This window comes from Corythoichthys intestinalis, chromosome 10 (assembly GCF_030265065.1).
Source record: "Corythoichthys intestinalis isolate RoL2023-P3 chromosome 10, ASM3026506v1, whole genome shotgun sequence".
Lineage (NCBI taxonomy): Eukaryota > Metazoa > Chordata > Actinopteri > Syngnathiformes > Syngnathidae > Corythoichthys > Corythoichthys intestinalis.
This window is the reverse complement of record NC_080404.1, coordinates 16,237,348-17,372,347: the sequence shown is the minus strand read 5'-3', so window position 1 is coordinate 17,372,347 and position 1,135,000 is coordinate 16,237,348. Positions and strand designations below refer to the sequence as shown.

At 39.0% G+C, this 1,135,000-nt stretch overlaps 8 protein-coding genes and 2 long non-coding RNA genes across 26 annotated transcripts; 5 read left to right on the top strand and 5 right to left on the bottom strand.

Annotated features, from left to right (window-relative positions):
- The first annotated feature begins 46,307 nt into the window (after positions 1-46,307).
- btbd3b (BTB (POZ) domain containing 3b) lies at positions 46,308-57,302 on the top strand. The gene is made up of 4 exons (XM_057847645.1): positions 46,308-47,195; positions 50,071-50,161; positions 51,601-51,719; positions 53,019-57,302. The coding sequence occupies exons 1-4, from the start codon at positions 46,885-46,887 to the stop codon at positions 54,049-54,051; spliced, it is 1,554 nt and encodes a 517-aa protein (XP_057703628.1). The 5' UTR covers positions 46,308-46,884; the 3' UTR covers positions 54,052-57,302.
- An 82,884-nt stretch (positions 57,303-140,186) lies between these two features.
- On the bottom strand, positions 140,187-213,665 carry LOC130922705 (uncharacterized). 2 transcript variants are annotated; one of them, XR_009064565.1, is made up of 4 exons: positions 213,310-213,665; positions 213,101-213,200; positions 158,611-158,747; positions 140,187-142,393 (listed from the first exon to the last, which is right to left on the bottom strand). It is a non-coding gene; the product is annotated as an uncharacterized LOC130922705 (long non-coding RNA). The 2 variants fall into 2 exon arrangements; XR_009064564.1 differs by lacking the exon at positions 140,187-142,393 and adding an exon at positions 148,486-149,390.
- sptlc3 (serine palmitoyltransferase, long chain base subunit 3) lies at positions 213,004-256,565 on the top strand. 4 transcript variants are annotated; one of them, XM_057847642.1, is made up of 12 exons: positions 213,007-213,242; positions 217,152-217,343; positions 217,992-218,146; positions 222,472-222,620; positions 226,670-226,794; positions 230,938-231,031; positions 237,011-237,116; positions 237,535-237,754; positions 246,399-246,525; positions 251,263-251,398; positions 254,748-254,877; positions 254,949-256,565. In XM_057847642.1, exons 1-12 carry the CDS (start codon positions 213,132-213,134, stop codon positions 255,009-255,011), a joined length of 1,608 nt encoding a protein of 535 aa, XP_057703625.1. In that variant the 5' UTR covers positions 213,007-213,131; the 3' UTR covers positions 255,012-256,565. The 4 variants fall into 4 exon arrangements, 3 of the variants coding, with proteins under 3 accessions (XP_057703625.1, XP_057703626.1, XP_057703627.1); XM_057847643.1 differs by having other exon boundaries at positions 213,236-213,382; XR_009064563.1 differs by lacking the exon at positions 254,949-256,565 and having other exon boundaries at positions 213,004-213,242; positions 251,263-251,465.
- A 26,578-nt stretch (positions 256,566-283,143) lies between these two features.
- Positions 283,144-329,726, top strand: ism1 (isthmin 1). Its single transcript, XM_057849106.1, has 6 exons — positions 283,144-283,574; positions 305,749-305,973; positions 316,284-316,536; positions 320,508-320,651; positions 327,374-327,463; positions 328,502-329,726. Exons 1-6 carry the CDS (start codon positions 283,449-283,451, stop codon positions 329,017-329,019), a joined length of 1,356 nt encoding a protein of 451 aa, XP_057705089.1. The 5' UTR covers positions 283,144-283,448; the 3' UTR covers positions 329,020-329,726.
- Positions 329,727-339,364: 9,638 nt separating this feature from the next.
- tasp1 (taspase, threonine aspartase, 1) lies at positions 339,365-377,333 on the bottom strand. 8 transcript variants are annotated; one of them, XM_057849122.1, is made up of 14 exons: positions 377,227-377,333; positions 375,256-375,460; positions 374,210-374,277; positions 373,978-374,046; positions 373,414-373,534; positions 373,175-373,259; positions 373,012-373,091; positions 370,533-370,639; positions 370,144-370,263; positions 369,903-369,981; positions 363,364-363,474; positions 361,857-361,964; positions 361,232-361,305; positions 339,365-341,226 (listed from the first exon to the last, which is right to left on the bottom strand). In XM_057849122.1, the coding sequence occupies exons 2-14, from the start codon at positions 375,425-375,427 to the stop codon at positions 341,134-341,136; spliced, it is 1,287 nt and encodes a 428-aa protein (XP_057705105.1). In that variant the 5' UTR covers positions 375,428-375,460; positions 377,227-377,333; the 3' UTR covers positions 339,365-341,133. The 8 variants fall into 8 exon arrangements, 7 of the variants coding, with proteins under 7 accessions (XP_057705105.1, XP_057705102.1, XP_057705101.1 ...); XM_057849119.1 differs by lacking the exon at positions 377,227-377,333 and adding an exon at positions 375,791-375,872; XM_057849118.1 differs by lacking the exon at positions 377,227-377,333 and adding an exon at positions 375,698-375,864.
- An 80-nt stretch (positions 377,334-377,413) lies between these two features.
- macrod2 (mono-ADP ribosylhydrolase 2) lies at positions 377,414-1,101,870 on the top strand. 5 transcript variants are annotated; one of them, XM_057848772.1, is made up of 18 exons: positions 377,414-377,621; positions 386,171-386,275; positions 386,806-386,919; positions 489,689-489,718; positions 578,023-578,139; positions 784,240-784,361; positions 847,262-847,292; positions 867,967-868,040; positions 1,014,575-1,014,653; positions 1,027,482-1,027,520; positions 1,033,998-1,034,054; positions 1,049,122-1,049,160; positions 1,049,566-1,049,610; positions 1,050,238-1,050,357; positions 1,055,489-1,055,554; positions 1,090,405-1,090,440; positions 1,095,728-1,095,799; positions 1,100,009-1,101,870. In XM_057848772.1, the coding sequence occupies exons 1-18, from the start codon at positions 377,585-377,587 to the stop codon at positions 1,100,029-1,100,031; spliced, it is 1,206 nt and encodes a 401-aa protein (XP_057704755.1). In that variant the 5' UTR covers positions 377,414-377,584; the 3' UTR covers positions 1,100,032-1,101,870. The 5 variants fall into 5 exon arrangements, with proteins under 5 accessions (XP_057704755.1, XP_057704754.1, XP_057704753.1 ...); XM_057848771.1 differs by having other exon boundaries at positions 1,050,235-1,050,357; positions 1,100,009-1,101,869; XM_057848770.1 differs by having other exon boundaries at positions 1,055,486-1,055,554; positions 1,100,009-1,101,868.
- Positions 421,683-430,628, bottom strand: flrt3 (fibronectin leucine rich transmembrane 3). Of its 2 annotated transcripts, none has more exons than XM_057848766.1 (3): positions 430,356-430,628; positions 425,749-426,440; positions 421,683-425,079 (listed from the first exon to the last, which is right to left on the bottom strand). In XM_057848766.1, the coding sequence occupies exon 3, from the start codon at positions 425,035-425,037 to the stop codon at positions 423,085-423,087; it is 1,953 nt and encodes a 650-aa protein (XP_057704749.1). In that variant the 5' UTR covers positions 425,038-425,079; positions 425,749-426,440; positions 430,356-430,628; the 3' UTR covers positions 421,683-423,084. The 2 variants fall into 2 exon arrangements, with proteins under 2 accessions (XP_057704749.1, XP_057704750.1); XM_057848767.1 differs by lacking the exon at positions 430,356-430,628 and adding an exon at positions 429,645-430,305.
- LOC130923232 (uncharacterized) lies at positions 836,809-838,974 on the top strand. Its single transcript, XM_057848775.1, has 2 exons — positions 836,809-838,212; positions 838,441-838,974. Exon 1 carries the CDS (start codon positions 836,887-836,889, stop codon positions 837,862-837,864), a length of 978 nt encoding a protein of 325 aa, XP_057704758.1. The 5' UTR covers positions 836,809-836,886; the 3' UTR covers positions 837,865-838,212; positions 838,441-838,974.
- Positions 862,924-925,305, bottom strand: LOC130923233 (uncharacterized). The gene is made up of 3 exons (XR_009064677.1): positions 925,079-925,305; positions 907,645-910,272; positions 862,924-863,532 (listed from the first exon to the last, which is right to left on the bottom strand). It is a non-coding gene; the product is annotated as an uncharacterized LOC130923233 (long non-coding RNA).
- LOC130923231 (uncharacterized) lies at positions 969,867-975,763 on the bottom strand. Its single transcript, XM_057848774.1, has 2 exons — positions 975,677-975,763; positions 969,867-973,147 (listed from the first exon to the last, which is right to left on the bottom strand). The coding sequence occupies exon 2, from the start codon at positions 972,560-972,562 to the stop codon at positions 971,429-971,431; it is 1,134 nt and encodes a 377-aa protein (XP_057704757.1). The 5' UTR covers positions 972,563-973,147; positions 975,677-975,763; the 3' UTR covers positions 969,867-971,428.
- Positions 1,101,871-1,135,000: the final 33,130 nt, after the last annotated feature.

Genomic DNA, 1,135,000 nt, shown 5'->3' with positions numbered 1-1,135,000 from the left:
CACAATCAATCAATCAATCATTAGATAGTATATATCCGCAGTAGGACAATTTATTCAGTGTTTATTTTTGCTGTTAATTTATTAGGAATAATTCCAAATGAGGAGCATTAGTTAGTGTAACAAAATAAGATGTTCTTTATGGGTACATCAGTTTAATTCCATATTGATTGATAATAAATGCATGTTTCAAAAAAAAAAAAAAAAAAATCAATAATGTTAATGGTTAATGTTTTTCACTTTCTTGTAAAAAAAATACATTTAAAAAAAGCAGTTTAAGGGCAGCTTTTTGTTGTATGGGCATGTCTCCATCTTTCCTGTTGAATCATAAGGATATTTTAAATAAATAATGGACATAAATGTGTTTGGCTACTTTATTAATCAGTACTGTATGATGCATCGATAATCGTGATAATCATAATAACCGCGATGACCGTCAATACCGCGATTATTGTTCAAAACCCTGAATCGTAATCGAATCGTGGGGTGCCTAAGATGGCACACCCCTAATATATATATGAAAAAAGTCGTGTGTAAAAGGGTTAAAATTAGGGTTGTTCCGATCATGTTTTTTTTCTCCTGATCCGATCCCGATCGTTTTAGTTTGAGTATTTGCCGATCCCGATATTTCCCGGTCTGATTGCTTTTTTTTGCTCCCGATTCAATTCCAATCATTCCCGATAGTTTTTCCCGATTATATACATTTTGGCAATGCATTAAGAAAATGTCACACCGTGGTGAGGTTTGTCGTGTCATGGTTATTTCCTGCTTTATTTTGAAAGTCTTCCCCTCCTTGTTTCAGAGCACTTGCCCTTCCTCATGTGCTCCCTAATCACCAATTAGTTCCACCTGTTCCCCATTACCTTCTGTATGTATATATAGTCAGCCTCCCCTTTGTTTTGTGCCAGAGTGTCTTCATCCGCTGATGTGTCATTCCAGCCTGCTATCATCCACAGCCAAAGCTACCACGTGAACCTAGTCCTGAAGAATTTAGTAAGGCTTTTTGAGTTTGTTTGCTGCTTTGCGTTTGATAGTATTTTTGCCTTCCTTGTGAAGTGAATTTTTGTTGAAGAACCTTCCTTTTGATCGCGAATATTTTGTCAGCTTTTCTGAGTTAATTTGTTACTTTGTGTTGATGATGAGATTTTTGCCTCCCACTGTGGAGTGACCTTTTGTTGTGCCATATTGTAAAATAAATACATTTTTGTTAAACAAGAAAACTCTGCATTTGAGTCCTGCCTCGAGTCCAGTCCTGACAGTACACTCTGGCCAGTATGGACTCAGCAGAGTTTAACCAGCTGTCTGCAGCCATGCGTTCCCAAGAGACCCGTATTGCTGGACAGGAGGAGTTCCAGACTGCCATGGCGGCTCAGCTGGTTGGGTTAATATCCCAGCTTAAGGACCTCACCAGCAGCCTGCATTCGACGGGCAGACCATCAGCTGAGCCCACCCCACCTGTGGCTGTTCCAGTCCCGGCAATTCCTGCCCTAGGGACCGGGGCCAAGCTGGCCCCCCCGGAACTGTTCTCCGGTGAGCCGGGGAAATGCAAACATTTCCTGATTGACTGCTCAATTCATTTTGAGTATTCCCCCCAAGCATTTACCACAGACCGATCCAAAATTGCATGGCTGAGTGGGGCCGAAATTCCTTGCTGTGCCACTCTCTTGAGGAGTTCAAAACCGCCCTCATGACAATTTTTGACCCGGTTTCCACAGAAAGAGAAAGAGCAAGGGAGCTGAGCACAATAAAGCAAGGCAATGGCACAGTCATTGATTATTCCATCCGATTTCGCAAATTAGCGGCAGAGAGTGGGTGGTGCCCTACTGCTCTCTACGATGTATTCCTGAAAGGGCTGTCAGTCCCCATCCAAGAGCGACTGGTGCCATTGGACCTCCCGTCTGACCTGGACTCCCTCATCGCCTTGGCCATCCGGACGGACAACCGCCTTCATGAACTCCAGCAGCGGCAGAAGGGCCGAACCACAGGGGAGGTGTCACCGCAATCCCGGGAGCAACAGTGGCTGGAGCACCGCAACTCGTCGTCCAAAGCGGACCTTTTACCCCCTGTGGAAGAGACTGAGCCCATGCAACGTGGCCGGGCACGGTTGATGCCAGAGGAGCGACGGCGACGACAGCAAGAAGGCCGTTGCTTCTACTGCGGGGAATCGGGTCACCTCGTTGCTTCCTGCCCAGTCAAAAGACCAAAGACTGGTAATCAAGCCAAAACATCAGAGCTTGCTCCACGACCCTTCACGCCAGTTAAGGTAACCCACCGTGCAACCACTACTGACTTAAGGGCTCTCATTGATTCAGGGGCAGATGAGAACTTAATGGACTGGGGCTTGCTTGCAGACTTGGGGCTTCAATCCGTACGCTTAGCCAAGCCTCTTGAAGCCAGAGCCCTGAATGGCGAGAAACTGTTCACCATTACACACTCTACAGAACCAGTAGAACTTTATACTCATGGTCACAAAGAACACATAACCTTCCATCTCTTTCAGTCACCAGCCCGGATGCTAATTCTGGGCCACTCATGGCTGTGCAGGCACAGACCCCACATAGACTGGGGGTCAGGGGCAATTCTGGGTTGGGGAAAAGACTGTTCTAAACATTGTGTGCTCCACTCTGAAGCTGGGCCATCTGCCGCGTCTGTTAATAATGTTTCTCTACGTGTTGCCACAGACACTGAGGTCGACTTGAGAGCTGTGCCCTCTTGCTACCACCATCTTCAGGAAGTTTTCAGTAAATCCAAAGCCATGTCACTGCCACCACATAGACCATACGACTGCGCCATAGACCTGATACCTGGTTCCACCATTCCCAGGGGTCGCCTTTACTCAGTCTCCGGTCCAGAGAAAGCAGCCATGAAGGAATATATAGAAACTTCACTAAAGGCCGGGCTTATTCGTCCTTCTTCTTCCGCGGCTGGAGCTGGTTTCTTTTTTGTGGCCAAGAAAGACGGGTCATTAAGGCCTTGTATTGACTATAGCCCTCTAAATGCTATTACTGTCAAGAACCGATATCCATTGCCTCTCATGTCGTCTGTGTTCGATCAACTCCAACAGGCGGCAATATTCACAAAGTTAGATCTTTGTAACGCATACCACCTTATTAGAATCAGGGAGGGGGACGAATGGAAAACGGGTTTTAACACACCTAGTGGTCATTATGAGTACTTAGTTATGCCATTTGGGCTCACCAATGCCCCAGCAGTCTTTCAGGCAATGATCAATGATGTATTAAGAGACTTCTTAGATCTCTTTGTCTACGTGTACCTAGATGACATTCTCATTTACTCACCCGACCTTTGCACTCATAAGAAACATGTAGCAACAGTTTTGCAGCGACTATTGGAAAATAATCTTTACGTCAAGGCAGAGAAAAGTGAATTTCATGCCACAACCATCTCCTTCCTGGGCTTCATTGTAGCCCCTGGAAGTGTGCAGATGGACCCGGCTAAAGTGAGCGCTGTGGTCGAATGGCCCACTCCAGATAGCCGCAAGAAGTTACAGCAATTCCTTGGATTTGCAAACTTCTACAGGCGGTTTATCAGAGGCTTCAGCGCAATAGCGGCACCATTGCATGCTCTTACTTCCTCCAAGGTGCGGTTTGCCTGGACTTCAGAGGCGAAGGCCGCTTTCCAGGACCTCAAGACTTGCTTCACTACAGCACCGATCCTGACCATGCCAGACCCCAAACGACAATTCGTAGTAGAGGTGGACGCTTCCAACGAGGGCATTGGCGCCATCCTGTCTCAACGCTCCGAGCAAGATGGGAAGATGCATCCCTGCGCTTTCCTGTCGCGGCGGCTGTCCAAGGCAGAGCGCAACTATGATGTCGGCAATCGAGAGCTCCTGGCTGTCAAAGTTGCGCTGGAGGAGTGGAGGCACTGGCTGGAGGGGGCAGAGCACCCCTTCATTGTCTGGACAGATCATAAGAACCTAGAGTATCTACGCACAGCCAAACGCCTCAATTCCCGCCAGGCCAGGTGGGCGCTGTTTTTTAATCGCTTTTCTTTTTCCCTTTCTTACAGGCCAGGGTCCCAGAACACCAAGGCCGACGCGTTGTCACGGCTCTATGACCCTGCGCCTGTTGCCAAGGCTCCCGAACCTATCCTTCCACTGACCTGTGTGGTTGGAGCGGTGACCTGACAGATAGAAAATGAGGTCAAGCAAGCTAATGGTGAGGCTCCACCACCTAGGGGGTGTCCCGAGAATCGACTTTTCATTCCTGTTGCCATGCGCCCCCAGGTGATTCACTGGGCCCACACTTCGCTGCTTTCCTGTCATCCGGGAGTACGGCGAACGATGCACGCCATCTCCCGGAGGTTCTGGTGGCCTTCTATGGAACTGGAGGTCCGGGAATACGTCAGGGCATGTTCGGTCTGTGCCAGAAACAAGACTTCTGCAAGATCACGAATCGGCCTCCTGCAACCGTTGCCCATCCCCACAAGGCCATGGGCCGACATATCAATGGACTTCGTCATGGGGCTCCCAGTCTCCCAGGGGAATACCACAATCCTCACAGTGGTGGACCGTTTTTCCAAAATGGCCCGCTTCAGTGCCTTACCTGCACTCCCTACAGCCAAAGAAACTGCAGAAATCATGATCAACCATGTCTTCAAGGTCCATGGTTTCCCGAAGGACATCGTCTCTGACCGGGGGCCTCAGTTCGTTTCCCGCTTCTGGAGGGAATTTTGCCGCCTAATCGGGGCCAAGGCCAGCCTGACCTCGGGCTACCATCCAGAATCCAATGGCCAGACCGAACGCCTAAACCAGCAGCTGGAGACTGGCCTCCGGTGTCTCGTTTCCCAGAATCCTACAACATGGAGCAAACACCTGGTCTGGGTAGAGTATGCCCATAACACTTTGCCCACGTCAGCCACAGGATTTTCCCCATTCCAATGTGTTTTTGGTTATGAGCCACCTGTCTTCGCAGCCCAGGAACAGGAAGTGTCTGTGCCATCCGCTCATGCCATGATCCGCCGTTGTCGGCGTATTTGGACAGCCGCCCAGCAGGTCCTTCTTCGCCAAGGGGACAGGGTCAAGAAAGCCGCAGACCGCAGGAGGCGTCCAGCACCTCCCTACCAACAAGGTCAGAGGGTTTGGCTCAGTGCTAAGGATCTGCCCCTCAAGGTTCCGTCCAAGAAGCTTGCGCCGCGTTTTGTGGGCCCTTTTCCGATCTCTAAGCTTGTTGGTCCTGCGGCTGTCCGTCTTCGTCTGCCTCGCTCCCTCCGGGTCCATCCCACATTTCATGTCAGCCGAATCAAGCCTGCTGTGGAGAGTTCCTCCTCCTCCGCCTCCAGTGGTCATCGATGGGGGTCCCACGTACAAAGTCAAGAAGCTGCTGGCGGTGCGCTCCAGGGGTCGGGGTCGGCAGTATCTTGTGGACTGGGTGGGGTATGGTCCAGAAGAGAGGCAGTGGGTTCCGTCTCGGTTCATCTTGGACCCCAGCCTTATCACTGACTTCCACCGAGCCCATCCCAACTTGCCTGGACCGTCTGGTAGCCGGTCCTAGACGGGGGGGTTCTGTCACACCGTGGTGAGGTTTGTCGTGTCATGGTTATTTCCTGCTTTATTTTGAAAGCCTTCCCCTCCTTGTTTCAGAGCACTTGCCCTTCCTCATGTGCTCCCTAATCACCAATTAGTTCCACCTGTTCCCCATTACCTTCTGTATGTATATATAGTCAGCCTCCCCTTTGTTTTGTGCCAGAGTGTCTTCATCCGCTGATGTGTCATTCCAGCCTGCTATCGTCCACAGCCAAAGCTACCACGTGAACCTAGTCCTGAAGAATTTAGTAAGGTTTTTTGAGTTTGTTTGCTGCTTTGCGTTTGATAGTATTTTTTGCCTTCCTTGTGAAGTGAATTTTTGTTGAAGAACCTTCCTTTTGATCGCGAATATTTTGTCAGCTTTTCTGAGTTAATTTGTTACTTTGTGTTGATGATGAGATTTTTGCCTCCCACTGTGGAGTGACCTTTTGTTGTGCCATATTGTAAAATAAATACATTTTTGTTAAACAAGAAAACTCTGCATTTGAGTCCTGCCTCGAGTCCAGTCCTGACAGAAAAAAATGAATAAAACTTGGACGAATATATACATTCAACATACAGTACATAAGTACTTTATTTTTTTATTATGACAATAAATCCTCAAGATGGCATTTACATTATTAACATTCTCTCTGTGAGAGGGATCCACGGATAGAAAGACATGTGACTTTGTATATTGTGACTAAATATTGCCATCTAGTGTATTTGTTGAGCTTTCAGTAAATGGTACTGAAGGCCATGCCCAAATGCATGATGGGAAGTGGAACCATGACTGTGCATAGTGCTACCAATTCATATATCTTCTCTGCGTTGGGAAATAACATAAGGTGTTAAGAAAAAGATCAATTGCTACCTTGCTTCCCCACATTGTTTCCCATGATATTTCTAATCGTAGGGAGAGGGATTGTAAGGCTTTAGCCAATTTAAAAAAGGCTTCAAAGGCTGCCAAAATTCACTTTACTCATTATACGCTGCCTTCTATCTCTCTATATAGGTAAAACGGCGCCATTACAGATTGAGCGCGACATTGCATGAGTGGGTCGTTCAGCGCATGCATTAATTGCATTAAATATTTTAACGTGATACATTTTTTAAAAAATTAATTACCACCGTTACTGGGATAAATTTGATAACCCTACCTTAAACCTAAGCTAAAGACTCTGGATAAGTGTAACATATTATGTCTGTAACGTTAAATACAATTAGAAAACGATTTAATCAAAAAAAAATATATATATATATATTAAAAAAAGGCATGGCCGATATTTTTTTGCCGATTCCGATACTTTGAAAATGACGTGATCGGCCATCTCTAGTTAAAATATATCTGCAAATTTTGGAGGCTGCCTCAGTGAGGCAACCACAGTCAATCATGTAGCAAGAGACACCAGTGGCCTTTATTCTCACTGCCATGGTCCCTGACATTGTGTGAATGGTAGAGGGAAGAGGTAATCCAGTGAGACAATTCAGAGTGGCAGAGGAAATGAGCAAAGGCTTAGAAAAAGGTGGTGCAACAAAATGGAAGGAGAAGGACACATCACTATTAACTAGACTCAGTGTCGTGGAGACCTTGGTCAAGGGTAAACGGTGACAAAAGTGAAAATAATCATGAAAGAACCTTACTTTTGTAGGCCATTACTGCTAAAGGGAGAATGATGTAAGACGGCAGAAGTGGTCTGGGGGAATTGTTCCAATGCTAATTAAAGGTGGCATTTTCGAAAACGTTTTTCGGCATTTCAAAACTTCCAGTATGGCATGACAGTAGCAAACACTAAAGTGTGGAATGTGCCTGTATGTAGTGAAATGAGAAGGTTTTTTTTTTTTTTTTTTTTTAATACACTCAGGGATTCTGCTAGCCTGTTTGGTCATGTGACATTGAACGCTACGGCGTAAGAGTAAAGTTACGTTAATTTCAGTCTCCAGCAGAGGGTAATGTTGTCCAACAGGCCTGCCTGCTGAGATTGATGAATTATTCTGTTTATTTTTCGCAAATGCAATATTAATCAGAAACACGTTTTATATTAGTAGTGGTACGTACAATACTCCTCCCCGAATTAAAAAAAAAAAAAAATCAAGTTTTAGTTCCACTTTAAGTACTGTGTTTATCTCAGTTTCCACTGGTGGTTGCAAAACTGATTTATGCTACTGGTAATTTACCTTGCTTCGTAATTAATTATTAATTGTGAGTTGTTTTAATTTGCTCCCCTTAGATTGCCACACTTTGACTTAACATTAAGAGCTAATGATAAATAATTCAAATTTTAAATATAAATGACTATTTTTCCCCTAGATTTTGTGATACACCCTTAAAATGTCTCCTCGCTTAAGGGTAGCCACTTTTCACTTTTACTTACTTTTTTCTCCACTATTTCACATTAGAAAAAGTATATTGTGTGTGTTTTTTTTTGTTTTTTTTTAAACAAACAAACAAGATTCTTTTCATATTAAAAGTGTTGTCTTTACATTAGAGTGATTACGGAGCATAGGCTTAAACATTTGTCAAAGACGAACAATACCAACAGTTCAGTTCCTTAAACCTTTTGGGGGATGATGACATCATATTGCGTGATCGCAAATGTAGGAACTATGGACCAGGAATTCGAGTTCCGAGAACCATTTTAGTTCATACTTTGAGGTAGAGACTGTACGAATTCGATTACGTACATGTTTTGTGATTCCCTGAAATCAGCAGCTATGCGCCTTCCATACTTGCGTTCGAGGAGCTGCCATATTAAAAAAAACAAAAACAAAAAAACAACCCTTACTTAATTTGTGTGCTCTTCCAGTTTCGTCGTTAGATGCTGGATTTGCTCGCCGATGGAAACTATTCCCTTCAAACATGCAAGAATTGCCGCTGTGTCCTCGACAGTCTCCATTTCGTCGTTTAGCTTAGTTTTCACGGTTTTATTTTGCCAGAGGTGGGTGTGGTGAGTAAATAATGTATCACTGGCGCAGACTAGAACGTCACAGCCATAGACGAGATTGACCAAAAAATGTCATTACATGTATTTGAACGGAGGTGTCTACTGCTTTAAGATGGCCGCTGTTTGCTAACGCTAGCGAGTCTGTCATTTCGCATCTTGTCCTCCATACATGTGCTCAGGGCCATGGAAAGAGGGTTACGACACGCTTTGTTCTCGCCGCCGGCGGTCATGTGGTTCATGTAGGGTGTGAGTAGTTCCAAGCACAAGCAGTGCTGTGGTTTGCAATGGAAGTGAGAGCAGTAATTGCGACATTTATTGAAAAATGGATAAAATCACGTATCTAAGAACTTGTTTGATTGTGTCATTGCATTATGACAAATATGTAAGTGCTAGTTTTACATTTGGAGTGGTCAGGCGACAACTGAAAACTATGTAAACTCTAACGCAGAAGGGAACTTTCCCATGTTGTCATATTTCTGTTAGCATGAGCACGGGAAATCGACTTTTATATGGAAATGCAAGATGATTTAGGTTTTTCTTTTTTCACAACTAGAATACTGTTTTTCCAGAGAATGTCTAGATTTCCTTGATTCACCTACCTGTGGTAATATTTAAAGATAACGCCATGTATAACATATCTTGTTCCCAAGTTCTAAGTGGTAGTTCCAAGTTTGTTTTGTCGGATTGACAAATACAGTAAAAAGATTTCTGTTTCCCAAAAAGTTTGGGTTTGTGGTCACGACTTTTAAATTCTATTTTCCACTTTCTGCTGCTTATATTAATAATGCTTATATAGTGTATATGTGTTTGTACATTTTCCTTTTTATTTTATAGACTTAGTTTGACCTGGAACACAAATAAATGACATTTAACAAATATTTCCTGCATAACTTAACTAAATTTTGAACATAGCCTCTAATTTCAGCAAAGCCAAACCTGTACCTCTTTAGAGGCATTTTTCACTTTTGACCCAAGCAACACAAAACGATTAAAAGATAGGAATAGCATTTTATGATTTTCCTCAACATGGTGGGATGTATAACAATAACAACTTATTACCCTTTGATAAAGAAAATCACATTATTTATTGAACAATTGGTGAAACTGGTGTCATGGTTCATTGTTTACACCTAACATTTTATAGATCAGCGGTCTGTGATGGTTGGTTGTGCTGCATGGTTTCCCTCAAGGACCAAGAGCAGCAGAAAAAATGGATAGCAATGGTCATTCATTAAAAAATGAAATAAAAGGCTTTTTTGTGTGTGTTTGTTGCAATTTAAAAATGGGCTTAGTGCTCAGAGCCAGCAGTCACCATCAAGAGGCACCACCAGCAGCATGATGTGGATCATGAAAATGTGACCTAAAAAAAAAAAAAAAAAAAAAAAACATTAAAAATTTGTGTCTATTATTTGTTGAGATCACTATTCAATCCAAGCACATCTCTGAATATAATAATGTCAAACATTTTGGTGTAAAGAATACAAGTTGTCATGCATTGACTTGGTACTTTCATGAGGGGGATACCTTACTTCAAAGCTTACAAAACTGAGCTACTAAGCAGGTAAAAGTCGGTCGGCTACCAATACTCACAAATACAGATGAGTGTGTACGTCCCAAAGGGCCTCTGAAAGAGTTGACAATTTAAAAGAGGTAGTGACTTAATGAATTCATCCCTGGCGATACATTCCTAGTAAGCAGACTCATCTTAAAAAAAAAAGTAGGAGAAAATAGCTGCTCAACCAAGATAAAATATATGTATAATTACGCCACGCACCTACAAATAAAGCTCAACGTTTACATCATAAAGCGCCTCTGATAGAATACAGACTGTTGAAAATTCAAAAGGGACAGTTTTTTTCATCAACTTGCCTCGGAATATACTTTACAGCAAGCCATTCGTATGAATGCGTTCCGCCCTCGTCGAAGCGATGTTTGGAACTACCTGAGGCTCCATAACCCGGAAGTACCTGGTAGTAAAATCGTATAATGAATCCCTATGGGAGTGTCGTAACCCTCTTAATATATGGCCCTGCATTGGCTAACACTGCCGACTCTGTCATTTCGCATCTAGTTTTATATACATGATATCGACCATAGCCCGACATAATAATACAACTTATTCTCGTACTATTTTCCATCCGTCCGTCCGTCCGTCCGTCCGTCCGTCCGTCCGTCCGTCTGTCCGTCCGTCCGTCCGTCCGTCCATCCATCCATCCATCCATCCATCCATCCATCATCTACTGCTTAATCTGAGGTCGGATTGCGGGAACAGCAGAAGAAGACGTAATTTATTGTTTTACTTACCTTTCTGACTGGTTAGAGGACCGGAGTGGGACTCAGCTACGCTAATCGGCACTTGTATTCCATGAAGTCGTAGGTGTTTAATCATACTGGTCATACAGTCACCTTAGCATGATATAGTTGTGTTGCAAATGTCGCACTCAGCTTACTGGTCTTTTTGTTTTTTAAAGTTGAGCCAAACTTTTGGAGCGCCGCCGCACCGTGTCCACGGTTGTAATCAAGTTGCAGTGTAAAAACACGTGCTTCTTGTGACCTCTTCTTCGTGGTTTTCGGCAGCAATTTTTTTCCGCTCGGCAGTCAGGGCGTCGAAACATGGAACCGAAACTTTAAAATTCGAACGGTTCCGTGACCATCGGAGTGTTAGAACTGGGTCCCATCGATGCTCGATGCGCAACCTTAGTCATCAACATGTTTTGGACAAAATCTGCCTTTGGTCACAGCAGTTTGCATCAGGCGTAGTACTGTCTAGTCTAGTCTAGTATGTGCGAACACTACTGCCTGGCGAAGGATAGTTCCTATAACTACTGGAAAGGCCTATAGTTTTCGGAAATAATTACTCAGGTCCATACAGTCTGAAAGTGGCCTATGATGTTACTCAAATTTCTGAACCCCAAGGAACACATACATGAATCCATTCAAAAAAAATACAAGAACCAAACTTCTATAGAGAAATGAAGACGAAAACACATTCTGTTCCAGCCATAACCTTCTTGGTTCAGGTAGTGTAATAAGGACACAGAGTCCAACGTGACATTACAGCATGCAAGGGGAGTAATTTTTTGTGCTGCCCTGAGTGCAAATAGAGGTGAGTCACTATTGCTAGCAAAGTGCTATAAAAGAGGCCAATTCCAACACAGCCACGAGGGGACAATGTTGTGTGAGACAGGATGAAGAGAGGATATGAGGTGAGGTGAGGGCGAGGGAGACAGGACCGGTATGGATCTGCTGCTATTAGCTCTTCTCGTGTCCCACTTCTGAAGATTTGCATCATGCTTTATTTATTTATTTCGGTGAAAAATATAGGTCAGACCATACATTTTTAATAGTTTTGCAGCTTTAATTCAAATGTCTGCAAGCAACCCCTGCGAGGAAATCCGTCTTTGACGCTGAGAATCAAATGAGATGAAGACAACACACAATGCACAGCAGAGTGCGATGGTGCTCAGTAATGCCCCGGCGAATAAGACTGTGGCGTGATTAAATACATCTTTGCTTCAAAGTACATGCTAGGAGATTCGAGGTGAAAAGAGGACAGAAAAAGAAGAAGCTGACTAACACAAGCGTAATGGATTTGTAATTTGAGTCACTGGAGGAGGACGGCATCAGCTAAAAGCCCTTGCAATTCAAGCATATGTAGCATCGAGACAGGTTTGACATGCAGAATTTTGGCATCATAAAGGAAGCTTATCTGATTCATGGTTGGGTTGACAAGTCAAGCTCTATTTCTAAGAAGTACAATGAGCCTACAGGCTTCAATTGACCTTATCCACTTTTTTTAACACAGGAGAGAAAAAAATAAATGCCACTTCAGTACTGCCAATACTCACTGTAGGAGCCTCGCACTGATGTTCAGTTCAACTGTGGCATTGGGAGCATTACTCTCGTTCATAAACTGCAAGACAGATGGAATGGAACAAAGATAAATGAATCAGATTTATGTGGTTTGGCATAAAATTAATGTGGGGTTATTTTATTGTAGACTCTCTGCATATGAGATCGTGCTCATTCCAAATAATTCACGCTGAAATAAAAGGCAACCTGTGGAGACACATCCAGCTTTGAACTACCCATCTGTGGCATTTTGAGACATACTGCCCAACTGCTTAAGTCGTAATTGAAATGGAAATGTAATGTGTAATTGTGTAGCTTTCAATTTACTGCAATATAAAGTCATTATTTTGATATCAAATAATACTGGATAATATACTGAATGTTCAAGTACAGATATGAATATGTTAGAGGTGCTGGAGCCTATCCCAGCTGATGATAGGTGGGAGGTGGAGTACACCCTGAGCTGGTTGTCGGTCAATAGTGTTGCGCCGATACAATTGTTGGCTCCCGATACCAATTCCGATTCCCAAACTGTGCCAATACTGCGATTAAAAATGAAAAACTATTAATACTAATACCAATACCAATGCTTAATACTTTCTGAATACTCAATTGAAGGTAAATTGATTCTATCCGGGCTTGGTCAGACACTGCTCAACTCATTGGCTGCCATTGACAGCACTTGATGTCTAATGGTTCATCCGCTGACAGTTTGTTCATTCGCCGCCACCCCTCCCATTTCAAATGGATTGGACATCTACTAATGATAAACTCATTTAAATTCCTAGCTGAAGGATGAATGGGTGCCACACGATTGGAATACCATGCAATCTAGCTTGAAAATGTAATCTAGAGCCTCCTTCATATATAATATAAATGCCACCGTGGTCATATAAGATAGTATGTATTTAAGGGACATTTCAAAGTGCAGTATAACTAGGGGTACTTCATTATCAAACACTGATTGCATTAAAATATATTAAGTTGGTGTAAAACAGCACCAGATAATAACCCTTATTCCTTTACAGTGATGTTAAGGCACATTATGAGTTGTCAGAGAATTAAGATTATTCCACAAACCTGGCTTGGATTAAAATCTGCTTCGTCAAAACAATACTACCTTAACGAGAACAGAATGTTTCTTCTTAGTGTATTATTTTTCGTGCCTAAATCAAGTTACGTGATGAGAGGGGAATCCAAATTTGCCGTCCTCGCTCACATTTTCAGAATAGCAAGGAAACAGGTGTATTTTTATATTGTAAATTACTTAGGGCAGCTGGGAGAATGAAGAGAACATGCTCAAGATGTTACGCTTCCTTGAGTCACTGATTTAATGATGTACAGCATGTGCTCAGTCTGACTGAGGAACACAGTGTGATGCTTCCAGCATCTTTCAATTTTTTGGGGAGGGGAACATATTGTGGGAGCTTGTAAAGCACACTCATTGGACAAATTATTAGGTACACCTACACTTTATTAAATATCTTAAATTTATGCAACCAAACCACAAGTATGATAAAATGCACTTTCACAGCGCTACAGAAATTACATAAGTGAATGACTCTTAACTCATTAGCTACTATTGACAGCGATAGACATCCACTCAACTTGAACCGGGAAGGTGACAACGAATGAGCATTCGTTCATTCGCTACCATCACTTCCAGTTCAAATGGATCGGACGTCTACTCGTGATAAAATAATTTAAACTCAAATGCAAAAGGAAGAAAAGAGATAGTTTCAATATTACTCATTGCGCAATTCCCTAAAATGGATCTGGAGTTGGCAATTGTTTTCCACTCGGATGGACTACACCAGGGATCTCCAACCACCTGGCCGGGGACCAGTACCGGTTCGTGGGGCATTTGCTACCAGCCCGCAGAGAAATAATAAATAATTTGTTAATGACTGCAATCTGGCCAGTGCCTCTTGACTAATCCGAGTAGAGATTTCTTTACGTCACCCTCTCAGGTTGGCCTCCATTACTGAGGTGTTTGCACACCTATAGCAGCCCAGCGTCAGTCAATGTCAACAGTAACGTTAGCTACTGTTGGCTGTGTGCTGCTGGCTGCAATGTCTTTGGGCAGCTTTTTTACGGGGAAAAGGCCACCTGCTGAGCCAGAAGAGGAGCCTACAACATAATATGTGACTAAATGCTAGAAAACGAGGCAACAAAAGCAAATGTACTGAGAGCATCATACTACCTGGCGAAACGTGTTGCTAAAGCCAAGAAACCTCTCACGATTGGAGAAGAACATTATACCTGCGAATAAAGATATTTGCCGTCAAGTTTTAGGAGAGGCTGCTGTTCAAAAAGGTTGACTCAGCGTACGGTGAGTTAAATTTTCCCTGCACTTATTGTTCATTTTTAGCCCCGTCGTGTTATTTTATATTTGCAGTAATTTTCTGCCACACATCCCTGGTCCGTGATGAAAAACAGGTTGGGGACCGCTGGACTACACTACCAAGAGGTATGAATGTATTGTAAATTTCATATGTACTTGATGGATAATGAAAGATATGAGAATTAGTGCAGCCAAATTGAGACAACTGGGACAGATGGGATGCATCGATCTATAATAAATTTAATAAACTAGAGATTGTCACTTTTGATTTGTGGCTGGTCACGGGTAAATAGGAAGGGAAGCAAGGTTATTAATGGTAACAAAAAGCAATTGAAATGAATAAAAAAATACATTAAAATGCGAGAAAACGAATATATTGTGTGTTCTAACACATCAAAATTAAAGCTACTAACCCCTTTGTTATCATATTTTATCCCCAGGAGCAATATTTACACGCATAAATGACAAAATTCAAAAGGACAAAAAAAAAAATAATAATAATTTTTTTCAATGTTTTTTTTCTCCTTTATTATAATTGTTTAGTTTAGTTTTTTTTTTTTTAATCCTGCACCTGGAAAATAACCAAATTTATAAATCAAGTTTTCTCATCTTGGAAAATGTCTGTTCTGAACTTCCGGTTTAGAAAGAACATAAATTGCGGTTGAAGTAAGCAGTGTGTTGACAAAGTTAAAATTGCAAAATCAAACCAGAGGAACCCACGGACCCTCCAAAAATGGATTCAGCACGACGTAGATGAGACTCCGAGACGTTCTGTGCTGTGCGTAAACTCTTATCACTTCGTTGATCATTCGTGGACAAAATTATATCAACCTGTCAGCCTGTGTAGACGTGAGGTGCAGATTGACACGCCGGCCACTTGAGCGACCAAAATGAGGTGACATTACAAATATTACATTTGCCAAATGCATAAGGGCTGACATGGATTTTGTTGTTACAAGGAAATACTAAGGTATGTACATAAAAACAGAAATAGTATGTCACTATTTTTTTATTGCCGATATTGATCGCAAAAAACGATTTGGAGAACATGATTCCATTTCTTGTTTTTTTTAAAACGATTGGTGCATATGCAAAACAGGTCAATATCCATAATTTAAAATTATTAGAAAAATAGTATACGAGAATGTGCTATCAGACAGCATTGCACCTCACCTAACTTTCACCTGACATTACAGCCTCCAGACGGGCATTCTCCCGCTGTCTTCGGTAATTCCAGCTCCAATAGCTTATCTTAAAGTTGCTGCAGTTAAAAAGCTCGTAGTTGAATCTCTGGATCGAGCTGACGGTCCGCTGCGAGGCGAGCCACCATCTCCCAGCCGCCCCCGGGTAGAATGCACGTAGTCTCGATATATGTCCATTAATGTGCTGTAAGTGTTGTTGTGAGGCACATCGAGAGGTCTTCCCTTGCCTAACAGCGTTTTCCACCTGTAAACAAACAAAGACAAAACTTGTAACACTTGCATTTATGTGTTGACATAATTGTGCCATTCTACATGTACTGATTAGCAACAGACTAGCAGCCACAGCTGTTGTAGTAAATAATATTAAATGTCATCAATCAATCATCATCGTAATAACAATATCAAAGGCAACAAGTCGTTTCAAGATTTTAGCTTTAGTATTTTTTGAGCATCGGACACATGAAAATGTAAGGTTAGGAAGAACATACCTTCCATAACACAGCGGCAACATGGCTACAAAAACACCTGGTCTTTGTGGTGGCACGAGTTTGGTTTCACATCTGCCTTCATGAACATGTCCTCCCCTGTCGTGATAATGGCAGATGGATGCGGTATTTCCAAATTGTCTTTTTAAAGGTATTTTGATGAGTAATGTTACTCCAGCTCTACTGTTGTTTTGGATCGAGAAATTCTAAAATGGAAGTTGCGAGCAGACATGCGGAAGTAAAGCGGAAGTACCTCGGAAACCTGTCTATACAAAAACAAATAAAATCTAAACTAAAACTAATAAATTCAATGAAAATTAAAATAAAAACTAGCACAACCAATCTATAATGAAAACCAAATCGATTATAACCTTGACATAGACAAACCTCTATTCACACTCACATTGACGACAACAAGAAACAATCTGGAAAAAAAACCTACTTGAAACTGGTGGAAAAGCAAGAGGATGGGTACAAAACTGCAAAGGTAACATGTCGCACACATGAAGTAAATGTCATGGTATTATCAAAAATGTGCTGTGATTTCTGTCCACCTGCCATTTGTCATGAAATTTCTTGTGTAAATCACAATCCTAGATCTCTTCCCCCTGACTGATTTCCATATTTCATTTGCTGATTGTGCATGTGTGGGAGCATGCAACTGCACAATCAGTATGTGACACTGTGTGGGCAAGTTTTCATCCAAGTGAGAAAGCAGAGCAGAGCGGACCTGGGCGCCACATCGGGGACAGCTGGATGTTGTCATGGCCCTGTAATGCTGATGGAAATGGGCTGATTGCAGCCCACGAGCCCCTACCAATTATAAATCAGTTTCATAGCACTCAGGGGTGAAATACAGCAGTAAGAGAACACGCCTGCTCTACTGTACAAAAAACCTTGCTCAAATTATGAATGCACATAAACTAGGTGATACAGCTTAACACAAACTATTTTGGAATTAGAATTGTGTATTAAAACATGTCAATCATCCATTTTCAGCTGGGCTTTGCGACATCAACATTGAATCAAAACTGAGAGATTGACACGCATCTTATTATCTTATTTGATCAATTTAGGTGCTTCATTTAAAAGAAATTAAGGTCAAACGCTTGACTACAGGATTTAGTGAGATGACAATGATTGACAGATGTCTTTTGAAAAACAGCTATTTTTCATTGCTCTGATGCAGTCAGACAGTATGTGTCATGAAAATATAAACATGACCTTTGTTGGCATTTTCTTTTTTTTAATCTACAGTGTTCTGAAAAAGTGTCTGAACCTTTTGGAAGTTTTCAAATTTCTGCATAAAATCACCATCAAATGTTATCCGATCTTTGTCAAAATCACACAGATGTCAAAACAGTGTCTGCTTTAACGAAAACCACCCAATTATTTATAGGTTGTCATATTTTAATGAGGATAGTATGCAAACAGTGACGGAAGGGGGAAAAAAAGTATGTGTACCATCACATTTAAGATTTTGTGCCCCCCCCCTTTGGCAGCAGTAACTTCAACCAGACGCTTCCTGTAGCTTCATGTCCGTCTGGCGCATCGATCAGGACTAATCTTGGTCCATTCCTCTATATAAAACTTCTGTAATTCAGTCAGATTCCTGGGATGTCTGGCATGAATCGCTGTCTTGAGGTCATGCTACAGCATGTCAATGGAGTTCAAGTCTGGTCTTTGACTTGGCCACTCTATAACGTGTATGTTGTTTTTCTGAAACCATTCTGAAGTTGATTTACTTCTGCGTTTTGGATCATTGTCTTGTTGCAGCATCCATCCTCTTTTTAGCTTCAACTGTCTGACAGACGGCCTCAGGTTTTCCTGCAAAACATCCTGATAATCTTTTGAATTCATTCTTCCATTAATGATTGTAAGTTGTCCAGGCCCTGAGGCAGGAAACAGCCCCAAATCATGATGCTCCCTCCACCATGCTTCACGGTGGGGATGAGGTGTTGATGTTGGTGAGCTGTTCCATTTTTGATGTTGTGTCTTACTCCCAAGCAATTCAACTTTGGTTTCATCAGTTCATAAAATATTTTGCCAAAACTTCTGTGGAGTGTCAAAGTGCCTTTTTGCGAACATTAAACGAGCAACAATGATTTTTTTAGACAGCAGTGGCTTCCTCCGTGGAGTCCTCCCATGAACACAGCTCTTGGGCATAGTTTTACATATAGTTGATGTGTGCACAGAGATATTGGACTGTGCCAGTGATTTCTGTAAGTTTTTAGCAGACACTATAGGGTTTTTTTTACCTCTCAAATATCTTTAATGGACGATCACTCCTTGGGAGAGAAGCAACAGTGCCAAACTCTCTCCATTTGTAGACAACTTCTCTGACTGTCGATTGATGAACATCTACACTTTCAGAGATGGTTTTGCATCCTTTCCCAGCTTTATACAAATCAAGAATCCTCGATCGCAGGTCTTCAGACAGCTCTTTTGACCGAGCCATGAGTCACATCTGACAATGCTTCTCATCAAGACATTTCTTACCAGGTGTGTGTTTTATAGTGGGCAGGGCAGCTTTAAACCACTCATCAGTGATTGGGCACACACCTGACTTAAATTGTTTTGTAAAAATTGGTTTCAGTTGCGCTTTAAGTCTCCTTAGGCAGAGGTTTCACTTACTTATTTTTTCCCTCCTCTGTCATTATTTGCATGCTTATCCTTATAAATATGAAAACCTATAAATGTTTGGGTGGTCTTGGTTAAAGCAGACACTGTATTTTCATGTTTGTGATTTTGACAAAGATCAAATCATATTTGATGGTGATTTTATGCAGAAATGTGAGAAATTCCAAAACGTTCAGATACTTTTTCATACCACTGTAGATATCATAAAGCAGTAAATAATGACACCATTGACTACTTTATAGAGTGCAAAAAAATGCACACATGACGTAAGGTAAATATGTGATACTTGAACACTAATTTGCAAGAAACCGAGTCAACCTCATCAGTGCATGTACCCCAACAATGGATTCTGACCCCATGTGCATGGAACACTTTTACGCCTACCTGCACTCTGCCATAAATAAAACAACCTCCACCGACAAGCTCATTCTCCATCAGGGATTTCAACGCAAGAGTGGGCTCTGTTGGTGTGTTATGGAAGGATGTGCTTGGAGAGCACACTGTTGGCAAGCTAAATGAAATCAGTATGTGCCTCCCCCTTCTTTGCTCAGAGCATTGGATCGTCATTATGTTCCAGGTGAAGAATAAATTCAAGCCCTCTTGGCAACACCCCTGGTCGAAACACCTGCAGCCCGGCACTTCTTTGATTACATCATTGACTGCTAAGCTGACAGGAGAAAGGTGCGAGGCAGTTTGCCTTTCCGCTTTTCTGCGTGGCTCAGAAACCTGGGCTTCCTACCAGATGCACATACTGTACATAGAACCTTAGAGGTCTTCCACAGTAATGCATCCTGGGAAGACGTCCTATGTTGTGATCTTCAAACAGTATCACACGTGGTCCTTCACCCATCGATTTTCTGAATTGTTTAGGGGTCATTCAGGAATTAGAGCAAATTTTATGTCCCATCCTTCACATTTAAATTAATCCACAAACAAAAGAAAAATACTTAAACAGGGAGTTTGTGAGTAAATGTACAAAACTTGGCCCATGAAAGTCCGTGAAATGCTATTTTTCTCTTGTACAACTCTCCCCAATGACCAAGTTGAATCTCAAATAAAACTGTTAAGATTACATTTAGTTTTTGGGGGTTATTATTTCATATCTCATTTATCTTTGGGCACATTAGTAAACAAAATATGGAATTCCAAATGTGAATAAATATTTGTAAACTATGTCCCATAACAGCTCAAAGCCCTGTTCCTATAATATTTTTTTTAATCACTCTACAGACGTAAAAGAAGGGAGGGAATCACATGATATGCTAGACTTGACATCATTCGATAGTTTTCCAAAAGAAAAAAAATGCTTATATTATTCATATTTCCATGAAATAGATAGCCTTGATTGAATGTCTCACTCAACTTCATGCAACCTTGTGATCAGAATAAGACCCCCATCCTCGTTTCGCTGATCAGACGGAACAGCTAGCTATACAGCTATTTCTACTGCTGATAAAAAGCTAACATTAGTACAATTTTGCAACGCTGTGATTTTGCCAAATATTGTAAGTATTAAATAAGTCATATAATAAAATGTCACCACTGATCTGTAAAATGATCAAACCAAGCCACTGATAGTTTATTACCCATTAAACTAGTTTACAAGCAAAATGCTTCCTGGATGAAAGTAGTAAGACATTACTAAATATGGTTAACTAAAAAGAAAAATGAGGTTAAAAGTGTCAATTGGCTCAAATTTTTTAAAATACAATGTCTAAAATCTTACAATACAAGCAATTCAATATACTCAAGTCAAGCTTGCAATGAAATGTCATACCCCTTTCCCACTGAAACTAGTGGGTCAATGCGTGTTTTTCCAAGCCGATGCATCCCACTAGCAATTGGCATTTGGCACCTTTACCATTGACGAAAAAAAGCCGTGTCTTTTTTTTTTTTTTTCACCCGTCTAACCCCCACCCCTCCTCAGCCGTGCGTAAGGTGCGTGACGTCACCACGCTAAGATGCGCTTCGACAAGTGCGACCGAATTCATTCAGTTCAAGGAAGTTAACAATGCAAAGCAACATGGAAGCCTCCTTTCCGTTTGTGTTCTCTGTTTTCATGCGTTTTACTGCCCGCAAAATGGTCGAAATGCAGCAAAGGATCAACACTGTGCTTGTGCTGAGGCAACGTAGGCGACGTAAATTTTGGTTTGAAATTGAAAGGAGTCGTGTACGTCACAGGAGGAGGAGAAGAGCCTTTGTTTCGTCTGTTATGGCTATTGCTAACGCTGCTACACCGACTGTTCGCCGTATGTGGATCCGGGCTAGAGCACATGGTTTTTGTTTTTGTTATGACGCATCACGTACTAGCCTACGTCACCACGTAGATTAGGGTGTTGACTGTTGACCCGGGGTTTTGCTTTCACACTGCATGGCGATCAGAGCCGAGGTGATTTTAACGCGGGTTGCTAGGCGGGTTGATTGACACGGGTCGAGGCGGGTCGCTGCACCTTTCCCACTGCCACCAAAAGCCGATTTTTAGCGGGTTGACACGGTTTTTTTGGCCAGTGGGAAAGGGATATCACTGTCATTGCACTAGTAATGCCACAACATTGTCACATGCCTGTTACTAAGTAATATGTTCTCAGACATCTGTCTTAATATGAGTACTGCATAATCCGGGTAAGGCATCTGCAATATTTGCACAGTTACATTATAGCATTTATGCACTTTTACATCAATATCTATGCGCAAACTGTCATTTGCACTATCAAATCAAGCTTCCTAGTCTGAGTACTGTAAATTGTCATATACGCACTGTTATATTACCACTACATCACAACTTGCTGCTAGTCACGTGTTCACTTTATTCCCAATCGATGTACACTGTGTAAACTGCATTTTTATATTAGCATTATTGTACTTGCTTCTTTTTTTGTGTGGTGCACGTTATGGCGTTGTACTCTGTAAAACGACAATAAAGACTTTCTCTTCTCTTCTACTCCAATTTAGGCGAAAATGGGTATTAATTAAAATGAAAATGTTTTTTACAGGGTAAACACATCTACCAAAAAAAAGGCCAATCGTTTCAGAATACAATCGTGTAGTCAAGAGCTTTGACATAATAAGCTGTTTTTAGAGATGTCCCGATCGATCACGTCATTTTCAAAGTATCGGAATCGGCAAAAAAATATCAGCCATGCCTTTTTTAAATATATATATTTTAATTAAATCGTTTCCTAATTATATTTAACATTACAAACATAATATGTTACACTCATCCAGAGTCTTTAGTTTAGGCTTAGGGTAGGGTTATCGAATTCATCCCGATAACCGCGGTAATAAATTTTTTTAAAAATGTATCACATTAAAATATTTAACGCAATTAATGCATGTGCTGCACGACCCACTCACGCATTATTGCGCTCAATCTGTAATGGCGCTGTTTTACCTATATAGAGAGATAAAAGGCAGCGTATAATGAGTAGAGTGAATTTTGGCAGCCTTTGATGCCTTTTTTTAGTTGGCTAAAGCCTTACAATCCCTCTCCCTACGATTAGAAATATTATAGGACGCAATGTGGGGAAGCAAGATAGCAATTGATCTTTTTCTTAACACCTTAAGTTATTTCCCAACGCAGAGAAGATATATCAATTGGTAGAACTACGCACAGTCATGGTTCCACTTCCCATCATGCATTTGGCCATAGCTACAGTATCATTTACTGAAAGCTCAACAAATACACTAGATGGCAATATTTAGTCACAATATACAAAGTCACATGTCTTTCTATCAGTGGATCCCTCTCACAGAAAGAATGTTAATAATGTAAATGCCATCTTGAGGATTTATTGTCATAATAAACAAATACAGTACTTATGTAATGTATGTTGAATGTATATATTCATCCGAGTTTTATTCATGTTTTTCTTAATGCATTGCCAAAATGTATATGATCGAGAAAAATTATCAGGAATGATTGGAATTGAATCGGGAGCAAAAAAACATGATCGGGACAACCCTAGCTGTTTTCAATGTACAGTGGTACCTCGATATACGATCGCTTCAATATACGATCCTCTTGACATTCGATGTAAAAGTTCACTCGTCATTTGTCTTAACATATAAGAACATGTTCGAAAGACGAAGATTTATGACAGCGTCGCAATTTCATTGTTTTCCCGCAAGACGGAGGCACGGCAGAAATCACCATGGGTCCCAAGATGGTTAGTTTAGGTAGTTAAAAAAGGAAAAGGTGATGCTGATCATTGAAATTAAGAAGGGAAATGATACAAAAATATGAGCATGCTGTGCGCATAAGTGAACTAGGTCGACAATACGGCCGGAATATGTCTATGATCTCGAGGACGACTCTCATTATTATTATTATTAACAACAACAGAATATTAAAAGAGAAAGTAAAACCTTCCCACACCGCTGCACCTCTCTCACTCTCTTGTCAATCACGCCGTGCATTCAGGAACACCATGCAAAACACACCCGCCACATTAGAACCAGATTCATTACATCATTATTACTATATTATTCCAATTTGTGTTCATAATTTATTTGTTTTGAAATCTGTAATTGCTATTTTTAATTGTATCTGCAGTATTTATTCAGGATTTAGCATAGGTTTTTGGGCCGTGGAACGAATTAATCGAATTATAATATATTCTGATCGGAAAATTCTGATCGACAAACACCCATTTCAACTTACAATCCAGGTCCTGGCACAAATTAAATTCGTATGTAGAGGTACCACTTTATTGGATAAATCATGGTGTTTTGGAAGTAGACAGACTGCTTAACTGTAGACACATTTCATAAGTTGAGGCACACCCTGATATATCCATCTGCTTTCAATATATACAGTATAATGGCAATCTTCTTTCATCTTTGTAACTTTAACATGAAATATCTCAAATACTTTAGCCCTAAAATCTTTTGTTTTCCCAATCCATGTCATCACAGCAAGTACTTTTTAGCCATTTTTATGTCTGAAGCAGATATTTTGTAGACCAGTGTTATTGATGAATACGTAGTGGAAAACCAGAGAAGTAAAGATGTATTTTTTTCAAGACTTTTAAAGCCAAAATGCCATGCAATTCTGGAGCGACCCTTATTTTGTTCATGTCCATGGGTAGACTATCCCAGCTGAATTCAGGCTGTTCACCAGCCAATCACATGGCATAGACACAAATACAGATAGACGAACAATAACACTCTCATTTACAAACTGACACTATTGTTATTTATCGTGATGAAAAGAATGTCACACCGCTCATAGCAGCCAACACGTTATTGTGATTAGTGTGATTTTGTTTGGTTTAGATACTGTAATAAATTCAGAAAAGGTCATTTTCCACCCCATGGGGGTGAGGCAATCAGGAAACATTAACTGTGAGAAGGTTAAACCATCGGCTCTCATTGCAGCACGATGTAATTAGTGAAAATGAATAGAAAGAGGTGTTGGTGACATACTAGATTCAAATTGCAGTGAACATTTTCATGTTAACAGTGTCAGAGATTAGGCTGCCGGATGGAATGGGATGGGGAGGTTTTGTGGGGTAGAAATGGATTAGGAATCAGCTTTGAAGGGCTTCTCCCATGCGCTCCTCACAACCATATCTCACTTTTTTGCTTTTCCACAGCTTTCTGCCGGGACTGTTTACGCTCGGTTCAAAAAAGCCAATCTCCCCCCTGACCTTCTGTTGGTCTGCAGTTTTTGTTGATTAACACACACAAACACACGCACACACACGCACGCGTGCTATGGAATTTCATTTCATATTGTGGTCATCTGCCAGCCTCCACATTGCAACAGGCTTCAGCATCTGGCCAATGTACAGAAGTGCCCAACACCAGTGTTAAATAAATTCCAGAAACTGAATCATAACGATAATATGTTGTGCTACGAATATATATAGATATATTTTTTTAGGCCTTTCATTATTTACCTAAATTGCATTGTTGTCTGCCAAGGTGGCTTTGTGCCTCAGTTTGAAGATCATTCATAACTGATGGACAGCTGAGCCCCATCATTGCCTGTTTCCTTCCACTGCCACTTTTCTTCATCTTTATTAAGATTATAGGGTAGTGGAAATGTGTGTGGGATTGTGTGTGAGTGACCTCTCTTTATTTGTTATTGCCTAGTGGGTAGTAACGCGTTACATTTACTTGGGTAAGTTTTGAGGAGAATGAACTTCTAAGAGTAGTTTTACCACGCCATACTTTTACTTTTACCCAGGCATGAAAGTGGCGGAAATTCCTTGCCGGAAATCCTTGACATGAAGGTCGCCACGGAACCAGAATTTTATTCAGATCTCCTAAAACCACTGAAATGCAGACAAAAAAACCTTTTGGCACAGTTATACCTATAACACATAAACACACTCTCACAAAAATAGCTACTGCATTACACATACTGTCACAAGGCATACATGAGAAACTGATTTTCATTCAAAATTGAATTTTTTCAATCATTTACAAAATAACAGTTACATACAGTTTCTAACACCAAACTCCACCCCCTAATTTATATTTTCCCTCATTTCCTCAGATCTACCGGTAAATGCAAAACTTCAATTTTAACTGCATAAGAACATAGGATGTGCATTAAAATGGAAGATAATATTTACTTTGGATATAATTAACACACATTCACAAAAAAAAAAGTATAAATGACTTACAATATGCACAGTGAAATGGAAAATATTTTGAAGATCAGTCAGAAAATGATTTTTTTTTAAATAAGGAAATGAATAATTAGTCTAACATAGTAAATGAACAAAAATGAGTCCAAAGCGCTCATTGACATGGAAGATGTTCTGGCCCTCTCCATCAGAGCAAATAAAATAAAATAAAATAAAATAAAATAAAATAAAATAAAATAAAAAAGCCTCTTAACTCTTTCCTGTCTCTTAAAGATCTATCAATTTTCCCTTTTTATCGCATTATATCAACAAACTTATTCTTTTTTCTTTTTTTTTGTTATTCCAAAAAATGTGCATTTGAACCAATCAGAGCTAACTATCTATGCTGGTCACATGTCAGTATGTCAGCCAGTTGAATGGACAACTGAGTCCAGGGGTGGATTGCTGCGCAATCTCGTCGACTCATCAGACTCAGATAATTGCTTCAGCTGGGGAGAGCTCCGTGTAATAAAAATAAATAAATAAATAAAATAAATAATTAAATATCGGTGAAAACAGATTACGCTTCACAAACACTTTTTTTATACTTGTTGTTCACACGTGTGTAAATCTGATGTAGGTAGAATGTTTTCTTCTTCTGCTGTCATATTTTTGGGATCAAAGCACCATTCTGCTCCATTCCGGCCTCGAATCTTGTACCGGAATGGTATTCCAGACGGTTCCGGCCCACTTTCACCCCATATTTTACCTGAAAAGATATGCGAAGAAGAAACGCTACTCTTACTCCGCTACTTTGAACTAGCATGTTTCCACCCCCATGCTTCACAGTGGGTATGGTGCAATTCAGTATTCTTTCTCCTCCAAACACGAGAACCTGTGTTTCTACCAAAAAGTTCTATTTTGGTTTCATCTGACCATAACACATTCTCCCAGTATTCTTCTGGATCATCCAAATGCTCTCTAGTGAACCGCAGACGGGCTTGGACGTGTACGAGTGCAGGATTTGAGTCCCTGGCGGCGCATTGTGTTACTGATAGTAGCCTTTGTTACTGTGGTTCCAGCTCTCTGTAGGTCATTCACTAGGTTCCCCCGTGTGGTTCTGGGATTTTTGCTCGCCGTTCTTGTTATCATTCTGACGCCACGGGGTGAGATCTTGCATGAAGCCCCAGATCGAGGGAGTTTATCAGTGGTCTTGTATGTCTTCCATTTTCTAATAATTGCTCCCACAGTTGATTTCTTTACAGCAAGCGAAGAGTGAAGAGTTACAGAAAACGTTTGACCTCCGTTATTGCCAACAAAGGGTACATAACAAAGTATTGAGATGAACTTTTGGTATTGACCAAATACTTATTTTCCACCATGATTTGCAAATAAATTCTTTAAAAATCAAACGATTTTCTGTTTTTTTTTTACCTCCACATTCCACTCCACTCTCATGGTTGAGGTTTACCCATGTTGACAATTACAGGCCTCTCTAATATTTTCAAGTAGGAGAACTTGCACAATTGGTGGTTGATTAAATACTTGCCCCACTGTATTAGATGTGACTTGATTTTAGCCAGATATACCGGCCACAGTGTATGGAGATAGAATAGTGCCAAAAGAAGTGAAGTTGTAAAATGAAAATTATCCCTGTAAAATGACAAATTTGAACTTGTAAAAAAAAAAAAAAAAACACTTGCATTTCCAAATTTTGCGTTGTGAAATAAACATGTAAAAACACAAAGAAATAAATTGTTCTACAAGTTGTTGTTTTCCTGTTTGCAAGTATTTTTTTTTTTCTACAGGTGTTTTTTCTTCACTACGGGTTAAAAATTACCAATTACAAGTGCACAAGTTTTGTCACATCCTTATCAAGTTTTATGAGCCAAAAAGTTACTTGTAACCTAGTTTTAAAATGAAATTAAAAAAATCCCTGTAAAATGATAAATTTTAACTTGTAAAAAGAAAAAAAAAAAAAAAAACTTGTATTTTTTTTTTTCGTTCTAATCGTTTAACCACCATTTGGAGAATTTGTTGTGCTTTTGTTTTACAACACAACATTTGGATTTACAAGCAGTTTTTTTCATCTGTGGTTACAAGTGACTTTTGTCTCTGAAAACGCGACAAGGTGGAGACAAAACTCGTGCACTTGAAATTGGTCATTTTTTACCCGTAGCAAAGAAAAAACACTAGAAGATGAAAAAAAGAAATTATCACTTCCAAACAGAAAAAACAACTTGTAGAACAATTTATTACAATTTTTTTTTTTCAAGTGTTTTTCACAACGCAAAATTTGGAAATACAAGTTGTTGTTTTTTTTTGTTTTACAAGTTAAAGTTTGTCATTTTACAGGGATTTTTCTTTTAATTTTAAAAACTAAAAAAACTAATTTTAAAACTACAATCACATGACCACACACAATCTTGCAGTCGAAAGTCCTATGATTATGGCGTCTTGTTCAATCACGTGGCGTCTTTGAAGCGCCGTGAAGAATAAAACTATTTGACATAGGATCAAGGTTACTCGAAATCATGCATTTCAACTTTCCTCCAAGTTTTATTTGGCACCAATAGACCAAGGAAAACCGGAGATATGGTCGTTTTCATTTAATGGTGAGAGATTTCTCCATTAGAGGGCACTCATGCTCTTTGGCTGGGTTACTTTCCTTTTTTCAATGATTGTTTGTGTATTTCCTTGTCCTTACATGGTCATTTAATATGTGACAGTACAGTATAATAATAACAGTTCATATACAGTAGACGACGTGCAAAAAAAACAATAAAAATTGTGTTTAAAAAAAAAAAAAAAAGCAATGGATGCAAGCAGTTACTCACAATGTTACTCATTTCAGTACTTGAGTATTCTTTTAACCCAAAACTTTTTTGGACTACTCTACCCACTTTTGCTAGTCATGAGTTTCCTTTTTCGTGTTATCTTCAGAGCACACGATTCTGCAAGAAACCTTGAAATACATTATTCCAGAGGGCTTATCTCAGATTGCACTAAGTGGTTGGCAAATGTATGAAATAAAGAATTGATGAGGTCCACTTCAGGACCAAGCCTCCTCGTGTGCACCTGCATCCACAGAGCCATGTATTCACATCCCAGGAATGAGTCATATGGTCAGGCGTTACAGCATCAATGGGACTGTTGCCAAGACTCAGCAGCCTATTCATCTGTATACAGTATATCTATTGATGTAAAAGCTGGTACAATTCTGACTGCAATAATGAAAAAAGTGAGAGCCAGCATGTGAGCAGGGAGTGGGCAGTATGTTAGAAAGTAGTCTCCATACTGTGTCATTATTTAGTATGTCGACACATTCGGTACATCGACAGAAAAACATATCCAGGAAGAAATTCTGCAGGGTGAAAATGGCTCATATTAGAGTACCTACTCTCATGCATGTGATCTCATGAAGCTTGTGCACCCCATGAGGCCACCTACACTTTCTGACCGAGCACATGAAGTACAATGTTATATCTTTTCAAAATGACACCTTGATGATGTTCCTCAGAAGAAACTAATAATTAGGAGTGTTTCCTCTCATTGCTGCAAAGTTAGAAAATGTTAGTTGCGGTATTGATAGTAGACTTTGTGATGATATACGTCTATGTACATAAACACATTTCAGCTTGATGTCAGAAACTGATGGCCAAAAATTCTCCTCTGAATTTATGCTTAAAGTGCCTATGACACAAAAAAGCATGTTTTTTGTCATATTACATGCAATATTTTATGCTCCTGAATGAAATGGACCACTTGGCTGTGTGCAGAAGCAATTAACATGTTTATTCAATTTTTTAAATCCCGCGCTACGAAAATGAAGGTCTCGGATTGAGGAAGAAGGTGGATGTGACGTTAACAGGAGGCATCATCTTCACTATACAGCCACACTATTGTATGCAAAAGGACTGTGGATTTAGCTGATTTTGCGGATTACTGTATTGGCCCGAATATAAAACGGAACTGATTATAAGACGACCCCCTCTTTTTCAGGACTCATGTTTGAAAAAAGACTTTTTGAACACCAAATTATTTTTTATACAGATAATAATTACAGTACATCCGAAACATATGATTATAACAACATATTTGAGAGAAAAAACATGTTATTTTGCCTCATTCGAATTTTAATATCTGAACATTTAAATATGTAAACTAAAGTGCAATCACATTCGTAAATGAATTGCTTCTGGTTTTTGAAATGTAAATAAACCAATCTACTGTGATAAAACAACAAAATTGCAATAACTGCATTAACCATCAAAATGAAGTCTAACTGTAACTGTAGTCTTGAAACAAATCTGAATAAGGAAAAAACATTACAATAAATATGCAAAATGGTTAAACTTGAGAGTAGCTGAGATCTGTCATGACAGAACATCGCTTCAATGATATCTGGCGCCATCTAGCGTCGTGAATGGGTATAACGTCTAGACCGCGAACATAAGACGACCCCTCTTTTTCAGTCTTATTTCAATGTAAAAAACACCGTCTTACAGTCGCGCCAATATGGTAATTTGTTTATTTTTCACCCAATGTGCTGCTGGCCTTTGTTGCTACACCAGGGAGAGTGGTGTGAGCCTTTCTGGGTTTCAAAAAGATCCTGTTCACTGCGAAGAATGGGCAAAACAAGTATGAAGATGGAGCGACCATTGGACGGACGAGAAAGTGATTAAGCTCAGTGTTTTATATAATGTCAGATACTGGGATCATGGCACACGTTTTAATAAGGAGGTGGCTTGCATTTTGTAGGGGACAATGCTCCCTGTCCACCGAGAAGGTGTGAGTGGCCGCATCCCTCGGCCGATGACCTGCAGCTTGTCGCACACCGTGGTCACTTGCAGATGAAGGCGGAAGCATCCGTGCTCGGGCAGCCACCCACTCAGCCATCTTCCGGTGCCCGTCTATAGAGCGCTATCCTCAGCTTGGGCCGGGGGAGCCCCCCGCTCTTGTCTCCAGTTCTCGATTGTGTCGAGACTTCCACCCCCCTCGGCCCTCTTCATGTGCCCGCCTAGAGAGCGCTATACTTGGCTAAGGCTCGGGCAGCCACGCACTTTGACGTCGGCCGGTTTGTCTACTGAGAATGCGCCATTTTTGGTGTTCATTCCCCAGCTGCGTCCCCGGCGACGAGTACTGCCTGCCTGCCGGGGCTGCAGCAGGGGAACGATGAGCCAAAACTTGCTCGGCGCCGATGGCTGGCCGATTGGTGAAGACAATCACCCCCGCCACCGTGTTTGACAAGAGTGGGAATAGTTTTGTGTGATTATTCGTGTTCGAAAGGCGAGGAAGAGACTTTGAAGAGTCGCTCGATTTGGGTTAGCATGTAGCCTAGCTCTTAGTCTCCGAGTCCCCGCAGGGAAATTACAAGAGCCGGACTACCGGTGGCATAAAATACTGTTCAGGAGGTTTAAGAAGTCAGCAGTTTTGACCATTATGCAGTAATTTAGCCCTCCCATACAGAAAAATGCTATTTTAATATTTCACATTCCATATCGCACAAGACTGTTATTTGTCATTACCATACATTGTTTCCCAATTGGGGAAAAATACTTAAAGAAAAAGCATATCCTGTAAAGATATTGGAGTAAAGAGATAAAACGATGACATTTTGCAATCTTCTCTCTGTTGCCCTTTTCTCATTCTGAATCTTCCTCCTCCATTGAGCTGCATTCTAAATCCGCTGAAATCGCTACTCCGCTGACTTCATCGCTCAGATGGAGGTGCCAGAGTGCTTTAATGACAAGAGGAGCTAAACGGCAGATTTAAAGACTTTGTTGTATATAGCCGTATCGTCTCAAAATATAATTATAATCACAATAAAGATGCTATTTAAGATTTTTTTATGGTGTCACATACACTTTAATATAATTGATTCCATCAATCACAACAAACCATCCAGTTTCTGAAACGGCAGAGCTGCCACAGAACATCACACTACCAGTACTATGTTTAACTGTTGGTACAATGTTTTTTTTTCTGAATTGTTGTGTCGTATACCAGATGGAACGTGACGCACAAAAAGTTAAAACTATCTCGTCATTTCATTACCCTAATTTCCCGAATATAATGCGCACTTTTTTTCTCCAAAATCAACTTGTAAAATTATGGTGCGCATTATAAACGGGTACATGGATGGAGACAGAAATATATATATATTACATATATATATATATAAACCAATTTTTTTTTATTGACACGGCCACGTTGTGTTGAAGAAACGTATGCGGCGACCCGTTGCCGACCATTACGGTACGTGACGTCACCTTTTTGTTTCGGTAATACTTCACCCTAATCGGCCGAATGATTTCCACAACACGGCCACAACACGGCAGCAAATGGCTCGCAGCACAAATGCAAATTGCCACAACACAATCCCCATTTCCTAAAGCGCAATTGCAAATTGGCAAAAGCACGAACACCAATTGCCACAACACGACAGCAAATGGTTCGCAGCACGACCGCAAAAGGCTCGCAAGACAATTGCAAAGACGATGACCCAGAAGTTAAAAAATAAATAAATAAATAAAAAAGACGACACTTTGTATATTGCTATATGTGCTTTGTGACCATCTCTACGGGCCTCCGTAAAGTTGCCCCCCCCCCCCCCCCCCGCCCCCATCAGACGCAAATTTATACAAAAATAATGTTCATCGTTTGTGCTGCAACGGTTTTGTAGATACAGTATCATGCTTTTATTGAGATATTAATTACGAGTAGGGATGTCACTCGTAGCTTTTTCTTAGCTTAGCTCTGCCTCCCGCAGCTTATGGAGCGTACCAACTCTCTCAATAACAGAGGGGTGTCCTAACAAGGCTAGCACGAACGTAGCGCAAACAAATTCGGGTCCATTTTCCAGTAAATTGGGGGGCTTGAGATATTAATTTCGAGTGAGGACATCCCTCTAAATTAATTACGAGTGGGGACGTCACTCATAGTTTTTTCTTAGCTTAGCTCCCGCAGTCAATGGAGCGTACCAACTCTCTCAATAATAGAGGGGTGTCCTAGCAAGGCTAGCACGAACGTAGGACAAACAAATTCGGGTCCATTTTGCAGTAAATTAGGGGGCTTGGGATATTAATTTCGAGTGATGAAATTCCACTAAGCTCCCAATTTACTGCAAAATGGACCCGAATTTGTTTTCGCTACGTTTGTGCTACCCTTGTTAGGAAACCCCTCTTTTATTGAGAGAGTTGGTACGCTCCAATTAGCTGCGGGAGCTAAGCTAAGAAAAAGCTACGAGTGACGTCCGCACTCGTAATAAATATCTCAATAAAAGCATAATACTGATTCTACAAAACCGTTGCAGCACAAACGATTAAGATCATTTTTATATAAATTTGCGTCTGATGGGGGGGCAACTTTACAGAGGCCCGTAGAGATGGTCACAAAGCACATATAGCAATATACAAAGTGTCGTCTTTTTTATTATTTATTCGTTTTTTTTTTTTTTTAACTTCTGGGTCATCGTCTTTGCAATTGTCTTGCGAGCCTTTTGCGGTCGTGCTGTGGCAATATGCGTTTCTGCTTTTGCCAATTTGCAATCGCGCTTTAGGAATTGGGGATTGTGTTGTGGCAATTTGCATTCGTGCTACGCGCCATTTGCTGCCGTGTTGTGGCAATTGGGGTTTGTGCTTTTGCCAATTTGTGATCGCGCTTTAGGAATTGGGGAATGGTGTTGTGTCAGTTTGCATTCGTGCTTTTTACCTTTTGCAAAGCGTTTGCAATTGGGGTTCGTGCTTTTCCTATTTGTAAAGTGTTTGGAATTTGTATTTCGCCTGACACCTCTTGGCCACCGTACTCACGGATTTCCGACTTACGTTCTCACTTTCATTTTACCGTATCAATCCATGGAAGAAACATTTATTCATTATGATGAAACGACCAAGTTATACAGCAGCCTTTAAAAGAAAAGTCACATCTGTTTTGTTTTCTCCTAGATTCTGGTAAGTTGGAGAAGTTGTCAAATCATATTATTCCCGTAAATATTGTCAATTTATGGTAACGTTTTGAACTACCAATGTGCTATGCTTGCGCTGTGTTTCACCAGTCAGTGAAATGACATTTCTGTATCTGTACACGAGCTCTGTTTTCTTGTATTCTTCTATTTATTGGTGCTAAAATTAGGGTCCGCGTTATAAACGGGTAGAATAATTTCCCCTAGATTTTACAAGTAAATTTGGGGTGTGCATTATACACGGGTGCGCCTTATATTCGGGAAATTACGGTAAATATTCTGCCAAAAATCATAATATTCAGATGGGTTTAATTTATTAAAGTGGAATTAGTTATATTTGTGCAATTTTTTTCCTCAATTACATCGTTACTGATGAGTCATGAACACTGACCATAGGCAAGGGGGACCTTTTGTTTTCTTTTGTAGTCTCCTGGATTAGATGCTACTACGCTCTTGAGGAAATTTTTTATGCCAGCTATTTCTGGGAAAAGTCACAACATTTTTTTTTATCCTTTCTGGCTGGGATCTGTGAAAATTGTCTCAGTTTTCTAAAAGGTGTTTAGCCACTCTTACTGTAATGTAATTAATGATATAACTCGGCAGCAATTTTTTTTTCCAGACAACTCAGACAGGTCACTCTAAATATTTTTTTCTATAGTAAATAAAATCATCACTTACATTGTCCTAGTCCGATGTTTAGATTTGGGGGGAAAAAAAAAAAAAAAAAACACTGAACTCCAGAATAACATGTTAATATATTGAACCTTATAATTCAAAGTTTGGACAAAGTGGCACTTTGCCATGAAGTTTTAATTAATGCACTTTATGAACAACATGTACAAGGAATGTATATGGCTAATTACTGGCCTCTAAGATAATTGGACGAACAAGGTTAAAGGGCAGTAAGTAGGTGTTGACGCAGAAAAAAGTAGTAAGTCTGACTTTCCAACAGAGTAGAGTGCTTTTGAATCTCACACCGTTCTTCCTGAAAAAAGTGTAGTTTAGGATTGTAATTTTAACTCATGGTTGGCATTGGCGGTGATAGACATCCAATTCATTTTACCTCAGAGGGTCGGCAGTGATCATTCAAACACTGCCACCCTCGCGAGTCATATTGGATTGGACGTCTACTGCCGTCAATGAAACATGATTGCTCAATGCCAGCCGTCACAGTTGAAAGTCACAGTCTATAATTGTCAATGGCAGTGAATGAGTCAAAAATGTTTTTAGTTATCTAACATAAACTTAACTTTTCTTGATACTTTGGGCAATCTTTGTGACTGTTAAGTAATGCAGAATCCATGTCAATTATTCGAGTTCCTGAGACTTTCTACATTAATGGAAGCAGACGTGTCTTTAGTTAATGCATGTGTGTGTGTGTTGTTCTTCCAGAACTGCTGTCCAATTCAGCTTCATCATGGCATTTCTGTGCTAAAGCTGCCGCAAGTATTTCTATGCAGAAAAGAGCTTCCACGACACGAGTACTTATCTTAGCTCTAACTTGAGACTGGCGGGCAAAAAGTACTTCATTACTATACTTAAGTACATTTTTGTGCATCTGTACTTTACTTGAGTACAAATATGAAGTGGTATTTTTTACTTCACATATTTAACAGCATGCATCTTTACTTTTTACTCCACTGTTTTTCAAATTGTTGCCTGCGGTACATGTCACTGTTGATTGTTTTTTTTCTCATTGTGAATTGACTCATTTTCATGCCTCTGGCACAATCGATAAGCCCCGTGCAAATGTACTGTAATTCAGTACTAGAGGCAGCAACACGAGTATAAGCATGATTAGGCAGGTGAACAAAAAAAATTGACAAATAAAAAACAAAAGTGAGAGCAGTGCGCCTTCAAATGGGTGCTGCACACTCTTGTACAAAAGGTGGGGATATGCATCCGACAGTTGCTTGCAATTCGCCACTAAGTTAAGTTTTGGAGTTTTTTTGAGCTTGTGATGCTTCTGTTTACAGTGCAGTTAATTTTATTGTTTGTTTTCCATTCTGCACAACTTTAAATATATTTATTTTTACTAAACAGTTTTAAATATATTTATTTTTAAAATATACGTTGGTATATATCACAAATTTGCATCAGGAGAAATTTACTTTTTACTTGTAAATTTTAAAGCAAGTACTTTTACTTGAGTACATTTTTTTTTTTAGATACTTCTACTTTTTCTTGTGTAAGCCCCTGTATCTGTACTTTTACTGAATTTAAAAAGTGAGTACAGGTAGGGGGTGAACGCCAGTTACTATTTCAAGAAGGCAGAGAAACGGTGAACGGTGAAAAGCTCGGGCGCAGGCTCGGCGATGACCCCTGCAGTTTTCCTTCTTGACTTGCCCAAGATTTGGACCTTACTTCCCTCGGTATTATTGTGCAGCGATTGAGGTATGTTTCTGTAAGCAAATATGTCTATATTTATTTACTTTATAGCATTATTGTCTGCCCTTTGTCAATATTGTATTTTATTTTCTAATAGTGTGTTCATAGTTTGATGGTGACAAATTAATAAATGTTAGTTGTAAAAAGAATTATGGTGTGATCGGTGTTACCAGAGGGAAGTAATATCTATCTGATTGTTTTCCTTCATTTTATTAATATGACGTATAATATATATGTTTTTGGATAGTTGGGTACTTAAAGGGTTAATTCCAACATACGCGGAAATTTACGCGTTTTGGGTTACGTCATCAGCGTAGGAACAGAACTCGTTCGTAACCCGTGAACTACCTGTCCTTCATCCACCACTGATTAGGACATCATGCGAGATGAAGATGGATACTGTGACAATGCCATAATTATTCATCTTCCAACCTTAAAATGTGTAAATAGCAACACTGTGCTTTAAGCTGGTGTGCAAATTTAAGTAACTGTACAAAATGTCATCCCATGCATCATAAAAGTGTTGGTTAAACAGTGTGGTAGGCAGCCTTTCATACACGTTTAGTCTTGTTAAAGAAAAGCTTGGAGAATTAATTTGGAATGATTTTTCTACTGTCGGTCGCTCTGTGTACTAAATGTGGACCCTGCTGAAGTGTGTGGATGTGGTTTCCAAGGTAACATCTCTAGTGGCTTGGCTTTTGAGAGCACCATGCCCTGTAACGTTGGTCCCATGTTACTATAGCAAATGTGTCTGTTCAACATCATACACTATAAGGGAATTTGGTGGGCTAATGCTCCTCAGTGAAGCAAACACTGAGACAGTTAATTGGGGATTACGGGAAAATCAATATTGTGGCTCAAAGAAGTGGATTAAAAAAATACTCTTTCCACACTAGCTTTGTCAAGGTTGTTGCTCTACTTTATTTTTTGCAAATAAAATAGCAGCACAGGAAGCCAATATTAACTACAGCATCCCAGCATCTAAAAACTTTGTAAAGCAAGATCAATATTAAAGATTTCAAAAGATGTATAGTATAAATTATACAATATCATGATTATGAACTTCGTACCATCTCGCACAAACATTTAAAACATTTTAACTCTGCTGCTTTAAATAGAATCCCCACTGTGCAAAGTGCCAACTGCACAAGAGGAGCAAAAGTACATGCATTATACATTGTGCAAAAGTGCATTGCATTCAAGGCTCAGTCTACTTCTCTGCAAAGATGACTTGACAAGAACAATTTTTCTAAGTTCCACATGGACTGCATTATTTTTATTTGTTTCAAAATAGAATGTTTTTATTCCCCCCAAAGTATATTTTGCGAATACTAGTCAGAAATATGAATAATTAAAAATCTTAAGAATCAATGAAAATATGTTTAGTTACTAGACATGTACCAGTATACGTATCACTAATTGCATACTAGGGGCTGCATACTTTTGCACCCGAGTCACCTGATTTAGTTCTGATCTGATACCGAAAAGCCTTATTTTTCTTCTTTTTTTGAACAAAAGTTCCAAACATGTTACTGTACTGTACCGTTTACAGTACTTCCTCTTTCGCATTTTTCGGGAGTTGTATTTCTGGATTATTTTGTTACTTTTTAGCCCTTTAAAAGAACATAAAACATGCTTTGTTTTTTAAAATTAAAACCTCGATCCTTTTCTCTTGATTCTGATCCTCTGATAAATGGCGCGATCGGCCCAATTTCCGATCACGTGATTTCGGATCGTGGCCATTCCAATTGCATACGATATGATATCGATTCTTTGGACAACAAAACAATATTTGCCGTTATTACAAAGTCTGCTATGATAGAATTCAAGGACTGTCAAGCAATTTAATATGATATGTAAACAATTGCATTTGGCTCAACTTTTCATCTAAAGCAATAAAGTCCAAATCAATCATTTTTTTTCAATAAAATTGTATACAGTATTTAAAATATGAAATTTTTTATCGAGATGTTGAGTTTGGATCAATTACAATTTGACTGTGCTTGACCAATCGATTCATCAATCCAGTTCGATGTATCCCATACTTCATATGTATACGTGTAATATTACAGAGTACTGTTTTGGAGCTGCTAGAAATTCAATGAAACAACTTATTTCAACTGACCTTTCACATAGGCTCATATTAGCACCGCCATTCCAAATTCCAGCCAGGAATGAGATTGCTTGAGGTCAGGGGTGCTTATTACGTCGATCCCGATCTACGTCGAGTGTGGGTGATAAAAAAAAAAAAAACAATTTTAATGTACACACACTGCTGGCCAAAAGTATTGGCACCCCTGCAATTCTGTCAGATAATGCTCAATTTCTCCAAGAAAATGATTGCAATTACAAATGCTTTGGTAGTAATATCTTCATTTATTTTGCTTGCAATGAAAAAATACAAAAGAAAATGAAAAAAAAATTCAAATAAATCATTATCATTTTATACAGAACTCCAAAAATGGGCCAAAAATATTGGCACCCTCAGGCTAATACTTGGTAGCACAACCTTTAGACAAAATAACTGAATAACCGCTTGTGGTATCACTCAATGAATTTCTTACGATGCTCTGCTGGAATTTTAGACCATTGTTCTTTGGCCAAATGCTCCAGGTCTCCGAGATTTGAAAGGTGCCTTCTCCAAACTGCCACTTTCAGATCTCTCCACATGTGTTCTATAGGATTCAGGTCTGGATTCATTGCTGGCCACTTTAGAAGTCTCCAGTGCTTTCTCTCAGACCATTTTCTCGTGCTGTTTGAAGTGTGTTCTGGGTAATTGTCCTTCTGGAAGACCCATGACCTCTGAGGAAGACCCAGCTTTGTCACACTGGGCCCTACATTATGCTGCAAAATTTGTTGGTAGTCTTCAGACTTCATAATGCCATGCACACGGTCAAGCAGTCTAGTGCCAGAAGCAGCAAAGCAACCCCAAAACACTAGGGAACCTCTGCCATGTTTGATTGTGGGGACCGTGTTCTTTTCTTTGAAGGCCTCGTTTTTTTCCCCTGTAAACTCTATGTTGATCCCTTTTCCCAAAAAGCTCTACTTTTGTCTCTTCTGACCAGAGAACACTCTTCCAAAACATTTTTGACTTTCTCAGGTACGTTTTGTCAAACTCCAACCTGGCTTTATATGTCACTGGGTCAGAAGTGGGTTCCTGGGTATCCTACCATAGAGTACCTTTTCATTCAGACGGTGACGGATAGTACTGGTTGACACTGTTGTACCCCCGGACTGCGGGACATCTTGAACTTGTTTGGATGTTAGTCGAGGTTCTTTATCCACCATCCGCACAATCTTTTGTTGAAATCTCGTCAATTTTTCTTTTCCGTCCTCATCTAGGGAGATTAGCCGCAGTGCCATGGGCTTTACACTTATTTATGACACTGCGAACGGTAAACACAGGAACATTCAGGTCTTTGGAAATGGACTTGTAGCCATGAGATTGCCCATGCTTCCTCACAATTTTGCTTCTCAAGTCCTCAGACAGCTCTTTGGTCTTCTCTCTCTTCTCCATGCTCAATGTGGTACAAACAACGATACAGGACAGAGGTTGAGTCAACTTTAATCTATTTTAACTGGCTGCAAGTGTGATTTAGTTAATGCCACCACCTGTTATGTGCCACAGGTAAGTAACAGGTGCTGTTAATTACACAAATTAAAGTAGCATCACATGATTTTTCAAAGGGTGACAATTCTTTTGTACCATTCTTAGAGTTTTGTGTGAAATGCTATGTGGATGTAAAATGATGATTTAAAAAAGAAAAAAAAAAATCCATTCTCTTTTTTATTTTTTCATTGCAAGACAAATAAATGAAGATATTACCACCAAAGCATTTGTAATTGCAATCATATTCTGGGAGAAATTGAGTATTATCTGACAGAATTGCAGGGGTACCAATACTTTCGGCCAGCAGTTTAAGTAATTATGTTGTGTGAGCAACATATGTGGTGATGGAACACACAGACCCACACCCTGTTAATAAGGGGGATCGCGGGAGGTTGTCTCCTTGAAAAGTAGATCTTGGAGCAAAAACAAAAACAAAAACAAAAAAAAAACAAAAAAAAAAAAAACAAAAAAAAAAAAAAGCACCCCTGCTTTAGGTGCTCTGAACGGCAAGAAGCTCCGTGATGGAATACAGTGATCCCTTGCTACTTCGCGGCTCAACTTTTGCACTCTAAATACATTGTGGGTTTTTAAATCTTGTTATAAGTATCTTGTTATCAGAGGTTGCTCTAGACTTTTTCGTTGTCTGTCATTTTGACTGACAGTGTCATAAAAATCCGGTCATAATCTATTTTTACCCGTCACTTACATTTTGAAAATGATAATACTGACATATTCAATAGTATTTAGTTTTCATTCATTTTTAATTAATATTCTGTCCGAACAAGCTTAACAAGAGGCAAACAGACAGTGGAGTGCACCAATCAGCGACGGGCAGACGTGCCGTTAGCAAAGCGATGAGGGCAGGACGAGGGACTTGCGTGCGGAAGTAAACATACGAGGAGAACGGAGTTTATTCAACATGGCTAGCGCGAGACAGACTGTTGTCAATGTCTCGTGTCGATGTGTTTTAGCTCATTTAAAACTGAATTTACCGCGGATTGGAACATATTCTCGGCTCTCCCGCCATCCGTGTTGTTGTAGAGACGACTTTCGGCGCGCAAGCGTGACGTTGCTCATGAAGAACACGTCACGCAAATAAACAAGTCTGATTTGTCGATTGATTTTGTACCTACTCGAGAGGCTGTGTCCCAGACTTTTCTCTCAGTGTTTGAAAAATACAGGGAGAACAGTCTGTTCTCCCTGTATTTTTCAAACACTGAGAGAAATAGTCTGGGAACCATCCCATTAACGGCCTCTCGAGCAGGTACAAAATCAATCGACAAATCAGATTTGTTTATTTGCGTGACGTGTTCTTAACGAGCAACGTCACTCTTGCGCGTCGGAAGTCGTCTCCTCAACAACACAGGTGGTGAACGGGAGAGCCGAGAATATGTTCCAATCCACAGTAAAATCAGTTTTAAATTACCAAAAACACATCGACACGAGTCATTGACAACAGTCCGTCTCGCGCTAGCCATGTTGAATAAACTTCGCTCTCCTCGTATGTTTACTTCCGCGCGCAAGTCCCTCGTCCTGCCCTCATCGTTTTACTAATGTCACGTCTGCCCGTCGCTGATTGGTCCACTCCGCTGTCTGTTTGCTGTGGCTTGCTCCGCCCTGGAAATTGTATCCGCTGAATGGTAGCCAGACTCAATAGCTGGAACCGCATTGAGTCTGGTGTACCAGGCAAGTCTGGCCGTGCCAGGCAAACACTCAGTTGCCTTGACATTTTTCCGAGTAAGGCCATCGACGTCATGCATCAAGAGAGACAATAGCTAATTAATATGCTCACTCGCCACCCTGTGGTCTGGAGTGTGAATTGCAACCTGTCAAAATGACGGATGGACTTCAGTTTTTTGCGTCACCGTTTTAAAAAACCAGTCAACGACGGAAAATATTCGGTTAACGCGACCCCTGCTTGTTATAAAAATAAAAGAGTTCTAAAAACATATTCATATACACTTTATTTATATCAACGTATGTATCCACACTTATGTTGAATTTTTCTTTTATGCCAGACAATAAATATTTAAATATGATTTAAAAAAAAAAAAGTAAATATATGCCAGACAATAAATTTATAAAAGAAAAATTCAACCAATCTATAAGTATAGACAAAATATACCTACACTTACACACGCACACACAGACACACGTGTCATATGAAAGAGTGAAAGAATGAATTTATAGTACATATTTTTATTATTTATACATTATTTTTTGCATGTTACTTGTATTATTAACATTTTTATATTTATTTCAAACTATTTAATTAATGATAACATGCATTTATATGGTTTTATATACATATATTGATATTATATATACACAAAAAATATGTCAAAAATGGGGCGACTGACACTACTTTGCGGTTTTTCAGTCTTGGGTGATGTTTACTTAGTTGTTTAATTGACTAACATCTGCATTAGATTTAATCAGCTCATTAGTATGCAGTCTCAGTCCTATTCAAACTACAGTGATCTCTTGCTACTTCGCACTTCAAACTTCACGCCCTCAGTCTATCGCAGAATTTTTTTGCAATGGAAAAAAAAAAAAAAAAAAAAATACAGATGAGCTATCCCGAGCAGATCGCGTAGTCTCCCTCTCCCTGCTCGTTGTTGGTCAGGCAGTGAGTGCACCGGAGTTGCTTATTAAAATTGACAATGATTGACAGATTTTGATGTTTGATGTTGCCAGAGAACCGGGCTTGAAAGCCCACATGCGTCAATCATTGTTTAACTTGTTAAACAGTTGCTGTAGCAACTTATTGTGTGTAAGTGAGCAGCTTTGGATTTGAGTGGACTCACTCATTGAAGCATTTAATAGAGCCAAGTACTGTATTTTTCTGCTTTATTTCTGTTAAAAAATAATTCGGTGGGGCAATAACATCTTAAAATTTATCATAATTATTACATTTGAAGTGCTTAAAAACCATTTATTAGAATTATATATGGCGAAAAACACATACACGGCTATTTAAGCAGTTTCTGCTCTTGCACCCCTCTTTAGCCAAAAGAACAACTGTGTTTGATAGAAAAATATGCCTATATGCTGCCGTAGCAGTTTCATGATGCATTAAGCCCCCAAACTATTTTTAATTTGTCAGTTTTACCCTGGACACCCCAGTTTACATACACTGCGTAACCGCTTTTTATTATTCTAAATGTCTAGCATTTTTAGCCTAGAATCATTAATTGATGTCAAATATTTAGTTTAAAAAAAAACGACTTTTTGAAATTATTCACTCGCATATTTAAAAACTTTTAAACAAATTACACCACAATGGGAAAAAAAGTGTCTGTAAATAAGTCACGGCTATCTTCATCATTTCTATCGCTTAATTGCATTTTTTTTTTTGTTACTGTCGCATTTTCCCCAATATTTTAGATGATAAATAATCAATCCAAATGAAGAAGAATTGAAAAAAAATGTTTAAAAGGGTAAATATTTGTAAAATTAAATCTCAACCACTCCTTGATGTCTGCGATTTCTTCATTGCGACCCCTGTTATATTACCGTGTTTCCAGTGACGTGCGGTAAGGTTCATGGTTGGTGAGGCACTGACTCCTTTAGTGTCAGATTTCCAAATATATAAACCAAAAAGGGTAGCTTATTCAATTGGCTACTGGTTATTTCATATCTCATCAGCATTCTTCACAAAACACGCGCACACGGTACATATTATCGATACGTAAAAGTAAGAAAATAAAATGCATTTGCTCTACACCCTCAATGTGTTGGCCGTCTCAATTCTATAATTCATGCAACATAAATGAGAGTAAAGAGTGGTGTACAAAACACAGAATTCACTTCTGACCTTTAGTGAAATATTCAGTTGTTTTTAAAACTTTTAATTCTGATACTTTAATCAATTTATTACAGATTGCTAAACAAAAAGTGTGAAAAGAAAAACAAAGGATATTTTATTTAAGTCCAAAATTTAGTTTTTAAATAGTCTATTGTATTTTTCTTAGTCCAAGCTCTTCTTTTTTTATTATTTTTTATTTATTTATTTATTTTATAAGATTGAAATGAAAACTGTTTGTGGTCTTGCGCCTGTCCTTCACCACAAAAACCGCCGTTACTTTGGAAGGGCATAGGTTTGGTCTCAACATTCGTAGGGACGATATAACAGCATAACCTGCATGTAGGTACACTTTTTGCTGGGGACGGGGCATTAATAAGACCAAACAGATTGGATGAAGGGGGCAAAGGGCCACATTTCTCATGTATATGAACCTAATTAATTAATAGGCAAAAATGATCAACGCAAAATAAATCCTTATATACTGACAATAACTTTTACGTGCATTGGTTCAGATGATACACTGTTCAATTCAAACCTTTGTTTTCAAAAAATACTAAAGAAACATTTTGAAAACTTCCTGAATAAATGTCTGGTTTTTATTAGCAAACATAAACATAATGAAAATAATTCACTTAATAATGGTAGGGTCAATTCTATCCTTACAACATATGGAACTATTGAAAGATCTAAATTCTCTATATAACTGAACATTATATCAAGCAAAAAAGGTAAGGTTGCTTAAAAGTTGGTGGGGACAATTTTAGCATCCTGAAAAGTTGGTAGTGTTATGTCCCTACCGTCCCTATGCAAACCTACGCCCTTTTTGTAAAAGTCCTCCTTATTTTCCTTTACTTTAAAAAAATCTCTCTGCCTCAATGGAGAGGATTGCTTCAATTAGATCGTTCTGTGTTCTATTTGACAAGCCAGAAAACACAGTGGATGTGTCCAAATGTCTAGCTAACCTTTCATCTTTCTCAGCAAAACCATGTAATCGTTCTACATATAAGCCACGTTTAGAAGAGCTTACACGCTCATCGTAAATACGAAATGTTAACTCCTGTTTAGCTAGGATGCAGGTTGCATTAATGAGGTCTTTCAAACTCTTTCGGTTTTCCTTTACCTTGGCATTGAGGATGCTACCGTTGAGCTTCCGCTGTTCGTCAAAGCCAAATCGATCCTTGAGCTTCCAAAAGTTTTTAAAGCAATCAGGCTTTAAATGTGAGTGGTCGAGCTCTCATGTTTGATAAGGCTTCATGGTAGTTTTTTAATGTCACAATATCTCGTGTTAGTCCAAACATTGGCACAAGTTGAGAAGAAAAGGCAGGGAAAGCAGCAAAGGCGATTTTTCGAAGGATAGCCACATAGCCAGTCTTTTCGGGTGTACCAGTCCGTTTGAAAAGCGCAAGTTATCTTCTGTCCCATAGTTTGAAGCAAACCTTTTAGCTCCGGTGTTGTTAATCGCGTCCACTTTTGACGGAAAGTCCAGTTTCACGTACGCCCCCTTTCAGTGCGGCAGAGTACTATCTGCCGCATCCTGTGCCTTTTCACTGCGGTTTTATTTCCCATCAGCAAAACTAAATATGTCGCTAACAAACATCAAACTTTAAGGGTTAAAGACATTAGCCAGACTGTGGAAAATCAGGTCAAATAAACGTATCTGGAAACATTATAATGGTGACATGCAGATGTACGGCAACCAGCACGCTCCAATTCCATGTATCAACCCAGTTTGTTATGGATTGCACAATCAGAGGTGAGGCTTTACTCGTTGCTGCCGCACCTCTCGTTTCATTATTTGAACAGGAAATGGGCAAATTCAGCGATTTTGACTGTAAAAAATGTTTGAAATGAGTCATACATTAAGAGCAATGGACAAATATTAATATAAATTTGTTGCTATAATTATTTTTTTTGTCATGATGACAGGTGAGGCTCTGCCTCACCTGCCTCCCCTGACCGCATGTCACTGCGTGTTTCACACATAAAATCCCCCAAAAGACGAGCTGTGGCCATTCACAGCTGTGTCTTGACACTCCATAAGACATGCTACATTTAGCTTTTGGTTCGAAACAAGGTAAGAACGCAATAATATCTCGTTAAAATCATGGTGTCTTTAATTATGCTCTAACATGCTCTCACCTTGAGTTAGGGTTTAGGGGTTTAAATTTAATTTTTTTTTTTTTTTTTTTTAAATGTCCTCCTGCTCAAAATTTTTCTTCACCCAGAAAATAAAGATTTTAAGCTTTACAATGCTATATCACACATGGATATAGGACAACTTTGAAATTTGGCCAAATTAGGGGTCTCATAGCGGAACTTCAAGTCACCTGAGTGTTTTCCGCCACATATATCTTTCCAATGCTAAATCTAAATAAGTACATTGAACACACACACGCATTTTTAAAAAAAAATGTTGTGGTGGGTGGGGGTTTACTTCGCTGTTTTTCACTTACTGTATCACTCCTGGTTTTGGTCCCCATTAATCGCGAAAAACGAGGGATCATTGTATGTGGTCACTTATCAGAGAAATCTAGGCATTGGTGGTGCAACAAAATATAAATTTGGCATTTCCTTAATCATTCCATACTTTTTGTTTATTACCATAATAAATGTTACTGACTACCACAATTGTTTCTCTTGATTTCTTTTTGTGTTTCACAAATTTGCCATTTAAAGTGACTTATGTTTAGTGTCATGTCTATGATTTTATTTTCTTCACAATAACACAACCGAACGAATATCCACCAGAACTGGTGATTCCATCATTTTTATGCCAAGGGTCATAGCCTATCACTCCTGTGGCATAAAGCTGTCGCTTTAATTGAGACTTTGACGGTTGCATATTCAAGTATGTGCAGCACTCCACTGCATAAGCCAATCAAGAGAGCAGAGTAATGCCATTGGCTGCATTATGAGGAGTTCTGTGTTCCGCGAAGGTGGGGGGGGCGTATGTAGAGGGGCTGGAGCGCAGTCTCCTCTCCATTTAATCTCTGTAGTCAGCAGAACGAGCGGAGCGGCAGAGCAACCACAAACGCAGCATCCGGGATGACGACTGGGCTCAATGAAGGAAGCGAAGGAAGGAAGGGTTGAGGAGACCATGTAAGCGCTCCAGAGGAGAGAGTGAGCTGTAAAGAAAGATCCGGCTGGAGTAAGAGTGGGAGATGAGAGGGATTGGGGCATCGCTGCTGTCTGTCTGAGAACCACTGCAGCAGCACTAAATCTGGGGCTGTCAGACCAACCCTCAGCAGAGCGACCAAGGGGGAAAGGCTCTTTGTAGAGCGGATCTCATCAGTCTGAAGCAGCAATGGGACTGCCACCAGAAGATCTAAGTTCACAAAGAAAAAAAGTGGATCTCAAGTGCGGACTTGCCTCATCCGAGAACTAAAAAAGACAAGTTTTCAAGTCTCAGAGTGGATTAGTGAGTGGTGCACTGCGTCCGAGTCGTGCAACCTGCGCTGTCATCTTCCAGGGTCCTCCCTCGCCGCTGTCTCCTCCCAGTGAATGTCCTCTCTGCGTGCTCTTCCACTGCTCAGCAGTTGAAAACACTCATGGTCGATGCCAAGGGAAGGAACATGAAATGTCTGACTTTCTTCTTAATGCTGCCTGAGTCAGTAAAAAGCAAGTCAAGCAAAAGCTCCAAGAAGGGGAATGCCAGTGGCAGCCCCAAACTGCCCCCTGTCTGCTATGAGATTATCACTCTAAGGAACAAAAAGAAGAAGAAGATGGCAGCGGACATATTTCCTACCAAAAAGCCGGCACCTGCCACGACTGTTCAACAGTACCAGCAGCAGAACCTCAACAACAACAACACTATACATAACTGTAACTGGCAAGGACTCTACTCCACTATCAGAGAAAGGTAGGTACACATTTATGGTGCCTCAGCAATGAAAAAGAATATGAAAAATGAACAATCTCTGTATGAATGCGAGTGTTCCCTGCACCCTGACCTTAATCTGCTGGGGTTATTCTCGTTGACACCACCTTTGAGCCTGAAGACTTTGCGGCTCTAACAGAGGCTGGACAGCCAAGAGGTGCACTTTAAATCCACAAAGCCCCAGAATGTTCTTTTCTAAAGAGAAAATATTTACCTTGGCCTGATGGCAAAAGATCCCAGCTGTCCAGTGCAAAATGTTTTTTTTTTTTTTTTTGACCGGGCTTTGTTGTCTCTCCAGAACATTTTGTTTACCTACCACAGTGACATGCTCCTCTTCTCAATAATACATGAACACGGCTTCATGGGTAAGCCTTTTGTGTACAGTTTTCAATGTTTGTGTAATTTAAAAAAAGTTGCATTTTTTAATACTAAAGTTCATAGAAAAATAGGCAGCGATGTTTAACGTTGTCATTATGGTGATAGATTGCTTTAAAAATGAACACTTTTACTTTTAACACAGAGTAACTTTGGTATATTACCAGTTAAACCACTGAAATTAAGGAAATTGATCAAAAACCTTTTTACTCTTCTAACGATAGAAGTCCAATCATTTTGACCAGGGGCTAACAGTGATCACTGAGTAAATAAGTCTGTTATTCTTTTTTTTTAATAATTAAAATGTTATTTTTTTATTTTACACAAAACAGGAAAAACTGTAAATATTCTCTTTATTTTTTTTTAAGTTTATTTTTAATCATATTTTTTATACCGTAAAGCAAAATAAATAAATAAATAAATAAATAAAAAATTTTCAAATATATATACATTGATATTTACATTGGCATTTCAGTGCCAGTCATCCCAGTTGAAATGGTATTGATGTTTACTGTTGTCAGTGGCAGTGGATGAGTTAAGCAATTTGTTCCAAGATATAAAATATAATCCCAATATTCTTGTGTTTATTTTATTTATCCCTTTATAGGGCAAGTGACTATTTTTGGTAATTAAAAAAAAATTAACTCAAAAAGACCTGGCGTCCACGTAGGAGAACATCACAGTATAGGTCATGTAGTCCACAATGGGGTCAAATGGTACGTCCACATTACTATGAAACATTATTACTTTCTAAATATTATTTATATATTTTTAATGAATTAATATATATATATTTAATTAAAGTAATTAATAACTCAAGTTGATTTTTCTTAAATTCTGAGTATTTAATACATTAGCAAACAAATTATCAAATCCGTTTTAACTGGAATAACTGGCATTGACAGGTCATGTTTCAGTGCCATAGACGTCGTTAGATGTCCAATCATTTGACTGGAAGCAAATGATCGCTGCCAGCCCTCCCAGTCAAAACGGATTACTGTAATTTTTGCACTATAAGGCACACCAGACTATAAGCCGCCACCCATCAAATCTGACACGAAAATGTCGTTAATTTGTAGTACCTAAAAATGCATGAGCAATTTTGCTGTTCCTAGTGTGGTTTTGACAACCTTTCAAAAATTGCAGATATTTGAAATCTGATTAAAATTAAATAATAACATTTTTTTCATTCAAATTTGACGTAAATCGAGGTTAAAAAAAAATGTCCAAATGACCGAAAAAGATAAGACACGCTTGCCTCAGAAGTCTTTAGCAAACATGTGTATATGGACACATGGACATTGTACCGTCATTTTTGGACTATAAGGCACACCTGACTATATGCCGCCACCCACCAAATTTGACACGAAAACGTCATTTGTTCATAGATAAGCCACACTGGACAATAAGCCTGTCCTCCCTGTATTATGGGATATTTATACCAGAAGATTTTAACCGGTAAGACTTTATTTGACAGCGGCATCATAAGACTGCCATAAGACCAAATAAACCACCATGAAGCTTTGAACCAATTGGCTGCAAAGCTTCATTGCTTTAAGAAGCTTCATTTGGCCATCATTGCTCCCTTGGGGGAGACAGCCAACCTCTGCTGCCACCTGCTGCACACACTTTTGTCATCCAAAATGCCTCCTTGCATGCATTGCAGCGCTACAGATGTACTGTAAATAACAATCAAAATTCATGGTCGTTCTAATTATTTCTTCAGTTACTTTTCCAGTTGTTTATTTATTGCCAGCTCTGGTATTTAACAGTGGCACCATAAAACAGTCATAACACCATCATAATTATCACATGACACTGCCATGCGCATTAATGAATGCCTATGACCAGGGGTGCCCAAGTCCGGTCCTCGAGAGCCCCTATCCAGCTTGTTTTCCATGTCTCCCTCCATGAACACACCTGAATCAAATGATCAGCTCATCAGCAAGCTCTGCAGGAGCCTGATAATGATCCTGATTATTTGAGTCAGGTAGGTTGGAGGAGGGAGAAATGGAAAACAAGCTGGATAGGGGCTCTCGAGGACTGGACTTGAGCACCCCTGCTTATGACAGATGTGTTTGTTGTGTCATTCGGCAAATTATCTTACTTTTGAATAGATGTAAAATATCCAAGCTGGACATAAATGGAGTGTTGGTGACATAATGTGCCGAATGACACTTAATGACATTTGTCAAGAGCATTCATTAATGCCCATAATAGTGTCATAAAAACTTCATAATTATGACGATGTCACGGCAGTCTTATGTCGCCGCTGTCAAATAAAGTGTTACCTATTAACCCAAATAAATCAATAAATAAGCCGCACTGGACTATAAGCCGCAGAATCCAAAATGAGGGAAAATGGTAGCGGCTTATAGTCCGAAAATTACGGTAGATGTCTAGCGCAGTCAATGGCAAACAGTAAGTTAAATGAATGCTCTACAAAGGGTTAAACTGTCTTTTTCTCTCTTTGTGTTTTCAGAAATTCTGTGATGTACAACAATGAGCTAATGGCAGATGTTCACTTTGTGGTGGGTCAGCCTGGAAGGACCAAAAGGCTTCCAGGGCACAGAGTAAGAATTTGACCTGTCAGTCAATCAAAACAAACACATCAGCACATCCGCATTTCATAAACTTTCCTCATCACTTGACGGAAACTGAAATCCTTTGTGAACCCCTCTCACTTCCGCACCACATATGCCTGTTCGAGACAGTCCTCAATTATTTATGTAAATGAGTCTGACTGAAAAAAGGGAGAGGGTTACTTCATCCTTGTACAGCACAATAACTTCTTTATTTGCAATTGCAGTATTCAACTTTTGTTCAACACTACTACCAAAACGGAACGCTCATTACATCCGTGGAGATAATCAGAACCTATTCTACATTTTCAGCACAATGCATGCATAACAAAAAGCAATCGATATTTTAATCAAGGCCTTTTTTTCCCATCCTTTTTTCCTGCTTTTTGAGAAGTGGTGATTGACATTCAATGTGTTAGCTGGATTCTCCCTCAAACCTTTGTGTTCCAAGATTAATTACGTTTTATGCCAGGACAATAGGCATCACTTGAAAACACATGGCTATCTGAATCCATTATAAAATTCACATTAAGTTTTTTTTGTATATATGTACTTATGAAAGGGCCGAACCGACTACCCTCTATTTCCACTGTCAGATCAGTCCTGTGTGTGCAGTTTCGTCTTTTTTCTCTATTGATATGAGACCTAAATGTATAACGTATAATTGCTAGCTGCAGAGTACTTAGCGCACTTTGAGAAGGCAGTTATGGAACGACATGGTTGATGACTTGACTGCACTTAAAAACTGAAACATTATGCCAGTTTGATTTAATGACGGTCAGTGCAGCAGTTTTTATTGTCTCCATTTGGCGCTCATAGCCAAGAGCCAAGAGGTGCGACTAAGTACATCTTAAACTGGTTCACAATTGACCTCTCTTTATGGAAAATAATCTTTAATATCTGGGTAACCTTGCGTTCTAACAGACTCGGTTTATGCTAATATTACCACATATGGTAGCTGCAACCTAGTTGCAAAACCCTGTAACCCCGCCTCCAATACGAACTGACACGCACGGTACATGGTGTCATTAATGGATTTGTTCTCATTTCTAAAATGGCGTTACATTGCACTCGATTCAGTCAAGCTGCGATTAGTCATTAATTCCAGGAAATTGAATTTTCACTATTCAATGGTGTGATTAGGAATTCATTTTATTTCTATCCAATGCAATCTTGTTTGTTAGAAACACGTCTCTTCATCCTGAGGGTAAACAACGCTCTATCTGGCTGAGCACTGCTCATTGTAAGGGAAACCGAACAAATGCAACCTTCAGTAATTGCAAATGAGGAATCATTCAATAGTTGTGCCTTAAATACACAGTTGCACATTCCCAAACTCTTTAAGGCAAATTACAACTAATCAAGTTTATAAAGTGAAAACCTTTTAAAATAAATATATTAACCAAAGAATTTCTTCTATTTTCTAACAGTATGTCTTGGCTGTGGGCAGCTCAGTATTTCACGCCATGTTTTATGGTGAACTGGCCGAAAATGACGATGAGATTCATATTCCGGATGTGGAACCCGCTGCTTTTCTGGCAATGTTGAAGTAAGGAGCCTCTCTTTTATGTTTGACCTTGTATTATATCAAACATTGAATGTGTTTATAGTTATGGGGTAAGTCTGAGATATGAATTGAATTGCTCTTAATTTGTCACACTATAAGGGATTTAGTGCCTAAATAGATGAATATTTATTATGTTGGTACCAGTGTGTAGTGGGAAAAGGGCTTTGAATCATATGGAGTGTTTCACAAATTTTATGACCTCTTTTAGCAAATAAATGTGATCACATGAGTGTTACCTCTAAGTAGGATGTAGTGGAGTCCAATAAGCCACAATGTCAAATTAATAACTCCATGAAAGTTTCAATCAGAGGGCACAAGCTTGTGAAATTTGCAGTTGTACCTAACTTTGTAGCAAGTGACCGTGTGTATATATTTTCACATTCCATTCACACTGTTTAAGGTGGAGAGACACGCATTTAAATGAACCACGAGCAGTGAAAGTCTGCTAGCTTAACGTTAACATTGAATACAAAACGGCAGACAGGTTACTACACTACTATTGCTTTAGAGTAGTGGTTCTTAACCTTGCTAAAGGTGCCGATCCCCACAAGTTTGACAGGTTGAATAATAAAGCCATTTTTTGATGAATTTAAAACCAATAAAGGTAACAATAGTAAATTCTTGTTCCAAATTTTTCCAGATTTCAAATTTACTACAAATAATATTGCCTTTTGCTGTTGATTGTCACAACGGAAAATGAAATCAAACTTACTTTTTTGTTAACATGTCGACATTCTGATTTTACTATTGCATCCTTGCATAACATACTATTTTCATGGCGGAGTACTACGCAAATTTTATTTTATTTTTTTAATTATCTACACAGTTTACGCTGTCTTTAGGTCTGTTATACTTCCTTATACCACTTTCCAATCAACCTTCCACTGAGCAAACCAATCTCTCCTCCCATTAGATAAAGGAATAGCAGTTGAAAGAAATGGAATAAAGTCTGCAACGTCTAAAACGTCACTTTTCCTAGATTTAGTCAGCGTACAAAATAGGGCTCTGCGTTTCTTAAACTTCACCCAACCTCTGAGGTTTACTCACCGAACCCCTGGGGTTTGATCAAACCCCAGATAAGAACCACTGCTTGAGAGCCAGGAGTCAGTTGGGTTAGCCAGTTACAACACAGTTCAGGGTGAAGTCTTCTACATGCTCCTCAATTTTGTATTTGCATGTTTGTCCTGTTTCATAAAGCTGAAACTGCATCAGTTGATCATTATTTCAACACGCTTGCAAATTTGACAAGTTGATCACAGCAAACCTCATTTGTTTCAACAGGTACATCTACTGCGATGAGATCGACTTGAGTGCTGACACAGTTTTAGCCACTCTTTACGCCGCCAAAAAGTATATTGTCCCCCATCTAGCGCGTGCCTGCGTAAACTTCCTGGAGACCAGCCTGAGCGCCAAGAACGCCTGCGTGCTGCTCTCCCAGAGCTGCCTGTTCGAAGAGCCCGAGCTGACTCAGCGCTGCTGGGAAGTGATCGACGCTCAGGCCGATCTGGCGCTACGCTCCGAGGGTTTCTGCGACATCGACTCGCAGACCCTCCAAAGCATCCTCCAGCGAGAGACACTTAACGCTAAAGAGATAGTTGTCTTTGAGGCGGCGCTCAGCTGGGCTGAGGCTGAGTGTCAGAGACAGGAGCTCACTTTGTCCACTGACAACAAGCGGAAGGTTTTGGGTAAGGCCATGTACCTGATTCGCATCCCCACCATGGCCCTGGATGACTTTGCCAATGGAGCGGCCCAGTCGGGCGTGCTGACGCTTAATGAGACCAACGACATCTTCCTTTGGTACACAGCTGCCAAGAAGCCTGAACTTCAATTTGCCAGCCAGCCAAGGAAAGGCCTGACACCCCAGCGCTGCCACAGGTTCCAGTCATGCGCCTACCGGAGCAATCAGTGGCGTTATCGAGGTCGCTGCGACAGCATACAATTTGCCGTGGACAAGCGAGTTTTCATTGCGGGTTTCGGCCTCTATGGCTCCAGTTGTGGATCGACAGAGTACAGTGCCAAGATAGAGCTCAAACGTCAAGGAGTGCTGATGGGACAAAATCTCAACAAATACTTCTCGGATGGCTCCAGCAACACTTTCCCGGTGTGGTTTGAGTACCCGGTGCAGATCGAGCCTGATACCTTCTACACCGCCAGTGTGGTTCTTGATGGGAATGAACTGAGTTACTTTGGACAGGAAGGCATGACAGAGGTGCAGTGTGGGAAGGTGACTTTTCAATTCCAGTGCTCATCAGACAGCACTAATGGCACAGGAGTGCAAGGGGGTCAAATTCCTGAGCTTATCTTCTACGCCTAATGTTTGCACTTGATACAAAAATGACCACTTTGTGTAATGTGGCCTGTTATTTATTTTTTTCCCCACTATTGTCATTTCCTATATGTGATTTAGGTGAATGATTTCTCTGATGAGGGTCTGATGTACTGTATGTCTCGGATAATGGCGTGTAGAACTATAGAGATGGAAATATTGAAAAATTTATCTTGCACTTGATGTGCATGTACATATGAAAAAAGGGAAATTGCTAAATGTATATGAGGGCACACTCATGGCTGAGGCAGACTTCAGACATAAGTTTTATGATGAGTTGCTGCACTTAATATTATTTTTACGTTTGCATAGAATGCACATATCGCAGCAATACATCACATTCTTCTGTATTCTCTAATGCGATTATGGGTCGGGATTGTCGGCATTATAATGGAGGGGAATATAAATACATACTCATATAGTCAAAGCACTGTGTTTAACACTCATCAGGCATTTGTATTTGAGTGGTTGTGCTGCTTTTTGGTACTTTGAATCTACTAATGACGAGAGGTCTTAGATTAGAGAGCACTATGAGACACTTCTTTCTCTATGTAGCATGTTGCTCTGCACTTACAATCACCCCTCTCACTATAATTCCATCAGTGTTGTTATGCCCATAGAAAAATACAAAAATAATTAAAAAAGTGAAGTTATCCCCCTTCCCGTCTTGAAGCATCTCTCTTTCGTTTCTTTTTCTCTGACTGGCAGTTTAATGTGTACTGCTAATTGTTCTTGCACCTTAGGTTTTCTTCACAGGAACGAGATCAATGGTGGACTGTGTGCGTGTGCGCGTATGTGTGACGCTGACTCCCTTCCAGACTTTGTTGAAAAGCTCCACACTTGAATTGTGTGTACTGTGTTGCCTAATTGCACTGATGTTGTTTTGTAATCAAATGTTCTTTTTCATTTTTTTTCCCCGTTGCTCTTCAAAATGTGTTATGTTTTTAAAATAAAATCTGGTGCGAGAGCATCCAAGGACAAAAGACAAAGGATGGTAGGAAAGTCCTGTGTTAATGTGATGGGTGACTATTGAATGTGGATGGTTGTTGATGAAGCTAATAAAAACAAGAGGTGCTCATTAAATGTGATTCCATTCTATTAAGTATACTTTTAAATAATCGTCAATGCATTTAAAACACAGACAAAAGTTGATTCGTGTTAATTTAAGAGCAAAAGGGATTGACAACACTGGATTTTATCAGGAATTAAAATATTATACCGTAACCTTCAGATAATGTAGCTTTGCCCTTTAATGGAAATATTTCTAGTAAAAAAACTGAAACTCTCTAATGGCTTCCCCATTAGTATGCAAATGGCGACTCTAGGTTTTCTTTACTGACAAACTAATTATTTTTAGATGCCTAACCATGTGTTTTATTCGTTTCCCCGTGGGATTCAATTACATTTCGTTCAACCGCGTCTGAGAGGTCTCCTGTAATAATCGTCACCTCTCATTAAAAAAAGATTATTTTCCAATCTCCACCAAGAATGGCTAATCATGTAAAAAGTGTACAGTATGATTGATGAATAGACGAAGAGTGACATTCGTTTTTGCAATTGTAGTATATTAGAACTGACTGATTTTGGGGGGAGTGGTGGCACACACTAGAAGATTTTGTGCTTGAATTGTACTTTTTAAGCACTAAAACCAGTGTAATTAATGGCCTTGCTTAAAACGTGAGCAGCACAATCATAAGAATTCACACAGAAACATCATCTCGGGCCTCCAATGTATTTAGTTCAATTCATCATGGGCTTCATGCTCGCAGCTCAGTCAGACGTGCTTTTAGATTTAATGATTATCAGTTATGCCATATGAGTAATATTTTATCTATCTGAAAGGAATGCACCCTGTTATTAAATGACTCATCTAATCTTATTGTGCTGCACTTTCAAATCGTGTGCAAATAAGAAAAAGAAACACTCCATTGCATGTCAATTTATTTTTCATTGGACTCTATAATCACGGGTTTGCATGGAGATTAGCTCATGTTTAGGTTGCTTTCAGCAATTTGAATTTCTCGTATTCAGTGCCACAAAAAAAGACATGTACCCTGGTGGAGACGCATACAAATGCACAAAAATCGTCCAGCAAAGACCTATTGCGGGTTACAATTTTGTTACAAGAGTGACCACTCCCCACATGATGTCCCCTCAGTAAGAGTAGACAAGAATGCTAATTGTATCAGGCAGCATATAGAGTGGAACCTCTACTTAGGAAATTAATTGGTTCTGGAAGTACCGTAATTTCCCGAATATAACGCACACTTTTTTCCCCCAAAATCAACTGGTAAACTCATGGTGCGCATTATAAACGGGTACATGGATGGAGACAGAAATATATATGTATTACATATATATATAAACCGATTTTTTTTCATTGACACGGCCACGTTGTGTTGAAGAAACGTATGCGGCCACCCGTTGCCGACCATTACGGTATGTGACGTCACCGTTTTGTTTCGGTAATACTTCACTCTAATCGGCCGAATGATTTCGTCTGTGTTAAATTCTGCTTTTTTCACTCTTCATAAAGCACAGAATTTAGATTCTTGAACTCATTTGAGTCGACGTTTATTGCAGCTCCGCAATTCGGACCATAACAAATGTAAGGACACACACTTCCTGTGTCCGTCAACTATATCGGTCCCTCGGGAAACTCAAACCCAAATAACAATAGTTCTTTTTGTTACTGTCGTGCTGACAGCTATGAGCTCTCACGGATTTCCGACTTACGTTCTCACTTTCATTTTACCGTATCAATCCATGGAAGAAACATTTATTCATCATGAGGAAACGAGCAAGTTATACAGCAGCCTTTATAAGAAAAGTCACATCTGTTTTGTTTTCTCCTAGATTCTGGTAAGTTGGAGAAGTTGTCAAATCATATTATTACCGTAAATATTGTCAGTTCACGTTAATGTTTTGAACTACCAATGTGCTATGCTTGAGCTGTGTTTCACCAGTCAGTAAAATGACATCTCTGTATCTGTACACAAGCTCTGTTTTCTTGTATTCTTCTATTTATTGGTGCTAAAATTAGGGTGCGCGTTATAAACGGGTACAATAATTTTCCCTAGATTTTACAAGTAAATTTGGGGTGCGCATTATACACGGGTGCGCCTTATATTCGGGAAATTACGGTACTTTCGTAACTTGAAAATTCTGGAATTAGAGACGCGTTTTCCATGTTTATGCCCTAATCCGTTCCAAGCCCTACAAAATCCAATCATATATCTTTTATAATGCATAAAAAGGCATCAAAACATGTAACAAATGCATGTTACAATTAGACTGTTGCACAATAAACATCAAATCAGAGTTGAGCGTAACGTAAAAAAAATAAATAAATAATGATGAAAATATACATATATATATATATATACATATATTTTTTTATTTTTTATTTTACCAAACTATTAGTTACTGTTATGCATTAACTAATGTATTAACTAATGTATTAACTGATGCATTAACTCATGTTAATATATTAATAAATGTTAGATAAGCAATTAATTATTGTAATGTTACTTAAGCATTAGTTATTGTATGAAAATGCATTAACTAATGCATTAACTCATGTTAATTAATATATTAATAAATGTTAGATAAGGGATTAAATGAATTATTGTCATGTTACTCAAACATGAGTTAAAAAATGCATTAACTAATGTTAATTAACCCTGTAGTGGCCAGACATAGAAAAACATAAAAGAAAAAAAATTCAACCACTTATATGGTGTTGTAGGAGGCCTTTGAAGATGAAAAATGAAGTGTTTATAAAAAAAAAAATAATAATAATAATAAATAAATAAATAAAAATGTTTTTGTAAAGTTTTATGAGAACATTGTAATCTTACAACGCTGGCTAAATGGGGTAACAGGATTTCCTGACTCTAACCCTAGTGTCAAAATCAGAAAGATACAAATGTTTATATCTCAGTAATAAAAAAAAAAAAAAAAAAAAAACATTATGGGTTAATTTGCACTGGTTGATTGCTTGTTACATAGCCCCAGAACAGTACATGATATTAATAATAATTTCAACAGGTGTCATATTTTTACAAATAGCATATTTATTTAGAAACATCACATCAGCATCAGGTGCAAGCCGTGTATCTGTCTCCCAGTACATTCGCACTCCAGCCATTTGTACCAGGCCCATCTTGAGATACATGCCCATCATTCGTTCTATTTCTTCTTTGTTGGTGTTTATGGATCTTCCATATGTTTGAAGGCTATACTCATTTGTGTTTATTGTGAGTGACTCAATCATGTCTTCAGACACAAATTGTTGGAAGCATTCCAATGGTGTGTCGAGGGAATGAACATCTTTTGTGAGAGGTGGGCCAGAAATATCCAAATCAGGGCTGATGAAAACTTTTTTCTGCCAGCGATATCTGTCAAGGGGCATGGCATGTTTAGCTGGTTGGGGCCCAATGTCCTCATTGGCTGGGCAGTCAGTGGGTGGATGGTTTTCTTTGTCCACTTCTTCGTGGGTTTCGTCATCTGACTCTTCATGAGCGTCATCAAAGTCTATGTCCACATCACTCTCTTCATTTTGGACAGCATCGATGACCTCCTGCACAGTGTAGAAGGTCTTTCTCCTTGTTGAAGACATTCTGAAATGACAAAAACTAAATGGAAATAACATTGGTACATGGGTGGGGGGCAAAGTAACCTATTTACACATCTCACTAGTCAAACAATACTGTCTGGCCAACCTATTGTGCTCTGATTATCAGGTGAGAATGTTCAAGAATGTGAAACCATCATCCCAAAAGGAAGGCATGTTGCATTTCTACAAAGATGATAATGTCTGCAATGGGAATGCATTTCCGAACGCTGTCACCTTTTCTTGGAACAATGCAACAGGCAACCTTCAACCTCCCCGCAGATCTAACTGCTTAGGCGATGACACATATATACAATCAGAATGAGAAACTGAACTATTGTAGGTGACTACAATTATAAGCAGTAGAAAGAGGTATGCTATTGCAATATATTTCGGTAATACAGCTTCCTGTACAGTGGCTTCCAAATAGCACTGGTTTGGAAATTAAAAATAAATATAAAGCCTATATAATACAGTACAGTACATCTGGAAAGTGTAAAAGATGTGTGTAATTTTAAAATATATTGTGAAAAATAGAAGGTCCCTGTCAAATTGTCTATTTAGGCTACACTTAGCCAGGTAACTTGTAAACCTACACCATGGTCATTTTGACTACCGAACTGCCAGAGTTGTAAAATTACAACATATATACAAGATGCTCTAATTTACATTTGATGAATATATTTCACAATAATTGCATATGTACATGGTCTGGTAAGTGTAATGATTACCCCAAAAAAAGATTAAAGGCATTATACTTACTCAAATCTGATAAATCCAGTCCAAGGAACCAAAGTGTTGTTGCACAGCCAAAGTTCTGCCGATTCTGAAAGTCCCGGAACTGTGGGCAGGGCTTATATACAAATTTCCTATCCACACCTATTGTGAGACTAAACAGTAGGACCCAATGACTATACTAATGTAAAAAAAAAAAAAAAAAAAAAAAAGAACCCCCCCCCCCCCCAAAAAAAAAAAAACATTTCAACCCTTTTTTACAAAAAAATAAAAATGTAATTCTACAACGCTGGCCTGTGTGTTACCAATGTTTTTTTTGTTGTTCTTCCTTTCTCTTTGTCCGCCAAAATCGCTTTTCAGTCCAGCTGTTTTCTAAACAACATTCTACATATACAACCACAATGGAAGTACAGCAAACTCCTATATGGCACGTGAGAACTAATCAACCTATAAAGACAGTTAGATTCCCATTTTCCGTGTCTAAGCAGTTGAACAGGATAGGTTAAAAAAATAAAGTGACACCAAAGACTAAGTCTAACTTTCTCAGCGGCTGTCAATTACTTTTGATTAGGACTGTTAACTCTGAGAAATGTCACACTTCTACTAATACTTTTCATGCGTTTTGGTGCCAAAGATTGATGTAATGCTCCTTGACACATAGAACATGAAGTATTCATATAGTGTACCATACACACAAGAAAAAAAAAATGTATAGCAGTAAAAACGAAGAGCATGTTGAAGAAAATTAAATAAATAATTTAAACACGTCTGGACTGCAGTCAGGAAAATGGTTGGCAGGAATAAAGCTGTATTACACTATTTATATTTAACACATGGCTGTCATTGACAGTTCATTTAATTATTTGCTGCTAGCCCTCCCACTTCAAATGGATTGTACTTCTTGTGACGAAATCATTTAAAGCACTAATGTGAAGTAAGGTTGGCCAACCATGTTTTTGAATAATATCAATGGCTAAACAATTATAAGCATATTTTCTTGTTTTTTTTTTAACGCAACCCTTCCAGATTGTTTGTTTAACCCATAGCAACGCCCCTGACAACGAAAATGCTTTTCTTCGGCAATCTTCGGAAATCTTCGGCAATTACGTCACACCGGGAAGTGCGAGAAAGTCCGCCATAGAAGAGTATTGTTTGTTGCATTGCTTCTCGGTAAGATGCCACGGCGGTGTGTGGTGATGTTTTGTTCTCACTCAAACGAAAAGTTGTATGAGTGGCCAAAGGATAGCAGGGCACGTAAATGGACATCTTTCATTTGCACAAAGCAAATGAATTTCACGCCATCATCGAGTAGTGTTCTCTGCTGCAAACACGTCGAAGATGCCTGCTTCCTTAACCGGTCTGCTTATGATCAAGGATTTGCCAAAAAGTAAGTGTGACTTTTGGATAGATGACTGATGACTTTGTCAAAGCAGAGCTGCATATGTTGTGGAATGTACAGTAGAAGCTAGCGACGTTAGCCGAAAGCCAACTCGTGGCAATAGTCATGGCATAGTTGTTGTTGTGTTCGCTAGTGTTACGTCCCAAGGACGGCTCACGAAGGGCGTAACATAAAACGAGCCACACAATTTCACAAGTGGCACAAAATTTACACAACAAACTCGCAATGAATATGGTAAATGGTAAATGGTGTTATACTTATATAGCGCTTTTCCACCTTTCAAGGCAATATGTACAAAATGTAGATGAAGCGCGGCTTTAGGGTAAGCCCAGGCAAACAAAAGGAATCTACACTTGAACCCCAACCGCTAACTAAACTCTGATCATGAAAAAGAAAGAAGAAAAGACAGCCACTACCCTTCTACCCTAGCTTCTTACGCTAAAAAACACAGGAGAAAACGGGTTGAACAGAAATGGCGACTTACCCCTTCTTGCTTCAGTGCTCTTATTTACAGTGGTGAACAAAAACGATCCAATAACGAATAAACAAAATACCTCACCGAAAAAGCGGGAGTGTATCAGACTAGCGATCAAATGCAAACGAGCGTGAATGGCGAGCTAACAGCTGCACATTGCTGTCAAATGTGAACGTTGACAGCGCAAGTCCCGCAGTGAATCATGGGAAATGTAGTCTCGGGACAACACTGAAGTGGTGCTTTGTAATCTGTTCGCTTGTGTGAAAAAACTACATTTCCTCACGCCATTAGACGCCACTTCCTGCCGATAGCCCCAGGAAGTAGTAGTAGCTGGAAGTACGAGGCGAGGCGGAGATGAGCGACAAGCAAAACTTTGCGGTCGAATGTGGCGGCAGTCCGCTATTATTTTGTTTTCTTATTGTTGCCACAATAAAGTGGAAAAAGCCCTCAACGACTCATCTCCTTCTCCCCCCCAACGTTTTTATATTATTATTTTATATGCATGAGCGCTGCCGGATCTGCCAAAATGAACATGCAGTCTGATTATTATTTTTTTTAAACAATGTCATCAGATAGACAAAAACATAAAATTATGTGCAAATGCCTGCATCTTCAAATCATGAAAATAATAACAGCCTATATTTTACCAATCTTGTAATCTCGATGGGTCTTGTCTCCATTCGATGTCAGGTAGTCTGGGTACATTGTTTGCATCTTGATTAGCATCTGGCTAATACATGTACGATCCAACATAAAATTCCAACCTCCTCCTCCTCTTCCTCCAACTCTTCAAAAACTTGGGTCTCCTCACTTGCGCTTGATCTATCACTTATATCGCTGTTTGAAGCATTGTTTGAAGGGCTTTGTAGGGCGGCCGTATGGAGCGCTCCCATCGCTGTTCTTGGTGTGACGTATCACTTCCGGGTTCGTTCCCTTTCAGGCTCGAACTTCGGAAACGCGATTATTTTGTCAAATATACAACATATAAATTATTTTTTCATGCTTTATTTGTTGAATAACATTTATTTACTTTAATTCTGGACCTATTTGGCATTTTATGAAATTACTTCACATTAGTGCTTTAAATTCACAGCAGAAAGACGAAAGGGCCACATAATAGGACATTTATCAGAGTTGACAATGGTTGAAATAGAGTGTAAATGTTCAATGTTATAGCAATAACTGACTAGACTTTGGGTCATGAATTGGTCATTTTGGTCTTTGGACCATAATAAACACTGCTTTATCAAATAAAATGAGAAATCAAGAGTGATGCCTCATGTCAAAACAGAGTCTTATTGAGACAGTCAACCTGACTACCTCCATTGGGGTGAAATGTTACTGAAATGATATTAAACTCAGGATAGAAACACAGCTTTGAATTTTAAGAATTAATCAAAGAAAATATTTCAAAAACGTTATTATAATTCATAACATCAAAGAAAAACACAAAGCCTTTTCCCTTTTCATCCTTCTAAAACAGAGGTTTTGGAGGTACTGAACCCCTCAAGTTTCATAAGAGCATTTTCTGAACCTTTCTTAATTGGAAAAATATTTCTGATTTCTTTTTCAAATTCAAGAATGGAACCGTGCTCAGATAAACACGTAATCAAAACGTATAAAGCATAAAACCAAGAACGTATGAATGTTACTCCAAAAAACAAACTCAGCGGACACTTACCGCAAATCACTGCAAGTTTTGCACTATTCAATTTTTGTTTGTTTGTTCGATTTTATGTCCACCATCCTCAAAAAGTCATTTGTAAGGTAACTTGAAACAGACAGTATAACTACCTCATAAGGCTTTCTGTGATTCGGCGATGCCAAAAAGGCTGAGAACATTGTTGTTGACATGAAGACTTGTCACAGATCATACAAGTGGAAAAAAAACCTGCAGTGCCATGTGAGAACTGCAGAAATGATGTAATTTCACCTAATTTAGCTGTGCAAGAAACCTATTGTAGAAGGCGGAACAATTAAATGTTCTTATATGAGATAGTAGGAGGAAGGCTACAATGAACCAGTTTATATCTACCTGTCAACTTTCTTATAACAGAAGTCATGCATATCAGATTTCTATTCAAATAAACAATATTTCAGACTGAGGAAGTAAATTTGCAAGTAAAATGAGGTAATATAATCATTATTTCAGTATCAATACTTAAAGTGAGATTTTTGTTTGGTGGTGTGCCACGAGATATTTCTTTTGTAAAAGTAGGGTAAGTTTTGGAAACACACCTGTATACTACTCATTAGTCTTTTAAATACTATATATATATATATATATATATATATATATATTAAGCTTGAGAACGATAAACCGATACGACCGGATATCCGGTTTTCCAGGTGAGAGATACAGATGTATCGATAGTAAAGTTTGCATTCGGCAGTAATTAGCCATTAAATATTCAGTGAACCGATAGTAGAGATAGGATTCGGCTATCGTGAGCACAAGAATCGGCTTCTAATGCCTAGTTCAATGTATAGCTTAATATCAGTGTTTCCCACAGGATTTTAGGAGACTGTGGTGGGAGGGTCTCTGACCATAGGATTTTTTGAAACTGTGGTGGTGGGCTGCATCGGAGTCGGACAGCCACACGATGTCGTGCCACGGCGAATTTTTTTTTTTTTCTCATTATTTTTTCCCCCCAAGAAGAACCATAACAAAGATATATTTGAAATATTTCATTAGCTAAGCTAATGTTATAGCTCTCAGCTACGGTACATGTATGTAAAATGCGTTGCTGATTACAGCTACGTTACCCTATGTAATAATGCGACTTTTTTTCTCGTAGCAATAGTACGACTTACATCTCGTAGTCACTCAGGGTTGGCAACCCAAACTGTTGAAAGAGCCATATTTGACCCCCCCGCCCCCCCCCCCCCCCAAAAAAAACAAACTGATACAGTATGTCTGGAGCAGCAAAAAATTAAAAGCCTTGTACAAGCCTTATAATTATCAATACTAGCTATATTAGCCTACTATAAAAATGACTAAGTTGGCTAGAAATACATAATTAGCCTTCATGATTAAATGTTTATTTTCCCTGCAGTGGATCCTATAGCGCACCACGTGACTACTCTGTTGTACGATGACACGACAAGTTTAACTTCATTACAATATTAAAGAATTGAAAGAATGTTTGTATCATGTTTGTCCTCCTAGAAATCATATTAAAACAAAAAATATATTTCCCTCCCCCATCTTTTTCCATAAAAAAAAAAAACAGCTCCGAAGCAGCACTAAAGAGCCGCATGCGGCCCAAGAGCCGCGGGTTTCAGACCGCCGTCGTAGCCCTCCTTTTTCCTTTTTATTTGACCCTCATAAGTACTACATTACCAAAACAATAACAGTCCTTTTGTCAACTGACCCATTTACAGGACTGGAGGAATTCTAATGGCCATGTAAAGAGTTTTTCTTGATTCGGTGAGAAGGTGAATAGTTTTTTGCCCGTTGTTCGTGAACTAAATTTCCACACAAACGCACATCGAGGTACCATTAACTTAGCAAGGAGAGGTATGAGAGTCATTTTTCGAGTGTCCCAGAGCTCGCGAAATTGGGGGGGGGCGCATTTATCCAACTTTCGTCAGCCGTAATTGTCTGAAGTTGGCGCGTCGGTGTTGTGCCGAAAAATAGCCACTCCACGCGAAATGTCCCCCCGACGGGAGCGCCCACACGTCACTCGTACAAACAGCCTTTTCTTACCAATCGATGGACACGGAAACGACATTCTTGTACCGTGAATATGTATCATTTTACTCTGCTTGAACTAATAAATACTTTACTGTGACCAACGCTCTGAAAATAGAGCAAGGCTTTATTTTGGGCCCCGCCTCTCCGCGCAAGTTCAATCAAAGTTTGCTTTCCGTCCATGACGGCCGTCCACCGCTCACTTTCGCCGAAAAGTCCGATCCAAACTATTGTAATGCCCCGGATATGGGGAAGAAGGAGAGAAGTCTGTATTTGCTTACCCACTTGATTGTGGTAACAATAATAAAGAAAAACAATAACAAAATAACAGCGGGCTGCTACGACATGCGACCGCTATCTCTCGCTATCTCGCTCGTTCTCCCATTCTTCCTACTCGTTCCCCTGGCGGGCCGCCACAGTCTCGTTCATTGGTGGGAAACACTGTTAATATGATAATTTAGCTTTTACTTCACATGCTGCGCTTGTGTCTTTCAGTGAATGACACAAGTGCGCGTCATTCACCACACAGCGCACACTTAGATCGAGACCGCACGCATGATATAATATGGACAAGCACTACTCACAGTCGTGGTTGCCACAAGTTACTTCCCATGCATTTCGGCAGAACGGCTACTAGTCGCCGTCATTACCTGATCGTCACGGGCGTGTCATAACAACGCGAGAGCTAACGAAACCACTGTAACGTACGCAGTGTAGCGTTTTCTTCACAGCCCAAAACGAAAACGAAACTAGTAGTGGCAACGAAGCAACATGCTAAAACAATGGACAGTGTGATCACCGACGGCAGCGACGTGCTGTGATTGATTTTCAACGCACCCAGGAAAACAAAAGTCAGACTTTGAAGTGATGAAGGCAGCCAGATCTGTTCGCATGGGACAGAGCTTGTGTGAAGTGTGGAGTGGTACAGAAATCGTGAGTTTTAACCCTGAAAAATAACCCACTACAATGCTGGAAAGGGCGGCATATTGTTTCCACGAAACGCAGTCTGCTTAAAAAGATATGGACAGTGATGAGCAATAAAAAATGAGGAAGCACGGGCATAAGTGAATGACTTTGCTGTGTATTAGGTTAAAGTAATGATTATTGACCTGTCGAAAATGCTGTTTTTATTCCCCCAATTATACCAGGTGAAAAGCATAATTTATTATTTATTTATGATAACAATAGCAGGTTTAATTTTTTTTTTTCAAGAGCTGCTGCAAATAATTAATATTTTTTGTTTGTAAGATGTTTACATTGAAAGTTTGTACTTAAATTACTTACCTCTTGTGTTAAAAACACCAGGAAATACAGTAATTGAGTTACTGCACTTTATTGTTGTCTGTGACTGGAGTTTTATTGTATTATCAATCCCATCCAAGAAAATGACGGTCATATAGTAAGCCTTATTTTTTTTCTCATAAAAAATAAAAGATAACATTGGTAGGAAATTTTGTTAATTTTGCTATTAAAAAATGTGGTCTTTTTTATATTTTTAAAATACTGTACGAACACACACAACAAATGTTTACTATCGTATCGTTTTCACTCTGTATCGAACCGTATCGTTCTTAAACTATATCGAATCGTATCGAATCGCTCGGCCTTAAAAATGTATCGTTTTTTATCGAATCGTAACCTGTGTATCTAGATACATATCGAATCGGCTTCATGCCAGAGATTCCCAACCCTAATATATATATATATATATATATATATATATATATATATATATATATATATATACATATATATAATATCGGATGTGCCTTTTTTTAATATATATATATATTTTTTTAATTAAATCATTTTCTAATTGTATGTAACGTTACAGACAAAATGTCTTACACTCATCCAGAGACTGTAGTTTTGGCTTAAAGTAGGGCTATCAAATTTATCGAGTTACCCTTTAAATAATTAATGCAATGAACGCATGCACTGCACTACCCACTCACGCATTTTCGCGTTCAATCTATAATGGCCCATCTTATGTATTCATAGAGTTTAAAGGTAACGTAAAATGAGTAGAGAGAATTTTGGCAGCCTTAGAAGTCTTTTTGAATTGGCTAGAACTTATAGCTTGACACAAGTGGAAATTTAATTGAAACGTGGGAAAAACACCTAACTTTTAAGTGATGTGTGTTATCAAGCGTAATGACATTTTTAGGTAAGATATATATATATATATATATATATATATATTTTTTTTTTTTTTTTTTTTTTTTAATAAGATCTAAAAGTTTTTTTTATGTGAAAGCAGTGAATTATTCTTTTTTTTTTGTCACATTCGAGATGCAATTAGGTTGTTGGCTGTTTTCAACAATGTACATCGAAAATAAAGACATTGATTGACTGAAAATGGTTCAATATTAGATGAAATGTCTTGTTTTCTCATCTATATTTATAATTGCTCTTTACCTAAAAAAAAAAAATGTTTTATCCGATTACTCGATTATTCGATGGAATTTTCAGTCGATTACTCGATTACTAAAATATTCAATAGCTGGAGCCTTAATAGGCATGCTGTGTTGCACAAGTTCTAAAATAGATGATTAAAAACCTGAGGAAGCTGGCAATTTTTTAGCGATGTTACCACCACAAAAACTGTCACCTTAACTTATAAAGACTAGCAAACGGAGGTCAGAGGAGGACCGTCGAGATTCTAGACACTCTACTGCCATATTGTCAAGTTAGTTCACGGACGCGCCAACCATGCTCATATTTTTGTATAATTCCCAGCTTCATTTCAATCGTAAGCCTCACCTTTTTCTTTTTTTCACCACCTGCACTAACATTCTTGGAACCCATGTTGATTTCTCTCACAAGAAAATCCGCTGTGCGTCGGTATTGCCGGACCGCTGTCATAAATCTTCGTATTTCGAGCATGTCGTCAGATGTAGAAACAAATGGCGAGTCAAATTTTACATCGGATGTCGAAAAGTTCGTGTGACAAAGCAATCGTATGTTGAGGTACCACTGTATACATTTGCTAATGCAGGCATTACGGTAATTTGGAATTGGGCACATGACTGTGAAGTCCAAATCCAACCCAGTTGTTGTGATTGGTCGTAGTAATTACTCCTTTTTGGGTAACAAACTCATCATCTAAACTGGCATAAGGAAAAGTCTTAAAGGGAAACTCGGACTTAGAGACTCATATGCTCTAATAAGCCACAATTGGTCTCTTTTACTAAAATATGTTTTTAGAAACACATAAAACATTGCCATTGATTTAAAAAGCTATAATATTTAGTAGAGATGTCCCGATCGATCGGGTCCGATCACGTCATTTTCAAAGTATCAGAATCGGCAAAAAAATATCCGACATGCCTTTTTTTAATAAATATATATTTTTTAATTAAATCTTTTTCTAATTGTATTTAACGTTACAGACATAATATGTTACACTCATCCAGAGTCTTTAGTTTAGGCTTAAGGTAGGGTTATCAAATTTATCCTGTTAACGGCAGTAATTAATTTCTTTTAACATTTATCACGTTAAAATATTTAACGCAATTAATGCATGTGCTGCACAACCCACTCAAGCATTGTTGCGTTCAATCTGTAATGGCGCCGATTTACCTATATATAGAGCTAAAAGGTCGAGTTAAATGAGTAGAGTGAATTTTGGCAGCCTTTGGAGCCTTTTTTTAATTGGCTAAAGCCTTACAATCCCTCTCCCTACGATTAGAAATGTCGTGGGAAGCAATGTGGGGAAGACAGGTAGTAGTTAATCCTTTTCTTAACACCCTATGTTATTTTCCAACGCAGAGAAGATATATCAATTGGTACCACTACGCACAGTCATGGTTGCACTTCCTATCATGCATTTGGGCAGTTAAATGGCATATCATTTACTGAAAGCTCAACAAATACACTAGATGGCAATATTTAGTCACAATATACAAAGTCACATTTATCCTTTAAGAATTACAAGTCTTTCTATCGGTGGATCCCTCTCACAGAAAGAATGTTAATAATGTAAATGCCATCTTGAGGATTTATTGTCATAATAAACAAATATAGTACTTATGTACAGTATGTTGAATGTATATATTCGTCCGAGTTTTATTCATTTTTTTCTTAATGCATTGCCAAAATGTATATGATCGGGAAAAATTATTGGGAATGATTGGAATTGAATCGGGAGCAAAAAAAAAAAAGCAATCGGATCGGGAAATATCGGAATCGGCAGATACCCAAACTAAAACGATCGGGATCGGATCGGGAGCAAAAAACCATGATCGGAACAACCCTAATATTTAGTACATGATTTGAACTACGGAGGGTGCCATGTTTTATGCGCACAATGGACGCTCAGGATGATGACGTAGTTTGTGACTGTCATGAGACGAACTCATTCCTCATCAATTCCTTCCTACGCAGCGAGACGTCCAACACATGCGTACATTGGTTAAAAGCGGTGAGTACTTACTATTTGTATTTTGAGTGAGTCTTATGACCTTTTCATTGCCTTAAAATACTTTTTACATGTGTTTCCCTCTCATACTGTTAATCATTGTGCTTCCTTGTGGTAGCTTTAAAGCAGATTGTTGATCTGTTGATAAAATTAGTCACATAATGTATTTAAACCACACTTATTTGATTTGACCATATTTGAGTATTTTCTTAAGGCATCTTAAGTATGTTCTGTCTGTATGCATCGAAACAAAACAAGCTGAAAGCACACGGTAGTACTTTGGGTGTCAAATTCGCTCGTTGTGGGACATTTCGCCGGTGTAGCACATTTTGGCAGGACCATGCTTTTATCCTACTCTCGTCTCGTCTCATCCCGTCTTTCCTGTTTCTTTTGCTTTTGCTGCTCATTTTGTGAAGTATCGAAGGTGCTGTCATGCTCATTAATTATAATAATTAATTCAATTTGAAAGGGTAGATGACAATGTGAATAAAATAAGCATTTGAAAACCCAGCTATTTTACAAGTTCCCCCACTTAGAAATAATGGAGAGGTCCGAAATTTTCTTTGTACGTGCATGTCCACTGTGAGAGATAATCTAAAAAGGAAAATCCAGAAATCACAATGTATGATTTTTTTAATGATTTATTTGTGTGATAGAGCTGCAAATAACGATTTGAACACCTGAGAAAACGAATGTTAATATTTGGTACAGTAGCCTTTGTTTGCAGTTACAGTGGTCAAACCTTTCCTGTAGTTTTTCACCAGGTTTGCACACACTGCAGCGGGGATCTTGGCCCACTCCTCCACACAGATCATCTCTAGATCAGATTTCTGGGCTGTCGCTGAGAAACACGGAGTTTAGGCTCCCTCCAAAGGTTTTCTATTGGCTTTAGGTATGGAGACTGGCTAGGCTATGCTAAAACCTTGATATGCTTCTTACAGAGGCATTCTTGGTTTTCTTGGCTGTGTACTTCAGGTCAATGTCATGTCAAAAGACCCAGCCATGACCCATATTCAATGCTCTGACTGAGGGAAGGAGTTTGTTCCCCAAAATCTCACAATACAGGGCCCCAGTTATCTTCTCTTTAATACAGTGCACTCGTCCTGTCCCATGCACAGAAAAACACCCCCAAAGCATGATCCTACCATCCCCATGCTTCACAGTAGGGATGGTGTTCTTGGGATAGTACTCATCATTCTTCTTCCTCCAAGCACAGTTAGTGGAATTACGAACAAAAAGTTCTATTTTGCTCTCATCTGACTACAAAACCTGCTCCCATGACTCCTCTGCATCATTTAAATGGTCATCGGCAAACTTTTGTGATTGTGATTTCTGGATTTTTCTTTTTAGATTATCTCTCTCACAGTGGACATGCACCTACGATGAAAATTTCAGACTCCTCTGTAACCCAGTGACGTCACTGTCCTTAGACGTCAACAACAATGGCGACCGACTAGTCAAACTAATTTTACAAATTGTATAAAAACAAAAACATCAAGAGGGGTTTTAATATCAAATTATTTTAACTCATAATAACATTTATCTTTTAAGAACTACAAGTCTTTTTATATCTGTGGTTCCCTTTAAGATGCGTATATAAGGCACAAAATCAGAGTAAAACTGAAAAGCTAAGAGACGTGTAGCAAATAGTCCTCACTAGTATGTGGGTTAGTGATGGTTTCCCCACATTTTCACATAAATTTATGGTGCTCACTAATGGCAGAGGTAAAGCTGAAAAAAAAACGTGAAAAATAACAAAAGGTCACAAAGTTCAGCAAGGAGGTGCAGTCAGAGGAAGAAAATATGGGGCCACCTTTGGCTCATTTGTCGCCAAACTGCAGTGCTAAAGAGCTACAAAATACGAGGGGTATTATTTCCAGTAATCTCCTATCGTGGAGCTGCTGCCAACCACATGGGATCGGGGTGCAGTGCACAGCAGCAACCCTGTGATTGTGTGTCTTGTTTATCTATTTATTTATTCATTGCTACCACCCTGCGCTAAAACGTTTCAACTGCCTGGCTATTCAGAGACAAGCTTTTATGTAAGATTAGCCTGTTTATATCGATGTCGCTGAGCTTTGCAAGCATCAATAGCACTGCAATTTCTTCAAGCAAATGCTTTTTGTGTCTGGTGAAGTACTGTTGTTGAAAAAAGTGAAAATGCACTTTACTTGAATGATGGAAGTTGCAAAGCTTATTCAAACTGGATGGAAACCTTCACAGCAGTCTGTAGCGGTCATACAGTGGGTAGATTAAACTACCTTGCAGTGGTGCAGAAGTCAATACCCTGTTTACATAATAGCATGTTTGTCCAATAAAGTGTGACTTTCGCAGATAGACTGTAGGTACACAGAAAGCCATCCATCCATCTTTTTGTTAAACTACTTGTCGTCTGCCAATGAGATGGACCCGATCCAAACTGACTTGGCAAGTGGTAGCGTACACCTTAAAATGGCTGTTAGCCAAACTCTGGTCAAATATAGACAAACACATTCATACCTGTGGGCAATTTAGTACTGTTGTAGCTATTCTTGGTTTTGCTCTTGTCTGAGTCTCGACCAGGGGTGAAAGTGGCTAGAATTTCTTGCCGGAACTAGCTGACATAAAGGTCACCACGAAGGAATTTTTAAAATAATTTTATTTATTCATTTAACCCTTAGATGCATAAGTGGGTCAAAAATGACCTGGTGAGGTTGTTTTCTAGAAATATCTTCGGATTGAAAAATTGTTATCAATTCATATTCCAAGTATTTCTCAAAAAACATTTTTTTGATATAATCCCATTCAAATTTTTGATGAACTTTTTGAACATTTGAAGAAATTGTCATTTTTGTATTACAACCCTAGGCTTCCACAAGTGGGTCAAAAATGACCCACATGCATTTTCTATGGAATCCAATGGGAATCTTTCATTCTCATTAACTTTGGCTGTCAGGAATAAATTTACCGTGGACCACACAGACTAGGTATGTAAAAAGTGACATCCTTAAGAAGATTATTATGTGTTATGTGTACTGTAAGTATTATGTCCATATAGTATTTTGTGTGTGTGTCATTCATGACTCTTTTTATTATTATTTATCAACAAATTAACCTACTTCAGAACTAGCTAGCTAACTAAGGCTAGGTTCCTACCGCAGGTCCTAATGCACAATTCCGATTTTTTTGTCATATCTGTTTTTTTGGCATGCCCGTTCAGATTGCCTTCGTCCATTGAGCCTGTTCAAGTATCACACATGCGCTCTAATTCGCAGTCCGAGCTGCACTGAGGAAACTGGCCCGCATGCGCAGGAGCATTGGAACAGAGAGAAAACCAAGCATTCTTAGACTTATCATCAACCCATTATATTTTTTAATGACTGTTATCAAGTCCGCTCCTTCCCCAAAATCCGCGTTCAAGCTAGGCGCTAATGCACAGCTGCACCACTACCGTAGCGCCCTGTCTCTCTCGCTCTTTGCTGACGTTAATTGCTGTATGAATTCCAATTTGGGGGACTTGACAGTTCAGACCGCAGCCACATTCTGGAAAAATGTGGCTACATATTGATCTCTTGAAAACACTACTATTATGTTTCCTTATCCAATTTGTCATAGCTGCTAGATTTACAGCTGAAATGGTCCTACAGATGTTGGATGATGGAGAGGCAGTGACGGGGTTGGACTCAAATGCCCGAAATTTCTGATGATGAGGACCCAGACTATTGTCCAGGTGGCAGTGGCCGTTGTCCACCTAGAAATCCAACTGAACAGGATCAATCCTACTCATTATCAATCATCATCAATCCTACTCAAATCATGGCCAACAGAACACAGCCACAATATCCTCAGAAATCAGTCAGTGGCTCCACAAAGGCACCGCATTCTCACCAAAAAGATGCATGGGAGCTCTTCATCATTGTTGATAAAATACAAGGAAGGATAAAGTCTATTGCTGTTCTGTTTTTGCCCCCCCCCCCCAAAAAAAAATGTTAATTGAATCATAAAGATATTTCAAGCAAGAAACCATTCTTGTGTGGCCCTAAATATAATAATTAATATACAAGTGATTATTCTTCACCAAAATGGCATAAAAACACATTGGTTCGAATATGGGTCATTTTTGACCCACTTATGGAAGAGTGTAGGGTCCAGTAACTTGTGCATCTAAGGATTAATCTATTTATTTATTTATTTATTTATTTGGGGGGGGTCAAACCTCCTAAAACCACTGAAATGCAAAGAAAACTGCTTTTGGCATAGTTAGACCTATAACAAACACACACAGAAACACACAAAAACTGGTTTTACACATGCATTCAGCTACTGTATTACACATACTTTACTATCACAAGACATACATGAGAAACTGATTTTCATTCATAACTGTATTTTTTTTCCCAGTGATTTGCAAAATAACAAAAACAACAGCTCCGCCAAGCTCCATCCCCTTACTTTTATTTCCCCTCATTTCCTCGCATCTAAAAGAACATACTGCAGGAAGTACATTAAAATTGAAGATAACGTAAACATTTGCTTTTTTTCAGTTGTTAAATAATAAAGATACAGTGGTGCCTCTACATACCAAGTTAATTCGTTTCAGGACCGTGTTTGTAAGTCAAAATGGTCGAATGTAGATCAGGATTTTGCTATTAAAATACATTATAATTCCATTAATTTGTTCCACAGCCCAAAAACCTACACTAAATCCTTAATAAATACTGCTGATACTATTACAAATGGCAATTACACATAGCAAAACAAATAAATTATTTATAAAAACTGGAATAATAGAATAGTAATAATAATTCCTGTAGTAATGTTCTAATGTGGCGGATGTGTTTTTTCGCGCTGTACCTGAACACACCGCGTAGCTGACGTGAGGGTGAGATAGAGAGTGCGGTTGTATTTTACTTTCTCTTTAAATGTTTTGCTGAGAACACCATCAACTGCGGCAGACATTAGGCGTGTTGTGTTGCACAAGTTCTGTAATAAATGATAAAAACCTGGCGAAGCTGGCGATTTCTTTGGCGATGTTACCACCATAATAACTGTCACCTTAACCTATAAAGACTGGCAAACGGAGGTCGGAGGACGACTGTGGAGATCGTCGACATTCTACGGCCATATTGTTGAGCCAGTTCACGGTTGCGCATCCCACGCTCATATTTTTCTATCATTTCCATCTTCATTTCAACGGTAAGCGCCTTTTTCCCCTTTTTCCTTGTTTCACCACCTACACTAACCTTCTTGGAAGCTGTGTTGATTTCTCTAACAAGAAATCTGTCTGCGGCGCTGTCATGTCGATGTATTTCGAGCATGTTGTTGGATGTAGAACAAATGGTGAGTAAAATTTTACGTCGGATGTCGAAAAGATCGTGTGTCGAAGCAATCGTATATCGAGATACCACTGGAGAAGTGCCATACATTAAAAAAGATAAGTACAAATGACTTACATTATGCACAGTGAAATGGAATATATTTTGAATACAGTTTCACACAAACATTCCATTTTATATGGAAATCTGAGCATAAATGAACAAAAAAAAGTTCAAAGTGCTCATTAACATGGAATGTGTTCTGAACCTCCCTATTGGAGCAAATAAAATAAAATAAGCCTCTTCAACTCTTTCCTTTCTCTTAAAGATTTGATCAGTTTTCTGTTGCATTGATTTTTTATTAGATTAATTAAACAAGCTTGTTCTTTTTTTCTTTTTTTGCTTTTCCAGAAAGCATTTGCATTTGGAACAATTAGAGCTAACTCTCCATGCTCATCACATGTCAGTCTGTCAGCTAATTGAACGAACAACTGAGTCCAGTGGTTTTCTGCGCGCATGCGCACATTGACTCGTCCTGTCACTGAGTCGTCAGACTCAGATAAATTGCTGCAACTTGGAGCTCCGTGGAATAAATAAATAAAAAATACCAGTGGAAACATACAGGTATTACGCTACACCGGCACTTTATTATGCTTTTTGTTAGCATTTGTGTATGTAAATCTGATGATGGTAGATTGTTTTGTTCCTCGGAGATGAGATGCGTGTGCGCAGCCTGGCAGTTTTTTAAACATGGGTTTTTGACAGCTGCCATCATATTTTCGGGATCAAAGCACCGTTGCGGCCCACTTCCACCGCTGGTCTCGACTCCAAAAATTCTTGGTCTTGTCTTTGTCTCAGACTGGCTGGTAGGGCAGACTCAGGATTTTCTGTCAAAGCCAGCCTTTTTCATTTCACTTATGTGAAATTAAGAAGGAGTGGGATCGTAATTTAAAAAAAAAAAAAAAAAAAAACATTTAAATTTGTGTTAAAAAATATAATATTTTTTAAAATGTTTATTTTTTTTGTGGTCTGAGATAGTGTGTTGTTGAGCAAAACCCAACAAATTAACACATTCAGTTCACCCAACATGCATGTTTTCGGAATGTGAGGAAGTAGATAGAGTACATTAGAAAACCGTTTCAAAATGTTTGTGTCAGAGGCAAATGCAAGAGAAAATCCGCTTCCCCTAAAATGTCAAAAAAAGATAAGTGATCAAATGTATACTGTTGTGTGCACGTCATTGACTAAATATGCGCTACAACGTGCTGAACGTTTGTTCAGAATTAGCTTCTTATCACTGGTTATGATGCAACGTGCTTTTCGTTCATTCACGCCGCTTCACAGTCCTTTCAACAGTATGGACGCTGTGCGTCTCCGGAGTTGAGAGTACATCGTTCCAATACAGCAAAACAAGACTAGTCATTGGCTCAAGGCTGGGTTTATCCCGCCGATTGGATGCTGTGCATCTCTGGGGGTCTGTGGGCAGTTGGTGGGGCTCGGCTGGCCCGACACTCTGGTTCTCTGCATGATGACTGCATGATCTTTCTGTAGCTGAATCCCTTTTTGATTGACAACTAAATGAGTGAATCAGTGATCTTGCCATATTAACATCCACGGAAGGCATTTTTTAATTATCATTCCGTTGTCCTCAATTGAACTGGAGACTTTCATAATCATCCTAGCGACAGTTGCTTTGTTAAAAATACTAGCATAAAATTGAGCTTATTTCAGGTGATTTTTTTTTTTTTTTTCAATTATAGCTGTTTGTGTTTGGAGACGTGACTTCTGGCACACTAGTTTCTTTCCCGACAGAGCAGTGGGTGCCACAGAGCCCCTCCACAGTCATAAAGCACTCACAGGCGGACACACAGAGTTTCCCCTCATTGAAAGACCAGCATCTGCCACTGTTGTAGCGTCATATTCAAGAAAAAAAAAAACCAATTTGCAAAACTACATTTGTTGCTGTAGTGTATTCATAAAGTATTTCTTTAATTGCTGTAAACTATGGTCATGTTTACCTTTCCACCCACACACACAGCGCAAAAGGGTTTGATCAAAACTTTGAATGTTGACAGCTTCCTACTGCTAGAGGTGCTCAGGGCTGAGCATGATACTTTTTGTGTGTACTCCAGAGCCGTTCCTCATGTTGTCTAAGGCAGCTTCGTGTCTTTGATAGTATGGAGTGAAAGGGTCCTTCTCTCCCCAGGGTCTGATATAATGAGTGAGAGCTTACTAAACATGATCTGCAGCGTTCTCAAATAGGCTACTTGAAACAGCTGGAGTCTGAGAAATAACAAGCAGCAGTAATACATTTGTAGAAATGCTATCTGACTCAATTTGGGCTGTGTAATGTGTTTAAATATGATATGGCGGTGGAGCGCAGAGCGGCACGAGAGGCTGTCAGTGTGGATTCTGAGCGCAAACACTGGAACCACAGCTTTCCAGTCTGTAACATGCAGTGGCAGATTTCAAATGATTGCATTCAATGTTTCAGCCTGGGAACAAATGAGAATAGAATTGTACTGCACGGTCTAGCAAAACCACCTCCCGTGGTCAAAATTTATCTTGTAGCCAATCTTATCACGTGGCAGCATGGAGTCTGGAAACCAAAAGAGATATCATATTTAAATTAAGGGATTTCTAGGACTCAGCAGAAATAAAGACATCCTGTGTTCCTTAATAAAACATTAACAACAGAATTGAATTTGCTGAATGCTCATTTTTCATTTCATTTTCATTCATCTCCAGTGTGTCTACGGAATATTGTAATATGAAGGACACCTGACCTCTACCAGCTTGTCCTTGCAGCCCCAATTCCAAAAGTAGGGCACTCACTATCTTCAACTCCCCTGCAACGAGTGCCCTGTTTATTACTAGAAAGAGACTGTCACCATATTTTATCCATCTGCACCTTTTCAAAAGGCAAGTCCACACATATGCTAAATGTAGAAGCTGGCATCATAAAATCTTTGAAGCATCAACTCAGCGTTCAATCAAGGAGGGATTGAGCGTAATACACCTTCGCATTCATAACAGCGTCACATTTCCATATTCCGTTGTGTGTATAAACATCGGCACAGCTGCGCCATCTTGGCCTATTTGTCAAGCTGATAATGAATCTGATGTTTGCAAAGCAAAGAATCTCTTCTCATCCCACCATTAACTCAGATAATTACCGCAGCTGCCTCAATCCACTCAATAACAAAGAGTTTCTATGATATAAAATCTATAAAATCTGTTTATCTCTTTAGGTTGAAGGAGTTGACGAAAAACAGTAAAACACATTTCCGTTTAGATTAGCACTGAAAAATTCAACAGTTCTGAACTTTGCCAATTTAAAATGAGCTTGCTCATCCTCATTAGAGAGTTGTGCAGTAGCTGCTGTCAGCGTTTGTGCGACCTGACTAAAACTCTCTCAGCTCACCCTTTTTTTGAGCCGATCCCCAAACGATTTCCTCACTAGTGCCCTCAATAATGGCCTCGGTTTAATCTCCAGCGTGCCTTACCTTTGCCTTCTTTTCATTTCCCTTTAAGATAGCAAAGCTTCTCTCACTCTGAGCTGCTGGAAACAATCGCAGGACATGGAATGAATAAGAATGGTGTATTTTGTAGAGATTTTCCATGTGTGACTATTCTGTATTCTCCTGCAGCACATCCAGCTGTGACTAAACATATTATCGTGTTTTGTGCAAAAGAAAGCCATAGGACATCTCATATAAATACACACTTCCATAGCGTATGTTGGACAAAGATAACGCAATTACAAGTGAATGATAGACTGTGCACCAGCCTTTTACTCCAGGATTTCTACCAAATAGCCCTGTTCGCTATGGCACTAAATTATGTGCTCAACGGCCAGGAAATTGTAGACAGGCACGAGATAGGCAGTATGTATTCACACAGCTAGGCACTAAGACAGGCATGCTTCAGACAGTCTTTTTTTTTACTAGCAGATCAATATCAAAAGAATATAAACAGAAGCTTGGTATTGTCAAGTTATATTATCATATTTTTCTAACTATAAGTGGCAGTTTTATTCATAGTTTGGCTGGGCCTACAATTTATACTCGGGTGCAACAATTTTTTTTCTTCCGGGGTAGGCTGAGCTGTTTATACAACCCCTAGCAAAAAGTATGGAATCACCAGTCTCGGACGAGCACCAATGCAGATTCTTGACTCTTGACACCATGTCCAATGCAGATTCTTGAGTCTTGACAAGGTGATGATGCTGGAACTTTTTTTGGTGCTGTTCCAGTGAGATTTACAAAGATGGCTGCCTGAAGAAAACATCGAAATTCCCTCAGTCCTGGAGGATATCGGGCTGCATGTCAGGCAAAGGCACTGTGGACATAGCTGTGGTTAAATCTTCAATAAATGCAAAAGTTTACATTGAAATTTTAGACAGCTTTCTTATCCCTTCAATTGAAAATATGTCATTTTCCAAGATGACAATGCATCATGCCACAGAGCTAAAACTGTTAAAGCATTCCTTGGAGAAAGACTCATCGAGTCAATGTCATGGCCTGCAAATAACCCAGATCTCAACCCTATTGAAAACGTGGTGGAAATTGGAAAAAAAAAATATTCCACAGCAAGGCTCCGACCTGCAAGGACGATCTGGCAACTGTAATCAAAGAGAGTTGGCACCAAATTGATGAAGAATACTCATCAAGTCCATGCCTCAGAGACTGCAAGTTGTTATAAAAGCCAGCGGTGGTGCTACTAAAAACTAGAGACGTGTTTTGATTGTTATGTCTTTGTTTGTTTCTCATGATTTCATTTTTTTTTTCCTCAGAATGGATTGATTCCATATATATTTGCCTGCACTCGCTCTATAAAAGTAACATTTACTGATTGAGTAATTAACTTATTGAGTTAGATAGTGTAACATATTCATGTCACACTTCTGTTGCCATAGTTGTGCGCTCCCTGTGGGTGTGGTATGTGCTCCCTGTGGGCGTGGTATTACGGTAAAAAGAAACCTCTGTGATGAATTGTGTGCACGTGATGAGAAGCACACTGAATAAAGAATTGTTGTTCCACTCAAGGCTTGGCCTTAAATGTACTTAGATTGAGGAAGTACATAACAAAAAGTGTCGACAAGGACGTCTGGACCTACGTAAGCTCGGACGTGCTGTTTTTGGAGTTTGCTGCTAGTTGCGGTGCTCCAGGGGACTGCGCCGACCTCCGATTTCGCATTGTGACTTCGTGGGGAGGAGAGGATTGTGCAGACCTTCAAAAATCACATGGGTAAGGCACACCACATCAGAGACTACAGGAATTTCTCCTCAAATACCAAACGTCCATGCATGCAACTACCAAGGTATCGCCAGCGAGCCTAAAGTTTTCTTGAGAGTTACGTACTGGCACGGACCTGCTGAAACCACCAACCCTGAGAGATATTGTCAAAATGCATCAACGGAAACAAGTCAAGTACAGAGATTTGGATTCCAAGAACCGACTTTTTGCCCCTGGTGACTCTGTTATGGCCCGGAGTTATCAGAGTAAGGAAAAGTGGGCCCCTGCCACCATCATTGCTCAAACTGGGCCTGTTTCCTACACAGTTAAGACAGCTGATGGTGCTTGGCATCGCCATGTGCATCAATTGTTGGTAACACCAGGCACTACTCCAGAACTGTCTAGTGATTAGGATGATTATAGCAGTGTATTTCTACCAGAAATGTCTAGCTTACTGGATGTGTCAAAACCAAACAATCCTGCTGTAATTGTGTCTAATTCAAAGAATGCACAAATGGAACCTGCACTGGTATCAGAACCTGTTTCCACAAGTGAAAAATTTGAAGTGACTGTTGAACGTCGTTATCCTACACGTGACAGGCGACTGCCTGCTAGCTTAGATTTATAAGTAATAAGTAAGATGGGAAAAGCAGGAGGTTCTTTTGTGTTTATTTCTGGGACATGGTATGTAAGTGGGGAAGAGATGTAACATTTCATTAACATTTCAACACACTTCTGTTGCCATAGTTGTGAGCTCCCTGTAGGTTTGGTATTACGGTAAAAAGGAAGCCCTGTGATGACTCGTGTGCACATGTGAAGAGAAGCACACTGAATAAAGAAGTGTTGTTCCACTCAAGTCCCAGCCTTAAATGTATTTCGATTGAGGAAGTACATAACAGTTGGTAGTTGCTTTAGTAAGCAAATTATGTTATGGCTATAAATATCTGAATAACTAGGGGCCGTTTACATGGTAATGCTCCAAGAATACGACAAATTTCATGTTCCCATTTACATGGTTCCATCTCCATTCAAACGATGTTGCAATTCCGCGTGAAAATGACGTAGTATTCATGCCGGGCCATAGGGGGCAGTGCAGTTTTACAAGACTGCAGCCTATGATGCACTTTCTTGACGACAACCTCAGCCCGGAAGATAACATACCCGCCCACTCGAAGCAATGTCGTCCACGCGTCTTTTTTCCCTTTAGTTTCAAAAGGCACAAAAACGCAAACATAAAATATATTTGAATTAAAAATACTATAAAAACAGTAAATTAAAACCAACCTTTCACCATGTTTGCTGTTTTGAATGTTTACTAGCAGTGACTACACGTGCCCAAAGTGACATATCCGAGTGCTGACGTCATCGGCCTGAGAGCGTTCCATTCATATGGTTGCGGAGAAATCCCCATCATTGAATCATTCCGCTTTGGAGGCCAGAATCAAAAGTTTGCGCCTTTGCCTTCTGTTTTTGTGTCACCATGTAAAGGCGAAGCCATTCCGCAGCACAATCATTGCATATTGCTGCCACGGCGTCATCATGTAGACGGCCCATTATTGTTACATTAACATACACCTATCTAGCCTGTTGTTCTCAGTTTTATCGTTATTGCTTTCATGTACAGTGGTACGTCTACGTACCAATGGCGTACCGCACGCAGGCTATTTTTAGACCGTGACGTCGCATCGTAAAGCGGAAGTAAAGCCGAAGTGGGACATTATAGACCCGCCCTCGCATAGACACAACGCAATTAGTGCTACTCTTCGCCGGTAATCTTTCAAAAACGAACATGCCGATCACGCATTGCTTTTTTGGAACTTGTATAAACGACTCTAGACATTACGACCATGAAGGATGTTTTCTTCATACGTTCCCGGAAACCAAAAACTAGGGAGGAAAAAATGTGAAGACCGAATCAACTTGCGCGGACTTTAACACCAGCTCGGCGAATCCTTTCACATGTGATATGCAATAAACATTATGTTGGGCTGGCATGGTCTTTCAGAGGACAAAGAGGTAAGCCATTTTTATATTTTTACTTTATTTTTTTAGCGTAACGTCGTGCCGTACTGCTTCTGTCTGACAATGAATGACCTGAAAAAAATTACAATGGTATCTGACTGCCACTGTTACCGTTTCTGTTATATATATAAAACAACTTTAGTAAGGGGGAAGTGTAAATAAATTATAGGATTAAGATGTGTTATCAATGAAAAAATTAAAAGTGTTCGTTGGCTGTCACTGAGTAGCATTTGCGATCGCTACACAAAGCTAACTAAATTACCCCCAAGAACGGTAAGAGATGTAGGACAACCAGAGGATATATAAGAAAGACAGGGCTGATGGTAAAGGATAGCTTGTTGAAACTGGAGAATGTCATTGTCAGTCGTGTCGATAAAAAAAAAAAAGTTAAAGCTATGCTTAGGTCGGCTCGTTCTTTTTCGTCTTTTCAGCCTTCAACATTAAAGCCATCTCTTTAACGGAACATTTTTATGTTCTTCCACATCTATGCCAGTCAATTTGGCACCAGGCACATCATTTTCGGAGAGAATTGGTAGGGGGTAGCTCTGTAAACGTCTCCTTGGTACACGATTTCCATTCATTTCCTATTAGGGACAAACGGTGGCTTGTCCTTGCTTAGCAACAGCAGCTAATGTCATGAATATTATTGAGCGGAAGTGACGTGCTGCTTGCGGTACGCCATTTAATTTGCTCGAGGACCTGGTTTGTAAGTCGAAATGGTCGTATGTCGAGCAGGATTTTCCCATAAAACACATTATAATTCGATTGATTCGTTCCACAGCCCAAAGACCTACACCAAATCCTCAATAAATACTGCAGGTACAAGTACGAATAGCAATTAAACATAGCAAAACAAACAAATTATAAATAAAAATCGGAATAATAATAATAATTTAACGAATCAGGTTCAAATGTGGCAGTTGTGTTTTGCATGCTGTTCCTGAACGCGCCGTGTGAGTGATGAGAGAGAGGTGCGGTAGAGTGGGAAATTTTTACTTTTTTTCATGTTGTTGCTGGCGTGGGCTACGGCGGACAGTAGCCATGTTATGTTGCACAAGTGCTGAAATAAATTATTCAAAACCTGACGAAGCTGGCGACTTCCTTGCAGATGTTACAATAATTAATAATAATTAGGAAATAAAAAAAATGTTTTTACTGTCAGAGGTTGGAGGAGACTGGCCATTTGTCAAGCCAGTCCACTAACACACGCACCACGCTCATAATTTCTATCATTTCCTTCTTAATTTCAATAGTAAGCGTAACTTTTTTCACCGCCTGCACTACCCTTCTTGGGACCCATGTTGATTTTTCTCACAGGAAAATCTGCTGTGCGTCTGTCTTGCGGGAAAACAATGAAATTGCGATGCTGTTATAAATCGTCGTATTTTGAGCATTTCTCCATATGTCGTAACAAACAACGAGTCAAATTTTACATCGGATGTCTAAATTATTGTATATCGACGCGATCGTATGTCGAAATACCACTGTATAATGTTTGCTCCTGGTCTCTGACAAGATAAAAATAACCCCAAAAATGCGACTAATACTGTATAGCCTATAACCTTTTTTCTAAAAATGTGACTTATACTGTAAATACTTTTTTTTTCCTACTTCATTGTGCATTATTTAGCTGGTGTGACTTATAAATTGAAAATAAGGACACTTTTCCACAGTGGCAGGAGAAGAACTGCAACAACTTACTAATTGATTCAACAGTACGTTTGAGCTATATATAGTACATATTTTTTCATTTCTACCTGTGAAAGGATCATTATAATCCTATTCAGGTATGAACACGGTACGCATGTGCACTAAAATATTAAAAGCCCACCGGATTAAAATGTATTCAGGTTTATTTACCAAAGAGTTTGGTTTAGTACAGACTATGCGTATGTTTAACTAGTTTTGAGCTGGTTAAAACAAAAGAATGCATCCATTCTTTTTACCCTATTTTCCCTACAGCAAGAATGCTCGGTACTACTCTATCTTGCACCTTGCCGGCTATCTACAAACTGAGAGTAGATATGGGCAAACAATGTCTTTTTCACAGTGTAGTGACTCCACTAAGTCACTAATCCTTGCTTTCATTACAGATGAATATGTTAAACATCAGGTAAAGGAGAATTAACAGTGACAAATGGATAAGCCACAAACTGCCAATTTATCGTAAAAAGGTGGTCAGGAAATACCAAAACAAGGCGTTTAGCTGGAGTCACAACACCAATGGACCATAACAAAATGTAAACAGAAAATTGTAAATTAATATTGTCTTGTCAGAAATATTGAAACAATAGCAACACAGCAACAGCATGTCTGAAAACCAGAAATGAAAGAATCCAGCCGCAACATGTTTGGCTGTTGCATGAAGGTGCGAAGGGCAGATAACTAAACAAAATGATGATTACAAATATGTATCACATTTTATTTATTTATTTATTTATTTTTAATCAAATTTTTTAGGGTGAGGAGGCTTCATAACAGTGTTAAAAGCAATTTAAAAATGATATCAGATAACATCGACATCAGTTTTTCATTATCGGTTTCAAAGTGAATGTAGAAGCCTTCTGCCTTTGTACAAGGGCTGGTTACAGCTTAGCACAGCAGTTATGTTTTTTCACCATTAGATGACTACAAACTAAGAATCTTGGAATTTGTTATGTGATCATAATCATTATTAGAGCATCCAGTGGGGCATTAAAATACAGTTAGCCATAATTTGTTGACTCCACGAGCGCATATATCGGTATCGGTTTGATTTGGCGGAAAAATCTCAGGTGGCTTGAAGTTCCACTCTGAGACCACCAATTTGGCCAAATTTAAAATTGTGCTGTATGCATGTGATATATCATTGGAAAGCCTAAAATCTCCATGTTTTGAGAGAAGAACAATTTTGAACAGGAGGGCATTTTTTGACACCTGAAAATTAGGTCAAATCAGGTGAGTTGAAAATAGACATTTTTGAGACTTTTGGTCTGGTACATAATAAATAAACACTTCAAGTAACATTTTGCAACAGAAATTGTATCTATTTCTTAAAGATGATTTCCTCACTCGCTATCATTTCATAATCGTTGGGTGAAAGAACACGACAACTTTTGGTAACAACTTTGAGGTAACAAACTGTTACCTCAGGGCTGTGAAATGCTTCTTGGACAGATACTCGACCATGTCCTTGGCATTGCGGTTTTTCCAGAGTGCACAGCTCTTCTGAGGGCCTGGAAGAGGATGCCAATCCCTCCATCACTCTCCCCTTTGCCGTGCTCAGAGCCATTGAAGCAACATAGAGCCTACCCTGCAAATTTATAACGTCTGATAAGATTGTTTCTTAAATCTAGTGAAATAACTTTCTCCATCTGGTTTTGAGTGTTAAAGACTAGTTAACAGATTAATGTGTAAGATTATTCCACTTACTTTCAGTAAATATTACTATTTGTTATTCTTAAGCCCATACATTTAAAAGTTGAAAGCAATTTTTCACCTAAATCAAGAAAAAAATGCTTTCAAGTAATGTTTTGAATAATATCAATTCTTGAATTAAGAACATTTCTGACAAGCCTTTATTTAGATTTAAAAATACAAAATTATCACTTAAAATAATTATTGCTTATTTTCAGATAGCTATTTTAATTATTTCAAGAAATCTGAGTAAGATTTACTTGAAGCACTGGCAGATAATTTCACTTGTTTCTAGTAGATTTACACTGAAAACAAGGGAATTTAACTTGTTTTAAGGAGGTCAGTTTTGGCAGTGTAGAAATGATGATTAACAACATGAACAAAAAAAAAAAAAAAGACCCTCCATAACACACTTATAAAGTTTGATAAACAAAACCTACCATGTACTGACTTGCAGCAGCATCACTCAACATTGTCAGACTTTTCACTATCATTTTTGTGCTCATCCTTGACAGGCTCCTTGTTTTAAACTTGTTGACCACCTTGTGGTCATGTTTAATGTCATCGGTCATCAAGATGCGGGCCTCCTTGATGACACTGTCCTCCAGTCCTCTTTATCCAGATCATTCTGCCTCATTTCTCTACTCCACTGTGTAGACTATATAGAATGATGACTTCTGAAAAGTGATGCAGGCAATAATGTGAACATGAATGGAGAATTCCCAATAAAAAGATCGATCAATCCATCTATCTATTGTGCTTAGCCTCGAAGCCTGGGACCTAGGCTTTAATTTAAGCATCCAATGTATCTAATACATCGATATCATCACAAAAAATAAGCAATACAAACGGCAACACAGGTTGAAAAGATAATGGCTAGGACGCTAGTCAGTTAGCCTGCTATGTCCGTACTTCTTCTCACGCTCATATTGGACTGGAACGTTTATCTTTTATCTGGCTCGAGCAACATTCCTGGTAACTTGTTGCCTAACCAAGCGCGAGCAGAATTAAAGACACACTGACTTTAACTTGATATTATCTCGTACTTACTTTTTTGATCGAAGAACTCTGTGTAGCATGTATCACCAAATGTAAAGACACAGCTGTGAAGGGGTTCAACAGGGCTTTGTTTGGCTTCTATATCTTAAAATGATTAAAATAGGTTATTTTGGGTTATTTTGCATATTTAAGGTTATTTTGCATCTAGCGCGAGACAAAAATCATGGCCAAAACGAGTGGTTGAGATTTTCTTTTTCAAATATTTTTTCTTTTAATTTTTTTTCTTCTTTTAATTGTTTGGATCGATTATTTATCAACTAAAATATTATGAAAATGTGACAGTGACAAAAAAAAAAATCTAATAAAGTGATAGTTATGATGTAGATATCCGTGACCTATTTACAGACGGAACTTTTTAAAGCCGTTTTTCTTTTCTAAATCAAATAATAGACATTCAGAAATGATTCAAAGCTTATAAGTGAGTTAAAATTTGAATAATAAATGTAATTACTGACCTTGTTTTTATGGCCGGATTGAAACAACAGCAGTTGCGACGCGTCAGTAAACGAGGATCTCAGGGGTAAAACGACCATATTAAAAATAGTCCGGGGGCATATTGTGCAATGAAACTGCTATGATAGCATTTAGACATACAGTGGGGAGAACAAGTATTTGATACATTGCCAATGGGTTTTCCCATTCTATCAAACACAGTGATTCTTTTGTCTTAAAATACAGTAGTTTATTTAAAAGTCAGTTGCACAAACAGCAACTGCTTTTTCAGTCTTGTATGTGTTTTCCGCCATATCGGTATCGGATTTTTGGAGTTGGACAATATTGGTTATCAGTTAAAAAGTCATTATAAGACAACTCTAACACAATAATGCTGCTTAAAACTTACAAGTTTTCCTTCAGTATGCAGTAGTGGATGTTCTCATTTTAAAAAATAAATTATAACCTCTTTATAAATGAGCCAAGGCTCAAGAAGTTCGTGTCTTCCAAGAATAACTCATGGTCCAGAGAGGGCTTAGGACCGCTGCCCTTAAGAACATCGCCAAATCTTCACATCACGCAGCCCAATGCTTTAAGTCTTTAAATTCATCCTGTGAAAAGGGTTGGTCATGAAAAAAAGCAGAAAGCAACAACCATGGATGCTCCTTTGAGGTCTAGACCAAAATTGTTATGTGCACCCTGGGTATAATAAGACAAAATATATTCAAATGCAACTTACTCTGAGCAGCAGTCTTTTCTCTTACGGACCGAATGCTGAATACACAAACACATTTTCAACTGCGGGCAATATGTCTCAAACTCTTTAAATATGCAATATTATAATAAAAACCAAATTGCTCTTTGTATTGGCTGCAACTGGAATACTCATATCAGAAACACTCACTGCAATGAAAACCTAGTAGAGTGGATAAATGCCACCTCAGCCTGCAAATGGCATCCTTGCATAGGGAAAATACTGTATGTAACAATATATAGTATCTGTGTATTGACTGCAACTCTCTGATAACAAGGAAAAACAACCTACAACTTTAAGCACTTGCTAATACAGGTAAACTATGAAACACAAATAACATTTTAACTAAAATGTTAAAATCTTTGATACTTTAGGCAACAAAGCATGTGAATAATTCATATCAACACTGGCTTGACTGAAAAGGCATAGTTTCTGCTCATGTTTATACTTACTCCCCCACAGATTTCTCAATTTAGATAACCCCCTGAGCATCTCTACCAATAGCAAAGATCTATCTCTGGCAAAGAAGAGGCACGTGAAATATCAAAAGGCCAAGCACCATACATCAGCACTCAACAAGATTGAAGTGCAAGTGGGTGGGGGGTAGCTAACTCCTTTCTGCAATGCCGCACCTCCAGCAATCCTTACGAAGAGGAGGGGCAGCTGGAATCCCATCTCTCGGTGATGAAATTCTTTTCATCGTTCCCTATTTGCATAACAAAGGTGCATAAAATGCATTATATATGGCAATGTGTAACTGTAAACCTCTACAAGAAGGCTGTTGAACCAACACTGTCCTCTTTTTTTCCACAGGAATAGTCGCCATTTAGTGTGCACTTTGACTTGAAATGTTCCCCAGCTACAACCTTACACCATTCATTTCATGTCATTAGTATGTTCACGACAAAGGCATTCGGCCATGCAACTGCGAGATATTATGGATGCAAACGACCTGCTATTCCCTCATGTCACACACCCTATTTAAAGGCATCCTTTTAAACAGGGACACTGTCAGTGACTGGTGAACCAGTTACTTCTTTCTTATGACCCCAGTTCAGCCAAGCACAAAGAGACAAAGGTATAAGTCTGTAATATTTCATCACAGGTCTATTAGGCTGATAAAAAGAATGAGATGAGACGAAGGGCCATCACCGCTAGGGAGTGATGCCAAGTGTCCCTCTAATATAATCGAGCCTTGAAAGACAAGTGGGTAGTGTTGTTTTCGGCAGGTCTTTTAGTTTTAGTCTTTTGGAGTAAAATACTTATTAGTCTTAGTCATATTTTAATGAATATCTAAATGTGTTTAGTTTTAGATGATGGATATTCAAAATGTCTGTCAGTAAAATACAAATAATTCATGCTAGTTACGTCTTAAAAAAAAATAAAAAAAAAACACAAACAGCAAGGACACCCCAAAACATTGACACGGTGAGACAATTTGTTTTGAGTAGAGCCTAGTTCGGGCCTAAAAAATCCAGCCCGACCCGACACGGCCCGCTGGTATTGAGGCCCGACCCGGCCCGAGCTCGATCACTTAACTAGATTTGCAGGCCCGAGCCCGAAAAACCCGATTTTTTTTTTTTTTTTTTTTTTTTTTTTTGAGTGACGCGGAAAAAACGCAGCAGCAGCAATTTATTTTCATTTCTTCGAGTTGGCAGAAAAAAACGCAAGTTTTCTTAATGTTTAAATAATCTACATATTTTTTTTTAGAATTATCAAAGCATTCACACAACGAAATAACGCTGGGAAAGTTTGTTAAACATATTTCTGAGTGTGTGGGATATTGTTCTCACATGGACGTGCCTCTCTGACAAGGAGAGGGAACAGGAGAGGGCGGCGCCTCGGCCGTGCAGCGGGAGGACAAGAAGAAAAAGCGGCCGGCGCCACGGCGTTCGTGCACACGCACAAGCAAAAGCGCAATACAGAGAGCATGCTCTCCATTTTTTTTAAATTTATTTATTTATTTTTTTAAATAATTTATTAGTCCGGCATGGCGGCCCGACCCGACCTGACCCGAACGTGAATGCTTAAATTGTGGGCCTGACCCGACCCAAATGTCGGGTCGGGTTCGGGTTCGGGCACAAAATCGAACCTCTAGTTTTGAATCTCCCCGACGGTTTGCCCGCAAACACACACCTGCTCTTGGATTGCCTGCTCGTTCTGTGAGACGAATCCTCCAGAAGAATTGAAATTTCATCCCTACAAATAAAACAACGGACTGCCGGCCAGGAACACGACCTCGTGGGGGGAGGGGGGGGTGTCAATTTTGAAATGTCTACGGAATGCACGTTGCGTTGCGAACGCTTGAAAAAAAAAAAAAAAATCAACAGCAAAAGCACGTTAACTTTGTCCACTCCATGATGCTCACTAGGGTTCCTGAAAAATAAACACAAATTAAATAACGCATGTTAAGAACCAATCTTTAAGCCCCACCCTCTCAAATAAGTCCATCCCTACTATCCTCAGAGCAACCATCGCTTCAGAGAGCCAACTTTAAATAAGCAAGTTGCTCTGCCCCACCCTGTATTGGAGATTATCAGACAAGAAAATTAGAATAGCTGCATTGCAGATTCATGATAATGAATCCCATGTAGCATGAATGCAATGTGCTGAACAAAACGAGAACGAGCATGAACACATGGTCAAATATGCTGCAAAAACATTCTAAAAGCAAGGGCCCATACTTACATTATCATTAAGAAAAAAATCAAGAAAAACAAAACAAAAACAACACTGGACTGCGCAGCACAGATACAGTGATTTATATGTTAAAAAAAATAGACAGGTATTAAGTAGTCGTTGTAGTCTTTGTCATAGGCCACGTTTACACAACAGCGATCTTGTGCAATGAAGCAAAAGTCGGGTTTTGCCATTTTCTTAATTCCGCGTGTTCATGACCACCATCTGTAGGGAAAATGCGTACACACTTCACGGGATCGCAAAAGTGCATGAAACCTCCAATTTGCTGATGGAGTATGCATTCCCAATGTGTAGGTGGCAACACCACCAAAATGACATATCTGCATGTAACCCTTCCCTTCTGCTGTTTCCTCTTTCATCCCACCTAAGCAGTGGTTTGTCAAAGTTAAAACTGCAAAATAAAAGCAGAGGAATTCACGGAATCTCTATAAATTGATTCAGCACGACGTTGATGAAACGTAGATGACATTGTATGATTGTTCTTATCACTTCGTTGATCATTCGTGGACAAAACTATAACAACCTATCAGCCTGTGTTGACGTGAGGTATAGATTGCTATGCCGGCCACTTGAGTGACCAATATGAGATAAAATTACACATTATATTAAATTTGCCGAATGCAGAAGGGCTGACACGGATTTTGTTGTTACAAGGAAATACTACAAGCTATGTACATATAATAAAAAATAGTATCTCATTCTATTTTATTGCAGATAATGATCGCAATAAACATTTGGACAACATGATTCCATTTCTTGTTTATTTAAAACGATTGGTGCATGTTCAAAACAAGTCAATAAATCACAATTTATAAAATGATTAGAAAATTATTAACGAAGGTAAAGCATACGAGTGAATGTATTATCAGACAGCAGAGCTTAAGGAAGCCAAACTTTCACGTGACATTATGAGACCCTCGGGGGCATTCAGACGGGCTTTCTCCCGCTGTCCTCGGTAATTTCAGCTCCAGTAGCATATCTTAAAGATGTCGCAGTTAAAAAGTTCGTAGTTGGAGCTTGGCGATCTCGGAACACCACCTTCTGTCCCAGCCCCTGCCTCTTGACCGCCCCCGGGAGTCAAGCTGTCCATCATCGAAGTAGAACGCACGTAGTCTCGATATTGTCCATCAACGTACAAGTCGTCTTCCCTTGCCTAACAGCATTTTCCAGCTGTAAACAAACGAAAAAAAAACATGTAACACTTGGATTTATGTGGTGCCATCTTTCACGTACAGATTAGCAATAGGCTAGCAGCAGCAGTAGTTGTAGGAAAAATTATTAAACTTCATAATTACAATCATCATCCTAATATCAATAGCAAAGGCAACATGTCATTTCATGCGCCAGATTTTAGGTTTGGATTTTTGGATCACATACCTTCACATACCAGCGTCAGACACGAACGGCCGTGACCCGAGGGAGTCTGCAGTAGTTGCAGACTGGACGTCTCCCTCCCTCCGGTATTACGAGCACCCATGGTTTGCGGTACCGAGCATTGAGGCACTGGCTTGGTTCTATATCAGCCTTCATGAAGACAAAATTCCCATCTTTGCGAATGAGGACTTATCCAACTTTGTGTGTAAGCAACTAGTACTGGAATGCCTCGGAGCTTCCTGATGGCATTTTCATCGACTGCCGTAGAGTCAAGAAAATGCGATAATATTTTACTTGTGGGCACCCTCGGCCACTTCTTGATGTTGTCTTCCCATGTCGAGATAGTAGAAGGATGCGGTATTTCCAAATTGTGGTTTTTCAGGGTTTTTAGTGAGTGAATGGTAAAAAAAATCAGAAAACGGAAGTGGTAGGCAGACATAAGGAAGTAAAGCGGAAGTACCTCGGAAACCCGGAGTACGGAAGTCGGTTGTCAGCAGGGTTGTTTTTGGCAGTCATTTTAAAATTTTTGTCTTAGTCTTTTGGACGAGAATACTTATTAGTCTTATTAGTCACTTATTAATTATCTCAAAATGTGTTTGTCTTCATCTAGTGTTAGTCGACGCTTACTAAAAATATTTTTGTGTGTAAAATTTAAAAGATTTACTCCCAAAAATTTAGAAAATAATTAAAGGTTACCGACCATGTCAAATGAACATTAGAGACGTTGTCACATCTACAAGGACAAAGACAACTTGGTGATAATACACACTCAGCAGGAACACATATTTTCAATTGATTATACCCACCTGGACGCCACGAACTGTATGTTAAAATAGTTGTTCGAGAGTTTAAGAGGACACTCGCTGTTAGCATAATGCTAATGCGAACGCTAACACCATAAGTTATATTTAGTGTGTAATGATCATTCAGCATAGACCTTTAAAAGCTAAAGCAAAAATGGCATATTTTCCCAGGCCAAGACAAGACAAATCTAACTATGTGTGCAAGCTTTGAGACTGGAGGACACTGCATTGGTAAGTGTGTGTGTGTGTGGGGGGGGGGGGTTCGCAGCATGTCACAAGAGTGACACAAGCAGACGCTGCTATAATGCAGGTTAACTGCACATAAAATGCCACACATTGTGAACATGAGACGGAAATCATTGCGCATTTTCGTCTCGTCTCATCAGACGAAACCTGGCTTGTTATGTTTTAGTCTTCCAAAACATGTTTTTAGCTCATTATCCTCTTGTCATCGTCATTAAAAAAGTTTTCGCTGACAAAATATTTTCGTTATCGTCATCGTTGACGGAAACATCACTGGTTGTCAGTCACCCAAAACTCTGTTTTGCATTGTCAACTGTTTAGACGGCGATGACAGGGGGAGTGTTTTCAAGATTTCCACTCAGGAAGCCGTTTTCAATTTTTGCATTTTAAGCTCTACAAAACATCGTCAATGTGTAAACAATAGGGCTATCTGGAAAAGTTTTTGTCTTGTCACCCCTGTTGCTGTTGTCCTGTAAACAGCTCCTAAATCAGCAAGTGTCAGTTATGCCTGATACGTGGCAGAAATCCCACCAGAAAGTAAGAATACAAAAGCCAAAAAGAGCTCAGCACATATAAGGAGACACATTTGCTACATGAAATTCAAGATTTCATCATTACTCAGTGTAAGTGGCAAAATCAAATGTGTATACTTGTTTCAGCCTTACTGCAGATCTGCACACTTTGAAGTTAGGAAGAAGGAAAATGCTGTGAGGCACAGTACATAAATGGCCTCAATACTGCTGACTCATTAAATGCAAAGTTCTGAGCATTTTCCGGCTTGAACATCAGCACAAAACTTCTTCATGGAATAGGTTTGCATGGAACATTGCCAAGCCTTGTATAAAGTGGCAGTTGTAATGCATGACACCAATGAGCTCTGTGGAGTGACAAATTCTTCTCTATCTGTGGAGGTCTGTTGGTAGAGTTTTGGATGATTAATGGTAAGCTACTAATTGCACTGTCATTAAAATGTTTTATAGCGGAAGGTACATGGGGGTTCGGAAGGTGAAGTGAGGAGAGAAGTTAAAATATTCATGTTAATGAGACAACAATGATAAGCTTACAACATTTGTGTTGTGTTCAAGAATGGCTGTGGCCTAGAGCACAAAGCAGATTCTGGGCTGGAATTTTGTGTGGATGAACTTGAGAGCCTTGACCTTAACCCAGTAAAACCTCTGTGGAAGGACTAAAAAAAGAAGTGCTGTTTGAGCCTTTGGATAAATCCACAACGATTCCCATAGGCACTTCATAAATCTAGTACCCTTTCTCAGTCTGCTAGGGAGAGATATTATAATCCATCTATTTCAAATGAATGTCAGTTCTTGTTGGTAAAATGTGGCAGCCAAAACAGTCTAGAGCCTGAACTGAGGTTGGATTAAGTAGGTTTACCCTTGAAATGATAACAACTAAAGCAATAGAGGTCTTATGTGTACACAACAAATAGAAGAGAGTCCATGGGAAAACAAACACGAGTGGGGGTGGCAAAGCATATGTAGAGAATTTGCATGAGCTCTTGCAGAAAAGATATTTTAATTGCTGCCATCATTGATCAGTCAGAAGATGCCCCACGCTACTACGAGTAACAGATCGCATTAATGTCTAATGCTGCAGTTATTCATCGCATCAGTTAGATGAAGCCAAAGGCTAATAAGGTTTAGGATTGTTGCAGACAAAGCAGCATAGGCTCAAAGTTTCAGGAGTGTGGTGACAGTGGTCAGTGCAGCGATGTTTATCTTAATGGAAGGAAGGCTGACTTTTATTGAAAAATCAACAAGTGGAGGGAGGAATGAATCCGGACAGGAACTGATTTGTGATATAAATTATGCTTTAGCAGTACTGTGCAAGTGCCGCTAATATTCAGTACGGGTCCTAGAGAAGATTTGCAGGATTACAGGTTGTAAGCTAGGCCGGCTCGATATATTGATTGCCTCGACACTCAGAGCTGCATTCAATTTCCCAACAATTAGATGCAACTGAAGGTAATGTAGTAGTCTGTTAATCTGTGGTGTTTGTGTTAGCTAATCCAGTGATTCCCAAGCACGGTGCCGTAGCACTCCAGTGTACTGTGGGAAATGATCCAATTTGACCTAATTAATTCCCTCAATAGATGTAGTTATGGAAGTGACGTCCACTGACTAACAATAGGTACAATAAACCTGTGCATTCAACTGTTTTAATTCACACAACGGAACAAGTCATGGCTTCCTGCACGTTTTGCGCAATTAATCAGGGCCAGATTTCACACTGCGTAAATCCATTTGAGAGTCAAATGAGACGAGCTCATCATTGTTTCAGTATTCATACTTTTTAATGACCTTTTTGTCTCAATGAAGGTGGGGGAACACTGATCCAAACTAAAACTGCTTCACCTTCGCTTGTTTTCTGTTGTTATACATACTGTACATTGATGTCACTGGTGCCATCTGTTTGGCCGATAGTTTCAGATCTTGGCAGGGCATCCATACTGATATAATGAAGGTCACTGAGTAATTAATAATGCAAAGTCACTAATGCACCAGAGGGATAGGCTGCCTTTCATGATGTGGCTTGGTAAGGATCATCTCTTAGCAACATTATATGAAGTAAGTCCCCACTCTGACCTTGTTACGACACTAACCTCCCCCCTGACTGCAGTATGTTTTTAATAAGGGTGCTTTTCATGCCTATTGGCAGTTTGCTCCCAATCCAATCCTTCTGGCTGATTTTATATTCTGAGGCTGGTGTAGGTCTCTTGGCCATATGAGAATGAAATTTCTCTCCTGGGGTGTGGGAAGGTGTCTCTAGTGTGGCACATAGTGAGCTCTGAGAGGCAGGGATGACAGGAACATTACATGGTTCAGAAGAAACCTCACATTATCCTATTTATATTCGTGAGAGGCCATGATGTGCCCCTCCTTCTGTGTCTCAATGCAAAGCAGTTGCAATAAAAAAGTTATGAATCGGGGTAACTGAGAAAGACTAAGTCAACGTAATATAAAGTGGTAAAGCCTTTGGAGCACATGTTTATAAAATCCAAGCCACACCAAATCACAGACTTTATTCATTCTAATCTGTACCCACAGTGAGCGACAGGGGGAAGAGGAGCTGATACTGACCAACAAGGACGGAGATTAGCCGGAGAGTGCTTTATTTTGCTGTCGTCTGCTGTTTTACAAGGAAACTGAAAAGGGAGACAATGACTGGGATGTCCTTCGTTTGTAGCTTTCATGAGAGATAATGTCTGTACTTACAGGGACAAAGTTGCTCTAACTTTTCCATCAAGGAGCCCTTTTACATCAAAGGGGGAAGTTTTGACTGTCAGAAATAGAATGACAGTTCTTTTCAGACAAAACGTGTTTCACACTGGAATAACCAGTGTCTTTCATTGCTTGCTTCACAAGAAAAGAGATACTCATGTTTTATCAAAGTCTGTCAATTACTTGTGTATTTCTTAAATATATATACTGACTGTCAAGAAAAAATAATGGCAATTTTGTCGTCACACAGATAATCCAGATTAAAAAAAAATTCAACTGATAATGCAGTCCGATAATTATATACTTGAGTTAGCCTCTAAATGTGCGCACACGAAGCAGTTTTGTCCACTTCTCCACTGCCGCCTCCTCAACCCCTCCTCTCTCTGAAGCCCCTGAGGGGGAAGGGGTTGAGGAGTATGGAGTCATAGAGGAGGCGGAGCTACACAACAGAGTTGAGGTATTATTAATGCGGATCTCAATAACGTGGGTTTTTTTCCGTGTGGTAAACAAACGTCGCTCTCGCCATCTGTAAAACATGCACTGCAGAAGTTCCTCGAGGCGGAAAGAAAGGGTCTTCATTCAACACCACTAACCCAGCAGCCATTTAAAACTGCATTACAAAGATTTTTGGAATGAATACGAGGCTGCTGCTAGCACGAATGCTACAGCTAAACACACATAAATCAAGCTAAACTACGGGCTTGTGACGATAGAGAGATGCTGTTGCCTTCCCAGAGTTGGGTTGTTTAGGAATGCAGCCCAAAGCCAGTGGTAAACTCCATCTAAGGCTAAACACCGGCAAGGAGATCGATAGTCGACAAGTAGCCGTCTTCCGACGGAGCCCGCCGCTCTGGCCGGTCCGGCAGGCCGCCGGCAGGTCGGGCAGGCGGGCCGTGCCTGATTGCCCGGTGGCGGGACCTCCGGTGAACACCCCGGTTTCTCAAGCGTTCCCCCACGTCGTGCGGGACAAGAGGCGCGCGCCTCCGTCTGGAGCAGAGCCATGCCCCGAATACGCCGCGGCCAGATGGCCGGGGCGGGCGGATATAACACCAGTGCGAACGTAGCTTCCGCCGCCACTCATCTCCAGTTCAACTCATCGTGCGCTACGGCAGCCAGACGGACTGAAGGGCACAGGCGGGAGGGGATGCCGGACGAGAGACGTTTTTTTTTTTACCGAAGTGACTGGAGGGCCCAAGCCCCAGATAAAAACATGCCGATTACATGAGTTTCACCACGGACATTTGGACAAGTGATGTCAAGTAAGCATGCTTCGGCACAGTGGTTAGATGATAATTGTAACATGCATCAAACCACTCACAAGAAGTCAGCCAGTCAGTAATGCATTTAGTACGCTGTAAATGTATGACGTCTTAATGATATCATTCTTCTTAAATCTAGTCAAATAATCTTCCCCATCTTGTTTTGAGTGTTAAAGACTAACAAATGAATGCTCCAGATTTTTCCACTTACTTACTCATTTTTCACCAATCTGTCTTTATTTAGATGTTGGAATTTACTACTTGTTCACATTTGATATTGAAAAAAGGAGCAATAAATTATATTTTTGCAAAGTAATATTTTCTCTTGTGTATACTTTAAAATTTTACATAAACCTTTAAATAGAATTAATGGTTTGACGTTATCGGTTATCGGTTATCGGTGGGAACGAAGAGGAAATTATCGATTATCGGTATCGATTGAAAAATATATTATCGTGCCTCACTAGTAATAACACTATACCGGTAAGTAATTTTCTGTACATGCTCCGGGGTTTCCCCTACATATTATACATAACATATAAATAAGGATTATGGCTCACCGCCACACCAAAATAAAAGCCGCCACGCCTTGAAAAATGACTTTTTTTTGTTTGTTTGTTTTTAAAGTGTGAAGGGTTTAGCGGCAACCCATTCATTGTGTATTTTGGATGGGAATTTTCGGCGAAAGTGAGCGGTGGACGGCCGTCTCGGGCGGAACGGCAAGTTTGAATGAATTTGCGCCGAGAGGTGGGGCCCAAAATAGAGTCTTGCTCTATTTTCAGAGCGCTGCCGCGCTTATGTAAACAACACATCCAATAGCAGAGTGGCAGGTGTACTTACTATATCTGTGCTATCAGGCTGTTTCGGAAAACGGATATACGCAATCACGGCTGACAAAACCTTGATAAAGCTTGTGCCTGACTATGTTGGCGCAGAGTTGGAAATCGGGAGAAAAGGTATTTCGAGTTAATGAATGTAGTTCTAGTAAAGCCGGTTAAAACGACCTGAATATTGACATTAACGTAACATTTAAGTTCTGCATGTCGTGTGTTTGAATCGTCACGTCCTAGCATAGCATTTGTTCGTTGCTGATGTCGCTGTTTACAATTTCAGATGAGTATTTTGAAGTATTTAGAAAAGATTTAGGTTGTCAAAGGACAAGGGGCTTTAACAGGTGGACGATTATTGTTGTGGTAATGTAGTACGTATTAGGGCCAAATAAAAGCAAAAAGAAGGACAACGAGATGCAAGTCGTACTATTGCTACAAGAAAAAAAGTCATATTATTACGTAGAGGTAATGTAGCAGTAATCAGCTATACATTTTACGTACATGTACTGTAGCTGAGAGCTATGGCATTAGCCTGACTAATGAAATATTTCAAACAGATCTTTACTGTGGTTCTTCTTGGGAAAAAATATCTCATTTGTCATGATATGAAGCAATTTCGCCATGGCGTGACATGGTGAGGCTGTCCGACTCCAATGCAGCCTACCACCACAGCTTCAAAAAATCCAAGGGGAGACCCCATCTCTCATTCAATAAATCTCAGTGAATTAATATTTTGAACAAGTTGCATAAAACAAAGATGACATTACAACACTCTAGTAAAGTCACTAAAATACACATTACTGTCCTCCACACTAATCTCCACTTCAATCAATTTGAAAAGGTTATACTGCGGTCTTTTAAATCGCTGTCTTTGCTTGGTTTGACTTGTTTTCACCTTCACTAAGCACTGTAGTCACCTCTAATATTGCTGATGCTGCACAATTTACGGATGATATTGGTCGCCTTATTTTGTGCGTGTGTGTGTGTGTGTGTCTGAAACGCAATCAAAACCCTGTATTGCATCGGACATACAAACTGAACTGTTGCTAAATGGTCAAGAGTTAGGTCGATATTTCAACAAAATTGATCTCGAATGTCATTTAAAACGCCCTCAGAATAATGATAGAAAGTCAATGAGTCATTGGGAGGTGGCTTCTCTTGTAATTTGTTTTCCATGTATCACTTCCAATTTTTTGGAAGACAGCGAGGTCCCTAAGGGTTGATATCCAACAGAGGTTTGTCTTTTTATAATCCAGTTTGCAGTGAGGCAGTAACCGTAACATCTAATCCTATCACCAATTACAATGCTGATAACCTGGACATTCCAGTTTTACTGTCTGCAGTACAACCGTTAATTTAAACCGTTAATTTAAACTTGTGCTGTTCTTCCACTTCCATTTTCTTCTCCCCCCTGGTGGCGGATGGAGAAGCAGTTGGGGGTAGTGCCTCAGTAATTGGAGAAACCTTCTGAAACATGCAGATGAAGAAGAGTGGAAAGGATAGGAATGAAAGCGCGATATGGGCCACATTCCTAATTATCGTCCTCTTTTCTCCCGATCCCTCCTCCTTAATGCGTCAGAGTCATATAGCAGAGATGCCCTCTCGCCTGCTGGCCTCGTCATAATTAGTGTTCAACGTTGAGGGCTGAGGCTGGATTGACGCTCGCATGAGGCTCGGTGAGGGGGCTGGATGGCAAGCGGTTCAGAGGGAAGCTGAGGCTTTGATGGCAGGGTTAAGAGCACTGTCAGCACACTCACTCCTACATATGTTGCAATGAAACAAACTGTCAGCTGACACCCAAGCCTACCGATCTGTACATGAAACATGGAAAAGGACATGGAATAAAGAAGAGGAGCCATACTGGTAACCAAGGATCTTGGGAAAGTATTACAGTACTCCTTTATATTTAAAAAAGACATTTTAATGAGGTGGCTATGATTCCTGCTGAGTGGCAGGAGGATTCGGGGGAAAAGGCTAGGAAGAGCCACCGTGCAATACTAACACAATTGGATGGAAACAAGCTATTAACAATTATTCGGTGGTCAAAAATATAATAATACTTCATGAACCCTTTGATAGGGCACTTTATTTAATGATCGCTGCCAGCTCTCTCAGTCAAAATGGATTGGACATCTAGCACTGTAAGTAATGAGTATTCACAGGCAGTCCTCCCAGTTTAAGAGAATTGGATGTCTGTCAATGTCAGTGGCAGGCAAAGAGTTTAAGACAATGAAATAAAATAAATAAATAAATAAAAAAACGTAAACCTACTTAAAAGTGTTATTGCCTTATTTGGGCCTTAATCATAGTGTATTTCTGTTTTCATTCATTTTATTTATTTTACAATTTATTAACTTATAATTTGATTTATTCATCCAAATGATATAAATGATTATACAGTGGTACCTCGACATACGGTCATTTCGACATCAGACGTAAAATTTGACTCATAATTTGTCTTGACATTTGACGAAATGCTCGAAATACGACAATTTGTGACAGTGTCGCAATTTCAGTTTTCCCGCAAGACAGACATACGGCTTTTCTTGCAAGAGAAAGCAATATCAGTCCCAAGAAGGTTAGCTTAGGTGGTCAAAGAAGGAAAAAGGTGACGCATACCAATGAAATTAAGAAGGAAATGATGGAAAAATATGAGTGTGGTGTGCACGTCACTTAACTGGCTCGACAAATCGGACGGAATAAGTTTACAAACTCGAGGACGACTCTCATCATTAATATTATTATTATTGTAACATCGGCAAGGAGGTCGCCAGCTTCGTCAGGTTTTTAAACATTTATTGCAAAACTCGTGCAACACAACACGGCTATTGTCAGCCGTAGCTGACGCCAACAAAAACAGAACATGAAAAGAGAAAGTAAAAACTCTTCCACAACTCTTTCACTCTCTTGTCAGTCACAAGGTACGTTCAGGAGCAGCATGCAGTACACAACCACCACAATAGAACCCGATTTATTACGTTATTATTATTACTATAATTATTATTCCGATTTGTATTTAATTAAATTGATTTGTTTTGCTATATATAATTGCTATTTGTAATTGTATCTGCAGTATGTATTAACAATTTGACGTAGGTTTTTAGGCTGTAGAACGAATCAATGAAATTATAATGTATTCTTATGGAAAATCCTGCTTGAGATACAACCATTTTGACTTACAAACTAGGTCCTGGAACAAATTCAATTCATATGTAGAGGTGCCACTGTATATACATACGTGTATACAGTATATGTATAGATTACATTTTGGGTAATGTAGCAAAAGTTTGTTCTGTAACCTAAAAGAGTACATGCACTGTATATGAACAGTAGATCTTGATGAGGTTATGTTTTAGTTTTTTTTTTTTTTTAATCAAAAATAGCCCCATAAAGGCTTAATTTAAAAATATTACGAAAATCATCTAAACAGCACCATGTTAGACATTATACATTTTGGGTTAGTGCTCAGTATAATGATCTGTTTTACAGAACTGAAAACAAGATAGCACAATAAATAGTTTTTTTTTCTTTTTCTTTAATAGTATGTCATAATGTTAAACGAAAATGAGCATTTTTATATTTATAAAAGCAAAGCTTTTTGAGTCACATTTTGCACTAGTTCCATTTGAGCAAGTCGAGTTATTCTCTAAGCACCACATTCAGACTTGCATGTGTCTTTCAGAAACAAACATTTCAGGCAAGCTGGACTTTTAGATTACTCCAGATCAGTATTTATGCGTGATTAACCTATAATTTGGTGTATCGTTCAGCATTTCTTCAATGTTTCCAATATACTGATCAAAACCGATTAGCCCAACTCTTAAATTTTTTACAGCTGGATAAATGACAAATAACTCTTATACAAATGTTTTGGCCAATCAAAGCGGAGATTTTTTTGAACAACATAGAGATGTGATCAATCACATCATAGGTGTCAAATTGGCTGGTGGTTGGCTGTACTTAATCTACCCTAAAAGCCCCCCACACACACACACACTCTTTGGATACATACAGTGGGGCAAATAAGTATTTAGTCAACCACCAATTGTGCAAGTTCTCCTACTTGAAAAGATTTAGAGAGGCCTGTAATTGTTAACGTGGGTAAACCTCAACCATGAGAGACAGAATGTGGAAAAAAAACAGAAATCACATTGTTTGATTTTTTTAAAGAATTTATTTCCAAATTAGAGTGGAAATTAAGTATTTGGTCACCAACAAACAAGCAAGATTTCTGGCTGTCAAAGAGGTCTAACGTCTTCTAACGAGGCTCCACTCGTTACCTGTATTAATGGCACCTGTTTTAACTCGTTATCGGTATAAAAGACACCTGTCCACAACCTCACTCAGTCACACTCCAAACTCCACTATGGCCAAGACCAAAGAGCTGTCGAAGGACACCAGAGACAAAATTGTAGACCTGCACCAGGCTGGGAAGGCCAGATCTGCAATAGGTAAAATGCTTGGTGTACAGAAATCAACTGTGGGAGCAATTATAAGAAAATGGAAGACATACAAGACCACTGATAATCTCCCTCGTCATGGGGCTCCATGCAAGAGCTCACCCGGTGGCGTCAAAATGATAACAAGAACGGTGAGCAAAAATCCCAGAACCACACGGGGGGACCTAGTGAATGACCTACAGAGAGCTGGGACCACAGTAACAAAGGCTACTGTCAGTAACACAATGCACCGACAGGGACTCAAATCCTGAACTGCCAGACGTGTCCCCCTGCTGAAGAAAGTACACGTCCAGGTGCGTCTGCGGTTGATTACAGAGCATTTGGATGACCCAGAAGAGGACTGGGAGAATGTGTTATGGTCAGATGAAACCAAAATATAACTTTTTGGTAGAAACACAGGTTCTCGTGTTTGGAGGAGAAAGAATACTGAATTGCATCCGAAGAAACATACCCACTGTGAAGCATGGGGGTGGAAACATCATGCTTTGGGGCTGTTTTTCTGCAAAGGGACCAGGATGACTGATCTGTGTAAAGGAAAGAATGAATGGGGCCATGTATCGAGAAATTTTGAGTGAAAACCTCCTTCCATCAGCAAGGGCATTGAAGATGAGACGTGGCTGGGTCTTTCAGCATGACAATGATCCCAAACACACAGCCAGGGCAACAAAGGAGTGGCTTCGTAAGAAGCATTTCAAGGTCCTGGAGTGGCCTAGCCAGTCTCCAGATCTCAACCCCATAGAAAATCTGAGGAGAGAGTTGAAAGTCCTTGTTGCCCAATGACAGCCCCATAACATCACTGCTCTAGAAGAGATCTGCATGGATGAATGGGCCAAAATACCAGCAACCGACAGTGTGTGAAAAGCTTGTGAAGAGTTACAGAAAACATTTGGCCTCCGTTATTGCCAACAAAGGGTACATAACAAAATATTGAGATGAACTTTTGGTATTGACCAAATACTTATTTTCCACCATGACTTGCAAATAATTCTTTAAAAATCAAACAATGTGATTTTCTGTTTTTTTTCTCCACATTCTGTCTCTCATGGTTGAGGTTTACCCATGTTGACAATTACAGGCCTCTCTGATATTTTCAAGTGGGAGAACTTGCACAATTAGTGGTTGACTAAATACTTATTTTCCCCACTGTATATATATATTATATATATATATATATATATATATATATATATACATACATTTTTTTTTTTTTTACTGTGAAATCTGAAAATCCACATGCGCTGAGAAAACAGACACAATTTACTTCTTCTAGAGGAGCAAAGCCGTTCTATTTTTTCTATTTATAAATATTATGAACTTAATATGCACTGTTCAAATCCCCAACCGCTAAAGGCTCAAAGTCTGTCTGTGAGAGTAGGGTAGGAGGTACATGGCATTTGTGTCGCCATAATGCTTTCAGATAGCCTGCTGTGTGTCAAACCATGTTTGGGAATTGAATGCAGCACATGGAAGACGTTTGCACATGTAGCCTAACGGTACGTATGTTAAACCCTAACCCACAAGGACTGTTTCCCTTAAAAAATAAATAAATAAATAAAAAATCCAATTCTCTCCAAGATGAGTCGAGAAACAAGAAGCTGTGTAAAGAATTCTCAGCCAAGGAAAGTCACCGACCGCAGCAAATGGAGGCTCAGTACTAGCTCTTTGCAGGGTGTCGGACTGCTCTTATCAGCCCACCAAGAGGCCGTAGAGGGGTAATAGGATTGTGGCTCACAGAGAAAGTGGCATGCCCAATAAGCTGCGGAAGGCTGAGACACACGTGCAGTTGTCCAGCACAGTAAAACACACAGGAGCTAACACAAGGCTGCCGAGTTGTGCACATTCAACAAATAACCCTGTTAAATGGAAAACTTTGGAGGGTCAGTGGAACACTGTTCTACCAGTTTATGTCTGAAGACCCGGATAAATCCTGTAATCTTGAAGCCAAGAAAACAAATAGGCACCAGAAACAACGAAATTCATTTTCTGTCAAATGTGCGCTCATCCAGAGGCGGGTGAAGTAGCAAAAAATTTAACTAATTATGAGTAGTGTTACTTCAAAATTATATTACCGTACTCAAGTAAAAGTAGTCACTCAAAAAAAAATTACTCAAGTGCAAGTAAAAAATACTGAAAAGAATACTGAAGTAATGAGTCATGTCTGATTTTTTTTTTAACAATTGTTTGTTTTTTTCCTCAGCACAACATAATCCACATTAACTTATAATACTGTACTATAACCTATTACATCAGTGCTGCTCAATTATTTTCTGTTACACACCCCCAGGAAGACGTATATGTTTCGCGCCTCCCCAAACTCTCTGCCGCCACTGTACATAGTATCATTTGTCTATAAGTACACCTCTGTATAACATTGTGTAATTTTTAATATTAAAGAAAAGAAGCAATACAGATCAACTTACAATAAAGTATAACTTTATTACATTGCTTTGTTTGTAACAGAAAAGAAAGCGTATCAATTTGCCTGAATTAAAAAAAAAAAAAAAAAAAAGTCACATCCAAACTATTAAAACACACTCATGGTACATATATTGACCATTGGATACTGAAAAGTAAAATTTGATAAAATCAAGAAATAATAATGAATTCAAATTGATTAGCAACATTAACTCAGGGGGACAATATGCCAAACAATTTGACCGAAAAAACAAACAAAACAAAACAAAAAAACGACAGTGTCATTGGAAAGAGTTTTACAGTTTTTATTTTTGCTGCAGGCTGTATCAGCTCCTTTGCTATGGTGTGGGGTTATTTTGCACTGAGCATGCTAACAGTGCTCACTGGTTTACTGATGTAACACTGACAAAGCGGGACAATTGTTGGCACTATTTGGCACGTTTTTGTTGAAAAACAATCAAGCGGCTTATCAATGTGATCAGGTTCTAATCTCTTTAAGTGACGACTTAATTGATTTGGCTTCCTGCTGTCCGCTGCAAACATTTTTAGACACAGTAAAAAGACTGTGATTGCCTCATCTCCCTCTGTATTTAAAGTCAAAGCCAAGCGCTACACACACTTCGTCATATTCCCTCGTCTTAGCTCTACATATCTCCAGTGCTCTTTGCTGTGTGTACTTGTTTGGTTTAAAAGTACTGCGCACACTCTGATAATGAGAGCGCCAATGCCACCCATTGAGTGGATGTGCAGTTACAATTTTAGTACGGCAAAAAAAGTATGTAACCTGAGGTCACATGTGCCCCACTATTTAAGAAGTACTGCATTACATGTACATATATGGGGGGAAAATAACACAAAAATCATTGAATCCGACTAGAAAAATCTACAGAAATGAAACATCACCTGTTCCGTCCAAAGAGCATGAGTGCCCTCATAACACTTTGTGTAATGACAATAAAGGCATTCTATTCTATTCTATTCTATTCTATTCTAGTGGAGATAACATATACCATGAAATTAAAATGATCATATCTCTGGTTTTACGTGATCTATCGGTGCCAAATAAAAACTGGGAGAGAGGTTGTTGTATAATAGTATAATATAGGATATATACATTTCATTGTATATAGTATAATAGGTCTTTTTTTTACGGTGCTTTAAATCGTCCACATGATAAGAAAACCACAGATAGAAGGACATGTAGTTCTCAAAAGATAAATTTTAGTACGAATTATAATAATTTGATATTAAAACCCCTCTTAATGTTTTCGTTTGAATAAAATTAGTAAAATTATTTTAACTAGTTTGTCGCTATTGTTGTTGACGTCACAGGGCGGTGACGTCACATGGCCACGCTGCCGGGATTCCACGTGTCACTCTTTAAAAAAAAAAAAAAAAAAAAACTGACAATGTGCGTTCAGATTCGTAGCTCGGACCGCGCCGTTTATTGGCATAGGCTTCGGCCAGTCCTTCAAAACAAACATAACTATCATTTAGTGAAAATACAACAAAAATTATATTCATATCTCTCAAAACAATATGTTCACAAAAAGCATAGTGCTTCAATCTGTATTAATGAGGCACTATTCTCACACAGTTAAACAACAATGCAAAGAGAACTGGCATTCACAAATTCACAATCAAAAGAGATATGCAAAATACACATAAAACTTTCTCAGACTTTGGTCAAACTATTTATAACATTTTAGCAACTCGTTTAGCTCAACAAATACACTGGATGGAAATATTTAGTCACAATATACAAACTATGATGCTGGGAGCCATTATCAGGAGTCTTGTTTGTTGTGAAGACAGCACTCAAATAAACGTAAATCACAATGGACCGCACTAAACAGGAAAATACGGCGTCAGTCAAAGGACAAAACGCACTCATTGGCTTGATCTCTTATTAATTTAAAACTTGCCATTGACACCTTGTGCTGTACGTATTTAAATCCCTACCTTACATAGTTAAAGAGTGACACTGTAAAGTACGGCAACGTGGCCATACGATGCCATCGCCCTGCCACGACAGCAACAACAACGGCGAACTACTAGTTTATTTTTGGATTTAAAATTTTACATATTTTATTATAACGAAAACATTAAGAGGGGTTTTAATATCAAATTATTATAACTCCTACTAGCATTTACCTTTTAAGAACTACATGTCTTTCTATCCATGGTACACTTTACATTAAGAGGACTGCGTTATCATAGGACTTCCAACTGCAAGCTTGTGTGTAGTCATGTGACTGTATTGTTACATCTGATTGGTATAACTGAGTCATGATTATTGTTGCGACGTCTCATTGGTGAAACTGGTAGAGGCACTGTGGGCATCTCTGGCAAAAATAAAGTAAAATCTAAATATATAGAATAAATAGGAAAAATGTCACAACTCTAGTTTAGTCCAGTAAAAGTAGCGTTTCTTCTTCACAAATCTAAGTAAAAAGTATGGTGTGATAAAACTTCTCTTGAAGTACACGAAGTACGTTTATTCTCAGAAAGCTTACTCAAGTAAATGTAACGGAATAACTGTAATGAGTTACTACCGACCTCTGCTCAAGACCACATCACCCTATTACTACAAAGACCCTTAAAAAGTGGTCTTGAGAACAAGACCGGTCTTGCTCACAACAACAACAACAACAACACGAACATGGTGTTGTTAGAGATTGTAGTAAGTGTCATACAGGCTGAGTTTTTCCTTGGCTGGACAAGTCCTGGCAGCAGCACAATATCCATTTTGTGTTTGGAAAGATGAAAGCAGCACTGGGCTCATTGAGAATGGGAGGGGGTGGTGAACATGCACCTTGAGCTTTGCTGACTTAGGCAAGCACTGATGAATAATTACCGTCTGATTCTTTCATCAGCCATGATTTTAATATATCCTTGAAATTCAAGTTTAGAGCATTGTTTTAGCATATTTTTTTTCAAATGAGTGTTTATTCAAGGACGTTCCCATTAAATCAGGGAACATTCAAATATAGTGTTGAACATGCTGATCTTTCTCAAAATTTAGAAGCGAGAAACCTTTCTCCGAACGCACCCATTTTTCATGTCCACAAACTGGAACATATGACCGACCTACGAGGGTGTTTTGTAGTCCAGGGTTGTCTGATTGCCTGGTTTATTCAAACAATGTCCACACTGTCTAAATTCCGGTTCGCAAGTGAAGGCTACATCTATTAGATGTAATTGACATGAAAAACAAATAGCTGTCTTGTTTTGACAGAATATAAAGAGTCTTCAAGCATAGCCAAGGTAGCGAGTAAATATTTTGCATTATTAAGAGAGAGAAATGGCGCGTATCCTCAAGTAAAGTTCAGCCTTTCCATATTGAGCACAAAGAAAAAACACATGGAGCGAGGAATGAAGACTTTCTCCGTGTGCGACGTCACCGCTAGATGTTTGTTTACTCTGACTTTGTACAAGATAAGGATGAGAGATAGGACATATGATTGAGATATTATTGGCAATTTAGTATGCATCCAAAACCTGACACAGGTCTAGTGCGTTTTTAATTATACCGAAGTGCCCCCTCATCTGCATACTGCAAAGCCTGTCTTATTGAGTTTGATGGATGCTACTGTTTATTGGTCACACTCCCATCTCCCATCAGAACAGTTTCATTAATTTCACACATGCTGGATGATGGCACACACTAGCTGATTGCAAACAAGCTTAATTTGATGTCTGGATATTTCAATTCCCAACAACATTTGGCAATTCAGAGAAAAACAGGGGAAAAAGTTTATCACTTTAAAATTAAGAGCTCAGCAGGACGGAAGACCAGATGGAAGCTATTATAACTTATACAAGAACATTGCATTGGTAGGATATACTTTTTCCTCTTGTAGCATAGATTCTCATCTGTACATACTGTATCTTCTGAATCTAATCAATTAATGTTAGCTTCTTAAAATTTAATGACGCCTCTGGCTTATTGTCTTAAAAAATTATTTTTGGACTTTTTGTCGATTCTTTTACAAGTGCTTTCCTATTTTTAATTCTTATTTTTTCGGCTCATTCCTTGCTCTTTTTATCCATTATGCAGCACAGCACTGAGCTAGTAGCAAATTTGGCTCAGTACAGACTCCGATTAGCAGGTGGAGCTGCATGTTTTGTTAGCCTGCACTCGTGAGGATGCATCTGGAAAAATATAAAAATCTAAAAATATATAAAGAAAAAAAATGTAATGATAAAAAATTAAAACAAATGAAAAATACAGCCCACAAGGACAGCGGTAAAAGCATATAAGTAATACTGTCATGAATTAATACCACACAAAAAATTCAGGACTGTCAAATGATAACATTTTTTAATCGAGTTAATCACAGTTTAAAAAAGGATTAATCATAATTAATCGCAATTCAAACCATCTATAAAATATGCTGTTTTTCTATAAATTATTGTTGGAATGGAAAGATAAAACACAAGACGGATATATACAATCAACATACTGTACATGAGTACTGTATTTGTTTATTATGCCAATAAATCAACAAGATGGCATTAACATTATTAACATTGTTAAAGCGATCCATGGATAGAAAGACTTGTAGTTCTTAAAAGATACATGTTAGTACAACTTATAGAAATTTTATATACAAACCCCTCTTAACGTTTTCGTTTTAATCAAGTTTGTAAAATTTTCAATCAAAAAATAAAATAGTAGCTCACCATTGTTGATGTCAATAATTACACAATGCTCATGGTGCTTAAACCCATAAAATCAGTCGCACCCAACCGCCAACAGAGGGCGACAAAACAACATAAAACACAAGTAAGAAGTTGAAATGACACTGTGCTGTCATTTTAATCTGTTTGATCGGGGCATGTGCGTTAAATGCGTCAAATATTTTAACGTGATTAATTTAAAAAAAAAAAAAAATTACCGCCCGTTAACGCGATAATTTTGACAGCCCTAAAAAAATTATAATACTGTAATATTAAAAATGGGTAAAACCCGTACCGGCCCTCCTAGTTGGCCGGCCCACCGGGGTTTGTCCTGATCCTCCCGATTAGCCACTCCGGGCCTGAGGCTAGGGTAACAAAAAAATGTATGCTACTTTATCTCTCTTTTTCTTGATGGCTCAATCTATCCTTCTATGAAATATCTGTCTATCTATCTTTCTGTTTGTTTAAATTCGCAATTCAATCTATCAAACACTACCCTTAAAAAAAAAAAAATCCAAATGACCCCTACTAAATAAAAACTCCAATCACAGTACACATTGGATTCCGCCAAGTTACTCACGTGATCGAGAGCCAATTAGGTGATTCGAAGCACTCACCTCCTCTGTACATAACTAGTCAGCGATCACGTGACTGAACTCTTGCTTCAGTACAACTTCTTTATGAGGTACGACGCATACACCGGTGCTTCATGTGTCGGCAGCTCATCACTACATGCAAGTCTGTGGCGTAGCGAGCCTGGGCAAGAGTACAAGACACGAGGCGAAGGCGAGATCCTGGGGACAGGCAGGAGGTCGGAGATCAGATAAGGTCAATAGGCAAAAAACGTGAGAAGGTACTAACAAACTGTGAGAGAAGGTCCAGCGACATAGTGGAGCTCTGCCTGACTTAAATAGGCAGGTGATAGTGATTGAAGACACTTGCCGTTGCTCCACCTGTCTGGTGCTGGCCCTGGAATGGGATGACACACACGCTCAGCCCGCTACTCAAAAATTGCTCCATAAAACAAGGAGAATGAAGCTCAGAACATGTACACAACGATAAAATTGATTCACTGACCAAAACATACATGCTTTGGGACAGTGGAACGAGTCAGAAAAAGAATCACCCTGCCTTCACAAGCTGTAGGAAAGATGGTCCTTACCAACTAATATATACCTACCACTATAAGCCGCAGCGGTCCTCACATTATTATGGGATATTTACATCAAAAGATATCAACCGGTAACACCATATTTGATAGCAGCATCATAAGACTAAATGGACCACCATGAAGCTTTGAACGAAGCAATGATTGCATTGCTTCAAGAAGCTTCTTCCGGCCATCACTGTTCTCCTGGGGGAGACAGTCAACCTTTGCTGCCACCTGCTGTCAACACTGTTGTCATCCAACATGCCTCCTAGCATGCACTGCATCGCTACAAATGTAAAAAAACAAATCAAAATTCATGTTCTGTGCTAATTATTTCTTCAGTTACTGTTCTAGTTGTTTCATTAATTGCTAGTCATGAAATTTGGTAACACTTTATTTGACAGTGGCGCCATAAGACAGTCATAAAACCATCATAAGTATGACATGACACTGCCATGAGCATTAATGAATGCTTATGACAAATGTCATTTTGTGTCATCCAGCAAATTATCTCCCTTTTGAATGGATTTAAAAGATCCGAGCTGGAAGTAAATGGCATTAGTGACATATTTGCTGGATGACACTTAGAGACATCTGTCATAAGCATGCCCATGATAATGCCATGTCATCATTATGGTCTTATGGCAGTCTTACTATGCCGCTGTCAAATAAAGTATTATTAACCCAAATAAATCAACAAATAAGATGCACTGAAATATAAGCCGCAGGATTCAAAATTATGGAAAAAAGTAGCGGTTTATAGTCTAAAAATTACGGTACTTTTGTTGTTGAAGCAAAAAAAAAAACAAAAAAAAACAAACAAAAAAACCATAACAGACTTCCTTTTGGTTGTTTGGGCAAAACTGTTTTAAGATACAGAGGGGCAAATAAGTATTTAGTCAACCACTAACTGTGCAGGTTCTCCCACTTGAAAATATCAGAGAGGCCTGTAATTCTCAACATGGGTAAACCTCAGCCATGAGAGACAGAATGTGAGAAAAAAACACTGAAAATCACATTGTTTGATTTTTAAGAATTTATTTGCAAATCATGGTAGAAAATAAGTATTTGGTCAATACCAAAAGTTCATCTCAATACTTTGTTATGTACCCTTTGTTGGCAATAATGGAGGCCAAACGTTTTCTGTAACTCTTCACAAGCTTTTCAGAGACTGTTGCTGGTATTTTGGCCCATTCCTCCATGCAGATCCCCTTTAGAGCAGTGATGTTTTGGGGCTGTCATTGGGCAACACAGACTTTCAACTCCCTTCAAAGATTTTCAATGGGGTTGAGATCTGGAGACTGGCTAGGCCACTCCAGGACCTTGAAATGCTTCTTACGAAGTCAGTCCTTTGTTTCCCTGGCTGTGTGTTTGGAATCACTGTCATGCTGAAAGACCCAGCCACGTCTCAACTTCAATGCCCTTGGTGATGGAAGAAGCTTTTCACTCAAAATCTCTCGATACATGGCCCCATTCATTCTTTCCTTTACACAGATCAGTCGTTGTGGTCCCTTTGCAGAAAACAGCCCCAAAGCATGATGTTTCCATCCCCATGCTTCACAGTGGGTATGGTGTTCTTCGGATGCTATTCAGTATTCTTTCTCCTCCAAACACGAGAACCTGTATTTCTACCAAAAAGTTCTATTTTGGTTTTATCTGACTATAACACATTCTCCCAGTCCTCTTCTGGATCATCCAAATGCTCTCTAGCGAACCGCAGACGGGCTTGGACGTGTATTGGCTTCAGCAGGGGGACACGTCTGGCAGTGAAGGATTTGAGACCCTGGCGGCGCATTGTGTTACTGATACCAGCCTTTGTCACTGTGTTCCCAGCTCTCTGTAGGTCATTCACTAGATCCCCTCGTGTGCTTCTGGGATTTTTGCTCACCGTTCTTATTATCATTTTGATGCCACGGGGTGAGATCTTGAATGGAGCTCCAGATCGAGGGAGATTATCAGTGGTCCTGTATGTCTTCCATTTTCTAATAATTTCTCCCACGGTTGATTTCTTTACACCAAGCGTTTTTCCTATTGCAAATTCAGTGCAATTTTGTGGACAGGTGTCTTTTATACTGATAATAAGTTAAAACAGGTGCCATTAATACAGGTAACGAGTGGAACCTCGTGAGACCTCGTTAGACCTCATTAGACCTCATTAGAAGAAGTTAGACCTCTTTGACAGCCAGAAATCTTGCGTGTTTGTAGGTGACCAAATACTTATTTTCCACTCTAATTTGGAAATAAATTATTTAAAAATCAAACAATGTGATTTTCTGTTGTTTTTCTCCACAGTCTCTCTCATGGTTGAGGTTTACCTATTTTGACAATTACAGGCCTCTCTAATCTTTTCAAGTCTGAGAACTTGCACAATTGGTGGTTGACTAAATACTTATTTGGCCCACTGTATCTACTACAACAAGAAGAGAAAATGGTAAGTTTTTGTTTGTAACTGAACATTTTAGCAAACACTTTGTTGAAAAAATGAGAGTTTAAGATAAGGGCTGCGTTATTATGCTGGCGTAAAAAAAAAAAAACCTGCAAATTGACAATATATCCTTTTAAAAAACTTATAGTTTCTTACTATTCACAACTTCTTGTTCGCGCACCGGCATTTTGAAAAGTGAAAGGTCCACCCATCTCGTAAACTTAGGTATCATAATAAAATTCTTGTTCTCCAGTAGAAAATACGACTTTAGTGGGTATTCACTTGAAATTTTCGACTTGACAAGTGACATTTACCACAAATAGAAATCACATGAAGGTAGCTTTAACAACACACAAATTCCACGTGATATGATTTTTAACTCATTCGCTGCTTAACTACATCAGAGCATCACTGAATAAATGTTTTTCATTCTGTAGACGACGAGATATATTTTTCACACCCAACCCGCACATGTCACTGTAATCAATCTCCGAACGTACGTGTATGAAATGGTGTCACACGTTGGTAATGCCAATGTCATATATAGTATGTGTCACAAAGGACACTGTTTCTGTTTACCCTGCATATTCTGTGTTCCAATTTATATCCTGACAGACCTGATGAGATAACGAGATGAGCGCTACAAGATGGATGTCAGGATGAGACCGGGGTCTTTTTTCTGGCCGTCGCTTGGCGGATATCAGAGATTGTGATCTAGCTGAGAGCACCCCCTTCTCCGAGAGGGTCAATTTTTTGTTCTGTGAGTAATACTGGCCCACTGCGTATGCTGTATTGTAAGACTAACAAAGGCACACTCGGGGCTTCTGCATGAAAATGATCACACTGTTTCTATTCAAGAATAAAGATGTCGTTTTGATGTTGCTATTTCTGGCACATACAGTACTTCCTGACAGTACATTATGATAGAGCCTAAAATAGAAGCAAGGGAATTATTTTGTAACTGAAAATATTTTAGTTGCACTTAGTCGAATGAATGCTTGAAGCCATTTGCATGGAAAAACTGACTATATTTCAAGATGCTCTATTGATGAAAGAACAACAATTCAGTCATGATCATACAACAGAGACATTTCTTATCTATTTTATGCTTCTTAAAGTAGCACTGAATACCATGCCTGAAAGAGTTCTGATTCATTAGGTCATAGCAGACTTCAACAGTCTGTCAACAATGCATTTTTTCCTCTTTGTAGTGATGTTTCTCGCTCTCTTTGCTGTGTCTTATATTCTCCTCTGATCATCCTCTTTCTTGTTTCTTGTGTTGTTTCTCACTGTGTCTTTTCTTTCATGTGCTTGAAGTCGACATACGGCACTTAGTCACAGGGTGATCTTACACTTCAAGTAGGAACTGGCACAACTTTGCCATTTGATGCCAGTCAAAATATTACAGTCTGTTTGCGGATCTAATGAGTATTGGGCACAGAGCATCTCGTAATCAGCCTTAGTTATACGTCTTCATGATGCAGGACATATTGGAGCTATGCCACCCAAATCTGTTTGTTGTGTTTTGCATCTTTCATGCCCATGCACATTTGAGCTCTCATTTAAAGCACAGGCGCAAGACATGGATGCCATGGTGACAAAGTTATTGGCTTTCCTAATAAGAGCCAACAGCCTGATCAGGATTCAGCAGGTGCCCTACGTATCCGAGGCTGACGTCTGTTCAGGACCATCAATCAGGGCTAAATGGCAGATGGTCTGTTCCGTGGCCAGGCAGGAAGTGCTCTAACGCAATCGCTGCAGCAACACAGGGAGCAGTCTACCTGCTGATAATCCATTTATGCACAGACAAAGCTGCTTTAATCTGCGACCCCCCTCCCTGCAAACAACAAGGCTAGTTTCGATTCTAAAGAACCACTGGTCCATTGCATACATCACATAGGGAGAAAGGCCACGTTAGAGCGAATACTTAACCAGATTTACATAATGCAGAGGGCTTATGTTAATGAACTAACATACAGTGGTTGATTAAAATCCCATCGTTGCCATTGTTTCCCCGTTGGTTTTACGGCAACAAGTCATGCAGTGGATGAATTTTTAACTACTCAATTGGAATTTGACTGATTGAAAAGACTGCAATGAATGGCTGCATATTGACAATACATGGTACAGTGGTGCCTCAAGATACGAAATTTTTCTTTCGTATCATGATTTTTTTGTATAATGAATCGCATTTTACATGTAAATGGCCTAATTTATTCCAAGCTCAATTCTACAGACATTACCACATGAATACTCGAGTTCACATCAAACACGAAGTGCTAAAAGGAGAGGTAACTTCAGCAGCCATTGCTTGCAATTTCATCTCGTTTTTTGTGCCTTGTAAGTTATATTCTTTTGCTTCATATACATGAGCATTGTGTAGCAAATTGTGCTGTGTAAATTTTATTTGTTTACATTTGCAGTCAAGCGTAGTTACATGATTGCATTGCTGCGAGCGGGAATTATCTATTACAGTACGTATTTTTTATTGTACGATGAAGAATTTTTATAATATGAAGGGAAAAAAAGCTTAGAAAAACATTCGTAAAATCTTTCACGTACTGAAACTTTCGCATCTCGAGGTACAGTGGTAAGAAAAAGTATGTGAACCTTTTGGAATTATCTCACATTTCTACATAAACTCACCATCCAATGTGATCTTTGTGAAAATCACACAGATTGATGTAAAACAGTGTCTGCTTTGACTAAAACCACCCAAACATTTATAGATTTTTATATTTTAATGAGGATAGCATGAAAACAATGACAGAAGGGGAAAAATAAGTAAGTGAACCCTCTGCCTAAGGAGACTTAAAGAGCAATTGAAACCAATTTTTTAGCAAACATTTTAAGTTAGGTGTATGCCCAATCACTGATAAGTGGTTTAAAGCTGCCCTGCCCACTATAAAACACAAACCTGGTAAGAATTGTCTTGATGAGAAGCATTGTCTGATGTGAATCATGGCTTGGTCAAAAAAGCTCTCTGAAGACCTGCGATCAAGGATTGTTGATTTGTATAAAGCTGGTAAAGGATACAAAACCATTTCTAAAGGTCTGGATGTTCATCAATCGACAGTCAGTGGTTGTCTACTAATGGAGAGAGTATGGCAGTGTTGCTTCTCTCCCAAGGAGTGGCCGTCCACCAAAGATGATGAACAAAGAATTTAGCGCAGAATACTCAGAGAGGTGAAAAAGAACCCCTAGAGTGTCTCCTAAAGACTTACAGAAATCACTGGCACAGTCCAATATCTATGGCCAAAAATGGTATTCATGGGAGGCCTCCATAGAGGAAGCCACTGTTGTTTGAAAAAAAAAAAAAAAACATTGTTGTATGTTTAATATTTGCAAAAAGGCACTTAGACACTCCACAGAACTTTTGGCAAAATATTTCGTGGACTGAATACCAAAGTTGAATTGTTTGGGAGTAACACACAACGTCACGTGTGGAGGAAAAATGGAACACCTCACCAACATCATCACCTCATCCCCACTGTGAAGCATGGAGGAGGGAGCATCATGATTTGGGGCAATTTTACTGCCTCGGGGCCTGTACAATTTGCAATCATAAATGAATTCAAAAGTTTATCAGGACGTTTTGCGGGAAATCCTGAGGCCATCTGTCAGACAGTTGAAGCTAAAAAGAGGATGGATGCTGCAACAAGGCAATGATCCAAAACACAGAAGTAAATCAACTTCAGAATGGTTTCAAAAGAACAAAATTTACGTTCTGGAGTGGCCAAGTCAAAGTCCAGACTTGAACCCCATTGAGATGCTGTGGCATGACCTAAAGACAGTGATTCATGCCAGACATCATACCAGAACTTCAGCAGTTTTGTCGAGAACAATGGGCCAAGATTAGTCCTGATCAATGTGCCAGACTGATCTGCAGTTACAGGAAGCGTCTGGTTGAAGTTATTGCTGCCAAAGGGGTGGGGCACAAAATATAAAATGTGATGATTCACTTACTTATTTTCCCCCCTTCTGTCATGTTTGCATACTATCCTCATTAAAATATGAAAACCTACAAATGTTTGTGTGGTTCTAGTTAAAGCAGACACTGTTTTTTCATCTGTGTAATTTTGACAAGGATCAGATCACATTTGATGATGGTTTTATGGATAACTGTGAGAAATTCCAAAAGGTTCAGATACTTTTTCATACCACTGTACCACTGTACTATTGGTGTTGATAAATAAATGTGATAAATGCACCAATTGATCGGTTGGCCGAATGATTGAGGCCGATTTCGGCAATTGGTCGAACACTAAAAACTAGTCTGATTTGTTCCCATTTGTTCGCGGACATTTGTTGTCATCAGGGTTCACACACCTTTTTCATGTCCAAATTCAAGCACTATTTAAGGACTGTCAAGACCAATTTTTCAGTACAGTACCTTTTAAACGTGATCACAATGTTTTTTTGTTTTGTTTTTTAATTATTTATTAATCTTATAGGAATGAATATGTTGCCTTCTCACAAGTTTGCAAACGTCTTTCAAATTGTTAAGACCCTGGAGGCTCGAGAAATTTACTTTCAAAGGTGCAGATTAGGAGAGTGCGTTCCCGGCAGCAGTGAGCATTTTGTGGCAAACTGAGCACGTCCAGTAGCAAAGGTGCTGGCGTAGTGATAGCATGCAGTTCGGTGGACACATAAGTCACGGCCAAGGAAACCTTGATAAATGCGCTTCCTTGAAGTTTGGAACACTCGAAAAATGGCTCTCACTCCCCGAATTGCTAAAGTAAATGATACCTCGATGTACGTTTGTGTGGAACTGTAGTTCACAACAACAACAAAGTTCACAATAACAACAAAAAAAATTCCATTCTCGCCAAAACTATTAAAGCACTTCTCAAGGCTATCACACTCTCCTACTTCTTAAAATAAGAAAAGTGGCTGTTTTTGTGCAACAAGGGAAGTCGACTCGATCGACAGCCAGGTGAGTAGGCCGAGTCCTACTGGCGACAAAGCGTAACAGTAAACAATGGACACTAAATGCTTGGTGGGAGTCTTTAATTTAGTACAGATTTTAAAGTTCACAGTAGAAACCTTCAATTTTAATGAGGAAAAAAACTGGACTCGAAGCCAAACTGAGAGGTGTGTGAGGCCAAGACCTTGAGTTCCCACTGGGTGTCATTAGATAAGATCAAGTTTGACTGGGCTCACTTGCCAAGATGTTTCCGCTGATTAGGCTTCATCAAACAACATAGACTTAGTGGAAGAGCAGTCTGTTCCACTAACACTCTGCCTGGAGTTGCTCACGCTCATGAACACATCTGTTGAAGAGTTTGAATGAGTCATCCTCTTTTCTCAAAGTATGGACACTAGCACTCTAGCGAGAGGAGGTGTCACAGTCCAACACAAGAAGGAATACACAATTAGTGTTGACTAGTGGAGCTGTTCTACCAACCCGAGGCAGTGGCGAGGGGGGAGACAGCCATGAAAGAGGCCAGGTGCAATATCACATCCTTCCTGTCAGAGTGCTTAAAAGGGGAGCAGAGGAAGAGCGTTTAGCTCCAAGAGACGCATGTGGAATGCTGACCACAGGTTAAAGAATCGACTATTCAGTGTGCGTCTCTTCCATGTGCCCTATCGCGTCTGGGAGGTATCTGCCAAGTAAAAATGTTGCCAACATCTTCTGAGGTGCTTGGAATACTGACAAGGAAAGTCAGGTCGAGAGGAGGAGCACTGACCTTGATCACTAAAACTCTGGTAAGAAGCAACCGTGTCATGTTAAAAGATTTTCAAAAGAGAACAATAAAAAAATCGCCTTGAGCAAATTTAAATATCAGTTTTTATGTTTCAATGTGTATGGATTTTATTCAACTCCATTTAAATGAGTGGGGTTGTGTTGTCATAGATTACTTAAGAAAGGTAATTCAATTACAGATTACTTGAAATCAACTGACTCCGGACTCAACCGACTAATTAATCCCACTAACTGGAAGATTAAGCCTAATGTCAAAAATTCTGAATTTTAGGTTAGGGTTTAGAGGTAAGGGTTAACAGCATAACAGTGCCAATGTAAAACAATCCAAATTGACTGCACAATAATCAACCACACATTAATGAATTGCACAGTGCAATAAACACAAAGGTGGGGGCAGGCGCCAATGCACGCGCACAACCCGGAAGTATACACACGCGGTCAATTTGGCCACAAAACGCGGCAGCAACTACGCACAATCATAGACATCATTACTATTGACGTGTCACTTCGTCATTGACGTGACGCCTTATCAGAGGGGGCTGAGCTTCATTTAGTAATAGCCGAAGATGGCACACACTCATGTCGGATTTAAGCTTGGATTACTTACGACTGAATTTAACTACGAAAGCTGTACCGAATCGGATTGTCTCAGGAGTGATTTGTTCGAGGATTCAAGGTAAATATTATATTTTTCGTACCATGCATGCGTGATTAAAGCATTTATTCGCAGGAATTTTCTTCTTTGTTTACACATGGAGGCGGCTAATTTTCGGAACTGACTAGCCTCATAGTTTACTTTTAACCAAGAACCGAAACTGTTTTATGTCCATATCTGTAAGGAATTCAGGGATTTAAGCATTTATTCACAAGAATTTTCGCCACAAAAGCTCTGCATACGCCAGGCGGCCGCTAGCCTCGTTTGCTAACATGGTAGCATTGAACTTCACCAATATACATAAAATAAAAGCTAACTGCAAGGTTTCTTTGCTTTTAACCAAAAATCGAGACTTTTATGTCCATATCTATGAAGAATTCAGGGATTTAAGCATTTATTCCCAAGAATTTTTGCCACAAAAGCTCTGATTACGCCAGACGGCCGCTAGCCTCATTTGCTAACACAGTAGCATTGTACTTCGTCAATATATGTAAAATAAACGCTAACTGAACGGTTTCTTTGCTTTTAACCAAGAATCGACGGTTTTACATCCATATCTATTAAGAATTCGAGGATTTAAGCATTTATTCACATGAATTTTCTCCAGAAATGCTCCTGTTACGCCAGGTCGGCCGCTAGCCTCATTGGCTAACAGAAGATAGTGTATAATGATAATAAAGGGCTATTCTATTCTATAATAAATTGTGATTATAGATAGAATTTATTAATAATCTATTTACATATTATTTATAATAGATTCTGCATGTTTTCCTCAAGTATTAAGGTTCTGATGTTAAACTGAGTGATTTATTAACGGCTGAAAACTTGCAGTAAATTAAAAAAAAAAAAAGTTGCTATTTTGGTAAAAAACTTATGTTACATTTACATACATATTGCTATTGATCCTGAAAATATAGGTGATTATCTCTGCATTTAGTGATTTTTGTGCATCTAGTGTAAAATTTGAGACTTTCATAGCCATTTTAAATTGTGTTATACTTATATAAAAAATAATTAATCTGGATTTTATAAGGGAACGACTTTGAAATTTATGTTTTGGTTTTAGGTCGGTAGCAGCTTTGGTTTTGTAAAAATTTGAATTTGAAGTTTTTGAAAATAGGCTCTGTATGAATCGGCCCTGTTTCCCGTGTCATGTCAATAGGTTATGAAGTCTATGTCACAGTACACTCAATCGGACTTACAACACATCCCAAAGATGCTAGACGAACACGTCACTTCACAGTATAGACGTGCAACACGAATTTATTTTTTTTTCACATTTATTGTTTTTTATTGAAAAGCCATTTGTTCTTTCAACATACCAGATGAAACAAAAAAAAAATTTGTTTTACAGTTTTCTTCTGCTTTTCCTTTTTTTTTTTTGAACCAAACTAAGGTTTTACAAAGAAAGAAAGAAAAATAAATAATAATAATAATAATAAAATAAAAAGTAAAAATAGATAATAAAGTAAAAAAAAAAAAAAAAAAAAAAAAAAAAAAACTGAGGATCAGGGAACCTATTACTTTGCCATATTTTTTACATGAAAAAAAAATTTATAATGTTGTGTGAGCATATATTACCCAAAATCATTTCGTACAGGCTTAACATATTCTGTCCATTTTGTCCATATCAAGTAAAACATGTCCAGTTGTAATTTTAGTGCGTAGGAGATCCTCTCCATCATGAAAATCTCTCGAACTACGTCAATCCAGTCCTCTGTTGTTGGTCGTTCAGGTTTAAACCACTTTCTTGTCAATGCTTTTTTGCTTGCAGCCAATAGAATGTGGATGAGTTTCTTTTCATTACAGCTAATTTGTTGCACATTTATTTTACATAAGTACATGGTAACAAAGGACATGGGAATGTCAAAATTAAAGATCTTTTGTAGATGATAATGAATGTCCAACCAGTATTTTTGTATGACAACGCATTCCCAGAATATATGGAAATGGTTTGCTCTTCTGATGCTACATCTCCAACATGCATCTCCTGTCCCTTGATAGCTTTTCTGGACCGGTGTGACAAAAAACCTCATTGTGTTCTTCCAACAAAATTCACGCCAGCTGTTTGACCTAGTCGTAATCCACTGTGTTTTACATGTATCGGTCCATTCTTCTTCTGTAATAATAATCCTCCCTTCTTTTTCCCATTTCTCCTTCACATAATGTGTGCTCCCCCCTTTACTCACCAGTACACTGTTGTATAATTTAGAAAGTATTCTTGTTGGGTGGGGTGATTCGGTTAGAGTTATAAATGTTTGTAAAAAACCTTCAGCAACATTTTTTGGGATGTTTTGATTTATGTAATGCCTGACCTGTAAATACCTGAAAAAGTCATGAGACCCCAAACCATGTTTTTGTTTTAAAACTTCAAATGATTGAAGTGTCCCCTCGTGAGTAAATGATTTATAATCTGTTAATCCTTTTGAAATCCAAAATTTGAATCTGTTATCATATTTATTAGGAGTGAATTCTGAGTCATAGGCGCACCATCTATAAATTTTTGTTTCCCTTTCCAAATTGCATATTTTAATAATTTCATTTAATGCTACAAACATGGTACTGGAAATTTTTTGCTTAAAGCTATTTGCCTGCTGTAATTTTGCGTCAAACAATAGAGCTTTCAATGGGATACTTAGTCTTGTTTTCTCAAGATCTTTCCAACCTGATGTGTAAACTGGGGAGCACACACAAACAAGCGGTCTCAATTGGGCAGATGAAAAATATTCACGAATACAAGGAAGGTTTCTACCACCCATATCCTTCTTCAATTGTAATGCAGAGTATTTAATCCTAGGTTTTTTGCCCATCCATATAAACCTTGATATCATTTTGTCCCACTCCATAAATTGTTTTGATGGTATTAAAAACGGTAAACTTTGAAATAAATACAGCAGTTGAGGGAGGACATTCGTTCTTATTGATTCGATTCTGGAGTTGAGGTCCATAAATGGCACAACATTCCATCTTAGGAGATCTGCTTTTAATTTGGCATTCAAAGGTCCGTAATTAACCTCGTACATCTTTGAGAAGTCTCTATGTAGTGTAACACCCAAATATTTCACCGATTCTGCATCCCAATTCCATTTATATTCCTCCTTAATATGTTGGGGTGGGTTATAGTTCAGAGTTACTACCTGTGTTTTATTTACATTTATTTTATAACCAGAAAAGGTTCCATATTGTTCTAGTGCTTTTATTGTTATTGGTAATGTTTGTGTAGGTTGGGTTAATGTTAATAGTAAATCATCAGCGTATAAAGCAAGTTTTTGTTCTTCACCAGCCATCATAATTCCTTTAATATCTTTTCTTTGCCTCATCCACTGACCTAACGGTTCAATAAATAACGCAAAGAGAAGTGCCGAAAGATTACATCCTTGTCTATTTCCCCTGTGTAATATGATTGACTCTGTGAGGTCCCCATTAATTTTTATTCTAGCAGATGGTTTATTATATATTCCTGAGATTATATCAATTACAGATTTGTGAAATTTAAATTTTTTTAATACCTTGTATAAAAAGGTCCACCTAACAGAGTCAAACGCCTTCTCTGCGTCCACCCCAATAATCAACATTTCTTGTTTCTGATAAGAGACATGTTCCACAATGTTTAAAACTCTCCTAATACTATCCTGTGTTTGTCTGTATTTTATAAACCCAGTCTGGTCTTTGTGTATCAATAACGGTAAAAGTGTTTCTAATCGTTTTGAAAGAATGGATGTAAATATTTTATAATCCGTATTTAGAACACTTATTGGGCGATAACTACTACAGTTTAATACATCTTTCCCTTCTTTTGGCAGTACTGATATTATTGCTTCCCTCCACGAATTTGGGATTTCCTTTTTTTTCATCACCCAGTTAAATGTTTTAAGCAAAGTTGGTATCAGGTGGATCTCCATTATTTTGTACCATTCTGGACCAAATCCATCAGCTCCTGCCATTTTTCCATTTTTTAACTTCTTAATAGCCCATTGAATCTCTTCTTTTGTGATTGCTGCGAGGAGGTTATCATTCTGTTCATTTGTCAAAGTTGGTAGATCTAACTGTACCAAAAAGGAATCTATTTGTTCATGGTTGTCTATTTTTGGTTGAGAGTATAGATCTCTGTAGTAATTTTGAAAGCATAGTTTGATTTTGTTTTGTTCAAATTCTATTTGGTTATTTAAAGGATTTCTAATTTTGTATATCGTCCTCTCTGCTTGTTGTTTCCGTAATTTATAAGAAAGCAATTTCAAAGACCTTCCACCAGCTTCGTAATGTTGCTGTTTTGCAAAAATAATTTTCCTTTGTACGTCCGCAGTGTTAATATCATCTATTTCCTTTTTCAAATTTTGTATTTCAATCTTTGTTTCAGTTTTCAATGATCCAAAATGCTCTTGTTGGAGTTTTAACAATTTTTTCTCTAAGGCTGCTAATTTGTAGTTTTTATTTTTCTTCTGGTAAGTAGATAGTGCTATAATTTTGCCTCTTATAACTGCTTTAAGTGCATCCCATAAAGTACCAGGGGAGTGCTCATCATTATCATTAAATTCAAGGAATTCCTTAATTGATTCAATTAATTTATCTTTGCTATTTGAGCAATTCAAGATGTTATTATTCATTCTCCAGAGAGTAAATCTTTTCTCACTTTTAAGACAGACAATAACAGAAACTGGGTTATGGTCTGAAATTGTGGAGATTCCAATTTCACAACTTTTCACTACTGTTAAATCTTTTTTAAACATAAAAATATAGTCCAATCGGGAGTACACGTTATGAGGATGGGAGAAGTGGGTATATTCTATTTTTCGTGGGTTATTCTCTCTCCATACGTCTACTACACCTATCTCTTCCATGAGGAGTGCCATCTTCCTTCTAATCATTTTATGGTCACCTTTGCCGTTTGAAGTGTCAAGTAAAGTGTTTAACACAATGTTAAAATCTCCACCACATATTAATGTACCTTGACTTTTTCTCATTATTAACTCCAGTATATATTTGTAAAAAGTCCAATCACTGCGGGGAGGGATATACACATTGAATAATGTTATTAGATTACCCGCAATTTTTCCAATTATCATTACATATCTGCCTTCTCTATCTTTATACTCTGATATGTGTTCATAATTTAAAGCCCCGGATATCAGGGTCGAAACACCTCTCCTTCGTCCTGAGCTATGTGAGGAGTAAAAAACATGTTTAAAACCCATTTTGCTCAGCTTTAAATGTTCCACGTCTATCAGGTGTGTTTCTTGTATAAAAGCTATTTCCGCTTTATCTTTTTTCAGTTTAGATAGTGTTTTCCACCTTTTTACTGGACTATGTAAACCATTGATATTAATAGAGACAAGTTTCAGATGTTTGCCATACATGTTTTCACACATACAATAACGCTTATAGGTTCCCTGCTCCTCAAAATCAACAACAAACTCAGAACACACGACAAAATTAACATTCGAAAATAATGAAAAATGAAACAGACATACCAAATCAAAAGCGACTTCCAAACGTTGGGTGTGTATTGATACACCGTTAAATTGCGGGGGGAGTCCCTCTCTTTCAAGGGGGGCCCCCGCGGTCCGTACTCACTTGTCAGAGCCAGTCCGACTGCAGTAGCACGCGTAAAAGGGGAAAAAACGAGCGGAACATCCCAGGTGGGGAAATATCAAAAATTACTCAAACAACAGAAGGAAAAAACTTGTTTAGCCATTCTCGGTTCAGCACATGCTGGTGCCTCGGAAGGTGTGGGGGTGGGTTAGGTTACATCGGTGCGCCCAACTTCCTTCAGCCTCTCTCTAATGGTCCCCGGCCCCGAAGCTCCGTCGAGGCGCGTTGCACCTACTTTCTCCCACGCAAATTGTGTCATCCTTTTTGTAGAGGAGGTCGATTGTCCCGCATCGATCACTCCTCTTTTTTTCAGATCAGCGACGGCCTCTCGAGGATCTCCGTAGGTCACACGACCAGTGTCGAGGTGAACGCGAAGCCGCGCCGGGTAAAGAGTCTGGAAGCGTATGTTCTTTTCCTTCAGGGCTTTTCTGACTGGTGTGAAGGCCTTTCTCTTCGCCAGTATGTCGGCAGTAAAGTCCTGTTCAAAAAAGATGCGCCTTCCTTTGTAGCGGATATCTTTTTTGCTCCATGCAGAACGGAGCACAAGCTCTTTCGTTCTGAACTCCAGAAAGCAAAGTACCACCGATCTCGGGTTGGCCTCCTGTGGTGGTTTTGGGCCAAATGAACGGTGGCATCGCTGTAGCCCCAATGGCATGTCCGGGAGATCGAGTTCGGTCTTAATGAAACACTCAATGAATTCCATGATGTCATCGCCTTCCGAACCTTCCATCATGCCATGAATTCGGATATTATTCCTCCTCATACGTGCTTCCAAATCGTTGAATCGGTCCTGGAACCGCTCTTGTTGCTCCAGAGTGTGGGTGAGTGCTTCTCTCAACTCCCCGCCGAGGGCCTCCATTTCCGAAACTCTCTGTTCGGCGTCCTCAACTCTGTTACTCACGTCTTTCAGGTCAGTGTTAAGAGTACTGAGTTTCACGTTGATCTCTTCTCTGAAGTCGGCGAGATCTTTCGTAATTTTTCCGGTGGCTTCGTTGATTTGTTTTCTGACATCGGCGCGAATCTCTTTGATTTCGGCAATTATGCTAATCTTCATAGTAGTGATGGCCAAATGAAGCCTTATGAAGCAATGAAGCTTTGCAGCCAATTGGTTTGCACATGTAGCAAAGCTTCATTGTGCTTCATTTACTCTATGGCGCCATCAAGTGGTCTACAAGCCCAAGAGGTCAACATTGTTAAGAATTCAATGGTTATTTGATTATGAGAAAGATATGAATGTGCTTATGTTAGTAATTTAGTATGTGAACAAAATAACAAAACAAAAATAACAAAACAAGTACTAAGGATAATTTGTTATTTATTTTTGTTGAGAAATAATAGCTTTCCCACAGTGGCTGGCTTTAAACGGTTTCTTTTTTTTGGACAATATTTCACCAGCTTTAGAAAATATTCTTCTTTCACAAGGCACAGATGAAGCTGGGGTGCTGATAAATGTGAGTGTCAGTTTTTATAAATTTGGGTAGGTATTCTTTTGTGCCTCCCAGTACACTAATGGATTGTTCATTCTGTTGATGTTTGGTTCAGATAGGTACACACACTCACATTTATATTAATGTAGTTCTTCTCCCTTACCTTATTGAAAGCAATCAAATGAAAATGTTCCCATACAGGGGAGGATCGCTTTTTTTTTTGCGCAATTTCCATCGCAAGCAAAGGACAAGGCTCGAAAAAAGATTGCACTGGTTGCACTGTTGCGCACAGATCATGTAACAAGTACAGGAGCCCGAAATGCACAAAATGTGAGATAACAGGCGATCGCCATTGCGTTTTGCAACCAATTTATACCGTAGTCTGTAGCCTACTGTGTTTGCAATGCGCGCCGAACGTCGGATCACTTCCGAAGCGTACATCAGCTTCAGCCGGCCGGCGAGGCTTCTCACGTCATCATTTCCGGGTTCTGCCGAAATGACGCGCGCCTCGCTACAAGCCTCGTGGAAACACCCCTCCCATTACTCGACACAAGCTTCGGAACCTCGGCCCATTTCGTCCCATCACTACTTCATAGCCTCCATGCTTGCCGTCTGGGTTAGCTCGGTAGCTTCTGCAGCGTGTTCGTCGCCCTCACATGAGGATAAAACATCCTCCTCAGTGTTCGCATGAGGTCTTCCTCTTCTCTTCTTCATTATTCCCCCCTTAGAACTGTATTAAACACTTAAGTCGACCTTCGCGGTGTTTCTTTTTAAGGGGGGATTACACCACCTGGGAGCTGCTGTTTTATGCTGCCGCTCGCTTGTCCGCCATACCGGAAGTCAAGCGCAACACGAATTTAATGTAAACATTGCTCGCCAATGACTACCCGCCGTTGAAACGATGAAGCTACGAAACAGCCGCGCATGTAGCAGCTCCAACCTATCGCTGGAACCCTCCAGAACAAAGGAAAAATACTCACGTTCATTCATGGACGCACACAGATCAACATTCCCTCGCACATCTCAACAGGTGGCTGCACTTGGCTCGAATGTGCACCCGCGCTGGCACACGCCTTTGTCAGTCCCAAAACACTTAGCGTGTGTGACTCGAGATCAAAACAGGAAGTAACTGTGAGATGTTACTAAGGAAACAAACACGTAGTGCGAACTTTTCTAAAATTCTTTTCAAAATGCTTTTCATACAGGACTAAAATATTCTTCATTCTACATTCATAATGAGGCAATAACAAAAGGTAACGCACAGACACTAAGGAATCTATCTAAAATGAAATAAAGTATTCAGATTACAGTAACGCGTTGCTAAGTAACACTTTCGTGACAACTCTGTAGGGAGGCTGCAACATTTGCTACCATCCCCCCTGGTCGAATGGATTGGATGTTTACTAGTGACAAACTCATTTCACTTCACAGCAGAAGGATGAAAAGAGCCACATCTGTCTATCATCGTCAAGATTGATGGCATTAGGTGAAGCCATAAATAAGCTAATATTTTGTTACAATGATAGGCTTACAGAGCAAAGAACGCCTCTTCAGTATTCCGAATGGAAATTTTTCCAACTGGTTAATTGTTGACGCGACATTTTTTGAAGGGCTTTGATCTTCCTCGTGGAACAACAAAGTGTGGGGAGGACAACACTACGAGCGCTTGACGCTCCAAATTATACTCATTAAGATAATTCAAAGACCTCACACAAGTTTGATCTTTGCTTGAGAGGTCTCTCGAGGTTAGGGAACATTTCTCGCTATTGATCAGTACGCTATAAAACAACTTTTACTTGTATAACGAAACATCAAATGGTGCCCATACTTGGTTGGTTCAATAGGTCTCTGGTGAGAATTCCTTGTGTTTGTCCATCATTGATTAAATGGCCGGTTAACAGCTTGCACTAATGTCTCGATTCTCTGGTGAGCCAAGTACCGTGTTCAATAACCAGGGTCTGCTCTCAGAGACAGAGTGCCCTCTCTTTTTTCATAAAGGCAGGGTATTTTGCTTTTGTTTTTCATTGATATTTTCCTGGACAAGTCAATAGAAGCCATTTATTCATTTAACAACAGAGGAATGGTGGAGTTCTTCTCAGAGGTTTTTCCATCTTAACAGACTTTTCAGATAAACAATGCATTGCCACCACAATTTATTTTCAAAGTGATATATGGCAAAGGAAAGCGCTCGTCAATAGAAGGCGCATGGGCCCCGCCCTCATCAAGATTTGGGGTAAAAAGTAAAGACATCCCAAACATAAATTAGGTAATAAAAGTAAATTAAAACATCTGCTCTTTTCTCACTCTTACAATGGATTTTACTTTCAAATTATTGTTTGATCAAACCATTTCATATTGGGTTTATTCTGGCTTGTTTTATACGTTTCATTCGAGAGAGAGAGTCCAATGTATGTTTGTCAGGTTTTGCCAACATGTGAATTCTTGGTGGTCTTTAATTGGTTTATTAAAGCCCCCCCCCACCCGATGGCACGGAGAGCTGTGCCCATGGCCAATGAACAGATTAGGGCCATTTTTTAATCCAATCTGATTCACACACCCTGGCAACTGAGACACACCTGTTACTCAAATAGCAACAGCATCCCGGGAAAACAAGGAAGGAGCTCGCTCAGTGAGTACTGCATAGTGCTTCATTGTGCACATACAATATATTGTCATTTAAAAAGATCTTTCATCTCCTGCAGTGCTGATTTACTTGCCTGTTAGACCAGACTCACCACTGTTCCAGCTACAGAGTCTGGCAACCGTTCGACGGATCAAATTCCCAGGGCGGAGCAAGCCACAGCAAACAGACAGCAGAGTGGACCAATCAGCGACGTCCGGACGTGCCGTTGATAAAGCGACAAGAAACTAGCGCGAGGGAATAAACATACGATGAGAGCGGATATGTTTATTCAAAATAGCTAGCATGAGACAGACTGTTGGTTTTAACGACTCGATGTGTTTTTGGTCATTTAAAACTGAATTACCGCGGATTGGAACATATTCTCGGCTCTCCCATTCGCCATCTGTGTTGTTTTAGAGATGACTTCCAACGCGCAAGAGTGGCGTTGCTCGTTAATAACACGTCACGCAAATGAATCTGATTGCGCAGATGATTTCGTTTGGGCTCCAGAGGCCAATAAGGAGATGGATCCCAGACTCTTCTCACAGTGTTTGAAAAATACAGGGAGAATAGTGTGGCGGTGCCAGGCAACTGATTTACGGCATACACTGCTGGCCAAAAGTATTGGCACCCCTGAAATTCTGTCAGATAATACTTAATTTCTCGCAAAAAATGATTAAAATTACAAATACTTTGGTAGATATATCCATTTATTTTGCTTGCAATAAAAGAACACAAAAAAGAATGAAATTTTTTTTTAACTCATTTGCTTCCAAAAACGTATAAATACGTTCTATTTTTAATTGTTTCAGTGTCCCAAAGACGTACTTATACGTCCTTTACATTTTTTTTCGACAAGAGACATCTCTGGGTTCTGATTCAATACACAACGCTGAAATACCAAGCAGAATAGCCGGGAGGACGCCCGGGATGCCAGGCACTGGACGACCGAGCAGAACGACCGGGACCACCAGTGCAGCGGACGATGCCGTTGAGTCTGTGCTGCTCGCCGAGCAGAGACAGGGGGCGGTGAGGTAAAAGTTTCCCCGGCTGTCGCAGCCACAACAGCGTCATCTCTCAGTTAGTTATGAGTAAATAAATTGTTACTTTGCTATCAAAAGCTCTATTTGTGTTGTTGTTTATGTTATTTTGTAAAAGGAAAACATTATTCAGATGTTTGGGATGTAACTAAAGCAAAAAATAGCTATTTTAAAGTCAAAATTATGTTTGAAATGTATGCTTTCATAAAAAGCTCAATTTCTCTGTTTTTTTTATCAGAAGTTGGAAAATTGCTCAAACTAAGCTATTTTCTAATGCTGATTTCTAAAGAATGGAAAAATATATGAACTTACTTCTTATCCTGCTGAAAAAAGAGTGTCTAATATTTCTTTTGGTGGTTTCCATGTTTATATAGCAATAGAACAGAATTTTCTGTGGGCCTTGCAAAATCAGTCAAAATCCAGTAAAACGGCCGGGAGCAAAGGGGGTTGCACCGGTGAAAATGGCTGAGAATGAATGAGTTAATCATTATCATTTTACACAAAACTCCAAAAATGAGCCAGACAAAAGCATTGGCACCCATCGAAAAATCCTGTGATGGTTCTCTAATTTGTGTAATTAAAAGCACCTGATACTTACCTGTGGCACATAACAGATGGTGGCAATAACTAAATGACACGTGCAGCCAGTTAAAATGGATTAAAGTTTACCCAACCTCTGCACTGTGTCCTTCTGTGTACCCTAGTAAGCATGGAGAAAAGAAGACCAAAGAACTGTGTGAGGACTTGAGAAGCAAACTTGTGACGAAGCATGGGCAAGCTCAAGGTTACAAGTCCATCTCCAAAGACCAGAATGTTCCTGTGTCTACCGTGCAGTGTTATCAATAAGTGTAAAGCCCATGTCAGTGTGGCTAACCTGCCTAGATGTGGACGGAAAAGAAAAAAAAAACGAGACATTTCAACGAAAGATTGTGCGGATGGTGGATAAAGAACCTCGACTAACATCCAAATAAGTTCGAGCTGTCCTGCAGTCCGAGGGTACAACAGTGTCAACCCGTACTATCCATCGGCGTCTGAATGAAAATACACTCTATGGTAGGATGCCCAGGAAGACCCCATTTCTGACCCAGAGACATAAAAAAGCCAGGCTGGAGTTTGCCAAAACTTACCAAAAATGTTTTTGAAGATTGTTCTCTGGTCAGATGAGAAAAAAGTAGAACTTTTTGGGAAAAGGCATCAACAGAGTTTACAGGAAAAAACAAGGCCTTCAAAAAATAGAACACGGTCCCCACAGTCAGACCAATCAGAACGGCTATTGTTCAAGAGGAGGGCGGGACACACCATTGCCGACCTGCTGGCTTCTGCTTGCTCTTTCATATGACGGCAGATGATAGAAATGGCGAAACACCTTAGGTAAGGAGTTTACTTTGTTTTCTCTTGGGTGTCATGTACTAAAAGGATTTTTCAAGCTAATGTAATCCCTATTTAAATATCAGTTGATTTTGCATTTAAAATAGGGCACGAACATCGATGGCGAGCCAATTACCTACGGTTAGCAATGTTGACTTCGAGTGTTGAGTTGATACGGTGTTACACGCATAGGAAGAACTCGAAAGACATGACAGGAAAAACGGCAATTAACGACAGCGCGTACCGTCGCCCGTGTGATAGATTCCAGAAAACTAGAGATATTATCGTTTTAATTTGATAGTATATATACTTTTTTTTCTTTTTGGATGTGGGATGCTCTGCTTCAACTATCTCCACTTGCATGTCTTCCAATGGAATCTCCCAGCCAACTGAGAATTTCACCAATTGTTCCAATGTGTCTTGAGGATCTGCGAAGGTAATGGACAAATTATATAAATTGAAACTATTTCAAGGTAACTTTTCAATTGCAAGGTTACAATTAGAGATGTCTCAATCGCATATTTTTGCACCCAAGTGTGAGTTCACCTGATTTTGAATCCCGATCGCATACCTAGGCAATATCATAGACTTCACTATGAGATGGTGAAGTCTATGGCAATATATGGAAAAAAAAATATTCTTCTTTAAATAAAACTATCCCAACATGATATATACAGTGGTTGTTTTGGTAATCATCTGTATAACAAGGTATTGTAATGCAGAATATTTTATTTGCAATAGCTGATTGCCAAATGTAAAGTAAAACAAAACGGTTGCATATGTAACAAAGCATTACATTTGTAAGATCAAAGTACTAACTGAGGATTTTCTTGGAAGTTTATATTTTTGAATACTTATATACATATTACAATCTCTACCATGTAAAAATCTACCATGCCCTGCGTGTCTTGCTTGCTATACTTTCTCAGCACAACGCCATCTATATGAAATATGATTGCACAATGATATATTACCATTTTAAGCCAAAAAAATAAAACCAAATTAGCCAATCCCGACTTGCCGTATATAAAGAAATGACGCCCCGTTCCAATAGCGTTAATGCCCTGTACTGTTCACTCATGCACAAAAAAAAAAAAAGTATATATACTATCAAATTAAAACGATAATATCTCTAGTTTTCTGGAATCTATCACACGGGCGACGGTACGCGCCGTCGTTAATTGCCGTTTTTCCTGTCATGTCTTTCGAGTTCTTCCTATGCGTGTAACACCGTATCAACTCAACACTCGAAGTCAACATTGCTAACCGTAGGTAATTGGCTCGCCATCGATGTTCGTGCCCTATTTTAAATGCAAAATCAACTGATAATAGGGATTACATTAGCTTGAAAAATCCTTTTAGTACATGACACCCAAGAGAAAACAAAGTAAACTCCTTACCTAAGGTGTTTCGCCATTTCTATCATCTGCCGTCATATGGAAGAGCAAGCAGAAGCCAGCAGGTCGGCAATGGTGTGTCCCGCCCTCCTCCTGAACAATAGCCGTTCTGATTGGTCAGAATTTTGGCTCACATGCTTACCCCGAAATTTAGTTGTACATGCTCAGAAAACACTTGTAGATCATTAAAGAAAAAACACCCGAAAAACTATTCACTAGATTGTGTTCTTAACGTCTTCTTTTGACCACGACTTGGAATGATATTTTTGTGTTTGTTTTTTACAACAGATTATTTCGATGTACAAGTAGATTTTTTCATCTTTGGTTACAAGTGACTTTTGTCTCTGAAAACGCGACAAGGGGGAGACAAAACTCGCGAGGTTGTAAGCAAAGAAAAAACACCTGTAGAACAAAAAAATCACTTGTAAATGGAAAAAAAAAAACACTTGTAGAATTTTTTTTATATTGTGTTTTTTTCATGTTTATTTCACAACGCAACATTTGGAAATACAAGGTTTTTTTTTTGGTTATACAAGTTAAAATTAGTCAAATGTACAGGTATGTTTTTATTTTAAAACTAGGTTACGAGTATCTTTTTTGGCCCATAAAACTCGACAAGAATGTGATAAAACTTGTGCACTTGTAATTGGTAATTTTTAACCCGTAGTGATGAAAAAACACCTGTAGAACAAAAAAATCACTTGTAATTGAAAAAAAAAACACTTGTAGAATTTATTTTTTACATTGTGTTTTTTTTCATGTTTATTTCACAACGCAAATTTTGGAAATACAAGTTGTTGTTTTTTGTTTTACAAGTTAAAATTAGTCATTTTACAGGTATGTTTTTATTTTAAAACTGGGTTACGAGTATCTTTTTTGGCTCATAAAACTCGACAAGAATGTGACAAAACTTGTGCACTTGTAATTGCTAATTTTTAGCCCGTAGTGAAGAAAAAAAACCTGTAGAACAAAAAAAATCACTTGTAATTGGAAAAAAAACACTTGTAGAATTTATTTTTTACATCGTGCTTTTTCATGTTTATTACACAACGCAAAATTTGGAAATACAAGTGTTTTTTTAGTTAAAATTGGTCATTTTACAGGTATAATTTTCATTTTACAACCTCACTTCTTTTGGCACTATTCTATCTCCATACACAAGAAGCAACTGGCGGCGAAACCAGACGAGTTAAATTATTATTAAAATATTATTTAATATTGTTATTTATTTATTATTTATTTAGAATTTAAAATTTAGAAATTAGAATTTAAAATACTCCTTCTTACATTTAAGACCATTAATGGGTTGGGGCCATCTTATCTCACCGATGCTCTGGTTCCATACCGCCCCAACAGAACACTCCGATCTCAGAATGCAGGTCTACTGGTAGTTCCCAGGGTTTATAAAAGTACTGTCGGAGCTAGAGCCTTTAGCCACCAAGCCCCTGTTTTATGGAATCAGCTTCCAGCTAGTATTAAAGAAGCCGAGACAGTCTGCACATTTAAGATTAGATTAAAAACGTTCCTATTCGACAAAGCTTATGGTTAGGCTAGTTCAGGGGTCAGCAACCTTTTTGGTGTGGAGTGCCACTTTCAAATTTTCTTGTCAATCAGTGTGCCACCCCAAGATTAATGACGCGCATCCGAATTTTTATATCCGGCAGAGCTGTAATTTTACTCCAAATAAAAAAAACATGGACATACATTTAATTTGTATAACTACCATTCGTCTTCATCAATTAACTAAAAACTAATGCATATTGTAGAAAATATCAAAACTTGAAAATAAGTGCAACAGTAATAACAGCTGTACAGCTGTACCATTTTATGCAAACATATCACACACACACACACACACACACACACACACACCAGCACGCAAAAGGGAACAGGTGTGATTCTCAGTGCAGGTCTCTCACAGTACAGAGAGCCTTCAAAGTCAGAACAGCCGACTCTTACATTTTGTCTTGTTCACTCGCAACTTAAACAGTGAATTATATGCACAATTTTATATTTTATATTACAAATATAAAAGATGCCCACTTTAATGTGTTCCTTGGCCCTGTTTTCTATGAATTTTCATGTTTTGTCTCGTAGTGGCGTTTGACACTTGTTGTGCGACACACAACACCCTCGAGGCATAATGCACAAAAGAGCTACCGGAAGTAACCAGGCAACCAGTTGTTACCGGTATCCCCAAGGGGCCGCTGTCCCCTACAATATGATCGGCTTACTAGTTAAGCGTAGAAGAAGAATTGGGCGTCTGTGGGAGAAAAAGAGAGGGAGCAAAGGAAGGTGTTGAGAGAGAGCGGAGAGCGCCGTGAAAAGGAGAGAAGAGGCTGTGTCCCCCGCTGGTTTTTGTTTTGTTTAATAAAAGCCTCCAGTAAAACACCATCCAATGCGTCACAGTGTTTTTATACACATTGCCACCTCTCCGAAGTAAGCACCGGACGAATCGACGGCAACGAGCCATGTTAATCGACAGTCCACTCCATACTACAGTGCAAGCATCGCTTCACCCGCTGCCCTGACCTGACAGCTGGCAATCGGGGTCCAACCGGAGTGTTGCGATGCGCCGGGACAGGGGTGTACAGTCCCGTATCTTAAGCGACCGGCCTCCGCGCCGGGGCGAGTGTGTGACATCGGGATCTCAATTCAAAGTTAAAGCGACGGGGCTCCCGGCGCGGACGCTGGCGATTCGCCGGCTGTGTACTCGCTTACTGGCCCACCTGTTCTAGGTTGCAAATTTTGTCAGAACACCGGCCTCCACGCTGGGGCTTGGAGTAATAGCACCAAAAAGTGCAGATTGGTGACACTGTGTACTTCCGCCAGCTCTCTGACTGGTTGGCTTCGTGACACGTTAGTAGCGGGTGCTGAATTGAGCGCGCAGAATTGAGCGCGCAGAGGGGGAAAAAAAAACGACGAGCGCAGGAATCGAAAAATTGAAGAGCTGGAAGTGTGCTCAAAATCCATAATTGTTCGCAAATAACGCTATAGGCAGAGGGGTCGGGAGGGACGCTCCCGTAAAGCCCTAAATAACAGGGCGTGCAACTAAAAGTGTCTTAATTTCAGGTAAAAAAAATATATATATATATATACAGTATATATATATATATATTGCCATGCGCTCGCGTGTCACTGGTTAACCCTTCGCGTGCCAGTGCTGACACGCGTGTCATAGGTTGCCGACCCCTGGGCTAGTTGAAGTCCGAGTAGACTCACAGTTTAGTCTAAGCTGCACTAGAAGCTATAATGCTGGGGGCAGTACAGCCGCTGAGTTCTATCTCCTTTTCTTACTCTACCTACCACTTGTCTTACTTTATTTCTATTTTCCAATGTTAATATCTAGTTGTCTAGTGTCTTCATCACTAGTCACCCGGTGTCCCCTTTCCCCCCTCCCCTCTGGGGAGGGGCTATTTTTCAGCTGCAGCCTCCTGACTGTCAGGAACCCTGGCTGGATAGACGTCCTCGCTGCTACCCCCGTCACATCTGGCTAGATGGACCTCTTCTTGCTCCTTTACTCCACTGCATTTTTACGGACTGTAATTTCGCCTGCTAATTCCCATTAGCAGTTCTGGGGTTCCTGTCTATCCGTCCTGGGGGTGGATCTCTCCTGACTGTGGTACTCCCCGAGGTTTCTCATTTTTCTCCCAATTGGCTCTGGAGTTTTTGGAGTTTTTCCTTGCCGGCATGGAGGGTCTTAAGGATAGGGGATACCCAGGACTTGAACTGTATCTATTCATCTTTGTTGCTTCATTTCTAATTGTGTATCATATTGCCTCTGTAAAGTCCTTTGAGACATCTGTTGTGATTGAGGGCTATACAAATAAAATTGAATTGAATTGAATTGAGTTGATCTGGCAACGAGGTGGGGCGTCCACTGGCTTTTAATGGTTGCTGATGAAGATTGAATGTACCTGTGGCCGCTCCACCCGTCTGATGTCCAACCTACAATTAGATGACTATATGCACACCTGCCCACGGCGTGCCAGGTCTTAGGAGGGAGGGGCAGAGGCCCGAACAGTTTTCCTGTCTACTTTTATTATATTTGTCTATTCCATTGTCGTCGTTTTGCATTCATGTTTTTTTCCCTTTCGCAAAATGTTCGTAATATGATATTTTGCAACCGTATTGCGCCGCCTGTGCAACATTTTTTTTTTTTTTATTTCATCACCAACCACTGCTGCAGGAAAGGCTTTCCTTAGAGGATTTTCACTTATGAGGAATACAAGTGGACACTTTTTAAACAGGGGGTGATGAACTACAATCCAATTGTACTCTGGCAAGCAAACGCATTCATGGGTGAATTGACTTGAGAGTGTAAACAAAATCGAAGCTGGGCATTAGTAATTGTTCATTTCCGAGAAAAAGCCTTTAAGAGTACTAAAAGGTCTCGAAGCTTAGCACAGAGTTTGTGTAGACAGTCTAATTATCAAGCTGTAGTGACCAAGAACAAAAAGAGAGCACTCTAAGATCTCCCACAGGTAAAGAATTCATCTTCTTAGACAACAGCAGTAGGTTGACTTTTGCCTGCAGAACCTTATTTATGTTAAATAATTATGGAGATCTTATATGTATAAGTGTTGAAGCGCATAATATGAACAAAAGAGTGGAAAACCAATCGGCAACCACCGAAATATCAATATAATGCTTCTCTTGTGAATGCCATGGCAATGAGTACTGGATTTAATGGGCAGGAGAGTCAAAGGCACAATTTTTCCAGCAATGTGAATGTTTTTGTGGGCACTCTAATGGATAAATTGTTGCTCAAATGCAGCCTGGCTTGGAAACAGGCTGCTCCCTGACTCCACTGCTAAAAGCACAAAGTGAGATTAATCACTGTTGCCAAGGGAGATGATATTCTTTGTTTCATTAAATGCAATGCCTTTGTACAACAGAGACTATTGGGATACGACTAATGATAGGAGAGCACAAGAGGTGAAAATAGAAATTATTGAATATCTAATTTGAGTGTCATTGGGAGGCTATAAGCAAAGGTTCAATGTATACAGTAAACTTTCATCAACAGACTGATGGTAGTGGAATAGTTCCTTTCCCCACAAGGTTGACCAGAACTTGTGGCATTTTAGAATAATTCATGACAGTCATACCAAGTCTGACTGTAATGCTAGCCACAGTTGTTCTTTTACTGTATACCAGTCCTTTTCAAATAGTGGGGCGGGCCCCCCCAGGGGGGCGCAGAGCGATGGCAGGGGGGGGGCATGTGACCTCGGGAAACATACGTTTTTGCCGTATTAGAATAACGTGAAATTGCACATCCACTCAGTGGATGGCAGTGGCACTCCCATTTTCAGAGTGTTGTTTGAACCAAACAAGAGCACACAGCATAGAGCAATGGAGATATGAAGAGCTAAGACGAGGAACTATGACAAAGCGTATGTGGCGTTTGGCTTCACTTTTAACAGTGGGAGAGGAGGAAAGACCAATATGTTTACTGTGTCTAAAAATGGCAGCGGACAGTATGAAGCCAAATCAATTAAGACCTCACTTAAAAACATTAGACTCCATTCATATTGATAAGCCGCTGGACTTTTTCAGCAAAAACGTGCCGAATATTGCGAACAATCATCCCGCTTTGTGAGTGTTACATCAGTAAACCAGCGAGCACTGTTAGCATCATATAAGGTGGCATACCAAGCTGCTTAGTGCAAAAATAACCTCACACCATAGCAAAGCAGCTGATACCGCCTGCAGCCAAAATAAAAATTCCCTTTGTCCAATGACACTGTCGTTTTTGTTTTATTAATTTTTTTTTTTTTTGGGCATATTTCGGTCAAATTTTTTGGCATATTGTACTTTTGAGTTATTTTTGCTCATCAGCAGTGCTGCAACGATTAATCGATTGACTCGAGTATTCGATTAGAAAAAAAGATTTGAATTAAATTTAGCGTTTAATTAAAGTGGCGTTGTAATGGTTTGTTTTGAAAGAGTTGGCATGTACTTTTATTGATTTGGGGGATACACAGCTCTTTAGTCTGCCTCATTTCTGCTCCCTGTTAAGACCAACATAAGCTAAGTTTTTGTTTGAGCTAATGTTTTTTTAATGCATTCGTAATTTAGTTGATAGATATGTTTAGCCGTTTTTGTGGGAATATGTGTCTGTACCATTTGTTAAGAGCATTGTAGAAAAAAGAAAAATGTTAGCCTTTTATAGCATTTAAGCTAGCGGACGTTTGCTATGTACTCGTAAGTTAGTCAATTGTTCTTTTCTTGTAGATAGATCCTCATTTATTTATTTTTTTCATACTGTTTGAGGCTCAGCTCAGGTATTTTAATTTTTTTATGTTCCTTATCCGATTACTCGATTACTCGAACTAATTAGTTAATCAATTAATCGACAGCTGAAGTCCTACTAATCAGCGTGAATTTACTATTATTAATGGATTTCATTAAATTTGATTTTTCAGTATCAAATTGTCATAAAAATGTATCGAGTGTGTTGTTTGGGTGTGACTTTTTTTTTTTTTAAATTCAGGCAAAGATGTGCGTTGTGTTTTTCGTTACAAACAAAAATGTTAAAGTATAGCTCTATTGTAACTTAATCAATATTGCTTGTTTATGTGAAAGAACAATGCTATGCAGAGGTGTACTTATAATAATTAGGGCTGTCAAAATTATCGCGTTAACGAGCGGTAATTAATTTTTTAAATTAATGACGTTAAAACATTTGACGCAATTAACACACATGCCCCGCTCAAACAGATTAAAATGACAGTACAGTGTCATGTGCACTTGTTACTTGTGTTTTTGGAGTTTTGTCGCCCTCTGCTGGCGCTTGGGTGCGACTGATTTTATGGTTTTCAGCACCAGGAGAATTGGTGGTGCTGAACAATGGCGCGCTACTAGTTTATTTTTTTGTTTGAAAATTTTACAAATTTTATTGAAAACAAAAACATTGAGGGGTTTTAATATAAAATTTCTATAACTTGTACTAACATTTATCTTTTAAGAACTATGTCTTTCTATCCATGGATCGCTTTAACAGAATGTTAATAATGTTAGTGCCATCTTGTTGATTTATTGTTATAATAAACAAATGCAGTACTTATGTACAGTATGTTGAATGTATATATCCGTCTTGTGTCTTATCTTTCCATTCCAACAATAATTTACAGAAAAATATTCGCTATTTTATAGATGATCTGAATTGCGATTAATTACTATTAATTAATTTTTAAGCTGTGATTAGCTCGATTAAAAATTTTAACCGTTTGACAGCCCTAATAATATATATATATATTTTTTCACTTTTACTTTTTTTAAATTTTTTTTTAAATTACAAATTTATATAGCCTATTTACAGTGGCAACAGAGTGTTGGAGCCGCACGAAACGTTGGCATCTTCCTGAGGGGGGCATAACAGAAAATAATTGAGAAGCACTGCTGTATACTAATGTGTCTATGGAGGGGATGTTAGGTGGTTAGAATTCATAATGTTGAGTTTGAGCTCCAAGACATGATAGTCGTATTAACATTTTCAGTATTCTACATTCAGCCATAGAAGGTTACCAGTAGGTGCGGCTCGGTTATCCGAATTGGCACCAAATTTTGTTGACTTTTAACTCATTGGTTAGCGATGACTTCCAACCTATGGCGGAAAACACATACAAGACTGAAAAAGCAGTTTAAACTCCTGCAACTGACTTTTAAATAAACTACTGTATTTTAAGACGAAAGATTTGTTGTGTTTGATAGAACAATATGTCTAGAGGGTTTCATAGCAGTTTAATCGCGCAATATACCACCAGACTATTTCTAATTTGTTCGTTTTACCCCTGAGACCCCTGTTTACGGACACATCGCAACTGCTTTTGTTAAACCCAGCCATAAAAACAAAATAAGTAAAGGTGGAAAAGCGCTATATAAGTTTAACACCATTTACCATTTACTCAAATTTTCAATTATTTTTTAGCTTAAAGTCATAAATTGATTTCTATTTGGTTTAGGATAAAAAAAAAACCGACTTTATGAAGATATTCACTCGTGAATTTTTATCTTTTAAACAAATCACGTCACAAAATTGCGTCTGCAAATAGGTCACCGGTATCTACCTCTTTACTATCGATTTATTGGGTTTTCAATTATTATTAGCTTAAAGTCATAAATTGATTTCTATTTGGTTTGGGTAAAAAAACGACTTTATAAAGATATTCACTGGTGAATTTTTAACTTTTAAACAAATCACGTCACAAAATTGCGTCTGCAAATAGGTCACAGGTATGTACCTCTTTACTATCGATTTATTGGATTTTTTTGTTACTGACGCATTTTTCCGATATTTCAAATGATGAATAATCGATCAAAATTAAAATTAAAATCAAAAAGAGAAAATATTTGAAAAAAAATATCAACCACTCCTTTTGCCCACTATTTCGTCTCGCACTCCATGCGAAATAACCATTAAGATATAAAAGCCAAACAAAGCCTGGTTGCACACATTCATAGCTGTGTCTTTATACTTGGTGATACATGCTACAGAGTTTTTTTTTATCAAAACAAGGTAAGTGTGCCATAATATCTAGTTAAAATCAGTGTGTCTTTAATTTTGCTCATGCTTGATCACGCAACAAGTTAGAAGAAATATCGCGCCAGCCAGAAAAATGACGTACGTTGCAGTACAGACCTAGCAGGCTAACTGACCAGCATCCTCATTACCTTTTCGACCTGTGTTGCTGGTTTGTATTGCTTATTATGGGATGATATCGATGTATTCGATACATTGGATGCTTAAATTATAAATCCCAGGTCCCAGGCTTCGATCTTTTTATTGTGAATTCTCCATTGATGTTCACATTATTGCCTGCATCACTTTTCAGAAGTCATCATTCCACATACAGTAGATCTACACAATGGAGTAGAAAAATGAGGCACAATGACCTGGATAAATATGATATGCTGAAGGATGCTATTATACATGTGGGTAGGACAGTGTGGACAGGGAGGCCCACGTCTTTATGACAGATGACATCAAACACGACCACAAGACGGTCAACGAGTTTAAAACACAGAGACTGTCAAGGATGAGCACAAAAATAACAGCGAAAAGGCTGACAATATGGAGTGATGCTGCTGCAAGTCAATACATGGTAGGTTTTCTTTATCAGACTTCATAAGTGCGCTATGGAGGTATTTTTTTTCTGTCGTTATTCATCATTTCTATTGCTTCCATTCATCAGAATAAATCAACATTTCATGAAATGACAAGTCTCAACATTGCTTCTATGGCTCTGAGCACAGCAAAGGGAAGCGTGATGGAGAGCCGTGCACTCTGGAAAAAAACTTCCGCAACGCCAAGGACATGGTTGAGTATCTGTCCGAGAAGCATGGAATGGCCCTGAGGTAAAAGTTACATCTCCTTTTCATCCAAGTTGATGTGTCCTTTCAGCCAACAACTATGAAATGACAAGGAGTGAGGAAATAATCTTTAAGAAATAGAAAAAATAAAGTGTCTGTTACAAAATGTTACTTGAAGTGTTTGGTACGTATTTATTATGTACCAGAATGGGTGTCCAAAACCTTTTTTAAATGAGAAAAAAAGATATGTTCATAAGTTTAAAAAATGTATTTTTAACTCACATGATGTGGCTTACTTTTCAGGTGTCAAAAAGTTTCCTCCTGTTCAAAAAATGTCTTCCCCCAGAAAATGGAGATTTTAAGTTTTCCAATGATGTATCACACATGCATAAAGGACATTTTTTAAATGTATCCCAATTGGTGGTCTCAGAGCAGAACTTCAAGCCACCTGAGTGTTTTCCGCCCATTTTGAGTGAGAGGGATTTCGGTCCATACGGGGCAGCAAAACAAATTTTTTCCTATAGCTCCAAATGAGGTTCATTTTATTTATTTATTTTTTTTTATGTCACGAAACAACAAACATTTTAAAATGCACCAAATTATTACATTTGATACAGACTCACATCTTGAGAGACCTTTTCTTTGGCTTCTCATTGTTGTAAAAACATTAAAACTTTTGTGTAACGTTGAACTCGGGCTGGGCGATCTGGCCCAAAAAAAGGATTAATTATTTTTTTCATAAGTCCGATATTGATGGTTTTTCACAATTTTTATTAAGCTTGGTTTTTATCTTGTTGTTTTTCTTAACTATGTTTTTATTCAATCGTGCCTGTCATTGTATATACAGTGGGGCAAATAAGTATTTAGTCAACTACTATCAAAATACCAGCAACAGTGTGTGAAAAGCTTGTGAAGAGTTACAGAAAATGTTTGGCCTCCGTTATTGCTAACAAAGGGTACATAACAAAGTATTGAGATGAACTTTTGGTATTAACCAAATACTTATTTTCCACCATGATTTGCAAATAAATTCTTTAAAAATCAAACAATGTGATTTTCTGTTTTTTTTTTTCTACATTTTGTCTCTCATGGTTGAGGTTTACCCATGTTGACAATTACAGGCCTCTCTAATATTTTCAAGTGGGAGAACTTGTACAGTTAGTGGTTGACTAAATACTTATTTGCCCCACTGTATGCATTAAGCTAGCAGGCGCTCAAAAAATTAAATATACCTTGTATTTTAGTGCACATTGTTTTTTTGGTTTTTTTTTAATCTGTTATGTGTTGACCTAACCTAGTGTGTAATAAATTGCTTGAAAACCAACAATATTTGTCTGTTTGATGGACTATTTAAAATCTGCCCAACTAGTAAGTTTGCATCAGTATATACGGTATATGACATGGCTTATCACAGAGATCGATGTAAACTTGTTTCCGATCTGGGATCACGATCTTAAATTTGCACAGCCCTGCCTTGAACTTACACTTCAACAACATACCCGGTCACGGTACTAAATACATTTTTGGTCCCCCAATAATTTAACAGGGAATTATTTAAATCCTACTACATTGCTGCAGGCTCCCTGGAGACAGCAAATCACATAGACTTATTATAGAGGAGACAAATCAAGTGTACTAGATCCCTCCAACCTCCAGACCTACTTTCCCAAGGTTATTATCAAAGATGGCTCACGATTTGGTACAGTATGTGGGTTGGGTTTTAAGTAAACCTGCTGCTGGAGATGTGGCTCAACCCTATGTAAAGGAAGCAAAGGATCTTCACTGGCCATAGAGAAAAAGGGGTATAGCTAATTAAAACCCCTGGGAGGCCTTTATGGGCGCTGTTATGGTCCCTGTAGAATTATGTCGGCCTGGCAACATCATGCATCAGATCATAGACACAGAGCGCTGTATTCAAAAGATACTTCTTGTCATGTAAAATTTAGGTGTGCACCCCAAAAAGAAGTTGAAGAGACGGAATTGCAAGTTTTAGTAGAAAAGTCACAGACATAATTATGAGAAACAGAAAGTACATTTTCTCCAATAATTCAAGGGAAAAAGCAACGTTCTGTTTGATTTAACCCATCTTGAGTGCATGACTATTGGATGCATAAGACTGCATTTAAATTTTGAGAAAAATAGCTAACTATGATCCCTAAAGAACATCTGGATTCTTTGACCGAAAACAAGGAAAAACTCACATCTTTGCTACCATTGTTGCTGAGCTTCTCCCTCTGGCACTCCAGCTACAGCGAGCAGTTGGCTGTCTTTCATTCCTTTGATTGAAACATTTACCAGCCCAGGTATCAATCACATTTATGATTGTTATGCAACTCTAGGGAAACCGCTCTTGGAGAAGCCTGCACCAATTGTCACAGTTCCCAAGGAAAGGACCCATAGAAATGCAGAACTGAAAGGAATTTGGTTTAGAAAAAAAAATAAAATCCCCCCCAATGTATTCATTTTATGTGGCACAACTAGGGAACAAAAGTAGACTATTTCAGTCAAAGCATCACACTATTAACATGTAATTAAGCTAGTTATTGAAGCTATACAGAAAAGTTATGTATGTAAAGTTTGGTATGGTTGATAGTCGCAGGCGGTACTGGACAAAATGGCAAGCAGTGTTGTTTTCGTCAACGATGACGATTACAAAAATATTTTGTTGACTTGACCCTGAAAGACCTGTTAGTCCGCCTTTTAAAAGTTCACCTCCACTACATGTATTATCCTGCATCAGATGCACATGTTTGAGGTCGATGTCAGCATAAAGACACCTGTCCACCCCAAACGATCAGTAAGACTCAAACTTGTAACATGGTCAAGACCAAAGAGCTGTCCAAAGACACCAGAAACACAATTGTTCCCATTTATTTATTTTTTTTTATTTTTTTATTTTTTTTTACCTGTCCTGTTCAGCTGTCTGACACAGAGAATGGAAGTCTAAGTGCCCGGATAGTCTGAACAGTTTTAATGTTTCAGATTGAGAGTCTGACATACTCCCATTGTGATCATTCAAAATACCTTTTTATTATGACAAAGCAGCGATTATGGGGGGACAGAAGAAAAGAAACACAAGAGAAGAAAGAAAAGAAACACATACACAAACAACAACAAGAAATACATTGAACATCTAGACTAATTACTAATATGCTGGTGCCATCGTCAGCGAGATGTATTTCCGGTTTACACCATGTGGGGGCCTATTGGCCAGTGAATGAGGGGGACGGGGGTGGGGGTGTCTATAAGCTAAGTGATTAAAAGGGGTAGAGTGTACACAAATCAGTTCTGTGATCTAGAACCCAGTAATCGTGTGAATCTGAATGTAAGCCCGTTGGCGACCAACCCTACACCGCCCCATCGCCAATCCCGGCACCAGGACCCCCAACCCGAGCATGCACTACCACGTACAGCAGTACGCGAGCCCCACCAGGCGCGCGACAGCCACGCAGACGGGCGGAGAACGGGCGCCAACCCAGGGCCCCGGCCCCCACCCAGCCAGCCCGGGGAGGGAGGGCAGGCGGGGGGGGGGGGGGGATGTGTCAAGCACAGCCCATCCCTCCTCCCGCAGCCCAGCAAAGGAGCCATCGCCCCCCCCCCCCCCGGGATCCAGGGTGGTCACCTGGGCCACCTGCGCACCCATCAACCGGCCTTCAGGGATGGCAGGAGGGGACGCACCACCAACCCCATGTCTACCCCCACTCCCGCCCGCCCAGCCGGGCCACGAGCCACAGCCGCAACCCCCCAACCGGCACGGCACGCCACGGGACCCCCAGCGGCCCAACAAGCCCAAGGCAGGGCAGGGTCCCCCACCGGTGCAGGCAACACCCCGCTGATACACCGGCACCCAGCCAGCGACCCCGGTGGAGCGCAGGGTGGATGTCCAGTCAGAGAAGAGAGGGGATGGCGGAGGCAGGAGAACGCCAAGGAACTGCCACGGGACGATGCAAGGTTGGAGCCCCGACCCCCCTCCCCACTCCCGCGGCCGGCAGCCCAGGCAGAGGGGAGGCCACACCCCAGGAGCTACGCCATAGGGAAAAAGTGTGGGACCCACCTACCACCCTATTACTGTGGCTGCCAGGTTCCCGGCTGGCAGCCATCACCCAGCACCGTGATGGGATTGTGAGGGGAGGGCAGTGCGATGTATGCATTAAAATAGGAGAGCTTGGCTTGGGGCAGTGGAACCGCAGCATGGAGTTTCTGCCCAGTCGCCCATCCCATCGCCCTTTGCCGGAGCTCTCCTGTGGAGTATGACGTGTGTGGTGCGTTTAAAAAAGGTGCAGGGATGGCGAGGCCTGTCGTGAGGAGGCAACCGTGAGGTACCCCCCCCCCCCGCCCAACAGGTCCCAACTATCCCACAACCTTGGTGTGTGGTGCATTAAAAACAGGGGGGAGCCGGGCCGGGACTGTAAAGCCCCGTCTCAACTCTCCCCGGAGAAATGTATGAGCATTTAAGTGCCAGGGTGAAAGATATTTACAGTGCCGAAGTGAGAAGTGCGTGAGTTAAGAGGCAGGCTCCCGCAGGCGTGGCCCCGTCCACCAGAACCACTGGCCGCAGGGCGGGAGAAGCGTCAGGGCCCCGATCAATCCCCGCCCCAGATCACCCACGGTGCCTCCGCGTGTTCCCATTTAAGATATCACCTCGTCTCAATGATCCTAAGAAATGTGAGGAATCAGCCCAGAACTACATGACAGGAGTTGATCAATAACCTGAAAAGAGCTGGGACCACCGTTTCCAAGGTTAGTAACGGTAATAAACTAAGACGTATGGTTTGAAATCATGCATGGTACAGAAGGTTCCCCTGCTTAAACCAGCACATTTCAAAGGTCGTCTTAAGTTTGCCTTTGACCATTTGGATGCTGCAGAGGAGTCATGGGAGCAAGTTTTGTGGTCAGATGAGAGCAAAATAGATTTTTAAAAAAATTTTCTAATTCCACTAAATGTGCTTGGAGGAAAAAAAGAATAATGTACTATCTCAAGAACAACATCCCTACTGTGAAGCATGGGGGTGGTAGCATCATGCTTTGGGGGTGTTTTTCTACACATGGCACAGGACGAGTGCACTGTATTAAAGAGAGGATGACTGGGGCCCTATATTGTAATATTTTGGTTAGTGACCTACTTCCTTCAATCAGAGCATTGAAGATGGGTCGTGCCTCGGTCTTCCAACATGACAATGACCCAAAGCGCAGAGCCAGGAAAACCAAGGAGTGGCTCCTTAAGAAGCATAACAAGGTTCTAATATGACATAACCGGTCTCCAAACCTAAACCACATAGAAAACCTTTGGAGGGAGCTCAAAACTCCGTGTTTCTCAGCGACAGCCCAGAAACCTGACTGATGGGTGTGCCAAAATCCCTCCTGCAGTGTGTGCAAACCTGGTGGAAAAACTGCAGGACACGTTTGACCTCTGTAATTGCAAACAAAGGCTACTGTACCAAATATTAACATTCGTTTTCCCAGGTGTTCAAATACTTATTTGCAGCTGTATAACACAAATAAATCGTTAAAAAACTTGCATTGTGATTTCTGGATTTTTTTTTAGATCATCTCTCTCACAGTGGACATGCACCTAAATGATGAAAATTTCAGACCCCTCCATAATTTTTAAGTGGGAGAACTTGCAAAATAGAAGGTTGTTCAAATACATCTTTTCTAGACTAGATGAAAATTAAAAGGGCTGCCAAAAACAACATTGATTTAAAGGCCTTTAACTTTTAAGTTATCTTACGATCTTCCCAATTAAGTGCAATGTAAAGGAAAACACTGCATCTGAATTTATACAAATATTTGGAGTTTTGAACCAACCGTCTACAATATAATGCTACTTGAGATGCTAGTGTCCATAAAATATTAGAGTAAGAAAAAATTTTATTAGTCCTAAGTATGCATTTTTACTTTCCTTAAGGGTTTGATATTAAAATGAATTGGATGTCTATTGTTGTCAATGACAGCCATTGAGTTAAGTAAGTCATGTTAAAATGAGTGGAAATGTGAATATTTAATCGTAAGTTGACTTACATTGTGGGCACCTACTGTATATTCTTTATATAATCTAAATTTTTAGGTTATGAAGTGCTGTGCTCATAGAGGGAAAAAAATACATTAAAAAAGTTAGGCTGTAACTTTGAGTCTTGGGGAAGAATAATGTGAGGAAGAATACACACAATACACAGAAAGTGGACTTTACTTCAAAGAAGACCCAGTTATTGTAAGTCACAATACAAGTTACTTATCAGAACAGCAACAGCAAACTTAAGAAGCACGCAGTTTATTAAGTACAGTTTTTAAAATTGCATCCTGGAACCGATAATTTCCATTTACATTATTTACAATTCCCGAAAGCACAAACAAATCGGATGCCAAGCTGTCAGTATCCAAGAAAACTGTATCGTTTCTGACCTTACACAGGTCAACTGAATATTTCAACAACAGGGCAACTGAGACATTCCTTTTTCTTTTTTTTAACATGTACTCAATACAGTATACAAAACCGAGAGTGAAGCACACCTCCTTGAGGAGCAGTAAGTTGGCCGTTCGTCCCTTGCTAATGTATGCAAAGTTCATGTTTACGAGCCCCTACAGCAGAAGTACATACTGGCCTCATCACGTGTATTCACCAAACAAGAGTAAGGAATCATCATCCGGGCAGCTAATTGTCAGCTGTTTACATTGCCGTTGGCGCACCTCTCCTCCCCTGCGCCACACATCTGTAGTTTGCATTACAGCCAGGAGCTCGGTGCTACACCGTGTTAGCAAATCTGGCCTCTCAAGCTGTTCACTTTGCAAACTGCATAACCCCGATTCACATCGCTGTGCATATATTCATGCGAAACACAATCTTTTTCACACAAACTATTCGAAAAAATGACAAAAAAAACATGACATGTATTTTAATGAGCCAATTAGTTTCAATGAATTGAAGATTGAAATCTTTTGAATTCTAAACAGGAAGTTTTAACTGAATCAAAATAGAGAAATTAGAATAACTTGGAACTGGAATTGTACTACAATGCAAAGCATAGTGGTGCTGAGGGAAGGGCATTTATTGCAGAAGGCTTACTGCAGGTACTAAGACGGCAGATGGCGAATTATCTGAAAAAGGAAAAACAAAAGACGTTGGCAGCAGCCTCAAGGATCCATTTGAAAAAAATGTGATGGAAATGGGACAAAGACAAAATGGCAATTATCGAAAGCTCACAAAAGGGTAAATTAAGACTTTCATATCTGTGGTTTATGGCATTTTTATGTGACTTTTGAAAGGTTTATTAGATGAAATTATGCTCATAGTAACCTTTAAATTACTGATTTCAGGAAAAACACCTTAACTCATTGGCTGCTATTGAAAGTGCTAGACATCCAATCTGTATGAACACATTCGCCCTTCCCAGTCAAAATGGATTGGACATCTAGTATCGTCAATGGCACTGAAAGACTGAAATTAAAGGAGGAGATAACCTAACTTTTGGGGAGCATTGATAAAGTGATTTACACTAAAAACAAACATTTCAACGTGTTATCATAACTATTTCAATTTGAAATCGTGTAACGCTATTTAGCGTAATGTGTTGTAATATGTGAAACCTATTAAACAGCCAAGTGAGATTGTGTGTGAGCAGCAATCTTTTTTTATGTAGAGCTATGCAATATGCATGGTACGGGCGTGAGAAAACCACAGACAAACCCACAACCAGTTTCTGTCAAGAAAACAGAAAACAGTCAAGTAATATGATGAAACTTCAGTTTGTGAATAAAATTACTTTTGGTTAAAAATATACTTTAGCTTGAAAATCTTATCCCTTTAATTGCCTTGGCAGTTTTACATAATTTAGCCATATGCGTAGATTAAGGGGGCCCGGGGTGGGGCATAGCCCCCCTTGGCGGCCGAAAATGTCATTACATGTACTTGACTTTCAAATACAGTATATGAATTTAAAATGGACTTTGCCGGTAAAATGTTGTCTATAAAAGTTGTAAAGCAATAAAACAAACAACAAAAATGAATGAAATGGACCAAAAAAAAAAAAAATAATGGGTCAAAATAATTTTTCAAACGGACAGAGCACCTAAGAGACTGTCATTTGCTTTGCTTAGCCAAAACCACCTCAGGATAGAAGAAACATGATAAATATTTGTAATTTTTTTCAAACTTAAACTTTTAAAAGCGTCAACAACTACTGAGCAAGAACCAAGAATTCATGAGGTTGACCATGAAACGCCGGAGAGCGCCGCCAAAATGGGGAGTGGAGTTTCAGTTTGTCCCACTAAAGACGCTGGTTGTACAACAGAGCCACAACCGGGTGTACCATCCTTGTCCAAAAGCATAGCTGTCCTAAGCAACCTGATTTGGAATTCCCTTAAAAATGATGGGAAACAAAAAACGCTCATTTTCAAGTATGATTATAAATATTCCTGGCTGGATTATTCAGTCAAAAAGGATGCAGTCTCCTGTTTTGCCTGCCGCTATTTTCAAACTTACCATGGTGAGGATTCGTTTTGCAAGGGTGTGAGTGACTGGAAAAACTTGGCATTAAATTGGATATCTCCGCGGAACGCAAAATTCGGCGTCTACTTCTATACAGAAAAACACGCGTGCTCACACACGCACGCACACCCACATAGTTGGGATGCCTGTACTTACGAGCATGGGCTAAGCTACTAACCAAGCATATATCTTGTAAGTTAATTTTATTGCGGACACAGAGTTTCGGGGTCATCAACATGCTTTGCCCCCCCCAATTCAAATAAGCGGGTCCAAGTTTAGGCCGCATTTATATATACAATCATAAAATAAAACATTTTAAAAAATCAAATTTTAATTGGCAGCAAGAATAACATTCATTGTTTCATGGTCAGGCGTGATGATTCATGAAGTCACCTTGTTAAAAAAAAAAAAAATCTACCTGTGCCAGTAGATGACATGTACAGTATTGTTGTGTAATGTAATTGAATAATTATACAAATTCATCAATACAGTAGCATAATTCATCAAAATTATTTCTTCCGCTTGCATTTAGAACAATATTAAACTTTACTAAAAGATGGATTTCACCTCGCTGCTATCACAAAGTGCCCTATGCGGGATTGCCAAGTATCTGTAGAGTTAACAATACAATCTATTTGAAAAGTGGCAGAAGACTTTGGATGTGGCATACAGTTTAGAGCACTGGGGATCAATAGGAATGAAAAAGCATGGTGGATGAATTCACATATTTCAAATCCACAATTTATATCTCGAGCGAAGCATATAACAAAAAAAATTGTCCATGACTGCTTTAACCTGCTCCCATTTTTCATGTGGAGAACACAAATATCTTTTTCTACGAACAAAAAAAAAGGCCCAATCTCTCCAATATTGTTGATAAATTTTAATCTGAATTTGTGAGCACTTGGATAACTTATCCACCTCACAGGTGTGGCATTTCAAGATGCTGATTTGCTCTGGATTAGTGTATACGAAATATTTCAGGATCTGCCAATAGAGAAATTACAAAGCAACAAAAGTGAGTACACTCCTTAGAAACTACATTCATCCCTAAATGTCCAAATTGAGTACTGCTTGTCATTTTCCTTCCAAAATGAGATGTGACTCGTTACAGGAGTGTTGTCAGCATTGCTGCAGAGATTGAAGAGGTGGGGGGTCAGCCTGTTAGTGCTCAGACCATACGCCGCACTCTACATGAAATTGGTGTGCATGGCTGTCGCCCCAGGAGGAAGCCTCTTCTGAAGACGGTACACAAGAAAGCCCGCAAACAGTTTGCTGAAAACAAAGAACATGGATTACTGGAACCTGTCCTATGGTCTGATGAGACGGGCGGGCTTTCTTGTGTACCCTCTTCAGAAGAGGCTTCCTCCTGGGGTGACAGCCATGCACACCAATTTGATGTAGAGTGCGGCATATGGTCTGAGCACTAACAGCCCCCCCCCACCCCCCCCCACCACCTCTTCAATCTCTGCAGCAATGCTGACAACACTCCTGTAACGAGTCACATGACATTTTGGAGGGAAAATGACAAACAATACTGAATTTGGACATTTAGGGATGTACGTAGTTTCTAAGGGGTGTACTCATTTTTGTTGCCAGGAGTCTAGATATTAATGGCTTTATTTTTAATTATTTTTAGGGGAAAATAAATTAACTCTATAATATAAGATGCACATAGACTACTTTTTAATTGTGTCAAAGTGTCATTTTGTCAGTGTTGTCCCATGAAAAGATATACTTAAATATCTGCAGAAATACGAGGGGTGTACTCACTTTTGTGAAACACTGTACATTACAACAGTCAACACATGGAATGTAGTGTCACAGTGTTTCCATAAAGCAGTCACCTTTTTTTCTGTCCTATTTCTTTGGATGTAGTTATAATTAGAATTATATCCAGCACACAGATGGGAAGTTATTTGACTTGTGGCAGCGGCCCATCAGCATAAAAGATAACCTGCAAGGTGTGAGGTGACAGTGGAAACCTTGTCAAAGACCACTTGCCTTTATCAAATTACATATGTAGTATCAAATTACAGTACATAACTGTACATGTTTATCTGCGCTATATAAAACTAGTTTGTTTTATTGTTGTTCTGAGACTTGATGTGTTTATATTGGCTTTCAGCTTGTCTGTTTCATTTGTGCAGTTTGCGCATTGCTACCTTCAGAACAGATTACCATTTAAACACCTCTGCAGGTCGCAAATGTTACATTGTTCCTTGGGACATAGACTCACCAGTGTTTTTAATGAAAACAATAGCTTTCTATTAACGTTTTGAAATAATTCACTGCTATGATCACAACTCACTGTGGAATTGATGGGAAATTTGTTTTCACGACAGGTGTTAATCTAAAAAAAAAAAAGGACTTTTACATTACTGTAGCCGCATGTGGTTTTGAAGTGTATATGGAAACTCATGCGTCATAATCATAATGTAGTCAGAGGTGGGTAGAGTAGACAAAAATTTGACACAAGAAAAGTAGCGTTACTTCATAATAATATTACTCAAGTAAAAGTAGTAATCCAAAAAATGTACTCAAGTAAAAAAGTATTTTGTAAGAAGCATACTCATAACATTGTGAGTAACTGCTTATGTTGTTTGATTTTTTTTAATTTTTATTTAAAGAATGGTATTTTTTACCAGCACATAGTTATCTATATGAACTGTTATTATTATACGGTACTATAACCTATTCCATGACCACTTTAAGCAAAAGAATTACACAAAAAAAAATCATTGAATTCTGGCGAGAGCAAAAAAAAAATCTACAGAAATGAAGCATTATTCGTCCAAAGAGCATGAGTGCCCTTTAATGGAGAAAACATATTTCCTATGTATATAACTATGTCATACGTCCGGTTTTCCGAGGTCAATCGGTGCCAAATAAAAACTGTGAGAGAGATTAAAATCTGCGCTTTCGAGTCATGTTGACAGCGGCGCTCTGTGTCAAATGCTTCTTTTTTTACGGCGCTTTATAGACACCATATGATTGAACTGGCTGGCGTGATCATAGAACACCAAGCTTGAGTCCGATTGGTATCATTGAATCATGTGATAATTGTTGCGACGTCTCATTGTTGAAACTGGAAGAGCCACTGTTGGCATCTCTGGCAGGACAGAAAGTGAAAGCCTAATATATAGATTAAATGGAAAAATGTAACGACTAGTGTACCCCAAATGTAGTGGAGTAAGAGTAGCGTTTCTTTTTCACAAATCTACTCAAGTAAAAAGTAGGGCTTAGTAAAACTACTCTTAGAAGTATATTTTTCTCAAAAGGTTACTCAAGTAAATGTAATGGAGTAAATGGAACACGTTACAACCCACCTTTGAATGTAGTAGTACAGCGCTGGCCAAAAGTATTGGCACCCCTGAAATTCTGTCAGATAATGCTCAATTCCTCCCAGAAAATGATTGCAATTACAAACGCTTTGTTAGTAATATCTTCATGTATTTTGCTTGCAATGAAAAAATACAAAAGAGAATGGGAAAAAAATTAAACCATTAATTTGGCCGGACAAAAATTGGCCGGACAAAAGTATACCGCCCTTTTAAAAAATCATGTGATGCTTCTCTAATTTGTGTAATTAACAGCACTCACCTGTGGCACATAACAGGTGGTGGCAATAACTACCGTAATTTCCCGAATATAAGGCGCACCCGTGTATAATGCGCACACCAAATTTACTTGTAAAATCTAGGGGAAATTATTGTACCCGTTTATAACGCGCACCCTAATTTTAGCACCAATAAATAGAAGAATACAAGAAAACAGAGCTCGTGTACAGATACAGAAATTTCATTTTACTGACTGGTGAAACACAGCACAAACATAGCATATTGGTAGTTCAAAACATTACCATAAACTGACAATATTTACGGTAATAATATGATTTGACCACTTCTCCAACTTACCAGAATCTAGGAGAAAACAGATGTGACTTTTCTTTTAAAGGCTGCTGTATAACTTGCTTGTTTCATCACGATGAATAAATGTTTCTTCCATGGATTGATACAGTAAAATGAAAGTGAGAACGTAAGTCGGAAATCCAAGAGAGCTCATCGCTGTCGACACAACGGTAACAATAGGAACTATTGTTATTTGGGTTTGAGTTTCCCGAGGGACAGATATAGTTGACGGACACACATAGGAAATCTGTGTTGTTACGTTTGTTATGGTCCGAGTTGCGGCGCTGCAATAAACGTTGACTCAAATGAGTTCAAGAAACTAAATTCTGTGCTTTATGAAGAGTGAAAAAAGCTGAATTTAACACAGACGAAATCATTCGGCCAATCAGAGTGAAGTATTACCGAAACAAAATGGTGACGTCACTTACCGTAATGGTCGGCAACGGACCGCCGCATACGTTTCTTCACCACAACATGGCCGTGTCAATAAAAAAAAAACAAATTTAAAATTCTGCTTACATATATTATATATATATATTAGGGCTGTCAAAATTATCGCGTTAACGGGCGGTAATTAATTTTTTAAATTAATAACGTTAAAATATTTGACGCAATTAACGCACATGTCCCGCTCAGACAGTATTCTGCCTTTTGGTAAGTTTTACAGCAAGGCTTTTTGTGCTGTCTAACAGCGAACTCTTGTGGTCGCTTTGCAACATGGTTTATTGTTTTCTTGCTGGTTCAATATGGCTCCACGACGTCTCGGGCTGACGCCTACGTTGTAATGTTGTGCTTATATGATCCTTTGACAAGATTTGTCCGTAAGTATGGTTGTTGTAAAGAATGTACATATTATGTTAGCAAGCGAAATGTAATATTTTTTGTATGAGACGCTTTTTGTTTATGTTTAGTGAACCTGTATAGCGTGCTAAGCTAACGTTGTTGCTAATGCAATGCTTGTGTACTTTTTTTTTGTAGTTTTATGACGGTTTAAAGAGTACAATGGTTTGAGGCCATTTTATTAATAAATCAGATGAAAAAGGAAGAAGTCTGATTATTATGGCGTCGTTCACTAGCTGTCTAGCTTTGGAAAAAGTAGACGCTTCGGAGTGAGGACAGCATAGATAGATTTAAATGACAGTAGAGTGAAATGCCCACTACAGTACTTATTTACCGTATGTTGAATTTATATATCCATCTTGTGTCTTATCTTTCCATTCCAACAATTTATTTTACAGAATATATATATATATAATTTACAGAAAAATATGGCATATTTTATAGATGGTTTGAATTGCGATTAATTGCGATTAATTAATTTTTAAGCTGTAATTAACTCGATTAAAAATTTTAATCGTCTGACAGCCCTAATATACTGGACTGTCTCAGAAAATTAGAATACACAATATTCTAATTTTTTGAGACAGTCCTGTGTATATATATATATATATATATATATATATATATATATATATATATATATATATATATATATATATATATATATATATATATATACAGTGCTGCTCGAAAGTTTGTGAACCCCACAGCGATGGTCAGATTTTTTGTAAAAAAAACTAAAATAACCTTATTAAATGTTAAGTTATACCCAAATCCACAATACTGACATTCCAAATAATGGACTGAAACAAAAGAAATAGTTATATTGTCATTCTTTATTTAACAAAAGTGGTTGATTTAAGAAAAACTCAGATATCATGTGTGCAAAAGTATGTGAACCCCTTCAGTTAATAGGATATTGCGCCTCCTTTTGCAGAGATTACCTCAACCAAACGGTTTCTGTAGTGACTAATCAGCCTCTCACATCTACTTTGGGGGATTTTTGCCCATTCTTCCTTGCAGAACGCAGTCAGTTGAGAGAGGTTTGATGGGCGTCTGGCATGAACTGCTCGCTTCAGGTCCCGCCACAGCATTTCAATGGGATTTAGGTCAGGACTTTGACTGGGCCAGTCCAGAACACGAATCTTCTTCTTTTTCAGCCATTCCTTGGTTGTATTGCTGGAATGCTTTGGATCATTATCATGTTGCATGATCCACCTTCTGCCAAGCTTTAACTTCAAAACAGATGGCGTCAGGTTATGTTCTAGGATTTGACAATATTCCTCAGAATTCATGATTCCCTGGACTATGTGGAGTTGTCCAGGTCCTGAGGATGAAAAGCAAGCCCAGATCTTGACATTCCCACCTTCATGCTTCACTGTTGGGAGAAGGTTCTTTTGGTGGTATGCAGTGTTGACTTTTCGCCAGACATGGCGGTTTTGGTTGTGACCAAACAGTTCAATTTTGCACCTACATCAGTTGATGAAAACTCTTTTTAATTTAGTCTCGACAACACAACTGTTAAAAAAACAAAAAAAAAAAACTACTGAATTGATTGATTAGGAAATCAGGTTGAAATAATAGAAAATTCCAAAATGTTGAGGGGGTTCACAAACTTTTGAGCAGCACTGTATATATATATATATATATATATATATATATATATTTCTGTCGCCATCCATGTACGCGTTTATAATGCGCACCATGATTTTGTAAGTTGATTTTAGGGAAGAAAAGTGCGCGTTATATTCGGGAAAGTACGGTAAATCACACTTGCAGCCAGTTAAAATGGATTAAATTTGACTCAACCGCTGTCCTGTGTCCTTGTGTGTACCACATTGAGCATGGAGAAAAGAAAGAAGACCAAAGAACTGTCAGAGGACTTGAGAAGCAAAATTGTGAGGAAGCACGGGCAATCTCGAGGCTACAAGTCCATCTCCAAAGATCTGAATGTTCCTGTATCTACCATGTGCAGTGTCATCAATAAGTATAAAGCCCATGGTACTGTGGCTAACCTCCCTAGATGTGGATGGAATGGTGGTCTGGATGTAAAGGGATTCTATGATAGGATACCCAGGAAGACTCCACTTCTGATCCAAAGACATAAAAAAGTCAGGCTGGAGTTTGCCAAAACTTACCAGAGAAAGCCAAAAACATTTTGGAAGAATGATCACTGGACAGATGAGACAAAAGTAGAGTTTTTGGGAAAAGGCATCAACATAGAGTTTACAGGAAAAAAATTAGGCCTTCAAAGAGAAGAACACTGTCCCCACAGTCAAACATGGTGGAGGTTCCCAGATGTTTTGGGGTTGCTTTGCTGCCTCTGGCACTGGACTGCTTAACTGTGTGCATGGCATTATGATGCCTGAAGACTGTGGAGACATCTGAAAATGGCAGTTTGGTGAAGGCACCCTTCAAATCCTTGAGACCTGGAGCAGTTGGCAAAATAAGAATGGTCTAAAATTCCAGCAGAGCATTGTAAGAATCTCATTAATGGATACCGGAAGCGGTTGGTCGCAGTTATTTTTCTAAAGGTTGTGATACCAAGTATTAGGCTGAGGGTGCCAATACTTTAGTCCGGCCCATTTTTGGAGTTTTGTGGAAAATGATAATGATTAAAAAAAAAAAAAAAAAAAAAAAAAACATTCTCTTTTGTGTTTTTTTCATTGCAAGCAAAACAAATGAAGATATTACTACAAAAACAAGTAATTTCAATCATTTTCTGGGAGAGTTTGAGCATTATCTGACAGAATTGCAGGGGTGCCAATACTTCTGGCCAGCACTAAATATAAACCTAAATTTCATGCAGCCTTAGCCATTTGATGCACTGTTGTTTGGTTGTTTGATTAGTTGGTCCGTAGGTTTGTGTGGTTGATCAACTCATGTACTCTCACTGATGCACCAACTTTGAAAGTCATGTTATAACTTCAAAGGACAGCAACTCCATAATTTCACTCATTGGAAGATCAAACTACAGGTGTCCACAAATTGTAAGAACTAGTATCCCATAGAGACTACAGTATTGTTTTTATTGATGAGTAAGGTAGATTATGTGACCACCGAACTCGCCATTACTCACCTTAATCACATCCTCATCCTTCTGCAGCTTTCCAATCACAGTTGGCTCAGAGCGCCCAATTCCCAGCAAACACACTTGGAGGTCATGGTAGTATGAAACACCAGCTTGTGACAAATAGCTTCTGGAGGGTTGGCCTGCTGGGAAAAGATGAGAAGGCCTGTATGATGAAGCAGGTAGGAGACCAGCACTGGAATTGCTAAACACGGCAAGACATACGCCACTGAACTGAAATTTCAAATTTAAAAAGTACATTATTTCACTCACATGTGCAATATCTTAATTTTTGTATGATTTTAGAAGGGAGTTAGGCTTGTAATTTTATTAATTAGAAATGTGTTGAATCTTTAAGTTCTTCACTCTTTGATCATAAATGCAATGTGTGTACACTAGAGAATTAGCTAGTGTAAGCCTTTGTGATTACCATCTATGTGCATGCCTTACCTTCAGTTAACCTCAAAACCTCAACAGAAGCAGCTTGTACAGACTGAGTGCGAGATAGATGAGGAACCCAACGATGTTTAAAACATGAGGTGGATTTGTTGCCTATTTTTTGCTCTCAGCCATAATTAAATTCTTAATTAGGGAGCCCTCTGGAAGAAAATTTACTATGGAATGGAATTCAATTCAGAGCTCCAAGCAGTTTGTCCAATAGTGAAGGTGAAGAGAAAGGGGAAGTGATATCATAGAGGAAAGTAGGCAAGCCCCGAGGCAATATATGAGCACACGGTTTTCATTTTAATTTGCCGTTTAATGCTGCTCTTGCAAATATAGCTGTATTTCTACCTACTGGTAGAATTCTCATGAGAAAATCTGTGTATTGCCTCAACCCAAAAGACACTAGGTTTGGTGTAAAAATGTATTCGACCACAATCATTTTCAGTACTTGTGTCTTGGGCTTTCCATTTTTTTTGCCTGGAAAAAATAAAAGTTTTTTAAAGCTGGGGGAAAAAAACCTGCCCTTTAGTTTATCACATCTTGCCTGCCTTGCACAGTCTGTGATCCAGATCATCTCTCCCTAACCTTCAAGGTTAACCAGTCCGTGAAGAGGCAGCTCTGCCCAAAGGCTGCCCAATTTACTTTAATTCATCGAAGTGGGAAATAGAGAATCCATTTTTTAATACGTCTGCTCGAGGCTTTAGTCATGCCTGTCCTCTCCCTGTGCATGTTTGTCATGGAAGGTGCAGATTGTGGCTCTGAGGATCCAACTAGTGCTATGAAAGTGCTGCGGCCCTTTGATGTGTCAGCAGTGCGTTCGAGGCACACCTCAGTGCAAATTTTTGGATGTGATGCAATGACGATAGGTGAAGTTGAAGAGTTGCCAGGGGCTGATTGAATGTGCGCGGCCCTCCCTGCGCAACGCTCTTGCTTCAAGCTTTCATTTCCACCTTGAAATTGCAGATATTCTGTGTGGACAGCCTCGCCGTGCATGAGTGCGTGTTCAAGTGTGAGTTGTTTATGCAGGCAACTTTGATTAGACGAGAAAGACTGCAACAAGCAAAGTAAGTTGTGATTCGATATCTTAGTGATAACACTGGCATTGGTGGTTACTGTATAAAAGATATGCAGGACACTACATGGGACAACTTTTTTTTATCTTATGGATTGGTTTTACATGTTGCTGTGTGGTATTGGATAATGCCGATACTGTACAGATACGTTTTTTGAAAAATATATACTTTCTTTTTTTAATACTAAATTACTGCATACACACTTTAATGTCAAGTGCTGTGGTACCTCTACTTACGAACGTCTCTACATACAGAATATTCAGGTTAAGACATGCCGTATCAGGAAAATATTGGCTTTTGTTAAGAAAGAAATTTCAGGATACAAAGGCAAAAATACTAGGGCTGTCAAAATTATCGCGTTAACGGGCATCAATTAATTTTTCTAATTATTCATTCATTCATTCATTTTCAATGCCGCTTTTCCTCACGAGGGTCGCGGAGGTGCTGGAGCCTATCCCAGCTAACTACAGGCAGTAGGCAGGGGACACCCTGAACTGGTTGCCAGCCAATCGCAGGGCACAAGGAGACATACAACCATTCACGCACACACTCATACCTACGGACAATTTAGAGTGTTCAATCAGCCTACCATGCATGTTTTTGGGATGTGGGAGGAAACCGGGGATCCCGGAGGAAACCCACGCAGGCACGGGGAGAACATGCAAACTCCACACAGGAAGGCCGAAGCCCGGGATTGAACCCTTGATATCAGAACTGTGAGGCAGACGTGCTAACCACTCAGCCACCGTGCCGCCCAAACACTGATTTTCTAATTAATCACGTCAAATATTTGACGCATTTAACGCACATGCCCCGCTCAAACAGATTAAAATGACAGCACAGTGTCATGTCCATTTGTTCCTTGTGTTTTTTGGTGTTTTGTCGCCCTCTGCTGGCGCTCGGGTGTGACTGATTTTATGGGTTTCAGCACCATGAGCATTGTGTAATTATTGACATCAACAATGGCAAGCTACTAGTTTATTTTTTGTTTGAAAATTTTACAAATTTTATTAAAACGAAAACATTAAGAGGGGTTTTAATATAAAATTTCTGTAACTTGTACTAACATTTATCTTTTAAGAACTACAAGTCTTTCTATCCATGAATCGCTTTAACAGAATGTTAATAATGTTAATGCCATCTTGTTGATTTTTTGTTATCATAAACAAATACAGTACTTATGTACAGTACGTTGAATGTATATATCCGTCTTGTGTCTTATCTTTCCATTCCAACAATAATTTACAGAAAAATATGGCATATTTTATAGATGGTTTGAATTGCGATTAATTACGATTAATTTTTAAGCTGTGAGTAACTCGATTAAAAATTTAAAAAAAAATTAAAAACTGAACGTAACATACTTCTAGCTGCTCTGCCATTGGCTATTGCCTAGCATTCCTGGCATCCAGTTGGCTAAAAGCACAGGTGTCAAACCGATTCCAGAAACGGCCTAGTGGGTGCAGGTTTGCTTTCCAACCAATGAAAAGGACATCTTTTCACCAATTCTTCTTGTCAGATCTTTTACATGTGTAATCAGTTAAAGGGCAACTGTAGAGCTTTTCGGATTTCGCTCTTAAGTGTTTTACTCAGTTGAATTGTATTAAATGCATCATTCGCTGTCTCAAAAAGTCACATTAAAAAAAAAAAAAAATAATTGACCGCGTAGTTTTTGAGTTATGGCCATAGCAACACCATAGCAACGAGGGACGCACCGTCCTGCCGACCGCTACCTCATGACATAACTTCCAGGAAGCCTCGCCACCACTCTGAACACGGAAATATAGCACCACGCTATCCTCGCCATATATTGCAAACATTTTCTGGGTTTTACTCGCGGGATTCGTCATGCCATCTCTATGTGTAGCGATGAATTGCTCACAGGAAGACTCGAGACTCTAGGAGTGGTCCAAAAAAAACTTCTCCTGCAAAGGTTTGGACCGTTTTTGTTAGCATGCATACAGGTCCCCAATCGGCTCATTGTTTTCATCATTTCAGCCACGACAGCTTTGAAAACCTACAACAATGCAACCTTGGTTTTACAAAGAGTAAGTAGAACCTTACTGGCTTTTTTTGATAAACGAGGGGGACTCCTACTGCCTGTTTGTTTAAGTGCGACATTTTTTTGTTGTTGTTACTGTTGTCCTGTCATAAGTAGATAGGTTTGCTGACAGGTCTACTCATGTCATTATATTACTATATAAATATGGTATTATGTAAATTCAAATGTCCCCAGCACCAAATAGGTCCTTGGCTCGTTGTTTTTTAGCCTGTCACAGGGTAAATATAAAGCCTATATATAAAACTATCCACCTGCCAGGCCCTAATGTATCAAATACATCTCAATAAAACAATAACTATTATACTACAACATCAACATCAAGGTCTGCCTATTTGAAGAGGGAACAATAGCATCAAATAGATGCTGCTTTGACTGGGGCATTATTATTTGATCACCAAGAAATTATTATTAAATTAAAATAAGGATTCATCCAATATTTTCATGCTGCTGTGATTTTTTGTTTTTCTCCACCAGGAAGCCAAACATAAAAAATTAAGCGGCGGAAACCCTCAACACGAAGAAAAATGCGTTGCAAGTCAGTCGCCACCCAGTTTCCCAAACTCAAGAGAGAGTGGGTCGAGTCATATGATGACCCAAGTGATGCGGTGTCCAGCGATGACGACTGAAGAGATCCTATGAGGCCTGCCAGATGCTGAATTTCTTCCGTCTGCGACATCAGATGACGATGACTTAGGAGAAATAAATGTAGCAAATTTTGATGACATGAAATCATAAACTAGTCATATATACAGTACACATTTTTTTAAAAGAAAAATCTAGTTACCTTCATATTTTAATGATAATGATTTATCTTTGTATAGAGAACACTTAATGCTACAGGAAAGAGTAAATACATATTTCCCACTGCCATGATCATTTTTCAATGTTGCGCTAGTCCGTTGCTATCCTAACTTTGTATTGCTTATATTGCTTACTAAATTTATGTTCTTTGATGTGTGCTATTGTGTGCTTGGTATAACTTAGCTTTCTATGTTGCGTCACAATCTGACAGCGAAAGCTGATGCTAATTCAACATAAATCTGGTATCATTGAATATTTTTTCAGAATATAATATAATTGCAATATATTATATACCTATAGAATACATTAAACAGTCAACAAAATGTGTCAATGTTGTTTACAATGTATGGTTTTATTTTTTTAATGTAATTCATGCTCCTGTCAGTTTTTCAGCCTCCTCAAGTTTGGCTCTCACGTTTGGGATCTCCTGACGACAGAGGCATACTCTTGGAAGGGTAATTACTTGACGGTTTACAGCAAAACCTGGAAAATAAAATCGTTTTGTCATTTATTTTGAAAAATCAATAACGTGATTCATTCAGCCATATTTGGGCTAGCTTTACCATATTTAGATCGGTAGGAGCTGTCCCATTACATAGTATCCAGTTTTAGCTATGTGGAGAGCATGGAAAAATATACAAGCATGTAATCTCATTCTCGCAAATAAAAAAATCACGATGCTGGAGGCTTACCACTCACTCTCCCATTCGTGAAGTGTCGAGCTGTCAATTGGCGTCATGACGACATCTGCTGTGTCAAGCAAATCGTCGTCATCTGACGCCTCAGGTTCAAACATGTAGGGATTAATTGTAGTTCATCTTTCCTGGGAGCCTTTGCCATCGGTAGCGTCACGAAAGAGCAATCCTGAATGGTTACCTTTGGTGGAAATATCACTGACATCGTTGTTGCTGTTATGCTAGCTGTGGATAGTCTTCTCTGTTGCATCGGGGAATCTACGTCACACTTCCGGGTTTGCGAAGGGACCATTAACAGAATGCAAAAAAACTAAAAAAAAAAAAAAACGCAAATAATCCTTGCAATTACGTGTTGACAATGTCATGGTTGTTTTAATGAACTCGTCCAAAGTTTATATTCGTAAAATTACACCAAAATCCGGAATGGTCTTCAGTTGCCCTTTAAAGGTCTAGGTTGAGTGATCATTACACACTAAATGTAACTCGTAGCGTTAGCATAGCATTTGCGTTCAACGCTATGCTATGCTCACGTTAGCATCAGGCTAATGCTAATGGCAAGCGTCGTCTTAAACTCTCGGACATTGTTTTTTTTTTTTTTTTTGCATACAGTACGTGGCGTCCAGGTGGGTATAATGAATTGAATAATAATATGCTGTTTTCCTGCCCAGAGTGTATTATCACCAAGTTGGCGTTGTCCTTGTAAACGGCGCAACAATATGTGCTCGTAAGCCATTGTTCATTCGAAATAGTTTATTTTATTTTTGTTTTTATTTTTGTAAAGAGTATGTTTTTTTTATTTTACAGACGAAAACATTTTTTGTTAACGTCGACTAAAACTGGACGAAATTTGTCTTGACTTTTAATCAACAAAAATTAGACGAAGACAAACACATTTTGAAATAACTAAAATATCACTAAGACTAATAAGTATTATCACCCAACAGACTAAGACTAAATCGAAAATTAAAAGAGCTGCCAAAAACAACGATTCATACACTATGTAGAGACAGAATGTGATAATTTATCTGGGCATTCTCATGCAAAGTAGATACGTAGTCTGGAGTAAGACAAATTACAGAAATGTTTGCTCTCTCTGTAATGAAAATATGCTTGTTGTTCATGCATGAATCCCATAGCATGCACGATTACTTAGATTATCTGTTGCTCACTTGCTCACAATATGTTATGAAGTGGACATAACATTAGCGGGGGAAAGCTATTCAATGAAGGTATTTAATGGGGATTTTTATGATTAGAGGCGCTGCTGTAACAAGAAATTATCATCAGCGTATAATGATTCATTAAAGTTAAATTCACTGGGGTTTGAGCAGAAATCTTACAATAAGCATTTTAGTATAGTGATAATTACTTTAATAACCGAAGCATGTATTGCATCCATTTTGATGAAAATACTTTGTCAGATTTCATATGATTTGCTGAGAAAAACAACTGCCATTTTTAGCGATTATTCTGTAGTTTCTACTCTTTTGAAAAAAATACAGCAGAACTCTACAAATTGTGTTTTTCTGTATGCTAGAGAAGTGCTGATGCGTCAATTTCCGCAACCTCCCTGTGGGAGGTGTGATCTGAGGGAGGGAAAGGGTGGAGACTGGAGAAAGCAAAGGCAGAGATAACTCAGAGTAAAAAAAAAAATCACATCAGTAAATCACAGCTTTCAACTTTTGTGGAGGAAACAAGGATTCAGTAATCCAATACTGTACCAGCTTCCCAGTAGTAGGTTAAATATGTTTATTATCTGATGGGGTTATCATGTGTAATGGCCCACTCTTATTACCGTGTGATCGCTACACATTAAACCATTAAAACCTGCTGATTTAGCCTGATGAAACAATGCAAACCCTTTTTAATATAAGAACACAAGTGTACCCTCACCCTGGGGATATTTTATAATGGAGCTAAAGATAAACACCAGCTCACAGTCTTTTGGGCTTTGTTTAGCAGGCTTGTGGGTCCTAGCATGTGAAGAATTAAATGACGAAGTACGATGACAGATCTTTTTCTTGTTCTTCGTCAAAAGTCGGCACTACTGTGAATCTGACTGGCACATATTCCTACCCTGAGGCATGGAGATTACATGTGCTGCGTACACGTTAAAGCCTCTAAACCCTCGCCTCCGCAGAGCTGATCTGACTGCACAATCATCCCCCCTTACGCTCGGCTCCAGTCCACTGGCCGTGAGGCCTATGCTCTCCCAGGATGCCCGGCTTTCACTTCTTACTTCCACTTCAGCAAAGCTCTGCAGTGTCCCACGAAGGTCAGAACATGAGTAAATTTGTCAGCTTTACCCTGTGTATGCTGGATCACCTAGGATTTGACCCACTGTCTGACCATACTTTCACTATAAATAAAATAAAATAACTCTGGCATGGAATGAAGTTGGACTCATCCTAATATAACACACTACAAACCAGAAATTAAAAAACTTTATATTGAACAGGGGACTTTGTAAACCAGTGGTTCTCAACCACCAGTGTGTGATATCCAAGTGCAATAAGACAAATCGAACAAAAACGATTTAACTTTGCCCAACAGTTGGAAGTTTTATTTTTTTAAATCAGGTGCATATATGCCTGTTCCTCTGGAAACATAGCAAACTGCTTGTCTTGGGTAAGTTTGTAAGAAGGTAAAAATGAGAAAATTAAAACCAAACAGGGGGGCTTTTTAAAAAGGATACAAAAAAATGATCGCTCGTAAAACAGGTGAAACTGCCCAAAAGGAACTCAATACCTTAAATTAATGCTTGTGCTGTTTTAGCCAATCAAATGCAAGTTCCGTATTTTTCGGACTATAAGTCGCACCTGAGTATAAGTCGCACCAGCCATAAAATGCCCAACTAAGTGGAAAAAAAACATATATAAGTCGCACCGGAGTATGAGTAGCATTTGTGGGGAAATTTACTTGATAAAATCCAACACATAGAACAGGTATGTCATTTTAAAATAAAATACAATAGAGAACAACATGCTGAATAAGTGTAGAGTATGAAAATGTTACATGATGCATGAACAACGAAATGCGAACGTGGCCGGTATGTTACCGTAACATAACTATTAAGAGTTATTCAGATAGCTACAGCATAAAGAACATGCTAACAAGTTTACCACACCATCAGTGTCACTCCAGAACACCAAAATAACATGTGAAATGATATAATAATATGTTAATAATTTCACACATAAGCCTCTCCAGAGTATAAGTCACACCCCCAGCCAAACTATGAAAAAAATGCGATTTATAGTCCGAAAAATATGGTATCCCAGATTGTCAAAATACCCATTGTCCCATGCACCTGTGTTCGAGTCCAACTGAAGCTGCATTTCCATTCCATTTTTTCACAAAACAAAAGCAATATTTTTATAATTCCGGCAAAATATGTATATGTTAGGGTTTATTTCCTCCTACTTGTCCCCGTGGTTACTCATTGATTTCTCCTGTTGTGCCTGCTCCTGGTGTGTTGACCAATCCGCTTCCTCTCGTCACCCACCTGTGCCCCATTGTCTCGTTATCCCATGTCTGTATTTAAGTTCCCCATGTGCTGTCTGCTCTTGTTGAGTCATTGTCTATTTGTACACCCATGCCCTCGTGTTCGAATTCCTATTACAAGTAAGTTTTGATACCTTTTTGTTTGATTCTTTGGCCTTCTGTTTTGAACTTTGTATTTTTGTTAGCTGCTATTAAAGCATTTTCAGTTCCCACATACCCTGGCTTGCCTTGCCTTTTGTTTTCCCGGCGGCTGGATCCACCACGTCCCAAAACCCTGACAATATAATTGCGACTTAAGCGTGATCCCTTTCAAGGCTGAAGCCTCATAAAAAGTGTAGTCTCATCCCGTGAGATTTTACTGAAGGAAGATGGATGCCCAAAACCTGTATCGTGTGGAGAAGTGAGCATGTGACTGGGTATGTCACAAAAGTGTTTTCATTGTTGGGGAATATTGAGTGTTTCCATAACCAGTTCTTCAATGCGAAGTTTCAATTTTGCAAATTACAAGGGTAATTAATGTCCCTAGTGTTAATGTGTGTCACAAAATGGCTGCACTTGTAAGCAGTGCCTGTTTTTTGTGTGGTATCAATACTGCTACATTACTAAAATGACATCATCAGTATCTGAGAGCACTAAGAAATCAACGTGCCGATGCTGCACACTATGTACTTTCGACATCGTTTCCAACCCGGGGCCGGATGTATTGGGGGGCCGGGGTGGGCACGGCCCACCCAGACGTAAGTCGTGCCCACCCAATCAAAATGTCGGGAATACAATTACAGTTGTACCTCTACTTATGAAAATATTTGGTTCTGGTGGTTGTTTCGTAACCTGAAAGTTCTGTAACTATAGACGCATTTTCCATGTAAATGCCCTAATGCGTTCCAAGCCCCCCAAAATTCTGACATAAATCTTTTATAATGTATAAAAATGCATCAAAACATGTAAGTCATACATGTTAAAATTAGATTTGTGTACAATAAACATGAAATCAGAGTTGTGTATAATGTAAAAAAAACAAGAATAGAGAGAAAGAATAAAAGTTAATACACTTGTGTAAAGCTGTCAGAACATGAGGGGCGAATAAGACGCTGGGATACACACATAAACATACAGGAGAGGTCCCTTTTAGGCACAGGTGTCAAACCGTTTCCAGAAAGGGATCAGTGGGTGCTGGATTTTGTTCCAACCGATAACACGCAGAGAGTTTAACCAATGAACGTCCTGCTGAAACAAGCAGCACCTGACAAAGTTTAAAGGGCAACTGAAGACCTTTCCGGATTTTGGTGTAATTTTACGAATATAAACTTTGGACGAGTTCGTCAAAACAACCATGACATTTTTAACACGTAATTGCAAGGATAATTAGCGGTTTTTTTTAGTTTTTTTGCACTCTGTTAATGGTCCCTTCGCCAACCCGGAAGTGTGACGTAGATTCCCCGACGCAACAGAGAAGACTAACCACAGCTAGCATTGCAGCAACAACGATGTCAGTGATATTTCCACCAAAGGTAACCATTCAGGATCGCTCTTTCGTGACGCTACCGATGGCAAAGGCTCCCAGGAAAGATGAACTACAATTACATTTGACCTCATTCGACTTATTTAGTTATTTATGTATTTCATTTTATTTGATTAAAGAATTGAAATAAGTGATCAAAAATGTTTTTGTGAATTAAAAATGGTCAACCTAAAAATAATCACTAGATAAGTCAAAATATTCATCGTTAGACTAGTCGATAAGTGATAAAAAATAGTCGACAGACTAATCAGGAGAAAAATAATCGTTTAGGACAGCCGTAATTCCACTGGTCAAAAAATGTCTGTTTTGATGTGAATTAAAAAAAATTAAAAAATCTAATTCGATTAATATATAAAAAGTGTGATTTTATGCTCTAAAGAACATTTCTTCATGCAGTGGGATTTGTGCACACGCATTCAGCTGTTAAAATGACACTAATTGCACTTGCATTTTTTCTGTATAAAGACGGTTAAAAAGTACATTTCTCTGTTGCAACTTGATTTAAAAAGAAAAATGAAGGCAAGCCATGGTTAAGGGCAGTAACAGTTCTCAGTAAGTGAAACTACATTCAATAATAAGAGAGACTTGAATGTAGCCAGCTCCTGTGACTAAACCTTCTCGCCCCGAGACAAGCTTATTCTTCCCTTCACCTGTCGACTACATTTCTGTGAGTGCTTGCAGACTGTGCTGCCAGCCCGACATGCTGAAGGCAGACCGTGATATCTCTTTCTATTAGACACTTGACTTTAAAATAGGGAGCAGCTCCACACTGACATGCAGGGCGAATTGAAGGGTACTGTGGCACTTTTAAATACAATTTCATTCAGATTGGAGGGGGTTAATTATATCTAGGTCACTGTTTTTTTGATGAGATCTGAGAAGTTCTATCTAGACAAGCAAATAGACAAAACGTTTTCTCTGTGCATGTGTGAGTGTGTGTACTATCCTTTGCATGCAGCCATATGCACACTGAATACTCAATTGACAAACCTTACATTGAGATGCCTCCAGAGAACCTAATCTACTGGATGGATGTCACAAAACTGGGTCATCTTAAGACTTAAATGTAGTCTTTTTGGGGGGTTTAAACTCCAAGTAATTCTTTTAATCTTCAGCATCTTGCATTGGCATTCACATTTGTGTTGGAGGATGATGCTGAATTACAGTGAGGCTGCCCTACATTAGCCTCCGCAGTTTAATGTGCCGTTTACACCTTCAAGCCTCGACCATGAATTAAAGTCATCTTCGTAAAACTTGACATATAAAAGGTAATCATTTTAGGTTTCATTTCATAATGTTTTATTGTATTTATTTTTGAGTAAAATGTAAAATACTGACTGCTTTTTAATGTGTTATTTTACTATTGTAAAGATGCATATTGTTTTCCTCTCATCACTAGAATTGTAAATCCCCAATTTCATGATGATACAATATTCTTTGGACGATACAATACTTGCTTATTTTATAATTCTGCCAAGAATCGCTTAGCTTGAAAGGCCTTTGATAGATTTAACCCTTGTATTTTGTTTGGGTTAAAACAGACCAGTTTTTCAGTTTGGATATGCAAAAATCAATGGTACTTTTTACATATCGACACTTAAAAAACAGGTCAGGCTTGACCCGAAAACAATATGCAGGTAGTCCCGAGTTACGAACAAGTTTCGCCGTCAAGTACCCCTACAGAATAACGATCGAAAAAGTACAAAAGTATTGTATTTCTTTTAATGATGGAGGATACACTGCCCTCTGGTGGCAGCGTTGGGTTTGGCTGGACTGTCGCCTTGTATGACTGAGAAGCTGAATCAGACTTCTGGCATGGATGAAGGATAGCTGCGCTTTGGTTTGGCCCGTATAAGGCTGTAAGTTGTTTCAGCCAATATATGTTTTTGTATGCATTTGTAATAAAGTTTACAGTTTGAAGAGTTACGTGTGAGCGATTTACTATGAGAATTCTAAATATATTAGAATTCTTAGCATTTAAGCTAGCGAACTTAATCTACTAAATTTACATATTGATCAGACACCAGAACACCAATTGTTTTGTGTCAAGTGTTTTATTGTAAGAATGCATGTCATTTTGAACATGTGTGAACATATGTGTGTTACAGCTTTACAAATCATCAAAAGTGAAGGGAGTAAAAAGTTTCAAAAAGCACAACTGCCTTGTTTGCTGTCTGTAAAACTGAACAACTTCAAGTTTAGTGAGGACCGAACAAGTCACATTAATAAATTAAAGTAAAAAATAAGATACCCTGAGGTAGAATAAGGTACTGTTTATGCGCCTAAATAAATAAATAAATAAATAAAAATAAAAAAAACACTGGAGACGAAATTGTGGACAAGACTGGCGATGTAAAGTCGAAATTCTCCCAGAACATGATTGCATTTACAAATGCTTTGGTAGTAATATCTTCATTTATTTTGGTTGCAATGAAAAAACGCAAAAGGGAATGAAAAAAAAAAAAATCATTATAATTTTACACAAAACTCCAAAAATTCACCGGACAAAAGTATTGGCACCCTCGGCCTAATACACAACCTTTAGACAAAATAACTGCGAACAACCACTTCCAGAATCCATCAATGAGTTTCTTACAATGCTCTGCTGGAATTTTAGACTATTCCTCTTTGGCCATCTGCTCCAGGTCTCAGAGATTTGAAGGGTGCCTTCTCCAAACTGCCATTTTCAGATGTCTCCACGGGTGTTCTAAGGGATTCGGGTCTGGACCTATGTTGGCCACTTTTGAAGTCTTCAGTGCTTTCTCTCAAACCATTTTTTAGTACTTTTTGAAGTGTGTTTTGGGTCATTGTCCTGCTGGAAGACCAATGACCTCTGAGGGAGACCCAGGTTTCTCACACTGAGCCCCACATTATGCTGCAAAATTTGTTGGTAGTCTTTAGACTTCTTAATGCCATGCACACGATCAAGCAGTCCAGTGCCTGAGGCAGCAAAGCAAACCCAAAACATCAGGGAACCTCCGCCATGTTTGACAGTGGGGACTGTGTTCTTTTCTTTGAAGGCCTAATTTTTTCCCTATAAACTCTATGTTGATGCCTTTTCCCAGAAAGCTGTATTTTTGTCTCATCTGACCAGAGAACATTCTCCAAAACATTTTTGGTTTTCTCAGGTAAGTTTTGGCAAACTCCCGCCTGGCTTTTTTACGTCTCTGGGTCAGAAGTGGGGTCTTCCTGGGTATCCTACCATAGAGTCCCTTTTCATTCAGACGCCGACAGATAGTATCAGTTGACACTACTGTACCCTCGGACTGCGGGACGGCTTGAACTTGTTTGGATGTTAGTCAAGGTTCTTTATCCATCATCCACACAATCTTTCGTTGAAATCTCATCAATTTTTCATTTCCGTCCACATCTAGGGAGGTTAGCCACTGTGCCATGGGCTTTATACTTATTGATGACACTGCGCACGGTAGACACAGGAACATTCAGGTCTTTGGAGATCGACTTGTAGCCTTGAGATTGCCCATGCTTCCTCACAATTTTGCTTCTCAATTCGTCAGACAGTTCTTTGGTCTTGTTTATTTTCTCCATGCTCAATGTGATACACACAAGGACAAAGGACAGAGGTTGAGTCAACTTTAATCCATTTTAACTGGCTGCAAGTGTGATTTAGTTATTGCCACCACCTTGCCACCACCTGTTATGTGCCACGGGTAAGTAACAGGTGCTGTTAATTACACAAATTAGAGAAGCATCATATGATTTTTCAAAGGGTGCCAATACTTTTGTCCGGCCCATTTTTGGAGTTTTGTGTAAAATGATAATGATTTAATTTTTTTCCCATTCTCTCTTGTGCTTTTTTATTGCAAGCAAAATAAATGAAGATATTACTACCAAAACATTTGTAATTGCAATCATTTTCTGGGAGAAATTTAGCACTATTTGATAGAATTGCAAGGGTGCCAATACTTTTGGCCAGCACTGAAGTGTAATAAATTACATACTGGACTGTCTCAGAAAATTAGAATACACAATATTCTAATTTTTTGAGACAGTCCTGTGTATATATACAGGACTGTCTCAGGAAATTAGAATACACAATATTCTAATAGGAAATTAGAATGGGGTCTAATAGGAAATTAGAATGGGGTCTAATAGGAAATTAGAATATTGTGTATTCTAATTTCCTGAGACAGTCCTGTATATATACACAGGACTGTCTCAAAAAATTAGAATATTGTGTATTCTAATTTTCTGAGACAGTCCAGTATATGTTGATCATTCTGGGCAGGATGGTTGTTTGAATAGTAGTTTGCAAGGCAAACATTTGTGAGCACCCCTGATCTAGAGGATGCGGAAGCATTCATCCATCTTATAGTGCTTCTAATTTTATGGTTAATAGGGAAGCTGTAAGCCCCTCCAGCTGACTGTGGATGGACTGAAGCCTTGATTGGTCACCAGAAACACCGGAATTTAATGGCATTCCATCTCCCACTGTTAGTTAATTGGGTGTATTTCCCGTTGGAAGCCATTCTGACCTTCAAGTTTATATACGCTCGTTAGATTTCAAAATATGTTTCGTGTCATTTAGTTGGGAGGGGTGAATGATAAGACTCAAGTTCCTCTTTCACTTGTAATGAAATTACACTGCAAGACTAACCAATTCCTTAATCTTTGATCATTATTTTTAGATTCACTCTACCTATACTAGATACTACTGTATCTACACTTTGCAAACACCCCAGTCCCTGGACTGTTGCATTGGCAGGCTGCTGCTTTAATGAATTCACTGACGCCACTGATCAGTTTAAATGATGCCTTTTCATCTTATGGAATGATGCATGTTAACATGCTTTAATTGAGACATTCAGGCCCTCCCAAGTGTCCCTCAATGACATTTCTGGGGGCTCAGATGAAAAAGACTACTTGCATATCAAATACTGCGGAAAATATTCTCATGGGGACTTTGTTGTAGTATTTACTCTGCTTTGTTGTGAATGTTTGTTTAAGTTTTTTCTTTCACAGCATAATAATTCGGTGCTTCAAAATTCAATGAGTGATGTTTACGATACAGCGGTATATTGTTTTAAGTTTGCCACTGACAGATTTGCAGAACATTTCTGAAAGTATAATTCCAGAAAGAGCAAATGCCTCAAAGGAACCTTAAAAAATAGAAAGGCAAAAACACAACCATTTTAAATAAGGATGCCACACGGAAACACCCCTCCCCCAACACTCTCCTTCATAAATAATTAAAGATTTAATCTGTGATATTTTCAAAGGTCAGACAACCAACAAAGAAAGAGAAATAGCACGACTTTTTCTCCATATAAGCACACTCGGTAATCATTTCGTATTGGGTTTATACTTTTTACCTCAATGCTCTATAAGTAGCTGGAGATAAAGAGGTGAAGAGGTCACCAAACAACATGAATGATTCATCCTTTTGTCTGGATGTGGAATGGAGGAGAATGGTGATGCCGTACTTGATGACACCCCGGAGAGGACAGTCCCCACTTAGCCCAGCCACAGGTTCAGAGCAAGGAGCCACACTCACTTTTATGCATAAACGTCTACTTCATGCATTAAATGCATGTGGTCCTGATGGATTTTTCCCCGGTGATGTATTATCAATGAGATCAGCTCTCTGCATCACTGCCCTGGCGCCAGCAGAAAGGCCTCCATTTTCCTTCTCGGTGACTCTCGCAGTCGACAACCAATGGAAATTTAACGACACACCTCAAGTTAGTTTTCTAAGTGGTGTTTTTGAAATGGCTGAATTTTACACATTATACAACTTTGTACAGATGTTTATTTGGGTGTCTTATATTAACTGTTTCACTGCCATTGACGATGATAGACATCCAATCATGTGGCTGTTTTCATCCTTCTGTTGTGAATTTATGTAAAGTTTTTCACGAGCAGACCCCTCCCACTTCAAATGAATCGCTGTAAATGGTTAGCCTGGCAAGCCAGCCCGACTTTTGCCATACAAGATATGTACAAGGCAAGTCAGTCTGGTCCTCTGTGGTTTGGGCTGGATTTCAGAATCGATGCTAGAGTTGGGGCTAACAAGCACAGACTAAATCTAAAAGAACCAATCACAGAAGAACGGATGTGACGTAAACGCACCACGACTCATGCTATCTATTGTAGTCAGTTTGTATTTCACAAACGATAAACGACCCCGCCTAGAGTCATCACCTTATCGTGGTGGAGGGGTTTGCGTGTCCCAATGATCCTAGGAGCTATGTTGTCTGGGGGCTTTAAGCCCCTGACAAGGTCACCCATGGCAAACAGGTCCTAGGCGAGGGGCCAGACAAAGTATGGCTCACAAGACCCCTTATGATGAAAAATACTACAGGATTCAAGTTTCCCTAGCCCGGATGCGGGTTACCGGGACCCCCTCTGGAGCCAAGCCTGGGGGTGGGGCTCGAAGGCGAGCGTCTGATGGCCGGGCCTTTTCCTATGGGGTCCGGCTGGACACAGCTCGAAAAGACAACGTGGGTCCGCCACCCACGTGGACTCACCACCTGTGGGAAGGGCCAAAGGGGTCAGGTGCGTAGCGATTTGGGCTGCAGCCAAAGGCCTTGGCCTTGGCGGTCCGAACCCCGGCTACAGAAGCTAACTCTCTGGCGGGGAAGGACCCCGAGCTGGTGTGTGAAGCAGAGAAGATCCAACTAGATATAGTTGGACTCTCCTCCACACACAGTTTGGATTCTGGTACCAGTCCTCTCGAGAGGGGTTGGGCCCTCTTCCACTCTGGAGTTGCCCACGGTGAGAGGCGCCAAGCAGGTGTGGGGATACTTATTGCCCCCCGGCTTGGTTCCTGTACGCTGGGGTTTACCCCAGTAGACGAGAGGTCCGTTTTCATAATTTTTATGAACACAATTTCTAGGCGCAGCCGAACCATTGAGGGTGTCCGGTTTGGTGGCCTCAGCATTGCATCTCTGCTTTTTGCAGATGATGTGGTGCTGTTGGCTTCATCAAGCCGTGACCTCCAACTCTCACTGGGGCGGTTCGCGGCCAAGTGTGAAGCGGTTAGGATGAAGATCAGCACCTCCAAATCCGAGAACATGGTCCTCAGCCGGAAAAGGGTGGCATGCCCTCTCCGGGTCGGGGATGAGATCCTGCCCCAAGTGGAGGAGTTCAAGTATATTAGGGTTTTGTTCACGAGTGAGGGTAGGAGGGAGCGGGAGATTGACAGGCGGATCAGTGCAGCGTCTGCAGTGATGCGGACTCTGCACCGGTCTGTTAGGGTGAGAAGCCCGGTCATCCGGGAGGGGCTTGGTGTCGAGCCGCTACTCCTCCGCATTGAGAGGAGCCAGTTGAGGTGGCTCGGGCATCTGGTTCGGATGCCTCCTGGATGCCTCCCTGGAGAGGTGTTCCGGGCATGTCCCACCAGCGGCAGGCCCCGGGGACGACCCAGGACACGCTGGACAGACTTTGTCGCTCGGCTGGCCTGGGAATGCCTTGGAATCCCGCCTGAGGAGCTGGCTGAAGTGGCTGGGGAGAGGGAAGTCTGGGCTTCCCTGCTAAAGCTGCTGCCCCCGCGACCCGACCCCGGACTACGTGGAAGACAATTGATGTATGGATGGATGGAAACGATATACGAAAGCTGGCGTTTTGTGTTTGAATGTGTTTATTCATGAGAAAAATCTAGAGTTGTCCGATATCGTCGTAGGCTGATAAATGCATTTTAAAATGATATTGGATAATATTGGTTTTTCATTATTGGTTTCAGGCTGCCATGCCCACTCATTGCCTGCCTGTGTTTCTGGTGTTTTGACGCCCCCAGCTGCTGCTTGGGTGTAAGTAGTTTTAAAAAGTTCCAGCACCTTCTGCTGACGTCATCATATGTCGATGCGAGCTCATTGCGAATAGATATAGTTAAATGAACGAGCCAATGTATGCAGCCAATGCACAGTAGCAGTTCTTGCAATTTCACCACTTTGTTTGTGCCTTATACAAGCATCACTTGTAAGTTATATTCTTCGTTTGTTTTATATTGATGAGCGTTGGAGATGTGTATATTTCGTGTTGTTCGCATTTCTGGTAAAATGTGGTTACATTATTTCATTGTTTGCAAGCTGTACTACCACTTCCTATTCAAATGGACACATGGTGTATACTCTGCATTATTTGTGGCTTTATTTGATATGAATGACAAAATGTTTTGTTGTTTTCGGTTTTACAAAAAAAGTATCAGTGCTTTTGTCAAGAGAAAGATGACCACAGTAAAGCCAATTCAACTTCTCTTTAGAGACGGATTTGTTCCCGATCTGTCGATTTGTGTACCCACACACACAATGAGTGGCTTATTGGGACTTTGCACTTGCACTTGATCACATAAAATGATGTTTGCACTATTTTGATATAAGCAATAAATAAAGTGCAGCGATATAGGCAATCATTCCATAACTTCAGTTTAAGTTCTCTTATTTTTCACAGAATGTATATTTGGAAAACCTTGAAGTTGTTATATTTATCATTATTAAAGCATTAAATGGGGCATCACAATACAATTAGCCATAACATGTTAAGTCCACGACCGCATACTGTATATAGGTACCGGTTTGATATCAGTATGGGATTTTTGGAGTTTGACAAAATCGGGATATTGGTTCTTGGTTAAAAAGTCTCTAGAAAAATCCTCATCTTACATGATATACAGTCATGGGAAAAAATTAGGACATCCCATTAAATATTCAGTTCTTTATCAAGAAATGTTTACATATCAATGTCTGATCTTGTTTTTCTTTATATCTGAAAAAGAAAGTGATTTAATTGCACGTAAACAACGAAAATTAACATTGTTTTCCTCATTAAACCAAATGTATCAACAAAAATGTATATTCTAACTGAGGGAAATGTTAGGACACCCTACCACCTAATAGTTAATGTTACCCCCCTTTGGCTGAAAAAAACTTCAGTGAGACCCTTTTTGTAGCCATTTACCAGTCTTTGACATGGGTCTGAAGAAAGTTTGCCCCATTCCCCAACGCAGAATACTTTCAGCTGTGAGAAGTTTGGGGGGTTTCTTGCATGTACAGCCCGTTTCAAGTCCCACAGCATCTCAATGGGATTAAGATCTGGGCTTTTGACTCGACTATTCCAGGCCTCTCCATTTCTTCCTTTTCAGCCAGTCCTTAGTGGAGTTACTGGTATGTTTTGGGTCATTGTCATTTCACTGGGTCCAGTTTTGCTTCAGCTTTAATTTTTTCACAGATGATCTCACATGTTCCTCAAGCACCCTTTGATACAGGATAGAATTCACGGTGGATTCTATGATGGTGAGTTGGTCAGGTCCTGCTGTAGCAAAGCATCCTCAAACCATGACACTTCCACCTCCATGCTTCACGGGTGGCATTAGGATCTTTTCCTGGAATTCTGTTTTGGGTTTACGCCAAACCTGTCCTCTGTTCTGGTGTCCAAGTAATTCAATTTTAGATTCATCTGTCCATAGAACATTTTTCCAGAAGTCCTGGTCTTTGTCTACATTCACTCTGGCAAATTTCAGCCTGGCTTTCATGTTCTTTTTTGGAGAGCAAAGGTTTCCTCCTTGCACACCTCCCATGAAGGTTAAACTTTTGAAGGCTCTTTCTGATTGTAAAGGCATGCACTTTCACATCAACAGTAGCAAAAGCCTGCCGTAGATCTCATGATGACATTTTAGGGTTTTTGGAGACTTCTTTTAGCATCTTACGGTCTGCTCTCAGGGTGAACTTGCTTGGACGGGCATGTTGGCAGTTGTTTTGAATGTCCTCCATTTGTAGAGTATTTTCCGACAGTGGAATGGCTGATCTTTTGAGATTTTTTGAAATCCCTTACCAAACCAAAGATAATAAACATTTACAATATTCTTTCTGAAGGCCTCAGACAGCTCCTTTGGTCTCACCATGGTGTTTTCTCTCACTTCAACAGTCAGTCACTGTTGAAAGTATTCTGCGTTGAGGAGTGGGGCAAATTTTTTTCAGACCGATGTCAAAGACTGGTAGTTGGCTTCAAAAAGCGTCTCACTGAAGTAATTTAAGCCAAAGGGGGTAACACTAGTTATTAGGTGGTTGGGAGTCCTAACTTTTTCCTTAGTAACAATATAATAATAGCCTTTTCTTAGACGCCACGACATTAAAAAATCAGGCTAAACGACTGCAATGCACTTTATGTTGGTCTTCCCAAGTCCTCGATTTCTCGTCTTCAACTTGTTCAAAATGCTGCCGCTCGTTTTTTAACCGGTACACCTAGACGTGAGAATATTACCCCCGTGCTTTCATCGCTCCACTGACTTCCAGTCCATTTTAGAATTGATTTCTAACTTTTACTGTTTGTTTTTAATTGTATTAATGGCCAGGCTCCTTCCTATTTATCGGAAATTTTAACCCTCCGTAACTCTGGCTGGGCTCTTCGTTCTACCGGCCAGCTTTTTTTTTTTTTGCAAATTCCAAGGTCAAGACTTAAACAGTGGGGGAACCAATCTTTTGCTTTGAAATACTCTTAACCTTGTACGAGCAATAGCGGGATGCTGAAAAAAGTGCCAATGAGTCCCCTAGCGTAGCCTCTTCGTCGGATACACTTGAAAAAACACACCTTTCAAAACTCCCAGGAGAGTAAAAGTACAGTTAGTACTAAACTAATGAGGCAGAAGGAAGCATTTCAACCTGTTTGGATGAATGTAGAGGTTGGTTTCACATAGCCTATGTTGTCCTTTGTTTGATTGATTTTAATTTACATGAGGATGGATCGTTTGGTTTTAAAGAGGGGATTCATGAAAAAAAAATACGTTTCTGAAGTATTTTCTACTCATTTACAGTCTAGTGTCAACTTTTTCCTCAATTTATATTCACTCTCTTGCCAGCCCAGTTAACGCTGCTGACTCATCTGAACTCTTCTGCTTGTTCCTTTTTTTTTTCAGATGTTAAAACTTTTTGATGCATGAACTTTGCTTGGTGCCACTCAGTAAAATTTAGCGCATTGCTGGAGTCACAATTTCCCAGCACTTTATGTCTAGTCTAGAAGGCAGCTCTAAGCTCTATATCTCTGTCACCCTCGCACTTCATCGGTGACACACTTATTGCCTTTGTGCTGCCTCCTCATCAAGCTGGAGCTATGGAATGCTGGCAGACAAATATGAAAGTCTGATTGTTTTTACCTTTCAAACACGAGACTAAAAGACTTTGATGTGATGTTGTTTGCGACTTCAACAAGCTGACATGGAAAAGTTGATGTTTCTTTATGCGGATACACTGAGTTTGTGTCAGGTAACGGCAATTTGCATAAATGTCAGGCTGCTAAGCTAGCACAAATAGGCATTCCCAATATTGAAGGGGAGTTATAGTCCTAGTTCACCGACGTTGACAAATGAAACAGCCGTTAGTGATGTTTTGTTTTTAGACAAGTGAACAGTTAACAATGTTTTCTGCCTTCAGTTTCATTTTAATCGTCCTTTGTTCAACGCTTTACTCGATTACTCATCAGTGGTGTTATGTCCTGTGTTCTTTGTTTTTAAGCACCTTGGCTTTTTAACTTCCATTTTAAGTGTGTTTGTTTTTGTCAAGCAGCAAAATCAGCTGGATGAACCCCAAACAGCTTGCTTTAACATTAAACATTCATGAACTGCTGTGTAGTGGGACCAACGCAGAAAGGTCATTCAGGATTGAACAGTGTATTCGGGTGCAACACCTCACATAAATGCATAGTTCCTAGTGTAAATTTAGACTCTTAAAGGGACTAATGCTTTAGGGTTATCTTGGGAAGGAATGGATCAACAAATATTTGTCAAACATGACAAGCAACTGGACCAACCAAAGTGTTAAATGGAAGAAATGTAGTTCCAATAAATAGAAAACAATGACAACAAATATTTACAGTTCCAGCCTGACAGAGCAGACTTTCTAGAGCTTAATGTTGGTAAGAGTGTCCCTTCAAAAAGTGTTTGTTGGTCGTCCACGGTTGAACTCGAGTCAAGTCAAGCTGAAGTAGAGTCGAATGAGTTGAATTCTAGGTGACTTCAGTTCAACTCGAGTTCAACTTGACTCGAATTTGACTCGAGTCAGTTTGCTGAGTTGAGTTGTCTCGAGTTGAACTCACCTCAAGTTCAATTCAGCTCAAAAACTCTATTTAGCGGCCTCGTTGGAACTGGCTAATGCTGCGCTGATTAGCACGAGAGTTCAACATACCAAGTCGACTCAAATGCAACGTGCCCAAGAACAACCTAAACGGCGAAACGTCTAACAATGCCCAGTGCGCTTGCGGACCCATGCGCACATCAGTTAAAAGCAGCGAGTACATATTTTTTTCATTTTTATGGAGTCTTTTTTTTTACCTTTCCATTGCTTCAAAATAGTTTTGGCGTGTGTTTTCCTCTGATAGCATTTAAGCATTGTGTTTTCCTTGCGGTATCTTAAAAGTGCATATGACAGGAGAAAAAAAGTCTTAAATACCATTATTATGTGAATTAGAATCATATTTTGAGACAATTCGACTATATACAACAATTTGGCAAAGTGCAGATGACGAGAAATTAGTCTTTTAATCAGCCGGTTAGCCACGCCTACCATTATAGGGCTCTAGCGTCCCCAACAGGTGGATGACGTCGGCAGGAGAATGGTCTCATCTGTTTTACTATTCACCCCATTGAGGGGGAATTATAAAGAACGAGGAAAATGCGACGAAGAGAGCCGCAAAATGTCGTTGTTTCAGCCTCTCTACTCCAAAATTTTTACAGGACATTCTTTTAATTCAAATATTTTTTCTAGGGCTGTCAGACGATTAAAATTTTTAATCGAGTTAATTACAGCTTAAAAATTAATTAATCGTAATTAATCGCAATTAATCGCAATTCAAACCATCTATAAAATATGCCATATTTTTCTGTGAATTATATATATATTCTGTAAAATAAATTGTTGGAATGGAAAGATAAGACACAATATGGATATATACATTCAACATACGGTACATAAGGACTGTAGTGGGCATTTCACTCTACTGTCATTTAAATCTGTCTATGCTGCCCTCACTCCGAAGCGTCTACTTTTTCCAAAGCTAGACAGCTAGTGAACGACGCCTTAATAATCAGACTTCTTCCTTTTTCATCTGATTTATTAATAAAAGGGCCTCAAACCATTGTCCTCTTTAGACCGTCGTAAAACTATCAAAAAAAAGTAAACAAGCATTGCATTAGCAACAACGTTAGCTTAGCACGCTATACAGGTTCACTAAACATAAACAAAAAGCGTCTCATACAAAAAATATAACATTTCGCTTATTAACATAATATGTACATTCTTTACAACAACCATACTTACACACAAATCTTGTCCAAGGATCATATAAGTACAACAGAGACGTCGTGCAGCCATATTGAACTGGCAAGTAAACAATAAACCATGTCGCAAAGCGACCACAAGAGTTCGCTGTTAGACAGCACAAAAAGCCTTGCTTTAAAACTTACCAAAAGGCAGAATACTGTCTCAGCGGGACATGTGCGTTAATTGCGTCAAATATTTTAACGTGATTAATTTAAAAAATTAATTACCGCGCGTTAATGCGTTAATTTTGATAGCCCTAATTTTTTCCCAATAGCTAAATAAATGGTATGGGGTCATGATAAATAATAGTCTTGTGCTAAATGGAATATGAAATAATAAAAATGCATTTATTCAGTACGACATGGCAAAATTACTCCATAATGGTCAAAGCTGTCGATTTCACCTTTACTGTTGCACCTCCCGAACGATATTTTATGTCATAGTTAGTCGGGCTTTTGTCATTTCAGTGCCAGCTTCGGAGAATGTAAACAAACCAAGAGGCGTGACAACTAGCCGACATGCTAACCCGAACCGAGTGATGTTTCAAAGTCACACAATCACAAAATCACACATAACAGGCCCGGACCATTTCACACGACGGCGGGGTTGTCGATGGTCTGCGCCGATTGGCAACCCGCCTGGAAGCAAGCAAGTTAGAGCTCGTCGTTCCCCTGCCGAGGGCAAAGGGCTCGTTTGCGAGGAAGCAGCCGGAAAATGACTGCCGGACAAACCGGCCGACGTCAGAGAAGCGTGTAGCTGCCAAATGGTCAACACGAATATGGCAAAATAATGCTTTACTACACGGCGAAGACGTAAACAGTGAGAGAGTCATAGGAGAGCGGCTGCAGATGTTGTGCAGCTAACATGACACAATGTGTAAGAGGAGAGCTTTTTACATGCCCATCCATGATCAAACGTAAGTAGTCCTTTATTTCAAAGTTTGTAGGGTTTACTTTGTAATCGCTGTATTTGCGGCTATTTTTAACACAAAGTTGCAATTTCTGATCAGGTGGAAAATTTGACATAACACCGGGCACATGAACAGGGCAATAAACCGAGAATCGTGCTCTTCCAGCGGGGGGATGTGCGACAAGCCGCCGGTTGTCGGCTGAGTTGACAAGGAGCATGTCAGCCACAAAATGCAAGCCACCTACGTACTACAATGATCCCAGTATTTGACGTAATACAAAACACGATGTTTACTCACTCCCTCATAAGTCCAATGGTCCCACAGTAGTAGGGCTTGTTTTAGCCAATATCCACCGGTGAATGGGAACCTTTTGAAACCCCAAAAAGGCTCACACGCCTCTCCCTGGTGCAGCAACATTTTTTGCAGCCGTTTGGCTTGTGTGATGCGAAAAATAAACGAATTAATCTGCAAAATCAGCTGACTCCTTAGTCCTTCTTGGCTGGATAGTGAAGACGACTCCTTCTACTGTACACGTCACAGTGCCCTCTTTCTCAACTTGAGACTGGAGCCGGAAGTCACTCATTTTCATGGCGCGGGATTCAAAAATTGAATATATAAAACAATCAAACAAACATATTCTTTCATGTTTTGCGCTTTCCGCGTGACATTCTACGGCTGCTTTGCCCCTGCTGCTCCCGCCCACGTTATACTGGCAAAGCGTGCAGAAACCGTGGGACAAGTCTCGACTGCTTTTGGCGAGGAAATCGTGCTCTTTCGTCCATTAAATGTTAAAAGATGTCCACCATTTTGGCATGTTTCCTAGCACTGTTGTAAAATCTCGGCGAGGAAATGATGTCGTCAGATAGCCACACGTGAAGCTTTGGTTACATTTTATTGAACCAATTATACAGGATGTTTTTAACTGAAGCCACTCTTGGCCAATCACAGACCAGTAGTGAAAACCGTGGGGCTGAGTTGCGTCACATAAACTGAACCGCCGCCCATATTTTTTTAAAGCCGGACAAATAGCGTCCTGCTAATGGGTTGTGCCGGATGCCGGGTACATAACTGAAAAGGCTGAATGTCCGTCCTAAGACCGGACAGGTGGTCACCCTAACGCTAACACACCTCCCGTGCATCATATCCAACTCAGCCCACGCCAATTTGGAAGTGTTAACGAGTATTAAAAACACTAATTGGGAGATATTGACTTTAGAAATGTTGTTAAATTCACTCAGTGGCTCTCTGACACAGCTTCTTCCTGCAAAAGCAGCTTAAATGTGTTCAATAGGGGTTGGTCTCATCAGCTTTTAGGAAAAGCACCATAAAGCTGCCATAACGCAGTAAAACAAAATTCTTTCATAGCTCACGTTAAGAAATTTTAAAAGCCTGTCCTTTTGTTATTACTGTGCATGAGTCAATTCATGTAAGCACAGAAAATAAATACATTTATTTAGAGATGAAATTGCACCCTATTCCATCAGTTTTGTTTGTGGATTTTTGCTGTTCAATGCCAGCTGTCTTAAGTGCACTGTGGCATTTCTGGAGAGTCAGACAGTTTAAATGGTTATTTATGTGGTACTGTAAATTAACCTTATCATTTCATCATTTGCAGTTAAGGCAATTTAAGTCACACAGACATAAAGGCCATTTGAGAGTAATCACTGGGGATATGATTCAATGGACTAGGAGTGGATGCATAAAGGGCCTGCAAAACAAATCACATTACACCTCAATTAACAGTGGGGAAGCCTCTATGGAGTCCAGCCTGAAGTCTCAGCAATAAAGCTCAGTGTCTTGCACTTCCACACAAACACCCTGCAGGTATATGGTTGATGCTATCATTTCATCTATAGTGTATAGTGTACAATAAAAATATGAGACAACTCATACGATAAGGAAATTTGGCTCAGTGGGTAGCAAGCTCATTAGAAGAAAATGTTCCATAATATTTTAAAATTGTTCCTTATGTCTTGATATGAAATTTAGATTTAAATACAAGCATGGTTAAACCATGGATTTCAATGAGATTTCATGAGTCTTAGGAAAATCCATGTGCCGTGATTTACAGCCAGCCTTGGAATTGAATTAAGCATGCCTCTTTGGTGTTTGAACTCTCATTATATGAGCTGTGAGTGTGTCAGAAGTATGGACAGGAATATTCGCTTAGTTTTTGTTTTTGTTTTTGTGTTTTTTTTTTTTTTTTAAACAAGCAAATGAGATAATACAGCCCATATTACATATACCGGCAGAAACCATTACTGGACTGTAAAAAGAGAGCCTTGCATCCAAGCACTTATCTGCAGCAGTGTTGGTCTTAACTTTACTGAACAATAGCAACAGTTGTATGAGGAATCCAAAATTGAGGTAAAAATATAAATAACCAAAAATAATGGCCTCAACTCAAATTAGCTTTCAACTGTCTTGGTACTACTATGTTTAAAGTTGAACATAAAGCTGGTATACTTACAGAAAGCTGTAAATTATTTTGTTGTATGTATGGCAGCAGGTGGACATTGGTTCATTGTACCCTTATGCAGCAATGATGTATTTATTTTTATATTAAAGATTTTCAAGAAAAAAATAAGTGAAATCTCCCGTAGTACTCCAGGTGATCTTCAGGTTGTGAATCACTGACCAAACTATCTCAACAAACATTTGCTGGAATATTGTGTGTAATCTGAGTACCCAATATGTTTTTTCAGTGGCTACAGCGTTGAATTGCTTGTTTTGAAGCACGAGCAGGTCAGTGAAATCCGAACAGGCTGTTATTGCACTTGCGGATGGGGAGCAGAGAAATTTGTAGTTCTTAGAGTAGTTTTACTAAGCCATACTTTTTACTTTTACTTGAGTAGATTTGTAAAGAAAAATGCTGCTCTTACTCCACTATTTTGGGCTACACAGGAGTAGTTACATTTTTCCTCTTAGTTCTACATATTAGATTTATTTTTTTTCCCCCAGTGATGCCAAGAATAGCTCTATTAATTTCACCAATGAGGCAACAATAATCACATGACTACAATATACCAATCAGACGCAAGCTTGCCGTTCTATGATCATGCCAGCCTGTTCAATCATCTGTAAAGAACCGTAAAAAATGAAGTACTTGACATAGAGCGGTTCCCTCAACATGACTCGAAAGCGCAGATTTTAACCTCTCTCCCAGTCTTTATTGGCACCAATTGACCACGGAAAACAGGAGATACGATCCTTTTAATTTCATAATAGGAACCGTGAAGGAACTACAGTATTCACTATTCAAACTAGGAACTATTTTCTCCACTAGAGGGCACTCATGCTCTTTGGACGAATAAAGCTTCATTTCTGTCATTTTTTTTCCTACTGCCAGAATTCAATGATTTTTAGGGCCCGAGCACTAGGCGTGCGAAGGCCCTATTGTTTTGCAAAGGATTATTATTATTATTTATTTTTTTTTTTTTTTTTCAGGGCAAATGAAAACGGCCAATTTGGAGGCCTGAACATGCGCGAAAAGTCACCAAAATTCGCACATACGTGCGGAAAATTGTAAATTTCGATAATTTAAAAAACGTTGCAAAAAAAGGTAACAAAATGGCTCAGTGGCGCCCCCTTGAAATGTTAAAATTGGCCTATAACATTAGGGTTTGTCAGCGTAGAGCAATGAAATTTGGGGAGTCTATACCTTGTCTAAAACCGCTTAAAAAAAGCATTGGCACCCATATTCCAAACCCAACAGGAAATCGGTTATTTTGGATCGGATATGAAATTTTTAGCGATTTACAGGGTGCACATATGAGACCTTTTCACCGAGGGACTTAGTTGGATCATCTTCAAAATTGGTGAGACTGTTCAGGAGACATATGAGATCTTAAGTTTCTAAAATGGTGTGTTTTCATTCACGGGTCTGACCTGGGCGTGGTGCCAAAGTCGGCCATTTTTTCGGCAAAACACCGAATTCAGTAAATGGCTAATAATTCCTTGACACAACTTTCAATCTTTTTCATATCTGCCATGTATATGCAGTATCCCAGCCTGAACACGACTGCATTGAAATATTACCCATTAGGCCTAGCGCCCCCTAGTGAGAACAGGAAATGCCTTTTTTTACGAGACAGGTTCCTCCTCCAAGGGAAAAAAATCTGTTGACCTCAAACCTGCATCAGGGGAGCCTTAAGACCTGTGTTCAGGTGCCTGATGAAAAATATTGAGGTTTCGTTGAAGTGGAGGGGTCCAAACATGAAAGTGAAAATGATCGTCAACAATTTGTCTCGCAAAATACTTTGAACAGTCATAACTCAGCAGATATACAACATATCTGCGCCAAACTTCCCGTGTTTGTTGAGAGTCATACCCTGAAGGGTCCTGTAGGGGTCATTTGCATCAACTCTACAGTGCCAACTAGTGGCGACAGAAAGGAGCTTTAAAAAAGGCCTTTCCTATTGGGTTTTTTCAACGCAGAGCAATGAAATTTGGGGAGTAGATACCTTATGCCTAACTGCTCAAAAAAGCCTCTTGCACCCATATTCCAAATCCAACAGAAAATCGGGTATTTTGGATCGAATGTGAAATTTCTGTCCATTTCTAGTACAGTTTACATTTGGAGGCCTGGACATGCACGAAAACTCACCAAATTTTGCACATACATGCGGCTTTGTGTGGATTTCGATAATCTTGCAACGTTACAAAAAAATGTAACAAAATGGCTCAGTGGCGCCCCCTTGAATTTTTCAAAAAGGCATTTCCTATTAGGTTTTTTTAACGTAGAGCAATGAAATTTGGGGAGTCGATACCTTGTGCAAAACTGCTCCAAAAAGTCTCTTGCACCCATATTCCAAACCCAACAGGAAATCGGGTATTTTGGATCGAATGTGAAATTTTTATCAATTAACAGGGTGCACATTTGAGACCTTGTCACAGAGGGAATCAGTTGGATCATCTTCAAAATTGGTTAGACAATTCAGGAGACATATGAAATCTAAACTTTTCAAAATGGTGCGTTTTCATTCATGGGTCTGACCTGGGCGTGGTGCCAAAGTCGGCCATTTTTTCGGCAAAATGACAAATTCAGTAAAGGACTAATAGCTCCTTGAAACAACGTTCAATCTTTTTCATATCTGGCATGTATATGCGGCATCCCACCCTTAACACGAGTGCATTGAAATATTACTCATTAGGCCTAGCGCCCCCTAGTGGGAACAGGAAATGCCTTTTTTTACGAAACAGGCTCCTCCTCCAAGGAAAAAAAATCTATTCACCTCAAACCTGCATCAGGGGAGCCTTAAGACATGTGTTCAGGTGCCTGATGAAAAATACTGAGGTTTGGTTGAAGCAGAAGGGTCCAACAGGAGAAGTAAAAATGACTGAAGCCATTTCGTCTCACCACAAGTTTTGAACAGTCATAACTTCTACAACATATCTGCGCCAAACATATCGTGCTTGTTGAGTCATAGTCTGAAGGGTCCTGTAGGGGTCATTTGCATCAACCCTACAGCGCCAACTAGTGGCAATAGAAAGTCACTCATTTTTTAAAATATATGTCCAGTTCTTTTCAGGTTGGTCATTGTAGTTTCAAGACCTTTTAAAATACTTATTTTACGGCCCATGTCCACATGTCTCTGTCTGTTGCTGTGATGACCCTTTATTCGCTCCTTTTTTGTAGTCCTCTGTCCAATAGGGGTTTTTATCTCTTAGGTGTGTGAATGTAAAGAGGCAACTTTCGCGCATGTTAGGTTCTAATGAGATGATTAGAGAGGACGATCTGCCACCACCCTGACCTGCACACTGTCCGAGTTGCATGACGTCCGAGTTGCGCTAGATTGCGAGGGCCCGTTCAGTCCTGCTTGCAGGCCTAGTTTGTTGTTGTTGTTGTATTTCTTTGGCTTAATGTGGTTATACAAGGGGTTATTGTACAGTATCACTGTAACAACAGTTATATACATAACTTTGTGCTGAGAAAAAAAATACCATTCTTTAAAAAAAAACAGATAATAACACTCATTATTGTTAACACTTGCGAGAGGTGTTTTTTTTTTTAATAATAATGATTGGTATGTCCTTATTATGTCAGTTTTGTAACATCCATATTCCTGTCATCCACACTAACTGCAACGGCTAATATGAGGGTGTACGTGTGTCCAGTAATTGTGCATAAAGGTGCAGTACGGTACGAGTTACCGACGTCACCACTCATCCACTGCTCAGCTGGTTACTGAGTGCCCCTGCTGCCACAGCTCCAATACATAGTACTTACGCAGATTGCAAAGTTCAATTACACATAGGTGTGAATCTGGATGATGGAAAGTCAGTGTGGCATACATGATTGCCTGACAGGCTATTTAGAGAGTGTTTACATCAACCCTCACTACGTGTCAACTATAGGTCACAACTCATCTCAGTATTGAAATAAAGAAAGATTTTTAAAAATTCAATGAATATATTTTAAAAAATCCTAATAATTGAACAACTTCACTCAATAAAATTTTAAGTGCTGCATTAGTAAAACATACAGGTTGACACAAAAAAAATGTGTGATTGTGTGTTAAGCCCTTTCACGCACTCCGAAACAACGGAATATCGCGGTATTTAACCGTGCAACAGTTGTATGTGAGAACAATTTCCCGGAACGACATTTTACGGGTCGCGTCTTAGTATAATGTCCGGGACTTTCCCGGGAAGCGGTGTGCGTGAAAGCAGGCGTTAAATGCCTGGGTCACAGCACAATGGCTGATGACGTAAATATCATGGCGGGCCGATCGTCACTTCCTCCCTCTTCGCAATAAGACAAAAAGCGGTAAACAAACACCGCAATTATCAACATAACAAGCTGGAAATAGCTAAATTAAACTGAAAACATAACAAAATTAAATTGCTATATGATAGTAGAGCCAAGGAAGAAAGTCCATCGTCCTTCTTTGGAAATGTGTGGTTTATTTTGTTGCAGATGTTAGGGTCCACTACTGCGGAAACAAGGTTGTACTTCAAAGCACAAAACAACGAAGGGAAGCGTTCAGTGGTTTATTAAATACAAAAATAAATGCAATCGCTGAAAAGGTGGAATTACACAATGCGTCTATGACAGTAGAACTGAGGGAGAGAGTCCATCGTCCATCTTTGGAAGTGTGTGGTTTATTATTATTATTATTTTGCTGCTGTTGTTAGGGTCCGCTTCTGCGGAAACAAGGTTGTACTTCAAAGCAGAATAGTGTTTATTAAATACAAAAACAAAGGCAATCGCAGAAAAGGGGAAGAAACACAATGGGTCCAAGACAGTAGGTCAACGGGGATCAATAAAACACTAACCTAAGCGGTAGGCAGAGAACCGATAATACAACAAAACAAAGCCAGTGGGATTTTTCCTTCCACCCTTCTCTTGGATCGCCTGGGCTTAAATACAGTCTTGATGAGCTTGAATTGGCTGCAGTTACGATGTCAGGAACGCTCCCTCCGGAACAAAACACGATCTGAACAACATTGTGACAGCCGATGCCGACCAAAAATGACGTAATGTCCGGTGTTCGGCCATTCCTTACTACGCGGCGAAACGTCCTACACAATGCTAAGCGCGCTTGCGCATGCATCCACACGCATGCGCACATCGGTTAGAAGCGGCGAGTACTCACTATTTTTGTTTTTATTTAGTTATCTAGAACCTTTTCATTGCCTCAAAGATACTTTTTGCATGTATTACCCTCTCATACTTTTAACCATTGTGTTTTTTTGTGTTAGCTTTGAAGCAGTTGACCACATTAGTCACGTAGCGTATTTAAACCGTCCTTATTTGATATAACTACATTTAAATCTTTTCTGCAGGCATTTTTTATTACGTTATTCCTGTATGCATCTAAACAAAACAAGTTTAGAACGCACAGTAGTACTTTGGGTGTTAAATTCGACTAATGTAGACAGTAGGCAGATTTTGGCAGAACACCGGTTAAAAAATCGCACCAACAGCCCTCCCAGTACAGAGAGTGCCAGTGGGCAACACGGTACAAGTCTGTCAAAGTGTCCAACCCGTGCATTCTCGGGACATTTCTACATGCGTGAAAGCACTGACGCGAGTAAATCCCGCGTCACTTTACAAAGGAATTTCCCTGGATATGTGTGTGAATAGGGCTTTTGTTTCTTTACCATTTATGCACAGTCTCACAGGTTTGAACTTGTTGACCAATCTGTAGATCATTGAGTGGACAGGAAATTCCACCACATCTAAACCGTTCTTTGAATTGCAATTGAGCTGCGTGGATAGACTTTAGCCGAAAATATGCCTCAACTTTAAACGTCTTTTCCTCAGTAGTCCATGGCATCTCAAACGTCAAATTTGGTAGACTCTTTGAACATTAATTCTTCTTGGTAAATCAGAAAAACAAAAATAATTGATTAATTATTTCAAAAGTTATTCAAGTTTAGGTGATGACCGTTTTTTTTTTGTGTGTGTGTGTCACCCTGTACTACATTACTTCCACAACATTACATTACCAAACTCAGTGCTAAACTAAAAGAACTGAAATCTTCAGAAGATCTTCAACAATAACAGACACATCAGTGGCACATCATGTCGTACAATAATAATAGAGTGAAATCAACACAAATTTAATATTTAAAATGCCAACTTGCATACAGCCACTTGAGAGTCTCGTCATTATCATGGCTCCTTGCTTCAGCTTGCTTTTGTCTCCAAGCGCATTAAGTAAATATGATCATGAGTGACAGGGACTTTTGCATCTCGCCCTAATTAGCGACTCACCCATGTGTCCACCCCCTTCAACATTTGCTATGGGAAGAGCATTCACACGTGCCCATCCGTCAGCCACTCACCTTTTCTTAACCCAATGATGAACATGCCTCCACATGAGAACGCCTCAACCCCCACCCACATACACACGCACACACAGTCGCCTGAAACTCACTCAGTCGCCTGTTGCCACCATTGTCACAGCCAGCCAACATCATGTCTTGTTTTTGTTCAATCTGGACTTGCCTCATTAAGACGAGGACATTTTTGCATCATTAATTCACCATCACAGCAAACATGCACCATTGAAATGGGGGAATGGTTACAAATAGACTTATCAATTGTATGATTGTTTGCTGTTCAAAAATGCTGTTTTAGGCATTTTTCTTGCTGTGCTCAATATTGGTGATCAGCACCCTGTGCGCAGCCTTAGTTGGTGGCCATGAGCAGCTCCCCTGCAGGACTACAAAAACCCCTTAAGTCAGCACAAAATGGTACATTAAACATTGAAACGCTTTTAGCACTACAGCTTTGAAAATAACACCCAATAGTGTGAATACTTTTTTCACTTCAGCTAAAAACACACCCACGAAAATTATGTGATCAATAAATGCAGAGTGTGATGATCTTTTGGGATCTGTGAGAAATGAACACATTCAATAATTAAACACGCTCAGTAACCCTACTGCAGTTTTAATTTGAAAGAACATTCCAGACAGTAGAGAAATACCGCATTAAATTTGTTATATTGATCCTCAATCAATTCCTTGGATGGACATGAAACATTAACTTCCTTCCATGTATTTCCTGCATCGACTCTATTCCAAAACACTTGCAAAGTTGGACTGTCAAGTGCGCTGTAGGCTTAGCGGCAGAATCTTGGAAGAATTTTATTTCATGCCTCATGTTCAATGAAAAATACGTCAGACTATCTGTGCTTTGAAGGGAGACACAGAGCTTTGGTGATGGATCATTACTGAAGCCTCACAGAGCTCTTTTTGCAGATAAAGTACTTTTCAACATTTCATAATAATTACTCAGTAGTACCTAAATTCACTGTTTTTAACAACCAACTAAATATCCTTTTAATGTCTAGAAAATAAAAGCGATGATTGCCAAGTTGTCACTGTTCCACAAATCAAGATAAAACCTCCAGCACGTTGACAAAGACTCAAAGCCTTTGCATGCAAAAATAAAACTTGTTAAAATTCTGCTCCAGCAGATGTAGGGAGAATAACAAATATTGAATGTGACTTGCAAGTACAGTAACTGTGATATTACCGTTCGAGAACGAGCTATGCATGGTAAATGAGCAGAGCCTTAGTGTGGCATAATGTGAATTGATACTCTCATAATAACCGTGGTCAACAAAGACGACTTTAAAAAAATAAATAAATAAAAACAGCCCCTCCAGCTATCAGTCTATGTCGCGCTTTTTATTTCAATTTCACTTGCTGTACTAATGCAAATTTGATGGCATTGCAAACGAGCTCAAAGCATGATCAGTTACACTTTTTGAAAAGACTGACATGTTGCTTTTGGTTGTGAATGAGTGAGTATAATGACTTTCGCTATACATGAAAATTGTGCAGAAATGGCTCTCCGTTTGGCGTGACAAACAGTATGGCAGTGTGTCCAATTATTCTACACAGTGCGTTTATCCTATTTTCATTTCAAATGCGTGTTACTGAGTTTCTTCAATTCAATATTGTCAGCTGAAACAAGTGAGAAATTCCTCCCAGCAAGCAAACAAACTTTGTATAATGTGTGTTTAAAATTAATATATCAAATTGAATTGAAATAAGTTAACAAAGTCAGCGGGCCACTTCTAGGCATACACTGCTGGCCAAAAGTATTGGCACCTCTGCAATTCTGTCTGATAATGCTCAATTTCTCCCAGAAAATGATTGCAATTACAAATGCTTTGGTAGTAATATCTTCATTTATTTTGCTTGCAATAAAAAAACAAAAAAAAAAAGAATGAAAAAAAATTTAAATCATCATCGTTTTACACAAAACTTCAAAAATGGGCCGGACAAAAGTATTGGCACCCTAATTCTTGGTAGCACAACTTTTAGACAAAATAACTGCGAACAGCCGCTTCCGGTATCCATCAGTTAGTTTCTTACAATAATCTGCTGGAATTTTTGACCATTCTTCTTTGGCCATCTGCTCCAGGTCTCTGAGACTTGAAGGGTGCCTTCTCCAGACTGCCATTTTCAGATTTCTCCACAGGTGTTCTATGGGATTCAGGTCTGGACTCATTGCTGGCCACTTTAAAAGTCTCCAGTGCTTTCTCTCAAACCATTTCTAGTGCTTTTTGAAGTGTGTTTTTGGTCATTGTCCTGCTGGAAGACCCATGACCTCTGAGGGAGACCCAGCTTTCTCACATTGGGCCCTACATTATGCTGCAAAATTTGTTGGTAGTCTTCAGACTTCATAATGCCATGCACACAGTCAAGCAGTCCAGTGCCAGAGGCAGAAAAGCAACCCTAAAACATCAGGGAACCTCCGCCATGTTTGACTGTGGGCACAGTGTTCTTGTCTTTGAAGGCCTCGTTTTTTTTCCTGTAAACACTATGTTGATGCCTTTTGCCAAAAAACTCTACTTTTGCCTCATCTGACCAGAGAACATTTTCCAAAACGTTTTTGGCTTTCTAAGGTAAGTTTTGGCAAACTCCAGCCTGGCTTTTTTATGTCTCTGGGTCAGAAGTGGGGTCTTCCTGGGTATCCTACCATAGAGTCCCTTTTCATTCAAATGCCGACGGATAGTATGGGTTGACACTGTTGTGACCTCAGACTGTAGGACAGCTTGAACTTGTCTGGATGTTAGTTGAGCCGTCCAGGGAGGTTAGCCACTGTGCCATGGGCTTTACACTTACTGATGACACTGCGCGCAGTTGACAAAGGAACATTCAGGTCTTTGGAGATGGACTATTAGCCTTGAAATTGTCCGTGCTTCCTCAATTTTGCTTCTCAAGTGCTCAGACAGTTCTTTGGTCTTTTTTCCTCTTTCCATGCTCAATGTGGTACACACAAGGACACAGGACAGAGGTTGAATCAAATTTAATCAATTTTAACTGACTGCAAGTGTGATTTAGTTATTGCCACCACCTGTTATGCACCTCAGGGGAATAACAGGTGCTGTTAATTACACAAATTAGTAAAGATACACGATATTATCGGTCACCGATAACTATCGGCCGATAATGGCAATTATGACGTCACACAGATAATCCAGATAATAAAAAAAAATCAACCGATAATGCAATCCGATAATTATATACTTGATTTAGCCTCCAAATGTGCGCAACCGAAGAATTCAGCACATCGCCTCCTCAACCCCTCCCTTCTCTGAAGCCCCTGAGGGAGGAGGGGTTGAGGAGGCGGAGTTACACGACAAGAAGTAGTTGAATATTATGGCGGCTGTTACTAAAAAAAAAAAACGACGCTATCGCCATCTGCGAAAACATGTACCTCAGAAGCTCCACGAGGCGGAAAGAAAGCGTCCTCATTCAAAACCACTAACCCAGCAGCCATTTAAAACTGCATCACAAAGATTTTTGGAACGAATACGAGGCTGCTGCTAGCGGGAATGCAAAAGCTATTGTAAACACAAACTAAGTTAAACTACAGGGCTTGTGACGATACAGAGTCGGGCTGTTTGGGAATGCAGCCCAAGGCGGTTGGTAAATTCGCATCTAAGGCTAAACACCGGCACGACTGGAGACCGATAGTCGGCAAGTAGCAGTCTTCCGACGGAGCCCACCGCTCTGGCCGATCCGGCAGGCCACCGCCGCCTCGCCGGAGGTCCCGGTTTCTCGAGCGTTCCCCCACGGCGTGCGAGCAGAGCCAGGAACCAAATACGCCGCGGCGAACCGGCCGGGGCGGGCGGATTATCCGGTACGAACGTAGCTGCCGCCTCCGAGACGAGACACGATTTTTTTTTTTTTTTAAACGAAATGACCCGAGAACCAAAGCCCTGGATAAAAAAATGATGCAGTTTATACGACCACCATTCTTCATGAAAAACATGCCAATCACATCATTTTTTAACCACGGACATTTGGACAAGTGATGTCCAGTAAGCAAGCTTATCATGATGGCACAGTGGTTAGATGATAATTTAAACATGGAGAAAACGAAGTCAGCCAGTCAATAATGCGTTCAGTATGTAAAATTACGAGCAGTCAGATGACTTTGTAACGCTGCCTTTATTTTCGGCTTAACAAAACACGCACGCAGATGCGTCCAAATAGTACTGCCGTGTATCAGTTTACCTGCTGTAAAGCAAATGTCGTGAATGCCGCAAATGTAAACAAAGTGCTGCAGAAGGGGTACATGACATCTCGCTCTTTTGAGTTAATCATTTTCACAGTGTGCAACAAAGCATATAACATTAGCGATCACTTTTCAAATTATTTAACTTATTTGTCTGCTCAATTACAGTCACAGTAGATAATCAAAACTTATTGGCACTTATTACCACTTATCAATTTAAATATGCACATTCCTGTTGTAATGAAATAACAATGATATTCTGTAGCCACAAATATTATTCAAAATATTTCCTTCTTCCAAGTTTTTTTTTTTATTTTTTTTTTATTAGGAATAAGTATAATAATGTATTGCTTAAAATAAGGCTGTTAAGATTATTTTCACCTAGCTATTTTTCTTCCAAGAAATCTGAGAGAAATACACTTGAAGCACTGGCAGATAATTTCACTTATTTCCAATAGATTTACACTTAAAACTGACTAGTTTTAAGGAGGTGTGTTTTGCAGTGTGTTACTGTGTTAATGTTATATATGTTAGGAATGGCTTACTTTTAAAGGCATTATAGTGCAACTTAGGTATTTACTCTGTAAATAATTGTTGCCAAAAGTTTACCATTACCCAATGTCAGACAATCTGTCATTATTTAGATGTTGGAATTGACGACTTGTTCATATTCTATGTTGAAAAAAAGAGCAATAAATTATATTTTTGCACAGTAATATTTTCTTTTGTGTATATTTTAAAATTTTACATAAATCTTTTATTAGAATTATCGGCTTGACATTATCGGTTATCGGTTGGAATGAGGAGGAAATTATCGGTTATCGGTATCGGTTGAAAAATGTATTATCGTGCATCACTACAAATTAGAAAGAGCATCACATGATTTTTTAAAAGGGTGCCTATACTTTTGGACGTCCCATTTTTGGAGTTTTGTGTAAAATGATAATGATTTATTTTTTTTCCATTCTTTTTTTTGTTTTTTCATTGCAAGCAAAATAAATGAAGATATTACTACCAACGCATTTGTAATTGCAATCATTTTCTGGGAGAAATTGAGCATTATCTGACACAATTGCAAGGATGCCATTACTTTTGGCCAGCGGTGTAGCTTGATGGCCAAAGTATGAATAATTGCATTGAATAGTCACTCATGGTGCTTAGTCCTTAACTCATTGGCTGCCATTGATGGTGCTAGATGTCCAATCCATTTTGACTGGGATAGGCTAACAGCGAATGATCACCTGCAGCCCTCCCAGTCAAATTGAATAAATTGAAACATGCACATTCACAGCCAGTCCTCCCAATTTACATGAATTGGACATCCATATTTGTCAATGGCAGGCAAAGAGTCAAAATGCACCTAAAATTCGCCCCAAAAATCCTTCTAGTTAAGGTGAAAAACAGTTTATTGCTCTGCCTCACCAAATCAGCACCAAAATGGGCTCAGTCTGACCATGTTTTTAGCAGTTATCTTTATAAATATTTGACATATTAAAAACATATACTGTATATGTGAACAGGACTTTACAGGACCCCTTTTAATCATATTTTTTGAATAATTTTATTTTTTATTTTTTGGTCACATTAATACTCACTCAGTGACAATGCAAATGTGAGTGTGGACCAGCCTTTATCTATGTGTACTATGATTGACTGGTGACCAGTCTAGAGTGTAGTCCGCCTTTTGCCCAAAGTCTATAGGGCTCCCTACAACCTTGAACAGAATGAGCCATAAAGAAAATGTGAAATATAAGTAGAAAACATGCCTGCTGCTTCATAAACACTAAGGTGCAGCATAGATGTCACTAACACCTTTCTTCATATACAGCATCTCTTTTCCTGACAACTCAAGCCCTATAAACACACTCCATTGCAGGAAAATGGCAGCATGTGCCGCTGTGATTTCCATCAGCCTTGTATCCACGAGACAATATTTTTTCCACCCCATCCCATATACGGCAGCCTGCCATCCATCCTCCTCGACACACTTGCCTGGTGTGACAGTGACTTGAGATTAGCCCGGTGAGGGCAGGAGAGAGACCATCCATTAAAATCAGCCCGTGTTGGTCCATACATCAACCACCACGCAGGGCTTCACCTCCAGGAGGCACTGTCTCACACGAGAATGTCCAGCCACTGTCTGCACTGCTGACTTTCGATATGCCAGAGCAGAGATTTAATGTGCAGTCTCACTGGACCTGCTCAGGATTCAGAAACCGAGATGATAGGAAACTGTAATCATAGTCAGGGGGAGCCTCACTGGAAACCTACAGCCTACCCGAGGGGAGATTTCGTAAGGTCAAAAGATTTGTCGACAGGAAAAGTCCTAGGTTTGACGGAAAGTACTAAGAAAAAAAAAAAACACTTTTGAGTGTTTCCGTTCCACTGAGGATAGGTTCCATGGTAGGTTTGCGCTCTTCTTGGTTACACAGAAGAAAGTCCTAGGATTGACGGAAAGTGCCGCGACAAAAAAAAAAACAATTTTGAGTAATTCAGTTTCACTGAGGTTAACTTCCATGATAGGTTCTCCCTGGTGACATAATTCTGCCAAAAGGGAATTACTAAGACTTCTCACGCTGAGCACGACTTATGTATGAAATGCTTATTATTAATTAAACTTCAGGAAGGCAAAATCACCTTGACTGACAACGCTTATAAACTCAAGATATATAATTTATGCTTTCTAAAGAAATTTTTGACAGAACTCAGGTATTGCAGGAAAGGAATAGTTAGAAAAGCAGAACGTTCAGATGGAAGGGTTAGGCTATTCGTACCCAAAAACATGCGCCTCAGGCCTTTGTGAGTCATATTAATAACTGCGGAACTTAATTTAGGTCGGGACGAGCAGAGAGCACAAACACCATCTTTTACAGTTCTTGCTTTATCACTTATCCTCCACCAGCTTTGTTTGTTGCAAGCAGCAACTCAATCATTCTCCCACAATGCCACCAGGACACTCCCTCCTCATAACCTTTCAAGCTACCGTCTCAGTTTCTCCCACTCTCTCTATAAATACTTGTGTCTTTTTCATGGGAAATCTTCTGGATAAGAACACTCAAAATCTGAAATACTTCACCAGTTAGGCTACTTGCAGTCAATATAGGAAATTATAGCCAGGGCTGAAAGTGGCCAGGAAAGGTTCACTTTGTCGTATTGGTAAAGGAATGGAGGCCGAAACGATCCGGTACGGTACTTTGATCCTGAAAATATGACGGCGACTGTTAAAACTTCATGTTAAAAAAACCTGCCAGCCAGGCCGCCGCACACGTGTTTCCAAGAAAAAAAAACAATCTATTAATGTCAGATTTACATACATACAGTGGGGCAAATAAGTATTTAGTTAACCACCAATTGTGCAAGTTCTCCTACTTGAAAAGATAAAAGAGGCCTGTAATTGTCAACATGGGTAAACCTCAACCATGACAGACAGAACGTGGAAAAAAAAAACTGAAAATCACATTGTTTGATTTTTAAAGAATTTATTTCCAAATTAGAGTGGAAAAAAGGTATTTGCTCGCCTACAAACAAGCAAAATTTCTGGCTGTCAAAGAGGTCTAATGAGGTCTAGCGAGGCTCCACTCGTTACCTGTATTAATGGCACCTGTTTTACCTCATTATCGGTATAAATGACACCTGTCCACAACCTCAGTCAGTCACACTCCAAACTCCACTATGGCCAAAACCAAAGAGCTGTCGAAGGACACCAGAGACAAAATTGTAGACATGCACCAGGCTGGGAAGACTGAATCTGCAATAGGTAAAACGCTTGGTGTAAAGAAATCAACTGTGGGAGCAATTATTAGAAAATGGAAGACATACAAGACCACTGATAATCTCCCTCGATCTGGGGCTCCATGCAAGATCTCACCGCGTGGCGTCAAAATGATAACAAGAACGGTGAGAAAAAATCCCAGAACCACACGGGGGGACCAAGTGAATGACCTACAGAGAGCTGGCATCACAGTAACAAAGGCTTCTATCAGTAACACAATGCGCCGCCAGGGACTCAAATCCTACACTGCCAGACATGTCCCCCTGCCAAAGCCAGTACACGTCCAGGCCCGTCTGCGGTTCGCTAGAGAGCATTTGGATGATCCAGAAGAGGACTGGGAGAATATGTTATGGTCAGATGAAACCAAATTAGAACTTTTTGGTAGAGACACAGGTTCTCGTGTTTGGAGGAGAAAGAATACTGAATTGCATACGAAGAATACCATACCCACTGTGAAGCATGGGGGTGGAAACATCATGCTTTGGGGCTGCTTTTCTGCAAAGGGACAAGGACGACTGATCTGTGTAAAGGAAAGAATGAATGGGGCCATGTATCGAGAGATTTTGAGTGAAAATCACCTTCCATCAGCAAGGGCATTGAAGATGAGACGTGGCTGGGTCTTTCAGCATGACAATGATCCCAAACATACATTCAGGGCAACAAAGAAGTGGCTTCGTAAGAAGCATTTCAAGGTCCTGGAGTGGCCTAGCCAGTCTCCAGATCTCAACCCCATAGAAAATCTGTGGAGGGAGTTGAAAGTCCATGTTGCCCTACGACAGCCCCAAAACATCACTGCTCTAGAGGAGATCTGCATGGGGGAATGGGCCAAAATACCAGCAACAGTGTTTGAAAAGCTTGTGAAGAGTTACAGGAAAAGTTTGGCCTCCGTTATTGCCAACAAAGGGTATATAACAAAGTATTGAGATGAACTTTTGGTATTGACCAAATACTTATTTTCCACCATGATTTGCAAATAAATTCTTTAAAAATCAAACAATGTGATGTTCTGTTTTTTTTTTCTTCCACATTCTATCTCTCATGGTTGAGGTTTACCCATGTTGACAATTACAGGCCTAATATTTTCAAGGGGGAGAACCTGCACAATTAGTGGTTGACTAAATACTTATTTGCCCCACTGTATGTGGGCTGAATTTCGATGTCACTATTGCCACTGCACGTGTTGCCGGCTATCTGTCCCTCGTCGTTTTTAGATTGAAACGTTACATAAAATAAAACACGTAAAAGCCGAATTTTTTTTTTTTTGAGTGAATGCAAAAATGTCTAAATTTCCTTTTTTTTTTCGGCCAAAAAACGGGCAGCTGGCTGAAAATGAACTGATTATTTGAATGTAAAGTTACTCTATTGTGTATGGATACAAAACCCAACACGGCGGCCATCACAAAACAAAGAGCTTTCTTAGTTGAAAATTCTTGTTAATAAATGCATAAATCTCGGAATTTCTATAGATATCAATGTAAAAAAAAAGCCTAGATTCTTGGTTAAAAGCAAAAACCGAGCAGTTATCATTCATTTAACGTAAATATTTCAAGCTAAAGTTACGCTAATTTTTTCCATTCATTTCATTTTTTTCACAACATTTTAAAGTGCATGCATGGTGCTATTTTGTATAATAACGACCTTGAATCCTCGACAAAATCACTCTTGAGACACTGCTGCCGTCTTGTATGCACTAAAACCTTCGTCCTGTTTACACCTAAATCCGTCATTAGAACGCAGCGTGTTTGAGTTTATCGCAGTGAAAGCTTCCGTGACGCTCTGCCTGGCCAAGCCCTCTATGGGAATCCGTGGCGCAATGTTTGTAGGAGCGGTCTCGTCAAATGATAGTGAAGTCAATGGTTGAGGCTACATGTGTTTTTTGTTTTTGTTATTTTGCACATCATTGGAAAAATACAATTGTGAATGAAAATCAGTTTCTCCTGTATGCCTTGTTACAGTAAGTGTAATACAGTGGCTTATTGCATGTGTAAGATCTGTTTTGTTTTATAGGTATAACTGTGCCAAAATCTGTTTTCTTTGCCCAATCAATCTGGCTTTGTGGCAACCTTTATGTCAGGGGGTTATAGCAAAAAATTCCAGCCAATTTCACCCCTGATTATAGCCTATACAAATGCCTGAAGTACCCATAAGGCTTGGAGAAACTGTGGTTTTCTGCTCATTCTTTCATTTCATTTAATGTGATGGCCGGGAAGTGTCAGGTAATTTGCAAAATCTTTTTGCAAAAGAAAAAAAATGAATGCCAAAAGCAACAACACAAACACAAAATAACCACAGCAAAAGCAGACTTTAAAAGGGTAAACATAGTTTGGTAGATATCGCTTTGTGACCATATCTGCTTTGGGCTTTTCATTCATTCATTTTCCATGCCGCTTATTCGTTCAATGTAATCATCCAGTAGATAACATTAAAGGATAACGTCATACAATGTTATCATCCAGTAGAGATTGTTGTATGACATTAGCCGCTAATGTTAGCCAGTCAGACATGTGTGCTAACTTATTTTCTGATTTATAGCTCAAAATGGAAGTACCACCACACCCTTCCGCTGTAAGCCATAAGTCAAACTTACGACAGCACAAACTTCTGTCTGACTAGCTAACGTTAGTCGCTAATGTCTACACTGTTCTCAACTGGATGTTAACATTAGAGGCTAACATTATACAACGGTCTTTGGGTGATTATTACTGGTACTTCTCCAATGCGTAACGGGGAGACTGTAAAATTATAAAGCTACTTCTGTTGTAAATCTACTTTCGTTGTGGTATGTTGTGCCTATTGGCATTTAGGTTTGCATTTTTTTCTTTTGCAAAGTGTTTGGAATTTGCAAATTGATACTTCTCAGCCACTGTAGTCCCTTCTCCCTTAATGCACAGAAACAAAATTAGATGTTTACAATCTGCTTAGCTGAGTGAAACATTCTGGGGAAAAACTAAAAGTGAAGTCAGTTAATGCATCAGCGTTTTCCAGTTTCATCAATTCTCAAGGAAGTCTTAAAAGACTATGCATTTAGCCAAAATCATTTTATGTCTCCCTCCTTGCAGCTCACAACCGCAGCAAAACAGTCATAACACAACAAATGAAATCCCATTGCTTCTGCTTTACCATCCAAATACAAGCAACCTTGTCTTATTCTGTCTTTAGGATTACACGATCAGCATGGCTGCAAAAAGGATTAAGGATGAGATGTGTATGGAGACAAAATTTAATATTCACTTTTTTGATGTTTTTTCCTCTTAATGCTATATGGATGTCAGTATTAAAACGAGGTCAGCTGGGCCTGATGAAGAAATTACATGATTTAATGGCACCCCAGGGGAAGTTTAAATATAGCTCTGCATCACGACTGGTCTCCAACAGCCCAGCGTGACACCTATAAACATGTAGATCCAGCATAAATCAGGCTCTGACCAACGCGTGTGTGCAAATACCAAAAACGTAGACCCGAGCACGCACTTGCTAATCGGAAAATTTGGGCAGAGGTGCTGTTTCAAAAACTTTTCTAACTAGATAAATTCACTGACTAATAGAATGCTCACACTAACAACCCTCCACATTGAACATTTTTATGATATTATTAAGATGGGGAAAATGTGTTACTATTGATGGCTACAAGAACATTAAACAAGGATTTGCCAACAGCCAATTTTATATGACATTAACATTAAAGTGGTATTGACTGAGACGCCCCACTGAGCACTGTGAGCATTTCCCCACATATAGTTTCCCCATTGATTTGTATTCAAGGTGGGGAATCTCTTTCATGGTGACTTTTAATTAATTTCCCCATCTCATCTTAAAAAAGGGCATGTGCATTTAATAATCTTATGGTAAATACAGGGAAGGGAAACTGGGGCTTTGGAAATGAAACGATCAATTCTGTAAGGAAATTAAAACATCAATCAATAACAAGTAGGAGTGATTTCAAACGGGGGAATTAAACCCAATCTTCTTTTGCAATGACAGGCATGAAGTCAGATGTTTTCTGAAAGGTTCTGTCCATGCAGAGGGTGTTGTTGTCTTTCCTTAATTCACAGCAACAGATGGATGAATGTATGATTTTTGGTAAGCAATTGAGCGCAATACAGTAACACACTAAATAGAAATGTATCGCGGTTCTAACACACATTTCAATCAATTTATGATTGAGCGGAAATTCACAATTTTTCTTCACTGATGAGATAACATTCCAAAGGATAAAGTCTGCATTAGAGAATCAGACACCTTTCAGTAAAGTGCATTAAAGACTGCGGTGGTCTGTCCTCTTTTACTTATTCTTCCTCTAACAGCTGGATTCCCCCCAGCAGGAACGTTTCACAGTACTATATCTTTTCTGTTTTTCACTTTAATCGAAAATTCCCCTGATCTTCCAGCGGTCTTATACTGTCTTCATTCATGTGTCAGGCTGCGCCCTACCTCCCACGAGCAGTCTCTATAGCACGGGAGTGACAGCCGTGATCCGTGAATGACGGCAGATTTTGTGCGTCATGCCACAGAGCAGCCACAACATTGGCCAATGCAGTCTCAGAAGCAATTTAATTGGAGTGAAGAGATTTTCAAGTAAACAGGGAATTTGTAAAATGTCAATTTATGATGGATAGGATAATAACTTCAGTAATAAATGGAGCCTCTTTCAAAGGTATTGCCCCTTGCTGCAAGCTGTAGCATGGTCTAGTCAAATGTGCACAACAGTAATAAGGATAGTAGACGATACTTTCGCTCGGACTGACTTAGTAAGCATATACAGCGGGGCAAATAAGTATTTAGTCAACCACTAATCACATTGTTTGTTTTTTTTTTTTTAAAGAATTTATTTGCAAATCATGGTGGAAAATAGGTATTTGGTCAATAGCAAAAGTTCATCTATATACTTTGTCATGTACCCTTTGTTGGCAATAACGGAGGCCAAATGTTTTCTGTAACTCTTCACAAGCTTTTCACACACTGTTGCTGGTATTTTGGCCCATTCCTCCATGCAGATCTCCTCTAGAGCAGTGATGTTTTGGGGCTGTCGTTGGGCAACATGGACTTTCAACTCCCTCCACAGATTTTCTATGGGGTTGAGATCTGGAGACTGGCTAGGCCACTCCAGGACCTTGAAATGCTTCTTACGAAGCCACTCCTTTGTTGCCCTGGCTGTGTGTTTGGGATCATTGTCATGCTGAAAGACCCAGCCACGTCTCATTTTCAATGCCCTTGCTGATGGAAGGAGATTTTCACTTAAAATCTCTCGATACATAGCCCCATTCATTCTTTCCTTTACACAGATCAGTCGTCTTTGTCCCTTTGCAGAAAAACAGCCCCAAAACATGTTTCCACCCCCATGCTTCACAGTGGGTATGGTGTTCTTCAAATGCATTTCAGTATTCTTTCTTTCCTTCCCCTCTTCTTCAGCAGGGGGACGTGTCTGGCAGTGCAGGATTTGAGTCCCTGTCGGTGCACTGTGTTACTGACAGTAGCCTTTGTTACTGTGGTCCCAGCTCTCTGTAGGTCATTCACTAGATCCCCCTGTGTGGTTCTGTGATTTTTGCTCATCGTTCTTGTTATTATTTTGAGGCCACGGGGTGAGATCTTGCATGGAGCCCCAGATCGAGGGAGATTATCAGTGGTCTTATATGTCTTCCATTTTCTAATAATTGCTCCCACAGTTGATTTGTTTACACCAAGCGTTTTACCTATTGCAGATTCAGTCTTCCCAGCCTGGTGCAGGTCTACAATTTTGTCTCTGGTGTCCTTCGACAGCTCTTTGGTCTTGGCCATTTTGGAGTTTGACTGACTGAAGTTGTGGACAGGTGTCTTTTATACCGATAGAGTTAAAACAGGTGATATTAATTCAGGTAACGAGTGAAGCCTCGTTAGACCTCGTTAGATGAAGTTAGACCTCTTTGACAGCCAGAAATCTTGCTTGTTTGTAGGTGACCAAATACTTATTTTCCACTCTAATTTGGAAATAAATTCTTTAAAAATCAAACAATGTGATTTTCTGTTTTTTCCCACATTCTGTCTCTCATAGTTGAGGTTTACCCATGTTGACAATTACAGGCCTCTCTAATCTTTTCAAGTAGGAGAACTTGCACAATTGGTGGTTGACTAAATACTTATTTGCCCCATTGGACTTGTACGAGTCACCGTTTTTGTAGAATTCTAATGATCATTTACTGTGCATACGACACACAATACTTAAGGCTTTGACATGTTCTTAAAAAATCCCTTTGTCTACACTCACATATGAATAACAGAAAAGTCAGTGAGACAAACTTGGCTTTGAGTTGTGTGTGTGCGTATGCATGGGTGTGATTGTGTGTAAGACATCTTAAGAAAAGTGGAGTGCCATTGAAGACAGATTACTAAATTACTAATTACACGTCTGCCAAGTCAATGCCATGCAAGCGGTAGTGAATGAACAGGGTGTGAACGTTTTAATGACCTCTTACATGATTAGACAAAAAAGACAATAAGACAATTTAGACTATAAATTCCTGTGGCTTTATTTAATTGTGTTCGGCACAGCAGCCGATGTCCTAAGACCAGTGGCGCCTCCAGAAATTTTTCATAGGAGTGACCAGATGGGGCCACTTAAAATCTTGGGGTGGCCAAAACTAAAAGCCATAATTTCAGGTTTTCCTTATATTATTGCAGTAAAAAGGTCAGGGGAAACCTATCAGAAAGACTTAAGGACACGGCAACTGATATACTTTAGTGTATTGTGTAATATTAGATGTTACTAATGATTTAATGTGTATAGTCCATAACTGTCCAGTCAACATTTTGAGTTCCACAACATCCATCCATCCATCCATTATCTTCCGCTTAGTCCGGGGTCGGGTCGCGGGGGCAGCAGCTTTAGCAGGGAAGCCCAGACTTCCCTCTCCCCAGCCACTTCAGCCAGCTCCTCCGGCGGGATTCCAAGGCATTCCCAGGCCAGCCGAGCGACATAGTCTCTCCAGCGTGTCCTGGGTCGACCCCGGGGCCTCCTGCCGGTGGGACATGCCCGGAACACCTCTCCAGGGAGGCGTCCAGGAGGCATCCGAACCAAATGCCCGAGCCACCTCAACTGGCTCCTCTCAACGCGGAGGAGTAGCGGCTCGACACCAAGCCCCTCCCGGATGACCGAGCTTCTCACCCTATCTCTAAGGGAGAGCCCGGAGACCCTGCGGAGGAAACTCATTTCGGCCGCTTGTATCCGGGATCTTGTTCTTTCGGTCACAACCCACAGCTCGTGACCATAGAGTTCCACAACAATTCTGTTTTATCGTGTTACGTATATATTAGGCACAAGGTGTACATTTAACTAAGGCTGTCAAACGATTAAAATTTTTAATCTAGTTAATCACAGCTTAAATAAAAATTAATTAATCGTAATTAATCGCAATTCAAACCATCTCTAAAATATGCCATATTTTTCTGTAAATTATTGTTGGAATGGAAAGATAAGACAAGACCGATACTGTATATACATTCAACATACTGTACATAAGTACTGCATTTGTTTATTATAATAATAAATCCACAAGATGGCATTAATATTATTAACATTCTGTCTGTGAAAGGGATCCACGGATAGAAAGACTTAAAGGATAAATGTGGGTTTGTATATTGTGACTAAATATTGCCATCTAGTGTATTTGTTGAGCTTTCAGTAAATGATACTGTAGCGACTTAACTGTTCTGCCCAAATGCATGATGGGAAGTGGTGCAACCATGACTGTGTGTGGTGGCTGCAAATGCTATACCTTCTCTGCGCTGGGTACACTACAGGGTATTAAGAAAAAGATCAACTGCTGTCGTTCTTCGCCACATCACTTCCCACAATATTTATAGTTGCTGTGGGAGAGATGACAAAGCTTTTGCCAATTAAAAGTACGGCCCCAATGAATGCTTGTATCTACTCCACTCACTTGACACTTCTTATCTCTGTATATAAGTAAAACGGCGCCATTGTAGGCTGTTTGCGGCAATGCGTGAATGAGTCGTACCGCGAAAGTGTCAATTGCGATAAATATTTTCACGTGATTAATTTTAAAAAATGAATTACCGCCCTTTAACGCGATAAATTTGACAGCCCTACATTTAACAAAACAAAATAAATGCATTCATTTGGGATGAAATGCATAACTGATGCTACAACAATGTAACGATATACTGGCAAGCGGGGTGGCCAGTGGGGTGGCCAACCAATTCATAGGGGTGGCCGTGGCCACCCCTGCCCACCCCATGGTGGCGCTACTGCCTAAGACTTGGATTTAGGTGATGTTTTCAGGCTAATGACGAGGCAGAAGTAGCTCCACTGCAGTACTATCTAGATGACTGTTACAAAAAAACATCAAACCTATCCAAAAACAATTATGTCATGTAAGTGCGTATGACACCAAAAAGCATGTTTATTTCATATTTCACGTGGTGTTTTATGCTCCTGAATGAAATGGATCGCTTGGATGTGTGTGGAAGCGATCGTTTTATATATCGAATTTCTGAATCCTGCGCTATGAACATGAGTGACTTCCGGCTTCAGGCTCGGGTTTAGGACGAATGCGAATGACACGTCAACCGGGTCAGCATCTCACAATACAGCATTGCTTTATAGCATGCAGATGGACTGCAGATTCAGCTGATTTTGCGGATTAATTTGTCTATTTTTTTGGATTTGCATCACACCAGCCAAACGGCTGCAGAAAACTGTTACTGCACCAGGGAAAGGCATGTAAGCCTTTTTGGGTTTCAAAAGGTTCCTGTTCACCGCGGATATTGGCCAAAACAAGCCCTACTACTGTGGGACCATTGGACTTACGAGGACGTGAGTAAACATGGTATTTTGAACAATGTCAAATACTGGGATCATGGCACACGTTTTAATACGGAGGTGGCTTGCAGTTGGTGGCTGATTTTCCAGAATGCCACTTGGCCGATGACTGGCGGCTTGTTTGCACACACCCCTCTATACTCGGCTTATTGCCCTCTTCGTATGCCTGGTGTTCTGTCGAATTTTCCCATCGGAAATTGCAACATTGTGTTAAAATGGCCGCGAATACAGTGATTACAAACGAAACACTACAAACTGCCTTTAAATAAAGGACTATTTACTTACGTTTCATCATGGACTGACATGTAGAGAAGTTCTCTTCAGACATATACTGCCATGTTAACTGCAAGAAAACTGCAAGCTGCTCTCTGTTTATGTCTTCGCCGTGTAGTAAAGCATTATCTTACGCCATATTCATGTTGACCATGTGGCAGCTATGCGCTCCTCCGATGTCTGCCGGTTTGTCCGTCGGTACTCTCCAGCAGCTCCCTCGGTGAGCTCTCCTGTCCGTAGCAGGGCAATGAGCTGTAACTTGCTCGCCGCCGGGCGTTTTGCCAATTGGCAATGCCCATCGACAACCCCGCCGCCGTATGAGATGATCCGAGCTCGGTTTGTGTGATTTTTCGCTTCGAAAAGTGAAAATAAGACTTTGAGACGTCACTTGGTTTCGGATTAGCATGTCGGCTAGCTGTCACGCCTCTTGGTTTGTGTAGATTCTCCGAAGCCGGGGCAGGGAAATGACAAAAGCCTGACTAACTAAGGTGGCATAAAATATCGCTCGGGGAGGTGCGACAGTAAAGGTGAAGTCGTCAGTTTTGACCATTATGGAGTAATTTTGCCATGAAAGCATTTTTATTATTTCATATTAAATTTAGCACAAGACTGTTATTGTCATGACCATACAATTTATTTAGCAATTGGGGAAAAATGCTTCGATAAAAAGAATATCCTGTAAAAATATAGAGAGTAGAAAGACTGAAAACAATGACATTTTGCGGCTCTCTTCGTCCCATTTTCCTCGTTCTGAATAATTCCCCCTCAATGGGCTGAATTGTAAATCAGATGAACCCATTACATCGCCGATGTCATCCACCTGTTGGGCACGCTAGAGCCCTTTAATGGTAGGCGTGGCTAAACGGCGGATTAAAAAACTAATTTCTCGTCATCAGTGCTTTGCCAAATTGTTGTATATAGTCAAATTGTCTCAAAATATGATTCAAATTCACATAATAATGCTATTTAAGACTTTTTTTTATCCTGTCGTACGCGCTTTAAAGCAACAAGGTCGATAACATGAGGATTAATGACATTCAGATGTACTTAAGGTATTATGTTACAAGATATACTGAATGATGAGGAAGTGGCCTTATATATGGCTTAAGTATTACTATACACTGCTGATATTAGGAAAGTTCTGAATTGTTCTAACACAATGAAATACTGCTTGCTATATAAATTTATTGGGCTACAAATTGCAAGAAAATAATCAAGGTTATATATTTATTAATTTGCTTCTGAGCACGGTTCAGAATAAGTTGCTCATGCGCATGCTCACGGTTCCAACAACTACAGCGTCATTGGAGATGTCATTTTTAGCGCTGAAACGCCATACAGTCAGAACAGGACTGACCAAGGACATATTTCTTTCCTGGCAATGGCCTCTTTTGAGACAAAGGCTAGGTTCAGACCACAGGTCTTAATGCACGAATGAGATTTTTCGTGTTTTTCTGACTCGAGTAAGGCATTAAGTTGACAGTCTGAATGGGACAAGTTGCATATGTAATGGGTACACGCAGGTCCGTTGCAGAGCGTGGAAACCTCCCTGCCGATTCCTTCATGTGGGGACGCTGACGGCTGTGCCATTGGCTTGAGCTTTATGGCGCAGTGGTTAGCATCCCTTCACTGTTGATATTGAGTGTGTCGTGCAGCGCGGTGTGGGTTCGCATTCCAGCCTAGTCAGAGAGGTGGGAGCGGGGCGTGGCACGTGTCAAACCGGTTACACATAGAAGTCGACCATTTCAAATCCGATCTAGGTCACTTTTGTCTGTGTTTAAAATCTGATCTGGGCCACATTTTTCCAGAATGTGGCTGCGGTCTAAACTCTCAAGTCTCTCAAATCGGAATTCATGCAGCAATTACATCAGCAAAGAGCGAGAGAGGCACGGTGGATGGCAGCGATGGAGCTGTGCATTAGGGGTAGCGCCTAGCTTGAACTCGGCTTTTAGGTAGTAGGCGGGCTTGACACAGTCATAAAAAAAAAAAAATTAAATGAAAAAAAGGATAAGCCTGAGAATACTCGTTTTTCTTTCTGTGCGGCAATGTGCAATATTTCAAAATTGCTTACATGGCCAAGAGTGGGGGCAAACTAACGGTATGTGTGTGCGTCATGCACGCACTGTACGTGCATGCATTTAATCAAATAAATAAAAGACTAAACAGGGAATATTTATGTCTGTTATTTGTTTCCTGTTTTTGGATTTCATTTGTTTTGCCGGTTCTGCGCATGCGGGTCAATTTGCTCAGCGCTTGTTGGACTGCAAGTTAGTGTGCATGCGTAATACTTGAACGGGCTTAATGTAAAAACGGGCATGCCAAAAAAACATATATGAAGATAAATCAGAATTGTGCATCAAAACCTGCGGTCAGAACCTAGCCAGAGAGACTTTCAAAACTCAAGGCACAAAAGGAAGACTTATCGAGGTTATTGAAGCGTTCGTCCAAAGGTAACAGTGCATGGACTTCATTCATAACTAAAGATAAGACTGCAATGACAGTTTTTATTAATAAAATGTGCTCTTTTGTGTACAACATGTTGTATGCGTAAAGAATGCAGATATGATATTTTATACATACAGTTAACTGCTGCCATAGCAATTGTAAATACGCTGCTCTGGAGGGCTCATATGATGTTTGGAAATCTGACTGATGATGTCAGTGCCTTCCCAGCCATGAATCTTACCGCACGTCACTGGTATATTCTACCTAGCTATCGGTAGCGTTACAAGTTCATTACGATGGGACGAGGGAAGTCAAGACAGACTTGTATATGACTATTGCAGCTGTATATGCTACTTTTGAAATAAATTTATTAGTTGTAGGCATGTGCCAGTATGATATAAAAACTTTTTTCCATTGAACATTTTTATTTTTCACTACATATTAGCAAATTGGAACATAGGTATATAGTAAAAATGAATAAATAAAAGATCACAAAATATTCTTAACAAAATTAAAATAAATGCAGTCCTATAGGTGAGCCTAAATCCACAGCCACAGCTCAACATTACCATCAGAACAAAAATAAATGAATTATTTTCCATAAAAAGCACGTGTGTATGACTTGTATCATGTTTACATTATACACAATCTCTTTCTCAACACAAAAAGTTGCTAGAGAAAAAAAAACACAGCACCCTTCGGGGGGGGGGGGGGGGGGGGGGGGGGGGGTCAGGAGTTTCACCTCCTCCAGCCATCGTACAGCACAGCTGACTCACTGACACTGAGCAACATAAAACATAGCTAATACCTTAGGGACAGTAAGATGGAATTTTTTTGCGGTTTTGAAGCCTTGCCGTTTTCATACCATGGTATCCCTGGAAACTGGTAATCGGCACATGTCTATATATATATATATATATATATATATATATATATATATATATATATATATATATATATATATATATATGTACAATATATACACAAGAAAGCCCACAAACAGTTTCCGAAGACATGTCAATAAAGCACATGGATTACTGGAACCATGTCCTATGGTCTGATGAGACGGACAGGCTTTCTTGTGTACCATTTTCAGAAGAGGCTTCCCCCTGGGGTGACAGCCATGCACACCAATCTGATGTAAAGTGCGGCGTATGGTCTGAGTACTAACAGGCTGACCCCCCACCTCTTCAATCTCTGCAGCAATGCTGACAGCACGAGTCACATGACATTATGGAGGGAAAATGACAAGCAGTACTCAATTTGGACAATTAGTGATGTGCATTTTTTCGTAGGGGGTGTACTCACTTTTGTTGCCAGGGGTTTAGATATTAATGGTGATATTTTGAGTTATTTTGAAGGGAAAATAAATTAACTCTGTTATATAGGATGCACACAGACTACTTTTCATTGCGTCAAAGTGCCATTTTGTCAGTGTTGTCCCATGAAAAGATATACTTACTTACTACTATACATACTACATTATACCATTCATAATATTTGCACTTAATGACGTGTTTTACTTAGCCACAATGACATGAACATAACACATTGGCTGTCATTCAAGGTGCTAGACGTCCAATCCATTTTGACTGGGAGGGATGGCAGCGTGCCATCCCCACTCAAATAGGATTGGACGTCTGGCGCTGTCAAAGGCAGTGCAACATGATCACTCGTTGCCAGAAATCCTAGATCAAATGTGTTTGATGTCAATCACTATCAGTAGCAGTGGATGAGTTATCAAAGCTTTTTATTTGTGATTTTTTGTTGTTGTTGTTGTCCCCATTCAAAGCACATACGTAGTTACTTTATTGTATAACGGCTACTTATTTTACTGTGGAAGTCCGACGACAGCGATAACGAAATCATGAGAGGCTGAACGTGACGCGGCACAAGGAGGAAGTCAAGTCACCTTGATAGCTACCTGCTCAAAGTTGACAGCCGACACACTCACCATGGTGCAGGGGGGAGTATGGTTCGACCGGCTCCTCATGGAAACGTTAACCCGCTCGGATCAAAACGGACTGCAATGCAAAGAGACCCACAACAATCACAATACGTCACAGGTACGGAAGCCAACACGAGATCAACTCAAAAATGTTTGCAATTGATCATGACAAGATGAATACTCACTGGATGGAATGATAGTGCTTTTAACCAACACCACCCCCTTTGGGACGTAAACCTTGTGCTCATCTACACTCGGGTATGTTTTTAATAATGTTGAGTTAGAGTTTATAGTTTTATGAGGAGCGCTGTTTACTGTCGAGCGTTTCAAAGTCAATTGTTGTCAAGTAACTCTTAAATAATACGGAATCGATGGGGTTTCTTATCATTGTTGTTTCCTCCAAAGAAAGAAACAACAAATAACGTAAACAATTCATAAAGCGTCAAACTGTCCTAAAGTAGGAAGCAACCCCGCCCTTGTTAATCTACCACCAGACCATAGCAGGTTTCCTTTGCCTCCGGGGGCTGTGGAAATGAGGAAGTGGCTGTGCAACCTTAGATTGCATTGATTAAGTTCCACCTATTAGCCTTCAAATGCTATTGAGGGTTTACTTGGTTTGTAATTTCTCAAAATTTTCCTCCCTCCTCTTAGACATGAATGTAACTTATTTCGGCAGCTGTCACATTTTTCACCCTTTCATGAATATCTTCCAATCAATACAAACTGTAGTAGAATTCATCTTAAGAGTCATTTATTGGAGGTAAGTTTAAAATATTGGAATGGATCTGATGTCCTTTTTGGGTTTTTTCATTTGTTTTAACAGTGATTTATTGTGAAAGGCAGCCTGAAACTTTGTGACAACCACACTTGTTACACACAATGGGGTTGGTTATCATGGATCACAAATGGAGTTTCTTTTTAAAATTATAGAAAAATGATCATGACTATATTCGAACGTTGCAATTAAATTAGAACAGGTTTACACAAAAAAAGCAGGTTTACATTGTTGCTTTAACAAAAGAACAATAAAAATCCTTTGTATTGTTGACAGTGTGACAACCAACAACAACCAACTTCAACTCCTATTTCGGCTAAAAGTTAAGCTAGCAGCTAGTAATGAACTGGCTAGAGAATGTGAATCAAAACTGTAGCTTTGTTCTCATACTATTTAACTCATTTGCTCCCAAAAACGTAAAAATACGTTCTATTTTTAATTGTTTCAGTGTCCCAAAAACGTATTTATACGTTTTTTTGTTTTTGACAAGAGTCAGCTCTAGGTTCTGTTGCACCTAAACTGCAATGCACAATGCTCAAAACTCATTTTAACAATAAAACTGGCCACTGGAGGGCAGTAGCGCATTTTGTAAGAACTCATCTCGGGCCAAAAAAGGAAGTGAAGAAAAATAGTCAGGAAATGGAAGTTGGAGGAATCTTGTGGAGACGATTAAGAATTTGAGAAAACTGTGGAGAACGACACTGGAGGAGTGTTTTGAAAAGAAAACGAAACCATTGTTAAAGAAGGATTTTTTAAAAATCTATCTTAATGAGACAGACGGTGACGGCCACAACAGCGCCAGGTTCCACATGTGTTCTGCGGAGCTCACATTGCGTTACTCCTGAGTCCGAGGTTGAAACCAACGATGAAGATAATGAAAAAAGTGAGACCGACCTTGATCCGGTCTCATCAGATTACTGGGAGCCACCTCATTCAACCGGGAGCAGCCGAGAGCCTTCCCCGTTGTTCAGTAGTTTAGTTATGTGTAAATAAATTGTTACTTTGCGATCAAAAGCTCTATTTGTCCTATTGTTTATGTTATTTTGTAGCACGAAAACATTATTCAGATGTTTGGGATGTCTCAAAACCGAAAAATAGCTGTGTTAAAGTCAAAGTTATGTTTGAAATGTGTGCTTTTACAAAAAACTCAATTTCTGTTTTTTCATCAGAAATTGGAAAATTGTTCAAACTAACCTATTTTCTAATGCTGATTTCTAAAGAATGGAAAAAAATATGAACTTTTTTTTCTGTTGAAAGAAGAGTCTAATCTTTCTTTTGGTGGGTTCCATGTTTATATAGCAATAGAACAGAATTTTCTGTGGGCCTTGCAAAATCAGTCAAAATCCAGTAAAATGGCCGGGAGCGAAGGGCCTTGCTCCGGTGAAAATGGCTGGGAGTGAATGAGACTATTTACAAAAAAAAAAAAAAAAAAAAAAAGCCTTTAATACGCAGCTGAGTGTGAAGCGGTTGGGATGAAGATCAGCACCTCCAAATCCGAGACCATGGTCCTCAGCCGGAAAAAGGGTGGCATGCCCTCTCCGGGTCGCGGATGAGATCCTGCCCCAAGTGGAGGAGTTCAAGTATCTTGGGGTCTTGCTCACGAGTGAGGGTAGGAGGGAGCGGGAGATTGACAGGCGTCTGCAGTGATGCAGACTCTGCACCAGTTCGTTGTGGTGAAGAAGGAGCTGAGCCAAAAGGCGAAGCTCTCGATTTACCGGTCGATCTACGTTCTTACCCTCACCTATGGTCACGAGCTGTGGGTCGTGACCGAAAGAACAAGATCCCGGATACAAGCGGCCGAAATGGGTGTCCGGGCCCCTAGAGATAGGGTGAGAAGCCCAGTCATCCGGGAGGGGCTTGGTGTCGAGCCGCTACTCCTCCGCGTTGAGAGGAGCCAGTTGGGGTGGCTCGGGCATCTGGTTCGGATGCCTCCTGGAAGCCTCCCTGGAGAGGTGTTCCGAGCATGTCCCACCGGTGGGAGGCCCCGGGGACGACCCAGGACACTGTGGAGAGACTATGTCTCTCGGCTGGCCTGGGAACGCCTTGGAATCCCGCCGGAGGAGCTGGCTGAAGTGGCTGGGGAGAGGGAAGTCTGGGCTTCCCTGCTAAAGCTGCTGCGACCCGACCCCAGACTAAGCGGAAGATAATGGATGGATGGATGGAAAACCTTCAATACATATAAACCTGTTGTGTAAAATCCCATAAAAAGAATAGTGAAGACCTTAAAATTTTGAAATTGACTAGAATTGTGATATTCATAAAATTAATATTGTTTGACTTCTACAAATTATCCAATTGTAAATTCCCCAAATTATTAGTTGGCACAGACTATTTGCACATCTACCCTGGTCGTGAACTTTCTTTGTATTATTACTTAAATTTTAATGTAAAAAAAATAAATAAATAAAACTGGTAAATATATGTATAGTACTCACAGAGTATGTGTTCTAGTAGTTTGTAATTATTAATATTAACACCATTGACGGCAATAGATGTTCAATCCATTTGATTGCTGCGAGCCCTCACCAGTCCAACTGGATTGGACATCTATTGCCATTAATGGCAGCCAATGAGTTAATGAGGACATGTGTAAAAATTATGAACAAATTATGTTCATGCTCTTAAAAAACAAATTAAATGAAATGTTTAAATATGCAATTTGCTTTCAAGAGTAAAGAATAAGTTGCTAAAACAAATGGTAATTGTAAAGACTAAAAAAATGTAGTTTTAATATTAATAAAATGTCAGTACAGTCCGTTAAAATATGTCAAGTGACAGTACAGTCAGTTAAAAAATGTCTAATGTTACTCACACGTTGACATGATTGGTGGAAAACTTTCTAGCATAAGTGGAAATGCTCAAGCTCTTAAAATATTAAACAAGTTCTGTGATAAATTATTGTACATGGGCCTTTACAATCAACATCACTCTTCTCCCTAAACAAAAGGGGAAGTTTGTTTTGGCATTGTAGTTCAAACTGTTGTTTAGTCTTATTTAGCCTGTGTTAGGTAAAGCCAAACAAATGCTATTGCTGCCTCTCGTTAATGTTCTAATGTCTTGAGTCTCAGGCGATTGCTGCCTCCAGGCAGAGCAGGCTGGAGTCCTCTGAACATGTGCCCATGCTCATGGCTGTACCATTTTACCTGCGCTCATATATTGTCATTCTGTTTGGATACCTGAGATGCTTTCAAAAAACAAACTGTAGATCCCAATTCACTGTAGAATTGTTAATGTTGGTCTCTTGCTCTATAGAAACATGTCTGGGGTCCAGAAGTCACGTCTGGTCAGCACAAACAGGAAGTCTTTGAAAAGGCGCCCATGCACGTGGCTGTCATGACATACGTGGGCTTTGGCATCGTCACCCTCTTTGGCTACTTCCGAGACTTTCTCAGAGCTGTGGGCTTAGAGAAGCGCAATCTCGCACAGGAACGAGAAGAACAGAAGGTACGTTAAAGTCATTTCAGTCATCAGCATATTATCTGCACACACACAAATGCACAGTTGGCTCAGAGGCGTATGCGTGCCTTGAGACTCAACACATTGTGTTTTTGCCCCAATTATCTTAAACGTTTGCACTTTAGCTCTTTCTCCTTCATGCATGTACCTCTTCACACGAACGTTGCCAGGGGTGAGACAGACAACTTGGAGAATCTGCTTTAATACCTAATTAAATCTCAAAAGAAGTCAAGATACCACTGTGTCTGGACGTGAAGCACTGCCATACACTGTATTGCAATCGAGTTAAGTCAAACGCATGCTTGGATTTGGGAAAGTGTTATGATGTACAAATGTAAAAGCGCTAATTCCCTACAAAAGCTATCTTACTAAATCTGCTGGTTTGTTTGAGGAAAACGGAGTGTGAACAAACATAATATATAGATGTAAGAACCTTGGTAAGAAAAAGGGGGAAAAAAACTCACTCTAAGGAGGAAAAAAAAATGAACAATGTAGAAATTACATGTCTGATTGCTTTTACTGAAGATAATAGACAGAATAAAATATATTTTTTCATGGGCTATAATTCATTTGAATCACATGCTCACAAATACTGTCTTTTGCCATCACCTGCCGTCACCATCTGTCTATCTTCAGGATTTTGTACCACTTTATCAAGACTTTGAGAACTTCTACACTCGCAACTTGTACATGAGAGTACGAGACAACTGGAACCGGCCATTATGCAGCCTTCCGGGACCTGTCATTGACCTAATGGAGAGAGTTTCTGATGACTACAACTGGACGTTCAGGTACTGACAGCTTTGAAAAACTGCAGTGATGCCTCGTTTTTCGTGGTTAATGGGGACCAGTGTTGTTAATCTTACTTTAAACAAGTAATTAATTACCGTTACAAATTACTTCTTCCAAAAAGTAATTGCGTTAGTAACTCAGTTACCTGAATGTAAAAGTAATTAGTCACTTGGTAAAGTAACTGGTGATAATTTTCACTTTTTTTTTTAAAAAAAAAACAAAAACAAAAAAAAACAGGTCACACAATGTGAAGTTTAAAGAGTTTTTGGGACAACTGGCCCTAGCACAATTCTTTACCCTAAACTTAACTGGACACAGGGGTTTTGCGGATATTGCGATTACTAAATAATAACCTTTGCTATGTTTGGAAGTCATTTAATGTTGTGAATCAACCGTTAAAGTTGTTAAAATTGCTCCCGTTATTGTATTAATTCCCTTCTGTCTACTTTCGACATGTGTAAGTTTTAAAACTGTTTCATCATTTAAAGATAGATTTAAGTCAAGATTTTGCCGATTTAGGAGCATTTTAGATTAAAAGTTACTTAGTTTCGCTAGGAAGGTTCTCTACAACAGAGACTTCCTGAGAAGTCTACTGCTTTAAGATGTTGGCTGTTTACTAATGCATCTAGTTCTTTATACATGTTATATATATATATATATATATATATATATATGCATATATATGTATATGTGTGTATGTGTATATATATATATATATATATATATATATATATATATATATATATATTAGGGCTGTCAAAATTATCGCGTTAACGGGCGTTAATTAATTTTTTTAATTAATCACGTTAAAATATTTGACGCAATTAACGCACTAGGCCCGCTCAGACAGATTTAAATGTCAGTACAGTGAAAGGCCAACTTGTTAATTGTGTTTTATGGAGTTTTTCCGCCCTCTGCTGGCGCTTGGGTGTGACTTGCATATGTTATGTGGCGTAATGTCGCCCTCTGCTGGCGATTCAGTGCAGCTGATTATTCGGGTTTCGGCGCGCTTTTCTGACGTGGTTATATGTCGACGCGAACTCACACTAATAGACAGTGCTATTCAGACCAGCTAGCGTCCGCATCCAATATTCAGTGGCAGTTCTCATAGCCCCATCACACTGTTTGTGTCTAATACATGCATCGCTTGTGAGTTATATTCCTCCTTTGTTTATATTCATGAGCATTAGATAGTTATTATTGATGTGTATTTGAATTTTTTCACATATATGGTGAAATGCAGTTACATTGTTAGATGCTTGTGAGCTAATTGGCTAGTGCTACTGCTCAAATGGACACGTGTGTGTACATTTTATGTTATTTTGTGATTTATGCAAGTTATTGACACATGGCCTTGTTATTTTCAGTTTTACAAAAATACAAGAAACGTGCTCCTGTCAAAAAGATATGACTTCAGTAAAGCCCATGCAACTTTGCCACACCGTCTAATTTCTTTTTGGAACTTTTGTTCGCTATCTGTCAATTTGTGTACTCACACACATTGAGGACAGAATAGGGCTACTAGTTTATTTTTTGATTGAAAATTTTACTAATTTTATTAAAACAAAAACATTAAGAGGCGTTTTAATATAACATTTCTATAACTTGTACTAATATTCATCTTTTAAGAACTACAAGTCTTTCTATCCATGGATCATTTTAACAGAATGTTAATAATGTTAATGCCATCTTGTTGATTTATTGTTATAATAAACAAATACAGTCCTTATGTACCGTATGTTGAATGTATATATCCATTTTGTCTTATCTTTCCATTCCAACAATAATTTACAGAAAAATATGGCATATTTTATAGATGGTTTGAATTGCGATTAATTACGATTAATTAATTTTTATGCTGTAATTAACTCGATTAAAAATTTTAATCGTTTGACAGCCCTAATATATATATATATATATATATATATATATATATATATATATATGATATCTACCGTAGCATCATGTGGGCGTAGTTTGTATGCTATCGGCTACAGTCAGGTATTATTGGAGCCACCTAGCATCGCGTTTGCAACGGCGTCACAACTCCTTTGCCTCTTCACCTCTCCTTCTCTGCTCTCGTCTCCGTGAGTCCATCTCTCTTTTCTCGCGTCATTCAACCAACATAGTAACGCATTGTAACACGCCTTTCCCGCCTCAGTAACGGTAACTGCGTTGCCAAGATGAGAAAAGTAATTCATTCGATTACTCACCACTGAAAAAAAATAACGCCATTAGTAACGCCGTTATATTCTAACGCCATTATATTCTAACGCCGTTATTAACAACACTGATAGGGACCAGAACCCGCCGCAATAAGTTTTTATTTTTTGGGGGAGTGTGCGTGTGTGTTCAATGTATTTATTCAGATTTAGCATTTGAAAGAGATACATATGCGACATGTTTTTTCCCTTTTTTTCCCGAAAATATAATTTTTAAAAAACTCGTGTGTGTGTGTGTGTGTGTGTGTGTATATATATATGGCAGAAAACACTCAGGGGACTTGAAGTTCCGCTCTGAGACCCCCAATTTGGCCAACTTTCAAAATTGTCCGATATGCATGTGTGATACATCATTGGAAAGCTTAAAATCTCAATTTCTGGGGGAAGAAAAATTTTGAACAGGAGGGCATTTTGAAAAAAAAAGTTTTTTTTAAACAGCAAAGCACTATGTGGAGGCAAGAGCACGCGAGAGCAGAATTACAGACGCCACGACTTTAACGAGATATTATCGCGACTTACCATGTTTCGGTCCAAAAACTCCATGGAGCATGTATCACCGAGTGTCAAGACACAGCCGTGAATGGCCACAGCTGGATTTTTTGGGAATTTTATGGGTGAAAATTGGTAATATAACAAGGGTCGCGATGCAGAAATCGCAGACATCAAGCAGTGGTCGAGATTTTCTTTTTCATATATTTACCTTTTTAAAAGTTTTTTTTCCCAATTTTTCTTTGTTTGGATCAAATATTTATCCTCTAATATATCGGAAAAATGCGACAGAAACAAAAAAAATACAATTAAGCGATAGTTATGAGGTAAATATCCGTGACTTTTTTACAGACACAATTTTTTTCATTGTGACGTAATTTGTTTAAAAATTTAAAATATGCGAGTGAATAATTTTTTTAAAGTCGTTTTTTTTCAAACGAAATGTTAGACATCAATTGATAATTCTAAGCTAAAAATGACATTTTGAATAATAAATAAAATTAATTACCTTCGTTTTATGGCTGGGTTGAAACAAAAGCGGCTGCGCAACGTCTGTAAACGGGGATTTCAGGGTAAAACGAGCAAATTAGAAATAGTTTGGGGACTTAATGCGCCATGAATCTGCTATGCCAGCATATAGACATATTTTTCTATCAAACACAACAGTTGTTTTGGCTTAAAATACAGCAGTTTCTTTTAAAGAGGAGTGCAAGAGCAGAAACTGCTTCCTTAAGTCTTGTCTGTGTTTTCCGCCATATTCATTTTAATAAATGGTATTTAAGCACTTCAAATGTAATAATTATGATAAGTTTTAAACATGTTACAGTCCCAAATTATTTTTAAATAAGAATAAAGTAGAAAATGCTTGTCTTTATTAAATGCCAGTCCACTCAAATCCGCTCATGCTGCTCCCTTCACACAATGAGTTGCCACAGCAACTGTTTAAAGATTAAAACGAAGTTAAACGATGATTGACGCATGCAGCACTTTACAGTTTCGGCCTCTAAGCGTCTCTGGCAAGATCAAACCTTAACGTCTGTCAATCATCGTTAACTTTAATAAGCAACTCCAGTCCACTGCCTGACCAAGAAAAGCAGCAGGAGACACTACGTGCTCGGATCTGGACAGCTCTACAAAATACCACATGTAATTATTATTATTTTTTTTTTTTTTTAATTAAAAAAAAAAATCAGCGGTGGACTGAGGGTGTGAAGTTTGAAGTAGCGAGGGATCACTGCAGTCCATACTCAGCCCGAATTAGAAGTGATACAAAGAAGAGACTGGGAGGCAATGGAGGTGATCACTCTCGTCATAGCACCCTAGAAGTTAAACGATTGCCCTGTGAAGGGTTAAAGTTTGAGCTCCAGTTTTGATTATAAATTGAGTTGTAAAATGATTTGATTAATGTTCTGAACAGATAATGTTCCTTTTTTAATAAACATTAATCATTCCGCATTTCATGAATATATCACCGCTGAAGTAATAAGTTTATAAGTTAAACTTCATTGTAATTGGACATTTATTTGCTTTTAATACAGTATAATGGAAAGGCTCCACATGTAGAGGAAAGAAATGGAATACTAATGGATCCCCTAATGTTTTATTGCTTGCAGATTAACTGGCAGGACAATACACAATGTCATCAACATGGGCTCCTACAACTACCTTGGCTTTGCAGAGAACAATGCCGATCACCTTGAAACAGTGGCAGACAAAATGCGGCAGTATGGTGTTGGCGTTTGTAGCACACGGCAGGAAACAGGTAAGCATTTGGCCAGTGTTGTGTTGGGGGGACAGGGGGGTTGGCGCACTTCTTGTCCTCTTGAGCTAGTTTGAGCAAGGCCATTAATCCAGATGGTTGCGTCCCATACTGCCTCAGAAGTCATCAGCATGCATCTGCTTTACAACACTGACAGACCACGAATATGTCGAGTTGCAAACCAGAAATGAAACTCCCATTTCCCTCATCACATATGCCATCATTTATTATCTTTCTGGTGATTTATACTGTCTGCAAGTTTAATTATCTTTCACTTGCTGCAATGTTGTATGAATTATTCACCCTTTGTTAAATTATGTACCGCTAGGGCACAAGCTGAGATCATTATAAGATGGTCCAGTGCGATTGGGGAAATTACATCTTATAACGTTACGAAACACGGCGGACATGAGGTGGGATGCAAAAAGAGCACATGTAAGAAGTGTTAACCCGACTTGGATGAAAGGGAAGCATACTCAGATTGATTTTGAATAACAGTTTCTGATGGCGTGGCAGTAGCTTTTTGGGCTTTTTATCACAGTGATAGTGGGGCGAAATCTGATGCCTGACCTACCCGTTGCTCAAACGTAAACATGGCAAGTCACCAAACAGGTTGCGTTTCAGTAAAGTTTGTGAAAACTATTTAATCTTACTCATATCCTTTAGTGCTGTTTACTATGTGTAACCCCTCAGGTCACTAGGATGTTAAATTAATACTTTAGGCTGGATCAGAAGACCCTGGTACAGCTCTGGGATGTGCGTGAATCAGTATAATAAATGGGACAGGATTTTCGTTCGAAGTAACTGATGCCTTATTATTCACAGTGCAAAAGTGATTTAAAATATATTCTCCTATATTCCCCTATCTACAATAATAATTCATTCATGAATATCACAATGACATAACACAGTGTTAACTGCAGTGCAATAATCACAATCCAGTGGGGGGAGCTGAGAGGTGTGAAGGCATCACTGCATACATTATGCATAGTAGAATGTTGGCTTTTTAGCATAATTGTGAAAGTCATTCATGAATTACTTTGACCATCAGCTAAATACCACTGTCTTTGCAGGGGGAAAAAAAGTTTTCTTCTTGTTTTTAAAAATATTTTATGGGGAAGAAAAGTGCTTTTCAGCTAATGTTAGGAAAGAGAAATTTAATAAAGAGTGGTTATTATTTATGCAATGTATTTTTCCATTTTCCTTTAACATCCAACCCCAAATAGTTTATCCAGAATTCATTTGTTTTTTTTTTTTAATTATTTCCTTTCGTCAACACTAGGATTGAAAGGAATAACAAGTATTTGTCCATGAGACCTTAAAAGCGTCCATGACTGAAAATTGTCATGTCTCAGTAGACCATCATTTTCTTGACATGTCATGTCTTTCATCAGAATGCAACCAACATTCTTGACGATGTTGTCATAACTTAACTTGCTTGTGAGATAGTCACACAGTGCGGCACGGTATTGCTAAAAATGATTGCTGTTGCGTCTTACCATTTTTAAATGACCCAAAATGTGTGGAAATTAAATATAAAGCAAGGAAAAGAAAACAAATACACATGTTGAACATTTATAGAGATGTGTTGATGAATAACACATGATTGAACTTACTGTATCACGCAGATTCAGATGAATGACTAACTACAAAAGAATCTGTCAGGAAAGATACAGAGCACATTTCTTCAACATGTCTAAAGATACCGTGTAACAATATATATTTTTTTTTATAACATAGGATGAGTAAAGGTTGACGATCATGAACTCTTTTAAGGTGGGACATCTGTTTTGTCATTTAGCTGCAAAATCCTGAAAATACAGCAGTGGGGAAATGTAATGACGTAAAAGTACATCGTTACTGTACTTAAGTACATTTTTGTTATTCCGTACTTGAGTACATATATGAAGTGGTTCTCTTTACTTTTACTTCACTAAATGTTACAGCACTTATCTGTACTTTTTTTTTTTTTTTACTCCACTATTCCAATTGTCGCCTGCGTTACATGTTACTTTTGTTTGTTTGTTTTTCTCTCATTGTGAATCAATAGATTTGTTTTCATGCCTCTGGTGCAATCAATAAGCCCCGTACAACTGTACCGTAATCGAGCACTAGAGGCAGCAACACGAGTACAAGCAAGATTAGGGAGGTGAACAAGATATAGTCCAAAAAAAACAACAGAGAGCAGTGTTCCTTCAGATGGTGCTGCACACTCTTGCACAGTAGGTGGCATGATAGTTGCTTGCAATCCGCAATTAACAGCAATTTGGGAGTTTTTGAGCTTGTTAAGCTTCTGTTTACAGTGCAGTCAATTTTATTAATTGTTCATTTTAATTTTTAAATTATGAATTGTATTAGAAAATACTTTTACTTTTTACTTGTAAAGTAAGTTTTAAACCAAGGACTTTTGTACTTGAGTAATTTTTTTCTTAGACACTTGTACTTTTTCCTAAGTATTTTTTTTGCCTCTGTATCTGTACTTTTACTTAAGTTAAAAAAAAAGTGACCCACCAAATTTGACACGAAAACTGCATTTGGTCATAGATAGGCCGCACTGGAATAAAAGCCGCAGATGTCCTCACTGTATCATGGGATATTTACACCCAAAGATATTAATTGGTAACACTTTACAGTATTTGACAGCGGCATCATAAGACCAAATGAACCCCATGAAGCTTTGAACCAATTGGCTGCAAAGCTTCATGACCAAATGAACCCCATGAAGCTTTGAACCAATTGGCTGCAAAGCTTCATTGCTTGAAGAAGCTTCATTTGGCCATCACTTCTTCCTTGAGTGGGACAGTCAATCCCTGCTGCCACCTACTGTCAACACTGTTTTCGTCCAGCATGCCTCCTAGCATGCATTGCATCGCTACAGATGTAATCTACAATCAAAATTCATGTTCTGTGCTAGTTATTTCTTCAGTTACTGTTCTAGTTGTTTCATTAATTGCTAGTTATGGTGTTTGGTAACACTTTATATGACAGTGGCGCCATAAGACTGTCATAAGACGTTTATGACTTTGACATGACACTGGCATTAGCATTAATGAATGCATACGACAGATGTCATTTTGTGTCATCGGGCAAATTATCTCACTTTTGAATGGATGTAAAAGATCCAAGATGGACATAAATGGAGTTAGTGACATAATTTGCCGGATGACACTGAATGACAACCGTCATATGTATTCATTAATGCCCGTAATAGTCTCATTTCATAATCATGACAGCCTTATGCGGTCTTATGACGACACTGTCAAATAAAGGGTTACCTATTAACCCAAATAAATCAACAAATAAGCCTCACTGGACTCTAAGCCAAAGATTCAAAATGAAGGAAAAATGTAGCGGCTTATAGTCCAAAAAATACAGTACTTCATCTACCACTGCAAGATAGTAAACAACCAACAGAAAGAAATACTAATATTGTGTTTTTCTGTCAGTACTTTATTATTCTCTGAATTTAATGATTGTAATGGCTCTACATACACATCCAATGAGATCTGATTTAAGGGCTTTGCCTCTTTGCCTTTACCAAGATAGTAAGGCTCCGTTTTGCAGCGCTCTTTATCAAGATTGTGTTCACAATAAGCAGTATTAGTGCTGTTTGATGGAAAAACAGCGCATTCGGGATTTCAGCCAAGTTGATGAAACTCATAAATCAATATGACTTGGCACACAGTGCTGTATGTATTTGAACGTAATGAAAATGACTGCATTGCCATGTTGTTGTTTTTTTAGCTCGGTGTTATGTTTGCTTCCAAAATGTGCTGCTGCACTGTTTTGTAATTTTACTTATCTGGAGAAAAGTCATTGCAAATCTTGTAAAGTAAGTGCAATGAAAGTTCAACCTTAGGCCATTTCTTTTATCCATCTTTATTTTGAATCTTTTTCCAAACTTTTATGTTTGCAAAAAGCCATTGGCAGTGCACCGGTGGGATCAATTCCCATTTGCTGTTCACAGGCGCTCTGTGATTGACTGCATTGCAATATGAAAGCCTCGTATAAATGATGTCATGTTTGAATCAATTATTATTTCTGTCACTTAGGCACTCTGGACATTCATGTAGAGCTTGAGAATCTAGTGGCTGATTTCCTTGGAGTGGAATCCTCCATGGTTTTTGGAATGGGTTTTGCCACCAACTCCATGAACATTCCTGCACTTGTTGGAAAGGTATAAATGCCACACAATCATACAAAGGAAATTGTGATAGTGAATATAGCAATAATGCAGTTAATAATGCAATTAGCCAAGCTTTTGCTGCTCTCTTGCATATGCCCTAAATTAATGAAGAACAGTCAACTCAACTCGGCTCTGAACAAATCCCGACTCACCCCATTAATTAAAATAATCATAATTAAACATAACAGTAGCTAGGAGGTTGAGACTCTGGGTATACATAGTTGCCTTTAGATACATTGACAAGGAGGGGCACGTTTTTGTTAAGAGCACCTCTCAAGGGTATTATTAGCCATACAATTGCCTGTCGGCGCACCAGTCAAGCTCACGCAGACAGTCACAGGTTACCAGGGGCAACGCGCAGCATGGGGATCAGTGATTGGACTGGACAGGAGGAAGGGGACTGTTGAACTGATGAAAGTGTGGCAGCATTTATGCAGCTCAAGAGGTTGCAGCCCCCGCTGCGACCCTGCAGGGACAGGATGGGTCAACCCGCGCTGCCAACTCTGACCTACGATGCAATGCCAAGACAGGCCTTGCGTTAGAGTGACAGCTGCTCTTGGTTCATGGACCAACTCTGTGGAAATGCAGGCCCAAGGGAGAGGATCTGTCACTGAGATAGTGTCAGCACATCCCCAATAAGAATTCATTTAAACATATAGTGTGTTGTTAAATGCACACTAGAATAGGAATGTTATAAACGCTAAAATAGTAGAGATGGCTTTGCAATGTGTTGAATGAGTTTGCATGCATACACACGCAAAATTATTCTAACTTCCTATTATCCATGCTAATTATAGCTTGTAAGTAGATCTGGAATTTAAGTTAATATGGATAATTAGGCATGTGCCGGTATGAGATTCTGAAGCCAAAATATCGTGGTTTCACAGTATCACGGTATTGCAATTATGGCTGTAAAAGGTGTTATAGAGAGATATCTGGGTTAACCCTTTAACACCAAACGTGTCAGCGGCGACATTTTTACGCGTATCATCTATAAGGCCTCGTCACTTTGTAATTTCGTCACCTGGTTGGTCTCATTTGAAAGTGCGGAAGTTGAGGTCCATATTGTCATTTGAGTTTTATAGTTTTATTCATAAATAAGCATTAAAATGCTGCATGGACCATGTGTTTATGTCCATGTTTCCATCATTTGTCCTTTTTCAAAACCAAAAGCACCACAAAAGACTACATATCCCAGGAGCCATTGTGAGTTCTCAAAGGAAGAACGTCATCCGAAAACGTTTAATATAATGCCAAGCAAGGCACCATCTGAAGGAAAGGAGGTGAAGAAGCGAGCGACGGCTGGTAGGATTGAGCGAGCGACTTTAAAACGTGCGGAATGAATTGAAAACTAAATTTAGTGGAAGATAATGCATTATTTCATCAACTCAAGGAAGAGGATGAGCCGGATTAATCATCGTTTTCTTCGGATGAGTCTGTGTCTCGGCGAGTGAGAAGTGACAGCAGTGCGCAAACGGTGGAAGAGTGGGCTGTGTGACGTTGTGTGTGACGCAGCTCTTTGTCCTGTTCAAGAAGAAACTGGGTAGCATGCCTGGAAAAAAAATAACTGAACTAGTTTATTGTCAATATTTTTGAAAATACGTTTTTTTCAATGTTAAATTTGATTATTTTTCTTCACAATCTTTTCTATTTGTATTTAGATGTGTGTGTGTTCGAGAAACTTGATTGCATGTGTTAGATGGTATATATGTATTATATATTGTCACTATTTTGCACTGTGTATAACCTGCTTTGACCATAGTATGTGCAAATGCCAAAAATGCCTATGACCATACCTCCTGTTTGTGTTGAATTGTCAAACATAAAACTATTCAGTCTTATTAATTTCTGTTGAATGTTTAGCCTCTCAAGTTGAATAAATATTATCAAGCATCAAAAGGGTTGGTCGAGCATGTTTGGCTGCCAATGGGACACATCAACATTACAAATTTTGACAAAAGATTTGGGGATTTTGTTGTCTTTTTGAGTCCAAAATGTTGATTATAATTGGTCAGTGAAGAAAACAACAGTTTGGACATGAAGGTTAAATAAATTAGCAAACTGGAACATTAATATAAAAAAATAAAAAAATAAAAAAAGTAATTGAAATATTCAAAATAAATTTAAAATAAATGCAGTCCTTTGAGCCTAAGCTCATAGCCACAGCTCAACATTATTACCATCAGAACAAAAATAGTTATTTTCCATACCAAGCATGTCTGTATGACTTATATCATGTTTACATTATACACACACTTTTTCTCGACACAGACAGTTGCCAGAGAGAAAAAAAAAACGTATTACCACAGCTAGCCACACTAAACACGCTGGCGTTACCTCTCGTACCTGGTGGAAACATTAATGACAGTGTTTACTAACCTTTAATTTTGTATAAATGCAAAATCATTACCACCCTCCACAAACATGTATTAAATGTCGGTTGGCCCTCCTCCTCTAAGCCGTGGCCCTCTGTAACTTTCCTGTAGCCAAAGTATTCCCATACCAGTGATTTTGTTTTCTTCAATGGGAGAAATGGTTCAGGAGTTTCACTGGAAACCGGTAATAGGCACATGTCTATTGATAACCTGATTAAATGGATTCAAGTAACTTGCATGATAAAGTTTGTGGGCCTTACTGAAATTTCTGAATAAACTGAACTTGAAATGATAAGTTGCAATTGGCAATTGGTCGCCAGCTACTGTAGGTTGTTTAGCTCAGTTTTCTGTCCGCTTTGCTCCTGCGGTGCCCACGTTAGATCCGTTTAGAGCAATTTATATGCTAGTGTTTACATAAATTGATGTCCAGGGTACTTAAAATGTTGAGTTCAAGCTTCTTAACTGAAGTCTAGTTTAATTTTAACTGAAGTTTTATCAAAGGCTTGTAGGTTACCTTTTACGGAGAATCTGATCTTCTCAAATCGCAAGCTCGTGACACTAGAACTACCAAGGGTGGATCAGTTGATACAAATCACTTTTTCCATTTCCATTCACACTCACAAAACCACAGGGTTGGATTGCTCCAATTAGCAGTGAGTGTTTGCAGGGCAGGGCTGTCTTGGCTTTGTCGGACAGTTGACCGCTCAGGCAGGCAATCGGGCGGACAACCTTTTTGTTATGTTTTAGTGTTTGGTAATTGCTCAGTATGGTTGTCTAATGGGATCGAATTGTGCACGATTTGACAAAACGTGGAAGATATTAGAGCATTTTTTTGCTGGAGATTTGTTGCAGAGGACTGTCTGACATTCCAGCATTGAGAAATAACAGCTGTCTCAGTCTCTCTGAATATTTAGTTGCACTGTTTCTTGTATGTATGAAGCTATAATTGTCATATTTCTGATGATGGATGACTTATGATGCACAACAATGGTCATATTTTTGCACAAAAAAAGCTTTTTATTAAGCTTTTTATTCAATAAATAAATGTTTGTGAAAAAGACAACAAAAGAAATTATATACAAGGGATGGTGTAATAAAAAACAAACCAAAACATTTTTTTATGTAGTGACATATGACCCTTCGCCCTTTTCCCGGGGCTAGGTGTTGGAGGTTGTTGCCGAAGCAATTTTTCCTATTGCGTCCACAGGAGAGTGAGCCAATTCCTTTGCAAGACCCACCAAGAAGTACACCCTTCTGTCTTGCCTTCCGGTGCATGCCTGATACAACACGTATGCATTCTGTGCTGCCATGTGAATCATATTGTTGAACACGGCGACTGGCCATCTCCGTGTTCCTCCGTGTTTGACAAATCCAAGGGAGCCCTGGTTTTGCAAATATTCAAGATGCTAATTGCAGATATCCAGAGTGAATCCCCCCCTTCACACCTAGGCAGCGACTCCACAGGAGTGTGTAGGCGGGTTGTCTGCTTGATTGCTTTTTTTGAGTGGTCTATTGTTTGACAAAGCCAAGTAGTCAATTTGTTATCGGGGTCATCTGACGCCCTTCTGGTCCTTCTTATAGCAAACAGCGGGATTTCCGGTGTTAAAATTTGATCATCACTGAGTACATCTAAAATCTTTTCAAAATACGCTACATCAACCACTGCTTTGGTATGACATTTTATAAATTGTAAAGAATCTGTGGGCAAATGATTCACTTTTTGTTAATCATTGAATTTGAAACTTTTTTTTTTCCTTAGGGCTGTTTGATCCTGAGTGATGAGCTCAACCACACCTCTCTCATTTTAGGAGCTCGATTATCAAGAGCGACCATAAAGGTGTTCAAACACAACGGTAAGTCACGACTGCTTTGAACACTTGAGATGATGCCTGTGTGAATCATTTGCCATGACTAAGGACTGTGTTGAATGTATCGATCTGACCACTTAAGTTTTTTTTTTTTTTTTTGTTAGTGCATTTTTAACTGTATATAGACACACACCTACAGTATCTACTCGCATCATTAACATCTATTAATTCCAAACTATTAGCGCTGTAAGGAAAACATTACTTTTTCCGCAGCATAGGATTTGCCTCAGGAAAGACCTACTTAACATTCTATGTTTGGATCAGCAATTGTAAAGGCTCTAATGAAACGGGTTCACTTTACAGTCACGACAATGTTTATCCATCAGCGGAAAGGCTGAATGTGTATTTAAATGAAAATGTCATCTTGTTGCAATTCACCTTGCTAATGAGTTGGAAAAGCATGTGTATTTTTTTCAATTAAGGCTATAAAGATGTATTAAACATGAAAGATACATCATTGGCTCGGCTCAGATAAGAACATTGGCTGCCCTTTTCTGTAGACAGGACAAACGAGACAGTCTACTTGCACTAAATGCATACTGACAGGTACAAGCCAAGTCAGTTATAGGTATTTCCAAGTAGCTCTCACAGGGCAAAGAGCCCTCAGGCACCTTAACAAATGACCTCTCGCTTCCTCTGGATCTCCTGGGGTCCCTGCGCGTGCACTCTTTTATTAGAGAAAATCCTATATTTACAAATAGGGCTCTACGAGTCCACTGTGACACACCCCAGATTAATAATTTACATACAACGGTATTCCGCAAGATGTAAACACAAGGTCCCCATACAAAAAAAAAAAGTCGATAAACTGGTCTGTATAGTCTAGTGCCATCCCATACTGCTGCTATGCTAATATTGTCAGTCCAAGGTTCGGCAGCATATCAGCACACTGATGCTTAGACAAAGATATGATCACTCTATGATTGCATGTCTTTTCCACTATGACACAAAATTCTGTTACTTCTGTTACAAATCGACATAGTGTACCAGAAAACAACGCCTACGACTTGAAGTTTAACTGGTCATTACAGTAAAGACATTGGTAAGATCAATAGTAGTAGTCTGCACTGTCAGGTAACACAATTATCTGAAAAGCATTTATTTCCTCGTCAATAAAGCTGTTACTGGTCTCAGGATCAGGTGACGACAGCGCTCTACTTTCTGGTCTTTAAACTACAGTTGTTCAATACTGCCATCTGCTGGTAAAGTGAATGATTGAGGCATGTCACCAAAGTGAAATCAAGATAGTCATAGCTTGTCTTTTTTCAAATGTAACGTTGTTGTTTGTTTTAATTTGTTACTTTTACATTAAGCATGTTTTGATTAAAATAAATATTTTTAATTAGACTTATTATATGCATTCAGTTCCCACATTAAAGCCAACGATTATACATATCCTGGCCTGAGTTAATTTAGAATGTTTTTTAACGTATGAAGTAGTCAGCGCTCCCAATGATATTAATTATTTTCATGCTAAATAATGAAAATGCTGACTTTTGATAGGGTAAGCATTACGCAGTACTGGACTCTTCGCCAGCCAATGGCACTGTTTTGTACAGTGATCCGTCACTTCAAACTTCGCGCCCTCAGTCCATCATGGATTTTTTTCAGTTCTAAAATAAATTAATAAATAAATACAGTATTTTTATTTAAAATTTTAAGATATATGCATGTATACATGTGCAAATCATTGTTTTGTTTTATATAAAGTACAAGCCAAATGTTTGGACACACCTTCTCATTTGTGCGTTTTCTCTATTTTCATAACTATTTACAGTGTAAATTCTCACTGAAGGTACTAAACCATGAATGAACATGTGGGGAATTATGTACTTGGCAAAAAAAGTGAAATGGCTAAAAAAAATAAAAATGTATAATATTCTGGTATCTTCAAAGTAGCCACCCATTATTCTGATTACTTTTTTTGAACACTTTCCATTCGTTTGATGAGCTTCAAGTTGGAGTCACCTAAAATGCTTTTTGACTTCATATGTATGCCTTTTCAGGGTTAATTAGTGGGATTTATTGCTTTATCAATGGGGTGGGGACCTTCATTTGTGTTGCATGGAATGAGGTGTGTCCAAACCTTGGCTTGTGCTGTATATCTGGTAAATGGAGAGTACTTATATAGCGCATTTATCTACATTATTACAATGCCCAAAGCGCTTTACATTGGCACACATTTACACACCAATGGTGCTGCTGCCATGCAAGGCGCTGCCAACCCAGTGGGGGCAAATTAGAGTTCAGCACCTTGCCCAAGGGCACTTTGACAGCAGGCAGTCGTAGCCAGGAATCGAACTACTGACCATTCGGTCCCAGGACAACTCCAGCTACCAACTGCGCCATGGCCCCCCATAATTATGACATTTGCTGTGCTTAAAACCATTTATTAAAGTATACATCTACATATAAGGGATTTTTGTTTGTTTTTAATTATACTGTGGGGAAAAAAGAGGGAAAACATGTCTTATATGTATCTCTTTCGTATGCTGTTAAATCTGAATAAATACATTGAACACACCCAAAAATGTAAATAATAGTGGTGGGACTCTTGGGACACCTCACCATTCAATTAAAATTAAGATTCAGAGGCTAGGATTTAATTATAAATCGATTATTGATGCCTCCACTCCCCAGCTATTAGCTGCTTTTAATCTTTCGTACGTTAGTTACAAAATTACTAAAAAAAAAAAAAAATCCTCACAGGCTTAAATAAACTACTATATCAGTATCGAGGTAACAGTTCAAAACACTAAATAAAATATTCAAGTCCCCTTTCTGTACCAGCAGCTTTAAACTGCATTCGGTCTTCAACAGAATAAATCGTAGCATTTTGCAGAAATACAGGGTGTTCCAAAATGGTTGACCCCATTTTAAATGCCCATATCTCGGAAACTACTTGATGGATCTTAATGAAACTAAATACACTTTATGTTGAAGGTCATAAGTTTATTGGTTAAATTTACAAAGAAAAGTACAAATATTTGTTGCGTCTTTGACAGATTTTCATAAATGTTCAATATGAGCGCCTCCTGTGACTCTTCACATGTCGAGTCGGTATTCGAGCTCGTGCCAAACTCGAAACTCAAACTTGAAATTTTTGGTGCCAAGTCCTAATTTGTTTTGTAGTTGGTGTCTTCTTTGCAAAAATTGTGAAGAAGGCACGCTGCACTGTCTTCGGTTACTGAGTCCGAGCATACTCTAACACGCAAAATGCCTTTTCTTTTGAAGTGAACGGCATTTCTTAACCTGAAAAGATAGAAATGCCAAACATTACACACAAAAACTTGAAACATTTCTACACAAGCTGTGAAAATTTGAAAACGTGAACATATTAACATTAAAGGGTTTCCCTGAGGCAGCAATAATTAAAAAAAGAAAACCACAAGTCCTTTTGCATCAGAACCTCAACTATTTGCAGGAGAGGTCAAGTGTGTTTAGCTAGTGAGAAAATTCCATGTTCTTGTGTGCTGTGCAGTGACTCCTGCAGATGAAAAAACACGGTTCAGTGTGTGGGCGTAGCATGTCAGATGGTTAAAGTTACCCAGCTGGACAGCAGCAACCACAATAGCGCCGTTGTCTGTAACAACAGAAACGTCATTTTTTTTTGCGACGTTCCATTCATTTACAGCACCGCTTAGCAGCTCAACCATATTAGCAGCCTTGTTCATCGCGCTGTTTTGAAGCACGTGTGTTTTCAGCTCCCAGTCATCGTTTATGAAATGGGCAGATGATTTTCTCGTAGAATCCGAAATAATTCCACACGTCTGCTTTTGAATGGATGGGAGCAGGTCTGATCTCAAAGAGAGGTTCGTTGGTTAGATCAGCCATGCTTGTATGCATGTTTTGTATCTAGCGGCATGAGATGTGGATGCTGTGTACCGCGCTGACTATGTTTTAGTTCTGCTTTACTTGGCATATTTAAATAATCGGAATATGGATGTATGTGAATCGTTCTCAAATGTTCCACGGCCGAATCGCGAATCATCTAAGAATCAGAAACTTCACGCACCTTTAGTAAATAAGCGCCGCCTCTAATTCACGGATTTTCTGGCGGTGGCGGTCCCCATTAACTGCGAAAAACGAGGGATCCCTGTACCATATTTACTACACCACATGAAGGCAGCATCAGTTGGACAAAATACCTCAATTTACATCCGCTGAAACTGTAGGATTTTTGAGGATCTTGAATTTGCTGATAAAACCTAAAAATTATCCTTTTTTAAATCGTTTTTATTAATTTATTATTAGCTTGTTTTTTTTTGTTTTTGTTTTTTTACTTTTTTGCTCTACTTATTTTACTTTCTTTTTACCTACATTTACTGAGTGATTATAATTCCACATTATGATTCATGGTTATTCCCTTGGCTTGTCTGTTATGTTTAAATTTAGACAACAATGTAGCATGCCACTTATGTTGTATATCATGTCCTCAGTCCATTGTGGATTTTTTTCAATATAAAAAATAATAAATATATACAGTATTTTATTTAAAAATGTTAATATATATGCATGTACAACAGGTACAAATCATTGCTTTCTGTTATATATATACCGTATTGCCCCGAATATAAGACTGCCCTGATTATAAGACGACCCCCTCTTTTTCAAGACTCAAGTTTGAAAAAAGACTTTTTGAACACCAAATTATTTTTTATACAGAAAATAATTACAGTACATCCGAAACAAATGACTATAACAATATATTTGAGAGAAAGGCATGTTATTTTGCCTCATTCAAATCTTAATTTATGAACATTTAAATATGTAAACTAAAGTGCAACCACATTCGTAAATGAATGGCTTCTGGTTTTCGAAATGTAAATAAACCAATCTATTGTGATAAAACAACAAAATTGCAATAACTGCATTAACCATCAAAGTGAAGTATAACTGTAACTGTAGTCTTGAAACAAGCCTGAATAAGGAAAAACATTGCAATAAAAAATTGCAAACTGGTTAAACTAGTAGCTGAGATCTGTCATGACAGAACATCGCGTCATCTAGCGTCGTGAATGGATATAACATCTAGAACGCGAATATAAGACGACCCCCACTTTTTCAGTCTTATTTCAATGCAAAAAACACCGTCTTTTTTTGGGGCCAATACCGTATGTCATTTATATTATAGTTATGACATTTGCAGTGCTTAAAACCCATCTATTAAAACCTACATATACTATACATATGTTTTTTGTTTGTTTTTTTTAATTATGCAGTACTTTTTTAATTGTTTTATAAACATGTCTCATCAAATTTGAATAAATAAATTGAACGCACAAAAAAAATTAATAAATAAATGTAATAAGCGGTTTTATATTTGCGGAGGTTCCCATTTACCGTGAAAAATGAGGGACCACTGTATTTATTGAGCGGTTAGATGTAGGGGTGTCAAACTCATTTTTGGCACAGGTCACGCCATAATTTCAGACCATCATGACTGTGGACACACAAAATGTATAATCACGTCAAATCATTGCATGTACAGTAGGATTGCTAACCCCCCAAAATTGCAATATCACTATATTTTTTAAGTGACAACAGTCTGCAATGTTGGTATTTTTGCAAAAATACCATGTACATGATTAGCTTTCATGGGCCACAAATGACGTCGTGAGCCGGATCTGGTCCCCTTGAGGTTGACACCTGTGGTTTAGCATCTTCATTTACGCGAACAATGTTTTCAGACTGTGGGAGGAAGCCAGAGTAAGCAAGTACAGAGAAAACATGTAAATTTCACTCAAACAGCCAAGTCCGGATTTAAACCCTAACCTTAAAGCTATGAGGCAAATGTGCTAACCCAATATCATGCCAGTCATTCATCAAATCGAAAAAATAATAAATTAAAAGTCAACTCAGCTTCATATTTATAAAGGGTTTATATGTTTTTGGCCCGAACACTATAAAATCTCAAATACATAATAAGTAACCATTGTGTGTTGGTGTTTGTACATGTGGAAGACATGGCCCATTTGGAGAAAGAGTTAAGAGACTCAATCTGCTCTGGCCAGCCTCGGACACACAGGCCCTGGAAGAAAATCATGATTATGGTGGAAGGCATCTATAGGTCAGTTGCTATTTTGCCACTCAGACTTAATCACACTTCCACTGTAAAATCATCTTACACATTTATCTGGTGTCAGTTTGTATATCTTGCCAAGTAAAAGCTTCCAGGTGGTCATAACAGACTTGTGTGTCAATTTTAGAAGAGAGTCCAAAAGAACAGTCTGTCTCAATGAGTCCATCTGCTCATTAGTTCCAAATCAAGGCTAAATGGAGCCGCAAAGGCTGATTAGGCCTCGGAGGTCCTTTGATTTATAGCTCCTATTTCCTTAAGATTTTCAACTCTGGACTTCAAATATACTATTGCTGTAATTCTCATGACCGGTCACCATTTTGAGACCACATTGTATGTTACTTTCCTTATAAAAGTGTGTCATGTCATTACTAAAATATTTTTCATTAATCCCATCCTTTGTCGTTAGCATGGAGGGCTCAGTGGTACGACTCCCTGAACTGATCGCTTTGAAGAAGAAATACAAGGCTTATCTGTACCTGGATGAGGCCCACAGCATCGGGGCAGTTGGGTCACGAGGCAGGGGTGTGACAGAGCTGTTTGGAGTGAACCCAGCAGATGTGGATGTGATGATGGGCACCTTCACCAAGAGCTTTGGTGCTGCTGGAGGCTATATTGCGGGCAAAAAAGTGAGTGACCATTCCTGGATTTTTCTGTGCCAGATTATAAACATTGTAGGATGTCTATGACTAATCTGCACAGTTTCGAAACTGATTTAACCGTCCTGTTCCGTCGACGGGTCAGATTTACCCGTTTTAAATGTTAGCACATCTTTTAAAGTGAAATTCCTGTTTGTGATTTTTTTTTTTTTTAATTATTTGGATGTTTACTCCCAGAGGTCAAATTGACCCATTTTTTCCAATAGTCTAATTTTTATTTATGAAACATGGATATTTTATATTAGGGTATTTATCCATAGAAGTCAAATATAATAGTCTAGTTTTTATTTATAAAACATCATAATTATATGTTAGGATATTTATTCATAGAGCTCAAATTGACCAACTTTTTGTCAACATAAAGTGTTTTTGGGTATTAAATGTGTTCTGCTTGGTTTAATGGAGGTTCGTGGCACATGTTTACGATTCAATTAAAGTTTTAAGAATTCAGTTTCTGACACTTTTAACTCTCATTGCCATTGACAGCGATAGACATCCAAGCCGTTTTGACTGGCAGTCAAAAATGGATCTTGACCTTTATCGCCGTCAATAGCACCAATCAGTTTGAGCCTAAGTTTTAAAATACTTTTTTGACACTTGCACATTCCTTGGGTCAAACTGACCCAACAAAACCTGAATAACAGGAGGGTTAACATTAGGAGATTATAAACAACCTAGCTAATAGCTACATGCTATTTAACTTATTTACTACAAAACATGTCACTTGACATGCCTTTGTTTCAAACGCCAAACGTTATTGTGTTCTATGGGTACATGAACACAGATCTTGCAAAAAGATCATATAAAATTTGTTGTTTCTACTCTTTCGTTCTTTAGTTATGAACAGTTGAACATCATAAACAACATTTTTTATATGTCATTGGTAGCGAATTACTTAACTGTCACGTTGATATCAGTCATTAAAAGAACACGGACCATGTCAAAATGAAATGCCATTTGGGAGATTTTTTTTGATGATTTAGGGCAGGGGTCCCCAAACTTTTTCCTGTGAGGGCCACATAGCTTTTCCCTTCTCTGATGAGGGGCCGGGTCAGTTTGTGACAGAAAAAGTGTGACGATTGCAGGAGTGCCTAAATGTAAAAATTTATTGTTTTTCAGAAAGCCACAATCAAATAACCCTATCTGGATTCTTCACGGAACAAAAGTAAATAAAATAAAAATAATAATAATTATTATAATATAATATAATATAATATAATATAACAATAACACTATTAATTAAATAGATAGTAACCAAATAACCCTCTCTGGGTTGTTCACAGAAAAAAAGTCAGGAAATAAATAACACTATTGGGAAAAAAAAAATATTCAGGGGGCCGGACCAAATGTGGAGGTGGGCCATATCCGGCCCGCGGGCTGTAGTTTGGGGACCACTGATTTAGGGCTACGAATAAATTTGACTTAACAGTTGACTTGACATCAAGAAAACCTGGTGACACATCAGGCTTATGAAGCACTGGTGAAAATCCTGGTGCTTATTAACTGACACTGAAATGCTTTGTAGTAGAGTTGTCAGATATTGTCAGGTATCCGATATTATTGGCTGATAAAAGCAATTTGAAATTATATCGGATAATATCAACATCAGTTTTTCAATATCGGTTTTAGGCCAATATGTATGTTGCCTTCAAAGTCAATGTAGAAGCCTCCTGCCTCTGTACAAGGGCTGGTCACAGCTTAGCACAGGAATTAGGCTAATGGATGCTTGGGATTCGTTATGTGAGCAGACCATTTGCATTCATGGTGCAAATATTAAATGAAAAATAATGAATATGTTACGTCCACGACCGCATATGTCGGTATCTGACTGATATCGGTATCAGATTTTTGGAGTTGGACAATATCGGTTATCGTGAAAGTTCTTCCCTTCTCTTAACTTATTTTAAGTAATCCTCACTCATTTGACTTCAATTAATGTTAGTATTGTGAACTTGATTAAATAACTTGAATTGACTTGCATGATCAGGTTTGTGGGCCATAGTCAAATGTTCTAAATACACTGATACCTCCATATACGAATTTAAATCATTCCAGGACCTGGTTTGTAAATCGAAATGGTTGTGTGTCGAGCGGGATTTTCCCCTAAGAATACGTTATAATTCGATTAATTTGTTCCACAGCCCAAAAACCTACACTGAATCCTTGATAAATACTGCAGATACAATTACAAATGGCAATTACACGTAGCAAAACTAATACATATCAGAACAACAATAATAAGAATAATAATGTAACACATCGGATTCTAATGCGGCGGTTGTTTTTTTGCATGCTGTTCCTGAACGCACCATGACTAACGAGAGAGTTACAGAAGTGCAGAAGAGTGGGAATTTTTTACTTTCTTTTTCATGTTCTGTTGTTGTTGTTGTAGGCTACGGCGGAGAGTAGCCGTGTTGTGTTGCGCAAGTTTTGAAATAAATTATTAAAAACCTGGCGACTTCCTTGCCGATGTTACAATAATAACAATAATGAGTCGTCCTCGAGATCGTAGACATATTCCGGCCGTATTTTAACCAGCGCACAACACGCTCATATTTTTTTATTATTTCCTTCTCAATTTCAATGATAAGCTTCACCTTTTCCCTTTTTTCACCACCTGCACAAACTTTCTTGGGGCCCATGTTGATTTCCCTCACAAGAAAATCCGCCTTGCGGTCATCTTGTGGGGAAACAACAAAATTAATAACGCTGTCATTAATCGTTGTAGACAAATGACGAGTATAATTTTACGTAGGATTTCGAAAAGATCGTATGTCGAGGTACCACTGTAAACTGAACTTGAAATGATAAGTTGTGTGAAACGATCACAGACTCACTCCAGATGCCTTTAAAAGAGCACATTGGCAATCGGGCAGTCAGCCATGGTGTTAAGGTGGCAGGCCGTGTTCGATCCCTGATTTGAGTCCAGTTTACTAGACTGTTCTAGACTTTTACTACTTAGTTACTAGTACTTTTCTACTTATTATTACTATTTATTACTTAGACCAGTGGTCCCCAAGCTTTTTGGCACCACGGACCGGTTTGATGGCCTTTTTTTCACGAACTGGCAATGTGTGGCAGAAAAATACAGTAAATAGAAAATAACACGACGAGGCTAAAAACGAACGTTAAGTGCAGGGAAAATTTAACTTACTATATGCTGAATCAATCTTTTATAACAGCGGCCTCTCCTAAAATTTAACAGCAAATATCCTTGGTCGCAGGCATAATGAATTATTCTCCAATCGCTAAAGGTTTCTTAGCTTTAGCAATCCGGCTCACCACGAGGTATGATGCTCTCAGTGCACTTTTAGCCACTAATTATGCAGAATGGGCTTGGTTATTGGCTCTTCTTTTGGCTCAGCAGGTGGCCTTATCCCCCTGAAATGCTGTCCAAAGACCTCGCCGCCTGCAGCACACAGCCAACAGGAGCTAGCGTCACCGTTTACATTGGCTGACGTTGCCACGCTGGGGTACTATAGGTGTGCAAACACCCCAGTAATGGTGGCCAACCACTAAAGGGCGACGTACACAAATCTCTACTCAGATGTAGGGCTGGATGATATGGCCTTCAGTACATATCGCGGTAAATTGAGCAGATTTACCTCGATAACGATAAATGACGATAAATTTGCCCAAGTGGACTGTTATATAATTTGAAAATCTGAATCAATGCATGAAATACAAATTAACCGTTTCTCGTTGATTCGTTTACCAGCTTTCAATTTAACAATTGAATATGCAGTCTGAACATAAACTAACTTGCGCTAGCTTATCCACTCCAGAGCCCTGAAACTCACAAATAACTTAAGGACTAACTGAATTTGTGGAAACTACATCAACTAACTAAACCCCTGCTAACTCGAAGATTAAGCCTTATGTCAAAAATCCTGAACTTCCGCCTTAAAGCCATATTGCTCTGTTGCCAATGAAACATTTAAGATTTTATGATTGCAGTAATGACACAGAACAAAGCAAGCACACACAGAAAAATAGCTGTGGCCATTAAACGGTCATATTATAGGCTTCACTGTTGGATTGTACTTTATGCTTTACACTCATAGCTTTCATGATGGTATCAGAGAAATCACACACACACACAGATACAAAATAACACGACATACTGATTGCTAGATGCAGTCCGTGCCCTTAAGTTCAGCCATTTCGACAAGGTTAGAGCCACTATATGAGTCGTCACGTTCATTTGTAGAGTTAGCCGCTAGCGTTAGCCTGTAGCCTGGCTACCAGTAGAAAGCACCGAAAGCACCCTCTCCTGAAATTGTGAGAACCAGGGAGGACAGCGGGTGAAAGCCCGTATTGAGGCCACCAAGAGTCTTAATGTCTGGTGAAAATTTGGCGAAGCTCCCTTAAGCCTGACTCCATCACATTTGCTTGTAGCGTTAGCCTACCAGGCTTCTGTTTGTTTGAGTTCTTGTTAACCACGTGACTTCATACATATGCACACTGACTGCTTTCTTAAAGGGGAATGAACATAGCTGCACAACACAGAATCAAAGCGGGATGAAAAGATTATATTTTCTTGTTTTATTAAATTACCGAATTTACCGATATGGTCAAAATTACGTCAGTTATCATGAAGAATTTCGGTCACGGTAAATTTTCGGTATACCGCCAGACTCTACTCGGATTTGTCAATAGTGTAGACAGGCATATTGATGTGTCAAGATGCATTGGCCAGAGTGCGGTCATTAACACATGATTTATTATTGCTCTGCGGCCCGGTAGCAAATGTGCCACGGACCGGTACCGGCCCCCGGCCCGGAGTTTGGGGATAATTGACTTAGACTGTTATTAGACTTCAAAGCGTTACCTTGTTTTTGTATGATTGTTTGTTTGTTTTCATCAAAATTTGAAAATTCAAGTAAAATTGGTTGACCTGAAAATTCAAGTTCGGCCAAATTTTAACCAGGTCACGATTTTAGTTGCGGAATAGATGCTAAACCTGGAAAAACTGACTTAACTGTTGTAGTACGTTACCTTGGTTTCCATGACAAGATGTTTAGGATTAACTGTAGGTACTTTGTCACTACCCATCTTTCACAAAGCTCACATACGTCCAACAAATGTTGTTCAGGCTTTTGTAATTCCGATTTACTCCATTAAGAAGTACACTTTAGAACTTTACCACATGGGTTTTGTAGCACTTGATTAGAATGCTGCAGAGGAAGTAGGCATGTTGTTTGAATTAAGTATTGCGAACGGAACCCTTCCTGTCCTTTTCTTATGTTGGCTCAGCCATAATAAGAAGGTACAGCTGGCAGATGGCCAGCCCCTTCTTGTGGCAACCTCAAAACTGTGTTCCAGATTTAACAACGCAGGCTTTAACAGTCATGATCATGTTTGAAGTACCAAAACTGCGCCTGGCTTGGCAGCTGGCTGTAGTAAAAGTTTAGGATGAATCAGACCAGATAGAACCCTTTCGATATAAAGGTATTTGTTTGTTGGTGAGTTTCTGGGTTGACCAACAAAGAACTCTACAAATGTTTTGCAGCGTTTTTTTAGTTTAATAGTTCCGGCTCCTTTTTAGATAATTTTGTTTTTGCACCACTCCTACTTTTGTGGATGACCACTGCAACATTAGTAATTGTGTTTGTGTCTGCGGCTGAGGGAAACTCTCTTCAGCTGTCACTTCACGCCCCAGATGTGAGATGGATGTTCTTTCTCGGACATGATGGTGATCTCGGTCACACCAAAATCCTGTGGTCAAAATCTTCAGTCTCTAAAATGAAAACAGATGTAACGTCAGTTTGGGATTTGTATCCTGGGTTTGAGCATTTCCCCTTAAATCCCCTCCTCTCACATTTGCGCGTGGAAGCCGCAGCCACCGCCCAGTAGGGACAGATGGCAAGAGTGGAAACGGTGGCCTAACGGCATCTCCGACCATGTGTCATCACCCGGCATTGTATGCTAGCTTTGAGTCTGCTCCAACCTTTTTAGTACTCTCCACACTCGGAGCACACACGATCAGATAGAGTTGCTGCAATCCTCCTTCTCACATCTTCACAACCAGCAGTCATCTCCTGATGACATGTCAGAAGAATGAGCACGACGGGGCTCATTTTGGTTCATTTCAGTTTTTCACTTTAGCTCCTGGAGAGTACAGCATGGGAGCTGTTCCAGAGCTCATTGATATATAAGTCAATATGATGACAGCTAGCTGTCCTGCAGATTTTTCTTCAGGTGTAGAGTGAACTTGGGCTACCTCTAGTGTTTTTTCCTAAGAATTGCATTTCATCCATTATCTTGGCCAGATGAATTTGAGAGAAAATGTACTACTTAGGAAATTGTTTCTGGAAGTAGTTTCTTAAACTGAGAATTCCATAAGTAAAGACGTATTTTCCATGTAAATGCCCTAATCCATTCCAAGCCCCCCAAAATTCAAACATAAATCTTTTATAAAGCATAAAGCACAAAACACATACATTAAAACCTTTAACAAGTACATGTTACATTCAGATTTTTGCACAATAATCATAAAATGAGAGTTGTGAACAATGTAAAAAACAAAGATTAGCGTGCAGAATAAAAGTTAATAAACTCACATAAAGCTGTGGGAACACCTCATTGCCCGAGGGTTGAATGAAAAGGATGCTGGAACATACATATATAGTAGGCCTTCTTAGCCAATTGGATGCCAGCAAGATGCTAGGAAAGAGCCAATGGCAGAGCAGCTATATGTTACTTTCAGTAAACTCTAGGAGTTGCGAGTAACAGCCCATACTGTATTTTTGCCTTTTGTATTCTGAAATTTCTTTCGTAACAACAGGCAATAGTTTCCCGCTGCAGCATGTCGTAACCTGAAAATTCCATATGTAAAGATGTTCGTAAGTATAGGCACCACTGTACATTGTACTGGACATTTTGAGTACACACTGAACAGTGAACCCAGTATAGTCGCTCTTTGGCTTTAGAAAAATTCATAATTTTTAACTCATTCACCCACTCACCAATAGCGTAAAGAGAAAAACCCCATATGCTCGTACTTGGGCCCGCTCGTCTCATCAGACCATAGGACATGCTTCCAGTAATCCATGTGCTTTGTTGACATGTCTTTAGCAAACTGTTTGTGGGCTGTCTTGGGTACCGTCTTCAGAAGAGGCCTACTCCAGGGGTGACAGCCATGCACACCAATTTGATGTAGAGTGCGGCGTATGGTCTGAGCACTAACAGGCTGACCCCCCACCTCTTCAATCTGTGCAGCAATGCTGACAGCACTTCTGTAACGAGTCACATGACATTTTGGAGGGAAAATGACAAACAGTGTTCAATTTGGACATTTAGGGATGTGCATTTTTTCATAGGGGTGTACTCACTTTTGTTGCCAGGAGTTTAGATATTAATGGCTATGTTTTGAGTTATTTTGAGGGGAAAATAAATTAACTCTATTATATAAGCTGCACACGGACTACTTTTCATTGTGTCAGTTTCCTTTTTGTCAGTGTTGTCCCATGAAAAGACATACTTAAATATCTGCAGAAATGCGACGGGTGTACTCACTTTTGTGATACACTGTAAATAGATACATTTCTATGCATTTTAGGAGTTCTGGGGATGTCCCTTTTTTTTTCGCCACCTGTACAGCTTTGGGCGCATGTGGAGTGTCCCTTATTTATATTTCTTAAAGGTGGAAACCCCTACTTTTGAAACATGTCTCAAATTACTGCAGCATTTCTTTCAGTAAAAGACAACAAAAGTAAAGTAGACAAACTGAACTGTCCAGGGATTGTTGCTCCAGTCCAGCCCCCTTCCTCTGGCTAGCAGTCCTGCTGTTGCAGCCTCAAACTCTTTGCGTTTGTTTTGCCTTCAAATGTTTAATCAGGTTTGAGGTATTGAAACTGGCCGATTTAAATCCACCTCTCGAAACTTTCAGGCCGCAAATTTGACATGCAGCCATTGTACTTGACGGAGATTATAAGCTGAAATACTTTCAGACCGCAGACATTTTCCTCTTCTAGTTTGTTTTTCCTACTTATGAAAAAGCTGCTCCGGCATTGGTTAAGAGCAGCTATTGGCCCACTCTCATTGGTCTGGAGCAGGCCAATAGCGATAGCTGCTTGGCCTGCAAAGTGATCACGTGTGATCACACAACAGAGAGTGTCGTGAGCGTCAGGAGAAAAAAAGGCTGCGGTCAAATGTTATAATACTGGACTGGCAAATGGTATCAGCGCCCTCTTTGTTGGTACTCACCAATACCGATACCATCATTTTGGGCTGGATTGGCCCCCCTTGCCGATACTGGTATCGGTACCGGTGCATCTTTAGTCACAACCCCCTTTCCTCCTCCTTCCTCCTGCTTTGCTCTCTCCGTGTGTGATTCAACCAAAGGTGCTGAAGACTGGTTGGAGGAATTTCTATGTGTATAGAAGGTTGGGAAAACCTTGAGAACTTAAAAGCGAGTGCTGGCAGCTGAGACTAGCTTGGATTGTTGGTTCAATAGTTAGCACGCTCAATTACCACATTGATAATAAAAACTTACTTTATTCCTCATTTACCTCATTTATTTAAATATTTTTGCTAATCGCAACAGGGTTCAGCTAATCTACAGTACAGTATTTGTTTCAGTGGTTGTCATGCCATCATACTTTGTTTACAGGAGTTGATCGACTACCTGCGTAGCCGGTCCCACAGTGCCATGTACACCTCGGGCATGTCTCCTCCTATCGCTGAGCAGATCATACGGGCAATCAAGTGCATCACGGGACAAGATGGCAGTACAGAGGGTAAGATTCGTGTCAGTACCCGTTTGATAAATTCTAGCTGCCCTGCTATGTAAAACTTTACACCTGCGCATATTTTTTATAGAAACAAAAGCAATACGAACCCAGAGGGCTGTACCAATGTTAGCATTAGGAGTATGTCCAGACCCGTAGGGGAAGACAAACAGCTGCTCGGTCCGAAAATATGGTAACAATTACAAGGGTCTGCAGTGGTAGAAAGAAAGGAGGTTGGAGGGCGTGCAGTACCCCAGCACACGTGACCCTCACATAAAGGAAATCATTTTCATGTGTGTTTTAAGGAACCGTAGACCTCTGAATAGTTTCTGCTTTAATGGCATCAGACACGAGGGCAGGGAAGTAGTCATTAGTTGCAGTACCACCAAAGAACCAGCCCTCCCCGTTCCTTACCATGTTAGGACTTGCAAGAAGAAGAACTGGGCTTAAAGAGGTAGAACACAGCCTGGTTTGTGCCCCTGAATATTAACGCCAAGGGAAAAGGTCACCAGAATCCTGCAGGTCACTGGAAGTGCTTCAATAGTCCTCCGGTGCTTTAATCATCAATATGACAGACAAGACTCTGGACTATGCAATTATATTGGAGTGTCTGGCTCTAAGCCTAACTTGCTTTGCAACAAACATTGCCAAAAGAAATAGCTGTGAGACAAGCAAATGCTCATTCACAAATAATGTTTCCAACGTCCAACCAATCACCAATAACCGGAGGTTTAATTTATCTTTGTTTGTGCCAGATTACTTTCATCATTATTAGAGATGTGACTGAAAACCTTTAGCCCAAAATAGCGAAAATTCCATTTTCGATTTTCATTTAAAAGGCCGAAGGTATAGTGTGAAGAACCGTAGTCCTCTTGTAATGACGTAACCAAAACACGGCGAGAAGCAACACTACTTACTGGCTCACAGCCAACATGTCTGCAGTTTGGAAGTATTTTGAGGTATCAAAGAAATATATAAATTATTAAATGAAGGAAAATAAAATAAATTTGTTTCATCGCTGCTACACGCACGTTCTGAAGTTGCTTTCCATTGATGTCCTGTCATCACATCGAGTACAGTGCATTTGAGCCCGTGCGTGGATAGTTTAGAGTTTAAGCTAACAATATACAAATAAAGTAGTATTTAAATGCATACATGTGCATTTACTGTGGTTTAGTGCGATATGTTTATAGCACGACCACTTCCTCTTTTCGTCACATTTTTACAGCGACTTCCACACCCTCTCTGCCAGTCGCCATTTAATCCAGCCGGGAGCGACTTCGCTCTGCTTCGTCACCGCTAGAACTTGGCTCACTCGCCTAGCTATCGATCGATTCCACTTGTTCCACAAGGAAACACTGTCTTATTTTAAGGAATAGGAGAGATTGTAATTGCCTCCTAAAGGGCTTTACTAGTTTCAGCAAGAACGGGATAGTTTTTTTTTTGTTCCACACAAACGTATGTCAAGATCTTATTTAGCTTAGCAATTGGAGGCGTGAGATACATTTTTCGAGTGTCCTAAACTTTAAAGAAAGCGCATTTATTAAGGTTTCATCGGCCATGACATGTGATGCTATGACGATGCCAGCACCGTTCAGAGTTTGCCACAAACGCACCCTCTCATGGGGTTTCAGAATTGGCACCTTTGTTGTATAATGTTGTAAAATGTTGTAGAACAAATGGAAAAGCAAAGAGCATTAAGGGGTTGTTGTTGTTTTTTTTTTAATGAAATAAAAAATCAAGTACATGCTTGTGTATTTTTTGGCTTTTCGGCCAAATGATTCCAGTTTTCAGTTCATCCCTAATCATTATCCCTCACTCCATCGCTCTCGTTTTTTCTCTTGAACGTAGAATTTCACACTAGAAAGCAAACTGGTGTCAGGAGCTTGGAAACACGGCAAAACTCCAACAAAGAGAACCTTTGCACAGTCTGACCCACTCCTTAAAATTTCTGTCTGGCATCGGGTTTTTGACATCCTTGCCCCCCCCCTCCCCCTTTCCCATGTCTCTATTTCTTCAGCCTTCTGGCATGATGCTGCATCATGTTTTCCCACATTTATTTCCAATAGTCTCCCAGGTCTAAGTTTCTCATGGTATGATAACCTAGAGAAAAAATATCACAGTATCAAAATCAAAGGTTTAAACGTACAGTGGTACATCGACATACGATTGCTTCAACATACGATCTATTCCACATCCGACGTAAAATTTGACTTTCCATTTGTTTATGGCGGAAAACACTAAGTGACTTGAAGTTCTGCTCTAAGACCCCTAATTTGGCCAAATTTCAAAATTGTCCTATATGCATGAGTGATACATCATTGGAAAGCTTAAAATCTCAATTTTCTAAACTCCATGTAGCCTGTATCACCGAGTGTCAAGACACAGCTGTGAATGGCCACAGCTGGATTTTGGGGGGATTTTATGGGTGAAACATGGTAATATAACAAGGGTCGTGATGCAGAAATCGCAGACATCAAGAAATGGTCGAGATTTTCATTTTCATATATTTACCCTTTTAAACGTTTTATTCAATTTTTCTTTGTTTGGATCCATCATTTATCATCTAAAATATTGGGGAAAATGCGACGGTAACGAAAAAAATACAAGCGATAGTTATGAGATAGATATGTGACTTTTTTTACAGACGCTAATTTTTTCATTGTGACCTAATTTGTTTAAAAGTTTAAAATATGCGAGTGATTAAGTTTTTTTTTTTTTTTTACCTAGATATTAGACATCAATTAATGATTGTAAGCTAAAAATGACAGACATTTCGTATATTTAATACGATTACTTACCTTCTTTTTATGGCTAGGTTGAAACAAAAGCGGTTGCGCGACATCTGTAAACAGGGGTTTCCAGGGTAAAACAGACAAATTAAAAATAGTTCGGGGACTTAATGCGCCATGAATCTGCTATGGCAGCATATAGACATATTGTTCCATCAAACACAACAGTTCTTTCGGCTTAAAGCACAGCAGTTTATTTTAAAGTGGGGTGCAAGAGCAGAAACTGCTTTTTCAGCCTTGTCTGTGTTTTCCGCCATATACATCCGATGACATGCTCGAAATATGATGATTTATGACAGCGCCGCAGTTTCTTTGTTTTCCCGCAAGACGAACACACGGCGGATTTTCATGTGAGAGAAATCAACATGGGCTCCAAGAATGTTTGTGCACATAGTGAAAAAAGGTAAAATGTGAGGCTTACCATTGAAACGAAGATGGAAATGATTGAAAACTAGGAATGTGGTGTGCGCGTCCGTGAACTGGGTCTACAATACGGCCATAGCATATAGATCTCGACGGTCCTCCTCTGACCTCCGTTCACCAGTCTTGATAAGTTAAGGTGACATTTATTATTATTATAACATCGCCAAAGAAATCGCCAGCTTCGTCAGGTTTGTAATAATTTATTTCAGAACTTGTGCAACACCCATACGCTTACTGTCCGCTACAGCTGACGCCAGCAACAAAACATGAAAAGTGATAGTAAAAACTCTAATGCACCTCTCTTTACTCTGTCACGTCAGCCACACGGTGCGTTCATGTACACCACGCAAAACACATCTGCCACATTAGAACCCGACTCGTTACATTATTACAGGTATTATTAATTATTATTACTATTATAATACTATTATTCCGAATTTTTATTCATAATTTATTTGTTTTGCGCTGTGTAATTGCTATTTGCAATATTACCAGAGATATTTATGAAAGATTTAGTATAGGTTTTCGGGCTGGGGAACGAATTAATGCAATTATAATGTATTCTTTAAGGGAAAATCCTGTTCGACATACGACCATTTCGACTTAGAAACAAGGTCCTGGAACGAATTAACTTCATATGTAGAGGTACCACTGTATTCATTTGTGAAATTGAGGTTAAAAACCAATTTTATTCCCAAAATAACAAGCAGAACTATTAACAATTCAACTTTGAAACGGTGTCAGCAATCCATTCATTGGCTTTAAAGTAGCTTACAACCACTGTAAAACACAACACAAGAAAATGTTGATTAAAATGTTAACAACCAAAAAGGGGGAAAAAAAACGTCTTGTATTTACGTCTCTGCTCTTTTAAATAAAAAACACCAGCGCACCACTTGTTTAGTCTTGTAACCTTCACTCTTTAAAACTTTGGGATACCTTCAAAATGGTTATCGGCACTCTCAGGTAATCGAAGGTAAACAGAGCCATGCTTCAGTGCACAGCTGGGCTAGCAATAGAACACTAGCTTGTTAAGTAACAACTGTGATGGAAGTGTGGGGGATGGCACTGCTGGCACATTTGATGGGTTTGGAATACCTGAAATGCAGATGACACATTGGCATTTAATGTGTTTGTGTATTTTGTATACAAAAAGAATGTCACAATCTGCAAGGACTCAGTCTGGCAACGTGCGTGCTTGCACAGCATGCCCGCCTGTGGACAAAACTGAACCATCTGCTGCTGCAGCTGAGTTGTAATCACCATCAACTTCATAGGGGAGGCTGCACAGGCCCAGATGGAGGTGTAGGCCTCACATATTAAGATAAGAACTCACGTTGCTTTAGTTTCTGCTGACAGCTGAGGCACATTGAACATGTATTCAAACTAAGTTAAACAAAAAACACAATCTTAAAACGTGTGTTGCGTTCTTTACGCTGTACTTGCTTGAGTAAAACTGCCCAACCAACAAACATTCATCCAATCCTAACAGCATCACTCTGCACAATTCAACTCTCTCTTCTTGTTGAAGGTATCAGGCGCATCCGACAATTGGCTCAGAACACCAGATACTTCCGAACAAGGGTGAAGAAAATGGGTTTCATCATCTACGGCAACGACGATTCCCCCGTGGTCCCAATACTACTCTACATGCCGGGAAAAGTGGTGTAAGGATGCTCCAGTTGTATAGACAGACGTCTTCTTGGCTGCACTACACTTCTTGTCAGATGAACTGTGCGTGGTCCCATTTTGAAGCATTAAATGCTGAGTGTTGTTTGTTGTCACAAGCAATTTTCAGCCACATTACGATGTTAAATGTTGAAGTGATTTGAACGGCTGCCGCGGCCCACATTTAAAAGTTTCCATGAATCACTGGTGTGGACCGCTGGGGTCGACTTGTATCTGTAACTGCTGAAAAAAAAAACATCAGGTAGCTATTATGCAGAACCCACTCAGGTATAATGTGTCTTCCAGTGCGCATTGACGTGCAAGAACGTTTTAATCCCGGGGAAAGAGTTACTGCATGATCATATGACAAGACAGAATGGTTTTGTGTTTAGAGGCAAAGACCCAAATTAGAACGTATTAGCTTGAAAGGCACTTGATAGGATGCAGATCATCACCACAGTTAAGGCAATTAAATTATGAACCTTTTAAACTATAAATCCATCCCTTGGAAATCATCCTACAGTGCCTTGCAAAAGTATTCGGCCCCCTTGAACCTTGCAACCTTTCGCCACATTTCAGGCTTCAAACATAAAGATATCAAATTTTAATTTTTTGTCAAGAATCAACAAGAAGTGGGACACAATTGTGAAGTGGAACAAAATTTATTGGATAATTCAAACTTTTTTAACAAATAAAAAACTGAAAAGTGGGGCGTGCAATATTATTCGGCCCCCTTGCGTTAATACTTTGTAGCGCCACCTTTTGCTCCAATTACAGCTGCAAGTCGCTTGGGGTATGTTTCTATCAGTTTTGCACATCGAGAGACTGACATTCTTGCCCATTCTTCCTTGCAAAACAGCTCGAGCTCAGTGAGGTTGGATGGAGAGTGTTTGTGAACAGCAGTCTTCAGCTCTTTCCACAGATTCTCCATTGGATTCAGGTCTGGACTTTGACTTGGCCATTCTAACACCTGGATACGTTTATTTTTGAACCATTCCATTGTAGATTTGGCTTTATGTTTTGGATCATTGTCCTGTTGGAAGATAAATCTCCGTCCCAGTCTCAGATCTTGTGCAGATACCAACAGGTTTTCTTCCAGAATGTTCCTGTATTTGGCTGCATCCATCTTCCCGTCAATTTTAACCATCTTCCCTGTCCCTGCTGAAGAAAAGCAGGCCCAAACCATGATGCTGCCACCACCATGTTTGACAGTGGGGATGGTGTGTTCAGGGTGATGAACTGTGTTGCTTTTACGCCAAACATATCGTTTTGCATTGTGGCCAAAAAGTTCAATTTTGGTTTCATCTGACCAGAGCACCTTCTTCCACATGTTTGGTGTGTCTCCCAGGTGGCTTGTGGCAAACTTTAAACGAGATTTTTTTATGGATATCTTTGAGAAATGGCTTTCTTCTTGCCACTCTTCCATAAAGGCCAGATTTGTGCAGTGTACGACTGATTGTTGTCCTATGGACAGACTCTCCCACCTCAGCTGTAGATCTCTGCAGTTCATCCAGAGTGATCATGGGCCTCTTGGCTGCATCTCTGATCAGTTTTCTCCTTGTTTGAGAAGAAAGTTTGGAAGGACGGCCGGGTCTTGGTAGATTTGCAGTGGTCTGATGCTCCTTCCATTTCAATATGATGGCTTGCACAGTGCTCCTTGAGATGTTTAAAGCTTGGGAAATCTTTTTGTATCCAAATCCGGCTTTAAACTTCTCCACAACAGTATCTTGGACCTGCCTGGTGTGTTCCTTGGTTTTCATAATGCTCTCGGCACTTTAAACGGAACCCTGATACTATCACAGAGCAGGTGCATTTATACGGAGACTTGATTACACACAGGTGGATTCTATTTATCATCATCGGTCATTTAGGACAACATTGGATCATTCAGAGATCCTCACTGAACTTCTGGAGTGAGTTTGCTGCACTGAAAGTAAAGGGGCCGAATAATATTGCACGCCCCACTTTTCAGTTTTTTGTTAAAAAAGTTTAAATTATCCAATAAATGTTGTTCCACTTCACGATTGTGTCCCACTTGTTGTTGATTCTTGACAAAAAAATTAAATTTCATATCTTTATGTTTGAAGCTTGAAATGTGGCGAAAGGTTGCAAGATTCAAGGGGGCCGAATACTTTTGCAAGGCACTGTAAATGATTATTTTTTCCATTGTGAAATCTAGAAAATGATGGGGGGGGAGAAAATGTTAAACCACACATAACAGACAGCACTAAGATGTATTTGGATTCTGTATGACCCAAGTCTATTTCAAACAAAACTGAATGGTAACAGTCTGATTAATTAGTAGTACAGTGGTACCTGTACTTACAAACGTCTCTACATACAGAATTTTCAGGTTAAGACAAGCCTCGACAGGAAAATATCACCTTGTTGTTATGAAACAAATTTCAGGATACGAAAGGCAAAAATATAGTATAGCTGTTACTCTCAGCATCCAGAGTATACATAACATACTTATAGCTGCTCTGCCATTGGCTATTGTCTCGCATTCCTGGCATCCAATTGGCTAAGAGGGACCTCTACTGTATGTGTATGTGTGTATCTCAGCGTTCCCCGTCATTCGCCCATCATGTTCCGACAGCTTTACATGAGTATTAACTTTTATTCTTGATTTCTAAGATTATGTACAACTCTGGTTTTATGTTTATTGTGCAATAATCTAATTTTAACATGTATTTGTTACACGTTTTGATGCATTTTTATGCATTATAAAAGATTTTTGTCTGAATTTTGGCTTGCAACGGATTAGGGCATTTACATGGAAAACGTGTCTCTAGTAGACATATGCCGGTTACCTGTTTCAAGGTATACCGTGGTATGAAAACGTCATGTTTTGAAAACCGCAACGTTTTTCCGTCAAACCGTCCTTACGGTATTAGATATTTTTTATGTCCCAAAAACTTGAGCGTGAAAGCGCCACAAACTAAAAACATGCATTTCAATATAAAAAGGTCAATAATACAATTGAACACACATTGCCAAAGGCAGAACGCAAACGTGGCCATAGCTATTAAGTTATTTAGATAACTATAGCATAAAGCACATGCTAACAAGTTTACCAAACCATCAGTGTCACTCCAAAACACCAAAATAACATGTGAAATGATATCATAATGTGTTAATAATTTCACACATAAGTCGCTCCTGAGTATAAGTCGCACCCCCAGCCAAACTATGAAAAAAAACTGCGACTTATAGTCCGAAAAATACGGGTAGTTCAAAATGCCAAATCTAGTCATAGCTTTGTAAACATTACAAAAATGTAATGAATGTAGTTTTGAATCTTCTTTATGTACATATAACACATTGCTTTTCTCTGTCACTGACCAGAGCTTTCGCTCGGGAAATGCTTGAAAGGAAAATTGCTGTGGTCGTGGTCGGCTTCCCCGCCACACCAATAACCGAAGCCCGCGCTCGCTTCTGTATATCTGCTGCCCACACCCAAGACATGCTTGACGAGGTACGTCCCATACAGACTTGCTCAATCGCAAGCGCGCAGACAAAAACACTGAATCCTTGATGTGTCCGCAGGTGCTACACCACCTGGACGAGGTCGGAGACGCGCTAGGTCTGAAGTTCTCTCGACGGAAATAATCCTGCTTGTTTGACATCTGTAACGACACTCGTCACTCTTGACATCTTGACTTGACTGTCAAAACACGTCTCCACAAAGAAACAGAACACAAAGGAACCTATTTTCATGAACGGCATAAATCAGGCATACAGTGTAACTCTGCATCGGAGACTGGTCTACTAGTAGTGTTGGTCATTTCACGGCCGGTGGATCTGGAAGAGGATAACTTTTGCCGCTGCGTTAAATCTTGGCCTATCAAATAGACTCGTCTGATTCTCTTCAAATGTGGCACACTACAGTGATGGTCTTGACATGAACGGTTTGACTGGTAAATATGTAGCAGACCTTGCATTGGCACAAATAAACCACTCGCCAGGAGCACTGTCCACGAAAATAAAGCCCACACTGTTTAGACTTCAGAAGTGCCCAGTAAAAACTTGCAGGATTTTTTGATCAGCAAATTATGTTGAGTGTCTGACCATCTTGCACTTGGAATTGCCTTAAATCTCCCTGGATTCTCTCCAGTTTATGCTATGTACCAAATATACCGAATTTGATGGGCATCTTTCTTGAGCCATTGACATTACATTGTCAAAGTGAGCAAGCAGCACTCAAGCGTGAACAATAATTTAGGGGGTGGCAGTATAACCAAAATGTATACATTTTTTAACATGAAACTGACAAAAATTTCTAGATTGATGGCAGCAAAACTGGTTAAATGAATAGTAGGTGTATTCATTTGAAATCATCAGTCACAACAGACGGTACACTTGTACGGTGCCATTCAAAACAGATTGATGATGCTCACAGCTGGTTACACTAAAAGCTCATTGGTTCCAAGCAAATACTTTTAATTACCCTGTAAAGGTAAATGGGAAAAAACAACAAAAGAAATTATTTAAATGATTAAATATTGACAAATTGAAGTTACAGCACCAGCACATCAAAAAGTACTGTATAGGCAGAGGTGTTTGTCCACTTGATCACTACGACAACAAGTGAAAATGTCCTTGTTGGGTGAATAGAATTATAGTTCGCACACGACTAGCGTGCGTGGAGTGCAGACAGCTGTGTCGATTCAAATACAAGTGTATGTGTTGCGTGAGAGATGTAAGAAAGGGTCCAGACTTGTATAGTGCCACCCACGTTCTGTTGCAAGAGGGCCAAATCTTGGCAAAATGTGTTTCTGTGTGCATGAAATTTTTTTTTAATACCAAGATGTTTCAACAAACTTTCAACCAAATCTGAAGTTTGTCAAATGTTGTTTAATAAATTAAGGCCTTTATATGTTCTGGATCAATGTATGGATTATAATTTTTGGGGGGTCTTTTGTATTAAATCATGTTGCCTAATATATTCACTTTTTGTAATGTGTTATGCAGAATTTTCCGGCGACATTTTTACACAGCTGCAAGATTAGATCCTATGCACCAGATTAAAACATACTGTCCTTGTAACAAGTCATTTCATTCCAGAAATTATAGAAATGTCACTAAGAACTGTCATTCAGGGTAAATGATAACCTCTGTGTAGATAATCGGTCATTTAGCCATTACATCTTTGACGTGTGATTAAATCCCCCCAAACCCTGAGGAGGATGCAGAGTGTTTGGGCTTGTTTTGTTGGGAGACGGCTTATATTTTTCACAGCTTCACTGTTGATGTTTTAAAGACCTTCTTGTTCCCTTTGACGCACACAAACTGCAACGGTTGTGAAGGTAAGCACGCGGGGTATGCAGCACCTGAGCCAACAGAAACCTAAACCGGCAATTAACGCAATGAGCTCCAAATTCTCCTGCAATGGGGTAATCAGTTGATTAACGCAGGAAGGATTATGGATGGATGATAAATGTGTTTTCACAATGTGTCAGATGGACTCCAGTTGGCACTTGTTTGGCCTCAGGAGTATTGCAGCCTTTATGTTTTTTATCCTGTGTAAAAACAGGCTGACATTTTACGAGAACAAATGGAAAGATTTTCTCTGTGACAGTATATGATAAGGGAGAATTTGGTTGGCTGTTACAATACCCAGTATTTAATGAATATCTTCCCATAAACATCCAATCCATTTGGACTGGAAGAGGCTGCCAGCTCTGCCTCTTCTGGCTCTTCAGTGGCACTGAAAGATGAGCATTTACAGCCATTCCTTCCAGTTTAAGTGAACTGGGTGGCTGTCGTTGTCAAGTGTAGACAATGAAAGTGCCACATACAGCGGTATGAACAAGTATCTGAACCTTTTGGAAATTCTCAAATTTCTGCATTAAATCACCATCAAATGTGATCTGATCTTTGTCAAAATCCCACAGATGAAAAAAAACTGCTTTAACTAAAACCACCCAAACATTTATAGGTTTTCATATTTCAATGAGGACGGCATGCAAACAATGACGGGGGGTCTTTAAGCGAACCCTCTGCCTAAGGAAACTTGAAGAGCAATTGAAACAAATTTTTCCCAAACAATTTCAGTCAGGTGTGTGCCCATTTACTAATGTGTGGTTTGAAGCTGCCCTGCCCACTATAAAACACACACCTGGTAATAAATGTCTTGAGAAGCATTGTCTGATGTGCATCAGGGCTCAGTCAAAAGAGCTGTCTGTAGACCTACGATCAAGGATAGTTGATTTCTATAAAGCTGGGAGAGGATACAAAACCATCTCTAAAAGTCTGGATGTTAATCAACATTCAGTCAAGTTGTCTACAAATGGAGAGAGTTTGGCACTGTTGCTTCTCTCCCAAGGAGTGGCCGTCCACCAAAGATGACGCCAAGAGTTCAGCGCAGAATACTCAGAGTGGTAAAAAAGAACCCTAGAGTGTCTGCTAAAAAGTTACAGAAAACGCTGGAACAGTCCAATATCTATGTGCACACATCAACTGTGTAAAACTGGCCAGGAATGGTGTTAATGGTAGGATTCCACAGAGGAAGCCACTGCTGTCTAAAAAAACATTGTTGCTCGTAATGTACTGTTAATGTTTGCAAAAATGCAATTAGACACTCCACAGAAGTTTTGGCAAAATATTTTGTGGACTGATGAAACCAAAGTTGAATTGTTTGGGAGTAACTCACAACATCATGTTTGGAGGAAAAATTGAACAGCTCATAAACATCAATACCTCATCCCCACCGTAATAAATGTTGGAGGGATCATTATGATTTGGGGGTGATTGTCTGCCTCTGGCCCTGGACAACTTGCAATCATTAGTGGAAGACTGAATTCTAAAGATCATCAGGATGTTTTGCAGGAAAACCTGAGGCCGTCTGTCAGACGGAGCTAAAAAGAGGATGGATGCTCCAACAAGACAATGATCCAAAACACCGAAGTAAATAAACTTCAGAATGGTTTCAGAGGAACAATATACACGTTCTGGAGTGGCCAAGTCAAAGTCCAGACTTGAACCCCATTGAGATGTTGTGGCATGACCTAAAGACAGCGATTTATGTCTGACATCCCAGGAATCTGACTGAATTACAGCAGTTTTGAGAAGCATGGAAGAAGAATGGGCCAATATTAGTCCTGATCGATGTGCCAGTACAGGAAGCGTCTGGTTGACGTTATTGCTGCCGGGGGGGGGGGGGGGGGGGGCACAAAATATTAAATGTGATGGTTCACTTACTTATTTTCTCCCTTCTGTCATTGTTTGCATACTATCCTCATTAAAATATGAAAACCTATAAATGTTGTGGTGGTTTTAATTATAGCAGACACTGTTTTTTCATCCGTGCGATTTTGACAAAGATCAGACCACATTTGATGGTGGTTCTATGCAGAAATGTGAGAAATTCCAAAAGGTTCAGACACTTTTCATACCACTGCAGTTAAGTTTCCCTGCAATAAATAAATGACTTCCAAGATCTGTTAATGGAAAGATAGTCATTAAGGATTAAAAATTGTAATTGGAACTTTTAACCAAAGTTTGTTTTGTTTTTAATTATTTTTATTTTTATTACATACACTGCAAAAACACACCGTCTTAAAACTAGTTAAATTCCCTTGTTTTCAGTGTTTCAGTGTTTTTCTTGAAGAAAAATAGCTAGCTGAAAATTAAGACTTATTTAAAGCAATAAATTAGTATAATCTTTCAACAACAACAAAAAAGCTTGTCAGAAATTTTGTTATTTCAAAAATAGATTATGATCTAAACATGATTTGAAAGCAATTTTTTTCTTGATTAGGTGAAAATTGCCAACTTTTAGATTTATGAGCTTAATATAAACAAGAAGTAATATTTACTTAAAGTGGAGTAATCTGATGCAGCAATCTGTTGACTAGTCCTTAACAGTCAAAACAAGATGGAGAAAATTATTCGACTATCTTTAAGAAAAATAATCTACTTAAGACATTATAAATTTGCAGTGTATACAGTAATTATGATATGGTTTGGTTGCCTATGAATTCAGGAACATTAATAAGAATACATTTTATTTAACTATTCAATTACAACATGTTTACAATGTTGTTCCAACAGAGCAGAAAACATCAATTATTCACATCTTGTTCAATAGCTATTCACTTTATTCTATTTACAGTATATGAAGTACTTAACTGAAAGCTATTGGAAAACAATTTCACGATGCCCAGTACTGTGAAGTGTTGATGGTGTGTGTGACAAGCATTCCCATGCAGATTTTGACAACCAACCTTAACCCGTGTTTTTTGCTAAAAACTAAACAAACAACTAGAAAGCACATGGCTTGCTAGAGAAGGTCAATCAAAATTGTAGCTTTGTCCTCATATTTTTAATGTCTAATGTTTAATGTCTGTTTAATCTAATACTTTGCAAACTAGAAACCGATTATGCATACACAGACCTAGTGGAAGACATTGTTTTGCCTGTCACTATATGTTGCATAGCGAAAACGAAGATACATTATTGTAAGATAGGAATTTCAGCAGAGGTTAGGAAATGCTAACAGTGTAGCAATCTCATATCTCCAGATTGATGCCAAACTTTATCCTTTGAGATGGTAAAGCTCGCCCCGACAAGAGAATTGTTTATCCGATACAACCTACAGAGGTGTAAAAGGAATGGAATAGCCCGCCAACCATTCTGACCTCACGCTATCTTAACACTTGAGCGATCTGTTTGGGCATGTTATCTATTCGGGCAAGAGGGACCGACATAAAGCCATCATGGGACAAGGCTGGTGACCAGCTTATGGAGGTGGTGCAAGGTTGTTGTGGTTGTGTGTGACTTTGTCGCAGGCTAGTGTTAAAATGATGAAAGATTAAATTGTTCTATAAGATTCAGTTGGGTGATACATTATTTTTTACCAGTGGCATTGGCAAATTATATATTTTACAAGGTGAAATAATGAAGTGTGCTGCATATTTTACAAGACAGAACATCCATATCCTCCATTATATGAAACTGTGATATGCTTTAAAGGGATCCATGTCATAAGCGGAGTTTAAGGAAAAAATACATTTCAAATGCATCTTTTTTAGTTTCAAATGTAATTTTGCATTCAAACACATTTTTTTTATTGAATAATGAAGACACAAATGTACCTCCATATTATACAGTTTTTGACTGGGGTAACTACATTGGCACGACAAAGGGGGGGCGTACCATATTCAATGGATGACGATCTTGGCGAAACGTATAGCGGTCCTAAGCAGCCTAATTTAGAATTCCCCTCAAGAATGATGGGAAAGAAAAAAACGCTCATTTTCAACTTATTATTATAAATATTCTTGTAAGTTAATTTTATTGCTGACACTGCGTTGTGGGGTGATCAACATGTTGTGCCCCCCGGGTCCAAAAGTCAAACTCCGCCAATGAGCCAAATATAGAAAGACTTGTAGTTCTTAAAAGATCAACGTTATTATGAGTTAAAATATTTTGATATTGAAACCCCTCTTGATGTTTTCGTTTATATACAATTTGTGAATTTAATTTAACTAGTCGGTCGCCATTGTTGTTGACGTCGCAGGGCGGTGACGTCACATGGTTATGCTGCTGGGCTTCCAGAGAATGACTTTAATGACATAAACATGTCATCTTTTCAACCCTTTCAATTTGAACCCGAGAGGAACATTAATGAGCACTGTCGATATTTCACAAAACGAGCAGCAAAAGCAAAATGAACAGGAAAGACAGGATGAAACGAGACGAGAGTAGGGGGAAAAAATGGTGTTCCGCCAAAATGTGCTACAATGGTAAAATGTCCTACAACAGGCGAATTTGACACCCAAAGTACTACCTTGTGCTTTCAGCTTGTTTTGTTTTGATGCATACAGAGAGAACATAAAGATGCCTTAAAGTGCCTGTGACACAAGAAAGCATGTTTATTTCATAATACACGCGGTATCTTATGTTCCTGAATGAAATGGACCGCTTGGATGTGTGTGGAAGCGATCGCTATATTTATTTAGTTTTTTGAATCCCGCACCATGAAAATAAGTGACTTAGGCGCTGTGACGTTTACAGAGGAAGGAGTCCTCTTCACTATACAGCTGTACTGTTGTATGAGAAGGACTAAGGATTCAGCGGATTTTGCGGATTCATACGTTTATTTTTCGCATCACGCCAGCCAAACGGCTGCAAAAAAAATCTTGCTATATGAGGGAGATGCGTGTGCGCCTTTTTGGGGTTTCAAAAGGTTCCCATTCACCGGTGGATATTGGCCAAAACAAGCCCTACTACAGTGGGACCATGGGACTTACGAGAAAGTGAGTAAACATCGTGTTTTGTATTATGTCAAATACTGGGATCATTTTACTACGGAGGTGGCTTGCATTTTGTGGCTGACATGCTCCTTGTCCACTCCACCGACAACCGACGGCTTGTCGCACATCCCCCCGCCGGGCGAGCAGTATGCTTGGCTTTTACCCTCTTGTCAAATTTTCTACCCGATCAGAAATTGCAACTTTGTGTTAAAAATAGCCACGAATACAGCGATTACAAAGTAAACACTACAAACTTTCTTTAAATAAAGGACTACTTACATTTGATCATGAATGGGCATGTGAAAAGCTCTCCTCATACACATTAGCAACATTGTCCAGCTGCATCCCCGGCGAGCTCTCCTGTCCTTAGTAGCAGGGGAACGAGCTGTAAATTGCTCTCCGCCGGGCGGTTTGCCGATCAGCGAAGACAATCGACAACCCAGTCGTCCTGTGAAATTATCCGGGCTAGATTTGTGTAATTTTCCGCTTTGACTTTGAAACATCACTCGGTTCGGGTTAGCATGTCGGCTAGCTGTCACGCCTCTTGGTTTGTTTACATTCTCCGATGCCGGGGAAGGGAAATGACATAAGCCAGATTTAGGTGGCATAAAATACCGTTCGGGAGGTGCGGCAGTAAAGGTGAAGTTGACAGTTTCGACCATTATGGAGTAATTTTGCCATGTCGTCTTGAATAAATGCATTTTTATTATTTCATATTCCATTTAGCACAAGACTGCTATTTGTCATGACCATGCCATTTATTTAGCTATTGGGGAAAAATACTTGGATAAACAGAATATCCTGTAAAAATATTGGAGTCGAGAGACTGAAACAATGACATTTAGCGGCTCTCTTCGTCGCGTTTTCCTCGTTGTGAATAATTCCCCCTCAATGGGCTGCATACTAAATCAGATTAAATCGTGTCTCCGCTGATGTCATCCACCTGTTGGGGACTCTAGAGCCCTATAATAGTAGGCGTGGCTAACCGGGACAATAAAAACACTTAATTTCTCGAATCTGCGCTTTGCTAAATTGTTGTATATAGTCGAATTGTCTCAAAATATGATTCAAATTCACATAATAATCCTATTTAAGACTTTTTTTCTCCTGTCGTATGTACTTTAAAAAAATACTTAAATCTAGAAATCAAATAGGAGTGGTTTGAATATGCTATGTTACTATGTGGTCAACAGATCAACAATCTGCTTTAAAGCTACCACACGAAAAAACTGTTAAAAAGTATGGGAGGGAAACATATGCAAAAGTTACTTTGAGGCAACTAAAAGGTAACAAAAGACTTAATACAAGCACAACTAGTAAGTACTCGCCGCTTTTAACCGATGAGCGTACGTGTTGGACGTCTCGCTGCGTAGACGCAATTGCAGTAACCCGATAGTATTCGTCGAGTGACAGTGACAATCTACGTCATCACCCCCAGCGTCCATTGCACGCCTAAAACTTGCCGCCCTCCATAGGTCAAAACATGTACTAAAAGATATAGCTTTTTAAATCAATGGTGATATTTTAGAGGTTTCTAATAACATAGTTTTGTATAAGAGAACAATTGTGGCTTATTACAAGTCTTTAAGTCCGAGGTTCCCTTTAAAATCCTTAAACTACCAGTAGATGTATCCATTACCAGAAGACATCGTAGACCTAATGTTTGCACATTCATGTGAAAAACATGGAAGATATGCTGAAAACAGACATGTGAGTGAAAGAAAGCCCACTGCCCCCAAAGGATCAAACTGTTCTATAGTGGATCACTTTGTTGTGTGAGTGAATATTCACATCTGGCTCCTATATAGGCTGAAACAATACAAAACAGTCTTCTCACCCCTCCGCAATGTGACGTTATGCCAATGTACTGTTTTATAAAGATTTACGGGAGCTGAGAAGCGGGACCTCATGTTATTTTATCATTTTTTTTCATACCTGTTCTTGCTGTCGTTTGTAACTTTGACCTTTCACATGTGAATTACTATGGCGAGAATGTATTGAAGAACTGGATACAACGTTTAACAGATTTCTTCTGCAAAAATGACTCAGACTGTCATCGTAAATGTAGGGGTGTTCAAACAATAGTCCCTATTGTGATGATGCAGATAGATAAACCTTGACATGTACAGACATAGCAGCCACATTTTTGTAGCTGGAAGAGTAAGAGATTTGTATATTTGTTTATGGAGCTCCAGTATAAATCTAAAATGCCTTTTTTCCATGTACGGTCATGAAAGTACGTAACTATAAATCATATTGAATCATAGAATACGATTAAGCAAAGAATACTCTTTTTGATAAACATGTCAGTAAATTAAAATGATGCTAGTTAGACCTGAATTTCAACAATTTTACACTCACTTCTCATATCATTAGTTAAAATGCTAATCTAATGACATCCAATTCACCAGCTATTAAAAAAAAAAATCTGCCTTTATATTTCACATTACAAATTATTCTCAGATTTTATAGAGGCAGTCTGAGATGTATTGATTTAAAATCTGCTTATTGTGTACTGTGTGTGTATTGAGGTTAAATGAGCAATACGTAAGATTGATTGCCAAAAATTGTACTACAACCAGGATCAAAATACTGTACAGTATTGAAGCGCACAACATCCCCTTGACTTTCAGGCTGCCAGATAAGTGCCTCGCAATGAATACTCAGAATGCGTTATCATATCATTGTTGCAACTAGAAAATGCCATTTCTGTATGAATTGCGTGGGTACCTTTACTGTGCTAATCATTATACTTGTACAAGTACATGCAAGTACACATTATTTGTATTACCAGTGCATGTGTAGGAGAACACGCTATGGGCTAGAGCAGGGTTGTCCAAACTTTTTGCAAAGGGGGCCAGATTTGGTGTGATAAAAATGTGGGGGGCCGACCTTGGCTAATGTCTTTTACACTACATTTAAAAACAATATATTTAAGCAAATTTTAGCAAGCCATTCAGTGTGTCACATTTGCTTTGTTATTTTTTTTAATGAATAATTTCATCATTCTCGCAACTAGCCTTTGTGGCGTTCTCTTTCGACTCTCGGGCTCTTGCGAAATACTTCTACTGTGAAATTAAACTAGCTTCAAGTTACTTCAATTTCTTGCTGCGTATCTTCCCTCTAATCTTGTCGTACATGTCAGCGTGTCTTGTTTGGTAATATCGCCTCACATTGAAATCTTTAAAAACAGCGACTGTCTCTTTGCAAATGAAGCAGACACAGTTGTTGCATATTTTAGTGAAGAAATAGTCCAATTTCCACCTATCCTTGAAGCGTCGGCCGTCACAGTCAACTTTCTTTTTTTTTCTTGATTTTCGCCATTTTAGAAAATGGAATGGGTCACACGGGGTAATGTTGCTTAGCCCTTAAATACCTGCAACATGAAGCAATTATCAAAGAATCCCAAAATTTGAAAAAGAAGGTCCTAATGAAACCTTTTTTTCAAATTTGTAAAAAGAGTGTCAAAATGAATATGTGTAATAAGCGCTCTAATATCAATAACCCATGCTAAATCATGTTTTTTTCTCATGGAACCTGCAGATGAATGTGTTGACTTGCATCCATCATTTTTTTTCAAAATGTCAAAATTCTAAATTAGTCTCAAAAGCATGAAATTAAAGGTTTTTAAAATGTGATACATTTGGCAATAAAGGGTTAAAGTGCTGCTGCCGTTCAGTGGGTGAATGAGGAGCAGCATTTCGTGTGTAAGCTACTTCATATGCTGGTTGCAGTACTGCTGACCAATTTATTAAGTCTGTGTGTGGGCCAGACGTTATTGATTTTATGACAGAGGCTGGGGGCCGGATGAAATTTGACCACGGGCCGTATTTGGCCCTCGGGCCGGACTTTGGACATGTCTGGGCTAGAGCTACTAGCATGGGCTTTTGGTGTAGTGGTTAACGGGCTCTCCTGCCACGCTGGCATGGGTGCGAGTCCTGGCCCTGGAAAGGGGGGTGGGGTAGGGTGGATTGTTTCGCCAGCACATGCAAAACTGGTTACACATGTACTTATAGTACCAGTATACGTACAGTCGTACCCACAAGTACAAATTTGCAAGTACATGTATTTGTAGTAAAAGTACAAACAAGTACATATAATTGTACACTGTATCACAAAAGTGAGGACATCCCGCGCATTTCTACATATATTTAGGTATATCTTTTCATGGGACAACACTGACCAAAGGACACTTTGACACAATGAAAAGTAGTCTGTGTGCAGCTTATATAATACAGTTAATTTATTTTCCCCTCAAAATAACTTAAAATATAGCCATTAATATCAAACCCCTGGCAACAAAAGTGAGTACATCGCATGGAAACTACGTACATTCCTAAATGTCCAAATTGAGTACTGTTTGTCATTTTCCCTCCAAAATGTCATGTGACTCGTTACAGGAGTGCTGTCAGCATTGCTGCACAGATTGAAGAGGTGGGGGGTCAGCCTGTTAGTGCTAAGTCCATACACCCTACTCTACATCAAATTGGTGTGCATGGCTGTCACCCCGGGAGGAAGCCTCTTCTGAAGACGGTACACTAGAAAGCCCGCAAACAGTTTGCTGAAGACATGTCAACAAAGTACATGGTTTACTGTAACCATGTCCAATGCTCTGATTAGATGAAGATTAATTTGTTTGGTTCCGATGGTCTCAAGCATGTGTGGCGGCAACCAGGTGAGGAGTACAAAGATAAGTGTGTCATGCCTACAGTCAAGCATGGGGGTGGAAATTACCCCCCACCTCTTCAATCTCGGGCGGGCTTTTTTTGTGTACCGTCTTCAGAAGAGGCTTCCGCCTGGGGTGAAAGCCATGCGCACCAATTTCATGTAGAGTACAGCGTATGGTCTGAGCACTAACAGGCTGACCCCCCACCTCTTCAATCTCTGCAGCAATGCTGAGAGCACTCCTGTAACTAGTCACATGACATTTTGGAGGGAAAATGACAAGCAGTACTCAATTTAGACATTTAGGGATGTACGTAGTTCCCATGCGGTGTACTCACTTTTGTTGCCAGGGGTTTAGATATTAATGGCTATACTTAGAGGTATTTTGAGGGGGAAATAAATTAACTCTATTCTATAAGCTGCACACAGACTACTTTTCATTGTGTGTGTTGTCCCATGAAAAGATATACTTAAATATCTGCAGAAATGTGAGGGGTGTACTCACTTTTGTGATACAGTGTACAGTACACATACATGCAGTACAAGTACATGCAAGTACACGTACTACAAGTACATGCATTTGCTAACAAGTACACACAAAAATATGTACCTATACTACAAGTTCATGTACTTGTAGTATAGGTACATATTTTCACCAAAGTTTAGTAGAATTAAGTACACTTTTTTGTGGTATAAGTAAATGTATTTGTAGTAAACGTGCACGGCGTATATGCATATCCATGTCTTATTTCTGCAACCTTACTCTACAAAGCCTTTAGAGTTGTGCCAACCTGCAGGGTATTCCAAAAAGGAGGATCACCAAAAGCCGGGTTGATCAATCAGCCCTGACTTGATTTACGCTGAGGTGGGAAACTAGGTCATCGTAATTAGTTAAAGAGCATATGACACGAGAAAAAAAGTCTTAAATGGCATTATTATGTGAATTAGAATCATATTTTGAGACGATTCGACTATATTCAACAATTTAGCAAAGCACAGATGACGAGAAATTAGTCTTTTAATCTGCCGGTTAGCCACGCCAACCATTATAGGGCTTTAGCGCCCCCAACAGGTGGATGACGTCAGCGATAGACTGGGCTCATCGGTTTTACTATTCAGCCCATTGAGGGGGAATTATTCAGAACGAGGAAAACACGACGAAGAGAGCCGCAAAATGTCATTGTTTCAGTCTCTCTACTCCAATATTTTTACAGGATATTCTTTTTATTCAAGTATTTTTCCCCAATAGCTATATAAATGGCTTGAGAAGGACCAGTCAGCCCGTCGAGGGGGAACCAGTGGCGCTACCAGGGGGTGGCCAGGGGTGGCCGTGGCCACCCCTATAAATTTGTTGGCCACCCCACTGGCCACCCCGCTTGCCAGCATATCGTTAGATTGTTGTAGCATCAGTTATGCATTTCATCCCAAATAAATGCATTTATTTTGTATTTTTAAATGAAGGGCTGTCAAATTTATCACGTTAACTGGTGGTAATTAATTTTTAAAAATTAATCACGTGAAAATATTTATCGCAATGAACGCATTCGCGCTACGACGCTTCGAGTGGAGTAGAGACAAGCATTCATTGGGGCTGTGCGTTTAATTGGCAAAAGCTTTGTCATCTCTCCCATAGCAACTATAAATATTGTGGGAAGCGACGAGGGGAAGAATGACAGGAGTTGATCTTTTTCTTAACACCCTGTAGTGTACCCAACGCAGAGAAGATATAGCATTTGCAGCCACCACACACAGTCATGGTTGCACCGCTTCCCATCATGCATTTGGGCAGAACAGTTAAGTCGCTACAGTATCATTTACTGAAAGCTCAACAAACACACTAGATGGCAATATTTAGTCACAATATACAAACTCACATTTATCCTTTAAGAATTACAAGTCTTTCTATGTGTGGATCCCTTTCACAGAAAGAATGTTAATAAAGTTAATGCCATCTTGTGGATTTATTGTTATAATAAACAAATACAGTACCTATGTACAGTATGTTGAATTTATATATCCATCTCGTCTTATGTTTCCATTCCAACAATAATTTACAGAAAAATATGGCATATTTTAGAGATGGTTTGAATTGCGATTTATTACGATTAATTAATTTTTAAGCTGTGATTAACTCGATTAAAATTTGTAATCGTTTGACAGCCCTAGTTAAATGTACACCTTATGCCTAATATATATGTACATAACACAATAAAACAGAATTGTTGTGGAACTCAAAATGTTGACTGGACAGTTATGGACTATGCACATTAAATCATTAGTTACATCAAATATTACACAATACACCAAAGTATATCAGTAGCCGTGTCCTTAAGTCTTTCTGATAGTTTTCCCCTGACCTTTTTACTGCAATAATATAATGAAAACCTGAAATTATGGCTTTTAGTTTTGGCCACCCCAAGATTTTGAGTGGCCCCATCTGGCCACCCCTATGAAAAATTTCTGGAGGCGCCACTGGGGGGAACTATTCACAACGAGGAAAACGCGACGAAGAGAGCGGCAAAATGTCATTGTTTCTGTCTCTTTACTTCAATATTTTTTACAGGATATTCTTTTTATCCAAGTATTTTCCCCAATAGCTATATAAATGGCTTGAGAAGGACCAGTCAGCCCGTCGAGGGGGAACTATTCACAACGAGGAAAACGCGACGAAGAGAGCGGCAAAATGTCATTGTTTCTGTCTCTTTACTTCAATATTTTTACAGGATATTCTTTTTATCCAAGTATTTTCCCCAATTGCTAAATAAATGGCATAGTCATGACAAATAACAGTCTTGTGCTGAATGGAATATGAAATAATACAAATGCATTTATTCAGGACGACATGGCAAAATTACTCCATAATGGTCAAAACTGTCGACTTCACCTTTACTGTCGCACCTCCCGAACGATATTTTATGACACCTAAATCGGACATATGTCATTTCCCTTCCCCGGCTTCGGAGAATGTAAACAAACCAGAAGGCGTGACAGCTAGCCGACATGCTAACCCGAACCGAGTGATGTTTCAAAGTCTTCGAAGCGGAAAATCACACATAACTATCCTGGATTACTTGACATGACGACCCGGTTGTCGATTGTGTTCGCGGATCAGCAAACCGCCCGGCGGAGAGCAATTTACAGTTCGTTCCCTTGAGGAGGGTGGCTGGAGTTGTTGTGCAGCTAACGTGCTGCTGCTAATGAGCATTAGGAGGGCTTTTTACATGCCTATCAATGATCAAACGTAAGTAGTCCTTCATTTAAAGGAAGTTTGTAGTGTTTACTTTGTAATCGCTGTATTCGTATTACATAATACAAAACAAGATGTTTACTCACTTCCTCGTAAGTCCAATGGTCCCACAGTAAATATCCACGGTGAATGGGAACCTTTTGAAACTCCAAAAAGGCGCATACGCCTCTCCCTCATACAGAATTATTTTTCTGCAGCCGTTTGGCTGGCGTGATGCGAAAAATAAACGTATTAATCCGCAAAATCAGCTGAATCCTTCGTCCTCATACACAACAGTACACTGTAGCGTGAAGAGGACGTCTTCTACCGTACATGTCATAGCGCCCTCCACCTCAATGCAAGACCGAAGCCGGAAGTCACTCATTTTCATGGCGCGGGATTCAAAAAAACTAAATAAAAATAGCGATCGCTTCCACACACATCAAAGCGGCCCATATCATTCAGGGGCATAAAATACCGCGTGTATTATGAAATAAACATGCTTTTTCGTGTCACAGGCACTTTAAATAACCACTGAGTAGGTTCATTTGGAGTTACGGGCATGCACAGCCGCCATAAAAAAAAAAAAACAACAACAACACATCGTCAATGGAGCCAATATACCATGATTGTCACCATGGCGGTGGGGGGCACTGCAAATTTATAACGTTTTAATCAGATTATTTTTCTTAAATTTAGTCAAATTATTTTCTCCATGTTGTTTTCAGTGAAAAAGACAAGTTAACAGATTAAAGCATCATTGCATTATTGATTATTCCACTTAAGTAAATATTACTATTTTTCATTTTTTTTCCTAAATCAAGAAAAATTTGCTTTCAAATAATGTTATGAACAATATTTATTTTTGAATTAGGAACATTTCAAAGTTTTTTTAAGATTAAATATACTAATTTATTGCTTAAAATAAGTCTGTTAAGATCATTTTCAGCAAGCTAATTTTATTTCAAGAAATCTAAGAAAAATTTACTTGAAGCAATTGCAGATAATTTCACTTTTTCCTAGTAAATTTACACTGAAAACAAGGGAATTTAGCTAGTTTTAAGGAGGTGTCTGTTTTTGCAGTCGAGGCATACAGGGACCACGGACAAATATTTCCCCTAATGTCCAACACAGTTGCTATTTAATGAAACATTTAAGATTCAAGATCATTGCTTATTACAGGCCTACGTTTAAAATCTGATTTTGTATTTTGGTCCAATCCAACAGGGGAGAAAATGACATGAAAGCAGCAAAAAATTAAATATAGAAATATCATTCAAAGTTTATTCAGCAACATTATCTGTACATACATCTTTATTTTCATACTAATAGTGCGACTTTAATTTTAGTTCTATTTTTTCCCCCCCTTTCTTTGGCCTCCGTCGTACGTTTGAACAGGCATGTATGTCTAATCTGGGTTGGAAGCGTAAAGCACTTTGAATGATTTGCGTTTCGATGACGATGTGATACGGAAGGTTTGGAACAGCCATTTCACACAGCTATTTCCATATGGGAATGGCGCAGAAACTCAGGGATATTTCAAGATAACCTACCAGCAAGCAGGTAATGTTCACAGAGACCGTTACCATGGTGAATGACTCTGTGTTTCAATTACCTCTCAAAATGTAACGTTAAGCTCAGGGTTTCCCTCATCTCACAGTTAATTTACCCGATTTTTTTCATATAACCCACTTTATGGATGAAGAGAAACAGCTTATCTCGAAATCGGCTGATTGGTGGAGGGCGGTACATCTGTTGTTAACACAGAATCAAAACAATAACAACTTTTACAAGCTGACAATCGACTTTTAAAATCGATAAATCTCGGTTTAACTATTGCGAGCCTAGTTGGAAGTGCTTCCAAAAAACATGTTCCTTTAATGTCTGGGAATATTATGGTCATTGAATAAATAATTGAAGTGCAAATCTTCCCTTTAAAGTTTAACAATGTTACAATGATATAGGGCCAATTCATTTAAACTGGGAGTGCTGTGATTGCTCAATTTTAAAGTGCCTGTGACGGCATAAAAAAAAAACCTCTTAAATTGCAATAGTATGTCAATTAGAATAATATTTTGAGACAATTCAACTATATACAACAATTTGGCAAAGGGGAGATGACGAGAAATTAGTCTTTTAATCTGCCGTTTAGCCCCGCCTGTCATTATAGCGCTCTAGCGTTCCCAGCTGGAAGATGATGTCGTCAGGGTAATGATTTCATCTGATTTAGAATGGCTCATGTCACATACAGCGGCGGGGTTGAATGTCTTCACCGATCGGCCAGCCCCTGGCAGCGAGCAAGTTACTGCTTGTCGTTCTGCTGCGGCTCCGGCGTGCAGGCAGAGAGGGAGGGGAATGATTGCCGAAAAAATAGCCCATTCTCGGATGACAAACCAGCCAACGTCGGAGCAGGGGGCTGCCCGAGCCCAAGCCGAGGATAGTGGTCTACTGGCGGCCACACGAAGAGGAGCGAGGAGGTGGAAGTGACCATGGTGTGTGACAAGCCGTCGGCCGGGTGGCCTTCTCAGGGGACAGGGAGCATTGTCACCCACAAAATGCAAGCCGCCTCCTTGAGCCTCCGTGTGCCATGATCCCAGTATTTGACATACCGTAATTTCCAGAATATAAGGCGCACCTGTGTATAATGCGCACCCCATATTTACTTGTAAAATCTAGGGGAAATTATTATACCCATTTATAACGCGCACCCTAACTTTAGCACCAATAAATAGATGAATACAAGAAAACGGAGCTCGTGTACAGATACAGAAATGTCATTTTACTGAGTGGTGAAACACAGCACAAGCATAGCATATTGGTAGTTCAAAACATTACCATAAACTGACGATATTTACGGTAAAATGTTTCTTCCATGGATTGTTACGGTAAAATGAAAGTGAGTACGTAAGACGGAAATACGAGAGCTCATCGCTGTCAACACGACAGTAACAATAGGAACTATTGTTATTTGGGTTTGAGTTTCCCGAGGGACAGATATAGTTGATGGACACACACAGGAAGTCTGTGTTGTTACGTTTGTTATGGTCCGAGTTGCGGAACTGCAATAAACGTTGACTCAAATGAGTTCAAGAAACTAAATTCTGTGCTTTATGAAGAGTGAAAAAAGCAGAATTTAACACAGACGAAATCATTCGGCCGATCAGAGTGAAGTATTACCAAAACAAAATGGTGATGTCACGTACCGTAATCGTCGGCAACAGATCGCCGCATACGTTTCTTCAACACAACGTGGCCGTGTCAATTTAAAAAAATCGGTTTATATATATATATATATATATATATATATATATATATATATATATATATATATATATATATATATATATATATATATCATTCATAAGTCGCGGAGGTGCTAGAGCCTATCCCAGCTAACTACGGGCAGTACTAGGCAGGGTACACCCTGAACTGGTTGCCAGCCAATCGCAGGGCACAAGGAGACATACAACCATTCACGCACTCACTCATACCTACGGTCAATTTAGAGTGTTCAATCAGCCTACCTGTATAATATATATATATATATATATATATTTCTGTCTCCATCCATGTACCCGTTTATAATGCGCACCATGATTTTACAAACTGATTTAGGGGAAAAAAGTGTGCGTTATATTCGGGAAATTACGGTAATATAAAACACGTACCTTACTCACTTCCTCATCGGTCCAATGGTCCCACAGTTGTCGGACTTGTTTTGGCCATTATCCGCGGTAAACAGGAACTTTTTGAAACCCATAAAAGGCTCACACGCCTCTCCCTGGCGCAGCAACAAAAGCCTGCAGCACATTGGGCTGGCGTGATGCGGAAAGGAAACGAAATAATCCGAAAAATCAGCAGAATCCTGCATACTGTAGTTCAGGCTGTAAACTGATGATTAGCCCGCTGACGTCACATTCACATTTTTCGTCAATCCAGGAAGTCACTCGTTTTCATGGCGCGGGATTTAAAAAATTGAATAAATATATTGATCGCTTCCACACAGCATATAATACTGTGTGAAATGTTAAATAAACACGCTTTTTGCTGTCATTGGCACTTTAAATGCCACTGACAGTGCTAGACGTCCAATCCATTTTGACTGAGAGGACTGGCAGCGATTGTTCATGAGTTAAATGAGTGCCCTATAAAGGGTGAATAACGTTTATGAGTGCGTGTGTGTGAATGCGTGTGTAGCAAGTCTGGCCTTTAGTCACTTGTAACTGGCCTCAATTTCAACCCGAGTGGCAAATGGTCTTGAGTGGCATTCAAAACATCTGTGCAGCCAGACGTCTAGTGGCAAGGCCCCAGAGAGCAGCTTGTACCAGCTCTCGTTTGAACTGCACATCCAAATAGACTGCACAGCAAACTTATTGGAATGGCATGTAGCTGCTATTCTAAAGGGGATCCTCTGCCACGCTTTGATGTCCACCACTGTGTCCAAAGCAGCCAAAGTGTTCCTCTCTGCTCTCTGTTTTCCATTTGGAGGAAGATCTTTCAATTGGGGCGAGTGATTTTTGAAGTGAAGCAGACAAAGGAGAGATTTACATGCTTTAGACAGCTTTGCTCCGCCTGGCCCAAATAAGAATGCAAAACAAGATTGGTGCAGTGCTGCAAGCTTCAAGGCAAAGTCAAGAGTGACTTGAACTTGATGCTTGCCAATTAGTGAGCCCACCTTTGACACTGTTATTTTTTTGTTTATTTGTAAATGCTAATGGATCATTATTGACTGAACATATGATTTTCACTTAAGGCTCATTTGTGAGTGGTATGTCAAGTTGACTACAGATGACAACTTCAACTTTTGACAGGTGAATTTGACAGTGAGCCTGCAGCACTTGAGGATTTGTAATTTGTTAATGACTTAGATTAACAGTTACAACATTTATCTAAAATGGTCAAAGGAGACTATTTATCTACATGCTTACCATGCTCAAAGCACTTTGCATTAGCACACATTTACCCATTCACACACCAATGGTGCTGCCAACCCATTGGGGGCAAATTAGGGTTCAGTGCCTTGCCCACGGGCACTTAAACAGTGGACAGTCACAGACAGGAATCGAACCACTGACCATTCAGTCTCAGGACAACTGTATTTGTTTTCTAAGTTTAATAATATGTAAACATGTAATGTGGTTACAAAAGTACCATTTAGATTAACTTGTACAGTATTATTTACAATTGGTGAATAGTGTGTGTTTTACAAAAAATAAGTTAAAGGTCCCATTTCATTAAAAAAAAAAAAAAAAAATCTTTGACCTTTAATCAGGTTTGTCAGATCACTTGCATTGAAAGTGCTCATAATGTTTATAATAAGTTTTTTAGTTGGTGTTCTCTGTCCGGCTGTTGAAATGGGACACATTCCTCATCAATATGCTGCATGTAAATAGGTATTTACATGGAATGGTTCTAGATACATTGAAACATCAAAAGCAGTGTTGTCTTTGGCAGCCATTTTAATTTTCGTCTTTTGGTTGAAAATACTTATTAGTTTTAGTCATATTTTAGTCACTTTAAAATGTGTTTGTCTTCCTCTAGACAAATTTTGACTAGTTTTAGTTGACAATCCTGAAAATGTTTTTGTCTATAACCTTCAAAAGTTTTAGTCCGGAAATAAATAAATGAAAAACTGAAAGGTTTCCAACAATTTCAAATGAACATGACAGACGAGCTCATAACTGTAGAGCAGGGGTGTCCAAACGTTTTGCAAAGGGGGCCAGATTTGGTGTGATAAAATTGTAGGGGGCCGACCTTGGTTGACGTCCTTTGCGTAGAACAATATATTTAAGCAAATTTTAGCAAGCCATTCTGTGTGTCACATTTCGCAATCTCGCAACTAGCCTTTATGGCATTCTCTTTCGACTCTCGGGCTCTTAAGAAATACTGCTGCTGCAAAATTAAACTACCTTCAAGTTGCTTCAATTTCTCGTTGCGTATCTTCCCTGTAATCTTGTCGTACATGTCTGCGAGTCTTGTTTGGTAATATCGCCTCACATTGAACTCATTAAAAACAGCGATTGTCTCTTTGCAAATGAGGCAGACACAGTTGTTGCGTATTTTAGAGAAGAAATAGTCAAATTTCCACCTATCCTTGAAACGTCGGCCGTCGCAGTCAACTTTCTTTTTTTGCTGATTTTAGAAAATTGGAAGTGAAGGGTCACATGGGATAATGTTGCTTAGAGTGCTGCTGCCTTTTAGTGGGTAAATGCAGTACTGCTGACCAATTTATTAAGTCTGTGTGCGGGCCGGATGTTATTGATTTTATGAAAGAGGCTGGGGGGCCAGATGAAATTTGACCATGGGCCACATTTGGCCCCCGGGCCGGACTTTGAACATGTCTGCTGTAGAGTCTACAAGGATATCGCAATTTTAATTATGATAACACACACTCGGCAGGAAAACAGCACATTATTTGCAATTAATTAAACTCACCTGGACTCCATGAACTTGGTTTAGTGGTTTAGAGTGAGTTAAGACTCGGTGTCTTCTTAAACTAAAGAAGACACCGAGTCACCACGCTAAATGCTAATGCTAACTCGAACGCTATGCTAACGCAAACGCTATGCTAATGCCAACACTATGCGAACGCCAAAATTTAATTTAATGTCTGATGATCACTCAGCACAGACCTTCAAAGGCTAAAGCAACACGGCATATCTAGCCAAGTTAAGAAAGCAAAACTTACCAAGCAGCACTTGACACATATGCAGTGTTGTCACAGAATACTTAAAGTAGTTTAATTACTGATTACTGATTACGCCTCAAAAAAGTAATCTAGTTACCTTAGTGATTACTTTATTATCAAAGTAAATAAGTTATTTTAAAAGTAATTTATCAGTTACTTTTTACCTATTTTTGTCCCTTTGCGGCCTCAATATAAGAATGACAACAGAAAAATGTCATCGCATGTAATTGAATTTTTCACATAAGGCTTAATATTCGAGCTAGCGGGGGTTTCATTAGTTGAAGGAGTTGATTTCAACCACCATTGACTCGCGCTAGCTTAGTCACTCCAGAGCCCTGAAACTAACCAATAACTGACAAACTGCACAGAATTTGATGGGACGAAATACGTTTTTCTTCTTCCCACTCCCTTCCGAGTGCAAATGATTATTCTGAAATATACCGTATTTCTGTTTATTTTGTGTACACTCAAAATAAAAAAGCTTCATCATCGTCATCATCATCTATTTTAAATGTGGAAAAACTCTTTGCCCTGATTGGCTATTTGGGAGTTCTAGATGGGCCAGTATTTATTGTGACATGACCTCGTGATTTAATTGCGTAAAGTGCCTGTGACAGCATAAAAAAATCTTAAATAGCATTACTGTGTGAATTAGAATCATATTTTGAGACAATTCGACTATATACACCAATTTGGCAAAGCACAGATGACGAGAAATTAGTCTTTTTTTTTTTTTTTTTTTAATACATTTTTTTTTAGAAATTACTCTTTTATTCTGCTGTTTAGCCCCGCCTGTTATTATAGCGCTCTAGCGTCCCCAGCTGGAGGATGATGTCGGCAGGGTCACAATTTCATCTGATTTAGAATATAGCCCATTGAGGGAAAATTATTCAGAATGGGGAAAATACAACAAAGAGAGCAGCAAAAAGTCATAGTGTCAGTCTCTCTACCCCAATATTTTTACAGGATATTCTTTTTATCTATGTATTTTCCCCCAGTTCCTAAATAAATGGTAACAGTCTTGTGCTAAATGGAATATGAAATATTAAAAATGCATTTATTCAGTACGACATGGCAAAATGACTCCATAATGGTCAATGCTGTCGACTTCTTGCCCTTCCGGAGCGATATTTTATGCCACTGCAGTTAGTCAAGCTATTTTCATTTCCCTGCCCCGTCTTCTGAGAGCGTAAGCAAACCAGCTAGCCGACATGCTAACCAGAACCGAGCCGCGTTTCGCCTTTTGAAGCGAAAAATCACACAAAACTACCCCAGATCATGGCACACCGCGGCGGGGTTGTCAATTGCCTTTACCGATCGGCAACCCCCCCGCCGGCGGTGAGCAAGTTACAGCTTGTCGTTCCCCTGCTGCGGGCAGGAGTGCCGGGGAAGCAGCTGGAGAATGACCCCCGGACAAACCGGCTGACATCAGAGGAGCGCATAACGGCCCGAGCCTAACCCGAGGATAGTGGTCTATTGCCGGGCACATGAAGAGGGCAGAGGGGGTTGCAAGTCTGGACGATATGGAGAACCGCACGAGCATAAGACGAGTATAGCGCTCTCCCTGCAGGCACACGAAGAGGTCGTCGGCCGAGTGGCCTTCTCGGTAGACAACGAGCATTGTTAGCCACAAAATGCAAGCCACCTCCTTATTAAAACGTGTGCCATGATCCCAGTATTTGACATAATACGAAACACAATGTTTACTCACTGCTTCGTGAATCCAAGAGTGGACTTGTTTTGACCAATCTCCGCGATGAACAGGAACTTTTTGAAACCCAGAAAGGCTCACACACCTCTCCCTGGTGCAGCAACAAAAACCTGCGGCACATTTGGCTGGCGTGATGCGAAAAAGAAACCAAATAATCCGCAAAATCAGCTGAATCCGCAGTCCATCTGCATGCTATAAAGCAATGCTGTATTGTGAGATGAGACCGGGGTGACATCACATTCCTCCTCAATCTAGGAAGTCACTCATTTTCATGGCGTGGTATTCAAAAAATTGAATATTTAAATCGATTGCTTCCACACAAAGCGGTCTATTTCATTCAGGAGCATAAAATACCGCGTGAAATATGAAGTAAACTTGGTTTTTGCTGTCATACGCACTTTAATGTGTCAGGAAACAGGATTGACCAAGTGTTCTACCAATGCGCATAAACCAAGAAAGACGAACAGGGCAGAAAGGGCAGTTCACATTCAATATCTTGCTCGTGCCGTCCATTGATCGCACACATTTTGGCATTAATGAACATACTGTAAGCTTCAGTATTTAATCTATTGTATTGTAGTAACCTGATCACCTTTACAGTACAAACTGGAGAAAATATCTGTAGGCTACATGTCAACCAGCCTTTAAATATTCAGTACATTCTCATTTACATTTCTTGTAAGATATTGAAATATCTTCTCTTCTGCCCACAATGAATGCAAATGACCTGACTTCAAAGACAACCAATTCTATTAGATCTGTCAACCTTCCATGGAAGTGTCACGTGTGCCTGAGCAGAGGCACGTTGCACAAATTTGACACAGGGGTCCATCCTTTGAAGAAGACAATTAAAAAAAAGTCTGTGAAAGGCTAATCACATTACTCACCATTTGTCTTGCTGAAGTGAAGTGTCACGGTGTTCTTGGTGAAACACAGACCTTGTGCTGTGTGATTGCTCAGACCTCCTGTGAGGCACCTCAGGGTGTCTTCCTCTGCACAATAACACGGCCCAGCAGACCACCAAGGTCACTCCAGGTTGCTTTCCGGGGGATTTCATTAAGCCGGAGAAATGGATGTTATCAAAAATTTGTTTGCTGTAGGAGAACACTGCAAAAAAGGAATTGGCCACAAAAAATGGGAGTCGTTATAATATTCTAAGTACTATGTCATAATGTGTCACTTTTGTCCTCATTAGGGTTTCATGTGAGACAAGAGGTGGAGACTGGTAGCCACGGGGTACATATGGACAAACTAGCATTTACACTCACATTCACACCAACGGGCAATTAACCTAACATTCAGGCTTGTGGAATGTGGGAGGAAGCGGCAAGAAACCGTGAGCATACAAAAACACAAACAAACAACCCCCCCCCCCCACTCCCCCCCCACCCCACAGTTTGTGGTGTCCAGTTTAGTATAATTATTTGAAAATAATGTACTGTTTTCCTGCCGAGTGTGTGTTATCACCAAGTTGGCATTGTCCTTGTAGATAGACGCTACTATATGTGCTCGTCTGTCAATGCTCATTCGAAAAAGTTGGAAGCTTTTATTTATTTATCTTTGGAGTAAATTTTAAAAAATTTACTGGCTTAAACATTATTAGCAAATGTCGACTAAAACTAAACGAAGTTAGTCTTGAGTTTTTGTCAACAAAAACTAGACTAAGACAAACACATTTTGAGATGACTAAAATATGACCAAGACTAATAAGTATTATCGCCCAAAAGATTGTGACGAAAATTAAAAGGACTGCCAAAAATAACACTACTGTTGTATATTGTATTGGTACTGTATTGGCATATTGTATTGTTATTACTATTGGTAAATGAGTGGCAGAAGATCAAACTGAGTCATATTTAAGCACGGCACTCGTATGACAATGTCCTGACTTGACAAACATAAGGCTGACTTTTGAAGCACAGTTAAATGCAATTCAGGTTTCCCAAATTGGTTTGCCAATTATTTAAAAAAAAAAAAAAAAAAAGGGGTTGCTAATATTTGCTGAAAACCTCACCTACAGTGTATCACAAAAGTGAGTACACCCCTCGCATTTCTTCAGATATTTCAGTACTGTATTGGCCCGAATACAAGACGGCTCTGATTATAAGACGACACCCTCTTTTTCAAAACTCAAGTTTGAAAAAAGACTTTTTGAACACCAAATTAATTTTTAATACAGAAAATAATTACAGTACATCTGAAACAAATTATTACAACAATATATTTGAGAGAAAAAACATTATTTTGCCTCATTCAAATCTTAATATCTCAACATTTAAATATATAAACTAAAGTGCAATCACATTCGTAAATGAATGGCTCCTGGTTTTTGAAATGTAAATAAACCAATCTTTTGTAATAAAACAACAAATTTGCAATAACTGTATTAACCATCAAAGTCAAGTCTAACTGTAACTGTAGTCTTGAAACAAATCTGAATAAGGAAAAACATTGCAATAAAATAATGCAAACTGGTTAAACTTGAGAGTAGCTGAGATCTGTCATGACTAACATCACATCAATGATATCTGGCGCTATCTAGCGTCGTGAATGGGTATAACGTCTAGACCGCGAATATAAGACGACCCTCACTTTTTCAGTCTTATTTCAATGCAAAAAACACCGTCTTGGGTGTACATGGGGTAAATGTGCACTTTTTAAGGTAGACTGACAACTCATTTACTCAATTGTCTAAATTATTGCTAATTCTGAGGGGTGCAAATATTTATGAACCCTATAAGTGGAAATCAATCTATGATTGAAATTTCAGACCTCTACATATTTTCTAAGTGGGTGAACTTGCAAAATTACAAGGGGTGCAAATACTTCTGCTCCTCACCGTATGTACGTATATGATGGAAAACACTCAGATGACTTGAAGTTCCACTCTGAGACCGCCAATTTGGCCAAATTTCAGAATTGTCCTATATGCATGTGTGATACATCATTGGAAAGCTTAAAATCTCAATTTTCTGTGGGAAGAAAAAAAATCAACAGGAGGGCATTGAAAAAAAAATTCAAACAACAAAACCCTAACTGGAGGTGAGAGCATGCGAGACCATAATTTTAACAAGATATTATCACGTACTTACCTCTTTTCGATCCAAAAACTCCATGTAGCATGTATCACTGAGTGTCACAACCGGATTTTGGGGGGATTTTATGGGTGAAACATGGTAACATAACAAGGGTCGCGATGCAGAAATCGCAGACATCAAGGAGTGGTCGAGATTTTCATTTTCACATATTTACCCTTTAAACTTTTTTTTCAATTTTTCTTTGTTTTGAGCCATTATTTATGATCTAAAATATTGGTGAAAATGCGACAGTAACGGGAAAAAAATACAATTAAGCGATAGTTATGAGGTAGGTATCTGTGACTTTTTTAGAGATGCAAATTTTTTTATTGTGACGTATCGTATTGGCCTGAATATAAGACGGTGTTCTTTGCATTGAAATAACACTGAAAAAGAGGGGGTCGTCTTATATTCGCGGTCTAGACATTATACCCATTCACGACGCTAGATGGCACCAGATGTCATTGAAGCAATGTTCTGTAATGACAGATCTCAGCTAATCTCCCCATTCATGACGCTAGATGGCGCCGGATATCATTGAAGTGATGTTCTATCATGACAGATCTCCGTTTACTCTTTTTAGTTTAACCAGTTTGCATTATTTTATTGCAATGGTTTTTTCTTATTGAGATTTGTTTCAAGACTACAGTTACAGTTAGACTTCATTTTGATGATTAATGCAGTTATTGCAATTTTGTTGTTTTATCGCAATAGATTGGTTTATTTACATTCCAAAAACCAGAAGCCATTCATTTACAAATGTGATTGCACCTTAGTTTACATATTTAAATGTTCAGATATTAAGATTTGAATAAGGCAAAATAACATGCTTTTTCTCGCAAATATATTGTTATAATCATTTGTTTCGGATGTACTGTAATTATTACCTGTATAAAAATTAATTTGGTGTTCGAAAAGTCTTTTTTCAAACTTGAGTCTTGAAAAAGAGGGTGTCATCTTATAATCAGGGCCTTCTTATATTCAGGCCAATACGGTATTTACCCTTTTAAATGTTTTTTCAATTTTCTTTGTTTGGATCAATTATTTATCATCTAAAATATTGGGGAAAATGCAACAGTAACGAAAAAAATACAATTAAGCGAATGTTATGAGGTAGATATCTGTGACTTTTTTGCAGACGCTAGTTTTTTCATTGTGACGTAATTTGTTTAAAAGTTCAAAATATGTGAGTGAATCATTTTTTAAAGTGTTTTTTTTTTTTTTTTTTTTTAACTAAATATTAGACATCAATTAATGATTCTAAGCTAAAAATGACAGACATTTCGAATAATAAATATAAATACTTACCTTCTTTTCATAAGCGGTTGCACGACATCTGTAAACAGGGGTTTCCAGGGTAAAACGGACAAATCAAAAATAGTTTGGGGGCTTAATGCGCCATGAATCTGCTATGGCAGCATATAGACATATTGTTCTATCGAACACAACTGTTCTTTTGGCTTAAAATACAGCTGTTTATTTTAAAGAGGGGTGCAAGAGCAGAAACTGCTTTTTCAGCCTTGTCTGTGTTTTCCGCCATATAAATATATAATTGTTTTTTTTTTTTTGTTGTTGTTGTTTTTTAAATGCATTGTCAGGCGACACATTTTTACTCCACAATTGCACAACAACTATAGTCAGAAAGAAGCTGGAACATCTTCACAACGAGAAGAAAAAAAAAGGAAAAGTGATTCTGCTTGAAGGTTTTGTCTTGACTTTGGCCAATAGGAGGATGAAGGAGTTAAAAGGGGGAGGGCACCAGCTGCGAGGCAGTGGACGGGGGTGGGCAATAGGATATAAAAGTCACTCAAGAGACCTCAAGTCAAAACGTGCCATGCCTGACCCTCTTCCTGCTGCAGGACAAGTTGGGGTGCGAGACCCCCTCTTTTTTTAGCACCACCGCCCTCCTCTTCCTCAACACGCCACCATTATGGAGGATTTTTTGAAGGGAGCGGGGCACGCGAGCGAGGACTCAAGAGGTCGAAAACATATTTAGAAACTTGTTGGATTGCATTATTATTATTGCGTGGCTAAGCCGTCACATGGTGCACGATGCGGATAAAAGTGGAAACGTTCCCGAAGTGGCATTAAGGACGAAACAAGTGTGATTTAACGGAGTTGATGCTGGAGCAGGCGATACGAACTGGATCCGAACCAAAAGATCCACACGTGTCTTTTTCCTCAAAGTGCAAACAATTAGTTCTTTATATCTGGAAAAGCCCGCGGGAAAGTGGACTTCTGACTTTTGGGGGACTGCGTCGATCTGTTTCCCCTCACTTTTTGTATTTCTGATTCCCGAAGTGGCTCCGAAGTGGTGTTGCGGCTCCTCGTCCCCGGCGGATCCGGAGATCGGAGCCTCTGCACCGGGCGGAGGCGGAGCCGCGGCGACCTCGGAGGCTCCAAAGGGCGGCCGCGTCAGGAGGATGGTGCGGCTGGCCGCAGAGCTCTTGTTGCTTCTGGGACTTCTCCTCCTCACCTTGCACATCACCGTGCTCCGGAGCAACCCGCTGCCGCCGGCCAATGTCAGCTTGAGCCTGGATCAGAGTAAGGTGAGACCGGTGACGGGCAGGGAACTGGTGGGGGCCTTTTTCACAGATGGATTTCATCTAATAGGAACGTCTGTTGACACATGCACGGAAGCGAGGCTGTCCTCAGGGTGTCCCCTAGGGATGCCGGTCAGTCAGTGAGTTTGCAGGGTCAGGGGTCACCCCCTCCCATCCGAAGGCAGACACACCTCCTGTTGTTGTCCTGGGGGGTTAAATGCTCGCCACAGGGTCTTCACTGTCATCATGCACACATCACTGTCATTTTGAGTGATGAGAATCACCTCACACACTCTGCAGTAAATTTGTGTTGCACACAATCTTTATAGAGAATATGAGAATATTAAGACATAATTTCAACCTATTTTTGGGATGATATGACCTTGCAAAATTTCAAAAGGGGACCATTTGTCAACATGTCCCCCCAGAAGAAACAATCTAATAGCTTTACTGCCTATTTAATCATTGTGACCATTTGACCATTGTGACTGGGAGATGCTGGCAGTGACTGATTACTGCCTCCAAGTCAAAATGGATTTGATGTCTATAGCGCCGTCAATGGCACTGAAATATGAACCTTAATCGTCCTCCCAGCAGCAATTATTCTCTTTATTTATTTAAAATATTTATTGTTTTTTTTTAAAAAATTATTATTATTAAAAAGATGAAGAAAAAAATATATAAGGCTCACCTACCTATAAGCCGCCACCCACCCAATTTGGCACAAAAACGGCATTTGTTCATAGATAAGCAGCCCTGGACTATAAGCCGCGGTGTCCTCACTGTATTATAGGATATTTATACCAAGATATTCACCAGTAACACTGTAAGACCAAATGAACCATTGAACAGATTAGCTGCAAAGCTTCATTACGTCAAGAAGCTTCATTGGTCACCACTGCTCCCTTGACTGAGACAGTCAACCTCTGCTGCTACCTGCTGTCAACACTGTTGTTGTCCAATATACCTCCTAGCATGCATTGCAGCACTACACAAAATTAAAATTCATGCTCTGTGCTAATTATTTCTTCAGTTACTGTTCCAGTTGTTTCATTAATAACGAGTTATGGTATTTGGTAAAACTTTATTTGACAGCGGCGCCATAGGACTGTCATTGGACAATCATAATTATGACATGACACTATCATGAGCATTAATGAATGCTTATAACAGATGACATTTGGTGTTATCCAGCAAATTATCTCACTTTTGAATGAATATAAAACATCCAAGCTGGACATAAATGGAGTTAGTGACATAATTTTCTGGAGGACACATAATGACATCTGTCATAATCAATCAATCAATCAAATTTATTTCTATAGCCCTTTACAAAAATCCAAAAAGCCCTCAAAGTGCTTAACAACAAAGACAAACATGGTTCATGATAGATAAAAGGAAGGAAAGTACTACTAGTACAGTATACTATGACATCAAGAAAAACAAAAACAACACATCATGATAAAAGTCAAAACAGCAAATAAAACAGATAAAATCCGAAAACATTAAAACGCTTAAGAAATAAAACCAGGCTATCCTAGTAAGGGGAAAAAGCGAATCCAAAAAAGACTGTCTTTAAGCGAGATTTAAGAAGGCCTTGATTGGTAATGGTGCGGATTTCAGGGGGTACGCTATTCCATAACCTGGGGGCAGCAACTGCAAAACATCGTCCCCCCCACTGTTAAAGTCTTGACCTTGGAACTTGCAAAAGAAGCTGGCTGGTTGAAAAACAGCCCTGCTAAAGTTACGGAGGGTTAACATTTCTAATAAATAAGAAGGACCCTGGTCATTAATAGAATTAAAAACACACAATAATAGTTTGAAATCAATCTCTTTTAAATAAGGTGTTACCTATTAACCCAAATAAATCAACAAATAAGTCACACTGGATTATAAGCCGCAGGATACAAAATGAAGGAAAAAAGTAGCAGTTTATAGTCCTACAATTATGGTACATAAACACACAATTGTAATTGTGTAATGCATTTAACACTACTAATAATAATGCATTTAACAATTTTATTTTATACATTATATGATTTGATAAATATTAATAATGCATAATAATAATAACAATGCATTTGTAATGATTTTTTGTTGATTATTTATCAAACAGACTGTGTTAAAGGGGCCATAATCAGAGTGTAATTCTCATTTTACTCATTTAATTTTTTTTTTTTTTTTAGCATTTTTTTTTAAATTAAAAAAAATACATCTGAAAAATAATGTTTAAATATTCTATATATTTGACACTTTTTTTCTATCATATTGTGGGTCATGTGACCTTCACACTTGTATTAGACCAAATGTTAATATTGTGGCCCTACATGACCAAAATTATGATGTCCACATATGTGAATGCCATGTCCTTGAGTTTTTTGTTGTTGTTGTTGATAATAATTAATAAACTAGTCGCTTGCCATTTAAAGGGTTAACAACAGGAGAACGTACACAGTCTCCAGTCAAAACTCCGGTCCTCACCCAGAGGTTAAGACAGGTTTGGATCAACTGGCTTTTTAGTGAGTGTCCAGCATCCTCCAGCTGGTTGCTGATGATGTTTGGCTGAAATGTTTGGCTGTTTAGCCAGCTAAACAGCCAAACATTTTTCTCATAGAATGGCAGCCTTCACCAATAAATGCTTAATTTGCAATGTGGGGAAGGAATGAAAAGCCCCAGTACGCTAATTCATGGACTGTATTGGAAATTTGCCTTGCTGTTAGTACCATTACAGCAAGTCTATGTTCAACTAGATGAGAAGACATGCAAAGCTGGGGAAATATTTCAAGAATGTGTGGAATATTTGACACACGGCCAACTGTTTGATTGGTCAGTCAGGGCTAGGTCCAGGAGGGAGCTGCACCTCTTCCCTGACTGCCACTCAACAAAATGACAAAAATCCAAACACCTTTAAAAATATAGAACAAATACTTCTAAAATTCTTGCATGTATTTTGCTGCTTGTTTATACACAGTGACAGAACTCTGCTAAGTAGGGTATACTATATATGCTGGGTATATTTTTGGCCCTTAGTCACACCCCTCAGTGAGGACATGCTCCAGTGGTCCACCATAGAGGGCAGTGATGTAATCTTTGAGTGAGGCTCGTCACAGCCTGGTAGGTGTATTGCCATTCCAAAGTGTCAGATTTAAAATGCCATTCACAGAAACACTATTGGTAGAATGTGGATCTCTGCACTTGTAGTGCCAATACAATGATGCACTATCATAGATAAAAACTGTTGTGCAAAAGTCATTAGAAATTAAATTAACACTATATATAATGATGTTTTCTTTACAAGGTCACAGATTACTAAATTGATTTGTTAGTATGGCACATTATGAGTAAGATTACATTCTACTTATGCAATTTTTATATTATTATTATTTCTTCTGAGTGTCTATTTCCACAATTGTGATAAATCCCTGTAAAACAACTTTTCACATTTTTTACCAAAAGGCAATTATTTTTTAAAGCAACATGTTTCCAATAAATCCAATTGAAAAATTTATGTACAATATTCACATTTTTGCCATATCAACAGCACGCTGTCCTTCCGCTCCTTTATTAACGACATCACCGGATCATTTTACTTCCATCTTTGTAATATTTCTCATCTTCGCCCCTCCCACACTACTGACACCACGGTCACTCTAGTCTGCAGTCTAGTCACCTCCCGGATTGACTATTGCAATTCACTGCTCTTTGGTCTCACCAATAAATCCCTCCAGAAACTGCAGTACCTCCAAAACTTAGCAGCACACTTCATCACAAGAACCCCTACCACACCACGTCACCCTAATCCTCCACCAACTCCATTGGCTGCCGTTAAATCAAAGAATCAACGACAAGATCCTCCTAATAACTTTCAAAGCTCTTCACAGTTAGCCTGGTACACCAGACTCACCGCTGTTCCAGCTATTGAGTCTGGCCACCATTCAGTGGATAAAATTTCCAGGGCGGAGCAAGCCACAGCAAACAGACAGCGAAGTGGACCAATCAGCGACGGGCGGACGTGACGTTAGTAAGGCGACGAGGGACTTGTGCGCGGAAGTAGACATATGAGGAGAGTGGAGTTTATTCAATATGGCTAGCGCGAGACAGACTGTTGTCAATGACTTGTGTCGATGTGTTTTTGATAATTTAAAACTGATTTCACCGTGGATTGGAACATATTCTCGGCTCTCCTGTTCGCTATCTGTGTTGTTGTGGAGACAACGTCCGACGCGAAAGAGTGACGTTATTCGTTAAAAATACGTCACGCAAATAAACGAATCTGATTGGACGGTTGATTTTGTGCTTGCAGACTATTCTCACAGTGTTTGAAAAATACAGGGAGAACAGTCTGGCCGTGCCAGGCAACTTCACAGTCTGGCCCCATCCTATCTATCTCCTTATTAACACTTCTCCCCGTTCCTCCTCTACCCTCCACCTTTCTTCCCCATATGCCCACCTTGTCACGTGCGGTTCTAAAGCATTTAGCAACTCTGCCCCCCAGCTCTGGAACTCTCTACACACTGATCTTTGTAGTATGACGTCGTTCCCACTTTTAAGTCCAGACTCAAAAAGTATCTGTTCCAGTGTTGTTTTCGTCAACGATGATGATAACGAAAATATTTTGTTGATGAACTATTTTCATGAAAATGACGTGACAATGACTAGCTAAAAACGCGCCTTGAGGTACTAAAACATAACGAGACGAATGCCAGTTTTCGTCTGACGAGACAATTTTCTCATGGTATGTGTAGTTAGCATGCTTCGTAGCAGTGTTTGGCCATGTCACTCATGTGACGTGCTGTGCCCCGCCCCGCCCCACACACACATACACACACTCACCGGTGTCCTCTCCAGGCTCCAGACTCGCTTGTTTTGAAACAAAAACATTTGTCTTCTTATTTTGGCTAGAGAGCATATGAATGTTGCATTAGCCTTTAAAGGTCCATATTGTGTGATCATCACACATTAAATGTAACTTGAAGTGTTAGCATAGTGTTTGCGTTAGCATTAGCATTTAGCATGGCAAGCATCATCTTAAACCTCTGATGCATGAATTATGAAATTCTTGATCAAGATTTTTCTCTGAAGTGTTTTTATTCTTCTCAGGACATTAGAATAATGTTAAATTGCTTACTTTTCAAAAATATGATTTTTTTTTTTCATTAGGTTACAGATATGTCCAATCTAGTGGACTCCATGCACCTGCACACTCAACATAAAACAATGTTTACCATCAAAAATGAATTAACTTGTGTTCTATCGTGAATATAGAAACCTTTGATCCCTTTTATGCTTTGATAAACATTTCAACAATTTTTGAGAAATTTCAACACTTTTAAACGTATAGGCACAATGTATAGGCCTGAATAAGAAAACAAAATTAAACTGTAGTTGTGACTCCTACACCTAAGCTCCAATGTCTCTCGTGGTCTGGTAGCCACTGGTCATGACTGTTGTCACTACAGTCATCATCACTGAAGGTGGTTTTTGAGTTCTCCAAAATAAGATAAAATGCATATAGTAAAGCAAACTACAGCTAAGATAAAATAGACATAGTGTGGTATGAAAAAGTATCTGAACCTTTTGGAATTTCTCACATTTCTGCTTAAAATCATCATCAAATGTGATCTGATCTTTGTCAAAATCACAGATGGAAAAAAAACAGTGCCTGCTTTAACTAAAACCACCCAAAAATTTCTATGTTTTCATATTTTAATGAGGACAGCATGCAAACAATGACAGAATGGGGAAAATAAGTAAGTGAACCCTCTGCCTAAGGAGACATAAAGAGCATTTGAAACCAATTTTTACCAAACAATTTAAGTCAGGTGTGTACCCAATCACTGATGAGTGGTTTGAAGCTGCCCTTCCCACTATAAAACACACACCTGGTAAGAATTGTCTTGATGAGAAGCATCGTTTGATGTGGATCATGGCTCAGTCAAAAGAGCTGTCCGAAGGCCTGCGATCAAGGATTGTTGATTTGTATAATGCTGGGAAAGGATACAAAACCATCTATTAAAGTCTGGATGTTGATCAATCCACAGTCACTTGTCTACAAATGGAGAGAGTTGGGCACTGTTGCTTCTCTCCCAGGGAGTGGCCGTCCACCAAAGATGACGTCAAGAGTTCAGCGCAGAATACTCAGAGAGGGAAAAAAAAAAACCTTAGAGTGTCTGATAAAGCCTTGCAGAAATCACTCGAACAGTCCAATATCTCTTTGCACACATCAGCTACATGTAAAATTATGGCCAAGAATGGTGTTCATGGGAGGACTCCACAGAGGAAGACACTGCTGTTTAAAGAAACATTGTTGCTCATTTAATGTTTGCAAAAAAGGCACTTGGACATGCCACAGAAGTTTTGGCAAAATATTTTGTGGACTGATGAAACCAAAGATGAATAGTTTGGGAGTAACACACAACGTCATGTGTGGAGGAAAAATGGAAATGGTCACCAACAGCTCATCCCCACCGTGGAGCATGGTGGAGGGAGGGTCATGACTTGGGGCTGTTTTGCTGCCTCAGGGCCTGGTCAACTTGCAATCATTAATGGAAGAATTAATTCAAAAGTTTATCAGGAGGTTTTGCAGGAAAACCTGAGGTCGTCTGTCAGACAGTTGAAGCTAATAAGAGGATTGAGGCTGCAACAAGACAATGATCCAAAACACAGAAGTAAATCAACTTCAAATTGTTGTTTCAGCAGAACAAAATACACGTTCTGGAGTGGCCAAGACAAAGTCCAGACTTGATCCCCATTGAGATGCTGTGGCATGCCTTAAAGACAGCGATTCATGGCAGACATCCCATGAATCTGACTGGACTACAGCACTTTTGTAGGAAGGAATGGGCCATGATTAGTCCTGATCGATGTGCCAGACTGATCTGCAGCTACAGGAAGCGTCTGGTTGAAATTATTGCTGCCAAAAGGGGGGGGCACAAAATAATAAATGTGATGGTTCAATTACTTATTTTTCCCCCTTCTGTCATTGTTCGCAAACTATCCTCATTAAAATATGAAAACTTATGAATATTTGGGTGGTTTTAGTTGAAGCAGACACTGTTTTTTCATCTGTGTGATTGTGAGAAAGATCAGATCACATTTGATGATTTTATGTAGAAATGTGAGAAATTCCAAAAGGTTCAGAATTTTTTTTAATACCACTGCAGTAATGCAAACTTCAGCTAATCTGCACAAAAATGTGTGTGTTAAATTAACTGTTTATAAATATGACAATTACATACCAACCTATAACCGAAACAGCCATAAAAACTGACATAATTATGTGACATGTATTCAAAAAATATAAACTGCTGGATGCATGATGTCCACTTCATTGGACACAAGGTTAATCATAATTTACTATATATTATACACAACTATTCAATAATCCAAACAGGTATTATTTTTCCCTAGATGATACTGTATATCCTAATATTTTTCTTTCACCACTGTAGCTCTTCGGGCATAGAAGTATTGAAAGGATATGCCAGTAGTAGTCGAGACAGTTGATGAGTTGTCGGCTATCGTTGATTCAGAGGATATTTACTGGCAGTTACATCAACTGACCACTGAATTGACGTCAATGAAGTATGGCAGCAGAAAGCACTCTTGAGGTTGCTATGATGCTAAACCATAGAAACCAATGCATTGAAGAGAAAGGTACGCTTCAGTCGCTGTGCACTTCAGTCAGAGGCGTAAGGGTCCCCAGGCAACAAGCAACATGGGGCCCTTGGAGCGTGTGCAAGTAAGGGGGACAGTTGGACTTGGAGCAATAGCATATTTAATAAAAGTATAATAAAGCCTTGGTCTCGTAGAGCGCTTTTTAGGATACTGATAGTGCCCGGCTTCTACTACATTAGGACAGAAAACTACAGTAACATAGTACACTCACCGCTGTCTTGCTTCCTTTTCTCCTATTCTGCTTTTTTTCCTTTCTTTTGTTGCTTCCAGAAAGATAACTTCTCTTCATTTTGGATGTACGCCAATTTTAAAAAAGCCAAACCGCCGCTCACTCTCACTCTGAGTCACGTGGCGGGGGGGGGGTGTAGAGCGAGTGAAGGGGCCCCTTCAGGGAACTCAGACGCAAGACTTTCACTGGCAATGTCGCACTTGTCGCTGTGACAGTGCAGTAAAGCTGCGTTTGCTAAATTTGTTGGCCCTCTGGGGGCCCCTGCTGGCTGGTGCCCCAGGCAATCGCCTGGTTTGCCTAATGGAACGCGACGCCTCTGACATCAGTGACCACTATGTACCAGAGGGTTAAACTCTTTAAACTTGAATTTTACAGAGGAAAACATTTTGAGTAAGTGTCAATTAAAACTAGACGAAACTTTTCTGAGTTTTCGTCATATGCGGAGATTAACCCTTTAACACCTGGGCCTATTTTGTCCAAATTTGCATGTATTTGATGTTGTTTTTGTATTTCATAGAAAAAAATGTTCACAATGGCCTGGTTGGGTCGTTCAGGACACCACAGCCTTCATGTACAAACTGTTGTTTTCTTCACTGTCCAATTATAATCAACATTTTGGACCCAAAAAAAATTGTAATATTGATGTCCCAGTGACAGCCAAACATGCTCAACGAAATGTTTTGAAGCTTGATAATGTTTATTCAACTTGTTAGGATAAACATTCAACGGAAAAAAATTAGACTGAATAGTTTTATATTTGATAATTCAACAGAAACAGCAGGTATGGTCTTCGGCGTTTTTGTTCTTTCTATGGCCAAAAGAGGTTGTCCACAGTAGACCAACAGTGTAAAATAGTGAGGAAAAAAAATATAATCATCTAACACAAAAACAGTTTGGAGGATATCTCTATGTGAGGTTATACAAATATATATACATATTGAAAAGATTGAGAGTGGGAAAAAAATCAAATATAACATGGAAAAATAGTCTTTTGAAAAATATTGACAGTAAACTATTTCAGTTCAATTTTTTCAGGCATGCCACTCAGTTTCCCCTTGAAAAGGACACATTACATCACACAGCCCACTCTTCTGCCATTTGGGCACTGTTGTCACTTCTCACTCGCCGACTCATCCAAAGAAAACAACGACAAATCTGGCCCATTCTCTTCGTCAAGTTGATTAAATAATGCATTAGCTTGTGCTACATTTAGTTTTTGATTCATTCCGCACGTTTGAAAATCGCTCGCTCAATCCAACTGGCCGTCGCCCGCTACCTCGCGTCCCTCACCTTAGGTGGTGCCTCGCTCGGCAATTCATCAAAAATATTCACTTTCGTCTGTCCTTCGTGACCTCACAATGCTTCCTGGGATGTGTAGTTTTTCGTGGTGCTTACGGTTAGGAAAAAGGTTAAGAAATTATGGAAATATGGATATAAACACATTGTCTATGCAGTGTTTTAATTTGTATTTATGAGGGCTATAATACTATAAAACTCAAATGACATTTTCTCCCATTTTACTTGGTCTATTGACTTCAAGTAAAAACAGGCGTGGACCTCAACTTACGCACTTTCATATGAGACCATCCAGTGGCAAGTGGGTGACGTAATTACAGCGTGACGAGGCTTCAAAGATGATATGCGTAAAAATGTCGCCGCCGACACGTCCAGTGTTAAAGGGTTAAGGGGGGGCCGAAGGGTGGCATTTCCTATATATGAATTTAAAATTAAGACTTTGCCGGTAAAATGTTGTCTATATAAGTTTTAAGCAATAAAACAAACAACAAAAATGATGTAAATAAACAAAAAATATTTTTATAATGAGTCTATTATTTTTTTTCAAACACAATATGTGACTCACACCTTAGAGACTGCCATTTGTTTTGCTAAGCTAAAACCACCTGAGGACAGATTCCTGGCTGGAATATTTAGTCAAAATGGATGCAGCGTCTACTTTTATACTAGGTAAGACAGAAAAATGTGCACGCTCACACACACGCACACACACACAGCTGGAATGCCAGTTTGTACGAGCATGGGTTAAGCTACTATCCGAGCATATATCTTGTAAGTTAATTTAATTGGTAAAACTGCATTTCTGGGTCATCAACATGTTTTGCCCCCACTGCACAAATGTCAAACTCCGCCTTTGGTTTTCGTTGCCTAAAACTAGTAGAAGACAAACACATTTTGTAATGACTAAAATATGACTATGTCTAATAAGTATTTCCATCCAAAAGTCTAGGCCGAAAATTAAAAGGGCTGCGAAAAACAGCACTGATCTGTTCAAATGATCATATCCAGCTTGACCTCTGTTCTGTTTTGTGTTACAACTTCTGAACTTTCTGTTACTTTAATTCTGCTTTTGATCTGTGTGCGTGCCAATTTTAATTTGAGTTTCTTATATAGCGAGCTTGAGCGTTTTGAAAGGCGCTTTGAAATAAAATGTTTGATTATTGTTTTTCATATGTCAGTATCACTAAAACCTTTGAAAGCTTTATATGTCCCATGTGTTCATATTTTTAACAGACATTCTTATTTTATTCATTATTAGCATGAATGCATTTTCCAATTTCTGTTATAATTAAACATATCCTGTGTCAAACTGACCCAAGAACACTGTTTCTGTACTTAAGAAACATATTTAAACAGAAACGTTAAAGATCCCATTTCATTAACAATTTCAAAACATCTCCCTGCTGTTTTTGGCTAAATCTCGTCAAGACTCTCACAAGTCTTGGTCAAATCTCACGCTCTTGTGAGTCTAAACAAAGAACAGGTATCATGCTGGCGCCAGACCTCCTATCTTAAACAAGTGTTTAGTGACATTTCAAAGATGGTAATTTGGACATATCGCATTGCGCCATGATTTGTATTATACTTACATTAAGGTTTTGATTTTTTTTTTTTAGTTACTTCTATAGTAACTCATACATACGTATATAGACAAAGAATGACTCATGTGTCAGAGCAGGACCGTTTTGTTTTCCACCTACTTGAGTGCAACGTTTAGAAGCATCTGGCACACTGGGCAACTGCCTTCATTTCCTGCCAGTCTCCTGGGGGGAAAGAACCCCTGAGTTTTTCCCAATTGAAAATGGAGTCATGCCCCTTTAAGCAGCCGTCACAAAGTGAAAAAAGGGGAAGCGGGAAAAGAACAGGAGCGAGAGTAAGGGGGTGTGCAGGGAGGGTGGCTTGTGTGTGCATGTGTTCATTCATGCTTTTGAGAGTAGGGGGTGATACCCCGGGAGGCCCAGATGAATTGAGGGACTATGTGTCACTTTTGATCTCCAAATTAAAGTGCACAGCTTGTAAAGGAGAATTGTACAGGACTGTTGGCAGTGGAGTTCAAACTGAATTAAAATAACAATAATGTATTTTTCCCCAACTATAAATCACACTTTTTTTCATAATTTGGCTGGGCCTGCGACTAAGGCAACTCAGGATTTGGAGTGAAATTGAGAGTTTGTTTTGTATATCGCGATCTGAATAACTGTTAATATGTTAACAGATACCTATTTAGCAGATTGTTTTCTACTTTATTATCACTATAATTAGGGTTGTCCCGATCCGATCACGTGATTGGAAATCGGGCCTATTGCACCATTTTTCAGAGGATCTGAATCGGGTGAAAAGGATGAGGTTTTTAATTAAAATATATATATATTCATGTTTTTCTGCTTCATGCTTGTACAGCCTCTCACTCTGCCTCCTGCTGCTTTTTTTGGTCAGCAGTGCAGCTGGAGTTCGCTAGTTAAAATTAAAGATGATTGACAGGTTTGTAGCTTTGATCAGTCAAGGGAAAGCTCTGTAGCTCTATGAACAAAGCCATATATGTGCCAATCATCATTTTGTCAATCTTCGTTGTCCGGAGGCTGTTGTCGGAGCGTGAGCGTCAAAGCGTGAGTGAATTTGAATGGACTCACTCATTTGAGTTATCTGAATGTTATGGAGAGTGATTAAATTTGTGGCGTTAAAGGTGAAGCAATGAAAAATGTGGGTAGGCCTACATTTTGTGCCGGTGCACCTTAAGAAAAAAAGTTAGGCCCATCAGTGCAACCAATGCTGAAAATAAGTGTGGAGCCTTGGCGATATATATCGCAGTGTTATCTTCTTCAGGCCTGATGTATATATATACAGTACTGTATATTTTTATTATATTATGTATATACAGGATATATTGTATGTATATATTTTCCCCAAGTGGAAGCTTTCACGATCCTAATAAATTAAAAAATTAAAAATATATATATACACTACTGTGCAAAAGTTTTAGGCAGGTGTCCTGCCTAAAACTTTTGCACAGTACTGTATATATATACAGTGCCTTGCAAAAGTATTTGGCCCCCTTGAACCTTGCAACCTTTCGCCACATTTCAGGCTTCAAACATAAAGATATAAAATTTTAATTTTTTGTCAAGAATCAACAACAAGTGGGACACAATCTTGAAGTGGAACAAAATTTATTGGATAATTTAAACTTTTTTAACAAATAAAAAAACTGAAAAGTGGGGCGTGCAATATTATTCGGCCCCCTTGCATTAATACTTTGTAGCGCCACCTTTTGCTCCAATTACAGCTGCAAGTCGCTTGTGGTATGTTTCTATCAGTTTTGCACATCGAGAGACTGACATTCTTGCCCATTCTTCCTTGCATAACAGCTCGAGCTCAGTGAGGTTGGATGGAGAGTGTTTGTGAACAGCAGTCTTCAGCTCTTTCCACAGATTCTCGATTGGATTCAGGTCTGGACTTTGACTTGGCCATTCTAACACCTGGATACGTTTATTTTTGAACCATTCCATTGTAGATTTGGCTTTATGTTTTGGATCATTGTCCTGTTGGAAGATAAATCTCTGTCCCAGTCTCAGGTCTTGTCCAGATACCAACAGGTTTTCTTCCAGAATGTTCCTGTATTTGGCTGCATCCATCTTCCCGTCAATTTTAACCATCTTCCCTGTCCCTGCTGAAGAAAAGCAGGCCCAAACCATGATGCTACTACCACCATGTTTGACAGTGGGGATGGTGTGTTCAGGGTGGTGAGCTGTGTTGCTTTTATGCCAAACATATCGTTTTGCATTGTGGCCAAAAAGTTCAATTTTGGTTTCATCTGACCAGAGCACCTTCTTCCACATGTTTGGTGTGTCTCCCAGGTGGCTTGTGGCAAACTTTAAACGAGACTTTTTATGGATATCTTTGAGAAATGGCTTTCTTCTTGCCACTCTTCCATAAAGGCCAGATTTGTGCAGTGTACGACTGATTGTTGTCCTGTGGCCTTGCAAAAGTATTCGGCCCCCTTGAATCTTGCAACCTTTCGCCACATTTCAGGCTTCAAACATAAAGATATGAAATTTAATTTTTTTTGTCAAGAATCAACAACAAGTGGGACACAATCGTGAAGTGGAACAACATTTATTGGATAATTTAAACTTTTTTAACAAATAAAAAACTGAAAAGTGGGGCGTGCAATATTATTCGGCCCCTTTACTTTCAGTGCAGCAAACTCACTCCAGAAGTTCAGTGAGGATCTCTGAATGATCCAATGTTGTCCTAAATGACCGATGATGATAAATAGAATCCACCGGTGTGTAATCAAGTCTCCGTATAAATGCACCTGGTCTGTGATTGTCTCAGGGTTCTGTTTAAAGTGCAGAGAGCATTATGAAAACCAAGGAACACACCAGGCAGGTCCGAGATACTGTTGTGGAGAAATTTAAAGCCGGATTTGGATACAAAAAGATTTCCCAAGCTTTAAACATCTCAAGGAGCACTGTGCAAGCCATCATATTGAAATGGAAGGAGCATCAGACCACTGCAAATCTACCAAGACCCGGCCGCCCTTCCAAACTTTCTTCTCAAACAAGGAGAAAACTGATCAGAGATGCAGCCAAGAGGCCCATGATCACTCTGGATGAACTGCAGAGATCTACAGCTGAGGTGGGAGAGTCTGTCCACAGGACAACAATCAGTCGTACACTGCACAAATCTGGCCTTTATGGAAGAGTGGCAAGAAGAAAGCCATTTCTCAAAGATATCCATAAAAAGTCTCGTTTAAATTTTGCCACAAGCCACCTGGGAGACACACCAAACATGTGGAAGAAGGTGCTCTGGTCAGATGAAACCAAAATTGAACTTTTTGGCCACAATGCAAAACGATATGTTTGGCGTAAAAGCAACACAGCTCATCACCCTGAACACACCATCCCCACTGTCAAACATGGTGGTGGCAGCATCATGGTTTGGGCCTGCTTTTCTTCAGCAGGGACAGGGAAGATGGTTAAAATTGACGGGAAGATGGATGCAGCCAAATACAGGAACATTCTGGAAGAAAACCTGTTTGTATCTGCACAAGACCTGAGACTGGGACGGAGATTTATCTTCCAACAGGACAATGATCCAAAACATAAAGCCAAATCTACAATGGAATGGTTAAAAAATAAACGTATCCAGGTGTTAGAATGGCCAAGTCAAAGTCCAGACCTGAATCCAATCGAGAATCTGTGGAAAGAGCTGAAGACTGCTGTTCACAAACACTCTCCATCCAACCTCACTGAGCTCGAGCTGTTTTGCAAGGAAGAATGGGCAAGAATGTCAGTCTCTCGATGTGCAAAACTGATAGAAACATACCCCAAGCGACTTGCAGCTGTAATTGGAGCAAAAGGTGGCGCTACAAAGTATTAACGCAAGGGGGCCGAATAATATTGCACGCCCCACTTTTCAGTTTTTTATTTGTTAAAAAAGTTTAAACTATCCAATAAATTTTGTTCCACTTCACGATTGTGTCCCACTTGTTGTTGATTCTTGACAAAAAATTAAAATTTGATATCTTTATGTTTGAAGCCTGAAATGTGGCGAAAGGTTGCAAGGTTCAAGGGGGCCAAATACTTTTGCAAGGCACTGTATATACTCCACAAAACTCCTGGAAAAAGAGTAGTACTGTAAAAAGTACAGTACTCCTGTTCAAATAAAAACAAAGAACGTTTTTTTCCCGGTATGGGCTCGGGACTCTGTATCGGCAGATTATTTATTTATTTATTTATTTATTTTCCCTTCAGGCATGACAAATCCAAACAAACATACAGCATTTATATGTGTTTACAATTAATTCAACCCGAAAAGAAAAGGGCTGACGGGAGAAGCCGAAGCTTATTGAAACCCGTCCCCAGTATACCATATAGGACGCAGAAAATATCGAATATCAATTTTTGGCGTTCAGATTTCGTCGTGATTACATGTTTTTTTTTGTGTTTTTTTTTCATCATCAAAATCAGGTGACTCGGACTCTGACTCGGGTGCAAAAATATGTGATCGAGACATCCTGAATTATAATGTATAACACATCTTTTGTCTTGGTTTTTACGTTGTATTGATTTAAATGTGATTTTTATGATCTTCATGTGATGTAAAGCACTTTGAATTGCCTTTTGTTGAATTGTGCTATATAAATAAATTTGCCTTGCCTTGCCTTGCCTTGCCTTGTGCTTCGTCTCTGAATAAAACGACCTCCCCAAAATGCGACTTATACAGTGATCCCTTGTTTTTCGCGGTTAACGGGAATCGCCCCGTTCCTCCCCAGCAAAAATAAAAAATCCGCGAATTAGAGGCGGAGCTTATTTACAGAATTTTTTTTGTTGTTTTTTTTTTGCGGTGCGCTCAATGCTTTTATTCAGATTTAACAGCTTTAGAAAGAAATGTCTTAATTCCAAAGTATAATTTAAAAAACTTAACAAAAACAAACAAATCTTTGTATATTTTTATAAATGATTTTTTAAGCACTGCAAATGTAATAATAATATAAATGAGCTATATACAGTATAAATGAAAACACTGATTTGTACATGTATATATACATTTAACTTAACATTTATAAATAAAATACTGTATTTTTTCATTATTTTTAATTGGAAAAAAAAAAATCCACAATGGACTGAGAGCACGAAGTTTGAAGCGCAAAGTACCAAGGGATCACTGTACTCTGGTGTAAATTATGTATGATTTTTGTCTCTTTATTGTCCATTTTATAGCTGGTGCGACTTATACTCAGGTGTGACTAATAGTCTGAAAAATACAGTAACAATAACATGCTTAAGACTCTGAACTATATTAAAGACAAATGAGGAAGCAGCAGATTTCCCCCCGTCAATTTCCACCAAAGCTCTTATGGAAAAGACAGGTGCTCATTTTGATACGTCAGGAAGTGATGGAAGTTACACAACGGAGTAATTCCTTTCTCATGACTAATTCTCTCATATATTCCAACTGTGGGTTTTTGGAAATTCATTTTAGTGAAATACTCAATGTGTCTGTAATTTGTGTTAAAAAAATAATAATATGGTTGGCTCTTCACACACCTTGTGCTAGTGAATTAAAGCTACTTTAGTTCTTTGAGGCCTTATCAGTAATTTATATCACACAAAAAAAATAATTATGAATGATTTCAAGCATACGATATACAAAGGTAATCCATGACAATCTATATCCTTCCTTTAGGCATTGAAAATATTGAATACTTTTGAAGAGCACTATTAACAAATGGTCAGGAAAATAGCTCCAGTCAGAGCATGCTGACACTGCTTGGCTGGTGTAGCGTTACGTTATAGATGTACTAAATATTGGGTTTACTTCAATTTTTTACAACTGGCTTCATGGCAACAACTGGCAGCAAAAGCCGAGCAAAATAGTTGACACGAGCCACGTATGGTATTACAGTATTAAAAGCTGAACAGTGATATAACACGACCATCACAATGGGAAGTAGGGGAACACTTCAACTGAAATGAGATCATCTAAATTGGAGTGGGGATTAGATCATCCGTATGCTCAGAGTGATGACAACATAATATCCTTCTAAATTACTCAGCATAAAGGAAGATTTACAACGCAAACATATTTGTTGGCATTTAAAGATGCAATTGTTATGCACTGTATTATTTTGATTAGCCAGCAGCATTTGCAGACAAAGCAGTCTTCTCATGAGCCGATAAGTGGAGAAGAATATATAATTCAAAAAAGGTTTGAAAGAGAGAACATTTTATTATAGACACTATTAGGGGTTCACTGACATTATATTTTGCTTAAATGATTATCTCTTATGTTTGGCAAACATTTAGTAGCATTTTATTGAAATAGTAGGATTTACAAAAGATTAGAAAGATTCATTTTAGATTCATGGAGTTACTGTGAGGATGGAAATGGTGATGAAAAAAATATTCAAGGCTTTTGAATCTGGAATCATTTCTTTTAGTATTGACATTAGTAAATATTTGACAACAAAAAGTGCAGAGAAACTAGTTGTAATTTACTATGTAAAGGAGCTTTTATAGTTTTCATTGCCACCAAAACATCTAGCGCTTGAAGTAAATACACAGTGCACATAGCACAAGACAGCTGAGAGGTGCAACAATTAATCGAATAATGGACAACTAATCGATTAGCAACTTAATTGACAATTAGTTTGATAACCAATTATCCGTTTTATCCTTCTTCACCTTAAACTTGTCTAAATTCTTGAAATTATAAAATATGTACAACCTTTCAGTTGTACATATCAGATTTCTTCATTTTTGTAAAAAAAAATTCGATAACATTTGCACATTCTTGTCATCTTACAGTCTAAAATAGCTTCTTAATAAGGCTAACAACTAATCAATTAAACTGATTCATAAATTAGTTGCTAAGTAATTTGATAACCGATTTTTGCCGGCAGCTATGAGCAGTCCCGTTTGGGTCCTTGTTTATGTATAATGTGAGGGTCCGCGCGCGCCAGTGATTAGAACAAAAGAGAGAGTTTTAAGCTACACTCAGGCTGGGTCTCTGAATCAACAATATTTCGAAGTATTGAGAGTTAGATTTAGGGTTTGGCATCCTTTGAAATCGAACGATTCCGATTCCAATTCCATGTTTCGATTCCGGTTCTGAACGATTCTCAATTCCGATTCTTTTAAGAGGTAGGGTAAAAAAAAAATGTTTTAGTTTATATTAATGTCTTTACTTCTGAATGATTTTTTAAATTATAGGAATTCAAAATTAATTATTATTCATCATTATTATTATTATTTTAATTTTTTATTAATAATACAATTAATATGAAATTTATGAATTATATGAAATTCTCACAGGGCTATTTTTACCTTGTATATAAATATCAGTCCCTGAACATGAATGTGATGAAGTTTCTTTCCAGAGGAGTGCACTTTCACAAAGATTGTTTGTTTTTTTCAAAAGCTCACAGAGAAAACATTTACACATATTCTTTTGCCATACATGTACTTTAGCTGTGAGCTATGACAAAGCATTAGTACAAATTCTTCTAATGATTATGATTTGAAGATCTTTCAATACTGTTGATTTTAACGGAGGCATCTACTGCTTTAAGATGGCGGCTGCTTGCTAACACCAGCGAGTCTGTCATTTCGCATCTAGTCCTCTATGCATGTGCTAATGCTGCCGACTCTGATATTTCGCATCTAGTTCTATATACATGATATCGACCATAGCCTGATGTAATAATATGACTTCTTGTACTATTATCCATCCATCCATCCATCCATCCATCCATCCATCCATCCATCCATCCATCCATCCATCCATCCATCCATCCATCCATCCATCCATCCATCCATCCATCCATCCATCCATCCATCCATCCATCCATCCATCATCTACTGCTTAATCTGGCGTTGAATCACGGGAACAGCAGAAGACAGACGTAATTTATTGTTTTACTTACCTTTCTGACTGGTTAGGGAACCGGCGCGGCACTCGGCTATGCTACTCGGCACTTGTACTCCATGAAGCCGGAGGTGTTTAATCATACTTCGTGCAGCCACCTTTGCATGATATAGTTGTTTTGCAAATGTTGCACTGAGCTGATTGGTCTTTTTTTTCCTGTAAAGTTGAGCCAAACTTTTTAGCGCCGCCGCACCGTATCCATGGTTGTAATCAAGTTGCAGTGCACAAACAAGCGCTAGTGGCTTTTTCTTTGTGGTTTTCGACAGCAATTTTATCCCTTCGGCGGTCAGGGCATCGAAACATAGAATCAGAATTTTAAAATTTGAACGGTACCGGGACAATCGGAGTGTTAGAACCGGGTCCCATCGATGCTCGATGTTTGATGCCATGCCCTAGTTAGATTGTCTTGTGTGTTGATAGATCCAGTGTGCTTTTGTCAGAAGTGAGTAAATGAAGCCAATTGTATTGTTTGTGTTCTTTGTTGATGAGACATTACTATTAACACGGAGAGTTAAGATAGTTCACGATTATGCTAATCAGTGTTTTTAGTGTCTGTTTGTATTGTGTTTTGGAGAAGCATATTAGCACTCAAGTTATTGTTAGGTAGTAAAGTTATCTCATTTCTTTTTATTAAGAAACCACAAACAAACCCATTCTTATAACAGCTTTTAGAGTCTCCTTTCAAAACAAACTCCCATTCAAACTGTAAATTGGCATAAAAGAGAGAGTGCTTTGAAATTGGATTTGGATTGTATTTATGAACAACTGTTTCATAAAGTTGATTCATTACAGTCTGCCTCCTCCCTATTTGATTCTGCTGTTTAGTTTGTATTAAAGAAAATAAATGAGGTACTAACACAGTATATATCAGCACTTTGCCCACAGGAAAAAAAAATGTCAATCAGCAGCAGTTTTTTTTTTTGTTTGAATGAACAGGACTTTTGTCTGATTTATGTACTGAGAAATTCGTTTGATGTTTTATAATCAGAACCTTTATTAAAAACTTTAACAAATTTTATGTACAGTGCCTAGCAAAAGTATTCGGCCCCCTTGAATCTTGCAACCTTTCGCCACATTTCAGGCTTCAAACATAAAGATATGAAATTTAATTTTTTTGTCAAGAATCAACAACAAGTGGGACACAATCGTGAAGTGGAACAACATTTATTGGATAATTTAAACTTTTTTAACAAATAAAAAACTGAAAAGTGGGGCGTGCAATATTATTCGGCCCCTTTACTTTCAGTGCAGCAAACTCACTCCAGAAGTTCAGTGAGGATCTCTGAATGATCCACTGTTGTCCTAAATGACCGATGATGATAAATAGAATCCACCTGTGTGTAATCAAGTCTCCGTATAAATGAACCTGCTCTGTGATAGTCACAGGGTTCTGTTTAAAGTGCAGAGAGCATTATGAAAACCAAGGAACACACCAGGCAGGTCCGAGATACTGTTGTGGAGAAGTTTAAAGCCGGATTTGGATACAAAATGATTTCCCAAGCTTTAAACATCTCAAGGAGCACTGTGCAAGCCATCATATAGAAATGGAAGGAGCATCAGACCACTGCAAATCTACCAAGACCCGGCCGTCCTTCCAAACTTTCTTTTCAAACAAGGAGAAAACTGATCAGAGATGCAGCCAAGAGGCCCATGATCACTCTGGATGAACTGCAGAGTTCTACAGCTGAGGTGGGAGAGTCTGTCCATAGGACAACAATCAGTCATACACTGCACAAATCTGGCCTTTATGGAAGAGTGGCAAGAAGAAAGCCATTTCTCAAAGATATCCATAAAAAGTCTCGTTTAAAGTTTGCCACAAGCCACCTGGGAGACACACCAAACATGTGGAAGAAGGTGCTCTGGTCAGATGAAACCAAAATTGAACTTTTTGGCCACAATGCAAAACGATATGTTTGGCGTAAAAGCAACACAGCTCATCACCCTGAACACACCATCCCCACTGTCAAACATGGTGGTGGCAGCATCATGGTTTGGGCCTGCTTTTCTTCAGCAGGGACAGGGAAGATGGTTAAAATTGACGGGAAGATGGATTCAGCCAAATACAGGAACATTCTGGAAGAAAACCTGTTGGTATCTGCACAAGACCTGAGACTGGGACGGAGATTTATCTTCCAACAGGACAATGATCCAAAACATAAAGCCAAATCTACAATGGAATGGTTCAAAAATAAACGTATCCAGGTGTTAGAATGGCCAAGTCAAAGTCCAGACCTGAATCCAATCGAGAATCTGTGGAAAGAGCTGAAGACTGCTGTTCACAAACACTCTCCATCCAACCTTACTGAGCTCGAGCTGTTTTGCAAGGAAGAGTGGGCAAGAATGTCAGTCTCTCGATGTGCAAAACTGATAGAAACATACCCCAAGCGACTTGCAGCTGTAATTGGAGCAAAAGGTGGCGCTACAAAGTATTAAGGCAAGGGGGCCGAATAATATTGCACGCCCCACTTTTCAGTTTTTTATTTGTTAAAAAAGTTTAAATTATCCAATAAATTTTGTTCCACTTCACGATTGTGTCCCACTTGTTGTTGATTCTTGACAAAAAATTAAAAGTTTATATCTTTATGTTTGAAGCCTGAAATGTGGCGAAAGGTTGCAAGGTTCAAGGGGGCCGAATACTTTTGCAAGGCACTGTATTTAAAACAGTATAGTTGTAGACTACAATTAAGTCAGGAAGCTGTCGTAAAATATTATTTTTTAAGGATATTGTCATCCATTTTGTCTTCATTGTTTCTTATAACATACCTAAAACAACTTTAAGATAAATTGTGAAGGCAACTGAAAAAAAGTGATGTATCCGATTAATCGTTTAATTAACCATCCGATTAATCAATTATAAAAATAATCGTTTGTTGCAGCCCCATATTTGAGTTATTGGACAAAGAAATATTAACCACAAAAAGTCAGTCAGACATTAGCCCTTTTTGTTTTGGGTGATTTTTCCTCAATATATTCTACCGCCCTATAAATGCCAACTTTGTAGAGCTCTCTGGACAGTTAAGAAGTAATACTTCAGGTGCATGTATTTGTGTCAATTTCACAAAAACACCACATTTTGGCCCCATGAAACCCTAAGTAATCATTTTGCAATGTTTGCTTTGGGTTGTCTGTCCTGCAGTGGAAAACCATTAGCTTCACAGAAGCATCGGAGTGTGCTATATACAGTATGTGTGCAGTGCATATTACTAAGTTAAAATATGAGCATTCCCTGTCAGTTTAAAACAGGATGACCATTCGGTCCAACAGACACTGAAAGCAGTTGTTTGACAGATTATGTTTTGTCTAAAGACAGACTACATTTTCTGGCCCAGCTATTTGGAGCTCAAGATTTATGGCAGAGGTAATGTCCACATGAATGTCTTGTCAACATGGGAGATCATCCTAATATTGTTGGATGTGCAGCTGCCAAGTCGCATACTCTGAGGTTATTTTTCTCATTCACACCTGACATTTAATGGATAGTAAAACTGTCTTGTATCAGGGCTTCACTACCCAACAATAACATATTTCCTCTCTCCCCTTTGGCAGAACATCATCCACACAAAAAGCAGCTCATTGGGCCAACTGGCTCCCGACGGATCCTGGCGCTCTGGTGCAGAGCGTCGCTTTGCCCACTGGTCCTCAGCCTTGCCGTGGGCGCAAGGCACTGGCAGTAACATCCACCAAGATGGCCCTGGCGCGTTTCTTCTCGATCTGCAGAATTTCCCCGACCTCTCCAAAGCCGACATCAATGGGCAGAATCCCAACATACAGGTGATCATGTGTGTCTGTCAGTGGCATCCCTAGATCTAATGCAATACTGGGGCACAGCGGGGCACTGGCGAGCAAGCATTTATATTTATTATTTATTTTTTTTAAGCACTTATCTATCATTAAAAGTCAGAAATGGTTATTTGAACTGTATATAATCAAACCAAATACGTTTCTGTAAAAAAGGGATGTTTTCAATATTCTTCTATCAATTTTCAAAATCAAAATTGGGACATCCCTTGTTGATAGTCAATTTACCTCTGCTCCTCAACTTCTACTGCTCTACTTTGTCTGGACAGAAATGGCGATATATCACCGTAACTGTTATGCAAATAATCAGTGTTTCTCAACTGGCAGGTTGTGACTTAAAAGTGGTTTATGTTGCCTAGGTGGGTTACCTAGCTTACCTCTCTCATTCCTCCTCGCTGATTCATCCTTGCTGTGAGCAAATAACTTTCTAATATCCATTCGCAAGAGTAATGCTGTTTGAGTCAAATAGAAATAAAAAATAATACATCATGTTACAGATTACTATGACCGCAGTAACAAATAAAATGCTTGTAAAACAGCTGGAAATTATGATGAGCACACATACAAAATTGTTAGAATTTGCCAAAGATAGGCAATGAATTCATACAGATTGATTCTATTCATTTTCAGTAATGTAAACAAATAGCAATAAATAGCATCAGTATTGATACGGTTCAAATACAACATATCATATTAACACAATATTAGATAAGGTTCTTAAGAGCATCTCACTCAAATTGCTTTTAATTGTCATATAGCCAGTTAGCTAAAAGACCGGAGGTAATCTGCTACTTCAAATTGGGACCAGAGTAGTTTACTGCAGTTACGTACGAGTAAAGTGGAACCATTTAAATTCACAATTCATTAGAATAGGTGACCAAACAAACATCGACACAGAGTTAAAAACGAACAACTATGATGGGCAGTTTATCTGACACTAACCTGTAAGGCAGGTGGGAAGATGTAATTTTCACTGTCGGCTGTATGATTAACACACGCACCGTATTCTTGATGCTGCATCCACATGTTGTTGGCGTAATCGAAAAAAATGAATCTTTAGGGGTGTGCCATCTAAGGCGACGAACAATTCGATTAGATTATGATTGAGGGTCTTCACGATATTAACGATGATCACGATTTTCGATGCATCATTCCCCCCTACCTTTCAGGATTTCTTTTTTCTTACTTTGTGGCTGCATCATACTTTTAAGCAAGGTATATTTGCCGGTATTCATTAATTCAAGCAGTCAAACAAAATTATGTCCGTGACGTTTTACACTGCTGGCCAAAAGTATTGGCACCCCTGTCAGATAATACTCGATTTCTCCCAGAAAATGATTGCAATTACAAATGCTTTGGTAGTAATATCTTCATTCATTTTGCGTGCAACGAAAAAACACAAAAGAGAATGGGGGAAAAAAAAGAAATCATTATCATTTCACACAAAACTCCAAAAATGGGCTGGACAAAAGTATTGCACCCTCAGCCTAATACTTTGTAGCACAACCTTTAGTCAAAATAACTGCAAAACAATTCTCTGCTGGAATTTTAGACTATTCTTGTTGGCCAACTGCTCCAGGTCTCTGAGATTTAAGTGTGCCTTCTCCAAACTGCCATTTTCAGATCTTTCCACAGGTGTTTTATGGGATTCAGGTCTGGACTTATTGCTGGCCACTTTATAAGTGTCCAGTGCTTTCTCTCAAACCATTTTCTAGTGCTTTTTGAAGTGTGTTTTGGGTCATTGTCCTGCTGGAAGACCCATGACCACTGAGGGAGACCCAGCTTTCTCACACCGGGCCCTACATTATGCTGCAAAATGTGGTGGTGGTCTTCTGACTTCATACTGCCATGCACACGGTTAAGCAGTCCAATGCCAGAGGAAGCAAAGCACCCCAAAACATCAGGAAACCTCTGCCATGTTTGACTGTGGGGACCGTGTTCTTTTCTTTGAAGGCCCCGTATTTTTTCCTATAAACTCTACAGTATGTTGATGACTTTTCCGAAAAAGCTCTACTTTTGCCTCATCTGACCAGAGAACATTCTTCCAAAACGTTTTTGGCTTTCCCAGGTAAGTTTTGGCAAACTCCAGCGTGGCTTTTTTAAATGTCTCTGGGTCAGAAGTGGGGTCTTCCTGGGTGTCCTGCCATAGAGTCCCTTTTCATTCAGATGCCGACGGATAGTACGGGTTGACACTGTTGTACCCTTGGACTACAGGACAGCTTGAACTTGTTTGGATGTTAGTCGTGATTCTTTATCCACCATCCGCACAATTTTTTGTTGAAATCTCTCGGCAATTTTTCTTTTCCTTCCACATCTATTGAGGTTAGCCACAGTGCCATGGGCTTTACACTTATTGATGACACTGCACACGGTAGAAACAGGAACATTCAGGTCTTTGGAGATGGACTTGTAGCCTTGTGATTGCCCATGTTTCCTCATAATTTTGCTTCGCAAGTCCTCGGACAATTATTCTTTCTTTTCTCCATGATCAATGTGGTACACACAAAAGGACACAGGACAGAGGTTGAGTCAACTGTAATCCATTTTAACTGGATGCAAGTGTGATTTAGTTATTGCCACTACCTGTTATGTGCCTAAGGTAAGACGCACATGGGACTTAGCAACACACTCAGGACATTTTTGAATGAACATGACTTGAAACTACTGCTGGACAACTGAAAGGCAAGGAGCAGTGAATTATCTCTCTTCCCCTCTCGCTCTGAAAAATAACTTGCACACAGAAGAGTACCCCAGGCGCGACCACCCGGAGCTTGCCTGTCTAATACACAAATTTATTTTCAAGTCTTTAGTACAGGAGTAAATCTCTCACTCAATAACCTCCGATGCTGCCATCCTCACCTTGTGCGTCCCTTAAGATTTCAGGGCGGCAGACGTGTCTTGAATTTCATTCCACTAGCAGCGACTGTCATTAAGTTATTAGGGAAAATCATCGTTTTTGAACTTTATGAATCATAATCAAATCGTAAGGTGTTGAATCACGATGAATCTAATAATCGATGTATTGGCACACCACTCCTATTTCGTGCGGTTTTCATAAAAAACGCCAAACATTCACTCAACTTGTTATATATTGTTGGTAAAGATGCACTGATACCGATACTAGTATCGGCAGGGGGCGCCGATCCGGCCCGAAATTGTGGTATCGGTATCGGCGAGTACCAACAAAGACGGCGCCGATACCATTTATCGGTCCATTATTATAACATTTGACCGCAGCCTTTTTTTTCTCCTGGCGCTCACTACACTCTGTCTCTGTGTTGTGTGATGACACGTGAACACCAAGCAGCTATCGCTATTGGCCTGCTCCAGACCAATGAGAACAGGCCAATAGCCACTCCTGACCAATGACAAGGCCGCTTGGCGGCACCGACATGGCGGCGGTCGGGAAATATTTCAAAATAGAAATCCTGTCAATTAAAATCAATGGCTGCATGCAAGATTTGCGGCCTGAAAGTTTCGAGATGTGGAGTTAAATCGGCCAGTTTCAATACCTCGAACCTGATAAAACATTTGAAGACGAAACGTGAACGAACACAACGAGTTTGAGCCTGCAAGAGCAGGACTGCTATCCAGAGGAAGGGCGCTGGACCGGTGCAACAATCTCTGGTCAGTTCACTACGTCAACTTTACTTTGTCTTTTACTTAAAGAAATGCTGCAGTAATTTGGGAACTGTTTCCAAAGTAGGGTTGCCACCTTTCAGAAATAGAAAGAAGGGACCCCCCCCCCCCTCCCGAAAAAAGGAGGCTAATAGAGAGACGGGATGCTGTGGTCAATTATTATTACTTATAATTGTTTGCGTCCGCAAATGCGGAAACTAGGTTCGACCTCAAAGCGGACAACAAGCGGGGGATACGTACAAGGGTTTAATGATTGCAAACAAAAAATAACACGCGATCGCGGGATAGTAGAAATAACAAAAGGAGTCCGTGACAGCAGGTCGACGGAGCTCAATACTACAAACTCGAAGGTTAACTAACACGATAGGCAGCGAGCCAAAAAGCCAAAATAAAAACACTCAAATACCTGCACAGAGTAGAGGTTACAAACGAGTGCAGCACACTAACAGAAAAAACCCAATGCAGGGGCGTAACAAGCAAATGTAGCGAGACTATAGTGCAAGATGTCAAATGGCGATCAGCAAAGCAAATATCTCGGCAGCCTTCTCTGAACTCACCCTTGCTTAAATGCTGCGTTGATGAGCCCGCATTGGATTCAGGTGCGACGTCAGGAACGCCCCCACTAACAGCCCAGCAACAAAACACAATCTAACCAGCAGCAGAATGTGACAATAACTGAAAGTTGCACTGTTTGGCCTTTGAGAGGTTTAAAAAAAGTTTACTCAGTTCATTCAGAGTTTATTATTATGAACGTATTTTTACTTTCTTACTGTTGGGCTAGTATTATACTTTGTACTAGTCTTTTTCCTATTTTGCAAAGGTAAGCAACAGCCTGACAAAGCCTTGATAGCAATGATTTCACATCCAATTATGTAGCTCTTTGGGGTGGGGGGGCGATATATATATGTATATATATATATATAAACGGGTGTGTGGTATCGGTATCGGCCGATACTGCACAGCCAGGTATCGGTATCGGGGCCAAAAAATGGTATCGGTGCAACTCTAATTGTTGGAGCATTAAAATACTTTTACTCTTCATTGTAGCAACCATGTTTTTTTTATCCCACATCACGACTTTACAACACATCAGAACAATTTTAAAACTTGGCAACTCAGATCTCCCGATACACGCGAATGCAGCGTACCTCCCGAAGGTGCTTCGCGGAAGTGTCTCATATGTATCTCAAACTCATATGCCTGTCACAGCCAAAGTTACGTGCATAAATTACTATATTAGGGAGCCATGTGCAGATTGTCTATTAGCGGTGCAACGGTTTGCGGTTCAAAGCCGAACCGTACGGTTCGCCCTGTACGGTTTCTTTATGCCTTTATGAACCGCGCCTTTTCGGTTTTGCAGTTAATGTATTCCGAACGCTTGTGGAATGAATTGATCGAGCTCTGTGTGCCTGTGTGTGACGTGAAGCACCGCTGTGGAGAAATTCCCGCCCCGCAAGTAAATGTCGGATCACTGTCAAGCACCTGTGTAATAGAAGCCGAGTAACGCCCTCTCCCGCTTACGAGCAAAGTGAAAGTGAAATAAGAAAGAAAACAAATAGCTATGGCGAGCGGAGGAGTGGAGGGACCGAATTTTGAGGAAGCACCGGCTTCTTTCAAATCTGCTCTGTGGCAACATTTTGGTTTCCCCGTGGACTACAATGCGGAGGGAGAGAAAATATTGGGGGAAAAAAATTGCAAGCATTGCTCAGCGCTTGTTCCCAATGCTAATGGCAACACTTTTATAACATGACTCTGGCACCTCAGCCGGCATCACCCACAGATATCACTTTCTCAGGGTAGGACAACCCCGAAGATGACACCAGTGAAAACACACAGCGGGCTTCGTTAATTTATTTGCAACGCTTGACCCACGTTACATTGTTCCCTCGCGGACATATTTCTCCAACAACGTAATCCCCGACATTTATGAAATGGCACGCAAAGCCATCGAAGATAAAGCACATAGTTTCGCCCTGAGCACTGATAGTTGGAAGTTGGACGTCCCGTGCTACAGAGTGCTACTACCTAACTGTGACGGTCCAATATAATTCATACCTGTCAAGTTGTACGGTCTTGTCATAATTTGTACAAGTGAGCACTGATTTTTAAATGTGTACGCCGTACGTTACGTTCAAAATCTGCACGTTTTTCGTGCATTGTTTTTTTTTTTTTTTTTTTTCATCCATTCGGATTTGGTCACCGTTTCTGCAACGAGACAATGTTCGTTAATACGTTGGTTGAATGACGCGAGAAAAGTCAGACACGGAGAGGGAAGAGTGTTTGTTGAGACGCTGTAGCAAACGCGATGCTAGGCTAGGTGGCTCCAATATTTCCTGACTGTAGCCGACAGCATACAATCTACGCCTAGATATCTCATGCATATAGAACTACATGCGAAATGTTCAGACTCTGTAGCGTTAGTAAACAGCCGCCATTTTAGAGCAGTAAACTTCTCAGAAATGCTCTGTTGTAGTAAACCTTCCGAGCGAATCTAAGCAACTTTTTATCTAAAATACTTCTAAATCGGCAAAATCTTGACTTGAGTCTATCTTTAAAGGATGATGATGTCGAAAGTAGACAGAAGGGAACTAATGCAAAAACGGGAGCAATTTTATCAACTTTAACGGTTGATTCACAACATTAAATGACCTCCAAACATAGCAAAGGTTACTATGTTTTTGGGTGTGTTTGTTTTTTTTTTTTTAATGAAAAAAAAAACATGAAAGGTATCACCAGTTACTTTGCCAAGTAACTTTTTTACTACTGTGTGTGCATTTCAGTAGTCAGTCACTACACTAGCCAAAGAGCTAAAAGGCATTTCAACAGTCGAAAATGTATACATTTTGAGTGTTTATTTCATCTTTTTTAAAAGCTAGATAAAGGCAGTTTTTTTTTTGTTTTTTTTTTTAAATGCAAAACGCAAACCGAAACCGTGATCCCAAAACCGAGGTTCAAACTGAACCGTGGGCTAACTGAACCGTTGCACCCCTATTGTCTATATGGGATGAATAGCGTAATATGACCATGCTAAATAGGTGCATTCTGTAGATTATGCTACGTAGACTTAAAACTAGGAGTGGGAACCTCTTGGTACCTCACGATACGATACGAGACAAAGCTCACGATAACGATGATCTGACGATATGGCAATACATTGGTCAGGAAATCATTCTAGGATATTCTACAAACAACTAATAAACAGAAAAACAGGCTTCTGCTGTAAATTGGAATGAGTTTATCACTACTGGACGTCCAATGCATTTGAATACTTCAGACGAATTTAAATCTATGGCCGGTAGTGGCAGCCAATGCCAGGCAATGAGGTAATTTTGGGCCATTTAAGGTCATTTACCTGTTGAGTTTCAGTTACTTCCTGTTGATTTGGGGGTATTTTATGGGTCTCTTCCTTTTTATTTTGAGTTACAGAACTAGACGTGACCTGGGAATTACCCAAATGCCAAATGAATAGGCAGTGACTCAAACTCAACAGAAAATCACCTGTAAATGCCCTAAAATGAACAGCAAGTGGCCTGCAAATGCCCTGAAAATTGGACAGAATGACTGTGAATGCTCTGGTTTCGAATGAACGAACATTCCAAGTCTAAATGGATTGGGCGTCGAGCACCGGCAATGCAGCCTTAGAGTTAACTGAGACACTTTAACGGTGGAAGATTCTGGTAGCAACTTGTTGGTTCATTTTTATTAATTTTTTTAGACATTGACACCTTTTTAAAACGATGTCTTGATTCTTGGCAGGAGCATATCGATAAACTTTTGGGATACAAAGTATTATGATATATCACCATTTCGATATTTTGTCACACCCCTACTTAAAACTTTTTATTTTTTTATTTTTTTTAAACCGGTGAAATTTACACTGAGGCACGTGCCCCAGTGAAATATGTCTGGAGACGCCCATGGTGACTGTGCACCTGCCCCACTGCTTTCATGCTTTCAATCCTCGTAAGACATGGCTACTCAAGCAATCAGGGCAGGAAGAGCAAGCAGGAAGATGGAGAATAGCGTGGTGGACATCAATAACACCCCCCACCCCTCATTTTCTTCTATGCTCTCTTCTGCCTCCCCCCTTTATTCCACTTCTTGGGAACTTCTCATGTCCATCATGACACTTGCCAGCAATGCACCACTGCTCATTTTCATGTAGGAATGCTGCTGGCAGCTCATGTAAATTTGTGGCGAGCCCTCATCCATAAGTTCCTCCGGGTGCAGATGGCCGGCTAACCACTGCTATGTTTAAATCATTCTCCCGTTTTAATCTAGCAAGGGGGTCCCTTCGTTTCTGAAGGCATCACAGCTAAATCCGAAAACGAACAAAGTGTATTAACATCTCAAGATGTGGGAAGAGAGAGCAGCCACCAATTGAGCAAGGGCGTGAGGCTATGGGAGAAAAAGGGGAGAAGGCGGGGGTCTTTGATCCTGGGATTCATCTGGCTTTCATGGTCTGGAGGAGGCTGAGGAGCCCTTTGAACTTTGTATTTAGGTGGAGAGAGCCAGTGAGGTGGGAGGGTGGCTGAGGGGCAAGGGTGCTGGTCCCAGCTCATCTGGGAGGCACATGTGTTTGGACAGAAGGGAGGAGGCAGGTTCTAATGTCGGTGGGGGGCAAGACTTTCAGAAGGTGTCACTTCTTTGCACCCAGTTGAACCGTTTGGTCGAGAAGAACCTTAAATAAGAGGAAATTTACAAAGTAAATTTTGCCTTGGATGACATTCCATACTCCCATCATATACATTAGGGATGACCAGCATAGGTGGGCAGAGTAGCCAAAAACTTTACTCAAATAAAGAGTAGTGTTACTTCTAAATAATATTACTCAAGTAAAGGTAACAGTAGTCACCCAAAAATTTACTCAAGTACATGTAAAAAAAAATATTAGTTGAAAAGAATACTCAAGGCATGAGTAACATTGTGAGTAACTGCGTACAATGTCTTTAAATAATGTTTTTTTTTGTTTTGTTTTGTTTTTTGTAAATTATATGATTTGGTCAAAAATTGTAGGGCGGGTAGCGTTTTGAAATTTTTTGTTGTTGTTGTCATTTTTCACAAAACCCACACGGAAAATTTTGGGTGGGGGGTCATTCAAAAAAATCCTGCTTGACATACGACCATTGCGACTTACAAACAAGGTCTTGGAACAAATTAATTTTCTATGTACTGTAGAGGTACCACTGTACATAAATTATTCTAAATCAAAATGATATAAATTGTATTTTTTTTTTCACATCAGTTTTGCAGCACAAAATAATGTTGCAAACATTATTTATGTTTGGATATTCTGGTTTACATAAATTACATAAAAAACACAAAGTTGGTCATGCAATGTGATACATTTAGCTATCTTTGCCTTAATGGCTTTTCCATTGTCGCAGGACATTTTCTCTTAGTTTTGCAAAGTTTGTTTCTGTAGTGTAGTGTTTGCTGCACCACCGTATGCAGGTTTGATCCCCAGTTGGGGCAAAATTCTACACATTTACTTGAAATTTAATCCAATTGACTTAGAGTATTGAGTTTGAAGTTTCAACTTTTTTTCCATCAAAACTTCAAAAAGCCAGTGAAAATGTTTGACTTGAAATTTAAAGTTCAATTGTATTGAATTGTATATGGCGGAAAACACAGACAAGACTGAAAAAGCAGTTTCTGCTCTTGCACTCCTCTTTAAAAGAAACTGCTGTATTATAAGCCAAAACTACTGTTGTGTTTGATAGAACAATATGTCTATATGCTGCCATAGCAGATTCATTGCGCATTAAGCCCCTGAACTATTTTTAATTTGTCCGTTTTACCCTGAAAACCCCCGTTTACAGACGTCGCACAACCGCTTTTGTTTCAACCCAGCCATAAAACGAAGGTAATTAATTATATTTATAGTTCAAAATTTCTGTCGTTTTTAGCTTAGAATCATTAATTGATGTCTCATTTTGCGTTTAAATAAAAAAAGAAACGACTTAAAAAAATTATTCACTCACATATTTTAAACTTTTAAACAAATTATGTCACAATGAAATAATTAATTGAATTTTTTTTGTTACTCTCGCATTTTCTCCGATATGTTAGATGATAAATAATCGATCCAAACAAGGAAAATTTGAAAAAAAAAAAAAAACATTTAAAAGGGTAAACATATGTAAAAGAAAATCTCGACCACTCCTTGATATCTGTGATTTATGCTTCGCGACCCTCGTTATATTACCACGTTTCACCCATAAAATCCCCCCAAAAATCCAGCTGTGGCCATTCACAACTGTGTCTTGACGCTCAGTGATATATGCTACATGGAGTTTTTGGATCGAAACAACGTAAGTAAGCAATAAAATCTCGTTAAAGTCATGGCGTCTGTAATTCTGCTCTCGTGTGCTCTCACCTCCAGATAGGGTTTTGCTGTTTAAAAAACATTAAAAAAAATGCCCTCCTGTTCAAAATTTTTCTTCCCCCAGAAAACTGAGATCTTAAGCTCTCCAATGATGTGTCACACGTGCCTATCGGACAATTTCGAAATTCGGACAAATTTGGTCATCTCAGAGCGGAACTTCAAGTCACCTAAGTGTTTTCCGCCATATGCTATGTATATAAAGTATACGTATATGTTATTTAAAGTGTAATTTTGAATGTTCTTCTTTTCATGGAAGGTGACGATCGAGGTTGTGGATGGGTTGGAGGCGCATGAGCCAGAAAAAGGCCTCCGCAAGGAGAATAAACCCAAATGGGCTTCTCCAAACTGGAGAACCTGGTGGCCTCACACGTCCTCCACCACTCATCAAGGACAGGAGCATGATCGCTCTTTTGGAAGCAACGTTGAGGACAGCAACTTCCTAAGACCGCCAGTGGATTGGGACCGGAGAAGAGGCACAGCAGACAGAGGCAAACCCCAAACGGAATATGGTGAGAAGCTTAGCAACGTTAGCAACAAAGAGTATTTACAGTACAATCCATGGTCTAGCATATCCACATTTGGCCATAGTTTGATGTAAGATCTATAATTTACAGATTTGCTGATTCAGGTTGTCACTGCAACAAGTGCTGCTATCCCCAGACAGACTTTTGGCATCACTTGCTTGAAACCTTTTAACACTTCTTTATGAGGCAGATTCCTCAATGGTGTCGAGCTCACTAGGTGACACAATTTAAATGCCTCGCAACATCAAAGTGGAGCAGCAGGAATTGGGCCAAAAGCTCTGTTGGTCTGCCTCATTGCTCTCAAAACACTCTCCAAGAGTAACCCAGCACATAAATTAGCTGTGGAAGAATTTACACTCAATGTCATACAGTAAGCGTGCAGTCCGAGTTGTAGCATGCCCAAACCAATGTGGTGGAACAGGAATGTGGCTGCTGTGGAAAATGTCACTTTATCCACTCACACTTTTACTAAAGCGGTTAGGTGTGCGACTTTATTGTGTTTTTCTGTCAAACTCATGCCCAAACTCATGTTTCTATTTTATCACTGTGGTTACTTCTCATTTATGCTACAACACCTACAGGATGGAAACTGTCCAATCTTGAAACCCAGGAATCATTATTGTAGGATCAATTTCACTGAAATGCGACAAATACTGATTTGCCACTGAATTGATCGCAACTGGACTGTTCTGGTTGTTTTATCACCTTTCATCCAATTAGGCTATTACCGTAATTTTTGGACTATAAGGTGCACCTGACTATTAGCCGCCACCCAACAAATTTGACACGAAAACGGCATTTGTTCATAGATAAGCCGCACTGGACTACAAGCAGCTGTTGCTATGAGATATTTACACCAATAGATATTAACCAGTAACACTACATTTGACAGCCGCTGTCATAAGATCAAATGAACCACCATGACAGTTTGAACCAATTGGCTGCAAAGCTTCATTGCTTCAAGAAGCTTCATTTGGCCGTCACTTCTCCCTTGGGGGAAACAGTCAACCTCTGCTGCCACCTGCTGTCAACACTGTTGCCGTTCAACATGCCTTCTAACATGCATTGCAACGTTACCGATGGTAATAACAATCAAATTCATGTTCTCTGCTAATTATTTTTTTCAGGTACTGTTCAAGTTGTGTCATTAATTGCTAGTTATGGTATTTTGTAACATTTTATTTGACACTGGCACCATAACAGTGTCATTTGACCATCATAATGATGACATGGCACTGCAATGAGCATTAATTAATTTTTTATTTATTCATTTCATTCCCTTCAGGCATGACAAATCTGAACAAACATACAGCATTTATATGTGTTTACAATTAATTCAACCCGAAAAGAAAAGGGCAGACGGGAGAAGCCGAAGCTTAATGAATGCTTATGACAGATGTCATTTTGTGTCATCCGGCAAATTATCTCACTTTTGAATGGATGTAAAGATCCGAGCTGGACATAAATGGAGTTAATGACATGATTCATAATGTCATTAATACCCATGATAGTGTCATGTCATAATCATGATGGTTTCATGGCAGTCTTATGGCACCGCTGTCACAGAAAGTGTGAGGGGGAAAAAGTAGAGGTTTTTTAGTCCGAAAATTACGGTGTTTCATGCAGCAAGGATTATTCCATTTAGTTGTAAAGAGGTTGTGGAGCTACCTTATCAACCGAAGAGGTTGTGTTGCTTTTGGATTACCTAGGATAGGATTACCTCATTATCGATCTAGCAACTTGTGTTTGTTGTATACAAACACTAAATGGTACTGGCATTTTCTTCATTTCTCTATTAAAATATTTAAGATTAACCTGTGGTTCTGCCAGTTTGACATCTAAAGTAAATTGGAAACATATTGAAGGGCCCAAAATATTTGTCTGGTGCTGAAAAATGGTGAAATCTATTACTGTTTGTCATCAAAGCTTTGCGACCCTGGCAGCATAGAAAATACTGTAGTCTTGTTTAATGTTTGTTCAGTCTTAATGATGAACAGTTATATATTCCCATCAATACTGTTTTCCAGGGTTGCAACTAACTTATTTTTTATAATCGAATAATAAACAATTAATCGCACGAATGTCCCTTTTTTCAATTACCTTCACAATTTAACTTGAAGTTCTTTCAGGCTCGTTGTAAGTAACTATGAAGACAAAATGGATGACTATTTCCTTCAAACATAATCTTTTATTACAACTTCCTGGCTTAACCGTAGTCTGCAACTGTACTATTTTGAGTACATAAAACTTAAAGGTTTTTAATAAAGGGTCTGAGTGTAAAACATAAAAATAATTTCTCAGTACATAAATCAGACAAAAGTCCTGTTCATTCAAAAACAAACAAAAAAAGCCCTGCTGATTGACATTTTTATTTGTTGTGGGCAAAGCACTAATATTAATTGTGCCAATAAGTAATTCTGGTTCACAAAACAACAAAATTGAACAAGGAGGATGCAGACTGTAATTAATCAGTTTTCTTGATCAAACAGTTGCTCATAAATACAATCCAAATTTAATTTAAAGCACACTCTTGTATGACAATTTACAGTTTGAATGGGAGTTTGTGTCGAAAGGAGACGCTAAACTGTTGCATGAATGCGTTTGTGTGTGTGTTTCTTTATAAAAAGAAATGAGACAACTTTACTATCTCACAATAACTTAAAAACAAATATGCTTCACCAAAACACAATACAAAGGGACACTTAAGACACTGATTAGCATAATCGCCAACTATCTTAGTGCTCTGCGCTAAGTAGGAAAGTGTCATCAACAAAGAATACAAACAACACAATTGGCATCATTTACGCACCTCTGACAGAGGCACACTGGATCTAACAACACAAAAGACAATGAGTCTCAACACTTTGTAATATTATTGATTCAGCAACCCAACCTGAGTGTAGGAGTGAACTCCTTCTCATCCTTTAATCACTGATGCACACTCACAGCCTCATATTACATTCAAAACAAAGACACAAACGGGACTGCTCATAGGTGCTGGCAAAAATGGATTATCACATTTGTTAGCAACTGAATTATTATTTGATTTTAATCAATTTAATGGATTAGTTGTTGCAGCCTTACTGTTTACACAATGCATGTATGTCCTAAGCAAAGTGGGGTTTTGGTGCCTTGCTTTGAAGCCACTAAACAGCGCCCAATAACAAATTTGCACCTCTCAAGCAAGAAGTTACTACTTCCAAATTTAGGAGTTACTAAAGTCGTAGTTGAATGTGGTCATACATAATCTTCAGTTCCAATATCCTTAAGAAGGGAAGAAGAAAGCGCATTGACTGTCTATCTGTTCATAATTAGCGACAGATGTCAGAGTTTTTGGATGCTGGCCAGAAATGCTTCCATTGCAACATGCCCACATTAATTCTCCGTTCTGATGGAGCACTGCTTTCCAAACTGGAATGTCGGTTCTATCTCTGTTTGTATGCAGTTGTGCAGAATGCAGATGGACTCAGGCAGTCGAAGAGTTGAGTGTAACTGTTTCCATCTAAGCCCATTACCACCATGCGCTCAACGATAATTAGACTTAAAGAGGATCTCATGCCAATTCACTTCCCATTATCAAACGGATGAATCATGGACAGATCAACTGTCCAGGGAGTGCCTTTACTTTGAATGGCTGCGCTAAATGTCTTAAATCATTGGTGGAATTTGCTAAAGCCATGCCTGTTACTACACTCACTGACTAAACACACATACTCCACAGCTCGTTGTCTTGGTATTATTTATTTAACAATTCTCCATTAGTTGGTACAATCCACGTGTACACAGAAAAGCTCATCTGGGAACTGCTTTAATGGGGAAAAGTAAAAGAACATTGAGACCACACTTCACTTCCCCTCACATGTGGTCCCACTACTTATTATTAGTGAGGCATGCTAATAGAGTAAGTTCACCATGTGGCCTACATCAGCATTCTTGTGTCTTTCTCTTGGATTCAGACTACATGGATGGAGAAGGAGACTGGAGTAACTGGTCACTGTGCAGTGTCACCTGTGGAAATGGCAACCAGAAGAGAACCAGGTCTTGTGGTTATGCCTGTACTGCCACTGAATCAAGAACCTGTGATATGCCAAACTGTCCAGGTAAATAAATGATGATGGATCATTAGACTAAGTTCGTAGAATAATTTAGTGCAACTGGATCTAATGGGATGACAGGAATTTTGAAATCATGACTATTATGCGTTATTATAAGCCATTTTTATAGAACTATACAGTCTTACAAAAAGGAACAGTCTTAAAATATGGTTTTAACAAACAAAAATACAATTCAACACAGTGCAATGGTAGAATCGAGAGATTTGTTAATATATCAACCATACGATGTCGCCATTGCGGTTTCAACCGTATCACCACACGTGATTAAAAATTTCTGTTGAAATATACATACTTTTTATAGACACATTTCCTGAGCGGAACATGGGCGGCGCCATCTTTGACAATTTCTGCTCCGAACTTCCGGTTTAGACAAAAAAAACATGAAGTGCGGTTGAAGTAAGCAGTGTGTTGACACAGTGAAAGTTGTAAAATCAAAACAGAGGAACCCACAGTATCTCCAAAGATGGATTCAGCACGACATAGATGAGACTCCGAGACTTTCTGTGCTGTGCGTGAACTCTTGGAAGCACCTATATATATATATGGTTGGAAGTGAAATGTTTTGAACAGCGTCAAAGCACCAGTGTGGATCTACCTTGCCATACGCCTTAAATCGAAACCAGCTGCAGACAATAAGTTAAGGATGTGCTTTAAACCTAAAGCTCTACCTGAAAGATTGTATGTTTGTTCTTATCACTTGGTTGATCATTCGTGGACAAAATTACACAAAAACAATCTGTGCAGCCTGTCTTGATGTGAGATGTAGATTGATACGTCGGCCACTTGATCAACCAAAATGAGGTGAAATTACAAATAATATTACAGTTGGCAAATGCAGAAGGGCTGACACGGATTTTGTTGTTATAAGGAAATACTACAAGGTATGTACATACCGTGGGGCAAATAACTATTTAGTCAACCACTAATTGTGCAAGTTCTCCCACTTGAAAATATTAGGGAGGCCTGTAATTTTCAACATGTGTAAACCTCAACCATGAGAGACAGAATGTGGGAAAAAAAACAGAAAATCACATTGTTTGATTTTTAAAGAATTTATTTGCAAATCATGGTGGAAAATAAGTATTTGGTCAATACCAAAAGTTCATCTCAATACTTTGTTATTATTGATGCACGATAATACATTTTTCAACCGATACCGATAACCGATAATTTCCTCCTCATTCCAACCGATAACCGATAATGTCAAGCCGATAATTCTATTAAAAGATTTATGTAAAATTTTAAAGTATACTCAAAAGAAAATATTACTGTGCAAAAATATAATTTATTGCTCTTTTTATCAACATAAAATATGAACAAGTCGTCAATTCAAACATCTAAATAATGACAGATTGTCTGACATTGTGTAATGGTAAACCTTTGGCAAAAATTACTTACAGAGTAAATACCTAAGTTACACAAAAATCCCTTTAAAAGTAAGCCATTCCTAACATATATAACATTAATACACTGCAAAACACACCTCCTTAAAACTAGTCAGTTATAAGTGTAAATCTATTGGCAATAAGTGATTATTTTTAAGTGATAATTATCTGCCATCGCTTCAAGTGTATTTCTCTCAGATTTCTTGGAAGAAAAATAGCTAGCTGAAAATAATCTTAACAGCCTTGTTTTAAGCAATACATTATTATACTTAATCCTAAAAAAAAAAAAAAAAAAAAAAACTTGGAAGAAGGAAACATTTTGAATAATATTTGTGGCTACAGAATATTGATTTAAGAATTTGATTATCTACTGTGACTGCAATTGAGCAGAGAAATAAGTTAAATAATTTGAAAAGTGATTGCTAATGTTATATGCTTTGTTGCACACTGTGAAATTGATTAACTCAAAAGAGAGAGATGTCATGTACCCATTCTGCAGCGCTTTGTTTACATTTGCGGCTTTCACGACATTTGCTTTACAGCAGCTAAACTGCTACACGGCAGTACTATTTGGACGGAGTTGGAGCTTGCATCCGCGTGCGTGTTGTTTTGTGCCTGAGTTTTGTCGAGCCGAAAATAAAGGCAGCGTTACAAAGTCATCTGACCGCTCGTCATTTTACATACTGAATGCATTTTTGACTGGCTGACTTCGTTTTCTCCATGTTTAAATTATCATCTAACCACTGTGCCATCATAAGCTTGCTTACTGGACATCACTTTTTCATGAAGAATGGTGGTCGTATAAACTGCATTATTTCTTTTATCCAGGGCTTTGGTTCTCGGGTCATTAAGGTAAAAAAAAAAAAAAAAACGTGTCTCGTCTCGGCGGCGGCGGCAGCTACACCTTCGTACCGGATAATCCGCCCGTCCCGGCCTGTTCGCCGCGGCGTATTCGGGTCCTGGCTCTGCTCGCACGCCGTGGGGGAACGCTCGAGAAACCGGGGTGTTCGCCGGAGGTCCTGAGGCCGGGGAACCGGGCTCGGCCCGCGTCGCCCGGTCTGCTGGACCGGCCAGAGCGGCGGGCTCCGTCGGAAGACGGCTACTTGCCGACTATCGGTCTCCAGTCGTGCCGGTGTTTAGCCTTAGATGCGTATTTACCACCCGCCTTGGGCTGCATTCCCTAACAGCCCGACTCTGTATCGTCACAAGCCCTGTAGTTTAACTTAGTGTTTACAATAGCTTTAGCATTCCCGCTAGCAGCAGCCTCGTACTCGTTCCAAAATTCTTTGTGATGCAGTTTTAAATGGCTGCTGGGTTAGTGGTTTTGAATGAGGACGCTTTCTTTCTGCCTCGTGGAACTTCTACGGTACATGTTTCGCAGATGGCGAGAGCGTCGTTTTTTTAGTAACAGCCGCCATAATATTCAACTACTTCTTGTTGTGTAACTCCGCCTCCTCAACCCCTCCTCCCTCAGGGGCTTCAGAGAGGGGAGGGGTTGAGGAGGCGGCGTGCTGAATTCTTCGGTTGCGCACATTTGAAGGCTAAATCGAGTATATAATTATCGGATTGCATTATCGGTTTAATTTTTTATTATCTAGATTATCTGTGTGACGTCATAATTGCCATTATCGGCCGATAATTATCAGGGACCGATATTATCGTGTATCTTTATTTGTTATGTACCCTTTGTTGGCAATAACGCAGACGTAACGTTTTCTGTAACTCTTCCCACGCTTTTCACACACTGTTGCTGGTTTTTTGGCCCATTCCTCCATGCAGATCTCCTCTAGAGCAGTGATGTTTTGGGGCTGTCGGTATTTTGGCCCATTCCTCCATGCAGATCTCCTCTAGAGCAGTGATGTTTTGGGGCTGTCATTGGACAACACGGACTTTCAAATCCCTCCTCACCCCATGGCGTCAAAATGATAACAAGAACGGTGAGCAAAAATCCCAGAATGACACGGGGGGACCTAGTGAATGACCTACAGAGAGCTGGGACCACAGTAACAAAGGCTACTAACAGTAACACAATGCGCCGCCAGGGACTCAAATCCTGCACTGCCAGACGTGTCCCCCCGCTGAAGAAAATACACGTCCAGGCCCGTCTGCAGTTCGCTAGAGAGCATTTGGATGATCCAGAAGAGGACTGGGAGAATGTTTTATGGTCAGACGAAACCAAAATAGAACCTTTTGATAGAAACACAGGTTATCCTGTTTGGAGGAGAAATAATACTGAATTGCACCATACCCACTGTGAAGCACGGGGGTGGAAACGTCATGCTTTGGGGCTGTTTTTCTGCTAAGGGACCCGGACGACTGATCTGTGTAAAGGAAAGAATGAATTGGACCATGTACCGATAGATTTTGAGTGAAAATCTCCTTCCATCAGCAAGGGCATTGGAAGATGAGACGTGGCTGGGTCTTTCAGCATGACAATGATCCCAAACACACAGCCAGGGAAACAAAGGAGTGGCTTTGTAAGAAGCATTTCAAGGTCCTGGTGTGGCCTAGCCAGTCTCCAGATCTCAACCCCATAGAAAATCTGTGGAGGGAGTTGAAAGTCCGTGTTGCCCAATGACAGCCCCAAAACATTACTGCTCTAGAGGAGATCTGCATGGAGGAATGGGCCAAAATACCAGCAACAGTGTGTGAAAAGCTTGTGAAGAGTACCAGAAAATGTTTGGCCTCCGTTATTGCCAACAAAGGGTACATGACAAAGTATTGAGATAAACTTGGTATTGACCAAATACTTATTTTCCACCATGATTTACAAATAAATTCTTTAAAAATAAAACATTGTGATTATCTGTTTTTTTTTCCAGTCTGTCTCTCATGGTTGAGGTTTACTCATGTTGACAATTACAGACCTCTCTAATATTTTCAAGTGGGAGAACTTGCACAATTAGTGGTTGACTAAACACTCATTTGCCCCACTGTATAAACAAAAAAAAGTATGTCATTCTTTTTTAACGATTGGTACATGTGCAAAACAGGTCAATAAATGACATTTTTTGAAATTATTAGAAAAATATTAACGAAGGTGGAGCAATAGTCTAGTTTCATCATCAAAGTAGAACGTGCGTAGTCTGGATATATATCCATTGACGTACAGTAAGTGTTGTTGTGAGGCACATCGAGTGGTCTTCCCTTGCTTAAATAACGATTTCCACCTGTAAACAAACGAACAAAACACTTGCATTTATGTGTTTCCATAATTGTGCTATCGTACACGTACTGTTTAGCAACAGTCTAGAAGTAGATAGCATGTGTTGCAGCCACAGCAGTACAGTAGTTGTAATAAATAATATTTAAAATCATCATGATTACAATCATCATCGTAATAACAGTATCAAAGACAACAAGTCGTTTCAAGTGCAAGATTTTAGCTTTAGTATTTTTTGAGCACCGGAGACATGAAAATGCAGGGATAGGAAGAACATACTTGTACCTTCCCTAACACCAGCAACAACATGGCTACATAAACATCCGGCTCGTTGTGGTGGCACGAGCTTGGGACATCTGCCTTCATGAACATGTTGTCCTCCCATGTCGTGATGATGGCAGATGGAAGCGGCATTTCCAAATTGTCTTTTTTGAAGGATTTTGATGAGTGATGCCACCCCAGATCCACTGTTGTTTTGGATGGAGAAAGTGTAAAACGGAAGTCGCGAGCAGAATGTGGTAAAGCGGAAGTACCTCGGAAACTTGTCTATACTTTCTTTTGTAGCACTTTTTTAGCCTGACGACGTGGGGCCAAAGAAAAGCCTTGCGGCCCACCAGGCTTATAAGGGATGGTGGGGATCCTATTGTACACTATTACAGGGTTTAAATACATCTAGTATTACAGTTGTGGTCAAAAGTTTACATACACTTGTGAAGAACATAATGTCATGGCTCTCTTGAGTTTCCAGTTATTTCTACAACTCAGATTTTTCTCTGATAGAGTGATTGCAACAGATACTTCTTTGTCACAAAAAAAATCATGAAGTTTGGTTCTTTTATGACTTCATTATGGGTGAACAGAAAAAGTGATCAAATCTGCTGGGTCAAAAATATACATAAAGCAGCGCTAATATTTGGTAACATGTCCATTGGCCATTTTCACTTCAATTAGGCGCTTTTGGTAGCCATCCACAAGCTTCTGGCAAGCTTCTGGTTGAATCTTTGACCACTCCTCTTGACAGAATTGGTGCAGTTCAGTTAAATTTGATGGCTTTCTGACATGGACTTGTTTCTTCAGCATTGTCCACAAGTTCTCGATGGAGTTTAAGTCAGGACTTTTGGGAAGACCTTTCGAAAACCTTAATTGTAGCCTGATTTAGCCTTTCCATTACCACTTTTGATGTGTGTTTGGGGTCATTGTCCTGTTGGAACACCCAACTGTGCCCAAGACCCAATCTTCGGGCTGATGACGTTAGGTTATTTTGAATAATTTGAAGGTAATCCTCCTTCTTCATTATCCAGTTTACTCTCTGTAAAGCACCAGTTCCATTGGCAGCAAAACAGCCCCACAGCATAATACTACCACCACCGTGCTTGACGGTAGGCATGGTGTACTTGGGGTTAAAGGCCTTACCTTTTCTCCTCCAAACATATTGCTGGGCATCGTGGCCAAACAGCTCGATTTTTGTTTCGTCTGACCACAGAACTTTCCTCCAGAAGGTCTTATCTTTGTCCATGTGATCAGCAGCAAACTTCAGTCGAGCCTTAAGGTGCCGCTTTTGGAGCAAGGGCTTCCTTCTTGCACGGCAGCCTCTGTCCATGGAGATGCAAAACACGCTTGACTGTGGACACTGACACCTGTGTTCCAGCAGCTTCTAATTCTTGGCAGATCTGCTTTTTGGTGATTCTCGGTTGAATCTTCACCCTCCTGACCAATTTTCTCTCAGCAGCAGGTGATAGCTTGCGTTTTCTTCCTGATCATGGCAGTGACAAAACAGTGCCATGCACTTTATACTTACAAACAATTGTTTGCACTGTTGCTCTTGGGACCTGCAGCTGCTTTGAAATGGCTCCAAGTGACTTTCCTGACTTGTTCAAGTCATTGATTCGCTTTTTCAGATCCATGTATGTATATTTTTGACCCAGCAGATTTGATCACTTTTTCTGTTAACCCATAATAAAGTCATAAAAGAACCAAACTTCATGAATGTTTTTTGTGACAAAGAAGTATCTTTTTCTATCGGAGAAAAATCAGAGTTGTAGAAATAACAGGAAACTCAAGAGAGCCATGACATTATGTTCTTCACAAGTGTATGTAAACTTTTGACCACAACTGTATGTTCACAGCCAGAAGAATAATGTATTACACTCTTTGTACAGGTATAGAAGATGCCTTTAAGACTGCAGCAACAGAAGTGAGCCTGCTTGCAGGAACAGATAATTTTAATGCGACTGAGCTCTTTGGTGTCGGTAAGTTTCCCTCCACTTTTCGTATTCTCCAAAATATCTCATCATAGGTGGGTAGAGTAGGCAAACATTTTACACAAGTAAGAGTAGTGTTACTTAAAAAAAAGATATTACTCAAGTCATCCTAAAATGTACTCGAGTCCAAGTAAAAAACATTTGGCGAAAAGAAAAGCGGCATGGAAAATGAATGAATGAATGAATACTCAAGTAATGAGTCACGTTGTGAATAACTGCTTATGATATTTGATTTTTTTGGTTTTTCAAACAATGCTATTTTTGTATCTATATTGAACTGCTAGTTCTATACAATACAGTATATATATAAGAAAAAGTCTATAACCTATTACATAGCCAAATTAAGCCAAAGAAATACAAAAAAAAAAAAAAAAAAAAAAGTAAATTCTGGCGATAGAAAAAAAACAGATATGAAGCATCATTCGGCCAAAGAGCATGAGTGCCCTCTAGTGGAGAAAAAAAATTTCTGTTATGAAATTTAAAAGGATCATATATCCGTTTTTTCGTGGTAAGTCGGTGCCAAATAAAAACTGGGAGAGAGGTTAAAATCTGCTCTTTTGAGTCATGTTGACGGCAATGCTCTATGTCAAATACTCAATTTTTTACGGTGCTGCAGACGCCACGTGATTGAACAGACCGGCTTGATCATAGAACAGCAAGCTTGAGTCTGATTCGTATAATGGAGTCATGTAATTATTGTTGCGATGTCCTGTTGATGAAACTGGTAGCGCCACTGTTGGCGTCTCTGGCAACAAAAAAAGGAAAATCTAATATGTCAATCAATCAATCAATCAATCAAATTTATTTATAAAGCCCTTTACAAAACTCGAAAGGTCCTCAAAGTGCCGTTTCTTCTTCACAAATCGACTGAAGTAAAAAGTATGGCTTCGTAAAACTACTTTTGGAAGTAGTTTTCTCAAAAACTTACTAAAGTAAAGTAAATATCTGCTGTTGTATTTAGTTAATTAATTACCTTCTAATACTGAAGCAAATTCCAGCATTTTAAAGTTTCTTCATATCTTTTAGACACAGACAGCTGTGAACGATGGATGAATTGCAAGAGCGACTTCTTGAAGAAATACATGACTAAGGTGGCCAATGACCTTCCCAGCTGCCCTTGTTCATACCCAACTGAGGTGGCATACAGCACTGCCAATGTGCACGACGTTCCTTCACGCAGAAATTTCCGCTGGAAAGATACCAGTGGGCCAAAGGAGAAATTGGAGATCTACAAGCCCACAGCACGTTACTGCATTCGCTCAATGCTGACATTGGAGTCCACCACACTGGCCGCACAGCACTGTTGCTACGACGACAGCATGAAGCTTATCACACGAGGCAAAGGGGCCGGAACACCCAATCTCATTAGTACAGAGTTCTCTGCTGACCTGCACTACAAAGTTGACATCTTGCCCTGGATCATATGCAAAGGAGACTGGAGTCGCTACAACCAGGCCAGGCCACCAAACAACGGACAAAAGTGTCGGGAGAACCCTCAGGAAGAGGATTACTATAAGCAGTTCGAAGAAGCAAGAGAGTTCTAGCCCTGAATCCACAACTCCAAAATAGTGACAGAAATATTTTGGATTCTTTTCATACAAAGGTTGAAGCTCAAAGGAATAAGACTAAGTGGTCCTCTGAAGTAAGAGGACCAGAAATTCCAGAAGACAATTTTCAATGGATGCTAAAAACATTTTTGTCTCGAATGTTCCAGATTAACTTCATAAAAAAAAAAAAAAAAAAAAAACTGACAAAGTGATGATTATGTCAGTGTCAATTCCATTCAAAATAAAGGGACTTTCTATTCTTAAAGGGAAAAATATTAGCTAAAAATTTAACTGTTTGCAGGTTTTTTTTTTTTTTTTTTTTTTTTTTTTTTAATGATTGCTCATGTGTGGTACATATCAGTGGTTATAGAATAATAGGAATCTTACAAACTGTTTTGACTGAGTGGGGATGTAGTAAATAATTTTTACCATTGTGTCCCTGGAGATTTTCAGGTTTTCATCTCATTTAAGCTTGTGAATGTTTCTTCAGCATGCACATTGCATCCAAAATGTGTGATTGTCCAGTGTCTCTTTGAAGAAGAACGCCTTTGTAAAGAGTATGCATTGTCTCTGTAAAGTATTTATTTGAAAAATCTATTTCCTAATTGGTCCTCCGCGATCTGTCATCAGTTCACAAATGGCTGAATGCTAATTTGAGATGTTTCTCTAATCTTGCGTTTGGAAATAAACCATTATAGAGAGTCCTGAATGTGTCAATGCAATATTTTAAAATAATTTCTAGATCATAATTCTATGAATAAACCCATAAAATGTTGATGTCTGTGTATTTCCTTTTTAGTCACTCACTGCTGCAGCAGTTGAAAATAAAGCCCGTTATCTGAAAAACTGAATGAACACTCATACGGATTTTCTTTCTGCTCTCAATAATTAAGTCAAGCTTTCATTTTGCAACGCAAAGGCTGTATCATCTCAACTTTGCCAATAGGATCAAACCGTCGCATGGGTCTTTCATCTGTTTAATCCACTGCATCACAGTGGTCCCTCTTTTTGATGGGATTTCTTTCAAGGCTGACTACTGAAAGAGCCTCTTGAATTATATTTGTCTTTGGAGTATCGTCACATTCCAGTGTAATTTTTGCAGCACGCACGCACGCACACACAGTGCACCCTGTCTATAGTAGGGACCACCAGCTGCAGCCATTGTGACACAGAGGAAGCCATTCATGGCGTGTTCATTCCTCCAGTCAACTGTACGCCACAGCTGGCCAAGTGCACGGCTCGTGTTTACAATGCAGCAGGCTTGTTCGGCACTACCGTGTCACTCACTTGCTTTTTTACCTCTCCGAAACGTCATTGTGCACCACTTGACCGCAGATATTTATCAGTAACGTCCCTTCTTTAACGATAATTAAGCTTTGAATCTCAAAAGCTTCAAACTTTTGGAACATCAGACCCAAAGCCTGTAAAGTATTCTTTCTATGTGTCCTGTCCTCCTCAGTTACAGCATTGTTTGAAGCTAAGATTACAGTACACAGCCTGGATCGTTATCTATAGCAGACCATCTGCTGCACAGGCCATTAAGCGCTAACGTGTTTGTCTTTATTTAGAAATATACTCAGTGGACACAATATTAGGTGGAGGACTACAACTGTACAATCTAGTGCAAACAGTGTGTAATTGTTTTGAATAATGGAATTCAGTTTTTAATTGTGTCAAAGTTACAATTAACTCTTTATAGGTCAAATGAATTTTTGCTCATTTAAAAATAACATTAATATTAATTCATTATTATAATAATGTAATATCAGCAGAACGTGTGTGGAAATTGGGCCATTTGCAATTAAGTGACTCCTGTTAATTCGTTAAATGTTGAATGAATAGAAAGAAATAAACTGTTTTTGGTCCCAAGTAACACTCTAAAGTTCATTCATCTTTTGTACTGCCTATCCTCAAAAGGGTCACCGGGGCGCTGGAGCAACCCAGTGTTGTTTTTGGCAGCCTTTTGAATTTTTGCACTAGTCCAGGGGTCTGCAACCTGTGGCTCCAGAGCTGCATGTGGCTCTTTTATTCTTTTGCTATGGCTCTTCATGACTATGACAGTGACCTTTTTCAGTGCCATTGACAATGTTAGATGCCCAAACATTCTATTTTAATTGGGAATGGATTTTGAGCTGAGGCGTTCCCCAGGGGTCAATCTCAGCACCCCTACTGTTCATTCTGCATCAAAAAACATAGCTAAAATCAAAGAAAATTAAATTGATTGGACGTCGAACGACATCAATAGCAGGCACTGAGTAAATCGCAGGTGCTTTAACATTGATAAAATAATCGGTTGAGAAACAAGCTAGTTATAAGTTACTTCATTTTAACATCACAGCATCGACTTTGGTGGGAATGTTGTCCCTACCAACATGGCCACTCGGAGACCATGATTGACGCATCAAGTCTTGCAATCAGTTCTCCCGGACAGTCCACAAGAAATGGCAGGATGGTCTGTCCTAACACAAGGAACACAGGAGAACACCCAATATCCAACTGATAACACGACTGACAAGACTCCAAAAGCCCCTTTGACGCTGAGGTGGCAAAATTCACGACCCTCGCTGCCCGGACAACAGTAACTCCCGAATCCTCCTGTACAATCCACAAACAAACAATAATCCCAAACACAACCTTCTTCCTGCCCACGGCCCGCCCTGTCAAAGCCTTCAAAAGACAATGTTTGACTAATCGTTGTCATTTTTCTCACGTCAGATTCCTTCATCAGACAATAAGAAAATGTCAAACATTGTGAACATAAGACATACATATGGTGCTTTTTTGTCTTGTTATGTTTTAGGTGCCGTTTACATTGTGACGCTCTGACAAAAACAACCAAACATGACCGATTTCATGTTTGCATTTACATGGTTCCATCTCTGTTCGAACGATGTCGCAATTCCGCGTAAAGACGATGTAGTGTTCATGCCAGGCCCTATGAGGCAGTTCAGTTTTCCAAGGCAATGATGCTTCCTTGCCAACATACCCGCCCACTTGAAGCAATGGGATCCACGCAGTTTTTTCCTATTCTTCAAAAAGTACAAAAACGTGAACATAAAATAAAAATATTATGAAAAAACAGTGAATCAATGTAGACATTCCGCCATGTTTGCGGTTTTGAATGTTTAGTTAGTAGTAGCAACTGCACATGCCCAAACTGATGTGCGCGAAAGCATTCCATTCATGTGGTTGTTGAGCAAACCCCGCAATCGAATCGTTCCTCTTTGGAGGCCAGAATCCAAAGTTTGCGTCTTTGCCTTCCGTTTTCACCGTTACCATATAAAGGCGAGGCCATTACGCAACACAATCATTGCATCTTGGTGTCACAGCGTCACCATGTAAACTGCCCTTTTGGTCTCCCAAGATGATGTTTTTAGGGATTATCACGTCATGAAGAAATTGTTCGTCGACGAAATAGTTTTGTTGTCTTCATCGTTGATGAAAAACAATGCTCTGTAAACTACAGGCATGGGGGCTGGATTATAATATAATCAGTAACTTCCTCCATCCAAACTGTCGAAGCACAACAGGGGTGGGGCCAATTTCTAAAATGGAAGGAGGTGAGAACAGCTGAGTAAAGAAGTCAGGTCTGGCTGTGAAAGGGCACAGCGACATGATCAGTCTCTTGATTGTCCGTTTTCAAGGGTCTGCTTTTGACTAGAAATTGCTCTTTTGGATTGTGAGCTTGCACTCAATACTGCATTACTAAAACCTTCCTTATACTAAGTGTTTTATTTGAAGTTTTTCTGTTTATGTTTATTGTGCAAAGTGGTAATCATTACAATATTTGCCAGAAGGAATCTCATTATGTAGTTAGAGGAGGGAAGGCATAGTTAAACTGCCAACTTCACTCTATAGTGGTAAATAAAAGATAAAATGATGAATATGAAGGTTGCAACAATGCCGATGTGCCACTTATAGAATAAAACTGCAGAGTAGTTATGGACTGGGGGAGGGGTGACTAGGGTTGCCAACTCCCTGAAAAAAACAAAAAGGGACACCTCATTGGCCGGCCTGATAACAGTATCCTTTTTTTTGGGATGTGAAGTTTTTTTTTCCCATTATCATTATAATTCTAATGTTATAATAAATTTACTCAAAACTGAACTAATTAGGTAAACATTTGAGTGATTTAAGCACATGAAAAATACTAATTATCAGTATTATCAGTATATGTATTTTTAATTAAAAAAAAAAAAAAAAAATCCTAGAATTAACACCTGTCATGCTGAATTTAAAACCATATAGTATAACCCTTAAGGTCCTGCGCCTTTTTTGTTCGTGTGTGCTTTTGGCCATTTTTAAAATGCTTTTTTAAAATGTGCAAACATATAAACCAGGAAAAGCTTGACCCGAAGACAATATACTGCAAATGTTTAGTATTTAGTAAGATATGATATGAGCGGGGTAGTCATTGTTCTGTAAGCTCTTTGGTCAGAAAGCAGGAGTCACAACTGGACTCATTTCCTCATCACTATTCATCCTTCACACAGACGTTGGAAATTGAAATGCCGTTTAATCCATCTGCAGGCAACCAGGAGATCAGGATTTTAGGACACTGTGCGCTGGTCCTCATGGGAAACGCAGTCTTCTTTAAGGGAAAACACTAGCGCTTTTGTCCACCTGCGTGGCTAAAATAGACCAAAACTGCAAAGTTACCTAGTGTTGTTTTAATGTTGTAGCAAATAAACATTCAATTGTGGTCAATCTTTAAATGTTTTCAAACATAAATAATGAAAACAACAATAGGCCCTCGCCCATAAAACAAACAAACGGAAAAGTGGAGAAAAAAGAAGAAACTTTGAAAAGCATGATGGGATATAGGCACAGATTGGACCATTTCCATTTAGCAAGTGTGGATCTAAGTTGTCACGTATTTCATTAGCACAGCTAATGAACAAAGGTATTTTGTTGCTTTTGCACGAAATGTTTTGTCCATTTATCATAAGTTAATTCAGCTCGTGTGCTGATCTCTTACGCATTGTTACATGCCACATTGATTGAGAATTACTCCTCTAATAAATGCAACAGTCAATATAAAAAAAAAAAAAGAGGCAAAATAGGAAGAGCCCCAGAAAAGCAGCAACTTCTCCTCTGCCCCAAGACCCAATGCAGGACCACTCCAAGAACGCATTCATGAAGAAGTCCATGTGCAATCACTTCAGTGCAGAGTTCATGCCTATGTAGAGGTAACAAGGATGAAGGTTTGGTCACAACATACAGTGGGGAGAACAAGTATTTGATACACTGCCGATTTTGCTGGTTTTCCCACTTGCAAAGCATGTAGAGGTCTGTAATTTGTATCATAAGTTCTTTTCAACTGTGAGGGACGGAATCTAAAACAAAAACCAGAAAATCACGTTGTATGATTTTTAAATAATAAATTTGCATTTAATTGCATGAAATAAGTATTTGATACATCACAAAAATCTAACTTAATATTTGGTACAGAAACCTTTGTTTGCTATTACAGATACCAAACGTTTCCTGTAGTCCTTGACAAAGTTTGCACACACTGCAGCAGGGATTTTGGCCCACTCCTCCATGCAGATCTTCTCCAGAGCCTTCAGGTTTCGGGGCTGCTGCCGGGCAACACGGACTTTCAGCTCCCTCCATAGATTTTCTATCGGGTTCAGATCTGGTGACTGGCTAGGCCACTCCAGGACCTTAAGATGCTTCTTACGGAGCCACTCTTTAGTTGCCTGTGTGCTTTAGGTCATTGTCATGCTGGAAGACCCAGCCACGACCCATCTTCAGGGCTCTCACTGAAGGAAGGAGGTTGTCAGCCAAGATCTGGCGATACATAGCCCCATCCATCCTCCCCTCAATACGATGCAGTCGTCCCGTACCCTTGGCAGAGAAGCAGCCCCAAAAAATGATGTTTCCTCCTCCATGTTTCATGGTTGGGATGGTGTTCTTGGAGTTGCATTCATCCTTCTTTTTCCTCCAAACACGACAAGCCAAGTTTAGACCAAAAAGTTCAATTTTGGTCTCATCCGACCACATGACCTTCTCCCATTGTTCCTCTGGATCATCCAGATGGTCAGTGGCAAACTTCAGACGTGTCTGGACATGCACTGGCTTCAGCAGCGGGACCTTGCGTGCGCTGTAGGATTTTAATCCATAACGACGTAATGTGTTTCCGATGGTTTTCTTCAAGACTGTGGTTCCAGCTCTCTTCAGGTCATTGACCAGGTCCTGCTGTGTAGTTCTGGGCTGATCCCTCACCTTCCTCATGATCAGTGATGCCCCACAAGGCTAGATCTTGCATGGAGCCCCAGAACGAGGCAGATTGACCGTCAACTTGAACTTCTTCCATTTTCTAATAATCGCTCCAACAGTTGTTACCTTCTCACCAAGCTGCTTGCTTATTTTCCTGTAGCCCATCCAAGCCTTGTGCAAGTCTATTATTTTATCCCTGATGTCCTTACACAGCTCTTTGGTCTTGGCCATTGTGGAGAGGTTGGAGTTTGTTTGTTTGTTTGAGCATGTGAACAGGTGTCTTTTATACAGGTAACAAGTTCAAACAGGTGCCGTTCAGATTCAGACTAGTTGATAATGTATCAAATACTTATTTCATGCCGTTAAATACAAATTAATCATTTAAAAATTATACAATGTGATTTTCTGGATTTTTGTATTAGATTCCGTCCCTCACAGTTGAAGAGAACTTATGATACAAATTATAGACCTCTACATGGCTTGCAAGTGGGAAAACCAGCAAAGTCGGCAGTGTATCAAATACTTGTTCTCCCCACTGTAGGTAGGGAAGATAACCTGCATTTACACTTTTTGCCAGGGCCGGGACATTAATAAAACCATACAGATTGGGTGAATGGGGGATAGGGGTACATTTTTCACCAATATAAGCCCAATTAATTGATATCCTAAATGATCAATGCAAAATAAATCTGTATTGACCTTCACTAAATTTCACGTGTATTGATTCAGGGTATACACCGTTCGTTTCAAACCTTTGTTTTCAAAACTAATAAGGAAACTTCCAGAATGTCTGCATTTTATTAGCAAATGTAAATTGCAATTAGAGCTGTCCCGACTAGTCGATGCAGTCGACGTCATCGATGACGTAAATGCGTCGACGAGCACACCGTCCAGTCAACGGTTAATAAAGGGTTAAAGCAATATATATGCGTGGAAAGTTGAGAATTGCGGGCGTTCAGAATGCAAGCGGGGAAAGTGGCACAAAGCCAAAAAAGCGCACCAGAGTGGCCAAAGCATGGACTTATTTCAACAAAACAAGCTTGCATACAACGGCCGGCCGTCGGCCGTGAATGAACACCTTAAGCGCCGTCACCCAGTTTAATTTTAGAGGGCGACAGGAGACAATAGGCTGGCAGATCGTAAATCCATATAAACTAACTAACTAACTAACTAACTAACTAACTGTAGCATGCAAGAACAGGAGTCTGGGGTGGAGTGTTGAACCACAGAGCTAAGCCGAGTCGTTTTAATGACATCGAAAACCACACAATACAAAATAACTGACACTCGTACGTAACTCGTGGGAGAAATCGATCCGGCTTTTTCCTTACTAAAGCCTTACCCCTGGTAACTATATAACTCGCTAACATTAGTTCTGTGGGCGAAATTTCTCAAACTCACTACATAGCGACATTTTTAATTAAAATTGCCTTTATGTGCGGCATATCAATGTGCAATAATTATTAATTGTAAATGGACAGTACTTATATAGCACATTTACCTACATGTTTACCATGCCCAAAGCGCTTTACAATAGCACACATTTACGCTTTCAGTTTTCACGTGTTTCATTCCAGTGACACCGGACATTTATTGATCTACTCTGCTGCTGCTCCCGAAAGCTGTAGGTCTCACAATATCCGTAGTCCGTGCCAAGCATGTATATTGCATTTGTTAGAATGATTGATGCTCCTGCTAGGAGAAAAACATAGAAAATAAAAAAAAATAATATCAGTGCTACATTTTATTTCATTTTAATATGTAGATTTTTAAGAATTGTTTTGAATGATGTTGGAAAGGTGAAGTCACAGTGTTCTGAATCTGTTTACATTCCATTCTTTTGCACTAGTTAATGCTATCAGCATTTGACCTCATTGTTTGTGATTTATTAATACTATTTACGTGTTTATTTGTACTTTAATAAAGAATTTAAGTGTTCCAAAATGTTTTTGTGAATTACAATGCATCAACAAAAACTTAATTGCTAATTTCTAAAAAAAAAAATAAAAAAATAAAAAAGGGGGAAAAAATATTCGATTAGTCGACTAATCGTTAAAAAAGTCTGCTGACTAATTGTTTGGGACAGCCCTCATTGCAATATTTGAACATAACTTATATTAACATACACAATAAATACACACTTGTTGATAAACTCTTAACTATCTAGGCCTCCCTTCAAGTAAAACACGACTGCTTTAGTCCACAGCTAAATACAACAAAAAATGAAAACTTTTATGAATAATGAATGATAATAATAATAATAACTTTATGAATAATGTATGATTATCTGGGTAAAAAATGTCTGCATATGCTAGAAATAAAAACATTTTGAAATAAACAATGTAGAAAATAAATAACTACTTTTTAAATAAATGCAAGTCATCAGCCAATCAATCGTGCATTTGAGGGAGGAGAAACGACCGGCACATTCAGCTAGTGAAAAAGGCTCAATATAAGTTTTAACATCATGAAAACAATTCACTTAATAGTGGTAGGGTCAATTCTATCCTTACAACATATGAGAAGACAATCTAAATGACCTATATAACTTAACACATTATATAATGCAAATGAAGTTGCTTAAAAGGTGGTGGGGACAATTTGAGCATCCTGTAAAGTTGGTAGTGTTATGACCCTGTCGTCCCTATGCAAACCTACGCCCTTGAGAGGTAATGACTTGACACTCAGCCTAGTGCGATCTGCCATCAACCTGAGGATCGATTCAGACTAAAGCAAGACATTGCCAGCCTGTACACAGTGTACTGTTCACCCTGTGTGTTGATGTGAAACAGTGACAGTGACGGGGAGGTTGGCAACTCTGATGTGGTAGATTTCAGGCAGGGTGAAGCTGCATGAGTACACAGGGGGACTGGTAGTGATTCATTGTGACAGCGGCGTTTGGCATGTCAGGACAGCAGCCTGGCTCGCTGCCTTTGATCTTTATTTGCTCCACCGTCTGTTTTGCATTTAAGAGCCTCGCTGAGCACTAGGCATTGGATACACGTTGAATGGCCCAGGACTTTGTCCACTTTTCAAATATCCTGGATCCCTTTTCAAAGAGAAAGGGGCAGAGAAGGTTGATGCTTCAAGGGCAAGGTTTCTGAGATGAATTTGCTTGAGGGTCTCCCAGCAACGCAGATTAGCTCTGATGAAAAGTGGGTGCCCTGTAATAGCCCATAATCAAACTAATGGTGAGTGGTGTGAGTATGGGTGAGGGGCAAGGTTACAACCATCTCTTTTTAGACGGATTTACAGAATCTAAGGGTCAGTAGGATTTGGAGGAAACAAACACATTTCTGACACTCCTCCTGACCTGTCAGCCACATTTTGAATGTCATGATCTCATAGGAGTGCAATTTCTTACACTTTCAAACCAAACTGTAAGTGGATAAAGTCAATATGTTATCATTTTCCAACAAGTATGGTAGAGTGCAGAAAGTGAATCAAATCTGGCACGAAACGCTTGCTAATTATCAAACATTGCCAATTAAATCTTTCGAAAATTAGGGGTGTTAGTGTAGTTCTTGTATTTTTATTTCTATCGTTGATATTGCGGCAAATACCATCTGAGCAGGAGCATGTCAGCTGTGCATCTGCAAATACTCTACAGATATGGATGGCAATACTTCTGAGCGGCCAGCACGAATTCTATGAAAAGTGTCAAGAACTGAAAGAAAATAAATACTTTCCAGGTTTGGCACTATCAAACTTACATACATACAGTCAGACATCCTATAAAGTCTTAAATGTTTTGACTTTTACACCCCACAAGAAAGCCTTCAAATGTGTAACCTTGAAATTAGGACAGGTAGAAAAGCAACAGGCTACATCCATGTCATATTTTTTAAGAAAAAAAAAAAAGTGGCTCCCCAACATACTTGACTCATGAGGTTTAGCAAACTGTAGACTGTCTGCAGAGTTCTTTTTTTCCCAAGAAGTGTGCAATTAACTCCCAGACTATACATTTTTGACAGGAATAAAACGCTGTCTCACAGGGCAAAAACATTTGTTCTCCAAATAGCTGTATGTGTAAATTTTTGGGATCGAACCACTCCAATTCCAAGAAAATGTCTTATGTGCTGATTGTTACCAAGGGAGACACAATAACATAACATAAAGGTTTATTAAATTCTGAAACACTTTAGAAAGCTGTGCACATATCAGGATTTCATGGCATTGTCATGTAACAAGCGCCATATCACTAAGATTTGAAGAACAGAATTCTAACAGAAGCGTGGATTTATACTGTCAAGTAAAACCTCCTAGCACCATTTAATGCACTTTAAAATGAGTATTTTGGATTATAGGTTTACCCCTTCTCTCATAACAAATTCATGTCTTATTTCAGGTCGTTATATATATGAATATAATTTGTTAACAGTCCTTAGTAATTGTAGATTTAACAACTACCTGAGTGCTACAGTATTAGCATAGCTCTGGAAGTGCATACATGCAGTGTTTCCCTCTTGGTGATCCTGTAGATTATATGCATGCAGTGCTATGTATCGTAATTTTCGGACTATAAGGCGCACCTGACTATAAGCCACCACCCACCAAATTTGACATGAAAAGAGTATTTGTTCATCGATAAGCTGCACTGGACTATAAACTGCGACTGTCCTCACTGTATTATGGGGTATTTACAACAAAATATATTAACCAGAAACAGTTTATTTGACAAGGGCCTCATAAGACTGTCATAAGACCAAATGAACCACCATGAAGCTTTTAACCAATTGGCTGAAAAGGTTCATTGCTTCGAGAGGCTTCATTTGGCCATTAATGCTCCCTTTGGAGAGACAGTCAACCTCTGCTACCACCTGCTGTCAACCTGTTGTCGTCTAACATGCCTCCTAGCATGCATTGCTACAGATGTAGATAACAATCAAAATTCATGTTCTTTGCCAATTATTTCTTCAGTTACTGTTCCAGTTGTTTCATTAATTGCTAATTATGGTATTTGGTAACACTTTATTTGACAGTGGTGCCATAAGACTGTCATAAGACCATTATAATAGTGACATGACACTTCCAAGAAAATTAATGCTTATGCAAATTTCATTTTGTGTGATCCGGCATATAATCACACTTTTGAATGGATGTAAACGATCAGAGCTGGACATGAATGGAGTTAGTGAGATAATTTGCCCAATGACACTTCTGTCTGACATCTGTCATAAGCATTCATTAATGCCCATGACAGTGTCATGTCATAATTATGAGGGTCTTATGGTAGTCTTATGGCGCCGTTGTCAAATAAAGTGTTACCTCTTAAAAAAAAAAAAAAAAAAATCTATATAAGCCGCAATGGAGTATTAGTCGTAGGATTCAAAATGAGGGAAAAAATGTAGCGGTTTATACTTCTGAAAATTACGGTATTCACTTTAGTATACAATATGCTATGGTTTTAAAGGCTGCAAGTCTCTTATTATCCTAGAGGTGTGATTACTATAAATCAAGTGTAAATGGTGGCATGTGAGACGGTATATATTACTGTAAGTATAATTTTATATATATATTTTTTGTCTGAAACAGTATTCATTCATAACAGTTATCTGAAGTAGCAAGAATTGCCTCATGTGCATAATGCGAGCTACTGTGCTCGAAAGATTAGATTTTGTATTGAAACCTATACAAAAAGTTCCACCGGTGCATCAATACAAATGACATCCACCCTGTTTACCTCAAAAACATATCTACAATAAAAAGGAAGAGATCATAGAATAGAGTGGCACATCAAGGCAACGGTGCATCAAGTATAATCCAGGTGCATGTGCAAGTGCACAAACTACAAGTGAAACTCCAAAGATTGTTGTTTCCAGCATCACCCATTATAATGCATTGTGAGTATTGTATTGCAAGACAAACTAACAAAGACAAAAATGTGATTCAATCCACTGTGCTCATCAGGCGACAAACACCTCCTTCGATGGCCAAGGATTGACCGGGTATTGTCCCAGGTGGTAATCTTGATATGTGTGTCTGGAAGGAGAACAAAAAAAACGACAACATGAGGCTGTAAAATTGAAGATGTGACAAAACCTGAGACGGTCATGCATGACCACATAACCACTAAAACCACATCAAGATGTGTTAGAATTATGCCATTTTGGAAATCTACATCGTGACTTGCACTGGTGTCCAAAAGACAAAGAAGTAAGAATTTTCATCTATGAGGATATATTTATAAAAAAAAAAAAAAAAAAAAAAAACTTTTCAAAGAACAAGAAGCAAAATGAACAGAGTCTGAGAGAGTAGACTGCCTGAGCAGCCAAATTCAAAGCATTGCTATATTTGTAGAGTAGGCACACTGCAAAAACACACCTGCTTAGAACTAGTTATATTCCCTTGTTTTCAGTAGAAATCTACTCGTAATAAGTGAGATTATATGCCATTGCTTTAATGCCAGCAATATGAAGCAATTATCAGGGAATCACAAAATTTGAAAAATAAGGTCCTAATGAAGCCCTTTTTTCAAATTTGTAAAAAGAAAAGATAAAATGAATATGTGTAATAAGCGCTCAGATATCTATAACCCTTGCTAAATCCTGTTTGTTTTTTTCATGGAACCTGCAGATGCATGTGTTGACTTGCATCCATCATTTTTTTTTTCTCTCAAAAAGAAATGTCAAAATTCTGAATTAGTCTCAAAATCATGAAATTTTATGTGTATCAAATGTGATACATTTGGCAATATAGGGTTAAGTCAATTTTACTCAGATTTCTTAAAAATAAAATAGCGAGCCAAAAATAAGTTTAACAGCCTTATTTTAAGCAATATATGAGTATATTTAATCTTAAAAGCTTGTTTGTCTAAAATGTTCCTAATTCAATAAAACAATATTTCAACAATCAACATTTTTTTTTGGTGTTTTGTTGATTTAGGTAAAAAAAAAAACAACAACTTTAAAATGCATGGGCTTAATAGTAACAAATAGTAATATTTACTTATAGAAAGTGGGATAATCTAATGGAGAAAATTATTTGACTAGAATTATGAAAAATAATCTGATTAAGACATTAGAAATTTGCAGTGCAGTGAGGCCAGACTGAGATGGTTTGGGCATATGCAGAGGAGAGATAGTGAGTATATTGGCAAAAGAATGCTGAATTTCCATATGCCAGGCATGAGGTTTAGAGTATGACCAAAGCGGAGGTTTATGGATGTAGTTAATGAGGACATGAAGGTGGTTGGTGTGAGAGCAGAGGAGGCAGAGGACAGGGTTAGATGGAGACAACTGATTCGCTGTGTTAACCCCTGAAGGGAAAATCCAAAAGGAAAAGAAGACTTATTTTAAGCAATAAATGAGCATATTTAATTTTGAAAAAAAAGCATGTTTGTTAAAAATGTTCTTAATTCAAGAATGGTTACTGTTCAAAACATTATTTGAAAGCATTTTTTCTTGATTTAGGTGAAAAATTACCAACTTTTAGATGTACAGTTAATTCGTTTCAGGACCTTGTTTGTAAGTTGAAATGGTTGTAAGTCAAGCAGGATTTTCCCAGAAGAATACATTAGAATTCCATGAATTTGTTCCGCAGCCAGAAAACCTACACTAAATCTTTAATAAATACTGCTGGTACTCTTGATAATCACAATTACACAGAGCAAAACAAACCAATTATGAATAAAATAGGAATAATAATAGTAATAATAATAATAATACCTGTAATAATTGAACAAATTGGGTTCTAATGGGGCAAATGTGTTTCGCATTGTGTACCAGAACGCAACGTGTGGCTGACTTGAGTGAGATAGGACTTTTTACTTTCACTTTACATGTTCAGCTGAAGCGGACAGTAGGCATGTTGTGTTGCACAAGTCGATTGAATAAATGATTAGGAAACCAGACGAAGGTCGTGATTTCTTTGGCGATGTTACCACAATAATAACTGTCAACTTAACTTATAAAGACTGCGAACGGAGGTCGGAGGAGGACTGACAAGAGTAGACAGTCTACGGCCGTATTGTCGAGCCAGTTCATGGAAGCACACACCATGTTCATATTTTTCTATCATTTCCATCTTCATTTCATCGGCAAGCATCACCTTTTTCCTTTTTTCACCACCTGCACTAACATTCTTGGAACCCATGTTGATTTTTCTCACAAGAAAATCTGCCGTGCGTCCCATCTTACGGGAAAACAATGAAACTGCGGCGCTTTCGTAAATCGTCGTATTTCGAGCATGTCGTCGCATGTAGAAACAAATGGCGAGTCAAATTTTATGTCTGATGTCAAAAAGATCGTGTGTCAAAGCGATCGTATGTCGAGGTACCACTGTATTGGCTTAATAAAAACAAATAGTAATATTTACTTAAAGTGGAATAATCTGACGCATTATTGTTAACTAGTATTTTAACACTCAAAGCAAAATGGACAAAATTTGACTAGATTTAAGAAAAATAATCTTAAAACGTTACAAATTTGCAGTGCAATTCCTTCCCTCATTGCCCGAAATGTCATAATTCTTTTTCTCATCATATCACCAACTGTGCAGATTTAGGTTAAATAAGCTCATTCGTTATGAAGTTAGAAATTCATTTTCTGACCTTTGTGACCTCTGACCTAATTACCCCCAAATTTAACTCTTTTGTTTCGTATGACAAACATATCCTCCTAATTTAATAATCCCTTTATTCGTTCTTCAGTTATCTGAAACACAAACATACAGCGAGAAAGACGGACATACAGAACTGTAAAACGGGAAAAAAGGCTAGTGCATCTACTGGGTGACAGCTGGTCCACTGTGAACTGTCAAGAGTATAAATTTACGTCCAAGAACGATATGACAAGTTAAAAGTGTCAAGACTGTAGAATTAATTACTTGCAGGTCAGGTTGTTGCTCAAATGTGACCACTGTGAACATTTGAGGCAGCCGAGCATAAAACTGACAGAATGCACAACGCTTGATGTCTTGCGGTCTCCGAGCCAGTCTCCAGACAGCTGCTGCACATCGGTCCAGACTCAAATCAAGTTTAGTTTGATAAACGCAGTGTGACATTGGCTGGCTGGTGTTTTTGATCTGGACCATTAGGTTATATTTCATCTCCATTTGTTTCTTTTGACTACTAAATGACACTTGGTGGAAAGCTGTATTTGCAGGGGGTGGTGAGTAGTATCAAAGCAATAAAATATTAGAAATCACTGAAAAAGAATCAACAGGCCACTGAATTGGCCTGACATCGCATCTCTAGTTGTAGGACTATCCATCTTTATAACATTCTTTAGGTGAAGTCGTCGACTATGGCCCCTGGCACCCTGGGGGCAACTGTCATGCACTGGAACATCACTCTGACAAGGCTACACACACACACACATGGCAACACTCTCGGGGGTTATTATGCCTCCAATACAACCTTCTGTAGTCATCTTTTTCCCTTCATCTTTTGCGGATGGGTTTTGAGAACAGACATTTGAAATCTGTTTCAGGGGAAGGTTCAAAGCAGAGTCATAATCAACTTAAGGTGCTTTCATGTCGGAAGAGAGTCTTTGAAGTCCTTAACAATTCATACTAAATTGAATAGAAATCAAAATGTGTGTTTACAATGATTTGCAGCATAGGAGCTGTACATGATTAATATTGACAACATATCAACATGCACCCATTCATCAGATTTTGAGACCTATTACTGTTGTGTAGGGCTGCAACTGACGAGTATTTTTTGTAATAGATTAATGGGACGATTAATTAATATATTAATCGGATGAATGTCACTTTTTTCAAATACTTTCGCAATTAAACCTGAAGTTTTTTTAGGCATGTTGTAAGCAACAGTACAGACAGAATGGATGGCTATACCTTTACTATCAAGCAATAACTTGAGTGCTAATATCAGGGTTCCTACAGGTTTCCTCAAGTTAGCCTTTTTAAGACCATTTTTAAAAACTTAATAACTATTTCACAGCCATATCGACGAAGAAAAACAAAATCCGTAAATGTCTGTTCATTTATTTCTCGAAAGTGGAGATGTGGAATGTGTGCAGGATGTCAAAATGCAGCGTATTGAATAGGCTACTCACGCAAGAAATAATAATGAATACATTTTAAGCCCTGGATATGAAAATTATATAGTTTTTCAAGACTTTTTAGGGTATTATTTCCAAATTCATAAATTCAATGCTTTTAAGACTTTTTATGACCTCACGGGAACCCTGTAGTTTGTTTCTCCAAAACACAATACAAACGGACACTTAAGACACTGATTAGCATAATCGTAAATTAGATTAGCGCTTCGTGCTAAGTAGTAACGTCTCAACAACAAAGAATATAAACAATACAATTGGCTTCATTTACTCACCTCTGATGGAGGCACACTGGATCTAACAACACAAAAGACAAACTCTTGACCATTCGTAATACTATTGATTCAGCAACCCTACCGGAGTGTAGCAGTGAACGCTCTCTCTTGCTCTAATCACTGGCGTGCGCGCGCAGCCTCACATTACACAAAAAACAAGGACCCACACCAAGGGCGTAGGTTTGGTCTTAAAATTGGTAGGGATGATATAACAGCATAACCTGCATGTACATTTTTTGCTGGGGACGGGACATTAATCAGACCAAATACTGGACTGTCTCAGAAAATTAGAATACACAATATTCTAATTTTTTGAAAAAAATTAGAATATTGTGTATTCTAATTTTCTGAGACAGTCCAGTATATTTGGTGAATGGGGGTCAAGGCTACATTTCTCACCAATATGAACCTAATTAATTGATAGGCTAAATGATTAATGCAAAATAAATCTGTATTGACCTATACTTTTACACTGCAAATTTATAACTTCTTAATCTGATATTTTTTGTCAAATCTAGTCAAATGATTTTTCTCCATCTTTTTTTTGAGTGTTAAAGGCTAGTTAACAGATTAATGCGTCAGATTCTTCCACTTACTTTAAGTAAATATTACTATTTGTTCGTATTGAGCCCATACATCTAAAGGTTGGTCATTTTTCACCTAAATCAAGAAAAAAAATCTTTCAAATAATGTTTTGAACAATATTCTTGAATTAAGACCATTTCTGACAAACAAGTTTTTCTTTTAAAATTAAATATACAAACATTTTGCTTAAAATAGGTCTGTTAAGCTTATTTTCAGCTAGCTGTTTTTCTTATTTCAAGAAATCTCAGTGAGTAAAATTGACTTGAAGCACTGTAGCAGTAGCAAAATTAGTGAAGTGTTCTCAACCTCCACAACATTAACCTCTTTTTACATGACTTACAGTGGCTGCTGGCAAAAACAAAAACAAAAAACCTTCTAATATCCCTCGTCTTTGAAGGGGGCGGGGGAGGCGGAATGCTATATTTCTTATTTCTGTCGGGCTGTCAATGGGTGTGTGTGTTTGGGGGGGGGGGTCAAGTCATCAGCCAATCAAAATTGAGTTTGAGGGGAAAAAATGGACTGGAACATTCAGCGAGTGAAAAGGGGTCAGTGTAAGTCTGAACATAATGAAAGTACTGTAATTCACTTAATAATGGTAGGATTAATTCTATTCTTACAACATATAAAAAGACAATCTAAATGACCTATATAACTGAAGTCATTATCTAATGCAAATAAGGTTGCTTAAAAGTTGGTGGGGATAATTTGAGCATCCTGAAAAGTTGCGAGTGTTATGTCCCTACCGCCCCTATGCAAACCTACACCCTTGACCCAAACGGGACTGGTCAGAGCTGTCAGCAAAAATCGATTATCAAATTCGTTGGCAACTAATTTATTAATCAATTTTAATGGATTAGCTGTTGCAGCCTTACTGATGTGGCAACCTGACACAATGGCTGCTGCGAACAGGTAGGGGGGAAAACAGCTAGACAACTGAGCAAGCACTCTACAATGCTAACAACATGTTGCTCATTCCAAAACTCTGCCTATGTGGTTAGAAAGAATAGGTGGTTATTTATAGTCAGAAAATAACAGAGAGGATGGCTGGTTATAGTCAGAAAACAACCATGTTGAAGCCGTATTTGTAAACAGTGCGATGGATGCATGTGTCCATTACAATTTAACTTATTTATGTGCTTGTGTAAAAAGAGCACAAAAAAAGGGATCTGCTCAAGTAAAAGTACTGTTGCACTGATGAAATTTTATCGGTTTATTTTATTTGGTATTGATGTAAAAATCTACTCAAAAGTGCATTTTAAATGTACTCAAAGCAAACATAACTTAGTTCCTTCTATTGTGTGTCTGAAAAGGGTACAACAAAACTTTTTGTACAAAATGCCACTTTTTCAAACAGTTGTACAAAATAGTCATAGCAACTACTTATAATATAAGCATAACAGTAATGGTACCCTTTTAGCAAAATGAGTACTGTTCTCATTGTGATGTAAACTATGGTAGCAATGCTAATTAGCGACATTATGTCCCCCGAGAGCAGTCACTCCATCTTTTACCAAGGCAGGCTTGACACTAACTTACAGGTGGTTGCAATTACTAATTGTAGAAATTGTTTTTTTCTATGTTGTAAACTACCTTAACATTGTCAAACTGTGATGGGTGGGGGTCTCATAAATGTTAAGTTATATTAGAAACTTTGGGGGGTACTTGAAGACATCCCAGATTCCAAAATCTCATTTCAGGGAGATATTTATTGACCCTATCCAAACCGTCCACTCATCCCTCCAAGCGACCCCAGACCTACACACTTAAGGCCATATAATTTCACCAAGGTTTTATAATTAATTCATTTTTAATAACAATATATAGGAATTTATAAGAATTTATTTTTTAATAAGAATTTAATAACTTATAAATGTATTACAGCTGAAACGAATACTCGAGCTGATCCGAGTAATTTTATACACCTCGAGGAATCGTTTAATTTTGCCAGCTCTAAGCATCACGTTTTGCCCGGACTACTTTTAATGCGGCACAACGCGCTGACGTCACGTGCGTCGAGGAAGAACCAATTAAAAAAAAAAAAAAAAAAAAAACCTTACTGCAGCCGACAGCCGCTACAAACTACGCCGACGTTGCTATAAACTACACTACCTGCTACGGTGGTAACAGTTAGCATCTGATGCGTCTCATAGATATCACATGTATGTAAAACTAGATGCAAAATGACAGACTCGGCAGCATTGCTCAGCGCTAATAAATAAGATTCACATTACTGTCACTCATTCACGTAACGTTAGCCCTGCGAAGGGCTAGGTTTCTATTAATTATGACCACTGTCAATGTGTGGCTAACGTGTCTTACATACAGGATTTATTTAATCTATGAAAACATAGCACTGTAGAGTGATGAGGGTTCAAGATAAAAACTTAATAAAACTAACTGTCAATTTTAGCTCTGTAGTCGTTGCTGGATAAAACACAAAGTAGCACTGGTTCCTAATGTGCTCCAATACAGCAGGTATCATACATTTATTCGGAACACTACAAGAATTCAAAATCCTATCAGGACTTACAGTTTAGACTAACTTACAACTTAACTATAACTTAAAAATAGCTTGACACAAATGGAAATTCAATTGGTACATGTGGGAAAAGCACCTACAGTGGGGCAAATAAGTATTTAGTGAACCACCAATTGTGCAAGTTCTTCTACTTGAAAAGATTAGAGAGGCCTGTAATTGTCAACATGGGTAAACCTCAACCATGAGGACAGAATGTGGAAAAATACAGAAAATCGCATTGTTTGATTTTTAAAGAATTTATTATTTCAAAGTTAGACTGGAAAATAAGTATTTGGTCACCTACAAACAAGCAAGATTTCTGGCTGTCAAAGAGGTCTAACTTCTTCTAACGAGGTCTAACGAGGCTCCACTCGTTACCTGTATTAATGGCACCTGTTTTAACTCATTTTCGGTATAAAAGACACCTGTCTACAACCTCAGTCAGTCACAATCCAAACTCCTCTATGGCCAAGACCAAAGAGCTGTCGAAGGACACCAGAGACAAAATTGTAGATCTGCATCAGGCTGGGATGACTGAATCTGCAATAGTTAAAACGCTTGGTGTAAAGAAATCAAATGTGAGAGCAATTATTAGAAAATGGAAGACATACAAGACCACTGATAATCTCCCTCGATCTGGGGCTCCATGCAAGATCTCACCCCGTGGCGTCAAAATAATAACAAGTACGATGAGCAAAAAAATCCCAGAACCCAGTGAATGACCTACAGAGAGCTGGGACCACAGTAATAAAGGCTACTGTCAGTGACACAATGCACCGCCAGGGACTCAAATCCTGCACTGCCAGACATGTCCCCCTGCTGAAGAAAGTACACGTCCAGGCGCGTCTGCAGTTGGCTAGAGAGCATTTGAATGATCCAGAAGAGGACTGGGAGAATATGTTATGGTCAGTTGAAACCAAAATAGAACTTTTTGGTAGAAACACAGGTTCTCGTGTTTGGGGGAGAAAGAATACTGAATTGCATCCGAAGAACAGCATACCCACTGTGAAGCATGGGGGTGGAAACATCATGCTTTGGGGCTGCTTTTCTGCAAAGGGACAAGGACGACTGATCTGTGTAAAGGAAAGAATGAATGGGGCCATGTATCGAGAGATTATGAGTGAAAATCTCCTTCCATCAGCAAGGGCATTGAAGATGAGACGTGGCTGGGTCTTTCAGCATGACAATGATCCCAAACATACATTCAGGGCAACAAAGGAGTGGCTTCGTAAGAAGTATTTCAAGGTCCTGGAGTGGCCTAGCCAGTCTCCAGATCTCAACCCCATAGAAAATCTGTGGAGGGAGTTGAAAGTCCGTGTTGCCCAACAACAGCCCCAAAACATCACTGCTCTAGAGGAGATCTGCATGGAGGAATGGGCCAAAATACCAGCAACAGTGTTTGAAAAGCTTGTGAAGAGTTACAGAAAAAGTTTGGCCTCTGTTATTGTCAACAAAGGGTACATAACAAAGTATTGAGATGAACTTTTGCTATTGACCAAATACTTATTTTCCACCATGATTTGCAAATAAATTATTTAAAAATCAAACAATGTGATGTTCTGTTTTTCTTCCCACATTCTGTCTAGGCATGTGCCGGTTACCGGTTTCACGGTTTACCGCAGTGTGAAAACGTTGCGGTTTCAAAACCACTAAAATTTTCCGTCAGACCGTAGTACGGTATTCGCCATTTTTCATGTGTCAAAAATGCTGCCAGAAGTGGCGTGGCGCGGCAGCGCTCACCCCCTCCCGTTTGTTTCTGTGTGAAAGTGACGCTAAACAGCAAGCAAACCCAAAAACAAATACTCCAATCATAAGTCGTTCTTTTCTTCAATTTATTGAGCTCTCAAATCGTGGTAAGTGTAATATACAAAATAAATACATTTAAAACGTTGTACAATTGTATTTTGCCATGTGTGAGACGTGAGTAGCTTCAACAGATTAGCACCATGGAAAAGTTCGCTAAAAACAAAACACACATTTTCCTTTCAAATTCGATATACGCACTAACTAAAAGCTTACAAAGATGAATGTTAGCCTAGGCTTAGCTGGAAGAGCAATTTCGTCGAGTGTTACAGCCGCAGAGTGAGAAAACAAGCTTGATTTGCTTGAATGAAGGGGGGAAAAAGGCATAGCATCAAAGATCGTTAATTGACGAAAGATGATCTTGCCCTAAGCACAAATCCACGTTTGTTAGCTCAAAAAGAGGTCTCACTCCCAATGTTTTTTTTTTTTTTTTTAGATGAAACCTTTCCACAACAATATTTACATTTTAACTAACTTTTACATTTTTAACTAACTTATACTAACTTGTACATTTTTAACTAACTTATTAACTTATGAATTCTTTATGTTCTTTTTAACACAAAGGCATGACCAGATTTGACAGTGGCTGAAAATGGCAAAACTTCACTTGAGCTTTTCCATCCTCAAAAAAAAAAAAAAAAAAAAAAAGTCATGCAGTATACATTTTTAAAAAAAATTATTCAGAAATGTTTTTACTTTTTTACAGAAATTATTTTGTTCTTGCTCTAATCTTAAGCAACTTGAGCTGTGGCTGTGGGTATAGTCTATTAGTTATATTTTAATTTTATTTAAAATGTTGTTTTTTTATTGATAATGTATTTATTTTAACAATATATTCATGTTCCAATTTGCAACTATGTTCTGAAAAACAAAAAAAAAATCCTTTCAATGGAAAAAAGTTATTTTTTTTAACCCATACATCTCAAAATAACACATTTTGTAGCTATAATTGCAATACCGTGATACCGTGAAACCGCGGTATTTTTGCTCACGGTTATCGTACCGTCAAAATCTCATACCGGCACATGCCTAATTCTGTCTCATTGTTGAGGTTTACCCATGTTGACAATTACAGGCCTCTCTAATATTTTCAAGTGGGAGAACTTGCACAATTAGTGGTTGACTAAATACTTACTTGCCCCACTGTAACTTTTAAGTGTTGTGTGTTATCAAGCGTAATGACATTTTTAGGTAAGAAATATATATATACAGTGCCTTGCAAAAGTATTCGGCCCCCTTGAACCTTGCAACCTTTCGCCACATTTCAGGCTTCAAACATAAAGATATAAAATTTTTAATTTTTTGTCAAGAATCAACAACAAGTGGGACACAATCGTGAAGTGGAACAAAATTTATTGGATAATTTAAACTTTTTTAACAAATAAAAAACTGAAAAGTGGGGCGTGCAATATTATTCGGCCCCCTTGCGTTAATACTTTGTAGCGCCACCTTTTGCTCCAATTACAGCTGCAAGTCGCTTGGGGTATGTTTCTATCAGTTTTGCACATCGAGAGACTGACATTCTTGCCCATTCTTCCTTGCAATACAGCTCAAGCTCAGTGAGGTTGGATGGAGAGTGTGAACAGCAGACTTCAGCTCTTTCCACAGATTCTCGATTGGATTCAGGTCTGGACTTTGACTTGGCCATTCTAACACCTGGATACGTTTATTTTTTAACCATTCCATTGTAGATTTGGCTTTATGTTTTGGATCATTGTCCTGTTGGAAGATAAATCTCCGTCTCAGTCTCAGGTCTTGTGCAGATACCAACAGGTTTTCTTCCAGAATGTTCCTGTATTTGGCTGCATCCATCTTCCCGTCAATTTTAACCATCTTCCCTGTCCCTGCTGAAGAAAAGCAGGCCCAAACCATGATGCTGCCACCACCATGTTTGACAGTGGGGATGGTGTGTTCAGGGTGATGAGCTGTGTTGCTTTTACGCCAAACATATCGTTTTGCATTGTGGCCAAAAAGTTCAATTTTGGTTTCATCTGACCAGAGCACCTTCTTCCACATGTTTGGTGTGTCTCCCAGGTGGCTTGTGGCAAACTTTAAACGAGACTTTTTATGCTTATCTTTGACAAATGGCTTTCTTCTTGCCACTCTTCCATAAAGGCCAGATTTGTGCAGTATACGACTGATTGTTGTCCTATGGACAGACTCTCCCACCTCAGCTGTAGATCTCTGCAGTTCATCCAGAGTGATCATGGGCCTCTTGGCTGCATCTCTGATCAGTTTTCTCTTTGTTTGAGAAGAAAGTTTGGAAGGACGGCCGGGTCTTGGTAGATTTGCAGTGGTCTGATGCTCCTTCCATTTCTATATGATGGCTTGCACAGTGCTCCTTGAGATGTTTAAAGCTTGGGAAATCTTTTTGTATCCAAATCCGGCTTTAAACTTCTCCACAACAGTATCTCGGACCTGCCTGGTGTGTTCCTTAGTTTTCATAATGCTCTCTGCACTTTAAACAGAACCCTGAGACTATCACAGAGCAGGTGCATTTATACGGAGACTTGATTACACACAGGTGGATTCTATTTATCATCATCGGTCATTTAGGACAACATTGGATCATTCAGAGATCCTCACTGAACTTCTGGAGTGAGTTTGCTGCACTGAAAGTAAAGGGGCCGAATAATATTGCACGCCCCACTTTTCAGTTTTTTTGTTAAAAAAGTTTAAATTATCCAATAAATGTTGTTCCACTTCACGATTGTGTCCCACTTGTTGTTGATTCTTGACAAAAAAATTAAATTTCATATCTTTATGTTTGAAGCCTGAAATGTGGCGAAAGGTTGCAAGATTCAAGGGGGCCGAATACTTTTGCAAGGCACTGTATATTTTTTAGAAGATCTAGAAGTTTTTTTGAGTGAAAGCAGAGAATTAGTCTTTTTTTAAATTCTAGTCACATCTGAGATGCAATTGTTGCCCGTTTTCAACAATGTACATCGAAACTAAAGACGTTGATTGACTGAAAATGGTTCAATATTAGATGAAATGTCTTGTTTTCTCATGTTTATAATTGCTCTTTACCTAAAAAAAATGTTTTATTACTCCATTAATCGATAATTTTCAGTTGATTACTAGATTACAAAAATTTTCCAAAGCTGCAGCTCTAAAATGTATTAACAAATTTCTATAATAATTAATAAATAAAAGGTTTTCAACAATTTTGAAAGAACATTGACAGACAAGCACATAATTGTACAGTCTACAATGACATCATTTTACTCAGCAGGAAAACAGTACTTTTCAATTAATTAAACTCACCTGGACGCCACAAACTGTATGTAAAACGTTTTCCAAGTGTTTAAGACGACACTCACCACGCTAAATGCTAAAGCGAATGCTGTGCTATTGCTACAAGTTACATTTAGTGTATTATGATCACTCAGCACAGACCGGTAAAGGCTAAAGCAACATGGTATATCAAGCGAAGATAAAAAAACAAAACTTACCATTAGCACCTGACATGGGTTTCACAAAAGGCAAATCTGGAGAGGACCGGTGAGTAGCATGGTGCAGCACATTACATGAGTGGCACAACCAAACAGTGCTACGACGTTTGCCAACTACAAACTATATTACATACAATAAGAACATATCGAACATTGTGAACTTATGACGGACTGTGGAATTTTCATCTAGCTCTCGTCAGACGAAAACTGGCATCCGTCTTGTTATGTTTTAGTCTCCTAAGACATTTTTTAACTTGTCATCATCACGTTATCATCATGAAAAAAATTGTTCGTTGATGAAAACAACACTGCATTATAGCTATGCAAAGTAAACTGAAAATTGAGGACTTGCAAACCAGCAGCGTGCTTACGTTCTTACGCAGTGAAGCGACCCCGTGACAAATCAAAAACCGTGTAAAAAAAACTTGAAAAAGATCTGAATTTGTGAGCGACAAACAACTTCATTAATGCCAAAAAGAGGCAAGACCAGCCACATGCTAACTCCAGATAGTACGCCAAAAAAACACTTTTAGCACACTGACTAACTCACTGTTGTGTTGCGGCTTCCACATTCTTTGAATGTGATATTTATTACCAAGACTAAACGGATTACAAAAGCAAAACATAAAAGACTGAGACAATTGTCATTAAAAAAAAAACTACACTATTTCAAAGGGACTTGCATTGCATGCTATCTGTTTTTTTTTCTTGCCTTAGTTTGGACTGCAGAAGCTTTATAGTGGTAATGATGTTCAGGAAGAGGGAATGTCTAGTTGGAGGGAGGTGGTAACATATTTTACATTTCTCTTTCATCTTCACAATCATGCTTCGCCAAGGACGAAAAGTGTTCCAGCAATGTCACTGCCTGTCCATGCAGTGATGTCCAGTGTAAATTTGCAACCATCTCAACCAGGGATGTCCCCGATCCGATCCCGTGATCGGAAATCGGGCCATTTTTAGAGGGATCGGAATCAAGTGAAAAGGATTGGGTTTTTAATTCAATAAAAGATATATATTCTTAAGGGCTAAAAAGTAACAAAATAATTCAGTAATATAATTGCATTGCCAAAATAAAAATATATACTGTACGTAATATATAGGGTAACACTGTAATGTACTGTACATTAAAAATGATCCAGTGTAAAGGCTCTTTATAGGGTAGCAATTTGCAAAAAACAAACTGTAGTAAAATTGATCATATGTCAAGTCACCATTTTGCATTATAGGGGAACAACTGTTCAGCATCATGGGTATAACTTACACATCCACAAAAACAGTTTAAATTGTTTAAAGAGAAACCACTCTTACAACAAAAGCTTTTAATCGATGCCCTTTTCTTTGGCCTAAACTGACTGGCGAGGAAACAGATGCCCTTAACTTTGGCATTCATTCAGCAAGAGAATATGTTGGCAGCGTTTCGAGGCCCAGCAGAGATGTAAAGGCTCGAGTTTTGTTTTGCACCCACAATGTTGGCTTGAGGTACTGGACAGCCAGCTGCTTTGGCGTGTGGATGTTGAAAGAAACAGATGTACATCTCAGCTTTGTAGCCTCCGTCAACATGCTGCTTATCAGTCACTATCGTAATACCACAATATTTGCTGCAAAAGCTTTAGACACGCCTAATTAATACCACTGCTGTGAATAGAAAGAAAGTGAATTACTGCACGTCATCACGAGATACTGTGATTCTCTGGGCGAGAAAGCTTTCAGCTAACTTATCTCTTATGATACTTATGAGTAAAAGTATTGCCTGAAAGGAGGACGGTTGTGTAAATGAAGACAGATACTGTACCCAGAGTCTTGAGAAAAGTGAAGAGCGATAGGAGAGTGCTCAGCAGGACATAGTAAGACCAACGCTTTGAAATCTGAACCAACCTTGAACAACAGTGGCCTCTCATTCAGTCAGGGAATCATCAATATGATTGGTGCTTAAAGCAATAAAACCACAAAATTAACACTCTGTTGTTTTAGGAACTAAATGAAATCACACAACTGCCTTTTTTTCAACATTTGTAAATTACAGGCATGAAAATGAGTCATGGGTTAAAAGGTGAGAAGGGTGTGGAGGAAACATGTTCCGGTACACTAGGGCTGTCCCAAACGACAAATTTTCTCCTGATTAGTCAGATGACTATTTTTACGATTAGTCGACTAATCTAATTTATAATTATTTTTTTTAAAACTAATTTAGCAATGAAATTTTTGTTGATGCTTATTAATACACAAAACATGGAACACTTAAAGTACAAATAAACATGTAAATAATAATTACCGTAATTTCCCGAATATAAGGCGCACCCGTGTATAATGCGCACCCCAAATTTACTTGTAAAATCTAGGGAAAATTATTGTACCCGTTTATAACGCGCACCCTAATTTTAGAAGAAAACAGAGCTTGTGTACAGATACAGAGATGTCATTTTACTGACTGGTGAAACACAGCACAAGCATAGCACATTGGTAGTTCAAAACATTACCGTAAACTGACAATATTTACGGTAATAATATGATTTGACAACTTCTCCAACTTACCAGAATCTAGGAGAAAACAAAACAGATGTGACTTTTCTTTTAAAGGCTGCTGTATAACTTGCTCGTTTCCTCATGATGAATAAATGTTTCTTCCATGGATTGATACGGTAAAATGAAAGTGAGAACGTAAGTCGGAAATCCGTGAGAGCTCATAGCTGTCAACTCGACAGTAACAAAAGGAACTATTGTTATTTGGGTTTGAATTTCCCGAGGGACCGATATAGTTGACGGACATAGGAAGTGTGTGTCCTTACATTTGTTATAGTCCGAATTGCGGAGCTGCAATAAACGTCGACTCAAATGAGTTTAAGAAACTAAATTCTGTGCTTTATGAAGAGTGAAAAAAGCAGAATTTAACACAGACGAAATCATTCGGCCGATTAGAGTGAAGTATTACCGAAACAAAACGGTGACGTCACGTACCGTAATGGTCGGCAACGGGTCGCCGCATACGTTTCTTCAACACAACGTGGCCGTGTCAATGAAAAAAAATCGGTTTATATATATATATGTAATACATATATATTTCTGTCTCCATCCATGTACCCGTTTATAATGCGCACCATGAGTTTACAAGTTGATTTTGGGGAAAAAAAGTGCGCGTTATATTCGGGAAATTACGGTAAACACATATAAACTGAGGTCAAATGCTGATAGCATTTACTAGGGCAAAAGAATGGAATGTAAGAGATTCAGAACACTGACTTCGCCTTTCCAACATTATTCAAAACAATTCTTATAAAAAATCTAGCATTATTACTATAGTAGCTATACTAGTATGTATAATAGTATTATAATGATTATTCATTGACAATCATATTTTTCATAAAGGGTATCATTTCAAAGTTATTCTTAGTGTAGAATCTGAATTCTGTAGTATTATAGTATTTACATATTATAGTATTGGCCCTGATTATAAGACGACCCTCTCTTTTTCAAGACTCAAGTTAAAAAAAAAAAGATTTTTTTGAACACCAAATTAATTTCTATACATAAAATAATTACAGTACATCTGAAACAAATGATTATAACAATATATATGAGAGAAAAAGCATGTTATTTTGCCTCATTCAAATCTTAATACCTGAACATTTAAATATGTAAACTAAAGTGCAATCACATTCGTAAATGAATGGCTTCTGGTTTTTGAAATGTAACTAAACCAATCTATTGTGATAAACAACAAAATTGCAATAAATGCATTAACCATCAAAGTGAAGTCTAATTAACTGTAGTTTTGAAACAAATCTGAATAAGGAAAGACATTGCAATAAAATAATGCAATCTGGTTAAACAGATCTCAGAATAGCTGAGATCTCACATGACAGAACATCGCTCCAATGATATCTGGCGCCATCTAGCGTTGTTAATGGGTATATTGTCTGGACCACGAATAAAAGACAACCCCCTCTTTTTCAGTCTCATTTCAATGCAAAAAACACCGTCTTATATTCGGGCCAATACGGTAATTCAGAAGTATGTGGGGTGGTACTTATATGACGAACATGACGTGCTTTTATTTTGAAATGTTCACCAGAAGTATGTTTGCTAAACCGCTAACCGTAAACTTTACAGTCCGAACAAAAGCAGTTTTCGTCATAGCTTGTGGTGTGACTATGAGATTTTTTTCCATTTTTTCGTTTGCAAATGCTGTTAACCAGCGATTTTTCATGTTTGAAGTGTCACCTTTTAACTGTAAGTTTGCCTTTTGGAGAAGACTGCCAATGTTTTATGGCAGGCTAAATTAGGTTGTCTTCCCCCCCCCCATTAGTCTCAATGTAGCAACGCTAACGTACAGTGTTTAATATAGATGTGTTTCGTTATTTTGTATGTCTGAACTGTAATTCTGCAGTGTTTTGATGACCAATAAACATCTGCTAAAAGAACTGGTGTCTGTCATCCACACGCACGCACAAATGTATGCGGTGTACACGGTGATAAAACGCAGCCGTGAAAATTACCGCCCTCATTTTTATTTACCTTGCGATAAATGGACTCATTGCATATCGCGACAGGCTTAGCAGCTTCAATAAAACATGTCGTTAGTTCGTTAGTTAGTTAGTTAGTTAGATGGACCCCCCCACCCCTAAAAATTTTCTCCTCGGATCTGCACAATTCACGTAGGTCACCCTTTTTGACTTAAAAACTGTGAATTTCACCGAAAGGTGAGAGATTTTCATGCCTGAAATTAAATGTAAATTAAAATTTATTGAGCAGACAAAGTTAAGCAATACCGAATGTACAAATCTCCACTGCTGACTTGCAAAGATACATATTGAAGAAAGAAAAAAAAAAAACACTTTTCTTTCCTGTACTCAACCTTTATATGCCGTCTGCTCAACAGTCTACAGTCTGCTGTATTTATCGTCAAATATTTCCACACATAACTCTTCAGTCCAGAGCACCTGTTGTCATTAGACATGCACTTTTGGCAGGCCCTTAGTAGTGCACTTCTTATAAAAATACCCTAAATATGGATTTTAGGTGATCCGAAAAGCTGATGGAACTGCAAGCCATTTAATCAGTTCAAAAGAAAAAGTATCTTGAGCTGTCTTTCGTCTGCTGCCCTGTTTGATTGTTGCTCCTCCAGCCTGTATGTTTCTTTGTGGTACGACAAAGTAGCTTGGACAGCACATCTGGAAACTGGGATCAATCAGCTGCCAAATTTCTGTCTTTGATATGCTTCGTCAATGCTTGATGTTCACTTTTTGTTTTGTTTCTATGGTGACTCTTACCATGTTTATATATATTTTGTGAGTGTTCGTGTACAGACAGATCTATAAATATCAGGACATTTACACAATTCTCAAACTTTTGGCTTCGCCTTTTGAGTTTTTTGAGAGTTGTTACACAAAAATCTAGCGAACCCAATGGGCTAATATTTGTCTCATCAGAATCTGAATCTGAAATGCTGAACTCAAATAGTTGAAGTATAAAACTGACATCAGAGCCGAATCTGCAGCTCTGGACAACACTGCCCCAGAAGCTCCTACGAGACGTTACGGCAAGGGCGTAGGTTTGGTCTCAACATTGGTAGGAACGATATAACAGCATAACCTGCATGCATAACCTTTTGCTGGGGACGAGACATTAATAATACCAAACAGATTGGATAAACAGGGCAAAGGGCCACATTTCTCATGAATATGAACCTTATTAATTGATAGGCTAAATGATCAATGCAAAATAAATCTGTATCGACTGATAATAACTTTTACCTGCATTGGTTCAGGTCGATTCGATTCAAACCTTTGTTTTCCAAAACGTTTTATTAGCAAACATAATGAAAATATTTGACTTAATAATGGTAGCGTCAATTCTATCCTTACAACATATGGGAAGACAATCTAAATTCCCAACATAACTGAACTCATTTTATAATGCAAATAAGGTTGCTTAAAAGTTGGTTGGGGCAATTTTAGCATCCTGAAAAGTTGGTAGTGTTATGTCCCTACCATCCCTATGCAAACCTACGCCCTTGCGTGACGGGTTCCAAATCATTCTTCCTCAAGTTGTGATAACATATCTTCCTTATATGACGTACAAAAATATATAATCATGTAAATGTATAATCAAAAGGTTGATTTATTCACTTAATACAGTGGTACCTCTACATGCGAAGTTAATTCGTTGCAGGACCTTGTTATAAGTCGAAATGGTCGTATGTCGAGCATATGAATACATTATCATTCCATTAATTCATTCCGCAGTCCAAAAACCTACACTAAATCTTGAATAAATGCTGCTGGTATTATTACAAATAGCAATTAAACAGAGCATAACAAATAAATTATGAATAAAAATCAGAATATAAGAAAAGCAATAAAAATAATAATAATAATCATAATAATAATACCTGAAATAATGTAACAAATCGGGTTCTAATGTGGCGGATGTGTTTTGCGTGGTGTACTTGAACATACCGTGTGGCTGACTTGACAGAGTGAGAGCGGGCTTTTTACTTTCACTTTTCATGTTTAGCTGCAGCGGCAGGCATATTGTGTGCATAAGTTCTGAAATCAATCAATGATTAAAAACCTGACAAAGCTGGCATTTTTTACCCCAAGAACCTGCATGGATCTCACAAAAAAATTAAATCTGATATTTTGCAACTTCAATTTGGATTTTTCAAATGGAATTTGTGTCATTTGACCTGAATGAGAAAAATTAAAGGAGTCGAGTTTTGTGTGAAGGTGAATTACAAATTCTAAATTGAATTAGTCATACTCAGTTTTCAATGCAAATATTCAAATCAAACAATACAATTTCAAATTAGGTCATTCAAATACAGTTTTATATTTAAACTATTCAAGTTAAATACTGCATTTTTCAGAATATAAGTTGCGCCTTAGTACAAGTTGTACCAGCCAAAGAATGCAGATTCGATATATGTAGGTCACATTAACCAAAGAATGCAAAATGAAGAGGGGAGAGAAAAAATAAAATATATATATATATATATATATATATATATATATATATATATATATATATATATATATATATATATATATATATATATAAGACACACTCCAGTTAATAAGTTCAGATTTGGTTAATGATGGCACAAATATAAGCCCATAGAAACAGATATTAAAAAAAGGTAGTTGATTTATAATGCAAACTCACAATTTACACATATACACATTTTGAGAGTGCAGATTTTAGTTCAGGTAAGTTCAAGGACAAACTAAATGTCAACCACAAAGTTTCAAAGATGTAGTGTCACACCTGTGACAACTGTTTTAATGGCACAGATGTAATTAGGTGGTTTAACAATTTAAAAGCGCTCACCTTGGCTTTGCTATCTTGGGCAGACATGTAGCCTACACACATGCTCTCTGTGGTGTGGCTCCAAAGGAACTCCACTGGAAAAACACATGCAAATTAAGATTTAAAAAAAAAAAAAAAGACATAGCAGTGTGATCTTAAAACACAAAAGGGTTTTGTCAAGTTAATGACAAATAATGGTATAGAATTCAAACAATATTTAACCAAACTAAAAACAAATATATTTGCCAGGAAAGCCAGCTGTTGTGAAAGAGGGATTTAAAAAAAAAAAAAAAAAAAAAAAAAAAAGAAGTTACAGGTATGGAAACCAGATCCATCAGCACAATCAGCCAAACTGGTGCACATTCAGAAGGCCTGCTTGTTTTAAGATTAGCATTTGATTCCATAGTGGGAGGTCTTCATGAGATCTGAGAGGAAGGGTGTGAAACTAGAGCTTGATTGTGCAAGTTAAACAGACCACCCGCTAGGAAAGCCAGAGTGACTCCCCCCCCCCCACCACCACCTCTGAACTAACCCCACCACACCCTCCCTTCTATATAATTGTCCATATACATTAAATATTACCAGCCAAACCTTTGTATAACCTAAAATGAGGCATGACCAGGAATGAATATACCACATGTCTCACCTAGAGGACCCTGAACATTGGGAGACGGCTGAGGTTCCGCACATCTGCAGCACCGCAAGACAATTACTCCACCCAAAACTCGATCTTCACTGGCCAGAAAGGGTGAGCCTTATCATATAAAGAGTAATACATTTTAGTACCAAATTTTACCTCCGGTAGCAAAGATTCCTTACTACGTCACATGGAACTAGGCATGTGCCAGTTACTGGTTTCAAGGTTTACAGTGGTATGAAAACGTCATAGTTTTAAAATCACTAAAATTTTATGTCATAACGTAGTACGGTAATAGCCATTTTTTATGTCCCAAAAATGCAGCGACAAATCCGTGGCTTGGAGCGGCAGCGCTCACCCCTCACCCTCCGGTTGTTGCTCTGTCCTGTGTCTGTAGAATAGACACAACGGCTGAAGGTGTTGAAACTACACCTGAGCTTTTTTCCCTCCTCAAAAAAGTTGCTCGTATGGGAGTACTTCGGCTACCGAAAAGAAACAGATTGCCACGGCTTAGAGGAGAAAGGACAGCAGGACCTCCAACATGATTTCACATTAACGTGACCATCATCTGTCACTTTAAACAAAATTTAAGTAAACGCTATCATGAACGTTTCCCATCTAGCGATGGTAAAACAAATTCTATAACATAAGTTTGTTAACGAGGCAGATAACATGGCTAGTAAGCATGCCAAGACGGCTAACAAGTTCCCTCTCTACCATTAGCCTCTTTTGTAAAGTCTTCCGCTATTGGAAACATCTGTTCAAAATAACATTTTCATAATACAGCCTGTGGTGTTTTTTCTCGCTGGCAACTTTCTGTGTTGAGAGAGAGTGTGTGTGTGTGTGTATTATGAATAAATAATGATACAAGTCATACACACGTGCTCTGTCTTTTGCTCTCGCTCTCCATTAATATTCAACTAATTAATATTAATAGTAGAAGTGGTATGTGTTTTACAGAAAATCAATTTGATCACATATCGTTTGAGTTCGGTTCTATATTACCAAGGGTTCTTGTTCCAATGTAACTTGAGCTGTGGCTGTGGGTTTAGTCAATAGGTTCTATTTACTTCAATTTTTATTTAAAATATTTCAGTTATTTATTTTTTGTTTTATTTATTTTAAGAATATATTCATGTTGTTGTTCCAATTTGCAAATATGTTATGAAAAAAATGGAATGGAATGGAAAAAAGTATTATTTTATTAGCGTTATTATTAGCTATAACTGCAGTACCGTGATACAGCTGTATTTTTGCTTAAGGTTATCATACTGTCAAAATCTCATACCGGCACATGCCTACATGGAACAAATGTGTATTTATGAAAGAAGTGAGAATTTTTCATTTGATTCAGGTCTTCTCAATGGGGGCCATCCAACATTTGTTTGTTCCTTCTCTGTGTTCATCCTATAGGAAAATCAAGCTTTTCCCACAAATTCTCACCCTTGACTGACAGATCTGCATGCATATACAGTCACAGAGAAATGTGAATTGAATTTACATATGTGCAACTCACTGATGAACATGTTTTGCATTGCTTCCAGCAATGCCTGATGGGAATCTTCCGATTGCATAGCAGCGGAGCATTCCCGTGCCAGCATGGTGCGAATGAGATGCTCTCCACAGCCTACAGGAGACACAACGGAAGAGGTCAAAAACAATACACAAATATTTCAGCTAATGTTCAAAGCACTTGCTGTGTTCTAGCTGGAATCTCATATAAACACTTATAGATTTGGTCTCAAGACAGTTGTACAACGGAGTAAAATCCCCAATATTAAAAGCATCTTGTTTTAAAAATCAGTTTTACAAATGAGGTAGATCCTTAATATTTTGGCTCATCCAAATCAATTATCAATAGAATGATTTATACTCATAATTCGTCTTAGCTCCCAGCTATGTAGTTTTACGCAAGTGACGTAATATTGAATATTCTATCTCCTGAATCCATATTTTAGAAACTGCTTCACAAAAATGGAAATCATTCATCTTTTGACTCATCCACATAAAATTGTAATCAATAGAATGATTTATACTAATGCTTTGTCGTAGCTCTCATCTAAAGTACATGTACGTAAAGTGCATAGCAGCTTATTCAACTACATTACCCCTACCTAATAATAAGACTTTTATTCTTGGAACATTGACTTTTTTTTTTTTTTTGTAGTAATAATATGACTTCTTTTGCTTGTAGTAACAGCACGACTTTAATCTTTTAGTCCTTTTTTTTAATTTGGCTTTAATACTCATACAATTAAGACATCTCTTTAGTCAATAAAAAATATATTACAGTGTATGCCTCTGCAATGTGGAATAAAAACATGTATCGTAAACAAAAGAAATGATGATTACTTATTATTATTATTATTATGGCACCACTGGCTAACAGTGGGGGGTTAAAATGAAACAGATGTTGGTGAACATCAGTGACCGCTTGCCAAACGCAACACTAACAACTTTATCTTTTAAAGTCTGACACGTTGTATATTTTGCTATTCTTAAATTCTAGGAAAACAAATCTGTGGGAGACATAAAAGTGTATAAAACTAAGCGTGAACAAGCTATCCTTGCCAAAATCTCGGAATAATGTTAAAGCTGTTCGGTCTTGTTTCATGTGGTTACGGTATCATGTCCAAGGAGGGAAAACAGAAACAAAGAGCAAAGACTTTAAAGCAAAAGGCCGCTGGAACACGTGTCTACTACTTTAAAACTAAATTTACAGCAACCAAAATACAACAGTCATGTTTTTATATGGTAAATCTGGGATAATATGCTACTTCTAGGTAAATACCAACGTTAACCCTTTACAGGTCAAAGGACTATTTTTGGTAATTAAACTTTAAACCTTTAAGGGTCACTGCTAAGAAAAAAAAAAAAAAAAGTTTTCTTAGTTATTGGACCACCAATAACAAAAATAAAAATTACATTTAAACACCCCCTAGTTTTTATAATATGAGCCTCTACCAAATGGTTGGGATGAACATTTATGGTAACAAATTTAATAATGTGCGATAGCAATTATATCTTGTTTATAACCTTCAAAAACAAAAAGTAAAGAGGAAAATGTAAAAAAAAAAAAAACAAAAAAAAAAAAACGAACAAATAATGTCAAGTACATTTTATTTCAATAAAGAAGTATTGCTTATTTTCTGCACATAAATCCAATACTTTGAATGTTGTGTATTGTTTAACATATATGGGGCTATTTTGCATTCTCGTGTCAGTAGTCCTTTATGGCCGGGAAGTCAAAAACACCCATGAAAAGGAGCATAGCAAGGAAATCTTCAATCTCTGCAGGATTAGTCTTGATTGGATCCCCCAGCTATTGGGCAGAGTATACATTTGATTGATGAGCAATATGGTGAATCATATCATCAGTGAAGAGCATTTTGAAATACTGAAAGGGTGTCTTGACCGTGTCAGGGTGTGCAAAATTTGGATCAGAAACCTGGAATTCTTCAATATCTATGTACTGTACTTTCAAATTCTTCTGGCTTCTTTTTCTTTCTTTTCAGTCATTTTCTTCTTCATACCAGGGGGTGACATAGAGGACGGGCCATGTAGCTCTTCATTTACTGTTTTTAGTTTTTTTTTCCCTTTTCGCTTCCTCTTAGCAGGTGTGCTGGCTGAGGGCAGCTCTTCTTCATCCATTGATTCAGGGGAATCACCAAGATACTCTGCTTTTTTGGGGAAAATGACTCAGATAAGCCTGAGGATCTTCTGGTACAAGGGCCAGAAATTTCTTGGCCTTGAACCATAAAAAGATTTAGCATCCATCTTTTGTTTCTGAAAAAGAAATGATCCATCATCCAAGGGTTAGCATGTTATAATAAATTGTACAAACAAATCAATTTCAACATAAAAGTACTATAATTAAAACCTATTGACAGCAATGCATGAATAGAAGTGTTTTTACTGCGTAGAAAATTGTATTAGTATATTTCTGTGAAATTAGCACAACTTCACTGAAATGTAACCATATAGTTGAGCTGTCTTGCCATGCTTATTTTTTACCATGAAAAGCCATCTCAACCATTTGGTCAAGCATGTTCGTAGAAAAATATTTGACTCCGATAACATGTTTTTGTAATGCACCAACTGGCCAAATTTGGCTAAGTAACTTGTTAGATGATAAAACAAGCTGAAAAAAGCAACTTACCTCTCAAAGTGCAGACAAAAAGAATGGCGCTGTGAGCAATGATTTGGAAGTTTCTCACTTGGTAGTGGCAGGATGGTTGAAAAGTCTAACAGTCAAAAATGTGTGATATCTGGTGGTTATTTTGTGCATAGCATACCTCAACCAAGTGGTAGAGATGACCCAATCAGGCTAAGTTCTAGGCCTGAACTATATTGTAAAAAACTATCATTGCGATTTGGGATAGGCCTGAACGATATTAGAAAAAATTAACATTGCGATATACAGTGCGGAGAACAAGTATTTGATACACTGCCAATGGGTTTTCCAATTGTGAGTGTATCAAATACTTGTTCTGTATATTGCCAAGGCTCCACGCTTACTTTTTGTATTGGTTGCACCTAACTTTTTTCGTAAGGTGCACCAGCACAAAATGTAGGCGCACCCACATTTTTTCAATGCATCACCTTTAATGCCATACTTCAAATCTCTCCATATCATTCATATAGTTCCTTCATTCATTCTTTTGAATAACTTATCCTCACGAGGGTCGCAGGAGTGCTGGTGTCTTTACTTAATGCTTCATTGAGTGGGTCCACTCACTCATGCTTTGACAATCATGCTGCTGAAAACAGTCTCTTACTTACACGGTGAATGAGTTTGCACAACACACGTCATACTGGGCTGCAAGTTTAACGATGATGAACACATTTGTGCCTTTGATCGTAGAGTTACCGAGGCTTCTCTGGCCTGATCAAAGCTACAAAACGGTCAATCATCATTAACGTTAAGTACCAAACGGCAGCTGCCCTAGTGACCAAGAAAAACAGTTTGGTCCCACTGCTTAGCAGGAGGGGCGGTGAGGCGCTGTACGAGCATATAAAAGAAAAACACATTTTTAATTGAAAACCCGATCCTTTTCACCCGATTCCGATCCTCTGAAAAATGGCACAATCGGACTGATTTCTGATCACGTGATCTGATTGGCGATATCCCTAATTTATACAATGCTGTTTAATCCAGGCTTGCTGTACATAAAAGGGATCCAGGATCTGCACACTTGCTGCTTTTATGACGTAAAATAAAAGTTTACATGTAAAAAAAAAAAAAAAAAAAACAATCGCGCGACCTGCGATATGACTATTGCACATGCGCATATTGCGATGGCGATGTTCAAACGATATATGGTGCAGGCCTTCTAAGTTCAATTTAAAACATTTTCCAATGAAACATTGTGACTCAAAATGTGGTCGACCAAATGGTTGAGCAACCCATTAAGAGGTTAATATCATTAATATTACATAATTATTAGTGGTGCAACGATACAATGTTTTGGCTCCCGAATCCATGACTGCAACCAAGCTGTGATTTTCAGGCATTTCTGAGTCACTTCTGTAGATTTTGGGGCATTTCCATCAGAAATAACTCTGGCAATGGTCCTCAATAACAAACTAAAGTGTAATTTAAAAAACAAACAAACAAAAAATTCAATTATTTAAATAAGTACCCAATAAAATTAAGGCTTAAAAACAGCACTTCAGGATTTGTGTTTTTATAGATGACCGTTTGAAATCTGAAAACAAGACGTGAGAACGTGAACCTCATTGAAGGTACTGCTATGTTGTTTTTGTAAACACAAATGAAAGCTCCATAAAATATCAAGTAACTAAAAGCACAGCTAAATAGAATTTTGGAGCTCTGGACGGCACATGCCTGGAGCATTGCAAAGTTCTGTTTTAATGAGAGCAGAATGTTGGATTGGCTAGGTACATGGTATTTTGTACTGTAAAGCGCTCAATGAGTAATTACGGCAACAGAAACAGTTAAGGTAGATTTGAAGCACCACCAGAATAACATGCAAGAAAATCCACAATAAGTAGCACAAGCTAGGCATGAACATTGTCAAGCTTTTCTTTTTAGGGCTAAACTTCTGTATGAGCAACATATTACAAATAAAAATACAATACTAGTAGAAGAGAAGGTAGTGAAGGAACAAGTGAATGACACGGGATGATAATCAAACTCCCTCTAATGTTAGAACGAAAACTATTGTTTTTCCTAGGTCTTTTGATGCGGCTGGCTTTCATGCAGGGAAATTAAAAACAGGTGAAGTACTGGAACACATATTATACTCTCCATCCGCTTAACATCCCCATAAGGAAAGATTTTTTAGCCAACATCACAGACTGGGTCACATTAGGGAAAGAGAGGATGTGGTAGAAACACAGTAGTGTATAAAACGTACACTTCATCAACTTTGATATTGCATTAACAGTAGGACATACTGTAACAGAGGTTATTTTTTTAGGTAGAAATATCGAGAGAATCTGAATGAACTTGTACTGTGCTGCACTCCAGTGGCTATACACATTTATGTAGCAGGTGACCCTTCTTGAACGTCACCTTTAATTCAATGTGCTAGCAAGGCACCTGGCCTGCAGATGACTAACAACGAGCAGAAAAAAGATGACTCAATCATCTGAGGAAGTGACTGATGAGAATCATTCGGCAAGAATGGTTGGAGGTCATCGGAAAGAATTATCAGGCCTTTAAAGCTTGACTCACTGAGGCAAAATAACAGATTCAAATAGAATATCTGGTTCTGATTCATATCGTCACTGAAACAAAATGTGGGACTTGTAGTACACGTTAACCCTTTATAGGGCACTCGTTTAATGCATTGGCTGCCGTTGATGGCGATATACATCCAAGCCATTTTGACTGGGAGGGCTAAGAGCTTTGCTGCAAGCCTCTCCCAGTCGAAATGGGATTGGACCTCTTGCGCCGCCAATGGCACCAAAATGTGAGCATGCACACCCAGCATGGACCTCAGCGGAAAGAATTAATTTTCACAATGTGCAATACTTGAGAAAAATGTAAATACAAGCCAATATTTCCCAAAGATAGGCAAAAATAGCCGCTGTCAGAAATTTTTAAATACCAGTTCTATTTTACCCAATCAATTCCGAGTACCTCAGATTATACTGCCTACTCGTCACACATTGGCTACACATCAATGGCCTATACACACTTTAATGGACCCAGGAAATGAAGTGGGGTTTGTCTGAGTCGCAGACCGAAATAGGAGAAGGAAAACACCATATTGCACAGGTACAAATAACAAAAGGTATTGCTCATTGTCCTAGCTACAGTACTTTAAACCAGTTTTGAGTGTATCAGCGTTTATGTGCTGTATGTGGCATGACTGAGTCACGCTCGTAACAAAGTAGCTGTGCCTAGATCATTTTTTGTTTGTTTTTAAACATAATTTTCTCCATTATCACATGTATAAGAAATATGCGATTTGCACACTAAAAATATTTTGTGCTACCACCTTTAACGTGAAGGTTAATTTATACTACGTCTTGTTTATTGCTGTAATATTGGATGTCTATCATTATCAATGGCAGTGAATGAGTTCTAGTAAATATTCTCATTTATTAAAAAAAAAAACAAAAAGAAAATATAATATCTGATTTAATGTAGTTTTTCTGCTTTAATAACTCAAATAGAAAACTGCAAATATACTATTTTTTTAATTAAAAGCAAAAAAATAAAAATATTTCTGTTTATATTTTAATTTTTTCTACGAACATTTTTATTAATTTATAATATTAATTACGTACATAAAAAAAGAAAAATAGTTGGCAAAATAATGATTGAGAAATTGCATCAACATAAGTGGACATCACATTTTGGGCCAAGAAGGCAATACTTGTACCACACCAAATGTAAGCATTGTGGCCTTCATTTTCCAAAATGTGATAGCCACCTATGTGGATGCCAGGTCTTTATGAGTCTAGGTTTTTTAAATAATCAAAAATAGTCACTTGTCCTATAACGTGACATGCATAATGGGAATAAAATACCGGCTCCTGTACAAGAGTATGGAAAGTTGTGGATACAGTCAAGTGTTATACCTGAGGTACTCACTGCGGTCGAGTACGGGTTCATGTTACGTGCATTTTCAGCCCAGCAGCCACATCCATAATGAGCAGCCTGAGAAAAAAGGTAAACGTTGAAGACTGAAAAGGGAAAAATACCACTCCTGACATGTCATAGTTTTTAAACTATGTCTTCCCGTTTTGATTACGATGAGATAAAGAGAATATTTTTAAAACACTATACGAATATGAAAGTTTGTGTCGGAGCGCTGATTACCTGTCCAATCCTGCCTGGATGTTTCATGGCCAGACCTCCACTGGACACTGCAGCAGCAACATTGCCTTGCAGATCAACGACAACGGCTCCAACAGTATCAAGGCACTCCGATCCATTTTCCTGCACCATAGCAAACAATCGACATTGAATGAGGACACGACAGCCTATGAAAATATCCCATATCAAAATAAGGACAATTATAATTAGGTGCAGCTAAAAGTTGTATTTTTTTCTTAAATTTTATGAAATAAGAGTGTTGATGAGTGTGTAAACAAGAATTCATGGTAGTCATTGTCTCTACTGAGACTGCTTTGGTGTAGTCACAATTAAACAGTACTTGATCTTTTACTTATATTTTGTGTAAATAATTTATATGTTATAGTACTCACATTTCCACTTGACTGTCGTCTTCTCTTCGTTTGATTATGACCAGTGTCCATTTTCTCAGCAAGTTCCATCTTCCTTTTGTTCCGCTTGTATGCCGATAAACTGAACTCTGTGTTATTAAAATACACACACACACACATATACATACATTTTAAAGGCGGGATTTTAACACATTATGATTAATTAGCTACTAAAATAAAAATTTGGACACCCCCCGACTTGTTAATCGCAGTTTGTATTCCAAGCAATGGGGAACTTTTATAACTGTTTGCATTGTTCCTGGTACACCGATTATGTCGATGCAAATAATCAATGGCGGTTCCTGGCACGGTTGGGTAAGGGCTGGGCGGTCGCCCGGGGCAGCTAATTGCTAGCGATGAATGCACGCAGCTGTCTACTTTTATAATTGGAACCCCGTTGCAATGACGCCCCCTGCAGACCACAGTTACTGTCTGCATGCAACCCAAAAGGAGGAGGAGGTGGGGTTGGATCAGTTAACTGTCACTCATTTAGGGTTGTCTAACCCCTTCAGACACGCATTTTATCTGCTAGGCAAAAATAAATAAATGTTCACTGATTTTTAGTCTACTCAAACACCAGAACAATGTGCAATTTTTTGGTCGGGATATTTCATGCTTTTATTGTTTATTTTAACGTTAACGTGTTTTAATGAGAAAATGAGCATGCTTTTTTGAAGTTGCCTTTTGTCTCAGTCATTTACAGAGAGCCAAAAATAACAAAGAAGGCATGCTAAAACTCATTATTTGATTTCTATGCGTACAGTTTCGTCCAGTCATTTACCAGAAGTGGCAAGAGCAACTAAATTCAGTGTATTTATTGGTTTAGAGACACGAACGCGTAATGCCCTTCAACAGTAGGCTGAGGTCTGAAGGGGTTAATGTGCAAATAATCTTTTTTTTTAACTTGAATATTTGACCTAGTTGTTCAATGTATATGTATTCTTTCTGTTAAGAATTATTCAAGTCGTTTAATAGTTTAGACCAGTAATTCTTGACGTTTCTAAAGGTATCGCACCCCACGAGTTTCACAGGTGCATTCACCGACCCCTTCGGAATTTCATAAAAAAGCCATTTTCTTTACTAATTCAAAACATAGCAAGCTAACATCTAAGTGATTTCCTGTTATAACTTCTTCCAGATTTCAAATTTACTGTAATGTACTACTTCCTAATAAGTTTGCCTTTTGCTGTTGATTTTCACATGGTAAATGACATTTTTACACTGATCCTTTTCTTGTTATCAGGCCTACATTCTCATTTTATTGTCGCATCCTTGCATCACATACTATTTTCATGGTGTAAAATGACATAAAAAAAAAAAAAAAAAAATCCATATATATATATATATATATATATATATATATATATATACGCAGTTCACGCTGTCTGTTATACTTTCTCATACCAAGTAGCAGTCAACCTTCAACTGAGCAAACAGATTTCTCAGAAATTGAAAAAAAAAAAAAAAAAGGCCACTTTGCCTAGATTTAGTCAGCGTACAAAAACCTCTGAGGCTTACTTACCGAACCCATAGGGTTCGATGGAACCCCAGTTAAGAACCACTGGTTTAGACGTTTAATTTACTTTCTATTTAGAGCAGCACTTTATTTTGGAAACTGCTCGTGCTTTTATTTCCTAGTTCTGCGTTTCCCGGTTCATGCGTGTGTTCCTTCAATGATGATATGAGTATACCTTGCTGGCTGCACATACTGTAGATTGTGAACATTCCTTACAATGCTAGGTGGAGGAATAGTTGTTTTAAATGTGTTTTTCTGCCCATTCCTTTTTATCATTTACACTCGTAATTTCGTAGTTTTTAACTTGTTTTTTTATCGGCTACGACTGTTATCATCATATCAAAATAATTAATGTGAGCAGTGAATTAAGTGGTTTGAAGGGTGCTAGCGTGCAAATGTTCACTATAGATGGTTTTTAGTTAAAATCATGTGGTTTAATGTTTAATAAGACAAACACATTACGAGGTCAGTGAATATTGACTATATTTCTGTATGTTATTCACCAGATACTAAATGTCTGTACATGTATGCACACCTGCACATCAGCCCAAAAAAGTATTTGATTTCATCTCCAGTGCTCTCTAACCTGAGTCCTTGTAGTGGTCGACACATCAGAGCCAAATAGTCACAAGTAGAATCTTCCACACTTTATTATTTCTACAGTATATTATTAATGACTGTAAATTAATATTCTCTTCCACATTATTATTGTTGTGCACTTTCAAATGGTTTGATTTCATTAATAAATGTAACATTCTTAGCAAATACTGTGTTTTTGTTGTTGGGTTGTGGTATACTTCTTGAAGTATACTTGAAGTATACTTAATGCGCTGTATTTAGTGGGTCAACTGTATTTTTTTTGTGGGGGGGGGGGGGGGGGGGGGCACCATGTTGGCAAGAATGCTAACTGCACATCATCTAGTGTTAAATGGGAGCAATACTCACTGGTTGCCATTTTCTCTGAGGGACAGGGTGGGACACCATGGCTAATGGCCCAGTCGTGTGCTCCCCGTCCGACTAAAAAGCTGGTAAAGAAATAAATGATACTGAGGAAAAAGTATATTTGCAATGCTGACAAAGTACAGTAATTGACAATTATGATATCAACCATGGTGGTATTCTGCCAGCTGAAAGTTTCCCTTTCTGTGCTTCACTCAGCAGTCGATTTGCAACTAAAACAGGGTTCTTGATACCTAGACAGGAGGTATATTTTCGAGGAGAGAAAGCTGGTGATTTCATACAAAGTTAGTGATTTTATACAAACTTAACTTGCATGATGAATGTAAATTTAGCACGTGTAGTAAAGCATGTGCAAATACATTGAATTGAGAAAGTGTTAAACCTTACCGCTAATAGCACCTACAGCTCCATAATGAAGTGATTTCCCCTCCATGATACTGGCGTCACACTCGATTTCCCCTGACAAGTTAAGGTTGGAACCCATACCCGCATTGGTGAAGGGAGAGTCCTGAGAAAACATTGAACACACTAACTATATTTTACCATTTTACCTTTGACAATGCTTTACCAAAGGAATCTCAAGGATCAGGCCTGTTTTGGCTTATTGCTTAGTTTTATCTTATGGTAGTTCTTCACAATGAAAAAACTTATTTTTGTTTTTTTACTTGGCACTTGGAATTATCCTGAATTGTGCGATACAAATACATTTGCCATGCTTTGAATGACAAAACATTTTATTTTCTCCCAGCCTTTTTTATCGTATACTTAAAAATTGTTACAAAATCTTTTAATGCTTTGATCACATATTCACTTATGAACATACAACTGTTGTTATTGAATGTGAAAACAGAAAAGCTTTGGGGGGAAAATACACATGCCACTTATTTGCACTGCAGGCTATTTTTTTTAGTAGTTCCTAAAATAGTCAAAGTTGATTCAGAACAAACCAACCTCGAGTTCAACCAGTGCTGCAGCAACGGCTTCAACTGCAAGTGCCCCTGCTTTGAGCTGCTCCACAGCCTGACAGTGATACATCATTGTATGGAGACAAAAAAAGAAAAGGAAAAAAAGACCATTAATCCTTTTTAAAGTAAGCAAAGTAATTCCGTTTCAGATATTTTTACTGTATACGCCGCAGGAAATTGTAAAACAGACTAAAGCATGTTGATAGGGCTCAACTTACTTGCTGGCAAGCTCTTTTACATACATGCTTGTACTCCTTGGCCTTGGATTCTGAATGGTAACCTGCTCCTGAAACAACATGAAAACAATTGAGTAAAGGCATTGGCCAAGAATGAGAGCGCTCATACTGACAATTTTGTACACTCATATTCACACCAACGGACAATAAATGCATAAATTGAAATGAAAGTGGGAGGAAGTCAAAGTACCAACAGAATAGATGGGGAGAACATGAAAATGCCACACAGCTAGGCCAACTGAATATAACCTCAAAAATCTTCAGACAGACATGTTAAACACTTAACTCATTGGCTGCCACGAACGGCAACAGATCTCAAATTTAATTATGAGGTCTAGCAGTGAACGATCATGTTTCATCACCATTGATGGCGATTGACGTCCTGTCCATTTGGACTTGCAGGGCTTGCTGCAGATTGGACATCTAACGACATCAATGAAAGCCAATGAGTTAATTTACTACAGTGATCCCTCGCTACTTTGCGCTTCAGACTTCACTCCCTTAGTCCATTGCAGATCTTTTTTCAGTACAGATGAGCCGTCCAGAGTCGATCACGTAGTCACACTCTCTCTCCTGCTGCTAAACGTCGGTCACAGTGCACTGGAGTTGCTTATTAAATTAATAATGATTGACGCATGTTTAATGTTTGATCTTGTCACAGATGCTTGGAAGCTTGGAAGTTAAACAGTTGCTGTGGCAACTCATTGTGTGTAAGTGAGCCGCTTGAACGGATTTGAGTGGACTTGCTCAATGAAGCATTTAGCAAAGACAAACATTTTTCTACTTTATTCTTGTTTAAAAATAATTCTGTGGGACAGTAACATTTTTGAAACATAATTATTACATTTGAAGTGCTTAAAAAACATTTATCAAAAAAATATATACATCAAAGAAATTATAATATATACTTTGGGGGGAAACGGGTTTTTCACTTATTGCGGCGGGTTCTGGTCCCCATTAACTGCGAAAAACGAGGGATAACTGTATTTGTAAGTCTGCCAAACAGATGAACGGAGTCCATAATTTACCTGCATGCACTAAAACAAATCCACCGACACGTGGCTTGCAATTATTGGTTGATTCCTGGTTGTTGGGCCATGAACTGTGTTTGGAAAAACTGTATTGTTGCTCCTCAGCATGGTTTTGTAGACTTTCCATAACCCCTGCATTATTTGAAAAAAATCTATCGTGGCCTCTCATCGGCAAGTGAGGAAAAATATTTTGAAGTCACACCTGTCAAGACATAAAGCAATACAAACACTGATTTAGTTATCTCTACTAAAGTCATTTGCTTGGTCACCGTGGCTACCTTTCAAAGTCGCGAATGCATCATGCCGTCATAAAAACACGTTCAACTGGAAATATACTGGAGCATTGCAGCTCATATAACTTGTGATGGCAGTTTGTGTCTGCGACAAGAAGCTAACCATTCGGTCCATAAAAAAAAAAAAAAAAACAAGGTTGACTTACAACTTACACTCTGCCTCCACCAGCAGGAGCGAAAAACTAATATTTAGGATTTTCTTTATACGCATAAACGAATAATGAGCAACTTAAACTCACAACTGTGACTTCCAATGTCACTTGTCACTTCAGCCGGCTAGCTGACGCGTCGTAAAGTACTTCGGGTTAAGCTAGACGTTGCTAACAAAGATGTCATCTATATAAAACTAGATGTGTGATACTCTACGAAAGCCAACGAAAAGGAGCATCGTTTCTTGTCGGCCATTTTGCATCGGGGGTACTCCATAAATTTAACATCACAATACATACATCGTGTATTATGAAATCGCTCTAAATGGCTCAGTTTTCAACCGATTTTCAAACGGTTTGTTTTTTCACAAACGCCAAAGATATGCATTTTACTTAGGACAATAATTCACAAATAATAGTGGTATTTTTCCCAACCTCCGTTGTAACAAATACGTTTTGTTGTAACTCAAACCGCTTGTGAATCGGTCGAGAATTCAGCGAGTTAATAATATTTTAGAGAAGATACCTTACGTCCGCTACAGAATCCGCTTTGGAAATCCCCCGCCGCAAGAAGGCCGCCAATTACTTATTCCGCCTTTATACATCTAGCCTTAAATGTGTAATATCTATGGTTGCTAAGGAAGTGGTGGAGCCGAGGATCTGGATCACGTGCTTCAAAAGTCTACACAAACAGTCGAATGAAAGTGTGCTTTATTTTGTGTTACCGTAAGAAAATAAGGTATCGGTATCCACTTTTTCACACAATTCTCACAGATTCGCCAGATTTTTATTTTTTTTATTTTTTATTTTTAAAGCTGATCAAAGATCAGTTTAATAACCCCAGCTAATATTTTCAAATTATTGTGTTTGCAGTATACTGTATGGCTGAGAATCAATTTCCAGACACTGAATACACTGCAAGCCTGACATCTAGCGGTTCATTTTTAATAGTAGACGCAGTGAGCAATATCGTCTCAATAATTGGATCTTTCCCAATAAATCAGACTTAAAAAAAAAAACTCACTAAATAGAAAATATGATCTAAAATGCGTGTACAGAATATATATTACCATTTAACTCTTTTTTTTTTTTATTGCGACGAAAGTACAGTAGCCTAAGTAGCTTTCAAATGTGGTAGATTCTTTTTTTTTTTATTGCGACGAAAGTACAGTAGCCTAAGTAGCTTTCAAATGTGGTAGATGTTTTGAATTGATCATTTTAGATTATTCACTGTTCACAATTATTAATTTCCCATGATTCCACCGATCTTAGCAACAGATGGGCCAAATCAGTGCACCTTGTACACAGCAAATGAAAGGTTGTCTCGGGATCCAAGCTATTTGATGGCATGCTTAGTAATCATTATTGTCATTCGACCTGTACATTCTTGTCATCTGTCTGCCGATAATGATCATAATAATTGACAAAAAGTATAATTAGAGTAAAAGTGATATTACTTGTTTGTTATTTGTTGTACAGCATTGCATTAAAACGGCCTTAAAAAAACAAAACAATTTTTGCCTTACTTGCTCTGAATGACTTGAGAACCTGCAGTCTTAGCAGGACCTCGAACCATGAAACTGGACTACCATCTTTAGTGTGGGCCACTTTTGAGTGACTCAGCAATTCAACCAATCCCCTGCCTCTGTACCCTTGACACTAACCAATCATATGCTCGCAAATCGTACACATAGTTTACGCCGCAATCACGGTAGGTTGAGCAGAATCGGCACCGTAGATATTTGACAGCTTCACAGGTGAGAGGAGCGGCTAAAGGCTGTTAGACTTTACATTTCTATTTTACCCCCCGGAACACCATTCACAGTGAGTCTGGGGTTGCCACAGTCAAAAAACAGCCACTTAAAGACCAATTACTCCGGCAGCATGAGCAAAAAGAAAAAGGATTGGAAGACCGAAAAAGGTAAGGCTTGTTTTGGTGGGGAATGGGAGTATAATGCTCATCTTGGCTGACAGGCATCGTAGATTCTTATGCATAAAGATGGACAAACGCTCTTGTTGCTCCCCCGTCTGTTTTTCAACTACTTTTCATGCAGTGCATGTGCTAATCCCACACATCTTGGACACATGTTGTGAGGATGTATAGCCCCTGGTTGGCTACAGTTATTGCGTGTTTCGCATCCGAAACAACGCTGTCTGTTCTCATCAGGCTACTTCGTATTTAGCTTGCATCAACGGTTGCAGTTTCTTTGTCATTCACCTGTCGGAGTAACATCGCTGCAATATTTGTCGCGACCTGCGATGCTCCCTAACATCCACACGTGCTAACATACTTGAACCCAACAGCACGACAAATGTTTTATTAATTGCAAGACCAGATGTTACCAGTGCCTCATGCTTAATGCCAAATATACATTGTGCACCTTAATATTTATTCACTTTAAGTTGTATTTTTTTTCTTGTCAAGGACATCTGCAGGTGCAGCAGCACGTGTGCAACTAAATCACTAAATCAGTGCTGGTTTAACACCTGTGACTAGCAATGTATCAGTCTCTTGTTGTAGTATTATGCACATTTATCTAACACCTTAATGCAAATGTATAATTGTCCAGGGTGGCATTGTGTGCTTATTAGGCACTACAATTTTGAGATTGGGGGTTTGATTCTGAGCTCCGGCCTTCCTATGCCAGGGATGACCAAACTATTCCACAAAGGGCCACAGTGGGTGCAGGTTTTTATACCAATCGATCAAGATCGATGCTCGATAACTGCGCCCTATATGGCTCTGTTTGGAGTGTCAGACTATCTGATTTTGTCACAAGATCGGATATGATCCACTGTACGTTTTCGACACTATCACACTTTTTTCAGCTGCGGTAAATCAAACCACTAGGCAAACTTTTTCGCTCCTCTTTAGAAACTAAGGATAGTAACAGAGCATCATCTAATATTTGTAAACTGAGCATTTCTCAAAGTACTGTATTTTTTGGACTATGTCGCAGTTTTTTTTCATAGTTTGACTGGGGGTGTGATTTATACTCTGGAGCGACTGTGTGAAATTATTAACACATTATATAATTTCACTTGTTATTTTGGTGTTTTGGAATGACACTGATGGTTTGGTAAACTTGTTAGCATATTTTTTATGCTATAGTTATCTGAATAACTTTTAATAGCTATGTTATTTTAACATTCCGACCACGTTCGCATTTCGTTGTCCATGCATCATATAACATTATCATACTGTACACTTATTCAGCGTGTTGTTCTCTATTGTATTTTTATTTTAAATTGGCTTTCAAGATGACATATCTGCTCTATGTGTTGGATGTTATCAAGTAAATATCCCCCCAAAATGCAATTTATACTCCGGTGCAACTTCTGTGTTTTTTTTCCTCTTCATTTGGCATTTTATGGCTGTTGTGACTTATACTATGGTGCAACTTATACTCCGAAAAATACGGTACCAATTTTTAAAAAATCATTTGCTGGTTTTAACAGTGTAAAAAATATGGGTATTGAATCTGCATTCAATTGGTATCAAATCAGCATCAAATTAACATATCTTGAAAAAATCGGATCTGAAGTAAAAAAAAATAAATAAATAAAAAAATCGGTATCGGGGCATCCCTTATCAAGAGGGCCCTTTTTCACCTTTATATGCTTTTTTCCTATGCAAACTTTGCCTGTTCTTCCAATGCATGCTTGAGGTCTGTGTAGTGCAACAGACAAACCACACCAAGGAATACCTTGTCCTTCATTTGCGTTGTGAAATACTTGATGCTTCTGACCTCGGTTTGGAATGTAGTAGTAGTTTCCCCTCCAAGGACCATTGGAAAACATATTTGTAAGACAGTTGCTCAAAGTATTTAAGTATGCAAATTTCTACGACCTCTCATGACTGAGAAAAGTGTTTACAAAAAATGTACACTTATGGGCGCAGCCATTTTGTGAAGTCCGTTAAAATCACATACACATTAATAAATCTAAGCACCGGTGCATATGAAAATGAATATTAATGATATAACAAGGAAGGGAGGGAAATTTCGGATACTCAAATTTGGTTGGCTAAAATAGTACTGACATTGATATAATGTCTGCCCGCATGTTGGGTGGCCACGTCCTGGAAATACTTGCCTATGGCTATGTTCACTGTAATGGTCAATTGCTGAGGTGTGCCGCCAGCAGCAGGTACCTAGCGTTACTGTTTACATTGACAGACGCTTGGCTACTACTGATGTGTGTAAACACATCAGTAATGGCGGCCACAACTACAGGGCAACGTCCACATATCTCTACTCGGACTAGTCAATAGAGAAGGCAGGTAGATTTGTGTGTCGAGGCACAAGTAAGAATGCGGTCGTTAATAAATTATTATTTCTGTGCGGCCTGGCAGCATATTTGCCACGGACCGGTACCGGTCCCCGGCCCGGTGGTTGATGACTACTGAGAGAATTATTTTTTTCAAATACTCTTAACAAGACGTGAATGCAGCATTAATATTACAGTGCGTATTTCATCGTCCAACCTACTTTTCAGGTTAGTGCCAGATAAACTGCCTATCATTGTTGTTGGTTTTTACCTCCTGATGTTTGTGTGGTTGCCTATTCGCATGAATTGTGAATTTAAATGGCTGATCTTTATTGTTTACGTATCAGGCAGTTAATTGCGGTAAACTAATTTGGTCGCAAACTGAAGTAGCAGATTGGCTGCTGCCTTTTAGCTAACTGGCTGTGAATACAATGACATTTATAAGCTATTTGAGCGAGAGTTTCTCACTAAAGAGCTTTGTCTAATATTGTGTTAATATTATATGTAGTATTTGAACTGAATCCATGCTGATACTATTTATTGCTATTTGTTTTTGTGACCAAAATGAATAGACTCAATTTTTATGAATGCATTGCCTATCTTTCGGGTGTAACATTGAACAATTTTGTATGTGTGCTCATCATAATTTCCAGCTGTTTTACAAGCATTCTATCTTTTACTGCAGTCCCTTTAAACGGTAACAAGATGCATTATTTATTTCTATTGACTAAAACAGCATTACTCTTGCAAATGGATATTAGAAAGTTTTTTGCTCGCAGCAAGGAGGAATGAGAGAGAGGTAAGCTAAGTAACCCACCTAGGCTACATAAACCACTTCTAGGTCACATTCTGCCAGTTAAGAAGCACTGATTAATTGCATACTGTAAGTTACTGTGATGTAACCCCATTTCTTTCCAAACAAAGTAGAGTGGCAGAGTGTAGGAAGAGGTGAAGGAGAGATGGAAGTTGATGAGCGTGAGCAGAGGTGAATTGACTATCAACAAGTGGATGTCCCACTTTTCATTTTGAATACAGTACTGACGGCTGAAAAACAGAAAAATGTCACTTTTTTACAGAAACTTGTATTTTGGTTTGATTATAAAGTATATAGTTTAAAGCGCGATTCCAGACTTTTTATGATAAATAACTGCTAAAAACAGTTTTGCTCGCTCGGTAGTGCCTCGCTGTGCCCCAGTATTAGGTCCATGTCACGTCACTGCCGCATTCCGTCCAAGCTTCAAGTTGCATTTGTTTTTGAAAAATAAACGACTAAGCAAAAATCGCATCAAGTCATCGGATCAATGTCTGATACATATCTGCACATGATTGTGCCCATGTCAGATTTTGAGGAGAGAAAAAAGGAATTGGACACCCTTTAAGCGCCAAGGTCATAAAATTGTAACAGGAATGTTGCTGGCTTTGATAGGCCAAAGCTGCAAGTGTGGTGCCTCATGTTGTTGCTGCTTTGCACCAAAAGATGGCAGATGTCTGCCATTTTTTGGTGCAAACTAGTAACCATATTAGGCATATTTGCAATTCTTGTCTTAAAGGGTTATCACTGCATGGGAAGAAAAAAAATCGTATCAAAATGACCTACATTGTGATGGTAGCTAAATTTATCCACCTCTAAACTGGGATTAAGGTCTGTTAAAATGTCAAATAAGTTTGAGAAATTAAATTTAGTAGGATTTTCATTCTTTAACTATTCAATTCAATTAAATTACATTCAAACATTCATATTGACAAAGTGTACATCTCATAATGCTATTTTAATAAGTGTATACGCTTTGAGCATTTTTAATTGATCAAATGCTACTAAAATCTCTAACACTTCTATGGGATAGCAGCAGGGCCGGCCCATGCAGGCCATTTGGGGGCTTTAAGCAAAATAATGCCAAGGGGCCCATGTTTTTGTAAAAATGTATTAAATTATAACTTAATGTGTATCTTTCTTGATTCTTTATCTCATAACTATGTACACGGCATTGCAAAGCATTACCTTGAATTGTACATTTGGGGAAATCATCATTTTGTGAAGAGGACGGCACTCCACCTCCAATTCCAAGACACTTCTCAATAGCTCCTTTGAATCATCCAAAGTACAAAACATGATTACATGGAACAAAATTTAGCCCAGGAAAATATTCGTGAACAAAAACGTGTACTGTGGGGAGTGCGCAACTAATTAAGTGGATTCTCTATATAGACTGATACATGACATACTACTTCATAATAATGTCCGATATAAATGAAATGATTACACAAGGACAGTTAATTTTCTCCAGGATATTTTGCCGATTTTATTTTATACCTGTCCACACTTCGTTTAAGGTGCCCCCCCCCCCCCGCTTCTGCAAGCCACGCCTGCATTTGCACAAACTACGCATGCGTAAAAAGGAGAAGCCTCCTATGTTACGTCATCGCCCGCACGGTTTATCTCTGAAACGGAAAAAAATTCGAAATGACTACTCCTTCTAGACTGTTATTATTGTGATCACTGTTTTTTTCATGATCGCAATTAAACGCATCACACAGGAGCGACAGTGGAATGGAGAGCACGCTCTGCTTTTACGTGCAGGCGCCGTGTTGTGATTGAAATAAATCTTTCTAAAACAACGGAAGCCTGACATCATTACTTGGGATGTTACAATTGATGTTCAGTTGCGCTCTCACCTTTTGGAAAATAACAAATAGAAGCATATGTTGTGGCGCTGGGTGGCTGGAACCCGAAACCAGGCTGCATGTGCATAAAAGTGGCGATCCTGGAAGTGGCAGCAGTTTTAACAGGCAAAAATGTCTGGGGGAAAAAACTGATCGCGCGCCTCTTTGACTGGGGGTACCACGCAGGTCACTTTTCGGGGTTCAATTTTCCTCTACCTATTTTATACACAGTACTCATGTTTGGTCGACAATGAGTTGGGAGGGGCCAGCCCTGCAGCATTACTCTGATCAGAGACAACTCTGGAGACGAGCTCTAAAAAACGCTCATCTCCACCTCATCCGCGATGGGAGGACCCCAAAAGGGCACTGAATTGAAGCATATCATTGAGACGTAGTTTGAAGGTTCAGGAAAAATGTGTGGAAAAGAAAAGAGCAGGAATGCCACGTCGTGATCGTCCGCCTCCATTGTTTATGATGCTGTCATGCCGCACTAAAAACAGCGACGGCTTGACGTCCCTTGCTGAGTATCCGAATGTTGTACGGTGACAGCAGTCCATATTAGGCGGCGCGTCACCTACCTGTTGTGTTCCTAGGAAAACCTGCAAATGAAATGCTGACAACACATCCCGATTGGTCACCATATCTCTTCTTGGGTTATTCTGAGGTCAAGCGCACCACATCGGAGCGTTATGAGAGGTTGGAAAGGCGAAGAGTGCACGCTGAAACTTCTGTTTGCTGTGCTCTTACAAACACGAGCCCAAGTGTTGTTGTGAAAAGTCAATAAAATATGAATAACAAAACATGACTTGAACAACTTCTTGACAAACTGTAACTGCTTGTTGTTTACTTCAGGTCTTCATAATGAACAGGTGTAATAATTACAAAGTCAGGTGACTTAATTTTGTTATTCTATTTGGAATATGCATTGACAATTTTTGGACAATGTTGTAGACAAGAACTGGGACTGATAAGTTGCAATAGATTTATTTCAAGTAATGCAATTTTTCCAATACAATATTTGAATTGACAGTTTAAAATCTTCAAATTAGTGCAAACAAGGCCCACCCTCTGACGGGGGCAGCAAATATTATATAATAAATTATAAGTAATACACAAATACAAGATTACAATAAACGTGTCTTTGTCAAAGCAGTTTAAAACACTATTTACTGGCCTTGGGTAAATTGCCAGACAGAATAAATATGTGCTTTAAAGTTCTTGCATTTCCATTTTAAGTATTGCAAGTACTAGTCTCCAACACAGTATTTGAACTGACAGTTTAAAATCCTTTTAGTACAAAATGGCCCACACTCTGGCAGGGGGCAGCAAATATTATAATACATAATATAATACATTATAAAAAGCTATATACTATATAAATACAAGATCACAACAAAACCTGTATTTTTCAAAGCAGTTAAAAAACATCCAGTGGCCTTAGGTAAATAAAGGTGTATAAATATGTACTTTACAGTTCTTGCATTTCTATTTTAGGTATTGCAACTTTTCCAACACTATTTGAATTGACAGTCTAAAGTCTACATTAGTGCAAAGAAGAATATTATAAATTAAAAAAAAAAAAAATAGAATATATAAATTCAACATTACAATGAAACGTGTCTTTGTCAAAGTGGTTAAAAAAAAAACACTTCACTGGCCTTAGTTAAATAGCCAGGCGGAATAAAGATGTGCATTAAAGTTCTTGCATTTTCACAAGTTAAAAGCCCGCAGTTTATCGACAAGAAGGGCAGACCCGGATGGCGTCTGCTGCAGGGGCTTGTTTGAGTCCGACACAGGACAAATGGAACCACTCCATTGAACAAATTTTCTTTGTCAAATGATCCAAGAAGAGAGATGGTGACCAATCGGGATGTGTTGTCAGCAGGTTTACCTAGGAACACAACAGGTAGGTGAAGAGGAGTAGTAGGTTAGCATTGCTACCGAGGCAGATTTACACAATGGTAAAAAAACAAACAAAAAAAAAACGTATTGAAACCAAAACGGATAAATCGTTCAACTTACAAGAGTAAAGATGACGGGAACACACTCTCATTCCAGCAGAAATATGATCAAGAGAAATGCTTTTCCGACGAACCGCGGCGCCCCAGCCATCCGTTGTGCCTTCGTGATCTGATATTTGGTCCTCCATGCAGGAAAACGGTGAAAAGTGAGTCCAGTTTTCCTCGCCCTTATTTTTGTCGTAGGAGAAGCTGTTGCACCCGGTAACACAACAATACACACCCATAATTTCTTTCTAATACACCGAAGGAATTAGCTTAGCACTACCTCACGTTACAATCCCTGTTGAGTTTGGCGAACCGGAAGTAAAGCATATTATCAGCATGGAGGCGCGTCCAAACAATGACGTAGTACGTCCCATTCCCTATTCTCTTCGACATATTCGTGCATCTACTTTCCAAGCACATTTGAGCACCAATCATGGCAAAGCAGGTTCAACATCACTCCCCAGGTTGCCAGATTGTAATGACAAGATAATGGATGTTTGCATAGATAAACGGCAATGTGCGCCACATTATTCACGATGCTCTATTAACAAAGTATAAAATGAGGTTGCCAGATTGGGGGCCCCCTAGTGGTGGCCCTAAACAGCTGCATAGTCTGCGTATAGGCTGGGCCGGCCTTGGATAGCAGCTATACATTGTTACACAATAGAGAATGAAGAATTGGAAACTTTAATAGTACTAAAATAAAGTAGGCATAAAAACTTTGAGTTGACATACACAATGATAAGCAGCTTTGTGATTGTAGCTCGCTTACTGCAAAGCACCGTTCAGGTGAAAGCGTTTACTATTCAAGTGATTTGTGAAACTGTTAGAAATTGCAGTTTAACTGTTGGGAGTCTCGAAGTATTATGTTGCCCATCCGGTGTGCGATACAACAGCAAACAAATGGGGAAAAAATATGAATGTAGAAAACGACAAAAATGGCATTACTCCGAACGTAAAGACATCAGACACATTTGTTTTTGAGGCTACAAAGATGGAAGACCAGATTAAGGCCATATGTGGCTACATGCCAATACACCTACAAAATGTATAATGTATCACTCTAAAAAATGACTGAGAATGAATGTTGTGAGATATTAAAGCGATTGAATGTTACTTCAAGACCATTTTGACTTTTTTTCAAAATTTGCAGTGAAACTGAAACGTGTTTTGAGAGAAAATATCTTTGGAAAAATTGTTAAGTCAGTTCTTGCCATCTTCTACTGGCAGATATTTCCACTTCAGAGCAGACATTGTCTCGAAAATAAGTAGAAAATATTCTTCCAATGGAAATATAATGAATTGACCCAGTACGATTCTTCAAATAAGACCTTGTTGTCTTTGTTTTTTTTTTTTTTTTTTTTTTTTTTTGTTGTTTTTTTTTGTCTTTGTGAAAATAGAAATAAGATTCACTTTAACATTCATTGAATCATTTTGACATGCCTGAAGTAAAGTCACAGCACAAATTATTGACTGTGAAATTGGTTGTCATGTTAATTCAATTTTTATATACTGGTATTTACTTTTTTGACAGAGAGGCTTCTTCGCATGGATCGTGAGGAAAGACGCAGGGAGGGCTATCGTCGTCAAGATTATATAAGTCTGGATAAGATTCCAACCTGGAGGGAAGAAACCTACTGTAAGAGAAGACTATTTGTGGTGAAATTCTTGTATCAAATCATGCATGATAATATAGGTAGATATTTGCCGAAGAACGCGTAATAATAATACATTTTAATGTAAATGACAATATAAAGATCAGACGTCTTAACAAAAGACTCAGTCGTACTCTGTAAATTTCGCTGAAGTGCACCAATCTATTAAATACACAGTTAATACAGTAGCTATTACACAACCCTAAATTATCACACATTTAACGACGAGATATTTTTCTATAAGACACTTGTAACATTTGTTTGTGACAATGGACACTTATGTCAGTTAACCTTTTGACAGAAGTGGGTCCACATAGAAGAACTGCGCAGTGTGTTCTGTGAGAGTTTTGTAAGCGTTCATGTTAGCAACAGTGCTACATTATCAGTACCACACAAAACTACACCATTTTACATCTTGACCTTTATCAATATGTTCAAATAGTGTTTATTACAAGTATACTCTATAATTCATCATTAAAAATTGTGGTAATGTTTTCCCCTACTTTTCAACTAGCTGACAGCAAGGAAGATGGAAAACTTTTGAAAGGCAGAGGCGGTCTGAATGATAAAGTATCTCTTTACAAAGGAGACATTACTGTCTTGGAGTTGGATGCCATTGTCAATGCTGGTAAGTGCTCTTTGACCTATTACAAGGTTTTGGGGATGTATGCACTGCTTATCAAAATGCCATGTCTACCGTCTGCTGTTAATATATTAAAAATGTAAGTGTTGGCTGAGGCAAACCATGAATTTTGAAAAATAATTTTGCACCTCAATTTGACAACAACTTTCCAGGTTATCTTAACTGCTTCACTGCCAGCTCAGGTGTATGCGTTTTATTCACAGTGTACGTGCTGTGGTAGTTATTAAAAGAATGAAAATTATATTTAAAACAACAATTTGTGCCAATCAAAAAGGAATGGATGTCTGTTGCCGTCAATGGCAACCAATGTGTTAATTTATGAACTATCATTAAAGCCGTTAGAACAGGAGGATGGTTGTTGATCTACTTTACTTTTTTTTTTTTTTTTTTTTTTTTTTTTTGCAATGTTATTGATTGCATTTAAGGATTTAGAAATAGTCAAATTAAATTCACTTTTGTGCATGCGTTTCAGGTTAATCTTTATAGTTAATCTGAAGATCAAATACCCTAAACCTCTTGTACTTATTTGCCTGATGTTGGCAGGAATGTAAGGTTATTTTCCTGTGATATATAGAGCTGAACAGTGGGAAGTTAGGTAATGGTAGATGTTTTTTTCTGCGTTTTGTGTGCTGTACATAATGTTATGCAATGTCCCAAAATTTCTATGCTCACAACCTACATATTGTGCCAGAGTTGGCAAATGATTTTACTTTTCTCTTGTGTGTTTTGAATGTTTATTTTTTTAAACTTGTTGCTATTCAGTATTCTATGTCCACTTTTACATTTTGTAATCCAATGGTTTCAAACTCATAAGACTTTTACATGCAGCCTAATTTGATGCTCTCACAAATAAGCTTCTAAAATCATTTGGACACAAAATCCTCCACCTAGTCCTGTGCAATATACAGTATCTAATAGATTGATATGGTTTATTAAAGCTCGAAGTGGTATGGACATGGCTACAAAAGCAGGTTGTCTAATTTTGGATGTTCGTGTACCGTTTAGAGCACCTTGGATCAGTAATAAGTACAGTTTCATCATTCATGACAGTTATTTAATTCATTTTTTAATTAACTTTGTGCCATCACAGTGCTGGTTTTATTACCTTTGCATCATGACACAGAGTTGGTTGGAGATGGAGTATCGGTAATAATAAATTATTTTATCTCCTAGTCACTAGGAGAGGTTTACACTAGGACGTAGTGTAAACCTTTTCTCCAGCACTCTTGATAATCGGTTTACGTGAAATCCCCTAACAAATACTAAGTCATGTACATAAAAACATTAAGGAGGCAGCAGTGTATTCAACTTATTGGTCAAAACAACTGTGTAATATGAATTGCAAAGGTTAAAAATTTTATGAGCCCTTGTAGCACCAACACTAGTACTTGCCTACAGCTTTTAGAGTGTGTCACTTTGCTTTATTTCCTCTGTTAAAGTTTAATTATTAGAGTCATTTAGTTTTTAATGCATCCTTAATTCTTTTTGGCTAGGAGCTCTAATAAAGCAACTTGCATAGTAAAGACATTTTTTTTCTAGAACTGCTCTCAACCTGCCAATGTTACTGTGGATGGACTCTGCAGGTGAGCTCTTGTCACCGTTCAAATTAAGTTGCTTTTTGGAAGCTCAATGAAATTCTGGTTGGTGCATTTGTCTTTAGGCATGTGCCGGTATGATATTCTGGAAGTATGATAACCTTGAGCCAAAATATCACGGTATTGCAATTACAGCTTTTACTTTGAGACATCTGGGTTTAAAAAAAACAAAACAAAGAAAATCTTTTTTTTTTTTTTCCCATTGAACAGGAATTTTATTTTTCAAAACATATTGGCCAATTGGAAAATAAGTATAATGTTAAATTTTAAAAGATAACAAAATCTAAATAAATGCAGTCCTTTAGGTGAGCCTAAACCCACAGGCAAAGCTCAACATTATTGCCATCACAACAAAAATAATTGGTTTCCATAAAAAGCATGTTTGTATGACTCGTACCATTAACATTATACACACACTCTCTTTCTCAACACAGTTAGTTGCCAGAGAGAGGAAAAAAAAACCACCACCTGTTACCACCGCTCGACACGCTAGACTTAACTCTCGTAGCTGGTCGAAAACGTTCATGAGTGTTTACTAACCTTTAATTTTGTATAAATGTGAAATCATATTGGAGGTATTGCCTCCTCGGCAGCTATTCTCCGCAAACATGTTTTACATTTCGGTTGGCCAGCCTCCTCTAAGCAGCGGCCGTCTGTACCTTTTCTGGAGCTGAAGTATTCTCGTACCAGCGATTTCGCTTTCTTCGATGGAGGAAAAAGTTCAGGAGTTTCACCTCCTCCAGCCATTGTGTAGCATAGCTGACTCACTGACAATGAGCAACAACTGGTGGGGGAGGGTTGAGCCTTACAGCTGCTAGCGAGGGATTTCTCCATGCATTTTGGGGACATAAAAAATAGCTAATACCTTAGGAGACGGTATGATGGGAATTTTTTGCAGTTTTGAAAACTTGACGTTTTCATACCACGGTAGGCTATACCTTGAAACCGGTAATCGGCACATGTCTATTTGCCTCAGTCGAGACCTGATTTCTCACCCTTTCCCAAAATGCATAATATGTTAAATGAAGTGCTTAAATTGGGAGAACCATGAATGTATGCTAAATATTTATCTCTCTTAGCCCCCCCCCCCCCCCCCCCCACACACACACACACGCACGCACGCACCCCCTCGCACACACAGATTTGTGATTGTTACACTGCCACACAATGAACGAAGGTCAATGCCCCCGCCTTTTCGGAAATTGCTGCTCTGTTGAACGGTGAAATGACCCTGTTGAAGGTTTGCATTGGGTGACGTTTTAGGCCAAGTAAATCGTGTCAGTGCTGACAGATACCGAGACAGTATGGAGAGAATTCAAGGAAAGAGTGTTGAAATGAAGGGTAGCATTTCTACAACTCTATTTCACTCTGTAATACATTAGTGTTTCCTTATCAAAATTACTATAATCTGAGCCAATTTGGATATTTGTTTGGACATTTCATACACTTAATCACAGTTTACTGCCCATGACATTTAAACTGAAAATCAAATTTGCATGCCATGTATACTTTTTTAAAAGCCTTTTTTAAAGATTATTTTCCATCAAATGAACGTTGGCAACATTGCACACAAGAAAAAGCTCTGCTGGTTTGTGCATAACAAGATTGAGATGGTTTCATCCAATCCTTGCTTAGCACCTGGCCACCTACCACTGCTCCAAATAAGGGCAGTTTTTGTACAGCTAGACAATTTTCTGCTAGTCAGCTCTTGCTTAGCAGGGGGGTTGAATAGGTACTTCTAGAGTGGTTTGTGTGCTTCCTTATCTTGGACAAATGATTGCATTATTATTTTTAACCACCTAAACCCTAACCCATTCTCATTTGTTGATCGCTCAATGTTGGCCCTGGGTTAGGGCCAACATTGAGCGATCAACAAATGAACATGGCGTTCGAACAACATTTTCTGTTAAACACGTGCGTGTAATATATAAACTTTTTTTATTTTTATTTTTTTTATTTTTTTTTTTTTTTTATGAGGATACGTTGGGGAAAGTCTTGGAAAATGCTGCTGGTCATAATGAACTGGGGAAGTACTGAAATGATTAAATATGGCCACTGAATGGCAGCACTTGGTTTTGGATGACATCACTTTTAGAGTCACAGCAACAACAGTGGAACACAGTAGAAAATGGTGCAGTGCTATAAATCGGACAGTTTAAAAGCTTTTCCTGCTCAAAGAAAATGTTTGAGGTGTAAGGTCTACTACCAAGACTGTCGTAAGAGAGAGAGCTAAAATGGCGGCCATCATTTAGATTCAAAAGGAGAAACGGCAGATTAAATCACTGAAGCCTCTTCCAAGGTCCCCACACATAGTGAGAGCTGATATCTATTTTTGACGAAGACATACTAACTTCCTTTAATTGCGTTCTGTGTCAAATGTGGCAATTTGCTTTATTTTTTTAAAATTGGTATCAAAATAAAGGCACTATATGGATACTTAAAGTGCCACAAAAAAGTAATTCATGTGCATTGAATAAATCTTTTTACATAAAACATGTTTCCTCCATTCAACCGCAACCCACCAAAACGGTACTGGAAGTTTATGACCATACTTTGTAAGTTCATATTGAAGTGTATCTGGAATGGCTGTATACTAGTGTTTTTACTTGGGTCCTTTTTCTAAAGGAGGCTTGAAAAAAAGACTATTACTCCTGTATTATAAACTCTCACAACAACAAACCCCCAATCAACTTGAAGAGCGTGTGTTAGGAATGCATTGAATTTTCAAGCAGATAATTGACTTTCAAGTTTTTCCTCTTTACAACATACATTCCTTCATTCTCACACGCGTATATACCCACCAACGCAAAATTTGCAGCAGTAGAGTTAAATTAGTTCTTGCTCAACTTGCCTGTAGGGGTCACTGTGGCCCCACCTATAACTTACATGTGTCCTAGACATTGTCATAGGATGGCTGAAATGCTTCTTCCCTTCTGCTGTAATATAAATTCTTGTTACCTGCTTTTCCCTTGTTCAAGTGTTTTGGGTGGTAGGAAATTCGAAGCATAAATACGTTATTTTTATGATAAACATGTGCATAAGAAGGGACACACAGTCATGTTTCTTTATTGTATTTTTAGCCTCAGACAACCAACCAAATATAATTTGCTATACAGAAAAAATATTTTCTCAGACACAATTGGCTTTGATTAAGGCTTTCTCATTACCCTGTCAGTAAAACTAAGTTAATATCAGCATAATAATTTGCTCCCTTTCTCCTTATCTGACTTTTATATATCAGTATATATTTGCAATGTCTGAATTTATGAGCTGTAAATGATTGCATTTATGGGAGTTTTGTGATGGTGAACACAGATGCCTCCCTTAAGTTATTGTGAATGAATGTTTTTTTTTTTTTTTTTTTTAAAAGCAGTGCATTTTATGACAGCAAGAACTTCACAAATGCGGTGGTGAAATTTGCAGAAGCAAATTTATGGCTCGTTTTTAGTTGGAATTTCACTTGGACTGAAAACCGTAACTTTACAACCATGTAAATGAAAAAAGTAAACAACCAAAAGTTTCAAATTTCGCTTGGTTTAAAGTTTTGAAGTGCCACATCTACTGGAACTTGCTAGGGGTTTGTTTTTGTTTTTTATTAGGGTTGTTCCGATCATGTTTTTTTGCTCCCGACCCGATCATTTTAGTTTGAGTATCTGCCGATCCCGATATTTCCCGATCCTATTGCTTTTTTTTTGCTCCCGATTCAATTCCAATCAATCCCGATAATTTTTCCTGATCATATACATTTTGGCAATGCATTAAGAAAAAAATGAATAAAACTCGGACAAATATATACATTCAACATACAGTACATAAGTACTGTATTTGGTTATTATGACAATAAATCCTCAAGATGGCATTTACATTATTAACATTCTTTCTGTGAGAGGGATCCACTGATAGAAAGACTTGTGACTTTGTATATTGTGACTAAATATTGCCATCTAGTGTATTTGTTGAGCTTTCAGTAAATGATACTGAAGCCATGCCCAAATGCATGATGGGAAGTGGAACCATGACTGCGTAGTGCTACCAATTGATATATCTTCTCTGTGTTGGGTAATAACATAAGGTGTTAAGAAAAAGATCAATTGCTACCTTGCTTCCCCACATTGCTTCCCATGATATTTCTAATCGTAGGTAGAGGGGATTGTAAAGCTTTAGCCAATTAAAAAAAGGCTCCAAAGACTGCCAAATTCACTGTACTCATTTAACGGTGCCTTTTATCTAGCTATATAGGTAAAACGGCGCCATTAAAGATTGAGCGCGACAATGCGTGAGTGAGTCGTGCAACGCATGCATTAATTGCGTTAAATATTTTAACGTGATACATTTTTTAAAAAACTAATTACCGCTGTTATCGGGATAAATTTGATAACCCTACCTTAAGCCTAAACTAAAGACTCTGGATGAGTGTAACATATTATGTCTGTAATGTTAAATACAATTAGAAAACGATTTAATTAAAAAATATACATATATTAAAAAAAGGCATGGCTGATATTTTTTTGCCGATTCCGATACTTTGAAAATGACGTGATTGGACCCGATCTCTATTGTTTATTTTATATATTTTTATTTTTTTGCTGGTGTTTTTTTGTAATTAGACAATGATTACTGAATTGACATTACTTATTTGTCATGATGCTATGATAGGGATCTAAAAAAAAAAAAAAAAAAAAAAAAGATCCAAACCATTAATCTTAACTTTTTTGCGTCATTGTACAGTAGTTTTTTAATCCTAGAGGCAATGACGCAATATGTTTCAAATGATTAAGCGACCTTTTAATTGAACATTTCTGTCTATTAATGAAAAACTCCCCCACCAAATGCAGTGAAAGCCAATAATCACCAGCTGTTCTCCGAGTTATATTGGCTGCACAGTTGTTGTCCTCATGGATGATAAGCAGTGACTAGGCATCCTGATGAAATGGATTTTCATCTGTTGACACAAGTGATTGTGTGGTTACTGTAGGGCTTAGGGAATGTGGAGTCATTATAGATAAAGTGTATCGTTTTTTGGAATGAGAAAAATGTAAACGTCCTGCCAGCTATGATTTTTTTCTTACCTGTCATGTTCAGATACTTGGAACTGCAGAGTGGCACAATATATCTAAGTGTTTATATTGTAGTGTTTATTTAAAAAATGCTGTTAAAACATCTTAATTTATTTACTGAGGGAACACCCTATGACGGGATATGCCAACTACCCAATAGGACAGGAAAGACACTGGGAGGGCTGTAATGGCAAACATCATTAACATTAAGATTTTTTTAAAGCATGATATGATTGCAAAGGGTATCTTGTGCATCATTAAGGTTATTTTGCCTTGCATGATAAGAAAAAGCATATACAGTGGTACCTCTAGATACGATCGCTTCGACACACGAACTTTTCGACATCCGACGTAAAATTTGACTCGCCATTTGTTTCTACATCCGACGACATGCTCGAAATACGACGACAATGGCAGCACCGCAGACGAATGCACGGCGGATTTTCTTATGTGACAAATCAACACTGGTTTCAGAAAAGGTTGGTACAGGTGGTGAAACAAGGAAAAAGTTGACGCTTACCTTCTAAATGAAGATGCAAATGACAGAAAAATATGAGCGTAGGGTGGGCATCCGTGAAATGGCTCAACAATACATCTCCACGGTCCTCCTCCGACCATCGTTCGCCAGTCTTTATAAGTTAAGCTGACAATTCTTATTGTGGTAACATCTCCAGAGAAATCGCCAACTTCGCCACGTTTTTATCATTTATTTCACAACTTATTCAAAACAAAAACACCTTCTGTCTGCCGCAACTGACGGTGTTCTCAAGAAAACATTCAAAGTGAAAGTGAAACTCAAGCTCACCGGTCTGTCTCTGGCACGTCAGCCCCGCGGTGCGTTCAGGGTCAGCAAAAAACGTCCGCCACATTAGAACCCGATTCGTTACATTAATACAGGAATTATTATTATTATTATTTTTATTATTATTCCGATTTTGATTTATAATTTATTTGTTTTGCTATGTGTAATTGCCATTTGTAATAGTACCAGCAGTATTTTTTAAGGATTTAGTGAAGGTTTTTGGGCTGTGGAACGAATTAATGGAATTATAATGTATTCCTATGGAAAAATCCTGCTCGACATACGACCATTTCGACTTACAAACAAGGTCCTGGAACGGATTAACTTCGTATGTAGAGGTACCACTGTATTGGTATAATGTGTGTGCCGCAAAATTCCTCAGATGACCAAGCCAATTTTAGTTTTATAAAATGTTGTTGGCATAGCACATTGCCCACAGGAATTTTCAATATAAACACAATTAAAAGTACTGTTGTTAAGACAGCAGAGTTCAAAGGTTTGCGGACAGTAGTTTAAGACAAGCTCATGATCTGCTGTCATTTACACACAGAGTGCAGCGAGATTTGTCTTGGAGGTTGTGCAACCTCCGACAAGATGCGTTTGTTTAACCTCGCTCAGCTGTGGCACTATAATGGGATGATGGGTTATGCCATTAGCATGATGAAACGCACAAATAAGTGACTTAAGAGAAATCCATTCAACTCAGGGGTTGCAATTTTGTTGGCCTTTGATGCCTCAGCTGGCCATGGAAACAATTTAATCTCTAATAGAATCACAGTCCCCTTCCAGGGTGGCAACAAAGCAGGTTAAGATTTCCAATAAGTCGAAGACTACACAGCCTTTGCGAGGGATCAGAATTCCCAATATTCTAGGTGTCATTTGGGTATCTTTCTGGAGGAAACCCATCATCAAAAAGAGAAACACTTTTGACCCGTCTTGTAACCTCTGTCTTTGTTTTGGTGATTTTAAAGAAGTGTAAATTTGGCTGAGAGGAATGGTTGCTTATGACTACAACAGAAAAGGAGGGAGCGCTTGTTGGTCTTCACTGACACGACAACACATGAGCAAAACTTTGTGGAACTTGTGCTATCAGCAGTTTATGCGGGACAGCTCTAATACAAATTTGATATGATCTCGCAGGCCAAATAGAATTCCACTGCGGGCCATATTTTGCCTGTGGGCATGAGTTTGACATATGTGCGCTACACCCTGCATGCTGTACTGGTAAGCCTAATTAGTACTATAAAAGTCTGCAAGCAAATGTTGCTAACGAATACTTACGTTAAATGCTGATGCTAAAATGCAAATTTTCAACGCACTGATTTTAAACACGTTTTAACAACATTCCCACTCCTAAAAAAACATGTATTTAGTTTATAACTAGCAGAATATTATAGTTAGCTGTTAGGTCTCCCCAACATGAGCCTCTTGTGTCACTGCGTCACCACCAACTACTCAGCAAGCTGAGGAGTTTTTCCCTGTTCTTTGTGCAGTGGAAGTATTAAATTTACCGTTGAAACAGTACATTTAAGAAAGTAATGCCGAGTTGGAATACCATTTATTTATTAAAAAAATTGATAAAAATGTATTCACTGTAATGAAGTGGTATAAGGAATTTATGTTCTACATACATGATTTTGAAGCTAAATGTTTCAAGTGGAAAAAATTTTGTTATTGTTAATAGTAGCCACTATTTTATATGAGAAGGATATGATCCATCATAGTCTCCTGCCTGAAGCAGGTGTTTTTGTAAGAGTATAATTTGTGGAAGTTGACTAAGAAAGGTTTTGATTGCCATCTGTTTTTGTCATAGGTAGAATACAATGCAGGGACTGTTTATATTTAGGGACACTCTGAAAGCTGCCAGGTGAAGAAAGAAAAGATGGATTGTGAGTGATTGGAAGAAGTTATGATGGGCAGGCAGCTTAGATGAGTATGTTGTTTCCACCAAATGTAATTTCCATGTTTCCCACATAATCAGGCAGGACATGTTTACCCTCAAGCCAGTGTAGTTGCCTGGTGGCAAGCAGTTTGTTTGATTAAAATACACCAGTCTGCAGTTTATGTGATCTTGGTTGGTTTCTTGTTTTATTGAAGACACATCTCAGACCTATAATGCCTTATGTTATATGTATGGCGGAAAACACTCAGGTGAGTTGAAGTTCTGCTCCGAGACCCCCAATTTGGCCAAATTTCAAAATAGTCCTATATGCATGTGTGATACATCATTGGAAAGCTTAAAATCCAAATTTTCTGGGGGATGAAAAAATTTGAACAAGAGGGCATTTAGAAAAAAAAAAAAATAAATAAAGAGCAAAACCCTAACTGGAGGTGAGAGCACGCAAGAGCATAAGTAAAGACGCCATGATTTTAACGAGATATTATTGCGTACTTACCTCTTTTCGATCCAAAAACTCCATGTAGCATGTATCAACAGGTGTCAAAACACAGCTGTGAAAGGCCACAGCTGGATTTTTAGGGGATTTTACGGGTGAAACATGGTAATATAACAAAGGTCGCGAACCAGAAATCGCAGACATTAAAGAGTAATCGAGATTTTCATTTTCATATACTTACCCTTTTAGTCATTTTTTCCCCCATTTTTTCCTTTGTTTGAATTGATTATATATCATCTAAAATATTGGGGAAAATGCGACAGTAACGAAAAAAATACAATTAAGCGATAGTTATGAGGTAGATATCCGTGACTTTTTTACAGATGCCAATTTTTTCATTGTGATGTAATGTGTTTAAAAGTTTAAAATATGTGAGTGAATCATTTTTTAAAGTGTTTTTTTTTTTCATTTTTAACTAAATATTAGACATCAATTAATGATTCTAAGCTAAAAATGATACATCTCGAATAATAAATACGATTAATTAACTTTTTTTATGGCTAGGTTGACACAAAATCGGTTGCGCGACGTCTGTAAACCGGGGTTTCCAGGGTAAAACTGACAAATTAAAAATAGTTCGGGGGCTTATTGCGCCATGAATCTGCTATGGCAGCATATAGATATTGTTCTATCGACCACAACAGTTGTTTCGGCTTTAAATACAGCATTTTTTAATTTTTTTTTTTTTTTTTTTAAACAGGGGTGCAAGAGCAGAAACTACTTTCTCTACCTTGTTTGCATTTTCCATCATATATATTTTAAATGTAGTTGTAGACAAATTAGTTTTTTAAATGTATAACTCATTGCAGGGCAACTGCTTAGGTGTTTAACCCACTTACTGCCCATAGTTGGCTGGGATAGGCACTTGGACCCCCGCAGCCCTAGTGATAAGTGGCACAGAAGAAAGATGGAGGATGGAGGTGATGACGTGACTCATTGGCTGACATTGACAATAGATGTCTGATCCATTTGATCTGGGAGGGTTGGCAGTGAATGATCACATTCCAGTATCAGTTGCCACGTTTACATGGAGCCAAATATTCCAATTACAATCGGAATATTTGTTCAAACCGAATAAATGTGTTCCATATAAACACCTCATTCGGAATGAACAGGCCCAAACCGAATGGAATTTCATTCCGATTCACAGGGGTGGAATATTCCTTTTCCCAAACCGATTAGAAGTAAAATTATATCATGTAAACAGGGAAGCGGAATGGTGTCTGGTTGCGTTCTTTCTGCACATGCTCTGTACTGACGTGGTGACGTCACTTTGTGACGTAAGTAACGTCACTTGCAACATGGCTTCCAAGCACAGCGCACCTAATTGGAGTCCGGCGGAAAGATTGTATTTAATTCAAACTTTAAAAGAATTGAATATAATTGCTCGCTTAGACGAGCGTAAAACGAGGAACAGTGAACTATTTAAAAAAGTTCACGAGCGGTTACACGAAGCCGGAATAGACCGGAGCGTTGACCAGATTAGAAACCGGTGGAAAACCGGCTACTACAAGGCAAAAGAGCAAAACAGCAGAAGCGGCTACGACCCCACAAACACAACAAGTGGGTTAAAGTTAAAACAGCAGCACTCCGACGATCGATCTCCATGTTTTGCAACGTGACGCTTTGTTTTGATTAATCTGCGCATGTCAGACGGCAGTTGTCAAACGTCCTTTCGGAATAAAGACGGTCACATGTAAACGCTGGATCGGAAGAGATGAAGTGACATGTAAACAGCTGATCTGAAATTTCCATTCGGAATGATTTGAATCGGTATGAATAAAAGTCAGCATGTAAACGTGGCTAGTGACGGTGATGTCAAATCCTTTTGATCTGGGAAGAAATATTTGCCATTGCAGTTTATAGCAAAATTGACGGTATCAAAAAAAAAAAAAAAACAATTTACTGTGAAGAAAAGATTCCACCCATTACTTTACCTTGAGGTGGATGCAAGAGGCCAACCAGTGTAAAATGAACACCTTATAGTGGAACTCCCTAGATATTGCTAAATTAGAAAACTGGCAGTTTACAGCTACCTCTCGGCGTAACCTGCATGTTTTATAGATGAGAAGAGTCTCACTGTGAGAGAATGAAAGCACCTTCAGGACAGCACACTAATAGCCTCTAAGTAAAATTAGATGGATGTTTATTGATTTTTATCATAGCACATTTTGCCATCTTTTGTTCATTCACAAAAAGGGTCTGTCTACAAGAAAAATGATCAAAGAGCATGTGGAATGGGCTACGGTGTTTTACTCTTTATACAAAAAGAATCCCTACTGGTAGCACTAACATTGTTTAAACAGAACATACTACAAATTTAGCACGGTTTACAAGATAATGGGGGCAACGGTGGCGGAAGTTGAGCGGTTGGTTGGTGGTCGTCCACTGATTAAAAAATCGGGGATTCGATTCCAGTCCCAACCTGCTCCCACTTGTGTCCATTGTCGTTGTATCCTTGGGCAAGATACTTGACCCTACTTGCCTGTGTGAAAGTACTGTGAGAAGTAGTTGGTGGTGGTAGTGGTTGATGGTGGTCGAAAGGGCCAATGGTGCAGATCTGCTGCCTTGCTTCTGTTGAACTGCGCCAGGGCAGGTGTAGCTACAGTTGTGGCTTAACACCATTGAGTGCACTATGAAAGAATTATGCAATGTAAAGCGTCGTTGAGTGTCCAAAAAAAGTGCTAAATAAATCCAGTTCATCATTATTATCATTATTATATTCAGACACTAATTTTATTGACCAACTGTCCTTTGGTATATACAATATGTGAATACAATTGCTGCATTCCATGCATTTCTTGCACAGCTGTCATTGTTCAATTCTGAAACACTAATAGCATTCTTACATTGAGAAATTGTTTTTTGTAGTCATATTACATTCCTAATTATACATATTTTTCTAGTGGCTAGTTTGTTGAATTTTTTTTTCATGACTCTTACTACCGCAGTGTTGTTTCCGTCAGCAATGACAATAACGAAAATATTTCGTCAACGAACAATTTTTTCATGACGATGACATGAAGATGACGCGCTGGAAACGTGTCTTGGGAGACTAGAACATAACGAGATGGATGTCAGTTGTCGTCTGAGGACATGAGAATGACAAGATGAAAATTTGCCCATCATAATTTCACAATGTGTGATATTTTCTTACTGTATGTGTTTGTAGGTTGCACACATTTAGCAGTGTTTGGTCGTGTCAGTCATGTGACATGTTTGAAATCAGTATTTTTGTCTGTAAGAATAAGACAAAAATTAAAATGGCTGTCAAAAACGGCACTGTACTACCGGAGACAAATTATTTGTGCTTTAAACATACTGTGCTAAACATACTGTGCCAATAATAACTATTCTGATTCTGTTAATACATGCTAATAATACTTAGATCAAGAGTCTCTAAACTGGTCCTCAAGGGACCCTGTGGGTCCTGTTTTTTTTTCTTCCAACTGTAGTGAAAGGTGTTGTCTTGTTTAGTTGGAATTAAATCCTGCACCCAATGTGGCCCAATCTGGAATAGTTTGGAGACCCCTGCTTTAGATTATGGCTAATCACTATACACTACCTGTATCAATGGTAGAACTGCATGACATTTCATATCAAATATTGTCACCTAGATAGGTGTGAAGGGGGAGATGTCCTCTTACTTTGGTTTGTGGTAAGCCTCAGTTGGAGAAAGAAGAGACACCTCAAATTGCCTTCAAAAAGGCCTTGGACAGTTAAGCAAACATGTGGCCCAAACCTCCACATCATAGTAACTCTACAGCCCTTTTCACATCATCCTTCATTTTCTCAACACCTCCACACCACTTCTCCTCAGGTTTTTTGACCCAGCAGTGGAGGTCGCTACTCTGAGACAAAGAGGGAGATTCTTATCAGTGCTGTTTCCCCTCCTCAACCACCTCCAGCGCCAGTCGTTCGAATGGTGAAAAATGACTTCTCTGAAACTCAATATCAGTGATATCATCTGGGTGCTTCTTCACTGCTCTCTCAGGCTTGAGAGGGGTGTTGAGAAAATAAGCGTTCAACACTTGGCAAGCAAAGGGTTCCTCCAGGGACTGTTCATTAGTTTGGTGCCATTAAGGACAGAGAACACAGGAAGACGTATAGTTAGGCAAATATAGTGTGGGCGAAAGAGATAGAACTAATAATTATTAGGGCTGTCAAAATTATCGCGTTAACGGGCGGTAATTAATTTTTTAAATTAATCACGTTAAAATATTTGATGCATTTAACGCACATGCCCGGCTCAGATTAAAATGACAGCAGTGTAATGTCTGCTTGTTACTTGTTACCTGTTTTTTGTTATTTGGCGCCTTCTGCTGGCGCTTGGGTCCAAATGATTTTATGGGTTTGGGGAGTGAGCATGGTGTAATGACATCAACAATGGCAAGCTACTAGTTTATTTTTTGATTGAAAATTTAACAAATTTTAATCAAATGAAAACATTAAGAGGGGTTTTAATATAAAATTTCTATAACTTGTACTAACATTTATCTTTTAAGAACAAGTTTTTCCATCCATGGATCGCTTTAAGAGAATGTTAATAGTGTTAATGGCATCTTGTTGATTTGTTATAATAAACAAATACAGTACTTGTGTACCGTATGTTGAATGTATATATCTGTCTTGTGTGTTATCTTTTCATTCCAACAATAATTTACAGAAACATGGCATTGTTAGAGATGGTTTGAATTGTGATTAATTACGATTAATTAATTTTTAAGCTGTAATTAACTGGATTAAAAAATTTAATCATTTGACAGCCTTAATAATTATACAAAAAAATATATGAGTTTTTTAATGTAAAGTTTTGCCAGGGTTACTGCAACTTGGTGAGGTACTATTTGATCCCCTTTTCAAACCGGTGAGGCGGATTTTGAGACATATGGCCTATGTGAAGTAAAGACTAGTGTTTGACGTGACTGATTTGTCTCCTGGTTGAGCGCTCTTGTTTGGTTTTCTTCGTGTCAGCAAATACACCTAGACAGTGAAAGACAATCAGTGGCTAAGCTCTCTAAAACAGATGGTTGAAATCTGTTTAACTCCCGGACTTAAATTCCCTTCTTTTCTCAGGTACCATAATTGGTATTGTGTTTACAAAAGCCATGTGACATTAGGGTCAAACTGTAGATTGCTTAGGTGTTTGTAAATGCTGTGCTCATTTGAGTTAATCCGGACGTTTGTTTCCACTCACCCCTAGCCCTTTATGACCACACACGGTGGTATACAAGATAATTCCAAGCTAAATGGCGCTATGGTATTGATATACCTTTTCACTTGATTTTAAATGAATTCAATATATTAAAAGAAAATATTAGATTACCATGGAAGTTAGGAGAAATGTTTTAGTTTTAAGCTCTAAAGGGTCAGCGTGGAAACCAAAGAGGAGGTCACAGGGGGTGTAGCTAGACTTTTTGCGTTGCCTGGGCTTAAAGAAAAGAAGCTGGAAGATTTCAAAGAAACTCTTCTACAATGAGCGCTTCAGTGGCTCTCATTGCACATACTTGTCACTCACACAGACATCCAAGTCCGTGGACAGCTGGTTTTCAGCTTGCCTGTGAAAGCAGTTGTCGATATATTTCAGCACACAAGGTTGTCAGTTCAAAAATTATGTTACAGGTTTTATCTAGTGCCGTGATCTATACCATTTTCTGCTCAAAGTGCTTTAGTTGCTCACTCCCCAGTTGTCAATTCTCATGATATGCAAAGTGCTGCTCACTAAGAACAATTTAGGCTTCAGTGTCTTGCCCAAGAACACTTAAACAGTGGGCAGTCAGAACTGAGTTCAAATCGCTGAAAACAATACCACTGAAAATAATACAGTCAATCATTTGTGGTGTAATCTTAACACTGGAGAATAAGCACAAAGATTTGACCACTTATCTACATATACCATGGGTGACTCTACAAAAATCATGAATCCACTGAGATCTTGGAATAATTAGGACAAACAAAGTCCTCTGTAATGTTAAGATGATGGTGCACAAAAAAGTGCAAAATACTATATAATTGGTTTTGTATTTAAAAAGAAAGTGTAATTGCAGAATGGGAAAATGCTCAGGTTTAGAGTACAATTCAAATGTCACGCTACAACATACAATTAAATCTGTTCATTAATCATGAACCCTGTTCATATACAATATTTGGCTGTAGTTCTGCTAGGGTTATAGCAACACTGTATACAGTAGGTTTATCTAGTGCCTTTTTTCAAGGATGGACAAGTTATGATTTTGAGGGTTAAACTAATTTGAATCTGCTCAAGAAGGAATTTGATTTGAAGTTGCCTTGTAAACGAACCAAAATAACATGAGGAGTGATCCAAGTAAAATTATCAGAAGAAAAATATGAACATGTTCTTCCCAGGTTAGAAACCTGTTGTCATTGTTATACAGTTTGTGCGGTATCATTTTTGTGTACATTATCTTGAGCACACTTAAGCCTTTTCTTAACGATTGTTTGTAGGAAGGTGATGGCTTCTTAACTGTCAAAACAATTAACTCAATAGAAATCCTTTGAAACAGTGTGGCCTACAAATGCATTTTTCAAATAGGTAAGGTTGTCATGGAAATATTACAGATGGCTTCTTCTTTGCAAAGGTATTTTTCTTTACATTAATGAGCCTGTTTTAAATGGTGTTATTGTGTTATACTTATATAGCGCTTTTCCACCTTTCAAGGCGCTCAAAGCGCTTTACACTATCTCGCCATCTACCTACTGGTGACGCAGCACCAGGAGTAACGTGGGGTTCAGTATCTTGCTCAAGGACACTTAGACGAGTTCATCAGGGCGGAGAATCGAACCCACAACATCTGGGTTTTAACTTGTTTAGCTACACACAGTGGAAAAAAATAGGACCTAGAAAATCAATAGTGATATCATGAAGTGAGAATCCAACCACTAATCACTGGTGGTAAAAAGAAATTGCTTCATCACTTGAGGATTCCCCAGAAACTCTACCCTTGCAAAAGACCGGGGTGTTACTCAACGTAAACGTGCCTAAATGGACACCATACAACCTTAAAATACAATGCTACTTAATGTCCAATTACATTAGGAAGGAGTAAAGGTTTACAATTTGCAGAACACGTACACTGTTTGTATAATTCCATTTGCTTTATTCCAGTGTGTTTTGTTGTATTAGTTACAGCTTTCTTTCTACACATCTAGCAAAACTGAAAACATGTTTCATTTACCACGAACACTGAGCGTGGATTCTGCTTTATGTTAAATAAGCCCGCTTGTGAAGAAGATCCATCCATACAGCTTTGGTTTCAGCTGCTTGCTTGCTGAGAAATGTAAATTAGCAGTAATGGATAAGGACCCATAAAAGCACCTGCACATGTAATGTTAATGCTCTGCTTCGCATGAGCTTGCAACTGAAAGGGTGAGTCTAAAGGCCATGAATAAATCACATGCTTTTCAGCAAAGAAGGAAAAATCTTTTGCTTTTTACATTTGCTGGGCTTTTTGTTAAAAGAAGGGCAAAGTTGTTTTGGTTGATGCAAACTCCTTCCTCCACGTAAGCCGTAAAGTAGAGCCACAGTGTGTGGGTTGAGCTGGAATCGGCTACTCATCATTGGAGACAGACCATGAATATGTACCTGATTTGCCCTCAAGATTCTGTTAGTTTGGCTGTCCTGGCAAACGCTATTATGCTAAAAAAGGTTGTATTTTAAATGCACTACACCAGAGCTCACGGAACCGCGGACCTCAGTCCGGTTCCGGACCCCCAAGCCCTCTGGACCGGATCTCAAGCTGTCGCGACTAATACACCTTGCAACAACAAAAATCATTTTTGTCTGCGGGTTTGCAGAGCGGAGGTGGGCAACAAACAAAAACCTTAGCGGTGACGAGCGTGAGCCAGCCAATGGGAATGAAGCATTTGAAAGTTATTTTTAGAACAGCATGTCTCACACTCGCTTTCCAGACTCCGCGGAGTGACAGCGAAATACTGAGCCGAATGAAGTTGGAGGAAGAGCTGAAAAAGGTACGTCAAATGGCGTGCTCAAAACTACGCAAGATTGATGCAGAAAACAGAGTGTTTAAGGAGGAGTGGACCAACACATTTTTGTTCATTTTACCTGGCAGCAGCACAAGACCGCTATGACTCATCTGTTCAGAGACGGTAGCGCTTGTAAAGAGCAGCAATTTGAAAAGGCACTACTCTTATGTTGCTATTTAATGATTCAATTGAAGCACTTTTTTAGTTTTATGCACCTTTTATATATTATTTACATTTTTGAATGTTGTAATTATCAGCATGGCCACGTAAAGATACGTTTGTATTTTTGGGGAAAAAAAAGAAGCATTCAAAATATTTCCAGACCCAAGATTGTTGTAATTTTTAAATTTCGGACCCAGAGGATTTTTAATTCATGACCCCTGCGCTACACATTTGAGCACCAATTTCTTGTCCTCTTGGATTGTATTTGGAACAGTCTTGAGATGATGATGTATGTACACACGTCTGTCTTGTGTCATGAAAGTGGTTAAATGATCAGTTGTTCAGCATATGGTTTTCTGTACATAAAGCCTTGAACTCATTTTTTTACTCTTTCAAAACCAATGGGATGCATATGAATGCCAATCTGATGGAAAAGTCTGAGATACTGTATGTCTTTCCTGGGATTCCAAAGACCTTTTTGCTTCATCCTTACCCACAAGCCCCCCCCCCCCCCCCCCCCCCCCCGCAGGCTACATGTTAACACATCGTTTTTGTTGGACTACACTCAATTTCTTCCACCACTGCCTCTCAACTGCATCATCAGAATAGGGTGTGGTGTGAGCCCTCACATTTCTCCCATTGGGCAGGTTTGAATGTTTAAAAATCCACTATCTCCGTAGCTCACTTGGGCAGTTTGTGTCCCTGCTCCTTACGTTACACAAAGCTGCTATTTCCCTGCTTTTATTCTTGTGTTAGCCACATCTGCATTAACATTTGTAAAGCATGCGTTTGTGTTCGTGTACCTTCTTGCGTGTCTTCTTTTGTTTTAATCAGAATCCATCCAATAATTAGATTGTAATGTGCTCTGTAACAGGAAGGCGACTGGCCAAGCCAAAAGCAAAACAGGATGTTGGACAATTGAGAAAAACGCTTTTACAGGTGCCACTTTAGAACCACAATGTATCACTAGCTTGATGACTAGGAAAACCCTAATTAACAAATGATTTGTTTTCCTTCAAAAGTTTTTTTTTTTTTTTTTTTTTTTTTTAATTAAATGGAATAAGGCCATTTCATCACAGGTTGAGACAAAAAAGTTCTATTTAGATTATCTTAGTATGAATAGTTTGAATCTCATTATAAAACCATGATTTTTGTTGATTTATTTTTGCCTTTATACAAAGAAGCCTTTTCTCGGACAACATAACATTGATGGTTCATGAAGTGTAAGTTTTAAATAAGAATTTTTTTAAAGCGCTTTGAAGCCTTGGCATTCCATTTTTCTTTGCCTAAAATTACAAAAAAATGAACATATAATCACATCTTACAGGATCATGAGTGTAAAGTCGAGGATCAGTGCCCGCAAACAGTGGATGCTCAGTATCTGACAAAAGTGAATAAACCCTTCTCATTTACTGTCTGTACCATTAAACATTTTATTATATCTATATGTGAAAACACTGAAGACGTCGCAATGTGCTGCAGGATAATATAGTCAGCGCACAGTTTTTGTGTGTACATTTACTGGCCTCATGAAATCATTCAGCACACAGCCATTAATGTCTAAACCACTTACAACATGAACCGCTAAATTAAGTTTAAACTTGGGCCCAGTTTCCCTGACTGTTGTCATATCTTACCATTGAAGTTTAGGTGAGAATAGGAAGCATATCTGTTTAACTTAATAATTTAACAAAATGGTTTCCATTCAAATGTCTGAAACGTCTCGGCATCAAAATTGTCAAAAACATAAGAATTGCTTTATATTTGTTTTCATTGCTTTAGGTGAAATGTAACTGTTAGATGTGTACATTATATCGATCAAAGGCTCTTGAAACGAATTGTGGCAAACTGTATTATGAACAGATTTCGCGTTTTAGTCTCCAGAAAATTGATATCGTATCTTCATGAAGTTGGTGATTTACTCGCCATTTTTCACATTAGGTCTGAACATAAAGGAAGCATAGCGACTTGCTTATTTGCAACCCACGATCATCTTACTGAATCAAGCTCCTTACTCTGATAGCCAGTATTAGTCGTGGCCTCTTAGCCGACCCATAGACTATTATCCAATGGCATCTGGGTGCAGACAGGAGAAAATGGGAATAAGACCAGAAGAGATTAAATTTAAATAGTTTATTTGATTGTTTCTCTTTTGCAGTTGAGCTTTTACAATGGCTCTGACCAGTTTAGTTCAGTCTGAATTAGCCTTAGCAGGAGGGAAAGAAGGGGCAGTGAGAGGGGCCACAGCTAATCCCAGGATATTGAGTAGGCTTCCTAGGATGAGGCTGTGCTCCTTTGCTTTCCCAAGTGTGACTGTGGGGATGGGGAAACCCCATGTGCAGGGGGGGGATGGAGGAATAGGGTGTATTTGAACTTTTTTCTGCCTGGTCCCTATTGTAAGAAGACTTTTCACAGTTTAGGGGCACAGCATCTGGGTTTCTCTACCCACTGAAGTGAGTCTTTATAGGGGGTAGGGGGTGAAAAAAGCCAGTGTTGGCTTCTGAGGATTAGGCCCGTTGGGATAATCAGGATCAGTTCACCGTGTCCTCGAAGGGGGTAGAGAGGGAGCAGGGGCGTGACTACCCTGTAGAGAAGCTGGCCTGTCCACATTCCCCTCTCACTCTGAGCACACCTGCTTTTACCCCTTCTTCATGCTTAACACAGATGACACTCTATAGGATTATTCCTAAAACTAAATCTGAAATGGTTATTTGGAAATCACTTGAAATCCGATTCGTCTCTGTGCTAAGCTAATTAATCTAATTTATTTGTCTTTGTGATTCGGGTATCTTAAATTCAATTATAAACTGATAAAGGTTAGTCCTGTGTGAAAGACTAAAAACTTAGAGTTGGAAGGGGTGTCATTGTTGTTTCATAGTCACATCTGCTTTTCCCATTAGCCATACCCTTCTCTATATTTTCTAACTTTAGCCAAACAAAAACCCAGGAAATGGGTGTAACTAAAAAGTTGTTACCGTGCCTCTACAATGAAGGGACTTTGACGCAAACGGATACCCAAGTGGGGCAACCCTTCTCCCTTCATACAACATGCACATTTTTTGTTCAAACTGAAACCTGCAAATGCTCATTTATAAGTCTCCTAGTTCTTATAACTATAATAAACATAACTACAGTAAGGCCATGACAAATCAAGCTGTTTTTGTGCTGTTACTATGACACCACTCAAACAACTGCAAGTATGCATTTAGCTCGTGTCCAACTTCAGCACGTGCAGGGACAGAATTAGTCGTTGCACAAAGGGCTACAAATAAGGGCTTTCGTATTGTCGCTAGCATTCTTCTTTAGGACCGTTGAATGGAAAGCACTGTTTTCGAGCATTCGTTTGTGTGCTAGCCAAGTAACCAAAAAAGCAGTGTAGGGGAAGATGTTTGTGTGATGTGATGTGATGTTTTTTTTTCACAATGTTTCAAAATACGTGAAAGGTACGAAAAATATAATAATTACCTTGAATCCTCGAACAAATCACGCCTGAGACAATCTTTCCTGTTTGTATGTGGTACAGCTTTCGTAGTTTTTGAAGTCCACCGTTAGTTCGTTGCGTGCATGTGTTTGTGAATAGCTCCTTGATGTGGGCGGCCCCCTGCTTGAAGGAGTTGCGCGGTGCATGGCCGAGCTGATCTGTCAATAATGATGAGCTCTATAATAAGGGCAAAATGCAGTTGCTTATTAGACACTGGACATCATCCTGAAATTCTCTGCGCAAGGCACAAATTCTCTGTAAACGTGATGGTCACTTGTCTGCATCCTATCTGTTATCATTAATTACTTTACATTCTATTCATCCCCACGTGTCATAATGGTACGCATGCAGTCCGTATTCATATTGCTAAATAAAGCAACAAAGGCGAAAATGCAATAATTTTAATTTGTTTAACAGGAAATAGAATCTTATGCCATAACTGTAACCTGATTTTGCTCTTGAAATTCATTTGATACTACCTTCCAAACTGTACTCTGAGAAATGATTAAATTATATACTGTATTCTACTTTGTATCATATTACTTTGCTAAACAGAAAACATGCATTAAATCCCACAATGTGAAACGACATTCATTGAATATTTGAAAGTGCCCATGAGAAGGTGTTCATTAGAATTTTCACGTCATCTAAATGTTGAATGGAACGTGATTCACAGCTGCACTCCTACCCTAGTGTTGCACTGCAGCTTAATTAATTGTATTCGGGAGCTCATTGGAAAACCCTGGCAATTTACCAACAGAGGTTGCGTTTACAATGCCTCACCTTTGAGATTTTGTAATTGATCCCCAATACGATTGGTAACTGTTAAATGAATTTTCAGCCTTACCATTGTTCGTTAACCATGATGCCGATGAGATGGCAATGTGGATTAATCATGATGGGAGCTAAAATGGTTTCAGAGACGGTCTGTGAATTTGATTATCTCCAGACGGCTGTGGAGACAGAGTAGAAAGACTCTTGTGAAAGTACCTAATGAAAACCCTGCTTAAGACGTAATTGGGAAATGTTTGTCTGGGTGCATGCCTCTCTGCCTACTGTACGCATCATTTTAAACATCTCTTCACTCTTTAGCACGCCCCCCTCATTCCTTTTTCCCCCTAAAAATTGCCATTGGCTGCACTTTGTTTGGACAGAATGTGTTTTGCTCCTCTCCTCCTTCAGTTTGGATTTTTTTTTCTCCTCCTACTGTGTGATGGACCTTCTGAATTTTTTCAATTTTTTTTCCCATTGTTAATTTTCATTAAAATGGTATCGCTCAATAAAGTCAGTGAACAACACCTGTTAATTAATATTGGGGGTTTATGGTGTGTGGCGCTAGTCTCAGCATAGGTTTTAGCATTCGATAGCCCTTTGGCTATGCCATGAAAGTGCCGTTTTGGAGGATGAGACCATTGAAGCTTGCTAACTAAAATGAGGTCCAATAGTGAAATTAGAGCATCAAGTACATTATCCTAATGTAATTCAGATCTTCTCACCTTCATTTGGCCACATTTTTACAAGGTATTGAATGCCACTGAAAGTGAAGACTGTAAATTAATGGGAATATAATGAATTCCTCATAAAATGAGCATTGTCCACCACCTAATCTATTTAACACATTAAGCAATTAGTGCAGGCGTGTCCAAACTTTTTGCAAAGGGGGCCAGATTTGGCGTGGTTAAAAATGTGGGGGGCCGACCTTGGCTGATGTCCTTTACGTAGAACAATATATTTAAGCAAAATTTAGCAAGCCATTCAGTGTGTCGCATTTGCTTTATTATTTTTTTAATGAATAATTTCAACAATCTCGCAACAAGCCTTTGCGTTCTCTTTCGTCTCTTGGGCTCTTGCGAAATACTACTTCTGTGAAATTAAACTAGCTTCAAGTTGCTTCCATTTCTCGCTGCGTATCTTCCCTGTAATCTTGTCGCACATGTCAGTGTGTCTTGTTTGGTAATATCGCCTCACATTGAAATCTATAAAAACAGCGACTGTCTCTTTGCAAATGAGGCAAGACACAGTTGTTGCGTATTTTAGTGGAGAAATAGTCCAATTTCCACCTATCCTTGAAGTGTCGGCCGTCACAGTCAACTTTTTTTTGTTGATTGTCGCCATTTTAGAAAATTGGAAGTAGAGGGTCACACGGCGTAATGTTGCTTAGCCCTTAAATACCTGCAACATGCAAGTATCAGAGAATCCCAAAATTAGAAAAATAAGGTGCTAATGAAACCTTTTTTTCAAATTTGTGAAAAGAAAAGTAAAAATGAATATGTGTAATAAGCACTCTAATATCTATAACCCATGCTAGATCATGTTTTTTTTTCTCATGAACCCTGCAGATGCATGTGTTGACTTGCATCCATCTTTTTTTTTTTTTTCAAAAAGAAATGTCAAAATTCTAAATTAGTCTGAAAATCATGAACTTTTATGTGTATCAAATGTGATACATTTGGCAATAAAGGGTTAAAGTGCTGCTGCCTTTTAGTGGGTAAATGAGGAGCAGCATTTTGTGTGTAAGCTACTTCATATGCTGGTTGCAGTACTGCTGACCAATTTATTAAGTCTGTGTGTGGGCCAGATGTTATTGATTTTATGACAGAGGCTGGGGGCCGGATGAAATTTGACCATGAGCCGCATTTGGCCCCCGGGCCGGATTTTGAACATGTCTGAATTAGTGTTTTGGGGGAACAAACACTTAAATCAAGATTCTTCTCTAGTTTTGTCCATTTTCTGTTTTGTCTTTCATCCCTTATTTTGTTGACTGCCTTATTTTCTTGACCAGTGGGCGCACCATAATAAAAAGTGCAGGATCATTTTTAGGTCATATTTTTGTATTTAACACACACACAAGACGCAGCACTATTGTTGGTCGCAAGAAATACATATGCTAGCATGTGCGCTAGCAAAACTAGTTCAATTCCACTTTATTAAAGAATTTCACAAAGTACTCACATCGATCTTAATCAATCCACAAATCCATCAAAGCCCTTATCTTCTATATCCGGATTAATCAAACACGGGAGGTTCCCTCTCGTCGTTGTCAGAGTTGGTCTCTGTGCCATCCTCTTCAGAAATGATGTCGGCTTTGGCGAAAGCACAGACAAGAGTGCAAGCAGACACCTTAGCCCAAGCATTCATCAATCCGTTCCCAAATTATGGCGTAATTCACCCGGCGCTGCCTTCAGTCTTCGTAAAGCTTTCTTCGCCATTCGTCATCCATTGCTCCCACGCCACTCGCAATTTGACTTTGAATGTCTGGTTTACACCGATGTGCAGCGGTTGGAGTTCCTTCATCAAGCCTCCCAGAATGATTGCAAACTCAAGAGTTCATCAGATGCACTTGGTTTTTCACAGCGGGTGTGAGATGGGCGCGCATTGAGTCACAGATCAACAGGGATGATGATGTGTGGAAAAAAAGCCATCCGGTCGCTAGACATACTTCACTCAGCCACTCTGTAGTCTTCGCATCATCCATCCAGCCCTTTTGATTGGCCTTCACGATGACTCCGGAAACTTTTCTTTAGGCAGTGTCTTCCTCTTCAAAATCACCATTGGTGCTAGTTTCGTTTTGTTTCGCTGAGGTGATACTCTTGAGTTTTAACTGGGCTTCGTAAGTGTATCTCTTTGCAGTAAATGCCATTTTCGAGGGTCTTTCGCCAACCAAATGTTGTTTATCCTAATGTGTACACTCAAACTTTACAGCTGAAGGGGACATGCCCCCTAGCACACGCAACCATCTCCCTTTAAGGTTCTCATATGGCTCTCACTTATGTCGGCTTTTTAACAAATTGCTTGGTCAGACAGACACATTTTGGTACTCATTCAATAGGTGTACCACATTATTATGCGCACCTTCCATTTCGGAGAAAAGTTTTTATTTTTACATGCCCCTAATGGTCGTGAAAATACGATATTAATTTTGTATTACAATTGATGCTGCACTTTTGACTCCTTTATCCTCTAAATGGTCAAGAATACCACCTTGATAATATTAAATACCAGAGGCAGAATGAAAGAACCACTTTGATATACAAGTGAAAGCACATGCCTCGGATTCCTCGCTTCTCTAATTTCATAGCAGCTGACTAAAGAATATTGCTCCTTTTCACCCACTGCGATCTGCTACAGAACCTGCTAATCGCTGCTGCTTAAATGAAAGACCTTAAATGAAGCCTATTGTCTTGCTCTTAGTATCCAGCCAATACCATTTAGCCATTAGTCATACTGAATAGCAGTCGCTCTCATTACCACATTTTGTAAAATATTAATGGATTTTAGTGAGTGGAGGTGGTACCGTTCTGGATTCAAATACCAACAACCATTATGTGTGTCTAATCTGTCTGCTAATGTGTTGATTTTATTAAAACAATATTACTATATAATTTATGATTAATTTAGGTATAAGCTTGGACTACATCCAGAAGTAAGGTCAATAAAAATTAAAAAAGAAAAAAAAATGGAAAGAATGAAAAGAACAAAGTTGGAAAAAAGCATTTTAATTTAGATTGGTGATATAAATTTGAGCGTCCAGCGTTTTTTGTGCATATATTTTGTCAATAAGGCGACGAGCACCCCTCTCCCTCCCAAGACACTACGCATGTGCCGGTATGAGATTCTGACGGCATGATAACTAGAGCTGGGAATCTTTGGGCACCTAACGATTCGATTACGATTCAGAGGCTCAGATTCAATTACAAAACGATTATTGATGTACCCCCCCTCCTTTTGTGTTTTGTTTTGTTTTGTACATTAGTTCTAAAATTGTTCAAAAATCCTCTCAGGCTAAACCAAACTACTATTTCAGTATCAAGTTAACATACAACAGTAAACAAATATGCAAAAATAAGAGTAAATAATTTCCCTTCTGTCTACTTTTGTCAAAGTTTTAAAACTATTTCATCATTTAAAGATAGATTGAAGACAAGATTCTGCCGATTTAGGAGTATTTTAGATAAAAAGTTAATTAGGTTCGCTACAACAAAGCCTTCTAGAGAGGTCTCCTGCTTTAAGATGGCGGCTGTTTACTTACGCCGGAAAGTCTGTCATTTCGCATCTCTTTTCAATAATACATGTTCTAACACCGACGTCGTCTGTCATGTTGCATCTAGTTCTACATATATATATGATATCTACTGCAGCCGTATGTTTGTAGCATCTAGCAACTGGGCGTTGTTTGTAGCGGCTGTCAGCCGCAGTCAGGTATGATTGTTTTTTTTTACCTAACGGCATGAGTTGAACATGATATTTACTCTCGGTCCATTCCTCATTGCGTCCCAAAGACTGCGCTGACTGTGTTTTACTTCCGCGGCAATCTGTAACTTTTCTGTTGCCAAAGTATTCCCATACCAGCGATTTTGTTTTCTTCAATGGGGGAAAAAGTTCAGGAGTTTCACCTCCTCTAGCCATTGTGTAGCACAGCTGATTCACTGACACTGAGCAACAACCGATGGGGGCTGGTTGAGACTTGCAGTGCAAGCGAGGGATTTCTCCATGCATTTTTGGGACTTTAGAAATAGTTAATACCTTAGGGACGGAATGACAGGAATTTTTTGAAGTTTTGAAACCTTGACATTTTCATACCACGGTATATGTTGAAACCAGTAATTGGCACATTTCTACAAGACACACAAAACAAAAGCCGCCAGGTCTATTTTAAAGGTGTCTGGTTATATTTTTGAAAGCATATTGGTGACATTTTGTGGAAAAAAAAAAAAAAAAAAAAAAAAAAAAAAAAAAAAAAAAAACTTATCACAGATCTCTTCTATGGCACTGAATTTTGTTTATTTAAAATAGTATTTCAAGACTGCCTTTTTGTACGAATACTTTGAATTTACTCACATAAATTCAATTAAAATAATTGAACACATAATAGTAAATCAAAATTCCTGCCAACTTATTACCTGCCATAGACAATGATAGACGTCCAATTGATTTAAATTGGGATGACTAGCTGTAATGTAAATGCTTATGTTTCTGTTCCTTTGACAATGACATCCAATCCATTTTGACAGTTTGCTGCTAACCTCTTCTAGTCAAAATGAATTGGACGTCTAGCTCTGTCTATGGCAGCCAATGAGTTAACATTTTTTTCTTTTTCAAAAACATTGTGGCCCGCCAGTGGGCCTTTCTACCACCAGGCTTTGCAAGTTTTGTGGAGGGAAACCCTGCTTAGGGTTTTCCCATTTTGATTTTTGAAGTACAATTCCAATTCCAGTTATTGGTTGTTCATGACACCATTCACCGTCACGGTGTTTAATATTCTATCTAGCCTTGGTTAAGCACTGTTAGGCAATCCTGCAATTAATGTCACTGCCAGGGTGTGTAATTACCCACTATAGCTGACTTGGGGCATTAAACAATGGATACCACAAAGGTTTCCATTAATCATCCTCAGAGAAAATTTGCATCTGTCAAGAATTTCTTGAGATGGGTCAAAGTTATGACCCAACTTTGCATTAGAAACCTTCTCAGTATGGCTGTATATCAAAACGTCAAAATCCACTAAGCAAAGAGACCAATGGTTATAATATAACGGATCAGTGACACTCTGGTAACTCCAGATCAAAACAGATCATTTAAACTGCTGAACAAGCTATAAGACCAGAAATGTATATTGACATGACATTTTCAGGGCTCTAAAGCTCACAAAGTTATTATTTATCTTTATTTTAAACATTAAATGACCACATAGGCCTTAGCTTTATGATATAGCTTTGTGTGGTTAGGGAATTGGTGACTAAATGACCTCAGAAGGAGCACCTGTCCAAGAATGGACCTGCTGATCGCTGCATTGCACTGGCGGGTGCGTTTGACATTAACCTCACTGTCGTGTTCCTCAATCCTCACTAGCCCCTCACCCCCAGCCGTAAGACATACATAGCCTGCCAGATCCAATCTGTCATCAAGGGATTATTTAAAATGCTACACCACAAAGTACAGGATCCCATTGGGGCTGTTGTATATACATGAATGACATGCTTATGTTTAAAAGCCCTCATAGGCAGTCCTGTCTGACATAGAAGGATGTTGTCACTCCAAGGGACACACATTCACAAATGGAGAGTCAACCTTCGCTTCATTCCTTCTCTTGGTTGTAATCTACTAATCCATCGACCTTTTATATTTCAGTAGACATTTTAATTAGGGTATTTTGCCCCACCATGACCATATGGGGTATACGATTGATTTACATTTGCATAATAGTTCTTGTAGCGACAAAGCTGTCATCAAAGTTTCATATAATCACTCTCATTGTTAAATTAAATCAATCCCTGTCTCAAAAGGCATGCCTTCATTTGAAAGAACTCAAATAAATTAAGAGACAGGGTTACTCATTTAGCTAAGACCCTGTGGTGCCCTGGCAAAGGGACAATAGATGTGAGCAAGGGATGCTAAATGAATTCTCTTGTCCTGTGTGCTGTCCCTGCATATCAACATAATTTGATTAGTGACCTAGTAACATGAATGTGGAAGACCTCTCTTCATTCAAGTCCATTGGGGCTCCAGGGGTGAGAGTCCATGTGCATGCAAACCCTTTCCATTGCAACCCTGCCCTTATGTCATGTACACACCCAATGAGACGAATGCGTGATTAATGACTGAGCTTGGAGTGTCATTGACAACTTCTGGTGACTTTACACAAAAGGCACCTACCATGTCACATCAGCGCTATTTTGGGACCATGTGGCCATTTGCTGCTAGCCTACAACCTGTCGGGGAATTGGTCTATGTAGTAGTTCAGCTTCATCATTGTAAAAATGATAGATTTTGGTCATTATTTCATTTAAATCAAATTTATTGCAAACCTTTTTAGATGAGCGCTGCACAAAATGTAGCTAAATCCCTCTAATAGTTGCATGATGTGCTCACTCTGCGTTTCCTGGCATCTTCTGATTGCATTAGCACACTATGTTCACGTTTATCTTCCCTGTAATTTTGGTCTCTTTTGCTAGTGTCATCTATGAGAATGGAATGAACTGTATGAGGCATAACATTGCTAAAACATCTAATAGCATAGCTGTTTTGAAGTGGCCTTTTTTGAGTCCTGATCTAAATCCTATTGAACATCTTTGGAAGGTGCTGACACTAGAGATGTCCTAATATGGATTTTTTCCCCCTTTTTTTTAAACTTCCATTCCAATTTGTTTCACTGGTGCCAATCCGACACCTAAATTTTTAGGCAATTAAAAATAATGATGAATCATATTTTTTCAATTCATTCAATTTAGCGTGGACAAAGAAGTGGACGAGCGAGGAAAAGAGAGAGGCATGTGTTGAAAGAGTTGCGCTGGAGCGCGGTGTTTAGTGGCTGTGTCCCCCGCTGGTTTTGTTTTTGTTAATAGTCTCCATGCAAAAGCCATCCGACACGTCCTGGTGTTTTAATACACTGCCACCTTCCCGAAGGAAGAACCGGTTGTAGGAGCGACGAACGAGCCACGGAAATCGCCGGTCCACTCCCTACTACGGTTCAGAGTTGAGAGCTCTGTTTACCAAAAGTGCAGATTGGTAACAACATGAACAAGCCTTGATGAGCTGATGGTGCATTCACCCATTGATTTTGTATACTTCAAACGTATGTCGCAATAATATGCTTCAATTCATTGCCCGTTGGAGGTCCTCCCGTCGTGGATTGTATGGAGATGAGCGTCACAGACCGCGCCTTGCGCGTTATCAGCTCAGCCAGCAGTGGGACTGGGCCTTCCCAACTCGATGCCGAGTGAACAGGTGTATATAAAAAAATGCATAGGGGAAAATGAAACAACAAAAGTGAACTGCACGGCACCCCAGGTCACGTCGGTTTCGTCAAGTCTGTTTTACCCCTTTCCCACTGGCCAAAAAACCGGTGTCAACCCACTAACAATCGGCTTTTGGTGGCAGTGGGAAAGGTGCAGCGACCCGTGTCAATCAACCCGCCAAGCGACCCTCGTTAAAATCACCTCGGCTCTGATCGTCATGCAGTGTGAAAGCAAAACCCAGGGTCAACAGTCAACACCCTAATCTATGTGGTGACGTCGTCTCTTACGTGATGCGTCATAACAACATGCCAGTCACCTCCCATTTAACACGCCCCACAACTGTAGTTACGTCGATACTAACAACAAAGCTAGTCGAAGAAGAAGAATTCACGTCGCCTACGTTGCCTCAGCACAAGCGGAGTGTTGATCCTTTGCCGTATTTCGACATTTTGAGGGCAGTAAAAAGCATGAAAACGGAGAACACAAATGGAAAGGAGGCTTCCATAATGCTCTGCATTGTTTACTTCCTTGAACTGAATGAATTTGGTTGCACTTGTCGACGTTGATCTTAGCGTGGTGACGTCACGTAACCTTACGCATGGCTGAGGAGGGGTGGGGGGTTAGAGGGGTGAAAAAAAACGGCTTTTTTTTGTCAATGGGAAAGGTGCCAAATGCCAATTGCTAGTGGGTTGCATCGGCTTGGAAAAAACGTGTGTTGACCCACTAGTTTCAGTGGGAAAGGGGCATTTGACTTTTTTGACTTTTTCGCCTGTCAAATTGTCACCACTTCCAGGATAGCAGGACTCGATCGGCTGCCGTTTCTATTTATGTTCCAAGTGATGAGTGCGCAGTTGAGCAACGATTGTAACATCCCAGATAACGATGTTAAGCTTTCATTGTTGTGAAATCACAACTCTGCAAATGCTTGTAAAAGCTGAGCATGACCTCACTCGCGCTCCCATGTGAGGAGTTGAAATGCGTTCACAAAAAAAAAATGCGCTTACAAAACTGACACACGCACACTGTATGACTCTCGTGGAATCATTTTAAAATATGTTGGGTGCTTTAGCTCTCTTGGTCAAAAAGGTTCCCGACCCCTGACTTATACTGATTATCGGATAGAGAGGACACTCAAGTATGATGAGCCATAATATTGCCAAAAAAATCCAAAAGCAAAACACGCAACGTTTTTGAAGTGGCCATTTCTGAGTGTTGGTTTGAAAATCATATTGAGAACATATTTGTAATGAGCAGAAAGATGTCGTCTGACTAAAGTCTGACACAATTGTAGCCTTTAGTTTGTGAATGGTCAAGCATTACGGGAAACGATTGACCTCTGTCATAAGGTTACATTATAAATTATTGAATTCAAATTTTGCTCATGCCAAATACTTTTTGTCCATCAATATAGAAACACATTGTTTAAAATTCAGATGTGATTATAATTCAATACCCCCCACATCGTGTTTCTCACAGTTTGAGATGGACATATGATAAAATGTAGATCTTATGTAGTTTTTAGGTGCCATGACTTAATCCACAGCGACACGATACATTGTTTAAGTCTGCTGTTATATATGACCTTATAATTGCTACATTACATTATATTGTCAGGGAAATAAGGGATTACCAAGGATCCCAAGAAAAGTGGATTGTTAAATGCACGGACATTGCCAGATGTTAGTTTAAGCTGAGTGTTTTGTGCCATCGTATTTATAGACACATGATGTTTTTCTTTCAAACAGTTCAAGCCTAGGATTACAGTTGTTTAGATCATTTGTCCCCTCACCGTGCTTTCATCGTTGTTACTCTAGGGGCCAAAGTGAAGAAAACGGCTTAAAAAAAGAATTCAAATTTTTAGACCAGCCTTTTATTGCAATTCAGTTGCAGCAGACATTCGATAGGCAAAAATGCCTCCGATTAAGCCATCAACAGCTAAAATACCTTAATTTGCTCATCCTTCCCTAGCATTTAAAGATACTGAACATAAATCAAGAGAGGAGAGAATGGATTGAAGAGGTGCCTTGGCCTTCCACTGCTGACATGTAGATCTACTATAAGGAGTGGTTGAGAGGTTGGCCCGCTCAAACCTTTAGCAATGAAAAAAATGTTCCACTCCATCAGAAATGGAAGCAGAATGAGACGTAGGGTCGATTAAGTTGTGAGGAGGATGTGGTGGTGATCTCATAAAGGGCACTGGGAGATGTATGGCCTTTTACAGGATCATTTAAACCACTTAATGGGGGACAGGAATTAATGGCTTCCATTGAGTACAGTCAATTATATGGATATTTTCAGATATTGTGTGTACTGTATAGTCTAATGGAATACCACCCACCCCTTGCTTTTTATTTTGACAGTTTGCTTTAAATTTGAATGGCGGATGTTGTATTTTACAATATTTCCATCCTCATGCAGTGCTATTACTGTGCGGGGTTGTCTTCCTTTAGGAAGCCCCAGTCCTGATTGTGACAGCTCTTGTTAATTAGTATTAATGTCAAATAATTTACTGTTGCAATGGATGTATGTGCAAGCCTTGTGCTCCCAAGCATAAAATTGGATTCATTACGTTGACTGAGGTTCTGCTTAGGTTTTTTTGGCCCTGTGGTTTCAGGTCACTGGGTAAAGTGATGGAGAGCCTTCTGGCTTTCAGGAAGGGGCGGGGCAAGCTGTTCAGAGCTAGAGAAGAGGACAAGTCGTCAACACAGTAACACATCACTCATTGGCATTTCTCTCAATGGGCACACTGTTCTTTTACAGATAAATCTTGTACGTGAGAGTGACAACCCCTATTTCAATCTCTGTATGTATGAACGAGGGAAGACACATTGTCTATATCTTGTGTAATTTGAGTTTTTCTGATTGTGGATGTTTGTTAAAAAAAAAGTTGTTTTTCATTTATTTATTTTTTGCACACAAAAAGAAAATAGAGCTATGTATTCAACAGATTATTCCGTTGATGGTTTGGGGGGAGTTTATTGAGAAAATCATAAATCAAATTGTTGGTGAAAAAATCGGAGATTTTATTTTTAGGCCATATCACCCAACTTGTAGCCTCTGTGTGGCTTTCGGGCTTAAATCTTAAATACATTTTTTTCTTTTTTTCCAATGATTAGACATTTAGCATAGGAAAAGAAGCAATATGATCATTTCAAGATAACAGTTAATGTTAAACAATATTTAGTCAGCAATTCAATGCCCAATATGAAATATGATAAATATTCTGAAAATGGCAGTAATTGGGATCACATTGCTCCGTATTCATTGCCCCAATGTACAGGTACAGTAAATAATAATATATATTTTTTTAAAGAAATGTGTATAATGACATCGATTTGTATTTCATTTTCAGATCCTAACAGTTTCCTCTCTATATATATATATATATATATATTTTTTTTTTTTAAATTTATTATACTGTTGTAGAACAACGTGTGCTGTTGGTTGTGAAGGGGTCATGCAGTAATGCTTTGATACCAGCATCTATAGGAATGCAAATGTGGCCGTCTGCTTTACTAACACCTTCCAAAATGAATAGTAGCACCCTGGAGCAACATTGCAGCTGCACCATAGCTGTAATCACTCAATACATACCATAGCTGTAATCACTCAATACATAAAAAGACAAACTGTTGTCTGCACTATGTGACACAAAGAGAAAAATGCATGCGACATTTTGGTTTTTGTCCAGCCTTGTCTGACCTCAAATGAGCTCATGAGAGTGATTAAGGAATTGTTTAAAGTGACTGATCAGATCAGGTCAGGGTTCACTAATGATAAGTGAGGTCACACAGGGTCGTCATTAGTCTGGTTCATCAATTTTGCGCCATACGCCTTCATGCAATTTACACAAAGATGCTCTTTTTTTCCAAAGAAAGTCACAACAATGAATTGCCCCTTTCACTATTTGGATTATTTGTTATCACAAAGTGCCAGGCATTTGTAAATTGTTTGCTCATTTTCAGAGCATTGACTTTGTTGGATACATAAGTCAAGCAAGCCTACGTGAACTATTTACTTTATAGAAAAGACCTATTAAAAAAACAAAAACAAAAAAACAAAAGACTATTGCTCAAGCTAATGGAATTGTTTGGCTTACCTTAAGATGCTCGTTATTAAAAGGACTAATAAGCGTGAGAAACTATAGTTCTCATTATTGAGACAAAAAGCCTTTTAATATATTTTCATAACTTCAAGATTTAAGATTTTTTTTAAATAACAATAAATATCAATGTTTGACATAAGCAAAAACATTTCTGTCATTCATCTAAAACCTTTTAAAATTAAAAGTGGTGAGTCCAAGCATATCCAACTTCCATCAAGAAGGTTGTTGAACAAGCATGTTTTTCGACTTAAATACTTTTGTGTAATAGATTAATAGCAAGTCCAGTGTTTTTCGCATGAGTTTAAACTGGACTGTTATAGGATTGCAAATTGAAAACACAAGCAATGCCCGTTTTCTCCAATTATTCAAAGACCATACCATGTTCATGTCTATGAAACTTGATAATGAAACTTTTTTACTCAACAAAAAGCTACAAATACAGACAATTGATTATTTTAAATGGTTTAATATTGTTAATGCGAGACTAACCACTGGACTTTCTGATGAAAGGTGCATATTCAGTATGTGTAGTGAATATCTTATTGTATTAGAACAATGTAGGCAAGATCAGACCAAAATTAAGGTGAAACTGCATGACTTATTCTTAGATATTATTGAAATCTGTTTTTTTTTTTCAATGTGGGAGGAAATAAAGGTGATGTGAGGTAATAAAGGAATCAGTGTTCTTTTTATTCAGTTTTTATTTTGTAATATGACCAATACTTTTCATATTCAAGTGTGTATCTAAAAAAGTCACTGGTTCCTTAAAAAGCTAAATACAATAAGCATTGGATCAAGGCACATACAAGACTGGCCAAAGGGCATACAATGCACTTTGGTTGTTGTTGTATTTTTTTAAACATGAAGAACAGGTAATTTCAAATTGTGGCAACAAAAACGTGTTCACTTTGAAAATACAAAAGAGTAGTTACTTAAGAAACTGCTGACACGCTGATCATTTTAACAATCATGTATTTTTGGCCTTCTGACTTAAATGACGCAGGGTACACAGTACTTAAGAATGCCACCATTGTCATTTGGCCTTTGTTGACACGTACTAAGAGAGATCATGTGGGGTCCTGTGTCAGCCTGTCCTGTTTCTGGTTTTGAGGAGCCAAGAGTCCCTTTCGAGTTGATGTGCTTTATCTGCCCTGTGCTGTGGCCAACAAACCAATCAGAAAAAAATCTTTCTATGGCTACTCTGCTGTGTTTCAAACTTGGAAAAGGTACACATCTAAGAATGTAGAGAAATAAATCATGGCACATCATCTGGAGCGATTTGAAAACTTAACACTATTCTTGATCAGTAGTAAATGAGACACCTCACTGTTTGTTCTTTGTAATAGGGCAACATGTCTGATTCTAAATTTTAATTATCAACTTTACCTTATTTTTTGACAATTTTTGTCTTTGCTTTTCAGACAGCCACAAAGTGAAAATAATGACCTGTGCTTGTACTACAATGTTTTCTAAAGTCTGATTGTTCAACACAGCAATGAAAACCCACTTTCACAGTTGACAAGTCATAATATCTCAGAACATAGTTTCTTTATACTTGGTCGATCATTTTAAGCCAAGGAAATACAGTACAAATTACTACAAATCCCTAAAATATAATTGCAGTATTATACCCGCTGGTTCAGTGAGGGCCTGCAGATGGAACCTTCTCAGTCTTCATAAAATGTCCTTAAATATAAATTATATGTCAAATGTACATAACATTGATCCCTTAGTCCTATAGATCCAGTGTTTTGTAAAAGTCTTGCCACTCTTGTTTACAACGCACGCTCATCATGACCGTCTGTGTGCAATATCATGAATGAGAATAGTCCGAATCTGGTATTCCACTGTCTCTGTAACTTCTGTTGTTAATACTGTTCTCGTTGTGTGGGCTCTTGTACAAACTCAGGCCATTAGGTGGAAAAATTGTGTGTATCACAAACTCCTCCTTGGACACAGGAAGCTGATTGATAGGTATCATTTGAAAAGAAGTCTCTCTTATTTCTAGAATTGAGTTGTCCTTTTTAGTTCCTGCTTCGGCGTAGTCATCCTTTCTCCGACGGCCTTTGTTGTAGGTGCAGTTTCTGGAAAAAAGTGATCCATTCCTGTGGACGTACCAGCACACCAATGCCAACATGATTATTGCCAAAAGTGCAACAGCTCCTCCAATGATAGCAGCCAAAGGCAGGCTGGAATTTTTGTAAGGCTCTTTCTCCTGCTCTCTGTTTAAAGTTGTGGTCGGGTTGTAAGATTTATGAGAGCCGGTCTCAGTCTCTATGCAAACGGGAGTCTCGTCTGACAGGTAGATGTTGCTGGTCTCCATGGGAACCATACATATCCTGTAGGATGACTCTGGCTCCAGCGCAGTGAGCAGATACTCCGTCCTTTCCCCTTGTACAATCGTCTCTGTGATGGATCCAAATGCAGGGCTGTGTCCCAGCTTTAGCCAGCTGAGCCGGAGGGCAGTCATGGGTTGTGATACCCTCCATGATATGTGTACTGTATCTGCGCTACTTGACTTCACACTGATTGTGATGATCTTTCTGCCTGATGAAATGGTGGTGTCATGGTAATTTCTGCCGATATTTGGTCCCTTCACTCCAGGCCTTTTAGTCACAAATGAGGGCCACTGTGGCAGTGTGGGCCGCCAAGTGTTGGAGACTGTGCTTGTCTCATATGTTGGAATGAATTCTAAATCTGTGCAGTCAAACATGTCTGTAGTTAAGTCTTTGAGAGCCATGCCTTTTACTTTATCAGGGCCCTGGCACATGAAACCCCGTACATTTACTTTTGATGGCAATGTTCGGAGCCAGTCACGCACCCATTTCATCCTGCAATTGCATTGCCAGGGGTTGTTGCGTAGCAAAAGCTGTGTGAGATTGTCCAGATCTTCAAAGACTCCTTGTGGGAGACTGCTCAGGTTGTTGCCAGATAGGTCCAATCGATACAGTTGTCGAAGGAAGGCAAAAGCCCCGGGTGGGACCCTATTAATGTGATTCTCTTGTAGCTGCAGCTTCTCCAAACTTGTGCCTGGCAGGTTTGCTGGCGGGGATGTCAGGGAGTTCCTCACTAGCGAGAGCTCAGTAAGGTTAATCAGATTGATGAAAGCCATCTCTCCAATCCCACGGTTGTTGAGCAGGTTTCCATCCAATATCAACCGCTTCAGGTTGATTAGATCTTGCAGTGATTGTTCTGAGATTGACGAGATGCGGTTGTCTTCAAAGCGCAACTCTTCAATACTCATGGGTAGACCTGAGGGGATGGTACTTAGGTGGTTCCTGGAGAGGAAAAGCAATCTAAGGTGACTGCTGTCCCTAAAGGCCCCCTCTTCAATGCTGACCGCTGATACAGAGTTATCGTCAAGGTGAAGTTCTTCAATATAAGGAATCTGGGCTAAAGTTGCATGTGTAATCATTCGAATGTTGTTCTCCTGAAGATGGAGCTCTTTCAGACCAAGAGGAAGGTTAGTGGGGAATTCATCTAGATTGTTGCAGTAAAGGTAGATCTTCTCCACATTTGTGAGCCTGCTTAGCTCTGTGGGAATTCCTGAGCTCTTTATGCGATTGTTTTGCAGGAAGAGCACTGTTGCATCTAGGGGTAAACCAGTAGGGATGGAAGTTAGGCCACGGTCATTACAGTAGATGAAGGTCCCGTCACAACGACAGGCAGAGGGACATGAAGCAGAGGTCATCAGTGGGTTAGCTAGGCCCAGCAGCAGTCCAACCCTGACGAGGGAGAGGATAAAGGCCTTGCATTGACGTACCATCTTGAAGCAGAGTTGCCGGGCGGTCTAATCACTCAAGAGCCCCTAGGGAGAAGACACAAGAGTACATTTAATGCACAAGTCCTTTAAGAGAAGGCCAAATTCCTGTTCTTAGATTTGCTTGGTTTGAAATGAAGCCTAGAGCACATTATAGATTGATTGATAACTGATACATTAGTATTTAAAATACTGATTGTTGTACCTCATTTTAGCAGTTTAAATGCATAAAATACAGTATAAGAGTTTTATTAAAAGTAAACTTAGTTCTTAAGCTTACACTAAATTGAATTTCCCTGACATGGATCTTCTGTAATTTAATGCAAATGAGGCGTGTGGAATTTAATGGCATTGATTGTCTCACTTGATTCTGTAGCTCAAGGCTGCCTTTCATTGCGACATACCAAAACTGAAAACAAAGTCCTGCTTTGTTGGGTTACTGTCCAATTGCTGGCATACTCCTTTTAGTATTTAGTCCTATTAAGCATTGTGGATTTCTTTTTCAAATCGTAAGTCCTATTTGTTTTTCCCCCCTAGTAACAATCAATCATGGTAAACAATTGTAAAATAATGCTTACCAATCATTGTGTTGCCTTTTGTCCATGCACACTATTTTCTGTTAAAACCTACTCACACACGCACATATTACATATATTTTTAAGTTCTTGTCGAGTCAATGAATTGGAAAGGCACAAAGGCACACAAATGTTCCCATACCTGATTTATGAAAGGTGGTAAATCCTTTCTGATCGCTGAAAAATCCAATCAAGGTTTTCTTTTATTATCCTTTATGAAAAGAAATGTTTTTCTGAGGGATTTCGGATGATATCCTGACTGGTCAGTGTTTGTAGAGTTGATCCTTTTTTTGGACGTTGACCTCTTCTGTTGTCAGGGGTTCATGCCTTCGCCGCCTTTACCATGGCAGATAAGCCTGTTGAATAAGCATCCCCTCTCAGTGACAAAGCCTGCGCTCTCTCGAGTAATATTAAAAATCCTAATGGGTGTTGAATTTGTCAAGATCAGTAGCCATGACTGTAGACTATTTTTTTTTTTCTGTTAAAACAATCCTGCTGTCTTTTAGTATAGACTCCTTTCTGTAATCAGGCCCAACATGCATGATGAGTTGACACAAAGCTGGTCTGAGCCATGCCAATCCCTTGCGCCACAGGCTCAATCAAGGCCTGCTCACTTGTGTACTCCAGCTCGTAAAGGTAACCAGAATCCTCTTGTCCCTTGTCAAGCTTGTATATACATTAATCCGAGACTCCGGTTCCGGATTTGGATGAACAGCGCTTCCTCTCCTAAGGAGAAAACTGGTGAAAGGTGCTTATCGTTTTGGGCCAAGCCCACTCTCTCATGAATATGGAGCTCGATTCATGCTGGGCTGTTATCACACTTCAAATGTTGTCCTGAAAAAAAAAAAGAGAAACAAGTACTTAGTATCATGTGGTTTTTTCAGATGAAGCAAGCGACTAAACAGTGAATTTACCCTTTTATTGATTTCTTTATCAAAAATAACCAAACTCTTTTTGTACAAATTACGTTGAGAAAATACAGTCTATATTTGAGTGATTTGCTGTCAATTTTCATTTTTCACCAATAATTTCCTTTTTGGCTATTGTTGTGGCCTTTGATCCCCCCCCAGACTTTTCTGGAACAAAAAATGCAGAAATCCTCAGTCCTCTTCTACACATCATTGTCCACACTTGAAAAAACACATTTTGTGCTGATTTTGAAAAAAGAAAGTAAGTGCTGGACTGCTTTTTTCTTATTAGATAAAAGGATGATCCAGTCAGTGCTCACATTGTTAGCAAGCCCATTTGAATTTCTCATGAGGAAGAGAAAGGCTGTTGCAACCATCCCTGTCATCCCCTACTTTCTCAGTGATCCCTGGCCCCCGCCTTTCTTTACAAACTATGAATACTGTGTTTTGTGAAAATAGAATTTCTTTCACATCAGAAAATGTTGTTTTTCCTATTAGAACACAATAGGTTTGTCATTGTAAGTGACTTGTTGACTCCTACTATGTGCTATAAAACAGAAAAAAATAAATGAGGAAGAAGGCCCCCAGCCATTTCACAGTCTGCTCTCTAAACCAAGACATGGTTGTGGAATGATGAGGCATGCCACGCAATAGTGAATAAAATGCTGTATAATACAAATTTAGTTACCATTAAACATGGGTCCTTACGAGCAGTATGCCAGATGTCAAACGCACTGAATGGGATTTTTGCAAACTTGTGCATTAATGTATAACACACTTTGAGCTTTTTGAACACTGGTTTAGAAAGCTGAATAGGAGCTGTCACATAGATTTTACTTTTGATGAAGCACTTTGTAAGACATTTTCATTGTAAGTGGCAGGTTTTAACTCATTGAAAGGTATACATTAAATTCTAACAAGAGTTAAGCAAAGGCGAGCTACACTTATGTAAATAATCTCTGGATTTTTTTTTTTTTTTTTTAAACAAGCAGTATATTCTATTTTGACTGCCGGGTGACTGTTATTCCCCATTTTTTTTCAGCACTCATCGAGTTTCAGGAAAGAGCCCTTGCTCCATTGTTTGCTGCAAGGCAAGTACGCTGGAGGAGCTTTAGCTACAAAAGCAATTCGCTCAAGTAATTCAACAAACATGTAATTCAACAAACATGCTAATGTATTAATACACTTTAAATTGTTTTCAGGGCAATGGCGTCCAACATCTCTTGCAACAAGCGTCTTTACAGATTATTTTAATATAAACCCCTGGCTAGACAGGAGGTTTTGATAACAGGTTAAATGGCAATGTTGAGTATTCAGCTAAACATGTGTTTGTGATACCTTTCTTAAAAAAAAAACTTGTTCACACAAAGGTGGACATTAAAAGTTATTGTGATTTCAACAGACATAAATACAGTGTTCGGCAATAACAGCATGCTAGACTTTGTGCCCCCTGGATATATTTTACGTGACACAAAGGAGACATTTGAAAATTGTAACAGAAAAATAAATCCTCCTTTTACGAAATAAAAGACCGTAAAAGTTGTAAAGACTAGCTAAATTATTCATGAGACCACAAATTAATTTTGCTCCACAGTACCAATCCTCTGGGAAATAAGTGTTGTTTTTATCTTTTGTTGATTATTTGTTTTGAACCAATAAACTAGTTGTGCGATGGATTGGAACACCAAAACTATGTGCTAGGTTTATATAGCATACTATTGCAGATTCAGTGTAAAGTATGGTCACTATAGAATAGATATTTTGTTTCTAGTCATTTATGCTTGTATACATTTGAATCCTTAATTTCTGATAACACGATAAGCAACACCTCTGACAACACAATTTATATTCAATTGTCTGAGTCAGTTATGTAAAACGATTGTGACAACAAGGATATAAAAAGGCTCTGGCTTTCCTGGAGAGATGGGCTGGACAAATTATACTTCTGGTGGCCCAATGAGCCGAGAGAGGCCTGGGACAGGCAGGGGTCTCTTTTGTTCCATATTGAAAGGAGAGATCTGTAGCAGCTGCAATGATTTTTCCCCACATGGGGGTGGTAGGCACCACAAGATGTGTGTGAAAACATACACGAGTGTGTGTGACAAGCTAAGCTGCAAAGAGGAGCACATCTTAGCCTAGAGGCGAAGAACCCACTTACAATATAGGGATTTGTCAACCTCTCTCCTAGCCTCACAACTTTCTTCAGTCAAATTGGTTCTAAAGGTTATCTTGTTGTTTTATTGCAATCTTTAAATGCTCACTTTTGTTTGTAACTGGTCTAGGAATAGATTGTAACATAGTTTAGTGGCAGAACAAATTAGAAAATGTGCTGAAAAACAGCCATTTCTAAAAGTATGGGTTTGGTCTTGTCATTTGCAGATACATTCAATGCAGTGTGTTATGCAGACTGGTATGTTGCTCATGACCTGGTTAGCAGTTAATCTAAAATGAAAGCAATTGGCTGGGAAATGTAGCCTGAGGCAATCATCAGTGAAGACAACTCATCTGCTCTCCTGTCTATATTGAACCACATTTATTTTTGTCAAATTTGCTGATCCGTGGCTCAATTGGATAATAACTAAAATTCAACTTGTACACATTTCAGTCATTCAGAGGCAATTGTCTGATTGATGAAATTAGAATGCTGTCTCATGCAGTGTACTATATCTGTTATTGGTTTAAGACCGGATGACCTTATTGTCTCATGAAGATAAAGGCTGTGTGAAATTGGATTAACAGCTGTCTCTGCAAGGGTGTTTCCAGTAAGACGTGCATACATGAAAGGAATTGACTTTTACACCGATGCGAAATATTCACATGTTAACACATTGGCTGCCATTGACAGAGCTAGAGGTCCAATCCATCAATGCTGTCACTGGCACTGAAACATTAACATTTGTAGCCAGCCGTCACAGTTTAAATGAATTGGACGTTTATAGTCACTACCGGGTATGCAATGTTGACATTCAAATGTATATGTGCTTGACGTTTATAGTCACTACCGGGTATGCAATGTTGACATTCAAATGTATATGTGCTTTCAGGTTAGCGCAATATTCAATTGCAAATATTTGCGGGAGGTTCAAAGCAGCACAAAAACAGTAAATGGATGATGCGCATGTAACGATACCTGAGTGCGACCTCCATACATGTCAGTGTGAAGTTTAATGGGATGCCGCACAAAGCCGTCCCGACAGAGACGCATTTAGCGGAGTTTGTCCAGCTGGCGTATCGCTGCGGGATGTGCGCTGCAACTCAACATGCACATCGCGGTGTCTTGAGGAGCGTTGGCGCCGGTGGGATCTAAACTACCCTGTCTGCTCCCTCCTAATCCTTTTACGTCTGTGTATTCGTTGATCAAAGATCAAACGGCTGCATAACACATCACCACGTTAGCACCAACAGAACGACACTTGCTGTCTGTCGTAAGAGACGCAAACGTATGTGGGGGCTCTTCGTCAATGTTTGTACTTTGATGTATGAAGCAAAACGCATGTTTCATACCAATAAAGACAAAGGAAATGCAGCTGACGTTTATTTTGTCGTGTTGCTACTAAAAAGATGAGTTCACAAAGACGATTAATTATTACTAGGAAAAAAACAGCGTTTAGTAAAACTATTTATTTATTTTGTACCATATTCGAGCTCCACTGCCTGCAGCCTGCTATACAACCGAACTCAGTACCGCATAATTTCTAACAAGGCAGGGGTAGTACATTTTTAATATAGTGTACACATTTTTGTGACTCCACATTTGAATGAATTAAAAGTAAAGAACACCCTCAGGAAAAAAAAGAAAAAAATGCACTCCATCTGGACAGCAAAAGTCAGAAACACTTACCTAAAAAGACAACAAAAAACTGAAAAGTTACAGGTATCCTCTGGGGGGGGGGGTTCAAACCAGCGGTGGGAAAGTAATCCAGTCCGAGCTGTGCGGATTCAATACAAATTCCAAAACGGTTCCTCTCACTCACAGGGCCATAGCGGATTGGATTTATATGTAGCCCCACTATGGTGTTTACTGGTGCCCGCTCACGCATACACACAGTAGAAGTTGTGCTAGAACATGCGCGCACGTATTGGTCCCAATAACAAATGTGGACTTATGTTTGCCTGTAGCCTTGCTCCAATGGAGCGCTGATGTCATTTGGAGGCGGGGTCTTTTGCCTGCATGTCTTTCTCGCTCTCTTTCGCTCTCTCTCTTTCTCCACCCGCACCTCTTTTGCTTCCTGGAAAATACATAGGAGCCCTGCAGTACTTCGTGGCTACACTAGAGGGAGTGGAGGAAAGGAGAACAACAGTTGGCAGATGTGATGATGAGAAAGGAGCTGGAAGGGACTGGTCGAGTAATCATGCTCTTGAGCTGAAGAAGAGGCAGATGATTAAAAAAATGCAGAATTGCATGTTGGTGACCTTTTTATACTTGGTTTTCAGCGTTAGTAGAAACATCATAGATTATGTACTTTAATTATGTGGACGAAGGTTGACAGTGAATATTCTCAAAAGCTAGGTATTCATTGTTTATACAATTATTAGAGTTTTATGGCATACTCTGATGCCTCTTAGCCCTAATGTTTGACCCTAATAGTTCCATGTTTTCTTTCTTATAGGACAAATGACTATATTAGCGAGGAAAAAAAAAAAAAAAAGACTTGGCATCCACATACGTTGGCCTCACATTTTGACCATGTAGGGCCACCATATTAATATTTGGTATACAAAATATAATGTCCAAATATGTGGATTCTAGGTCATTATTATATACATTTTTATTGTTACTAATCATTTCTGTAGTTTTCCCCCATTTTATTATGTATTATAAACATATTTAAAGTTAACCACTGCTAGAAAGACTTGCAGTTCTTATAAGATAAACATTATTTGAGTTAAAATAATCTGATATTAAAACCCCTCTTGATGTTTTTTTTTTTGATGATAGTAGGTCGCCATTGTTGGTGACACCACTGGGTTACGCTGATGGGCTCCCAGAGTATGACTAATGATTATACATGTCATCTGTTAAGCCCTTTTAATATGAACTCCAGAGGAACATTAATGAGCATGACAGCACTGTCGATAGTTCAAAAAACGAGCAGCAAAAGCAGAATGAACAGGAAAGATGGGATGAGACGAGACGAGAGTAGGACAAATCGGTGTTCTGCCAAAATGTGCTAAACCGGCAAAACGTGCTACAAGAGGCAAATTTGACCCACAAAGTACTATCGTGCGCTTTCAGTTTTTGTTTAGATGCATACAGACAGAACATACTAAATATGCCTTAAGTGTAGTAATATCAAATAAAGGTGTTTAAAGACACTACATGACTAATGTGGTCAACAGATCAACAATCTGCTTTAAAGTTACCACAAGAAAACAATCCTTAAAAGTATGAGAGGGAAACACAAGCAGTAGTAGTAGCATAGTAAGTACTCGCCATGTGCACATGTGTTGGACGTCTCTACGCGTAGGAAGGAACTGCAGAACACCGGGAGTGTTTGTCTAGTGACAGTGAGAAACTACGTAATCACGCTGAGCGTCAATTGTGTGCATAAAACATGGCGCCTTCCGTAGTTCAATACAGGTACTAAATATTATAGATTTTTAAATCAATGGCAATATTTCTAATAATATTTTAAAAAGAGAATTATGGTGGCTTTTCAGAGCCTACAAGTCTTTAAGTCCAAGGTTCCCTTTAAGAATTAATGAAATCAAATCAAAATTAAGGTAATATAAATACCAATAACCTCTGCTTATCGTCCTCAATTTTGGCTCATTGGCTGTCATTGAAAATGATAGACATTGAAGTCATTCAAAGTGAAAGGACTGGCTGTGAATGCTCATGTTTCAGTGCCATTGCCTTCCCAAAATGTTCAATCCATTTTGACTGAGAGGGTTGACAGCGATCATCAGTTGCTGCCAATGTGTTAAATGAGTGCCCCATAAAGGGTTAAATAAGCTAATTGTGCTCACGAAGGACCGCAGCAGCAGTAAGTCACCTTTTTAGTAATAGGGTTGCCGACACGCCATAGCCGAGCATCATCTCCAGTGTCTCCCACCCTCAGGCTTCGTGACTCTGCTGACACCATAGCCCACAGTATGGCTGCCCTTGTTCAACAGTTGACCGATGATCAGCAATCAGATATGGGGAACTGAGAAACCACTTTCCTTAATGTCATTTACGCCTCACAAAACTACATTTAGCTATTGCGTCATTCATCATCAGCTTGTGGTTAAAACCACATTTGCCATCAGTGCAAATACAATGCAAAAAAGGGAAGGTACGAATCACATTGTGCACCTTTTAAACATTTTGCATTATCATGTTTGTGGCCATTTTCAAGGGTGCCGTTTCAAAAATGACGAAATAATCTGCTGAGCTAAACCATCTGATTAATCATTGCTGTTGTGTAGGGACAAACGTCTGTGTGGAGTTGGTTGAATCAGCATTTTTGGTAATTGTTACAAACTGTTGGAACTAAGGTTGGCTTAATGTATTGGCTTGCAGAACGGTTGTGTAGCTTGGATAACTTTGCTACAAAGCGAAATCACATATATTCAAGTTCGGTATGTCATGCCTCTTTGATTTTCGTGTTTCTGAAAATGCTAATATTAATGTCTCTGGTGGCTATTTTCAGCAGTTGATATATGGTTTATGCTTTTTCGACCCTGGAAGGCATTTCAATAAAGGATTAAAGTGACCTGCCTCTTTCGATCGACATGAGAGCAGTTGATGTTCCAGCTAACGTGACAAATTTGTCTCGCCATTTTTTGGTATAATAGTCTTGCCAAAATTCAAAACAATTTGTTTGTAATTATAGCCTGTTCATACACTATTATTTATTTGAAATAACCGCAAATACATCAAATGGGCAAGCTCAGTTGGTTTAGTCATATTAATTGTCTCTTCTACTTTGAAACCACTACATCTTAGTAATTAGTCTATTGAGCTTAATTAAGTCATTTTGGACCAGGTGCTTCACGCAAGAAAAATAGGTGAGAAAAGGTCAATCTGTGACATCCTGACTAGATCCTTTTCTTTTCTCTGAGGGGACAGACAAGGGAGGTAAACCTGTGACTGACCTCAGCTCAGCTTCCTCTCTAAAATCGACTGCAGACACATCTGTCAGCAACTGTTGATTGACCTGCACTCAGACATACAAAGAGCCCCATTGGAGGGCGTGGGTGTTGGATTTCAGTTATCTTCAGACGAGGGAGAATCTATTGCCCTGTTTATCTTTTGTTCAAGGGGACTGGTGCACTATTTTACCAAGGGTGCAGTTTTAATCTGTCCGTCCAATTTCTCTGAGCTTGGATATCAGACGGTATGTGACTATTTACTAATAAGCGAGCATTTAGCAGTCTCAATCTGTTTAGCTAAGTGCTTGCTACAGTCCCCCTTGACTTGCAGTAGGTGGCTGCAAAACGGCTGAAGAATTTTTGTTTTATGTAGTTTTTGGCAAATATCATATGGTTTGCTCAAGCTCTGGTCAGTAGGAAGGCATGCCCTACTTTCTGGGTAGTCTGGCTAATATGCTCAAACTGCACTGGCTCGCCAATTACAGTAATTTTTGCACTATAAGGTGCACCTGACTATAAGCCGCCACCCACCAAAGTTGACACGAAAATGGTATTTGTTCATAGATAAACTGCACTGGACTATAAGCCTCAGCTGTCCACACTGTATTATGGGATATTTACATCAAAAAATATCAAGCGGTAACACTTTATTTGAAAGGGCATCATAAGACTGCCATAAGACTAAATGAACCACCATGAAGCTTTAAACCAATTGGCTGAAAAGCTTCATTGCTTCAAGAAGCATCCAACGTGCCTCCTAGCATGCATTGCAGCGCTACAGATTTAAAATAATCAAAATTCATATTCTGTGCTAATTATTTATTCAGTTACTGTTCTAGTTGTTTCATTAATTGCTAGTTATGGAATTTGGTAACACTTTATTTGACAGTTGCGCCATCAGACTGCCTTAAAACCATCATAATTATGACATGACACTGACATGAGCATTAATGAATGCTTATGACAGATGTCATATTGTGTCATCCGCCAAATTATCTCCCTTTTGAATGGATGTAAAAGATCCGAGCGGCACATAAATGGAGTTAGTGTCATAATTTGCTGGATGACACTTAATGACATCTGTCATAAGCATTCATTAATGCCGATGATAATGTCATGTCATAATTTTGACGGTCTTATGGCAGTCTTATGATGCCGCTGTCAAATAAAGTGTTACCTACTAACCCAAATAAATTAACAAATAAGCTGCACTGGACTATAAGCCGCAGGATTCAAATGAGGGGAAAAAGTAGCGGCTTATAGTCCCAAAATTACGGTAGGTGAAAAATGTTAGTGGCCCTAAAACCAGTTTCTCTATCAACTTTTTAAGTTCTATCCTTAAACTTAAAAAGCTTTATTCAAAACCGATAAGTAATGATGAAAATGAATTCATGAGTAAACACATTTGTGGATCATTTTTACAATTGTTACAATTTCTTTTTGTGTGGTTTACGTGTCTGTACCAAAAAAAAAAAAAGAAGTAATTGAACCTAGTTTATAAGCACATTTTTTGCATTTAGATAACTTTAGTGTGATAAGCCAGTCTTGTTATGTACGATGTTAGCATTTTCTAATGCATATTCCAGATGTTGAGAGACATGCTGACCCCTTCATCTCCTGGGACTGGAAGCAACCTCAAAAAAGGAAAAAAAAAATAACAACAGGCTGAAGGGGCCGACATCCTGCTGCTTCGGCAGGCCAAGGGACCTTGGTCAGCAGTCAATTTAGGCTGTGTTTGTGGAAGAATGACAAGTCGTGCAAATAGCACAGTCTGCTGTTTTTGCTCTTGTCTTTTGTTTTCTTTGTTTGTTTTTTGTGTTGTCTGCAGAGACAGAGGAACACTGGGATGAGTGACTTCTGTAAAAAATGGTAGAAGGGATGTAGAAGCTTACTCGTCAGCCTGAGGACCTCCCATAGGTTAATGACCCCAAACACAATGCGGTGTGATCACACTGGACAAAGCACTCTCCCCCATTGCACTCATCAGCACAATAAAAGAGATAAAAGAGATGATTATCATACAGTGTTTTGAAATCCAAACATAGATCACTAATTTAGCTAATGAAGACCTTTTTCACCTGTTTAGTCTTCTGCTGCTTAAGCTGTAATTATATAAGTAACTTTAGTTTTTACTATAGTTTACTTGTATTCAACTTGGTATTTGTTTAAAACTCTCAAGACAGGCTTTACACTCTTCAGTCCAGGAAAATATAATAGTCTTCTGCTGCTTAAGCTGTAATTATATAAATAACTTTAGTTTTTACTTTAGTTTACTTATATTCAACTTGGTATTTGTTTAAAACTCTCAAGACAGGCTTTACACTCTTCAGTCCAGGAAAATATAATATGTGAATCATTTTTAGTTTTCAAGTTCTTGACAGTCTTGAGAAAAGGTCATCTAGGGTTTATGGCTTTATGAACAGGAAGCTACGGCTAATGTTATCTCATGCAACAAACCAAGTCTTTGGTGTGCTTGATAAGATAAAAAAAAGATTATATAAAAGCTCAAGGCCTGTTGATTGGGGTGAACATATTCAATAACGGTATTTTGAGTAATGAGAAGGGAGACGGGCCGTGTGAGAAGTCTTGTCACACAGGTGCAACGATTATGATCAAAGTGTTCACTTATCTTTAACAAACTGGAACTCTAAATGTTGACATAAAAGTGACTAATTTTCAATGATTTCTTGACTTGAGTACTTATTTCTCAAACTAACCAGGATAATGATATTGAAACATGATATTTTGGGGGAAAATTTAGACAAACTTGGAATAAGTAATTTTTTACTCTTGAGACAAAACATCAATCCACATTTCACTAAATGTTGCTTTGTCTTATCTGTCACAGCACTGTTGTAATTTGTTGACATTTTTTCACTGAAGTGCTAAGTAGTGTCTTTAGGTATGGTGGCAAGCTACAAAACCTGCGAGACTCAATTGGCATATCCTGTTGTCTGAAAGTGTTGTTAGACACCTTGAAACCTCCAACACCAAGGTGTTTTTACCTCAGTGTCTGGCAACAGTGATTCGACACTCTTAGAACTTGTTCACACGTTTCCACTGAGGCTCAATTAACTCAAATTTCCTCAAATTTCAGAAGACCAGAGTTAGAATTCGAGCGTTCCCTCAAATCAGAGTGAATACGATGTCATCAGCCAGTAGTTGGCTGTGCAGTTTTACAATGCAACTGTTGTGTTGGAAATTCCTGCCTTACTGAATGTCTCATCAGTTCCTTAAGCTGTATACGAATATCTCACTATACTACAGCCATTAGACAACTTTGAAGAAAAGAATGAATGCTTTTTAAAAAAGTGATGGCAGGGGATTGAATGGACAAATCGAGATGAGGTGCCATTATGACTAAATCTTATGTTGACAGCTCATTTTTGACATGTAAGGTGCTTGTGGTAGAATTTAAATGAATGACATGCTTGATGTAAAATGAGAAAGAACTTAAGTGAAGCCTTTTTTTAGCTCAACCTCTGCACAGTACTTTGAGCACTTCAATGTCTATCGAACAGCAACTCTCCTACACTGTGGTTAACTTAGCACATCCTACTATTTAAAACAGTGAAGATCTGCAGTTGAATTCCGTGTTAACCTGCAACAGCTTAGTTTACTATCTTGGCACATCGCCACTTGTCTGCCTCTTACATCGGCATATGGCTTCGTCATTTCACTTTGGGGTTTTAGGATAATGTTCATTATACATTTAAAGTGCATGTGACACGAAAAAGCATGTTTATTTCATAATACACACGCTATTTTATGCTCCTGAATGGTATGGACCGCTTGGATGTGTGTGGAAGCGATCGCTATATTTCTTTAGTTTTTTGAATCCCGCGCCATGAAAATGCGTGACTTCCGGCTTCGGTCTTGCATTGAGGAGGAGGGTGCTGTGACGTGTACGATAGAAGGCGTCCTCTTCTCTATACAGCGTGCTGTTGTGTATGAGGAATAAGGATTCAGCTGATTTTGCGGATTAATACGTTTATTTTTCGCATCACGCCAGCCAAACGGCTGCAGAAAAATCATTCTGTATGAGGGAGAGGCGTATGCGCCTTTCTGGAGTTTCAAAAGGTTCCCATTCACCGTGGATATTGGCCAAAACAAGCCCGACTACTGTGGGACCATTGGACTTACGAGGAAGTGAGTAAACATCTTGTTTAGTTTTATGTCAAATATTAATACAGCTATTACAAAGTAAACACTACAAACTTTCTTTAAATAAAGGACTACTTACGTTTGATCATTGATAAGCATGTAAAAAGCTCTCCTCATGCACATTAACAGCACGTTAGCTGCACAACAACTGCAGCCACCCTCCTCCGGCGAACGAACTGAAAATTGCTCTCCGACGGGCAGTTTGCCGATCCGTGAAGACAATCGACAACCCAGTCGTCATGTCAAATAATCCAGGCTAGTTATGTGTGATTTTCCGCTTCGAAGACTTTGAAGCATCACTCTGTTCGGGTTAGCATGTCGGCTAGCTGTCACGCCTTTTGGTTTGTTTACATTCTCCGAAGCCCGGGAAGGGAAATGACATATGTCCGATTTAGTTGTCATAAAATATCATTCGGGAGGTGCGACAGTAAAGGTGAAGTCGACAATTTTGACCATTATGGAGTAATTTTGCCATGTCGTCCTGAGTAAATGCATTTTTATTATTTTATATTCCATTTAGCACAAGACTGTTATTTGTCATGACCATGCCATTTATTTAGCAATTAGGGAAAATACTTGGATAAAAAGAATATCCTGTAAAAAATTGAAGTAAAGAGACAGAAAAAATGAAATTTTGCAGCTCTCTTTGTCGCGTTTTCCTCGTTGTGAATAGTTCCCCCTCGACGGGCTGACTGGTCCTTCTCAAGCCAATTATATAGCTATTGGGGAAAAATACTTGGATAAAAGGAATATCCTGTAAAAATATTGGAGTAGAGAGACTGAAACAATGACATTATGCGGCTCTCTTTGTCGCGGTTTCCTCGTTCTGAATAATTCCCCCTCAATGGGCTGAATAGTAAAACCGATGAGCCCAGTCTACCGCTGACATCATCCACCTGTTGAGGACGCTAAAGCCCTATAATTTTAGGCGTGGCTAACCAGCAGATTAAAAGACTAATTTCTCGTCATCTGCGCTTTGCTAAATTGTTGAATATATTCGAATCGTCTCAAAATATGATTCTAATTCACATAATGCCATTTAAGACGTTTTTTCTCCTGTCGTATGCTCTTTAATAGTAATCCTCAAAGTGTTTGAGGTTCTTGTAAATGCTATGATTATTGAAGGATATGCCAAGTCCTGCTGTTCTTACTATGTGTAATTAATGTGTTATACGTGTGCTGTATTGTCCATCAAAGGTGTCACAAGAGTTCTCTGATGCAGCTATTTTGTGCAGTCTTTGTGTACTTGGTAAAATGTGGTTGTCTGATATTGGACACCTTGAATTTGAGCAGAAACCTAGTATGGAAGCAAAACATGAAAGTGAAACTGCTTCCATGTTTCTCTTCCAAAGTTTTGGAGAGTAGAGCCAACATTCTGCCAAGTACAATCAACTTCTATGTGCACTGCAACGGCAGCCACCCCCAACTCTCTCAGGATAGAGGAAGCCCAGAAGAGGCTCTATTTAACCCCTAAGGATTAGTGCTCATGCCTGCTTTAGCACTGGTAAAAGGGAAAATGTCTCAGCACATTGAGTCAATAGGGATTCAGGCTCTACCGGGTTCCCACATAAAAACGAGCAAAGAAAAAACAGTGAAGCTTCAGGTTAGACTTGAACAGGGATGTATGTTTGCCCAGCCCAGTTTACTGTTTGACCTTCTGGGCCATTCACAGTACATTGCTAGACAAAATACTGTATTCTTGCACAGCTATACTAGTAATGTCAACACTACATTTACCGGCGGCTATAATGTAAACAGTATATTTAAGGTCAGTTCTTGAATTCTACTTTACATTAAAAAAGTCTTATTATTTTGTCTCATTGCATTGTAGGTATTGTATTTTTTTTGCCCACCAAAATGATTTCTGATTTGATCTTCACCTCCACTTTGCTTAACCCTTTAGAAGGTAGTCATTTAACTCACTGTCCCTCCAAGTCAAAATGAAATAGATGTCAATGACTGGAATGAGGTCGTTTTCTTTATCAAGCAGTTTTTTTTTTAAAATACAATCCAAATCCAATTTCAAAGCACACTCTTATATGCCAATTTGTGTTGATTCTAAGCTGTTATATGAAGTGACTAATTGTATGATTTCTTTATAAAAATTAATGATGCAACTTTACTATTTAACAATAACTCAAGTGCTAATATGCTTATTCAAAACACAATACAAATGGACACTTAAGACACTAATGAACATAATCGCTAAATAGCTTAGCGTTATGTGCTAAGTATCTAAGCTCGTTATCAACAAAGAATACTGTACAAACAATACAATTGGCTTCATATACTCACCTCTGACGGAGGCACACTGGATCTAACAACACAAAAGACAATCTAACTCTCAACACATACCGTATTTTTTGGACTATAAGTCGCACCGGAGTATAAGTCACATTTTCTGGGGGAAATTTATTTGAAAGAATCCAGCACCAAGAACAGACATGTCATCTTGAAAGTCAATTTAAAATACAATAGAGAACAACAGGCTGAATAGGTGTAAGGTATGCTAAATTACATGACACTAGAAGTTAGATCGGGCCTATAAAATCCAGCCCAACCCGACCAGCCCACGGGTATTAAAACCCGGCCCGAGCCCGATCAATTAATTAGATTTGCTTGCCCGAGCCCCACAAAACCCAAAATTTTATGTTTTATTTGTAGGCACGAGCCCGAAAAAAACAACAACAAAATTTCATGTTTTATTTGGGAGGACTCAGGAGGAGGAAATGTGGGGATGCGATGCGTGGTTGTGTTTTGTGTGATCAAGTTTGTGATGATGCCGGTGCATATATGCATAATGATAACAAATTAAAGCCTGTCTTTTGTAACAAAGTCTCCCAGTTAAACAAGACTGTAATACTCAATAAACAGTTATATCTTTTATATTTGTGTGTCCGTCCTAACAGGCGGATAGTGGATTTGACATTTATTTTAATCTCTTCGAGTTTGCAGAAAAAAAAGTTTTCTCAATGTTTAAATAGTCTAGTTTAAATAGTCTACATATTTTTATGATCATTATAAATGCATTTACACAATGAAATAACGCTGGAAAACTTTGTTAAATATATTTCTCGTATGAGACCAAAGTGACACATTTGTTTACATTCAGCGAAGCCGACGCAGGTTTCTGTATAGCATCTTCAACAATCAATTTGAATCCTTTCCATCCCCCATTCCTACCGCAGTTGTTTGCTTTTCAATTTCCCTGTCTTCAGTTTGTTTTTTACTCCTAGCGGTTCCATTTCGAAAAGGAAATACCAGGATGCTCGCGAAGGGCGCCAGGAGGGATTTAAAGAGACCGGGGCCATGGCATTCGCGTGCGCTGGCATGCACAGCACCTTCTCTGTTTTATCCAAATTATTTATTTTATTTAACATCCATACATCGTTATAGTATAAATACATGAATATATATTAATTAAAAAAAAAAAAAAAAGCAAGAGAAGTCGGCCCGACCCGACCGTAAATAATCACACATAAGTCGCTCCAGAGTATGAGACGCACCCTCTGCCAAACTATGGAGAGAGAAAAAAACAAAAAAAACTGTACTTATAGTGCGAAAAATACTGTAGTAATATTATTAATTTAGCAACCCAACATCAGCAGCAGTAGTTACAGCAGCAGTAAACTCTTTCTATGTCTTTTACTTTAATCATTGGCGTGCATGCACGCAGCCTCACATTACACACAAACAAGAACCCAAACGGGGCAAAAATCGATTATCAAATTAGTTGGCAACTAATTTATTAATTGGTTTTCAATCAATCAATTAAATTTATTTCTATAGCCCTTTACAAAAACCTGAAAGGCCCTCAAAGTGCTTTACAACAAAGACAAACATGGTTCATGACAGATAAAAGGAAGGAAAGTAATATACAATGACATTAAGAAAAACAAAACAAAGTATCACAATAAAAGTCAAAACAGCAAATAAAACAATAAAACAGAAAAAATCTGAAAAATTAAAACCCTTATAAACCAAGCTACCCTAGTCAGGGGAAAAAGCGAGTCTACTGCAAAACTGCAAAAGATCGGACCCCCACTGTTTGTTTTGACATCGGAACTTGCAAAAGAAGCTGGCCGGTAAAACAAAGAACCCTACCAGAGTTACAGAGGGTTAACATTTCCGATAAATAAGAAGGAGCCTGGGGATTAATATAATTAAAAACAAATAATAAAAGGTTGAAATCAATTCTTAAATGGACTGGAAGCCAGTGGAGCGTCTAGGTGTACCGGTTAAAAATCGAGTAGCAGTATTTTGAACAAGTTGAAGACGAGAAATAGAGGACTTGGGAAGACCAACATAAAGTGCATTGCAGTAGTCCAGCCTTGAGCTTATAAAAGCGTGAATTGCTTTTTCAAGGTCGTGGCAACTAAGAAAAGGCTTCACTTTGGCCAAGAGACGGAGCTGGAAAAAACTTGCTCTTACAACAGAACTAATTTGTTTTAAAAGTTGAGCCTCTTATGGAATATTACTCCGAGATTTTTAACGTGTATCTTAAAAAAGGAAGCCAGGGCGCCAGTGTTTGGCTGAAGGGCATTCATCATGGAAGGTGGGCCAAAAGTAATATATTCAGTTTTGCTCTCGTTAAGATGTAAGAAGTTTCATGCTAGCCACATCTTCACATCGGATATGCACTTCATCAATTTAGTGAGAGCAGTTTTTTCATTGGGTCTCAGGGTTTTTAGGGGAAGTTCAGAATTTTTGACATTAGGCGTATTCTTCGAGTTGGCGGGGGTTTAATTAGTCAGTGGAGTTGATTTTAACAAGTGCAGTTATATGTGCAGTTATTCAGTTATTTGTCAGTTTCAGGGCTCTGGAGTGGCTAAGCTTGCACGAGTCAATGGTGCTTGCTTAGCATGCTAATGAAAAAAAAAAAATTAATAGATCTGACTAGGGCTGCAGCTATCCATTATTTTAGTAGTCGATTAATCTATCAACTAGTTAGTTGGAATTATCGAATAATCTGATTAGAAGCATTTGATGCGTTGCAGAATAAATTATAGGAGATGTAAAACAAATGCTTGCCAAGATTGCACTTTCAAAAGAGCAAGCAATTTGCATATATATATTTTTTTGATGCAAAATGAGCACACAATGGAGAGAAATGCTTTGGCCACTCGTGCTCAGTCAGCCGGGGAGTCTCTCTCGTTCCCGCAACAGTTTTAAGAACTTTATCGGGAAAACATAGCCAACACTGTTGATTGCATGGCTCATCAGTGATTCTCATGTGTGCATACATTTTTTTTTTGTATGCTAAGCAGGCACCATTTAATCGCGCTAGCTTAGCCACTCCGGAGCCCAAAAACTAACACATACAGTGGGGAAAATAGGTATTTAGTCAACCACCAATTGTGCAAGCTCTCCTACTTGAAAAGATTAGAGAGGCCTGTAATTGTCAACATGGGTAAATCTCAACCATGAGAGACAGAATGTGGGGAAAAAAACTGAAAATCACATTGTTTGATTTTTAAAGAATTTATTTCCAAATTAGAGTGGAAAATACGTATTTGGTCACCTACAAACAAACAAGATTTCTGGCTGTCAAAGAGGTCTAACTTCTAACGAGGCTCCACTCGTTACCTTTATTAATGGCACCTGTTTTAACTCATTATTGGTATAAAAGACACCTGTCCACAACCCAGTCAGTCAAACTCCACTATGGCCAAGACCAAAGAGCTGTCGAAGGACACCAGAGACAAAATTGTAGACCTGCACCAGGCTGGGAAGACTGAATCTGCAGCAGGTAAAACGCTTGGTGTAAAGAAATCAACCGTGGGAGCAATTATTAGAAAATGGAAGACATACAAGACCACTGATTATCTCCCTCAATCTGGGGCTCCATGCAAGATCTCACCCCGTGGCGTCAGAATGATAACAAGAACGGTGAGCAAAAATCCCAGAACCACACGGGCGGACCTAGTGAATGATCTACAGAGAGCTGGGACCACAGTAACAAAAGCTTCTATCAGTAACACAATGCGCCGCCAGGGACTCAAATCCTGCACTGCCAGACGTGTCCCCCTGCTGAAGAAAGTACACGTCCAGGCCCGTCTGCGCTTCGCTAGAGAGCATTTGGATGATCGAGAAGAGGACTGCGAGAATGTGTTATGGTCAGATGAAACCAAAATAAAACTTTTTTGGTAGAAACACAGGTTCTCGTGTTTGGAAGCGAAAGAATACTGAATTGCATCCGAAGAACACCACACCCACTGTGAAGCATAGGGGTGGAAACATCATGCTTTGGGGCTGTTATTCTGCAAAAGGACCAGGACGACTGATCTGTGTAAAGGAAAGAATGAATGGGGCCATGTATCGAGAGATTTTGAGTGAAAATCTCCTTCCATCAGCAAGGGCATTGAAGATGAGATGTGGCTAGGTCTTTCAGCATGACAATAATGCCAAACACACAGCCAGGGCAACAAAGGAGTGGCTTCGTAAGAAGCAGTTCAGGGACCTGGAGTGGCCTAGCCAGTCTCCAGAACTCAACCCCATAGAAAATCTGTGGAGGGAGTTGAAAGTCCATGTTGCCCAACGACAGCCCCAAAACATCACTGCTCTAGAGGAGCTCTGCATGGAGGAACGGGCCAAAATACCAGCAACAGTGTGTGAAAAGCTTGTGAAGAGTTACAGAAAACGTTTGGCCTCCGTTATTGCCAACAAAGGGTACTTAACAAAGTATTGAGATGAGCTTTTGGTATTGACCAAATACTTATTTTCCACCATGATTTGCAAATAAATTCTTTAAAAATCAAACAATGTGATTTTCTTTTTTTTTTTTTCCACATTCTGTCTCTCATGGTTGAGGTTTACCCATGTTGACAATAACAGGCCTCTCTAATATTTTCAAGTGGGAGAACTTGCACAATTAGTGGTTGATTAATACTTATTTGACCAACTGTAACTAACAGACTGCACGGAATTTGTTGAAATCAACTCCACAGACTAATTAAACCCCTTCTAACTCGAAGATTAGGCTTTTGGTAAAAAATCCTGAACTTCCCCTTTAATTAATTAAATTTTGCAGCATTTTAATGTGAATACAGTTTGTCCTTATGTAAACTAACTTGACTTTGTTGCAGCCATGTAGTAAGTGAAGAAAGTGTAAATAAGTGAGGATGTTTTTAACCACGAGTGCCATTATAAACAAACCACACAAAAACACAAAATTTCAAGGAACTTTGATAAAGAGAACAATTTCTTTTGTCACAGCCTTAAAGAAGACTTTACACTTTTGCTCATGAGCAGCTTGACAACTTTAGTTCTGTGGGATTTTCGGAGGGCGTGGCCTCTGTCAGGGTTGCCTGACAGGCAACGTTCTGTCTGTTGACTTTACTCCTCCGTTTACATTCCCTTGTGTTTGTCTAGGCTTTCATCACGGCTCCGTTCAAACAATCGCGAGCAACTGATAAAACACATGCTCCAACTAAATCTCTCCCTCACACGCGCAATCATACACCCACATATTCTATGCAAGTGACATGTGGACTGACTTTGATTTTTTTTGGGGGGGAAGGGGGCTCCTGCAGCAGGTGATGTCCCAAAATGTGATCATTGGCTGTTAATTTTGTGCGGTAAATCTCACACTACAGTCTGTTGTTTCGATGAAATAACAGTTGTGTGTAACATTGAAGTGTCCACTTCCTCCATGGGAAGTTCACAACCCATGAAACACATGACCGGCCTTGTCTTTATTTCTCAATGAGGGAAAAACAGCTGTGTTTTAACATTTGGCTCAACAACTCTGCTGTTTACATTTTTTGGGTGAGTCTCTTGAGCCCCCTAACAGGAATTAATCTGCCAGTCTAGGTGGAAGAATATCCTCACCTTCTGTGGGTTGCTGTCTATCCAATGTTGGCCCTCACAGCTCGCCAAATTCCTCACCTGCTGTGGGGCCTGGGGAAGGAGTAGGAGGAGAGGAACATTACGAGGTTGTTGGGACAGTTGAATTGAAGGCTGAAAGTGATGTCACATCTGCAGTGTTGGGTGAACATAATCTCATCGGGACGGCAACAAGGCGAGACGTGAAGGTTTAGCAAACCAGGTGCAATCCACACCTGCATGCCTTTGTTCCACCCTGCTTGATTAGGGTTCGGCATCCTACTAATGAATATTGTCGCTCTTGTCTCCTCACTACTTGTGTCTGTGCGTGCGTGTGTGGGTTGGGCACAAAGGCTCAATTGGGAATTATGCAGAGTTCCCTCGAGAAAGCATCTCTCACTACTCCCTCTTTAATCACAAGTGCATACTGTACTCTAGTTCAATTAAGCTGTACAGCCTCAACAGGATGTCTTTTTATATATACCTTAAACTGGGGCTGTGTCAGGGTAGACACGTTCATTTTTAGAAGGCCTACTTTGTTTTACTTTTCAATTTGACACAAAATATTTTACAGCTGCAACCTTATATAAAATATATCAATTACTAAAACGTGTCCCCTCCAGTTTCTTCTAGAGTATGATACAAATGATCCTATTCTTTTCCAATTTAACTTTAATCCATTACTTTACAACACCTTACATTTACAAGCCAGGTGATGTGTAGCAAGCTAAAATGATTGTGTGAGCTGTACCGGAGTCGGGCAAGGATGTGATAAAGCATTTGCTGTAATTCCTGTAAATCTAAATTCCCGTCACTCTCGGCTTTACACCTTATCAACATGTGACCACATAGACTCATTGTAGTTTTTACTTTTTTGGGTTGTTTTTTTCTTAATGAGTTTACCTGTTTTGCTCTCCCTGTTCTTCAGCCTCTGATTTGTTACTGAGATTGATGATATTGTCATCTTCCAATTTATGCTGAAACGACTGAAGGGATATTTTCAGTTTTTCCTGGTTCACATTTTGGATCATGTCAAGATGTTCATCGGAGACTCCTGCAACCCACTGCCCTGCACTATATCACACGGCCAGCTGACCTTAACCCTCAATGCTTAACAAACTCTCGGTCTTTGTTCATTCAACCATGTTTCCATGGTGACAGCGCTTAGTCACCACAAACAGCATGGGCATACAGCCTCAGATGGCCCAGTTTAAAGAGCAGAAGAACACCGCTCCACTGAATTTTTGGAGATGGATTTAATACATTGAAGACAAAACCCTTCAAAACCACATACTGTTGTATCATCTAAAAATACAGAGCGCTCTTTGAGATTTTGATTTTGATTGCTGTACGGATATACTCATATGCTTTGAAGCCAGAGAGGGAAAAAAATGGGGAGCCCATTTGTGTTTATGGTTCATGCAGAGAGCAATTTCCAAGCTGTTAGCTTGTGCCTTCCAAGCCTGGCTTTCTTTGGCCATTTTGATGCTCTGTGGAATATGACACATGTTGCACTTATGAATTTCAATCCCCACAGGTGCAAGCATTTACCTTTTACCAGTGGGTTGTTTCAGTCATAATCGAACACTCAAAAGTCTCTGTTTCTCCTGCGGGGGCGCTCGCAGTCCCAAATGAGGTGTTAGCGAAGACAAGTAAGTTCTGTCTGGGGAACATGCTGTCACTGAGAGGCCCTGAATATGCACCAGAGCAAACAGGCAGTTGCTGCACATTTTCTTTACTCTGAACTGCTTAAGCAGTATGCATTGGTGGATATCTAAACACAGTCCTCCTGTATATCTTGTGTGGCCGTTTGCAAACATGACTAATATGACATAATTCATATGGCACAAAACTACAGCGCAAACACAGCTGTTGTAATGGGGGGTTTATGTCACTTTCAGTCATTTACTTTACAGAATGGAAATTAGGTAACTTTTAGAGCAAATGCATGCATCATGTTATAAAGACCTTTACTGCACTGATATGCAGTAAGAAGAGCAAAGGTGAAACAACTTTTGGATTTACAGGTCACTTGTGCTTCAACTTGTCGAAAAACTTGGTTGTTTGTGTAAGGTCAGACAAAGAGAATGCGATTGCTCAGAATAGAGTCAGAACAATTCTGATTGGAAGTTTTGTTTTTCAATGGTGTACCTCAAATTATGCTTTATTTTAATTCCACCAAATTTCACAGGAAAATTGCAAAGCAACCCCTCCCCAAACACCAAATGACCGCTTTGTTTGATGCGCTTATCCAGGTGTGTTTTTGATTTTGCGGTCGCCATCGTGAGATTAGGTGTGTGAGTATAATTGCTAATTTAACCAAAGTGTTTGGGAAAATAAACAGAAAAGTGAGAATGATTCAGGGATCACACTTTCCAGCTGCCTCCAGCTCTAATCTTCCCAGGTAATTCTCCTCAATCCCATTGATTCTATACAAGTGATTGAATTTCAATGCATCGCTGATGAGATGGCGTGTATGTGTGTGGGGGAACCCTACCTGAGCACTCAAATGGATTGGAAAGCAGATGTTCAGAGTTGACAGGTGATAAGTGCTTTTGCAAGCCTTAAGTGGAATCTTTATACATGTCTTGTTATGTGTGTATATATATATATATGTATATACAGTGGGGCAAATAAGTATTTAGTCAACCACTAATTGTGCAAGTTCTCCCACTTGAAAATATTAGAGAGGCCTGTAATTGTCAACATGGGTAAACCTCAACCATGAGATACAGAATGTGGGGGGGGGGGACAAAACAGAAAATCACTGTCTTTGATTTATAAAGAATTTATTTGCAAATAATGGTGGAAAATAAGTATTTGGTAAATACCAAAAGTTCATCTCAATACTTTGATATGTATCCTTTGTTGGCAATAACGGAGGCCAAACGTTTTCTGTAACTCTTCACAAGCTTTTCACACACTGTTGTTGGTGTTTTGGCCCATTCCTCCATGCAGATCTCCTCTAGAGCAGTGATGTTTTGGGGCTGTTGTTGGGCAACACGGATTTTCAACTCCCTCCACAGATTTTCTATGGGGTTGAGATCTGGAGACTGGCTAGGCCACTCCCGGACCTTGAACTGCTTCTGATGAAGCCACTCTTTTGTTGCTCTGGCTGTGTGTTTGGCATCATTATCATACTGCAAGACCCAGCCGCGTCTCGTCTTCAATGCCCTTGCTGCTGGAAGGCGATTTTCACTCAAAATCTCTCGATACATAGCCCCATTCATTCTTTCCTTTACACAGATCAGTCGTCCTGGTCCCTTTGCAGAAAAACAGCCCCAAAGCATGATGTTTCCACCCCTATGCTTCACAGTGGGTACGGTGTTCTTCGGATGGAATTCAGTATTCTTTCTCCTCCATACACAAGAACCTGTGCTTCTACCAAAAAGTTCTATTTTGGTTTCATCTGACAAAACACATTCTCCCAGTCCTCTTCTGGATCATCAAAATGCTCTCTAGCGAACCGCAGACGGGCCTGGACGTATTCTGGCTTCAGCAAAGGGACACGTCTGGCAGTGCAGGATTTGAGTTCCTGGCGGCGCATTGTGTTACTGATAGTAGCCTTTGTTACTGTGGTGCCAGCTCTCTGTAGCTCATTCACTAGGTCCCCCCGTGTGGTTCTGGGGTTTTTGCTCACCGTTCTTATCATTTTGACGCCACGGGGTGAGATCTTGCATGGAGCCCCAGATCAAGGGAGATTATCAGTGGTCTTGTATGTCTTCCATTTTCTAATAATTGCTCCCACAGTTGATTTCTTTACACCAAGCGTTTTACCTATTGCAGATTCAGTCGTCCCAGCCTGGTTCAGGTCTACAATTTTGTCTCTGGTCTCCTTCGACAGCTCTTTGGTCTTGGCCATAGTGGAGTTTGGAGTGTGACTGACTGAGGTTGTGGACAGGTGTCTTTTATACTCATAATGAGTTAAAACAGGTGCCATTAATACAGGTAACGAGTGGAGCCTCGTTAGACCTCGTTAGACCTCGTTAGAAGAAGTTAGACCTCTTTGACAGCCAGAAATCTTGCTTGTTTGTAGGTGACCAAATACTTATTTTCCACTTTAATTTGGAAATAAATTCTTTAAAAATCAAATAATGTAATTTTCTGTTTTTTTTTTCCCAAATTCTGTCTTTCGTGGTTGAGGTTTACCCATTTTGACAATTACAGTCCTCTCCAATCTTTTCAAGTAGGAGAGCTTGCACAATGGGTGGTTGACTAAATAATTATTTGCCCCACTATATATACACACACAATACCTTAACACCTGGCTCTGCGTATCTGTCACATGGTCGCTCTGTATTACAACGCGCTGATGTTTTTTGTCATACTTTGTAATGTCTGACTCAGACATAATTAAACATAAACGGCTGTACAGTGATACCTCAGCTCATGAACATAATTGGTTCCTAGAAAGTGTGTGTAAGGTGAAAAGTTCGTTTTCCGAACATTTATTTCCCATAAGAAACCATTAAAATGAGAATAATCCGTTCCCAGGTCCCCATAAAACATAATTTTCTACTAAATAAGCCTTAAAACTACACAAAAATATACCTTATTTTCTTTAATTTCTTCTTAGGCTTAACACTAGCCTGTGGTGGGGTCTTTTTCGGTCCCACAATAGCAAAAGTACACTCAATATGGTCCAAAATGTCTATCAAACACAAACCACGTCCGCACTCAACGAAAGGGAGGGGACGAACTGGGACGCCGTGAGCGTGCGTCAGCTTCTCGTGGCGCTGCTCGACCGCGTGGTTTGGTTCGTCCGCCGAAAACTAGTTCGTCAGCAGAGACTATATGCTCGCGAATTTAATGTTCTTGAGGCGAAAAGTTCATGAGCTTAAGCGTTCTTGAGCTGAGGTATCACTGTACTTCATTAACTCTTTCATTGTCATCGACTGGGATAGCTGTCAAATCACGTGTCTCATCATCCTGCTGTTGTGAATTTTTATGAGTTTGCCATTGGTAGTTGCCAAATCCATTAGGACAAGGAGGATTAGCAACAAATTAATTGGATTGAACGTCTATCGCCGTCATTGGTAGCCAATGAGTTAACATTGCAATTTAACTCAGTCATCATAATATTTCTGCCTCAATACTGTAAGGACAACTGCAATATAGTAATGTTTATAATATATGTAAATGTGCCAGTTGTACTTTAAAAACCAGCAGCCTATTATCTGGAACTGTTTGTAATTATGAGCATATCAGGTTGGGGGCTCTCAAAACTGGCTCTAGTTTTGAAAAGGAATTATAAACATATATTCTGATCAGTATTGACACTTTTTTTCAGTTGTGTTGGCTTTTACCCCGGTTCCAGATGTGTTGGCCCATATTAGGGCTGTTGTATTTAAAAAGAAGCCCCCTAAAATTGGAGTCTTGAGGAGAATCGTTGTCCAAGTAGTGCTCTATATTGTTTGCAGGTCAGAGGTCGGCATCAAATCTTGCATGCGAATCCATGAAATGAGAAATATATTCAGTCCAGTGTTTAATTTAAAGCGGCACAGATGCAGTTGGAATTCATCACAGTATATTTCTTTTCTCACCACTTAATGTCTTCAGCCACCTTAATTTATTTCACCCCACACTCCGTCTCGCTGCACATGTTTCTCATTTGCGTGGATCAGGAGCATTCTGTGCTTTCATCTGGAGAACTCCCACACCAATCATATCATAACAACTTTGCGAAAGATGGGCAACTCTTGGCTCAATCTCTACATCTGCAATGGATGGCAATCAGTAAATTGCCCTCTTAAGTGCAATGGAAATGCATTAGTAATGGGATGTGATCACAACCAGAACACTGTGGATCAGAGTCGCTAAGCCTATTGTCTCTTTAGACAAAGAGGGACTTGAGTAGCCGTGGTTGACTATTCCAGCTTTCTTTGCAACTACCCACAAAGTTGAGATGTCCTGATCCACGGTTTAATCCTCATTCTCCTAGTCTGGCTGTCACTCACCCGCTCAGCCACCAGGTTTTATTTCCTGTGGTCATACATGATTGTATGGCATCATTAGCTGAGGTTCAAGCCTTTCCTGTATTTAGCCACTTATACATTCTCTGTCAGCCTTTTTAGGAAGGGTCAACATTTCTAACACCCTGACAGGTCTTTGGGTGCACTGGTGTGTAAAACGCTAATGCCAAAATCCTAGCGACTTTCTAATCCTCTTGAACAAGAACTAAAACGGTGGTAATGAGACAATAAAACATATTATACCTACTGTATGCTGCCAAAATGGCAAAGTAACTGCACAAGTCAGCCACTAAAGGACAGGAACAAACTCTAGGAACCTCTTTAATTTGTTGCTTGAGTTGAATGTTTGGCTCTTTGGTCACTTGATGTCTTGTACAAAAAGGCACAAATATATGTGCATCATGTTGTGTGAAGCAGCACGGAACATTGACACTTTAGAGTGGAGTAGAGTAAGCTTGATTTTCAACATCTTAATAGGTGTTCGTTGGATTTTCTTTTTTTTTTTTTTTTTTAATTTTTATATTTTTAAAAACCTCTTTTGAGACCAATGTCTAAAACTCAAGCCATTATTTAACAAGAAGCACCACTGAGGGAAAGTATAGTTTGGCATGTTAGCCTCACTCGTCATTAGCCAAACCCAGCTGTACAATGAAATATATATATTTTCAAATGGCAATGTCTATTTTTTAACAAAATGATTCTTACTAAAATTGAAATTGGTTATATTATTTAATTATTTTCAAAAACTGAACAAATTAAAGTTGGACATGTGCCGTAGAGTAAGCCTGTCGCAATATGCAATAATTCAATTTATCGCACGATAAATAAAAATGAAGGCGGTAATTTTTCCGCTGCGATTTATCGCCTTGCGTGCACGTGTGCGCGCGTGCGGCAGACGTGCTGTTAAAAGTTCGGATTCCTTGTTACCAACTGTGCAAAATGCATCTTCGTTCCAGCTCCGGCAAAAAATAGCGCCGGAGCCAATCGTTGCTATTATATCCTATTGTTCAACGTATACCGGCCGCGTCAGTGCTCCGGATTGACTGTGGATCATCTCCGACGTGCTGGCGTTGTTGACGTGTGGGTGCTCCCGTCAGGGGTGACATTTCACGCGGGGCGGCTATTTTTCGGCACAACACCGGATATTTGAGTGGCAAATTAAGAGCGCTGTGCTTCAAACTCGTTCTGTTTATGAAAGTCGATTGTCATATGCTGGTGTTGTGCAGTAATGAGCAGATGTGACTTCTGTGGCGTTTGCTAACTTTTTTTTAATGCGCGCGCGCACACTAGATATCATGAAATAGCAAACTAGATGTGCTACGTCCCATGCCATTGGCTACGTGAGCCCAGAGTGATTATGGGACACGTAGTCCATATACTACATTGATGAATTATAAACCGTCATGACTGAAAGGAAGTTAAGAAGGCCAAATCAATCCATACCAGTGACTATAGATAATGTTGCAAATATTGTTAATTCAGTACGTGACACAGATGGATTCCGACCACAAATAGGATGTCTTGCTCATGTAGTAAACCTAGCTGCTAAGAGAGCTATAGAGCCTACCACCGACGTCATAAAACCACGTGCTCGCTGTATGGTTTCGCCCACTTGTCCGTCATTTTGTCTCTTCATTAGCATTGGTTTCAATTGATCGAGGAATTTAAAATGCATTTCATGGAAGACCCGGTGCTTTCTGATGCCGTAAACTCACTGGATGTGTCGCATAAAAGGCGTTATGTGGAAAAGCTTCGTTCTATACAGTCGCCAGATCCATATTTGATGCCTAAATTGATGATTTTTGACCGGCTGCCTTCACAGTCTCTGCCTGACCCTGATATTTACAACTATCTTGTCCACACAAAATCAGCCTATTCTCACGAAAGTTTGAAAAACTTTAAGAGCTTGGAGGCTTATAAATGCTACGTTGCTGGTTGGGTGAAACAGGTCCTCGTACACGAAAATTCGGCAGGAATCTTGTGCTCGGAAGGTGAGTTACGAAATTTTCAATTCAAAATCTTTTGTTCTTGCTAACATCCACTGTCAAGTCTAATGTATTTCATGTCATTTGTCAATGGAGCTAAGGCTTTTAATGTTTATATGGTTTAGCGATAGCACTCACTACATACATACGTGTATGTTGTCGGCGATTAGCCTAGCAATGATCTTAATTGTGGTTGTCAGCCCAAAACCCTCTAAATATATATTAAATGCATCTTACCAGATATAAAATGACTACTACATAATCTGTGGTAATCGTTTGGAGCCCAGTTTTCTCGTCGAATTGCAGCAGCCCATCTCGCTCTCTCCTCTCCGTGTCTCTCGGAATCCGGTAGAACTTCAAGTCTCTCCGTCTATCTTCTCTGTTATTGCAACCGACCGCCACACACGCCTTCACCATTTAGATTATTAATGTTAACAAGCAGAAAAACACGTCGTAAATAGGAGGAATGTACATAGCCGTAACAGGTCAACACGATGTGTTGCCGGACAAGTGGGCGGCACCAGTCAGGAGAGCGGAGTTGTGACGTCACGTGGGTAGGGTCTATAGCAATCAACAGTGTGCCCCGCCTCACTTTACAAACAGTAAAGATTGTTCTCAGCACTTTTATACCAAATTCAGATCAGTAAGAAGTAAGCACATAGATATTATGCACTAAAATTCATGTTTATATGAAAAAAAAAAAAAAAGAAACAAAAAATACAGTTATTTTTCCCCAGAGCATTAAATGTATTGAATCAGATCAAAAATCTTTCCCGCCGTATCGAAAATCGTACCGAACAGTGACTAAACTGTATCGTTGCATCCCTATGGAACACCATTGCAGAAGCTATGAGGGGAAAAGTTTTCATTTGCCTAAATGCTTAAGTTATCAACTTCAATTGTTTTTTTTTTTCTTGAAAAACACATTTTATTTATTCTGTGTTTCTGTGCGGTATTAATATTGTTGTCTTTTACTTAAGAGGCATGGTCGATTGTTTTTAGTTGTGATTTCTTATCGCGTTTAAATGGGTGTACTTGATCTATTAATATATACTGTATTTTCAGTGTTATTGTACATTGGTTTAAAAAAAATTGGGGTGGCGCAATAATATCGCATATCACAATAATTTATGAGATAAATTATCGCACACTAAAATTTGTTATCGCAACAGGCCTACCGTAGAGCAGGTTATTATAGTTATTTACAAACAAGTAACGGAAGAACAAAATATTAGTAAGAAATAAAATATTTAAAGCAAAATTTTTATATATTGTGTATCTTCACATATAAACCTACACAACTGCATTTACCATACTTGAATTTTAAACTTGTTTTTGAACACAGATTGACAGCTTTCTAGGTCGGTTAAAAAATTGTTAAACAAATTACCGGTAACATGTCTTATTGAAACACACCTTTGCTTGATATTTGTTCTTCTTTTGGATTTTGTTGTAGACACCTGTACCCCTATAGTCATCCAAGTGTTTTGGCATTGTGTAATCACACGATTTTATCACTTCCACTGAAACTTTGACAATCAAATAATTTATACATACTGTATATATAAGCTTGAATCTGAGAATCCGTGTTTCTGATCATTTTCACAGCTGTGATGAACATTCATGCAATTGTTTCCCCTGAAAATCCACTGAATTCTGCGATCACTGAAATCAACGTCCTTCCTCCTCAAAGATAAATAACAGTCATTTCTTTTCTCCCCCATCCTCTTGCTTGGCAGCTCTTTTCCTGGCTTTGTTCACTGCTGTTTACTGTTCTTAGTCAAAATGAACGCCAGTATCTAAAATGAAACCATCTCTACATTTTATTCACTTCGTTTTTTAATTATTTTTTAGTACATGCTTTTATAGCACTATACAAGTAGATGCTTGTTGTCACTTCTGATGCCACTAATAATCTTTCAAATTATAATTAATAGTTCACCAACCTTAAGTGCACTTTCACATTAGACCAAGAGGACAACGATCTAGTTGGAGAGCTACCTCACAACAATACTTGCAAATAACATGTTGAAAAAGTTCAGCATTCACACTACACCAACTGAACTATCCCAACCCCCTAACCCTGCCAGAAAAAGCCGGGGGAAAAAACCCCAAAAAATTGAGCCTCTGGTGCAGGCAGTTGTTTCAATAATACTCTAACAATGACAATTAGTTTGTGTCACGTCACAGCCTGGAGCATCACAGCTCCACACTGTGACACTGCACGTTAAGTAGCAAAACTACACCCTGCTCCGGTTGCATTCACAAGCAAAGCAGGGTGCGTTTAAAGTGGGTTGAAACCCACGATTTTTGAGTGGACCAGAGTTCATTTGTTTGGTCTGAACTAGGGTTCGGATGTGCATTCACATTTACAAAATGAAACTGATTATCTGAGAAAAAAAAAAATTGGTCTGTTTAAAATGGACCAAACAGTGCTAGTGTAAAAGCGCCCTAAGTTCGAGCATAATTATGGTTGAGTGAGTCACTTTAGCAGCAGTTTTGCAGATAGTGACTCCATGCGCTGCTATTGAAGTCTAAGAGGTCGTTTACACAGATGCTGTGACAGAAATCCGCAGTGATTGTGTTACGAGTTGGCCTCGCATTTTGATGGCCATGGTGAATCTGGAGCGCAAAGGCACAAGCTTTCGATTGCGGGCTCCAAAAGTGGAATTATTACGAATGAATACGGGACATGCGCCGCAGCCATATTAGCAATAAAACACCACGAATGATCTGGCTGAAGTGACATTAGCACATACCACTTGGGTGTCCGCAGTCTCTGGTAACGGCGGTGCTATTGTCTTGTGTGTCCTGCAACATTTAGTCATGTTTGTTTGTATTTCATAACATAACATGACTATATAGGCGGCACGGTGGCTGAGTGGTTAGCACGTCTGCCTCACAGTTCTGAGATCAAGGGTTCAATCCCGGGCTTTGGCCTTCCTGTGTGGAGTTTGCATGTTCTCCCCGTGCCTGCGTGGGTTTCCTCCGGGAACTCCGGTTTCCTCCCACATCCCAAAAACATGCATGGTAGGCTGATTGAAAACTCTAAATTGTCCGTAGGTATGAGTGTGTGCGTGAATGGTTGTATGTCTCCTTGTGCCCTGCGATTGGCTGGCAACCAGCTCAGGGTGTCCCCTGCCTACTGCCCGTAGTTAGCTGGGATAGGCTCCGGCACCTCCACGACCCTCGTGAGGAATAAGCGGCATGGAAGATGAATGAATGAATGAACATGACTATATGTCGTAAATGGAGAAATATTGCATCCAGGCGACAAATACTACAACCTTTAAGGCGGAAACACATTGCACCACCCATGAGACTTTTTGGAGACACGCTACTAAAGCCAACAGTTAATGGGCATGTCTGCTTGGCTTGCCTAGCTCGGCGCGCTCTGTCCTTGGCCAATGCTCGATGCTCTCTTTGCCGAAATGCGCTGTCGTTGCGCGTGCTAACACACTTTCATCTACCAGTTTTTTGCCTCTCTTCCTCCTCGCCCTACTTGTACTTCTCCAGTTGCACTCGCTGAATTTCCACGGGTGCCACTTTTCGGATAAAATGTCCACTGCTGAAAGCCGATGGAGAATACTTGGCGGTGCGACAATGTTGTGCTTTTGTTTCAATACATTTGTGTAAGTATATTGACAAACAACATTGTCTTACTTTTCTTTGATTCTCCTTTTACACTTATACACAAACTCTTTAAATCCCATTTTAAGACAAATATAGCAATTAATTTACAACACTTGCAAGAATGAACAACTCTTGTGTCCTTCCTGCATATTTGTGCAGGTAGAAAAGCATGGGTCCCTGTCAACTTTATGTTGATAGGCTAGGCTGCCATTCCCATTTCGCTGCTGTAAGTTTTGAAAAAAACAATGTCTGTTGTCTGCACCGACAAGCTGAGTTGAGTAGGCTTTTGTCATAGAAGTACATATGTGTATTAGCCATTGTGGGCTAAAACTGCACTGGCCCCTACTAAATGGCATGAATACAACGTCATATTCACGTGCACCTGCGTCGTCATTTGGAACAATATCTGATTCGGGCGCTGGTTGTTTGCACTGTATATCTGTAAAGGGCTGTTTTCTGCTGATTTGGTCGAAATGTCTCCGTATAAACAGCCCCTGAGACATAAGACTGTGTGTAACCAAACTAGATTCAGCTTTTAGAGAGGCCTCTGACGTGACTGCAGGTAGTGCCCTCCTGTGAGGCCATCATTTACAGCTATTCGGAGGCTATTTCATCTCTTAATTAGACTGTGAGTGATCATAGATTACTGTATTCAAGCAGGAGATACTCTGCCCCAGCTGTGGGAAACTCTGCTTTCACTTTTGCCCTGGGCAGCTGGCCTCCTGTTTAACAACCCACACATGTGGAGGTTTGGCCCTCAGACACTACAACACTGAGTATGATAGGGGAAAAAATGTTTATCCCAATGAACCTGTACAGTTATGAATTATGCACTACACATGAATGTGTTTAATGATGAGTACATATTTGTGGCTGTCTGGTAGTGCCATTGAATAACCAAAACTGCAACAAGTTGTTGTTGGGGGATGCTAATTTACGGTTGAGGTGCCTTTGAAGCCCCCTCCGTTTCAGTTCAGTTTGCACTTCCCAACATTTCCACATCTCCCGTTGCATGCCTGCATGTGTGTGGTCTCCGTGTGGTGTGGAACAAAAATATACACGAGATTCTTAACGGAATTTCCCCTTAAGGGATTAAAATTAGTTCACGGAATCCATAAACAAAACAGTCCAGTTATTTTATAGTCATGAAAAACTATGTAAAGGCCTGAAAAATATTCTGCATTCCTATTAAAAGCAAACATTTCAGTCGTCTTCTATATTCATTAGCCTACCATTCCAGTTAGGTGGTCACGGAAAATAGCTACGATTTGAATCTTGTTCTAAATTGCATTGTATCAAGTGCATTTTATTTTAGCACAGAAATGCTGGGGCTAATCTTACTCATCTCTCTGTAGTCTCTTTCTAGCTGAGAAAGTCTAGTTCTTTTTCACGCCTCTAGCATTACCTGACACGGATAACCACAAAGAAATCGTTTCATTCTGTCTTAATGGTTTGTGAATGTGCATTCACCACATTATTACAGTATCATTGTAATGCTTTGTGAAGCTTGGCAGGCCTGCGATTTGTTGGGCCAGCTATCACGGGATCCTTGTTCATCTTGCATCATTTCTCATTAAAGAACACCAAGATGAAACTCCATTCATATTTGCGGACAGTGGACATAAAGAAGTCTAAATTGAAGCTTGCTGTGGCAAGATTCATGTTTGTTGCGCTAGTTAAAAGGACTACCTAATCAGACAAGAAAACATGATGTAAAAAAAAAAAAAAAAAAAAAAAAAAAAAAAATTTAAAAAAAATGTTTTTATCATAAGTGCTCTTCAGCATGACAGTCTCAATTTTTTGCTTGTCTAATGCTGAAAGACTTGGCTTCACCCTAACCCATTCTGCCCTACTGTAAATCATGTTTATAAAGTAATAAAGTAGCTGATCGAAGAATGTGTCACGGTTTGGAAACAGTTTTGTTAGGCAGTGCAACTCTGAATGGGTCTGAAGCTGTTGATTTTTTTTATTTTATGGTTAGGGGAAAAAAAACCTAATCCAATTTAACGCTTTGCAGAGTTGAAGTTGCACTCCAGCGTCTTTAATAGTGAGCTTGAACTGGAACTTTACTGATGGGTTCCCATAATTAGAACTTCCATTAATGATTACAAAGTTCCCGTTCCTTTAAGGGGTTGCCCTAATCCGCATAGTGTCATTCTGCCAACACTTTCAGACGTGAGCCCAGTACGTGAATATAGCAATGTTATGGTTATTATGCCTTGAAAAGATGCTTCCCTCTTGGCAGCTTCAAAAAGCCTTGATGGGATTATTGGAAGCTTAGCCAAATTCTTTCAGAGTTGATTAATATTTTGTGGATATTATTGGTAAAAAGACTGTATCCACATTTTGAAATTCATGCATACCAATTCCCCCTTATTCTCTAGTAATTTTTGAGGATTTTTTTTTTTTTTTTTAATTCAGATGTTAAACAGCTGGCAACAGTTGGAGACATTTGCTAATGTATTTCAGTTTGGTGTGAGCCAGTCTACCTGTATAACTGCCAGTTTCATTTGGGACATTTCTATATCCCAGCATCCTAACTGAATGGTCTTTTAATCATCTACATTATTCATGATGGTCAAGTCACTATTTCAAAATGCATTATCAGCACAGGTTAAGCTCACCTTAGAATGCAGTTGAACTCTTCAATAGAGGTCCCAATGATCTATATCTCCATCTCACGTTTACAAAACATTACATGTTTTCTTTTTTGCAAAGTTTAACCATTAGATTGAATTTGACAAACACATGACTTACTGACCTTTTTGCTCGAGCAATTTGTCATGTTTGCCCTTTTGGTTTACAAGAAAGCAAACGATAAAAAAAGAGGTGTGGTAGATGTGCTCTGCATACAGTAAAAACAAATATTCCAATGTTCCTTTCAGACTGCAATGTGTTGTGCGAGTGGTGTTACAATGAAAGGTACTGCTCTTCATACGTGGCCAAGCTCAGGAACGTACATGTAGGGGAGAAAAAAGATCCCAAAAATTGCCTTTGAGTCCTATGTTTAGCCAAAAAAGGAATACGTTTTGATTGTACTTTGATGGACAAAAATGGACTGTCATTGTGTTTTTTTGTCACAATGTGGAATTGGTTCCCATGCCCGCAGCAAAGACTAGCACAGAAAAGACTAGGATAATTCTGGGGGTGAAAGATATATCACTGTGGTGTGGCACCCAATGCATTTCAAATTACATGTCCTTGGGATGAAAAGGTGACTGCTGGGTCTTTGTCCTCTGGCAAGGTATTGTATAATAGTGACGATAGGTATTATTGAAGGAGTCTGCCACTGAAATGTCTAATATACTTAAAATTTTATTAATAAGTTGTACTTTCTATTTAAAAAAACATTCCGTCAGAAGGGTTGTGTGATATAGCCTCAAAATTATATATTTCAAGGTAGTTTTGAATGACCATTTTTCTAAAGATATTGGAACAAAAATACTGAACAGCTGCTGCTTCGGATTAACAGCAATCTTATTGCACACAATATTTAAACCGCACTTCTTTACCGCAATGTAGTTACATTTTATGCGATAGGTAACTATCACAGCTTGAAATGGAAACAAGAATTGCCCAAATAGTGTTTAACCTCAGTAGTCAAATGTAACATAACAGTTTAATTATAACAATTTAAAACTTAAACCTTAGTAAAAGTAGTAATTGTCAAAGAAAGCTGCAGCCAGAGACACAGTAAATTTTAACTGTGACGTCATTGAACAGCATACACACTGATTCTCCGGTTCCTGGAAATTATCACAAGTGCTCAGCCTAAGATTTTTGGTGCATCACTATTAAACACCTATTTGAGGAAAAAAAAGTAGACTTTGTTGTACAGTTACATCGGCCTTGCTGCACAGCCATATCTATCTGATAGTGTCTCATTTTGTATCTTATTCTCTGTGTGTCTGCATCAGCGTTTTAAGCTTGTATTAAGCTCTCATTCATATATTGGTACCCTGGGAAAGTGTAGAAAACCCTAAATCGGGAAACGCGTCATTGTGTAACTAGTTTGGTTGTGTGATTTTTGTTTGCTTGGCATTTTGGAGCTGCCAAAGTGAAGTAGGCCTGTGTAACTGACCCACCCCCCCTAGTTAGAGCGTATGACACAGGAACACTAAACCTCGCAACCTTGTGTAAAACCGGTCTGTTTGGTCAACCAAACTCCCGGGAACTGCTTGTAGATATTGCCCACACTTACTTGCTCTTCATCTAATAGTCAATGTGAACTTTAGAGTAAGTGCTGCTTGACAAAGATACATTGGAGTCACTTAATATGCCTTCCTGGCAAAGCCCTTGTCACCCTCATTTCAACCTCCCCACACCTCTCAAGAGGATTTTTATAAATCTGCAGAAACTCAAAAGTCAGGCTCATGTAAGTTTAGTCATCTTCACGTTTCAGTCCATGCACATATTTTTTTCAGTTAATATAATTTTGAATACACACTGGTATTAGGATGGTTACAACAGTTGCATTCTATGGTGTTGCAAAAAAAAAAAAAAAAGGGCCTTGGAGGCACGTCAATTAATGTTTGCAATTATTCAGCTCTGCAAAGTTCAGCATGAGGGCGGCAATATCATAGAAAGAATCAGCCAGTGTGAATCTGTTTTTCTAGTTAAGTTCCCCCAAGGTGACTGTTTCACCTCCTAAGCCTTCAATGTCTGTCATTTATTTCATCTGATGCAGATGATTCTGTTTCATTCTCTTCTGTATGTGGGAGTATCATTCTTTTATGAAGTGTTATCTTCTAAAATAAAGCACTCTATGTAGGCCTACTTCCTCTTTTCAATACAATAGTTTTAACTGTCTATATTCAAAGTCTCACTGCAGACTCCAACACTTACTGGATATTTTCTTTAGTATGTCAATAGTTCCTCTTCTTTGAGTGCACCAAAGCTGGTTTTATTCTCGCATTTTCTGTTTTGTTTTTGCCTTTTAGGGGGAAATCGTGAAACTTCAAGTTAGCTACAGTTAGTAAATACACCTACATGTGATTGGGTGTAAACTATAAAACTTAAAATACGCAAAATAATAGTAATTATTAAAGGTGGGAATCTTGGGGCACCTAACGATTCGATTACGATTCAGAGGCTCCGATTCGATTATTAATCGATTATGTATTCCCCATCTCTACTTCAAAAATGTTCAAAATCCTCTCGTGCTAACCAAACTAATATTTCAGTATCAAGTTAAGTTAAAAACGGTAAATAAAATACTAAGTAAGTAAATAAGTCCCCATTCCGTATCAGTAGCTTTAATCTACATTCAATAATTGTGTACGGCAGGAGAAAAAAAGTCTTAAATAGCATTATTATGTGAATTACAATCATATTTTGAGATGATTCGACTATATACAACAATTTAGCAAAGCGTAGTTGACGAGAAATTAAATCTTTTAATCTGCCGGTTAGCCACGCTTACCGTTATAGGGCTCTAGCATCCCCAAGTGGAGGATGACGTCGGCAGGAGAATGGTTTCATTTGTTTTACTATTCAGCCCATTGAGGGGTAATCATTCAGAACGACGAAAATGTGACGAAGACACGCAAAATGTCATTGTTTCAGTCGCTCTACTCCAGAATTTTTACAGGATATTCTTTTTATCCAAGTATTTTTCCCCAATAGCTAAATAAATGCTATGGTCATGAGAAATAAGTCTTGTGCTAAATGGAATATGAAATAATAAAAAATTATTTATTCAGTACGACATGGCAAAATTACTCCATAATGGTCAAAACTGTCAACTTCACCTTTACTCTCGCACCTCCCGAACGATATTTTTTGCCACCGTAGTTATTCGTGCTTTTGTCATTTCCCTGCCCTGGCTTCGGAGAATGTAAACAAACCAAGAGGCGTGACAGCTAGCTGACATGCTAACACGAACCGAGTAATGTTTCAAAATCTTCGAAGCGAAAATTCACACATTATAGGCCCGGATAATTTCACACGGCAGCGGGGTTGCTGATTGTCTTCGCCGATCGGCAACCCGCCCGGCGGCAAGCAAGTTAGAGCTTGTCGTTCCCCTGCTGAGGGTAGAGGGCTCGTTTGCGGGGAAGCAGCTGGACAATGACCGCCAGACAAACCGTCCGATGTCGGAGGAGCGCGTAGCTGCCACATGGTCAACACAATATGGCAAAATAATGCTTTACTACCTGACAAAGACGTAAACAGCGAAAAAGTCATGGGAGAGCGGCTGCAGTTGTTGTGCAGCTAACATGGCAGAATGTGTCTGAGCCTAGGAGAGCTCTTCTACATGCCCATCCATGATCAAACGTAAGTAAATAGTCCTTTGTTTAAAGAAAGTTTGTAGTGTTTACTCTGTAATCGCTGAATTTGCGGCCTTTTTTAACACAAAGTTGCACTTTCTGATCGAGTGGAAAATTTGACAGAACACCGGGCACACCTAGAGGGCAATAAGCCGAGTATAGTGCTCTCCCGGCATTGAGGATGTGTGACAAGCCGCCGGTCATCGGCCGAGTGGACAAGGAGCATGTCAGCCACAAAATGCAAGCCACTTCCGTATTAAAATGATCCCAGTATTTGACATAATACAAAACACGATGTTTACTCACTTCCTCCTAAGTCCAATGGTCCCACAGTGGTAGGGCTTGTTTTGGCCAATATCCGCTGGTGAATGGGAACCTTTTGAAACCCCAAAAATGCTCACGCGTCTCTCCCTGGTGCAGCAACATTTTTCCGCAGCCGTTTGGCTGGTGTGATGCGAAAAATAAACGAATTAATCCGCAAAATCAGCTGACTCCGCAGTCCATCTGCATGCTATACAGCAAAGCTGTATTGTGAGACGCTAACCCGGGTGACGTCACATTCGCATTGATCCTGAACCTGAGACTGGAGCCGGAAGTCACTCATTTTCATGGCGCGGGATTCAAAAATTTAATGTATAAAACAATCGCTTCCACGCACATCCAAGCAGTCCATTTCATACAGGAGCATAAAACACCTCGTGAAATATGAAATGAACATGGTTTTTGGTGTCATACGCACTTTAATGCTGTGAATCAACAGTTAAAGTTGTTAACATTGCTCGCGTTATTCCATAATTTCCCTTCTGTCTCCTTTCGACATGTCAAAGTTTTTAAACTGTTTCATCATTTAAAGATATTCAAGTCAAGATTTTGCCGATTTAGGAGTATTTTAGTTAAAAGTTAATTAGGTTCGCTACAACAGAGCCTTCTAGAGAAGTCCACTGCTTTAAGATGGCGGCTGTTTACTAACACCGGGAAGTCTGTAATTTCGACAAACAAATACTTCAAGTTGTAATCATGAAAAACTTACTGGGATCTGCAACCTCAAAATACAAACGGGTATTATTGTTAAAGAAACACAAGGGAACTTTTAAACATTTATAAGATATTTTCATAACATTTGTGAGATGTCGACTGACAACTAGTTGAATCACCTCTGTTATGGCCTGAGGGGGTCTTTCGCTTTCAACGGCACTAATTAACTTTGAGGAGGGTGGCAGGAACCTTGCCACACAAAAAAAGCTACAACTGACTTCTTAACGGCATATGTCACATCCCCCTTTCCCCATTCGTTATAAAGACGGAAGTCTATGCGAAGAATTTTGCGCAAATTCTGCAAAGATGGCAGGGCAACAAAGAGATGAAAAGTTTTGTCCGAGGAGACGAAAAAAGAAACAGGGAGGCTATCAGGATAAAAAGACACTCAAGTATAAACATTGGCCCAGCTTTCACTCGCTGACACGACCCCTCCTCACCCGAGCTACTGACAAATTCGGGTCAGGGGAGTAGGGGCGGTGGGGCAATACGGTACAAAATCAAACGTTTGTTATTTTCATATTTGTCACATGATATTGTTTAACCACAAATGGATTAATTACCTCATCACTATTCATCCTTCACACAGCTGCTGGAAACAGAAATGTCGTTCAATCCAACTTCAGGCGACCGGGAGATCAGGATTTTACAATACTGTGCGCTGGTCCTCATGGGAAATGCAGTCTTCATTAAGGCAAAACACTACCACTTTTGCCCACATGCGCCGCTAAAATCGACCAAAACTGAACGTTCCCTAGTGTTGCTTTGAGCTATGAGGTTTTAATCTAATATAAAAAAGAGCTGGCATCATGCATAATATATTATGTATAATGTATATAGCATCCTTATTGGTTGTTCAAACAGTCTGTTGCATATGATCAATGAGCTGTTGTCAGTTCTTTTTCAGTTTATTTTTTTTTTTCACCAACTTTATGATTAGAAGGCAGAAGAGTGATTGCTAACAACTCCTATTGGCAGCTAAAAGCCTGTTTTGTAGAGCTGAATTGTCTGCTGTTGGGAAATGTGGCCAGTGAGATAGAAAAACAAAACATCTCACCAAAGCAGTTTTTAGATTCTTGTTCTAAACCTCAACCTGAGTATATCCTGTTAGAATAATATACAGGAGCTATAAAATCATTTAAATAAAAAATGGCCACCATTATTGTACCTTAGCCTATAAGCTGTACAAGTCATTTTGGGATGAAGACTGGAAGTTAAACAAAGGTGATAATGTTATTGCACAAGTGTTCATGCCCTCTTACAACTAAGGTATGTGCTGCGTTCAAAATAGGCTTTTAAAATTTTTTTTTTTTTTTTTTTTTTTTTAAGCAAGTTCTTCCCACTCGGTCCATCCCGGCCAAAATGATTATAGTCCCTTAGTCTCCCTGAGTAGTTGCATTCATCAAATCAATGAATGGGTCAGCCAGAATTTTCTCCTGCTAAATGTGGGGAAGACGGAGGTGATTATTTCAGGGCCAAAAAAAGGAAAGGTCAATGATCAAGCCTTGGCACAATGTCACTTACAGCTACAAATCAACTCTGAAATATTGGCATAATTATTGACCACCTATTACCACCTCAGAAAATACAGACAGAATTAAGGGGGTTCTGTCTAAACAAAACATGGCAAAACTTATCCATAGATTAATTTTTAGTAGATTGGACTATTGCAACGGTATGTTTACAAGTCTTAATAAAAAAATCAGTCAGGAAGCTGCAGCTAGAAAAGAATGCCGCTGCCAGAGTCCTTAAAAATACAGTGGTACCTCGACATACAATCGCTTCGACACACGATCTTTTCGACATCAGAGGTAAAATTTGACACGCCATTTGTTTCTACATCCGACGAAATGCTCGAAATACGACGATTCATGACAGCGTCGCAATTTCATTTTCCTGCTAGACTGACGCACGGCGGATTTTCTTGTGAGAGAAATCAACATGGGTTCCAAGAATGTTAAAGCAGGTGATGAAAAAAGAAAAAAGGTGAGGCTTACCATTGAAATGACGATGGAATGATGGAAAAATATGAGCGTAGGGTGCACGTCCATGCACTGCTTGACAATACTCCGACAACCTCTGTTCGCCAGTCTTTATACATTAAGGTGACAAGTATTATTCTGGTACCATCGCCAAAGACATCACCAGCTTCGTCAGGTTTTTAATCATTTAATTCAGGACTGGTGCAACAAAACACGCATCGCCAACTGTTAGCAACAACAGGAGGTGAAAAGAGAAAGTCAACTGCAGTCTCTCACTCTGCCGTCAGCCCCGCGGTGCGTTCAGGTACACTACTCAAAATACATAATGTATTTGTTTTGCTCTTGTAATTGCTTTTTGCAATAGTAACAGCAGTATTTAGTAAGGATTTTGTAAAAAAAAAAAAAAAAAAAAAAAGCACTGAGCTGGTGTGACTAGAAGAATGGAACCATAATGATGCCCGTCCGAAATTAATCAGACCAAAACTTTCTCTTCATCAACTCGTTGCCTTTTTATTTTATTTCTATAAGAACGTAGGTCTTAGCTTTCTTTAGGTGGCAAAAATATGCCTGAGCATAAAAAGTACAAATTGCAACATACCACCAGGGGATTTTAAAACACTACTGCTTGTTTACAAAACATTTAATGGCCTTGGACCAAAATACATGCTTGATTTGTTTGACCCCAATGAAGCATTTACACCCCTAAGGTAGTCTGGAACCGATCTTCTGTATGTCCATGGGACAAGAACCAAGCAGGGTGAGACACCATTTAGTTACGACGCTCTTCACCTTTTGAACAAGTTACCTGAAATCAGGGCTAAAAATGCGATTGTTTACCACAGCTTATTCATAACTGTCTATATATTTCAAATTTCAAGTTATTTACTTTTTATTTTATTTATTTATTATTTTTTTAATTTCCATTTCCGCTTTCAATTATTTTTTTAATTCTCTTGAAGATTTATTGTGATTTTTATGTATAATTTTATTTCAATTGTTTGAATTGTCTTTGTTTTTAACTTTCTTTTTGAATTGTGATTTTTAGCAACCATTTTATCTGTTTGTAGATCTTCATGTGATGTAAAGCACTTTGAATTGTCATCTGTTGAATTTTGCTATTCAAATAAATTTACTTTGCCTTGCCTTGCCAACAAAATACACAATCTTCCGAAGAATAACAAAAGGCATACAGCACACAGTGCAAAACCTGCCATGAGAGTACTTAAATACTAATATACAGTACACCTTTTGTTTAAGAAGGCTGCTATTAATGTTAATATTTAAGTATCTGATAGCTCTTCTGAGAATCTCAACGCACTTCAGGAGACTTGCTTTGTCTTAATTTAGACTTGCACATTTAATAGTATAAGTACACATATTACATCAGTTTCTCTATGGGGTAGTCTGCAGCAAATGCATCCACTGATAGTAATGGATACATTTGGTTTCATCCTAACTAGAATTAACCCCCCACCATCCCAAACCCCTTCAACGGATGCTTTATTTAAGATGTGTCTTTATTGCAATTTTCTGTCTAGGGAGTCTGCGACTTAAATGGGATCTGTCTGGGGCTGGATCTCACTTCACACTTAACCTCTATTGTAATACAGCTATAAACAAATTGTCCCCAGCAAGACTAAAACTTGGTGCTCCTTCTGGTTAAATGCACTTTGCTTAGGAACTTAAATTGACATTTATTGCATAGAAAGAAAGGACAGTTTGCTCCCAGCTTCTGCTCTTCCAAAATATGGAGTGTACTGTCCTGACATTACCAGCTGGCCAGCCTAAGGATAGCAAGAGCTTCCTTTTCATCTAGCTGTTTGAGGCACATGGTATTCTGTCATTCTTGCTCTTGCTCTGCCGTGTGTAAGTTCCACTGCAATGAACCATTATAGCGATTAACTGTCAAAAGAGGTAGTAACACATTTGTGTTATGTTACTTAGGATTATGTGAGTGGAGGATGTCATTTTAAACTTGTTTGTGCAGAGCTTTAATTTGTGTATGTTAAAAGGCCCGTGGAACTGCTCAGGTCTTTTTTTAAGAACCTGATGATGCTGAATACATTTAATGCATTAATTAAAAAAAAAAAAAAAAAATTCCAAATTTTTAACTGGGTAATCTAAAAAAGTGTCTCATTGAAAATGTCATCATATAGTGTTTATATTTTTTCATGTTATTAAACACTTGGTAAAATCTTCGTCTCCCTATTGTCCAATCGCTTGTTTTATTTAATCCATTCAAGCTGGACCAGGTTATCATGCAATTTTGTATAAATCTATTGATCCATTGCACGTGGGAGCGAAGCTACGATATAGCATGCTTGCCTAATGTGTAACCCATGTACCGACATATGTATAAAACTGAACACATGCTGAATACTAGCATCTACAGGCAATAGCTAGCTACATACAGTGGTACCTCGAGCTACAAAGGTTTCGGTCCATGAAAAATTCATTTTACAAAAGGCTTTTCAAAGGTTTTTTTGCTTCATGTTATGAACAATTATTCATTGTACTAAATATAATACGTACTGTAATAGATAATTCCCGCTCGCAGTGATATACAGTGCTCGCCAAAAGTATTGGCACCCTTCCAATTCTGTCAGATAATGCTAAAATTTTCCCCAAAAAGGATTGCAATTACAAATGCTTTGGTAGTAATATCTTCATTTATTTTGCTTGCGATGGAAAAACACAAAATAGAATGGAGAAAAAAAAAAAAAAAAATCATTATCATTTTCCACAAAACTCCAAAAATGGGCCGGACAAAATTATTGGCACCCTTTTAAAAAATCATATGATGGTTTGCTAATTTGTGTAATTAACAGCACCTGTTACTTACCTGTGGCACATAATAGGTGGTGGCAATAACTAAATCACACTTGCAGCCGGTTAAAATGGATTAAAGTTGACTCAACCTCTGTCCTGTGTCCTTGTGTGAACCACATTGAGCATGAAGAAAAGAAGGAAGACCAAAGAACTGTCTGAGGATTTGAGAAGCAAAATTGTGAGGAATCATGGGCAATTTCTAGGCTACAAGTTCATCTCCAAAGACCTGAATTTTCCTGTGTTTACTGTGCGCAGTGTCATCAATAAGTGTAAGCCCATGGCACTGTGGCTAACCTCCCTATATGTGGACGGAAAGAAAAATTGATGAGAGATTTCATCGAAAGATTGTGCGGATGGTGGACAAAGAACCTCGACTAACATCCAAACAAGTTCAAGCTGTCCCGCAGTCCGAGGGTACAACAGTATCAACCTGTACTATCTGTCGGCGTCTGAATGAAAAGGGATTTACAATAGGATACCAAGGAAGACCCCACTTTTGACCCAAAGACATAAAAAAGCCAGGCTAGAGTTTGCCAAAACTTACCTGAGAAAGCCAAAAATGTTTTGGGAGAATGTCCTCTGGTCACATGATACAAAAGTAGAGGATGCCAATACTTCTGGCCAGCACTGTAACTGCATTTGACTAGATTGTCTATAATGTACTACACAATGCTCATGAATATGAAACAAAAGAATATAACTTAAAACAATGCTTTATCAATGCTCAAGCAGCGAGATGAAATAGCAAGCAATCGCTGCCGAAGTTAGGTAGTCTTTTAGCACTCTGTTTGCTATGCGCTTGAATAGTCATGTGATAACGTTCGTAGAATGAGCTGCAACCCACCAAATTAGTTACACTTAAGCGCCAATAAGGGGCGACAAAGCATTACACATAAAGACAGGCAATCAGAGGACATGACAGCACATTTATTGTGTTTTAGTAGAGCTTGGAACAAATACAAAAAGATTCAACTGTATATCAATTTTCAGGTGTTATATTAAAAATGATATTTTTCAGGGGATGTGGAAAGAATGTTCATTTGGTGAAAGATGATCAAAACAAAATTGATCATTTCATCTTCTACCTCAGGAAATATTATGTCTTTTGAACTCAAACACGACTACTATTTTTCCTTATGAGTGTAAACATTACTGTTTAAATTTTTTTTTTTTTTTTTTTTTTTTTTTAAAAGTCCCTTCCAAAATTCTGCCATAAACATCTCACCCAATTGACCAGCATAGATCATTTTACTTTCTCACCGACTATCTTTTAGCATTTGAAAGTTTTGCTCTCAAATACAACTTTTACCCCCCTTAATTTAAATACAGCATTTAAAGCGAGGGTCTTAAAATAATGTATTCCCTCGTGTTGAAGTCATCACCTACATCTTCCCTTTCTTTCCACCTTCTAAGGAAATGGGGGTTGGGCGGTTGCAGGTAGATGTATATTTATGAGAAGGATGTGTATTTCTGGGGGGGAAAAAGTGTTGTGAAAGGTGACCTTGTTAGATAAAAGGAGGGCTTGGAAGCCAAATGATGAAACAGAATAGGATCATCACGGGCTCATTAATGTCGATTTTGAAGGTCAGGTAATTACAACAATAGACTCGGGCCGTTTTTTGGCATCCGGTATTGTTGGTTTGTTATGAAGGTGACAAGCGTGCAAAGGAAAGGAATTAATCACTGTGACACCACACTGTTGTCACTTTGATACATTCAGACATCATCACAGTCTTGCTGTATGCTTGTTGCTGAAAAACATCAGAGCAGCAAGTGACAAAAACAAACTCTGTGGTATTAGCAGTATTTGTTTTCAGGCACAGCCCACACATCTCTGATATTTGTGAAGGAGCCTGTAATTAAAAAAAAAAATAAAAAAAACAAGAGGAAGAAACCCATTCTCCAAACAGATGCCACAGTATTGTGACTGTTGAATTGTAAACATTGAATTTAAACATTAGTGTTCTCTCCACGCAAATATCATGTCAAGCGGATTTACATTACCTTTAATCACAGAGGAGACTCAAAGGGCGTCAAAACAATTCACAATAAGCCTCTTAAAACTTGAAAATTCTTAATGACTAAAAAATATAACAGTTTATAGGTAAAGGCAGTGCATTTTTTTGGAGGTGGGGAACCCCACCAAATTATTCCAATGTCACACACTGAGTAATGAGTGGAGGTGTCTTAAAGTAAAACTTGAAAGTTTATTGACTAGATTTATCTGGAATCAGATTTTGGCTGTTAAACCTAGAAAAGTAAGTGTGTGCATCTACTTCACCCAGGCACAGTTTGCTGTTATAAAATATGAATGCAGTCATAATCCCTCTAAATTGTCAAGCACATCAATGTGGTGTACATAGTATCATCATTTTAGCTCTGTACATAAAATATTAAGGTGATGTCCTGATAACGTTTTGAGCACCATGTACAGTTATGCCACAGTTACATCATTTTCACAGACTTGTATTTGTCTGTGTTGGAGCGTGTGCGGCTAAAATAGTGCCACCCCCAAGTTTGTCTGACTTTGTCGGGCTTCACTGGGATTACTTGAAGCTGTAAAGAACAAAAACCACTATAATCAGGCAAGGCAGTACGCGTGGCGTGGTGTAGCATGCATTTTTAATGCACCACAAATAAGAAATACCACTGCTGCCTCTTCTCCTTCATTTCACAACTGGTGCATTTTTAAGTTTCATTTGTATTTGAAATTTTAATGAGGAATAAAAGCATCACTGAGGGTTAGAAATCACACAATTCAAAAAAATGGCATGAGATGGGCTGCTCTAGAACTCAAATCCATGCTCAAATATTTCCAGTGGTGCTGCTTTAAACTCTAGTGCGTGCGCGTTAATGCGGATACCGTGCATGTGATTGCATGTGTGCATAGGCCTAGTAGCAGCGCTTGTTAGGAAGGTTGTTGAAGTGGAAACAAGTGTATGTCTGTGTATTCCACACACAAATAAAGTTGGCCAGAAGCTTGATTAACTCTTGGATCGTCAATGTTTTTGGCTGACATTTTGGACATCAAATCACAACAAGTGGAACATCTAAAACAGTCTCAAGGGTCAGTGTAGTCTACGAGTTATATGCAGTTTGGTCTACATGTCCATTATTCTACAGAATATACACTATGTTGTGTTTTTCTAGCAAGTGTCAAAACAACCCAGTGCACTTCCCTAAACATCTTAACCTTTGATAGGACAAATGAGTGGTAGTTAAACTTGACCTAAATATTATTAATACCTAATTAGGGATGTATCGATCCAATCACCTGATCAGAAATTGGGTCGATCGCCATTTTTCAGAGGACCGGGATCGGGTTTTTAATTAAAAAAATATATAGAATTGATATTTTTCTGCTTTATGCTCGCACAGTGCCACAGCCTCTCAACCTCCCTCCTACTAAGCAGTGCAACCAAACTGTCCAGCTTTCATTTGGTACTCAAAGTTGACGATGATTGACAAGTTTGTAGCTTTGATCTTGCCAGAGAAACTTGGTAGCTCTACGATCAAAGGCACAAATGTGTCGGTCATCGTTAAACTTGCATAAACGCAGGCCCGGAGTGACGAATCGGTACGAATCCCGGTGGGCCGGTCCTGGTTTTACAATTTGTATACAAATATAAATTTTTGTTTGGTATTTATTCGTGACAGTGAGTATTACTTACATGCTGTTACCGTTGTCCTGTGGGCCGTCTTTAGAAAAAGAAAAAAAAAAAAAAAAATATATATATATATATATATATATATATTATTATTATCATTTTTTTCCCCCAGGCACATTCTGACGTGTGCGGGCGAAAAATAAAACATGCAGTTCCCCCCGCTAATCGGAGTCTGTTTTGAGCCAAATTACTTTAGCTACTAGCTCGGTGCTCGGATCATGGATAAAAAGGGCAAGAGAAAAGCACTCGTAAAAGAAGCTGAAAAATGTGCACTAATAGCAATTTATATTCATGCAACGAGCTCGCGGCCTCAAACGACATAGGATTACATCAAACGCGGTAAGAATACAATTTGTACCGGGTGATACGACAACACGTAACTGTGGAAACTGGCTTGTAGCTCCTCACTGGCGCAGAGCAGACAGGTAGGATTGCCATTTTCTGTGAGTGAATGTTAGAATTAATATCAATTACGTTTACATATGCTGGGGTTGTGCAGTAATGAGCAGACACGACTTCTGCGGTGTGTCTGTTTTTAATGCGCCGAAAACACTCGCACACTTCACACTCGATATCATAAAACAGCAGCCAAGATGTACTAGGTTAGATCCCCCTCAAGTCCCGTGCCATTGGCTGTGTGAGGTCAGGGTGATCATGGGACACGTAGTCCATGTACAACATATGTCTTTAAAGTGCCATAAAATTGAAAAGAAAAAGGGTGGGGCGGGGTTCCGTTATGTTTCTGCCTTGGAAACTATATGTCTGGAAGGTATTTTACATCTATCAGTGTGTGTGTAAGGGGAAAAGCTATATGAACGAAATGTGTTAATAAGGCCTGCTGTATGGAAGCTTACCTATACTTATAGCTTGTAGCTCAAGTGAAGTGTGGCGTCGCAGTGGTATTTGTATACCGGTGTGTATTGTGCAGTTGTGTTCAATGCATGCATGTTTCTTTGTTACAGTTTCACAAACTTAAACACATTACTTCATATAAAAACTAGGGTTGTCAAACGATTAAAATTTTTAATCGAGTTAATCGCAGCTTAAAAATTAATTAATCGTAATTAATCGCAATTCAAACCATCTATAAAATATGCCATATTTTTCTGTAAATTATTGTTGGAATGGAAAGATAAGACACAAGACGGATATATACATTCAACATACTGTACACAAGTACTGTATTTGTTTATTATAACAATAAATCAACAAGATGGCATTAACATTATTAACATTCTGTTAAAGCGATCCATGGATAGAAAGACTTGTAGTTCTTAGATAAATGTTAGTACAAGTTATAGAAATTTTATTATTAAAACCCCTCTTAATTTTTTCGTTTTAATAAAGTTTGTAAAATTTTCAATCAAACAAATAAACTAGTAGCTCGCCATTGTTAATGTCAATAATAATTATGGTGCTGAAGCCTGAAACCCTTAAAATCAGTTGGACCCAAGCGCCAGCAGAGGGCGTAAAAACGCCAACAAACACAAGTAACAAGTGGAAATGACACTTTGCTGTCATTTTAATCTGTATGAGCAGGGTATGTGCGTTAAATGCGTCAAATATTTTAACGTGATTAATTAAAAAAATTAACGCCATAATAACGCGATAATTTTGACAGTCCTAATAAAACAAGACCAAAACTTGTGTTTTATTGGAGGATATTAAATGTTAGCAAGCTGTTGGGCAGTGCACAAGGAAACGCACTGTTTTGGGCAGTACACTTATTTAGTTTTGTATTTTTTAATAACTAAAAAGTAACAAAATAATCCAGAAATACAATGGCATTCTCAAAAGAAACAAAAATAAACACATTTTATCCACTGCAACACTCCCAGAAAAAGAGGACGAGAAAGTACTGTAAGAAGTTTGGAACTTTCGTTCAAATATATATATATATATATATATATATATATATATATTTTTTTTTCCCGTTATCTGATCGGGACTCTTTATCGGCAGATTTTCAAAATCGCGTGACTCGTACGCAGGTGCCATAATATGCGATCGGGACATCCCTATTTTAAATAAAATAAAGTGGGCCAGTCTAAGGAATGAAATACCCGGGCTGAAAATGAGTCGCACTGTGGCCTTGAATAAGAGTGCTGTGGCAACTCATTGTGTAAGTGAGAGAGTGTTCACAGAAGTGTGAGTGAACTTGAGTGGACTCACTCAATGAAAAATTTTTCTACATTATTCTTGTTTAAAAAATAATTCACATTATGAACGCGGCACGGTGGGACAGTAACATGTTTGGAACTTATGTTAAAAATTTATTGGATTGGGACTCAAAATCAGGTGACTCTGACACGGGTGCAAAAATATGCGATCGTGACATCCCTATACATAACTTATGCAATTTCTGAAGAAATTGTGTAAATAGTGGTTTCGTGACATCAGTTAACTTCCGTAAGCCAATCCCTGTTGATTTTATAGCATTTATGGGTCACTTCCTGTTGATAGCGGGTGAATTTTCGTGTCAATTCCTATTGATATCAGGTCACTTCTGATTGATTGTAGGGCTTTTCTGGGTCACTTCCTATTCATAACTGCTCACTTCCTGTTGATGTTGGTGCAGTTCCATGTCACTGTCGATATTTAATATGAATAATAGCCGTTTAGGGCACACAATAACACACTATTTTCAAAAGTATTTTTTCATGGTAGTTCAATGAGTGTCTTATAAAGGATAAAAGTCACCTAAAAATCTGCCCTGTGCTTATATTTTAATTCTCCACTATTCTGCTTTGGAAAACTTTAAATTCTGTGTTGCACATGATAAAGATGTGGTCCTTCCTTTTATGCAAACTCATGAGGCTGGTTAGTATGGCGACATGTGCGGATGCAATGGATTGAGTATATTCTCAAGGTTCAGCTAATGTAAGTGGAAGCAGAGGCCAGACAGTAGATCTGTTTACTACCTTGAGGTTTTGTGGTTGTGCACCACTACGTCCCATTTAGCTGCATGATCGAGAGCTGTGCCGATAACGCCAAACAAGCAACCCAGAACTATGCCTCTCTGCTTACAGACTGCAGTGCAATGCAGTGCATAGATCCTTTAGAAGGATACACACAGACTGAGGCTAGAGAATAGTGGTGGAGGGGGAGAATCTTGATGCGGTCCCACAATTCATAAGCTGGGGCTGTCATACGTTCTGGCTCTGTAATCAATATTTTCCTCACGATGGAAATACACAGCAGTTTAACTCTGTGTTTCCATTGGCTTTGGGTGTGTGAACATGTGGGGACTGGGAGTTCAAAAGACAGACAGGAAATGGGTGTTTCCACAGTGACAGGGAAGGCATGTGGTAGATGAGTTAGGCCAATGTCGTGGACAAGGAGTTACTAATGACCTGCCAACTCCAGGGAGCCCAGCTTTTGAGATTTATGGCATGCGTGATGATTACCATTGGGACAATTCACCTCTTCATACCCCCACGTCATAGTTTACGCTTTCCACTGTGGTTCACTTTGGGACATTGTTCCCTAAATGATATTTATTGTTTTTTGGAACATTTAAAGTGCAAAACTCGCTCTATGGTAGCTTTTTGTCAAATGTCTTTAAAGGAACAGAAAACCATAGACATTACTTATTGGCTGTCAGTGACTGCAATAAGCAGTGTGACTGTGCAGTTGCATGGAGAATCTGAGTTGCATGTCATTTGGGAAAAATTAAAGATTTCGTCTTATACTAACAATTGATGCAACATTTTTGCCATCACCTCATTGGCTGCCATTGTCGGCGATTGACTTCCAGTATATATCTTTTCGGAGTGGGATTGGCTGGCAGCAATCAAATTTGTTGAAACATGATGCCAAACTGTCAATTAGAGTGAATGAGTTAAGCAAATTATTTAAGAGGTTGTTTGTATTGATTTGGTTTATTACGTGGTTTTACCATTCTAGAAAGCTCATGCACTGTTAGCATACAGTATCTATGGTTGTATTTGATTTGTAAACACATAAAATCATGTTTACTGAATAATTGTTCATATACTGTATATTTTCCTCTTTTGGATGCAATTACAATAGACATCTACAGTATAATTCATGATCACAATCTCTGGTGTCTGCTCTGTATATATTTTGAACAAAATCAATTTTGTTTTTCTTTGTAGTACTTCCCCAAATGCAGTAATGTTTTGATCTGCTGCAAGTTAGACAAACTACAGCCAGGCTAGGTATAAATTGCATTGAGAGCCATTTATTATGAATAGATTCTCCATAAAATGTGCTTTATGGGGTTTGTATTGCCAAATATGGATTTCTGATTTGATTTTCACTCAGGATAATTGAAGTACCTCGGTGGTAGGTCTTAGTGAATAAGGCACCAAACCTTAAATGCACTAAACCTTAAGGGCTTGATTTAGTAAGGTCACAAAAATTGGATGCTAAATTGCATCGCCACGGTGACAGATTATCCAAACTTTTGGTAAAAGTATTGTGCGCGACCTGCTAAGATTCATATCTTTTACCAAGAATCCAAACGGCATGTGCTGAGTTATGTGTTATGCACACTAACAGGTTGTGTGTGCTATTTGCAGCAGGCGTCAGTGTGGTGGGGACCACCGTGATCAAGAGGGTTTTTGGCTTGAGATACCTTTGATTTACACCGTTGAAAATTTAGGAGTGAAATGAAGGTTGAAGTGATAGAATAGGAAGTTTTAGTAGAAGAGGTTTACCCTTATATTACTGAACTACAGAAAATATAACTGTCTCTGTGATCCTTTTGAAGATCTAGCAACAGTATAACAGCCATGTTTTGTGTGATTTAACTTGCACAGAGTGTACTTTAATATAATATTATGTTCAAAACCTGAGAGAGAACACCCCCACCCAAAAAAAAAAAGCTCTTGAAGAGCCCGGCACCAATTGTCACTGTGTGCTCAAGTACCAAGATGCAAGAAAAGGCAGAGTTGACAGGAGTTTTTTCATAGGTAATAAAGCATGACTGCTTCTTTTGACTGTCAGCCCTTGGATCATTCAAAAGCTCCAAAATGACTTTGCTGAGTAGACAATATATTTGGATCATTTTTGTTGCCCGCCTTTCAAGAATGTTTACACAAGTGAAAAAGATCTGCTCTCCCCGTCGCTTCTCATTTTGCTTGTCCAACCCCCTTACTGCGCTAACGCAGTCGTCATTACACACATCGGTGCTAGTTTGCAAAATCTTTTCAGACCTGGTATTCAAAAGTTTCAAAATTAGTCACGGCAATTTATCTCAGGTTTGATAAATCACAGTGAACGTGTAATATTAAACTATTTTCATATCCTCCTCCAGAATGTGCAAAATGAACTGCAATTTTACGAAATCCTGGCTACACCCAGTTATTAAGCTGTTTAAGTTATCAGCGTCGACATCTGTTTGCCAGAGTAACCTAGTCGGACCCCGGGTTCCTCTCACCCAGCTGTCTCCCCACTTTCTCCTATCTTCAAGGTATTTGAGAAAGTTCTTTCATACAGTGCTGGCCATAAGTATTGGCACCCCTGCAATTCTGTGAAATAATGCTCGATATCTCCCAGAAAAGGATTGCAACTACAAATGCTTTGGTAGTTATAACTTCATTTATTTTGCTTGCAATGAAAATACACAAAAGAGAATGGAAAAAAATAATAATAATTTTGCAAAAAACTCCAAAAATGGGCCGGACAAAAGTATTGGCACCCTCAGCCAAATACTTGGTAGCACAACTTTTAGACAAAATACCTGCAAACAACCTCTTCCAGTTTCTTACAATGCATTACTGGAATTTTAGACCATTCTTCTTTGACCAACTGCTCCAGGTCTGAGATTTGAAGGGTGGCTTCTCCAAACTGCCATTTTCAGATCTCTCCACAGGTTTTCTGTGGGATTCAGGTCTGGAGTCATTGCTGGCCACTTTAGAAGTCTCCAGTGCTTTCTCTCAAACCGTTTTCTAGTGCTTTTTGAAGTGTGTTTTGGGTCATTGTCCTGCTGGAAGACCCATGACCTCTGAGGGAGACCCAGCTTTCTCACACTGGGCCATATATTATGCTGCAAAATGTGTTGGTAGTCTTCAGACTTTATAATGCCATGCACACGGTCAAGCAGTCCAGTATCTGAGGCAGCAAAGCAACCACAAAACATCATGGAACCACCACCATGTTTGACTGTGGGGATCATCTTCTTATCTTTGAAGACCTCGTTTTTTTCCCTGTAAACTCTTTTGATGCCCTTTACCAAAAAGCGCTACTTTTGTCTCATCTGACCGGAGAACATTCTTCAAAAACGTTTTCGGCTTCCTCCGGTAAGTTTTGGCAAACTCCAGCCTTGCTTTTTTATGTCTCTGGGTATCCTACCATAGAGTCCCTTTTCATTCAGACGCCAACGGATAGTACGGGTTTACAGTGTTGTACCCTCGTACTGCAGGACAGCTTGAACTTGTTTGGATGTTAGTCGAGGTTCTTTATCCACCATCCGCACAATCTTTCCTGAAAATTTCTCGTCAATTTTTCTTTTTGTGTCACATCTAGGGAGGTTAGCAACAGTGCCATGGGCTTTACACTTATTGGTGACACTGCGCACAGTAGACACAGGAACATTCAGTTCTTTGGAGATGGACTTGTAGCCTTGAGATTCCCCATTCTTCCTTACAATTTTACTTCTCAAGTCCTCAGACAGTTCATTGGTCTTCTCTAGGGGTGTAACGGTACACAAACATCTTGGTTCGGTACGTACCTCGGTTTTGAGGTCACTGTTCCGTTCATTTTCGGTACAGTAAGAAAACAAAATGCAAAATATAAATGTGCTAGTTGTAGGGGTGTAACGGTACACAAAAATCTCGGTTCGGTACGTACCTCGGTTTTGAGGTCACGGTTCGGTTCATTTTCGGTACAGTAAGAAAACAAAATGCAAAATATAAATGGGCTAGTTGTTTATTAAAGACTTTTGTGCTTTCAACAATAGGAACATTAGCCTATACAAAGCTAGAATGCTGCTCAAAAAGTAGCGGGTATTTAAAGATAATCCAACATCCAAAGCTTTCTTTCCGAAAGAAAGAAGAAAAATAAGTCCTGTGCTAAAGAGAAAAGCAATCCCAGTGACAAAGATTTTAACATGTATTTTACAAATGAAATGCCTCAATGAAACATTTTTTTTTCTTATGAACGGTTTTTAAAAGCTTTATTGGTGGGTTTTCTCAAGTTAAAGCGCCACACGGCGGCACGGTGGCTGAGTGGTTAGCACATCTGCCTCACAGTTCTGAGATCAAGGGTTCAATCCCGGGCTTCGGCCTTCCTGTGTGGAGTTTGCATGTTCTCCCCGTGCCTGCGTGGGTTTCCTCCGGGAACTCCGGTTTCCTCCCACATCCCAAAAACATGCATGGTAGGCTGATTGAATACTCTAAATTGTCCGTAGGTATGAGTGTGTGCGTGAATGGTTGTGTGTCTCCTTGTGCCCTGCGATTGGCTGGCAACCAGTTCAGGGTGTCCCCTGCCTACTGCCCGTTGTTAGCTGGGATAGGCTCCAGCACCTCCGCGACCCTCGTGAGGAATAAGTGGCATGGAAAATGAATGAATGAATGAATGAAAGCGCCACACAGAAATTAATAAATTTAATTGTGTAAGCAGGATGTGTGTATTATTCTAATTATTTAATTACAGGTGTTTTAGCTCGTTTCAATGTGTTTTATTATGTGATTAATTTTACAAATGTGATGTAGTATTCATTTATATTGTATATTTTATGTTGTATAACTTTAGTTCCTATGTGAATATTAGTTCCTACTTGTTTTGTTGTGGTAGGAGGGTTTTGTATTGAACACGGGGCCGTGTGGGTTATTATTATGATGGTCAGTACTTATATAGTGCATTTATCTGCATGGTTATCATGCCCGAAGCGCTTTACATTAGCACACATTTACCCATTCACGCACACATTCACACACCAATGGGTCTGCTGCCAAGCAAGGCGCTGTCGACCCATTGGAGGCAAATCAGGGCTCAGTGCCTTGCCCAAAGGCACTTCGACAGTGGGCAGTCGTAGAATCGAACCACTGACCCTTCGGTCCAAGAACAACTCCAGCTACCAGCCAGCCGCCCCGAGAGAAGACAGCAGTAAATCAACAAGACAAGTCAACTGTGCCCCGATCTACCACTCAAGAGATCTGATGGACTCGAAAAGTAGGATACGATTGCATATTAGTTTGAAAATCGACCGGATCCACTGTATTTTTACACGAGTGACTTCTGGCCCGATCCTAGCTACCGGTAGTAGTATTGACGCAGGAGGGCCGCATCTTGTGTCAAATAATAAACTCTGCCGTTCTTTTCGCGTGCGTCGCGTTGAGCCGCTTCTGGGACGGATCTAACACGCGGCCGCACTGTGACTGGTGTGTTTGGGTCCGCATTGGCTGATTGTCCTTAACGCCCGCGTTTCACTGCGTTCTCGTGGCTGTTGACGTTTCTGGGTTATACTGTCTTACCATGTTGGTCCTCATTATAGTAGAAAAGACGGAGTAAATATAATGTACACAAAGAAACTATAACCCGATCGGCTCACAGCCTCAAAAAGTAAGGGTTGTATTACGTCAGTAACTCGTTCGGTACGCGTCCGTTCCGAATCGACTACCACGTACCGAAACGGTTCAATACTATTACATGTACCGTTACACCCTCAGTCTTCTCTCTTTTCTCCAAGCTCAATGTGGTACACACAAGGACACAGGGCAGAGGTTGAGTCAACTTTAATTCATTTTAACTGGCTGCAAGTGTGATTTAGTTATTGCCACCACCTGTTGTGTACCACAGGTAAGTAACAGTTACTGTTAATTACGGTACACATTTTAGAGAAGCATCACAATTTTTCAAAGAGTACCAATACTTTTGTCCTGCCCATTTTTGGAGTTTTGTGTAAAATGATCATGATTTAATATTTTTTCCCATTCTCTTTTGTGTTTTTTCATTGCAAGCAAAATAAATGAAGATATTACTACCAAAACATTTATAAAATAAACATAAAATCATTTTCTGGGATAAATTGAGCATTATCTGACAGAATTGCAGGGGTGCCAATTCTATTGGCCAGCACTGTACATGTGATTCTGGCTCAAGATATTTTGTATGCATATGCGGTACAGCTAGCTGACAGATAAACAGCCAAAATGCATTTCATGACATTCTGACTATTAAAGGGAAGGAAATGGGGGAGACAGGAAATGAAAATGCACATTGTATTTTTACCTCCCCACCTGGCTGCTTTCATATTTATTCTACCAATAAGAGATGAGATGGTTGCCAAACACTCTCTCCACGACAAGATCACGTCACTTGGACAGAAAACCTCCTTTTATCTCACAGCCTTCAAGCTATGGTGGAGCCTGTCTCGAACACACATTTTCAAGATTTGTCAGACTGATTAGAAATCACATCTTCATTCCTTGATTAGGTGTGGAGTAAATGAAGCACCCCCCCTCCTCTTTGGTATGCATTTCCATAATGTCAAGTAATTAAACCCCAGTGTTTTAAAAGATCAGGAATAAGAAGTCTCCCCAGGTGACAACATGATACTTTCAGAAAAATAACCTTTTATCGGCTTGTTTTTAATTGAGCATTGAAACTTTGACTTTCATTGTTTCTAATAGTTGAGTGGTAATCAAACATTACTACTTGTACTTCTCATTATTCTCATGTTTTAACACTTTACAGGGCAAGGATCTATTTTTGGTCATTAAAAAGTGTGGCCTACATGATCCAGAAAGGGATGTCCTCGTATGTGGACAGTAGGTAGAATTGAATAGAATAATCTTTCTTGTCATTGTACAATTATAACAGAATTGAAAGTGCATACCTTAAAGTGCATAGATGATGAGGGGGGAAAAACAACACAAATCACATGCACACAAGCATTCACTTCACATTTGCGGTGTTTCATGACTCATAATTGCACAGCTACTGTACGCCCAGAACCTGCTTATTAAATGTGGTAATTGCTTTTGCACTGAAACTATTTTTTAGTTGTTTGTTCGTGGTTTTAGTAACTTGAAGCGTGCGCCTGATGGTACGAGTTCAAAGTGTGAGTGTTGGAAGAGTCCTTAATTTTGGGGCGCTTGAGGCAGCAGGAACTGTACTCAATTATATTTATATTTTCTTTATGATTAATAATTTTTCACTTGATCTATTATATATTTTTAATTACCATTTTGTTGTGTTTCTGAACCTATATAAAATTACAAATGAATAAAATATTAATTTAACAATTTAAAAAACCGAAATACACTTCGGTTACGTTTTCCTAATAACATTCTAAAGATGAGGAATGATGAATAAAAAAATCATTTGTAACAAATTATATTTTTCAAAATTCCGTTTATTTTGAATAAAATAATAATGAAAAAAAAAACATTTGAAATAAAGCGAGCAATTGCAGTTAAAAAAATATATACCGGTTTTAAAAATGAGAAATTATGTACATTTTTGTTTAATATTTACCATTTACTCATCGCCTGTCAATGACGACAATAGACACCCAATTCATTTTAAATTGGTGAACTGGATATGAATGCTCATGTTTCAGTGCCACTGACAGAGCTAGACGTACAATCCACTTGAAGGGCTGGTAGTGCACTGCAAATTTATAACATCTTAATCAGATTATTTTCCTTTAATCTAGTCAAATAATTTTCCCTATCTTGTTTTGAGTGTTAAAGAGTACTTAACAGATTAATGCGTCAGATATTCCACTTACTTTTAGTAAATATTACTATTTGTTCTGATTAAGCTCATACATCGAAGTCATTTTTTACTTAAATCAAGAAGAATTTGCTTTCAAATAATGATTTTAACAATATGATTGAATTAAGAACATTTCTGACAAATAAGCTTTTTTCAAGATATACAAATGTATTAAGTCTGTTAAACTTATTTTATGCTAGTTTTCTTATTTCAAGAAATCTAAGTAAAATTTACGTGAAACACTAGTAGATCATTTCACTTATTTCTAGTAGATTTACACTGAATACGAGGGAATTCATCTAGTTTTAAGGAGGTGTGTTTTTGCAGTGTTGAGCATTTACTTTCCGCCTTTCCCAGTTGAAATGGATTGGACTTTTAGCGCCAGAAATGGCAGCCAATTTACTAATTGTCTTATAAAGGGTTGAACAGCTCTTTGATGCATGTGTAGACATTAAAAAGGTGTTAGTGAACATCTTACTCCACCGAAAAATAGAAGCCTAGTGAACATGACATCAAAGTTTGTATATCTTTCTCTAAGCCTCTGTTATGTTATGCACCTACTGTATGTGCACAAAAAAAGAACAAAAAAAAGCCCTTTGATGAACCAAATTCTGCAGTGGGAGAGCTTTCCTTTGTCCCTCTTCCCACGCACACGTGCTGCTCAGTGACAACAATGCAAAGCCATAATGGTGCCACAGAAAGTTGTGGAAGCGCCACAAGTCCCCGTGTCTGTGCTGTGATTGTGCAACTTTCCCTGACATTACATGTTCATTATCTGTTGCTCAACCTCCGATTTTTATCTTTTTTGAGAAATAATAAGCATTAACTGGACTACTTTTGACTTCTAATGATATAGCTGGAACAGAAGATCATTAGAGGAATATTTTTCAGTATGATTGTTCCATTGCCCGTTGTCTGAACTACACTTCAAACACAAACTTCCTACTTTCTGTTAGACCCAAATTAACTGATGTATTCTTAACAACCCTTCCTTCTAATCTTTCTCCTTTTCAAGTGGAACAAATCTCTTTGACAGAGTCAAACCAAAATAGGTTAATTGTCATATAATACGATCACCACTTAAATAACTAATGTGAAGCAACACACTTCAAGTATCCTCAGAAATGGACTTCAGTTGTCATGTGTCCAATTTTGTTGCGGAACATAAATTGTATCAATCCAAAGAGGCTACATTTATTCACCCTTATATTGTTAAAACATGTTTCAATAACAACACACAATTTTCGAAAAACTACTGTATGCATTACCGACATGGACATATGATTCCCGCACCACAGGGCAGTTTTAATTGCTTCATCTGCACTGTTTTCATATAGCCTTGCCTTAAAGAGTAAATCTATAAATTAGGCTAGGTTCATACTACAGGTCTTAATGCACAAATCCGATCTTTTGTCATCTTTTTTTGGTGTGCCCGTTCAGACTGCCTTTGTCCATTGAAACCATTCAATAATTACGCATGCACACTAATTCGCAGTCCGACACACGCTGAGCAAGAAGACCCGCATGAACAGAAGCATCAAAATAAATGACCACCCATGCTGGCTGTTATCAGTCATTCCAGGGATATCATATTTTGCTGTTCAAAAAGAGGACACAAATAACCAACATAAATAATCCCCGTTTAGGCTTATGTTCAAAGTATATTCAAAGTTTACATGGATCGATAACATGCACGCACTGTTCGTGCATGTCACACACACATACAGGCAGTTAGCCCCAACTCTCGGCCGTGTAAGCATTGTGCTCATATAGAGCAGAGAGAAAACCGATCAGGCTTATCCTCAACCCATTTTTTTAATGACTGTTGTCAAGCCCGGCCCTTCCCTAAAAGCTGTGTTCAATGCAAGCTAGGCGCTAATAACGCCTAATGACGAACATTTCCGAAAGTGTTCCGGAAACAGCCGAATGGGGCGGAGACGTCACGACAAGTGATTGACAGTCGTGGCGGAGCCAGGTGCCATTGTTTTTTAACGACGAGAGAGTAGCGTTGGGGTTTGTTTGACCAAAACATCACAAAAATGGTTCAAAACTGCTGTGCTATGTGGTGTACAAATAGTTATTTATCGGAATATAGTATCCATGAATTCCTGAACGCGAAAAAAAAGCTGGACTACACAGAAAATGGGTAAAGTTCGTCCGTGCAAAGAGGGCTAATTTTCTAGACACAGCCTCCGGCACGCTTTTCTGTGGTGCACATTTTCCACCTGAAAGCTTCTCGAACTATGGACAAGAGAAATCGGGTTTTGCTAAAAGATTGCTGCTCAAAGTAGATGCGGTGCCGACCATACAGGCGCACCCACCCAAATGTCCCGAGATATCAAGAAAGAGGACGATGACTGGTAAAGGAGGCTAAAGCTAAGCAAAGGAGGGGAGCAGCCAAGCTCGAAATGGCCAGAGTGAGTACTCTTTTGTAATAAAAAAATGTCACGCATTGGATACAGGACTTGACACATGTATAAATTATCGTTCGTAAAATACATAGAACAAATTCTCTGATCCCATTCATATTTGTGTCTGTTGGCAGAGCGAAAAGCTATGATAGCGCAATAAATGATAATTTTTCTATGCATTCCTTTATTTTGCAGTCACGGTGTATCAGCTTCACAAAAAGAAATGCAAAACAAATCATTGGTGTTTCCCACACGATCTGCTGCCGATGTTTCATCAGTGTCATTGCTCCCCTCAATGACCGTTTCATTACGCTGCATTGGCGTTCGTTTGGGCTCAAATTGGTAACCTAAAACACCGATTAAAGCTTCGTAACTCTCCTCGTCACCATTAGATGAACATTTGTTACGTCCTTCTACGTCGGATTCGTCGCAGAAACTAGAAACGAAATTGTCTGCCATCATCGCCGCCATTCAGTATTAAAGCACTGAGCCTTTTTCTTGTTGAAGAAACACCCCTCACTGTCAATTCTGAATTCTCTTTTATTGACAACGAGGGGTGTTTCTTCATGAGGGAACCTGGAATATGTGCAGGACGAACACAATGCATCAGCATAAACAGCTCAAAACACCCCTAATTCTCCCCTCACTAGAAGGAATTATATTGATGCAGACAGGCGCTGCTCCCCTAGTGGCCGGTGGCACTCTCTTCACTTGTCGTGACGTTACGCACACAATCTGCCAGATCTCGGGGGCCGGTCGTTTTAGCTTGACAATCGAGCCAAATTTCTCTCATTTTCCTGTGTGTAATTACACGAAGTGGCATGATATGAATACAAAAGGCATGCGTTTATGGATAAATGATGGAATATTAAAATTTTCCCAGGGCACTACATACCCTTTAATGTCTCACTCGAGTCGGAAAAACACAAAAAAATCGGATTCATGCATATGAATGTAGTATGAACGTAGTCTTAGTTTACTTTTTGTGATAGAATTACAAAATTTGACTATCAGTGTTTCCACCAGAAAACGTACCAAGCCTGGGGGTGGAGATACTTACTGGTGGCTCACCATGTCTTTTCGCCATCTTATATAACACCGTGGGGAGTAAACCCTCTATTGCTAGAAAAAAAAAAAATCTTTTGGATGTAAAATGCTATTATGGGTAACACTTTATTTGAATTCAGTGTCATAAGAATGTCAAAATTATGACATGACACTGTCATGAACATTAAATAAATTGAATAGGGATGTCAAATCGGGCCGATCGCTCCAGGACTGGAATTGGGTGAAAAGGATCTGTTTTTAATTAAAAAAAAAAAAATTTAAGGGCTGAAAAGTAACCAAATGTTCAGGAAATACAATGGGATTGCTGAAAGAAATGAAAATATATGTTTTATACTGTGCAACACTCCCGGAAAAAAGGAAGTACTGTACAGTATTGTAACATGTTTGCTTTTGTTCAGATAAAAAAAAAAAATAATAAAATTAAAAAAAAATATATATACATATATATATATATATGTGTGTGTATGTACCGGTAATTATGGCGGAAAACACTCAGGTGACTTGAAGTTCCGCTCTGAGACCCCCAATTTGGCCAAATTTCAAAATTGTCCGAAATGCATGTGTGATACATCATTGGAAAGCTTAAAATCTCAATTTTCTGGGGGAAGAAACATTTCGAACAGGAGGGCATTTAAGAAAAAAATGGGTTTTTTTAAACAGCAAAACCTGGAGGTGAGAGCACGCAAGATCAGAATTATAGACCCCACTACTTTAACGAGATATTATCGCGTACTTACCTTGTTTCTAGAGGTGCCCAATAATTATCGGTTCGATAATTATCAGTCCGATAATAGGGATTATGATGTCATCCCAACAAATCCAATAACATTATATATTATCGGGCCTATTAATAATATTTTTGGCACGGTGTCGGATTGGGATGTGAGTGTTTGTTTCCACTCCTGTTTTGCCAGTATGCAAAGTTTTGTTACTGTTCTAGAGGCCGTACGTTCTTGAGAGGCCTTTTGGTTATTGATAGGCTTGCTGTTTTATAATTGCCAGGTTAAGAAAGTTGTTTTATGGACCAAGATGACAAAAGTCTCCTCTCCTCTCTTGCACCAAATGTTTGATCTGCTGACAAAGCACAATACCTGTTGGGTTTATGTGTGTTTTAGACCAGTGCTCATTGTTCAGGGAAACACATCGTCAATGATATTGACTGATTGATTGTGATTGACTCAAATTAAATTTATTTGAAAAAATTAAGATGGGCACTTTTTGGAAGTCAAAACTGTTCTTGTCTTTGTTTTGTTCATTATAATAATGTTCATATTATCATGAAAATTCTAGTTTGGTCAAAGGCAAATCAATGCTGAATAAACCACTAGTATTTTTGACCTATATATATTATCGGTTACCGTATCGGTATCGACCTTGAGGAGCATGAAATTATCGCTTTCGGTATCGGTTTAAAAAAACTGAATATCGTGCATTCCTACTTGTTTCGATCCAAAAACTCTATGTAGCATGTATCACTGAGTGTAAAGACACAGCTGTGAATGGCCACAGCTGGATTTTTTTGGGTGATTTTATGGGTGAAACAAGGGTCGTGATGCAGAAATCGCCACATCAAGGAGTGGTCGAGATTTTCTTTTTCGTATATTTACCTTTTTAAACGTTTTTTTTTTTTTTTCAATTTTTCTTTGTTTGGATCGATTATTTATCATCTAACATATCGGACAAAATGCGAAAGAAACAAACAAAAAAAAAACAATTAAGCGATAGTTATTAGGTAAATATCCGTGGCTTTTTTACAAGCACCATTTTTTTCATTGTGACGTAATTTGTTTAAAAGTTTAAAATATGCGAGTGGATAATTTTTTTAAAGTAGTTTTTTTTAATTTTTTATTTTTTTAAACAAAATATTAGACGCCCATTAACGATTCTAAGCTGAAAATGACATTTTGAATAATATAATTAATTACCTTCGTTTTATGGCTGGGTGGAAACAAAAGCGGTTGCGCGATGTCTGTAAAGGGGGGTTTTCTGGGTAAAAATGGTTCGGGGGGCTTAATGCCCCATGAATCTGCTATGGCAGCATACAGACATATTGTTCTATCAAACACAACAGTTGTTTTGTCGTATAATACAGCAGTTTCTTTTAAAGAGGAGTGCAAGAGCAGAAACTGCTTTTTCAGTCTTGTCTGTGTTTTCTTCCATATATATATATATATGTTTTTTTCGGTAGCGGATCGGGACTCTGTATCAGCAGATTCTCAAAATAGTGTGAATCGGACTCTGGTGCAAAAATATGTGATCGGGAAATCTCTATTAATGAATGCTTATGACAGGTGTCATTAAATGTCCTCACCCTAACACAGCCCCTAAACTGTAATCCCAACACAAAGGCATTTGAAAAATGTCAATATTATATCAAAAGTGACATAATTTACAAAATGACTCTCAATGACGTCTGTCATAAGCCTTCATTCATATTCATGGCAGGTGTCATGTCATCATTATGACAGTCTTATGGCACAGTTCAAATAAAGTTTAACCCAACTATGACATTATCCATATATGTGTAAAACAAATTTCTCATCATTTCTGACATTTATTCTCTCTTTTCAGCAAATTCAAGTCTACTCGGTGGAGGGGGCGGTAAGTGAAAGCTCTTTATATTTTGCCTATTGTTTTCTGCTACTTTGTATGAGCAAGTGATTTTGGTGGAAAGGCTTTAAAGTCCTTCCAAGTCAAAATTAAAATGTCTTATAAATTTGACACACGATCTAGAAAACTGTTCTTAACTAGCATGTCAATTTTGAACAAATAAAACAAATAGCTGAGTGCCAGTATTGAAGTTAAGGCACCAAAATCATGAAAAATGGAGACTTCCTTCAGGTTGTCAAAAGCTGTGGGCGTGCGCTACATTCGCTGAAAACATGCCCTGCTCACCCTTCACCTGTCAATCAAACATGTTCATTGCGTATGTGCTAAAATGTGTGCACTGTGAGCTACAGGCTGAATTACCAAGTGCTCCGGTTTGGGTTTAGGCGCATCTGTACAACCGAACAGGGAAAAATAATTCAACACTATATCTCAGGATTTCACTACTTTTTTGTTCTCAGACTTTGCACATTTTCAGCATTTACAGTCAAACAAATCACGGAATTCACTTCCCAGGCTCTTGTCTGCTCAGTGTATGTTCATCAAGTGTCCGTGATGAATGTGACTGAATGTAACACTGAAAACATGAGCGTGAAGTGCAGCGCAACCTTGCACTGTGCCACACTGAGAGATGGTCATTACTATACTGGCCTGCCGAAGCACATTATCATCAAAGCAGTGAAGGAAATCTCGAGCAGCCAAGCGTGGTGTTGGAATAATGGGGAAGGAGCTGGAATGCTGCTGCCCAAACTTCACTTCTTTTCCTGAAATTTAACTTTGTCAGTGACATGATTGAAATAATCATTTCCCACCCACAATGCGATGAAAGCTTTTCGTTAGATATTAAAGAGTATTTTTTTTGTGTGTCTGAATAGAAACATTTATATTTTAATGATAGTCCATGTTGTTTCCACAGTTCATTTTCTGCCCCACAGCAAAGCCACAATTAATATTTTCTTGAGACGCTACTGTTTATGTTTATCTGTGTGCTTGAGATACCGGCGATAAAAATGCATCATTAAGAAGGAAGGGACAGTTACCTGTCGACCTGCACAGTGTCCGTTTGAGTACACACTGTGCTGATGAAATCTCATTGCCATCTAATCACTCTGCCTGGAGTGGCTCTTATGATATCTGGTGGGTAATACTGCATTTTTACAGCTGAGGCTTCTTAGCAGAGCACCCTCCTACTCTGTATCAACAGCAAAGTGCTCTTAGCAAAGAAGTTCAGTGATTGAGATCAGAGGTGATGTTGCATCTTCATAACCTAGCCAAGTTCTCCAAGTGTGATATGCACTCCACCAGATTGTTGTCTGTTTTTGGCCCAACTCCGTATTGATTTATTACTCACCAAATACAAAACCATATTACTATAATTTACGGACTATAAGCCGCTACTTTTTCCCCCCTCATTTTGAATCCTGCGGCTTAATTGTCGATTTATTTGGGTTAATAGGTAACACTTTATTTGACAGTGGTGTTATAAGACAGTCATAATTATAACATGACACTGACATGTGCCTTAAATTTCCTGTGACACGAAAAAGCATGTTTATTTCATAATACACGCGGTATTTTATGCCCCTGAATGATATGGGCCGCTTGGATGTGTGGTGGAAGAGATCGCTATTTTTATTTAGTTTTTTTAATCCCGCACCATGAAAATGAGTGACTTCCGGCTTCGGTCTTGCATTGATGAGGAGGGCGCTGTGACGTGTACGGTAGAAGACGTCCTCTTCACGCTACAGTGTACTGTTGTGTATGAGGACGAAGGATTCAGCTGATTTTGCGGATTAATAGTTTATTTTTCGCATCACGCCAGCCAAACGGCTGCAGAAAAATCATTCTGTATGAGGAAGAGGCGTATGCGCCTTTTTGGAGTTTCAAAAGGTTCCCATTTACCGTGAATATTTACTGTGGGACCATTGGACTTACGAGGAAGTGAGTAAACATCTTGTTTTGTATTATGTCAAATACGAATACATCGATTACAAAGTAAACACTACAAACTTCCTTTAAATGAAGGACTACTTACGTTTGATCATTGATAGGCATGTAAAAAGCTCTCCTAATGCTCATTAGCAGCAGCACGTTAGCTGCACAACAATTCCAGCCACCCTCCTCCGGGGAACGAACTGTAAATTGCTCTCCGCCGGGCGGTTTGCCGATCCGCAAAGACAATCGACAACCGGGTCGTCATGTCAAATAATCCAGGATAGTTATGTGTGATTTTCCGCTTCGAAGACTTTGAAACATCACTCGGTTCAGGTTAGCATGTCGGCTAGCTGTCACGCCTTCTGGTTTGTTTACATTCTCCGAAGCCAGGGAAGGGAAATGACATATGTCCGATTTAGGTGTCATGAAATATCGTTCGGGAGGTGCGACAGTAAAGGTGAAGTCGACAGTTTTGACCATTATGGAGTGATTTTGCCATGTCGTCCTGAATAAATGCATTTTTATTATTTCATATTCCATTCAGCACAAGACTGTTATTTGTCATGACCATGCCATTTATTTAGCAGTTAGGGAAAATTCTTGGATAAAAAGAATATCCTGTAAAAATATTGAAGTAAAGAGACAGAAACAATGGCATTTTGCCGCTCTCTTCGTCGTGTTTTCCTCGTTGCGAATAGTTCCCCCTCGACGGGCTGACTGGTCCTTCTCAAGCCATTTATATAGCTATTGAGGAAAATACTTGGATAAAAAGAATGTCCTGTAAAAATATTGAAGTAAAGAGACAAACAATGACATTTTGCCGCTCTCTTCGTCGCGTTTTCCTCGTTGTGAATAGTTCCCCCTCGACGGGCTGACTGGTCCTTCTCAAGCCATTTATATAGCTATTGGGGAAAAATACTTGGATAAAAAGAATATCCTGTAAAAATATTGGAGTAGAGAGACTGAAACAATGACATTTCGCGGCTCTCTTCGTCGCGTTTTCCTCGTTGTGAATAATTCCCCCTCAATGAGCTGAATAGTAAAACCGATGAGCCCAGTCTACCGCTAACGTCATCCACCTGTTGGGGACGCTAAAGCCCTATAATGGTAGGCGTGGCTAACCGGCAGATTAAAAGACTAATTTCTCGTCATCTGTGCTTTGCTAAATTATTGTATATAGTCGAATCGTCTCAAAATATTATTCTAATTCACATATTAATGCCATTTAAGACTTTTTTTTTTTGTGTCATATGCTCTTTAATGAATGCTTATGACAGATGTCATTAAGTGTCGTCCGGAAAATTTTGTCACCAACTCCATGTCCACCTCGGATCTTTTACTTCCATTTAAAGTGAGATATTTTGGATGACACTAAATGACAAGTAGGGCTGTCCCAAACGACTAATTTTCTCCCGATTAGTCAGCCGACTATTTTTACGATTAGTCGACTAATCTAATAATAATGTTTTTTTTTTTTTTTACTAATTTAGCAATGACATTTTTGTTGACGCTTATCAATTCACAAAAAACATATTGGAACACTCAAATTATTTATTAAAGTACAAATAAACACGTAAATAACAATAATAAATCACAAATAAACAATGAGTTCAAATGCTGATAGAATTAACTAGTGTAGCATCCCGATTGAAAAGATGGTCTCTTAAACTGATGGTTTACAACTTTTATTCCATCCTTGATGTAAACACACCGTAAGAGCTACGGTGCACACAAATAAAGCAACACAATTAGAAATTAACAAAAACTTTTCACCTTTTTCCTTTTAAACCTTATTTATATATCAATGAATTGCCTATATGAATTGCCTTTACCTTATTACCTTATCATTGACAATCTCTCCCTTGAGTGCAATGACTGTATATACTGTATATATTTATGACCTTTTAACCTTATATAATTTTCTATACATTAAAATAAACCATAACATGAAATAAACCTTTCAATAAGCATTAAGAACAATACTAATAGCACTTATAGGCCCATTGTCAATGAAACATTATTATTTAGTAAGGCGACAGCACCCTCTGGTGTACAAAAAATGAAAAAAAAAAAAAATTACAAACTGCGTGAAGGCGCTTGAGGTGTTTATTCACGGCCGACGCGCAGCCAAGCTTGGCACTGAAGAGACAGGACAGAAGAGTGTACTCTCCTTTGTTTCTTTGAAATAAGTCAATGTTTTGGACACTCTGGTGCGCTTTTTTTGGCTTTGTGCCGCTTTCCCCGCTTGCAAACAGAGCATCCGACACTCTAACTTTCCACGCATGTATTTTTTTTAACCCTTCATTAACCGTCGGCGGGATGTTGTGCTCGTCGACGGATTTATGTCATCGATGACGTCGACTATGTCGACTGGTCGGGACAGCTCTACTCATAAGCGTTCATTAAAGTGCTTATGACACAAAAAAACATGTTAATTTCATATTACACTTGGTATTTTATGCTCTTGAATGAAATGGGCTGCTTGGATGTGTGAGGAAGTAATCAATATATTTATTCAATTTTTTTTAATCCCACACAACGAAAATGAGAGACTTCCAGCCACGGTCACTGATTAAGGAAGAAGGCGAATGTGACGTCAGCGGATTAATCATCTTCACAATACAGCCGTTATTATTGTATGTAGAAGGACTGCGGATTCAGCTGATTTTGCGGATTAATTCATTTATTTTTTTGCATCACGCCAGCCCAAAGTGCTGTAGGCTTTCGTTGCTAGGCTTTTGTTGCTACACCAGGGAGAGTGGTGTGAGGCTTTTTGGATTTCCAGAAGATCCTGTTCCCGCAAAGAAAGTGCAAAACAAGTCCGACAATCAAGAGACCATTGGACGGATGACTCAGTGAGTACGCTACGTGTTATATGCCGAAACTTGCTCGCCGCCGGGGGCTGGTCAATCGGTGAAGACAATCAACCCCACCGCCATGTGTGACATGAGTTGGGGTAGTTTTGTGTGATTTTTCGTTTACGAAAGGCGAGGAAAAGACTTGGAAGAGCCGCTCAGGTTAGCATGCCGCCTAGCTCTCATGCTTCCTGTTTTGTTTGCAATCTTTCCTCCGTCTCTGAAGCCGGGGCAGGGATATGACAAAAGCCGAACTAACTCCGGTGGCATAAAATACCGTCCAGGAGGTTTAAGAAGTCAGCAGTTTTGACCATTGTGCAGTAATTTAGCCCTATCATACTGAGGAAATGTATTTTTAATAATGCATATTCAATTAAGCACAAGACTATTATTTGTCATGACCAAACAAATTAGTTAGCAATTGGGGAAAATACTCAGATAAAAAGAATATCCTGTAAAAATATTGGAGAGATAAAAACCAGTGATGACATTTTGCTGCTCTCTGTCAGATTTTCCTCGTTCTGAATCTGAATTCTAAATCGGCTAAAATCGTTACTCTGCCGACGTCATCACCCAGATGGAGGCGCTAGAGCGCTATGATAACAGGCGGGGCTAAACGGCAGATTAAAAGACTCGTTTCTCGTCATCTGAGTTTTGCCAAATTGTTTTATATAGTCAATTTGTCTCAAAATATGATTATAATTCACATAATAAACCAATAATAAACCCCTACCCTATTTAAGATTTTTTTTTTTTATGCGGTCACAGGCACTTTAATGCTCATGACTGCGTCATGTCATAATTATGATGGCCGCTGTCAAAAAAAGTCTTACCGGTTAATATCTTTTGGTGTGAATATCCATAATACAGTGAGGACAGCTGCCTCTTTTAATCCTGTGCGGTTTATCTTTGAACAAATGCCATTTTCATGTCAATATTTGGTGGGTGGCGGCTTACTCAGGAGTACCTTTAAATTACAGGGTATGCTATTACTTACATTAAGTTCAGTCTCAGAACATGGCGCAATATGGGAAATACATTTATGTATATGGTTTTTATTCTTTTCATTTTTTTAAAACAATTGCAATAATGTGTTTTCTGTTACTGTCAACTCTACATAGAAAACACTATTTGATGCACACTTAGATATGGAGAGCAAATGCGGCTATAATTTTGAAATTCCCAATGCTCTTATTTTTAGGGTACACAACCAAAAGTAACCCAGCAAAGTGTCACTTGACAAATAAGGCTAATGTTTTCTACTAATAAACCGGAATACCAGTGAATGTGTAATTACGTGGATAAGCAGTTTGACTTTTTGACGATTTTCATAGTGAACGACTCTAATTGCCAGGCTCCTTGTCATATGTAAAACGATCAGAAATAATTGCGCTCATCTTGTGTGTTTCTTAGCGGGATTTTTTTCCAAAGAAAACATTTCTGCTGCACATCTGTCAGTTTTGAAAGCTGAAATTATTCTGTTGAGCTCTTCTTTTTGGTTTCAAAAGCCGAGAAACATTGAGGCAGACTTTTTGCTGCTCAGTCGGAAACAAAATTTGACTGAGTGAACCTAAAGCTTTGTAAACAATGATGCTTTTGCCAGTGGTTGCAGTATATGTGTGTGTGTGTGGAGGGCCCCGAAACTGTCCTCCTTGGGCTGCAAAATGGCTAGCTTCAGCCCTGGGCTCAGCGGTTGCTGCTTCCAGCTGGATGACTGTCTGGCCTGAAGTAAACAAACTGTGATTGTGGCCCGAGCAATGATGGAAAAAGAACTACTGGGAACTTCAGTTCGGGCCATGCCCAAGATCTAGAGTCGCATCTCAGCCCAAGACAACGAACCCCTGGTTCCTTCTACAGAGCCTTTAGATAAATGCACCAACTTTTATCATTTTTTACATTCCTCAATATGCCAAAGAGCAATGCTTTTTGACAGAGTGCACATTCAACAACAGTGAATGCAAGACACTTACTCATCTGTGCCTATTACTTCTAATTGCTTGGAGTGCCTCTTTATTGTTTAAAACATATTTGTCCAATTATTCATGCGTTCCTGCTTAAAAAAATACAAGGTCGATAAAATATAAAAAAATATGTTTTCATCTAAGTGCGGGGTTTTACTTTTCAGAAAGCAAACAAAATGGCTGGTTCTGATCAAGGACAATTTTCCAACATTAAAAAGCATGATGACAGTGATTACGCAAACAAGCACCCATCCAAAGCCCAGAAGGCTTTTTTCCTCTCGGGTCTTTATCACTCTGAGGTGGCTGCTGAAGCTGCAAACCCTTCTCAACCCTGGCCTTCCCCATATTATCTGTGGTTTGGCGTGTGAATACCTTCTCCCTTGGTGGTGGAAAGGATCGATGTGCAGAGGGGACGTGCTCTCATACCTTTCTTATCTCCCAGCTGTCTTCTCAGGGCTCTGCAGAGGGGCAGTTTCACAACAGGATGATTCATCATGTTTGGAGCCTTATTTAGTTCCCACAGATTAGGAAGCTCACCTACCACCAACACCACTTCACTAAAACCAACAACAAATTTCATTTCGTGTGAATAAATTTAGTTAACCCTTTATAAGCCAAGTTACTATCATTGATAATATGAAAAATAACTTTAATATGATTAATATATAATTGTAAATTTGGTATTTTTTGTATTATTATTTAACATTTCTAAAATCATAAAATGCAGGGCTGTCAACAGACTTGCAGGGGCCCGGGGACAAGAGACCATTATAGGGCCCCCCCTCCCCCACCCCTGCCACCGGCTTGTGACGACAACATACGCAGTACTTTTAACACTTTGCAAGCAATGACAGTGTAAATTTTCAAATTATTTAACTTGAGGTGGACGGTTAAATTTAATAGATCGTAATGTGATGTGATACAATATAAACAATTTCCATCTATTGTCCCATGTAGGCTACAATACAATAAAACTGAGACTTCTCTGCCTGCCTGCTAAGCAACAAAACGATATAACTAAACATCCTAAGTCTGCCCCCTCCGCATCCCTGATGTTATAAAACCAAATACTTATTTTCAACCATTTTTTGCAAATAAATTCTTTAAAAATCAAACAATGTGATTTTCTGTTTATTTCCACATTCTGTCTCTCGTGGTTGAGGTTTACCCACGTTGACAATTACAGGCCTCTCTAATATTTTCAAGTGGGACAACTTGCACAATTAGTGGTTGACTAAATACTTATTTGCTCCACTGTATATTTTGCTATGTTGGACGATAAACTCCCGCAGGTCACATCCTATTAATTTTGGAGAATTAACAGGTCACTTCCTGTTTATTTTGGGGCAATTTACTACAACTTCTTGTTGATTTTGGTTGACTTCATGTTAATTTTGTGGCATTCATATATCACTTCCTGTTGATTTGGGGCTTTCTAGGGTCACTGCTTATTCATTTCGGGTCACTTCTTGTTGATTTTGGCATATTTCGGGGTGAGTTCCAGTTCATTTTGTGGCCTTTTGGGGTCACTTTTTGTTGATCTTGGGTCACTTCCTGTTAACTTTGGGGCATTTCCATGAGATAGAAACCCTGTTTTTTTGTGATTTCATAGTACAGTGGTACCTCTACATATGATGCCTTGTTTGTAAGTCGAAATAGTCGTATGTTGAGCAGGATTTTCCCATAAGAATGCATTATAATTCCATTCATTCATTCCACAGCCCGAAAACCTACACTGAATACTTAATAAATACTGCTGGTACTGTTAAAAATGGCAATTACGCATAGCAAAACAAGTAAATTATTAATAAAAAACAGAATAATAAAATGATAATAATTCCTGTAATAATTGAACAAATCTGGTTCTAATGTGGCGAACGTGTTTTGCGTGCTGTACCTGAACGCACCGCGTCACTGATGTGACAGAGAGAGGAAGATGGGGGTGAGTTTTATTTTCTCTTTTAATGTTTTGTTGACAACACTGTCAACTGCGGCGGACAGTAAGCGTGTTGTGTTGCACAAGTTCTGAAATAAATAGTAAAAACCTGACCAAGCTGGCGATTTCTTTGGCGATGTTACCACTATAATAGTCACCTTAACTTATAAAGACTGGCGAATGAAGGTCAGAGGAGGACCGTGGAGGTCATCAACATTCTACGGCCGTATTGTTGACCCAGTTCACGGATGCGCACCACACACTCATATTTTTCTGTCATTTCCAATGTCACATTTTTCTTTGTTTCACCACCTGCACTAACCTTCTTGGAACCTGTGTTGATTTCTCTCACAAGATAATCTGGCGTGCGTCCGTCTGCGTGGCTGTCATGTCGTCATATTTTGAGCATGTCGTCGGATGTAGAAAGAAATCAGTGACTTGCGGTGAGGTTCATGGTTGGTGAGGCACTGACTCGTTTAGTGTCAGATTTCCAAATATATAAACCAAAAAGGGTAGCTTATTCAATTGGCTACTGGTTATTTCATATCTCATCAGCATTCTTCACAAAACACGCACACACGGTACATATTATCGATACGTAAAAGAAAGAAAATAACATGCATTTGCGATAATTCATGCAACATAAATGAGAGTAAAGAGTGGTGTACAAAACCACAGGATTCAATTCTGACCTTTAGTGAAATATTCAGTTGTTTTTAAAACTTGTAATTCTGATACTTTAATCAATTTATTACAGATTGCTAAACAAAAAGTGTGAAAAGAAAAACAGAATATTTTATTTAAGGCCAAAATTTAGTTTTTAGATATTCTATTGTATTTTTCTTAGTCTAAGCTCTTTAAAAAAATTTTTTTTTATAAGATTGAAATGAAAACTGTTTGTGGTCTTGCACCTGTCCTTCACCACAAAAACCGCTGTTACTTTGGAAGAGCATAGGTTTGGTCTCAACATTCGTAGGGACGTTATAACAGCATAACCTGCATGTAGGTACACTTTTTGCTGGGGACGGGACATTAATAAGACCAAACAGATTGGATGAAGGGGGCAAAGGGCCACATTTCTCATGTACATGAACCTAGTTAATTAATAGGCAAAATGATCAATGCAAAATAAATCCTTATCTACTGATAATAACTTTTATGTGCATTGGTTCAGATGATACACTGTTCGATTCAAACCTTTGTTTTCAAAAAATACTAAAGAAACATTTTGAAAACTTCCTGAATAAATGTCTGGTTTTTATTAGCATAAACATAATGAAAATAATTTACTTAATAATGGTAGGGTCAATTCTATCCTTACAACATATGGAACTATTGAAAGATCTAAATTCTCTATATAACTGAACATTATATCATGCAAAAAAGGTAATGTTGCTTAAACGTTGGTGGGGACAATTTTAGCATCCTGAAAAGTTGGTAGTGTTATGTCCCTACCGTCCCTATGCAAACCTACGCCCTTTTTGTAAAAGTCCTCCTTATTTTCCTTTACCTTAAAAAAATCTCTCTGCCTCAATGGAGAGGATTGCTTCAATTAGATCGCTGTGTTCTATTTGACAAGCCAGAACACACAGTGGATGTGTCCAAATGTCTAGCTAACCTTTCATCTTTCTTAGCAAAACCATGTAATCGTTCTACATATATGCCACGTTTAGAAGAGCTTACATGCTCATCGTTACCACGAAATGTTAACTCCTGTTTAGCTAGGATGCAGGTTGCATTAATGAGGTATTTCAAACTCTTTACCTTAGCGTTCTGGATGCTACCGTTGAGCTTCCGCTGTTCGTCAAAGCCAAATCGATCCTTGAGCTTCCAAAAGTTTTTAAAGCAATCAGGCTTTGAATGTGAGTGGTCGAGCTCTCGTGTTTGCTGAGGCTTCGTGGTAGTTTTTTAATGTCACAATATCTCGTTTTAGTCCAGACATTGGCACAAGTTGAGAAAAAAAGGCAGGGAAAGCAGCAAAGCCGATTTTTTCGAAGGACAGCCACATAGCCAGTCTTTTCGGGTGTACCAGTCCGTTTGAAAAGCGCGAGTTATCTTCTGTCCCGTAGTTTGAAGCAAACCTTTTAGCTCCGGTGTTGTTAATCGCGTCCACTTTTGACGGAAAGCCAAGTTTCACGTACGCCCCCTTTCAGTGCGGCAGAGTACTATCTGCCGCAAGCTGTGCCTTTTCACTGCGGTTTTATTTCCCATCAGCAAAACTAAATATGTCGCTAACAAAAATTAAACTTTAAGGGTTAGAGACATTAGCCAGACTGTGGAAAATCAGGTCAAATAAACGTATCTGGAAACATTATAATGGCGACATGCAGATGTACGGCAACCAGTACGCTCCAATTCCATGTATCAACCCAGTTTGTTATGGATTGCGCAATCAGAGGTGAGGCTTTACTCGTTGCTGTCGCACCTCTCGTTTCATTTCGTTATTTGAACAGGAAATGGGCAAATTCAGCGATTTTGACTATAAAAAATGTTTGAAATGAGTCCTACATAAAGAGCAATGGACAAATATTAATATAAATTTGATGCTATAATTATTTTTTTGTCATGATGACAGGTGAGGCTCTGCCTCACCTGCCTCCCCTGACCACACGTCACTGAAACAAATGGCGAGTCAACTTTTACGTCTGATGTCGAAAAGATTGTGTGTCGAAGCAATCGTATGCCAAGGTACCACTTTATTTAAAGGAGTGCCCCATAAAGGGTTAGCCGTCCATTCATTTTTAACAATATCTTAACTGGCAACATTTCGAAATGAGTAATTACTAAAAATACAGAAATAATATTTTTTGACATATTGGCGCTTTCTTAAACTAATCACGCAAGTGATTTTCTCTGATTCCACCGGTAACACAAATACTGTAACAGTCTTTTTAAAATGTTGATATTTACAAAAACTTTGATTAATTTATTGTGTAAAAACATGACTAATTATAAAATATTTATTTTTAAGTTGACAATGTCATTGTAGTCAGAATTTAATTCAATTCAAACCTTTTTTTTTTTTTTTTTTTGTCCTAATAATTGTTGGTGCTGAGTGTTAAATTATAGAGACAAAATAACAAGAAATGCAGTACGGTGAGTACTGTTCTGCTTCAGTGCTTTGTTTAATCCTATGAAAACACTAATGGGAATTCTCTCTGGGCTGTATGTTTTCACTTTTATGTATACAATGGAGTTAACCAAAATAGCCCTGTTATCTGCATTAGACATATTGGTCTCGTTGGGATTTTGAGCATACATGGAGGGAAATAACAATGATCTCTGATAATAGTACACTAAATGAGGCCTTTGTGAATAGACGATAATTATGAATGCTACTAAGATGATCTTGTAATGTGTGTCATGGTGTGGCTGGATGCTGGCTGCGTTCCAAAAATAATGTAAACACCCTGTTGTCTATCACACCGCCACTCCATTTTATCAAGGGGAACATAGCTGTGTATTCGGAGCCTTGTAATGATAGCATGCGTAGCCACCGAGCGGGAGCTTTCTCCGTTTTTTGATGTCTCCATTTAGAAAATGGGGCCTGCCTCATTATCATTCTAACCACAATTGTTAATCATTTACCAATAGGCTTTGACTGGACCACCCAAACAAATTGTGTTTATCATGTTGAGCCTCCTTTCTCACCTTCAGCTGAGCAGTGGGGCACATCGGCACTTTTTCTGTAATTCCTATTTCTGGCTAATATAGTCATTGGGCTCCAATGTTCACTGAATTAACCAGCCTTATCCAATGCTTACGTAACATTGACTCTAGCGCTGCATGCCCTTAGGTCTCTTCATTGGTGTGAGTCTGCAAACATATCGCCGGATTAATTATGGTTGATGTGTCTCTGCTTGTACATGGCTATGCCGGGTTTCCTGTGGTCTTCTTCTTGAGCTACATCAAAATTTTAACAGGAACTACCTTTTGGAGCTATTTTCACAGCCTCTGGCTTGGGGGGGTGGGGGGGGGCGCTTTCCACCGTATTTTGTAAAATAATTTTAGGATTCTTTTTTTTTTGTATTTTTCAATGGACGTTTATTTCTTCAATTCAGTCAGTTAACGAAGGGGCCAAAACAATATTATTTTTATTTTTAAAAACAACTTCACTTCCGATCACTTTTTAAAAATTTTTTGCCAATACTGATCCGTATCCAATATTTTTAGGCCATTAAATAATGCAACCAGTATTGCAAAAATCCTTTTTATTTTGCTTTACAAAATGTATTGTTTTGCAACAGGTTTTGCCAACCAGGTGATGAAAATACATTAATTAATAAATATATATATATACCGTATATCCCGAATTGTTCAAAATTAAAAGCCTTAAAGTTCAACTCCAAAAAGACGATACCGATATCAAACCGATGCTGACATATGTGGTTGTAGACTTAACATATTATGGGAAACTGTATTGTGATGCCCCACTGGATGCTTTAATAGTGATAATGCTCACATAGTTAATCAGAAGCATCTTAGTTTGAAGACAGCTAATGGCCAGTAAACATAACTGCTGAGCTAAACTATGACCAGACCTTGTGCAAAGGCAGAAGGCTTCTACATTCACTTTGAAGGCAACATGCATCTTGGTCCAAAATCGATAATGAAAAACCAATGTCGATATTATCCGACTTTGAAATGCTTTTTAAAATGCGTTTATCGGCCAATATTATCGGCCACCCAATATCAGAAAACTCTAGCCATAATACAACTCAGTTTTACAATACAAAATTAAAAAAAAAAAAAAAAAAGTGTTTACAAATGTAAGCACGATGCTCTTTTACCATCGTTGGTTTTGAAAGAGAAGTACTCCAACTTATTTGCCTAGTGGTTTGATAAGCGTGACGGTGGTGACTGCAAACGTGACTACTGGATTGGCCCTGGTGACCAAATCTGATATTGTCCGATGCGCCAAAATAGTCGTGTCAGGCACCGATACTGTTACTAAGTATCGCATCCAGACAACACTAATTTAAGTTTTGATTAGAAATTTAATTTCAAACATTCATTTTCTGTGATGGGTTCTAAAAGAAAGGACTTAAACGAGTTAGACAAGTTTCCGAGGTACTTCGGCTTTACTTCCGCCATTCTGCTCGCGACTTCCGTTTTACACTTTATCTAACTAAAACAACAGTGGAGCTGGAGTAGCATCACTCATCAAAATCTCTCAAAAAAGACAATTTTGAAATACCGCATCCATCTGCCATCATCACGACAAGGGAGAACATGTTCATGAAGGCAGATGTGGATCCAATCCTGTGCCTCCACAAAGACTAGGTGTTTATGTAGCCATGTTGCCGCTGGTGTTATGGTAGGTATATTCTTTCTATCCCTGTATTTTCACGTGTCCGGTGCTCAAAAAATACTAAAGCTAAAATCTTGCGCATGAAATGTCTTGTTATCTTTGATATTTTTACTACGATGATGATTGTAATTTTGAGGATGTTTAATATTATTGACTACAACTACTGTACTGCTGTGGCTGCAACACATGCTATCTGCTGTTGCTAATCAGTACTTGGAGGATGGCACAATTATGTTCAATTTGACTACAATTCTGTGTTTTGCGTCACAGCTTAGACATCATTAGCTTTGCTAATTCTAGTTATACAACGATAAAGGAATGGAAAACAAACATTCATCTACTACAAGTCCTACAGGAGCTTCTTACCCTAAATGCATAAATGCATAAAAAGTTTTTGTTCGTTTGTTTACAGGTGAATAACACTCTTAGGCAAGGGAAGACAACTTGATGTGCCTCACAACAATACTTACTGTACGTTGATGGACATATATTGAGACTACGTGCATTCTACTTTAATGATGGATGGCTCGACTTATGCTCCGCCTTTGTTAATATTTTCTAATTTTATGAATTGTGATTGTTTTGCACATGCACCAATTGCTTGAAATAAAACAAGAAATGGAATCATGTTGTCCAAAAGTTTTATTGTGATCAATATCTGCGATAAAAAAATAAAAAATAAAAAAAAGAATGACATACTATTTGTGTTTATATGTACATGTGTGATGAGTGGTTAATACCATAACTATAATCTCAACAGATGAACAATACCTTGTATTTCCATGTAACAACAAAATCTTCGTCAACTGTAATATTATTTTTAATTTTGCTTCAGTTTGGTCACTCAATTGGCCTGCGTTTCAATCTACGCCTCATGTTAATACAGGCTGCAAAGCTTGTTAGATTTTTGTCCACAAATCAACGAAGCGATAAGAACAAACGCACAGCTCAGAAAGTCCTGGAGCTTCATCTACGTTGGGAAAAAAATCATTTAACTATGAACTTTTGGGTCCTGAACTCATGATAAAATTTCAGACTGAGTCTAGCAGTAATAATAAATCAATAATCAATAACTCAATAATAGCTGTAGGAGTTTATTTTCCTGCAACTGTATGCCATCGTGCTTAAAACAGAAAATGTTTCCAGTTTTGGCCATGTTTGGATAATCCCTTATACATGTCTCTACTTGCTTTGTTGTGCATATCTCTCTGCATTTGTTATGCAAAAAGGTCTGTTTTCTTTTGACGTCACCTCCAGGTGAACCATTATCCTCTCCCTAGCGCTGCCAGAAGCCTGTTTACTGTGGAGATTGGCAGAGACCCGGGCCATGGTGTTCTTTGTAAAGGGGGGTAGTGGGGGTTGAGATTGGAGATGGTGTTGACTACTTGGCCTAACTGGCCTGCTGCCCCAACTGCCCCACATTAGCTCTCCAGGAGCTCAGGACCTCCCTCAATGATTAATCACTCAAAGATGACATTATTCTCATCTCTCATCGATTGCACACTATGCTTGACTGATGGGACTCAGTTCACAGATGGTAGTAACAGCCATTAGCATAACTCATGACAAAGATTGTGTGTTTTCCCCACGGAGTAGTCTAAATAATGTAACATGATAAATGAAATGCAAAGATTCCTCACTCAGCGCAATACTCAAGGGACATGCTTATCTCCTCATATTTAGTAAGCACTTAGTTAGACCCCGATCGAAATACACCTTAGATCTATGCTGAAATGGTTTGTGTGCTCACATTGTGGTTTATTCGAGATTAGCACCTGTGTTCAGGAGCGTTTAATCAATGACTACGTTATGCGGTAAATGCACCACATTATGTGTTGTGAACAGTAGTGTAGCTCAGGCTTTAAGTTCAAGATTTTATTTAAGGGGCACTTGTGTCGTTTTTCCACTAACAAGCCTTCTTTATTATTTTTTTGCTGTGGAAAATTGATTTTCAATAGTACTGTATCAGTCTGTTTTTGAGCAATTTGTAAATAACTAATTGCCCCTGGAAGACCCATGTTTCATAGCAAAAATTGATAAACCAACTTTTGGTGTGACATAATAAACGGACACCATTTTCATGTATACCGTAGCTGTTGCGGACAAAACAATGTACTCTTATTTTACCTCGCTCTTAAATGCAATCATTTTGAACACTTAGGTAACAACACCCTAAAATTATGCTCAATCGCTAATTTAATTTGCAAAAACGGTACTGCTGACGCGTCTTCCATTAAATGTAGTTGTTAGCAAGGTAAGTCATCTGGACTGTATTCGGGGGGTACCCAAGTAGAGATGGAAATTACGTTTTGTGGACTTCTCCCTCCCACCCCTCTCATTCTTTGTTTCCACTGCCCCCTCCTCCAAGCTGCAGTGATGGATAGACTAATTGATGTGGAATGATTGGACCATTCATTTTAGTCAAAAAATGTGGGTTCCATATTTGGAATCATTCCATGATAATAAAAAAGAAGTCAGAGAACACTAGAATAAAAAACAAAAGTGAAAGGTTAGTGCTTGCAATTATGAGTGAAGGTAACACACGAAAAGGAACAGTTTAGTTTTGCAAAACTAAGCTTCAGAGACTGTTCAATTGGATTTATGAGAAGGTGCGTATCAGCAAACAACAGGAAAACACATCTGCCATGTGTCTTGGTAGCTCTCTCACTGCCTATGAATCATTCATCTCTGTCCCCATGTATAAATCACGCTGCTGGCCGGCGCCTCTGGCAGTCATGTCTTAAGCTGGTTGATGGCAGCGCTTGATCTCTGGCATTGTACTGCAAGTGAGGGAAAGGAACAAACTTGAATGGCACATATATCAGCATTTTACACGATGTGAAGCCTTCTTTGCTGCTGTTGTAACCAGATTTGTTCTACTTAGCAAGGGCACGCACAGGCGTTTTGATGTGCGGTCATGAGAGGCAGAGGCAGGCGGCACGTTCGACTGCCACGGTGACGATCGCAGGTTCAAATCCCGGTTTGGGGTGGGGTAACGGGAAAGGGATCTCAGTTACATCATCACCGTCAGACAAACAACAGTTAAAATGTTTTACGGTAGTTTGATGTTTAAGATGTGCTCTATGGATTTTTTCACTTTACTGAAGGGTAACCGCAGCCTGTGTTAAACTCGTGTATGGCAACAGCAAACCTGATTTTTTTACTGTTGGTAGCGAGCAGACAATTGCACACAGTCACAATGATCCGGGTTACAAAAAAAGTCCTAAGTCTTACCTGCTGTGGGCGAGTTTAGTCACGAGGTTACGTTGAGCCGAGTCGAGTCACGAGGTTACGTTGAGCCCAGCCGAGTCACGAGGTTACGTTGAGCCCAGCCGAGTCACGAGGTTACGATGAGCCCAGCCGAGTCACGAGGTTACGTCGAGCCCAGCCGAGTCACGAGGTTACGTCGAGCCCAGCCGAGTCACGAGGTTACGTCGAGCCCAGCCGAGTCACGAGGTTGTCGAGTCAAGTCGCAGGTTAGTTCAGGTCTTCACCATTGCTCGCCAGCTTATCCACAAAGCACTCAGGTTTATTTTTCTCTCCCATGCGCAGAAAAACACCCCAAAGCAGGATGCTACCACCCCCATGCTACACAGTAGGGATGGTGTTCTTGAGATAGTACTCATCATTCTTCTTCCTCCATACACGGTTAGTGGACTTATGACCAAAAAGGTCTATTTTTCTCTCATCTGATCCCATGACGACTCTGCATCATCCAAATGAATATAGGTAAATTTAAGACAGGCGTTGAAATGTGCTGGTTTAAGCAGGGGAACCTTCCGTGCCATGCAAGATTTCAAACCACAATGTCTTAGTGTATTACCAACAGTAACCTTGGAAATGGTGGTCCCAGCTCTTTTCAGGTCATTGACCAACTCCTGTCGTGTAGTTCTGGACTGATTCCTCACCTTTCTTAGGATCATTGAGACCCCACGAGGTAATATCTTACATGGGGTTCCACTCCGATTGAGATTGAGTCTTACTGATTGTACGGGGTGGACAGGTGTCTTAATGCAGCTATCGACCTCAAACAGGAGCATCTGATTCAGGGTAATACATGGAGTGGATGTGGACTTTTAATAGGCAGACTAACAGGTCTTTCAAGGTCAGAATTCTAGCTGATAGGCAGGTGTTCAAATACTTATTTGAAGGTGTATCACACTAATAAAATGTTAAAACAAAACAAAAACTGAACTTTCATTTCCACTGACGGGGTTACATATCCCATCCATTTTGAGTGGGATTTGCTGCCAGCCCCTCCCACTCAAAATGAATTGGACGCCTAGTGCTGTTAACGGCATCCAATGAGTCCTATAAAGGGTTAACTGTTGGAAGGACACAAGAACAGAGCAAACCATTGTTAGACTTTTCTCCAGCATTTAGTTGAAAATAAATGTGTGATATTACACTCCATTTCCCACTCTCCCGGAGGGTTCTACTATAAATGTATTGCAGCTGCTTGTTTTCCTTAGTGTTTGACCTCCGCAGCCTCTCGCTTCTTCTCTTTCAGTCCCCAAATGGAAACAAAGATGGCCTTTGACTTCAATCAGGGGACATAGGAGATTGATATTGTGCAATCCAACAGTGTATCTCTGTTTATTTAAATCAGTTATTCATTCTCAAGACTGCATTGCAAAGACTACAATTTAAGTGTCCTCGTTATTCTGTCACTGCACATTGTGTGCGCAGTGCGTACTGCCATAGGGCTTGCGAACAAGGCAAGAAAATATCAATTTAGTTCTTATCCTCCTTGCATTGCACTCGACTGCCCCTGGACCCTAGACCTCATCGGTGCATCACAATTTCTGGGTCAGTTGTTGAGATTTTAGACAACTCAAAGCATTACCAGCCCCAGTGTCAGAGCACATTTGTGTCCTGTGTTGAATTCATTGTGGCCTGTTTTGGGGGCTGATCCTTTGCTCGCTTTGGCCATTTTCTTATGCACGCATGTGTCTGTGTGTCTATTCTGTAATTGTCTTTTTGACTGAGTCTTCAAATGGTTGTGTGCGTGAGTGCGAACTTGATGGTCTACACATTTGCTTGCATGATGGCCTGTCAACGTCTGTCTGAATCTGCAAGTGTGTAAGTGGACTTCAGCTGTATGAGTCTTATTCCGGGATATCTGGATGCTGAGTTGGCTTGTCAGTTGACTCAGTGGTCAGTTTAGGTCCCACTGCCCCCAGCAATGCCGGATGGAGTGATGAGATCTGACAGATGGGGACAGTTCTTAGCAGGGTTCTACCCTACATCACATTATTACCAACCAGTGCAAGACTAACACAACCACATCAGATAAAGCTTTGACAATTCAGCCACATGGTCACCACTCATTCAAAAATGGTTGACGTCATGGATGAAACTCTTGATTCGGTTTGTGTTAACATCTATTTGTATGAGTTACTTACAGTCTATGATTAAGGTTGATTGAAATGTTACTCCCGAGTTCATTGTTGGGATTCCCAAAAAAATGTTTATTTTATATTTTTATTTTTGTGTTTTTGCGTTCTCTGTTGCATCAAAAATGCCTTTTTTTTTTTTTTTTTTTTTTTAACATCAAAAAGCTCAATTTCCAATGGCAAAGAAAAATGCTTCTCGTGCTAGTTTTTGTCTGACTCACATAATTGACAGATCAATGAAATTCACAAAATCGAGGCGCACCAAAGTTATCAGAGAGTTTTCCGCCAAAATTTGACAAAATTGTTGCCATACATTCTCAATGCTTCCATTTATTTCCAACGGCACATTCAACTCCCACAAAAAATTTTCTCCAAAATCATCATGATGCAACTCAGATTTGCCCCAAAATAAACAGGAAGGATAAACAGAAATGCCTCAAAATTAACGAGCTGCCCTGGAAATGTCCAAAAATCAACAGAAAGTGACCCAAAATCAACCTGTGAATGCTTCCAAATCGATTGAAAGCAATTTACTGCAGAATTCCCACTCTTGAATTATGCAAATTTCAAACTACATGGGGAAGAATATATAGTCTTTTAAGAATAGTGGTCTTAAACAAGCTTGTTGCTTGCTTTGTGATTGATCTTATTTAACACCTTTTGCAGAAAAAGATCTAAAATGGTGTTGTTGTTTTTTTTTTGCCAATGTGTGACGCACTGTTGAGCTTCTGAGTCTCATGGGGCAATCTAGTTAGGGCTGTCTGACAGGCTGCTTGCCCACAAGTGTGGTTTCGGCCAAGGGAGAGCAGAGCAGAGCAGAGGAATGCTGTCATCTTTTTGTCAGACCACGGGGAATAGCATACTCCTCTCTGTCCTTCCTGTTAATCCTTTACGGTATCAGTCGGTTCCCATGGTGAAGATCTTCACTTTCCTACGGTCTGCTCCGCTCAGCCTGACTGCAACATAAACAGGCGTGCGTAGAGCAGACGAAAAACCGAGCATCCCTCAGGAGGCAGATAAGTCACTGTACAAATGCCGTTGCTGCTTCCTTAAAAAAGGCCCAGCAGCAATCCAGGTATGCTGAAGTTGGACTGAGGCAGACTTTACCTACGTCCTTCCTGTGAGGGAGATGAGTGTTTATACGTTTGGGATGATGCCCACCGCTCCACTTCATCCACGCTTCCCAGGCACTTCATTATCACCTGCACAGTGCTCTTGCAGTGTCTGCTCTGTCGACCGATCTCTAAGGAGAGTCTCAGGATCCCACGGAAAGGAGCACTGAAAACCTGGAGGTGAATGTCAGGAAAACGACTGTGGGGAAAAAGGGTGTGGGAAAAATGCCAGAGATAAATAACTTAAAAGAGAAGAGAACAGATGTCTGCCCTAGTGGGTGACGTGAAACTAAACTGTTTGTTATGTATTCTCATTTTCCTCTGCAAATTAGCATATTGTCACAAGAGTGAAAACAGGTCATCAACATCGGCAACACCTTATCCAATATGTTTGTTGGCTGAGAGTAACAGAAAAAAAAGTTTTTTTGAATCGGTCTTCTTTCTTTCCTTTCGGCTTTTGCCTTCAGAGGTCCCCACAGCGAATCAGTTGTCTCCATTTAGCCATGTCCTCTGCATCTTCTGCTCTCACACCAACTACCTTCATGTCCACCTTAACTACATCCATAAACCTCCTCTTTGGTTGTTCTCCAGACCACAGGCCTGGCAGATGGAAATTCAGCATCCTTTTGCTAGTATACTCACTATCTCCCCTCTATATCATAAAGGTATCTGTGGGTGATGATACATTCTAATTCATTATGAGGAAATAAGAGATGTCCTGACTAGTCGACGTAGTCGACGTCATCGATGATGTAAATGCGTCGACGGGCAAAACATACCGTCTACGGGTAATGGCGGGTTAAAAAAAAAATTACATGCGGATAAAGTTTAGAATATCGGGGGCTTGCGATGCAAGCGGTTGTTACTGGCACCCCCAAGGGGGGCGCTGTTATTTCAATGTGACCAGCATTTTCAGATTGAGCAAAGAGGAAGAAAGTGGGCGAGCGAGAGAGAGGGAGCGAGATCGGTGAGTTGGGAAAGTGTGCGTGTAGCACGGAGTTCAGTGGCTGCATCCCCCACATTTTTGTTTTGGTCAATAAAAGTATCCATAAAGAGCCATCCGACGCCTCTCGGTGTTTTTATGCACGCCACCGCCTTCCTGAGGAGGAAACCGACAAACCGACGACAACGAGCCAAGTGAATCGCCGGTTTTGTGCCGAAAAATTGCGCACCGCCTGAAATGTCCCGCCGGGAACGCTTATTTATAACGCTTTATTGAGGTGAAAATATCAAATGTTTTCTTGGACGCATTACAGTAATGGATTTACGACTGTAAAATATTGAGCGTTTATTTTATTTATTTTATTTTATTTTATTTTATTTACTTATTTTATTATTGAGCGCCCACACGTCACTTGTACAAACAGCTTTTTCTTACCAATCGATGGACATTCTAACGATTTTCTTGTACTGTGAATATGTATTATTTTACTTTGCTTGAACTAATAAATGTCATACCTGTGTGATTGTCATTGGGATATGGTCGTGAAAACTTGTGGACTAATACATTTCGGTTCAAAGATGGTTATGTGGCCAAGTCCACGATTTGTTACTAAAATACAGTACTAGTATTTTGTGTATTTTTTTTTACAGTCGTAAATTCATTACTGTAATGCGTCCAAGAAAACATTTGATATTTTCACCTCAATAAAGCGTTATAAATAAGCGTTCCCGTCAGGGGGGGACATTTCACGCGGGGCGGCTATTTTTCGGCACAACACCGGTTCACTCCTCACTACGGCGAGGAGTTGAAAACACCGCCAATTACCAAAAAGGGCAGAATTGGTGGCACGTGAAAGTGGCATAAAGCCCAAAAAGCGGACCAGAAAAGCCAGAGCCTGGAATTATTTCAAGGAAAATATGGAGGGTGCCACTGTGTGTACGCTTTGCTAAGCTGAGCTCGCATACCACGGTAGCAAGTCGGCTATGAACGAACACTTGAAGCGCCGTCACCCAAGTATAATTTTCGAAGACGACAAACAACACGCTAGCGGATTGTAGGTCCATACAACTTTCTAACGATTTTTTAAAAATGGAAGTTACCTTTATGTGGGTGGTATCAACGTGCATTTTTATTTAATAAAATAATATATATATTATATAATTGTATAATTAAAAAATATATATTATTAAATTTATTAGGATCATGGAAGCTCCCACTTGGGGAAAATATATACACATATCCTGTATATACATAATAAAAATATATATGAAAACAGCACTGGCCTGCTTACTGTAATCCATGACATACATATAGTAGTATACGATGAAATTAATACTATATATTTTAATTTTTGTTACTGTCTGTATGTGTGCCTCTCATTCAAAATAGCTGTAATATTTCAGTGTGCCCTCTATCTATTTTCAGGTTAAAACAAACACAAGTTGAACAGTTTTTCCTCTCCCCCAAAAATACGGAATGCACACCAGAAAAAGCATCTGAACTCACACAAAGTATTCTGAAAATGGTTGTCCGGGACATTGCAATTGAACATTTAGAACAATATAGACAATGACATACCACAAAAAGAGTAAGACTTGTTTTGACCCCTGTTAAAGACGTGAAGTCTCAGTGTTTGTTTACATTTTTTTGCACGAGTTAATGCCAGCAGCAAATGACCTCATTGTTTGTGATTTATTATTGATATTTGTTATTTATTTATACGTTAATAAAGAATGTAGGTGTTCCAAAATGTTTTTTGTGAATTAATAAGATTCAACAAAAATGTTATTATTAAAGTAGTTAAAAAATTATTAGATTAGTCAACTAATCGTAAAAATAGTCGGCTGACGAATCGGGAGGAAATTAGTCGTTTGGGACAGCCCTAAAGGAAATGTGATGTTTACTTAGTCCATTCCTGGGCATTCATCGAAGTATTGCCTCACTAGCTATTTTTTAAATAACCAACCCAAATGTTCTATACATTTCCAATAGTGTTGTTCAAATAATTTCTAAATATCAAGGAAATGTACCACTTTGGTCTTTGTAAGCACGCCCCTATTCGCCGCAAACACCATGGTCATCCCGACCCCTGTCACCTCTGTAAATTGCGTTTCACAGCTTGAAGGTTGCAGAAAAAGGTTGTTGTTTGCCAAGAAGGCGAGATTAGCACTCATCACAAGTGATGTTTGAGATCCTCCACTGACCCTCAAGGGCAAGGAGCCAAACCGCTTTCACACTGCACTACACGGGCACCCAAAGAGCCTATTGTCACTAGTCACCCTGAAGAACAGACAACAAATTGCCGTGTCAGGAACTTCATCCGTCACACCAATACAATGCATTGCTTTTGTCCCACATCTAGTGGATGACAAAGTATGATAAACCATTTAGGAGTAAGTACTATGGTGAGCCAGCAACTACAATTGGGATAACATGTTTTGATGTGTTGTGTAACTGTTATATCTCCATAGCAAAAAAAAAATGATATATTTGAAAAGAAATTGGAAATTAATGCATTTTTAACTAGAGCATGAATTACGCACAAATAAAGAATACAAACATATGGCTCTGAGTTACAAATGGCTGGTTATAATCTTTTCCATATTTTCCGGACATTAAGTAACTATTTTTCATAGTAACTGATGCCTACCACATTTAGCCCATTTTACTATTACTGTTTATAATGTCTGATAAATTTACCCTTTTAGACATGCATTTTTTCTGCTGTGCAAAAAAAAAAAATATATATATATATATATATATATATATTATTCATATTATTTATATTTCATGCATTAATTGGTTATTTTCATGTTAATTTTAAAAGAGCCAAAAATGGCAAAGAGGGCGTGCCAGACCTCATGATTTGATTTCAATGGGTAAAGTTTTATCCAATCATCTCCCAAAGTGGCAATACAGTGGGGCAAATAAGTATTTAGTCAACCACTAATTGTTCTCCCACTTGAAAATATTAGAGAGGCCTGTAATTGTCAACATGGGTAAACCTCAACCATGAGAGACAGAATGTGGGAAAAAAAAAAAAAAAAAAAAAAATCACATTGTTTGACTTTTTAAAGAATTTATTTGCAAATCATGGTGGAAAATAAGTATTTGGTCAATACCAAAAGTTCATCTCAATACTTTGTTATGTACCCTTTGTTGGCAGTAATGGAGGCCAAATGTTTTCTGTAACTCTTCACAAGCTTTTCACACACTTGCTGGTATTTTGGCCCATTCCTCAATGCAGATCTCCTCTAGAGCAGTGATGTTTCGGGGCTGTCGTTGGGCAACACAGACTTTCAACTCCCTCCACAGATTTTCTATGGGGTTGAGATCTGGAGACTGGCTAGGCCACTCCAGGACCTTGAAATGCTTCTTACGAAGCCACTCCTTTGTTGCCCTGGCTGTGTGTTTGGGATCATTGTCATGCTGAAAGACCCAGCCACGTCTCATTTTCAATGCCCTTGCTGATGGAAGGAGATTTTTACTCAAAATCTCTTGATACATGGCCCCATTCATTCTTTCCTTTACACAGATCAGTCGTCCTGGTCCCTTTGCAGAAAAACAGCCCCAAAGCATGATGTTTCCACCCACATGCTTCACAATGGGTATGGTGTTCTTCAGATGCAATTCAGTATTCTTTCTCCTCCAAACACGAGAACCTGTGTTTCTACCAAAAAGTTCTATTTTTGTTTCATCTGACCATAACACAGTCCTCTTCTGGATCATCCAAATGCTCTCTAGCGAACCGCAGACGGGTCTGGACGTGTACTGGCTTCAGCAGGGGGACACGTCTGCCAGTGCAGGATTTGTGTCCCTGGCAGCGCATTGTGTTACTGAGAGTAGCCTTTGTTACTGTGGTCCCAGCTTTCTGTAGGTCATTCACTCGGTCCCCCGTGTGGTTCTGGGATTTTTGCCCACCAATCTTGTTATCATTTTGACGCCACGGGGTGAGATCTTGCATGGAGCCCCAGATTGAAGGAGATTATCAGTGGTCTTGTTGACAGTTGATTTCTTTACACCAAGCGTTTTACCTATTGCAGATTTGGTCTTCCCAGCCAGGTGCAGGTCTACAATTTTGTCTCTAGTGTCCTTCGACAGCTCTTTGGTCTTGGCCATAGTGGAGTTTGGAGTGTGACTGACTGAGGTTGTGGACAGGTGTCTTTTATACCAATAATGAGTTAAAACAGGTGCCATTAATACAGGTAATGAGTGGAGCCTCGTTAGACCTCGTTAGAAGAAGTTAGACCTTTTTTGTTTGTAGGTGACCAAATACGTATTTTCCACTGTAATTAGGAAATATTTAAAAATCAAACAATGTGATTTAAATTTTTTTAAATTTTTTATTCCACATTCTGTCTCTCATGGTTGAGGTTTACCCATGTTGACAATTACAGGCCTCTCTAATATTTTCAAGTGGGAGAACTTGCACAATTAGTGGTTGACTTAATACTTATTTGCCCCACTGTAGCAACTAAATTCAGTGTATTTATTGGTCTAGAGATGCGAATGTGTCATGTTCTTCAGCAGCATGCTTAGGTCTGAAGGGGTGAAAACATTGCCTCACAAAAATGCAGTGCTACTTAAATATTTTTAAGTACAGTGCTATTTTAATGTTTTTAAGTAAAATACAAAAAATACGGTAATTCAAATTTATAAGTGATTCTTGATGGTGTCTAATCAGTAGCAACAACACAGATTGTCTGATTAATGTCATGGCTGAGCTTTAGCTTATTCCAGCTGACTGAGGCAGAAAAGTCGGGCAGATCAACATCCAATTGTTTCGCAAAAATACAAAACCTATGTTTGTATCTTCGATGGCACTTGATGAATTAGAAATTAAAGTTTCATTCATAATGAAAGCCTTTTTATTACTGAGGAAGCTTTAGTAAATGAAGGTGGTTTGCAATCGTTGTATGATCAAAGTTAGCACCTCTATTCAGGCAAAGTAACAATCTAAATATAAGCACTTATTTCTTGCCTAAACGAGGAAGCTGGAGTAGCTCAGACTAAGGATTTTAAATGTCGGCCAGATGAAATGCATCATTAGGGTGCACTCCCTTTCCGGCTCAGGACCCAATCATGCAAAAATAATGAGGTATTTATGTAGCCATAACACTTGCTTACACCATGATTGGCAATTTTAAACATTGTCGATGTTGATGTTCATGTATGTGGAATGCCAGGTCTCAAAAACCCTAACCCTAAACCAGTTATATACAGTGGTACCTCTACATACGAATTTAATTTGTTGTAGGACCCAGTCTGTAAGGGATTTCTCCATAAGAATACATTATAATTTGATTAATTTGTTCCACAGCCCAAAAGCCTACGCTAAACCCTTCATGAATACTGCAGGTACAATTACAAATAGGAATTACACATAGCAAAACATTTACATTATAAATACAAATCGGAATAATAATGATATAATAATAATAATAATGTAACACATCGGGTTCTAATTTGGTGGTCGTGTTTTGCATGCTGTTCCTGATTACACCGTGTGACCGACGAGCGAGTAAGAGAGGTGCAGAAGAGTGGCAAGATTTTATTTTCTCTTTTTATGTTCTGGTGTTGTTTGCATTGGCAATGGTGGACAGTAGCTGTGTTGTCTTGCACAAGTTCTGAAATAAATGATTAAAAACCAGACAAAGTTGACGACTCTTTTGCCGATGTACAATAATAATAATTGTCACCTTAACTTGTAAAGACTGGCGAATGGAGGTTGGAGGAGGATCGTGGAGATCGTAGCCATATTCTGGCCATGTTGTCGAGCCAGTTCACTGACGCGCACCCCATGCTCGTATTTTCCTATCATTTCCATCATAATTTCAATGGTAAGTGTCACCTTTTTCCATTTTCACCACCTGCACTAACCTTCTTGGGACCCAAGAAGTTGTATTTTCTCACAAGAAAAATCCGCAGTGCGGTATAACAGTGAAACTGTGACGCCGTTTTAAATTGTCATCGGTATATGTCAAGGCAAATGTCGAGTCAAATTGTACGTTGGACGTCGAAAAGATCGTATGTCGATGCATTTGTTTGTCGAGGTACCACTGCATATTTAATATATTTTTTTAATTGTTCATGAATAAATGAAATCATAAATTAAATAACATGTTTATTAAAATTAATACAAACAGTAATGCAGTTTGCTTATGGCTTCCAAAAACTGTGAAAGCTCATCTTTTGATTATTCGCTGCCAGACTCGCCGCAAGAAAATGGATTGGTTGTCTAACACTGTCAAAAAGGTTCACTTATGTCATGCTATACAGTGGTACCTCGACATACGATCTTTTCAAAATCCGACGTAAAATTTGACTCGCCATTTGTTTCTACATCTGACGACATGCTCAAAATATGACGACTTATGACAGCGCCGCAGTTTCACGACTGACACACAGCGGATTTTCTTGTGAGAGAAATCAACATGTGTTCCAAGAATGTCAGTGCAGGTGCTGAAACAAAGAAACAGATGACACTTACCATTAGAGGAGGGAATCTTGGGCCACATAACAATTCGATTATGATTCAGAGGCTATGATTCGATTTAGAAATCGATTATTGATGCACCCCCAACCCACCATCTATTAGCTGCTTTTAATGTTTCGTACATTAGTTACAAAAAATGTACAAAAATCCTATCAGGCTTAAATAAACTATATATTTCAGTATCAAGTTAACGGTTCAAAACAGTCAATAAAATACTCAAGTCCCCATTCTGTATCAACAGCTTTTAACTACATTCAATTAATTTATTGTCGTAAATCAACCATTACAGTTGTTAAAATTGCCCCCGTGATTCCATAATTTCCCTCTGTTTACTTTCGACATGTGAAAGTTTTAAGACTGTTTCATCATTTAAGGATAGATTCAAGTCAAGATTTTGCCAAATAAGGTGTATTTCAGATAAAAAATAATTGGGTTCGCTCGGAAGGGTCGCTACAACAGCCTACCAGAGAAGTCTACTGCTTTTAGAAGGCTGTTTACGCCCACGAGTCTATCATTTCGCATCTAGTTTTCTATACATATGCTAACGCCGCCGAGTCTGTCGTTTTGCATGTAGTTCTTTATACATGTGATATCTACTATATCATTATGTGGGCGTAGTTTGTAGCGGCTGTCGGCCGCAGTCAGGTATTGTTTTTTTTTTTTTTTTTTTTAATCTAGCGGCATGAGTTGAGCCAGAGCCGTGTGTTGAGCATGATGTTTGCTCTCGGTCCGTTCCTCATTGCGTACCGAAGACCTCGCTGACCGTGTTTTAGTTCCGCTTTACTTGGCATATTTCAATAATCGGAATTTGGATGGTTGTGAATGGTTCTCGAATCTTCCAAGGACAAATAGTGAATAATTTAAGAAAAAAACAAAAATACGGGAAATTTCACTCTGTTTAGCATTGAAAATGAAAGATGGAAATGATAGAGAAAGATGAGCGTGGTGTGCACGTCAGTGAACTGGCTTGGCCGTAGAATGTTTACGATCTCGACGGTCCTCCTCCGACCTCTGTTCGCCAGTCTTTATAAGTTAAGGTGACAATTATTATTGTGGTAACATTGCCAAAAAATTACCAGCTTTGTCGGGTTTTTAATAATTTATTTCAGAACTTGTGCAACACAACAATCCTACTGTCCGCCTCAGCTGAACAAAGTGAAAGTAAAAAGTCCTCCCTCTGTCAAGTCAGCCACGTGGTGCGTTCAGGTACACCATACAAAACACAACCACCACATGAAAGCATGCTATTTGGCAGAAAAGGCCTTAACGAGAACTTAAGCATACAAATAAACAATGTAATGATACAAAGAGTACAGCAGCACAAAATCTTAGGTATTGTCCTAGATCACCGACTAACTTGGAAGGCCCATGTGGTGCAGCTGCGCAACAAGCTTGCTAGGAGCATCTCCATTCTCTTTAAAGCACAAAATATGCTAGATAAGAGGCTCTCCAAACCCTTTACAGCGCACTTGTCTTGCCGCACGTCAGCTACTGTTTGGAAATCTGGGGGCACACGTACACAACACCTTTGTCCACTTTTTATCCTTCAAAAAAAAGGCAATTAGGATTATTCATAAAGCACCGTTCAGAGCGCACACAAATGAACTTTACATCAAGTCCAAGCTATTAAAATTTATGACTTGGTTAACTTCAAAACTGCTCAAATGATGTACAAGGCCCACGCAAACAGTCTCCCGCTTAACCTACAAGCTCTATTCCAACTAAGGGAATCAAACTACGACCTAAGAGGAATCAGATTGTTTTCCTATCGGGCAACTAGGACAACATTAAAATCTTTCTCGATTACGAACATTGGGGCTCGCCTATGGAATACATGTTATGCAACGCTTACGAGTATAAAATCATTGAGTTACTTCAAAAAGATGTACAAAGAAACTATACTAAATCGCTACATGGACCAAAATGAGTCATAGCTGCACTGCACACACACATCCGCTACAAATTGTTCCCACAACAAAAAGGCAAACAAAGGATGATTAAATGTCAGGGACAGAGACTAAGACATAACATTGCTTGCTCTGAAGATATGCCCTCCAGTAAAATTCTGAGCTGCCATTGCAACGTGAGCACTGTGTTTAACCTGCTGTGAGATGGAGACTGGACACTTAGCTCATTGGACAAAATATTTTCTACAATGAGACCTACACCAACTGACATGCTTGACTGTGCGTCCTGGACGGGTATCGATAAGCATTTGCTTTTTTCCCGTCTTCCTTTGTCTGTAATCGTCTTTCTTCGGGCAAATTATTCCATATTCTGTGTCAATGTTTCTCCTTTCTGGCCAAACTATCCCACACTCTGTAACTGTCAATGATACTGATGATGATGACAATGACAATAAATTCATTCATTCATTCATTCAAACCCTATTCGTTACATTATTACATGTATTATTACATTATTATGACAATTTTTATTCATAATTTATTTGTTTTGCTCTGTATAATTGCTATTTACAATAGTACCTGGAGCAATTATTAAGTATTTGGTGTAGGTTTTCAGGCTGTGGAATGAACTAATTATAATGTATTCTTGTTGGAAAATCCTGCTCGACATACGACCATTTCGACTTGCAAACAAGGTCCTGGAATGAATTAACTTAATATGTAGAGGTACCACTATATTCCATACCCTAATGTAAAATTGCCATTTTTATAGCAAAAAATATAATGATGTATTGAATGAGGTAGTAGTATCATTAATTAGGGTTTTGGCAAAAAGGCTTATGCATGATTCTAATATGTGCAGTAGCCATCATAAATGGTAGCAATAAATGCACACAGATCTTGCAGGGCTGTAAAAGACTCCAGTAAAATAAAATGCTTGATTTAATGGCCATCTGTTTGGTGCCTATGCAGACCTGACTGCGACATGCTTTGTGAGTGATCAAAGGCAATGTCCACATCAGGAGCAATTCACCTAAGTAGGTGCACGAGGAAGTTAACAAGCCATGTTTTCAAACCCAATTGGAGGATAAACTAGGAAATGATTCAGGGTTTTTGTTGTTGTTATTTTTTTTTAAATAAAGATTTTATTCTACTTATTTATTTTGGAAATCAGCTGCCCATGCTTATGAGCTACATCCAGAGCCAATTTAAGGGTCACAAATGCATGGACACTTGGTAAACTTGTGTGCACATATATACTAAAATGTTGATATTCTCAGATATACATTTCAAACGGGGTCAGAACTTAAAAATAAGTCAAGTGCTCCATGGAGTATTGGCTACCCGAAGTAAACAACTAGGAAGATGAACAGACAGTTATCTGGGAAATTGCAAAAAGGTCAAGTGTTGTCTTCGCTATTCACCAGAATCGTACTCACTGTAACCTTTGGTCAAAACACACAAACAGTTTTCAATGGGAATCAACAGTTGTCTGTGCCTTATTTACACCTCTCCCATGCTGCATCGTATAGATTCTTGGGAAACTGTCAGTGTGTTGTTGATCACTCCATCAGTACTAGAGGCTTAAGGGAAGCGACAGTGTCTTATTTGAAATTCCACAGGAGGACCTGGTGTGTGGTGGTCTTGGCCCAGCTAGTCTTAAAGGTTGAATCTCTCTTAGCTCACAGCAGGTCCCTCCACCCACCAACCGTAAACACAATAGCTCCCCGTTGCACTGAGCTGATTGCGGTTTCATCAAGGCTAATAACAGAGTCACGAGAGACGTGCTCAGTCTCTCTCACAGTTTGATGAACTGGGTCATTTTCTCCACACATTGTAGAAGACCTGAACAAACTGATTGCCAAACAGTCTTCATCAAGGCTTGGAAAGCCTCTTCAAAATGACGTTACACTGTCAATACTACCAAAATGAAATGGCAACTAACCCCCAGCCCACCCCGAATGTCCATTATAGCTGCTAGTAATGCACAATGCACACCCAACTATATTCAATGGCAAACAGCAGGCTCATGTGAGGGATCAAATAGCTTTTCACAACTCATCGATTAAGTACTGCTTTTGCCTATATTGTATCCATCCTCTAAAAGGCTGTCTGAAAACATGGTGAGCTACTTCTTAGGGATTATTTTTTTTTTTTTTTATCAAGGAGTGCTAAACTCAATCTCACAAGTGAAATGACAACAGCCAAAACACCATATATTTACCGGCATTATATGATCGCTATGCGGGCCAGTTTCACACTATTAATCAAACTGTTCTGTGGACCAAACATAATTGTGTGCCAGGACCGATGTCACCCTTGGGCTGGGTGTTTAACACATATGTTCCAAAAAGGCCATTACGTTTTCTAAAAAGAGGAAAGATATAGAGATGTAATTTTGCAGTTGTGAACAATGACCATTGTAAAAGTGCGAGCTGAGCCAACGATTGTCCATGACCACTTTCTCATACTGTTGTTCCTCATAAGATGAGCACACACTGAACAGTTTGGGAACTGTTTGTTTTTAATTCCCCACACTTTTTGAGTGAAACTTAAAAACACTTGGGAGTAGTCACACATTTACTTGTTCTAACATGCATATATTTGTACATTTTTACGTTTGCATGTACTCAACCTCCGATCGGCGGATTTTCTTTTACACTGCTGGCCAAAAGTATTAGCACTCCTGCAATTCTGTCAGATAATGCTCAATTTCCAGAAAATGATTACAATTACAAATGCTTTGTTAGTAATATCTTCATTTATTTTTGCTTGCAGTAATAAAGCACAAAAGAGAATGATAAAAAAAAAATGTATATATATCATTTTACACAAAACTCCAAAAGTGGGACGGACAAAAGTATTGGCACCCTCAGCCTAATACTTGGTAGCACAACCTTTGGACAAAATAACTGCAAAAAGTATCCATAAATTAATTTCTTACAATGCTCCGCTTGAATTTTAGACCATTCTTCTTTGGCCAACTGCTCCAGGTCTCTGAGATCTGAAGGGTGCCCTCTCCAAACTGCCATTTTCAGATCTCCCTACAGGTGTTCTATGGGATTCAGGTCTGGACTCATTGCTGGCAACTTTAGAGGTCTCCAGCGCTTTCTCTCAAACTTTTCTACTGATTTTGAAGTGTGTTTAGGTTCATTTTCCTGACGGACGACCAATGACATCTGAGGGAGACCCAGCTTTCTCACACTTGGCCCTACATTATGCTGCAAAAGTTGTTGGTAGTCTTCAGACTTCATAATGCCTTGCACACGGTCAAGCAGTCCAGTGCCAGATGTAGCAAAGCAACTTCAAAACATCAGGGAACCTCTGCCATGTTTGGTTGTGGGGACAGTGTTCTTTTCTTTGAAGGCCTGTTTTTTTTGTCCTGTAAACTCTATGTTGTTGCCTTTTCCCGAAAAGCTCTACTTTTATCTCATCTGACCAGAGAACATTCTTCCAAAATGTTTTTGGCTTTCTCAGGTACGTTTTGACAAAGTCCAGCCTGGCTTTTTTATGTCTCCGGATCAGAAGTGGGGTCTTCCTGGGTATCCTACCATAGAGTCCTTTTTCATTCAGACCCCGACGGATAGTACGGGTTGACGCTGTTGTACCCTCGGACTTGAAATTGTTTGGATTAGGGATGTCCCGATCCAGGTTTTTGCACTTCCGATCCGATACCGATATTGTTTTGCACTTCCGATCCGATACCGATACTGGCCGATACCGATGCAGACCTATCTGAGCATGTGTTAAAGTTTAAAATTATTTAGCCTCCTTACTTAGTTGTCAGACTCATGTTGAAAAAGGTTTTAGTACCCTTGATAACAACTAGCCAGCTGAATTAGGTGAGTTTGAATAACGCACAACGGTTGGTAACAAGAAACTGACCTGTTTATTCAGTGACAAACACAAAACATTATAAATAACAAACAGAAATGGCATAGTCAGTCAGTAAAACGTGCAAATAATATTGTAAACTGTCTTAAAAAAGCAAAACACACCAACAACCTCAGTGGAAAATCCCACAAATCCCCCAAGCTATTAGATGCTTTGTAATGTTTCGTGCATTAGTTACAAAAATTGTATAAAAAGCCTCTCAGGTTTAAATAAACAACTATTTCAGTATCAAGTTAACATTTTAAAACAATAAATAAAATACTTAAGTCCCCATTCTGTATCAGCAGCTTTAAACTACATTCAATTCATTTAATTTTGCAAATCAACTGTTAAAGTTGTTAAAATTGCTCCCGTTATTCCATAATTTCCCTTCTGTCTACTTTCGACATGTGAAAGTTTTAAAACTGTTTTTCAAGATAGATTCAAGTCAAGATTTTGCCGATTTAGGAGTATTTTAGATAAAAAGTTAATTAGGTTCGCTTGGAAGGTTCACAACAGCCTACTAGGGAAGTCTTCTGCTTTAAGATGGCGGCTGTTTACCAACACATCTGGTTTTCAATACTTCAATGTTGCTAACGCAGTCGAGTCTGTTGTGTAGCATCTGGTTCTATATACATATGATATCTATTATCTCCAGTAAAACGACGTTGACATAGTTTGTTGCGGCTGTCAGCAGAAGTCAGGTATTCTTGTATTTTTTATCCAGCGGCATGAGTTGAGCTAAAGCCGTGAGTTGAGCATTGGCATTATCCGGGTCTAAGACAAGTTATGTTTACTTTCGGGACGCAATGCGGTCAGTTTCTCATTGCGTCCCGAAGACCGCACTGTGTATTAGTTCCGCTTTACTTGACATATTTCAATAATCGGAACTTGGATGTTTGTGAATCGTTCTCGAATCTTCAGCGGCCGAATCGCGTGTTGGATGGTGCGTCTTTACTCACGTGAGATAATGGCTCATCATCCAGAATGAATTCTTCGGCAATGACTCTTGTTATTCCCTGGGCTTTGGGACTGTCGAGTGCCAGTTTGTCACGCATAGCAAAAGTTTCTGCCAGTGTTAGTTGTGTAGGACCTTTCTTTTTGTCTTCGGTTTTCTTAACATACTCCTCATATTGTTTGTGGTGGTATTTCGCTAAATGCTTGATTAGGTTGGTTGCATTAAAACTTCTTACAGTTTTACCACTACGCTTGACTTTATTGTGGCATATGTTGCTCTCTGCCTCTTCGTCTTTGTCGTCCTTTAAGGTGAAATGATCCCACACAGCTGACATTTTTACTGATAAAGTCTCTCGGTAAATTGGGAGACGGTAATGTAAACGTAGTGTGTTGAAAGTGTGCCGTAAAATGCGGACCGGATTTTAAGGAAACTGAAGCAAAAACTGGAATGGATTATGTAAATCGGTGTGCTGGAAAACCCGGACCGGACTTTAAAAAAATGGATCGGAAGTCTGGATCGGAATTTTTCCCGTGTTCTGACCCGATACCGATGCTCATTTTTTTGCCCATATCGGCACATCTCTAGTTTGAATGTTAGTCGGGGTTCTTTATCCGATATCTGCACAATCTTTCATTGAAATCTCTCATCAATTTTTCTTTTCCGTCTACATCTAGGGAGGTTAGCCACAGAGCCATGGGCTTTAGACTTATTGATGACACTGCGCACGGTAGACACAGGAACATTCAGGTCTTTGGTGATGGACTTGTAGCCTTGAGATTGCCTATGCTTCTTCACAATTTTGCTTCTCAAGTCCTCAGACAGTTCTTTGGTCTTTTCTCTTTTCTCCAAGCTCAATGTGGTAGACACAAGGACACAGGACAGAGATTAGGTTAACTTTAATCCATTTTAACTAGCTGCAAGTGTGATTTAGTTATTGCCACCACCTGTCATGTGCCACGGTTAAGTAACAGGTGCTGTTAATCACACAAATTAGAGAAGCATCACCATTTTTCAAAGGGTGCCAGTCTGGCCCATTTTTGGAGTTTTGTGTGTTGATTTTTTTTTTTTTTTCTTCCATTTTGTGATTTTTCAAAACAATAACTATTCTTGGCTGACAATCAACTTTTGATTTTGAAAAATCTCAGCATAACCATTGAGATCTATGTTAGAACCACCAAAAACATGTTTCATCAATGTTTATTAAAATACTACGGCCATTCAATGAATAATTGAAGTGCAAATCTTACATATTGCTCCTTTAATTGTATCAATTTTCCCATTTTAACTATGGTTTCGAGACTTTGTCTTGATTCAACCATATTAGACTGTGTCCAACTACTAAGACATCTGAATGAATAGGACTCCACTTGTTGTGCAGCTCATACCAAAGTTGATTAAAGAATTTAAATGGTCTATTTAACCCTTAACACTGGCAAGCCCTACCTGTGTGAAAATACCATTACTTTGCAGTAATTCTTACAGCCGGCAGTTCAAATGGATCCCTTCTCAGCCATCGGGAAGTTTTAGTGCTGCTATGTGTGTGCTCAAAGCCCAGTTTAATAAAGCTAGCCAGTCACGAGCCATTAAAGTAGAAGTGAACAATAAATACACGCAGCAGCTCTTCCCACCTTACCCTCTCTTCCACCTCTGCCTTATGTAGAGCTGCATGGTGGTCAAGCCATGTAAGTGGACTTCATTAATTCCCTTGAGAAACAAAATATTACTACCATTAAATATTTTATTAATATGACATATGCATGGTTTTCTGTGTCGGAAAGTTTGGATGAATCTGTTTTGAGAGAGATTCCATAAAGGCAGCTTGATCTTAAGAGGCCTGGCCAATGGAGATACAGTTTATCTTCAGCCGGTTGGGATATGAAATCTAATCATATGAGTGCCGGCTGAGAAAGTGCAGCCACAGATGAGCCACTAAAGCACACCATCACACTTAAATTCAACAAATAGCAAGGGATCTCTCGCTGCTGGATTGAGACTGCCGATAAGAGCGCATACGACAAGGACTCTGTCATTTCGTTCAGAGAGCGCAAATCGAAATTTGAAAGGACAAAAAAAAAGCTTCAAACAGACTGAGGCCAAGAAAGGTAATATATGGAAAATGCTGAAAAAAAATTGCCATCATAGGAACACTTATGACACATAAGGCCGCCAGAACATCATGCCTGTACTCTTTTTGTCTCCTGTTTGGTTCATTGGTGATTTTTCATGCTCAAATTGCAATATTATGTATATAATATACTAGTATATACACACACACACATAGTCCTTATATAAGTGTATTGCTTTCAGCTCTACCTTTACAATTAAATCACCGCTTAACACAAAGTCCCACTGTAAGGGACACTGTCGTTTATTAGCTTACCTTGCTCGTCAATCTCACAAATACTTTCAAATATTTCTTTTTTTCTCTATTTTGTGTCACTTTTTAATTTTGGGGCATTTCATCATGGGTTCAGACCATTGCTCTTCATGCACAACCCCGATTTTTCATCATATCTGTTTTTTTGGCGAGCCCGTTTAGACAACCTTTTTCCATCGAGCCCTTTCATGTATTACGCATGCACACTAACTCGCAGTCAGTCATGCGGTGAGCAAATTGACCCGCATGCGCAGAAGCATCAAAACAAATGACTACACGTGCTTGCTCTACGATTTTTGAGGGAGTCCATATTTTGATTTTCAAAAAGAGGACAAAAATAAGACATAAATAATCCGCGTTTAATCAAATGTTATACAGTATGTATGAATAGAACGCACTGTGGTCAAGCCAGTCTAGCTCCTGCCGAAAAGCTGAGTTAGGCGCTAACAGTACCGCGCGGCTCCATCGCTGCTGTCCTCTCTGCCTCTCTCGCTCTTTGCTAACGTAATTGCTGCATGAATTCTGATTTGGGAGAGTTGAGAGTTCAGACCGCCGCCATATTTTGAAAAATGTGGCCCAAATCGGGATTTAAAACCACATACGAAATTAGATCGGACCTCAAATGATCTGCTTCTATACGACCTGTCCCCTTCAGACCGTCAAGTTAATTCCTTACTTGAGCTGAAAAAAAACACACAAAAATTGGATTTGTGCATTAAAAGAGTTATGATATGAATCTAGCCTTCGTGTTGGTTCTGGCTCATTTCTTGACATTTGGGTCATCTCCGGGTCATTTCATGTCGATGCCACTTCCTACTGATTATGGAGCATTTCCGGGCTGCTTCCTGTTTGTTTTTGTCCATTTTCAGGTCACTTCCTGCTCATTTCTGGGTACCTATTTTGTTGATTTTGTGAAATTTTCGGGTCACTTAAACCAGTGTTTTTCAACCTTTTCTGTGTCAAGGCACATTTTTACAACAACCAAAAATGTTCCAAAATAATTTTCTGTACAGTATATTTAATCATAAAATAATTTCTCAATATTTATACTTACTCCGTGTGAAACTTGAGCCTGTATGGATGAACACAAAGCCGATATCCTGGCAGGAATCTTCGTCAACAGCGCTTAGTCTCTCTCTGTTTTTATTTATTTATTTTTTTTATAGCAGTTAGGCTTGAAAAGCTCAGAATTGTCAGACAAGGGCACTTTAGAAATGTCTTTAATCGCATCAGGGCCAAGCATCTCACTGACAATGGCTTTGCAAGCGGGTAGTATTGTCTCTTTTTGGATTCAGCAACAGTTTAGCAGGAGTTTAGCAACAAGGTAACTGGCTTTGAGGACTTTCTCATTTACCCTTGTAGTGTTTCTCAAAAAAGTTGCCTTTTTTCCCTCTGTGTTTTCATGGAGGCGGACAAAATAGTCAATCGACTTGTTTTGAAATGAGAGCAAATGCAACTGCTCGCGTCACGTTCAAGAACTGCTCGGATTTTTAGCCATCAGCTACATTGCTGTCCTCAACAATGACTTGGAATAAAACACAAGGGGAGGATTGACGGTCTCACACATGGATGAAATGGAAAGGACATTTCCGTGTATATTGACACTTGACGACTCTATTTAAATGATATACAGTAGACGTGCTGGGGTCCACATTTTCGCGGACAGGAAGATAGCTGCTGGCTAAAAATCTGAGCAGTTCTTGAACGCGACACGAGCAATACCTTGCTCATTTGCAAACGACCGCAAGCTTTTACCTACTCCTCTTTTCCTACTGCAACCTGTAATGCGTGGTAAGTAGAATGCGTGCATAAAAGTAACAAAAAGGGGAGAAGCTTTCACTTATGCACATTTATTCACAAAATAATAAATCGACCTTGACCACTTGTCACTCGGGAGCTCAGCTGTTCGCACACACTCCAACATAAAAGTAAGCAGCAACAGAAGAAGCCCGTATTCAATGTAAATAAAGCAGCGCCACCGTGTGGTGGATGTCGGGAGGAACACCATTTAAGGAGGTGACTGTTACAAACTTCGCCCGACGACGTAAAAAATAAAAAATGTGGTATTGGATAACTTCTCGCGGCACACCTGACGATCTCTCATGGCACACTAGTGTGACGTGGCACACTAGTTGAAAAACACTGACTTAAACAATTAAAATGACATATTACTGTGCATGTTAAAGCTACACCTACACTAAGACAGTTCATTTTTTTGCCTTGTAATTCTGACAATATTTTATAACTGTCCACACTACGTTAAAGGTGCATTTAGAAACTACGGTCCGCCAAGGGACGCCTGCATTTGCGCAGACTACGCCTGCGCAAAAAAAGAGCAGCCTCATGTGTGACGTCATCGTCTGCGCGGGTCACTTCTGGGCCGGAAGCTTATAATTTTTCAGTGTTGTTCGTTGACTTATATATATTCAAGCGTGAAATTTACAAACTCTTTCAGTTGTAAAAATAGGAGTAGGAAAGCCACATCTGTACCATTCGCCTATGCCACACAAAAAAATGGCGATGGCACGCCCCATGACGTCACTACCGTTGGTTCAGATTTTTACACGTTTAGCCGGCGGCTACACTAGACTGGGCATCTGGCGTTTAATCCGGACAAGAGGTACATTAGTGTAGCCGACATGCCTAATAGTACATTAATTTTAATGGTTAAGTAAACGATTGGTAATTTTTCAGTTTTGGTCGATTTTAGCAACGCTGGCTGACAAAAGCGGGAGTGTTTTGCCTTAAGGAAGGCTACGTTTCCTATGAGGACCAGCACACACCTGCAAAGTGTCGTAAAATCAATCAATCAATCAATCAATCTCCCAATCGCCTGCAGATTTCCAGCGACTATGTGAAGGATGAATAGTAATAAGTTAATCAGTTGTGGCTAAGCAATAGCATATGACGGTTAGTAACTCTGTGGCTTAGTGTGGCTACCCTACACGTCCGAACTCATCAGCTCTGGTGAGTTCGGTTGACCTTAGACAAAACTTTTTGTCTCTTTTGTTGCTCTGCCATCTTTGCAGAATTATTGCGAGAGCGTTTGCATCAAATTCCGTCTTTATAATGAACGGGGAAAGGGGGAAGAGACATATCCCATAAAGCATTCAGCACATTTGTAGTTTTTTTTTTTTTTGTGTGTGGCAGGGTTCCTGCCACCCTCCTCAAAGATAATTAGTGCCAGTGAAAGTGATACAGACCCCCTTAAGATTTAAAAGAGGTGTCATTCAGCCAGTGTTCAGTCGACATATTATCACGTAGTACGTTATGAAAATATTTTATAAAGGTTGAAAAGCTACCTAGTGTTGCTTTAAGGCTATTATCCGTCCTAGTGTAGACATAGCCTAATTTGTTACTGTAAACCTTCTGCCTCCTCCTCACATGACTGTTTTGTTGTCAAACAAATGTTATCAGTGATCGAGTCAACTAGTCTGTTCAACCAACAATAAACAATGGCTCCCTGAAGAATTAATAACACAATTCAGTTAAAGTGTTAAAAAAATGCTACAACACATTGCATCCTAATTTAGAACTAACTTGGAGCCTTTTTTTGCAAACCAAATCCTACTGTCATCCAAGGTTTACTCTGGTGCATGGACACTCATTAAAATGTCACTGCAAGAAATTCCCTGCTTCAGACAAGGGTTTGACCACGTTCTTGTTTCTTTCACAAAGATGGAAGACCCACTCATGCTCAATGATTGCACAAAAAGCTTTTCTTTGTATTTCCAGACTAAATTTTGCATAGTTTCAATTATTCTGTAGCTCAAGATGAGACAGAACCACAAACCTTTCTTTTTTTGTGCATAGGGCTGAATAGTGAAAACATTTTATGGTGAATTTATTTCTTTGGGGCTATTTTTGTCCTGTGTTTTACACTGTAGTTGTAATGAGTTGTAAAATCTCAAAGTGAAGCATTTTCATAACATGCAGTGAGATCAATCATGGAGTGGCTAAGAACAGTGGTTCCCAACTTTCTACTTGTTAAAAAGTTGGTAAGTAGACTGCAGAGATGTTATATAATAAACTCTCTACTCATTCTATGAAAGGGTAATCATTCTGACAAGCCTTTCAGATGGATCAGGAAGATCATGCAGGGAAAAAAATTTGGAAGAGATATTCAATGAGAGAATAGATGAACTGAATGTGAAAGGTCAAAATACATTTGACATAAAGCCTAGTTAAAAAAACATATTCAACATCTTATTCCTTTGTGTGCATGTGTGTGTGTTTCAGCTAAAAAAAAAAAAACCCTCACCCTAACCCTATTTGTGTGTACTCAGATTGACCCACACAATACATTTAACGAATGTCTACTGACACTGCGAGTTCCCTCCCTCAAACCAGATGTCTGGGGTAGTAAAAATACTGACCTTTAGTACAAGTACAATGGTACCTCAGCATATGAGTGAACAGACACATACAAAAAGAAGTACTTGCTCAACTGATTTAATCTTTATTTTTTTCCTTAATGTGCAAACAAATATTTGCAATAAAAGAGCTAGATGGAACTTGATTCATAAAAAAAAAAAAAAAAAAGAAACAGAAATAAAAAGCCAAATTCAAGTGTCTGTTTATTAGCACTCAATTGAAGTTGGCAATCGTATTTTACATATAAGCAAGATAATTACAAACAAACAAACAAAGAAGTACATTGAAATACATATGATATAAAAAATTTCACAGGAATATTTATTCTCTGTAAAACAAAAACAAAAAAAAACCAACTAAAAAAACAAATGGAGTAAAAAAAAAAAAGCAACAGGTTATTTTTATTTAATATTAGTGGTAAACCTATATGTATCATAGGCTTCTATCTTACCGTATTGACCCGAATATAAGACGGCCCTGATAAGACCACCCCCTCTTTTTCAAGACTCAAATTTGAAAAAATACTTTTTGAACACCAAATTCATTTTTATACAGAAAATGATTACAGTACATCCGAAACAAATGATTATAACAATATATTTGAAGAGAAAAAGCATGCTATTTTGCCTCATTCAAATCTTAATATCGGAACATTTAAATATCTAAAGTGCAATCACATTCAAATGTTAATAAACCAATCTATTGTGATAAAACAACAAAATTGCAATTACTTTATTAACCATCAAAGTGAAGTCTAACTGTAACTGTAGTGTTGAAACAAATCTGAATGCAGTTACTTTATTAACCATCAAAGTGAAGTCTAACTGTAGTGTTGAAACAAATCTGAATAAGGAAAAACATTGCAATAAAGTAATGCAAACTGGTTAAACTTGAGAGTAGATGAGATCTGTCTGATTGAACATTGCTTCAATGATATCTCGCGCCATCTAGCTTCATGAATGGGGAGAATAGCTGATCTGTCGTGACAGAACATCGCTTCAATGATATCTGGCGCCATCTAGCGTCGTGAATGGGTATAATGTCTAGACTGCAAATATAAGACGACCCCCTCTTTTTCAGTCTTTTTTCAATGCAAAAAAACACCGTCTTATATTCGGGCCAATACAGTACTTTCCTTTTGTGTTAAATGGTCACACCGTATTTTCGTGACCATAGGGCGCACTGTACTAAAAGGTGCAGGCTCATTTTTGGGTGATAATTTTTGAATTAACAAACGCACAAGGCGCACCACATTACAGCGCGCATGAAGAACATACGCTAGCTTGCGTGCTAGGTAGCGTGCTAGCGGATTTTTTTTTTTTTTTTTTAAATAAAAGTCAGCGGGAGCAAAACTTGGTTCAATTGTACTTTATTAAATAATTTAACAAAGTACTCACACCAATCTTAATCAGTCCACAAATCCATCAAAGTTCTCATCTTCTGTATCCGAACTGAACAGCCTAGTGCACACACTCCAACTTTATAGCTACTGAGGGCACACCCCCTATCAAACACAACCTTCTGCCTTCAAGGTTCTCATGCTGCTCTCATTTACGTCCGCCTTTTCAAAAATTGCTCAGTCAGGCAGACACAATTTGGTACTCAATACACACAATAGGCACACCGTCCATTTTGGAGATTACTTTTTAATGTTTAGGTGCGCCTTATTGTTGTGAAAATACGGCATTTAAATTGAATTTATCATTTTATTGCTGTGTACCATTATGTCATTATAGCATGCATTGCAGTGCTACAGATGGAAAGAATAATCAAAATTCTTGTTACATGGTATTTGGTATCACTTTATTTGACAGCTGTGCCATAAGACTGTCATAAGACCATCATAATTATGACATGACACTGTAATGACCATTAACGAATGCTTATGACGGATGTCATTTTGTGTCATCGGAAAATTATCTCACTTATGAATGGATGTAAAAGATCCGAGCTGGACAAAAATGGAGTTAGTGATATAATTTGCCGGATATGACTTAACCCTTTATTGCCAAATATATCACATTTGATACACCTAAAATTTAATGATTTTGAGAGTACCGTGATTTCTCGAATATAAGGTGCACCCGTGTATAACGCGCACCTCAAATTTACTTGTAAAATCTAGGGAAAATTATTGTACCCCTGTATAACGCGCACCCTAATTTTAGCACCAATAAGTAGAAGAATACAAGAAAACAGAGCCCGTGTACAGATACAGAAATGTCATTTTACTGACTGGTGAAACGGCACAAGCATTGCACATTGGTAGTTTAAAACATTACCGTAAACTGACAATATGTACGGTAATAATATGATCTGACAACTTCTTCAACTTACCAGAATCCAGGAGAAAACAAAAAAGATGTGACTTTTCTTTTAAAGGCTGTTGTATAACTTGCTCGTTTCATCATGATGAATAAATGTTTCCTCCATGGATTGATATGGTAAAATAAAAGTGGTGATTTAGGTCGGAAATCAGAAGAGTGCATCGCTGTTGACTAGAATGTAGGAAATAGGAACTATTGTTATTTGGATTTGAGTTTCCCGAGGGACTGATATAGTTGACGGACACAGAAAGTTTGTGTTGTGTTACGTTTGTTACGGTCGGAGTTGTGGAGCTGCAATAAACGTTGACTCAAATGAGTTCAAGAAACTAAATTCTGTGCATTATGAAGAGTGAAAAAAGAATTTAACACAGATGAAATCATTCGACCAATCAGAGTGAAGTATTACTGTGTAGCGAGTGATAACAGAATTCACCGGCGGAACTTATGCTGGCACGTTGTATAGTTCATGGGGGGAGGTATATTTTGTTGCGGGAACAGCCGGAAAGTTATATTCCGTGGGTTGCATGTGAGACAGACATTGCTACCGTATTTTGTTGCAGCCTAAATGTCAATAAAGCAACGTGGATTAGCTCCGTTGTTTGATACCCCGCCTCCGACTCCTTCCCTAGCTCGCCACGACCGAAACAAAATGGTGACGTCACGTACCGTAATGGTCGGCAACGGATCGCCGCATACGTTTCTTCAACACAACATTGCCGTGTCAATTAAAAAAAAAAAATCGGTCTTTATACAATATTTTGTCTCCATCCCTGTACCTGTTTATAATGCGCACCATGATTTTACAAGTTAATTTTGGGGGAAAACAGTGCACGTTATATTCAGGAAATTACGGTAATTCAGAATTTTGACATTTCTTTTCTCTGATTATTGCTTTGTGTTGAAGGTCTTTAAGGGTTAATGACATCTGTTATAAGCATTCATTTATGCCCATGATAGTCACTTCTTTTTCTTCTTCTTTTCCTTTTGGCTTCCCATGTCATGATTATGACTGTCTCATGGCAGTCTTATGGCGCCGCTGTCAAATAAAGTATTGCCTATTAACCCAATAAATCAACAAATAAGCTACATTGGACTATAAGATGCAGGATTCAAAACGAGGGAAAAAAAGTAGTGGCTTATAGTCCATAAATTACGGTAGGTGTGTGCATGTACAAGGCTCAAGTGCGTTACTATGGAATATAGTTGAAAAACCTTTTCAAAAATGATGGATTTAAAGGACTGTCTACGATATATTGAATATATTGCTTCCCCCTACTTCTTTGTATCAAGCAAGCACTATCATTGACATGGTGTTAAGTCTTAGCACAACAATGGTTCTGCTATAATAAACTCATGAAAATGTTGTCGGAGTATGCTAAGCTGTGCTTTAGCTGTAAAATTAATCCTACTTGTATCGCATTACCGTATATAGCGTGTACACAGCAAGTGGGTGTTAGAGGTCACGAGTATGACTGTGACCTGCTTCCCAGGTCACGAGACGGAGCCCATGTCTCTAGGAAAGGTCTGATACATGTCTATCTCTTCAACATTCCTACACTTCACCACACTTCTACAAATCCTCCGGGCTTCTCGTGAACTAATGACCCAAGTGTTATGGTGCTATGCCATCCATTTGCCAACAGGGAGATTGTTTTTCAGCCCTTGAAATTTTAGCCTGGAAGATCAATGTTGCAGCTGGCCAGAGATTTCAGCTCAGGGCTTGTAGGGCCAGAAGGGGCTGAGGTCAGGGTCTTCTCCAAGCTCCCTGTGGTGTGTTTAGGAAAAGATAGAATCTCTTGGATCACTTTTTCCGCTGACAGCTGAGGGTGAGAAGAGATTTCGGATTAATTTCCCTGCTTTAATTACATGTTGAGCGTGTCTCGTGCATTACTTTGGACACACAAAAGTGCATTTCTAAAAGTTTCTTTTGACTTACACATGGTGAGAAGTTCAGCCCTGGAAAAACTTACGACTTTTAGTAACCTTTAGAGAAAAAAAAAATTATTTCTGACACTACAGGGCCTGTTCTGAAATAACTTTGGTAGGCTTTATTATGTTATCTTAAACATTAAAATATGTGACTTCATACACTCTGACGAGCCATGTTTATGAGCCCCCCCCCCCCCCCCCCCCGACAATGACAACACATTAAGACACTCAGTTAATTCCATTGACTAAACCTTGCAAAAGATGTCATGAATAGAAATAGCAGCTAATTTTGCCACATACCATAAAGTTTCCAATCTAAAGTATATGCCAATGAATCAAGTTGTTTTTTGTTGCATGTCTTTGTTGTCCACCACATTGAAGAATTACGTACACATGCTCAAGCCTCAAATGGCCCCTCTAGTCCTATCCCCCTCTACACATGTTCCCCCTTCCACAGTTGTTGCTGTTTTTACAAATCTAAAGAAGTTTGAATTTATGCTTTAAAGTGATCCTCTGACTTAAATACATGTAGGCTCTAATAAACCACGATTGTTCTCTTGTACTAAAATATGTTGTTAGAAACTGACAAAGTAAAATGCCACGATGTGCTGCTTTTGGATGCAATTTCCAGTCAAATGGAAACAAGGGGAGTGAGGTGAGTGGTCAAGGTGGAATTATTATTTATAGTGAATAAATGTGCATAAGTGGAAGCTTCTCCCCCTTTTTGGTCCCTGTATGCACGTACCCTACCCACCACGCGTTACAACTGGCGCCCGAACATTTTTCCTGGATCCTCAGTCAAGTAAGGGATCAGTCTATTTTCTGGATCCGACGGTCCCACCACGTCTGCAATATTGGTTTCAGATCTGTCCATTTTTTTATTCGTTGCTCCCACAGCGGCTTTTCGGATCAGTCTATTTTGTGGAAAGACGGCTGCGACATTGCCACGGGATCGGTCTAATTCCTGGATCTTCGAGTGAGTAAAAAACGCGGATTTGGATTACTATTGCTATCTTTTATGTTGACTATTCTTCGTGGGAGTTTTCCCCAAATCATACTAAATAATTAAAGCACTATGGCACGCTACAGTGACGACAGTGACTCTGAGGTGGACCTCACAACAATGTTGGGAGTTCGTCAGGGAACGTGTGTTTGCTTACTGCTGAGCTCCTGAGTGAAGAGTGGTCAAGGTGGAAATATTATTTTTTGTGAATAAATGTGCATAGTGGAAGCTTCTCCCCTTTTTGGTACTTTTATACACGTATCCTAGCTACCACGCGTTACAATGTGGATTGCACAAGGTGTGCTCTTTGGCCTGTACTGTATGTAAAGCACACGGCAGCTCTGGATGCTAACAATCTACATAATTATAATGGGATAAGTTTGAAAACGTAATATGCTTGCCTTGAATATCTGCTAATAAAACTGGACAGCATACGCTCTCGCTCCCAACCGGAGTTCCCAACTGGACTTTCTCGCACCACCAGTTTTGCCCAACTTTTGTCTTATCAGGTATTTGCTGCAAGCATTTTTCCCTGAAGCTCGTCTTGTGAACGACCGACAGTGCTGTCCTGCTCTTCACTTTTCAGCTCTGGTTCAAATAGGAAGGGTAGAACTGACGACATGTTGGGAAAGCTAACGAGTAACACGCTGGAATTTCGTCAGCGGGACCAGTGACGTCACGCACTGCGACGTAACAAGAATGGCGACCTATCACTTAAAATAATTTTACAAACTTTATTAAAACAAAAATTAAGAGGGGTTTTAATATCAAATTATTATAACTCATACTAACATTTATCTTTTAAGAATTACTTGTCTTAAAAATAGAGGATCCCTTTAAGGTTAGTAATGGCATTATGCAAAACGCAATTACCCTGGAAAGGACACTCCACTGAATGTGTGTTACGAGGTCAAGTGTTTTTTTTTTAAAGGAGGAACCTTTGGGCTTGTTGAATGCAACAAAAACCGTTGTGCCTTCCTTACTCTTCACTTTAACAGCCATTAAAGAAGGGTGACATTTTGAAATAATGCTGAGCAAAGGGTCCCTGGAACGAATGATAACCTTTGTTGTCACATAGAAAGTTTCTATACAATATTTTGTTTCATCTCTTTACAAGCACTTATTTAAGGTTGCTTATGAATAGTGCAAGAAATGGCATAATGGCAAGCTTTGTTGCTTACTGATGCTGTTGGTTCCACAGTTGGTTCCTTATAAAGCACTCCTCAGAAACAGATGTTTGTAATTTATTACACGACTGTCTGAGGAGCCATGGAAGCAACATGATAAACCATGGATTGCGTGATACTTCTACCATAAATGGTAAATGGTGTTATACTTTGTAAAGCGCTTTTCCACAATTCATAATTAGTCTTGATCTGTGATTTTTATTACCTGGATTAGATGCCATTTTGATTAATTATGATGTGCATTTTTAATTAATTGAATTTAAAGGAGCATAGTCCAGGCATGAAGAAATTATGAATAACTGGACTGGACAGCAAAAGACTTTTTTTTCCCGTTCCCGCCAAATGACTTTTCTGCAAATGTTTACAAGTTATGAGTCACCTTGAAGTCAGCATGGTGGACAGAAAGCAATCAATGTGTAAACGAATAAGGAAGGTAGAAATCAGGTTAAGAGGGTAATCCCTGACGGTAAAAGCAGGAAATCTATAAAATAAACATTTGCCCCCATTTTCTGGTGGAGAAGGCTGTATTTTCCAATAATTTGTTGTCACAGTTACAATTGAAATATAAAAATGGAGGCAGTATAAAAGCTTTACAGTATTTGGGAGGCATCTTGAGCTTAAGCGTTGACTGTCAGGTGGTTGTCATACGTGACAAGTATGACATTAATTTTAATTGAGCAGCAGTCACTAAGCACTGTTTTTCAGCAACATGTTAAGTATCTCATCAGTTCATCAGTTTAAGCAACAGGCTTCCTCGGTAAATAATTAACATCACCTTTCTCTTTGGCGGTGCTGGATGCATATTGATACAGGCAATTTGTCTTCTCGTCTAAGCACTTAAGCTCCTCCTGTTAGAGGAGCATGTGTGGCATCCTCAATACATAATGGCCACAGCAACAGCTTCTTACAGGAGCCTGTTCCCCTCATTATGCCATATGTTTGCACACTGTGAGCAACAAGTAGATGCTGTATATTGCACCTATCTTTTTCTCTAATCACACCACATCGGGGATCATATTTAAACAAATACTTGCTGTTAAAATGTTAAATTTTAAGCGTTTTAGAGGACTCTCAACTGTCATGAGGATGAATGGGTTTTTTCTGCCTTTTTATCTTGCCAGCACATACTAAACCAAAAATGTTCAGTTGTGAAATATGTAACTGAATTACTGCTGATCTATATAACACTATACTTGTATTTCCGTATTTACAGTGAAGAAAATAAGTACGGCATTTGAACACCCTGCTATTTTGCAAGTTCTCACACTTAGAAATCATGGAGGAGTATGAAATTTTCATCTTAGGTGCATGTCCACTGTGAGAGAGATCATCTAAAAAGAAAAATCCAGAAATCACAATGCATGATTTTTTTGAACAATTTAGTTGGGTGATACAGCTGCAAATAAGTATTTGAACACATGTCTATCAGCTAGAATTCTGACCTTGAAAGACCTGTTTGTCCGCTTTTAAAAGTCCACCTCCACTCCATTTATTATCCAGAATCGGATGCACTTGTTTGAGGTCGATGGCAACATAAAGACACCTGTCTTCAATCAGTAAGACTCAAACTTATAACATGGTCAAGACCAAAGAGCTGGCCAAAGACACAAGAGACACAATTGTACACCCCCACAAGGCTGGAAAGGGCTAAGGGGCAATTGCCAAGCAGTTTTGGTGAAAAAAGGTCCACTGTTGAAGCGATCATGAGAAAATGGAAGAAGCAAAACATGACTGTCAATCTCAATCGGAGTGGAGCCCCATGTAAGATATCACCTCGTGGCGTCCCAGTGATCCTATGAAAGGTAAGGAATCAACCCAGAACTACATGGCAGGAGTTGGTCAATGACCTGAAAAGAGCTGGGACCACCGTTTCCAAGGTGACTATTGATAATACACGAGACATCATGGTTTGAAATCATGCATGTCACAGAAGGTTCCCCTGCTTAAACCAACACATGTCAAGGCCAGTCATAGGTTTGCCTATAACTATTTGAATGATGCAGAGGAGTCATGGGAGCAGGTTTTGTGGTCAGATGAGGGTAACATAAAACTTTTTGGTTATAATTCCACAAACCAATTTTGGAGGAAGAAGAATGATGAGTACTATCTCAAGAACACAATCCATACTGTGAAGCATGGGGGTGACAGCATCATGCTTTGGGGGTGTTTTTCTGCGCATGGGACTGGACGGGTGCACTGTATTAAAGAGGGGATGACTGGGGCCCTATATTGTAATATTTTGGATAACACCCTCCTTCCCTCAGTAAGAGCACTGAAGATGGTTCGTGCCTGGGTCTTCCAACATGACAATGACTAGAAGCACACAGCCAGGGAAACCAAAGTGTGGCTCCGAAACAAGGTTCTAGCATGGCCTAGCAGGTCTCCAGACTTAAACCCAATAGAAAACATTTGGCGAGAGCTCAAACTCTTTCTCAGTGACAGCCCAAAAACCTGACTGATGGGTGGGCCAAGATCCCTCCTGCCGTGTGTGCAAACCTGGTAAAAAAACTACAGGAAACGTTTGACCTCTGTATTTGCAAACAAAGACAACTGTCCCAATTGTTAACATTCATTTTCTCAGGTGTTCAAATACTTATTCACAGCTATATCACACAAATAAATCGTTAGGAATCATAAATTGTGATTCCTGGATTTTTCTTTCGAGATTATCTCTCTCACAGTGGACATGCACCTGCAATAAAAAATTCAGACCCCTCCATGATTTCTAAGTTGGAGAACTTGCAAAACAGCAGGGTGTTCAAATACTTACTTTCTTCACTGTATGTGTCATTTTATTTATTTTATTTATTTATTTATTTTTTTTTTTAAATTTATTTTACCCTAATTTGTCCCTCTGGAAATGAATGGTGCAAAAACATCGAGTCGGAGAAGAAGAATTCTTGATACCCCAACTTTAAAGTGTTTTAAAACAACCTTAAATTACGACTTATGCTTCAAATTAATGCAATAATGATGTAAACATTGTGAAACAGTGGTTATAAATGAATAACCTTCAATGTTATCTTTGTTACAATCGGGCAAGTAAATTTGCCACAATGATGAGAAAGATAATATTACTTATAAAGTGCAAAACATTTCATCGAACAATGGGCTTGAGGCAGAAAATATATTGGAGGAAAGATTTCAGCAAAATGGAAGCTACCGCCTGCATATTGTAAACAGTAGCATGCAGCACACATATAATTAAAAGTACAGTATGTGTATTCCTCAAAATGTTTTGATTTTGGGAAAGATTGAAGAATCACGGATTCCATGAGAGACTATTTAAATGTATAATAATGATATATTAGAAGATAAATAAAAGCTGAATACCATGAACGCATTACAACCTACAAATAATTTGACAATCAATAATTCTAGATTAGCAAACCTAATATTGTTGGTGACAATTATTATTATTTATTTTTTTTATCATAAACACTATTTTTTCAGAGATTTCTTCATTTTTTATTATGATTGGGTATTGATGTTTCAAGCCTTACTTTACATGTTTATATATACCATGGCTGCATCATTCCCTTCCATGAGAAGCAGTAAAATGTTACAATGACAGACTTTTATTGTATTGGTCTCTAAGCCTTATTTGAGAACTGGTTTGAAGGCCAGTTCATACTTTGCGAAATTAAATGAATCTTTGCTCATAATTACCTTGATATAACCTTTCCGTTTTCCCCTTGCCAGTCATGATTTTGCGTGAGTTTTCATGTCTTTTTTCATCATCTTTGCTTGTACAGGTTTTTAGCCGTTTGCACAATGCCCTTGTGTGCAAGAAACCAATCTACTTGTCATGCCAGTTACTTCAGCAGTTCAAATCCAATTGATAAAATGCGAGCCATATGCTAGCAACCTTTCAACATACGATCTCAAATGATGTTAAATGGCCTTGTGGGCCGATGCGTCCTGGGGTTAAGATGGGGTTGTCCTGATCAACCTCTGACACCTAGGTCATTCCTAAGGTTGTGCTCCAGGCACGGCTTCATTGATAAGGGTCATCGAAAGGGTCATTCTCTCTCTTCTTTGGTTGTATCCAATTAACGCATCAGTAGCCGAATCGGTGTGTGCTGTTCTTTGAGACATTAATTGTTCTCAGTGATTGGCATGAAGCTCAACCAAGTGTCATCCATGCAGTATTAGCACAACATAGTTGATCAAAGTGATTAGCGTAGGTAAAGTAGTGTAGGGCTTATTAATGTGCAACTGAAAACTACTTGGCTTAAAATAGCTTTAAACGACAAAATGTGGTGGAAAGAGCCTGCCTGCGATAGATGCCTGTTGTATCTCATTGCTCATCAAGTATGGTTTTGCCTCAAACTTTTGCAGCTTATTAAAATGCACAATTACCATGTAATTTAGTCACCCAAGCTTTTAAATGAAACTTCACAAAGGCTGTTCTCATTCAGAACTGGGACAACACCCCCACCCTTTTGAAAATCTAATTAAACTAAACTAGTTTTTATCTGTTCTAAATGACTTCAGAGAACACATTCATTATGCCTGCCCTCCAGTCCTGTCACAAATATATTCCAATATTGCATTTATTTGATAAATAGGTTACACAATGCTGTTGTTCTCATGTCGTCCTAACCTGCTGTGTTCACTTTATTGTGTTGGGTATGCCTCAGCTCTTGCAAACACATCACATTCATATTTGACATATTCAGCCTTCTGATATTAAGTTATTGTTGATCTACCAAGGGGCAACCTACAGTGTGTTGTTTTGAAAACAACATTGAAGGAAATAAAAATCTCCTTTAAATTACTCTTGTTTACCGCCTTGTAAAAACTTTGATTATGGTCTGTGTGGTGACATAATTGCTTCCTGAAAACGAGTTTTTTTTTTTTTTCCATTTCTAAATAATTGTGCTCTAACTGTACACAAGGTGGATTGATTTGCATCACCAGTTGAATAGAGCAAGACTAGACCACAGACTCCTCCATCAGTTGACAAGACGGCTCACACAGACATTGTGCAACGCCTTCCCGTGTTCTAACACCGGATTTAGGTGGAAATGGGACGAAGGTTTTACTGCATAACAGCAGGAGTGTCTCGAGTGATTTGATTGAGGATTCAATGTAATTATTGTATTAAATAGCACTATGCATGCACTTTGAAACATTGTGAAAAAAAAAATCATTGAATGAAGTTTGTGTAACTTCGGTTTGAAATATTTACGAAAAATGAACGATAACTGCCAGTTTTTTGCTTTTAACCAAGAATCTAGACTTTTTTACGTTTATATCTATAGAAATCCCGCGATTTAGGCGTTTATTTATAAGAATTTTCAACTTAAAAAGCTCTGTTTTATGACGGCCGCCATGTTGGATTGTGCAGTAACTGAAATTTTGCTTGAAATGGTTACCTAAAATTAATGATAACTGCCCGTTTTTTGCTTTCAACTAATAATCTAGACAGTTTTATGTTCATATCTACAGAAATTCAGCGATTTAAGCATTTATTTACAAGAATTTTCAACTTAAAAAGCTCTTTGTTTTGTGACGGCCGCCATGTTGGTTTTGTATCTCTTCAAAATAGCAGAATTCAACCTAAATAAGCTGTGATTGTATATAGAAAAACACAAATTTTGTTTTTGTTGCGTAAAATGAAGATGACTTTGCATGCTTTCTTCAAGTATTACGTTTCTGCTGTGAAAATTGAGTGATTTATTTGCTGTTGAAAACTTACACTAAATTTAAAAAAAAAATGCAATTTGCTATTTTGGGCAAAAACTGATATGATTTGTGTTATATTATTATTATTATTTTTTTTTATACTTGTATGAAAAAAAAAAAAGGGGTTTTATTAGGGAACGACTTTGAATTTTTGGGATGTCGCTGCCCATGGGAACTTGTAGGCTAGGTTCATACCACAGGTCTTAATGCACGAATCCAATTTTTTTGTCTTGTTTTTCCGACTCAAGTGAGGCATTAAAATTTACTGTCTGAACGTGATAAGTCGCATAAAGGTGGACCATTTCAAATCCGATCTGGGTCACTTTTGTATGTGGTTTAAATCCGATCTGGGCCAAATTTTTCCATAATATAGCAGCGCTCTGAACTGTCTGGTCTCCCAAATCGGAATTCATGCAGCAATTACGTCAGCAAAGAGCGAGAGAGACAGGGCGCTACGTTAGCGATGCAGCTGTGCGTTAGCTTCTAGCTTGCCTTGAACAAGGCTTTTGGGGAAAGGTCGGGCTTGACAAGTCATAAAAAAATAAAATGGGTTGCGGATAAGGCTTATTATGATCAGCTTTCTCTAGGTGCACCAATTAAGCAATATTTCAGGATTGCTTACATGGCCAAGTCGGGGCAAACTGATGCACAAACATAAGGCTTATATGTGGATCATGCACGCGCGTGCATGTGTTCTATCAATCCACATAAACATAAACAAAAATATGATCAGCCTGGAATGACTGATGACAGCCATCATGTGTAGTCATTTGTTTTGATGCTTCTGCGCATGCGGGTCGACTTGCTGAGTGCGTGTCGGACTGCGAATTAGTGCGCATGCACAATACTTGAAAGGGCTTAATGGACAAAGACAGTCTGAACGGGCACGCCAAAAAACAGATATGACAATATTTGGAATTGTACTTTAAGACCTGTTGCCTATACTACGAACGGAGTTCAACCTCTCCAGTAATAAGTAGTATAAGTAAGAAGTAATCCTGTTTACCAGCGGGTAACCGGAGTTGACAAAACCTGGTTATCTAGTTTGTTGTCAATCGGTGCTACGACGCTGATTATGAGGTTGATAAGTCGAACCTGTGTCAACCCGGTCAGAGTTACTGCGTGTTCACATAAAAGGGGGCGGAGACCAGAGTCAAAAACTACTTCTGACGATGGCACGGGCACCTTACTTCACGGAGGAGGAATGTGCGATAATCATGCGGAGTTATGAGGAATTAAAATCCACCCTCATCGCGAAATCCAACACCGCTTCAGCAAGTAGAGCGCGACTGATCTGTTGGCAGCGAAGTGTGATTTGTGAATGGGTCAATATGCCAGTTTACTCATGTCCATGAAAAGAAATAAAACCTGCTGTCAGGACAATAAAATAAGATTTGGTACGTTAACTGTGAGAAATAATTTATCAAGCATCACCACATGAAGAAGGATGATTGTATGTTTAGTCCCATTGACTGTATGAATATCATGAATATCTTCAGAGTAGAGGTTAGATTGGGCCTAAAAAATCCAGCCCGACCCGGCCCGAGCCAATCAATTAACTTAGATTTGCAGGCCCGAGCCCGAAACCCCCCTGCAATTCAGTTCCGTTATTTCAAATGGATGTCAGACAAACCGCTTCAAAAGAAGAGAATAAGTCATGCCAGCTTAACTAGTAAATACCCTTTTTCTCTTGTATTGCTTGACTTTTTGTCTCCACAATAACCAACCTGACCTCAAAACACATTACTTGTTGTCTGAAAGTCATATTTGGCAGCTTTCAAGACGACACAATTGAGACATAACTCGTTAAAATGTTTTATTGGTAGGCCTATCTACTTGTAGTAGGATGTATGTATGTGAGGTACAGTTGGCCTTGATATGCAAAATTGTCTGATTACAATGCTTTTTCTCTTTTGTCTTCTATATGATATTACAGACAATTCCATACATTAATTTAATACATGCTGTCTTGGCGTAAAGTTGGAGTAGTTGATCACAACTTGCTTAGGGGCCTTTTCAAAAGCCATCAGAATGGATGCTTACTATTCTTTCAACATCCATCACTGCTGCAGCCGCACCTCTTCCGTGACATAATGCTGACCTGAAAGATTTCAAGTAAAATGTCTAGAAAAAATTCTCATAGGTGTAAGTTCACTATATTTGTAAGTCCACATATCATTCCAGGAAGGTCAGAGGCTTCCAACAGAGTCCCCAATGCTGATAATCAGCTCTGCCTGCAATGAGTCCTGACAAGAATTTAGTGTGGAATAATATTAAAGGTGAAAAAAATAGTCCCTCTACACTGCCTGCAAAAGATGGTACTATGCCATTTGCCTCTTTGCTGTTATGCATTGATGGCATTGACTCATATGTTGTAACACAAATTTTATGATTTCAAAGCCCTAACAAGGACCGAGGGATTTAACCCTTTACAACTCACTTTTTCCTCCGTGTTTTTGTAAAAATCAGCTTCTGTCCTATTAGTATTATGTACTTAAAATAATGTAAATCGACTCATTAAATTTGTGTGTACAAGCCTTGACTTCCACTTCACCACAGGGATTGAACACTATTTACACTTTGTTGAAGAATAATCCGACAGCGTTGATACATTTTTGTTTTCGAGATTGACACTGAGAAAATAAAATCCAAATAGAATGTATGTGTATGTGTAACATTTACTTTGTCTGTTTAAATCAACAAATGTCAAATCTGAACAAATGTAAATGCTTTGACCTATGTACCAGTATTTTGTTAGAAAACAAAATGTGCTGGATAACATGCAATTATAACTGAAAGTAATGCACAATAAGTCCCATTTATTACCAGATGCTATCGACGCGTTGACACCATCTAGGCCAGTGTTACATTCAGTTTGGGCATGGGTGCTGCTCGGGAACCTGATGACCATTTTATCACACAGAGTGTAGAAAAATTGATGAATTATTGGAAGTCTGCTTCATTGTCACATTTTATTGTCAATCAAAGATGTGAAAGACGCAACAGACCATACCATTTAAACCCCCAACTTCAGCTTTGACCAAAATGTTGGGATACCTTTTCAGTCATTCAAATGAAACATGGACAAACTTCAACAACCTTGCCATAACATATCCAGAAAAATGACGCTGCTATGACATTGAGCCCTGTTCAACGCATATCAATACCAAAAAATGACTTTGTTCAACTAAAATGGTCTTTACTGCTATTTAAAAGAACAAAAAAAGGTCTACTTTTGAAATAGCCGGTAAGTATGTTAAAGCTGGTGTCCTCTGGAGAAAAATTATCTACTTAATTAAAAGGACCAGCAGGAAATGCCTGGATTCATCTCAGTATAATTATAAAAGCCCCATTTTTGTTAGTCTCTGGTTCTGCAGCAACGGTTCTTGCATAGTAGAGTCAAACTATAGCCGAGAGAAAAGCACCTAGACCACACATGCTTCCACAAGGAAAGGCAATAGGAGGACAACAGAATATGTGGGGGCAAGGTTGGGTGAGCCAGAAGTTCTGCTTCAAGTTGCTGCTAAGGAACACAGTCACAAGGCAAACTACAGCCTTTCTTTCAAGTGAGGTCTTTGAATTATAAGGCAACCTATTCTACTCTGCGTTGGTTGATCCCGAAGAGAAAATAGCTTTCGTACTGCATTTGTGGTTGTTTCCATTAGCTGTGGCCAAGTTGTGGCACAAGAGTTGATTACCCAAAGTGACATGGGAATACGGGTGGGGAGAGCGACTGAGCAATTGGTTTCTTTATTGCACGAATTATGTCTTGGTACGGTCTAAAAAAAACAACAAAAAACTGTCCATTTGGTCAGCACTGTGACATTGAGTGTTGGTGCTGAGCAGGCTTGTCCAATACATCACCACCTCGCTTGATATTGTCTTGGTCTCTATTAAAGATTGTTTATGAAACAGCAGCACAGGTTATTCCCTATTTGGCTCGCGGTAAGAAATGAGCATGTAGGCTAAAATTTTCTGCTAGTTATGAACCTGACAACATTTAAAGGGATCCACGGATAAAAAAGGCTTGTAGTTCTTAAAAGATACATGTTATTATAAGTTAAAATACTTTGATATTGAAACCCCTCTTGATGTTTTCGTTTTTATACAATTTGTAAAATTAGTTTAACTAGTAGGTAGCCATTGTTATTTACGTTGCAGGGCGGTGACACCACATGGTTACGCTGCTGGGCTTCCAGAGTATGACTCTAGTGACATAAACATGTCATCTGTTCACCCCTTTCAATTTGAACCTGAGAGGAACATTAATAAGCATAACAGCCCTGTCGATATTTCACAAAATGAGCAGCAAAACAAAAATGAACAGGAAAGACGGGATGACATGAGACGAGAGTAGGGGAGGGGACTGTTCTGCCGAAATATGCTACACCGGCGAAACGTCCTACAAGAGGCGAATTTGACATCCAAAGTACTACCGTGCGCTTTCAGCTTTTGTTTAGATGCATACAGACAGAACATACTAAAGATGCCTTAACAAAATACTTGAATGTAGTTATATAGTAGTTTAAATATGCTACGTGATTAATGTGGTCAACAGATGAACAATCTGCTTTAAAGCGACAACAAGAAAACATATTGCTTAAAAGTATGAGAGGGAAACATGCAAAACATATTTTGAGGCAATGAAAAGTTAATAAAACACTCAATAAAAACACAAATAGTAAGTGCTCTACTTGCTGCTTTTAACCAATGTGCACGTTATGGACATCTCGACGCGTAGAAGGAATTGGAGGAACCAGGTAGTCTTTGTCTAGTGACAGTGACAATCTACGCCATCACCATTAACCTCCATTGCGCACATAAAACATTGCACCCTCTGTAGGTCAAAACGTGTACTAAATATTATAGATTTTAAATCAAAGGCAATATTTTATGTGTTTCTAATAACATATTTTAGTAAAAGAGAAAAGTTGTGGCTCATTAAAGCCTAAATCTTTAAGTGTGAGATTCCCTTTAAGTCAGAGTAATACAAAATATGAAACAGTTCAAACTTAAAATTATGAAATTGTTCTGTAAATTGTGGCGTCCTGGGAGAATTGATGTTTTCGAGATGTACGCATAGCTAGCTAGCAACGGGCTTAAGTAATATAAATGGGCAGAGTATATTTAACTTTGTAACTTACAATAACGCTGAATAGCCACTGGTGCAAACAAAGGGGCTCGGTCCTGATATTGTGAGGGAGAGGTGATTTATACTTGACTTCAGAGGTGGGTAGAGTAGCCAAACATTTTACTCAAGTAAAAGTAGTGTAACTTCAAAATAATATTACTCAAGTAAAAGTAGTCATCCAAAAGTACTCAAGTACAAGTAAAAAAGTATTTGGTGAAAAGAATAATGAGTAACTTTGTAACTGTTCATGATGGTATTTTTTTTCCCTCAGCAGTTTCCTATATATACTGTTATTATCATATTGTACCATAACCTGCTACATAGTAGGTAACCACATAAAGAAATACAAAAAAAAAAAAAAAAATTCCAGCGAGAGAAAAAAATCTGCGGAAATGAAGCATTATTCATCCAAAGAGCATGAATTGCTTCTCGTGGAGAAAGCATATTTCCTATTATATAACTAAAAGGATCATATCTCCGGTTTTCTGTGGACGATTGGTGCCAAATAAAAACTGGGAGAGAGGTTAAAATCTGCACATTTGAGTCATGTTGACGGCATCGTTCTATGTCAAATAATAATTTTTTATGGTGCTTTAAAGACGCCACAAGCTTTAACAGGCCAGTGTGATCATAGAACGGCAAGCTTCAGTCTGATTGGTATAATGAGTCATGTGATTATTGTTGCGACGTCTCATTGGTAAACTGGTAGAGCCACTGTTGGCAACTCTGGTAACAAAAAAGGAAAATCAAGTGTGTCGAATGAAGACGGAAAATGGAACAACTAGTGTAGCCTAAAGTAGCGGAGTAAGAGTAGCATTTCTTCTTAGCAAATCTACTCAAGTAAAAGTAAAAAGTATGACTTTGTAAAACTACTCTTAGAAGTACATTTTTCTCAAAAAGTTACACGAGTAAATGTTATGGAGTAAATGTAACGCGTTACTACAAACCTCTTTTTGACATCCATTGAGTCCGTGCATGTTACATGCCAAGATCTGCGATTTGTAGTGACACAAGGATAGTATTTTGCAAATACGACAACATAACTCTGCATTTACTAACAAAGACTCAAAAAAACGGTGAACAAAAAGAACCTTTTGAAGGTATGTTCGGACTGTCAACTGGTCAGCAAGCCAAATCTGCAAAGTTTTCTATATTAATTCAAGAATAAAGTGATTGAGAGCAATTTTAGCCGCACACATCCCAAAAATTAGGTGGAATTAAATGCTGGAAAATTTTTAATCCTTGAGTACTTGTTAAATAGTTTTCAGTCTATGCACTTCTTTTCAGCGATGATTTTCAAATATGTATAGTGTATTTAGAAAGGATCCTGAGGAAAAATAAACTTTACAAGATACTAAATGCTTGACCATAACAGTTTATCATTGGCCTGGAGTGTTTGTAAGAATGTGTGCTTTTTACTCAACAATTAATAGCAGGGTGTTAGTGTTTTGTTGTGTGCTTATGTAAAGGTGAGCTGTGTTGTGCTGCTTGGTTTCAGTGTCGGGAGTCTTTGATTTGTGTGTCACAGCTGGGCCCGAGGAGGACGTTTCAATGGGCAGCTGTGGATGCTTTATCTCCCACGTGCTGACACCGGCTCATTTAATAGATAGCATACTTGGGGATTTGCCTCCAAAGTTGTCAGGACGCAGTTAGATAAATCACTTGACAGGATTCCACATTGGCTATGCTCGGCTCAGGCACTTATGGCTTTGTCTGCATACCATGAGACACGTAAATGTATTGTTGTCATTGAAGCCAGCGGTTGTTGTTTTGTCTAATCAAAGCCTAACAATAGAGTATGTTATAGGACAACTGACTACCGAGAGCCCCGGTTTGAGGTTTTCAAGTTTGAGGAAGGAGCGAGTGTCTCATACACAGCCGTGTAAAATCAAAAAAACAAAATAAAGCAATTGAGGTACTGTAATATGCTCAAATGTGGGCAAGAAGATCCAGAGTAACAGTTTAGTTGGAGCTGCAATGTATTAGTTGGCATTTCAATTAAGAGAAGGGGGGGTAAATTATGTTTACGGAAATAGATTAAAATTGCAACTCAAGTCATACACTGTGTTTATATTAAAAACTGCCGTAACACTCTTAATCCTTTACTGTGTCATAATAAAATGGGTGATAAAATGTCAAAACATCTTCTTGACCGAATGCATTTCAAATTTTTAATGAAGTTTTTGCCCTTTTACAATACTAAAAATGGATTGTTCTTTTGGAACTGGGGCTATCTCCTTTTACATGAGGGAATTGACCTTGATTGCATTGTTTTTGGTGCTTAATTTTTAATCCAACCTTTTTTTCTTGATTACTTACTTGAATAAACCAGATTAAAGAAGCAAACTCATGGTGGCAACACAGTGTTATTATCATGTTTGTGAAAAAAGAAGACTGTTTTAATCAGTGTGTTTACTGATTATTTTTTGTTCCGTTATGTTGTGTGCTTATTGTATTAACTAATTAACTAGGAGTCAGCCAAGCCTAAGTTTAATTTCTGTAGTAAAGCATGTAAATGCAGGTCTCATCACAAAATACAGGAAATTTTGGGTTGTGGTTGTCCTCTGGCCGATGGCTTGTTGATGCAGTGCCCGTTTGGGGACGCGGGGTGAGTGCCTGGGGGAGTGGGGGCTCGGGGCCATGGTGCTTCTCTCGCCCTGTTCTAGCGGACGGGGCCTGACCTGCTGGAGCCTGCCTTTTAACTCACACTGTAAATGTTCTTCTCTTTGGGCACCTACACACTCATTTAAGGGTTTTGGGGACAGTCTGAATAGGGCCGTACAGTCCAAGGCTGGCTCCCCCTTGATTTTATGCATTATAGACCAAGGGTGTGAGGTGGCTGGGGTCAGTAGGGTGGCATTGTACTCCATAGGGGAGCTACGGTCCCAGTGCCATCTCAGAGGGGCTCTATTTTAATACATACTGCAATACCCTCCCCACACAACCCCATCAAAGTGCTGGATAGTGGCTGCCAGTCGGGGACCTGACAGCCACAGTAATAGGTTGGTATAGGGGTGCCAAACCGATTCCACAAAGGGCCGCAGTGGTTCCTGGTCTTTTTTCCAACAGATACAGTACATACAGTTCAACCAATGAGGTTTCTGCTAAAACAAGCAGCACCTGACTGAAAGAAAATGGAAGACACCAAATTGTTCAAAAGCTGTCCTCCTATTGGGTTTGGACAAAAACCTGCACCTACTGCGGCCCTTTGAGGACCGGATTGACATATGTGGGGTAGTAGGTGGGTCTGTATGGCAGGGGTCCCGGGACTGAGCCTCCTCTTTGTCTGGGCTGTCGGTTGGGGGGATTGGTTGGTTGGGTGGGTTAGTTTTGACTGTGGGGGGCTGTTGGGGGTTTAGGGCTCTCGCCCCACAGTGGTATCTCGGCATTCTACCGCTTCCACCTTTCTACCTGGGCCCTGACGCGAATCGTCGACTTGGCGCTGGCGGGGCAGCGGGGTGTCACCCCCGCCAGGTGAGGATCCTTTCCTGCCCTAGGAATAATGGGCCATGGAGGTTCTGCGGTGTGCGGCTGGGGAGTTTGGGTGGTGGCTGGGGTTTTTGATGGGTGTGCGGTTATAGAAGATGTGCCAAATCTCGTAGTCCTATTCCTGAGGGTTGGCTGATGGGGGGGATGGATGCTCCAGAAGAATGCCCTAGGTCCCGGGGGGATGACAGCAGTCCCTTTTGCTGGAGCTGTTGAAGGAGGTATGTGCAATGCTTGCTCCCTACCCTGGTTGGCGGGGGCAGTGCCGGGACCCCGTGACTGCCCCCATGCAGCATTTCCACTTTTCTACAGGACTATCACATGCCGGAGTGGGTTCATGCATTACTAGGTGCAACTAGGCACATTCAGGTAAATGAGATTTTCATTGCCAGGATTAGCGTTCAAGTAGCATAGAATAGGATGTCAACATGTCAACACTTACAAGTGATTTTCATAATACTGGGATCCCCACCTCACATTGCCGGAACTGAGCAGGCCCTACTCAGCCTAATCATGTTTCCTTTCGACTTACATTCCCTCCTCGTTCTCCTCGGTTGCCAGCCCCCTCACATGGTGTCCAAGGGGAAATATAAATGTATGCTGCAGTTTTTTTCTTTTCTGTCCGCTTCCTTTCTTTCTCCCCCCCACACCCCTTACTGTCCGCTGCTTTTATCCTAATAAAACATAGCAAACAACCACAATAGGAATTTATCAAACTCCCATGTGACACATTAAATCTGTTCAGACAATTAGTAGACTCTCATTCTCTGTGTCAAAGCAACAGAACAGGTTTCAAAAATAAAAATGAAAAATACATGACATGTATTTCGTTGAGAAAACAGGTCATTGCTATGACAAAATGTAAAAGGACATTATTGAAAACATGAAGTAGAGACATCACAGAGCAATGTGGATCATAAACCTACGAGTTTAAAACACATTTTCCGTTGCAGCCTGTTTGAGAAATTGCTACCAATGGAGCAATAGTTCACTGCAACTTCTCATAAATGTTTACTGCCAAAGGCCTTTCAAACATGCACAGTTCAGCAAGAACCAAAATGAATATTGCCACATCCACTCATGTCATCAATTGAGGCACGCACATCCTTCGTACCGTTTAAATTATGATTACTTGTAATAATAGGTACTAGCAGAGGTGTTATGTTAAAAACTGTGTGGTGGACAAATTTAGTGTTGTACTCATTACAGTATATTGTCACTTTTTGAAGGCAGTTGTTTATGGTAACTTATTTTTGTCTTTTGTACAGCTGTTGTTTGCAAATGATCTCATTTCAGAAATCTCCATAGCCATACGTATCACTGGTCGTATTATTTAGTTTTGTTTGTGTCACGTTTCAAACATCTGGCACAAGACAATTGGTGCGGGAATGTAAAACAACTACCTTTCCCCCCCTCTTTGTTCTTGTACCATTTTACAAATACAGTGCCTTGCAAAAGTATTCGGCCCCCTTGAACCTTGCAACCTTTCGCCACATTTCAGGCTTCAAACATAAAGATATAAAATTTTAATTTTTTTGTCAAGAATCAACAAGTGGGACACAATCGTGAAGTGGAACAAAATTTATTGGATAATTTAAACTTTTTTAACAAATAAAAAACTGAAAAGTGGGGCGTGCAATATTATTCGGCCCCCTTGCGTTAATACTTTGTATCGCCACCTTTTGCTCCAATTACAGCTGCAAGTTGCTTGGGGTATGTTTCTATCAGTTTTGCACATCGAGAGACTGACATTCTTGCCCATTCTTCCTTGCAAAACAGCTCGAGCTCAGTGAGGTTGGATGGAGAGTGTTTGTGAACAGCAGTCTTAGGCTCTTTCCACAGATTCTTGATTGGATTCAGGTCTGGACTTTGACTTGGCCATTCTAACACCTGGATATGTTTATTTTTGAACCATTCCATTGTAGATTTGGCTTTATGTTTTGGATCATTGTCCTGTTGGAAGATAAATATCCGTCCCAGTCTCAGGTCTTGTGCAGATACCAACAGGTTTTCTTCCAGAATGTTCCTGTATTTGGCTGCATCCATCTTCCCATCAATTTTAACCATCTTCCCTGTCCCTGCTGAAGAAAAGCAGGCCCAAACCATGATGCTGCCACCACCATGTTTGACAGTGGGGATGGTGTGTTCAGGGTGATGAGCTGTGTTGCTTTTACGCCAAACATATCGTTTTGCATTGTGGCCAAAAAGTTCAATTTTGGTTTCATCTGACCAGAGCACCTTCTTCCACATGTTTGGTGTGTCTCCCAGGTGGCTTGTGGCAAACTTTAAACGAGACTTTTTATGGATATCTTTGAGAAATGGCTTTCTTCTTGCCACTCTTCCATAAAGGCCAGATTTGTGCAGTGTACGACTGATTGTTGTCCTATGGACAGACTCTCCTACCTCAGCTGTAGATCTCTGCAGTTCATCCAGAGTGATCATTGGCCTCTGGGCTGCATCTCTGATCAGTTTTCTCCTTGTTTGAGAAGAAAGTTTGGAAGGATGGCCGGGTCTTGGTAGATTTACAGTGGTCTGATGCTCCTTCCATTTCAATATGATGGCTTGCACAGTGCTCCTTGAGATGTTTAAAGCTTGGGAAATCTTTTTGTATCCAAATCCGGCTTTAAACTTCTCCACAACAGTATCTCGGACCTGCCTGGTGTGTTCCTTGGTTTTCATAATGCTCTCTGCACTTTAAACAGAACCCTGAGACTATCACAGAGCAGGTGCATTTATACGGAGACTTGATTACACACAGGTGGATTCTATTTATCATCATCGGTCATTTAGGACAACATTGGATCATTCAGAGATCCTCACTGAACTTCTGGAGTGAGTTTGCTGCACTGAAAGTAAAGGGGCCGAATAATATTGCACGCCCCACTTTTCAGTTTTTTATTTGTTAAAAAAGTTTAAATTATCCAATAAATGTTGTTCCACTTAACGATTGTGTCCCACTTGTTGTTGATTCTTGACAAAAAAATTGAATTTCATATCTTTGTTTGAAGCCTGAAATGTGGCGAAAGGTTGCAAGATTCAAGGGGGCCGAATACTTCTGCAAGGCACTGTATCACAGACAGTACATCAAATCTCTAGTGCTGTTCAAGTAAAGTCTTAACCTCTGAAACATAGCATGTTTTTGCTGATGCAGGCCGCTACTTCCCAGGCTTTTTACTCCGAACGATATGGGATACAATATGTAGAAACCATTTCCTAAACCATACTTTTTTGGCCTCACATATTACGCTAATCTGCTATCCAGTTAGCTTAACACTTCCACCCAATAAAATCATGGACAACAAGAGTTGACTGATTATCATGTCTAGTAGCAGTTCCAGTAGTTTTTGTCAAGTCATAAAAACACACAATGATTGGAGTTGATGCGAGTCCAAGTCAAAAGGACTCGAGTTTCTGGCACATTTTTATATTTTACAAGGCTGTGGGCTTTTAATGAAAAATTGCCTTGCAAACGCTAGCCCAAGGAATCATGCATAATAGCAACAGCTGTTCATGCATTTTAATCAAAAGCAGTGGTCTTTCATGGAACTGCTTCATTCCTCTTCATTTCTGCAATTACAAACTGCCCACCAAGCTTTTGGCCCCAAGTTCCAAGCATGTGAGGAAGCAACCATGCTTGCCTTCTCTCAAATGCCTTAAAGCTTGCTGTTCACTTGGCTCAATAATTACTTTCATTTGTCTCATCCTGTCTGCTGCAGCTTCCGAGCACACAGTTATAGTATGTTTGGAACAAAGTGTTTTTGCCAAACTTTCACCTACATCCAGCTTTTACCCATCCTTTAAAATGGAGCAGATAGCTCTCTCGGGTGACTCAAAAGTGAACTTTGTACAGGGGAATTTTTCATGATTAATTTAGCCTGGATCCACACTTGGGGTTATGTTCTTCAGCCATGTTTTCTCAGCATTTGTGTTTCCCTTATTAGCCCAGATTCCTAGACAGTGCTGTTTCTTCATTAAGGTGACATTTAATTATCGGTGCATGAAATTGTGTTGTATTAATTGCAAATAGTCACCCATGGTCACTCAGCATTATGTTTTTTAATGAGCAAATATGAGACTGACCTAATACAGCCTATTGTGGTATAATGAAAACCCTATCTCCATGATTTTGGCACAATTATATAGCACATTTGCTAGTACTGTAACACATTATGTAATTGTTTTCATTTTAAAAGTTCGTTATTTATGTGATCACGCAAATTTACAAAAAGGATCACGCAGGCGGAGACAAAAACTTGAACACACAAGCACAGCTTGGATATGAAGAAAAGTGCCAATCCTATTGAGACTTTTTCAGTTGCAGTAATAGTAAAGCAGGGGTGCTGAAGGTAATCTATCATATGAGACGAGGTGATAATGGCTACATTGGTAGAGTTCTTGTCGGTAATAAGAGACTGGATAACAAGTTAAGGGTAAAAAAAAAATGAGTGTGATATTGAAGGAAGGTGAGAAAACTGAATGAGCGGAGGTGTGTTTATTTGTGATTATTAGGGCGCCTTACAGACTGAAATTGACAAAAATGTGGAGTAATAGAAGACAAATGGGTTTCTATCTAGCAGCTGTGATCACAGTCTGAGATAAGGTGATACCGAATTGTATTCTCAAAAAATTCTGTCACATTTTGGAACTTTATGTAGTGGGAAATGCTTTAAAGCATCCTGAATGTCAACGAACATTGATAGGTTAACACAGACTGTAGCACTGCCTAGTTTATTGCAGAAAACACAGTGAACCTATGCACTTAAAATATACCACTTTTAACGCTTATTTTGTTTAAGTTCACAGGTGAGCTATAAGCTTTACTAATTGACTAGTCACCAGCAGTGTTGTTACTTTGTAACGCGTTACTGTAATCTGATTACTTTCTTTCAGTAACGAGCAATCTAACGCGTTAGTTTTTCCAAGCCAGTAAACTGATTCAAGTTAGTTTCCTCAGTAACTGTGCGTTACTATTTTGTTTTTGCCTCATACTGTATGTAGAATGAAGAATACTGTAGTCATGTACGAAGAGCATTTGAATAGAAAATACCGCATTTGAGTTTGGGAGTGACATCACATCTCACGTTTTCTCATCGGAAAAAAACGGGTCACGTGCAGTACCATGCTGTATGCGCGCCGTCTGCCACATAGCCTGCTAGCTATCAGGATGCTAACAGTAAAGGAGCCGGAGAGATACAACAAACGGCTGCATTTGCTCACTGGAGATACAGCCATTACTTCACATATCCGTCCAGTAAAGATGACAAAAATATCTCCGTGCGTTGCAAACTCTGCGCTGGCTCAGATGGACTGTCGACCGCTATATACTCGACATCCAATTAAACAAGGAAGCACTTGGAATTACAGCACAACGCGTCGTGAAAAAACCTCAAAACAAGACGACAGGTGACGAGACAGCCAGCAACTAGCCTTTATAATATGTGTAATTATGTACATTTTATAGTTAGGGCCTGAGCACTAGGCGTGCGAATGCCCTATTGTTTTGCAAAGGATTATTATTATTTTATTTATTTATTTATTTTTTTTTCAGGGCAAATGAAAACGGCCAATTTAGAGGCCCATAACATGCACGAAAAGTCACCAAAATGTGCACATACATGCGGAAAATTATAAATTTCGATAGTTTTGCAACGTTGCAAAAAAATATAACAAAATGGCTCAGTGGCGCCCCCTTGAAATTTTAAAATTGGCCTATAACATTAGGGTCTGTCAGCGTAGAGTGATGAAATTTGGGGAGTCTATACCTTGTCCAAAACCGCTCCAAAAAAGCATTTACACCCATATTCCAAACCCAACAGGAAATCGGTTATTTTGGATCGAATATGAAATTTTTATCGATTTACAGGCTGCACATTTGAGACAAATTCAGTAAATGACTAATAGTTCCTTGACACAACGTTCAATCGTTTTCATGTCTGGCATGTATGTGCGGTATCCCACCCTTAACACGAGTGCATTGAAATATTACCCATTAGGCCTAGCGCCCCCTAGTGAGAACAGGAAATGCCTTTTTTTACGAGACAGGTTCCTCCTCCAAGGGAAAAAAATCTGTTGACCTCAAACCTGCATCAGGGGTGCCTTAAGACCTGTGTTCAGGTGTCTGATGTAGAATATTGAGGTTTCGTTGAAGCGGAGGGGTCCAAACAGGAAAGTGAAAATGACCGTCAACAATTTGCCTCGCAAAAAACTTTGAACAGTCATAACTCAGCAGATATACAACATATCTGCGCCAAACTTCCCGTGCTTGTTGAGAGTCATACCCTGAAGGGTCTTGTAGGGGTCATTTGCATCAACTCTACAGTGCCAACTAGTGGCGACAGAAAGGAGTTTTAAAAAAAGGCCTTTCCTATTGGGTTTTTTCAACGTAGAACAATGAAATTTGGGGAGTCTATACCTTATGCAAAACTGCTCCAAAAAGTCTCTTGCACCCATTTTCCAAATCCATTAGAAAATCGGGTATTTTGGATCAAATGTGAAATTTTTAGCCATTTGTAGTACAGTTTACATTTGGAGGCCTGAACATGCACGAAAACTCACCAAATTTTGCACATACATGCGGCTTTGCGTGGATTTCGATAATCTTGCGATGTTACAAAAAAATGTAACAAAAGGGCTCAATGGCGCCCCCTTGAATTTTTCAAAAAGGCTTTCCTATTAAGTTTTTTTAACGTAGAGCAATGAAATTTGGGGAGTCGATACCTTGTGCAAAACTGCTCCAAAAAGTCTCTTGAACCCATATTCCAAACCCAACAGGAAATTGGGTATTTTGATCGAATGTGAAATTTTTATCAATTAACAGGGTGCACATTTGAGACCTTGTCACAGAGGGAGTTAGTTGGATCATCTTCAAAATTGGTGAGACTATTCAGGAGACGTAAGAGATCTAAAATGTTCAAAATGGTGCGTTTTCATTTCACGAGTCTGACCTGGGCGTGGACCTAAGTCGGCCATTTTTTCGGCAAAATGACAAATTCAGTAAAAGACTAATAGCTCCTTCAAACAACGTTCAATCATTTTCATATCTGGCATGTATGTGTGGGATCCCACCCTTAACACGAGTGCATTGAAACATTACCCATTAGGCCGAGCGCCCCCTATTGGGAACAGGAAATGCCTTTTTTTTACTAAACAGGCTCCTCCTCCAAGGAAAAAAAATATATTCACCTGAAACCTGCATCAGGGGAGCCATAAGACATGTGTTCAGGTGCCTGATGAAAAATACTGAGGTTTGGTTGAAGCAGAAGAGTCCAACAGGAGAAGTGAAAATGACTTAAGCCATTTCGTCTCACCACAAGTTTTGAACAGTCATAACGTCTACAACATATCTGCGCCAAACATCTCGTGATTGTTGAGTCATACTCTGAAGGGTCCTGTAGGGGTCATTTGCATCAACCCTACAGCGCCAACTAGTGGCAATAGAAAGTCACTCATTTTTCTAATATATGTCCAGTTCTTTTCGGGTTGGTCATTGGAGTTTCAAGACCTTTTGAAATACTTATTTTACGGCCCATGTCCACATGTCTCTTTCTGTTGCAGTGACGACCCTTTATTCGCTCCTTTTTTGTAGTACTCTCTCCAATAGGGGTTTTTATCTCTTAGGTGTGTGAATGTAAAGAGGCGACTTTCAAGCATGTTAGGTTCTAATGAGATGATTAGAGAGGACGATCTGCCACCACCCTGACCTGCACACTGTCCGAGTTGCGTGAAGTCCGAGTTGCGCTAGATTGCGAGGGCCCGTTCAGTCCTGCTTGCAGGCCTAGTTAGAGTTTGTAATCGTAGGCGGAGTTTTACATTTGTGGGACTGGGGGAGAAGCATGTTGAAGACTGAAACGAAAGTCAAAAGTTTGGACACACTTCATAATTTTTGCGTTTTATATATTTTCACTGCTATTGTAAATTCTCACTGAAGACATCAACACTATGAACGAACACGTGGAATGGCAAAAAAAGTGAAATAACTGAAAACAGGTTTTGTATTCTACATTCGTCAAAGTATTCACCTTTGAGGTGTCTCCAAACTTTTGGCCAATACTGTACAGTATATATATACTGTATGTATATAAAAAATAAAGAAGAAAGAATTAAAAAATAATTAGATTATTAGAATAAAAGAAATAAAGAAATTCTAAATATCCATCTTGCCTCCTCTGGTGTAGGTTTGGCTTGGCAAAGCAAAGGATAGTCTCAAGATGCTAGTCACATGGTCTGTTCGAAAAATGATTTTGACCCATTATGAAAACTGTACGTTGTAGGATTTTTGTTCATTTCATAAATTTTTGTTGGTTTATTGCTTTACAACTTTTATAGACAACATTTTAATGGCTAGGTGTTTATTTCAAAGGGGAAGTTCTGAATTTTTTACATTGGGCTTCATCTTGGAGTTAGCGGGGATTTAATTAGTCGTTGGACTTTATTTAAACAAATTTCATGCAGTTTGTCAGTTATTTGTTAGTTTTAAGGCTCCAGGATGGCTAAGCTAGGGCGAGTCAATGGTGGTTGAAATCCACTCCATCGACTAATTAAAACCCCGCTATCTCAAAGATTAAGCCTTATGTGAGAAACTCAATTACACGTGATGAAATGTTTGTTATTTTTATGTTGAGGCAGCAAAAGGAGAAAAATTGGTAAAAAGTAACTGATAAGTTACTTTTAAAGTAACTTAGTTACTTTGATAATAAAGTAATCAGTAAAGTAACTAGATTACTTTTTTGTAGTGTAATCAGTAATTAAATTACTTATTTAAGTAATCCGTGACAACACTGGTCACCAGTCAGTCACAGGGTATAAACTATATAGACAAACAATCAAGTGGGTTCTATTTTATCCTTGCTGGTTTTATTAATGTTATGACCTCCCCACACTACACAATTTTTTTTATCTTGCGCGACGATCGCACTGTCAGATTACATGACACTGTGTCATGATTAGGACTGCAGCTATCGATTATTTAAGTAATCAATTATTCTATCAATTACTTAGTTCGAATAATCAAGTAATCTGATTAGGAACATTTTATGCTTTGCAGAATTTTTTAGAGATCTATAACAAAGGCTTGCTAAGTTTCAAAAGAGCATTAAATGTAAAAAGCAAAGTAAAATTTCTGGGGTTGTTCAAACTTTGCATAATTGTGCTTTCATTTCACAAGAGCAATAGTTAAGATACCTGAGCTTAGCCTCAAACGGTATTTAAAAAAAAATATAAGTACAACAAAAGAAACTTGGCTAACTTGCATAGCAAAAGTCCGCTAGCTGAAATGCAATAAAATGCCAACTTTATAATAATCAGACTTCTTCCTTTTTCATCTGATTTATTAATAAAATGGCCTCAAACCATTGTCCTCTTTAGACTGTCCTAAAACTACAAAAAAAAAAAAAAAAGTACACAAGCATTACATTAGCAACAACGTTAGCTTAGCACGCTATACAATTAAACATAAACAAAAAGTGTCTCATACAAAAAATATAAAATTTCGCTTACTAACATAATATGTACATTCTTTACAACAACCATACTTACGGACCAATCTTGTCCAAGGATCATATAAGCACAACAGAGACGTTGTGCAGCCATACTGAACAGCCAAGAAAAGAAAAAACCATGTCGCAAAGCGACCACAAGAGTTCGCTGTTAGACAGCAGAAAAAGCCTTGCTGTAAAACTTACCAAAAGGCAGAATACTGTCTGAGCGGGACATGTGCGTTAATTGCGTCAAATATTTTAACGTGATTAATTTAAAAAATTAATTACCACGCGTTAACACGTTAATTTTGACAGCCCTACTAAATATATAAACAAAATTATGAATGCATGAACAATCATATAAGCTCAAACAAAAACTTACGACACTATGTTGGTCTAAACAGGGAGCAGCTGGATCCAGCCACGTTAGATGGGTTATGTAATATTCACTGTTTCCACTAGAGGGCAGTGTATCCACCCAAATGAATAAATGGTGAACTAAATCCAAACACTTACGAAACAAACCATTACAACGCCACTAATTAAACAAATCCTATAAACAGCAATATTTAATTTAAATCTTTTTTTTCTAATCGTGTTACTCCAGTTAATTGATTATTTGTTGCAGCTCTAGTCATGATGATGCAGTGTGTCCTAGAAAGGACAAGTTGTCACACTAAAAGACCAAAGCCCGTGTACTACTGTGAAGAGCGCCCTTTCAACATAAACACATCGTCGGGATGCGGGGCAAGCAGCTGTCAATCACTAATGGCCACGGAGGCATTTTGTATCAGTGACGACATTCACTATAAACAAGAGAATGCACACGCCGTCACAAAGTTACACTATTGGTCACTATACAGTACATCAATAATTAGTAGGAATACATAGGACGTGTTACACTATGCGGCACAACAAGCAGAATATCTGCTACACCAAACTTCCAGCGTGGTCGTGAGGCGTCTGGGATGCCAGAACGGCAGTCTGTATATATGCCACACACTACACGAGACGACATGACCCCACATCGTCGGCCAAGACAGTCAACGATTTTCCACGACATGTCTGTCAGGGCTAGAATCTGGCTGAAATCTAGCAGTTTGAGTCAGGCGTTAGACAAACTTACAACCGTAATTTTCGAACTATAATCTGCTACTTTTTTCTTTCATTTTGAATCCTGCGGCTTATTTGTTGATTTATTTGTCAGTGTCATGTCATAATTATGATTGTCTAATGACAGTCTAATGGTGCCACTGTCAAATAAAGTGTTACCAAATACCATAAGTAGCAATTAATATAACAACTGGAACAGTAACTGAAGAAATAATCAGCACAGAACATGAATTTTGATTGTTATTTACATCTGTAGCGTTGCAATATATGCTAGGAGGCATGTTACACAACAACAGTGTTGACAGCAGGTGGTAGCAGAGGTTGACTGTCTTCCCCAAAGGAGCAGTGATGGCCAAATGAAGCTTCTTAAAGCAATGATGGTTCATTTGGTCTGATAACATTCATATTATGCTGCTCTCAAATAAATTATTACCGGTTAATATCTTTTGGAGTAAATATCCCATAATACAGTGAGGACAGCTGAGGCTTATAGTCCAGTGCGGCTTATCTATGAACAAATGCCATTTTCGTCTCAAATTTGGTGGATGGCGGCTTATAAGTTTGGAAATGGTCAGCGTTTGATGGTATCAAGCTCAATTTGATGTGGTTCACTTTTCTCTGGCTGTCTTGTCTTTGCTTGTGCCATTGCTGGTTTGCAGATTTTTATGTGGTCCTCAACTGCTAAAGTAAATCCCAGCCGAACTGCTGCAAGAACACCATACGTTAGGCAGAGCAGTTGGGTTGCAACATCATACTTTTAAGGCTGGTTATCTTCAGATGGAATTGGGGCCTCTGTAATAGTGGAGGGAATATGACCTGCAGTCATATGACCTGCAGGCTGCAGTAGCACAAAATCCTCAGGCTTAGAATAGAAAATGAAAAGCTAATAAAAAGCAAAGTAAGTAACTAAAAGAAAAAAAAAAAAAACAGGTAAGAAAAGATTAATGCAATTATGCAATTGGGCTTTATTTGCAGATTCATGCACTTTCATATCCCCAAAAGATAAGTGCCACATAGATAAGTGTGATCATTCTGTGAATTGCCGCATAACTGATGATATATATTTACCTACAAATCGGTTCCGCTGCATAAAAAGAAAAACATATTTACACAATAAGCACTCTGCAGAATAAACAGAGCACAGTTATTGGAAGCAACACTATCTTTAAATTTAAACAACCATAACTAGATGTATTTGTTGTAACTATTTACTCAATTCGCTCAACCATAACTTCAATTAATTGCTGAATTAAGTCAATAAAGTCAATGCTAAACGATATAAGTGTCCTATAAAGCATCATGCAATGTAGTTCAGAAGAAGACGCCGAGCTGACAATGTGAAAGTCTTAGACAATGTTGCAAACAACAAGACCGATCAGTTAAAGAAAAGTCAGGCCTTTGACGATTGCCACAAGGAGTGCGGCACTGTTGGGGTTCGGCACCAAGTTGTCCACAGCTGTCAGACTCCACGCTTCCAACAACAATGTCACATAAGCTGAAGTACCCAAACCGGGCTTTGTTTTACGATTCTGGGAACAGCTTGAACACAGTCTTGTGTTCTTGTCAACTGTCAGGGTCTGTTGCAATCATCAGGATGCTGCCATTGTTCCAAAAGTTTCTTGAAATGTACACAGTTGTGTGTGGTTAAATATTAATGTACTGTTGAGAATAAAAGTAGAGCATCTGCTTCATTCATAGAAATGTACGGCTAAGCCATCCATTTCTGGGGTGTAAACAAAGGTGATTAATTTTAGATTAAACTGTGATAGCTGTCCTTTATTTTTATCCCTACTTACAATACACTATCTGGGGAATAATGTCACATTCGCCTTGGCTATTTACGGAGTAGCATCTGTGACCATCTATCTTGCTGTTTCTCAAATCCCATGTATTAATGATTAAGAGACAATTATTATCCCATAGCTCGAATGTAGTTACAGTAAGGGGCAAGCTCTAGTTCAATTTGTACATGAAATTGTTGCATTTAATACTCACGATCTAGTATCACAAGGAAGTAACGACAATGGCTTGAGCGTATTCTGCCTGACATTTTGCTCAGGCGGATTCTCTGATTGCCACTTGATTAGGAACTCATCCACGTCATTATCTCCTTCGGTAAAATTAGTTGAGTAGAAAACGGTGTAGTAAATCAGAGGTGGAAGTGTGTCAGGGCTTTGATCAGCTGTCGGTGCTGAAAAATCCGATGAAGAGAGGGGGCATAAGCTGTTACCATGGTTACTAGAAAGAAAGAAAAAGGTGAACAGAAATGAAAGTACCATGAGGGTGCATCTTCCCTTAAATTATCTTAGTCCCCAATTTTAAAATAATACTCATACACTGTTAGCTGGTAGTTGTATTTTAGCAGTCATCCCTATAATATGTGGTTGAAATATTTCACATTTGATCATTACCAGGCTAGCAAATATAACTTGGTATTCTCAGTAAGTTGTATTGACTCACTCTTCACCTTTAGTGCTATTCAAATTACTTGCATGCAAAACTATTATGTCACCATTAAAGCGGAAATGTGAAGTAAGGTTGGCCAACCATGTTTTTGAATAATATCAATGGCTAAACAATTATAAGCATATTTTCGTTATTTTTTGTTAACGCAACCCTTCCAGATTCTTTGTTTAACCCATAGCAACGCCCTTGACAACGAAAATGCTTTTCTTCGGCAATCTTCGGAGATCTTTGGAAATGATGTCACATCTAGAAGTGCGAGGGAAGTCCGCCATAGAACAGTATTGTTTGTTGCATTGTTTCTCTGTAAGATGCCACGGCGGTGTGTGGCGATGTTTTGTTCTCACTCTAACGAAAAGTTGTTTGAGTGGCCAAAGGATAGCAGGGCACGTAAATGGACATCTTTCCTTCTCACGAAGCGAATGAATTTCACGCCATCATCGAGTAGTGTTCTCTGCTACAAACACTTTGAAGATGCCTGCTTCCTTAACTGTTCTGCTTATGATCAAGGATTTGCCAAAAAGTAAGTGTGATTTTTGGATAGATGACTGATGACTTTGTCAAAGCAGAGCTGCCAACTGTTGTGGAATGTACAGTAGAAGCTGGCGACGTTAGCCCAAAGCCAACTCGTGGCAATCCCCGATCATAGTTGTTGTTGTGTTCGCTAGGTTAAGCGTGTTTAAATTGTGTGTCATCTACGATCTTGTCCGAAAGGGTTAATCCACTGTCAATCGGGAAAGGGGTGTGGATGGGCATATAAGCGGGTCGGCGTCGCAGTAATTCACGGTCACGTTGCCGTAAGAGACACACACCGCCAGTGAGTTTGTGCACATATATTATTTGTATTATGTATTTCCACCTTCATGCTTCAAGCATTGCATTGCATTTGTACGGTTCAGCGTTTCTTTCACGGTGATCGCTTGATAGCCTTCTAGTTGTTGTTTTACGAGAGCCACTGACAGGTGACAACAATCGTGTTGGTTTTAATGTCTCGCAGGGAATCAGCGAGCGCGCAGGTCACACCGTGAATCATGGGAAATGTAGTCTCGGGACAACACTGAAGTGGTGCTTCGTAATCTGTTCGCTTGTGCAAAAAAACTACATTTCCTCACGCCATTAGACGCCACTTCCTGCCGAGAGCCCCAAGCTGTGTTCGTACTGTTAGCCCCATGTGTTAATAAAGAAACAAAGTTGTCAGCACGTCGTGTGTTCGATACCTTTGTCAACAAAAAGCTTATAACAAGACACTATCCGTTTAAGAGACGCTGGGACTGGAGAGCTGTGAGTAGTAGGAGGCGAGAGGAAGATGAGCGAGAAGCAAAACTTTGCGGTCGAATGTGGCGGCAGTCCGCTATTATTTTGTTTTCTTATTGTTGCCACAATAAAGTGGAGAAAGCCATCAACAACTCATCTCCTTCTTTTCCCCCAACGTTTTTATATTATTATTATATATGCACAAGAGCTGCCGGATCTGCCAAAATGAACATGAAGTCTGATTATTATTTTTTTAAACAATGTCATCAGATGGACAAAAACATAAAATTATGTGCAAATGCCTGCATCTTCAAATCATGAAAATAATAACAGCCTATATTTTACCAATCTTGTAATCTTGGTGGGTCTTGTCTCCATGCCATGTCAGGTAGTCTAAGCACATTGTTTTTATTCTGATTAGCGTCTGGCTAATACATGTTAGGTCCAACATGAAATTCCAACCTCCTCTTCTTCCTCCAACTCTTCAAAAACTTGGATCTCCTCCCTTGTGCTCGATCTATCGCTTATATCGCTGTTTGAATCATTGTTTGAAGGGCTTTGTATGGCAGCCGTATGTATGGAGCGCTGCCATCGCTGTTCTCGGTGTGACGTATCACTTCCGGGTTCGTCCCCTTTCAGGCTCGAACTTCGGAAACGCGATTATTTTGTCAAATATACAACATATAAATTGTTTTTTTCATGCTTTATTTGATGGATAATGTTTAATTACGTTAATTGTGACCCTATTTGGCATGTTATGAAATTACTTCACATTTCTGCTTTAAAGAATACACTGAGCATGACGACACTGGAGGTTTATGCAAATGTTTAAATTAGTTTTCACTACTTAAGACAACTACGCATTTCTAAATTGGCCTATTTCGAAAGCAACTATTTCCGTTTTTTTTTTTTTTTTTTTTTTTTTTTTTTTTTTTTTCCCCAACATCAATGAAAAGCGTATGCAGTCAATCATGTAACCATAAACTGTTAGACTGTCCACTTCTACCCCCTTCTTGATTTAGCTGATTACCGATTCCAATATTTGAAACTTCCTTTATTATTTTCCCCCAGTGAGAGTGCACATTTTTTTAAAAGCTGTTTTTTCCTAACCTGCTGTGTTGGACCCTTTAGTCGACCAGCAGGTAGAAACCACAAAAAATGTGGCTGCGCTGGTTGCCTTTTTATGAATGCCAATCGATTCCCTTAACTTAGATTAATAGCGTGTATTCAGACTTCTGTATTTGATGCTAAGTAAAATCGAGCTCAAAGGTACCCAAGCTCATTCCCTGCCCATCCAATGCTGCCTCTTCTGGCTCCAGTCCTGAGCCTAACCCTCAGAGGTGCGGAAAATAATTAGGAGGGAAAACTGCAGCTGACACTATTTCTGAAAGAAGGGTATTGTAATGAGAGCGGAGCAGGTATTCATTGTGTCTGATGGAGCGATTGAAAGCCCTGATTTTCAGGCAGCCTGGGAGAAGCCTAACACTGCTTTGCTGGGCCCTTAATGCTTATGGCAATCACGCTTTGGGAGCGTGAGGCTGATGTGTCTTCAACAATGGCAGGAACCAAGGGTATAGCTGAGTCACCCATTCAAACGGGTCTAAAGTTACTCAAAACTCACCACTTCTGTTTCTGCAAATATGGACGTCTCTCAATCAGTTGTATGAACATGGTTTCTCTTAAAATTTTCTGGACTAGAACTGTACATAATTAGTTGATCGAATGTCACTGCAGTGGTGTACTAAATGTTTACCTCTCTGGAGTAGCGTTAAAATCACAAGCACCACAGTGATATCTGCTGTTTAGACTTAAAAGTGCACAGTGTAATATTTACACCTCTTGAAATAGCTGTAATATTTCAGACTGAGCATGTTTTTTGGAAATACTTTTAAAACGGATCTTAATGGTTAAGCGGAGATTTTCCGTTTTAAAAGATAATTTACGCGACTCAAATTTGTTCCCGTTTAGCTTCCGTCCTCATCAACAGCCATTCACGAGACCAGTTTCCAGTCTTCGTCCGGGTTGCCACAGCTCTGTACGTCCCGGAAAGTAGAAGCAAAACACACGGGAGGCGATGAGCGATAGCGAAATGCGAAACTCATCGCCATTGAGCTGAAATCCAACACACGGGGCGCAATGTGACTGCAGCGGCAAGCATGCATTGCCCTCTGGATGTGCACCATTTTATTTATGTCACAAAAATCATGCCGAGAGGTATCATAAAGTATGTGCTGATCACACGTACACTGCTAAAATGACACGCTCCCCCATGTTTTTTTCTTTTGTTTTTTTAATGGTAAGAAATGTTAGACAGTCATTGAAACTAAGAGATACAAGATAAAAATAAAATATCAGTGTTGACAGTCCCCCCCACCCCCCCGCCCCACAAAGTGTGACAATATAAATTTCTGGGTTTGCCAGTGTCCTCGCAGATGATTTGTCGATCAATAAATCATTTGATGATTGGCTGTAGTGCCAAGCGACAGAAATAGAACCATTTTCTATTTTCTTATATCGCGTCACTGGTCCGCGTGTGCACGGCTACGAGTGTGAAATTTCACGAGCACGAACGTTGAAGGTTGCTTCCCTGGAAGAGGGTTGACAATTTCGCCTCTTCGCGCTCGTTCCATAGAAAATGTATTGAACGCGAGTGACGTCGCCTCACGTGTGTTTTGCCCTTAAGGGTGCACCAACTTTGTCACAGTCTGAATTATGTCTACCCTCTCAAACAAAAAAAAAAAAGTTACGAATCTCAAAGGATTCAAGACAACAACAGAAGCAAAGTAAAGATATGCATTCAGTTGCCGTGGTTGTACTACGTTATTTAGCATGTGGATCCATTGACTGGTGTTTTGCCGTTGCTATGTTCCTTAGCATGTGGATCCATTGGCCTGAGCAAAGATGGTCTTTAAGCGTGTATTTATTTAATAAATAATTAAATTAAAATGGAAAGAGTAATTAAATCGTCTTTGTGGATGCTGTCAATACATTACCAAATTATATATTTCTTTGTCAGTGTGTTTATACATTGAGAAAAGTAGCCGTCCCTCGCTCTTTTAATCTTTTAATTGAGTCATTTCTAAATGTTGGCCATTGACTTCATAACGTATTTACATGACACGGGAAACTGGGCCGAGTCGTAGGGGGGCCTATTTTCAAAAACTTCAAATTCAAATATTTTCAAAACCAAAGCTGCTACTGACCTAAAACCAAAACAGGCACCTAAGTTAGCCATATATGAGTCTCCATGAGCAGCGGCATCAAAAAATTCAAAGTCGTTTCCTGATAAAATCCCGATTACTGGTAAATAGTTTTATATATGTATAACACAACTTAAAATGGCTATGGAAGTCTCAGATTTTACACTAGATGCACAAAAATCACCAAATGCAGAGATAATCACCTATATTTTCAGGATCAATAGCATTATATGACATATGTTTTTGACCAAAATAGCAACTTAATTATTTTTTATTTACTGCATGTTTTCAACTGTTAATAAATCACTCAATTTAACATCAGAAACTTAATTCTTGAGGAAAACATGCAGAATCAATTATAAATAATATGTAAATAGATTATTAATAAATTCTATATACAATCACAACTTATAGAATAGAATAGCCCTTTTATTATAATTATACACTATATACTGTTAGCGAATGAGGCTAGCGGCCGCCAGCTTTTTTGGCGAAAATTCTTGTGAATAAATGCTTAAATCCCTGAATTCTACATAGATATGGACTTAAAACAGTCTCGGTTCTTGGTTAAAAGCAAATAAACCGTGCAGTTAGCGATTATTTTACGTATATATGTCGAAGTACAATGCTACTCTGTTAGCGAATGAGGCTTGTGGCCGCCTGATGTCAACAGAGCTTTTCTGGTGAAAATTCTTGTGAATAAATGCTTAAATCCCTGAATTCTTTATATATTTGGATGTAAAACAGTCTCAATTCTTGGTTAAAAGCCATAAAAAAAAACGTGCAGGTAGCATTTATCATTTATTTCGCGTAAATATTGCCAACAATGAGGCTAGTCAGTTACGAAAATTAGCCGGCTCCATGTGTAAAAAAAGAAGAAAATTCCTGCGAATAAATGCTTCAATCACTGAATTATTTGTAGATATGGACGTAACACTGTCTCGTTTCTTTGTTCAAAGAGCAAAAAATTAGGCAGTTACGCATCTATTTTATGTATACATTTTGAAGAATTACACCAATACCGTAGCGGTTCCCATTCTCCCATTGATTTTTTTTTTTACGTTTCAAAATGCATGCATGGTACAAAAAATATAATAATTACCTTGAATCCTCAAACAAATGACTCCTGACACAATCCTTCCTGTTTGTATGCGGTACAGCTTTTGTAGTTGTAGTAATAAAGCTCGGCCCCCTCTGATAAGGCATGACGCAAAAATGACGAAGTGTCACGTCAATAGGTAATGAAGTCTATCTGTTGGCATTATTCCATTGAACACATCTTACTTGAAAATTAAAAAATAAGATGGACCTTCTGCAGAGGACTTGTCACTTGTAACTTACTGGTAGTTATTTTCCTCCAGATTCTCAAATGTGAAGCAGCATTCTGACAAGCCGAAGGGGGAGGGCATTTTGTGCTCGTCTAGTTGCAGTACCATTTTTGGCCATCAATCCTACTTTGTGCACCTTTAAACTGATCACCTGACTATTTCTGAGCAACTATTTACAGTAATTAGTTTATGCAAGAAAAGAAAAATCTCAGACAAATTGTCCCTCTAGTTTTAGCCAAAAAGCAGCTTTATGTTGACACAGACCTTAAGTTGCCAACAGTAAAGTCCGTGAAACCAAACATCTCCCGGTTCACATAGCATAACAAAAAAAGGAGTATTCTCATAGATTTACTACAATCTCCTAATATCAAATCTGCTATATGCGATCTAATATTACAGTGAGAGCAGTTTTTTGTTGACACAGACCTTACCTCGTCAAAAGTCTATGCAATTGCTATAGCTCACAGCCTCCCTTCCTCCTCCATCCACTTCTCAGCAGGTAGAGTATGTTAAGTACAGCATTTTTTCCCCCCAAATTTCAGTTAAGTTAGTATTTGACGTACATTTCGGCCTAAATGGTGAAATCAGACCTGTGCAGAAATTCGGGGTATGTCGCCAGTGTAGGAGTGGAACTCGTTTGTAATTTGAGGAACCTCTATACAAGTTTTCACAAAAAAATAGCTGCATAGCCAGGATACTGTTCATATGTTCATTATTAAACATATTTACAGGGAAACAAAGGCACATAAGAGAGTAGAGGTGGCTTTGGCATCCATTTTGCTCCATTGTAGGTGAATTGGGTTCAAGCTTCCAGTAGCTAATGAACGTTATAGGTGTATGGATGAAAACAGAAAAGTGATGGAATGATCTTCATCAAGTTAGATTTTCCTGGATTATCATATAATTTATGAATTAAATGTACCCTTCTCAGGAGACTACCTCATTTTACAAAGCTTGATGGAATGGTGGAGTCTGTACAAATACATCATAAAATAACTGCATATTAAAAAAATAAAATACAATAAAAATCCGATCATGTACCCTGTTGTTTTTATACAGGGATTTGAGTTTATAGAAGCCGCGTTCGATAGCATGATATAAAGGGGGGGGGGGGGGGGGGGGGGGAGTACTTCCTCGTTCCCAAAATGAAATATCATTCTTTTATAATGAGATTCTGAGGCTGCACTTTTAATGTGTCAGGCATACACAATTTATGAATCTGCTGAGATAGCAGTGAAATTCATCTTAAATTAGGAATTAAATTCAAGTCCAAACGGCAACATCGTAATTAAACCGTTGCTGTGCAAAACCTGTGACCAAATTAACTGCTTGCAACCACACTATTTAATGTATGTGTGTATGTGTATATACTATATGTATATATATACTATATTTATAACCCCCCCCCCCCCCCCCATTACAATTTGTCTCTGTGGGTTCCTATCCCGCCTCTGTATCTTATTTGTATCACTCTTATATCCATATGGTGCACAATGCAGCTGTGGTGCTCCACTCATTCCTGGAAACAGGTAAATTCAATCTGTTCCTCCACTATGTCAATCATTTCACCATCTTTTGTTGTATTTATGGACACTGAGGGCTCATTCCCAGACTCATTAGAAGTACACAGTGCATCAGGGAGTGAAAGAGGAAAGGAGGAGCTCCGAGATGGAAATTGAAACTATCACTTTGAATCATTTTCTCTGGCTACATAGATGGAGCACACAGCCTGATGTTGTTGCTTGTTGGGTTCCCAAGGTGCTCGTAGGCTAGAGATCAGCAATGTTTGGTTGTGATGAGAAATACCTCAGGAGCATAAACTCCTGCGGGAACACTATATACTCGAACAGGCATTATTACATTTCCCTAACCTGAATCACTTGTCTTCAATAGGTGAAGAAGGAAAAATGTAGTTTTCCTTGCACCACTACTCATCAGTCTTATCTTGAGCTTGTTCCCTGCATGTGATCAGGTTGTAGCCTGTAAAAGAACTGTCATTGTTACATCAGGCGCTTCTACTAAACTTACTTTTGCCTGCACAAGCTCATGGCAAGTTGAAAAATGTAATTAAATAATACATCCTTTTGAGAATCGTTAGTTGCGTTTTCATCAGTTTGTGAAAAATAAGTGCGATACAGTGATCCTTCATTTTTTGTGGTTAATGGGGACACCCCCCCCCCCCGCCCCCAAGGGAAAATTGAAATTCCGCTGAGTAAAGGCGGAGCTTATTTACATTAAAATATATAATTATTATTATTATTATTATTTTTTTTTTTGGTGTGTTCTATTTTTGTATGTATTAACAGCATTGGAAAGTGATACATACTTTTTTCCCCAAAGTATGTTAAAAAAATAGGAATAAATAAAAGGTATTTAAGCACTTCAAATGTACTAAGTATGATATAAATGAGTTATACTGTATATATAAAAGAAAGCAATGATTTTTTCATGTATACATGCATATGTCTTTTTAAAGGGGAGCACAGATAGAAACACTTGTAGTTCTTAAAAGATAAACATTATGAGTCAAAATAATTCGAAACCCCACTTGTTGTTTTGTTTTTTATACAATTTGTAAAATTGATTTAACTAGTTGGTCGCCATTGTTGTTGATGTCGCACGGTGGTGACGTCACATGGGTACGCTGCCGGGCTATAAACACGTCATCTGTTCAACCCTTTCAATTTGAACCCGATAGGAACATTAATGAGCGTGACAGCACTCTGGATATTTCAGAAATGAGCAGCAAAAGCAAAATGAGCAAGAAAGACAGGATGAGACGAGAGTAGGGGAAAATAAACTGTGTTTTGCCAAAATGTGCTACATAGGTGAAATGTCCTTCAAGAGGTGAATTACTACCGTGCACTTTCAGCTTGTTTTGTTTAGATGCATACAGACAGAACATACTAAGAGATACCTTAAGAAAATACTTAAACGTAGTAATATCAAATAAGGGTCGTTTAAATATGCTATGTGACTAATGTTGTCAACAGATCAACAATCTGCTTTAAAGCTACCACAAGAAAAAAAAAAAAAACAACAACAACGCTTAAAAAAGAATAAAAACAGTGCTTAAAAGTATGAGAGGCAAACACACGCAAAAAGTATTTTGAGGCGATGAAAAGGTAATAAAAGACTCAATAAAAAACACAAATAGTAAGTACTTGCCACTTTTAACCGATGAGCACGTGTTGAAAGTCTCGCTAGCAGCCTAAACACCTGCTTCCCCACTTTACCAGAGGAGACTGCTTTGGATACATTTCTACCACCTCTGCCTTCACTCAAGGGCAGTCTATTGATTATTTATGGTGAAATTTGTAGCTTACAAAATGCCTCATTGGCACCAATCAAGGCACTGTGGGAACAGGAACTGGGTGGGATGATTTTAGAGGAATTATGGGAGGCTGCACAGAAAAGAGTTCATTCCTCATCAATTTGCGCACGGCATGGTCTTATTTAGTGCAAAATTATCCATAGAGCACACTGGTCTAAGGACAGGTTGTCCAAGATTTATAAAGATATTGCCCCTACATGTGCACGATGTAACCCTTCACCAGCTAATCACACCCACATGTTCTGGTCTTGCCCATCTTTACATAACTTCTGGGTGGAGGTATTTAAGACCGTTTCAGAAATATGCTGCAGACAAATAAGTCCAGACTCCACCATAGTGCTTTTTGGAACATCCTCATCTGTGTTGGAACTATCCAAAATGGATCAGGATAGAATTGCCTTTGTTACCCTTTTGGCAAGGTGACTTATACTTCTTGCATGGAAATCTCCCATCTCACCCTCTCACACGCTTTGGACAAAGTCGATTTTAAACTGTGTTCACCTAGAGAAGATCCGGTGTATGCTTGGGGGCTACAGAAACAAATTTTATGCAAAGTGGACCCCTTTCTTGACGTATGCTAGGGCCTTGAACTTTCCTCAGATTCCGGAATAACGAGTTTTGTTTTTTTGTATATTTTTTTATTCCTGTTAGTGACATACGGTATGTGGTCGCACCTCCCACAATGAAAAAGATTTAGAAAAAAAAAAAAAAAAAGTCTCGCCGTGTAGAAGGAATTGCAGTAACCCGGTAGTATATGTCGAGTGACTGACAATTTTTGTCATCACCCTGAGCGTCCATTACGTGCTCAAAACATGGCGCCCTCCGTAGGTCAAAACATGTATTAAATATAGATTTGTGGTTCATTAGAGCCTACATGTCTTAAGTCTGAGCTTCCCTTTAAATAGAATACTGTATTTATTCTTTTTTAATTTGAAAAAAATCCGCGATGAAGCACGAAGTAGCAAGGCATCACTGTACTTAATAAAAATTCACTGTTAAGTCCTAAGGCATATACATTTCAAAATGGTGTTTCATAGGGATGTCCCGATCCAGGTTTTTGCACTTCCGATCCGATACCGATATTGTTTTGCACTTCCGATCCGATACCGATACTGGCAGATACCGATACCGGCCTATCTGAGCATGTATTAAAGTTTAAAGTTATTTAGCCTCCTTACTTAGTTGTCAGACTCATGTTGAAAAGGGTTTTAGTACTCTTGATAACAACTAGCCAGCTGAATTAGTTAGTTAGAATTAGTTTGAATAACACTCAATGGTTGGTAACAAGAAACTGACCTGTTTATTCAATGACAAACACAAAACATTATAAATGACAAACAGAAATGGCATAGTCAGTCAGTAAAACGTGCAAATAATATTGTAAACTGTCAGTGGAAAATCCCACTAACCCCCCAAGCTATTAGATGGTTTTAATGTTTTGTGCATTAGTCAGAAAAATTGTATAAAAAAACCTCTCAGGTTTAAATAAACGACTATTTCAGTATCAAGTTAACATTTTAAAACAGTAAATAAAATACTCAAGTCCCCATTCTGTATCAGCAGCTTTGAACTACATTCAATTAATTTAATTTTGCGAATCAACTGTTTAAGTTGTTAAAATTGCTCCCGTTATTCCATAATTTCCCTTCTGTCTACTATTTACATGTGAAAGTTTTAAAACTGTTTTGAAGATAAATTCAAGTCAAGATTTTGCCGATTTAGGAGTATTTTAGATAAAAAGTTAATTAGGTTCGCTTTGAAGGTTCACTACAACAGCCTACAAGAGAAGTCTCCAGCTTTAAGATGGCAGCTGTTTACTAACGCACCTAGTTTTCAATGCATGTGTATGTCGCTAAATGCTTGATTAGGTTGGTTGTATTAAAACTTCTTACAGCTTTACCACCACACTTGACTTTATTGTGGCATATGTTGCACTCTGCCTCTTCGTCTTTGTCGTCCTTTAAGGTGAAATGATCCCACACAGCTGACAATTTTACAGATAAAGTCTCTCGGTAAATTGGGAGACGGTAATGTAGTGTGTTGAAGGTGTGCCGTAGAATGTGGACCGGATTTTAGGGAAACCGAATCAAAAACTGGAATGGATTATGTATATCGGTGAGCTGGAAAACCTGGACTGGATTTAAAAAAAAAAACTGGATCGGAAGTCTGGATTGGAATTTTTCCGTGTCGGCCGATCCGATACCGATCCGATTGTTTTTGCCCATATCAGCGTCCGATCCGATCCAAATATCGGATCGGGACATCTCTAGTGTTTCAGTTGCTCTCACAATATCTTTTGATATGGTAACGTATGAAAAAAAAAACTCATGTAAAACTAAAAACTAAAAACTCAATGTATCCATGACCAATTTTTCATTGCTAATTTTTGGTTTTAAAAATTACTAGGTACAGTATAATGGAAACACAGTTAATATAATCGAATACAAAACTATATGGACAATATTTAACTGAAAATCGCTGTTTTCATATATTTTGCCCAGACGACAGTAAACAACCAGATATGTTCATAAATTCAGATTTATTTTACATTGAATTTATTTATTTTAGCGTACACATGGTGAGATAGAAAGTATTTGCTCGTGGCTGCTTATATTTTTTGTGGAACAGCTTCACCTTAAGTCCTATTATTATTTTTTTTAGTGTACATTGTTTGAAACACTGTTAGCTATTATTATGCAAATCATTGGACGATTATTGTGGATTAAATTCCCAGCCTGTAGCGAACACTACATCAGTTTTGCACTGTGTTAAGCAGCTCCCACTGTCACTAGAGCAATCCTTCTCCATATCCACATCACTGTCAGAAGCTTGTTACTTTTTCGAAAAGCCATCAGCCTCCGTCTCTGTCAACCGGCTGTCCCTCACTCCATTTAAGATGATTGATAGAGCCTGAAAACCTTTCGCCCAGCTGTTGACTCATCCTTGAGAACTAAAAGGAACTCAGATAAAGGACCCCTCCCCCCCATCACCAAGTACTGTATCTTCTGTCTTATCACTGTGGACAAGCACACTTGTGAAAATACTGTATTGCTATTCTGAGATGGCTTGGAGTCGCAATGTGATTACAAGTTTTGAGTTGTTTTAGTTTTCTTCTGTTTTTCTTTTCTAACCTTAACCTTTGGATAAGGGCAGTCCTCGGTTTGGGTCAAATGGAAACAAACAAACAGAAAGAGAAATAGACACCTTTGTTTGTCCATCTGTTATTGTTCTTCCTCTTGGCATTGTTATCCTCTAATGGCTTGTGAGGATTTCTTCAGGACAACTTGAGACAGATTTTATGATGTTTCACTGTGATTGATAACATGCTCTTGGAGGGATGTCAGGCTTTCAGAGTAGGATAATGTGGATTTCTATCTCTCTGCCTTCTTGTGTAAGACGTGCCATCAATCAGCAGCAATGGCGGCCTTAACCCGGTAAAATTAAAAGCTTGCAGGGGGTGGGGTCTGAGTTTTCCGGGGAATCAGGACACACATCAAAAGGGAGCGCGACAGAATCGGAACACTGATCCACATCACACCAGGCTCACTGCTACAAAGTAGAGGACAGATATACCCTTCCCAGCATGGGGCAGAAAATACAGTTAATGATCTGATTGTAGATGGCTGTTGACAGGGGAGAGGGATTACAGGAAGAACAGTCTCATTCTCACTGTGTGTGGAGATGTTATTAGATCCTAGCTCGGCTAATTTAATTTCGAGGCCCGTCAATATTTACCAGAAACAAGGGCACTGCTCTCTTGCAGACTCTCTTGTCTTCCAGAATGCCATGCTAAGGAAATGATTTGAAATGGAGATAAAAAGATCAACATTCCCCTCGTGCCTGTCTCAACATAAAAGCTCAGTTGTCTTGGACGTGCCATATGCATGATTTTAAAATTGTCTCAAGCCTACCTCTACTTACTTTTATATGTCTGTTTTTCAGTTGATGGTTGCATACACAGAGCTGCAGGTTCCTGTCTCTATGATGAGTGTCAAACACTAAATGGCTGTGAAACTGGCAAAGCCAAGATCACCTGCGGCTATGATCTCCCTGCAAGATGTGAGTACCAGTAATTAATGCCTTCCTTTCGCTCGGCATGTGTGCTCGTGTGAGTGTCGCCAACGAAACCTGCTGCTCCCTCATACTAATTTCACACATAGATGCAATGAAATGTAGCGTAATAGTACACTCATAAGCAACAACATTAGTGCTCTCATAATAATCACATCCTACTGTTATGAACTGATCAATGTTGTGGTTTGAACTTACAATGGGGTAGAAGTATACTGCATCCTCCTAATATTTTGTCCCTCTCATTTATCTTTTTAATGCAGCGCTTCTCAATTATTTTGGTTGCGCCCCCCCCCCCCCCCCCCACGAAGATGTAAACTTGTTTCACGCCCCCCACCCCATTGCTCTGTCGCCACTGTAAATAGTATCATTTGGCTACAAAATTAGCATTATTATTAGTAGTAGTATTAGCATAACATTATGTCCTTTTTAATTTCAAATATATAAGAGTAATATAGATCAACTTTGAATAAAGTATAACTTTATTAACATTGTTTTGTTTGTAACAGACACGACTAAAAGTGCAACAATTTGCCTGAATTAAAAAAGACAGGAAAAAAAAGACACATCCAAACTGTAAAAATACACTCAAGGTTCAGTTTTTGACCATTTGATACTGACAAATAAATTTTTATTAAATAAATAAATAATAATAATAAATTAAAATTGATGAGCAACATTAACTCACAAGGACAATATGCCAAACAATTTGACTAAAAAAAAAAAAAAAAATTTATAGTACAAAAATGACAGTGTCATTGGAAAGAGGGACATTTTTTTTTTATTTTTGCTGCAGTCAGTAACTAGAGGTGTACCATATAGGTGTGCACCGCACAATTTGATTCTATTGCGATTCAGGGTGCTACTATTCAATTATTGAACGATTATCTTCACGGTATTAACGATGATCACAATTTTTTTATGCATCTTTCCCCCCTACCTTTCAGAATATCTTTTTTCTTACTTTGTGGCTACTTTATAATTTTAAGCAAGGTACAGTATATCTGCAGGTTTTAATTTATCAAAGCAGCCAAACAAATTTATGTTGCTTACGTTTTATATCCAATCAGCTAATTATCCAGCAGGAACAATGGAAACATATGACACAAAGCTGACCTTAGCTGTTTCAAAGGCAGTACTCATTTCTCTCAGCAATATAATAACATTTACATTGGTGGAATGAATTCCACATTTTCTGGAAACAAACATAAAGTTCCTTTAAAAATAAGACTTCTTTTAACCAATATACTTGTATATATGTTTTCACAAATTTCTCTACTATTTCGCATGTTTGTAGTGTTGCCGCTGTACTTAATCCTGGTTTTACAAGTTTGGCATATGGGGTAACTTTTGCACACCAACAAACAATGCACAAATGAATATGGAAATACACGTTAGCAAATTTTTTAATTAGCATAGCGCTCGGAGGCAAGGAGCAGCGAACTATTATGGGGTTATATTGCATAGTATGGGGTTATATTGCTGACACTATTCTGAGCAAGCAATAATGGAAATTGAGCAAAAATAACCTAGATTTTGAGCACAAAAAACTATACTGAGCGAGCAGTTAAAGATTTTAAGCGAGCAATCGTAGATTTTGAGCACAGAAAATAATATTGAGCAAAAAAGATCTACTCTGTGCCGCTCAATTCCCCCCTCCTGCTCTCGCTACGTATTTAGGTGTCCAGGCAGCAGACGTGTCTTGAATTTTGTTCCGCTAGCAGTGGCTGTCATTAAGATATTAGGGGAAATCATCGTGGTTTTTTTTAACACTTATGAATAGTAATTCAATCGTCACGTTTCGAATCTCGATGAATCTAATAATCGATGTATCTGTATGTAAATATATGTCTGTATGCTGCCATAGCAGATTTATGGGGCGTTAAGCCCCCAAATTATTTTTAATTTGTCCGTTTAACCCTCAAAACCCCCGTTTACAGACGTCGCGCAACCGTTTTTGTTTTAACCCAGCCATGAAAACAAGGTGACTAATTTTATTTATTATTCAAAATGTCTGTCATTTTTAGCTTAGAATCATTAATTGATGTCTGATTTTATTTAAAAAAAAAAAAAAAAAAAAAAAACAATTATTCACCCGCATATTTTAAACTTTTAAACGAATTACGTCAAAATGGAAGAAAATGGCGTCTGTAAAAAAGTCTATCTACCTCATAACTATCCCTAAATTGTATTTTTTTGTTACTGTCACATTTTCCTCGATATGTTAGATGATAAATAATCGATCCAAACAAAGAAAAATTGAAAAAACACATTTAAAAGGGTAAATAGATGAAAAAGAACATCTCGACCACTCCTTGATGTCTGCGATTTCTGCATCGCGACCCTTGTTATATGACCATGTTTCACCCATAAAATCCCCCAAAAATCCAGCTGTGGCCATTCACAGCTGTGTCTTGACACTCAGTGACACATGTGACATGGAGTTTTTGGATCGAAACAAGATAAGTACGCAATAATATCTTGTTAAAGTCATGGCGTCTGTAATTCTGCTCTCGTGTGCTTTCACCTCCAGATGGGGTTTTGCTGTTAAAAAAAAAAAACATAAAAAAAAAAAAAAAAATGCCCTCGTGTCCAAAATTTTTCTTCCCCAGAAAATTGAAATTTCAAGCTTTCCAATGATGTATCACACATTCATATCGGACAATTTTGAAATTTGGCCAAATTGGGGGTCTCAGACCGGAACTTCAAGTCACCTGAGTGTTTTCCGCCATATATATATGTATTGTGTATTTTAATAAATTTTATTTTAATTATACTTTGGGGAAAAAAGTGAAAAAAAAACATAATAAAATGTCTTATATATCTCTTTCCAATGCTAAATCTGAATAAATACATTGAACACACACACAAAAAAATAAATAAATGGAGAAAAAAAAAAAACATTGGGGCTGCGCTACTTCGCAGTTTTTCACTCATCGCGGCGGGTTCTGGTCCCCATTAACCGCAAAAAAAGAGGGATCACTGTAATTCAGTTTCAACGACATCCATGATATTGTAAAATAGCTTTTTGAGGCAAGGCAAAGCAAAACAAAATACAATTTATATATGAACCATACAAATTTACTTTACCCACACCTGCACATAATTGAATATCTAAAGTGAGGAACAAAAAAAAAAAAACATTTTAATATGAATATATTGGCTTTAAAAGGTAATTTGTATAAATCACAAGTGTTTTGTTAGAAAACGATTATAATCAGCACTCTAATGGCTGAATGAGAACATAATCTATATACAAACAGATATTTTGTTGCTTCATTTGATTGATTCTTTGTTTTTTCATCCCTCATTTATTCCAAACCACACAACTTTCACTGTCACACTATAACGATGATACGAGGAACTTAGTTCGGAACATTACTTTTTATCTGTTTCTATCTGTAATGTATTTTTTTGTGTGGGTGTGTCTGCGTGTGTGTGTGCTTATGAAATGTCCACAACTTACAGATATGGGCTGAACTTGTTTGGTAATTTAGACGTGTGGCTTCAAGGGGCAATCATGAGTGTAATTCGGTCGAGACAAGTGTCCCAGTGGTCCTAACAATAAAGGATTTCCATGAGACAGTAGAGGGAGGACTTGGGGGCCCAGATGAAATGAAGTTGTGTTTTAAAGGATGACAGACAAATGGAGCAGATAAACTGTGATCCTCTCGTTTAGGGCAGGTTGATCAGGATACACCAAAACAGGGTGCACCCGTGACAGTTTAATAAGCTACCATGTCACCTGGGAGCAATCACATTGTCACTGGGTACTGTTATTGTAATTAAATCGGGGTAAAACACCTCATCTGTGCTGATAAGTTATTGTGAATCGAGTTGTTCTTCAATGGGAGCACTCAATCCAGTTTCTCAACCTGATACCCCTTTCCCACTGGCCAAAAAACCCGTGTCAACCCACTAACAATCACCTTTTGGTGGCAGTGGGAAAGGTGCAGCGACCCGCCTCGACCCGTGTCAATCAACCCGCCAAGTTAAAATCACCTTGGCTCTGATCGTCACACAGTGTGAAAGCAAAACCCTGGGTCAACAGTCAACATCCTAATTACGTGGTGACGTAGGCTAGTACGTGATGCGTCATAACAAAAAACAAAAACCATGTGCTCTAGCCCGGATCCACATACGGCAAACAGTCGGTGTAGCAGCGTTATCAATAGCCATAACAGATGAAACAAAGGCTCTTCTCCTCCTTCCGTGACCTACACGACTCTTTTCAATTTCAAACCAAAATTCACGTCGCCTACGTTGCCTCAACACAAGCAGAGTGTTGATCCTTTGCTGCATTTCGACCATTTTGAGGGCAGTAAAAAGCATGCAAACAGAGAACACAAACGGAAAGGAGGCTTCCATTTTGCTCTGCATTGTTTACTTCCTTGAACTGAATGAATTTGGTCGCATTTGTCGACGCACTTCTTAGCGTGGTGATGTCACATAACCTTACGCACGGCTGAGGAGGGGTGGGGGGTTGGACGGATGGAAAAAAAAAAAAAAAAAAAAAGACACGGCTTTTTTTGTCAATGGGAAAGGTGCCAAATGGCAATTGCCAGTGGGTTGCTTCGGCATGGAAAAAAAACACGCGTTGACCCGCTAGTTTCAGTGGGAAAGGGGTATTACTGTAGTTCGTTTCAAAGCTTTTAGGTTACCCGGAGTTTTTGAAATTTTTGTATGTCTGCCTCCATTTTGCGCCATTTTATGGGAGTTAATGTGGAAAAAAGATGTATTTATTATATTAATTGACACATTATTTTTATTAGGGCTACCAGCTTGATCCAACAGTTTTAAAAGTACGTCCGAGCCACCGGGCCATTTATGTTGTTCGGGCCATTCATGTTGTCGACCTCTATTCACACTTTGTGGCAATTAGGCAACACTCGTCCCAAAATGTAATGTCCACATTTCTAAGACAAACACCATTTATAGGGGAGACCATCGGCACTAGTAACTGTGTCAGTCATTTAGGCAGAGTAAATTATTCAATCCACTCTGTTTAATCAAATGTGGCTAGGCTTTATTTTGTGCTTCCACAAGAGTGAAATGATCATCTAATAGAAATCCACCCTCAATCAAGAGCTTAGCCATTTCACTTGATGCTGCTTTAAACAATAGTTTTAGTGAGAAATTGAGTTTGCCCATTGGTACTGTACTGCATCTTTTGTGAGTGCGTGTGTGTCAAGTTAAAGTAATGTGTGCTCACAGAGAGAGGAGCACTGAAATCACCGGTGTCCTTGCTCAAAGATGAGATGGTCTGACGAAATGAAAACTGGCCATAGTCATCTACCCTATCTCTAACTTCCCCCCCAAGACAAGAAAATTGGTCCTCCTAACATCCCAATAAGCAGTTTAGGCTGTGAATCCCGCTGGCAAATGACTCGACTCTTTCGGAGGGCCAAACACATGTGGGACTGATTATTACGGGGCTGGCCAGGGATTATTAATCAATGACAGTAATTACCCACCTACCGTAGCGGAAAGACACCAAAAAACCCATCTCCTCTATCAAATTGACAAGGAAATTGTCCATTCACCCTGATTTTGAACAAGTTGCTCATCTGTTCATAGATCAGGATTAAATTAAAATAAAATGTCAAGTGTTGCCTTGCATGCTACATATTTATGATTCTTCTAAATATGGTATGCTACTTTGTGCAATTGACCTTTCGCAAAGGCTCTGCCCCCTTTAGTTGAGGTTGCTAGTCAGACAAGCTTTGTCACTCAAACAGCAAAGCCATTGCGAGTAGACAGATATACCTGAGTTTTTTTTAAGTGATTTGTTTTGCTACAAAACCAGTGTAACATCTTCCAGAATGAGGCAAAAGGGTTTACAATATTCAATGGAGGGTTACATTGAAAATATTTTAAAAAATGAACAAGCTATCGAGGCAAAAGCATACAGGTTAGACATTTACAGCCAAGCAAAGGGTTGGGATACTAAAGCGCCCATTCACAAAATGTTACATGAAAATTTAAAAAGGCACTTATTAGGGCGCTATGTTTACTTAAACAAAAGGAATCATCACTTTAATGATACCGCACTGAAAAAATCTGAGTGAAGACATGAAGTCAACTAACTTGAGCTAATAATGAAATGGCCACACTTATAGCGTTTCAGACGTTATAGCGATGATATACTTTTAGCTACAACGTTGATGTTCAGTTTTATGAATGTTCTTGCTTCTACTGAAGCAGTTTTTAAGACAGCTCGCTATTAGCCTCTGGCGTTAGCTTCATCTTACCCTAAAAAGCCTGTGACACCATAAAATAAATCTTAAATAGCATAATTATGTGATTTAAAATCATATTTTGAGACAATTCGACAATATACAACAATTTGGCGAAGCGCAGATGATACGAGTCCTTTAATCTGCCGTTTAGCAACGCCTGTCATTAAAGCGCTCTAGCGCCTCCAGCTAGGTGATGACGTGGGCAGAGTAACGATTTCAGCTGATTTAGAATTCAGCCCATTTAGGGGGAAGATTCAGAATGAGGAAAATTTGACAGAGCGCCGCAAAATGTCATCATTGTTTTGATCTCTCTACTCGATATTTTTACAGGATATTCTTTTTTTTTCTAAGTATTTTCCCCCAATTGCTAAATAAGTTGTATAGTCATAACAAATCAGTCTTTTGCTAAATGGAATATGAAATATTAAAAATGCATTTGTTCTGTACGACAGGGCAAAATTACTGCATAATGGTCAAAACTGCCGACTTCTTAAATCTCCCGAATGGTATTTTATGCTACTGGAGTTAGTACGAATTTTCCAAGTCTTTCTCGCCTTTCGAAAACGAAAAATCACACAAAACTATACTAGTATATATTATAATAGAGTGGGACAAATAAGTATTTCGTCAACCACTAATTGTGCAAGTTCTCCCACTCGAAAATATTAGAGAGGCCTATAATTGTCAACATGGTTAAACCTCAACCATGAGAGACAGATTGTGGAAAAAAAACCCAGAAAATCACATTGTTTGATTTTTAAATAATTTATTTGCAAATCATGGTGGAAAATAAGTATTTGGTCGATACCAAAAGTTCATTTCAATACTTTGTTATGTACCCTTTGTTGGCAATAACGGAGGCCGAACGTTTTCTGGAACTCTTCATAAGCTTTTCACACACTGTTGCTGGTATTTTGGCCCATTCCTCCATGCAGGTCTCCCCTAGAGCAGTGATGTTATTAATATTAGTTTTTATGTCACAGGCACTTTAAGAGAACACATCTGTATGCTTGTTTATTTTGGAGACATTTACCTGGGCGTGACGCCGTATGTCCAGACTTCTTAAACCATTGAGTTTTTTTTGGCTTTGGAAAGGGAAAAATCGCATTTATAATGATATAATCTTGGGGTGCTGTGTGTCAGATTTAGATCTTCCATAGGCGCATCGTTTCACCATTTGATACCCGTAGCTTGGTGAACCTTTTCGTCTTCCGTAAAGTTTTATGAAATTTGACAATCCCAAAACCACCAAATAAATCAATTAGGCAACGGTTTATCCGAAAGCTTGACTGAGCTTGCTCTTTAACAATAGTCTCGAAGACATATGATTGGTTGATAGCTGTTTAGGAGGCGGAGTTTGACAAAGGTCAAGTGATTGAAGACACATTATGTTTATGCATATTTTGTCAACAGACAAATTGAAGTGATGTAAACTTGATTTTTTGATCCAAATGACTCTAGACACTACATTTTCCCCTTGCTTTGAAATTTGTAGTTGATAGTCCAATGGATTTATGCAGGCTAATGAGCTCATCTGGTCCAACAATTACATCCTGCTAACTTTTTGTCCTTTAAACACACATTACTGTGTCTCAATTTATTTAGCGTGAATTCATAATTTGTTAAGCTGTTTAACTCTATCACTGCCATTGACAGTGGTATTGTAGATGGCAAATCCATTTGAAATAGGATGGCTGACTTTGAATGAGCATGTTTCAGTGCTATTGAAGGTGATCGACGTCCAATCCATTTGGACTTGGAGGATTGCTGCCAACTCTCCCAGTCCAAATGAATTGGATGTCTATTGCCGTCAAAGTCAGCAAATCTAAACTTAGGAAATACTTGTATAGCTGTTTGAACACTAGGAAGGTATTTGATCTGTTTCCTTAATTTGAGTGTTGTAAGTGGCAATATGTCAAAAGTACTGTGTGGTCAATCTAAAAACAACAAATTTTTGGAGCAACTCTGGTTCGTGTTTCACAGTCCATAGGAGCATATACTTTAAGAATAACATACCATTGCCGATTTGATTATAATCTGAATCAGTATGCTTATTATGGTAATGGGAGATGAATGAACTTAAGTTTTGTCATCAGATCGATTTATTAATTGTGCTTGTCCACATTAAAGATATTTAGCACGGACCTTGGGGGACTCATTTTCAATTGCACTTATCTACCCCAGGTATGACTCCAAAGCTTTTATTTTATTCTAATGGTATGCCTAGAAATTGAAGAAGATATCCTATTTGTTGTTCTTACACTGTAGTTCCATGTAAAGTATTTTACCCAGTTCTGTGAAACCCCCAGAGGAGTTTTAGACTGACACTTCAAAATGCGTTTGCTGTTTATTGTTTTGCTTCTCTTTTTCGCTCTTCCCATTGAGCACTGTGCATGCTTTAAATAATGGATGAAATATGAATTCAAGGCAGAAGAACTGTGTTTTCTCGTAGTTGTCTTCTTCAGTGTTTTCTAATTGATAGTCCTTAAGATTGTTCTTCGAATTGTACTCACATTTAGAAATAGTTGTTTTTACTGTAAACATTTGTACCTTTCTGCTACAAACTCACTTCACATGTACAGTACTAGAATTGAATGTTTCCAACATGTCCCTCTGAGATAAATGTCTGCTTTCTCTCCAACTCCCTGGATGTAAAGTTATGAATTTCATCCTTTGTTCTGTTTTTTTTTCTGTTGTTGTTTGTTTTTATTGCTAACCACTTGATAAGTGGGGGATGTACAACCTTACCCACACAGTAGCACAGTCTTTGATTAGTCACTGGGTGCTATGCGATGCACGCACACTCGTCCAGCTCTGTCCCCACTGTGACCCTGCACGTCTTTACACTCCTTCAGCACTCTTTTCAGACTTCGGCACAACAACAAACAACGTTCGGTGCTGCAATTTATTCATATTTTATATGCTGCTGCACAAGCCTGCTTGTCTCATGCATTCATTGATGTCATATGTGGTCTGGGCTTCATTTTCATTCCAAAAAACCTCATTAATATTTTTCACCTATGGCTATGTGCACAGGACCTTGTTAATTAGTACCATTGGTGCTAATAATGCTAATGTGAGTGATATTAGCGTGTCAAATTCATCAAGAAATTCATTTTTCCCAAAGTCCCTAAATGATCAACAGATTATACCTACCTAAATGAAACACTATGCCTGTTGCTGTAAACTTTTCTTCTTATTCGGTGTATTCTTTACTTGTGTGATCAAGTGTAACATTTAGGAATGCAGACAAAACTCCTTTGGGAGTCGCGCCCTGGCTCAGTTCACAGCTTCTTTATCTCCCGCTCCCTTTTAGTTCAAACTGGAACTCTCTGGTGTTTACTGTAAGCGCACCTGTGCTAATAATCATCCGCCGGTGATAAATTTTGCTTCCTGATAGTGCGAGGAATGTTTCCTGGGCCCTATTTACTTCGGGAAACCAGGCTGTCTGCTGAATCCTTCCACTCAGCAAATACAGACAAGCCTCGCAAACCTTTTTACAATTGTTTTTTTCTGCACCCCATTACACAGTTTTTCAGTTGGAGAATTTAATGAAAGAATGTGTTACTATAATGAAAGGATGTGTTACTATTTTTGCTTCAACCTTCATAATTTTAATAGGTGAATACATGCCATTTTAAAGCCCCTTTAAGGCTGTCACGCTTCCATCATCCATTGTTTTGTCCAAATGTTGTAGGTTTTCTTCAGTTTTACCTTTTGCTTCATTGATTCAGTGCCATGAAAGGACAGTTTACAAAATTATTTTGATTGTTTGAGTTGACCTTATTACTGGAAGCGGTTTACTCTGCTGCACAGTTAAAGTCCATATTCAGTATGAGATATAATTGGAAGGTGATTGGGATACATATTGATTGTCCCTGAATAAACATTTTTAGTTGTTTAGCTTTATTTTTTTTTCTTCATTGATTTTCTAGTAATTGTCATGTAGTGGTACTCTCTCATATTGAGGTTGTGCATGGTCTATGCTGAACACCCACACTAAAGAGCCTTCATTTGGAGCTTGCTACAGTACAGTAGGGGTGCACCAATCACAATTTTCTGGCCATTTTTTTAACATAAACTCCATGCACCTTTAATATTCCAATTAATATGGTTTTACTGTAAAAGATTGAGTCTTACCTGTGAACCAAGGCTGGTTTTGTTAACTGCACATGCTGTAGTTGTCCAATATTTACAGTTTTCTTTTTGAACTGAAATTATATATTCTTTTTACAAAAAAAGAAATAAAATGAAACTGTATTTTGCTTTACAAAAAGAGATTGACAAGGTTTAAGGAAATGTCAACTATTTTCTACAGAAGAGAACTACAAATTAAATCAGATCTGTTTTTGTTTGCATTTTGACCAATTTTATTGCGGTAACAGTCTGAATATGAGCCAAATTTGAGCAAACAAACAGTAAACAACAGGTATTTTCTGATTGAATTCACTCACAATGGAAAGACAAAGTAATGAAGCCATCAAGCAGTTGCAAAACAATTAGCACAGTGACTATATGGAAAGCCAATACACGTTCCTCTCATTCCCACATTAATGTAGCAAAGAATTGCAAATACAGCCATAAACATTATGGTGGAGTGGACTATCAACAATTGCATTCATATGCTCATATTAATGATCACAAATGTCCATGACCAAATGTTAGCTGGCTAATGTGGCTAACTGACACAAAACATGATCGGCCAAGAGATGAGAAATTTTTTGTGATCGACCGATCCCCCAAAATTTATGAGATCAGTCACAATCCACCGATTGATCGATGCACCTTTATATTTGAGTACAGTTTTCAAGCAGCTACAGCAAAGTAATATGTTGGTCCATTGCTGGCTTATTGTCTACAGGATTTGCAATTCTGCAACACAAATCTATCATAGCACAGAAATGACATGTGTTAATGATCTTAAAGCGGCAGTGCATTTTCACCAGTGCTGTTTTAGTCAAGGATGACGATAACGAAAATATTTCGACAACGAACAATTTTTTTCATGACAATGACGAGCTAAAAACATGTCTTCGGAGACTAAAACAGAACAGGATGAATGCCGGTTGTCGTCTGACGAGACGAGAATGAGACCAAAATTTGCCATAGTTTCCGTCATAAGTTCACAGTATGTGATATTTTTTATTATCATATTTGTAGTTAGCAGGCATTTTAGCAGTGATTGGTTGTGTCACTCATGTGACATGCTGCCCCTCTCCCCGACCCTGCCCGCCCAACACATACACTAAACCACAGGACAGTGAGTACGTGTGTGCCCATTCCAGGCTCCTTTTGTGAAACATGTGTCAGGTGCTGCTTGGAAAGTTGTATTTATTATTTTTTTATTCATTTACTTAATAATATTTATCTTGGCTATGCCATGTTGCTTTAGCCTTTAAAGGTCTGTGTTGAGGGATCATAACACACTAAGCTAACTTGTAGGGTTAGCATAACATTCGCGTTAGCATTATTATTATTGCAATGACTTGGTGAGTGTCTTCTTAAACTTTTGGAAAACTTTTTACATACAATTCTTGGCGTCCAGGTGAGTTTAATTAATTGCAAATAATGTTTTGTTTTCCCGCTGAGGATGTCATCATGAAGATGTTGATGTCCTTGTAGACTCTACAATTATGTGCTCGTATGTCAATGTTCATTCGAAATTGTTGAAACCTATTATTTATTTATTCATCTATTCATGGACTAAAACTTTTGAAGTTTATAGACGAAAACATTTTGAGAATTGTCAATTAAACTAGACAAAGATGAACACATTTTGGAATAACTAAAATCGGACTGACTAATAAATATTTTTGTCCAAAAGACTAAGATGAAAAAGTAGAGCTGCCAAAAGCAACGCTGATTTTAACAGTACATAACTGCATTTCTTTTGATACGTATGGCAGTTTTAGCTGTTGCCTGGCTTTATGTAACACATTTTAACGCACAATGCATTGTGACTGCAATGTAGTTTTCTTTGGCTTAATTGCCACCCCGAGTGAAAGACATCCTTTGTTTTACTCAACCATGGTGGCCTTCACAGAAAAACCACACACACAGTAAAGCCAAGCTACTGCTCAGTGTCAGCACCCGCCTCATAAATATCACTTTATCACTTCATGCACATGCCACCTCACCCTTAGCTCTGTGACAATTTAGATAGTCTTCTGCTTGTCTCTGATTCTGTATCTGATCAAGTATTAGGACACAGAAATCAGCAGTTGGAAATATAGGTATTACAGGTACTGATGTTTCAACCAGATTTTGAATATAGTATCACATTCCAAATAAATAAATAAAAAGCTTTCTCCACCCTATCATGGTAAACTCATGCCATGAACTCGTATTTGTATGATCTACTTATTATTCTTGAAGTGAAGCATAAATTAACTCCTGACTAAATTAAGCATGGAAAAGAAGATCGGATATCAAGGAGAGGCCAGATGTTCTTTAAGTATTATTTATGAGGGAAAAATAGTCTTTTCTCTGCCAGACTAATCCACTCTCCCTCTGGCTCCTCATCGGTTGAAATGGGTGCTCTCTCAAGGAACACAGCAAACCTAATTTCACTATTCATATGCATAGGCTAGTGTTGTCTCTCTCTCTCCTTTTCAGATATTTGTTTCTTTTGTTGGTAGGCCTGTCACTCCTTCAGGGCTCTTGAGGACTGGAGTAATTTGGTAATTTTGCCTAAACGGTGATACTGTAATTGTGTAGCGTCAGCTGCCGAGCTGTCAGTGAGACGGCCAACGGTCATTCATCACCAAGGAACGAGATGGGTGGGGGGTCATTCAAACTGATCGGGTAAACATTAGCAGAAAGAAAGTAGTGAGGCCCAAAAATGATGGAAGTAGTAGAGTGTTTTTTGGAGTAATTGGGTCGAGGGGTAGCAACAGTCTGTGGGGCAGCCTGGTTATTAGGCTGAAATTGGGCAGAAAGGTGGCGGTGTTTCAGTGGGGGTCAGGAAGAGGTGTCTGGGCCCCACAATGACGGTGATGCATTAGAATGGAAGCTTGTGGGTGGTGGATGAAAACCGTCCACTGAAAGGTCAGGTTTGAATTGGAATGTGGCAGTAGCTCTCATGCAGTTCCGTGTTCTCATCACACAATTTCATGCATCTGTCTATTCATTTTTTGTTTTAAACAGAAACAAACTCGGAAATATATTTTTACTATACCTATGTATTGTATAAACCGACTGACTCTACCTTACACTTTTACAAATTGACCTGTTTACATTGCAATAACAAATTATATCCTAAAAAAACTAAAGTAGGATAGGCTACAGTTGATTAATATTGCCGTTATACGAATATATATATTTTAATGATAGCATTACCATTTCCCTCTTTGTGTGGGTGTGCGTGCGTGCGTCTGTGTGTGGTCATTTAAAACTTAGTCAACGAATCCCTCATTTGTTTCTGGTATCCAACAGACCAATTTAGAGGACTTTTAGCTCACCCTTCTGCTGCAGTCGATGGACTATTGTGCAGCAAAATGTCCAGGTAATGAGGTGACACAGGTCAACTGTGGATAGACAACCTGGCCAAGCAAGAGCATAGTAGTTAGCTTCGCTAACACAGACAATTTTGATTGCAGCTGGTGTTTAACAATTTCTACCATGGGAACACACAGCAAGGAATCAAACAGTAACACATAGTGAAATTCCATCTTTGTCACCATTTTGTTGTCTAACAAAGCACAAATGCAACATTAGTAAAACAACCGTGTGCTACTACTCATGGGGATTTTATTCATCTTAGAAGTTGTGATGGAACATACACCAACATTGCAACACTTTTTGCTATATGCCACTGCAAAATTAGACACGTCATGTCTATCCTAAGCACAGAGAACAATGACACAGTAAAATGCTCTGTTTTTGGCCTATTTTACAAGACATGATGACATGGAACCTAATACCAGACAGTTGGCCGACGTGTATGACTCCCAGTAATAACAAGTGCAAGTGTAATTATGAGTTGTGCGATTGGATGGTAACCAGTTCAGCGTGTACACCACCTTCTGTCCATATTAGCTGGGATAGGGTCCACCACCCCTTTGACCCTTGTGAGCATAAGAGGTACAGAAGATGAATGGATGAGTTGTGCATTTTCAATCAATCTTCTGTCCATAACAAGGTGGCTGTGGCACAATTCGTAGCTCAAGTTGTCCTGGGACCAAAGAGTCAGCGGTTCAATTCCTTGGTACGACTGCTCACTAATAAAGTCTATTCAGGGGTGCTGAAGAGGAGGGTCCGTTGGGAGGTCGAATCTCGGATTCAGGAGGAGCAGTGTTTTTTTCGTCCGGCCGTAAAACAATGGACAAGCTCTACACCCTCGGCAGGGTCCTCAAGGGTGCATGGGAGTTTGCCCAACCAGTCTACATGTGTTTTGAAGATTTGGAGAAGGCGTTCGACTGTGTGGAAGGTGCTTCGGGAATATGGAGCCCCTTCGTAAGGGCTGTTCGGTCCCTGTACGACCGGTGTTAGAGTTTGGTCCTTATTGCCAGCAGTTAGTCAAATTCGTTCAAAGTGAGGGTTGGACTCTGCCAAGGCTGCACTTTGTACCGATTCTGTTCACAATTTTTATGGACATAGTTTTTAGGTGCAGCTGAAGCTTTGAGGGTGTTTGGTTTGGTGGCCTCAGGATTGCATTTCTGCTTTTTGCAAATGATGTGGTGCTGTTGGCCTCATCAAGCCGTGACTTCCAACTCTCACTGGAGCGGTTCGCAGCCGAGTGTAAAGCAGTTGTTGATGAAGATCAGCACCTCCAAATCTGAAACCATGGTGCTCAGGCGGAAAAGGGTGGTGTGCCCTCTGCAGGTCGGGGATGAGATTTTAAATATCTCGGGGTCTTGTTCACGGGTGAAGGTAAGAGAGAGCGGGAGAATAACAGGCGGATCGGTGCAGGGTCTGCAGTGATGCAGACTTTTCACCGGTCCGTAGCGGTGAAGAAGGAGCTGAGCCGAAAGCTCTCGATTTACCAGTTTAGCTACGTTCCTAACCTCACCTATGGTCACGAATTGTGGGTAGTGACCGAAAGGACAAGATCCCGGATACAAGTGGCCAAAATGAGTTTCCTCCGCATGCTGTCCGGGCTCTCCCTTATAGATAGGGTGAGAAGCTTGGTCATCCGGGAGGGACTCTGTGTCGAGCCGCTATTTGTCTGCGTTGTGAGGAGCCAGTTGAGGTGGCTCGGACATCTGGTTCGGATGCCTCCTGGATGCCTCCGGTGGGAGGCCCCGGGGACGACCCAGGACACGCTGGAGAGACTGTCTCTTGGCTGGCCTGGGAACACCTTGGGATTCCGCCGGAGGAGCTGCTTGAAGTGACTGGGGATGGGGAAGTCTGGGCTTCCTTGCTAAAGCTGCTGCCTCCGCGACCTGACCATGGACTAAGCGGTAGATGATGGAAAGATGGATAAATGGACTGCCCACTAGCAAAGTGTCCTTGGGCAAGGCACTGAATCCTGATTTGCCCCCAATGGGTAAGCAGCGCCTTGCATGGCAGCGCAACATTGGTGTGTTAATGTATGCGTGAAAGGGTAAATGTGTGCTAATGTAAAGCACTTTGGGAATGGTAAAATTATGTAGATAAATGTGCTATATAAGTATTCTACATTTACCATTTATAATGATATCACGTGAAACCAGGCTGTGGTGTAAAAACATGTGGACCGCTGTACTGTGCTGAAGACATACTGAATGACGGCATGGATGAATCGACTTTGACTTGACATTCATCATGTTAGTCAACCACAACGCATCATTTGTTGTTGTAGTGTATGTGCATGTGTTTGTGTGGGCATACGCCTGTGTGTTACTATTCAAAACAGCCATCAGCAACCTTGTCACTACACTGAATTTTGTGAGTATTTAGAACTCTCTGATGCCTCTTCAAAAGAAAACAAAAATGTAGTGACTAGTGACAACTCTAGCACATTATTCTGGTGTTATTGGATGCTTTTTGTGACTCTGTGACTCTCTCCCACCTGCGGTCAGAACAGGAGCTATTCAGGCCCCTGCCTCCAGACAGCAAATAAATCGCATTTGTGGGAAGCTACTGCTGTGGACCCCACAGAACACCAAGTTGTTTGGAGAGGAGGACTTGAATGAACACAATGTTATTAAAAAATATAGATAAAAACAACTCCCCCACATACAAACAAACAAGCACAACTAAATCAAAGCTGACTTTAATATACTTTGTTTGGAATCTTTCACTTTTTTAATAAAAAAAAAAAAAAAAATATATATATATATATATATATATATATATATATATATATATATATATATATATATATATCAGATCACCCTAGAAGTTTCTCTCCTGTTCTGATATACTATATGTCACTTACTAAAACACTTAACATGAATACACACAAGGCCTAGGGCTTCTTGATAATGTAGCTAAGATCCAGAAAGAACACCGCCATTTATTTCTCAGGGACAACAGTGCACAGTCTTTGGCTCAGTTGTCAGTGTTGTAGTCTCAAGAAAAGAAAAGTTTTAATCTTGTGGCTTTGTTTACCCCTCATCCAAGAATCGAGATAAAAACCAATTAACAACACTGAATAACAGACTCCTGTAGTGCCATTTTCACAGCTAATTATGCAAGACTACGGTCCGACAAAATTGTTGTTGCCTTGTTGTCTTTGATGTTTTTCTCTGCTAAATTGTTATGCTTCTTCTGCTCATTACTAGGCTTTTAGAATTGTAAATGTTGGCAGGTTTTAGCTACATTCTTTTTTTTTTTTTTTAACATTTTAGGAAGAAAAGGAAGGAGCAACCGGTTTCCAAAAACTGCAGTTTTCACGCCTCCAATCTTTAACAGAGCCATGTGACTTATGTTTGTGGTGGTGGTTGCAATTGCTGGTTTTAATGCTGTAGATTTAGGCTCAAGCTGTGGTCCGTAAAAAAACATTAACTTTCCCATAAAATGGCATATGGTTTGCCATAAACCCTAATGGAGAAGGGGAGCAATGCACAAGAGCCTGTGTGTTTTCAGGAATCCCATCGAAATACAAAGTGAAACCATTTAAGGCAAACATTTGCTTTTGAAACCATTAAGGTCTTGGCTGGATCCTTTGTTATGTCTTTCTCTATTTAAAGCTATACCAATCGATATAAATATAGAAACATATGATTTATTAGTCCCGTGAGTGTTGGAGTTTTTCTTTTGAATATAGTCTAGATTTACTGGCCTCATCTCAAGTTGTAACTTGTGTAGCAAAGCACAATTGTTAACAATAATTCCAATAAATGTACAATGTTTACTGTTGATGTTGAAAATGGATGGATGGACAAATGTTATTGTGGGTTTTTGTTTTTCAAAAGTCAACTGTTTTTACCCAATGGTGAGAGCATCTTGGAATGGTGATGTGGTGAAAGTGCCTTTGAAAGTACTTTTTGACATTTTTGTTGTTATTCAACACCTCTTTCTTATTCCTTGACTCTTTTTGTGGCAAATGCATTTGATCAGGAATCATGAATTTTGTTTATCAAAGGAAGTTATGAACCAATGCCAATAACTGCTATTTATCTAAATTAAAACCAATTACTGATGCCTTGCTCATGTCTCTAAAGTAGGGATGTCCCAATCAGATCATGTGATTGGAAATGGGACAATCGCACCATTTTTCAGAGGATTGAAATCGGGTGAAAAGGATCGGGTTTTTAATTTAAAAAATATATTTTTCTGCTTCATGCCTGTGCAGCGCCACAGCCTCTCACCCTCCTTTCTGCTAAGCATTGTGACCAAACTGTCCAGCTTGTGTTTGGTACTTGAAGTAAATGATTATTGACAGTTTTGTAGCTTTGATCTTGCTAGAGAAGCTTGGTAGCTGTACAATCAAATTCACAAATCCGTCACTCATTGTTAAACTTGGATAAGTGTGCTGTGGCAACTGACTGTGTAAGTGTTCTCTGCAGCATGAGCGTCAAAGTGTGAGTAGACTAACTATAATAAGCATAATAAAGACGATAATTTTTTTATGTTATTCTTGTTTAAAAATAATTCACATTATGAAGGCGGCATGGTGAGACAGTGACATGGTTGGAACTTTTGTTCACAAAAAAACAAAAAAACAACAACTTTCAAACTGCTTTTTTTTCCCGGTATCTGATTGGCACTCCGTATCGATAGATTGTCAAAATTTGGTGAATCAGACTCGGAGTTAACAGTAGTTTGTGTATACCTGGAAGAATAAAAGGCAAAGATTTGTCCTTTCAGTAAATTGACATATGTCCTCCTAATTTTTGTGACACATGTTAGCCTGAGGTTTTTTTTATACTGTCATGTTGCTTCTTTTTCTCCAGGTTGCTTTAAAGTTGATGCCAGTGGAGAAATGCTTTTGTGGCTCACAGTTTTATGGTGATCGTCTTGAGTCATTGCAGTGGCCAGGACCCAGGGAATGTAATGGATCTGCTGGGAGCCATCTCTATGGATTTATGAAAGTGCAATGCTGGAAGGGCAGATCAGTCACCTCGTGCTATTTTTCGTGGCTTTGTAGACACCGGTTCTATACTTTGATCTGTAATCTATGACAAGAACAATTTGATGATACATGGACAGATTTTGAGTTTTTTCTTGCTTTAGAATGGTTTAATGGCATACCTAGAATTTTGAATGACATTACTACTGGGTAAATGTGATAGGTTTTCAGACTTTTATTATTGAACCCAACATCTGTAGCTGCAACGCCGTTTGAGAAGTTCTCTTCCTGTAATGGGTTGGCAGATCCTTTGGAATAAAACCACACACACACTTAAACATCACCACACAATTTGACATGTCATGCGGCACTTAGCTGTGCACTGTAGGGAATTGAGACGTGTCGGTAAAGGTCCCCTCCGTGTGCAGGGCGTTTGGGTTGGCAGGGCAGGCGGGGGAGCGTCCGGATCAAGTTTCCTCCTCCTGCTGTCTAATTATTGACCCATCTGGTATTGTCTTTTCAATTGTTTCAATTATGATGGCACTAGTGTTGCACTGCACCATGGCGTCAAAGCATGCATAATTCATGTGAAACACCCTGGACTCCACTCAGAGCTGTGGGTTTGAGCTGAATGTCAATACCACCTCATGCCCCCAGTGGAGCCCAGGGTTGTCTGTATTGACTGCAAGGTAGATAAGGAGAGCCAAAGCAAGTGCTACCGAAGACAGTGGATTGCGATGCTATCATAAAGTGTAGAGGTGAACAGAATGTCCTGCTGCGTGAGTGTGTGTCATCAGCAGCTCAGGTGATTTCACACCTCAAATTTATCATCATCTGACCTATCATCTGACCTATTCGCTCTTATCCTGGATTTTCTAGGCCATTTACATGACAGTTCTATTCTGTTGTGGTTTTTAATCTGGAGAAAGTAATCGATGTATAAGTAGACATATTTGACAACAAATACAAAATAGGATTACACACCTTTTTTTTTTTTTTTTTTTTTTTTTTTTTGCTTCCAACCACGGCTCATTCATATGTGGATATATATCTCTGCAGTATGAATGCAGTCCATATGCATGTGACCTATTCATCATTGACAGGTGGAAAAACTGACAAAACAACAGACACGAACAAGCAATGTCTGACAAAGACGCATAAAATACCTTTTCTTTCTTGATACATGAAGCTATCAAGTTACGAAAATGCTGCCTCTTTTAGCATAAAACCCATGAAACTGCCACTAAAGTGTGACAGTGTGCAATATGTACAGTTACATAAAAACATCGGAACTAAAAAAAAAAAAAAAAAAAAAAAAAAAAAAAATCTGGATTCCGTATCTAGTTAGATGATTAAAATAAATAAACCAACATTATTCTATTTAAAAAGTGCAAAGAAAGAAAACATTTTCATAGATACACTACTGTAGGCCTGTGCCGGGATGAGATTTTGACGATATGATAACTTATCCAAAAATACCATGGTTTCACGGTATTGAAAATATAGCTTTAAAATGTCTTATTTAGAGATGTATGGGTTAGGAAAAAAAACAATCCAATTTTTTTTTTTTTTTTTTTTTTTTTTTTTTTTTAATTTATTTTTACAACATAATTGCAAACTGGGACAACATGAATAACATATATAATATATATGTTACATGTATATAATATTGAAATAATAAAATAAAAAATAAATACATATTTTAAATGGAAATTGTACACTAAACCCACAGCCACAGCTTAAGTTGCTCAACATTAGTACAGGAATCCTTGGTAATATAGAACTGGACTTCAAATAAATTTGATCATGTATTGTTATGTAAAACACATACCACTACTACTATTATTAATAATTAGTTGAGCAAGAGACAGTGTGTGTATGACTCATATCATTATTTACACCTTATACACACACACTACCAGAGACTGTATTGTGAACTTGTTATTTTGAACAGATGTTTACAATGGCGGAAGACTTTACAAAAATAGGCTAATGGAAGAGAGGAAACTAATTAGCCATCTTGGCATGCTAACTTGCCACGTTAACTGCCTCGTTAACAAGCTTGTGTTATAGTATTTGTTTTACCATCAATACACACACTAAACATGCTGGAGTGAACTCATGTAGCTGGTGGGAAGTGTTAATGACAGTGTTTACTTAAGTTTTGTGTAAAGTCATGGATGATGGTCACGTAAATGTGAAATCATGTTGGAGGTCCTGCAGTCCTTCCTCTGCGGTCGTCTGTTTCTTTTCGGTAACTGAAGTACTCCCATACTAGCGACTTAGTCTTTTTTGAGGGAGGGAGGGAGGGAGGGAGGGAGGGAGGGGTGGTCTCTGGTGTAGTGTCACCAACAGACACAGGACAGAGCAATAACAGTATGGGGAGGGATGAGTGCTGCCGCTCCATTTTTTGGACACATAAAATAGCTAACACTGTATTACGGTATGACTGAAAATTATAGTGGTTTTGAAACTGTGATCATTTCATACAACAGTAAACCTTGAAACCGGTAACCGACACATGCCTACTTTACGGTTGTAATGCAAACAATAAAGCTCAATAGCAACCAGCCAAAAAAAAGATTAAGAGCAGAGCAAACTAGTACTCCATTTCCTCATGAGATGAATGGATTCAGTGCCCAAACCATTGCCTCAGTCGTATAACTGTACACAAGCAGAGAAAGACTGAAGGTCAATCAAAAGGGATGGTTCAAGGATGGTGAGTATTCACTCAGTTGTTTGAAGATGAAGCACAGCAGAAGAGGTCACATTTCTGACACCAAGTTGTAATGAGGATGTGGTGCGTGACGGCTCTAAAATGTGTCATTGCTTGATGTAGTTGGCAATTATCTAAACTGAAAAATGTCTTGTGTACCATTTCCACTGCAATCCTCTTTAAACTTCTCATCATAGTGGTCATGATACATTTGATTCAGCCTGTGGCTCATGCAGTATTCATTTTATTGACCCCTCATTAAAACTTACCCAACATTGCTTATATGTGCGCCCACACTGGCATACTGGTCTTCAGCAGTAAAAGTGTGCAAAATAAGCTGTCAGCATGTAACAAGCCAAGATGAGGTTTTACTCTACTAAACGTGTCTCAGAAGACCTCAACCTGTGCAAGCTAAATGATGCCTCTGCCTTAAGGGGACATTTCCACACTGGGAATATTAACCTCCTGTTCCTCATTCAAGGACATGAGTTTCAATGGCAAGAAGAAAAATACAGCGCTGTACATTTATTCCATTGATAATTAGACGAGGGAAGCAATATGGAGGAAGTACTGCATATATGTTAAATGCATCTGTTAATTCTAGCGGCTACTTGGGGAGTTTTTATTAAAAGCATTTCTCAAACACATCAGGACATGTAGAATACAAAATAAACAAAGTCAAGTGGACTGTGTCTCAAAGTGCATTATCATCAGTGTTGTTAAATTTTGAATAGTAAAAGGTTTTAGGTATAGTTGCTTCTCTGAAAAAAGTAACTACCATATTTTCCACACTATAAGGTGCATCAGAGAATAAATGAATGGCCCATTTTAAAACTGTTTTCATATACACTCACCAGCCACTTTATTAGGTACGCCTGTCCAATTGCTCGTTAACACTTAATTTCTAATCAGCCAATCACATGGCGGCAACTCAGTGCATTTAGGCATGTAGACATGGTTTAAGACATTCTCCTGCATTTCAAACCGAGCATCAGTATGGGGAAGAAAGGTGATTTGAGTGACTTTGAATGTGGCATGGTTGTTGGTGCCAGAAGGGCTGGTCTGAGTATTTCAGAAACTGCTGATCTGCTGGGATTTTCACGCACAACCATCTCTAGGGTTTACAGAGAATGGTCCGAAAAAGAAAAAAATATCCAGTGAGCGGCAGTTCTGTGGGCGGAAATGCCTTGTTGATGCCAGAGGTCAGAGGACAATGGCCAGACTGGTTCGAGCTGATAGAAAGGCAATCGTGACTCAAATAACCACCCGTTACAACCAAGCTAGGCAGAAGAGCATCTCTGAACGCACAGTACGTCGAATTTTGAGGCAGATGGACGACAGCAGCCAAAGACCTTGTCAATCTTTGGGCCCCTTGGTACCAATTGAGCATCGTTGGTACGCCACAGCCTACCTGAGTATTGTTGCTGAGTGCTGACCATGTCCATCCCTTTATGACCACAATGTACCCAACCTCTGATGGCTACTTTCAGCAGGATAGTGCGCCATGTCATAAAGCTGGAATCATCTCGGACTGGTTTCTTGAACATGACAATGAATTCACTGTACTCAAATGGCCTCCACAGTCACCAGATCTCAATCCAATAGAGCATCTTTAATAGATGATTATAATAGAGCGGTGGAACGGGAGATTTGCATCATGGATGTGCAGCCGACAAATCTGCACCAACTGTGAGATGTCATCATGTCAATATGGACCAAACTCTCTGAGGAATGCTTCCAGCACCTTGTTGAATCTATGCCATGAAGAATTGAGGCAGCTTTTGAAGGCAAAAGGGGGTCCCAACCCGTTACTAGCATGGTGTACCCAATAAAGTGGCCGGTGAGTGTATATAGGTTGCACCACAGTATAAGGGGCAGTAGTAGTAGTAAAAAGGCAGAAAATACGGTAATTACTTTTCTAGCTATTCAATTATGAAAGCAACTACTTTTTGTTTTACTTAAAAGATAAAATAAAACATGATATAAACATTTTACAAAAGAGTTTTTGTTCTGTCATACAGGAATAGAAAAAAAAAAAAACTCCCTCCTTACAGTATGAAATCTCATGAATAATAACCATAACAATGATGATAAACTGAAGACATCTTCAGCAAGACCTGCCCTTGATTGACTTACCCTGACATCTTGTCTTAATCTTGACATATGTAACGTGGGTAACGCTTGTACATTTACTATAAGGCAGTAATAGGATGAGAAATGGTAATGAGTCATGTATAAGTTAAAGCAAAAAGTAGTTTTGTTATGTAACGTAACGAATGTAAAGGTGTAATTTCCGATACTAGGTATCATTACGCAGGTAAACAAGTTCAATCTTTAGTATTTAAGATGATCTTATGGTTTGTGGTGTTTTAATTTTTGGTGACTATTAGAAATCCATTCACTACTGATTAGGCCCGGCGTCGGCAATCCGTGTTTTAAAAGATGCATACGGCTCTTTAGCGCTGCCCTAGTGGCTCAGTGGAGCATTTTCAAAAATGTTTGAAAATGGAAAAAGATGGGGGAGGGAAATATATTTGTTGTTTTGATATGGTTCCTGGAGGAGGACAAAAACCACACAAACATTCTTAACGTTTTCCAATACTGTAAAAATGTGTAGAATAAATATTTAATTTCAACATTTCTGTCGATGAACATTTTCGTCATAGCTCGCGACACAGTTTCTATCAGCAGGGCGGGATGCCAGGCAGGTAGCTATTGTAAAAAACAGGGCCATGGATATGAAAGGGAAAAAGAGAAAAATAACTGAGGAGAACAGAGGATTCAACGTTGCTTGGACTGGATCATTTGCATTCATTGCCAGTGCGGTAGGATTGCTAGAATGTTTACTCTGTGACTAGAAGTAGTCAAATAACAAAAATAGTTACAGTATGTGGAAATAGATTTCCAGGAAAGGCATGCTATATTTGCAGCCGAGTACTCAATTGGGAGTGAGAGAAATAGTTACTAAAATTACTTCTGAAGAATTTGGAGGATCACAAAAATATATTTAAGAAGTGGATTGCATCGCTAGAACTCCACTACTGCTGCAAGTTTTGTTGCAACCCAGGATATAATAAGGTGTGGAAAACCGTTCACAGATGGTGAGTACGGACGGGAGTGGCACAGTTGTAAGCTCGAGTTGTCCTGGGACCGAAGGGTCAGTGGTATGGTTCCCGGCTACGACTGTCCAATGTCGAAGTGCCCTTGGAGAAGGCACTGAACCCTAATTTCCCCCCAATAGGTTGGCAGCGCCTTGCATGGCAGCAGCACCATTAGTGTGTGAATGTGTGCGTGAATGGGTAAAAGTGTGCTAATGTAAAGCACTTTGGGCAAGAAAACCATGTAGATAAATGTGCTATATAAATACTCTCCATTTACCATTTACCATATCAGAACACCTATTGGCAGACTTCAAAAACAAGACAGAGATAATACAGAAAATCAAAGACATGCCTAGATAAGGGTCATGTTATGCACCAGCTTTGTTTAATTCGTTCAATGTGAGTCAATTTTTTATTGTTGGCAGTAATGTGTTACTGTAATATATGTTAATAAATTAACACGTTGCTATCTCCAGAATGTTAACTAGTTTACAGTTAGTTACCCTTGTCTGCGAGGGTTGATTTCTTTGTTGAAATTGAAGGGTGTAGCAGAGCCCTCTAATATGAACTATACACCTTACATTCACTTGAAAAAAAAAAAAAAGACATTTATATATATATATATATATAATATGTATATATATATATATATATATATATATATATATATAGCAAAGTAATTTAACATCTAACTTAAGCCCCTTTCACATACACCAGAACACAATTTAAATCCCAGGATGTCAAGGGGCAGGCCTTTTATGTGAAAGGAATTTCCCGGGTAGACTGACATGGAGATTATATGGACATTTAACAGGTCACGTCTTAGAATAATGTCTGTGACTTTCCTGGGACGAAGTGTATGTATAAGCAAGCGTTAAATTCCTGGGTCACAGCATGATGGCTGATGACGTAAATATCATGGCGGGCTGATTGTCACTTCCTCGTTCTTCTCAGTAAGACGAAAAGCGGTAAACAAACATCGCAATTATCAACATAACAAGCTGGAAATGGCTAAATTAAACTGAAAACATGACAAAATTAAATTGCTACTGGATTGTAGACCCGAGGAAGAGAGACCATCGTCCATCTTTGGAAATGTGTGGCTTATTTTGTTGGCAATATTACGGTCCGCAACTGTGAAAACTAGGTTGTACCTCAAAGCGAAAAACAAAGTAGGGATGCGTTCAAGGGTTTATTAAATACAAACAAAAATACACGTGTTCGCAGAAAAGGGGGAATAACACAATTTGTCTGTGACAGTAGGTCAACGGGGATCAGTAATACTAACCTAAGCAGAAGATGGACAGCCAATAAGACAGCAAAACAAAGACTCAAATACCAGCACAACGTAGGGGATTTTGAAACGAAGGCAGCAGACAAACTAGCTAGAAAATGAAATACAAGAGTACAAGGTGTCGAATAGCGCCCAGCAAGTTAATATATCCTCCCTTCTCTTGGATCGCCTGGGCTTAAAGTGCATACGACACGAGAAAAAAAGTCTCAAATAGGTTTATTATGTGAATTAGAATCATAATTTGAGATGATTCGACCATATACAACAATTTAGCAAAGCATAGATAATGAGAAATTAGTTTTTTAATCTGCCGGTTAGCCACACCTACTATTATAGGGCTCTAGCGTCCCCAACAGGTGGATGACGTCAGCGGAGTCACAATTTCATCTAATTTAGTATGCAGCCCATTGAGGGGGAATTATTCAGAACGCGAAAAACGTGACGAAGAGTCGCAAAATGTCATTGTGTCAGTCTCTCTACTCCAATATTTTTACAGGATATTCTTTTTCATCCAAGTATTTTCCCCCAATAGCTAAATAAATGGCTTGAGAAAGACCAGTCTGCCCGTTGAGGGGGAATTATTCAGAACGAGGAAAACGTGACGAAGAGAGCCGCAAAATGTCAATGTTTCAGTCTCTCTACTCCAATATTTTTACAGGATATTATTTTTTTATCCAAGTATTTTTCCCCAATAGCTAAATAAATGGCACGATCATGACAAATAAGTCTTGTGCTAAATGGAATATGAAATAATAAAAATGCATTTATTCAAGACGACATGGCAAAATTACTCCATAGTGGTCAACATCACCTTTACTGTCGCACCTCCCGAACGATATTTTATGCCACCTAAATCGGGTTTATGTCATTTCCCTTCCCCGGCTTCAGAGCATGTAAACAAACGAGAGGTGTGACAGCTAGCCAACATGCTAACCTGAACCGAGTGATGTTTCAAAGTCTTCGAAGCGGAAAATCACACATAACTAGCCCGGATAATTTCACATTACGACTGGGTTGTCGATTGTAATTGCTGATCGGCAAACCGCCTGGCGGAGAGCAATTTACAGCTCGTTCCCCTGCTACACACAGGAGAGCTTACTGGGGAAGCAGCTGGACAATGACCGCTGAACATTTACATGCCAATACATGATCAAACGTATGTAGTCCGTTATTTAAAGAAAGTTTGTAGTGTTTACTTTGTAATCGCTGTATTCGCGGCTATTTTTAACTCAAAGTTGCCATTTCTGATTGGTCGGAAAATTTGACAGAGCACCGAGCACTTGAAGAGGGGAATAAGTGTAAATAAGAGTATACTAGTAGTGCTCTCCAGGCGGGGGGATGTGCGACAAGCCGCCAGTCGCAATGTTACAAAATGCAAGCCACCAACATATTAAAATGATCCCAGTATTTGACATAATACAAAACATGATGTTTACTCACTTCCTCGTAAGTCCCATGGTCCCACACTAGTAGGGCTTGTTTTGGCCAATATCCACCGGTGAATGGGAACCTTTTGAAACCCCAAAACGGCGCACACACCTCTCCCTCCTACAGCAAGATTTTTCTGCAGCCATTTGACTGGCGTGATACGAAAAATAAACGTATTAATCCGCAAAATCAGCTAAATCCTTTGTCGTTCTCATACAACAGTACGGCTGTACTGTGAAGAGGACTCCTTCCTCCGTACATGTCACAGCGCCCTCTTTGTCAACTCGAGACTGTTGCCGGAAGTCACTCATTTTCATGGCGCGGGATTAAAAAAACTGAATAAATATAGCGATCGCTTCCACACACATCCAAGCGGTCCATTTCATTCAGGAGCATAAAATACCACGTGTATTATGAAATAAACATGCTTTTTTATGTCACAGGCACTTTAAATACAGTCTTGAGGAGCTTGAATTGGCTGCAGTTACGACGTCGGCTCCCACAACCGACTCTGTAATAAAACATGATTTGACCAACATTGTGACAGCCGATGCAGACCAAAAAAGAAGTAATGTCCAGGTAATTAAATTGCTCCAGCAGCCCTCCCCCGAACAGCGACCGCCAGTGGGCAACATGGGACAAGTCTGTGAAAGTGTTCAAACTGCGTCATTCCCGGGATATCACTACATGCGTGAAAGCAACGACACGAGTAAATCCCGTGTCACCTTACATGGGAATTTACAGGGATATATTTGTGAAAGGGGCTTAAAGTTACTTTTAAAAATAAATAATGAGCAAATTCTTAACCATAATATTCAGACTGCTACTTTATCACTCGCATTGAATCCCCGACTTATAAATCCAGTGTAGTTTATGAATTTTTCCAGGCTATTAAACTATGTATCTTTGTTGTAAATATAACATATTGCAATGGGGACACCCGCTGCTTACTAGTATATACAAAAAATACAGCTTTCTTTTAGAATTTGGTGGGTGCAGCTGATAGTTAGGTATGTCTGATTGTCCAAAAGTTACTTACTTTTAAAATAAAGGAATATGTTTTTCAATTAATTTGTGGCAACATTATGAATTCATGCCACTTAGGTAAGTACTCATAAAAACACTAAGCACAATACCAATTATCAAATTTGCAGATTGTTTGTAATAGGAAATAGAAGAAGTGAATAAATTATGGGCTATTCTCATCTATTCTATTAAGGGAAAAGGTTAGCGAGATCAGAAAATGAGTTTCATGATAATTTTTTTCATAAATAAATGGGAATACCCACTCTACCAAATATGGCAATGCTTTGAATTTGGCTGCTTAGGCGGTCTGTTTTCTCATAATGCTCATCTATTTTTTTTTTTTTTAATTTATTTAAATGTCATGTTGTGTTTAACTCATTTCCTGCCACTGTCAGCGATACTTAGAGGTTATTCAAGGCTCAACATCGTTCTTGGATTTTACTACCATTTATTTGGACAACAGGACTTCAGCTTTCCAGAATAATGATGCCCAAACATTGTCTTCAGAACATGAGAAATACAATATAGACTCACATTAGTTTATGAAAAATTTGACATATTAATGACAAAGAAATGCAAAATAAAACAACAAACCGTATCTCATTGGCCACATAGACACCAAGGGAATAAAGACGAGGTTTCACAGCTTCTGCAACAGTAGGGTGCCTTCCAGTTCTTAGTGTGTGCCCTTATTCCCTGGGGGTAATGTGAACATGCGGAAGTTTTATATTTGTTTCCCCTTACATCAACGCTATAATTAAATAAACGGAAGTGTATTCATAAACCTATTGAAACCTGCAACGTATGAATCTCGATTGTTCCAATTTACATGAACAAGCATATTAGAGATGATATGGATGGCACTATGCTAGGAATACTGGGTGTGAATCAGAGGCGACTGCTGTAAGACTGCAAGGGGAAGCCCAGCTTCCCCAAAAATGTCAAAAAAATAAGTGATGCAATGCATACTAGTGTTGTGTGTACATGTCATTGATGAAACATGCGCTACAAAGCTCTCAACTTTTGTTCAGAATTGGCTTTTTATCACTGGTTACAATGTACCTTTCTTTCATTCGTGCAGCACAGTCCTTCAAACAGTGTGGTCGCTGTGTATCTTTAGATCTGAGAGTGCACTGTTACACCACTGCGAAACGAGATGAGCCATTGGCTATAGGCTGGGTTTGTCGCACCCATCGACAGACATAGAGTACTCAAAAATTTTACTCAAGTAAGAGTAGCGTTGTTTCAAAATAATATTACTCAAGTCAGAGTAAATGTAGTCATCCAAAAAAATGTACCCAGTAAAGGAAAGAGCATCCAGTGAAAAGAATACTCCAGTAATAAGTAACATTTTGAGTAATTTAGCTTATTTTATTTTTTTTAAACAATGGTATTTTTTTCTCTCAGCGCAAACGTATCTATATGAATTGTTGTGATAATGATACTGTACAATAACCCATTACTTAACAACATTAAGCCAAATAAATAATAAAAATACATCAATAAATGTCAGCAAGAGAGGGGGAAAAAAACTGTAATGAAGCATTATTTGTCCAATGAGCATGAGTTCCCTGCCCTCTAGTGGAAAAAATGGTTCCTAGTTTGAATAGTGAATACTGTAGTTCCTTCATAATTACTATTATGAAATTAAAAGTATCATATTGCTGGTTTTCCGTGGTCAAACGGTGCCAAATAAAAACTGGGAGAGAGTTTTAAATCCGCATTTTCGATTCACGTTAAGGGCAGCGCTCAATGTCAAATACTTAATTTTTTATGGTGCTTTAAAGACACTACATGATTGAACAGGCCTAGCGTGACCATGGGACGGCAAGCTGGTTTCTGATTGGTCTAATGGGTAATGTGATTGTTGTTGCGAAGTCTTATTGGTGAAATCAGTAGAGCTACTCTTAGCATCGCTGGCTAAAAAAATAATAAATTTAATATGTAGAATAAAGAGATAAAATGTAACGACTGCTGTGTAGCCCAAAGTAGCGGAGTAAGGGTAGCGTTTTTTTTCCTCACAAATCTACTCAAGAAAAAGTAAAAAGTATGGCTTGTTAAAACTACGCTTGGAAGTTCATTTTTCTCAAAATGTTGCTCAAGTAAATGTAACGGAGTACATGTAACGCATTACTACCCACCTCTGCCCATCGGACACTGCGCGTCTATGGGCAGTGGGCGGGACTTGTCTGGCCTGGACGCTCTGCTTCTCTCTGGACGCTCTGCTTCTCTCTATGATTATTGGATGATCTGTCTGGACTAAATCCCTTTTTGATTGACAGTGAAATGAACGAATCAGCGATATTGTTTGACATCTGCAGGAATAATTGTTCAATTTTCATTCTGTTGTTCTGAGTTGGACTGGAGACTTTCATAATCCTAGTGACACTTTCTTTGTCAAAAACGACTAGGGAAAAAATGAGCTTCTATTTCTGGGTTTTTAGTAGGTGCTTGTGATTATTTCTGGGTTTTTAGTTGCTGCTTGTGATTGTAGACTGATTTCTGTCACCAGTTTCTTGCCCTACCAAGCAGTGGGTGCTGCTGAGCCCCTCCACTGTCACAAAGTGCTCACAGAAGGACACACTTTGACCCTCCTTGAAATACCAGCATCCGCCACTGCTGTGAATGCTCATGTTTCAGTGCCATTGATGACGCTTGGCGTCGGGTGGATGCCTAGGGCTTCCAATGGCAGCCACAGAGTTAAATGGATGCCCTATTAAGGGTTGAAACTAGGGCTGTCAAAATTATCGCGTTAACGGGCAGTATTTTTTTTTAATTAATCACGTTAAAATATTTGATGCAATTAACTAGAGCTGGGAATATTTGGGCACCTAACGATTCGATAATGATTACGATTCAGAGGCTCCAATTCGATTATAAAATGATTATTGATGCACCCCCCCCTCCTTTTTTTTTTTTTTTTTTTTTTTTTTTTTTTTTTTTTTTTTAAGTGTTCTGTACATTAGTTCCAAAATTGTTCAAAAATCCTCTCAGGCTAAACCAAACTACTATTTCAGTATCAAGTTAACATATAACAGTAAACAAATATACAAATTAACAGTAAATAAAATACTCCAGTCCCCATTCTGTATCAGCAGCTTTAAACTACATTCAATTAATTTAATGTTGTGAATCAACCGTTACAGTTGTTAAAATTGCTCCCGTTATTCCATAATTTTCCTTCTGTGTACTTCTGACATGTCAAAGTTTTAAAACTGTTTCATCATTTAAAGATAGATTCAAGACAAGATTTTGCCAATTTAGGAGTATTTTAGATAAAAAGTTAATTAGGTTCACTACAAAATAGCCTTCAAGAAAAGTTTACTGCTTTAAGATGGCAGCTGTTTACTAACGCCGGCAAGTCTGTCATTTTGTATCTCTGTTCAAAAATACATGTTCTAACATCGCGGTCGTCTGTCATTCTGCATCTAGTTCTACATATATATGATATCTATTGTAGCAGTATGTTTGTAGCAGCTAGCAACTGGGCGTTGTTTGTAGCGGCTGTCGGCCACATTCAGGTATGATTGTTTTTTTATCTAGCGGCATGAGTTGAACATGATATTTACTCTCAGTCCGTTCCTCATTGCGTCCCAAAGACCGCGCCTACTGTGTTTTACTTCCGCTTTACCTGGTATAATTCAATAATCAGAATTTGGATGTTTGTGAATCATTCTCAAATCTTCCACGGCCGAATCGCGAATAATCTAAGAATCAGAAATTTCACACGCCTCTACAATTAACACACATGCCCCGCTCAAACAGATTAAAATGACAGCAGTGTAATGTCCGCTTCTTACTTGTTTTTTGTTGTTTGGCGCCCTCTGCTGGCACTTGGGTCCAAATGATTTTATGGGTTTGGGGAGTGAGCATGTTGTAATTATTGACATCAACAGTGGCGAGGTACTAGTTTATTTTTTGATTGAAAATTTTACAAATTTTAATAAAACGAAAACATTAAGATGGGTTTTAATTAGGGCTGTCAAACGATTAAAATTTTTAATCGAGTTAATTACAGCTTAAAAATTAATTAATCGTAATTAATCGCAATTAATCACAATTCAAACCATCTATAAAATATGCCATATTTTACTGTAAATTATTGTTGGAATGGAAAGATAAGACAAGATGGATATATACATTCAACATACGGTACATAAGGACTGTATTTGTTTATTATAACAATAAATCAACAAGATGGCATTAACATTATTAACATTCTGTTAAAGTGATCCATGGATAGAAAGACTTGTAGTTCTTAAAACATGAATATTAGTACAAGTTATAGAAATGTTATATTAAAACGCCTCTTAATGTTTTCGTTTTAATAAAATTTGTAAAATTTTCAATCAAAAAATAAACTAGTAGCCCTATTCTGTCCGCAATGTGTGTGAGTACACAAATTGACAGATAGCGAACATAAGTTCCAAAAAGAAATCAGACGGTGTGGCAAAGTTGCATGGGCTTTACTGAAGTCATCTTTTTGACAGGAGCACGTTTCTTGTATTTTTGTAAAACTGAAAATAACAAGGCAATGTGTCAATAACTTGCATAAATCACAAAATAACATAAAATGTACACACACGTGTCCATTTGAGCAGTAGCACTAGCCAATTAGCTCACAAGCATCTAACAATGTAACTGCATTTCACCATATATGTGAACAAATTCAAATACACATCATCAATAACTATCTAATGCTCATGAATATAAACAAAGGAGGAATATAACTCACAAGCGATGCATGTATTAAACACAAACAGTGTGATGGGGCTATGAGAACTGCCACTGAATACTGGATGCGGACGTTAGCTGGTCTGAATAGCACTGTCTATTAGTGTGAGTTCGCGTCGACATATAATCACGTCAGAAAAGCGCGCCGAAACCCAAATAATCAGCTGCACTGAATCGCCAGCAGAGGGCGACATTACGCCACATCACATATGCAAGTCACGCCAGCAGAGGGCGGAAAAACTCCATAAAACACAATTAACAAGTTGGCCTTTCACTGTACTGACATTTAAATCTGTCTGAGCGGGCCTAGTGCGTTAATTGCGTCAAATATTTTAACGTGATTAATTAAAAAAATTAATTAACGCCCGTTAATGCGATAATTTTGACAGCCCTAGTTTTAATATAAAATTGCTATAACTTGTACTAACATTTATCTTTTAAGAACTACAAGTTTTTCTATCCATGGATCGCTTTAAGAGAATGTTAATTATGTTAATGCCATCTTTTTGATTTATTGTTATAATAAACAAATACAGTACTTACTGTATGTACCGTATGTTGAATGTATATATCCGTCTTGTCTGATATTTTCATTCCAACAAGAATTTACAGAAAAATATGGCATATTTTATAGATGGTTTGAATTGCTATTAATTACGCTTAATTAATTTTTAAGCTGTAATTATCTCGATTAAAAATGTTAATCATTTGACAGCCCTAGTTGAAACATATATATATATATATATATATATATATATATATATATTATAATTTTAAATGTGCGAGCAACTATTATTTAAAAAGATTTGAGAAAAAAAAAAAAAACTTTGTTTTCACTCTGTTGGCATTTTATGGCAAAAATACATTGTCTCTGGCATGGCAACATAGGGACAGCTAGGCAACCCACTACTTTGTGCAACCCCCGCCTCCCAATCTGGGGCCGTCAGTTCAGGTGCTGTCATGCTCTCGGAGGGAGTTATATGGACTTCTTCCCTGGCACCATGCTGCCACTACCCAGTGGAGTAACACAGCAGCAGGGGAGCTAGCGAAATGGAGGCTTGTGGTTAGTTGTTGGGTTAGGAAAAGTCAGTGGGGGATGAGATGATAGGTGAGCAGCTGCTTTCTTTTGGATCACTTCATTAATATCCTTGGGCAGAAATTTGAGGGGCTTCTGCAGACTAATTAACCCTGTCTGACCCCGTGTCTTATGGAGGTTGCTCCCTTTCAAATTCTGCAGCCCCCCTGCTTCCCTTTCCACCGAATATTACCATCATTGGCGTTTTTTCCCCTTTCCATTATTTCAATACAGTGTTGAAGCTGAAAGGTCAACTCTTATTGTGCTCTAGATTACAACTTGTTAAAAGCTCAAAACTTTTTTCCCCTTTTTATACCTACTTTGTTCTCCATGACTAAACATGTAATGACTTTATTCTGTCCCTGCCTTAGCTTGTGCCCACTCTGTCCATGTTTGTTTGTTTATGTAATGAGCGGTGTCTTTGACTCCTAAGGGCCAGCAGGGACAGTTTAATACAATAGAAACAGTGTGCATACTTGGTAGTGGGAACAAGGAGCTGTCCCTCATTAGTATCATCTGTTTCCCAGATGGCAGGGTCATGCTAAGATGGGGAGACTTGATGAAAAGAATCTCATCCTGCAAGGTGACACTTATTCTGCAGCGAAAATACTCACTGTGGCTCCTGAAGCCTGGTTCCCAGCACTCGGTGATACCGTGGCTTTGGAGGGATTCGAAGTCAGAACGAGAGCCTTGTGTTCTTCAGCCACTTACTCATGCTGCAATCTGATGACTTCTACAGAGATATACAAAGTAGAGCAAAGTTAACTCAAGAGCCAAATGAGATTCGGTACAAAGCAATGCTATTATTTGCCACCCATGACTGGACTTTTTTTCCCCGAAAAAGAAATCTGCCTTTTTTTAAAATGCTTTTGCACTGGCTCATTAGAGTGCTGTTGGTGTCCAATCTATAAACTAAGAAGTCTTGCCATGACACTATGTCGAATAGGGGTGAAGTCCTGGCAAGTGGTGGCCTCTGAGACAGCATTAACATCTCCAAGAAGAAAAAAAATAATGAGCAGTTTCACTTTATTTTTTTATTTATTTTTTTAAAACCTCAGATTCAAGTGGTCCTTATCAAATCTGACCTTCCAATTCTTATTATTTATTCATTTTTTTCTACCATTTTTCCCTGATTTTGGTGTATCTCTTATTGGCTAATGGTTATCCAAGATATGTTGAAAACAAAATAATATAATGGCAGTTGCAAAGTATACATTTTCCCCTTCTGTATGTATGTCACTGTTATATTAGTTGAAATCCACCTATTATTTTACATTTTGGGCTCAACCTAGGAGCGGCACTTGGTTAATGATGTCATTAAATGAGGGTTTGTTTCCCATTGTTTATTTAATTAATTTATTTATTTATTTTTTAATACTTTTGATACTTTTTGCCGACCTCATATATTTTTACACAATATATGAAAGTTATAATACCATTTTAACATAATGATGAAGCATGTTCACTTCATATGAGAGACACTTTTCATTTTAGATTTTGACAATAGGAAGCAATTTGAAAGACGTCAACCAGATACTTTACATTCAAGCCATCTTAATTCCACAATTTCATCACAATGGCAGAGTATTATTATTTTGGGGGGCAATACACGTCAATTCAGTACAGCATAATGTTTCATATGATATATACAGTCATGTGAAAAATTTAGGACACCCCATTAAATATTCACAGTTCTTTATTAAGAAATGTTCCCATATCATTGTCTGATCTTGTTTTTTTTTTTTCCCTCTGGAAAAGGATTTAATTCCAGGTAAACAGCAAAAATTAACATTTTTTTTAGTAATTAAACCAAATATATCAACAAAAATGCATATTCTAATTGAGGAAAAAGTTAGGACACCTGACCACCTAATAGCTTGTGTTTACCCCCTTTGGCTGAAATAACTTCAGTGAGACGCTTTTTGTAGCCATCTACCAGTATTTGATATTGGTCTGAAGAAAGTTTGCGCCCACTCCTCAACGCATAGTACTTTCAGCTGTGAGATGTTTGAGGAGTTTCTTGCATGTACAGCCCGTTTCAAGTCACACCACAGCATCTCAATGGGATTAAATATGGGTTTTGATTCGGCTATTCCAGGACTCTCCATTTCTTCCTTTTCAAGACTCTCCATTTCCTCCTTTTCAGCCAGTCCTTGGTAAATTTTCTGGTATATTTTGGGTCATTGTCATGTTACAGTGTCCAGTTTCGCTTCAGCTTTGATTTTTTTTTTTTTTTTTGCAGATAATCTCGCATGTTCCTCAAGCACCTTCTGATACACGTTAGAATTCATGATGGATTATGTGATGATGAGCTAGCCAGGTCCTGCTGTAGCAAAGCATCCCCTAAACAATGACACTTTCACCTCAATGCTTCACAGTTGGTATGAGGTTCTTATCCTGGAATGCTGTATTGTATTACGCTAAACATCCTCTGTTCTGGTGTCCACATAAGTCAATTTTAGATTCATCTGTTCAAAGAGCATTATCCCAGAAGTCCTGGTCTTTGTCTGCATTCACTTTGGCAAACTTCAGTCTGGCCGGGCATGTAATTCTTGGAGAGCAAAGTTTCCTCCTTGCACACCACCAATGGAATGGCTGATTTTCTTTTCTTTTGAGCACCCACCCTGCACCCACTGCGGCCCTATGTGGAATAGTTTGGAGACGACTGGTCTACAATCTTCTTTCTGAAGGCCTCAGTCAGCTCCTTTCATCTCACCATGGTGTTTTCTCTCACTTCAACAGACAGGAGCACACCAAACTAAATGTAAAGTTTAAATAAGGCAAGCATCCTTCAAAGCACTGGGTAATGATGCTCTAATCATGTGCACCTGAGTCATACACTTGTGTGATTTTAGCCATTTTTAGTGGGATTGAATGTGGGGGTGTCCTAATTTATTCCTAAACAGAAATTGCATTTATTTAAAATGACATTTTACAGAAAGTTTTTTGTTGTTGTTTTGTTTTGTTTTAGTTCTATTACTTGAACCTCTCAAGATTGTTAAGATTGATATTAAATATCCATATGACCAAATATGTTAGAAAACACACATGACTTTATATGCACACAAATGTTAACATCTTCACTAATAATACAGTTCATTCAGGTTGTTGAGACATGCCTCACGAAAACAAAATACATTGTTTGTTTCAAACAATTCTGGCTGTCAGATGATAAAAATGTTTCTTTTGTTGTGCTGCACACGTTTAAGGTGTACACAAGAGAAACTCATTATGCTAAAAAGTCCAAAATTCAAAGCTGGATTTAAAAGGTTGTCATCGTAAAGCACTCTGACTAGAGGGCTGTTGTTGTTGTGTTTTTCTGATTTTCCACTGTTGAACAGTTGCAGAATGGAGGGTAAAATCCCTGTCATTGGATTTTTCTTTTCAGCTGTAACTGATTGGAAAAAAAAAAAAAAAAAAAAAAAAAAAAATCATATTAATGGATGTTTCTTGTGCTATTCGGGGCGAAAAGTAAGTACATTTATATTTCAAGCCATAGCATAGATGACATTGTTGCAGTTCATGTTAAAAGCTGTTTACTGTTTGCTTCTTTATCATATAGTATATACAGTATATCTACTGTATATTTATTAGCTATAAGTTAAGCTATAGGCATCTTTTTTTTCTCAATTCGATATCCTTTGAATTGTTCACTACTTAGAGGTAGAAAATAAAGTGAGCAAATGAAACCATCTCCATCAAGTGGGTTGCATTAAGAGGTCTTGGTAGTACATAGGTTTTACACTGTTTTATAACCTTTTGAGGTTTTTTAATTATTTTCTACATTTTAATGTAAGTAAAGGCTGAACATCGTACATCAAGAGATGTATGAAGAAATAAAAACATCTACAGACCAAACCTAGCTGTCAGCATGAGGTTCAGCCATTATCCAATTTGCAGTGTTTGCATGTAGTTGTGTGATTTTTTTTTTTTTTTTTTGGTAAATATTTTATTTGCATCAGTTTAAGTGCAGTCCATCTGGTCAGACTTAGAGGGAAAAGGAAAAGAGACCAGTATTTCATTGAAATATATCAAGTCATTGATACTAGATTTTTACTTTTTGTTTTGATCGCCATTCCAAGGAAAGGATCGGTTGTCTTGCTTTTGAATGCTGTTGAAATGAATGCTTTTTAAAGAGGCAGATTATCCGTGGAAGTATTACTATGTTGATGTCTGTGGTGTAAGAAGCCATCAGCCTGCAGCGGCAATAGCAAAGTCTGCCCATTATTCAGGGACAAGGTGGAAATGGAGAGGGATAAGACACAATATGCTCAGGGCCAAGCCTCTCACTCCTCTGACCTGCTGCTCAAATGGCTTTTCCACACTCTTATAAAAGCCATTGCATTGCGTTTTAAAGAATAATAGAATGAACGCCTCCTCCCTGAGAAACTATTTTAGCTTTTTAATTCCTTGTCACTGGGGCATTTCTTTGAAGGTGACTTCACTCGCCTTTTTTTTTTTTTTTTTTTTTTTTTAACACAGTAGAAATGCCTTTAAGAATAATCTAAACATGTCCTTAAGACTTGTTTCTTTTGATGTGACATAAAGTCATGAGAGCCTGATGTTAAGGAAAAGATGATACTTTTGTAGGTTGCACCATTGGTACTGGTTTGAAGAAAATGTGTCTGTTTTATGCTGAAGATGGTTACTTTCGACCTTCAGTTTACTTTATTCTGTATGCTCTTTTTGTACAGTAATACATTTTGGTTTTCATTCTTTCATGCACCATAGGAACCACTATCTTCATGAGGGTCGCAGGGGTGCTGGAGCCGATCCCAGCTAACACCTGGTAGCAGGCTGGGTACTACCTGAACTGGTTGCCAGCCATTCGCACCCATTCACACACATACACCTACGGACAATTTGGAGTGTTCAATCAGTCTCAAACCTGTGAGGCGGACATGCTAACCACTGTGCCACCACATTTGTTTTCATCAAAATAAAATTAACCCTGTGTCACACATAGAAAACATACCTGCTTTGTTTGCTGAAGGGAAAAAATATCAACACACCACTTGTTTTAGGTTGCGTTTTGGTTGACCTCAATAAAAGATGCAAGATGTTGCCTAATTGTCTTAAATGTTAAGCAGTCTTAAACATGCTTGTTCAGATTTGTGAACAATATTTAAAGGAAATTGTATTTCGTATATGTAGAAGTTTCAGATCTTTTTGTCCGACTCGCATCAAAATGAAGAAATAGTAAAAATAAGTACCGTATTGGCCCGAATATAAGACGGCCCTGATTATAAGACGACCCCCTCTTTTTCAAGACTGAAGTTTGAAAAAAGACTTTTTGAACAACAAATTAATTTTTATACAGAAAATAATCACAGTACATCTGAAACAAATGATTATAACAAAATATTTGAGAGAAAAAACATGTTATTTTGCCTCATTCAAATCTTAATATCTGAACATTTAGATACGTAAACTAAAGTGCAATCACATTCGTAAATGAATTGCTTCTGGTTTTTGAAATGTAAATAAACCAATCTATTGTGATAAAACAACAAAATTGCAATAACTGGATTAACCATCAAAGTGAAGTCTAACTGTAACTGTAGTCTTGAAACAAATCTGAATAAGGAAAAGCATTGCAATAAAATAGTGCAAACTGGTTAAACTTGAGAGTAGCTAAGATCTATCATGACAGAACATTACTACTCAAGTTCAGCATTCTAAGCGAATGCTGAACTTGAGGAGTAATGATATCTGGTAATCGGGTAATTGATATCTGGTACCATCTAGTGTTGTGAATGGGTATAATGTCTAGACCCCGAATATAAGACGACTCCCACTTTTTCAGTTTTATTTCAATGCAAAAAAACACAGTTTTATATTCGGGCCAGTACGGTATTACAATTTACATTTCTTGTGTGTGTATGTGCGTGTCAACACATTTGAATTACATTGCAATATTTGTCACGGAAAGCAACTTTTTTTTAAATGATTTTAGAAGATGAATGAAGTAAATATTCTACAGTGGTGCTTCCACTTACGGAAGTAGTTTCTTAAACTGAAAATTCCGTAAGTAGACACGTTTTTCATATAAATGCCCTAATCCGTTCCAAGCTCCCCAAAACATACGGTAATGCATAAAAATGCATCGAAACATGTAACAAATACACGTTACAATTATATTATTGCACAATAAAGTTAAATTGTGAGTTGTGCTTTATGTAAAAAATACAGAATAGAGGAAAGAATAAAAGTTACACACATACATAGTTATACACCTACGTAAAGCTGTCGGCACACCTCATGGCCAGAGGAGCAAATGACGAGGACGCTTGGATGCACACATACACATGCAGTAGAGGCCCATTTTAGTCAATTGGATGCCTGGAAGACACTAGGCAATAGCCAATGGCAGAGCAGCTATAATTATATTACATTTAGTAAACTCTGGGAGCTGCGAGTAGCAATCCATAGTGTATTATTGCCTTTGTTATTCTGAAATTTATTTCATAACAAGACATATTTTCCCGTTCAGGCGTATCGTGACCTGAAAATTATGTATGTCGAGACGTTCGTAAGTAGAGGTACCACTGTACTCTGGGAAAAATATGCAACTACCGTATTTTTCGGACTACAAGTCGCACCTGAGTATAAGTCGCACCAGCCATAAAATGCCTAACGAAGAGGAAAAAAAAACATATATAAGTTGCACCGGGGTATAAGTCCCATTTTGGGGGGGAAATTTACTTGATAAAATCCAACACATAGAGCAGATATGTCATCTTGAAAGGCAATTTAATATAAAAATACAATAGAGAACAATATGCTGAATAAGTGTACAGCATACAGTGCATGAACAAGGAAATGCGAATATACTGTCCTCACCAGGACGCTACGGCTCGTTCCTGGCTATAGACCCTACTCACCTACGTCACAAAATGACGTGTCGCTGTATCTGGCTGCCATATTGTCCATATTTTTTAGGCCTATTCTCATTGTTTTCAGTTAGTCGTGCAAGTTATAGAGCAATTCATGGAAGCCCCGGTGTTATCTGACGCTGTAAACTCATTGGATGCGTTGCATAAAAGGCGTTATGTGGAAAAGATTCAGTTTATCCATTCGCCAGATCCATATTTGATGCCTAAATCGATGTTTTTCGACCCGCTGTCTTCGCCGTCTTTGCCTGACATCTGCTAGCTACCCTGATATTTACAACTATCTTGTCCACACAAAATCAGCCTATTCTCACGAAAGTTTGAAAAACTTTAAGAGCTTGGAGGCTTATAAATACTTCGTTGCTGGTTGGGTGAAACAGGTCCTTGTCCACGAAAATTCGGCAGGAATCTATCTTGTGCTCGGGAAGGTGAGTTACGAAATTTTCAATTCAAAATCTTTTGTTCTTGCTAACATCCACTGTCAAGTCTAATGTATTTCATGTCATTTGTCAATGGAGCTAGGGCTTTTAATGTTTATATGGTTTAGCGATAGCACGCTCACTACATACATATATAATATGTAATAAATATGAAGTGCGATAGCACTACTCCAGATTGTCCCTAGTTGAATTTATTTTTTGGCTTTTGACCTCAATAGTGAAATTGTAAATTAATTGTATGACAACTGTCTGATTATCCCCTTATAATTATATATTTTCAGGTAGTTCATTCACAACGTCTGAGTGTATGTTGTCGGCGATTAGCCTAGCAATGATCTTAATTGTGGTTGTCAGCCCAAAACCCTCTAAATATATATTAAATGCATCTTACCAGATATAAAATGACTACTACATAATCTGTGGTAGTCGTTTGGAGCCCAGTTTTCTCGTCGAATTGCAGCAGTCAATCTCGGTCTCCTCTCCGGGTCTCTCGGAATACGGTAAAACTTCAAGTCTCTCCGTCTATCTTCTCTGTTTTTGCAACCGACCGCCACACACGACTTCACCATTTTGATTATTAATGTTAACGAGCAGAAAAACACGCCATAATAGGAGGAATTTACGAAGCGCTAATGCATTAACATGACGAGTATACGGACAACATGGCGCGGGAACGTGGCTGTGACGTCACGTGAGTAGGGTCTATACAGCGAGCTAAACTCCCAAATGACAATGCTGGACGTCCGTATAATTTGCTGAATCAATTTCGTCCTCGATACCAAACAGGTTCGCATCAATGTAAATAAATGATAATTAGGTGCTATTACAGCAATGACACAAACGGTTAGCATGCGTTTGCAAGCATTAGCACATCGTTCAAACAACCACACAACTGACTCTAAGTGTCCGATCGCGGGTGGAAAACATACAACAACAACAAAAAAGATGATACACACAGGCGTTGCCTCAATAGACATTTTACAAGTATAAACAACGAACGTAGGTTCGCAGCCGTGTTTCTCTCTCTGTCTGTCTCTCTCTCTCTCTCTCTCTCTCTCTCTCTCTCTCTCTCTCTCTCTCTCTCTCTCTCTCTCTCTCTCTCTCTCTCTCTCTCTCTCTCTCTCTCTCTCTCTCTCTCTCTCTCTCTCTCTCTCTCTCTCTCTCTCTCTCTCTCTCTCTCTCGCCCACTCGCTCAGAGACGCTGCGGAGCTGTCAGTCTTCTTCTGGCGTGTGAGCGCTCTTCGTCGCGTAAACAAGTGTGAATGCATGAAAGTGCCACAAACTAAAAGCATGCATTTCAATATAAAAAAAAGTCAATAATACAATTGAACACACATTGCCAAAGGCAGAACGCGAACGTGGTCATAGCTATTAAGAGTTATTCAGATAACTATAGCATAAAGAACATGCTAACAAGTTTACCAAACCATCAGTGTCACTCCAAAACACCAAAATAACATGTGAAATGATATCATTATGTGTTAATAATTTCACACATAAGTTGCTCCTGAGTATAAGTCGCACCCCTAGCCAAACTATGAAAAAAAAAAAAAAAAAAAAAACGCGAGTCGGAAAAATACGGTAATTCCATTTCAATTAAAAAAAATGGAAAAACAATTATCTGGCTCTGGATTGAGGGGCCTAAAACTCCTGCTAACCTTGGCAAAATGTGTTTCTGAATTACATAAAGCTATTTTCTACGTGTACATATATATCTGCAGTGTATTTGAACAAACACATTTTCTTTTTTATCACAATACGTTTTTTTGATAAAATTTCCTTATTTAGTTATTTTTTTTTTTTGGTAGCCTTTAGCCGATATGCGCGTCAATTTAGAATACACGCACACATAAAATATTTGGAAATGTGCGTAACCATTTTTTAAGATGTTCCTTGAATATGATGCCTCTTTAAATATTACCTTCTCCATTTCATCCGCTTGTGTATTCTAAACAACACTTTCACTGTGTTTAGAACAAAAAACACACCACTCCCTTTAATACCAGGGGACTCTGCAATTGCTCATATTAATCAGAGCAGTGATAATGAGCAATGAATAATAACTGTTGATGGAGTCTCACTGAATGTAGTAAATTGGGGGGGGGTGGTTACCCCCTTCCCCTAGAGAGGTGTTTATTTGAGATTGTAGAATGTTGTGAACACTTCCGTTGTTGGCTCTAGAGACCAAGACTGAGTATTTTGATGACACTGACCTTATCTCCCTCCAGGCAGTTACCACCTGCTAGTCTCCCACTTCCTACCGTAGCAGTTTTGCATAAACTCAAATGCAGTTTCTTTTTTTATCTGGCAAAGGGAATGCAGTTTATCACATTTTTCTTATAATACCTTTATAACACCCATACCTGCATTAGGCTAGACAAGTTTTACTACCATAGCCAAGGCAAATTTATTTGTATAGCACAATTTAACATAAGGCAATTCAAAGTGCTTTATATTACATGAAGATAAACAGAGATAAAATGATGCGTAAAAATCACATTAAATCAACAAGACCTTTTAAAACAAAGGCAATTGTAACAGGAAATAAAATAATGCATAAAAATCACATTCAATTATCAAGAGAGTTTAAAAAAAAACAACAACAATTGGTATTGGAAATGAAAATAAACCCCAAAAATGAATAAAAAGCAAATAACTTGAAATTTGAAATATATAGGCAGCTATAAACATGCTGTGGTAAATCATAGTGTTTTTAGCCTTGATTTAAAGTACAACGGATAGAAAGAGTTACAATTATTTGATATTAAAACACTTGATGATGTTTTCTTTTTAACAAAATTTGTAAAAATTTATAATTAAAAAAAAAAAAAAAAAAACTTGCCAGCTTGCCAATGTTGTTGACGTCGCAGGCCGGTGACGTCACATGGCCACGCTGCCGTACGTCACATTGTCACTCTTTAACTATGTAAGGTAGTAATTTGAATACACCACAAGGTGTCATTGGCGAGTTCCAAATTAATAAGACATCAAGCCAATAAGCGCATTTTGTCCCTCAACTGATGCCGTAGTATCCTGGTTAGTGCGGGTCCATTGTGATTTACGTTCATTTGAGTGTTGTCTTCACAACAAACAAGACTCCCGATAATGGCTCCCAGCATCATAGTTTGTATATTGTGACTAAATATTGCTATCCACTGTATTTGTTGAGCTAAACGCTAAAATATTTAGAGTTTGACCAAAGTCTGAGTAAGTTTGTGTATTTTGCATATCTATTTGGATTGTAAATTTGTGAATGCCAGTTTGCATTGTTGTTTAACTGTGTGAGAATACGGCCTCATTAATACAGATTAAAGCACTTTTCTGTTTGTGAACATTATTTATTTGAGAGATATGACTATTATACTGTTGTATTTTCACGATATGATACTTATGTTTGTTGTGAAGGAGTTGCCGAGGTTTATGCCAATAAACGGCATGGTCTAAGCTACGAATCAGAACGCCTATGTCCACTATTCTTTCTCTCTGCCTTACACCCCACTGTGGATTAAAGGAAAACTACAGTGTCAGTCAAGGGACAAAACACACTTATTAGCTTGATCCCTAATTAATTTAAAACTTGCCTTGTGGCGTATTTAAATCACCAACTTACATAATTAGAGTGACACAGTTTTTTTTTTTGTTATTTTATTTTAAAGAGTGACATGGAATTTGGCAGCCTGGCCATGTGAGGTCAACAACAATGGCGACCTACTAGTTAAAATAATTTTCCAAATTTTATTGAAACGAAAACATTAAGAGGGGTTTTAATATCAAATTATTATAACTCGTACTAAGATTTCTATTTTAAGAACTACATGTCCTTCTATCTGTGGTTCCCTTTAAAGGAGCTAACAGTTTGAGCACACTTCAGACCTTCAGGTAACTTGTTCCAGAAGTGAGGAACATAGTAACAAAATTCTCTCTCACCCTGCTTGGTTCTTGTTCTTGGAAAAACACCAGTTCTCGGTGACCTCAGGGGTCTAGATGCTTCAAAGGAGTCAAACAAATCAAGCATGTACCATACAGGACAATATTTTCTTTTCATCCAATTCACCTAAAGCTCCAGCTTTTGTGGGCTTTTTTAAAACCTGATTGATGAGGTTTTGATTGGAATTGCGAACAGGACACTTTCATTACTGTCTGTCGACATGCATCCTGTTAGAGGTAGTAAAATCAGCAGAATGTCACGGAATTTGTGTGCGCGCGTGTCAGTAAATGTGGGTAAATGAATGACACCACATGGTGATGAGACCCACTTAATGACATTTCTCATTTGGTGTTGACCACAAATTCTCTGAGCTCTGGGATCTGGAGGCCTAGATCAATTTAACGAGTTACAGATGACTAGCCTATCTTGTTGCTTATCAACACAAAGCACATTTACTTCTTCCCACATCATAAAACCATTTTAAGCCCCACATCAGCATATAGTGTAAAATGTGTGGTTTTGCAAATTTGCTGTCTAGAAGAAAATATGTAGCAGTCAATAGGTATTAAAGAGGACATTGAAATAAGGTTGAAATTGATTCTTTTGAGTCTGAGTTCTATTGCAAAATCATCTTGATATACTTCCTCAGTATGTATAAGGCTTTCATTACTTCTTGCTCTGATCAGTTATGTTGTCAAGACAAGTTTTATGAAATGCACTCGAGTCCTAATCACCACATTGAAAAACAGTTTGCATCTGCTATCTCATTTGTTTAGAGGCTACTTGCAAGTCAGCAATAACACACATGCATTGTGGGAATTGTATTGATTATCACCCATGTTATTAATAGCAGTAATGCCAGATTTATTTGTAAAATTGTGCTCATTATTTCCTTGCACTGAGGAGGTGTGACAGGCCATTTTATTCCTGGCAGCATCCTCTTTCATGGCCCATTATTAAGTGGTTTGAGTTGGGTCACCTTGGTACAAAAGGAGAAAGCACTGCCTGCAGCAGCTGTGATTAGAAAAAAAAAAAATGTTTGCCTGCAAATAATGTTTCCGCGACAGAAACAATCGACGTATCATGGCTGCAGCTCAATCGGGCTAGCCAGCTCATTTATTTTCAGAATCACCTTCAGGTTCTATCTTGATTGTTAGAAAAAAAGATAAATGCTAAGTTTACTTAAGAGGGCAAAAAAAAAATTCTGTTTGCATGACTACCTGTGTTTGCGACATTCCTTGCCAATTGTTTGATACCGCATTCAATAATTAAGCCTCATAATTGGTTTTGCATTGTGTTGCCTGTCAACGCATAAATGTACTTGCCTGAATAATGGTGCAATAAGTTTGTTGGTTTCGTTACTCTGTAGGGTGCGTTTTGTGAAAATGGTGATAATAATTGTCTTGAGGTGAATGTTTTAATGTTATAATATGTGAATAACCAGTATCAATGTATCAGTCCTATAAGTGACTATAAAGCTCTATGTAATCACGTGTATTGATTCTTAATCAGAGTTCTTGAGAAAAGGCTTCAGTTCATGCTGATAATTGTCACTCCCAGTTGAATAATACACGGAATTGTATCATGTTTGACAAGGTACCCTCCAAAAAAAGCATCAATTAATGTCTGGTTATGTTTCCTTGTAAAATGCCACAGACAAACTGTAACTGCCAACCAAAGATATCTATGATATACAGTAGTTGTTCCTAATGTTTATATTAAGTTAAAGCGGAAGTTAAAATTTTTTGTCATAAGGCTTAATCTTCTTGTTAGCGGGGGTTTAGTTAGTTGGTGGAGTTGATTTCAACAAATTCTGTGCAGTTTGTTAGTTTTTAATTTCAGAGCTCCGGAGTGGCTAAGGTAGCGCGAGTCAATGGTGTCATCCTAGCATGCCAATGAAAAACGATATTACCTTATCTAACATAGTCAAATAAATTCAAAATGCAGATCATTGTTCAAAATACCCATGCGGCCAAAACAATGCCACGCCAAACTGCCGTAACTCATCTATTTCTGCGGGACTTTTTTTTTTTTTTTTTTTTTTTTTTTTTTTTTTTAGATGCATAATGTGACCACAATAGAGAGGAGTGCGTCAGCCACTCGGGCTCATGCTGCATCCGAGGAAGGTGGAAAGGGGGACTTATCCCACTCGAATGGTACCAGTTGCGACCTTAAAACATTCCAAGCATTTTTTATTTTGGCCATAAAAAGACATTTACCTCCAGCAAACCTGCCGTCTCTTAAGCATTCAAATAGTGGAAGAAAAATGACGGCTAAGGTAAATAGACCACCCTGTAAACTGCCTTCTTTAGTTTTACTATTGACGGTCTGTTTTTTGACAGGAAGCACATTTTGTCGAGTCACGTCTGATTGAAACAACTCGTGAAGTCGGGGCATTTTTTGTTTTCCTGACTACGGGACTAAGGCCTCCAAGTTCGAGTTTTTCCTGGTCAGAGGTTGGAAAACTCCAACTTCCCACCGTCCTCGAATGCAGCATCAGTGTACGAAGTCTTGACTGAAGAACGGCAATATAGTGAAATGTGCATTTAGAGGCGGTGGGCACAACCTATAAATTCCCTATGAAGAACGAGGGACAATACAGACTAGATACTTGCTGCTGGCTACAGCATAAACACACAGGTGGAAAAAACATCACTCCACTCTGCAGCCTGTTACCTACGGAGCTGCTGGGTTAAAAATGTTGCTGTTTGTACTACTGTTACTGACATTCAATGGTAAGTTTTATAAACTTAATTCTGAAAACATAGCTAACACTATTGATTGCATGGGTCATCTGTGATTTTCATGCATGCATATGTTGTATTCATTGACAGGGTAGCTCAAGCTAGCTTAGCCACTCCGGAGCCCTGAAACTAATAAATAACTAACTGCACATATTTGTTGAAATCAACTCCATCCACCGACTAATTCAATCCCCGCTAACTCATATTAAGCCTAATGTCAAAAAATTCTGAACTTCCCCTTTAAAATGTAACTCAGATTCATACCATAAGTCACAGAGCTCAATAAGTTTATCAATATGTTTTAATTTTGTTAAGGCATAGAAGGGGGAACAAATATTAAAGTTCTGCATGTTCATGTTACCCCAGAGAATACATATAAGGTCACACACTACAGTATGATGTTTGTGAAGTGGTGGCAACTCAAGGTTTAGAAGCTGTGAAACCTCGTCTTTATTCCCTTGGATGATATTAGAGTATATGTGGCCAATGAGGTACAATTTGTTGTGTTAATTTTATTTGTCATTATCATGTCAATTATGTATGTCTGTTATTTGTTTAGTTCAGATGGCATTGTTTGGGCATCATTCTTCTGGTAAGCTGAAGACCTGTTGTCCAAACTAAGGGTTGTTAAAATCCAAAAAGGATGTTAAACCTTGAATAATCTCTAAGGGAGTAACACAAACATTTTATTAGCACATGTAAACAAAGAGTATAATAACAATATCGACAGGTCTATATTCTTAATCCTCTGTGAAAAACACTACTAAAAAGATTGCTTACTGAGTAACCTAAAGGATTTGTGAAAATCTGATATTCTGCAGTGATGTTTCCCTCAGGACAAAAATACATTGCAATTTTAATTTATTTTTTGGGGTAAGGATTGGGGCAAATTAATAACATTTCCAAATACTTAAATAGGGAAAGATGGTTGCAAGTAAGAGTATTTCGAGCTACGAGGGACACAAAAAAAAAAAAAAAATAATAAAAAAAAAAACTGAAAAAACGAGAAAGAGGAAAAAATAATCTTGTACCATATACTAAGATTCGGATGACATAAACTCGCATGAGCTCTTTCATAGAGTGCTTTGTAGTTGGATAGAATACAATAAAATTAAAATGAAAAAAAATAATAAAACTGAAAATCAGACAATACATGTTTACTTTGATATGTTTTTTTTCTGTAACTACATGAATTATTTACAGTGGATTTGGGGGTTTGGATTTGGACATTTATTTTTGGCCTGTTTTTGAGATGTTTTTTTGTCATTGTGTACCGTGTTCATCTGAACTTGCAATAACGCACACTCGCGGTAACCTGGTGGATGTCCCCCATCAGCCCCCTCTTTCTCCACCCTATTCGCTATACTTACAAATGAAAATACACTTCTGCTGCCATAACTCCACAATGACAGAGCAAAAGGTAATCCCTGTTCATGAATTCTAGATCACCTTGTGTCACGTGCATAACAATGATTCATTCTTCATCGTCCCTCTTTCTCTCCTTTCACTTCTCGGATGAGTTGTATGGCTGCAGGCTTCCATATCTGCTGCTTGTCATTGTGGAGTGATACTTGTGCAGTTGTATTCTCTGTGGTCTCTTCTATCCCAGAAGAGAATCTTTTTAATATAATGCCATAAATGTACGAGCAGCTTTAGCACCTCCTGATCAGTTTATTGCCGTATGTGAAGTTCAGAAACATATTAATCATTTTCTACATTCAATGCTCTGTTCTGTGATTTACATAATTCTAATTATTTGCTAAAAATATGTTGGGGGAAAAAAATCACTTCAAAATATACTTTTGGATAATGACTTGAAAAATACAGTTCATCAGTTTGTCATTCCTTTATGTTGCACTGGTCGAAACACCTTTGGCCACCCTCACTATTGTCGTTTCCCCTGTTATGAATGTGGTGATGTAGTTCTTTCTCTATTGACCAGCGTTTGTTAGTTTGGGCCTCCCCATCTTTTGTTTTGCTCTCTGGGGTCCAATGTAATGCAGTTTTAAGGAATTGCTGGTGTTAGCAATCTGGGTGTACATGAGAAGTCCAGGTCCACCAGCATTGCTATGATATTGCATGCCCGTTATTCTTATTCAAATATTGTTGATTAGATTTAATCAAAATGTAGTAATGATTTTTTTTGCAGCCATTTTTGGAGGAAGGTAGAACTTTTGTGGATGTATTTTTTTCAGTTCCCAATTATGCACACATATAATGGATTGACAATACTCATCTTATATATAATGTAAGTTGAGTTTTACTTTGGGCTGGCTTTGGTTTGACAGAATAGTTGTCAGCTTGAGGGTATTTCCTGTGATTGCAATCATACAATACTTTTCCATTGTGGTGTTGTGTTAGTGTTGATACCTACATCGTATACAGTGGTATGAAAAAGTATCTGAACCTTTTGGAATTCCTCCAATTCTGCATTAAATCACTATCGAATGTGATCTAACCTTTGTCAAAACCACACAGATGAAAAAAGGGTCTGCTTTAGCTAAAACTACCCAAAATTTATAGGTTTTCATATTTTAGTGAGGATAATATGCAAACAATGACAGAAGGAGGAAAATCAAGGAAGTGAACCCTCTGCCTAAAGAGACCTAAAGAGCAATTGAAACATATTTCTACCAAGCAATTTGTCAGGTGTGTGCCCAATCACCGATGAGTGGTTTAAAGCTGCTCTGCCCACTAAAAATCACACACCTGATAAGAATTGTCTTAATGAGAAGCATTGTCTGAGGTGCATCATGGCTCGGTCAAAAGAGCTGTCTGAAGACCTGTGATCAAGGATTTTTGATTTGTATAAAACTGGGAAAGGATACAAAACCATCTCTAAAAGTCTAGCTGTTCATCAATCGACAGTCAGAGAAGTTGTCTACAAATGAAGCGAGCTTGGGACTGTTGCTTTTCTCCCAAGGAGTGGCCATCCACCAAAGATGATGCCAATAGTTCAGCGCTGAATACTCAGAGAAGTAAAAAAGAACCCTACAGTGTCTGCTAAGGGCTTACATTTTTTTTTTTTTTTTTACATTATTTTTCTTCTATAGATGGATCAGCGAACAGATCAGGGGACAATTGTCTGATCTAGTTTGTTAACACGTTATTAAGTTATTTGTTTACTGCTTGTCAAATGTTATTTCTTATAGTAAAAAAAATGAACTACAGTGTAGTCACATGGTACCTACTACTTTCTGATTTGATTCTGATCAAACTACGCGCTCTATTCAGACAGAGCTGTAAATACCGGACTTGTGACTAGGTCGCGAGCCGATTAAGTTGAGTCAAATGTCTGTGTCGATGAGGTGCCAAATTGCCTTTACACAGCGCGCACTACACATGTACGTTACCGGACTTAAGCGGATTGAATGTTGTTGCCCTTTAAGTTTCTTGGCTATTAGAAGATCATGGTCACTGAGGACTCCTGTCCATTCTAACATCACTCAGTGACAGTCTCCACTTCCTTTGATCATCAAATGTTTGATCTGGTTCTTGTCCTAACCTTATGGACAGGGTCATTTTGTGGATGATCTGGTGGGGAACTGAATGTCAATGCTAGCTACACTGTTGTTTGTTTGACAGACATTTGCTTTTTTCTTGTCAATTTTTTTCCTTCCATGGCTTTCTCGAAGTAGGTGTTATATATCTTACAATTTTTTGCATCTCGGGCTCAGCAGATTGAGAAGTATCTTTTAAGTAACCCCCCCCCCCCCCACACACACACACACACACACTGAAGAATGCTGTAAATAAGAACTTCCGCTTCTCTCTTGGCATCATTGGTGAGCATGTAGCATCAGATAAATGGTAGATGGACATTTTGTTAATTCAATCTGGTTTTATTAACTTGCTGATAATGAGTTCCCATTCCCTTAGTGTCTTCTTTATATAATGGCGACGCTCACGATGGCAATCACACATCGATACTATAGACGGGGGTGCACATAAGTGGTCTGCATGCGCGCATGCGTACTGGATGTAGACAAACGCGTTGGCCCTCTTCGGCTTCCATACGCTTTTGCGTACCGACGGCTGACCACTGTATTTGCGGCGGACACGAGAAAATAACTTCTCAAAATGTCGAAGAGGCAGGCCCCACTGAGTAATCATTTCCGTGTTCCCCTACCCCCGTCAAAAGACAGACAGACGACAGAGACGTCACCGGAGCTACCGAAAAAAATGACTTTTGCTGAAAAGTGGCTGCAGGAGGTACCATGGCTAGAAGCAAATGATGCTCGCACGGAAATGTGGTACGTGAGAATCCCAATGTCGCTGATAAGAGCAGCGCATTTTATGTAGGGTCAAAGAATTTCAGCCATCCAAACTTTGAAAAGCACGAAAAAAACAGAGAGCATCTGGCAATTAAGCAAACTATCGAAGTCAGACAGGACCCCACTCGCCCTATGGACAAGTGGCAGAATAAAGGTAATGAAGAACAGCGCCATGCACTGAAAAACGTGTTTTTGCTCGCATTTTACAAAGCTAAACATGCACGTTCAATGAGGTCTTATGAGGAGGACATCCCACTTTTACAAAGGTTTGGAGTGGGAGCCGCATAATGCCCTTTATTTTGAATTGGTGCTTTTATGTTTATTTCTTTACATTTCACTTCAAAGTAATGGTTATTTTGTTGTGCCAGTTGATGTTAATCAAGCATTATTTGTCAATATAATTCAAGTTAATTGGCTCTAAGTAAAGCTTGTCATAATTTTATCGCATCAGGCGGGACGGCTCTCAAGCTCAATGAGGACCAAGTCACATCTCCAGGTCCTCTTCTGAGAACCTGGGCAAAAACAATATGTGCACCCCTGACTATAGAGTGTTATCATGTTTGTTATTCGTTTGTTGACATTTTGATTATTCCTGCATTGATCCATTTAGCTTCACCTATTCCAAGGATATCTAAATTAAAGTTTCCATTCACTTGCAACTTGTGCTAGTCTTACTGTTGCAAATATTGTTTGGGGCGGCCTTCTTCGAGACAGTGCTGCCAAAGGACGTCAGAACTCTGATAGGCCCATCAATGTAGGTGTAGTTTTATTAATTAATTTTTGCTCGGTTTCTGAGTGTAGTATATATATATTTTTTTCTTTCATGGATTGTGGTTGCTAGCCCCACAGCCGCCATCATTGGCTTTTGAAGGTGTTTGCAGTTAGCTAGTCCTCTCCCTTTAGTCTTTCAGGTAATGGATCATACAGGGTGACCCAAAAAAAAGTTTACACTGCCATAATACAACTTAAATGCCATGTTTATTCACCTTAGAATTAGAATTTATTCACAAATTACACATTATTGTAAAGAACATGTACAGTACACTCTATTTTTCAATGTGTCCTCCCTTAAGTGTCACAACAGCCTCCAGGTGCCTGTGGAACACTTGACAGGTCTTCTTTATGTAGGATGCTGTCATCTTTTCCCAAGATCTAACAATGGACCTCTCCAAGGCTGCCACAGAAGTTTGTGGCTTCTTACAGGCACTGTCCTCCACAGTTGCCCATATGCTATCATCCAGGGGATTGAGATCTGGACTCTGGGTGGCCACATATCACCTTGTCAATCAACTTTTTGGTCCCCACAGATCGGTCACTTCCAGACCCAGGTTTTCGTCAGGCTGTTCCAGTATCTTTCAGTTTCTTTTTAACTTTGTAGACTGCACATCTGGATATTCTCGGATTTGCTGCAATCTCAGTAGGTGTCAGACCGGCACGCAGCAATTCAGGTACAGCTAAAGTTTTCTTCATTTTCAGCAGAAGCACAGGAATTGTAGAGACGAGAGATTACCAGCTGCATTGAGTGACCTTAATGAATCACTTAAGCATGACAACCTATTTAGATATGTTTCAATGGCTTTTAAACAAGCAGTCAACCGAGTGTAAACTTTTTTGGGGGTCACCCTGTACACACACCATATGAGACCAAACAAACATTGTTGTGGACATGGTGCCCGAACACAACAAGCACTTTATAGTATTTCTTTCCGAAAATGATACAGAGCCCCATTGTTTCCATAACTGTCAGAGTGCATGTGTTGTCTTTTCTAAGTAGAAACACTGACAACTAATAAAGATGGCCTTTCTATAAAACATGCATGTTTTTTACACTACAGGTTTCATCTAACTATATAATTTGCAAAATTGTTGTTTGTCTCTAGTATCTCCTACACTAGCATTAACAAAGCCAGTGATTAAACTTGTAAAGCCAAGGTATTTCAGGGATTTTTCTCAGAATTCTTTCTGGCAGTAGTTGATACCTACTCAAAGCAAAGCTTTCGTGATTAGTGGTCTCAAAATTTAAAAGGCTAAAATCCAAGTGATAGGGATCTGTTAAAATCTAGCAAGTGACCTTACAAAGAATTGATCCATTTGGAAATATTTTGGATGGTTGGAGGACATCTTACTTTTCATTATCACTGAAGCATTAAATGACAATACTTATTTGATAAGTATGTATGTATTAATGTTGGCCAGTTGTTGGTTTTACAGCTATTCGTAATTCCAGAGCAGACTTAATCCCCCGCAAAGATATCCAGTTGCCAGAATAATGTTGGGTGGCAACATTCTCCGACATTGTCTTTACCAATGTTTCATTAACCGGAGTAAAATATCAATTATATGCACAATTTGTCTTTTGTGATATCAAGGGAGGCTTAGGCCCGGATTTTTTTTTTTTTTTTTTGAAAAGTTAATCAAGATTATTTCCTTTTGTCTTTTATAGAAATAAAAGGTGTATACTAAGACGTCTTTGGTGCCATATTTCACCTGAAATAGAGCTGTTTTCCTCCCTGCAAGTAGAAATTGATTGTATTTTACAGTAGCTTATTCTCCCTTTGACTTTTTCAGCTCTATTAGTGTTGTTCACAGTAAACGGACATGTCCTCCAGCTACCTACCCTAAATAGTCACTACTCTTGGTTATCTTCCAAATATAGGTACCAATCTATTGTCTTTGTATGATTAGTATGCACAGCTGTTTAACTCAATTAACAAGTATCAGGACCTTCTCTATCTTCTAATTAATTTCAAAACTTAATATCTTAATTTGAGCTATTTACTTTACATTTCTCAGTCGAGCTAGTTTCCTCTATCGGGCAAAGTAAAGCCTCGTTTTTGAAGTGTAATGGAGATACTGTATCTTTTGATATTACAACATCATCCAAATTATACACCCCCGGCCATTTTACTTTTTTATTTTATTTTTTTCCTTCTGGTCAGCACATTGTTCTTTGCTCATTGTAGAGGAAGCCATTCTGCTGGCTGTCAACACATAGAAAGATTCAGTACTGCTCTCATCTGGATGATGGATCTGGAGTAGTCAAAGAGTTGCTGACTCTTCACTGACCACCTCTCCCTCACCACCACATGTCGGCCCCTAAGCCCAACAGCAAGGCCCTCTGTGATGGATAGGGCATCCATCGTTCAGCCCCAACTCACCAGCACCCCACCCCTCATACTCACCCTGCAGGGCCTTTGTCAGGCAAGCTGCTGGTGGCAACTCACAGCTTGACTTGGCTGTGAAAGACAAGCAGGTAAACAGAAGCAATATTGTTCTCAACTTACTTGCTGTCATCCTTCTAGGGTCATTTACAGTTTACCTAGCGGTTCAGGCCGAGGACTGCAGATTTCTGGGTGATGGATTAGGTGGTGCTTGTCTTTTCTCATGCATATCTTTCATTAGCGTAAAAGATAAGGCTCTTTAAAGGGTTTCAGTTGCTTTTATGCTGTTGCTCTAATACCAAGATAAGATATATGATTAATTTCATTGCACATCGGGGTTGTCCAGCTATGTAGTGCCCTTAATTATGCACTCAAACAGATGCTATTTTGATTAAATCCTTTAAATATTTAATTTTTTTCTCCAACTATGACTCCTCTAACACTGATTTTTTTTCTGTTATGTTTTATGTGCATGTTGGTATACTGTTTTTCTTGTAGTTGTAATCAAAAGAGTTTGAACATACACAACTGAAGGAATGTATCGCAGCCATTCATATGTTGCAGGGACTTTTTATCTTTTAATTGGACACTGCTTTCAGACATCAAATGCTTGTAACAGTTTGGAAACCTATTGCAATTTAGCTACGCACGAAGCTGTTGTACCATCTTGTAGAGCCACTACACTGTATATAATAACCATATATCTAGAACAGTCCTTATTAAGTCATCGTTTTGCAGCAAAGAAAAATATTGCTCAGTAATTGGTTCCAATTCTACATGATCTGTCAGGCTTCTATAAAAACAGAATAACTGTTAGTTTTTGTTTGAAATTCCCCTTTCTATGCCATGCAGAGTAATTTACTTCCTTTTAAGCACACTTCCTTTACTCTTCAATGACGAGTTTAAAGTGCCCTGTGACATGATAAAAAAATATTTAAATAGCGTTAATATGTGAATTAAAATCGTATTTTGAGACAATTCGACTATATACAACAATTTGGCAAAGTGCAGATGACGAGGAATGACACTTTTAATCTGCCGTTTAGCCCCGCCTGTCATTATAGCGCCCTATCCCCTCCATCTGGGTGATGTCGGCGGAGTAAAGATTTCAGCTGATTTAGAATTCATCCCGATGGAGAATATTCAGAATGAGGAAAATGTGACAGAGTGTAGCAAAATGTCATGATTGTTTTTAATGTCTTTATTCCAGTATTTATACAGACTATTCTTTTTATCTACATATTTTTACCCAATTAATAAATAAATTATATGGTCATGACAAATAAGTCTTGTGCTAGATGGAATATGAAATATTAAAAATGCATTTATTCAGTACAACATCTAAAATACTGCATAATTGTCAAAACTGCCGACTTCTTAAACTTCCTGAACGGTATTTTATGTCACCAGAAGTACTCAGGCTTTTGTCATTTCCCTGCCCTGTCCCTTCGGAGACAGAGGAAAAAAACGTAAAAAAAACAGGAGGTGTGAGAGTTGGGCGACATGCTAACCCAAACCAAGCGGCTCTTCCAAGTCTTTTCCTCGCCTTTCGAAAACGAAAAATCAAACAAAACTCCCCCGACTCATATCACACACAGCGGCCGGGTTCATAGTCTTCACCGATCGGCCAGCCCCTGGCGGTGAGCAAATTTTGCCTCGTCGTTCTGCTGCGCCCCCGGCAGGCAGGCAGTGATCGTCGCTGTGGACGCAGAAGGGAATAAATGTCGAAAATGGCACATTGTCTGTGGACAAACCGGCCGACGTCGGAGTGCGTGGCTGCCCGAGCCCAAGCAGAGTATAGCACCATCTAGGCGGACACGCAAAGAAGACCGAGGGGGCTGGAAGTCTGGACACAATAAAGAACCAGAGACGAGAGCTGGAGGCTTCCCTACCCCAAGCCAAGGATGGTGCTTTCTCAACGGGCACATGGTGAGGGTAGAGGTCTCTACACAATCGAGAACCGCAAACAAGAGCGCATGGCTCCCCAAGCCCAAGCCGAGTATAGTGCTCTCTCAGCGGACACACGATGAGGGTGGATAGGAGTGGAAGTCTCTACACAATCGAGAACCGCAGATGAGAGCGCATGGCTGCCCGAGCACGGATACTCATCGGCCGGCGACCAATGGTGAGTGACAAGCCGTTGGCCGAGTAGCCTTCTCGGTGGACAAGGAGCATTGTCACCCACAAAATGCAAGCCACCACTTTATTAAAACATTTGCCATGATTCCAGTATTTGACATAAAATAAAATGCAAAGCTTACTCACTTTGTCATCCGTCCAACAGTCTCTTGATTGTTTGACTTGTTTTTCCCCATTCTTTGCGGTGAACAGGATCTTTTGGAAATCCAAAAAGCCTCACACCACTCTCCTTGGTGTAGCAACAAAATCCCGCAGCACATTGGGCTGGCGTGACGCAAAAATAAACGAATTATTACGCAAAATCAGTTGAATCCACAGTCCTTCTGCATCCGATAGTAGTGGCTGCATTGTGAGATGATTAGTCCACTGACGTCACATTCCTCTTGTTCCTCAATCCGAGACGGTAGCCGGAAGTCTCTCATTTTCGTAGCGCGGGATTCAAAAAACTGAACACATCCAAGATGTTCATTTCATTCAGGAGCATAAAATTTGCGTGTAATATGAAATAATCATGCTTTTTTGTGTCATAGGCACTTTAAACATGCAGTATCAGAGAATTGAGTCAACTCTTTTTGTAAATTATACACCAGTTTAATGTCAATGGACTTACACTTGTATAGGAGCCCTCACCCCTTTAAATTGCAAGTGACTGATTTAGGTGATTAAAAAAATACGTATATATAGTTTGTGGACACCACATTTTTCCCCAATATTCACATTTGATATTCATCTGTAGGGTTTCCCTCAGTGCTTTATAAGCCTGGTGGGGTCACTGCCAAGTTAAACAGTTCTACAAAAGTATAAAATGCATAAATATTTTAACTGCAGATTAACCATAGCTGGTGATAGGGTTGAAAACGCAATGGAGAAATTGATATGTGAACAAACCCGCCTGGCTCTAAGACTCTACATTTAGGTATTGTTGATAAATGGCTGATTATAACATACATTAGTCATAATTTCAAAATTCCTGTCAGCTTTAAAATGTTATTTTGTCTTTTTTTTTTTTTTTCTTCCCTCAACATAATGGGCCACTGGTGGGCATCTTTACCACCAGACTTTTCAAGTTTTCTGGGGGGAAAACCCGATGTGTGGCCTACTGACCCCTTTTTTGAATATTATATTTGTTTTTAAAATTAATGAAAACAGAAATACACTTGTTATGAACCTCAATAACACTTTCAAGTCTTTGTATTTTATTTATTTATTTATTTTCAGTTAAAACCGATTGGACGTCTAGCACAGTCAGTGGCAGCCAATGGGTTCAAAGAGTGGCCCAAAGGTTAAACCTCATCAGAACAATGAAATACACTTGTTATGAACCTCAATAACACTTTCAAGTCTTTGTATTTTTTTTGTATTTTTTTTTGTTTGTTTTTTTTTTCAGTTAAAAACGATTGGACGTCTGTCACCGTCAGTGGCAGCCAATGGGCCCAAAGGTTAAACCTCATCAGAACAATCACTACATTAAAATAACATTTAAATAATAAAGATAACTGAGGCAAAGGCTTACTAAACTCTAATTGTTACTAATGTCACACTTTCTGATGAAATTCAATAGACCATGCAGTTCTCCGATCAGATAATACAAGTTTGGAGAAAGTGTATGAAGTGTATAATGAGGTGATACCTGATATTCTATTGGGCCTGTGTTACATCAGGCTCAAAGGCCTCCATCTGTCAGAGGGGACACCAGCGGCTAATCTCCCGCCACATGCAAGGAACTGATCCCACTTACCTTCAACCTGAATTATTCATCATTCACACAAAGACTTAGCTTACATTGTTTAGTCAAAAAGAGAATGCCTAGTTCTGCAAATAGGAACTTATTAAAGTGTGAGAAAGCTGCTTTTCACATCACTTTCCCACTGCACTGCATGTACTGGATAATTTGCACCTTCTCGATCCGTGCCTTTGTGCTGCTTCGATGGCAAAGTGGGGAAATGGGCTGTGGAAAATGATCATCAATGCAACTGGCTCAGGGACAAGAATGGCACATTTAATTTCTTGCTCTAAAGCTAAGGAACATCCTTTCATGCCTTGTGCATTGCTCTCTTTACTCATTACATCCCTGTAATTGTTTGGATTTGTAAAGATTTGACTCTCCATTTTATGTCACTCCATACATCTAGCCACACTTTTTTTCATATTGCAGACATTCCAATAAATATTCACTGCTTTAATAGCTTCATTAATCATTGCAAGAAACAAAAGCTTTGATTACTCTGCAGTATAAACACGCATTAGGTTGCTGAACTGGATTCTTCCCTCTGGGTATGAAACATTGTGCATGAATACAAATCATCTCCGTCATTAGCATGTGGAATCAACCAGGTGATTGGACACTGGGGTTTGAGGGGCATTACTGCAGTTTAGTCTTTATGATGCTGTTGATGTTACTGTCATTCGTTAGTCGAAACAAAAGAAGCAATTTAAAATGATAATTAAGAATTTATTGTCTTACGGCAATGAGTAATGTGGCTCATGGCACACAGTGACTCGTAAATCTCCGGATGTCACCCATCGTGTGTGGATGGATCTTCTCTCCTGTGGTTGTCTCCAGCTTCATAGAGCAGTGTTTGGGCAGACTAATGAATACACAGGGCCTTCAGTTTGGTAAACAAGTACTGATTAATTGGCCATATGCTTCCATCATTTTTTCTGTGGAATACAAAATGTTTCACAATAGATTTTTTTTCTGATAACGTCAGGTTAAATATCTGCATTTATATAGGAAATAGAAATGAATGAATGGAACATCCATTCACTGAATGTTTTATGAGTATGTTTTGAGTTAAGATGTTTTGACAGCAAAAGCCCAACTGTTCCAAATCTTGCTGAAGTTAACTAAAGTTTTTAAAAGTAGATATGTCTTAGACTGAAGCTCACTGCTACTGTGTACTAAATCATTGAGGGGCCCACTGGATTGTCAATGCATGAGGATGTCCTCAGCACTAGTACATTTGAAAGGACCTAAAAATGTTACCATCCAAAATGTGTCCAGCTGACTGGTCTCAAAATTAGGTGACTTCTGTGAGCTTCCAGGCTAGATCTGTGTCAACGCCTAGGGAATTGTCATGAGAATTTTGCCAGCCAAAAAACATTTCACATGACCAGTACGGTACAATGTCAATATACAGTATGTTACAAAAGTGATAGTCAGTTTTTATTGTCGTAATTCCCATCTTTCGTCACTATTGTCATGTAGCATCTAGGCGATGTATGCTGACTTAAACTATACTGATACCCCTCCGAGTGATACAGCGAAATGGCTTCTAGACCTCTCAATCAAACTTTCAGATGTGTCCATTCAGCACATGTAACTAATGCAGGGTTTCCCCCAGGCTTTTTTGAAGCTGGGGTAGTGGGCTGCATCTGAGTCGGACAGCCTGACCATGTTGTGCGACGGCGAAATTGGATCATATCATGACAAATGAATTTTTTTCTTTTTTTTTTTTCCCAAGAATGACCATAACAAAGTCTATTTGAAAAAATTCATTAGCCAGGCTAATGTCATAGCTCTCAGCCACGCTACATGTACGTGAAGTGCATAGATAATTACAGCTACATTACCCTACGTAATACTTTTTTCCTTGTAGCGACTTACATATCATAGTCCTTCTTTTTCCTTTTATTTGGCCCTAATACGTACTACATTACCTCTACAATAATAGTCCTTCTGTTAAAGGACCCATTTCACGGAGTAGGGGGAAATTCTTATAGCCGTGTAAAGAGTTTTACTAGTTTCGGTGAGAAGGTGTTTTTTTGTTGTTGTTGTTGTTGTTGTTTGTCGCGAAGTACATTTCCATGCAAACGTACATCGAGGTACTATTTAGCTTAGCAAGGAGAGGTATGAGGGTCATTTTTCAAGTGTCCCGAGCTCGCCAAACCAAAAAAACCCACATTTATCGAGGGCTGTTATTGCGTATGTCCGTCCCCTAAAACAGCCTGACAGCACTGATATAAGTATGCCTGTCCCTCTGCAATTGGATGTGTTGTTGACGTTAGCGCGGCAGTTGTCTGAAAATATGCAAGGCTCTATTTTGGGCCCCGACTTTCGGCGCAAATTCATTCTAACTTGCCGTTCTGTCCAAGATGGCCACCCACCCCTCAATTTCGTAAAAAAGTCCGATCCAAAATGGTTTAACGCCCCGGATGGGGGTAAGAAGGAGAGGAGTCTGTATTGGCTTACCCACTATATTGTGGCAACAATAATAAAGAAAAACAATAACAAAATAACAACTGGCTGCGGCGACATGGTAACGCTATCTCTCGCTATCTCGCCCATTCTCCGATTCTTTCTAATCGCTTCCCCCTAAGTCACAGCTCTCTAGTCCAATCGTCTCTCAAGGGAGCCCGGCATAGTTACGGTATTACAATACACAATGAATAGGTTGCCGCTGAACCCTTCACACTAGGCTGCCGCTAGTTTGAAACTGTCTAAATAAAAAAAATAAAAAACTCATTTGCAAGGCTTGGCAGGTTTTTATTTTGTGTGGCGGTGCACCACAATCTTTATTAATAGGGGAAAACCTGGGATGTAATGTACAGTATGGTTGTACAGTATGGTTAATAGAAAAATAGAAAAAGAGTTGGGTGAACAGTGAACGCACACATGACTAACCATGACTTTTGGAAAGAATTAGCCACTAACAAAAGCAATAAAGCACATTATTATAGCTATACCCCCCCCCCCCCCCCCCAAAAAAAAAAAAAAAAATAATAATAAATAAAAAATACATTTTTAAAAAAACAAATAATTACATCGTGGTTTGATGGTAATTCCAGCATGAAACTGTGATGCATTCAAAACAAATAGAAATACCAGTTTCAGTAAGGCATGTAACCCACACGGAACAGACATAACCCAATTTGTTTGTTGTTTGTTTGAACTATCTATAACTAACTATAATTAAGTCAGACATGTAACATAGCATCTTCATTTATGTCCACACGATTCTACATTCTTACTGCTGATCTCTTTTTCCATCTCTCTTCTTCCCTTTTACATGGGAATGGCGTTCTGAAATATCTGTATTCTTATTGGCAAAGTAGTCAATAGCCAGTTACTATTTACACATTTTCTCTCACTTCTTCTTCACTCCCTTCATTACTGCCCAAAGGTATATAATCTTTTATATGAGCATAATACCCATTTGTTCTCAATTTTTTGTCTAACTCAACAAAAGTAAGATTCCAAGAGTTAACACGTTTCAAAGGGACAGAGGCACTGTTATTCTATAATAGCAATGGAAAACCAAGGTTGTGTTTAAATATCTTATTGTTCTTTGGAACAGATGGAATATTCGTAGTGTTGCGAACATGGTGCTCCTGAAACACATTATTAAATGTTTTCATAGGAATCATTTACTGATTTTATTCATTTATTTTTAATACCACTCCTCGCCCCTACTAAAAAAATGAATTAAATTGAATACAGGATATCACCCTGCGCCACATTAATTTTAAAAGGAGGTGTGGGCTCTCCATGTCAAGTAGTTCTACACTCACATGCCTTTTATTTTCACCAATTACTCAGCGGGGATGTCAAACACATTTTTTTTTGCCGCGGGCCACTACGAACTTATGGTGTCTGTCTGTTACATATACACGATTAGCTTCATTATTTTTCTTTTTTTTTCCTTATATATCATTAATCAACAAATTGAATTTGAGTTCAGAGACCAAGGAAAATTATGAATTTTCTTTATTTCATTAATTGTTTCCTTGTTTTCTTATTTTCTTTGTTTACTTCCTTAATGGTTGACTTTTTTCCTTTTTTTCATTCTTTACTTTCTTTGCTTCTTTCCTTCATTTTTTCCCTTCATTTGTTTTCTTTCTTTAGTTTACTTGAATCAGTCTTGCCTAGTTTGCTTGTTTCCTTCCTTTTTCTCACCCTCTTTGTCTCTTGCCTTCTCCCTTCCGACCTCCAGTCCTTCCTTACCTCCCTTGCCATTTCTCCAACAACCCATTTAGGCAGCAACGTTGGTTGCCTTGAATTATTAAATACCTCGATTGGTTGCTGCCTCCGTCATGCTCTCATTATTTAAAATATATTGACTGCAGACCCAACATTACATCAATCAAATGGCTTATGATTGGCAGTTAATACAAATTTACATTGGCTGTTTATATTTGTTGCTCATTGCTTGTTTTTTGGATAATTAGTAACTGAAATGTGAAGTTGTTGTTCACTGGCATATGTTGTGGTGAAATTAGCTGTTTGGCTTGAAGCAGCACTTCTTTCGATGAATGTGTGTCATGTTTCCAGTGTACCCTTATAATAAAAATCTTTTAAATCTCACAGGTTTTTACATAGCCAAGTTAGTCAGCAGATATGGGACCAATCTCTCTTCTATCTACCTCGCTACGTCTCTATTATTGAAAAGACATCTTTGTTCACATTGTGCTAAACATATTGTAAAACAGCGATTATTGTATGAACTCATGGTAAGTCTACGGGGCCCAGATCTTCTGAGGATACCACGAGCTCAACAAAGCCATCAAAATAGGGACATTTTGAATGTGAGTGGTTGTTCTTTTGGGATTACGCTTATCGTTTGTGCAAGCATAAAGGCATTCACCTCAGAGGATCTCTTTTCATGATCACAACCAAAACCTGTACATGACACTGAATGGAGAGGAAGGTGGAGGATAAAAAAATACAGTTGCCAAATACTTTAGGTTTTTACAAGCTGTTCTCTTGGATTGCAACTAGTGCACATTCACAACAGCAGATTGCATTTGATGTGGCTTGCAGTTTTATGTCTGTTTCCACACGCTTTCATTGACTGTGGGGAAACGGTGTGAGATGTTAATGAGGCCACCTCAAAGAAGTACATGTTAGCATTTTCTCCTGGAGAATGATCCATTAAATTTGTTCTCCATGTTGTCTTGCTTAACAGCTCCTCGTTGATATAGCAGATACAACTAGTTTATGACTTTGTTAAATATTAGCCGCCCATACAGTTTCTAATATGACCTTGTTAATGCTTATGCAACTCTTTAGTTTTTAGTTGTGCAGAGGGGATAATCGGGCATGTCTGGTTTGAAAACACATATTGATTTTTTGCCTTGTATTATTCAGTGTTTTGGTGCCTTGGGCCACTCTGCACTCCTTTCGCTATGGGGTTCAGTAGTTAGAATTAGAATCATTATTCAATTCTATATTAAGGCTATTGATTACACAGAAACTGAGGCAGTCAGGGTGATTTTTTTTTGTTGTTGTTTGTTTTTGTTTTTCTTCTTTGAGCAAAATCACACTGCAGGCGGAAGCTTCTGCTTTGTTTGTCAGCACTGATCCACCGAATTGTGCCTGGTCTTCACCTATGACAGTGCTTCTCAATTATTTTCTGTTTGCTCAATTCCCCAACCCCCGCCAGGAAGACGTCAACGTTTCTCGCCCCCCAACTCTCTGCCGCCACTGTAAATTGTATCATTTGTCTATAAAATTATTATAAGTATGCCTCCTTTATTAACATTGTTTTTTTTTTTTTTGTAATAGAAAAACTTAAATAAATTTGCCTGAATTAAAATATTTTTAAAAAGTCACATCCAAACTGTAAAAATACACTCATGGTATTTTTTTTACTATTTGATATGAAAATATAAAATTTAATAAAATCAATTAATAATAATAAATTCAAATGGATTAGCAACATTAAGTGATGAGCAAACAATTTGACCGAAAAAACAAAAATTGGTAGAACAAAAACAACAGTGTCATCGGACAGAGGGACATTTTTTATTTTTGCTGCAGGCAGTATCAGCTCCTTTGTTGTAGTGTGGGGTTATTTTGCAACTTGGTATGCCACCTTATATATCGCGTGACAACGCGTTACGCGGGCGATGCCGACGGCAAAAGCAGTTTTGTGTTCACACCGACGTCGCGAGAAGTCAAAGCCCGCGAAAATGAACAACTTCCGTTTCAGCCCTTGTTATATATCCGGTGAAACCATTCAGACGTATAGCACAGAGAAGATGTCGATGATCGTGAGACTTGCTGCTCTATATTTGCGGCGAATACCACTGGCTCTTCAATGAATTGCGCCTGGATGAAAGCCGCTTTCAGCGGTACACTAGACTGACCGTGGACCAGAATAACAACCTATTGTCTCGTGTTGGTCACCACATATCCCGGCAAGACACCAACTACAGGCTTGCCATATCTGCTGGGGAACGCCTTGCAATATTCCTTTGGTGAGTGGAAACTGCGAATTAATATTTGCCAGGTGCACAATGGAAGTGTGCCATGGAATTGTGGAACTGCGTGTAAAAGTATCTTGTGTTCATCACAATTACATTTGGAAATCCACACCAGAAACGGCTAAAACACCGAATGCCAAAGCTAATGTTGATTGCCATCCTCTGCCTGATGTGAGCAGACTTTCTGCCAACAACGCCACATGAGGCCATTTCCGTGCAGGGAGCATTCACCGTATAGTTCACAAATAAAGTTGCATTACAATAGCAAGACTGTAAATTGTTTATAAAGTTTTATCAATATCCCGCATGAACTACATTTACCATGTCTACATTTTCTGTAATGGCGTGCCCTTTTATTAAAATTCACTTCTACTGGTTTGTAGTCTGTATGCTCAACAATCCCAGTGGTGGTAAACAACAAAAAAAGGGCTAGATTGGCGCGAAATAAAAAACGTTCAATCAACTCTGCCAACCTGTTAAGCATAGTATGTCATTCCCAAAACTCACCAGTGAATCCAGTCTGGAATCTACAATTGGCTCTGCTAAATATCAGATCTTTAGCTGGCAAATCTTACTTAGTTAATGATTTTATCAGCAAACATAACCTTGACATGATGTTCCTAACAGAAACTTGGTTAGATAAAGATAATAGCTCTACAGTTCTGATTGAGGCAACTCCCACAAACTTCAATTTCTTTAGTGCACCACGAACCCATAAGAAAGGAGTTGGGTTTGCCAGTCTGATCAGGGACAGTTTTCAATGCACGAATATTTCATGTGGTCCGTTTGATTCCTTTGAATATATTGTCATTCAGCTAAAAAGCCCTTGCAGAGCTGCCTTGGTAACAATTTACAGACCTCCAAAGTATAACACAATGTTTTTTGATGAGTTTACCAAAATACTGTCTTCTGTCTGCATGGACTTTGATTGTGTTGTTTTAGTGGGTGACTTTAACATTCATGTTGATAATCCTGAAGAAGGATATGCTAGAGAGCTTTTAAATATTTTGGATACATTTGGTTTATCTCAGCATGTCACAGTTCCAACACATAAGAGAGGGCACATACTGGACTTAATAATATCCAAAGGTCTTAACATCTCTGAGGTCACAGTGAATGATGTTGCTCTGTCTGATCACTACTGCATTATGTTTAAAATGACCACCCCTGCCCATCCTCTGAAAAGGGAAACAGAGGTGATTAGGAAGTGTTACATAAGTGATAACACTTGTGCGTTATTCACACAGGCCTATGCCTCACCATTAACCCCTACAATAGCTCCAGTGGAAGAACTTGTAAATAGTTTCAGTTCCAGTGTGATGACTGTAATTGACACTATTGCCCCGATTAAGACAAAAACTTTGTCAAGAAAGAAGAGGTCACCCTGGAGAAATGCCATACTAGCTATAAAACAAAAGCAAGATTGTAGACGAGCAGAACGCAGATGGCGAAAAAACAAACTCCTAGTTTTTTATGATATCTACAAAGAGAGTCTTCGCAAATACAACCAGGAACTGAAAAATGCTAGACAGTCATATTTTTTAGAGATCATTGGTAGAAACACCAACAATACTCGCACACTATTTTCTGTTGTTGACAAACTGACAAACCCACAAGCATCAATACTTCAGGAATTGGCATCCGAGGTGTCCTGTAATAATTTCGCAGCATTCTTTACACACAAAGTACTAAAGATTAGACAGACTGTGTGCAACTCCAGATTAACAAATGTTACACTAAATGCCTCCCAAAATGTCCCCCACGTCAATCTTAGACAGTTTAGCCTCTTGGACTATGCCACTTTAACAGAAATTGTGTCAAAATGAAAGCCCACAACATGCTGCCTTGACATCCTTCCTTCAAACTTTTTCAAAACTGTTTTTCATTGCATAGCCCCAGACATACTTCAGATTATAATACTTCTCTCCAAACAGGAGAGTTTCCTCAGACTTTAAAAACTGCAATAATTAAACCTCTCCTAAAAAAACCTAATCTGGATGCCTCAACCATTAGTAATTACAGGCCAATATCAAATCTGACATTCCTGGGGAAAATTATCGAAAAGGTTGTGTTTGAACAGATCCAGACTTTTATGATGCAAAACAATCTTTTTAACTCATTCAGTCTGGATTTCAGCCACAACACAGCACCGAGACCGTGCTTATCAAAGTCCTAAATGATATTCGTCGGAATACCGATGCCGGCAAATCATCTGTTCTGCTACTATTGGATCTCAGCGCCGCATTTGACACGGTTGATCACAACATACTACTCAGCAGATTGGAACAATGGGTAGGGCTTACTGACACTATTCTTCAGTGGTTCACATCCTATTTACATGATAGGAATTTCTTTGTGTCAATCGGAAACTATCAGTCAGAACGAACCAAATTCACGTGTGGAGTCCCTCAAGGGTCAATTCTTGGACCACTCTTATTTAACATCTATATGCTTCCGTTAGCTCAGATAATGGAACAGTATGACATCTCCTATCACGCCTATGCAGATGACACACAACTGTACATTTCTGTGTCCCCACATGATTATAGTCCCTTAGTCTCCCTGAGTAAATGCATTCATCGAATCAATGAATGGATGTGCCAGAATTTTCTCCAGTTAAATGTGGAGAAGACAGAGGTGATCATTTTTGGGCCAAAAAAGGAAAGGTCAAAGATAAGCAGGCAACTTAGCACAATGTCACTTACAGCTAAAAATCAAGTCAGAAACCTTGGCGTAATTATTGACTCAGACCTAAAATTTGATAGCCATCTAAAGTCCGTCACTAAATCCGCTTATTACCACCTAAAAATATAACCAGAATTAAGGGGCTTCTGAATCAACAAGACATGGAAAAACTTATGCATGCATTCATTTTCAGCAGATTGGACTATTGCAACGGTATATTTACAGGTCTTGATAAAAAATCAGTCAGGAAGCTGCAGCTAGTACAGAATGCTGCAGCCAGAGTCCTCACAAATACAAGGAAGCTGGACCACATTACACCGGTTTTGAAATCGCTACACTGGCTTCCAGTGAGTCAAAGGATAGACTATAAAATACTACTGCTCGTCTACAAAACACTTAATGGCCTTGGACCAAAATACATGCTTGACTTGTTAGATTCCTATGAGACATCTAGACCCCTAAGGTCGTCTGGAACGGGTCTTCTGCATGTTCCAAGAACAAGAACCAAGCAGGGTGAGGCAGCATTTAGTTATTATGCTCCTCACCTCTGGAACAAGTTACCCGAACGTCTGAAGTATGCTCAAACTGTTAGCTCTTTTAAATCAGGGCTAAAAACGCTTTTGTTTAGCACTGCATATCCATAACTGTCTATATATCTCAATCTACCTGCTTTCTATTCCTCTTGTGCTTATCTCCATTGCTGATTTCAATTATTATTAGTAGTAGTAGTTTTTGTTTTATTTTTATTTTTGTTTTATTTTTATTTATTTATTTTTATTCTGTGATTAAATGCGATCTTTTGTCTTGGTTTTTACGTTGTGTTGATTTAAATGTGATTTCTATGATCTTCATGTGATGTAAAGCACTTTGAATTGCCTTGTTTTGAATTGTGCTATATAAATAAATTTGCCTTGCCTTACTGGCAACTCTTGTTCTGTGTGTGCAGTGACAGTTCTCACTAATGTAACACTGACAAAGCGGAACGATTGTTGGCAATATTCGGCACGTTTTCGCTGAAAAAAACTCAAGTGATTTATCAATGTGATTGGGGTCTAATGTCTTTAAGTGACATCTTTATTGATTTGGCTACCTGCTGTCCGCTGCAAACATTTTTAGGCACAGAAAACAGACTGGTCTGTCCTCGTCGTCCAGTGTATTAAAACTCAAAGCCAAACCCTTCATACGCTTCGTCATATTTCCTCGTCTTAGTTCTTCATTGCTGCAATGCTCTTTGTTGTGTGCTCTTGTTTGGCTCAAAAATACTGCACTCTTAAACATTCTGAAAATAAGAGTGCCACTGCCACCCAGTGAGTGGATGTGCAATTAAAGTACCATTATTTTCAGACTATAAGCCACTACTTTTTTCATTCATTTTGAATCCTGCGGCTTATAGTCCAGTGCGGCTTGTATTTGGTTTAATAGGTAACACTTTATTTGACGGCGGCGTCATATCATAAGACCGTCATAATTATGACATGACACTATCATGGGCATTACTGAATGCTTATGACAGATGTCATTAAGTGTCATCGGCAAATTGTGTCACTAACTCTATTTATGTCCAGCTCGGCTCTTTTTCTGTTATAAACATTCATTAATGCTCATGACAATCTCATGTCCTATTTATGATTGTCTAATGACAGTCTTATGGCACCACTGTCAAATAAAGTGTAACCAAATACCATAACTAGTAATTAATGAAACAACTGGAACAGTAAGTGAAGAAATAATTACAACAGAACATGAATTTTGATTGTTATTCAGATCTGTAGCGCTGCAATGCATGCTAAGAGGCATGTTGGACAACAACAGTGTTGACATCAGGTGGTATCAGAAGTTGGCTGTCTCCTCCAAGGGAACAGTAATGGCCAAATGAAGTTTCTTGAAGCAATGAAGCTTTGCAGCCAGTTGGTTCAGAGCTTCATGGTGGTTCATTTGGTCTTGGTTGCGGCTTATAGTCAAGTGCGGGCTATCTATGCACAAATGTGGTTTTCGTGTCAAATTTGGTGTGCGGCGGCTTATAGTGAGGTGCGCCTTATAGTGCAAAAATTACGGTATATTTTAGTACGGCAAAAAGTATGTTCCCTGAGGTCACATGCGCCACCCCTGGCATCACGCTACGCCCCTTGCGCCCCTGACCTTCGGGAATAACTCTTATGCTCCTATCATGCATGAATACAAATTTTAATCTTTAGGTTCTTATGAAAACAGTTTTCAACCATTTTCTGCTAATTTACCACTAAACTGCAGGCAGAAGGGACCCACATCAAATGAGCCAAACACTGGTAGCATCTGCTACAGTTGTTTGGATCTTCACAGAGCACATTGACAACCATACCATGTCCGCCTGTGTCTAACAGATGCCAATATTTCTTGCAGCCTCGTTGGTCAACGCTGGTAACGTACTAATTGGGTTGCTGTCATACTGCTGCGCAAGTGTTGAACTTCATCTCTGTGACAGATGACATCAAAGTGTGCCAATTAGGCTCCTTTGAAATATTTATTGATGACATCAACGAACCACAGTAATGTATATATTTTTTTCACACACACTTTGTGTCCGTTGCATTTGTGTCGTTCCTTAGTCATGCTCCTTGAACAGGTGCCTATGTGTTAGCCACCCTTCTTGTGTGTCACAACACAATTGAGGGAGGGAGTGAAGAGCTTCACAAACATATGCACTGCAATTATCCTCAATTATGGGTGATCAACATTTGCATAATCTTTATCCCAGCTTCTCAAGAACTCATCAGATGTTGTTTTTCAGTATGAAAGTCACATGAATAATTTATCCGGTAAAATATGTCTATTCTGTGAGTCTCAGTGGCTATTCAGCCTCCTGCTACATCTATCATTTATGATGGAGCGAGCTAGGAAAGCTCCCTGATTGAACTAATGAATGCAAATGCACTTTGAGTCGCGCGCGGGTCAGTAGCTGCACTCCTTGCTCCCGTTACCTGTTTTCTTCACTATCAATTCCCTTCAGGCCCATAAACAAAAGTGGCATATCATTTACTGTAGGTGTGAAACGATTAATTTTCATAAAGAAGCAAAGAAATGGCCATCACTTTGCCACTTGAGGCACCTGGTTGTGCTTTGACAGTGACAATAAGCGTACATGGCAGCTCAATTACATTCTCGCCATTCATTTTTTGATATATTTTGATGATGTGAATCCTCTCTGAGCAACCTTTGTTCACAAATACATGGGTGCGTACATTTGTAATGCCACCTGTGCCTTTTCTTTATCAATTAGCACCGTCACCTCACGTGACCCTACAATTCTTGAACGCAAGCCAACTGTAGATGTTGTGTTATAAATGGAGCTCATGGACATACAAGCACAGGATGACTAATGAATGATGATAAACCAAAACTGATATTAGTTTTGAGCAATTGAAAAGTTTTTATAATTAGTGTTCCACCTGGACATGTGCTTTGATATTTGTTGTGTTGTACGACCTGCAGCCCACCATGTGTTGCTGTGATTTTGGACGGACTACATCTAATTATAACTCTAGATTTATCATCTGTTCAATCTAAATGTGCCAGATGCTTTATAGAATTTAGGAGTGTTTGCCATTTGGTTGTCTGGATGTAAACTGTTGTGATTAGAGTATGTAGTATTTATGCTGCCACAAGAATTAAAATACGTAGGTCAAGATTGAAACTGCACTTTTTGTAATGCAGCAATTCAATTTAAGAATTTCAAAGCGCAAACATAAGAAAACATTCCAAAAAATGCACATTGTAAAATTACGGAAGCTATATTTCCTATTCATGAACAATAAGCCAAAAGGCAATCCATCTATATGCATGTGTTTTGAACATTCAGTCAAAATACTATTATTTATCATCATAATTTATCATTTTATTTATCCACATACAGTATGTGGACATCACGTTTTGGGTCACGCATGCCACACTAAATTAGATATTGTGGCCTAAATGAATCAAACTAGGATGTCCTCGTCCGTGGATGGAAGGTCTTAATTATTAGTATTTATTCAATTTTGAATGACCAAAAATAGTCCATTTTGAATGACCTTACCTTACAAATGGATAAGTACATCACAGTCACAACAATAAGAACTAAGCGCTGTAGTAGTTTTTGTAATTGTTATTGTAAAAGTCACGTGTCTATTTTCAAATATATTGTGGTCATTGCGTAATGGCATGGTAATATAGTGGCATAGTCTGTGAGGCCCTGCAGATTTTATGGCTCTGTTCATACTGCAGTTCTTCATGCTCCATACCGATTTTTTTGTCATGTTTTTTTTGGCGTGCTCTTTCAAACTGCTTTTGTCCATTGAGCCCGTTCAAGTATTACGCATGCGCACTAATTCACAGTCCAACATGCGCTGAGCAAACTGACCTGCGTGCGACGAAGCATCAAAACAAATATGTAACTACGCACTGTGCGTGCATGACGCACACAAAAGCCATATGTGTGTGCATCAATTTCCCCCAATCCGGCCATGTAAGCAATACTGAAATATTGCTCATTTGGCGCACAGTAAGAAACGTAGCATTATTAGGCTTATACTATTTATTCTTCATTGTATACATATATATATATATATATATATTTTTTATGACTATGGTCTAGCCTGCCTCCTGCGTAGTAAAAGCCAGACGCTAACACTAATGAACAGCTACATGGCTGCCATCTTGCGTGCCGCTCTCGCTCTTTGCTGACATAATTGCTGCATTAATTCCGATTTGGGAGACTTGACAGTTCAGTCCGTCACCAGCCTGGTACTCCAGACTCACCGCTGTTCCAGCTATTGAGTCTAGCCACTATTAAGCGGATAAAATTTCCAGGGCGGAGCAAGTCACAGCAAACAGACAGCGGAGTGGACCAATCAGCGACAGGCAGATGTGACGTTAGAAACGCGACAAGGAACTTGCGCGCGGAAGTAAACATACAGTACGAGGAGAGCAGAGTTCATTCAACATGGCTAGCGCGAGACAGACTGTTGTCGATGACTTGTGTCGATGCGTTTTTGGTCATTTAAAACTGATTTTACCGTGGATTGGAACATATTCTCGGTTCTCCTGTTCGCCATCTGTGTTGTTGTGGAGACGACTTCCGACACGGAAGAATGACGTTGCTCGTTACGAACACGTCACGCAAATAAACAAATCTGATTTGAGGATTGATTTTGTACTTGCTCGAGAGGCTGTTAATGGGCTGGGTCCCAGACTATTCTCTCAGTGTTTGAAAAATACAGGGAGAACAGTCTGGCCGTGCCAGGCAAGTCCGTCACCACGTTCTGGAAAAATGTGGCCCCGATCGGATTTAAACCAAATACGAAAGTGACCCAGATCGGATTTGAAATGGTCCACTTCCATTTGACTTGTCCCATTCAGACCGTCAAGTTAATACCTCACGTGAGTCGGAAAAACACGAAAAAATTGGGATTAGTGCATTATGACCTGCAGTATGGTCCTCGCCTATGTTACCCAGATTTCGAACAACTCGAAAATGTTTTTGTGTGTCTTTATGTGGAGTGGAACTTTGGAACAATTTAGGCAATCACTTCAAGCATTGTCAAAATATCCCAAAATTTAAATTGTTGTATAAAAATATGGTCTGGTCACAGTATAATGACATTTGCTGACAAATGTGTGTTGCTGTTCTTGGTGATACAGTATGTTGAAAATTATTGAAAATGCCAACTCTAGTTGGTTGTCTATTGGTTTAGTTGTTTTTGTTGGTTTTCTTTTTTTCTTCTCTCTTTCATTAAGTGGACAGGAGTATCCCACAAAATAAGGATTATTGACGATGAGATCAGGGGATTAAATAAACTTTTTCATCTTCCCAATCCCTTTTGAATGAATAAAATAATGATTTAAATTATACTACATTTGTTTCTTTGTGTATGCTCGAAATAAAAAAAAAAAAAAAAATCTTTATCCATTCATATTTCATAGATCATATCAACTAAATTAACAATTTTGTCTGTACATAAAACAACAATTTATATATGCTCTATGATACTTTCTGTTCAGTATTGTACTAAAATACCAAAGGCACTGGCTGGTGAGTTCGTGTTTGTAATTACATTTCTTTGTACAGTGAAGTAAACCAAAGCACACAATGTAACCAGTTGAAGTTCACATAATTAAAATGTCTTAGAGTTCAATATGCTTCAATAAGTTTGATCGTTTATGTGGAAGGCAGTGAATTTATTTTCAAGACGATCTCCCTTTGGAGAACGTTGGTCTCTCCTGGGTTTGAAACAGTTTATTAATGGCCGGTTAAAATTTTTGTCTATCACTGTCCTCCATTATACAGTGTATACAATATACTGTATATCCTTACAATAATTGCTAATTACTAGAGAGGAGATATGTATGTAGAGGATGGGCAACAAGTCGGCCCACTTTATTTCACTGAAACATTGCTTTATTATATATTCATATAGTCCAGCCAGTCCAGAAGCAGCACCTCCTATATACAAAGACTGAGTGACATTATCTAGCAGTGCATTTTTTTCTTCCTTCTTCCAAGCTTCCATAGCTTTGACAGCAGAAGTCTTCCTGACACACATGCACAAGCACACCAATGTGTTAGGCTCTACCAAGTTGTCAACAGCTGCCAACATGGCCCAGTTTTTTTTTTTTTTTTTGCCTCAGCAGGCAGGCATCAGATCCCACTCTGACAGGTCCGCTTTTGTTATTAATATTTCCACAGAATTTTAATTATTCTGTGCTTCATCTGTCATGTTTGGCCATTGTTAGCATAACTGTGGCCACGTGCAGTTGTGTCCTCTCACAATGTGACTCTAGGATATTGAATTTTTCATTCTTCCACACGTGTCCCTCTCTAAGTGTTTTCCTCAGGGTATTAGCATGTTGTATTCGCCTGGCTAACAGGATGATGCATGGTGTAGCACAGACCTAACCCAGACAACATGCTCTTTGACACGCTCTCCTTCTTTGCTCGTGTCGCCCTTGCCGGGATGCATGACAACATTGCTAGCGCAGTAGATGACCGAATGCAGTGAACAATACTTTTTCTTTATTTTTATTGTTTAATGTTTAATGTGTGCATCTGTATGACAATGATATGTAATGAATGTAATGAAGCAGATAAGGGCTTGGACTTGGTCATGCCCAACTCTGTTTAGCAGTTGCTAAAACAGGACAACCAAAGGTTTCAGAGCATTGCATGATGTTATATAATGTAAAAATAAATAAATAGACAAAAGGTATCAGTCACGAGAAGGCATAAACACATTTATTAGAAGTTAATTCACTACGGAGCACAGTGAGGAGGACAACAATATTAAAGTGGAAAAATATCACTGAAACTACCAAGAACTGAACATTCCTTTCAAAAGTGATGAGAAGATGACCAAAAAAATTTAAGGAAGCTGCCAAGAGGTTGAAAGCGATTTCACATAAGCTATAGCACACATTTCAAACTTCCACTATCTCAATGCTAATTTACACATGTAGACTCCGTTAAATAAACGGTAAAAAAAAAACTACCAGTGAAAGAAAACAACAACATATTGAACCGAGGCAAGTATACCGAGGCAAGTATTTGTTTACCACAATTCAACACAAGGCAATTCAAAGTGCTATGCATCACATGAAGGTCATTAGAATCACAATAAATCAAAAGAACGTTAAAACAAAGGCAATCGAAACAGGAAATAAAATAATACAAAAATTCTCATTAAATTAAAATCAGACATGGAAATAAAGCTATTTTTTTTAAAGCTTTTAAACAAATACTGATTTTAATTTAACATACTGCATGCACATAGCAATTGTCTCCAATGAGCAAACAATCGAATTTCAGTTTTCTGCCAAGTTTTGAAAGTGAAAAGCCTTTGGTGTCAGTCATGATGTGATTGTTTGTTTTTAAGAATTCCATATCCTGACGGCTCTGCAGGATACTAAGTAATGAACCGGACTTGCACAGTATCAGCTTTGCCATGTCATATGAAACACTTTTAAACTATATCCTTTCACAGCCTCAAGTGAAATAAGACCATGTCTGCAGCATATTGTATTACGCGCACACAGTCTTTTGGTTTTAAACGTGACTTTTGAAATTCTATAAATCCTAATGGGGATATGCTCGTGAATGAGATTAGCTTCGTTTAGCTTGACATGGCATTTGAATTTGCTCTCGATCCATAAAATGTTTCAGATGCCCTTCAACCAGGTCGTGATTGATATGAATTTCACATACAAACCAGGCTTGTGTTAGAGGACTATGAGTACAATCTTTTTTTTTTGGCAACACCTGCCTCCGAGCTCTGAGAGGAGGGTTCTCTGTATTGGTGCCTTGGCATCCGGAGAAAGTGAGAAACCAGCTTTTTTTCCCCTGACAACCCAAGCTGACACATAAAAGATGCATTAACTTCTCTGAACTGGCAGCCTTATTCTTATTTGAAATTGGTCTCATAACGCATTTATACTTTAACTGACTTACATCAACCCCCATATTATTTTTATCAAAACAATTATACACATTTGCTTGTTATTATACTGTATGTTCTCGGTGGTTGTGATTAGTACAAGAGCTATTTTTACATATTGTTACATATAAAATATAATGAAACAAACTTAAATGCATCATATTCCATCTGCTATTTTTATAGTTGAATATCATTTTTTGTGTGGGTAATCTGGATGGAGAAATATACCTTTTTCCGCAACCTGTATGTTTCAACTTACTAGGGTGCTAGATGATTAAAAATTAAACATTTTTCCTTAATTGTGTGATAATTTCGGGTTGTCAGTAAATTGGTGCGCAAATGGGTTATGGGTCAACATTTTGTTGAAAGGTTTTATGCTTAAAAACAATGGGGTAACACTTCCAATCCCACGCTACAGTCTTGTAAGGAGCTTCAAAACCTCATAAAGATCTGACATCCACATACGTGAACATCAAATTTTGGATCATGTAGGCCACACTAATTTTTAATATACAAGTGTGGCCTACATGACCCATATGTGGATGCAGGGTTTCAATTATTATTATTATTATTATTATTATTATTACGTACACATATTAAATACAATGATACCTCAAGATACAAAAGCTTCGGTGCAAGAAGAATTCATTTTACAAAAAGATCTAGAAGTTAAAAAAATAATAAATAATTAAAATAAAATATATATATATATATATATATATATATATATATATATATATATATATATATATAAATAAATATACAGTATATATATATTTTTTTTATAAGATCTAGAAGTTTTTTCTAGATCTTATAAATGATAAATTTAGCAACGTTGGTGTAGTTTGTAACGGCTGTCGGCTGCATTAAGGTTGTTTTTTAATTTTTTATTGCTTCTTCCTCTACGAACGTGACATCAGCGCGTTGTCCTGCATTAAAAGTAGTCCGGGCAAAATGTGATGCTTAGAGCTGGCAAAATTAAACGATTCCTCGAGGTGAATAAAATTACTCCGATCAGTTTTTAAACTCGAGTTACTCGAGTTGCTCAAGTATTCGTTTCAGCTCTAATATGAAAGATAATACGTACTGTAATAGGGAAGTACAGCTCGAAGAAAAGCCTTTCTCAGTAACATTATTCTGCTGCCCTATTGGTCAGAATCTTGCCTATCATGCTCGGTACAATTTTCCTGCTTTTCTATTGGCCTTTTTTTGGTGGAGCATTTAAATTTGGGTGTTGCAGTGTCATGACGTGCACAGGTGAAGAGACCTAATGTTTTTTTTTTTTTTTTTGCACGCATCACCGTCCTTGCTAATCTGTGATCAGCCCATCTCACTGCCGATGTGAAAAACGGCCTGTGATTTCTGACCTTGCCATCAGTCCAGGGGGCTTGACAAAGGAACTCCAACCGCTGGACATCGGTGTATACACATGTAACATGTATCCCTTGATGGTGAACACAGCTTTACCAAGACGGACAGGCAGTGTCGGGCGAGTTACACCACAATGTTTTAATGGATTGTGGACGCCTAGGCTAATATGTCTGATGGCACTGGTGTTTGAGCTTTCGCAAAAGCGAGCATCACTATGAGAGTGAACCTGGTGTAAGTTGCCCAAATAGACGTACTGTGCATTTTGAATACAAAAGTAACGCGAGTACATTGTTAACTACAGTACTTCAGGAAATCACAACCGAATTCAGTTTTGCTCCTGCTGCCTTTGTAAAAACATACACTAGCATTGCCTGCTAGCGTATGTTGCATGCTAGCGTATCATGTTTTTGTGTGCATGCATGTTACAGTATGCTGCGCTCGATATTACAGAGAGCCTTATGTATGTCTTAAACACAGAAATTACACCCGCAACTTAGACTGCGCCTTCCGGTCGCAAACATACGGTATATACTTGAATGACATAAGAACAGCTGAATTTGTTCTGGGAGATTACTATTGAGTCATCCTTTTCTCCTCCATGACTATTCAAAGCAAGGTCCTCAAATGCTCATTTAGAAACCACTTAGACACAATGTGGTGAAGAAAACATGAAAAGACTTTTGTGGTAGAGTGTCCCATCAACTGTTCACTGCCATCCTAGTCATTTTGCATTGCACCCTTTGGGAGCTCAGGAGAACACACAATGCATTATTAAAATGGCCAATCACTCACAAAATGCCTCTGTTGAGCCCAGCAAAGGAGCAAGAGGTCTAAAAATATCATTCAGGAATGTGTGATTTTCTGTGTCATTACAATAGGACCTGCAGGTATGTACATTTGTCTCTGAAGCCGTTTGTCAAAGTGATGGCTGCAACGGGATGAATAGCTTGTATGCGACAAGATTTGCGCTGTTGCTTTCCTCAGGAGGTGTCCTAGATTTGTGAGTCTGCTGCAGTCAATGTGTGTGATGGACTGAAAATGATTATTCATGAAAGAATTGTCAAAATTGCTCTGCCAGGTCTGCTTCATCATCTGATCTTCGCTGTCATTTATTCTCATTGCTTTATAGTAAATATCAAAATGTTGACTTCGCAAGCATGCTAGTAAACCATAAAACAGTGGCCAACTATCCAAGGCTCACTATAAGTCACTGCTTAAAAATGGATATTAATCATATTTACAGATTATATGTTTACTATTTTAAGCCCCAAGCCGGGCAGCTACATCCTGTAAATACTGGCTTTTATTTACATGTTTTCTCCACTATCAGAATTTTTTTTTTTTCTTAATTCACTAAACAAGATTATTTGCGCTTAGATGAGCATAATATATGTTTCAACTTTCCCTTTAAATCTGCTGAGAAATACTACAGCAAGTGTTTTCAGAATAACAACAGATCATATTTTGGACACAAATCCATCCCAAAAAAATGGCAGAAAAGATTCAATAATGAAATTAGATCCTAATTAGACTTCCCTTCTCGGCCCCGCCCACTAAAAAAAATCTTCAAACAAAGATGATGTCACACCCAGAATGAGCTGCAGATTTTTGCAGTTTGCTAGCATGCGAGCCATAGATTTTCTGTTCTCTTGTTGCTTTGTGATCGTTCTGTCAACTGTGCTATCTAACACAGCACAAGCAAGCTAGAAACAATTCTGGGGGGTATCAAAACCAGATTTGCTGAAAAGTGGATGTTCCCTGATGCATTGTTTTGCGTGGAATAATTATGAAATAGTAAAAAAACATAGAAATAAAGATTTGCGTGCCAGACCCGTTCTCTACATGCAAAATTACATCAGTGCAGTCATATTCATTTTTAACATGGTCACCATGCCATAGCAGCGTTGAGTTTTTGACTGACAAAAAAGTAGTTTTACCAAGAAGGAAATTGGGGTTGAATATACTGGTAGACCAAGAAGGTATTGGGAAATTGCGAATTCAACAAATTGGAACAGAGATTTATCAAGTTCAGTTGACCTAATTTCCCCCAGTGATAGGTATGACTATTGACTCCTTTTAGTGTCACTGACGATGATAGAAGTTCTTTTCATCCTTCTGCGGTAAATTTAAAAATTAGTTTATCACTAGTAGAGTGCTGGCATTGAATGACATCCTTCCCAGTTCAAATTGGACAAATTCACTAACCTACTGTATTTTTTGGACTATAAGTCGCAGGTTTTTTCATAGTTTGGCTGGGGGTGCGAGTTATACTCAGGAGCGACTTATGTGTGAAATTATTAACACATTATGATATCATTTCACATGTTATTTTGTTGTTTTGGAGTGACACTGATGGTTTGGTAAACTTGTTAGAATGTTCTTTATGCTATAGTTATCTGAATAACTCTTACTAGCTATGGCCACCTTCGCGTTCTGCCTTTGGCAATGTGTGTTCAATTGTATTATTGACTTTTTTATATTGAAATGCATGCTTTTAGTTTGTGGCGCTTTCACGCCCACGTGAGGGCGCACTCGCACTAGTTTACGTGAAGAAGACCGCTCACACGCTGAAGGAAGACGGACAGCTACGCAGCTTGAGTGAGTGGGCGAGTTAGCGAGAGAGAAACACGGCTGCGAACCTACGTTCATTGTTTATGCTTGGAAAATATCTCTACAGAGGCAACGCCTGTGTGTATCATCTTTTCTGTTGTTTTTGTGTGTTTTCCACCCGCGATCGGACACTTAAAGCCAGTTATGTGGTTGTTTGAATGATGTACTAATGATAGCGAATGCATGCTAACAGTTTGTGTCATTGCTGTTACAGCACCTAATTATCATTTATTTACGTTGATGCGAACCTGTTTGGTATCGAGGACGAAATTGATTCCGAAAATTATACGGACATCAAGCATCGTTATTTGGGAGTTTAGCTCGATGTGAAGCCAGGACTGAGCCGTAGCGTCCTGGTGAGGACAGTTTATTCGCATTTCGTTAATTGCCTTTCAAGATGACAGATCTGTTCTATGTGTTGGATTTTATCAAGTAAATGTCCCCCAAAATACGACTTATACTCCGGTGCGACTTATACAGTATGTTTTTTTTTCTCATTGTTGGGCATTTTATGGCTGGTGCAACCTATACTCAGGTGCGACTTGTAGTCCAAAAAATACGGTACTTGTTTTGAACCAAATATAGTTATATAACTGAGGGGTGAAAAATGGGCTAGGCTTTACCTTATATTGTAATTGAAGCACGTGATTGATGTATGTGGTGAGGCTCTACCTGATATTGTAAATTACTTATAGGTATTCCCGGGTTACGAAGTACCCAACTTATGTGATTTTGACTTTACAAAGCTTTCTTGTTTCTCTCGCCATTTTGTCTCCAGTTGTTTTTATTGTTTTTAATTTTGACTTTTGTTTTGTGATGCATGCTTTTATTTTGGTGCATGAAGAATAGAGCAGGTAATACTTACACACACGAGTAAGAGTGCATGTACACACGAAGAAAAACATATTTGCGTACACAAAGAAGAGTGCACGCAGACACACGAGGATGAGCACATTTGCTCCCACGAAGAAGTCGCGCAGCTGAGAGACAGAGCTGCACGTCTGCAGGCACATTTGTTGCTTGTGAAGCATCCATAGAGGCAACACCTGTTTACGAGGCCTTTTGTACTGTTCATTATGCGTTTTCATTTCTATTCTCCTGATGGGTTGGAACAAAAACCCGCACCCACTGTGGCCCTTTGCGGACCGGTTTGACACATGTGAGTTAAAGAGTATTCTAACTGAAGAATGGCTTAAAATTCTTTTAGAAACAATTCACAGGTTGCATGAATCAATACTTTGGAGATGTGAGGCTTTAATTGCCGCAAACGGTGGATCTACACCATATTAAATTAGTTTTTGTTGATTTTTTTTTAAAGGTATTTTCATTATTTTGTCCAACGCCTGTATGTGTTTTTGATGATGTGCGGAGGCTAACTGATGCATGATAATCGTTTGTGTGGATTGTTATTGCTGTATCAGCAAGTAGTTTTAAGCGCAAATGTGAATTGCTGTTATTGAGGATGAAACTGATTTAATTTAATTTTTTATTTTAGTTTCATTCTGCAAGTGTTGATGTCATGAGCAGCTGAGCAAACCACACGGACGTCTGACATCGTTATTTCAGAGCTTAGCTCGCTGTCTAGTTAGGAGTTGGCTCCAACGTCTTGGGAGGACGGTACAATTGACGTATAATACATGTTTTGGAATGTTTATTTTGAGATTTAGGGGCTTTTAAAGGGTTAATTCCGATTTACGCAGAAAATCAGGTTACGTCGTGTGCGTAGGAACGGAACTCTTTTGTAACCCGCGGACTACCTGTATTTGGAAAATATGTGGACCAAGATCAGGCTTAGTTGCCAAACCACTGCCTTCAAATTCAATAGATCAGAGTTGTTCATGGTTATACTGTACTGTGAGTTGTTAACAGGTATGTTGTAGGAGGACTTTAGGAGGATTTGATTATTCAATTCCTCTTAAATTACTGATTTCTGAGTCTAACTTTCTTCTGAGACCATGCACATATTTCCCCCTGTTAATAACTCGCTCCAAAGGCATGTGGATGCATCCACGGACACTGTGGGGATTCTCAATGAGCAAGCATCTCCTTTCCCCCCCTCAGGCCCATCTGGCCGTTGCTGTCAAGACATGTTTCGGCAGCGTACCCCCTGGCATGTCGCCTGCTGTTTCAGTCCCCTGCTACCTCCATGGAGCCCGAGCGGCTGAATCCTAGTCAAACGTTTGAAAAGAGAGAAAGAGGATGTAAAGGAAATGAGCTGCAGTCAGAGATGGAGAATGAAGTGAAGTAAACAACATCATTATGACTGCCTTAGCTTTGACCTTGTGAGCAGGTCCAAAGTGTTTGTGCAGATGGTTGCTGTTGTACTGTGTAGGGAAGGTAATTACGGTGCACGCTAATTTAGTCGAGCATTTTCCCACCTAGTGTGCAGCCTTGATGAAGGCACAAGTCACGGTATGTCTACATTCATGGATGCTGTAGTTTTCAATCACCTTAATTACTCGAACAGCATGACAGTTAAAATTAAAATGTTAGTGCTCACTGCCATCATTGCGCAAACGCGATTTCCTCCCCAACTTCCCATGCTGCTCCAGTTTACACTTTTTTTGAGTGTCATTTATCTCAAACACAAGTCTGCCCGTGCATACACAGACTCAAACAAATAGCTAGGGGTTTGTCTACAAAGGGTTCAGCCACAGAGAGACTTGTTTTCTAAATCCGAAACAGAAAAGAGGCTAAAAAAGCAACACAAGGAAAACACGGAAATGACACCAATCTCAAAGAGTTTGCGAGAGAAGGCTGTGAAGAGCAAATGCCCTCAGAGCAAAGGAGGCTTTGGTGTCAAAAAATATTCCACAAACTCTTTTCAAATCTATTCTTAGGAATCAAAATAGAAATTAATAACTGCATTCAATGTAGTGGTTGTAGTGTGTAGTCATGTAGAATACACGGCATCACCCAACCATTTTATTTGTATTCCCTGACGTGCCTAGCCAGCAGGGTATATTGGGAACTTGGGATGTCCAAATTTCACTGTCTTCACCAATTCTGTCGGGAGTGATAGAGGCATTTCCTCAAGCTTGTACTATATAAGCATATACTATATATGCAGACAAAATATGAAAAATTGTTTTCATGATGACAGTGCATTTTTACAGCACTGCAAATTACTACCATCCTAATATCCTAACTGGCAAAGTAATACTTTAATGACCATGTCATTAAATCTTTGCATAATTCTCTTTGTAAATGCATATATTTTAAAAATGTTTTAAATCTTTGGATGTCAGGGTGCATGTCACTGAGGGCTGGGTTATTTTAAGATGAAAAAAAAAAAAAAAAATGCGGGCTTGATCTCGGTGATTAGCCATGTCACATTTAATTGGCCATATTCAGAATCAAATTGACTAGCTAGGCAGATTTTGAACAGTCTCTCAAAATTAGTCTAATAACAATGGTTTTTAGGCGGTTTAATAGACTCCAGAGTTTAACAGTAAAGCAAAAAAATACAAAGAAAATGTACACTTATTGTGCAATGAAATACTAAATATAGTTCATTTGTCTAACATATAATGGTGGACACCGTTGCATAAAAACTACCAGTTAACAAAGCAACATTATACAAACAAAGTTTACAAAAGTATGATCAAAAGAATAGAGATACAACAATATGGGGGGAAAAAACAAAACAAAACATGGTGATACTTTTTTTTTCCGGCCAGATCTCCCAGCTACTCACCTATTCTACGTGTATGGGTAGCAGTGTTGTTTTTGGCAGTTCTTTTAAATGTTTTGTTAATCTTATGGACAAAAATGCTTATTAGTCTTAGTCATATTTTAGTAATTTCACAATTTGTTCATCTTCGTCTAGTTTTCGTTGACGAAGTCAAAGATAACTGAAAATGTTTTCGTTTGTAAATTAAAAACATTCAGTCCAGAATTAAAGGTTTCCAAGAATTTTGTATCAACATTGACAGACGAGCACATATTGTAGCATTTACAAGAACAGCAGTTAGGTGATGATCCAATGGATTATTAACAAATGAATTAATTTAATCAGCTCCGACCATGCTTTTTATAGTTTATTTTATGGTTTATAGTTTGTGCCAATCTGTGATTTGCTTTTTGCTTCTCTGGAAATACTAATGGAGGTAAAAGCAAGTTAGACTTGTCCTTTCCCCTCACCTGGTCCCAGCTAAGAAGCCAACATCTGAGGGTCGCAATTACCACTACAAAATGCCTCAAGCCCCTTGGCATGGGTCACTTTAATGTGACTCTTTAATTAACACAGACATTTCATTGCTCAGCTTAACATTTGGGGTGCCTGCATGGTACCCCTTGGTCGTCAGGCAGATGGTCACTTATTAGTCGTAATTAAAAGTCCATCACCGATCATGGTTTGTAATTGTACTTAATTTAGGAATGTATTAATTATTAAAAACCACAGCTGCATGGTGCGAATGTAAAACTGGATGGCACCAGACGGATGCCCCTTAATTGCCACAAATTCTTATGTGTACCTCCGTTTCAGACCGCTATCCTCATTAGCCCAAACCAGTTTCATCAGTCCTCATTTGTTTATTTGTTCAGCTGATTTAGACTTTACCTTGTGAGCACATTAATAAGAGAAAAATCCACCATCATTTGTAGCCAACTCACAATGACATTTTCTGGATCTAATGAAGACAAAATGGTTGTCTTTGTTGTGGAGGGGGTTCTTGAGGGAGCTGCAAGACCTCACAGAGAATAAAGTAGGTCAACCAACTGACACAGGGTGCCTGTGGACATGTTCTCGATGCCGCTGGTGCTGCTTTGCACTCAGCAGCGCTGTACGCAACGGAAGCAACCAAAGTTAACATTGTTAACAGCTTGCCATTAGAGGAAACTGCCTGAAGGTATTTATTTGATCATCTGTGTGGATCTTGTCCATCACATTTCTTACTAAAACTGCACAGTCGGGTATTCAACGCTGTGTCTTGACGTTCTTGGTAAAGACATAAAGGCAAAGTGTTTTTCATTACAACAACAGTACAATACAATACAAGTTTTATTACCATATGATTACAAGTTAATGAAATTTCAAAAGCAAAGTAACAAAATTTACAATTCTGACCATCTATATGAATTTGGATTTTATTTATTTTATTTTTTTTGGAGGGGGGGTGGCAGGGGGGGTCGTGGTGGAATAACAGGAGTGCCTACATATTAAAAAAAAAAAAAAAAAAGAATAAATACAGTTGTGGTCAAAAGTTTGCATACACTTGTGAAGAACATAATGTCATGGCTCTCTTGAGTTTCCAGTTATTTCTACAACTCTGATTTTTCTCTGATAGAGTGATTGGAACAGATACTTTGTCACAAAAAACATTCATGAAGTTTGGTTCTTTTATGACTTTATTATGGGTTAACAGAAAAAAGTGATCAAATCTGCTGGGTCAAAAATATACATACAGCAGTGCTAATATTTGGTAACATGTCCCTTGGCCATTTTCACTTCAGTTAGGCGCTTTTGGTAGCCATCCACAAGCTTCTGGTTGAATCTTTGACCACTCCTCTTGACAGAATTGGTGCAGTTCAGTTAAATTTGATGGCTTTCTGACATGGACTTGTTTCTTCAGCATTGTCCACAAGTTCTCAATGGGGTTTAAGTGACGACTTTGGGAAGGTCATTCGAAAACCTTAATTCTAGTCTGATTTAGCCATTCCATTACCACTTTTGATGTGTGTTTGGGGTCATTGTCCTGTTGGAACACCCAACTGCGCCCAAGACCCAATCTTCGGGCTGATGACGTTAGGTTATCTTGAAGAATTTGAAGGTAATCCTCCTTCTTCATTATCCCATTTACTCTCTGTAAAGCACCAGTTCCATTGGTAGCAAAACAGCCCCACAGCATGATACTACCACCACCGTGCTTGACGGTAGGCATTGGTGTACTTGGGGTTAAAGGCCTCACCTTTTCTCCTCCAAACATATTGCTGGGCATTGTGGCCAAACAGCTCGAATTTTGTTTCGTCTGACCACAGAACTTTCCTCCAGAAGGTCTTATCTTTGTCCATGTGATCAGCAGCAAACTTCAGTCGAGCCTTAAGGTGCCGCTTTTGGAGCAAGGGCTTCCTTCTTGCACGGCAGCCTCTCAGTCCATGGAGATGCAAAACACGCTTGACTGTGGACACTGACACCTGTGTTCCAACAGCTTCTAATTCTTGGCAGATCTGCTTTTTGGTGATTATCGGTTGAATCTTCACCCTCCTGACCAATTTTCTCTCAGCAGCAGGTGATAGCTTGCGTTTTCTTCCTGATCGTGGCAGTGACAAAACAGTGCCATGCACTTTATACTTACAAACAATTGTTTACACTGTTGCTCTTGGGACCTGCGGCTGCTTTGAAATGGCTCCAAGTGACTTTCCTGACCTGTTCAAGTCAATGATTCGCTTTTTCAGATCCATGTACGTATATTTTTGACCCAGCAGATTTGATCACTTTTTCTGTTAACCCATAATAAAGTCATAAAAGAACCAAACTTCATGAATGTTTTTTGTGACAAAGAAGTATCTGTTCCAATCACTCTATCGGAGAAAAATCCGAGTTGTAGAAATAACTGGAAACTCAAGAGAGCCATGACATTATGTTCTTCACAAGTTTATGTAAACTTTTGACCACAACTGTACATGAAAATATAAATGTATATTTTGTCAATGACTTAAAAAACAGCGATGGCATTTTTATTTCTTGCCTTTGTCTTTCCAATTTAGCTTGTCATTGTCTTTGCCTTTGCTTTTTCTTTTGCCGTTCTAATTGATTGATTGAATTTTTGATTGATTTTTATTGAGAGCAGTTATAAAAGAAATACGACAACAAGAGAAGAAAAAAACAAAAGTAATAATACATTTGTAATAAGGATAATAGCAAAATATCAAGAACAAAATGTAATGACATACATATTGGGAAAAAAAAGTAAATTTTCTCTTTTTCAGGTTCGTTTATTCTCTTAATGAACAGGAAATGACGACACACAATTCAGAAGCAATAATCACCTAAGTAAATACATTTATTAAGGAAAACCTAATTAAAAGCTGGCCAGCCAGGACAAATGTCCCCGAGAACCCCATGAAGGTCCCCATTAAGATCCATCCCGAACTCTCAATGCATACACTTTTTGTTATTTCCAGTGTGAATAAGCAGGCCCCCTTCTTAAACCTTGAAGTGGCTCACAAGAAAGTGGAATCTTACTAGGCAGCTGTGTTATCTGTTCATGAAAGAGCTGTGGAAATGTTTTTCCCAGGACAAAACGATATAGAAAGGAATGTACCAAGTAACAAACATATGAGAACATATATCTCTACAATATGTAGCTCGAAAAGGGGTGGGAAGAAACCAAGCTTTTTGGGATCCCACCCTCTATTCAGTCTGTAAAATTTTCAGTCATTTCTCAATATCAGCATAATTATCACCATCACTACTGCTTTCACTACCACCGCCATGGCCATTGACTCAATATATTGATTGTACATTTAAGAGTCAAAAGTATTTATGATAACAAATTGACTGGCATTCATGGTGATGACCAATGTTCTAGAGGTGTATATTATTCATTGTCCAATGTTATTTGTGGACCTGCTACCAGAGGGACATTGCTAAATGCCCTTTCTCTTTCGCAATTGGCTTGCTTTTACCAAAAGGAATAGTCTGTCAATCAAATGACGATGGGCGTGGCTTTCCAACCAGGAATAGTATTCAATTAGGCTCGAGTGATTACGTCACAGCAACGGGAGATCATGCGAGATTTGCGACAGCGCAGCCATATTGGAAGCACGTCTGCATCACGGAACATTTAAACTTTAAACGGCAAATACAATTCAACAAGTGCCAAAGATGGAAAAAATTAAGGAAAACTTGCCAGTTCGATACAGAGACAAACTTGTTACCACGGCGAAGGACAGATATGTGAGCAAACTTAAGCATGTGAACAATGTTGACCCTTACGAGCAAGCCGAACACAAATGGAATAAAGATGTCAACAAGCTTCCACCACTACGCAAAATGGACATTATGCTGTATTTAGTGTTTGGTGTAAGTTACTACACTCATCAGCAATTCCGTAACTACAAGTCGCTACAAAGCTACAAACGGTTTTGGTGCGGATGGGTGCAGGACCTGCACATTATGACCGTAGCAAACGGCAACACCATCGTTCTTGCAAAGGTAGGCAATGTGTGTTTACATTTTCATTGTCATGAACATATGAATTTGTGCTGTGCTGTGCTGAGCTGTGATAGTTAAGTGACAAATCAATGCTGTGTTTTAGAAAACAGATTTACCTTGCTAAATGTTTCTGTTGGCCTACTGCAAGCCATTATGTGTTTGAAAACAAAAACTTATTGCACAACATCACGTCAACATATTACAGCTTTTTCATTTAGAAACGACAGGAATTATGTCTTATGAAGACAATGCGCATGTATGCATGCTAGTTGTTTAGCTGTAGCTATAGCTAACAACATGCCAACTTAGGGCAAAGTTACCGAAATTTGCGTAGACAAACGAAATTAAATTACCGGAGTGGAAGTGCATAGAGCAAACTCTGTGTGGAACTGGAGAATCAAACGTTATGCCTTTCCTTTTGACCAAGGCCACCCATGCCATTCTTCGACGTTTGGTAAGTTCACATATGACCTTTCCCTCGCCTTTTCTCCATGTAGGGATCTGGAAGAAACTCAATGGGGTTCCGTTGAGCTGTACATTTTCCTTTCTATTTGATCGGTTGTTGCAATTCTTTACCGCACAATAATTTCCAACCATTTTTAAAGAACGACCTGTGTCGAAATGCCTCACTGTTTATGTTTCCCGGGGTTCTGACACCGAACTTCCTGCTTCCAAAATGGCGATAGGGACGGAAACCTCGCGAGTGCCACGTCATACGCACGAGCCTAATAACAGATTACTCCTTAGCTTTCCTGAAGGAAAGTGACATCAGTTTGGCAAAAGGAAAAAAAAAATATCAGTATGACGTATGATTTTTGAATAATTATTTGTTTAGAACTTTAGGGAAAAATCCATTTCAAAATTGTTTAGAGAATCAGCTGACAGGCTGAATGCGCCGTCTCAGCCTACTAGCTCATCACCAAGACAATCAAATTTAAGTGGCCTTGTGAGTCTTGTCGCTCAGTTGACATCGCTTTCCTTCAAGTAAACTAGGAATAATCAATTATTGAAAACTATTAATGGTTGGAAAGCCCCTCCCAGTGCCATTTGAATGACAGACCATTCCTTTCCATAAAAACAAAGGCAATTGCGAAAGAGAAAGGCAAAGACAATGAAAAGGCAAGCGCAAAGAAGAAAAATGCTATTAATTTTTCTGTTTGTTGTTTTTCAATGACAAAAATTAATTTGATGACAACATTTGTCAGTTTTTTTTTCCATTTGTGTTTTTGATTACCCTTTATATTTTCATTGTTTTAGTTACTCAATGTATTTATGAATTATTTTTCAATTTTGACACTCCTGTGATTCCATAAGAAACGTTTCTATTGAGTATTTTGTTGGTACTAGGTCAGATTTTGCTTCATATCCCAGTGGATTCATCTCTGTGGAGGAAAAACATTGGTTAGAGTCACACAGATGGTCACTGCACCAATGTTGTAAGACAATTACATTCCAGTTGATGCAACATTTCTGAAAAGTAGACAATGAAACATATACATAATTCAAATCAGGGCATTCTTATGCACATAACAAACAATGACAAAAAGACAATCACATGTCAAAATGTGAAAAAATTCCAGGAAAGTATTTTTCCTCTGCTAGGTTGTATTGTAATATAAATATCTTTTGGGGAGTAATCTGCCATTTCTGATCTTCATCATACAGCTGGTCAGCATTTTGTTTTATGAACATTTGTATATTATTGTGACTGTTTTAAATTTTCATACGAACCCTATTTTTGTATGGTATGTATATATGGAAAGAATAATAAAGATTGGTAGTATTTTGTAAGTCTTTCTGTGAGAGAGTGTGAATGATATCCTTGTCACCCCCTAACAAGGATGGATGGCACGGGTGTCACTGTGGAGATGTGAGGTCAGTGACCCAAAGAGCTGAAGGTAACAGCGCTGTAGCATCAACCTGTCCGCGGACACCACACACATAGAATCAGTAGTCAGTGAATTGACCACTATTTTATCGACATTTTAACACTCTCGGTCCTGAGCTTGCATGTAAAGTCACATATTATTTGACGGCGTGTATACATGATGAATTGTTTGATAAAATCCAATCGACCACCATGTCACCTTAACACTTCTCCAGACATACTGTATATGATCTGAACAGACCAATAAATCTCAGGGAGATAATAAAGACCTGGCGTCCACACATGTGGAAGTGTGGCCGACATGACCCAAAATGTGATGTCAACATATGCTGACGCTGGGTCTCAATTACAATGTCTGTATATTTTTCATATTTCATATTATTAATCACTATTGTTGTTTTATATTGTTTTAATATATATTTCATGAATAGATACAATTATAAACCTATGAAATGTTCATAAAACAAAATTAACATTGAAATTAATTATAAACAAAAGAAATTACACTCTGGTTATGGCCAGCATTTATTTATTTGTTCAATATTTTTAACCTGGGAGGAATGGCTGTGAATGTTCATGTTCATTTTTGTTGAATTTCAAATACAGATTTAAGTTAACAAAAAAAGGGATTTTTTTTTTTTCTGCAATCATTTTGACAATACGAAATTAGAGATTAGAATTACAGATTTTTTTTTTTCTTTTTTTGCCTATGTAATGTTTTTTCTAAAGTTGAAAACATATGAAAAAAAATATTTACAGTTTTACCCTCTTCTGTTTTGTTTCTATTAAAAAATAACATTCATTTACAACTAAAAAATAAAAATTTAAATGAAAAAATACTTTTCATGCTTTAGATGCCATTGGCAGTGCTAGACATTCCATCCATTTTGACCCGGAGGGTAGGTCGTGATCACTTGCTGCCAGCCTCTCTCAGGCGCCTTTCAGACAAATGCTGAACTCCGGTTAATTCCCGGGATTTAAACGGGTAGCCTTTATGTCGAAAGCAATTTTCCGGGTCAACTGACACTGATATGACATGGATATTAACCGGGTTGAATCCTAGTATAATGTCCGTGATTTACCCGGGACATGGTATGTGTGAAAGCAACCGTTAAATTCCCGGATCACAGCTCGAAGGCTGATGATGTAAATATCATGGTGGGCTGATCGTCATTTTCTCTTTCCTTGCAGTAAGACGAAAAGCGGTAAAAAAACATCGCAATTACCAGCATGGAAAACTGGAGAAATAGCTAAATTAAACTGGCAACATAACAAAATTTAAAAAGCATGTTATTTTGCCTCATGCAAATCTTAATATCTGAACATTTAAATATGTAAACTAAAGTGCAATCACATTCGTAAATGAATGGCCTCTGTTTTTGAAATGTAAATAAACCAATCTATTGCGATAAAACAACAAAATTGCAATAACTACATTAACCATCAAAGTGAGGTCAACCTGTAGTCTTGAAAAAAATCTGAATAAGGAAAAACATTGCAATAAAATAATGCAAACTGGTTAAACTTGAGAGTAGATGAGATCTGTCATGACAGAACATTACTCCTCAAGTTCAGTATTCGCTTAATTGATATCTGGCCCCATCTCGTGTCGTGAATGGGTATAATGTCTAGACCCCAAATAAAAGACGACTCCCACTTTTTCAGTCTTATTTCTATGCAAAAAACACCGTCTTATATTCGGGCCAATACAGTAAATAAAAATAAATAATAATTAATTTTAAATTCATATAATAAAAAAAAAATCATCCAGAACTTAAGACATTAATATAAACTAATAAATATTTAAACTTTAGATTTTTTGACCCTGCCTCTTTTGTTTTGTTTTGTTTTTTTACCCTGCCTCTTATAAGAATCGAGAATCGTTCAGAACCGGAATCGAAACAGAATCGGGACCAGAATCGTTCAATTTCAAACGATGCACAACCCTACCTATGTCTGAAAGCCACGGGTAAATCCCGTGTCATTTTACACTGGCATTTAGAGGGATATAAGTCTGAAAGCGGCTTGAGTCCAAACGGCTGGGCTGCCAAGTGCCGTCAATGGCAAACAACATAAGTGCCCTATTAAGGTTTTAGAGAATGTACAGTTCATGCTTCACAGTTGACCACTTCGTAGTCATTTGTGGCAGTTGTAGGAAGGCAAAATATTATGAGAGTTTGGCCACTGCTATTGAAAACACTTGTTAGCCAGCCTCATTGCAAGGAGAGATGGAATGACAGGCATATTTAATGATGGAACATCTATCGTACTGTTCAGGCTCTTGTTTATTGATTTGTTGTCTGGAATGTTATAAATGAATCTGCAAAATCCTGTCTTTACTCTTGACCGTGTGCCATGACTGACAGTCATTTAGAATAACAATAGCATGCGAGGTCCATACAATCCACTTGAGGGTTATGCCTGCCAAGAAAGAGCAGTCTTCAAACTTTATGAGGCAACTTGAAAATGATGTTCCAGAACTGGTCTATATGTTTCTTCAGCCATTTAATTACTAGAGTTAAGACGACAAATAATCGGTGGAGTAATTTGGCTGTGAATTGGCATGGAAAACGTGGGCGGTTTTGGAATTTTGCCACATAACTGCGATGTTGAAGTTGTTGAATTGTACGTTACAAGGAGTGGGCCCGCATTATGTTTTGGCCCATAGAGCGGAGTCATGTTTGTGTCCCACAGGAGATGTGGAAAGGAACGAGCTGGCGCTGGAAAGTTCAAAGAAGTGCGAGAGACTGGGTAGACCCAGGTTTTAAACATTATTGCTGTATGTATTACCCACCAGAGGATGAACTTTCAGTTGTAGTTGCTTGTTTGCTTTTAAACTCAGCATGCAGCAAACGTGAGTGATGTCATGCATGCTGTGATCGTGGCATCTTTGATGTCTTGAGTATATTTTAATCTCTTTTCTCAAACTGCTTTAAACAATGTGTGTAAAAAGAGAATATACATAGTATTGCTTCTTGTGTCTTAATGTGACTGCATATTTTTGTTTTCTATATTTGGTTTGGCGGACATCACATTGTTCAGTTACTGGTAATGTTTTATTTCTCTTTGCTTTTATCTTGCCTTGTATTGCTCCCTTTTTAGCAGTCAGGCTGGAGCTATGAATAAGAATTGTTTTTTTGTGACTTGAACTGGTGAAATACGATTTAAAAACTGGGAATATTCATTTTATATAGATGAAAATTAGGGATTTAGTTAATCAAGATTTACAATCCAAACTGTGACGGACATATATAGGGATGGGAATTGCTAGGATTTTTACAATGCTGATTCCATTATCGATATTGCTTAATGATTCGATTCTCTTATCGATCCTAATTTGGGGAAAAGGAACAAACATTTTGATTAGCATCTCGTTTGTTTTATCAGAAGTCACAACGAGGTCAAGAGGCCCAAAGCCTGTTAACTGTGGCAATATATAACTTTGGCAAATAGACAAGAATAGACAAGAATGTGTAACATTTTACTGAATCTTATTTCTAATAGAAATAAAAAAAAAATCATCTTTTTTTAAAAGGACATATGAGCTGATAGAACTCAAAAATAATAATTAAAAAGATAAATACTGTCACATACAGCAGAACAGTGCGTAGTGCAAATGTGAAAAATTAACAATTATGTTGCAGAAAAATAAGCATATCTGCTTTTTCAGGTAGAATATGTGATCTTTCTGGACTTATGGTGTCTCCAGCAGTGGAGAACACCCTCTCAGATGGGCTGGAGAAAGCCTGCACACACAGAAAGTGTTCAGCTCGTTCAGACAGCAGGGGCAGAGTATCTCTTTTGTTGTCCCAAATATTAACAAGTTTATAATTAGGTTAGTGTAATTACATAAGGACGGTTGGATCTCATACAATATAAGAGGAATTTTAGCACAATCCTCCGTTAACTTGGAATTGTTAACTTCCTAGACATAGTTGGGGTACTCTATGGAAAGGCCTTTTGATACCGAGTAGAACAAAAGTGGTTTGCGACCAGTGGGACCACCCTAAATATGCTGATTGGCTGTAGTCGTCAGTTGCCAAGTAATTTGGAACATCCACTTCTGTTAGTCGTAGCAACACAAAAATATCACCATCGAATGCAGTATATACTTGTGTGTGAAATCAGAGGTCAGATTGGCCCTATGACCCATGAAGTTCAAATTATTCTGGAAAAAAAAAAAAAAAAACACTGATTGGTGGACTACCTTCTAAAATGAGTATTAAAATTGCTAATAAAATTGTTTAGGATTATTCTAGATGCATATATGTTATATTTTTTTTGAGTATTCGAGGAGGAATACGATAGACCCATTAGAATTTTTTGAATAATTACGTAGTCTTACTTGCTAAATTGAGCGCTTGTAACATACGTAAATTACGTGACACAATTCGTGCTGGTTGGAATCCATAAGAGAATCGTTAGATAAACTGCCAAACGATTCCTCGGAATTGAGACGCACGGAACCGGTTCTCTGTAGGAACCGGTTCTCGATTCCCATTCCTCCACATACTATATGGCACCACCACACATTTGCTCATCTTTTTATATAAGTGGTGATATCCCACTAAATTTTAAAGCCAGTAAAAGACAAGTCTTTCACGACACTAACGGTCTCTTCTGTTTCATTATACAGTTTTTGTTTGTATGGCTGTGCATAACTGGGTTACTACCAATATTCCGATTATGGAAGGGTGTGGGTTTACCTGTACACTAAAAAGTACTTTCAGTTCGGTTCAGTTTGTTGAACTGATCAGTTTGGTTAATTGTCAGTTCAAAAAAAAAAAAAAAAAAATGCTGAAAAATAATCACATAAAATGATTTTAATTTGAAAAATGAAAACAATTGAACTTGTTTAAATAAGGATATCAATTTGTGATATTTCAAATGAATTTGTCTCTGAATTGAATAAGAAAAAAATAACAAAATATTAATTTGTAAATTTTTAAAATCCTAACAAAAAAAAAAAAAAAAAAAAAAAAAAGAAAGTTTTAAACATTAAACACTTAGCTAGAAAGATCAACATTTACCGCACAGGTCTGGTTGCAGTTACAGAATCAAGCTGATTTTCTTTCATTTAGATGCAACACTCATTGGCGAATAGTGCCGTTTTAGTGTGTGAGCATATTAGACCTGTTTCCTGTGGCGTAATCACCACAATCTCAGTGGAGCAATGTCAACACACAACTTTGGATTTATTCACTTGCCTTTTTTCATTGCTAACTTTACCAGAGAAGCCAAGGTGTTCCTAAACTCAAACCGCAGACCGTAATGACATGCAAGGGTCTTCTAGCAAATTTTGCATTTTGCCATGTACCATTTGGGATGCCTCCAAGCTACTCGCACACCACCCTCATCTTAGTAAATACTACTACACTTAGGGCGCTTTCACACTAGCACTGTTTGAGCGCCTTGAAAGGTGGAAAAGCGCTATATAAGTATAACACCATAACCATAACCATAACTGTTTGGTCCGTTTTAAACCGGCCAGAGTTCTTTTTCACAGATAGTCCGCTTTGTTTTGTGAATGTGAAAGTGCATCCGAACTCTGGTCCGCTCAAAAATTGTGGGTCTTAGTCCGCTTTAAGTGCACCCTGCTTTGCCTGTGAATACAACCGAAGCAGGGTCCACTTTTCCTACTTCATATGCAGTGTCACACCGTGGAGCTGTGATGCTTCAGGCTCTGACGGTACATGCAGGGCATCCTTGGAAGCGGAAGTACAACTCACACGCTATTCAAAATCAACAATGGCAAGATAACAGAGGATTAACCATGGACAATTGTTGTAGTGTTGTGCTAAGCAGTTGCATTTGATATACAGAATCGGGTTCATCTGTGGTGGTTGTGTTTTGCATGCTGTTGCTGAATGTACCATGTGAGAGTGACGGTGGCATAGAAAGGCGCAGCCCCCCGGGCCGGCTGTTTTGTGAGTCTCGCTCTCCTGGAAGTGGCGACAATTTAACAGTCCAAAAAGTCACGAAAGTGACAGCGAGTGCATGCCTGTGTGACTTAGGGTACCACGCGGTTCCCTTTCACGGTTTTCTTTTTCCCTAAGCAGTTTTTTTATTTACTCCAGTTCTCTTGGCATTGAGTCGGGAGAGAGCAACCTGCTGCTGGCTGAGCAGCGACTTTCAATGCTACGCTACATTACGTGCCGTGTCACAGCACCACGCTGTGACGCTCCCTCCCCTCCCAGGAGGGAGGCATTTCCTCTTCTATTTGTCCAATCAATAAGTGTGGCTTTCGTCCACATGATGCTACTCAAAGTTCGGTTGGCGCAGTGTGAATGCTGAACCTATTCAACAACTTATTTGCAAACGTTGCTGCGAGGTAGCTCTCCAACCAGACCCTGGTCCTCTTGGTCTTAGTGTGGAAGCCCCCTTAAAGGCGTCTGAACGGGAACTCTTCCAGGACTAAGGTTCCGCAGGGAGCATGTAGTTTGTGCTAGTAATGTAGTTTATGAGGAAAAAACACATACACATGAAATGTTACACCCCTAGTTACGAATTGCATGTAAATTATGCCATTAAGGATGCTTAATGAAAGGTTTTCAATAACAGTGACTAAGAGTGATCATTTGTTTATTTGTGTGCAGATTTTCTTAATCTAGTGTGAAAATTTATTTGGTAGATTACTTTTATTTTGTTATATGATATAGTTCCATATTATCGTAATTTCACGAATATAATGCACACTTTTTTTCCCCCCAAATCAACTTGTAAAATCATGTGCGCATTATAAATGGGTACATGGATAGAGACAGAAATATATATATATATATATATATATATATATATATATATATATATATATATATAAACCAATTTTTTTTTTTTTTTTTTTTTTTTTTTTTTTATTGACACGGCCACATTGTGTTGAAGAAACATATGCGGCGATCCGTTGCCGACCATTACGGTACGTGACGTCAACATTTTGTTTCGGTAATACTTCACTCACATCGGCCGAATGATTTCGTCTGTGTTAAATTCTGCTTTTTTCACTCTTCATAAAGCACAGACTTTAGTTTCTTGAACTCATTTAAGTCAACGTTTATTGCAGCTCCGCAACTTGGACCATAACAAACGTAACAACTGACTTCCTGTGTGTGTCCGTCAACTATATCTGTCCCTCGGGAAAATCAAACACAAATAACAATAGTTCCTATTGTTACTGTCGTGTCGACAGCGATGAGTGCTCTCGGATTTCAGACTTACGTTCTCATTTTCATTTTACCGTATCAATCCATGGAAGAAACATTTATTCATCATGATGAAACCAGCAAGTTATACAGCAGCCTTTAAAAGAAAAGTCACATCTGTTTTGTTTTCTCCTAGATTCTGGTAAGTTGGAGAAGTTGTCAAATCATATTATTACCGTAAATATTGTCAGTTTATGGTCATGTTTTGAACTACCAATATGCTATGATTGTGCCGTGTTTCACCATTCAGTAAAATGACATTGCTATATCTGTACACGAGCTCTGTTTTCTTGTATTCTTCTATTTATTGGTGCTAAAATTAGGGTGCGTGTTATAAACGGATACAATAATTTTCCCTAGATTTTATAAGTAAATTTGGGGTGCGCATTATACACAGGTGTGCCTTATATTCGGGAAATTACTGTATTAGATAACATTTATTCGCAAAACTGTGTTTAACTGTCTGACCGACAGTGTTATCAATGTTATCCATTTACCATTTGTCACAAAGGATTATACTTGGACGGGAAACTCAATTGATTCCTATTGACGACTTCCTTGTTGCTACCGTTGTTGCAGACCATGTGACCTTTGGATATCTCAGGCATACAATGAGAAAGGGCAAGTCACAGAAAATTACGCTATATAAGTATATCACCATATCACCATATAGATTCATTGAGAATATGTTGGGCAAATAATGGAATATGGCATCAATGAGAATCAGCTTTAGAAAGATCTCATGTCTATTTATGCAGGTAGATGGCTTACCGCAAGTGAATATGACCCTTCCAAGGATTACTGAAGGAGGGAGATCAATTCCAAAAATTTGACGATGACTAGGTTGGGTGATAATGATTAATGTACCATTGTGATGACAGCAGGATGTGTGCGTTCTAAAAATTTCCTATTATAGCTGTGTCAAGGGCTGTTGCACTTGCCAACAAGTAAATAATATTTAATGTGCTGTAGCTCTTACATTCACCTTGACCTTAAAACCCTTTTGCAAGCGAGGACATACAGTATGTAAGTGAGTATTCAAAAATTGACCTAGCAGCCCTCACTATAGGCACAGAACAATGTATACAATTCCACCTGGATAATTTTATATACTGTCGATACATAGGTAGAGCTTGAGGTGGCTTGCATGTAATTGACTGTCTTATGAATTAGTTTAAAGGGAGAAAACTACAAATGCACGCATGAGAATCACTGATTACCCATGCAATCAATAGTGTTCGAACAATGAGCTGCATTTTGAATTTATTTGGCTGTTAGATCTGTTAACATTGCCTTTTATTTGCATGCTAAGCAGACACCATTGACTCGCGCTAGCTTAACCCCTCCAGAGCCCTGAAACTAACAAATAACTGACAAACCGCGCTGAATTTGTTGAAATTAACTTCACCGACTAATTAAATCCCCGCTACGTCGAAGTATGGCTAAAATTAAAAAAAAATCTGAACTTTCCCTTTGAAATAAAGACCTAGACGTTAAAATGTTGTCTATAAAAGTTGTAAAGCAATAAAACAACAAAAATGAATGAAAAGAACAAGAATCCTAAAACGTATTTCCTAATGGGTAAAAATTATTTTTTGATCAGATCATTTCACTAGCATCTTGGAGAAAGCCCTTTGCATTGCTTAGCCAAAACTACACCTGAGGGGGCAAGATGGATATTTAGAATTTCTCTAAACCTAAGCTTTCAAAAGCTCCAACAACAACTGAACACCAACAGTGTCAAGATATGCTGTATATATGATGGTCGTGGTCGCCCCCCTCAACCGAACTCGTCGCACCTGATGAGTTTGGGTGGGGGTGAATGGAGTACAAAATCAAACGTGTATTTGCAACATTGTCATATGCTATTGTTTAGCGACAACTGTATTCATTACCTCATTATTATTCATCCATCACAGCAACGGAAAAAGAAATGTCGTTTAATCCATCTGCAGGGGACTGGGTGATCAGGATTTTACGACACTGTGTGCTGGTCCTCATGGGAATGCCGTCTTCCTTATGGCAAAACCGTTTTTTGTCCACCTGCGTCACTAAAGTCGACCAAAACTGAAAAGATACAGAGTGTTGCTTTAAAGTGCCTGAGAAAGCATATAATAATATAGCATTAGCATAACATTATTATGTGGATTAGAATCATATTTTGAGACAGTTCGACTATATTCAACAATTTGGCAAAGCGCAGATGACGAGAAATTAGTCTCTTAATCTGCCATTTAGCCCCGCCTGTCATTATAGCGCTCTAGCATCCCCAGCTGGAGGATGACGTCAGCAGGATCCTGATTTCATCTGATTTAGAATTCTGCCCATTGAGGGGAAGATTCAGAACAAGGAAAATGCGACGAAGAGAGCAGCTAAATGTCATTGTTTCAATCTCCCTACCCCAATATTTTTACAGGATATTCTTTTTATCCAAGTATTTTTCCCCAATTGCCAAATAAATGATATGGTCATGACAAATAACAGTCTTGTGCTGAATGGAATATGAAATATTAAAAATGCATTTATCCAGTATGACAGGGCAAAATTACTCCATATTGGTCAAAACTGTGGACTTCTTTCACCTCCCGAACGATATTTCATGTCACCGGAGTTAGTCCGGCTTTTGTCATTTCCCTGCCCCAGCTTCGAAGAGCGTAAACAAACCAGGAGGCATGACAGCTAGACCACACGCTAACCGAACTGAGCGGCGTTTCCATTTCTTATTCTTGCCTTTCGAAAACGAAAAATCACACAAAACTACCCCAGATAATGTCACACGGCATCAGGGTTGTCGATTGTCTTCACCCATCGGCAACCCCCCCGGCGGCGAGCAAGTTACAGCTCGTCGTTCTCCTGCTGCTGGCAGGAGTGCTCGTTGCCAGGGAAGCAGATGGAGAATGACCGCAGGACAAACCAGCCGACGTCGGAGGAGCGCGTAGCTGCCCGAATCCAACCCGAGGATAGTGGTCTATTGCCGGGCAAACGAAGAGGGCAGAGGGGGCTGGAAGTCTGAGCGATAGGGAGAACCGCACGAGCAGAAGCCGGGTATAGCGCTCCACCGGCGGGCACGCGAAGAGGACCAAGGGGCGTCTGCGACAAGCCGCCGGTCATTGGCCAAGTGGCCTTCTCTGTGGACAAGGAGCAAAATGCAAGCCACCTCCTTACTTAAATGTGTGCCATGATTCCAGTATTTGACATAATACAAAACACGATGTTTACTCACTTTCTCATAAGTCCAATGGTCCAACAGTTGTCGGACTTGTTGTGGTCAATCTCCGCGGTGAACTATTTGAAACGAAAAAAGGATCACAGGCCTCTCCCTGGTGCAGCAACAAAACCCTGCAGCACATTTGGCTGGCGTGATGCGAAAAATAAACAAATTAATCCACAAAATCAGCTGAATCTGCTGCCCATCTGCATGCCATAAAGCAATGCTGTATTGTGAGATGCGGACCTGGGTGACATCACATTCGCATTCCTCCTCAATCCAAGCAGTCCAGACAAGCAGTTTCATTTAGGAGCATAAGATACCACGTGAAATATGAAATAAACATTCTTTTTGCTGTCATCGGCACTTTAAATGTATTCGCCGTCTGACTGTGCTCCAAGATTAAAAACCTGCTTTTTTATCTATTTTTTTTATTATTATTATTTTTAAGTCCTAGAATAAAGTAAGATTTTTCAAAATTTCCACAATTTTACTGTGCTTGTGATTATGATCCTTTTGTTGCAAAAGTGTCCCCATCTGCTGTGGAAACTGGGACAACATGTACCGATGCAAAAGCACAGTATAACTCTCTTGGCCTTTAAGAATGGAACTAAGGAGAAACAACAAGATGCTCCTTTAAAAAAAAAAAAAACGACGTCAGGCCATTAATTTCAATTTGCCTTTTACATAATGAATATTTACACAAAACACCCAAGTGTGAATTGATGAATAACTTTGGTCAGTGAAGTATTATAGCATTGGAGCTTCAGGATAGGAGTCCACAAATTGAATTTTAAGCCTCCAACTTATTCTTTCTGCGCCCGTTTTAAAATTGCTTACCCGGTCCAAACCAGGGCATTCAGGCCCTCCCAGCTCAAGCATTCAGAGCTTCATCATTGGCCTGCCTCTTATCTTGAGGTGGGATCAATAAATCAATGGATCCTTTCTCAGACTGGATTTTGGTGTCCACCTGCCTCCTATTTTTCCCTTTGTCAATGGACAGAAGCCTCTCCCTTACAAATTGTGTAACGCCTGGGCAAATGTCCATTAAGTTGTTTTTCCATGAATCAATTACAAACACGCTGATTCAATCACCCCAGCTTCAATGTGTGTCGATTCCTCTTAAGGAATAACATGCCGGAAGACTTAGTCGATGTAAGGCGTTAATTTGTTACTCATAAAATGTGAATGATATGACTACAAAGAAAGTTTCAATAATCTGGATTGCTTTAACGGGCTTCATAATCCTTTGTAATTTTAGAGTATTAGAATAAATTCTTACATAGAGCATTGTTGAACTAAACATGAATTAAAAAATACATTTACTGTAGTTGCATGTATTTGGCAATAAATCGATAATTGCCAGTGGTTCGAACAGACACAGCATTGTACATCGAAATGAGTCCAAAGGGTTCTTTGTCAATATTTTCTGAACAACAAACATTCAGGGATTGAGCAAAAAATGTTTACTGCACGTATGTCTTCCAGAAGTGATAAATGTTGTCCAAGGTGAGCCAATCAATACGGGCAACTGTCATACGGAACCACATTCAAGGTGATTGGTGTTCCAACTGTCATAAAATCTTCTATTTATGACAATACACCTCACATCATACTACAGAATGCATTTCAAACATCTAAGGTTTTATCAATATTGTATACCTTGACTATATTTGTGACTTTTTCATCAGTGATCCATTTTTGTGGTGATATTATCCTATAATAACTTACCGTAAATTTTCAGAACAAATATTGCTTTATTGGTCTGATATGTAATATGCAATTTGTGTACGTACAAATGTATTGCTTTTTGGATAGTCATTTAGATGTTACACTTCTACAAAGTGCAAAGTGACTTTTTGTGTGTGTGTGTGTGTGTGTGTGTGTGTGTGTGTGTGTGTTTTTTTTTTTTTTTTTTTTTTAATAAACTCATATTTAGAAGTCTTTTTCCATTTTTCTTCACCTAGTTGTGGAATATTACAACACTTATACACCATCATTTTAATGTTTAATGCAATATTGTTTTTTTTTTTTTTTTTTCAGGAAACCATATGCAATGTTTTTGTTTGACATTTTGAACCTGTAATTGCCTCTGCACAAAATAGTGTGTGTACAAAATACAAGAATCCCATCATTTCCTGACCCTTCAGAGGGCAAGTGACAATTTTTTAAATATTTGTACAATAATGTTAATAAAAAGAAATGAATAAAACTAAAACGAATCTCTGGTAATGCCCTATGATAACACTCTTAATTCTCTCTCGCTCTCTCTACATAGGAAGTCAAAAACCATTTTAGGTGACTCCCTCTTGAAACTCATAAAGAAAATGGCAAGAGTGTGCAAAAAAAGTAATCAGACCAAAGGGTGTTTACTATGAAGATACTAGAATATTATTCATGTTTTTAGTTATTTCACTTTTTTTTTTTTTTTTTTTTTTTTTTTTATCGCTACGTACATAATTCCACATGTTTATTCATAGTTTTATTACTTTCAGTGAGAATTTACAATGTAAGTAGTCATGAAAATAAAGAAAATGCACAAATGAGAAAATTTTGGCCTGTAGTGTGTGTATAATATATATACAGTGGTATGAAAAGTATCTGAACCTTTTGAAATGCCTCACATTTCTGCATAAAATCACCATCAAATGTTTGTCAAAATCACACAGAGTACAATACAGTGTCCGCTTTAACTAAAGCCACCCAAACATTTACAGTGGTACCTCGATATACAATCGCTTCAACACACAATCTTTATGACTCGCCATTTGTTTCTACATCCGAAGCTCGATGCTCGAAATACGACGATTTATGATAGTGTTGCAATTTCATTGTTTTCCCACATGGTGGGAACCACACACAGCGGAATTTCTTGTGAGAGAAATCAACATGGGTTCCAAGAATGTTAAAGCAGGTGGTTGAAAAAAAAAAAGTAACATGGGTTCCAAGAATGTTAAAGCAGGTGGTTAAAAAAAAAAAAAAAAAAGGTGAGGCTTACCAATGGAAAAATATGAGCATGGGGTACGCATCCGTGAACTGCTTGACAATACTCCTCCGACCTCCATTTGACAGTCTTTATAACTAAAGGTGACAACCATCGCCAAAGAGATCGCCAGCTTCGTTAGGTTTTTAATCATTTATGTCAGAGCTTGTGCAAAAAAAAAAAAAAAAAAAAAAAAACACGGCAACAGCCCGCAACAATAGGACGTTAAAATTAAAAGTAATATCTCAACTGCACTCTCTCACTCTGTCGTCAGCCCCGCGGTGCGTTCAGGTGCAGGATACAAAATACGACTGCCACATTAGAACCAGATTTGTTACATTATTACAGGTATTATTATTATTATTACTATGATTATATTATTCGAGTTATATTCATAATGCATTTGTTTTGTTTTGCTCTTTGTAATTGCTATTTGCAATAGTAACAACAGTATTTGTTAAGGATTTGGTGTAGGTGGGGGGATAAGTAACCCTCTGCCGAAGGAGACTTAAAGAGCAATTGAAACCAGTTTTTACCAAACGTTTTAAGTCAGGTGTGTCCCCTATCACTGATGAGTGGTTTAAAGCTCCCTTGCCCATTATATAACACACACCTGGTAAGAAATGTCTTGATGAGAAGCATTGTCTGATGTGCGTCATGGCTCGATCAAAAGAGATGTCTGAAGACCTGCAATCAAGGATTGGTGATTTGTATAAAGCTTGGAAAGGATACAAAACCATCTCTAAAATTCTGGATGTTCATCAACCGACAGTCAGAGAAGTTGTCTACAAATGGAAAGAGTTTGGCACTGTTGCCTCTCTCCCATAGAGTGGCCATCCACCAAAGATGACGCCAAGAGTTCAGCGCAGAATAATCAGAGAGGTAAAAAAGAACCCTAGAGTGTCTCTTAAAGACTTACAGAAATCACTGGCACAGTCCAATATCTCTGTGCACACATCAACTATGCGTAAAACTATGGCCAAGAATGGTGTTCATGGGACGACTCTACAGAGGAAACCACTGCTGTCTAAAAAAACATTGTTGCCCATTTAATGTTCACAAAAAGACACTCCACATATGTTTTGGTAAAAAATATTTTGTGGACTGATGAAACCAAAGTCGAATTCTTTGGGAGTAAGACGCAACGTCATGTGTGGAGGAAAAATGGAACAATTAACCAATATCAACACCTCATCCCCACAGTGAAGCATGGTGGAGGGAGCATCATGATTTGGGGCTGTTTTACTGCCTCAGGGCCCGGATGATCCAAAACACAGAAGTAGATCAGCTTCAGAATGGTTTCAGAAGAACAAAATACATGTTCTTGTGTGGCCAGGTCAAAGTCAAGACTTGAAGCCCATTGAGATGCTGAGGCATGACCTAAAGACAGCGATTCATGCCAGACATCCCAGGACTCTGACTGAACTAAAGCATTTTTATAGAGAAGAATGGGCCGAGATTAGTCCTGACCGATGTGCCAGACTAATCTGCAGCTACAGCAGTGCTTCTCAATTATTTTCTGTTACGCCCCCCCCAAGCAAGACGTAAATGTTTCGCGCCCCCCCAAACTCTCCACCGCCACTGTAAATAGTATTATTCGTCTATAAAATTACTATTATAAATACGCATCTGCCTAACATTGTGTCCTTTTTTTCTAATAAAGAAAAAAAGTAACAGATCAACTTATAATAAAGTATAACTTTATTAACATTGTTTTGTTTGTAACAGAGAAGACTTGACGTGCATCAATTTGCCTGAATTTAAAAAAAAAAAAGTCACATTCAAACTGTAAAAATACACTCAAGGTATTTTTGACCATTTGATACAGAAAAATAAAATGTAATAAAATCCGTAAATAATAACAAATTCAAATTGATTAGAAACATTTACTCATGAGGACAATATGCCCAAAAATTTGACCGAAAAAACAAAAATGAATAAAGGAAAAAAAGAGTGTCCTTGGACAGAAGGACAGTTTTTATTTTTGCTGCTCACACTCAGTATTACCTCCTTTGCAATGGTGTGGAGTCATTATGCAATGAGCATGCTAACAATGCTCACTGGTTTACTAATATAACACTGACAAAGCAGGACTATTGTTGGCAATATTCGGCACGTTTTCGCTGAAAAACAATCAAGCGGCTTATCAATGAGATTGGGGTCGAATGTCTTTAAGTGGCGTCTTAATTGATTTGGCTTCTGGCAGTCCGCTATAATTATTTTCAGACACAGTAAACAGTAGTCTTTCCTCATCACCCCACTGTATTAAAAGTCAAAGCTAAAAGGCAAACAGCCCGAAAAAAGCGCATTTTCGGCGGCCGAGGTAGAACCGTAGGTGAGGGCGGTCGTCGTGACGATCCCAAACCGAAAATGGCACTTCTCGGGCGGCGTCGTGAGAACCGGACAAGACAGTGGGTCGCTGTGTGAGTGAGTCCGGTCGGAAAACGGCTTTCGAAAACGGCGGCACACTGCTCTTCATGTCTGTTTTCTGTGTGCTGAGTGCTCTTCCTTAGTTCAAAAATACTGCACGCACTCTGAAAATGAGAGCGCCACTGCCACCCACTGAGTGGATGTGCAAGTACACTTTATTCCAGTCCGGCAAAAAAAGAAAAAAGAAAAAAGCATGTTCCCCGAGGACAAATGCGCCCCCCCTGGCATCGCTCTGCGCCCCCCCAGGGGGGCGCGCCCCACTATTTGAGAAGTACTGAGCTACAGGAAGCGTCTGGTTAAAGTTATTGCTGCCAAATGGGGTAGCGCAAAATATTAAATGTGACGGTTCACTAACTTATTTTTCCCCCATTTGTCATTGTTTGCATACTATCCTCATGAAAATATGAAGACCTATAAATGTTTGGGTGATTTTGACAAAGATCAGATCACATTTGATGATTTTATGCAGAAATGTGAGAAATTATGCACCCAAAAGGTATACATACTTTTTCATACCACTGTATGGATATATATATATATATATATAATTTAATCATATTTAACTCATAGCTTGACACTGATGGTGACAGACATCCTAGTCATTTAAACTGGGTGGACTGAATTTGCTCATTTTTCAGCGCCGATGGTGGCATTAGACATCTAACACTTTGGGGTACGTCTGTACTGGGCATGTGTGCCATTGGAGCACCTTCTGGAACAGAAGCAATTAGTGAACCAGTAAAACGATAATCATTCCTTTATTTCTCACCGGCCTTTCACTCTACTCCTCTCCACTATCAATCACATCACAGTTGGGACATTCGGCCAGGCCTTGCTACACCTCCCATTGAGTCACCAACTGTACAACATTATTCTGCATGTGGTCTTGCATCACTATACAGGACATGGTTGCATTTGTTCAGCTCCATCCATCCTCCTGTAACTCTAAATAGTGTCGCACTGAAAAGGCATATATATAGCTAAATTAGCAGAATTACAAAAAGGAGAGCAGGTGAAAGTTAAAGTTTCACGCTTAATATTGTTTTCGCTTGTATCCTGTTGAACAATGCAGATGAGGGATGGCCTATTGTCTCTTCGACTCTGCTGTGGTCATGTTTTCTATTCACGCACTAATTTGTACAGCCCACTTACCTCTGGCTCAGTGTAGCAGGAAGAGGAAATGATCGACCTCCCGTGGCTTTCCCAGTGGGACATTGCTGACCACAGCACTCAGCACCACGAAACATTACAAAGACATAATTACAGGCAACATATGTGTGACTGATAGAGAGCAATAGTGTTTGCGCCAAAGAAACATCAAAGTAGACACTTGCACCTCATTGTAGTCAGGGAAGGAGCTAAAACGGTAAAAGCGATTACTATGTGTATTACGTTCTTTTTTCGTTTTCTTTTTTTTTTCTTCATCGCTGGAATGTTTGCAATTGGATCCTTTTGATGCTGTTCTCATATTGAATGTTACAGCACTTTTACAGCATTGCAGCGCTGGTTTTACATTATTTTGTAGTCCCTCTCACGGCAATAAATCTAATCAATGTTTGGTTTGACTAGCTAATAATTTAATAACTGTTTTTTGCAGGATTTATTTTCCTCCCACTACATTAAGCCAAATATTTTAATGTAAAGTCCGCATTGTGTATTGAACAATTGTATATGTTGTTATAACGTGAATATGTGTAAGTAAATAGTAAATGGGTTGCATGCTGTTGGTATTTTCATATCAACTAGCATCCTGTAAATTGATGAAAAATCATGTTCATGATCAGGTTTTAAACACCACAGAAAAAAGTAATGTTAATTTTACCGCCAAATTAAAATGTTGTGTTGGATATTGCCAAGTATATAAAAAAGAGCTCCAAAAATCATGAAAATTGTCTGGGTGTCGGACTGTCTGAGTGTGCATTTTAAAACAGACGTCCAGGTGTCAAACCATATGCATGCCTCACCCTCTCCAGTTTCTTTTGCGCAATGACTGAAAATATTCTCATTCATCCAGGTTGTTTCATTCTTGGCACATTGAATCGATCAGAGCTGGGCTTTTCTGTCTTACAAAACAATAAAAAAAATCCTGTTCTGATCACTTCTGAGTAATGATCAGCTCAACAGCTGAGAGGAGAAGTCTGTTAGGTGCCCAGAAATCTTCTGTCAGCTCTGAACCTCTAAAATTCAAAAGGCCCTTGGCGGAATTTTATTCAAGCATGATGCAGCCAGAATCAGTCACTGCCTTGCCAGGTCAGTACTTCAAGGCTTCCTGGCAGAAAGGTGTATTTTATTTTATTTTCTATTGGTTAATCCTACGCTGTGTCGCGCCTCACGAGTACTTGTGGTGCTGCTGCCTGTTCCGCCATGCGTTATTACACAGTACAGATACTAGAGGTGAGAATCTTGGGGCACCTCACGATTTCATTACGATTATGATTCAGAGGCTATGATTCGATTATGAATCGATTATTGATGCACAACAACCCAGTTATTTGCTGCTATTAATGTTTTTTACATTAGTTACAAAAATAGTACAAAAATCCTCTCAGGCTTAAATAAACTACTATTTTAGTTCAAAAGGGTAAATAAAATACTCAAGTGCCCATTCTGTATCAGCAGCTTTAAAATACATTCAATCTTCAACAGAATAAATCGTAATATTTTGCAGAAATATATTTTTATCCGACTAAAAGTGAACTTGGGTATTAATTAATTTTGCACCGAACTCTGGTATAAATTATTACCGATACCAGTATCGGCAGGGGGCGCCGATCCGGCCGGAATGGTGGTATCGGTATCGGTGAGTACCAAAAAATAGGGGGCCGATACTTTTTACTGGCATCCTTTGAATGCAGCTGTACTGTCCTCACCAAGACGCTGCAGCTCAGTCCTGGCTTTAAAGTGAGCTAAACTCCCAAATGACAATGCAGGACATCGGTATGATTGTTTTACTTTATTTTGCTGTGATCCTAACGTCATAACTTGATGAATGAAACTAAAAACAGAAATGAAACCAACAACTTCGTCCTCAGTAACAAACATGTTCGCAACAACGCAAATCTGCGATTATTTGCTGCTAAGACAGTTGTGACCTTGACAAACGGTTAGCATGCGTTCGCTAGCGTCCGCACATCATCCAAACAACTACACAACTGGCTTTAAGTGTCCGATCATGAGTGGAAACACACAACAACAATACAAAAGACGATACATACAGCCGTTTCCTCTGTAGATATTTAAAAGATGCAATTAGGCTCACAGCTTTGTTTACCTTCTTCACTAGCTCGCTCACTCGCTCGGATGCTTCGTATCTGCGTGTCTCTTCTTCTGGCGTGTAAGCGTGCTCTTTTTTTCAAGCAGTGGTATCAGAATGGCATCTGTTTCGGCCGATACTGCACAGTCAGGCATCGGGGCCAAAAAAATGGTATCGGTGCAACACAAGTATAAATGTAAGACAATATGTCGTCCTACTTTAATACAAATGGCTAAAAAAAGTGATTTTCTGCTTTAAAGAGCATACGGCAGGAGAAAAAAAGTCTTAAATGGCATTATTATGTGAATTAGACTCATATTTTGACTCGATTCGACTATATACAACCATTTATCAAAGCGCAGATGACGAGAAATTTGTCTTTTGATCTGCCAGTTAGCCACGCCTACCATTATAGGGCGTTAGCATCCCCAACAGGTGGATGATGTCAGCGGGAGACTGGGCTCATCGGTTTTACTATTCAGCCCATTAAGGGGGAATTATTCAGAACGAGGAAAACGCGACGAAGAGAGCCGCAAAATGTCATTGTTTCAGTCTCTCTACTCCAATATTTTTACATGATATTCTTTTTATCCAAGTATTTTTTCCCCAATAGCTGTATACTGTAAATGGCTTGAGAAGGACCAGTCAGCCCGTCGAGGGGGAACTATTCACAACGAGGAAAACGCGACGAAGAGAGCTGCAAAATGTCATTGTTTCTGTCTCTTTACTTCAATATTTTTACAGGATATTCTTTTTATCCAAGTATTTTCCCCAATTGCTAAATAAATGGCATGGTCATGACAAATAACAGTCTTGTGCTAAACTGAATATAAAATAATAATAATGCATTTATTCAGGACGACATGGCAAAATTACTCCATAATGGTCAAAACTGTCGACTTCACCTTTACTGTCGCACCTCCCGAACGATATTTTATGACACCTAAATCGGATTTATGTCATTTACCTTCCCCGGCTTCGGAGAATGTAAACAAACCTAGAGGCGTGACAGCTAGCCGTTATGCTAACCCGAACCGAGTGATGTTTCAAAGTCTTCGAAGTGGAAAATCACACATAACTAGCCTGGATTATTTGACATGACGACTGGGTTGTCGATTGTCTTCGCGGATCGGCAAATCGCCCGGCGGAGAGCAATTTACAGTTCATTCCCCGAAGGAGGGTGGCTGCAGTTGTTGTGCAGCTAACGTGCTGCTAATGTGCTTGAGGAGAGCTTTTTACATGCCTATCAATGATCAAACGTAAGTAGTCCTTTATTTAAAGAAAGTTTGTAGTGTTTACTTTGTAATAGCTGTATTAATATTGGACATAATACTAAACAAGATGTTTACTCACTTCCTCGTAAGTCCAATGGTCCCACAGTAGTCGGGCTTGTTTTGGCCAATATCCACGGTGAATGGGAACGTTTTGAAACTCCAAAAAGGCGCATACGCCTCTCCCTCATACAGAATGATTTTTCTGCAGCCGTTTGGCTGGCCTGATGCGAAAAATAAACGTATTAATCCGCAAAATCAGCTTAATCCTTCGTCCTCATACACAACAGTACGCTGTATAGTGAAGAGGACGCCTTTTCCCGTACACGTCACAGCGCCCTCCTCCTCAATGCAAGACCGAAGCCGGAAGTCACTGATTTTCATGGCGCGGGATTCAAAAAACTAAATAAATATAGCGATCGCTTCCACACACATCCAAGCGATCCATATCTTTCAGGAGCATAAAATACCGCGTGTATTATGAAATAAACATGCTTTTTCGTGTCACATGCACTTTAAGTTGTGTAAACATGTAAATGTAAACATTAACGGCTTTCCCTGAGGTACAAATAATTGAAAAAAATAAACCTCAAGTCCTTTACATCCGAACTTCAACAATATGGACAGGTGAAGTGTGTTTAGCTACTGAGAAAATTGCACGTTCTTGTGTTCTGTGCATTGACTCCTGCAGATTAAAAAAAAAAAAAAACCTTCAGCAGTGGGCGTAGCATGTCAGATGGATAAAGTTACCTAGCTAGGCAGCGACAACCATAATAGGTGCATTGTCTGTAATAACAGAAATGTCTTTTTTTGCGATGTTCCATTCATTTACAGCGCCACTTAGCAGCTCAACCACATTAGCCACCTTGTTCATCGCTCTTTTTTGAAGCAAGAGTGCTTTCAGCTCCCACTCATCGCTTATGAAATGGGCTGTTACTGTAACAAACAATTCAGGGGCTACAGATCTCCACGCATCACACGTAACGGCGACTGTCTACATTTGACAGCGATGACATGATTTCTACTTTCGTCTGCTTTTAGAGAGTGCCGTGTCAGTGAAACGGCGTCCGAATGGTATGCTACCTTGGCTTGCTTTCAACATTCTTCAAAATCCCCTATTTTTTAGAAGAAGATTGTCTCGTAGAATCCAAAATAATTTCACACGTCTGCTTTTAAATTTATGGGAGCAGGTCTGATATCACGGAGAAGTTGGTTGGTTTGGTCAGCCATGATTGCATGCATATCTAGCGGTATGAGTTATGGATGATGTGTACTCTCGGTCCATTCCTCATTGCATTCCGAAGACCATGTTGACTGTGTGTTTGTTCCGCTTTGCTTGGCATATTTAAATAATCGGAAAATGGATGTTTTTGAATCGTTCTCGAAAATTCCACAGCCGAATCACGAATAATCTAAGAATCGGAAATTTCACACACCTTTAACAGATACCATAAAAAAAAAAAAAAAAACTTATTTGCTCCCAAAAACGTATAAATATGTTCTATTTTTAATTGCTTCAGTGTCCCAAAAACGTATTTATACGTCTTTTGCGTTTTTTTTTTTCACAATTGGCATCTACAGGTTCCCGTGTTTCTTAGATAGAATGCACAAAGTTCAAAACCCATTTTAAAGCAATAAAACTGGCCACTGGAGGGCAGTAGCGCATTTGGTAAGACCCCAACCCGATTCAACCAGTACAGCGTAGTTGAGACTGTGCTGCTCACTGAGCAGAACCCGCTCTGCAGGCTCGCCGCTCGCGTCCCCCGCACCCTCCAGTGTCCCGCATGGAAACGCGCACGGCCAAACCAGTTCGCCCCCAGGAACACAAGTTACACAGGCGAACGAGGCAGTGTAGGGCAGTGGCAAAGAAAGACTAAAAAAAAAAAAGGAAACAAACAAAGAAAGGCAGTGGGAAAGAAAGACTAAAAAAAAATCCATCTTTGCGAGACAGGCGGCAATGAGGAAAAAGTTGCTATCAAAAGCTCCATTTGTCTGGTTGTTCATGTTATTTTGTAAGAGGAAAACATTATTCAGATGTTTGGGATGTAACTAAAGCAAAAAATAGTTGTGTTAAAGTCAGTTATGTTTGAAATATATGCGTTTACAAAAAGCTAATTTTCTCCGTTTTTTTCCATCAGAAATTGGAAAATTGCTTAAACTAAGCAGTTTTCTAATGCTGATTCTAAAGAATGGAAAAAATTATGAACTTACTTTTTTTTCTGCTGAAAGATATTCTAATCTTTCTTTTGGTGGGTTCCATGTTAATATAGCAATAGAATAGAATTTTCTGTGGGCCTTGCAAAATTGATGAAGTTGCAATTTTGCCAAATCGTCACGAATAGCACGTTTTTACAGATGTCATTTGATACCCGGTTTATATTTTTAATGGTTATAATTCAGCACTAAACTGTTTAGTCTTTTCACAATTTCAGCACTTAATCTCATTCACCTTCAAACATATTTCATGCATTTAGAAATAAATCATGAACATTATTTTACAGGTCCTCTAAATTCTGTGCCATTCGAACATATGTATATTTTTGTCAGAGTACAATGTCCTGCTTTCAATCACTGGAGTCTTTTTCCGGCATCACTCAGCATATTGGAAAAGTCAAATCCATCCTGGTGACCCCTGTAAGGAGAAGAGGGGTGTTGGCTTCAAGTCATTCATTTTCTTTCATTGACCATTGAATTCCATAAGGAAAATCACACACAGAGAAAGTGTTGAATTAATAAACAGTCTAAATATATTGCCGGAGGTTTGTCCGTTGACAATGACAACGTCATGCACTGACTTTGTGAAGTTGGCTGTGAGTTTCTGCCCAGCAAAGATGTTCTTGCTCATCCTCCACTGGGACCAACATGTTTATCCTCTTCTGTTAGCTCAGTCAGAAAGGATTCTATGTTGAATGGTTTTTGAGTGACAGAGATTTGCTGAATCTGTCAATACAGCATCAACCAATTCCTAAATTAGATGCTTCTAATAAGGAATGTTTCCAGATTTCTGTGCCTCAAAATAGTTCTGTCTTGTAACGGTTCATCTAATAGATAGTGTGGTCTAGAATTCAGCTAATTAGAGTAATGCAGTTTTCCATAAAGTATTTAAATATTACTGCTGCTGTTACTTTTCCAGTTAACGCCCCAATTTGCATGTGATATCAATTACTTATTTAACAAGTGAGTTTGATTATTAGCAATTCACATTTGTTTTTCCCTCGCAACTGCCATTATTAAAGGTAAATGCACTTAAGTGCCCCCTTTTCCCAAGCGCTTCATTGGATGTAGAGCTGCAATTCTAGACCAGCAAATGATTTATACAGGTGGAGAAAGCTGTTTACACAATGAGAGATCTAGGTAATTCCATTTGGAATTGGGTTGAGCAATTTGTAACAATATGCATGAGTAGAAAAGGGGACTGAGTATGGTCAGCAATAATCCTAGGGAAGGGGAGGGCGAGTGCACCCAAACTGTGCAATTACTTGAAAAAGGAACAACACACAAACGTGGCCTTTTACACATAACAGCACAGTTGTTTCTTTCTTCACGATGTCAATTCAGCAAGTAGTTACAAAGCCTCTGTTGTGAGTGAATGGTTGTCACTTTGTAGTCCTCCGACCTTGCTTCAGCCAGTTCTGCCTTATTTACTATAGTTTTCATCACAACTTTGACATAAGCAAGCTTGTGTTGCTTTTTTTGTTCACTAAATATCCAGTTACTCAACTGTTACTTGCACAGCCATGGACAAAATTATTGGGACCCCTAGAATTTTTCCAGAAAATACCAAATTTCTCACAGAAATTCATGCAATTACAAATGTTTTCAGTATGAATGTGTTTATTTCTTGGATGCGCATTGGAAAAAGACAAAAAGCTGGGAATAAAATGATGTCTACAAAAAAAAAGAACACAGTGCCTTTAGTCAAACATGTTGGAGGTCCAATGATGTTTTGGGGTTGTTTTGCTGCTTCTGGCACTGGGTGCCTTGACAGTCTGCAGGGAGTCATGAAATATGGAGACTATCAAAATGTTTTGGGCCACAGTGCAGGATGTAGTGTCAGAAAACTGGGTCTGTGTCAGAGGTCATGGGTGATCCAACAGGACAATGACCAAAAACATACCTCAAATAGCACCAAGAAGTGGTTGGAGACAAAGAGCTGGAGAATTCTGAGGTGGCCGTCAATGAGTCCAGGTCTATATCATATTGAACTATGGAGAGATCTCCAAATTGCTGTTGCAAGAAGGCAGCCTTCAAATCTAAGAGAGCTGAAGCAGTTTGCGAAAGAAGAGTGGTAAAAAAATTCCATCTGAGAGGTGCACGAAACTTGATTGTTATACGAAGTGATTGCTTTCAATTATTTCTTCTAAAGGACGCACAATCAAATATTGAGTGGAGGGTCCCAACAATTTTGTCCAGCCCATTTTTTTGCCATACCATACCATCATCTTCCGCTTGCTCCGAGGTCGGGTCGCGGGGGCAGCAGTTTTAGCAGGGAATCCCAGACTTCCCTCTCCCCAGCCACTTCAACCAGCTCCTCCGGTGGGATCCCAGGCGTTCCCAGGCCAGCCGAGAGACATAGACTCTCCAGCGTGTCCTGGGTCTTCCTCGGGGCCTCCCACCGGTGGGACATGCCTGGAATACATCTCCAGGGAGGCGTCCAGGAGGCATCCGAACCAGATGCCCGAACCACCTCGGCTGGCTCCTTTCAACGTGGAGGAGTAGCGGCTCGACGCAGAGTGAGGGTAGGAACGTAGATCGACTGGTAAATTGAGAGCTTTGCCTTTCGGCTCAGCTCCTTCTTCACCACTACGGACCAGTGCAGAGTCTGCATTACTGCAGACGCTGCACTGATCCGCCTGTCGATCTCCCGCTCCCTCCTACCCTCACTTGTGAACAAGACCCCAAGCTACTTGAACTCCTCCACTTGGGGCAGGATCTCATCCCCGATCCGGAGAGGGCACTCCACCCTTGGGATCATTGAGACATGCAAACACCTCCACCACGATAAGGTTATGACTCACGGATGAGCCATTTTTTGCATTCTGTGTAAAATTGTGTACATTTTGGGTTTTCTCTTCGGCTTTTTTTGTGTTTTCCCAATGCACATCCAAGAAATAAACACATTCATACTGAAAACATTTGTAATTAATTTCTGTGAGAAATGCTATATTTTCCCGAAAAATTCCTGGGGTGCCAATTAATTCGTCCATGACTGTATATTCCAGGAACAGTTTTGTATTTTCCATAATAAATACATGCACACAGTTGTACACTCATATGTACATTAGGTGGGTAATGTAGCCAAATATTTTACTCAAGCAGAGTAGTGTTACTTCGAAATATTACTCAAGTAAAAGTAGTCATCCAAAAAACTTACTCAAGTTCAACTAAAAAAGTATTCAGTGAACAGAACTCAAGTAATAAGTAACATTGTGAGTAAATACTTAGTTTTTTTTAAACAATGTAATCAATTTTTTCCTCAGCACAATGTCATCAATAGCAACTGTTACTATACTGTACTTTTACTTATTACATGACCATCTTAGGCCAAAAAAAATCACAAAACTCCTCAGCTGCAAAATTCTACAGAAATGAAACATTTCTCGTCCAAAGAGCATGAGTGCCCTCTAGTGGAGAAAAATATTTCCTTCTACCATAAAAATGAGAACGATCATATCTCAAGTTTCCGTGGTCTATCACTCCCAAATAAAAACCGGAAAGAGGTTTGAAATGGGTGCTTTCAAGCAATATTGAATCTATGTCTAATAGTTTAATTGTAAGGGTGATTTAAAGACGCCACGTGATTGAAAAGGCTGGCTTAATCATAAGACTTCCAACTGCAAGCTTCTGTGTGTCCATGTGACGAAACTGTTATATCTAATTAGTACAATTGAGTCATGTGATTATTGGTTCAACTTCTCATTGGTGAAACTGGTAGAGCCACTGTTGGCATGTCTGGCAAAAACAAAGTCAGATCTAATATGTAGAATAACTAGGAAAAAGTTACCGATGCTAGTGTAAACCAAAATAGGAAAGAAAGAGTGGTGGTTGTTCTTCACAAATCTAGTCAAGTAAAAGTGAAAAATGATGGTGTGTTAAAACTACTCCTACAAGTATTTTTTTCCTCAAAGTTATTCCACTAATGTAACGGAGTAAATACTACCCACTTTTGCATATGTACATACATACATACACAGTACATACATACACACATACATATAATATACCGAGTGTCACTCTTTTGCAGCTAATAACTTTACATGTTCACACTTGAACTGCATTTTAATTCATAGTAGGATTTGAGAATGAATTTTCTTCCTTGAAGTTTAGTCCGGCTGTAGCCGTCATTGATTCAATTGATTTAATCCCCAAAAAATATAGACAGTTTGGTTACCAACTGCCAAAGAGTGTACAATTTTTTTAGGGGACACTGTGTATTATATATATCAGTGGCTGGTGCTCGTCTTTCATTGAAAGTAAGCTCAAAGTGTGTCTGCCTGTGAGGGCTTTGTGACGATGGAGGGGCTCATCAGAACCCGCTGTTTGGTAGGGAAAGAAACTAGAGTGCCAGAAATCAAGTCTCCACACACAAGCAGCTACAATTGGGGGAAAAAAAAAAAAATGATAATAATAATAACAACAGAAATAATCTTGATTTTTCACTTGTCGTTTTTAACAAAGCATGTGTTGCTAGAATGATTATGAAAGTCTCTGGTTCAACTCAGAGCACCGGAATGAAAATTAAAAAATGTCGCCAGCGAATGTGAATACGATTATAAAGATTACTGATTCGCTCATTTTGCTGTCAATCAAAAAGTGATTCAGCCTCAGACAGATCATCCAATCATCAATCAGAGAACCAGTATGTGAAGACCAGCCAAGCTCTGCCCATCAATCCCCAGAGATGCATACCATCCGATTTGTGGGATAAACGTTTAAGCGGGATTTAGCCAATGTCTCATCTCGTTTCGCTGTAGTGAAACAATATACTCTCAACTCTGTAGACGCAGTGCGTCCACACTGTTTAAAGGACACTGTAGCTACGTGAATGAATGAAAAGCGATGCTAATTCTGGACAAAGGTTGAGCGCATTGTAACGCATATTTATTCCATGACATGTACAGACAACACTATACATTTGATCACTTTTTTTTTTTTTTTTTTTTTTTGACATATTGGGGGAAACTAACAGTCTTAGAGCATAAGGACTGTGAAACCAACATTTTCCCAGGATTAAATTATTTAGTCTCCAGATTTCTGTTTACGTTCCACCCAAAAAGTAAAAGCCGCAAATGATATATTTTTGTTTTATTTTTGACATGGTTGATTTAATTTCAACTTATTTTTTTCCTCCTTGTCTTTCACTTTATAGCTGTTAACAAGGCAGAGCAGGCGGGAATGCTTTGTTTCATATCACTGTCACTTGCAGTCCTCCTGGCAGCACGACAGCATCTTAGTGTCAAGATTTTGAGCGTTCCTTGGCTTTTAACAATCTTAGCTGACAATACCTTCATTTCTTGACAGCCTAAATTCATTCTTTCTGTTACCATGTGACAACAATATTTTTTGCCCAGCCTCGTCACTCATCACTTCTCTCGACACATCTTTTTTGTTCTGTTGCATGGTTATGTCACTTTATATTCCGAATTTGTTTGCCATGTGTTATTAATTTTCAAAAGTATTTCTCTGGAAAATTGTAACACTGGAATAATTGTGTAATTTTTATTTCTAAACCATTTTAAAGATACAGTAATGAACACTTCATAACCTTTTGGTCTAGGTCTAGTGCTATTTTTTTTTTACTTATACCACCGCTGATTGCATATCAAAATTGCATTTTTAGAGAACTCAAATGGAAAGTCACATGGGTTCAGTATTGCGTATCTGAGCTGTAGAGCTCAGATTTCCATATAATTGTCTTGCAGTTCTAATTGCAGATAACTGTCTCATGGCTCTTTTTCACTACCCATTCACAACTCTTCTCATATCCCCACAGGTGGGGTTTGAAATCCATTTGTTTCAAAGCAGGTACTTAAGTGTTCTCTGCCTTTGACAGGCCCTTTGTCAGCTGCTGTAGACCTTTTTAATTGAGCTAAACAGTTACTACTCCACAACAAGGTCATTCGGTTTATAGGAAGGCATTGGAGAATCTTTAACCTGAACCCAAAGTGGACATTTTTGCATGTTTCTTCAGTCTCCAGCCATTATTTTCACATAGTTCTGGTGATAAGCACACCATTAGTGGTTAATTCAGGCACCAGCTCAGTGTCATGAATCATGGTAGTGTCATGTCATCTTGACTTAACCTGAGCAGCACAAAATTAACTTGTTGTGCCGCTGAGCTTTTTGAGAGCATTGTCGCTGGGATAGCTTTTTACCCAATAGCAATTTAGTGGCAATGATTTGGTTCTTGTCTCGTGGTGTAGTTAATGAATGTTCTTTTCAACAATACAAGAAGCATCCTTGTAAATGACTCTGTCATCCAAAACTACTGATAACCTGCATGCCGACCTTGACTGCTGGTAAACAGATGGGCTATTGTGACTCTTTGCAATGGCCATAACCATTCAAATGCTCTCAAGGCATGTAAGTCTGCATTTCCTCTATGCCTTAATGCAAAAATTTAGTGTTGAGCAGTGTAAACGTCTCCACCTGACTGAGGAGTAGCAAGTGCTTAATGAGAACGAGGATTTCAAAATGCTAAATTACCTCAGTTAGGGCTCAACCTGTCCCTAGTGTGCCTTGGTAATCATCTGGCATCACTTCCTCCTTGTTTCGTCCCACTGAGAAGACATTAGCATGGCAAGGAGACGTTGCTGAGTATGTGAAAGGAAGCACTCGGCTGATTGCATGCCTGTTTTGACCTCCATGTCAAGCATACAACGGAAACACTCCAGATCATAATGAACCCATAAGATGTTTTGTGTCTCAACCAAAAATAAACAAAGGGCTCAAATGTTATACTTGGTATAAATTTGCATGAATCCCTTCATTATTTTTGGGGACTGTCATTTCCTTACAATCAACCCGCTATTAATTTGTGGTGGCCACAAATTTGAACTTTTATGGAGTGTGCAGAATTCTTCAACTCTACAGTTGACCATAAGCTTTGCTGTAATTCGAGATTTGAATCTGCCTACAACATAAATTGTTTCTTGTTTGTCTCACAGCCTTTTTGGCATGAGCTGTCTGCATCATAATCACTATCAGAATCACTGAAATCATCATTTATTGGCCAAGTTCGTGAGCTAGGATGGAATACTAAACCCAATTTGTTTTCCTTGGACTTTTATTCCTTCCAAACCCTATTTTAGATAGAATACACTGGGGACTTCCCCCTATTACCCTCTATTGATTGGGGCATGAGCTCTGTGGAAACCTGCTTTCCCTAGGTCTCATTTGAATACGACTTTTGAACCTTGACTACCAAAATGTCAATTGGTTTCTGTATCATGTATAAAGGTGTGGATCTACGTTAAAAAATAAAGAGAGCTCTTGACTGAAAATTATCATTTGTTTTAGTAACTTCACAATTGGTAATCATTAGGTCAGGGAATTAAGAGCTTTCAGAAAGAGCAGAAAATGTAATTCAAGTTTAAACATTTACATTTATACTTGATTTTAAGTTGCTCGCTCATTAATATCATTAAAATATGAGACCATATAATCAGTGTTTTTAATAACGGCATTAGAGTATAACAATAACAGCGTTACTAACGGCGCTACTTTTATCAGGGGTGAGTAATGTAATTAGTTTTCTTATCTTGCAACGCCGTTACCATTACTGAGGATGTAAAGGCGTGCATTACTATGCGTTACTACGTTGGTTGAATGATGCGAGAAAAGTATGAGACACGGACTCACGGAGACGAGACAGCAGAACGGGAGTTGTGACGCCGTTGCATACGCGATGCTAGGTGGCTCCAATAATATCTGACTGTAACCGATAGCCTACAAACTACGCCCACATGATGCTACGGTAGATATCACATGTATATAGAACTCGATGCGAAATGATAGACTCGCTGGTGTTAGTAAACAGCCGCCATCTGGAAGCAGTAGACTTCTCGGGAAGCTTCTGTTGTAGAGAACCTTCCTAGCAAACCTAAATAAATGTTTATCTAAAATACTCCTAAATCTTGACTTGAATCTATCTTTTAATAATGAAACAGTTTTAAAACTTTCACATGTCGAAAATAGACAGAGGGGAAATAATGTAATAATGGGAGTATTTTTAACAAATGTAATGGTTGATTCACAACATTAAATGACTTCCAAACATAGCAAAGGCTACTACCTAGTTATCACAATATCCGCAATACTGCTCTGTCTAGTTAGGTTTAGGGTGAAGAATTGGAAAAACCTGTTGAACTTCACATAGTGTGACCTATGTTTTTTTTCATTCGAAAAAAAAAAAAAAAAAAAAACATGAAAATTAGCACCAATTACTTTGCCAAATAACTCATTACTCTTACATTCAAGTAACTGAGTTACTAACTCGATTACTTTTTGGGAGAAGTAATTTGTAACTATAATTACTTAATTTTTATTTCTTTTTTAAGTAAGATTAACCGGGCTGCATATTATGTATTTTGCTCTTCAAAACACTTTGGCACTTCCCCTTGGATACATGTTCGAGTGTGGGAAGAGAATGAGAACAGTCATAATGTTCCACTAACCGCGTGTGGCACTAATCCTGCATGGTGTAAACTGAACTGGATTTGATAAAGTTCTCTGGCCGCCACCTAGCTTCATACTAAAATGACGATTTATGGAAAATGTATGTCATCAAAATAAATATGTTGTATACCAATTATTTTGTTTTTGGTCAACGATGACAATAACAAAACTAGTTGACGAACATATTTATCATGGCGATAACGTGATGCTGACAAGCTAAAGATGTGTTTTGGGTGACTTACAATATGACTAGACAGTAGGCAATTTTCGTCTGACGAGACAAAAATGTGACATTTTCCGTCATGTTCACATTGACATGATTTTTTCCCCTATTGTACGTGTTCTACTTCCTTGCCGTGTTTGGTTGTGTTGCTCATATGATGTGCTAAACTCCCTCCCCAGATACACACACACCCCACGCGCACACGCAAACACACTTACCGGTGGCCTCTCCAGGCTTGCACATGGTAAATTGCTGGGTATTTCAGGTTCACTTCTGTACATATTGGGTCACTTCAAGATGATTTTGAGGCATTACAGGGTCACTAGCTGTTCATATTGGGTCACTTCCTGTTGATTTGGGGGCATTTAGGGGTAACCTCCTGTTGACAATGAGTCACTTGGTCAGAAATCAATTGGAGTCAATGGGATGTTTTTGTGCTATTCAAATGAATGGTGAATAAGGGCATTGGAAATGAATGGGAAATTTTGGCCATATGAAACAAATGGGTATGTTTTTGGCTAATTTTGGCCGAACCATTCATTTTTAGCAAAAACTGTATCAAACCTTTGTGCCCCTTAGCATGTTGATTTTTGTATAAATGATGAGATTTGGACGAAAATTGTAGGACAAGTTTTCAAATTTGACTTAAAAAAAAAAAAAAATTGCGTTTTTGGGTGAATGGTCATTTTTGGGGTGTCAAACGAAAGCGAGCCCGTGTTGCATGATGATGGCAGTCATTTTATGAATAGTGTCGTTGGGTGAAACGGTTTTTGCTAGGTGGTGCCCCGAAGAGAGGCCATTGGGGAGGTGGAAACAAATGATTATTATAGATGGTAGCTTTTGCATTTCATGCAAAGCTACCATCAATTACCAAGTAAAAGCTTTATAAAGCGCTTTGAGCAACATTTGTTATTTTAGGATTTTGTCTCCCAACTGCCCGGGCCTATACATTTATTTTTTTCTCTATTTTTCAGTGGCAATTAGAAAATAAACTTTTTAAAAGGCCCCTATAGGCAGTGTTGTTAATAACGGCGTTAAAATATAACGGCGTTACTAACGGCGTTATTTTATTCAGTAGTGATTAATTACTTTTCTCATCTTGGCAATGCTGTTACTGTTACTGAGACGGGAAAGGCGTGCGTTACTATGCGTTACTATGTTGGTTGACTGACACGAGAAAAGTCTGAGAAAGACTGACTCACGGAGATGACAGAGCAGAGCAGGAGTGGGGAGGAGGCAAGGGAGTGTGACGCCGTTGCAAACGCAATGCTACTATGCTAGGTGGCTCCAATAATTTAACCTGACTGTAGCCGATAGCCTACAAACTATGCCCACACGATGCTACGGTAGATATTACATATATACAGAACTAGTTGCAAATGAGAGACACGGCGACATTAGCAACATGTATAAAGAACTAGATGCGTTAGTAAACAGTCGCCATCTTAAATCAGACTTCTCAGGAAGGCTCTGTTGTAGAGAACCTTCCGAGCGAACCTAAGTAACTTTTTATGTAAAATGGTCCTAAATCGGCAAAACTTAACTTAAATCTATCTTTAAATGATGAAACAGTTTTATAAGTTACTCATGTCGAAAGTAGACAGAAGGGAACTAATGCAATAACGGGAGCAATTTTAACAACTTTAACGGTTGATTCACAACATTAAATGACTTCCACACATAGCAAAGGTTACTATCTAGTTATCGCAATATCCGCAATGCCCCTGTGTCTACTTAAGTTTAGGGAAAGAATTGGGTTAGGGGCAATTGTCCCAAAAACCCTTTAAACTTCATTGTGTGACCGTTTTTTTTTTTTTTTTAATTATCACCAGTTACTTTGCCAAGTAACTAATTACCCTTACATTTGGGTAACTGAGTTACTAACACAATTACTTTTTTGGAGAAGTAATTTGTAACTCTAATTAATTACTTTTTTAAAGTAAGATTAACAACACTGCCTTTAGGCTCTGCAATTCAAGAGTGAAGAGTGAAAACCTTTTGCCTCACTAAATCCTCCTCTAAACATGCAAAACAAACATGTATAATACTTTTGTTCCTGCCACACGCTACCATGATGCAATGTGAGAAATGTAAACAATGGCGTCACAAGAAGATCATTCTATAAAGGACAGTTTAAAACAAACCCCCCACCCCTCAAAATTCAATGCTTAAGAATAGGGTTATTCCGATCATGTTTTTTTGCTCCTGATCCGATCCCGATCGTTTTAGTTTGAGTATCTGCCGATCCCGATATTTCCCAATCCGATTGCTTTTTTTTGCTCCCGATTCAATTCCAATCATTCCCGATATTTTTTCCCGATCATATACATTTTATCCACGGATAGAAAGACTTGTGACTTTGTATATTGTGACTAAATATTGCCATGTAGTGTATTTGTTGAGCTTTCAGTAAATGATACTGTAGCCATGCCCCAATGCATGATGGGAAGTGGAACCATGACTGTGCGTAGTGCTACCAATTGATATATCTTCTCTGCCTTGGGAAACAAAATAAGGTGTCAAGAAAAAGATTGATTGCTTCCCATGAAATTTCTGTTCGTAGGAAGAGGGATTGTAAGGCTTTAGCCAAATAAAAAACGCTCCAAAGGCTGCCAAAATTTACTCTACTCATTTTACGCTGCCTTTTATCTCTCTATATAGGTAAATTGGCGCCATTACAGATTGAGCGCAACAATGCGTGAGTGGGTCGTGCAACGCATGCATTAATTGCGTTAAATATTTTAACGTGATACTTAAAAAAAAAAAAAACTTATTACTGCCGTTATCAGGATAAATTTGATAACCCTACCTTAAGCCTAAACTAAAGACTCTGGATGAGTGTAACATATTATGTCTGTAACGTTAAATACAATTAGAAAACAATTAAAATATATATGGCGGAAAACACAGACAAGACTGAAAAAGCAGTTTCTGCTCTTGCACCCCTCTTTAAAAGAAACTGCAGTATTTTAAGCCAAAACAACTGTTGTGTTTGAAAAAACAATATGTCTATATGCTGCCATAGCAGATTCATGGCTCAATGAGCCCCCGAACTATTTTTAATTTGTCCGTTTTACCTTGAAAACCCCCGTTTCCAGACGTCGCGCAACCGCTTTTGTTTCAACCCAGCCGTAAAACGAAGGTAATTCATTATATTTATTATTCAAAATGTCTGTCGTTTTTAGTTTAGAATCATTCATTGATGTCTAATATTTAGTTAAAAAAAAAAAAAAAAAACGACTTTAAAAAATTATTCACTCCCATATTTTAAACTTTTAAACAAATTACGACACAATGAACAATTTGACGTCTGTAAAAAAGTCACGGCTAACTACCTCATAACTATCGCTTGATTGTGTTTTTTTTTTTTGTGACTGTCGCATTTTCCCCAATATGATATGATAAATAATCAATCCAAACAAAAAAAAAAGAACAATAATGTTTAAAAGGGTAACTAAATGAAAAAGAAAATCTCAATCACTCCTTGTTGTCTGAGATTTCTGCATCGCGACCCTTGTTATATCACCATGTTTCACCCATAAAATCTAAAAAAAATCTGGCTGTGGCCATTCACAGCTGTGCCTTGACACTGGGTGATACATGCTACATGGAGTTTTGGGATCGAAACAAGATAAGTCCGCGATAATATCTCGTTAAAATTGTGGCGTCTTTAATTCTGCTCTCGCGTGCTCTCGCCTCCAGTTAGGGTTTTGCTGTTTAAAAAAAATTGTTTTTTTCAAAATGCCCTCCTGTTCAAAAATTTTCTTCCCCCAGAAAATTGAGATTTTAAGCTTTCCAATAATGTATCACACATGCATATCGGACAATTTTGAAAGTTGGCCAAATTGGGGGTCTCAGAGCGGAACTTCAAATCACCTGAGTGTTTTCCGCCATATATAAATTAAAAAAAGGCATTGCCGATATTTTTTTGCCGATTCCGATACTTTGAAAATGACATGATCGGACCCGATCATCGATCACGACATCTCTACTTAAGAATCATCCATACATACACATATATTAGTCTTGTGGTATATTGGCCAGACTCAGGCACAGGCAGTCCCACTCAGTGTGAATACGAGTGAAAATAGTTGACTGTGCCCTGCAACTGAACGCCAAGTCCCGACTAGTACACCTTTCATCAAAAGTCAGCTGGTATTAGCTCCAGCTCCCAAAACCCAGAACAGCGTAGGCGGTATATGAAAAATGATGAATCGATGATGACAGTTAGACTTTTGGGCTTCTTTTTATTTTTTTTTTCTTTGAAAAATTGGGTTTGAACTTAAGATACCTTATACTTTGTGGCCATTCAAGTTTGGAGGTTCCTCTGTAGTCCTTTGCTGAATAATGTATGTTGCAATGGAAGAAGGTGATGCAAGGGAGCAGCCTTGCACAATTATCAATATTGTAGAGCACATTGACAGTCAGACATCACATGTTTTTGTTTAGCGTTCTTTTTAACTTTAATCAGGATCCGTGTGGTAAACCCTTACATCTTCAGAAGGTCAGTATCAGTCGGCAGTCAGAATCTGCCTATTAGGGGTATATTTCATCAGACATTTCCTGCAAGGCACACACAAGATCCACGCTTGATGTGGTTTTCTTCTGAGAAAAATACAAGACGGGCGATAGTAATGACACGGCTTCAGTCTGCTGCAGATGCTGATTGAAGAATCTATTTTGGCTTCAGGAGTTTTGTCAGTGGGACTCTATCTCCCAGGGGAGGTCACTGTGATCTTTCTGTCACCCACTGGAGTTTGCAAACGGGCTCCTCCACATGTCCTGGTAGAGGCATGAGAGTTCCCGAGGGACGGCAACTTCCCAGCCTTCCCAACTTGCCAGGCTGCTGCAGCTCCTTCATTAACATACTGACAGGATTAGAGTGTTTTGTAAATTAGCATCCTGCACTACACATTTGCACGATTCCATCACCACCCCAGCCTGAAGTGTACCGTCAAAGTACTCGCTGTGAAGATGACACTATATTCACTTAGTTGTACATTGTGTTTGACGTTAATAGGAGACATTTTACCCTGCATGTGAATGTAAAGTATCACTTTTCAAAATACTCCAGCTAATGAACACTGTGTTTGTATTTTATTTGCTTGAGAAAAAATACATATTTTGCTATTTGTGGCATAGGTCATCAGTCTGTTTAATACAACATTGCTTTGATAGGAATTTCAGAAACAAACAAAGAAATTATTTACCCAATTGTATTCAGTGCACGATAATGATAAAATTTGCAATTTACTGTATTCATATTGCTCTATAAACTGTAGCGCAAGTGTCAACATATTACAAATATTGTCATGCAATTCCAGGGCTTAGCTGTATTTACAAAAGAGTTGTGTGCTCCAACTGATTAGCTTTTTGTCTTGTTTTAGCTGGTATGCAATTTCTCCTGTGTACCAACAAAAGAAAGTAATTGCTGTCACCCACGAATAACAGTATAGAGGGTGAATATAACCCTTGCTCGCATTTTGGATCATAACATAATTTTTTAGATGTTAGTGCTGATTGAAATAAAACAAATCGCAAAGATAAAAAAAAAAAAAAAACTATGTACAATCAAATTAATCTTTTGTATTTTTCTAGTCATTCATACACTAAGGTTTATGGTGCCAGTTTATGATGCAATAGCTACTGGATGTCTCGAATGCAACAAACCAGGAATGTTATAATTCACAACAGAACACAAAAATATGCTACACAGTTTAGCTGATCAGTTAATCGATCAATCAAATTTATTTATATAGCCCTTTACAAAACCTGAAAGGCCCTCAAAGTGATTTACAACAAAACATGACTCAAAATAAATAAAAGGCAGGAAAGTATTATACAATGACATTAAGAAAATAAATTAATGAAACAAAAACAGCTCGCCGCAATAGAAGTCCAGCAAATAAAACAATAAAACCGATAAAAACCAAAAACATTAAAAACCCTGAAGCAAATAAAACCAGGCTATCCTAATCTGTATAAAAGGCAAGTCTAAAAAGGTGTGGTTTTTAACCGAGACTTAAAAAGACCTAGATCCCCAGTGGTGTGGATGTCAGGGGGAAGGCTATTCCACAGCTTTTGGGCAGCAACCGCAAAAGATCGGTCTTCCCACTATTTAAGTTTCGACCTCGGAACATGTAAAAGAAGCTGTCCGGTCGAACGAAGAGTCCTGCCAGAGTTATGGAAGGTTAAAATTTCCGATAAATGAGATAGAGCCTGACCATTAATAGAATTAAAAAGAAACAGTGAAAGTCTGAAATAAATTCTGAAATGGACTGGAAGCCAGTGGAGTGATGATAGCACGGGGGTAATATGCATATGTTAATGAACAATAATAAACTATGAGATGAGTAAATACACATACAGTGGTACCTCTACATACAAATTGAAGTCGTTCCAGGACCGGGATTGTAAGTCGAAATGGCCGTAGTCGTCAATTGGGATTTTCCTGTAGATATACATTATAATTCAATTAATTTGTTCTACAGCCCAAAGACCTACGCTAAATATTTCATAAATACTGCACGTACAATAACTATTAGTAATTACACATAGATAAACAAATTAATTATAAATACAAATCGAAATAATAATAATACATTTTTAAAAAGTGTTTTTATTGTTATCTTATAGAGAGGTGGGATGAGACAGTGGGTGCAAATATGGTGAGCCGTGTTCTAATTTAACTACTGCATTCAATAAGACACATGTAAAACAAATAAATTATGAAAAAATAACAAGTGTTTTTACTGTCACTTTAACTGGCGAACAAAGATCGGAGGGAGGAGACAGCGGTTAGGTAGGTTTGTACCTTATTTTTCGGACTATAAGTCACACCTGAGTATAAGTCGCACCAGCCCAAATATGTGCAAAAAAGAAAGAAAAAAAAAAAAAAAACATAGAAGTCGCACCGGAGTATAAGTCGCATTTTTGGGTGAAATTTACTTGATAAAATCCAAAGCTCAGAACAGATATATAATCTTGAAAGGCAATTTAAAATAAAAATACAATAGAGAACAACATGCTGAATAAGTTTACAGTATGATAATGTTACATGATGCTGAACAACGAAATGCGAATGTGGCCGGTATGTTAACGTAACATAGCTATTAAGAGTTATTTAAATAACTATAGCATAAATAACATGCTAACATGTTTACCAAACCATCAGTGGCACACCAAAAAAACAAAATAACATGTGAAATGATATAATAATGTGTTAATAATTTCACACATAAGTCGATCCAGAGAATAAGTCGCACTCCCAGCCAAACTCTAAAAAAAAAATAAAAATTCGACTCATAGTCGGAAAAATATGGTAGGTAAGGTGGAGGAGGGATGTATTGTCGAGCGAGTTCGCTCATGTGCACACCACGCTCATATTTTTCTATCATTTCCATCTTAATTTTAATGCTAAGTGTCACCTTTTCCTTGTTTCACCACCTTCACTAACCTTCTTGGGATCCATGTTGATTTCTCTCACAAAACATCCGCTGTGCATCCGTCTTGCGCGAAAACAATGAAATTGTGACGCTGTCATAAATCATCGTATTTCGAGCATGTCGTCACATGTCAAGACAAATGACGAGTCAAATTTTACGTCAGATGTCAAAAGGATCGTATGTCGATGCGATTGTATGTCAAGGTACCACTAACAAACAACTAATGCAAACAAGCTAATTATAAATAACTTGTGGCAAACAAGAGAGCTTGTTTTGGGGAAAAAATGTACTCTCTTGACAACATTTACATATACTAGGTATATTTTGTCTTCCAGCGAGTGATGCACCAAAAATGGTAGTGTTGGAAAGCAAATAAGTATGTTTTGGTTTCGGCTCCAGAAATATTGTAACTGTTTTATTTCACCTATGACCACTCGTCCATGCTGTATGAGAGTGGATGATGTTGTGTTTGATCAACACATTGATATTAAAACTCGATATTATGAAATCATTACTTTACATTTACCCAATCTGTAATAATGATGAATGCTACTTAGCTGTGAAAAGATACTGTACCAATTGGATTTTGACCAACCGTTGCGGGTTTCATGGAGTGTGTGTCAGGGGGTGAGCACAGAATGCACATACATAATTTAGAGAGTTGGGGAATAAAGGGTCATGGTCCTGCTTATATTCGAGAGAAGTGAAGGTGTTGTTTTGGCTGAGAGTTGGAAGGAGAATTGTACTTTTTTTTTTTTTGTTTTTTGTTTTTTTTTGTTTTTTAATGTAGTATATATATTTTTAATTATAATGTTTATGCACATACAGTACAGGCCAAACGTTTAGACAAAACTTCTCATTCGTGTGTTTTCTTTATTTTCATGACTATTTACTAGGGGTGTAACGGTACACAAAAATCTTGGTTTGGTACGTACCTCGGTTTTGAGGTCACGGTTCGGTTCATTTTTGGTACAGTAAGAAAACAAAATGCAAAATATAAATGTGCTAGTTGTTTATTACACACATTGGTGCTTTCAACAATAGGAAAGCTAGAATTTTGCTCAAAAAGTAGCAGGTATTTAAAGATAATCCAACAACAATTTGCCTTTCAGACCCCGCGTATTGGTCAGCTTTCTTTCTGACAAATTAAATGCCTCAATGAATAATTTTTTTTCCTTATGAACGGTTTTCAAAAGCTTTATTTGTGGATTTTCTCAAGTTAAAACGCCACACAGAAATTAATAAATTTAATTGTGTAAGCAGGGTGTGTGTATTATTCTTATTATTTAATTACAGGTGTTTTAGCTCATTTCAATTTATTTTATTTAAATGGGCTATTATATATTTTATTATGTGTTTATATTTTACAAATGTGATGTAGTATTCGTTTATATTGCATATTTTATGTTGTATAACTTTAGTTCCTATGTGAATATTAGTTCCTACTTGTTTTGTTGTGGTAGGAGGGTTTTGTATTGAACACAGGGCTGTGTTGGTTATTATTATAGCAGAGAAGACAGCAGTAAATCAACAAAGACAAGTCTACTGTGCCCCGATCTACCACTCAAGAGATCTGATGGACTGAAAAAGTATGTTACGATTGGATGTTAGTTTGAAAATCGCCCGGATCCACTGCATTTTTACACGAGTGACTTCCGGTCTGCCCGATCCTAGCTACTGGTAGCAGTATTGACGCAGGAGGGTCGCGTCTCGCGTCAAATAATAAACTCTGCCGTTTTTTTCGCGTGCGTCGTGTTGAGCCGCTTCTGGGACGCGTCTAACATGGGGCCACACTGCGACTGGTGTGCATTGGCTGATTGTCTTTAACGCCCGCATTTCACTGCGTTCTCGCAGCGGCCACGTTGTTGCGCCGTTGACGTTTCTGGGTTTTACTGTCTTACCGTGTTGGTCCTCATTATACTAGAGAAGACGGAGTAAATATAATCTACACAAAGAAACTGTAACCCAATTGACTAACAGCGTCGAAAAGTAAGGGTTACGTAACGTCAGAAACTTGTTCCATACGCCTCCGTTCCGAACCGAGCACCACGTACCCGAACGGTTCAATACAAATACATGTACCGTTACACCCTTACTATTTACATTGTGGATTCTCGCTCAATGTATCAACTATGAATGAACACGTGGAAGTATGTACTTAGCAAAAAAGGTGAAATAACTGAAAACATTTTTCATATTCCAGTATCTTTAAAAAGCCACCCTTTGCTCTGGTTACTATTTTGCACACTCTTGACATTCTCTCAGTAAGCTTCAAGAGGTAGTCACCTGAAATGGTTTTTCAATTCACAGGAATGCATTATCAGGGTTAATTAGTCGAATTCCTCGCTTTTATCAATGGGGCTGGGACCATCATTTTAGTTTCCTTGAGTGAAATGTGCCCAAACTTTTCGCCTGTGCTGTATGTCTTCAAGAAAATGTTGTGTTACTATGATTTTCAGAATGCAGGTTTGTGTTCCTGATCCAATTCACAATGCAATAGATTAAAGGCAATTGGTCTCCATTGACAGGCTCTGCATCAACTGACACAAAATACAGCAGTCGGCAGTGTGCCGCTACAGTGCAATTACGACATTATTGATGTATGTCAATAGTTTTTATTAAGACCCCAGCCTGCTTTCATTTCACTCTACTTGAATGCACGGTGCAGACTATAAAAAAAGCACTAACCACAGGATGTAATACAAAGGTTGTATTTTTCCCCGCTTATACGGATATAAAGTGGCACTCAAAATGATTCAACCCTCATTACAAATTATACTTATTTGTGAAGGTCATAAAGTCCAAGTATATTTCCACCAACCATCAATTGAGAAATAATTTGAATAGATCAATAGAAATGACCAATTATTCTTTCACTGTGTGAAATATTTGTAGTTTGCCATGAGAGGTTTTGGGTTCCTGACCCTTGCGGTAGATCATGCAGTTATGCACAATAGTCTCTGCAGTGGCGATTGGAAGTTACATTTCCTCATTTTTGTCTTTCTTGTTCCATTGCATCATGCAAAAGGATGGATGGTAGAAAAGAAAGGAAGAGACAAAGATTAGTTTAGTGCCACTAATTAAGAAGCAGGCAGAGAGGAGCTGCGTACTATCTCATGCAGGATGTCATGTGGCCCTCCAGCACCTCCGCTGCTGTTAATTACCTCTGGCGATCCGCTATCTCTCCCAGGATGGGTGTAGCATCTCTGGAGTTGCTCCCTGCTTGGTCATGAAAAATATATTCTCCCTAACCAAACTAAGACATGTGCCACCTCTTGAAATACAACAATGATAATTATTACCATTTCCTCCATGTTTCCACATCCCTACAGTACTATTTTGAAAAGCAATAGAGTGCAATGAGCCAACCTTAAACAAGATATTATTCAAGTCAAGTAGTTTTTACTTTGCATCTGTTTTAGAAATTAACTGTAGCTGTTAATGGTTACCATACTGTGTAACAGAAGCAGAACTTGAAAATAGATTGCCTGTTAATTGTCTGATGCATTTGCATCTGTTTCTAATGCTCATCTGTTTTACCAAGCAATAGAGCGTCTGACTTAAAATTAATTAGTATTTTCAATTTATAATCTTCAACCGAGGATGTTATTACTGGGGAATAGTGTTGGTGCAAAATGACTGTCTCCCACCTAATTTTGGTCTTTTTAAAATGTTTTGCTTGCTGACCCCAAGCCGGAATTATATAGCCAGAGGGCACCTAACGTACTTTATCAAAATGAACACTCCAAAAAACATTCTTAAACTTAGCCTTCCCCTGGCTGAGACGCCACACTCTCGAGAACAACATGTCTCGGAGTTATTCTGCGCTATTGGATCATGTTGTTCTAATCCGTTCCGAAAAGTAGCTGCAACATCGCAGCGAGACAAAACATGCCCATAGCCAAAGAGTGCTCAGGGCCAGCTCACACCTGCACCCACACCTCACTGTGGCTTTTCCACTTAAATAGACATTATTTCAGCAGCTCTGACAGATTCTTCTAGTTTGACTGTATGTTTCCCACCCATGCAGCAGTCATTTTTCAAAAGTATGTATCTTTTAGGTGAAAATTTGCATCCTGTCTGCCATATTTACATTGCTGATGTTAGTGATTGACTGGGACAATGTAATATGTATATGGCAGAAAACACTCAGGTGACTTGAAGTTCCCCTCTGAGAACCCCAATTTGGCCAAATTTAAAAATTGTCCTATATGCATGTTTGATACATCATTGGAAAGCTGACAATCTGTATTTTCTGGGGGAAGAAACATTTTTAACAGGGCATTTTTTGACACCTTAAAAAAGGTCGAATCAGTGAAAAATAGAACATTTTGAGACCTTTGAAATTTTCTTCAAGTTTCTCATTTTAAAAAAGGTTTTGGACACCCATCCTGGTACATAATAAATAATGAACACTTCAAGATGATCCCCCTTTGTCTACTCAAGTCTTTGATAATCAGTAGTATGCACTAAGACATGTGGGTGGATGTACAATAATAAAGCAAATTGTTGTATGAGTAAATGTAGATTTAATTAAGTCCAGTGTTTTATTTTGTAAATGAACATGGCTAAATGGGGAGTTAGCTGTATTGTTGATGATAACTTTAGTGCATACAGTTTTTGATTTAACTTGATTTTAATCCGTGCAAAGAAAAAAAGTTTCCAGGGGAATATTAGGGGTTAAAATCCAATACCATAATATTTTAATTTTTGCAGTGGGCTTTTAAAATGTTTTTAATTATGATTAAAGAATGTGAATGCAAAATACTGAGAACAAAAAGCCCCATATGCATAAAGAGAACATATAAATGCGAGTACGTAACACTGTCTATTTATTGTATTTAGCCCTGAAGCCTAGGACCTAGCCTTTATGATTTAAGTATCTAATGTATCTAATAAATCGATATCATCCCATAATAAGCAATCAAAACGGCAACAAGCTTCGAAAAGATAATGGACAGCAGGCTAGGCAGTTAGCCTGATTTGTCCATAATTCTCGCGCTAGTGTTGGACTGCAACGTATGACTTTTTGTGGCTCTCCGGTAACTCAAGGTGAAAGCATGAGAGAGCTAATTAAAAACATCATGGTTTTAACGAGATATTATCGCGTACTTGCCTTGTTTCGATCCAAAACCTATGTGTAGCATGTATCATAGAGTGTCAAGACACAGCTGTGAATGGCCACGGCCAGACTTTGTGGGGCTTTTATGGGTGAAACACGGTACTATAACAAGGTTCGCGATGCATAATTCACAGACAACAAGGAGTGGTCAAGATTTTCTTTTTCAAATATTTCCCCTCTTTTTTTTTTTTTTTTTTTCTTTGTTCGGGCTGGGTTGAAACGAAAGTGGTTGTGCAGTGTCTGTAAATGGGGGTCTTCAGGGTATTTCAATTAGCCTTCCCAAGCCAATGACAAAAGAGCATCAATGTATATTTTTCTTTCTCTAACTTTGCAATGGAATTTGAGTGGATAATCTGTGTGAAAGGAAAGTGAGTCCCTTTTTAAAACCACTGCTCTTTTCAGATGACAGGAAATCGCTGGAATGAAACGGTGAATTTTCTTGATTATTTATCCATCTGCTTTTAATTTAAGCCTTATCACAGTGGACATTGATCACAGTGTCTCAGCAGTCCAGACCTGTGTTGGGTAGATGCTACTCAATCAGATAGCCTCATTTCAGGATTTGTTTTTCCTCCCTCGAGCATCTGGTGCCAATTTTCAGAGGACTTCGAACCAAACCGTGGATGATCCTCCGTTACACCTATTAGTCTGCAAATGTAGAGCACAACAAATACTTGACTGTTCTCCAATTGAGATTGCTTGAATATCCCACTGTTAAGCAAGATTCAATAGCTCATGATCATTCAAAGCCATACATACACTCACAAATACATATAATACATATAAACAGTGTACAATTATATATATTTTTTTCTGTGTGTGTGTGTCTTATGTCTTTGGATACAAGGAAAAAGACAACCCCCCCCCCCTCCCCCCGATTGACATTAATGCTTCCATTGCCTCAACGTTGTTCCCTATTGACAGTAAGTCTCCTTTGTTCTGTGCTCAGGGCTTTGTTGCCAAGATGATACAGGCAGTAAGTCTATATACAGTCATTTTTTGTGTAAAGGTAATAGAATTGCAGCATGAGAAAAGCTTTTAAGAACTCAAAAAACTGCTCACCTCTCGTCTGCTCTAGTGGAATGTTGTAATTAGTCTTTCATAAACTCATAATGCAGATTGCTCCGAGTTTGCTACTTTTTTATATTCATATACTTCAGGGATGTTACTCAGGATTTTCATTTGTTTGTTTTCTTGACTTGGACTATGAGGACAGTAGTAGTACTAGTTCAGTATAGAGAAAAATGTAATGTTTACTCTAGGTCATTCCTGAGAATATGATAATTGTACAGTAATTGCTCCATTTGTGGTCTTGGGAGATGATCTTAAATTATCACATCATAAGGTACGATTAACGTAATGATGTTGGTATTTAATAGATTTCCAATGGAATTCACTTTGATTTTACTGACTGTGCATTTCCTCTCACATATGATAGTCCAATGTTATTTATTTTCCATGCCTTTTTTGCATGTATCAACCCAATTTTGAATCTAAAAAGGTCTGGAATAACAATGTCCAGCATCATTGAATTTGTTGGAGTAGTTTCTGCCAATATTGCGCAAACTCTTCTGTTGTTGCAGCATCCTTCTTGTGTTTGTTTTCATTCAGAGCTGGTGTAAACAGAGACATTCTTACCTATGCACAATGTCAAGGATTCATCCACATCTGTCGAAAACAGTCACAGCCTTCATGAGAATAATAACACATACTAAAACTATACTCAAAGTGAAACATTACATGAGGCTAATGTTTACATAAAACTGTTCAGCTATTTCTGGCATATCAATAGTAATCTGATCACCCAAATACAGTAGTTTCTACCTATTTAGAGCAGTTTTCTTTCTTTCCTTTTTTTTAATAACATTATATACTGTATTGTTGTCCTGGCACCATTTCTAAATACCACGGGTAGTTTGTAGGCATTGGGGAAATGACCCTTAATCCATGTTCAAACCATGTCCAAGTATTCAAAGCCCTGAATATGAGTTTCTTTCCCACATTTAATTGCCGCTGAGAGCACTTCCAGAGAAGTCCTGTTAAAGTGGTGTTGCAGCTGTCCAAGCGTGTTTGCTTGAGCTTTCCCTGATCTGTGCTGCGGTCCAGAGGGGTGGGCCAGAACCAACAGATGGGTAGAGCAAAAGAAATGCTGCAGCAGTGTTTGTCCCAAACACCACGCCGAGCGGTGTCCCTCCACGGATCGCTTGGCCCAAAATCCACTAGCCCTATGCCAAGAAACTAGAGTCAAAATTGTAGAGAGAAGGCTAGCAAAGGCTCAATAAATAGAGGTTGGCCTCGAACTTTGGCCAGGGCTCAATCAAATGTGGTGCTTTAAGAACATCCATGCACTGTTTGTACATATTTAGTTTCAAATCCCCCATCCCCCATCCTTTACCCCTGAAAAGTCACTTAAAAAAAGAAAAAAGATGGGGCTTTTCTACTTTTGTTAGCATTGTATCAATAAATAAAAAGCAGCTTTTGTCCAATGTATTTCTGGTTTGAATTTAATGTGTTATTGCTTCAAGAGAGGGAAACACATAATATTGCTACTTGTTTTTTGTCGTTGTTCACAACATTTGTAATTGGGATATTATTCAACCATAAAGAAAAAATAAAAATAAAAAAACTTGATGGCAAATGGCCATGTAATTTATGTGCTACTCTTAACTTAAATCCACTTTTTACTTCTTCCAAAATATTTCAAAACCTCGCATGTTCGCTTATGCCGGCTGCATGTTAGTGCATTTGCGTTGCAGTAGTAATAATGTGACGATTGAGCTTTGTCTACCCGCTTTATTTACGAAGAATATCAAATCAGTGTTTACAAGTATGGAGGACCAAGAGTGAAAAAATTAGATAAATAAATACACAGTTAAATAAATGATTAAATATGTCATTAAATGCTTCTATTTCAATATTTATTTATTTCAATATGTATTTATTCAATTTATATTTATTTCAATTTATGCATTTCAATTTTTATTTGAACATTTATTTATTTCAATATATTTCTATTTCGATTTTTTTATTTATTTCAATTTTTATTTATTTGAACATTTATTTATTTCATTCTTGCACTCCTGTTTCCCGTGTAGCTACATGAAGTAATTTTATGTCATTGGCTCATAAAACTCATTGGCCAGGCATGAACTAGGCGGGGTTTGAGTTGAACGAGTCTAGCTACATGGCTCTGGAGTCAAGCTAGTGCTCCTTCCATGAGCTCTCTCTTGCAATAAACCGCTGTGTTTTGTAAGCCATGTGCTCAGGGCTTGAATATGCTGTGTCAACGTCTTCTGCTTAGTCTAACATGTCCGTTATTAAATCCCGAGAAAGCTGATGCAGAACCTCAGCAATTGTTGCCATGTTGGGAAGAAGCATTATCTTGACTCTAGAGCCATGTAGCCTGACTCGGTCAACTCAAACCCCGCCTAGTTCATGCACGCCCACCGAGTTTCCAAACGGGGAACAAGACTGCAAGAATGAAATAAATAAATGTTGAAATAAATACATTAATTAAATAAATAAATGTTGAAATAAATAAATAAAAAGTGAAAAATATAAATAAAAATTTAAATAAATATAAATTGAAAGGAATAAATAAATATTGAACTAAATAAGTACATGTTGAAAAATATATTGAAATAAATAAATATTGACATAGAAGCATTTTCATGACACTTTAAATGATTGTGTATTTATTTAATTTTTGCACTCCTGGTCCTCCATAGACAAGAAACATATCAATGATTTAGGATTAAATTTAAGCTCCCTTGTGACCTGGCTGTTCGAACTTGCATTGTTAATGTTGGTATTGTACCTTATAAAATGTATTATGTACATAAACGGCCATACTTAAATTCTTAAGTGAACTCAAACTAGAAAATGCAATTTCTGGGGAAATTGCGATGGTAGCCGTGTTTTCACATTTAAACCCCAATGTCATCGACTTACATATGTGTCAATAGAAAAGAAGTACTGTACATTGACATCAAAAGAATTAACATATATGGCATGGACATACATGGCCGTCAGTGGCATGACATAAGTGACTGGCAATGGAATCCAAGTACATTGGCATCAATAGAATTAAGATCCATGCCTGTCAATGTCATGGATGTGCAGGGCTGTCAATAGCATCGACTTACTTAGGTGCCAGTTGAATGTCAATGGGCTTTAATGGTACATTTTTGGTCAAAAATCACATCCACCCATGTTTTGCTGCCCTGGAAAATGAAGGGGAAATATTGGCCATTAGAAATGAATGGAATGACATTCATGGCAACGCCATCCCATTAGAAACGAATAGGAAAGTTTTGGGCAATTTTTTGGGGAACCATAGTTTTTTTTGCCAATTTTGTACACACGTTTTATGCCCCTTGCACTCCTGAAATTTTTAATGTATGGTTTATGTGAATTGGATAAAAAGTAATTAATTGTATTATTATTACTGTTGTTAGAAAAAAAAAATAATAATAAAACGCATTTTGGCGTGAGCGGTAATTTTCCCGGGGTGATTCAAAAGATTCCCTGCGTCACACGAGAATTCCTGTCATTTCGGTGTCCGCGCCAAATGGTTTGGGCTGTGCGGCGCACCAAAGAAATGCCATTCAAAAATAAAATAAATTAAGAAGGAATAAGATAGACGGTTGCTTTTGCATTACATGCAAAGCTAACATACATAAGTTGTGTGAGCTTAGATGCCTTTAAATAATTGCAACTGGAGAGACAGCCAGTATGTTCAGCTCAGTTGTCTGCGTGCTTCTCTGCCATGGTGGTAAGCCCACGTTCGATCCCAGTCTGGAGAAAAATTTAATATATTTACTTAAAGTCCAGTTTACTTAAAATGGTTATTAAAACTAGATATTTTAAGTACAATTTACTTAGAATGTGTTCAAAGCATTAACTTTATTTTGTATTTGTTGTACATCAAAACTTGGAAATTCCTGTGAAATTGGCTACCTTTAAATTTCAAGCTCAGCCAACTTTTTTTGTTAATTATAAAGTGGAGTGACTTGTTGAAAAGCACTTGACTAGTGCATACAATATATTCTTGGAAGGGAAAAAAGGGCTTTCTGTTTATGAATAACTGTATGCTACGCGAGCCACGATAACCCTTCCACTTGTCTGCAAACATATTCGCATTTAAGCACAAATTCACAAACATGCTGCTGATTTAAACCAAGACCATTAATGTACTTGTTGGACGGATTGAGTCTTTAGTCATTCTGGCTCTATCCAACATGGAGGTCTACAGAGCAATGTTGAGCCCCAGGCATGCTGCCCTGTGTGTGTATGTGTATGTATGTGGGTGGAAGGAGTGCAAGGAAAGTGCTAATGCTTAATATGAGCTGCCTCCCTTCCCCCCTGTAAACAGGATATCATATCAGTCCTTCATTAATGATGCAGGGAACAGTCTCTCAAAGCTTTAGACCCTTAATCAGCACATATGATTCCTTTGTACTCCCTTTCAAGGGGGCTTGGTGACAGTATGTATGGACAGCTGATGATAAAAAATATATAAACAAAAAATACAATAGCGATACACTGACAGTGTTTAAGTGGTTTTAAGTGACTGAAAGATGATGAGGAAAATATTTGTAAGGAGCATGGTTTGTTTGCAAACCCGTGAATTTCTTGAAATCAACAAAAAACATGATAAAGACAGACAGGATCATAACATTGCATCTGTTTTATCATCCCTTCTTAATTTTCAAGCCGTATTTCCTCCTTTTTTTTTCTTAGCCCAAATAATCACATCCGTTTCTCATCAGCTCTTTGGGAGCTGCCTTGTCATTAATTAGAGATACTTTCAGGGATGTTGAGAATCTACTAAGGGGACGACACCCCGCCCCCCCACACCCCTTGTGGGACTCATCTGTTTCCTGCTGTTATTCTTGTACTACACGCACACTGGCTGATGGGTGACTTTGATGTTTAGTCTGACTAAAATACCACTTGGCTATCGTTGCTGCATATGGCATGTTGTATCTACCTAAACATGCAGTCTGCTCGTTAACATTCACATTAGATTCATGACTGTCATTCAAAATGCCGGAGCATAGGCTTCATAATGATATTGAGGGGACAAGGGGTGCGGGGCCGATTAATGCAGTAGAGGACCTGAATTGTTGGCGTGGCCATCAAAGCTGACCGAGTGGAACCAAAAAGAGCTTTTTTCGTCGAAAGGTCTAGTGAATTAAATGCTTAAATTCCTCATTTCTTTATAGTTATGGACGTAAAAAAGTCTAGATTGTTGATTAAAAGCAAAAAAAAAAAAAGAAATATGCTGGTAGCATTTATTTTTACGTACATTTGTCGAAGTACGATGCTAGTCTATCAGTCAGTGTGGCGGCCGCAATACAGTATACAAACAGAACTTTTCCAGTGAAAATTCTCATGAATAAGTGCTTAAATCCCTGAATTCTTTATAGATATGGACGTAAAACAGTCTCGATTCTTGTTTAAAAGCAAAAAAGAAATGTGAAGGTAGCATTTATTTTACGTAAATATCGCAAACTATGAAGCTAGTCAATACGGAAATTAGAGGCAGCCATATGTTAAGAAAAGGGCTTTTTCCATTGAAAATTCTTGTGAATAAATGCTTAAATCCCTGAATTCTTTATAGATATGGACGTAAAAGAGCCTCGGTTCTTGGTTAAAAGCAAAAAAAAAAAAAAAAAAAAAAAGTGCAGGTAGCATTTATTTTACATAAATATGTCGAAGTACGATGCTAGTCTGTCAGTCAATGTGGAGGCTGCCATATCTAAACAGAGCTTTTCCGGTGAAAAATCTTGTAAATAAATACTTAAATCCGTGATTTTTTTATAGATATGGACATAAAACAGTTTTGATTCTTGTTTAAAAGCAAAAAACCGTGCACGTAGCATTTCTTTTATGTAAATATTGCAAACTATGAGGCTAGTCAATAAGGAAATAAGCGGCCACCATATGTAAAGAAAAGAGGTTTTTCCGTTGAAAATTATTGTGAATATATGCTTAAATCCCTGAATTCTTTGTAGATATGGACGTAAAAGAGTCTCGATTGTTGGTTGAAAGCAAAAAAAAAAAAAAAAAAACGAGCTGGTAGCGTTTATTTTCCGTAAATATTGTGAAGTATAATGCCAATGCTGTAGTGGCTAATTTCTCCATTCATTTATTTCACAACGTTTCAAAATGCATGCATGGTACGAAAAATATAATAATTACCTTGAATCCTCGGACAGATCACCAATGAGACGATCCTTCCTGTTTGTATGCAGTATAGCTTTCGTACTTTTTCAACATAAATCCGGCGTTGGATCGCTGCATGTGTTGCTGCGACCGACTGTGAATAACTGAAGCGGATTGTGGGATGGCCCCTTACTTGGGACTTGGGCGTGGGGCACTGAAGATCGAATCTGACCCGTCAATATCATTATGAAGTCTATGGCCGGAGTGACATTTGAAGATTTAACATTTGCGCTATATTATTATATCTTGCAATAACTGTGTTTGTGCTACCTGGATGTAGGAAGTCTAGTTCTTAAAGTGTATTTGATACTGCTGGAAATTGATCTTAGCAGTGGCATTTCTCTAAATGGCGATGTCTTTATCCTCAGATGCTTCATTTCTTTTGGTTTTTGACCCATTGAAAAATGGAAGTGTCGTGAACACACACTATAAATACTCTAGAATTTAATTTCTCTGCTCACCTCTTGTGTTTAGTGGGGCTTTACACAATATGTGAAGGAGCTCTGAGAGTAAAGTCCATTATTTTTATTCCACCAATTGATTTTGACATTTACAGTTCATCCTGTTCATCCTTCTCTTTCATTGTCTTTATAAATTATTGGTTACGGTGTGTTTGTGCAAGCAATTTCAAAGGTACAGCTACAAGGAAGAATAATAATAATTGTTCCAGTATGATTTAGCACAGCTGAGCCAATGGAGGCAGCAATTAGCCCACTTACAGTGTTTATTTTAGAGTTTATCAAGGGATGATTGACTCCTATTATGTCGGTGGAAATCATCCTCACCATGTGGAAATTGTTATCATAAGGGAGGATGTGGCTGTGATTTGATGGCTATTGTCGACATTGTTTTAAGCACTTACCTTCAGAAGTCAGGATAATGTGGTACTTAACTTCACCTTCACATTTCATGCTCTCCCATTTAAAATCTTCAAGCCAAACAAAGTACATTGCCTTGATCCAACATAAAATCCAGGGTTGTGCATGAGTCTACTTTGTGAAGAGCAGACACTGTTCAAGGCTGTAACACTCAAAAAGATTTTATTGTGTGTGCGCCTCTGGCGTATTCCTGAGTCTGCCAATCAAACTGAAAGAAACCTGCTGCTCCATAGGGGTTGGTACTTTAACTGCATGGGTCTCTGATAACAGGCTTTTATGAGTTGGTACAGTAACAGATAGTGCTCTCCCACTATCCAACCCGCAAAGACTTTTACCTCACTAGAATATAAACGAACAGCAAGGTGTACCGATATCGAGACAGAGAAGAAATAAACAGGCAGTGAACTCTAAGCACCAAATTTCCTGTGCTTCGGAGCAGGGCTGTGTGCACAGACATGTCAATCACATAATTCAGATGAAACAAGTGGGTACGCCACTGTGAATATTCAAAGAGTGAATGATTTGAAGTAGCGGTGAAGGACTCTTTAGTTTCCTTCCCACATTACTCTGAAATTGATCTTAACAGTGGCATTTCTTTCAGTGTTGAGAACCCTCACAGCTTTAAAAGATGTCACTGTTTGTTTAATTATTCATTTGTCGTCGAACTCTGTCACCACACACTAAAAAGTACAGATTTAATACTTGGAATATATTATGCATGAATAACAACAGGGGTCACCCCGGAGATTAAGTTGATCTTAAAAAAAAAAAAAAAAAAAGCCTCATGATGTTTAAATACATATGGTGGAAAACACTCACGTGACTTGAGGTTCTGCTCTGAGACCCCCAATTTGGACACATTTCAGAATTGTCTGATATGCATGTGTGATACATCATTGGAAAGCTTAAAATCTCCATTTTCTGGGGGAAGAAAAACAGGAGGTTATTTAAAAAAAAAAAAAAAATTTAAACAGCAAAACTTTATCTGGAGGTGAGAGCCCTTGAGAGCAGAATTACAGACGCCATGACTTTAACGAGATATCTAGTGAGTGCCAACACACAAGTGAATGGCCACAACTGGATTTTGGGGATTTTATGGGTAAAACGTGGTACTATAACAAGAATCGTGATGCAGAAATTGCATACATTAAGGAGTGGTCGAGATGTTCTTTTTCATATACTGTATTTACCCTTTTAAATATATATATATTTTTTTCAATTTTCTTTGTTTAGATCAGTTATTCATCATCTAACATATCAGAGAAAATGCTACACTAACAAAAAAAAATGATAAATGGTAGTTACGGGGTAGATATCCATGACTTTTTTACATACACCATCTTTTTCAATGTGACGTCGTTTGTTTAAAAGTATGCGAGTGAATATTTTCCTAAAGTTTTTTTTTTTTTTTTTTTTTTTTTTTTTAAACAAAATATTAGACATCAATTAATGATTCTAAGCTAAAAATGACAGACATTTTGAATAATAAATAATTACCTTCGTTTTATGGCTGGGTTGAAACAAAAGCGGTTGTGCGACGTCTGTTAGCGGGTGTTTCCAGAGTAAAACGGACAAATTAAAAATAGTTTGGGGGCTTAATGCGCCATGAATCTGCTATGGCAGCATATAGACATATTGTTCAATCAAACACAACAGTTGTTTTGGCTTAAAATACAGCAGTTTCTTTTAGAGAGGAGTGCATTTGCAGAAACTTTTTTTCAGTGCCGTCTGTGTTTTCCGCCATATATAGGTAGCACTCGATCATAGACAAGTTTCCTGAGCCATCTTTGATATTTTCTGCTGCAGACTTCAGTTTAGACAGAACAACATGAAGTGCGGTTGAAGTAAGCAGTGTGTAGGCAAAGTTAAAACTGCAAAATCAAACCAAAGAAACCCATGGAATAGCCAAAAATGGACTCAGCACAGCGTAGATGAGGCACCACATCTGTGCTGTGTGTTTGTTCTCATCACTTTGTTGATCGTTCGTGGACAAAATTCAATGCAGCCTGTCTTAACATGAGGTGTAGCTTGATATGCCGGCCACTTGAGTGACCAAAATGAGGCAAAATTACAAATAATATTAAAGTTGCCGAATTGAGAACGGCTGATACGAATTTTGTTCTTACAAGAAACTACAACAAGGTATTTTTATCTGGTTATAGTTATGGGACTATGAACTCATCACACATATATACGAATAGTATGTCATTCTTTTTTTATTGCAGATATTAATCACAATAAAACTTGAGTCCATTTGTTGTTTTATTTAAAACGGTTGGTGCATCTGCAAAACACATCAGTAAACCAATTATAAATTGGTTATTAGAAAAATATTAATGACGGTGGAGCACAAGTTGGGCCTTCCATCATCAAAGTAGAATGCACGTAGTCTTGATATATGTCCATCAACGTACAGTGGGGAGAACAATTATTTGATACACTGCCAATGGGAAAACCCATTGGCAGTGTATCAAATACTTGTTCTCCCCACTGTACATTAAGTAGTGTTGTGAGGCACATCAAGTTGTCTTCCCTTGCTTAACAGCATTTTTCACCAATAAAAAAAACGAACAAAAAACTTGTAACTTGCATTTTTATGCGTTTAGGTACCGTAATTTTCGCACTATAAGGCCACCTGACTATAAGCCACAACCCACCAAATTTGACATGAAAACGACATTTGTTCTAAGATAAACCGCACTGGCCTATAAGCCGCAGCTGTTCTCACTGTATTATGGGATATTTACATCAAAAGATATTGACTGGTAACACTTTATTTGACAGTGGCATCATACAGCTGTCATAAGACCAAATGAACCACCATGAAGCTTTGAACCAATTGGCTGCAAAGCTCCATTGCTTCATGAAGCTTCATTTGGCCATCACTGCTCCCTTGGGGGAGACGGTCAACCTCTGCTGCCATCCGCTGTCAACACTGTTGTTGTCCAACATGGCTCCCTAGCATGCATTGCAGCACTACAGATGAAAATATTAATCAAAATGTAAGTTCTGTGCTAATTATTTCTTCAGTTACTGTTCCAGTTGTTCCATTAATTGCAAGTCATGGTATTTGGTAACACTTTATTTGACAGTGGCGCCAAGGACTGTCATTAGACAATCATAATTATGACATGACACTGTCATGAGCATTGATGAATTCTTATAACAGATGTCATTTAGTGTTATCCAGCAAATGATCTCATTTTTGAATGGATGTAAAAGATCTGAGCTGGACATGAATGAAGTTAGTGACATAATTTGCTGGATGACACTTATTGACATATGTCATAAGCATTCTGTAATGGCCATAATAGTGTAATTTCACAATTATGACAGTTCCAAATAAACTTTTTACCTATTAACCCAAATAAATCGACAAATAAGCCACACTGGACTATAAGCCGCAGGACTCAAAATGAAGGAAAAAAGTAGCGGCTTATGGTCCGAAAATTAAGGTAATTGTGCCATAATGCAACATCTAACCATAATGCTAACATCAGTTAGCATGTGTTGCAGCAGCAGCAGTACAGTAGTTGTAGTAAATAATATTAAACATCATCATAATTACAATCATCGTAATAACGATATCAAAGACAACAAGTTGTTTCACACGCAAGATTTTTGGTTTAGTTTTTTTTTTTAGTACTGGACAAATAAAAATGCAGGGATAGGAAGAACATACCTTCCATAACACAGTGGCAACATGGCTACATAAACACCCGGTCTTTGTGGTGGCACGGGTTTGGTTCCACATCGGCCTACATGAGCATGTTGTCCTCACATGTTGTGATGATAACCGATGGATGCGGTATTTCCAAATGGTCTTTTTTGAGGAATTTTGATGAGTGATGCCACTTCAGCTCCATTGTTGTTTTGGTTAGAGAACATGGAAACGGAAGTCGTGAGCAGAAATGCGGAAGTACCTCGGAAACTTATCTATAAGTCGTATTTTTGGGGGGTTGGGGTGGAGGGGTAGTGTGTCATTCACCAAGTAGCTTTACGCAGTCACAAATATTACTTCAAAAGGACTGAATAGTTTCCAGCAGTGCTAATGCTTGTGAAAGATGCCGTTAGATTGGCAAGCTACAATGTTATAGCACTTCAGCTCAATAATGGCCACTTTTCAGCTTGTTTTCCCCAACTTTTGTAACATGTCCACAGTATTTTACTCACAGGTTTCGGTAATATTCCACTCACCAACTGTCCGGTTATCTTAGCTTAGCTTAGCTTAGTTTATTTTAGGCTGGTTTCTATTTTCCATATTGGCTCCCAGGTTCGGTTTCTAGTTTCCAGTGACAAAGTTGTTGTCCAGCTTGCCGTAAGGGAAATACGGTGTTTTGCCAATGCATAAAGCATTATTATTCATTAAAACTGTCAAGACATTTTGCGGTAACGCAAGTTGCTACTAATGTACATTGCATTTGTTAGCTTAGCCATGCATAAACTCTTGGATAACTTGTTTTTTGTACGTGCAGATACTTAGACATCTTACATGTCACTCTAACAAAGTATTTTCTTCATACTGTACACCATAAACTATTAATAATTGTATTCCTAGAAAATGGAATGTTCAATGACCTTCAACTAGGTTTATTTAAAAATGACTAGATCTGATTGCCTGTTTTCCTGTCACAGCAAGTTCATTCCTTGAAACACTTCATCTTGGGGACATTTACATTAGTAAATAGCACAAAGCTGACAGGCTCTTCCATAAATGAGCGAGTATGCTGTCCAAACTACTGGTGGGGAAATGGGACATCTTGGGGGCATATGCACTGTATATGCCTGCTGACAATGATAAATGCTGCCTCCAAAATACAGTAGATGTGAGTTCCATCACATTTTTTATTTGTTTATTTATTCATTCACTTATTTATGCACGGACAGAAATTGGTCCATTTCGGACTCATCTGATTTGGCAGCCACTGTTTGAGAAAGTGATAAGGAATGACTAAAAGTGACAGGCGCACACCTCCTAGAATAGGCATTGTGCATTTAAAAAAAAACAAAAAAAGTTGTAGTTGTTCTTTTAAAGCTTGAAATTGCCTGTTGGTGTAAGTATGAGTGTAAATTACCATCTGCTTCCCACATGTAATTAACAGGTGAACAAGCCCAGGGTTAACCCCACCTCCGGCCCATCATTGGCTAATGTAGGTTCCAGTTGACATAACTGTACAGGTGGCCGTAAAATTGCTCATACTGCTAAAGTGTGTAGTATAACAAGTATAGTGAAAATCAAATTAACTTTATATGGAGAGTGAGACGCTGAAAAGAAAAACCCAAGTTTGAGCAAATTGTTTTGCCTATACAAGATCTGATTCACTCTCAGGAAAATACAGTATATAGCAGAAAATATTCAGCTGACTTGACGTTCCACTCTGAGACCCCCAATTTGGCCAAATTTCAAAATTGTCTGGTATGAACCGTGTGATACATCATTGGAAAGCTCAAAATCTTAATTTTCGGGGGGAAGAAACATTTTTAACCGGAGGGCATTTAAAAAAAAAAAAAAAAAAAAAACTCGTTAGAGCATGAGTGAGCAGAATTAAAGACTCCACAATTTTAATGAGATATTAACGCGTACTTACCTTGTTTCGATCCAAAAACTCCATCACCGAGTGTCAAGACACAAATGTGAATGGCAACACCCGGAATTTGGGGGATTTTATGTGTGTAACATATTAATAAAACAATGGTTGCAATGCAGAAATCTCAGACATCAAGGAATGGTCGAGATGTTTTTTTGTTTGGGTTTTTTTTTTCCATATATTTGCCATTTTAAACTTTTTTTTTTCAAAATTTTCTTTGTTTGGATCAATTATTTATCATCTTACATATCGGGGAAAATGTGACTGTAACAAAAAAAATAAATAAATAAGCGAAAGTTATGAAGTGAGTATCCATGACTTTTTTGCAGATGACCAAAAAAATAAAAATATGAATAAATATATAGAGAAATAAATGAATAAATAAATGAAAATATAAAGGTATATTTTGTCATTGACTTTTTCGTATCATTGAAAAACACACATGGAAAAAACAATGGCATTTTTTTTCTTTGCTTTCGCCTTTTCTATTTACCTTTTCATTGCCTTTGCCCTTTTTACGGAACTTCCTTTTGCCTTTGTTTTTACAGAAAATAATTTGTCAATTAAATGGCGTTGGGAGGGGCTCTCCAACCAGGAATAGCGGTCAATGGGTGCATTTCAATATAGTTATATTCGCCCTTGCTCACATGCCCTAGGCACTTGCACTTGGGGGAATACCCGCCACCATCTTAAGGGCTGTTCCATTTCTCTAAACAGCTGAAGTGAACTTGGTGAGATCGACCCTTTGAGGGCTTAGTGATCGAGTCAACAACGATGGCCACTTCAGTTCGCTATATCCCACAATGAACTGCAGTGGTGGTAATAATGAAGCTCAAACACCGTTGGCTGCTGTCTATTTACAACCAAAGAAGAAGAAAATGAAGTAAGGAGTCAGCACTGTGTTTGAATGTTATACCAAACTGCCTTTCGATTTGTAAAATTCATCGTTTTTTTTTTTTTTTTTAATAATAAAAAATACTGTCTGTGGGAGTTATGGCAGAACGCATGATATCATAGTCATGCCCCCCAAAAAATAAAAATATATACCAGTATTAAGAGAAATAAATAAATAAATAAAATTATAAAATTTTGTTATTGACTTTCATTTTTGCCAATAAAAATCACAAAAGAAAAATATTTTCGCTTAACTTTCTATTTTTGCTTTTAACAAAAGGAATAGTCTGTCAATCACAGGGCATTGAGAGGGACTGAAACTACACTAATTTCAACTAAACTAAAAAAAAGTAGGTTAAATGTATTTAAACAACTAATCTGTTTACAAATTATAAAGTAAAAGCAATTAAATGAATAAACAATGAATTGCGCAAATAAAATTTGACACAAAACTAATAATTTTGATAATTCCCAGATACCCACATATTGCCATCAAGCACAGAATACGTCTCTGTCTTAATGACATGAGTCTCCGTACATTTTGTGTGATTGGGATTAGGCAGTACAGCGCCACCTCAACAACATGTGGTTGGTCCATGATTGTCTGGCCTTTGAGTGAGTGAGAGCAAGTATGTTCCATTTACGCCATTCACTGCCCCGCCGCCTACTTTCCCTCCGTCCTCCTAGTGGCCTCCGTGTGACGTACCTAGGGCAAGTGAGCGAGGGCGACTCAAACTGTTATTGAAACGCAGCCAATAACTGATTACTCCTAGCTTATCCGAAAAAAAAAGTGATATCAACTGAGCGACAAGAATCACAAGGGTACTTAAATCATTAAAATAGCGAGGTTTATTGAGGAAAATGTTTAGCCAGCCTAGGTGGAGGATGATATTTGACCAAGACTTTCACGAACATTATCATTTTTGTATTATTGAAATATATATATTTATAAATTAAAAAAGAATCCCAATGACTAAAAACAATGCCCCCCAATAACTCACAATGCCCACTTTTTAAGACTTATTGTTTTACCTTACATCAGTCGGAGCACAATATAAGTATTTATATTACAACGCAAAACAATTAAGCTAGCACTAGCGTGGCAAAAGCTACATTGTGTAATGCTTAATTTAGGACAGCTGACAACTTAGTATAAAGTCAATACATACAGTGGGGCAAGTAAGTATTTAGTCAACCACTAATTGTGCAAGTTCTCCCACTTGAAAATATTAGAGAGGCCTGTAATTGTCAACATGGGTAAACCTCAACCATGAGAGACAGAACGTGGGGAAAACAAAAACAGAAAATCACATTGTTTGATTTTTAAAGAATGTATTTGCAAATCATGGTGGGAATCATAGTTCATCTCAATACTTTGTTATGTACCCTTTGTTGGCAATAACGGAGGCCAAACGTTTTCTGTAACTCTTCACACGCTTTTCACACACTGTTGCTGGTATTTTGGCCGATTCCTACATGCAGATCTCCTCTAGAGCAGTGATGTTTTGGGGCTGTCGTTGGGCAACACTGACTTTCAACTCCCTCCACAGATTTTTTATGGGGTTGAGATCTGTAGATTGACTAGGCCACTCCAGGACCTTGAAATGCTTCTTACAAAGCCACTCCTTTGTTGCCCTGGCTGTGTGTTTGGCATCATTGTCATGCTGTAAGGCCTAGTCACATCTCATCATCAAATGCCCTTGCTGATGGAAGGAGATTTTCACTCATAATCTCTTGATCCATGGCCCCATTCATTCTTTCCTTCACAAAGATCAGTCATCCTGGTCCTTTTTGCAGAAAAACAGCCTGAAAAACAGATGTTTCCACCCCCATGCTTCACAGTGGGTATGGTGTTCTTCGGATGCAATTCAGTATTCTTTCTCCTCCGAACACGAGAACCTGTGTTTCTACCAAAAAGTTCTATTTTGGTTTCATCTGACCATAACACATTCTCCCAGTCCTCTTCTGGATCATCCAAATGCTCTCTAGCGAACCGCAGACGGGCCTGGACGTGTACTTTCTTTAGCAGGGGGACACGTCTGGCAGTGCAGGATTTGAGTCCCTGGCGGCGCATTGTGTTACTGATAGTAGCCTTTGTTAGTGTGGTCCCAGCTCTCTGTAGGTCATTCACTAGGTCCCCCCGTGTGTTTCTGGGATTTTTGCTCACCGTTCTTGTTATCATTTTGATGCCACGGGGTGAGATTTTGCATGGAGCCCCAGATCGAGGGAGATTATCAGTGGTCTTGTATGTCTTCCATTTTCTAATAATTGCTCCCACAGTTGATTTTTTTACACCAAGCGTTTTACCCATTGCACATTCAGTCTTCCCAGCCTGGTGCAGGTCAACAATTTTGTCTTTGGTGTCCTTCGACAGCTCTTTGGTCTTGGCCATTGTGGAGTGTGACTGACTGAGGTTGTGGACAGGTGTCTTTTATACCGATAATGAGTTAAAACAGTTGCCATTAATACAGGTAACGAGTGAAGCCTAATTAGACCTCATTAGAAGAAGTTAGACCTCTTTTACAGCCAGAAATCTTGTTTGTTTGTAGGTGACCAAATACTTATTTTCCACTCTAATTTGGAAATTCTTTAAAAATCAAACAATGTGATTTTCTGTTTTTTCCACATTCTGTCTCTCATGTTTGAGGTTTACCCATGTTGACAATTACAGGCCTCTCTAATCTTTTCAAGTAGGAGACCTTGCACAATTGGTGGTTGACTGAATACTTATTTGCCCCACTGTAAAAGAAATCTCTTGTTTTAAACTACCTGAAAGCCAAGAAAACATGCAATGGCACCTTTGTAGTAGTGTGACACAAAATGTGTGTATTCAACTGTAGTAAAGGATTAAGCAAGTGACAGACTTTGCGTGCTCTTGTTGTTATGTGATGTTTAACCAGCATTCCCAACATGGCAACACATCTGTTGTGGTGTACACAGTGAGCCCCCTCCTTCCTCTGCTTGTTGGACCTTATGCAGACAGAAGAGCAAACATTTTAGGAGCCTTTGTGCTAAAACCATAAAAGGTGCCTCATTACTTCATAAAAGTGTTTTATAGTCCATGATGTTTAAATGGTGTTTACAAGGTTTTACAGAAGCTTCATGTCAGACACTCATGATCACTGTTGCTGGGTCATTGCAGTATGGCACTTAACTTTCTTCAAGGCGGTTTTATGCCTTGATAAAACATAGCAATTAGTCACATATTGAACAATTTGAGATAGTTTGAGGCATGACGCAGAGCAGTGTGGAAGCTGCTGTGTTATAAGGTGGGTGTGAAGATAAGATCTCTTCTAAAATGCAATCTCATTTGTGCTCTATAAAGGCTTATTATTTGGTTGTTAAAGCTGGAACTCCGAGGCTTTGAAATGCCAAATTGTGCATTGAGTGATGTATTTTTAAGGCAGTAAATGATGCTATTCATGGAACTAAGAGATAATGGTGCATCTTGCTGATAAGATGGATACTATTTATAAACTTAAATGTCATATTTTCATGCAATACAATTAAAGAAACACAAAAGCCATGCCTATTGCTTCATAATTCACTGAGAGAGCTTGGGAGGGAGTCACAAATGTGCAGAATGAAAGTAGGTCTCAGGTCAAGCTAAACAATTTTGCTCACTCATAACCAGGGGCGCTGCCAGGGATTTTGGGCCCAATGAAAAGATATCACTTTGGGCCCCACCACTAGTGCCGGGACACACACACACACACACACACATTTAGAGTATCAACTACGTAATTTCCTGCATTCTGGTAAATCTTTACACACTAATTTGTGCATTTTCTGCATTAATTTAAGATGAAAATATATCTATGTAAACATACAGCGTATAGAGCAATAATAAATAGACTGATATATAAGAAATGTACTGAAGGACATCTTTTACCATTTAAATATAAGTTCATTGGAAATATTCTCAAAGCAAATACCATAATGAATGACTTAGAATAAATGTTTTGCTTTAACTTAACTATATTACAGAATACATTACAGTATACAGTTTACAACTGTTTTAGTATGAAGAGATTGCTAAGGGTTTGCCTGCTGTACTGATTAAATTAAGCTAAAAGTGGAGCAAACACTAGCTAGAAAACAATTACAGTATTTCATTATGGAGTAGGCTTATCCTCATCTGGAAACTCGCAATCTCCACTATAGGCTACAGCTCCGATGCGAGGTCCCTTGTTAACAAACTAAATTCAATTGATGTCCAACTAAATTCAATAAATTCTTGACAAACTGGATTCAAGCTGATTTTAAAAAAGGACATTTCCACACCAACTTTCAACATCTGTAGGATACCAAAAAATGCCGTCATGATTTGGAATCCATGTTTTTGAATAGGTGAGTGTCACTCATTGAGGCTGGGAAAATCCCGTATTTCTTAAGGAGTGAGCTGGGACCTCGTTTCGGAGCAAAGATAACAGGTTAATTTTCAGCACAACACTGACACAAGACACCAACCTTCCTTTGTGAAATACTTTGTCACATCCTGTTGGCCTTTTCTACCCATCTTGTGTTTTGCTTTATTTTCTTTCCTGTTTTGAAAACCCGATTTTTGTTTTGAAAACATTTCTGCAGTACTGCGCTCCGCGTACTCCGAGTCACTGACTGGTGTTAATGCGCACCGCTGCTCTCGGTCTGATTGAAGGAAGGGCGGACCAAACCATTTATTGAAAATACGGGGGTTGGGGGGTGGCTTGCAATACATATGCTCTCTGGGTGTTTACTTTTTACCAAAAACAAAACAAGAAAAAGAAACCCTTTGTTTTATTCCTATTAATAGTATAATGATTAATATTTTAATTTGCAAACAATTACCTAATGTTCTAATTTTCTTTGTGGGCCCCTGTCAGGGCATGGGCCCTTAGAATCGGTATCACTTTTCACCCCCATGCGGTGCCCCTGCTCATAACATATATTGGAATGACAATAAAATACTTTTTTTCCCATTGCAATGTTTTGAATGATCAAACAAACATAAACTTTTTAATTATGGTATGCAGTTTTTTTTTTTTTTTTTTTTTTTTTTTTCAGAAACTAAGTTTGCCTCATCACATTTTAAACTAACAAAAAAGAGAAACTAAAGGTTTACACTTGTAACATCCATAAGGGATAACACAATGTGCACACACATATGAAAGGTAAGTAGAGTTAAAAAGGACTGAAGAAGGTTGCATAACGGCATTTGATCCATTCACTCAATTGGTAAGAAGCAGCATAGGTAACTGTCCTCTGTCACACTTGCCTTGCTCCCTGCCCCTATACTGCTTTACAATTTGAAGTGCATGTCTAGCGGTCTAATCATCCTTGACAAGTTGAAGTATACTTTATTTTTTTTCCTTTTACTGGTAGTTTCTTTTTGTTTAGACGTTTACTTATGGCCATAAGTGTCCAAACCAATAGTGAGGTCAATGATATACTGTACACACACACATATATAATATATATATATATATATATATATATATATATATTTGGTTTTGTTTTGTTTTCCCTGCTTGTCGAAGGCAAGGCAAGGCAAATTTATTTATATAGCACAATTCAACACAAGGCAATTCAAAGTACTTTACATCACATGAAGATCATAAAAATCACATTTAAATCAATACAACGTAAAAAACAAGACAAAAGATTGCATTTAATCACAAATAGGATAAAAATAAATAAATAATAATTAAACAAAAATATAACAAAAACTACTACTACTAATAATAATTGAAATCAGCAATGGAGATAAGCACAAGAGGAATAGAAAGCAGGTAGATTGAAATATATAGCCAGTTATGGATATGCAGTGCTAAACAAAAGCGTTTTTTACCCTGATTTAAAAGAGCTAACAGTTTGAGCATACTTCAAACGTTCAGGTAACTTGTTCCAGAGGTGAGGAGCATAATAACTAAATGCTGCCTCACCCTGCTTGGTTCTTGTTCTTGGAATATGCAGAAGACGGGTTCCAGACGACCTTAGGGGTCTAGATGTCTCATAGGAATCTAACAAGTCAAGCATGTATTTCGGTCCAAGGCCATTAAGTGTTATGTAGACGAGCAGTAGTATTTTATAGTCTATCCTTTGACTCACTGGAAGCCAGTGTAGCGATTTCAAAACCGGTGTAATGTGGTCCAGCTTCCTTGTATTTGTGAGGAATTTGTGTCGAAGCTGGATAACGTCAGTATTACCCCCATTTAACTAAACAGTTTTCAGGCAATCATGCTCAACCTCCCTATTAAAACAGGAACAAAAAAGTTAATCAACAGATGCACTCATATAACAAAAAAAAAACACTCACTTAACACTAGCTCTAACACTCTTGAACTCAAGGCAAGGACACTCAGGATTAGCTGATGTCTTCTGTGAAAGGCCTGACCCTCTGGATAATCTTTCGTACTTCTATTTACGTAGTTTTATAGCATTACTTGAGATCACAAGTCTGACTTAATATTCTCTAGTAGGAGTGAAAACCTCTTGGTACCTCACGATACAATACGATTTGCGATACAAAGCTCACGATAATGATGATCTGATGTCATGGCAATACAACGATTATTGATACATTGGTCAGGAAATAATTCTAGGATATTCTACAAACAACTAATGAACAGAAAAACAAGCCTGTGCTGTGAATTGGAATGAGTTTATCACTTGTAGACGTCCAATCCATTTGAACTGGGAGGGTGGCAGCGAATGAACATTCATTCATTCGCTGCCATCCCTCCCACTTCAAATGGATTGAACGTCTATTGCCGTCAGTGGCAGCCAATGACAGGCAATGAGTTAATTTTGGGCCATTTAAAGTCATTTACTGTTGATGTTCAGTCACCTCCTGTTGATTGTGGGGTATTTTATGGGTCACTTCCTGTTTATTTTGAGTTACAGAACAGGAAGTGACCAGGGAATCACCCAAATGAATATGCAGTGACTCAAACTCAAGAGGAAATGACCAGTAAATGCCCTAAAATGAACCGTAAGTGACCTGTAAATGCCCTGAAAATAGGACAGAATGACTGAATGGCCTGGTTTCGAATGAACGAACGTTCCCAGTCTAAATGGATTGGGCGTCATGCACCGTCAATGCAGCCTTAGAGTTAACTGAGACACTATTATGGTGGAAGACTTTGGTAGCAAGTTGTTGGTTCCTTTTTATTTTTTTTTTTAAATTGACACCTTTTTAAAATGTTATCTCGATTCTTGGCAGGAGCATATCAATAACCTTTTGGGACACAAAGTATCACGATATATCACCATTTCGATATTTTGTCACACCCCTATTCTCTAGTTAATAGGACTAAAATAAAGATACTGGTTGGATTAAGTGTTTTTTTGGCAGCCCTTTTAATTATTGTCTTAGTTTTAAATGGTCTGTTTTGTTTTTGGTCTGTTTTAAATGGACCAGAGTTCTTTTTCTCAGATAGTCCGCTTCGTTTTGTAAATGTGAATGTGCATCCGAACTCTAGTTCGGACAAAACAAATGAATTCTGGTCCACTCAAAAATTGTGGGTCTCAGTCCGCTTTAAGCGCACCTTTCGTCGCTTGTGTTTGAAACCGGAGCAGGCTGCTCTTTGAGAACTGTGACTGTACTCGCAGGGCATCCTTGGAAGCGGAACTACAGCGCGGACGCTATTCAAAATCAACAATGGCAAGATGACAGACGATTAGCCAATGCCAAATGTTGTTGTGCTGTGCTAAGCAGTTGCATTTGATGTACATAATCAGGTTTTAATGTGGCGGATGTGTTTTGCATGCTGTTGCTGAACATACCGTGTGAGAGTGACAGAAGCCGAGGCAGGCGGAGCCTCTCAGGGCGGCTGTTTGATGAGTTTCACTTTCCTGGAAGTGGCGACAATTTAACAGTACAAAAAGTCACGCAAGTGAGAGCGATTGATCGCGCGCCTGTGTGACTAAGGGTACAACGCGGATCCCTTTCATGGTTTAATTAACCCAGATCCATGTTTTATGTACGCTCGAGTTGGGAGGGAGGGACCCTGCCGCTGGCTGAGCGGCAACTTCTTATCCTATGCTACATTTTTTTTTTTCTTTTTCACAAAACAGTCAGTTGAGCGAAAATGACATACAGATGCAACCTTATATTATCATTGCAAAATAAAAGACAGTTATAATAGTTGAGAAAAAAAACTATATACAGTTTAACATGTAAAAATAATGCTATGCTACATTACGTGCACAGCAACAGTCTGTGTCCCTCCTCGCCCAGGAGGGAGGTATTTTCTTTTCTATTTGTCCAATCAATGAGTGCGCCTTTCATCCACGTGATGCAACTCTGAAAGTTTGGCTGGCGCTGTGGGAATGCTGAACCTTTTTAACAAGTCTTTTGCAAGTGTTGTTGCGAGGTAGCTCTCCAACCAGACCCTGGTCCTCTTGGTCTATTGTGAAAGTGCTCTTAGTCTTTTGGATGAAAATATTTATTAGTCTCAGTCATATTTTAGTCATTTCAAAATGTGTTTATAGTCTAGTTCTAGTTGAGGACATCCCATACAAATTGCAGGTAGTTTTAGTCGGCAGTTACTCAAAATGTTTGTGTGGAAAATTCAAAAGTTTTAGTTAGTTAAAAATATAGGTTTCCAACAATTACAAATGAACATAAACTATTGTAGCATTTACAAGGACAACGTCAACTTTGGATTGATAGTACACGCTCAGCAGAAAAAGCAGTACATTATTTTCACCAATTAATCCCACCTAGAGGCCACCAACTGTATGTAAAAAAAAAAATAATAATAATAAAAATAAATTGTCCCAGCGTTTAAGGGGAAGTTCACCATGCTAAAGTTGATGCTAATGTTAACAATAATGCTATGCTTACGCGACGGGTTTGATTTAGTGTGTGATGATCACTCTGCACTGACCTTTAAAGGCTAAAGCAACTTTGCGTTGTCATTTTTGCCAAGATAAGAAAAAAAACTCTTAGCATGTGTTTCCAAACTAGCTAGATGGTGCACAGCCTAGCTTGAAAAGGAGAGGCACAGCGCATGAGTGACACAACCCAAGCACTGCTGCAATTTAGGCTGACGTACTCCACGTACAGTGGGGGAAATAAGTATTTAGTCAACCACCAATTGTGCAAGTTCTCCTACTTGAAAAGATTAGAGAGGCATAGGTAAACCATGGGTAAACCTCAACCATGAGAGACAGAGTGTGGGAAAAAAACAGAAAATCGCATCGTTTGATTTTTAAAGAATTTATTTACATATTAGAGTGGAAAGTAAGTATTTGGTCACCTACAAACAAGCAAGATTTCTGGCTGTCAAAGAGGTCTAACTTCTTCTAACGAGGCTCCACTCGTTACCTGTATTAATGGCACCTGTGTTAACTCATTATCGGTATAAAAGACACCTGTCCACAAGCTCAGTCAGTCACACTCCAAACTCCACTATGGCCAAGACCAAAGAGCTGTTGAAGGACACCAGAGACAAAATTGTAGACCTGCACCAGGCTGGGAAGACTGAATCTGCAATAGGTAAAATGATTGATGTAAAGAAATCAACTGTGGGAGCAATTATTAGAAAATGGAAGACATACAAGACCACTGATAATCTCCCTCGATCTGGGGCTGCATGCAAGATCTCACCCCGTGGCGTCAAAATGATAACAAGAACGGTGAGCAAAAATCCCAGAACCACACGGGGGGACCTAGTGAATGACCTACAGAGAGTTGGGAACACATTAACAAAGGCTACTATCAGTAACACAATGCGCCGCCAGGGACTCAAATCCTGCACTGCCAGACGTGTCCCCCTGCTGAAGAAAGTATGTGTCCAGGCCCGTCTGCGGTTCACTAGAGAGCATTTGGATGATCCAGAAGAGAACAGGGAGAATGTGTTATGGTCAGATGAAACCAAAATAGAACTTTTTGGTAGAAACACAGGTTCTCGTGTTTGGAGGAGAAAGAATACTGAATTGCATCCGAAGGACACCATACTGTGAAGCATTTGGGTGGAAACATCATGCTTTGGGGCTGTTTTACTGCAGAGGGACCAGGACTATTGATCTGTGTAAAGGAAAGAATGAATGGGGCCATGTATCGAGAGATTTTGAGTGAAAATCTCCTTCCATCAGCAAAGGCATTGAAGATGAGAGATGGCTGGGTCTTTCAGCATGACAATGATCCCAAACACACAGCCAGGGCGATAAAGGAGTGGCTTCGTAAGAAGCATTTCAAGGTCCTGGAGTGGCCTAGCCAATCTACAGATCTCAACCCCATAAAAAAATCTGTGGAGGGAGTTGAAAGTCAGTGTTGCCCAACGACAGCCCCAAAACATCACTGCTCTAGAGGAGATCTGCATGGAGGAATGGGCCAAAATACCAGCAAAAGTGTGTGAAAAGCTTGTGAAGAGTTACAGAAAATGTTTGGCCTCCGTTATTGCCAACAAAGGGTACATAACAAAGTATTGAGATGAACTTTTGGTATTGACCAAATACTTATTTTCCACCATGATTTGTGAATAAATTCTTTAAAAATCAAACAATGTGATTTTCTGTTTTTTTTCTTCCACATTCTGTCTTTCATGGTTGGGGTTTACCCATGTTGACAATTGCAGGCCTTTTTAATATTTTCAAGTGGGATAACTTGCACAATTAGCGGTTGACTACTTATTTACCCCACTGTACAATATGAACTTTCACTCATTATGAACATGACAGAAATTGTCTCATTTTCCTCTCGTCATCTCGTATGAAGAAAACAGGCATTCATCTCGTTATGTTCTAGTCTTCCACACCACATTTTTAGCTCGTCACGTCATCAGAGTGAAACAATTGTTCGTCGGCGAAATATTTTTTATTAGTGTCGTTGATGAAAACAACACTGGTTTGGCTGATCAGAGATGCCACATAGTTATCATACTGAGGAAAGTCTCCACCTGTCTATGGAATTTTTTGTTTGTTTGTTTTGTTTTTGTTTTTTGTTTTTTTATGTGATAAATATTTAGCTCGTACACTTGACAAATTGTCAAAATAACTATTGATTTTGACTGAACATGTATGAAGAATCCATTTGTCTACTAGCAGAATCTCATTTGTCCTGTTTCATGGAGCAATACGTTTGACGAAAAACATGGAGCAAAAAGGCAAAATGAGAAAATCCAATTGTGTGAGAAAAATGGGCTTTCTTTCATATTGTCTTTGTCTTAAAACAATGTCTTAAAAATCTTGAAAACTGGACTTGATTCACATTTTTCACGATTCAATTAGACCTATTTGGTTGCCTGAGCAATTAAATGCAAGCTGTTAAATGTCTTTTGTTTTATCTTTTTTTTTTTTTTTTTTTTTTTGAAAGTGATTAATTTGTTCTGGCATGTATCATGTCATTGGCATTGAATAAGTGACAGTGAATGTGTCTGACGGCTGTAGTTGCAAAAAAGACGTGTTCTATTCTTCAGTGCCTTCTTGAGCAGTGAGAATGTCAGCAAGACAAACATTGGTTGAAGAATAGACAGAGGAAAAACAGCACACGCATTGAGGGAACAACATTTCAGCTCATTAAACATGCTATTGAGAGACGTGGAGTAAAAAAGGCAGAAAAGTTGGCTTACCTGCGCTTAAAGGCAGCCAATTGTGTAGAAATCTCCTGGCTTAGATTGACTGCATAGTGTCATCAGCTGGTCCACCAATATTATTTAATTAACTTGCAAATAATATGCATTAATTGGAACCTTTTTAGAAAAATAGACCTTTGGTGTACAAAGTGGAACTCTTAGATTTTTCTTTAGCTCATGTAACAAGGAAGAAAAATCGATGTCTTCGAATTTCTGTCTTGTGGTGTTCTATGGTGTATCCTTCACTATTGCTGTTGCTGTGTGTATTGTCGTTAGGAGATAGAAAAAAAAGTGTTCTTTATATCCTTGTTAAGAGTGATATGTAGATCCGTAGACTGAAAAATGTGGGTTACAATCAGTTTTGACATCCACTTTGCTACATGTCCAACCTTGTTCAAGTTTGCATTATTCACTCATACTGTGATTTTTGCAATATACTAACGTGCTCTTTTTTTATCTTTAAATTTATTTTCAAATGTCAATTACATTTTAGGATACTTGTCGTTTTAAGCTGATTCAATTCCATTCTAATTTTAAGAAACAATGAATGATTGTCCAAGTCCTGCTGCACTGAGGACGTTGTTTATACCAGTCATATGCTTTTGTAGAAACACTCACTCACCTCACTTATATTTCTCGATAGGTCCTAGTGGAAACAAATTATCAGCCTAAGTATTTCAATATTAATTTCTGGTAAACTGTTGGCAGCCTCCAGTATTTTTAATTTGAATTTATCAATGACTGCACTGTTATGTTAGTTTGTTAAAGCAACACTTGGAAACTTTTCAGTTTTGGTCAATTTTAGCGATGCTGCTGGACAAAAGCAGTTGTGCTTTGCCTTAAAGAGCATACGACATGAGAAAAAAAGTCTTAAATGGCATTATTATGTGAATTAGAATCATATTTTGAGAGGATTCGACTATATACAACAATTTAGCAAAGCGCAGATGACGAGAAATTAGTCTTTTAATCTGCCGGTTAGCCACGCCAACCATTATAGGGCTTTAGCGTCCCCAACAGGTGGATGACGTCAGCGGTAGACTGGGCTCATCGGTTTTACTATTCAGCCCATTGAGAGGGAATTATTCAGAATGAGGAAAACGCGACGAATAAAGCCGGAAAATGTCATTGTTTTAGTCTCTCTACTCCAATATTTTTACAGGATATTCTTTTTATCCAAGTATTTTTCCCCAATAGCTATATAAATGACTTGAGAAGGACCAGTCAGCCCGTCGGGGGGGAACTATTCACAACGAGGAAACGCGACGAAGAGAGCTGCCAAATGTCATTGTTTCTGTCTCTTTACGTCAATATTTTTACAGGATATTCTTTTTATCCAAGTATTTTCCCCAATTGCTAAATAAATGGCATGGTCATGACAAATAATAGTCTTGTGCTAAATGGAATATGAAATAATAAAAATGCATTTATTCAGGACGACATGGCAAAATTACTCCATAATAGTCAAAACTGTCGACTTCACCTTTACTGTCGCACCTCCCGAACGATCTTTTATGACACCTTAATCGGACATATGTCATTTCCCTTCCCCGGCTTGCGTGACAGCTAGCCGACATGCTAACCCGAACCGAGTGATGATTCAAAGTCTTCGAAGCGGAAAATCACACATAACTAGCCTGGATTATTTGACATGACGACTGAATTGTCGATTGTCTTCGCGGATCGGCAAACCGCCCGGCGGAGAGCAATTTACAGTTCGTTCCCCGGAGGAGGGCTACTAATGTGCATGAGGAGAGCTTTTTACATGCCTATTTATAATCAAACGTAAATAGTCCTTTATTTAAAGAAAGTTCGTAGTGTTTACTTTGTAATAGCTGTATTGATATTTGACATAATACTAAACAAGATGTTTACTCACTCACACACTAGTCGGGCTTGTTTTGGCCAATATCCACGGTGAATGGGAACCTTTTGAAACTCCAAAAAGGCGCATACACCTCTCCCTCATACAGAATGATTTTTCTGCAGCCGTTTGGCTGGCGTGATGCGAAAAATAAACGTATTAATCCGCAAAATCAGCTGAATCCTTCGTCCTCATACACAACAGTACGCTGTATAGTGAAGAAGACGCCTTCTACCATACACGTCACAGCGCCCTCCTCCTCAATGCAAGACCGAAGCCGGAAGTCTGTCATTTTCATGGCGCGGGATTCAAAAAACTAAATAAATATAGCGATCGCTTCCACACACATCCAAGCGGTCCACATCATTCAGGAGCAGTGTGTATTATGAAATAAACATGCTTTTTCGTGTCACATGCACTTTAAGGATGACTGCGTTTCCCATGAGGACTAGCACACATCCGCACAATGTCGTAAAACCATCAATCAATCTCCCAGTCGTCTGCAGATGGATTAAACAGCATTTCTGTTTCCAATGGCTGTATGAAGGATGAATAGTAATAAGGTAATGAATCCATTTGTGGCATGTCAGTCGACAAATGATCACAAATGTTCTGAAAATATTTTATAAAGGTTGAAAAGTTACCTAGTGTTGCTTTAAACAAGTAGTCATTATATGCCCTCAAAATCACAGACTTCAGTTGTACAGTATCATTATATTTGTCCTTTCTTTTTGAAATTACCTTTTGGAATGGGTTAAGATAAAATGCCTGGGAATGTGTAAAGCTCTCACACAGAGTTCATCGTTTGAAGGTGACTCAACTGAGCCTCAGTGAGATATACTAAGGTCTTGTGAGGATTGCAGACATTTAATGTTATTTCTCATGCGATAACAATTCAACCACCAAGTTTTTTGGACGTTCAAGGCATATTTTGTTGTGTGGTTATCTATACGGATATTTAAGAAGTTTTCTAGGACTGGAACATTGAAAAGGACCATAAAAGTTGCATTTTCGTTTGAATGCTAGTTCCAAAATGGCATTGGAAGGAAAGATTAACATTTTTTTTTTTTTTTTTTTTTTAACAACAAATTGGTAGTTATCAGATTACTTTTGAACGATACTCCGATATTGTCCAACTCCAAAAATTTGATACCAATTTCACACCGATACCGATATTTGACTTCGTGGACTTAACATATCATTGCTAATTGTATTGTGATGCCCATTTCAAATGGTCTGCTCATATGACAAATCCCAAGCATCTTAGTTTGAAGACATCTAATGGTCAATAAGCTTAACTGCTGTGAGAAGCTGTGACCAGCCCTTGTATTGTGATGCCCGTTTCAAATGGTCTGCTCATATAACAAATCCCAAGCATCTTAGTTTGAAGACATCTAATGGTCAATAAGTTTAACTGCTGTGCTAAGCTGTGACCAGCCCTTGTACAAAGGCAGAAGGCTTCTACATTCACTTCGAAGGGAACATGCATATTGGACCACAACCGATAATGAAAAACTGATGATGATATATCCGATATCATTTTAAAATGCTTTTATCGGCCGATAGTATCGGGTAGCTGATACTATGGGACAGCTCTAATGTTTGGTAATTAAAAAAAAATAAATAAAAAAAAATAGGAGTAATCCCATAAAGACCTGGCATCCACGTACAGTGGTACCTAGACATACTATCGCTTCAACACACGATCTTTTCGACATCCGATGTAATATTTGGCTGGCCATTTGTTTCTACATCCGACGGCATGCTCTAAATTCGACGATTTATGACAGCACCGCAGTCTCATTGTTTGCCCATAAGACAGACGCATGGCATATTTTCTTGTGAGGGAAATCAACATGAGTTTCAACTGTGTTAGTGCAGGTGGTGAAAAAAAGGAAAAACGTGAAGCTTACCATTGACATGAAGATGGATATGATCGATATGATAGAAAAATATGAGCGTAGCGTGCGCATCCATGATATGGCTCAACAACACAGCCGTAGACGATCTATGATCTCGGCGGTCTTCCTCCGTTCGCCAGTCTTTACAAGTTAAGGTGGCAATTATTATTGTGGTAACATCGCCAAAGAAATCGCCAGCTTTGTCAGGTTTCTAATAATTTATTCCATCAACTTGTGCAACACAACACGCCTAGTGTCCCCCGCAGCAAATAAACCAAACGAAAGTAAAAAAGCTTACTCCGTCAAGTCAGCCACGCAGTGCGTTCAGGTACAGCAAAAAGCGTCCGCCAAATTAGAACCCGGTTTATTCCATTATTACAGGTATTATTATTACTAAGGGTGTAACGGTACATGTATTTGTATTGAACCGTTTCGGTATGTGGTGCTCGGTTCGGAACGGAGGCGTACCGAACGAGATTCTGACGTAGGCTGTGATTAGATCGAGTTACAGTTTCTTTGTGTAGATTATATCTACTCAGTCTTCTCTATTATAATGAGGACCAACACGGCAGGACAGTATTTAACCCAGAAACATCAACAGCGTGACAACGTGGCCGCCGCGAGAACGCAGTGAAATGCGGGCGTTAAAGTCGATCAGCCAATGCACACCAGTCGCAGTGCGGCCGCGTGTTAGACGCGTCCCAGAAGTGGCTCAACGCGACGCACGCGAAAAGAACGGCAGAGTTTATTATTTGACGCGAGACGCGACCCTCTTGCGTCAGTACTACTACCGGTAGCTAGGATCTGGCAGACCGGAAGTCACTCGTGTAAAAATATGGTGCATCCGGTCGATTTTGAAACTAATATGCAATCGTAACCTACTTTTTGACTCCATCAGATCTCTTGAGTGGTATATCAGAGCACAATTGACTTGTCTTTGTTGATTTACTGCTGTCTTCTCTGCTATAATAATAACCAACACGGCCCCGTGTTCAATACAAAACCCTCCTACCACAACAAAACAAGTAGGAACTAATATTCACATAGGAACTAAAGTTATACAACATAAAATATACAATATATATGAATACTACATCACATTTGTAAAATATAAACACATAATTAAAATAAATAATAGCCCATTTCAATAAAATAAATTGAAATGAGCTAAAATACCTGTATTTAAATAATAAGAATAATAGACAGATCCTGCTTACACAATTATATTTATTCATTACTGTGTGGCGCTTTAACTTGAGAAAATCCACCAATAAAGCTTTTGGAAACCGTTCGTAAGAAAAAAAAAGATTCATTGATGCATTTCACTAATAAAATACATGTTAAAATATTTGTCATTGGGATTGCTTTTCTCTTTAGCACAGGACTTCTTTTTCTTCTTTCTTCCAGAAAGAAAGCTGACCAATACCCAGGGTCTGAAAGGCAAATTGTTGTTGGATTATCTTTAAATACCTGCTACTTTTTGAGCAGAATTCTAGCTTTGTATAGGCTAATGTTCCTATTGTTGAAAGCACAAAGGTGTGTAATGAACAACTAGCACATTTATATTTTGCATTTTGTTTTCTTACTGCACCGAAAATGAACCGAACCGTGACTTTAAAACCGAGGTATGTACCGAACCAAGATTTTTGTGTACCGTTACACCCCTAATTATTACTATATTATTATTCCAATTCTTATTAATAAATTGTTTGTTTTGCTCTTTGTAATTGATATTTGCAATAGTAACATCAGTATTTATTAAAAATGTAGTGTAGGTTTGCGGGCTGTGGAACGAATCAATGCAATTATAATATATTCTTACGGGAAAATCCTACTTGACATACGACCATTTCAACTTAAAACAAGGTCCTGGAACTTTGTATGTAGAGGTACCACTTTATGTGGACAATCACATTTTGGGTAATGGAGGTCACAATATTAATATTGGGTTTACAAGTGTGGCCTACACGTCCATGAGAGGCGATTGCTTTTAAACTGCAAGGGAAGCTCAGCTTCCCCTAAAATGTAAAAAATAAATTATCAAACATAGACTGTAGTGTGTAATATCATTAACTAAATATACGCTACGACACGCTCAATTTTTGTCCAAAATCAGCTTGTTATCATGGATTACGATGCGGCTTTCTTTTCATTTTTTCGTGCAGCTTCACAGGTTTTTAAACAGTGTTGACGTTGAGCGTTTATAGATTTGAGAGTGCCACTGCAGCAAAACGAGACCGATCATTGACTAAATGATTGTCCCGCCCATTGGACGCACACCATCTCTGGGGGTCTCAGGGGCTTAGCTGGCCCGGCAGTAGTGCAGCTTCTCTGCATGATGATTGGCCGATCTGTCTGAGGCTGAATCCCTTTTTGATTGACAGCGAAATGAGTAGGAGTGGGAACCTCTTGGTACCTCACGATACGATACAATTTGCAATACAAAGCTCACGATAACGATAATCTGACGATATGGTGATACAACGATTAGCGATATATTGGTCAGGAAATCATTCTAGGATATTTTACAAACAACTAATAAACAGAAAAACAAGCTTCTGCTGTGAATTGGAATGAGTTTATTACTAGTAGACGTCCAATCCATTTGAACTGGGAGGGTGACAGCGAATGAACATTCGTTCCATCCCTCCCACTTCAAACGGATTGAACGTCTATGGCCGGTAGTGGCAGCCAATGGCAGGTAATTACGTTGTTTTGGGCCATTTAAGGTCATTTACCTGTTGATTTTCAGTTACTTCCTGTTGATTTTGGGGTATTTTATGGGTCACTTCCTGATTTTTTTTTTTTTTTTTTTTTTTTTTTGAGTTACAGAACAGGAAGTGACTTGGGAATCACCCAAATAAATAGGAAGAGACTCAAACTCAACAGGAAATGACATGAAAATGCACTTAAATGAACATCAAGTGACCTGTAAATGCCCTGAAAATCGGACAGAATGACTGTGAATGCTCTGGTTTCGGATGAAGAAATGTTCCCAGTCTAAATGGATTGGGCGTTGAGCACAGTCAATGCAGCCTTAGAGTTAACTGAGACACTATTATGGTGGAAAATTTTGGTAGCAACTGGCTGGTTCGTTTTTATTTTATTTTTTTTAGACATTGACACCTTTTTAAAACGATATCCCAATTCTTGGCAGGCGCATATCGATAACCTTTCGGGATACAAAGTATCACGATATATCACCATTGTCACACCCCTAGAAATGAGCGAATCAGCAATCTTGTGTAAACCTCCACGGGAGCACCATTCAGCAGATGTAGAGAGTTTTTCCTGTTTAAAGCGGTTCAAGTTTTCATTAGCACAACCATGGTTCTCTGCCGTTTAAAAAGCCGAGCTCTGCTGGCCATTGAGAGAACACTAGTCAAGTCTCTAGAAAAGATGCATTGTTGGTACGAAAGGATCACTGATTAAATTCTTGAAAAGGACCGGAGGGTAAAATTTACGTATAAATAGACACATTTTATGACACAGGCCAAAATTGAGCTTACACTCCGTGAAAGAGCAGCACCTGTCAATGACGTCCACATATGTACATAACATATTTCATTAAATATTTTTCATGGATAAAACCAGTTATAAATGCAGAAAATTTTATTAACTATAACATGAATAAGAACTAACTCCAATAATGAACCCCAATAACACTCTAAAGTTACTGTTGTTGTTTTTAATTTGTTAGTGTTTAAGCATGTTTAGCGCTCAAAACACATAGTCCCGTGATGGGCAGCCAACAAGTTAAATTAGTTTCATGTAAAGAGTCAAAACAATGTGTTGTTTTATAGCTAGGTTTATAGGTATATTCTAGAAAAAGGAATTCTAACATTGGGAAGCTTGCACATGATCAACACTTTATATTATAGACTCATTAACAAGAATAATGGAGCTCAATAAATGCAATCAACCACTGAAATAGACAACAATTAAACAACCTTATTTTTTCTCATTAGAGTATGAGTACCCTTCTGGGCTCCAAAAAATGGCTCTGCCTAGTATTCAACCATGTGCTGCTGACAACACTATTAATGCACATGCATGAGAGAACAGACTGTAAAACATCGCATGAAGATTGAGCGTACCCGTCATTTGGGGGCTTCTTCGTGTTTAGACCACGCTCAACAAACACATCCCCAAAGCCTTTAATGTCTAGTTGTGCTGTGCAAACACAATGTAAATTGTTGTCTTTCTGCAAAGTATCATTTACTGCACAAATCCTTCCACAAAGCCCCAGCATCAAGTGTGGACTGTATGCAAACAAGTCACACGGCTCTGGCTTCACAGCTGCAGCACCAAGAAAGGCATATGTGCTTGGGAGCTATAATTTAATTGAGGGATTAGCATTAGCGTACAGGGTATAATATTCTTCTTTCACAACCGTCCGTTTAACCTTGCTGCTGCCATCCAGCCACAGAGTTGAGGGGTTAGTTGAGGCCCTCTTGAACCCTTTCTAGGGGTTTGAAGCACTTATTGATTCCAACAGATGGCACAACCAGGGAGTTTTTTTTTTTTTTTTTTTTTTTTTAAATCTGCTGACTCCATGCCCAGATGAACAGCAGTAGAGAGCCTGCCATGGTCTCATTAATTATTAATCCATTAATGGGAACCAAACTACAAAAGTAGCTAATCTACAGATATACCAGCTAGTGCTGCAACGGTTAATCGATTAACCTGAGTAATTCGATTAGAAAAAAGCTTCAAATCAAATTATGCTTCTTCGAGGACTCATTTAATTAGAGCGGAGTTGTAATGGTATGTTTTGAAAGTGTTTGCATTTAGTTTTATTGTGTTGGGTGGATAGACTGCCCTCTAATGGCCACAGTGAATATGACATAACTCATTTAACATGGCTGTATCCAGCTGCTCCCTGCTAACACCAACATAATGTTGTTTCTGTTTGCACGAATGTTTTTTTTTTTTTTTTTTTAATGCATTCATAAGTTTATAGCTATGTTTAGCATTTTTTTTCATGGGAATGTGTTTGAACCATTTGTTCAGAGCATTGTAAAAAATGAAAAGTTAGCAATTTATAACATTTAAGCTAGCGGACTATTGCTATGCAAGTTAGCCAATTATTTTTTTTTCTTTTATATGGTTTAAAGCTAAGCTCAGGCATAGAATTCATTATGTAATTGACGGGACACAGGGCGCGGGTCCAATAAATAGGGGGCCTGCATTGTTGGCGAGGCCATCAAAGCTGACCGAGTGGAATCACAGACAAAGAGCTTTTTTTCGTTGAAAATTATTGTGAATAAATGCTTAAATCCCTGAATTCTTTATAGGTGTGGACGTAAAACAATCTCGATTCTTGGTTGAAAGCAACAACAACAAAAAAATGGTGCAGGTAGCATTTATTTTACGTAAATTTGTCAAATGTGCGGCTGGACTTTAAGGTCACTGTGGCGACGCCTTACCACAACAAAGAGCTTTTTACGTTGAAATTCTTGTGAATAAATGCTTAAATCCCTGAATTCTGCATTTAATGCTCTTTTGAAAATGCAATCTTGACAACCCTTTGTTTTACATCTAAAATTTTCCTTCATCATTGTCCAACGCATTAAATGTTCCTAATCCGATTACTCAATTATTTGAACTAGCTAGTTGATAATTTATTATTATTATTATTTATTAATCGATTACTAAAATAATCGATAGCTGCAGCCCTAATACCAGCCCTGCACAGGACTTTACTACTATGCCCTTAAATTGAACAATCTTCATAAATTGTGCCCATCGCTCAGTCTGCTTGATCATACCACTGTTCCCACGGTTCCTTAAAAAGTCATAGAATGTCTTTAAACTCCGGATAATCAAGTTCTTCTCTTAAATTTGATGAAAAATTGCAGTAGGTGTTTAATTTCCAAGCAATGTGTTTAATGCCACGTACATCACTGTAGTCTGCCATAAAACTTCTAATGGTGTCTATATATTTTTTTTTTCAATGGCCGTGCACTATATGCAAGAGTTTGGGGTTAATACTGTCTATGTTATACGGTACGGTGTCCGCTACTTCAGTTTACGTCAGCTACTTGAGTTGTCCCCGTGATGCCATTTTCTGGTTATTCGCGGTTGTAGAGGTGAGCGGGAATACGCAGAGACGGGGAAGTATGAATTTAATCAAAAATGGATGTAAGATGGTTTATTTAGGAAGTTGTTGGCCCCTGGTGAAAATTACAGTGCCTGATGCAGAGTAGGGATGTGATAATATATCGAAAAGGTGATATGTCACAGTACTTTGTAGCTCAAAAGGTTATCGATATGCACCTACCGCAAATCGATATATTGTTTTAAAAAGATGTCACTGTTTGAAAAAAAAAATAAAAGGATGCAGCAGGTTGCTACCAAAATCTTCCATTAGATTAGTGTTAGCTCACTGGCTGCCATTGATGGCGCTAGGCATCCAATTCATTTTGACTAGATTGGTCGTTTAGCCCTTTCAATGGCACTTAAACCCCAGCATTCACAGTCAGTCTTTTGTGGGCATTTACAGTTCACTTCCTGTTTATTTTAGGGCATTTACAGGTTACTTCCTGTTGAGTCACTTCTTTCATTTAGGGACATTCTTCAGTCACTACCTTTTCAGTCACCCAAAAATATATTGGACGTGACATGTGAATGCTCCAAAAGTCAACAGGAAGTGCCTCAACAAGAAAAAAGTTGACCAAAAATCAACAGTGGTAAACTCATTCCAATTCACAGCAGAGGGAGGAAAATAGTTTTTTTTATGTCTATTAATTGTTATGGAGAATATTGTGGAATAATTTCCTGACCCACCATATCGTGAAACCGTGAGCCTTGTATCTCAAATTGTATCGTATGTTTAGGTACCCAGAGCACCACCCACCCCTCCTGCAGTCAAAAAGACATTTTTGTTAGGGTCAGTGGGATCAAAGCTGTCGAGTCACGCATTAGAGAAGAAAAACACCAGTTACAGAGAAATATATATTTTTTTCTTCATCATAAGTTGTTGCGACATGTTTCGTATTAAATTATATTTTTCAGGTCTTAAAAATGTCTTTAAAAAACATTACATTTGACTTTTAAAAGGGTGCAAGAACCCTAAATACAAATTTGGTGTGTTAAATAAGACATGCAACGGATGATACCAGCACCAAATTTTGATTTGTGATATTTGTTAAGGGTATTAATTAATTGAGAGTGGTAATGAGCAAAGTGAGAGCAAATGTTTGGTCCATGTCAAAGCCAAATATGACCTATCACAAGTAATTTTATTGAAACTGGCTATTTCAGTGAACAGTTGCAAAGTCAAATAAAACTTTTTTCATCACCTGGTTCAACAAAAAATGTTCTGTTGTTCAAATAATATTATCATTTGAAATTAAAACCCTGTAAGATGCTCATCTAAACTATAGTATAACGATAAATACAATATTGTCTTTCATATGGCATTTAATTACAGTATACATAAACATACGAACACCTGGACATACAGTCCTTTCGACATCTGATGCAAAATTTGACTCGTCATTTGTCTCGACATATGACGACATGCTCGAGTTATGACGATTTACGACAGCGTCGCAATTTCATTGTTTTCCCCAGCCCAGCGGATTTTCTTGTTTGAGAAATCAACATGGGTCCCAAGAAGGTTAGTGCAGGTGGTGGTGGAAACAAGCCAAAAGTTGACGCTACCCATTGAAATTAGGATGGAAATGATGAAATATGTCGACGGTCCTCCGCTGTCCTCCGTTCGCCAGTCTTTATAAGTTAAGGGGACAATTATTGTAACATCGGCAAGGAAGTCGCCAGCTTCGTCATTTATTTCAGAACTTGTGCAATAACAACACAGCTATAGTCCGGTGTTGCCGATGCAACAACAGCATAACATGAAAAGTGAAAGTAAAACTACGCACCTCTCTCACTCTCTCATCAGTCTGTTCAGCAACAGCTTGCAAAACAGAACTACCACATTAGAACTCAATTCGTTAGATATGATATTTGTTTTGCTATGTGTGATTGCTATTTGTACTTGTACCTCCAGAATTTATAAAGGGTTTAGCGCAGGTGTTTGGGCTGTGGAACGAATTAATCGAAGTATAATTTTATGGGAAAATCCCGCTCGACATCGGACCATTTCGACTTACAACCCAGGTCGTGGAATAAATTTAAATTCTTATGTAGAGGTACCACCAGTGGTATTACCAGGATGCCAGGTGCGGGTGGGCATTAGTCTTACCTGGGGGGAATAAATAAATAAATAAATAAAAGCTACAATGCTCAAGTAGGTGGAAATCTACTCTAGGGCTACTGCACCTTAAAACATGTTATGTTTTCTCCTTGAGATAACGGTTGTTGTGATTTGGTCTAAACAAATAAAAGTAATGTAAAGATTTGATTTTCTTTGACTTAGAACACATCCATAACTGAACAGTATGGACATGCAGGTGACATTGTTTATTTAAGGTAACCTAATGTGGTTCCTCGGTTTTAATATTATTATTATAGTTATTCTTCGTTCCGCAGCCTCTTTGAGCTCAATTTCCGGCCGACGCTTTGAGCCCTACTTTACCCCCTCAGAATGCTTCAAAACTCACCAAACTCAACAGCCAGGTAAAGACTGGTGAAAACTTTGATAAAATGTAAAATAAATACATTAATAAATAAAAAAAATAAAAAAAATAAAAATATGTGTTAATGTGTGTCGCGCCCCCTAGGAACAAAACCAACATTACATTTCTTTTTTTTTTAAGGTGAAAGAGGAGGTAACAACGCAAACGTCAAAACTTAGAACACGTCAGTACTATATTAATGGGATTATTCTGTCCTCAATGTGTGTGAGTACACAAATTGACAGATAGTGACCATAAGAAGCTCCAAAGAGAAATCAGACGTTGTGGCAAAGTTGAATGGGCTTTACTCAAGTCATCATTTCTCTTGACAGGAGCACATTTCTGATTATTTTTGTCTAACTGAAAATAATAAAACATTGTGTCAATAACTTGCACAAATCACAAAATAACACAAAGTACACACACACGTGTCCATTTGAGTAGTAGCACTAGCCAATTATCTCACAAGCAACAAAAAAATATAACATTTGTCATATATGTAAACAAAATGAAATACACATCAGTAATAACTATGCAATGCTGATGAATATATACAAAGAAGAAATATAACTAACAAGCGATGCATGTATTAGACACAAACAGTGTGATGAGACTGAATACTGCCACTGTGAACTGGATGTAGACGTTAGCTGGTCTGTATTTTATAGCACTGTAGTATGAGTTCGCGTCGACATATAATCATTTCGGTAGAGAGTGCAGAAACCCATAAAATCAGTTGCATCCAAGCACCAGCAGAGGGCAACAAAACACCAAAAAACACATGCAAGAAACAAGTGGACATGACATGGATACCATATGCGGTGCCCTGACTGCCATTAGTACTATATCCAGTTTTCTTTGGGTGGGCAGAGCGTGTCCGTGGGTGGGCACTGCCCACCTCGGCCCCCCTCAGTAACGCCCCTGGGTACCACTGTATATCAGTATATCACTCAGTCGTAGGTGCAACACTACCATAACTAATGGGTGTCGGGTATAATGCAGGAAATACTCCTCTAAAAGTACCAAAGAAAATGCAAAAACTGCGAGACAGAACTTTGCTTTCATGGCAGCACAACGGTTATGGAGGCACATCTAAAAAGGAAGTACATTGTGACTGATTAAATTCATAAAGAAGAGGGAGAGTCATCTAAGCAAGCTATTTGGCAAGTTAGCTGTTAACATTTGCATTACTCAGAACACACAATTCATATATTGAAAGCAAAGTTAGAACAGTGATGTCAGGTTGAAAAAGAAAACGTGCTTTCAATCTTTTAAAGTAATGCTATGTCCTTTTCTCGGTACATATTTGTCTTCTTTTCATAAAATCTTACATAGACTAAAATTTTAATCCTTAGAACGTATTTCTGTCAGCCATCGTTAAAAATTGTGTTTATTGATTCTTGTCAAGAAATTTTGCTGGACTGAGCTAAGGATATTTTTCAAATAAATTTAAAACTTCCTAGTTGTGGTTCAGTATATGCCCTTCGGCATGCAAAACACTTACTATCAACATGGGCACCTGAGGGTTTGTTTATGTTCGTAATAGACTAGAGGAAAATTGATTGCCGGGCAGGTCAGGGAAATAATTATGGGCAATGCCAGACATCATATTAGGCCACATCAAGATCTGCCTCTTTTGCCTGGAATTAAACATGAACACATGCAAATGAGGCTCCAACGCTTTGCAGGGATGCATTTCCTGTAGTGCCGCAGTAACAACCTCATTGGGATGCAATGCCACGAGTACGTTATATGCTATTTATTCTTGCAAAACACCTCATTTATATTGGACGAGACCTGCTCTTGCTGAAAAGCCAAAAATGATTGTGTAATAATAGCAAACAAACAAAAAAGGTTTGCATCTGAGTAATTATTCTCAATTTAGGGAGGATTACAGTTTGAAGAAACACCATTCACATCTTTTGTCCTTTTGCATTAAACAAGATGAGAATGGCAGTACAATTCGTGTACACCGGAGCTGAATGTGCTCAACAGCATTAGCACCCAATTTATTATCAGCTTAATTCCTGCTGGGTTTTTGCATGCTAAGTATGTATGCACTCAAAGAGAGATAGAGCACATTAGGTGAGGCCATCCATCTATGAGTATTTATGCTGTAATATGTCCAATGGTGGCATATTTAAGTTAAAAAAAAAGAACTATTAGCGCAAAAAATGATTCAGACTTAATTTCTATAAAGTGGTCTTTTAACCATAGAATGATTGCATTTCTTTGGTTTCTTTTCATTGCACTTGCTTTTTTTTTCTAAGCTTAAAAAATTCCATAGATACGAGGGTAAGTCGAGAAGCATCTGCAGTTCCTTTTTATTATTTGATACAACATCAATACAAAAAAATTGATTTCCATCATTTTCAACATAAACACCCTTCTTTTCAAAGCAATTGGTCCATCGTTGCAGAAGCTTTCTGATAGCCGCAGAATAAAATGTTTTCAGTTGAGCAGCAAGCAATCATTGCCCCGCTTTTCTCACCTGGTGATAAGTGGCGTAGAGACTGCCCCTTAAACATCTTTAGTTGTTGCTGAATCTTGAGTAATGTGCAGATGGTTTTTCCCGAATATAAGGCGCACCCGTGTATAACGCGCACCCCAAATTTACTTGTAAAATCTAGGGAAAATGATTGTACCCGTGTATAGCGCGCACCCTAATTTTAGCACCAATAAATAGATACACATAAATACAAGAAAACAGAGCTCATGTACAGATCCAGAAATGTCATTTTGCTGACTGGTGAAACACAGCACAAGCATAGCACATTGATATTTCAAAACATTACCGTAAACTGACAATATGTACGGTAATAATATAATCTGATGACTTCTTGAACTTACCAGAATCCAGGAGAAAACAAAACAGATGTGACTTTTCTTTTAAAGGATGCTGTATAACTTGCTCGTTTCATCATGATGAATAAATGTTTCCTCCATGGATTGATACGGTAAAATGAAAGTGAGAACGTAAGTCGGAAACCCGAGAGAGCTCATCGCTGTCGACACGACAGTAACAATAGGAACTATTGTTATTTGGGTTTGAGTTTCCCGAGGGACAGATATAGTTGGCGGACACAGGAAGTCTGTGTTGTGTTACGTTTGTTATGGTCCGAGTTGCGAAGCTGCAATAAACGTTGACTCAAATGAGTTCAAGAAACTAAATTCTGTGCTTTATGAAGAGTGAAAAAAGCAGAATTTAACACAGGCGAAATGATTCGGCAGATCAGAGTGAAGAATTACCGAAACAAAATGGTGACGTCACGTAATATATATATATATATATATATATATATATATATATATATATATATATATATAGTTCTGTCTCCATCCATGTACCCTTGTATAATGCGCACCATGATTTTACAAGTTGATTTTGGGGGGGGGGGGGGGGGGGGGGGGAGTGCGCATTATATTCAGGAAATTACGGTAGCCTTGTCAGTCGTCGGTTATTCAGAATCAGGGCACTGACTTGTTCAATGTTTGTATCATTCATTATCGTTATTACACATCAATTCAATGGTAAACAGCTGGCGTCCCCAAACTACGACCTGTGGTCTGGATACGGCCCACTTTCATATTTGGTCCGGCCCCCCGAACAATTTTTTTTTTTCTCTCCTCTCAATAGTGTTATTTATTTCCTGGCTTTTTTCTGTGAAGAACCCAGAGAGGGTTATTTGGTTATTATCTATTTAATTAATAGTGTTATTATTATATTATATTATATTATATTATATTATATTATATTATATTATATTATATTATATTGAGGGCTGTCAAACGATTAAAATTTTTAATCGAGTTAATTACAGCTTAAAAATGAATTAATTGTAATTAATCACAATTCAAACCATCTATAAAATATGCCATATTTTTCTGTAAATTATTGTTGGAATGGAACGATAAGACACAAGACGGATATATACATTCAACATACGGTACATAAGTACTGTATTTGTTTATTATAACAATAAATCAACAAGATGGCATTAACATTCTGTTAAAGTGATCCATGGACAGAAATACTTGTAGTTCTTAAAAGATAAATGTGAGTACAAGTTATAGAAATTTTATATTAAAACCCCTCTTAATGTTTTCGTTTTAATAAGATTTGTAAAATTTTCAATCAAAAAATAAACTAGTAGCTCGCAATTGTTGATGTCAAAATTTACACAATGCTCATGTGGTGCTGAAACCCATAAAATCAGTCGCACCCAAGCACCAGCAGAGGGCGAAAAAACACCAAAAAACACAAGTAGCAAGTGGACATTACACTGGGCTGTCATTTTAATCTGTTTGAGCGGGGCATGTGCGTTAAATGCGTCAAATATTTTAACTTGATTAATTAATAAAATTAATTACTGCCCGTTAACGAGACAATTTTGACAGCCCTAATTATATATTATATTTATTTTTATTTTATTTACTTTTGTTCTGTGAAGAATCCAGAAAGGGTTATTTGATTGTGGCTGTCTGAAAAATGATACATTTTTACATTTAGGCACTCCTGCAATCGTCACACTTTTTCTATTACAAACTGACCTGGCCCCTCATCAGAGAAGGGAAAAGTTATGTGGCCTTCACAGGAAAAAGTTTGGGGACCCCTGGTAAACAGTATGCCGTGGTAAAACATTTATCCCGAATTGTACTGAAAGTCCTCTATGGATTTCAGCTCCTGGTACACCCCCCCTCCAAAAAAAAAAAAAAAAAAAAAAAAAAAAAAACGTATTACAAACAGTTGTTCTTCTTTGGTGCAAATAGAGAGTGGTGCAGCCATCTTTACTTCCCAACAATGTAAGGTGCACTGAGGTGAACACGGAAACATATCACAAGCAAGGAGGGTCGCACTATCTGGAAGCCGGCATAGAGTGTACAGCCAATATATATGCAATTAGAACAAAAGTGCAGATACTTATTGACGTACCCTCGTACTCCCACTGTATGTTTGAGTCACAGTTTCAACAGGAAACACTTTTCTAAAAAATGGAATCTCCTTGGTTTTCCTTCACTATTTTTCGTCTTCATAATTTAGTTTCATTTTCCACTCTTTCACTTTTCTCTCCAGCCACCCTTCAGCAAGAGGCTCGAGTGGTGATGACCATTCCTTGTGTCCTTTAGTGTCCGATAACATAGCCTTCTCATCAGCTGCCTGCCTCGGCCTTGCAAGGTCTGGCTAATGGATTTGGCTGGCAGGCATAGATCCCTTCATCCCACTGCAGCCGTCCTGCTCTCTTCCACACCTCTCAATTATTTAGTCGCCACCTCTATGCAAATGGTTTTCTATTGAGGAGAAAACCTGCTGGTTTCATCTGGTTGTTATGTGTGCTGATGCGTGGGACTCCAGAGACTTGTCGGCTGTGACATAGGGTATAGCTGGTGAGATGGAGCACGATGACTGCCTGGTGATCCCTCATCTCCTCCTTGGCGAGACTCCATCAGACCAGAACCATTAGAGTCTGATCTATTGGAGCGCTGCTCAGAAGTGGTAACACTTTTTAGCAGTTCCCTAGCAACCGCTTCAAGCACTGGTCTCTTTCACTGTAATGCTCAGTTGCTAAGCTACAGAGACTGACAAAACTACACATGGCTGATCTCCCTATGGGGTCGAGGTTGAAAAAAATGGTGGTGGTACAAAGAAATGGGTTCAATGAGTGGGAGCACAAAAGGATAGATGTCACAGTACACTGTTCTCCAGCCATCTGTGAAGTGTCACTGTGAATATTTCTCACTTTGTGTTTGATATGTGAAGTAGTACTATTCCGTTTGTCTGTTTTATGGATGGTGGAAGGCTTGTATGTGTTTGAAGTTTGGTTTGGATGGGTCACTTTATGGTGACTAGAGCAATCTAAGGGCATGCACAATGGGAGGGGAGAAGGTAGAATTGGGGGACAGTGTAATTAAGGCACATCAAGTAGCCAGTATTGTCGGCAGCAACAAGGTGTACTTCTGATTTAGCCCTTCCCCTGCATACTTGCCAACTGTTCAAGGAATTGTTTCCCTGAAAACTGTGACTTCCCTGTGTGTAATTTAAAGGATGGCAATGCAACTAAAATAACCCTTCTGTTTAGCAAATGCAATTTAGATTTAGGATACACTCAGGACTTTAGTCAAATAGAGATGGATTTGGTGACTCGTCAAGGCATCTTGTAATACGTGCGCACAGGAGACTGAAACTTCCTCCTGAACTCATCTGGGAGTCATTGTGCCCTTCCAGTTTCCTCTCTCAACAATGTCATACCCCACCTTAGCAGATGTTTTAAGAAAACACTAGCAAGCGCATTTACCCCCGGTTCACACTCTCATATTTCATTTTAAGTCCGCTGAGGTTACTTTTCCATTTTCTACCCCAATACAGATATTGCAAGGTGAAAATGGTAGGGTATCTGTTTATTTATGAGAACGGCAGTCAGGGCCATGTATTTCACCATCGCCACAGTTCTTTGTGTGTTTTGAAGATGTCTCTAAGGTAATTTGTGGAATCTGTACTCTGGTTTACACTAACAAGGCAGGGGTAGTCTCCCCCAGATGGCAGCATGCCTCTGCCTCCTGAGAGGACTGCACACCAGGCATTGGCAGGACTCGTTCTGCCAAAAATAATTAAGCATGCTGTCACAAGCTTTTTGCTGTATTGGCGCAAAATGTTGGTCCAAAGCTCAACATGGGAGAAGGCCTTTAACTCTAGTCTTTGCTTATCCAAACTTGTGCACACACATCTGGTCACACTAGGTCCTTTTTTCACTCTGGCAGGTAGCATTCCGATTCCCAGTGCACAAAAAGGAATTGTCTTTGATGAAGATGTATTGTAAACAAACAATACGAATATATCAACCAACTATTTGGTACTAGTCACACTTGGTTTCATTATAAATTGACAATATAGGCAATAGTAAGAGCTGATCCCCCAAATCTATTTGTTTGAATTGTGATTACACATCGTTAATAGCCAAAACATTTCATTGGGAGTGACAAAATTTTCTGTGTCTTCCCTGGGGCCTCCATCTGGTTTGAAAGGCCTAAAGCACCTCACAAGGGAGGTGTCCAGGAAACAAACAGATGCCCATGCCACCTCATCAGTTTCCTCTCGATGCAGATGGGCAGTCTGTCCCAGATGGCTAAGCCTCTTATATCTGTGCAAACGCTCGGACACTCTGCAGAGGAAACTTTATTCTGGCTTGTATCCGAAATCTTACATCGACTGGTAAATCAAGAGCCTTGCCTTTTAGTATCATCTCCTTCCTCACTTTAACTGACTGATGCAGAGTCTGGATCACTGTAGCACCAATTTGCCTGTCGATATCCCACAATCATTCTTCCCTTACTCGTGAACAAGACTACTTAAATTCATCCAATTGGAGCAGGATCTCATCCTAACTTTATCACATTTTTCTCTGAACGATTGTAAAAAGACTAGGGAAGATTTTGGCTTGAAAATGCCGACAGAACCACATCAGCTATATACAGAAGTGACTAAGGCCACCAAACCAGATGCAATGCCTCTGCTGCACATAAAGGACTAGAATATACTGCCGTATTTGTCAATCTAAGCATTCTATACTTGACCGAGTATGATAACCACGTAAGAACTGAGTTTTCGTTTTTTAACTTCTGCAAATTACATGCATTTTTTGCAACATTGGGACGTACGTCATCATGAATGTTGGATGAATGGCAAAACATGGTTCCCAATATCCCTACAATGAGCAGCTTCACTTCCACAATTGTTGGGGTAATATCAGCCTTTGATCTGAATGTTTTTGTTTGTTGGTAGTCATGCATGAGATTTTATAGAGTTGCAGCATATCAAAGGAGGCAGGAAATAGATTCCAATTTGGCCCACTTTTCTGATCTGATGCTGATTGCTTTTATTTTCCACATCATGTTTTAACTTTTTTTATTTTTTTTTTTTGAATGCTCACACTTGAACCTTCTCTTGAAATCATTTGCTGTGTTTAATAAACCATAAAGCAAAGACATTGCCTTAATTAGACTAAACCAGGGGTGGGCAAACCGGTCCTCAAGGTTTGCAGTGGGTTCTGGTCTTTTTTACAACTGATTCTGTACAGGCAGTTTAACCAATGAGAGGTCCAAGGAAAAAAGAAGCACCTGACTGCAATCACCTGATTGCACTTGTAAGACACCAGTTTGGTGATAAGGTGTCCTCTTGATGGGTTGCAACGAAAACCCACACCCAATGTGGCCCTTTGTGGAATAGTTTGCCCATCCCTGGACTAGACTAAGGGGCCGTTTACATGGTGACGCTCCAAGAATACGACAAATTTAATATTTGCATTTATATGGTTCTGTCTTGGTTCCGTCTCCATTTGAACGATGTCGGAATTCCACGTGAAAACGATGTAGTATTCATGCCAGGCCCTAGGGGCAGTGCAGTTTTACAAGGACAACAGCCAATGATGCACTTCCTTGACAACAACCTCCTCAGCCCGGACGACAAAATACCCGTCCACTCGAAGCAATGGCGTCCATGCTTCAAAAGGCACAAAAACACAAATATATATTTGAATTCAAAATATTATAAAAACAATAAATTAAAGCCGACGTTTCACCATGTTTGCTGTTTTGAATGTTTACTAGTGGCGACTGCGTACGGCCAAAGTGACGTGTGTTAGTGCTAATGTCATCGAAGTGAGAGCATTCCATTCATATGGATGTGGAGCAATCCCCGCAATCGAATCGTTCCGCTTTGGAGGCCGAAAAAAGTTTGCGTCTTACCCTTACGTTTTGCCATCCCCATGTAAAGGCGAAGCCATTACGCAACACAGTCATTGCATCTTGTTGTCGGAGTCTCACCATTTAAATGGCCGATAAGTCTATTTTTAAATTCCATGCTGTAATACAGTCATTAGTTAGGTCTATTCCAACAACAAATAATGAATGAGCTGTTGAGCTTCTTCCAAAAAAAACACACGGCTGCTATTAAAAAACGTAGAATTGATTTTTTTCAATTTTATTTTTCTCAATGTTACTAAGACAAATTATGTCCATGAACACAGACACTCTATAAATGAAATCCTCCCTGGAGTGGTCATAAGAGTAGGCGAGTAGCAACTTTCTCGTGCTTCCTTCACGTGCCTGCCATCAGATAAGAATAGCAAGCTTTGCATCTCTCAGCAGACTTGCATTAATTCCGCTTAATGGCACTGTGCACTTAGGGTTAGCGTTTGAAGAGACAGGTAGCCGGGTGATGTTTCAGTATCATCAACAAACATTGAGGCCCCTTTTAATGTAGGGTAACACACACACACTGAGCAACGCTAGGCCAAGAGCACCATCATGATGGACGGGAGGTTGTCCCCCCTTTCTACCCCAGCTCCTATATTTCATGTCAGTGAACGATTTTGCACAACAGCCTCTTGTTCTTTGACATATTTTGGTAATCACTGCCACATGCCGCATGCACATTGATCTTACTCTCACACAAATGCTGATTTAATTAGATAATTTAGGGTACTATGTTAGATGAATGTGTCACAAGTGCTTTGCCTTGAGATCTATGTATAAAAGCAGACAACATCTCGTAGTTTAGCTGGTGCCTCTATCGTTTTTTTTTCTCTCGAGATGAAGTGCAATTACGATGGGATTTTAGTGCTGGGTGGGGGGATTAAGGCGAATGGTTTTCTCCTCAGGAGCATAAGGTGAAATGCAGGCATCACCCATTTAGTCTTGAGCCTGTGAAGACACAGCCAGTGTTTCACGAGAGAACTCCTCTGGTGATATATGGGTTTGAAACAAAACATTCATCCATGTTTATAAAAGAGAAAATGAAAGACAAAAGTGAGCAGAGACCTGTAAAAAACCTTAATTTTTAATTTGATATTCTAAATACTTTCTTTAAAATAACACCAGAGTGTTGCATTTTTATTTTTTCTTTATTTAAATTTTCAATTTTTATATGATATATTGATTATATATCTATCTTTACATTATTCCGCTATTAATGTCAGTGGGCGAAAATTGGGCGGACTGACCATTAGATCTGACAATGCACAATCTGTGGCGCTTGTAGAGACAAATATATGAATAAATTAGAAATATATATATATATTAATACATAATAAAGGGTTCAATCCAGGGTTCCGGCCTTCCTGTGTGGAGTTTGCATGTTCTCCCAGTGCCTGTGTGGGTTTTCGTTGAGTACTCTGGTTACCCCCAACATCCTGAAAGCATGCTTGGTAGGGATGGCTACTCATTCAGGTTGTACACTTCCTACTGCCCCTACTCAGCTGGGATAGGCTCCAGCACCCCTGCAACACTTGTGAGGATAAGCGGCACAGAAGAAGGATTAAGATTTTTCTACTATCATTATTATACAGTGGTACCTCTACACTCAAATTTAATTCATTCTAGGACCTTCTTTGTAAGATGAAATGGTTGTATGTTGAGTGGGATTTTCCCATAAGAATAAATTATAATTCGAATAATTTGTTCCACAGCCCAAAAACCTGCAATAAATCCTTAATAAATACTGCTGGTACAATTACAAATGGCAATTACACAGAGCAACACAAATAAGTTATAAATACAAATTGTAATAATTAATTAATCTGGTTTTAATGTGGCTGTTGTGTTTTGCATGCTGTTCCTGAACGCACCACGTGACTGAGTGACATAGGTGCGGCGGAGTGGGAAGGTTTTACTTTCTCTTTTCATGTTCTGTTGTTGGTGTCAGCTACGGCAGCGGTGGACAGTTGCACAAGTTCTGAAATAAATGATTAGAAACCTGACAAAGCTGGTAATAGCGTACCGCATGAATGCTATTTTCAGACTCCAAGGCTGCGTGACGTCACTATTGTAAACCAGGGTCAACGTAGAAGCGCGCTCGCATAGAACCCATGCTAGTACTGCTTGTTTTCTGCCGTTAATCTTTCATAAAGAACATGCCAATTAAACACTGCTGCTATGGAACTTGTAGAAACGACTCTAGACATTATGACCGTCCACATATGAAGGATGTTTTCTTTATATACGTTTCCAGAAGCCAAAAAACTCAGAGGGGAAAAAATGTGAACAATGGATTAATGCTCCAAAAGACCAGTTTAATGCCAGCAAGATGAAGCCATTCACCTTCATATCCTGTAAACATTTTGTTTGGGGCCATGGTCCTACAGATGACAATCCTGATCCATTGCCTGCCTCGAAGAGGTATGATATTTGTACTTATTTTTTAGTGTGGCGTTTTGTCGTGCTGCTTCTGTCTGACAAGGAATGAATGAAAAATACATATATATATATATATATATATATATATATATATATATCACAACAACCATCTAGGCCTATTTTTCTAAAATATGGACATTTTAATAAATTAACCAGGTGTGGCCTTGGATCTTTTTTTTGTAAGAATGTTCATGCCGACAGGTAAGCTCTAGATTTAACAGCCTTTTCTGTTGTAAAGAAACAACCATAGTAGAGGGAGAGCTTTAATAGATTAATAGAATTAAGATTTGTTATTACTGAAAAAATTAAAAGAGTTTGTTGGCTGTCACTGAGTAGCATTTGCGATTGCTACACAAAAATAGCCATATAAATTACCCCCAAGAATTGTAAGAGATGTAAGACAACCAGAGGATATAATATATGAGAAAGACAGGGCATATGGTGGTAAAGGATAGCTTGTTGAAATTGGAGAATCTCATTGTTAGTGGTGTCGAAGGTGTCGATAAAAAAAGCTTTTTCAGCCTCGACACTCAAGCCATCTCTTTAACTGAACATTTGTATGTTCTTCCACATCTTTACCAGTGAATTTGGCACCAGGGATGACATTTTCAGACAGAATTGGTAGGCTTAGCTCAGAAAACTTCTCGTTCGTACACTATTTACATGCATCTAGCATGAGGGACAAACGCGAGTTTGACCCCCCCAGCAACAGTTGCTAATGTCATGAATATTCATGAGCAAATGTGACATGTTAATAGGCCTGTCGCGATAACAAATTTTAGTGTACGATAATTTATCTCATAAATTATTGCGATATGCGATATTATTGCGCCCCCCATTTTTTTAAAACCAATTTACAATAACACAGTGAGAATACAGTATATATTAATAGATCAAGTACACCCATTTAAACGCGATATTTACTCTTAAATTCAAAAATAATTTTTAAGAAATCACAACTAAAAACAATAGACCAGGCCTCTTAAGTAAAAGACAACAAAATTAATACCACACAGAAACACAGAATAAATAAAATGTGTTTTTCAAGGAAAAAAAAAAAAAATTGCAATTAATAATTTAAGCATTTAGGCAAATGAATGGTGTTCCATAGGGATGCAACGATACTGTTAAGTCACGGCTTGGGACGATTTTCGATACGGGGGACACGATTTTCGATCCGATTCAATACATTGAATGCTCTGGAAAAAAAATTTTTTTTAATTAATTTTTTTTTTTTTTTTTTTTTTTTTGCTAATGAGCAAAGGTTAAATTGCCATCATAACAACATGCATTTTAGTGCATACTATTTATGTGCTTACTTCTTACTGATCTGAAAAAAATATGTATAAAAGTGCTGAGAACAATCTTCACTGTTTGTAAAGTGAGGCGGGGCACACTGTTGATTGCTCCAGCTCTTTTAGCTGCTAGGTTTACTACATGAGCAAGACATCCTATTTGTGATCCGAATCCATCTGTGTCACGTACTGAATTAACAATATTTGCAACATTATCTATAGTCACTGGTATGGATTGATTTGGCCTTCTTAACTTCCATTCAGTCATGACAGTTTAGAATTCATAGATGTAGTATATGGACTACATGTCCCATAATCACTCTGGGCTCACGTAGCCAATGGCATGGGACGTAGCACATCTAGTTTGCTATTTCTTGATATCCAGTGTGTGCGCGCATTAAAAAAGTTAGCAAACGCCGATGAAGTCACGACTGCTCATTACTGCACAACACCCGCATATGACAATCGACTTTCATAAACAGGACGAGTTTGAAGCACAGCGCTCTTAATTTGCCACTCAATGTTCATCATTTCCATTCAGCTGTCCGTTGTCAAAGTGAGGTTGTTCGTAGCAGCCAAGTCGGTAACAATGTTTTTGGCAGACTTCGTTGTAAATATCCGACGTTGTGCCGAAAAATAGCCGCCCCGCGTGAAATGTCACTCCTGACGGGAGCGCCCAATGGGAAAGATTGGCTCCGGCGCCATTTTTTGCTGGACTTGGAATGAAGATGCATTTTGCGCAGTTGGTAACAAGGAATCCAAACTTTTAAAAGCACGTCTGCCGCACGCGCGCACGCACGTGCACGCGAGGCGATAAATCGCAGCGCAAAAATTACCGCCTTCATTTTTATTTATCGTGCAATAAATGGAATTATTGCATATTGTGACAGGCTTACGTGTTAAGTGCGATACGCTACTGTATTGCATTATAATTGAAAATACACGATAATATCGGTCGCCGATAATTATCGGCCGATAATGGCAATTATGACGTCACACAGATAATCCAGATAATAAAAAAATTCAACCAATAATGCAATCCGATAATTATATACTTGATTTAGCCTCCAAATGTGCACAACCGAAGAATTCAGCACGCCGCCTCCTCAACCCCTCCCCTCTCTGAAGCCCCTGAGGGAGGAGGGATTGAGGAGGCGGAGTTACAAGACAAGAAATAGTTGAATATTATGGCGGCTGTTACTAAAAAAACGACGCTCTCGCCATCTGCGAAACATGTACCGCAGAAGTTCCACGAGGCCGAAAGAAAGTGTCCTCATTCAAAACCACTAACCCAGCATCCATTTAAAACTGCATCACAAAGATTTTTGGAACGAATACGAGGCTGCTGCTGCTAGCGGGAATGCTAAAGCTATTGTAAACACTAAGTTAAACTACGGGGCTTGTGACAATACAGAGTCTGGTTGTTTGGGAAAGCAGCCCAAGGCGGGTGGTAAACTCGCATCTAAGGCTAAACACCGGCACGACTGGAGACCGATAGTCGGCAAGTAGCCCTCTTCCGACGGAGCCCGCCGCTCTGGCCGGTCTGGCAGGCCGCCGCTGCCTCGCCGTTGGCGGGGCGTGCAGAGCCCGGTTCCCCGGCTTCAGGACCTCCGGTGAACACCCCGGTTTCTCGAGCGTTCCCTCACGGCGTGTGAGCAGAGCCAGGCCCCGAAAACCCCGCGGCGAACCGGCCGGTGCGGGCGGATTATCCGGTACGAACGTAGCCGCCGCCGAGACGAGACACAATTTTTTTTTTACCGAAATGACCCGAGAGCTAAAGCCCTGGATAAAAAAATAATGCCGTTTATACGACCACCATTATCATGAAAAACATGTCAATCACATTTTCATCACTACATTTGGAAAAGTGATGTCCAGTAAGCAAGCTTATCATGACGGCACAGTGGTTAGATGATAATTTAAACACGGAGAAAACGAAGTCAGCCAGTCAATAATGCATTCAGTATGTAAAATGACGAGCGGTCAGATGACTTTGTAACACTGCCTTTATTTTCGGCTTAACAAAACTCAGGCACAAAACAACACGCACGGAGATGCGAGCTCCAACTCCATCCAAATAGTACTGCCGTGTATCAGTTTAGCTGCTGTAAAGCAAATGTCGTGAGTGCCGCAAATGTAAACAAAGCGCTGCAGAATGGGTACATGACATCTCGCTCTTTTGAGTTAATCATTTTCACAGGGTGCAACAAAGCATATAACATTACCAATCACTTTTCAAATTAATTTAACTTATTTGTCTTATTACAGTCACAGTAGATAATCAAAACTTATTGGCACTTATTAACACTTATTAATTAAATATGCACATTCCTGTTGTAATGAAATAACAATAATATTCTGTAGCCACAAATATTCAAAATCTTTTCTTCTTCCAAGTTTTTTTTTTTTTTTTTTAGGATTAAGTATAATAATGTATTGCTTAAAATAAGGCTGTTAAGATTATTTTCAGCTAGCTATTTTTCTTCCAAGAAATCTGAGAGAAATACACTTGAAGCGATGGCAGATAATTTCACTTATTTCCAATAGATTTACACTTAAAACTGACTAGTTTTAAGGAAGTGTGTTTTGCAGTGTATTAATGTTATATATGTTAGGAACGGCTTACTTTTAAAGGCATTTTTGTGCAACTTAGGTATTTACTCTGTAAGTAATTGTTGCCAAAAGTTTACCATTACACAATGTCAGACAATCTGTCATTATTTAAATGTTGGAATTGACGACTTGTTCATATTTTATGTTGAAAAAAAGAGCAACAAATTATATTTTTGCACAGTAATATTTTCTTTTGTGTATACTTTAAAATTTTACATAATTTTAATAGAATTATCGGCTTCACATTATCGGTTATCGGTTGGAATGAGGAGGAAATTATCGGTTATCGGTATCGGTTGAAAAATGTATTATCATGCATCACTAATTATAATAATTGTCACCTAAGTTATAAATACTGCCAAACAGGTCAGAAGAGGACCGTCGAGATCACAGACATATTACCGCCGTAATGTCACTGACGCGCACACCACACTCATATTTTTCTATCATTTCTTAATTTTAATGGTAAGCATCTCCTTTTTCCTTTTATCACCACCTGAACTAACCTTCTTGGGACCATGTTGATTTCTTTTACAAGAAAATATGCCTTGCGTCACCCTTGTGGGAAAACAATGAAATTGCAACACTGTCATAAATCGGCATATTTCAAGCATGTCGTCATATGTCACGACAAATGACGGATCAAATTTTACGTCGAATGGCGAAAGGATCTTATGTCGATGTGATCGTATGTCAAGGTACTACTGTATAATTATTCTCCCTATAGTCAATTTTTTGGGGATGACAAAGCCAGTTAGTTACCATTATTTTGACTTATTTTGAAACATTTAACTGAACAAATTCAACTGACCTCAGATATTCCACTACATTAAAAATGTCAGCTTCGCTTTCATTAATTTATTTTCTCAAAGTATTAAAACAGTCAAGCATTACTTAAATGAATCTCTTCAATTCTCGGCCAAGGAACAAAGCGTACACCATCACTACAGGATTAGTCAGATAGAGCTGCTTCAAAGTAAAACTGCTCGCTGATATGAAATGAGTTGATGGGGAGCAAGTGAAAAACATTGCACACATCAGTGCTACTATTCAGACAGAGCTCAAAATAGCTCTTCACACCTGAGTGGAGCTACAGAGAGAATCCAAAGGAGGATGGACGGCAATCCGGGGCTGCTGTCAGAGCTGCCTGTAAGCTTTCAGGATAAATGATTGACATAGATCGGTTTTATACTCCAAAAGCCTCACCGTTGGCAATTACATAACAGCGTTAGGTTAGGTAAAGATGCTTCAAATAAAATTCAACATTATAACAATATTGTATCATTGTTGTTTTTGGTCTGACAGCTGTTTTTAACTCATTGTTTTGTTGCGGAATCCAAAACTGATGTTTTTCACTATCAAGCAGGGGTTCATTTGTGCCAGATCTTGCCGGAACAAGATCCGGCACCTCTTGATTTTGGCCACCCTGTGTTCCGGGACTTATTTCGGCAGATCTGTCACCTCTCGTGTATAGAAAATAATAATAATATGAAAAAGTTTTTTAAAAAAATGTATTGTGATAGCCCCGAATGGGGGGAAAGAAGGAAAGGATTCATTGATGGCTTGCTCCACTATATTGTGGCAACAATAAGAAAATAATAAACAAAATAACAGCGGACTGCGGCCACTTTCGACCGGAAACTTTTGCTTCTCGCTCGTCTCCCCCTCGCTTCCTTCAACTCACAGCTCTCCGGTCCCAGCATCTCTTAAAGAGACCGTGCATAGTGTCTTTTTTTGAGTTTTTTGTAGACAGAAGGTATCGAAGACATGACGTGCTGTCAACTTTGTTTCTTTATTAACACATGGAGCTAACAGCACGAACAGAACTTGTGGCTCTTGGCAGGCTGTCCCTCTTTATCGCGCTCCCGCATCACGTGACCAAAACAGTAACGTTGCGTGCACTTCAGGGTGCCTCGGAAAATATTATATCAGAATATTACACAGAGTAACGGACATTACAGTATAAAATAAAATAATAATATGCATACATTTATTTACAGAACAAATCCCAAGAATTGCATGTTGTTTATAAAAATTAAACGTCATTTGAAAGCGTCGGAGATTTGTTGATGCACTGAAAAGCTGGACCAACAAATCATGCCCCTAACATAAAAAAAAAAAAAAAAAAAAAATTTTTGTAATTTCCGGCATCTGGGAAGCAAGCAGCGAGGATCAAACGGTATTTCAACATTTACTGTCTTTTTTCAAAAAGAAGGAAGATGGTTCAAAACGAGTCAGAAAATCACAAAACAAAAGAAAGAAAAAAGAAAAGTCCCACACCATGGCAAGTGGTCATTTGCATGTTGTTTTCGGCACTATTTTCTGCGTATGTTCCGGGACCCGTGCCCGTCTCGTCATCCCTGCACCGTCATATGTACTTTGCGTTCCGGCACCTTATGATATACAAATTAAGCACTGCTATCAAGTCAAGTAAAATCACTGTACTTAACAGATGTGGTCACCAATACAGTAAGTACGTAGATAAACTGTAGAGAATCATAAATCCCTGTCTATTACCGAAGTATTTTTTGATATAAAAAGTTAAAGAACCACTACTCTAGATAATCCTTCATTGCCTAAATGCAAGGAGGAGTGCAACGTGTGGGACTGTAGTCCTGTGAAATGACACAAGCTGGATGGGTCCTTGTTACAGCTTCTTTAGTGAAGCTAGCTGATATGCACAGAGACAAGAGGCTGCCCCGGTCACTCTCACAGATGGAGCTGTAATGGGGCCATGCACTATCTCTGCTGACGGAGGTCTCTGGGAAAAATAGGACCTCTATAGTTCTGCTGTCATTTTGGCGGGGGGATCATAGTCTTTTTTAGTAGAGTGCCTCCAGGTGTTGCAGAAAGAAAAAAGATTAGTTTTCTCTTTGTCAGTGCTGTCACTGTATAGTTCTGGCATGATGACCTGTTTTACCATCTTATCAAGTATGAGCTATGCATGGTTTTCGTGATTGTGTCTTTTGTTATTGTCAGAACAACTGACACACAAAAAATGGATTTTGGATGTAACAAGAAGGCGTATGACATTTTTTTTCTCTGTGTTTTTACTAGGAGTGGGAACCTCTTGGTACATCACGATATGATACGATTTGCGATACAAAGCTCACGATAACGATGATCTGACGATATTGCGATTCAACGATTGGCGATACATTGGTCAGAAAATAATTCTAGGATATTGTACAAACAACTAATGAACAGAAAAAACAAGCTTCTGCTGTGAATTGGAATGAGTTTATCACTAGTAGACGTCCAATCCGTTTGAAGTGGGAGGGTGGCATCCCATGGCCTGTAGTGGCAGCCAATGCCAGGTAATGAGGTAATTTTGGGCCATTTAAGGTCATTTACCTGTTGATTTTCTGTTACTTCCTGTTGATCTTGGGATATTTTATGGGTCACTTCCAGTTTATTTTGAGGCACAGAACAGGAAGTGACCTGTACATGCCCTAAAATGAACAACAAGTGACTTTTAAATTCCCTGAAAATCGGACAGAATGACTGTGAATGCTCTAGTTTCCAAAGAACGAACGTTTCCAGTCTAAATGGATTGGGCGTCGAGCACCGTCAATGCAGCCTTAGAGTTAACTGAGACACTATTATGGTGGAAGAAGTAGCAACTTGTTGGTTAGTTTTTATTTTTATTTTTTTAGACATTGACACCTTTTTAAAACAATATCTCGATTCTTGGTTGGAGCATATCGATAACCTTTTGGGATAAAAAGTATAACGAAAAAAATCACCATTTCGATATTTTGTCACACCCCTAGTTTTACATTATATTAGTAATAAAAAAGGGCCTTTAAAGAATCCATGACAAGATTATTTTGGTTTGAGTTGTTTGAATTAGTTTTGTTCACTGTAGATTTGCGTATGTTTTAAATATGATTTGACTTTTCCATGTAACATCAACAAAATGAGCCAGACATGAATATTTTATTTGTCAGTGTAACTAGATCACAGCAAGATACAGAAGTTCATTGTTCAATTGATTGTGGGAGTAGGTGAATATTTCATGTAATACTAATGTTTATTTTAGCAAGGCAAAAGTATGGAGAGGGAAAAAAAACACTTGCAATCCATTCAATTTATGGAGGCATATCATTTTACCATTTTAATTACATTGATTGTATATGGGAATGCAGACCTACTGCAACATACCACTAATTTGACAACTGTCCGGCACTTGGTTGCAAACACAGGCTTGAATGTTTCTTTGTGATTACAATCATATTTGTGAGTGAGTGAGACAGAGGGAGGGAGCAACAAAACCTGACATTGGTAAAATTAATGAAGCTGCATAGACCCTTTTAGAATTGTAATTATGAACCTGAACAATTTTAGTGCTGTCATCTCGAGATACATTTCAAACCAGCAGCAACATCCAAGTGCAATGTTCAATTGGATAGATAAAAGAGTACACTGTCTTTTTGTAGTTTTTATTTTTTTATTTTACAAAAAATAAAGCTGTTTGTCACCAAAGCTCTGCCTCATACATAATGTTAGTGTCTTGTAAGCAAATGGACAAAACAAGCACAATTGCCTGTTTTTATCCAAAATTGGGAAAAAATAAATCAATCCAAATAGTTTTAGAAAGTACCGATGCCCTTAAGTATGAGTAATAGCTTTTCAAAGAAGTGCTACTTGGCATTTATGGGTAGTACTGAAGGCCCCCTAAGTGTCAGGATGGTCCATTTTCTACAAATAAGCTTACCTTTTGTGTTCTTTGCTCAGGAAAATGACATTGTCATTTAATAAAAAAGGAAATATGGTTTTGGAGCAATCTACCGTAATTTCCCGAATATAAGGCGCACCCGTGTATAATGTGCACCCCAAATTTACTTGTAAAATCTAGGGAAAAATATTTTACCCGTTTATAACGTGCACCCTAATTTTAGCACCAATAAATAGAAGAATACAAGAAAACAGAGCTCGTGTACAGATACAGAAATGTCATTTTACTGACTGGTGAAACACAGCACAAGCATAGCATATTGGTAGTTCAAAACATTACCATAAACTGACAATATTTACGGTAATAATACGATTTGACAACTTCTCCAGCTTACCAGAATCTAGGAGAAAACAAAACAGATGTGACTTTTCTTTTAAAGGCTGCTGTATAACTTGCTCGTTTCATCATGATGAATAAATGTTTCTTCCATGGATTGATACGGTAAAATGAAAGTGAGAACGTAAGTCGGAAATCCATGAGAGCTCATCGCTGTGAGCCCGACAGTAATAGGAACTATTGTTATTTGGGATTGAGTTTCCTGAGGGACAGATATAGTTGACGGACACAGGAAGTTTGTGTGCTTACATTTGTTATGGTCAGAGTTGCGGAGCTGCAATAAACGTTAACTCAAATGAGTTCAAGAAACTAAATTCCGTGCTTTATGAAGAGTAAAAAAAACAGAATTTAACACAGACGAAATCATTCGGCCAATTAGAGTGAAGTATTACCGAAACAAAATGGTGACGTCACGTACCGTAATGGTCGGCAACGGGTCGCAGCATACGTTTCTTCAACACAACGTGGCCGTGTCAATAAAAAAAAAAAAAAAAAAAAAAATCGGTATATATATATATATATTTCTGTCTCCATCCATGTACCCGTTTATAATGCGCACCATGATTTTACAAGTTGATTTTGGGGAAAAAAAGTGTGCGTTATATTCGGGAAATTACGGTAATAAGTGTACCGTGTTTTTTGGACTATAAGTCGCAGTTTTTTTTCATAGTTTGGCTGGGGGTGCGACTTGTACTCAGGAGCGACTTATGTGTGAAATTATTAACACATTATGATATCATTTCACATGTTGTTTTGGAGTGACACTGATGGTTTGGTAAACGTGTTAGCATGTTCTTTATGCTATAGTTATCTAAATACCTCTTAATAGCGATGGCCACGTTCGTGTTCTGCCTTTGGCTATGTGTGTTCAATTCTGTTATTGACTTTTTTATGTTGAAATGCATGTTTTTAGTTTGTTGCGCTTTCACGCCCAAGTGGGGCCGCACTTGCACTTGTTTACGTGAAGAAGGGTGCTCTCACGCCAGAAGAAGACGGACAGCTACGCAGTGTCTCTGAGTGACTGGGCGAGAGAGAGGGACACGGCTGCGAACCTACGTTCATTGTTTATGCTTGTAAAATATCTTTACAGAGGCAACTCCTGTGTGTATCTTTTCTGTTGTTGTTGTGTGTTTTCCACCCACGATTGGACACTTAGAGCCAGTTGTGTGGTTGTTTGAACGATGTGCTAATGCTAGTGAACGCATGCTAACCGTTTGTGTCATTGCTGTAATAGCACCTAATTATCATTTATGGTGAGGACAGTATATTCGCATTTCGTTGTTCATGCATCATGTAACATCATACTGTACTCTTATTCAGCATGTTGTTCTCTATTGTATTATTATATTAACTGTACTGTAATTCATCATGTTGTTCTCTATTGTATTATTATATTAAATTGCCTTTTAAGATGACATATCTGTTCTATGTGTTGGAGTTTATCAAGTAAATTTTCCCCAAAAATGTGACTTATACTCAGGTGCGACTTATGTATTTTTCCTCTTCGTTGGGCATTGTATGGCTGGTGCGACTTATACTCAGGTGCGAAAAATATGGTATATGCATTTGTCTCGTACTGTCACAGTAGGGGCATCATAGTTCGATGCACGAAATCAGACTGCGAATACGTTTGAGTTCGGAAAAAAAAAAAAGGTCCATATTGGAGTTAGTCTTCCTTTATTCCAGTGGGCGGTATAGGTAATGGGCCTCAACCAACAACCATCAGTGAAAAGAAGACAAACCAAAACAAACGAAGAAGTAGTTATCACTGATCACTACAAGTAAAGTTATGGCGAATGTAATGAGTGGGAACTATCAGATGCATTATTACTAACATTTATCGAAGTGTACTTATTTTTAATTTTTTCAAATCAGGAAAATGTTTATTTTGCTCTAGCCCTTGGCTGAAGTAATTGAAACTACTGGATGAGTTTCTTTTTGTTTTGCTTTTTTCACTATTTGAATAGATGCTTTTTCAGTTTTGGAACTATCTGCACTTTATTTTAGCCAATATAAAGTATATTTTATGTGAGAGTATGTTCATTTAATGGTTTACAGTTAACAGTATGTAATCGAACATTGGAAATGGTTAGGAGTGGCAACCTCTTGGTACCTCATGATACGATACGATTTGTGATACAAAGCTCACGATAACGATGATCTGACTTGATAGCGATACAACGATTTTCGATGCATTGGTCGGGAAATCATTATAGGATATTAAAAACTAATGAAGAAAAAAAAAATAAAAATCTTCTGCTGTAAATTGGAATGAGTTTATCACTAGTAAAAGTCCAATCCATTTGAACTGGGACTCTCACTTCAAATGGATTGAACGTCTATAGCTGTCACTGGCAGCAAATGATTAATTTTGGGCCATTTAAGGTCATTTACCTGTCTATTTTCTGTTACTTCCTGTTGATTTTGGGGTATTATGTGAGTCACTTGCTGTTTGTTTTGAGTTGCAGAACAGGAAGTGACCTGGGAATCACCCAAATGAATAGGCAATGACTCAAACGCAACAGCAAATGACCTGTAAATGCCCTAAAATAAAAAGCAAGCGACCTGTAAATGCCCCGAAAATCGGACCGAATGACTGTGAATGCTCTGGTTCTGAATGAACGAACGTTCCCAGTCTAAATGGATTGGGTGTCGAGCACCGTCAATGGCAGCCTTTTTTTTTTAAGACATTGACACCTTTTTAAAACAATATCTCGATTCTTGACAGGTGCATAACGATAACCTTTTGGGATACAAAGTATCACTATATATCACCATTTCGATATTTTGTCACACCCCTAGAAACGGTAGTATCTTATTTTTAGAAAAATTACCTAGGTTCCCAGTTAGCAAGTTAGGTAGCGAGTGCTACCTAATAGTTACCTCAGTCGATCCCTACAAAAAGGTGTGTTGTTTTTGCACACAAACTATGTATTAAAGAAAGTTAGAACAATGAAAACACTGTCGTCGGGCAACACCGACTTTCAACTTCCTCGACAGATTTTCTATGGGGTTGAGATCTGGAGACTGGCTACGCCACTCCAGGACCTTGAAATGCTTCTTACGAAGCCACTCCTTTGTTGCCCTGGCTGTGTGTTTGGGATCATAGTCATGCTGAAAGACCCAGCCAAGTCTCATCTTCAATGCCCTTGCTGGTGGAAGGAGATTTTTACTCGAAATCTCTCGATACATGGCCCCATTCATTCTTTCCTTTGCACAGATCAGTCATCCTTGTCCCTTTGCAGAAAAACAGCCCCAAAGCATGATGTTTCCACCCCCATGCTTCACAGTGGGTATGGTGCAATTCAGTGTTCTTTTTCCTCCAAACACGAGAACCTGTGTTTCGACCAAAAAGTTCTATTTTGGTTTCATCTGACCAAGACACATTCTCCCAGTCCTCTTCTGGATCATCCAAATGCTCTCTAGCGAACTCTCTGGGATTTTTTCTCACCATTCTTGTTATCATTTTGACGCCACGGGGTGAGGAGGGAGTAGAAAGTCCATGTTGCCCAACGACAGCGCCAAAACATCTAGAGGAGATCTGCATGGATGCCAAAATACCAGCAACAGTGTGTGAAAAGCTTGTGAAGAGTTACAGAATACGTTTGACCTCCGTTATTGCCAACGAAGGGTACATAACAAAGTATTGAGATGAACTTTTGGTATTGACCAAATACTTAATTTTCCACCATGATTTGCAAATAAATTCTTTAAAAATCAAAAAATGTTTTTGTTCAAACATTCAATCAAACAATGTGTTTTTTTTTTTTTCCACATTCTATCTCTCATGGTTGAGGTTTACCCATGTTGACAATTATAGGCCCCTCTAATATTTTCAAGTTGGAGAACTTGCACAATTACTGGCTGACTAAATACTTATTTGTCCCACTGTATCTAAATCTCCCCTTGCAATGCCCTTATTAAATTGCCAAAATAGAGGCCCCTTTTGTGACATCCCTTACATTCAAAGATGCATTGGAAATGCATGCGTAGGGCACTTTTGAAATGTGCTGTTCTGTTTGTCAGCAACAATACCGTTTGCGCACTCACATCAACAAGCACAACATCACCCCAAAATTATGTTCAGTCGGCATTTAAAATTATAATCTTAACTGCTCATATACAATAATAAAATACTTCTGCTTGCGGCACCAACAACCGCCTAGCCGTCTATCAAATACAAGCTTCTCCAACAAGTCACACGACACCAGTGTCTTTACAGCCTTTTGTGCAACTTCCAACCAAACACTTTTTTTCAAAGCCCCAAGCACAGAATCGCACAACGAGTTTACTAAACCAAGCGTTTATACAGCGAAAAATTAAGTGCTCACTCACTGGTTCTGATGTGGGCCACGGATCAAAGGAATGGGCTGAGTTGCTTCCACTTCAGTAAGATAATATCTGCAAAACCCCACCAGAGGACAAGCATAACATCAATGTTTAGTCCATTTTTTATTTATTTTCTGGCTTTTTGTTTTTTTTCCTTTTACTTTTGTCTTGCAGACATATTTTTTTAAGTCCAGCGCCTTAAAATATGCGCCAATGTTTCTTGCATTACCGTATGGATGTGTGAGCATTTGTCAGTGGAAATGAGCTCATTGAAATCTGCAAGGCGGAATAATGATTGACATTGTAGATACATGTAAACTATTATTTAGAGTTGTCCGATAATTACTTTATAACCGATATCCCGATGTTGTCCAACTCCAAAAATCTGACCCCGATATCATACGGAGCCCGATACATGCGGTCGTGAACTCAACATATTATGGGTAAATGTATTGTGATGCCCAACTGGATGCTTTACCAATGATAAATGTAACACCTTTGTTTTTCCAAAAAAAACATTCCGTGAAAATTAAGAAGTGAAGTTAGAGGGGAAAAGTGCCTATATTTCACCACTATAGTAATTGTTGAATACAAAATAATGCAAATATCAGTTTTTTTAAGCAAGTGTAAAATGCCATTAAGGAACTTACTCTGTCTTCAGTGTGGGTTGGTACACCACATTGACAGATTGTGAACAAATCGGGCGCTTGGTAGGCAAACGGGTAAAGCGGCACAAAGCCAAAAAAGCACACCAGAGTGGCCAAAACATTGACTTATTTTAACAAAAAAAAGGTGGTTACGCAGTGTTGTTTCCTGTCTCTTCAATGCTAAGCTTGGCTGCACGTCGGCCATGAATGAACACCTAAAATGCCGTCACTCAGTTATAATTTTGGAAGACGACAGGAGACAACAAGCTGGCAGATCGTAAGTCCATCTAACTAACCAACCACATGTTTTATTGAAGTTGCTAAGCCTGTCGCTATATGCAATGAGTCCATTTGTCGCACGGTAATTAAAATGAGGTCGGTAATTTTCACGGCTGTGTTTTATTGCCGCGCGTGTGCGTGCGTGCAAACATTTGTGCGTGCGTGTTGATGGCATATGAGACTCCAGTTACTTTCACAGATGTTTATTGGTCATCAACACGCCATAGAATTAAAGTTCAGACATGCAAAATAAGGAAACACATCTATATTAAACAATGTAAACCAGTGGTCTCCAAACTATTCCACATACGGCCGCAGTCGGTGCAGGATTTCACTCCAACAAAACAAGACCACACCTTTTCACCAATCTGGTGTTTTATAAGTGTAATCAGTTGATTGCAGTCAGGTGCTGCTTGTTTTAGTAGAAACCACATTGATTAAAAGGTCTGTGCTTGATCGGTATGAACAAAAACCAGGACCCACAGCACCCCTCGAGGACCGGTTTGGAGACCCCTGCTGTAAACATTAGAATTGTTACATTGAGGCTAATGGGGGAAAAAGAACCTACTTTAGCCTGCTTTAAAACATTGGCAGTCTTCTCCAAAATGAAAACTTGCAGTTTAAAGGTAACACTTCAAACATGAAAAATCGCTGGCTAGCAGCATTTGCAAACAAAAAAATGAGAAAATAAATATATATTCTATTACTGACACCACATGCAATGAAGAAAAGTGTTTTTTGTGGAGTGTAAAGCTTACTGTTAACGGTTTAGCGAATGTACTTCCGGTGAACATTTCAAAATATAAGCGCGTCACGTTCGTCATATGAGTGATTTCTGGAGTTAATCCCACATACCTCAGAATTCAGATTCTTCACTAAGAATAGCTTTAAAATGACACCCTTTATGAAAAATCTGATCGGCAATGAATAATTATTATACTACTATTAAATATAGTAGTATACTGTAATATTAATGCTAGATATATATTTTTTCAAATGTTTTGAATCGTGTAGGAAAGGTAAAGTCAGTGTTCTGAATCTGTTTACATTCCATTTTTTCCATTACATTCCATATTTTCCATTTTTGCAGTAGTTAATGCTATTAGCATTTGACCTCATTGTTTATTTGTAATGTATTATTATTATTATTTGTACTTTAATAAAGAATTTAAGTGCTCCAAAATGTTTTCGTGAATTAATAAGCTCCAACAACAATTTAATTGCAAAGTAGTTAAAAAATATATATATATAAGATTAGTCGACTAATCGTAAAAATAATCGGCTGACTAATCGGGAGAAAATAAGTCGTTTGGGACAGCCCTAGAAATAATGTAACCACATTTTACCACAAATGCAAACAAAACTAAATATATACAGTACATCTCTAATATACAGCACTACACAACGTTTGCGAATATAAAACAAAGGAAGAATATAACTTACAAGCGATACTTGTATTTGGAACAATGTGGTGAAATGGCAAGAACTGCTACTGTGAATTGGCTGCAGATGTAATGAAAAACCGATGTCTACGTGATCCGCTATCATTTTAAAATGATTTTATTAGTAATATCGGACAACTCTACTATTATTCTATATCTTTGGGGAGGGGGGACAAAACAAGTAATACGAAACATATTTGATCGGGTTCTACCAACATGTCTATCAATAGAAAAAAAAAAAGAAAAAAAAAAAAAAAAAGACAGTTGTTTTGCATTAATGTCTTGTTGTAGCTGTGTTTATAATGACAAATCTAATGTGTGCTTTTAGTCAGGTATTTAATGTGGTCAGCTTCACTTGAGCTTTCCTCCTTCACCTTTTATAAATGTGACACGTTTGACATGCTCTTTACCTCTTCAGCTGTTTAAATGTGAAACATCTCACTGTGGAAATCCTCACTGAAAGCAAAGGGTATGAATAAAGCAGCCCTCTTTCAATTTTTTAAGAAGAGAGGGGAATATAAATGCATGAGCAACTCTTTCTGCTCTGCATGTGGCAGATGATTTGAGGTCTCCAAAACGCTCGCCTTTCCGAATGGAGCAGTGGCAAGTGTTAAGGATCACTCTGCACTCTCTGTCACCATGACAACACTAGTTCCATGTCCGAGTGGGTGTCCACACTTCATTTAGTAATCCTCATTGAATAACATTCTAACCGCTCTCTACATGCCAAGAGGGTCTAGGCTAGTAATCACATCAAAATGCTGCATTACAAATGGAAATGCTGTTTTTGTGTTTTGAACAACTGGAAGTCAAGTGTCAGTTGTTTGCATTCCCAACATTACTTTTATGCTGTTAAATTATATATGACCTAGCTCAAGTAATGGGTTTCTTCTCGGAGTCGGAGAACCATACAGTATTTGGCCATTCGTAGTTACATGTAATTTTTGAGATGCACAGAGTTCAGACCCACTTGGCCCAACATGGGATGACACATTTCTGGCTAATTATCTAAATCTGTTATACTTTCTCCATTCCCTGTAGTATATTTTTCCTCTAATTGGATGTCAGCAGCAGTTTTTATCTGTAGTTTATATACTCTCCAGATAAGGCACAGAATCGAACATTAATTTAAACGAAAGATAGAATTACGTTTTTTTTTTTTTTTTTTTTGTGTGTAACTTTATTGCTTTCAATGATTTTATTTTTATTTATTTTTTGTTGCTGACAAGTCTGTCAGTTCGCATATACAGTGTATCATAAAAGTGAGTACACCCCTCACATTTCTGCAGATATTTAAATATCTTTTCATGGGACAACACTGACAAAATGACACTTTGACACAATGAAAAGTAGTCTGTGTGCAGCTTACTGTATATAATCAAGTTCATTTATTTTCCCTTCAAAATAACTCATAATATAGCCATTAATATCTAAACCCCTGGCAACAAAAGTGAGTACACGACATGGGAACTACGTTCATCCCTACATGTCCAAATTGAATACTGCTTGTCATTTTCCCTCAAAATTGTCATGTGACTCGTTACAGGAGTGCTGTCAGCATTGCTGCAGAGATTGAAGAGGTGAGGGGTCAGCCTGTTAGTGCTCAGACCATACATCAAATTGGTGTGCATGGCTTTCATCCCAGGAGGAAGCCTCTTCTGAAGACGGTACACAAGGAAGCCCGCAACCAGTTTGCGAAGACATGTCAACAAAGCACATGGATTTCTGGAACCACGTCCGATGGTTTGATGAGACGGGCGGGCTTTCTTGTGTACTGTCTTCAGAAGAGGCTTCCTCCTATGGTGACAGCCATGCACACCAATTTGATGTGGAGTGCGGCGTATGGTCTGAGCACAAACAGGCTTACCCCCCCCCCCCCCCCCCCCCCAACCACCACCTCTTAAATCTCTGCAGCAATGCTGACAGCATTCCTGTAACGAGTCACATGACATTTTGGAGGGAAAATGACAAGCAGTACTCAATTTGGACATTTAGGGATGTACATATTTACTAAGGACAGTACACTATATAGTATTATTTAATTTTCCTACCGACACTAGTTGTGTGCTGGTCGCCACATCTATCAATTTATTTATGGCGAGCGGCTAGCCTAGCTTGTTTAACAAGTGGGACTGGGCATTTGGTTAATTTAGAGTTGCATAGAGACAATGGCAACTTCACGAGACAAATAGTTAAACAACTGAGGTTTAGGGGGGCACACACATACATATGATGTGTTAGCTCTGCATAGGGGTTGCAAGCGGGGACAAGTTTACTGTGGTGCTCCTTCTGCAAATAACGTGCCACCTTCGTGTCTGCGTTCACGTTGAGAAATGAGGAAAGAGGGCACCATCACCGTTATTATAGCTGCAGCGCTTAAGGGGCATTACATGCATTACTAACATAATAATGATCATGACTTAATAACCTTGATAAGGGCACTTGCTCAGTTAAGAGGGCAAGGGCCATTGCTTGAGCACCACCTGGCATCTGGTGTGCATGCCATGTCTATGGTATATCCAGCCATGGCCAGTTCAAAGCCCATATAAGAAAGAATTACCGTATTTTTCGGACTATAAGTCGTACCTGAGTATAAGTCGCACCAGCCACAAAATGCCCAACGAAGAAAAAAAACATATATAAGTCGCATTTGTAAGGGAAATTTACTTGATAAAATCCAACACATAGAACAGATATGTCATCTTGAAAGGCAATTTAATATAAAAATACAATAGAAAATTACATGCTGAATAAGTGTACAGTATGATAATGTTACATAATGCATGAACAACGAAATGCAAATATACTGTCCTCACCAGGACGCTACGGCTTGGTCCTGGCTATACAGCGAGCTAAACTCCCAAATGACGATGCTGGACGTCCGTATAATTTGCTGACTTTATTTTGGCTGTCGTTATGACACCATCATTTGAAAAGTGAAAGTAAAAATTGAAATAATACTTATCAATTTTGTGCTCGATACCAAACAGGTTCGCATCAATGTAAATGACTGATAATAATCGTCGTTCAAATCGTTCAAACAACCACACAACTGGCTCTAAGTGTATGATCGCAGGTGGAAAACACACAACAACAACAACAGAAAAGATAATACACACAGGCGTTGTCTCTGTAGAGGTATTTTGCAAGCATAAAAAATGAACGTAGGTTCGCAGTCGTGTTTCTCTCTCTCTCTCTCGCCCACTCGCTCAGACGCTGCGTAGCTGTCCGTGTAAGCACGCTTCTTCACATAAAAAAGAGCGAGTGTGGCCCCACTTGGGCGTGAAAGCACCACGAACTAAAAGCATGCATTTCAATATAAAAAAGTCAATAATACAATTGACCACACATTGCCAAAGGCAGAACGCGAGCGTGGCCATAGCTATTTTCAGATAACTGTATCATAAAGAATATGCTAACAAGTTTACAAAACCATCAGTGTCACTCCAAAACACCAAAATAACATGTGAAATGATATATAAATGTGTTAATAATTTCACACATAAGTCGCTCCTGAGTATAAGGCGCACCTCCAGCCAAACTATGAAAAAAAACTGCGACTTTTACCCCTTTCCCACTGGCCAAAAAACCCATGTCAACCCACAAACAATCGGCTTTTGGTGGCAGTGGGAAAGGTGCAGCGACCTGCCTCGACCCGTGTCAATCAACCCGCCAAGCAACCCGGCTCTGAAAAAAATCACCTCGGCTCTGATCGTCATGCAGTGTGAAAGCAAAACCCCGGATCAACAGTCAACACCCTAATCTACGTGGTGACATAGGCTCTTACGTGATGCGTCATAACAACGTGCCAGTCGCCTCCCATTTAACACGCCCCACAACCGTAGTTACGTCGATGCTCACAACAAAGCTAGTAGAAGAAGGAGCCAGTAGCGCACCAAAACAGAACACAAACGGAAAGGAGGCTTCCATGTTGCTCTGCATCGTTTACTTCCTTGAACTGAATGAATTCGGTCGCACTTGTCGACGCGCATCTTAGCGTGGTGACGTCACGTAACCTTACGCACGGCTGAGGAGGGGTGGGGGGTTAGACAGGTGAAAAAAAAAAAAAAAGACACGGCTTTTTTTTTTTGTCAATGGGAAAGGTGCCAAATACAAATTGCTAGTGGGTTGCATCGCTTGGAAAAAACACACGTTGACCCACTAGTGTCAGTGGGAAAGGTGCATTATAGTCTGAAAAATACGGTACCTGTAAGAAAGTGCATTTGACAAAGACATTTCTAAACAAATTTCACGGTAGTATCCCCTGCAAATTTAGTTTGATTTCAAACTTGGATTTGATGATAGTGGTGTGATCTTTGTCATTTGGTGTTTTGTGTTGCACCCCAAGAATTGTTGGCAGCAAGAAGGAACATTTCAGGTGCTTTCACACTACACTCGAGTAAAAGGAAAAAAGTCTCATGGGATTATGCAAAACAGGAGCCTCAAAGTCATAATAACCAAGTGAAAATGAAAGATTGATTAGGCCGTGAAGTGCCAATCCTGCTCTAAAATAGCACAGCACTCTGTTCTAAATGAAGCTTGGATATTTAAAACATTTTTTGTTGCTGCTAAGAAAGTGGCGGCTTTGAAGTGTGCATGTCCCCTCGGTAGAAAGCTGAAGAATATTTCAGTAGAAATGCCTAAGATGATCGCACAGCACAGTTGGTGTGTTTAGGGGTCATTTCATGTCCAATCCATCGGCGACAATCCAGACTTACCAGAGATAACTTTCCTCTAGGGACAGCTCAGCTCGATTACTTTCTCTTCCTATGGTGCTGCAAGAAAGGGGAGCAAAAAGAGTCATTTGGTTTTTTCCCCATTAGGCATGGAAGCATTCATTGACGTGGAGGAAAAAATAAAATAAGATAAAAAAATCCTCATAGTCTTTTGTATCTAGCTGTTGTGTGGACATCCATCAATACAAAGAGGAGTTACTGTGTAACTTTTTGAAAATGGCTCCCTTGTCTCAGTTATCTGTCCGAGGTAAAATAATGCCACCAAATGCTTATACAAAACGCAGGTTGTGAATTCGAATTCCCTTTTTTTACTTAGTACCTTTTTCCCCTTCCATAGCCTTTAGTCTAACAAGGATATACAATATATACAGTGTATCTTCAAGGTAGTGTGGCAAAAGAAATAGACATACGAATAAAAGATTTGCTCACCGAACATTACACCGAACAACTGAACATTATGTTCTTGCTAAGCTCTCCTCCTATATTTCAGGAATACTTAGACAGGTTTGTTTTCATACTGTGTACATTTGAATGATGTCAGACGAAGCTGATAGAGTTCATCAGTGATCATTTTCTGGATCTAGCGGCTTGGATCAACTCGTTCAGTTGTGAAATAATCTTTCCCAGCCCTCTAAAAATGTGTGTTTGTAGCTCTCGGCTACAGAGTTAATGGGAGAAATGTCAGTATGTGCTTCTCGGAAAAGTGGATGCACTGAAGGACTAAAATGTGTTGTACTGAACTCAAATAATAGATAGAAATAACAACAGCAAAAGTGAGGGCTCTACCTGGAGTAATGCTGAATCCTCTTATTGTATGTGATATTTATCTAAATTATTTGAACTGTCTTTGTACTGTTCTTATTAGCAGTCCATATCCTAATTTCAGAATGAGCATTATAATGAACAATTAACTATGGGTATTCATAATATCCGTTCAATTCTTTCAATATTTTTAATAGTTTAGTTTTAACAATGCAGGTATTTAGAAGAACATCCATTTTTCATCTCTTACTGTACCAGTTTGCTGTTCTTGGCATATGCTTGGTGGTTTGGCAGCCCACTGAGAGATTTTATAGTCACTTAGTCGTACACTGCATGATGCTTTAGAACTACTGCCAACCATGTAACCTTGCTAGAGGTGCCTGGCGTTTTTTTGTAAAAGCTTTGTGTTTTGTTCTTTTCCAACAGTTGTGATCCACACTGTGGGTCCAGTGGCCAGAGGTCATGTGGGCCCCACCGAGACCAATGACCTCACCTCCTGCTACCAGAACTCCCTCAGGCTGGTAAAGGAGTATGGCTTGAGCACTGTGGTGAGTAGACACCTTTTTGTTAGAAATTACAACTCTGGAAAAACAGCCCTTCAGTGAATAAGATGGTCTGTTATTTTATTTTCCCATGTTTTCTGTGTTTTTTGTTGTTTACACATTTTTATTAAATTGATGCACAGGTAGCGGTATATGCGACTTTTGAAATCAAAATCTGAGATCAACTTCAACCCTAGATTCTTTATCAGGAGTTTACATGGTATTCATTTGCCATCCACACTACTACGTACATATTCTTTATACATACATACATACATACAGCTAGACCCTGCATCCAAAAGAATATAGTGAAGGTGTGAAATTAACACAGTACAGTGGTACCACTACATTAAAAGTTAATTCTTTCCATGACCGAGTTTGTAAGTCGAAATGGTCGTATGTCGAGCAGGATTTTCCCATAAGAATACATTAATTCTATGAATTAGTTCTACAGCCTGAAAACCTACACTAAACATTTAATAAATACTGGTGGTACTATTGCAAATAGTAATTACACAGAGCAAAACAAATAAACTGTGAATAAAAATTGAAATAATGATATAATAATATTGATAATAAAAATACCTTCAATAATGTACTGTAACTAATCATGTTCTAATGTGGGGAATGTGTTTGCGTGGTGAGATGGAACTTTTTACTTTCACCTTGTTTACTTTGTTCAGCTGCGGGGGACAGTAGGCGTGTTGTGTTGCACAAGTTGATGGAATATATAAGAAGAAACCAGACAAAGCTAGCGATGTCTTATGGGATGTTCCACAATAATACCATAGTTTTCGGAATACAAGCCGCTACATTTTTCCTTCATTTTGAATGCTGCGGCTTATTTGTTGATTTGGCATAATAGGTAACACTTTATTTGACAGCGTCGTCGTAACACTGTCATATGACCGTCATAATTATGACATGACACTATCATCGGCATTACTGAATGCTTATGTCATTAAGTGTCATCCGACAAATTATGTCTAACTCCATTTATGTCCAGCTTGGATCTTTTATATCTATTCAAAGGTGAGATAATTTGCCGGATAATCTTATGGTGCCATTGTTAAATAAAGTGTTTCCAAATACCATAACTAGAAATTAATGAAACAACTGGAACACTAACTGAAGAAATAATTATCACAGAACCTGAATTTTGATTGAATTTACATCTGTAGCGCTGCAATGCATGCTAAGAGGCATGTTGGACAACAACTGTGTGGACAGCAGGTGGCAGCAGCGTTTAACTGTCTCCCCAAGGGAGCAGTAATGGCCAAATGAAGCTTCTTGAAGCAATGAAGCTTTGCAGCCAATTGGTTCAAAGTTTCACGTTGATTCATTTGGTCTTATGACAGTGGTATGATGCCGCTGTCAAATAAAGTGTTACCGGTTAATATCTTTTGGTGTAAGTATCCCATAATACAGTGAGGACAGCAGCGGCTTATAGTCTAGTATGGCTGTGAAAAAATGAAGTTTTCTTGCCAAATTTGGTGGGTAGTGGTATATAGTCAGGTGAACCTTATAGTGCGAAAATAACGGTAATTGTCACCTTATCTTATAAAGACTGGCGAACTGAGGTTAAAGGGGGACCGTCCAGAGTAGACATTCTACTGCCGTATTGTCGAGGGACCACTGTGCTAACTTTATACATTGCACATTTAACTGAACCATGGCAGCTTTAAATGGTTAAATGGCAACATAATCCACATAGACAACTGCCTTATCATTGTGTTACTCATTGAGGATATACAAATGAGTCACTTTCTCAAAATAGCCATAAATCCTTTTTTTTTTAGTGTCAGCCTGTGGCCCCCACATTCTCATCAGAATCCAATCAATGCAAGTACTTGCCAGCGTAGACGGGAGACACTGATTAGTGCCAGTTTCATTAAAGATGATTGTGACAAATTCCTGCACTGATGATGAATCACTGTAGCTGTGATACCCACTCCAGGTAGCAATTAAATGGATATTGAAGCTAAAAGACAAGAGTTACAAGCACTTTTGATGTTACCCCCGTGCTCCTAAGTTTTGAGACTTTTCACCATTCAGTTGAATGAGAAAGAGTCTCAAAACCTTTGATCAAGGTGTTTATCAAAATCTGCTTTATGACTGCTGATATCTTAAAGCACCTTGTTTGGGTAGAATAATACACACCAGTATGTTTTCATATACTTAAAACCTACACCTTGCCAAAATCAGTGATAGATTTGTGTCATATATTGTAAGCAATTCTTAAGCAGGTCACATGTTGAGTTGCAGGCAAAGGTCATTATCAGGAGACAAATAACAATTAAAGGGAAGTATTGTTATCTAATATCAGGTCTTTTAATGCATATACTGTATATCAGTGGTCCTCAACGTTTTTTGAACCACGGACCGGCAATGTGTGAAAGAAAATTACAGGTTAATATCAAATATCACGATGGGGCTAAAAACGGACCTTAAGTGCAGGGAAAATATAACTCACCATATACTGAATCAGCATTTTATTTAACAGCGGCTTCTCCTAAAACTTGATGGCAAATATCCTTGATCGCAGGCATAATGAGTTCTTCTCCAAACATGAAAGGTTTCCTGGTTTTAGCAATACGGTTTGCCACGAGGTATGATGCTCTCAGTGCATTCACTTTTGTTGCCTCATTTGCTAGATTTTAGCCACATACGTATCATGCAGAATGGTCTTGGTTGTAGGGTCCTCTTCTGGCTAGACATGTGGCCTTTTCCCCGTAAAAAAATAACTGTCCAAAGACACAGCCAACAGCAGCTAACGTTACTGTTTATATTGACTGACACTGGGCTACTATAGGTGTGCAAACACCCCAGTAATGACGTTCAACCACTAGAAGGTGACATACACAAATATCTGCTCTGATTAATCAATAGAGTAAACAGGTATATTGATGTGTCAAGAGGCACAGGCCGCTAGATTGCAGTCGTTAACAAATTATTGGTAACTTAATAATACCTATCCGTTCTAACTAGTTAATACATCATAACTAAACTGTTAATACATGATTTATAGTTGACTTAAGTGTTTAAGTTTTCTGTGATATATGAGCGTTAAATGCTCCTCACAAATTCAGTTCATCCTTTGTTTAACACAAAAAGTGTTACAAACACATGGGTTTGTACCAGTATTTTGTTTTTCCACCATGTGATGGCTCAGTATGTGTGTTTCTGTGCTTTAAACAAAATTCATATATTTCATATTTGGTGTTTCTTTGGTAAAGTACAGCACACAGAAAGGCCTACGGGTGGAACAATCTTGAAGTACAAAAATTTGATATTTTAAAATCACATCAAATCTCTTGTTCAAACTATTTGCTTTTCTTTAAGGTAAGCAAACTAATAATGGATGATCTGTAAAGTGTGAGTTAAAATATTAAGTATTAGTTAGAAGCTTATGTATGCTATTGGGACATTATTCGAAAGGAGCACTTATTCCTCATTTACCAACAATTAAGAAATGAGAGTAGTACAACTTTAGAATAACATCCAATAACTGAAATAAACCATAGACTCACCATCAGTTGACAAGACAGCTTCCACAAACACTGTGCCGGGGGGACAAAAAATGAAATTTCAAAACACTACTTGTCCTATATTTTTTGGACAAATTATATCATTTATACATCGAAAATTTCAGGACCATAAGGGGCACAAAATTTCTATTTAGTTTTTGCTAAAAATGTACGGTTTGGCCAAAATTTGCTAAAAACATACCCATTCATTTCTAACGGCCAAAATTTCCCATCGATTTTCAATGGCCCTATTCGCCTACCATTCATTTCAATAACACAAAAACCTCCATTCACTCAGATTGATTTACAACCCAATTGACTCATTATCAACATGAAGTTACCCCAACATTCACCCAAATCAACAGGAAGTGACCCTGACATGCCCCAATATCCAGAACAACTGACTCAATATCTACAGGAGATGACCCTGGAATGCCTCAAAATCAATAGAGTGTCCCTGAAATGTCTCAAAATCAACAGAAAGCGAACCCGAAATGCCCCAAAATAAACATGAAGTGATCCGATATTCCAACCTTCACAGCAAAGCTACCATCGCATTTTTTTTTATTTTTTTTATCAGTCTTTTAGGTTTACACATATGATGATGATGATGATGCAGCCTAATTCAAATGTTAGCTTGTCTGATACCATTTGTGTTATTACTTTATAGATACTGTATGTTTAACACTCAACTCTAGTATTACATATGCTCTGTTTTAACTCTGCCGCTTAGAAGCAAAAAGTCTGTTTGTGTCACTTGTGCCATGTAGTGTAAATCAAGGGATTAGATTAGATTTGGCATTGATGAGAGATAACCATGTCATGGGAACATTTAAGCTGCACAATTTTGAAGTTGGCCAGAGGGGATGTATCCCCTTGATCATAAAGCCTCATTACATCCCACCAAACACAGCACCAATCCTGAAAGTTTGACTTTTCTAGTCATTTCCCTTCATTTATTTTTACAATATTATACATATATTTGTAAGAAGCAGAGACTCTGTTTTGACTCATAGCCGTCTGGATCCTGTTTAATGTATTTATACAGCTGTTACGCATTGAGAAATCCTTGAGTGACAAGAGTACTGCTCTGTGATTGACTGGCCTTGTACGATGAGCCCAGTCATTACATTGTCATAGCCAAAGCTTCAAGGGCACTATTGCACTAGCATTCATTTTGCCACAAGGAAAAAGGGTAATGTTTCGTTGTGTGCTGGTGTATAATTGAGGGTTTGACTGATTTGGACTACCTTGATACACAAAGGTTACATCGACAGGGTTCCACAATATACGTTTTTGGTTAACCAAGATCAAACTAGTTATTCTTATTTTATTATAACTGATTAATTTCAATGAATTATAGTTTGTGAGAAAATACAAGTAATTCCTATAGAAGGGAATGATGAGCTGGCAGGAAAGGGGGTTGGCCGTTTTTTGGAATCCTAGACGGCTCGGCTGCCTGATGGGGATTCTAGGGCATTACAAAGGAATATACGTCAAAACAAGGCCTAACACAAAATAAACTTCAGCATGAAAGATTAAAACTAGGCAAAGCTGGTCTTTAATCCCTTTTTCTTAAAGCCCAAAGCCATCCTTCAGGCCATGAAACAAGTTGCAATCTTCACATCCAAATCTTCTCCTGACTGTTGCGTGTCAGGACAAAGAAGGAAATGCCAGTGCATTGCACAGCCGAAAATGGATTTCCTTTACCTCAGGGCAGCTCAATGTGTATGACTGAACAATTGCTGAGATCCCCCAAAGACAGAAATTAGTTTGAAGAGTTGTTCCTGTCTCTAAAGTAATGTTGCACTTATAGCTCTGCTGGCGGGGGGGTGCACAGAAATTTTTGTCTGAGCTGTCCGTTCTCTAGTGGTCGTCTTACCTTTACTCCCTCTGTAACGGGTAACATATCACTTGAATCACAATTTAGTGACTACATTTCAATTTCCCACTTTAGGAAAGTTGATCTTCCAAGCCAAAAGGAACTGAATTTTAACTACAATGTCCAAGTTGAAAGCTATTTGAGACAATGCAGGCAGCCTTGAACACATTAATTCTGTCAGTCAGTTCCTGGATGAATATCATGGGTGTGTTGCCTGCTAGCTTCTCCTAAGCATTTAGCTTCAGTGCTTGCTCAAAATATTGTCACGCATATTGTCTAGAATCAAACATTGTCAAAGTGTGGTTCTAGTACCACTAGTGGTACGTTAAATTATTTGTAAAGTTAATCTTCATGCTGTTAAGTACTGTTTAGTTTTATTTAACTTTTGAGTGAATTCTTTTAGACGTTACTTTTCAACATTTGCTTGGTTACAATTTATATTGAACTTTATGACAAAGTTGCAATACATTTCAATTGAATCCATATGTACAGTTATTTTACCATATTTTAACACAATCATACCTAAAGAAAGTTCCAGTGATGCACTGATCCATTACTCAGTTTCGGTATTGGCACCCGATATGGCTATTTTTGGAGTATAGGACACTGTCAGATTTGGTTACAAGTTCCTATCCGATCCATTAGTTGCGTATTTTAGCACCATTGTGCTTTTCTGGTACTTTAAATCAATCCGCTAGGCAAATATGTCCGCAGGAGTGAAACGACTGCTCTTTAGAAACTAATGATGGTAACAGACCATTAAAGGTGTGTGAAATTTCCGATTTTTAGATTTTTCGCGATTCTGCCGTGGAAGATTTGAGAACGATTCACAAACTTTAAATACGCCAAGTAAAGCGGAACTCAAACACAGTGCGGTCTTCTGAACGCTATGGAGAACGGACCAAGAGTACACACCCACAACTCACGCTTCCTAGATACAAGACCGCAACAATCATGGCTGACCTAACCAACCAAATTCTCTGTGAGATCAGAAATGCTCGAAGTTACGTGGAATGCATGAAAACCCGACGGGTGCTAATATGGCTGAGCTGCTAAGCAGTGCTGTAGATGAATGGAACATCGCAAAAAAGATGTTTTTGGTGTCACGGACAATGCAGCTAATTTGGTTGTCGCTGCCAAGCTGGGTAACTTTAGCCATCTGCTACGCCCACATGCACAACCTTATTTTTTCGACTGCAGGAGTCAATGCACAGCGCAGCACACTTACATCTGAGCATGTGGATCAACTCCTGTTCTTCTACAAGAACATGGAATTTTCTCGGTAACTAAAGACACTAGATCTGTCCTGCATATTGTTGAGGTTCGGATGCCAAAGGACTTTTTTTTTTGGATTATTTGTACCTCAGGGAAACCGTTAATGTTTACGTGTTCATGTTTACACAACTTAAAAAGCAGATAAGCACTTTTTTTTAGCCATTTGTATTGAAGTAGTAGTACACATTCTTTCATTTATACCTGATTGCACTTTTGGTTGGATTAGAATAATATATTTCTGCAAAATGCTACAATTATGTTGATACAGAATGAAGACTTGAGTATCTTATTTACTGTTTTGAACTGTTAACTTGATACTGAAATAGTAGTTTATTTAAGCCCAAGAGGGTTTTTGTAATTATTTGTAACTAATGTACAAAACATTAAAAGCAGCTAAGAGCACCATCATATGTGATGTTTGGATCTGCTCACTGTGAGGCAGGAGCACTAACCTCTGCGCCATCCTGCTGACGGGGGGGTGCATCAATAATGGATTTATAATCGAATAGTAGCCTCTGATTCGTAATCGTAATCGCTGTCGAATTGTGAGGTGCCCCGAGATTCCCACCTCTACAGACCGTTGTGTAATATTTGTAAACATTTCTTGAGGAGGTACCAGCAGGGCTTGGTCTAAAAAAAAAAAAAAAAAAGATTTGTCATTTACTCGTTATCTTTTTTACTGGTCTAAAAAATATAGGTATTGGATCGGTATCGGATCAGTACCGGCAAAACATATCGGGTGGGGGGTAGCAGTGCAACGGTTTGCGGTTCAAAGCCGAACCGTACGGTTCGCCCTGTACGGTTCAATACGCCTTTATGAACCGCGCCTTTTTGGTTTTGCAATTAATGTATTCCGAACGCTTGTGGAATGAATTGATCGAGCGCTGTGTGCCTGTGTGTGACGTGAAGCACCGCTGTGGAGAAATTCCCAAATAGCTATGGCGAGCGGAGGAGTGGAGAGACCGAATTTTGAGGAAGCACCGGCTTCTTTCAAATCTGCGGTGTGGCAACATTTCGGTTTCCCCGTGGACTACAATGCGGAGGGAGAGAAAATATTGAAAAAAATAAAAATAAAAAATGCAAGCATTGCTCAGTGCTTGTTCCCTATGCTAATGGCAACACTTTTATAACATGACTCCGCCACTTCAGCCGGCATCACCCACAGATATCACTTTCTCAGAGCAGGACAACCCCGAAGATGACACCAGTGAAAACACACGGCGGGCTTCGTTAATTTATTTGCAACGCTTGACCCGCGTTACATTGTTCCCTCGCGGACATATTTCTTCCCCGACATTTATGAAATGGCACGCAAAGCCATCGAAGATTATTTCGCTAAAGCACATAGTTTCGCCCTGACCACTGATAGTTGGACGTCCTGTGCTACAGAGTGCTACTACCTAACTGTGACGGTCCACTATAATTCATACCTGTCAAGTTGTACGGTGTTATCGTAATTTGTACAAGTGAGCACTGATTTTTAAATGTGTACGCCGTACGTTACGTTCAAAATCTGTACGTTTTTCGTGCATTGTTTTTTTTTTTTTTTTTCATCCGTTCGGATTTGGTCACCGTTTCGGCAACGAGACAATGTGCGTTAATACGTTGGTTGAATGACGCGAGAAAAGTCAGAGACACGGAGAGGGAAGAGTGTTTGTTGAGACGCTGTAGCAAACGCGATGCTAGGCCAGGTGGCTCCAATATTTCCTGACTGTAGCCGACAGCTTAAAATCTACGTCTAGATATCTCATGCATATAGAACTACATGCGAAATGACAAACTCGGTAGCGTTAGTAAACAGCCGCCATTTTAAAGCAGTAAGCTTCTCAGAAAGGCTGTGTTGTAGTGAACCTTCCTAGCGAACCTAAGTAACTTTTTTTATCTAAAATACTCCTAAATCGGCAAAATCTTGACTTGAGTCTATCTTTAAAGGATGAAACAGTTTTAAAATGTTCACATGTCGAAAGTAGACAGAAGGGAACTAATGCAAAAACGGGAGCAATTTTATCAACTTTGACGGTTGATTCACAACGTTAAATGACCTCCAAACATAGCAAAGGTTACTATGTTTTGGGTTTGTTTGTTTGTTTGTTTTTTTTTTAATGAAAAAAACGTGAAAGGTATCACCAGTTACTTTGCCAAGTAACTTTTTTACTACTGTGTGTATTTCAGTAGTCAGTCACTACACTAGCCAAAGAGCTAAGAGGCATTTTAACAGTTGAAAATGTTTACATTTTAAGTGTTTATTTCATTTTTTTAAAAAAGCAAAATAAAGGCAGTTTACAAAAAAAAGTGCAAAATGCAAACCGGAACCGAACCGAAACCGTGATCCAAAAACCGAGGTTCAAACCGAACCGTGGGCTAACTGAACCGTTGCACCCTTAGTGGTGGGGGGGTGTTAGTTGGATCTGATCAGAAGTAAAGAAGAAAAATCAGCATCGGGACATCCCCAAGAAGCCCTGGCCGCATTTAGTTTGTGTTACGTTCATTCATTTTTGATTGAGCATTTCAGCCTTTCACCCTACTGTATTTGTGGGGTTGAGTGTGTGTGTGTGTGTGCGAGATGAAGAGTGTGAGTGTCAGCAATGTTCTATGTTCATTTATTCTCTGCTTTAAGAGGACTGTCATCCTTCAGTTCAGTGCACTTTTACATTGCTGTGGCTGAAAAAGCAGCAGTCTGTCACAACTCCCTGGGCTCTGACTGACCACAGCCCACAGCCTGGATGTCAGTGTTGCAGAACTCTGCAATATTGCATGGCAAAGTAAGGAAGGGGCTGTGCAGCATGGAAGTAGGGTTAGAGTGTGGCATCTTGTCAAACAGCCCCCTCATCTGCTCAATGCTTGTCACTCAACATTTTTGCGAGCAAAGGAAGCTGATGTAAAAAATAAATAATAATAAAAAAATAAAAAAAAAATACACAGACACGAGCAGGAAGTAGATTTTAGAGGGATAAACTTGTTTTAGATGTTTATTCAAAGCAATGCCTGAGTGTTTGATAGGAATGAGGCAACTATACTGACTGTCTTAGCCAACATGTATTGGAAGAGGATGATCGTGATGATGTTCACGGGGGAAACTTGCACACTCACTACCTTGAAAAATAATGATATTTTGATACCAAATGTTCCAGACATCGCGGGAGAAAAGTGACAAAGGCATAAACCGCTCATGAGACAAAATTATTGTATTAAACCACAGCAAATGTACATGTATACATTTAAATACTATAATTATAATACTGTATGCTTGATGTGACACCTTTTAGAGCTAGGAATTGGCAACTTTGAAATGGCTTATCTCAGCACTCCTGATATTAGGGGGCATGAAGCAAGAATGAAGAGGGGAATAAGATATGATGTAACATCACACAGTGATCATTTTCAAAATCTACTGTTTGCAGAACGAATTCACTTACAAATGCAATTGCAATGAAATAAAATTCTTAAAATATGAAGTAGGGTTGTTCCGATCATGTTTTTTTGCTCCCGATCCAATCCCGATCGTTTTAGTTTGAGTATCTGCCGATCCCGATATTTCCCGATCCGATTGCTTTTTTTTTTTTGCTCCCGATTCAATTCCAATTATTCCCGATAATTTTTCCCGATCATATACATTTTGGCAATGCATTAAGAAAAAAATGAATAAAACTCGGACGAATATATACATTCAACATACAGTACATAAGTACTGTATTTGTTTATTATGACAATAAATCTTCAAGATGGCATTTACATTATTAACATTCTTTCTGTTAGAGGGATCCACGGCTAGAAAGACTTGTAATTCTTAAAGGATATATTGTGACTAAATATTGCCATCTAGTGTATTTGTTTAGCGTTCAGTAAATGATACTGTAGCCATTTAACTGTGATGCCCAAATGCATGATGGAAAGTGCAACCATGACTGTGCGTAGTGGCACCAATTAATACATCTTCTCTGCGTTGGGAAATAACATATGGTGTTAAGAAAAAGATCAACCACTACCTTTCTTCCCCACATTGCTTCTCACGATATTTCTAAGTGTTGAGAGAGGGATTTTAAGGCTTTAACCAATTAAAAAAAGGGTCCAAACACTGCCAAAATTCACTCTACTCATTTTACGCTGCATTTTACCTCTATATATAGATAAAACGTCGCCACAGATTGAACGCAACAATGCGCGAGTGGGTCGTGCAGCGCATGCGGTAATTGCGTTAAATATTTTAACTTGATTAATTTTTTAAAAAATTAAATACTGCCGTTAACGCGATAAATTTGATAGCCCTATTTTAAGCCAAAACTAAAGACTCTGGATGAGTGTAAGACATTTTGTCCGTAACGTTAAATACAGTTAGAAAACGATTCAAATAAAAAAAAAATATATATATATATATATATATATTAAAAAAAGGCATTTCCGATATTTTTTTGCCGATTCCGATACTTTGAAAATGACGGCATCCCGATCGATCGGGACATCTTTACTAATTACGTCTTTGGGCTCATCAGGTGGGCACCTATGGAGGACGAGGAGTGCAAAAATTAAATAAATATACAATTGAATAAATTATTAAATTTGTCATTAAAATGCTTCATTTTCAATATTTGTTTCACTATTTCAATTTTTACTTATATATTTCAATTTTTATTGATTCATTTCAATGTATATTTCAATTTTTATTTATTCTGTTTTTATTTAATTATATAAACATTTATTGCTATTTTTATTTCCACATTTATTTATTGATTCCAATATATATTTATTTAAACATTTATTCATTTTAATTTGTATTTATTTCATGATTTATTTATTTCAACATTTATATATTTCACTTTTTTCATTCTTGCACTGGGTTCCCCTTGTACCGCATGAAATAATTTTATTTGTCATTGGCCCATCAAACTCGTTGGGCGGGCATGAACTAGGCGGGGTTTGAGTTGAGCGAGTCAAGCTACATGGCTCTGGAGTCAAGCTAGTGCTCCTTCCTTCCCAGCATGGCAGTGATTGCTGAGGTTCTGCATGAGCTCTCTTTAGCGATATACCGCTGTGTTTTGTAAGCCACGTGCTCTGTGTCCGAATTACCTGCGTCAACGTTTTCTGCTAAATCTAACATGTCAGTTATTAAATCCCGAGAAAGTTCATGCAGAACCTCAGCAATCGCTGTGATGCTGTCATGTTGGAACTCCAGAGCCATGTAGTTTGACTCACTCAACTCAAACCCCGCCGGGTTCACGCCCGCCCACCGAGTTTGATGAGCTAATGACAGATAAAATGATTTCATGTGGTATAAAGGGAACAAAAGTGCAAGAATGAAAAAAAGAAAGAAAAATTGAAATAAATTAATAAATAATGAAATAAATAAATAACAATTGAAATGAAGAAGTAAATGTTAAAATAAATAAATATAAATATATATTGGAATAAACCAATAAATAAATAAATATTGAAATAGAAGTATTGTAATGACACATTTATTTATTTAATTGTGTACATATTTATTCGTTTTTTGCACTCCTGGCCCTGGCACCCTGCTTCACAACATTTTGATTGAACATGTTGAGTAAAGCCCAAAATGTTTTTGAAAGGTTTGTCTTTCAGGTACCAACCACCCGCTCTTCCTGAGCCATGGTTATGCCTGGCTGCATATTGTCTGTATTTATGTGGGTGCACAGTTGTTGTTGAGGTTGAAATCAGCGGCAGATGATGAGCAACCAGCAGCACTTTAAACGTTTCTAATAGCCTATTGAAGAAGGTGGCCACTCACCCCCATTCTCCAAGATAAACTTATGATGGATATTGCAACAAATCCCCCGCATCCTACCTTTAGTTGGAAGATAAGATTCTGTTCTAGGATGCTTTGACTGCCAGGTCCGAATGTTGTTTTTCTTCCACTTATAAGACTCTTCAACCCCATGTTCCCATAAGCCATCTTTGCTTTTGCAGACCAAAGAGCCATGTTTGGCAGCAGTGTTATAGCCACTATTTTTCGGAAAAACACTTTTTTGTTGTTGTTGTTTTTTTTTTTTAAATCAATACCTACTTCATTTTCCACCGTCTTGTTGAGGGTCAGTACTGTTATAAGCCACCAGAGTCTTGGAAGACAGAAACTCAAGTTTTCCTGGCAACAAGATCTTGATGGGATTTCGGTTAGGGTGCGCCTTATTTTAGTCGTTGATATTGCTCAATTTCTTTCAGCTATACTATTATACAGCTAACTGAAGAATATAAAACAGTCTACTGTACTGAATGAGTAAGGGGCGACACACACAGAAAACTACGTCACTCGCGTTCAATTAGGCCTGTCGTGATAACAAATTTTAGTGTGCGATAATTTATTTCATAAATTATTGCGATATGCGTTATTATTGCACCCCCCCAATTAAAAAAAAAAAAAAAAAAATACAATAACACTGTGAGAATACAGTATATATTAATAGATCATGTACACCCATTTAAACGCAATAAGTGTTTACTCTTAAATTCAAAAATACTTTTTAGGAAATCACAACTAAAAACAATAGACCATGCCTCTTTTAAGTAAAAGACAACAATATTAATACTGCGCACAAACACAGAAGAAATAAAATGTGTTTTAAGAAAAACAAAATTCCACTTAATAATTTAAGCATCTAGGCAAATGAAAACGTTACCCCTCATAGCTTCTGCTATGGCATTGCATGTGTAACACAGTGGTACCTCTACACACGAAGTTCATTCATTCCAGGAGCTTGTTTATAAGTCGAAATGGTCGTATGTCGAGCAGGATTTTCCCATAAGAATACATTATAATTCCAATCATTCGTTCCACAGCCCAAAAACCCACACTACATCCTTAATAAATACTGCTGTTACTATTGCAAATAGCAATTACAAAGAGCAAAACAAATAATATATGAATAAAAATCAGAATAACAATAATATAATAATAACAATAATAACAATAATACAGTACAGTACCTGTAATAATGTAACGAATCGGCTTCTAATGTGGCGGACTTTTTTTGCTGTACCTGAACGCACCCCAGGGCTGACGGTGAGCAGGAGAGCGCTATTTTACTTTCTGTTTCGATCCTGGCGTCAACAGCAGTGGACACTCGGCGAGTTGATGGAATAAATGATTTGAAACCTGACGAAGCTGACGATTTCTTAGGCGATGTTAGCACAATAAGAACGGTCACCTTAACTTATAAAGACTGGCGAAAGGAGGGGGACCGCCGGCCGAGATCGGCATTCTACGACCCAGTTCATGGATGCACACACCATGCTTATATTTTGCTATCATTCACATCTTCATTTCAATGGTAAGCGTCACCTTTTCTTTTTTTCTCCACCTGCACTAAACTTAAACTGCACTAAACTAAAAACAGAACTAAAATGCATTTTCCGTAGTTGGTAACAAGGAAGCCGAACTTTTAACAGCATGTCAGCCGCACATGCGCACGCAGGTGCACGCGAGGCGATAAATCGCAGCGGGAAAATTATCGCCTTCATTTTTATTTACCGTGCGATAAATGGAATTATTGCATATTGCGACAGGCTTACGTTCAATAATCTGCGAAAATCGCCATCCTCTTGCGGCGAAGCAACACACGACGTTCATGCACGTGAAATTTTGCGCTCGTGCGCGTATATGTGCACACGCGGGCCAGCGATGCAATATAAAAGGAAATGGTTCTTTTTCTGTTGCCTGGCACTACAGCCAATCAGCAACGATTGGTTATTATTGATTGACAAACTTACCTTCGAGGAACTGGCCAACCGGGAAATTGACATCCACACGCCGCACTTTGTCAACATGGAGGAGCTTATCATTTTAGCACTGTGCGACCAGCACATACAGTACTTTGATTCCTGCCGGCATGATTTCTGGGACATAAAGAAAAAAAAAAAAAAAAACAGCATATGGGAAGGTGTTGGCGCCCACAGAAGAACGTAAATTTTGAAATGCCTTCCAAATTCATAGCCAATCAAAGACTAGTCTCATTTTTGCTTGCCGCTGTCGCATCACGCCCATGTGTTGGCTGTCAGCTTAACAGTGATGTCTTTCACATTTTGCCATCGCTCATCACCTCCTGTGTGTCTAGCAACCCGCGGCTCTTTAGCGCTGCCCTAGTGGCTTCCTGGAGCTTTTTCAAAAATGTTTGAAAATGGAAAAATATTGGGGAGGTAAATACATTTTTTGTTTTGATATGGTTTCTGTAGAAGGACAAGCATAATTCTAATTCGTTAATATTTTAATGAAGTGCAACTTGAGGTGGAGTCGTACAACAGAGTAGTCATGTGGTGTGTTCTATAGGATGCTTTGCAGGGAAAATATATACACAGAGCATGTGTTGCCTTCATTATAAGGCTTTTATTTTTTTGCGGCTCCAGACATATTTATGTTTTATTCTTTTTGTTTAAATATGGCTCTTTCAACATTTTTGATTGCCGACCCATGGTCATGTTCTTATTCATCTTCTGTAATATTGTGCACGCACATTTTTATTGATTGATTTAATTTTTTATCAAAGCGCTTTACTGTACTTTCTGAGAAATGTAATAGAACTCATTGTGTGTGCACTTGTGCATGGATGCTCGCTTATCACCTATTCACCTCTATGGGTACATTTAAAAAATGCACTCAAAAGTATACTCAGGCCTTTGGGGAAGTGAGGTCCTCTTTGAAGAGCTGGGTCTTGCGGTACACTGAAGTGAGGACACAGTTAATGCAGGTCCCTTGTCTTGTTTAGTTATGGAAGGCTGCTCATATTCTCCCCTAGAAGCAAATGTAGCATCTGTCAGGCAGAAACTGACTGTGTGGAGGGGCGACGCCACCATCTGGAAGCTATTCAGCCTTTGAATTTGCTTCATTTAAACGACCATATCAGTTCACCTCTTAGAATGTGACCTTTAGAATATGTTATAGTCTGAGATTGTTTCATTGAACTTCATTTAGCCTTGTTTTTAGTCTTTTCGAATTCTTGAATTTAGACAGTGTAACAAAGATTCTCAACTCTCAATTGCACAGATAGGATAAATCAATAAATACTGTTGAGTTATGATCTTAAGGGCTAATAGAGTGTCATTTCATCTCTAATTTGATGCTGACAAGCTTCAATTTTATTCTTTGTGAAAGTATCTGTCACTTAACTGTGGTGTGCAGTGAGCTGTCAACTGTCGGAGTGGACAGTGACAGGGTCGCAGACAGCCTTTAGAGCCCTTCTCCCTGACACTCAGGCTGTCCTGGAAGTGTTTTATAGTCATAACACATTGGCGTTGGAGAGATCCAACAGGGAAGCCACAAATTGCCCGTTGAGAAAAATCCTAAAAGCCAAGTGGATTGGAGATGAATGGTTTAGAATGATAGGATTAGCCTCTCCTCTCTGTGGGCTCATTCCAAGGCTGCGAAGAGCATTAGTGCCCATTCATTTTACCCAGAATGCATTCCCACAAAAAAAAAAAAAATTGTATAGTGACACATGCACGGGCACACCCTGCTACATGCTGACGACCACTATGAGATAATCTCCTTAAGAAGACCGAAACGGCAAGAAACGAAGCATCAGAAGCCCACTTGGTTGAAATGTACTTTGGAAGTGATAAATGATACTAGGGCAACCATTAACTACCAATCTTGTTCTACTTCAGAAGAACTTGGTTCGAAAATGTTATTAATAAAGATTGAGAAGCTTGGAGTAGTTTTCCTTTTTTTTTTAAATACTTGAAACAATATTTGTGGAAAATTTCATGCAGCTTAGACAGAGCCAGACTGTTTTTTTTCCCAGCATCCCCCAGATAGGTTGAGGTTGAGACCCCTGATTTACACTATGTCTGGAAGCGGTGCCATCTCATATATTTAAAAAAAAAAAAAAATCTTTTGTTCCCCTTACTGTGTGACCTCAAGTATTTAATCATTCTGCATTCACTAACTGAATAATCTAGCAAAAAACTGTCCATCACTCTATTTTAAACAGGGAATGTCCTTGAGTCAACTTAAAATATTATCAAGAGCCAGCTCTGGCCTCTGATCACATTAAAGTAAACTCTGCCATTAGCCAGGATAGGACATATTTTATTGGTCATTAGCTTGCATAAAGCAGTTAATCTATGTGTTTGCACCGCCCTGTATTGCATTTTCAGTCTCGAGCACTATCCTCCTCATCCTTAACATCTATAATTGTAAGCATTCAAATGACTTCATTATCCAGTGTGCCATGAAATGGCACAAGTGACAACAAATCAGACTTAATTATCTGCTTTGTAGTATAATACTATGTGGTTTGCGGCTAATGTCTGTATTTAAAGTATGTAAATATGAAAAGTATTTTTTTCATTTTGACCACACTGTCTGTCCACGAAGATTCATAATTGGGGGAAAAAAGGTCTACCTCCAATTAAGGGGGAATTAGCAGGATGTCATCTCTGTGTAACGACTGAACTGGTTGTCTTGCTGAGTGGTTATTAACCAGTCCACTTTGAAGCCAATCAGCCAGCCATTGCTTGTGACCCACTTCCACATACAGTACCTGCATGCATCAGCAGAAGGTTAATTAGACTGAAGCTTTCAAAAGGTCACGGCGCCATTTAAATTAGTCATTGCTATTTGTCTGATCTGAATCACGAGCAACACTGGGCCCATTAGATCAAATTACACTGATAGTAGTTGCAGTGGCCTGCCAGTCTATGTTAATGACTATAGGGGCTGCTGCAATTACACCTACACCCTTATTCAAAAGGAACTAAGGTCCCTAGCAGAAGTACAGGTAGAGTGAGCTTTAGATGGTTTTGAAGGTTCCCCTTAACTTAGAAGATCGTCCAATGTTTTGTTTTGTTTCATTTGGTATTGGTGAAATATTAAAATATGTAAAATTTAGAGTTGTCCAATATTATCGAGTAGCCGATTATATCGGCCAATAAAACAATTTTAAAGTGACATCGGATAATATCGACATAGGTTTTTCATTATCTGTTTTGAGCCAATATGCGTGTGGCAGTGCCGTCATGTCCACTTATTGCCTGCCTGTGTTTCTGGTGTTTTGTCACCCCTTGCTAGTTCTTAGTTTTGATACGTTCCAGCACTTTCTGCTGACATCATATATTGATGCGAGCTCATTGTGAATACAGACAGAGATAAATGGACGAGATAACGTCTGCAGCCCGTGTACCATAGAAGCTCTTGCCTTCTCATCAAGTTTTTTTGTGCCTTATACATACAAGCATGGCTTGTAAGTTCAGGGTTTCCTCCCAGTATTTTTTAAGCTGTGGTGCTGATGGGCTACATCGGAGTCGTACAGTCCCAACATGTCATGCCGCGGCAAAATTGATTCATATCATGACAAATGAGATTTTTTTTTTTTTTTTCACATTTTTTCCCCCAAGAAGAACCATAACAAATATGTATTTGAAGTATTTCATTAGCCAGGCTAATTTCAGAGTTCTCAGCGACGGTACATGTACGTAAAATGCATAGCTGATTATAGCTAAGCACATCTGATAGTCCTTTTTTTTTTTTTTTCTTTTCTTTATTTGGCCATAATGGGTACTGCATTACTGTAACAATAAGTACGTCTGCTAACGGACCCTTGACCTTTGACAACTTAAATCTTTTATTAATACTTCAAAATACTCATCTGAAATTACAACCACTGACATCAGCAACGAACAAATGCTATGCTAGTACGCAGAGATTCGGGTCAAACACACACCATAAAGAACTTAAATGTTGAGTCAATGTCAATATTAAGGTCATTTTTACAGGCTTAAACCAGAATTACATTCTTTAACTACCTTAGATACCTTAGAATCCACAGAAATACCTTTCTGTGGATTTTTCTCACAATTTCCAACGTAGTCAGGCACAAGCTTGCAACAGGAGAACCGATGTAATTTTCAAAATGAAGCGTTTTAAGGAACAATTTTTATTTGACTTGCTATTTCAGATGACTTCTGGCAAATAGTGCGTAAATAGTGAGCTATATACATTCATTTAGACGTTGTACTGCCCAAAACAGTGTGTTTCCTTTTGCACTACCCGACAGCCAGCTAACATTTATGTGAAGTCACCCATTTTTATATTGTGAAACCATAACACATAAACATACACATATTCAATACTCAATACACTACAAACTGTACAACACACTTACATGCACAACTATTAATATAGATATCACAACTTGCTTGAGCTACCAGTACTGGCTTAAGCATAGGCTGGCTTCTCTAACAGACCCCAATCACCAACGTCACACAATGACGTGTCGCTGTATTGTGCCGCCATATTGTCCGTTATTGTTTGTCCGTATTCTCAATGGTTTTAATTTATCGTGCAATTTATAGTGCAATTCATGGAAGCCCCGGTGCTTTCAGACGCTGTAAACTCATTGGATGTGTTGCATAGAAGGCGTTATGTGGAAAAGCTTCGGTCGATCCATTCGCCAGATCCATATTTGATGCCTAAATCAATATTTTTCGACCCGCTGTCTTCGCCGTCTCTGCCTGACATCTGCTACCCTGATATCTACAACTAACTTGTCCACAGAAACTCAGCCTATTCTCACGAAAGTTTGAAAAACTTTTAAGAGCAGCACTCTAAGCAACATTACCCCGTGTGACCCTTTACTTCCAATTTTCTAAAATGGCGACAATCAATAAAAAAAAAAGTTGACTGCGATGGCCGTCACTTCAAGGATAGGTGGATATTGGACTATTTCTTCAATAAAATACACAACAACTGTGTCTGCCTCATTTGCAAAGAGACAGTCACTGTTTTCAAAGAGTTCGATGAGACGCGATATTACTAAACAAGACACGCTGACATGTACGACAACATTACAGGAAGATACGCAGCGAGAAATTAAAGCAACTTGAAGCTAGTTTAATTTCAGCAGCAGTATTTCGCAAGAGCTCGAGGGTCGAAAGAGAACGCCACAAAGGCAAGATTGATGAAATTATGAATTAAAAAAAAATAATAATAAAGCAAATGTGACACATTGAAGGGCTTGCTAAAATTTGTTTAAATATATTGTTCCACGTAAATCAGCCAAGGTAGCCCCCCACATTTTTACCACACCAAATCTGGCCCCCTTTGCAAAACGTTTGGACACCCCTGTTTAACTGATGATCCGTAGAGGAGGCCAGCTTCTTTCACTTGGTACCAGCTAAATATAACTCAAAAAATAATGATGGTGGAAGAAATAAACATCTTGAATTTGAAACTGTATGTTGTCGGCGATTAGCCTCACAATGATCTTAATTGTGGTTGTCAGCCCAAAACCCTCTAAATATATATTAAATGCATCTTACCAGTTATATAAAATGACTACTACATATTCTGTGGTGATCGTTTGGTGCCCAGTTTTCTGGTCTAATTGGAGCAGTCCATATCGCTCTCCTCTTCGGGTCTCTCGGAATACGGTAGAACTTCAAGTCTCTCCGTCTGTCTTCTCTGTTACTGCAACCAACCGCCAAACACTCTTTCACCATTTTGATTATTAATGTTAACGAGCAGAAAAACACGCCGTAATAGGAGGCATGTACGTAGCGGTAATGTGTAAACATGACGAGCTGATGGACAATATGGCGACTCTAGTCAAGGGGGCGGAGTTGTGACGTCATGTGATTGGGGTCTATACAACAACAAGATTTCAGAAGTGTACATATGACTTTTCTCCACAGAGGTATGCATATACTGTGCATCAATAGGTTACTGTAAAAGTAACATGCTTACAGACATATATTTCCGAGGCGGAAACGTAGCAGAAAGCACTCACGAGTGTCAATGCGACCGATAGCACTGTGCAAGTAAATGACTTTTGAGCCACACTGTTTCACAAAATACATGCAGTGAAGTATTTTGACCGATAGGTGGCATCAATGCACTGCAAAAGGTCAACCGGTTTTCCACACTGGCGCATATAGCAAGCACAGACATATTGTTAAACTACCGTATTGGCCCGAATATAAGACGGCCCTGGTTATAAGACGACCCCCTCGTTTCAAGGTTGAAAAAAGACTTTTTGAACACCAAATTAATTTTTATGCAGAAAATAATTACAGTACATCTGAAACAAATGATTATAACAATATATTTGAGATAAAGAGCATATTATTTAGCCTCATTCAAATCTTAATATCTGAGCACCTTACACTTTTATCTTTGCTACTGTGTAGTTATGGGCACCTGAAATTAATTTCCCTGAGGGAACCCTCCCAAGGGATAAATAAAGTTTAATAAATTGAATTGAAGTCTATAAGACTATAACTGTAGTCTTGAAACTAATCTGAATAAGGAAAAACATTGCAATAAAATAATGCAAACTGGTTAAACTTGAGAGTAGCTGAGATCTGTCATGACAGAACATTACTCCTCACAAACATCCTCTGCCTCGCTGTGCTCAGTGTCACTGTCCTCACTCCCATCCTCTGGCTCCGCTGGTTCCTCCCATAGCACGTCATCCTCACTGCCGTCCAGGGCATTTGATATACCGGTATTTTCTTCTCTTTTCTTTCTTACCGCTTTCTTCTTCTTCGTGCTACCGCTATTTTTATTTTTATTCTTCGTGTCAGGGGTTCACTTTCGCCTGGGGAGTCAATTTCAGCATTCACTTCAATGATATCTGGCGGCATCTAGTGTCGTGAATGGGTATAATGTCTACACCCCGAATATAAGACGACCCCAACTTTTTCAGTCTTATTTCAATGCAAAAACACTGTCTTATATTCGGGCCAATATACAGTATACAAATTATAAATTAGAATTTATCTTTAAATTAAAAAAAAAAAAATCTCATTTGCAAGGCGTGTTGGCTATCATTTTGGTGTGGCGGTGCGCCACAATCGTTATGGGGAAACCCTGAAGTTATAGTCTTACTTAGTTTTATATTCGTGAGTGTTGTGTAGTATATTAGAGAAGTGTATACTTCATTTGTTTGCATTTGTGGTAAAATGTGGGTACATTATATCGTTGCTTGCAAGCTGTACTATCAGTTGGTACTCAAATTGACATGTGGTGTATTATTTTGCTTTAATTTTTTACTCATATTATTGACACAATGCTTTCTTTTCAGTTTTACAAAAAAGTTTCATTGCTCTTGTCAAGTTGAAATATGACCACAGTAAAGCCAATTCCACTTAACTCCAGTGTCTGACTTCTCTTTAGAGCCTGATTTGTTCACAATCTTTCAATTTTGTGTACCCACACACATGCATTGAGGACAAAATAAGTTCCATTATTGGCACTTTGCACTTGATTTTAAAACCTGATGTCTGCACTATTTTGATTTCAACAATAAAGGTATTGGTGCAATGTAGGCACTTTTTCCATAACTTCAGTTGAAGTTGTTCTTATTTTTCACAGAATGTTTATTTGGAAAACCATAAAGTTGTTGCATTTATCAATAGTAAAGCATCCAGTGAGGCATCACAGTACAATTAGCAATAATATGTGAAGTCCACGACTTCATATATCGGTATCGGTTTTATGTCAGTATCGGATATTTTGGAATTAGACAATATCGGTATATCAGTTAAAAAGTCATTGTCGGACAACTCTAGGTATATCTGGCATTTTGACAAAACTCAAGTGAGATAATTGAAGTTGATGGGGCTGAAAATTGTTATCTCTTGAATACAGTAGCTGTGTAAAGTGGATTTACAGTGCATGCTTGTCCCGTAGCTTAATTTGAAGCACAGTACGCTAAGCGCAATCACCAGTAAGACAAAATATATCTCGACCAAAGACCACTCCATTAGGAAGCTCTTCAAGGGAAAAATGGCAGCATTTTTGTTTCAGACAAATGGGCTGTGAAACTAAAAAACAAAAAAAAAACAAAGCCAAACCAAAGCACAGTCAAGCAAATGCACTCAGAGTTAGGGACTCAAACTGCGTCATCCTTTTTTTTTAAGCTCTGGTGCCGTCTGCTTCGAGCTCTTGGAGACAGAGCTCTGTATTTCTGCTAGGCTCATATCCCTTGGTGGTGCCATTTGAGAATTCAACCAACAGTTCGCACCCAACTGTGGGACTATCAGAGGAAGTTGTTGATTAAACAGATGTCGTTCCGACTATACGCCGTGAGACAAGAATGCCACAACAAGCACGCATTAATTAAACATACCTGAAGAATGCGGGCCACACAGCAGAACAAAAGACATTTCTATCTTTGTTGCTGCTTCACAGCTGGAAAGAGAGTGTCACTATTTTCTTCTCCCCTACTTTGACTTCTCAGAAGAATTATCATCGCAGCAGGCGGAGTTCTTGTTTTACATCAATGTTGTTCTTCGCAATATAAAACTATTGCATGCAAAAGTAGATGAAAAATGTAAAAGTGCAAAAGTAAGGATGTCAGCAAAAGAACTTAATATATAGTGGGGCAAATAAGTATTTGGTCAACCACCAATTTTGCATGTTATCCTACTTGAAAAGATTAGAGAGGCCAGTAATTGTCAACATGGGTAAACATCAAACATGAGAGACAGTATGTGGAAAAAAAAAAAACAGAAAATCACGTTGTTTGATGTATAAAGAATTTATTTCCAAATTAGAGTGGAAAATAAGTATTTGGTCACCTAGAAAAAAGCAAGATTTCTGGCTGTCAAAAAGGTCTAACTTCTTCTAAAGAGGTCTAACGAGGCTCCACTCGTTACCTGTATTAATGGCACCTGTTTTAACTCATTATCGGTATAAAAGACACCTGTCCACAAACTCAGTCAGTCACACTCCAAACTTTACTATGGCCAAAACCAGGGGTCGCGTTAACCGAATATCTTCCGTCGTTGACCGGTTTTTTAAAACGGTGACGGAAAAAACTGAAGTCCATCCGTCATTTTGACAGGTTGCAATTCACACCCCAGACCACAGGGTGGCGAGTGAGCATATTAATTAGCTATTGTCTCTCTTGATGCATGACGTCGTTGGCCTTACTCGGAAAAATGTCAAGGCAACTGAGTGTTTGCCTGGCACGCCCAGACTGTTCTCCCTGTATTTTTCAAACACTGAGAGAAAAGTCTGGGATACAGAGTGGGTACAAAATCAATCGACAAATCAGATTTGTTTATTTGCGTGACGTGTTCTTCACGAGCAACGTCACTCTTGCGCGCCAAAAGTCGTCTCTACAACAACACGGATGGCGGGAGAGCCGAGAATATGTTCCAGTCCGCGGTAAATTCAGTTTTAAATGAGCTAAAACACATCGACACGAGACATTGACAACAGTCTGTGTCGCGCTCGCCATGTTGAATAAACTCCGTTCTCCTCGTATGTTTACTTCCGCGCGCAAGTCCCTCGTCCTGCCCTCGTCGCTTTGCTAACGGCACGTCTGCCCGTCGCTGATTGGTGCACTCCGCTGTCTGTCTGCCTCTTGTTAAGCTTGTTCGGACAGAATATTAATTAAAAATGAATGAAAACTAAATACTATTGAATATGTCATTATTATCATTTTAAAAATGTAAGTGACGGGTAAAAATAGATTATGACCGGATTTTTATGACACTGTCAGTCAAAATGACAGACAACGAAAAAGTCTAGCACAACCTCTGGCCAAGACCAAAGAGCTGTCGAAGGACACCAGAGACAATATTGTGGACAAGCACCAGGCTGGGAAGACTGAATTTGCAATAGGTAAAACGTTTGGTGTAAAGAAAGAAACTGTGGGAGCAATTAATAGAAAATGGAAGAAATACAAGACCACTGATAATCTCCCTCGATCTGGGGCTCCATGCAAGATCTCACCCCGAGGCGTCAAAATCATAACAAGAACGGTGAGCAAAAATCCCTGAACCACACGGGGGGACCTAGTGAATGACCTACAAAGAGCTGGGACCACAGTAACAAAGGCTACCATCAGTAACACAATGCACCGCCAGGGACTCAAATCCTGCACTGCCAGACGTGTCCCCCTGCTAAAGAAAGTACACGTCCAGGCCCGTCTGCGGTTCGCTAGAGAGCATTTGGATGATCCAGAAGAGGACTGGGAGAATGTGTCATGGTCAGATGAAACCAAAATAGATTTTTTTGGTCGAAACACAAGTTCTCGTGTTTGGAGGAGAAAGAAAACTGAATTGCATCCGACTGACACCATACTGTGAAGCATGGGGGTGGAAACATCGTGCTTTGGGGCTGTTTTTCTGCAAAGGGACCAGGACGACTGATCTGTGTAAAGGAAAGAATGAATGGGGCCATGTATCGAGAGATTTTGAGTGAAAATCTCCTTCCATCAGCAAGGGCATTGAAGATGAGACGTGGCTGGGTCTTTCAGCATGACAATGATCCCAAACACACAGCCAGGGCAACAAAGGAGTGGCTTCGTAAGAAGCATTTTAAGGTCCTGAAGTGGCCTAGCCAATTTCCAGATCTCAACCCCATAGAAAATCTGTGGAGGGAGGTAAAAGTCCAAGTTGCCGAACGACAGCCCGAAAACATCACTTCTCTAGAGGAGATCTGCATGGAGGAATGGGCCAAAATACCAGCAACAGTGCGTGAAAAGCTTGTGAAGAGTTACAGAAAACATTTGGCCTCTGTTATTGCTAACAAAGGGTACATAACAAAGTATTGAGATGAACTTTTGGTATAGACCAAATACTTATTTTCCACCATGATTTGCAATTCTTTAAAAATCAAACAATGTGCTTTTCTGAGTTTTGTTTCCACATTCTGTCTCTCATGGTTGAGGTTTACCCATGTTGACAATGACAGGCCTCTCCAATATTTACGAGTGGGAGAACTTGCACAATTACTTACTTAATAGATATTTATTTGCCCCACTGTACGCTGTTATGTTCTCTTCTTATTGATGAAGCAAAGTGTCAAAGAATCATCTCTCATCAGAGTCGTAGCTTCCTCTTAATTTAAGACTACTGCTACTCTAGTTGCCAACAAGTTTGAATAAAATTGGAATTCTTTTGCGTCTTTGGCATGGATTGATTTGGTCAAAAGTTACAAAGGAAATTTGCATGTCACATTTGACTCAAAAGAGTATAATCATAATGTGCCACATCTTTTGTTTCGCATCTTCTGTATGTAGATAACTTAATCATGAATCAGCAGTACTTTACATTATTTCAGCGCATGAAAGAGTAATTGTTGTAGATCGTCCATAATAACAATGTTGTCTTCCATCCATCCACTCTCCCCACTTTCTTATTTTCACTTTATTTGTGGGTTTAAGCACCTCCTGACACTTTACCATTGAATGCCTCTTAAATGTTGCATTGACTTTATGACACATTTCTTGCAGCTTTGATTTGAGACTTTTGTCAAGCCAAGCGTTGAACTCAACCTCACACTTGCCAGGGCCGTGTCCATGAAACTGGAATTTCCTGGTGTATCACGGATTCATTTCAACAAGCTCGTACCCAATTATCCTTCAATCACAGTGCCCGCTTTAGCAGATGTGTTTAGTCGGGGTAGAAGGTCTCTCCTCTGTGCTTTTATACACTGGGGGTATTTTGTCTCACTCTGGCTGTGCATGTACTCTAGATGAAATGGAAAAAACATGTTTTATTAAAAAGAAATATTATTATCCGTGTAAAGGTTCTAAACAGAATAAGAAAAAGTGGAGGACTTCAACTCGTCATCTTTAAGTTAGGTTTAATCATATACAGTGGGGAGAACAAGTATTTGATACACTGCCGATTTTTCTGGTTTTCCCACTTGCAAAGCATGTAGAAGTCTGTATTTGTATCATAAGTTCTCTTCAACTGTGAGGGACGGATTCTAATACAAAAAAACAGAAAATCACGGTGTATGATTTTAAATAATAAATTAACATTTAATTGCATGAAATAAGTATTTGATACATCACAAAAATCTAACTTAATATTTGGTACAGAAACCTTTGTTTGCTATTACAGATACCAAACGTTTCCTGTAGTCCTTGACAAGGTTTGCACACACTGCAGCAGGGATTTTGGCCCACTCCTCCATGCAGATCTTCTCCAGAGCCTTCAGGTTTCGGGGCTGCTGCCGGGCAACACGGACTTTCAGCTCCCTCCATAGATTTTCTATCAGGTTCAGATCTGGTGACTGGCTAGGCCACTCCAGGACCTTGAGATGCTTCTTACGGAGCCACTCTTTAGTTGCCTTGGCTGTGTGCTTTGGGTCGTTGTCATGCTGGAAGACCCGGCCACGACCCATCTTCAGGGCTCTCACTGAAGGAAGGAGGTTGTCAGCCAAGATCTGGCGATACATAGCCCCATCCATCCTCCCCTCAATATGGTGCAGTCGTCCTGTACCCTTGGCAGAGAAGCAGCCCCAAAAAATGATGTTTCCTCCTCCATGTTTCACGGTTGGGATGGTGTTCTTGGGATTGTACTCATCCTTCTTTTTCTTCCAAACACGACGAGCCGAGTTTGGACCAAAAAGTTCAATTTTGGTCTCATCCGACCACATGACCTTTTCCCATTGCTCCTCTGGATCATCCAGATGGTCAGTGGCAAACTGCAGACGTGTATGGACATGCACTGGCTTCAGCAGCGGGACCTTGCGTGCGCAGTAGGAATTTAATCCATGACGGCGTAATGTGTTTCCGATGGTTTTCTTCGAGACTGTGGTGCCAGCTCTCTTCAGGTCATTGACCAGGTCTTGCCGTGTAGTTCTGGGCTGATCCCTCACCTTCCTCATGATCAGTGATGCCCCACGAGGTGAGATCTTGCATGGAGCCCCAGAACGAGGCAGATTGACCGTCAACTTGAACTTCTCCCATTTTCTAATAATCGCTCCAACAGTTGTTACCTTCTCACCAAGCTGCTTGCTTATTTTCCTGTAGCCCATCCCAGCCTTGTGCAGGTCTATTATTTTAACCCTGATGTCCTTACACAGCTCTTTGGTCTTGGCCATTGTGGAGAGGTTGGAGTTTGTTTGTTTGAGCATGTGAACAGGTGTCTTTTATACAGGTAACAAGTTCAAACAGGTGCAGTTACTTCCGGTAATGAGTGGAGAACAGGAGGGGTTCTTAAAAAAGAACTAAGAGGCGAAATATTTACTAGTTGGTAATGTATCAAATACTTATTTCATGCAGTTAAATACAAATGTATTATTTAAAAATTATACAATGTGATTTTCTGGATTTTTGTATTAGATTCCGTCCCTCACAGTTGAAGAGAACTTATGATACAAATTACAGACCTCTACATGGCTTGCAAGTGGAAAAACCAGCAAAATCGGCAGTGTATCAAATACTAATAATAATAATTATCAAAATGATCCTAAAGAGCTTCACCAACAATTGAATTTAAAATATTAAATAATAATATATGGTTTACTCTCATTATATTAAACAAACAGCAAAATTATAATTATGAACCGAACTAACTGGATAATATCAATTATAATTCTAAATAAATGGGAAAAATTCAAATGAATGTTTGATGCAATCCCTTGATCCACCGTACTCCCCATTAACACCTTTAAAGAGATACATGCATGCCAGTTTCAAATGTGCGAGCTTGTGTTGCCTCCGGGCTGAGATGGACATAGAGGTCATTACGTGATCTGGCCACATTGGGTAAGGCAGCAATGTGTCAATAGGCATCGAGTCTGCCGGAAATCAACGGAAGAAGAAGAAGAAGAAGTTTCAAATGTGCGAGCTTTCCCATTAGCTGTATAATTATTACATGCCTATTAGATTGGAAAAGCATAAAAACCTGATTATAGTGTGAATTCATAGAAATAATAAAATATATTTTTTACTGGTACTTAAACGGGAAGTTCAGAATTTTTGACATTAGGTTTAATTTCCGAGATGACGGGGGTTTAATTAGTCGGTGGAGTTGGTTTCGACAAAGTCCGTGTCGTTTGTTAGTTGTTAGTTGCAATGACTCTGGAGTGGCTAAGCTAGCGCAAGTCAATAGTGATTGCCTAGCATGCCAATAAAAAACAACATATGCACGCATGAGAATCACCGATGACACATGCAGTCAATAGTGTTGGCTATCTTTACAGGAAAAAGTTATTAAAAAATACCATTGGGTGTCAATAATTTTAGTAAGAACAGTAACATTTGTAATCCAGCTGCTCTGCAGGGAACAGGCTGTCTAGGCAAGTAAGGCGGAATGATATCACATCGGTTTAGAATGAAATGGATTACGGCAGTTTGGTGTGGCATTGCTTAGGCCGCATGGTTATTTCAAACAATGATCTGCTGTTGTTAAATGTTAAATGTTAAATCTATTAATATATTTTTTATTGGCATGCTAGCAAGCACCATTGACTCACGCTAGCTTAACCATTCAGGAGCCTTGCAACTGAGAAACAACTAACAAACTGCACAAAATTTGTTAAGAACTCCACCAACTAATTAAACCCACGCTACCTAAACAATTAAGCCTAATGTCCTAATTCCGAACTTCCCCTTTAAAATTCACGCATTACCAAATACTATAAATTGGAATGTTATATTTTGTTCATAAAGACATTTACAGATAAGACAATCCTCATCATCAATCATGAAAAAAAAACAATCCGGTCACATGTCACCCCCACAATTTGAAAATACAATTTTCTAGGTCTCCGGTTTGTCATTAGCCATGAGAATCATTATGGCTTAATTCCTCTTTACAGCAACCCTGAATAGAGATGAAAGGTACTGCAAGCATTGGATGACTTTGATATTTGGTCTAAATTGTATTAAGCTCCTTAGAAATCCCAATACAAACCAATACTTAGAAACCGCTACGTTTCATGTTAAACATCCAACTATTTATCCTTTACTGTATCCTGTGCTACTAAATTATGCTTACATATTGAGAAACTGTGTTTCAATGTGTTTAACTAATAAAAACTTTATGTTGCAATTTGAAAACGCAAGGACAGAGAGCCTTCATCCTTCTGAAAGACATTTACAGTCCTTGATTTTGTTGTATTTATTTATTCTCAAAACACCAACATTCTCCCTTCAGGCTCAATTGATGAATTTAATCAGACATACCCTGGTGTATGCTCTCTATGTAATACTTTAATTATAGTGCTATTACCTCTGCATACTCCTTTATAGCCATTAGTTTCTCCCAAGGTCACACCTAACGAGGGCTGACACACTGTGCCTGGCTGGAGCTGATTGACTCACACTTTTAAACTGGCTCAATGTAAACTTACTCAGCAATTCAGGGATGCCTCACGTTGGCTATACGATGATATTATATGAACTATGCTGTACAACAACTTTATTAGGTTTCTGGAAGCCATTACGAAACCAGTATAATCTGCTTGTTTTGGGCTCAGCCCATACTTACACCGATCGTGAAACTTTTCTAAAGTAGATTAGAATGGCGTCCAATGCAATGCAGACATCTACATGAATTGAGAATTGCATTTTTTTCTGCATTTTATTATTGGCTTTGTTATTTGGCAGGCTCTCTTTATATGAGCGGTTATTTCTATTTCCACTATAAGATGAAATGAATACACTCAAAATACCCTACAGTCCATGTTTTTTTTTTTTTTATCTACCTTGAGCTGGTTTTGCAGTATAGCTAAATTGGTTAGGCTTTCCTTCATGCCACACCCCTGACCAGTGTTTCATGGTCCAGGGACATATAGAGTGCAGGCTCAGGGCTCAGACAATAATCGTGGTCAGTCTACTCACCAACATTATTGTCAGGTCAGCTGTGTTGGGTCATTGTCCTTTCCTGAACACGGGAACCATGAAGTTGTTCCACTGAAGGGGTAAGCTCCCTTCTTTAGTAACTTTCTGGCAACTAGAGTTGGAGGTTTGATGAGATCACAACTTTGGGAATGACAGCTAAAAGCTATGGAAATACAACATTTAATTTGTCTCACCTGATGTTAACTTTCCATCGCATTTTTTCATCATAGTTAAGCCATGTTAAATCGAGCAGGTTCTGAACTTTATAGTGACACACAGCAGTAATGGTGAAGGGGGCTATTCCTCTTAAATGTTCAATATCAAATCTACCTAAAATATATACAGTGGTACCTCAACTTACGAAATTAATTGGTTCTGGAAGTAGTCTCTTAACCTGAAATTCCGCAAGTAGAGATGCATTTTCCATGTAAATGCCCTAATCCTTTCCAAGCACTACTGAAAAGCCACATTAAATTTTATAATCGGGGCAAAACAGAATTTAAAAAAACATAATAGCCAAACACATTTTAACCAATCGATATACCTAACCTAACCTAACCTAACCTAACCTAACCTAACCTAACCTAACCTAACCTAACCTAACCTAACCTAACCTAACCTAACCTAACCTAACCTAACCAGTAATACCTGTAATGAAGTACATAATAGAATATTAGAATATTATGTTAAAGAAGGAAAAAAATATCTTGAGGCGAAAGTGTTACTGTTTTGATGGCTTCCTTCTCTTTCAAGATGGTGCGTATTGCCTAAATCACTCTTCGTGACAAAAAAACACGAGGAGGCCTGTTCTCTAATGTGCAACTAATGTAGTGAACTGTGTGCGGGCTTAAAAAACTCTTCGTTAGACAAAAACATGATATTTTGGCAAAGATGTCGAGCCTGCTATAACATCGACACCGTCATCACACTCCAACAACCTAAATTGAAAATGTCATCAACAATAGGCAAATAGGAGAGCAGAATCACGTCGCTGAAGCATTACGAGAAAGATTTCGACCAATAGGGAAGCAGGATCATGTGATGCAACATTTAAAAGCAGAAAGCAGGAAGTACCGTACATACTGTACATATCTTTTACAATACTGTCATGTATTTTTGACTGTCGTATCCTGAAATTTCTTTTATAAAAAGAGTCAATATTTTCCCATTGAGGCATGCTGTAACCTGAAAATTCAATTTGTGTAGACATTTGTAAGTAGAGGTAGCTCTGTACTATATGCAATACTATTTATTTCAACATTTTTTAACAGTGTATTAAACTGACAGGTGGCTAATAAAGGCTAATGCCCTGCCAATGCCACTAAATCTTTGCTCGCACTTCCTTTTTAGCAATTACTTTAGCTTTGTGTGTACAGTTGGCTCATGTAGCATGTGTGACTGGACTTGTGCTGAAATTACAAAATCAATAGCCTGTAAAACTGTAGTGTTGGGCACTCCTCCACAAAGTCTCTGAATTTAAGTCAATTTCCAGTCTACTGTAATCCTGTTTTATAAGAATCAATTCCGTCTCGTTTTTTGTCTCATAAGGGTTTGAACTCAAAGGTAACTATTTTATGTGGTAAATTTACATTTTCCACAAAATTGAGGTTACATTCCTGATGTTATTTCATTTGTGTCATGGACACATTATTTATCTTTAATAAGTATGAACTCTTTTTGAGTGATTTAAGTTTTTTTGTTCCCTTGATTTTTAGCCTTATTTCTTAAATGTCAGAGTCAATTTTTGTAAGTGATGCAATAAAATAAGAAGCGTGATTTAATCTAATTCTAGACTTATGCATCACATACAAATGAATCTAGAAGGCAATAAGACATTAGTCACCACATAATGCTAAATGAAAAGACTGCTGCATGAAAGTAAGCGGTATATATTTTGCGCACTGTATGGGATGCCAGATAACCTCCTAAACTCACCCAGCGTAATATCTAATGTCACATCGAGACACCTCTGATAATAGCATCAGGCATGAAATAGATTCTGGGCCTTTCTCATTTTGTGTCTAAGGCTTCTCTCAGGAGAGCAATGAGCGTGAGATGGAGAGTGTAGAATGATGCATAGCAAGCCTGATCATACATAATTACAATTTAAAAAAAAAAAATGTTTGTAACCCAGAAGACATTTGCATACATCATGTCCTTTTAAAGGTCCGCGATCATCTTTTGTATGGATTTTAAGTCTATGTTTGTACCCCCGACCTATAGTTGTGTGACAGCCTGCACTTACGCACTCAGTCTGCACTAAATCTCCAGGGGACAGTCAATTTGAATATGGAACAAGCAGTTCATCAGATAATTATCTTGACACAAGGTTGTCTTTTTTTATCTGGACTCAGCACACTTAATTCCCCCAGCAATTAAAAAAAAAAAAACAAGCACACTGTAGTATTTTTCAATCAGTTATACAGTAAAGAGGTCCTATTATCAAAGTGAAGAGAAGTAACTTGAGATAAGTGTACACATCAGATTGTTTTGCCTTAATCAAGGCCATTATGAGACTGCAGTGTGATGCCATATCGGCCCTCTACCCACTGTGCACTGCAAGGGTCGAGGAAAAGAGGAATGTGTGTTGATCTGGCATAGATCAGGTATAATGACCTCCACAATGGTCTCTTACTGAGCTTTAATTATGATCCACATTAATACTAATTATGATTCTCTCTGTTTTGAGCTGATGCTTCATTAATTATAATGATGTGCCATAGGAAAAAAAGTGTAATGCAATCTGTGTACCCTGTGATGATGCACATACTCCTCGGTACCAATTTGTTTGGTGCTGTCGAAACATGAACAATCATTACTCTAAAGTAATGTTCTGCTCCCAAAACATGTGATGTATTTGGTTCAGAAAAAATGGTTTTTCCAGTTTTAGGAACTAATTAATGCTTTATCAATATTAATGGTGAAGTCCACATTTAGAAAACTGTAATTAGCTGCATTGTCCTCTGGACATTTGCGGGAAAAGTGTAGTTGAAATCATGTTCTGGCAACAACTTTCGTTTTTGACCAAGTTTTGAAATCTGCAGCTGTGACAAGGAAGTCATTGCATTGGCAAACAGCAGATTAGAAGCCTACTCAGCATGCACAGAATTTTATTCTGCTTGAAAAAATGAAAAATGCTGGATAGATGGTGTCATAATTCACGAGAGCCACCTGGTGATTCCCTCAGCGGCATTGCCGTTTCCTCTCAGCCAGCTGCTCCCTGCTCTCCCAATCAATCGACAGTCGGTGCCGCCACAATTCACCGTGACCTTGAGCAGCGTGTCGCTTTTCTTTGGTCAGAATGTTTGTGGGGGTGTGTTCCCTCTTCGTTCCTCCTCATTTAAAAAAAACACCTGTGCTCAGGCCAAAATTATGATGCAGATCAGTTTTGGGAATTGGCAGCATTTAAGGAACATTTCATACTCGTAGATTTTTCCTTTGACTTTAACTGCACTTCTCTCAACTGCCTTTTGGCTACCAGTTGTACTTAAACAATCAAGATTCTAGATTACGTGAACTAAAAAAAAATGTGGGTAATAAAGTAATTGTCCTGTCAATGTTCATTGCATGGATACCTGCATCAAACAAAATAGGACGTTCCATTATTCATTTTGGCATAGCTGTGGTTTGATTCAAGTTAGTTACCCAATTCAACAGTTTAATGACTCTTTTGCTAAACTAGGGCCTGACTTCTCTCCTGGATTCCGTTCTGTTCTCATTTCAATTCCCACCATCCAATCAAAGAACAAGCAACATGATTATCAGATCTGTAAAAGTTTATTGTCAGTAGTTATCCTCTAGCAATCAATGTAGAAACTGTTTTTTTCCCCTTATTCTCCTCTTCCCCCCCTCCCTGTTTGTCTCAGAAAAAGACTCAGGGCACCAATCCTAGATGTTAATAAACTTGTTCAATAAATGTGGTCAACACTGAGGATGACTCAGCCAAAAACTCTGTCACGGAGAGTTTAACGATAGCCAATTAGCAAGCAACCTATAATATGTCCTGTTGTTCGACCGATCGGGGAGCAACAGGTTGCATCGAGTGTTTGTAGAACATGCTGTCTGGCACGTCATTAAGCTGAAGTTTAGCAGTTATGCTTTACTCGTCTTTGTATTCCTTGGCAGTCTGGATTCACTGTGACTTCATGCTACTTCTCACAGATCTTAGTACTATGATTTGACTTCTGGTTTGAAGGTGAAGATAATTGGCAGTGGGCTTGCTCCTGTATGTACACGCGAAGACAAATTGTTGGTACCCAACTGTTATTGAAAGAAAAACCTGCAATTTTCACTGAAATAACTTGAAATTACAAAAGTAACAATAATAATAAAAAGAAAATCTTTAAAATTGACATCTAAATCAGTCATAACGGTTGAATTTTTGTTCCACAGTACTCTGAAAAAGAAAGAAGGAAAAAAAAAAACAACAACAAAAACTGAAACCGGCTTGTCAATAGTGATGGTAATTATAACTTAAAGTGCATGTGACACCATTAGAAAAAATCTTAAATAGCATTATTATGTGAATTAAAGTTAAATCAAAATCATATTTTCAGACGATTCGACTATATACAACAATTTGGCAAAGCGCAGATGACGAGAAATGAGTCTTTCAATCTATAGTTTAAGTACTCCTGTCATTATCGCGCTCTGGCACCTCCATCTGGGTGATGACGTTGGCAGAGTAACGATTTCAGCTGATTTACAATTCAGCCCAAGGGTGGAGGAAGATTCAGAACGAGGAAAATGCGACAGAGCATATAAATGTAATCATTGTTTTTCCCTCTCTTGTCCAATATTTCTACAGGATATTCTTTTTATGTATTTTCCCCCAATTGCTAAATAAATTGTGTGGTCATGACAAATAATAGTCTTGTGCTAAATGAAATATGAAATGTTAAAAAGGCATTTATTCAATACAACAGGGCTAAATTATTGCATAATGGTCAAAACTGCAGACTTCTTAAACCTCCCTAACGTTATTTTATTGCACCGGAGTTAGTCTACTCTTGTAATTTCCCTGCAGGGACTCGGAGACAAGGAAAGAGTGTTAAACAAAAGAGTGTGAGAGCTATGCTACATGCTAACCCGAACCAAGCAGCTCTCCCAAGTCTCTTCCTCGCCTTCCGAAAACGAAAAATAACACAAAACTACCCCGACTCATGTCACACATGGCGGCGGGGATGATAGCCTTCACCGATCGGCCAGCCCACGGCGGCAAGCAAGTTTCGGCTTGTTGTTGAACTCCGAAAATGGTGTATTCTTGGTGCACAAACCGGCCAATGTCGGCGCGCGTGGCTGCCCGAGCTCAAACCGAGGGTAGTGCTCTCTTGGCAGGAACACTCGCTACACAATCAAGAACTGCAGACGAGAGTGCGTGGCTGCCCGAGAACGGACGCTCATCAGCTTGCGACCATGGTGTGCGACAAGCCACCGGTCGCCGGCCTTTTCGGTGGACAGGGAGCATTGTCACCCACAAAATGCAAGCCACCACCTTATTAAAACGTGAGCCACGATTCCAGTATTTGATATAATATAAAACACATAGCTTACTCAATTTCTTGTCCTTTCAATGGTACAACAGTTGTTGGACTTGTTTTGCCCATTCTTTGCGGTGAACTGGAACTTTTTGAAACCCCAAAAGGCTCATGCCTCTCCCTGGTGCAGCAGTCTGCAGCACATTGGGCTGGCGTGACACAAAAAATAAACGAATGAATCCGCAAAATCAGCTAAATCAACAGTCCTTCTGTATAATATACTAGTATATGTATTGTGAAGATGATTAATCCGCTGACGTCACATTCGACTTCTTCCTCAATCCAGGTCGGAAGTCACTCATTTTCATGGCGCAGGATTCAAAAAGTTGAATAAATATATTGATCGCTTCCATACACATCCAAGTGGTCCATTACATTTAGGAGCATAAAATACAGCGTGAAATATAAACTTTTTGCTGTCATAGGCACTTTAAAGACGCACATTACTCAGTTTCCAATATTTTGAACTGTTTCCTGTGTGAGATGGAAGTGTGCCATAAGTGTGTATCCAAGTTTTTTTTTAATTTTTTATTTGATTGCGATCGCGTAGGAAGTTAAATTATCTTGCAGACACTATGATTTGAAATTGTGCACTGTGTGACCTGGCACTGCGCACACATAAGCAAGTACCCGTCCTTGTTCATCTTTCAAGCCCACTATCATCAGGAGTGCTAAAGCAGTCTGATGTCACTTCCTGCATATGGTATATAAAAATAATACATTATTTAATTCTACACATGTGCTATACTTTCGTTGCATGACCAGTTCCTGTATTTTTTTCCCACTTCTTTTTCCTTAAACTCCACCCATGTGCCGCTGTTCGCCATCTAGCTGGTGTACGGTTGCCCTCCTTGTCTTGTCATGTGCAACTTTAACTACCCTTCTATTTCGCAACACTCTCCGCCATTTACCCTGGCATCTGTACCAGCATTGCTTCACCGCCAAAAGACGGCCTCTTCATGGTTCTCGCCCAACGCTTATTCCTCTGCCACATTGTTGTCTTGTGTAGGCGGCCAAGAGACATTTCCGCTGGTTTGCTCAACGCCAAGAGTTGCCATCCTCGTCTTTAACCCCCCCCATCTCCTGTGAGTTATGTTATGAAAACTAATGTAAAAAAATGAAGTTTTTATTATTTTTTTTACACAACATTTTTAGGCAATCTGTGCTATCAAACAATTTTTGTAACTGTCAATGAGACTTCTGCATCTGTCAACAGCTATTTTGGCCCACTCCACTGAGCAAATAGCTCCATTTATCTCAGGTTTGAAGGGTGTCTTCTCCAGAAGGCATGTTTAAACTCCTTCCACAGATGTTCAATGGAATTTAGATCTTGGGTAATGAAAAGCTACTGTGATCCCTCGGTACTTCACGCTTCAAACTTAGCATCCACAGTCCATCGCGGATGTTTTTTGTCCAATTAAAAAAATAAATAAATACAGAATTAAAAAGATAAAAAATAAATACAGATGAGCTCTCCCAATCCAATCACATAGTCTCACTCTCTTTCCTGCTGGAGTTGCATATTAAAGTTAACGATGATTGACAGATGTTAAACTGAAATCTTGCCAGGGATGCCTGGAACCCGAAACTTCAAAGTGGCGCATGCGTCAATGATCGTTTAACTTGTAAAACTTAATTTGGCAACACAAGAAAGCCCACAAACAGTTTGCTGAAGACATGTCAACAAAGATGGATTACTGGAACCATGTCCTATGGTCTGATGAGACGGGCGAGCTTTCTTGTGTAACGTCTTCCGAAGAGGCTTCCTCCTGGGGTGACAGCCATGCACACCAATTTGATGTAGAGTGTGGCGTATGGTCTGAGCACGAACAGGCTGACCCCCCACCTCTTCAATCTCTGCAGCAATGCTGACCGCACTCCTGTAACGACTCACGTGACATTTTGGGGGGAAAATGACAAGCATTACTCAATTTGGACATTTAGGGATGTACGTAGTTTCAATGCGGTATACTCACTTTTGTTGCCAGGGGTTTAGATATTAATGGGTATATTTTGAGTTATTTTGAGGGGAAAATAAGTTAACTCTATTATATAAGCTGCACACAGATTACTTTTCATTGTTTCAAGGTGTCATTTTGTCACTGTTGTCCCATGTAAAGATCTACTTAAATATCTGCAGAAATACGAGGGTTGTATTCACTTTTGTGATACACTGTATGTTAGTCAACCCTGGTGTTTTATCAGCATATGTAAGGCCTCTCAAACTTAAACAACTGGATAAGATTTGTGTATGTGTGAACATGGATTGCGTGGGTTATTTTCTTCATAGCAAAAGTAGCCTTTACTTGAGGGTGAGCTGTTTCCTTGGATCCTTGGCTCCACCTGCCAATCGTAAATTGACACAAATGTTTATGTTCATACCACCAGGAACATTCCAGTAAATTCAGATGAGAGAAACACACTGGTAATAATTCCTTTTAGACAGTGTGCCTTTAAATTTGTGCATTTCACTCTTTGTAAGTCATCCTACTCTGCATTCACAGAGCTGCAGCTTAACGGTCTGTTTTTGCATTACTCTACATTCTGCAGAAGAGAACCTGGCTTGTGCCGGTGTCACAGGTAGTCTGTTATTTGGCCTGGAAGCTTGGTGAAATAAATCTCTTTGGGGATTTAAAGGTGGATACTTTGATCAGCCTATCCTTCAGATTGCTTTTGCACTGAGCTCCAGCAGCGTTGCTGTGTTTCAAAACACTGCTTTAACAGGCTAATACTTTATAGCAGTGTTCCTCACTGAAGTGTAAATGTGACAGAGCTATTTGAAGATGGGGACAAGCCGTGGGGAGCACTCACACCGACACTTTCACATCTGTAGCGCCCCCGTATCCCTACGCCATGAATAAAAGAAGTGTGCAATGTGACAAGACAGGTGTATGATGCTCTTACTCCCCTTCCACTTAGCAAGGACCGATCATACGGTTTGGCAGTGCTGAGTTTGGTGCGTGTTTGCACATCTTCTGAGGAGTGAGGGTCTCGTAGTGCATCCTATTCACAGTTCATTCTACCATAATTACTTTCACACTGTTTACATCCGACAGCCACTGAAAGTGTGTATCCTCCTTTTTCTCATGGAGCTGATTAGAGGCAAATCGATTACAGCATTTTTTTCCTTCATAGTTTAAGTTATCCTAACTCTAAACTACAGTCAACCATAAATGTGCTCAACTGTGCTGATAAATTCCTCTTCCTGGGTCTTGTATTCCATTTCTGATTAATTTATTAGAGAAAAAAATAGTTGTTTTTGTGATGGTTGGGCTGTGCAAGATTTATTTGAGTGATTTAGGGTAACTAAAGGCTTTTTTGAAGTTACCCATTTAATCAAACTCGTTTGTATTTCCCCATGGTATGTTTGGGGAGATGTAAACATGGCAAGCGAACAATTTCCAAATATACTGTACATTTTTTTATGATGTTGGAATTAAGTTTTCAAATAATCAACGATTGATAGTGTTGACTTACTGAGCCGATGGTTTTGGTTTTGTAAGCACATTAGTTTGGTGTCGATGATTGTGGCTTGGATAATGGAGCAAATTTACAAACAATAGATGTTTTTTACTTTAATTATGGAAACACCCTTAATAGCATTCAACAGATGTTCATTTTTGTATTGCATTTAATGGAGCCCTAATAAAGGCATTTACCAAAGCCTCTGATCATTAGTCAGATAATCAACATTTTCTCATGTGGATTAATTAGGGAGGTTTTTTTTTTGTTTTTGTTTTTGTTTTTTAAAAGAAAACTTCAGTCCACTAACATTGGAGATATGTTGCTATGTCGTATTTCAGTAATACTCGTTTGCCTAATTTCACTCTGGCACTTATTCACAGCCTAAATGTAAGTGTTTATTTTTTTGTTTTGAATAAATATACAGTGTATGAGTGTACTTAACCATTTTTCCAACTCTTGTAAATTCATATGAGCATGTTTTAATACTATGCATTGGGTGATACACAGTTTGTGGCTTTTAAATGTCATTTCCCTCCCATAAGTTACATTAAAATGCTAACATCTGTGCATGAATAGTTCAATATTATTTCAGCAATAAAACTTTACTGAGGTACCATTGATGTTAATTGTAGAAAACCATGGAAAAATGGCATCAACAAAATATTTATTCACTCTCTCACCTTTGCAGAGCTTCTATTAGAAACGAAGACAAAAACACCTTGTTTCTGCTTAGGTTTGAATATCATTATCTTTGTGCGAGTGCGAGAAATGCGGGACAGTGCAGCTCTCTGCCCATGAGAAAATAAAATACATATGGAAGTGTGCAGACAGCATGACTAATAGCTTGCTGTTTGAACCACACGCCCATCTCAGCAAAATGCCTGCTCTCACAAAGTGAGCCATTATATAATTATCAATGAGTCTGCCTCTCCTTTGAGCTCTTCTAACAGTGGAGGACTTAACACCCCCCTTCAACCTCTCCCCATTTTTTCCACCCTTCTTCATAAAAATCAGTTCTCAGACTGTCTTCCGTTATGCCCAGAATAAGGATGAACTGAGCACAAAGGAGACTGTCACTCCTCATGTCCCTCCTGTCCCTAATCCAGGCACTCCTGAGTGTGCCATTATCCAAGCTCAGATCTTAGCAGGATAGTGCCCCCCAGGTCTGCACAGAGGAAGAACTGACCTCCTCAGAGCTACAACGTCCTTGGACCAAAGTAATTTTCAAGGCCTACCAGCAGTGGTGGGAAGAACTCCCTAAATTGACCAAAAGCTTTCATTATTTGTGAAGATTCCCTGAAGCATTGTAATTCATTTCAATGAAGTCATGAGATATGAACTGTACGTAGAGGTGGGTAGAGTGCCAAAAATTTTAGTCAAGTAAAAGTAGCGTTACTTCAAAATAATATTACTCAAGTAAAATTGTCATCCAAAAATTGTACTCAAGTACAGGTAAAAAAGTATTTGGTGAAAAGAATACTCAAGTAATGAGTAACATTGTCAGTAACTGAGTACCATGTTTAATTTTTTATTGAAACAATGGTCTTTTTTATCTCAGCAGTTATCTATATGAGCTGTTATCATTATACTGTACAATAACCCATTACATAACCACAAAAGCAAAATAAATACAAAAAAAATTCATTGAATTCCGACAAGAGAAAAAAAATACATAAATGAAGCATTATTCGTCCAAAGAGCGTGACTGCCCTCTGGTGGAGAAAATAGTTCCAGGTTTGAATAGTGAAGAGTTCCTGCATAATTACTATTTTGAAATTATAAGGATCATACCTCTTGTTTTCCGTGGTCAATCGGTGCTGAATAAAAACTGGGAGAGAGGTTAAAATCTGCGCTTTCGAGTCATGTTGAGGTCAGTGCTCTATATCAAATACTTCATTTTTCACGGTGCTTTAAAAGCACTACATGATTGGACAGGCTGGCGTGAAGATAGAACTGCAAGCTTGTGTCTGATTGGTATAATGGTGTCTTGTGATTATTGTTGCGACGTGTCATATGTGAAATCGTAGAGCTACCCAGGTAATACATCAGGCATGTCTCTACTCTTGGCATCGCCTGCAAAAAAAAAAAAAAAAAAAAAAATCTATGATGTAGAATAAAGAGGAAAAATGTAACGACTCTTGTGCAGCCCAAAGTAATGGAGTAAGAGTAGCGTTTTTTTTTTTCTTCACAAATCTACTCAAGTAAAAGTAAAAAGTATACCTCAGTAAAACTACTCTTAGAATTACATTTTTCTCAAAAGGTTACTCAAGTAAATGTAACGGAGTACATGTAATGTGTTACTACCCTCTGACTGTACGTGTATCCATGCCTACTGGACTCAAAAGGCTACATTGTTGTGTTTTACAAAACATGCACCAACCCCATAAAAACCCTCCATAGGGTCTGATCTCTGTAATGCTTGCTGTTAATTAGTGTCGGTTGTGCTTACCTCTGGCCAAGCAAAGATACATTTATGTGTTGTGCGAAGCTTAAAATGCATGCTTCATTGGGGCCAAGTCTGCCCACGGAATACATAGCTAAGCAGATCTGCTTTAAGGGCAGGTTCCTCAACGTGATATGTATATGAGAGTGCCGCTTAAAACTGATCTAAATACTGTTTGGTGTGTGGGTTTTAAAATGATATTTACTTATTGTACTGTAACATACAGTATAGTGTAGCTACTTTTCTCAGTCCTGAGTCCACCACTCTTTATTACGGATGTCCCCAATCCAATCAAGTGAAAGCAAATCGGGTTTAATCCCATCATTTTTAGAAGATCGGAATTGGGTGACAAAGATTGGGATTTTAACATGTATTCACTCATACAGTATTTCATTTTAAGTATTAACGCTGCCATTAATGGTAGTAAACAAATTCAAGGCTACAGGCGACAAAATAATTCAGAGGTTTAAGGGTTAGGGTTATACACGTTGCCATCAGGTCATTTTTAGAAGATTGGAATTGGGTTGAAAATGTCTGATTTAAAATTTTTTTTTTTTTGAAAGTTGAGGGCTACAAAGAAAAAGAATAATCAAAATGTACAAGGAATATCATCAAAAGAAACAAAAAAGAAAGTATGTTTTGTAGTACACAATACAGGTAGTTCCGAGTAGTTTCGACTTTACAACGCCAGAGCCGCCATTTTGTCGTCAGTCTTTTTTTTATCCTGAGTTGTGTGAACAGTAACTTATTGTACCTCACGGTATCTTATTTTCTACTTTATTTTTTTAATTTGACCATTGTGGCCCAAAAAAAGTATTTGATTATCAAGTTGATTTTTATTTTTTGATTCATGCTTTTATTTTGGCGCATGAAGCGTAAAGCAGGTATTAAGCACAAGAGTATGAGCGCAACATACACACGAAGAACGCATTTGCTCCCACGAAGAAGCCACACAGCTGAGAGAGAGCGAGAGAGAGAGAGAGAGAGAGAGAGAGATTGCAGTCTAGCTTGCTGTCTTGCTAGAATTTACTTCCAACGTTTGGCGAAGACAGTACAATAACGTACGTATAAGACATGTTTTAGGATAGTTATTTTGAGATTTAGGGGTACTTAAAGGGTTAAGCCCAACTTGTGCAGAAATTCGGGTTATGTCGCCCGCGTAGGAACGGAACTCAGTTCAGAACCCGGGGACTTCCTGTATTTTTAGAAGATTGGAATTTATGGCTACAAACAAGGAAAATGTCAAAAGAAAAAAATGGTTTTGTCATTATTCATTTAATGAATGATTAAATTGCCAAGGTATCGGATCGGTACTCAAAGATCCTCAAAATCAGGTGACTCGGACTTGCAAAAATATGACTTCGGGACAACTCTACTCTCTATTGGACCGTAATGATGCCAGGAAAGCAGACAGATTAAAAATAAATAAATAAATATAATAATTAATTATTATTATTAATAATTAAATAAAATATAAATAATAATAGGATGGATGCCTGGAATTTGCTGTGCACTCAATACTGATGGGGAAAGTACAAAAGTAAAAAAGAAAAGGGAACCTCTTATCCTTTTTAGTAAGCTGCACTTTTTTTTTTAATTTGGCTTTTTTAAAACCCCTCCTATTGTTGCATCACTGGGGTCCACAGAGATCATGCATTAATGGGATGAACTTCCATCGTCTTTGAGGAACCAAGCAGAGGGAAGGAAATCACAGACCACGTTAAGCCTCCGTTAACAAAGAGAGTTCATTAAGTCCATTAAATTCCCAGTTGACCAAAACAACCCTGACTTGAAGCCACTGAGTAATTATTCCTGAAGTAAAAGACCTCTGAAGAAATGAGAATAGACCCACAGAGTGCGATCAACTGAATGTTTTCAAACTGATGTATTTATATTTTGTACTTGTAATAAAACAAACAGTTACATCTGTAATAGGAAAATGTCTCAGAATCGTGTAAAGTTATTTAATTCTAATTTCCGTACGTACAATACTTCCATGAGGGTCCCTGTGAAACTAGTAAAACAATCTTCGGTTTATAAGGTCAGTTTAGAATGAATTTGGCTATATACTATTTTGATTTGTATAATATTGCAACTCTCGTGAAGATAAGTGGCACAGTAGAAATTTGAATGAATAATACTCAACAAACATCTGAGATATTTGTAGATTCAGGGAAACATTGCTGTGTGTCTCTTTCTGTACTTATGAATTTGTTCAATTTTTTTTGTCTTTCATCACTGTTGTGCTGTTGTCACTGCACAGTAGGATGCCTACAGAGTTAGAATAATCTCCATCTGTTGGTCATTAATTTTCCAACTCCTTGTTAAAAAAAAATAAGTCGTGCTGGATTTACAACGCAGATCTAACTGGGGAATTCTGAATGAGTGCCTTTATTTGTCTATTAGTTTAACAACACATATTTAATCCACACTTGGGAAAGTTCTGATTTGTGAGGGTATCTGATTTGGGGGGGGTCATGGTTAACATGGGTGAAGTGAAGCGTTTCGGTTTTGCATGTTCGGTTCAGTTCACTTGCGTATCATTTGGGTAATGTTCTATGTACAGTATTTTTACCATCATGAAATTTATTACGATCTAATTGCTCCGTGCGGAGCTAAAGTCAAGGGGAGTTTTCGCGTGTGTTGGACACCACTGAACAAGAGGGCTGCACCTGCACGGAAGTCGCTTGCAGGTTTGACAAATGCATCAGCTACATCAATACAGTGTCCTGTTTGTGAACACATTTTGCCTTCCGCGTTAAAGTTGGAGAAATGGCAAGTGGATAAACCGAAAGCTGTGTATCAACATTGTTTCACGGAAATCGTTTATGCGACTGGAAACACATCGAATATGTTAGAGTTGACCGAAAATAACTTTTTAACCGATAACCGATGTCCCGATAATGTCCAACTCCAAAAATCAGATACCTGTATTAAACCAATACCGATATATGCGGTTGTGGGTTTAACTTATTATGGCTAATTGTATTGTGATGCCCTACTGGATGCTTTGATAATGATAATGTGCACATATCAAATCCAAAGCATCTTAGTTTGGAAACATCTAATGGTCAATACGCATAACTGCTGTGCGAAGCTGTGACCAGCCCTTGTACAAAGGCCGAAGGCTTCTACATTCACTTTGTAGGCAACATGCATATTGGCCCAAAACCGATAACGCATAGACTTCATAATATTTTGACGGGACACGGGACGCGGGGCCGATTAATAGGGGGCCTGCATTGTTGGCGTGGCCTTCAAAACTCACCGAGTGGAATCACAAAGAGCTTTTTCAGTTTAAAATTATCAGAAATAAATGCTTAAATCCCTGAACTCTTTATAGATATGGACGTGAAACAGTCTCGATTCTTGGTTAAAAGCAGGAAAAAAAACATGGGGTTAGCATTTATTTTACGTACATATTGCGAACTATTATGCTAGTCAGTAAGCAAATGTAGTGGCCGCCTTGTGAAAACAAAGAGCTTTTTCTGTTTAAACTTCTTGTGAATAAATGCTTAAATCCCTGAATTCTTTATAGATATGGACGTAAAACAGTCTAGATTCTTGGTTAGAAGAAGAAAAAAAAACGTGCAGTTAGCATTTATTTTATGTACATATTGTGAACTATGCTGCTATTCAGTAAGCAAATATACTGTAGTGGTCGCCTTATGAAAAAAAAGAGCTTTTTCTGTTGAAAATTCTTGTGAATAAATGCTTAAATCCCTGAATTCTTTACAGATTTGGACGTAAAACAGTCTCGATTCTTGGTTAAAAGCCAAAAAAAAAAAAAGTGTAGCTAGCATTTATTTTACTTAAATATTGCGAACAATAACGCCAATGCCGTAGCGGCTAATTTCTCCCTTTGATTTTTTTCACGATGTTTCAAAATGCATGCACGAAAAATATAACTACCTTGAATCCTCGAACAAATCACTACTGAGACAATTCTTCCTGTATGTATGCGGTACAGCTTTCGTACTTCTTTAACCAAAATCTGGTGTTGGATGGCTGCATGTGTTTTGAGAGGACCGACTGAAGCGGCGGGTAGGACGGCCCCTTACTTGAAGGTGTGGCGCAGTGTCTGGGGAAACTGTCCCGTCAACAAAATTATGAAGTCTATGGATAATGAAAAACCAATGTTGATGTGATCAGAAATCATTTTAAAATGCTTTTATCGGCCGATGTTGTAGGCTACCCGATAATTACGGACAACTCTAATGTTAACCCACTTAAAACGGCAGAATACAAAAAAATCAGCGTGATGTTGTTACTGCAACCAGATAGTTTCAAGAGTGCCAGAAGTAACTTACCTGTCTTGTTTTTCCTCTGAAAATACCATGTGTACGCGAGTATTTTCAGGGACTCCTATCTCCATAGTAGTGATTAGTTTGCAATGTTAAGATAAAATGAATATGTTATGCCAAATGAATGCAAAGTATCTACACTCTACAAATGTTCTTTTATGCCACCTCAAATTTCAAAGTGTGGTGGAAACATTGAAGCCCTGTTATTAAATTGCTATTTTAAAAGGTTGAATGAGGCCTTTAATTGTCAAAAATGTTACATTAGTAGCCGCATAACAGAAGGCCTTCATATTGCTAGACCAGAGACCGTTTTTTAATGTGATTAAACAGGTTGTTGAAGTTGATTAAGTGACAGAAAATGAAAGTAATGTCTCGTGAAAATGCTTCCTAATGATTTTACTATTCATTTTGGTGGAATGCCAGAGAATCATTCACTATTGTAGAACAAATCACAGGCCTATAATAGAGGATTAATAATAATTCTATCTATCTCCATATACTGCTAATCTGCCTTCAGATATTTTGAAGAGTGATGTATTTCATATTAGTCCTGACTTTTAATCAAAGAGGTTTGGTGCTTATTCGTTGTTTCTGTTCCATTAATCATTTGCAAATAAGAAAAAATGAAAATACATTTTAAATAACCATCAACACAGCTGCTTTCTCTTAGGTAAAATAAAATAATACTGTATAATAATAATCCTGTTAATGGTATTATACAGGTGACGCTGGGCATGACAATTGGGATTCCAACGGTGTAGCATATTCACATGTGCATGGCAAACTACCATGCGAAATGGCAAAGTGTTATTGTCTATAACAACAGGGCAAAACAATTTTTTGAAAATCCAATATGAATATTTGACAAGACACATACCCATGTTTCATGCTTTATTCCCCTCCTTCATTTTATCTTCAGTATTTGAGAGGGATTTTCAGTTTGTGATCCCCTTGAAAATACCACTTTGATTGAAGCAGAGTTAATCCTCACAGTCCCTGCTTTGATCTTTTTATGCCCACCTGTAATTTTGTTTTACGAAATGCAAATTACTTCAAATTCTACATGCCATGAACACATATCCTCCATTTACATTAACATTCCACTCAATGGAATAGTCACAGTGGCCTGGAGGAATACTGAGTGCTATTTCTCGATGTTATGTCCTCTGGTCTTATGTTGACTACTTTTTGGGTTTAATTTCTTTCTAAGATTGTATATTGTTCATCCGTCCACAGGATGTCGCTATTGTAACTCAGAATCTTAAGTTTTTCTTTGGTATTGCTGTTTGCGCTCGGCTTCCCCTAGTGGCGATTTGCTGTAAGCAGCAGGCAGAAAGAACTTTTTATTTCAGTTGGAAAAGAGGCCTTGAGGTGTTAAGACGTTACACACCTCCTCTGCACCATACATCGTTGGGAACCCTTGACAAAACAAAATCTGTAAGTTTGTACGTTTTAACAGTGGGTTAGATGTAATTTTGGTGTGTCTATTCTGTTATTTTGTTGTTATTTATGTGGCGCGAACCCACACGTTTTTGTGCTAAGCTAAAGTAGCCACTTCATTTCATTTGCTCATAATGGAGCCAGTTTTCTGTTATTTACATAAACATGTTATTGTATAGAACCTTTTATTTTGTGTATAACATTTGTGTTTTATGTATGTTTCAGTTTTACCACACACACACACACGCACACGCACGTTCACGCGAAGAAATAAATGAGAGGAAGGAGTTTGGGCCTCCATTTTTCTTTGTTGGTTTAGCTCGCTGCCAAAGTCGAGTAGCCATACGCTCGGCTGAGGGCAGAAGAGTAAAAAGATTTTCAACACATCAAGCACCCAAGATGTCTCAGCAAGAAGTTTCACCACCTATCAGCCAAGTGGTCACCAGGTCGGAGGCCAGTCATTCTCATTCTTCACGCCGGTCCAGAACGAGTCAAGCTGCTGCACAAGCACGAGCAGACGCCGAAGCTGCCTACGCCAGAGCACGGTACGCCAAACGCCAAATCGACATGGAGGTCGAGAAGGCACGCATCGAGGCAACACTACACGCTCTGAAGACGGAAGGTGAAGCAGAAGCAGCGCTCGCCGCAGCTAAAGTTTGGGAGGCGACTTTCGAAGAAGAGGAGCGCGCCAAAGTCGACCTCAGCGAGCAAGGGGTATTTTCCAAGACACCCCCCTCCATCAGGCGTGCACAAGAGTATGTGCATGCTCACTTTGACGACCAGCGTGTGCAAGCAGATGGCACACAAACGCCAAACAATGAGCACCTGGTTAGGCACAATGACTCTCAACAACCACAAAATAGCCCAAAATCAGCTGGTGCTTTTCCACATGTGCGTCACATCGACATCGCTGACGAAGAGCATCTCCAATCTCATCGTGCGAGAACGGACATCTCACACCAGCCTACTCCTTCAGCAACCCCACAAAGTGAACTGTCCAATTTAGCAGCCTATCTAGCACGGCGTGATCTGCTGACATCGGGGTTCAAGGTTTTCGACAACCGGCCAGAGTCCTACCTGTCCTGGAAGTCCATGTTCTGCAACGCGACGGAAGGCCTCAATCTCAAGCCCAGCGAAGAGCTCGACCTTCTCACCAAGTGGCTCGGCGGGGAGTCTCTTCAACACGCTCAGAGGATCAGGGCGGTCCACGTGAGTAATCCACAGGCAGGTCTCCAACGTCTGTGGCAGCGGCTAGACAAGACTTATGGCTCTCCAGAGGTAATTGAATCCTCACTCTTCCAACGGTTGCAGACTTTTCCAAGAATCTCCAACAAAGACACTCACTTACTGCAGGAGCTTGCTGATCTTCTGTTAGAGCTATCGTATGCCAAAAGTGAAAGTTATTTGCCGGGTCTTAGCTTTCTCGACACACCAAGGGGCATAAACCCGATAGTTGAAAAACTCCCATATGGACTCCAGGAGTCATGGGTTACACAAGGTACCAAATACAAAAGGGAAAACGGTGCAGTCTATCCACCTTTTTCGTATTTTGTGCGGTTCGTAAATGACTACGCTGAAATGAGAACAGACCCTAGCTTTATGTTACAGTGTTCAAACGTAATAAATCCAAGGGTTGATAAGACATCAGTAAGACGAGACAAATACAGAGTTCCATTGGCGGTGAATAAAATAGAGATCAGTCCGGCTAAATTGACAGCACTCGATCCAGACAAACAATGTCCTATCCACCAAAAACCACATTCACTCGTCAAATGCAGGGGGTTTAGAATGAAAACACTAGACGAAAGAAAGAACATTCTCAAAGAGCACGCCATTTGTTTTAAATGTTGTGCGTCCACAAATCACAGGGCTCGAGACTGTAAAGCTATTATCCAATGCTCAGAATGTGATAGCGATGCTCATGTGTCTGCCATGCATGTCGGTCCACCTCCATGGACACCTCAAGACTTTAATCCCCCAACCCAGAGTCACGGCGGGGAGTCTGAGGGCCCAAATCCTGTGAACACAGCCAGTTGCACAGAAGTATGTGGGCAAGGCGTAAAAGGAAAATCATGCTCAAAGATCTGTTTAGTTAATGTATATCGCCGAACTTCTCCAGAAAAGAAAAAGAGGGTATATGCCATGTTGGATGATCAGAGCAATTCATCCTTAGCCAGATCTGCGTTTTTTGACATGTTTAATGTGCAAGGTACCATATTCCCATACACCATGAGAACATGTGCAGGTTTATCAGAGACACAAGGTCGTAAAGCTGATGGCTTTGTTGTAGAAGATGTAGATGGTAAGGTCTCCATGATGCTGCCTACAATAACAGAATGTGATCAGATTCCAGATAATAGAGACGAAATTCCCAGCCCTGAGGTAGCAGCAGCTCACCCTCATTTGCGATCAATCGCTTCACAGATTCCTCCTCTCGACCCATCGGCAGACATTCTTCTGCTCCTGGGAAGGGACATCATTCAGGCTCATAAAGTTCGTGGTCAGGTAAATGGGCCAAACAATGCACCTCATGCCCAGCGTCTCGATTTAGGATGGGTTGTCATAGGTGATGTCTGTCTCTCTGGAGCTCATAAACCCACATTGAACTCATTTAAGACGAACGTTCTAAACAGTGGACGTCCCACGTTCCTCAGTCCTTGCGAAAACACAATCGTTATCAAAGAGAAATACACCAAAAACGATCCACTAAACACACAAGCGGAACTAGGACAACATATTTTCCAACAAACAACAAATGACGACAAAGTTGCACTTTCGGCAGAAGATGCGTTGTTCCTAGACATTATGCACAACAACTTTGCTAAAGATGAGGCGAATAACTGGGTAGCTCCACTTCCATTCCGCTCACCTAGGCGGCGCCTACCTGACAATCGGCAGCAGGCCTACAATCGTTTAATGTCGCTCCGCAAAACGCTGAGAAGAAAACCTGAAATGAGAGCGCATTACGCTGAGTTTATGGAGAAAATATTCAGCAAGGGCCATGCCGAACCAGCGCCCGCACTGGCGCCAGATCAAGAGTGCTGGTATCTCCCTAGTTTTGGCGTTTACCACCCGCAAAAGCCAGAAAAAATTAGGGTAGTCTTTGATTCGAGTGCTCAACTTGACAATGTTTCTCTCAATGACGTGCTCCTCAAGGGACCAGATCTTAACAACACTCTCGTAGGAGTTCTGATGCGGTTTAGGTCCGACCCATACGCCGTTATGGCAGATGTGGAGCATATGTTTCACAACTTTATAGTACGAGAAGACCACCGTAACTACCTTCGTTTCTTGTGGTTCCAAAATCATGACCTTGATGGAAAAGTGCAAGAATTTAGGATGACTGTCCATGTGTTTGGTAATTGTCCTTCCCCATCAGTCGCCATCTTTGGACTGAAAAGAACAGCCATAGAAGGAGAAATGGAATTTGGCAGTGACGCAAAAGAATTCATTGAACGGCACTTCTATGTAGATGATGGGCTAAAATCATTCTCTTCCATAGAGCAGGCCATTGATGTTCTTAGTAGGGCACAGAAGATGCTGGCTCAGTGTAACATACGCCTGCACAAAATCTCATCCAATTGTCCTCTCATAACAGGAGCCTTTCCAACCGAAGATCGTGCTGTAGGCATGCAAGGTCTTGACATTGGGCAGACTACCCCACCAATGCAGCGCAGTTTGGGCTTAGGATGGGAGCTGTTGACTGACCAATTCAAGTTCCAAGTAAGAGTAAATGAAAGGCCGTTCACAAAAAGGGGAGTTCTGTCAGTTATCAACAGTGTGTTCGACCCACTTGGGTTTGCTATTCCAGTAATCGTAGGGGGTAGAACCATACTCAGAGACATTTCCACAAATGTTTCAGAGTGGGACACTGAACTGCCAAAAGACAAATTAGAACAGTGGCAAAAGTGGAAAAGTTCCCTCGGACACCTACAACATCTTGAAATTCCCAGAATGTACACTTCAATACCGCTGTCTGCAGCCCAAAGAATAGAGATTGACGTTTTTTGTGATGCTTCCACAAAAGCCGTAGGTGCGGTAGCATACCTCAAACTCACAAATGAGGACGGACACAGCGAAGTGGGATTCCTCCTCGGCAAAGCACGTTTAGCTCCTAAACCAGACATCACCATACCCCGACTTGAACTCTGTGCAGCAGTCCTGGCCGTGGAAGTAGCAGAGTTGGTTCTAGAGGAGCTGGATGTCACAGTCGATCAGGTGAATCTTTACACAGACTCAAAGGTAGTGCTTGGGTACATCTCAAACACCAAGAGACGCTTTCACGTTTATGTGCACAACAGAGTCGAACGCATCAGGCGCTTTGCACAAACTCACCAGTGGCATTACGTGCCCACACACTTAAATCCGGCAGACCATGCCACACGAGCGTTGCCCGCTGAGCAGCTCTCCAGCTCCACCTGGCTCAGAGGCCCAGCTTTCCTCTCCAGGTTGGACCAAAGTCAAGTTCGAAGTCAAACCTTCGATCTCATAGACCCAGAGACTGACTGTGAGTTGCGTCCTGAGGTAACAACTTGCACTACCACCCTAACAAAAGGCCAGTTTAATAGTGCCAGATTTGAAAGGTTTTCAAGTTGGAAGGTGCTGCAAAAGGCTATTGCCAAACTCCAACATATAGCTCAATCATTCAAGAACAACTCTGAGGTTTCCTGTCGTGGCTGGCACAACTGCAACAAACATTTAACTGAAAAGTCACTGCAACTAGCCAAGACCACGATCATTCGCACCGTTCAAAGAGAGGTCTTCGCAGAAGATATTGGATGCATTGAAAAAGGCACAGCTTTAAAAAACTCAAGTCCACTCAGCAAACTGAATCCATTTGTTGACACGCAAGGGCTCCTTAAAGTTGGAGGCCGACTAAAGAAAGCACAGTTGTCTGCAGAAGAAACCAATCCCATACTCGTCCCTGGAAAGCACCATCTTGCTCAGCTCATAATAAGACACTTTCACGAAAAATTATGTCACCAGGGAAGGCATTTCACGGAGGGAGCAGTCAGAGCAGGGGGCTTTTGGATCGTGGGAGGAAAAAGAGCAGTAAGCAGTGTGATTTTCAAGTGCATCACATGCCGCAAATTAAGGGGCAGGCAACCTGAACAGATAATGGCTGAACTTCCTGAGGACAGGCTGTCCACGGACCCTCCTTTCACAAATGTAGGCCTTGATGTGTTCGGTCCCTGGTCCGTTACAGTGAGAAAAACGCGTGGTGCTAATGCAGATGCTAAAAGATGGGCAGTCATATTCACCTGCATGAGTACACGTGCAATTCATATTGAAGTGATTGAGTCAATGGACACATCGTCGTTCATTAATGCACTGCGTCGTTTCTTTGCCATCCGAGGTGGTGCCAAACTCTTGAGATCTGATTGTGGGACAAATTTTGTGAGTGCCTGCAAAGAGCTCCAAATAGACAAACTAGGCTGTCACAATGACAAAATAGGCACATTCTTGAAAGACAGTGCGTGCAAATGGCAGTTTAATCCTCCACATGCATCCCATATGGCCGGTTCCTGGGAACGCATGATCGGCGTCACCCGAAAAATCCTCAATGCAATGCTCCTTGAACATCCATATGGGAAGCTCACACATGAAGTACTCGTAACATTGTTAGCTGAAGTTACCGCAATTGTAAATGCCCGTCCGCTAACAGCCGTTTCTACAGATCCCGAAAACCCAGTCATTCTTACTCCTGCGATGCTACTCACGCAAAAGGTTGGCACACCACCGATTCCACCAGGGCAGTTTCAGACCAGTGACCTATTCAAAGCCCAATGGAAGCGCGTGCAGTACTTAGCTAATGTTTTCTGGAGTCGTTGGCAGAAAGAATACATCGCAGGCCTGCAGGTTCGTCACAAGTGGAAAACAAAAAAGCCGAACCTTCAAATGGGCGACGTTGTTTTAATGAGGGAGTCTCTAGAACATAGGAATAATTGGCCACTCGGACTGATCACAAAATCTTTCCCAAGTGAGGACGGTAATGTCAGAAAAGTTGAGGTTAAGATTTGCCGAAACGGCGAGAATAGGTTTTACATTCGCCCAATTCGTGAAGTTGTGCTTTTGCTGTCTAAGGGTAGCATGTAAAACGAGTTGTTGTTGTGTATCGTTCATTAGTTAAGAGCTGACATCTTGCAGATGTCAGGCGGGGAGTGTTATGTCCTCTGGTCTTATGTTGACTACTTTTTGGGTTTAATTTCTTTCTAAGATTGTATATTGTTCATCCGTCCACAGGATGTCGCTATTGTAACTCAGAATCTTAAGTTTTTCTTTGGTATTGCTGTTTGCGCTCGGCTTCCCCTAGTGGCGATTTGCTGTAAGCAGCAGGCAGAAAGAACTTTTTATTTCAGTTGGAAAAGAGGCCTTGAGGTGTTAAGACGTTACACACCTCCTCTGCACCATACATCGTTGGGAACCCTTGACAAAACAAAATCTGTAAGTTTGTACGTTTTAACAGTGGGTTAGATGTAATTTTGGTGTGTCTATTCTGTTATTTTGTTGTTATTTATGTGGCGCGAACCCACACGTTTTTGTGCTAAGCTAAAGTAGCCACTTCATTTCATTTGCTCATAATGGAGCCAGTTTTCTGTTATTTACATAAACATGTTATTGTATAGAACCTTTTATTTTGTGTATAACATTTGTGTTTTATGTATGTTTCAGTTTTACCACACACACACACACGCACACGCACGTTCACGCGAAGAAATAAATGAGAGGAAGGAGTTTGGGCCTCCATTTTTCTTTGTTGGTTTAGCTCGCTGCCAAAGTCGAGTAGCCATACGCTCGGCTGAGGGCAGAAGACTCGATGGTAAATGTTGAGATTCAAATCAAGCATTTGGTTAAGATTAACGAATTATGTTTTTCTATTTTTCCTTTCTTTCTGTACTCTACTCCTCCATATCAAGATTCAACAAACGCTTTTTCAAATTCCAATGCACTGGCTCGAGTGACAAATAAAATAAATGTTTCTCATTACTATTCCAATCATGCCAGTGTGAGAATTGTTGTAAATGTAAAGTCCAAAGCTTTGGAAGAACCTGCTATTGGCCCTTTATATTGTCCAATAAAATCTGTGTCCAAGTTGTTGCAATGTCTTTTTAAGGGATTGAAATCTGGTTGCCAATCGAAAGACAAATTTTAGAAAAAGATGCATTGTATTTTTTTGCCTCGGTTTTTTTTTTTCCCTCTCTCTGGCTCTTTCTCCCTCTCTCTCCCTCTCGCTATAAAGTGACAATATAATGACAAAACTGACTTTGTGCGTGTACTAACAAACTACAGGCACCGCGCTCTGGGTCAAGTTCTATTTGCTCAGCCAGACGAGACAAGGTTTTCCTATGGCATAAGCTTCTGCCCATGAAAGCTTTTCTCTTACCTACCTGCTCATGGCTATTTCATAGTGTCTCATTCTCATTCATTCATGTGAAGGTGCCATCTACCACTGGACTGCTGCACTTTGCCTGAGGTTGTACCATTTTTACTGTGGTATTTCCTACTGCTAAAAAAATCAACATGTTGCAGGGTGCCATCGTTATACTGGGGCTAAAGTTGCTTTGTTTTATAAAAAGAGTGTGTGCCTAACAATGTACAGTATATTCACTAATTTAAATGTGTCGTGGCCTGTATTAGATCATTTGAACATAATTAAGAAAAGTACAGGTGAATAAGGCTACATTCACCCACTGGGTGTGATTCCCAATTCGGATTCATTAATGTACAGTGATCCCTCGGTACTTCGCGCTTCAAACTTCGCGCCCTCAGTCCATCACAGAATTTTTTCAATTAAAAAATAAGTAAAATATTTTGCTTAAAAATGTTAATACACTCTATATGCAAGTATACATGACCAAATCAGTTTTCTTGTAAATGTACAGTATATATCATTTATATCATAATGATTACATTTGCATTACGTAAAAAACATTTATTGCTACATATAAGTTTTTTTTTTTTTTTTTTTTTTTTTTTTAATGTACAGGGTGATTCAAAATGAATGTGCCAAAATCATAACACAACATGTCAAAAATGAAAAACATTACAAAACTTTAGCTTGGACACTTGTGTTGAACATCATTTTAAGTTTTATTTCATATTATATAAGTGCTCAAGCTCCCAGCAAATATTGATGACATGAAAGATCATATAACAGCTGCAATCAACACGTACCGCGACACGCTAAGGCGCGTAAGGGAAGGAATTCTCCCATCAGCTTGATGTTGTCTGTGCCACATTTAATACTAAATAATAGTTTGTAGTAGTAGTAGTTTGAGCACTTATAAAACTTGAAATGATGTTAAGCACATGTGTCCAAGCTTGAGTTTTGTAAAAAATTTTCTAGGGGTGTCAAACGATTAAAATTTTTAATCGAGTTAATTAAAGCTTAAAAAATAATTAATCGTAATTAATTGCAATTAATCGCAATTCAAACCATCTATAAAATATGCCATATTTTTCTGTAAACTATTGTTCAAATGGAAAGATAAGACACAAGATGGATATATACATTCAACATACGGTACATAAGTACTGTATTTCTTTATTATAACAATAAATCAACAAGATGGCATTACCATTATTAACATTCTGTTAAAGCGATCCATGGATAGAAAGACTTGTAATTCTTAAAAGATAAATCTTAGTACAAGTTATGGAAATTTTATATTAAAACCCCTCTTCATGTTTTCGTTTTAATAAAATTTGTAAAATTTTCAATCAAAAAATAAACTAGTAGCCCGCCATTGTTGATGTCAATAATTACTTACACAATGCTCATGGGTGCTGAACCCTATAAAATCAGTCGCACCCAAGCACCAGCAGAGGGCGGCAAAACTCCAAAAAACACAACAAGTACATCTTTCAATGTGCTGTCATTTTAATCTGTTTGAACGGGGCATTTGTGCGTTAATTGCGTCAAATATTTTAACTTAATTAATTAAAAAAATTAATTACCGCCCGTTAACGCGATAATTTTGACAGCCCTAATTTTTTCATTTGTGACATGTTGTGTTATGACTTTGGCACATTCATTTTGAATCACTCTCTATATATATATATATACACTTTCGGGGGGAAAAAAAAAAAAACGTCTTATATGTATCTCTTTCAAATGCTGATAAATCTGACACATTTAACACACCAACAACATTTTTTTTTTTTTGTAAATTAGCTCCACCTCTACTTCGCAGATTTTCGTGGTGTGTTGACGTACTGACACACATGGGCACTGCGAGCCGTCTCTTGTTTTGTCGAACTGTGGTGTCAAATTTCACTTGTTAATGACCCACTGTATGTAACATTAAATGGTTATGCGTTCGCATGGCAGACGTGTCGAGTAAATATCAAATTTATCCTCATACAAATGAGCCCTGGTTGGATTTGAAAAAATCCAAATTTGACCGTTCACACTGCATGAAAATGATCAGATGCTTTTCAAATATGGACAAACAGATTGGAATTGACCTGCAGGGCAGTATGCCCAGTTTGGACTTTTTGTTAAAACCGAATTTTTTTTGGAGCCGTTCATGTTGCAAAAACATGTAACCTTCAATGTGAATGGTATGGGGCCACAAAGTGTGATTGTGATTCGTGTGACACGTCATTGAATGATGCGGTATTTGTGGAAATATAGTCCCTGCTGGAGGTTTCCGATGTAACATATATGGGGCAACATTGAGGATTTTATAAGTTTAGGTTTTTAAATCTGACAGCTTCATGTGCGGTATCAAAAAGGAAAATGTATTTTCTGTACCTTAACTCACAATTTCTCAGTGATGTCTCTTTGTTTTGTCGAATTTGAATTCTTAATGACATTTGGGTCGGATTAATTTACTAGTACAGTGATCCCTAGCTACTTCTGCTTCAAACTTAGCGCCCTTAGTCCATCGCGGATTTTTTTTTTTTCACTTAAAATAAATACAGATGAGTTGTCCCGAGCTGATGGCATAGTCTCACTCTTTCTCCCTCCCTCCCTCTCCCTGCTCTTTGTTTGTCAGGCACGTCACTGGAGTTGCTTATTACAGTTAACAACATTGACAGATGTTTGTGCTTGATCTTGCCGGAGTCACGGACTTCAAAAGCACCAAATGTGTCAATCATCGTTTAACTTTTTAAACAGTTGCTGTGGCAACTCATTGTAAGTGAGCAGCTAGAGAGGATTTGAATACTCACTATGAAGCATTTAATAAAGCAAAGCGTTTTACTACTACTAAATTCTTGTTTAAAAATAATTCGATGGGACAGTAACATGTTTAAAACTTAATCATAATTATTACATTTGAAGTGCTTAAATAATATTTATAAATGGAAAAAATATATATATTTATATACTAGTATATATAAAGATGTGTGTGTATGTATACAGTATATATATATATATATATCTTTTTTTTTAATTATGCTTCAAAACATGTCTTATATGTATATATTGTCAATGGTAAATCTGAATAAATACATTGAAAAAAAAAATTGGGGGGCGCGCTACTTCCTGGTTTTTCACTTATCGTGGCGGGTTCTGGTTGCCTGGTACACCAAACTCACCGCTGTTCCAGCTATTGAGTCTGGCCACCATTCCCACGGATACAATTTCCAGGGCGGAGCATGCCACAGCAAACAGACAGCGGAGTGGACCAATCAGCGACGGGCAGACGTGACGTTATTAACTGACGACGGAAGGACGAGGGACTTGCGCGCAGAAGTAAACATACGAAGAGAGCGGAGTTTATTCAACATGGCTAGCGCGAGACAGACTATTGTCAATGACTCGTGTCGCTGTGTTTTTGGTAATTTAAAACAGAATTTACCGCGGATTGGAACATGTTCTCGGTTATCCCGTTGACCATGTGTTGTGGAGACGACTTTCGGCGCGCGTTGCTCGTGAAGAACACGTCACGCAAATAAACGAATCTGATTTGTCGATTGATTTTGTACCTGCTCGAAAAGGCCGTTAATGGGATGGTTCCCAGACTATTTCTCTCAGTGTTTGAAAAATACAGGGAGAATAGTCTGGCAGAGCCAGGCAAGGGTTCTGGTCCCCATTAACCACGAAAAACGAGGAATCGCTGTACATATGCATTCATTCTGCAGAGGTGTCGTTTATAAGCGATTTCTATCCAAATACGAATCAGCCTAGTTTGGATTTGAAAAAATTGAACTGTTCACATTACATGAAAACAATCAGATATGTGTCACATACTGACAAAGAAATTAGAATTTACCTGCAGCGTGAAATAGCCTAATTGTGCATGTGAAATATATGCATGGCCTTATGGGTCAAAACAACAAACCATAGGAATGCAACTCCAGTCATGCTTACAATAATCACAGAACCTGCCTCTTGTCATTGTTCATGCACCGTGAGCTAAATAAGTGTGCAGAAGTGCTGAGAGGAAAGGTGTTCCACTTTAAAATGATGTGATAGATTCGGGAGGAGCCTCGGAAACAGAATAATTTCCCTGGTGACCAATTTTTGAGCACTCCCTAAGCAAAGAGAATCATCAACAACGCAAGACGTCAGGCGCAGCCTCATGCCAACACCACCCGACATGCTGACTCACTTCTAATGAGCAGCCGCAGATAGAAATAATAACCTGAAGCAGGAATCATAGGTCATGACTGTCTATATACTGCTGCCTGTTCTAATTAACTCTGGACCTTCACACAGTGTAAGCATATCCACAGGTATGTATGCTAACAACTACGCTGTGTATCGTTGTTTGAAAACAATAAAGAAAAGTAGGTTATGCTTTACATACCTTGCTCTATTGAGCAGCATGACTTCTTGTATTTACTGCCCTTGTTCTAGTCCAGGGCGTTGATGTTTACAGTCCATGGCTTGGAAAAGTGATTTTGTTTTTCACGTTACATACTTGCTACATTCTCACAACAGATAAGTCATTATCCTCTATTAGCCAAGAACTAATCAAGAGGTTTCAACTAAATATTATATATTTTACGCATGTGTATGTCATTGCTACATTTTTTTCATCTTAGGAAGCATTTTGGCATAAATTGATATAATGCCTTGTTATCATGAATTAATTGACTTGCTGTATATCATTGTTGAATAAATTAGCAACATTATACAACATTTAAAGTTGTTCACCATCCCAGACTCTCAGATGAAATATGCTTTGTGTTTGGGAGTTTTTCCCCCCTCAGTATTTTTCAGTTAAGTGATTATATTGTTCTTCAATTGCAAAATATTTAGGAAAATGCCATGGGCAGAGCTCGGCAGAGCACTGAAAAAATAGCCATGCTTCATCATATGTTGTTTGTGTCAGTCAGACAGTCACCTGGAAAGGTCAAAGCTACTTTTAAAGATTTAAATCGCCTTACAGAAGAAAAATGAAACTTGACAGGTGGAACCCTAGAACTGGTAAATAGGGATACAAAGAGAAGCACATTCATCTATCTTGAAAGGCCGTCATATTGACCTATTGGGTTTCAAACTGGAAAATGGAAAATGGACGATAATTTTACTTTTTTTTGAAGTTCTGTTTTTTTTGTAACCCGTCCTGTTCAGCTGCTTAACACGGAGAATGAAGATCTGAGTGTTCGATTGGTGTGAACAGTTTTAATGTATCTCATGGGAGTATGACAATACTCCCCTTGTGATCATTCAGCGTACCTTGTTTATTAGGAGAAAGCAGCGAACAGGAAAGGGTTATGGGGGAACAGAAGAAAAGAAGGAGAGAGACAAAGAAGCACACACAACAACATGAAACACAGTGGGGAAAATAAGTATTTAGTCAACCACTAATTGTGCAAGTTCTCCCACTTGAAAATATTAGAGAGGCCTGTAATTGTCAACATGGGTAAAAAAAAAAAACAGAAAATCACTCCATCAATTTATTTGCAAATCATGGTGGAAAATAATAATTTGGTCAGTACCAAAAGTTCATCTCAATACTTTGTTATGTACCCTTTGTTGGCAATAAAGGAGCCCAAATGTTTTCTGTAACTCTTCAGAAGCTTTTCACACACTGTTGCTGGTATTTTGACCCATTCCTCCATGCAGATCTCCTCTAGAGCAGTGATGTTTTGGGGCTGCCTTTGGGCAACATGGACTTTCAACTCCCTCCACAGATTTTCTATGGGGTTGAGATCTGGAGACTGGCTAGGCCTCTCCAGGACCTTGAAATGCTTCTTCCGAAGCCACTCCTTTGTTGCCCTGGCAGTGTGTTTGTGATCATTGTCATGCTGAAAGACCCAGCCACATGTCATCTTCAATGCCCTTGCTAATGGAAGGAGATTTTCACTCAAAATCTCTCGCTACATGGCCCCATTTATTCTTTCCTTTCCACAGATCAGTCGTCCGGGTCTCTATGCAGAAAAACAGCCCCAAAGCATGAATTTTCCACCCCCATGCTTCACAGTGGGTGTGGTGCAATTCAGTATTCATTTTCCTCCAAACACAAGAACCTGTGTTTCCACAAAAAGTTTCTTTTTTGGTTTAATCTGACCATAACACATTCTCCCAGTCCTCTTCTGGATCATCCAAATGGTCTCTAGCGAACCGCAGACGGGCCTGGATGTGTACTTTCTTCAGCAGTGGGACACGTCTGGCAGTGCAGGATTTGAGTCCCTGGTGGCGCATTGTGTTACTGACAGTAGCCTTTGTTACTGTGGTCCCAGCTCTCTGTAGGTCATTCACTAGGTCCCCCTGTGTTGTTTTGGGATTTTTGCTCACCGTTCTTGTTATCATTTTGACGCCACGGGGTGAGGAGGAAGTTGAAAGTCCGTGTTTCCTAACGACAGCCCCAAAACATCACTGCTCTAGAGGAGATCTGCATGGAGGAATGGGCCAGAATACTAGCTGAAAGATACTGTAAGTGATTGGAGGGGTGGATTGTGAACAAATCAGCCATGTAGTCGAGAACCCAGTATTTCTGTCAATCCCATGTGAGTGTATGTTGGCATCCTATTCTATGCTGTCCCATCGCTTATCCTGCCAGTTTTTTTTTTTTTTTTTTTAATTTATTACTTTTTGTTTAATAATGTCAGATTTATTGAGGGTAACCAATTTAACCTTGAATATTTGATTGTGTTAATTCTATATTTATGATATATTTATAATTATATTAACGCACAAGCCTATTAAGTAAAACAAAACAAAAAATTATGAATGTTAAACATGGCTGAGCAACACTAAATATTTTCCACTTCCACTAATGTCTTTTATTGTTTTTGGTTTTGCTGTTATATGATTTTGCATACACTGAGATAGTGCCATCTCAGCATTTCAAATGCATTGTTCTGTAAAACTCAAAAACCGATATATGGTTTTACTTGTGGAGTTCACTGTATTATCTGACCAATCGTTTGACATATGTGCATGTAGTCTACCAAAAAAAAAAAAAAAATGTGCGTATAGGAAGCAGCAGCTCTGTGTGCGATACTGGACAGTTAACAAACAACACTGATCAGACCTTGGGAAATTGCTGACGTAATCTGTTGTTATGTCTTGTGGAGCCAATGAGGAAAACAGTAGACTGTAGTGATCATTACCCTCTCTATACTAGTATAATTCACCCACAGAATTAAAGCTGGGGATGTTGTGTCAGACCAACGAGCGACACGAGCGGCTGACACGCGGGACACAGTGGCTCAACTTGCTGAGACTCCCATTCATCATCCGCTACAAGAACACATTTTCTTTTTTTCTCTTTGGACCTACATCATTTTATTATTACACACACACACACACATATATATATATATATATATAAATATATATATATATCACATTTATTTTTCATGACAAAAAGTTTACGTCATGGCTTAGCTGGCGCTGATAAACTATGCATGTATCCCAAGGATCACTATGTTGTAATCGGTATAATTTTAAATGCAAACAACAACAAAAACAACAACAAAAAACAAGCCATTGCCGTTTTGCTTACTATAAAAATAATACATTTAGTTCACTAGTAGATTAGTGGTTATAAAATTAATCCATTAGTTTGATGGTTGTGACGTTCGTTGTCGGTGTGTCATTTATTAATGTTTTCATTCCTCATTATGAAGAATGCAAAAACCAAAACACAACTTCAGCTGCTTTTGAGAACAAATGGAACCTTTGTATAAGGGGAAAAAATCTTTACGGTTTATTAATATACTTAAAAAGATAAATGTGAAATAGGGACGCTCAGAGCAAGGCCTATGTATCATATTATATTTGCTGACACAAGTAAAGAATAATGGAACTATTTTAAGCTATAAAGCCACGCTTGAATAATATGTCTGCTGCAAAGTGCCACAAAGCAAGAACTATTACAGTCTGGTCACTTTTTAGGTAAGGGAAATAGATATATGTAAACATTCACATTGTGCTTGTGAGCAAACATTTTGTGTAAAATTTTCTCTTCTTTGGGATTTTGTTTTTTAACTCAACAAAATGCAATGCGGTAGTTATAAAAAGCCTTGCTGAATTAGTCTTGTTTGTTTATTGTGAATATGCTTTGACTGGTTTTTCTTTCTTTCACAGGCCTTCCCATGTATCTCCACAGGAATCTATGGTAAGATTGCCATTGATTTATCCTTTTGTTTGTTTGATGCTGGAAGTCTGTCTTCATGAGAATTTCAATGTGCACACCTTTATGGAACTGAAATTACAAATGTATTTTTTATTAATAATTCATGCGAAAAGTTATTATTTTGAATAAAATGGAATTGCTCATCTTGGAGCACGAAACAAAGTGTGAGAGTAGCCTTGAATTAGGCTAACACAATGTCTCATGGGACCAGCTGGCCTCAGATGAACCAAACAGGCTACGAGCCACGGTGCTCATTAAACAAAGTCACTTTGCAAATATGTCAATTGTCAAACTTGTTGACAGAGGGAGGCTTTGAAGTTACAACAACAAAAGGTGCTCGGTGTAGTTAAAATTTATTTTTTTGTAAAATACTGACAATTTAATTATTTTATTATTTAGATATTCACGTATTGTACACTGTAATATTTTAGATTTATAGTATTTTGAATAACAATAGGGGAGACTGGGGCAATGTGAGACATTTTTTACATTTGCTCTCCTTCAAGCAAGCTAAAATAACAAATCACTAAATTTAACATATTTCGCTAGAATTTAGGATGTTTCCTAGCAATGGAAACAATCAGAATGTACTCAGGATGAATAGTATTCAAACATAACTAGTTTAAAAAAATGTGTACATATATTGTATCTAAAGGTCAAATTACACCGGATGAGTGTGCAGATCCGCCAAGCTCCGTGTTGACTGTGTGCTCCACAGTACATAAAAAATAGGACAACTGTGGTCCGGCAGCTCCGTCACTGTCGTGAGCTCTCGCGTGATCACATGCAATATTGTGACATAAATAAAACGGCAAGCACTATACTCAACAGAGAAGCAGAGAGAGGTAGACTTGATATGACTGAACATTATATCCCGATTTTTTTTTTTTTTTTGCTTTTACCATGGGTTTGTGACACCCCGACCACGTATGGCGTTCCATGCAGATTTCTTTTTAAAGTTGTCCTTATAAAAAAAGATCTGCTGTGTCATAAATTACTTTGTGACTTTCACAATGAATGTGAATGAATCATTCATCGTCCATGTTTGCTGGCGCGAATAAGCACCTGGCCTGTTGACTCCATGCCTGGCTCTGCGCATTTTGACGGATGCGTCTCTGGCAACAATGGAAAATAGCCCAAATTATCCAGCAGCCTCCGGCACGGCAGAGCTTGTTCGCCATCAATCCGCAGCGCATATTCAGCCGGTATAATTTGAACAATATAGAATTTAAACGGATTGGCTCCGCCGCTGTATCTTGGCGATCCGCACCGCATCTGCATCCAGTGTAATTTTGCCTTTACCTTACCCCATCTAAAGTGCAAACAGAGACAGACTAGAAAAATTAAAGGGGTAAACTGATTCGGTTACTTTATCCATCTTAATATAAAAAATCATAATAGCAAATGTTGTGAAAGTTTGAATCCTAACAGGTAGCATTACAATAAGACAATTCAGAATGAATGTCAGAATAGTAACAGCATCCTCGGGTTTGGTCGATTAAACACATTTTTTAAACACCTGAACACAACTCAAGATCTACTATACCATAAAAGAATATCATCATACATCATAACATGACAAAATTACCCATGGCGGGATCTATGTTTCCTGGATCACTTCTTTGATCTTCAGAACTCTCTTCATCGGGCAAGTGGGACAAGGATATCAATCTCCTCTGAGCTGCTAGCTACAGTGTTCTTTTTGGTCGTTTTGTTTTTCGGGTTGGTCCTTTCTTTGCAACTTTGCCTTTTCCTAACCAATTTCTTACTGGGATCATGTGGCTCATCTGAGTCAGCTGACCAGGCTTATCCAGGTGGACCATGTGCAGTGGATGGATTAATATCAGTTACTGGATTGTCTGAAGCGAGTAGTTCATCTGCAGGGGCATCATCTGCTAGATCTTCTGCAGCGACAGGCTGCAGCTCAGGATTTGGCCTGTCTGACACCGTGAATGGTGCAAATGCCTAATCAGTACATCTAAATCCAGATGTGATGTTGTGGTTTGTCACTGCTGACATGAAGGAGTGAAGTGAGACATCTCACTTTACCCCGCATCATTTGCCTTCCTTTCCCCACCGCCACAATTTTGCAAAAAAAAAAAAAAAAAAAAAGAAACTCCTAACTCTAACAACACTGACTAATATTAAGATGGCATCATCACATTATTTGATATGTTGTTAGTTCACCAACATGTGTGATGACATATTTTCTAGCTAAATGAATTTGTTTTGGGACAACAGCTGATTAAGTTGACAGAAAGAACATTTATATGCAAAAACTATATTTTTTGGGGGGAAAAACCATGGGTAACACTTTATAGAAACTATCTTTGATAACTAGTTAATACGTCATTACTAAACTGTTAATAAATGATTCCTTGTTGACTTGTTAAGTGGTTTTTAACAGTTTGCTGTCATATATGGACGTTAAATGCCTCTCATATACTGATTTTGTCCTGTGTTTAGCACAAAAAATGTCATAAACTCATGGGTTTGGACTAGTATGTTGCTGTTCTGCCATTTGATGGCTCAGTATATGCGTTTCTATTCATGTCACAAAATGTTCAACATTGCATTTTTGGTAAAGTACAGGACACAGAAAGGCCTATAGGTAGAACAATCTTGATGTACAAAAAATGGATATTTTTAATATCACATCTAATTTCTGTACCTTCAATTTGTTCAACCTATTTGCTGTTCTTTAAAATTGTTGTAGTTGTAGTTGATGTAAATCTGTAAACTGTGGGTTGATATATTTGTTATAAGCTTATGTACAGTGGGGCAAATAAGTATTTAGTCAACCACTAATTGTGCAAGTTGTCCCACTTGAAAATATTAGAGAGGCCTATAATTGTCAACATGGGTAAACCTCAACCATGAGAGACAGAATGTGGGAAAAAAAAAAAAAAAAAAACAGAAAATCACATTGTTTGATTTTTAAACAATTCTTTTGCCAATCGTGGTGGACAATAAGTATTTGGTCAATACCAAAAGTTCATCTCAATACTTTGTTATGTGCCCTTTGTTGGCAATAACGGAGGCTGTAACTCTTCACAAGCTTTTCACACACTGTTGCTGGTATGTTGGCCCATTTCTCCATGCAGATCACCTCTAGAGCAGTGACGTTTTGAGGCTGTTGTTGGGCAACACAGACTTTCAACTCCCTCCACAGATTTTCTATGGGGTTGAGATCTGGAGACTGGCTAGGCCACTCCAGGACCTTGAAATGCTTCTTACGTAGCCACTCCTTTGTTGCCCTGGCTGTGTGTTTGGGATCATTGTCATGCTGAAAGACACGTCTCATCTTCAATGCCTTTGCTGATGGAAGGAGATTTTCACTCAAAATCTCTCGATACATGGCCCCATTCATTCTTTCCTTTACACAGATCAGTCGTCCTGGTCCCTTTGCAAAAAAAAAAAAAAAAAAAAAAAAAAAAGCATGATGTTTCCACCCCCATGCTTCACAGTGGGTATGGTGTTCTTCGGATACAATTCAGTATTCTTTCTCCTCCAAACACGAGAACCTGTGCTTCTACCAAAAAGTTATTTTGGTTTCATCTGACCATAACACATTCTCCTAGTCCTCTTCTGTATCATCTAAATGCTCTCTAGCGAACCGCAGACAGGCCTGGACGTGTGCTTTCTTCAGCAGGGGAACACGTCTGGCAGTGCAGGATTTGAGTCCCTGGCGGCGCAATGTGTCACTGATATCAGCCTTTTTTACTGTGGTCCCAGCTCTCTGTAGGTCATTTACTAGGTTCCCCTGTGTGGTTCTGGGATTTTTGCTCTCCATTCTTTTTATTATTTTGACGCCATGGGATGAGATCTTGCATGGAGCCCCAGATCGAGGGAGATTATTAGTGGTCTTGTATGTCTTCCATTTTCTAATAATTGCTCCCACAGTTGATTTCTTTACGCCAAGCGTTTTACCTATTGCAGATTCAGTCTTCCCTTGCCTGCCACAGCCAGACTATTCTCCCTGTATTTTTCAAAAACTGTGAAACATTAACGGCCTCTCGGGCAAGGTACAAAATCAATCTTCCAATCAGATTAGTTTATTTGCGTGACGTGTTCTTAACGAGTAACATCACTCTTGCGCGCCGAAAGTCATGTCTACAACAACACAGGTGGCGAACGTGAGAGCCGAGAATATGTTCCAATCCGCAGTAAAACCAGTTTTAAATTACCAAATACACATCGAAACAAGTCATTGACAACAGTCAACATGGCTCGCGCTAGCCATGTTGAATAAACTTCTCCATTCTCAGCTCACGCTAATTACTTGTCGCTTTAACAACGTCACGTCTGCCCATCGCTGATTGGTCCACTCCGCTGTCTGTTTGCTGTGGTTTGCTCCGCCCTCGGAATTTGATCCGCCGGACGGTCGCCAGACTCAATCGCTGGAACAGCGGTGAGTCTGGTATATCAGGCAAAGTCTTCCCAGCCTTGTACAGGTCTACAATTTTGTCTCTGGTGTCCTTCGACAGCTCTTTGGTCTTGGCCATAGTGGAGTTTGGAGTGTGACTGATTGAGGTTGTGGACAGGTGTCATTTATACTGATAATGTGTTAAAACAGGTGCCATTAATACAGGTAACGAGTGGAGCCTCGTTAGACCTCGTTAGGAGAAGTTAGACCTTTTTGACAGCCAGAAATCTCGCTTGTTTGTTGGTGACCAAATACTTATTTTCCATTCTAATATGGAAATAAATTCTTTAAAAATCAAACAATGTGATTTTCTGTTTTTTTTTTTTTTTTTCCATATTCTGTCTCTCATGGTTGAGGTTTACCCATGTTGACAATTAAAGGCCTCTCTAATCTTCTCAAGTAGAACTCGTACAATTTGTGGGTGACTAAATACTTATTTGCCCCACTGTATGTTATTGGGACGTTATTATAAATTAACACCTAGTCCCCATTCACCAACAATTAAAGAATGAGGAATAGTTGCAACTTTAAAATAATGTCCAAATATCATAAATAAACTATTAACTGATACTTAATAAGTCATTACTTAGTAAGCTACTAATAGTGTGTTAATGGTACATTACTATTTTATAAGGTAAGTATAAATCATTGACATACAGCTTACAAGTCATTTATTAATCATTAACCATCAGTTTGTTCATGACATATTAACTATCCATAAGGCATCATTATAAGTGCTTAACAAACACTTCACAAATCAACAATAAATCCTTTATTAACATTTTACTAATGCTCTATTAACTAGTTGTCACAGATAGTTATTATAACGTGTTCCCAAAACATGTGTACTACATTAGGAGGAGGATCTCTTCTTCATGGACAAGGTGAATTTGTAGGGGCTTGAAAACATGATGGTTGTCTGATCACAAATGTGCTCCCTCACTTAGATACAGGGGGTGTCTCACATTACCCCAGTCTCGCTTACTTAATGAGCAGCGTTCTTCCATAATAATCATTCTGGTCTATTTTTACTATTATTTTTAAGTGATCAAAATGCACATTATCCATAATAGTGTGAAATACAGTATCTGTTGAACTGGGACTGTAATTTCACAAGAGAACTAGTGATTTGAGTTTTTTTCTTGTACCCTTTGTGCAAACACTCTTCCCTAAAGCTTTTCTTTCATACATTTGCAGTAACAGTCATCCCTCAGGGAGCAACAGTTAAACAAGAACACCTCTGATAACTCATTGCTCAGTCATCAAGGGGAAAAAAAGGGGGAAGAAAAGACTGACCAAGCTGTGCAAATTTAGAGATGGAGTACCTCACAAAGTCAGCACATGTTTAAAACTGAGAAATGTCAGTTGGTGTAAGGCTTATATGACCGTGTGAATCAGGTCTAAGTAGCTGGCAACAACAGCGTGTGTTCACCCCTATGTCTAACTCCAAATCAGGTCCAGTTGTCAATTTTCCCTCCCCTTGGTTTTGCGACTCATTAGCGTTTTATGATAAAATGGGTGAATGGGGGCCAAGTGGATTAAATTTTTTGTTAACACTCTGTCACTCCCCAATACTGGCATGCTGTATGTACTGTAACGTACTGAGGCAGAGTTCCAAATGCTTTAGAGCATTGGTGCAGCATCCTCAAACGGGAAGTAAGGGAACACAAGGTTGCTAACATCCATCAGCTCTGAGATGTCATCAAAAAGAAATGGAAGACAATCTCATTGGTATCCTCTGAAGCTCTGGTAAGCTCCATGCCCAAGAGTGTTAAGGCAGAGATGGAAAATCCTGGTGGTCACACAAAATATTGACACTCCACTGTTTGGACATTTTCACTTAGGGATGTTTTTCCCCTGCAGATTAGATTTTATTTGGCTGTGTGTTGAGTTATTTTGAGGGAGGAAAATATAGTGATATGAGCTGTTCGCTTTCTATTGAAAATACCATTTCTCCCTGTGTTGTCACATGAACCAATATAAGGTTTGGGAGGCAATAACACGATACTTGAATTCTGAAGTGACTTTACCAATAGGAAATGTCTGACCTGAATTGCATTTAAGGCAACATGTTCAAGTGGCCTGTTCCAATCTGTAAAACGTGATTAACTAATGATGTTTGGTGTACTCGTAACAATTCGAAGATTCCACATGCAAGATTCCTCTTCTACAGCAGAGAGGTTGACTGAGTGAATGTTATATCAATAATGCTCATGTGCAATTGATCTTCCTTTGGCAGCTGAAAAGGTCAGTTCCAGGACTGGGATGAGTCAATGATATCTAAGCTGTTCTACTGCTACAACTCCTGTCATAAATGTCTTGCAGAAACAGTACAGTTGATCTTCAGCTTTTCTATATAGCTAGGCTCACTCCCTGGAGGGCATGTCAATCTTGATCCACGTTAAGATACTTTCTGCCGCGGCAGAGTGGTTAAAGAAAACAAAAACTCCAACCACTCTCTCTTCCTCAGTGTTAGCTGCTTTGTCTGGGCTTGAATGTACAGTACTTCCTCAAAAATACAGTTGGGCAAATAAGTAGTCAACCACTAATTGTGCAAGTTCTCCCACTTGAAAATATTAGAGAGACCTGTAATTGTCAACATGGGTAAACCTCAACCATGAGAGACAGAATGTGGAAAAAAAAAAAAAAATCACATTGTTTTATTTTTAAAGACATTATTTGAAAATCGTGGCGGAAAATAAGTATTTGGTCAATACCAAAAGTTCATCTCAATACTTTGCTATGTACCCTTTGTTGGCAAAAACGGAGGCCAAACATTTTCTGTAACTCATCACAAGCTTTTCACACTGTTACTGGTATTTTAGCCCATTCCTCCATGCAGATATCCTCTAGAGCAGTGATGTTTTGGAGCTGTCGTTGGGCAACACGGACTTTCAACTCCCTCTGCAGATTTTCTATAGGGTTGAGATCTGGGGACTGGCTAGGCCACTCCAAGACCTTGAAATGCTTCTTACGAAGCCAGTCCTTTGTTTCCCTGGCTGTGTGTTTGGGATCATTGTCATGCTGAAAGACCAGGCCATCTTCAATGCCCTTGCTGATGGATGTATTACTCAAAATCTCTCGATACATGGCCCCATTCTTTCTTTCCTTTACACAGATCAGTTGTCCTTGTCCCTTTGCAGAAAAACAGCCCCAAAGCATGATGTTTCCACCCCCATGCTTCACAGTGGGTATGGTGTTCTTCGGAGGCAATTCAGAGTTCTCCACCAAACATGAGAACCTGTGTTTCTTCCAAAAAGTTGTATTTCAATTTCATCTGACACATTCTCCCAGTCCTCTTCTGGATCATCCAAATGTTCTCTAGCGAACCACAGACGGGCCTGGACATGTATTTTTTTCAGCAGGGGGACACGTCTGGCAGTGCAGGATTTGAGTCTCTGGCGGCGCATTGTGTTACTGATAGTAGCCTTTGTTACTGTGGTCCCAGCTCTCTGTAAGTCATTCACTAGGTCCCCCTGTGTGGTTCTGGGATTTTTGATCACCTTTCTTGTTATCGTTTTGACGCCACGGGGTGAGATCTTGCATGGGGCCCCAGATTGAGGGATATTATTAGTGGTTTTGTATGTCTTCCATCTTCTAATAATTGCTCCCACATTTGATTTCTTTACACCAAGCGTTTTACCTATTGCAGATTCAGTCTTCCCAGCCTGGTGCAGGTCTACAATTTTGTCTGTGGTGTCCTTCGACAGCTGTTTGGTCTTGCCCATAATGGAGTTTGGAGTGTGACTGACTGAGGTTGTGGACATGTGTCTTTTATACCGATAATGAGTTAAAACAGGTGCCATTAATACAGGTAACGAGTGGAGAAGAAGTTAAACCTCTTTGACATCCAGAAATCTTGCCTGTTTATCGGTGACCAAATATTTAGTTTCCACTCTAATTTGAAAATCTTTAAAAATCAAACAATGTGATTTCCTGTTTATTTTTTTTCCACATTCTGTCTCTTGTGGTTGAGGTTTACCCATGTTGACAATTACAGGCATCTCTAATCTTTTCAAGTAGGAGAACTTGCACAACTGGTGGTTGACTAAATACTTATTTGCCCCACTGTATAAGTACCCAGGTATTGTTGTCAACCTGGTTTTTCACACAGAAAGCCCTGAGCCCAGTTTCAAACCCGAGACATTCAACTGTGTTGATGACTTGCTAATCACTACCCATGTTGCTGTTAAACTTGACATACAAATAAATTAACAAGTATAACTTTGTTGCAGCCTTGTTTTAAAACATAGAGTACATACATTGAAGGCTTGGTGGGGTGATCATTGTTGGTACTGAATGTGGCTGGTGAGGGCACAGCTTACTGCAGTTCACTGTGTTTATTGTGCTGTCGAGTGCTGCACTGCCAGTGGGGGCCCGTCATAACACTCTGCCAGACGCCCCTTACTTCAAAGTACAAGGCAGTGCCGAGCCAAGCGTGCTGCTGAGGGGAGGTATTAAAGTCTGTTCAATAAATAAACAGCTTAGCACTTTCCATAACTGCATCTCCACAGAACAATGCAGCTGATTAAGGATGAAGATCCAAACACAGCAGAGGGCAAATGGAGGATGGATTTTCAGAACGGAACCTCAGTGTTTGGTCCCTAGTGTAGTTTCGTATTGAATTTTCCTAGTTTTCCCTGAATTACCATGCTCTGAGAAGGGCTCTTGTTTTCGGCACTCATTGTACACTTTAGACCACGGGCCACGGAAAGCGTGGTACTGGTGTGTGTAAAAAAACTGACCCAAAACCTGTTCATCATCGAAGTGTGAAAGAGGTTTTATTTCAATAATCAGTTGCATCCGCCTGTGCTACTGTGTTGAGAGAAAAAATACATTTCTCATAAACTAGGATAAATGAATAAAAAGCATTCAAAGACCTGCTCGGGAAAGGATGAAATGGCCAAATTATGATTCAGAAGAAGAGCAGTCTGCAACTCTGAGACACAGCTTCAGTCGAAAAACATAACACTGACCAATTCTGAGAAAACAATCAGGGACACAGAATTCCAAGGTCTTTTGGGTGAATAAATTTGTCAGGACAGCTAATTCTAATTGACAATTGTCACGCGTCCTTTTTATATTCCAGAGGACTCAGTCACCATTGACAGATGATGGCAGAGTAGGAAGGTTGGGTGTAGCAGTGGGGCACAGGGGGTACCTTCTACACATGGGAAGAAAAATGAGGGCTCACACTGGGCTGACAGTCTAATCCCTCAATCAGCCCCATTAACCACAACAGAATTTCAGCTCAGACACTGTGTTGGAAGTACCACCCATAGACAAACTGGTACCCACTGTGGGCCACAGGGTCACCTAGAATGATAGGGGTTATTAAGTGTTACTCCTGTTTGTACATCAATCACAGCCATGTGACCTGGGTTTAAATGGTTTATTGCTTCCCAGGTGGAGGTACTTCTTAATGTCTCACAAGATTACTGCCCAAAGTTAGCTATCTACACTAAGGAAGGTCATTTCGTCTTTATTCATAATACTGTTCCTGTCTTCACTCCCCTCTATTTTTTTTTTTTTTTAATAAAATAATAAAACGTTGTCTTTTGTTAAAGCATGAACTCACAAGCTTCAACAAGAGCAAAGCTACAACCTAGAAATCATCATTTGAAAAAAAGGTTGTGGACAATCCTAGGAGAGGCTTTGCAGCTGGAGAAAATGTGTTTTTTTTCCCAGCAGCTTTTAATAATCTATTTTGGAGGGATCGGCTCGGGTCAAAGTTTTCAGAGTCTGTCCAACTAAGGCATCAACCATGTGTCTGCTATTTAACTGACATATGCCGTGGCACACTTGCTTTTATGACTGAATCCAAGAAGTGAACTGACTTCAGTGCAGCAAAACCTCTGTTCCTGTTCGGACATAGCGTGTCCTATTTACCGTTTTCCTTCCATGTCATGTGTCTTTCGAAGGGAAAAAAGAAAAAAACGAGAACTGTTGACAGAGATGTACCACTGAGTGGTGACTCTGTGTGATATGCAGGTGTAATCCACCCAAACTCGACTGGATTGTCCATGCTGGCATTCTCCCCATCTGTCCAGATCAAAGGTGTTGAGCGCTAAGGATACTGTATTTTTCCTCCAACCCAGCAACACACCAGCAGTCTTCATTTCTTTCGGATTAAGGATGCTTGGAGACATTTATGACACTTTATCTTTCAACAGTGTTATCTTTTCTTTTGTCACCAGCCATGGCAAGGCAGGCAGTTTCATTCCCTCTAGCAAAACTAAGAGTTTACCTTGGATGGTAAGACCCCAGAAGTGGCTAAAACCAGCTTCCATGAAGTGGTACTGGTCAGGGTATTTTTCTATTTTAGATCGCTAAAATGTAATCCTGTTGGCATTCCCATCAGTATGTAGGAATGATGATCAATTTGACAATGGCATGAAGGAGCATAATAAACAGCAGTGATGCCAAATGACCTTTGTGTGTTTTAAAGCGTGAAAAAAGTTAATAATACAGTATAGTGTTGGTGTCTTTACTTGTACAGTTTGGCCAATCTTGAGAATTTTATAAAGACTTTTTAATTATAGCATCTAGGACAGAGCAGGCCATCACCTCAGTGGAATGTTTCCAAGAAAGGTCGCCATGGCTTGTACCCTGTCTTATCTTCTTACTTTTTTAGTCTGTCTTTCATGGCATTTTTTTCACCTCTCGTTGTCTCCTTCTCCTTTTGTGGGCTGCTAACTCTGTCATGGTCAGAGCATGCTGTGTGCCACTGAAAGAAGCCTGGGGCTATTGGACATCCACACATTGGTGTTTGGAGCTCTAGAGCACTTCTCCGTCCTCCACCCCAGGTCACAATACCTGTCCTGAGGGCCCTGATAGGGTGACAATATGTTCCCTTTTTTCCTGTTGGCATCGTGCCAATTTATACTGCGAAGCCCTCATCCACCCTGGTTTTACCAATTTTCTCTTTGTAAATCTGTGGAATAATCCCAGGGTCAAAATGTTTGAATTATGCGGTAGATAATAGATAAATGGATGGATGGGTAAAAATGTGGGAGTTTGTGCATTAAAGAAGTAAAATTTTGTCAAATTGCAACCATCCACCCCATTCAGTGTTAAAACTTGTCTTGATGAAGTAAGATTTGGTACGTATTATATCAGTATGAAATTTAAAACATAGTTGAACCCCAAACATTTGTGGTTCGGTACTTGAGAATTATCTATTGTGTAGTCTCCCTTTTAGTAGAGTTGTCCGACAATAACTTTTTAACCGATATATATTATTATTTTATTATTATAACCGATATTGTCCAACTCCAAAAATCAGATACAGATACAGTATATGTGGTCGTGCACTTAACGTGTTATTGCTAATTGTATTGTGCACCACTGGATGCCTTAATAATGATAAATGTAACAACTCCAAGGTTTACATTCTGTGAAAAATAAGAACAACTTCAAATGAAGAAGATAAATGTCCCATTTAGATCATTTAAATTGAAGTGAGCCAAAATGTCCATAATTAAATAAAAGGAATGATTCACAATTAAATCACATTTACAGTAGTTACCCCAAAGAGCCATTAGGTTGCGACCAAAGCATTAACAATTCCAGGCAGGCAATCATAGGACATGCCAATGCAATGACAATTACCAAGAGGCGTTTTGCTGGGCTTTTCCGCAGATTTTATTTTATTTTTTGCTACTATACTAAGTGACTATTTCTTTCTGTTAACACAGTATATATATGTAATGAGTTTATAATTAATTATTTTTCAATCATTTACATACCTGTCAAGGTGTACGGTTTCGGCGTAATTTGTACAAGTGAGCACTGATTTTTAAATGTGTACGCCGTACGTTTAAAATCTGTACGTTTTTCATGCATTACGTTTTTTTTTTTCTGTTTGGATTTTGTCACAGTTTCGGCAATGAGACAATGAGCATTACTATGTGTAATGTTGGTTGAATGACGCAAGAAAAGTCAGAGACACGAAGCGAGAAGAGTGTTTGTTGTGAAACTGTAGCAAACGCGATGCTGGGCTAGGTGGCTCCAATATTTCCTGACTGTAGCCGACAGGCTACAATCTACGCCCAGATATTACATGCATGTAGAACTAAATGTGAAATGACAGACTCGGCGGCGTTGGTAAACATCCGCCATTTTAAAGCAGTAGACTTCTCAGAAAGGTTCTGTTGTAGTGAGCCTTCCTAGCTAACCTAAGTAACTTTTTATCTAAAATACTCCTAAAACGACAAAATCTTGACTTGAATCTATCTTTAAATGATGAAACAGTTTTAAAACTTTCACATGTCGAAAGTAGACAGAAGAGAACTAATGCAAAAACGGGAGCAATTTTAACAACTTTAACGGTTGATTCACAACATAAAATGACTTCCAAACATAGCAAAGGTTACTATGTTTTTTTTTTTTTTTTTTTTTTTAATGGGAAAAAAAACATGAAAGGTAACACCAGTTACTTTGCTAAGTAACTAATTACTCTTACATTCAGGTAACTGAGATACTAAATAACTTTTTGGGAGAAGTAATTTGTAACTGTAATTAATTACTTTTTAAAAGTAAGATTAACAACACTGGTCATAAAGTCTGCAGAATGAAAAGTGACGAAAGCGGACATTTTATTCTGCTAACTTGTTGCCGAACACAATTTGCCCGCAACTATTGTTTATCACTTCTCAGAATTAGCAAAAGAAATGTTCCCTGTCTCAAAGATTGCATCGGTAAGTTAATTTTATCAATTGACCTTTTTAATTTATAATTGGACACACTAACGAACTACCTTCAAGTCAAACTGAATTGTGAGCTGAAGTGCCATGAAGTGCAGACATCAAAAGACATAACAGAAATTGCCAAAAGTACTACATACAATTATAACAAAATTCACTGTTAAATTTTAGTAATCATGATGTGGCCGAAGATATTGATTGCTCTTTTATTGCACCAGGTTATTTGTTATAATATTACCAATAAATTCATATTATTTTAAAAAGTGAATCTTATTTTTGTTTCATATTGCACGCAATATACAACGTTGTAAGATTAGTCACTATTTGTAAGATTGCCAATGGCCTCGGGTTGACAGGTATGCATTTATTGTTATTTAATTTTTGCACCATCAATGAAAATGGCGTACTCTCATAACAAAACTATCATCATATCATATCATATATCATTATCATAATTTAAGGACATCTAATGGTCAATAAGCCTAACAGCTGTGTTAAGATATGAATAGCTGTTGTACAAATGCAGAAGTCTTCTACATTCACTTTGAAGGCAACTAAACCTTGCCTTTGTTAAAGGATCTTTATACATGGTTCGTACAGGTCCTTGAAATCCTTTAAAATGCTTGGATTTTACTGTAGTGTTTTACAGTTTTTGCAAAATGCTTGAATTTTGCATGAAGTCCTTTAAAATGCATGGAAGTGTTAGGAATAAAATATTTCTCAGCACCATGTCTGAATAATTTAAATTATCAAATGAAGGAAAATAAAATAAATTTGCCTCATCGCTGCTATACAGTCATTCTGAAGTTGCTTCGCCTTGATGTCCTGTATCACATATTGCTATCAAGAGTACAGTGCATTAGAGTGCGTGAGTAGTTTGGAGTATAATCAATTGAACAGTATACAAATAGAGTAGTATTTAAATGCATACAGTACATGTGCAGTTGCTTTGGTTTAGTACAATACTTTTATCGCACGAATTGTACCCCTTTTTTGTCACATTTTTTTCCCGCGACCTACATATCCCCTCTGCCAGTTGTGGTTTAATCCGACTGGGAGCCACTTCGTCGCTGCTAGGACTCAGCTTACTCATCTTACTCACCTGGCTTTTGACTGACACCCCTTGTTGTACAAGAAAACAGCCACCTATTTTGAGGAGTATGGGGGGATTATAATAGCCTTGTATAGAGCTTCACTAGTTTTGGCGTTTTGTTGTGAACTACAGTTCCACATAGTGAATGTACATCGATATATCATTTAGCTTAGCAATTAGAGGTGTGAGAGCCATTTTCGATTGTCCCAAACTTCAAGGAAGCGCATTTATCAAGGTTTCGTCGGCCATCACTTTTGTGTGTCTTTGCCCCCAACAGCATGCTATCACTATCTCTGCTACTGGATACGCTCAGTTTGCCACAAAATGCTCACTGCTGCTGAGAACACACCCTCCAGGGGGTTTCAGAATTGGCACCTTTCAAAGTAAATTTATTGATCGTACAACATTTTGGAAGAAATTTGAGTACTTGTGAGAAGGCACCATATTTCATTTTTGCTTCATTGTTGAAAAAAAAACACATTGGCATAATGTTTGAAAGATACTGAGAAAACTGGGAAATTGGTCTTGAGAGTCCTTAAAAAGTGCTTGAATTTGGCCATGAAAAAGGTGTACGAACCCTCTAAAACACTCCAGTAGATTTCTATTTAATTATTTCATTTGACTTTTTTTTTTTTTTTTTTTTTTTGCCAGCTGCCTCCGCTTATTTTTCAAATATTAGATATTGCAGCCTTTTGGTGTTGCATTGTGGCGGACAGTTCATCGGAATGATTGACATTTAGATTAGGTTGTTAGGGATTGGGAGAAAATCGAATACCCACAGGTATGGTGGCAAATGCTGAACTCATATTTGTTGTTTGTTTCTTAGTTTTTTTCTAGAATTCATCAAGAGGATGCCAGTGAGATCAATTCTTTTTGTTTTTGTTTTTTTTCCATAACTGTATACCTTAAAAATTTGAGGCACAAGTCCACTGAAGCGTCTTAAAAGCATTGAACTCACTGTAATTTACAAATATTGGAAGGATACACAGCAATATTTCGGTTCACTATTATGCATTTAGTTACACGACTTCCATCTTCTCACTTTATCATGAGGTGTAACTACACCTTGTGACATCTTACCAAAGATAAAAACACCTGAGCTGTACATTTTTGTTGTGAAGGTGTAGATGACAAGTTTGACAAGTGAAGCTTGTAAGATGGATAGAAATAGTTCATTAGTTATATTGTAGATTGTAGCAGCAGCAGTAGTAGTATTACTTAGATTGTTTGAGCTGAATAATCAGTTGGACATCCAAGTTTTTTTTTTTTTTTTTTTTTTTTTTTTTTTTTATCTCCAGAGTACACAAGTGTCTTAACATGTTCATAAAATAGAAAAAAAAATATTCCATTTAAATACAGGTAAAAAGAAGAATTGTAGTGTTAATGACAGGGTTGCATTATGTATTTGTTTCGATTTTTTTTTGTTTTTTTTTTTAACAATGTCGATTATTTTTAATATATTTCATAACTGGAGAAACTCACTAATTCTTATTAGTTAGTGGGATAATATATTTAACTGGTGCCAAATGGTGTGGAAGTCTGTAATGAAAAGATGCGGCTCTTCTGATTTAACACAATTGACATATTTGCCTTGGTCACCTCTTTCATAATCTAACTTTTCATGTCACAGGGTATTTCATAAAAATATTATGCAAATAAATTTTGCACCAGTATCTGTTCATTAACAAGATCCATGCCCTGGAAGTCCAAACCCTCTATCAAGACCACCATCTTTTTGCTGTGCTTGGCTTTGTGATGAAGTAGAGGAGCCTTCAGCAGAAATAATATTGTACCACCTGAGTCCTCATCAGTGCCACTACGTAGCACATATCCCATCAGTGTGCCTCACGAAGACAAATCTCCCTGAGCCGGCCATATTCCCAACATAGGACAGGACCAATCCGGGCAATACAGAGACCCTAGAGGGCCCACCATCACTGCACCTGACGCCAGCTTTCCACCTCCTGACAGATTAGCGTTCACTGAAATCTCCACACTCTGCAAAGAGCAAAAGGAGAATGACTAGAATGAATTCCTTACAGTAATATCATATTAGTTTGTGGTGTTTGCACAGCATCCCGGGGCTTTTGTTTATAGGTCGGCAGTGGTTCAGATGGTAACACGGGTCATCCAGTAACCGAATGGTCAGCGGTTCCTTCCTGGCTCTGACTACCCACTGTCAAAGTGTGCTTGAGCAAAACACACGGCTGCCTATTTGACTATATACCGTAGTTAAATATTGATTTTCATTACATTTTTTCCAGAAGTGATTAGCCCCTTTGCAGCCTTACTAATGTACTGCATCAAATCAGATCTAGCAGTTGTATGTGAAATGTCTGAGCAGTAGTACTTAAAAGCATCCGCAAATGTATGTATTATATCTTATGACTTATACTGTATATGTGCAGCGTAATTATCAAATCTGTCAAGTATTTTGAGACCGTTCTCATCGAATTGATTCAATGTACCCCAAAACATTTGCCCATTGCTGGTGACCAGATGTTCTATTATGATTGAGATACATTCAGGATGCCTGAGCCCAATTCACTTCATTTTTCTTAAAACACACAAATGCAGTTCATCTAACACATTTATTCATTTTCTTTGACTTTATTTAGTGGCACCCTTTTCCTCGACATCTGGTTCTCTTTTTGCTTCAATGTTATTTTCATCTTCCTCACATCTGTTCACCAATATTACATGTGTCACTTGATGTAAGACCCAAATGCAACACACTGAACTAATGGAGTAGTTGGAAATATCTTTCACAACTTTGATATCAACTGTGACAGTTCCTTCTAAGTCAGGATACAGAACAAAGACGGTGAGAGTTTGAAGTTTAGCAAATTTGGGGCATCGTCTATTCAGGATCTGCTATTCACAGATAGCAGTCCAGGGGGTACTGACAAGTTTTGTTTTTGGCAGCCATTTTAATTTCCGTCTTAGTCGTGGTCTTTTGGACAAAAATACTTATTTGTCTTACTCATATTTTAGTAATTTCAAAATTTATTTGTCTTGGTCTGGTTTTAGTCAATGAGAACTCAAATTTCGTCTAGTTTTGGTTGACAATTCTCAAAATGTTTTTGTCTATAAACCTCAAAAGTTTTAGTCCATGAATAAATAAATGAACAAGAGGTTTTCAAAAATTTCAAATGTACTTGACAAATGAGCACATAACTGTAGAGTCTACAAGGACATGACATTTTCAAGATGATAATTCACACTCAGCAGGAAAACAGCACATGATTTGCAAATAATTAAACTCACCTGGACGCCACGAATTTTATGTCAAATGTTAAGATTTTGATAAGACACCAAGTCACCACGCTCAATGCTAATGCTAACGAAAATGCTATGCTAACGCGAATGCTATGCTAACTCTACAAGTTAAGTGTGTGATGATCACTCAGCACAGACCTTTAAAGACTAATATGGCATACAATATCAGCAAAACTTTCAGCACCTGACACATATTTCACAAAAGGAGCCTGGAATGGGCACAGGCTTACTCACTGACGTGTGTGTGGGGTGGGGGGGTGGGGGTCAGGGGGGAGGCGTAGCATGTCACATGTGTAACATGACCAAACACTGCTAAATGCATGCTAACTACACATACAGTACAATAAGAAAAAAATCACACATTGTGAATTTATGACGGAAACTGGCAAACTCTTATCTCGTTATTGTGTCGTCAGACGACAATTGTCATCCATCTCGCTATGTTTTGGTCTTCCAAGACACATTTTCAGCGAATCATCGGGATGTCCTCATCATGAAAAAATTGTTCGTTGACGAACTATTTTTGTTATCATCATCATTGACGGAAAAAAACATTGGTGCTGACACTTGCTGTCTTAATTTGAAATTCAAAGGACAGCAATCTCGGTCTGTCTTAGGCCATGTCCAGACATAGTAGGGCTTTTTAGAAACGAGCATTTTGCCCCATCCACCATAAAAAACAACTCAACGTCCACACTACCTCGTTTGTAGGAATAATATCCACACCCAACTGCATAAGTTTTTTTTTTCTTTTTTACATATTTATTTATGTACATCCAAGCACAGACTGAATGACAAGAAGTAAATGGTATCAATCATATTTTGTCGGTTTAGCCCTTGCCTTGTGAGATGTTCGTGGATCGTTGCTAACACGCGCAATCGATTCTGTCTTTATATATGTGCATTATATGTCTTTAATCCATTTGTGATGAATATACGATTTTGTAAGATTCCAAATCCTCGTGACCATAAGCACAGTCCCTGAATGTAAACACGTTTCCCAAATATAACATTTGAACATTTTTTTTTGTCCCATTTTTGTCCCAGGCAGTGACATTTCGACTTAAAAAAAAATACGCAAACCTCCGGTTATCGTTGTACACATGAAGTCGCAGAATTCGCAAATCTTTACTGTAGTCGCAGTTTCCAAAGTGTGCGTCTGCTTGTGGATGATGGGCCAAACAGTAGAAAAATGTCTTTATCGCGAGATACCCTGCTCATTGTGGAAGTGGCATTAAACCACAATCCCAGCAGTCATGTGGAACTAGCAAATAATCATGCAGAAGCAGAACTCGTGGTCTGAGCAGAAGGCTGGGACAAACAACCGCAACAAGCAATGGTGATCTTGCTCACCTTGTGGTCAGTGGCGGAAAACATTGGGATTCACTGTAAATTTAAGTACATACACAATGCAAGAGGAGTCAGGTGTTAGCACTAGTAACATTTCAGATTAGGCAGTGCTATTTTAGTCATGAGAATTAATGAGTAAAATCAAGACCCATAACTCCACAACAGTGTTGACAGTAATGCACCAATAAGATTGCCAACCGCTAATAAAATATCTTCTAGAACCAAGGTGAGTCAGGTGACCTACAAATATGTCGCATCTTAGATTAGGTTCTTAGCACAGAGTTTCTGCAGCCAAGTTTCTAAATGCTGAAACGCTCAGTGGACTATCTGAAAATATGCACCCTAATGCGACCTCAGAACTGACAGGCTGTCACTGCTGGCTGCTATGCTACACACATCCTGATGTAGAGGAGCTCAGCAACACATCTTTGCCTCCCTTGGTATAACTCAACCTTTCCTGCAAGGCAGAGAGGGAAATAAAGGGAGTAAAACAAAAACAAAAAAAGAAGACAGCAAAGAGTGAATTGTTGTTTCATTCTTGCTGCTAAGCCAAAGTTTGCAGAGCAGTTATTTATTGACTCTGACCTCTAGTGCTCTGAGTGCGAGATGACATCATTCAGGTCAGTGTTAGGATTGATTGCTTTTGCTTATCTTTTTTTTTCTCTACATGTTCCTTAAAATGTGCTTGCAACACTTGGAAACCCGTTTCACAGGTCATGTAATGTTGTACCAATGACCGTGACCCAGTATGAAAAAATAGATCTTAGAAAGTAACCTGTGCAATAACCAACTGGCTACGAATGTGGCATAGCCCTTGTACCAGTTGATTTGGGTTGAAATTGAGGTCCTGACCCCTGTGATTATAGCAAGATAGTATTCGTTGCAATCTCTGGTTCCCATCTAGGGCTTCTCATATGAAAGCGTGCCCATTCTGGTTGGTTGCCTTCTAATTATTTTATAACATACAGTGTCTCATTTTTCATGTTATCATAATTTCTAAACATTGTTTAAATGGCAGGTTTTAACCAACGTGCAGCTCAATGTCTGAGCAGTGCAGGCAGAATGAGAAGTTAAAGGTAGCAGTTTTCCACTCTTCCAAAAATTTTTGAAATGCTAGTAACAGAAATTATCGTTACGTATCTAATTAGACAATGTAATGTACATTTTGGAGGTTCTGAATAATGTAAGACTTAATGTGAATTACAAAAAATCATGTTGCTATCAAAACTATTGCCTCTTCCTCCATGATGGTTGTGGTTGCCGCAACAATGAAAGTTCCCCAGCATGATTTGCGAAGATTAACTTGGTACGAATAAAAGTCGCGTTATGGTGAGATCATAATGGCTTGGAGTGCTGCCAGTGTGCAAGACCAAATTTGTCTTGGTTTCTGATCCAGGCATAAAACCATTTAACCGCCCCCCAACCCCCACCCAGGTCTATTTCGACTTTTAGTCAACTCATCATATGTGTGTTGTTGTGAAATTCCAGTGCTGGTGAACTAGTATGTTGAGAAAATAGATTTTTATTTGTTGCAGCTTTGATTGACGGGCAAAATTTAAGACGGTCCCAATTATCACATGCTCATTTTGTCAAAAAATGTATGTAGCCTTGAGGTTGGAGCGCAAGAAAGTCACTAACACTAGAGAATTATACGAAGAAAATCAATGTGATGAAATGATAAAATGGGTAAAGAAACAAAGCATATGTTTCAAAGAAATCATGTTCCGCCTACAATATGTAATAGGCTATAGTAAATATCTCTTTTCACACTTCTATTCATATTTTTTGTGTTTCCTTTTATAGGGTTTCCCAATGAGCCGGCGAGTGACATCGCCCTGAACACAGTTAAAAGTTGGATTGAAGAGAATCCTAATACAGTAAGACATGCCTGTGTTTCCTCCACCCACTGTTTTCTTTGCGACATTACTAATAAGCATGATTGGACCGCTGCAGTGACACAAAAACACTAATTTCCACGGGCGCTAGTATTTGATGACTTCTCATCCTTCTGCTTCGCTTGATCAAACATCAGGTTTTGAGGTCTGCATTCTTTATCAAATTAAAAGCCAGGCTGAGACTAATCTGACTTTCAATGGTCTATTGACTCTTAAATTGGTCTTGGCTGTGGAATGTGAGCAAAGCCAATAACATAAAAACATCAGATGGAAATCTGTGATGCGTTTTTGTGTTACATTAATTAGTGAAGTCTCAAATCATCTGGACATGACAAAGCCTCAAATGCCTCTCCTTAGAAATTGTGCACTGATTTGTTGGTTGACATATCTCAAGTTAATTCCGTGTAGAATTTAATGAATTAAGCAGTTGCATAATTATTTCTAATTCTATAAAATATTACTCATTCAGGGTTGGAGGGGTATCTAACAGTCACTTAATATTATGTTCATGTTTAACGCAATACATTAAGTGGCACGAAGGTTATGTGATGAGCATTGTTGTTAATCTTCCTTTTAAAAAATAATTGGTGAGTTACAAATTATTTCTCCCCAAAAGTAATTGCGTTAGTAACTCAGTTACCTCATTGTAAGAGTAATTTGTTACACAGCAAAGTAACTGTCATTACTTTTCATGTTCTGCATATTATAACATGATTTATTCTATAACATCTTTACATCAAAGATGTTTATATTAAATAATTGAAGAATGAAAAACAATATATACAGTTTTGCAACATTTGTTTTATTTATTTGTTTTTAATCAATTATATTAGTCTGTTAAGAAAACACAAATATAAAGTGACCATTAACCAGTTCAAATCTCTGAAACTGTATGTTAGCCTACTGCACAATAAGCAGAACACTATCTTTAAATATTCCGCAAAAGAACAATATTAAATATTGAAAATAATTCAAGTTTGAGAACGCTACCTTTGAAATTCCCAGGCCCGTCACCATTTTCGCTGTCTTGTTGTGTTTGCCAGAGCATGCAGTGAAACACTGTGTCGTGAGCTGGGCATGATCCGTACACCTATCCAATCATCGCCTTTGCAATGGTGTCACCACCCCCGTCCCTCCTCCCACTCCCCCGCTGCTGTCTCGCAGGCAGCTATGACAAAATCGGACGACTCACGCTTCGTTCAACCAAATTGTAGTAACCCCATTAGCCCATCAGCCATTATATTATAACACTGGTGCTTAGCACATACATACACTTTAGTTCTGATGTTGGGGGTTCAGATCCTTCCCATTTATTTGAGTGTTCTGTCCAGGCTTGCGTGGGTGGTTGCCTCCAGGTACCTCCCACCCCACGAAAGCATATAGGTCTACTGAAAACTCAATATACTGCCCTTAATTATGAATATGATTTTTTTTTTAAACTGTGTATATGCTTCATGATTGGCTGGTGTGGCTTGACTCTCACCTAAAGTCACCTGGAATAGGCTACAGCTCACCCCGACGAGGATAAGTAGTATAGAAAAAGGATTAATGCTTAGAGAAGGAGTCCTATATGACCTGCTGCTAGATTACTTTACAACTGAAGTGTGACAAAACTCTGCCTAATGATTGCTGGAAGGTGCATCTGGAAAACCCGTTCACGTGCTGTTGTCACACATAGCACATGTCAGTCGTGAGTAGTTAAGCTAAGGTCGAATTCCATAAATTGCCCATGTAGGTATGAGTCTGGCTGTGATTGGTTTTCTGTCTATATGTACCATGCAATTAAATAACACCCAGCCAAGAGTGGCATTGTGTCAGACCAAAAATCAGCTTGAGCTTGCGCTTCCATAAGGATTTACATTTTAATAAACAATGTGTGCATAGTGACAGATGGAGTGTTTACATTTTGTTGCAGAATAAATATGTACCTGTCGGTTCCTATTCAGAAAGGCAGTACATCATCTGGGGGTTGTGTTCATTCAATGATCGAAAATGCTTCCGTTAAAAGGCACACTGTCAATTTAGACACTGAGATATAATCTGGTTGACTGTAAACAAAAACCTGCTGCCTTTCTTCCATTACACAATGGTTTTGTAGTATGCAACAGCCTTAAAAATGTTGCTACACATAGGTAAGTAGGAAGAACGAGGATCAATCTTTCATGGAACAATAAAATTTAACCTGCTTATTCATTTGCAGTTGAGTAAGATTTACACTGAAGAGCTAATGTTGTCAATGTCCACAGAGGCGATTCATTTCAGGGCGACATAAAGGCTTTTGCTTGAGGGAAATGCGCCATTGTGGCTTAAAATCGGTACAATAGCCTGGCAGAGGATTTGACACACTTGGGTGGCAGAGTCCATTCCATTCTCTGGCCTGCATGCACTATGCGCATCTCTATTCTGCTATGTGTGTGTTAGCCATTTGTATTGCATTGATCTAGTAGGTCACAGCAATATGAGAGCCTGGAAACACTTACAATGTGTTTGATCTTTAATGATGTGGTTACCAGTGGCAACTGGTCAAACAGATAACATCAACCATCATTAAATGCTTGACGTTCGTAGCTTGTCATCATGCATAACAAAGATATTGCTGAAGCAGGGATTTGAATTCATGTACTGAATAGCATTATACATTATACAGTTGCAGTTAAAACATCTCACCTTTCACACATAGATCCGTGTCAGCCACAGTGCAGCTATTTTAATTTTCGTCTTAGTCTTTTGGACAAAAATACTAATTCGTATCATGCTATGTCTACACTAGGACAGATAATTTTCTCCAGGGTATTTTACCGATTATTTTTATACCTGTCCACACTTCGTTTAAGGTGCGTTTAAGGCCCCGCCGCTCCTGCAAGGTACGCCTGCATTTGCACAAACTACGCATGCGTAGAAAGGAGAAGCCTAATGTGTTACGTCATCGCCCGTGCGGTTTACCTCTGAACCGTAAACTCATTACTTGCCCGCGGCAAATTTCGAAATAACTACACATTCTAGACTGTCATTATTTTGTGATCACTGTATTTTTCGTGATCGCAATTGAACGCATCGTGCAGGAGCGAGAGTGAAGGGAGAGCACGCTCAGCTTTTCACACTAAAAACAGCGACAGCATGACGTCCCTTCCTGAGTATCGGAATGTTGTACGGAGACAGCAGTCCATATTGGGCGGCGCAGAGGCGGTGAATAACATTACCCACCTACATTATCCGTCTAACAACTAATCCGGATAATAGGCATACTAGTGTAGCTGACATGCCGTATAGTCCAAATAATTACACGTTTAAGGCCATTAGCCGTCCTAGTGTAGACATAGCCTAAGTCATATTTTAGTCATTTCAAAATGTGTTCGTCTTCGTCTAGTTTTAGTCAACGAAAACTCAGACAAATTCCGTCAAGTTTTAGTCGACAATTCTCAAAACAATTCCGGCTATAAACTTCCATAAATAAATAAACAAGGTTTCCAATAATTTCGAATGGTCAGAAAAGACGAGCACATAACTGTAGAGTTGACAGGAACATCACCATTTTCATGATGATAATCCACACTCAGCAGGAAAACAGCACATTATTTGCCATTAATTAAACTCACCTGGACGCCATGAACTGTATGTTAAATGTTTTTCAAGAGTTTAAGAAGACACCGAGTCACCACGCTAAATGCTAATGCTAACGCAAATGCTATGCTAACGCTCCAAGTTAGTTTAGTGTGTGATGATCACTCAGCACAGACCTTTAAAGGCTAAAGCAGTACTTCTCAAATAGTGGGGCGCAGAGCGATGCTGTGGGGGGGCGCATGTGACCTCGGGGAACATGCTTTTTTTGCCGTACTGGAATAAAGTGTACTTGCACATCCACTCAGTGGGTGGCAGTGGCGCTCTCATTTTCAGAGTGCGCGCAGTATTTTTGAACTAAGGAAGAGCACTCAGCACAGTGAGCACACACAGAAAACAAATATGAAGAGCAGTGTGCCGCCGCCGTTTTCGAAAGCCGTTTTCCGACCGGACTCACTCACGCAGTGACCCACTGTCTTGTCCGGTTCTCACGTCGCCGCCCGAGAAGTGCCATTTTCGGCTTGGGATCGTCACGACGACCGCCCTCACCTACGGTTCTACCTCGGCCGCCGAGAATGCGCTTTTTTCGTGCCGTTTGCCTTTTAGCTTTGACTTTTAATACTGTGGGTGATGAGGAAAGACCACTGTTTACTGTGCCTAAAAATAATTATAGCGGACAGCCAGAAGCCAAATCAATTAAGACGCCATTTAAGGACATTAGACTCCAATCTCATTGATAAGTCGCTTGGTTGTTTTTCAGCGAAAACGTGCCGAATATTGCCAACAATCGTCCTGCTTTGTCAATGTTATATCAGTAAACCAGTGAGCATTGTTAGCATGCTCATTGCAAATAATTCCACACCATTGCAAAGGAGGTAATACTATGAGCAGCAAAAATAAAAACTGTCCTTCTGTCCAAGGACACTCTTTTTTTTCTTTTATTCAGTTTTGTTTTTTCGGTCAAATTTTTTGGCATATTGTCCTCATGAGTGCATGTTTCTAATCAATTTTAATTTGTTATTATTTACTGATTTTATTACATTTTATTTTTCTGTTTCAAATGGTCAAAAATGTACCTTGAGTGTATTTTTTACAGTTTGGTTGAGACTTTTTTTGAAATTCAGGCAAATTGATGCGCGTCAAGTCTTCTCTGTTACAAACAAAACAATGTTAATAACGTTATACTTTATTATAAGTTCATCTGTTACTTTTTCTCTTTATTAGAAACAAAAGACAATGTTAGGCAGATGCGTATTTATAATAGTAATTTTATAGACAAATTATACTAATTACAGTGGCGGCAGAGAGTTTGGGGGGGCGCGAAACATTTACGTCTTCCTTGGGGGGGGCGTAACAGAAAATAATTGAGAAGCACTAGGCAAAAGCAACATGGTATATCTAGCCAAGATAAGAAAGCCAAAACTTAACAAGCAGCATCTGTCGTATGTTTCACAAAAGGAGGCTGGACACAGGCTTACTCCAGGCTTACTCACCGGTCGGTGGTGCTAAATGCGTGCTAACTACACATACAATATGCAAAATATCACACACTGTGAATTTATGACGGAAACTATGGCGAATTTTTCATCTCGTTCTCGTGTCGTCAGACGACAACTGGCATCCATCTAGTTATGTTTAAGTCTCCCGAGACACATCTTCGGCACGTCATCGTCATGAAAAAAATATTCGTTGATGAAATATTTTTGTTACAGTCATCGTTGACGAAAACAACACTGGTCAGCTGACAAGCTATTGTGACTCATGGTGGCATCTGCTTGTGATGGCAAGGTTGCCTTCACCAATATGACCACCACTCTGGCATATGGCCAAGCCAAAATGATACAGCAAGACTGTGTATTGTAGTATACATAATTAACCCTGAAGTCATTTTAGCATATTTGCAAAAAAAGAAATTTTGAACCCAAATGAAAATAATTTGGTAGTTTTTTTTTGTTTTGGTTTTTTTCTAATAAATTCAATGAAGATCTGCACATTCATTGTGAGTTGTATTGCCTCAGATGGCATGTTGTCAAAAAATTCAGTACGTCAGTCCATCTTTGAAACCATATTTTACTTTTTTTATTTTTAGCGCCCACTGGCAAAAACTCCACCAGCCGCCATTGGTGGTTTCATTAAGACTTTGCTGTCCTGCAGTGGTGTTGTTCCCTCTACAAGAGTGGACTTGGAAAATAGAGAACACTGTGTGATTGATTAGCTTAGAGTTTATCGCCTGTGCCAGCATTCTAACACTGATGCACTCACCAAAGAGCAGCAATGTCACACCCAGGCTTCCATTGTGGAAGAATAAATAGCATCTGTGTGGCAGGACCCTTTAATCTAGAGAGACCTGAGTGCAGGAATGATTCTTTAGATCACAATAGATGAAAGAATGAAGGGGCTCAGTCTCTGCTGTGGCACATGCAATATAATTTGTGGACATAGTGGAGATTTCTCATATCGTAAATGCAAGGATTGACAACCCAACACTTCTTTGGTTTGTAGACCCAACACTCCTTTGGTTTCTAGATGTTTCTTCCTGTTTTCCTATCTAATTTACTTTAATTCAGTCTGATATTAGTTTAATTTTCAGATGAAAATGTGATCTGAACTTGTACTCTGGTTGTCCAAGCTGTTTAATGAAGTGCGTCGACAGCTGCCATTACTGATTCAGTTTTAAATCTCGTTAAAAACTTTAATAAGCTCTGCTACTCTTTTCCATCCCGCTCGTGAAAATCATCATAAATTTTCTTCTGTAATTTGGCCATGTAAAATGCATATTTTTGGGTGTGTTTGTTTGTTTTTCTAAACGTGCCCACAATATGTTTGCAGCCTTTCAGTAAGACACCAAACACCCGTCTAACATGTCTCAACTTTTCTCTCTGCATGTGTGGTCTGTTTCTGTGTGAAGTGCCACAAAACGTATACGCCATACTGTAAATTTGCAATTCCTCATGAGGGATTCCCATTCCACACACCCTTAGCTTGAACCAAACTGAAAACTAATTCAAACATTCAAAACTGTCAGTTTTCCTCATGTGGTTGTGATAGCAAGGTGTAAATGAAATGAAATAAGTTAAAAAGGAAGGTTCAGAGACATTTATCCTTTTAGCGTGTTCTGACTTACCACAGGTTGTTTGAGGATCCACACGGTTTAGTTTGATCATTAAACGTTCTTTACGGCAGGCAGCTAAAATGTGTTCAGGCCATTGATGATGAGCTCAATCCAAGGTGAACATTTACTGTGTTCTCTCTAGGCGTGCACACAAAATGGGTAAAACGTGTTGGATTATATTGCTGATATTTCAGCCTATAGTTAAAAAGAGACAGCTACCAAAATCAAAAATTGCATTTAGTACTTTATCATGTTTTGACATTTAATTGAACTAATTCCCTGTAGTTGACAATGATAGATGTCCAATTCATTTAAACTGAGAAGACTGGCAATGAATGCTTATTTTTCAGTGCCACTGACGGCGCTAGACGTCCCATCCATTTTGACTGGGATGGCAAAAGACGTTTTACAACCAATGACCTAAACTGGGTAACACTTTATTTGGCAGTAGGTTCATAATACTGTCATAAGATCGTCATAATTATTTCTATTGAGCCTTGAGAATTTAAAAAAAAAATTAATGGCTTGTCTGATGTACAAGGTATTACATGGAATCGCCCCAACTCCCATGTTGGACTTAGGGCTCACAGAGGTCTCAAGACCAGGGAGAGGAGGGGACTGTGAACCTTTGGTCAAAACCAGACATATCCAAAGTCCGGCCCGGGGGCCAAATGCGGCCTGTGGACAAATTTCATCCGGCCCCCAGCCTCTGTCCTAAAACTGATAACGTCTGGCCCACAAACAGACTTAATAAATTGGTCAGCAGTACTAATTGGTCAGCAGTACTGCTACCAGCATATGAAGTAGCTTACACACCAAATGCTGCCCCTCATTTACCCTTTAAAAGGCAGAAGCACTCTAAGCAGCATTACCCCGTGTGACCCTTTCCTCCCAATTTTCTAAAATAGCGACAATCAACTGCGACCGCCGACGCTTCAAGGATAGGTGGAAATTGGACTATTTCTTCTCTAAAATACACAACAACTGTGTCTGCCTCATTTGCAAAGAGACAGTCGCTGCTTTTAATAGTTCAATGTGAGGCGATATTACCAAACAAGACCCGCTAACATGTACGACAAGATTACAGGGTAAATACATAGCGATAAATTGAAACAACTTGAAGCTAGTTTAATTTCACAGCAGCAGTATTTCGCAAGAGCCCGTGATTCAAAAGAGTACGGCACAAAGGCTAGTTGCGAGATTGTTGAAATTATTAATTTAAAAAACTAATAAAGCAAATGTGACACACAGAATGGCTTTCTAAAATTTGCTTAAATATATTGTTCTACGTAAAGGACGTCAGCCAAGGTCGGCCCCCCACATTTTTACCACATCAAATCTGGCCCCCTTTGCAAAATGTTTGGACACCCCTGGTCAAAACTCTCTAACTCTATAACTGTAAAGGCCACTAAGATCTGGAACAATCTACCACTCACCATCAGGGAGACATTGCAAACCTTCAAAACTCACATCAAGCTGCTCACCTCAAGCAGTGGTTGAAATTAAACCAGTCCTGTAACCACTAACTTTGAACTTCTTTGTAATTTATTGTACTGTACTTTGTTTTATAGTAACCTCTTGTTCTCTCTTATGGCTTCTAGTATCTTTCTGTTCCGTTACCTCCTAAGGGATTGCGGATGTACAGTAAATTACCATTTTTGCACTAATCCGGTGTATTTGATCATTTATGTGCAATGTCCCTATAAAATAATGACATGACAAATGTTACTGTCAAATTATGTCGCTAACTCCATTTATGTCCAGTCCACATCTTTGACATCCATTTAAAAGTTACATAAATTGCCGCTGTCACTGTCAAATAAAGTGTTACCCTAAACCAATGCTTCTCAATTATTTTCTGTTACGTGACCCCTAGGAAGATGTAAATGTTTCGCGCCCCCCCCCCCCTCCCCCAACACTCTACCGCCACTGTAAATGGTATCATTTGTCCATAAAATTATTATTATTATGAGTACACCTTTGCATAACATGGTGTCCTTTTCATATTATAAGTAAAAAAGTTGTATAGATCAATTTACAATAATGCCTAACTTTATTAACATTGTTTTATTTGTAACAGAAAAGACTTAAATCGCATCAATTTGCCTGAATTAAAAAAAAAGTCACATCTAAGCTAAAAATACACTGAAGATACATTTTTTTTATCTTATGATACAAGAAATAAAATCAATAAATAATAATGAATTCAAATTGATTTGCAACATTAACTCATGAGGACAATATGCCAAACAATTTGACAGAAAAAAAACAAAATTAATAGAACCAAAACAACAGTTTAATTGGACAGAGGGACAGTTTTAATGTTGCTGCAGGCGGTATTAGCTCCTTTGCTTTGGTGTGGTGCTATTTTGCACTGAGTGTGCTAACAGTGCTCACTGGTTTACTGATGTTACACTGAAAAAGGAAATATTTGGCACGTTTTCACTGTAAAACAATCAAGCGGCTTATCAATGTGAATGGGGTCTAATGTTTTAAAGTGACATCTTAATTGACTTGGTTTCCTGGTCTCCGCTGCAAACCTTTTTTAGTGCAGTTTACATGGTGACGCTCTTAGAATACGACAAATTTCAAATTTGCATTTATATGGTTCCATACGAACAATGTCGCAATTCCGCGTGAAAACGATGTAATATTCATGCCATGCCACCAACAACCTCATCAGCCCGGAAGGCAACATACCCGCCCACTCCAAGCAATGGCATTTTTCTTTTGCTCCAAAAGGCACAAAAATGGAAACATTCAACATATTCCAATTTAAAAATATTATTAAAAACAGTAAATTAAAACCGATGTTCCCCCTTATTTGCTATTTTTAATGTTTAATAGCACCGCTGCGCCCTCCCAATGTGACGTGTGCGAGTGCTGACGTTATCGGTGCAGGAGCTTTCCATTGATATGGATGCAGAGCAAGCCCCCACAATTGAATCCTTTCCCTTTGGAGCCCGGATTCCATTTTCGCCGACACCATATAAAGGCGACGCCGTTCCGCAACACAGTCAGTGCGTCTTGGTGTCGCAGAGTCGCCATGTAAACAGCCCCTTAGACACAGTAAACAGACTGGTCTTTCCTCATCTCCCATTGGATTAAAAGTTAAAGCCAAACGCTACATAAGCATCTTTCCTCATATTAGCTCAGTGCACTTTGCTGTGTGCTCTTGTTGGGTTCAAAAATACTGCGCACACTCTAAAAAGGAGAGCGCCAGTGCCACCTAATGCCACTTCATTTTAGTTTGGCATAAAAGTATGTTCCCCGAGGTCACACCCTACTATTCGAGAAGTACTGCCCTGAACTGTACTGATTGTGTTGATGGTACTTACATAATGTGAAAAAATGATTATGGTGAAATTCTTTAAAAGGATTACTATGGTGAAAAGTGTATTATTTAAAAAGTTAATTCTACTGTATATACAGTATCAGTAATTCGGGGTGAAAGTTACAATATCCATCTATTTTTTTTTAAGGGGAGGTGGATATTTCTGTACTTTTCCCCATATGTTGCTGTCATCTCGTATCCAGGGAGGTGTATGCCAAAGGGTGTCATGTGTGTGCAAAGGAGCCCGTACTTCCCCCATGTGTGCCTCAAGGATGCTGATGCATCCCACTGATGGTTTGTGCAACTGTCATGACGTTCAAAGCCAGCACAGCTCTTTTGAAGTGTGTGTCTACGTCCTTTGAATTTTGGGCTGCGACTAGGAGCATCAGGCAAATATGGTCCGATTGGCAAATGGGAGCAGTCTAAAAATATTTGGCTCTGCATCCACCTAATATATGTTGGAAATATGACGGTTGTGTCTCAAAGTCAATCAGCCCCCGGTTTGGGGCGTCTGTACATTTTTTAAATTTTTTTTTTTTCTTAATTTTGTGTCATTCAATTACTTTGCTGCTACACCCAATGCTTGGTTTGTAGTGTGATACATTAGTTACTAAGGCTGAAGGCTACGCAGGGATTTTATGGCTTTTATGATCTAAGGGTTTTATGATCTGCCTCATTCTGAATAATATGACGTGTGCTTTCTGATTCCCCTGACATCCACTTTGTGTGGTTAGAAATGAAACTAGCATCAGTTTTTAGATAGATTGAAGAAGATATGGATTCAATTACTGAATGGATGCTGTTGAAAGTTTTCTAAAATATAACTTTGTAGTGCTTTGTGCTATCTGTAGATGAAAAGTGGCTGTGATTAAATGTGTGTTCTCTAGAAGATAAAAAAGAAGAAAGTTTATCACAAACACTAAATGTGACAGTATTTTCAACATTTATCGGGAAAATATTTGATTGCACCCTTGAGTGAAATTTTGCCGAGATTAAAGCTTTTATCTTTCCATCATGTCCAAAGACCAATGTGTTGCTTTGATAAAAACAAAATGATTGTTTGGCTCTATAAAATAAGAATTGTAGCAAGGGATAATCTGGGGAATTGGGCTTTCATGCTGTTCGATTTGGTCTATTGTCATTTGCCAGGCAATAAGATGAAGCCGCAACTTTGTGTCTTATTTAGAACTGTTCACTGTGGTAAACAAGTTTCTTACTAAAATGTTTTCATAGCATTGTTTTAGCATTTTACATTGAGCGAAATATGTACACACTTATCAGGAAGCATTTTCTGATTAAAGACAACTAATATATTATGTTTTTAGTTTTTGTTTGTATGTATGTTTTCCTATCAATCACAAAAATGAGAGTTAACTACCACCATAGTAGATTTATACTTTTTGTTTTGCTTTATTTAAAAAAAAAACAAAAAAACATAAACTCACAATACTTAATCACGCAGCTCTCACATACAAACTTTGTTTTTCATAAAGCCAGTAATACTGTTAATTTATTATCTACACTACTGTGAAACTTCTATTGAACACATTCCAATTTGAGATGCAGGACAACCTCCACCTCTTCACATAACCTCAGCTTCTCCGTCGAGGCTTGCCCATAAGGTTGGAATAAGTTTTGATGAAAAAAAAGAAAAAAAAATACTAAGTCAAAGAAGAAAAAAATCCAATTTTTGTTCTCATTGAATGTATGATAAGGTTTTGTGCTATGCTGAAGACATGAAAATGTTTGTCAAACTTTGGAGGAAGCATTTATTAAAATACAATGGTGCCTCCAGAGCCATATAAAGAGAGTTGCGACACACTTTGTTCTTGCCGCCGGTGGTCACGTGGTTCATGTGGGGCTGAGTAGTTCCAAGCACAAGCAGCGCTACAGTGGTTTGCAATGGAACTGACAGCGGTAATTGTGGCATTTATGGAAAAATGGATAAAATAACATATCTAAGTACTTGTTTGATTATGTCATTGCATTATGACATATATGTAAGTGCTAGTTTCACATTTGGAGTGGTCAGGCAACAACTAAAAACTATGTAAACTCTTAACGCAGAGGGGTACTTTCCCATATTGTGAACACGTTTCTGTTAGCATGAGCACGGGAAATCGGCTTTCACATTGAAATGCAAGATGATTTAGGTTTTTCTTTTTTCACAACTAGAATACTGTTTTTCCAGAGAATGTTTAGATTTCCTTGATTCACATACCTGTGGTAATATATTAAAGATAACGCCATGTAAAACACATTTTGTTTCTAAGTTCTAAGTGGTAGTTCCAAGTTTGTTTTGTCGCATTGACATATAAAAACACTTGTTTCCCAAAAAGTTTGGGTTTGTGGTCACGACTTTTAAATTCTATTTTCCACTTTCTACTGCTTATATGTATAATGCTTATATATATGTGTTTGTTTGTACATTTTCTTTATTTTATCAACTTAGTTTGACCTGAAACACAAAGAAACAACATTTAATAAAAATTTCCTGCATAACTGAACTAAATTTTGAATGTAGCCTCTAATTTTAGCAAAACCAAACCTGTACCTCTTTAAAGGCATTTTTCATTTTGGACCTGAGCAACACTAATTGATTACAAGACAGGAACAACATTTAATGATTTTCCTCAACATGGTGTAATGTATAACAATAACAATTTATTACCCTTTGATAAAGAAAAACATTTTTGAACAATTGGTGAAACTGGTGTCATGGTTCATTGTTTACACCTAAAATTTTACAGACTAGTGGCCTGTGATGGTTGGTTGTGCATCATGGTTTCCCCAAAGAACAACAGGAGCAGAAATAATGGATGGCAATAGTCAGCCATCAAAACATGAAATGAAAGGCTTTTTAACCCTTGAGAGTCGAAGGACGCGCCGGCGCGTCCTCAGCGCACGTCGTCTTTGAAGCGCCCTCACGTTTTAAATACGTCACCCACATGCCGTTGGTTGGTCTCGTTTTAAAGTGCGGAAGTTGCGGTTTACTCTCGTTATTATTTGAAGTCAATCGACCAATTAAAACGTGAGATATTGTCATTTAAGTTTTATAGTTTTATTGTCCTCTCAAAAAATCATTAAAACGCTGCATGGATCATTTGTTTGTGTCTATATTTCCATCATTTCTTGTCCTTTTTCAAAACGGAAGCTCCATGAAAAAACCACAAATCAAACGAACCCTTTCGAAGTCACAGTGGAAGCACAAAATGCGTTTTTTTAAATAAATATAACTGCCATGCGAGGTTCCACCGAACGAGAGGGAAGAGTGTTCTGAAGCAGCGAGGTGGCGAGCCGACGGCCGTTTGGATCGAGCAGCGACTTTGTGTGACTTTGAGAATGAACGGAAAACTAAATTTAGCGCAAGCAATTGTGCTATTTGAGCAACTTGAGGAAGAGGATGGTCCAAATTCGTCATCATCGTCTTCTTCGGAAGAGTCCTCGAGTGAAGATAGTGACGTATTTGAACACGTGGGTGACGCCATCGACGAGCAGAGGTAAGCAAACTCACTTTTTTTTTTTTTTAGGCTGGAAAAAGTTTCTTTTGAAAGTTTCTTTTGATATTGCAAGACAAAGTTAATTTTGATGCAATATAAGTGTGTGTTTGTGTATATAATAATAAAATGTGCATATCAGATCAAAGTCGTACGTGAACTGTGTGTATCCAAGGCAGGAATTTATAATTGTGGTGATCTTCTTTCTATATGAAGATTAGGGATGTAGCACATATTCAGCTATGGTATTCTTTCTATTGTCATACATATAGATTTCCATTATTATTTATTGCTGTATATATTTTTATTTTATACTTTATTATTTTCATAAATACTGACTTTTTTTCATGTACATTTATAGTGACAATGAAAGTAAAGTGAAATGAAAATGGAAGGGTGGAAAGAGGACCAACACCCCATGGAAGTGTGGGCTGTGTGATGTCGCCCTGTTTCGAATTCCAGGACGAAACTGCTTTTCGGAGTGGCATGCCTGAAAAAAATTTAACTTGTTTATTGTAAATATTTTTGAGAATATTTATTCCCCCCCCCCAATGTTATATATATATATATATATATATATACATTTTTTCCCACACTCAGTCTTCTCAATTTGTGTATATGAATGTGTGTTCAAGAAGCTTGATTGTGTGTACATAGTTTTCATCAGGTGATGGGCCGCAATACCTAAACTCATAAAGAGATGGCCTCTAAACACTTTTTGTGTTAGATGGTATATATTTTTTCACTGTTCGGTCTGCTGTATATAACCCGTTTTGACTAGAGCATGTATAAAGGCAAAAAACGCCTATGCTATACCTGTTGTTTATGTTGAATTGTCAAATATAAGACTATTTATTCTAAATTTTTTTGGTTGAATGTTCATCCTAACATGTTGAATAAATATTACAAAGTTTCAAAACGGTTCGTTACGCATGTTTGGTTGTCAATTGGACATCAAAATTAAAAATTTTGACAAAACGATTGTGGAATTTTTGGTCTTTTTGGGCCCAAAATGATGATTTATAATTGGTCAGTGACAGAAACAACAGTTTGGACATGAAGTTCAAGGTGTCACAAAAAAAGGGACCAAACCAGGCCATCGTAAACAATTCTTTCTTTGAAATATAAAGGCAACTTCAAAGGCATGCAAAATCAGACAAAATAGGCCCAGACCTTAAAGGGTTAAATATGTTTTTTGCTATTTGAAAAATGGGCTTCGTGCCCACAGCCAGCAGTCACCAAAATGGGCTTTGTGCCCACAGCCAGCAGTCACCATCAGCAGGCACCACCAGCAGCATGATGTCAATCCATCCATTATCTTCTGCATGCTCCGGAGTCGGGTCGCGGGGGCAGCAGCTTTAACAGGGAAGCCCAAACTTCCCTTCCCCCAGCCACTTCATCCAGCTCCTCCGGCGGGATCCCAAGACATTCCCAGGCCAGCCGAGAGACATAGGCTACGTTCATACTACAGGTCTTAATGCACGAATCCGATTTTTTGTCATATCCGTTTTTTTGGCCTGCCCGTTCAGACTGCCTTTATCCATTGAGACCGTTCAAGTATTACGCATGCGCACTAATTCGCAGTCCGACACCCGCTAAGCAAGAAGACCCGCGTGCGCAGAACCATCAAAACAAATGACAGACGTCATCCGTCATTCCAGGGATATCATATTTTGCTTTTCAAAAGGTGGACACAAATAACAGACATAAATAATCCCCGTTTAGGCAAATATTCAAAGTTTATATGGATCGATAGCATGCACGCACTGTCCGTGCACGTCACACACACATACGGGCAGTTTGTCCCGACTCTCGGCCGTGGAGGCAACGTTGAAATATTGCTCACTTGGAACAGAGAGAAAACTGAGCATTCTCAGGCTTATCCTCAACCCATTTTTATTTTTTATGACTGTTGTCAAGCTCAGCTCTTCCTCAAAAGCCGTGTTCACTGCAAGCTAGGCGCTAATAACACACAGGTGCATCGCTACGGTAACGACTCTCTCGCTATTTGATGACGTAATTAGTGCATTAAATCCGATTTGCGGGACTGGACAGTACAGACCGCCGCGACAGTCTGGAAAAATGTGGCCCAGATCGGATTTAGACCACATACGAAAGTGACCCAGATCGGATTTGAAATGGTCCCGTTCTATGCGACTTGTCACGTTCAGACCGTCAAGTTAATGCCTCACTCGAGTCGGAAAAACACGAAAAATGGCTGAATGGCTACGTTCATACTACAGGTCTTAATGCACGAATCCGATTTTTTGTCATATCCGTTTTTTTGGCGTGCCCGTTCAGACTGCCTTTATCCATTGAGACCGTTCAAGTATTACGCTTGCGCAATAATTCGCAGTCCGACACCCGCTAAGCAAGAAGACCCGCGTGCGCAGAACCATCAAAACAAATGACAGACGTCATCCGTCATTCCAGGGATATCATATTTTGCTTTTCAAAAGGTGGACACAAATAACAGACATAAATAATCCCCGTTTAGGCAAATATTCAAAGTTTATATGGATCGATAGCATGCACGCACTGTCCGTGCACGTCACACACACATACGGGCAGTTTGTCCCGACTCTCGGCCGTGGAGGCAACGTTGAAATATTGCTCACTTGGAACAGAGAGAAAACTGAGCATTCTCAGGCTTATCCTCAACCCATTTTTATTTTTTATGACTGTTGTCAAGCTCAGCTCTTCCTCAAAAGCCGTGTTCATTGCAAGCTAGGCGCTAATAACGCACAGGTGCATCGCTACGGTAACGACTCTCTCGCTATTTGATGACGTAATTGCTGCATGAAATCCGATTTGCGGGACTGGACAGTACAGACCGCCGCGACAGTCTGGAAAAATGTGGCCCAGATCGGATTTAGACCACATACGAAAGTGACCCAGATCGGATTTGAAATGGTCCCGTTCTATGCGACTTGTCACGTTCAGACTGTCAAGTTAATGCCTCACTCGAGTCGGAAAAACACGAAAAAATCGGATTCGTGCATTAAGACCTGTAGTATGAACGTAGCCATAGTCTCTCCAGCGTGTCCTGGGTCGTCCCCGGGGCCTCCCACCGGTGGGACATGCCCGGAACACCTCTCCGGGGATGCGTCCAGGAGGCATTTGAATCAGATGCCCGAGCCACCTCAGCTGGCTCCTCTCAACACGGAGGAGTAGCGGCTCGATGCCGAGGCTCTCCCAGATGACCGAGCTTCTCACCCTCTCTAAACGAGAGCTTGGACACCCTGCAGAAGAAACTCATTTCAGCCGCTTGTATCTGGGATCTTGTTCTTTCGGTCACGACCCACAGCTCGTGACTATAGGTTAGGGTAGGAATGTAGATCGACAGCAGCATGATGTGCAAAGATGTGAAAAAGTAACCTAAAAAAATAATACACATTTAATTAGGTTTTGTTTTAAATAAATGTGTCTATTATTTGTTGACATCCGTCCCTTTTCAATCTTTACACATCTCTAACATATAATAATGTCAGACATTTTGGTGTAAAGAATACAGGTTGTCATGCATTGACTTGGTACTCTTTCATGAGGGGGTATCTTACTTCAAAGCTTACAAAATCGAGCTAATAAGCACGTGAAAGCGGGTCTGTACCAATACTCACAAATACAGATGAGTGTGTACGTAACAAAGGGCCTCTGAAAGAGTTAACAACTTAAAAGAGGTCGGGACAATGAATTTATACCAGATGATACATTCCTAGTTAGCAGACTGAGTTTAAAAAGTAGCAGAAATTCGATCGTCAACCGAGATAAAATATATGTATAATTACGCCACGCAGCTACAAATAAAGCTCAACATATACATCCTAAAGCGCCTCTGATATAATACAGACTGTTGAAAATTCAAAAGGGATCGTTTTCTCATCAATTTACCTCCGAATATACTTTATAGCCAGCCATTCGTATGAATGCAGTCCGCCCTCGTCGAAGCCATGTTTGGAACTATCCGACGCTCCATAACCCGGAAGTACCCGGAAGTAAAATCGTATAATGGATCTCTATGGGAGTGTCGTAACCCTCTTTCTAAGGCCCTGGGTGCCTCTACTTCCGAACATCTTTACATAAGGAATTTTCGGGTTAAGACATGCCTCAACGGGAAAATATTGCCTCTTGTTACGAAAGAAATTTCAGGATACCAAAGGCAAAAATATGTATGGACTGCTACTCTCAGCTCCCAGAGTTTACTGAACATAACATACTTATAGCTGGTCTGTCATTGACTATTGCCTAGCATCTTCCTGGCATACAATTGGCTGAGAGGCACCTCCACTGTATGTGTATGTCAGTACAGCTTTACGTGAGAGTATTAACTTTTATTCTTTTTTTTTTTTTTTTTTTTACATTATGCACAACTCTTATTGTTATTGTGCAAAAATCTCACTGTAACATGTGTTTTTTACATGTTTTGATTCATTTTTATGCTTTATAAAAGATTTATATCCTAATTTTGGGGGCCTAAGAACAGACTAGGGCATTTACATGGAAAACGCTTTACGAAACTACTTCCACAACCAATGATTTTAATAAGTGGATGTACCACTGTATTTGCTAAATTCTAAATCGGGTGACTTGCTGGGCCCTTTTAGTACTTCGAAATCAAGTGCATGAACACGCTGAAGTGGCAAATTATTTTGTACTTTGATCAGACGTTTGTGCTGTCAAATCTGATACCGATCATCCTTGAGTGGGTACTTCTTGGTATTTTGAGTGCAAAAAGTAGTTGTTGCTGAGTAATGGTTTTATGAGCAGTAGAAAGTACAGGTCCGGCAAGATTTACAAGACTGCGACTGAAACGTTACAAAAAGTAGTGATCGGTGGAATGCAGAAATAACGTAATTCATGACATCAAATATTTACTTTTTGCTGAAAGGTATTGGTTTGTGAAGCCCTTCGGGATCATTTTTGATGATTTAGAGCTATAGATATACAGTATTTGGCTTTTTGATGTACTCCCAGACATCTTTCCGTAGCATAACCCATATGACGTGAAAGTAACATCTCTCACGCAAGTAGCACAAAAGATCCGGACGGACGGACGGACGGATGGATAATAAAGGCATGGATGGATGACCAACGATCACATGCTTTTTTTTTTTTTTTTATGAACCCTGTCTGATAATGATCAGTGGCCAATCAATAGCGTACCACACGTAACACGTCACTTTGCTCATTAATATTCATGACATTAGCAACTGTTGCTTTCAAGCTCGCGTTTGTCCTTCATGCTAGCTAGATGCATGTAAATAGTGTACGAAAAAGATTTTTACTGAGCTAAACCTACCAATTCTGTCAGAAAATTATGTCCCTGGTGCCAAATTCATTGGTAAAGATGTGGAAGAACTTACAAATGTTAAGTTAAAGAGGTGGTTTGAGTGTCAAGGGCTGAAAAAGACGGAAAAGAGCCGACCTGATCCAGAGGTAGTTTTTTATCGACACTCCTTTCTTGTGTGCATTGCCTTATGCTACTGACAATGGCATTCTCCTGTTTCAACAAGCTATCCTTTACCAACATATGGCCTGTCTTTGTTATATATTATCTCCTCTGGTTGTCTTACGTCTCTGACCGTTCTTTGGGTTAATTTATATAGCTATTTATGAGGAGCGATCGCAAATGCTACTCAGTGACAGCCAACGAACACTTTTATTTTTTTTATTACTAACAAATCTTAATTCTATTAATTTATTTATACGTCCCCCTTACTAAAGTTGTTTCTTTACAACAGTAAATTTAACAACAGTGGCAGCCAGATACCATTCTAATTATTTTCAGGTCATTCATTGTCAGACAGAAGCAGCACGGCAAAACACTACGCTAAAAAAAATTAGTAAAAATATCAAAATGGCTTACCTCTTCGGGGCAGGCTGTGACATGCAATGGATCAGCATTGTCATCTGTAGGACCATGGCCCCCCAACAAAATATTTGCTGCATACTGTATGAAGGTGAATGGCTTCACCTTGCTGGCGTTAAACAGGTCTTTTGGACGTCCGCAGAAGTTGATCCATTGTTCACATTTTTTCCTTCTTGAGTTTTTGGCTTCAAGAAAGTATGAAGAAAACATCCTTCATGTCGTGATGTCTAGAGTCGTTTCTACAAGTTCCATAGCAGCAGTGTTTACTCGGCATGTTCTTTTTGGAAAGATTACCGGCAGAAAAAAAAGTAGTACTAACATGGGTTGTATGTTCTATGATGACCCCCTTTCAGTTTGATGGTGACGTCACGCAGCCTTGCGGTCTAAAAATAGCATTCGTGTAGTACGCTATTGCACTTTCCCTCACTGTTAAGAGTAAAAAGTAAAGTCATTTGACAAACTTTTTGTGACAAAATGTAAGATGTGGTATTACAAAGGAGGATAAGGAAGATTTGTGTAGAAAAAGACATGCCAAACACCCCCCTGACAGGACCAAAGGTAGAGAACATTCAATTTGTGATTACTCTGTTCTCGTAACATGTTGTTCTTATCTGTAAGAAAAATAAAATAAAAATTCCTCAGTTTTTACTCAGATAAAGTGAAATGATTGAAAAGTTGTTTGTGATAACATTTGAAATTACATTGGATAGTAGAGAAACAATTTCAATTGAGCTCAGGATTGTTTTTAAGTATGAATCACAGTGAGCGCTAGTGTTGGACTTAGAAAGTATAAAAGTTGTTTAATATTTATTCTCCCTGATCCAGCTGCTACTGTACATAACAAAGTCTGCCAATACAAGACCCACCCACTGCACACCAATAGCCAGATATGATGGCCTTTAAGTGCAGCTCCACCTCCACACTGGCTGTGCTGAAACGGGCTATCTTAATGACATGCTAATTGATTTAGTGTAGCCCAGATAACAGTAGGCTGGCACACCATGATAAAACTAAAGCGGGTCGAGCCATTGGTTCAGAAGAGGACAAGAGACTCATCAAACTCCGACCAGCTCCTCCACTCTCTTTGTACAAAATGTTACACTCCTGCACCCCACGCTGACGCATGGAGACCTTGACTGTGGAGGAGTGTGTTTTTGAGCTTGTGCATGCGTAACTCTCCTCCATTCTTTGTAAATACAGTGAACCCAACATGTGCTGTCATGTTTTAGCATTTAGCTTGACTTGTTTGGTCAATTAATTAATGAAAGGAGCAATGTGGGAATTAAGTTAAGTTGTCAAGGGCCTATCTAATATCCTAAGATTAACATATTATTTAAGTTTTTTAGTACCGGTATATGAAGCATGTAACTGTATAAATTGTAAATTAAAATTGTAGCATTCCATTTTTGTATAGGCAATGACCACTTCCTACTCCTAGTCAGGATGCACAAATGGAAGTTTGCAAGTTAAACTGTGTTAGCTACATGTCGCACATGTAGTAGTAGTAGTATTTTTTACCATCATCACAGTATGAGCGTGAATCGACAATTAAACAAAATGTTATATATAAAAAAAACACCTCCCCTTCTCTTTTTTCATGAAAATAAGACAACAATAAAATGGAGGCTTCCTCTTTGCAGTATTCTATCTATTTTGTTATCCTTTCAGTGGAATTGTGTTGAAAAATTTAAAACAGCATTTTTTTTTTTTTAAAGAAAGAGGCTTTTGTTTCTTTAGCATGGTGAAACTGCATTTTGTCTTACCTCAAACTACAGTGATCCTTCGTTTTCCACAGTTGATGGGGAACCCCCTACCCCCAGCAAAAATCGGAAATCCGTAAAGTAGAGGCAGAGCTTATTTACATTAATTTTACTTTGTGTGAGTGTTCAATGTGTTTATTCAGATTTAACAGCTTCGGAAAAATTAACCCAACCCGACCTCAGATTAAGTGGTAGATAATGTATGGATGGAAATGATACATATAACACATGTTTTTCCCTTTTCCTCCCCAAAATATAATTTAAAAACATTAATGTACTGTAATGATAATTATGATGTAAATGAGATATATGGCGGAAATCACTCAGGTGACTTGAAGTTCCACTTAGAGACCCCTAATTTGGCCAAATTTCAGAATTGTCCTATATGCATGTATCATTGGAAAACTTTAAAGTCTCAATTTTCTAGGGGAAGAAAATTTTTGAACAGGATGGCATTTTTTAAACCCTAACAAAATGAGAAAATGAGAGCGCATAATTAAAGAGACCATGATTTTGACGAGATATTTTTACATACTTACCTTGTTCCGATCCAAAAACTGTGTAGCATGTCTCACCGAGTGTCAAGACACAGCTGTGAATGGCCACAGCCGGACTTTTTGTGGATGTTATAGGTGAAACACGGTAATATAACAAGGGTCGCAATGCAGAAATCGTAGACATCAAGGAGTGGTCAAGATTTTCGTTTTCAAATATTTACCCTTTTAAACTTTTTTTTCCCCCAATTTTTCTTTGTTTGTTTCGATTATTATCTAAAATATCGGAGAAAATTCAACAGTAACAAAAAATACTGTTAAATGATAGTTATGAGATTGATATCTGTGACCTATTTACATACACCATTTTTTTAACTTTGACGTAATTGTTTTAAAAGTTTAAAATATGCGAGTGAATAATTTTATAAAGTCGTTTTTTTTTTTTTAACTAAATATTAGACATCAATTAATGATTCTAAGCTAAAAATGATAGACATTTCAAATAATAAGTTGTAATTACTTCTTTTTTTGGCTGGTTTGAAACAAAAGTGGTTGCGTGGTGTCCGTAAACAGGGGTGTCCAGGGTTAAACAGATAAATTAAAAATAGTTCAGGGGTTGATGCGCCATGAAACTGCTATGGCAGCATATAGACATATTATTCTATCAAACAGTTCTTTTGATTTGAAATACAGCAAACTGCTTTTTCAGCCTTGTCTGTGTTTTCCGCCATAACTGTACAAGAAAACTGATGTGTGTATATATATATATATATATATATATATATATATATATATATATATATATATATATATATATATATATATATATATATGTATATATGTATATATATATATATATATATATGTATATATGTATATATGTATATATATGTATATTGCGCTCTTCTGAATGGAGACATCGGACGTTGTTCCTGGTATCTGTTGGAGCCATGCACCCAGCTTGGGGGTTACTGCCCCTAGTGTCCCGATCACTACTGGCACCACTCTTGCCTTCACTCCCCACATTTTCTCCAACTCTTCCTTCAACCCTTGATATTTCTCCAGCTTTTCATGTTCTTTTTTCCTGATGTTGCTATCGCTCGGGATTGGTACATCTATCACTACTGCTGTCGTCTGATGTTTATCCGCCACCACTATGTCAGGCTGGTTGGCCATCACCAGTTTGTCTGTCTGGAGCTGGAAGTCCCACAGGATCTTGGCTCGGTTGTTCTCGACCACCTTCAGAGGTGTCGCCCACCTTGACTCTGGGGTCTCCAGTCCGTACTCGGACTGGATATATATATATATATATATATATATGTATATATATATATATATATATATATATGTATATATATATATATATATGTATATATATATATATATGTATATATATATATATATATATATATATGTATATATATATATATATATATATATATATATATATTAGGGCTGTCAAACAATTAAAATTTTTAATCGAGTTAATCACAGCTTAAAAATTAACTAATCATAATTAATCGCAATTAATCGCAATTCAAACCATCTCTAAAATATGCCATATTTTTCTGTAAATTATTGTTGGCATGGAAAGATAAGACACAAGACAGATATATACATTTAACATACCGTACATAAGTACTGTATTTGTTTATTATAACAATAAATCAATAAGATGGCATTAACATTAACATTCTGTTAAAGCGATCCATGGATAGGAAGACTTGTAGTTCTTAAAAGAGTTTTAGGAATTTTATATTAAAACTCCTCTTAATGTTTTCATTTTAAATAAAATGTGTATAATTTTCAATCAAAAGTAGAGTTAATTCAATAATAATAAGAATAAAAATAAAAATAACAATAATAAAAATAGAGTGACCAAAGTCTAAGTTTTACGTGTATTTTGCATCGCTATTTTGATATGGAATGCTAGTTCATTTTGCATTGTTGTTTAACTGTGTGTCAGAATAGGGCCTCATTACTATAGACTGAAGTGCTTTTCTTTTTGTGAACATTATTTTTTGGGGGGAGAGATAGGAATATTATTTTTGTTGTGCTTTCACTAAACGATACTTATGTTTGTTGTGAAGGAGTTGCTGAAGCTTATGCCAATAAACAGCGCGGTCCAAAGAACGCCTGTGTCCACTCGCCTTTACTGTAGAACATACGTATATCTGTACACATCTTACCCAAAATACAACAAAAGACACATAATTGCCACTAAAAGAAAGAAAACTTACCGAAATATGTGTGGAGCACAAATAGCAATTTGCATTGCATTGTGAATACAGCATAAACATCTCACAACTACTAATTCTCTCACGTTTAAAAGAAATAACATGAGTATGGAACGGCGCTGCCCCCAAGCGGCCGGTGGCATTCTCTTCACTCTTAATGTCCATAAACGGCTTCATTGTAATCTGTTTGAGGCAATGTGCGAGCGAGTCATTCAGTGCATGCGTTAATTGTGTCAAATATTTTAACGTGATTAATTTAAAAAATTAATTAACGCCCGTTAACGTGATAATTTTGATAGCCCTATATATAGCTGTATTTTTTTTTTTTTTTAATTGGAAAAAAATGCGATGGACTGAAGCGCGAAGTAGCAAGGGATCACTGTCTTTCATATTTATGTCAACATAAAATATCACTTGCCAAATATTGAAAATCTAGGAATAAAACAAGTGTATTTGTTAAAGTATCAAGTTCAGCAAACGTACACCGAAGGCAAAAAAAAAAAAAGTTGCGCTCTCGTCCCAGCCATTAATTATGTTCGTCTATCTATAGCCTGCAGAAACAGATAGTGAATGAAAACCATTATGACCACTCCAACATCCTGTCACTCACTTGAGCTGATACTAAGCTATAGTGTCTGGGACATTCAAGTAACCTTGGTTTGTATCCAAGTTGTAAATGCTGCAATTTCAATTTAGCCTTAAACACTACACCAAATCTACTCTTGGGTGAGCCTCTGTAGCTACTAGACCTGCAGGTCAGCTACTAATACTATATCAATTTTTCAATAGCGTCATTCTGCTGGTCCCTAAAGCAATAACCTATTTTATTATACTCTAGATCGTCTCAGAGTGAATTATGCAGGATGTCTTGACATTTTTCCTTCCGATTGATAAAAAGGAAGGTAATTCATCTTAACCAAAGTTTCCACTGCTCTGGCCACCATTATTGGCACTCATAAACTTGGATAGACCACAGTTAGACTGTCTAGGAAAGGATTTTTGTCAATGCACAGCACTGTTTTTTTAGCCGGTATGTATGGAGCATAACACTAAGGACGTTGAAGGATCCATATATAGTAAGTAAAGGTTTAGCAAGGGATGTCGGAGCGCAATATTTGACTCACTGTAAAACAATTAAGTTGGTGGTTTTTAACCTTGCTAAAGGTAACGAACCTCAAAGGTTTTACATACGCATTCATTGGTAATTCAATAAATATTTAAAAGAATTTTTTTTGTGTCAAATTTAAAGATATATTTTTGTCAGTGCATGAACATATCGATGCAAACTTTAAGTACAAAATCAACGTGTTCAAAGTGGGGGAAAAAAACAAAACATGAATTTCACAATAAAACAATACAATAGTCCTTAACTAGTACCTGTACTTTTATATTATTTTTACACCAATGTTTTTTCGATGTTTTAGTTTTTTTATGTCTTGCATCACATAGTGGGGGCCCTAGTTTGTTTTTGTGATTTTGTGCCAGTGGAGCCTAGGTTGCAAATATTTTTTAATTTGTTCTACATTACCTTTAGGTGTGAGTCAACCTTCAACTGAGCAAACCAGTTTCTCTGTCAGGTAGAAAACTAGCTGTTAAAAGGAACCCCTTGGATGTTTTTCAACATCTCAAGGACCACCACCCCTTTTCCTGACGCATGCTTGGGGTTTATATTTAGACAGTAGAAAATTTAGGCCCTTTCTGTGTGAATTTTTGCCAATGGTGTAAAACGTGTGGCCCACGGGTCGGAAGTGTTCCGCTAGGGGGTCTGCCTGAGCATCATCAAAAGCACCTTGTTACTCATTCCCACTGCACATATAGAATCACATGCTTTTATTTTGACATCGGCGCCATAAAACCAGATATTTGTGATATGTGTGATCGAGGGCGTGCACTACTGCTCTTGGCTCAGGTTTGTGTCTGCAGTCACATTCGTTCATTGGCTCCCTCCCAGTCAAAATGATTCTGTCAATAGCAACCAATTAGGAAGTGACCCAAAAAAATGTTTCAAAATCAAAAGGAAATAACACCAAATCAACAGGAAGTAACCTTAAAATTCCCCAAAATCAACAGTAAGCCACCAATGAACAAGATTCCCTGAAATGACTCAAAAAATCAATAGGAAATGATCCAAAATTTACAGGAAGAGACCCATAAGTACCATAAAATCACAAGGCGGTAACGCAAAATTTAACTCATTGCCTGCCATTGACAATGATAGACATCCAATTCACTTCAACTGGGAGGACTGGCAGTTGATGCTCATTTTTCAATGCTATTGAAGGTGCTAGACTTCATTCACCCACTCCCAGTTACAATGGACTGGACATCCATCGTCATCAATGGCAGCCAGTGAGTTAACATGTTTGGCCAAAATTAAACTTGTCCAGTTCACATGAGATCTATTGTCTAGAGTTTGACTCCCCTGATCAAATGGGTTCGGCAAAGGTCACATGTGAACCACTGAACTAAGTTCAAGTGGAAAATTGTAGGTTCTTCAGAAAAATTGAGGATGACCATGAACACAAGTGTATTTGAGAAATGTGCATTTTAATGTTCCATATTTGAACTTCATCTACTAAGTCCAATAGAAAATTTGGGCCAAAATGTTCAGTACATTAGGCCATGGTTGAAATAAATCATGGAATATGGCATTGGGGAAAAAAGGGGGTGGTGTGATGTACCAGATGACTTGTTTGCTTTAAGAAACATTTTGAGGGTCTCTTTGGGAGAGTCAGCAACCAAAAACTCATAAGGAGCAATCTTGTTGTTTTAATCCATACAACTTGGTTTACTAACTATATACACATCACAACTCATGTCTCTGTCCAGTGTTTTTCTGTATGGAGAACACACAAGCAAGAGAGACCCTACCGATGTTGAAGGGGTTCTACTACCCTCAGAGGGGGACGAGACGAGACCATTGCAGTGATTACCTGCACTGTTGCTCTGTGATTGCAGTCTCTGGCATGTTATTAGGGCGAATGGGTCATACATCGCACCACCTCGAAAGGGAATCAAATCAGCCTCAAAGCCTTGCTTCAGGCATTGGCGCATTTGAAAGTCAATGTTTTATTTCAAAGCATATATTACTTGATCAGAGCAGGTTTTTGCCCAAGGTTGTATTCATAAACAAATTGTGCCCCATTCGAAGTGGTTGATAGAGGCTGTACATTTGTATGGTCTATGTTAAGATAAGTCATTCAATATGCTGTCTTTAGCATTAGTATTCATATTGTTAAATGACTAAATTGGTCACATGTTACCACTTTACATATCATTTGTAGTCCAAAGTGTTTTTAAAGATTTACCACACGTTGTGAAAAATTAAACCCATTCAAATTTCATTGTGACTGTTCAGTGTGGGGGAATATATTAGGGCTGCAGCTATCGAATATTTTAGTAATCGAGTAATCGACTGAAAATTCTATCGATTAATCGAGTAATCGGATAAAACAAATACATTTTTAGATGAAGAGCAATTATAAATATACATGAGAAAACAAGACATTTCATCTAATCTTGAACCATTTTCAGTCAATCAATGTCTTTATTTTCGATTATATTGTTGAAAACAGCCAACAATTGCATCTCAGATGTAACTAGAATTAGAAAAAAAGACTAATTCACTGCTTTCACTCAAAAAAACCTTTATATCTTATTAAAAATATATATATACTGTATATATACCTAAAAATGCTGTTACGCTTGATAACACACATCACTTAAAAGTTAGGATTTTTTCCCACGTGTGTCAATTGAAATTCTATTTGTGTCAAGCCATTTTTAAGTTCTAGTTAAGTTTTAAGTTAGTCTAAACTGTAAGTCCTGATAGGATTTTGAGTTTTTGCAGTGTTCATAATAAATGTATGATACAGGCTGTATTGGAGCACATTAGGGACCAGTGCTACTGCTACTTGGGTGTTTTATCCAGCAATGACTACTGAGCTAAAATTGATAGTTAGCATTATTGAGTTTTTATTTTACACCCTCATCACTCCACAACGCTATGTTATGTTAAAGCCTGTATGTAAGACACGTTAACCACGCATCGACAGTGGTCATAATTAATAGAAACCTAGCCCTCCGCAGGGCTAGCGTTACTTGAGTTAGTGACAGTAATGTTAATCTTTATTTATTAGCGCTTAGCGCTCTTTATTAGCGCTTAGCGCTCTACTGCTTTAAGATGGCGGCTGTTTACTAACGCTGCCCAGACGCGGCCGAGTCTGTTATTTCGTATCTAGTTCAACATACATGTGATCTCTATGAGACTCATCAGAAGCTACCTACCAACGTAGCATCGTGCGGGGTAGTATTTAGCAACGTCGGCGTCGTCTGTAGCGGCTGTCGGTTGCAGTAAGTATTTTTTATTTTTTTATTTTTTTATTTTTTTTTTGCTTCTTCCTCTACGCACGTGACATCACCGCGTTGTCCCGCATTAAAAGTAGTCCGAGCAAAACAAGATGCTTAGAGCTGTCAAAATAAACGATTACTCGAGGTGAATAAAATTACTCAGATCAGTTTTTAAACTCGAGTTACTCGAGTTGCTCGAGTATTCGTTTCAGCTCTAGAATATATACACATACATACACGGTATGTGTACGTGTATATACATATGTATATATACGTGTATGTGTGTGTGTGTGTGTGTGTGTACAGTGAAGAAAATAAGTATTTGAACACCCTGCTGTTTTGCAAGTTATCCCACTTAGAAATCATCGAGGGGTTTGAAATTTTCATCGCAGGTGCATGTCCACCGTGAGAGAGAGAATCTAAAAAGAAAATCCAGAAATCACAATGCATGATTTTTTAAAAACAATTTATTTGTGTGACACAGCTGCAAAAAAGTATTTGAACACCTGTCTATCAGCTAGAATTCTGATCCTGAAAGACCTGTTAGTCCGCCTATTAAAAGTCCACCTCCACTCTACTAGTATGTATTATCCTGAATCAGATGCACTTGTTTGAAGTCGATAGCGGCGTAAAAACACTGGTCCACCCCATACAATCAGTAAGACTCAAACTTGTAACATGGTCAGACCAAAGAGCTGTCCAAAGACACCAGAGACAAAATTGTTCACCTCCAAAAGACTGGAAAGGGCTACGGAGCAATTGCAAAGCAGCTTGGTGAAAACAGGTCCACTGCTGGAGAGAAGAAGCTAGACATGACGGTCAATCTCAATCGGAGTGGAGCCCCATGTAAAATATCACCTCTTGGGGAGGTATCAGCCCAGAACTACATAACAGGAGTTGGTCAATAACCTAAAGAGAGCTAGGACCACAGTTTCCAAGGTTACTAATGGTAATACTCTAAGACGTCATGGTTTGAAATTACGCATGGCACGGAAAGTTCCCATGCTTAAACCAGCACATGTCTTAAATTTGCCTATGACCATTTGGATGATCCAGACTCCAGAGGAATCATGGGAGCAGGTTTTGTGGTCAGATGAGAGTAAAATAGAACTTTTTGGTCATATTTCCACTAACCGTGTTTGGAGGAAAAAGAATGCTGAGTACTATCTGAAGAACACCATACCTACAGTGAAGCATGGGGGTGGTAGCATCATGCTTTGGGAGTGTTTTTCTGCGCATGGGACAGGATGAGTGCACTGTATTAAAAAGACAAATAGACTGGGGCCCTGTATTGTGAGATTTTGGGGAACAACCTCCTCCCTGCATCAGAGCATATAAGATGGGTCGTGTCTGGGTCTTCCAACATGACAATGACCAGAAGCACACAGGCAGGAAAACCAAGGAGTGGCTCCGCAAGAAGCATAACAAGGTTCTAGCATGGCCTAGCCGGTCTTCAGACCTAAACCCAATTGAAAAACTTTGGAGGAAGCTCAAACTCTGTGTTTCTCGGTGACAGCCGAGAAACCTGACTGATGGGTGGGCCAAGATCCCTCCTGCAGTGTGTGCAAACCTGGTGAAAAACTACAGGAAACGTTTGACCTCTGTAATTTCAAAAAAAGGCTTCTGTACCAAATATTAACATTCATTTTCTCAGGTGTTCAAATACTTATTTGCTGATGTATCACACAAATAAATCGTTAAAAAACCATACATTGTGATTTCTGGGTTTTTCTTTTAAGATTATCTCTCTCACAGTGGACATGCACCTACGATGAAAATTTCAGACCTCTCCATGATTTCTATGTGGGAGAACTTGCAAAATAGTAGGGTGTTCAAATACTTATTTTATTTTTGTTAATCAGCTGCTGGTTGGCATTTGTTTTAATTGCAAACACCAGCCCAGCTCACAAGACTGTAACAAGCTATAATAATAATAATATAATTATAACTTTATCGCTCAATTTGCTATCATTTTGAGAATGTATTTGGGTCCCTGTAGCATTCGATGCTCCATTGCACATTGTATTTAACTTGCGTTTGAATATATTCATTTGGTTAACTGAACTCATTTCAGATTCTTTTTATGCTCAACTGCACATATTATAAATTCAACTTTTTTTGTGTAGTGAAGTAGCTTTAAAGAGCATACGACACCAGAAAAAAAGTCTTAAATGGCATTATTATGTGAATTAGAATCATATTTTGAGACGATTCGACCATATACAACAATTTAGCAAAGCGCAGATGACGAGAAATTAGTCTTTTAATCTGCCGGTTAGCCACACCTACAATTATAGGGCTTTAGCGTCCCCAACAGGTGGATGACGTCAGCGGTAGACTAGGCTCATCGGTTTTACTATTCAGCCCATTGAGGGAGAATTGTTCAGAACGAGGAAAACGAGACGAAGAGAGCTGCAAAATGTCATTGTTTCAGTCTCTCTACTCCCAATATTTTTACAGGATATTCTTTTTATCCAAGTATTTTCCCCAATAGCTATATAAATGGCTTGAGAAGGACCAGTCAGCCCGTCGAGGGGGAACTATTCACAATGAGGAAAACGCGACGAAGAGAGCGTCAAAATGTCATTGTTTCTGTCTCTTTACTTCAATATTTTTACAGGATATTCTTTTTATCCAAGTATTTTTCCCCAATAGCTATATAAATGGCTTGAGAAGGACCAGTCAGCCCGTCGAGGGGGAACTATTCACAATGAGGAAAACGTGACGAAGAGAGCGGCAAAATGTCATTGTTTCTGTCTCTTTACTTCAATATTTTTACAGGATATTCTTTTTACCCAAGTACTTTCCCCAATTGCTAAATAAATGGCATGGTCATGACAAATAACTTGTGCTAAATGGAATATAAAATAATAAAAATCCATTTATTCAAGACGACATGGCAAAATTACTCCATAATGGTCAAAACAGTCGACTTTACCTTTACTGTCACACCTGCCGAACGATATTTTATGACACCTAAATCGGACATATGTCATTTCCCTTCCCTGGCTTCGGAGAATGTAAACAGACCAGAAGGAGTGACAGCTAGCCGACATGCTAACCCGAACCGAGGGATGTTTCAAAGTCTTCGAAGTGGAAAATCACACATAACTAGCCTGGATTATTTGACATGACGACCCGGTTGTCGAGTTTCTTTGCGGATCGGCAAACCGCCCGGCGGAGAGCAATTTACAGTTCGTTCCCTGGAGGAGGGTGGCTGGAATTGTTGTGTAGCTAACGTGCTAACAGCTAACTGCTAATGAGCGTGAGGATAGCTTTTTACATGCCTATCAATGATCAAACGTAAGTAGTCCTTTATTTAAAGGAATTTTATAGTGTTTACTTTGTAATCACTGTATTCGTATTTGACATAATACAAAACAAGATGTTTACTCACTTCCTTGTAAGTCCAATGGTCCCACAGTAAATATCCACGGTGAATGGGAACCTTTTGAAACTCCAAAAAGGCGCATACGCCTCTCCCGCATACAGAATGATTTTTCTGCAGCCGTTTGGCTGGCGTGATGCAAAAAATAAAAGTATTAATCCGCAAAATCAGCTGAATCCTTCGTCCTCATACACAACAGTACACTGTAGCGTGAAGAGGACGTCTTCTACCGTACACGTCACAGCGCCCTCCTCCTCAATGCGAGACCGAAGCCGGAAGTCACTCATTTTCCTGGCGCGGGATTCAAAAAACTAAATAAATATAGCGATCGCTTCCACACACATCCAAGCGGTCCATATCATTCAGGAGCATAAAATACCGCGTGTATTATGAAATAAACATGCTTTTTCGTGTCACAAGCACTTTAATCACAGTTTAAATGCAGGTATTGTATTTTTGAAGGGAATCAAATAGTGTGGTTACCTCATTTAGTGTAGCTATAAAAGGGTGAAAATATTAAATACAGCAATCATGCCATTTACTGTCCAATGAGTATATTTGCTAAACAAATGCTAAATAGTTTTTATGTTTAATGTCGGTTTTATCGACAATTGAAGGTTATCAGTTGGGAAGATAATTGTCGAGGAATATGTACTTCTAACGTTCTGTAGGTAATGTAGGTTGATTTGCCCCTGGAAGGGGCTATTTTCTCTACCATAATTATATTGTACATGAGAAACTTTTGGAAATTTGAATGAGTCAGAGGTTGACTATTGTACCTTATACTACGTGTTCTAATGTTTTTTAGAAGTACTGTATACTAGGCTTATTAGCAACATACCTATGTATTACCTGTCAAAGTTTAATTTAATCCCAGTAGATTGTAACACTAAATTCTTCAAGGCGGGAATGCTGAAGCTGTAGGCAGGTTTGACAAAGCTTGCAGACAAACAACTGTGTTTATGCTAAATTAGTATGCAAATGCTCAATAATTAGGCAAAAAGGCTTACTTTTTGTGATGTTTATAACGGCTGTTTATGTTAACTACGTGACCCAGGCTTGAACTTTCATCAGAGCTGTCTCCACATTGCTTGGTACAAACATTCTTGTATATTTATGCTCTCTGCTGTACCCCAGGCTGTCTGGGGTAATCAAAGGAGGGCAGCATTAATTGGTTGGCCCTGGCAAGACAGCAGGTGGCCTAGGGCAGGTCTTCACTTGCCCTAGGAAAGGTCAACAAACATCTACTCAATGCCCACCCAGCCTTCCTTTGCCTGTGTTGCCTTGTTTCCCTTCACCTTAAAGAATGACCAGGATGTCAAGGGACTGCACAAAGTCACCTCGGGAAAATGCTCTAAAAAATCCCATTTTCTAAGCAGCGATGTGGCTTTTTTGAAATTGTCATGCCTTTCCATTTGAAATAATTACAAAAAAATGGATTTTTGGCTTCCAGTTTTCCATTAACTTATTTCAGACAATAGTGACACTCTTGTTACTCTAACTGCCCGTCTCCAAGCGCCAGCATAAACATCTTGGACGGGCAGCGTTTTGCCTGACTTGTGGCTGATACATTCATCAAGCTGGTGCCAAGCCAATATCACACTGTCAAAAGAGAGCGTGTGCCATTCTATCACCATGAGGGACTGACAAAACAAGTCCCTTTCCATTATGTTCTCTAAGGCCAATGTCTCATATTGCTTCTCTGCTCCTTAGTCATTTTTATTTCTACTCCATTCTCAGGTGGACCTAAGTCCACATACACAACCACTACTATGCCCCTTGGGCCCCCTTGTCTGTGAACCTACCGGAATTTCAGCATTAGTTTTCTGGTAATGATGGGAAGAGTGGCAAGTCGTCGAGAGATACCCAAGTATTGCTTTTTAGTGGGTTTCAATTTAAAATCTATAATTGAGCTGATTCACCCGCTCTCTGTGCAAATGACTGTGCTGGGCAAAAGGGTCTGCCTAAATTCATCTTTCTCCCAAACTTGTTAAAGAGAGAGGCATGATTGCTTCCAAATTTTCTTATCACTCTGGAGTTCCTATTTGTCATTCAAGGGAAGCAGTTAAAAAGCTTTCGTCCTGCAGAGAGGTCCCCAGTACACTCCTGTGTTCTCATCGCCGGAAGCATGAATTGCTATTTATGTGCACAACTTTGGCAGCACACCAGACTCTGTCCCGTTCAACCAGCATAACTAAAGAATTGCTGCTTGTTTAATTTGTCCTGTGCTTTTCCAACTTTCTCATGGATAGTCTGTACCACAAATGCTATAAACCTGATATTTCTGGTAACAAGTAGCAAATAACATTTCTTTAAGTCTGCAAAAGGTCCAGTTGGTCTATCACATGTCAATTACTTTTATAGATTTTCTATCGCTGTTGACAATAAAATTCAATAAAATAATTAATTCCATGAATAACATGATTAATGCAAATGACACATTTTAATGTGAGCTGGAAAACCTTTGATGGATTTACAATACAAATTCAAAGGTTTTACAGTACTGTTCTTTTGATTTCTGCTTTCTGTTGTTTTAAGAACATTCATTTGATTTCTACTTTTCGCTCCATTTTCCGATATCTTAGAATAAGTAAATATATGGCTACGGTTGTTTTAGTCTTTCATTGTCATGTGTTATACTCCAGTGGCGGATACTGGTATTTCAATTAGGGGAATGCTAAAAGTGTGTCCGCCTATGAGTGATTTGTGACGGTGGAGAGGATCAGTGGCACCCGCTGCTTGGTGCGGAAAGACAATAGTGCCAGAAGTCAAGTCTCCAAACACAAGCAGCTACAATAAAAGAAAAACACCAGAAATGGATGCTCAGTTTTTCGCTAGTCGTTTTTAACAAAGCGAGTGTAGCTGGGATGATTATGAAAGTCTCCGGTTCAACTCAGAACAGTGGAATGAAAATTAGAAAAATGCCTCCCGTTGATGTTAATATGACTAGATCATTGATTAGTTCATTTTGCTGTCAATTACAATTCATGCCGTATTTTTTTTAATAACTATTTATGTATTTTTTTATGCATATATTTTTGTCAATGAGTCAAATTATTAATAATTAAAATGTCCATAAAACCAAATTAATAAAACTAATTAAAATACTAAAATTGTATGTACAGTGATCCCTCCTTTTTCGTGGTTAACGGGCACCAGAACCCGTCACGTTAAGTGAAAAACCGCGAAGTAGTGCACACCCACCAAAAAAAAAACAAAAAAACTTTTTTTTTTTTTTTGGTGTTCAAAGTCCTCATTCAGATTTAGCTTTGGAAAGAAATACATATAAGACATGTTTTTTTCCCTCCTTTTTCCCCAAAGTATAGTTTAAAAAAAAAGTATATTGCAATAAATGGTTTTTAAGCACTTCAAATGTATAATTATATAATTAAGTTTTAAACATGTTACTGTCCGACCTAATTATTTTTAAACAAGAATAATGTAATATAGTAGGAAAATGCTTAGCTTTCTTAAATGCTTCATTGAGTGAGTCCATTCACTCCACTCCACTGCTCACTTACACACAATGAGTTGACACAGCAACTGTTTAACAAGTTAAACGATGATTGATGCATGTGGAGGGTTTGAAGTTCGTGACTCAGGTAAAATCAGACAAACATCTGTCAACTTCGTTATCTTTAAAATGGCAACTCCAGCGTACGGCCTGACAACAAAGAGCAGGGAGAGGGAGGGAGTGAGAGTTAGACTACGCTATCGGCTCGGGACAGCTCATCTGTATTCTTTTCTTTTTAATTGAAAAAAAAAAAATCTGCAATGGACTGAGGGTGCGAAGTTTGAAGCGTGAAGTAGCGAGGGATCACTGTATTGAATAACATGAAATAGTAAAATGTAAATAGTATTTAGTTCATTGCATGCTGTTGAAGTGTTGGACGTCCAATTAATTTATACCTTAAGGAATGACTGTAATGACTGTATTCTCATTTTTCAGTGCCATTTACAATGGAAATTTCCATTCCATTTGAACTGGGAGGCCTAGCTGCGATCATTCGTTGCCAACCTCTCCCAGTCAAAATGGATTGGGCATTCAGCGCCATCAATAATAGCTAATGAGGTAAATGAGTGCCCAATAAAGGAATAAAGATTGATATCCCCCGCCCCCTCTTCCCGCAGTGTTTTTTAAGAGTAGCAGTCAGCTGCTTTCCCCTTAATATTAAAAACAAATAAAAATAATTCCATCAGTTGTAATAAGATAAGTAAATACTTTTAAATCTCACATATGAATAATGTTATGTCTTTGAAGCAAATAACATTTCAGGGGAAGTCCCTTTGAGGTTCTGCAGAGACTCGTAATACATTTGAACAGTGTGGACCCTTTTGAATTATATAAAACTGTAAATATACTACCCCTCAAATATTCAGGGTGTGGGGTCTGCTGGTGTTAGAATAATGTACGAATAATAACGTAACAGGCTCTATACAGCTGATCTAAAAATCATTTTAAGAAGGTCTGTATACACTTGACAAATGCTTACTTTTGGAAAACACTTTAGTTCTTATATTTCTTTATACACCCGCATTATCCCCATTCTGAGGTGATTCACTTTGACGTTTTGAGAAACTAAATGGCATTTCGCAATGTGCTCAGACTTGCTTGGATCCTCACAAATTCTTCCTTCCATTGTACGTAAATGATGACATAGTTCTTACGTCTCATTTTGCAGAGAAGAGTACAAAGAAAGAAATATTAAACTCGTCTGCCTGTCTCTTACGGGTTAGGTTGATGCAGTCCGGTGTCATGAAACACAGTCTTATTGGAAATGTGCTTCAGGGCTCAGAGTACACTTGATCTGTCTCTGTACTCCACTTCTGCTCGCTCCTCTTTGTCTCTGACACATACCAGTGTTGCCAGCTCACCATTTATTTTACTGAATTTATACTCAAGCTTTGTTTTAAAGAAAAATACAATGCAAAACAAATACCCACTTTACATCAGCGGTCGTAGTGAAGGAATGACGTGACAGGATGGGCATTGTGAAGCTTGAGCACAGGCATTTTTCATCCTCATCTGACAGGAAGATTGAAAGAGATTTCTAAAGGCTTTTTTTTTTATTCATCCACACCACCGCCATTTTTTCATTTTACATTTTTAGTCCTCTCAACACAACCTGATAGGAACGCATTCATCCTTCCTGCATCAAAAGGCAGCCAAGGTTTGGGCCATAACCAGATTCAGCCTGTCACATCATCACAGAGCCTTCAGACATGCTCTTGTCTAAATGCTTCACTGACAGAGCATTCAGCCGTTCGCTGGCAGCTTATCCTCTGGCTTCATCAGGAAGGCCATTTCCTAATGGAACCCACAAAGAGGATCTTTCAAGATTACAATATGTACACTTTGTGACTCAGTGTAAGTATATCCTTGCCAGCTTATTAATGCACAAGGCATCTATGAGCGGTTTGATTGAATGGATTAGTCTCAGTATTGAAAACAGATTATTTTTTGGATTGTACACACAGAATTTGTAGCTTGAAGCTGGATTTATACTCACGCAGCGTTGATGTCCCTGCGATAATGTCATACGCGGTCTGCCGTAACACTCGCACGTAACCAGGCATTGTTTTGAGAATGTGCTGCAGTTTTACTCCCAAGTCGGAGGTGCCGCTACAGCTGCTATCACAACACAGGGCTGGCTCTGTATTAATTCTGGCTTATTTTGGTAGCCATATTTACTTTAAATTCGACTCCGACTCACGGTGGCAGGTGTAGGGAAATAGCAATGACATAAAATAATGTGACTGGGCGTTTCCAGCCACCGGGTTGATTAAGACTGTTCTCCATTTTAAACGTAGCTGTTCCTTATCATGAGTTTATACCTTCTTTCTTTCTCAAACCGACCTTGTCGGAAACGTAACATCAGGAATTTACAGGACATTTAAGTGCATTTTTGTTGTGTTTAGTGCTAGCGTCATAAATAGGCACATATTTCTTTTTAAAGACGGTGGACTTGAGAAGCTGAGCCAGAGAAAAATGAGCATGTCATCAGGCATGTGACTAAACATACCAATCACGACTGGTGATGTGTGCAGCATTTGAAGTGGGATGGGGGCAGCACATCACTAGTGAAACAACCAATCACTGCTACAATACAGGCTTTTGGCTACTGTTGGTATTTGCCCCGCCGGCCAAGCCGCATGAAAACGTCGACAGCCGAAAGGAAATGGTGCTCCGCTGCTTACCGCTTAAAGCAGGGGTGTCAAACCGATTCCACAAAGGGCCGCAGTGGGTCCTGGTTTTTGTTCCAACAGATCCAGCACAAACAGTTCAACCAATGAGGTTTTTGCTAAAATAAGCAGCACCTGACTGCAATCAACTGATTACACTTGTAAGACACCAGATTGGTGGAAAGGTATTCATCTCGTTTGGTTGGAATGAAATCCAGTACCCACTGCGGCCCTTTGAGGACCGGTTTGACACCTGTGGCTTAAAGGGTTAACATGAGGTGAATGCGCGGAATTTCCGCCCTCTTGGTTGGCGCACAAAAATTCCGCACGTTCACCTCTTATGTTGACCCTTTCCGCCCTCCTGGTTGGCGCACGGAAATTCCGCGCGTTCACCTCTTATGTTAACCCTTTGTACTGACTCCATGTTCCAAAAGTTTGAAGAAAACTCACCGAAAGCAGGTTGACAATTTATTCGTCGACAATGGTCAAAAACAAGGCAAAAACAGACGACGGAGGAACAATGCTAAATCCAAAACAAGGCTACATAGAAAATGTTTCCGAGCAGCAAAATGTGTGTTATCTCAGTGTCCAATGTTTTCTAAGGCTGCGGTGGAGTGGGCCAGACCGAAGGTGTGGCTGAGTGTTGTTTCGGGACCATCGCTCTGTGTCCGGTTTTGGGCGGTTAGGTTCGTCCGTGGATGGGACGTGGTTGCCACAGCGACCGACGCTGGTCTTGACGTCCCAAGCGCCCACTATCAACTTGTTATTCGGGAGACGCTACTTGTTTTAGGACAAAGCGGGAGAACTGATTGCAAGAGTCAATCTTGCTCGTGACGCACATGTTGGGCTTCTGTGATAAGATGGCGTGTATCTATTCTGCTTCTTTTCATTAAACTATGGTGTTCTATTTATTTTATATTAGGTATGTTAAAATAGTACAGTCCTACAATAAATATGAGAAATGATACTATTCCCTGATTAATGATATTACGTGTGTTTAGAGTAATGCAAACAGTAAGACAATGTTTTATACTAATGCAAACAATTATATGGTGTGTGCGAGAATGGTACCTATTCCCTTCACTACCTAACTACACATTAAATGTCACACATTGTGAACGTAATGGAAACTATTGTGAATTTTCGTCTCGTCCTCATCAGACCAAAACTGGCATTCGTCTCTTTATGTTTTAATTTCCCAAAACACGTTTTTAGCTTGTTATCGTCATGTCATCGTCATGCAAAAAGTGTTTTCACTGTCATCGTTGACGAAAACAACTCTGATTCCGGCAGAGGGCATATGACTCAATGGAAAAGAGTATTCGAGACTCGTTGACTTTATTGTGCGTAGAGTCAAAGTACTGATTTGAAAGTGGGTCAGAGGAAGTAGTAAGTCCAGAAGAGGGAAGATTTTACCATACAAGTTCAAACCAGCAGAAGAATCACCATTACAGGCACAAATCAGCGAGTCTCCCTCTTGCTGATTTGCACTCTCGACATGGAAGCATCCTAAGCTCCATTAACGTCTGATCTCGGGCGACTACTGAATAGTATAGAGCTTACATTTACACCGCTCAACTCAACACAACAGCAGACATAGTGATTGAAAAAAATAATTTCTCATCTGAAAATATTAAAACCTGGACTTTGTACTGGTGCATTTTTGGCGACGCCGTGGCCAACGACGCCGGCTAAAGCTTGTTGTCTTCGGTTCCAATATCATTGTTAACAACTCAACTTCATTAGTCAGTTGGTCAAAGCAGTTTTCAGTAAAATGTTTTGATCAAAACAACAGATTACTTACCAGCTGGCTCATTTCTATGTGCTCAAACCACTCAACTCACCACCTGGTCGGACAGAAAAAAATAGATGCTTACATAGGCAGTGTTCGTGTTTGGGGCAATTTCCCACACAATTCATATTAACAATTGTTCCGTCCACAATCATTTTTACCATTAAACCATTTTTCCAAGAAAAAATAATTTCTTGTAAAAACAAAGAACGCTGGCCGGCAAAGCAATGAAACAAAACGGATTAGGACGCTGCGTGCGAGAAAACCTGCCTTTGCTTACATCACTTCTAGTTACTGACTTGCTTCCTGGCCAACAGCGAAATGGGATTAAAACAGTGTTTTGTGCTTTTGGGGGGGTTATTTCACGAAAAACAAAAGCGGTTGTAGCTCAATGAAGTCCAATCTATTGGATTCAGTAAAGTACACCCAAGGGTGACACTGGAATTTTAACCGTTTTTTAGGGCAAGTGCCTATTTTGGGTAGTTTTTTAAAAAAAATAATAATAATAAAATAAAATAAAAAACTCATAAGGACCTGGTGTCCACATAGGTGATAAATTAAAAAACTAAACAAAAAGAGGCATTAATTGTACTTTGACTTCCCAAGGCAGCACTCAAACAGCAACCTACAAGATTACACCTTTCATCCAGTATTTCCTTTTTCTATTAATACAGTGGGATGAATAAGTTTGAGCACCCCTGACAATTATTTTCTTTCATAAATGAAAATAACCAAAATTGTAAAGGGTTATCAAACTCTTTCATACCGCTGTATCAGTGTGATGATTATGAGTCATTAAAAATTTGGAGCACTTTCATTTTACAGGCAGTCGTGACACAAAAGGTCCCTGGATTTTCAGGCTGTGGCCCAACAGTTGATAAAATGCCTCTCACCATTCATCTTGGGCTTGCAATTCGAGGAGGAGTTTTGTTGAGAAAATTAAAAAAGAAAATTAAAAGAAATTCAATTAAGTGATTTGCTGAATTGGAGGGAAAATGGCAGTGATGTGGAAAAGGCTTTTAATCTTGGTGAACCACCTCTCCTTCCATTAAGCTCATATCGCCTGCTTATCACACTAATCACTCCACCCAATGTCTGCAGTCTTGGCGATTTTAATGAACCCATCATGGCCCGATTCAGTCCACCAGGACTGACAGACACAGGCGTGAACTTGTGAAGTGGGCTTGAAACAATGATAATGCTCCCACCCAGTTAGAGAGCAAAAAGAATATATTTACTTTCTTGACATTTGTGTGCAAGTAGGCATGTGCCGGTATGTGATGCTGACAGTATGATAACGCTATGCCATAATATCACTGTTTCACAGTATTGCCACTAAAGCTCTAAAATGTGTTACTTTGAGATATCTGGGTTTAAAAAAAACGTTAAAGTAATGTATATGACTCGTATCATGTTTACATTATACACTCATTCTTTCTCAACACAGACAGTTGCCAGAGAGAAACAAACATTTTACCAATGCTAGACACACTAAACACGCTGGAGTTAACTCTCGTACCTGGTGGGAAACTTTCATGACAGTGTTTACTGTAATTTTATATAAATGCGAAATCATAACGGAAGTTTTGCCTCCTCGGCAGCCACCCTCCACAAACATGTTTTACACGTCGGACGGCCCTCCTCCTCTAAGCCGCGGCCTTCTGTAACTTTTCTGTAGCCGAAGTATTCCCATACCGATTTCGTTTTATTCGATGGGGGGAAAAGGTTCAGGAGTTTCACCTCCTCTAGCCATCGTGTGGCAACAACAGGTGGGGTGGTTGAGCCTTGCAGCTGCAAGCGAGGGATCTCTTCATGCATTTTTGGGACATATAAAGTAGCTAATACCGTAGGGACGGTATAACAGAAATTTTTTTGCGGTTTTGAAAATGAGACATTTTCAAACCACAGACAAGTATAGCAGGGCCGGCCCAGGCCATTTGGGGGCCCTAAGCAAAATAATGCCAAGGGGCCCATATTTTTGGCCCACCATTTCGTCACAGTGTACTGTGAAACCCATACATGCAATCCAACCTATACGTCCATATTTTGTATGTTAATCAGATTTTGTTGCACTGCGTACTTTAAACTTCTCACTCCAAATGATTGTCAGTACTTACAGTAGATAGTGCCAAACCTTTTTCTACAAGAGGAAAAGAAAGAAGGAAGAACTTTTAGTTTTTTTTGCGCTTGTAATCAAGTATCAAAACTCACAAAAGTCAAATAAAGCAAACTGTAGTAAACAAAATAGAATATAAATTAAACAATTGCCAGATTGGGGGCCCCCTAGCGGTCAGGGGCCCTAAGCAGCTGCATAGTCTGCATATAGGCTGGGCCGGCCCTGAAGTATAGACAAGTTTCCTGAGCCAAACTTGGGCGGCGCCATCTTTGACTTTTTCTGCTTCTGACTTCCAGTTTAGACAGAACATTAATTGCAGTTGAAGTAGACAAAGTTTTAAACTGCTAAATCAAACCTGAGGAACCTACGGATTCTCCAAAAATTGATTCAGCACAACGTAGATGACACTCCGGGACTATTGGTGCTGTGCTTGGTTGTGTGAACTCCTGGAAGCACCTTGGAAGTTGAATGTTTTGAACAGCGTCCTGCTTCAAAGCGCCAGTGTAGATACCTCACCAGAGGCCCTAAACCGAAACCAGCAGCAGATTAAGGATTTGGCTTGCAGTTTAGACCCTAAAAGATCCAAGTTACCAATAAAACTTTTGGACAACGTGATTCCATTTCTTGTTTTATTCAAAAAAAATTGGTGCATGTGCAAAACAGGTCAATAAATCACAATTTATAAAAAAAATTGTCATCGGACAAAAAGGTCTGGGCGGGGTAACACGCTTAAATAAGGAACTAAACAATCACAGAGTTTCCGAGTACTGCAAACGTGTTCCCAATTACAAGTGTTTGTGGGAAATTTGCAGAGGCTTTGATGCCACATTCATTTTACAAGGACAGTACACATTCTGCTCCTCATTGCTCCACATTGAACTGGGACTCATAATAGCCGACGTACTGCTTACCTAGGAAGTACGGACTGGTTCTGGTGGTACCTATCGTAACTTTGTATATTCTAGGATGTCCTGCGGAATTTGGGACTGTTGACAACCCTATGCTAACAACAGACTTTGATGCTAACCAAACAACCTTTCCTGGCTACGGAAGCCTGTTAAGTGCTAAAAAGTATATGATTTCAGCGATAGTCTGGACCATGGTGCGGTCGCTTTCACACCTATCGCCAACCACACCACGGTCCGCTTGGAAGCAAACCAAGACCACCTCTCCAGCAAGGTCTCAGACCGGCTGTTTGGTCCGCACCAGAGTTCGCTGGTTTGTATTCACATCAGCCCAAAAGGAGCGCACCACAAACTTTTTTTTTGGTTTGGTCCAGACCAAACAGGGCAGATGTGAATACACCCTATAAATCCCACTAGAGTAAAAATCGCAATAGCCAAAAAATACACAATGATCAGGAAGAAAATATATGTCGCTCTAGAGTATAAGTTGCATTTTGCATTTTTAGGTGTAATTTTATTTTATGAAAGACCGAGAACAAACATATACAATGAAAACAAAAAATTAAAAATAAAAAAAAAGGAGGGGGGGGGGGGTACTTGTCGCACCAAACCATGGAAGAAAAGTTTTGGGGGGCGTTTTTTTTTTTTTTTTTTTTTTTTTTTTTTTAACCCTAGTAATTTTATGATGCACTGCATCATTCAATGTATCATCATGGATTACCATGGTATCAGCTTTCCTATACATGAAAAACATAACATTATTTCGCTATCCATTTGGGAGTGTTTTATGATGCCATTTTGATAATTGTTTTTTACAAAGGTCTGGGAAATTTTATAAAGATTTACTCGTTCATGCAAATAGTTCACCCTCGATCTTGAACAATAGTCACTTAACCCACCTTTTTTTCCCCTTTATTTTGTATTGCTTAGTATTCTAGTGCGGGGTGCATTTCAGTGATTATTTGCTGCCAGGAATTGAAATGGATATGGTTTTCAAGCTGGGATAAGCAGTGGGGGTGTGCCCTTTACAATTATTCATGCCTGCCAATCGATTCTCCACTATGCCATCCAATCAGGTAACTTGACTTTTATTCATAATTAAAGCAATCTAGATGCAAATCAGTAAAAGTCAGGGGCATGTTGTGCTGAATGGAGGTCAGACCCTGCTATCCATGGGATCAACATTTAAGCGCGTGTTAGGAAATGTGTAATAATAAAAATATGCACATGCTAACCCACACCCATTAACTAATTCACCCTTTTGTCAAGAGAGCTAACAATCATCATGTTGATTGAAACATTATGCAAATTTTAAATGTTGATTTGAATACTTTTTAATGTTGTTTTTCTGTCCTGTTTCCATCTTAAGTGACATTAATTTAGATTACTGGTATTTTTTTTTATTATCCAAAGCCTAGTCAGAGTAAGTACTATTGCAGCAATACTCTTTCAAAATGTTTTAAAACTCACTGTGCCTTTAGACCATCCGTCTTAAATTTTAAGAAATATTTTAGGTGTCTAAACTTACATTTCAGCTCGCTTTGATTGTAAGGCTGCTACAACTAATCGATTAAATCGATAAAAATCGATTAGTATATTTGTTGCTAACAAATTTGATAATTAATTTTTGCCGGCAGCTAGGAGTAGTCCCGTATGGGTCCCTGTGTAATGTGAGGTTGCGTGCGCTAGTGATTAGAGCAAGAGAGAGAGAGTTCACTGCTACACTCAGGTTGAGTTGCTGAATCAATAATATTTACGACGTGTCGAGAGTGTCTTTGTCTGAGATGGGTAAATGAAGCCCATTGTTTAGTTTGTATTCTTTCTTGATAAGATGTTACTTTTTAGCTCGGAGCGCTAAGCTAGTTAGCATTTAGGCAAATCAGTGTCTGAAGTGTCTGTTTACATTGTTTTGGTGAAGCGTATTAGCACTTGAGTTATCGTTACAGAGTAAAGTTGTCTCTAGGGATGGGAATCGAAATCCGATTCAAATTCCGAACCGGTTCCGAGTGTTTCGAGGCTCCGAGTGTTTCGAGGCCTCGACATCACAATGAAAAAGCCTTAACGATCCCTTTAACGAGTCCTGAAGACACATATTGCGTCGTGACTGTTTTGTTGTCAAGATGCATCAAACTAGCATGGCACCAAGCACCACCCGCTCCAAAGTTTGGCTACACTTCACCAGGAAAGAGGGTGAAAATGAAAGGTTACGAGGGTTTAGCACGAGCATTGCAGCCGTAAACATAACAATGACAGCACGTAGGTTCAAACGCTCGAAAGTGTGTCTTCACTTCACGAGGAAAAATTACAACAACACAACTTGCAATCATTGCAAGGTGGAGATAACTGCATCGGGACTGCACTGTCCTCACCGAGACAGCTATACAGCTAGCTAAACTCCGAAATGACGATACAGAAGACGTTGGTATAATTTGCTGACTTTATTCAACCATCACTTGAAGAGTGAAACTAAAAATGGAAATGAAACAAATCAATTTCGTCCCCAATAACAAACAGGTTTGCATCAACGTAAATCAGCGATGATTAGCTGCTAATTCAGTAATAACAACACGATTAGCATGCGTTCGCTAGCATTAGCACATCGTTCAAACCACTACACAACTGGATTTAAGTGTCCGATCGCGAGTGGAAACACACAACAACAACACAAAAGATGGTACATACAGGCGTTGCCTCTGTAGATATTTTACAAACATTAAGAAAGAGCGTAGGCTCGTAGCAGTGCTTCCCTCTCTCACTAACTCGCTCACTCGCTTGGATGCGGCATTTCTTCTTCTTCGCATGTAAGAGCGCTCTTCTTCACGTGAGCGCGTTCTTCTTCGCGTGAGGAAGTGCAAGGGCGCCCCCACTTGAGCGTGAAAGCACCATAAAAACTAAAAGGCATGCATTTCAATATACTGGTAAATAATACACTTTAACAGGGGTCCCCAAACTACAGCCCGCCCCGACATTTGGTCCGGCCCCCTGTACAATACCAGAGAGCATTTTAAGTTTTTTTTTTTTTCCTCAATAATGTTATTTATTTTCTGGCCTTTTTCTGTGAAGAACTCAAAGAGGGTTATTTGGTTATTATCTATTTGATTAATAGTGTTATTATTAATTAATATTATATTATTATTTTTTATTTTATTTACTTTTGTTCCGTGAAATATCCAGAAAGGGTTATTTGATTGTGGCTTTCTGAAAAACAATATTTTTTTTACATTTAGGCACTCCTGCAATCGTCACACTTTTTTTGTTACAAACTGACCCCGGCCCCTCATCAGAGAAGGAAAAGGTTATGTGGCCCTCACTGGATAAAGTTTGGGGACCCGTGCAAGTTTAACACATATTGCCAACGGCAGACCAACGACCTATATGCGAATATATACCAATATTTTTTATTTCAATTAGAAAAATGTTTCAGTAAAATGTTACACATTCTTGTGCGTTTGCCACTTATTGCCACAGTTAATATTGAGGCTTTGGGCCTCTTTTGACCTTGTTGTGGGTTTGTAAGGTTGTGACTTCTGATTAAACAAACTCAATGCCAATCAAAACGTTTGTTCTTCTTTTTCCCCAAATTAGAATCGATAAGAGATTCGATAAAGAATCGAATCGTTAAGCATAAACTCCCATTCAAACTCAATTGTCATTCAAGACGGTGTGGTTTGAAATTTGATTTGGATGGTATTTATGAACAACTGTTGGATTAAAAAAAAAAAAAAAGATTCATTACAGTCTGTCTCCTCCTTATTCGATTTTGTTGTTTAGTTAATTAAAAGAAAATCTATGAGTCCTTGACACAATTTGCCTGCAAGAAAAAAAATGTCAATCAGCAACACTTTTTAAAATTTGAATGAACAGGAGTTTTGTCTGATTTGTGGACTGAGAAATTATTTTTGTTTTATACTCACAAACTTTACTAAAAGCTTTAACATTTTTTTTGTACTGCACTTTAAGCAGTACAGTTGAAGACTACAGTTTAGTCAGGAAGCTGTAAAATAAATATTATTGGAGGAAATAGTCATCCATTTTGTCTCCATTGTTACTTATAACATGTCTAAAATAACTAAAATTGTTAAGGTAACTGAAAAAAGTGCCATTTATCCAATTAATCGATTAATTGTTGACTTAATCATCCAATTAGTCAATTATGAAAATAATAGTTATTTGCAGCCCTATGTCATTGTTTTACGAATTTGAGCAGGAGATGGAATTTCAAACATTTTCTTTAACTACAGAAGTTTTTCAGTTTAAAAATGCAAGTAATAAAAAGGCATATCAGTCATTAATGACCAAGGAATTTAATATTTGAAATATGATCCAATAAAATATAGTAATAAGTCATGCTAAATTGTGATATCAGTCATATCCAGATGTAAATATGTGGAAATTAATCCCACTTTTCATATTCATATTACTGTCAAACCCAAATATTTTCCATCTCAAGCACAATTTAATTGAGTAATTGAGTAGTAATTGAGTTCGGGTTTATTATTTTCTTTGATATCTCGTAGCATTGCTATAACAAACCTACAATCTACTCATGAAAGCAGGTTTGGAATTACTGACATGGAGCGCTTTTTTAAAGCTGATGCAGTGTGTTATTATCCATTAGGCATCCACACAATTTTCAGTGTTAAATGATGGGGAAAAGGTGTAGTTGTCAGAGCAAAACAATCAGTCATACTTGGCACCGTAGTTGCACGATTTAGCATGAGTTCATTTACCAGCTAATAACACTTGGTTGCCTTTTTTCTTCTCGGTACACTGCGTCATAGCCAGCTGTCTGCGAACAGTTTTACACTGTATGCTGTACTAAACAAAGAAAAAGTCAATGTGATTTCTTAATTAGACAAAGATTATAACATATTACTTGAATTATTCAGTGGCGTGAATTAATGCATTCCAGCCTTTGGTCAGCATTCCGGAACTCAAAATTCATCATTAGAATTACTCTAAACATCTTTACTGGTTTAACCTTTTGGATAATTAAAATGACTCTGAAATTAATTGCCATTAGATTGTGACCGATTCTTCCGCCGTGTCAGAGATTTAATTAATCAATTAAGTTATGACATTGTGCCTCATCATTCGTACATGCACACACATCTCTTGTAAAATAGGGATGTGCATGTTTTCATTTCTGTGGTATCTTATGTACGTAGTATTATGTATCCATCACATAAATGAATAGAAAATTAACTCTTAAAACATGTAAACTAGAAAAGCAAACATTCTCATCTTTCAACTGTTTTGGATTACAACACAAAAACAAGCTTTTTGTGAAACGATACTGTACATTCTATGCACATCAGTGACTTTGACGCAGATGTTTTGCTGGAGTGACGCCTGAAATATTTGAACTATGCCTTCCTTAATACAACACAAACAAAAAATGAAGTAGTGCTTTTGATGGCAAAATAACTTGTTTACAAGTATTCAACAGTTCAACATTTTTACATTTGACTCCGCAACCACTCGGGAACGGAATCTGTGTTGGAATGGCTGAAAATGTAACGTGAGCACACTCTTTTCCGCGTGGTCGCGGTACGCAGTGATTGTGTATGAGGCACTCAGAATATCTGACGCGTCACAGCTTCTACAGTCAAAATGATCACTTTCTATTTGTTTCCTGTTTGGTGACATGCTTTGTAGTAAATAACTCGCAAAAAACTTTTTTTTTTTTTTTTTTGTGCAAGCGTGAGCTGCTGGTATCTGTCAGATTTAGAGTGCTTCACTATTTTCTCTAAATTTCCCCTATGGGGGATCAAGAAAGGATTAACTTATCTTTTTCTTTCTCTTCGCCTCTCTTATTATTCTCTCTGATCTTATCCAAAAAACACCCATTGCTGCCATCTACTGGCACAGTTCCTCATTTCAATTCTGTCCCCATTTTAATTATAATAACGGAGCTCCACCCACCCTCGAAAATTTCATGATAAATGCTCTGAACAGTCAACGCCACTCAATATTTGGATCTCAGATTACGCTATTGGAGTGCAATTCCAATGACCCGGGCCGGCGCAACCCAACAACCCCGCCAAAAGGCCGCGCTTTCACCTTAGTTTTAACCCAGGGGTCCCCAAACTTTTTCCTGTGAGGGCGACATAACTTTTCCCTTCTCTGATGAAGGGCCTGGGTCAGTTTGTAACATAAAAAGTGTGACGATTGTAGGAGTGCCTAAATGTAAAAATGTATTGTTTTTCAGAAAGCTACAATCAAATAACCTTTTCTGGATTCTTCACGGAACAAAAGTAAATATAATATAATATAATATAATAACAATATTAATTTAAAAAATAACCCCCTCTGGGTTCTTCACAGAAAAAGCCAGGAAATAAATAACACAAGTAAAAAAAAAAAATTTTTTTTTTTTTTTTTATTGTTCAGGGGGCCGGACCAAATGTGGAGGCGGCCCGTATCCGGCCCGCGGGCCGTACTTTGGGGACCCCTGTTTTAACCCCTTGTACTGACTCCATTTTAAAAGCTAGGTAAAGGCTTTGAAACGCAAGTTGATATTTTTTTCCCTGTCAACAGCAATCAGACAGCAAGGCAAAACAGCAAATAGACCCAGACAAAGAGGAAGGCTGGATCCAGGGTCACCAAATCAACCAAGGATTCCCGAGAAAAATGGCGGCGATAAGTTAAACATTCAGTCTCAGGAAGATTCAGATTCAGGCTCTTGGGAGGCGGGCTGTGGTCCGGAAGAAAGTGTTTGGGCGTTGTTTAGGGTGATTGTCTGTTGTGGATTGGGTAGGAGAATATGGCCGTTACTGTTGTCAGAGCAACGAGAGTTGAGGATTTTGTCCGCCTCAGCACCACGTGGGTGCTGATTGTCCAACGTGTTTCTCCATTATCAGATGTTCATTGTGGGAGGAGAGGATGTCCTTTCGTTGTTCTGGACTGTCCATTTTTGGTTACCAGAAGAGCTGATGGCGGGATTTGGTGGTCCAGACGTGGGTTTTGTAGATGTCTTGGCCATCCCCTGCTTGTCTCTGCTTGTCCATCAGCATCAATCTCGCTCAGTCAGCTGTGTGACACGCGCGTTGGGCTTCCGTAGTTAGCAGGCATCCTATAGTTGTTATTGCCCTTATCTGCCCGTTGTCTTGGGCACTGCGATTTGCAATCACTCCAACTCCACTCGTACTTCAGATATATTGTACTTGTTTTCTTAAACTATGATTTAAATGCTATTTTGGGTTTGTTAGAGTAATAGAAACAATCAAGCAGTAAATACGGGACCCTTCCCTTCCCTTCAACGTAAATGGTAACCATATTTTTCGGACTATAAGTCACTGAGTATAAGTCGCACCAACCAAAATAAGGGCAATGAAGAGGCAAAAAAAACGTGTATAAGACTGATTTTGGGGGGAAATTTATTGCATTAAATCCAACACCAAAAACAGACATGTCATCTTGAAAGGCAGTTTATAACAAAAATGGAGAAATACAGTCTGAATAAGTTTACGGTATGCTAACGTTACATGACACATTAACAAAGAACTGAAAACGTGTCCAGTATGTTAATGTAACAAAGCTATTAAGAGTTATTCAAATATTGTATGTGTCAAATTTTGTTCAGCCCTTTTCAGTTGTTTTTATTTTTTTTACTTTACTCTCTGTTGAACCACAGGCCTTGAGCATCCTGTTGCAGTTTAGTGTGAAAATACCATGTGAAATGATATAATAATGTGTTTAGCAAAATTTCTCAAAAAAGTTGCTCCAGAGTATAAGATGCACCCCTGGCCAAACTATGTTAAAAAAAAATAAAATAAAAAAATAAAAAAAACTGCGACTTTATAGTCCCAAAAATACAGTCGTTTCATCCATATGGTTAAATATTATGTGTATAAGGGTCTATTAAGTCAATTTGACACTTACTAAAACAAAACACTGTGAACTTGGTGCAGCATGATTTTTATCCACACTTCATCAGTGTTTTTCCCATCTTGCAAAATTAGTGTGAAGAATTGTTCTGAGAGGTCTGTAACCTGAGATGAATTGCTATGAAGGCCTGAATTAGCAAGGCAAAGGTTAATGTTATTGTAATTATCAGTGTGAAGTCTTACGGGAGATGATTTCCCCATCACTGAGGAGCCTGTGTGATCACATCTCATGCATTAGACTAATAATTAGATTTTAACACCCCCACTTTCATACTTTATTAAATGCTGTGGCACCCATCTTGTCATTGGTATGCCCATCTCCAGGGTCAAAGACATCAGCCGACAGACAAATGGGGACCATGTAAAGACAGACGCATCAAAATGGGTGCACCAATTGGCCCCCATAAAGCTATATTTACTTAATAGTCTCCCTTGCTTGTTGAATCACACACTATTATCATGCACCAATTGTTGCATCATGTTGAGGTACTAAAATGTGTCTGGAGCAAGTGAAGGCACTGAAGCGTCCCTTACGACCCATTGAAGACTGAAATGCAACAGAAACTACTTCAGAGCACAATACATCATTTTGTTATGAGTCCCCCACAAGTGTATAGGGAGAGTGCATCATCACATTCAGAAGCACCATGGCATATTGTTATTGTTACTTTATATACACGAAGCCTGGAGGTTGTAGAAAAGTTAGAGCTGTTTTCACAGACTTCATTTTTTTTAAATGGGGTTCAGGCCAATTTACACATAAGTATTGATACCAGTTTCACACATTAGCCCTCCAGGTAGTAACACTCCTCTGGTTGCATTTTCACATGTGTGTTGCATGGAGTTTGCGTAAACAAACCCCATATCATCGGGCTCATGATCCTGACCAACAGAATTCAAACTCAGAAATTCTCAGATATGATCAAGGCCAGGCGGCACGGTGGCTGAGTGGTTAGCACGTCTGCCTCACAGTTCTAAGATCAAGGGTTCAATCCCGGGCTTCGGCCTTCCTGTGTGGAGTTTGCATGTTCTCCCCGTGCCTGCGTGGGTTTCCTCCGGGAACTCCGGTTTCCTCCCACATCCCAAAAACATGCATGGTAGGCTGATTGAACACTCTTAATTGTCCGTAGGTATGAGTGTGTGCGTGAATGGTTGTATGTCTCCTTGTGCCCTGCAATTGGCTGGCAACCGGTTCAGGGTGTCCCCTGCCTACTGCCCCGAGTTAGCTGGGATAGGCTCCAGCACCTCCGCGACCCTCGTGAGGAAAAAAGCGGCATGGAAAATGAATGAATGAATGAATGATCAAGGCCTCCTGACTGTAGCAGGAGTTGTAAAAGAAGCCTGGGGGACCCTGGCCTTTAAAACTCTTTTGAACGAAACAGCTTAGTTTGGTTTAGTTGGCTAAAATGCCTCTTTTTGAATTACAATGTGAATTGATGTCCAGAATAAGTGTCAGTCAAGGAAAATGCCTCTTCATTTTCATCAATTCATAAATTTTAGATGTGAATTCCACTGTTGTCTTTCAAACAGGTCTATTGAAATAGACATACAGTAGTACCTCTACATAGGAATTTAATTTGTTCCAGGACTTGGTTTATAAGTCGAAATGGTCATATCATGTCAAGCATGATTTTTCCATAAGAATACATTTTTTTTTTTTTTTTTTTAAAAACCTGTCCTGTTCAGCTGTTTGACACAGAGAATGGAAGTCTAAGTGCCCGGATTCTGAACAGTTTTAATGTTTCACATGGAGAGTCTGACATACTCCCATTGTGATCATTCAAAATACCTTTTTATTATGACAAAGCAGCGAACAGGAAGGGATTATGGGGGGACAGAAGAAAAGAAATACAAGAGAAGAAAGAAAAGAAACACATACACGAACAACAACAAGAAATACATTGAACATCTAAACTAGTTACTAATATGCTGGTGCTATCGTCAGCGAGATGTATTTCCGGTTTACACCATGTGGGGGCCAATTGGCCAGTGAAAGAGGAGAATGGGGGTGGGGGTGTCTATAAGACTATAAGCTAAGTGATTGAAAGGGGTAGACTCTACCCGGTAGAGTGTACACAAATCAGTTCTGTGATCTAGAACCCAGTAATCGTGTGAATCTCTTATGAGTGTAAGCCCGTTGGCGACCAACCCTACGCCGCCGCATCGCCAATCCCGGCACCGGAACCCCCAACCCGAGCATGCCCTACCACATCCAGCAGCACGCAAGCCCCACCGGGCGCGCGACAGCCACGCAGACGGGCGGAGAAACCGCGCGGGCGCCAACCCAAGGCCACGGCCCCCACCCAGCCAGCCCGGGGAGGGAGGGCGGTTGGGGGGGCCATGCGCAGCCCATCCCTCCTCCCGCCGCCCAGCAAAGGAGCCACCGCCCCCCCCCCCCCGGGACCCAGGGTGGTCCCCCGGGCCACCCGCGCGCCCATCAACCGGCCTTCAGGGATGGCAGGAGGGGACGCATCACCAACCCCACGCCTACACCCACCCCCGCCCGCTCAACCGGGCCACGAGCCACAGCCACAGCCCCCCAACCGGCACGGCACGCCACGGGACCCCCAGCGGCCCACCAAGCCCCAGGCAAGGCAGGGTCCCCCACCGGTGCAGGCGACACCCTGCTGATACACCGGCGCCCAGCCAGCGACCCGCGACGGAGCGCAGGGCGGATGCCCAGCCAGAGAAGAGAGGGGCAGGCGGAGGCAGGAGAACGCCCAGGAACTGCCACGGGGCGATGCAAGATCGGAGACCCGACCCCCCAACCCACTCCCGCGGCCGGCAGCCGAGGCAGAGGGGAGGCCACACCCCGGGAGCCACGCCATTTAGAAAAAGTGTGGGACCCACCTATCTTTTTCCATAAGAATACATTATAATTTGATCAATTTGTTCCCCAGCCGAAAAACCTACGCTGAATCCTTAATAAATACTGCGGGTCACTGGCTGGGTGTCAGTGGGTTGGCTGGGTATCACCTGGTCCGGGTGGGGAACCTGCTTTGCCTTGGGCTTGGTGTGCCGTTTGGTGTCCCGCGGTGTGCCGTGCCGGTTGGGGGCAGCGGAGAGGGCGGGGTTGTGGGTGGGATCACATGGGAGGGGCTGCCCCCGGTTGGCTGGGGAAAGGCCATTGCCCTAGGGCGGCTCCCGCAAGGCATTTCCACTCGTCTGCAGGACTATCACATGTCTGATGGGATTCACGCATGATTGGGTGCAATTAGACACACTAAGTAGAAAAACTCGGTGTCAGGATTAGCGATCAGACAGCATAGAATAGGATGCCAACCAAGGGCGTAGGTTTGGTCTCAATATTGGTAGGGACAATATAACAGCATGACCTGCATGTACACATTTTACTTTTCAGGTAAAGCACTACTGCTTTTGTCCACAAGCACAGCCAAACTCAACAAAAAAATGAAAGCTCCTTTGGGCTGCTTTAAGACCACATAAATAAGATAAAAATGAAAACTGGGGAGAAGGGGGCAAACCTTGGTTCGCTACATTTCTTACATTTTAATTATAGTTAACAGTAGAAAACATCCAGGAGGATATTTCTCTCAAAGCAGCGATCTCCTTGAGTTCGAGAAGTTAGCACAGATTCATGTTATGCTTACTCTGATGCAGGTCGGACTTTCAGTAGCAAAATTAGTGGTGTGTTCCCCACCTTACGTACCTTTACGTTTTTACGTTAGTTACAGTGGCTGCTGCTCTTTGAAGGGGACTGAGGAGAAGGCATATTGTATTTCTGTCATGGGGTCAAATCATCAGCCAATCAAACGTGCGTTTGAGGGGGAAAAATGGACTGGCACATTCAGCAAGTGAAAAGGGGTGAACATAAGTCTGAACATAATTAAAATACTGTAATTCACTTTACAATGGTAAGGCCAATTCTATCCTTACAACATACTGGGAAGACAATCTAAATTACCTATAGGTATAACTAAAGTCATTATACAATACAAATAAGGTTGCTTATAAGTTGGTGACGACAATTCGAGCATCCTGAAAAGTTGGTAGTGTAATGTCCCTACCGTCCCTATGCAAACCTACGCCCTTGATGCCAACATACTCACATTCACAAGGAATTCACACAAACACTGGGCTCTACGCCACATGGCTAAATGAGTGTACACTGCACCCCTCACAATCACTTATCTTTCTGACACCCCCCCCCCCTTCTCTCTCCTTGGTCATCAGGCCCCCCACATGGTGTCAACCTGAAAGACAACTGGCTAACGATAGCACCAACATATTCATAGTTAGTGTAGGCATTCAATGTATTTCTTGGTGTTTTTTGTACTTCTTCTGCCTCTCATTCCTTTTCTTCTGTCCCCCCATAACCCTTTTCTGTTCGCTGCTTTCTCCTAATAAACAAGGCAAATTGAATGATCACAATGGAAGTATGTCATACTCCCATGTGATACATTAATTCTGTTTTGCCCAGTCGGACACTCAGATTTCCATTCTCCGTGCTAAGCAGCTGAACAGGACAGGTTGAAAAAAAAAAATACTGCAGGTATAATTACGAATAGCAATTTCACTTATTAAAATAAATGAATTAGAAATTCAAATCGGAATGATAATAACAAATGGAAATTAAAAACGTTTTGTCACCTTAACTTACTGGTGAATGGAGGTCGGAGGGAGAAGTCGGGTGTGTAGGGAGGTAGGGGATGAGCCGCGTTGTCTAGCCAGTTCACTTACATGCACACCACGCTCATATTTTTCTATCATTTACTTCTTAATTTCTATGGCAAGCGTCCCCTTTTGCCTTTTTTCACCACCTGCACTAACCTTCCTGGGACCCATGTTGATACTCTCATAAGAAAATCTGCCTTGCGTCCGTCTTTCGGGAAAACAATGAACTTGCGACGCTTTCACAAATTGTCATAATTCGAGCATGTGAGTCCAATTTTACGTCAGATATTGAAATGATTGTATGTCGATGCGATCATAAGTCGAGGTACTGCTATATACTATATAAATTTAAAAATGAACAACTGCTCTTCCTTTTATTGCTGTCACTCCTAGACGTTTGCATTCAGGTTGGTTGGCAGATGACCCTGCATTGGCGGTCCATCACAATAGAAGTAAATTCTCACACTGTTTTAATTTGCATCACACTGGGATTTGTCACTGATCAAGATGATGCTGTGTGAGACCACCGGAGTCTTGTTAGGTGGAGTTGTGTGAGGTCTGACATCATTTGCATTATTCAGAGTGCACTGCAAAAGTGTGTGTTAGCTCCTGTCACTCTGCGAAAGGCCCGTGGTACTTTTCCACAGTGCATCACGGCTTCCCTCTGCTGAATATCCAGCGCTGCTAGACAATTAGCCAACAAAGAGCAATTCCCCTTGCTATTACACCAAAATGACAGATTGGTAGGAAAAGTGCATGACGTTTATACTCGGCACCGCTTTCATGTCTGTTTTCCCTCTTCATGAGAGGTGACTTTTACCTGCTCATGCAAACTTAAATTTAGTGTCATCTTTAATATTAATAGTGAAGCCTCTGGCAAAGGGCAGTACTTTCATTCTTCTGATCAAGTCCTTTGTTCTACGTTTAAAAAAAAAAAAAAAAAAAACATGCACTTTTATTGAATTCTTTAAGAGGTAAAGTTCCACAAGTGTTTTAAAAGCTATCAAGCCATCATGTCTGTTATGTTCTTTACTAAACATTGATTTTGTTAGCTAAGGTTTGGATTATCTCTAAACAGGAATACAATTTGCACGGTGCACACACACGTGCTGGCAAGTGAGGACAGACATTTGAGTGATGTGTCGCACAAACGGTGATTCTTGTGATTTGACAGCCCAGAAGTCGGTGATGGGCCCAAGGCTGATCACACTAGTCGGGCTGACAGAAGGTACTACTTGTACCTTGCTGCCGCTCCAGTCATTCACACCGTCTTGTTCACATGCTTCGCCAAAGCAAGAACATATGCCAAATCACATCCTTGCAAATTTGGTGAGAAACACTCAGCCAGCCAAGCAATCCGTGTGTGTGCAAGTGTCCATGCATGTGTATGTACGTGTGTGGTCGCCCACTCAGCTTGACAAAATAAAACCTGTAGCTTGATGCGGTGAGTCACAACAAGTAGGCATGATCACAGCAACTAAAATTCAATTAGCCAAAGTGAAAGGGATTTGTCGTTACTCCTAGCCCACTAATTGCTTAGTCAAGAGACAAAAAAAATAAGCTGACATCATTACTCGTCTTTGATGTAAATATTTAACTACCACAGAGGAGCATATCTTTGATCATTTGCAGAGCATGCTGTACTTTTTTTTATCATGCAAATTTTAGATGAAGAAATGTGCCCTACTGTTATTTTCATTATCAATAATATTATAAAAGTGTAATTTACCAGTGTAATTGAGGTATACTAGTCAGGACAAAGATGATTTAGGGCTATACAAATAGAAAAATGCTGGTTTATACCTGCCACATGCGCGTGGTTCGCAGGAATTCACAAAGAAAATTACGTCATCTAAGCGAACGGACGGCACACAAACACGTTAGATTTCCGCACAGCGTACCTGCTGAAACTTTAAAACCAGGTTGACGTTTCCGCTCGGACACTGGATATTGCCGGAGGCGAGTGGAGGGGGCGCAGAGAATTCATAAGCTTCTGTGGACTTAGCAGACAAACTACTAATCGCAGAAGTTCACAAGTAAAATTTGTCTGATTCGGCTGATAAGACCACTGGGATGAGAATGGCAAAAAACAACAAAGACGTTCTTCCCCTAGATGAAAGCCACGGGCTTCCTGTTACTTAAGTCTACTTCTGTTATCGTATGAAGTCACTCATATGGCATCAACACACGTTTTGCTGCCCCCTGTAGTCTGGAAGAATATCTGTTTCAACACGGGGTGAAGCCGCACATTAGTGACGAGATTTGTCGTTCACTTGAGTAAACGAATCCATTCCGGTTCGTTCAGTAAAAAGATTCGTTCAAACAAATCGTTCAACGAATCGTTCGCCCCCCTCATCTCCCTCCCCGCCCAAACGAATCGTTCGGTTACTGAACGGGAAGTGACGTTGCCGAACGAATCACCAAAGACCGCTTCGCAGTATAACTGAACGGGAAGTGACATTGCTTGGTCCCTCCCTCTCTTCCACATTGACCACTCGTCGTAGTTTCAGAAATGAGTGACAGGCGGTATCATTCTGCTTTCACAGACAGCCTCGTCTCCCTCCTGCTGCTGCAAAAGCGAGGGAGAACTTCCGCGTCGTCTGTCCTAGTTCTATGGGCTCAAAGTCATGGCTCGTGCTTGCATTTCGATTTAGGACACGGTTAAACATTTTCCTTTTGTGAGGGAGTAGGGGGCGGGGGCGCACGGACTTTCTTTAGCAGGTTCTTGATCACACATACAATCACATATACAGCATGTTTGCTGTCACGAAAATAAAAATACATCGAAAGTTTAATTTCTGAATATGGAACGACCAACACATCATATTTACATCTCGCTCTGTTGTATTTTTGTTTTTTAGTATTAAGATGATCGTGTTGAATTTTTGCACTGGTATTAATAAATAAAATAATCCGGTCAGCTCCCCTGTCGTCCCCACATCTCAGATCGTCAAATGCTGACGAGAAATAATTGTTTGCTCTTTACGATGTCGCCTTTCTACTCTCATTAGTCTGTTAAGAAAAATGTAGACATATTGCGACATCTCCCGTGTCCGCGTGCTTTGTTTTTGGGCGCTTGAGTAGCACAGGATGGACGGATTGACATAATTTGTCAAACCAACCAACACCTGACACGAAAAAAAAAAAAAAAAAAACACTCGGAAAAAAATTACATGTATATACAGTTTCATTGCAAATCAGTATTGTGGTGATCATATTGTTTTTTTGCACTGGTATTAATAAATAAAATAATCCGGTCAGCTCCCCTGTCGTCCCCGCATCTCAGATCGTCAAATGCTGACGAGAAATAATTGTTAGCTCTTTACGATGTCGCCTTTCTACTCTCATTAGTCTGTTAAGAAAAATGTAGACATATTGCGACATCTCCCGTGTCTGCGTGCGTTGTTTTGGGCGCTTGAGTAGCACATGATGGACGGATTGACACAATTTGTCAAACCAACCAACACCCGACACGCTGACACGAAAAAAAAAATAAAACACTGGGGAAAAAATTGACATGTATATACAGTTTCATTGCAAATCAGTATCATGGTGATCATACTAAATATTTTTTTCTGTGCACATATGAGGTAAATATCGCTGCCATGAAGCCTCCATATAGTGACAGTTCTCTGCCCGCTTCACTGCCGTCACGCGACCGCAGCTCAGCTTTTGCTTGCCTCGTAGCTACCCGTGTTTTAAATTACTGTAAATTTGATAGTATGTCGTCATAGGCAGTCACGAGTTTGTTGAGAAAAGTACTACTCTAAACAATGCTCGCTAGATTTGTGTGGTGTTTTTGTCTGTTTGAGCAGCATTTGATAGGCTCCATGTTAACAAATATGTGACAAAGTCATTTCCTTTCATTTTCTGATTCGTTCACCGCATAGTCATTACTGGAAAATCAAGTTAGCAGCAAGCTAGGTCAGGAACCGGAGGACCGAGTCACTGAACGGGAAGTGACAAAACTAAGTCTTGCCCCCCTGCCTGCACGCTGGCTGCTTATTGGCCACACGTGGACGTGAATGACAAACGCCCTGATTCTGTTTCCGCTCCCTCCCCTGCCCGCGATGAGGCTGGCGTCTGATTGGTCGTGTGCGATGTCAGAAGATGCTGCCGCTTGCTCAACGCCCTCCCACGCAGCGAACAAGCACCACCTTCATAGAACGAATCAGTGCAGATGATGATTAGTTCGGTCTCGTTCACCAAAACAATTCGTTCAAAAAGAACGAATCGTTCGCGACCGATACAACACTACCCCACTAGTGACGGGATCTGTCCTTCACTTGAGTAAACGAATCCATTCCGGTTCGTTCAGTAAAAGGATTCGTTCAAACAAATCGTTCAACGAATCGTTCGCCCCCCTCATCTCCCTTCCCGCCCAAACGAATCGTTCGGTTACTGAACGGGAAGTGACGTTGCCGAACGAATCCCCAAAGACCGCTTCGCAGTATAACTGAACGGGAAGTGACATTGCTTGGTCCCTCCCTCTCTTGAACACAGGCACCGCTCGTCGTAGTTTCAGAAATGAGTGACAGGCGGTATTATTCAGCTTTCACAGACAGCCTCGTCTCCCTCCCTCCCGCTGCTGCAAAAGCGAGGGAGAACTTCCGCGTCGTCTGTCCTAGTTCTATGGGCTCAAAGTCATGGCTCGTGCTTGCATTTCGATTTAGGACACGGTTAAACATTTTCCTTTTGTGGGGGGAGTGGGGTTTTGGGGTCGGGGGCGCACGGACTTTCTTTAGCATGTTCTTGATCACATATACAATGCTGCCGGTACTAGCCAACGCAGCATGCTTGCTGTCACGAAAATCGAAAGATTAATTTCTAAATATGGAACGACCAACACATCATATTTACCTCTCGCTCTGTTGTATTTTTGTTTTTATGCTCATCACTATTATTTTAGGTCACTATTGTTAAAACTGAAGTGTAAATAGCTAGTTGTCAAATGTGTTGCTCTGAAATAAAAACAATACTACATTTTGATATTCGACAGTTTAATTGCAAATCAGTATTAAGATTAGCGTATTGAATTTTTGCACTGGTATTAACAAAATAATCCGGTCAGCTCCCCTGTCGCCCCCTCATCTCAGATCGTCAAATGCTGACGAGAAATAATTGTTTGCGCTTTACGATGTTGCCTTTCTACTCTCATCAGTCTGTTAAGAAAAATGTAGACATATTGTGACATCTCCCGTGTCCGCGTGCGTTGTTTTTGAGTAGCACATGATGGACGGATGGACATAATTTGTCAAATCAACCAACACCCGACACGCTGACACGAAAAAAAAAATAATAAACAGTCGGAAAAAATTGACATGTATATACAGTTTCATTGCAAATCAGTATTATGGTGATAATACTAAATATTTTTTCTGTGCGCATATGAGGTAAATATCGCTGCCATAAAGCCTCCATATACAGTTCTCTGCCCCCTTCACTGCCGTGAGTGCCGTCACGCGACCGCAGCTCACTTTTGCTTGCCTCGTAGCTACCCGTGTTTTTTTTTTTTTTTTTTTTAGCTACCCATGTTTTAACTACTGTAAATTTGATAGTATGTTGTCAGTCATAGGTAGTCCCGAGTCTGTTGAGAAAAGTAGTACACTAAACCATGCTCGCTAGATTTGTGTGGTGTTTTGTCTGTTTGAGCAGCATTTGATAGGCTCCACATTAACAAATATGTGACAAAGTCATTTCCTTCCATTTTTTGACTCGTTCACCGCATTACTGGAAAGTCAAGTTAGCAGCAAGCTAGGTCAGGAACCGGAGGACCGAGTCACTGAACGGGAAGTGACATAACTCAGTCTTGCCCCCTTGCGTGCACGCTGGCTTCTTATTGGCTACACGTGGAAGTGAGTGACAGACTTCCTGATTCTGTTTCCGCTCCCTCCCCTGCCCGCGATGAGGCTGGCGTCTGATTGGTCGTGTGTGATGTCAGAAGACGCTGCCGCTTGCTCAACGCCCTCCCACGCAGCGAACAAGCCCTAACTTCATAGAACGAATCAGTGCAGATGGTGATTAGTTCGGTCTCGTTCACCCAAACAATTCGTTCAAAAAGACCGAATCGTTCGCGACCGATACAACACTATACCGCACATAGCTGCACAGAGCAACACTGAGGCCACGTTTAAACGACAACAACCTTACGCAATAACGCAAAAGTGGCGTTTTGCTGTTATTTGAATTCCGCGTTTACATAACATTAATGTGTGGGGGAAAATACGTGCACACAAAAGCGCAAAATGCATCGAACGTCCAATGTGCCGATGTAGTATGCATTCACAATGTGTTGGTAGCAGCACCAAAAACCAGAAGAAGGCACGAGAATGCATTACGTCCGTGTCCTAATTCCCACGGCTGACAGAGTGTATCAACTCTTTTAATAACAGGGGTGTGTCCCAATACCTTCCCTTCTGCTATTTCCTCTTTCTTACTGGTCAAGTGACGACATGACATACCACATCAGACTATAATTAGAGTAGTGAATAGTTGACTAGATTTTTGATTAATGTTGAGCACAGTTAGGCTGTGTCACAAGGTTTTTACTTGAAGACATGTTTTCATACACTGTTGGAGTGTCCGTGTTCACCGACATCATCAGTATTTTCACCCCCTTCACTGACATATGGCGGAAAACACTCAGGTGACTTGAAGTTCCGTTCTGCGACCCCAATTTAGCCAACTTTTAAAATTGGCCGATATGCATGTGTGATACATCATTGGAAAGCTTAAAATCTCAACTTTCTAGGGGAGGAAAAATTTTGAACAGGAGGGCATTTTTTAAATGTTTTTTAAACAGCAAAATCCTATCGGAAGGTGAGCGCACGCGAGAACAGAATTACAGAGGCCATGACTTTGAGATATTCTCACGTACTTACCTTGTCACGTACCGGTTGTTCTGCTCGGTCGTTCACCGCCTGGCATCCTGGACGTCCATTCGGTCGTCGTCCGCCGGCGCCCTGGCCGTTTGGCCCAACCGTTCGTTGCCGTTGAATCGAGTTGCAGTTCTTACCAAATGCGCTACTGCCCTCTAGTGGCCAGTTTTATTGCTTTAAAATGGCTTTTCAGTTTTGTACTTTGGAGCTAAGTTGAATCAGAACCCAGAGATGTTTTTTTGAAAAAAAAAAAAAAAAACGTAAAAGTATTTGAGAAAATGAAACAATTAAAAATAGAACTATTTATACGTTTTTGGGAGCAAATGAGTTAATTGTACTTCAGTTTGTGTGTCTGATCTAGATTGGGCATTTAGCAGCAATTATATCTTAACCTCAGAAATCCAATGTAACACCGAAGCCCCCATTTAATCTCTTCAGAAACTTGTTTGCCTTTTAATGCTTGCTTTGGCAGAGTTCAGCCCTCTCTGAGATTTCTTGAGTAAATGAACTTTATCTAGTAATGAATACATGGTCATGTATTGCCTATTCAGGAGGCCAAACCTTCTCGGACAAATGACGGGCTGCGCTTTAAACCTTTTTCTAATTGAACCACTAATCAAATGTCACCCTAGAAAGGCACACAGTGCAAGTTGGATGAAAGGGTCTGGCCACAGGTGAGAGAAACTGAGATAAAAAGACGATGACCACAGTGACTTTAGGACCTGCAAGGCTGCTTTTATCTTGTCCTCTGCTGTTAGTCACCCTGTCCTTTGAGTACAGAATAATGTCACTTGACTACTGTTAGTTTACACACTGGAAAGATATAGATAGAAATAGATCTGGACATGTTAGGATGTATTAATCAAACTTTGGGTAGCTTCACTACGCACAGGAGTGCATACATGAACATAATCTCTGTGTACTTAATGTAATTTGGGCAGTATTATCACACATACATTTTTTTTCAAACATAATTGAATTTAAATTGACTGTTATAACAATTTTAGTAGTTTTAGTATGGTTAAAAATGCTATATACTGAAAATGAAAACAGGGTCCTATGCATCTTTACCAATCACTTCTCTATGAATCTGAATGATCTCAATGTATCAAAATGATATTTCATACCACAGATTTGACTGAGTTTCATTCCATTATCTATGCCAGGTGGAATACATATAGCGAGATAACGTCAAGAGGGACATTGTAAAAATATAATCTCCTGCCCTTGTTACGTTAAATCATGCTGTTGTTTTTCGTAACGATCTGAATCTGATTACATTCTCTCCACTTAAAATTTGACAAATGTGATTTTTTTTTTGCAATGATATTTTTTCCTCATGGCATCTCTGGGTGCCCAGGCGAAGTGATGGTGTGATGTCACTCCAACTGCCTTGGGAGCTGAGACACTCCATCAGCCAGACTTTTTCTCCTTGAGAGTCTGTTCCATCAGCTTTCAGCATAAGTGCTGATATCTGTATCCGGGCTGTGAGAACTGCTTAATCACAGCAACATCAGAGTGGCAGATGACATATTTCACTGCCACAAGCCTTAAAGAAGGTAGAATCTACAAGGGATCTTCTGTGGCAACCAGGACTTTTCAATTTCGATCATGATGCATGCAGCGGCTGTTTAAGCGGGCTTGTCCAGAACTGTCTGGATGCTGTGTGTAGCTGGTAGGAAAGTCAGGAAGTACTGCGCCATCAACAGCGTTGTTACACATTACTTGAAAAAAGTAATTTAATCACTGATTACGCCTCAAAAAGTAATCTAGTTACTTTACTGATTACATAATTATCAAAGTACCTAAGTTACTTTAAAAGTTATTTAACAGTTACATTTTAGCAATTTTTCTACTTTGGCTGCCTTATTATAAGAATGACGACAGAAAAATTTCATCGCATGTAATTGACTTTCCAATATTTGAATTTAAAAGCAAAGACCAGAATTTTTTACAAAAGGTTTCATCTTCGAGTTTGCGGGGGTTTAATTAGTTGATTTCAAACACCATTGATTTGCACTAGCTTAGCCATTCCGGAGCACCTGAAACTAACAAATAACTGACAAAATGCATGGAATTTGATGTTTGTGCGGATGCGCGCACAGAACCAAGAAGTTTGCCGTACACACACGCGGTCAATTTGGCCACACAATCAGGCCTAACTAACCACTTTACACTCAATCGGACTGACAACATTTCCCAAAAATGCTAAACGAATGCGTCAGCATAAATGTACAACACGAATATGATTTAAAACCTGGGAGCGACGACTACCTGGCGTTGTTACAGAAAAACTACAAAATGGCCGCGCATGTACCGGCTCCAATCTATTGCTGGAACCCGCCAGAGTGAGGGAAAAATACTCAGGTTCATTCATGGATGCACAAAGATCAAATATATACATATACAGTATATATATATATATATATATATATATATATATATAAGTCTATACAGTATGTGCACCCACGCAGGCACACGTTAGTCCCAAAACACTTAGCGCGTGTGACTCAAGACCAAACGAACACGTATTGGGAACGTTTCTAACATTTTCTCTTCAAAATGTTCTTCGTACATGACTACAATATTCTTCATTCTACATACATTATTAGGCAATAACAAAATAGTAATGCACAGACGCTAAGAAAACTAACTTTAATCAGATTACTGGTTTGTAAAAATGAACGCGTTAGATTACTCGTTGCTGAAAGAAAGTAATCAGAACGTATTAATGACAACACTGGCGATCAAACACCTTATGAATGTCACTGGCTTTTGCAAACATTATCGGAGAATGGGTGATATAGCGGGACAGCTGACAGTTTGGAAATGTCGTGTTCAACTCAACTTTTGCAAGCTAGTGAACCTAAAAGAAAAAAACTCTTAACAGCCTTCCCTGCCATCTCAGTAAACCACAACCATAATATTGTGGTGCACTGAAATGCATTAGTTAACAAAATTTTATTTTAATCACATCTGCCAAGAGAAATGGTCACCGGTTTTAATAGGAGCACAATTCACCACAAGGTAATTCAAAGTGCTTTACATCACAGGAAAATAAGTCATATTACATCATTACAAAGTACTAAAACTTAGCACTACAATATTTTTATTTTATTTATTTATTTATTTATTCTAGATAACACCCACATACTTTATTATGCAACCAGTGAGTTAATGTTGGGGGGGGGGGGGGGGGGGGGGGGATTAATGTTAATGCAACATCACAAATGTCAGAACTTGTTGACTTGAGTTGATGTCATAATTTTTAAAGTGATGCATGCATGTAAAATAAATGAAGAATCCTAAATGTCTTTAAGACCTGGAAAAAAAATATGAACAACATACAAACAACATCCAAATATTAGTGTAACTGTTGTGTAATCGCTCACACTGTAGGTCTTAAACCCTCTGGATCCATAGTACTTTTTCCAGGTTAACCCTTTAACACCTAAGCCTTAATGTACACCTGGACTTTTCTTTTTCTTTTACCTTATTTTAACAATAAAAGGGTGAGATATTTTCTTGTGATCAAGTGCTTTTAACTGTTTTTTCCAGAATACTTTAACATGACAATACCTGGCAATTTATAAGTTACTACATGTTAAAATAGTACAATAACAGTTTAGAATGAAGAAAAACACAAAAACAGAATTGGATTTTAGACCTTTACTGGCTAGAAAATAATGAAATTCAATACGAACAACATATTTTTTATAACAAGTAGAAATTTGAACACTAAGGCTGTAACAACTAATGGATTAAACCACAGATAGAATGACTTGGCGTTCTTAAAAGATCAACATTATTATGAGTTTTAAAAAATGAATATATTAAAACCCCTCTTTATGTTTTCGTTTTTATACAATTTGTAAAATTAGGTTAATTAGTATGTAGCCATTGTTGTTGACGTCGCAGGTCGTTGACGTCACTGGGTGACGCTGCCGGGCTTCCAGAGTGTGACTCTAGCGCAGGGGTCGCGTTAACCGAATATTTTCCGTCGTTGACCGGTTTTTTAAAACGGTGACAGAAAAAACTGAAGTCCGTCCGTCTTTTTGACAGGTTGCAATTCACACCCCAGACCACAGGGTGGCGAGTGAGCATATTAATTAGCTATTGTCTCTCTTAATGCATGACGTCGTTGGCTATTCTGTCAGAATATTGTAGCGTCACCGGGGTCTGGCGGCGGCACCGTGATTGACACATCAACGCGAGGTTCTTATTGGTGCACCCGGTGTGCCAGCGCGTCATCCAATTGGTGGACTAGATTGCCGCCTGTGTATAGACCCCAATCACATGACGTCACGACTCCGACCCCCTGACTGGAGCCGCCATATTGTGTGTCAGCTCGTCGTGTTTACACATTACCGCTACATACATGCCTCCTATTACGGCGTGTTTTTCTGCTCGTTAACATTAATAATCAAAATGTTGAAGGCGTGTGTGGCAGTTGGTTGCAGTACCAGAGAAGATAGACGGAGAGACTTGAAGTTCTACCGTATTCTGAGAGACCCGAAGAGGAGAGCGAGATGGAATGCTGTAATTTGACAAGAAATCTGGGCACCAAACGATCACCACAGACTATGCAGTAGTCATTTTATATCTGGTAAGATGCATTTAATATATATTTAGAAGATTTTGGCTGACAACCACAATTAAGATCATTGTATGACGTTGGTGATTGGGGTCTATATAGTTGCCTCTTTTTCTTTGGGGGCTGAGTTGTTGTTTTGTTGGTGTTGTTGGCGGTAAGCAGAGTAAAAAGAGGGAGAAAAATACAACGACTTCCGTGTCTAATTTTTCGCCGCCAAGCAAGCGTTACAATATTAATTAAAAATGAATGAAAACTAAATACTATTGAATATGTCATCATTATCATTTTAAAAATGTAAGTGACGGGTAAAAATAGATTATGACCCGATTTTTATGACCCTGTCAGTCAAAATGACAGACAACGAAAATGTCTAGCGCAACCTCTGCTCTAGCGACATAAACATGTCATCTGTTCAGCCCTTTCGATTTGAATTCGAGAGGAACAAAAACAACAAAAAAGGAGCAAATGAACGAACGCTTATTAGCTGCCATGCTTCCACTTCAAATTGATTGGATGTCAACTCGCGGTACACATTTCAATTCACAACTGGAAGATGAAAAGACCCGTATGATTGGACGTCTATCATCGTCAATGGCACTGAAAGACTTAAGAATAAAATTAAGGTATTTAAATAGCATGCGTTATATGAATATGCATTCCTTCATTTACTACAGGGGACTGTTAAAATATTCTCTGGCGTGTTTCCATGTCTGTGGTTATGCATGAGTTGAATCTGGCTTTACAACAGCTGTGTGGACAGGCTTTCACCCCTGTCATCAAATAGGACCGGCAACTTAGTCCTGCTGTGGTGCCCAGGGCAGGGTAGCTGTGATGACAACCCCTTAAAACTCGCAGTCCAGCTGGATACCAGTCTGCCCACCACCTTCTCTGGGCAAACACATTCTCTGGTTCTACTATATCCCTCAGGAGCATCTTTCGGGGTAGCTCGGTCACCAACACAGAAGACTCGCTGTAGCCTCATATTTACATGTACGGTGCGAGTCTATATGACCAAGTAACCAAAGTCTACATAAAAGTATGTTTTCAAATTGGGATTGTTAAGTGAGGCGGCCCTTTGGAAGAGTAGTTAGCACATCTGCCACACATTTCTGAGCTCAAGGGTTCAATCCCAAAATCCGGCCTTCCTGTGGGGAGTTTACATGTTCTCACCATGCCTTCGTGGCTTTTCTTCAGGTGCTCCAGCTTCATGTGACGTACCAAAAACTTGCCTGGTAGGCTGATTGAACACTCTAAATTCCCTGTAGGTGTGATTGGGGATGTGAATGGGATGGGGATTGTTGTTTTTGTAGACTGTATGTGTTCCCTGCAATTGACTGGCAAACAGTTAAGGGTGTACCCCGTCTTCTGCCTGAAGTTAACTGCGATAGGCTACAGTACCCACGTGACCCTCGTGAGGATACTCGATACACAACATGAATTAATTAATTTGTTAAAGGGGGGATAAAAAAAATAAAATTGCAGTGTTAAAGGGGATTTGCATTAACATATTAACTATGTATGCTATATTTTTTCCAAATTGACTTATATTTATGCTAACTCTGTGAGTTTACCAGCCTCTCAACTCACAATGCCATTCAAAACTCAATTATTTCCTCCTAGATCCCGTTTTCTCTCCAGCACACCTATTCTGCACAATGTGAAATATTTTCCATTTTCAAAAGCATGTACCGTATTTTCCGCACTGTAAAGCGCATCGGGGTATAAAGCATACCCTGAATGAATGGCCTATTTTAAAATGTTTTTCAGATATAGGGCATATAGGGCACACCGCATTATAAGGTGCAATAGTAGTAGTGGTTGGGGTTGCATTATGCATCCACTAGATGGAGCTGCGCTAAGGGGAATTTCATGCTATGATTAACCAGTATTGATCCATATATAAAGCGCATCAGATTATAAGGACGCTTTCACATTAGACCAAGAGGACCAGGGTCCGGTTAGCGTGCTACCTCGCAACAACACTTGCAAATGACTTGTTGAAAGGGTTTAGCATTCACACTGCGGCCAACCGAACTTTCCGAGTAGCATTACGTGGGGGAAAGCCGCAGCTATTAATTGGACAAATAGAAGGCAGGCAAGGCAAATTGATTTGTATAGCACAATTCAACACAAGGCAATTCAAAGTGCTTTACATCATATGAAGCTCATAAAATCACATTAAATCAAAAGAAAGTTAAAACAAAGAAAATCAAAACAGGAAATAAAATTATACATAAAAATCGCATTAAAAAATGAAATCAGAAATGGAAATAAAGCAGAAAATGAATAAAAAGCAAATAGTTTGAAAGTTTGAAATATATAGACAGTTAGGGATATGCTGTGATAAACAAAAGCGTTTTTAGCCTTGATTTAAAGGAGATAAGTTTGAGCACACTTCAGACCTTCAGGCAATTTGTTCCGGAAGGAGAAATATCTCCCTCCTGGGAGGGGAGGGAGCATGGAGCTGTGACGCTTCACGTAATGTAGCACAAACTAACCTGCCGCTGGCCGCTCCCTCTCGACTCAATTCCGGGTAAACTGGAGTATATAAAAAAAATCCATAGGGGAAAATTAAACCACGAAAGGGAACCGCGTGGTACCCCAAGTCACACAGGCGAGATCGTTCTCACTTTCATGACTTTATGAACTGTCAAATTGTCGCAAACTCGCAAAACCCTCACCCCGAGAGGCTCCGCCTGTCTCAGCCACTGTCACTCTAACACGGTAGGTTCAGGAACTGCATGCAACACACATCCGCCATATTAGAACCCGATTCTGTGTATCAAATGCAACTGCTTAACGCAGCACAACAACATTTGACCGGGGTTAAACGTCTGTCATCTTGCCATTGTTGATTTTTAACTCATTTGCTCCCAAAAACGTATAAATAGCTTCTATTTTTAATTGTTTCAGTGTCCCAAAGACGTATTTATACGTCTGTTCCATTATTTTTTTTTTTTTTTTTTCAAAAAAAGACATCTCTGGCTCATGATACAATTTAGCTCCAAAGCACAAAGCTGAAAATCCATTTTAAAGCAATAACACTGGCACTGGAGGGCAGAAGCACATTTGGTAAGACCCGCAACCCGATTCAACGGCAACGATCAGGCTAAGCCGCACGTCCGGGTGACGGCGGAAGACAACCGAATGGATGCCAGGTGGCGGACGGACTGAGCAGAACAACCGGGACCACTCTTGCAGCGGACGATGCCTTTTGAGTCCGTGCTGCTCGCGAGCAGAGCCCGCAGAGACTCAAAAACAATTCATCTTTATGAGACAGACGGCGATGAGGGAAAAGTTGAACCGGCTGTCGCAGCCAGAACAGCGTCATCTTTCAGTTAGTTATGTGTAAATAAATTTGTACTTTGATATCAAAAGCTCTATTTCTCTTGTTGTTTATCTTATTTTGTAAAAGGAAAACATTATTCAGATGTTGTGGATGTAACTAAAGCAAAAAATAGCTGTGTATAAGTCAAAGTTATGTTTGAAATGTATGCATTCACAAAAAGCTAAATTTCTACGTTTTATCATCAGAAATTGGAAAATTGCTCAAACTAAGCTATGTTCTAATGCTGATTTCTAAAGAATGGATAAAGATATGAACTTACTTTTTTCCTGCTGAAAGAAGAGAGTCTAATAATTCTTTTGGTTGGTTCCATGTTTATATAGCTATAGAACAGAATTTTCTGTAGGCCTTGCAAAATCAGTCAAAATCCAGTAAAACGGCCGGGAGCGAAGGGCCTTGCTCCGGTGAAAATGGCTGGGAGTGAATGAGTTAATAGGCTGCGCGCTCTATTTCCGCTTCCAAGGATGCCCTGCGTGTAGCATCATAACCTGGCTGTATCGCTGCACATAAAGTACCAAAGGCGCACCCTGCTCCGGTTTTATTCACAGGCGAGGCAAAAAGCTGACAGAGACCCACGATTTTGAGCCGACCAGAGTTCATCTGTTTGGTCCGAATTAGAGTTCAGATGCGCGTTCACATTTATAAAAAACGAAGTGGACTATCTGAGAAAAAGAACTGTTTGGTCAGTTTAAACCGGACTAAACAGTGCTATTATGAAAGCGCCCTGAGGTCCACTGTTGGCTTTTGAGAAAATAGAAGACTTTTAGTTGTGCCTTATAGTGTGGAAAATATGGAATTATCAGTCACATTAAAATAGGGCTGGGCAATTTTAAGATCGAATATAAAAAAAAAAGATATTTCTGGACCTCTATGATCAGCCATGTCATATTTATTTAACCATATCTAGATGCAAACTAACTAGTTTGGGAAATTTTGAACAATCCCTTAAACCAAGTCTGTTAAGGGATTTCAAGTGATTCATTAAAATCCAGGAACCCCCCCCCCCCCCCCCCCCCCCAAATAGGACATTAAAACTAAGTTTGAAAAAAAAAATAGTGATCCTTTTTTTTTATCTAAATCACCGATCAGAGTAAAACTTTGGTTGGAATAGTGGTCTTTTTTTGGGGGGGCCAGATCGCCTAGTCTGAGTGTCTCATCATTCTGCTGCCATTGCTGGGTTTTATTGCTCTGTGGAATGCACAGGCAAAGCTTTTTCATTCTTCTAGGTAGACCAGTATTATTCTACTACCACATGAAAATATTTTACCTAAAATGAGAACAGTAGTGAGGTTACTTGCAAAATATGAAAGTCCCTCTAAAAGTACAATGACAGCACAAACAGCAAAACAAATCATGATCAAGCACTTTTGATTTCGAGGCCCAGCAAGGCTTGAAGATGATTAGCCGTGGTGTCGTGGGACGTGCCACTGTGGCCACACAGTGCTAACTTGAGATGAAGAAATGGAGTGTGACTGGGCGGATATGACGAGAAGTCTAACTGTCACCTAGGGTCCCTCAGGCCCAGCTGCTTCGCAGCCAGAGTTTAGACGAGAGAAACAGTCATTAACCTTGTCACATTGATTCAGCCCTGTTGGCTTGTTTTTCGTCTGACTCTACTGTGCAATAAAGCCACCAAACGGCTATAATTACATTTTTTCCCATTGTTTCATTTTTTTTCACCAGGCTACTTTGTGTCATCAATAGCCCAATATATGGTGTTTCGTTTCAACGTTGACATTCGCTTCTCTGTATGGCTGCTTGCTTGTTTTTGATTTCATGACACCTGAGATTGTTATGAAATACTGAAAGAATCCAATGTTGTGTGATAATAAACGACAACACTGCCAAGTCGGTGTCAAATCTCTCTACTTCGCCATATTGTGTCACTTGCGACGCATGTGTTTGCGCTTCCTCTCTGCAGCCTGAGATGTGCCGAATTCCTTCCTCTTCTCTTTGTAGTGTATGTCTGCATGCTGTTTATTCATCAGACAAACCATCTGCTGAAGTTGTGTGTTTTTCCACTACGTGCTGTCCTCTCTGCACACCGCTTCACATGGCGGTGTTCTTCCAATTATGTGATGCACGCAGGATGCACGCAGGATGCCCAGCGGGCTCCGACGCCCACTGCACACGCATGAAGTCTGTGTGTTCACGCCAGGTAGCCTCTCAGCGTGTCGCCGCGTAATGGAAAGCGAGAGAGAGGCCTCTCTTCAGCTCTCATCATTATTCATTTGGCGAGCTTATTAGCTCTCCGTAACCAGCAATAATCTGCAGCCCTGTGTATTTCATGCCCCATTTCAGAATTAGTGCATCTTTTTATGCCTGAGACATTTTTCACCGGCAGCGATCTTTGTACTGTGTAATGAACGCTGGCCCTGTGTTTTTGTGCAGAGTGCCACGTCAAACAGTGAGGTGAGCTGAGCAGCCAGGACTTGTAGGCACACTTGTTTCTTGTCACGTAACTGTAACATTTGAGTGGCATTAATGAGAGGGAATGCTGAATGCAATTAATTCAGAGAAGAAATATGTAGCCATAGAAATATAATTTAATGACAGTAGTGTCATTTTTGTTTTTCTGAGTAAGGCTGACAGAAAACTGAATCAAGTAGTATAAATATATTTTGAATCGTAACTATTCCTGTTAAAAAGTAAAAATTGTTAACTTGATCAAATGGATTCATTTAACTTGCATTATCACGTTACTGAGCAACTTATACATTTCTGAGTAAACTGAACCTTAGCCTGATGCCTACTAAAGGCTGATTTATGCTTATGCATTCCGTTGACGGCAGAGCAGCGGCTTAGACCCTACCCCCGAATTCACACCGCCTGCGGCTACGACACAGTTCCGTGACGGCTACGAAAACATCGCAGGTCAATTTTTACTGGTTGCGTTTGCGCTACGAATGTCTGCTGCAATCAGACGAGGGCTCTCAAGAGAATGCACAAATTCAGGCGCAGTATGTACTATGTGCATCCCAATGTCAAACACTTGAGAATCTACGATGGGTGATAAGTCCAACATTTGTTTTTTGTTGTTTTTACCACGACAAAAATAATTAAATATAAAATATCGACTGAGTGTGTCTTTTTTTTCTGCACCATCACATTACAGGCTCATGAAAAAGTAAATATTTGATCTGTTCATGGTAATGAAAACTATGGAAGTATGGAAAATAAAATAGCTTTACATAACATTTCACCTCAAAGTGAAGATAATAACCGTGATCACCGTTGACGAAAGTGCTTTATTTTGAAAGAAAACCGCTAGTTTTATTTTGTATTATTGCTAAATGTCCTTTTAAGGACGGTGGTATTGTTGTAACTTCATGCAGTCTGGCTACGCCGTCCGGAAAAAATAGATTTTTGCGTCAAGCCCTCGATTTTGGAAATTGTCATATTGATTAGTACGCTTGCGAATACCTACGACATCATGCAGTCAGCGAATCGTATCGCAGCCGTAGGCGATGTGAATTACCCCGGAAATACACCAGGCACCAGGCCACTGCGTCAACGCAGTGACACGCGGCTGTTAAATTCAACCAGCCAGTACACACTAGTCGCAGTGTGGGCGCGTTTTGGATGAGTCCTAAAAGCGATCAACGCGTTGCACTCGAAAAGAACGTCAGAGTTAATTATTTGATGCGAGACGTGGCCCTTCTGCCTCAATACTACTAGGTAGGACCGGGGAGACCAGAAGTCACTCGTGTAAAAATACGGTGGATCCGGTCGATTTTCAAAATAATATGTAATTAAATATATTAATTTCTGTGTGGGGCTTTAACTTGAGAAAATCCATCAACAAAGCTTTTGAAAACTGTTCATAAGAAAAAAAATGATTTGGTAAAGCATTTCATTTGTAAAATACATGTTAAAATCTGTCATTGGGATTGTTTTTCTCTTTAGCACAGGACTGGTTTTCTTTCTTTCAGAAAGTAAGCTGACCAATAAGCGAGGTCTGAAAGGCAAATGGTTGTTGTATTATTATCTTTAAATACCCGCTACTCTCGCGCGATCTTGCAATTCTTGCGTGAACCAATCAAGCCGCTCCACAGATGCTCTGCTCATTAAACGTGTTCTGTGGAAATTGGGGGCGAGCATCAGTGGTGCGCTGACGCACCGGCAACGTTGATGCACCATAGACGTGCCAGATAGACGTACAGTGCCTTGCAAAAGTATTCGGCCCCCTTGAATCTTGCAACTTTTTGCCACATTTCAGGCTTCAAACATAAAGATATGAAATTTAATTTTTTTGTCAAGAATCAACAACAAGTGGGACACAATCGTGAAGTGGAACAACATTTATTGGATAATTTCAACTTTTTTAACAAATAAAAAACTGAAAAGTGGGGCGTGCAATATTATTCGGCCCCTTTACTTTCAGTGCAGCAAACTCACTCCAGAAGTTCAGTGAGGATCTCTGAATGATCCAATGTTGTCCTAAATGACCGATGATGATAAATAGAATCCACCTGTGTGTAATCAAGTCTCCGTATAAATGCACCTGCTCTGTGATAGTCTCAGGGTTCTGTTTAAAGTGCAGAGAGCATTATGAAAACCAACGAACACACCAGGCAGGTCCGAGATACTGTTGCGGAGAAGTTTAAAGCCGGATTTGGATACAAAAAGATTTCCCAAGCTTTAAACATCTCAAGGAGCACTGTGCAAGCCATCATATTGAAATGGGAGGAGCATCAGACCACTGCAAATCTACCAAGACCCGGCCGTCCTTCCAAACTTTCTTCTCAAACAAGGAGAAAACTGATCAGAGATGCAGCCAAGAGGCCCATGATCACTCTGGATGAACTGCAGAGATCTAGAGCTGAGGTGGGAGAGTCTGTCCATAGGACAACAATCAGTCGTACACTTCACAAATCTGGCCTTTATGGAAGAGTGGCAAGAAGAAAGCCATTTCTCAAAGATATCCATAAAAAGTCTTGTTTAAAGTTTGCCACAAGCCACCTGGGAGACACACCAAACATGTGGAAGAAGGTGCTCTGGTCAGATGAAACCAAAATTGAACTTTTTGGCCACAATGCAAAACGATATGTTTGGCGTAAAAGCAACACAGCTCATCACCCTGAACACACCATCCCGACTGTCAAACATGGTGGTGGCAGCATCATGGTTTGGGCCTGCTTTTCTTCAGCAGGGACAGGGAAGATGGTTAAAATTGACGGGAAGATGGATGCAGCCAAATACAGGAACATTCTGGAAGAAAACCTGTTGGTATCTGCACAAGACCTGAGACTGGGACGGAGATTTATCTTCCAACAGGACAATGATCCAAAACATAAAGCCAAATCTACAATGAAATGGTTCAAAAATAAACGTATCCAGGTGTTAGAATGGCCAAGTCAAAGTCCAGACCTGAATCCAATCGAGAATCTGTGGAAAGAGCTGAAGACTGCTGTTCACAAACACTCTCCATCCAACCTCACTGAGCTCGAGCTGTTTTGCAAGGAAGAATGGGCAAGAATGTCAGTCTCTCGATGTGCAAAACTGATAGAAACATACCCCAAGCGACTTGCAGCTGTAATTGGAGCAAAAGGTGGCGCTACAAAGTATTAACGCAAGGGGGCCGAATAATATTGCACGCCCCACTTTTCAGTTTTTTATTTGTTAAAAAAGTTTAAATTATCCAATAAATTTTGTTCCACTTCACGATTGTGTCCCATTTGTTGTTGATTCTTGACAAAAAATTAAAATTTTATATCTTTATGTTTGAAGCCTGAAATGTGGTGAAAGGTTGCAAGGTTCAAGGGGGCCGAATACTTTTGCAAGGCACTGTATTACCGGGGTTACCCTTAACGTCGTCATTGAGCATTGGAAGCTCTGCATCTAGGCAACACGTTGTTCTGTAATTCACCACCAAGCCACTAGAGGGGTGTGGCTTTGTCTTTTTTCGGTTTTGGGGGACTTTTCGAATTCCTTTAGTTTTCATCCGGTCATAGACAGCAATGCCAGCAGAGATGGAACGCATGTATTTGGAGCTGCAGCTAATCAATATTGAACAACAAATGTTGTTAATACCAAATGTTGAGGTGTAGGCAACACAGAAGACATTTGCGGAGGTGTTTAGATGTTTGACAATGGCGGTGTTGTTGTGCTGAACCAGAGACAATGTTCTGAGAGGACCAATCGCAGTCCTTTGACGTTCACGTCACGACGCATTGACGTGATACGTAGTCAGGATTTTATGGAGGCGCATGTGATGCTATCGCGCAGGGTCCAAATCGGGTCTGCGTTAAAGGCATAGGTCCACCGTCACTGCACCGCTGAAGTATAAATCATCCTTAAGGAGTATGCTGGCATTTAGCTAAGCTGTTTAGCTTGGTTGTGTATGTGTTTTGCTAGTCTTGTGGTAGCTTGGGTTCTAAACCTGTTTAAATACTGTATATTAAACGAAGTTCAAGTTTACTTGACATTTTAAGTTCAAATTTATTAGCAAAGAACCAGTTCACTTAAAATATTAAGGTTTTAGCTTTATTTTTTTGTTTTGTTTTCCGTCAAGTAAAATGGGTTGACTTAAACTTTCACATTTTGTCATCGTTTTTGTATGATAAAAACATTTGCTCCTGTTAAATCATCGACATTTCTGCATTCGCTCCTTCCACGCAATATGAATTGGACGTCGAGGACCGTCAATGGCACTGAAACATGAATATTCACAGCCAGTCTTCTAAGTTTAAATTAATTTGACATCTATCATCATTAATGGCAGGCAATGAGTTAAATTCAAATTATCTACAGTCTACATCTACATATTTGAAGTGATGAATGATGCTGAATTAAGTAAAATAATTGAAATAATTAGTCTCATTGACTAAAGACATCTCAGACTGCATCAATAACAGGTATTTATAGCATAATAAGTTTGTTAGCTCTTCCACATTCCACAGAAATATACCTACAGTGTATCACAAAAGTGAGTACACCCCTCGCATTTCTGCAGATATTTAAGTATATCTTTTCATGGGACAACAGTGACAAAATGACACTTTGACATAATGATAAGTAGTCTGTGTGCAGCTCATATAATAGAGTTCATTTACTCAAAATAACTCAAAACATATCCATTAATATCTAAACCCCTGGCAAAAAAAGTGAGTACACCGCATGGGAACTACATGCATTCCTAAATGTCCAAATTGAGTACTAGTTGTCATTTTCCCTCCAAAATGTCATGTGACTCGTTACAGGAGTGCTGTCAGCATTGCTGCAGAGATTGAAGAGGTGGGGGGCCAGCCTGTTAGTACTCAGACCATATGCCGTACGCTACATCAAATTGGTGTGCATGGCTGTCACCCCAGGAGGAAGCCTCTTCTGAAGACGGTACACAAGAAAGCCCGCAAATAGTTTGCTGAAGACATGTCAACAAAGCAGAAGGATTACTGGAACCATGTCCTATGGTCTGATGAGACGAAGATGAATTTGTTTGGTTCCGATAGTCTCAAGCATGTGTGGCGGTGACCAGGTGAGGAGTACAAAGATAAGTGTGTCATGCCTACAGTCAAGCATGGTGGTGGGAATTACCCCCCCCCCCCCCCCCCACCACCACCACCACCTCTTCAATCTCTGCAGCAATGCTGAAAGCACTCTTGTAACGAATCACATGACATTTTGGAGGGAAAATGACAAGCAGTACTCAATTTGGACAGTTGGGAATGTACGTAGTTACCATGCGGTGTACTCACTTTTGTTGCCAGGGGTTTAGATATTAATGGCTATGTTTTGAGTAAATGAACTCTATTATATAAGATGCACACAGACTACTTTTCATTGCGTCAAAGTGTCATTTTGTCTGTGTTGTCCCATGAAAAGATATACTTACATATCTGCACAAATGCATGGGGTGTACTCACTTTTGTGATACTGTATATGTACTGTATATATTTTTAATGTATTTATCAATATGTTACATTTGAAGTGATTTTAAGCCTTGCCTATATGCTTATTAAAGGTCATATAATGGTGATCGTTTGATTGTGTAGATTATTGGGATTATAATTGGTTGTTATGGGGTAGTGTAGCAAGTACTCAGATAGTGACTGTAGCAAATCAAAATTACTGCCATAATGTATGACTGAGTGACTTAAATGGCATGAAATTAATCTGTGGTACAGTGTTCTATCTAGCCGCTACATTGGTGAAAGAACAATTCTTCACAAAGATTTAATATGCATGAATATCTTTACGCCTCTTGCCAGCCGAGCAGTTTGCTCTTCTTCTTTCGTGAAAGAGGAAAATCAGACAACCATCTTCTGCTGCAACACTTTCTTTTGGCGTCTGTAATCAGCCACCTCATTTCCCAATAGCTATTAACATTGTGTGATTATAATTGATTGTGATTATTCCTCAAGTTGTGTGAGTTCTGTGCGAAGGTTGTCATAAAACATTCCAATAAGTTTTTTGCTTGATCTTTTATTTACAAATAATTGGAAGAAATTAAATGGCGAGATAAGAAATACTGTCTTCTAGTGTGTAGTTTGGCATCAGTGAAGCTCACATGGTTAGAGTTAAAGGACTAAATCCATGCAACATAATGAAACATACGAGTCTCCCTGCAGGCAATAGAGGATATTATAAAAAAGCCTGAAATTGAGAAATGCGATATGTGGGGCTGTGCTAGAAAAACAAAGTTAATTTAGGCTGAGTTTTATTGAGTTCAAATATCAAATTTTATTGAATTTAACATGTTTACACTTCAGGCAACATAAGCAGCCCGTGGTGATCTTTTTAATTCTTGTTATGTCATACAAAATGTGACAAGCATCATATGGTTGTGCTAATTCCTTTATGACTTTAACCTTGTCTGAGTGTACAAGATCATATGATAGCTGAGCTTGCACGGGAGGCTTTTCGGTGCAAAGTGATTATTTGGGCTTTTTTTTTTTTAAAGGTGTTATCAGTATGCAGTCTTTTTGGCACATCATTACATTCTCATTTTCCACCACATTTCCCATCCTTAGGAGTCAATTAGTGATGTGATACTTGGCTTCTTTCAAAATCATCTGAAAAAATGTGTCCAAAAAGCTTAATGTAATTTCAAAGCATTCAGTGGAAGGGATTGAAGGGATTTATGTGTCTCACTCATTAAAGTTACTTACTATCATATGCTGGAATCATACGAAGGTGAGGAGATCTATAGTCATTGGGTGCATTTACATGGGTCCAAAAATCCTTTTTATAATCCAATTGAAAGGTCAATATGATTAAAAATATCTCATACAGGGTGACACAAAAAAAAAAACTCATCACCAAAAATCGAATAACACAATACAATAACCCAAAACTTCAGATACATTAGGTCAAGCCAATGTAGCAGACATCTCAAGTTTCAAGTCTGTACTGCCAAAACTGTTTTTCACTGGCGCTCAAAAAATGTGCTTCGAGGTCCAGTCCAAGACTAGATGAAGGTTTTGGAACTCGCCGTTTTGTTTTTTGAATTTGACGTTTTGTTTTTTATTTGCCGTTGTGTTTTGCGCTTAAGGGCCACCGTAGTTCTGAATTTTTTAAGTGGATAGGAAATTCACGTCATCCGAACGGTTTTTTAATTGCAATTGAGCTGCTTGGCTAGACTTCAGCCGAAAGTATGCTATATATAACTATAAATGTCATTTCCTCAATAGTCAATGGCATCTCTTGCAACAACTGTGTATAGGTAATATGTAAGGTTATATGGTGAGTTTGTATATGTGTTAGAAAAGAATGTACATGTTTAAATGTATGGACAGAAACTGATATGTCAGAATTTAAGGACAAGGGGTGGGATTGAATAAGTTTTGCTTCTCACTCCATTTTGAATACTCATACTATGTTCTTTTTTTCCTATATTTGATTATCGTTACTGATTATTGGTACTTATGTATTGAATATTCGAAATAAACATTCGTAAATCCAAAATTAGTAAATATGAAAAATAAAAATAATTCATTAGTTTTTTCAAAAGTTATTCAAGTTTAGGTGATGACTGTTTTTTTTTTTTTTTTGTGTCACCCTGTATGAACACCTTAGCCAATCGGATTCACCAGGATCATATTGTTTTTTTGTTTTTTTTTTTGATCGGATTGTAAAGGGTAGTCAATGCCGATTCATAATCAGCTCCATGCCTTATGTAAACTGTGGAGTGGAGCGGACTGAGTTGATAGAGAGGATTGCTCGGTTCGCGCATGCTCTCCTACTACGTAAGAGCGTGTACCTCTTCTTTCCTTATGCTGCCTTCATGTGATGTCATAATTATGGTAAATACCACCTGTCGAACGGAAAATTGCATGTGAATGTCCCCTCAAGTTGTATTTTCGACTGGAAAACTGAGATTTTATTATAATACCCAAGTTTCCGAGATGGGACGACCGTTTACTTTTGAAAATGGCGGAGGGCCATTTTCAGGTTTTTTAAGAAGATTTATTGTCAATTTGCACCATCAAAACTTGGTTTACTCATTTCTACAACTTTTTTTTAACCTAGTGGTCGCTAAAATATTCAGTTCCAAACAACATCTACATTTTGATGCAATCTTTACTTATTGTCGCTGATGAATTGTTAGGTCTAAAACTATTTTACCCATACAACAAATCATAATGAAATTTGTGTCTGCTATATTTTTTTGTTTTGAACAGGACAAACTCGTAACTACCAATTAGCAAGTTGTAAGGATCATCTTTCTTGGAGCATGTGAAGGCAACATTACACATTACAGGTAGTGACAGAGAGTAACGTAATGCACATGTCAAAAAGAACAGTACAATCGAAAATTTCAAGTATACAGATTAAATTCTATTCACTTAATACGATTGATTTTAATCAGATTGAGGAAAACTACCTATGTAAATGTGCCCATTGGAACAGCAATAACTGGCGATGTGGACTTCTTATTTTCTGAGTACCATGATGCAACTTTGATGTAAACTGAAGAAAAAATCCGGCTAGTTTCCTCCTTACTACGCTCACGTGGGATAATTGTGCTGTCAAAAGATTCATTATCATTAGGTTAAATGTCAAACAAATCACAGTAGTATTTACTGTGCAAAGAATAACATAGTGTGCCTCCTATGGTGCGCATTCAACAATGAATCAAACTTGAAAAGATATCATTCACATTCACTTCATGTTTTCTCTCCTCAAAGGAAATATCTTTTTTAATACTGTTTCAAGGAATTGCTCTTTGATCTGTTGCCTGTAAAAACCATCTAAAGGACTTAGTAAAACGTATCAGATGGGGATGGATTCATCCTTAATGGTCGGTGTTACGGATTTATTCTTAATGTTGCAAGGTGCGTATGGCAGATCTATTCCACGCAATCCGCAAAGGGCAGACCAGCATTCGGTATTGAAATGAAGCATAATATGTACAGTATGTTTGAACTGTTCAAGACCAATGAGTCAATACACGAGCCGCTATTTACAGCTCATTCATGTCAGGCAAGTTAGCCTGAGGTGTCAATGGCTCAGCCTAGGCTGTAGTTAGTCATTTGGAGGCTGATAATACGGCCACAACCAGATTATCTCAAGATTTGTACATTTTGGTAAATACTGACCAAACAAAAAATTGTGAAATTTATAATTATTGAACATTCTAAATATCGTGGGCAAATTTGGCCTGGTTCAGTTTCCAATTACTAATACATTGTTTTTTTCTTATTTTTCATGTTTGGAATTGCAAATGTTTTGTTCGTTGCAATTCATGCAAGATAAACACTAAAGCTACTTTATTAAAGTTCACTGACATACCATACCTTTTTTTCAAATGATTGCCTTTACACACAGCAGCAAAAATGCACACCATGCTTGTCCGAATATGTATTTTTCACAGTGCACTATAAATAAACAGCCCCGTTAGCCAACATTCATGAATGAAGATGACATACTCAAACATGCTTATGTTATCAACTTTACAAAAGTTGCATATACCGTAAAACTATAAGTATTTTCACGTGAATAATGATACCACACTTTGAGATTTCTTTCTTTATAAGTTAGTGTTCTTACTCTTGCAAACTCTTGTCATATCAATATGTGGCCAAAACAATACAGTTTTTTATGAAAATTGTTTGCTAAGAACTTGTCTATCCATCAAACAGATGGAACTTAAACCATAATCCTCCTCCTGGAACTGTTCATGCTTTATTTTTAGAGAGGTTTTCTTGCACGTTTTCCTGTCATTGCTCTAAAACGTCGCAATCCTCTTTTCCCTCATAAAACCTCTGAAAGTTCACCATGTCTCTTGTCACCTGGCCGTTGGAGAATTTCTGCTGTCTGCCACTTGGGACACTAAATCAAACCTTCCGATCCACACCATCAGCTTGGGAAATAACTTACAGATGTATAAATGTGTCTCATTTCTTTTCCTTGTGAATGTTGGCAAGCAGTTCATGAAGGTTGAATGCCTCTTAAGTGTAACACATATGAGACCATTTATTATTCGTACAAAACTCTCACATATGGTCTCATAGGCTTGTAATAATGGAACAATATTGCACGTAACCCTTTATAGTCGAGTTTTCCGATAATGACTTTTTCACCTAGTGTATAACCGATATCCCGATACATGCGGTCGTGGACTTAATATATCATGTCAAGTGGTATTGTGATGCCCCACTGGATGCTCTAATAATAATAAATGTAAGAATCCCAAGGTTTTCCAAATTAACGTTCTGCAAAAATAAGAGAACAACTGAAGTTACGGGAAAAAATGGCCTGCCGTATTTTTCGGACTACAAGTCGCACCTGAGTATAAGTAGCACCAGCCATAAAATGCGCAACGAAGAGAAAAAAAACATATACCTATAAGTCGCACCGGAGTATAAGTCACATTTTGGGGGGAAATTTCCTTGATAAAATCCAACACATAGAACAGATATGTCATCTTGAAAGGCAATTTAATATAAAAATACAATAGAGAGCAACATGCTTAATAAGTGTACTGTCCTCACCAGGACGCTACGGCTCAGTCCTGGCTATACAGCGAGCTAAACTACCAAATGACGATGCTGGACGTCCGTCCCATACATTATTTCGTCCATTTAGTGCTCTTTATTCGCAATGAACTCACGTCGACAAATGAATATGTCAGCAGAAAGTGCTGGAAATGATCAAAACTAATTACCACTAAGCACCAGAAAAGGGCGACAAAAGACCAGAAAGACAGGGAGGCAATGGATGGACATGACACTGTCACATTCATGTTGGCCCATAAACGATAATGAAAAACCGATGTCGATTTTATCCGACATCATTTTAAAATGTTTTTACCCAATAACATCGGACAACTCTGCTTTAAAGGGTACTCATTTAAATCATTGGCTGGCACTGATGGCACTATACGTCCAATATTTTGACATGGAGGCCAGACACCGATCATTCGCCAACATTGGCATTTAAACTTGAATACTCACAACCAGTCGTCCCTTGACATCTGTCGTTGTCAGTGGCAGGCAATGAGTTAAATATTATGATTATTATTATTATTTTTTTTTTACATCAACTTGTTACTGTTGTCGGGGGTCATACCCAGAGTGTATTTCTGCTTTAATTCAGTTTAATTGCATTTATTTTGTTTGTATTCACATTTTATTATTTAATATATATATATATATATGTGTGTGTGTACAGTATATGTATTCACATTATATACATTCACGAATACATTAAATAAACTTAATGATTAATAAATAAACAATATATATATATATATTAGGGGTGTAACGGTACACAAAAATCTCGGTTCGGTACGTACCTCGGTTTTGAGGTCACAGTTCGGTTCATTTTTGGTTGCCTGGCTCTGCCAGACTATTCTCCCAGTGTTTTTCAAACACTGAGAGTATAGTCTGGGAACCAGCCCATTAACGGCCTCTCGAGCAGGTACAAAATCAATCGACAAATCAGATTTGTTTATTTGCGTGACGTGTTCTTAACGAGCAACGTCACTCTTGCGCGTCGAAAGTCGTCTCCACAACACAGATGGTGAACGGGAGAGCCGATAATATGTTCCAATCCACGGTAAAATCAGTTTTAAACTACCAGAAACACATCGACACGAGTCATTGACAACAGTCTGTCTCGCGCTAGCCATGTTGAATAAACTACGCTCTCTTCGTATGTTTACATCCGCGCGCAAGTCCCTCATCATTTTACTAACGTTACTAACGTCACGTCTGCCCGTCGCTGATTGGTCCACTCCGCTGTCTGTTTGCTGTGGCTTGCTCCGCCCTGGAAATTGTATCCGCGTGAATGGTGGCCAGACTCAATAGCTGGAACAGCGGTGAGTCTGGTTTACCAGGCAACATTTTCGGTACAGTAAGAAAACAAAATGCAAAATATAAATGTGTTAGTTGTTTATTACACACTTTTGTGCTTTCAACAATAGGAACATTAGCTTGTACAAAGCTAGTATTCTGCTCAAAAAGTAGCGGGTATTTAAAGATAATCCAACAACAATTTGCCTTTCAGACATTGGTCAGCTTTCTTTCTGAAAGAAAGACGAAGAAAGAAGTCCTGTGCTAAAGAGAAAAACCATCCCAATGACAAAGATTTTAACATGTATTTTACAAATGAAATGCTTCAATTAAACTTTTTTTTTTCTTATGAATGGTTTTCAAAAGCTTTATTGGTGGATTTTCTCAAGTTAGAGCACCACACAGAATTTAATAAATTTAATTGTGTAAGCAGGATCTGTGTATTATTCTTATTATTTAATTACAGGTGTTTTAGCTCATTTCAATTTATTGTATTTAAATGGGCTATTATTTATTTAATTGTGTGTTTATATTTTACAAATGTGATGTAGTATTCATTTATATTGTATATTTTATGATGTATAACTTTAGTTCCTATGTGAATATTAGTTCCTACTTGTTTTGTTGTGGTAGGAGGGTTTTGTATTGAACACGGGGCCGTGTTGGTTATTATTATAGCAGAGAAGACAGCAGTAAGTCAACAAAGACAAGTCAACTGTGCCCCGATCTACCACTCAAGAGATCTGATGCACTCAAAAAGTGGGTTACGATTGCGTATTAGTTTGAAAATCGACCGGATCTACCGTATTTTTACACGAGTGACTTCCGGCCTGATCCTAGCTACCGGTAGTAGTATTGACGCAGGAGGGCCGCGTCTCGCGTCAAATAATAAACTCTGCCGTTCTTTTCGCGTGTGTCGCATTGAGCTGCTTCTGGGACGCATCTAACACGCGGCCGCACTGCGACTGGTGTGCATTGGTACATTGACTCTAACGCCTGCATTTCACTGCGTTCTCGCGGCGGCCACGTTGTCGCACCGTTGACGTTTCTGGGTTATACTGTCCTACCGTGTTGGTCCTCATTATAGTAGAGAAGACTGAGACCTAAATATCTGCACAAAGAAACTGTAACCCGATTGACTCACAGCCTCGAAAAGTAAGGGTTATATTACGTCAGAAACTCGTTCGGTACGCGTCCATTCCGAATCGAGCACGACGTACCGAAACGGTTCAATACTATTACATGTACTGTTACACCCTTAATATATACTATATATATATATGTATATATGTATATATATATATATATATATATATATATATATATATATATATATATATATATATATATATATATATATATATATATATGTATATATAATTATAAAGCCGGATGTCCACATATATTTGTTAAAAAGAATTCGTCATGTGTGTCTTGTAGCCCAAAATATTAACATTTGGTAGATACCTTCTGCCTACATGAACCAAAATGCGATGTCCATGTATGTGTATGTATTTTTTGTTTTTCTTTCTTTTATCATTATTTTTTAATTACAGAAAATAGTCACCCTATAAATGATTGATTTCAACATTTTATATACAGTAGTACCTCGACTTACGATCTTTTCGACATCCGACGTAAAATTTGACTCTCATTTGTCTTGACATATGACATTTTATTATTAGTCTTTATATTTTTTTTATTACTAATTTTTATTTTTTTATTACTATTTCAACAATTGAGTTTTTCCTGAATGGATCCGTCAATTAATTCATAAACTCTATTTAAAATGATTTCTATACAGTGCTACCTCGACATACGACGTAAAATTTGATTCGCCATTTGTTTCTACATCTGACGACATGCTCGAAATGCGACGATTTATGACAATGTTGCAGTTTCATTTTTTTCCCCCCAAGACAGACGCACGTCGGATTTTCATGTGAGAAAAATCAACATAAGTCCCTAAAAGGTTGCTGCAGGTGGTGAAAATAGGAAAAAGTTCACGGTTAGCGTTAAAAGTCAGATTGGAAACGAAAAATATGAGCATGATGTGCCTGTCAGTGAACTGGCTCGACAATACGGCCGGAAAATGATCTCTACGATCTCAACGGTCCTCCTCCAACCTCAGTTCACCAGTTTTTGTAAGTTCAGGCAAGACTATGGTTTAGGTAACAATTAATATGATTGTAACATGTAGCATCTGCAAAGAAGTAGCTAGCTTTGTCAGGTTTTTCATCATTTATTTCAGAACTTGTGTAACACAACACGGCTACTGTCGGGCCTGGCCGACGTCAACAAAGAAAGAGAAAGTGAAAACTCTTCCGCACCTCTCTCACTCTGTCGTCAGTCACAAGGTGCATTCACGAACAGCATGCAAAACACAACAGCCACATTAGAACCCGATCGTAGCATTATTTATTTGTAATTTATTTGTTTTGCTACTGTATGTGTAATTGCTATTTATAATTGTACCAGAAGTATTTATGAAGGATTTAGCGTAGGTTTTTGGGCTGTGGAACGATTCAGCGAATTGTAATGTATTCTTATGGGAAAATTCCGCTCGACATACGACCATTTTGACTTACAAAGAAGGTCCTGGAACAAATTTAACTTTGTTTGTAAAAGTACCACTGTAAATGGGCTAATTAAATGTAATCTTACGACGTATTCTTAAAACGGGCAGTTTGGGGGGGCTATCAAGGGCAGTTATCTGATGCTGAATCTGCACGGGAAAAGAATATACATCATAAATGTGGACAACTGTGCATCACAGCCTTTTTATTTAGTATGCCAAATTAAATCAACATTTTGAAATCAGCAATATTTACAGATTGTAATGTACAGAATGTACTTATTCTCAGTCACTGCATTGGGCCAATTATAGGTAGAAGTAAAATAAGATTCTTGACATTGCTTATTTTCAGAATTTCAACAAATGCAGTTTAAGTGAATGACAGCCAGGTTTATTCTTCAAATTAGACAGAAACCCCCCACGGGGTTTTCATGGAGCGACTTTGAACTCTCTTTCCTTTTCACTACATTGTCATCTTTGTGTGTTTCACAGAATTTTTTTTTATATTTCAAGGTAATAACCAAATAGACACAGGAAAACAGACAGGCTGCAAGATCAGTAATATCTGATGGCTGCTTGCCCTCCTGGTTGCGTGTGCTGTCGAGAATCTTAATTAGAAAAATACAGTGGGAAGAAAAAGCTATGTTGTTATGGAATCCATGAAAACTTATTAAAGTTCAATGAAATGAAATAAGTAAGGAAGCAAAAATGAAAAGGCTGTCAAGCTTAGCTTCTTATCAGGGAAAGCAGGAGATAACTTTCAGGTCTGCATAGCCCTGTGGTTCTACGATCATCTGTTGGCTGTCTCTTCAATACGTCTTACTGATGAAAGAGTGACCTTCTCTCTTCCTGAAATGCAAAGCTGTCTGTTGACCCTGCTGACTTACTTTAGCGCTAGTCAGGAAGTAAAGACCGACCATTAAAATTCCTGCCACTAGACTAAAATTTACTCCACCTAAGTCGCATACAAGTCCAAAAAAAAAAATAGCATGACCTCTGGCAGACAGGCAGCTTTACACCAAAACAAGACGAGTCTTGCACAGACACAACACATGAATTAAAGATGTACACAGGACAGCATGTTGCCGTGTAGATACTGTCAACATTTCTTTCTTCACATTGAGGTTGTGAAGACAAAGAGCACAGCAACAAAGCCACAGCCAACTGTGTCCTTCCTTTCTATTGTTCCTTTTTTCCGCTATTTAGGGAAGGCTCTTGTATTTTCTAGAAACTGTAGTATAACATATAATTAACATGACTTCGGAAAGACAATCAGGAGAAGTAAAAAAAGAAGAGGAAGGATGTCAAAAATTTGAGGAGTTTATGTTGCAAACATTAGCATGTCACATCAGGGGTGAACACAGTGAGTGGCTCACATAATGTTTTTATTTTTGTTTTGTTTTGGTCAGTTTTTAAAGCAGGTTCCATCCATAGCTGCGTATTGGGGCATTAGCGTGGAATCGAGCCATTACCTTAAGTAGGGAAGTGTTGTTGCAAATGTTTTCTTTTCATCAACAACGATAACGGACAGAACTATATCAAGATCGATTACATTTACCTACATTTATTTGTCATGTTTTTTGCTATGCTTGTTAGAAAATAAATTGGATAAACTAGAGGAGCACATAGGCTAAGTTCAGACTGCAGGTCTTCATGCACAATTCCAATTTTTTGGTCATGTTTTTTTCAGTGTGCCCGTTCGGACTACCTTTTCCATTGAGCCCATTTAAGTATTACACATGTGCACTAAGTCACATCCAACACGCGCTGAGTAAACTAACCTGCATGTGCAGAAGTATCAAAACAAATGACTGCACGTGCCGGCTCTGCGTTATTGAATAACGTAGATCATATTTTGATTTCCAAAAAGAGGACACAAATAATAGACATAAATAATCCCCATTTACTCTTATTTTGAAAGTTGTATTGATAGAACGCATGCACACACTGTGCGATCATGACACACACACATACACATGCAGGCACTAAAGGCTAATTTATGCTTCTGCGTTAACGTGACGGCGTAGTGACGGCGTAGACCCTTTGTCGTCAATGAGCATTCAAAGTTCTGCGTCAAGGGAACGCGTTGCTCTGTAATTCACTTTCAAGCTACTAGAGGGGTGTAAAGTTGTGTTTGTACGGTTTGGGGAGACTCTTGTCGAATTACTTTAGTTTTCTTCCGGTTAGACAACAATGGTAACAGGGATGGTACGCTTGAATGTGGACCTCCAGCTCATCAACATTGAACAAAAAATGTTAATCATACAAATGTTGAGGCGTAGGAGACTGCTGCAGAGGTGGTCTGTCCGACTGTTGATGCCGCACGGAGACTGGCACTCACATTACGAATTCTAACTTTGGGTGGAAGCAAGAAAGCTTCAAACTGGCGTCAAACCCTGTGTCCAGTGTTTTGTCCGAGGTCTGCAAAGCGTTGTCGAACAGCCTTCTTGCCAGATTTTTTGCCGTGTCCTACAACCAGCAAACGGGAAGCCATAGCAGATTTCTGGTGGCTACGGAACCTTCCAAACTGTGTTGGAAGCCTTGATGGTAAACACGTTATCATAAAAGCACAGAGGCACTCTCAATCAGTGATGTATCAAGTATGTAAACTGTCTGATGTTGAAAATTAAACATCAAAACAACTCTTTTGACACCAAACCTGTGCTTTAGTCTTCATATACTTGAAGTGTAAATATAAATAGGTCACACACTCACAGCAAACATATGTACAAAATAAGTGGTAAAGTGCACCAAACAAAAATACGACATAAAGTGATAAAAAAGCTGGCAGTTTTTGGCCAGCTGGTCACCGCTTTGTGTGGTCATTCATTCTGGACATGCACATACTTGTCTTGGAGGTTCTTCCATTTTTTTAATGCATTCGCTGACCTCCAGCCCCATATTTTCAGCAATCTCCTTCCAGGAATTGCTTGCCATTGGGCAAGCTTTATAATGCCTTGACGAAACATTAAAGTTCATACTTGCGGACCTCTTCGATGATCCTCTCGTGGCTTGGTCCATTTTTGAATGTAGCCCAAGAATGTTTGTAAATGGCGGGGATTTCGCGCTGAACTGAAACTACAGTCTGAGCGGACCAATTACAGTCCATTTGCGTAACGTCACCACGTGTTTACATGACGCGTAGTCAGGATTTTGTGGCGGTGCACATCAGACCACGGCGTAGTGCCGTAAATCGGGTCTTCGTTGACGGCGTAGGTCTGCCGTTACCACTAAGTAGAAGCATAAATAATCCGTAACAGTAATGCACAGCTCCATCATTGCCGTCCTCCCTGCCTCTCTCACTCTTTGCTAACGTAATTGCTGCATGAATTCTGATTCAGGAGACTTGAGAGTTCAGACTACCGCCACATTTGGAAAAATATGGCTCAAATCAGATTTAATACATGCGAAAGTTACCTAGCTCGGATTTGAAATGGTACACTTCTATGCGACTTGTCCCGTTCAGACCGTCAAGTTAATGCCTCACTCGAGTCGGAAAAACACGAAAAAAATCGGATTTGTTCATTAAGACCTGCGGTATAAACCACGGCCAAAATCAAAGTACTGCCATATTCGGTAGAGTGGGCACTTTCTTCCTACATGCCCATAAAATGTAATCGCGTTCTCTTCTCATCATATCACCTATCCTGCAAACTTTGGTTAAATGGGATAATTCATTATCAAGTTACAGTTTGACCTCTGTGACCTTTGACCTCAATTCCCTAAAATGTAATCACTCATTTCTTTTAACATTATAAACATATATAATATACTGTATGATCCCTTTATTTGTTTCTGAGTTATAATGAACACAGACAGACAGACAGACAGACAGACAGAATGGAATAATAATAATATTCGCCTTCAGTAGGTGTCACCTATTGGCAGAGGTAATTTTACTTTACACTTGCCGTGTGGAGAAATGCAGAAAATAACAAAATAATCTTGGTTCTTGACACTTCATTAAGTACAAAATGAAGACATAGGCGTCCTAGATAATAGTAAGTGGGGCTAAGACACTTGACCATGTTTGCGCAAAGCTGCATCAGGAAATTGAGCAGAGGTCTGACACTTGGAAAGAGGAGTGCACAGGACACAAGTGATAACCTCTCCACAGATAACAATCCATTGTTACCTATTTTTACAGTCTTTACTGAAGTGACTGTTGGTTCCAGAGCTTCACGCTTGAGTTTTGTTTGCTCAACCACGCACAGTTTCTGTGGTTTGAGTACCTTAAATTTCTGCATATTTACTTTTGTTTTCATGTAAATGAACAAATGTGTATTAACGCAGATTATTGTGTAATGTTATTATTGTTTTGGTGCTTGCTTTTTTGCAGGGATTTTCTTATATCTACCAATTGTTTTTATCATGGACTTAACTATCAGTTAACAGGACACGGGGCTCGAGGCCGATCCCTATTGGGCCTATTTTTAAAAACTTAAAAATTAAATATTTTCAAAACCAAAGCCGCTAGAGACCTAAAACCAAAACAGGCACCTCGCATAGGCATATATGAGTCTCCATTAGCAGCGAAAGTCGTTCCCTAATAAAATCTCGATAATTTTTATATATAACAAAACTTTAAATGGCTATAAAATCTCTTTTTTTTTATGCGAGATGCAAAAAAATCACCAAATGCTGAGATAATCACCTGTATTTCCAGGATCAGGAGCAATATTTAACATGTCATAAGTTTTTGCCCAAAACAGCAACTTGTTTTTTTCTGTTTCGTGCAAGTTTTCAACAGCTAATAAATCACTCAATTTTCACATTTGAAACTTAATACTTGAGGAAAGAATTCCGAATCTTGTTAATTTTACTCAACAAAAGTTGAATTTGCATTTTACTATATACAATCACAACCTTTTTAGGTTAAATTCCCATGTTACTTACTATTGCCTCATCACGTCTTGCAGGCTATCTGGCCCGCGTTGTTTTTAGATTGATTCGATTTTTTTTTTTTTTTTGTATGGACGCAGAAATGTCTAAATTCCTTATTTTTTGCCAAAAAACGGGCAGTTGGCCGAAAAGTATCTGATCATGTTATGTGAGGACATATCTCAGCTACTCTCAAGTTTAACCAGTTTGCATTTATTTATATATTATTTTATTGCAATGTTTTTCCTTATTCAGATTTGTTTCAAGACTACAGTTAAAGTTAAAATTCACTTTGATGGTTAATGCAGTTATTCCAATTTTGTTATTTCATCACAATATATATTTATTTACATTTCAAAAAACAGAAGCCATTCATTTACGAATGTGATTGCACCTTAGTTTACATATTTAAATGTTCAGATATTAAGATTTGAATGAGGCAGAATAACATACTTTTTCTCTCAAATATATTGTTATAATCATTTTTTTCGGATGTACTGTAATTATTTTCTGTATAAAAATTAATTTGGTGTTCAAAAAGTCTTTTTTTCAAACTTGAGTCTAGAAAAAGAGGGGGTCATCTTATAATCAGGGCTGTCTTATATTCGGGCCAATACGGTAGTAATGACCTTGAATCCTCCACCAAATCACTCTTGAGACACTCCTGCCTGCTTGCGTGCAGTAAAACTTTCGACCTTGTCCACCTAAATCTTGCGTGTGAACGCAGCGTGTGTTTGAGTTTATAGCAGTGAAAGCAGCACGACGCGCTGCCTGGCCCGGCCCCCTACGGGAAGGTGTGGCGCAATGTCTGTAGGAGCTTTCTAATCAACTCATGGTGAAGTCTATGGTTTTTATTTATTTTACAGTTAGATTAACTGAAACAAAAAATTATGTTTACATTGGTATCATTGGACCTGCCAATAAAAAATTTTCCTTGACCGCTAAAATAGAATTTTCCTCATTAATATAAAAGCTTTATTTCTTCACTATGACCTTCCAATATTAAACTAATTCAATGTTCTCGTTGAATAATTGTTACACACTGAAATAGGTTTTCGACTACAGCTCTTCTGCTGACCGGGATGATACAAAAACCAGACATATTGTAATCGGTGCCGAGCGGAGTTCAGCAGCCAGTCAGTAGCTCAGTCTGTTTCAGCCCTGCACAGATGTATCGCAGACTGATTAAACTTTCAATAGCGCCTGAACACCATTTTCACCTCTCATAGCAGCCGAGCGCTGGGCTTCCTTTTCAGAGATCCCGCGAACCAATTGCGCCTAAAAAGCTTTTCAAAGTGCAGAGTTGAGCAGCACTTCAGTTAGAGGAAGGGTTCTTCTCCTCACATAGTAGCTTGCTCAGAGTGGTGTGGAGAGCTGTGATAAATAGACTTCCTTTCAAACAATAGCTTTGTAGGTCACAAGGAGAGTTGCACTCACCCAAGCCACAGCCTGCGCAGCCCACAGACGCTGTAACACGCAACCTTTAAAGTGAGATTTGAAAAGGTCAAAATACAGGCATGCAGAATAGTGATATAGGAGTGTGTAAAAATGGAGGTCACAGGGTCAATGTACTGTCGGCATACTTCCTCTCTGTCGGGGTATGTGATCAAAAACAAAACAGGATATTCATTGATATATGTGGAACTACTTGAGCGTTCTCCCTCGTCGAGGCTGACTTGACCCACTTTGTTGTACCTGTCAGTGATGGGGTGTCCACCTGGACCTGGTTAGAAGTGTGCTTAAGACAGCCTTACTAGACTCTGGTCCCAATGCATACCCCTTTCCCACTCTAAAGGCCTCTTCAATTCTTCTCTCGACACCTCGCATTTTGTTTAAGGGGACAGCATTTTTGGGCATTGACGGACCTGGGAGGAAATTCTTAAGCATGAGCTTATTGGGTCTTCGACTTCTTGATAGATTGGTGCTTCTCCTCATAAGCCCCCCACTTCCGATCACAGCATGCTCTGAGACTTATCTTCTAGTGATGTAATTAGTCCCTTGACACATCTTTAATGGCATGTATTTATCAGGGACATTAATTAGATCCTATACTGGGTACATTACTTTGAAAATAGTTGGTGTACTTGTTTAGAGTATTAACAGCAAGCGGGAGATGCTATGCTAATCTCCCGGTATTAGTCACTTGGTCAGCCAGCTCGTTTATCATAGCCATACCGCTGTGTTTTCTTCTACTTATCCTTGTTTGTCTTTTTTATAAGTTCACATATAGGGTGATGTTGCATTAGCATTATTAATTACAGCCATGGTTGTCGAGTTAATTAAGTACCATCTATCTTTTGAGTCACCTCTAAACTACAAATGGTTCAAGATGCTTGGTTTTGTTGAACTCAGTTTTTCTGGGACACCGGGACCTCCGATTTGTTTAGATTTTGGAACAGTTTTTTTGTTTTCCCCAGAGGAAATCGCTGATATTGAACTCATCAGTCAGAATAGTGCCATATTAAAACTTTGAAGCAGTCTTTATTTAAAAGTAAAAATTTTTAAATTTTAGACTGCCATTTTGTCAAAATATATTTCAATTTGAGTCGTCCAACAATGACCGTATAACCGATAACTGATATTTTGATATTGTCCGACTCCAAAAATACAATACCGATATATGTGGTTGTGCAGTTAACATGTTATTGCTAATTATTTTGTGATGCCCCACTGAATGCTTTAATAATGATAAATGTAACAACTTCAAGGTTTTTTAAATAAAATAAACAGTATGTGAAAAATAAGAGAGCAGCTTCAACTGAACTTATAGAAAATAAATGTCTCATTTAAATAATATAAATTGAAATTAGGCAAACTGTCCATAATTAAATTAGTAGTTTCGTGAACTGAAAAGTCCGTAAAAAGAGACGCATTTTCCGTGTGAATGCCCCATTCTGTTCCTAGCAAATCAAAACTTGTAACAAACTCATGTTGCAATTAGATTATTGCACAAAAATCATATAATGAGAGGTGTGCATAATGTAAAAAAGAATAAAGAATAAAAGTTAATACACTCACATAAAGCTGTCGAAACACCTCATGGCCCAGGGGGCAAATGAATAGGACACACATACACATACAGTAGAGGTCCCTCTTAGCCAGGCGTGAAAGTGGGCCAGAACAGTCAGGAACGCAGTTCCGGAATAAGATTCAGGGCCAGAACGCAGTTCCGGTATAAGATTCAGGGCCGGAATGCTGTTCCGGTACACAGTGCTTTTATTCCGAAAATATGACAGCAACTGTCAAAACGCTATATTAAAAAAAAAAAAAAAAATGCTAAGCTGCCACACATGCATTTCAGCTCCAAGAAGAGAAAACAATCTACCACCATCAGATTTACATATATTGTACAAGTGTTAACAACAAGCATAATAAAGTGCTTGTGTTGCATAATCCGTTTCCACCTAAATTTATTATTGATTTTATTCCACGGACGGCGTGGAGGTTTCCCCAGCTGCTGCAGTTATCTGAGTCTGACGATGATGAGTCACGTCAATGTGCGACTGCACGCAGCAAAGCAAAATGCCTGGACTCATTTATCCGTTCAATTGGCTGACATACTGACCTGTGATCAGCAGTGATGGTTAGCTCTGATCAGTTCAAATGTGCATGTTTTCTGGAACAGAAAAAAAAAAAAAAGCTTGTTGAATTGATGCGACAAAATAAGGGCAATGTAAGATAAAATGGATCAAATCTTTAAGAGCAGCGAAAGAGTTGAGGAGCCTTATTTATCACATTTAGTTTTATTTACTCTGATGGGGAGGTTCAGAACATCTGAGCTGTCAATGTGCACTTTGGACTTATGTTTGTTCATTTATGTTAGGCTACTTATTCATGTCCTTATGATTTAAAAAGTCAATGTTTGCGCGATCTTCAAAATATCTTCCATTTAAATCTGCATAATATAAGTCATTTGTACTTATTTTTCTGAATATGTTACCTATATCTTTATTATTTTTTTAAAAAAGTAAATGTTTACATTAATTTCAATTTGAATATATATCCTATGTTCTTAAGTAGTTAACATTGAGATTTGGCATTTAGTATGTGAGGAAATGAGGGGAAAATAAAAATTAGGGGATGGAAGTTGGGGTTATTGCTGTTTTTTTTTTTTTTTTACTTTTATTTTGCAAATCATTGAAAAAATACAATTTTGAATGAAAATCAGTTTTTGTATGTGTTATAGAAATAACTGTGCTAAAACAGTTTTCTTTTCATTTCAGTAGTTTAAGAGGTCTGACCCCCCCCCCCAAAAAAAAAAAAAAAAAAAAAGAAACAAAAAAATAAAATAAATACAATTTCTGGCTCCGTAGCGACCTTCACATTGGGGAGTTCTTGCAAGAAATTGTAGTCACTTTCACCTCTGTTCTTAGCCAACTGGATGCCAGGAAGATGCTAGGCAATAGCCAATGGCAAAGCAGCCATAAGTATGTTACGTACAGGAAACTCTGGGATTTGCGAGTAGCAGCCCATGCTGTATTTTTTGCCTTCCGTATCCTGAAATTTCTTTCGTGATAGGAGGCAGGCTTTGAAAAAGGCACAAAAAATTCCTCCTCCAATCTTTCAGGGTACCTGGTGTCAGAATTACAGGTACCCCACGCGCTGCATTAAACCATCGACTTTTTGCAGTTTTAATGTTGGAAAAAAGTGTGCCTTAACTCACGACCACAAAATACATTCCTATGCAAGTCTAAGGCCATGTCTACACGTAGCAGGGTATTTGGAAAAAAATAACTTTTTCTACGGTCTGGCGTATCATCCAGACTCACATTTAAAGAAGGGTTCTTAAAAACGCCGTCTAAAGAGAAGCGACTTCTGCGTTTGTGGCGCCATCTTCTGGACACTGATAACCGAAGATTTAACTCTGGAAACGTCACTGCGACAGACTTTGTCCCTACGTCACACAAGACCAATGTTTACATTTGAAGTAAATTAGAAGGTCCACGCCATATTTTCGGCTATTTCTTTTGGAATATAATTCCTTCATAGATACACTTAAAATATCCCAGGGATTTGTCTTAGAGTGAGTGTTGTTTTTTGTTTGTTTGTTTGTTTTTTGTTTTGTTTTTTGTTCTTGTGTGCCTCCTTTATTTTTGTTTCTTCATGTATGTTTTTGTGTTACTTTGCATTGCAGTCTTGTTTTTGTTGTGCTGTTGTATGTGTGTGATTGTTTGAATTAAAATGGAGGTATTATGGAAAATTATTTTTCACCCATTGCTATAAATGTACTTAAAAATGAATGAATGGGGTTGGCTGTGGAAGCTTTTTTTTTTTTTTTTTTTTTTCTACAAACGTGCTGGTGTGGACGTAATTATTTTTTCCACACGTATTAGGGCAAGATCCTCGGTTTTAAAAAAAAAAACTGCTAGGTGTAAACATAGCCTAAGGCTTGTGTCCGACTTTTGTGATTTAGGGGCTTGATTTTGCAATAAGTCCATTGGATGCCAGGAAGATGCTAGGCAATAGCCAATGGCAGAGCGGCTATAAGTATGTTAGGTTCAGTAAACTCTGGGGGCATCGAGTAGCAGCCCATACTGTAGTTTTGCCTCTCATATCCTGAATTTTTTTTGTAACATGAGGCAATATTTTCCTTTTGAGGCGTGCCACAACCTGAAAATTCCGTTTGTGGAGATGTTTATAAGTGAAGGTACCATTGTATGTGCATCCTGGGATTTCTTTCTCATGGCATCTGAATAGAAGTAAATCTGCTGACAATCACATCTCGTTTTCATAAGTCTCTTGGGTTTTTTTTTAAATCATGAAGCCCAGCTTTCTGTACTTGTTAATTTACTGTAATTCCTTATCCTATTCCAGACTTTATCTGCAAATTCACTTCTCCGGTTGTATTAATCTCCCATTCACCCACACATATCCCATTAAGCAAGCAAGTCATTAGATATTTGTTTTCCTTGTTTTTATTTGATCTACCAACAAGTAAAGAGGCTCTTTCTTTCATCCACTCACCATGCTAATTAGACACACTTAAGCTATTTTATTGTTACTCAAGGGATCTTTTGGATGCTTTCTGGGTAGAGGGTTGGTATCTGAATAGCACAGCACTGCTCTACTTGAGCAGTGCTACTTTAACACTTCACACACTTTCACATCAAACCAACTCGATGTAGGGTCTCATGTGAATGTCCTTACAGGGACCCCATCGTGTTTTAAGTGGCTATAGCTGTATGCTAGGGGAATGTCTATGAACTCTGAGGTGCACCACAAGAAATTCCATAAGAGAGCAGGAAAAAAAAACGGCATCCCCAAAAATAGTTGCACAAACATCAAACCCTCAAAACGTGCCTGTACAATGTTGGTACCGCTTTGCATGTAGTCTTTATAGGTGAGAAGGGGGAAAAATGGTTTTGAAAATTAGTCTGATAAATTACATTGCACATGTTGAATTAGTCTAAACATCTGTCCCTGTATCAAACAAGAAAAATTGTTGCAATTTTGCTTATTCAGCAGTTCAGTTCTGGTTGCCTAGCTTCCACATCCGTACGTGTGAGCAAGCAAGTTTTTGACTGTCCTTGCATGTGCAAACCTTGAGTAAATCAGCTTCTAATGGTGTTAATCAAATCAGCATTACAGTATTATCTTTGTAAAGAGGCCATCAGTATATTGCAGGCATGTACCTTGTACTATTGAATGGCATCAGACTTGGGTCAAACAACCTTTCTCCTCCTGTAACGCAGACATTATGTTGCCAACATCTTCCCTTCATTTGTTTTGCTCGCATATTAAATTATATCTCCTTGACAAGAGGACACTGAACTAAGGTCATGTCATCCAATGAGCTGTGCTTGTTCCTTTCCTCAAATAAATCAATAGCTTTGTAATCCCTCGTTTATAAGCTGTGACAAATTCATTTTGACAGGACTCTGGCCCTCTCGGCATCTAATAAAGTGGAAATTAGAAACTAATTATAGATCTCCATCCTCCCACCACCCCACTACTTATGACACACTTGTGTGCATTGGAATAAAGACTACAACATTCACTAATGGACTTTTCCCTTGTATCAAGGAACATATGTGTAGGTGAAACTGTTGGTAACCATTGCATAAAAGAACAAAAAGCCAAAGTTGTCTGACGTTTTGTTCTCAATCATTGTTGGGTGTTTTATCCATAGGGGTAGTTTGACTTTTTTGCCAGGAGGGGGGGAAACATGTTGATGACCCTGAAACGCAGTGTCAGTAATAAAATTACAAAATATACTGTATGCTTCGATAGTACCTTAGCCCATTCTCGTACATACTGGCATCCCAGCTGTGTGTGTGCGTGTGTGAGCGAGTGCGTTTTTCTGTCTTACCTAGAAGAGAAGTAGACGCCGCATCCTTTTTGACTGAATATTCCAGCTAGAATCTGTCCTCAGGTGGTTTTTGCTAAGCAAAGCAAATGGCCGTCTCTAAGGTGATTATTTTGACCCATTATAATTTTTTTTTACATGTCATTCATTTTTTTTTTTTTTTTTGTTCTTCTATTGCTTTATAACTTTTATAGACAACATTTTACCGGCAAAGGCTTAATTTTGAATTCACATACAGTGGGGCAAATAAGTATTTAGTCAACCACTAATTGTGCAAGTTCTCCCACTTGAAAATATTAGAGAGGCCTGTAATTGTCAACATGGGTAAACCAAAACCATGACAGACAGAATGTGGAAAAAACCCAGAAAATCACATTGTTTGATTTTTAAAGAATTTATTTGCAAATCATGGTGGAAAATAAGTATTTGGCCAATACCAAGAGTTCATCTCAATACTTTGTTATGTAATCTTTGTTGGCAATAATAGAGGCCAAACGTTTTCTGTAACTCTTCAAAAGCTTTTCACACACTGTTGCTGGTATTTTGGCCCATTCCTCCATGCAGATCTCCTCTCGAGCAGTGATGTTTTGGGGCTGTCGTTGGGCAACACCGACTTTCAACTCCCTCCTCACCCCGTGGCGTCAAAATGTTAACAAGAATGGGGAGCAAAAATCCCAGAACCACACGGGGGGACTTAGTGAATGACCTACAGAGAGCTGGGACCACAGTAACAAAGGCTACTATCAGTAACACAATGTGCTGCCAGGGACTCAAATCCTGTACTGCCAGACGTGTCCCCCTGCTGAAGAAAGTACACGTCCAGGCCCGTCTGCGTTTCTCTAGAGAACATTTGGATGATCCAGAAGAGGACTGGGAGAATGTCTTATCGTCAGATGAAACCAAAATAGAACATTTTGGTAGAAGCACAGGTTCTCGTGTTTGGAGGAAAAAAAACTACTGAATTGCACCCTACCCACTGTGAAGCATGGGGTTGGAAACATCATGCTTTGGGGCTATTTTTTCTGCAAAGGGACCAGGACGACTGATCTGTGTAAAGGAAAGAATGAATGGGGCCATGTATCAAGAGATTTTGAGTGAAAATCTCCTTGCATCAGCAAGGGCATTGAAGATGAGACGTGGCTGAGTTTTTCAGCATGACAATGATCCCAAATACACAGCCAGGGCAACAAAGAAGTGACTTCGTAAGAAGCATTTCAAGGTCCTGGAGTGCCGTAGCCAGTCTCCAGATCTCAACCCCATAGAAAATCTGTGGAGGGAGTTGAAAGTCCGTGTTGCCCAACGACAGCCCCAAAACATCACTGCTCTAGAGGAGATCTGCATGGAGGAATGGGCCAAAATACCAGCACCAGTGTGTGAAAAGCTTTTGAAGAGTTACAGAAAACGTTTGCCCTCTGTTATTGCCAACAAAGGGTACATAACAAAGTATTGAGATGAACTTTTGGTATTGACCAAATACTTATTTTCCACCATGATTTGCAAATAAATTCTTTAAAAATCAAACAATGTGATTTTCTGGGGGTTTTTTCCACATTCTGTCTCTCATGGTTGAGGTTTAACCATGTTGACAATTGCAGGCCTCTCTAATATTTTCAAGTGGGAGAATTTGCACAATTAGTGATTGACTAAATACTTATTTGCCCCACTGTATATGCAATGACATTTTCGGCAAAATCGCGATGTCATCATGCCGCAGCTGTTAGCTCAGAAAAGTGGGATGTACGGAACATTAACGTTGCATCAAGCCATCCTGATGCTTGTTAGCCTGTTGATATCCATAAATTTGCTGTCACGTTATTAATGTCGGAGGGTTTATAGGGAGAGACAGAGTTGACGGGACACAAACTTAAAATTCTAATATTTTCAAAGCCAAAGCCACTAGCGACCTGAAACCAAAATAGGCACCTCCCTTGGGCATATATGACTGTCCATGAGCAACGGCATAAAAAAATTAAAAGTTATTCCCTAATAAAATCCCAATTTTTTTTTTTTATACAAGTATAACAAAATTTAAAATGGCTATAAAATTCTCAAATTTTACACTATATGCACAAAAATCACCATATGCAGAGATAATCACCTATAATTTCAGGATCAATAGCAAAATTTACCATAAGTTTTTGCCCAAAAGACCAATGTATTTTTTCTTTTATTTACTGCATGTTTTCAACACCTAATAAATCACTCAATTTTCACATCAGAAACTTAATACTTAAGGAAAGCATGCAGAATCATCTTAATTTTACTCAACAAAATCAAAATTTGCATTTTTCTATATTCATTCACAACTTATTTAGGTTGAATTCCGATGTTACTATTACCTAAGCATGGAGGCCCGTTTCGCCGGCTATCCGGCACTCGTCATTTTTAGATTGAAATGTTACATGAAATGAAAGAATTTTTTTTGTATGGATGCAGAAATGTCTAAATTACTACTTTTTGGCCAAAACCCGGGCAGTTGGCCGAAAATTACCTGTCGTTTGAATTTAAACTTACGGTACTGTGAATGAATACAACATGGCGGCCATCACAAAACAAAGAGCTTTTTAAAATGAAAATTCATGTCAATAAATGTTTACATCCCACAATTTCTATAGAAATGAACATAGAACAGTCTAGGTTAAAAGCAAAAAAACAGGCAGTTATCATTCATTTTAGGTAAATATTTCGAGCCAAAGAGCCACAAATTTTATCCATTGATTTTTTTTTTTTCCCCACAACATTTCAAAGTGCATGCATGGTGCTATTTGATATAATAATTACCGTATCGTGAATCCTCGACCAAATCACTCTCAAGACACTCCTGCTTGCTTGTATGCAGTAAAGCCTTGTTTTGAAACAATTCTGATACTGCTTATGATCAATCACAGTATCAATGAAAATGAATAGTAGCGAGGCTGATACCCAATCACCAGGCTACTATGGGTTAACTTGTCTGTTATATCCAATCAGACAAGTATTCTTTAAGTAGACACTGCTTATAATCAATTACAGTATCAAATAATATAATAGTCACAACTCATAATCAATTGCTATGACTTATTATTAACTTCAGGATCGCGGATCGTCGGCGACTTACATGGACAGCAAACAATAACACTTCACTGCGTTAAACAAGCGGCACATTTTATTTAACCCACAGTATAAAGTGTACAAGCAAACAAGCAACAATTGTATTTCAGCTCATAGATTACATGCAATAACATAAATCTCATTACCGTGTGCTGGAAGGACGGAGAGCCGGGCGTCCTCAGTAATAGTGAGCGAAGAAATACCAAGGCTGGGCGACCGCGCGTAATCCCACAGCTGACTCTAATTGTACTTGTCGCCATCGCTTCTTTATAGCAAGTACCGCGCCTCGTAACTTCCCCTCCCGTTCGAGTTTCACACGGCTTCTGAGAATGTTTGGATCTCCCTTAGACGTTTCGCACGGCCTTCGAGAATCCTTACTCCCTTTCAGGCTGTACCTTGCAGCTTGATAAGGTTGAATAACACATTCCCTTCACACGGTTTGACGAGAAAACATGTTATGTTCACTATTTTGCGGAGTCAGCTTGATAGGTTGAATAACACATTCCCTTCACACGGTTTGACGAGAAAACATGTTATGTTCACTATTTTGCGGAGTCAGCTTGATAGGTTGAAAGCAACACATTCCAATATTCCCCTTCATTCCACTCCTGGTGCTTTCAACCACATCAAGCCGAGTCCTGATTAATTAATTAGGCCTTGTGCAAACTTAACACATTCCGATTTATGTTACCTTGCAGCTTGATGTTAGTTGATGAGGTTAAAAACAACATTACATTCCACTCCTGGTGTTTTAAACCAAATCAACTCTAATTTATTAATCCTACTGCATGTCGGTTACTATTTCATACACCGCGGCTATAAGCATATTTACACGGTCAGGGTGTCGCTCTATACGGCGATAAAAGAATCCACCCCTCATATCTTGGTAGTCCAGGATATGCCCCCCTTCTTCAGTAGTTATAGTTACTACGCATGCATCTACCCCGTCTAAGTCTATTGTTTCTACCAGTACCCTCATAATTCTAACTGATGAAATATTTTCCGGGCAACCTGGTCCTCTAGACGTTTGACATAGCAACAAATTCCAATATTACATAGCGTAGTTAAAGCAAAAGCGATTAAGACTAAAATCATTGGTGGAAGCAGCGTTACTCTAGCAGTTTGTGATAATCCTGTAAATATGTCCCACCAATGATGAGCAGATTGTTGCTGAATAATTTTAGCAGCATGCAAAATTTCTCCTTTAGCCATTAATGTTGATACCATCAGCTGGGAAACATTGGACGCATGTGAGTTAATCAATTTCTTTATCTCAGTGGATTGTTCCAATGCGCATTTGAAACGCTCCAAAGAGATTTGCCATGGTGTATGTAACACTTCCCATTACACAGCCGTAAACCGGCTAGCAACTGTGTAATTTGTCAACCAATACGTCCCGTTTCCCCACTGAAAGAAACGAACATTACATAGGCATCCTACAAATGGAACCGTTGGCAACATGGAGTGATTTTGGGCAGTGGCCACACAAAGGGTATGTGGTCCCACCTGCCACAAAATGTCCCTACTCGGTTCCCTTGACCAATCGCATAAGGCGAAGTCTACTTTTGTTAAGCAAGGATTAACAAATTCGTGATGCAATTTACAAGCTAGTCCTTTATCTGTGTTCTCGCAAAGATCGGTATTAAAGGTTTGGTTCGTTCCCGAATTAAACCATTCACCTTCTATATGCAAAAACCAATAGCCTAGTTCAGTTATTACGGGTAATACCTGGAATTTACATACGGTAACGTTTGAGGTTACTGTGTATTGTGTCCAATATCCCCTACATTCGGTCGTATTACAAATCGTATATTCCGAATGTAACTGTAACCATAACTCCGAAGATATATTCCAACTCGTACGCCACTCCTGATAATTTCCCGTAGTCATTGTTCGTATAAAACGTTCCTTCTGCGCCTGTGCATGTAGGTATTGTATGCTACATGTGGTCCAGTTTAGCTGTTTAGTCACGTTGGTTAAAACACTGCTAGTGGCGTTCCATATATTCAGTTCCCATTTAAATACGTCCTGCCATAATTTAGCATTTTCTTTTTGTCCCACTATTGAATTAGGAAGCCACATTCCTACTTTTAGTAGGGCATCATGAGTTCCCTGTCCGGTTCCAGCTAATTTATATCGCGTTACCTCATTATCAATGGTATTGGATACCCCCAATAACGTTCCCGTTCCCCCTAACAACGTGTCATACCACTCTCTCTTCCTCCGAGCACACGATGGAAAAACAGGGAATACAACTTTCCAGTGCATTTTCGTAGTTATCACTGATTGTGTCAAAGGTGTACATGTATCAATTATAGGTGTTAATACTTCTTGTGTTGCATCCCACATCCCTTTATCCCATGACAATTGTGCTAAGAATAAAGACGACGCTTCTTCATGAGGCGCGATAGATGTGGGCATCCAAAGCCCTACGGTCGAGAGACCGTGCGCAATGTCACTTCCGGTGTTAGACAACATAGTTCTGGTGACTTCTCCATCAATCGTGTTAGAGATGCTTAACACGGTTCCGGTTCCACCCAGAAGGGTGTCGTACCATGCACGCTGTTTCCGTGCGGCACATGTGGGGAAAGGGGGAAACAAGACGATCCAGTGAATCTCCGTGTGCGTTTTCTTCAATCTGGGGACAAAGGGGGCAAACAAGGGGGCAAAGGGACCAGAAGGGGGATCCAAAGGAACAGGAGCAATTCATCCGATCCCTTGAACTTCCGTGCTGTTCGAGATCCATAGGTCAGACGTGACCTCGGTCATCCACTCAGTGCCATTGCGTGAGTGACACGTTTTATTGTCGTGATGCCACAGACCGACCGACAGGTGTTTCAGACGTGACCGTGATGAGGCATCCTGCAGCCACCATGGGAGCCCTGCGAACCCTTCCTGTATTGTTGACTCCTGGGGTGCAGGGGGGGGGGGGGGTCCAGAGGAGCAGGGACGACCTTCCTTGGACACCGGACTCCCCGAGCATCCTCCACCATGCAGAGCCGTAGCGATCTCCCAGTAGATGTCCCAATAAACCGCCTCCACATCACATTATCAATTGTCAGGCTGGAAGAAGCAGAAGAGATTTCAAACGCTTCGGACCAGACACATTTTTGTATCAATTTTTCCCGTCAGATTTCACAATAAACGGTTCTGAAGTCAAATTGTATATTACAACCCCCAATTCGCCTTGATAATCAGCATCAATAACCCCCAGCAAGTATAGTTACCCCTTTAAGTGACAATCCAGATCTAGGTAAACCCGGAGTAGCTCGAACAGGTAACTCGGCGGTTTCTGCAATCTTATAAGTTGTCCTGTATGTCTTCCACTCACATTCCCTGGCTAAATGTACCCTTTGATGGCACAAAAAGCACCTTCTTTCTAACATCGCAAAGTCAAAATCGTTATAATTATTTCCACTTGGCGAAGCGCCAATATTCACTTCTCTCTTCAGATTGTTCAATTCTGTCTTTTGTAATTTACTGTAATTACATACATTATAAATTTTGCCATGGTCACTCATTACAAAATTGGCCACTATTCCACGTGACGACAAAATCTAGAATTGTCTATTAGCCACTGACATCACAGCCGAACAAAGACAGCCAAATTCCATCAGCATGCGATCCAAAAGCCGTAAGCCTAGACAATATTTCGTATCTTCAAAATTCCTTAATAAAAATTTCAAATTCAAATTATCAATAAAGCAACTCATGACAGTCAAATTCAAGTTGTCAATAAAGCAACTCATGACAGTGTTCAAGTTATCAATAAAGCAACTCATGACAGTAAGTGTACATTATTAACCCTTAAGTTGCCAATACCACACCTCAACTGTTACAGCTGCATCAAGGTGAATAATCACTTTATCACTGTTCCCATTAACATAATTTGTCAACACTATCAATAATCCTTGTTGTTTTGAGTTTCTGGGCGGGAACTGGAATACCATCATCTGTTGATCAGGCAGATGCTGGCATGCAGCTGTCCCCACCCTCAGTCATATTCGATTAATCAGTTAATCAAATGTCTAAACACAGTTTAATCCATGAGCTTGTTGATAATTAAATTAATTCCCCTTAACATTCTATAAGTTTCAATGGAGCTCAACAATCTATTCTCATCTCTAATGAAATTCCATTTCAAAATCATTTTTGTTTTACCTGTTTTCCCAATTTGTTTCTCAATTTTATCCTAAATAATATAAGGAAAAGGCTGGAATATTCCCAGCTGCAATTACAACCTCCCCTTATAATCAATTTGGGCAAAAACCCAGCGAATGCCGTCGAGGACCCCATGTTGCAAATAGGGGCCACCGAAGGGCCGCACTCCTCATGTTGAAAAACGTTCCCTTCTTCCCATTTTGCGCAGTAAACGGTCAGCTATTCACACACGATCCCACGCAAAAAATCATAATCAGTCACGCGACAATAACTACAATTATACACACACAATAAACGTTCAACTATCACACATGAGCCTCGCAAAAAAAAGAATCATGACGCGACGCAGCCTCACGTTCAGTCACACAATAACAACCATCCCCAATGGCTTATCATACAGGACAGCACAATTTCAAATACAAATCAGAATTACCGTACATTCTACCAGTGGCTCACACCAGACCAAACATAAAAAACATACAATTTGAGGTCAATGACGAACTAACTGTCAACACAGATCCACAGAAATTCCTATTTATCTGACGTCATGTGTAGTACAATCCCCTAACGAATCCACGTATCGGGACGATCATCGCATCCGCGCAAACACGACGCAATTCCATTCCACAGTTCTTTTTCCCAACGAGGAGTTACGATCTTTCCATGCTTCTGCACAAATCCACATCATTTTTCGTACACCCCCTAAAGGCGCTCTTTTTCGGACCACAACCTGAGTCAGTAAATCTTTGACTGACGTCGGGCTGGCCCCTGTTGTCATGTTAACCCACGGACCAGGGCGTCCCCCATTCCGCGTTAACAATTTCCCAATTTCTCTATACTCATGACTGTCCCACCCCGGCACTCCCGAGACGCAGTCAGCAGAATTCCCAATTTCTCTATACTCATGACTGTCCCACCCCGGCATCCCCGAGACGCAGTCAGCAAAACCCCCTTCGGGTTCATCCAAAGTTTTACTTTTACTCAAACAACAAGCCATGTCCAAGTCGCAGTTCTCCGTAAATCCTGTCCGTGACGCCAAAATTGTTTTGAAACAATTCTGATACTGCTTATGATCAATCACAGTATCAATGAAAATGAATAGTAGCGAGGCTGATACCCAATCACCAGGCTACTATGGGTTAACTTGTCTGTTATATCCAATCAGACAAGTATTCTTTAAGTAGACACTGCTTATAATCAATTACAGTATCAAATAATATAATAGTCACAACTCATAATCAATTGCTATGACTTATTATTAACTTCAGGATCGCGGATCGTCGGCGACTTACATGGACAGCAAACAATAACACTTCACTGCGTTAAACAAGCGGCACATTTTATTTAACCCACAGTATAAAGTGTACAAGCAAACAAGCAACAATTGTATTTCAGCTCATAGATTACATGCAATAACATAAATCTCATTACCGTGTGCTGGAAGGACGGAGAGCCGGGCGTCCTCAGTAATAGTGAGCGAAGAAATACCAAGGCTGGGCGACCGCGCGTAATCCCACAGCTGACTCTAATTGTACTTGTCGCCATCGCTTCTTTATAGCAAGTACCGCGCCTCGTAACTTCCCCTCCCGTTCGAGTTTCGCACGGCCTTCGAGAATCCTTACTCCCTTTCAGGCTGTACCTTGCAGCTTGATAAGGTTGAATAACACATTCCCTTCACACGGTTTGACGAGAAAACATGTTATGTTCACTATTTTGCGGAGTCAGCTTGATAGGTTGAATAACACATTCCCTTCACACGGTTTGACGAGAAAACATGTTATGTTCACTATTTTGCGGAGTCAGCTTGATAGGTTGAAAGCAACACATTCCAATATTCCCCTTCAAGCCTTCATCCTTTTTCCACCTAAATCCAGCGTTTGACTGCAGCGTGTGTTTGAGTTTATCACAGTGAAAGCCAAATGCTCTGCCTGGGAAGAGCATTTGGGAAGGCGTGGCGCAATTTTTGTGGGAGCTGTCTTGTCAACTGATAGTGAAGATTATGCAAGAGGAATAGAAGTAGAGCCTAGAATAGAATAGAATAGAATAGAAGTAGAAATGGAAGCCCAATTGCTGTTGTTGTTTTTTTATTATTTGAATGTTATTCATGAAAAATGACATCTTTTCATTTGTATTTTTGCAGTATTATATAATTTACCCATTTCAAATTATTTCAGTGAAGGTTGGAGGGTTTTCTTTTTTTCATGTGCTTTTCTTGGGAGAATGCCAACAATTTAGCCTATGTGTCTAACTCAATAGAAGTGTATTTTTGTCTTTTAACGATGCCAGGAAACTAACCAGCCCTTTGAGTAAAGTGCTGAAAGAGAATTCATTGGACCTTAACAAGACAATCAGATCCAAACTGAAACAAGGAACAAAATGCGCCTTTAGTCATTTGTTGTATTAAGGAACTTTCATAGTGTATCCTGGAACAGCATTTTTTATTTCAGTCTTCACTTCAAATGGCATCCAGATGTGAGATGTGTGTAGCCACCATGTCAGCCTGTAACTGGGCCTTTGAGTCTACTGTTACACAGCTGCTTTCCATCACCCCCCAAAAGTGAGAGACTACTACAGAAAGTTCATAGTTAATGTACTTTTAATTTCTTGGAACAACTTATTGATAAAATAATCCGTCAGTGAATACGTGGGCTTCCATATTAAACCAGTGAGTTTAAGCACGAGAATAACAAAGATCATCAAGACACATGCCGTCTCTCAGTTACAACATGACAGTTTTGTTTTTTACATGTTCATTTGACTGTGCAACATCAGTTAAAAAGCTTAGATTTGTTGTTTCTGCCGCAAAGAATGAACTGCACATGATTACCTCAATGTCTTATCTGACAAAAGGTCTGCTAGACAGTTTGTCCACACTGGATAGTCATTTCTGTGTTTTGTAATATATGACAAGCAGAACCTCTAATTTAAACTATTTTTTACACACAAAGAAACCTGGTAGTTGGAGTTTTATCTTTTTTTTTCTTCTAATTTACTGTCATTATAGTCTTATTTTCTTCTGAATGGTTTGAAAACACACCACAGGTACTGTACACTTGGACTTGCATTTTTATTATAATTCAATCTATGTTAAGTAAGGTTATTACAATAACAATCACTGGCTGAAAATAGTGACTTGAAATAATTGATGTTTTTGTTTTGTTACTTATAACAACCATAGACTTCACTATCAATTGACGGGACACGGAGCTCGGGACTGATCTGTAGGGGGCCTATTTTGAAAAAGCTTAAAATTCAAATGTTTTGTAAACCAAAGCCGCTGGTGACCTAAAACCAAAACAGGCCCCTCCCTTTGGCATATGAGTCTACATGAGCAGCGACATCAACTAATTCAAAGTCGTTCCCCAATGAAATCCCGATTAGTTTTTTTTTTTTTTTTTTTTTTTTTTTTTTTTTATGCAAGTATAACAAAACTTAAAATGGCTATAAAATTCTCAAAATTTACGCTAGATTCACAAAAATCACCAAATGCAGAGATAATCCCCAGTATTTTCAGGATCAATAGCAATATTTAACATATCTAACTTTTTGCCCGAAATAGCGACTTACGTTTTTTTTTTTATTTAGTGCAAGTTTTCAACAGCTAATAAATCAATCAATTTTCACATCAGAAACGTAATACTTAATGAAAGCATGCAAAATCATCTTTAATTTTACTCAACAAAAGCAAAATTTGCATTTTTCCATATATTATCACAATTTATTTAGGTTGATTACCGTGTACTGTGTAGAGATACAAAATCCAACATGGCGGCCGTCACAAAACAAAGAGCTTTTTAAGTTGAAAATTCTTGTAAATAAATGCTTAAATCGGGGAATTTCTATTGATATGAACGTAAAAAAGTCTAGATCAGACATTTCCAAAGTCCGGCCCGGGGGCCAAATGCGGCCCGTGGTCAAATTTCATTCGTCCCCCAGCTTCTGTCATAATATCAATAATGTCTGGCCCACACACAGACTTAATAAATTGGTCAGCAGTACCACTACTAGCATATGAAGTAGCTTACACACTAAATGTTGCTACTCATTTACCCACTAAAAGGCAGCAGCACTCTTACAGTACCCCGTGTGGCCTTTTACTCCCAATTTTCTAAAATGGCAACAATCAACAAAAAAAAAGAAAGTTGACTGTGACGGCCGACACTTCAAGGATAGGTGGAAATTGGACTATTTCTTCACTAAAATACGCAACAACTGTGTCTGCCTCATTTACAAAGAGACAGTTGTTGGTTTTAAAGAGTTCAATGTGAGGCGACATTACCGAACAAGACACGCTGACAGTACGACAAGATTACAGGAAAGATACGCAGCAAATAATTGAAGCAACTTGAAGCTAGTTCAATTTCACAGCAGCAGTATTTCGCAAGAGCCCGAGAGTCGAAAGAGAATGCCACAAAGGCTAGTTGCGAGATTGTTGAAACTATTATTTTTTTAAAAAATATTAAAGCAAATGTGACACACAAAATGGCTTGCTAAAATTTGCTTAAATATATTGTTCTACGCCAGTGCTTCTCAATTATTTTCTGTTACGCCCCCCTAAGGAAGACGTAAATGTTTCGCGCCCCCCCAAACTCTCTGCCGCCACTGTAAATAGTATCATTTGTCTATAAAATTACTATTATAAATACGCATCTGCCTAACATTGAGTCCTTTGTTTCTAATAAAGAAAAAAAGTAACATAGATCAACTTATAATAAAGTATAACTTTATTAACATTGTTTTGTTTGTAACAGAGAAGACTTGACACGCATCAATTTGCCTGAATTTAAAAAAAAGTCACATCCAAACTGTAAAACATACACTCAAGGTACATTTTTGACCATTTGATACAGAAAAATAAAATGTAATAAAATCAGTAAATAATAACAAATTAAAATTGATCAGAAACATTCACTCATGAGGACAATATGCCAAAAAAATGGACTCAAAAAAACAAAACTGAATAAAAGAAAAAAAGAGTGTCCTTGGACAGAAGGACAGTTTTTATTTTTGCTGCTCACAGTATTTACCTCCTTTGCAATAGTGTGGAGTTATTTTGCAATGAGCATGCTAACAATGTCAATGCTCACTGGTCTACTGATATTACACTGACAAAGCAGGACGATTGTTGGCAATATTCGGCACGTTTTCTCTGAAAAACAATCAAGCGGCTTATCAATGAGATTGGGGTCTAATCTCTTTAAGTGGCTTCTTAATTGATTTGGCTTCTAGCTGTCTGCTATAATTATTTTTAGACACAGTAAACAGTGGTCTTTCGTCATCACCCACTGTATTAAAACTCAAAGCTAAAAGGCAAACAGCACGAAAAAAGCGCATTCTCGGCGGCCGAGGTAGAACTGTAGGTGAGGGCGGCGACGTGAGAGCCGGACAAGACAGTGGGTCGCTGCGTGAGTGAGTCCGGTCGGAAAACGGCTTTCGATAGCGGCGGCAGCGGCACACTGCTCTTCATATCTGTTTTCTGTGTGTGCTGAGTGCTCTTCCTTAGTTCAAAAATACTACGCACACTCTGAAAATGAGAGCGCCACTGCCACCCACTGAGCGGATGTGCAAGTACACTTTATTCCAGTACGGCAAAAAAACAAAAAAAAAAACATGTTCCCCGAGGTCACATGCGCCCCCCCTGGCATCGCTCTGCGCCCCCCCAGGGGGGCGCGCCCCACTATTTGAGAAGTACTGTTCTACGCAAAGGACGTCAGCCAAGGTCGGCCCCCACATTTTTACCACTCCAAATCTGGCCCCCTTTGCAAAAAGTTTGGACACCCCTGGTCTAGATTCTTGGTTAAAAGCAAAAAACGGGCAGTTATTGTTCATTTTACGTAAATAATTCAAGCCAAAGTTACACTATTTTTATCTGTTAATTTTTTTCACGTTTCAAACTGCATGCATAGTGCTATTTACTATAATACTTACCTTAAAACCCTCGACCAAATCACTCTTAAGACACTTCTGCCTGCTTGTATGCAGTAAAACCTTCGTCCTATTTCCACCTAAATCCGATGTTTGAACGCAGTGTTTGTTTGAGTTTATCACATTGAAAGCCAGTTATGCCTGGGTCGGCCCCCTACAGGAAGGCGTGGCGCAGTGTCTGTGGGAGCTGTCTTGTCAGCTGATGGTGGAGTCTATGTAACAACAAAAACAAACTTAAACATTATTTCTGGAATAATGTAGTTGTTAAAGACCTAATCAAGTAAATCTCTTAGAGGTTATCATAGAATTGTAAAAATCTGTTTTTGTCGACAAACAATTTTTTTCATGACGATGACGAGCTAAAAACGCGTCTTGAGAGATTAGTCTAGTTACTTTCCATCATATGTTCTCAATTTTCTTATCGTATGTGTAGTTAGCCTGCACCGTAGCAGTGTTCGTGACGTGCTGCACCCCCCACCCCCCACGCACATACTCACTGGTGAGCTCTCCAGGCTCCAGACTTGCTTGTTTTGAAACAAAAAGATTTGTTTTCATATCTTGGCAAGAGCGAATATATGTTGCTTTAGCATTTAAAGGCCTGTGCTAATTTATCATCACACACTAAATATAACTTGTAGCGTTAACATTAGGAGTTAGCACGGCGAGCATCATCTCAAATTCTTGCACAACTTTATTCCTTTTTAGATACAGTTGGTGTTGTCCAGGTCGGTTTATGTAGTCGAAAATAATGTACTGTTTTCCGACTGAGTGTGTATTATATCACAAAGATGGCGATATCCTTATAGACGCTACTGTCATGTGCTCGTCTGTAAATGTTCATTAGAAATTGTTGGAAACCTGTATTTATTTTTTGACTAAACCTTTTGAACTTTACAGACTAAAAAATTTTGAGTCATTATCCAGTTTTCATTGCCTAAAACCCGACGAAGTCAAATACGTTTTGAAATGACTAATTAGAATTTTCGTCCAAAAGACTGACGAAAATTAAAAGGGTGCCAAAAAACAACACTGGTTCTAGAAATTGAACTTTCCTTGCAAGTGTCTAGAAAGTTTTTTTTTTTTACCGTGTTTCCATCTGTAGATCTTTCTGTTATTTTCCCTTTCTACAGCTGCAGTAGTTTATGGCAAATTGTATAAGTTAGATCACTTCCAATCAACAGTCTTGACCTGACCGTTGCACAATTCATATTTATTATTAAATGCCGTGTAATCTTGCTGTCGTGTTGAGTATCTCTTCTGGTTGTTTGAGCCATAGCAATGGAAGGAAAATGCAGGAAATGCTTTTTTCTACTGCCTCCATTTGGTGTCCTTGTTTGAATTAATCTTTTTGCCCAAATTGTGAAGCAGGTGTCTCTGGTGCAAAGGCTGAATGATGCTTTGTGCTTGTGAAATAACCTTGTTATCTTTCTATTGGTTCTGCAAGTTTTTCATAAGGTTCACATCATTTTACAATTTGGAACGTCTACAAATTTGGAAATTAAAATGTTACTTACATACTTTGTTCTTCGGTCAAACAACTTAAATATGACAACAAATTTTTGTCTTTATGCCCTACATGGTCATATGTTGCTTGCAAAAACATATTCAATATTAATCTTTGTTTAAATGTTAACCACACCAAAAGTATATTTTGTCCATAAAGAAGTTGAAGGTCTTAGGTTTCCAGATTTTATATTCCATTCATGACATTTTGAAAGTAATTTCCTGCGACTCATATGAATTATTTTTTGAGAAGGGCAGGCATTTAATTGTGCTTGTGTATGTTGTGTTTAAACTAAATTTTGCTTTCAAAATTTGACGTAACACCCACAAAAGGCTGGGTTTAAAGTAAAATTCAGTATATATCTGCAGTCAGTATATTTCATTTTCATACAGGCGAGGAGAAAATTGTATAGTGAAATGAAGAAGGTAACTTTTATTTACCCTTAATTTGCTGCTACCTAATTTTATGTATTTGTTATTCAAAGCACAATAAATCATTTTCTTTTCTTTTTAAATTCTTTCCGAGACACATTCCAGTCTTCCTCACAATACTCAAATCATGAAAATAAGCTGATTGTGGGTTGTTCACCTCAGGAAAAATATTTCAGCATTTTGAAGGATGGAAAAATAATGTAAAATAGTACCAGTTGCTATGGAAGTTGTAAATGTCAACAATCATTAATTTAGAGATGCAACTGGCCTTTTCAACTTCATTGTCCTTCTCCCCAATTGCTTTCCTACCACCCCTCCCTCCAATCTATTTAAAAGCCTCAACCCTGTGAGGTCATGAGTTCTAAACTGTATATTTTTTTTAGACTGACATTTGCATGATTTGTGTATGTGAATGAGCAACCATCTTATACATAAGTTGACTCGTCTTGACTCATTTGCACACTGTACACAAGTATAACATAAAGTGCCTCTAAAGGGCCAAAGTGACTCCGTAATGGAAGAAACCCATGAAGCAGGTCCAGCGGGAGTCCAAATACTTAACCCACTATGTGCTACCAACATCTGGAAATAGCATCCTACAGTATTGTCAAAAGTTGAACGCAATACAAATATTCCTAAAGGCCCTTCATCTAGGTTTCTTTCTAAAATTTTCAAAACCGTGACCTTCAGCATCAAGAATAATGGTAGGTTAATACTTAAAATTAGTTATATGAATGTATCAATTTATTATTATTATTTATACGTTTAACCCTGTGAGGGACATCTAATTAGTCCAGATATGTATTGTGGTAGTGAGTGGAAGAGAGAAACTGATGTTGAAGACATTTATTGATGGTAATAGACGTCCAATCCATTACAACTGTGACGTTAAAATGGACTGGATGTCTATTGACGTAAATGGCAGAAGAGTTCAGCTATGCGAGATCACAAAACAAAACAAAATCCTAGAGCAACTTATTTGAATGTATTTTCTTTTCCAATTTATTATATTGTTTTAATTCATCTTAATTTAATTTTAGTATTTTTTTTTTTTAATCATCTATTTAATATATATATATATATATGTATAATTTTTTTAAATGTATTTTTTATTACTGAGTTTTTCCTAAATGGATCCTTCAATTAATTCATTAATTCTGTTTAAAATGATTTATACTATTGTGTGTATATATATAATTTTTTTTTGTTTGTTTGTTTTTTTTTTTTTTTTTGCCAGTCACTAAATACATCCGGGCAGCAATTTGATGTCAAGTAGGGGCCGTAAAATATTGGGCCCTCGCACTGAAAGTTTCAGAGTGCCGTTCATATATAAATGTAATAAAAACTCAAATAAAAATCATTATTCATGCATTAAAATGGTTAATTATATACATTTGGTTGTGACTATTCAACACTACATTAAATCAACACTTTCATATTGGATATATTCTGTCCCTTACATTTATATACTGGATGGTCACACTTTTTTCATACTTTTGTCGATCCAATGGTTTTACACTATACATTTAAATATATATTTTCAATTTTTTAAAACCGTATTTCTTGCTTTGAGAATAGTAACAAAAAAATATTCTCATTGTTCTCTAAAATAATCTATTTTTGGTTAAATTAGTCCACTGACTGTGTCATTAAAGAGTCATAGACTATGCCATAGAAATTGTGTTAGAAGCAGCATACTTTCTAATGAGATTTCTTCCCTGACCTTATGGCCCAATTTGCAGCAGAAAAAAAAATCATGTGTAATAAATCCTTAAAAGAACTGGCATTGATAACATAGTGAAGGAGAGGCAGCACTGCCTACACACATTTTCATATCTACATGTTTTTGCATTTTAAAGTACGAATGAGAATGGTTGACTGTAGCACAAGAACTTTTTCTTGTTGAAATATTGAAATTTATATCGGATGACCACAGATGATGGACTTTTATGTAGCATTGACTGCTGGATTCTAATCTTTGTTATCCTCCCTGGAAATCAGACTAATGCTCATGCAGTTTAGCTAGTTTTGCTCGTGGGAGTTGTGATTGGATTCCCATTTGTCTGGAAGCTTTTTAAACTACCCAAAAGAGACCAATCCAGCACGCACCATACATTTCCCAAGATAGCGAGTCAAAGCCAGTGGAGCTCAGGCAGGGCGAACATGCAGCAGGAAGAAGAAGGTCAACATGGAAAAACAGCACACAAAAAGCACATTGACCTATCCATATCCTGCATAATCTTGAGGGAAATATTAAAAATGATTTATCTATGAATAATAAACTTTTCTCGTACAGTAGCGGATCTCCATGTTTTCAACTTTCTTGTATGGGTTCTGCCCTAAAGACTTTACAATAGCCGTGTGAAGACTGCTCGTCTGCCAAAAAAAAAAAACAAAAACAAAAAAAACACTGTACCATCATCCGCTAGAGCTTTGACTAACAGAATCTGCTGAAAGTACCATATTGGCTTGAATATAAGACAGACCTGATTATAAGACGACGATCCCCTCTTTTTCAAGACTCAAGTTTGAAAAAAGACTTATTGAACACCAAATTAATTTTTATACAGAAAATAATTACAGTACATCCGAAACAAATGATTATAACAATATATTTGAGAGAAAAAGCATGTTATTTTGCCTCATTCAAATCTTAATATCTGAATATTTAAATATGTAAACTAAAGTGCAATCACATTCGTAAATGAATGGCTTCTGGTATTTGAAATTTAAATAAACTAATCTATTGTGATAAAACAACAAAATTGCAATAACTGCATTAACCATCAAAGTCAAGCCTAACTGTAACTATAGTCTTGAAACAAATCTGAATAAGGAAAAACATTGCAAGGTGGAAAAAGCGCTATATAAGTATAACACCATTTACCAATAAAATAATGAGAGTAGCTGGGATCTGTCATGACAGAACATCGCTTCAATGATATTTGGCGCCATCTAGCGTCGTGAATGGGGAGAGTAGCTGAGATCTATCATGACAGAACATCGCTTCAATGATATCTGGCGCCATCTAGCGTCGTGAATGGGTATACTGTCTAGACCGCGAATATAAGACGACCCCCTCTTATTCAGGCTTATTTCAACGCAAAAAACACCGTCTTATATTCCGACCAATACGGTATGTCTTTACATTATCTCAGCCTGGTAGCTTCGTATTGGTCTAATCACAGAGACAGGACAAGTATCGACTAAAGTTTTGTTCCAATGCTCCAATTTTAGCACCAATGCTGCAGTATTTATTAGTTATCAATAGAAGTACCGTATTTTTCGGACTATAATTCGCAGTTTTTTTCATAGTTTGGCTGGTGGTGCGACATATACTCTGGAGCAACTTATGTGTGAAATTATTAACACATTATTATATCAATTTGGTGTTTTAGTGTTTTGGAGTGACACTAATGGTTTGGTAAACTTGTTAGCATGTTCTTTATGCTATAGTTATCTGAATAACTCTTAGTAGCTATGTTATGTTAACATACCGGCCAAGTTTGCATTTTGTTGTCCATGCATCATGTAACATTATCATATTGTAGACTTATTCAGTGTGTTGTTCTCTATTGGATTTTTATTTTAAATTGCTTTTCAAGATGACATATCTGTTCTATATGTTGGATTTTATCAAGTAAATTTTCCCCAAAAAATGTGACTTATACTCCGGTGCGACTTATAAAATTTTTTTCCTCTTCATTGGGCATTTTAGGGCTGATGCGATTTATACTCAGGTGCGACTTATAGTCCGGAAAATACGGTACTAGGAAGGATCACACTGCAAATTTACAGTATAACGTCTTAATCAGATTATTTTTCTTAAATCCAGTCAAATAACTTTCTCCATCTTGTTTTGAGTGTTAAGGACTAGTTGACAGATTAATGTGTCAGATTATTCCGTTTACTTTAAGAAAAGGGCAGCTGAAGAGCTTTTCGGATTTTTTTTCTTAAATTGTATTAAATGCATCACTGACCGCGTAGTTTTTGAGTTACTGCCATAGCAACACCTTGGCAACGAGGGACGCGCCTCGCTACCAGCTACCTGATGTGCTATCCCCAAGACCAGACATGTCCAAAGTCCGGCCTGGGGGCCAAATGCGGCCCGTGGCCAAATTTCATTCGGCCCCCAGCCTCTGTCATAAAATCAATTAAGTCTGGCCCGCACACAGACTTAATACCGTATTGGCCCGAATATAAGACGGTGTTTTTTGCATTGAAATAAGACTGAAAAAGTGGGGGTCGTCTTATATTCGCGGTCTAGACATTATACCCATTGACGATGCTAGATGGCGCCAGATATCATTGAAGCGATGTTCTGTCATGACAGATCTCAGCTACTCTCAAGTTTAACCAGTTTGCATTATTTTATTGCAATGTTTTTCCTTATTCAGATTTGTTTCAAGACTACAGTTACAGTTAGACTTAACTTTGATGGTTAATGCAGTTATTGCAATTTTGTTGTTTTATCAAAATAGATTGGTTTATTTACATTTCAAAAACCAGAAGCCATTCATTTACGAATGTGATTGCACTTTAGTTTACATATTTAAATGTTCAGATATTAAGATTTGAATGAGGCAAAATAACATGTTTTTTCTCTCAAATATAGTGAAATAATCATTTGTTTCAGATGTACTGTAATTATTTTCTGTATAAAAATTAATTTGGTGTTCGAAAAGTCTTTTTTTTCAAACTTGAGTCTTGAAAAAGAGGGGGTCGTCTTATAATCAGGGCCGTCTTATTTTCGGGCCAATACGATAAATTGGTCAGCAGTGCTGCCACCAGCATATGAAGTAGCTTACACACTAAATGCTGCTCCTCATTTACCCACTAAAAGGCAGCAGCACTCTAAGCAACATTACCCCGTGTGACCCTTTACTTCCAATTTTTCTAAAATGGCGACACTCAACAAAAAAAGAAAGTTGACTGCGACGGCGACGCTTCAAGGATAGTTGGAAATTGGACTATTTCTTCACTAAAATATGCAACAACTCAGTCTGCCTCATTTGGAAAGAGACAGTAGCTGTTTTTAAAAAGTTCAATGTGAGGCGATAATACCAAACAAGACACGCTGACATGTACGACAAGATTATAGGGAAGCTACCCAGCGAGAAATTGAAGCAAACTTGAGGCTAGTTTAATTTCACAGCAGCGGTATTTTGCAAGGGCCCGAGAGTCAAAAGAGAACGCCACAAAGGCTAGTTGCGAGATTGTTTAAATTATTAATAAGAAAATAATTATAAAGCAAATGTGACACACAATGGCTTGCTAAAATTTGCTTAAATATATTGTTCTCCGTAAAGGACGTCAGCCAAGGTCGGCCCCCCACATTTTTACCACACCAAATCTGGCCCCCTTTGCAAAAAGTTTGGACACCCCTGCCCAAGACCTTGCCAGCACTCTAATATGAAAGTATAGCACCATGCTATCCTCGCCATATATTGCAAGCATTTTCTGAGTTTTACTCGCAAGATTCGTCATGCCGTCTCGATGTGTTGCGATGAATTGCTCACACAAAGGCTCGAGACACTATGAGTGGCTCAAAAAACCTTCTTCTGCAAAGATATGGGCCACTTTTTTGAGAGTGAAGTGGAAGAACTTCTCCCCGACTCCTCGATCGGTTCTTTTTTTTTTAATCATTTCAGCGACGGCAGCTTTGAAAACCTACAACAATACAACCTTGGTTTTACAAAGACATAAGTAGACCCTTACTGGCTTTTCTAATTCTATAAAATTAATGTCATTCTGTTGATATTCGAGGGCAAATCCTACTGCCTGTTCGTTGAAGTGCGACATGTTTTTTTTTCTTTTGTTGTTGCTGGCCTGTCATAAGTAGATAGGTTAGCTGACAGGTCATCTATTCATGTGAATTTGATACAGTGCTGGCCAAAAGTATTGGCACCCCCTATAATTCTGTCGGATAATGCTCAATTTCTCCCAGAAAACAATTGCAATTACAAATGCTTTGGTAGTAATATCTTCATTCATTTTGCTTGCAATGAAAAACCACAAAAGAGAATGGAAAGAAGAAATAAATCATTATCATTTCACACAAAACTCCAAAAATGGGCCGGACAAAAGTATAATACTTGTTAGCACAAACTTTAGACAAAATAACTGTAAACATCCGTTTCCGGTATCCATCAATGAGATTCTTACAATGCTCTGCTGGTATTTTAGACCATTCTTCTTTGGCCAACTGCTCCAGGTCTCTGAGATTTGAAGGGTGCCTTCTCCAAATTGCCATTTTCAGATCTCTTCACAGGTCGTCTATGGGATTCAGGTCTTGACTCATTGCTGGCCACTTTGGAATTCCCTAGTTCTTTCTCTCAAACCATTTTGTAGTGCCTTTTGGAGTGTGTTTTGGGTCATTGTCCAGCTGGGAGATCCATAACCTCTGAGGGAGACATTATGCTTATGCGTTATGCTGCAAAATTTCTTGGTAGTCTTCAGACTTCATAATGGCATGCACACAGTCAAGCAGTCCAGTGCCAGAGTAAGAAAAGCAACCCCAAAACTTCAGGGAACCGCCGCCATGTTTGATTGTGGGGACCGTGTTCTTTTCTTTGAAAGGCCTCGTTTTTTCCTGTAAACTCCATCATGATGCCTTTTCCCAAAAAGCTCTACTTTTGTCTCATCTGACCAGAGAACATTCTTCCAAAACGTTTTTGGCTTTCTCAGGTAAGTTTTGGCAAACTCCAGCCTGGCTTTTTTATGTCTCTGGGTCAAAAGTGGGTCCTTCATGGCTATCCTACGATTGAGTCCCTTTTCATTCAGACGCTGACGGATAGTACTGGTTGACACTGTTGTACCCTCGGACTGCCGGACAGCTTGAACTTGTTTGGATGTTAGTCGAGGTTCTTTAGCCACCATTCGCGTCTTTTATTGAAATCTTTTGTCAATTTTTATTTTCCGTCCACATCTAGGGAGGTTAGCCACAGGGCCATGGGTTTTACACTTATTGATGACACTGCGCACGGTAGACACAGCAACATTCAGGTCTTTTAATAAGGACTTGTAGCCTTGAGATTGTCCATTCTTCCTCACATTTTTTCTTTCAAGTCCTCAGACATTTCTTTGGTCGTCTTTCTTTTCTCCATGCTCAATGTGGTGCACACAAGGACGTAGGACAGACGTTGAGTCAACTTTAATCCATTTTAACTGGCTGCAAGTGTGATTTAGTTATTGCCACCACCTGTTATGTGCCACAGGTAACTAACAGGAGCTTTTAATTACACAAATTAGAGAAGCATCACATGATTGCCAATACTTTTGTCCGGCTTATTTTTGGAGTTTTGTGTAAAATGATAATGATTTTTTTTCCATTCTGTTTTGTGTTTTTTCATTGCAAGCAAAATAAATGAAGATATTACTACCAAAGCATTTGTAATTCCAATCATTTTCTAGGAGAAATTGAGCACTATCTGACAGAATTGCCGGGGTGCCAATACTTTTGGCCAGTACTGTACATTTATTACTAGATCTATAAGTATTGTGTAAATTAAAATGTCTCCAGCATCAAATAGGTCCTTGGCTAGTTATATTTTGGCCTGTCACAGGGTAAATATAAAACCTAGTAGCCTAGCAGTGAATTTGGATTCAGCTTGATCAGTTGGTCATCACTTAGTTTTGTTGGTTATGATTTTGGGCTATGGATTGGCATAACTACTCAACTGTTTTTGCATTGATAGCTAATTATACCACAGAATGATTGGTGAAAGAAAGGCTCATAGAAAAATCATAATGCTGGTCATGGGCTTACCACTCTTACGTTCGTGAAGGTCAAGCTGTCATTCGGCGTCATCACCAACGTCTGCTGTGCCGAGTAAATCGTCATTTGATGTCTCAGGTTCAAACATGTAGGGATTAATTGTACATCATCTTTTCTGGGAGGCCTAGCCATCGTTAGTCTCACGAAAAAGTTATCCTGAATGGTTACTTTCAGTGGAAATAGCACTGATATCGCTGCTGCTGTTATGCTCGCTGTGGATAAAGTCCGCCATGTCTTCTGTTCCTTTCTGGAAGTTTCGTCACACTTCCGATTTTAGAAAAGAACTATTAAAAAAGTGCAAAAAAAACTAAAATGAAAACGCAAATCGTACTCGCAGTTAAGCGTTAAAAATGACTTGGTTGTTTCGACGAACTCGTCCAAAGTTTATATTCATAAAATTACAACGAAATCTGAAAAGCTCTTCAGCTGCCCTTTAAGAAAATATTACTATTTGTACTTACTTAGCCCATACATCTAAAAGTAATTTTTCACCTATATCAAGAAAAAATTGCTTTCAAATAATGTTTTGAACATCATCTATTCTTGAATTAAGAACATTTTTGATGAACAAGCTTTTTTTAAGATTAAATATGCTAATTTAATGCTCAAAATAAGTCTGTTAAGCTTATTTTCAGCTAGCTGTTTTTCTCATTTCAACAAATCTAAGTAAAATTTACTTGAAGCATTGGCAGGTAGTTTCACTTATTTCTATTGGATTTGCACTGAAAACAAGGGAATTTAACTAGTTTTAAAGAAGTGTGTTTCTTGCAGTAAAGTTATTGATTTAAAGAGCTTTAAAAGGATTTCTGTAACTCAGAGTAATATTGTAGGATCGTGTAATATTAACACTGTTGTACAATAAACCTGCACAATCTAACAAGGTGCTGTACAAAACTGACTTTAATCAATGTTCAGAGTAGCAGCTTTTGAACTGAGTCTGATTCGTAGCAATGACTTATGTAGTGTCTGGTTTAGCTTATTTTCTAAGAAAATGATTTGCTTGACATGCTCTACATTATGTGAGAAATGTTTTCTTTTATGTACCAGGAAATATATTTATGGCCAGTTGTTACCCTTGGCAAGCAGAACGTTTCATTTTTCCCTGAGATTGATTGTGCACTAATAGTTCTCACAACCTTCACAATTTAACTAGTCAGACAAACAGAAATGTGTGTGTAGTTTGACAATGAAGGCGAACCAGCTGTTATCCGGGCCGTTTTTTTACGAAAACAGAGGCCGTTACAAGTCTTCTTCATAGTAAAACAGTTGGCACAACTATACATGTTTTGGAATATTAAAGAAGACCAAACGACAGCAAAACCTCTGATTACTACTACCATATGTTCTGCAAAGTTTGTCCCCTTAAATTGCTTTAATGTCAAGAGACTAAAAAAAACGTAAACATCTATTTGTATTTTGTATTTCCTCTGCTGCTTGTCCTCATTTGGATCATGGATGAGCAGGAGACTTTTTCAGCTCACTTAGGTTGAGAGGCTTGTTCTTGGAATGTGTGATGAAGAAAACCTACACAAGATTAGAAAAGCATGCAAACTGCACTTATAAAGTTCAAAGATTTTAAAACCTGGGCTTCTGTAACACACATATGCGAAGCATAAATACAACGTTCTGCCCTAAAATGTGAGCGATTCATCAATTAACCTTTCACAAAAGCTCCGCCTTCCCTTCATTACGGTTGCAAGCCGACAAGCTTCTTGTCCCCAACGGCACAGCCATTGCAAGGCAGAGGTGTACCGGAGTGTTTTAAGCAGGGGTGAAAGTGGGCCGGAACTGTCCGGAACGTTGTTCCAGTAAAAGACTCTGGGGCGGAACATTGCTTTGATCCCGGAAATATGAGGGCAACTGTCAAAACCCTACGTTTAAAAAAAAAAAAAACTGCCGATCTGAAATACACCAAGAATAAAACAATCTACCAACAAGCATAGTAAAGTGCTAACGTAGCGTAATCCGTTTCCACCGATATTTATTATTTATTTATTCCATGGAGCTCTCTCTAGCTGCAGTTTATCTGAGTCTGACAAGTCGTGTCGATATGCGCATGCGCACAGCAAACCACCCTGGACTCAGTTGTCCGTTCAATTGACTGACATACTGACATGTGATCAGCATAGGTAGGTAGATCTGATTGGTTCAAATGCACGTTTTCTAGAACAGCACGACAAGGGAAAAAAAAGAACAAGCTTGTTGAATTAATGAAATTGGAAAAAAAGGACACTGTAACAAAAAATTGAACAGATCTTTAAAAGAAAGGAAAGAGTTGATGGGGCTTATTTATTTTATTTACTCTGATTGGGAGGTTCAGAACATCTTCCATGTCAGTGTGCACTTTGGACTTATTTTTGTTCATTTATAAGGCTACTTATTTATTTCCCAATAATTGGAAAAAAGTCCATGTTTGCCTGATCTTCAAAATACATTCCATTTCACTGTGAATAATGTCGGTCATTTGTACTTATTTTTGTGAATGTATGATGCTTATATCTTATGAGTATGAGTAATGCAGTAGCCCAATGCATGTGTAAAACCAATTTTTGTGTGTTTGTGTTATAGGTATAACCGTGCCAGAAACAGTTTTCTCTGAATTTCAATGGTTTTATGAGATTTGTATAAGGCAGAAAACACTCAGGTCACTTGAAGTTGCGCTCTGAGACACCCAGTTTGGCAAAAATTTCGAAATTGTCCCATATGCAATTGTGATACATCATTGAAAAGCTTAAAATCTCTATTTTCTGGAGGAAGAAAAATTAAGAACAGGAGGGCGTTTTTGACACCTTAAAAGTAGGTCAAATCAGGTGAGTGAAACAGACATATTTGAGACCTGTGAAATTTTCTTTTAAGTTTCTCATTTAAAAAAAAGATTTTGGACACCCATTCTGGTACATAATAAATAACGAACACTTCAAGATGTTCCCCTTTTGTCTACTCAAGTCTTGGATAATCAGTATGCATGCACTAAGATATGTGGGTGGATGTACAATAACAAAGGAAATTGGTGTGTGAGTAACTGTAGATTTAAATTAGCCCTGTGTTTTATTTTGGAAATAAACATTGCTAAACGGGGAGTTAGCTGTATAGTTAATGATAACTTTACTGCATACAGTTTTTGATTTGGCATGATTTTAATCTGTGCAAGAAAAAACATTTCCAGGGGAATTTTAGGGGTTAAATTCCAATACCATAATGTTTTGACTTTTGCAGTGGACTCTTTTTGTGGCTTTCTGGTAACTCAAGAGCATGAGAGACCATACTATTTACCCTTTTAAAAGTTTTTTTTTTTTCTTTTTTTTTTTTTTTTGTTCGTTTGGATCGATTATCATCTAAAATATTGGGGAATATTTGTTTAAAAGTTTAAAATATGCGAGCGGATAATTTTTTTGAGTCTTTTTTTAATTAATTACTAGACATCAATTAATGATTATAAGCTACAAATGATAGCCATTTTGAATAATACCGTAATTTCTGAACTATTGGGCGCCCCTGATTACAAGCCTCACCCAGTACATTTTTAAAGGAAAAACCATTTTGTACATACATAAGCCTCTCCTGCCTATAAGCCGCGTGTGCCCACGCAGTAACATGCGATATTGACAAAGAAATGCACAGTTTTCAAAATTTTAATGACACACCTTAACTTTTCGTTCCAAACAGCGCCAGCAAACACGGTAGTTGTATAGCAGCGGCACGGAAGTTACATGGCATCAGCACGGCGGTACAGCACTAATTGAGCTGGTTATTAAAAACATAAAAGTCTTTGTTAGTAATCTTCATCTTCCTCCTGTGTACTCAAACCATGGAAGTCTTCACCCTCAATGTCGGATATAAAGACACTCAGATACATTTCGCCACGCATCTACTCAAGTCTCTTCTTTGCTGTCGCCTTCAATGTCTCCCATAATGAGACAAATTCACTCCTGAGCCCGTGCCGTCCTCCTCGTCACGCAGCAAACTGGCCCCTCGAAACCCGTTGGTGATGGTGGACTTCTTTCACACCGCTTCACGCTGCCAGGCCCCCCTGGCATACCTGTGCAATAGCTGCTCTTCGCATGAGGCGAGTCTTGGCAAACGATCTCTTGCCGCGAGTCATCAAAACTTCCCATACAACTCGGATGGCCAATTTAAATTTTTCTAGCGTTTTCCATGATGCAGATCTGCCAATTCTACTCATGCACAAAGACGAGGGTCCGCCACCTCTACTCATGCACAACGTACAAAGTTAAACCACCAATAATATTGCAAACTAGCGTCTTCCTCGTCACTTATATTCCACGTGTCTCACTCCCACATTCCATGCTCGAGCGTCCCTGGCGGCCGTCAGAAAAATGCATAAATTGGCCGCATCGTTGCACACGCCACAGGATCCAAAATGAAGGAAAAAAGTACTGGCTTGTAGTCTGGAAATTACGGTAAATATAATTCTTTTTATGGGTGGGTTGAAACAAAAGTGGTTGCGCGGTGTCTGTAAACAGGGGTCTCCAGGGTAAAATGGACATTAATCCATTGGAATCCAGTTGTTTTTTCGACTTTGTGAAGGGAAAGAATCACGTTTATACTGATGTACTCCTGGGGTACCTCATATCCAATTTAAATATTCCATTTCTTCAATCCTGCATTTCTTCACCACTTTGGACGTCTGCACAACGTTGATGCTTTCTGTCATCTTCTGTAAAGTTTCACGGCAGTTGGTGATCTCAAAACCACCAAACCAGTCAGTTAGACATGCAAGCATTTGTCAGGTCACGCACCCTTAATAATGGTCTCTAGGATGTATGATTGGTCGATTGCCATTTAGAGGCAGAGTTTGTGAAAGGTCAATTGTGTAACCTGTAAACCAAAACATTAAAATCATATTTTGCCCCACACAATAACCTAAATGATGTGAGTCAAGATTCATTATCTTGGAGGAACTGCCTATTTTTCTAATGGAGTGCCCACTGAGTGTACAGTAAGTAAGCTTAATTCTACCTAAGGCAAGGACGAGCTTACCAAATGTTATTTCTTTGAACTTAGCTCCGTGTCCATCTTTGCTGCATACTGAGCGACACAAGTGCACTCTCACACAGCTTCATCAGCAGAGATTGTTATAGGGCAGAGTCCAGAGGTCACATCATTACCAATGCAGTCATGGATCATAGATACGGCCCTCACATTAGTCCTTCCTTCATCATTCGCCTCTGACCTTGTCCGCAGCTGTACTTCCTCACATCTTTATCATTTGAAAGTGACCCACTCCTTACCTTTCCTTCCTTACACTATTCCCTACAGTCTCCAACACAAGCATTCCATCATTTTAATCATTTGACCAGCTAGATTAATTGACAATTCGATTAGCACCTGGGTCAAACGCACTCTGTACTCTGGTGAATCGTTCAAAAGAAAACCTGCAGGTCATTTTTGCTGGCATTCATTTTTCTTTTCTTCAAAATCACTTTGTGAATATTCCGTTTCGGCTCAGTGATGACAATATCTGCAGTCCGTGTAGGAAGTTATTGACATGTTCCTTCATGTCGGCGGCGTAATGCTGGCTAATTAAATTATTACTGTGTTGACATTGACTCAACTCTTCTGACACATCTGAAATCCATAAAGCCAGCCTCCTCTGTCAGAAGCACAATGTATTTTTTATAGAATAATTCAAAACTTGTTTCAAAAGATAAAGCAACATGATAAATTTAACATGTACTTTCTTTGCAGAATTTCAGCTCTCTGTTTGAGCAAATCATCTTTGAATATGAGAAATAAAATGATTGATGCCTCATACGTGCTACTCTCCAGCTGAGCTCAAGTGTGTGAAAAAATAAGATTTGTTGAATTAACATACAAATTGCTGATAGATTATCATGTTTTTTTTTTTTTTTTCAAATCTGGCAAGACAGCATTTTCCTGTCAGAATGTTTGATATTCTGTTCTACATTCAGCTTTAGGAGCCGCTTTGTGATGTTTTATACTGATGAAATAAGCAGGCAGCTTAGCAGAATGTTATCGCTTCTATTTAGTCACACTGTGCTGAACACTCATACATAATTTTGTACATGAGCATTTACAAAATGCTTCTCGTCTTTTAGGCAATATTTCAGTGACTGCACTAGCCATCCTACTTCCCTTTCTGTGATTTATTCAGTCACCAACATCGATCAGCTTTGGGAGTTCAGTCTTCAGTCCAGCCCTTTCTTCTTGGGCTTTGGTAGTAACCATCATTTTCTGAGTCCAATGTCAGTCGTCTGCTTTGATGTCTGGATGGAGGCGTTTTGTTGAAAGGGACAACCTTTTCTGAGGCCTTCTTTGAAGTGATAATGCCTCGGCTTGCTGCAGGTGGAGCGTCTGCCCGGGGTCAATCAAAGTCAAACTGAGAAGCTTCTCACAGCTTTTACTGGGTGGTCGACGCCACCGAATCTTAATGCGGGATGTCACATTGACCTGAAGGAGAACGGTCAGTTCATCCTACATACATTGTCTATTACACAATACATTTTTTCCCGCTTTGGGGTATGACGGGAAAAATGGGAAATTAACACATAAAACCAATCTGATATGAACCACAGAATAGAACGTTTTGACTACATTGAGATTCGGCAATCAGTGAAAAATGCACATAGGTGACTCTCCCAATGTTTAAACAAAATAACTACCGTATTTTCCACATTATAAGGCATATCGGAATATAAGGTGCACCTTAAATGAATGGCCTATCTTAAAACAGTTTTCATATACAAACAGGGTGCTCTGCATTATAAGGCACAGTAGTAGTAGTTGTTGGGGTTGCATTATGCATCCACGAGATGAAGCTGCGTTAAAGGGAATGCCATGTACGTACGGTTCTTCATAACCCCTCTGCTAAGGAAAGAAATCATATCTGCTCAACAATCGTGCTGGAGAGCATGTGGACATATGGATGTGGGACACTTACATATGGTGGAAAACACAGACAAGACTGAAAAAGCTGTTTCTGCTCTTGCACTCCTCTTTAAAAGAAACGTATATTTTAAGCTAAAACAACTGTTGTGTTTGATAGAACAATATGTCTATATGCTGCCATAGCAGATTCATTGCGCATTAAGCCCCCTAACTATTTTTTATTTGTCCGTCTTACCCTGTAAATCCCCGTTTACAGATGTCGCGCAACCGCTTTTGTTTTAACCCAGCCATAAAACGAAGGTAATTAATTAATTATTCGAAATGTATGTCATTTTTAGCTTAGAATCATTCATTGCTGTCTCATATTTCGTTTAGGAAAAAAATGACTTTAGAAAATTATTCACTCACATATTTTAAACTTTTAAGCAAATTATGTCACAATGAAAAAAATGGCGTCTGTAAAAAAGTCACGGATATCTACCTCATAACTATCGCTTAATTGTATTTTTTTTTTTTTTTTTTTTTTTTTGTTACTGTCGCATTTTCTCCGATATGTTAGATGATAAATAATCGATCCAAACAAAAAAAAGTTGAAAAAAAAAAAAACGTTTAAAAGGGTAAATATATGAAAAAGAAAATCTCGACCTCTCCTTGATGTCTGCGATTTCTGCATCGCAACCCTTGTTATATTACCATGTTTCCCCCATAAAATCCCAAAATAATCCAACTGTGGCCATTCACAGCTGCGTCTTGACACTCAGTGATACATGCTACATGGAGTTTTTGGATCGAAACAAAGTAAGCGATAATATCTCGTTAAAGTCATGGCGTCTGTAATTCTGTTCTCGCGTGCTCTCACCTCCAGATAGGGTTTTGCTGTTGAAAAACTTTTTTTTTTTTTTAAATGCCCTCGTGTTCAAAATTTTTCTTTCCCCAGATAATTGAGATTTTAATCTTTCTAATGATGTATCACACATGCATATAGGACAATTTTGAAATGTGTCCAAATTGGGGGTCTTAGAGCGGAACCTGAGTGCTTTCTGCCATATATTCTGGTCTTGCCAAAATATAAAAGAATATTGGGATACAATTTGGATTGTTTAGAGAAAAAACTAGGATATGGGATTCCAAGAACATTTAAGGTGCTTTATTTGGGAAACCTAACGTGGGAAATGTTTCAAAAGGAGGATGAGTACCTTGTTAAGGTGTTGCTGACAGCTAGTAAAAAAAGTAATCACGAGACTGTGGTATAAAGTGGACCAGCCAACTGAGAAGCAGTGGATTTTCACGGTGGAAGAGCTATGTGAAATGCAAAGAATTACGTTTAGATTAAGACTATAACAAAGACATTTCGAAGACAAATTGAGGAAATGGAGAGACTTTATAAAAGGAAAAATAGGACACCAATTTCAAATGATAAACAAGAACTTTGACTTGTGGACCAGATGGTTGAGGGGAAAGGTCGGACTTTGATACTGCAAATTAGTGTTATATATATTTATTTTGTTTGTTTGTTTGTTTTAATACTTTTTTTTATAAATTTGTTGGTGTATCTTGTTTTGGTTTGTTTGTCATTTCAAGACACTGGGTGCAAGTGTGTTTGGGTTTGAAAAACTGAATAAAAAAACAAATGGGGGAAAAAAGGGGGAATGCTATGATTAACTAATAGTCTGCTTTTGAGAAAATTAAAGGCTTTTAGGTGCTCTTTATAGTACGGAAAACATGTACAGGTGTACACCTAAATGTATAACAATCACAATATAAAAGACCAAAATAAAAAAAATCCAGACTGCAACCAGTCTTATTATTATTGTTGACCTTTGCGTGGTTACTGCATTCTGAATTTTTGTCCAGCCAGTGCAGTTATAATTTCTAGCCAGTATATAAACACCCAGCTCTCCAGTGCCATTCCAAACTTGGGTTAGTGGGAAGGTTAAGTCAGGAAGGGCATCTGGCTAAAACATTGTGCCAAACAAATCATGAGAGTTACTCGCCGTGGCGACCGCTGATGAGAGGAGCTGAAGGTCAACTACTGCGTACTTCTGTGTTGTTGTTGCTGTGGAAGTGCATTTTGGATGCACACAGTTTATGCCATTTACTCAATAAATGTAAACTATCGGGGCTGCTCACCAGAAAATCCATGTTGCATTAACACTCATTTCCTAACTAATTAACTGATATAGTCACTAGTCTGCATTGGAAACGTCATTGTAAAATCCAGCCTTCATGTCTTTGTAGTAGCACCTGCGTGTCAATTTTATTCTAACTGTGCTTTTTCCCCGTCGTGCAGTTTGTGTATTCAGGTAATAACCCAGTCATCAAACAAACTCAACCATGGTTCAGTTGAAGTGACCTTGATCCAAACCCTCTGGAATATTGGGGGAAAAAATCAAGGTTGACCCAACAGTAGCTCTGCATGCAATGTGGCTAAACACGTGCGACTGTTGATCTACCCAGCATGCTCTTTTTTCCAGTGCAATTAGAATCTTAATTTGTTTACGCCACTCAGATTATAATGCAGCCTGCAAGAATTTTTTCACCTACTTTTCACTAGCTACAGGCTCTGACAACTAGGAGACGCAGGTGTGTGTAATTACATCAGCAAAAATGGCCTGAACGTGGTCCGCCTGCCTCAGAGTGAACCCTCTATCCAGACCTGCATTGTAGACAACAAAGGAGGCAAAGTCTTATTGATGATGCCTTTGATGCCGCAGTCTTTTATGAGGATATGTTCCTAGCTGTGGAATAATTTGCTGGCCTCTTGTTAGTCTCTAGAACAATGACATGCGCATCCATGTATGAACACACACGATACCTGTTATATACTGGAAGGCATTGGCGCCCATTCTTTTTTTTTTGCCTTGTGAGCTACTTTTCAAAAGACCAACTTAAAAGGAATATGACGAATAATTTACAACCATGTATTGCTGAGAATTCACTGCATTTTTCAGACTATAAGTCTTAGGGGGTTTTTTTTCATTGCTTGGCCGGGGGTATGACTTAGTCATGTAAAAAAAAATTAGAACACCCCATCAAATAGTCACTTCTTAATTAAGAAATGTTCACATATCAATGTCTGGTTTTGGTTTTCTTTATCTCTGAAAATTGCAACAAAACAAAACAACAAAAATTAAGATTGATTTATTCAATAAACCAAATATATCAACAAAAATTAGGAAAAAGTTAGGACACCCTATCACCTAATAGCTAGTGTAACCCCATTTGGCTGAAATAACTTCAGTGAGATGCTTTTTGTAGCCATCTACCAGTCTTTGACATCGGTCTGAAGAAAGTTTACCCCACTCCTGAACGCAGAATACTTTCAGTTGTGAGATGTTTGAGGGGTACAGCCCGTTACAAGTCATCCCACAACATTTCAATTGGATTAAGATCTGGGTTTTGACTCGGCCATTACAGGACTCTCCATTTCTTCTTTTTCAGCCAGTTTTAGATGGATTTACTGGTATGTTTTGGGTCATAGTCATGTTGCAGGGTCCAGTTTTGCTTCACCTTTAATTTTTTCAAAGATGATCTTGCCTATTCTTCAAGCACCCTCTGATACACAATAGAATTCATGGTGGATTCTGTGATCGTGAGCTGTCCAGGTCCTACAGCAGCAAAGCATCCCCAAATCATAACACTTCCAACTCCTTGCTTCACAGTTGGTATGAGGTTGTTTTCCTTGAAGGCTGTATTGGGTTTACGCCAAACATGTCCTCTGTTCTGGTGTCCAAATAATTCAATTTTAGATTCATCTGTCCAAAGAACATTATTCCAGAAGTCCGTGTATTTGTCTACATTCACTCTGGCAAACTTCAGTCTGGCCTACATATTCTTCGTGGAGAGCAAAGGTTTCCTCCTTGCACACATCCCATGAAGGTTAAACTTGTGAAGTCTCTTGGTAATTTTTGAGGATGCACTTTCACATCAACATTAGCAAGATCCTGTTGTAGGTCCCGTGATGACATTTGAGGGTTTTTGGAGACTTCTTTTAGCATCTTGCGGTCTGCTATCGGGGTGAAGATGCTTGGACGGCCAGACCTGGGCATGTTGGGAGATGTTTTGAATATCCTCCACTTGTAGACTATTTTCCAGACAGTGGAATGACTGATTTTATATTCTTTTGAGAGCTTTGAAAACCCTTACCATACTCAAAAGCGTCTACAATCTTCTATCTGAAGGCCTCAGACAGCTCCTTTGATCACACCATGGTGTTTTCTCTCACTTCAACAGTCAGGGGCACACCAAACTAAATGTGAGGTTTAAATAAGGCAAGTTTCTTCAAAACACTGGCTAATGATGTTCTAATCATGTGCACCTGATGTGATACATCTGCGTGTGATTTTAGCCATTTTAAGTATGATTGAATGTGAGGGTGTCCTAATTTATTCCTCAACAGAAATTGCATTTGTTTAAAAATACATTTTACAGAGGTACTAAAAAAATGTTTTAATTGTTTAGTTCTATTACTTGAATCTCTCAAGATTGTTAAAAATGATATTAAATATCCTATATGACCAAATACAGTAAGTTAGAAAACACACTGGCTTCAATTGGGTGTCCTAATTTTTTCACATGACTGTATATTCTGGAGCAATTTATGTGTGAAATTGTTAACGCATTGCTAAATATATACTGTATATATATATATATAAATATATATATATGTTATTTTCAAAGTAAACCGCAAGAGGGCACTCTGGGCCTTGTTTCAACTTTGACGGTAACAAAAAGGCACAAAAAAGAAAATCATTTTCTCCAGATTACAAGCTGCAAGTAGTGAAATATGGAGCCAAATACGGTAATCGAGCAGCTGAAACAAAGTTTGGAGTTAGTGAGAAACATGTAAGGGACTGGCAAAATGCAGAGGTTATTCTTACTGATATGAAGAAAACAAAAATGCTAATCGCTAATGGAGTGACATTGATGGTTAACTTGTTAGCATGTTATTTATGTTATAGTTACTTATCTGAATAACACTTAATAGCTATGTTATGTTAACATACCGGTCACTTCATGAGTTCGTTGTTTGTGCCATGTAACATTAGCATACCGTAAACTTATTCATGCAGCTGTTCTCTATTCTATTTATATTTCAAAATTGCCTTTCAAGATGGTGTTTGTTCTTGGTGCTGGATTTTATCAAATAAATGTCCCCCAAAAATGTAACTTATACTCCGGTGCGACATGTTTTTTTTTTTTTTTTTCTTCAATGCGCATTATTTGGCTGGTGCGACTTACACTCGTGTTATTTTTAGTCTGAAAAATACGGATTGGATTATATCAAATTTTTAAAATATATAATGGCTGCATGTAGCATTAAGGTTGATTTATGCACCTGCGTTGCGGTGAGGGCGGACTGCGGCGTTAATGCAGACCCTATTTACGACCCTACGCCGTAGCCTGACGTGCACCTCCCAAAAATCCTGACTACGCATCACATCGCGCATGACGTGAACATCACAGAACTATGATTGGTCTGCTCAGAACGTTTTTTCCATTTCAGCACAACAACACCGCTGTTTTCAAACACTCGCAAACTTCAATCTTCACCATTTGTATCAACAACATTTGTTGTTCAATATTGATTAGCTGCAGTTGCAAATACAAATGTTCCATCTCCATTGCCATTGCTGTCAATGACCGGAGGAAAACTAAAGGAATTCAACAAGAGTCCCCCAAAACTGTGCAAAGACAAAGCCACACCCCTCTAGTGGCATGGCAGTGAATTACAGAGCGCATTCCCTTGACACAGAGCTTCAAATGCTCAATGACGGCGTAGGGTCTACGCAGTCGCTCTGCCGTCAACAGAACGCAGAAGCATAAATCAGGCATTATACTGTACTTTTAAAGATAAGAATACGCCTGTCTTTTGTACTTAGTTGCTAAATATACCTTTATCTTCTTTGCATGTACAACTATAAACAGAAATATACTCTTAGATGGCTAAATTGTAATTATCTGGAGACTACATCAAAGAGTGAAGTGCACCTTGGATTGAGATACACCAATGACGTATAGGCCTTAGTTTAAGGGGGGGAATTGTCCAGCTGACCATCACAGCCTGAATCAGTCATGGGATCCAATCATGTTGTGCTCAGCCTTTGGCAAAGACGCTCCAATCAGGGATGAATAATGACGAGGTGTGGTAGCATGCAGGGATCCCATCTTTCTAATTAGTCTTCCATTAACTTTTTCAACCTTGATGGTTGCTGGAAGCAGCGCACATGCCTAGATACAGACATACTACATGTGTAGTGATCGTTCTTGAGAACCTTAAATCTGAAGTGTATTAGTTAGTAGGATTTTAAGCTTCATTACTCTTTACATCAGGAGCCTCAAACTAAATTTTCCGGGCTTGAAATAGAGTGTGGGTGAGTCTGGCTCTATCAAGGATTCCCCAAAAAGGCACTAATGTTGCTAATTCAGTTGGACTAAATTGTTGGTAAAATATGCGTTATGCCATGTTAGGCTATAGGAGGTTTAAAAAATGAAAAATAAATGAAGGATAAAAAAATTTTTAAGGGCAAGCCATACTTAAAAACTAAATGTGTACTAGTATATATATGTGTGTGTATGTATGTATATATATATATATATTTTTTTTTTTTTTTTTTTTTAACTACACAAATAATAAGTTTTTAACCATTTAAAATGCCTTTCCGCCTTTTTTATTTTGCATATTCCCCCCCCCAAAAAATATATTTATTGTATTAAATATTATTTTAATGTACTTATGTATTCCACCAATGCTTTTTGATGTATATTTGTTAACTCATTGGCTGCTATTGAAGGCAATGACTGGCATGGTTATGTTGTTTAAAATTATCTACACATTTTGTATTGCCCATGGCAGAATACTCGCAGCTCACAGTAATACCAAACTTTGTCAAGTAGGGGACTGTTTTCTATTGACCAGCGGCCCTCAGTTGGCCCCCTTGCCAGAGGTTTGAGACCTCTGCTCTACATTTTAATACTACACATAAAATTTACAATCATCAGTCTTTTGAATATCTTTATTCTATCTATATTCTGATGCCAATAATATGATCACGTATAAAAAAATTAGGGAAATATCTGCTTCAGATATTTAAAAAAAAAAAAAAAAAAAAGGCTAAATTGTACTTGCTGTGGTGACATGGATTGGAAAATATGACTAGTATTGTGTAAGTTGCTACATTTGACATGAGATGTATACATCAGTGTCTACCATCAATTATAAAATGTGTCTACACTAATGCATTCCAAAACGCCAATCAGTTTTTGCCTAAATTGCTTGGGCTTTCATATTTCATCCAGATACGTCATCTCAAAAACTATAGCCAGTTGACACTTTTACCCTTTTTTCTTTTTTAGTGACCCAGGTTTAGTAAAGTCGCACGACTTTTACCTAGCAAGCATTTTGACTGTAGACGAGTGAGTAACTTTTTAATCTTTTTTAATTCACCTTGATACACTCATTGGCTGCCACTGACAACTCATGTTGGGAATAACGCCGTTATAAATAACCGTTACATAATGGCATTATTTTTTTCAGTAACCGGGTAATCTAACTAATTTTTTTTCTGCCGTTACCGTTACTGACGGTCAAAAGTGGTGCGTTACTTACTCTGAATAAATTGAAGAAACTACCAGCCGTAGCTAGTCTACTCTGCTCTGTTTATTTGTCATCCAAGACTTGGGGTGCGTTCAGGTTCGAGAATAGCGCACGTGTTTTGTTTTGTTTTGTGCTTTTTCATAGCAAGGATATACCACACAGGACGTGCTGGCAATCTGTTTCTTTAATAGCACATATAACTTCAACATTAACACAAACGTACGGCTCTCGGCAGGCCGTGTCTCTAACTCACTCCCACATCATGTGAGCAAAACAATATTGGCGCCGTGTGCACTTTAGGGTGCCTCGAATAATTCTGTATCAGAATATTACAGCACGTACTTCTTATGACTCCAGGCTGTTTGTCCCTGCTCATTCAATTAGACAATGCTTTCCAAAGCTTGCTAACGTTTCTGTGTTTGCTTCATCTGAATGCTAGCCTCGTTCCCATCCCCCACTGTCAGCCAGCAAGAATGCTGCTTCCATCTTGATGACGGCAGACGATTTAAGGGTGACGGGAGGAGTAGGGGGACGAGGCTAACTGAATGCACCACCTGGATAGATGTGATGGAAGTGATTGTGATTGGCTGAGGGTTAGATTCATGTGTCATGGTAAGCCAATCAGAGCCGGTGTTTTCACACACAAACGGGAACAGCGCGTGCGGCAAACACACAGACGCAAAACACATGCAGAGGGATATGATGGCAGAGCATTCAGAGAAAAAAGTGTCCTTTACGAGGTAGAGATATAAACACTATTTCAAGTCAAAATACCTTAAGTACAGTAGGCTATGTCTACTTGACCAGTTGTCTCAGGTTGTGAGAGTTAGATTTTATTGATTAAACTGACTTTATATTGTTTACTGCTGATTGTTATTTTATTATATTGTTTACTGTTAAGTTTTCTTGCACTTAAAGTGTAGGATAAATCTGTTGCTGGTGAGGTGCAATAAAAACACAACTACCTGTCTGTTCCTCTCTATTCAACTGACTCGAACACTGCTCAGAAAAATTCAAATTCTTTGACATACAACAACTTCTTTTTAAAGTAACGGAAATAATTACTTTCCCTGGTGACTAGTTACTTTTACTATAGAGTAATTCAGTTACTAACTCACTTTTTTGAAGAAGTAGTGAGTAACTATAACTAATTACTTTTTTAAAGTAACGTGCCCAACACTGCTCACGACGGTAGACATTTATTTATTTATTTATTTATTTATTTATTTATTTTCCCTTCAGGCATGATTAATCCAAACAAACATACAGCATTTATATGTGTTTACAATTAATTCAACCCAAAAAGAAAAGGGCAGACGGGAGAAGCCGAAGCTTATTGAAACCCGCCCCCAGTATACCATATAGGATGCAGAAAGTATCGGATAACAATTTTTGACATTCAGATTTCGTCGTGATTACAAGTTTGGTTTTTTTTTTTTTTTTTTTTTTTTTTTTTTTAAATAACCATCCCCTCTGATTGTTCATTTTCCCAATAGTCCATTTTTGATCATGGCAATGTGCTCGTTATGTTGATTAGATCCAGTAGATTAGTTCATAATTCAGTGCTTAGTTTATTCTGTTGATCCGATCTAAAAGATAGGGAATCGCTGCGGACCGATGGCAGGCCGTGTCCGCCACCCCCCTTTCGTCGACTTAATCCTCGTCGCAGTTTTCATTCCTTGCTGCCTCCCGACGAACATTCATCTCAAGGTTGCGCAGCATCGTAGTAAGTTTCATCGCCATTCCGGTTGTGGACTCAGGGCCTGGGGAACTGGCGTCGCTAGGTCCTTCTGACCACCTCATAAGGACCGTCCCAGCGTTCACTGTCCCACATGGCACAATCTCTAAGCCCCTGCAGAAGACTAGCAGCCAGCAGCGCACCAAAAAAAAAAAAACATCCTCGATATCGTTCCATCTACCCCAGCTATCCTCCACATATCCAGACTTTAAGGTGTTTTCTCATCCAATCTTGTGGCTCTTTTCTTCCTTCCACTGTGAAATGAAATAAGTTTGCCACTAGTAGACAGCCAGTCCATTTGAACCAGGGGGGCTGGCAATGAATGAACCTTTGGTCTCTCGCTGCCAGCCCTTCCAGTTCACTCTCAATGGCAGCCAATGAGGTGTTTGATTTGAAACAATATTGCTAGTGATGAGAACACACGACATTTCTACAGTGTAGTGGTACCGCTACATACGAATTGAACACATTCCAGGACCTGGTTTTTAAGTCAAAAGAATACATTATAATTCAATTAATTTGTTCCACAGGCCAAAAAAAGGCGCTAAATCCTGCATAAATACTGCAGGAGCAATCACAAATAGCAATTGCACATACAGTAGCAAAACAAATATATTATGAATACAAATCAGAATAATAATGACACAATAATGTAACAAATCGGGTTGTAATGTGGCGGTTTTTTGCATGCTGTTCCTGAACAGAGTGATGAGAGAGTGAGAGAGGTGTGGAAGCTTGGGAAGTTTTTACCTTTCTCTTTCCATATTCTGTTGTTGTTGGCGTCGGCTACAGCGGAGAGTATCTGTGTTATGTTGATTAAAAACCTGACGAAGCTGGCGACTTCCTTGCTGATGTTACAGTAATAATAATTGTCACCTTAAAGGGGAAATGTGAACTAAGGTTGGCCAAACATGTTTTTGAATAATATAAATGGCTAAACAATTATAAGCATATTTTCATTATTTTTTTTCACGCAACCCTTCCAGATTCTTTGTTTAACCCATAGCAACGCCCTTGACAACGAAAATGCTTTTCTTCTGCAATCTTCGGAAATCTTCGGAAATTACGTCACACCGGGAAGTGCGAGGGAAGTCCGCCTTAGAACAGTATTGTTTGTTGCATTGCTTCTCGGTAAGATGCCACAGCAGTGTGTGGCGATGTTTTGTTCTCACTCAAACGAAAAGTTGTATGAGTGGCCAAAGGATAGCAGGGCACGTAAATGGACATCTTTCGTTCGCACGAAGCGAATGAATTTCATGCCATCATCGAGTAGTGTTCTCTGCTGCAAACACTTCGAAGATGCCTGCTTCCTTAACCGGTCTGCTTATGATCAAGGATTTGCCAAAAAGTAAGTGTGATTTTTGGATAGATGACTGATGACTTTGTCAAAGCAGAGCTGGCAACTGTTGTGGAATGAACAGTATAAGCTAGCGACGTTAGCCGAGGCTATCCCCGATCATAGTTGTTGTTGCGTTCGTTTAAAAATTGTGCGTCATCTACGATCTTGTCCGAAAGGGTTAATCCACTGTCAATCGGGAAAGGAGTGTGGATGTGCACATAAGCGGGTCGGCGTCGCGGTAATCCATCGGCGACTGTGATACAGTGGATATTATTAAGTTGTAATACGGGAGTTCACCAGTAGAGTGTACACATGTCATTTAGATGTGTTATTGTTTGTGCCTTACTCCTTCACTAAAAGAGAGAAACGTTGTTGTTCAGAGTCACTTGGCAAGACGTTGAGTAAAGTTGTAAAAGCCAATAAAGGTGTCGTGTGGGTCACTCGGTCAAGATATAACAACGACTCATCTCCTTCTTTCCCCCCAACGTTTTTATATTATTATTTTATATGCACGAGAGCTGCCGGATCTGCCAAAATGAACATGAAGTCTGATTATTATTTTTTTTAACAATGTCATCAGATAGACAAAAACATAAAATTATGTGCAAATGCCTGCATCTTCAAATCATGAAAACAATAACAGCCTATATCTTATCAATGTTGTAATCTCGATGGGTCTTGTATTCATTCCATGTCAGGAAGTCTAGGCACATTGTTTGCATCCTGATTAGTGTCTGGCTAATAACATAAAATTCCAATCTCCTCTTCTTCCTCCAACTCTTCAAAAACTTGGATCTCCTCCCTTGTGCTTGATCTATCGCTTATACCGCTGTTTGAATCATTGTTTGAAGGGCTTTGTATGGCGGCCGTATGTATGGAGGTGCCATCGCGTTCCCGGTGTGATGTATCACTTCCGGGTTCGTTCCCTTTCAGGCTCGAACTTCGGAAACACGATTATTTTGTCAAATATACAACATATAAATTATTTTTTCATGCTTTATTTGTTGGACAATGTTTAATTACTTTACTTGTGACCCTATTTGGCATGTGAAGAAATTACTTCACATTACTGCTTTAACCCAACGGTCCCCAAACTACAGCCCACGGGCCGGATGCGGCCCGCCTCCACATTTGGTCCGGCCCCCTGAACAATACGAGAGAGCATTTAGAATTTTTTTTTTTCTCAATAGTGTTATTTATTTCCTGGCCTTTTTCTGTGAATAACTCAGAGAGGGTTATTATCTATTTAATTAATAGTGTTATTATATTATATTATATTATATTATATTATATTATATTATATTATATTATATTATATTATATTATATTATATTATATCATATCATATCATATCATATATCATATCATATATCATATCATATATCATATCATATATCATATCATATATCATATCATATCATATATCATATCATATCATATCATATCATATCATATCATATCATATCATATCATATCATATCATATTATATTTACTTTTGTTCCGTGAAGAATCCAGAAATGGTTATTTGATTGTGGCTTTCTGAAAAACAATAATTTTTTAACATTTAGGCACGCCTGCAATCGTCACACTTTTTCTGTTACAAACTGACCCCGGCCCCTCATCAGAGAAGGGAAAAGTTATGTGGCCCTCACAGGAAAAGGTTTGGGGACCCCTGCCTTAAACTATGAAGAGGTCTGAGGAGGACCGTCGATAATGTAGACATATTCCGAGCCAGTTCACTGACGCGCACAGCTTGCTCATATTTTTTTATCATTTCCATCTATGACGAGTCAAATTTTACATCGGATGTCCAAAAGATCGTATGTTGAGGTGTTCGTCTGTTGAGTTACCACTGTATATGATTAAATTTGATCTTGGATTAATTGTAATGTGACATTTTTTTCCCCACTGGTTGTGTTTTGTCATCCCTCACCTCCTTTTCCCGCATGTGCCAGTGGGTCCAGCCTGATGAAAATGAACTGAATGAACAGGTTAAGTAACAGAACATCTTGTTCCATGCAGTGCACAATGGCTCATGAGAACCCTTTCTTTGTGTTTCACTGCGGAGATAGAATTATGATTCGTTTCACAGTGGGCCATTGCTTTCAGGATTAAGCTCCATAAAAGACGAATGAAATTACTGGGGCGCTGCTCTCCTACAGAATAATATACAACACAATGTCATATGCAGTATTGTGGCATGTTGTCACTTTTCACACATACTATTGTTGTCGATGTGTTCACAATTTGAAAAGCTCTTTCCCTAATTATTTGATGAGAGTTTGAGATTTTATGAACACATGTCCACTGAAGCTCTCTAAATATAAAATATCCACATCCTGAAGTAACCCCTAACATTTACAACAAGGCCTCGGCGGGGGAACTATTTATAAATCTGTGTCTGTATGGAAACCAGGATGGGGTCTCTTTTGAATTTGATCCCTGTGTTGGATCGAGAATGGGACAAAAGCTTGTGAGGTACAGTTTTCCCCCGCCACAAATAACAATAATATCTTTTTCATTTGCTACCACAGTGGTTTTGCTGGTGTCCTCACATTTACAAATGTAAATGTTTGGTGCCCCCCCCCCCCCCCCCAAACTCTCTACCGCCACTGTAAATAGTATCATTTATCTATAAAATTATTACTATAAGTTGTACACATCTGCATCACATTGTGTCCTTTTTTATATTAAAGAGAAAAAATTTGTATAGATGAACTTATAATAAAGCGCTGTATACTTTTATTAACATTGTTTTATTTGTAACAGGAAAGACTTAAAGCGCATCAATTTGACTGATTAAATAAAAAATAAATTTTTAAAAATTGGTATCCAAACTGTAAAAATACACTCAAGGTAGATTTTTGATCAATCGATTCTAAAAAATAAAATTTAATAAACTCATTAAATAATAATAAATTCAAACTAATTAGCAACATTAACTCATGAGGCAAACAATTTGACCGAAAAAACAAAAATTAAGAGAAGGAAAACGGCCCCCAGCCTCTGTCATAAAATCAATAACGTCTGGCCCGCACACAGACTTAATAAATTGGTCAGCAGTTCTGCTACCAGCTTACACACTAAATGCTGCTCCTCATTTACCCACTAAAAGGCGGCAGCACTCTAAGCAACATTACCCCGTGTGACCCTTTACTCCCAATATTCTAAGATGGCGACAATCAACAACAACAACAACAAAAAAAGAAAGAAAGTTGACTGCGACGGCCGACGCTTCAAGGATAGGTGGAAATTGGACTATTTCTTCACTAAAATACACAACAACTGTGTCTGCCTCCTTTGCAAAGAGACTGTCGTTGTTTTTAAAAAGTTCAATGTGAGGCGATATTACCAAACAAGACACGCTGACATGTACAAGATTACAGGGAAGATACTAAGCTAGAAATTGCTGCTGTCTGCTGCAAATTTTTAGACACAGTAAATAGACTGGTCTTTCCTCATCTCCCACAGTCATATTTCCTCGCCTTAGCCTACTGCACTTTCCTGTGTGCTCATGTTTGGTTCAAAAATACTGCGTACACCCTGAAAATGAGAGCCCCACTGCCACCCACTGGGTGGTATTTGTGTAACGGGTACACGCAGGTCCGCATGTGTGAGCGGTGCATGGAAAACCTTCCCTCCGATGCCTTCATGTGGGTGCGCTGGCGGCTATATTAACAAATATTTCCAAGAGATGTGGATGGCTTCGACATTTTATTGTCTGCACAACACACGCTAGGAGTGGGAACCTCTTGGTTACCTAACGACATTATACAATCTGCGATACAAAGCTCACGATAACGATGATCTGACGATATGGCTATACAACGATTATCGATACACTGGTTAGGAAATCATTCTAGGATATTCTACAAACAACTAATAATCAGAAAAACAAGTTTCTGCTGTGAATTGGAATGAGTACATCACTAGTAGACGTCCAATCCATTTGAAGTGGGAGGGTGGCTGCCTTCCCTCCCACTTGAAACGGATTGAACGTCTGTGGCCGTCAGTGGCAGCCATTGCCAGGCGATGAGGTAATTTTGGGCCATTTAAGGTCATTGATCTATTGATGTTCATCTACATCCTGTTGATTTGGGGTATTTTATGGGTCACTTCCTGTTTATTTTGAGTTACAGAACAGGAAGTGACCTGGGAATCACCTAAATGAATAGGCAGTGACTCAAGCTCAACAGGAAATGACCTGTAAATGCCCTAAAATGAACCGCAAGTGACCTGTAAATGCCCTGAAAATTGAATGACTGTGAATGCTCTGGTTTCGAATGAACGAACGTTCCCAGTCTAAATGGATTGGGCGTCGTGCACCGTCAATGCAGCCTTAGAGTTAACTGAGACACTATTATGGTGGAAGATTTTGGTAGCAACTTGTTGGTTCCTTTTTATTTTTTTCAACATTGACACCTTTTTAAACGTTATCTCGATTCTTGGCAGGAGCATATCGATAACATTTTGGGATACAAAGTATCACGGTATATCACCATTTTGATATTTTGTCACACCCCTAACACACGCACACAATGCGAGTTGGTCAGGGTCACGGCCTTGCCACAACGTGCTTTACTGATGGCAAAATGTAAGTGGCATTAACAAATAATAAACAATAATTGTACCTGCATAACACACGCACACGATGCGAGCTGGTCAGTCTCACGGCCTCGCCACAATGTGCTAAAGAACAATTAAAATGGTTAGGTCCGTAGCGCTAAGCTAATAGCAATTTAGCAATGCTATCCAACTCACCTTTGTTGATGACAAAATGTAACTTGCGCCATCTGCGACACGCCCAGCTATTTATAGTCATGGCATGAGTCGGGGGCGCTATTGTGCCTTCTAATGTGAACAAGTGGAATCACACAAATCCATAATAACTCTGTTACATTTGCAATTACACTTAATTCTAGTTTGGCAAAAAAGTATGTTCCCCAAGGTCACATGCACCACCCCCGGCATTGCTCTGCTTCCCCTGGGGGAGGAACGCTCTAATATTTTAGAAGTACTGGTTTTAAGTGCATTTTAAGGGGGGGGTTCCTGTTGGCCGAAAAGTGTCATTGCATGTAATTGACTTTCCTATATAAATATAAAAGTCGTAAAGCAATAAAACTGCAACAAAAATAAATGAAATGAACAAAAAAACATATTTTATAATGGGTCAAAATTATTTTTCGAGCACCTTAGACCATGGGTGTCCAAACCTGTCCGCAAGGACCACTGTGGGTCCTGGTTTTTGTTCTTACCAATCGAGCACAGACAGTTTAACCAATGAAGTTTGTGCTAAAACAAGCAGCACCTGACTGCAATCAACTGATTACACTTGTGAGACACCAGATTGGTGAAAAGATGTCATCTTGTTTTGTAGGAATGAAATCCAGCACCCATTGTGGCCCTATGTGGAATAGTTTGGACACCACTGCCTTAGACAGTCATTTGATTGTTTTTGTTTGTTTGTTTTATTTGATAGTCATTTGTATAATAATTATTATTATTATTATTTGTTTTTCATATAATTTAAATGTATATATTAGAGAAAAAAATGTCAAATGTCGTAATCATAATATTGTCCAAACACAAAAAGGATTGCTTCAATCAAAGAAAACTTTTTAAATGAAAAATTAAGTGTTCAAATGCAAATTTTTCAATCTTCACTATTTTTTCGCATTCAAAAACTTTTTTCTATGATTAAAATTGTTCTTTTTTTTTTTTTTTTTTTTTTTTATTGAAGTGATTTTTCTTTTTGAAAATCAATATTTTTTCAAGCAACTTATTTTTTGATTGAATAATAAAGAGAAAAATGTCCCAGCCAAAATGTGGCCCAAACGCAAACCAACATTACTTCAATCAAAAAGTTGCTTCAATCTAAAAAAAAAAAAATTGACTTCAATCAAAATTAAAAAAAAAAAAAAAAAAAAAAAAAAAAAAAAAAAAAATTCAAGAAAAATAGCTTTCACATGCATTTTTTTTTTTTAGTTTTTTTTTTTGCATTCAAACATTTTCTTTTTATTGAAGCGACTTTTTGGTTGAAAATATATATTTTGATTGAAGCAACTTTTTTTTGATTGAATAATAAAGACACAAATCTACCTCCTTATTGCTCCACCCAGTGGAAACAATTTTTGACTGGGGTAACTACATTGGCACGAAACCGGCGGGCGTACCAAATTCAATGGATGACAATCTTGGCAAAAAGTATTGCCTAAGCAGCCTGATTTAGAATTCCCCTCAAGAATGATGGGAAACAAAAAACGCTCATTGTAATCTTATAATGCTTTGGTCAAACTATCCCACATTCTGTAACTGTCAATGATACCGATGATGATGACAATGACAATAAATTTCATTCATTCATTCATTCATTCATTATTATAAATATTCTTGTAAGTTAATTTTATTGCTGACACTGAGTTTCGGGGTCATCAACATGTTGTGCCCCCCCTGCCCCAAAAGTCAAACTCCGCCTATGGTACTGGTTTAGGTTGACAAAGAAACAACTGTTAGAACCATGTACCATTGTCTTGCTTTCCCCTGACTTGTTATCGGCAATAATGTGGGACAGTGTCCAGTCAGCAGTTTATTGGACCGACTTTATAGCTCTATTGTATCCGTATATCTGTGTCAATACATTGTTCTTTTTATTTGACACATTGCAAACTGAAAAGACAAAGTTGAATCAAATTATGTAACTTTTTCAGTGTTCACGCTGGTGCATCTTTTTTTTTTAAAAGATATTATCAATGTAATTATGACTTTATGAGCCCCACCTGTGAAATAAAAACATGTATTTGCCATTTTAATTTTGGAAATTGCATGCTCAGTGAAAGCATTCAAAATTGCTTGTTCTTTTTGTAGTCTTGAAAGATATTGCTCTGCTCTAACACGCACCTATTTGGTAATGCTAATTCTGGTTATGTGCTCGACTATTTGCTAAAAGTGCTCTCTAATGGCTAATTCAGGTGGTCTCAATAGGGATGGTACCTAATCAGACTCCTGAACAAAGCTGATTGTGTCTTGGTAATGCACAAAGTTATATCCAAATATCCAATATCCAAAATGTTCCGCTTGGTTACGCTGTTATTGAACGTGCTGAGTTTACTTTTCAACTAATTGTTTTTTTCTTCCTCTTTCTGTGCAGATTACACGAGTCATTTTCTGCGTCTTCCTAGAAACAGACTTTACCATCTACAAGAAAAAAATGTCCATAATTTTTGAAGGTATGTGTCTTCGCTGTAAACTTTTCATTTTCAATGCAGTAATAGCTACTGATAATCCTTGGATATTGCACTTCAATTCTTTGTGAGAAAAACATCTGTTACTTTCTACTCCCATTCTATTTTATGGCTCTCTCTAAGCAACCTCCATCCTGGGTAGCGGCATTATTTCTTGGCGAGGGCAGAAGGCGTAACAAGTTCTGATGGGGGCTCCATAGAGGATTGTGTTGAATAGCTTGGGAGCCACTCAGCTGAGGCTGTCTGGCTTTACCAGCCTTGCATTACCTCCCATTTACCTTACTTTTCACCCCCCCCCCACCTCCCCAACGGAATAGCGGCTCTCAGGTCTTCGTCTCGCTTCTCCCAGATGGAGAGTGTTTTGTTCCCCGTGTGCGCCCATCATCTGTCCCGCTCGCCTTCCTGAAAGATTACATTCTGGGTAGAGACCTTAATTATATCGCCTGCCCTCGTGTACCCAGTCCCCGTCTCATCATATTAGTGCTGTGAGATGAGAATCTGGAGCTGTTGTTCTCCAGTTATCACTCGAGCCACTTACAAGAGCTGTCACTGGATAACTGCCCTACATTTTGCCGTAAGCGGCAATAGAGGAAAAACAAAACGGCTATCTGCGCTTGTCAAAGAGACAACATTTAAGATGCAATGGCAGTGTTGTGATATTGCGCTATGCTATAATATATTGTCTATTATATAATATACATATTTGCTAATGGTGCAATGCTCTTTGGTGTTATAGGCACATCTCCTGAAATTTTAACTGTTAAGGCTTTTTCACACTAGCGTCAGCCCGGGAGAAGTAAAACAAAAAGATAAGTTAAGATAGTCCCAAGCACCAATGCGTTTATTTTTCATTGTTGCACAAGAAAATAGCGACTTTTCCTATTTCAAGGAGTAGGAGGCATTATAATAGCTGTGTAAAGAGTTTTTCTAGTTTCGGTGAGAAGGTGAATTTTTTTTTTTTTTTAAATTTGTGAACTACGTTTCCACACAAACCCACATCGAGGTACCATTTAGCGTAGCAAAGAGAGAGGTATGAGAGTCATTTTTCGAGTGTCCCAGAGCTCGTGAAACTTCAAAACAGTATGAAGGTTTCGTCGGCCGTGATTTGTGTATATCTGTCTGCCGAAACAGCCTGATAGCACTGATATCCGTGATTTTCGGACTGTAAGGCGCACCTGACTATGAGCCGCCACCAGCCAAATTTGACACTAAAACGGCATTTGTTCATAGATAAGTTCTTTGCTGTCAACACTGTTTTCGTCCAATATGCCTCCTAGCATGCATTTCAGCACCACAGATGTAAATATCAATCAAAATTTGTGTTCTGTGCTAACTATTTCTTCAGTTACTGTTCCAGTTGTTTCAATAATTGCTAGCTACGGTATCTGGTAACACTTTATTTTACAGTGGAGCTACAAGTCTTTTATAAGACCACCATAATTATGACATGACACCAGTGTTGTTAATAACGGCGTTACAATATAATGGCGTTACTAACGGCGTTATTTTTTTCAGTAATGAGTAATCTAATTAATTACTTTTCTCATCTTGGCAACGCCGTTACCGTTACTGAGGCGGGAAAGGCGTGTGTTACTATGCGTTACTAAGTTGGTTGAATAAAAAAAAGTCTGAGAGAAACGGACTCACGGGGACGAGAGCAGAGCAGGAGTGGGGAAGACGCCGTTCCAACCGCGATGCTAGGTGGCTCCAATAATACCTGACTGCAGCCATAGCCGACAAACTACGCCCACATGACACGGTAGATATCATATTATAGAACTAGATGCTAATGACAGACACTGCTGCACTGCCAACATGTTTTAAGGACTACATGCGTTTGTAAACAGCCGCCATCTTAAAGCAGTAGACCTCTCAGGAAGGCCCTGATGTAGAGATCCTTCCTAGCGAACCTAAGTAATTTTTTAAAATCTAAAATGCTCCTAAATCGGCAAAATCTTAACTTAAATCTATCTTTAAATGATGAAACAGTTTTAAAACTTACACATGTTTAAAGTAGACAGAAGGCAACTAATGCAATAACGGGAGAAATTTTAACAACTTTAACGATTGATTCACAACTTTAAATGACTTCCACACATAGCAAAGGTTACTAGCTAGTTATCGCCATACCCTTGTGTCTAGTTAAGTGGAGGGTAAAGAATTGGGCTAGGGCCAATTGTCCCCCAAACACTTTAAGCTTCACATTGTGTGACCTGTGTTTTTTTTTTGGAGGAAAAAAAAAATATCACTAGTTACTTTGCCAAGTAACTAATTACTCTTACATTCAGGTAACTGAGTTACTAACGCAATTACTTTTTGGGAGAAGTAATTTGTAACTGTAATTAATTACTTTTTTAAAGTAAAATTAACAACACTGCATGGCACTAAATGCGTTAGTAGACAGCCGCCATCTTAAAGCAGTAGACTTTTTAGGACTGCTCTGTTGTAGAGAACCTTCCTAGCGAACCTAAGTAACTTTTTATCTAAAATACTTCTAAATCGGCAAAATCTTGACTTGAATCTATCTTTAAATGATGAAACAGTTTTAAAACTTTCATATGTCGAAAGTCGAGAGAAGGGAAGAAATGCAATAATGGGAGCAATTTTAACAACTTTTAACAGTTGATCCAGGGTAAAGGGTAAATTAGGGTAAAGAATTGGGCTCGGGCCAATTGTACCAAAAACCTTCACAAAAAACTTCACATAGTGTGGCCAATGTTTTTTTTTTTTTTTTTTTTTTGAGGGGAAAAAAAAAAAAAGTAATTATCACCAATTACTTTGCCAAGTAACTAATTACTCTTACATTCAGGTAATTGAGTTACTAACGCAATTACTTTTTGGGAGAAGTAATTTGTAACTATAATTAATTACTTTTTTTCAGTAAGATTAACAACACTGCATGACACTGCCATGAGCAATACTGAATGCATATGACGGATGTTATTTTGCGTCATCCGCCAAATTATCTAACTTTTGAATGGATTTAAAATATCCAAGCAGGACATAAATGGATTTAGTGACATAATTTGCTGGATGACACTTAATGACATCTGTCATATGCATTTATTAATGCCCATGATAGTGTCATGTCTTAAATACGACGGTCTTACGGCAGTCTTATGAAGCCGCTGTCAAATAAAGTGTTACCTATTAACCCAAATAAATCAACAAATTAGCCGCACTGGACTGTAAACCGCAGGAATCAAATGAGGGAAAAATTGTAGCGGCTTAGTCCGAAAATTACAGTAAGCACGCCTGCCTCTCTGCTATTGGACGCGTTGTTGACATCAGTATGGCGGCACTGTGAAACTAGAACAAGTCTCTATTTTGGGCCCCGCTCCTCTGCGAAATTTCACTTCAAGACTTTCCACTCCATCCTGAGAAGTCCCCTCCCACATACACAATGAATTGGTGACTTTTTACTTTTCATTTCATCAGCAGTAGGTATGCTGTGTTGCAGAAGTTCTGAAATAAATGATAAAAACCTGGCGAAGCTGGCGATTTTTTTAGGCGGTTACATTAATAATAATTGTCACCTTAACTTATAAAGACTGGTGAACAGAGGTCAGAGGAGGACCATCGAGATCGTAGACATGCTACGGAAGTATTGTCAAGCCAGTTCACGGACGGGCACAGCACGTTCATATTTTTCTATCATTTCCATCTTCATTTAAATCAGGGGTCTCCAAACCGGTCCTCAAGGGCCGCTGTGGGTCCTGGTTTTTGTTCCAACCGATCGAGTACAGACAGTTTAACCAATGACGTTTCTGCTAAAACAGGCAGCACCTGACTGCAATCAACTGATTACACTTGTAAGTACCAGATTGGTGCATAGGTGTTGTCTTGTTTTGTTGGAATGAAATCTTGCACCCACTGCAGCCCTATGTGGAATAGTTTGGAGACCAGTGATTTAAATGGTAAGCCTCACCTTTTTCCTTTTTTCACCACCTGCACTAACATTTTTGGAAACCATGTTGATCGCGAAGCTGTCCTAAATGGTCATATTTCAAGCATGTCGTCAGATGTAGAAAAAAATGGCGAGTCAAATTTTACGTCTTATCGAAAAGATTGTGTCGAAGCAATCGTATGTTGAGGTACCACTGTATTAAGGAAAAAAAAAAAAGTCTAAGTCATGAGGATTCAATAAGTAAACCGATGACGTGGAAATGAATCTGCTGTCAAGCTAATCTACTTTCCTGACACTTTCTTTCTGCACCGAAGCATTTCGGCCGATACCATTCTGATACCACTCTTTGCAACAAAAAAAAAAAAAAATATATATATATATATATATATATATATATATATGTATATATACATCATTCAAGAAAAGTTTAGGGCAAGTGCCTATTTTTGGTAAAAAAAAAAATATATATATATATATATATATATATATATATATATATATATATATATACACACACATATACTGTATATGTACGTATAAGGGATGCAACGATACAGTTAAGTCATGGTTCAGTACGATTTTGCATACAATTCAATACATTTAATGCTCTGAAACAGAAAATACAACTGTTATTATTATTTATTTTTTTTTATTTTTTTTTTTGATAACAAGCAAAAATAACAGTGCCATTGTATAAGCAAAAATAACAGTGCCATCCTATAAACAAGCATTTTAGTGCATAATATTTATGTGCTTACTTCTTACTGATCTGAAGAAATTTTGTATATAAGTGCTGAGAACAATCTTTACTGTTAGTAAAGTGGGGCACACTGTTGATTGCTGCAGCTCTCTGAGCAGCTATATTTACCATATAATTAAAACATCCTATTTGTGGTCCGAGTCCATCTGTAACATGTACTGAATTAGCTGTATTTGCAGCATTATCTGTAGTCACTGGTATGGATTGATTTGGCCTGCTTAACTTCCATTCAGTCATGGCGGTTTCTAATTCATCAATGTAGTGTATGGACTACACGTCGCTCTGGGCTCACGCAGCTAATGGCATGGGATCTAATGTAGTACATCTAGGTTGCTATTTGATGATATCTAGTGTGTGCGCACGAGAGTTGGCGTCGGATCTAACAAAGGACTTCTAGGCTGCTATTTGATGATATCTAGTGTGCGCACTGCGCCGCTAGAGTATTTTCTGGCCACAGAAGTCACTTCTGCTCTTTACTGCACAACACCAGCATGACACTCGACTTTCATAAACAGGACGAGTTTGAAGTACCGCGCTCTTAATTTGCCATTGCCACTCATTGTTTATCATAAAACCATGAGTTTGCTTAGTCTCCCACGGTCTTAATCTTTCTGATCCTAATGGCTACACAACGGCAGGCGTTAGCTTACGCATGCTAATCATTTGTGAATGTCATGCGATATGGGCAGCGTAATATCACGGATATGTGTTGTAGTTTATATCTTTCATATTGAACGAAGACGAAGGTGTTAATTTCGTTCAGTAATTTCGAGACAAAGACACACAGATGTCATGCATCGGGATTTGGAAAGTTAGCTCACGTAGGAGGACAGTACATTTGCTTTCAAGTGATGCCAGTAGATGGTATCGGCGCCCTAAATGTTGGTACTCGTCGATACCGATACCACCAATTCGGGCCGGATCGGCGCCCCCTGCCGATACTGTATCGGTATCGGTGCAACTTTAATTGCAAGTACCAATTTTTACAAAACAGACTTACCTAAATTGTTCTAACCTATTTTCACTCTTTGCCGGTGGAAAAAGTACATATACACACACACACACACACACAATGCCGAACAGTTCCCGCAGAGTGAGGAAGAGAAGGCGTTTCACACATCTCAGGCAGTTCAAGTGTCTAAGAGAAATGAGACATTGTTTTCTAGCAATTTCCAACATGGTTAATAATGCATACAAAATAGCAGGTGGCGTGGTAACAGACGCGTAGTACCAATTTGTGAAAAAATATAAAAATGAGCATACTAGCTGTGTTCTCATAAAATACTAACGTTCTATGTGTCAAGATGCTAGCACTGTACCGGCTGTCACGCACATTGCTGATCCTACACATTTGTTTACATGTTTTAGTAATTCACATTATTGTCATGTTTTCTTTCTATACTGTCCTAAAGCTCTATAAAGAAATAGCGCCATTTCTGCTTTTAATATGAACCGACAATGTGGTTTTAACGGCTATTGGAAAACTGTTCAATGTGGCAAAAACAAACAAAGAATGCTGATTTAGAGAATCTTGATTTTGACATTTAGAATGGCGGCTGGTGTGCTTCAGAACATTTCATCAGCCTCGCTGTAAGAGACAGGAAATCAGATGGTTTTGCATGGACACCTGAGACGTTGTTAGGTCCCTTGACATCAGTGAGCGTTTGATGTGTCACATCACATAGACGCTACCTATTATCTTCTCTGGTGCGCAGTTGCTCTCACTTAGATTGCTCTTTGTCTCCATGCCACTTTAGCCACTTATTCTCTTCTTTCATCTGATTTATCATTTAGAAGCCCCTCCTTAAGATCTCCTCTATTATGTTGTCATGCACGTCTTGATGGCTTACATCAGACTTCTCACTTATAATTTTGTGCTCCCCCTACTTCCCTCTGCGACTGAAAATGATATCATTTATATTTTCATTTTCATAAGTGCAGTAAGATTGTTAACAATATCCTGCGTTTTTGGTGAAAAACACTCAACCAGCTTTTGAGTGTGATTCGTGTGTAATATCTGGAAGTGACGTTTAAACTTATTCAATTAAATTTGGCTCCATGCTTCAAACATATTTCACCAAACACACTAGTCTTTGTCTTTACTCATCTCTAGTAGCTCGCCGTTGTTGACGTCGCCGAGCAGTGACGTCACATGGGCTCCCTGCCGTTCTTCCACAATGTCTTTAACTACGTAAGGTAGTAATTGAAATACACCTCAAGGTGTCAATGGCGAGTTTTAAGTTACTTAGAAATCAAGCCAATGAGTGTGTTTTGTCACTCGACTGACACCACAGTTCCCCGTTTCTGTTGTACTTCACGGTCATTTGAGTGCTGGCTTCGCAACATACGAGACCTCTGATAGTTTGTATATTGTGACTAAATATTGTGATCCAATGTATTTGTTGAGCTAAACGATTGAAGCGCTTTTTCTTTTTGTGAACATTTTCTCTAAGGGATAGGGTTATTATTTTTGTTGTGCTTTCACTAAATGATACTGATATTTGTTGTGAAGGAGTTGCCGAAGCTTACGCCAATAAACAGCGCAGTCCGATGAACGCCTGTGTCCACTCGCCCTTCTCTGCCTCTTAGCTCTCAATGTGCAAAAAAACGGCGTCATTGTAATCTGTTTGAGGCAATGCATGAGCGGGTCATTCCGCGCATGCGTTAAATGCGTCAAATATTTACGTGATTAACTGGAAAAATTAACGCCCGCTAACGCAATAAATTTGACTGCACTAATATACAGTACATACCGTATTGGCCCGAATATAAGACGGCCCTGATTATAAGACGACCACCTATTTTTCCAAGACGCAAGTTTGGAAAAAAAGACTTTTTGAACACCAAATTAATTTTTATACAGAAAATATTTACATCTGAAACAAATGATTATAACAATATATTTAAGAGAAAAAGCATGTTATTTTGCCTCATTCAAATCTTAATATCTGGACATTTAAATATCTAAACTAAAGTGCAATCACATTCGTAAATGAATGGCTTCTGGTTTTTGAAATGTAAATAAACTAATCTATTGTGATAAAACAACAAAGTTTGCAATAACTGCATTAACCATCAAAGTGAGGTCTAACTGTAACTGTAGTCTTGAAACAAATCTGAATAAGGAAAAACAATGCAATAAAATAATGCAAACTGGTTAAACTCAGAGTAGCTAAGATGTGTCATGACAGAACATTACTCAAGTTCAGCATTCGCGTCAATGATATCTGGCGCCATCTAGCGTCGTGAATGGGGTATAATGTCTAACCCTGACGACTCCCGCTTTTTCGGTCTTATTTCAATGCAAAAAACACCGTCTTATATTCGGGCCATTATGTGTGTGTGTGTGTGTGTGTGTATATATATATATATATATATATATATATATATATATATACATGACATAATTACAAATAATCATTACAATTGCATTAATTGGGCAAATGCATGAGTCAAAAAAAAAAAAAATTGAGGCACATAATCACCTAACGCTGCATCACGACATCCAGTCGCCAAGCCAAATGTCCTGGAGTTGTTACATATAAACTAAATATAGGGAAGAGTGTTATTGTCACTGTTTTTGGCCACCAAGAACTTTTATCATGAGGAAAAAGTTTTGTATGAAAGAGGCATATCGATAAAAGAATACACCCATTTTAAATCACAAACACTAGGTTCCATCACAATCGCAGCTTCATTAAAAAAATGAATCGACTTGAATTAATATAGAATAACATAAATTCAATGGGTAGTTTTTTGCCAACATGTCTAGGGACATATAATTTGCAAGCAGTGAGGCAGCTGTGGTTTTAGACAGTGAAACCACGTCAAAATTGATTCTGGTTACACTCTTCTAATGTGATCAGGGTGGCTACCCACAAGCTGGTTTCCATCATTTCATCTCCTCTGTAAGCCACAGTGGTGACAATTTGAAACCAGCCCTCAGATCTGTTGGGGCTGTTCTATTTTCTCCAACTGTTTCATTGACTTTGCAACTGACAATTGTTTACATAGCTGTTAATACACTCTTTACTCTCAATTCCATGCCCCTTCAACATATGTCTCTCTGAGAAACGCACACCCACCCATTCCCCGCTGCTTGGTTAGTGGCAAAGCTGCACTGTGCACACACTTGTATCACACACACGTAATATGTTGACGGAGGATATGAGGGGCCAGAGCAGCCCTGTGAAGGGTGAAAATGAAGTCCGTTGGTTTCACAAGGCTTTCCCTCGAGGCAGGGGAATGAGACGACAACAGTGTGTCCAGGATATGATTGCCAGAGAGATCAGTGGCTCACACCTCTGTCCGTCTTGGCATATTGCAACAATACCGTTTAAACACATCCGTGAAGTTTAGGGATACATCCCAGACATGTAGAATTTATAAAAAATAGACTACTTGATATGGGACCGTGTGCTCAGCACAGGACAATGCAGCCTTCCAGACTGCTGTTTTTTATTTTTGCAATTCATTTCACATTGATGTTGTGTTTGTTGCGTGGTTGATACAAATTCAACCATTCGTAGCTGTAACAGTGCCGCCCTCAGTAAAAAGTAAAACTGCTTATGTGTAGTGGAGACAAAAATATGAAACAATATGGCCATTGCCATGCCTGTGTTGGTATCCTGATTTTAACGCTCACTAGACACACGACATTCGAGCTACTCCAAAAGGTGACACGAGCCAAACAAGTGTCGATTGAGAGCATTTAAACACACCAACTCTGCCACACAAGATTAACAGCCCTTTACTGAGGTCGAGAAAGTGTTGTTTACTCACTTAGGGCCCTGTATGAATTGAGGTGGTTCACTGTGGGGCACAGGCATGACCAATAAACCGACACTTATAGTAATCTAACTCTCTTGGTACACTGAAACAACACAGCTGCACAATTTTTGTTATGGGCGACAATTGCATGACTCCTTGTAGCTGCTCAGTCCTTTGGTTATCCAGAAGCTCCACATTTGCATTGCTACTCCATAAAAATCTTCTGCAATTTGTTGGCATTTCAGAAATGTTAACACAAGAAGAAATGTCCGTTACCTTTCAGTTTGACTGCACTATAATGACCGTGGCTAAGTTTCACCTGCCTTTGAGACACATCATTTTAAGGGGAACCTCGGACGAGACTTGTAGGCTCTAATAAGCCACAATTATTTTCTTTTACTAAAATATGTTATTATAAACACATAAAATATTGCCATTGATTTTAAAATCTATAATATTTAGAACATGTTTTAACCTAAGGAGGATACGCCCTGCGTCATCAACTACAATGGCAACCTACTTGTTAAAATAATTTTAGAAATTTTATTAAAAAGAAAACATTAAAAGGGGTTTTAATATCAAATTAGTATAACTTGTACTAACACAAGTCTTTATATCCGTGGATCCTTTTAAAGAGGCAGATTCAGCCACAGCAATCAGTCTTTGCTTGGTTGACAAATCACATTTCACATGCTAAATGTGCCTATTTTGGGATATTTCCATGAAAAAAGCAGAATCCTCCTGCTACCCAAGCAAATAGTGTAGCATGATTTTCTTACACTAAATCTTCTTGCTGTGATAGTCAATGAAATCTCATTCATATACAGTGTATCACAAAAGTGAGTACACCCCTCGCATTTCTGCAGATATTTAAGTATATCTTTTCATGGGACAACACTTACAAAATGACACTTTGACACAATGAAAAGAATGAAAAGTAGTCTGTATGCAGCTTATATAATAGAGTTCATTTATTTTCCCCTCAAAATAACTCAAAATATAGCTCTTAATATCTAAACCCCTGGCAACAAAGGTGAGTACACCCCTTGGAAAATATGTACATCCCTAAATGTCCAAATTTAGCCCTGCTTGTCATTTTCCCTTCAAAATGTCATGTGACTCATTACAGGAGTGCTGACAGCATTGCTGCAGAGATTGAAGAGGTGGGCGGTCAGCCTGTTAGTGCTCAGATCATATGCCGCACTCTACATCAAATTGGTGTGCATGGCTGTCACCCCAGGAGGAAGCCTCTTCTGAAGACGGTACACAAAAAAGCCCGCAAACAGTTTGCTGAAGACATGTCAACAAAGCACATGGATTACTGGAACCATGTCCTATGGTCTGATGAGGCGGGCGGGCTTTCTTGTGTACCGTCTTCAGAAGAGGCTTCCTCCTGGGGTGACAACCATACACACCAATTTGAGGTAGGGTGTGGCGTATGGTCTGCGCACTAACAGGCTGACCCCCCAGCTCTTCAATCTCTGCAGCAATGCTGACAGCACTCCTGTTACGAGTCACAAGACATTTTGGAGGGGAAATGACAAGCAGTACTGAATTTGGACATTTAGGGATGTACGTAGTTTCTAAGGGATGTACTCACTTTTGTTGCCAGGGATTTAGATATTAAAGGCTATATTTTGAGCTATTTTGAGGGGAAATAAATTAACTCTATTATATAATCTGCACACAGACTACTTTTCATTGTGTCAAAGTGTCATTTTGTCAGTGTTGTCCCATGAAAACATATACTTAAATATCTGCAGAAATGCGAGGGGTGTACTGACTTTTGTGATACACTGTAGGTAAAGGGTCAAAAAGGTAGTGTCAGTGATTCTATTACAGAAGATACAACATGGAGAAGAGATTATCCCCCCCAAAATTTCTGGAATTTGTTGAGAACATATCACTCGCATGGTATTCTTTCATATGCTATGCTACCAGCTGTTTTGTTGTACGTTTTTAACTCAGGTCCCTGCCTGAGGTTTATAAAACTGTGTTGATTCGATGTACCTATTTCTGCATGTCTGCCTTTCATTTTATCGATTTTTCTTCTCCCGCTATGATACACCGTGGGCGGGAAGGGAATTTTTTTTTTTTGTTTGTTTTCGTTTATTTGAATTCTTTTTCTTTGTTTGTCCTCTACACTGTAAGAATAAAGTCCTAAGGAAGAAAAGCTTTTAGGAAACTAAAGTTATGTAATGTATATTTCTTTCTGAGACTGGAGTGAGTGAGTGAGTGAGTGAGTGAGTGAGTGAGTGAGTGAGTGAGTGAGTGAGTGAGTGAGTGAGTGAGTGAGTGAGTGAGTGAGTGAGTGAGTGAGTGAGTGAGTGAGTGAGTGAGTGAGTGAGTGAGTGAGTGAGTGAGTGAGTGAGTGAGGGATAATGTAATAGCATGTGACAGATTGCTTCTCAAATAAGGCTTAGATGAATGCACTGTAGCCATTTTTTCTGGCTTTTACAATAGAAAAAAGGCCGTCAGTGACTCCACTGGGAGCTCTGATGCGCTCAGAGCAGATGACAAAAGCCTTTCATCACATTGGATGCTTGCTCACTTAGGCGCAATCATGCCACAGACATACTCTTGCAGCTATAATACCCTTACACATACTAATGGTGTGTGGGTGTGTATTTGTTAAGGCTGCACAGCATATAGTGTCATGCTCTAAAGCTCCGAGCCGCATGCGGATCTGAGCCGAATGTGTATTTGTATAATGGGAGCCATGTACACTTGCTCTCTATCTGCCTAGGAAACAGCATCCAAAGCCGTCTTCTCATCTCCCACTTTGCGGCAAAACTCGCCTGAACAGAAACACCTCTGGTTCACGCCGTCAGGCTCCGAGAAAATCAAAGAGATTTTCAAGACCCACTTGTCCAACCGGCTTACATTCCTTGTATGGGGAGGAAATGGAAGGTTTTGTGTAATATATGTTGAGCCAACTTTTATAGAGTTAATTGAAAAGGGATGTCTCTCTCTGTGTCTCTCACGCACACGCACACTCACACGGGGAGTCATTTTGATGTAATAACTCACTAGATCCAAGGACGTCGGGTGGTTCAGTTGAGGGAGGCTGTTGTGAAATGTCTGATCTGCTGTGAGGGTTAGAACGAGGATAGAGGGTTATAAAAACCAACATGTTACAATAACAGCGATGTTATAGACCTTTTTTCATTCTTCATTACTGTACCTTCTACATTATTAAAGAACACAGCTAGCCCATAAAAATGGAATTAATATCATCTCTCATTTCATCACTTTTAAATGAGCAGTGTTATGTGAAATGATTAAAATTGTATAATTATTGTCACGAGACACATTTTAAAGACTTGTAGTATCAACAACATGCTTTGACAGGCTGTCTTTTTTGCACCTTTCCCAGACAATGACATGGAGGTTGCAGATGAGCAGCTGAAGGGAGGTGAGTGACAGAATATTTCATGGTTGCCTTTTCACCTTAGCAACACCCTATCTGTACACACAAGATGAGTGAGTGGCATAGCTTTGACTCATGACAGTGATTTGTGAGGGTTTTTTTCAGTATGCAACAGAGGGAAATGAATGTTTACTCATTCCCTGACGAGCGTGAATTCCGATTTAGCGCCTTGCTGTTAAAAATGCTTAATGCCAGGTAAGGTAGGTTGCATTACAAGAGCTTATGTCCACTTCTAATTCTGAGCGCCTGTTTCTTCATCCAGCTCAATGGCACCATGCGTTCAGACCACCTAAAGCGAGCAAAAAAGAAACATCTCCCAGCAGCATGTGCTAGGCTGGAGAAAAAAAAACACAACCACCAAGGCTTTTATCACTGCTCCATCTTGGCAAGTGGCCTGTGGCGCCCAGATACTGCTTATCATGTTTAGCTATTGACATTTTGTCCGTGCGCTGATGTCCGGAATAAAGACGGCCACCAAAACAAAGTGGCGGAGACTATTTACATAATAACAGGGTTTATACAGCTGAAGTTTAGCTGCGTTGTTTTGTTGCCAGGGGAATTTTAATTCACCATTACTTGCCTAAAATGTTTTGTAGAAACAACAGAGCAGTGTTAGTTGCAAGTTACCCCACACTTGGATGTTTGTTGTTGTAGCTGTTTTTGTTTTATTATTAGCAATCATTTTCTATGACGCAATGTTGGCTTTTGTCTTTGGCAAGAACAAATGAACTGATGGTCAAATCAGGATTAAATTGAAAATTAAGAATTTCTTTTAACTCTAAGGGGCAATACACACGGGAGACGATGAGCGATGGCAAAATGGGAACGTCACCACCATTGAGTTGAAAGCCAACACACGGGGTGCGATGCGACTGCAGTGGCAAGCCACAGCGACACGCACCGCCCTCTGCCTGTGCGTCATCGCTCGCTTCTGATTGGCTATGAATTTCAGAAATTTCTGGGCTTTTCTGAGCGCCAAAAACTTACCTTATTTATTTATGTCCCGGAAATCATCCCGACAGGTATCATAAAGTATGTGCTGGTCGCACACTGCTAAAATGATACGTTCCTCCATGTTGACAAAGCATGTGGATGTCAATTTCCGTGTTGGCCAATGTCCTCGTAGGTGATTTGTCAATCAATAATAACCAATCGATGCTGATTGGTTGTAGTGCCAGGCGACATAAATAGAACAATTTCTTATTTTCTTACATTGCGTCGATGAGCCGTGTGTGCAAGTGTACTGTATGTGCACGAGTGCGAAATTCCCCTTGCACAAACGTTATGTGTTGTTTTGCCCAAGAGGGTTGGTGATTCACGTCTTTGCGCTTGTGTCATAGAAAATGTACTGAACGCGAGCAAACATTGCCTCTGTTGTGTCTTCCCCCTTACAGTGGAATATCCTCCTGGAATGCAAATGGTAGTCACAGCTAACATATGAGCAAGACAAATGAAACCATGGCAGAATGTAACATATATATACACTGTATATATACAGTGTATCACAAAGTGAGTACACCCCTCACATTTCTGCAAATATTTAAGTATATCTTTTCATGGGACAGCACTGACAAAATGACACTTTGACACAATGAAAAGTAGTCTGTGTGCAGCTTATAACATTGAGTTATTTTCCCCTCAAAATAGCTCAAAATATAACCTTTAATATCTAAACCCCTGGCAACAAAAAGTGAGTACACCTCATGGGAACTACGTACATCCCTAAATGTCCAAACTGAGTACTGCTTGTCATTTTCCCTCCAAAATGTCATGTGACTTGTTACAGGAGTGCTGTCAGCATTGATGAAGATATTGAAGAGGTGAGGGGGGTCATTCCCACCACCATGTTTGACTGTAGGCATGACACACTTATCTTAGTACTCCTCACCTGGTCACCGCCACACATGCTTGAGACCATCGGGACCAAACAAATTAATCTTCGTCTCATCAGACAATAGGACATGGTTCCAGTAATCAATGTGCTTTGTTGACATGTCTTCAGCAAACTGTATGCAGGCTTTCTTGTGTACCATCTTCAGAAGAGGCTTCTTCCTGGGGTGACAGCCATGCACACCAATTTGATGTATGGTCCGAGCACTAACAGGCTGACCCCCCACCTCTTCAATCTCTGCAGCAATGACAGCACTTCTTTAAAGAGTCACATGACAATTGGAGGGAAAATGACAATTTGGACATTTTGGGATTCCGTAGTTTCTAAAGGATGTACTCACTTTTGTTGCCAGGGGTTTGGATATTAATAGCCATATTTTGAGTTATTTTGAGGGGAAAATAAATTAACTCTATTATATAAGCTACACACAGACTACTTTTCATTGTGTCAAAGTGTCATTATGTCAGTGTTGTCCCATGAAAAGATATGCTTAAATATCTGCAGCAATGCGAGGGGTGTACTCACTTTTGTGATACACTGTATATAGTCCATAATAGAGTTAAATAGAGTAATAATAACCGATGACCAATATCCCGAGATTGTCTAACACCAAAAATCCAATACGGATATATGTAGTCGTGGACTTAACATCTTCTGGCCAATTGTATTGTGATGCCCCACTGGATGCTTTAATAATGGTAATGCTTACATAACAAATCCCAAGCATCTTAGTTTTGAGACATCTAATGGTCCATAACCATAACTGCTGTGCTAAGCTGTGACCAGCCCTTGTACAAAGGCAGAAGGCTTCTACATTAACTTTGAATGCAACATGCATATTGGCACAAAACCAATAATGAAAAACCAATGTCAATATTATCCAATATCATTTTAAAATGCTTTATTGGACAACTCTAGTCCGGACCCATCATTCTCTATGTGCATACTTTATACTTTGTGTTGTAGTTAGTCTCGTTGTTTATCATTTAATGTCAAATTTAATGAAGACTTTTAAGTTGCACAGTCATTGAAATGACTACTGACACAACTGAAATACCCGTCTCCCTTTGCTTGAACAAACAAGTAACGGTGCTTACAGTATGAGACATAAAGCGTTTGGCTGAAGGAAACTTGTGCTGATTTATTTACAGTTGGTTTCAAACCATATGGTACACAAAATCACCTTCCAGCATTAGGATATTTCAATAAACCATAATGGTTGCTAGTTATGTCATGTCATATTGCCAGCACTGTCCTGGTCCAGTTGAGTTTGATGGTCCTTTGCTCTCGTGCCAAGTACTGGCCTTTTATTTTGTTCCATCAGCCAGAGTTTGACTCACTGCTACCTGGAACCTATTCAAAGATTCCAATGGCTGCCGAATGGCTCATATTCTCTGGCAGTTTTTTCTCCCTCAACTGTACTCAGGGGTCGTGCTCAAAGCCTCACATTTCCCCGCAGAGTCATATTTTTGTCAGAGAGTTGTAAAACAACAGCATGTTAAAGCAATCCATTTTCACTCACCCTGTTGTACCAAAGTCAGCCTATACAGAATAGCCAGTGTTGGGATTATAACGAACCAGGTACACTGCAAATTTATAACGTCTTAATCTTATTATTTTTCTTAAATCTAGTCAAATAATTTTCTCCATCTTGTTTTGAAAGTTGAAGAGTAGTTAACAGATTAATGCATCAGATTATTCCACTTTAAGTAAATATTACTATCGGACTATAAGGCGCACCTGAATATAAGCCGACACCTACTAAATTTGACATGATAACAACATTTGTTCATCGATAAACTGCACCGGAGTATAAGCCGCAGCTGTCCTCACTGTATTATGGTATACTTACACCAAAAGATATTAATCAGTAACACTTTATTTGACAGCTGCATCATAAGACTGTCATAAGAACAACTGAACCACCATTGCTTCAAGAAGCTTCATTTGGCCATCACTGCTCCCTTGGAGGAGAAAGTCAACCTCTGCTACCACTTGCTATCAACCCTGTTGTCATCCAACATGCCTCCTAGCATGCATTGCAGCGCTACAGATATATGTTCTGTGCTAATTATTTCTTAGGTTACTGTTCAAGTTGTTTCATTAATTGCTAGTTATTGTATTTGGTAACACTTTGTTTGACAGTGGCACCATAAGACTGTCATAACATCATCATACTTTTGACATGACACTGCCATGAGCATTAATGAATGCTTATAACAGATGTAATTTATTGTCATCCAGCAAATGATCTCACTTTTGAATGGATGTAAAACATCCGAGCTGGAAATAAATGAAGTTAGTGACATAATTTGCCGATGACCAGTGTTGTTAATAACTGCGTTAGAGTATAACGGCGTTACCAACGGTGTAATTTTTTTTCAGTAGTGAGTAATCTAATTAATTAATTTTCTCATCTTTTCCTTTACCGGTACTGAGGATGAAAAGGCGTATGTTACTATGTTGGTTGAATGACACGTGAAAAGTCTGAGAGACACGGACTCACGGAGACGAGAGAGCAGAGCAGGAGTGGGGAGCAGGCAAGGGAGTTGTGATGCCATTGCAAACGCGATGCTATGTGGCTCCAATAATACCTGTAGAAGATAGCCTACAAACTACGCCCACATGATGCTACGGTAGACATCACAAGAACAGTATATAGAACTAGATACAGTAAGAAATGACAGACACAGCGGCGTTAGCACATGTATAAAGAACAAGATGCGAAATGATAGATCTGCCGGCTTTGTTAAACAGCCTCCATTTTAAATCAGTAGACTTCTCCGGAAGGTTCTGTTATAAAGAACCTTCCTAGCGAACTACTGTAAGTAACTTTTTAATCTAAAATACTCCTAAATCGGCAAAAACTTGACTTGAATATATCTTTAAATAATGAAACAGTTTTAAAACTTTCACGTTTCAAAAGTAGACAGAAGGGAACTAATGCAATAACGGGAGCAGTTTTAACAACTTTAACAGTTGATTCACAACATTAAATGATTTCCAAACATAACAAAGGTTACTAGTTATCGCAATATCCGCAATATCCCTGTGTCTAGTTAAGCTTAGGGTTGGGCTGGGGCCAGTTGTCCCAAAAACCCTTTGAACTTCACATAGTGACTTATGTTTTGTTTTTGTTTTTTTGGAATGGAAAAAAAAACATGAAAAGTAATACCAGTTACTTTGCCAATTAACTATTTCCTGTTATACTTGCCAATTACGCTTACATTCAGGTAACTGAGTTACTAACTCAATTACTTTTTGGGAAAAGTAATTTGTAAATGTAATTAATTACCTTTTTAAAGTAAGATTAATCATCCATCATAAGCATTCAATAATGACCATGATAGTGTCATGTCATAATTATGACTGTCTTATAGTAGTCTTATGACACCAAATTTGACACGAAAACGGCATTTCGTCATAGATAAGTCGTACTGGACTATAAGCCACTGCTGTCCTCTCGGTATAAACCGGTAACACTTTATTTGACAGCGGCATCATACAACTGTCATAAGACCAAATGAACCACCATGAAGCTTTGAACCAATTGGCTGCAAAGCTTCATTGCTTCACGAAGCTTCATTTGGCAATCACTGCTCCATTGGGGGAGACAGTCAACCTCTGCTGCCACCTGCTGTCAATACTGTTATTGTCCAACATGCCTCCTAGCATGCATTGCAATGTTACAGATATGCTGTAAATAACAATCCAATTTCATGTTCTGTTATGATTATTTCTTCAGTTACTGTTCCAGTTGTTTCATTAATTGCTAGTTATCGTATTTGGTAACACTTTATTTGACAGTGGCGCCATAAGACTATCATTAGACAATCATAATTATGACATGATACCGTCTTGAGCATTAATGAATTCTTATAACAGATGTCATTTTGTGTTAGCTGGCAAACTATCTCACTTTTGAATGGATGTAAAAGGGCAGAGCTGGACATGAATGGAGTTAGTGACATAATTTGCCGGATGAAACCTAATGACATCTGCCATAAGCATTCAGTAATGTCCATGATAGTGTTACGTCATCATTATGACGGTGTTATGATAGTCTTAGGACGCCACTGTCAAGTGTTACCTTTTAACCCAAATATATCAACAAATAAGCCGCACTGGACTATAAACCGCAGGATTCAAAATGAGGGAAAAAGTAACGGTTAATAATCCGTAAATTACGGTATTTGTTCTTATTAAACCCACACAGCTAAAAGTTGGTCATTTTTCACCTAAATCAAGAAAAAATGCTTTCAAATAATGTTTTGAACAATATCTATTCTTCATTTAAGAACATTTCTGACAAACACGCTTTTTTTTTTTTTTTAATTAAATAAACTTATTCATGGCTTAAAATAAGTCTGTTAAGCTTTTTTCCAGCTAGCTATTTTCCTTATTTGAAGGAATCTGAAGAAAATTTGCTTGAAGCACTGGCAGATAAATTCATTCATTTATAGTTGATTTACACTGAAAGCAAGGGAATTTAATTAGTTTTAAGAAGGTGTGGTTTTACAGTGTAGTCTAATTCATGACGTGACAATTACTTAATCTTTATTTTCTTGCAGATGACATATCACCGTCTACAAAATCAACAGCCAATGATGACAACGACAATAACAAAGGTTAGTGTGAGAGAACAATGCTAAATTTTGAGTCAGTGTTTAATTTGCTTGCCGTTTGTAGTGTTTTTGAACTAAACAGCAGCATATTAAAAGCTGTGATGTGAAATGGGGAAATATTCACCATCATTATAAGAATTTTATTTCTCATACCGCCCTATTGTGCAAGTATAAATGATAATGTGGCTAGTGTGTGCCTATGCTTATTTTGTCTCATTATTGCAACCAATAATGACTCATTATTTGTTCCTAAAATATATATATATAAATATATATATATATATATATATATATATATATATATATATATATATATATATATATATATATATATATATATATATATATATATATATATATATATATATATATATATATATTTAGGAAGCGCTTTCTTATTCAACAACCACTACAGTAGTGATGGTCAACACTCAGTATTCCCAAGTTCCTCTTTGGGCAATTGAATGCGGCATGAAGAGTGGGCCTTTTCAAATGAATGTTTTCTTGAAGGCAAACTTGTTTAAGACACCATTATCTGGCTATTCTGCAGCTTCAGCCCCTTTGGATGTGTAATATTGAAACAATTATAGGCTTCTTCGATACGATGGACCAAAGATAATTAGATTCTTACACTGGAGGGTGTTAGTAGGCAATTAAAATGGTACACCATCCATTTGTCTTCAAGCCTAAAGGTTGCAGGGAATTTTTAAAGATAGCAGTCATGGTTGTTTTCCCTAGGGAAATGGCTCATCTCGCTGATTGTGGAAGGCTGGACTAGATAGCGCAGTCACTTCAAGGGCGTCAATAATTCCGTGTTTTTTAAACAAAGCGCAGTTTTACTGCATTTCAGTCTGCATGTCAGCTGCATACATTTCTATATAATTGTGCTGCAGCGAAATGATTCACAAATTCAATCAGCAGTATTAGGAGGCCATAAGTATTTTGTAATAATCTTTATAAATCCTAATTTATCAGGCCCAGCAGCTTAATAGTAACTAATCCATTCACAAAAGGCCCTGGCTCAGCTTTCTAGCATGGGAACACTCAGTCCTTGAGACAACCTCTCTCACAGGAGGGGAATGAAATGATTTTGTAGTGTTTCCACTGTAAAGGTTAGGTGTGGATGTAGCGCATAGGAGGGGATTAATCATGGAAAACACTTGGATGTCACCGATAGCACAGAGGTAGGAGATGCACCTTGCGAAGGAAATAAAAACCACTGCGTGTCAACCATTGTTTGTAATATTCATGTTCGAGATTCTTGAGTCTCATACAATCGAACAAAAGCATCCATTGAAAACCTAATGCACTTTATCTTCAGCCAACAATGTTAGCTATCTATTTGATGCCGCTCATATGTGGCGCACTTGCGCGAATAAATTACACTCTGTTGCAGTGCTGGCTGGAATGTGTCTGTCAATATGCCTCAGTGTGATGCATCACACTCCTCTGGGGGACTTGATGCTCCCCACACCATGGGTCAGCCATGAGAGGCTTTTAGCCGCTGTATAGATGAAAGGGAAACATTAAGGTTGTCTCCAGTGTGCTTCTTTTATAAATACGTTGGTTACTGCGGTAACACATAATAATAATAAGTGCTAATGTTACCGCAGAAGGCACAATGCGTAGGAGGGGGAAAAACACACAACAGATCTTAAGAATTAGATTCTAAACGAATGCACATGCTGTTCTTAAGTTTAGTTGGAAATATGGTAAACTAAGTTCGATGTGCTGTTCTTTTGACTCGCACATTAAACTGCTAAATTTGATGTGCTAAAGCATAGAGCCTTGCACGTATCAGAAAGTCTAATTTGATACGATCCACAGTTTCAGGCAATTTAGTGTGCAACTGATAGCTTTTTTCCCCTCACTATGTTTTAAATGTTACTCTTTGCACACTTAAAAACAGACATTTCGCAGATATCACTTTCTAACTCCAGAAATTGGCTGCTATTTTTCACATAAATGTCAGTGCAAAATTGGAAAAAATATGTATTGAAAGTAGGGATGGGTGAAAAATAATCACCATATTGTCCGATCTTGATTCTTTTCATTTTTTTTTTTTTATCGTAGGGTTTTTTTTTTAACTAAAGTTTTTTATATAATGGTGTCTGCCATTGTACAGTTATATACTGATAATTTATCTCGGACTGGGGATCCATGTAAAATCTCTCCTCGTGGGGCATCACTCATAATGAGAAAAGTGAGGGATCAGTCTAGAACTACACGGCAGGAGCTGGTCATTGACCTGAAAAGAGCTGGATTCACAGTTTCAAAGGCTACTGTCAGTAGAACACTACGGTGTAATGCTTTAAAATTATGCATTGCTCAGAAGGTTCCCCTGTTGAAGCAAGTACATGTGAAGGCCCATCTGAAGTTTGCCAGGGACCATATGAATGATACAGAGGGGTCATGGGAGAAAGTCATGTGGTCAAATGAGACAAAAGTTGAACTTTATGGTGCAAACTTTACTCGTCATGTCTGGAGGAGAAAGAAGGATGGGTACAATCCAAAGAACACCATCCCCACTGTGAAGTATGGGGGTGAAAACCTCATGCTTTGGGGCTACTTTCGGCGAAGGGCACAGGACGACTGTACTGTATAAAGCAGAGGATGAATGGTGAAATGTGTCGTCAGATTTGTAACCTCCTTCCCCCAGTCAGAGACTTGAAGATGAGTCATGGCTGGATCTTCCAACATGACAATAATCCGAAGCACACAGCCAAGCTTACCAAGGGGTGGCTGTGTAAAAAGCATATCAAGGTTCTGGAGTGGCTTACAAAGTCTCCAGACCTCTATCCAATAGAAAATCTTTGGATGAAGCAAAAACTTTGTGTTTCTCAATGACAGGCCCGAAACCTGACAGATCTAAGATTTTCTGTGAAGGAATGGGCCAAAATCCCTGTTTCCATTTGTGAAAACCTGCAGAAGAACTACATAAAGCCTCTGACTTCTTTAATTTCAAACAAAGGCTTCTGCACTAAATATTAGCACTTATTTTCGTAGGGGTACAAATGCTTATTAACCCTAGTAAATTACAAATAAATTATTGAAAAATCATACAACGTGAGTTCAGACTTTTTTTTCCGATTATGTCTCGAAATGCATATATGATTGAAATTTCAGACATCTACCTATTTTCTAAGTGGGTGAACATGCAAAATTACAAGCAGTGTAAATACTTCTGCTCCTCACTGTTTATTAGCATTAACCTTTTAAGCGCTAAAGTCACAAAATTGTGACAAGCAACATTGCTGACTTTTACAAGCCAGAACTGCAAATATGGTGCCTCATGTAGTTACTACTTTGCACCAAAAGATGGCAGACATCTGCCATTTCAAGCTGACCTTCCTTTTTAGGCGTTTTCATTCAAATGATTTGTTGTTTAAAAAGCGTCCCTGATTGAGGAGACGATGAAGCAGTGGATGGAATAGAATACTGCCAAGAATACTCTCGATGCTGAGAGGATTTTTTTAACGTTGACGAAGTTTTTCGTCAAGTAATGCCTGACACTTTTTTTGACGTGGAATATTTACACTCTGATGAAGATGATCAGTCATCTAGTGAGACAGAAAGTGTCGCTATGTCTGTCCGTAGCAGTAGCGAGTCCAAGCGCCATGACAGTCCACAAGCAGCACATACTAAAGTCAATGTGTTGCTTCACCGTGTTCGGAGTGGCAGGAATTACAACCACTTCAAAAAGAGATATGTAAACTGTGGCGCCCAAAGAGTTAAGCTAGCGGGCGTTTGAAAAGTTAAACGTATTTTGTATTTTAGTGTGCAATGTGTGTAATTTTCTTGTACCTCTCCTGGAGTGTAAAAAACTGCTTGAGAACAATCAACATTGGACTCTTTGAGAGACTGTTCAAAGCTAACAAACTAGTGAGTTTGCATTTACATACAGTGGTATGAAAAAGTATCTGAACCTTTTGCAATATCTCACATTTCTGCATAAAATCACCATCAAAAGTGATCTGATCTTTGTCAAAATCACACAGATGTAAAAACAGTGTCTGCTTTAACTAAAACCATTCAAATATTTATAAGTTGTCATATTAAATGAGGACAGCATGCAAACAATGACAGAAGTGGGAAAAATAAGTAAGCGAACCCTCTGCCTATGGAGACTTAAAGAGCAATTTAAACCAATTTTTACCAAACAATTTAAGTCAGGTGTGTGCCCAATCACCGATGAGTGGTTTAAAATAAAAATTAACAATTAAAAAAAAGTTAAAAGTAAAAATTGTGTTGATGAGAAGCATTGTCTGATGTGCATCAAAGCTGGGTCAAAATACCTGTCTGAAGACCTGCAATCAAGGATTGTCGATTTGTATTAAACTGGGAAAGGATAAAAAAAAAAAAAAACATCTCTAAAAGTCTGGATGTTCATCAATCCACAGTCAGAGAAGTTGTCTACAAATGGAGAGAGTTTGGCACTGTTGCTTCTCTCCCAAGGAGTGGCCGTCCATCAAAGATAACACCAAGAGTTCAACGCAGAATACTCAGAGAGGTAAAAAATAAAAAATAAAAAATACCCTAGAGTGTCTGCTAAAGACCTACAGAAATCACTGACACAGTCCAATATCTCTGAGCACACATCAACTATATGTAAAACTATGGACAAGAATGGTCTTCATGGGATGACTCCACGGAAGAAGCCACTGCTGTCAAAAAAAACATTGTTGCATGTTTAATGTTCGCAAAAAGGCACTTGGACACTCCACACAAGTTTTGGCAAAATATTTTGTGGATTGATGAAATCAAAGTTGAATTGTTTGGGAGTAACACACAACATCATGTGTGGAGGAAAAATTGGAACATCTCACCAACATCAACACCTCATCCTCACCGTAAAGCATGGTGGAGGGAGCATCATGATATGGGGCTGTTTTGCTATTTCAGGGCCTGGACAACTTGCAATCATTAATGGAAGAATGAATTCAAAAGTTCATCAGGATGTTTTGCAGGAAAATCGAGGCCGTCTGTCAGACAGTTGAAGCTAAAAAGAGGATGGCTGCTGCAACAAGACAATGATCCAAAACAGACGTAAATAAACTTCAGAATGGTTTCAGAAGAACAAAATACACGTTCTGGAGAGACAAGTCAAAGTCCAGACTTGAACCCCATTGAGATGCTGTGGCATGACCTCAAGGCAGCGATTCATGCGAGACATCCCAGGAAACTGACTGAATTACAGCAGTTTTGTAGAGAGGAATAGGCCAAGATTATTCCTGATAGATGTGCCAGACTGATCTTCAGCTACAGGAAGTATCTTGAAGTTATTGCTGCCAAAGGGGGGGGCACATAATATTAAATATTAAATTGATGGTTCACTTAATTGTTTTTCCCCCTTCTGTCATTGTTTGCATACTATCCTCATTAAAATATGAAAACATATTAATGGTTGGGTGGTTTTAGTTAAAGCAAGTAGTCTTCACATCTGTGTGAATTTGACAAAGATCACATCACATTTGATTTTATGCAGAAATGTGAGAAATTCTAAAAAGTTCAGATACTTTATCATACCACTGTATGCCTATAGTCATAGTGGCCTGAATATGACACGGCTGATCACCAAGATCAACCTAAAAAATGACTTTATGAAAAGAAGGTAGGGGAAAAAGGGCCATAAATCTAATCAATGTCCTTGTCTCTGGTAAAGAGGCGAGGAGAGAAGACAAATAGTGGCGAAGGTGATGAACAATTCTGAGTGGGCCAATGCTCAGCCACTTTTTACATGCAATGCTGACAAACATCTGTCTGAATGTGAGCTTTTGTTCATCCCGGCGGCCTTTTTGCACTTTCATTATGAAGTTTTCATTTTCTTTGCTCCAGTTGGCTTTTAGAAGAGGTGAATGAGAGGGCAGTGAAAAGACTGTATTCGATTTTCATTTATTGCCCAGTACCGTATCCATCAAAGTATCCACTATCCCCAAGTAGGACACAGAGGGAAGGTTACATATCAACTTTTAAATCATTTATGTCGTTGTAATAGTTAACTCTATGGTTGTTATGAATAAATCATCTAGTGCCTGTTAGACATGTTTTTAACAAAACCCAGAGTGGCTGCTTACTTAGCACAGGTGTAGAAACAATGACATAGTCTTTTAAAAAGTATACATCATCGTTAAAGCTGAGTGTTGAGGCGTGGTTTGGAGCTGAGAGCTTTTTGCGTTTCGTTGCTGACCAGTAGTGAAGTATGTTGAACCCCCATTCAAAATGAAAAAAGGGGGTTAAGTATGCTTCAAATCGGCGAGAAAGCTTGTGACAATGCTGCCACCTGCTGTTAGTAAGAAACGCGCGAGTTGCATTGTAGGGGGAGGTGTCATTGTGGAGAGACTTTCTTCTAATGGCACTAATCTTGGAGCTGTTATAAATCACGGCTGCCCTACATATGATGTTTTGTCACCCGGAGTGGTGTGCAGGTTTCTTTATTTTTTTATTGCAGATTGAGCACTGTTCTTCTCAATCAGCTCTGTATAAATGATCAAATTATGAAGAGGAAATTGCATTTTTCCTCTTGCCACATCTGACATGTTGCTGTTTGGGATCACTTTATACAATAATGACCGCCATTCAGGTATTTTCAACGCAAAGTGTGACCCCAGCCTTCATCCTAACCTGTTTTCCGTGCAAAAGTATTCCTTTGGCCCTCTCGCTGAGGCTCCATCTCCAAATGTCAGTCATGATTAATAGAAAGGATTGTCATCGACTGCGTGTCACCAGAATTGGACATGATGGACGGAGGCACTCAAGATAAACATAAAGCGATACTAGAACTGGACTTTTTTTTCCCCATTTAATAGAGGCTGGCGGTTTTATTGTTCTGAGTGCAGTGCAAAATTGCATGCGTAGATATGGAAAATGGTTTCTCTGTGCAGCTTGTTAAAAAGAGGGGGGAAAGCAATTATAGAAGCTGCACAATAACCATTGTGTGAAGCATGTTCTCTTATTGGTGTCATGGCTTTCATTTACAGACTGTCTCAAATGTCATTGTGTGGGCATATGTATAAGAGTGCATATTTAAAAGTGGCTCTCAATTGTGTGGAGTTTTTATTACTGCTAAAGTATGAAGTTAGTTCCTTAGTTTAAGCAAAGTACAGTTGGCATTGTTAATAATCAGTTGGCCGGAGCTCCTTATTAAGAAAGCACACAAATAACTTATTTAAATCCATGTAGTAAACCCATTATTATCTGAAAAAAATGTTTGGAAAGGACATCAGAAATTGACTTGCTGGTATGTTTTGGACTGTTGCCCTTGCTGCAAAGCACAAATTCGATTCAGCACAATCTCATTGCCAAACATTTTCCTTCAGCGTTTTCTTGGAAAGAGATGAATTCATACGTCCATCAATCACTGTAAGACACCTCCGTGAAGTTGGTCCCCCATCAGATGCAAATTTATAAGAAAATAGTCGTTTGTGGTACGTTGGTGCTCTAAAAAGTTTGTGCTCCTATTGTTTTTAAGATATTAACAATTCTTTTATAGGTCACATTTTGATTGAAAATGGCTAAAAAATGTGCATATGGTTTATGCTTCGTTTGTGCTGTAAAAATAAAGTTGTTTGATTGATTTATGGATTGAAAAAGTTTTGTTTGTGCTGCTATAGTTTTTGAGATACAGTAGTACCTCGACATACGATCGCTTCAACACAAGATGTTTTCGATATCCGACGTAAAATTTTGACTCGCCATTTGTTTCTACATCTGACGACATGCTCAAATTACGATGATTTACTACAGCGCTGCATTTTTTTTTGTTATGCTGGAAGACGGACGCGGATTTTTTTTGTGAGAGAAAACGAGGTCCTAGGTTAGTGCAGGTGGTAAAAAAGGAAAAAGGTGACGCTTACCGTCGAAATGAAGATGGAAATGATAGGAAAATATGAGCGTGGTGTGCGCATCCCTGATCTTGCTCGACAACACTGTGTTGACGGTCCTCCTCCAACCTCCGTTCGCCAGTCTTTATAAGTTATGGTGACTATTATTATTGTAGTAACATCGCTAAAGAAATTGCCAGCTTCGTCAGGGTTCTCATCATTTATTCCATCAACTTCTGCAACACAACCCGCCTACTGTCTGCCGCAGTTGACACCAGCAACAAAACATTAAAAGAGTAAGTAAAATCTCTCTACCACACTCTCTATCTCACTCACTCTATCTCACTGTCATGTCAGCCACGCAAAATACATCCTGCTACATTAGAACCCGATTTGTTACATGGTTACAGGAATTATTATTATTATATTGACAATTTATTTGTTGTGCTATGTGTCATCACTCCAAATGAATATTTCAATGTCTCAAAAAGGATACCAGCACAAACCAAACTTTTTACAGCACAAACAAAGCATAAACAATTGACACTTTTTTTTAAATCAAAATTGGGGGCTTAGTTGACCTCATATGGACCTATAAAAGAATTGTAAATACACGGGTACCTCGACATACGATTGCTTCGACACACGATAATTTCGACATATGACGTAAAATTTTGACTCGACATTTGTTTCTACAACCAACAACATGCTCGAAATGCGGAGATTTATGACAGCGCCGCAATTTCTTTGTTTTGCTGAAAGACGGGCGCACGGCGGATTTTCTTGTGTGAGAAAACACGGGTTCCAAGGTTAGTGCAAGTGGTGAAAAAGGAAAAAGGTGACTGTTACTAGGGATGGGAATTGATAGGATTTTTACGATTCCGATTCCATTATTGCTTAACGATTCGATTCTTTATCGATTCTCTTATCGATTCTAATTTGGGGGAAAAGAAGAACAAACGTTTTGATTGGCATCGAGTTTGTTTAATCAGAATTCACAACCTTACAAACTCATAACAAGGTCAAAAGAGGCCCAAAGCCTCAATATTAACTGTGGCAATAAGTGGCAAATGCACAAGAATGTGTAACATTTTACTGAAACATTTTTCTTATAGAAATAAAAAATATTGGTATTTATTGGCATATAGGTCGTTGGTCTGCTGTTAGCAATATGTGTTAAACCCAGGGGTCCCGAAACTTTTTCCAGTGAGGGCCGCATAACTTTTCCCTTCTCTGATGAGGGGCCGGGGTCAGTTTGTAACAGAAAAAGTGTGACGATTGCAGGAGGGCCTAAATGTAAAAAATTACTGTTTTTCAGAAAGCCACAATCAAATAACCCTTTCTGGATATTTCACGGAACAAAAGTAAATAAAATAAAAATAATAATATAATAATAATTAATAATAATAACACTATTAATCAAATAGATAATAACCAAATAACCCTCTCTGAGATCTTCATAGAAAAACGCCAGAAAATAAATAACACTATTAGGAAAAAAAAAATGCTGGTATTGTTCAGAGGGCCGGACCTAATGTCTCCCGCGGGCCGTAGTTTGGGGGCCCCTGTTAAAGTGTATTATTTACCAGTATATTGAAATGCATGCCTTTTTATGGTGCTTTCACGCTCAAGTGGGGGCGCCCTTGCGCTTCCTCACACGAAGAAGAACGCGCTCACGTGAAGAAGAGCGCGCTTACACGCGAAGAAGAAGAAATGCCGCATCCAAGCGAGTGAGCAGGTTAGTGAGAGAGGGAAGCACTGCGACGACCCTACGTTCTTTGTTAATGCTTGTAAAATATCTACAGAGGCAATGCCTATATGTATCATCTTTTGTGTTGTTGTGTGTTTCCACTCGCGATCGGACACTTAAATCCAGTTGTGTAGTGGTTTGAACGATGTGCTAATGCTAGCGAGCGCATGCTAACTGTTTTGTTATTACTGAATTAGCAGCTAATCATCGCTGATTTACGTTGATGCAAACCTTTTTGTTATTGGGGACGAAATTGGTTTGTTTCATTTCTATTTTCAGTTTCACTCTTCAAGTGATGGTTGAATAAAGTCAGCAAATTATACCAACGTCTTCTGTATCATCATTTCGGAGTTTAGCTAGCTGTATAGCTGTCTCGGTGAGGACAGTGCAGTCTATTCCCTCCCGATGCAGTTATCTCCACCTTCCCTCCCGATGCAGTTATCTCCTCCTTGCAATGATTGCAAGTCGTTTTGTTGTAATTTTTCCTCGTGAAGTGAAGACACACTTTCGAGCGTTTGAACCTACGGGCTGTCATTGTTATGTTTACGGCTGCAATGCTCGTGCTTCGTGCTAAACCATCGTAACCTTTCATTTTCACCCTCTTTCCTGGTGAATTGTAGCCAAACTTTGGAGCGGGTGGTTCTTGGTGCCATGCTAGTTTGATGTGTTTGGACAACAAGACAGTCACAACGCAATATGCGTCTTCAGGACTCGTTAAAGGGATCGTTAAGGCTTTTTCATTGTGATGTCGAGGCCTCGAAACACTAGGAACCGGTTCCGAATTGGAATCGGATTTCGATTCCCATCCCTAACTGTTACCTTTGAAATGAAGATGGAAATGATAGAAAAATATGAGTGTTGTGTGCGCATCCGTGAACTGGCTCGACAATAAGGCAGTAGAATGTCTACGAACTCAACGGCCCTCCTCTGACCTCGGTTTGCCAGTCTATATAAGTTAAGGTGACTACTATTGTTGTGGTAACATTGCCAAAGAAATCGCCAGCTTCGTCAGGTTTTTAATCATTTATTTCAAAACTTGTGCAACACAACACGCCTACTGTCCTCCGCAACTGACACAGGCAACAGAACATTAGAAGAGAAAGTAAAATCTCTGCCGCAACTATCTCCCACTGTCACCTCAGCCATGCGGTTTGTTCAGGTACCGTCCGCCACATTAGAACCCGATTCATTACATTATTACAGGAATTATTATTATAATAATAATATTCCGATTTTTATTTATAATTTGGGCTAGGTGTATTTGCAATTTGTAATAGTACCAGCAGTATTAATTAGGGATTTAGTGTAGGTTTTCAGGCTGTAGAACGAATTAATCGAATTATAATGTATTCTTATGGGAAAATCTTGCTCGACATAAGACCATTTTACCACTTACAAACAAGGTTCTGGAAAGAATTAACTTTGTATGTAGAGGTACCACTGTATTGAGATATTAATTTCAAGTGATAACGTCTCGCAGCCCCCCATTTATTGCAAAATGGACTCAAAATGGTGCCTTTCAATCATGCTACGTTTGTGCTGCTATTATTTTATAGATATTGAAATATTAATTTCAAGTAAGGACGTCAATCGCAGCCCCTGTGTTGTGGCTGACGGAGCATACCAACTCTCTCAATAATAGAGGGATGTCCCAACAACTAGTGCAAATGTAGCAGGAACGAATGGCACCCTTCGGGTCCGTTTTGCAGTAAATGATGGGATGCGGGACGTCATCACTTGAAATTATTATCTCAATATCTCAAAAATAATAGCAGCACACAAAAAACTTTTTACAGCACAAACGAAGCATAAACAATTGACACAATTTTTTGCCATTTATTGTCAAAATGGGGCTGGTGGACCTCAGATTGACCTATAAAGGAATTGTAAGTATCTTAAAAATGATAGCAGTACAAACGAAACATTTTAAAGCACAAACGATTGACATCATTTTTATATAAAATTGTGTCTGATGGGAGGCCAACTTCACTGAGACGGAGTTTTGAAAGATGTCCAGGCTTTGTGGTCTCTTTCCTGAAATCCCTTAATTACACCAGATAATAAAACTCAATATATATTATATATGTACATATTATATATACATATTATATATATATATATTGTAAGGCAGACACTTCACCGACTTGAAAGCTTCATCTCAAAATTTTTCGAGACTTGCTCATTTTCTACATACTGTATTCCTCTCAGTCCAAGTTATGATGCAGGAATGTGAATATGTTCACCTTTTCTGGGTTAATATACCCAAACCTGTCGACAGGGGGGAGCAACCAGGTATGTTGTCCCGGGCCTCAGCACCATAGGGGTGCCTGAATGACCCTTAATTTATTTTACTTTACATTCACATATTTCTTTCTTATTTAAATCATTGTCTGATTAAATAGTATGTTCTACTCGATATATATTTAAAAACTAACATATTAAATATTTCAAATATACAGTATATTTTTTATTTTTTCCTTTTTTTTTGTTTTGTTTTTTTTTTGTTTGCACAACCCCCCTCTCCCCCTCGGTCGTAGCAGAGAAAGGTTTGACCCTGTCTGGCGCACTCAAGGCTACAGGCATGAAAATCTCTCACCTTTCGGCGAAATTTGCCGTTTTGAAGTAAAAAAGGGTGACCTACATGAATTGTGGAGATCTGAGGAGAAAATTTTTTAAGGGGGGGGGGGGGGGGGTTCGTGAGACTTTTTTAATGTCAGACGCTCGGTATGCAAGCGGAGAAAGTGGCACAAAGCCAAAAAAAAGTGCATCAGAGTGGCCAAAACATTGTCTTATTTCAACATAACAAAGGAGAATACACTGTTGTGTCCTGTCTCTTCAATGCTAGCCTTGGCTGCACGTCGGCCGTGAATGAACACCTAAAGCGCCGTCACCCAGTTGTAATTTTGGAGGACGACAAGAGACAAGCTAGCAGATCCTAAGTCCATCAAACTAACTAACGACATGTTTTATTGAAGTTGCTAAACCTGTCGCAATGTGCAATGAGTCCATTTATCGCACGGTAAATAAAAATGAGGGCGGTAATTTTCACGGCTGCGTTTTATCGCCGCGCACATACATTTGTGCGTGCGTGCGTTTTGATGGCATATGAGACTCCAGTTCACAGTTTCAAAGATGTTTATTGGTCATCAACATGCCGTAAAATTAAAGTTAATACATACAAAATAAGGAAACACATCTATATTAAACACTGTATGCGTTAGCATTGCTACATTGAGGCTAATGAAGAAAAAACCATAACTGACTGTGTATTATTGCAAACGCTAATACGAATCCATATCACAGGGTAGGCTTAACAACCTAGGGGTGGGGGGGTTCATAATGGTCTCTTGTCCCCGGGCCCCTGCAAGTCTGTTGAAAGCCCTGAATATACCACTGCTACTATTAATATTAAATAGTTGAATATTAATGGAGAGTGACAGCAAGAGACTGCACGTGTGTGTATGACTCGTATCGCTATTTACACATCATGCACGCGCACACACACACACACACACACACACCCTCTCTCAATACAGAAAGTCGCCAGAGGGAAAAAAAAAAACACCACAGGCTGCATTATGAAAATGTAATTTCGAACAGATATTTACAATGGCAGAAGACTTTACAAAAGCATGCTAATAGAGAGAAAAATAGTTAGCCGTCTGGGCATGCTAACTAGCCTCGTTAACAAGCTTACGTTATAGTATTTGTTTTATCATCGCTAGACACACGAAACACACTGGAGTGAACACTCGTAGCTGGTAGGAAACGTTCATGACAGCGTTTAGTTAGCTTAGATTTTGTGTAAAGTGACGGCCGATGGTCACGTAAATGTAAAATCAGGTTGGAGGTGTTGCCTGCACGTCGGCTGTCCTTCCTCCTATAAGTCGCGGCCGTCTGTTTCTGTTCCGTAGCCAAAATACTCCCATACTAGACTTGACATTTTTGAGGGGGGGGGGGGGGGGGGTTAAAAAAGCTCAGGTGTAGTTTTGAGAGCGACATCCGTGTCACCGAAGCACATGACAGAGAAACAACCGGAGGGGGAGGGGTGAGAAAGCCATTTGTTGCTGTATTTTTGGGACTTAAAAATTAGCTAATTCCATACTACGGTATGACGGAAAATTTTAGTTTTCAAACCGTGAAGTTTTCATACCACGGTAAAGCTTGAAACCGGTAACCGGCACATGCCTATTCATAAAGTTCAATGTTCGCATTGCCAGTCCTTCCAAATCTTGTAAACCATTCAGATTTACTTTTCATATGCAGAGTAAGGTATGTCTTCTTTTCTTATGGTGGTTTCTGTCCCCTTTTTTTAGACTGGCCACTTATAGGAAGGCTCACCACTGTACCATGGTGTCTCCATTCTTGTAAAACGACTCTCATTGTGGTTAGCTGTAGTCCTAAAGTTTTTCAGATGTATAGACTCTTTCCTATTTTTGAGGTCTTTTTTTTGTGTTATTATTTTAATATGACATTTTCATACCTTCTGAACTTAAATAACTTTTTTTAATCATTTGCTCAAACATGATATAATACTGTGTATCACTGACTGTGACTTCCATGCAGGCAGGCTAAATCCTAGTGTAAATTATTCTGTCTATACTGTATATTTGCCCTGGGATTGACTGATGACCAGTCTATACCTCATGCCTGGAGTCAACTGGGATAGGCTGCGCTCCCTATGACCCTGAGCAGGAAAAATGTATTGCAAATGGATGGATGGATGAAATAATAATGCATTTACAGCACACTTGAATGGTGATGGATAGTGATGGAGTAAAAGTATATTATAAATAGACATGCATCTAAGTAATTTAACTGCACATACTCTTCAAAAAATCAAGTAAATGCTTCATTTGATTTACTATGCGTCTCTTCACCGTTGCACCACATCAATAAAATAAATGTGTCCCTCAACAAATGAATATCAGATAAAGGAGGGGTGACAAGGCAAACAAAACGCATACAAATTTGAATTCCATCTAAACTGATGTTGTGAAAATGTTTGAAAACTCACGTGTGGAGAAAAAAATTAATATGCTGTGTATAATCTAGTGAAGAGCAGCATGTACTTTGTGCATCAAAACTTAAACAACAACAACAACACTTATCTTAGTTTTTCCAGATGTATAGTTGGGTTGAGAATTTGACCGTGAGTAATGTGTCTCCTCTGGTCACAGTAAATGTAAAAACAGAACTGTACAAGTGTTACGAAGATCCTCTTATGTGGCATACAACGCCCCTGGCTTGTTTTTACACTTCCAAACACTGTTGTTTTCTTCTATAAATGACTTGAAAACAGTATTTGGCGGCAAAGACTAAAAGAACCACACAAGCTAAACTGGAGATTCATGATTTATTCCAAGATTCTGTTAACTCTCTCGATATGAATCATTTATCACCGGAAAATGTTGCCATCTTTTGTATATTTTGTTTTTATTTAATGATACGCGGCTGGCGTTCACGTGTTCAAGTGATGAACATTTGCTCTCCTTTCTAGGAAAAGAGGAACCAGGTGATGAAAACAAGGCTGACAATGGTAATGTCACTTTACGGCTCATTAACATGCTCACAGCCCCTTGGCTCTGCCTGTGTTTCTTGGTGTCATTTGTCATCAAAAATTCAATGTACTATTCGCTCCACTTCAGTCTTTCCATCCGACATGCCAACACCGAAACGGGAAAAAAAACTTCCCTTATCACATACGCATGGAACAAAGAAATCCCTCAATTATGTATGGGTTTGGAAGTGACATTATTTTCCCCTTTCTTTTTCACGCTTAATTTATGCATGCCTTTGTGGTTCTATTGCTCTCACACTGCAGTACAAAGACAAAGCGACATAAAGCGATGGAATGAAAAAGCTGTTTTAAGTGATACTGAAAGGCGTGTCACTTCGACTCTGAGCGTAAATATTTTCCTCTTTTCAAACTTTGTTTTTCTAGATGCAGAAGGAATCGAAGACGTGGTGATGGAGAGTCAGAACCCAGGTAAGGTACAAGGCAGGGTAAATCAAAAGCAAATAAATGTGAGACAGGAACTCACAGTTTTGTTTGTTCTCCTTGTTTTGTGTGTGTTATGAAAGGATTGTGTCATATGAACTTTTCTGCCTCCCTATGTCATTAACATTCAGGATTTGTGCCGGTAGCAGCACCTTGCTTCTCTTCTTATTTTATGTAAATCCCATTCCATTGACAAAATTTTGACAGATGGAGCAGATATAGCGCCTCCAAACACGCATTTTGGAGATGTTCGATAACTCTGTTGTGGTAAATGCTTCCCTGGGTTGCTATGCAAGGCATTAGATCAGTAATTACCTTCTCCTGAGACACAAACAGAAAGGTAGGAGAAACAATGCGGGAAAAAAAATACATAAAACAAAAGCTGCAGACTAATGCCGCTCATGGCTAGATTGGGAACAAAAACAACCACTCCTGGGCACTGACTTTTAATCAACATCCCCTTTTAGTCAGCTATTACTTTTCCATCCTTTGAGATCAGTTCGTAAAAAATGGCTTGACAGTACAAACTTTACCAGTTGAGATGTACATTGCATCATTATTTGAAGAGTTGACTTGATCCTTCAAAAGCTTTCGTGTATTTTGTTGGTCAAGAAGATGATTTGGGCCTTGAGGAGTCGAAACCAGAAGAAGATGAAAAGAACAGTCAAGACAAACCTGACGTAACTGAACATCAAGAAACTGCTATTGACAGCAAGGATAAAGATGAAGACAAAGGTATAAATTCATACTTGCATACTTATGTCCATTTTTAATAATGCTTCTCCTCATCAGGGTAGGAGGTGAGCTGGAGCTTATTCTGTAAAGACTTGTTGTCCAATAATTACTTATCAACCGATATACGCAGTCAGGGACTTAACATATTTTGTCTAATTTGATTGTGATGCCCCACTGCATGCTTTAGTAATGATAAATGTAACGACTTAAAGGTTTTCCAAATAAACATTATATGAAAATAAAGCTAGATTCATACGGCATGTCTTCATGCACAATTACGATTTTTTTTGTCATATCTGTTTTTTTGGTGTGCCTGTTCAAACTCCCTTTGACCATTGAACCTGTTCAAGTATCACGCATGCGCAATAATTCGCAGTCCGAGATTAGCAAAATGGTCCGCATGCGCAGGAGCATAAAAACAAATGACCACAAATGCTGGCTCAAAGTCATTCAAGGGTCAGGGATTCCCCTACATATAGGAGATCGTGGCGCACCGCCACACCAAAATAAAAGCCGGCACGCCTTGCAAATGAGATAATTTTTTGAATTATTATTTTAAAATAGAATTGAAGGTCGTTTCAAACTAGGGGCAGTGTGAAGAGTTCAGCGGCAACCTATTCATTGTGTAATGTAATGTCCGTATATAAGCGGCCCCCTTAAGAGATGATTGGACTGGGGAGCTGTGACACAGGGGGAAGCGAGTAGGAAGAATGGGAGAACTGTCGAGATAGCGAGAGATGGCGGTCGCATGTCGATGCAGCCAGTTGTTATTTTGTTATAGTTTTTCTTTGTTATTGTTACCACAATTAAGTTGGTAAGCCAATACCGACTCCTCTCCTTCTTCCCCGTATCTGGGGCCTTACAGTAGTTTGGATAGGACTTTTCGGCAAAAGTGAGCGGTGTACAGCCTTCTTGGAGGGAAGGCCAAGTTTGAATGAATTTGTGCCGAGAGAGCTGGGGAGCGCAACCGCGCTAACTTCGACAAGGAGGGGCAGGCGTACTTATTATATCTGTGCTATCAGGCTGTTTCAATGGAAGGATATACGCAATCACGGCTGACGAAACTTTGATAAATGCGCTTTTTTTCAAGTTTTTACGGGCTCTGGGACACTCGAAAAATGACTCTCATACCTCCTTGCTAAGTTAATGGTACCTTGATGTGCGTCTCTGTGGAAATGTAGTTCACGAACAAAAAAAACTAAAACTAAACAAAAAAACAATTAATCTTCCCACCGAAACTAGTAAAACTCTTTAAATGATCATTAGAATTTCCCCCACGGGGATGGGGTGGAGTCGGGCGGGGGTTGGGTGGTGTGTGTGTAGCGGCCATAGTTCCCTCCCGGGACGGCCCGGCCAGAGCCGCGTCTCCTTGTACCAGATACCGGGGAGGTGCCCCCGGGTGTCATACCGCGCATCCCTCCTGGCCCGAGGGTGGGTTGTGGGTTGGGGGGGTTGCACCTCCGTCCCCTTAGCCTGTCTCCGGCCCTGTCCGCCTCCCTGGGCCGCGGCGGCTGCCACTGCCCTCCTGCCGGCGGGGTCGTCGGCGGTGCCTCGTGGGGCCTGCGGGGCCCTGGGTGGGGCTTGCTGTTCCTTGCTGGTGAGGTGGACATCCCCAAGATCTCCTATTTTAATGCATACATTGCACTACCCTCCCCTCACAATCCCATCATGGTGCTGGGTTATGGCTGCCAGCCAGGAACCTGGCAGCCACAGTAATAGGGTGGTAGGTGGGTCCCACACTTTTTTTCTATGGCATGGCTCCCGAGGCTTGGCCTCCTCTCTGCCTGGGCTGCCGGCCGCGGGAGTGGGGGGAGGTCGGGGCTCCGGTCTCGCGTCACCCCACGGCGGCTTCTCGGCGTTCTCCTGCCTCCGCCTTCCCCTCTATTCTCTAACTGGGTATCCGCCCTGTGCTCCGCCGCGGATTGCCGGCTGGCCGGCGGTGTATCGGCTGGATGTTGCCTGCTACGGCGGGGGACCCTGCCCTGCCCTGGGCTTGGTGGGCCACTGGGGGCCCCATGGCGTGCCGTATTGGCTGGGGGGCTGCGGCGGCGGTTCATGGCCCGGATGGGCGGACGGGGTTGGGGACGGGCGTAGGGTTGGTGGTGCGTCCCCACTTGCCATCCCCGAGGGCTGGTAGATGGGCGCACAGGGGGCCCGGGGGACCACCCTGGATTCCCGGGGGGGACGAGGGCGCCTTTGCTGAGCTGCGGGAGGAGGGATTGGCTGGGCTTTTGTCATAATAAATGAGGTATGTTGAATGATCACAAAGGGAGTATGTCAGACTCTCAATGTGAAACATTAAAACTGTTCAGACTATCCGGGCACTTAGACCTCCATTCTCCGTGTCAAACAGCTGAACAGGACAGGTTAAAAAAAAATAAATAAATAAATAAAGAATTTCCCCCACTCCTTGAAATAGGTCAGTTGACAAAAGGACTCTTACTGTTGTGGTAATGTAGTACGTATTAGGGCCAAATAAAAGGAAAAAAAAGAACTACGACGGAGGTCTGCAACCTGCGGCTCTAGAGCCGTATGCGGCTCTTTAGCGCTGCCCTAGTGGCTCACTGGAGCTTTTTCAAAGTTTTTTTGAAAATGGAAAAAGATGGGAGAGGAAAATATATATATATTTTTTTTAAGACGGTTTCTGTCGGAGGACAAACATGACATAAACATTCTTTCAATTCATTATTTTGTAATGAAGTGAAACTTGTGGTGGCATCGTACAAAAGAGTAGTTACGTGGTGCAACAATCTCTATAGGATCCAATGCAGGGAAAATAAACATTTAATCATGAAGGCTCATTATGCATTTTTAGCCAACTTAGTCATTTTGATAGTCGGCTAATATAGCTAATATCGATACATACAGCCGGCGTTGCTTTCGTTATAATTCTTATACAAGGCTTTTAATTTTTTGCGGCTCCAGACATACTGTATCAGTTTGTTTTTTTGGTCAAATATGGGTCTTTCAACATTTTGGGTTGCCGACCCCTGGGTCACTATGAGATGAAAGTTGTACTATTGCTACGAGAAAAAAAGTTGTATTATTGCATAGTGTAACTTAGCTGTAATCAGCTACGCATTTTACGTACATGTACCCTAGAATTCAAAGGCTATATTGATTTATAGCGTGCACGCACTGTCGGTGCATGACACACACTCATACGGACAGTTTGCCCCGACTCTCAGCCGTTTAAGCAATCTTGAAATATTTCTCATTTGGAGCAGAGAGAAAACCGAGCATTCTCAGGCTTATCCTATACCCATTTTATTTTTTTATAACTGTTGTCAAGCCCAGCTGCACCGCTACCGTAGCACCCTGACTCTCTTGCTCTTAGCTGACGTAATTGCTGCATGAATTCCGATTTGGGGGACTTGACAGTTCAGACCGCAGCCAAATTCTGGAAAAATGTGGCCCAGATTGGATTTTAACCACATATGAAAGGACCTAGATCGGATTTGAAATGGTCCACATTTATGCGACTTTCCCCGTTCAGACCGTCAAGTTAATGCCTCACTCGAGTCAGAAAAACACCAAAAAATCGGATTCATGTCCCTGCGGTATCAACCTAGGCTATGACAACTTCAACTGAAGTTATTGGGGAAAGTGCCCAGATTGCACCACTATATTTATTGTTGAAATCAAAGTAAGGCAACCATCAATTTGTTGGATCAAGTGCAAATTGCCAATAAGGCACTTATTCTGTCCCATATGTGCGGGTGGGTACACAAATCGACAGACTGCAAACAAATCAGGTTTTAAGAAGAAGTCAGACGCTGGAGTATAGCTGAATTGGCTTTACTCTGGTCGTCTTTCTGTTGATAAGAGCTCTGATACTTTTTAGTAAAATTGTAAACAACAAAATGTGGCAATATTATGAAACAAAGTCACAAACTAAAGCAAAGTATCCACCCCGTGTCATTTTGAATAGCAAATCTTAGTTAATTAAGCAATGAAATAATGTAACCAAATTTTCCCTTAAATGCAAACAAAACGAAATATACACATCTCCAATATACTACACAGCACTCATGAATACAAAACAAAGGAAGAATATAACTTACAAGCAATGCTTCTATAAACCCCAGTAATACACATGGCACTTCTGCGGCACTTCTGCGGCACGTCTGCGGCGCGTCAGCGTTGCCGGCACGTCAACACACCACTGACGCTCGCCACCAATTTCCACAGGACGCGTTGTACGAGCAGAGTGTCTGTGCCGCAGCTCGATCGGTTCACGCGAATATTACGAGATCGCGCGAGAGTAGCAGGTATGTAAAGATAACAATACAACAACCATTTAACTTTCAGACCCCGTGTATTGGTCAGAAGTCCTGTGCTAAAAAGAAAAAAAATTGCAATGACAAAGATTTTAGATTTATTTTACAAATAAAATGCCTCAATGAATCTTATTTTTTTCCTTATGAACGGTTTTACAAAGCTTTGTTGATGAATTTTTACAAGTTAAAGCGGCATGCAGAAATTAATAAAATTAATTGCATATTTTGAAAATGGACTGGATCCACCGTATTTTTACACGAGTGATTTCCGGTCTGTCCGATCCTACATAGTAGTATTGACACAGGAGGCTTGCGTCTCGCGACGAATTATAAACTCTGCCGTTCGTTTCGAATGTGACACGTTCAACTGCTTCTGGGACGCGTCTGAGATGCAGCCGCTTCACGACTGGTATGCACTCGCTGCTTGACTATAACGGCCGCGTTTCACTGTGTTGACGCGGCGGCAACGCTGACGCGCCACAGATAATTCTGGTGTATTCCAGCCTTAAGGCACAAACAACCTGGTGAGATGGCAAGAACTGCTAAGTGACATTGGCTGCAGAAGTTAGCTCGTTCATTTAGCTCTCAGTATATGATTACGTCAGCATAAAGTGCTGGAACTTCAAAACTATCAAAACTAATTACACCTGAGTGCCAGCAGGTGAATGACAAAACACCAGAAAAACAGGCGGGCAATAAGTGGACATGACAGCGCTGCCATATGCATATTGGCCCACAACCGATAATGAAAAAAACGCTGTCGATATTATCCAGTATTATTTTAAAATGCTATTATCCGATAATATCGGACAAATCAAGTAAAGACCACTGTTTGCTCTTTTTTTCAGCAGAAACCAATGAAACTCCTGCTAAGACGGAAGAAAATGACACAGGCAAATTCACTGTGGAGATGGAAGGTAAAATATATATCACTTCTACTTAGGGGTGTAACGGTACACAAAAATCTCAGTTCGGTACGTACCTCGTGTGATGTTCACAATGTAGTTATTGCATGTATGTTGATGTAGTTGGGTTCCGGTGCCTTTGGGGGGAGCCATCCGAGGTGTTGTGGTTATTGGGAATGCGGAAGCCAGTTAGTCTAAGTAAAGTTGTTGTTGGAAGCAAACGTGTGTGTTTGTTCGGCAACACAAATATAACACCTCGGTTTTGAGGTCACGGTTCGGTTCATTTTCGGTACAGTAAGAAAACAAAATGCAAAATATAAATGTGCTAGTTGTTTATTACACACCTTTGTGCTTTCAACAATAGGAACATAAGCCTATACAAAGCTAGAATTCTGCTCAAAAAGTAGCGGGTCTTTAAAGATAATACAACAACAATTTGCTTTTCAGACCCCGCGTATTGGTCAGCTTTCTTTCTGAAAGAAAGAGGAAAAAAGAGTGTTAAAGAGAAAAGCAATCCCAATGACAAAAGATTTTAATATGTATTTTACAAATGAAATGCCTCAATGAGTCACTTTTTTTTCTTATGAACAGTTTTCAAAAGCTTTATTCGTGGATTTTCTCAAGTTAAAGTTTAATTGTGTAAGCAGGATCTGTGAATTATTCTTATTATTTAATTACAGGTGTTTTAGCTCATTTCAATTTTTTTTTTATTTAAATGGGCTATTATTTATTTTATTATGTGTTTATATTTTACAAATGTGATGTAGTATTCATTTATATTGTATATTTTATGTTGTATAACTTTAGTTCCTATAGGAATATTAGTTCCTACTTGTTTTGTTGTGGTAGGAGATTTTTGTATTGAACACGGGGCCGTGTAGGTTATTATTATAGCAGAGAAGACAGCAGTAAGTCAACAAAGACAAGTAACCTGTGCCCCGATCTACCACTCAAGCGATCTGATGCACTCAAAAAGTGGGTTACGATTGCATATTAGTTTGAAAATCGACCGGATCCACTGTATTTTTACATGAGTGACTTCCGGTCTGCTTGATCCTAGCTACCGGTAGTAGTATTGACGCCGGAGGGTCGCATCTCTTGTCAAATAATAAACTCTGCTGTTCTTTTCGCGTGCGTCGTGTTGAGCCGCTTCTGGGACGCGTCTAACATGCGGCCGCACTGCGACTCGTGTGCTTTGGCTGATTGACTTTAACGCCCGCCTTTCACTGTGTTCTCGCGGCGGCCACGTTGTCGCGCTGTTGAAGTTTCTGGGTTATACTGTCCTACCGTGTTGGTCCTCATTATAGTAGAGAAGACTGAGTAAATATAATTTACACAAAGAAACTGTAACCCAATCGACTCACAGCCTCGAAAAGTAAGGGTTACATTACGTCAGAAACTCGTTCGGTACGCCACCGTTACAAACCAAGCACCACGTACCGAAATGGTTCAATACAAATACATGTACCGTTACACCCTTACTTCTACTGTATCTTTCACTCAATCTGTCTGTCCAGTAGATCCATTCCATATTTACGGCAATTTACCACCAAGTGCAATACAATTTATTGGGGTTTGAGTGTTTTTGTCTTTGTAGACCAAACAATTGGACTGTTGAATTCAAGTCTAGTTCACTTCTGCTCCCAATTGCTTTCCTGATTTTTGGAGCAGTTTATTGCTCCAGGTGTTTGCAGACTTTCTTCTAATTTCAGCACTTCTTCAGTTTTGTGCTAAAATATTGTGGTCTGAAAGCAGCCGCAGTAGCCCTAATTGTATTCGGTCCTCCTAGCGACAAATTAAGCTGAGTCTAAATTGAGTGTTGATTCTCCGGCCACTATTGCATTAAGTCAACGGTCTAGGTCTCTTAGTTTCTTTCTCCATTTTACTTTCTCTTTGAGTGACATTCAATTAATTTAGGGTGAGAGTGAACCATCCAGATAGATCTGTCTGAGAGAGCCTTCTCCATCCACTCTGAAAAGCCATCGGAATACGTCCCGTAAACACTACAAGCCTTTCCATCAGTGGAAAGCCACACTCCACCAAGTTGATTGTGTCGCGCTCGTGCCTGCCACTGTCTGTCACTGTCAAGGGTTACTATGGGATAGCTGTGGCAGAGCTGTAAACAGTGGTGTCATTCACGATTGTAGGCAGATTACATTTTGTGTGAAGGATATCGCAAGTGCAAACTGTCGGGGATCTTGATTCTCACACATAGACGGGCTTAGCCAAGCAGATCGCTCCATCAAATAGTTCCCAGGCAAATACATTTGATTAAAATAATATTTGCAATCAGACTCCTTGCTCATAACCGTAGATTCAACTCATTAGGTGGAGTAATAAAATGGTTCATAATGATGAGAGGAATGGAACCGCAGCAGAACCGCGCAGGCTTTACACTCATTCCAGCATGCTAGTTGACTTGTGATTTGTTCAGAGCTGTCCTTTTTCTATCGGAGCCTCTCCCAACTGATTTGTAGCAAAACGCCTCAACTCGTTGCCAGTCAGTCATATGCCACATGTACCAACCAGATATATACAGTGGGGAGAACAAGTATTTGATACACTGCCGATTTTGCTGGTTTTCCCACTTGCAAAGCATGTAGAGGTCTGTAATTTGTGTCATAAGTTCTCTTCAACTGTGAGGGACGGAATCTAATACAAAAAAAAAAGAGAATCACGTTGCATGATTTTTAAATAATAAATTTGCATTTAATTGCATGAAATAGCTATTTGATACATCACAAAAATCGAACTTAATATTTGGTACAGAAACCTTTGTTTGCTATTACAGATACCAAACGTTTCCTGTAGTCCTTGACAAGGTTTGCACACACTGCAGCAGGGATTTTGGCCCACTCCTCCATGCAGATCTTCTCCAGAGCCTTCAGATTTCGGGGCTGCTGCCGAGCAACACAGACTTTCAGCTCCCTCCATAGATTTTCTATCAGGTTCAGATCTGGTGACTGGCTAGGCCACTCCAGGACCTTAAGATGCTTCTTACGGAGCCACTCTTTAGTTGCCTTGGCTGTGTGCTTTGGGTCGTTGTCATGCTGAAAGACCCATCTTCAGGGCTCTCACTGAAGGAAGGAGGCTGTCAGCCAAGATCTGGCGATACATAGCCCCATCCATCCTCCCCTCAATACGGTGCAGTCGTCCTGTACCCTTGGCAGAGAAGCAGCCCCAAAAAAATTATGTTTCCTCCTCCATGTTTCACGGTTGGGATGGTGTTCTTGGGGTTGTACTCATCCTTCTTTTTCCCCCAAACACGACGAGCCGAGTTTAGACCAAAAAGTTCCATTTTGGTCTCATCCGACCACATGACCTTCTCCCATTGCTCCTCTGGATCATCCAGATGGTCAGTGGCAAACTTCAGATGTGTCTGGACATGCACTGGCTTCAGCAGCGGGACCTTTCGTGCGCTGTAGGATTTTAATCCATGACGGCGTAATGTGTTTCTGATGGTTTTCTTCGAGACTGTGGTTCCAGCTCTCTTCAGGTCATTGACCAGGTTCTGCCGTGTAGTTCTGGGCTGATCCCTCACCTTCCTCATGATCAGTGATGCCCCACGAGGTGAGATCTTGCATGGAGCCCCAGAACGAGCCAGATTGACCGTAACTTGAACTTCTTCCATTTTCTAATAATCGCTCCAACAGTTGTTACCTTCTCACCAAGCTGCTTGCTTATTTTCCTGTAGCCCATCCCAGCCTTGTGCAGGTCTATTATTTTATCCCTGATGTCCTTACACAGCTCTTTGGTCTTGGCCATTGTGGAGCGGTTGGAGTTTGTTTGTTTGAGCATGTGAACAGGTGTCTTTTATACAGGTAACAAGTTCAAACAGGTGCAGTTACTTCCGGTAATGAGTGGAGAACAGGAGGGGTTCTTAAAAAAGAACTAAGAGCCGAAATATTTACTAGTTGGTAATGTATCAAATACTTATTTCATGCAGTTAAATACAAATTTATCATTTAAAAATTATACAATGTGATTTTCTGGATTTTTGTATTAGATTCCGTCCCTCACAGTTGAAGAGAACTTATGATACAAATTACAGACCTCTACATGGCTTGCAAGTGGGAAAACCAGCAAAATCGGCAGTGTATCAAATACTTGTTCTCCCCACTGTAATTGTGCGCTCATCATATTCAGTCACCGAGTGGGAATTAAATCATAGCTGCTTACGCGAAAGACAAACAAGGAAACTGCGCAGTTGTGGAGATTTGTTCATATCGTTGGTCCAGTTCCTAATTGTAAAACCTTGTTTTGGAGGCTCATTTTTATAATTGAATAGATGGACTGCCATCAGGAAATGAGGACACAAGTCAATCTGCACTCATTGGTGGAGGCATGCCACTCCCGGTTGGTCGGCCAATTACTTCACAGGAGCTCAAGCCCTTATAGTCAGGGAGTGGAAAGTCATGCCAAACACCCAAATCTGACACTGGTCGATCAAAAATCGGGGAGGAAAAAAACTGAAAGACGGCTATGGAGTTTCAAAGAATTCACTCATGTGCCAACGTAGAATTTGCTAGAGTGGTCTGCACTGCTATACACTGCAAATTTATCGACAAGTTTCCTGAGCGAAATACGAGCGGCGCCATCTTGGAAAATGTCTGCTCTGAGCTTCCGGTTTAGAAAGAACAACATGAACTGCGGTTGAAGTAAGCAGTGTGTTGACAAAGTTAAAACTGCTAAATCCATCCATAGGAACCCACGGAATCTCCAAAATGGATTCAGCACGACGTAGATGAGACGTAGATGAGATTGTAGATTGTTCTTATCACTTCGTTGATCCTTCATGGACAAAATTATAACAACCTGTCAGCCTGTGTTGACGTGATAGATTGATATGCCGGCCACTTGACCAAAATGAGGTGAAATTACAAATTATATTACATTTGCCGAATACAGAAGGACTGACACGGCTTTGTTACAAGGAAATACTACAAGGTATGTACATATAAACAAAAATAGTATGTCATTCTTTTTTATTGCAGATATTGATAGCAATAAAACATTTGGACAACATGATTCCATTTCTTGTTTTTTTTAAATGATTGGTGCAAAACAGGTCAATAAATCACAAATTTATAAAATTATTGAAAAAATAGCAGACGAGAATGTGATATCAGACAACAGAGCACCGGAGCCTCGCCAAACTTTCACCCGACAATACGGCCTCAGTACAGAATTCCTCCCACTGTCCTCGGTAATTCCAGCTCCAATAGCGTATATTAAAGTTGCTGCTGTTAAAAAGCTCGTAATTGGATCTCGGGATCGAGCTGACGGTCCACCGCGAGGCAAGCCACCGCTTCAAGCCCCAGCCTCTCGGCCACCACCAGGTGGAACGACGTAGTCTCGATATATGTCCATCAACGTACAGTAAGTGTTGCTGTGAGGCACATCAACTTGCCTTCCCTTGCCTAACAGCTTTTTCCACCTGTAAACAAACGAACAAAAAACTTGTAACACATCTACACGCACTGATTAGCAACAAGCTAGCAGCAGATAGCATGTGTTGCAGCCACAGTAGTTGTAGTAAATAATATTAAACATCATCATAATTACAATCATCATCGTAATAACACTATCAAAGGCAACAAGTCGTTTCATGTGCAAGATTTTAGCTTTAAAATTTTAGAGCACCGGACACATGAAAATGCAGGGATAGGAAGAACATACTTAGAACATACACCCGGTCTTTGTGGTGGCACAAGCGTGGTTCCACATCTGCCTTAATGAGCATGTTGTCCTCCACTGTCGTGATGATGGCAGATGGATGCGGTATTTTCAAATTGTCTTTTTTAATGGATTTTGATAAGTAATGTTACTCCAGCTCCAGTCTTGTTTTGGATGGAGAAATTCTACAACGTAAGTTGCAAGCAGACATGCGGAAGTAAAGCAGAAGTACCTCAGAAACATGTCTATAACGTCTTAGATTCTTTTTCTTAAAGAAACACTTGGTAATTTATTAGTTTTGGTCAATTTTAGCGACACCGGTGGAGAAAAGCGGTAGTGTTTTGCCTTAAGGAAGACTGTGTTTTCCTTGAGGACCAGCGCACATCCGCAAAGTGGTGTAAAATCATCAAACAGAAATCAATCTCCCAGTCAACTTCAGATGGATTAAACGATATTTCTGTTTCCAACAGCTGTGTGAAGGATGAATAGTAACAAGGTAATGAATCCAGTGTGAGTGAAAGTGGGTTTTTTTTCCCTCTTAAGGCAAAACGTTTTGTCTCTTTTGTTGCTCTGCCATCTTTGCAAAAATCTCGCGAAAGTGTTCGCATCGACTTCCGTCTTTTTAATGAGTGGGGAAAGAGAAAAGTGACGTATTCTGTAAGGCAGTCAGTACATTTGTAGTTTTTGTTTGTGTAGCAGGGTTCCTGCCACCCTCCTCAAAGTTAATTAGTGCCGGTGAAAGCAACACAGACCCCCTCAAGATATAGAAGTGTGTCATTCAACTAGTTATCAGTTGACATATTATCACAAATGTTATGAGAATATTTTATAAAGGTTGAACAGCTACCTAGTGTTGGTTCAATTCAAGTCCAATAATTTTCTCCTATTTTTCTAAACTTTCACCTAAATCAAGAAAAAACTGCTTTCACATAATGTTTTAAACAATATCTATTCTTGAATTAAGAACATTTCTGACAAATAAGCTTTTTTTTTTAAAGATTAAATATTATTGCTTTCTATTTTCTTGTTCCCGTGTGACAGTTCTGTCATTCTGTCAAAATGTACTAGGTAGCGTAGCGCTAGAAAAATAGAAATGATTGTCATTTCTGGTTGTGACATCACAACCAGAATTGCAAAAAAAAAAAAAAGTCCTCCCTGATGCATTGTTGTGGATGGAGTACTGTGAAATGTAAAAAAAAAAACAAAAAGAGATTTGAGGTTTTTTTTGGCTTACGTAGCATTTTTGTGACGTCGCATGATTAGAATTTTCTCTTTGTGGATCTAAGTACCGGTAAATGGATCTTAGTAATCCCCATTATGTGTATTTAAAGGCTATTGCTAGGTCGATGTTAGTTGTGTTCACTGTTTTAGTGTCAGCTGAAAACTTCAGCTAACTTCAGCAAGCATTAAGCCTAAATCTGTCCAAGCATTAACATCTATGTGCTGCTTGATTAAACATTTGGTAGCAATAAGCTTCCATTAGTGTGTACAAGGCACTGATCGCACTTTTCAAGGAGTGTTATAGACATTTCAAAGAGCTTCTTTTACATTTGCACATTCATATCCACTTTGTCTTAACACCCTGTTCTTCTCACACAGTTCACTGTTGCACATATGGAAGTGTGTATCACAGCTAAGTACTGCAGTCCCAGTTTGCCTACACTTTAATACTAAGAGGTGAAAAAAGCTTCCTGTTCATTTTCACCCTTGTAACCTGTTATCATTTGTAATCTGTGTGTTTGCAGATGCACATATTAGACAAAGCTTTTATTACTGACGCATTTTGAGGTTCTTTCAGCTTTTATTTCACACTTAAAATTCATAAATAGATGAAAAATATGCAGTACCATGTATATTTCTTTATATATATTAATTTACTACTGAGCAAAAATAGTCCAATTTTATGCAAGCAACAGAAATGACCAACAGGCGTAAAACGAAAAGAAATATGAATTGTGGGCATTTTATAGTGTGCTAGAATATTCATGTGGAGACGAGATATGCAATATGGTGGGTAGAGGAAATATTTTGTGTAACTTTAGGTGCATGCTGCGTTATTTGAATTATATCTATTCAATATCACCCTCCACATGCAGGTAATGAGATTCTTAGCCCGATATTTGTGGTTAGAAAGGCTCACCAAATTGAATCAGGATCCAATAATGCTTTATTTATGAATATTCATCACATAGTATTTTAAAAAGGGAATTGGAGGCTGCATTCTTATTGCCTATCTCTTCAGCCTTGTTCTGCTGAATTGTGAGTGGGCACCTGCTTCAATAAGCTTATAGAACACCATAAATTAAAGAAAGACGCTTTTTGCCTTGAGCAAGGAATAAATAAATGTGAGTTGAGCACAGAAATTGTTTTCCCTTCATGCGTTGTTATTCTCTGCTAGAAGTCAATAACGATTGTCTCTCTTTTGAAGGTAAGGTTTAGTAGCAGCACAAATTCAATCCTCATGAGAATGCATTTGGGATCATCATTCTTCTGAAACAAAATTTAAGCAAGTTTCAGCCCTCCATACTTGAATGATAACACATTAGAAAATCCTAAATAGGTTTTTTTGTTAGATGTTTTTTTTTTCATCTTACGAATACACTGCTGAGAAGATGAACTGTTTTGATTTTGTTTTGTTACTCCCCAAACAAATATGTCCAACAATGCAGCTTTTATATCTGAATACCAAATAATTGAGTATTTTTTCCCCCAGTTTTTGTAAATGCAATTCCTAGCATGTTGCGGAGAGGTTGTCATTTTTTTTCTTCAAAAAAATATTCGTGCATGTGTGTAAAGTGCCACCAGTGCAACCTATTTTGATTTAAAGAAGAAAACAAAAAGCATGCAAGTTACAGATAGCAGCAAATAGCATCGAGCTAATGAGGTGCAATCCATGTTGATTGTCCATATTAGGGCACCTTCACTAGACATTAGACCAGTGCTTCTCAATTATTTTCTGTTACGCCCCCCCAAGGAAGACGTACATGTTTCGCGCCCCCCCAAACTCTACCGCCACTGTAAATAGTATCATTTGTCTATAATATTTCTATTATAAGTACGCCTCCGCCTCACATTGTATCCTTTTTTCTATTAGAGAAAATAACAGAGATCAACTTATAAAGTATAACTTTACTAATATCGTTTTGTTTGTAACAGAAAAGACTTAACGCGCATCAATTTGCCTGAATTAAACAAAAAAAGAAGAAAAAAAGTCACATCCAAACTGTAAAAATACACTCAAGGTACATTTTTGACCATTTGATACTGAAAAATAACATCAGTAAATAATAATAAATTCAAATTGATTAGAAACATTAACTCATGAGGACAATATGCCAAGAAATTTGACCGAAGAAACAAAACTGAATAGAAGGAAAAAAAAATAAAGAGTGTCTTTGGACAGAAGGACAGTTTTGCTCACAGTATCACCTCCAGTTTGCAATGGTATGGGGTTATTTTGCACTGAGCATGCTAACAGTGCTCACTGGTTTACTGATATAACACTGACAAAGCGGCACGATTGTTGGCAATATTCGTCACGTTTTTGCTGAAAAACAACCAAGTGGCTTCTCAATGAGATTGGGGTCTCATGTCTTTAAGTGGCGTCTTAACTGATTTGGCTTCCAGCTGTGCGCTATAATCATTTTTAGACACAGTAAACAGTGGTCTTTCCTCATCTACCACTGTATTAAATGTCAAAGCCAAAAGGCAAACGGCCCGCAAAAAGCGCATTCTCGGCGGCCGAGGGAGAACCGTAGGTGAGGGCGGCCATCGTGACGATCCCAAGCCGAAAATGGCACTTCTCGAGCGGACACGTGTGAACTGGAGAAGACAGTGGGTCGCTGCGTGAGTCCGGCCGGAAAACGGCTTTCGAAAATGGCACACAGCTCTCCAGCTCCTCATGAGTCTCTTCCGTGTGCTCTTGCTTACTTCAAAAATACTGCGCGCACTTTGAAAATGAGAGCACCACTGCCACCCACTGAGTGGGTGCAAGTACACTTTATTTTATATCATTATTTTTTTATTTATAAAAAAAAAAAAAAAAAAAGGATGTTCCCCGAGGTCACACGCGCCACCCCTGGCATCGCTCTGCGCCCCCCTGGGGGGGCGCGCCCCACTATTTGAGAAGTACTGCATTAGACCAAGAAGAAGAGGGTCTGGTTGGAGAGCTACCTTGCAACAACACTTGCAAATGACTTGGTGAAAAGGTTCAATATTCACACTACCCCAACCGAACTTTCCGAGGAGCATCCAAGGCCGAAAGGCGCACTCATTGATTCGACAAATTTAGAACAGGAAATACCTCCCTCCTTGGAGGGGAGAGAGCATGGAGCATCACAGCAGCTGCATGTAATGTAGCAAAAGCGCACCCTGGTCCGCTTGCATTCACAAGCAAAGCAGGGTACGCTTAAAGCGGACCGAGACCCATGATTTTTGAGCAGACCAGAGTTTGTTTGTTTGTTTGGTCCGAACTAAAGTTCGAATACATGTTCACATTTATCAAACAAAGTGCGGTTTGTTTAAAGCGGACCAAACAGTGCTAGTGTGAAAGCACCTTTAGATCAGTGGTTCCATTACTATGGGTGGTCATTTTTTATTTTGTATTGTTATCATATTGTATACTTGATGTGTAATTACTTTTTTTTTTTTTTTCTTTTTTTTTGCACATTTGCAGCAGTGAGTGAATTGCTTGCCATGGTAAAAGTGTCACTTTTAGAACATGCCATTATCGTCTGGTAACGATATCATCACCTCCACTGCTGGCCAAAAGTATTGGCACCCCTGCAATTCTGTCAGATAATGCTCAATTTCTCCCAGAAAATGACTGCAATTACAAATGCTTTAGTCGTACTATCTTCATTTATTATGAAAAAACACAAAAGAGAATGAAAAAAAATTAAATCATTATCATTTTACACAAAACTCCAAAAATGGGCCGGACAACAGTATTAGCACCCTCAGCCTAATACTTGGTACCACAGCCTTTAGACCGAATAACTGTGAACAAACGCTTCCGGTATCCATCAATGAGCTTCTTACAATGCTCTGCTGGAATTTTAGACCATTCTTCTTTGGCCAACTGCTCCAGGTCTCAGAGATTTGAAGGCTGCCTTCTCCAAACTGCCATTTTCAGATCTCTCCACAGGTGTTCTATGGAATTCAGGTCTGGACTCATTGCTGGCCACTTTAGAAGTCTCCAGTGCTTTCTCTCAAAACATTTTCTAGTGCTTTTTGAAGTGTGTTTTGGGTCCTGCTTGAAAACCCATGACCTCTGAGGGAGACCCAGCTTTCTCACACTGGGTCCTACATTCTGCTGCAAAATTTGCTGGTAGTCTTCAGACTTCATAACGCCATGCACACAGTCAAGCAGTCTAGTGCCGGAGGTAGCAAAGCAACCCCAAAACATCAGGGAACGTACGCCATCTTTGACCGTGAGGACCGTGTTCTTTTCTTTGAGCAAACTCCAGCCTGAATTTTTTAGGTCTCTGTGTCAGAAGTAGGGTCTTCCTGCATATCCTACCATTGATTCCCTTTTCATTCAGACGCCGACAGATAGTACCGGTTGACACTGTTGTACCCTCGGACTGCAGGACAGCTTGAACGTGTTCGGATTGTAGCCGAGGTTCTTTATCCACCCTCCGCACAATCTTTTGTTGAAATCTCTAGGAAATTTTTCTTTTCCGGCCACATCTAGGGAGGTTAGCCACAGTGCCATGGGCTTTACACTTATTGATGATGACACTGCACACGGTAGACACAGGAACATTCAGGTCTCTTGAGATGCACTTGTAACCTTGAGATTGCCCATGCTTCCTCACAATATGCTTCTCAAGTCCTCAGACAGTTCTTTGGTCTTTTTTTCTCCAAGCTCAATGTGGTACACACAAGGACACGGGACAGAGGTTGAGTCAACTTTAATCCATTTTAACTGGCTGCAAGTGTGATTTAGTTATTGCCACCACCTGTTATGTGCCACAGGTAAGTAACAGGTGCTGTTAATTACACAAATTATAGAAACATCACATGATTTTTCAAAGGGTGCCAACATTTTTGTCCGGACCATTTTTGGAGTTTTGTGTAAAATGACAATGATTTATTTTTTTTTTCCATTCCCTTTTGTGTTTTTTCATTGCAAGCAAAATAAATGAAGATATTGCTACCAAAGCATTTATAATTGCAATCATTTTCTGGGAGAAATTGAGCATTATCTGAAAGGATTGCATGGGTGCCAATACGTTAGGCCAGCAGTGTAAAGTGCCACCAGAGCAACCTGTGTACAAAAAAGTTACAGAGCGACAGATATCATAGTGCTTATGAGGCGCAATCAGTGTTGATTGTGTTCTTTTTTTGTTTTGTTTTGTCATCATAATGCATACTTAATGTGAACCTGATGTGTTGTCATTTAGGGTCATTTAAGGTTTGTAATGCTGATTTTTGTTTAACCCTTTAAGGTCTGGGCCTATTTTGTCTGATTTTGCATGCCTTTGAAGTTGCCTTTATATTTCAAAGAAAGAATTGTTTACGATGGCCTGGTTTGGTCACTTTTTTTGTGACACCTTGATCTTCATGTCCAAACTGTTGTTTCCTTCACTGACCAATTATAAATCATCATTTTGGGCCCAAAAAGACTACAAATTCCAACATCGTTTTGGAATTTTGTCAAAATTTTTAATATTGATGTCCAATTGACAACCAAACATGCGTAACGAACCGTTTTGAAACTTTGTAATATTTATTCAACATGTTAGGATGAACATTCAACCAAAAAAATTTAGAATAAATAGTCTTATATTTGACAATTCAACATAAACAACAGGTATAGCCATAGGCGTTTTTTGCCTTTATACATGCTCTAGTCAAAACAGGTTATATACAGCAGACCAAACAGTGAAGAACAGTGAAAAAATATATACCATCTAACACAAAAAGTGTTTAGAGGCCATCTCTTTATGAGTTTAGGTATTGCGGCCCATCACCTGATGAAAACTATGTACATACAATCAAGCTTCTTGAACACACATTTATATACACAAATTGAGAAGACTGATTGTGGGAAAAATGTATATATAACATTGGGGGGAAAAAGTATTTTCAAAAATACGTACAATAAACAAGTTAAAATTTTTTCAGGCATGCCACTCCGAAAAGCAGTTTCGTCCTGGAATTAGACACAGGGCTACATCCCACAGCTCACACTTCCATGGGGTGTCGGTCCTCTTTCCACCCTTCCATTGTCATTTCACTTTACTTTCATTGTCACTATAAATGTACATGAAAAAAAATCAGTATTTATGAAAATAATAAAGTATAAAATAAAAATATATACAGCAATAAATAATAATGGAAATCTATATGTATGACAATAGAAAGAATACCATAGCTGAATATGTGCTACATCCCTAATCTTCTTATAGAAAGAAGAACACCACAAATTATAAATTCCTGCCTGGGATATACACAGTGCATGTACGACTTTGATCTGATATGCACATTTTATTATTATATACACAAACACACACTTATATTGCATCAAAATTAACTTTGTCTTGCAATATCAAAAGAAACTTTCAAAAGAAACTTTTTCAGCATAAAAAACAAAAGTGAGTTGGCTTACCTCTGCTCATCGATGATGTCACCCACGTGTTCATATCCGTCACTATCTTCACTCGAGGACTCTTCCGAAGAAGACGATGATGACGAATTTGGACCATCCGCTTCCTCAAGTTGATCAAAAAGCACAATTGCTTGCGCTAAATTTAGTTTTCCGTTCATTCTCAAAGTCTCACAAAGTCGCTGCTCGATCCAAACGGCCGTCGCTCGCCACCTCGCTGCTTCAGAACATTCCTCCCTCTCGTTCGGTGGAACCTCGCACGGCAGTTATATTTATAAAAATAACGCATTTTGTGCTTCCACTGTGACTTCGAAAGGGTTCATTTGATTTGTGTTTTTTTCATGGAGCTTCCGTTTTGAAAAAGGACAAGAAATGATGGAAATATAGACATAAACAAATGTTCCATGCAGCGTTTTAATGTTTTTTTGAGAGGACAATAAAACTATAAAACTTAAATGACAATATCTCACGTTTTAGTTGGTCGATTGACTTCAAATAATAACGAGAGTAAACCGCAACTTCCGCACTTTAAAACGAGACCAACCAACGGCATGTGGGTGACGTAATTAAAACGTGAGGGCGCTTCAAAGACGACGTGCGCTGAGGACGCGCCGGCGCGTCCTTCGACTCTCAAGGGTTAATTATTATTAGAGCTGAAACGAATACTCGAGCAACTCGAGTAACTAGAGTTTAAAAACTGACCCGAGTAATTTTATTCACCCCAAGGAATCGTTTAATTTTTCCAGCTCTAAGCATCACGTTTTGCCCGACTACTTTTAATGCGAGACAACGCGCTGACGTCATGTGCGTAGAGGATGATGCAATAAATACCTGACTCCAGCCGACAGCTGCAAAAAACTACGCCCGCATGACTGTGGTAGCAGGTAGCGTCTGATGCTACGGTGGTAGCAGATAGCGGCTGATGCGTCTCATAGATATCATCTATATATAACAAGATGCGAAATGACGGCGTTAGTAAATAGCCGCCATCTTAAGCAGTATTATTTAATCTGTGAAAACATAGCGCTGTAGAGTGATGAGGGTGTAAAATAAAAACTTAATAATGCTAACTGTCAATTTTAGCTTAATAGTCATTGCTGGATAAAACCCCAAGTAGCACTGGTCCCTAATATGATCCAAATACAGCAGGTATCATAGATATTTTTTATTGAAAACAGAAAAAACTAAAATTCCTATCAGGATTTACAGTTTAGACTAACTTAAAACTTAACTAGTGGGCAAGCAGGAAACAGTCTAACGGCATTCCAAAGTCAGAAATGAGAGGCCCTGCAGAGGAGATAGTGAGGAGGAGGATGGAGACAAAGACACACCCAGCAGGCCGTCAAAACAGAACACAACAGTTACATCAGCCTCTAGAGTCCTACTGCTGTCACTCCCTCAGCTCTAGAATCCCTTTTTTTGTCTTTTCTTTTCTCTCACTCCTGGACTTATTGTGTGGATACATTCCAAGCACAGGACTCATTATCCATTCACACATTAATGCAATGTCTTGATTTCATGATGTACGTCTGTATTATGTATGAACAGTGACAGATTCATTCAGCGCTGTAACTCACCTTCAAGATGGCATTGTAATTATGTCAACTGAGCACAAAACACACTTACCTTCATCATGTAGTTAATTCTCTTCCTTGTAAAATCTCTAACACAGTAAAAGAGTGCATCAAAAATTGCAGGCACCATAAATCCCTCGATGAGAGTCACTTTTATTCTTAAGCAGGCTACTGTGAAGGGTGTTATTGATTCGGTTTATATTTGACTCATTCTGTGGTAACATTTACAACAACAAGCTGACAAAAGGCTCCCCAGAAATCCAGCAGACTTGTTATTGATGTAAAGGTATGCTAAACTGTCATAGCCCAGTAATAATGAAATGATTTACCAAAAAAAAGAACACAAGGGGGTGTTTACATAACATTCATACATCTTTTACAAGACATATGTAAATGCCAAAAGATTGTAATTGAAGCATCCACGGGTGCTCCTTCCAAGGCAGATCAAAGTAAAAGTACAATTGCAGATGCGATAAATATTTCACATTATCTTTTCCTGTCTTTTTCCAGAAAATGCCATTGAGACAGTTTTGATTGACATTTAGCATTACTAACAATCTTGTATGTCCCTCAAAGAGAATGTTTCTTGTGGACTTAGAGACAATCTATTTGAGGGAACTACAGCAGTTTTGCCAGTCTTTTTTTAACCATGGTGTAGTAATCGTATTGTTTTCCTCCTTCAAATTTGAGGAAATTAAAAAAAACTGACTTCCGACCCTCATTTAAATCATTTATTGAAAATTGTCGTAGTATTGCATTCTTACATATGCAAACTGCTTACAGTGAGGCAAATTAGTATTTATTCAAACACCAATTGTGCACGTTCCCATACTTGAAAAGTTTAGAGAGGCCTGTAATTGTCAACATGGGTAAACCTCAACCATGAGAGACAGAATGTGGGGGGAAAAAAAAAAAAAAACAGAAAATCACATTGTTTGATTTTTAAAGAATTTATTTCCAAATTAGAGTGGAAAATAAGCATTTGGTCATCTACAAACAAGATTTCTGGCTGTCAAAGAGGTCTAACTTCTTCCAACGAGGTCTAACGAGGTCTAACAAGGCTCCACTCGTTACCTGTATTAATGGCACCTGTTTTAATTCGTTATCAGTATAAAAGACACCTGTCGACATTCTCAGTCAGTCACACTCCAAACTCCACTATGGCCAAGACCAAAGAGCCGTCGAAGGACACCAGAGACAAAATTGTAGACCTGCACCAGGCTGGGAAGACTGAATCTGCAATAGGTAAAACGCTTGGTGTAAAGAAATCAACTGTGGGTGCAATGATTAGAAAATGGAAGACATACAAGACCACTGATAATCCATGCAAGATCTCACCCTGTGGCGTCAAAATGTTAACAAGAACGGTGACATAAATTCCAGAACCACACGAGGGGACCTAGTGAATGACCTACAGAGAGCTGGGACCACAGTAACAAAGGCTACTATCAGTAACACAATGCGCCACCAGGGACTCAAATCCTGCACTGCCAGACGTGTCCCCCCTGTTGAAGCCAGTACACCTCCAGGCCCGTCTGCGGTTCGCTAGAGAGAATTTGGATGATCCAGAAGAGGACTTGGAGAATGTGTTATGGTCAGATGAAACCAAAATAGAACTGTTTGGTAGAAACACAGGTTCTTGTGATTGGAGGAGAAAGAATACTGAATTGCATCTGAAGAACACCATACCCACTGTGAAGCATAGGGGTGGAAACGTCATGCTTTGAGGCTGTTTTTCTGCAAAGGGACCAGGACGACAGATCTGTGTAAAGGAAAGAATGAATGAGGCCATGTATCGAGACATTTTGAGTGAAAATCTCTTTCCATCAGCAAGGGCAATGAAGATGACACGTGGCTGGGTCTTTCAGCATGACAATGATCCCAAACACACAGCCAGGGCAACAAAGGAGTGGCTTCATAAGAAGCATTTCAAGGTCCTGGAGTGGCCTAGCCAGTTTCCAGATCTCAACCCCATAGAAAATCTGTGGAGGGAGTTGAAAGTCCGTGTTGCCCAATGACAGCCCCAAAACATCACTGCTCCAGAGGAGATCTGCATGGAGGAATGGGCCAAAATACCAGCAACAGTGTGAGAAAAGCTCGTGAAGAGTTACAGAAAACGTTTGATATCTTTTCATGGGGCCCAAAATCCCTTGTAGCGCCTCTGTATGTCGAGACAAATGACAAGTCAAATTTTACATCAGTTGTCAAAAGAATCATATGTCGAAGTACCACTGTCCAATTAATTTTGTTGTAATATATTCAATCTTCACTTCTCAGGGAGGTAGCTACAGCTAGCTAATGTCAGGTTTCTGGTGTGTTTCGTAGCATTTTTCATGCTCTCACTGTTCTAGAAAAGAAGCCCTGCTGAGGCATCATGAGCACAGAGACCAGCCATAGTTCTTATCTTTCTGCGTGTTTGTGCAGCATTGAATTCCATTTGGCTAAGCTTTTCATTCTAAACTCTCTCTGACGCCTTGTTTTCACTTGTTATGCTAAATTGGCCAAGTAGGATTTGAAACTGGGACTATTTTATGCTTTTCAAATTTAGAAATCCTATCAAACTCTGTGGAAATCATGCATAGCTGTGCTTCTTTATGTAGAAATGTAAAAGAGACCCACATAGTGCATCAAATGCAAGGGATGTTTGGTCAGCTCTCTAGCCCAGAAAGCTGACTCAAAGAGTGACGGGTCAGTTTGGCTCCATCCATTTTCTATTTCCTTTTCAAGCATCCTTTCTAATCAGCCCTCTTATCTCTATCCATCTGTTTGCTTCACTAAAATGCCAAATGAATAAACTCTGAGAAGAGTGAGAATATATCAGCAAGAGATGCAGTAGATGTGTGCTCGTGCTTGAAACGTCTGGAACACATTTTTGTCATCCTGCAGCAAGCACCTACACACACACACACGAAAACATGCACGCACATTGTAAAAGCCAAGACGAGCCCAACACGTAGTATGAGTGATATTTGTATGGGCTCCCTGTCTCCTAAGGCAGTGGGGAAGTTGATGAAGCTGCTGCTTTAGATTGAAAAAGAAGACAACCCCAAGTGTGCGACTGACTGACAACTATTGTCTGTAGGACTAAAAGATCATAGTCAACATTATAAAGTTGTCATTTTTTTGTAATAAAATTAGCATAACATTTTAAAATGCCAGCTTCCTTCATTGCTTAGTTTGCTCAAACTTGGCACATGAAAAATTATGTGATCCAAAAGACTATATTAAGAACAGATAAGAACATTCAAATTAAGTTAAAATAAACCTATAGTATAGGAATAAAATATGATCAATTTAAAAGTGAAGGTACATTGTGTTTTTAACTCGTGTCTATGGAGTTTGGTGTGACAGGACTCATGTGTATCATTGTGAAGGCCATTTGACAACAGTGGCAGCCTAGTGTAAAGGGTTCAGCAGCAGCCCATTCATTGTGTATGTAGGAGAGGACTGCTCGGCAAAAGTGACCTGCGGTGGCCGTTTAAAGTGCATGTGACACGAAAAAGCATGTTTATTTCATATTACACGCAGTATTTTATGCTCCTGAATGATATGGACCGCTTGGATGTGTGTGGAAGCGATCGCTATATTTATTTAGTTTTTTGAATCCCGGGCCATGAAAATGAGTAACTTCCAGCTTCGGTCTTGCATTGAGGAGGAGGGCGCTGTGACGTGTACGGGTGAAGGCGTCCTATTCACTAAACAGCCGTAGTGTTGTGTATGAAGACTAAGGATTCAGCTGATTTTGCGGATTAATACGTTTATTTTTCGCATCACGCCAGCCAAACGGCTACAGAAAAATCTTGCTTTATGAGAGAGAGGCGTGTGTGCCTTTTTGGAGTTTCAAAAGGTTCCCATTCACCATGGATATTGGCCAAGCCCTACTTCTGTGGGACCATTGGACTTACGAGGAAGTGAGTAAACATCTTGTTTTGTATTATGTCAAATATTAATACAGCGATTACAAAGTAAACACTACAAACTTTCTTTAAATAAAGGACTACTTATGTTTGATCATTGATAGGCATATACAGTAAAAAGCTCTCCTCAAGCACATTAGCTGCACATTAGCTGCACAACAACTACAGCCGCCCTCCTCCGGGGAACGAATTGTAAATTGCTCTCCACTGGGTGGGTTGCCGATCCGCGAAGACAATCGACAACCCAGTCGTCATGTCAAATAATCCGGGCTAGTTATGTGTGATTTTCCGCTTCAAAGACTTTGAAACATCACTCGGTTCGGGTTAGCATGTCGGCTAGCTGTCACGCCTCTTGGTTTGTTTACATTCTCCGAAGCCGGGGAAGGGAAATGACATATGTCCGATTTAGGTGTCATAAAAGATCGTTCGGGAGGTGCGACAGTAAAGATGAAGTCGACAGTTTTGACTATTATGGAGTAATTTTGCCATGATGTTGTCCTGAATAAGTGCATTTTTATTATTTCATATTCCATCTAGCACAAGACTGTTATTTGTCATGACCATGCCATTTATTTAGCAATTGGGGTAAATACTTGGATAAAAAGAATATCCTGTAAAAATATTTAAGTAAAGAGACAGAAACAATGCCATTTTGCAGCTCTCTTCCTTGCGTTTTCCTCGTTGTGAATAGTTCCCCCTCGACGGGCTGACTGGTCCTTCTCAAACCATTTATTTAGCTATTGGGGAAAAATACTTGGATAAAAAGAATATCCTGTAAAAAATATTGGAGTAGAGAGACTGAAACAATGACATTTTGCGGCTCTCTTCGTCGCGTTTTCCTCGTTCTGAATAATTCCCCCTCAATGGGCTGAATAGTAAAACCGATGAGCCCAGTCTCCCGCTGACGTCATCTACCTGTTGGGGACGCTCGAGCCCTATAATGGTAGGCGTGGCTAACCGGCAGATTAAAAGACTAATTTCTCATCATCTGCGCTTTGCTAAATTGTTGTATATAGTCGAATCTTGTCAAAATATGATTGTAATTCACATAATAATGCTATTTAAGACTTTTTTTCTCCTGTCGTATGCTCTTTAAGGTGGAGCGGAAAGTCTTAAGCGGATTTTCGCCGAGCAGCAGAGCCCAAATTGGAGACTTAAATAATGATTCAAATAAATTATTAAAAACCTGATGAAGCACATGACTTCCTTGCTGATGTAACAATAAGAACAATAATAATGAGTCGTCCTCGAGATCATAGACATATTGCGGCTATATTGTCGAGTCAGTTCACTGACATGCACACCACGCTCATATTTTTCCATCATTTCCTTCTTAATTTCAATGGTAAGCATCACGTTTTTGGTCTCTGCTCAATATTTTCACCACGCGACCGTCTGAATTTGCATTAAGCAACAGACGCCACACAGTAGCAGTTGATGCATCTGTCAATTTGCTTTTCTTTATCTTTTTATTTCTTTCTGGAGTGAACAACAACTTTGTCCCCTCAGTTAGAAAGACTAACGTTCTACATGAACGTGCGCATGCGCTGACGTTACATCTGTCGTCCCTGAATCCCTGAATAAGAATTACTTTTTTTAAATTCATGCCCTCTGGTGTTCATATTGGGTATAATGCTTCCATATTTTCTCTGGGCTACAATTTCTTAAAAATTAATTAGTATTTTAAAGCCCTCTTACGCATCGTATTTTTTTTTCTCCCCTATGCTTTCATTGGTCTAAAACTGGGGTGCTAGGACTGCTGAAGATACACAAGCTTTAACTTATGATGTCCCCCAATGATTTACAACAACAAAAAAAGTCTATACCTACGTTTGAGCATTACTGTGCTCAGAAAACAAATATACAGTGGTACCTCGACACACGACTGCTTCGACACACGATCTTTTCGACATCCGACGTAAAATTTGACCCACCATTTGTTTCTAAATCCGGCGACATGCTCGAAATGCGACGATTTAATGACAACGCCGCAGTTTCTTTGTTTTTTCGTAAGACGGACGCCCGGCGGATTTTCTTGTGAGAAAAATCAACATGGGTTCCAAGAAAATGCAGGTGGTGAAAAAAGGTAAAAGGTGACGCTTACCATTGAAATGAAGATGGAAATGTTTGAAAAATATGAGCGTGATGTGCTCGTCCGTAAACTGGCTGGACAATACGGCCGTAGAATGTCTACGATCTCAACGGTCCTCCTTAGACCTCAGTTAGCTAGTCTTTACAAGTTAAGGTGACAATTATTATTGTTGTAACATCGGCAAGAAAGTTGCCAGCTTCGTCAGGTTTTTTCAGTCATTTATTTCAGAACTTGTGCAACACAACGTGCCTCCTGTCCCCCGCAGTATACGCCAAAAACAACAGGGCATTAAAAGTCAAAGTGCCGTCAAAGTGTCTCTACCGCACCAACCTATCTCACTGTGACGTCAGCCACGCGGTGCGTTCATGTACAGCACGCAAAACACGTCCACCACATTAGAACCCGATTTGTTACATTATTACAGGAACTATTATTTTTATTATTCCGATTTTTGTTTATAATTTATTTGTTTTGCTATGTGTAATTTCCATTTGTAATGGGACCAGCAGTATTTATTAAGCATTTAGTGTAGGTTTACTGGCTGCGGAACAAATTAATGGAATTATAACATTCTTATGGGAAAATCCTACTCGACATATGACCATTTCGACTTACAAACAAGGTCCTGGAACGAATTAACTTTCTCTGTAGAGTTACCACTGTACTAACAAATTTAGACTTTCCTCTATATGTTAGTGATTGTGCCATATTATATTAGTCTGACATTCCAGCATTTGCAAAGCATTTCTTGTCAAGATAAGGCAAGTCAACTTGGCATGATAATTGCCAGTTGTAAACACATACCTAGGGTCAAAATGTCTAATTTTTCAGTGACTTTTGCAGTGCATGAATGGGTGCCATGTCTTTGCCAAGCACAAGTTACTTTCACCAAGCTTCTGTAGTGTAAGCGAGAAAAATACAATAAAATTTAGCTCACGTTGCTTGTTCTATAGCAGGAGTTAAACGAGCTGTGATACCTACAGTATGCAGGGTCTTCGTGATTAATGGTGATCCAAGGCGTAGGTTTGGTTTCAACATTGGTAGAGACGATATAACAGCATAACCTGCATGTATACTTTTTGCTTAAGAAGGGACATTATTAAACCCAAACAGATTGGGTGAACAGGGGTCAGGGCAACATTTCTCATGAATATGAACCTAATTAATTGATAGGCCAAATGATCAATGTAAAATAAATCTGTTTTGACCTATACTAACTTTAATACTTATTGGTTCAAGTGATACACTGTTTGATTCAAACCTTTGTTTTCGAAAACTACAAAAGAAATTTTCTTGAAAACTTCCAGAATAAATTTCTGGATTTTATTACCAAATTCAACATACACAATAAATACAAACCTATTAATAATCTCTCAACTGTCCAGGAATGCAAATAAATAAACATTTATCTTTAGACCACTCAACATTGTCTAAATTAATAAATATAACTGAAAAAATTCATAACGTTAACAGCAGAAAACACATAAAGGACATTTCTCTTTAAGCAGCTTCCCACTCGAGTTTTGGTAAGCATGTTCGAACAGTTTAATGTTATGCTAACTCTGATGCAGGTTGGACTTTCAGTAGCAAAATTAGTGATGTGTTTCCCATGTCTACAATACTGACGTCTTTTACATTCCTTACAGTAGCTGCTGCTGGCCCAAAAAAACTTCTAATATCCCTTCTCTTCAAAGGGGTCGGAGGAGGCGGCATGTTGTCGACATGTTGTATTTTTGTCGGGGCTGTGTAGGTGTGCATATGTGTGTATGTATATGTGGGGGGGGGGGGGGGGGGGGGATGTCATCAGTCAATCAAACGTGCATATGAGGTTAAATAAAATGATAACAGTCCGGCACATTCAGCAAGTGAAAAGGGGTAAATGTAAATCTCAAAATAATGTAAATATATCACTTAATAACAGTAGGGTCAATTCTATCCTTAAAAAATAAAAAAGGAATCTAAATTACCTACATAACTGAACTCATTGTGCTAGCACAATACAAATAAGGTTGCCTGAAAGTTGGTGGGGACAATTTGAGGATCCTGAAATATATCCCTACCGTCCCTATGCAAACCTACGCCCTTGTGGTGATCCCAAATATGGAAAAAATGAAAAGATGGTTATTACAGTTATTCCCTTTAAAGTTTCACGTCTCTAAATTACAGTATTCATATCTGTAAATGTGTTATGGTAGTTTGCCCACATGGTTCCTGGGACCATTCCATGGTGTCGCACCTTTTTCTTACCCCACAAAAATTAGTGCCACAGGACATGGATAAATCTCATCAGAAGCCCATCTTTTTGCTTGAATATGGAATCTTTTTGCTTTCTTTGGCATGTTTTCTAGTCTAATGGGGCAAATCACACTGCTGATAGGTTTGCCATGGTTTACCTGGTGTGAAACAATGTTTAATTCGGTACACCTGAAGATCAAGGGCCTGCGTCTCCCCAGTGAGAATTGCTCTGAGCATAACGTTTTTTCCACCAGCTTGCCACCTTCTTATGTGCATCCTAGTGCCATCTGTTCCCCAGATAAACACTGCACAACCTGCACACACACCAGCCTCTTCAGGTCTTGTCAAGGAAATGTGATGCGATTTACAAGAACCGTTTCTCTCATTACCCAGATGATACGTTTGTACATGTCCGTTGTCGACAGCATATAATGTCCAGAAAGGAAAGCGTTTTAAAGAAAATTGCTTTAAGAAGCTGGGTTTTTCTAAATTACATATATAACTCAAGTCATTATATAATGCAAATAAAGTTGCTTAAAAGTTGGTGGGGACAATTTGAGCATCCTGAAAAGTTGGTAGTGTTACATCCCTACCGCCCCTCTGCAAACCTATGCCCTTGCTTTATTCCATTTCTTTCAAATGTTAGCCCTCTATCTAATGGAAGGAGAAAACGGTTTTCTCAGTGGAAGGTTGACTGGCACTTGGTATGAGGAAGTATAACAGACCTACAGACAGCGTGAACTGTGTAGATAATAAAAAAAATAAAAAAAATAAAAAATTGAGCCATTTTACGCCGTTAAAATAGTATGCGATGCAAGGATGCGACAATAAAATGAGAATGTAGACATGAAATTTTTAAAAAAAAAGGAGCAGTGTGAAATGAAATTATTTTAATTTCATTTACCAACGTGAAAATCAACAGCGAAAGGCAAAATGATTTGTTGTAAATTTGAAATCTGGAATAATTTTTAACAGGTATTCACTTAGATTTTAGCTTTTTAGGTTTTGAATTGGTAGAAAAATGGCTTTATTATGAAATTCCGAAGGGTTGGGTGAATGCACCTATGAAACTCGTGCGGTTCAGTACCTATAGCAGGGTTAAAAACCACTGATTTACACTGGAAAAAAATTAACTAGTTTTAAGGAGGTGTGTTTTTGCAGTGTATTGTTGGTATGCCTTTCAAGAATATGCAATTCAGTCATTCTTTTAACTAATTTAATAAGCATGTTATAACTATTTGGGTGACTGTTAATGGTTGTTTGGCCTGCAAAACATGCCATATCTGGAGAAATGGAGGTGGGGCTTGCTGTTGGTAACTTTCTCAAGTCACATTGGAATTAACGAATGTAGCCGTGGTGATAGCCGCACTTAGACTATACGGAAATATCTGTCATTGGAATTGTTCATAAATGTATATCCTTGTCGAGTTTATACTGCATGGTTGATGTAACCCGTAAATGCACATTGCACTGCCTTCTGCCGTCAGAAATTTTTATCCCCAAAAATATAATTCATCAGGAAGTGCCAACAAAAATATCATGTTAGTTCCGAAGTATCAATGGACAGGACAGAGCTTAGCAAAATCTGAAAGGGCTCTCTTTAAGTGTTCTCTATGCTTTTCACATATCAATTGTAAGAATTGAATTGTTCACATCTTCGATAACATACCACTTGCTGACAGCTGCCACAGTTATTCATTGTCTGTGGTTTTTATATCATAGCTGTTTAGTGCATGTTTCTCTTGAGGTCTGCCAATTAAGCTGCCCTATAGCTGACCTTTATGGTGATAGGCAGGACGCTGCCAGCACTTGCTTTATACTGCTGTCGAGACAAGCACTTTGATTACACTGACTGCTTCATTGCATGATGTCCTCTGGAAAGCCAGGAGCTGTCCGGAGAAGGCATCACCCCTTAAGTGCAAATGAAGGCCTGAGCTGTAGCCACTTGTCACACATACAAACATTACCTGTTTCCACATTCATCCCTGTGGTGTCATTTATTAATGAAGTGCAAGTTTTGCATTACCCCTGTGTCAAATTAAGCATTACCCAGACAGTCACTGGATTGATATAGTCGACCACAATCAGGATTGAACAATTGAGCTTCCTGCAGCATCAGTGGTAAAAGTGTAAAGATTATGTTAAGTTATTCAGCAAGTGATGAGAGAAGAGCAGGCCACTGACAGCAGGTATGTAGGTCACACAGGGGGAGGCCTCTTTTGCATCCCCCCCTTCTGTGTCTATTTTTGTGTCATCTGCTCCACCTCTCTTAGTTCCTAACTTAATCAGGTATTCACTTGCGGCTTCTCATCTCTGTCTAACTCTGGTAATGTTCTCCCTCTGCTCTCGACAAACCAATACAACTCGCACACTAGTTGGACTGCAGATTACAAATGACTAAAAATTGTAAATTACGATCATTTAGTATTATACTTTAATTTACACCAATTTAGTGACCAAAGCACTTTGTAGGCTCACATTCATCCATTCATTCATTCATTCATTCATTCATTCATTCATTCATTCACACAAACATTCATACTTAGTAGTGGAAGCATTAGACAGCGGGCAGTCAGTGCTGACTGTTTGTCGATTGAGCCATACAGTGGACGGGAAGTGTCAGATAATTTGCAAATTCCAAACGCTTTGCAAAAGAAAAAAATACGAACTGAAATAGCCACAACCCGAATGGAAAATGTTCGTTATAGACTTATAACAGAAGCAGACCTCTAATGTTAGGTGCTTATGTTATCACCCAGTAGCGATCATTTTATGAAATTAGCCACTAATGTTAGCTATTAAGATGTGTATGCGTATATCATATAATAGAAGTAAGCACACACTTACATCGCTACTCAATAAGTATTTCGGAAAAGTCTAATACAGAGCTGGTCACTAAGGCTAGGTTCATACTGCAGGTTTTACTGCACTGTTCCGATTTTTTGTCATATCTTGTTTTTCGCCTTGCCCATTCAGACTGCATTTGTCCATTGAGCCCGTTTAAGTATTTCGCACTAATTCGCAGTCCGACACGCGCTGAGGAAACTGACCCGTATGCGCAGAAGCATCAAGACAAATAACTACGCACTGTGCATGCATGACACACACATAAGCCTTATGTGTTTGCCCCAACTCGGCCATGTAAAGAATCTTGAAATACTGCTCATTTTGCGAGCACAGTAAGAAACCGAGCAATATCAGGCTTATCCTTTTCTTAATTGTATGTTTTTTATGACTATGGTCAAGCCCAACTCCTGCGTAGTTAAAGCTAGGTGCTAACGCTAATGAACAGCTACATCGCTTCCGTCTTGCGTGCCGCTCTCGCTCTTTGCTGACGTAATTGCTGCATGAATTCTGATTTGTGAGACTTGACAGTTCAGACCGCCGCCACATTCTGGAAAAATGTGGCCCAGATCGGATTTAAACCACATACGAAAGTGACCCAGATCGGATTTGAAATGGTCCACCTCTATGCGACTTGTCCCGTTCAGACTGTCAAGTTAATGCCTCACTCAAGTCGGAAAAACATGAAAAAATGGGATTCGTGCATTAAAACCTTCAGTATGAACCTAGCCTTAGTAATATCTACCAAAGTGTATCTACCATTGTTAAGTCTGCTTCCAAAGTGGTCATTTTGTATGCGCCACAAATGCAAGTAATCAACAGGTCAGTAAAGAAGATTTACTGGCTTTTCTGTATCTTGGAAAACATTCATTGTTCATTTTGCATGCATCTTTGAAAGAATACGTTGTCAACGCCGTGTTTTCTCCATTCATCTGTGTTTTTCTCTATTTTTTCACAAGGTCCTATCTCTTGGAACAAGCTTTGGTGATTTAATTCAGTTCTGAGGACCCTAACCCAATTTGGAGCCACAACAGTGCCATCATAGCTCCAAGGTTACCCAAACCCGCAGGGGAGCACAATGTAACTTAGTGTCCACAACTCCTCGACCTTTCTTATGCAGAAGAAAGGCAAAGTATCAATGAAGCCTCTTGTCTTCTGAGGCGGATAGCCAAAAGAGGGGCAGTCACAGAGTTTACAAAGCAGGCTTGTTTTCATCTCCTGGGCCAGCAGGTCACAGCTCAGTGCTCCTTAATTGGCTCAGATTGTCAGACAGTGTTCTGTCTGAAAGCAAAGAAAACTCCAGCTATGAAACGTTTACCCCCCTTGGACACAAGCTATTTTCCACCCTCTTGTTTTGAGAGCACAGGATCATACAGCTAAGCTATTTGCACAAGCCTCCACAACAAACGTAACATTAACATATGAAAATGGGCTTCTTTCCGCATTTACCAACTCATTAGTTCTTTTGGTTTGGAACTTGTTGAGGCCCACCGTTTCTTGTTTAACTTAAGCTGGGAGATGTTTTTAATTATCTGTGCATTTGGGCATATCAGGCCCTGAGCTATTTGCCCATGAAAAGTTTAATGAGGGGCTTTTCATGCTTGTTTAATATACATGGCCTTGGGCAGCCTAAGACCAAGTTAGTTATAGGCCACCCACTTTGTATTTGGATTTTAATTCCATTTTAGCCATTGAGAGAAATGAGAAATACTCTGATCCTGACCTTTGCATTTTCCTGAGTCCCTCAAAATGAAGTGCTGTTGGGCAAGCAATGGCCTTCCATCCTCTTAATAAAAGCTGCAAAATCTTAAGCTCTTCACCAGATAATCAGCTTAAGAAAATGCGGCAATGAAAGTGATTCAGTCCATAATTGATTTTCAAGTGTGATCTGGTCCATTTGGGCTTTTGGTACTTAAAGTGGAAGAAAATATCTGCGGTAATGAAAGGAGTCTGTTGTGGTCGGTTATGTCCACTTGATTGTCAGCAACCGGTTTCTTATTTGTGCCAGCTGATACCAAAGCTGCCTTGCTGAAACCAGATGAATAGAAGTTCTTCGAAAGGAAAGATGTAAGCAAACGTTTTGACCTTTACTTCCTTTGAATAAAAGAGTTGGTTGCAATCAGAGTGGTGTCATCTGAAAAGTAGCCAATGGTGTCATGATGGTAGGACCAGGCACTGAAGAATATGGAAGACAAGTGCAATCCTGTCAGACTCAATTCTTTTGAACTTGTGATTCAAGTGCCTCGGGGAGTTGTTCCTCCGGAGGTTGTCGTAATGTGTCTGGGCAAAAGATTTGCTTGCCATATTCGATCCAAATATCCTTTGATCTTTTCTGCTTAAAAAAAACCCCATTGCATTCCAGTGTCATTGTTATCTGTGATGGCACCCTCGGTTGTGGTGATCTTTCTCCAGAAATTTACGCAATCATCTGGTAAGCCAGGTTGGATTTTTCAGACCAGAATGATTGATCTCCATCTGCACTGAAAACCCAGCCACTCATTTTGGTTTTGGCTTCTGACATGCTGTCTTGATAAATTTGCACAAGCTTCTGTATTTTGCACTTTCTAAGTTGTTCAGTTTGGCTTGTCGTCTTTGGTTTATCAGATCTTGGCAATTTAGATCTTCAACCATACTTTCCCTGCTGATGGCACACTAGGCAATGTTCTCTCATAGCTGCGTAAGTGCTTCTGCCAATACTAGTCCTTCTCAAAAAATTAGAATATTGTGATAAAGTTCATTATTTTCTGTAATGTATTGATAAACATTAGACTTTCATATATTTTAGATTCATTACACACAACTGAAGTAGTTCAAGCCTTTTATTGTTTTAATATTGATGATTTTGGCAAAAAAGTCAAGAAAAACAAAAAATCCCTATCTCAAATAATTAGCATATTTTATCCGACCAATGCAAAAAAGTGTTTTTAATACAAAAAAAGTCAACCTTTAATTACCGTATTGGCCCGAATATAAGACGGTGTTTTTTGCATTGAAATAACACTGAAAAAGAGGGTGTCGTCTTGTATTCGCGGTCTAGACATTATACCCATTCACGACGCTAGATGGCGCCAGATATCATTGAAGCGATGTTCTGTCATGACAGATCTCAGCTACTCTTTTTAGTTTAACCAGTTTACATTATTTTATCGCAATGTTTTTCCTTATTCAGATTTGTTTCAAGACTACAGTTACAGTTAGACTTCACTTTGATGGTTAATGCAGTTATTGCGATTTTGTTGTTCTATCACAATAGATTGGTTTATTTACATTTCAAAAACCAGAAGCCATTCATTTACGAATGTGATTGCACTTTAGTTTAGTGTTCAGATATTAAGATTTGAATCAGGCAACATAACATGCTTTTTCTCTCAAATATATTGTTATAATCATTTGTTTCGGATGTACTGTAATTATTTTCTGTATAAAAAATAATTTGGTGTTCAAAAAGTCTTTCTTCAAACTTGAGTCTTGAAAAAGAGGGGGTCAACTTATAATCAGGGCTGTCTTATATCAGGGCCAATACGGTAATTATATCAGCTATGCACTCAATACTTGGTCGGGAATCCTTTTGCAGAAATGACTGCTTCAATGCGGCGTGGCATGGAAGCAATCAGCCTGTGGCACTGGTGCGGTGTTATGTAGGCCCAGGATGGTTTGATAGCGGCCTTAAGCTCATCCACAGTGTTGGGTCTGGTGTCGCTCAGCTTCCTCTTCACAATATCCCACAGATTCTCTATGGGGTTCAGGTCAGGAGAGTTGGCAGGCCAATTGAGCACACACCATTTACCAGTGGTTTTGCCACTGTGAGCAGGTGCCAGGTCGTGCTGAAAAATGAAATCTTCATCTCCATAAAGCTTTTCGGCAGATGGAAGTATGAAGTGCTGCAAAATTTCCTGATAGCTAGCTGCATTGACCCTGCCCTTGACAAAACACAGTAGACCAACACCAGCAGCTGACATGGCACCCCAGACCATCACTGACTGTGGGTACTTGACAGTGGACTTCAGGCATGTTGGCATTTCCTTCTCCCCAGTCTTCCTCCAAACTCTGGCACCTTGATTTCCGAATGACATGCAAAATTTGCTTTCATCTGAAAAAAGTACTTTGGACTACTGAGCAACAGTCCAGTGCGGCTTCTCTGTAGCCCAGGTCAGGCGCTTCTGCCGCTCTTTCAGGGTCAAAAGTGGCTTGACCTAGGGAATGCGGCACCTGTAGCCCATTTCCAGCACACGACTGTGCACGGTGGCTATGGATGTTTCTACTCCAGACTCAGTCCACTGTTTCTGCAGGTCCCCTAAGGTCTGGAATCGGCCCTTCTCCACAATCTTTCTCAGAGTGCGATCACCTCTTCTGATTGTGCAGCGTTTCCTGCCACACTTTTTCCTTCCCACAGACTTCCCACTGAGGTGCCTTGATACAGCACTCTGGGAACAGCCTATTCGCTCAGAAATTTCTTTCTGTGTCTTAGCCTCTTGCTTGAGGGTGTCAATGATAGCCTTCTGGACAGCACTCAGGTCGGCAGTCTTGCCCATGATTGTGATTTTGAGTAATGAACCAGGCTGGGAGATTTTAAACGCCTCAGGAATCTTTCGCAGGGGTTTTGAGTTATTTCGTTGATTCAGATGGTTATTGGGGTAACACACCAGAAACGTGAACGTCGCGTCAACGATCCCGCCGTGATAACGCAGTGAAGCAAGGCCGTTCAAGTCAATCAGCCAATGCACACCAGTCGCAGTGCGGTCACGTGTTGGACGCGTCCCAGAAGCGCTCAACACGTCGCACGCGGAAAGAACAGCAGAGTTTGTTTTTTGACGCGAGACGCGGCCCCCCTGCGTCAATACTACTAGGTAGGATCGGGCAGGCCGGAAGTCACTCGTGTAAAAATACGGTGGATCCGGTCAATTTTCAAAATAATATGCAATCGTAACTTACTTTTCTGAGTCCATCAGCTCGCTTGATGCTGTGGGTAGACCGTGTCACAGTTTTCTTGTGGTTGGTTTACTGCTGACTTCTCTGCTATAATAATAACCAACACGGCAGGACAGTATCAACTCTACTTTTAATCTCGGCGCATCAGTACCCCCGTGTTCAATACAAAACTGTTACGATCCGCGAATGCGGAAAACAAGATTGGACCCAAGAGCAGACAACAACTGAGGGAATAGTAACAAGAGTTTTTAATACAACTAAAAAACACGCGATCGCGGAAAAAGGGAGAATAACAAAAGGAGTCCGTGACAAGAGGTCGACGGGGATCAAATAACACTGAACTAAGCGAGGGCAGCAAGCCTCGAAAGTACAGGTGTCAAATGGCGAACAGCAAGCAAATATCTCGGCAACGTTGGCTTGGATCGCCGGCGTTATATACTAATGTTGAGTTGCTTGAATTAGCCGCAGGTGCGATGATGGGAACACCCACACCGCCGGCTCTGTAACGGAAAACAAAATCTAACCAGCAGCAGAATGTGACAAAAACCTTCCTACCACAACAAAACAAGTAGGAACTCATATTCACATAGTAACTAAAGTAATACAACATAAAATATAGAATATAAATGAATACTACATCACATTTGTAAAACATAAATACATAATAAAATAAATAATAGCCCATATAAATAAAATAAATTGAAATGAGCTAAAACACCTGTAATTAATGAATACGAATAATACAAATCCTGCTATATAATTAAATATGTTAATTTCTGCGTGGTGCGTTAACTTGAGAAAAACCATCAATAAAGCTTAGAAAAATGTTCATTAGAAAAAAAATCATTGAGGCATTTCATTTGTAAAATACATGTTAAAATCTTTGTCATTGGGATTGCTTTTCTCTTTAGCACATGACTTCTTTTTTGTTCTTTCTTTCAAAAAGAAAGCTGACCAATATGCGGGATCTGAAAGGCAAATGGTTGTTGTTTTATTATCTTTAAATACCCGCTATTCTCGCGCGATCTTGCAATCCTCGCGTGAACCGATCAAGCCGCTCCACTGACGCGCTGCTCGTGAAACGCGTCCTATGGGAATTGACTCCGAGTGTCACTGGTGTGTTATCGCGGCGGAATCGTTGACGCGACGTTCACGTTGCTGGTGTGTTACCGGGATTAGGTTAGTAGCTTCTGTAGAGTACCTTTCTGTGATATGCTAATTTTTTGGGATAGGGATTTTTGTTTTTTTTTTACTTTTTTTGCCAAAATCATCAATACTAAAACAATAAAAGGCTGGAACTACTTCAATTGTGTGTAATGAATCTAAAATATATGAAAGTCTAATGTTTATCAGTACATTACAGAAAATAATGAACTTTATCACAATATGCTAATTTTTTTAAAGGACTAGTACTTACCTTGTGACTTTGTTTTTAAGATTGTCTTTTAGGCTGGATTCAGTTGCAACTGACATGAAAATCTTGCAACAGCTTCGGTTTTATTTTTTTCTGCATGGAGTGGAGCCTTGCCTTGTTCTAACAATGGTCATATGTACTCAACCTCACTGGCTGATGGTCTGATTCATAGACTGCTCTGCCTAGTATCTTAGCACCCTTTTGGATAATACATCTTGAGGGGGAAAAAGTTATTTGGTTCTTCATCGGCTTCTGAATAAGTAACATATGCATAGCTTATTTAGTCTATGTTGAAAGCAGGGGTTCACCACAACAACTGTAGCTCGTTATCCCAGGGCTAATCAAGAACCAATTGCCCCCAGTTGTTACCTTCTCAATGCTTTTCGCTAGAATAAATGGGAGTAATTGTTTGCCTGTCTCTATATGAGGATGAGTTGCATCCAGCTATTCCTTCCTGGCTTTTGTCTTATGTAAGCAAATACCACACACTTGAGCTACTGATTGATTTTTCTATTGTGGATGTTTTCAATGAGCATCTAATTTTTCCCGCTCAAGTCACTCATCTTTGTGGAGTTTGTTTGTGTTCATGTCTGTCAGCAGAGCCGCGGATTAACTCCAAAAATTTTCACTACGCACACTGGTAATTTACATACCAAAAAGGAAAAAGCGAGACACTTTCAAGTGCCCCTCGGGGTCCATGGTCCAAGTGTTTGGAACCGCAAGTGTAAGCGATCTTGTTTCCTGCTGAGGGAGTCAATTCTGTCTACTGTTTTTCTACTCTTTTTCGTTATCCGCCCTCAGTGGAGTGAGCTTCTCCTTCACTAGAACCTTGACAGAGGAATGTTTTTCTCTCCCAACCCCCTACCTTGTTTATGTGTTTACCACAATGCAGACACACACTTCCCTAAATGATGGCCTCACTACTGCTAGCACACATGGGAGTGAAATTATACTGTGAATCAGACTAATGTTGCCTTGGAAAATCCATCTTCGTAGGACCGCATTCAAATTGTGAGATTTTTCCTTTTCTTCAATCACTAATTGGCAGTGGATTGGATTCTTTTGCAGCACTATTGTCTGCTGAAACAAAGCGCTAAAGCAGCATCTCAAACGAGGCCAAGTGCGTAAGTGAGCTCCTGCTGCTACACACTATGCTGCCGCTATGTTGCTATGCTAGCCTGGCTAATAAGGCAGACTTGACAGAAGCTCTCTTCCCACATGTCACAATATCCACATTTCACTGTCAGCTTCAATGTCAGCATCTGGCTAGTGGAGTTTCAATATGTAGAATTGATGAAAATATTTATACCTAACGCAAAAATAATTTATGATTATTGATACGGTTTGGTTGATTCTCAATCATGCATGAACATTTTAACATATGTTTTTACAACAAGTTTTGATGCATTTTGCAGTAAATCCTCTCTAATGAAACAAAGTAATCTTTCTAATTCTATTTTTTTTTTAATACAGTATTTTTGGCTTCACAGTGTGCTAAAAGCTTTGTCACCAATGCTTGCTCTGAAACTTATTATAATTTTTACCTTATCTAACCTCTTTTAAGAATTGATGCTTCATTCCTAAAACCTCAGCACTTAACTTGGTTTGTAGATGCTTATATCCCCTCAGGGCAAGTCTGTGCCGAGGAGAGGAATCCTCCGCGCACACACAAGTCTGAGACTGTTGTTGCTTCATCCTTCCTACTGTTAGACTAACAGGGATTAGAAACTTTGCTTCAGATAGTTGCATCAGATAAAACTCTGTTCTGTTTTTGGGGAAACTATTTCTGAATAAGCACAAGATAGCTAGAATAGGAAAGATGAAGGTTATATACAAAGGTGAATGTCAAAAAGTGATGCCCCTTCCACAAGCCGACAATGCAGCAGGTGATGACTTGAAACTAACGCTACAACGAATGATGTGATAGAAAAAAAAACCATTTCATTTTCTGATTGTTTACAACAAACTCATACGTCCTATGCCACTGTCATCCGAGGTCATTTAGCCAAGTTGCAGCCTAGTTACCAGCATCATTCCTTGTGTTTCTGGTGAGGATTTGACCTTCCCTGGCGGCTGCAGAATGCTTTTAATACTAGCTATTCTTTCACAGCCAAGCGGTTGTATTTCACGCTGCTGCTGGGCCGCCGCCGGGCCGCCGGGGGAGAGCCGGTATTTTTATGGTGTGCTTTGTTTGCCTGATTGTTGTTGCAAAAGGGGGAAGCGGCGAGGTTTGCTCAGGGAGTGAGGAAGAAGGAAGGAGTTGTGTGACTACAGAGATAACAGGCCGTATAGAGGATGTGGAAGGCGGTGTGGTGCAGGGGGGCTGCCTTACAGGGATGGCAGTTTGTAATTAATTTTGCACGCATCTCACTCCCTTCTCGCATATGTTTTCCTCGGCTTTTTTTAAAGTGCAACTCAAGGAAAGCACTGAATTTTCAGGCATGAGCGCCCATTAAGTTTAGATGTGAAACATGGAATATCACAGTACTGTATTTTGCTGCTCCCTTCAGTTTATACATTCAATTCATTTACTGTACCATCTAAGAATCATCTGTGCTTCACATTTCAGATGCTTCCGAGACTGCACCTGACACCAGCACTGGAGGTGAGCAAATCACTTATTTCTCCATCCTTGCCCCGCTTTCGTTGAACTGATATATTGCAAAAAGCCACCACCATTCACTGCCAACACTCTTTCCTCTTAAACCTTTCTTGCTTCACTGCAGCTTACAGAATCACAGTTTATATTAGCGACAAGAAAGATTGTAAACAGAAAAGACTTTGACGAGCAAAATCAAAAGACTTCTTTTGAGCACCTACCTAAAAGTCCTTGATAGTGTGGAGGACATGCCTTGAAGTCAGTGTTGGAATTACACACACTATTAATTCCCTCATTGGTAGAAATGAGCTGTGTTCATATTGCATTGTAGAACCCATAAGTTGAATGTGCATTGTTGTGTTTTCTTTTGGCGGCAGGATAGTTGAATATCAATTGGTAACATGTCTTTAGCTCTCTTGGGCAAGCTAATAGAATATTGCAAATGATTTGAACTTTTTATATAAAAATGAACTGCTTCTGATACAGTCGTATCACATACATACAGTACTGTGATGCATAGTGTGCACCGTGTGCATGTAGAGTACATGCAGTGGATGTAAAAAATGACAGGCTTTGGTGATGTAAAAAATGGGACTAAGGCAGTGTTTAATTTGTAAATCAAAAGGTGCTGGAACGCAAAGTACATATGACAGCGCAGGGATGACGAGACAGGCACAGGTCCTGGAAAATACGCAGAAAACGGTGCTGAAAACAACACACAAATGCCCACTTGCCATGTTGTTCTGACTTACAAGCCTCAATTTCAGATAATATCCATGGCATAAATATAATAACAACAATTTACAATTATTTAGGCTATACTCTGCACAGCACGGGCAATTGCCCATATAACCACTGGTGGGACTTACAGTACACAGTTGGCAATTAGTTTCTCAACAGGTCTAACTTGTAAAACATAAAAAAAAAAAAATGAAAAAAAATCTGAGATTACAATAAATAACAGAAATCTCCCATTATTATTATTTATTATAATAACGGGTGGGTTTGAGGAAACTGATTGGTCAGTTGCCTTGTATTAATCACGATATAACATGGCTAGATGATTAATACATGGCTAGCTTGCTTTTCGGACTCGTTTTGAACCATCTTCCTTCTCTTTGAAAAAGGACAGTAACATTTTTGACATGCTGAAATACCGTTTGATCCTGGCTGCTTGCTTACCAGATGCCGCAAATTTTCTAAGTTGGTATGTTTTTTTTTAATGTCAGACTTGTGATATGTTGGTCCAGCTTTTCAGTGCATCAACAAATCTCCGACTCATTCAAATAACGTTAAATTTTTATAAACAACATTGTTACCGGCATCCCCAAGGGGCCGCTGTCCCGTTTCAGTGTGGCCAGCATTCCTAATTTAGCGTAGAAGAAGTGGGCGAACGTAGGGGGAGCGAGAGAGAGAGTGAAAAGGAGAGTTGGGCGGGAGCGTGGTGTTAACCGGCTGACCCCCGCTGGTTTTTGTTTAGCTAATAAAAGTCTCCATGCAACAGCCATCTAAGGCGTCTCTGTGTTTTTATACACTACACCACCTCCCCGAAGGAAGAGCCGGAAGTAGGAGCGACGACGAACGAGCTACGGAAATTGCCGGTCCACATATTATTATTATTTTCAATACACCAGAGGTGCCGGATCTGTCCAAATAAGTCCCGGAACACAGGGAGGTACCAGATCTTTTTTCGGCAGGATCCGGCACAAATTAACCCCTGGACTAAGGCCAGTTTACATGACAAAAATCTTGCACAATAAGGTAAAACTGACGTTTTGCCGTTATTTTGATTCCGCGTTTGCATGACCATTATCTGTGGGGAAAACTTGGTGCACACAGAAGCGCAAAAGTGCATGATACCTCTAATTTGCTAATGTATTATGCATTCCCAATGTGTAGGTGGCAGCACCACCAAACCTTTATTCTTGCATGTAACCCTTGGTTCCCTTCTGCTGTTTCCTCTTTTGTCCTGGTCAAATAACAACATGGCAAAGCCCATCAGGCAGAGTAATAAATGACTTAGAATAGTTGACTAGATTCTTGAATAATGTTGAATGCAGTTAGGCCGTGTACAAGGTTGCTACTTGAAGACATGTTTTCATACACTGTCGGACCGTCCGCGTGCACTGACGTCATCAGTATCTCCATCCCCTTCGCTGACAAATATTATTGGAGCATTGTCACCACCTACTGTTCCGGAGTACGGAAGTCGATTGTTACCCAAAATTTACTATTGTGTTGTTAATTGTTTAGACAAGGGGTGTCAAAAAGATTCCACAAAGGGCCGCTGTGGGTGTTGGTTTGTGCTCCTATCAATCAAGCAAAGAGAGTTTAATCAGTGAAGTTTCTGCTAAAACAAGCAGCACCTGGCTGCAATCAACTGATTACACTTGTAAGCCACCAGATTTGTGAAAAGGTTTCTCGTTTGGTTGGAATGAAATCCAGCACCCAGTGCGGCCCTTTGAAGACCGGTTTGACGCTCATGGTTTAGACGACGACGACAGGGGCGAACGTTTTCAAGATTTCCACTCGGGAAAGCGTTTTCAAATTTATGCATTTTCAGCCCCCCAAAATGCCGTTGATGTATTTATGTAATGTAATTTAATGGGGCACTCCAGGAAAGTTTTTGCATCGTCACCCCCGTTGCCGTTGTCATGTCAACGCCCCCTATGATAAATCATTTAAAAACACTTCCCACCATTAGTCTGACCAATTACATATACGACCTTCTTTTCCTTTCGACTTTTCCCTTCAGGGGGTGCCACAGCGAATCAGTTGGCTCCATATAATCCTGTCCTCTGCATCCTCTGCTCTCACACCACCTACCTTCATGTCCTCTTTAACAACATCCATAAACTTCTTCTTTGATCGTCCTCTAGCCCTACTGGCTGCCATATAGAAATTCAGCATCCTTTTGCCAATATACTCACTATCTCTCCCCGCTGGACATGCCCAAACCATCTCAGTCTGGCCTCTCTGACTTTCTCTCTAAATCCTCTAACATGTGCTGTCCCTCTGATATGCTCATTCCTATCCATCCTGGTCACTCCAAAGAGCATCTTCATCTCTGCCACCTGCAGAGCTGCCTCCTGTCTTTTGCTCAGTGGCTCTGTCTCCAGACCAAACAACATAGCTGGTTATGGACCTTTGCCTGTTATTTTATTTGAAACTTCTATTACACACCCTAATTTAAAAAAATAGGATGCTAAGTTTGCATACCCTCTGAAAACCTATTGCCTGCCATTGATGGTGCAAGCTGTCCAGCGTTCGCTCATTCGGCCCGCTCAGTGAAAATGGCACTGAAACATGAGCATTTACAGACGTCCAATTCATTTGGACTGTGAGGAACGAGCAGCGATCGAACACACAAAAGCACCCCTAAAATAACACTTTACCTAGAAGTAAATTGTTGTGGTGGAAGAATAAAGCTTCAAGCTGTTTTGTTTTCCTGCTAGAACTAGAGCAAGTCACTTAGTCAAGGTGGAGGAAACTGTGAACGGTTCCAAATATCCGTCAGTATTAGCACAAAACCTTCAGGCTTGAGAGCAAAAATATACAGTGGGGCAAATAAGTATTTAGTCAACCACTAATTGTGCAAGTTCTCCCACTTGAAAATATTAGAGAGGCCTGTAATTATCAACATGGTTAAACCTCAACCATGAGAGACAGAATGTGGGGAAAAAAAAACAGGAAATCACATTGTTTGATTTTTAAAGAATTTATTTGCAAATAATGGTGGAAAATAAGTATTTGGTCAATACCAAAAGTTCATCTCAGTACTTTGTTATGTACCCTTAGTTGGCAATGACGGAGGCCAAATGTTTTCTGTACTCTTCGCAAGCCTTTCACACACTGTTGCTGGTATTTTGGCCCATTTCTCCATGCAGATCTCCTCTAGAGCAGTGATGTTTTGGGGCTGTCGTTGGGCAACACAGATTCTCAACTCCATCCGCAGATTTTCCATGGGGTTGAGACCTGTAAACTGGTTAGGCCTCTCCAGGACCTTGAAATGTTTCTTACGAAGCCACTCCTTTGTTGCCCTGGCTGTGTGTTTGGGATCATTGTCATGCTGAAAGACCCAGCCACGTCTCATCTTCAATGCCCTTGCTGATGGAAGGAGATTTTCACTTTAATCTCTCGATACATGGCCCCATTCATTCTTTCCTTTACACAGATCAGTCGTCCTGGTCCCTTTGCAGTAAAACAGCCCCAAAGCATGTTTCCACACCTATGTTTCACAGTGGGTATGGTGCAATTCAGTATTCTTTTTCCTCCAAACAAGAGAACCTGTGTTTCTACCAAAAAGTTCTATTTTGGTTTCATCTGACCGTAACACATTTGGCAGTGCAGGATTTGAGTCCCTGGCGGCGCATTGTGTTACTGATAGTAGCCTTTGTTACTGTGGTCCCAGCTCTCTGTAGGTCATTCACTAGGTCCATCCGTGTGGTTCTGGGATTTTTGCTCCCCGTTCTTGTTATCATTTTGACGCCACAAGATGAAGAGGGAGTTGAAAGTCCGTGTTGCCCATCGAAAGCTCCAAAACATCACTGCTTTAGAGGAGATCTGCATCGAGGAATGGGCCAAAATACCAGCAACAGTGTGTGAAAAGCTTGTGAAGAGTTAAACAAAACATTTGGCCTCCGTTATTGCCAACAAAGGGTACATAACAAAGTATTGAGATGAACTTTTGGTATTTACCAAATACTTATTTTCTACCATGATTTGCAAATACATTCTTTAAAAATCAAACAATGTGCTTTTCTGGGGGGTTTTCCACATTCTGTCTCTCATGGTTGAGGTTTACCAATGTTGACAATTATAGGCCTCTCTAATGTTTTCAAGTGGGAGAACTTGCACAATTAGTGGTTGACTAAATACTTATTTGCCCCACTGTATAAATATTTGAACTTTGGGTTTTCGTGGTAAATGGTGGTAGAATTGTGCCAACTCGCATTTAACAGGAGTTGTGGGGGAATTCTAAGAATACGAGGGTGTGCACACCTGTGCAACCACATTATTTCAGTTGTTTTACTTGCAGTCTTCTAAAGTTTCTTCTTGCTGTGAAGGTACGTAAGTTAGAGGTAACACTAAAGGTGTTTTTGTTTTATTTATACATCACAAAAATCTGTCGTCTGAAGAAGTGTCTAGACCTTTTTCTTTACCTCTGATGTGTTATTTTGCACTATTCTGCTGAGTAACAAATGAACATGACTATTGTGAAGACAATATATTCTCGTCTTTCAAGTGTGTGCTACATTTGTGCCTCTGTTCTCTTCTTCTCTTTGCACTTTAGAAGGGATAAAAGATCATGTTGAGAGTGCAGAGGAAACTCAACCCATTCTGACTGACGGCATTAGGTCCAAAGGTAAGGAAAGCATGGCAGATAGATTCGAATGTATTCAAAAGACTACAAAAGGAGAGCACAGCTGCTAAATTAAAATTCACTCCAACCTAAGGTTCCTTCGGAATTATTTAGCCAAATCTGCCGACCCACGCCGCGCAGCCGAGCGCGACACGGCGTCAACCCTCCTCGTCTCCGAGCTGTCTCCCCCGCAGAGCTCGTGCTCTCCTCCCCATCTGTCTCCATCTCTTAGTCTTCGCAGGCAAAGACATCAGGCAGGCAGTCTTTACGTGCTCCTTCAGGGCCAAATGCATTTGTAAATGCACCTCCTCCCAACCCCATTTCAGGTCCACAGCTATGACCCTGATATTTTGGTATAAATGTGTCAGCACGTCTGCAGAGATTGAGTGTGATAAATTGCCCGCAAACTCCACGATCAGACGTTCAATAAATCAAGTGTGCAATACATATTATTCCAAGGTGCGGACAAGACGGACTGTAGGGGCAATAATCATGCAAATAAATCATACTTGATAAGAATACCACGCTGTTATTCTCAGGCCCCCACTGAGATTCGGCCGTAATAAAGGGGTGTGTAATTTCAATGAAGTAGTAATAAGAATTTGGATGTCTTCATGTGTTCTGCAGTTGTTATTCTTTTATGTAGATCAGTGATCCCCAACCACCGGGCCGGGGATCGCATTTGCTACCGGGCTGCAGAGAAATAATAATTTGTTAACAACCGCCTCAGGCCTGTGCCTCCTGACACATCTATACCAATCCGAGTGGACATGTGTGTACGTCGCACTCTAGTGGTTGGCCACCCTTACTGGGGTGTTTGCAGCCCAGGTCAGTCAATGTAAACAGTAACGTTAGCCGCTGTTGGCTCTGTGATGCGGGCAGCACAGTCTTTGGACAGCTTTTTTACAGACAAAAGGCCAGCTGCTGAGCCTACAACCAAGTCCATTCTGCATAGTATGTGGCTAATAGCTAGCAAATGAGGCACCAAAAGCGAATGCACTGAGAGCATCATACATTACCTCAGCACATGCCTATTCACGATTGCAAATAATACCGTAATTTCCCGAATATAACGCGCACTTTTTTTCCCCCCAAAATCAACTTGTAAAATCATGGTGCGCATTATTAACGGGTAAATGGATGGAGACAGAACTATATACAGTATATATTACATATAATATATATATATATGTATATAAAAATATAATATAATATAATAAAAAACAATATATAATAATAATATAATAAAAATATAAATTTTCTTTTTATTGACACGGCCACGTTGTGTCGAATATAACATATGCGGCGATCCGTTGCCGACCATTACAGTACGTGACGTCACCATTTTGTTTCGGTAATACTTCACTCTGATCGGCCGAATGATTTCGTCTGTGTTAAATTCTGCTTTTTTCACTTTTCATAAAGCACATAATTTAGTTTCTTAAATTCATTTGAGTCAACGTTTATTGCAGCTCTGCAACTCGGACCATAACAACGTAACAAAACAGACTTCCTGTGTGTGTCCGTCAACTACAGTGCCTTGCAAAAGTATTCGGCCCCCCTGAATCTTGCAACCTTTCGCCACATTTCAGGCTTCAAACATAAAGATATGAAATGTATTTTTTTTGTCAAGAATCAACAACAAGTGGGACACAATCGTGAAGTGGAACAACATTTATTGGATAATTTCAACTTTTTTAACAAATAAAAAACTGAAAAGTGGGGCGTGCAATATTATTCGGCCCCTTTACTTTCAGTGCAGCAAACTCACTCCAGAAGTTCAGTGAGGATCTCTGAATGATCCAATGTTGTCCTAAATGACCGATGATGATAAATAGAATCCACCTGTGTGTAATCAAGTCTCCGTATAAATGCACCTGCTCTGTGATAGTCTCAGGGTTCTGTTTAAAGTGCAGAGAGCATTATGAAAACCAAGGAACACACCAGGCAGGTCCGAGATACTGTTGTGGAGAAGTTTCAAGCCGGATTTGGATACAAAAAGATTTCCCAAGCTTTAAACATCTCAAGGAGCACTGTGCAATATTGAAATGGAAGGAGCATCAAACCACTGCAAATCTACCAAGACCCGGCCGTCCTTCCAAACTTTCTTCTCAAACAAGGAGAAAACTGATCAGAGATGCAGCCAAGAGGCCCATGATCACTCTGGATGAACTGCAGAGATCTACAGCTGAGGTGGGAGAGTCTGTCCATAGGACAACAATCAGTCATACACTGCACAAATCTGGCCTTTATGGAAGAGTGGCAAGAAGAAAGCCATTTCTCAAAGATATCCATAAAAAGTCTCGTTTAAAGTTTGCCACAAGCCACCTGGGAGACACACCAAACATGTGGAAGAAGGTGCTCTGGTCAGATGAAACCAAAATTGAACTTTTTGGCCACAATGCAAAACGTTATGTTTGGCGTAAAAGCAACACAGCTCATCACCCTGAACACACCATCCCCACTGTCAAACATGGTGGTGGCAGCATCATGGTTTGGGCCTGCTTTTCTTCAGCAGGGACAGGGAAGATGGTTAAAATTGACGGGAAGATGGATGCAGCCAAATACAGGAACATTCTGGAAGAAAACCTGTTGGTATCTGCACAAGACCTGAGACTGGGACGGAGATTTATCTTCCAACAGGACAATGATCCAAAACATTAAGCCAAATCTACAATGGAATGGTTCAAAAATAAATGTATCCAGGTGTTAGAATGGCCAAGTCAAAGTCCAGACCTGAATCCAATGGAGAATCTGTGGAAAGAGCTGAAGACTGCTGTTCACAAACACTCTCCATCCAACCTCACTGAGCTCGAGCTGTTTTGCAAGGAAGAATGGGCAAGAATGTCAGTCTCTCGATGTGCAATGATAGAAACATACCCCAAGCGACTTGCAGCTGTAATTGGAGCAAAAGGTGGCTCTACAAAGTATTAACGCAAGGGGGCCGAATAATATTGCACGCCCCACTTTTCAGTTTTTTATTTGTTAAAAAAGTTGAAATTATCCAATAAATTTTGTTCCACTTCACGATTGTGTCCCACTTGTTGTTGATTCTTGACAAAAAATTAAAATTTTATATCTTTATATTTGAAGCCTGAAATGTGGCGAAAGGTTGCAAGGTTCAAGGGGGCCGAATACTTTTGCAAGGCACTGTATATCTCGCGAAACTCAAACGAAATAACAATAGTTCCTATTGTTAGTGTCGTGTCGACAGCGATGAGCTCTCTCGGATTTCCGACTTACGTTCTCACTTTCATTTTACCGTATCAATCCATGGAAGAAACATTTATTCATCATGATGAAACGAGTTATACAGCAGCCTTTAAAAGAAAAGTCACATCTGTTTTGTTTTCTCCTAGATTCTGGTAAGTTGAAGAAGTTGTCAAATCATATAATTACCGTAAATATTGTCAGTTTATGATAATGTTTTGTTTGAGCTGTGTTTTACCAGTCTGTAAAATGACATTTCTGTATCTGTACACGAGCTCTGTTTTCTTGTATTCTTTTATTTATTGGTGCTAAAATTAGGGTGCGCGTTATAAACGGGTACACTAATTTTTCCTAGATTTTACAAGTAAATTTGGGGTGCGCAATATACACGGGTGCGCCTTATATTCGGGAAATTACGGTATATTATGCTTGAGACCAAGGATATTTGTTGATTAGTTTTAAGAAAGGTCGCTGTTAAAAAAAAGGTTGATTCAGCGTCTAGTGAGTTGCATTTTTCCTGCACTTAATGTTCGTTTTTAGCCCTGCAATGTTACTTTATATTTATTGTAATTTTTGCCACACATTGCCGGTCCATGAAAAAAAGGCCCACGTCACATCGGTCCGTGGTGCAAAAAAGGGTTGGGGACCACTGATGTAAATGAAGATTATCCCGTTCCAGCATGAAAAAAAATTTTGGCAATGACTGTGAACACTTAGTTGGGCTTAAATCAAAAACGTAGTATAACATTATTTTTGGGGAAAAGGACAAAAACAAACAGGTCTTAAAATATTTTGAGTCAGTCTCTGAACATCTCCAACTTTTAATGAATGTTTCTCTGGGTAGATTTGACCAAGATAGTCAGACCTCATGTCTGCAAGTTTGAATAACAAAAAGGAAACACAGTTGCACACAACACTATTGTACGTTTAAATGAATTTTGGAAGCCGAAATGAAAGTCCGCCACTATAATAATTCAGAAAATAACTTTATTTCCTGTGTAGACGTTGCCGAGAAGAAAGAATGACCGCCAGAGGGAAGGACAATCGACCTCATCTGACAGCCAGCAAACTGAGTGAAGACCATTCACAAGCGAATTAGACAAACCCAATTGCGGGTTGGGTTCTGTCACAGGTTCAGGACATCCAGTTGTTCACATTTCCAGCTTCGTTTTGCCCTTTTTCTTATTTGTTAATACAACCCTTAGACTTAATGTGTGTATATGAAAGCTTCCGGAGGAACTTGAACATATCAACAAGAAAAGATGAGCCATACCTCACTGCGTCATAACATTGCCATGGTGCGAGCTGAATGTGATGAAATGAAGCGAGTCTCTTTGTGCAAGGTGCAAACATGCTGGCTGTCCATGCCGGGTTCACACATGTGAGGTTTTGTTCAAACAGGTTAAATAGCTCCCTTTATAGTCCTAACACAATGCTTCAGTTCAAGCTACTTTGATTCAAGGTTGTTTTTTTCTTTAACTTTCTTGGAAATGCTCTCCTAAACTTATTTTTCTTAACACCCACGTATCAAAAAATTATGATTGTCTCTTAACAAATAGACTTGCGCTCTCCCTTTGCCTTTTCTTCACCATTCCGTGTGCATGCCAGCAAATTACTTCTACAAAAGTGAGTCATTTCTGCTTGTCTCCTTTTCAGATTGTCTAATATTGTGGAAGACTGCCTTATTTCACATCAATCATGCAATCGCTATCATGTAATTAAAGAGATGGTTCAAGTATTATTTCAAAGTTCTGTTTTCAGATTTAATTTCATCATGTAAGTCACAAAATGACTAGCACCTGTTGATTGTTGAGTTGATTCAAAGGATTTTTAGTTCAATGTTCCTTATGGCTCACTTGCAGTGTTGCCACACTGAAGAGCAAACGCGTTTGAGTTTTACGAAACGATGCCTTCATACTTTGATGTTTGCTTTACGAAAATATAACTGAAAGAACTAATAAAGATTGAAATGAGAGCCGTGTCTCGCTTTTGAATGCCACACGTCTAATTTTGCCTGATGACAAGATCTCATGTTTTATTTAATTCTGATTGCATCGGCTACCGTTAACATTACCTCAGCTCATACATTATACGCGAGCCGCTGTAACAGAGCAATCAGTCGGCCGTCTCAGGGTAGACAGGAATAATTAGTGCGTCCTGTGATCTCCTGCATACTACCTCTCAGGCGTCCCCCTGAATTAAATTGAGACAGAGATGCGTGACAGACCTTCTCACCTCAGAAACCCACAGAGAAAAGCAAGTTTTATACTGTGCCAGTGCCTCCGGTGGATGCGTTCGACATCAACAAGGTTGGCGTATGAGGAAGAAAGCATTGAGGAAGAAAGAAGCTTCAGAGTTTGTGGCTGCGTGCTTGCCACTTTGCCACCTGCGATGTTGGCAGGTTGAAGCAGTGATGGAGTGTCCAACAAGGTGGGTGGCACTGAAACAAAATATACCTTATTTTATGGGCTATAAGTCACTTATAACATCATTTGGTAAGGCCTGCGTCCATAGGTGGAGTTTGACCTTTGGGGCGGGGGGTGCACAACATGTTGTTGACCCCAAAACGCAGTGTCAGCAATAAAATTAACTTACAAGAATATTTAAAATAATAAGTTGACAATTAGCGTTTTTTTTTTGTTCCCCATCATTCTTGAAGGGAATTCTAAATCAGGCTGCTTAGGCAATGCTTTTCGTCGTCATCCATTGAATTTGGTACGCCCGCCGGTATCGTGCCAATGTAGTTCGCCAGTCAAAAATTGTGTCCCCTGGGCGGAGCCATATGGAAGTAGATTTGTGTCTTTATTATTCAATCCAAAAAAAAGTTGCTTCAATCAAAATATATATTTTCAACCCAAAAAAAAGTCGCTTCAATCAAAAAAAAAAAAAAAGAATGTGTTTGAATGCAAAAATAAATTTGAAACTCAAAAAAATGCACGTGAAAGCTATTTTTCTTTGATTTAATTTTATTTTTTTTAATTTTTTGATTGAAGCAACTTTTTGATTGAAGTAATTTTGGCTAGGACGTTTTTCTCATTATTCAATCAAAAAATAAGTTAATTCAAAAAATATCGATTTTCAAAAAGAAAATTCCCTTCAATTAAAAAAAAGGAAAAATGTCAATCATGGAAAAAAAGTTTTTGAATGCGAAAAAATATTTGAGATTGAAAAATTTGCATATGAACACGATATTTTTCATTGAAAAAGTTTTCTTTGATTGAAGCAATCCTTTTTGTGTTTGGGCCATATTATAATTAGGACATTTTTATCTAAATCATTCAATCCCCCCAAAAGTTGCTTCAATCAAAAAAAAATGTTTTAATTAAAAAAAAAAAATCATTTTTAAAAATATGTTTCTCTATTATATATATATATATTTTTTTTAATTATATGCAAAGCAATTTACTGTCTAAGGTGCTCGAAAAATACTTTCGACCCATTATAAAAATGTTTTTCTGTTCATTTAATTCATTTCCGTTGCAGTTTTATTGCTTTTCAACGTTATATATATATATAAAGGAAAGTCAATTACATGCAATGACACTTTTCGGCCACCAGGGGGGGCCTGGCCCCCTTGGCTCCCCCTTAAAATCCGCTTATGCCTGCGACTTATCACTTATGTTTTTTTGAGACCGCCTGCAAGAAGGACTCAAAAAGCTACTTGCTTCTTTCATTTTCTTTATTTGGTGAATATAGTAGGATAGTTACTCCTCCGTTATTCCTGGAAATATCAGAATAACATTTAGTGTTATATATAAATATATTAGGGCTGGGCAATATGGCCTAAAGTACATAACATGGTAAATTGAGCAGATTTACCTCGATAACTGTAAATGACGATAAATTAGCCCAAACGGACGGTTAAATAATTTGAAAATCTGAATCAATGCGTGACATACAAATTGTTTCTTGTTGATTTATTTACTAAATTTCAATTTAACATATTTAAATAAATGTACATGCAGTCTAAACATTAAGTATATAAAAATTTCTTGTAAACCATAAGAATTAAGTATGAACATTTATAACTGCTTATACAGCTTACTGCTTTTTGGTATACCCAGGGGTGGACTGGGACTAAAAAGCAGCCCTGGACTTTGACCCAGCCCAGCCCACAAGAGTCACTGTACGAACGGAAACATAGACCCTCTAGAGCAGGGGTCCCCATCCGCCGGGCCGCGGACCGGTACCAGTCCGTGGCGCATTTGCTACCGGGCCACACAGAAATAATATTTTATTAACGACCGCATTCTGGCCGAATTAACTTTGGCCTGTGCCCCTGCTTAACACATCAATATCCCTGTCTACTCTAGATATAATACCATTGTATAGATTAGAACGTCGTCATAGAAATCCATTGATTGGACTGCAAGCAGTACATCTTGTTTTGTATATATAAAATATATCTATGTGCGCTTGTCCTCCATAATAACGTATGACTAATCCCCAGGCGCAGCACATTTGAATATCCTGACAGCGCTACGAGAACACTGAAAACCTTGCTACAATTTCCAACATCGCATCTTTGTGAAGCGAGCTTCTTAATTAATGCTAAACGACACGGCGAAGGCGTTAACGGTGAGCTAGCGGTGTGCAGCCAACATGGCAGGAGGGGTCTGAGGAGAACTTTTGTTCATCCACGATCAAACGTCAGTTAATATTCCTTTCTTTAAAGAAAGTTTGTAGTGTTTACTTTGGAATCTCTGCATTCGCGGCCATTTTTAATGTTACGCGCATGCGCAGAACTGCATATTTGCAGTTTTTGATGGGTTGCAAAATTGTCAAAACACTGATCCGTGAAAAAAAGACCCAAATCACACCGGTCCGTGGTGCAAAAAAGGTTGGGGACCCCTGCTCTTGAGGGGTCCGGGGGCATGCACCCCCGGGAGAATTTTTTTTTTTTACATTTTATTGTAAAATGCATCAATTTTGTGCACTTTGAGAGAAAAATGAAGCAGCAATGAAAAAACTACACATTGCATTATTATACTTTTTAACTTGACTACTCAATGAGAAATTATTAGCACAGTCCAGGGATCACTGTAGAACCAGAAAAGGGAGGAGACTGCCTGAAGCACAAAGAAAACATTGTATGTTTTATGATAAATCACAATGAAAAGAGGCTGTAATTATACATTTTAACTTGAATACTCACTGAGAAATGAACAGAGCACTCAAGATCTCTATGTAGAACCAGAAAAAGGAAGGAGGCTATATTTCTTCTGAATTAATATTGCTGCTGCGTGTGCATACATTGTTATACAGCTAAAATATTTTTTCGTAGGAGAGAGATAGTAGGACTAGCATACTGTAACTTGACACGATTGCAAACGGGGACATGGACTAGCTGGCACTAACCCTTTAATGGCCATTTATTTCATTTAAAATGTAGCTACCTGGTGGATAACAATTGCCAATATACCTAGCAAGTAACCCTCTTCATGCCTACTTACTTGCCCTGCGCTTGTCTGGGGAACTTCCACTAGCTCATCATTACCTTCTCCCTCGTCTGTTGTCTCTCCCTGCAGCGGCTGCACGTGAGAGCGCCTGCCGCTCCCACTCTCACCATCGCCAGGGGCTGGGCTGTTGCTAGCCAGCATTCCCGTTGCAGCCAGACTGCTGCTTGCAAACATGTGTGTCAACTTGTGACATTTCAATGCTTCGCTCTCGAGTTTCTTCAGTTTTTTTCTCTCTAACCTTCTCCGCGCCACCCTTCTCATTTCTTTTTTTGCCATCACCATCCATATTGTTTATCCTTGCTCGTCGCTATTTTGCTCCCAAAAAGTAAAGTACTCTGTGCTTTCTTCGTTCTTCTCCTATCAAATTGGCGGTTAACAGCCAGGCGCATTGCTGCAACCTGTCGGATTGTATGCGAACTGTAGATAATCATTGAGGATAGGGGGGAGAAAACAGTGATGTATGTATGGCTGCCGCCATCCGTCCAGGGCACCAGCCATTCTGTCATCCTCCAGAAGCTACAGATTACCAGTCCGCCCCTGGGTATACCACCCGGCTCTAATATACAGTATATACAGTGATCCCTCACCACTTAACGCTTCAAAATTTGCGCTCTCAGTCCATCGCAGATTTTTTTTTTCCAATTCAAAAAATTAATAAATACAGATGAGCTGTCCCAATCCAATCACTCTCCCTTCTGCTGCTTTTTCTTGGTTGGGCAGTGCACTGGAGTTTCTTATTAAAGTTAACGATGATTGACAGACGTTAAGGTTCCATCTTGCCAGAGATGCTTGGAAGCCTGAACTTCAAAGTGCCGCATGCGTCAATCATCGTTTAGCTTGTTAAATAGTTTGTGCCTCACTCAATGAAGCATTTACCAAAGACGAGCATTTTTCTACTTTATTATTGTTTAAAAAAACATTTTTTTAAATATGTATATGTTTCCTTTTTTTAATTATACTTTGGGGTAAAAAGTGAAAAACATGTCTTATATGTATCTCTTTCCAATGCTAAATCTGAATAAATACATTGAACACACTTTTTTTGGGGGGGGGGGGGGGGCGCTACTTTGCGGATTTTCACGTATCGCGGCAGGCTCTGGTACCCGTTAACCTCGAAAAATGAGAGATCACTTTATATGCCTCGATTATTGAAACTTTTTCGTGTGTGTGTCACAGGCCTGATTAATTACAGACTGATTAATTGCTGATTTCTTGTGCAGCTACTCCAGTCATCCAAAAGGTGCCAGTATTGCGTCACATTTGTGTGCCAGGCGTTCGTAGTCCATTAGAACAGGGTTCGTACTGACAGCTACCGGAAGGGCGCTCTACTCATACCCTCTACTTACAGAGTTGGCATTGTTTTCAGAGGTGATACTGAAGTTGAAGACTAATTGATAAGTTTTGTTGTTTAAGTTGTGATTATCTGAATAATAATATATATCACATGAAAATACACATTTCAACATGTTGTTCTCCATTTTAAGATAATCCTTTAGTGATCCCTCACAGGGGAAATTTGGGTGTTGCAGCATCAACAAAACCGCATAACCGCAAAAGTCACATGTGTAAAATATAAAAAAAACTAAAGACTATAAAAAAGATAGTAGAAGTACGTACTATAGTATAGCGAAAGTGAAGATAGGCAATCTGACAAAAAATAGCTATGAAGATCCAGCGTGAGTGAGTGAGTGAGTGAGTGAGTGAGTGAGTGAGTGAGTGAGTGAGTGAGTGAGTGAGTGAGTGAGTGAGTGAGTGAGTGAGTGAGTGAGTGAGTGAGTGAGTGAGTGAGTGAGTGAGTGAGTGAGTGAGTGAGTGAGTGAGTGAGTGAGTGCGACCATCTTTGTTTCATGGACAATGGAATGTGATCACAGTCCTCTGCTGTTGTTAAGTCTGAAGGCAGATTCAGTTCTGCAGCTAGAATTTTATGACGACTATAATGTATATAGTTTGGTCTAGGTCTCAGATCAAATACCCCCCCCCCCCCCCCCCAAATTATGACTTGAACTCCAATGAGATGTTTTTTTTGTTTGTTTTTTTGTTTTTGTTTTTTTTATGCCTCTCTGTTAATTGTACATTTTTTGGTAGGTAAGACTTATCTCATTGGCTACCAATAACATAAATCTAAATTAAATACATTTGGACTGGGAAGGTTGGCAATGATCAATTGATGGCGTAAGACTGGTGTGACTGTGAAGACGAAGACAAAATCATTCCGCCATCTTATTGCATTCCTGGTCACAGTTGGCTTCTGCATGGATTCAAGTGGGGGGGGGGGGGGGGGGGGGGGCACTGCCGAGACTAAAAAATGGAAGGCAATATTGTCGAAGTGATATTCGAGGTGCTTAATTCAGTTAACTATTCAGTCTCATTTTTTTCTGTTGTTTATCCTAACAAGTTGAATGAATATTATCAGGCTTCAAAACGGTTCGCTGAGCATGTTTGGTTGTCAGTGGGACATCAATACTACAAATTTTGACCCAAAACTTAGGGATTTTTTTTTTTTTTTTTTTTTTGACTTTTTGGGTCCAAAATGTTGATTATAATTTGTCAGTGAAAAAAACAACAGTTTAGACATGAAGGTTATGGGGTCCTGAAAAAGGGGACCAAACAAGGCCATTGTGAACACATCAAAGGCATGCAAAATCAGACAAAATAGGCCTAGATTTTAAAGAGTTTAACTTTGATCCATGGATTTTGGATATTAACAAATGATGGATAAGATTTTGCCACTATACACTCATTGACTCCCTTTGAAAGTGATAGATGTCCAAATCTGTTTTGATTGTCGTGACTACCTAACCAATGTCAACACAAATGTCCTAAACCAGGGGTGCTCACACAACATAATTAACTATGTGCATTTAAAAAAAATGTTTTGTTTGTTTTTTGTTTTGATGCCAGGAGATACCTACACTAGCGTTGCATTTGACTGGTCGATCGTGATTTTTTTTTTTCTTAAATAAATAAATAATAATAATAAAAAATACAAAAGGCAGTGTAAATCATGTAAACATAAGAAGATTAGGTTTTGATGTCTATTGATGTCACTGGCATAGAACGAAAATGTCCAAAAATGCATGTATTCCTGCGCATATACAGACTTAATACTGAAGGACTTCGGCAAAATGTAATTGTTGTGAAACAGTTATCACAGTGGGGCAGAGGAAAAGTGAAAACCAATGAAAACTTTATAGACAAGTTTCCGAGGTACTTCCGCTTTACTTCTGCATGTCTGCTCGCAACTTCCGTTTCAGAATTTCTTTATCCAAAAAATAACAGTGGAGCTGGAGTAACATTACTCATCAAAATCCCTTAAAAAAGGCCATTGGGAAATATTGCTTCCATCTGCCATCATCACAACAGGGGAGGACAACATTTTCGTGAAGGCAGATGTGGAACCAAGCTCGTGCCACCACAAAGACCGGGTATTTTCGTAACCATGTCGCCGCTGTGTTATGGAAGGCATGTTCTTCTTATCCCTGCATTTTCATGTGTCCGGTGCTCAATAAATACTAAAGCTAAAATCTTGCACATGAAAAGACTTGTTGCCCTTGATATTGTTATTACGATGCGGTAGGAGTGGGATATGGAAAGGATTCAAATTGTAGGTTGAAGATACGGAAACCTGTGTCGGCTTCGCTGAATGTAAACGAATGTGGCGCTTTGGTCTCATAAGAGAAATATATTTAACAAACTTTTCCAGCATTATTTCGTTGTGTAAATGCAATATAATGATCATAAAGATATGTAGACTATTTAAACATTGAGAAAACGTTTTTCTCTGCTCGATGAGATTAAAATAAATGTCAAATCCACTATCTGCCAGTTAGAACAGACACGCAAATATAAAAGATATAAATATTTATTGAATATCCATCTTGCAATCTTGTTTAACTGGGAGAATGCGTTACTATGGCCAGGCTTTAATTTGTTATCATTATGCATATATGCATCGGCATCGTCACAAACGTGATCACACAAAACGCAACCACGCATGGCATCCCCGCATTTCCTCCTCCTGAGTCCTCACAAATAAGACATAAAATTTTGGTTTTTTTGGGCTCGTGCCAACAAATAAAACATAAAATTTCAGGTTTCTTCGGGCTTGGGCAAGCAAATCAAGTTAATTGATCGGGCTCGGGCCGCGTTGGGCTTTAATACCTACGGGCCGGTCTGGTCGGGCTGGATTTTTTAGGCCCGATCAAACTTCTAGCGTCATGTAATGTTAGCATATCGTACACCTATTCAGCCTGTTGTTCTCTATTGTATTTTAAATTGCCTTTCAAGATGACATGTCTGCCCTTGGTGGTGGATTCTATCAAATAAATTTACCCCAAAAAATGCGACTTATACTCCGGTGTGACTTATATATGGCTGAAAACACAGACAAGACTGATAAACCAGTTTCTGCTCCTGCACTCCTCTTTAAAAGAAACTGCTGTATTTTAAGACAAAACAACTGTTGTGTTTGATAGAACAATATGTCTATATGCTGCCATAGCAGATTCATGGCGCATTAAGCCCCCGAACTGTTTTTAATTTGTCTGTTTTAACCCCGAAACCCCAATTTACGAATGAGCCATAAAACGAAGGTAATTTACTATATTTATCATTCAAAATGTCCGTCATTTTTAGCTCAGAATCATTCATGGATTTCTAATATTTCGTTAAAAAAAAAAAAAAAAAAAACCTTTAAAAAATTAATCCGCATATTTTAAACTTTTAAACAAATTATGTCACAATGAAAAAAATGGTGTCTGTAAAAAAAGTCATGGATATCGATATCTACCTCATAACTATCCCTTAATTTTATTTATTATTTTTTTGTTACTGTCGCATTTTCTCGTATGTTAGATGATAATCAATCCAAACAAAGAAAAATTGACAAAAAAAAAAAACGTTTAAAAGGCTAAATATATGAAAAAGAAAATCTCGACCACTCCTTGATGTTTGCGATTTCTGCATCGCGACCCTTGTTATATTACCATGTTTCACCCATAAAATCCCCCAAAAAATCCAGCTGTGGTCATTCATAGCTATGTCATGACACTCGGTGATACATGCTACATGGAGTTTTTGGACCGAAACAAGGAAAGTATGCGATAATATCTTGTTAAAGTCATGGCGTCTGTAATTCTGCTCTTGCATGCTCTCACTTCCAGGTAGGGTTTTGCTGTTTATTTTTTATTTTTTTTTTTTAAATGTCCTCCTGTTCAAAATTTTTCTTCAACCAGAAAATTGAGATTTTAAGCTTTCCAATGATGTATCACACATGCATATCTGACAATTTTGAAATTTGGCCAAATTGGGTTGCCTGGCACGGCCAGACTGTCCTCCCTGTATTTCTCAAACACTGTGAGAATAGCCTAGGACCCACCTCCTTAACGGCCTCTCGAGTCAGTATGAAATCATCCGTCCAATCAGATTTGTTTATTTGCGTGACGTGTTCTTAACAAGCAACGTCACTCTTCCGCGTCGGAAGTCGTCTCCACAACAACACAAATGGCGAACAGGAGAGCCGAGAATATGCTCCAATCCACGGTAAAATCAGTTTTAAATTACCAAAAACACATCGACACAAGTCATTGACAACAGTCTGTCTCGCGCTAGCCATGTTAAATAAACTTCTCCGTTGTCTGCTCGCGCCGCGCAAGAGTTGTAGCTTTACCAATGTCAGGTCTGCTCGTCGCTGATTGGTCCACTCCACTCTGTGTTTGCTGTGGCTTGCTCCGCCCTGGAAATTTTAACCGGTCATTGGTCGCCAGACTCTATAGCTGGAACAGCGGTGAGTCTGGTGTACCAGGCTACAAATTGGGGGTCTCAGAGCGGAACATCAAGTCACCTGAGTGTTTTCCGCCATATGTTTTTTTTTCCTTTTCATTGCGCATTTTTTGGCTGGTGCGACTTATACTCAGGTGCGACGTATAGTCCGAAAAATATGGTATTTACTACAACTACTGTATCTGCTGCTAGCCTGTTGCTAATAAGAACGTGTTGGATGGCACAATTGTGTCAATGCATAAGTGGACATGTTACAAGTTTTTTGGAATCATGTTGTCCAAATGTTTTATTGCAATTAATATCTGCAATAAAAAAGAATGACATACTTTTTTTGTTTGCATGTACATACCTTGTAGTATTTACTTGTAGTATTGATCAATAAAGTGATGAGTTCACGCACAGCACAGAACGTCTCGAAGTCTCATCTACGTCGTGCTGAATCCATTTTGGGAGATTCCGTGAACTCCTCTGGTTTGATTTTGCAGTTTTAACTTTGTCATCACACTGCTTACTTCAACCACAATTCATGTTGTTCTTTCTAAACCGGAATTCGGAGCAAACATTTTCCAAGATGGCGCTGCCCATATTTCGCTCAGGAAACTTGTCTATCAAAAGTTTAAAAGGTTTTCCTTCAGGCAAATACACTTAACTGGCATAAGCAAGATCCAGGAGATTGCAGTTGCACAGCCGTTCATGTCACGATGAGGAACGTGTTATTTATAAGCTTGTATAAAAGTACCAAATGGACCTCCAACAGCTTCCTATTGAAAAACTGTCTACTATGAAGTTTTCACACTCCTTTGGCAGCTTCCATATTTATGTTCCACCAACTTGCATAAAGGCCAAGAGGGTGTCAGGACAGATTGTCCCTGGAAGGAAGGGAGTTTAAATGTTAATGACTTCATTTAAATGTTGCATGTCAGAGCCGAGGGTTCCCTGAATCGGAGCCATAGATCAGTGTCAAGGGAAACGGCTCCGTCGTCCTGCTGCTGCGCGCGGGCTCTTTGGCATAACAGCCACTTCACTGCTACAATAACAGAGCGCCTATTGCACAAAAACAGCCCCCGGCCCTGCAGTCTACTTGCTACTATGTTGGAATTGTTCACCCGTCGTCGCATAATAACACTGGCAGCGACGAATCCTTCGAAACCGCGCGTTCACATATTTCATGTTCGTGGTGAACTTTGATTGGCACGTGTAGGCTTCATGTTTATGTCACTTTCCTATCTGACAGGTCTCCTCATCAAGGTGCCGTGAGATGATATGCACCTTGCACCGTTTATTCCATTTTCCACATGAAAGCTCTTAGGGAGCCAGCTCACATAAACATGCATTAGCAGCCCCCCACCAGTGCCACACCATGGCGAGCCTGTGCCACGCTTGATGTTAACACAGCACAAACAAATTGGGGAGGAATAACTCCAGCTCTAAAGCCTTAAATCCCGGCACAAGATAAGCGTTTTTATCTGAAGTACAGTGTTTGTCCTTCATGAAAATTCATCAGCACCCCACAAGAGGCAAAGGCAACACCATAGGTGAACTAAGCTGAGATAAACACTCTAATTGGGATGAAAATTGACGCCACTCATTATGGATGCCTGCCTTCAAAGGTGTGGAGATGCTCTGAAAAATGTTGAAAGCAGCCCCGGTCTTTCTTTGAACGAGGGGGAGAGCGAATTTGTCGATTCGAGTCTCGCTCGCCACGCAGGACGCAGATCACATTTATTGTCTGACTAAAAAAAAAAAAAAAAAAACGTTTGTCTGCTAGTGATGGCCCCTTGAGACAAGAAAAGAGAACAAGGATTAGATAAACTATTTCTGTCCTTGGCCCTTTCCCTATTGTTGCTCTAATTATCAATGTGATAATATTGTGCTGACTCAGGTGAACACCAAAGTTTTACTACCTTTGTTGCAATAGAAGAGATAAGGCCCATCATTCAGTACTGCTTAGCTTTATTTTCAAGCATCTATAAAAAAAAAAAAAAAAAAAAAATCATAATAGCTTTCATTACCAATCAGCAATGTAAGCATTGGGAATTGTTAGGAGATTATTCCATGATTTCCCATCTGCTTTCATCGAAAATCGTTTAGTGACAATCCACAAGAGTGACATCCACACCTGAATCTGCTTCCCTCCTGTTGTTGGTAACAAAACAATGCTAGGATCAGAGCGCTTTAAGGAAAATTAGAAAACTCAGCAGAGGATCACGCGAATGTGTGTGAAGTGGCCTTAGCAGGGAAATTATGAAGCTGTTTTATGCTTTGAACTGAATAAAAAGAGTAGAAACAATTATTACATTTCTAAGGCCCCTCCATGGGAAATAATTTTTGGTCCACAACGATTGTCCCTATTCTTTAAATTGCTATTTTCATCATTTTCTGCATTTGAAAGTTTAAACGTCAGCATTACTTGGCGTATTTTTACCATTTTCATTGTCTTTCAACCACTTTTAGAACTTTTAATATAACCAACAAAGTTATCATTATATAGATACAGACCTTGCGTCCATACTTTTTGCCCCCACAGCTTTTACACTGCAAATTTTTTAACGTCTCATTCAGTTTTTCTTAAATCTAGTCAAATAATTTTCTCCATCTTGTTTTGAGTGTTAGACTAACAGATTAATGCGTAAGATTTTTCCACTTACTTTAAAATGTTCTTATTGACCCCATACGTCTAAAAGTTGGTAACTTTTCATCTAAATCAAGAAGAATTTGCTTAAAAATGTTTTGAAACTATCTATTCTTGAATTAGGAACATTTCTGAAATTTCAAAGCTTTATTAAAGGGGGCCACTGATAGAAAGGCTTGTAATTCTTAAAAGATAAATCGTTTTCAAACCATTTGTAAATTTTGTTTAACTACTTGGTCGCCATTGTTGTTGACGTCGCAGGGTGGCGATGTCACTGGGTTACACTGCCAGGCTTCCAGAGTATAACTCTACCGACATAAACATGTCATCTGTTCAGCCCTTTACATTTGAACCCAAGAGAAACAATAATGAGCGTGACAGCAGTCGATATTTCACAAAACGAGCGGCAAAAGCAAAATGAACAGGAAAGACGGGATGAGACGAAACGGGAGTAGAAAAAAACGGTGTTCTGCCAAAATGTGCAAAACATCTTACAAGAGGCGAATTTGACATCCAAAGTATTACTGTGCACTTTCAGCTTGGTTAGTTTAGATGCATACAGACAAAACATAATAAAGATGCCTTAAGAAAACACATAAATGTAGTAATATCAAATACGCTATGTGACCAATGTGGTCAACAATCTGCTTTATAGCTACCACAAAACAATGCTTAAAGGTATGAGAGGGAAACACATGCAAAAAGTATTCTGAAGCAATGAAAAGGTAATAAAAGACTCAATAAAAACACAAATAGTAAGTACTCGCCGCTTTTAACCGATGTGCGCATGTGTTGGACGTCTCGCCGCGTAATTGCAGAACACAGTTAGTGTTCCTCTAGTGGCAGTGACAAACTACGTCATCACCCCGAGCGTTCATTGCGCACACAAAACATGGCGCCCTCCATACGTTAAAACATGTACTAAATATTTTAAAATTTTAAATCAATGGCAATATTTTATGTTTATAATAACATATTTTAGTTAAAGAGAACAATTATGCTTATTAGAGCCTACAAGTCTTTAAGTCCGAGGTTCCTTTAAGATTAAATATACTAAAGTATTGCTTAAAGTAAGTCTGTTAAGCTTATTTTCAGCTAGCTATTTTTCTTAGTTCAAAAAATCTGAGTAAGATTTACTTGAAGCACTGGCGGTTCATTTCACTTATTTTTAGTAGATTTACACTGAAAACAAGGGAATTTAACTAGTTTTAAGTAGGTGTTGTTCCGAAATTTTGGAATAGGCGTTTTAATTCACACCGAACAGCAATTGGATTTTCAAACTACATAAACTACACGTCTTGTTGGGAATGAAATCTTGATCAGAATGGGCTTAATCGGGTCAGAATATTCCTAATTGGGTGTGTACATGATGCATTTTTATTCCGATCAAGATTTTAATCCGAGTAAATGTGTCCATGTAAACAAAGCCATTGAGACTGCGAGAAGTGTCTGGTTTCATTGAAACCACTCATATTTTCATGACTCAAACATGTTGCCATGCCTCGGCATGAAAATGAAGAAAGATGGAAAATTAAGCAGCATTCATTTTTTCGGGATGTAGAGTTAGTATTTGATTGAAAATTGAGCAGGGCGTAGTTTTAGCACAGCCCCAGTGTTTGAGAGCAATGACAAAATCATGATTTATAAGCCCCGTTTCATAACACCATACATACAGTTGTGGTCAAAAGTTTACATACACTTGTGAAGAACATAATGTCATGGCTCTCTTGAGTTTCCAGTTATTTCTACAACTCTGATTTTTCTCTGATAGAGTGACTGGAACAGATACTTCTTTGTCACAAAAAACATTCATGAAGTTTGGTTCTTTAATGATTTTATTATGGGTGAACAGAAAAAAGTGATCAAATCTGCTGGGTCAAAAATATACATACAGCAGCGCTAATATTTGGTAACATGTCCCTTGGCCATTTTCACATCAATTAGGCGCTTTTGGTAGCCATCCACAAGCTTCTGGCAAGCTTCTGGTTGAATCTTTGACCACTCCTCTTGACAGAATTGGTGCAGTTCAGTTAAATTTGATGGCTTTCTGACATGGACTTGTTTCTTCAGCATTGTGCACAAGTTCTCAATGGGGTTTAAGTCAGGACTTTGGGAAGGCCATTCAAAAACCTTAATTCTAGCCTGATTTAGCCATTCCATTACCACTTTTGATGTGTGTTTGGGGTCATTGTCCTGTTGGAACACCCAACTGCGCCCAAGACCCAATCTTCGGGCTGATGACGTTAGGTTATCTTGAAGAATTTGAAGGTAATCCTCCTTCTTCATTATCCCATTTACTCTCTGTAAAGCACCAGTTCCATTGGCAGCAAAACAGCTCCACAGCATAACACTACCACCACCGTGCTTGACGGTAGGCATGGTGTACTTGGGGTTAAAGGCCTCACCTTTACTCCTCCAAACATATTGCTGGGCATTGTGGCCAAACAGCTCGATTTTTGTTTCGTCTGACCACAGACCTTTCCTCCAGAAGGTCTTATCTTTGTCCATGTGATCAGCAGCAAACTTCAGTCGAGCCTTAAGGTGCCGCTTTTGGAGCAAGGGCTTCCTTCTTGCACGGCAGCCTCTCCGTCCATGGAGATGCAAAACACGCTTGACTGTGGACACTGACACCTGTGTTCCAGCAGCTTCTAATTCTTGGCAGATCTGCTTTTTGGTGATTCTCGGTTGAATCTTCACCCTCCTGACCAATTTTCTCTCAGCAGCAGGTGATAGCTTGCGTTTTCTTCCTGATCGTGGCAGTGACAAAACAGTGCCATGCACTTTATACTTACAAACAATTGTTTGCACTGTTGCTTTTGGGACCTGCAGCTGCTTTGAAATGGCTCCAAGTGACTTTCCTGACTTGTTCAAGTCAATGATTCGCTTTTTCAGATCCATGTATGTATATTTTTGACCCAGCAGATTTGATCACTTTTTCTGTTAACCCATAATAAAGTCATAAAAAAACCAAACTTCATGAATGTTTTTTGTGACAAAGAAGTATCTGTTCCAATCACTCTATCGGACAAAAATCAGAATTGTAGAAATAGCTGGAAACTCAAGAGAGCCATGACATTATGTTCTTCACAAGTGTATGTAAACTTTTGACCACAACTGTACAGTACATTTTAAAAAAAAAAAACAATCATTCTAATGTCGGAGTTGTGCATGCAACTCTTTCCTGTCATGTCAAATTTGAAAGACATTATTTTGACTTCATATGGGCGTAAAGATTCATCCACCAGCATAATTAAATCCCCAAGTCAACACTCTTTTTTGTGTATGAAACACTTGACACATGCATAGATGAATATTTTTTTTTTAAAAATCAGGGACAAGTGGATGTTGCATTTCAAATTTCATAACCATGTTCCACTATTCCTTGACACATAAGACACGTTCCTGCCTCTAAAAGTGGATTAAATTTGCCCTACTTGTACTACAGATACATACCGTACTGTGTAAAGTAACTGAACCTCATTTCCAGCAAAAAATATAGCCATTCAAAAAATATTTCCATAACATGCCTTAGTTTTCTTTTCCTCCCTGGTACATTTTTTTACAATGCTTCCCCAGGGTTTCAGATAATATTGCTCACCATTAGAGCAAGAAATTAATGGAATTGAAATGTTCATCAAATTTGGCAAGAAGTTAATCAGTGAAGGCTGCATGGAGACTACAGGCTGTCACCTGGAACACATTTTTGTTCATACATTTTCTTCTTATTTACTAAAGCGCATTAGGAGTGACTGTCTGAAGACCATGATAATGAATCAGTAGTGACTTACAAGTCACGCTGGGGGAAGATCAGAGGTTTTCCTGGAATCCTGCAGCTTTTCACCACAGCCGCTTAATGGCAAAGCACTTAAGCACGGTCACTTACAGGATAGAAAGCACCAGAGCGGTAGGGAAATAGCAAAGTTCAATTTGTAAAAAGATTTCCTCAAAGTTCAGCTTTTCAAAAGGCAGATTAGTGGTGGCACGTCTATTGAACTTTTATATTGTCAAGGTTTAAAAACAATGTAAACTAATTGCAGTTTCATTAGCGCGCCTCTCCTCGGTATTGTTCTAATTGGGTCATAATTCGCAGTTATAGTACTAATATTTTTTTTTGACAGGTTTACCCTCTGCATTTACAGTATGGTGTTGAAAGAAATGTCAACATCATGACATACCATTCAAGAAGAGATTCATTATTGAGTACCAATTATCACCTTCATGTCATTGTTCACATTTAAACATCTTGAAAGATAGCTTTTCCTAATGGTTCCTTTTTCGGAAATTTACAGTGAAATTTTGGTCTAGTCACTGCAGAGAAAAGTTCTTGAACAATGAATCATGACTACCTTGTGTAAGTATTTACTGCAGTAATGATGCATTTGTTTACCGATAACAATGCTGAAAAATCACATACAAAATGTATTGTGCAAAATACTGGCAAAACTAGTGCATTCAAACCATAATCTGATCAGTCTTTGGATATACAATGTACAAAACTTTTAAATAGTTTCCCAAGAGAATATATACACAATCTAAAGTTTCTATACGATGACAGTATTTTTCTCTCAATCCACGGACATGTTGTGATGCGAGATTGAACAAACCAGGTTAATTTGGGGAGTACACGTGAAATTGTTTAATATATCATTTACTGTGTATTATTTACCCTTTAACATTTAAATAATTGAAAGTCAATACACATTTACCTGCTTATATTGTGCATGCAGGTCATGTCAAGTTTGTCTCGAGGTTGAAATCAGTCGAGCTTGAGCCATACACCTACTATGATGTAGCGCTGGGCAATGTGGTATGTGGTGTCAATCTTCAATGTGGCTCAATATTTCTTAACCCTATCATGCACAAATTATGATTATTTTTCTAATCTTTCAATTTTGACTGAAATGCTGAACGCTTGTTGATTCGCCACACCCAGTCACACTGTACTGGCTGTCAAGCGCCATCACTGGCACTGAAACATGAGCATTCACAGTGAGTCTTCCCAGTTTAGATGAATTGGATGATTAAAAATATTAACTTTAGAGCATTACTTTATAAATTATAGTTTTATTAAGTTAATTTTGTCTACACTTATAAATTTTTATTTTATCCCACACAATGCGTTTTAGGTTGTTTTATTTACCTGACATGTTTCGGCGACTACTTCCAAAAGAACAAGCGCAACAGGAACACCACAAGTCAGCCACCAACGACCACTACAAAAGGGGAAATCTCATTATGGACTGGGAAAAGGCCAGAGTCATCCGCACAGAAGAAAACAAACATCAGCGCTGGATCAGGGAGGCCATTATAATCCACAAGCGGGGCCCAAGGGCCGTGAAAAGGGCCAGGGGGCGTACATGCATTCTACTACCTGGACCAGCATCCTAGAAGAGTGAAAGGACAGCAGAGGGCATGACTCACCTGTCTAATCTGGAATCATACCTTCATCCATCAGCTGATAAATGACGCGTTAAATTAACATCAGTGACACTCTGATGAAGGCGGAAGTAGCCACCGAAACATGTCAGGTAAATAAAACAACCTAAAACACATTGACTGGGATAAAAGAAAAATTTAACTAATTTATAAATTATATTGATGAAAAAGTATGTGTAAAAAATAAAATAATGACAATTTAAATATATGTATTTGCTATGATGTTCTTTTTAAATGACCAGAAATAGTAATTTGCCCTATAAAGGATTAAAGGTCTTAAGGGTCTACTTTTGAAAAGCCGTCCACTGTAGTGACCACCACTGTCTGAACCAGACCACATTGATCTACATTATAAATGAGACTGTGATATTTATAAAATTTTTTTTTTTTTTTTAAACTTTAGTTAATGTGGGTGTGCAGGAAGGAGTACAAGGAAGCCCACCCGTCTCATCAGACCATAGGACATGATTCCAGTAATCCATGTGCTTTGTTGACATGTCTTTAGCAAACTGTATGCGGGCTTTCTTGTGTACCGTCTTCAGAAGAGGCTTCCTCCTGGGGTGACAGCCATGCACACCAATTTGATGAAGAGTGAGGCGTATGGTCTTAGCACGAACAGGCTGACCCCCCCACCTCTTCAATCTCTGCAGCAATGCTGACAGCACTGCTGTAACGAGTCACATGACATTTTGAAGGGAAAATGACAAGCAATACTCAATTTGGACATTTGGACGTAGTTTCTAAGGGGTGTACTCACTTTTGTTGCCAGGGGTTTACATATTAATGGCTATATTTTGAGTTATTTTGAGCGGAAAATAAATTAACTCTATTACATAAGCTGCATACAGACGACTTTTCATTGTGTCAAAGTGTCATTTTGTCAGTGTTGTCCCATGAAAAGATATAAATATCTGCAGAAATGCGATAGGCGTACTCACTTTTGTGATACACTGTATTTATCGCAATATATAATATCTATAAGGTCCTTAAACTTGTGAAATACTGTACACCAGTGTTGCTATTGTTCATGAATTCACTCGGATTGGTTGTAAGATAAGAAGACCTTTATTGATCCCATCATGGGGAATTATTTGATCACGCAAACCAACAGTTAACAAAACAAGTTCTGTCGCTACTGTGTTCAAAGGAGTCCTGGCACAAGTGTCTGCCTGTGATAAAGCTGACCACTCTCCAAGTTCTTGGCCGCCATCACTGAATAACAGCCAAGAAGGATCCGACCAACTTGGTCAAAATTCTGCCCAAATTCACCAGTGATTTCCGCATGACACATTTGTTGCCATTTTAATTTGATTGTTGACTGTGCCAGGAAAGCTTCAAATCAACCTGATTATTTTCTCCAACAACGCTGAGATTCCATCATAAGAAAACGGATAAGCTTGATTGCGTTTCAGCATCTTGGCTGTTAACACTGACTGACAGCACCAAGCATCTGCAACACTCCAATGTGACTGGGAATTGTAGCCATAGCAACAGGCTGTATGGTAAATGAGGGCATTTACAATCAGGTGAACGGAATTTGGATTATGGCTTCTTTTTTTCTTTACCACAAGCCAATGTCAGCTTTTCCACTCGTCATTAGTTCTTCTTTTAGGATTACCGTAACAGGTCATTAGATGAGAAATGGCATTGAAATTCAAATCAATAATTAAAGCTTTTCTGTTCAGAATATGTTTGTCTTTAATTAAACATATTCTTACCTTCAAGCCACCTTTACCCTTCAAATGGGGGCCATTATGTTCATCCCCCGGCTATCAAGCTTTCTGTACACGTGTTGGATTGTATGTGCCATGAACCATAAATAATGTACAGTACATAAGTGAATGCTATTCATTTATACATGATTGCCCTACTCCTTCCCACCAGGAGTTTTTATTTTTCTGCTGCCAACTCCTACTGCTTATGTTAATGTGTGGGATTTCCATAACAGAACAAGCATCAAGGTAAGCAGGAAAATCTCTCCAACACAGCATACAGTTTACATGTGCCATTTGACGAGCAATCATTTCAAAATGACGCTAGGATAGATGCTGACAGGCCTACAAGTCACTGGGTAAAGGAAGAGTTATGAGGTGTCTTTATTGATTGTGAAGGAATGTTTTCTGCGACTGACTTGCATATTATCGTCATTAAACTAACTAGCTTACTCTATAAACTAGCTCAAAATTGAACTTTCACAGGTGCCAAGTCTGCTGTTTTGGTGTTCCTTCATTTCTTTTTGCATATTGGCTTTACCCACATTAAAAATGTGATTAATCCACTGTTGTTGTCAAGTTGTCTGAGGCATTCGGTAAGGTTTCAGAAATTCTAAGATGATGATTATATTAGTGCCACTTTTTTCAGCTCACAGAATGACACAGTTGTCCCAACAACTCACAGTTAATGTCCAAAACATGCATATTTACTGTTAATTATCACACATTCATAGAGTGAGGAGCTGATTAACTGCTCAGAAAGTTTAGAGCTCATCACTTTTAGACTGCGTGGACTATTGAAGCCATAAGTTGACTGTTTTTTCTGACAAAACCAGTTGTTTGCGTCAGAAAGATAAGGATTTTTCCAACCACATTGAGAGAGTAATATGATTTCTGTATATTGTGACCCACAATGTAATCAGGAACTGATTACTTTCTTTCAGTAAAGAGCAATCTAACGCGTTCATTTTTCCAAGCCAGTAATCTGATTAAAGTTAGTTTCCTTAGTGCCTGTGCGTTACATTATGAGGCAACAACATAATATTATGTAGAATGAAGAATATTGTAGTCATGCACAAAGAGCATTTGAATAGAAAATATTCCTCTTGAGTTTGGGAGTGACATCACATCACAAAAAAAAAAACAGGTCACGTGTATTACCATGCTGTTTGAGCGCTGTCTGCCACGGCGGTCAACAACATAGCCTCGCTGCCTCGTTTTTCAGTTATTTGTTAAGCCTGAGTTATGCTTCTGCGTTGCACTGACGGCGAAGCTACAACGGCGTTAATGAGCATTCGATAGTTCTGCGGCAAGGGAATGCGTTGCTCTGTTATTCACCGCCATGCCAATAGAGGCGTGTGGCGTTGTGTTTGTACGGTTTGGGGGGACTCTTGTCGAATTCCTCTAGTTTTCTTCTGGTTACACAATCACCAACGGAGATGGAACGATGGAATGTGGATCGTCAGCCCATCAACATTGAACAACAAATGTTGATCATACTGTAAAAACAATGTGCGGGTCATTTAAGAGGCCCTCAGATTGGGGAGCGTAGCGGGAAGCGAGTGGAAAGAATGGGAGAAGGCGAAAGCGGTCGCATGTTACGGCAGCCCGCCTTTGTTATTTATTTTATTGTTGCCACAATAAAGCAGGGAAAGCCATCATCGACTCCTCTCCTTCTTACCCCTATCCGTTATCATAAAAGCACCGAGACACTCTCAATCAGTGATAATGTATCAAGTGTGTGTGTGAACTGTTGTTGAAAACTAAAGATCAAAACAATTCTTTTGACACCAAACCTTTGCTTTATTCTTCATATACTTGAAGTGTGACACGTAAATAAGTCACAGACTCACAGAAAACATACGTACACAATAAATGATGAAGTGCACCAACCAAAAATACGACATAAAGTAATAAAAAGCTGGTAGTTTTTGGCAGACTGTGTCACCGCTTCGGGTGGTCATTCACTTCCAAACGAACACATACTTGTCTCGGTCGTTCTTCCATTTTTTATGCAATCGGTGACCTTTCCATTTGGCAATCTTTGTAATGTCTTGACGAGACATTGTAGAAGTTGTCATACTTGCTCTTCGATGATACTGTTCACGGCTTGGTCCATTTTTGCGTGTAGCAAAACAATGTTTGGCAATGGCGGTGATTTCGCGCTGAACCGGAAACAACAGTCTGACAGACCAATCACAGTCCATTTGCGGCACGTCACAAGCATTGACGCATCGACCAGTCAGAAAATTGTGGAGCTACGGCGAAGGGTCGTAAATCGGGTCGTCCTTGGCGGTGCAGGTCTGACGCGGAAGCATAACTCGGCCTTTAGTTTCAGGGCTCCGGAGTGGCTAAGCTAGTGCGAGTCAATGGTGGTTGAAATCAACTCCATCGACTAATCAACGCCTCCCAACTCAAAAGAGCCTTATGTGAAAAATTCAATTACATGCAATGACATGTTGAGGCAGCAAAAGGAGAAAAATTGGTAAAAAGTAATGTTACTTTTAAAGTAACTTACTTTGATAATAATCAGTAAAGTCCCTACATTACTTTTTTGATGTGTAATCAGTAATTAAATTACTTTTTTAAGTAATCAGTGGCAACACTGGTGACCCAACGTCAACAAAGTCAAAACTGGCTTTTTTTTTTTTTTAAAGCTTTGCATGAACAACAAAAATGGAAAAACACAAGGGTGATTACATTCCAAATAAATATACATGCATGCACAACTGCAGATGTCATATTAAGAATATGGAAGACCCAAAATTCCATGTATACATTAGTAACTCTAAAATGTCAGCAACATTTGGAAAGAAGAAAGACGAAAAAACATCCGATAGAGTTAGCCAAAGTAATGATTAAACTTGGAAATCTCGTGTTCTTCACGTCTACATCCTGAGGAGTCAAAATGCTGGCTCTGAGTCTGTCTGGTTAGTGTGTATTTTATGTAATTAATTTCAGAAGGCAATTCCGAATGTAAGCATTATGTTCCAGACCTATTTCAGCGGGGTTGAACATCTGCCAGCGCCACCACCTCTTGGATTTAACCTCCCGCTCCATATTTTTATTCATCTGTTTCTCTGAAGGGCCTCGGAGCAAAACCTGAGAGTAACACGAGGAATCAAATAATGGAGAGGAATCGATTGTAGCCTTTGCTACTGCCTGACACAGGTCATGTCAGAGAACATCCGCCATACAAAGCCGAATAGACAGTATATGATATCGAACCTGTTTGAATGAGGTTTGGGCGTCAGTGGTTGTGGAATTAGTTGGACTACATAGATACAGTATCGCTGACTTCGACCAAACGCCCAAATGATAATACTTCTTGAGAGTGAAATAATGCTCTGTATGACAAATCTTATCATTAGGATGCAATCATCTCCAGGCCGATTAAAAGTCAACGCCTACTTCTGTGAAGTGACGTCATTGCCATGTTTAAGATGAATAACTTATCAGACAGGATGTACTATAGATGGTGTTATACTTGTATAGCGCTTTTCCACCTTTCAAGGCCCTCAAAGCACTTTACACTACATTGCCATCCACCCACTGGTGATGCAGCACCAGGAGCAATGTGGGGTTCAGTATCTTGCTCAAGGATATTTAGGCGAGAATTCATCAGGACAGAGAATTGAACCTACAACCTCTGGGTTGGGGGACAACGACTCTACCACTGAGCCACGCCATCCCCCAATCCCCCTAGATGTTACAAATCTTCCCTCCCCTTCTCTTTTACAAATCTTTGTAAACACTGAACCTGAGGAAATATGATCAATAGCTACGCGCTTGCCAGAATAAAAATAATTCTTGTAACACAACAGAATAATCTTTGACTTTTACTGCATAATAGCTGAAATTTGATGTAATTACTTTGCACAGTGACACTCACTAAGAGGTCAGAATTTCGGAACTCTTGCAGATGAAATGACTCAATTCGACCTTGAAAATAATTCTTATGGTACAATGGCTTGTAAAATGGAAAAACTTTTTTGTTGCAGTTTTTGAAGCAACGTCACACAACATGCCGACTGTATAATGAGAGAATAAAATACTTTCTATAGACAACTTTCCGAGGTACTTCCGCTTTACTTCCTTACGTCTGCAAGCAACTTCCGTTTTAGAATTTCTCCATCCAAAACAACAGTGGAGCTGGAGTAACATTGCTCATCAAATCCCTTAAAAAGGACAATTTGGAAATACCGCATCCATCTGCCACCATCACGACAGGGGAGGACAACATGTTCATAAAGGCAGATGTGGAACCAAGCTCGTGCCACCACAAAGACTGGGTGTTTTTGTAGCCATTTTGCCGCTGTTATGGAAGGTATGTTCTTCCTGTCCCTGCATTTTCATGTGTCTGGTGCTAAAAAAAGTACTAAAGCTAAAATCTCGCGCATGAAACGACTTGTTGCCTTTGATATTGTTATCACGATGGTGATTGTAATTAGGAGCTTTAATATTATTTACTACTACTAATGTATCTACTGCTAGCCTGTTGCTAATCAGTACGTGTAGATGACACAGTTATGTCAACGCATAGTGTTACAAGTTTTTTATTCGTTTGTTTACAATTGAAAAACAATGTTAGGCAAGGGAAGATAAGTTGATGTACCTCACAGCAACACTTACTGTACGTTGAGGGACATATATCGAGACTACGTCGTTCTACCTGGGGGCGGCCGAGAGGCAGGGGCTGGAGGCGGGGGACCGTCAGCTCAATCCTGAGATCCAACTATGAGCTTTTTAACTGCAGCAATTTGAAGATACGCTATTGGAGCTGAAATTACCGAGGACAGCGGAAGAAAGCCAGTCTGTAGGCTGCCGAGGGGCTGCCTAATGTTGGGTCTAAGTTTGGCGAGGCTCTCAAGCCGCTCCGGAGCTCTGCTGACTGATATCACATTCTCGTATGCTATTTTGATGTACAATGTATGTTAATTGACTTTATAAATTGTGATTTATTAACTTGTTTTGCACATGCACCCATCATATTAAATAAAACAAGAAATGGAATCATGTTGTCCAAATGTTTTATTGCGATCAATATCTGCAATAAAAAAGAATGGCATAGTATTTTTTGTTTTATGTACATACCTTGTAGTATTTCCTTGTAACGACAAAATCCGTGTCAGGCCTTCAGCATTCGGCAAATGTAATATAATTTGTAATTTCACCTCATTTTGGTCACTCAACTAGCCGGCGTATCAATCTATACCTCACGTCATCACAGGCTGACAGGTTGTGTTAATTTCTCCACGAATGATCAACGATAAGAACAATCATACAATCTCATCTACGTCATGCTGAATCCATTTTTGGATATTCCGTGGGTTCCTCTGGCTTGATTTTGCAGTTTCAACTTCGCCAACACACTGCTAACTTCAACCGCAACTCATGAGGTTTTTTCTAAACCGGAAGTTCGAAGCAGAAATTTTTCAAGATGGCGCCGCCCACATTTCGCTCAGGAAACTTGTCTATATATTAAATGCCAATGTGAAGGGAGCAGTTTTTGAATTGTATAAGATAATATACTATTTATTCTATTACTACTATGTTATTATAACAGTGCTAACAATTATATTTGGTGCGATTTCACTTGTAAAAACTTCAATATGTATTCAAGATGGTGCTGAAACAATCGCACAGGCACAATGTCACAAAATGCCTCTCATTTGTAAATTTAAAAAATTAAAGTAGTGACTAGGGATGGGAATTGATAGGATTTTTACGATTCCGATTCCATTATCGGTATTGCTTAATGATTCGATTCTTTATCGATTCTCTTATCGATTATAATTTGGGGGAAAAGAAGAACAAACATTTTGATTGGCATTGAGTTTGTTTAATCAGAAGTCACAACCTTACAAACTCACAACGAGATCAAAAGTGGCCCAAAGCCTCAATGTTAACTGTGGCAATAAGTGGCAAATACACAGGAATGTGTAACATTTTACTGAAACATTTATCTAATAGAAATAAAAAATATTGGTATATATTGGCAGATAGGTTGTTGTTCTGCCTTTGGCAATATGTGTTAAAGCAGGGGTCTTTTTCCTGTGAGGCCACATAACTTTTCCCTTCTCTGATGAGGGGCCGGGGTCAGTTTGTAACAGAAAAAGTGTGACGATTGCAGAAGTGCATAAATGTAAAAAATTATTGTTTTTCAGAAAGCCACAATCAAATAACCCTTTCTGGATTCTTCACGGAATTAAAGTAAATAAAATAAAAATAATAATATAATATGATAATAATAATTAATAATAAAAACACTATTAATTAAATAGATAATGACCAAATAACCCTCTCTGAATTCTTCAAGGAAAAGGCCAGGAAATAAATAACACGATTGAGAAAAAAAAAAATTCAAAATGGCCGGAACAAATGTGGAGGCGGGCCGTATTTGGGCCACGGGCCGCAGTTTGGGGACTTCTGGGTTAACGTGTATTATTTACCATTACATTGAAATGCATGGCTTTTAGTTTTTGTGGCGCTTACACGCTCAAGTGGGGGCGCCCTTGCGCTTCCTCACGCGAAGAAGAATGCGCTCACGTGAAGAAGAGCGCGCTTACACCCGAAGAAGAAATGCCGCATCCAAGCGAGAGAGCGAGTTAGTGAGAGAGGGAAACACTTCTACGAGCCTACGTTCTTTGTTAATGTTAATATCTACAGAGGCAATGCCTGTATGTATCATCTTTTGTGTTGTTGTTGTTGTGTTTCCACTCGCGATCGGACACTTAAATCCAGTTGTGTAGTGGTTTGAACGATGTGTTAATGCTAGCGAACGAATGCTAACCATTTATTACTGTTATTAGCAGCTAGTCATCGCTGATTTACGTTGATGCAAACCTTTTTGTTATTGGGGACGAAATTGATTTGTTTCATTTCTATTCTTAGTTTCACTCTTCAAGTGATGGTTGAATAAAGTCAGCAAATTATATCAACGTCTTCTGCATCGTCATTTGGGAGTTTAGCTAGCTGTATAGCCAGGAATGAGCCTTAGCCTCTCTGTGAGGACAGCGCAGTCGTATTCCCTCCCGATGCAGTTATCTCCACCTTGCAATGACTGCAAGTCGCTTTGTTGTAATTTTTCCTCGTGAAGTGAAGACACACTTTAGAGCGTTTGAACCTACGTGCTGTCATTGTTATGTTTATGGCTGCAATGCTCGTGCTTACCCGTCGTAACCTTTCATTTTCACACTCTTTCCTGGTGAAGTGTAGTCAAACTTTGGAGCGAGTCGTTCTTGGCGCCATGCTAGTTTGATGCGTCTGGACAACAAGACACGTCACGACGCAATACGCGTCTTTAGGAATCGTTAAAGGGATCGTTAAGGCTTTTTCATTGTGATGTCGAGGCCTCGAAACACTCGGAACCGGTTCCGAATTGGAATCGGATTTCGATTCCCATCCCTAGTAGTGACACTTACAGTTTACAACTTGTATAATTGTAAATTTACTTGAACGTGTAAAATGACTACTACTAAACTGACGCAAAATGGAATTTCTTCTGTGTTGCTCCTTGAAAAGAAAAAAATCCAAAATCAGAAGTGCATTCATTTTCGTGAGACAGTATAAATTTGCCTTGCATAGATTCTCACCGTCTCATTTATTTTAAACACAGTGGCTGAATATAAGCTATAAATTACAGCCGCATTGTTTGTGAGGGGAGACGTAACAAAAATGTTGAAATTATATATTTTTAGTAATCCCAAATTCCTCAGTCCAATCTGTCCATACAGCTAGACCAAAATGAGGAGTACCAGAGAATGAAGCCAATTACAGACCGTTTTAATTGTAAAGCTCCTTTATCAAAAACAGCATTCGGCACGTCAACACAGTGCAGCATCTGTCTCGGTAAGTGCACAGAACGAGGTGAGGTACAGTATGTCTCAAACCGCTGTTACCATAAAGTATGCCTGTCAGCTCAACGTGATTATGGACATGAGAAGGCAGCGATTGTTGCGTGCTGGAGCGTAACACTACTGGAGAGGAAGAGGATGGGAAAATGGCTGGGGAAGTCCAGCTGGCGGCTGCCTCTAATTGAGCTAAGCAGGTTTTCGTGGTTCTCAAAAGAGAGAGCGCCACAAGCAAAGTAGCAGGGCAGACCAGGCTGCAGAGAGGGGAATGGAGAGTGGGGGTGGATTGTTAGGCCGGCAGGCGGCCTACAGGATGGTCACACTCCAGCAGTCCCAACCTCTTTGGAACAACGCGGGGCAGAGAGAAGCAGCTGTCACCCCCTGACAGAAGCACACACTTGCTTCAGGCTCGTAAAAAACACAAGCACAAAAATCCACTTAAACAACAACTACTTTAATCAAGGCACTCACAGAGGGAGGGCAAAATAAATATAGACAACGTAAAGGAGACAAAAAGAACCTGATTATAAAGAGCCAGCGGGTATAAGTTCAATGCATTCTTCTGTCTGAATGTTTATTGTGCAGCAGTGGATATAATTAGAAGTGATTAAATGTAAGGTGAATTAACAGGGGGCAGTGAATTCCCACCACCTACACTACCTAGGCCCCACAATGAGTTTGCAAGACGGGTGTGTTAGTGCACGTCATGCCTCGAGGGTTAATCGATTCTCGGCACACTTGCAGTGGCATTCTATAGTGATCTGTTGTCTGCCGTACAGTGACTTCTGTCATTATTTTCATTCCCACAACTTTACTCGGTTAATTTTCCTTGAATGACCTTTTTCCATTATTTTGCAAAGATATAATGGAGGATGAGCCTAAACATACTTAATGCTGACATGAACAATAAATGTACCAATAAAGGATTATAGTTCTGAAACCGAAGATATATTTACATGGAACATAAATTATTGGCGCTTCATTCACAGAGCTTTGTTTTTATTTATCCATTCCCTTTACAACTAACCAGATGTCTGGAGGGCACACCACAATCCTATTATGAAACAAGGAAGGGAAAGTAGAATGGGAGGAAGGGAGTGTAAACCCACAGCTCTCTGCTGCCCCCTGCTGTAAACAAGAAAATATTGTTTTGGAATGAGTCCCTTTTAACCCTTTAGGGCACTGGTCTCCAACCTGGTCCTCAAAGGCCCGCTGTAGCTGCTGGATTTCATTCCAACCAGAAAAATGACAACACTTTTTCACGAATCTGGTGTTTTACAAGTGCAATCAGTTGATTGCAGACAGGTGCTGCTTGTCTTATTAGAAACCTCATTGGTTCAACTATCTGTGCTGGATCGGTAGGAACAAAAACCACGACCTTTGAGGACCAGGTTGGAGACCACTGCTTTACAGCAAGTGCATATTAAATAATTGACACATGACATTTTGGCTCATGTAGGTGTGTGTATATATGTGTGTGGGGGTGTGCGTGTGTGTTGTTAATCTTACTTTTAAAAAATTAGTTACAAATTACTTGACCCAAAACGTTAGTAACTCAGTTACCTTTTCGTATGAGTAATTACTCAGCAAAATAACTGATATTACTTTTCATTTTCTAGACGTTATTATAACATCTTTCACATCAATGAAGTTTATATTAACTGATTGAACTGTTTTTTCCCCATCCCCCTGACCCCCCCAATTTCCACCACAGGTTTTCAATAGGGTTGACATCAGGGCTATTTGCAGGCCATGACATTGACTGGATTAGTCTTTCTCCAAGGAATGCTTTAACAGTTTTAGCTCTGTGGCATGATGCATTGTCATCTTGGAAAACGACAAACATTTTCAATTGAAGGGATAAGAAAGCTGTCAAAATTTCAATGTAAACTTGTGCATTTATTGAAGATTTAACCACAGCCAAGGACTGAGGGAATTTTGATGTTTTCTTCAGGCAGTCATCTTTGTAAATCTCACTGGAACTGGAACGGCACCAAACAAAAGTTTCAGCATCATCACCTTGTCCAATGCAGATTCTTGACTCATCCCTCATGTTTAAGTGTCAATGATGGTTTTCCTTTTAGCTTTCTTGTACAAAAATCCCATTTCCTTTAGGCAATTTTGCACAGTTCTGTCACATACCTTGACTCCAGCTTCCTCCCATTTCTTCATTTGTCATGTTGTACATGTTCTGTTTTCAAGACATATGGTCTTTAGTTGTTTGTCATGATGTTTGGATGTCTTCCTCGGTCAACCAGTATGCTCAACTTTAACAACCTTGCCATGCTGTTTGTACTTGGTCCAGTTTTTTGATACAACCGACTGTGAACGGCCCATATCTTTGGCAACCATGCGTGTAGTGTTACTTTCTTCCAGAAGTTTGATAGTCCTTTCCTTGGTCTCAAAAGAAATCTGTCTTGTTGGAGCCATGATTCTTGTGAATCCACTTGGTCCAGCATCCCTCCAAGGTGTGATAACTGCACTGTTTTTAACTGCTGACTAACGAGCAGCTCTAATCTGAGGCAGGGGCCCAATTAGGGAAAGGAAATTGACTGGGTGTGTCTATTTTCTACTCAAAATGGATTCCATATATTTTTCCCCAGAATGGAGTGATTCTATATTTCCCTACACTTGCTCTATAAAAGTAACATTTACTGACCACCACAATGTTTTTTATTCATTTCTAAGTGTTTTTGAATGCCAAGGAGTTGAACTTTTGAACTAATTCATTATTTTTACAAGCTTTTTATCGGAGTTTGTTCAATAAAATGTCTGAGTGAGTGCTCCTCCGAGACTGGTGATTCCATACTTTTTTCTAGGGTTTGCATGTAGGTGAGGCTCTGAATCTCCTGGCTATCCTGTCTTTGCTCTAGTTGTTTTTATTTTAAAAAAAAAAAAAAAAAAAAACATACAAAGGTTCATTGATACATCGTTCAAGAAAAGTTCAGGGCAAGTGAATATTTTTCGTAATTATAAATATAAAAACTTCAACCCATAAAGACTGCTATGTAAACTCTTTCAGTGCCGTTGACAATGATGTCCAATTATGTGGCTCTTTTCATCGTTCTGCCTTGAATTTAGTTTTTCACTACTAGACGTCCAATCCATTTTAAGTGAATCCCTTTTAATTTTCGTCTTAGTCTTTTGTACGAAAATACTTATATTTTAGTAATTTCAAAATGTGTTTTTGTCTAGCTTTAGTCGACGCATACTCAAAATGTTTTCATCTGCAAAAATGTTTTAGTCTATAAATAAAGGTTTCCAACTATTTGGAATAAACTTTGACAGGAGAACACTTATTGTAACGTCTATAAGGACTACAACACCAACTTGGTGATAAAAATTCACACTCAACAGGAAAACAGTATATTATTCTCAATTCATTGTAACCACCCGGCCGTCACGAACTGTATGTTTAAAAAGAAAAAAAAGTTGCCCGAGTTTAAGATGACAATCGCCACGCTAAATGCTCATGCTAACAAGCATGCCATGTTAACAGTCCGAGCCACCTATCCAATCGTCACCGTGTTTGCAACGGCGTCACCACCTCCTATCGTCCTCTCCTTGACCACTCAGCTCGCTCCCAGGAAGATGTGACAAAACCAGACAATTTGCGCTTTATTCAACCAAACTGTAGCAACGCGCCCCTTCACATCCTCAGTAACAGAAACGGCGTTGCAGAGATGGGAAAATTAGATTACTCACTACTTAAACAACGGCGTTATTGACAACACTGAATATATAGCAGGGGTCCCCAAAATACGGCCCGTGGGCCGAATATGGCCCGCCTCCACATTTGGTCTGGCCCCCTGAATTTTTTTTTTTTTTCCCCCAATAGTGTTATTTCCTGGCTTTTTTCTGTTAAGAACCCAGAGAGGGTTATTTGGTTATGATCTAATTAATAGTGTTATTATTATATTATATTATTATTTCTATTTTATTTACTTTTGTTCCATGAAGAATCCAGTAAGGGTTATTTGATTGTGGCTTTCTGGAAAAACAATAATTTTTTACATTTAGGCACTCCTGCAATCGTCACACTTTTCTGTTACAAACTGACCCGGCCCCTCATCAGAGAAGGGAAAAGTTATGTGGTCCTGACAGGAAAAAGTTTGGGGACCCCTGATATATAGTATAGCCATGATTATACATATACAGTATATACATATACACACCCACACACATACCCGATTTTTTTGTAATTAAATTATAAATTACAATAGGATAGTCAGTCTTTGCCTTGACAACGAAATTGGATGTGCAACTCCAGTTAGCACATATAAGCATATGTAAGTACAGTATGACAATGTTTTAAATTAGCAGCGATATGATATTGAGGCTCAGGTAATTAGTACAAGAGGTACTAAAATTAACAGTGACATTTTGTGTATGAATGATAAGCATATAAATTGGAATTTTTAAAAGCAACTATTGTACACTGCTCAAAAAAAAAAAAAAAGGGAACACTAACGTAACATGTATATATGAATAAAATATTTTTTTTAAATGCTTTGTTCTTTCCGTTGTTGAATGTGCTGACAACATAGTCACACAAAATTTATCCTTGAAAATCAAATGTATCAACCAGCAGGCCACTGGTGTGAATGTTTCTGACCAAACAATCAGAAATGGGTCCGACGTCCTGTAGTGAGCCCCGTGCTCACTGCCAATCAACATAGAGCTCAATTGGCTTTTGCCATAGACCACCAGAATTTGCAACTACGCCACTGGCTCTTCACCGATGAAAGCAGGTTCAACCTGAACATATGCCACAGACATGAAAGGGCCTGGAGATACCATGGAAAATGTTATGCCGCCTGCAACATCATTCAGCATGCCCAGTGTGGTGTTGGGTCAGTGATGTTCAGGGGAGGCATATCCCTGGAAGGACACACAAACTTCTACAGCTTAGATAATGGCACCCTAATTGCTATTAGGCATCAGGATGAAATCCTTAGACCCATTGTCATAAGCTCGGTTGTGCAGTGAGACATGGGTTCCTCCTGGTCCACAACAATGCGCAACCTCACGTGGCTGGAGTATGCAAGCAGTTCCTGAAGGAAAAATTGATAACATTGACTGGCCCCAACGTTCGCCTGACCTAAATCCAATAGAACACCTCTGGGACATCATGTTTGTTTAGGTCCATCTGGCGGAGCCAGGTTGCTCCTCAGACTGTACAGGAGCTCAGTGATGCCCTGGTCCAGATCTAGGAGGACATCCCCCAGGATACCATCAGTCTTCTAATTAGGAGCATGCCCAGGCATTGGAGGGAGGTCATACAGGCACACGGAGGGCACGTACACTACTGAGCCTCATTTTGACTTGGTTAAAAGGCATTACATAAAAGTTGGATCAGCCTGTAATATGTTTTAACAGTTTTGAGTATAAATCCAAATCCGGACCTCCATCGATTGATACTAGGGTTGTTCCGATCATGTTTTTTTTGCTCCCAATCCGATCCCGATCGTTTTAGTTTGAGTATCTGCCGATCCCGATATTTCCCAATCCAATTGCTTTTTTTTTTTGCTCCTGATTCAATTCTAATCATTCCGATTATTCTTCCCGATCATATACATTTTGGCAATGCATTAAGAAAAAAATGAATAAAACTCGGACAAATATATACATTCTACATACAGTACATAAGTACTGTATTTGTTTATTATGACAATAAATCCTCAAGATGGCATTTACATTATTAATTCTTTCTGTGAGAGGGATCCACGGATAGAAAGACTTGTAATTCTTAAAGGACAAATGTGACTAAATATTGCCATCTAGTGTATTTGTTGAGCTTTCAGTAAATGATACTGTAGCCATTTAACTGTTCTGCCCAAATGCATGATGGGAAGGGCAACCATGACTGTGCGTAGTGGCACCAATTGATAGATCTTCTCTGCGTTAGGAAATAACATAGGGTGTTAAGAAAAAGATCAACTACTACCTTTCTTCCCCACATTGCTTTCCCACGATATTTCTAATTGTTGAGAGAGGGATTGTAAGGCTTTAGCCATTAAAAAAAAGAAAAACTCCTAAGACTGCCAAAATTCACTCTACTCATTTTACGCTGCCTTTTAGCTCTATATATAGGTAAAACGACGCCATTATAGATTGAACGCGACAATGCGTGAGTTGGTTGTGCAGCGCATGCGTTAATTGCGTTAAATATTTTAACGTGATTAATTTTTTAAGGGGCAACTGAAGACCTTTCCGGATTTGGTGTAATTTTATGAATATATACTTTGGATGAGTTCGTCAAAACAACCATGACATTATCAACACGTAATTGTATGAATAATTTGCGTTTTTTTAGTTTTTTTGCACTCCGTTAATGGTCCCGTCACAAATCCGGAAGTGTGACGTAGGCAACAGAAGACTACCCACAGCTAGCATAGCAGCAACAACGATGTCAGTGATATTTCCACCAAAGGTAACCATTCAGGATCGCTCTTTCGTGACGCTACCGATGGCAAAGGCTCCCAGGAAAGATGAACTACAATTAATCCCTACATGTTTGAACCTGAGGCGTCAGATGACGGCGATTTACTTGACACAGCAGATGGCGTCATGACGCCAATTGACAGCTCGACACTTCACGAACGGGAGAGTGAGTGGTAAGTCCAGCATTGTGATTTTTTTATTAGAATGCGATTACATGGTTGTATATTTTTCCATGCTCTACACATAGCTAAAACTGGATATTAGGTAATGGGACAGTTCCTACCGATCTAAATATGATAAAGCTAGCCCAAATGTGGCTAAATGAATGATATGTTATTGATATTTCAAAATAAATGACAAAACCATTTTATTTTCCAGGTGTTGCTGTAAACCGTCAAGTAATTACCCTTCCAAGAGTATGCCTGTGTCATCAGGAGATCCCAGACGTGAGAGCCAAACTTGAGGAGGCTGAAGCACTGACAGGGGTATGAATTACATTAAAAAAATAAAACCATAAATTGTTAACAACACTGACACATTTTGTTGACTGTTTAATGTATTCTATTGGTATATAATATATTGTAATTATATTACATTCTGAAAAAATATTCAATAGGCCACAATAATAAATGATACCAGATTTATGTTGAATCAGCATTAGCTTTCGTTGTCAGATT

Coding starts and splice junctions, on each gene's coding strand:
- btbd3b (XM_057847645.1), top strand. CDS start 46,885: ATGGTCGATGCCAAGGGAAGGAACATGAAATGTCTGACTTTCTTCTTA. Junction 47,196..50,070: donor TACTCCACTATCAGAGAAAG/GTAGGTACACAT, acceptor TTGTGTTTTCAG/AAATTCTGTGATGTACAACA. Junction 50,162..51,600: donor AAAGGCTTCCAGGGCACAGA/GTAAGAATTTGA, acceptor ATTTTCTAACAG/TATGTCTTGGCTGTGGGCAG.
- flrt3 (XM_057848766.1), bottom strand. CDS start 425,037: ATGGTACGTCAATGCAAGGCCTTTATCCTCTCCCTCGTCAGGGTTGGA.
- sptlc3 (XM_057847642.1), top strand. CDS start 213,132: ATGGTGCAGGGGGGAGTATGGTTCGACCGGCTCCTCATGGAAACGTTA. Junction 246,526..251,262: donor ACAAGATGGCAGTACAGAGG/GTAAGATTCGTG, acceptor TTCTTGTTGAAG/GTATCAGGCGCATCCGACAA. Junction 254,878..254,948: donor CCCAAGACATGCTTGACGAG/GTACGTCCCATA, acceptor ATGTGTCCGCAG/GTGCTACACCACCTGGACGA.
- tasp1 (XM_057849122.1), bottom strand. CDS start 375,427: ATGAGAGGCCACGATAGATTTTTTTCAAATAATGCAGGGGTTATGGAA. Junction 373,092..373,174: donor GCTGGCAGAATACCACCATG/GTTGATATCATA, acceptor TTTCTTTACCAG/CTTTTTAGTCGGACGGGGAG. Junction 341,227..361,231: donor CCCAAGATAGCAAAGCCAAG/GTGAGCGCTTTT, acceptor TTCTCCTTCCAG/ACACACATATCAAGATTACC.
- LOC130923231 (XM_057848774.1), bottom strand. CDS start 972,562: ATGTTGTCTAACACCGGAAGTGACATTGCGCACGGTCTCTCGACCGTA.
- LOC130923232 (XM_057848775.1), top strand. CDS start 836,887: ATGGCTGAACTTCCTGAGGACAGGCTGTCCACGGACCCTCCTTTCACA.
- macrod2 (XM_057848769.1), top strand. CDS start 377,585: ATGAGCAAAAAGAAAAAGGATTGGAAGACCGAAAAAG. Junction 386,276..386,805: donor CTGGAGGGAAGAAACCTACT/GTAAGAGAAGAC, acceptor CTTTTCAACTAG/CTGACAGCAAGGAAGATGGA. Junction 1,014,654..1,027,481: donor AATGTCCATAATTTTTGAAG/GTATGTGTCTTC, acceptor CACCTTTCCCAG/ACAATGACATGGAGGTTGCA.
- ism1 (XM_057849106.1), top strand. CDS start 283,449: ATGGTGCGGCTGGCCGCAGAGCTCTTGTTGCTTCTGGGACTTCTCCTC. Junction 283,575..305,748: donor TGAGCCTGGATCAGAGTAAG/GTGAGACCGGTG, acceptor CCCCTTTGGCAG/AACATCATCCACACAAAAAG. Junction 316,537..320,507: donor CAAACCCCAAACGGAATATG/GTGAGAAGCTTA, acceptor TCTTGGATTCAG/ACTACATGGATGGAGAAGGA.